This window comes from Panthera onca, chromosome B3 (assembly GCF_046562875.1).
Source record: "Panthera onca isolate mPanOnc1 chromosome B3, mPanOnc1 haplotype 2, whole genome shotgun sequence".
NCBI lineage: Eukaryota > Metazoa > Chordata > Mammalia > Carnivora > Felidae > Panthera > Panthera onca.
Genome location: NC_138344.1, coordinates 55572641 through 56726073, shown reverse-complemented (window position 1 = coordinate 56726073; position 1153433 = coordinate 55572641). Strand labels below are relative to the sequence as shown.

The following is a 1153433-nucleotide window of genomic DNA, read 5'->3' as shown; positions in this document are numbered from 1 at the left end:
ATGAAGCAACAGAAAGACAAATGAAGAAACTGATCCCATTCACAATTGCACCAAGAAGCATAAAATACCTAGGAATAAATTTAACCAAAGATGTAAAAGATCTGTATGCTGAAAACTATAGAAAGCTTATGCAGGTAATTGAAGAAGATATAAAGAAATGGAAAGACATTCCCTGCTCATGGATTGGAAGAATAAATATTGTCAAAATGTTAATACTACCCAAAGCTATCTACACATTCAATGCAATCCCAATCAAAATTGCACCAGCATTCTTCTCGAAACTAGAACAAGCAATCCTAAAATTCATATGGAACCACAAAAGGCCCCGAATAGCCAAAGTAATTTTGAAGAAGAAGACCAAAGCAGGAGGCATCACAATCCCAGACTTTAGCCTCTACTACAAAGCTGTCATCACCAAGACAGCATGGTATTGGCATAAAAACAGACACATAGACCAATGGAATAGAATAGAAACCCCAGAACTAGACCCACAAACGTATGGCCAACTCATCTTTGACAAAGCAGGAAAGAACATCCAATGGAAAAAAGACAGTCTCTTTAACAAATGGTGCTGGGAGAACTGGACAGCAACATGCAGAAGGTTGAAACTAGACCACTTTCTCACACCATTCACAAAAATAAACTCAAAATGGATAAAGGACCTGAATGTGAGACAGGAAACCATCAAAACCTTAGAGGAGAAAGCAGGAAAAGACCTCTCTGACCTCAGCCGTAGCAATCTCTTACTCGGCACATCCCCAAAGGCAAGGGAATTAAAAGCAAAAGTGAATTACTGGGACCTTATGAAGATAAAAAGCTTCTGCACTGCAAAGGAAACAGCCAACAAAACTAAAAGGCAACCAACAGAATGGGAAAAGATATTTGCAAATGACACATCGGACAAAGGGCTAGTATCCAAAATCTATAAAGAGCTCATCAAACTCCACACCCGAAAAACAAATAACCCAGTGAAGAAATGGGCAGAAAACATGAATAGACACTTCTCTAAAGAAGACATCCGGATGGCCAACAGGCACATGAAAAGATGTTCAACGTCGCTCCTTATCAGGGAAATACAAATCAAAACCACACTCAGATACCACCTCACGCCAGTCAGAGTGGCCAAAATGAAGAAATCAGGAGACTATAGATGCTGGAGAGGATGTGGAGAAACAGGAACCCTCTTGCACTGTTGGTGGGAATGCAAATTGGTGCAGCCGCTCTGGAAAACAGTGTGGAGGTTCCTCAGAAAATTAAAAATAGACTTACCCTATGACCCAGCAATAGCACTGCTAGGAATTTATCCAAGGGATACAGGAGTACTGATGCATAGGGGCACCTGTACCCCAATGTTTATAGCGGCACTCTCAACAATAGCCAAATTATGGAAAGAGCCTAAAGGTCCATCAACCGATGAATGGATAAAGAAATTGTGGTTTATATACACAATGGAATACTACGTGGCAATGAGAAAAAATGAAATATGGCCTTTTGTAGCAACATGGATGGAACTGGAGAGTGTGATGCTAAGTGAAATAAGCCATACAGAGAAAGACAGATACCATATGGTTTCACTCTTATGTGGATCCTGAGAAACATAACAGAAACCCATGGGGGAGGGGAAGGGAAAAAGAAAAAAAAAAAAAGAGGTTAGAGTGGGAGAGAGCCAAAGCATAAGAGACTGTTAAAAACTGAGAACAAACTGAGGGTTGATGGGGGGTGGGAGGGAGGGCAGGGTGGGTGATGGGTATTGAGGAGGGCACCTTTTGGGATGAGCACTGGGTGTTGTATGGAAACCAATTTGACAGTAAATTTCATATATTAAAAAATAAAAAAAATAAATAAAAAAAAAAAGAAAAAGAAAAAGAAAACCAAAGTTGGAGGCATCACAATTCCAGGCTTCAAGTTGTATTACAAAGCTATAATCATCAAGATAGTATGGCATTGACACAAAAACAGACACATAAATCAATGGAACAGAATAGAGAACTCAGAATGGGACCCCAAACCATAGGATCAATTAATCTTCAACAAAGCAGGAGAGAGTATCTAAAGGAAAAAAGTCTCTTCCACAAATGGTATGGGGAAAACTGGGCAGCAACAGGCAGAAGAATGAAATTGGACCACTCTCTTACACCATATACAATAATAAATTCAAAATGAATGAAAGACAGAAAGGTGAGAGAGGAAACCATAAAAATCCTAAAGGAGAACACAGGAAGCAACCTCTAACATCGGCCACATCAACTTCTTACTATATATGTCTCTGGAGGTAAAGGAAACAAAAGCAAAAATGAACTACTGTGAGATCATCAAGACAAAATGCTTCTGCACAGTGAAGGAAACAATCAAGAAAACTAAAATGAACCCTACAGAATGGCAGAAGGTAATTTCAAATGACATATCTCATAAGGGGTTAGTATTCAATATCTATAAAGAACTTAGCAAACTCAACAACCAAAAAACAAATAATCCAGTGAAGAAATGGGCAGAAGGCATGAATAGACACTTTTCCAAAGAAGACATCCAGATGGCTAACAGACACATGGAAAGATGCTCAACATCACTCATCATTAGGGAAATGCAAATAAAAGTACAATGGGGTATCACCTCACACAGTCAGAATGGCTAAAATTAACAACATAGGAAACAATGGGTGTTTGCAAGGATAAGGAGAAAGGAGGACCCTCTCACACTGTTGGAAAGAATGCAAACTGGTGCAGCCATTCTGGAAAACAGTATGGAGGTTCCTCAAGTTAAAAACAGTCCTAATCTATAATTCAATCATTGCACTACTAGGCATTTACCCAAAGGATTCAAAAAATATTGATTCAAAGAGACACATTCAGCCTGATGTTTATAGCAACATTATCAACAACAGCCAAATTATGAAAGAGCCCAAATGTCCATGGACTAATTAATGGATAAAGAAGTTATGGCCTATATACATCATGGAATATTACGTAGCCATCAAAAGAATGAAATCTTCACATTTGCAACAATGTGGATGGAGCTAGAGTGTATTGTGCTAAGCCAAATGAATAAGTCAGAGAAAGATAAATACCATATGATTTCAGTCATATGTGGTATTTAAGAAATTAAACAGATAAACATTGGATGAAAAAAAAGAGAGAGAGGCAAACCACTAAACAGACTCTTTACTACAGAGAACAAATTGAGGGTTGCTGGAGGGGAGGTGGGTGGAGGGATGGGTTAAATGGGTGATGGGTATTAATGAGGACACTTGTTATGATGAGCAGTGGGTGTTGTGTGTAAGTGGTAAATCATTAATTCTACTCCTGAAACTAATATGACACTATATGTTAACTAACTGGAATTTAAATCAAAACCTCAAATAAAAATAAATAAAAGCAACAGCAACAATTAGTAATAAATTACTTTCATATATTGAAAAAAAATCAAAAGAGAAAACAATCTCATTTGCAATAGCACCAACATTAATAAAATAAAAATAGACAACTAAAGATGTGAAAAATGTATACACCAAAAATTACAATGACTAAAGATATTAATGAAGACACAAAAGAATGGAAGGAAATACCATGTTCTGGATTGAAAGACTTAATATTAGTAAAATGTCCCCACCACCCTAATCAATCTACAGAGCCAATGCAAAATTCTTTAATTTTTTTTAATGTTTTTATTTATTTTTGAAGGAGAGAGAGAGAGAGACAGAACCTGAGTGGGGGAGGAGCAGAGATAGAGGGAGACACAGAATTTGAAGCAGCCTCCAGGCTCTAAGATGTCAGCACAGAGCCTGATGCAGGGCTCAAACACACAAACTGTGAGATCATGACCTGAGCCGAAGCCGGACGCTCAACCAACTGAGCCACCCAGGTGCCCCCGCAATGCAAAATTCTAATGGCCATTTCCACAAAAATGGAAGAGAAATAATTCTACAACTCCTATGGAGACATGAAGACTATTAATAGTCAACTCAATAGTGAAAACAACAGTTATATGCATTGCATGCCCTGATTTCAAAATATCACAAACCTACACTAATCAAAGCAGTATAGTCCTGGCACAGAGACAGACTTATAGACCAATGGAACAGAATGCAGAATCTAGAACTAAATCCACATATTTATCATCTACTGACTGTTGATAAGGGTGCCAAGAATGCACAATCAGAAAAGGACAGTCTCTTTAACATCTGATGTTTGAAAAACTAGATATCCATGTAAAAAAGAATGAAATTGGGCCTTTACCTTACTCCATACACAAAAACCAACTCAAACTGAACTAAAGATGTAGATATAAGACCCAAAACTGTAAAAGTCCTAGAATAAAACATAGGGGAAAATATATTTGATTGGTCGTGGCAACAATTTCATGATTATGTCACCAAAAGCAGAGCCAAGATGTAGAAAAACCGAAATATCCATGGACAGATAAGTGGATAAAAAAATACGGTATATACGTGCAATGGAATACTAGTCAGCCATAAAAAAAGAATGGAATTCTGAAATATATCACAACATGGATGAAATTTGAGGAAATAATGTTAAGTGAAATAAGTTAATCACAGAGGGACAAACACTGCATAATTCTACTTACATGAGGTATCTAAAATAATCAAATTAATAGAAGTAAAGAGGGCAATGGTGGCTTCCAAAGGCTGAGCAGAGGAAGAGTTACTAATCAACATGCATCAAGTTTCAGTTAAGTAAAATGAATAAGTTCTAGAGATCTGTTGTTCTACATGGTACTTAAACTTAATAATGTATATTATACTAAAAAGTTGTTTAGAGGGTATATTTCATGCTAACTGTTCTTACAACAATAAAATACAATAAAAAAAGAAAAGAGAAGAAAACCCTAATGGATAATGCTGTCAAACTCTGACCACCTGACATATATAGTTTTCTGGAGTAGCAGATGCTACAACCAAATGAAGCTGCCAATTCCATTTGAATAATGTTGAAGACAAGTTGAAGAATCTAAAGGTTTCCATTTGTCTTCTCCTATTGATATTTTGATCACATAACTATTGATTAGATTATAACTTTATTCAGGTAAATGCCATTCTACACAGGTATACATGAACCAGGCACGTCACAGGGTTACTTTGGAAAATTAAGTTTTTGAGTCTTACAATGAGAAAATGGCTTTTGCCTTACAAATCACCAGATATACTGATTTATTATTGCAGCTGTGTATAAAATACCAGTTGGAGACAGGAATTTGAGCTAAGTATCTAGCAATATTAATGTAGTATCCATAATAATATCAATGGGATTCATCAGTAGGGCTTGCTTAGGGACTTTATTTATCTCTCTTGGACCTCAGTAAAATACAGAGGAATTTTGTTGAGAGACTCTGGTACATTTCATTTTATTGGATTCCTCATGATATATAGCATAAATTCTTTAAAAACAGAAAAAGTTTACATCCCATTATTTTCCCCTCTCCTGATGTTCTAGATTTTATTTTTTCTTTTATTTCTTGAAAATCATCTTTGTTTTAATTAAGAATTCTGCAATTCCTTAAGATTTGCAGAAGGCAATTATAATAACTTCTAATTATACACAAAATAAGTTAAGAAATGTACTACACAAGTATTCTTAAGACTTTTAATTGCTAAGAGTTGGGGCTCAGGATTCTGGTAAATTAAAATCCCTAGAAACAGAAGTACTTGAAATACTGTTAACATGTTATTATTATGATACGTGAATGATTTTAAATCTTCCAGACACAATAATATAATAATTATTATATTATTATAATAATATTCATTAATGAATTTTTGCAGGAAGTTTTGCTTTATCATTTGAAGACTGGTCCTTAATTCTCCCATCACTCTACATGAGACATGAGGGAATTATATTTCAGGAAAAGGGGTTTTTGTTTTTAATTTAAAGGTGATTTACATCACTGTATGACAGGTAAACTTTTGGCCCTCAGAGATTATCAGAATTCCAAACATCAGTTCTGTCCCTTTCAATCTGTTGACCTAGAAAAAGTTATATTCTTTCTCTTAAACATCAGCAACTTCATTTTCAGAACAAGGTGGAATATAATACTTCTCAGAAGCATTTCCAGGTTTAGGTAAGTCAATGTATGTAGAAGCACCCACCACAGAGATGTACACATGAAGTAGAATAAGAGAAGGTAGTTAAATAAATTGTAGTTTCATACATTTATCCAACACTATTTGTTGAACATCCAAATAGGTTGAAATATTTAATAAATATAAACTGATTTCAGATTAAGGAATGTATTTGATAGCTCCTCACTGTTTTTTCAAGGACTAAGAATAATGTGTTTATAGAAGTGTCTTACTTCAGTATATTCTTCAGAGAAAATGAAGAGTTGAGCAGTCACATTCAGACTTCAAACCTATTCCAAATGCTAGGAGTCTGGATTTTCCATATTAGTTTTTGCAATTATAGAATGGTCATGCAAAGTGGTTAAGAGCGTGGGCCCTGAAATCACCCCTTATGGAATCAAGTCCCTGTCTTGTCCCTTTCTGACTCTTTCACCTTGGGCAATTTACCATACTTCAGATTTCTTGACTGTAGGGTAGAAGTAATCCCAGGGCTATCTCAGAGGGTTGCTATGAGGATTAAATACATCAATTCATGTCAAAACTGTCACATTGTAAGCATCTAATAATTGTTAATTGTTATTTTTTAATTGCATAAACTTACTTAGGTTCCTCTTCACTTAGTTATGCAGACACAGAGTAAGACACCAAGAAGCATGATTTTAACTTCTAAAAAGATACTTTAGCTTGACTCTTGAAATTTTTGCCTTTCAACTCCTTTGTGAAGGCTTTAAACACTATTCCTAGTGTAGGGACACTTTTTTTTTTTTCCTTTTTGAAAGTGATCATAATTCTCCATTTGTTGTTGTTATTACTGTTGTTGTTACTGGTAATTCATGAAGATTTCCAAAACTCTTGAGGAAATTCCTCCCATCTTTAATCAGAAACAAGGGGAAAAAAGAATAAATCTTGAACAGGTTGAGAGACAACTATGTAAAGAACAGATTCGCTGACAATGGGAACAAAACACCATAATAGACAACCAGAGTGTCTTCTTTCATTTTTTGACCTTTAATTGAAAGATTGAAGATAAGTAGTTCCTGCGAGATAGCAAAAGGCTGATTCACTTGCCCTGTAGCTTAAAGTAAAAAAGCTTCCTGGAAGCCTACTATATATTATGAATCACTCTCTTGTCACTCTAAGAAGTTCATAGCTAAGTAAAATGCTGGAAATGGATTGATGGTGCTATGACAGGCACCGGGGCTGAAGGAAGAGGTGAAAGGCCTCTAGGTAATACATCTGGGCCTCCCTCAAGGCATTTTCTTGTAAAGCTGGTGTTTCTGAACTAAGGCTTTCCTGCCTCACTGTATTAGAAAGAAATTGCTTTAAAAATCCCCACTATTTTAAAACATCCCAATCTATAGAGCAAGGTTATGAAAAGCAAAGTGCATTTTATTGTCCTTTAAATTTACATATTCCCTGCGTCTTCAGAATTATCTCAAGGGAGTATCCGAACATAAATCTTAAAGTACTTGTAGCCTCTATTAAGGAAGCCATTGAAAATCCCATAATAATAGGACCCTGAACAAGAAGCTACTGAAAAAAAGGAACAAGCTGGATTCAAGCCAATATATGACATGTCATTTTAACAACCATAAAATCACTTATATTTTTATCACTCTTGCTCTATGTCAATCAAACTCATTTTTTTCACATTTACCACTAAAATTTAGCCATATTTGTTATTAATTCTTTATAGATTTTAAAGCTTTCACCAAGTAGGTAGGCCCACCTATTTATGGAGTGATTGGCAGACACTTCCTTGTGCAAATTAGGGGATCATTTGTTTCTTCCCCCCAATTTTCATTTACTATATTGGACTCATACACTATGAAAAGCATTATGACAAACATTTTATCATACATAGTAATATGGAGATTAAAGAATGAATCTAGTTGATTAAACACAATCAAAGATTCATTCAAATTCTATAATAAAAAGGAGTTTAAAGTTAGTATATGGAAGCACAAAAGATTCAGTGGTGTCTATGTTAGGGACAGTTCAATTATGGTGAAAGGATCTAGAAAGCTTCTTGGATCTTGGATACTAGCAGCGAAAGGTAGGGGAGAGGGGGAGAGGGAGAAAGGGAGAGTGTTAGCTGTAGAAAACTCAAAATGACATTATATAGAGGGGAGAAAGTAGAATGTAGTTTCTGGAAGAGTAAGTGACCCTATATGGTTTGAAGGCAGAATATAAGAACTGAAGAAGTAGGCAATAAAGTTAGAAAAAAGAGTTGAATGGGGGTCAACAAACAAACTAGCTTTTTATTAAAAGAGAGGCCACATGTTATAATAAAAATTGCTTGGTTTTGTTATCATATAGAGTTACATAATGGATCTGATTCCCACTAATTGCATGATGCTAACGAAGTTACTTAATCTATTTGAACCTCACTTACTTCATTTGTAAAATGCAAATCATACCTAATTTTCAAAGTTGCCTAATTTACAGGTAATATATGTGAAATATCTGTCATTATGGTTGGAAATGCTTAGACATATAACCAAAATTATTAATAATAAGAAGGCACTGGAATTTACTATTTTATAAACTATATTACGTTATTTTTAAATTATTAGTTATAGTACTAGTATGTTGAATAGAATCTGGGCTTTCTGAGGGCAGAGACTTATCCATATTATTTACTTCTAGATTCCTAGTGATTAGAACATTGCTTGGATTATAACATTTTATCATCACTATTTGTTAAGTAAATGAATAATAATCATACTCAGTTTGTTATAAACATTCATCACTGTCAAAATAAAACTTAAAAAGATTAATCTGGAAGTTCTATGTATGAAGGATTAGAGTGAAGAGAAGTAAAAGCCTCCTTTGTGAGGATGCCATCACAATAACCTAGATGAGAAGTCAGGCATGACTATGATAGATGGAACAAAAGGGAAATGTTCAAAAGATATTATAATGGAGTAAAGAAATACCATAATTCAGCAATTGATAATATGGGCTAAAAAGAGGCTGTCTCAATACAAATTAATAAATTGATGATGATTAAGGTTTTGAGTCTTAGTACTTAGAATGATATTGATCTTAAGTCACCAAAATGAGGATATCAGGAGAAATAGCTGATTTGCAAAGATACTGAACAACTCTAGATATTATATGTGTGTGTGTGTGTATATGTATATATATATATATACACTATATATATACATATATGTGTATATGTATATATATATATATACACTATATACAGTATATATATACTGTGTGTATATGTATATATATATATATACACTATATATATACATATATGTGTATATGTATATATATATATATACACTATATACTGTTCTCTATGTCAGGAACTGTGAAAAGAGCTTCATATTCATGACCACATTAAATCTTTCTCACTAGTTATAGGAGACAGATGTAATAATTATTCCCTCTGTACACAAACAAGGAAACTGAGGCACACAATCATTGGATAACATGCCCAGGGTAAAACAGATAGAATGTGGCCAAAGAGAGACTATCTGGATTGTCTTGACTCCAGAGATTCTAACCATGAGGCTCCAATGCACAGTTCAAGTATGAGATATTATCAGAGCATATGAGAGGGGAAGGAATATAAGTTGTCTAATAATTCAAGTGAAATGTTTGCCATTTCACCATTATAATAGTATCATAATGCATTGTGAATATTTTATTTTTTAAAACATCCCTTTCATATTGTTTCCAGATGTGGTTGCACAATAGAATTCTTTGCCAGATAACCCCATATTTATTTTTCAATCACAAATATTTAATTCTAAGCAGAGGTACGCAAAAAATGATTCAGTTAACTTTTGGGGTGGTGTGATAAGGACCCCATTGGAGAAAGGGGCAGCTATGTGACATGGACCTTTCTTCTGGCTAAATCTAACAACACTCACCTGATGTTTTACCATCAGCTCTGTAGGTTATTTTCCACATGAATTTCCTCAGAAACTATTAGAAATACATTAAATTCTCAGGGGCCAATTTTCAATTTTAAAATATGAGTGGTGAAAGCAATCTTTAGGCCGTATATGTACTTAGTTGATCCATGGAATGAGATTTTAACAAATGTCCTTGAGAATTCTTCCAGTCTCCCATTTATCCAAAAAAAGAACACAGTCATTCCAGTGAAGTGTATAACTTAGGAACATTTCTAATTCATCAAGACCATTCTCTTTGCTTACATTTTAGCCACCATGTTATACCTCAACAAGTGCTTAACCGTAAATCAAAGTTGTTTCCAAGAAATGAAGTTTTAGGCACTTAATTTTATCATGCTATTGAGGCCAGTATATCATGTAACAAATTTAAGGAAAGTAGCCTGATGAACCAAGCAGTAGTTTACACTTGACTTCACTAGATGTGAAGTAGCTCTGAGTGTCATAATGTATAGTGATACCGAAGTGGTCTTCAGTTAACTCAAGGCCTTGTAGTCAGTCCTTTCACGAGTAGACAATGTTAAGTATAACACAGACTACCTGCAAATATAAAGTATTTGCCAAATATTTGCAAATATATAATAAGGAAGGAAGTGCTCATCATTAGATATTTATTAAAGTTTGGTTTTGAGACTAGCTGACAATAGAAAAGTTTGTTCGTAGTGACATGGACTTTTGTACTTCTCTATTGATTGCTCATAATCTGTTGAGTTAGTAGAAGGGAAATCAAAAGCTTGCCTTTTTCAACTTTGTATATTTCAGAATCCTCAGCACAGATCTCTGTTCTTGATGTGTCCTCAATTATTAAGTTGAATAGAAGTTGAGATCCCAAAATAATTTGAATTAGAGAGCAGAGAAGCTCAAAGGGTACAAAGTTTCAGTTGCAAGATGGATAAGTCCTAGAGATCTATGTACAGCATGGTGTCTCTAGTTAATAACACTTCATGGTATACTTAAAACTCTGCTAAATGCTCTTATCATAAAAATAATAATTAATAAAGAGAGTGGGAAGAGACCTTCAGAGGTGATGTTATGTTTGCAGCACAGATTGTGGCGATGGTTTCATGTATGTATGCTTATTTCCAAGCTGATCAAGTCACAAAATTCAATATGCTTTTTGTGTGTCACTAATGCCTCAATAAAGTGGGTTTAAGTCCTATATTCTGAACTCACATTAAGTATATCTTGCCACTTAAAAATTCTTGGCTCTGGTGCAAATCAGTTTGGAGGTAATTTAGAGGGCATACAGTACTCCTATATTCCCTAACTCAGGACAACCTGAAAGTTGCCAGCACAGAGACAGATATCAACATGGCACAGGGTTGTAGAGCCAGAAGCACACTTGTAGTGAGAAGCTCTGGTGAGGGTAAGGCAGGACTCATTTCTCAGAGGTTTTGGTTCCCATTTGTTTACCCACTACTCATCAGATCTTGCACCTCAGCCTCCTGTGGAAACTCTGAAATGTAGCAACAGAGACCGTGAACTAGATCTGCTAAACAGATTTTTGTCTAGGAACTTTCAATTACTTTATTAAGGACAGTAACACTTTCTCTGAGTAGAGTCAAGCAAAGCGGATGCATAGGAAGACCCTTTACAGCAACAGATTTCTTGATTCCAAGAAGTAACAGATAACCGTATTCATCTGAGGCTCTTTCTTGACTGCTACGCTGAAGAGGTTTCTCCTGACCCTTTGCCAAGCTTATTTCTTCTCTAGGTGTAGAAAGCATATCATACAGCTTGAAAATGGAATCAATACTCAATGGAGACATGTGGATGCTCAAGGACTAGATTGTTATCACTCTGGTAGCTTCAGTTATTGGAGAGGTACTCTTTTCCTTGGGATTAATTTGGTTTATATCACAAAGGATGCAGTGGATGAGTGAGACTCTTTCAAGCTTTTTCTAGCCTAGTAAAAGCTTGGGTTGTCCTGGAAAATGGAAATGAAAATAAAAACGCTTTCTAGGTCTCATCTTTGAAAAGCATTTTTTATTTTGCTATCAAAAAGCAGAACTGACATTCCAAATAGGTGGCGGCAAGAATAGCCCATGAAATAGAATAAGGTAAAAATCCCTATGTGGACTCTATTAGCTTGAAATTTATCATAATATCAAGCATACTTAACATAAGTCTACTTTTAAAAGGGGTTTACTACCAAAAACTGCAATAAAACAGGACAAATGTTATCATAGATGGCTCCTATCAATTTAGGTTCTTTCTCAACCAGCTGATACAAGAATATTTGCAAACAATTAGTAAAAACATGAAGTAAATAAAAAATAAGTGGCATTCATTTATTCACTAAAATGTCAGGATGTTCTCTGGTAAGAGATTGAGTTTTTCATTTTTGTTAACATCCATATAGGTATCAATTCTTTTAAAGACAGCATTACAGAGAAGGTATTTGTATCAGTGACTTGGAGAGAATGTGCTTGGTACCTAACTATATAAGAATGGCTGACGTTTACTGAGTGTTTAACATGTGCTAGCACTGTACCTGCATTATGAAATTTAATTATAATAACAAATGTAGCAGTTGGGTACTTCCTTATTATGTTTTATAGACTAAAATATTATAGCTTAAGCAGTTAAAAGCCACTTACCCAAGGCCAAATGGCTAATATATGGTCCAGACGAGGCTCAGAGACAGGTCTGTCTGACACTGAGTCAGGTGCTTTTAACTCTTCTGATGTATTGTTTTCTACTCCTGCTTACAACATGATTTTCATGTATAATCTCTAGCAGAACAGCATTAAGAAATTACAAATTCTATTATAGAAAGAAATCCTGTATGGCGTACTTACTCATATGTAGCCTGGAAATTACTGGTCAGCCTTTTATTTATTTATTTTTATTTATTTTTTTTTTTTATTTTATTTTTGAGACAGAGAGAGACAGAGCATGAACATGGGAGGGGCAGAGAGAGGGAGACACAGAATCTGAAACAGGCTCCAGGCTCTAAGCGGTCAGCACAGAGCCCGACGCAGGGCTCAAACTCACGGACCGTGAGATCATGACCTGACCAAGCCACCCAGGCGCCCCGTGGTCAGCCTTTTAAAAACCATGTTGTTTTGTTAATTATCAGGGATTTGTTCCTGTGTGTGGTAGAATGCAAAGTACTAAAGTCAGGAAGGACACTGGTATAATAAATGAAGGGTGACAATATAAAAGTAGGTAATATGGAGGGAAGGATCACTTACAGAGTTGTTAAAATAAGAAGCAAAAGTTCAATTACAAAACCATTACCCTCCTAAGAACCTATCACCACTTTGGGCCATTCCTTACTCAATGTACTGAAGATACTGATGACTTCATTACTACAGAAGTTACATCAAAATCCTAACAGCTGGCTATTATTTCAAAATCAAAGTAGAAAACCCTATTTTGGTGAAAACAGAAATTAAAAAAAGCATATTTCTTTTAAAAAGTATTAATTCAAATATCACTATATAATAAGACGATCATTCTCTCAATAATTGTGACCTACATAAACTTTTATCTTGCTCCTAAGTAAAGTCCAACTCTAAACTTCTTTGGCATAGCAAAGCACTGCTGAACCACACATTTAAAAAACTCACTTACACTTTTACTAAATAGACTCAGCCTCAAAGGACCCACTACTGGCTCTGCTGTCAATAATTCACGGATTGGAGTCTACCCATAGGCTTTGATTTGATATACTACAAGAAAAAATGATCTAAAAGGTGTGTACTAATGTATTAAAAGAAAATTCAAGTTTGGTGTAGGATCAATTTACACTATTTTAAAATTTAAGACCACATTCACAGTTAAGGAGAAACATGGCTCCTTCTTCTTCTTCACAATCTTTTCATACCCCTTTAACAAATAAATACAGACTAAAGTAGGGGAGGGGAGATTTATTATAAAGAATTGGCTCATGCAATTATGGAGGCTGAGAAGTCCCAAGGTCTGCAATCTGAAGGTCTGAGAACAAGAAAAGCTAATGGTCTAAATTCCAGTATGAGTCTCAATGTAGAAGACTGATGTTCCACCTCGAAAACCATCAAACAGAGATAGTGGATTCTCTCTTGCTTAGCATTTTGTTCTCAAGCTTTCAATCAACTGGATTAGGCCTGCCCACCCTGAGGAAGGCAATTTGCTTTACTCAGTCTACCAATTCAAAGGCTAATATAACCAGAAATACCCTCACAGACACAGAATAATATTTAACCAAATAGCTGGGCATTCAATAGCCTAGTCAATTTGACACATAAAATTAATTATCACAAGTACCTTAAAGTAAAATATACCCAAATTTAAATCATCTCCTTTTCTATCTCCACTATCCCATTCCTATCTCTGTCTGCCCCTCCCCGACTCATGCACTAGCGCTCTCTCTCTCTCTGTCTCTAAAATACACACAAAAATTATATTTCAACAAAATGCAATTTTTTAAAAAATTTTTTTAATGTTTACTTATTTTTGAGAGACAGACAGAAAGCAAGTGGGGGAGGGGCAGAACAAGAGGGAGACACAGAATCTGAAGCAGGCTTCAGGCTCTGAACAGTCAGCATGGAGCCGTACCCAAGGCTCTAACCCACGAACCATGAGATCATGACCTGAGCCAAAGTCAGATACATAACTGACTGAGCCACCCAGGTACCCCAATAAAAAACAATTCTGATCATAATACTGTCCACTTAAAATTAGTCTTTGATTCTAAATTATTTGCAAGTAAGTCCAAACTCCTTAGTATGACATTATTCAAATAGGGTTTTGACTACTTTTACAGTCATATATCTCACCAGTACCTCTGGTGCATCATCTTACCTTATAGTTGAATCAACTTATTCTGAATCTATGGATACATATGTTATGAGCTGAATGTGTCATACCAAAATTCATATGTTTAACATCCTAATCCCCAGTACCTCAGAATGTGACTGTATTTGAAAATAGGAAGTTTACAAGAACATTAAGTCAAAATGAGATAATTAAGATGGGCTCTATGTCAATATTAATGGTGTCCTTATTAGAAGAGGAAATTAGGATACAGGTTAATACCTGGTTAAGACCATGTGAAGACACAGTGAGAAGAATGGAGTATACAAGCCAGGAAGATCATCTTTGAAGGAAACTAACCCTGCCAACATTTGATCTCCAGAATTGTGAGAATATTAATTCTCTAAGTCACCCAGTCTGTGATACTTTAGCAGGGCAGCTTTAGCAAACTAATACAACATAATAACATTCATTTAAGTGCTCAACACAATATGTACTAAATGTTTTCTTCCCCCTAGCTTGAGATGCCTTTCCTTGCTTTGTCTCCCTGGTAAGATTCCACACTTCCTTCATGAGTCAGCTCAAATGCATCTGAGAAATGACCTCTTAGCACCTTCTAAGTACTTTATACACCTTGTTCTTTGGGAATGCTTCAATTATCTTGTTAGGATGACTTCAATTTAATTAGGAGACTATTCTGGACTCAACAGTTTACTATGGAAGTCTGGAGTCACAGGAATCCCAGGAGTAGGCAAGATACTTGCATGGACTTTTGTTTCTATTAACTAGAACCACCTGTAACACTCTTTGCTCCTTTGCCTCAGATTGCTTTTACCCTTTCTTATAGTTGATACTCAAGGTTAATGATTCTGGGTTGTCCTCTGTTGATCTATTAATGCTTGTTAAGAGTTAGAAATCAAATTACCAAGGTGTTTTTACAAAACTTACATGATGCAATGCTCCTGGCTGAAGTGCAACAAGGAGATGGAAGATAAACACCCAGGACAAGGAAAAGCATTTTATGCTGATTTTGATTAATTCAGTTTTTACTTATAATACATCCTCTACCCAACTTAACTCTATAACATAAAACAATGATGATTGATTTAGGGCAGGCATTGGCAAATATTTTCTATAGCACCAGATAGTATGTATTTTCAGTACTCCAACCACTCAAATCTGCCAATGTAGCAGAAAAGCCACAATGGGCAATATGTAAATAAGTGTTCCAATATAGCTTTATTTATAAAACAAGGTGATGGGCTGGATTTGGTCTGCAAGCCTAGTTTTGCTGACCTCTTATTTAGAAAATGGGGGAAAGGGTGAAAGAATATTCCCTTAACTTGGCAAAAGACTTTGAAGAGCAGCCCAAAGAATTTAGACAGCTGTGGCCAAGGTAACTACTTGCAATACATTAAACATTAACCTGTAAGTATTTGAAATGATCAACAGAAGAGTTTTATAGACAACTTCTATGAAGACCAGAAAGAGAAATCCTGAACTTAAATTTTGGAATATTTCTATGATGAAGGACCTGGAAGAATAAATGGAAGGAATAAAATAAAGGTCAAAAAGATAAGAGGAATATATTGATGAAGAAATCTTTTTTTAATGTTTATTTTTGAGAGAGTATGAATGGGAGAGGGGCAAAGGGAGAAGGAGACAGAGGATCCGAAGCTAACTCTGCATTAATAGCAGAGAGCCTAATACAGGGCCCAAACTGATGAACCATGACATCATCACCTGAGCTGAAGTCAGATGCTTAACCAAATGAGCCACTCAGGTGCTCCAAATAAATCTTCTTCTTAATCATAGATCCCTTTCCCAAGTAATTCTCTACATTTTAATTCCCATCACTCATGTCTCCAAATCATGATCTAACTCCTTATACAGTTTGCTCACCATTACTTTTTCACAGTACAGAAATGCCCTTTGGATTCCAGCAGTAGCTCAGCACTTCCTAAAATATGTATCCATGATATAAGAAACAAACAAACAAAACCAAAACAGGCTCATGGACACAGAAAACAGACTATTGGTCGCCAGATGGGGAGATGTGTGGGGAGACAGGCTAACTAGGTTGAAGGAGTTAAGAGGACAAACTTCCAGTTACTGTAATGGGCAGTCTAGGGAATATAGTCAATAATACTGTAATGACTTTGTGCAGTGACAGATGGCGACTAGACTTATCATGGGGATCATTTTGTAATGTATATAAATATCTAACCACTATGATGTACACCTGAAATAGGATATTCTATGACAATTACAGTCCAACAAAAATTATTTTTTTAAATTTTTTTATGTTTATTTCTGAGACAGAGAGACAGAGCATGAGAGGGGGAGGGGCAGAGAGAGAGGGAGACCCAGAATCGGAAGCAGGCTCTAGGCTCCGAGCTGTGAGCACAGAGCCCGACGCAGGGCTCGAACTCACAAACCATGAGATCATGACCTGAGCCGAAGTCAGTCACTCAACTGACTGAGCCACCCAGGCACCCCTAATCAATTATTTTTAATGTGTATCCATGGAAGTAAAAGACAATGATAAGTTATAACCCACTTCCCCTATTCCTTCCTAACAGAATCCCAAATTCATTCAGGGTAGTAATGGACCTAACTAAGAATTTCAAATTCTAAGTTGCCTTGCAACTAGGGTGGCCATATGAACTGGTCTAGGCAATGCCATTAAATCTGAAGAGGCTGAGTAGGCCTTCTGGAAAAACATTGTAAAGATGCCATTTTGCTATCTGCTCACTTATCTTTTTCTCTTCTTCCTATTTGAAATAAGGATGAGATATCTAGAGAAATAGCAGCCACCTTGCAACAATAAGAATGAAAAACCCCTGCTAAGAATGACAGAAGAGGAGGCTAAAATGAGTCTGAGTCTGGATGACATCCTCAAGCAGCAGTACCTGCCTTGGGCTGACTAACTGTAGATTTCTTATTACAAGCAAAAAAAAAAAAAAAAAAAAAAAAATCAACTTTAAGTCAATGATAATTGGACCCAATGTTTTTTTCTGTCCATACTTCAAACTCATAAAATGATAATGCATGGTTACAGTAAACATGAGAGGATAATTATATTAGTTTTCTTTGGCTTCCATGGTCACCAACTTAGAGGTTCAAAATAATGCAAACATTATTTTACAGTTCTTTAGGTCAGAAATATGACACAGGTCTCACTGAGTTAATATAAAGATATTGGCAGTGCTGTGTTCCATTCTGGAAACTCTAGAAGAGAATCACTTCCCTTACCAATTCCAGCTTCTAGAGGCCACACATATTCTTTGGTTCGTGCCCCCTTCCAAAATCTTCAAAACTTTTCTTTGATAATTACATGTCTGGCTTCAGTCTAGAAAGGTTCTCTGCTTTTAAGGACTCACATGATGAGATTGGGCCTGGATAATCCCAAATAATCTCCCTATATCCAAGTCCTTAACCTAATCACATATGCTGAGTCCCTTTTGCCGTGTAAAGTAAATATTCACAGGTTCTGGGGATTAAGATGTGGACATATTTGGGTAGCTACTATTCTGCCTACCACAACAACATAAAGAAAACCACATTAATTGTGAATTGTATGACCTTGTCTCCTGGAATAACTCAAGTTTCTTGTATAGAGTTATGCAAGTTAATAGAAGGATAATAAAAAAATAACTATCTTACCAGACATGGGAAATATCATACCATTTTTTAAATACCATACTAAAGTAATACTATCATATTAGCAATAATCTACCTTCCCAGGATGGATAATGAGCCCGAACTTTCCTAAAATTGGAAAAGCTTAAAATTGAATTAGGCAAAAATAATGAAAAATTTCTATTATTCACACATGGGTTGCTGCAATTTTTCAGCAGGACAGATTATAGAGGTAGAAAATTTTACAGAACAAATGACTTCTCAGGAAAAGAAGTAGTTTTAAAAATCATAAAGTGAAAATTTACACAAAAACTTATGTAACAAATATTTTTAAAATTTTTATAATTTATAATGTGAGTCTTCACATATATCATCCTACTTAATCCTAAATTTTTCCTAGTATTGAGGTATATTAAAAAGGCATTTTTGATTACTCTCTTCTACTTCATCTTCTATACCTGGTAAGCCACCAAATCATTTAATTCTTTTTCAGAGAATCCTTTTGGTTTCCAAATCTTTGCCATACCCACTATCAACAGTCATGTCCAGATTAAGACATAATTTAGTGGCTTTTTTAAAATGTTTATTTAACTTTGAGAGAGAGTGTGCATGCATGAGGCTGGTGAGGGGGGTGAGAGGTGGTGGTGGGAGTCCCAAAGAAAGAAAATCCCAAGCAGGCTCTGCCCTGTCAGCACATGTCCTTCCCACCAAGAACAACTAGAACAATCAGAAATATAACAGTTAGGCATATCTAGATAGGTAGATACATAGATAGACAGATAGATATAAAAACATAAATACCCTTCAAAACTAATAAGTTGAAGAGTATTTGTTTTACTGATACTGTATCTAACAGAAGATAGAAACCCAAAGAAGTAAACCAGCACATGGGGCAGCCTTTCAGCTGGTAGTAGTTGGCATGCTGAGAATCCAAGAAGCAATTCTGATAATATCTCAGGGCAGGGAAAAAAATAAAGGCCTTTGGAGTCCAAGGTTCTAACAACATGGAAGTGCTGGTATTTCTACTATTATGGATTAGGACCTTACAGGGCTACAAGCTAGGAAAACAGTGAACTCAGAATAGAAGTAGATTGTCTCACAGAAACTTAAAAAAACAAACAAACAAACAAACCCTTCAAATATCCTCAAATCCTGGGAATTGGTTAGAGCAATTTCAGATTGCTGGTGTCCTCAGATACTCAGAAACAGCTATAGATCCTCTATGCAGGATTATAACATCACTTTAATTCTCCAATTGTTTCTACAAATAAAGTTTCAAATTATAATGTCAGTTATACAATCAAAATGATCAAGGCTATAGGAGAGAAAACTACATGAATGAAAACTAAAAAAAGCAATGGACAAAATAAGCAGAATAACAGGGGCCCTATATATTGCAATTGTAACTCACATATTTTAATGAGAGAAGTAAATTGAAAATTTTGAAATTGAATTATTAACAAAATGAAGGGAGTTAGATTTGAAATAAAACAGAACTTCTTGAAATGAAAAAATACCAGATATAAGATTAAGAATCCAATGAATACATTTAAGAAGATAATCTCTCTCATAACCATAAAAAACAGTCCTTAATATTAGAATATCAAATCCAATACTATATAAAAGGATAACACATCATGACAAATTGCGCCTTATTCCAAAAGACAAGTTTAAGATTTGAAAATCAATGTAATTCACCACCTTAGAAAAATAAAGGACGGGGCACCTCTGTGGCTCAGTTGAGTGACTTCCACTCAGGTCATGATCTCGCACTCTGTGAGTGCGGGGCCCCACATCAGGCTCTGTGCTGACAGCTCAGAGCCTGGAGCCTGCTTTGAATTCTGGGTCTCCCTCTCTCTCTGCTCCTCCTCCACTCGTGCTCTGTGTCTCTCTCTCTCTCTCTGTCAAAAATAAAGAAACATTTAAAAAAATTTTAAAAAAAGAAAAATAAAGGAGAAAAGTCATATTGTTCTTTCAAGGAAGGCAAAACAAAACAAAACAAAAAAACCAACCAGCTAACCAACAGAAATCACTGAATAAATGTCAACACCTGTTCATTCTTAAAAAAAAAATAAAAAGGAATATATGTAGGAATATAAGGACATTTCCTTAATCAGACAAAAGAGTCTATAAAAAGAGAATACTGATAATGTACTTGACAATTTCTCTGGATCCAGGAACAAAATAAGAAAGTCGACTACCTTGGTTTGTTTTAGATAATGTAGTAAAGGTTTTTGCCAGTACAAAAGCCATAAAAGAGACTTCTGGTCTGGCTAAGATGAGTAGCCCCATGTCTCCTGGACTCTGTCTCTCACAATTAAAAACTCTGGACATAGCCTAACAAACAATCACAGGAAGACACAGAAAGTTGAAAAAGAGGCGGCAATCACCTTGGGGTCTGGGGACTTGAGCACTTGCAGTACAATAAGGTTCCTGGTTTCCTTATTGGTTCCCATATTCCCCAGCAGGGTGCTGCAGAAGTCCCCAACCCAAAACCTGCAAAAGGCACCAAAAAACCTCCATGGAACGCTTGCTCCATTTGGCCAAAGGACCAGAAATATAAGGCCTAACAAGAATCCTTTCTGGCAATACCCGCCCTACTCCAGTCAAACACCAAGAGAAACACTGCACCACCTCCTATAAGGTTTCCACAGGGTTGAACAGGGAGCTGATGTTCCATCCAACCCCAGACCTGCCTTGCAGAAGCAGGCAGCTGCTTTCCAATTCTCCTTCCCAGTGGTACGAGTAGGAGCTAATCTTCCATCCCGTACCTGGCCAAAGCTGTCAGCACTTCAATATCCTCATTAAGTGGTGTCAGAAAACTGAGTGGAGACCTAATCTTCTATCCCCCAGATGCCAGAAGCAGATGGTGATGCACTGATTCCCCAATGTCCCACCTAGTAGAAGGCAGTGCCGCAATTACTCCACCAGGCTAATGTTAAAGGGGTCCGGCTACAAGTTGAGCCTCACCGCTCCCCAGCAGCAGTAAAACTATACAAGGTGCTATGAGTCAGGACTACTCAATACTCTTAAGTTTCCTCTACTCTCAGTGTTACCAGGACTCCACTGGCAGCTGAACCCGCATACCAATCCAGCAGCAAGGAAACTCAGTGAGACAGTGCAAAGTGAAGCTAACTGACACTAAATATAGATCCCTATCTTACATGCCCATACAATATGCAAAAGTTTACTCAAGATGGATCATAGGCCTACATGTGATAGGTAAACAATAAAGCTTCTAGAAGAAAACAGGATGATATTATCATAACTTTGGTGTAGGCAAATATTTCTTACACAGTAGCCAAAATAATCATAAAAGAAAGTAAATAATCCTTTGCATGAAAATTAAAGTTTTTTTTTTATCAATAAAAAGACACCATGAACTAAGAGGACAGTTCACAGAATGGTAGATCCTGCAATTCGCATATCTAACAAAAGACTCATAATCAGAATATATAAAGCGTTGTGTAAATGGATTTAGAAAGAAAACATGAAAATGGGAAAAAGTCTTAAAAAGGGACCTCATCAGAGGATATCCAAATGGCCAATAAGAATAGGAAAATGTGCTTAACATCTTTACTCACAAAAGGAAAGTAGATTAAGACCATAATCTGATACCATTGCATAATTTCCCTGAAGACTCAGATTCCAAAGAGTGACAATACCAATGTCAGCAAGGATGTGGAGTAACTAGAACTCTCAAAACTCATGGTTGGAACTGCAAACATTTACCACCAATTTGGAAAATATCTTGGCAATATTTGCTAAAGGTATCCCATTCCTAATCATATATACAAGACAAATAAGTACGTAAGTTCCTCCAAGTATGTTTAAGAATATTTCTTAATGGTCCCAAACTTGAAACAATCTTAATTTCCATCAATAGTAGATTGGATTAATCATCTATGGAGTATTCATATAATGGGATACTACAAAGCAATAAAAAGAAGCTATACATACGAACAATAATATGGATGAATCTTGTGGTTATTATCTCGAGTAAAAGGACTTGGGCATTAAACATACAAATGACTCCATGGGGAACCTGACTGGCTCAGCAGTTGAGCATCTGACTTCAGCTTAGGTCATGATCTCAGAGCTCATGAGTTTGAGCCCCACATCTGGCTGCTGACTGCTCAGAGCCTGAAGCCTGCTTTAGATTCTGTGTCTCCCTCTCTCTCTGCCCCTCCCTTGCTATCTATCTCTCAAAAATAATAAACATTTAAAAAATTTTTAAAACATACAAATGACTCCATTTATATTAATTTCACACAAGCAATACTAACTGATGGTGATAAACGTCAAAATTAATAGTAATAGTGTACTTATTCTATGGAGGCATGGCTTCAGGCTTTTTTAGGGCTGTTCTTCAGATTTTCCCTTATTCTCAAAACATAATACTTACAACTTTGGTGGGATCCTTACTCTTAAGATGTGGCTTTTCTAGAGTCCCACCTGAATGTCCAGGGTGTTTATAGAACTCCAGTACCTTTGAAATCCTTCAATTCTAACCTCTGTCTCCTTAGCGTAAGTACTATAATATTTGCTCTACCGTTCAACCTCCCAGATGCCATATTTTATTGGATTTTATGTGACTTGCTGTGAATTACACAGCCTAAGCTACTGGCCAAAGACTCATGGGAGTATGTAGGCACATTCTAGAGCTCCTTCACTAGATGGTCCTGCTATAGGATTTAGCCTATAAAGTACCAGTAGACTGTGTTCTCAGCCAGTTTTTTCTACCAATCTCCACCTTCCAACAAAATAGTCTGAAAGAGTGGGAATAAACATAAAGCTCACTACTCCACTTCTCTTAAGTATCATAGACCCTGAATCCCTGCCTGCATTGGTTGCTCTCCATTGCCTTCCAATAGTTTTGTTTGTTTTCTAACCTATTTTTTTTCCATTTTTTTTCCATTTTTTGTACTCTCTACTACTATTCTATACCTACTACTATACCTCCTATTCCCTCAGTGGGAAAGTTAATTTGATACAAACTTTTCTGTTATAGCTAGGACCTGAAGTCCATTTGTCTTCTTCACATATGAAGTATAATAACTTTAGGGGTGAAGAAACCTATCACATACTTCTACAATTCTTAGGCTACCTAATTCATTTCTCATGTCACAGTTTCTGCTCAGAAGTTTCTTGATTGCTTCATTTGAACTTGAATAAAGGAAAGAAAACTGCAGACAGCAATTGTGGGCAAAACACTGTGTGATAGAGAACCTCAATTAAATCCAGGGTTTCCTTCAGGTAGATGGATCTGTGGGAATCATCTTTCAGGGAATCAAGATTTTCTGATGCCTGGGGGTGCCTGGGTTAAGCATCTCACTCTTGGTTTCAGCTCAGGTCATTATCTCACAGTTCATGAGTTCTAGCTCCACGTTGGGATACATGCTGACAACGTGGGGTCTGCTTGGGATTCTCTCTCCCTCCCTCTCTGCCCCTACCTACCCCTCTCAAAACAAATAAATAAATATTTTTTAAAAAAAGATTTTTTAATGCCTCTCTGTATACCTTTCATTAGGCAATATGGGGCAGGAATGACAATTCCATTCAACATTGCATTTGTGATTCATAAATAGAAATGTGATCTACTTTCCTGAGAGGGTTCCAGAAACTTTATTCATAACAGAAGAGGCAACTAGGAATCAGAAAAGATAGAAACGTGGAATATGCAGCTGTCATTGAGTCCACACTGAGAATCATTACCCAGGTTTCTTATACAAAGTGTATTTTTAATTCTCACAGTAATTTTCAGATAAATTAATTTTTTTATTTCAGTTTCTCAGGTAATAATAAAATTGTGCTGGAATTTGAATGTATCTTCTGGTTCATGCTCCAGTGCAGGTTCAGATATAATACTAATAATACATATTAACCATAGAACAAGGTACTCAAAAACTTCCTGTATATTAAATTTGAAAGTACTAGAAGCAAAATATACAAGAACCACAAAACTGCTGATTGAAAACAAATTTAAGAAGCTCTTTGTGATGCAAGATAACTGAATATCAATGTGTGCTTTGGAACAACTCTCTTCTAAAGGTGTAAGCATTTTCAAATGCATCACCTAAGTACTGCATGTAGAGCTTGAAGATTTGCTGGAAAGTGCTACCATAAAACTAGAAAATATAAATCTAATATCACATGCTACCCAATATTTTTCTCTGAGGTTTTATGCTATTTAAAGGTAAACTGCTCCCATTTGACCTACATCAGCACAGTGAACTGCAGCAGATACTTTAATTAAAACAGATATGAAAATGTATTTAAAAATTATAGGCAGTCTAAAAATACATTCACTGAAGTCAGATGGTCGAATGATTTATTGCATAATATCCTTTAGAATTTGGCCTTAAATAAAATCATAACCAACATGAAAATGGGAAAATTTTTTATAGTGCATAAAAATAGTTTTGCTAATCTCAAGTAATGAAATCAGTAGAGATTGTATCCTTTGATTATGAAATAGCATAAGAACTTCTGAATTTCCCACATGTGCTTCAACTGCACAATTAGATCCTGATTAGGTGTGCATGTGAGGGAACATGGGGAGAGCTAGAAAGAAGGATGGAAAAGTTTGTCACATTCTGGCCTTCAAGGCTGAGCCGCTCCTCCCTGTACTAAGTAAATACTGTCATGTTCTCCAGGAAACATGTTCTCCAGGAAAACTCCAACACAATCAAGTCTGTAATTTCTTCAGGTCAAGCAAGGAACCTTGATGTCTAGTAGAGAAGGCTTGCCCTCGCAACCATCATTTTCTTCTAAGGTTTTAACTTTTTCCTGCTAAGATATAGTGTTCCAAATCATAAAATCATTGACACTGAACTCCTTCCTGAAGCTGACTAAACTTGTGAAGGTCTAAGGTGATCACAGCTGTTCCAGATGAATGCCACGTAGGCCTCATTTAGCAAACAAAACCTAAGATTTATACAGGGCCTTATTTAGGGAGGTCCAAGTCAACTAACCTATTACCTCATTTATTGAAACACATAACCAAAAAAAGTATTCTAAGAAGGCAAACAAATACAAAAACATTCCATTCTTGCAAACACATTATTTATAGAAGTTCTAACGTACCACATTTTCCTTATTTCTCTGTTAAATATCAACAATCATCAGTGAAATATAAAGAAATAACTGGTAACATTATTCTAGCATCATCTTTACTATTTTCAGGTAACTGTTTTCTGGCTGTTCTATTTCTTATTTTACCCTAACATTTCTTTTAAGGAATTAATTTCATTTTAAAATTCTCATGAGTTCTAGACATATCATACATTTAGCTTCTCTTACTGGTACTTGTTTTGTTAAAGATTAACTCTGAAATTTCAACCTTTGTGTCTCTGGGACACACAAATTTTCCTCAAGACGATCCTCCAAATCCTTGACATTTGAAATGTTCATATGTCGGTGTGTTAATATATTTTCCTTTTTCCATATGGACCTCTCTTCACTCAAACACCATCTACCTACCCATTAAATCTATATCCTATTTCTTCTCTTTATTTTCTTTTTTATGACTCATCTTACCGAAAGTGTGGTTTGGGGCACCTGGGTGGCTCAGTCGGCTAAGCATCTGGCTTTGGCTCAGGTCGTGATCTCATGGTTCCTGAGTTTGAGCCGCATGTCATGCTCTGTACTGACAGCTCAGAGCCTGGAGCCTGCTTGGGATTCTGTGTCTCCCTCTCTCTCTGTCCTTCCCGCCCTTGTGTGCTCACTCGCTCACACTCTCTCAAAAATAAACATTACAAATTTTTAAAAATAAAAAACTGAAGTGTGGTTTATGTTTTTTCAATTATGTTTTTTTTTCAATCTGTCTCACTCCCAGGATAATATTGTTTATATTTAGTTTGTTTTATATTGAGATCAGCAATGGCCTCTTAACTGCAAAAAAACGTCCTGTTTTAGGCCTGTCCTATTGACCATCCTCTTATCAGGTAAAAGCTCTGTTTCCTTAGCTTTTACTACACTGTCTTCTCCTGGCTCTTCTCCTCATTTTTATAACTATTCTTTCTTCATCTTGTTAAAGGACTCTTTATCCTGCTACCTTTTAAGATTTATGTTCTAGTGGGCACTGCCTTTGAAACTCTCTTTACCACAAGTGCCTTTTTCAAACTCTTTTTTTGTAGGTAGATACCTTGCAAAAACCTATTTTCCAAACTAACTTCTCTCTTGAGCTCTAATTATCCACTGAATATCTCCACCAAGATAGTCTTCAGACACCTCCAACGTGCTGATTTCCCCAAAAGGCATCTGATTCCACAGTCTTTGTATGTGTCCTGTACTTTTCAAACATGTCCTATATTACACAAATCAGTACATTCCATTTGAATAATATACATTCGACTTCACCAGTGGAGGAAGTTTTGAGAACTGCACACTCTCCTAATTCCAGGGACTATCCATGCTGTATCTACCACCAGTGACGTGACATTCAGCTGCGTTGCTACACATTCAGCTTCAAATCCCACTTCAAAGTCTGCTTTTTCAAACTACCAACTATTACAGATCCAGTTTCCTAAGAACAGACTCTGAGATGAAATCTGTATAAAATAACTTAAATGAAAAAGCTCTCTGAGTCAGCACTTGTCAGAGAGAGTTAAGTAAGCAGAATTGGGCATAGAGAGAAGCTGAACTGTGATGCATTTCCTTTAGGGGCTCCAGCCCATTTTATATGATACTCTAGAGCTGGGAAGCACCTTCAAAATTTTCCTGACATTAAACAAATGGTATGAAGTCTATTACTCTTTCATTGACTGGTCATTAGATATGTGCTGCTCCCAAGAAAGTGGCGTGACCTTGAGCAAGTCCCAGGGAGGGATTCAGCTGAGGTCTGTCACATGGCAATATTCTGAGAAGCTAAGGAATGAGTGCTTCTGTCCCAGGCAGCATTCCCGTATCCCCTAACAGTTTCCTGTTTCTCTCAAACGACTTCCACCATATCCTTGTCTCAAGATCTGCTTCTGAGAGAGCTCTACCAAAGATAATTCTATTATAAAATAGGAAGCACCCTCAAAATATCTACCATTAATCTAACAAGCATTAAAAGAGTGCAGAGTAATGTAGTGGAAAGTGCAAGTGCCTAGAGTTAAAAGAGCTGGGTTAAAGCTGTCTCCATGGCTTACGTAAAGTGCTCGAACTTGAGTAGAGCTCCTAATCTATCTGAGTATCAATTTTCTTACCTATCCAACTAAGAATAATCATAATTCATTTCAATGTATCTCATAGAAGTACTAAGCTATCAAATGAGATAAAATTTTGCAGAGCTTTTTACATTACAGTTCTTACCCATAGAATCTAAACATAAAAAGCCATTATAGAAAATTCTACGAAACAAACTAAGTAGTTTTAAAAATAGTTTTGTTAGATTAGTACCTGCTAGAATTTCTATTGTCAGTCTGCAAAATATGAAGATATAAGGAGAGGCCTGACATCTTTGTAGAAAATTTAGAAATAGAAGGTTCTGTAGGAACTAAAATCAGAGAAATTATGTTTCACTCTTAGTCACCACTTTAAAATGTACTTTTAGATAAATCAATCTCTCAATATCTAAATTTCCTTACCAGTAAAATATTAAAAATAATATTAAATTGTTTATGTAAGATCTGTTTTCTCTGGCATGTAATATCAAATTATTAGCCATTACACTCAATCTTTATTGAGCACTTACTATGTGTTGATCATTGTTTTCAGCGTTAATAGCTATTTTTGTTCTTACAATCATTATTTTACTATGAATCCTTATTATTTTGCCATATGAATCCAGAAAAGGAAAAGGGAAATGTCATGTCTACTTATTTGCTTCCTGGTCTGCATTAAACTTTTGGGTCTTTACCAGGGTATTTTCTACAAGAAGTTCTTTAATTTTATACCACCTGAACCATAATATTCCATGAAATTGGGCAAGATTTCCTGATTGTACAATTAACACATAACCAGTTATTAAAAGTTGGAAATGCTGTTTATTGTCTATTTGTTTTTGGCTTGTCTGGTTTCCTTAAATACCTGGCAGTCAGAGGTGTAATGAGCAGGCGTGGAGCCTCGAGCATAGTGACTTATTTTTAAATTCTCTGCTGGGTGACCTTGAAAAAGTTATCTGATCTCTTGTGCTTCAGTTTATTTATCTACAAAATGAGAAAGAATACTAGTAACTACTTTTTAAAGCTGTTGTAGAAATGAATTAGTATGTTCAAGGTGCTTAGAATGGAGCATGGCCCATAATCAGCACTCAACAAATGTTTCCTGTTCTTATCATGATAGTAGAATGTAACAAAAGATGGTCTCTAGTATACAACACTTGCGAATATTCTTATTTTAAGTTTATTCAATGGGACAGTATTCCATGGAGCCCCTCAAAGATTACTGCAATCCCCAGATACTCCATCATGGATTTCTTCAGTTATCAATTAGATGAGAGTTCAGACTTCCTTTCCCACTGGCAATGCCAACAACATAAAATTATGTGTCTTCACATCTTAGAGATTGAAGGCTAAGCAGACAATAAGCAGCAAGAACATTTATTCAATATTCTTCACTGTTTTTCCTTTTAATCAGAACAAGATATTTTATAAGACATAGATTGCACAATGACATAATTTTGTTTGTAGATCTCTTTTCAGAGAGATATTTGCCATAATGATGATAAAAGTATATAAAAGGTAAACTAAAAACCATCTGATAAACCATCCCAGTTAAACATTATACATATTTCAACAGTATTAGATCTTATGATCTCTTAGTCTTGTTTTTATTCTTTTTCATTGCTAAAACTATTTCTACATTAATAGATTAATAAACTATTTTTATACTTGGTTATTTGTTCTTTTGCTCTGTCTTTACTTAACCATTCTGTATATGCTTTTATTGACCTCAGAACTAATTGCTGCTGTGCTCTCTCCAGTATACAGTACTGTAGTAAGTGTTGAAAGCTAAAATTTAATACAATATCTCAATCTCTCTTATTATTATTTGCATACTCCCTTATTCTCATTTATCAAAGAGTTGTCAAAGTTAATGATAGCTAAGTTTTATTGAATCCATATTATGTGCCAAGCATTGTACAATGCACCTTACATGTTATTTGTTATTCACAAAGTCTTTGAGGTCATTACTACCTCTCCCACTTGGCAGTTAATAAAACTGATGTTCAGAGGATTTAAAATAATTTCCCTCATGTACATACAGCTGGTATCAAAAATACTATTCAAATAAAATTATATTTTTCACCAAAGCTCAGCATTGTATGGTCTTCCTCTGAGATTTCAATATTTTATGGAAAATACCCCTTGGATTAAATCATCTCCTCCTGTTACTCTTTCGTAGTATTTCCCTATAACAATAAAAATGTATTGGGTGAAAGGATTTATTCAGTTTTCCTCATCCTTGTTTTCCAGCACTAGCACAGTGCCTGGCACATAAGAGACACTCAGTAAATATGTACTGAATGAATACATTTTTTATTTTTATTAAGTTATTTATTTTGAGAGACAGAGAGAGCAGAGGAGGGGCAGAGAGAGAGAGGGAGAGGGAGAATCCCAGGCAGGCTCCATGCTGTCAGAGTGGAGCCCTATGTGGGGCTTTAACTCAAACCATGAGATCACGACCTGAGCCAAAACCAAGAGTCAGACACTTAACCGACTGAGCCACCCAGGCACCCCTATTTTTTAAAGATATATTTTTGCCTGAAAATTGAGGTCTGAATAGGAAGACATGCTTTACTTCTGCCATTCTAAAGGAATGGTCATACCTTCTACTGTAAGCATATCTTAACAACACAGGAGTCAATTACAGCTGAGAATTAGTGTAACATTGACTTTAAAATAAGGCAAAATTTTCTATTCTGAAATAATTATAGACTCCGAGGAAATTGCAAAAATAGTACATAAAGTCCCATGAAATTATTTTTAATAACATATACTGTATTGTCATTGTAGAGGATTTAAGGGAAAGTGAAGTTACAAAACCAAAATAATGATTTTTCTCCACAATGACAACAAGCAGTATCCATTGTTATTTCAGTGCATTACCTTCCACAATTGTCTATGTGTAACCATTTCTACAAAATTGGAATCAAATTGCATATAATTAGTATCCTGGTATTTTCACTCCACTTATGACATGAGCTTTTTCTTATTATATAAGGTAGCTCTGAAAAATGCCACTATAATGCCTAACCAAATAAATCAATCACAAATAATTTAATCATTCTATTATTTGGGTTATTTGGTTTATTCTTAATTTTATTATTATAAATAATGCTAACAATTACAGTTTGAAAACTCATCTATGACAAGAGTTTCTATTTCCCTAGGAGAGATTCCTTGATAGTGAAATATTTGATAAACAACATGATTACAAAAATTCTTGATTCATACTAGCAAATTTATTTCCATTAAACTTTAGTCGATTTATTTTTATGTAAGAAGTTTATGAGAATGATTATGCTAAATGACTCATAAAAAGTAGCTATTATACCTTTAAAAATTTTTTTTGCTAATTTGATAAACAAAAACTAGGGTTTTAATCATGTTAACAAAACCACAGTATCAATGATGGACCTTGTCTTGTCCTAGAGCCAGCAGAATAGTTAGTGCATCGGGGGTGTAGAAGGAACCAGAAACTAGTACGATGTGGGGAGGCCAGAGACCCCAGGATTCCCTTCAGAGACTACTTCATCATATTTCTCTACCTATGCAGATCTTTGAAGGACAGCACTAAAGAACATCCCCCAAAAATCAGACACCAGAGAGTCATCTGACGGCATCACGTAGGGTCTGGTCACTGAGAAAAACAAAGATAGAAACTCTACCTTGTATAAATATAACCAGGTCTTTGTGAAGAGTAGCTCTTCACAATGATGGACACAGCTGCATTGTAGAAACAAAAAATCCAGGAAAAAGTACCCCAAGTCAACAGCTCTCCAAGAGAATCCATATACCTCTAGCTGCTCTAAGCTTTTGGGTTGGGGATCTTCCTTTCACAAGGAACCCACCTATAACCAACTCAGCCTGTTGACATACTGTGGAAATAAATGGTCTGTCATCCCTCCACAGACAGCATCCATAAATCAAGTAGCCCTAGCTCCTTAGGTTTTCATGTGGGGCTATTTTGGGGGTTATCTTTGGTTGGAACCTCCACTGCAGCCACTTTTAATCTCCTTTAATCTCATGTAGAGACACCTTCTGTCATTGTGCTAGGGCAAGATATCAGTCTCCTACCAAATGAACCTCTGGGGCTTTAACTAGGAATTACCTTAGAGTAGTTTCACATAAGACGAACAAAGTTTCTCTATCAAAATTGGCCTATCAGTTCAGAATTTGCATACTCAGACTTTTCTCCAATACAAAACTATGCCCATCACCAAAACTGGCCACTTTCCTTTAGCCCATCACCAACTCCCCAGTTACTCCCACCTACAGTGAAGTCTGCTGCCACAGTTTTGGACACTGATTAGTCCCCCTTAGAAACCACTCCATATAGTCTAGTCAGCATTTATTGAGTTCTGCCTAGACACATCCATGTTGTAAATTTAACTTTGTTTATGTACCTCAGATATATTTATTGACTTCAGTAATACATACTTCTTAATTCATGGATGCTTATGATTAATTCAGGCAAGGCCACTCCTTTACTTTTTAACTCATTAACCTCAAAACCTAACACTACTAGTCACCTACCAAATTACATTTTATAGAGATCTGTGACAACATACATATATAGGAGAACTACTATTTCTACTGTAAGGACTTAACTGCCTTGGACTTCACACCACAAACAACTATAAAAAGATGTAAATACCTACTAAATAGCTCTTTTGTTATACATTTGACTAATATAGAATGGGAATTGCTGAGATAAAGAAAACAAAGAGAGCCCTGCAATCACCCTTGTTTTTCTACACCATTCCAGCCTGTGAAAAAAAAAGACAGCGAACCAAAGCAGAAAATGTCAATCACAATGAGTTGAGAAGACAGAGATTAGAGATGGGGAGAAAAAATAAGGTATCTGGAATTTATCGGGGAAGGTACAAAACCGAAGGGAGATCAGCAGAGATAGATCCAGAAATTGGTAAAGTTATCACTTTGAGTCTGTCCCAAACAATAAATTGCAATGTATATAGTGAGATTCCAAGCAGCTAGGCAGAGGCAAGGAATTATCCTAGAGCTCACCCTGCACTAAGAGTCAAATTCTGAAAAAGGAGAGTGGAGAGACCTGTGGAATATACAGGAAATTCACTAGAAACCCCCACAAGAGTTATGCTTTAAGAGTAAGATTAGATTACTCTTAGCGTAATGGCTACTCTAGATTTAACATAACAGTTCTTAAACCCAAGTCTCAAATGATCAACTTATCCACAAGTTATACATCTGCAAACTGCAACAAAACTCAATTCTCTTTTAAAAAGACAACAAAATACAGACACTCAAAAATGTAATATTTGTAACAATAAAGATCCAATATTATTAGATACATGAAGAAGCAGCAGGAAAATCCATAACATGGAGAAAAATTGGTCAGTAGAAACGTTAAAAAATGACAGAATGGTTGGATTAGCTGAGAAGAATTTTTAAATAATTACTACAAGTATATTCAGGAATTTATTAACATAGTGAGTGAAGGAAAAAAAAAAGATAGGGTATAGAACCAGATGAAATTTTTGGAGCCAAAAAATAACATACTTGAAAAACTCACTGAAAACATTGTTTGGGCTAAAGAGAAGACAAGACAGTACAAAGGAAATTATCACTAAACCTGAAAACAAAAGTAAAAGCTATTCATAGTGAATCACACAAGTAAAGCACTAAAAAAAACCGAACAGAGTCACAGTGATTTCTGTGATAATACAAAGCAATTTGACAAAAAATATAATGAGAATGACAGAGGAGAAAAAGGGGAGAAAAGTATCTTAAAAATAGACAAAACATTTCAAAACTTGATGAAAATTGTAACTCTCCAGGTTAAAGAAGGTAAATGAAATCAAAGCAAGATAATCACAAAGAAAAACACACTAACGCACATCATGATCACAAATAGTGCAGGCTAGAAGACAAAGCAATGAGATCACTAAAATGCTGAAAGTAAAACAAAGAACCTGTCAACCTAAAATTCAATATATAGTAAAAATATATTTCAAATACAAGTGGCAGAAAAATAAGCACTAAGAGAATTGGTTGCCTTCATACATGCACTACAAAAAGATTTAAAGAAACTTCTTCAGAACAAGGAAAATTATATCAAAGGAAAGCTTATGCAAAGAAATGTAGACTACTGGAAATGATAACTATCTGGATAAATAAAAAAGACTTTTCTCATTTTTATTATTTCTTTAAAAGATCACTGATTAAAGTCAAAATAATATAATAATACATATAAAATGATGAATCTATAAAATATATAAGAAAACTATGTTGTGGGTTTAGGTTTCAAAATATATAGAGAAGCAAAATATATTATAATAAATGGAGATACATTGTAGTAAGGACACTGAATTGTATGTGAATTATTATGTTGTTATTATGAAATAGATTGATGTGCTAAATATGTATGTTGTATACTCTCAAGTAACCACTAAAAAAGCAAAACCAATAGGTTATAGCTAATAAGCTATAGCAGCTGGATCATTCTTATAATTAAAGTCATTAGCTCATCTTGTTTTGAACGTTAGATCTATCTTTGTTGAATTCTTGATTTTAGTAATTATGTTCTCTGTAAGATCTAAGCTGGTGTTCTTCAACTTTTCATAGCTTTACTGTTGGCTCTTTATTTCTGATGACTATTTATTTGGACTGTTCTTGTCTAACAATGACTCAAGTGTTTTCATACCAGTTTTGAACAGAGAGAGCTAAGCTTGTCAAAGACTTTAATTTCCCTTGAATTAACTCATAAAAGTTTTGGGGCAAACTTTTTTCTTTTATATAAAATAATCTTTCAACTGACTGAAAGTCTGAAAAAAAATTTGTAAAAGCCAAACAAATGCCAGGTCCTGCTGCACTTCACACTGCCTCCCACAGGAACCTAAGTCTGAGCCTGACTTGCAGCACCATGGTGTATGGCTTTCCAAGAATCAGATGGAAGCCAAGCTCTGCTGTGTTTCAGAGTCTCTCCTTAGTGCCACAGCTTACCACAAAGCCCCATCTAGCCACTCTGGTTCCATAAATCACAACAAATTAGAGAATACCTTAGATTTTTCCTGGAACCCAACCTGCATAGAACCATAACAGATCATTTATGGAGCTGGACAAGTTGAATACACCAGTAAAAAAATGTGCATATCTCCATTAATATTCATATTATTTTCCTCTTCTTTGTCTTAAAAATTTTTAATTAAAAGACATTTTTATTTAAAAATATAAACATAGGGGCACCTGGGTAGCTCAGTCCATTAAGTGTCTGATTCTTGATCTCAGCTGAGGTTATGACCTTACAGTTTGAGTGAGAGCCCCGCGTCAGGCTCCATGCTAACATCATGGAGACTGGTTGGGATTCTCTCTCTCTCTCTCTCTCTCTCTCTCTCTCTCTCTCTGCCCCTCCCCAACTCCACTCTCTCTCAAGATATATATACACTTTAAGATATACACAAATATATGTTTATAATATAATTATAAAATATATAATTTTATATGATACTATAAATATTATGAAATTAGAAACATTATAAAATATAAGCCTGAATTACAATATATTTCCTTCTTAGGACTGCCTTTGCTGCATCCCAAAGGTTTTGGACTCTCATGTTTTCATTTTCATTTGCTTCTAGGTATTTATTAATTTCTTCTTTAATTTCCTGGTTAACTCATTCAATCTTTAGTAGGTTGTTCTTTAACCTCCATGTATTTGAGAGCTTTACAAATTTTTTCTTATGGTTGATTTCAAGTTTCATAGCATTGTGATCTGAAAATACACATGGTATGATCTTGATCGTTTTATACTTGTTAAGGGCTGATTTGTGACTCAGTATGCAATCCATTTTGGAGAATGTTCCATGTGCACTAGAAAAAAATGTGTATTTGGAGCCTTAAGATGCAATATCCTGAATATACATGTTAAGATCATCCAGTCCAGTGTGTCATTCAAAGCCATTATTTCCTTGTTGATTTTCTGCTCAGATGAGTTGTCCATTGTTGTAAGTGGGGTGCTGAAGTCTCCTACTATTGTATTGTCATCAATGAGTTTATGTTTGTTATTAATGGATTTATATATATATATATACATATATATATGTGTGTGTGTATATATATATATATGTATATATATATATATATATATGGGTGCTTTCAAGTGAGGGCATAAACATTTAAAATTGTTAAATCTTGGTGGATAGATCCCTTCTTCATCTCGTTACAGCCTTTGTTTTAAATCTGGTTTGTGTGATATAAGTATGGCTATTCTAGCTTTCTTAAAATATATTATACTAAAATTTTTTATTAAAAAAAATTTAAACATAAGGAAGAATGGGGGTCATATATCTGACTCTTCTCTTTCTCATTACAGTATGTGGATACAGATAAATATATAGATATAAATATAAATATTTACGTTTCCTAAGCCATTTTAAAATAAATTACAGATACTTGACACGTCAATATATATCTATATCTTCCTGCATTATAAATACCCATATTATACATAAAAAAATATTTTCCTAATAGTATCTAACATTCAATCTATAGTCAAATTTTCACAATATAATCTCACTTTTTAAAATGAAATCTAACCAAGGATGGGCATTACATTTGGATGTTACATCTCTTAACTTTTTCTTTGTACAATTTTATTGATGCATACATACTTACATTCATACATATGTTTTGAGTCTCTTACTTTAAATAGAACCCTTCTCTTTATTTTTTATAATTTTTATTGCTGTTGAGATAAAACATATCTACAGCAAGATGCATATGTGACTATAAATGTTCCTCTAATAACTGATCTAACTGTATCCAACAAATTTAATATATTTCTTCTCATTATCATTATCATTGAAATACTTTAAATATTTTCTGGTCATGTATTTCTTTAAATCATGAGTTATTTATAAGTGTATTGTTTAATTTCATCTGCTTCATTTTACTTTTTAAATCTATCATAAATGTTTTAATTACATATGACATTTAAGGGTGCCTGGTAGCTCAGTCAGTTAAGCATCTGGCTCTTGATTTTGGCTCAGGTCATGATCTCATGGTCCTGAGATTGAGCTCTGTGTTGGACGCCATACTGGGCATGGAACCAGTTCAAGATTCTCTTTCCTTCTCTCTCTGCCCCTCCCCCACTCAATAGCACTCTCTCAAAGCAAACAAACAAAAACAAAAGTATATGTATTTAAATTGATTTAGACTAAACATGAGCTTTACCTTATGTTTTTATTATACAGTACTGTTCCATAGTCTTACTTTTAGACTGATTTATCAGTTGTAAGATTTACATTTAGCTTGTATCAGATTAAAGATTATTGCCTATATTATTGCTAAATGTTTTCATATCACAAATATTGTTGAACCTTATCAAATTATTTCCCTGAATCTATTAACATAATCGGATTTTTCCCCTAGTAGTCTAAAGAGTAATAGTCTAAAAGAGTGGTAAATCATATAGGAAAAAAAGTAATATCTCATTGTTGATTTATATTGGGTTTATAATCAACAATGAAACTGAAAGTTAAAGACAGAGAATAAGAACTCAGAGTGAGAAAAACTTGAACATTGTGAGGAGTCAATGAAACCAATGTTAAAGGTGTTTCTACTTCATTGATAAAGGATGAACAGTGAACTAAAAAGAGTGTTAATAAAGTGTCCAGTAAATTGTGCAACCCAAAAGGCAAATCTAGAAATATTAACTTTGCTGTGCTTTTGTGTAGTACTCTTAAAAAAAAAGTAGTCTAAAGATATAATAGGAGGTGTCAAAATAAGAACTAAGCTTAATTATCTTCAATTATATACCTCTAACCCATAGGTTTTTGGTGTTTTTTTTTTTTTCATAAGAGAGAAGAAAACCTACACCATGGCAATTGTACCTTTCTCATCCTAAGTGCCATCCATCCACTGTCACACACACACACCACACACAAACCAAGTTTTTTTTTTCCTTCAAGTCTCAAAAAAATAGTATGTACTAAAGAATTAACTGGTGCAAACATAACTGAGTATCATCCTAATGTGGCATTCTTACTTATCAGATATTGTCTTTGATTTCAAAAAGCTATTACCATAAATATAAAGCAGAAAATTCTGAAGAAAAAAAAGTTTATTTTTATATCTTAATATTATTTAATAAAGTAAAGCCGCATGTGACCTTCAGGCAGAGGAAAAAACTTGCATCTAGTAATTTGAAGCCATTTTTCCATTTCTCATAAATAGTCTGTTATTATATTACTTCCCTATAACAACCTAATTCTCGTTGATATTTTACTAAGCTCCCTCCAAAACTGAGATGTTAATCAAGACATGGATGGGAAAATGATGTAAATCCTTATGTTCAACACAATGAATATCTGGTTTATTCTTGCATAGTGACTTAAAAGATCTTATCCACAGGCTTTAGACCAGAATTAGTGTAACCACCCATTTTCAGGTCTAAAGGGTAGCAACCCAGCCTCCATTCAGCATTAATGTTAGTGGTACAAAACATTTAAAACCATTAATGGGATTTATAACTTAATGAACAAATTCTCTATTCATTTGCACTTCCATAGTTATGATAGAGTTCTTTTACATTTTTCTAAATCTAATAATTAATTTGAATTTTGAAATATTAGATGGTGATTCACAAGTAGTTTTCCAATGTATAATATTCTGTCTTTTTAAATTCCTGGCAGACTTCCATGCTTAACCAATTTTAAGATTGCTGCCTCATGTGTGTGAAACTTCAAACAAGTAAGAAAACACAAGACCAGAAATACTATACATAAAATACAACTATCAATTTCTTGAGAGAACCAAATGATAATTCTCACATCAAAAAAAAAAAAAAAAAAAAAGATTCAAACTGTCATGGCTTTCCTTATTTCTAATTTTTGTTTTGGGAAATGGAAAGAATTGATTTTTTTTTTCAATCACTATTTACAGTAGAATATAATTGTGCTTGTATAATATAATAGACCTAGAAATATGACATTTTGTATTTGACTACTTCCAAAGTTACATGCAAATAAAAAGTTCTTTCCTTGATATACATTTGTAGTGTCTTTATAAATTTTGGAGCTATTATGTAATAGATGAAGTTAGAAATTATGTTATGTGACCTATATTGCATTACTGAAATGACAAGTGCTTAAAATTATATAGTCACAAAAATGTCAATTTCTCACAGAAATTCCCTTTTAAACCAAAATTATATATAGTCAGTAAATCAGACTACACTGACATCATCCACCTATAAAAAAAATATACGGGAATTTCAAAGAAAATATGAAAAAATATTTATATCCCAGAGCTAAGCTTGAAACCAAGAAGAAAAATATCTAGGTACCTAAAGTGGTTTACCTATAATTTAGAAGAGAATTGTAGGACCTGGAATCACACCCTCCACGCTCTTTACATTAAGAATGTTTCAAATGTTCAAAGGTAATTTTAAAAATGAAATGGAAACCATAAGGCAAGAGCAGGACAGTATGAGATAATTTCCTTTGTACTGTAAGTTAAGAAACAAGGGCTTTAAGCAGAACACTCAAAAAGATTAACATGTGTCCCTAAAGTCTGGGATAAGTCTCTGAATCTAGTCTAGAAAATTATAAAGGAATAGGGATTAGTGGATGGACCTGCTAATCCAAAGGTGGAACTGAAGGGTGAAGTGCTATTCCACTTTTACAGGCATTATCAGCATCTTTCAAACACAAGAATGCATGAGTAATTCCCTTGGATTAGATGTGGGCCATATGGGAGACAAAACATCCCTGGAAGAATAAACATAATCATAATTGGAAAGCTGACATATTGCTAAATAGCTAGGCAATTAAGAGACAGCAACAACCTGTCATCAGGATACATTCTTTCTAATCTGAGAAATGCAGATGGAAGTTCCCCACAAATTAAGCAGAGGTGAAGGAAATTAAAGAAAAAATATCTGAAGCCCCATTAAAGCATCCATGAGAGAAAGATTTAGCCCTATAGAGCTGATCCTGCCCTATATTCTTGAAGGCTGATCCATGTGGAGTGCACCAAACCTCTTTCCAGAGGCTGGTTGGTTTCAGTGAGTAGAAATTACACACAGGATACTGGGGAAGAGGAGAATGAAAGAGAATTCGGTTTATTTATTCCCTTGGTTCCCTGCCAGCCCAGCTGTAAGCTGGCAGTGTTTGTATTTCTCCACCTAAGGCCAAAACTGTTGATGAGTGACCTATGATATTGTGGTATCTTTTCACTCTTATTAGGTATGGGGGGCTTTACCTTTTCTTTGAAAACACGTTCTTGACTAAACTCTTGGTAATCATTCCTTTTGGATGTGTCATCTATTTCCTGTCATGATGACTGATACAGACCTTTATCTGCTAAATCATATTTTTCTTCATCCCCTTATATCTCCTTCCCACCCAACCTCCTTTAACTCTGAAGGCCTTATAAACCAAGAGAAGCCCTATAGACATTCAAGGCAGAGAGAAAAGAAACAGGCTATATCTGTTCCATGTTAACCTCACATTTTTATTCATGCACCTGGCTCAAGTCAAGGTGGGGAAGAGTTTCAACATTAAATGAAGTTTAGAGATTTAACTATTACACAAGACTCTAATGATCTCATAGAACTTGAAAATTATATTACCAAATTGAGACAGTATTTGGTGTCTCTAATAATCATATAATTCTTTATTAGCCAAGGGCAGCCAGAAATGTCATCAACTACCAAGAATATTTGCCTGTTTCTTGGGAAGACTAAACACCCAGAGCATCAGCACAAAGAACAGGGGAGTCACAGAAGTTGCTTCATGATTAAGTCCCATATATTCATGTTTGTACAATTTACCAGTTATATAAAGAGGTAAAATGGAGGTTGGAAGGATATGCACCAAAATCCTGATGGCCCCGGGGCGGGGGGGGGGGGGGGGTCAGAGTTAGTTTACCATTCATTACACAATCACCTACTTTATATCTTTTATCAGAAGCTATTAAAGCAGCAATGTTAATCCTTGTTTAAAAACTGTGGATGTGTGGGCATATGAATGTTTATTACATTATTCCTGATATTTTTCCCTCTGTCTTTTAAAACTGGCCTCTTATTATTAAAGTAATATATTCTTAGTCTTCACTAATCCTACTTTGTTTAATCTACAAAGACATGTTAACTTATATTGCTAGCCTGAAAAATGGCCCTACTTTTGGTCCTATCTTAGTTTACAATCTGTTTTCCAATTTCAAGAGTCCTCACAAAGACAGGAATTCAAAAATCCACTGCAATGATATAAATGCTAATGGGGAGCTAAATGACATTGTTAGATATAGCTCATTTTGCAGTTTTAATTAGGGGCAGTCAGACATGGGGCTGTAACTCAAGAACTTATTAATGGGAATCCCTGAAGCAGAACCATTGAACTGACAAGTATGTCTGTAAGACTAGACCTAACACACCCCCAACAAGAATCTTTCACCGAAATGACTTCCTAAATTTAGAAATTGACACTTGTCTGTTTGGTAGCTCCTATTTAGAAAGAGATTTTTCCTTCACAAACCACTCCAAACCATTCAGTCAATATTAAATTGTTGTTTTCCAACTTTATTAAAAGCAAAATGGAAGCATTTTTGGTCTTTGACAAGATAGTCCCCATGCTCTGAGAATGATCAATGTGCATTGTACTTTGGTGCTACCTAAATTAAACTGAGCCATTAGTTGCCCAATTCCAGCTAGATGTCAAAACTTAAAAACAAAACAAAACAAAACAAAAAAAACAAAACCAACATGTTACCTGCACACCAAAAAATACATACATACATAGATACATTCACATAAAAAACTAGTAATATATTTCCTGAAGCCTATGGATGAGACACCAAAAGAGAAATTAAGCTGTATAACAAAGAGGAAAACTTTCTAAAAATTGTCTTTACACAATTCTCTTCTAAACCTCCTCATAATTTGGCACTACTCCCCAAACTCCCCTCTATCTCTGCCAAAGCTTCAACCCATCATTACATTCTATCTCTACCCCACTCCTCTTATTCTTATTCCAATCCTCACTTATCAGATCTACTTTCTTCTTCAGAAAGGATACTCCTATTTTTCTACTCAAAATAAATGTATCTTCTTTTACTAATTATTTAGTCTCTTCTTATCCAATACCCTGGTCAGAACAATAAAATCCCAATGGTTTTCCTAGGAGAACCTGGAAGAAGGGACATAGAGTTGCCAGGTTTTGCAAATAAAGAAACAGTTAAATATGGATTTCAAATTTAAAAAATTTTAGTATAAAAATATCCCAAAGAAACATTTTGGATATACTTATACTAAAAATATATTTGTTCTTTACCTGGAATTAAAATTTAACTGCTGTCCTGTATTTTATCTGCAACCCTTGAAGGGAAGATTTGTAAATATTTTCTGTTACTATTTTTTTCCTGTGACACCTGTAAAACACAAGATCTTAGTAACACCCATGGTTCTTCACCTCAGCCTACTGTTAAATACTTGTGACAGAACAACTTCAATTCATATAGCACGCTACCTTTCTAAGGGTTGGTTTCCTAAATTTTTCACTGGCATTTTTCACGTTTGATGCCTACAGTGAAGTCCTGCAAATCACTTAAGAAAATATTCTCACTTTTGAGTGCTTGTTATCAACTAAGGGACATTTATAGAAAACTGTAAGGACTGTCATTCAGGTCATCCCACTATTAAAAGCAAGGACTCTCGTTGTTGAAGTCAAAACCTACATTAAAAACACTAAGACCACTTTGCACTCTAAGATAAAATAAAGGAAGATGGAAGAACTCAATTTCTAAAATGCCTTTAAACTGAGCACAAGGTAATTGATGTGGTCTAGAACATTCAGATTCAATTCCTGTGCTGAATTAGATGAATGATCTAATTTTCCTCCTCAATCTTTCCTAGAAGAAGAAGGAGAGTGGGGGGAGAAGAGGGGGAGAAGAGGGGGAGAAGAGGGGGAGAAGAGGAGGAGAAGGAAGAGGAGGAGAAGGAAGAGGAGGAGGAGGAGGAGGAGGAGGAGGAGGTGTAGGAGGAGGAGGAGGAGTAGGAGGAGTAGGAAGAGTAGGAGGAGAAGAAGGAGGAGGAGGAGAAGGAGAAGGAGGAGAAGGAGGAGGAGGAGGAGGAGAAGGAGGAGGAGGAGGAGGAGGAGAAGGAGGAGGAGGAGGAGGAGGAGGAGGAGAAGGAGGAAAAGGAGGAGGAGGAGGAGGAGGAGGAGGAGGAGAAGGAGGAGGAGGAGGAGGAGGAGGAGGAGGAGGAGGAGGAGGAGGAGAAGGAGGAGGAGGAGGAGGAGAAGGAGGAGGAGGAGGAGGAGAAGGAGGAGGAGGAGGAGGAGGAGGAGGAGGAGGAGGAGGAGGAGGAGAAGGAGGAGGAGGAGGAGGAGAAGGAGGAGGAGGAGGAGGAGGAGGAGGAGGAGGAGGAGGAGGAGGAGGAGGAGGAGGAGGAGGAGGAGGAGGAGGAGGAGGAGGAGGAGGAGGAGGAGAAGGAGGAGGAGGAGGAGGAGGAGGAGGAGGAGGAGGAGGAGGAGAAGGAGGAGGAGGAGGAGGAGGAGGAGAAGGAGGAGGAGGAGGAGGAGGAGGAGGAGGAGGAGGAGGAGGAGAAGGAGGAGGAGGAGGAGAAGGAGGAGGAGGAGGAGGAGGAGGAGGAGGAGGAGAAGGAGGAGGAGGAGGAGGAGGAGGAGGAGGAGAAGAAGGAGGAGGAGGAGGAGGAGGAGGAGGAGGAGGAGGAGGAGAAGGAGGAGGAGGAGGAGAAGGAGGAGGAGGAGGAGAAGGAGGAGGAGGAGGAGGAGGAGGAGGAGGAGGAGGAGGAGGAGGAGGAGGGAAGGAGGAGGAGGAGGAGGAGGAGGAGGAGGAGGAGGAGGAGGAGAAGGAGGAGGAGGAGGAGGAGGAGGAGGAGGAGGAGGAGGAGAAGGGGGAGGAGGAGGAGAAGGGGGAGGAGGAGGAGAAGGAGGAGGAGGAGGAGAAGGAGGAGGAGGAGGAGGAGGAGGACGAGGAGGAGGAGGAGGAGGAGGAGGAGGAGGAGGAGGAGGAGGAGAGGAGGAGGAGGAGGAGGAGGAGGAGGAGGAGGAGGAGGAGGAAAAGGAGGAGGAGGAGGAGGAAAAGGAGGAGGAGGAGGAGGAAAAGGAGGAGGAGGAGGAGGAAAAGGAGGAGGAGGAGGAGGAAAAGGAGGAGGAGGAGGAGGAAAAGGAGGAGGAGGAGGAGGAAAAGGAGGAGGAGGAGGAAAAGGAGGAGGAGGAGGAAAAGGAGGAGGAGGAAAAGGAGGAGGAGGAGGAGGAAAAAGGAGGAGGGAGGAGGAAAAGGAGGAGGAGGAGGAAAAGGAGGAGGAGGAGGAAAAGGAGGAGGAGGAAAAGGAGGAGGAGGAGGAGGAAAAGGAGGAGGAGGAGGAGGAGAAGGAGGAAGGGAGGGAGGAAGGGAGGAAGGAAGGAAACAAGGAAAGAAAGAAGAAAGAAGGCAGGGAGGGAGGGAGGATGGAAAGGAAGGAGAGAGGGAGAGAGAAATTAAAAAAAAATGAATGAACTCCCTTAGATACTTAACAAGTAAGGACTTTTAAAGCAATTGACCTAAAGTTCTCTGCTTTTGTGGCTTTCCTGTTAATGTACTTGTGCCAAGTTACTTAAGTTATAAAGCAATAGATTTAGGACAAATTTGATATTGTTGGATTTTATTTCTGATTACACAGGCCATGCATACTATTAATTAAACTGGTTAAAAACACATTTTGGGGCAAGTGGCACATTTAATGCCAGAAGTTGCATATACAAAAATTAAGTGAAATTGGGTATGCCTTGACTTTATAGCTAATGCTCTATTAGCTGAAGAATGAATATTAAGAAAAAGGAAGATGAGGGTGTCTGAGTGGCTCAGTGGGTTAAGAGACTGACTCCAGCTTAGGTCAGGATCTTGCGGTTGGTGAGTTCGAGCCCCGTGTCAGGCTCTGTGCTGACAGCTCAGAGCCTGGAGCCTGCTTCAGATTCTGTGTCTCCCTCTCTCTCTGCCCCCTCCCCTGCTTGCACTCTGTCTATATCTTGCAAAAATAAATAAACATTTTAGAAAAATTATTAAAAGAAAAAAGGAAGATGCAATGTGTTCATGTTTACAGAATTCACTGTTCTCAAATTATATCCCATTGCCCCTTTAGTGAGAAGAAGGAAATGCACTGCTAAAAGTTAACCTATGGCAACAACATACAGACAACCCTATGGGTTTAGTGCGCTATTTTATAGGATACAGCATATCTTTTAAAACAGGAGTCAAAATATGGTTCTTTCTCCATATAAGCCTAAGTTTCAAAAAAAAAAAAAAAAGGTAGGACTGACTTTTCTCCCTATTACTCCAACTAAACTAGTTGAAGAATCTGATTCCCGTCACTCTGATGTTGAGATCAATGGATTTACAGATCCTAAAGATAAGGGAAAGAGTATTCTTATTACCAAACACCATCATAATTCAAGTGATTTGGATTCTGCTACTATTACTGGCCGTCTTAGATTCCATATAATATTAGACCAACATTCAGAGAAGGAGGTCATTTTACTGGTTAGGGTGATTTATCATGATTATCAGGGCAAACTGTATTGGTGCTATGAAATAGACACAAAGAATACTATTTGGATCCCAGGAAATTCGTAATATTACTTTGCCCAAAAGTTATAATAAATGGGAAACTGCAGCAACCCAATAATGACTATGGAGTCAGAGCCTAAAGGAATGAGGTGCTATGTCACCCAAAAGGTATAGGTAAGAATCACCATTAAGTGGATATGCTGGCAGATGGTATGGACAATGCGGAATGAGTATTGTAAGAGTATAGGTATGACTGCTGAGGAGGAGTAACCCATAATCAGCTACAGAAATGGTAGCAATGGTTTATATAGCAGCATCTATGATTTATATTAATTCATTACTTCATGTGCCTTCATTTTTCCCCATTATATAGCAGCTAACATTTTCAGTTTTAGATGAAAGTATGACTAAATTGACATCATTCCATGGTGATGTGATAATTAATGTGACTTTGCATCCCCCCACATTGGACATGTAAACTTCTACCAGAGTAAATCAAGGGTGAGTGGATACTAAAGAGAACAGGGGTGAGAGATGCACAACCTAATTTACATTTGTCCTCCATATCCAGTGTCCACTTTTCTTTTTTTATTTAAATTCAATATTGGTAATTGGTGTAATATTGGTTTTAGGAGTAGAACCCAGCGATTCGTCACTTTCATATAACACCCAGTGCTCATCCCAACCAGTGCCCTCTTATGCCCCACCCATCCCCTCTCCAGCAACCCTCAGTTTGTTCTCTGTATTTAAGTCTCCTGTAGTTTGCCTCCCTCTGTTTTTATCTTATTTTTCCTTCCCTTCCCCTATGTTCATATGTTTTCTTAAATTCCACATATGAGTGAAAACATAGGATATTTGTCTTTCTCTGACTGACTTATTTCACTTAGCATGATACACTCTAGTTCCATCCACAGTGTTGCAAATGGCAAGATTTCATTATTTCAGATTGCTGAGTAGTATTCCATTCTATATATATACCACATCTTCTTTATCCACTCATCAGTAGATGGATATTTGGGATCTTCCCATAACTTGGTTATTGTTGATAGCACTGCTATAAATCCATTTTCTACTTGTCTTCATCTTGCTAGGGCTATGTACTAGCTTGGAAATCTTGGAAAGGATACTCAACTTTTTAAATATTAAGTTCTATATGTTATTTTATAAAGAAGACATATAATGTTAACAAAAGTTTTAAGAAATATAAAAAGACACACTTAATATTAATATAGATTTTAAAGGATATTTTTAATGAGCATCTCTAAGAACTCTACCCAAATAAAGAACGAGAATATTACCAACAGTTTTAATGCTGTAATTTTCATTCCTTTACTTCTGGTTATTTAACTTTTATAAACATTTGTTTTCTTATATATAAAAGAGGTAATAACCTATACATCCTCAACTCTCATTTGTTCAATCTTCAAAATAAATCCAAAATCTAATCATACCTTCTTACCTCTACCACTGAAACCTTAGACTCCCTAGACCAAGTCACTATGATCTCTTGTTTGAACTAGTGTTATAACTTCCTAACTTGTCTCCTAGATTTGTCTTTTGTCTCTTTGACCTCTTTGCTTCCTATACAAGCCAAAATGATTCTTTTAAAATACAAGTCAAATCATGTGATTCCTTGGCTGAATCATATCCTACTTCACTTAAAATAAAACCCTAATATCTCATAATGGATTAACAAGTGCCACATGATCTTGTCACTGCCTCCATCTCTAACCCCACCTTTTCCCACTCTTACCTCATCCATTCCACTTCAGCCACCTTTGCCTTCTCTCCATTTCTCAAATGTCTCTTTTGACAGTCTAACTTTTGTACTTACTGTTCCCTCTGACTGGAATGTCCTTCACTCACATTTCCTCAAAGCCCATTCCCTCACTTAGTTTACTTCTTGGTCTTTTTAAAAGCCATCTTCACAGAGAATCTTTTAGATAATGCTACTTAAAATAGCACTTGCTTATTATACCATCATTTTTTATCTCTTTTTCCTATAGCTATTCTATAGACATATTATGTATTATTCACAGTAAATTATCCACCCATATAATGTAAACAAAACAAAGATAGGAACTTTGCCTGTTTTTCACTGCTATGTTGTCAGCATGAAGAATAATGCTCAGATACTGATCCTTGATACCACAGTTTCTGGATGGCTGAAGCCCCAGACTGTTTGCTGGAAGCAAACAGCATGTTTACTCCTGGTGTATTAACATAATAATTGCTTAAATGTACTGTCTTGTGATAATGCAAAATATTGGAAGGACTTGATTACAGAGAATAAAATAAATATGATATACAAATTCAACCTTTTACAAAAACTACTATGACAGTAATGCAAAACCCATAAAAACATGAAGATAAGTAAATACAAAACATAAAACACTGTGTCAGCAAATGTTTAATTCATAAATTAGTATCTCTGAAAAACGAATGCTGTTACAGGCATTCAATGTGATGATAACATACCATGGGATGATATCACAAAGTTTTTTGAATGAAAGAAAACAGACACACAAATATCAATAGCAAGATTAAAATAATCCATGATATAAAGAACCACTATGTGATCACAAAAATATCAGTGGAAGGGATTTGAAAATAATGGAAGAGGTTACTGAGTATCTTTTCTTCACGTGCTATTGACCACAAAATACTGGACCTTTAAAGAAGGCAATGAACACAAACTGGGCAGAAACATGCTACTTTGTTTTATTTGAAGGTATAGCTTTACAATCAGTGGAAACTCTTTGTAAAAGAAAGCTCAGCCAGATAAAACATGTCTAAAATAATTGAAGGTACTGTAAAGACACATTCCATATAAGAATTCTTTAGGACATCTCCATGTATAAAAAGTTCATCAGAGAATCAATTCTGTATAGTTATAGGTAATTAAAGGTGTGTGTCCTTTTCATAAAAATCTTCTGATAGTATTTAAGTGCTATAATAAAACAATCCTTTTATATCAATGTAACATATCTCCTATTTTTGAAGTCTCCACAGAGAAAAAGAAGAGTGGTAATGTCAGTTACCACCAACAGAATTTATTTTCAGTTCTGTTAAATATAATAGGAAAAACAAAATATAATAAGAATTAAAATTTAAAAAGCATGTGGATCCTGAGAAACTTAACAGAAACCCATGGGGGAGGGGAAGGGAAAAAAAAGAGGTTAGAGTGGAAGAGAGCCAAAGCATAAGAGACTCTTAAAAACTGAGGACAAACTGAGGGTTGATGGGGGGTGGGAGGGAGGGGAGGGTGGGTGATGGGTATTGAGGAGGGCACCTTTTGGGATGAGCACTGGGTGTTGTATGGAAACCAATTTGACAATAAACTTCATATATTGAAAAAAAATTAAAAAAGCATAATGAACACAGACAGAAGCAGGTTATGACTTCAGAAGCTCAGTAAAATGTATGTAAATTTCCCCAAGAGGAGAATTCTGAACAAGACAGAGCTCAGTCACTTAAAAAAATTATGACCAAGGAGCAACATATTTGCATATCAGGTGTACAACATCATCAATTTCTTAAACCATTCAAAAAGTTGCACAAATGCAATTATAACTTTTTTTTAGTGTAAAGACTGCACATTTTTCACTTCCCTCATAATATTTTTAATAATGTCCTATCAGATTTAGCATCTTTGCAGGAGCTTCTTCATGAATTTTCAGCATAAAATGGGGCATAGATGTTACACAGGAGTCATTAATCTATCAAGTAAATAGTAAACAGTGTTAATTTTGTCCACATACACTGCCACATCACAGTTCATTAAAAACAAGAAATCCTAGACATTGTGTCAAGTAAATTTGGACAAAATCTGTACCATGTCACAATGAAAAGAATATGTGTGTGTATACATGTATGTATATACACATACACACACACACACACACACACACATAGAAGTCTTTCCCAAGAGACTTTTGTTGATATATTTATGGTGAATATTATATAGTAAAAACAACTATAAAATTATTTGTATTCAAAATTCATGTGGCAGCCACTTAATAATAGATTTTTTTATTACATATTGTTTACACTTCAAAGAGATGGGAGAATTTGAGTTGAATTATTCATTTTGTTTAGGAATTGTGTTTTGCTTTCAAGATACATTTAATATTTAACACAATTTTTCTTCTTATAATTTCTAACATGTTAATAATTTTCATCAGAAAAATATAGCCAAAGTCATAAAGTTCAACACATTAAAACAAGGGAGAAGATGCTTACATTTTGAGGAGAAAATAAGCAGAATTAGGTATGCTCAGTTACCTCCTCCCTTTCTTTCTGATATTCAGAACATTTATTTCTATGTACTAATCTCTTTGCTGTAGAGGGTTGAGCATCATGATTATTTTACTTTTAGAATCTCAAGACTTAAGCATATAGAATCATTTCTTTGTATTTGGTTTCTTTCAATGTTTAAAGGCTTCATTCATGTTGTTGCATGTATTGATGTCTAGTCCTTTTTATTATGAAATGGTACTTTATCACATGGATAGGCCATGATTTGCTTGTACATTTTCCTGTTACTGGATATTTTACTGTTTATAGTTCTCGGCTATTATGAATAACACTTATATAAAATTCTTGCACAGCTATTTTTGTGGACAGATACTTTCATTTTCCTTGGGTATATAGCTGGGAGTGGATTTCCTAGAACTTAGGGATTTTTTAACATGGCAGAAGGGCCCTGCATCTTGATTGGGTGTTAAAGGAGTGTGTACATTTGTCAACATTCATTGAACTATACACTTAAGATCTACACATTTTACTGTATATAATTTTATCTTTAGAAAAATACTTGGGATGTATTTCTCATGGTTTTACTCATTCATCAATAGTTTATTTATAATGCCCAAATTCAAGCACAGCAAATTTTCAACCCCATTTATAGAGTAATTTATGTTACTTAAAGAGCTTTTATGTATATCATTATAATCTTGAATTTTTGTGGCAACTCTGTTTTCTTGCTGAAGAAAATACTATCACTTATTTGTACACAAGGAAAATAAGGCATCCAGATATTAAATGGCCTGACCAAGTCACATAACAACAGATATTAGGAGAGCTCAGAGTCCTTGGTCCAGGGGAACAAACAACAATCAATACCATGGAGGTCTTTTTATGTAAATCCTTCTGCACCATGTTTATAAAATTTCTCAAATGAGTAAGTTTCAAAAAAATAAAGCCTCCAATTATAACCCAATGCACTGCTATTTCAAACTAAGTGCAATGGTTAAGAGTCACTGACCTTTAGAGACTTTCTAAATGTACTTCAAGCCAAATACTCTCTCATTCTCTCTTACTTGTTCACTGGTGTAATGCTGAAACAGAAGAGGTTTTGCAATTGCACACCCACTGTTGGTTCCATTCCATGAAACTTTTAGAAGGCTGAGGTAGAACTGGTAGAGATTGTTGGATTTACTATACCAATGAGAATATGCTATATGCTAACAAATTGGACAACTTACAAGAAATGGATAATTTATGAGAAATGGATAAATTACCAAAACAGAAATAGGGAGAAATAGAAAATTTTAACAGACCAATAACCAGCAATGAGATTGAATGAGTAATCAAAATACTCCCAACAAACAAAATTCTAGGACCAGATGGCTTCAACAGGTGCATTCTACCAAACACTTAAAGAAAAGTTAGTCTTCTAACTTCTAACTTCTAACCTGGTCTTCTGAAATTATTCCAAAAAAAACAGAAAGAGAAGGAAAATTTCCAAATTCATTCTATGAGACCAACATTACCCTGATACCAAAACCAGATAAAGACACCACCAAAAAAGAGAACTCACCCAATATGTCTCTGATGAACACAGATGCAAAAATTCTCAACAAAATACTAGCAAATCTAATCCAACAATACATTAAAAAAATAATTCAGCATGATCAAGTAGAATTTATTCCTGGATTGCAATAGTGGTTCAATATTTGTAAATAAGTGAGATATATCACATTAATAAAAGAAAGGGTAAGAACCATAAGATCATTTCATAGATGCAAAAAAAATCAAAAACAAAAACAAAAAAGCATTTGACAAAGTACAACATCCATCCATGATAAAAACCCTCAACAAAGTACATTCAAAGGGAACATACCTCAACATAATAAACACCAGATATGAAAAACCCACAGCTGATAGTATCATAAATGGGTAAAAACTGAAACCTTTTCCTCTCCAGTCAGGAACAAGACAAGGATGTGCACTCTCACCAATTTTTGAACATAGTATTGGGAAGTCCTAGCCACAGAGGTAAGACAACAAAAAGATATAAAGAATATCCAAATCAGCAAAGAAGTAAAATTTCACTATTTGCAGGTAACATGACACTATACATAGAAAACACAGAAGACTCCACCAAAAAAATTGCTAGAACTGATAAACGATTTCAGTAAAGTCACAGGCTACAAAATCAATACACAGAAATATGTTGCATTTAAATACACAAATAAGCAGCAGAAATAGAAATTAAGGAATCAATCCCAGTAACAATTGCACCCAAAATAATAAGATACCTAGGAGTAAATGTAACCAAAAAGGTGAAGACCTGTACTCGGAAAACTATAAAACACTCATGAAAAAATTAAAAAACACAAATAAGTGGAAAGATATCCCATACTCATGGTTGGAAGAGCAAATATTGTTAAAATGTGTATACTTCCCGAAGCAACATACACATTTAATGCAATCACCATAAAAATGCCAACAGCATTTTTCACAGAGCTAGAACAAATGATCCTAAAATTTGTATAGAACCACAAAACGCCCAACTAGTCAAAGTAATCTTCAAAAGGAAATGCAAAGCTAGATGCATTACAATTCCGGACTTCAAGTTATATCACAAAGCTAAAGTAATCAAAACAATGTGGTACTGGTACAAAAATACACACATAGATCAATGGAACAGAATAGAAAACCCATAATTATATGGTCAATTAACCTTCAATAAAACAGGAAAGATTATCCAATGGAAAAAAGACCATCTCTTCAACAAACGGTGCTGGGAAACTCGACAGCAACATGAAAAAGAATGAAAGTGGACCACTAGCTCATACCACATTCAAAACAGATTAAAGACATAAATGTGAGACCTGAAGTCATAAAATTTCTAGAAGAAAACACTGTCAGTAAGTCCTGTGATTGGCCATTGCAACTTCTTTCTAGATATGTCTCCTGAGGCAAGGGAAACAACAGTAAAAATAAACTATTGGGACCACATCAAAATAAAAAGCTTTTGCACAAGGAAGGAAACAACAACAAAAAACTAAAATGCAACCTATAGAATGGGAGAAGATATGTGCAAATGGCATACCCAATAAAGTGTTAATATTCAAAATATGAACAGAACTTATACAACTAACTCAATAACAAAACAAAACAAAAAAAACCAATACAACTAAAAAGGGGCAGAAGACACGAATAAACATTCTTCCAAAGAAGACATCCAGTTGGCCAATAGACACATGAAAAGATGCTCAACATCACTCATCAAGAAGGAAATGCAAATCAAAACTACAATGAGAAATCCTCTCACACCTGTCAGAATGGGTAAAATTCAACAACACAAGAAACAATCAAGTGTTGGCAAGGTGGAAAAAACAAGTGTTGCACTGTTGGTGGAAATGCAAACTGGTACAGCCACTCAAAAACAGCGTGAAGTTTCCTCATAAGGATTAAAATAAAACTACCACTATGATCCAGCAATAACCACTACTGTGTATTTACCCAAAGAATACAAAAATACTAATTTGAAGGGATACATGCACCCCAATATTTTAGCACCATTATCTGCAGTAGCCAAATTATGCAAACAGCCCAAGTATCCACTGACAGATGACAGATAAAGAAGATATGGTATGTATGTATGTATGTATGTATGTATGTGTGTGTGTATGTATGTATATTCATATAATATAAATATATGTATAAATATAAATATATATAATATATATATCATACAATGTATATATATTCAATACAATATACATATTATAATATATATAATACATTATTCAGTCATATTGAAGAATGAAATCTTGCCATTTGCAAGGACATGGATGGAGCTACACAGTATTATGCTAAGTGAGTAAGTCAATCAGAGAAAGACAAGTACCATATAATTTCACTCACTCATATGTGGAATTTAAGCAACAAAACAAATGAGCAAAGGGGAAAAAAGAAGCAAACCAAGAAACTTTTAACCGTAGAGAACCAACTTATGGTTAACAGAGTGGGGGGTAGTTTGGGGATGGGTTAAATAGGTGATGGGGATTAAGGAGTGCACCTGTGATGAGCAGCAGGTGAAAAAAGGAACTGCTGTATCTCTATATCTTACACCTGAAATTAATATTACACCTTATGTTAACTAACTAGAATTCAATAAAGACTAAAAAAAAGAAATACAAATTCAATACCCCCAAAATGAATAATATAATCAAATGCAGAAAACATGAACATGTATTTCCCCAAAGAAGACATACAGATGTGGCCAAAGGACACAAGGAAAGATTCCCAACATCACTCATCATCAGGCAAAGGCAAATCAAAACTACAATGAGATACCACCTCACACCTGTCAGAATGGCTACAGTCAAAAACACAAGAAACAACAAGTGTTGGTAAGGATGTGGAGAAAAAGGAACCCTTGTGCATTGTTGGTGGGAATTCAGACTGGTAACAGTGTGGACGTTCCTCAAAAAATAAAAAATAGAACTAGCCTATGATCCAATAATCACATTACTTTTTACCCCCCAAATATGAAAACACTAATTTAAAGGGATACATGTACCCCTATGTTTATTGCAGCATTATTGATAATAGCTAAATTATGTAAACACCCCAAGTATCCACCAATAGATGAATGATAAAGAACATATGGTATACATCTACAATGGAAAGTTATTCAGCCATAAAAAGAATGATATCTTGCCCTTGGCTACAATGTGGATAGAGGTAGAGAATATAATGAAATAAGTCAGTCAGAGAAAGACAAATACCATATGATTTCACTTACATGTAGAATTTGCAAAACAAAAGAAATAAGCAAAGGAAAAAAAAAAAAGAAAAAGACAAACTAAGAAACATATTCAATTACAGAGAACAAATTGATGGTTACCAGAGGAGAGGTGGGTGGAGGGATGGGTGAAATAAGGTAATGGGGATTAAAGAGTACATTTACCATGATGAAAATAAAATAAAAATAAAAATAAAAATAAAAATAAAAATAAAATAATAATAAGGTGTAAAAAAAAAGCAGCACTAAGAATAACACAGATATTTAAAGAACTGCCACCTTACAGAGGCATTTCAAAAAGTTCTCCTATACTTGCTTCAGAATCTTCAGAATCAACAAAGATTTTTATTTATTTCTAAATTGTGACTTTGGATGCCATATTTATGTTCTAATTCTGGTTTTACCAGCTATAAGAACTTGGGAAGTTTTATACACTTTTTTGTTGAATCTGTTTGTACTTACATAAAAGGTAAGGGAAATGGAGTTGCATCTAGACCACGGGAAATGCCCAATAAACAGTTAGATGTATGCACATATATAAAAATAAGTCGTTTTATGTCAGATTACTTTCCAACCGAGGCCTCAATTTTCTCTTCCAACTTATTTTAAAAGGTAGGCCTTATATACCTACACTTTTCACTTAATTCATACTCCATTTAGCCTTTCTTTGCTACTACTCCACTGGAATAATTCTTGTCACATTCACAATGACTCCATCTTACCATATCAGTGGTCAACTTTTAGGCTTCAACCTATTTATTTTATCAAAATAATTTGACATACTATTCAATCCTCCCCCTTGAAATAATGTCTTTACTTGGCTTTAAGGACTCAGTATTTGGGGGTGCCTGGGTGGCTCAGTTGGTTAAGTGGCTGACTTTGGCTCAGGCGTTGATCTCATGGTTCATGACTTCGAGCCCGTCATCAGGCTCGACATTTTCAGTTCAGAGACTGCTTGGGATTCTCTTTGTATCTCTGCCCCTCCCCCACTTGCACCTGCTCCCTCTGTCTTGAAACAAAGGAATAAACGTAAAAGAAAAAAGTGGGGGGAGCTCAATACTCTAGTTTTCCCATACTTCATTGTCTGTTTTTTTTTATTCCTCTTGTCCCTGAACTCTGAATACTGAATATTGGCAATAAATAAATTTGGGTATGAATATAGACTGTCCAAGTTGTGTAACACAAGGAATTCTGTTAATTAATTCTGTAATATAATTTTATATAACCTCTTTAGAAAATTATTTGGAATTACCTTACAAATATGAAGATAAGCCTATTTTATTTAATAATTTCAAACCTATGTAAATTCCTTGGACAAATATAGTTTATGCTACAGTAGACACATTCATATTTGCACTATTCAGGATAGTTAAAATTGGACACAGTCCAATGCCTATCAAGAACAGAATAGGTACGTTATTGTGCATTCAAACAAAGAAATACAATGCAGCAATAAAAAAGAATGGTCTACAGATGCACATGTCATTATGGCTCAAATGGTATAACAAGGCATTAAAAATATAAGTTACAAAAGATTATGTTCTATATAATCATTTATACAAAGTAGAAAGAAAAACAGGCAAAATATCAAAAATGTTGTCTTAGAACATAACATATATGGTAAATCTATTTAAAAAAAGCAGTGAAGAAGATGGAAAGTGATCAATTCATGGAGAAAACACATTAAAAATTATGTACTAGTCACTTTCTTATCTTTCTCATGTCATGTGTGATAGTGTCAATTTTATTATAATTTTAAATTATTCATCTGCTTTATACTTAATGTCCACTTTTTATATCTTTGGTATGTCACTAAACAAAAACAAATATAAAAACATGACAACCTTAAAAGTATCTATGGAGACTCCCATTTGAAGATAATGATAATAATTAAACAACTTCTACTTCTCTTTTTGAAATTATCTAAAGGCAGTGAGAATTTTTTAAGATTACTCCATTAGTTATGTAACAAAGACACAGGTAAAAACCTCACAACCTCATAAAAGAGGAAATTGAAATATGCAGTGAAAACAGGCTGGCATGTTTTTGAGAGGATGAGAGCAAACAGTGAGGCTGCTAACGTCAGACAAACTAGCAACCTACAGTCTTCACAGGTAAAAGGCACATCCTAAGGGATAAACCCTAAAATCTTTTTTTGTAAGAGTAGAAATAGGGTACATATGCTGCGATCTGAAATTTTCCCAAATGGGTTTAGAGTCTAAGAAGCACAGGAAATAGGGCTAACTAAAAGTCAGACAGACTAGCCATGTTTTCTAAGTAGTCTGCCTCAGTGGCTTTAAGGGAAAAGGAAGCCACTGCATTGAGAAAAATCCCAGAACCATATACCTATCACATTAAATGGCAAAAAGTAAAGACTACATGATCTCACATACAAAACCCTTGGAAATAAAGAAGATTCCAGCAAGTCACTCTTCCTTGTAATAAGCATTTAGGAAAACCTTTCGACTAGAGTGGGGGATGGGCAGGGGAGAGAATACTAACTTTATGACTTAAATGATTAATCAAAAAGAGAAAAAGAGAACAGCAGAAAGTCTGCATTGTACTTCAAGAAAAGAAAATCTAGAAGATGGAAATTGTGGCCAAATTTTACCATGAGTTAAAAAAAAAAAAATTCAACCAAGCCAATGTTTCTCTGAAACAAAGCACAAGAACACAGCATGCAGAAGTCCAGGGAAGTGACTGCCAACAGCAAAAGAGCTTAACAGTGAGTAGACAGTGTTCAGGAATGGAAGTGCAAGACAAATACGAAACAAGACCATTACAGAAATTAAGGTAAATTTGAATGGAATGCAAGAAGAAACTGACAAAAACACGGAAATGATCATGAATTATAACAATAAAAAAATAAAGAAAAATAATATCAAAAAAAGAAATGTTTAAAAGATTTAAGGAGAAAATACTGCAGGGTAGAGAAAAGGATATCATACACTTATAAAACTGAGTACTCAAATTTTTTACAATTTGATACAATAATTTAATTGCCGTGTAACAAACTACCCTAAAATTTGGTGACTTGAAATAAGGACCATTTTACTTGCTTGGATTCTGAGGGTGAGGCAGAGCTGTGCTGGACAGCTCTTTTGCTCTCTGTCCCTTCAACTGCAGTCAGCTAGTGTCTAAGCTGGATTACAAATACCAAATATAGTTAGTTTCTATCTTTCTACATGGCTAACTGTGGCTTCATCCAAGGGTAGGCTGACTTACTTATGGTGGCTGGCTTCCAAAAGGGGTGAAAGCAGAAATTTCCAATTGTACAGTTTTATTCCTATCACATTCTCTTAGACAAAGACAGACACAGAGCCAGACCAGATTCAAAGGGTGGGAGAATATTCTCACCACTGAGTTTTGGTGGGAGGTGGCAAAGAATTTACAGCTATCTTTAATCTACTCAGTATGTACAAAATTAAAAAATAATAATACTGGAAACAAAAGAAAGTGTAAATAACATGCTGAAAGTACATGCTGTGTTCCAAGAACAACTGAACCTAAATAATTGTCATTAAAACACAGGCTTACCATTTTCACAGACTCCAAATTATATAGTTAACACTAAGGGTGTTACTTAGGAGCTATAATCTGACAACACAATGTTGTCAGATTGAGTAATAAAAATGTCTCATGCAGTGTTTGGGACATACTTATACTAAAAACAATTCATTGTTTACCTGAAGTTCAAAATTGAATTAGATGCCTTTTATTTTATCTGGCAACCCTTCTAAGCAGTAATTTAAGAAATATATTAGAAGTGGCTCTCCAGTCAACTAAAAGATAATTATAAAACTAGAATAAAACAGCTGGCAGTAAGCATTAAATTTACTTAATAGCAATATAATACAACATGGTGATTAGTTTATTAAAACAGTATATAGATATATGCCCTGACCACAAAGAAAACATAATAAACATTTGGAGAGAGAGAGAGAGAGAGACTGTGTGTGTGCGTGTGTGTGTGTGTGTGTGTGTGTGTGTGTGTGTGTGGTGGGCAGGGGTTGGGGGATGCAATGTAAGTGGTAGCATAAATGTGTAGAGTTCTTAATTTTTAATGCCATGGAACCAGAGTTTACAAGTTGGAGGTGGGTATTATTCAAGTAATAGAGTTTTAAGTATAGGTAATAGCACAATGATAGCTATTAAGAAAAATGATAATTAGATAAAATCCAGCAGTGGGAGAAATGGAGGGAGAGAAAAAAGAAGGAATTATGCTTATTTTAATCATTGCTTATAATAGACTCAGCAGTCAAGGGTCCAGTAGGAAAGAGATGACATACTAAAAATAGGAAAATTTGAGGTAGGTTTGTTTTCAAAGGAATAATGTATAATGTGTGAGTTTAGAGAAATAACAAGGAATAGAGGAAGAACCAGAATTACTACCAGTATCCCAGAAAGAACAAGGGAAGCAGTATAGAGGGTTATGTAGAATCAGTCACCATAAGAGGGTCAGTGATGGTAGGTCAGCAAAACAGACTTTCTCTCCTTTCTCCATACTATTTCTTACCAGAGCTCATCATTGGCTGAGCCGAACCAGAAGCCAGAGGTTATGGAATTTTATTGATATGGTCTGTAACAGTCACACTTCTGGACCAAAGAGAGAGAGTAAGAATATGGAAAGTACACTGAGGGGCACAAATCAGATATGTGGTGTGACAGATAATTAATAAATAATCCTGAAGAAACAGACCATGCAGTGGATAATATGACATTATAATTATAAAAATAACCACTATGGCAAAAATGTATTATGAGAAATATGTTAGTACACAAAACAAATAGCCAGATAAAACATCAAACATTTTTACAAACTATCAAAACACAAAAGAGATGATACAACAATTTGAGATAACTGTTAGACATATATATATATATATATATATATATATATACACACACACACACACACACCTGTATATATACCTGTATACATATACATATATGTATATATATATGTATATATATACACATGTATATATATACATATATATATAGGTGTATATATATGTACGTATATGTATATGTATATGTATAACATACCAATAAATGCAAATGGCTTATACTCTATAAAAAAATTCAGATTACCTTACAAATAAAAAAAGTTTTACATTATTTATAAGACACAATCTAAAACAAAGTGAGTTGGAAATTAAAAGGATTTGCAAAGAAATATTTGTATAATGCAAATTAAACAAACAAAAAAGAACAGTGGGCATAATCTTTATATAAGATAAAGATAAATTCACTTAAAAAACATTAAGCAAATTATAGAAGAGTACTTTCAACAATTAAGGGTAAATTTATGATGATGACACAACAGAAATGATTACCAAATAACACGGCATCAACAATCATAAAGCAAAGATTATTGGAGTTAAAAAGATGCTCACCAAAGAGAAATCATTTAGCACATTACTTTAATTCACTAATTTCAGTCTATAGCAGAGCAATGGATATTTTTTAAAAACCGAAAGATACAGATGACCTAATTGACACAATTAATAAGTTATATCTCTATATAAAACTAATACCATCCCTATTTCCTGAGTTGGTATATTATTAATATTTTTAGCTTTAAATATTTGATAGAATTTATAGGAAAAGCCATATGATCCTAGAGAAATATGTATATTTATCAAAACTTACTGTGAAAAAATAGAAAATCAGAAAAGATAACTACAAAACAGAAAAAGGTGTCAAAGATCTACTCCCCGAAAAGCACTAGGCTAAGACAGTTTTCAGAAGAGAACTACATTTCCCAAGACCAGACAAGTTAATGCTATTTAAATTTTTCCAAAGCACAGAAAGAGAAAGCTTCTAAATTCTTTATGTGAAGTGAGGATAACAATTTAAAAACAATAGCAATAGCAACAAATATTGCAAGAAAAAATGATGTGGGCAAATTTCATCATGATGACTGATGATAAATTCTATGTAAAATATTAACAAACAGAAAGCAGCAGCATATTAAAAAGATTAATACAACAATATCAAGTGGGATTTTTTTCAAGAAATGCAACAATGTTTAAAAACAAAAGGAAATATACAATTAAACATACAGTTCAAAAAGGAAAAATAGGTTAATTCCTATAGATCACTAACAGGAGTTGGTACTGTTATTAATGGTATTAATTTGTATTCCAAAAATATTAATAAAATAGGAAGATATAAATAACATGGTTATACAAATAACTCCAAAGCCAGCATGATGCATAATGAGGAAACACTACATATATCCCCTGAAAATTTACAAGCAAGGTAAGATGTCAATTGTCACTCTTATTATTTAGCAATGTTCTTAAGGTACTATCACTGCAGTTATAAAGCAGGGAAAGAAAAACAGGAGAATTATCTCTATTTTCTGAACACTAAAATTCTACATCCAAAAAAGATAAAACTGAAAATCAGTAAGAAATAGAATCCTGCAATGTGAGTAGATACTAATGTGATGCAAAGAAATCTAGTACAGTCATTTATTAAAACAACAGTTTAAAAGATAAACATCCGTTTTCAATAGAAAAAATGTTGAAGTATATTAGGAATAAAGATAATAAGTATGTCAGACCTCTACAGATCCAATTTGAAAGTTCTCCTAAGATACTCAAAGTAAGACTATTAGAAACATAAAACAGATTTCTTATGGGAAATATTTTTATTTTGAAAATAAAAACTTTACATAAAATAACCTTTAAATTTAACATGATTGCAATGAAAATACCAGAAGTACATGCAAGGTGATGTCAAAGATAAGTCAGACATAAGGGAAGAATATTGAGAAATAATCAGTTCAAGCATATATTAACACATATTATAAATATTAAGTAATTAAAACCATGACAATTTTGTTCAAAGATATATCAAAGACATGGAATGGAAATGTATAAACAGATCCAAGTATAGATTAGAATATAGTATATGATAAAATAGAGATCTAAATTAAAAGAGGAAAGTTGGAGGGGCACCTGGGTGGCTCAGTCAGTTAAGCATCTAACTTCTGCTCAGGTCATGATCTCAAGGTTCATGGGTTCGGTCTCTATGTAGGACTCTGTGCTGACAGCTCAGAGCCCGGAGCCTACTTTGGATTCTGTGTCTCCATCTCTCTCTGCCCCTCCCCTGCTCATGCTCTGTCTCTCCCTCTCTCTCAAAAATAAACATTAAAAAAAATATGTTTTAAAGGAGAAAGGATTATTTAATAAACTAAGTTGAAAATCTACATGGAAATAATAATTTTATCCAGATTAAGTTCCAATATAGCAAGCATTTATATGTAAATTAAGTAAGTAAATAAGTAAATAAAACCATAGTAGTATTTGAGGAAACCAGAAGAGGACTATAGAACAATGTATGTATGTATTTGATTGTGTATGCATAAAATATTTTTAGAAAAAGATTTAAGGGACAGAAAATATGATTTGTTATAGAGTAGAAAGAATTGTTTTACTGGGATCAGAGGTAGATTGAAAAGTGTTTGCTAAATAATTTCATATAATTTGAATTCTCTGCCATGTTCATGAATTACCTATCAAAAATCAAATATAAAATTCACAGTGAGTAGGAACAATTCTTAATCAAAAAATAAATCCAAAGCATTGACATAGATATTTATTGCATATTATAGGAGGACTTCCAATTCCTAAAATTAGTTGCTTGATGCTACCTGCTTCCTGTGACTACAGATAAGAGTCTCAGAAGAGTCCTGACTTACAATGCCCTATTCAGCCACTACATCCGAAGGAACCTGGAAATTCATCTTGTGATTTTATTGAAAGGTTTGCTTTTTAAGTTTCCAAGTGTTTTATTTTTTAAATTTTATTTGGATTACTGTAATTAAAAATGAAACGACACAGATAAAAATTAATGTATTTCATGGGTTATATTAAACTTTCCAAGAGCACAGAGATTTTGGTGTTGAGGGTTTTATTTCAGGAACCTGGGTCTCAATGGGTACCAAGTACCCACCAGCAGATGCATCTGCTGATCTCAGCTGAGGCCCTATTAGAATGATCTGAGACTCCTTTGTGGATATTTGCCTCTGATACAAAGCAGTCTTAAGTCAGGATAGATTTATGTGCATTGGCAGAGCCAAGTAACAAAGGGAACGTGTTCTCACAGTATGTCTGGCCTGAGCTTGTGTGATTAAATCCTCACTTTGATGAATCCCAGACCTTCAGGGAGGAGAAAATAAAGTCCAAAGACAGTTGGTTAATAAGAAATTACTGAATCAGCCTGGCTCTAAGATGTAGCAACAGGGCAACCTTTAGTAAGTACACAGAGAAACAGAGAGGAAAAAATAGAAAATAAAGGTTATGTTTCTCAAAAAATGATAGTCCATCCTTCCCTCAATTTTGCTTCACAACACTTTGGGTATTATAGATATGGAGGATATCTTATCATCCAAGCTAGGTCTTTTATTAAATTCAGAGGATTTAATTGTATTAGGAAAACATACAATCCTAGGACTGCTCTGGGAAATCCAACTTAATTGATTACTGAAAGTATGGCTCTTATTCCAAAACACTGCAAGATTTCTTTTAATGTTCACTTTTGAAAGAGACAGATAGACTGACCGACCAACCAACCCAGGGAGGGGCAGAGAGAGAGAACGGGAGACAGAGGCTCTGATGTGGTTCTGCACTGACAGCAGAGAGCCCAATGCAGGGCTCAAATCCACAAACTGTGAGATCATGACCTGAGCAAAAGTCAGATGCTTAACCAACTGAACCACCCAGGCACCCCAGAAGATTTTGTTTTATGTACCTGCCTCTTCACTATTCAGTGGATTCCTTAAAGAAAAAGACAATATGCGTTATTCTTCCTTATAACACCACTGGCCCATTTAATATTTAGTATATGGCCAAAATTTAATATTTTAGGGGGATAGGGGAAAATGAATGAATGGATTTCTAGATGGATAGATATATACTCGGGACACCCAATCTTTCTTATACTTTTAAATAATTATATTTTCAAATGATATGATAAAAAATGTTAGGTCAAACTAATTTTATTATACACATTATCAAGGCACATATGTATCAGAAAGATGATGCTGTAGTGATTCAAAGGGGTATAGCTGGTATTTTGAATGCTCAGATCTAAAAAACACATTCAACATGAAGTACTGCCCAGGATTTTTAAGTATTCTTAGTGGCCTGGCCATGGGTACTAGTGAGATTTATGCAGACAGCTACAATAATCATCATGGAGCCCCGTAAAATGTTAATTAAGTGAAATGCTTGAGATCAAATCAGCTGAAAAATATTTATGTCAATATCTAATAAAAATTATTCTAAAATTGAGCATCTCATTCTTCATAGTATCCTTAATAAGGGTACTTATAAAGATTTAGTTGTTATAGAACTAAAGGTCATTGTTTAAAACATCCATTTTAATGGCACAAACTGTAGACAGGCTATTAGGCTGTATGTGTATCAACACAAGGACAGTGGCTAAATTTAAAGTGTTATTTGGTACTATTTCCAATTAAAATTAGGAAGCCACGATACCAATATCAGATAAGGACAGCATAAGAACACTATCAAAAAATTCTAAATGAAATATTTCAAAGCTTAAATGCAACAATGCATAGAGTACACATCTGTATGTGCTCAGGTCATGATCTCATGGTTCATGAGTTCCAGCCTTGCATCTGGCTTCTTGCTGACAGCACAGAGCCTGCATGGGATTCTCTCTCTCTTCCTCTCTCTGCCCCTTCCATACTGTCTCCCTCTCCCTCTCTAAATAAAAAAATAAACTTTAAGTAAACAAATAAAAAATATAAGACTACTCATTAAAAAAAATCTATTAGGAGTGACATCAGTTAATATGGTGGAGCAAGGACCTCAAAAATTCTCTTCTCCACAAGCAGTGAGAACACTGGCAAAAATTATCAGGATAAAATTTTTGAGAATTCAAGGAATTAATGAAAGGTTTGTAGAAAACTAGGGAGAGACGACCCCCCACCTTGCCCACGACCCCGGCGTCCTCATAGCCAGCAGACTCTTAGAATACACAAACTGTTTTGCGTGCCCCACCACAACTATCTCCTCCCCAACCCCAGCGGGCCTTACCTGGTCAGAGGCCTCTGAGCACTGTCGACATCATGCAGGATTGGACCAACTTCAACCCAGGCATCTAAGGCCCAGCAGCAAGTGAGAATGATATTGATATAAAGATAACCTTGAGAGACAGGAGGAAGATGGTGCCGTAGGAGAACGGTGGGCTCACCTGTCCTGCTGATCACTGAGATTCCACCCACATCTGCCTAAAAAGACCCAGAAAACCACCAGAAGACTAGCAGAATGGACTCTCTGGAGCCAAGCATAGACAAGAGGCCCACGGAAGAGGGTAGGAAGGGCGGAGAGGTGGTGCGAGCTACACAGACTGGCAGGAAGGAGCCACGGTGGTAGAGGGGCAGCCCGCCCAGCAAGGCAGAGCCCCTGAGTCTGGCTTGCAGAAGCAGAGGGGCTGGACGGAGTGTGTTCTGACAGCCAGTGGGACTTAACATCTGGAATGTTATAAGTCAACAGCTCTGCTCCGAGAGTGGGAGGGCTAGAGAACAACGGGAGGGAGAGTTGTTGAGCCCCAAGGACAGAGCTCAGCTTGGTGGGGAACAAAGGTGCTCACCAGTACCATCTCCCTTGCCCATCCCCCAGCCAAAATCCCAAAGGGAACCAGTTCCCATCATGGAACTTGCTTGCACCCCACAAACACCCAAGGCTGTGCTTCTGCGGATCCATCCCTCCAACGGTCTGCCTCCCTCCCGGTGCCGCAGGGCACCTCCTGAAGCGGACCACCAAAGGCAAAGCAAGCTGAGCCTACCCCTCCCACCCCTGTGCACCTTGCGGATCCACTTCGGCTAATACGCCAGATCCCATAAAAGCAGCACAATCTTGGCAGTGTGCAAGTAGCCCAGACAGAGGCCACACCACTTCACAGTGAGTCCTGCCCCTAGGAGAGGGGAAGATAAGGTACACAACAGTCTGTGACCCCAGTGGTGGGCTGGGGGCAGACATCAGGTCTGATTGCGGCCCCGCCCACCACGCAAGTTACTCCAGACAGCACAGGGGAAGAGCCCTGCAGTTCCGCACCACTCCAAGGACTATCCAAAGTGATGAAACAGAAGAATTCTCCTCAAAAGAAACTCCAGGAAGTAGCAACAGCTAACGAACTGATCAAAAACGATTTAAGCCATATAGCAGAAAATGAATTTAAAATAATAGTCATAAAATTAATCGCTGGGCTTGAAAAAAGTATAGAGGACAGCAGAGAATCTATTGCTACAGAGATCAAGAAACAGGGGGAGCTAAAAACTGCTATAAATGAGGTGCAGAATAAAATGGAGGCGACCACAGCATGGATTGAAGAGGCAGAGGAGAGAATAGGTGAACTAGAAGATAAAATGATGGAAAAAGAGGAAGCTGAGAAAAAGAGAGATAAAAAATCCAGGAGTATGAGGGGAGAATTAGAGAACGAAGTGACAATTTTAAATACTATAACATACGCATAATTGGGATTCCAGAGGAGGAAGAGAGAAGAAAACGTGCTGAAGGTGTACTTGAAGAAATCATAACTGAGAACTTCCCTGATCTGGGGAAGGAAAAAGGCATTGAAATCCAAGAGGCACAGAGAACTCCCTTCAAACGTAACTTGAATCGATCTTCTGCACGACATATCATAGTGAAACTGGAAAAATACAAGGATAAAGAGAAAATTCTGAAAGCAGCTAGGGATAAACATGCTCTAACATATAAAGGGAGAGCGATAAGACTCGTGACAGATCTATCTACTGAAACTTGGCAGGCCAGAAAGGAATGTCAGGAAATCTTCAATGTGATGAACAGAAAAACAATGCAGCCAAGAACCCTTTATCCAGCAAGTCTGTCATTTAGAATAAAAGGAGAGATAAAGTCTTCCCAAACAAACAAAAACTGAAGGAATTCATCACCACTAAACCAGCCCTACAAGAGATCCTAAGGGGGAGCCTGTGACACAAGGTACCAGAGACATCACTACAAGCATGAAACCTACAGACATCACAATGACTCTAAACCCATATCTTTCTATAATAACACTGAATGTAAATGGACTAAATGCTCCAACCAAAGGACATAGGGTATCATAATGGATAAAAAAAAAAAAAAAAAAAAACAAGACCCATGTATTTGTGGTCTACAAGAGACTCATTTTAGACCTGAGGACACCTTCAGATTGAAAGTGAGGGGATGGAGAACTATCTATCATGCTACTGGAAGTCAAAAGAAAGCTGGAGTAGCCATACTTATATCACACACACTAGATTTTAAATTAAAGGCTATAAGAAGAGATGAAGAAGGGCATTATATAGTAATTACAGGGTCTATCCATCAAGAAGAGCTAACAATTATAAACGTCTATGCGCCAAACATGGGAACCCCCAAATATATAAAACAATCACAAACATAAGCAACCTTATTGATAAGAATGTGGTAATTGTAGGGTACTTTAATACTCCACTAACAACAATGGATAGATCATCTAGACACAGGATCAATAAAGAAACAAGGGCCCTGAATGATACATTGGATCAGATGGACTTGACAGATATATTTAGAACTCTGCATCCCAAAGAAACAGAATATACTTTCTTCTTGAGTGCACGTGGAACATTCTCCAAGATAGATCACATACTGGGTCATAAAACAGCCCTTCATAAGCATACAAGAATTGAGATCATATCATGCACACTTTCAGACCACAATGCCATGAAACTTGAAATCAACCACAGGAAAAAGTGTGGAAAACCTCCAAAAGCATGGAGGTTAAACACGCTACTAAAGAATGAGTGGGTCAACCAGGCAATTAGAGAAGAAATTTAAAAATATATGGAAACAAACGAAAATGAAAATACAACAATCCAATGCTTTGGATGCAGAGAAGGCAGTCCTGAGAGGAAAATACATTGCAATCCAGGCCTATCTCAAGAAACAAGAAAAATCCCAAATACAAAATCCAACAGCACACCTAAAGGAACTAGAAGCAGAAAAGCAAAGACACCCCAAACCCAGCAGAAGAAGAGAAATAATAAAGATCAGAGCATAAATAAACAAAATAGAATCTAAAAAAATTGTAGACCAGATCAATGAAACCAAGAGTTGGTTTTTTGAAAAAATAAACAAAATTGATAAACCTCCAGCCAGGCCTCTCCAAAAGAAAATGGAGATAACCCAAATAGAAAAAAATTATGAATGAAAATGTAATTATTACAATCCTTCAGAAATACAAGCAATTATCAGGGAATACTATGAAAAATTATATGCCAACAAACTGGACAACTTGGAAGAAATGGACAAATTCCTAAACACCCACACACTCCCAAAACTCAAACAGGAAGAAATAGAAAGCTTGAATAGACCCATAACCAGCGAAGAAATTGAATCAGTTATCAAAAATCTCCCAACAAATAAGAGTCCAGGACCAGATGGCTTCCCTGGGGAATTCTATCAGACATTTAAAGCAGAAATAATACCTATTCTTCTCAAGCTATTCCAAGAAATAGAAAGGGAAGGAAAACTTCCAGACTCATTCTATGAAGCCAGCATTACTTCGATTCCTAAACCAGACAGAGACCCAGTAAAAAAAGAGAACTACAGGGGCGCCTGGGTGGCTCAGTCGGTTAAGCGTCCGACTTCAGCTCAGGTCACGATCTCGCGGTCCGTGAGTTCGAGCCCCACGTCGGGTTCTGGGCTGACAGCTCAGAGCCTGGAGCCTATTTCAGATTCTGTGTCTCTCTCTCTCTCTCTCTGCCCCTCCCCCATTCATGCTCTGTCTCTCTCTGTCCCAAAAATAAATAAACGTTAAAAAAAAAAAAAAGAGAGAGAACTACAGGCCAATATCCCTGATGAATATGGATGCAAAAATTCTCAATAAGATACTAGCAAATCGAATTCAACAGCATATAAAAAGAATCATTCACCATGATCAAGTGGGATTCATTCCTGGGCAACAGGGCTGGTTCAACATTCACAAATCGATCAACGTGATACATCACATTAATAAAAGAAAAGATAAGAACCATATGATCCTGTCAATCAATGCAGAAAAAGCATTTGACAAAATTCAGCATCCTTTCTTAATAAAAACCCTCGAGAAAGTCGGGACAGAAGGAACATACTTAAACATCATAAAATCCATTTATGAAAAGCTCACAGCTAATATCATCCTCAATGGGGAAAAACTGAGAGCTTTCTCCCTGAGATCAGGAACACGACAGGGATGCCCACTCTCACTGCTATTGTTTAACATAGTGTTGGAAGTTCTAGCATCAGCAATCAGAAAACAAAAGGAAATCAAAGGCATCAAAATTGGCAAAGATGAAGTCAAGCTTTCACTTTTTGGAGATGACATGATACTATGCATGGAAAATCCGATAGACTCCATCAAAAGTCTGCTAGAACTGATACATGAATTCAGCAAAGTCACAGGATACAAAATCAATGTACAGAAATCAGTTGCATTCTTATACACTAATAATGAAGCAAAAGAAAGACAAATAAAGTAACTGATCCCATTCACAATTGCACCAAGAAGCATAAAATACCTAGGAATAAACCTAACCAAAGATGTAAAAGATCTGTATGCTGAAAACTATAGAAAGCTTATGAAGGAACTTGAAGAAGATATAAAGAAATGGAAAACCTTTCTGTGCTCATGGATTGGAAGAATAAACATTGTCAAAATCTCAATACTACCCAAAGCTATCTCCACATTAAATGCAATCCCAATCAAAATTGCACCAGCATTCTTCTCGAAGCTAGAACAAGCTATCCTAAAATTTGTATGGAATCACAAAAGACCCCAAATAGCCAAGGTAATATTGAAGAAGAAGACCAAAGCCGGAGACATCACAATCCCAGACTTTAGACTCTACTACAAAGCTGCAATCATCAAGACAGCGTGGTATTGGCACAAAAACAGACACATAGACCAATGGAATAGAATAGAAACCCCAGAACTAGACCCACAAAAGTATGGCCAACTCATCTTTGACAAAGCAGGAAAGAATATCCAATGGAAAAAAGACAGTCTCTTTAACAAATGGTGCTGGGAGAACTGGACAACAACATGCAGAAGGATGAAACTAGACCACTTTCTTACACCATTCACAGAAACAAACTCAAAATGGATAAAGGACCTGAATATGAGACAGGAAGCCATCAAAACCCTAGAGGAGAAAGCAGGAAAAAACCTCTCTGACCTCAGCCACAGCAATTTCTTACTTGACACATCCCCAAGGGCAAGGGAATTAAAAGCAAAAATGAACTATTGGGACCTTATGAAGATAAAAAGCTTCTGCACAGAAAAGGAAACAATCAAAAAACTAAAAGGAACCAATGGAATAGGAAAAGATATTTGCAAATGACATATAGGACAAAGGGCTAGTATCCAAAATCTCTAAAGAGCTCACCAAACTCCACACCCAAAAAACAAATAATTCAGTGAAGAAATGGGAAGAAAACATGAATAGACACTTCTCTAATGAAGACATCCACATGGCCAACAGGCACATGAAAAAATGCTCAATGTCGCTCCTCATCAGTGAAATACAAATCAAAACCACACTCAGATATCACCTCATGTCAGTCAGAGTGGCTAAAATGAACAAATCAGGAGATTATAGATGCTGGAGAGGATGTGGAGAAACGGGAAACTTCTTGCACTGTTGGTGGGAATGCAAACTGGTGCAGCCGCTCTGGAAAGCAGTGTGGAGTTTCCTCAAAAAATTAAAAATAGACCTACCCTATGACCCAGCAATAGCACTGCTAGGAATTTATCCAAGGGATACAGGAGTGCTGATGGACAGGGGCACTTGTACCCCAATGTTTATAGCAGCACTCTCAACAATAGCCAAATTATGGAAAGAGCCTAAATGTCCATCAACTGATAAATGGATAAAGAAATTATGGTTTATATACACAATGGAATACTACGTGGCAATGAGAAAGGATGAAATATGGCCCTTTGTAGCAAAGTGGATGGAACTGAAGATTGTTATGTTAAGTGAAGTAAGTCATACGTAAAAAGACAGATACTGTATGTTTTCACTCTTATGTGGATCCTGAGAAACTTAACAGAAGTCCATGGGGGAAGGGAAGGAAAAAAAAAAAAAGAGGTTAGAGAGGGAGAGAGCCAAAGCATAAGAGACTCTTAAAAACTGAGAACAAACTAAGGGTTGATGGGGGGTGGGAGGGAGGGGAGGGTGGGTGATGGGTATTGAGGAGGGCACCTTTTGGGATGAGCACTGGGTGTTGTATGGAAACCAATTTCACAATAAATTTCATATTAAAAAAAAAAGAAAACTAGGGAGAATGTATTCAAGATAAACAGCTGACTCTCTGTAAGTAACTGTGTTATTTTCACTTGTTCTAATCTCATTTTTCCTACCTCATGAGGCTTGCAGTAAGTATTCTTGAAAGCCTAAAAGCCTGCAATCACAGTGAAAATAAAGGACATACTGGTCACTAGAGGGGGCTAGTAAAGGGTTAGGGCTCTTTCGTAGCTCTAGTCACAGAAAAATTTTATTTGACTTACTGGTGTTTCCTTGGAAGATTACTCTTGCAAGGCTATCTTTATGTTCAGTGACTTAGAGAAACTGCATAGTGCTCACAGCCTTTTCCTCTGAGTAAAGGTAGGGGGAACATTTGTCAAAAACAGAGAGAAATGTTGAACATCATGATGGACGCTGAGATGTGGCTTAAGGGGATAGTTAACAATTAAAGTACACAATAAGCTCACCGAAAAGCTTCAAGAAAAAAATTAAGATGTTAATAGAAGATTTGGAAAAAACTCTGATTCACTTCTGGGAATCTAGAATACCATGCACACAGGGCTTTCTGAATTCCCAGTGCTGTGTACCACCTCAGGAAAGAGCTCAAAAGGCCCTACGCTCTCACTTATAGCTAATCATGACGCTTTGCACAAGCAGGAAAGTGAAGGCTAAAGCTGACTTTTAAACTCCCTGGTTGAATGGTAACAGGCATTCACTAACATGCATATAGAGCCCCTTCACAAGCAGCGGAATAATTACTGGTTTCAGATATCTACAAACTCTCTGTGCAGTCTCTAGCTGACCACTAAGCTACCTGAGCCGAAGCCTCTGTAGCCACAAATGACAAAGAATAAAAATTTTACAGAATCAGTTCAGAAAAAGTCACTAAACAAACACACTATAACAAACAGCAAAAACAAAAACCCCAATAAGGGGAAGAACATGAGTTCCCGAGTTTACAAAGCTTACTGTTTTTCAATTAAAAAAAAATATATATATATGTATATATACACATATATATGTGTATATATGTATATATATATATATGTGTGTATGTGTATATGTGTATATATGTGTATATATGTATATGTACATATATATACACATGTGTATACACATATATATGTATACACATATACACATACACATATATATACACATATATATGTATACACATATACACATATATATGTATATATATATACACACATATATATATATGGAGGCAGATGTGTATATATACACATATATATATATGGAGGCATATATATATATACTGGAGGCAGAGAGCAATGTGTATGTGTGTATGTATGTGTATATGTGTATATCTATCTATCTAGATATAGATATAGATATAGATATAGATCTATTTCGAGGCACCTGGGTGGCTTAGTAAGTTAAGTGTTAGATTTTGGCTCAGGTCATGATCTTGTGGTTGGTGAGTTCAAACCCTGCATCGGGCTCTCGGCTGACAGCTCAGAGGCTGGAGCCTGCTTCAGATTCTATGTCTCCCTCTCTCTCTGCCCCTTCCCAATCGTGCTCCTTCTCTGACTCTCAAAAATAAATTAAAAACATTAAAAAATGTTTATAAAGTGTTTATATATATATGTGTATATAATATAGAAAAATAAGAAAATCTGGTGCATGTGTATGTATGTGTGTATATGTATGTGTGTATGTATATATATGTATGTATGTGTATGTGTGTGTGTGTGTGTGTAGACAGATAGTAGAAAAATAAGAAAATATGTTCCATACCCAGAAGGGAAAAAAGGCAATCAGAATCTGTCCCTGAGGAAGCCCAGAAGTTGAACTTATCTGAAAAAGGCTTTACATCAGCTTTTCAAAATATGTTCAAAAAACTAAAAGAGACCATACGTAAAAATTTAGGGGCACATATTAACAAATACAGAGTATTAATAAAGACATGACGTGGAAATTGTAAAACAAAACCAGGATATACATAATGAAAGCCCCAGGAGAGAGAGAAATGGACAAAATGAATATTGAAGAAATAATAAAAACAAAAATATTCAAATTTGATGGAAACATTAACTAAATATTCAAAGGTCTCAATTAACTCAAAGTAGGTTAAACTCAGTGAAATCCAAACCTAGACATATCGTGACTAAACAGTTTAATAAACCAACAGATGAGAATCTTTGAAATAGCTACACAAAAGTGCTTCATCATATACAAGTGATCATAAATAAGATTATACTACCCTCGATCTTAGCCAGAAGGCCGAGAAGCGATGCATAAAATTATAAATTAACTTCTCATCAGAACCCATGGGGGTCAAAAGGCAGTGACAATGATATTCAATGTGCTGAAAGAAAAAGACCATCAACCAAGAATTCTGTATCAGACAAAATTATCCTTTACAAATTAAGGAGAAATTAAAACATTTCCAGGAAAAACAAAAACTGAGAGTTCATTGTTAGTATACCTGCCTATAAGAAATACAAAAAGGAGTCCTTCAGGCTGAAACAAAGGTCAGTAAAAAGAAATTAAAAGCACTGGTAAAGGTAACCATATAAGGTAAAGTTTTTTCAAGTATAAATGTATGTTTGTAACTCTTTCCTCCTACCTGGTTAAAAGACAACTGTAGGGGCGCCTGGGTGGCGCAGTCGGTTAAGCGTCCGACTTCAGCCAGGTCACGATCTCGCGGTCCGTGAGTTCGAGCCCCGCGTCAGGCTCTGGGCTGATGGCTCGGAGCCTGGAGCCTGTTTCCGATTCTGTGTCTCCCTCTCTCTCTGCCCCTCCCCCGTTCATGCTCTGTCTCTCTCTGTCTGTCCCAAAAATAAATAAAAAACGTTGAAAAAAAAAAAATTAAAAAAAAAAATAAAAAAAAAATAAAAAAAAGACAACTGTAAAAATAATCATTATACATCTGTGTTCGTAGGCATACAGCAGATAAGAATTTAATTTATATAATAATTACAGCACAAAGGAGTTGGAAGTGAACAGAGCTCATAAAGCAAAGGTGTAAAGAAAACCTACACTACTCATCCTATGTATCTCTTTTACTTGTACACTATCATACTCACAACACTCTGACACCAGATATGTGGGTTTTTTTCCCCCACATCAAACAATTCTACAACACCAGCTGGGGGTCCTACAATTTAACTCCATTCTGACACTATCTCCTATAAATAGCATCAAATCCCACAGATTAAAAGCTCAGACCCACTTAATGTCCCCCATCCACTTTATATGCCATCTGCAAATCCATGTTGTCACCCATGTTTCTGAACAATCAGGTATAAGGGGTTCCAATCACCTTCTTCTCAAGTTGAATTAATTTGCTAGAGTGACTCACAGAACTCAGGAAAACAGCTTACTATTTATCAGTTTATTATAAAGAGGTATAATAATGGACACAGATGAACATCCAGATGGCAGAGATGTGTAGAGCAATGCATGTGATAAAAGATGGAGAGCTTCCATGCATTCCCTGTACACACCACTTTCCCAGAACCTTCAGGTGTTCAGCAACTTGGAAGCTTTCTGAATCGCATATTTGGGGGATTTATATTGAGATTTCATCATAGGGGCATGATAGATTGACCATTAAGTCCATTTCTAGCCCCTTGCCCCTCTCTGGACCATGGGATGTAAAATTAAAATTTGCAAGCTTCTCATCATGATTTTGTCTTTCTAGTGACAGCTCCTATCCAGGAGTCAACCCAAAGTTACCTTATGAAGCAAAAGTCACTCCTGTCACCCAGGAAATTCCAAGGGATTTAGAAACTCAATGTCAGGAACCAGGATCAAAGACCAAATACTACAACAAAAAAATGATCCTAGTGTTCGTATTACTTAGGAAATGACAGGGCATTTAGGAGCTCTATACTAGGAACTGGAGGCAGAGAGCAATATATATGTCTTTTTTTCTATTGTTTCACACAAGATTTTGTATATTAATGAATTTGAATTTAAATTTATGTTAATCTGAATCAGATTATTATACATTAAAATATTATTTGTAAATTCCAGGAAAACCACTTAACTCAAAAAAACACCTTAAGAAATGACCAGGGAATAAAAACAGTACAGTAGAAAATGACTACTTAATACAAAAGAAAGCATTAATGGAGGAATAGAAGATAAATGGTGCAAGATATAAAAAAAAAAAAGCAAAATTGCAGATGTAAGTGCTACCTTATCAGTAATTACATGAAATATAAAGGGACTAGAGATTCCCAACAAATTGAGACAATGGCACAGATGGATTAAAAAAACTGCAAATTTAGTTGTTTAGTTTCACCAAGTAGCTTGAAAGTAAAAGGATGGAAAAAAATATATCATGCAAATAGTAACAAAGAGACAAGTGGCATGGCTAAACCATTAGATAAAATCAACTTTAGGACAAAAATGGTAACCGGAGACAAATAAGATTTTATAATCATAAAAGAGTAGTTCTGTTAAGAATATATAACAAATATGAGCAAATATGTATCTAACAACAGAGCCAGAAAATACATGAAGTAGGAATTTACAGAATTAAAGGGAGAAATAGACAAAACAACTAGGATGGGTAGAGAATCCCATGCTGCAGTCTCAGAAATGAATAGTATAAGAAAACCCAAAAGAAAACAACATATGATCAAGACTATAAATCAACTGAACCAAACAGACACGCATAAAATACTCCACCCAAAAAGAGCAGAAATCATATCCTTCTTAAGTGTATAAAAAAACATTATCCAGGATAGACCATAATAGCCCACAAGTCTTAATGAATTTAAACAAATGCAAAGCATACAAAGAATGGCCTCCAGTCACCACAAATGGTATTAGAAATCTACAATAGAAGAAAACTTGAGATTCACAAATATGTGGAAAACACACTTCTAAATAATCAATGGGATAAAAAAAGCACAAGGGAAATGAAAAAAATGTTGAGATAAATGAAGTAAAAACACAACATACCAGTCTTATAGGATGCAGTAAGCTAGCTACGGGAAATTTATAGCTGGTAATACCTATATTAAAAAAGAAAGAAGGAACAATCATCAATTTTTTTTTAATAATCATTAACCTTAAGAAATTAGAAGTGGAAGAGCAAATTATGCCCAGAGTAAGCAGAAGGAAATTGTAAAGGATAGAGCAGAAACATGCAAAATAAAGAACAGAAAAGCATTAGAGAAAATAAACAAGCCAAATGGTTCTCTGAAAAGGTCAACAAAAATGATGACGCTTTTGCTAGACTGACCAAGATTAAAAAGAAGAATCAAATTACTAAAATCTGAAATGAAAGAATAGGCATTACTACTGACATTTAGAAATAAAATGTATTATAAAGGAACTTCAAACTTTTGTAAGTAAAAGAGGGAATACTCTCCAACTTATCCTATAAAATCAGTAACACCCTAATAAAAAAATCCCGTCAAAGACATCTGAAAACCACAAAGCAACAAAAAACTGCAGATCAATATCCCTTATGAATATAGATATAAATATGAAAAGGATTATATACCATGACAAACTGGAATTTATCCCAGGAAAGCAAGACTGGTTCAATATACAAAACTCAATCAATATAATATACCACATTAATAAAGGACCAAAAATACATGGTCATCACAATATAGATAATGGATATACAGATAATACCTAATAGAAAAAAAATCACATCTCAGGAGATGTAGTAAAAGCAACTGAAAAAATCAAACACCCTTTATGATTGAAAGAAAAAAACATACAAAAAACTAAAAGCAGAAGGAACTTTCAACACGATAACAGAACTCTATAAAAAAAAAAAAAACAAAGAAAACACCACGTTTAGTGATAAAAGACCATGTACTTCCCCTTATGAGCAAGAGAAGATAAGGATATCCACTTTCACCACTTCTACTCAACGTTGTACTAAAGATCTTATGCAAGACAATTATACAAGAAACGTAATTAAAAAGCATCCAGATTAGAAGGAATGAATTAAAACTGTCTATATTTGCAGATAATGTAATCTTATATATGGAAAATCCTAAAAAATACACTAAGAAACATGTAGAGCTAATAAATGAGTTCAGCGGAATTATAGGATACAAGAAGAACATACAAAAATCAACTTGTATTTTTGTATGCTTACAGACCTGTCTAAAAATGAAGTTAGGAAAACAAAATTCATTTGCAATAGCACTTAAAAGAATAAAATACTGGAAATATATTTTTTAAGCCATAAGACACACACTGAAAACTACAAAACATCCTTGAAGGAATTAAAGACCTAAATAAATCAAAATACATCTTTTGTTGGATCAGAATGAATACTATTAAAATGCCAATACTCTCCAAACTGGTCTATGAATTCAATGCAATCCCTAGCAGAATCCCACCTCACTGCTTTATAGAAATTGACCTTTTCATTTCAACACACATAGGATTTCAAGGGACCCAGAATAGACAGAAAATCTTAAAAAAGAACAGCATGACGATTCACCGTTCTGATGTGAAAAGTTACTAAAGACAATGGTTCTGGCCTACTACTGACATAGAAGTGAGTGGAGTAGAATTGAGAGTTCAGAAATAGTCCCAAACATTATGGTCATGTGATTTTTAACTAGCGTGCCAACACCATTCAATGCAGAAAGAACAGTCTTTTGAATAAATACTGAAAGAGCAGGATAGCCCCATGGGAAAGAATTAAATTGGGCACCAACCTCTTATTACACACAAAAATTAAAATCAAAATGGATCATAGACCTAAATGTATGAGTACAACTCTAAAACTTTGAGAATAAAACATAGTAGTAAATATTTGTGGCTTTGAATGGTCACATTTGATGACCACAATATGATCATCAATTAATATGATGACCACCTTAGATATGATACCAAAGACCTTAGATATGATACCCCACTTCCAAAATGAATAAACAGGATTTCATCAAACTTTAAATCTGTTGTGCTGCCAGAGACACTATAAAGAAACAAAAAAAAGGTGGGAATTCAAACTGGTGCAGCCACTCTGGAGAAGAGTATGGAGGTTCCTCAAAAAACTCAACATAGAACTACCCTACATCCCAGCAATTGCACTACTAGGCATTTATCCACAGGATTCAGGTGTGCTGTTTCAAAGGGACACATGCACCCCCATGTTTATAGTAGCACTATCAACAATAGCCAAAATATGGAAAGATCCCAAATGCCCATCGATGGATGAATGGATAAAGAAGATGTGGTGTATATGTATATACAATGGAGTATTACTTGGCAATCAAAAAGAATGAAATCTTGCCATGTGCAACTACATGGATGGAACTAGAGGGTACTATGCTAAGTGAAATTAGTCAGAGAAAGATAGATATCATATGACTTCATTCATATGAGGACTTTAAGAGACAAAACAGATGAACATAAGGGAAGGGAAGCAAAAATAATAATAAAAACAGGAAGGGGTACAAAACAGAAGAGACTCATAAACATGGAGAACAAACAGAGGGTTACTGAGGGGTTGTGGGGTGGGGGGATGGGCTAAATGGGTAAGGGGCATTAAGGAATCTACTCCTGAAATCATTATTGCACTATATGCTATCATGAATGTAAATTTTAAAAGTAAATTAAATAAAAATCAAAAAAATTAAAATATTTTTAAAGAAAGAAACCAAAAAAGGTAACCACAGAATAAGAAAAAATATCCAGAACAAAGACACAAAGGACTCTTACATCTCAACAATAAACCAAAAATAACCCAATTAAAAAATGTCTCCAAAGGAGACAAAGAAATGGCCAATAAAAATATGAAAAGTTTCTCAACATTTGTCATCAGGAAAATGTAAATTGAAACCACACCATGATTACCACTTCACACCAACTGGAATGACTGAAATCAAAATATAAGCAAAAACAAGAGTTGATAAGACTGAAGATATTAGAACCCTCACACATTATTGCTGAGAATGTAATGTCATGCAGCCTCTTTGGAAAAGTTTGGCACTAACAAAAACTTAAAGACAGACTTATAGCGTGACCCAGCAATTTCATTCCTCAGTATACAACCAGGAGAAACAAAAATGCATATCCAAACAAAAACCTATACGTGATATATAAATACATTTGTCCAAACCCATAGAATATACAACACCAAGAATCCTATGGTAAACTTTAACTATGGATTTTGATGATTAAGATGTATCAATGTAGGTTTATCCTTGGTAAAAATGTACCATTCTGGCGGGTGATGATGATAATGGGAAGATATATATATATATATATATATATATATATATATATATATATATATATATATATATATATATATGTATGTATATATATATACACACACACACACATACACACACACACACACATGCAGGGGGTGTATGGAAAGTATCTGAAACTTCTACTCATTTTTATTGTAAACATAAAACTGCTCTAAAGAATTGCCTTAAAAAAGTTTAATTTCCATATAAATGTTTATAGCAACATTATTCAGAATAGCCAAAATGTGGAAATAACTCAAAAGTCCTTAAACTGATGAACAGATAAATATGGTAAACCCACAGAATGAACTATTATTCAATAATCTAAAAAAAATAAAGCACTGAAACATTCTAAGCATAGATGAATCTTGAAAAATTGTTAGATGTTAAATGAAATGTTAAATGAAAAAAATTGTTATATTGTTAAATGAAGGAAGCCATTCAAAAGGCCACAGTCATATGATTCCATTTACTAGAAATGTCCAAGATAAACCCATAGAGATGGAAAGGATGAGTGGTGGTGAAGGACTGAGGAGAAAGAATGTCATGGAGGGACTACTCATGAGTATATGTCTTTTTGAGGTGATGAAAATGTTTTTGACGTCAACAATGGTGATGATCACACATCTTTGTGAATATATGAAAAACCATTAAATTGTATACTTTAAAAGGCTAAATTTTACAGTGTTATCTATACTCAATAAAATACAAAAATTAATGTGACTCACAAGTTGATGAATAAATGATGAATATTTGGTAAATTTTAAAACATTTCATAACTTTATTAACTTTTTTAATAATTTTTTTAATGTTTATTTATTTTTGAGACAGAGAGGGACAGAGCATGAGCAGAGGAGGGTAGAGAGAGAGAGGGAGACAGAGAATCCCAAGCAGGCTCCAGGCTCTGAGCTGTCAGCACAGACCTGACACGGGGCTGGAACTCACGAGCTGTGAGATCATGACCTGAGCTAAAGTCAGACACCCAACCAACTGAGCCACCCAGGTGCCCCTCATAATTTTATTAACTTTTAATTTTAATTCCAGTATAGTTAACATAGTTATAACTGTATAATATAGTTATATTAATTTAATGTGTACAATACAGTGATTCAACCATTGTATACATTACTCAGTGCTCATCATGATAAGTAAACTCTTTAATAGCTATCACCTATTTCACCATCCCCCACCCCCCCACCTCCTCTCTGGTAACCATTAGTTTATTCACTACAGTTAAAAGACTTGTTTCTTGGTTCTTTTTTTTTCCCCTGTGCTCATTTGTTTTGTTTCTTAAATTCTACCTATGAGTGAAATCATATGGTATCTGTCTTTCTCTGACTGGCTTATTTCACTTAGCATTATACTGTCTAGCTCCATCCATGTTATTGGAAATGACAATATTTTTCATCATTTTTTATAGCTGAATATTATCCATTATACACATATATCACATATTCTTTATCCATTCATCTATCTATGGACACTTGGGCTGCTTCCATAATTTGGCTATCGTAAATAATGCTGCTGTAAATATAGGGGTGCATGTGTTCTTCTAAATTAGTGTTTTTGTATTCTTTGTGTAAATACTCAGTAGTAAAATTACTGGACCACGCGGAAGTTCCACTTTTAACTTTTTGCAGAATTTACGTACTGTTTTCCACAGTAGCTGCACCAGTTTGCATTCTCACCAACAGTGCAAGACAGTTCCTTTTACTCCACATCCTCATCAACACTTCTTTTGTCTTATGTTTTTGACTTTAGCCATTCTGACAGGTGTGAGGTACTATCCCATTGTAGTTTCAATTTGCATTTCCCTGATGATCAGTGATGTTGAATATCTTTACATATGTCTGTAGACCATCTAATATCTTCTTTGAAGAAATGTCTGTTCGTGTCTTCTGCCCGTTTATTAATTGGATTATTTGTTTTGGGGTGTTGACTTTTATAAATTCTTTATATATTTTGGATACTAACCCTTTGTCAGATATGTCATTTGCAAATCTCTTCTCCCATTCCATAGGTTGCCTTTTAGTTTTGTTAACTGTTTTGTCATGCAGAAGCTTTTTATTTTGATGTAGTCCCAATAGTTTGTTTCTGCTTTTGTTTGCCTTACCTCAGGAGACATATCTATAAAAATATTGCTAGGGGTTCCTGTGTGGCTCAGTCAGTTGAGCATCTGACTTCGGCTCAGGTCATGATCTCATGGTTGAGGAATTTGAGCCCCCTGTCCGGCTCTGTGCTGACAGCCTGGAGCCTGCTTTGGATTCTGTGTCTCCCTCTCTCTCTCTGCCCCTCCCCCACTCCTGCTCTGTCTCTGTCTCAAAAATAAAGAAAAGTTTTGAGAAAGAAAAATATCACTAGGTCTGATGCCAGAGAAATTACAGCTTTGTGCTCTTTTCTAAAATGTTTATACTTTCAAGTCTCACATTTAGGTCTATAATCCATTTTAAACTTATCTTTTTGTATAGTGTAAGCCAGTAGTCAAGTTTCATTATTTTGCATGTAGCTGTCTATTTCTCCTAACACTATTTGTTAAAGAGATGGACTTTTTCTCATTGGATATATTCTTTACTACTTTGTCAAAGATTAATTGGCCATATAAACGTGGGATTATTTCTGGGATTTCTATTCTATCCCATAGATCAATGTGTCTATTTTTGTGCCAGTACCATACTGTTTTGCTAACTGAAGCTTTTTAGTATAACTTGAAATGTGGAATTGTAATACCTCCAGCTTTGTTTTTCTTTGGCAAGATTGTTTTGGTTACTCGGGGGTCTTTTGTGGTTCTGCACAAATTTGAGGATTGTTTGTTCCAGTTCTGTGAAAAAATGTTGTTAGTATGTTGACAAGGATTGCTTTCAACGTGTAGATTGCTTTGGGCAGTATGGGCATTTTAACAATATTCATTTTTCCAATCCATTGAATGTTTTTCCACTCGTTTATGTCATCTTCAATATCTTTCATCAATGTTTTAGTTTTTATAGTACAGATCTTTCACCCTCTTGGCTATGTTTATTCCTAGATATGTTATTATCTTTCATGCAATTGTAAATGGAACTCATTTCTTAATTTCTTTGTTACTTCACTAGTAGTGTATAAAAATGCCACAGATTTCTGTACATAGATTTTATATCCTGCAACTTCACTGGATTCATTTACCAGTTCTAATAGTTTATTGGTGGAGTCTGTAGGCTTTTCTATACATAGTTTCATGTCATCTGCAAATAGTGAAAGTTTTACTTCTTCCTTACCAATTTGGATGACTTTCATTCCTTCCTCTTGCCTGAGTGCTATAGCTAGGATTCCCAGCACTGTGTTAAATAATAGTGGTAAGACAGTGGTAGACACCCCTGTCTTTCCTGACCTTAGGGGAAACATTCTTAGTATTTCCTCCATTGAATATAATGTTAGCTGTGAGTTTTTCATATATGGCCTCCAGTATGTTAAGGTATGTTTCTACAAAGGGCCGTACTTCGATCCTGAGAAACTGAACAGAAACCCATGGGGGAGGGGAAGGGAAAAAAAAAAAAAAAAGAGGTTAGAGTGGAAGAGAGCCAAAGCATAAGAGACTCTTAAAAACTGAGAACAAACTGAGGGTTGATGGGGGGTGGGAGGGAGGGGAGGGTGGGTGATGGGTATTGAGGAGGGCACCTTTTGGGATGAGCACTGGGTGTTGTATGGAAACCAATTTGACAATAAATTTCATATATTAAAAAAATAAAATCAAATTAAATTAAAAAAATAAAGGAAAAAAATAAAATAAAATAAAATAAAATAAAATAAACACGTTTGTTAAATGTTGAGGTATGTTTCCTCTAACCCCATTTTGATGAGGGTTTTTTATCATGAATGGTTTTTGTTAAATGCTTTTTCTACATAAATTGAAATCATATGGTTTCTATCCCTTATTTTACTGATGTGATGTATCACATTCATTGACTTCTGAAATACTGAACCCCCTTGCATCCCAGGGATAAATCCCACTTTATCATGGTGAACGATTCTGTTAATGTATCAATGGATTTAGTTTGCTAATATTTTATTAGGGATTTTTACATCTATGTTTCCAGAGGTACTGGCCTGTAGTTATCTTTTTCTGTACTATCTTTACCTGGTTTTGGTATCAGGGTAATTCTGGCTTCATAGAATGAATTAGGAAGTTTTCTTTCTTCTTCTAAATTTTTGAATAGTGTGAGAATAGGTATTAACTTCTCTTTAAATATTTGGTAGAATTCACCTGTGAAGCCATCTGGTCCTGGACAATTTGTTTGCTGTGAGTTTTTTGATTACTAATTCAAGTTCATTTTTGTTAATTAGTATGCTCAAATTTTCTCCATCATCCTGATTCAATTTGAGGAGGTTATGTATTTTTAAGAAATTATCCATTTCTTCTAGCTTGTCCAACTTTTTGGTATATAACTTTTCATAATACTCTCTTACATTCTTTTGTATTTCTGTAGTGATTTATCCCCCTTCATTTCTGATTTTGAGTTCATTTGTTCTTTCTCCCCCTCTCTCTCCCTCTCTCTCTCTCTCTCTCTCTCTCTCTCTCTCTCTTTCTCATCTGGTTAAAGGTTTACTGATTTTGTTGACCTTTTCCAAAAAACAAATCCTGGTCTCATTGATCTATTCTATTGTATTTTTAGATTCTAGTTTGTTGATCTTTGCTCTGAACTTTACTATTTTCTTCCTTCTCTTGGTTTTGGGTTTTGTTGTTCTTTTTCCAGCTGCTTTGTAGGTAATTTTAGGCCATATATTTGGGATTTTTCTTGTTTTTCTTAAGGTAGGCCTATATTGTTAAAACTTCCCTCTTATCATCTTTTCTTTTTATCCCAAACTTTTTAGACCATAGTGTCATTTTCATTTGTCTCCATGTATTTTGTTATTTTGTCTTTGATTTCTTGGTTGACCCACTCATTGTTTAATAGCATGCTATTTAATCTCTATGTATATGTGTGCTTTCCAGATTTGTTTTCTTGTTGTTAATTTCTAGTTTCATAGAAACTAGTTTCTAGTTGTGGTCAGAAAAGGTACACGGTATGACTTCAATCTTTTTGGATTGGTTGAGACTTGTTTTGAGGCCTAATATGTGCTCTATTCTGAAGAATGGTCTATGTGCACTTGAAAAGAAACTGTACTATGCTGTTTAAAATGTAATGTTTTGGATATATCTGTTAGATCCATCTGACCTAATGTGTCATTCAAAGCCATGGTTTCCTTGCTGATTTTTCTGTTTGGATGATCTGACTACTGATATTAACGGGGTATTAAAGTCCACTATTATTGCAGTATTACTATAAATTAGTTCCCTTATGCTTGTTATTAACTGCTTTCTGTATCTGGGTACTCCCATGTTGGATGCATAAATATTTACAATTGTAACTTGTTGTTGGATTCTACCATTTATGATTATATACTGTCCTTCTTTGTCCATTTTTTTACAGCCTTTGTTTTAAAGTCTTGTCCAATATCAGTATTGCTATTCTGGCTTTCTTTTTCCTTCCATTTTCATGATAATTTTTTTTCCATCCCTTCACTTTTGAAGACTGAAATTACTCTTCAATAGGCAGCATTTAGATGGGTCTTTCATTTTGTTCATTCCATCATCCTATGTCTTTTGATCAGGAATTTGTCCATTTACATTGAAAATAAGTATTGATATGTGTATATTTATTATCGTTTTGTAACTTGTTTTATGGTTGTTTTCTAGTTCCTCTCTGTTCTTTTCTATTCTCTTCTCTCATGATAAGTTGGCTTTCTTTAGTGAAATACTTGGATTCCTTACTCTATTTTTTTGCATATCTAGTGCTGTTTTTGGATTTCTGGTTATCATTTGGTTTATACATAACACCTTCTGTGTATAGCAGTATTGTTAACCTGATGAATTCATTCTTTAATTCTCTCCACTCCACGTTTCAGATATTTGGTATCATATCTTATATCCTTGCATTTTGTGCTTCTCATAACTGATTTTTACAGATATACTTATTTTTTTCACTTTTGTCTTCCTATTTTTTCCTACTATTACATACGGTTTTTGCTTTCCACTGAAAGAGTTCCTTTTAGTATTTCTTCTAGGGTTGGTTTAGAGGTCTTAATTCTTTTAACTCTTCTTTGTCTGGGAAACGCTGTATCTCTCTATTATAAATGACAGCCTTGCTAGCTAGAGTATTGGCTGCAGATTCTTCCCTTTCAGCACTTTTAAATATATCCTGCCACTCCCTTCTGGGCTACAAAGTTTCTGCTGAAAAATCAGCCAAGAGTCTTATGGGGTTTCCTTCATATGTAACTTTATTTTCTACTGTACCTTTAAAATTCTTTATGATTTTTTTTTTTTTTGCCATTTTTATTACTATATATCTTGGTGTGGAGCTTCTTGGGTGGAATTTGTTGGGGGATCTCTGTGCCTCGTGAATCTGAATCTCTGGTTCCTCTACCAGATTTGGGAAATTTTCAGCTATTATTTCTTCAAATATATGTTCTCCCCTCTTTTCTTTCTTCTCCTTCTGGGATCCCTGTTTGATTAATGTTATTATGCTTAATGGAGTCACTGAGTTCCCTAAGTCTATTCTCAGTATGAAGTATTTGTTTGTCTCCACCTCTTCAGCTTGATTGCTTTCCACTACTCTATCTTCCAGGTTAATTATATGTCCTTCTGCTTCTTGTAACCTATTTGTTTCATCTCTTGTATTTTTAATTCCATTAGTTTACTTCTTTATCTCTTTTTTTATCTCTTTGTCAAGGGTCTCAGTGATAGCCTCCACCCTTTTCTAAAATCCAATGAGTACCTTTATGATCATTACTTTAAACTATCAGACATACTATTTCTGTTTTGCTTAGATGTCCTGCTGTGATTCTGTCCTATTCTTTCATTTGAAACATATTTCTCTGCCCTCTCATTTTGTTTACCTCTCTGTGCCTGTTTCTTGTGTTAGGAAAGTCAGCTACGTCTTCTGCTCTTGCAAGTAGTGGCTTTAGGGGCACCTGGGTGGCTCAGTCAGTTGAGCAACTGACTTCAGCTCAGATCATGACCTTGCATTTGTAAGTTCAAGCCCCATCAGGATCTCTGCTGTCACTGCAGAGCCCACCTCGGATCCTTGGTCTCCCCATCTCTGCCCTCCCCTGCTCATGCTTTCCCTGTCAAACATAAATAAAAATTAAAAAACAACAATAATAAAGAAAGTAGTGGCTTTATAAAGAAGAGGTACTTTAGTGCCTTGCAGTGCAGCATCCCCTGTCCACCAGAACCTGGCATTTCAGGAGAGTCTCCTATATGTGTTGTTAGCAACATGATGTTCCATCTGAGTCATTTTTCTATAAGTACAGACATCTGCACTGACTCTTTGCCTAGAGAGATGGGTTGTGACCACAGAAGGGCTCAAGGACAGGGCAAGCAGTATTAGAAAAATATGCACTGTGCCCAGGGACTAGGACAGCAGGTTTGGAGTGTAGGAGTCCTAAGGAGAATGCATAGGTTGGATGCAGCGCTAGCAGGTTAGGTACCAAGTGTCTATGCACTGCCACTTCCTGCAAGTCACCCAATGTTTATGTGAGGGGAGTGGGAGGAAAATGGTGTCTGCCATGTCCTCTGTTCCTAGAGAATTCCCCCCAACATGCTCTGAAGTTGGTACAAAGAGTTCCTCCTATTTGCCCCAGCAACTGTGCAAGCTGCCAATTCTATGTTGCCTTACCCATCCTGAGGTTGCTTTAAGGGCAGGGACTCAGCTGTCATTGGTTCTCCTGGCTCACCAGAGCTGAGTCAACTAACTTTTAAAGCTCCAGGCTATAAGTCTCACTGATTATACACATTCATAGAATTCAGCCCTTCTGAATTTCAAAGCCAGACTTTATGGGGATTTGTCTTCTCCATTTGAGCTCCCTGGTGAGAGGGACAATTTCTAGCTTGCTCCTTCTTGTGGGAAGCTCCTGACCACTGTTTCTGCCCTTCTTAACCTCTCTGATGCAACTTCTTCTCTAGTTGTAGAGTTTGTTCTGACAGTTTTCAGATTTTTCTACATTTTATTTACACAGATGTGAGTGATATCTAGCTGTAAACATGGGACAGGGTGAATTTAGAATCCTCCTACTCCGCCATCCTCCCAAGCTGCATCACAATTCATAATCTTTAAATTAGTAGAAAAGTAATAATAGAATTAATCTCACTTAAATTGAATAGTATTCAAAAACATATAATAAATTACACCCAGGGCTTACTAAAATTTCTAAAAACAATGTCTAAAACATTGTATTACACACATAGCATTTGTTAGGGTGATATGATCAAATATCACTGGAGGAAAGGGAGGTTGGGACACCACAGAAATAAATTTCAAGTAACCAAAATAGCATTAGAGTTGTACACTTGAGCTTTAAAATGATCATAATTAATTGTTAAATGACATAAACTAAAAGATACGAAATCAGACCAGAGAACCCATATAAGTAAAAATATAAAATGCAAATTTCAGAACTTAAATTACTATAAGTAAAGATGAGAATATAGTATATAGGCTTTAAAAAAGAGAAATGTAGCAGATAAAAGGATTAATTGATAACTCAATAGAATATATACAGACTGAAGCAGAGAGAGAGAAGGGTATGACCAATAGAAAAATAGAAGGTAAGAAACTTGTGGGCCATAGTGAGAAGGTCTATAATATGTGTAAAAGGAGTTTCAAAGGAGAGAAAAGAATAAATGGGATAAAAACAATAGTTGAAATGATATTGGCCAAGAATTTTCCAAAACTGAAGAAAACAACCAGCCACTTATAGATTCAAATAGCTCAATGAATTGTAGAAGGAAAAATACAAAACAAAACAAAATGAACAAACTCATTACCAACAACAAAAGCCAAGGCAGTCAAAACTACTGAAAACTAAAGCTATAGAAGAAAATCTTAAAAGCAGCCACAGAAAAAAGCAGCACATTGCCTTTAAAGAGGAACAATAACCTTGTAGCTTACTTTGCATTTAAATTGATGAAAGCCAGAACAATAAGAAACAGTTAAAAGTGGCAAAAAAAAAACCAAGTGTGAAATTAGAATTCTATATGCAGTCAGAACGTTCTTGAAGAACACAGTCACATGAAGGTGCTATTCAGCAAAAAAAGAAAAAGTGAAAGAACTCATCACCTGCTGAATCTTACTAAAAGGTTTACTAAAGGCACAAAGTAAATTCATCTGGCAAGGAGATAAATGAAGTAATGGAAGTAAAAAAAAAAAAAAAATGCAGGTCGAATAAATGGTATATATGAGGTTAAATGTAAGTAAATATTGACTGTATTTGAAGGTAATACTAATTTTGTGGGGTTAAAAATCTTATGTAAAAATAGAATAAATGCCCTCCCAAGCATAAAATTTAGTAGAAAGATAAATGGACTTAAGCATTCCAGGAATATTGCTTTGTCAGCAAAGTTGTAAATTCCCCAATTTAAGTTTTAATAAGTCAAGTATAGCAATTCCTATCAAAATAACACCAGCATTCTTCACAGAGTTAGAACAATCCTAAAATTGATATAGAACCAGAAAAGACCCCTAATAGCCAAAGCAATCTTGAAAGCAGGAAGCATCACAATCCAGGACTTCAAGACATATTACAAAGCTGTAATCATCAAGACAGTATGGTACTGGCATGAAAACAGACACTCAGATCAATGGAACAGAATAGAGAACCCAGAAATGGACCCACAAACGTTATGGCCAACTCATCTTTGACAAAGCAGGAAAGAATATCCAATGGAATAAAGACAGTCTCTTTAGCAAATGGTGCTGGGAAAACTGGATGGTGACATGCAGAAAAATGAACCTGGACCACTTTCTTACATCATACACAAAAATAAACTCAAACCGGATGAAAGACCTAAATCTAAGACAGGAAGCCATCAAAATCCTCACGGAGAAAGCAGGCAAAAACCTCTTTGACCTTGGCCACAGCAACTTCTTCTTACTCAACACATCTCCAGAGGCAAGCAAAAATGAACTATTGGGACTTCACCAAAATAACAAGTTCTGCACAGCGAAGGAAACAATCAGCAAAACTAAAAGGCAACCTGTGGAATGGGAGAAGATATTTGCAAACGACATCAGATAAAGGGTTAGTATCCCAAATCTATAGAGAACTTATCAAACTCAACACCCAAAAAACAAATCATCCAATGGAGAAATCGGCAGAAGACATGAACAGACACATCTCCAAAGAAGATATCCAGATGGCCAACCGACACAGGAAAAAATGCTCAACATCATTCATCATCAGGGAAATGCAAATCAAAACCACAATGAGATACAACTTCACACCTCTCAGAATGGTTAAAATTAACTCAGGATACAATAGGTGTTGGCAAGGAGGAAGAGAAAGGGGAACACTCTTGTGCTGTTGGTGGGAATGCAAACTAGTACAGCTACTCTGAAAAACGGTATGGAGGTTCCTCAAGAAACTAAATATAGAACTTTCCTGTGAGCCAGCAATTGCACTATTAGGTGTTTACCCAAAGGATAGAAAAACAGATCTGAAGGAATAAATGTTCCCCAATTTTTATAGAAGCATTATCTACAATAGTCAAATTATGGAAACAGCTCTAGTGTTCGTCAACTGATGAATGGATGAGGAAGATGCCGTGTATACATACAGTGGAATATTGGCCATAAAAAAGAATGAAATCTTGCCATTTCCATCAACCTGGGTGGAAATGGAGTATTATACAAGTGAATAAGTCAGTCAAAGAAAGACAAACACCATATGATTTCACTCACATATGTTATTTAAGAAACAAAACAAATGCGCAAAGGGGGAGCGTATGCACACACATGCGTGCACGCACACACACACACGCACACACACACACACACACACACACACAAAAGAGGCAAAAAGAAAGAGGGGCAAACTAGAGAACTGATAGTTTCCAGAGAGTTGGTTGGAGAATGGGTTAAATAGGTGATGAGGATTAGAGCGTGCACTTGCTGAGATGAGCACCAGGTTTTATATGGAATTATTGAATCAATATATTGTGCACCTGAAACTAATATTATTATACTGTATGTCAACTAACTGGAATTTAAATTAAAAAAAAAAAAAACTTGACAAGAAACAAAAACGTAAGACTGATTTTTCTTGTTAACATATATATACAAATTCTACTCCAAATAATGGTAAATTGAATTTTAAGATTTAGACAAAATATGAATAATTTGAGTTCTCTCATGAGTACTAGTGTGGTTTAACATTTTAAAATAGTAATGATTAATGCAATTCATTAACAGAAAAAAAGTTATGAAATCATTTCAACATGCCATAAAAAAACCTTTTCATCAATTTCAGCATCTACTTAATGATAAAAACTTTCAAGTGACCAGTGGAGTCACTTCCACTCCATATTTGAATTATGAATACCATGAGTCTTTGAAGTAACTCTAAATATTGTGGGTGCAGTTTATCTCCCTGTCCTAGGATGTTTCATTTGACCATGTGGCTGCTTTGACAACTGTACTGTTAAAGAACTCAATCCAAACAGAGGTTTTACATATGCTTGTGTGGTTTAATTTAGCTCTTAGGCTTCTGCCACAAGTCATGAGAAGAATACGTCTTGGGTATCACTGGCCCAAAGAGAATAAGGACACATGTGGAGCAGTCTTGAATCCAAATGTCAGCCAGGAGCTAAGTTCAGCTAATCCCAACCTAGCCTAGCAAAACTACAGCCTGCTTGCACACCAATGAGAAAGAAATATATAGTATTATACCAGTATTATATCAGCTGGAAATTGACCAGTATAGCTTTCAAAAATATAATGGATCTGGAGCACCTGGGTGGCTCAGTTGGTTAAGCATCTGACTCTTGGGGTTCACCTCAGGTGATGATCTCACATTTTTGTGAGTTCGAGCCCTGTGTTAGGCTCCACACTGACAGAGCAGAGCCTGCTTGGGATTTTCTGTCTCCCATTCTCTCTGCCCCTTCCCCACTCACACTCTCTCTCTCTCTCTCAAAATAAATAAATAAACTTAAAAAAAAATTGATGGATCCATGGGACTTCGAGGACTTTGAGAAATTAGAGATCATAAAAGACTGAAAGTCAAATGACAGGTAAAGTAAAATAATATTATTTTAAAACATTATTTATTCTATGGTAGTAAATACTGCATGGCATTTTTCTTTATTTTCCACAATATTTTGATGCATTAACACATAGAAATGTATGTGTGATTATGTTGCATGATGGGGGAGGAGAGAAGAGGACACATTTTACCTCAGTAGAATAATCCAACACTGCCTTTCTCCCTACAGTGAATGTTAAAACATTAAGAGGGTTCTTATTTACTTCTCTGGACATTTCTGACACCATTGCTCTTGTACGAAGTATGGGTAGAGATTGTAAGCAAGTGCATAGAGAGCCTGAGACCAGACATAAATATTGGTTCTGTGCTTTTCTTTGGAAAAGTTTGGAACATCCCAATGTGCATTTTTGGCTTAGACACTTATTTGTGACTTTGTCATAGCCTCAGTCTAACTGCATGATTTTTCCCATTATGTTTCTTTCACATGTAGCACAAGATGCCATATGCCAGTTTCCTCCAGCTGGGAGATCCCCAGAATCATATCCACCAGAGTTGCTATGCAGATATATTTTTATCACCACCTCCTCCTCCCAGTGCTGCCAGTAGCAAATGACGTATTAAATCCATTCTAGGCTTTCACACTGAAATCTCTTAGCATTTTGCAAGGCGGAAACACAGATGGGCACTATTTTTAATTTAAAAGCACAGTCAGATGTTGAAAAGCCAAGACTATCTCTGTAACAGGATAAAATTAATAAACATATTCTTTAAAAAAACAACTCAGCATGTTTTCTTTGCCCCAACTTATAACAACTAGCCTTATTTTTAAATATCTTAATTGTCATTGTCTACAATCTTATTTTATACAAATTATTACATTTTAAAAAACTTATTTTATTATATAAATATGGGTATAACCACACACTTCAGCTATAGAAATTCTTAAGATGTCAACTGAAAGAAGACAAATATAGACTTTTATTACTAATATCTATTTTAGATGTCTAAAAAGTCTATAGAAATAAAAGACCCTTTTATAATGCTTAGTACCTAGAAGTGTATAAGTGTTTTTTTTTTTTCACATCTTTATCCATTGAAAATACGGCAAATCAAATTTCGTGTAACTTTGAATGATTGTAGTATTCACTCTCCAATCATAGCACTCAATCACAGTGTGTCCTTTGTATTATTCTGGCTCTACATTTTTCTCTATTCAGGAGTTAAATTAGTATAGTTTGAGGTTCTTTTCCTCTAATATTTACTTATTTATTTTTGAATGTGAGGGAGAGATAGAGAAAGGGAGAGAAAGGGAGAGAAAGGGAGAGAAAGGGAGAGAAAGAGAAAGAAAGAATGCACATGAGCAGGGGAGGGGCAGAGAGAGACAGAGGGAGACAGAGAATCTGAGAATCTGAAGCAGGCTCTGAGCTGTCAGGGCAGAGCCCTACATGGGGTTCAAATTCATGAATATTGAGATCATGACCCGAGCCGAAGTAAGACACTCAACTGACTGAGCCACCGAGGCACCCGAGAGAAATTTAATTACAAAATCCAATCAGACTTAACTAAGACATGCTCATTTTTTAAATTGAACTTGTTATTTACGATACTTGTAGATACACATGCAAATGTAAAAAGTAACAGAGACTCCATGTAAAATGGTAGTACATTACCACCATTAGAATACTGACATGGATAGAATCAAGACACAGGGCATTCCCATAACCACAATGATCTCACCTGTTGCATTTTATAACCATATTCATCTTACACCCACACTCACCCCCCCTTAACCCATGGCAAACATTGATATGTTTTCCATTTCTAAACTTATGTCATTTAAATAAAGATTATAGAAATGGAATAATGCAGTATATCGCTCTTTGGGACTGGCTTTTTTCATTCAACACATAGTCCTTAGGAGATACAAGCAGGATGTTGCAGGTATCATTAATTTGTACCTTTTTGTTTCACAGTAGTATTTTGTAGTATGGATGTGTCATATCATAGTTTAAGCTTTGCGCATTGAAAGACATCTGGGTTTTTCCACTTTTGGCTATTGTAAATAAAACTGTTAAAAGCATTCAAGTACAGGTTTGTTTGTAAACTTAAGTCTTTATTTCTCTGGGATAAATGCCTGGAAATGTAAGTGCTGGGTCATATGGCAATTGCAATTTTAGTTTTTAAAAAAATTGACAGGCTAGAAAGCCAGAGTGAAACCAATCTTTCATCTCTGGCATAAACCCAGAACAATTACAATGCACAACCTTTACTATTGTTGAATTCCATTTGTAGTATATTTATGAGGAACATTAGTTTTTCTTTGGGTACTGTCTTTGTATAGTTTTTATATCAAACTAATACTATAGTTTCTAAAAAAGAACTGAAAAGTCTCTCCTCTACTATTTTCTAGAAGACATTATGTAGAATTTGTTTCACTTATTCTTAAACGTTTGGTAGATTTCTCTAGTGAAACCATCTGGCTTGAAAGATTTCTTTTTGTTAGTTTTCAAATTACAAATTCAACTCCTTAACAGTTAGAATGCAATTAAAATGATCTATTCCATAATGATGAGCTGTGGTGTTTGCTTTAAAGGATTTGGCAATCTAGGTTGTCATTTATATATAGAGAGAGAGTTGTTTGTGGTATTTTCTTTTTATCCTTTTGATGTCTACAATCTACCTCCTTTTTCATTCCTGATGTTGGTAATTTGTGTCTTTGTTCTTTGTAAGTCTTTTTAGAGGCTTGTCAATTTTATTATTGTTCTCATAGAAACAGTTCTTTATCTCCTTGATTTTATCCATTGATTTTTACGTTTTTAATTATTAATTTCTGTTCCTTTGCTTATTAATTCCTTCTGCAACCTATGGCTTTCGTTTGTTCTTCAATATTTATGTTCTTGAGTTAGGATCTTAAATTACTGATTTAAGCTTTTTCCTCTTTTCTGATATATGCATTTAGTGCTTTAAAATTCCCTCTCAGCACAGGTTTAGCTTGGTCTTGTATATTTTGATATGTTGTATATCCATTTTCACTGAGTCCATAATTTATTTTTTTATTTCCCTTACAACTTCTTATTTGACCCACAGACTATTTAGAAGTATATTATTTTCCTTCCAAATGTTTGGGGGTTCATATTATCTTTCTGACACTGATTTCTAGTTTGATTCTTCTGTGGTCAGTGTATAATATCACTGTATGATATCAACTCTTTTAAATTTGTTGAAGTTTGTTTTATGATCCTATACATGATTGGTATTTGTTCTGTAAGTACTTGAAAAGAACGCATATTTTGCTGTTTGAGGGTGAAGTGTTCTACAAATATCATTACATCACGTTAGTTGGTGGTATTGTTGAATTGTTCTCCATACTTCTTAATTTGAGTCTAGTTCTTCTACCAAATTTTAGGGCTGTTGAAGTCTCCAATGATAATTGTGTAATTTGTCCATTTCTTCTTTCAATCATATCAGTTTTTGTCTCACATATTTTTGCAGCTCTGTTGTTTGCTGCATAAATATTCAGAATTATTAGGTCTTCTTTGTGCACTGACTCTTTTATCATTATATAATGATGAAATGTCACTGATAATTTTCTCTGAAGTTGCCTTATGCTAATATCGTCACTGCTGCTTTCCTCTACTTAATGTTTACATGATATTTTTTTCTTTTATTTTCAACCCACCTATATTATTGTATCTGAAGTAGGTTTCTTGATATATATGAAGGCATATATATCATTGGGTCACATTTTTAATCCACTGTGCCATTATCTGTCCTTCAATTTGTATATTTAGATCATTTGTGTTGAATCTAATTATTGATATGTCAACGCTGACAACTTGTTTGTTTTCTGTTTTCCCTGCTTTTATTTAACTTACTTTTTCCCACAATCCTGTGGGTAATTTGAACATATTTTTTAGAATTTAATGTTTCTTTATATAGTGGTTTTGAGTGTTGTTTATATTAATTTTTTAGTGATTGCTCTAGGTATTACATTATATACATAATTTACCACAGGCTACTGGTGTTTTCATTGACCAGTTTGAGTGAAGTATAGAAATCACTTTTTGTGTCCCTTTATCTCCCTCATTTATAAAATAATTGGCATAAATATTTTCCTTTACATACATTTAGAATAAGAGAATGTTGTTAATTTTTGCTTCAATCATCAAACATAATGTAAAAAAGAGAGAGAGAAGAAATGTCTATTATATTCACGTTTTTGCGGACCATGTTGTTTCTTCCTTCCTGATGTTCCAAAATACCTTCTTTTATCATTTCAAGTTTAGAGAACATCCTTTAGCCATTCTTTTAGGGTAGGTCTCTTGGCAACAAATTCTCTTAAGTTTTCCTTCATCTGAAAATGTCTAGATCTGTCCTCCATTCCTAAAAAATCTGTCATTGGGTTTATGACCTATGTTGACCTTTTTTTTTTTTCTTTCGATACCTTAAAAATATTATGTTACTTCTTTTGGGCTTCCATAATTTTTCATGAGAAATTTACTGTCATTAGGAATGCTTTCACCTATAGCTAATGTAGCAATTTTCTCTGAACTTATCAAGGTTTTTTTTTCTTTTTGACCTATAGTCTTCAAAACTGTGATTATGATGTGTTTTGCACTGATTTCTTTGGGTTAATCCAGTCGGGTTTGCTCAACTTCTTGAATCATTTTTTGTCTCTTGGCAAATTTGGAATTTCCTCAAACACTTTTTTAGCCCTGTACTCCTCTCTTTCCTAAACTCGAAGACACAAATGCTAGATCTTTTATTGTAGATCCACAACACTTCTTACATTTTTCATTTTTCATCCTTTTTTAATTGTGATTTTCTCTCTGTTGTTTAGATTGTCAATTTTCATTTTTCTTTCAATTCACTAATTGTTTTACTATTGAGATAATCCTTTGAACTCTTACTTCAGGTACTAGACTCTGGTTCTCAAGTTTCCATTTGCTTCTTCATAGTGTCGGTTTCTTTGTTGAGGCTTTCTATTTCTTTGCTGAGGCTTTCTATATTTTTATTTGTTTCAAGGGTGTTCTGTTGAAGGGTTTTTATCATAGCTGCATTAAAATCCTTGTCATTTCTACAATTTCTATCATCTCACTGTTAACAATGATTATCTTTTCTCATGCAGATTTATATCTCCCTGGTTTTTGTAATAACAAATGTGTTTTTTTAAATTAAAATCTGGGCATTTTCATATTATAAGACTCTGGGTCTTATTAAGATCTCCTGTTTTAAATAGCTGTTTCTGACACTGCACATTCAAAGGAATTGCGGAGACCATTTCTTTACTGCCAGTGGAAGTAGAAGTCCAAGTTCTCCACATGGCCTCTATTGACACCAGAGGTGAGGAGCTCCTTGTTGCGAATGGGCAGAAAGGTGGGTTCTGGCTACCCAGATGGTCTCCATTGATAACATGGTAACAGTGGCTTTGTTACCAGTGGACAACGGTGAAAGTCCCAATTCTCCACCAGGCCTCCTCCGACCCAGCAGGGATATTGAAGAGTGTCATGCTTCTTTTCTATTCACAATAAACATGCTACTGAATTATTGACAATTCTTCACACATCCTTAAAATCACAAATGCCAATAATACAAATATTGTGCATTTAGCTTGCATGTCACTGTTAAGCCTACTTAAACATTACCTGAGAGAGTGAAAATGCTGTATTAGTTATTAATGCCACTGGTATTATGCTTGCAGACAGTTTTCTTGAATGTTCCAAATATTAACATGATGTTTAACTTGTGCTAACTTATATTTTTTGTTATTTTGGGTACATCTTTCCAATTAATTTTATGAGTCTAGATGTTTTAGACACTTTAATTGAAAATGTGTGCATTACCAGCATAGCAACCATTTCACTTTTAACCTAATAAAAACCTTCAGCACTAAATATACACAAAAACACCAGAAAGTGGTTTTTAAATAAAAAGCATATGCTTCAGTGCAAAACAATACCCCTTCATCCCATATTTTATTCCCTATATAATGAATACACCAATTTTCCTAAGGCTTTTATTAAGATTATGAATTCACTGGAAAGAATAGGCTTTTAGTTGCATTCAAAATTACAAGGCAACCATTTTTCAAGGTGAAACCTTGGTATTTTTTCCACTTAAATGGTTTATAATGTGCATATAGGGAAATTAAATAGACATATTATTAACTTATTAAATGTTTTATAAAATATTTGATGATAACCAAACAAAAATATATCAACACTAAGATAAGGGGGGACATTCCCCATATGTGCATTATTATTATTTGAATGGTTCTTCAAATTTTAAGATGCTTCAGCAGAGGATGTGGCTGCATCACTGACGGGTTGTTCTTCGTTCAGTCATTCAGAGCAAAGTGCCATAATGGGTACTGGAAAACAACAATGGCTGAGATACTAAGCCATAGGCAATTGTACAGAGATTGGTGCATTCAATAGATGTATAGGCTAAACTGTAGGCCTGCTAGTTTGCCTGAGATATGGGGGTGGAGGAGAGAGAAAGCCAAAGGGGATGAGAGAAATCAACCTAGAATCAGAAAAAAATTTCAAAATTTCAAATTCTGCTCCCATAAAGAAGCTGAAATTTAAGTGGGTTAGTGTATAAAGTAATTTATACCCCAGAGTATTGTTGAAAACAATGAATTAACCAGCTGTCAATTATGGAACTTAGCAGCTTTGTGTGGTCAGGTGAAGTGGAAGTCAAAGAGAGCCCTACCAAAACCATTGTCATCTGAGGTACAGCGGGCATAACCAAAGCTACACCACTTGGGCAACAACATCAGAGGCTTCACATTAAAATCATCTGGCCAGTCATAAACGTAGCAGCAAATAACAGTAACAAGTTCTAGAGATGGGGAGAGAGGATAGCAGTTTCCAGAGTTGCTACAATTATTATCTAAAATGCACATTTCCAGCATAAAATTATGAGGCATACAAAGAAACAGGAAAGTATGACTCAGACATCAGGAAATCAAAATCAGAGACTGCCTATGAAAGAATCCAGATGTCCAATTTAACAAGGAAAGCCGTCAAAGTATCCATTACAAATATATTCATAGAAAATCATGATTTAAAAAGTAAAGTATGATGACAATGCCACATTAAATAGGGAGTATCAGCAAAAAGACAGAAACCATAAAAAGAACCACAGAACTATTCTGTAATTGAAATAAAAATATAATCAACGGATTTTTTTTTACCTAAGTGCCAATGCCATTCAATGGAAAAGAATCATCTCAACAAATCCTGCTAGAACAACAGGAAAGTCACATACCAAGGAATGAAACAGAACCTTTGCCTTTCACCGTATATAAAAATTTATACAAAATGGATCAAAGACCAAAATGTAATAGAGGCAAACATAAAAATCTTAGAAGAAAGCTTATGAGTAAATCTTTATAAACGTGGATTTAACAATGGATTCTTAGATACAATAATAAAAGCACAAGCAACCAAAGAAAATAGAAATAAACTGGACTTCATCAAAATTAAAAACTTTTCTCTTCAAAGGGCACTATCAAGAAACAACCCACAGAATTTAAGAAAATATTTGCAAATTATATATAATGAGACTTATACTGAGAAAATAAAAACGTTTCTTAACAAATTAAAAAATGGGCAAAGGATCTTAATAGACGTTTCTCCAGGAAATATATACACATAATCAATAAGTACTTGAAAAGATACTCAATATCATTAGTCATCTAGAAAATGCAAATCAAAAGAGCAATGAGACATACCCAAATACTCAAATACATACCCAAAATGGGAGCACCAAAATACATAAAACAGTTAATAACAAACATAAAGGAATAAAAAATAATACAATAATAATAGTGGACTTTAACACTCCACTTGCATTAATGGATAAATGATTCAAACAGAAAAGCAACAAGGAAACACTATCTTTGAATGACATACTGGACCAGATGGATTTAACAGGTATCTTGAGAACATCCCATCTTAAAACAGTATGTTACATATTCTTTTCGAGTGCACATAAAACATTCTCCAGAATATATCACATATTAAGCCACAAAATTAATCTCAACAAATTCAAAATGACTGAAGGCACACCATGCATCTTTTCTGACAATACTGCTATGAAACTAGAAATCAACCACAAGAAAACACCTAGAAAGAGCACAAATACATGTTAAATACATGTTAAATAACATGCTACTAAACAGTGAATGGTTCAACAAACAAATCAAAGAAAAATGAAAAATTACATGGAAACAAAACAAGAGAACAGAGGTCTATGAAACCAAGAGCTCATTCTTTAAAAAGGTCAACAAAATTGATAAGTCTCATCAAAAAGAAAAAAAGGGAGAAAGAATTCAAACAAAATCAGAAAAGAAATAACCAAAAGCACAGAAACACAAAGGATTATATGAGAATACTATGAAAAATTATATGCCAACCAACTGGACAACCTAGAAGAAATGAATGAATTCCTAAACACATGTAACCTACCAAAAATGAAACAGGAGGAAATAGAAAATTTGAATGGACCAATTACCAGCAATGAAACTGAATCAGTAATCAAAAACTTCCAATAAACAAAAGTACAGAATCAGATGCCTTCATAGGTGAATTCTCATAAACATTTAAAGAAGAGTTAATACTTATTCTTCTCAAACTATTCCAAAAAATAGAAGAGGAAGGAAAACTTTCAAATTCATTCTGAGACCAGCATTACCCTGATATCACAGCCAGATAAAGCCACCACACATAAAAAGACAACTATAGGCCATTATCTCTGATGAATATAGATGCAAAAATCCTGAACACATCCTGAACAAAATCCTGAACAAAAGCAAACCAAGTCTAACAATACATTAAAAAATCATGCACCATGATCAAGTGGGATTTATTCCTGGGATGCAAGCAAAACAATCAACATGTTATATCACATCAACAAGAGAAAGGACAAAAACCATGCGATCGTTTCAATAGATGCAGAAGAAGCATCTAAGGAAGGGCAACATCTATGCTTGATAAAAGCCCCCAAGAAAGTAGGTCTAGAGGGAACATACCTCAAAATAATGAAGGCTTTGTATGAAAATCCTACAGGCAATATCCGACTCAATAGGGAAAACCTGAGAACTTTACCCCAAAGATCAGGAACAAGACAAGGATGTTTACTCTCACCACTTTTATGTAACACAGTACTGGAAGTCCTAGGTACAGCAATCAGACAAGAAAAAACAAAAGACATCCAAATCGGTAAGAAATAAGTAAAACTTTCACTATTTGCAGATGACATGAGACTATATATAGAAAACCCTGAAGACTCCACCAAAAAACTACTAAAACTGATAAATAAACTCACAATTCTATGGTCAATTAATCTTGACCAAGGAAGAAAGAATAAACAATGGGAAAAAGACAGTCTGCTCAACAAATGATGCTGGGAAAACTGGACAGCTACATGCAAAAGAATGAAACTGGACCACTTTCTTACATCACACACAAAAATAAACTCAAATGGATTAAAGACGAAAGTGCAAGACTGAAGCCACAAAAATTTTAGAAGAGAGCATAGGCAGTAATCTCTCTTATATAGGCCATAGGAACATTTTTCGAGACATATCTCCTGAGGCAAGGGAAACAAAAGCAAACTATGGAACTATATCAAAATAAAAAGCTTCTGCACAGTGAAGGAAACAACCAATAAAACTAAAAGGCAAACTACTGAATGGCAGACATTATTTGCAAATGACATATCCAATAAAGGGTTAGTATCCAAATTATATAAAGAACTTGCAACTCAACGTCCAAAAAACAAATAATCCAATTAAATAATAGGTAGAAGACATGAACAGACACTTCTCCAAAGATATACAGATGGCCAACAGACACATGAAAAGATGCTCAACACCACTGATCATCAGGAAAATGCAAATCAAAACTACCATGACATATAACCTCACATCTGTCAGAATGGCTAGAATCAACAACACAAGAAACAACAGGAGTTGGTGAGGATTTGGAGAAAGAGGAAGCCTCTTTGTACTATCAGGTGAGAATGTAAACTGGTACAGCCACTGTGGAAAACAGTATGGACGTTCCTCAAAAGTTAAAAATGGAACTACCCTACAAACCAGTAATATCGCTACTGGGTATTTAACCAAAGAATAAAAAAACATAATTTGAAGGGATACATGCATCCTTATGTTTATTACTTACAATAGTCAAACTATGGAAGCAACTCAACTGTCCATTGATAGATCAATGGATAAAGAACACATGCTATATACACAATGGAATATTATTAAGCCATAAAAAATAATGAAATCTTTCCATTTGCAACAACATGGATGGAGCTATAGAGTATAATGCTAAGTTAAATAAGTCAGAGAAAAATAAATATCATATGATTCACTCATATATGGAATTTAAGAAAAAAAATAAAGGAAAAAAAGAAACAAACCAAGAAACGGACTCTTAACTATAGAGAACTGATGGTTATTGGAGGGGAGGTGGGTGGGTGAAACTGGTGAAGGGGAATAAAGAATATACTTATCTTGATGAGCACTAATTTTCTAGAATTGTTGAATCACTATATTATACACATGAAACTAACATAACACTGTGTGTTAACTACAATGGAATTAAAATTTAAAAACTCAATAAAAAACTATATTTCAATCACATATTTAAATACTATCAGAAAGGCTTTCCTTGATCACTCTTCCATCATTCTATATACTCCTCCTGGTTTCATTTATATTTTATTACTATTTGAAGTAAAGGGTAGGGAATTTGTTTACTTTGTCCACAGCTATATTCCCAATGCCTAGAATGGTGCTTAATATAGATGTTCAATAAATATTTGTAGAATAAATAATGAATGTGCAAATCATTTTACAGATATTTTCCATGTTAATACATAAAGATCTACCTTAATATTTCTAATGTTTCCATATTTTTCCTCTGTGCTGACATCTGGTACCATATAGGTAATCTGTCATATTGATAAGAGCCCCTGTGCCTCTACACAGGGTGTGTGTGTGTAAAACCACTGAATTCCAGTAAAAAAATGTTGGGTTGAACTCATGTTTAACCATAAAACAAGTACAACATGCTAAGAAAAACAAAAAAATGAATTTGAAGGGGTGTGTATATGTATATGTACATATTTGAGACCTAAGTAAATTTTTGTAAAAGAGGGTAGGGTTACCAGATTTAGTACATAAAATATAAATAAGATGCCTATAAATTGGGATGTCAGATAAACAACGAATAACTAGAAAGGAAAGAAAGAAGGAAGGAGGCAAGGGAAAGAGGAGAGAAATAAAGAGAGAAATAAAGAAACAATGAAATAAAGAAAGAGAAAGGGATAAAAACAGTAATTATAGATTAATAGAGGGCTCTTAGAAGTTCAAATCATTGCTCAGATGCAATTTAAACAAAAATTTTAAGACTTTTCTCAAGAAGCAGAGAGAACAAAATTCATAAAATAAGCAAAATATGTTTTAATGCAGAGGATTAAATTAAGAAGCCCATTATCTAACTGATAAGAATTCCAGAAAGCAAAGACTCAATACTCAAATAATGCTATTTTAATGTATTTGGGTCTAAAGATGGAATAGATATGTCAAGTGCTCAGCAAAATGAATAAAAACATACATACATGACATCACCGAAAAGTTTCTGAAAATTAGAGTTAAGAGATGCTCCAAAAACCCAAAAAGGAAGAGATGAGACACAAAGAGACAAAATAAGAAGGGTATGAGACTACTCAGCAGGAGTATTGCTACCTTTTTTTTGATGAATATTTCCTTAGAAACTATCCTCAACCTAGAATTCTATACTCAGTTCTTGGGCATAGAAGTTAAAAAGAAAGCATAGTAAATGTATTTCCAAGCACATAATAAGGGCACAGCAATTTTGCTTTGATATATCTTTCTAAAATAGTGACATGAAGAGGGCACCGGGGTGGCCCAGTTGGTTAAGCCTCAGACTTTGGCTCAGGTCATGGTCTCAAGGTTCATGAGTTTGAGCTCCACATCTGGTTGTCTGCTGTCAGTGCAGAGCCTGCTTCGCATCCTCTGCCCCCCTCTTTCTGCTCTTCCATCTCTCACTCTCAAAAATAAATAAACATTTTTTTTAAGTTACATGAAGGATGTAACAATAGAATAAAGATATAAACACAGAAAGTGAAAATCTTGGGCTTCAAGTAGCAATGAATCCATCCTTGCTAGAATGATACAATACAGTGAGTTTTAAAATAAGCAGCACCTACTGAACACAGTGGCAGACAGGTCTCACTGACCCTCAATACACAGGACTAAAAAATAATTGATGTTAGAACAATTGAAATATTTCAAGAAAACAAAAAGAAAAATATTGAAAGAGAAAGAGATAAATGGAAATTAAAGAGCAAATAGTCTACTGAAGTAAGGAACTATGATTAGAATACACAGGCCAGGGGGGCCTTGGTGGCTTGGTCAGTTGGGCGTTCATTCTACTTTAGCTCAGGTCATGATCTCACAGTTCAGTTCCTGAGTTCCAGCCCCGCATGGAGCACTCTGCTGTGAGCACAGAGCCTCTGTCCCCCTCTCAGCCCCTTTCCCACTCATATTCTCTCGCGCTAGTTCACTCTGGCTCTCAATAAAAAAGAAAAAGAAAAAGAAAAAAGAATGTACATGCCAGCTTGGCATCAAAGCATTTGAATAATTATATTAATATAAACCCTTTATATGGATTATAAATAGCGTTTTAACAATTTTGGAGGATGGGATAGAAGATATGAGGACAGTGTAAGAGAACTACATGTTCATCCACCATTTATAGCATATGTAAACAGATCATTTTTAAATTGAGTCTGGGCCTCATTTACTTGTGGATATTTTATTTTCCTTTTTTGTTAGTTACTGAAATTTGCTCTTCATTTTTAAAATTCTACATTAGCAGGGTATGCCAAGGTCTTTCTTCATTCATCATATTCATCCTTTGTTAGACTCTTTCAATTTGAATATTCTATTCACCCAAAACAAATATCCTTCTATTGTCTTTTAGATTTCTTTCCCTTACCTATCTCTGACTCCTTTTATTAGACATCCTATGATACAGATATGGGATACTGTAATCATTCTCCATGCCTCTTAACTTTTATCTCATGTTTTCTGACTTTTAATCCCTTTGCTCAGCATTCATGCAAATTTAGTGCATTTTTTGCAAATTTCCTTGACCTTATCTTACTTATATTACCAGACCTCTTTTGTTTTTTCAGTCACTCCAATAGTTACATAGAAGCATCTCATTGTGATTTTAGTTCGCATTTCCCTAAGAGTTATGGTACTGAGTCACTTTTCACGTTTATTTGTAATCTGTGTATCTTTTTTTGGTGAGGTATATGTTTACAATTCTTACCACTTTATATTAAGTTTTTATTATTCGACTTTTGGGAGTTTTAAAATATATTCTCAATACAAATTCTTAGTCAGAAATGTTTTAGGCAAATATTTTCTCCTGGTCTGTGTCATGCATTTTTATTTTCTTTACAGTGTCTTTCATTGAACAAAATTTTAATGTTGATAAATTTCAATATATCTTTTTTTTGAATCATGCTTTTGTGTTACATATAAAAGTCCGTGCCTAATTCAAGACTCGTTTACAAAATTATTTTGATTATTCCACTTTCCATACTAATTTTGGAATCAGTTTGTCAATATCTATTTTTTAAAGTGGATGAGGTATTTGGTTGGAATTGCATTGAACCTATAGAAGAAAATGGTGAGAAGTGACACCAGAACATGAAGACATCTTATCTTATAGAGACATTCTTTCACATGTCTTCAATATTGCTAAACACTTTTGATGGTATATTGGAAATTTGGAGGCAGCCACAGTTATTCAAATGTAATTCTGCTAAATAATGTGGGTTTTCAAGCTGCATAATTCGATAAAGTTATAACTAAAAAGTAAATAGTGACATCTGCAAGATGACAAGAAGGAAGCCCTCCACCCTCCTTCTGCCAACACACAGAGAATCAGCAACAATTCACAGATAAATTCCTTTGTGAAAACCTAGAAACTAATTGAAAGGTTCCTGCACCCAAAGTGAATACAAAACCAGATCAACTGAAGCCTGTATGGAGATCAGGACACTTTTTTACTGGAGTTCCTGCCTCTGGCACAACACCATACCATCAGAAGAAGACCACTTAGCATCCAGTTTCCTCCAGGGGAGGAAGGAAAGTTCATGGACCTAGTGTCCCAACTTTACTGAGAGGAGTCCCCAGAGAACTGGCTTCTATCTTGGCAATCTCAGAGCTCTGATAGGTCTGGAAAAGTCCAGCAAACCAGTAGTAAACGGAGACAGAGGCTTCTCTGAAGACGGAGGCATGGGCTCATAGACACCATTCTCAGAATGAATGGATGAAAAATCCCAATTCTTAGCTGCCCGTTAGGGAGGCAAAGTGTTGGTCTCTGTGTCCAATGCTCCAACTTTGTCAATGTTGAGCAAAGAGCCAGTATCTGACTTACCAATTTTGGACAAATTTAGCTCAAAACCAAATTTGAACAAATTTGGACAATTTGGGTCAAAACCACATTGAGATATCATCTCACACACCTTTTAGGATAACTATTATCCATAATCAAATAGCAAGTGTTAGTAATGATGTGAAGAAACTGACACACTTGAAGACCCTTGGTAGGAATGTAAATGGTGCAGCCACTTACGGAAAATAGTATGGAATTTCCTCAAAAAAAGATAAAAATAAAAATAGAACTATCATATGACCCAGCAATGCCAGCTCTGCGTATTTATTCAACAGAATTGAAACCAGCATCTCCAAGAGATATTAACAGTCTCATGTTCATCACGGCATCCCTCACATAAGCCAAGATGTGGAAACAATCTAAATATTCCTCCACAAGTAGATAAGCATATGAGGAAAATGTTGTAAAACATGCAATGGGACTTTACTGAGCCTTGAAAAGAAAGGAAATTCTGCAATATACCACAAGATGGATAAATCTTCAGGACATTAAGCTAAGTGAAATAAGCCAGTCACAGAAAGACAAATACGGCATGATTCCACTTACATGAGATGCCTGAAATAGTCAAATTCATATAATCAAAGACTGGAATAGTGGTTTCAAGGGAAGAGAGGGAGAGGGATAGGAGGAGATACAAATTAATGGGAATAAAGTTTCAGTTAAGTAAGATGAGTAAGTTCTATAGATCTGTGCAAACTGTCATATAGTCAATAATAATGCAACATGCGCTCTATTTGCTAGGAGGATAGCTCTCATATTGTGTTCTTAACACAATGAAAGAGATTCTTAAATAGTTATTAAACAGTCCTCACAAATCTTATGAGGTTTCCAAAATAATTTTTGCAATGGAAATATTATGATAAAAGCTTCCGGAGTTTAAAATACTAATTTGTATGCTTAAATATAGAATTATCTGCTCAGAGATTGCATTTTCGTATTTTCTGTTCACATGAACATTAACCTTTTTTACACTTTTCTATTAAACTGCAAATATATCGAGTGGAAATAAAATATTATTGTCATCTCTCCTGTGCCCCTGTCACAAGGATGTGCATTTGGTAGTCAACACTGTTGCTGAAGAAGTAAATTCGTAACAGAACTTGGAAAAGACTAAATGACTCCAAGTCAAAGTACTAAAATTTCCCTTTCATTTCTTAATCCTTCTAGATTATTCAGTCAATGTCAATGGGTTTGTTGGCCATAGTGACAGTACATAATTCCGGGGTATTTGTCCTTGAGTTTCATAGATACAAGAAGAATACATTATCTAATTTGCAAAAACCTCAAATCCATTTTGAAATTATGAAAGCCTACTATACTAAACAAGTATCCTAAAAGGAGGAAGGGTGGTGGTTTGTTCACACATCCCCATAACAGTAAGCAGGATGGATTATGGAAGATGAGAAGCTAAAAGGACAACAAAATTAGTAGCATGTCTTATACATTATTTGCTTGCTCTGCCTTCATGAAGTAATTAATAGAATAAATATAAGAAAATGTCTTAGTATAGTTTTGCAGAAATTCATTGTGAAAATTTGACATATTGGAAGGGTTTATTTTTGTGTGGTATTTACACATCCATACACTTTGTGTGTGTTTTACGTGTGTGCATTATTTCTCTTCTTTGTTCCTTATGGGAATGTCAGGAATAATATTAGTTGCTTTTTCTTTTTTTTTCCCCCAGGGGAGTGACATAAATGATTTTTTTTCTTCAGGGGAGTCTTTTTTTTTTCAGGGGAGTCATTTAAAGGATCCTTTTTAGTGTGATACATATATGATGAGTGCGTAAAAAAAACATTCACATCCTTATTAGAAATTTGACACATTGAATTCATAGAGATAAGAATTTTTTTTACTTCTTTCCATTTTGATGTAATAATATTAACTGATAAGAAGAGAGAAAGGAATAGTGTTTCTGATTTCTTCTTGCCAGGATATCTGCTAAAAAATGACCATCTACTTGGCTATTTAACAAAATGTGATTTTATTTGGATTCATGTATTTAATTAAATATAAATGTAACATGTATTATAACATGTAACATGTATTATAAATAAACATGTATTTAATTTAATTCATGTATTTAATTAAATTCATATATTTAATTAAGAGAGATAACTGTTAATAACTGGAAAGTATGTGGAGGCCGGGTAAGATAAATGAAGGGAATTGCATTTTACTGAATGTCCCTGACTGCCAGACACTGTGTTAATCACTTTTTCAGCATTTTATTATCTTCACTTTAGATGAAAGAAGTGAACCAACTAGCCTAATGTTCCACAACCAGTGAGTGAGACTCATCTACAGAACTCATGATTCTTCTCTAATTCCTGTACAAACTATTTGATGGCTTTGTGACTGACCAGACATATTTCCACCTATCATGGGATATGTTAGCAACCTTAAATCATGTCCTCAATCAGAATTATATCAAAATTCAAATTGGCAAGTTTTTAAAGATAAACTTATCTATAAAACAATATCTTAATGGATCACTCTTAGAAAAATGTGTAGTTGAAGAAAACTCCTTGGTTCTTCATATCCTTAAGCTTAACAACCAACCAAAAAACAAAGAACTCTCTCAATCTACTGGGCCCAGAGGCAAAAGAATGTAAGTCCCAGCCAGGAAAGAAGGAACCATGAGGACTGAGAAACAAGAGTAGTAGTCAGAAGAGCTCAGTTTGATCTTGTAAAAGGACAAAAGCAGGTGGGAGGCAGGGAGGTTCAGCTGACTGCCTCAGAGAACAAGCATTAATTTTATCTATCTGCTATCTTTGGGGTATAACAGAGGGAAGGGATGATAAACTTGTCACTGATGGAGAGCTACTGACAAGTCATTATTTATCAGAAAAGCTGCTTAAACTACAGTCAGTAATTCCCAGCTATACAGAGGGATGAGAGAACCTAGGACAGGCAATGCAGCATTTAAAAAAAATTTTTGTATGTTTTTATTTATTTTTGAGAGAGACACAGAGCACGAGTGGGGGAGGGGCAGAGAGAGAGAGAGGGGGAGACAGAATCTGAAGCAGGCTCCAGACTCTGAGCTGTCAGCATAGTGCCTGACACGGGGCTCGAACTCCTGAACAGCGAGTTCATAACCTGCGCTGAAGTCGGACGCTTAACTGACTAAGCCACCCAGTCTCCCCAATGTAGCATCTTCTAATACATCCAATGCAAGAGGTTCAGATAGGGACATCTTTATCGCACTACTCAAAGTTCAGGCCACTGAAGACCTGAACAGTGCCACGCTTCTCAAAAACCAGAAAGAGAAAGCTAAAACCTCAGAGGGTAAAAGGAGAGTAACTGCTAGGGAGGCTGCTATGGAAGTCCTCAAGAATCAGGGCAAGCTGCCCTCAAACTTCCACTCAAATCATCTTTATGGGCCCTTACATATTTGTCAAGTGGACTCTGAAGTATGGCATCTTACTAACACTGAACAAAGTTAGACAAATCTTTAAAAGTACCAAATTTCTAACCTCAAGCTACTGTAATGTAAGACGATAGAGACAAGAATAAATGCAATGAAATATGTGACATAAAATTACTAGTCTTCCTTTATATGTTCTTTTCCAGTCATATTCATTATGATGAAATGTATCACGTACTTTGAAATATTTCCTATACCTCACTAAAACATAAAAAAATAAATAAAATGTTTCTTATCTTTGCAACTACAAATTTTTTTCAGGCAGCTAAACAACGAACACACAAGAGAATTCTGAGTATAAATTCCTTTGTTCTGAATGACAGTTTGCATTTTTTTTGGTAACATATTCTTAAATAATACAGCATTATCTGTCCTGGGAGAATCTTCCTCATAGTTTGTTTTCTATTTTGTGTAAGAAAATTTGCAAGCTGAATGCTACATTAACATATTCATTTAATAAGGCCATGAGATGCCATGTAAAGCCCCTTTCCTTCCAAATATTTAAATTAAAAAAAAAAAAAACCTATTCAAATTGCAACCTTCAGGTTTCTGGCAAATGACACCATGCAGGAATTTAGGGATAGACATAATAAAGCAACAATTCTACTTTGCCACCTCACCTTTCTCTCAGCATAAGCAAGCCAGATTCTGTAGCTCAGAGTACAGAATGACGATGAGTCCATTTTTTTTTTTCAATAAAGAAAATAACAGTAGGATTGTGATTTAGAGCCACAAAGCAAATAATGACAATCTTGTAGAGTCCTGTTCTCTACCACTTGACTTTCAGAAACAACCATTTCATAAAAGTCCTATTTACTTTTGCTTTAATTTACAATTATTGAAATTTTAATAAGGATTTTGCAGCAACACCAGCCATCACATACTTCCAGTGAGGAATTATAACTTTATTGCAGCCCACACTGACAGCCAACTCATAAAAATGAATGACATTCTATATCATAACATCTAGGCCGTTCAGAATGTTAATAGCTTACTTCATCTTTCTTTGGCATAATGAGGCAGACAGTGTAACAATATTCAACGCGAAAATGAAGATTAAGAAAATTTGAATTGAGGCAGGAAAGTAACATTTAACAGGATTCAGACAACATTCAGATTAAAAGTTTCAATTAAAACACTGTTAGCAAGCTTTTTATCAAAGAAGCAAAGCTTTGTCACCCAAGACCAATCACTATTTTGAATAATGTTTATCTGTAGACAGTCTTAGATCTTCAGAAGCCTCTATTTCTACAATGTTCCAAAGTTTCTGACCCAGTTCAGCACCGCAAGGTTCACTGGATCAGATGAAACTATAACAGGTAATTGAGTTAAAATAATGTCTTTGAGTTAAAACATGTCTTTTAGATACAGAAGCTGAGATAATAATTATCTCTATGAAAACCATTCTTTAATCCAGTAGCTTTAAACTTTTATACTTTTTTTAAATTCTGTAGTTTATCTTTGGGTTGAGATTAATCAAAAGGCAGTTGAGAGCAGGAGAAATTTTAAAACTGTAAATATGATATGTGAATATAAAGTTTACATAAATATAAAAATATATTAAATAACATATTTTATGTGTTATATATTTTGCATTTCCATATGTATGGGAAAACGCAATAAGCATTAAGAATAAGTGAAAACAAAGTTAGATACTCATAGTAGCATATGAAATTTGAAGCTCAGTATCCACCTTTGTAAAATTGTATTTCAACACTAAAAATAAGGTATTTCTGGTTCTCTATATCTTTAGATAGAATTAAGAAATTCATTTTTCTCATCTATGTATTTGGGGTATCAATACAGAAAATTTTAGCTTGTTTGCCTGAACTGCCCAAATGAAGCAGACAGAGAAAGTGGCTGAAGCTAGCCACAGGTGGGGTAAATGTATTTTTGTATTCTATAGCTGAATACAGCGGTGCCTGGGTGGCTCAGTAGGTTAAGCGTCTGACTTCAGCTCAGGTCATGATCTCACAGTTCGTGGGTTCGGGCCCCACGTCAGGCTCTATGCTGACAGCTCAGAGCCTGGAGCCTACTTCAGATTCCGTGTCTCCCTCTCTCTCTCTCTGCCTCACCCCTGCTCATGTTCTCTGTTTCTCAACAATAAATAAATGTTAAAAAAAAATTAAAAAAAAAAATAAAGCTGAATACAAATTCAGGGAGGTGGAAGGGGTTAGGGACAAATCCTCTATGACTAATAAACTTTCACTACAAATGAGATAATAAGAGAATGATAATGTGTCATATGTAAGTGTTGTCACATTTCTATAGCTTATGATATTAGAGGAAGCAAAATACTAGAAAATACAACTGTTATTTTACATTTTTTTTAATTAAAAACAAATTTTTAATGTTTCTATTTATTTTCGAAGGAGAGAGAGAGACAGAGCATGAGTGGGGAGGAGCAGAGAGAGAGGGAGACACAGAATTCGAAGCAGACTCCAGGCTCTAAGCTGTCAGCACAGAGCCCAATGAGGGGCTCAAATCTACAAACTGTGAGATCATGACCTGAGCCGAAGTCGGACACTCAACCGACTGAGCCACCCAGGCACCATAACTATGATTATTGTAATCTAATTAAATTTGCTCCTCACTTTTAAAGATATTTAGAATCCCATCAGTACCCTTTTAATAAGTGTTATACCATCATTTGTAATGCGAGATTTTCCAAAATTGCTTATATAGTTACATTATTTAAATTTCTCTTCATTCTTCTTTATTTGAAAGGCATTTTTTTCCTATTCAGATGACTGCAGGATTTCCTGACTATATTAAACTTTTTTTTCCCTGATTTATGCTATTTATGCTAATTGCATTTTGTTTTCATGTATTATCCAATTGTCAGAGATCTTCACATTATAGCTAGTACTTTCATTTAGTACTTCAATTACTATGGACTCATAGGTCATTAAAATTTTTATGATGGTACAATTACATAGCTACTTTTAAATAGATTTAACGATTTGTTGAATTCTTTTAATTTATCACATTTTGTTAAATTTTTCTTGGAAAATCTCTCTATATCCACCCATTATATTTAATATTTGTTGCATTAATGCATTTTAAACTCTTTTATCTGTAACTTCAGATTTTTAATAAAAAGCAGTAATTGCTTCTATTTTCTTTCCCTTCGTGATTATCCTATGATCCATATTGTATTTTGGATCCTAATCTTGGGAAATCAAAATTTATCCTTTTTAGGGATGGTGACCTCTCAACTTTATCCTTTTCTACAGTTAAGTTTTTAAAGAAAGATCTGCTGTCATTTGTAACACATCTTTGAGATCATGCAGTTTAATGTTCACTCACAGGAACAAAGAGAACACATATTTTCCCAAGAATTAAAATGCAAAGGAGAGGTATCACCTCCTTTACTGGCCCTAGTCATCATTGCTGATAACTGTTTAAGTAATTTAATATTTCAGCACATTAACTTTCTCATACATAAAATAGGTACATTCTTTTTGTTTTACCTATTTTTTCCTCTTTTCTTTCTTGTCAAATTGGAGCAGCTTTAAAAATTGCTACATTTCAAAAGAGTAAATTTACCTTTGGGAGCAACGTAGATCAAATCAAGGAGGGAGATGCAAAGAGGCAGTGCGACCATTTCAGTTAAACAATCAAGAAACAATAAGTAGTTCTATTTGAAGTATATCTCACAAAAGCATACAATATGGTGGCTACAGCATGGTTTTTAGAGTCATAATAATATAGAGACACCTGGGTGCCTCAGTCAGTTGAGGGTCCAACTCTTGATTTTGGCTCAGGTCATGATCCCAGGGTGGGATGCAGCCCCACATGGGTTCCACACTCAGTATGGAGCCTGCTTGAGATTCTCTCTCTCCCCTTCTCTCCTGCTCATACTCTCTAATTTGTATACATACACATACACACGCACACATAGTCATAATAACATATATTTGAATCACATTTACAGTGTGGCTTTTGACACATTCCCTCTTACATCCTTCTGTATAGTTTTGCTTTTATAAATAAAATAAGGATAATAAAACCTTCCTATGAATGTGGGTACAAGAATTAATAAAACTGTGGAGGCAAATTGATCAACATCATAGTAGCAGATAAGAATTTTAAGTAATCAGCTATATGAATCTGTACGTATTAAGCCTTCATTCATTTGCATTTTAATGACAAGATTGTATGAAACAAAGAAAACCTACCCTGGCAGAACAACCAAAAAGTGACCTTTCTGTTTCATAATGTTTTAGTGGACTGCACTTATGTAAAATTCAAACAGCTCACCTAAGAAATAGCTCAAACTAACCCTTGTGAAAAATGTTCCTTTCTGGAAGAAACTACTTTGAAGATGATGAATGTAAAACTGTCTAGACGTGCAAATCTAGATGTGCAGTTTTCTGATGCAACTGTAGAATTAATCTGATAAAATAACATTATAAATCATTGCAAATGTACACTGGGTAGCTTCTAAAAATTAAATTGACATTCTTGCCTGAGTTGTGAAAATTATGTATTATGGTTTAGGTATGTCAAGTAGTAAACCCTTCTCGTGGAATAGGGGAAGGAAAGACATAAATCAAATCTTTCTGACTAATGATTTAAATAAAGGTATAATTTGATTTAATTTGAATCTCATTGATCCTAACTCTAGTAAATTTCTGATTAGCTGTGAGTAGAGTTGCATAAAGCAAACAATTTGAGTAGTTTAGGAACTGATGCAGCAAGTGATGTTATATTAGTCAAAGAGCCTCTAGCCTTCTGCTCATTGAAATCAAGAGACTAGTTATCCAATGGAAATCATGGGATAACTTCCAGAGTCATATCTTTATGTAGTAACAAATCAGACCTATCATTACTATGGAAAGAAGATAGCTTGGCTACTTTACAAAATAAAAATGAAAAGAAAAATAAAAGAACATAAGAACTTATAGATAATATAACCTAAACAAAACCGTATGGCAGTACCCTGGCTTATTGAACTCACTGACATTGGAATCAGTCCAAACTCGGTTTGAATCTTGACACAGTCACTTATTAGCTGTGCTATCTTTAGCAAATCACTTAACATCTCTGAGCCTTAGCTTGGTCATCAGTAAATAGGATTTATAACACTTTATTCACATTGTTGTAAAAAAGATTAGAGATAATATATGCAAAGTATATTGGCAAAGAGTGTTTCATAAATTGTAGCAATTATTATAAATGGATGATGATGATGATTACCTCTTGCCTATAAATTGCCCATTCTTGAGAGCCCTTATGATTCTTTTCTCCTCGGAAGCTTCCCTTTATGTTTGTTTTAACTAGATTTCACATATATAAATAAATGGACATAGAAAATAATGTAATACGAATTTTTAGAAACTTGTATTTCCACCCCTATCCTTCAGCCCCCACCCTGGTTGGTACTGCGAAAAGACTAGTAAGCTTGGCAGAAGCAGTTTCCTTTACTCTAATCAACGCTGCTCTCTAGTACATGTCTACTTTCAGTTATATCGCCATCCAAGAATGGGGAAACCAACTTTATTGGCTATCTCCTGCAAATTTACAGAACTAAAGGAAAATAGTTATATATGACAAGGTTCCACCAGCTTATAACACAAAACAAGATCTTGTTATCTGTTAGTCCTAAAATTATAATAACTCATCATCCCATCCCACTACTCTGCAGTAAGTACATTTTTAATTTTTTACTTTTAGTTTTGTTGATTTGTTCATTAGTCTCACTTCCCCAAATGCTTTCTTTATTCCCTAAAATTAGGCATATATATTCCACATATTATGATGACCTTGTAGTTCAGGCATCCAGTTGGTTGGCTATACTGCCCATCACCTTCACAGTTCCTGAAGCACTTACACAGGTGCTAATGTGGACTTACATTGTTCCATATGTGGGAACAAACACTTCCCTTAATCTTAACAGTGATAGCTGAGACAATGCTGCACTACTTAAACAAGATTTAGTAATTTCAAGTATAAAAGAATGTACATATAGCACACAGAGGGAAGTTCTGCACTTCACTACAAGCACACACACAGATTTAGACCTACAACTATTCTTAGAAGTTTCAAGTAGAATGTCACTTGCCTGATTCCCCAAATGCTCCCCTGAAGCAGAAGGTAAGTTACTTTGTTACCATGATGTATTCTTTCCATACTACACTGATTCCAAGGCCAATAGTCACAAACTTCAGAAAGGAAAAGAAAGCACCTCATGGCCACAGCCCACAATTCATCTTTCCAGTCCTCATGTTGTATTCAATCTTTTAAGAACCATGTATGGTTGGCATTTTCAAAGCTCTCAGAAGATACTCATCTCCACTTCCTGGAGTGAAACTGCTTGATGAGTGTCCATGGAATAATCCCAGCAGCATACAACTGCACAATATGAACATCTTCCCTAAGAATGGGTATGCAGTCACATTTGGGACACCACTCAGCTAGTCCAAGTTGAGTTTTGGTTGCTCAGTCCAGTCTCCTTTTCACTATATTCTCACTGCTGCAGGATAAAAATCAGGCTTGCATGTCTTTTTTTTTTCCCCTCCAATCTGTGTGGCACTTGTTGCCAATTTAGTAAAATAACTTGTTGGACAAAATAAAAAACAAACATTCTGACCAAGATTAAGTAATGATTTCCAGGGATGGTAAAATCTAAACCCTTACATTACGAAGAAACCACAAACTCACTGCAAAGCAGAATATCTGCCTAGACAGACCACCACTCACATGCACTAACAAGAATACTTGCTTTCCTGGTATTAAACTTTCTATTCACTGGTCCTAACAAGCTCACTTTCTCATTTTTGTCACTGATTTGTAGGAAGTAAATTTATTTTTCTTCTGAAATCCAGGGAAAATGTGTCAACATTTTAAAATAATCTAAAGTTTTGACACTTAGTGACACTGAGAAAAGTGTGTTTATTTTTTAAGTTTATTTATCTTGAGAGAAAGAGAAAGAGTGTGTGAGCAGGGTAGGGGCAAAGAGAGAGAGGGAGACAGAATCCCAGGCAGGATCCAGTTTGTCAGCACAGAGCCCAACACAGAGCTCGATCTCATGAAACTGTGAGATCATGACCTGGGCTGAAAACAAGAGTTGGACACTCAACCTACAGAACCACTCAGGCACCCCAAGAAAAATGTGTTTAAAAATAAAAGAATTCTTAAGTTAACTCAAGCTTTTCCCAGGAATAATTGATGGATACTTGTTTTATACTTGTATAATTAAATAATCATATATTTGCAATTTTTTTACTAAGAAGTAAAACCTCAAAAATAAATCCATGTCATAACCTCTTTAAAACTTAAAATTGTACAGATCAGGTCATGATCTCACAGTTCATGAGTTCAAGCCCTGTGTTTGGCTCTGGGCTGACAGTGCAGAGCTTGCTTGGGATTCTCTCTCTCTTCCTCTCTCTCTGCTCCTTCACCATTCACTCCATGTCTCTCTCTCAAAATAGATAAACAAACTTAAAAAATGCATAAAATTGAAAAAAGTTTTGCAATTACTGTTTTCCATTAAATTTTCAGGAATAAAAAAAAGGAAGAGTCACAATATGTAAATATGCTTTTATAATTCTTTTTGAAAATATGATATTCATTGTAAGAATTTGCTTTTGAAAGGGTAGTACCTTTGAAAGGGCATTTGGCTATCCCAAATGATTTTTTGTTTTGATATTTGTTTTGATAGAGAGAGACAGAGAATCTTGAGCAGGCTCCACGGGGGCTTAATCTCACTACCATGAGATCATGACCTGAGCTGAAACCAAAAGTTGGATGCTTAACCCACTGAGCCAGGCAGGTGCCCCTTTAAAATAAACTCTAATTTCCCCAAATCTAAAGATTACTCTTCTGGGCTCTTACTTGTAATGAAATATATTAATTGTGTCAATTTATAATTATTCTGTTAAGTAGTTTATCAATATTTTTAAAGTTTCTTCATTTATTTTGAGAGAGACAGAAACAGTGCCAGTGGGAGAGAGGCAGAGAGAGGGAGAGTGAGAATCCCAAGCAGGCTCCATGTTCCCAGGGCAGAGCCTGGCTTGGGGCTTGAATTCACAAAACAGTGAGCTCAGGATGTGAGCCAAAACCAAGAGTCAGACACTTACCTGACCAAGCCACCCAGGTGCCCCAGTAGTTTAGCAATATTCAATTAATCTTGTTTTGAATCAAAATAATTGTATTCTTCTAAGTCAAATTCTAAGTCTACTTACACATTAGCCTGGAGTTCCAAGCTAGAAGCAAGGATTGAAAGGAATAAGAGGAAGAACCTAATTTATCAGTTAATTGCCATAGACTCTTTACCATCATAAAAAAGAAATGTGCCCTCACAAGAGGAGAAGCAAAACTAAAATTAACCAAATGTCCATCAAAAGAAATTGTACTACAAATTGCAGCAAATTGTAGTATATCACAGAATGGAATAGTATTCAGCAATAAAAATGAGCAAACTATCAACACACAGAAATATAATGAATTCCAAAAACATCATCTGGACTGAAAGAAGTCAGACATAAAAAAACTACATATGCTATGGTTCCATTTATATCACATTCAAGAATTGGCAGAACCAGTTGGAGATCTTAGAAGTCAAATCACTGCTTGCCTTACGCTTGGGGATTATTTCCTGGAACAAAGCATGAATAAATTTTATGAGATGATAGAAACGTTGAATGTCCTGATTCAGGTGTGGGTTACCTGAGGCATATACATTTGAGATGTCTGTATTTCACTCTATAAATAGAATACCTCAGTAAATATAATAAAGTTGAAGACAGGTAAATAAGAGAAAAAAAAAATGTCATGCTAAAGAGGAGGTTTGCCTCCAAAAGAGAAGCCCTAGCAGAGGTGCTTTAGCTAGAACAAAATTAAGACTTCTGAAGAAAAAAAGCAGATATCTGGAAAAGAGTAGCTTCTCTGTAAATCAAAAAAGAAAAAGCAGAAATAGATAAAAATCATTGTGGTTCTTATGACTTTAGTGCATAGCAAAGTAATAGGACTATATTTACAGACTTCAGCATAATGTGCTTTTCCAATCTGGCACAAGGATTTTCAGTCCTGCATCTCTTTGGCCCTAACTACGGAATCTGCTGTAATTGTTAAGTGCAAGAAAAAGTGAAAAATATCGTAAGAAAAAAGAAGGAAGAAATCCGTCTTGGAATATTCACCAAAGCCTTAATTTGCAACCTGTAGTAGTGAGGGTACTGAGAAGAAATATAAGATACATTTAAATGGGTAATTTAAATGGAGTATAATAAAATGAGCTATTTCAAAGTCGCAGGTAGTACACAGATAAACCAAAAGGAATAATTCTATACGTACCTTGCAGCTGGTCCCATCTCTAGGCCTGAAGTGGCAGAGAAGAGCAGAAGTTATTCAAATCTGGATACAAAAGTGTCGTATGGCGATAGATACCTTTAAAAGCAGGGACTTTCGTTTCAGTAAGACCCATCCTGTGGCCACCCCAAAAGGAGAGAGATCATTTATCTCCTTCTTTGTTCACCACTGATAACATCCACCAGAAGCCAGAAGACAAGGAAGCACACTGATGTGCTCGATAGCAGCAGATTCCTAAGGTACTAAGTGTATGAACAAGGATGGAAAGAAAATGCCAGAGGGCCAATGGAAAGATAACCAACATTAGAACAACAGTGAGTTTTTCTTGGGCTGGGAGACCCAAGTAACCGCCTCAAAATCAAGCGTCCTCTATTTTCCACTTTACAGTATTCAATAACAGCAGAAAAACCACTATCCTTGTATTCTAGTATGTTCATACACTCCATTTGCTTCACTTTGACCTACTCATGAAATGATTTAGAAGTGGAAGCAGACTACAAAATACTAAGGTGGTCTACTCAGTATCACAATGCTGTCTTTCTTATATATAAGTCACACAAACATGTAGTTTCTTTATTACAATTTTAAAAACAGAATTAGAATACCTGAGGGTGAAGTTGGCTGAATTATATAACTATCTAGCTTTAGAAGTAACCACCAAAAAAGCAGAGTAAATTTTAAATTTTATACCTTATAATTTCTCCAGTGATATGTTAACACAAATGTCAAATGCTACTATCTTTCAACCATTGTTAGACTACTCATAATTCAAATCCTACATTAACATCTGTCAAAATAAAACGGAAGACCCCAAGATTATAATGGGAGAACACTAGTATAGAATGTGTCATTGCTATTTTTCCCATATGCTATTATACCTATGCATACACCTCATAGACAACCCCAAAGAGAATAAATACATCACATTATTTGATTTGAGGAGATGATATTCTAATACTCTATCTTTGTCTTAAAAATATAACATGCTGTTTTATATACCAAATGTTCTGCTTAAATATGTTTGCTTTTTATAGGTCTTTATCACTTTACTGTAGAAATATACATGTATGTAGGTATGCGAATACACGCATATACAAACATACATACATAGCCAGAGAAAGCACACATCAGAATGTAAGTCTGCTGGACAGCTCTATTCATTAGGACCATCCGTGGGTTAGCTCCATGGAACAAAGATGCAAACAAAACACGATTAGCTTAAATAAGATAACTTTTATCTCCTCCACATGAAGTCCACAGTGGTATGGCAACCTGCTTCAAAAAGCCATTAGAAATGGGACCACTCCAGAGTTCTGTCATTGCTGCAAAGACGCAACTTTTTATTACACGTTGCCCAAGAGTGTTGCAGCACCACATCCTCATTATAGTCAGAAAGAAAGATAAATTAAATGAGAAAGACACATGCATTCCCTTCAAAGGCATGAAATAGAATGACCCCCATCTCCTTTGCTCTTATCCTTTTATCCAGAACTTATCCACACCTTTTTGCAAGGGAGCATAAGAAATATAGTCTTTATTTTGAGTGACCACAAGCTCAACAATGGAAGAGGGAAACATGAATATTGAAAACAACTAGCCACCTCCAGGGGGAAAAAATTCATTTGGAGTGACTCAGAAAGTACTCATCATGAACAATTTGTTCCTCTGCATTAGAAAAGAATGTCACAAGGAATTCATGACTATGTTAATCTAGATAGTACTCTATGTGAATTGTTGACACAGCACTAGGTTTCTCAGGGCTCACATTACCCTCAAACCTGCAAATGAAGGTTAAACATCATATGGGTGCAAGATAAAGTAACATAGACCAAGAAAGAAAATTAGAAAGAAAAATCATTAGAAGGGACAAGACAAGCAAGGACAGAAAAAAATAAGGAAGACAGAAACAAAGAGAAGAGAAGGGCATAGTATAATTGATAATGAACCCAATGAGGCACTGGGGACATGGAAATAAGCATGATTTTATAAATGTGTTTTTTTTTCTCTCATTTAATAACTACAAATAAGAAGGAGAAATGAATGCTAATGGAATGTACATGAATAAGCTGGTTACTTCTATGTGCATTGAGGACTCAGTTACACTGGAGACACTGAAAGATGTAAAACATATCTCATAATTTTGACCTTATAAACTGTCTACCTGAGGAGTGAGTAAAACGTGTACTTACTGATTTTCCAATTTTATTTTCTTACTTACGGCTGTACCCTAGAGGAGTTAACTTTCTGGCATTTCTTGCATGCCAGGAAGAATGCCCAGAAAATGACCTCAGGCAGGAAAGTGTTAAGGTAGAAAGGTCTTTAGGATATATAGAGACTGACAACTAAAGGGGCATATGATTTCCAGGATGGCTTTAAGGGGCATGAGTGGAGAATGAATAGCATTTGTTACAGGAAGTGAACAAGATATGCAATATCTCTGCTCTTATGAATCTGACTGTGCATGGGAATTGAGGTACAATTACCAAATAAACAAACACATGGATGAGGCCATTTCTAAGAGCAAAAGACACATGCTATCCAAACAAAACATAATCATGTGATAAAGACTGGAGGATAGGATGAGGGGGGAAAGGAAAAGGGAAGAAACCAGGTTAGGTTCAGTTATCAAATAAAATCTCTCTGAAGAAGAACTTCAAATAAGTTCTGTAAAAATCTGGGAGTAGAACATTCCAAACAAAGCAAAATATAAGAACCAAGACCCTGAGGCAGGATCTTGGCATGCCCAGCACTCAGAAAAGCGAGAGCAGAGTAAGGAAGAGATAGAGAGTGATAAGAAATAAAATTGGAGGGGATCAGATTATAGGGATTCATAGATCATTTTAAGCATAAAAATGGTATGATCTCATATTGTTAAAAAATCATTTAGTTACTCTGTAGAACATGTATCTTTTAAGGGCTAGAAGGAAGTGAGTTATCATAGTAAGTAGTCCAGACAAGAGATGGTGTTTGCTTAAACTGAGTTGGTACCAATGAAGCTGGAAAGTGCCAAGTAGATCAAGATATATTCTGGATCTTTAATTCACTGAATATGTTCATAGACTGGAGCATAAAAGGTAAATGATATTCTACTCTCGATCACTGTAAGAGAAATATAGACATATGGGGGGGGCGGGGAATGGAGTATTGGTAGGTCAGGAGACTTAGTTCTTGATTTGACTTTAAATCTATCTAGATGCATGACCTTAGGTCAGCCAAAGAGCTGTTTTAAGGATTCTACTTCTTCATTCCTGAAGTGGTATCAATAATAACATTTCTATGGCAGAGCTGTTAAAGTTAGAAACTACAGAAGGAAAGGAGTCCTAACAATTTCAATGCAGCATATAAATTAAAAGTATTATTAGGGACGCCCTAAGTTGCTTTAAAAAAATTCTATGCTATTACTTCCTGCTCTTTTATAACCTTTTATTTATGGTAATTAATGTGATTAGTGTGCTAATTTTCTACAGTTGCGCCCTGGGGCAATCGTGCAACAGTTGTAATTTTAAAAATTGGGCAAATAAGTAAATGTCAACCTGTAATAAAATCCAAATGAGTCCTTGATGAATGTTGATGGTGACTGGTAATTTACTTGATAAAATATTGTAACTGCCCAGTTACCTTGGAATAGCTGATTTCTCAAAGTAATTACTGTGTTCTGCATATTGAAGTGTCATCAGAGGGAATTCAACACATAGTGGTGATTTTTAATGTGCTGATTTAAATATCATATTTATTAATGAAATAGTAGCATTTTAATTCAGATTGTTATGTCCAAAAAGAGTAAGGCATATTACATACATACTATAGAGTGCATTGTGTGCAATGATAAGGCCCTCCCTTGGTCTTTTCCGGATGACTAGCATTGATATGACTTACAGTGAAGTTAGAAGTAATTGTTGCAGAAGAGGCCTGTTCATTTCTTACCTCTTTTTAACTATTTTATATATATATATATAAAATTTTATATATATATATATATAAATTTTATATATATATATATTTATATATATATATGTGTGTGTGTGTGTGTGTATGTGTGTGTATATATATATATATATGTATATGTATGTATTATACATATATATGTATGTATATGGTAGTTTTTAACCATATATATATAACCATATATATATATAACCATATATATATATGACTTCTCCCTGATAAAGATAAAATCTTATTAGAGAAAGAGCTAAAAAGAAATTGGATACAGCCTCTTACTTGGAAGCTGACAAAATCTTAAGTCAAAAACATATTTAAGAAGTCAGTCTCTAATTTTCTGTTGTCTGAGTGTCATATGTTTGATTTCATTAGATCTACAAAGCATACTACAGAAGCCTACTGACAGTACGGTGTCCTAACATTTGCCATGGTAGTGCTCATGGCTCATCAAATTTTTGACTTTGGCTTTGTGTTTTGGTTTTCAAAGAATAATTCTCACAGATACCATCAGTTCAAGAATTCCATGGAAGGGGAAAACGCTTAAGATCCTGACTTGAAAACGAATTAAGGAAACACAAAGAAATTGCTTGGAATAAGTGTGTGGAAAGTAGGGACAAATGTAAAAGGACAGAAGTAGATTAGAAATAAATGTTAATACTTTTCAGTACATTTGGAATTACCTCCTGACAATGTTTTCCTTTGAACATAATCAAAAACATGTAGTGAAGAATTAATTTTGGTTTGTAAATCTAGTCCAGGAAAATGAAAAATTTTCTCTAATGGCTCAAAAGTGCTTGTTTCTTATTCTTTCTCAGACTTTTTGTAATCAGTAATCACAACTCTGCACAAGTTATTAGTAATACATAGATTATAAGATACTACAGATTCTACCCATTGGTTTGAATTAACCCTTTCAGTGTTTAACAAACTAAAGATGTAAAACATTGGCAGAATATGAAATACATTTAATATTTTTAATTTAAGAATTTAAAAGTGAGAAAAAATTTCAACACTTCACCAGGTAAGATATACAAATGGCCCATAAACATGAAAAGATTATTAGCAACATTATTCATTTAAAGAAATCAATAAAACCTCAATAAGGTGCCACTATACATAGTTGACTAAAACTTGAAAATTAAATAAGGCTGAAAACACCAGTGCTAATAAGGATTTAGAGCAATAGAACTCTCCTATCTTGCTAGCGGGAATGCAGTCACTTTGGAAAACCATTCGGCAGTTTCTTATAATTTGAAACATATATACATTTAACACATAACCTAGAAATGCCTCTCCTAATAATTTACCCTAAAAAGGGGGGTGGAAAGAAGCTCATGTAAATACCATTATGCAAATATTTATAGCATCATTATTCACAATACCCTAAAACAGGAAACAACCTAAAATGTACATCAGCAAACAACCTAAAATGTATATAAATTGTAACATATACAAAATTAATATTAGTAATTTTAAAAGGACAAATTTCAAATCTATGCACAAGTATAAATTAAGTTCCTAAAACACACAAAAAGGATAACTGTTTCATTTCATGATATGATATTCTGGAAAAGGCAGAACTATAGAGACAAATCAGATCAGTGGCTGCCAGGGTCTATATGTAGGGTTTGGGGATTTAGTACAAAGGAACATGAAGGAACTCACTGGGATGACCGACATCTTCTACATTTTTATTTTGATGGTGGCTACCTATAACATGTATTTGTCAATAATCACAGAAATGATATACCTAAAACCAGTGAGTTTTAATGCATGTAGACAATACATTAATAAATGTGATTTTTGGGGTGCCTGGGTGGTGCAGTTGGTTAAGCGTCTGACTCTGGATCTTGGCTCAGGTCATCATCTCACAGTTTGTGAGTTCGAGCCCCATGTTGGGCTCTGCGCTGATGGCACAGAGCCTGCTTGGGATTCTTTCTCTCCTCCTCTCTGCCCCTCCCTGGCTTGTGCTATCTCTCTCAAAATAAATAAATAACTTTAAAAAATGTTTTCTAATAAATAAATGTGATTTTAAAAAATTTATGAAGATGGTCTTATGAACTACTTTATGGCAATAATTTAAAAATTTATTATAAATTCTAAGAAAAAATATAATACTAAAATAAACACAAGAAAAACTGAAAATCTGAGTACTATGATATATATTAATAAAATTAAATATTTACTATATTCAATTTTGGAATACTCCTAGCCAGAATTCATCTGCAACTTTTTTTTAAAAGATTAATAAAGTAATAATTCTAGACTAACATTTACAGAGAACAGAAACTGCAAAAACCCTTTCCAACACATTTTATGAAGCCAATAGTATCTGGATAGAATATCTGATAGGATACTGTATGAAAGAAAAACACAATCCGGTGTTATAAAACTTGATGCAAAAATCCTACACAAATATTTGCAAAACAAATCCAGCAACATATAAAACATTTAATATAGCCTAAAAGATTTATCTTTTATTTTACAAATGTAAGGATGTTTTACTAAAACATCAATAAGTAAATTCTGGTTCTGATCACTGTGCTATGGGTATAGGCAGATGCCCTTTGCTTTCAGGAAATCAAGCTGATTAATTTAGGGATGAAGGCATAAACGTGGCAAATTAGTCTTAAATGATTCAGCAAGAGAGACAGGGAGAATCACAAACAAATGGGCAAATGTAAACATTTGGCAAACTTGAATTTTTTTTTAAGTTTTTATTTAAATTCCAGTTAGGCGGCGCCTGGGTGGCTCAGGCAGTCAAGCATCTGACTTTGGCTCAGGTCATGATCTCGTAGTTCTTGAATTCAAGCCTGGTGTCTGACTCTGTGCTGACAGCTCAGAGCCTGAATCCTGCTTAGGATTTGGTATCTTCTTCTCTCCTCTCTCTCTGCCCCTCCCCTGCTCATGCTCACTCTCGAAGGCTCACTCTCTCTCTCTCTCTCTCTCTCAAAAATAAACATTAAAAAATTATAAATAAATAAATTCCAGTTAGCTAACATACAATGTAATATCAATTTCAGGTGTACAATATAGTGATTCAATACTTCCATACAAAACCTTTTGCTCATCATAACTGCACTCCTTAATCCCCCTCACCTGTTTAACCCATTCGCCCATCCACTTCCCCTCTGGTATCTATCAGTTTCTTCTCCATAGTTAAGAGTCTGTTTCTTGGCTTGCATCTCTCTCTTTTTTCCCCTTTGCTCCTTTGCTTTGTTTCCTAAATTCAACAAATGTGTGAAATCACAGTCTTTCTCTCTTTGTCTTTCTCTGACTTACTTCACTTAGCATAATACTCTCTAGCTCCGTCCATATCATTGTAAATAAGATTTTGTTATTTTTATGGCTAAGTAATATTCCATTATATATATAAAATCTTCTTTATCAATTCATCAATGAATGGACACTTGGGATATTTCCATAACTTGGCTATTGTAGATGATGCTTCTGTAAAAATCGGGGTACATGTATCCCTCTGAATTAGCGTTTTTGAATTTTTCTTGTAACTTCTGTGTAATTTTGAAACGTTACCCTTGACCATCAAACATGCCAAAAATATACTTGAAAATCATTCAGAATAATCTAGTGAATGAAAAGACAAATCTGATGACATTCTAAAGTCTATGAAGAATGACATAGACTAGAAATCAAAACCAAGTTAGGTAAAGCCTTAGCAAACTTCAGAAGCAAAGTTTTTAATTTGATAAAATCATCTTCAAAAATATGAACATAATTTTCAGCAAAAATCCTTCTTAATGTGAAATGTTAAAATTTTTCCCTCCAAGGTAAAAGTGAAAGGGAAAAACATTTCCCTCCTAGATTACTTACTTTCATCATTTTCAATCCATTTCATCCTATTTTATTCAACTCCAATGCAGTAAAGCAATGAGTAAAAGAGTAATGGTAAGAAAGGGTAAAATGCAATTCTCATTTTCAGACCATATGTTTGGGTCCATGTAATGTCAAAGAGAATTTTCTTTCTACTAAATTATTATAAATAACACAGATTAAAAAAAAAAAGAAATAACACAGTTTAGTATGGTTTCTAATATAAAGCCAGTATTAAAATTTTGTATTTCTACAGCAAATAGATTAAAATATAAAAATGATACACTTAGATTATCAAAACATCAAAATACTGAAATAAATCTAATCAAATATATGTAAAATCTCTATAAAACTACATAGCATTGAGTAAAATTGAATCAAACCTAAATAAATGGAGAGATAAAATATGTTCATAGATTTAAAACTCAAATTGATAAATGCAGTAATTTTCCTAAGTTAATCTATTGATTACAATAATAATCATAGTTCTAGTAGGCTTATTTTCAAAAATTGACACAACACCTCTAAACTTTAGATGAAAATGCTAGAGACCAAGAATAGCTCACATCTTTAGAAAGAATAAACTACTTCTAGATATTATGTGTAATGAAAATATACAAAAATATAAATGTGAAGATTGTTGACTGACAGAGCAGGATAAAAAACAGTAACATAGGAAGTCTGCATTTGATAAAATACAACATGTAAGGAAGGCTAGAAGAAAATGTATTAATGGTGATCTCCAGGTGGAAGGAATATTTTACATATTTTATTCCTCTATATTTTCTAACTTTGTTACAATGCATTCATACATAGTGCTTTTGTAATAAAAAGTAATTTTTAAAAGGATCAAAGTTTCTGAACATAAAATTACTACACATGTACACATCAGAATAGGTAATAAATAGGACTCTTGTAACTAAATCTGTGCATCATCCAGCCAATATTGATGGCACATCTTACCTTACTTTTAAGATTTAATTATAAAATCCTGTGGCTATTAGTACAATGGATATGTTTGCCGAACTGGAAAAACTTCTATGGTACAACTGCTTACTTTTTTCTGAGTATTTTTAAATTATATATTAACTTTTGTATAATTTGGATATTTTGAATATTTGAACAATGTATACTGTTTATTCAGCAAAATAGAAAATAATTATAAACAAAATGTAGAAATTTAAAATTGCAGGCAACATTAGTACCCAGAAATAATTTCTATTTCAGTTATGGAGTTTGTGTTTTAAATCAATGTATCTATCTATCTATCCATCCACTCATCCATCTGAATAGTTATTAAACTGATACTGGCTTGAACAAATAAAATAAATAAAGAGATTTCTGTTTCATAATTTTGTGTGTTTACTTTAGGACTGTCTCTTTTGTTTTAAGAGCTTAAATAATAGTCTCTCTTTTTATTTCAGTTTAGTTTTTAACAATAACTCTTCAATATGCAAAGAGCCCAAATGTCCATCAAGTGATAAATGGATAATGAAGGTATGGTACATATACACAATAGAATAATACTCAGCAGTCAAAAAGAATGAAATGTTGCCATTTGCAACAATGTGGATGGAACTAGAGTGTATTATGCAAAGAGAAATAAGTCACTCAGAGAAAAACAAATACCATATTTCACTCATATGTGGAATTTATGAAATGCAGCACAACAGATGAACACGGGAGAAGGGAAGGAAAAATAAGATAAAATGAAAGAGGAAGGCAAACCATAAGAGGTTTAAATATAGAGAACAAATTGGGGGTTGCTAAAGGAGAAGTGGGTAGTGGGATGGGTAAATGGGGGCTGGGCATTAAGGAGGACACTTACTGGGATGAGCACGGAGTATTATAAGTAAGTGATGAATCACTGAATTCTATTGCTAAAACCGATACTACACTACATGTTAACTAACTTCAATTTAAATAAATAAAATAAAAAAATAAAAGATGTAAAAAAGTCATGTTTAAGAGAAAAAATAGAATATTGGATTGATTCAAATTATAGTTTTCTATATTCTAATTCACTCATTTCTATTTCTATTTTTTAATGTTTATTTACTTATTTTGAGGGAAGGAGGGAACATGAGTGGGAAAGGGCCGGAGAGAGAGGGAGACAGAGATTCTCAAGCAGGTTCCCTGCTGTCAGCATACAGCCCAGTGTGGGGCTCGATCTCATGAACTGTGAGATCACGACCTGAGCTGAAATCAAGAGCTAGACAATTAACTATCTATACCACACACACCCACACACCCACACACCCACCCACCCACCCACACACACACACACACCTATTTATATTTTTATTCCTCATTTATCCTTTCAAAGGATAAACTCATTGTTATATTTTTAATTCTTTACTTGAATGCTCAATTTATTAATCTTATATTTTTATTTTTTATGTCAGATTATGTATTTAAAGTAACCAGTATTTAAAGTAACCTGCTTATAATTATTATTAATAATTACTAGTTTTATTTCCTTGTCATCATAGACTAAGATCTATATTACTTTTCCTTTTTCAAATACTTTGAGGCCTTCCTTGAGGCTCAATACTTGGTCCACTTTAACCCATTCCATGAGCATTTAAATGAACATCCATGTATTACTTCTCCCCCATTAGTTACGTCTTCTTTAATCTCACTTCTGTTTTGCCCATTATATCTTTCATCAGCTGAGGAAAGAGCACTGAAAAATTTATTTTAAAAATATGTTTATAATTAATGAATTTCTTAATTTATAAATTTTATAAGCAGGATATTTAATTATTATTTATAAGTATTTATATTATATAGATATTATCCTCTATATTAATATATACTGTCTCTTGTCATATTTAAATATTTTTACCAACCACAAATGAAATTTACTTTTTATTAATATTGTAATCCTTGTTTTTTTCTTAGTTTTAATTTGCCTTCCATACCTTTGCCCAAAGCTTCACTTTCAAGCTTTTTGACTTAATTTTTATTATGTATGTTTCTCGTATATGATAAATCATTGGCATTGTTACTAGATAAAATCCTGAAAGGAATCCCAATTCTTCCCAGAGCATCAACTGCAGAGAACTTAATAAAGAACCTGTTTACAAAGACACAGCTAGGGTTAAAAATAGTAAGAGAAAGAGAGAGATGCTCAATAACAAGGAGACATAACCAACTACAGGAAGCCATGAAGGAACAAAAAGATGGAGAATGTCACCAGAGCCAAGTGAGTATGGGAGCTATGAGGAAAGGAGCCATATATGGAGAAATGCAACAAGAGGCACAGCACCAAAGGAGAAAACAGGAGGAAATACCCAGTTATCTCTCTCCCCACCTAGCTTGAACCCTGAAGGAACCTCACACTGAGTATATTCTGCGCCAACTCAGCCGACAAAGAAACTCAGATGATGTAGATTGCATTCATGACCCTGGAGCAAGTTAGAGAAGCAAAGAAAATAGACCCAGAAAGCAAAGAGAAATGTATCAAAAAACACTATACCAATGCAGCTTCCATTCTTCGATTTTGCTAAGATTAAGAAATTTGCCTCCCAAGCACAGAGGAAACCACAGTCCTATTATGACTTATATTGTGGTGGGGTATCAGTAATTCAGTCAACTCCCAACTAGAACATAAATTTTAATGTTACCTACCATCAGTACTTCCCACACCAGATAGCAAGGAGAGTGGGAGGAAAGAAATACTCAATTCATATAAGTTAATAACAAATGTTAATTAGTTGCCACTGATCATGAGGTCAAATTTGATCATCATTATCTCCTTTTTCTAGCATCCATTCCATGTCCAAACTACACTTTTCCAAACTTAGGCAGGATAGAAATTTTTGTCTCATGAAATGACACAGATCTTCATTTCATAGCACTGGAGTCCTTGCTGATTTGCCTTTATTTGGTGGCCACACTATTTTACTGACTCTTTTTATAGGACATAGCACAAGTGCTAAAAGGTTCCACAATGCATCTCCAGGATTCCAGACCTTCTAGCCAGATTTTCCCTTGTTAATCAGAATTAATCACCCCCCTGGGGTGCTTGGGTGGCTCAGTCTGTTAAGTCCCAGACTCTTGATTTTGGCTGAGGTCATGACCTCACGGTTCATGAGTTTGAACCCCACATGAGGCTCTGCGCTGACAGCATGGAGCCTGCTTGGGATTCTCTCTCTCTCCCTCTCTCTCTGCCCCTCTCCAGCTTGCACTCCCCTTGACCCCATCTCTCAAACTAAATAAGTAAACTTTAAAAAAAAAAATTCAATCACCCTAGCCAATAGAGTAAACTTCATTGTTGGCAGTTCGGTCAATGGTATTATTACAAGCAAAAAAATGGTAAGGGTGCATTTTTAAATGCATTTTCACAATTTAACAAAGACCCCTATATTTCTTGTCAGACCTATTTCTCCCTTGGAAAGCAAAACCTCCAAAGCCACTAAGGGAAGACAAACAAAATTAGTAAAGTACTTCAAATGAAAAGAATACTGTAAATAGGATTATTACATAAAATAACGAGAAAGATTTCTCTCAATTCTACATCTTAGTTCCTGAACCTGCATATTCTGGCTTTGGGGAATACAGCACCATAGATTGGCTTCTATCTACTAGAAATTAGTTGTAAGTTATTAGGCCAGCACCACCATTTCAAACAATATTATCTACCAGTTAACTGGCACTGTAACGGAGACTACAGGAGGCCATTTTATCATTCTATCAGGCCAGCTGTTTATTGGTGAAGGAAACATTAATTCCATTGCCAGGAATCTACTATGATAATACCTTTGCTGTAAAATGAGTTTCTTCATCAAAGACAATGTAGTATTGACATTATGGCAATGAATAAGGCTTTGTATAAGGCCATGCGTGATGATACTGGTAGAAGCCTTGAGGGCAGGGGAAGAGGAAGCCATTTCTAGAATGCCTATTTGTGTTTATGTGGACAAACCATCATTCATCCCATAATGTAAATAGTTCAGAGTAATCACCGTGCCACCAAGCTGGAGTCAATATGGAATGGTGTCATATTAGGAGCTCAGCAATGCCCCTGGTATTGGATGACTGGACACTTAGTCATAGTGGCCAGATCAGGCTTGCTAAAGAGCAGTCCATTTTGTTGATAATGCATATTCACCATTCACGCCACCATGATTATTTTTAACATGGTCCATTAAGTAAGCACCAGGGTCACTTGGAGAAGAGGTTTACAGACATCACTCCATGGGAGAAGTCATACACTTGACCCACCTGATTATTGAGCACCTTCTTGTCAGAGGATTTCTCCAGTGAATACAAATGTGGGTTGGAAGAGATTTGGCAAAAAAGAAGGGGTATGTCATAGGAGTCTGACTCTCCTGCTCATTCAATGTACTTGTGATTCCCATTCCTGTTCACACTCAGTCTCATATATATAATTTCCATTACATATAACTTATAATGCTAACGGGCATGTACAAATTTAAGATTTGTTAACTCAGCACCCAGTTGGTATGAAAGTTCAAATTGCATAGGTACCTGGTGTCGCATTCTCAAGTATTTTATTCCTGAGGTGCCTGGGTGGCTCAGTGAAGCATACAACTCTTGATTTCAGCTCAGGTCATGATCTCACAGTTCATAAGTTCAAGTCCCGCATTGGGCTCTGTGCTGACAGCGCAGATCCTGTTTGGGATTCTGCCTCCCTCTCTCTCTGCCCCCCTCCTGATTGCTCTCTATCTCTCACTCAAAATAAATAAAAATAAAGTTTAAAAAAAGTACTGTATTCCTTCCTGGGCCCAATGGCAAACCAGAAACTGCTTCTCAAATAAGAATATCAAGCAGAAGGGAGTGTGGCTTTGCTCCAAAATCCTAGGTGAGTAAACTGAAATTCTCTTCTAGGGGCAAGCCAGAAACTTCAAACCATCACTGTCAGCCACAGAGATTTCAAGTGCCACAAAATCTACTGAGTCCAAATGCACCTACAAGGCAGAAAAGCTCATAGGACTGACTGGACCGGCTGCAATGTGCTCTTTCTGCATGGTGGGCAGTACAAGGTACAGTTGCTTGGCATTCTCTTTACAGGGGATTTTTTTTTTAGTGTTTATTCATTTCTGAGAGAGACAGAGCATGAGTGGGGGAGGATCAGAGAGAGAGGGAGACACAGAATCTGAAGCAAGCTGTAGGCTCTGAGCTGTCAGCAAAGAGCCCCACACAGGGCTCAAACTCACAAGCCTGAGAAGTCAGACACCCAGCTTAGTGAGCCACCCAGGTACCCCTAAAGAGGGATTTTCTTATATACTTCATTTTGTCATAGCTACTATATGAGTCAGGATCCTTGCAAGAAACAGAATTTTGCTTCAATGATCCACCACAGAGACTTTAATGAAAGTATTATTTACTTCAAAGTAAGTAGGTTTGGGGGACTCAAAAAAGGATGCCCCAGTCTAAGAGACCAGTAACAGTGAAAAGCTGTTAACATCCCAAGATCTGAATAGACAAGGATATAAATAGCATTATTTAAGCCCAGAAAGAGCTGGTGGTATAGAAAGTTATTATCTGGTAGAATATACTCATACAAAAGCAGGAAGGGAATAGGGAAGAAATGCCATGATTCTATTCTCTCTGTGTGCCCAATGACCTCCTGCCAGTACCTTGAATTAATGCAATTTGACTAAAAGCCAGCTAGTGGGGGAACCAAGTGATAGAGTCTTAAGAGTTTGTGTCCTGGAACACAGAAAGCAGCAGCAAAGGTTAGAGAAGGAACCTGAGTAGAAGAAACAAAATAACCAACACATTTTTCCTTGTCTAACAGGAGTTTCTTCTTTAATTGTTAATTTTATTTCACTTATATATAACAGTGAAGATATGTCTAGTTTGAGTTATGTCTTCTGTAATGATCTCTGCTTTGAATGGTTTCATTTCCTTAACATGTTCCTATAATGTATTTCTCTTATATACACATATGTTTGTTTTCCATCATATTATGCATCTATGTATGAGTATGTGTCAGTTACGAGGATTATTACCAAAAAAATGACAATTTACTTTTAAATTTGTAAATATGAATAAAGTAGAAATGCACCAAATAAATGTTTGGTCAAATGCTGAAAGGATGAGTGTCACTCATAATTCACCTGAAGTTAACAGTACTATCATAGAATGAATCCGAACTTTTATCAAATTCAGTTGTGACTGGAATTTTGTTACTGAAATTTTAAACCATAATTTTAAAGCTTGATATTATAGTTCTGGACAATAATCTCTTAACACTGCCAGCTGCTAAATTGCTCCTATGATCACCATTGCATAGGGAGATACTAACTTACCTACCTACTCTATTATCATACTTACAGAGATGGTTCCACCAAATTATTAAATTTTCCCTTTCTATATTAAAGATCTAAGGTACACATTTGACAATTCTGGATCTTGAAAATGTGGTTGATGGTGATAACACAGCTTCACTGGGGCAATCCCACCAGCCAAAGTTTTGCACACTGACAATATTTTCAGAAGCAGAATTAGGATTGTTAACCTGATTTACATCTTTTTTTTCTATATTTGCCTGTCCTAGTTGCTCCATAAAATCACTTGAGAATATCTGTCTATATGTCTTAGCTTTTAAAATGTGGCAATGGAAGAATGAAATTGGCTTTCAAGATAACTGTCTCTAACTTTTCAGCTACATCTCAAATTTCATCATGCACACTAATTTCAGCAACTTCCCCAGTTTAGGATGACAAGAAGGTCTTCTCAGCAGGTAACCCATAAGCAATGTGTGCATTCTAAGGAAATATCTTATTATTTCCTCAGAAAATTCTAGGAAACAAACTAATTTCTTTGCAAACAATCATTGGATATCAGTAAGTCTTGTTATACAAAGTATTGCTATTAAGGTTTGTTCCAGACATTTTAACATGCAATTGTTGCTGACTTATCTTGTATAGGTTCATGTTAAAGCAGTTCCAAAATTGTAGGCACATCACATAGTATGTCTTTAGCTGAAGATTTTAAGATTTCACCTGGACAAATCAATTTTTGAAAGTAAATATTCATATATTTATTATAAATCTAAAGGACTGCAGGATCAATGATCTCATTCAAGTTCAAGGATGCCAGAAATGATAGTGTATTGGGTTTGTCTAATTTGATCTCCCAAGTCTGAGGCTAAATCTGAAGGTAAATGGAGATTTGGGTCAGTACAGTGAGATAAAGCCAAAAACTGTTGCATTCTTTGTGTATGTGCACATGTGTGTGCATATATATACATATATATATACGTATATATATGTATATATATGTATATATGTATATATATATTTATATATTTATATATTTATATATTTATATATATGGGTGCATGTCTGTACTTACATGAGAAAGGAAATTTCCAGGGTCCTGGAAAAGCAGTAGCAAACATAGCCTGCTCAGAAATATGTGACCCTACGTTAATATACTTGGAAATATTGGTTCATGAGCTAATTCTACATCTCAGAGAAAGAATACAGATTTCTAATAAACACCAAAGAATTAGATAAGATATTGTTGAAGGTTCACTGCTTATTATGAGTAAAATCTCAAAATTATGGCATTATGGATGGTCTCGTGCGTATGTTAATTTCTTCCACTGGGTAGGAAAGGGGGTGCCTTCCTCTTTTGTGAATTTGGATCTTTGTTCTAAATTTGGATTTGGCATATTTCTGGAACTTAAGAGGAACTGCAATCAACCAGAATCTAACCTTTCAATCCAGCCAAGAGTTTACTTCATCCACCCAATTAAAATGTAGCTCCTCTATAATGCCTATTCTCTATAATTCCTCCAGAGGTAATATAATATATATAATTCCTCTATATAATACCTAATCTCTTCTGGTCTGCATTTTCTCCATATTGCCCAACTCCCGCTCATCAGCTCCTGATTTACAGTGAAAGCCATTTTTAAGATTGTAGAATTAATTTTTGAATATGTATTTTCTAACTTTAGAGACTCATAAAATCCATCTTCACCTGTGTATTTCATTGCTTATTCATTTAGACCAGTGGTCAGAAAAAAAGATGGAGCATGTTTCACATATAACTTATTCACTGCCTCTTACTTCTTTTTGTACCCCAGTCAAGGCAACATAAGAAAACAACAGGACTGGGGCGCCTGGGTGGCGCAGTCGGTTAAGCGTCCGACTTCAGCCAGGTCACGATCTCGCGGTCCGTGAGTTCGAGCCCCGCGTCAGGCTCTGGGCTGATGGCTCGGAGCCTGGAGCCTGTTTCAGATTCTGTGTCTCCCTCTCTCTCTGCCCCTCCCCCGTTCATGCTCTGTCTCTCTCTGTCCCAAAAATAAATAAAAAAAACGTTGAAAAAAAAATTTTTAAAAAGAAAACAACAGGACTGAAGGAAGAGGACAGATAATTGGAAAATATTATCTATTATCCTCCTCTTGAAAAGGTAGTCTAATGTACTAAAGGACGACTCTGTTTCTCAGGCTTTCATCTGTAAATCATAACTACTCTTACTCTTTCAGTAACCAGAGGGAAAATCCCTTTATTTACGTTATGTTGTTTACCTTGGAAAGGAAAAGTATGAACTTTGTAATAATACCCAAGATAATAGTCTCATAGTAACCTATGTGATCACATAGGATGAATTTTATAGTTGTAGATTCCTTAAAAGACTGGGCTACAACAACTACAGAATATTTGATGTAAGGAGTAAGAACCAGGTAACATGAAGAGCAGATAAAGTAACTAGAGATGTTTAGCTTCAAAGAAAGAACTAAACATATTTGAAAGCTTGTCAGTAGATGATCACAAAGACAAGTTTTATACTGTCATAATGGGGAAAGAAAGAAATGATGGCTAGAAGTTTTAGGATTGCAAATTTGAACTATTATAAGGAATTAATGATAATATTTAGATATTGATTGCGTTAAGGGGCCAAGGATAGAAATAGAAGAGTCATGGCAGTTTTGTTGTTAGCGATGCTGTAGAGGACATTTGGACTGAATGGGGAGTTAGACTAATTAGGCTTTATTGACCCTTTCAGTTCTGATGTTCTGTAATTGTTCAAAATTATGCTGATATTTAAAGATCACAGCATTATTTTCATATCGGTTGGGCTAACAGGAGTGAAGACAATGCCTGATGAACATGGTAAAGTGACACCAGATTCAGAGTTGGAAACTTGGGGCTTGAAATCCACTTCTATCACAGACTCTAGTAACTTGGAATTTAAAAAAAAAAAACAAAAAACTAACTTATCTAAGTCTTAGCTCTCTTATCAAAAATAATGATTATCATACTATCTATCTATCAAGGTCATTATGTGAGTTAAATTAGATGGTACCTATTCAATACAGCAAGCCTTTAAGGTAACCTAATGTGTGCAACACAGGGACAAGCAGAGACTGAAACATGAGAAAGAGGAAACTGGAGCCTAAACTTTCACCAGGGTTTCTGGCAAATTAATAAATAGCTATAAATCAATATGGTAAATGCTATAATAGAGGTGAATTTAAAAGTATCCTATGAAAAAATAAAGTTGAAAAAGTCAGTTTGGCTTGGGAGATGAATTAGGAAAAAAATGCAGAATAGATGTGCCATAAATTCCATAAGATAAACAGAATGTAGGCAGTATGCAAAGGATATACCAGAAATACTCAACATGACCAAATGCACAGTAATCAACAAAAGTCTGCCTTAAGCTTCTTCTGCCCAAAAGATAATAAAGTGTAAGTCTTACTTGGAGAACAGCAAATAGCAAAGGCTGACTTGATTATATATTTGAAAATGTTTTGTATGGTGCACAGCAGGTAGCAGGTATATAATACATGCTCTTTTAAAATCAGAGTGTTTGATTCCAGGTTCTGGTCATAACAAAATAATAGACTTGAGGCTTATTCTCTTACAATAAACAACTATAAACCTAGAAAAAATATATCCAACAGTTTCTAAGCATTGTACCCAACAAGCATTATAGAGCTGTGATCCTTAAAGTGAGCCCAATATTTAAGGTTGGACTTCTATATACATCTACTTTTAAAAGTGCAGGGAAGGAAGGAGAAACCCAAACAGATAGTAGTAATTTTTCTGGACAGAGGAACAGATTGTAGGATGAAGCTAAGATGGCTAGACTTTATGAGGAAGGTCCCAAAGAGGAACAAGTTGCAGTGAGAAGGAGATCCAAAATCCTACATATGAATCTTCTTCAAATTTTGACTGAATTCTCAATTGTACATATACAATGTGAGATTTCACATGGCCGGATTGAAAACAGTTACTGAGCACCAATGAGCTGAATGGAGATTCCACTGATTGTATAATGTTGGAAGGCATTACAGTTTCAACTAACCAAAGTATAGAAGACCTCAATCAGCATGCCCAGATATTTTATTAAGAACTCAGAACAGTAATGCCTCTGAATTAGGGATAATCTAGCCTCATCAGAAGTAATGTTCTAAAAGCAACCATAAAAAGCTTAAAACCAAGCAACAATGAATCAAAATGACCTGACAGGAAATTAACTGCCTGCTCAGAACAAAATTCAACACAATTTTATAGAAGACAAAAATCTAACTTCTCAAGTTGGTATGGGACATAAAAAGCATAAAAATAAAATAATTATTTAAAATGCAACAAAAAAGCAGGAAACTGTGACACAGAACAAACAAGCATTAGAAAAAGACCTACAGATAACCAGGAGGTTGTTAAAAGCAGAAAAGCACATACTAGATATTAAAACACATCAAATATTTAAAGGAAAAGATGGAAGAGAAAGAGGATATAGGGAATATCAGCAGAGAAATAAAAATTTTCACATCTTAAATGTAGCTGGCATGGAAGACACAGAACATAAAAGGGAATGATGATAAAGAATGCCGTTAACCTTACATGAGAACAAATTTAAGCCAGATGACACCTGGAAAAATATTTTAAGTACTGAAAAGAAATAAAAAATCATTCAAGAATTATAAAACCAGTGAAAATAACCTTCAAAAGCAAAGGCAAAATAAACAATTTTGTACTAAAAGATGAGAGAATTTGTTACCAACAGAACAGCACTAGAAGAAATGTTTAAAGGAGGTCTTTGAGGCAGAAAGGTAGTGATACAAAATGTAAAGTCAAATCTACTGAAGACATAGAATGCCAGAAATGGGCAAAGTGTGGATAAATAAAAAAATATTTTGTTTCATAATTTAAAAAAACAAATCACAAATAAAAATAATAATATATTGTGGAGCATATAACATATATGTAATTAAAATACATGAGAGATGGTTCACAAGTGGCAGTAAGGGATAAGTGGAAACAACCACACTGGCACATAGGTTGGTGTATATCAACATTAACCTTGCCCTCTTGGGTGTGTTAGTACCCCTGAGTTTATATCTCTACATGTGGTCACATAAAAACATGAGAAAATCCTAGAAAAGTGTTTATCAGTTTCAAATACTTATCTATATAAATAAGATATAATGAGGATTGTTTTTCAGTATCTATACAGCAATGTCACCAAGTTTATAAACTGGAGAATCTAGAAATTATGAGAATGACAGTAGTTCTTTAAGTTATATAAATCACATTTCTTATGTTTTTATCTTTCTGAATAACTAACCACAAGTGTATATGTGCATATACCTACCAAAATAAAAGCAGGACCACAATTGGTAGCTAATGTTTCTAGGTAGGTAATCTAAAGTCAATAGGACTGCTTAAATAAATAAATTGAGCATTAATCTAAGAAAAAATGACTATGAAATGTTATCAAGCCCAGCAGTAATGAAGATAATAGTATCTCTGTTCCCAAAACCAAAAATTAAAAAGGAGTCAAATGCCCCAAAGTGAGATAATTTAAAAATAAAAATGATATAACCAAAAAACTGAGAAGTACTTATAAATACTAGAGCAATGGAAAGTAACGAGCTATTAATACAGACAAGAGAGAATCTGCAAAATACTCTGACAAACACACACAAAGTACATACCCTATGATAATAGTATCATATAAAGTTTAGAAAGGGCAAAATCAATCAACTGACTAATGGGCAAAGTGACAGAAATCAGAACAATGGTTGAGGGATGACGGGAATTGGTTAGAATGTGGCATGAGACATTTCTGAGGTAATGAAGATGTTCTTTATCTCGACTGGGGCATGGGTTACTCATATCTATGCTTTTGTCAAAAGTCATTGAACAATGGTTTTTGTATTTCCCTGTACCTAAAGTGTAGCACAATTAAAAAGAAGGGGGGAAAACAGTATCTAAAAACCTGGGAAAGTAAAACTCCACAGGTTAGTCTCAAAAAACAATGATTTCTTAAATTCTTCTTCCTCTCTTAATATGAGATTGAGCCCCATTTCAGGATCTGTCCGTGTCAGGCTCTGAGTTAGGCATGCCTGCTTAAGATTCTCTCTCTCCTTCTTCCTCAGCCCGCTGCCTCCTCTCCCTCTCCCTCTCCCTCTCCCCTCCCCTCCTCTTCTCTGTCTCTCTCACTCAAAAAAGAAAACAAAAGCCCACTTCCTAATTACGGGAAGCTGTGAATATGAAAAAAGCTGTAATCAAGGGTAGCTGTAATTAAGTTTATTAAGGTTAGCTGTAATTAAGGCTACAAAACTTAAGACAGGAATAGTACCCTCGATTACCCAGGTGGGCCCAATCTAATCACATAATTAGAAGCTGAGAACTTTCTCCAACTGGAACAAAAGAAATATGGCAGAAGGAGAAATTGGAGCTTCCAGGTGAGAAGGATTCAATGTGCCATAGCTGACTCTGAGAAGTAGGAGTTCACATGGGACAGGGGTGGGGCTTCTTGGAACTAAAAGCTGCCTCCAGCAGATGCCGGCAAGGAATCAGCAATCTACAACTGCACAAGAAAGTGAGAAAACCCCGTAAACAACCTGAATGAACTTAGAAGCAGGTTTTTCCCCAAAGCTTTCCAATAAAAACCCCTCTGGCTGACACCTTGATTTGGATTCTGTGAGACCTCTATCCTAGGGAATTGTGAAGTAATAATTTATGTTGCTCAAGCCATTAAGTTTGCCGTAATGTGTTATGGAGGCAATAGAAAACTAAGACAAGATTTCCGAATGAGATTAGAACATAAAGGGATAGTGATTTTCAGGAAGGTTAAAAAATACCTCACAATATTGTGAAAACATGGAATATCTGGGGGAAAAGATGATATTGATAACATCTCTGACCCTTATATTTAATTTATATGAAATTCTGCTATACTATGTCTATTAGCCATCCCTCTCCTTTTTGTTTTCCAAGAGCTTCTCACTGCTTGTATTAAAACCCTCTCCAGGTATAAATTTTATTCTCAGTAAAACCTTGAGAATGTGGGTACACTTGGCATTTTAACTTCATTTGTATGTAGGATTTTTTTTAACTCTAAATTCTTCTTTTGATTATGCTTGTAATTCAGGGGAGCTGGTAGGGGAGGGAATGATGGAAAATATAGATATATTATTTGGAAACCGAACCAAAATCTTCGAATATAGCCTCAGGTCCTGTTTGTTAACCTCAAATCAATTTGGGAGAATCTGTATCACAAACTGGCATCAGAGACTGATACCTCAGGTTCCATTCTTGTTATTCTTCTCACCCCTCCCAGAAAATCATTACATCTAATTAAAAATTGAGCTTTCCCATTTTTCATCCTTGTCACCATTTTCAGAGACACTTTTATTGGCCATTGTTATCTAAAGCCATACAATGTCTTTTCTTGCCTATGAAGGGTACTTTCTCTTGCTGGAGAGAAGTGAAAGATTAGAAATTGAACCATATGCAATCTTGTCTACTCTAGTCACCAAGGAGGTAACTTTCCGCCACTACTTGAGGCTAATGTTTTGTGGTTTTTGTTTTTTACAACCGAATCTGATCTCAAAATCTCTCAGTAAATGAAAAATACAAATCTAACTGAAAAAGGAACTGTTCCTTGAGTTATTATTCAAGGAACACTAACTTAAATAAGACATCTTCAAATTCTTTAATGTAGAAACACTTTGTTGCTGTTGTTAAAACATTAAATAGTGGCTTATTCACTCCATGATTACAAGCCCCAATGGACAGGTCTGCTATTTATCATTTTTTAAAAAGGGTAACAACTATAGAAGGATACCTGAATTTATTGGTTTTAATTATATGGTTTGTTCTAAACTGATGTAATTTAAACGCAATCAATTAAAAAGATAAATCACATAATACTGACTTGCCTATCCACGTAAGGATTTTTATATTCTATTGTAAATAAGTCTGATATAATATAGAGAAAAACATGAAGTCTCTAATGTTATCTGTTTTTTTTTCTTTTAAAGCAACGATTTTAACACATTTGCCCTTAAATCTTAATTCTTAATTCAGATATCATTAGTTGCTTTCTGTTAGTAATTATTTTTCAGATATGGTTGTTTTATTTTTTTTAATCAAACTTAATGATGACCAGTAAATTGTGTCACTTACAAGGTTGAGTTCCTTTTTCAGGTATCTGAGAATCTGTCAAATTTGATTATCTGATACTAATTATAGTAATCATCTGAAAAATGGTTTTTGTTCATTAAAATTTTATATTTTTTTAACTTGAGTTTATTTATTTATTTTGAAAGAGAGATCAAGGGAGGGGCAGAGAGAGAGAGGAAGAGAGAAAATCTGAAGAAGACTCCAACACAGGGCTCAATCTCACAAACCCTGAGACTGTGACTTGAGCCAAAATCAAGAGTCAGATGCTTAACCAACTGAGCCACCCAGGCAACCCTGTTCATTAACATTTTAAACAAATGCTTGTATGATTTCATAACAATTGAAAAACTGAGGCTTATATTTTATCCCACAAATATTAGGAAGTATTTGTTCAAGTTCATTTCAGATGAATTTACAGGCATTTTTGTTACTTATGTAAATAACTTTTACAGTTTATGGAGAACAGGTTTAGAAAGTAAAATTAAAATGTTTTCATCCCCTTGTTTCTCCTTTCCAACAAGTAAAAAACACATTGACATTCAGCAATATGAATTTCTGAAATTGTATGTACCATAATAACAATTTAACTGAATACTGAGTTTAGATCAGGAATCAGAGTTTAATAATCCTCTTGGTTACTACTTCCTCCTATGATAAGTAACCAAAGACCTCCTTCCTTTCACTATGTTTGAAGTATGAAACTGTTCTGAAACATAACTGGGTCAACTTCAAAAGAAGAAACTCTATCATTGATGTCTATGTAACACGTGACTATAGCAATTAAAAACACATAGAAGCACTGCAAAAAAAAATTGTTTTAGTTCTACATCACAGAACTGAATACTACACTCTATGTACCATGTAGCATATTAGCTCTTTGGTATCATGTCGAAGAAAGTTCAAGAGAAGAAAAAGAAAATAAAATTGGTATTTATTAAGTGCATGCTGTGGACTAGGCATGGGATTTTCTGTCTGTGGCATTTTTTCGCACAAGAACTTTATATATTGAAAATTACCCCCATTTTACAGGCAAGAAAGTTGAGACGCAGACAAGTAAAGTAATTCATCCAAGGTCACATAGGTGGAATTTCTACCCATTTTCGCCAATTATCTGGCTTCCTGGAAGAAGAAGAACAAGCTATAGAAGAAACAGTAAAACAAACAAAAAAACAATGAAGCAAGGAATCTCCAAACTCTGTAATGTAGTCAGTGGCATATAGCTATTTTTCTGGAACTAACAACAAAAGAATGGAGCCCTCTCCAAATATCTCTTACCAGCTCTTTGGAGTAAGTTGCAGAGAAACACAGAAACAAGGTCTCATCTGGCTATTAAATGCTAAGTGGATATAACTGTGAAATTTCTAGGTCTTGTGTGCAGGCCCTCATCTAGGGTGAAGCAGGCGAGAAGCTTGTCTCAGGTGCAAAACGTAAGAGGTGCCAAAAAAACCTCAGTAATCAAGTTAAATAGTATTATAATGCAGTATTTCGCTACGTCAAAATTAATGCAAAAAATCCATGATGAGCAACATGTCAACATTTTAAATAAAGTTAGAATCAGTATTACTGATTTTTCCTTTTGCTTCAGGATCCCATATGATTTGCCAAGGCATGGTTACTAATCCTGCCAGACAACTAAAACTACCTCCTAGAGATGAAAAATGCTGAGTCAAAGAATTTATGCATTACAAGTTCAGATAATTATCATCTTTAATGACTGTACCTTTTTACATTTTAACACATTTGAAACTATAACGTATCTTCTAGAGGATCCTATATCATCATCACTGAGGTGAGGCAGCAATATTATATGGTTGTCACTGCTTATGCACGTAAATTTGGTTGTAGTTCTTGGTGGCATGACTAGACAAACACAACCTGCTTAGTTTTCTGACAACGAGCTACTTGTTATTTGCTGTTTGTTATCTGCAAGCCTTCCACTAGCACAAGATCAAACAAGGACTAGAACCAAAACTTGCAGAATGGCATGAAAGAAAGTCCTGATGACAGGACTGGAGCACTGTTTATGAGAAATGATTAATTGCCATGATGGTAGTAGGGTGAGTAATGATGAGTGGACGAAGAGAAACAAAGATGACTCTGACTCAAAAAGTATTTAGAATTTTTAGATTGTTAATTCAAGGGAAACTTTTAAATATACCTTCTTTTTAATAGATGCATAATACATAATTTAAAAACCTATAATTAGGCAAATTTAAAGAATATAAAACAAAAACCCAATGTGATAAGAAAGTATTATATCATAGCTAATTGCTAGTATTGTAGTCTTTGTTCTTGGTACATAAAATAAAAGTTTGTCTTATAACTGACATCAATAAAAAAGAGTATTGCCAAAATGCACTACAAGTAAGATTTTCCTGTTAGTACTTTGCAGGTAGTTTCTACTAATCTATACCATGTCATTAACTTTGTTTATGATTGCTCTCGTAGTTCAAAGTAGTGTTTTCTTAATATATTCAAATATACTCTTCCTATAAGTACTTCTTTTTATTATTTACACAGTCTCCTGTTTCCTACATTACAATATTATCCTATATTTTCTTTTTATACATTAAAAATTGTTATATTAGCCTTTAACATATATCTAGAATTTATTTTGGTATATTCTTAGTGTAGGCTTCTAAATCACTGTCTTTGTCAGTATAATTAATAAGGTCATGAAGTTTTAAAATTTCTTCAGAATCTATAATCATAGTACCTTTTTCAATTTTAAAGATTTTCTTCTAATTTTTCCTTGAATTTGCTAAAAGGTTATATATTGGTCTTTTCAAGTATCATATTTTGAAAATTTTGATAAACTCTTCCTATTTCTACACATAATATACATATATGTATTTAATATACATATATATTTCATTGTAGATCTAAAGCTACAACAAGTTAGGGACAAGGGTGAGAGAATAATATGTGTTAAACATTATGCACTGTTTGCTTGACAAAGTAAAAATAATTTATCAAAAACAAGAAGAGTGGCCCCTGGGTGGTTCAGTCAGTTGAGTGTCTGACTCTTGATTTCAACTGAGTTATGATCCCAGGGTTGTGAGATTGAGCCCCATGTCAGGTTCCAGGCTAAGCATGGAGCCTGTTCAAGACTTTCTTTTTCTTTTCTTTATTTTCTTTCTTTTCTTACTCTCTTTTCTTTCTCTCTTTGTCTCTCCCTCTCCCTCCCTCCCTCCTTCCCTCCCTCCCTCTCTCTCTCTCTCTCTCTCTTCCTCTGCCCTCTCCCAGGCTTGCATGCTCTCTGTCCCTAATAGAAAAAATAAAAAATAAGTAAAAATAAGAAGAGAAGGAAAGGGAATAAGCTCATCTTTAAACTGTGTATCCAAGGTGCCTCTATTGACTCGCCTGAAAAATCCAATAAATATGCAAAGCTGATCATTATTCATTAGGGAATTTCAAATTCAACTGTAAGGAGATACCACTGTACATACCCCAGATTCTCCAACATTAAAAATACTAACAGTAACAATTATTGATGAAGATATACAACAACGAGAATTCTCATACCCTGCTAGAGAGAAAATGAGTGGGTAAAGCTATCCGTTTACAAATTTACACTGTAATACATATGCAAGAATGTTCACAGCAGCATTACTTGTAAAAAGAGAAAAAGGGGAATGAATATAAAAGTGGTATATTGAACATTACACAGCAGTGAAAATGAACAAATTAGAACTATATGTACCAACATCAATCTCACATGCATAATGTTAAACAAACAAACAAAAAGAACATCCATTAGTTTCCTGTGTCTATTCTAACAAATTACCACAAATTTAGTGACCTGAAACAACAGAAACGTATTCTCTCACAATTCAAGATGCCGGAGGTCCAATGTCAGTTTCCTTAGCCCAGTTTCAGAGCTGCACTACCTTTGGAGACTCCTGAAGATAATCTGTTCACTAACTTTCCCAGACTCAAACTGTATTCCTTGGCTCATGGACCCATATTCCATTTTCCAAACTGCAGCATCACACCTTCAGATCTCTTTGCTTCCACTGTCCCTTTGTCTTCTGCCTTCTCTTTGATGAAGACACGTGATGACATGTAGGGCCCCGCCACATAAACCCAGGATAATCTCATTTCAAAATCCTTAACTTAATCACATCTGCCAATACTTTTTTCAAATGAGATAACACTTACAGGGATTAAGATGTGGACATATCTTTGCGGACCATTATCAGCCTACCACTGAGTGGGTATGTAAATTTCAAAAGAAAAGTATATTACAAATAGTGCATGTCTCTGAAGACAAAGAAAGAGGTGGTGATCTATTTTGCAGAAAATATTTCTTCAACTAAGTGGCAGTTGCTGAAGTGTTTGTTTTGTGATAATTCCTTGAGCTATATAAATTTCATGCACCTTTATGTTTTGGCCTTACATATACTTATATACATATATGTGTGAATAACACATAGATACAAACATAATTAAAATCTGACAAGGAAATTATAAGGACTCAATCACCAACTGTTTTCCTATTTTTTTCTTAAAAGTGTGATCTTTTAGGAAATAAAGGAGTAAATAAATGTAGTACTTTTACTTACAATATCATAATCTCTTTTATTATAAAATTATTTTGTATTATCTACTCTGCACTCTCTCTATATCCACCTTCCATCTATATACATATATACCAATCTATTCAGACTTTCTGGATGTATGAAATTTGAAACACATGTAACTTTTTTATGGCTTTTACAATAAAAGTACATGCTTACTATTTTTAAATAATACCAAAAAGTACAAAGAATAAACAAAAAAATCACCCAAAATGTATTTTGCCAACTCAACACTAGTTCTTTCCGGCAATTTTGGGTAACTTGTTTCTCCTATGTACATTTTTGATATTGTTCAAAATTTTTTAAATAATAATCATGTAGTTAGTATTCAGAAGTAACTACAAAAATCACTTAGATGAAACATATGCATACATTATGATGAAAATAACAAAAAGAGGAATAGCTGTAGCAACTTATTTAGTACCTACCATATATTATGCATCACTGTGTATCCACATTTACTTTCTAATTATGACAATAATCTTACAAGAAAAGCATATAAAACAGAGTATCTCGCCTATTTTTAGATTGGTAAATAGTGCTTTGTGAGTTCAAGTAGCATAACCAACAAATATTGTTGGAACATACTCCCAAATATAAAAGAAGAAAAAATCTTACATGCTCCACTACCACCTAAAATGATTCAAATTCAGTTGTGATTGCATCAGATCAGTGTATTGGTATTTCATAGGTGCAGACTATTCAGTGAACTCATCATAAATTAGCTACATGTTTGTGTTCTTCCCAAATCTTGCTCTCCTTCTTCATCCTCCATTACCTAACTCCTCCCTCAAAATACATAATACGCACAAATAGTTCCTTGAGTGTTGAGGTCATAACTTACACATATTTTAATACCATACTCTGGCACAGTATCTTGTACTATAGAGTCATTCCCAAAATGCTTATTGTGAATGAACTAGTAATCAGATTTTAGTATAAAGCTATAACCATCAACTCTGCTGTCATCCACTCAGCAAGACTTAGGACCTCCACTGAAGCTGTGCCATTTTACTTGTGCAAAAGCACTGTGACCAAAATGAGAGCTTACGTTATTGAGCAGCAGTAATCCCTTCCCACTTCCCATACAACCCAATGCAACCCAATACAACCCAATCTATAGTTGTCACGTAGAAAGGTCACAAGATTGCAGTTATAAGAGCTCTCACAGCTATAGTCTTCCATAAGTGATGCCAACTGAAATTGAGAAATAGAGGCCAAATAATTATCAAAGAAAATCATGTAAGAGTCTGACCACATTATCTCCTTCAAGGCTTTAGATCTGAGAATATCATAGAGAAAAGCAATTCATAGGTAATCACATGCCTAATGCACAAATCAACACGCTAGTCTAATGCTTGACTTTACTAGATCAGTGTTTTATAAATGCAGGCAAAACAATCTAAAGCCAAAGTGGCCTCTTACCAGGGAAAGTGCATTATAAGCATGTATTTCCACAAAATTCCAAATAGTACCGATTATTTAAGTCAGTATGCATTTGAAGCAGCAACAGCCACAATGCTCAACCTGTGAGGGGAACGTCATAAATCCCATGAACTCAAAATTTAATATCCCTAGTTGTCCCAATGTAAGTAACCATCAGTGAAAGAGCATGCAACCCTTTCTCTACAGAATCTCTAAGACTAACTTTTACTGAATTTTTAAAACAGTACATAGAAAGAGTCCAAAACACACACACACACACACACACACACACACACACACACACACACACAAGAATTTCTAAAATGTAATTTGAAAGTCATTAAAATGATAGCACCAAACAATAGTTTTTCACAATTAGAATATTCTCTCAAGTTTATATCTTCTCACTACTGTATTTTTTTTTTAATTTCTAGACATATTTGTGGAATTCTTATTTGGAAATACTAATATCTAGAAAAACTTTGCTCAATGGACTTCCATACAATCAGAAATGTAATTCTAAGATGTAAATATTCTTCAGGACTCATAATTATATTTTTATTCTCTGTTGAACTACTAAAAATTGTACATTTTATTTTTATTTGAATGAAATTGAAGAAAATTAATTTTTTTTAACATTTATTTATTTTTTTGAGACAGAGAGAGACAGAGCATGAACGGGGGAGGGTCAGAGAGAGAGGGAGACACAGAATCTGAAACAGGCTCCAGGCTCTGAGCTGTCAGCCCAGAGCCCGACGCGGGGCTCGAACTCACGGATCGCGAGATCATGACCTGAGCCGAAGTCAGACGTTCAACCGACTGAGCCACCCAGGCGCCCCAGAAAATTAATTTTTAAGAAATGACACTTTTCAGCATTTTACTCCTACTATATAACTAGTTCATCTTTGCAAAGCAAACTGCCCAACATTCTCAAAGAACAACTGTTTCATTATGACAAATAGGCAAATGATAACAGATATGCTTTCTTTGCCTCCGGTATACAGCAAAGAGAGAGACCAACTTGATGGACATGGGAGAAAGATGATTTGTTCTAGAAGACAGACATGTAAGGTCAGGCATGAATTTTAGATAGGGGAACAGCTTCTCTTGTGAAAAGAGAAACAACTGGGTGATATGTAATGCACTTTCAATGTCAGAAAAAATAAAGCATTATGTCTCAACTTCAAAGTATCAAGTACTATACTATAGTTAAAACAATGGACGTGGATTTTCGGGGGAACCAAGGCCCAAGAACAAGACTTGGCTGCACTTCTTCTAGGTGTTTGCTCTGTGTGTTAACCAAATGAAGGCTCTATTCTATTTGGAGAATCGTTGAAAGTACTTTAATAATCTGCTTCATTTTTGCCTTTCATCAGTTTCTTTCTTTCCTAGGAACTGGATTGATTGATTTTGATTTTGATTTGTAAGAATTTCAAAAAAGATCTTTGGTACTAAATGAAGGTACCCAATTTTTCAGGTACTGGAAATATTTTGTGAAGATGCATCCTTTCCATTGAGTTACTAAAGAAGTTAATTGGCCTCTCAAGTAATAGGTTTGGTTTAGAGGACTGATGCCAGGTTACAAAGTGTTGGCTAACTCAGATCTATATCTTTCAAGCTTAATGAACAGTCTCTGTTCAGCTTCCAAACACTCCTTATGGTTAATACTTGATAGAGCACAATATTTTCACCCAGAAAGGGAAGTTCAATACATGTACTCATAACTCCTAATTGAATAGCCAATTTAGAGTTAAAATTTAGTTTATATGTCTCTAGTAATTTATATGTTTGGGGGAATTCTAGGTTCACTAGATTTTGTACTCTGGGCACTTGCATAAAATGTGCTGCCAGAACATGCATGATTGATTTGGTTTCGTTGCTGATACTTGCAAAATCTTGATTTCCCCTGACTTTCCATATGGCAAGCTAGTAGAGAAATATAATAGTGACAATATCATAGCACTTTTCTCTGAGGAGCTCAAAGTATTTTCCAACATTAATCCTCACAGCATTCCTATGAAGTTAGCCAGCAGAGAGACTACTTCTATTTTAGAGGAGGTATGAAAGTCTTCCATGGATACATTATTTATCCAGAGTTTTGTAGGTTATCAATGGAAAAGCAGGATGAGAATTAGATTTCTCATATCTTGGATAACCTTATAATTTATTGTTCAAACTATTGCACTATGAAAGTGAAAAGGGCATTATTAATAATTACGCCAAGACAATAGTCATAAGCTGAGACATACAGACACGCTACCGATAGCCCAGTGAATGGAATGATGACAAAGCCACAATGCCTACTAGAAAGTAATTGGGTTAAGACAGGAATATTGAACTTATTGATAAAAATAAAATGTGTGAGAACATAAAAATTCACAGGACTTGCTTCATTACTTCATTATAATAAAATTCTATGATGAGTAGTTGCTGCATTTACTTTCAATCTTGTACCATGCATTTTTTAGAAAATAGTTGAAATTATACTTTATATGTAATTTAGTATTCAGTTTTTAATTTGACAATCAAAATAATTTTCCAATTTACTAAAAATGCCTTATAAACTTCAAAAATTATCAAGTTCAAATATATGAATACACCATAATCAACATAACCATAATCTCATTATTGTTTTTAACTTTTTAGATTTACGAATAGTACTCCAATGAGAGTTTTACCATACCTTTTTTAATACATCTCTGATAATTTCATTAGGATATATTTCTTTGATTTTCTCTAATTATATTGTGAGTCTTTACTTATATATCTAATTCTTTATGCTTTTATTGGTACTTGTTTGGGTATTAGGTTGAAAGAAAAAAATCAGATGTTCTGTCACTGTTACGAAAAAAATTCTGTGGCACAAAAACAGACACCTAGATGAATGCAACAGAATAGAGGACCCGAAATGGACCCACAGATGTAGGGCCAACTAATCTTTGACAAAGCAGGAAAGAATATCCAATGGAATAAAGACAGTCTCTTCAGCAAGTGGTGCTGGGAAAACTGAACAGCGACATGCAGAAGAATGAACCTGGACCACGTTCTTACACCATACACAAAAATAAACCCAAATGGATGAAAGACCTAAATGCAAGACAGGAAGCCATCAAAATCCTCAAGGAGAAAGCAGCCAAAAACCTCTATAACCTCGACCACAGCAACTTCTTTTTCCACATGTCTCTGGAGGCAAAAATGGAACTACTGGGACCTCACCAAAATAAAAAGTTTCTGCACAATGAAGGGAACAATCAGCAAAACTAAAAGGCAACTGATGGAATGGGAAAAGACATTTGCAAATGACATATCAGATAAAGGGTTAGTATCCAAAATCTATAGAGAACTTATCAAACTCAACACCCAAAAAACAAATAATCCAGTGAATAAATGGGCAAAATACATGAATAGACACTTCTTCAAAGAAGTTGGACATCCAGATGGCCAACCAACACATGAAAAATGCTCAAATCACTCATTATCTGGGAAATACAAATCAAAACCACAATGAAATACCACCTCACACCTGTCAGAGTGGCTAACATTAACAACTCAGGCAACAACACATATTGGCGAGGATACAGAGAAAGAGGATCTCTTTTGCACTGCTGGTAAGAATCCAAACTGGTGCAGCCACTCTGGAAAACAGTATGGAGGTTCCTCAAAAAATTAAAAATAGAATTACCCTATGACCCAGCAATTACACTACTAGGTATTTATTCAAGGGATACAGGTATGCCGTTTCGAAGGGGCACATGCACCCCAATATTATAGCAGCACTATCAACGATAGCCAAAGCATGGAAAGAGCCTAAATGTCCATCGATGGATGAATGGATAAAGAAGATGTGGTGTATATATAAAATGGAGTATTACTTGGCAATCAAAAAGAATGAACTCTTGCCATTTGCATCTATGTGGAATGGAACTGGAGGGTACTATGCTAAGTGAAATTAGTCAGAGAAAGACAAATATCATTGACTTCACTCATATGAGGACTTTAAGAGAAAAAACAGATGAACATAAGTGAAGGGAAGCAAAAATAATATAAAAACAGGGAGGAGGACAAAACATAAGAGACTCTTAAATATACAGAACAGAGGGTTGCTGGAGGGGTTGTGGGAATGGAGATGGGCTAAATGAATAAGGGGCATTAAGGAATCTATTCCTGAAATCATTGTTGCACCATATGCTAACTAGCTTGGATGTAAATTAAAAAATAAATACATTATTAATAAGGAATGTGCTGTTCACATTACCCCCCCCAAAAAAAATCTGTGATTAGATTTATCAATATTTCATTTTTATTTTTTCAGTTTTATATCAATACATTTTTAATTAATAAAGTCATTTTTATTTTACTTTTCAAAGGGATTCTTTTACATTCTAATTTGAGGTTTTTGGTATGAATTATTTTCTTTGATATTGATTCTCTTCTTTATTCATTTCAAGCATTTAATACTATGTACAAAATTCTGAGCAGATCTATGATCTTATCCCCCAAATCCTGATGCAAAGTGTTAGAAATTTCCTAAATTACCTCTATTCTTTTTTGAACTTACCTTTTGAAGATCTCACCTGGTCAATGGTCTTACATAGTGCTCTCACTTTTTTGATTTTCTAGATTACCTATAATTTTTAAGTTCTTAACTCTGAATTTATTGATATTTGGCATGATTATATTAGTCCTTAATCTTGAGATGTTTTTAGTTTTTCTTACCTAAATTGTGGATACTTATTTCCAGTTTGGGAATATTTTGTTATAAATAAAGAATACCATATGGGGTGTCTGGGTGGCTCAGTCAGCTGAGCATCCGACTTCTGCTCAGGTCATGGGTTTGAGCCCCATGTTGGGCTCTGCCCCAAAAGCTCAGAGCCTGGAGCCTGCTTTAGATTCTGTGTGTCTCTCTCTCTCTGCCCCTCCCCTGCTGGCAATCTCTTTCTCTCAAAAATAAATAAACTTAAAAAAAAAGATGAATACTATACAGTTTGAATTTTTCTATGTAATTGTTATTTCAGGGATATTTACTGACATATGTATAAGAAAGATAATATGGGTAAATATGTGCATGTTCAGTTTGTAAAGATTTTAGTCTTGAATTCTACTCTGAAATTAATATAGCTCATCTGATTTGATTCTTCTTTCCATTAAATGGGTATGTCTTCGTCCATCTTTAGCTCCTTACCCCCTAGCTCCTTACCCCCTGACAAATACTTGTCTTATTTCACTGGATTTTAAGATTATTTTCGTAAGCATCATAGGGCAAGAGATTGCTTTTTACTAATTCATTCTGGTATTCTTTGCCTTCTGGTATAGTAATAAAACCATTTATAATTGTCATCTTCCCTAATATTTGCTTGGATTTTATCATGTTTTCTATGCTTTGGGATGTTTTATATTGTACCTGAATTTTACCTTGTGTTCTGTTCTTGCAATCGAGTGAGAAAGTCTTTACATATTTTTAATGGCCTCAATTCTATAAAAAACTCCCTGGGGCAAATATCAGAGAATGATCATTCAATCAGGTCACACTATAGGATTGGTGGGAGGAATTGAGCCAGCCAAGTCTGTGACAGTATCTTAATTCCACTGTTTACTAGCTAGAACAGTGGCTTCTTCAATGGGATGGATGGATGTACTCCAGGGATAGAAAAGATTATCTAATTGGGTGCTGAAAAAATATTGTAAAAATTTTATTTACATTTACTTTTAAATCTAAAAATTGGGAAGGAGAATAAGCTTTCCTAACATTACCATATATAATCACACCATTGTCCCCAATTAGTTGATACATCGAAAATTTGTGTTTTATCCACAGCAACTAACCACTCCTGAGGACGATGGGAGTTCTACCTTGCAAACGTGACGGCAATAGTTTCTTTTTTTTATTTGTTATCTTTCAGCACATCATGATCTATTGCAACTGATGTGTACTCATTTAAATAGTTGTAACTAACTAACCTTGATAACATAATCAAGTAAATTAAGATTTTTGAAAAGATATTTAACATAATTTTAGTTACGCAAAAAGAAGAAAAAAAGGGCAAAACTGGTGTTTTCCCTCCTTTTCAAAAAAGCCAAGTCTTTGTCAGCCTTATTTCTAGGGTCAACACTGACAATCTAAACCTATCTGACAAAAGTTAGCCAAAATTATTTTAATTATCAAGAAAATCTTTAAATGGATTTATTCCCATAAATTTCCTTAATGATAGATGAAATGATAGAAATGATAGAAAAGGAAATTAAATACACTTAAAATTATTATTGCTTCATTATCACTTAATTTTCATATTACATTTATATTTCCATGGAGCACATGTACACTTGTAAGTTATATATGCTCAGTTTGCATAAAATGCTTTTACTCAGAGGGATTCAATGAACAAGGTTGGAAACCTTTGACATTTGGTCTTCTCCAGAGCCAGGAATATGTTTACACGGCTTATCCCTATATTCCCAATGCCCAGATCTACATACCATGTTATTCAATTCAAGAACATATACTTTTTGCTGTGAACTAATCCCTAAAGATTTTTTCTATTCTCGGGGCACCTGGGTGGCTTAGTCGGTTAAGCATCTGACTTCGGCTTAGGTCATGATCTCATGGTTTGTGGGTAGATCCCTGCATCAGGCTCTGTGCTGACAGTTCAGAGCCTGAAGCCTGTTTCAGATTCTGAATCTCCCTATCTCTCTGATCCTCCCCTGCTTGTGCTCTCTCTCTCTCATAAATAAATAAACATTTAAAAAATATATTTTTTCTATTCTATTGTGAATTAAGAATTAGTAATGATTCAGTGATTAAAGATAATTTGTAATAATTTCCTGGTTCTGTGTCTACATTTTCATGAGTAATGCATGGTAATCAGTACATGTTACTACTTTATTCTGCACTCTTTCTGGAATTTCTGGTGCCCCTGGAATTTTCCAGGATTTCAGGACATCTTCTTTCTAGGATTCTAGGATATCTGGGCATTGGATTTGGCAGCAACATTTCCTCATGGAGTCAAAAATAAAGTCATGAGGGGTGCCTGGGTGGCTCAATTGGTTATGACTCTTGGTTTCAGCTCAGGTCATGATCTCACTGGTCATGAGTTCAAGCCCCACTTCAGGCTCTGCTCTGTCAGTGTGGAGCCTACTTGGCATTCTCTCTCTCTCTCATTCTCTGGCCCTCCTCCACTTGTTCTCTCTCTCAAAATAAACTTAATTTTTTTTAAATAAAGTAATGAACAAAAAATTCCTAAAATGTTTGCAAATGAGATATCCACTGGAGGAAAAAAAAGTACACTTGACCCATGAATGGTGGTGGGTCCAGGGGTGCCAGCCCCTGGAAAATTGAATACAAATTTTGCCTCCCCAAAAACTTAACTACTAATACCATACTCTTGATTGGAAGTCTTACCAATAGCATAAACAATTAACACATATTTTGTATGCTATTTGTATCATATATGTATTCTTATAACGTTATTAAGAAAATCCTATGGAAGCGAAAATACAGCATTGTACTATATTTACCTAAAAAAAAAATCACCCATATAAGCGGATCTGCACAGTTCAAATGCATGTTGTTCAAGGCCAACAGTAAAATAGAAAAAAAAAAATCACCTTACTTGATATGTATTATGTTTAAGCACTAATGATGAAATATGCGTAACCTATAGTACAGTCATTTGAAAAACAACATAAGAGCTTCAAAATTTGTGAGGCTACAAAAGCTGGTGCCACTTTATAACCCATGGAAAAAAATTGTTTTCTGTAATATTAGATTCGCCAACATGCTTTCCAGGATGATATTCACTGATTCGTAAATTCATGCTATTAAATTACGGCAACTGTTGCTTTTGTTTTGCCTTTAAGAATAGTACTTCTCCCAGATCAAATATGTCAAATGATTCTGAGACACTGACAGTTAGGTTTTACTTAAGATACATGCCATCTACACATAGAAACTGTATTTATAGCATGAATACATGTACACACACATAGGAACGCACACACACAGATCTCTTGTATGTAGGAATCAAAAGCACTATCCATATGCTAGGCACCATGGATGCAAAGGAGAGTGAACTATCAGTGTAACTAGGGAGACCAGCATATAATCCAATCATTCAAAAACTGTATATAAATAGAAGTAAAAATAACATATGACAAAATGACAAGAAAAAAAAAGTCCCAAGTTCAACATAGAGATGGTATGGTGAATAAGGGCACATCCAAAGATTCAGGGAGGAGTTAACTCTGGAAGGAATATGAGAAAAATACAAGGGGAAAATGGCCATCAGGCAAGAGAGTGATTGCAGTAGGAAGTTGTAATGCATGGTGAAGTGTGTAGATTTCATCCTATTGTCAGTTGTGAACTACTGAAAGGTTTTAGGAGACTGAAGTAAAGGTAAATAATATGATCAAATTTGCATTTCCATAGATAACTCTCATACTAAAGTGAAGGTATGGCTGAAAGTGTCTTGCTTATTTATTTTTTCCACATGTGCTTCATAAACAGGTTGTCTGAGTTCTAAATGAAAACCTGTGACAGAGTTTTTTGATTAATTTAGGGAGACTTTCTAAAAATTTCTATTATTGAATCTTCTTTATCATCTTTGCCCATCAAAAGAATTTTAGATTTTCTTCTTATACATACTTTTCACTTATGTTTTTCCTTAGTTTTTCCTAGTTATTATTAATAGAAAGAGAAAGTATTGATGTCCCTATGTTAATTTCATCACCAGTCACATTTTAAATTTGATTATGGATGTTTTAGTTAATTATGATAGGTTTTAAAATAAATTTAAAATATTTATAAATAATATAAATCTTGCCTCTTTCCAAATTGCCTATTTCTTATATCTTCCATGTTTTATTATTGTGCCCATTTTGCATAATACTAAATAATATGGAATGATATAACATGCAAAAAATAGTATGTTTAGAATTAACAACCTTAACTTTTTTTTCCTGAATTCAATGAAATTCTTCTCCTGTTTAAAAATGGTTCTGAATTTTGGGTTAAATTACTTGTTTTATTATTTTTATTTTCTATTTTATTATCTATTTATTATCTGTTGCCATTCTGCTAAGATCATTTAATTGGTTATGAGGGTTGAAGTTTCTGAAGATGACCATTGTTGCTTTCCTTTGACCTATTAATATGGTGAATTACACTAAAGTATTTCCTAATAGTCACCATTATCACTACTGATGACTTCCACTTGATAATGAAGTATGATATTAATGTGCTTTGGACGTTTCATTGAAAAATTGATCATTAGAATATTTGCATATTAATATTCATAAGTGAGATAATCCTGCAATTTATTCTGTGTGGGGAGTGGGAAGAGAACGTATATTCAACTATCAGTTTTGGTGTCAAAACAATAATCATTCATAAATAGTTTTGGAAGTATTTTCATTTTCTGTGCTTAGAAACATTGAAGGCTAGGGATCGATCGATCTCTCTCTCTCTCTCTCTCTCTCTCTCTCTCTCTCTCTTTCTCTGTCATTTAGTCCTGCTAACTGATACATTGTTTTTTTCATCAAAAGCCAGATACTGAAATAAAAAATTAGATACCTCCTTCCAAAGAAGTTGTAATTTTCTTTTGGCTTGGAGGCAGATGATCTTGGTCCAGAGACCAACATGAAATGTGCGAGGTTTGATTTCCATCCTTTTAGGGAATGATTCTCCTTTCTAGTTTGCTGGTTCTTTTCTAGGGATTAGCTTTCCAGAACTCTCAGTTCCTAGGATGATGCCTAGGCCCTCTTCCTTGGTGGCCCCTAAATTCTAAATTTTGCCTATCCTTTTGTTTACTTTTTTATTTTAGTCAGTTAAATGTCATTTTGTTTCTCTGTCTCTCACCCTCTGGAACTAGGGAATCATAAAAAGTTTTGAGGGAAGAAGCCATACAGAATGTCCTAGCAATTCCCCTTCTATTGGCCCATTACCCTCTGTCTACCTTGGTAGTCAAGCATTCCATTTTTGTCTATGTAGATCTATGAGATTTTTACAGCTTTTGAGCCACTTTCTTCCTGCCTATCTGCTCAGCAAATGTTATCAAATGAAAAGAGGAGAAGAATGCTGGGATCACATCAATGTGTTTCTTTCATCTCTGGGAATATGGACATTCATTTCTGACTGCTACAATCAGTATCTGAGACCTTTAAATAGTCACTTATTTTTAATTAATTTTATCCAACTTTCATAATTGTTCTTGCCAAGTATAATGGCTTGATACAATTTTTTTTTTTTGTCATAGCTGGACTTGTAAGTGAAAAAACTTTATTTTTTTCAAAGTTTATTTATTTATTTTGAGAGAAAGAGAGAGAGAGAGAAAGAGAGAGAGAAAGAGAGAGAGAGGGAGAGGGAGAGGGAGAGGGAGAGGGAGAGGGAGAGGGAGAGGGAGAGAGGGAGGGAGAGAGAGGGAGGGAGAGAGAGGGAGGGAGAGAGAGGGAGGGAGAGAGAGGGAGGGAGAGAGAGGGAGGGAGAGAGAGGGAGGGAGAGAGAGGGAGGGAGAGAGAGGGAGGGAGAGAGAGGGAGGGAGAGAGAGGGAGGGAGAGAGAGGGAGGGAGAGAGGGAGGGAGAGAGGGAGGGAGAGAGGGAGGGAGAGAGGGAGGGAGAGAGAGAGGGAGAGAGAGAGGGAGAGAGAGAGAGAGAGGGAACCCCAAGCAGGCTGCACACTGTTAGCACAGAGCTTGATGCAGGGCTCAAACTCAAGAACCGCAAGATCATGAGCTAAGCCAAAACCAAGAGTCAGATGCTTAACTGAATGAGCGACCCAGGCACCCCTGGAAGTAGAAAACTTTAAATGACATTGAGTTGTCAGTACCTTCATGTCTTAATATATTTCTACCTAAAAATATCTGTGTATGCTGCTTTGTTTGGCTTTTTGTTCATCTGTTGAGAGGAAAATATAAATACGTTTATAACTGTGTTAATAAGATATTGATTTTCTAACTCTTCTGGAAATGTTGGTCATTTATGTCTTACTAAGAAAAAACAATCTTATCATCCAGGGTTTCCAACAGACCCTTGAACAGTATGGGGGTTAAGGGGTACCAACCCCACACACAGTTGAAAACCTATGTATAACTTTTACCTACCCCAAAACTTAACCTAATCTTGCTTACAGCTGACTGGAATTCTAAACAGTAATATAACCATTCAATTGACACATCATTTATATATGTGTTATATATTCTTAAAATAATTGAAGCTAGACAAAAGAAAATGTTATTAAGAAAATAATCAAGAAAAAGTACATTTACAGTACTGCACTGTACTCATCTAAATAAATCCACATATAGGTGGAGCTGCACTGTTCAAACCCATGTTGTTTGAGGGTCAATCTGTATTTGCAAAAGTTAAGAAAGTGATTTTGTGTAATGAGTTAATTTGATCAATATGATTATTTTTCCATTTCTCTTCAATGTTTATTATGGATTTATTGCTTGTTTATCTAGAATGGAACGCTGAAGAATTATTTTACTGTTATAAATTGTTTTTTTTTTATTTTACTGAAAGAACCAATTCCTGGGTTTCTTTGTTACCTTATCATTATATTTTCAAATTATGAATTCCTGCTTCAGTTAAAAAAATGTTATCATTCCTTTGAGATTATTTTGTTAGCATTTTACATTTTTTCATTGGCTGTGTTATTCAATATGTAACTTATGAAAATATAGAAGGAGGAGGAGGAGGAGGAGGGGGAGGAGGAGGAGAAATTGGAAGAGGAGGGGAAGAAGAAGAAGAAAATATATAATAGGATTTATAAGGATACAAGAAATAAAGGGTATGGGCTTTGAGACTTACATTTGCAGACACAATGAAATAACTATTACCAATATCACTCTCTGGCCATAAAGAAAATTACAAAACTAAATAAAATATGTGCAACAATGTATGTTGGGCCAGTTTTGTCTGTCTTGAAATAACTCTAAATATTTTTCATACTTGTTATCTCTCTATTCTTTTCCATTTTGTTTGCTTGATTTTTTTCCTGCTTCTACTCCACTTAAGTAAATTTTGAAAATGTCTTCTCCATTTTGCTACTGTAATACATGCTTTGAAATTAAAGATATCTATTTCTTCATTTTTTCCTAAGCTCACTTTTAGTATATTTCATATATCATATATCTACCTTAAGCCCTACTATTATTTTGCTTTTGATTATTTATATCATAGGAGTCCTATTGTTTGGGAAGTTGCTTGTTTTGATTTTAAGGGACAGTGTATTTTTTCATTAGCTTGCTACCTAATGGTAATTAATGTGGTATGTATTCTTGTCTAACTTCTGTTATGTTGCCCTGCTGCTTTTCTGTATTTAACTTGAAGAAAATTTTGCACAGGCCCAATGGTAGTATCTTTTTGATTATTACCTATGAATGGGCCCATTTTTACCTATGTTATTTGTTAAAATGGTAAAGTAGATAAAGCAGAGTAAACCATGTCAACAGGCAGCATAAATTAAGCTTTATATTCCCTGAACATTTTCTATGTCATTTAAATACCTATAAAAGTTATGATTACACCAACTAGTAAGAATATAAAAAGGACTATGAAAAGAATTATATAATAAATTGATTTTTTAACCCAATCCAGTGCTTCAACAATCTGGACAGGGAGATGAGATATCAAAATCAGGCTGACTATAAGGTAATGTGAATGAGGTATAAGTAAGGTGAATCCAGTGACTATGAGTTGCATACCTATGTCATTTACAGTTCATGGATTGGAAGCCACCATTTTTTAGCATAACTCTATAAAAGTGCCAACTTTTCCATCATATTAATTTTAAAAAATCACCTTGAATACCTGCAGCTCTAGATCTCCTTTTCTAATCAAAAGGTGTGTCAAGTAAAAAACTTGGGAAAGTAGCTATAATTCACTCATACTGATAACCCCATTCCCTTAAGAGAGCACAGTCATTTTCATATCATTCTTCCTTTTTTCTTTTCTTTCTTTTCTTTTTTTTAACCTGGAAAACTTTTTTTTTTTTTAAATGGTACAGAGGTGATGTAAATCGAAACTATAATAATCATACTTTAGCGGTGTTAGCTCTTGGTCAGAGCCCATCCAAAGTGTTGCTACAAGCCTGGCATTGAGCAAGCAGCTCTTAACAGGGGTCAGCACCACTCCAAAGTGACTTCTGCCCCAGGAAGATAGCCACACAGAACAATGAGACTGCAGCCCTGCAGTGGGCTGATGGCAGAAACCTGGTCTGATTGTAGGCTCACCCACCAATGAAAGCTTCTCAGGCACAACACAGGAAAAGCACTCTACAATTTGGTGCAACTGTATCTCTGGCAAACAGGTCTGACTCAGCTCAAGCCCAAGGCAGCCCCAGACTAGCCCACTAACAACACAGGGAGCAAACACTGCCCCAAACAGGCAAAGAGCCACTGCTGACTGGACAGGAGGCAAACTGGCTGAGCCACAACAGCAGGGTACACACACCACACATAGGAAACACCCCTGAAGCACCAGGTTCTGGTGAACAGGGGGCACTGCACTATAGGGCACTAGAGAACTTCTTCATAAAGCCACATTTCAAGAATAGATGTGACTTTCCTAACACACAGAAACAGAGGGCTACACAAAATGAGGAGGCAGACAAATATGTCCCAAAGGAAAGAACAGGACAAAATTACAGTAAGAGACCTAAGAGAAACAGATAAAAGTAATATGCCAGAGAGAAAATTTAAAGTAATGGTCCTAAAGATACTCATGGGACTTGACAAAAAAGTGGAAAATCTCAGCTAAGACTCTCAATTAGTAGATAGAAAACATAAAAAAGAACCAAAGATGAAGAACTCAATAAATGAAATTAAAAATATACCAGAGTGAATAAACAATAGACTAGAAGAAGCAGAAGAACATATCAGTGACCTGGAAGACAAAGTAATGGAAAGTAATCAAACTAAACAGGGGAGAAGGGAAAAAAATAAGATGAAAATAGACTTACAGAACTCCGCTATTAACAGTGAGTGTAATAGCATTCTCATTACATGGATTTCAGAAGGAGAAGAAAGAAAAAAGGGGAAAGAAAATTTATTTTAAGAAATAATAGCTAAAGGCTTCCTGAATCTGGTGAAGGAAACAGAAATCCAGATCCAGGTGAAGGAAATTAACAGTACACTTATACTGATGAGCACTGAGTAATGTATAAGATTGTGGAATCACTATTTTCTATACCGGAAAGTAATACAACACTGTATGTTGACTATACTTGGTTTAAAATAAAATGAAAAATAAAAAATATATAAAATTCACAAAAGAACTTTAAGTGATTTTATTAGCTAAATTGAAAATGGAACCAAACATTTTAAAAAATTGCCCTTAAAAATTATTTTTAGGGGCACCTGGGTGGCTGAGTCTATTAAGCGATGACTTCAACTCAGGTTATCTCATGGTTCCTGAGTTCAAGCCCTGTGTCAGGCTCTGTACTGACAGCTCAGAGCCTGGTGCCTGCTTCAGATTCTGTACCTCGCTCTCTCTCTGCCCCTACCCCACTCACTCTCTTTCTTTGTCTCTCACAATTGAGTGTTAAAAAAAATTAGAAATTATTTTTAAATGTGCAACTTTCACAGACTAAGATTTCTTATTTCAACCCTGAATTTGAGTGCACTGTTTTTTATTTTAATATGTTGTACATTAATATGAAATATATCAATTACTTTAATTTTTTAAATGTTTATTAATTTTTGAGAGAGAGAGAGAAAGAGAGAGAGAGAGTGCAAACAGGGGAGGGACAGAGAGAGAGGGAAACACAGAATCTGAAGCAGGCTCCAGGCTCTGAGCTGTCAGCACTGAGCCCAACACAGGGCTCAAACTCACAGACCATGAGATCATGACCTGAGCCGAAGTTGGACGCTTAACCGACCAAGCCACCCAGGCGCACCATAAATTATTTTCAATAATCTTATTTATACTCAAAAGAAACACTAAAAAAACAAACAAAACAAAACAAAACAAAAAACCCTTAATGCCCACTGATAGTTACTATAAAATTCTTTGAGCCATAGGTCCTGTATAAATTTTACTCTCTATCACCTGAAGATCATTCATCAATTCTTTCTTCTCAGCATTGTTTTTAATTTTAAGATGTTATACACATACATAAGTTAAAGAATGAGATCCTTCCTCAAATCTTGTTATATAATATGGCAATATCCAATCCTTTCCATCATCTTTGTCTTGTCCCTCCTCTGAAGATATTACTTTCAATTAATATATCATTGCTTTTGAATTTTACTTCTCTCTAAAATAAGTCTAGTACTGAAACTTCATTATTATTCATCAGCAAGTATTTTCTACTGAGTTACCACTCTGACAGCTTAGGATGTAACACTCCTTCCCTACATAATTATATCTTAGTTATGTTTTGATCAACAGTTAGCATTCATATTATTGTGACTATTGATACTCACAACTGACCCATTTAGCATAAATGACTGGATTTCTTTCCTATAAATATTTTCCCTTCTTGAGTTGGTAATTTTTTTAGTTGTCTATATATGTATCAAAATATGAGCTCCAAACTCTACTCCAATTGTCTAATGAATCTATCAAACCATTCAGAAGCATTAGGTATTTTATCAGTTTTTACCATCTTGAAGAATTCCTTCTTCAGTTCTGATTTACAATGATTGGCATTTACACATGCTCACTTCCTTAAATACCTGTAGATTCCTATACCTTATGTCCTTCTCCTTCCCATTTACTATTCAATTTAGTGGAACATTCTTCAGTAACTTACTGAGATACTATGCATTGGTAGTATCATTTTGGATAATTGCATGTTAAATGCCTTTTATTAGTTTCTCATATGTAACTGATAGTTTCTCTAGGCAACTGTAGAAACTGATAGTTTTTACATTGGAAATAATTTCTTACTTTTTTAAGATTTAGATTTTTTATCTTCTTATAACCTATTTTTGTTTTTCCTCTCAGAAAGCTAGAATTATCCTGTTTTATCTCAGTGTACTGATTTTCTTCATTAGTTTTTTGGTGTTGGTATAGGTCTATTTTGATCCACTAGGTTGAACCATGACAAATACATTCAATTTCAAAACTCATGAACTTTAATTTTTACCCGTTTTAAAAATTATTTATGTATATCATATGCCATTGAATTGTTCTTTCATTACAGATTTCTTTCATTCTATATGTTAGCTGTTGGTACTGTTGGACTAATAATTTATTTCATTAAACTTTTCTTTCCTAATTTCAAACTACCTTATTTTTACTCACTTTCTTGGAAATGCAGTTGACTTTATCTTCAAATCAACTGTTAAGTTGCACATTTTGCAATAAAATTTTTAGTTGTCAAGAATTCTATTAAAATTTTTGATAATTTATATCTTATTGTGTAAGTGTATTACTTTTTATTTCAAGTGAAGTATAGTTCACATACAATATCATATTAGTTTCAGATGTAAAACACTAATTCAACAATTATATAATTATCAAATGCTCACCATTGTAAGTGTAGTTACCATCTGTCACCATACAAAGTCATTACAATATCATTAACTATATTCCCTATGTTGTACTATATATCTGCATGACTTTTTACTTTATAAACTTTAAAACTCTAATCTCCTTCACCAATCTTGTCCATCTCCCCCACCCATCTCCATACTGGCAGCCACTAATTTGTTCTCTGGATTTAAAATTTTGTTATATTCTGTTCATTTGTTTTGTTTCTGATTTATTTCACTTAGCTTCACTTTTATCTTCTAGGTCCACCTATGTTGTTGAACATGGCAAGATTTCTTTTTATGGCTCAATACTATCCTACTGTATGCATGTGTGCATGAGTGTGAGTGCATGTGCATGTGTGTGTAATGTCATCTTTATCCGTTCATCTATTGATGGATACTTACACTGCTTCCTCATACTGGTTATTGCAAATAATGCTGTAATAAAAATAAGTGTGCATAAAGCTTCTTGAATTAGTGTACTTATTCAGGTAAATACCCAGAAAAAAGTAGAATTGCTGAATTATATGGTATTTTTAATTTTCAGGAAACTCCCTGCTCTTTTCCATAGTGGTTGCACCAATTTATATTCCTACCAACAATGCACAATGGTTCCCATTTCTCCACGTCCTCACCAACATGTTATTTCTTCTCTTTTGATACTAGCCATTCTGACAGGTTTGAAGTGACATCTCACTGCGGTCTTCATTTGCATTTCCCTTATGGTTACTGATGCTGAGCATCTTATCATGTGCCTGTTGGCCATCTGTGTGTCTTTTGAAAAATGTCCATTCAGGCTCTCTGTTCATTTTTTACTCAAATCTTTGTTTTTTGGCGTTCAGTTGTAGGAGTTCTTCATATAATTTGCATGTTAATGCATGTCATTTGCAAATATCTTCTGTCATTCAGTAGGTGGCATTTTCATTTCGTTGATGGTTTTCTTCGCTGTGCAAAAGCTCTTAAAGGAGTCTCAGTTGTTTATGCTTTTGTTACTCTTCCATAAGGTGACAAATGAAAAATATCACTAAGACTGATATCTAAGCATTTATTGCCTATGTTTTCTTTTAGAAGTTTTATTATTTCAGTTCTCACATTTAGGTCTTTAACCCATTTTGAGTTTATTTTTGTGTAAGGTATAAAAAGCAGTCTAGTTCCATTCTTTTGCATGTAGCTACCCACTTCTCCCAACACCATTTATGGAGGAGACTGTCTTTTCCCCTTTGTATATCTTGCTGTTTTGTCATAGACTAATTGACCATAGAAGTGTGAAGTTAATTCTCAACTCTTTCTTCCGTTGCAATGATCTATGTGTCTATATTTGTGCCACTACTACCCTGATTTGACTACAGTAACTTTGTAGTAAAGTTTGAAATCTGGGAGTGTGATGCCTCCAGTTTTGTTCTTTCTCAAGATTGTTTTCACTATTCAGGGTCTTTTGTAGTTCCATACAAACTCTAGGATTATTTGTTCTAGTCCTGTGCAAAGGCTATAAGTACTTTGGGAATGAGGGCACTGTATCTGTAGATTGGTTTGGATAGTATGGAAATTTTAATATTAATTTTCCAATTCATTAACATGGTACATATTTCCATTGGTTGTGTTATCTTCAATCACTTTCCTCAGTGTCTTATAGTTTACAGAATATAGGTCTTTTACCTGCTTTAACCAAGGAGTAACCAAGTGTATTTCTAGGTATTTTATTCTTTTTGATACAATTATATATAGGATTATTTTCTTAATTTCTCTTTCTGCTTATTAGTGTACAGATTTCTGTATATTAATTTTATATTCTGCAATTTTACTGAATTTGTTTATTAGTGTTCAGAGTTTTTAGGTGGTATCTTTAGGGTTTTCTCTACATAGTATCGTGTCATCTGCAAATAGTGACCAATATCCTTACCAATCTGGATACCTGTTACTTATTTTTCTTGTCTGGTAGCTGAGGCTAAGACTTCCAGTACTAGGCCAAATGAAACTTGCATCTGTGTTCTGTTTTTCATCTTTGAGGAAAAGTTTTCAGCTTTTTACCACTGAGTATGATGTTAGCTCTAATTCTGTCTTATCTAGCCTTTACTGTGTTGAGGTATATTCCCTCTATGCCTACTTTGCTGAGAATTTCTATCATGAATGGATGTTGAATTTTGTCAAATGCCTTTTCTGTGTCTATTGAGATGACCCTATGATTTTTATCTTTTTTGTTAATGTGGCATATCATATTAATTGACTTGCAGATATTGAACCACACTTGCATCCCTAGAATAAATCTCACTTGATCATGGTGAATGAGCCTTTAAATATATTGATAAATTTGGCTTGCTGATATTTTGTAGAGGAATTTTGCATCCATTTCCAAAGGAGTATTGGCCTGCAGTTCTATTTGTTTGTAGTGTCTTTGTCTGATTTCAGTATCAGGTAATGCTGGCTTTGTAGAATGAACCTGGAAGCTTTCCATCCTCTTCAATTTTTTGGAATAGTTTGAAAAGGATAAGTACTAACACTTCTTCAAATGTCTTGTAGAATTCCCTGTGAAGCCATCTGGTCCTTGACTTTTGTTTTTTGGGACTTTATTACTGGTTCAATTTTGTTATTAGTAGTCAGTCTGTTCAGAGTTTCCCTTTCGTTCTAATTTAGTCTTAGCAGATTGTATATTTTTGGGAATTGATTCATTTCTTCTATGTTGTCCAATTTGTTGGTGTAAAATTTTTTGTAGTTCTCTCATAATCTTTTGTTTCTGTGGTATAGATTGTAACTTCTCTTTCATCATTGATTTTATTTAAGTCTTCTCTTTTTTTTTTTGATAAGTCTAGCTAAAGTTTATCAATTTTGTTTATCTTTTCAAAGAACCAGCTCTTGGTTTCACCAATCTTTCCTATTTCTTTAAACTTCTATTTCATTTATTTCCACTCTGATCCTATTTCCTTCCTTCTACTAACTTTGAATTTTCTTTGATCTTTTTCTACTTCCTATAGGTGTAAGGTTAGGTTGTTTATGTGTGATTGCTCTTATTTCTGAAGGTAGACCTATGTCACTACAAATTTTCCTCTTAGAACTGCTTTTGCTGCATCCCAAAGATTTGGAATCCACTTTTCATTTCTCTCAAGGTATTGTTTATTTCCTCTTTGACTTCTTTATTGACCCATTGATTGTTGAGTAGCATGTTGTTTAGCCACCATGTGTTTGTGGTTTTTTCATATAATCAATTTCTAGTTTCATACCATTATGGTTGTAAAAAATGTTTCCAAAGGTTTCAATCATCTTAATTTTATTGAGACTTGTTTTGTAACCTAACATATGATCTATCCTGGAGAATGTTCACGATGCACTTGAAAAGAAAGTTCATTCTGCTGTTTTGGAATAAAATGTTCTGTAAATATCTGTTTAGTCCATTCTGTATTTATTTTGTGTCTGGATGATGTGTTCATTGATTTAAGTGGGGTGTTAAAGTTCTTTAATACTATTATATTAATGTCAATATCTCATTGTACATCTGTTAGTATTTGCTTAATTTATTTAAGTGTTCCTGTACTGGGTGCATAGATATTTACAATTGTTATTTCTCATTTTATTGATTCCTTTATAATTATGTAATGCCCTTCTTTTTCTCTTATTACAGTTTTTGTTTTGAAGTTTGTTTATCTGCTATAAGTATTGTTATACTAGCTTTTTTTTAAATGTCCTTTTGTATGGAATATTTTTCTATCCCTTTACTTATAGTCTGTAGGTCTGATGAAAGTCTCCTTGAGGTAGCATATGAATGGGTCTTGTTTTATTTTATCCATTCAGTCACCCTAAGCCTTTTGATTGAAACATTTAGTCCATTTACATTTAAAGTAATTATTGACAGGAATGTATTTTTTGCCATTTTGTTGTCTTCTGGTTGTTTCAGTAGTGCTCTTCTGTTCCTTTCTTCTCTTCCTCTCTTCTCTTGTGATTTGATTACTTGTTTTAGTGTTATGCTTATATTCCTCTCTCTTTATTTTTGTGTATCTATAATAGGTCTTTGATTTGTGGTTACCTTGAGGTTCATATACACCCTATGTATACAGTAATCTATTCTAAGTTGATGGTCACTTAAGTTCAAACACATATTAAAAGCACTACTACATTTTAATATTCCTCTCAATGCTTTATTGTTTGATATCATATCTAACATCTTTTTGTGTATCGCTTAACTAATTATAAATATATGTGATATTACTACTTTTGTTTTTAATCTTCATACCAAATGTATAAGTGATTGATCTACTACCTTTAGTATATATTTGCTTTTATCAGTGAAATCTTTAACAAATTTCTTATTGCTAGTTATGACATTTTCTTTTCCACTTACACAAGTCCCTTAAACTTTTCTTATAAGGTTGGTATGGATATATTATTTTATCTCTGAGAACATTAATGATAATCTTCTTTCCTCCCTGTATAAATTCTATTTACTTCTAATGTTTTATTTTTGTCTCTGTATTTCATTTTACTGGTTATCCCAAGATATTCACAGTTCTTAGTTATCTGTTTATGTTCAAGAACAATGTAATAAATTTTGATAGTAGTCTCTAAGTTCATGAGTAATAATTTTCAACTGTGGCTTCACCATGGAGTAATCTACATGGATGATTTCCTTGGGAAAGTGCTTCATAACATACCCTATAGCCTATTCTTTGGGGCTAATCATGTTCTTCAAAGTAGATTCTGACAGTCTCCTAGAGAGCAGTAAAGAAGAGATCTTATGTTTCAGCAGTTCGTTTGTTTTAGCCCTTATTTTATATATAACCAACAAAGTTGATATCTCCCATCCTGAAATTCCCTTTTTGACCTCTTCAGAGGACAATACTTTTCTGCCAGGAGGTACAGGATGCACTCACAAGACTTGGTGGAATGGGCATGGCATTACAAACACACTACCAACCAACCTTCCTGAGTTTTATCTCTAGTTTTGCCTCTACTTTCACAGGGGTGATATGAATTTACAACCATTCCCATTTCTTCTGTATTGTTGGTTTCATTCCTCTAGATTAAATTTTATAAATTTTCTTAAAAGTTAATCTCTTTATACATTTTAACATTTGCCAAAATTTACACATTGCATTCTTTAAAAAATCTTAAATCATCCTATTTCTCATTATTCTTGATGTATAAATCTATATTTTCTTTTTTATTGTCTAATGTATTTGTCTTTTCAAATAAACCTACCTTTGATTTACATTAAACTTCTATTGATTGGTGTGAGGAAAGGTTAAATCCTTAAATAGGAATATATTGCTTTGCAATTATAAGTAATACATGTTAACTGGAAAATAGGAAAATAGTGCAAAATTTCTTAAAATAGTGAAATACTTCATACTGTCGTATTTCTCCAAAGGCTATAATTGGACCTTCAGACTAAACCATCCTCCCTTAAGTAGGACTATCAGGTCCAATGCAGGATGCAAAGCATCTCTAACCTCTACTTGGTAAATGCTAGTCATATCCTGTCATTGAATAAAACCAAATATGACCTACACTTCCCCAAGTACTCTTAAGAAGTGGTCCTGAGAAACAATCACTAACTCTCATTTGTCTTCTCAAACTGGAGCCTCATTAAATAACTAAACAAATATATGACCAGTATGTAAAAGGCTGTCCATTATACAATAGTTTATAAAACATAAAAAAAAATGGAAATGCCCTAAATTTTCACCAATTATGGTTTATTTAAATGCAGGTAAAAATTAACACTTTACAATAATTTAAAAATCATGGCAAGGGGCACCTGGGTGGCTTAGTCAGTTGAACATCCAACTCTTGATTTCAGCTCAGGTCATCATTCCGGGGTGATGGAAATGAGCCCTGCATTAGGCTCTGTGCTGAGCATGAAGCCTGCTTAAGATTCTCTCTCCCTCTGCCACTCTCCCCCACTTGTGCTTTCTCTCTCTAAAACAACAACAATAATAATGGTAACATGTTTAATATATCTTTAACAAAGTTTTGATGATTATAAATCACAATTGGTATAATCATTTTTAAGAGGTACATTTATGTCTATTCATAAATTGAAGTATTGGGGACATAATCTAAATTTTTATCAGTGTTTTCTAACAGAGGAAAAAGTTGGCAAGTGGGTTAGTGAAGACAGGGAGATTTCAACTTATATTATATCCACACCTGGACTGTTTGAGTTTTTATAAAGATCCTTTGTAAAATGTTATTTCAATTAAACAGAAAAGAAAAAAAGGAATACCAGGTAACTACTGTAGCTATTTCAGTTTTCATAAATGACTATTTCTTACCTTCATGATGTGGTAACGAGTGCCTACTAAGAAAGAGGCAGATTCAACACTGTCTTTAGTGAGAATATAAGAATACACAAAAGGATGATTTCTCATCTGGGTGCCCTGACTTCCCCTACTTCCTGAGCAAGCTGGGAAGTCACCAGGTCTGAGCTTCTATATATACCACTGAAATAGAGATATCTTAGGCCAAAGGGTATTTTCATGATGTTGAAAATATGATGTTAGGCAAGAAAAAAGTACATTAGGGGCGCCTGGGTGGCGCAGTCGGTTAAGCGTCCGACTTCAGCCAGGTCACGATCTCGCGGTCCGGGAGTTCGAGCCCCGCATCAGGCTCTGGGCTGATGGCTCGGAGCCTGGAGCCTGTTTCCGATTCTGTGTCTCCCTCTCTCTCTGCCCCTCCCCCGTTCATGGTCTGTCTCTCTCTGTCCCAAAAATAAATAAAAAAAAAAAAAAAAAAAAAAAAAAAAGTTGAAAAAAAAAGAAAAAAGTACATTAAATATACAAAGAAAAACTGTGACTCAGTGATGGAAATTTTCAGTCCTCTGAGATCATGTAGTTATAGCCATAATACAAGGTAAGCTTGACTTGCAATAATTTCTGGCAAAAATAAAGAATGCTGTTGACTGCCTGCTTGTCCCCTGCCCACTATTATTCAAAAACTAAAACAAAAAATAATATTAAAAATAAAATCACAAGAGTATACAATTAAGTCTTGCCTTTTAGGAGACAGGTTACAAGTACTGTGAAGAAACTCTGAAATGACAATCATCAAGGAGATAATAGGTAAGGAAAGAAGTTAATTAAGCCAGTCAGTGAAGGATGGCTAATAGTTATATGGCAGGATGGAGAAGAAAGAACATTTTGGCAAAAACACAAGAAAGAAGTGGTGGGTTTGACATAAGGAGAACAAATGGGAAGGACAGAAAAAAAAAAAAAAAAACCTGTCAGTGTGCTTGAGAGCAAAGTTGTAAATTTAAAATTTAAACAACAACCAAAAAAAAAAAAAAAACAACAAAACCCAACTTAGTTAAATACTGTAGGACCAGAGAATAGAGAAAGATTAAAGCAATGAAGAATTTAAATATAAAGAGAAGAAAAGTGTAGGTTTCTGATAAAAAGATGTAATGATTAAAGTCATATTATAAATTACTCTTTCCAGAATCAATGATGGATTGAAAGGGATACATGTCAGAGAAACTAACTAGAAGCTTCTCTCTTAAGTGAACATAATTCTATTTTAGAGCTTAAAGAATTTATAGATCTATATTAATCAAGCACTCATATATGATTTATACAAAAAGTATATATGTATAAATTTAGGAAACCTAATTGCATGTTTTCCAAATAAGTAAAATATGTGATTTTACTACTTCAAGTAATATTTATTATGGATTAGTCCATCTTCTCCACATAAATCTCTCGATTAGGACTCACATTTCACCACCATGTTTTCAGTCTGATTTCCTTCCAGGAAGATATGACCCGTTACTCTGTCTCTTCAAACCACATAGCAATAATTAATATCGCCCATAACCAGATTTAACTCCAACACAGCCGTTGTATCCTCGAACATCCATCTTCAAATGGTTCTCCTTTAACTAGCATCTTCACCTTACACTTAACTTACTTACATTTTTAGTCTCTACACTGGAAATGGCCTGAAAATTCTTCTTTAGTTTAAAAACCATGTGACTGTTTCATTCTCATAAGAACTAGACTGTTGAAGAAGGTAGAAACTATTATGGCAGAAAGGTCAATATGAGCTCTGCATTGTACAAAGTTGGATGGAACTGAATGTTCAATAGTTACTAAAATGAGGCTCAATAGAAGATAATTAAAATTCACCACAGAATAGAGGGAGAAAACCTTAAGCTATTAAAATCACAACATATGGGAGAGAGATTTTGCCCATGTTATTCTGCCGAAAGAAAGGATTTGTTTATCATCATGGAAATGGAAATGTTTTAGCTATTTCAATGAGTAGTCTGATAAAAGTTAAAAGGATTTTTTAAAAGCTTATTGCTATAAAATATGAAAATAAATACTGGGTTACCACGTTTATTTGATCCTGCAGTGCCTTATCCATTCTGTTGGCATATAAAATCATTAACAAATATAGATATTTTAAAATACTGCAAATGAAGAATACTAAGTGACTTAATGTTTTTTAATTTTTTATGTGTATTTATTTATTTTGAGGGAGAGTATGTGCACACGCTCACAAGTAGAGAAGGGGCAGAGAGGGAGACAGAGAATCCCAAGCACTGCACTGACAGGGCAGAGCCCGACATGGGGCTGGACCTCATGAATTGTGCGATCATGACCTGAGCTGAAATCAAAAGCCAGACACTTGAACGACTAAGCCATCCAGGTGCCCAAATAATACTAAATATCTTTAATGTAAAATGTTGTCATATAAAGAATGTATTAATTTTGGTAGATTCTCTTTATTTAAATAGAACTGCTAACATTTTTAAAAGCTTTTTCTAGTTATTCATTATCTAAAAATGTTCCGAAAATTTTTGCTTATTTTGGTAGAATTATTCAGGAATCAAGAAAATTGCTTAAATTTTACTTTAGAATTTATAGATTAGAGTTCTAAAACAAAGTGTAACTCACATTCATCCAGGACATTTTTATATTTCTGGATAAAACTTGCTCCCTGAGTTAACTCACTGACTATTGACTTTCAGTCTATTTTAAATTAAAAATAAACCAAACGCTGATAAAACAAATGATGAAAAAATATGTTCAAAGTGAAAATGGAAAGATGGACCTAGAGCTTATCTGAAATAAGATTTCTTCTGACAGAGTAGAGACGATATTCACACAAAAAGCAAAACTTACAGTCTCTCACCAGAGGGGAAATAAAGCCTATTAGTTAATAGTTGATCTTACATGTATCTTTATTCACATGAAAGTAAAAAAGAAACTTAGACTAAAAAGCCCTTTTAAATTCAAAGAGGTCCAAAAGTCTCAATGGTCTAATTCAGAGAATTAACGTCAGCTAAATTCCACCACAATACAATTCTCCATCAACCTTTCACCTAATGGTTTTAGCTTTCATTGTGAAACTTGGCTAACAATTATTTTACGAAATATTATATAAGGGTAGTAAACTGTCTCATTTGCTCTTTATTAGTGGGTATCATTCTAAAAAAAATTTCTCCCTAATATTTACTGGTTACCCCAAGTTTGAACAGAAAAAACATGATAAATGCTTGATTTCCTCCCTTTTCAAAATAATGAATTAGTGCTTCAACAACTTTCACTAGTAATCATAAAATTATTTCCCATAACAAAAAATTTTAATGTTTGTAAATCAATGACAAATAATAACTCCCCAACAAATATTTCATGGGTGTCTATTATCTATCAGGGTCTATTCTCCAACAATGAGTAGAGGAGGGCCAGGTTAAAGATTCCTGTCCAGACATCAGCAAGATGGAGGAACACAAAAACCCTCATGGAGACACTGACCACTGACTCAACACCAACACAGACTAATTCTCTTTGTGAAAAATCCAGAATTCAGTTAGCTCCTGCAACTGAGGCAAGTTCTAAACCAGCCGCATCAAAGCTGGTAAGAAAAATTACAGCAACCATTAGTCACACTCCTTCCCCCAGGCCAGCACAATACAGTTGGAAGGAGCTCCCAATTCCTAGGTTCTCTTTCAGGAGAAAAAGACAAATATGGATCATATGATCATATGGATCAATATCAACAATCTGACTTTTCTGGAGGGACCTTCCCAAGTGACTGCCTTCTGTCTTGCCTGCATCTAAATGCTGACAGGAAAAAGTGTAAGGTGGGGGACCACTGAAAACAAAGGTGATGGTTTGGAGCATTCCCTCACTGTAGTCCCTACCTCTGAATCAGTGTGGAGTAGAGGAAAACTCCTAAATCCTGGATTATCTCTGGGATGGAAAAGAGTTGTACGTGTGTCCAAAGTTCCACCTTTTTCAGGGACTACCTAAGAGACTAGTTTCTGTCTTTCCTGTCTCAGAGCACTGATGAGACCTGGCATATTCTAGATGCTTGGCAGCCAATGAAAACAAGAGAAGTAGGATGGCTTTCTACTGCTCCAAAGGGTCCACAGTATAACAAACAGAGGCTGATACAGCTCAGCAGCCTATCCCCTAAAGGACTAAAGAATAGAGCATTCATCCAACTTTCAGGCTTTTGTGGGAACTGCCTCCAGACTGTTTTCTGTTTCACCTGACTTGGAGCACTGGTGGGGCACAGCATACTCTACAAGCCCAGGGAGCCAATGAGAACAAAGAGAGGTGAGAAGAGCAGTTTCAGAGAATTTGCAATACTGCAAACAGACACCAGAGGGTGCAAGAGATTATAAACTCCTGACAAAAGGAACTGGCAAATCCCTTACTCTGAAATTAAAATGCATAAATCAGAAACTGCATCCACAGAAAAGGTTTGAGAGGTCCCCAGAATCTCTAGCCAAAATGGCGAAGAGCTTTCCCTGCACAAAGCCAGTCTGTACAGACCCGGGAGAAGTGGCAGTTTTTTTCAGATGCTTTGATCCCAACACAAAGTTATAAAGAATTTAAAGAAACAGAGAAACATCCCCAACCAAAAGATGAAATGAATCTCCAAAAATCAACCCTAAAGAAAATGAAGTATAAGAATTGCCTAAAAAAGAATTAAAAGTAACTGTCATAAAGGTGCTCAAGGAACTCAGGAAAGTGAGGAAGAAAATGCATATATCAAAAAAGAGGTACAAAATATAAAAAAGAAACATTTTGAAGCTGAAGAATACAACTGAATTGAAAAATTCATTAGAAGGGTTCAACATCAGATTTGATCAATCAGAAGAAAGAATCGGTGAACTCAAGTATAGATCATTTGAAATTATTCAGTCAGAGGAACAAAAAGACACAGAATGCAAAAGAATAAAGAAAGAGTAGGGATTAAAGGACCCTATCAGAGGAACAATAAATGCATTACGGTACTCCCAAAAGATGGAGAGAGAGAGAAAGGGGCTAAAGTTTATTTGAAGAAATAATGGCAGAAGACTTAAATCTGGGGAAGGAAATGGACATCAAGATTCAAGAAGCCCAACATGCTCCAATTAGAAAGAAACCAAAGAAGTCCAAATGAAGATACACATTATATTATAAATTGTCAAAAGTCAAAAACAAAGAATTTCCAAAGCAGCAGCAGAACAGTGACTTGCCACATACAAGTGATCATCTATATAGACAGCATATTTCTCAGCAGAAAACCTGATGCCCAGGACAAGTGGTATAATATATTCAAAGTGATAAGGGATAAAAATAATCACCAAAAATACTGTATCAGACAAAACCTTCCCTTCAAATATAAAGGAAAAATAAATACTTTATAAGAAAAACTAAAGTTGAAGGAATTTATCACCACTAGACCAATCTTACAAGAAATGTTAAAGGGAGAGAGGCACCTGGGTGGCTCAGTTGGTGAAGCATCAGACTTCGGCTCAGGTCATGATCTCGTGGTTCATGAGTTCTAGCCCTGCGTCGGGCTCTGTGCTGACAGCTCAGAGCCTGGAGCCTGCATCAGATTCTGTCTCCCTCTCTCTCTGCCCCTCCCCACTCATGCTCTGTCTCTCTCTCTCTCTCTCTGTCTCTCTCTCTGTCTCTCTCTCTGTCAAAAATAAATTAAAAAAAAACATTTAAAAAAATTTAAAAAAAAGAAATGTTAAAGAGAGAACTTCAAGCTGCTGAAACAATAGGACACTTGCCATCAACTTAAAGCATATGAAAGTGTAAAGGTCAAGGACAAGGTATATATACAGCTAAATACAGAATGCTCTAAGAAATCAACAGTGTGACATAAATCAGTTTTCATTCTGTTATTTAAAAGACAGAAATATAAAATATAGCTATCACTACAAAAATTTGTTAATGGATGCAAATATAAAGAAGAGGTAATTTGTAGCACCAATAACATAAAGTTTGTAAATAGGGGAGAGGCCAAAAATTAGAACTTTTGTTTCAATTAAAGTTATCAGCTTAAAACAGATTTTTATAACTCTAGGATGTTTTATGCAAATTGCATGTTAACCATTAAAGAAAAAGAAGAACCTATAAAGTACACAAAAGAAAACAAGAAATCAAAACATATCACTACAAAAAAAGAACCCTCAAGATAGATAAAAAACATTTAATGAAATAGCAAGAGTAAGGCATTTACCAGTAATTATTTTAAAAGTAAATGAAATAAACAGTCCAACCATAACACATGGAATGTTGAATGGTAAACACACAGATACAAACAAAACAAACAAACAAAAACAACAAGATCCAATTACATGCTGTCTATAAGGAATTCAGTATAGACTTAAGGACACATATAGGCTGAAAGGAAAAGGATGGAAAAAGATATTCTATTCAAATGCTAACCCAAAAGAGCAAAGATAGACATACTTCTATTAGACAAAAGAGACTTTAAGCCAAGAACTGTCACAAGAGACAAGGAAAAACATTATATAATAATAAAAGAGTCAATTAACCAGGAGAATAAAAACTATATAAATATAGATGCACCCAACATCAGAACACCCAAATATATGAATTAAACCTTGACGGACTGAAGGGAGATAGACAGAAACATAATAACAGTAGGAAATTTTAATACCCCACTTTCAAAATGTATAGAATATCTAAGCAAAAGAACAATATGAGAGGACTTGAACACTATAGACCAAATAGAGCTAAAAGATATATATGCAAATTCCACATAAGAGCTGCAGAATACACATTCTTTCTAGTGTAACAACCTTCAGGATACACCACATGGTAGGTTACAAAAGAAGTCTTAACAAATTTATGATTGAAATTACAACAAGTAACTTTTCTGACCACAATGGAAAGAAACTAGAAATCAGCAGCAGCAGGAAAACTAGAAAATTCACAAATATGTGGAAAAGAAACCATAAAAACTGGAATAACCAATGAGTTAAAGAAGAAATGAAAAGGGAAATTAGAAAATATATTCAGAAAAATAAAAATGAAAACATACCAAAACCTAAGGGATGCAGAAAAAACAGTACTAAGAGAGAAATTATTAGTGATAAATACCTACATTAAAAAGAAGAGGGGCACCTGGGGGGCTCAGTCAGTTGAATGTTTGACTCTTGATTTCGGCTCAGGTCATGATCCCATGGTTGTAGGACTGAGTCCCACACTGGGTTCCGTGCTGAGAGTGAACGCTGCTTATGATTCTCTCTCTCACACTCTGCCCCTCTCCTCTGCTCATGTTCTCTCTCTCTCTCTCTCTCTCTCTCTCTCTAAAGTAGATTAAAAAAAGAAGAAAGACCTCTCAAATAATGAATCTAAATTTATACCTCAACTAACTAGAAAACAAAGAACAAACTAAACCCACAGCAAAAGGAAGGAAATAAGATTAGAAAAGGAATAAATTACATAGAAAATAGAAAAAAAATGAAACAAAAAATAGACTTCTAAAAGATCAACAAAATTAACAAACTTCCAGCTAGATTAAGGAAAAAAAAAAAGACTCAACTATATGAAATCATAAATGAAAGATAAGATGTTATAAAATATGGAAGTCCTTATTACTGAAAGGGAGAAAAAAAGAGGCAAGAAAAAGGAAAGGCATTCAAATCAGAAAGGAAGAAGTAAAAGTATCTTTATTTGCAGATGACATGATCTCACATGTAGAAAACCCTAAGATTTCACACACACACACACACACACACACACACACACACACACACACACCACCTGCTAGAACTAATAAACACATTTGGCAAAGTCACAGGATACAAAATCAACAATACTAAAAGCAGTTGCACATCCATGTACTAACAATGAACAATCTGAAAAGGAAAATAAGAACACAATCCCATTTACAGTAGTACCCAAAAGAACAAAATACTTAGGAATAAACTCAATCAAGGTGTAGGACTTGCACAATGAAACATAAAATGCGCCTGAAAGAGGGGCAGCTGTGTGGCTCAGTTGGTTAAGCGTCCGACTTCAGCTTAGGTCATGAACTCACAGTTCATGAGTCCAAGCCCTGTGTTGGGCTCTGTGCTGACAGCTCAGAGCCTGGAGCCTGCTTCAGATTCTGTGTTTCCCTCTCTCTGTTCCTTCCTCCCTCCCCCCTGCCTCTCTCTCTCTCAAAAATAAATAAAACCTTAAAAATTAAAAAAAAAGATTGCTGAAGAAACAACAGAAGACACAAATAAATGGAATGACATGCCACATTCATAGATTGGAAGACTGAATACTGTTAAAATGTCTATACTATCCAAATGACCCACAGACTCAATACAACCCCTATCAAAATTTCAATGACATTTTTGCAGAAATGGAAACACTCGTCCTAAAATTCATATGGAACCACAAAGAACCCTAAAAAATCGAAAATATTCCTAAAAAGGCTCGTACTCCTCGACTTGAAAACATACCACAAACCTACAGTAATCAAAGAAGTGTGGCAGCTGCATAAAGAGAGTATACATACACACACACACTCTCACCAATGGAACAGAACAGAGTCCAGAAATAAACCCCCTCATATATGGTCAGCTGATCTTCAACCAGGCTGCCAAGACTACACAATAAAGGATAATTTTTTCAACAAATTGTGTTGGGAAAACTGTACATCCACATGCAGAAGAATGAAATTGGACCCTTATACCACACATGACAATCAACTCAAAATGGAATAAAGACTTAAAACAGAGGACCCAAAACTATAAAACCTCTAGAACAAAACAAGCAGAAATCTTCATAACATTGGTCATGGCAAAGATTTCTTGGATACAACATCAAAAGCACAGGCAACAAAACAAAAATAGACAAAGGGACTACATCAAAATAAAAAGCTACTGTGCAATAAAGGTAACAATCAACAGAGTAAAAAGGCAAACTATGGAATGTAAGAAAATAATTGCAACCTACATATATGATAAGGTGTAGTTCTTCAAAATATATAAAGAAACACAAACTCAATTTCTAAAATACATTTATATATATACATACAGACACACATAAACAAATTAAATATGGGCAAAGACATGAAAAGTCATTTCTCCAAAGACATACAAATAGCCACAGACACATGAAAAAATGCTCTTCACTAATCATCAGAGAAATGCAAATCAAAACCAGAATGAGATATCATATCACACCTGTTAGAATGGGCATTATCATAAAAACAAAAAACAAACAAACAAAAAAATCCCAGAAAATAACAGATGTTAGTAAGAATGCGGATAAAGAGGAACTCTTGTGCACTGTTGGTGGAAATGTCAAATGGCACAGCAGCTATAGAACAGCACAGAGGTTCCTACAAAAATTAAAAATAGAACTAATGTATGACCCGACAATCCCACTTGTGAGTATCTGAAAGTATTGAAAATTCCAAATAGTATTGCACTCCCAGGTTCACTGCAGCATTATTCACAATAGCCAAGAGATAGAAACCACCTACATGTCCATTAACAGATGAAAGGATAAAGAAAATGTGTTATATCCATACAATAGAGTATTATTCAGATTTAGAAAAAAATCATTTCATATGCTACACAACGCAACTTAAATGAGGTCTCTGAATTAGTCAAACACATAGACATAAAAAGTAAGATGTTGTCTGCCAGGGGCCAGCAGGAAAGAGAAATGCTGTTCAATGGGTATAGAGTTTCAGTTAAGAAGATAAGTTCTAGCAATAAGCTGTACAACACATGCAAATAGTTGACAATACTGTTATATACACTTTAATAATATTTAAGAGGGTAGATTTCATGCTGTGTTTCTTACAATAAAAAATAATTCTGTCCACATTGAACTTACATTTTAGTGGGAAAAGATGAACTAGTAAATAATAGCAATAAATGCTGCAAGGACGTTAGAAGTAAAAGAAGAAACTAAGGATGTGTGTGCAATTTTAGTGAGTCAATATTTCTGTACTAAACCGGCATATGAGTGAAGACCTTGAGGGAAGTAAGGAAGTAAGCCACGTGGAATGCCCAAGGCATTCAGCAAGGCATGCAGAGAAAATAGTAAGGATAAAGACCCTGAATTGGAATCATGCTTCACTTACTTTAAAACAACAGCAAGGACATTGGTGTGACTGACAGGAGTGAGCAATGGGGAGGTTGAAGATTTTGTCAGAGAGGCAGTTGAGGGACAGGATCGTGTACAGGCTTGTAAGCTTGGCAAGAACTTTGAATTTTTTTCTGGATGGGAAGCCATTGATAGCAGAAGAGTGTTTTTAAGCTTTATATTTTCACAAGATCACTCTATCTACTCTACTCAAGTAGAGACTGCAGTGCAAACTAGAAGCAGTGAGACCAGCAAGGTGCTTATTGCATACTCCTAGGTGAGAAATAGTGTAAGTGATAAGAGGTCATCAGCCTCCAACTGTCATTTCTTCTAGATATCAGAGCTCAAAGACTCCCTCACAGTTTCCACATTCAGTCTTTTGATGCAAACATAATCCCTTCACTTGTGTGGCATCTTAGATCTGGATCCTGGTTGGGGAGTTAGCAGTCCATACCGGTTTACTATATTTTATCAGTATATATTTTGCTGATTATCAGGTAATGTTTTACTATTACCTGATATACTAACACAGAGGTTAGAGGAATGGCAAAGAGGACAAGTCCTCTCTGTGTTAAGACCAGCACTAGAAGAACAGAGATACATCTACATAGTTTTCTTACTGACATAGGCTCTTACGTTTTGTCAGGAAACCATTACAAGGGAAATATAAAGGACTTCTCTACTTAATTTCAGAAGGTCTTTTCTTTGCAGAAGAAAAAGCATAAAAAGAAGCATGACGTTTTTGCTTCTAATTGTCGCTTTTCACAAAGCCACCACAAATTCCCTACATTATCGATGCTTTCCTTAAACTGTAGCACAATGCTGACCTACATTCTAAATTTTCAGTGGCCTGAGTTCTCACCTTTACAGCGCCCTCATGTTCATCTTGGTAAAAGGTTGGGACAGTCTGCAGCGGGGTCCCCTAATCGGATTTTGTTTTCATCTACCATAATTTCTGAATAAGGTAAAAACATCAACATTTTTCTCCTGACTTTGCAAAGAATTTCCACAGAGAGGAAAAGAAATAAAAGCAGCTGCAAAATGTTACAAACCAAGGGACCATATGAGGTGAAAGTTAAAATGAGAAAAATGTCCACATTACTTTGGGCAATGCAACTCCAGGGAAAAAGTAACTCAGCACCTGAGAGCTAAATAATTCTAGAGGAATAAATATATGTTCTGGTATTCTGGGGGAAAATGACATCATAGAGAGATTAGGTCTATTAAAACATACATTTGTAGACATGTTGGTGTGAAAATTGCTTTTAGAGATGGGAAGAGGAGAAAAGCTCATCTTATTTGTCTAACAATTCTATTGGGTGCTTTTCACTAAAAGAGAACCATCCATATGTTTATAACAGGGAGAGTGTGAATTGCAATATGTTTCAAATTACATGAGAAACTAAAGAAAATTTATCAGTTTCAGGCCATTGAGTAATGCTTCTTTGTTTGGAGTTTGTCCCTAAATTTCGTGATTTTATGAGTAATTCAGAGCAATGATTTTACCTTCTTTCTCTACCGTAGCATTTGGCAAGTTTCCACTTCATTTTTGTTACAAAGATACAGCTGAAGTTCTTACAATAGGAAATAATGTTTAGAATGTATTTTTCCATAATAAAAAATATTATGAACAGGGCAATGAAGATATAGCTTATGGAGCCCTGAAGTATGATACTTAAAACAGTTTGAGCCTCAAGGAAAGCTGGTGTCTTGGTAACTGTTGATGGTGTGAGAAAAAGAAGATACAGCATTGGGCCAGCCTGGGGAAAGGTAAATTACATTTAGTTACAGATCTTTTACCCAAATAAAAACAAATTCAAGTTTAAATGGAACTGATGTTAATACTGAAACATTTATCAGATTGGTGGAGATAGACAAGGATGGCCATGTGAACAATCATTTTATTTTAGAGCAGACTCCAGCCACTGGAATATGAGACCAAAAAGTACTAGGCACTTTATCAGCACATCAATCAAAAACATTTGGAATAATAATGTAGATCCAACAAAGGAATTGTTTTAATATGTAATCAAGACAAAGCAATAATCATAACTACTGAGAAAATCCACTAGACTTGGTTCATGAGAAATCTATGATTCATCATGTACCTTGATACTGAACTTAAAGCAACAATCCTAAATCTAAATCTGCCTCAAGTATACTTCCATCTTCTCAAATGCTTCTAGCCTTTGGTAGGGACTGGCTTACTACTGAAGGTAGTCAAGCATGCAGATGTCTGCCTGGAGCAGAAAGAAGCCGGGAGAGGAAGGATTCTACTCTTGGAGAAACCGACCTGGAGCTAATATCCTTCCTTCCCAATGGGAAGGGAAAACCAAAGTCTTCATCAGCAGCCATACTTACCACCACCACCCTCCCAGATGACCTCAAGGATCCAAGGAAATTAAAAGTAGTTTCTGCTGATAAAACCATTGGATTCTCTGATATTGTTGAAAAAAAAATTACTCTATGCCTTGCTTCAGCTATCTCCATCCCAGAATAACCTTTCTCTCTGTATGCAGCAATCAAAATTAATGCAATTTTCCAAGAAATCTTCCTACATGATTTCTCTCATCCCAGCCAGAAATTATATATATTTTTTAAAAAGTCAGCAACTAAGCCTTATATTAGATGTGTGAATCTTATCACAATATACATATTGAAAACAGTGCATGTCAAATGCAAATGGAACCCAATAAATGCTTTATCACAATTTCTCCAAAATATTAATCCTTCTCCTGGCATTACAACCAAATTAAAGAAATTTTATCTCTACTGGAAAAAAAAAGTTTGTTGCTTTCATGCAACTATTGTACAATTGAAAAGAATTCATGTTAAAGTTTTCCTCAGTGTTAAAATTAAGTGTTCCTCTATGTGATTCCGTGTTTGAATTATTTTCTATTTTGTTGATAGACTTTGCCTCTGCTGATGTAATCCATTTAGCATTCTAGGTTTTTTGCTCTTTTCAAATGTGTATTTTTGACAGGTATCTCAACTTTCAACCTTTGGACTATAGTAAACAGTTTTGAAAAAAAATAGTATTTGTATTGAATCACATATTTTAGCAAAAATTTCCTTGTAGAAATATAGCCTAAAGCCGAATAATTAATAGCCAGCTGACATTCAGAATGGCCTTAGGCGTAAGTGTTAGACATATGAAAATTCTCACACAATGAACTACACAAGTTCATTTGTATTTTCATTCTTTGCTTTCACTAATTTCTTCTTTTTTTAAGCTATATTCCAACATTAGCCTTTATTTTGCCAGCCATACCTTAAATTTAGTGTCACTATTTTTCTACCTCTTCTAATTGAGCTAGCTGCTACCACATTATTTAATTAGCAGTGCAACCATTATTCGCCCACCTTATTTTCATTCCATCTGGATTTCTGGGTCATTGTTCACTTTCACATCAATTCATATATGACTCATAAATCCACATAGACTTTTGGCTGATACTAAAATACCATTTGAACCTCCAGATCTACATTTTCCTTTACTTTTGGAAAAATATAACTATCACTGGGGCCTATTTTCTTATCCTTTCTCAAGAGTTGTTCACAATTCTTAATCAAATTCCACTCCCCGAAATGAGTAAAGATCTTCAATAAATGATTGGATTTAATGTACCATGTTTTCTCATCTGGTTTCAATAAGAAGTACTAACAACATCCCTTAACTAATCAATAAGTATAGAGAACACATGCAGTTAGGGTATGTTTCTTTTCATTCTGATCCAGAATGACAAATACAGTGGTGTGGAGAATGGAGAAAAGAAATTAAACGCAGTTCCATCTGCAAGTAACAATTGCAGCCACTTTGTCAAGGGTAAAACAATCATCAATGAGCAATACAGATTGTTTGTCACCAGAATAACTGAATCAAGAGGTTCCAATCCATTGATTTTTTTCATTCCCATATGCCTGAACATCTGGGACACAAAGAAACGGTGTGCATTTGTTAATAGGCAATTCAGTGGTAGTGACTTCTACCTACTAGAAGCAGTTATCCATTTTCTCTTTACAAATGTAATTTAACAACAAAACGAGTACATTTAGCTGATTTCTGAGGGAAACTAAGAAAGAATTATGGCATATATGAACATAATGGTAATAGACTATTGACAGAAAATTAGAGCTTAAAAATTTTATATGGACAGCATTTTGGGACAAACTATAAGCTTGATTTGAAAAGATAATATACATATATTGTTGAGTATAATACTCAACATTTTTGTATATAATTTCTAAAATTCAACAACTAGAGTTTAGTGGCAATAAAAATTGTAGAGAATGTTGGATTGCATTTCATGTTTATTGCTCGTCACAAGGCATCACATTTCCAATGGTTCATCAGGTGTTCAGTAAGTTAACATTTAAACTGTGAAAAGTACATGAATCATTATAGAAATACAGTAGGACATATACTTGAGGTTCCTCATATTCTCAAGTTTATAATTCAGTGTGGAGACTACACTATCTACCTGTATAAATACCATAATTATGCTCATAAATTTATTTTTTTGAAACATGCAAATTTATACGGTACCAACTGAATACATAAGTATGGGGACAAAGTATAAAGCAATGATCAATGCCAGTGGGATTAATCAAGGAAGATTTCTTGAGGGAAGTGAATTCTAAACTGAATTTGACATATTTGTTTATTTAGCACTCATTTTATGTATTCTAATTATAAAAATAATATAATCTCATAGTAATAAATTTGTAATTTCAAATTAGGAAGAGGAATAAAAGAAACTAAGGATCCACTGTCCAAAGATAATCACTACGTAAGGCTCTGTTGTTTTCACTCCATTTTGTTCTCTGATATTTTCTACACAGATACCATAAAATCACATATTCAGTATTACAATTCTCTTTGTGTTTCAGCAGTGTCTATATGCACAGACTTTGAACGATATAAATATTTCATAAAAATTAAGTTTAATGACAGTCCAAATATATGTACCATATGCATTTCCCTATAGCTAAATATTTAGGCTTTCCCAAATTTTTGTTAACATAAATACCTTCAAAAAACTTTTTTCTTAGTATTGTTTTCTTAAGGTAGATTTCAACCATTTTTTTTAAGCCTATTTATTTATTTTTGAGAGAGACACACAGAGAGTGAGTAGGGGAAGGGCATAGCGAGGGAAAGACAGAATCCCAGGCAGGCTCCGCACTGTCAGCAGCAGAGCCAGACTCAGGGCTTGGTCCCACAAGTGTGAGATCATGGCCTGAGATAAGATCAAGAGTCTGATGCTTAACCAAATGAGCCACGCAGGCACCCCTAGATTTCAAACATTCTTATAACTCATCAGAGGTCATGATCACTTTAAGTTTCCTTTTATCTGTAATATTTATAAATAATAAAAACTATCATTTCTTTATAATTATTCATTCCTGTTTTTAATGTAATTGCATTGATCAGAATTCCCAGCAATGTGTCAAAATGTTATTCTTAGATTCCTGTCCATTTAATAGTAATAAATTCAGCATATATGTTGTTTACAAATGTTATCGACATACTTGATATATTAGCTAAGTATACTGGTATTTATACTTCTATTAATTATTTTTTGTTGCTTTTTCTTTTCTTTCTAATCAGAAATCAGTCTTGACCTTTGTTCAATAACTTATAATATTCCAATTTTAATATTACTTTGTTTTAATATAATGTCCAGATTGAAACATAACCTTTATGTAACAGAGTAAGAGTAATTTCGCTGTAATATATTTTGGAATTTGACCAGGCTGCTTGGACTCTTAGATAAGCAGTGAAAGACCATTAGTGACGTTTGAGCAGAGAACTGATATGGTCACAGAATCTGATGACCAAAGTCATACACATTCTCAGCTTGGAGACCATGATTTTCAGATAACAGAAGTCTGTATTAAGATGTGGCAATGAAAATGATAATGAAAGGAGAAATATTAAATACATTGCAAAGGAACACAAACTGGCTAGACTTGACAAACAATTAGTTACTCAAGGCATGGAAGAATGACGAACCACAGATGAGTATGAGGGTTATGAACTAGAGTGAATGGGAATAATACAGTATCATTTTTGGCAGAAAGTCTCAACCTTCAGACTTGAGACACACTGATGAAAAATGTCACAAGGAATGTATTACTGATAAGAAAGTCTCTTAATTATGAATAATTTATTCTCTCATGAGTTAAAGAAGATTCAAGGTTTTCCCCAGAATGACACCACCCACTTTCTGTATGCTTTCTTCAGACAGAAAGAGAAGTTTGCAGACGTATTGCTAATGTTGGGACTTAATATCTCTCCCACCCTAGCTGTCATCTTAGCAAATGAGCATAACTTGAATGATAGCAACAATTATACATTTATTCTCCTGGACTTTATTTCTCAGATAAGAGGAACTTTGGAGGAAAAACTAATCTGCAGGACAAGAAAGGAAAAATGATGTTTATGTTATGTGAAACATCTAGAAAGAAGTCACTTTTTAAAGGAGGCTTATGCCAGTAGATCCACGAGTGAAAAGCAGATTCTTTTCCAAACACAACTTGCTTATACTATCCTACTCCACCTTCCATGGGTGCAGAATTACTGCTCTCTGACCTTTGCACTGGACTCTTAGAAGTTCCTTTTTCTGAAGTGCACATTTCCTGTTTTCATGTCTATAGCTCCAATACCCAGTACAAGCACAAAACCTGGCCCATTTACAAAACAGTTTTCAGGGCCAAAAGAAAGTCTTGTGGAATTTCACTGAGGAATTTATATTAATTCATATTCCTTTGAGAAGTAATAGTCTCAATGAGGATAGACTATTAATTCAGTACTGTTACTATATGTATTTTGTGAAAGATATACATGGCTGTTGGAAAAGAAAATAGTTTATGCCATAAACCAATATAAAACTATGTTTTCTTGAAATAAGACAATGTTTTCCCTGAAACATATTTATTTAGTAAATATATGTTTTCTTGACATTTTTTCTCATGATTCCATTTTATTTTGCTACATGTTGACTATATTGATGATGTTGGAGACTCTGAGGTTGTAAGAGACTTTCAAATACTGAAATTGTACATGTGAAGTATAGTAATACATTATCATGTGTCATAGAAGTAAAAATTCCTGAGTTCACTGTCATTTTTAAACTTAATTATCCTAAATATGATTGATGAATGAGGGATCTTATTAGCCACAAGTCAAATCTTCTCTAATTTTTTATTCAATCTACTTTTGAAAAATTAAATATTCACTGTTCAGCTAATCAGAATCTCAACATTGTTCATTTCATTACCCAATCTGTCCTGCCTGAAATAATTTCAAATTCAAGTGTATTATTACAATAATGCATTTTTACATCAGTTTATTTGATGTTATTTAAATCTCAACGAGTATTTCATTTATTTTTCTATCCTCTAATAAAAAATAAGAAATAATTACTTTGTCCTTACATGCAAAAATAATTAAGTTTTATTAAGTAATTTTTTAAATCCTAAGCAAAATAATCTAAGCAAAATATTTTTAAAATATAATATATTTTAATACTTTAAAATGAGTTTACTGTGATGAGGTTTTGTGAAGGCAGTATGACAGGTTTTTCAATGACTATCTTAGGAAAAAATAAAATAATTCAATACCACAGTTTCTAAGTTTGGGGCACATAGGATCACACATTTCCGATTAAAACACTGAGAATACTAGAAAAATTCCAAAGGTAATTATTCCTGTTAGTATTTAGTATGTATTTTTCTTTTTGATTTTGCTCACCTATATTTCTAAGTCATTTCTAATGAGTATGTATTATGGTGTAATGTTTAAAGGTCACTTTATTTACAACAAACTTTATATATGTTTTTATTATTTATTCTTTTTAAGCAAGGACTTGGAAATAGTGGAAACAAACTATATTTAAATGAGTCCTCACAAAACCCTGATTTGGGGCTAGTATGATGTGCCTCCTCAGTAAAGAAAACACAGGATTACAGCTATGAGAGTATGTTAAGCCTGGCACATATGAACCCATCTTTAGTTCTTAAAATGCAAATCGATAGAAAATATATGGTTCTAACATGCAGGACTTTTAGTCTAAGGGTTACATTTTAGACACGTCCTTTGCTTAAAAAAATATATCTATCTGTATTCAAAACAAATCATTCACTGTGAAGCAGAGTAAAATTGATCAGGCTCAAAATTTAAATCAAATTTTATTTTTTGAGGAGTTGTATTATCCGGGTTTGGAGTTTGCACCAGTATAACTCCATGGACATATCACCTTATAAAGATAGTTCTCAAAGTGTAATCTGGGACAACTGGGGGTACCCACACTCAAAACCATTTTCATAACAATGTTAGGACATTCTTTTCCTTTTGCACTATCCATTACAAATGTGCAGTGGGATTTCACAAGGGCTGTATACATGTGTTATGAGAACAGATTGAATGCAGACATAAATATGAGATTCCCACAGTCTTCAATTAAGCCAAACATTGAAGAGATTTCTAAAAACATAAATAAATGTTAATCTTTTCACAAATTTTTCTTTGTAAAATATAGTTATTTTTCATTAAAATGTTATTCATTTTAATGTGAGAATAAAATAAATGTATTATGTCTATTATTAAATGAATATACAAATATTTTTAAATTCTGTTTTTAATTTAGAATATGATAAATATACATAGTTAAAACCAACATAAATAAGAGCTTTTTAAACTGTAAAGGGGCCCAGACACCAAAAAAGTTTGAGATACTATCTGTACCCCCAGGTTTAAGTGTCTGTGGTCCAAGTAAATAACCACTAGGTTCATTACTTGTGTTTTTAATACTATAACTTTTTCTATACCAGAGATCACCAAACTCTGTTATAAAGGGCTATGTGGGCCTGCAAATATTTTAGGCTTTGCGGGCCATACAGTCTCTGTCACAACCAGTCAATTCTCCCATAATATTTACAAGCATCTGCAGATACAATGTAAGCAAATGAGTGTGGCTATATTCAAATAAAACTGTATTTACTAAGACAGACAGTAGGCCAGATTTAGCAGAAAGTTTATAAATTACAAAATTTTGATCTAATCCCAGATTTATGTTTTGGAGTATGTGCTTGGGGTAGGGGGGAGGAATTAGAAATAAAACTGATATTTATAGGTCATCTGTTGCATGTTTAACATTTATTAACAACTATATACTTTATAGATTACTTAATAGTTACATTTTTGTTGTTTGTTAAAAACAATTTTTACCCCATTTTACAGATGAGGAAACTATAATATAAAAGTATGGTACCCAGGGTGCCTGGGGGCTCACTTGGTTAAATGTTCAACTCTTAATTTTGGCTCTGGCCATAATCCCAGAGTCGTGGGTTGGAGCCCCACATTGGGCTCCATGCTGAGCATGGAGCTTGCTTAAGATTCTCTCTCCATCCCTCTGTCCCTCTCCCCTCCCTGCTTGCACGCTCTCAAAAAAAAAAAAAAAAAGAAAAAAAAAAGTATGATACACACTAAGTATAACAGCAACTTGGATTTGAACTCCAATCTGATTTTCAGTATGCCATAATCCTTACCATCACCACCAGCACCAGTAGCAGTAAAAGGAACACTTAATATTTCATAGTACTTTTTTAGTATACAAGATGCAATCACACAGATTATCTTATTTACTTTCCACATACACACAAACCTCTCCGCCAGGTAAACCAAGTATTATTACCCCCAGTTCACAGAGGAAGAAAATGAGGTTCAGAAAATATGATCTGCAGCTAGTCAGTAGTGGAGCCATGATTCTGACCCATATCTTTTTGTCCCCAATCCAAATGTTCTGTTTTTATAGATCCCATTGTGATTTATCTGAAGACTCCTGAGAATCAAATATTTCTCTCCTTTTTTGGATACTTAATATTTTAGCACAAAACATAAAAGTTATAATGTCCATTTCCCCAGTAGAGATATATGGGATGGAACAAAGAGTGGAAATGTGCATTTTATCTCCATCTCTATGAAACAGAATTCATGCTAAATCAGTGGAAAAGCATCAAAGGTCAAAGAGATGGAAAAGACCTCAGCTCAGAATTAGTAACATTTTCAATGATGTATTCTTCTTTGAAGCAGAAAGTAATGGGGATAACCAGGTCATCTGAGTGACCCAGAGTTAGAGTGGCTTTCATTCCTTTACTCCTACAATAGATGAGAGTAGAAACCACAGCATCCTACAGAACTGTGACTATAATCTGTGAATCTTTTATTGGCCATTTTAAATATCCCACAGTTAAAAGGTGATTCATCTCTTGGTGAATTTCAATATGTTTTGTACACGATACACTTAAAGATCCAATGTGGATAAATATCCACTTCAAGAAGGAACAATTTTCAAGTCTACAAACTGAATTAGAGTTTATATATTTTTCTGAACACTGGTAGTTAATGCAAGAAAGGAATTAACCAAATTCATAAGTTTAACAAAAAGTTCTTTGTGTTAACAATGCCAGGTAAAAAGGGAATATTTGAGGTTCCAAATATCCTCAGCATATTCCTCTAATAAGGCCAATTTTAGGTAACATTGTCTTTAGTGGCCCTCTCTCAGTAGTTTCTGTACTGAGTGATCCCATACTACACATCAGTCAAGCAGATGTCCCCTACTGTCTAGATTATTCCTCTTGGCATTTAATCTCATATGCTTTTCCCAACCCCCTCAAAGGGCTTTTTGGTATGATAGCAATGGGAAAGTAAGACCATTCACTTTTAACTTTTATCAAAAAATCTGACATCAGCGGCCAAGAGGCCACTATTTAATAAAAAGCTAGTGGACATCATGAGTCAACAGATGAAAATAGAAAGTAGAAAATAATTGAAAATATAATTGATCTCTGCCTTGTTTCTCACACATTGCTCCTAAATCTCTTGTAATATGCTAAATGGTAAGAGTACTAGGGACATCTTTAGTGCTAATATCTGATCTCTCTGACCTGGTTCTTGGCACAGAGCTCCTAAATCCCTTGGAATTTGCTGGGTGACAGTAGTGTCTTTTCTTCTAATGAGGCAACTCTTGCTGGGCTCAAGAATAACTTCAAGATGGGGGCTAGTCACCAGAGACCAAGCCATGATTGTAAGTTTGGAACTTTCAGGTCAACCCTTCATCCTCTGGAAAGCGATGAGGGGTTAGAGATTGAGTTAATGATCAATTATGCCTATGTGATGAAGCCTCCATAAAAATCCCAAAAGTACAGGGTTGGCAGAGCTTCTAGGTTGATAAATACATCCACATGCTCTGTGGGTGATATATTCCATGAAAACAGAAGCTCCTTCTGGACCCTTCCAGACTTCACCCTACATATCTCTTCATCTGGCTGTTTATCTGTATAATTTACTATATCCTTTATAATAAACCACCCATTCTAACAAATTATCAAACCCACAGAAGGGGTCATGGGAACCTCAACAGCTTGTCAGTCTGAAGTACAGTGACAACCTGGGCATCTGAAGCAGGTGCAGTCTTGTGGGACTTAGCCCTTACCCTATGAGAGATCTAATGCTATCTCCAGGTAGTTACTGTCAGAACTGAAGTGAATTACAGGACACCTATCTGGTGTCAGAGAATTGTTTAATTTGTGGAAAATCCACACATCTAGTATCCGAAGTGAAGTGTGTTGGTAGTATGAGAATAAAGGAGAAACACAGGAGTGTGTCTTTTCAACTTAGAAGAAATAGTTACATTACAACTCTAGTGAAACTTTGATCCTACAATTATTTGATTGCAGAAAACTCAGCCAAAAGAGCAGAAGAAGCCAGAAGTATAGCAGAAGCCAAATTGCTTAAAGCAATAAACTCAGCAAAACACTCAGTAAACCTACCACAGTGACCAACATCTCCCTGGCAGGGCTGAAACCTAGGTGGTCTAATAGGTGTTTTCCATCATAATTTTCATGCTTCTCTGATAATTACAACTTTGCTTTCCTGCTGTGTTATTCTCCCCATTCGGAGAAACTACTTAGAATTCTTGAGTGAAATCCTGTGGAAATCAAGCTGAAAGGATTCTGAGAAGAAATGGTGAATGCTTGGTTATTTGGCAAGTTGTGGTTATTTTATTTAAAGGCAAATACTACTGAGATTTTGACTGGCTGTCATTGTAGTACTATTAAAATTCTCCCCAAACAATTTCAAAATGAAGAAAGTATAAATTTATGAATGGGGAAAGTATGATGACGAAAATATGCAGTGGTTGATTTCATGGAGGCTGGTTTGACCTCCGTGAGTAAAATCATTAATGCAGGAGAGCTCAAGTTAACATTTGCAACAACATAGATGGACCTAGAGGTTATGATGCTGAGGGAAATATACCAGAGAAATATAAATACCATATGATTTCATTTATATGTAGAATTTAAGAAACAAAACAAATGAACAAAGAAAAAAGAAACAAAAAAATGGACTCTTAAATACAGAGAACTGGTGTTTGCTAGAGGGGAGTTCAGTGCAGGGATGGGTAAAAAAAGATAAAGAGGATCAAGGGTAACCTTATCTTGATAAGCACTAAGAAATGTACAGAATTGCTGCATCATTACATTGTACACCTGAAACTAACATAACACTGTATGTTAATTATACTCCAATTTTAAATAGCAAATAAAAAATAAAAGATCAACTGGCAACCACATAATGTATTTGCCTAAGATATAAGATGGTTTTAAAATGGGGTAGTTTAGGGGCACCTGGATGGCTCAGTTGGTTGAGCATGAGACTTTAGATTTAGGTTCAGGTCATGATCCCAGGGTTGTGGGATGGATCCCCACATTGGCTCTGCACTGAAAGTGGAGCCTGCTTAAGATTCACCCTGTCTCTCCCTTTGCTCTTCTCCCCCCAACCCTGCCAAATTAAGTAAGTAAGTAAGTAAGTAAGTAAATAAATAAATAAATAAATAAATATTAAAATGGGGTAGTTTGAAAATAAATTTTTTTTTTCAATGGGGTAGTTTGAAAAGATTCCATCACTTCAGAGGAGTTCCAACATCAGGCTTCCTTCTGATGATCTCTGCTTCAGAAAGCTTTGGTTCTCAAGTTTTAGTGTGCCTAAAACTTAAATGGCTTCAAAAATAGTATGCTGAGGGAAGGAAAACAGAAGCATAAGACTATCTACTATAGGTTCCATTTTTGATGAGACTTAAAAATAGTATATCTATAAAGTCATACCTGTGTTCAACACAGTTTGGATTTTGAGGAGAATTGACTGGAAAGGGGCAAGAGAAACTTTCTGGAATGATGAAAATGTTCTATGTCTTGGTCTTCATGGTCATCACAAATACTTTATATAGTTTTTTGTTGGTTTTTTTTTGTTTGTTTTATTTTTTAGAGAGAGAGAGAGAGAGAGAGAGAGAGAGAAGAGGGGATAGGAGGGCAGAGGGAGAAAGAATCTTAAGCAGGCTCCATATTCAGTGCTGAGCCCCCAGGGGCTAGATTCGAAGACCCTGGGATCGTGACCTGAGCAGAAATCAAGAGTCAGACACTAAACCAACTGAGCCTCCCAGGCATCCCCCATATATAGTTTTATTTCCGAGTTACTAAAAAAAAGAATCTGGCTATCTGTATAGAAATGGAAATTCTTGAAACTCAACCTCAGAGATTCTGATTCAGGAGATACATGGGGATGGAGTCTCAGAAACCACAATTTGATCTTCAATGAGGTAATCCTTGGACCACATTTTGAAATTTGTTGATAGAGTGAATACCAGTTTAATCTCAGACAGAGATAGTATAGGGCCTTCCAGGGCATACTGGAGATTTTTTTTCTCAGTTTCAGGAGGATATACTAGGTTCTTCCCCTTCCACCTCTCCATTAAAGTCAAGTGGATTGTTCTGTTCCTGCCTTTAGTCTCCTGAGGGTAATTAAAGTGGAATAAACATTCCTATCTCCTGTGTCTCTAATATGTTTCCTGGTCTATAGGTTCTCACATGAGCCACTCATGGAGTTGAATCCTAATTTTGATGACTGACACAAGAGATGCTGCATGTCCTGTTTCTAAGCTTCTACAGGGTAATTGGCTGAGTTGTCAGGGTCATGGAAAGAAGCAAAATTTTGGAATATTGATGAAAATATGTATACAAAGTTGTTATTTTATTTTCTCAAGAGAAATGTCAATTATCTGGAGGTTGACAAACTGTAATGCAAATGTTGGAAATATGAGCTCTAAAATGAGGTAACTTTCTTTTTTTAACTTTTATTTTTCAAAATATTTTATTGATTTATAAGACAGAAAAAATATTGTGTATACATTTAAATAAAATTTAAGAAACTATGGAGTAACTTATTAATTTTTAAAAGATAATTACCAAAATAATTACTACTAGATACTATGTTCACACAAAACAAGAAGCTTTATGTATAATTTAACACTGAAGAGCCATTTTAATACACAAGCCATCAAATGTAACCATATTATGAAAATATAGCTTTGAAAAGCATTAAAAATTAGCAACTTTTATCCAAATTTTGAGTATTTCTTCATAGTCATAAAATTTGGGAGGCAAGGAAGTTTTAGCTGTCTCAGGCTAGTTTAACTGGCTTTAAGAAATCTTTTTTTCCCCTCCCCCAATATATATATATATATAAACCTTATCCCAAATTAGGAATCATGGCTCTAAATACATTTCTGGAAGAAAAAGCATAGTTACAGCATTTAGGTAAAGAAATATTTGTTTACATGTGTTCACATTTATTAATATGCTTAACAATTAATACATTTATATGTTTGTTGCCCGGATTTCTCAGTGCTGAATAACCGCAAAGAACTATCATTTCCTGACTGCCAAGTGTTCTTTCCTCTCCTCTGATCAGGGCTGACTGCCTACGACATTCCTATGATGAAGCTCATCTCAGCATGATTATCACAATCATGGGTAATGTATCTATTGAAATGGACTGTAGAGGACTCTGGGAAGAAGACAGAGTAGGAAGCATCATAAACCTGTCTCCTCACCCAGACAATAACTGCACTGGCAAAATCTATCTGATGTAACTATTTTGAACTCTGGAGTCTGTTAAAAGCTTGCAACTTCAAGAGAAAACCTTGGATGATACAGGGCAGTCAATTTCAGCTCTAAGTGCAGTAACAGCTACCTATCCCTCACCCCTCACCCCATGGCAAGCAGTTGTGCACAAGTTCCCAGAACACCTTACACATGGCTTGCTGGAGCCAGGGTGGACAAAAAGGGTCCTGTCCCTCCAAATATCAGGGATCTATGCTTTGATCACTGACTACTGCTATCGATCACAGTGGTATACACAGAGAGGTGGCGGCCATTGTTGCAACCATTCCTCATTGTTGCATGCCTCTCCCCCTATGGCTGAAGTGACTTCCAGGGAAATTTAAAGAGCCAGTGTCTTTTTCCCCCTTCATTTTTCTCTTTTTCCCCTTTTGGAAGCCAGGCATTGAAGACTAGGACATTCAAAAGCAAGGAGATATAAAGGAAATTACAAAGTCACCATACATGCCCAGGGAAAGGTACAGGGTCAAAAAGACCTGAGGAACCTTAAGTTTACAACTCAGGCTCATCTTCAGTACAGAGATAGTCTACCATCAAAAACAACAGAAAACAGGGGTACCTGGGTGGTTCAGTTGGTTAAGCATCCGACTCTTGATTTTAGCTCAGGTCACAATCTCACAGTTTATGAATTCAAGCCCTGTGTTGGGGTCTGTGCTGACGGCATAGAGCCTGCTTGGCTTGGGATTCTCAATCTCCCTCTTTCTCTGTTCCTCCCCTCTGCTCTCTCTCTCAAAATAAATAAATAAACTTAAAAAAACAAAAACAAAAACAGAAAACCCTGGCAAAGGGGGAGAATTCAAGTTCTAGAATAACCACATTAGACTGAAATAACAAGTTTTCAACAATAACATCACAAGGCATGAAAAGAAACAGGAAAGTATAGATCATTCAGTGGGGAAAAAAATAATAAGATAAACTATTCCTGAAGACCTGATGGTGAATCTACTACATAAAACTCTAAAACAACTTTCTTGGGGCGCCTGGGTGGCTCAGATGGTTAAGCTTAAGCATCCGACTTCAGCTCAGGTCATGATCTCGTGGTTCACGGATTTGAGGCCTGCATTGGACTCTGTGTTGACAGCTCAGAGCCTGGAGCCATGCTTCAGATTCTGAGTCTCCCTCTCTCTCTGCTTCTCCCCCACTCATACTCTGCCTCCCTCTCTCAAAAATAAAACCATTAAAAAAAGTTAAAACAACTTTCTTAAAGATGCTCAAAGAACAAAAGGAATACATGGAGAAAACCAAGAAAACAATGAAGGCACAAAATGGAAATATCTATAAAGAAAGTCTAAAAAGAAACCAAAAAGAAATTTTAGAGATGAAAAGTACAACTAAAATAAAAAATTCACTAGAGAGTCAAAGACATATTTGAACAAGCGGAAGAAAGAATCAATTACTTGATGTGACAGGACAATGGAAATTACTGAATTTGAGAAACAGAAAAAAAAAAGTTTAAAGAAAAGTAAACAAAGCATAGGGACCTGTGGAACACCACCCAGTGGGCCAAGTTATGCATTAATTATAGGAATTCCACAAAGAGGAGACAGAATTTAAAGAAATAATGGCTGAAAACTTCCAAAATTTGATGAGACACATGAACATAAACATTCATGAAACTCAACAAATTCTAGGTAGGATAAACTCCAAGAGACCCACACGAAGACATATTATAATTAAACTGTTCAAAGACAAAGATACAATTTTGAAAACAGCAAGAGAGAAGCAATTTATCACATCAAGAGCTCCTCAACAGGAGTAGCAGATTTCTCATCAGAAACTTCGGAGTCCAGAAGGAAGTGGGCTGATATATTCAAAATGCTAAAGGAAAAAATAACCCTGTTAAAACAAGAATCCTAAATCTGGCAAAAATGTCCTTGAAAAGTGAGGGAGAAATTAAGGCATCCCCAGATAAACAAAAGCCGAGTGTTTCTTAGCAGTAGAGTTGCCCTACAAGAAATGCTAGAGGAATCCTTCAGGTTGAAATGAAAACACAGTGGCTCTAGTAATTTAAATACATATGAAGAAATAAAGACTTCAAGAAAGGTAAATACATGGGCAATTATAAAAGCTAGTATTATTGCAACAATGTTGTAAGTCTTATTTTCTACGTGATTTAAGAAATTTAACTCTCCTGAAGTTATTTTAAAAGTATTTAAAAATATTACATTTTAGAAATATTAAAAAATTAAATGCATTTAAAAACCAACTATTAGTTTAAAAGCTAATATTACTGTAACTTTGGTTTGGAACTCCACAATTTATTTTCTACCCAATATTCCAGGTTAATGCATTAAAAAATTATTCATGTTTGGGGGCAAATAGGTACAAAGATGTAGTTCTGTAATATAACAACTCAAAAGAGTAAGATGGAGTTGTTAAAGAGTGTATGTTATTAAAATTAAGCTAGTATAAATTCAAATTAGACTGCTATAACTTTAGGATGTTAAATGCAATCCCCATGGTAACCACAAAAATACGGCTAAATAATGTACACAAAATGAAATGATTTTGCTGTACCACAAGTAGGAGAATATATTGACATTGGAATGAGCAATATAAATGCCCAGGCACTAGGAAGCAGAGAAGTGACAGAACATTAAACAGAGATGGCATGAAGCAGAGATGAAAGATGCATTTCCTGGTATAGTTAGATTCTAAAGCTCCAACAGTCCCATTCACCGATATATAACAGGAAGATTAAAATTAAAAAAAAACTAATTATTTGAGAACTATATGAAAGTGTGAAGGAGATGGCAGTGTTTTAGACCTTCCAGTGATCCCTCCCCCAATTCTCTATAACCTTTTCAGGTTAGCATTCCCCAGGATTTAATTCTTGGTTCTCTTGTTTTCACTTTCCATATTCATTCCCTTGAGATCCTTAAATATCAACCATACACTCAAATACACAACTCAAGCCTAGACATTACTCCATAACTCCAGACCTACGTATCCAATCCAACTGTATAGCTAATATCTCTACCTGGATGTCTAATAGGCATCATATATTTGACTTCCACCTCATACCCTAAGTCCTGCTGCAAATCCAGTTTAAAAAAAAAAGGAAATGAAAAAGGGATTTAAACAGTTCATTATAAAAAATTAAGCACAAAAGATAATAGTGCAGGAAATGAGAGACAAATAATCTATAAAGCATATAGAAAAATATCAAATGACAAAAATTAGAACCTTCCTTATCAATAACTACTTTAAATAAAAATGAATTAAACTCTCTAATCAAATGCTGGAGATTGGGAGAATGTATATAAATACCTGATCCAATGGTATGTAGTCTACAGCAGATTCACTTTAGAGTTAAAGACACAAATAGACTGACAGCAAAAAAATAAAAATAAAAATAAAAAAAATAAAGATATTCCACGAAATAGTAACCAACAGCAAGAAGGTGTGGCTACACTAATATCAGACAAGATAAACTTTAAAATCAAAAGAGGTTGCAAGTGACAAAGGTCATTATATATTAATAAAGTATAAGATATAACAATGTTAGATATTTACATACCTAATAACATAGCATCAAAATATATGGAAGCAAAAACCTGACAGAATTGGGGAGAGAAATAAACAGTTCTAAAATGATAGCTGGAGGCTCCAATACCCCTCTTACAATAATGCATAGAACAACAAGACAGGGGAGCCTGGGTGGCTCAGTCAGTTAAATGTCCAACTTCAGCTCAGGTCATGGTCTCATGGTTCAATTTGTGAGTTTGAGCCCAGCATTGGGTTCTGTGCCTGCTTTGGATTCTGTCTCCCTCTCTCTCTGCCCCTCCCCTGCTCCTGCTCCCAGGAGAGGGATCTCTATCTCAAAAATAGACATTAAAAAAAAAAAAAAAAAAAAAACAACAACAACACAGAAGGAAATAGAGATTTGAACAACACAATAAACCAACCAGATATAACAGAATTCTCTACCAAATAACAATAGAATACACATTCTACTCAAGAGCAATATGGGGTATTTTACAGAACAGACAATATGTTAGGCTACAAATTAAATCTCACCAGATTTTATTTTTTGATGTTGTTAAAGTTTATTTATTTTGAGAGAGAGAGAGATCAAGCAGGGAGGGCCAGAGAGGGAGGGAGAGAGAGAATCCCAAGCAGGCTCTGGACTGACAGTGTGGAGCCCAACATGGGGCTCAAATTCATAAACCATTAGATCATGACCTGAGCCAAGAGTAAGGCACTCAACCAGCTGAGCCACCCAGGCCCCCCAAATCTCAACAGATTTTAAAAGATAAATGCCATACAAAGTATCTCTCCAACCACAATGGTATGAAGTTAGAAATCAGTAACAGGAAGAGGGGTGCCTGGGTAGCTCAGTCGGTTGAGTGTCCGACTTCGGCTCAGGTCATGATCTCACAGCTCGTGAGTTCGAGCCCCACATTGGGCTCTATGCTGACAGCTCAGAGCCTGGAGTCTGCTATGTATTCTGTGTCCCTTTATCCCTCTGCTCCTCCCTCGCTGATGCTGTGTCCCTCTCTCAAGAATAAATAAAACAGTGTAAAATATTTTTTTTTAAAGAAAAAAATCAGTAACAGGAAGAAAACTCAAAATTCACAAATTAGTGGAAATTAGACAAAACACTCTTAATCAATGGGTCATGAAAAGGGTCATTAAGCGACCAACAAAAACAAAAATACAACATATCAAAACTTATAGAACACAGTGAAAGAAGTGACAAAGGAGAAATTCATAGCTATAAATGCCTATAAGAAACCAGAAAGATCTCAAATCAATAATTACAACTTAATGAACTAGAAAAATAAGAATAAACCTAACCCAAAGCTACCAGAAGGAGGTAAATAATAAAGATTAGACCAGAGATAAAACAGAGAATAGGAGCACCTGGGTGGCTCAGTTGGTTGAGCTTCCAACTCTTGGTTTCAGCTCAGGTCCTATCTCAGAGCTCCTGGGATGGAGACTCACAAAGGGTTCTGCACTGATGGTGTGGAGCCTGCTTGGGATTCTGTCTCCCCACCCCCCCCCGCCCCCCCACTCTGCTCCTCCCTGCTCATGCTCTCTCTCCCCATCTCAAAACATATAAACATTTTTTTAAAAATCAGAATAAAAATGAAAGAAAACCAATGAAACTAAAAATTCGTTCTCAGATCAAAAAAAATTAACAAATCTTCAGCTAAATGAACTAAGAGGGGGAAAAAGAGGACTCAAATTGATCAGAAATAAAAGTGGAGCATTACTGTGATTTTAGCAAGAAATATATTTCATCTTCATCCACATTTCTAGCACAGAGCTCCTAAAACCCTTGGAATTTTCTAAGGGATGAGAGTCATAAAAGTATCTTTTATTAAGTTAATGAGGTGACTTTTACCTTGGAACATTAAAATGGTTCAAATGGGGGGGGGGGGGGTCTCCAATAAACCTCAACAGGTTCCTGTCTCTGAACCTATTCCCTTTTGTTTAGGCCCTCTGAGATACCCACTCTTTTCTCCCTCTTTCTTCCATCTCTATTCATTTCTTGGTCTGAGATTTCTTAGAAAAATATGCGGGAATTTCCTTCTCCCAAAAGGGGGGAAAACTCCAAAATTTAACAGTAGTGACCAAAATCGCCAACCAGGTGAATTAAATGACCCCTCCACATCTTTCATCTGTTCCATTTATTTTTTAATTTTTTTTAACGTTTACTCATTTTAGAGACAGAGAGAGACAGAGCATGAATGGGGGAAGGTTAGAGAGAGAGGAAGACACAGAATCTGAAACAGGCTCCAGGCTCTGAGCTGTGAGCACAGAGCCCGACGCAGGGCTCGAACTCACAGACCGCGAGATCATGACCTGAGCCGAAGTCGGTGGCCCAACCAACTGAGCCACCCAGGCGCCCCACATCTGTTCCATTTCTGATGGCACTACATACAGCTAAGTCTGGGAACACAGATGGTTTGTCCCCATTGGATCAGCTACCATCCTCTTTATAGGCAAAATCTTCAACTGATATTGGCAGAATCTACAGTGTACCTCCCATCAAGACTCAAATAGATTCCTCAAAACTTCACCCCCTTCTATAATTAACCAATACTCTATATATTAAAAAAAAATCAAGGCATCGAGTCCATAACAAATTATAAGGTTCAGGGCTTCATCGTCTCCTGCATTTGTCCCTGTAATATCCCTATTTTACCTGTAAGAAAATCCAATGGCCAAGGATAGAGGTTTTCCAGGACCTCCAAGTGATTAGTAACATTGTTAACCCCTGACACCATATTGTTCCTAACTCCCATATATTACTAACATCTATTCCTACTAAAAGCAAATTTTTCAATGTAATCCATCTCTGCAATACAATTTTTAGTATTCCATTTAACAATGACAGCCAATATCCTTTTGCTTTCACCTGGGAAGAATGACAACACACCTGAACAGTAATGCTTCAGAATTTTACAGAGTCCTTCTTGCTTTTCAAAAACCTTAAAGGCAGATTTTCTACAGGCTCTACTTTGTTACAATGCATAAATGATTTGCTCCTCTGCTCTGCTTCTCAGACCTCTTTGGAGGCAAACATTACCCATCTGTTTAAACTTGTGGCCTTAAAAGGACAAAAAGTGTCCAAAGAAAAATTGCAATCTTAGGTTCAATCAATACTTAGGTTACCTGATCTCAGAACAAGGACAACGTTTAGATCCAGGTGGGTTTCATGGCATCCTGAATTCCCCCAAACCTAAAATTATAAGCACCAATTATAAGGTTTTCTTAAACTAGCTGACCGGCGTCAAAAAAGGTTTGCAAACTTCTCTCTTATGGCTCAATCTCTATATGTTTTACTTAAAAATGAAAAAACATTTGGTCATGATTTCATGGTTTATGGGTTCCAGCTCCGCGTCAGGCCCTGTGCTGACAGCTCAGAGCCTGGAGCCCGCTTTAGATCCTGTGTCTCCCTCTCTCTATTCCTCCCCTGCTCATGCTCTGTCTCTCTCCCTCTCTCTCAAAAATAAATAAACATTAAAAAAATTTTTTTTAAATGACAAAACTGACACTAGTATTTGGAAAGACTGGGATGACATAACTTTTGGGACTTTAAAGAAAAGCCAACTAAAGTCCTAATTATCAACTTCCCTTTTTCCTCTTTGTATGGGAAAAAATAAGAAGGGAATGCCCTTGGAGTACTCACCCAAACACATGGGACCATCATCAGCCTACAGGATATTATAGCCAACAACTAGTCCCTGTGGCATAAGGATGTCCCTCTTGCCCCAGCCTTTCCTGCCACTGCCCTTTTAGTTCAGGCCACTGTAGAAATAATCATGGGATGCCCTGTAACCATCCTTGTACCTCATGCAGTAGAAACCCCCCTAGATTCTCATCATACTCAACACTTTTCAGTCACCTCACCTATTAGGAAATTCTCTTGTTAACTGCTTCTCATATAACTCTGTCGTGCTGCTATAATCTTACCCCTGCTATTCTTCTCCCTTCCATCACAGATGAAACCCTTCAAGACTGCTTAATACCGGCAGATCACCTTTTGACTCCCTGTGACGATTTACAGGAAATTCCTCTAAACAGTGCAGTTTTTTCCTGGATTATTGACGGCTCTTATTTAAAGGACAAAAATGGTAAAAATGTTGGGTATACTATTGCAACTCCTTTGAAGTCATTAAGGCAGCACTTCTATCTTTGGCTACTTCAACAGGCTGAGTTCAATGTCCTTATTCAGTCTTTTACCTTAGCCTCAGGTAGAACTGCCAATATTTATACCAATGATCAGTAAGCCTTTGAGGTAGTTTATAATTTGGGAATGTAAAGAAACAACAATGTTTCCTTACTTCCAATGAGGATACAATTTAAATGGCTCCCATGTCCAAAATTTATTAGATGCTATACTTTCGCTAACTATTCTGCCTATTATTTTTTTTAACGTTTATTTATTTTTGAGAGAGAGAGCACACAAGTGGAAGAGGGGTAGAGAGAGGAGGAGACACAGAATCCGAAGCAGGCTTCACGCTCTGAGCTGTCACCACAGAGCCCGACATGGGGCCGACATGACCTGAGCCAAAGTCGGACACTCAACGAACTGAGCCACCCAGGCACCCCTGTTTTGGCTATTATTAAGGTTACTACTTGGCATTCCAAACTCAACACCCTGGAGTTCAAAAGAAACCACCTCACTCATATTTCTGCCAAAAATGCCACTTTCAAGGAAACCAACAGCCAAACCTTTGCCATGGTCAAAAAGGATGTTCCTTGAAATCACCATCAACACTGCCATCACCATCATCATCAAATAAAAAATTGACCAGAGATGCCCAACAGTAGGCCACAGAAATAGGAAGACAATATTAGAAATCTAATAACCATTGGTTTGATAAAAAGAGAGAACTCTGATTTGGACCACATAACAATCCAGTCCTACCAGAAATTCAAAAATTCCCATAACTTACACTGTACAAGCATGAAACCATAGGCCTGACAAAATTATAGCATTCATGAAGCAATACTGGTGGAGAAATAATAAGGCTGGAAAAAGTGCCTACCTCATGTGTCCTACCTGTCCAAAGTGCAATTCAGGAAAACCTATTCAAACTGTTCCCACTTTGAATATCCCAACTGACCATCTGAGATTTGGCAAATGGATTTCATACAGCTTCCTCCATCTCATGGATATAAATATATTTTAGTCATGGATTGCATATTTTCTCACTGGACCAAAGCCTTCACTTATATACAGGTACTGCTTCTTCTAGGGCTAAAATTCTATTAGAAAAGATTATCCTTATAGGGCGAACCCCTCTTAAAATTTGGGGTACCCATTTTACTAATCAGGTGCTTCAACAAGTCTGTGCTGTTTGGCTGGTTTTACAATACTTTCATTGTGCATATCATCCTCAGGGTTAGTCAAAGGCACTAATGGCACTATTAAGACTGAATTGGCAAAACATATAGACTCTCAAATACTTCACTAAAAGAATTACCATTGGTCCTTTTAAATCTCAGGTCCACCCTACTTGGAACTCGTAGGCTCTCACTCATTAACATAGTCATAAGAGTGCCCAAGGTACTTGGTTCAGCTTCCTTTGACCTATAGTTGATAAAAAACAATATACTTCAATATTGTAAAGACATAATTGCTTCTATTAAAAATAGCTATATATCGGTAGAGCAAATTTTCACAGTGCACTCCCAGGAGATGAAGACCTTAAGCAACACCTTGAAAGCTGGAGATTTCGACTATTGGAAAGACACCTCCAGAAACATTCTCCTAAACTTCACCAGAAAGGCCCCTAGCAGGTTCTTCTTATCAACCCTTTGCCACCAAACTCCTGGGAGCAGACTATTGGATTCACGTGCTACCACTAAAGAACGCACCAAACCCTGACTGGACCGCACGCCATTCGGTGTTGAAAAGTAAAGATTTCCCAGAATTAAAGCAGACAACATTTAATAAGGCAGTTTTCCCAAGATGTCAGAACCAAGCCTAGTAAAAGGTTCAGGATTCACAGAAGTCTTTCTTTTCCATCTGGACTATTAACTGACTATGGATTTGTATCCAAATTTATGGTTTCCGAACTTAAAACCTTAGAGACTGTATTGCTGATTAACAGAAGACCATGGTGGACAGGAAGGCGGAAAAAAAAGTTACAGAGAGGGAAGGAGACAAAAACCATAAGAGACTCTTAAAAACTGAGAATAAACTGAGGGTTGATGGGGGGTGGGAGAGAGGGGAAAGTGGATGATGGGCATTGAGGAGGGCACCTGTTGGGATGAGCACTGGGTGTTGTATAGAAACCAGCTTAACAATAAATTTAATATTAAAAAAAATACATTTTGTTCCAAATAGTTGTTTTGAAATAACAATACTGTTTTAAAAACATTTTTCAAGTTTTGCCATTTTGCAGGAAGTTCATCAGCTATTGCTTCAGGTTTATACCTTCACAGTACCTACTCAAATGCACTTAATTTTTTCAGTGTGCTTTTGTAGTAGCAACTATTCTACTTTCGAGGCAAGTTTAAGAAGGGACTTTCAAGAGGCATATATGATTCCAGGTTTGTTTCCATTGGGAGAATATTTCTCCTCTAAATTGAAATAAATGCCAATAAATATTTTTAGTTGGCTACTTTCAGACATACAGTCCTGATTTAGAGCCAGCATACAATTTGGCATTGTCATGTTACTTCTGATTCTGTATTTGTCGCTTCTCAAACCTATATAAAAACAGTGTACCCAATAAGGAGATGATCTCCAATGTTTAAAATCCTGATAGACTTTAGAAGGAAAGTGACTGAGAGTTCTCCTTCCTACCCCTCCTTCTTACTTAAATGTGATTTTAGTAGGTTTAGAGTCTGCACAATTTTCCTACAAAATGAGACTTGACACCCAGAAAGATCTCTCAGGCACCAAGTGACAAAAGATCACTGAATTAAGAAAACTTCACTTGATCAGCAATGCTTGTGGAGAAAAATCTTGATCAAAAGGGAGAAATGTGAAAATTAATATAGGAAAGCCTCTCTATAATGGAGTCAGGTGGCCAGAAGGGGGAGCTCTCACACCCTACCACTCAAGGTCAATCACAGAAAGAATTATCAATTACAGACCCCAAGAGGAAAAGATGTACATTGCAACTCCAACAAGAAATCAACTACCCCAGCAATGTATCCAATTAGAAACCATCACCACCTGAACTCTTAAATAGGACTTTTGATTACAACCCCTCCCCACTTTCTCTTTCATTTACATAAAGTAGCATTCCTCTTCTTGGTTTGTTGATCTAGCCTATGGTTTTTGCTGTAGCTTGCTTTTTCAAATTGCAATTCTCCGCTATTCCTAAATAAACCTTTTTTTTTTTTTTTTTTTTTTTTTTGCTGGTAAAATAACTGACTCTTATTTTTTTTTATTTTATTTTTTGAGACAGAGAGAGACAGAGCATGAGTGGGGGAGGGTTAGAGAGAGAGGGAGACACAGAATCCGAAGCAGGCTCCAGGATCTGAGCTGTCAGCACAGAGCCCGATGCGGGGCTCGAACTCACAGATGGTGAGATCGTGACCTGGGCTGAAGTCGGAAGCGCAACCGACTGAGCCACCCAGGCACCCCTGACTCTTATTTTTAAGATCAATAAAGGCAACCTAGAGAATGGGAGAAAATATTTGCAAATCATGTATCTCATAAGGGATTAATAACTAGAATATATAGACAATTCCTAAAACACAAAAACAACCAATTCAAACATGGGCAAATAACCTTAGTACCCATTTCTCCAAAGAAGATATAAAAGTTGCCAATAAGAACATGAAAAGATGCTCATCATCACTAATCATTAGGGAAATGCAAATCAAAACCACAATGTGATACTACTCATACCCACCGCGGTGACTACTATCAAATAAATAAATGCCAAATGTTGGTACAGATGTGGAGAAATTAGAACCCTTGTTCACTGCAAATGAGAATGTAAAATGATACAGCCACTGTGGAAAAACAGTATGGTGGTTCTTCAAAAACTTAAAAATAGAATTAACATAGTATCCACCAGTTTCAACTGAACTTGAATTCAAAGCAGAATCTCAAATTGATATTTGTACATCCATGTTCACAGGAGCATTGTTCACAATATCTAAAATAGGGAAGCAACTTAAGTCTCCACCAAAGATGAATGAATAAGCAAGCAAATGCAGTATGCAGTATAAGAAGAAAGAAAAACAGAAGGAAATTCTGACATGCTACAACATGGAAAAATCCCGAGGGTATTATGGTAAGTGAAATGGGCCAGTCACAGATAAATACTGCAGAAGTCCACTTATATGGGGCACTTAGAATAGAATCACAGAGAAATAAGATGGAATGGTAGCTGCTAGAAGCTATGGGTAGGAGGAAATGGGGAGTTACTGTTTAATGGAGTTTCAGTTTTATAAGATGAAGAGTTCTGGAGAGGGACGGTGGTAAATTACACAACAATATACATGTAGCTGACACCACAGAACTGGACACTTAAAAATAATTATAATACATTTCATGTCATGTGTATTTTATCACAATAAAACAAAATCAAAAATGGAACTATAAGAATGTGAGAACCCTGAGGGTTGTGCTCTAAGAATATCCGGAATACCAAAATATCTCGAAACTTCCAGTTGGATACGTAAATAAACTGATATGTAAATTATAGTCTATTAACTTCACTTATTTTTCATTGTAAAGCATAGACTACTTTATTATACAATAAATAACATAACGAAAATCCCTTCTATGTACTATTCACATTTAAGCCATACTTACAGTTTTCTGTATTTGTTTCAGATTATTCTCTTCATGTAAATGAATAGAAATGTACAAACACAGCTAAACCCACTCCAGAGCTATTTCCCTTCTTTCCTTTTCTAAAGGAACTACCATCTTGAATATGGGAAATATGATTTTAATCCATGTTTTTGTAGTTCTATTAAATATGTAGTTATCTTGAAGTTACACATTTGTGGGAGGGGGTAATTTACATAAATGATATTTCTCTTTTTGAAACTTTTTGCACCCAACACTATGTTTTTGAGTTTTATCTGTACTGATTTTAAAAAGGGGAGAGATGGCTCCTCTGCGTGTGGCAGGGTCACCACCTGAACCAGCCTAAGGTCCGGCCTGAGAAACCCACGTGAGGAGCCCACCCGAGGAGCCAGACTGAGGAGGAGGCTACATCTGAAGGCTCAGACCCACGTGTCCACGGCAGGAGTGGTGTGGAGGCGCTCCAAGGGGAGGGAGGGGGTAGCAGACGGGGCAAAGGCGCAAGAGCAGACGCCAGCACCCTCCCACCCCACACCTGTGTGCCCAGCTCACCTGGCCCAGGACTGGGCTGCTGCGGACGTGCACGGTATTCGCGCCGGGCGGTACACAGACTCATGGACACATCGGGCGGGAAGACAACGTCGTCTTGACGGCAGGGCACGCGCTCGGCGTTCAAGGAGAAGAGACCCTTCGCCACGTCCTCTGAACGCCACAGACGCGAGTAGTGCCACGAGAAGGCATACAGGTGCAGAAAAAGCGTCAGGGCGGCTGGGTGGGCGTGCGTCGCTGAGCTCCGCCCCAAACAGGCTCTCCAACCAAGCCAAGTCCTGTGATGTGCCCTTCAATCAGACCCTGCCCCCAAGGCGTGCCCTCCGCCCCCTCGCCCCCCACCCCCACCCCAGTCAGGCCCCGCCTTGAGAAAAGGAGCTGGTGTAGCTGTTAAATCGCTGATTTTAATACATTTCGGTGATTAAATACACTTCATCTTACTGAAAAGTCATGCTGCTTGCAATTTTTCCTATTAAAACATTGCTAGTAAGAAGAAATGCTACTACGTGTACACATGTGCAATTTTTTTTCTACACTGGAAATTAAGCAAAAGGAAATTAATCGATGGTAGTGTAGAGCACACTCATCTTAAACTTTAGGAGGTACTGCCGAATTACTCTTCAAAAAGAGTATTTAAAAACATTTATTAAGTGCACCTGGGTGGCTCAGTCGTTGGGCATTGACCGCCTTAAGCTCAGGTCATGATCGCACAGCTCCTTAATTCAAGCCCCGCGTGAGGCTCTGTGCTGACAGCTGGGAGCCTGGAGTCGGCTTCTAATTCTGTAATTCCCTCTCTGACCCTTCCCTGCTCTCTCCCACCCTCTGTCTCTCTCTCTCTCAAAAATAAATAAACATTAAAAATAATTTTAAAACATTCTTGGCAAGGTTCTCACATAAGGTATTGTGAAGGAAGGTAACGATTTTCTTCAGGAAAGAAGTTCAAAAAACTCACATGGGTCAGACCTACTTAATTTGAAAGATCTCACCACTTTTTCTTCCAAGACAATTCTCATAGCCAAAAAGTGGTAGGAAAATTCTACACCTCAGTTAAAATGCTTTTCGACACTGGTAGGAAGGCTTATAAGGACACGAGAGAGGGAATAACTCTTGAGACCTGCAACACGAATGTCAGAGTATGTCTCCATTAGAGAAATACAATAGATGCTTGAGCAAATTATACACGTAATTAACAACAGGAAAAGTATATATTATGGTCTTTGATGAAAACTGTGTTAATTATTGACCCGATATATTCACAAATCTAGAGGTAGTCGTCCATAGTATATTTTGGAATGTGATAGTTTTTTGAGTTATTGGCTAACAGTAAGAAGTGAAATAGGGGTTGGGGCGCCTGGGTGACTCAATCGACTAAGCGTCTGGCTTACAGCTCAGGTCACGATCCCGCGGTCTGTGGATTTGAGCCCTGCCTCTGGCTCTGTGCTGACAGTTTAGAGCCTGGAGCCTGCTTTGGATTCTTTGTCTCCCTCTCTCTGCCCCTCCGCAACTCATGCTCCGTCTCTCTCTTTCTCAAAAATAAATAAACATTAATTTTTTTTTTTTAAAGAAGTGAAATAGGGGTGGTTCAGTCAGTTAAGCCTCCAACTTTGGCTCAGGTGATGACCTGGCGGTTCACAGGTTTGAGCCCCAGGTCTGGAGGGCTCTGTGCTGACAGCCAGTGCCTGGAGCCTGCTTCAGATTCTGTGTTCCCTTCTCTCTGCCTTTCCCCCACATATGCTCGCTTGCTCTCTCTCTCTCTCTCTCTCTCTCAAAAAATGAATACACATTTAAAAAAAAGAAGTAAAATAATCATTAAATAAATGCCACATTTGTTTACCTGACCTTGAAGTTTTAGACCTATATGATTAGGTGGTGAAAATGAAGGGCCAATGGTACCTTTAGTGAGTTTAGGAACTGGGAGGGCAAGGCATGCCTGTTAGAGGCAATGTTTCAGTTATCCTTTGTCCTCCAAAATTCTGTAACAAACAACTTACATATTCAAAGTCACGCTTTATTTACTGCTGGAATGATCTATGGACATTATTCTGTTTTTCTTTTCCTTCTTTCCTTCCTCATTTCTCTGTTTATATGCACTTATCTTAAATGCAATTTATTATTTTTAAATAATAACTTTTGCACTTCAGGGTAACTGACACTTTCACAAAACTTATTTTAAAAATGAGGATACAAGGGCACTGGGTGGCTCAGTTGGTTAGGCGTCTGACTCTTGGTTTCTGCTTGGATCATGATTTCATGGTTCGTGAGTTTAAGCCTTATGTCAGGCTCTGTGCTGACAATGCAGAGCCTGCTTGAGATTCTCTTTCTCTCCCTCACTCTCTGCCCCTCCCCCACTCACACTCTCTCTCAAAATAAACTTTAATATATATTATGATATATATTTATATATTAATATATATATTTATACATATATATCAAGTTAGACCTTATTCTGGGAAATAAAACAAGTTTCAACAAATTCTAAAAGATTCAAGTCATATAAAGTATGTTCTCTAGCCATAAAGATATGAAACTAATACTGTGAACAGGACAATACCCAGAAAATCCCTAAATATTTGGATATTTGAAAACACAACTCTATATAATCCATGAATAAAAGAGGAAGTCTCAAATGAAATTTAAAAATATCTTAAACTAAATAAATATAAAAATACAACATAGCAGTATCTGTGGGTTGCAGCTAAAGCAGTGTTTAAAGGGAAATGTATAGCACTAAATCCTTATATCCAAAGAGAAGAAGGATAGAAAATCACTAGCCCAAACTTATACCTTAAGTACTTGAGAAAGAAGACAAAACCAGAAGTAAAACAGAAAAATAATCAGAGCAGAAATTAAAGCAAGCAAACAAAACAAAGAAAAATAAAAAACAGAGATATTCAATGAAACCAAAATGTCATTCTTTGAAAAGATGAATGAAATTGATAGACCTCTATCCAGCTGATGAAAGAGGGATGACACAAATGACTAATAGCAACATTTAAAGAGGGGACATCCTGCTCCTACCATAGACATCAAAGGCAAAATAAGAAACACTTACTATGAACACTACCCCAATCAACTTGACAACTTATATAAAATGGACCAGTTCCTTGAAAAAGACAAACTAACAAAACTTCTATCAGAAGAAATAGATAACATAAATGGTTACATATCTAAAGAAATTGAATTTCTATTTAAAATCTACCAAAAGAGAAAACTGAATGCCCAGATAGTTTCACTGGAAAATCTACCATTTAGAGAAGAAACAGCTCCAAGTCTTTACAGTCTCCTCCAGAAAATAGAAGAAAAGGAAATACTTCAAAATTCATTTTATAAGGACAGCAATACTCCAATAAGAAGCCACACATAGCCATCATAAGGAAGAAAAATATTAATTATACCAATAAATAAAAATAATAATACATCAAGGATAAGGATAATACATCATGCTCAAGTGGAATTTATCCCAAGAATACTAGTCTTGTTCAACATTTAAAAATCACTACATGTAATTTGCCACATTAAACTAAGAAAAAAAAAAACCATGCTCATGTCAATAGATGCAAAAATATCGACAAAATATTGCAAAATTCAACATCTGTTTATAATAAAAACTCCCAGTAAACTATGAATAGAAATTGCTTTAACTAATAAAGGGCATCTTCAAAAAACCTACAGCTAATATCATTTCGCTATGATTTACACGGAGTTAAGGTTTCATTTAAAGTGTGAGATGTATGTTGAGGGTATGATTGTGGTGGTGGTTTCATGGGTATGTACATAGATCAATATTGATCAAATTGTACACATTAAATGCTTGCAGTTTATGGTATTGCAAGTATAACCCAATAAATTGTTTGATTTAGTGTTGTTAAATTTGGTTCTGGATATTTGACAATAAGCTGATAACCACCATGTCGCCTGCCCCACATTGTCACCCCCCCCCAAAAAAAAAATGGAGATTTCATGTGGACATCAATACATGGAATTCTAATAACCCTATCAGGACCCGTTCTTACTCTAAGGTCTATCTTTTCTAAATATATTCCAATAGCAAAGTAACCACATAATCACACATTTATAACTGAACGCTCATCTAAGTTAAAGGGATATTTTTCCCCTGGAAGTCATAAATTGTAATGATATATTGCATCAGGCAATTACAATTTTGAAGAATGGATAGTGTCCCATTCAGAGTGGTTACTTAGGACATTATAATGGCAGTGTCACATTCATCACAGCATATAAGAGACATGACACTTAAATACAATGGAAAGGTCATTAATGTAGAAAGGTTTTAAAACTGTCATCAGATCCATTAGAGTTGATACCAGTGTTTTACATAAAAATTGCCTGCTGTGAAGATAAGGTATCTGAGATCAGATCTTTGAAGAAAATCAAATCAGATACTTGATTGCAGATGGCATAGCTGTTAAAAGGACAGACACAAATATATATGAATAGAAGCATGATGCATTGAAGGCAGAAATGTCAAGAGAAAAATTTCTTTAAGAAATAGACTGATTCTTGAGTTGGGAGCTAAAAAAAAAATGGAGACCCATTTTTCAAAATAGATCTGAGGATTATCCTTTTTGTCTATCATGGAAAAATATTCATAAATGTGTTCATATACTCTGGGCTCAGCCAAGTAATTCAATCAAGTAAGTTATCAAAGTGACCTTTGTTCTCTTCTTTCTTAAATCTTGACATGGAAAATGTCACTAGAAAGTTATTTAAGCCCTTAGTCTCTCAGTGGTAGGCTTCAAAATCAATATTAGGTTTTTCTTTCTGAATTCTGACATTGACTAAGGTGTGTAGTCTGATAAAGACCCAATATAAACAGATTAGTGCACAGTGCACTTCAATTTTTAATAATAAGAATGCTATCAGGGCTTATGTTTAATACAAAACTATATATATCTGGTGTCTGGAAAAAAATGGGCTTTTTGGAGTTCTTGAATAAACCTTTCTTATCTTGGGAGTTATGTTCGGTATTAGCAGAATTATTAGGAGTTTCTCTAAGGCTACTATATTTCTTGTGCTTAAAAAGTAATAGACGTTTTATAAAGAGGCAACTGAAAAGGGAAGAAGAAAGTTTCACCTAACATGTTATCATGATAAGATCTTAGTAAGTTTATAATAGGGCTGTGATCCAAATTAGTTAATTCTTGAGTTTTCCTATGTGGAACTTCATTCAGACCTCTCCTATCATTAGCATTGCAAACCAGAATGAAGGCACATTCCTATGAAGAGCTCAAGGATCCTAACTTAAACACCTAGAATGTAAATGCCAAACATGGGAAGAAGGAATTAGGATAAAATTGCAAAGGTATGTGCTATTTAAAAAAAAAAAAAAAAAAAAGCATTTTTGCCTAGAAAAGCAATGTAGTTGGGTTTAAAAAGGCCCAGGAATGGTCTTGATCTTGTTCCTGCATCTTCCCCTTAAGAAAGCTGGCAGTAAATGGGGTGGCTCAGAGTGATCCTTTCAGTTTCCTGTAGTAGTGCCTACAGACCCTGCACCTTTCTTCAGTACTGTGGTCGTTGCATATGTGGATGTACACCTAATCACCTTAGAGTCTGTATTTGTGCAACACGGTAATAATACCAGGGGATTTCTCAGAGTCATCCAAGCCACACAGGGCATTAAAATGTTAATCACTGAGGAGAAAGATCCTATGTGGTTTTTTTCCTTCTTTCTTTCTTCTACTTTACTCCATACCCAGAATATTTCAACTAAACCTGTGTTTATTTTTCAAAAAGGAAAAGTTAAAGTAAACTTTAAAATAAGATGAATTCAAACTCACAGTAAAATTCCAGACATAAACCCGGCAGATAGCTAACTTAAAGGCAACTTTTAAAACAGACATTACACATCTTCCATAAGACAATTTGGGTACATAATGAAGCAAAAGAAGAAAAGGAATGACCCAGCATCTGACTAATTGCTACAATCTTCCAGTAAACATCTTTAGTTCAGGTCACTGTTTCCTAATTCATAATTTCATGTAAAACAAGGGCTTTTTACCTTACATTCCTTTAAAAGAAGAAAGAAATCTTTGTCTTAGTTGTTAACACTGTTGCAGACTATTCTGTTTTTGTGGTCATTCTTGGGAACAGCCCCATAAGCCTGCTGGTATTAAGTCCAAGATAGTGCACCCTAATGAGATGGCAGAATCCTCTTGATAGGTCCAATTTGTGATAACTTTCCTCTTAATTCTGTTTTGCAGTCTGTAAATCATTTTAAGCATATGCTACTTTGAGAATGTAGTCGGAAGCACATACTCCATTCAAACAGTTTTTGAATTGACATTTTCAGTTGGGAAATTGCTGTGGGCCATCTGTTAATAGCTTCTTATCTTGTTAGGATTACAAAATTCTTAGACTCATATGGCCACAAATGGTCCCAAATAAATTATGACCCATCATTACTTTGATTCTGATAGTGAAATAAGATATAGCTTTTATTATATATTAATTTTTAGTTCATAATATGAATAGCCCAATTTTGCATGCATATCTTTGTGTGTTTTTTTATGTTCTGGAATAATGGCTTACACACGGTTGTATCAGTTATTTCCTTTTAATTCTCTTATTAATATCCTTTAATGCCCATTTAAGCCATCACCTCTAACTGGTTAACGGGTAAAAGCCTCAAATCACGCACACACTAATTAGAATGCACATCTTTTCATTTGTTCCGTAAAAATACTTTCTGAAAATGTAACAAAAAAATACAAAGTTCCTGTCTCTCAAATTCAGCTAAAGTTTTCATTAGATCACAGACACTGGTAAATGTATTCTTCTGCTAAAGCTGAGAACACTTCTAATTTAAAAAATAAAAAAAGGAAAGAAACAAAGAAAAAAAGAAAGAAAGAAAAAAGAAAGAAAGAAAACACACCTGTTTTGGGTCCAATTATGAATTGCAGAGACCTATCATTCCTAATTACTAAATAGCTACAGAATTCCCATTTAAGTCAAATCAGCTACACTTGAAAATAAACCGACAATTTACATGTTATAATTATTTATAATGCATGCTACTTCTGCACACAAAAATACGGCTCAATTCAAAAGCAAGCCTAGGGTAGGAATGTGCCTTACAAATATCTCTAGGTGGTTTTTAGCCCAGATGACACCAAAGACTGAAAAATAATGGGAGGCAGTTTATTTCCCCTTATGTAAATTAATCTTAATTTTGATAGCTTCCTCACCCCTCTACTGCAAAAAAGATAACCTGTAATAATTCTAAACATATTTTTTAATGTTACCACTTAAATCTTCTAGAAAATCCCAATCTGAAAGCATATTCAAGAGATTTCTGAACATAAAATAACTACTAACTTTTAACTCGTAAGAATGGGCATAATTAGATCTCAAAGGCAGAAGCAGAGAGCATCTATTACTTGTACATTAGTAGAATCAATGACCCAAAGAAATCCAATGATAATTTCTCAGGCAAAATTACTGAGGGTATGACTTTTAGACCTCAAATGCTGTTAATGTTCTCTTGGGAAAGACTAAAGGCTCCCGGTATCAATCTTTAATATCTAGGCATATCCCTCTAGATACTACCAATCAGTTCTCCCAATGAAGGCAGCTTTCATGTTGATTTGGAGACAGAAAATATTTCAGTCATTACTTCTTGCCGTGTATCATGAAAATACACATATTATAATTGCATCTTTCTTCAAAAAGGCCTTTAATTATACCCAAAACAATATGGGCTGCAATAAAGAATTTTTTGAAACAAAAACCAAAAACCAAAAACCAAAAAACAAAAAACAATAGCCACTTCTTTTTTAACTCGATCTTGTTAACCAAGCCTTCTTCTGTATAGGTGTAGACATGTTTATTTACCGTTACTTAAAATAAGGTCACAAGTAACTTTGCTGATTATACGAAATTCTCTTCCTCTAAAAATCACCTGATACAGCACATATTGTAACAAAAGCACACATTGTGGGATTGATTTATAAGGGAATCTGACACCACTCGGGTTAGGTAGATGGCAAAGTTTAGCATTCCCTTAAGATTCTGTGTGTACCTGACGATTTACAATCAGTTGAGTGCATCTTAAATTAAAACCTGTAGTACATCAACACCAAAAACATAAATTTCTTTGTTGTAATTTTGTTCCGTTTTCTTTCTGCATTTTTCCATGTAAGTAGTAGTGCTCTTGAGTTCACAAAAAAAGGTATGGAATCCCCAGGCCTGTGGTGTATATCAGAATAATCCTAGAAACCCTCACTAACCACTGTTAGGCATTAAAAAAAAAAAAAATCATCTGTTTTCTTTCTGCTATGTAGATCTGGGAGGGAGTGGCTCAGTTTACACACCTCATTCTCCAGCTTTTCTCCAATAATAAAGAAATTATTTAAGCAAAGACTTTGGAATTGACAGAAATTATTTGAGTTCTGGTTTTGCCCCTTGCTACGTGTGTAACTTTGGGCAAGTCACTAAGTATCTTTAGATCACTGTGTTATCTACCACTAGAATCAGGATAAAAATTGAATCAAATTTCTATATCAATATAGAGTATTTATAAATCAAATTTCTATATACGTATAGAGTACATATAAGTTGATGAAACAATACATGTAAAGACATTAGCAGGTAACACATAACAATAAACGTTACTGTTGTTATTTCTGAAAGTCCTACATTTTTGTCATGTTTATTACAATAAAATTCACCAGTATTTACCTTGTATACAGTAACACAAGTAGACAACTGTACAATGTCTGCAATGTAGACAATAGTCATGAATACAACATTTCATCATCCTAAAAAGTTCCCACACTTAGTCACAGACTTTTAAGACATGAACAAAGTTTTGTAGTATCTAGTCTAATCTTCTTATATTATAGTTGATGATACAAAGTCCTGTAAAGAACAGGAAGTTATCCATGTTTACCTATCTCAGCAGTGTCGAAGTCTGTTAACTATCTTCCTTGGGACTGAATTATTTTCTGCTTTACTACACTGACTCCAGAAAACCACAAGATTCTGGGGCAGGCTAGATGCTTCAAAGAGCTATAGAAAGAAATGCAGCAATACATAGGACCAGGACCAATGAACACAGGACCAGGAAAAAACAAACAGTGCCCTCATTTGGAATGTAAGCACTGAAGAGGTTATTTGCTCTTTTAGTGTGGCAGCTCCTGTAAAACTTTATTTTTGGAGTTCAGAAATTTCACTAGTGTATGTCGAAGGGCCAAAATTTAAGGAAAAATAATATGCATTTTAAATAAATAACCTATGACTTTGGGAGTGGGATGGGTGTACAATAGAAAGACAACATTGTATTGGAAAAACAGGAAAGACTCTACCCACCATAGACACAAAACAAAAATCATATGAGTTTTTGATCAAACTCTGTTGTTCTTGGGAGGATCTAATGTTTCTTTGTTAGGAGAGACATTTGCTTATCTTATGCCAAGGTTTGGTGACCTTGTTTCCTGGCCCTGGTTGGGCTTTTTAAGCATTATAGAGTGTGTCAGTTAAGGTCACAGAAGTCACAGAATTCCAGAACTGCTGGTACCATTGAGATAAAAGGGTCTTGCACTTCCTATCATCATTCCTTCATCAAGAGCCTGGGTGAAAGAAATGAAATCTACATAAGGTAGAAAATATAGCAGCTTTCTAACATTTTATTTATATTCACTAAAATAATTTTGAAAAACTATGAATCGTCTGGCATATTTTAAGTTGACATCCAAAGTTTTCTATAATTTTAGCTTTAAATAGTTTTAAATCTGTGTAAGAGCTGATGGTTTTTTTAAAATATTAACGTTTAAAACAAAAATGTTAGATGACTACTTTGCATGTTTTTATAATTAATATAATTATCATGGTGATTTGATGCCCACGATCATCTGCTAAGAAAAAAATGAACATGTTAATCTTTAAAAATCTACCATCATTACTTTTTCATCTTGCTCTTGTACACACTTCCCCATAAAATTTTATCCTTATATAAAATTAGTTTAGTGTATAAAAATCTTTTCCAGATAATTCTATAGTACTTAACTGCAGCAAATATGCACAAACAAATGTATTTGCTTATAATATTCTATGGTCCCTTATGTTGACCAAAGCAAAACAAATGTATTACAAATCTTAATATATAATCATCAAGGACAATAGGTAAAATGTTAATAGAAATTCATTTCCTAGTGAAATAGATCATGGAGGCTCTTGTTTTGTTTCAATTAGTTTGTACTCTCTTCTAAAATAAAGCAGGTTTCAATATCAATTCTATTTTTTTTAGTTTTTATAGACATATTTATTGAGATAACTTGTTCTCATATAAATAGATGGGAATGAAAGGAGTTTCACTATGGGAAAGAAGCTCAATTCATTGAATTCCTTTCAAGTCTGAAGACAAAAATCACATATTGATCACTCATTAAAAATATATCTGTAGTGATCTAATTACTAGATTAGTTCTTTATTCAATTTTATTGAAAGCAAGAAATTAGAAGCCACCTGATTGGCAAAAGAAATTATTTTCTAGTCATTAGTATCATTCAAATTATCCTTTTGATTGGGCCCTCACCCAGAGCTAATGTACCATATAGATTCCCTTTGTGTGAAATCTATGACTTTCTTTTGTAAAGTGAGAGAAAAGCAATTATGAAAAAAGAAATCAGGAAAGGAGAATAGACAGGAAGCTTCTAGCATGATGCATTGACCACTGGCAAATTGTCAGGCACATCAATTCTAGGAAACTATACATATGGCAGTTGAAGATTTGGAAATGGATTTCCTTAAAATTATTCCTGCCTGAGTGCCTAGTGGAAAGTCTTAATGGACTCTCAGGGGAAAGCATATTCCAGCATAAGGACCACTGGAGTAACAAATATAAATCTAATTTTATCTATGAAAGATTTTTCTCTGTGTTTCTCTTCAGACCTCTACTAATTTACACCATCAGAAAGCTACATGCTACCCTAGAACCTTCCTCATTGAGATATATTCCTGATATTTTTAATGCTAAAACATGAAAAAAAATCATATACCATTAACTAGGAGTATAATTAACTCAAGACTGCACCTGAGGACCAATTGAAAAAAAAAAAGTACTTAAGGATAGATTTGGCATTTTCTGTAAAGTGGTCATTAAAAAAAATTCAATTATGGTCCTTTCATTAAAGTCTCTTGCAATAAACTCTAAATAGTCATTTGCACTAGGAAATGTTTGTCAATCCTGAGTAATTAATATATTTTATTCTATGATATAAAAAAGATCAAAGAACATTTTGTGTTTCTACTTTTGTCTTGACTGCTAGGCTGCTGAGAGCCAAATTTAATGTGAAATCACTGTCAATATTTCTTTTAACTATAAACTATGCTTCCCTTTTTTCTTATGATTGTGTATCTTCATATAGTTTTCAATAACTTTGCTGCATATATGTAATTCATTTAAGCCAAATATTTTTTTTTAACATTTAAAGAGTAAGAGGATGGAGGAATTAAAATAAAAGTAATGAAAATATCCACAATCTAGCCACGTAGATGAGGAGGCTAAATGTGTTCCTATGAAAATTACTACATATTAGGAAACTGGTAGTTTATCTTGTTCAAGGTCAAATAATTAGGTATGACTTTCAAATGCTTGTCAAAGAAGCAGGAGATTACTATAACGTATATTTCACTCACGACATTGATGCTATTCTGTAAACTAATGTGCATCTACACATAGTAGCAAGCAGCCACTGGTTTCTGACTGGAGCGGCTGCCAGCACTTCTGTCAAGACCCATGCCAACAAGAGTAATCACAGAAGGAAACAGCAGTGGTAAAGAAACCTCATTGCCTTCCTCCTACTTTCCACCAATTTTGAGAGAAAGTTTGCAAATCTTGTCAAATTCACATGAGTTCCAGGATGTGAAAAAGTTATCTTTGGCATTATCCTTAATTAAGGACATACCATAGTTTATTGTTTAAAAACTATGTGAAGGGGCGCCTGGGTGGCGCAGTCGGTTAAGCGTCCGATTTCAGCCAGGTCACGATCTCGCGGTCCGTGAGTTCGAGCCCCGCGTCAGGCTCTGGGCTGATGGCTCGGAGCCTGGAGCCTGTTTCCGATTCTGTGTCTCCCTCTCTCTCTGCCCCTCCCCCGTTCATGCTCTGTCTCTCTCTGTCCCAAAAATAAAAATAAAAAATGTTGAAAAAAAAAAAAAAAAAAAACAAAAAAAAACAAAAAACTATGTGAATTTCAGGGTGCCTAGCTGGCTCAGCTGGAAGAGCATGTGACTCTTGATCTCAGGGTCATGGGTTTGAGTCTCACATGGTGTGTAGCAATTAGTAAAAAAAATAAATAAATAAATAAATAAATAAATAAACTTAAAAAAAATTGTGTGAATTTGGAGACTCAAAAGCCCAGTAGAAAGCCTTGAGCCCATTATGGGAACCTTGTCTATAAGTTCTCAAATTATAGGATCTAGGTCGTCAAACGTTAAAAAAAAAAAAAGCTAGATGTATCAGATTAAAAGTCCATTCACAGCAAATGTTTTAGTTAACAGCCTTTTGGACCATTCTAAACTGAGTCATTCATTATATATATATTTTAGTGCATTAACAGATTTCTGAATGAATACTAACAATTGGAAAACAACAATTATCATATTTATTATGAGTCTACATTAAGCATCTAATGTGATACATAGTTGTTTATAGGTTGGGTAAGACCCGATTCTCTGAATGTAACTTTATGGGGACTAATACTTTGAATTTAGTTAATGTAAGGAAATTAAAGACATTGAACTCAGACATTCCTATAAAATACTTCAATATTTTCTTTTATCTATAGATACTACTAAATAAAAATCATTAGAGACCTAAGTTCAGAGGATTGCAATAAATACTATAAATATAAATATGATGTTTATTAATGAGTTCCTTTATAGCCTATTTATAGACTAATTTCCTGCTTCTTTTTCTTTTAAAGTTTATTTATTTATTTTGAGACAGAGAGAGAGAGAGAGAGAGAGAGAGAATACACGGGAGAGGCAGGGAGAGGGAGAGAGTGAGAATCCCAAGAAGGCTCCTCACCATTAGTGCTGAGCCTGATGTGGAGCTCAAACTCACAAATTGTGAGATCATGACCTGAGCCAGAATCAAGAGTCGGACACTCAACCGACTAAGCTATCCAGGCATCCCCCTGCTTATTTGTTAAGTTCTAGCAGGCATAATGTGCAAAACAATTCCTAAAAAAATATAATTACTTCTATAGAATATGTGATTTCAACCCTACTCAAAAAGAAAAAGCTCATGTGGGGCACCTGGGTGGCTCAGTTGGTTAAGTGTCCAACTCTTAATTTCAGCTCAGGTCATGATCTCACTATCACGAGATCAAGCCTGCATCAGGCTCTGTGTTGGGTGTGGAACCTACTTAAGATTCTCTCTCATTCAGCTCAGTTGCTTAAGCATCCAACTTCAGCCCAGGTCATGATCTCACAGCTGGTGAGTTTAAGCCCTGCATTGGGCTCTGTGCTGACAGCTCAGAGCCTGGAGCCTACTTTGGATTCTGTGTCTCCATCTCTCTCTGCCCCTCCCTAGCTCTCTCTCTCTCTCTGTCAGAAATAAATAAACTTTAAAACAAAAATTAAGAAAAAAAGATTTTCTCTCCCTCCCCCTTTGCTCCTCCTTTCCCCCCATCTCTCTCTCTGTCTCTCTCTCTCTCTCTCTCTCTCATTAACAAACAACAAAATAAAATGAAATGAAATCTTTAAAAAAATGAAAAAAAAAAAATGTTCATATGTATGTGTGAAAATACCAGAAAACAACATACATATAAAGTGGCAGCAGCTATCACAATACAACTGATTTTTAATTTTTCTCCGTACTTTTCTATATTTTACAAATGCACTATGTGTGCATAAATAAATTTTAATATCAATGAATAAAAATAGTTCAATATAAAAAAGTGATAGGATTCTGACTGACAATTTTTTTGTACAAGACAAAGACTTAGAATCACATATAGTCTAAGTTCCAACACTACCATTTATAGCTATACACCCTGTCAGGATATTGCTTTATCATAATGTCATATTGTGGTACTGGGAGGATTCATAACAGGTGTCGTGTGTCGCTTCAGGACCTTCAGTATGGAGTTTTGCTTCTGTGGTAGGCCGCATGGCTATTGAGTACATGTAAGAATAAGCATCCCATGCCTAACCTGTTCCCTGTCTCTCCAGTCTCCCTACTATTGATTTGGGTGTCCTTTTTCTAGGTCAGACAAAACATGCAATTATCCCAATGAGCAGGAAAGTAATTAACCGGGTGAGAAATACGCCCAGAGTCCATTTTATCCCAAGCGTTCAATTAGTTAAGAGTAACCAGGCAAAAGATAAGCAGCCTTCTGAACAGTCTAATAAGGTAAAAACAGCTGGGTCAACCCCCTTATAACATAATAGGAACAAATACAATTACAATAAAGCCATGCTGAGACACCCTCACTTAAATAATGGAAAGAGTAGCCTTACAAAGGCAAGCTCTGGGACCACCTTACAATTCTACTAAGCCTGAGAAATTAAGGGAAGTCCTGTCCCTGATTCCTATCCCTGGTGGCAGATATAGATACTGTTAAATAAATGCACTTCTCTCCAGAGAGAAAACATGGGGCAATATGAAGGAAAAAGTCAAGTGGTCAGACTTGTACAACAATGTGAATAACTAAGTTCCCAATACTGTGTTTAAGAGCATGAATTTTCTAATTGATTTTCTCAAATCTGCTATATATTCATTCATTTGTTCATTCATCCATTTACCAAACATGCATTGAGCACTCTTTAGGTATAAGGACCAGTTCTAAGGAGTTTCAAGCAAGTATCTTAAAAATGGGGGACGGGGCAGGGGAAACACAGGGAGGGGAAAATTTTGGCTTTGAATTTTGGTTCTGATGTAAACTCTTTGCATGGAATAGACCTAAGTTTTGGGATCTGAAGTTTATATAAGGTATAGAGTCTGCTATAAGAAAAAGAGTATAAAATTGGAACTACAGGCCCATGCAAGTGAGAAGCCTTGGAGCTTAAGCTTCATCAAATTCATAGCTGGATGTGACTTTGTGCTTCAGTGTCCTTAGTCCAAAATCCTAATCCCAGCCTCACAGGTAGTTGGGATCTGTGTAAGTTGTGGCATCTGGCACATGGAACCCATGCAACTCTTTGTGAAATCTGGAGCTAATTAAAAAAGAAAAAAAAAAAAACAAAAAACCTGTACCTGCATGTGTTTGGTCTGTACTTTGTCAATTTGCTCTCACGGGGATATCCTTGGCATTATCTGCCAAAGCAGTCAGCTGGGTTGGCCACATGTTTGAGGGGTTAGACCTGCTCCAACTAAGGTTACCAAAAATACAGGACACTCAAATGAATTTGAATTTAAGGTAAACAATGACTCATTTTTTGGTGTAAGCATGTCCCATACAATATTTGGGTGTCTTGAATTTCTTTGCTGTTGTATCTTGCAACTAACTAAGAAAGCTTATGTTTTAAGTCTTGGCTTAACTGGTGGTATTATGTGACCTTACAGCAAGCTCTTTGAGACTCTGCTTTTTTTTTTTTTTTTCCTTCTTTCTGTTCAATGGGGACAAAAATGTTCCTTCTAGTACTGTTGTGACAGTTAAATGAGACCATAAATGTATGCGAAGGGCTTTGCACAGTGCCTGGCATCAGGAGGGCTCGCGTAAAATGGCAGTTAACAATGCTGTCAGAGAGCAGGCTACGGTGTTAGACCTCCGCATAGTTTACACAACCCACCACAAGCCATCGCTGCTCCCTTTATTTTTTTTCTCCCAGAAAAGCACAGATAGTCTAGCTGATTTCTGAGAAGCCGAGACAAATGCTGGAATGCCCGAGTAAGTTTAAACAACATAGTGCCCTCTGGGAAGGAATAAAGGAGTGCATTTGGCCTTAGGTAGTCTTTTCTGCTCAGTTAATTGGATTCACTGAACTCTCTTTCACAAGGACAAAAAGCAAATGTTTGGAATAGAAACCTTTCCTGAGTCTAGTAGAACACCAACATTTCAAATAAACTTTTGGTCAAACATTTCATCACACAGTTCGTATTTGCCCACCAAGAAGATTCTGCACCTATGTGCACTGGTTTTCTCCTTCCCAAAATATTTGCTTGGCATTTTCTGGACATGGGTTCAGGACACCAAAAGTGTAGTCTTTCTCTTTTCTTTTCTATTTCTTTCTTTAGCAATCTATTGCGGGACTCACTCTCATTGTTTAATGATTTTTTTTTTCCCTTAGTGTTTTACTTGATTAAGGTTGATGGTACATGGTGAAGAATGCCTCACTCTGAGTGAATGAAATCTTTTACTAGGTTCTTTGGTTAATTTTCTTACTTCCTAGCTTGAAACTCTGGATCTTTCTCTTTCTTCCCATCTTTAGCCCCAGTTCTGCATCTATATTTTCCCTCTTCGATGGTTTCCTCATGTTGATTCTCCTACTTATTCAACAAAACTGTTTTCCAGATAATGTTTTAGACCCAGGAATACAAGGAGAAATAACTTTCAGTCTCTTTTCTTGAGGTGAACAGAGCCTGGAAGAAGAGACAAACAAAGGAGCTTGTCCACTGTATAATTAAAAATATGGTCACAGAAATATGCCCTACATATTAAGGAAGTACAAAAGAGAAAGTCCCTAAATGTGCCAGAGGATAGAATAAGATCAGAAGGGATGAGGACAGAGGAGGTAACAATAAAGACAAGTTTTAGACAGTAGGTGCAGGTTCATTAAAAGTGTACAAATAGCAATTGATTTACCAAGAGGGAAAAATCACATACATAAGAGAAAGTAGAAATAGCTTGATGAAACTGAAACATAAGGTATGTGTAAGGCTAGAAAAATAGGCTGCACATGGATTTTTAAGACTTTCATTTCATTCTGGGGAGTTTCGGTTTTACTCTGTAGGAAATTAGGAATTTAGGACAAGATTTGTGTTTTAGAAATATTAGCCTGTAGGTTCTGTGGAAGTTGAATTGGCAGAAAGAGCTGGGGCAGGGAGAACAACTATAAAGGTATTAAAATAGTAAAAACAGGAGATGAGGAGCATCTGAGCCAAAGTAGAGACACTGAGCATGCAGAGGAGAGGGTAAAATTAAATGTGATGTGGGAAGTAGAGTGAAAAAAATCAGAGACAGGGAAGTCATAGTTGATTCCTAGATTTCTACATCTCTTTGTGAGTCTTATAGAGAAATAGGATTCACATAAACATGCAAGCAAATACACAACACACCAAAGATATGCCTCTCAAAGTATGTTGTATGTATACATTGCACTAAAAATTCCTAAGCAAATTGCACCATTAAATGTGTTTAACCATTTATGAATGTTATTAATATTTAATTACTATGCTATTAATAGAACATGAGGCTAGAAAGCCACATGGCATTTTTCAGAAAATCTGAGATTAGTTACAGATTTTATACCCCTCCAAAAAGTTGCCAAGGTCTATTAATTTCTCGAGAAGAAGCTGTTCGTATGAGAAGTTGTAGTCTAGCCATTATGCTAAGTATGAGTTAAACCTAATATTTCCCATTTCTTTTTGTATGACGTTATTTTGATTTTTAATTGTTTTATTAATTATTAAATATATGCAAAATTGTATTTATAATATATTGAACCATAATGATAATAAAATGAAGATCCAAATATTCTTCTACACAGCTCTAAACATGGAATATGGCCAATACTTTGAACTTTTTGTGTGCCCTCAGTGATCACACTGACATCCCTCCACACTCCATCCTTAGGTAACTACAAATTTGATTGTTTGAAATTAATTGTTTCCTTAACTTTTTTCCAGTTTAACCAATATCTTCATATTCTTAATCAATAGTGATCACTTTACCTATAAATAAATACATAATTCTATGTATGTCCTCTTGGCGATTTTTATCTTTTGCCAAACAACATGTTCTTGTGATTCATCCATGTTGGTGTGCTTATTCTTTCACTCTAGAGTATTTGTTATGAACATATTTTGATTTATTTATCCATTCACCTGTTGATTGGCCTATTATGAACATTCCTGCTTTGAACACTCTTGAGTGTGTTTCCTTATGCATATGGTAAGCTGTGATTTGCTTAGAATTTCCTGTTACATCTTTTTCTATATTTTACTTTCAAAGATATGAGTCCTTATATTTTAGGGATATATCTTGTTAACTTGTTAATTATATAATGATTCCCAATTCATGTATTTCTAAACTTTAGTATTTGTAAATTTTCTATCAAATACAAGTTTACCTACAAGAAAAAAAAAATAAAAACTACCGCCAACTAGAATTAGAAAGCTGCCGTTGTAAGAAAGAGTAAAATGTCACCCTACACTTAGGAGAAAAAATGAAACTTGATTAACATGATACTATACTCAGCAGCAAGTAAGGGACACTAGGAAGGAACAGAGTATAAACATATGTAGTTCATCAGGAAATTGTAGCATGTGACAAAAAGCAGTGGTTACTGGAAGGAATTAGAGCCTTGTCTGGAGGAAGAAGGAAAAGAGGTGGTATAAAAAGAGCTTGTGCTTTTTGGGAGAAAGCTTGATAGTAAAGACTATTCTAGTTCTGGAAGATTGCCTGGGGAATGCATGCATCCAGAGGAACAGAATGTGACAATAGACATATGGTTGCATGCCAGGCTAAGGTTGAATGAAATTTACCATAACCATGAGTCAGCAGCACCTCAGAATGCCAGGAGGTCCTGAACTTGGGCTGACCTGGACTAGTTTGTGAGGTACAAGTGTTATGTCTTTGATAGCACCACCATTTTTCTTTATTTGGTGAGGGCCCATTCTTAGGGCCGTCACACTGCCTGCTGACTGCATAGAACCCTTGAATCCCTGCCAACTAGCTGCGCATCCTTCCATCAAACATCAAACAGACATTTTCATTTTCCCATTTCGTTTTCCCACGGCAAACTTGCGCAATGTGCCAGACCAGAAATTCTCAGTCACTGTACCCCCAGATTTTTATCCAAGTATAAAATTTATTCTTGTAACTAAACTGCTCTTGCTTTGGCTTATAAAAGAACAATTTGTTGAATAGTTTGTGAGAGGTATAGAAAGCAAGGGAGCAAGAGATAAGCACTGTACTATGAGGTCAAGCTAATATCACAGAAAGGCAGAATGTTTACCAGGTTGTATGAGAACTTAGCCTCTTTATTACACAATAGAGTTTAGTGTAGATAGTAAACGGTTTTCAGAAAACAGAAGCATGGTACTAAAGGGGTGACAAATGAAGTATGTGATAATTGTGAACACTTTTATACAGATGTAGTCTTACACTATGGTAAGACATATATGATTGTATATGAACATTTTAAGGTTTTTTAATCTACGCAAATTCCAGCATTTGTAAGTATGTTGCAAATACCAAATGTCTGAGGATCTCAGCAGTAGATTTAAGCTCTGTTAGGTAGTGACCATTTCCCACTTAGTGAACAAAGGTACATGGGTAGTGCTAATAAAATATCAGTTGAATGAATTAATGCTTTTCCCTGACTTATTTTCTACGAGGGCCAATTTGATAAATTTATTTGGGCTAAGTCATTACGGTTGATAAAAGGTGGGAATGTTTAGCTAGGAGTTAAACATTTAACAGAAATTCAAAAGTTTATCCTAAAGAATCCTATTCAGATGATGAGGAATTTCAGACAAAGGTGTCAAGCTATTGGGAAACTAGGAATAAGGATAATATATAAATTCAGCTTACTTCCTAAATCACGAAAATCAAAGACACGAGATTAGATAGGAGAACGTGTAGCAGGATTTATTTATTTTATCAATTCTTTAAATAAATATTAACACGTTCTAAAGACAGACACCATGCTTAGTGAGAAGACACTGACAAAAAATATAAAACATGAGAAAATCATGTAGTATGTTAGAATGTGTTAAGTGCCGTGGGAAAAAAAAAAATATTTAGAGCAACAGGGAGAGTTCAAGAAAGCAGCACAGAGGAAAATTAAAAATTCATTCATTCACTCACTTAGCCACTCAGCCAGCAGTTCTCAAGCATCTATTTTGTCCTCAGTAGTCAGAATATAAAAACAAATTAGACATGCCCCTGCTTAGTCTAGTTAACATACATGAACAACAGGAAGAGCCAAGCTGTTGTTTGTAAATTCTGGAATAAAAATGGGTGTAGAGTGCTATGGGGACTTTCGATAATAGCTAGCAATTCAGAGAAGCCTTCAGAGATAAACACCATTTGCATTAGATCTTAAGAACTGGGTAAGATTTAATCAGTTGAGAGGAGAGAAAGGACATTCCAGGAGGGAAAAAAAGGCAACAGCATGGCGATAACAAAAGAGGACTGCAATTCAAGGTAAAGTAAAAAGTTTGTTGTAGTGAAAGCATAATTAGGACAGAAAGCTAACAAGGGGGCGTGGTGGAATCCTGTAGGGTGAAGAAGTGGTTCCTTAGCAAATGAGCTTGGAAAGGAATCCATCTAGCTAATACACATTAAGAGTTTCCACATACACTGAAAGCATTTGTATGCTGCCTTGTATTTTGATCATAGGAAACAGCAGGCTTAAAAGTACCGTGGAACAAAGCAGTATACTTTTGTGTTTACCATGGGTGTGCTTGGCTTTAACTAGGCCCAGAATACAAAAATCCAAACTTACAAAACAGATAAAATGGGATGTGATTATTTTGTGAACAAAGGGATTCTTAACTTTATAAAAGGATTTACGTTCTTTGTTCTCAAGTACAAAAGTAGTGCCTGAGCTTGCGAACACCCTGAATGTCAGGAGTCTCCCATAATGGAATTATTCCTGACACGCTTCTGACTCTTCAGCAGAACTATTTTTTTCTCCTGCTTTGTTTTTAAAGTTAATATATATACAGAACCAATTCTATAGAAGACATGAATTTGTATTTTCAATGTTTTAGTAAACATTGTGTTTAGCTCCCAGCCCTCCTCTCTCTTATCTATAAACAAACTGAAAAGCAGAAAGGGAAAGGAATCACTCAATGTAGGCTTCATGGGGTCAGATCAGAACATCCTGGAGTTGGGGCTGGAGAAGTGACAAATGAAGCTGATGGAGATGAAGGCCCGTGAATTTGGAAGAGACACCGTGGGCCCAATGGCACTGTGTAATAGCTGCACCAAGATTTCTGGTCACGATGGGGATTTGGGGTACAGGCAACATGAGGATAGTAATGTGAGTTTCTTCATGAAATGAGATAAGCAAAACAAATGAGATAATCAACATCTCATAAGGAGCATCCGTATCTGGAAGATAAGCTTACAAAACTCCTTACTATAGTCATGTTTCACGGGAATATAGTGTTGCCAGGCAGTGTCTTTATCAGTTGGTATTCTTCAATATTTCAATTTTTAGAGAACTATTCTATGTGTTTATTTTTTAATTTAAAAACTGCACAGACATGTGGAGGAATGGACAAAATGGTTGAAAGGGAGAGGCAGATGTGGGGTTCCAGTTATGAAATGAATAACGTCATGGAAATAAAAAGCACAGCATGAAGAATATAGTCAATGATACTGTAATAGCAGTGCATGGTGACAGATGGTAGCTATGCTTGTGATGAGCACAGCATAATGCCTAGACGTATCTATTCACTGTGTGGCACATTTGAAACTAAAGCATCATTGCGTTTCAACCACACTCAAAAAATTAATAAGTTAATTAAAAATACATGAAAATAACACAAATAAAGGATTTGGGAATGACCTCCTTCAGGTATGCTTCCTGCCACACCTCTTCAAAATACTAGTTTTAATGTCTTAATTTGTTAAAAGCTCAAAGTTTAATGTTTGAGTTGATAGACAGTAATACTTTAAAAGAAATATTTAAATACACTAATAAGGCGGGGCGCCTGGGTGGCTCAGTCGTTAAGCGTCCGACTTCAGCTCAGGTCATGATCTCACAGTCTGTGAGTTTGAGCCCCGCATCGGGCTCTGTGCTGACAGCTCAGAGCCTGGATCCTGTTTCGGATTCTGTATCTTCCTCTCTCTCTCCCGCTCACACTCTGTCTCTCTCTCTCTCTCTCTCAAAAATAGCTAAACATTAAAAAAATTAAATTTCACCTTTTTTCTATAAAGATATCTATTTAGACATCTAATTGTCTTAACATCATATATTAAATAGACAGCTCAGAGCCTGAAGCTTGCTTCAGATTCTGTGTCTCCCTCTCTCTGCCCCTCCCCTGCTCATGCCCTGTCTCTCTCTGTCTCAAAATAAACAAAAAACATTTAAAAAATCAAAAAATAAATAAATATACTAATAAGGGTTCATATACACAAACCATTTACTGTACTGACCAAATATCTGTTTTTCCAAAACATTAAAATATGCGTGTGTGTGTGTTCAATATCTAACGGTAATATACTTAATGGTAAAAGACAGAATGCCTCTTAAGAGAACACCCTTGGTATCCTCACACTGTTCATTCCCAGATGGTTTCCTTACCCAGGACTGCCACTGCGGGCCCCTGGTGCCACCTTTCCAGTCAGCCCCAGTGTGTTGCTCTACCCACTTCTAGAGACACCTCGGTTGCTTGTCTTTAGCAGGTGTCAACAAAAACCAAAAAGTCGTTCTCAGTCTCTGGCTTTATGGAAAAATTTTGTGCCTTGATCCTGTGAAGTGCTCCATTTCTGCCACCTAAAACTTGGCCGGGGCTTACCTAGGAATCCCTGCCTTTCATTCAGAGGCGGTTTTGCTGTGAACTGTTCCTCTTTTTTCTCATCAGCTTCCAGTCTAGGTCTTTGCCATTACCAACGGTGTGGTCAGCTCTTTTCACAATTTTGGAAGGCCCTCTGACTTCTGCAACTTTAAAACTCTGTCCACGTGAATCCAGATAGTGGTGTTATACACATAAGATATATATCCTTCATATATCTTACGTTATTCCTTTTGATGGTGGGAAAAAGAGATGCTCCAGAACCTTGAGTTCTTAGGTTTGACTCTTAAATAATATCTAAAGAGCTATTCTTTACATAAGTGAGTGTTGACTCTGATCTGTTTCTGATACCTTTCTAGGAAGAAGTCATTTGCTCAGGTATAGCAAAGAGGAAGAAAATTTGCTTCCCTGCTCTTTATAAAATTTTGCAGAACCTCTGGACCATATTCAGTTTCTAGAAGACACCTGAAGACCTTGGGCCAGAAGATTAAGTAGTTTAACAATGAAATCTCAACAGGCCAATTGCAGGATACTTGCCAGGAAAGATAATGGGATTGCCAGAGTCATGGTGCTCTAACCTGTCAGACGGAAGTTTCTCCCAGTTGGCCCCTAAGGGCTACAGGCTTAGTTCGTATACTTCATTCATGTTGGACCAACAGTTAACAGAGGACAGAGTTTACGTGGGGGTGGCTATTGGTATGAGTGCCTACAAAGCTAATGCCAGGTGCTAAAGATACCTGCATTATTGTTAAAATTTTGAAAAGCAAAATGCTGAGTTTGTTTAGTCACACTCACAGTGGCCTAGACACTTAAGTGCCCGCAAGAGCCATCTGCTGAGCTTCAGCCCTTACACATGGTACATTAGCATCTCTACACATGAGTCTGTTAACCAAAGAGAATTTCCTTGCCTTTGAACAGCCCTGTTCACCTGGAAGCCAAGAAACTCATTCCATGCCACTCTCTCAAGTATTTCCTGTCTCCACTTTTCAAATGGCCATTTGTAAGAAAGTTGTTTGGAATTCAGAGCGTATTTTTCCTGCATTAGAGAGTATCATAAATGGTGGTTAGGGTTTAAGCCCAACCACACTAACTTGCGAAACTTAACGCATTGTTCTAATGGTAGAAATGAACTACCATTTATGACTGTGTTTTGTTCTACTTTTTAATATGCAAGAAAATGATTCGTGAATTCTAAATTGGGTTTCCAGGAACCCTGACATGATAGTGCTGGCCCCTGAGGCTTTGCCCATGGCCTCAATGTCCACCCAGCGAGAGGAAGAGCTCTCTAATTCTGTTCACTTGCAGGGATCTCAGGTGGAGATGTGGGAACGAAGGCAAACATGAACTGTAGCAAGAGTCTCTGTGGGGCAAAGACAGATGTCCTGCCTTACTCTTCTCCCTATCTTCCCCTCCCTGGGGCTGTAGAAATGGGTTTAGAGTGCTTGGTAATCTGGTCAGTGGGAGAAACAGGAGAGGAGTTTCTCCTGTGAGCCCAGTGGCGGTGGCCATTTAAATTTGGAAAATGCTCTATACATTAGAAACTGCCTGTGTTTAGAAGATCCATTAACTCTTAGCATCCTGCTCTCAACCTCTAAGCTGCACTGAGAAATCATTAGTCTGTATTTTTATTAAGCCTTAAAACTATTTTTATGTGCATTTGGTGTCGATTTTTTTCTAGAGGTGTATCAAAAATAAGAAGCCTGTATTCACATCACAATGAAGTTTTGATAGGGGACATTTTGTTGTTTTTACAAGGCATGATTGGATATAACCATTAAATTATACTTAGCAATCATGTAAAAAAAATAATTGAATAATGTTGGGGCGCCTGGGTGGCTCAGTTGGTTAAACATCCGACTTCAGCTCAGGTCATGATCTCACAGTTCATGGATTCCAGCCCTATATCAGGCTCTGTGCTGACAGCTCAGATTCTGTGTCTCCCTCTCTCTCTCTGCCCTCCTTTGTTCACACTATGTCTCTCTGTGTCTCAAGAATAAATAAACATTAAAAAAAAATTAAAAATTATGAATTTAACAATGTTTAATTAACATTAAAAGAATAAACAGAATGATAGATCATTTTAAAAAATGGAAGACTGAAAATGTTAAAAAATTAATTTTCCCCAGATTAATCAATGTATTCAATGAAATCTCAAGTTTTTAAAAATAATTTTAAAATGTTTTTATTTATTTTTGAGAGAGAGATAGAAAGAGTGAGTGGGGGAGGGGCAGAGAGAGAGGGGGGCAGAGGATCCAAAGCAGGCTCTGTGCTGACAGCAGAGAGCCCAATGTAGGACTTGAACTCATGAACCATGAGATCATGACCTGAGCCAAAGTTGGACGCTTGACCAACTGAGCCACCCAGGTGCCCCTGAAATCTCAAATTTTTAGCAATGTTTTTTATTGATGAACTGATTCTAAAATTTATATGAGAAGCAAAAGGATTTAGACTAGTCAAAATTTTGAAAAAGAACAAAACTGAAGGATGTACATTGTCTGATTTCAAGACTTAGAGCTACAGCAATCATGATAACACTGTATTGATATAATGATAAACCTACAAATCAATGGAACAGATTAGAGATTCCATAAATAGATCATACATATATTATCAAATAATTTTTGAAAACATGTCAATTCAATTCAATGAAGGAAAAAGGCTTTGCAACAGATGTGCTAAAACAACTGGGTATCCCTGTTGAAATTAATGAACCTCAACCCACTATCACATTATACACACAAAATTTAATTTGAAATGTACCTGACCTAAATGTAAAAGCTAAAACTCTAAACTTTCTAGAAGAAAACAGAAGAGGAAAATTTCATGATCCTGAAGTAGGCAAAGATTTATTAGATAACATAAAAAAAGATATAACAAACTTCACCAACATTGATAATACCTTCCTGTCTTCAAATGACATTATCAAGAGAATAAAAAGGCCATGCATGGACTGGGAGAAAATATCTGTAATGAATGTATGTGACAAAAAATGCTTGAATCCCAATCATATAAAGAATCACTATACCTCAAGAATAAAAAGTCAACCAACCCAATAAAAAATGGGCACTCATTTGAACACATACAAAAGAAAATATTCCCAACAAAAATCTTCATTTAGCTGTTACCCTCATAACCTGATCCCCAACTTTTTTATCATGATTGTTTTCGATGATAACTCGGTGATAATACCCAAGCAAAATCTAGTGACGTAGAGGCAGAGAAACCTTTCTGCCTATAAGGGTAATAAGGTTTTACGGCGCTTGGGTGGCTCAGTCAGTTAAGTCCGGCTCTTGATTTTGGCTCAGATGATGATCTCATGGTTCCTGAGTTTGAACCCCTCCTCAGAACCTGCTTGGGATTCTCTGTCTCCCTCTCACTGTCCCTCCCCCGCGCACACATGTGTGCCCGCATCCATGCATGCTCTCCCTCTTCCTCTCCCTCTCGCTACGGAGTTATCCAACCCACTGCGGAGTTATCATTTAGCTTTATAGCATCACAGTCATGTAAAGGTTAACTGCAGTGCTTCATTCATGCTCTTCCCCTTATCCTGGAATTTTCCCAGGGCTATCCATTGAAGAGCAGATTGATCTCATATCAACCTCAACAGAACTGGGATAGGAATTTTACATTGAATTAACCAAACTGACATAATGCAATCCCTTTGCTGGATAAACAAAAATGCACCTAGAAATATTATTGTATTAGTGTATTTGAACACTTGATCTAATCAGAGCACAATTATTTAATTACTGTTTTATTACACAGTTAAGAAATGTCTATTAAATCAAGCCTCTTAAATGTCATTCACGCTTACATGATTCTAAGAAATAGGTTCTTGTTAGTTTTCTTAATAGAGGAAAAGCTATAAATACGCACATCTCAAATTACAGAAGTATTGCCTTCAAATTTATAAACCATGTTATTACAATTGAATCAATTTTATTCCCATTAATCTTTTAAATTTGAACTTTTTTCTGATTATGAAGATAATGCATACTCATAAGAAAAAAATAAGAGTATGCAGACGTGTAAAGGAGAAAAAAATTTACTTAACCAAGTGATCCAGAAAAATTTTTTTTTTAATTATCAGTGCTACACTCAAAAAAAAAAAAAAGTTTATTTATTTATTTTGAGAGAAATAAAAGAGAGCATGAGCAGGGCAGAGAGAGAGGGAGGGAGACAGAGAGAATCCCAGACAGGCTCCACACCGTCAGTGCAGAGCCTGATGTGGGGCTCGAACTCACAAAGTGTGAGATCACGAACTGAGCCAAAAACAAGAGCTGGGTGCTTCACTGACTGAGCCACACAGGCGCCCCTATGAGTGCTACTTTTTATTGTTTTTTTATAAATATTTCGTTGTGTACTCAAGATCAGATAGTAGACACATTTTTATGCAGCCTTTTTTATTAACCAATACATAAATTATATATTTTAATTACCTATTTAGTTTAAAATAGGGGTAATTTTGAATATACTTTTGGGACAAACAGACAATTATATGGCCTAAAACAAAAACTTATAAATTCTCACAGCCAAGAGATGAGTTTTACTGTACATTGTTGTATTTCCATCCAATTCTTTTTCCGTGCTATTATTCCTACTTAGCATGTATATGAGGTTTTAGATCCTCAACTAGTTTAATAACTATATTGTACACATTTTATTATACCCCTTAATAGCACTAGACACTATAATTTTTAAAACCTATTGTTTAGTGATATATAGGTTTTGGTATATTAATTTCCATTTCTTTGTTTCTAATGAGGTAGGACATGTCATAGATTCTTTGGTATTTTTCCAATAGAGTATTACCACTTTGTTACTAGTCACACTTTCTTAGTCACACTTTTGTCTGGCGCATCAAACGTATAGTATTTTCCCACTTTGCCTTCTAATATGCTTCGTATTTTGCCATAAAGATGTTTTAAAATGATTGGTCAATCTACTAGATTGTGTAATTTTATATAATGCTTTCAAGCTTAGAAAGCCTCCATATATCCAGCCCTTTGTTGATATTTGCTTATGTTTCCTTCTTTTTAATAATTATATTTCCTAAATAGGTCCATTAAAAAATCCCTGCAAATTTCTATCTATTCACATATTTTTTTTTCCATTTACTGATCTATTACTTTCCTTTTTCTTGCCTTCCTTAGGGCTGCCTTCTTTAAAACTTTCTAACTTAATTTTTTTTTTAATTTTTACTTACTTTTGAGAGAGAGTGAGAGGGAGGAGAGAGAGAGAGAGAGAGAGAGCGAGTGGGGGAGGAACAGAGAGAGAGGGAGACACAGAATCAGAAGCAGGCTCCAGGCTCTGAGCTGTCAGCCCAGAGCCCAATGCGGGGCTCGAACTCACAAACTGCGACTTCATGACCTGAGCTGAAATCAGAAGCTTAATTGACTGAGCCACCCAGGTGCCCAAAACCTTTCTAACTTCTTAAATAAAATGCTTATTTCATTCATTTATCTTTCTTAAATGATAGTCTAGGGATGTAAGCTTACCTTTGAGTATTTATTTTGGACTATCCTAGAAATTTTGATATATTCTATTCTCATTTCAATTATTTTCTAAAAACATTTTAATTGCATTTTATTCCCTCTTTAACTAAATTGATACAATGGAATCTTAATTAATTTTTATTTTTGTTCATTCTTGGACAAAAGACGTAAACTGGCCCTTCCAGCTTCCATTTTTTTTAAGACTTGAGGGTTTTTGTATGGCTTTGGATATGATTAAATTTTGTAGACATTTCTCACACATTTGACAAAATTTATATTTTTTATTTGTGAGGATAAATTTATATTGTTCACAAGTATTTGTGCTTATTTGCTTTGATTTATGTTGATTTGTCACAGTACTAAGCTAAAGCATCTCACTATAATTGTTTTTGATGTCAAATTATTTATAATATTTTCTTTGTAATATTTTATGTGCATGGAGATTTGTTATTATCTCTTCATGATGGTTTTTATCAAAAGAATTACCCACTGTCCCATTCAATGCTTTTATTCTCCTTGAGTTCCATTTTGCTATTATTGTTGTGACTTCTGCTTCCATCTCCTTCTTTTTTGCATTTGCTGTTAAGAGGGGAGTTTAACTCACATATAAATGTCATAATAAATATATTTAATCTTAGTTATATTATCTTGTTGTATGCCTAACCTCTTCTTTTTTTTTCCTGACTAGGTACTTTGTATTTTTGTAGTTTTCTTTGTGGGCTTTATTTTATTTACTACCCCCACACATTTGCCAAGTAGAAATTCTATTTTTAGTTCTACTTGGAGTTGTCCATAGGTTTAACAAATATTTAAATGCATTTCTTACTTTTTGAAGTTAATTACTTGGGAATATGCATTTAAAATAGATGTATTTAAACTGAGACCCAAATGATGCTGTGCATAGTTGGAGTAGGGCACAGCATAATGGATGCCTGATATCTCTGTAAAAAACTGAAAAACGTAACTATTTATTATGAAAATAGGTCTATGGTTAATAAAAATATTCTTTGTAATTGTAATTATGCTAGAATTCTTAGAGCATGAGTAGGGGAGGTGCAGAGAGAGAGGGAGTCACAGAATCTGAGGCAGGCTCCAGGCTCTGAGCTGTCAGCACAGAGCCTGATGCCGGGCTCAAACTCAACGAATCATGATCATGACCTGAGCCCAACTCGGTCGCTTAACCCACTAAGCCACCCAGGTGCCCCTTAACTCATGCATTTAAAATGTATTTAATGATTTCCTATTATGTTTGAGGGACTCGTGAACAAATTAGATGTGCTTCCTACCATTATGAAACATACAGCCTAGTTGGGGAAACGGGTAATAAACAAGTAAAAAAGGAACACACACACGCGCACACACACACACACACACACACACACACACACCTTTTGTCTTTTGAGAAAATTTCAGATGTATTTTAATAAGGTGGGAAGAGACAACATATTAAGTAATATATGTGAATAAGCCCACATATTAACATGGAAGTTCTAACTTAAATTTTATCTTCAGTGATGCTTTATTTCCACTGCTTGCCTTTCAGCTAGTTATAATCCTTAATATATTCACTTGAAATTTCTCCTGTCAGAATTTCCAGTAGCACTTAATACTTTGGCTTTCACAGAGCATGATACAATTGAAAGGAACCTTAGAGATATTTTAGGCCCAGGATATGGTAAATAAAGGCACTGATGTCACACTGTCACCTCCCAAGCCCATGCGAGACGATGGCAATCAGTATTGATGCCCACTTATTTTAAGGCTGAATATAGCTCGGGAATCACTTTCACCACAGCATTCTAGTTTGTACTAACCACCTGAAGTTGTTTTTTTTTTTTTTTTTTTTTTTTTTCAACGTTTTTTATTTATTGTTGGGACAGAGAGAGACAGAGCATGAACGGGGGCGGGGCAGAGAGAGAGGGAGACACAGAATCGGAAACAGGCTCCAGGCTCCGAGCCATCAGCCCAGAGCCTGACGTGGGGCTCGAACTCACGGACCGCGAGATCGTGACCTGGCTGAAGTCGAACGCTTAACCGACTGCGCCACCCAGGCGCCCCTAACCACCTGAAGTTTTTGAAATGAGATGAGACCTATTGGAAAAATTCTTGTTTTGGAGTGAGCAAACTTATTGATAACTAAAAATTAAAATATAATTAGTAAATCCATATTTACAAGAATCTTCTTAACAGTTTTGTGAGTCAGAATTTTCAAACTGGGATTAATCTGAAAGTGTGGCAAATCAAAATGTATTTTACCATTCTGTTTATTCTTAGCCCTATGCCTCTTCCAGCTCAGTTTTTAGGACTATTATTTGGAGATCCTGAACTAGAACTGTGGCATTAGAGCATCTGTACTCTATATTAGTTCAGAACAACACCCTCCTTCTTTTGGTGCAGATCTTTTCTCCAGTTTTTGTTTTTTTTTTTTTTTTTTTTTTTCCATACAACTCGCCCTTCATTTCTTATGCCATTAAGCATTATACTCTGTTATAACCACATGGCAATGCAGAGGCTGAACATCAATGTAGTCACAAAAGGCTTATTTAAGAATACATTGCACAAGTGAGAGTTGTATTGTTTATTCAACAAGTATTTATTGAGCGTCTTCTATGTGCTAGGTGATGTGCTGGGCTCATAAGTCATTTAACAGAAATGAAAAGCTTTCAGGCCATTTTAGGGCTTTCTAGGTGGAGAAGGCAGAGATGGAACTAAATAATAAAATGGACAGTAAATTATGTTGTCTATTAGAAGGAGATTTTGGTCTAAACAAGACGAGATCAGAGGAAGGAGATTGGAATAGTGAGATTAGTGGTGGGGTACAAATTTGTTTATTTGTGTGTTTTTAAAGTATATTTATTTATTTTGAGACAGAGGATGAGTGGGGGAGGGTGAGAAAGAGAGGGAGAGAGAGAATCCCAAGCAGGCTCCACGCTGTCGGCATGGAGGCCAACATGGAACTTGATCCCATGTACCGTGAGATCGTGACTTGAGCAGGAACCAAGAGTTGGACACTTAACCGACTGAGCCACCAAGGCGCCCCAGCCTGCAAATTTACATAGGCCTTTTGGAGAAGGTGAAATTCAGGCAAATATTTGAAAGAGGTGAAAGAGTCATATACACAGATGAAGGAAAGATGTTCCAGGCATCGGAAACAAGTGGGTCTGGTGTGTGTGAGGAACAGCAAAGATGCCAACGTGGCTGGAGCAGAGGAAGCATGAAAGGGGGTAGGAGATGGCAGGGAGGGGAAGGGCAGATAACTTAGGGCATGTCACTTTGCACAGACAACCAAATTAGAACACAAGAAACAAGGATAGATATTAAATATGTTAATGTAATTAGCACACTTACTATAATTACATGTAGTTAGTAGGTTTTAGACAAAAGGACAATAGGAACCTGATTCCATACAGGAATCTCCTCTCACTTTCAAGCCCTTTTAAAATTTTCCCCATCACTCCTTTAATTAAACAAGAGTCCAAGAGTCCTATTTTTTTTTAATTTTTTTAAATGTTTATTTATTTTTGAGACAGAGAGAGACAGAGCATGAACGGGGAAGGGTCAGAGAGAAAGGGAGACACAGAATCCGAAACAGGCTCCAGGCTCTGAGCTGTCAACACAGACCCCGACGTGGGGCTTGAACTCAGGGACCGCAAGATCATGACCTGAGCCGAAGTCAGACCGACTGAGCCACCCAGGCGCCCCCAAGAGTCCTATTTTCTGAATGTTCTATTTCCCTAGTCTTTACAAACTGCCTTAATCTTTCCCACCACTTTTTTCTTTTACCCACCACTTTTCTAAATGCAACCTGTATAACAAATTTTCACATTCAGAGTTTTTTTCTACATCAAACATAATTACCTGTGAAGTATTTTGTGATATTCCTGCAAAATACATTATATTGCAGTTCATTTTGGGCTCCATGTACTACCTAAAACAATTGATTTGAATTCATTGCATCCCTGGCATGTGAACTGAAGGGGACATCATTAAAAATGCTAAAGGTGCCCCACATGTTCCCTTCAGACTTCTCTGGTAGTGTTGACACACGGTAATGATTTCATGCAAACACAATCAGCAACCTAAGTGTCTCTGTACATCTCCTGCATTTGGTGCAAGAATGAGTCTCAACCCTGGGGGAAGCACAGTGATGCCTGGAAATTCAACAGACATGAGTAAGACACAGCTCTCCTCCCACTTTCTGCATCCCTTCAGAAATAGCCATGCAGGAGCCGCACTCCAGGGAATACAGCATTCAGTCACACTGTGGGCAGCTAACGTGTGATGCAGTAACTCTCAGCCCAGTGCTGTAGAGGATACACTAAGATAAGGCAGCTCTCACATTTTTAGCATTTGTACCATGTTTTAAAATTTTCAAAACACACTCATGAATTTACCCTAAAAAGCTGTATAATGTGTTGCCTTTAGTTTTTCTAATTGGAAATAATTGGAGAGCCAAAGCTTCCATATGTAAAATAGACAATAATCAAGTTCCAAAATCTGCAGCCCTAGCCATTATTGCATTCTCATGATGTGGAGTCAGCATAACTAGTTTTAAATCCTGACTCTGCTAGTTACTAAATCCATGACACTGGATAAATTACTAAAACTCCCTCTGCTCAGTTTCCTCATCTGCAGGTTTGGTCTAATTGCGAATTAGCAAGCATTATGCAAGGAGAGGCCTAATAAGTACTTGCCATTAGGGCTTGTCCTCTCAGAACCCCCCACCACCGCCTTTTTGGAAGCCAACCATCATGCTATAAAGACACTTAGGCTAAAGAACAAAATAATGAAAGGCCAGATGGAGGGAGGCCCTAGAGAGGAAGAGGACATGGTGAATGTTTCAGCCACAACAAATCTTCCAGGTGAATGTTCCCACCTGAGTAACCTCAGCTATACTGTGTGCAACAGAACCACCCGGTTGATCCCAATAAACCCGCATAAGTGTGAGAAATAATGAAACATTGCCATTTTCAGCTATTAAGCTTTGGAGTGATTTGTTAGCAACAATAGATAACTGAAAGAGTCAACATTTCTTTTAATTTAATATTTAAACCACTTAAAAACTACCAATGCAATAGATTTTTATTTATTGTACTGATTTAGACAACAGCAAGTCAAGGAGAAAAGAGAGGGTCTATCACTGGGACTGGGAATGGATTTAGGAATTACGTATAATAAGATGAAGGAAAAAAGTTATTAATATCTGGCAGAATTTCTCTTAGGCTCAGAATTGCACTTGTTTAGAAAAAAAAGAAAATTCCTTGGTATGTATATCAAGTAGGATTAGGTTTGGCAGCGTGTAATAGAAAAAAACACACACAACACACAGTGGCTTAAATAAGATAGATGTTTATTCTTCTTGCATTCATAAACAAGACCAAAGGAAGGTAGTTCAGAGCTGACATGGTAGTTACTGGTTCTCTGGGACCCAGGCTTTTTCTATCCTGACACTCTGCCCTCTAATGGCTTTGCCTTATGGTCCACAATGGCTGGTCAGGCTCTGCAATCAGGTCTGTATTTCAATCAGCAGGGGGAAGAAAACAGAAGCGTGGAGGAACAAAAAAACTGCACAAAACTTCTGTTTACATCTCAAGGAAACTAAGTTAAAAGGGCACTCATAGCTCACAGAAATGTAGAGAAAGGTATTCTTTTATATAGCTATGCAACATGTGGTATAATCCCTGCATATGACTGATAGCACTTCATAATGACTACTACCTTATTCAAACTACTTTGTGTGAAAGGAATATGTGTGTGTGTGTGCGTGTGTGTGTGATCTGGTGAAATAGTCATATACTAGAAGATATGGATAGCAGATCACCAACATGAGAGAAAATCCCAGAAGCAAAGGTGGCCAACTCAATGTAAATCTCTCAGAGTTTTCTGAAGAAATTTTGGGGAGGCCTTTATACTTCAGAAGTTTGCAAAAGACACTCAAGCAATAATTTTTTCTTTACTTTTCATTATATAAATTTTAAGACATCCACAAGATTGGAAGTAATGATATAATGAAACCCACATATCCATCACCCAGTTTCAATAATCTTAACAGATGGCTGTTCTTGTTTCCTTTGTACACCCCTGACTTTTTATCCCTCCTAACCCCGGATTGTTCTGAAAAAAAAAATACAAGACGTAATATCACAACCTAATGTTTTCTAGATCACAAAGGATCCAAGACCCTAAAAGCATCTGGATTAAACATGGAAAATGCATAAAGTCAACAACTGCAGAGTCAAAGAACAGAGTTGGGCAACATTCACAGAAAATAGTGGATAGTATGAGCAGTTTAGAATTGAATAAAAATGAAATACATGAAGAACTTTAGGGTGTAACCCTAAAAGTAAGTAACCAATATAGGAACAGGAAACAGACTGTGGATAACATAAAAAAGAAAGCACTGGGTTTATGGAATAGTGAAAAAGGCACACAGAAAGAGAGGAGATATTCAGGTTACAGAACATTCGATGAGTTGCCAATTGGATAACAAAGGAGGACTTAAAAGATGAAGATGAAAAGGAAAAGTAGAGAGGTCAATGGCAAACACCGCTAGTTGTTTGCCTAATACCCATCCTCTTCTTCCACCTGAGTAACAGAACCCTAATTGTATTCAGGCAGCAGTGTGTCCTGATAAAAGTGGCATTTCCCAGCTTCTCCTTGCACATAGCCCAGGTGAAATTCATTGCAGAGAGCTTTGGAAAGGCTCTTTCAAGAAGGTTGACTCAGCAGTGGAGGCTCACTTTCTACCCTTCCCCCCTTTAACCTTTCCCCTCTATCTCCAGTCTAGAGACAAGAGATAACTGGAATCCGAATGGCCATCGTCAGCCAAGAAGCATTCAGGGAAGTTGGAGCTCCCTCATGACTGTAGGGTCACCATATTGGCTGTGGCCTGCTGAACTCCACTCTGACAAATGAAAACCACTTTTGTGGGGAAAGGGGGAGGTCTCTGTCAAATCTGAACAAAACTAATTTAGCTGATTATAGGCACAGTAAAAGAAGTAAAGTAAAAAGCCTCTGAAGGAAGATTGGGAATTTTTATCCAGCAAAGAAGAATGAATGAAACATTTTCCATTGATCAGTAGATGTTGCTGTTCTGTCGACAGTGTCCCTCCCAGTTGAATTTTTAGGTGAAAAAGGTTAGGCATCAAACATTTCTTGCAAAGCAGTTCTCAAAGCTGAACCAGAATCAAAGACTCAGTGGTGTCACCTATTATTACTTATTAATTATTACTATTAGTACCAACCTCTCAAAATTCTATAACATTTAGTCAATTTCACAGCACTTTCATATAAATTACCTTATATCCATTTGTCCATGATTTTAACTAATATGCTTTGAGCACTTAATATGTGCACATGATTGTAGGAGACATGTCTGGGGAAAAAAGTATTTTGGATTCATAGTATCAGGTAAGGCCAAAAAAAATAGCTACCATTTATTGATTGATTAAACTATATGAGGCCTTATGTGAAACATTTTACAGATATTTTTCACATTTAATTTCATAACAACTTTTTAAAGATGATTATTGTTTGTTATCCCTCTGTTTTTGCTTGAGAATCTTTAAAAGAGATTAAAAACTTGCCAATTTCACTCAACTAGAAAGCTAAAGTACTGGTATTCAAATACCATGTCTCCAAATAATTTTAGTTCAAAATGGAGAATGTGAGAGGTCTAAAAAAGATATAAATATAAGTGAAATATAAAGTAGAATGAGGATTTGTTTTCTATTCTTTCAGAAGAAGAAACTAAGTCTCAAATAACGTAGTGATTTATCTGACTTGCTTTATTTGTCCTGCTCATGTTTCTAACACAGGCCACACAAATTATCCTTTCTGCCCCTGCTCTTTTGTACCACCCACTATACATCTAACTGCCAGAAATCATAGGGGAAAGGATGTAAAAGGAACAAAGAATATTTACTTACTGCTGGCCAGAATTATTGTACTACATCCAAAGGTCTGTGAATGATGGGGAAGTAGTTCAAAAGGGAAAAACAAGTCTTCACCTTAATCCAATCTGCTATTTGTATGATAAATAGTAGCACATCTACCACTTTGTGTCACCTAATGGGAAATCCCCTAATGGTGGACTAGATTTACGCTCTATGATCAAATTTTAGAACACTCACATCATTCTCCCTCTTCTTCTTTGTGGAGCAAGGCTTCAGAACCTAGACCAGGAGTGAGGGGTTAAATTATGCTTTAGCCTTGCTAAGTGAACATAAATTAGTCCCAGTGAATAACTGAGGGGGAAAGGTGGAGGTTTTGGGGAAGGGAGAGAATGGGAAAATGCGTAAGCAACTGAAGAGTCAAAAATAGGATTGTTGGGGCACCTGGGTGGCTCAGTTGGTTAAACATCTGACTCTTGATTTTGGCTCAGGTCATGATCTCACCGCTGATGGGATCAAGCCCTACACCTGGCTCCACACTAATAGTGCAGAGCCTGCTTGGGATTCCTTCTCTCTCCCCCTCTCTCTGCCCCTCCTCTGCTTGCTCTCTCGCTTTCAAAATAAATAAACATTAAAAAAAATAAAGTCCCTCTCATGTATTAAAAAAAAAGTATTTACTAACATCTCTTAGGTATAAGGGATCACAGAAGGTAGAGAAAGAGAAGCCACTGAACAGACTCTCAGGAATCCAACCCTTGTTCTACTAATTACTGGCCATGTGACCCCACCTCTGTGCCTGTTTCCCATGTATAAAATAGTCTGGATAAAGTTGTTGACGATTAAATGAGCTAATATATGTGTAAAGTGCTCAGAGTAATGGCTGGCTGTTAGATGATGTCTCTAACTTAAGGTTAGCTGCTATTTATTTCAATGGAGGAGCCAAAGAAATAAATCCCTGTGTAAGATACAGGATAACTGAGTCAAAATACATGGGGAAAAATAGTAACTTTTTTTTTTTTAAGTGTAAGAGTTAAGACAATAAGTGCTTATAAAAGGTCTGAGTTTAGAGAAGTTTTCATTGTTGCTGTTGTTTTGTTTGTTTTTAGAACTCTGAATTAAGAGGCTCAAGAGTTACAAAAGAGGACAAAGGAAGGGAAAAATCCTACTTTGGAAAAAAGAGCTGTTTGGACAGGCTCTTCCATGGTAGATGACTCCATCATGTAGCATTGGGCAGTCAGGACAGGCTGGTAGTGTGATAAGAAAGCCAACCCCATTCAGCTTGTGCTAGTCTGGAGGAACGTGGAGCCCAGCTCTGAGTTTAGGAGTTTTGAACTTAATGACGTTCACCAAGTTAGAAAAGTGGGTAAAACCTACCAAGACTTGTTTTAAGGATTACATTAAAGAATGTATGAGAAATCACCTAGCCAAATGTAAAAAGGTATTAGTTTTCTCCATGACCTATTAGTTGAGATGCAGACAAGCAGCACTGGCATCATATTTAAAGGGCATTCATTCCCTGAACAGTTTTTTGAGCATATAGTGTACTGGGGATTACATTAGATGCTGCTGATAAGGTTAGAGTGTGACAAACTTCTGCCTGGAGAAACTTACCGACCAGTCGTGGAGGCAGTCACAGGAAGAGAGAATACCACATATGGTATGGGTAGAAAGAATGATCATTGCAATATGAACAGTGCTGTGGGGAGCCCTTAGAGAGAAGTCTTTAAATTTGTCTGCAGGAACAGAGAAAAGTGGATATCAGAATATTTCTGCAACAACAACAAAAAACAAAAAAGGACAGGGGGTTCTCAGTAGAAAGTGGCATTAACAAAAATGGACTGGGCAAAAGATGGTTTTTCAGAAATTTTGCTGAGCTGTTTGCATATGGAAAAATCTGGACTGATAGGCCAGCCCCAAATGTCAATGCATAGCTGTGAGATGTTTCCTAAGTGACACGAAGTAATAAATGTTATTAAGAGTGATACATGGCATATTAAAAATACACATCCTTATATATAATACACAATATTAAGCCATCTTATTAACAAAACCAAAATAACGGGTTCTGCCTACTTAAGTGGTTGGGGGGGGGGGGGGTGGGATGTGGTCGATGACCTAAAGGTCAGCCGGCTGGTATGCTACCCCAGGACCTTCACCGTGCGTGGAGACCTCGGGTTTTCAGAGCAGGGGTGGGGGGGGGGGGCGGTGCGGGGCTTAGGCAGGGGAAGTTTAGAGCCGAGGGAGCGGCAGAAGCACGTGGGCTGAGGGGGTGGGAGGACGCAGACAGAGGAGTAACCGGTGGAAGTGTCAAAGAGGAAGGAGTGGAGGGCCGCTGAGGTGACAGGGTGTGGTCTGTGGGGGAGCAGCCGAACCCGGAGACGAGGGCAGACAGACCCACCAGGACAGAGGCGGCAGTGGGGAGCTTGCCTGCGTCGCTCGGTGCCGTGACAGCGGGGAGCGCCGCGCGGGGCCGGGTGGCGAGGGGAGTTTCCGTCCTCGCTCAAGTGGAGCCCGGCTCGGAGCTGCGCCAGCGCCTTCCGCCTGGGCCCGCGGTGCCAGACACCTGCCGAGTCCGAAGCGGGAGTCTGGCTGAGCCTTCGGCCGCCAAGTAAGTCTTGCCTTTTCTCTCCATTTCTCCTCCACGCCTCGGCGTCTTTCTCTGCGGAGCGTAAAGCTCCCGTTGGGGGGCTGCGCGCAAAGCGCACCAGGAGGCTCCGGTGGCGTCCAGGGATGCTCCCAGCCTCCCGGCGCGCCCCGGCCGGCGCGGGGACCCGGCCCCGAGGCCCCCGCCGCCACGTTCGCCTACGCAGCGCAGACGGAGGCGGCGGCGGAGTTGGTGGCACTGCTACTACCCGTCTTTTGTGTCTTGCCCGATCCCAGAGCCGTGCCAGGGCGGGGGGGAGGGAGCGGAAGCCACTTTATGGTTCCTGGCCCCACCTCTTGCCCCCACCCCAAATCCTTCGGGATTTCAATGAGTCGCGGACTCGGGCGTAAGTGCGTGCCAGACCCCCCAACTGGGCTAGTTACATCCGGGTGGCGGCCGGCGGGACCGCCACGCCGCCCCCTCTTCTGATTTTCTTTTTAGACACGGCACCTTTAACCGGGGGGGTGCTGGCGGCAAGGCTGACTGAGTGATTACGGGAGTCGAGGTGTAGGGGAAGACCTACCTTCTCGTTTTTCTTGGGTTCTGGAGGGGAAAGGACGGGGGCAGCGGGATCCCCGAAGCCGGAGCGTCCCGCGCTAGCGGGCTTGCGCGCGGCCGGCGAGCAGGCGTTCGCTGGGTGGGTCCCTTCCCTGGCTTATTGTTCGCGGTGACTGTTCTTGGGGCCGGGCTGAGCGACACAGCCGCTGCTCACGGGGCCATAAATAAAAGTGATGAGTTGCAGGAGTGAGGTCAAGGCTGCTTGGAGAAAGGGTTTACCCAGTTTGCAGACGGACTTCTCTGGGCTGGGAGGGCAATAGTACTCGACAGCGAAAACCGCTCCTGAGTGTGAAACTTAGCTGTGACTCTGATTCTCAGAGACAACCCAGTGAATTAAACCCTCGGAAACAGGGCGCGTATTTCCCCGTAGAAATTGTTTTCAGAGTAAGGAAGATGGAGTTTTAAGTATTATTGGCAGCTGGCTGCTTTCTCTTGCTAGCACCTGTTTCTCTTAAAGGTTCCTGGGTGGGGTTTATTTTCTCGCCCCCTCCCCCTCTAGTTTTGAATGTGTATTTATTCTGGTTGCGCTTTCAGCTAGTTGAATTGCATGGTTCTGGGGCGGCGGAGGGGGGTGGGGAGTCCGTTTTTAAACACAAAGTGCAATTTCCACTCTACAAACGGCCAAGCACTAGTGTGCACATTCGTTTCTCTTCCACCCTAGCCGCGTGCTAACGTTCATGGAGGCAGACATGTGCACCTGGAGTCAAAGGGAGACGGCTGTCCGTAGTTGGAGATGCCAAAACACAGCTAGCGCTTGTTCGTTTTGTTGGAGAGTAGGACACTCTTGAGTTTTTCCATTTTTTCTAAATTACAGCGATATCACCTGTTCATGATGTCTATTCTTTAGCCCACTACAAAGGAGGGTGCATTTTCCTGAGGAGGATGTCTCTTCTTTCTCCAAGATCCATAGGTACTAATCAGTAAGCTCTCGACAAGATATATATATATACATACATACACACACACATGTGTATGTATTATATACATACGTATTTATATACATACGTATACGTATATATACATATATACACACATATATGTATGTGTGTGTGTGTGTGTGTATATATATATATATATATATATATATATATATATATATACATATATTTACTTATTTATATTTGTAGCTGGTTGTAAATCCCAGGAGCTACTAACACACCCAGCTGCCCAGGTTATATTTTACTCTGACTTGCCTGATGGACGTGCTAAGTGCATCAGTCTGCTGAAGCCTGGAGTTGCAGCCCCCAGGAGAAATAATATGAACACCTCTCTCTGACCACGGTCTGATTCCACAGACGAGACCATGCAGAGTGGGGATGTTGTTTAGGGTATGGAAAGCCGTTTATTCTAGGGAAGGAAGAGAGAGTTAGGTAGAAGATAAATAAAAATGGAAACCTGAATAGGCAGCCAACATACCCAGTTCCATAAATGCACATGTGAAAAGTGTATTGTGTTCTCTCTCTCCCTCGCTCCTCATCACTCTTAATATTCCTTAATCTTTTCCATTGCAGTACTTGAGCCTCTAGGTTTTTTGTTTGGCTTTGAAAAGAACTTTTATTTTCAGTCTGTTAATATTTTACAGTTCCAATATCAGTAGTGCTCATTGAGTGCATAGGATTATCTTTTAAGCTGTTCTATTGTTTGTCTACTTGCGAACCATGGCCAGTTTAGTATGAGACCACATGAACAATGAATCAGCCAGGTTCTAATGAAGATTAAGACATGGAAGGTATCCACAGCTATGTATAAACTGTATACTCATCTAATCACCTTCCCACATGACCAGTTTTATCTAGTTGCTTGTTCATCTTCTGAAATCTCCGGACTCCAAATTCTTACCCAGATTGATTGCTGCACTAAATCTTGATTGTACAAAAAGCAGAACTTAATTATTTTGGCCTCATTTATCAGTCAGCAATGTTTAGTGTTGCCAATTTAATTATATCATTGAAATATGCATGACTTTAAAGTATGTTGAAAAAGGTCCTTTTAAACGTGTTTCTTCGAAAAGAAAAAAAAAGTCCTTGTGAAGCCATAATTTCACTGCTGTGAGGCCCCCTAGCCATTTGTGTTTATTGAGTTTACTCTTCCACATGAAGAAAGAACCATTGTTTTGTTGTCTAGGAGCTGAGGGAAGATGGAAAGTGAGAAAAGAAAATCAAGCACTTTAAAATGCTATTATTTTCTCTACTTGGGAAAAAATGTATGTATTTTAAGTAAACAGTGATTATTTTCTTAAAGATATACTAAAACCTTACTAAAGGGTACTGAGGAAAAGACGTTTTCAAGGATAGAAATGCAAGCTGTTACTAAATACTCGTAGAAGGTTGTTGGTGCATACATATGTTTTTGAACCAATCTTATAACACATTTTCTTCTTTCTATAGAATTATGAAGTGTTATCAAATTATTGATATTAAAATATTGTAATCTTATCAAAATCTATATTTAAATATACTGTCTTTTTGCAAGTGCTTTAATTGTAATAGCCTGTTTGTTGAGATTAAAAAGAACATCATTGATGTCATGGTGTGCTTTGCATTTTAAAATAGTAGCTAATGAATTACAAACATTCATTACTCCACAACCACTTGCTGAAATTTCTCAGGACCCCCAAATAGAGAATTATTTGTACTATATACTATCATTCAGACTCTTGCTGAGTTTATGTTGATCCTCTTTTCTTCTTCACAATTAATTTCCTTTTAAAGTAATACTCTGTTGACTCTGAATATTATGTTATTTTTATTCTATGTCATAAATTTATGTGCAGATATCTTCAACATTGTCCGTAAGGGACTTCCTGTTGAAAACATGCAGGGATTAGCGGGGGGAAGAATGAAGAGAGAGAGAACAACTTTTATTAAACCTGGAAAGAGTCAGAACCTAACACAGGAAGTGAAGGGCATGTTTCAATGAATAATTTCGTTGGGGAATACTTCTTTGACTTTTAAAAGCCCAAGCTATGTGGCACATAATACGCATTTGAGTATTTCAGGCAGTATCTTCACATATCATAAGGCAAAGTAATAGAGCATCATAGTGCCTTTGCTTTGTTACATTTGAATGGTGACTTTAATTCCATTAATTTTTCTTCATATTAAGTAATGAAAACTACCCACTGTTTTCTTATGCTTTTTTTTTTTTTTTTTTTTTTGCCAGGTATAGGGTGTGGATGGGAGGCTGGAAAGGAGAGAGAAAACTGTTCTATGTATATAAAAATGATAATTGGCAATGTTTATTTTGGAGACATTTTATTTAAAAAACTCAGTTTCCTCCTACACGTTTAGAACTTATTAAATGTTTAATAGGGAAGATGAAGTTTGACACTCAATTTTCATAACTAAATGCAACCATAAACAAATTGGTTAAATGATTCAAATAAGTGCATTTCAATCTTAAATTTAGTTTTCCTTCCCATAAACTAATATGGAAAAAAAGTATTGAATTAGATTTAGTTTTTAGTAGCCGATACTTGTTTAGATTTTCTTTAAAATAAAGATTAACATGAGTAATAATGTAAACACTTATGAAATGAAGATCTAAAGCAATACAAATTAATGATTGTGTATGCTTTTTATACATAGCTTTTTATGATAAATTATTATTTTTAATCTCAGGAGTAATGTGAATTTCTTAACTGATCACATTTCCTCTTTTGCTTTGGCCACTAGAAGGCTCAGAGCCAATCCGAGTCTAATTTGTTAATCATCTAGCACTCTTTGGAAAGTGGGTGTATGTATGTTATATTTCTCAGTGACTTTATCTTACTCTACTTATGTATGTATTTTGTCAAAATGTCTATTTTTTATTGTCGGTGGGGGGAGACAGCCTCAAAATTAATATGAATATGTATTTAGAAATACAATCAAATCCACAAATAGTTATTAAGATCTAATATTGCAAATGTTGAGGGCATTAGGCAAACTTAGGGATGGCTTCTGATCTAAAGATATTTATATTTTAGCAGGATAGAGAAGCCATAAACACATAACGAATTAACTAATAGTGAGTCAACATATATTTGCACATCTGTTGCATTAAATTAAAAACCCAGACTTTATCTCTTTAATGAAGCTCAGCTTCCACTTTCTGGAAAAAAACACTATTAATAGTACCAACCAGTAAAAAAAAAAGCGAAGTAACCAAATCTTTTCATTAGAAAGAATTCCCCTCTGGGGATACTAAACTCCAAATAGTCTGAGGATGTGAGAATGAAAATAAGTGTTGGAAAAATCCTTGTGATTCTTTGGTAGTGGAGACTTTCAGACATTTCTCTTCTCCTTCTCTCTTCCCCTCTTCCTCTGCTTCTGATTGGCTTTTCTGCTTGCTACCCAATCAGCCATTGGCTGGACCTGATTGACAGGTATGGCAATTCTGATGGCAGTCTCACTCCACCAGGCTGTCAGCTTATGAAATTTCTGGCTATGTAAATATAATATTTTTTCTAAGTACTGTACTTAAATACAGTAGTTAAATGTATGCGCCCACTGGTTGTTTCCCTTTGTACTTGAATCAACAGCCATTTTAAGCTTTTAGAAGGGACCACCCACAAAACTTCTTTTTGACTGTTGGAAAACTCAGGGAGAGAAAAAAAAAGTAAAAACTTGAAGACAAATTAGGACTAAATTATTGACGCAAGGTGACATATTTATGGCTGAGGGCACAAACTCTGAATTAAACTTCCAAATCTAACTATAGATACCTCTGGGTATGAAATGATTTTCATCTTCTCTATCTCCCACATAGACACCATTTTTCCCCAGACATCTCAATTATGGTTAATGTTAAAAAATAATTTAAAGTCTAAAACACGGGTATTTTGTCCTGAACTGAAGCAAACTTTCAAACAGACAATGATAAATACTGATCATTTAAACTTGGCCTTTTAAGAAGCACGTTGGATATGATGAGAATCTGTGTATTGGTACAATTACTGTGCTTCCAATTATGATATAAATAGTGCATAAAGCTTTAAAATTTTCATCAAATTAATGTTTCAATGACATGCAAATTAGCTACTGACATCTAAGGTGCATGCCATGTGATGATTCCTAATTGGCAAGTGAACCTCAGAGGGTTATTTATAGATTACATTGCAACAAAGTACTGGTGTAAATTCTCATTGTGCAGCTCAATTCAAATTGATGTTTTAGCTTTGATTCTCTTCCCTTTTTTTCATATCCCTTTTGATCTCTAAAGCCTCTCAGAAATAAGCTACCTAAGTTGCTAAATATGTAATTAATAACATTTGGATAGAGAATTTGTCTTCAAATTATCCCTAAGAGATTTGGAGACCAGTTAAGTATTCCTCACCAACTTGTTCAGGTATGCATAACTCTTGGGACTATGAATTTGAACTCAGAAATTTGGTAACATCCATCCAAAGCACATAGGATAAATGTTCACATAGAAAAAAAGTGAGGAAGAAACTTGGAACATTTATCAAGTGAATTAATTTTTAAGAATAGCTTCCTCTAAAGACCTGAGCTGAAGTCCTATTTTATTCTCTAATGGCCATTGAAGTTTCTTCTCTAGAATGCAGTGAGAGAAGAATAAGATAACTGCAATTCTCATACTATAGTATTAGGTCAGAATTTGGCCTTTCCTTTCTCTAGTCCATGTCAATATCTTCCTAAAGGTAGAACAACCAAATACAAAATGAAAAGGCAAATACTTCCTTCATTCTGCACATTTTGGTTCAGTATGTATTTTATACATGGTGTCAGGAAGCAAAGATATATGTGCTATAAATTTCAAAGATATAGCTTATTACAGAAGTTTATTATGTATTAACCTTTTGATTTTTCTTCATGCTATACTCAACTTGAAATGTCCCACTTTGCATACCAAATTGGTAAAATGCCTATCTTTGCCTAAAGGTTTATTTAAAATACACTTTCTGTTTGAAGGAATCCCATAGTTGGATTTGAACTTGACTTTTTTTTTTTGTAAGGGTGCCTGTGTGTGTATGTGTGTGTTGTGTGTGTTTTACAGCAATATTGTGAGAATAAACATGTTTAGAAACATTTAAAGAATTCTATACAAATATAGTATTAATATAATAACTATTCTAGATCTACAAAGAGAGAAACTAAATGCCGGATTCAAGCTACACGTGGAAGTAAATACTTTTCTCATTTTGAACCCTTTTGACTGGTAGTTGAATACCAGTTCTGTTCTGGGGCCTGTTACTTTTTATTGAGAGAAGTACTAGTCATGTGTAGTATGGCATGGGTATGGTCAAGGCAACTGGATTTCTTGCTAATGAAGATTTATCAGGAAATTTGGCCTTTAATTAGGAAAATACACTCACCCAAATAAACATTCAATAAGGACTTCCTGTAGATGGGTACATATGCATTAATGTTAAATGTGTTCTTGAAGTTATCAGATACCCTTACTGCATTAGCTTACTTCATTCACTGTATGTCATACTTTCTCTTGTCTCCTTAAACACTCAGTACCTCTGCCTACACCTTCACTCTCAGATGAAGGCATTACTTCCTATTCACTGATGCAAGTGAAACAATCAAAAAAGATTTTTTGCAGACACCCACTGCCACGTTTATCCACCTGCTAGTACCTGCTCCCACAAAATCTAATCTGCCTTCTTGCAGGTTCTCTCACACAGCACTGGTGGTATTTCAACTGTTACATTTTAGTGCAATACAAGGTAGAAGCATGAAAATGCAGTTTGTCAGGGAATAAAACTATTCCATTAGACCTAAAACTTACAGTTTTAGTTGTTTAGCATTGGGAAATAATCAGGGTTGCAGTCAAAGATGAATGTAAAGTATGTTACTTGGAATAGTGAAAAATTAGAAGCAACACAACGGCCCAAAGATAGAATAAGAACGTACAGCTTGTATTTATAATAGAATGTTAAACATTATTTAAAACTATTTTTTTTCAAAAAATAATTGTTGACAAGGTAAAAGTAGATGATATAGTGTAAAAGAAAAAAAAATCCTAAACTTACATAGTACATCATAAAATTTTGTACGTGTTCATAGAAAAGACCAGAAAAATTAGTGAGCCATGTTAAAAGGTTGTTCCAATGGACACTGAGATGAAAAGTGTTCTGTATAGCAAATATTTTGAATGTATTAGCTTGAAAGAAAAAACTTCTTCATGGGAAGATCCTGGTAATATAGAAAATGCACATTGAGTAAACGATAGCAAAAGCCGTCTCTGCAACGTGATTCTACTGTTGTTGAAATATTGGTCCCCACTAGGCATTCCCCTTGCCTGCCATGTTCAGTCCTGCAAGACCCATAGAATTTACCACTAAAATATATCATAAATCCATTTAATCTTTACCATCTTTACTGCCATCCTTCTGGAGTAAGACCCCATAATTTCTAGCCTGGATCATTGCCTTACCTTCCAACAAGTTCTTCCCACTCTTGCTCTGGCAGAAATGATGACATGAGAGGCTATATTGCATACTGTTTGAAGCATGGACTCTATGGGTGGGTGGCCTGATTATGAATCCCATTACTGCTACTTACTAGCTGTGAGACTGGGGGCAAATTACTTCACTTCTCTTTACTTCCTTTTTCCTATTGATAAAATTACTAATACCTATCCTGTAAGGTTGGTATGAGGATTAAGTGAGTGTCTGGCAGAAAGTAAGTACTAGTATGTATTACCTATTGTCAAGACCTAAATTAGATTTTATCTTTTCTTCTTTAAAACCATCCAAGGACTTCTCATTGGGCTTTGAATTAAACGTTATGATCACATACATCAACTTTAACTCTTGCTACTTTCTGTTTCCTTGCTATTTCCATAAAAACATCAAGTCCATTCTGTCACAGGGCCTTTGCCCATGCTGTTCCCTCTGCCTGCAACACCCTCCTCTGATTGTCCCCATAGTAGCTTTTTGTCCTACAGGTCTCAGCTTCTGCTGCCTCCCCTGAGAGCCCTTCCCTGCCTTCTACTTATCTAAAGGACAGGACACTTCCTTCTAGTCTCTTTTCACTCTTTATACCTTATGTTTCCTTAATAGACCTTATCACAATTTGAGCTTTTTGTTTGTTTGTTAATCTTTTCCCCCTCTATTTGACCACAAGAATTTAAATTCTCTGAAACAAAGATAATGTCTTTGATGGTTACATTTGTTTCCCCTAATATCTAGCAGAGGGTCTGACATGTAGTACTAGGCAAATGAATAAATATTGGATGGATGGATGGATGGATGGATGGATGGATGGATGGATGGCTGAGACTCTGTTATAATCAAGGGATTGCATTTCTAGAAAGGCTAACTTTATATTTGCAAGTTCCATATGTCACTAAGGAGATACAAAAGGTTAAGTTATTAATACTTATCATTTTGGCTCTTAATATACAAGGCCTTAAATATACTTATCAGAACACAAGTACATTTTGAAAGAAATAGATTGCTTGGGAGTGGAGAGGAAAGTGATAGGTGGACTGGGGGACTCTAGACCTGAAGATGTTTCAGGCCAGGGATGGCCTAAGTGGAAACTGCAGTGCTGGGGTAGGGATATATGGTGGGCTTGAGGTGATGTTTCAGACCATTGATAGTTGAGGCATTCAAGAGGAAGTATCAGATTAACATTTCACAAAGAACCCGGTTAAAAATACTACATAAAGCAACTTCCATAGCATTTTACTTCTTAGCTTTAGGGAATGTTAGATTCTATATATACAATGCTAAAATAAGTGGATGAAAGATTTTTTAAGAATTAAAATTAGTTATTTGATGTCGTGAAAAAAACCAAAAAATTCCTTCTTTGGATTTAGCTGGTTTTTAAAATGGAAGTCAGTCATACCTGAGTATGTGTATATATGAGTGTGTGTCCGTCTTTGCAAACTTTTTTTTTTTAGGCAGGAAAACACTTCATATAAAAAAGATGTTTTCATGTATTGCTTTTGATCATAAAATTGTAAAGGCATGGCAAGTTTTCTATCAAGTGATGTTCCCTTTCTCTTACCAGGAGGTGTCACTACAGCTCACTCAAACTTACTAGTGCATTCTGTAGGGACAAAGTAGTGCTAGCATTTTATCAGAATGTCAGTACCTACCCACCAAGTTCTCTACTGAGTTAGAGGAAATTTGATGAAAAAAGAAGTTTTTCCAGGTGCCTGTTTCTCCTCCAAACAAATGTTGTAATCATGAATTAGCTGAAAACATAAACACTTGTTTAATATTCTGGAAACAAACAACATTCTTGCTTTCCTTTCAATGTTGAGTAGGGACAATGTGGAAGAAACAACAACAAGGAACAAGATACAGGAGGAGAGACAGTCATAGAGAAACATGAAAAGGAGAGTGAAATTGAAGTGTTTCCAGTGATAACATGCCCTTGAAGATCCCTAAACCCACTATTCTCTCACTGTCAGACTTAGTGTGCATTGTCCCTCTCTTCCCCCCTTCTCTACCTGGATGAGTCCACCTTGCTCTGCCAGAGATATTATAATCAAAACAAAAACAACTACCTGGTGTAGGGGCGCCTGTGTGGCTCAGTTCGTAAAGGTCCAACTTTGGCTCAGGTCACGATCTCACCTCTTGTGAGTTTAAGCCCGGCGTGGGTCTCTGTGCTGACAACTCAGAGCCTGGAGCCTGCTTCAGATTCTGTGTCTCCCTCTCTCTCTGCCCCTCCCCCACTGTCTGTCTGTCTCTCTCTCTAAAAATAAACATTAAACATTTAAAAAAAAAATAAAAAATAAATAAAAACAACTACCTGTGTTGAGCTAATATACTCTACTAGCTCTTTGACACATATAATTTCTATCTCCTCTGAAATACCATTTATAATACCATTATAAAATAAATGTTGTTATGAAAAAATTTCCAGGTCAAGAAAATAAAAGTTGGAAAAGTTGCTTGATTTGTATTTGTAGATATGATTTCACCACAGGCTCATCAGATTTCAAAAGAACACCCTTGTTCCTTCTATGATGCCTGTGAAGAGCCCTTCCCACTGGATACTTTCCTAACATCTCTGACTGATTTAGGTAATCCTTCCACTGTTCCCACAACATCACTTATCATGACTTATCATGACTTATCATGACTTATCATCACTTATCATCACTTATCATGACTGGGCCATGACTGACTATTTTCTTTTCTCCCTCTTCACCCAGAGGAGCACTTTGAGAATGGGTATGATGTGTTGTCTCTAGAACAGAACATGAGACACCTAATGTTTATGTTGATGGATGGGTGAACAAGAGAAAAGGTGCATTCAAAGATGGGGCTCCAGGATCCTTGAGGATGTGGCTGAAGAAAGCATGGAAAGCAAGAACTGTTGGACTGCTGGCCTTCACCCACTGCTGTTGGCATTGCTTGTTCCACAAGCAACTGAACAATGCAGAGGAAAGTCCCAACGTTTTTGAGAGGAGGAAGAACAAGGTTAAGAGTTCAAGAAGGAGAGAATATTAACCATAGCCCACAAGCCTTACAATAGCTTTTCTCTAGAACTGGAGGGAAAAGACTGCCATCAGAGGAGTCGTGTTTTCTACTGACCTCCAGGTGGCAGCATGGCCCAGCTGTCAGAGAACAACTCAGTTCTTGGACACCCTTAATGCCGTAGGACTCAGGACTGTTCTCAGGGCATTTTTAGTGCCCTGGGAATGATTAATGGTGCTGCTCGCTCACTGCACCCCAAGGGTAATTGAGCTTGCAATATTTTGGAGGCTGCAGAGAGACTTCCCAAGCATCTGATAGAAGGGGCTGCAACATTTTGGACATTATATCCCTTCAGAGACCTCCTCGAGGTCTTTTTTTGTGCCCAGAATGCAATATTTGGCAAAACGTTTTAAAGGGGGAAAAAAGACCACATCACCACCTCTAAAATATGGGAAATTGAACAGTCTTTATGCTTTTTCAGATGTCTGGTTTGCTCTGCATTTCATATTCTTTTTTCTTTCCTTAGTTCTGAAATAATATTCCTTTCCACCTGACTTAAAGCAAATCCTCTGGAAGGTAGCTTATGTTAATTGACTGAGTATTTTGAAAGAGTGCAGGCAGAGCTATGTATAATGTCTTCATTTAAATAAGCTCTGCGTCCTTTTATATTGTAAGCTGAGGTATTTAAAAGTAAGATGACTGGAAATTTCTAAAGTTGCACACAATTCAAGAGAATGTGAAACATGTTAGAATGAGTGACTGACACAAAGCTACAGCGTCCATTTATTCTAAATATACATGTAATATCAATTATAGAAGACAACCAACAAAAGATCTTAAGCTTGTCAGGTTGGGTTTGTGTGACTGCTTCTTTTCATTAGAATTTTTAGTAACTGGGAAAAATGCCAGATTCTAACCGTTGGAAAATGGTGTCTTGAATAGGATAGGATATACTAGTAGATCTTAGCACTGTTCAGGAAAAAAAAACAAAAAAAAACCACTTAAGGATTCAGGAAATGTTTGTTCATCTATGCATTCAGATGGGGAATCTGAACCTCCTCCACCTTTGTGTAGTTTGGATTTACATACCTCTGATGGTTGGATGTAGGCAGTGATTCATAGCTTCTTCAGTGAATTCTTTAATATCACTTTGGTATTTCTGAGAACAATTGTTCTTGGCCTAAACCTGTGAGATTTTACTCTCCATCACAGAAGATTCCGTCATGGTGGATCATGATGATTTAAAGTTGTGTTCTGTGTGGGAAGTTACATTCTAGATGTTTAGAGAGCCAAACTTAACTGGTTCTTCGTGTGCTGACCCTTTTAAGTTTTAGCAGGCAGTAAATTTGGTCTCTTTAATTTTTTGGAATAGAGTAGGAAATCAGGACTTTTAGGATGGCCCCTCAGATTTTATTTTTAGATTAGATTGCAGGTGTTATACAGACTGCCATTCTGTCTTCCTTTGCTTTGTTATATTTGCCTTAGAGGTTAAGCTTGCAATAGTGTCTTTTTGTGATGAAGACTTAGGCTAGGGATTGAAAGTAAGGGGTGGAATTGGGGAATTAATTGAGATGGGTCTCAATGGTTTATTCATGGCTTCTGATTTAATTCCAACAATAATAACAAAATCAGTAGGAAAAAGATCCCAGCATAGCCTAAAATCCTGTTTGATGATCCGTGACTCACTGAAGGGCCCTTCCCACACTACCAGTTTCTATTTCTTTGAATGTTTTGGGCAGTTTATAAAAAATGTACTGATTTTATCCTTTGATATAAATATCTGAATTTCCATGCTGCCTTTAATTAATATACTGCTTAATGTATGTTACAGTGTTCTAAGTATTATTATTTATATTTCCTATTTTTTTCTAATTTTTCAAAATAGATTATGATTTTTCATTATCAATATTTAATTCACACTTGTAAGGAACAGTTCTTGGATATATTTAAATCATTGCCTAATGGAGTCAAGAAGCCATTGCCTTGCAAAAGGACAGAGCTGGTACTACATTAAACAGAGAACTCACTGATCAGCTTTACATTTCAAAGCTTACCTTCTTGACTTCTTTGCTTTAGAACAATAATGTTCTTGAAAATCAGGTATTGTTGAGGATTTTCTAAACCCATTAGCTCTTGGGAAATCAAACACATTAACTCCCAACAAATCAAGAAACAAGAATGGTAGAATAGATCAGAGAGTTTTAGTGTGTTCCAAGGGGTAGAACAAACTCAAGATGAGATCAGAGAATATGGAAAACCTGCTCCTTTGGCCCTCAGGAATTTTGGCAGGAAAAACAGTTGTGGAGTTAGGGAATGAGGTGGTGGGTTTTTAAGATCCTGACCCTTGACTGGGAGAAATGGTTGTGCCTATGGACACCAATTGGGGGTACCTGCAGTTTCTTCCAAAAGACTAGGTGGGACACTGGGGCGCCTGGGTGGCTCGGTCAGTTGGGTGTCCGACTTCGGTCCAGGTCATGATCTCACAGTTTGTGGGTTCGAGCCCCGCGTCGGGCTCTGTGCTGACAGCTTAGAGACTGGAGCCTGCTTTGGATGCTGTGTCTCCCTCTCTCTCTCTGCCCCTTCCCTACTCACGCTCTGTCTCTCAAAAATAAATAAGCATTGAAAAAAAAATTAAAAAAAAAAAGACTAGGTGGGACATTCAAATTTCAGTAGTCACTCATAGGGCTTATATTTAGCAGGTCTACAATGGCATGGCTATATCATGTGTCAGTAACCATAGTCAGTGTCTCTTCTGATAGTTTTTATCGGACATGTATCTGTTTTGATTGGTTCATGCTATGACATACATACTCATTGTTAAATATTTTGAATTTGCTTCGGAGTATCCACATAGGGAGCAGACGAGTCCTTCCACCCTGTTTCAGCAAGCTGAAAGCATCTGAAGTTAACTGGCATGGATTGAAGCTCCTTCTATTCATTGTCATAAAACCATAGTCAATCTAGGAATTATCTCAGGGAAGAAAGGGAGATGTTGAAGAACTATGAAAGACCGAGTAAATATTTATGATGAAAAGACTATATCCTCCAGAAAATGACTATATAAATTGCCCTCCTGAGTTAACTTTGAATAGGCCCAATATTTAAATTTAAGGAGACTACTCAAGCTAGAAAAAAATTAAAATGTTGTGAATTAGCAAGTCCGAGTGGGCAATTTAAAGAATTGTATGAGAGAAATAAAGAAACTACATGTTCTTTTCACATCTCAGAATAAGATGAGTAAATCTCTTCCTACTTCCTACATCCTCCTGCTGAGTCCTCTACAGCAGCAGTTACTTTGGAACTATGGCCCAAGCCAACTCCTGATTCCTTTGTTTGTTCCTCTTGCTACTCATATGTGTACAGAAATGTATAGGGAATCATATGTTGCTCTGGATGGCCTCCTTCCTTAAGGGTCTTGATTACACTAGTCTTTTCCAAGTCTAATCCAGAGGTAGTGCCTTCAGCCCCTTTCCTTTTCTATTTTCCCTTCCTCCAAATACATAAATCCAAGTGGATCTATTTCCAGACCCAGTAATGAACCCATTTGTTTGGATTTGTCTCTTAACCTCTATTATATTCTTCTCCTTTTTTTTTTTTTTTTTTTTTTTTTTTTAAATTATGGATCCCATTGTGGCTAAGATCATGTTGTTCCCTCTAGATAGTGAATTAAGATGGTGAAACAAGTGGGAATACCAGCACCTTGAGTCTTATCTCTTTCATCTCTGAAACCCCCTCTGCTTAGAAGAGCTCCTGTGTTGGTTAATAGTAGGGTTAACTTTTAACTCTGCAGGTGTACAAAGCAGGGACCTGGATTCTCACTCACAGTTTGATGAGGTAATTTTGTTTTTCTTGCGTTTAGGGGAGGGTGAAAAGAGTTAATAAGTTAATAAGCAAGAGGGCCAATATTGAACCTTTCATTTTTCTGAATCTAGAGCCCCAGACTTTAATTCCAATTCATTGGCTCTAATATTTTTATAAAATTTTAGTAGCAAACGATAAGAAATACATATGTGACAGGAGAGAAGGGCAGCTATATGTCAGTATGTTTTGTGCCTCTCTGAAACCTCTAAGTGACAAAATTTTACTTAGTATGAAGTCCCTTCCTTGGAAGGGGCTGTCTCTAAAAGCATCCCTCTGAAGACTTTAGGCAAAAGGGAGAGGTGGAAGAGAGGAACCCTAGCCTCTTATATGTTTTCCCCTTACTGCTTGTGCCTATGTACCTAAGCATCTGCGGTAGGTAATTGGCCTTTAAGGCCATTGAAAGTTTCCATCAGCAAGCCCAATTGTTTGTTTGTTTCTGTGTCTTTATTTCTAAACTTTCCACAAAAATATTTGAGGTAGCAAAGCTGTTAGGATAGTTCAGTGGGCCTATTGACTAATGAAGAGGTTTATATTAAGGTAGTGAAGAAATTTATGAAAACAGATTGTTTCAGCTGCTTTCATTACCAACGATGAATTACACCACCTGAAAAACTCCACTATTCCTGTGAATTAATACCTTTTCAGCAAGCTGTTTGCTGAACAATCTTGGTGGGCAGATTGGGTTTCAAGGTAAACAAGGCAAAGCTTGACCCACTGACAATCTGTACCTGAGGAAGAGTGCATGTATCTGTGCCTCACCTAAAATGACAGAGCATACCAGAATTCTTGTTTTACTTGCAATATGAACGAGCATTTAAATATCTAAATGTGTGTGTGTGTGTGTGTGTGTGTGTGTAGTGTGACATTTTAGCAATGACTTCAAGAAAATGATGTCACTTCAGTGTACAAACCTAATTGCAAAAGAGCTAAAGATGTATTTTCCCCAACTTGATCCATGCTGAACTTTTTCGTTTATTTGTTTATTTAGAGAGAGCACAAGCATGACCAGGGGAGGGTGAGGGGAGGAGCTTAGAGAGAATCCCAAGCAGGCTCTGTGCTGTTAAGAAGAGCCTGTTGTGGGTCTCTGTCTCAGGAATTGTGAGATCATGACCTGAACCAAAATCAAGAATTGGATGCTTAACAGACTGAACCACCCAGGTGTCCCCATAAAAACTTTTTAAACTGAAGTAGATCTCTTTTCTTTCATGCCTCCACGGAAAGAAAGTATAGATTTTATTCCAGAGTATTTGTGTGTGTGTAAGTTGAGATATCTAATAAAAATAGTTGAAAAAAATTCATGCCATGTGCCTTTTACTCTGTTAGGTTAGGTAGTTACATACATTACCTCATTTTGTGCTTATGAAATTCCATATTAGTGCTGTTCGATAGATGAGAAAACTGAGTCATTGAGAGTTTCAAATAGTAAGTCCCACTTTCAGCTGTTTGGGATGGAATGGAGGCCAATTTCAGAGACCACACTATTCATCACCATGCCTCCTAAAGCAGATCAAGTCTTCAGGAAACTTGGAAGCAAGATTCCTCAAGGAAGGAGCAACAAAAGATTACCTATGTACTTACATTGCCGTAGAATAAGGGAAAGACCAATGGAGTGGATCAGAGGACCCAATGTTTAATCCAGCTCCTCTGCTTCCTCACTGTGTGAATATGTGATGTACTTAATTTATTGGATTGTTGGGAAGACTGACTACATCTCTGAAAATGTAGTTTTAAGACTAATAAAGGGCTGGGAAACAAAGTATAACCAACTAACCAAATTTAAGTGATACTTGTGTATAGGAGAATTGGCAATCCTTCTCTGGTTGGGATATTATATTTTATAAAATTCAGGTATCTATTAGAAGCAAAATGCTTACTAAAAAGCGTAAAATATGCCTGGATTAAATTCAAAGTGCCACTTGTAACCTAATTCTTAGCATCTCAGTCAATGTTAACTATTGTTCACTACTTGATTCTAGCGAGTGGTTAAAATAAAGATAAATAGTTGTATACTGTTCCCACCAGCTCAGAATTTCTGGGATTGAGTCATTAAATGTTTAAACCTGGCATTAGAATACAATTGCCCATATTCCGCCATTTTACTTGTGCTGACATTTTCAGACTGAGTTTAAAAATCATGGCAGTTTTTTTTTAAGTGCCCTATAAACATCATGAGAATATATCCTACACATTTATAAGTATAAAAAGATCTTTCCTAAAGTTAATTTAGAATGTTGCCTTAAAGTTTCTTGGTTTCTATGCTCAACAAAATAATTCTTGGAGCACCTGGGTGGCTCAGTTGGATGAATGTCAGACTCTTGATTTCAGCTTGGGTCATGATCCCAAGGTCGTGGGATTGAGTCCAGCACTTAACTTTCTTTCTCTTAAGATTCTCTCTGTCCCTCTGCCTCTCTCCCCTGCTCATGTGCTCTCTCTGTGTCTAAAATCATCATCATTATCATCATCATCCTCATCTTGATTGTTTTGAAAAAAAAAATTGCCAGAACACTATGATGCCTTAATGGTTTCTTCTTTTACTAGAGCTGCATGGTTTTCTGAGTGTGCTTAAGGGCAGAGGGGGAAGGGGTCGAGGATATGAGGAGGCAATATGTAAGCTGTACTCAAGGTAGTCTTTGTAGAAACAAGAGAAATCATCTTTCGCCTTGTCTTATCTGTTTAGTGGAAAACTTGTGTGATTTGCATTTTAGAATGTTCAATCCTTTTAATTTACTTCTAAATAATTTGTTTCTCCATTATGCTGCTTTGTTTGTAGAGAACAATACTTACACAAGTGTTTCATGAAGTAAAATGAACTAACACTGCACTCTACAAAGAGAATTTTGAAATAAAAACCATTAAGGATGAATGGCATGCATTGCAGAAATCTCTACCATATGTCTGAATAGGTCTGTTGTACAGGCTTATTTATGAAATTCATAGGCACTAATTTATCTAAGAAAGAGTAATAATGCTTTCAAGTCAAAGGGGGAGAGATGGAGTAAATGGAGAAGACACATTAATCTTTCCTGTGTCCCTGATTTGGGTCTTTTCTTTTTTTTTTCTTCTTTTTTTTTTAACGTTTATTTATTTTTGAGACAGAGAGAGACAGAGCATGAACGGGGGAGGGGCAGAGAGAGAGGGAGACACAGAATTGGAAGCAGGCTCCAGGCTCTGAGCCATCAGCCCAGAGCCCGATGTGGGGCTCGAACTCATGGACCGCGAGATCGTGACCTGAGCCAAAGTTAGATGCTTAACCGACTGAGCCACCCAGGTGCCCCTTGGGTCTTTTCTTTTAGATTATCCATTATGAATCATATCAGAAGGGTTGGTTTAATGACATAGAAATTATTTAGGCCCACCAGAAATTTGGCAATATCAGCTACTGGAGGGGGTAGTTTGGCGGATGGAAGAACTTGGCCAAATTATATAATTTCTTGAATGACTGGGGTATAAAGCAGATTCTGTAACAATTACATAAAATAATATGTGTATCATTTACTATATTGCATGCCATATTTTAAGCACTCAGTTAATGATGCTAGTTGTTTTGGGGGAGGGTTAATAATGGAGAATAGTTAAATTTGTTGGATTATGGGCCTTGGTGGAATTTTTTAGGTGAAAGAATTTGAACCAAAAGAATATATTTACGGCCTTGGGGATGAAGGAGAAAGAGTCATAAAAATCACAATTTATTAAGCAATTATTTGGACAGTGTAGCAAGCACAGAGAAAAAGAAAGCCATGAAAGTGGGAGAAGGAGATCATCAAAATGAAGATTTAGCTGATTACATTTCTTACCAATTCATTTATAAAACTTTCTGCCTCTGAAAATAATCTGGGCCATACCTTTAAAAGCAGTTTTCTAATTCATGGCATGGATTAAAAATTAGTTCTGATAATGAGAGAGGTCTAGTATATTTTTCTGAAAGTATGCTATTATGCAAAAATAATGACCTACTTTTTGTCTTCACATCTGTATCCATATGCCTCCTGGAACATGCTGTATTTAAGGAAATGACCACAGATGTGCTTAATGGATTTCTCTCTTTGAGAAACTGTACTATCAAAGGAAGGTATAACTTCAGATAGCCAGTGTCTCATATGTTATCATTCATAGTTGTACACAGTAAAATGTTTTTGAATGAATGAATGAGTGAATCAGTTAGAATGAATTAATGAACAGATGTATCTCCAGTTTAAGTCCACAGAGTTTTTATGAGAAGGGTCAAAACATTTACTGAGGACTCTGTCATATACTTCATAGTTACATGTTGTATGTAACTACATACAACATGATACATAGTTACATAGATACATAGTTATATACATCTGCCGGTTTCAAAACGCATAAAATATTACATCATAAAAATGCTCATCATCAAAGATGATGAAGTCCTGGTAAAAATGAAGCGTGAATTCCTTGCTGGTGGCATTATCACTTGATAATCACTTTGGTAACATGACCATTTGTAGCAAAAGCCACAGACATATTCATATCCATTGCCTGAGGTATTCTTCTTTTATGGAAGCATTTGAACAGAACCCAAACAAGCTAAACAGAAAAAAAAAAAAATATTGCAATTGATATTAATAGCAAGAAGTTAGGGACAAAATAGAAGTTGAGCAAAATAATGATTTAATAGATTATGGTACATCAACACAGTTTAGTATTATGAAGCCATTCAAATGATAATTATGTAGAAACATCAAGTTAAGTTTATGAGACAATTTTGTGAAAATAGTGAAATATAAAATGCTATGTATACTATTACTGCGACTATAAATATCTATATGTGTAGAGATAATATGAATAAATAAAAGTAGTAGTTGTGTCAGGATAATAAGATAAAATGATTTTACGTTTTGAAAACATTTATCTTCTATTACCTTTCAATACACTTCTAAAAATTATCCCATTTTCTTTTGTCATAAATAGATGCTGCATTGCATTTTCATCTGGTAAGTCAGTGTCTTTATAGGGCCTGCGATTCATCATCAGTTGTTCTCAACATCACTATACGGAAATTTTGTAATAGAAGACTGGGTTAAATGTGTGTAATACTGATCTCTGGTTATATGTTTTGAGGGATGTTTTAAAACATAAATGCCTAAAGAATACATTATTTTTTCATATAGTTTGTTTTCCCTGAAAGTCAACTTAAAGCAAAAAGTCAAAGGTAAAAAGCCTTTGACTTTTTACCTTACAGATACAAATGTGTATGTATCTTTGTTAATCTGGAAGCAATATATTATAATGTAAAAGGAACTGTTGGCCAACACTTGGATCTGTTGATTCTACAGGTGGGGGAACTCTGGCAGGGAGATGAAGTAATTTGGACAGGGCTACAATGCCAGTTAATGGCAGAGCCGCGATGAAAATGTGCATGTTCTGAGTGAGTTGAGAACTTTTCCACCTACTTCTCATCCAGAAAGCTTTCCCTATCACCCTCAAATGAGCTGTCAGCTTCCTTCCAGCGGCAGAGCCCATGAAGACTTTTCTCTGCCTGCAACATCACATCTGCATTGCACTCTCATGTCTGTGGAAAACAGGTGTTTCCACCTCAGCCAGTAATTGCTACTTTGTACACAGTTGTACAGAGGTAAATGTGTAACTCTCAGGTAGTCTTGGCTACATGTTATCATTGGTTGCATCTTCTCGAAATCAGAAGTTATGTTTCTTAGCTCTATAGCATTATTGTGTTCACCTCACAGTAGCATTCTTTTCTGTCTCAGCAGCCTTCCTGCGGCCCCCTTCCCCACCATCCGCAGGCAGAAATCCTGGTCACGGCAAGCTGCTCCCACTGGGGTAGCTTCCAAAAATCCACAAAGAACAAATTAGTGTTCCTGATTTGCTTCAGAAACAAACAGCAAAGAAGCCTCTCTAAAATGCTTGAAAAACAAAAAACAAAAAACAAATAAGAGTGGAAAAATAGCTTCAAGGGAAAACCCACCGCTATTCTTAAAGGGATCTCTAGGAAAAGACTTCAAAAAGATAAATAGTTGCTGAGGAATGTTTGCCCATTAGCCTGTGGTGGGCCAATTAGGCAGCAGTGGAGGGGAAGATGAGTGGGTAGATTCATTTGAGGGTCCTGTGGAGCCAGCCTTGAAAGAATTAAAAACAGCTACAATCACTTGAGTTAATGAATGCGGTAAAATGAATATAGATCTCTATATTGATGTGTAGTTTGTCCGACCGGGCATGATTTAAACATGGTTTCCTCTTCTGCTCCCATTTGTTCTTGCTCTTATTCCTTCCTTTGTGTCAAGATCGTGAATAAACCCTCTTACCATCTCCCATTTACAACGTTGTGGGAAAATTCATGATTCTTTTGTCATTAGAGCAATAGGTGATCAGTGGTCAGAAAACCCTTCTTAGTGTTTTTTTTGGAAAATCGTTATTTGATTGCCTTTTTTTCAAGAAGATTCACCGAGGAATCTAGACAGTAAGTACTAACTGAGCATCTACTATGAATCAAGCCCTAGTCTCGCCCATGGAAGGTCCAGATCTGAGTAATGCTATGTTCTTGTCTTTAAGGAGTTCATAGTGTGAGAAAAGGGTATAAAGACTTCTGGGATAAGTTGTGATTTAGCCAGTATGTCTGGCTATGCTTTGTGTCCTTTCTTTCATGGCTTCTGTGATCCAGTATCTTTGATATATAAGGCTAAGAGAGAAGGGCTCTAAATCAGTGGCTGCCAAACATGGGTCCTGGGACCTTTACCTCCAGATTAACCTGTTGTTCTTTTTGAAATTGCTTGATGTAGTATGGACCAGAGTATCTTGAAGAGAGAACTATGATGTCTATTTTAAAGATGCTCTCTAGGTGATTCTGATACTTCATCAGGTTTAGAAATCAACAATAGAGGAGTCAATGATTGGCAAGAGGGAATGGTTGTGAAAATGGATAAAGTAAATAAATAACCACCAGCAGACATGTATGAGCAATGTACATAATGGTTAAAGACTATCACCCATGGAGCCAGGCCACTTGGGTTTAAATCCCATCTCTGCTACTTAAAGCTATGAGATTTCGGGCAAGTTTAAAAATCTAGCTGGTTTTTAGTTTCCACATTTTGTATAATGAGAAAAATAATTCTTACCTACCATAAGGAATTATTATAGGGATTAAATGAGTAAACTTATTTAAAGCAGTTAGAACAGTACTGGAGATATAGAAAACACCCAATAAGTGTTACTGCTGCTGCTAATACTACTGCTCCTCCTCTCCCTCCTCATCCTTAGCCTTAGCCTTAGCCTTAGCCTTAGCCTTAGCCCTATCCCTATCCCTATCCCTATCCCTATCCCTATCCCTATCCCTATCCCTTTCCTTGTCCCTGTCCCTGTCCTTATCCTTATCCCTATCCCTATCCCTATCCCTATCCCTATCCCTATCCCTATCCCTATCCTTATCATAAGGAAGCTTATGCTTAGAGTCTTAGAGAAATACAGATGAGGGGCAGGAGTTGGGCACTCTTTAACCTCCAGAATAAATAAAACAAAAACTGCTGATACATGAGACTCTATTAAACCCATTATACAATACACTGGGTGATTTCTAACTCATGGTTCCATAGAGCCTTGTAGGTTGTTTTGTGTTTTCTGTGCTCATTAGATGGGTGATATCTAGCAGCTGAACTCACCACTACACTATACTGCTGTGTATTATTTTCCTCTCTGTATCTTCACTTCAAAGATCTTAGGATCCATAGAAATTATACAGCATAGAAGAAACATTGAAAAATATTTAAGTGTCTTCAGTTGTCCATTTCTCCACATGGCCTTATGTGGGCCCCCAAATAATATTTATGTTCAATCATATTTGAGCCAATTAATCATCTTTCTGTTCATCATTGGGCAGAAGTTGATGTGGGCTGCTAGGAAGGACTCTGGCATCAGAATCAGAAGGCTGGTTCTCACTCCAGGGCTGCTCCTGACCACCAGGGTGGTCTTGGGTATTTTATGCAGTATATAAAGGCTTATTATTTTCATTTGCAAATGAGATTGGGTGGATCTCTGGGGAGACTAAAGAACATCCCTCTTACCCCAGTGGTTTGTCTCCCTCTGCCTCCTGTCCAAATTTGAGTCACAATAAGGCAAGAATATCCACTCATGTGCGGTCCAATTTGAGGATGCTGATTGGGTCATAGATTTAGCATGTGGATCTTTCCTTTTTATCCCTTTTCTCTTTGAGATACTCACTGTCTTCTGTGGTTTCTGGGCCCAGAACCATTCCACTGTTCCAAACAGATAGGACTATCTAGTGTTTCCCAAAGTATACTCTATATAGGACATTTATTCAATGACATTTGAGTAAGTACACAAAGAAAATATTTCCATGATTAAAAAGATTGAGAAATAATAAGTAAAACAAATTTAAACTGGTTCATTCTTTTGACTACTCGGAGTCTGCAATATGTAAATATACACTGTGAATTACCAATAGGAAAATGTAGTACAAAATGCTTCCAAAATGTTTTGATCACGAAATCCTAACTTTGGAGAAATGTCCCACAGGTAAGTATTTGATGGATATATAGTTGACACTTGAACAGTGTAGAGGTTAGGGTCACTAAGCTCCCCCAGTAAAAATCTGTGTGTAACTTTTGACTCCCCTGAAACTTTACTACTAGTCTCCTGTTGACTGGAAGCTTTACTGATAACATCAGCAGTTTGATTAACACGTATTTTGTATATGTATTATGCACTGTAATCTTAAAGTAAGCTAGAGAAAAGAAAATGTTATCAAGAAAATCATAGGGAAGAGAAATACACTTACAGTACTATATTTATTGAAAAAAATCGAGTGTAAGTGGATCCACACAGTTCAGACCCATGTTGTTCAAAGGTCATCTGTACTTTTGCAAATGTAAGAAGAGTATTTGCCAGTTTTGGCTTCTAAGCGAGTGGTAACCATATAAGAAGCTAGTTTTCTCTCTATGATTCTATGAGGAACAGTAACTTACCCAAAGACACATTCATTGAAAATGGCAAGTTTGAAAACTTTGTGTATTTATCTACCAGTAACACTATAACACATTCTCTTCTTTCAGTTGAAAAGTCTCAGGAAGAGTGTAAATTTTCTGAATATTTTGTTTAAGAATATATACAGATGTTGAATGTGAGGACAAAATCTTAAGCCCAAATTATTTTTTGGTCCCTATTGCCTGTTGAGGTCTGTAGTGCTCACCATCACCAATGTTCATATGCCAAACAAAACACAAAAGAGCTTACCTTTCTGACACCCAGTTTCTAAAAGCCTGCCAACCCTGACTTACTCTTTTTGTAAAAAAGGGAAAGATTGAAATTGTTACTCGTACTTGATTCATTGGGCCAAAGGAGTAATTGCCAAGAGCCCATGAGGCACGTTTTGTTCCAGTGTGAATATTAGGTTTTTGTCCTGGATGAAAGAAAATGTACTACACTCCCTTTCTTTAAAAAAGGGGTTAGCGTAAGGAAAATGAGATAACAAGTCTGCTTGTGATAGATGTCCTATTTCTGAAAAGGTGCTATATCTCTTCCCTCATGACTTACCCTCTATATTTCAAACTTTAATATTCTTTGAATATAGTTAGCTTCTTAAATTCTCTAACATTTTCTTAAAATAAAGGGAGATATTGATAACTTTTACTGTATCTAGACTTTAGTGGAACCTTGAATGGGTTCAAAATCATATTTCATCCAATCCAGAATTCCTTTTTTTTTTTAAAATGTTTATTTTGAGACAGAGTGAGCAAGCACACGCATGCACACAAGCATGGGAGGGGCAGAGAGAGAGGGAGAGACAATTCCAAGCAGGCTCTGCGACGTTAGGGCAGAGCTAGACGCGGGGCTCCATCCCGCAAACCATGAGATCCAGACTTGGGCCGAAATCAAGAGCCAGGTGTTTAACTGACTGAACCACCCAGGCTCTCCAAGCCAGAAATTCTTCTTTGTGCATATTTTTGTTTCGATCTGCAGGAAGGGGAACACACAAAAGGAGGTGGAGATTTGGAAAGTCATCATAAATAAATGGAGGATATTATGTGACCTCCTTTTATTTGAAGATATAAGCTGAGATTTTTGGTGGGGGAGAGTGGGCACTCATGACCAGCTGGTATTTCATTGACCAAATTGTGATGTATCCACACAAATATAGCTCTATTATTTTAGAAGATAACCCTTAAAAATCTAACCATTTGGTAAGGTGAATTTTGCATATAAATGATTGGTTAAACTTTCATCAATAATACAAAATATCATTTATGAAGTGTATTTACACTTTTTTTGGGGGGGAGGGAGAGAGAGTAGGGAAAACAAGAGGATTACAGTGTCAAGGCCCATATAATTCCTGGCGATATTTTCAAAAAGTAATACATGTACATGATTAGAAAGTTTAAATTACATGTTAAGTACAGAATAACATGCAAATTTCACCCCACCCTCCATAGAGGTAACTACTATTAAGAACTTTTTTTATATGTGATGCCTAATGATAATAATAATAATCTACCCACATTCATCCATCACTCTCTCTATGTCTTGTCTATCAATTTGACAATCATTCAGATTTTCGGGTTGCTTAAAAAAATGGTAACGTGCATACACTTGTATACCTGACTGTGTTCACAGTTCATAACTGTACAACTTGAATCTCTTTTGATACTAATAATTACAGAGTTTCTTAATTCTCTATAATGACGACACAATATTCTACCACAAAATCTGTCACAAAGTAATTTAATCGATGGGGACAGTTTCTAAAGTTGTTTTATTTAAAATTTTTTTTTTAATGTTTTATTTTTGAGAGAGAGAGAGACAGACAGAGTGTGAGTGGGGAGGTGCAGAGAGAGAGGGAGACACAGAATCTGAAGCAGGCTCCGAACTGGCGGCATAGAGCCCGACGTGGGGCTCGAACCCATGAACCATGGGATCATGACCTGAGCCAAAGTCAGACACTTAACCGACTGAGCCACACAGGTGTCCCTAAAGTTGTTTTATACACAAAATAGGAATATATTTTCCTCACTTTGTTTTAGTCCATTGATAAAAGGCAAAGTAGTATATTTCCAAGAGTATATTTTCTTATTAAGATACATTTATATGCCTTTGATGTGTGATCCTAATTTGACCATCTTTTGAAATATATATAGCCTAAGTATCCTTTAGCATTAAGAGTAATTATAGCTATGAGATTTGAAAGTCAGAATTGGTAGTTATTCTCCCTATACCGTATTTATAGAAGATTTGGAATAGGAATTTTATTCTTCTCTGGTGACCTTGAGTCAGAGGAAAACAGTTTAGCCAAACTTACTCATAATCACAATTTACATTACAATCTGACCTAGTCAAGGAAGTAAGATTAGGAGAGGGAGATAAGGAACTAATTGTTCAGTGAGTTTTATGTGCCAAGGATTGGGTTTGGTGTTAACACATATATTACCTTTAATCAAGGGACTATTGTCATTGATTATTTAATAATTAGCTTTCCTGAAGTTATTTCCAGCCACTATGAGATGGGTATTACAGATAGTCAAGAGTCTTTATTATTTCCTTAAATGTACTCTCATCCTCTCATCCATAACAGTTCTGCCCCTATGACTGGTGATAAAAACAGCTAGAAAGGAGATAATATTAAGAAGGCCAAGATGGACTGAGATCCTTTCTAATATCAACAATAACCTGACAGGGCTGTTAAAGATGCATAAAAATTAAGCCATTCACCCAAACCTACCGACCTAGCAAATTTTAATGTCAGCTTTGAAAATGATTGTGAACACCACATACAAAGCTTAGGGAAAAAATTAGGACATGTGCAAGGATAATTAAAAAACAGGCAAATTAAAATTTAAATGAGGACTTTCAACAATGGCAGTGCATTTCTTCACTGACTGATATTGGACATTATCTTCTCTTTCATCATTTTGTTGTGTGTACCTGGGCGAAGGCTTTGGGAAATTTCACTTAAAAAGATAAGAAAGAGGTTAATCAGTCAGACCTTTCTGCTTTCCAGACTGCTATTTTATCTCTGACAGTGACATCCTCACCTGCGCTTCAGAGGGTGGCTGATTATGAGCATGAAGTATTGAGCACAGTAAGGATTCAACAAATGATAGCTATTGTTATGATGATCACCGTTACTACAATTTTAGTTTTGGCAATTCACTCATTTCTAGCTTCCGTTAATAATGAAACTATCAATCATTCATTTTCCATAATTCTGTTTCCTTTTAAGCCTATACCATCTCTCCCAGTAACACACTTTGCACGTTTGCTGCTGGATATATAAAACAGCATTTCCTCTTTTTTTATAGGTCTTAATGACATGGGACCTCATTGTTTAATGTACTTTATTCTGATAAATCTGTACTGACCATGTGAACACCATCCATGATTATACTGTGTCAAGAATTAGTGGAAATGAGATGGCAGGACGTGTCACATAGACGTGGATTCAAATGTGTTCTGAGCTTCTGCTGTTAGTTCAATAGCAATTTTGGGGCTGTGAGCATTAAATGAAGTGACATATGGAAAGCACATGACAAAGTGCTTGGCAGATAGCAGGTGGTGAAAAAATATTATTTTTCTGCCCCAGCATCACTCCTATTTCTTACATTCTTCCCTTCCCTCTTTTTGGCATCCCTGCATAAAGGATCCTGTGGTTCTAGAGCAGCACTGTACAGTACAACTTTCTGCAGTGATGGAAATGTTCTATATGTGTGGTAGCCACTGGCCACATATAGCTATTTACATTTAAATTTAAATTTAACTTAATTAAAGTTAAGTTAAAATTTCAGTTCCTCATTTGTACTTACAACTATATTTCAAATGTTCGATAACCAGTGCTAGTGGCTGCACATATTGGACAGCACAAATACACAACAGTTTTCTTTTTTTATTTATTAAAATTGTTTTAAAATATTCGTTTCTTTTTGAGAGAGAGAGAGAGAGAGAGAGCGCAAACGGGGGAGAGGCAGAGAGAGAGGGAGACATAGAATCCTAAGCAGATTCCAGGCTCTGAGATGTCAGCACAGAGCCTGATGCGGGGTTTGAACTCATGAACCGCGAGATCATGAGCTGAGTCGAAGTCAGATGCTTAACCAACTGAGCCACCCAGGTGCCCCACAGTTTTCTTAAAAAAAAAAAAAAAAAAAGATTTATTTTGAGAAGGAGAGGGCACAAGCAAGGGAGGGGCAGAGAGAGAGGGAAAGAGAATCCCAAGCCCAACATGGGGCTCATCCCAAAAATGAACCCTGAGATCATGACCTGAGCCGAGATTAATAGTCAGACACCTAACCGACTGAGCCACCCAGGCACCCCACATTTTGCTTTTCTTACAGTTCAGTTGGACAGCATATCAAACTACAGGCTATAAATGGGATTAGTGTAACTACAGAACTGAATTTTAAATTTCGTTATATTTTATTTTCATTATATTTAAATAGTCACAGCTGGCTACTGGCTACCTCATCGAACAGCATAATTCTAGAATATCACAAGCACTAGTTGACAACTTTGCAGATTGGCATTTTGAGATTTTATCTGATTCCAGTGGTTTGAGGAGTGGGTAAATTCATCTGTCATCTCGAAATGTTTGTAATGTGTTTTGGTTCTCTTTCTTCTGCTGTGACTAGGTTTTAAGTCTCCCCATATCTGATATTCTCACATGCTTATCTGTCCCTAATTTTTTAATTCAAAAACTCTTATATATCTGATTGGACTTTACCGACCTCGCTTATTTTTAAACCTAGTTACAAAATCAATAAAGGACTTCTTGTGGTGTGCCTAACATTGTTCATTAAATGACAAGGTTTGGAGAAAGTATATGAGAAAATGACAGTTTATAGCAGGAGGTCTTAACCACAGAAACACAATGCAGTGATGAGCTGTGATCATTTGTGTGGTATGTGGTAAGTAATTTGTTGCTATTAATAAGCTGTCCACATTTGCAAATTATTCCCCTTTTTGTTTTAATAAATTAAAACAGCCCTGATCAGTGGTATAATGATGTTGGTCTTACTCATTTACATTCTATCCTGCTCTCTTGATGAGAGAGAAAGGTGGGGTGGAGTTGCATCTGACTCACTGGGGTTGCTTCCATACCTGGGTTCACTTAAGAGATTGGGTCATTGATCAGAATGTCACCCATGTGTATCACCATGGAGAAAACTGTTAAAAGCACCATAAGCAATATGATGTCAAGCAATACATTATACTGATGCCTGGTCTTGGGGACTAATCACCTCTCTCTCGCTGCCTGAATCTTCTTATTTAAAAAAAATGAAAAAAAGGAAGTTATTTAGTAATTAGACTATTTTAAGTGTAAAAAAATGCCTAACTTAAATGAGTGTGTTTTTAAGGTGAAATAGGGTCAAGGATTCATCTTGTTGGCAGAGAGAAGGGAAAGTGATGCAGTAGAAGAGGTATTAGGGGGATTAGGACAAAGTTGAAAAGCACCCAGTCTGGAAGGCTTCACAAGCAGAGAGATTTAAACATTTAATGGAAAAGGAGGAAAAGGTCACACGAAGACATGTCTGAAGGTCAGGAAGTAATATAATATTGGCAGCAGCATGCAGAATGATTATTTAACTGAGTTCTTGAGTGTGTTCAGGTTTTTGTTTGTAGATTTTGAAGGCACTTGTGTTTAGCATGTACATAATGAGGGAATTTGGCATCTGTTCTTGCCTGGTTCCTTTATGTTACTTATGGGCAGAACAAAATTGGTATAGAAAAGATAACACGTTAGATATTCTCATTGGACTCCGTAATCTTCCAGTCTAGATACAAATAAATGACCATCTACAATGAAGTTTCATCCTGAGGAAAACTGTGATTACTTCTGACTCCTTTTGTTAATAATGTAAACTGCATCAGAAGATTTATGTTTCCCCATTTTCTCAGGATAGAGTGTGGGTTCATTCCAGAAAATGCACATGGGCACAAAGACCATATCAGACCGTTGACTGCTGGCATAAGAGGGAAATTTGCTAATGTAGTATCATATGCCCACTTAGTTTGTTCTTTCCTTGATGACAGTTACATGGATTTAAAAGTCCATTAGGGAAGAAGCGTGTTCTGTCTGTAAGCAGTGGAAGCACATGATCTGATGACTGTTCTATAAACAGACCTAAGCTTCATTTTAGACAGGAATAGGTTTTCACTTATTTGGAGGCTAATTATAAATTGGAACGATATTCCTTTTGATGGACAATTCAATTGCATTTAAATTCAAATTAACATCTGCTGTTTATACTTTATATTGTGCAATCTACCTGAACCTAGACAGAAGCTATTAAAGATCTGTGGCTAGAGAATCTTTGTTCTCTGAGGACTTTAAAGGAAAAATGAGCATTTTCTAAACCCTGGTTATTGGAACCAGATTGTAGTTGCCCTTGAAAATCAAGGATGCTTTCCTTTGTCCACAAATGTATTAAAGGGGTTGTGCAACTAAGCACAAACACATTTTTCTACAAGGGGAGCTGTTAAAAATGTTTGGCACTTTTCAAATAATATTTTTTGAATGAATAATGCATACATTATGCTCTTTAATTTTTTTTTTATGTTTATTTCTGAGAGAGAGAGGGCATTAGTGGGGGAGGGGCAAAGAGAGAAGGAGACACAGAATCAGAAGCAGGCTCCAGGCTCTGAGCTGTCGGCACAGAGTCCAACACAGGGCTCGAACTCACAAACCGTGAGATCATGACCTGAGCCGAAGTCAGTTGCTCAACCGACTGAGCCACCCAGGCGCCCCTATTATGCTCTTTATATGTTTTTTTTGTTCAGATACTATCTTACTTAAGAATTTAGTTCATATACATTCATAAGTACATTTCAATCCACAGATATATTAATTCTATGCATACATTAATTCATTTATAGCTGTACTTCATATATATGAACCATGTACTCATAAATGGTAATACTTGTCAATGGGTAGATGGGTATAGATATGTATGCATGTATGCACATAATAAATCAGTATCAAAATTTTTTTTTTTTACTTTTAATATGAAATTTATTGTCAGATTGGTTTCTATACAACACCCAGTGCTCATCCCAACAGGTGCCCTCCTCAATACCCATCCCCCACCCTCTCCTCCCTCCCACCTCCATCAACCGTCAGTTTATTCTCGGTTTTTAAGAGTCTCTTACAGTTTGGCTCTCTCCCTCTCTAACTTTTTTTTTTCCTTCCCCTCCCCCATGGTCTTCCCTATGACCCAGCAATAGCACTGCTAGGAATTTGCCCAAGGGATACAGGAGTGGTGGTGCATAGGGGCACTTGTACCCCAATTATAGCAGCACTTTCAACAATAACCAAATTATGGAAAGAGCTTAAATGTCCATAAACTGATGAATGGATAAAGAAATTATGGCTTATATGCATAATGGAGTACTACGTGGCAATGAGAAAGAATGAAATACGGCCTTTTGTAGCAACGTGGATGGAACTGGAGAGTGTTATGCTAAGTGAAATAAGTCATACTGAGAAAGACAGATACCATATGTTTTCACTCTTATGTGGATCAAAATTTTAAAACTGGAAATAATTAGCTATTGCTCAGAGTTCTGGGTATTATGCTTTTCTTTCAATAATTCTGATTCCTTACATGCCACATGATAATATTATAGATCACATAGTAGCTGAGTATTCACATGTTGCCAAATGCTTGAAGAATGTGCTTTTCACCTAAGAAGCATGTAAAGCACAATGACTGAGGAGTAGAGAATCAATTCTCCAATAGAGTTGTGGGGAAAGATATATAATGTCTTATTATATATAATAATCCACTTGTAAATGTTATTTTTTAAATTATAGAATCCTAGAATTGGCATTTCCCCCCAAATATAATCAGACGATTTGTAAAATGACAGGCAATTCTTGTGTCATGACACTCAGGACTAAAATTAGTCCTGATATCTAATTTACAACTCTGCAGAGGTAACTGATCCTGTTGAATGGTCATTTTTATCTTTTAAAAACTGTACTAGGGTGATTTACTTTATTATTTGAAAATGTTTTTAATGTGAAATGAGAATAAAATTATTAAAAATACAACAGATTGAAAAATACAGGAGATTTTGTATGAACCTGGATAAGACTTCAAGGTTTCAAATTATGTATTTATTTACTAATTATTTGTTTGACAGACTATGGTTTTGAAGCTATAAAATATGTAACCGATGTTAATCATTAATAATCTTGAACTGAGATGAGTAAATGTGAACCTTTACAAGGCTCTTGGGAGGAGCACAGAGTTCAGAGGTCCAGTGCTCCAAATCCCTTGAATCCTCCCTGTGCAACATCTAATCTTCTCTTTAAATGTTAAAAGCTACCTCATGCTCCTGAACAATCCATCTCCCCAGAATTCTTCCTGGTTAAGAAAGATCAACAATAACCCAAGCCCTACCTTTACATTTTTCTTCTACTGATGCCCAGAATGTTCCATAAAATTTGGAATGAAGAGGTGAAGGCAAGGTTGGAGAATTGCCAGAGAAAACTGACTGGCTGGCATATGGAACCTATGGCGTCACCTTGCTGAGTAGCATGAATGTGGAATTAACAATGACCCCATGAACTGCTCTTAGTCTTTTAGGATCAGAAAATGATTTCTTACCTGAAATGAATATAACACTGTATGTTAACTCTACTGGAATTAAATAAAAATAGAAAAGGAAAGAAAATGATTTCTTAGCTTACCAAAATTGGATCTGTCTCTAAGGAAAGCCTCAAAAATAGCAGATTCAAAACAAACATATACACACAAACACACATAATTCTGAGCAGTATATTTAAATCTAGATTGCCAATGTATTACTTGATTAGAGGAAATATACCTCATACACATGCCAGAATATTCCTAATAGCACAACCAGAACATATTCTCTTGCAAGACAATTTAAGAGAAAATCAAATCATAATCAGAGATTTTGTTAAGATGAAATTGAAGTCAAAGAGGTGGCTGGTTGGTAAAAAGAAAAAGATATGGAAGATGCATGAGAAACAAAGTGTCAGTTCATTAATTTTCAAAGAGCTTGTACAAATCAATAAGAAAAAATTAATGTCAGGTAAAAAGATGGGAAAAAAGATAGAGATTCCTAACAAGTGAACACAATTTGCAGAAATAAAGTACAGATAATCAGTAAACATATAAAATATGATAAACATCACGCATAATTAAATGAAAGTCAAAATAAGATACAGATTTTATTTTACGAGTTTGGCAGAAATGTAATCCAGTAATATTTAGTGTTGGTGAGTATGTGAAGAAAGAAGCTATCCCAGATAACATGTGTGGAACTAGGAACTGGTGCAACATTTTTGAAAGGAAATTTGTCATTGTTAATTGAAAATTTTAGTTCATAAGACCTTTGACCCAGCAACTTCACAGCTCAGGAATTACCCTAATAATATGCTTGCACAAGTATGCTAAGATATCTGAACGGGATGTACCGTCAGTAGCAAACAATGGGAAAACACAAAATTTTTCATCAGTGGCGACTTCCAATAAATTAGGTTGCTGGGGTTTTTTAATCAATATGTTTTTTTTTATTTAAATCCAAGTTAGTTAACATATGGTGTAATAATGATTTCATAAATAGAATTTGGTGATTCATCACTTACATATAACACCCAGTGCTCATCCCAACAAGTACCCTCCTTAATGCCCATCACCTATTTAGCCATCCCCCACCCAACGCCCCACAGCAACATTCAGTTTGTTCTCTGTATTTAAGTCTCTTATGGGTTGTCTCCCTTGTTTTTGTCTTTTTTTTTTGCTTCCCCTCTCCTATGTTCATCTGTTTTGTTTCTTAAGTTACACATGAGTGAAATCATATGGTATTTGTCTTTCTCTGATTTAGTTTTGCACAGAGTATTCTGCATCTGTGAAAAGAATGAGTTTCATTATTGATTATGATGTAGAGAAAGGGTTAAGATGTATCATTAAGTAATATACACAGTATGCAGTATATATTCTCCTTTGTGTCAGTATCTACAGTAGTCATATGTATTTTACTGGAAGAATACAGATAAAACTTTTAAGTGGTGGGAGATATTTGGCTTTCATTTTATACCTTCCTGTACTATTCGAAAAATTTTATATAATTTGCCTAGATTTCATTTAATCACATATATCTAAAAATACACATTATATAAATGTGCGTATGTATAGGCACACACTTCTGTAGTGTATTCTTTAGCCAATAACTGGAAAGGATCTTCTACTTACGAAGATGGCACCACCTGAAATCTATTAGCTGAAGTTTTGTTTTCTGATCATTTCTCGATTAGTCACTGACCTAACTACATTCAAAATGGTCTTCTCTCATTACCTTCTTGTTATGTGACTTTGGACAAATTATCATTTAATATCTCGGAGCTTGTGGTTGTTATTGCTATTTATTTATGTTTATTGGGGAAATGCCTATGTCAAGGAGATGCTATAAGGATTAAATAATAAAAGTGCTATGCACATGGCTCAATGCCTGGAACCTAATGGATGAACCATAAATGTTAGTTATTTTTCACTCATCCAATGTTTTGGGATTTTTTTTCCTCCACATTTCCCTTCTCCCCTTCGTCATGACATCTTTCTCTTCTATCACATGAGGCTCTGCTCCTGGGACTCAGACTTAAAGTACTTTAGTCAACCATATTAGGGGTCAAGTTTACTCTTTTGAGGTGGCTTGAGAATCTAACCACCATCTATAAAATTGTTTCCAGAAAATGAGTCACAAATTTAGTTCTGGATTGCAATCCTTTGAAAATTGGAGTGTTCCTGGACTGTGACTAACAGCATGAAATAAAGATGCATTCTTTCTCCATTTTACTTATTATCTACAACTCAGCCATGCTTTTCATTGCCTCCAAAGAGTGTGATTGAGCTCTTGATAAAAATTCTTTCAATTTAAACACTATGATATCCAAAGCAAAGTACTCCAAGTATGCTTTGCCTTCAACATAGGGAACTGACAATGTAAATGTATTGAGCACTTACTATATGTCAGACACTGTGTCTGATATTTGATGTGTGCCATCTCATTTAATCTTCAGAGTAACCCTCTGAGGCAAACATTGCTTTCTTTTAAAATGTTTATTTATTTATTTGTGAGGGAGAAAGAGTACAAGCAGGGGAGGAGCAGAGAAAGAGAGGGAGACACATAATCCGAAGCAGGCTCCAGGCTCTGAGCTGTCAGTGCAGAGCCTGATGTGGGGCTTGAACTCATGAACTGAGAGATTATGACCTGAGCTGAAGTTGGGTACTTAACCTACTGAGCCACCCAGATGCCCCCCAAACATTGCTTTTACCATCTTCCAAAACATAAAAGAGACTCAGAGAGGTAAGCAATATGGACAAGGCCATCTAGCTTGTAAGAGGCAAAACTGAAGTTTAAATCCAGGTCTATCTGGTGCCAAAGCCCATGCTGTTTCCAGTGGTTGCTGATTGAAGTTTGCTACTCCAAATATACATCTTATACAAATACACATCTTATTTCCAAATCTGTTCTTTATATTTTTTTCTGTCAGCATTAGCACTACAACATTTAACCCATACATAGGCCTCCTGTACAGATTTAAACTTGCTGCTTAAATAAGTAAAGCTTTTCTGACCTTGGTAGAGGAATTTCTCAATGACTATCTTATAGAATACCTTTTTTGTTGGCAAGAGTTATTTTTGTTTGTCTGGTTGCCCATGTACTTGCCAAAAAGCATTTGGAGTGGATTTTCTATAAGGGTACTGTGTCAAGATGCTCACCACTCCTCTCCACAGTTGGCAGAGGTGGACCGTGACCCTAAAACTCTGCCCATACACAAAAACACATTCATTAAGATTCCATGAGGAGGTTAGAGGCCACCAGGTCGTAAGCACTGTGGTTCTAGCATGACAAAATTCAAGGTTTTAGAAAACATTGATATAGAATACTTAAGAATGTGTTTTTTATCGCTCCCTTTTCTTTATGGACCGTGATTATGTCACTCCTTACGTATTGTACCTGGGTCTGTAACTGTTTCCCTCTCACATCAGCCCTATGTACAGATGTGAAGTGTTGAGAGTTGAATTTTTGTTCTACTTCCATTTTGTATTTTCTGTCAGAATCTCCTATTCATTTTTCAAGGACAAGAAACCTGACATTTTAATGCTACCCACATTCTTTCAATAATTGTTTTTAAAAATTGTGTACTACACTGAGCCCAGATAGAGTTATATTCTGTGCTTTGCTATATCAATTAGCTGTTGGTGCATAACAAACCATCCCCAAAAGTAGTGGCTGAAAATAAGCATTTATATCATGGATGTTTGAGTGGGTCAGCAATATAATCTGGAGTCTACTGGGTACTGCTTCTAGTCTTGGCTAGACTTCTTTATTAATTTGTGGTCAGCTCAGGTCAGCTGTAGGCCAGCTTTACCGATTTTGGCTTGGCTCTCACACATCTGAGGCCTTGGCGAGGACAAATGGGCTGACTTGATTCTGATCCACATGGTCTCTCATCCTCCAGCAGCTAGCTCAGGCTTGTTCACATGGCAGCTGGGCAGTGTTCCAAGAGAGTGAACAGATGCAGACAAGGTCTCTTAACGCCTGGGCTCAGAACTGGCATACTGTTTTCCCTGCAATATTTTATTGTCCAAAGCAAATTGCAAGGGCACCAAGATACAGGAAGTGGGAAACAGACTCCGCCCCCTTAAAGGGAGGCACTACAAAGCCCCATTGCAAATTGTGTGGATGCAGGAAGGGGTGCAGAATTGGGGGCCTTTTTGCAAGCCATCAGCCAAGACTTCTTTAGTGTTCTTCTCTACCTCTCAACAAAGTAATTTTTAGCATTTGGCTAATCCATGCCAAGGTCCTGTCCTGGTGAGTCAGGTAACTTCAGTGGCAGGCACACAGTGGTTTATTCATGGTGTTTAAAAGCTGCGATTAGAGTGGTTGCCATGAGCTCATGTCCTCATTGGAAAGGCTGTAGAACACTCTTATTCGCCCAGGACACAAGCTGACCACTTGAGATATGTGAACTTCTTGCCAAATGAGTCTGGAGTTCCTGAGCTAGGTATGAGAAGATGGGCTTTCCATACTGCTAAGATGGCATGGACACTTTCTCAACAATCTCTGATGAAAAAGAAAAAAAATAAAATAAAGAGGACAATTTATTAAGGCCACATAGACATTTTCCTTCCACAGTGCTCATTCTTGACTCTCATTGCTGCCAAATAATTCTAGCTACTCCAGGATTCAGGTCTTTTTGACCTCTCACGGATATTTGCTAACTAATATGCTACCCTGGCTAGATAGCTAAATAACTTGATGCTGTAAAATACATGTCTCCAGAAAATCCTAGAGTGACATCTGCAAACTTTTGTCCTACAGAATCTTAATCCTCCATGATGCACATTGGAAAATGGATCAAAGATAGCTTTGATAAACACTTCTTATTGAAATAATAATTAATACATGTATTGAGTCACAACAATGCATGCTAGTATTGAAGTATCTAGAAAAATCTACCCTAAAAAAATATCGCTAATGTGCTAGTTTTTCTCATGTTCCTTCCTATGCCAAGCCATTTTTCATCCTTCTTTGCCCTGCTATGGGTCCCCTGGAGGCTAACCCCAGTGAAAAGGCTCATCTAGGCTTTGTGCCAGCTGACCTTTTCTGTGGTTTGGCCAATAGAAGATCTGCAGAAGATAGAAAGGGCAGGAAGGACACGGATTTTTCTTCCTAGCTTTTTTTGCTGCTTTTGTGTCGGTTCTTTGGCCATGGCTGACTTCTTCTATGACCATAGTTACTATGGGGCAGGTCCTTCCCGTGACTCTAGCCCTCCCTCAGTCCTAGAAACACTAGTTCTCTTCCCTCCACTCAACCACAGGCTTCTCTGTTGTGATTCCCTGGGTGTTTCTGCATCCCTTTGATTGTTTTATTCACCCTGTTTGCACTTCCTTAAGACTTTGCATCATTAAAGTCTATCTTTAGGGGTTTTCTTATCCTGGGGTCCAAGGACTTCAATGACATTATAGATAGAAAACAGGAGATCAGTGAACTTGAATGGGGGGAAAAAACTGTGCTATGAACTTGCTTAGTAAAAAAAAAAAGTACCTCTTTATTTTCACTAACACCTGAAAGAAATTTAGCATTTCCTTCAGTTATGAATGTAGGTAAAAGACACTAGCAGTACCTCTGACTTTGTCATCAGCAGATCTCACAGATATTTTCCTATCACATTGCATGTTTTATTGATATCTGGAAATATTGTTCATTATTATCAGTGGTTTGAAACTACATTAGTTTTGAGGCCTGCTGCCAGATCATACTATTTAAACAGGTTAGTAAAGAAGCGTATTTATTCCTATATTAAAATTTGGTTTTAAAATATTTGTTGACTGAATTTTAATTGGTATCCTTTTGTAATCTTTATGTATTTTGTTTCACTTATTTTCTGAAATGGGTCTTGTAGGCCTTAACCAGACTCCCACAGAGTTTCATCACACAGATGTATACATGTGTATGTGCCACCCCTGCACACACACATGAAATTAAGAACTCCTGAGTCATCTGAGTGAATTATATATCCTGCAGAACCATGACTTATATAACATGAGCTTCCCAATTTATTTAACCAGGAAATCCATTTTTCATGTTCGTGGATTAGTGTTTCATGGAACTAGTCTTTCACAAAACACACTTAAGAAAAAAGATATCCTACAAGAATAACCCATTATATGAGATTTCCAGAGAAGAAGCAATCAGTCATGGAGATGTCTGCTCAGAAAGGGACTATTGCCCCTTCAGTCTCATTGGGTACAGGACTCAGGCTTCTCAGACTTTCTCTGCCACTTGAATTTTCCCCAACTTGTTTCCTTCCCAGACACCACTTATTTTCTTCTTTGGTTCCATGCTCTTGCCATTTACCCCCTTTTCATGTTAGAGTCTCCACTTGAACCCCTCTCCCATATCCTGAGCACTATCCACATATCCATTTTCCATCCCATGGTGAGAGCACACTCATGGATTACAATTTTGGCTGCAGCCAAACACACCAAAACAAAACTCACCCAATAGCACCAAAAAGCCTCAATATTCATTTTTATCCCAGAACAAATTTGTTAGCTATTCTGCCTTTGTCACTGAAAACATAATTTAGCCCTGTCAGGATAGTCCAACAGTCTCACACATTTTTTTCTTAGCTCTGGTTCCCTACAGATTAACCACAAGGAGCTAGAGATGACCACTAGTGTGATACTACAAATGCACAATCTTCTCCATTAACTGTGCTCTCTGAGAGCAGTGTTTCCCTTCATTTATTTTAGTACTCTCAGGTCCTAATACCAGGAGTTCAATTATGGTTATTGGATAAATAAATGAGATGCAAATTTAAGCCCGGGCAAGGAGGGTTTGCTTTGTCAACAGATTTAGTGACTGAAAAACAATACTGAAGGAACTTTAAGGAGAGCGTTCATAGTTTATTGATCATTAGACCCACTAAGGACCATGTACAGAATGTGGGATATTTCCTGACTGGTGGTGACTGTGGGTTCCATCCTTATTTCCCAGAGGCAGAGCCAGATTTTATACATTAACCCTTTACAAAGATAAACTACAATGCTGACCATTTTCCCCAAATATTTTGTTTCTTTGTAGATAATGAGAAAATCTTCACAAAGGTTGTCACTATCTTTGATTTTTTTTGGTCCCATCTAAATCAATGCTGAAACGTATCTATTTGAAGAGTAAGCTCCCAAATAAGAATTCTTGGTTATCTTCTTTAAGGAATAGAGAAAAAAAATGCATTATTTTAATTGCATACATGTAATATGTCAATATATATCTATAGATATACACACCCAGTAATATATTACATATAAATATTCCACAGTTTTCCCTCTTTGCTAACCATCCTCTATCATTTTCCCTATGCCTCTTTTTGACGAAAATTATTTTGACCTATGAAAAATTCTGTTTTAAAACTCTTATTAAATTTCTAGAAATCATATATAGTGTCATAATTTGTAAGTTATTTTTATCTTTTAAAGTTAATTTCCTACCACACTTACCCTTTGAAGAATATTTTCTTCTTTTCATCTCGTCTTTCTGTTTTATGTCTCTAATTTTTATTCCCAAATATATTTACAGTCTCTTTTCCCCCAGAGTTGTTTGAGGGTCTTCCTGAAGTTTGAGTTCTCTCTGGATTTTCTCCCTTTGATTTCCATATTTGTTTGTCACATGTGGCAGCGCTCTTTAAGGATTTTTGAACTGTGTTTCACATGGCTGGTTTTCCGACGTCAAACTTGTGTGTTGTCATCTTCTGTCAGATGGGCTCTGAGTTACCCTTCAGCTTTGAAGGGGGAGGCTTAAAGATTGCCTTCCTGTGTGTGCACTCTAACTGTTGATAAGTGAAGTGATCATGTGCCTTTATCTTGCTCTTTTTGGTGGTCACTAGCTTGTTGTGAAACCTAAATTCTGCCTGGTGTGTAAAACTGTAGATAGCTTGGCAGAGGATATTGTCCTGCATAATGTAATTCTTGGATTTACAAACGGCACATATATATTTTTGAATTATTCTTTTTATGTCTCCAGTTATATTCCCCTGCTGTATTCTCTCTTCTTTACCTTCTGAGGCAACATGTATAATTTATGAATCTTACCAATAACAGCGAATTCTTTTTTTTTTAAATTTTCTATAAGGTTGTGATTAAAACACCACAGCATTTTAATTCTAGACAAATTTGGTGCCTATGGTAGAAAAGATGGAATGCTATGTTATTAAACTTCCATTGCTTTAACTTTCATCCTAATCCAGACTTCAAGGGCTAGGTTGAATATCATCTCCTTGGTGAATCCATTGTTACACTTTTCCCATCAGAATTAATTCTTCCCTTCCCTGTGCTACAGATATAATCATAATAGTGTTAATTATTGATGTATCATAATAGCCATAATTATATTCATTTGAACTTAATGTTTTCCAGGCAATGTACTAAGTACTTTCCATATAGTAGCTAACTTAATTCTAACAATAAAATTGTGAGTTAAATATTAATTATTGTCTCCATTTTATGCATAAGGAAACAAGTACAGACAGACTGAAGATGGGATTTGATCTCAGGTCTCTAACCTCAAAAGCTTAGCAGCCACTCATGACTGATACTTTAAAAGAAAGATTGTGGGGCACCTGGTGGCTCAGTCATTACACATCTGACTTCAGCTTAGGTCATCATCTCATGGTTTGTGAGTTTGAGACTCAACATCTGGTGAGCTCAAGCCCTGCTTCTGGTGAACACAAGCCCCACAAGCCACAATAAGGGTGGCCCTTATTCATTCTCTCTCTCTCTCTTTCTCTCTCTCTCTCTCTCTCTGCCCCTTACTCACTTGCACCCTCTCTCTAAATAAATAAATACATAGAAAGAAAGAAAGAAAGAAAGAAAGAAAGAAAGAAAGAAAGAAAGATTGTAGTCTATTCACCATTTCATTCCCAGTCACCCAAATTCTTGTCACATGGTAGGTGCTCAATAAGTATTTGTTGAATAAATGACTAGGAAAGGAAATTTTTCAGATCAATTATTCATTTAAACTTACAAATACTTCTAGGACCTACTAATAAATACAGCTCGTCAAAAAATAGCTCTTTTATCCTTATTTAGTCTCATCTTGACCTCCTACTTCTTGTCACTCCATACCAATACTTCTGCCTTCCCTAACTTCTTCTTAGGTGCTCTGTCCCCCTCTTATTGCTCACTGAAGGTGTTGGTGTGTCAGAGGGGACCCCTCTTGGTTATGTACTGGCAGAAGGTCCATATTCTGATTTGTCAGGGCCTGAGCACACTCTACCTCTTCCCATAACACCTGCCTAGAAAGCTCCTGTCATCTTCTAGTCTTGAGTGGAGCAGAGCATGAAGCCACTGAGTCATGTGGTCTGCAAAGATTTGATGGGTCTGCCTTCTGTAACTGGGAACTCCGTCATTTCTAGAGATGTGAATAAGAAAAGGCTCCCCGCCTGTTTCCGATTCTGTGTCTCCCTCTCTCTCTGCCCCTCCCCCGTTCATGCTCTGTCTCTCTCTGTCCCAAAAATAAATAAAAAAACGTTGAAAAAAAATTAAAAAAAAAAAAAGAAAAGGCTCCCCTCACCAAGGTCACATTTATATAGGAACCTAAGTAGAGCTCCTTTGCCTTTATAGAATACACACACACACAGAAATATTATTGTTATGGGTTCAATTGTGTCTTTTCCTACTCCCAAAAGGTGATGTTGAGGTCCTTACCCACATACCTCTAAATGCAGCCATATTTGGAAATGGGATCTTTGCATATGATCAAGGTCATTTAGGTAGACCCTAATATAATATGACTATGTCCTTACAAAAAGGGGACATTTGGACACAGAGAGACATACATGGAGAATGTCATGTCAAGATGAAGGCAGAGATCTAGGTGATGCATCTCCAAGTTGAGGAACACCAAAGACTGCCAGCAAACCACCAGAAGCTTGGGACAGATTTGTACTCACTGCCCCCAGAAGGCACCAACCCTGCCAACATCCGGACCTCAGACTTCTATGTGAGAAAATAAATTTCTGTTGTTTAATCCATCCAGTTTGTGGCACTTCGTTATGGAAGTCTTGGGAAATGAATGTAATTATCTATCTATGTTTGGCCATCTTCCTGTTTAAAACATAGATGAAATCCAGAAATAAACCATGAACTTATCTAAGTAGCTACAATAGATGTCATGGACAGACGCAGACATGAGTACTATGTTAGCCCTCATAGAAAGCCTGCTCATTCATTTTTAATACAGTGCTATTAACTTTTTGTTTTTCAAATCCATACTGTCACAGATGATTCAAAGGGCAAAGGGAAGTTTTCACATAGACACTGACTGGAAGATAGCAATATTCACTGATAAGATAGCAAGGGAGGAGTCAGAGAACCCATGAATAACCCTGTCAGAGACAATCAGGGAACATTGCTACTTATAAAGAAGATGAGCAACACCTGGCTTGTCATCCATAGACTTTGCGTTGGAGCCTCCCTTTCTCTAACTCTCTAGAGCCAATTCCTTCATCCCATTTCTTATCTTTACTCTGATTTGCACCAGGTATTGTGGCAGGCTTATATTCTGGCTTTACTTTTCTAATTGTCCTTTTTGGCTCAATCATGTTGTTCTTTCTGAAATTTTAACCTGGTGAGTCCAATGATTCAGTATGTATCCCACACCCAAACAAGTTTTTCTTCCAAGCCATTCCAGACAGCCAAGGGAAATAGGACTCATTTGTTAAAATCCCCACGACCACAAAAAGCAAAGTGATCAGGAGCTCATCAGGGTAGAGACATACATCCTTGAACACATGATTATCCTCAAGGGCATCACTGTATTTTTACAAAGTACTATATGATTACCACAGTGACCCTGGGTCATTAAAATATTAAAAAGACAGCTACATATATAATAATTCAGCTTAGAAAAGCTTCTACTTTTGCTGTATAAATCATTAAAAGCTCAGTTGCCTTAAAGTCTTAGTGGTCCAAATTAACTCATGGGTATTGGAGAGCTGTTTCTGACTCTCTGTGTCTTGTGTTCTCTCCCTCTCCATTTATTTTCCTTTTTTTCTCTCCTCCCCTCACTCCCACTTCCTCTGCCACCTCTCTCTCTCTCTCTCTCTCTCTCTCTCTCTCTCTCTCTCTCTCACACACACACACACACACACACACACACACACACACTCCCCTCTCCTTTAAATAGCTCTACATCTGTATAGGACTGGAATGAGTTTCACTTGCCCCAAAGAATCTCCACAGTCACCTGATTGCTATTTAGTACTTTCCAATCTTTGTTTCGGCTATAGTACGAATGCATATGGCATTGTGTGAGCAAATATTCCTGTGGCAGGAATTATATGTAACTCCTCACCTTGGGCTATAAATCTCCTACTTTGAACAAGAGCAAAAAAGCAGGTTGGAAGGAAGTCATTGAAGTTGACATTATTATAAATAAATTGATCTGTTTTTTTAAAGACTGTTTGTTACTTCAACTGTTACTAGTTGATATGCCACATGGCTATTTGAAACATACTGGCTACCTGGAGCCATGGCTGTGGATTACCCAATTTACTGGAAAGAGCATTGGTTTGGTATTAAGACAAATCTAGGTTACTTCTGGCCCTGGCACTTTTGACCTGGGGCAAGTTTACTGCATATTCATTCCTTGCCTCAACTTTATCTATAAGATAATAAACTGTTGTCACAAGACGGTTATGCAGATCCTATAAATTGATATGTGATAGCACTTAGCTCTGTCCTAGCACTAACAAGTCCTGATAAATGGTTATTTTCCTTCTGTTTGCTTTGTTTAATTTCAATCAATTTGTGATTGAAGTCATTAATATATAGAAAGGAAAAAAGATATAAGGCCACTTTTACCTTCAAATTGCCTGAATGTTGTCCCCTCCTTTCTTTGTTTAGGGTTTTGACACTTTTGAGTTCATCAGATGAATTAATTCTCACTCTGGAAAGTTGAGACCAGGAACCCCTAGTGAATGAAATGCAGACAGTGGAGTTTCCTTGAGGAAACTTAAGGGAAGGAGTAAAATAAACATAAAGGAGAGACGGCAGAACCAATCCTGGCAAATTGAGTTCAGTAGTCCAGAGGCCACACCCTCTATGGTGTGCCCAAGTAGGTCTCCCAGCGTAAAGATGGAGTAACTCCAAACTATTTGCTTTAGAGTTTTGCCTAGTGATGAATAAATAATTATGAATAAATAACTCTCTTTGTATCCATCACAGCTCCTAGCAAATTGCCTTACATATGGCAGGCTCTCAGTAAGTGTTTAATGAATGGATGATTTATTCAATTAATCACTGAATGTTAAATTGGAAGGGCCCTGAAAGATCATATAATTTCAAACTGTCACATTACATCTGGGAAACTGAAGCCCAGAGACTCACTTGTGAACATACTCAAGAGACTAGGACCCAGATCTACTGACTCAAGACCAAGGTCTGACACCATAACACAGACCTTCATTTCAAACTAGAATCAGAAAATGCATTGGGACCAAACATTCTCTTATTTTCTAATTAAAAACACCCCAACCATCAAGTTCTATTTCTTTGTCTTAAAGGCTCAGACTGTCTGGATATCCTGTGGTGTGCTTTGCATTCAAATCTCTCCATGTGGTCCTAGTGAAGTTGAAACAAACTGGGGATACAGTTGATGGTCATGGATATGTATTGAAATATTGATGAGGGTCAGTAATTGGACTACAAGAGGTCTTATGCTATACAGCTGGTGAGGGATTTGGCTCAATCTGTCACAAGTGATCTCCTTCCTTTCCCATTTGCCTGCTGTCCTTGGTCCAGATGCTACACTTCACATTCATGTTGTTTACCTCTTTTCCATAGCTTTATTACCAGATTTGGCTAATCAAATTCTACTTACCTTCAGCACCAGGTGAAGTCATATTTGCTGAAGGAGTTCCCCTTTCTTGGCTCTTCCAGTCACATTGGTCTCCTCTCTATTGCACTTAGAGCCTTTGCCATTTGGCCACCCTTTTATGCTTTGTTGTGTCATGTGGCACAGGATATGCTCTATGTTTCTATCTTCTTTATAAGTCTGATGACATATTAAATGTTCATTGAATGAATGTTGGTCAGAGTCCCCTTGGATTAGAGTTTCCAGATAAGTACAGAACACCCAGTTAAATGTGAATTACAGATAACCAATGAGAAAGTTTTTAGTATAAGTTTGTTTCAAATAACAGACAAAACTGACATTAAAAAAAAAAAAAAAAAAACCTCATTGTGTATCTGAAATTCACATTTGACTGGGTAACCTGTATTTTTGTTTGCTAATTATGGCAACTCTAACTTGGATCTGTTTTCACTTTGACCTCTCCTAGAGAAATTCTCCTTTTGCATAAAGACTAGTTGGGAAGAGGGGCACCTGGGTGGCTCAGTCGGTTAAGCGTCCGACTTCAGCTCCGGTCACGATCTCGCGGTCCGTGAGTTCGAGCCCCATGTCGGGCTCTGTGCTGACTGCTCAGAGCCTGGAGCCTGGAGCCTGTTTCAGATTATGTGTATGTGTGTGTCTCTCTCTCTCTCTCTGACCCTCCCCTGTTCATGCTCTGTCTCTCTCTGTCTCAAAAATAAATAAACGTTAAAAAAAAATTAAAAAAAAAAAGACTAGTTGGGAATTAAGCAACCAACTCAACTTTTATCTTTTAACCCTTGGAGTGTAGGTCTACCAGGATTTCTTGATTTAGTGCTCCACCTTTTGCTGTTTGATCCTCATACCTTCATTAATAGAATTTATTGTAACATATTTTCTTCTTAAATAGAATCTGATATATGTGAAGTTGTATATCTTGGACTGAAATTCACAATACATTTTACTAATCCTGGACTTCCATGGTTACATATGAGAACAATTAGCATGTAAAATTTAAACAAAAATAGCCCCACTACCAACAACTGAGATATAAACGCCTAAACATCAGTATTCTGTCAGCATTATGAGGGTAACTGTTTGCCTGTGCTGCCCTCTGTCTCTCACCTCCAGTACCTAGCACATGTAGCAGGTGCTCTATAAATAACTGGCTTGTGGTCTGCCTTACCTACTTTCACCTATCATTCTACAGACATTAGAGTCATAGGCTATCAGGATTTCCTCCTTTGCTCTCTGCTTATCTAAGTGATTCTCAAAATGTGGTCCCTGGATCGGCAACCATCAGCCACACCAGGGAGCTTGTTAGAAATGCACAGTCTTGGGTTCCATCCCAGTCCTACGCCTGAGAAGCTCTAGGAGTGGGGCCAACAATCTGGGTTTTATCAAGCCCTCTGGGCAATTCTGGGGCATTCTTAAAGAACCCGTAGGACAATGAATGGTTTCCTATGCCCTTATGTGTAAAATGCAGATAATGGATATGTGGGTAATTTTTGCACAGCTTATATGTAGTTGATGCAAATAAATCAAAGTCACTAGTCTGATTTTACTAGACTTTTCCTCTGTTTCCCTTTTATCGCCTCCTGTATTGTCTTCTTCCTCACAAAGTAAACCTTGTTTCTTCACTTTCACCAAGTAGGTACATTGACAAGAAAAGTTCTGATCATCTTTCCTCTCCTCCTCCCCCTTCTTCTTCTCTTCCTCTCTCCCTTTCTTTTCCTCTCCCTTCTTTTCCCCTTGTCCTTCCCTCTCTATTTTATTTGATTGACATTTCCAGTTTAACCATCAAAATCCTTCAAGTAATTCTCCTATCCTCTCTCTCACATAATGACCCTGGGCTAGCATCTTCTCTGCTAATGCTAAAAACTCCTTCTCAACTCCTCCAACCTGACTGCCCTTAACCAGCCTATCTTGTCCCCCTTTCTGGTTCTGTGTCTTCTATACACTTCTCTCTTTATCATGCGACTCTGCCTTAATCTTTCAGGTCTCTGCTAATGCCTGCTGTTCTGCAAGTCTCCACCCAGCAAACAATCCCCACTTGAAATATGCATTACCATCACTAAAACCCACTTTTCATCACCATTACTCCCACTTTTTCCAGGCAGGGATGCTTTTAAATTCACACACATAATTGAGGAAATGAAATTTGTCGGTTATACTTTCCAGAATTGGCCATTCACTGAGCTTCTATATATCTAATTCATAATTACTTTTGTTTCCTATGTAGGACAATTCTTCTATTTCTTATTACATGAAACTGTGCCCCAGCAGTTTATCCCTTCAGGAGATGTCAGTTAGAGCAAGAAATATTTCCTAATTCTTATCCTGTATTTGTTGTTTAAAAAAAAAAAAAACTGTCTGAGCATAACCCGTAGGCTAAACAGAAATTAGAGTCTTTCTTTCGCAATTGATTCTTTATTTTTTGTTTTTTGCTTTACACAAAATTCACCATTTAAAAATATAAATTTCAGTGGTTTATAGTATATTCACAATATTATGTAAACATTACTACTATCTAGTTCCAGAACATTTCCATCACTTCAGTTAGTCCCAATATCCTCCTTCCTCTAGACTCTGGAAACCACTGATCTACTTAGTGACTCTGTAGACTTGCCTTTTCTGGACATTTCATTTAAATGGAACATACAATATGTGAAATTTTCTGTCTGGCTCCTCTCATTTAGTATAGTTCATCCATACTTTATCATGTATCAGTGCCTTATTCTTCTTTATGGCTGTATAATATTTCACTGTAAGAATATAAGGATATGCCATTTATCAATTGATATAATGAGTAGAACCGCTATTAAGTTTTTGTGGTGAAGTTTTTGTGTGGATACTTCTCCAGAGTATATACATAGGGATGGCATTTCTGGGTTATATGGTAACTCTATGTTGAAATTTTTGAGAACCTGTCAAATTGTTTTCCACCATTCCTATCAGTAATGAATGAGGGAATTTTTCTACATTCTAACATTTGTTATTTTATGTTTTGTTTTGTTTTTTAGTATTATACCCAATCTAGTGGTTGTGAAATGGTATCTCATTATGGCTTTGATTAGCATTTCTCTGATAAATAATTGGTGTTGAGCATGTGTTTCTCATCTGTGTATCTTGTTTGATGAAACTACTATTCACAACCTTTGCCAACTTTTTTTTTTAATGTTTATTATTTTTGAGAGAGAGATGGAGCAGGAGAAGAGGAGGGGCAGAGAGAGAGGGAGAGTTAGAATCCGAAGCAGGCTCCAGGCTGTGAGCTATCAGCACAGAGCCCTACGTGGGGCTTGAACCCACTAACCATGAGATCATGACCTGAGGTGAAGTCAGACGCTTAACTGACTGAGTCACCCAGGCACTGCAACCTTTGCCAATTTTTAAATCAGATTGTGTTTTTATCAATAAGTAAGAGTTCTTTATATATTGTGGATACTTCTCAGGTATCTATCTATCTATACATACACATTTATTTTATATATCAGATGTGCAAATGTTTTCTCCCATTCTGTGGGTTGTCTTTTCACTTTCTTCATGGTGTTCTTTGACACACAAAAATTTTATTATGATAATGTCTAATTTATTATTATTTTGTTATTGTTGCATGTACTTCTGGTGTCATATTTAAGAAACCACTGCCTGATCCAAATTCATTAGGATTTACTCCTGTGTTTCCTTGTAATAGTTTTATCCTTTTAACTCTTAAATTTAGGTCTTGAATTCATTTTGAGTTAATTTTTATATATGGTGTGAGATAGTGGTCCAAATTTATACTTTTGCATGTGGATATTCAGTTGCCCCAGCATCATTTGTTGAAAGGACACTTTTTTGCAATAAAATGGGCTTGACATCCTTTATTGAAAATAAGTTGAATGTAGACATACAGTCTTTTTTCTGGACTCTCAATTTTATTCCATTTATCTCTTTATCTTTATGCTGGTACCACACTATTTTGATTACTGTACTTTTGTAATAAGTTTTGAAATCATGAAGTGTGATTCTTCCAACTTTGTTTTCCATTTTCAAGATTATTTTGGCTATTTGCAGTCTTTTGAATTGCCATATGAATTTTAAGATCAGCTCGCCCATTTCTGCAAAAAAGACCGTTGAAATTTATATAGCGATGGCACTGTATCTGTAGATGAATGCCATCTTAATGGTATTGAATCTTCTAGTCTGTGGACATGAGATATTTTTCCATTTGTTTAAGTCTTTTTAAATTTATTTCCACAGTGTTTTGTAGTTTTTAATGTATAGGTCTTGTACTTCCTTGGTTAAATTTATCCCTAAGTATCTAATAATTTTAAATGATATTGTAAACGGAAATTATCTTTATTTCCTTTTCAGATTGTCCATTGCAAGTGTAAAGAAAATCAATGGAGTATGGAATTGTTGAATCACTATATTATACACCTGAAACTGATACAGCACTGTATGCTAACTATACTGGAATTAAATTTAAAAAAATTAATGGGTTTTTGCTTATTGATCCTATGTCCTGCAACGTTGGTGAATTCTTATGGAGTGTGTGTGTGTGTGTTTTCTTTAGGATTTGGATATAAAATACCATGTTATCTGCAAATAGAATTAGTTTTATTCCTTCATTTCCAATTAGGATGCCTTTTATTTATTTTCCTTACTTAACTGCCCTGACCAGAACTTCCAGTACAATTTTTTTTAAAGTTTTTAATTTTAATTCCAGTATAGTTAACAGTGTTGAATAGAAGTGAATAGAGCAGATATCCTTGACTTATTCATAATCTTAGGGGTAAAGTTCAGTCTTTCATAGTTAACCAGGATGCTAGCTCTGTGTTTTTGTGGATACCCTTTATCAGTAGGGAATTTCTCTTCTGTTTTTAGTTTATGGAGAGGTTTTTTCTTTATCATGAAAGGGTGTTGTATGTTGCCAAATGCTTTTGCTACACCTATTGAAATGATCATTTTAAAAATTCTATTAATAAGATGTCTTACATTAATTGATCTTCATATATTGAGCCAATCTTTCATTCCTGGAATAAATCCTGATTATTCATGATGTGGGTAATCCCTTTATGCTGCTGGATTCACTTTGCTAACATGTTTGCATCTATATTCATAAGCAATATTTATATGTAGGCTTTTATTTCTTGTGGTGTCTATGTCTGACATTGGTGTCAGGGTAACACTGGCCTCGACAGAACAAGTTTGGCAGTATTCCTTTCTTTTCTATTTTATGAAAGAGGTATAAGAAAGATTGGTATTAATTCTTTAAAAATATTTGGTAGAAGCCACCAATGAAGCCATCTGAAAAGAAAACCCTGGGATACTTTTTGAATTTTTTTGATTACTAACTCCATCTTTTTGCTTGATTTTCTATTTCTTCTTGAGTCAGTTTGATAGTTTGTGTATTTTTAAAACATCATTCATTTCATTTGGGTTATCTTGTTTTTTGGCATACAATTGCTCATAGTATATACTCTTACATATATATGTTTTATTTCTGTATAATAACACATATTTTCATTTCAGTAGTAATATCATTCCTGATGTTATCCACTTTCATTCCTGATTTTAATAATTTGAATGTTCTCTCATTTTTGCTATGTCTGTAAAGTTAAATGTTTGCCAATTTTGTTGATCTGTTCAGAGAACCAAATTTTGGTTTAATTTATTTTCTCTATTATTCTTCTGTTCTCTTTCTGTGCTCTAATTTTTATTATTTCCTTCCTGCTACTTGCTTTGGGTTTGGTTTGCTCTTGTTATTCTAGTTTCTTAAGATGCAATGTTCAGTTATTAATTTGAGATCTTTATTATATTTCAGAGTAGGCATTTACAGCTATAAATTTCCCTCCAAGCACTATGTCCCATAACTTTTTGTATGTTGTATTTTAATTGTTATTTATCTCAGTATTTTCTTTTTTTTTAATTTTTTTAAATATTTACTTATTTTTGAGAGAGAGACAGAGTGTGAGCAGGGGAGGAGCAGAGAGAGAGGGAGACACAGAATCTGAAGCAGGCTCCAGGCCCTGAGCTGTCAGCACAGAGCCCGACACGGGGCTTGAACCCACTAACCATGAGATCATGACCGAGCTGAAGTCGGACGCTCAACAGACTGAGCCACCCAGGCGCCCCTATCTCAGAGTATTTTCTAATTTCTCTTGTGACCTCTTCTCTGACCCATTAATTATTTACAAGTGTTTATTTTCTATAAATTTGTGAATTTTCCATATTTCATTCTCTTATTGACTTCTAATTTTATTCCATTGGGGTCAGAGAATATAATTTATATGATTTTATTCTTTTTGAGTTTAGTGAGTATTCTTTTTGAGTTATTTTGTGTCTAACATATGCTCTATCCTGGTGGATGTTCCATGTGTGCTTGAGAAGAATGTACATTGTTCTGTTGCTGGGGGGGGAATGTTCAATAGATATCTGTTAAGTCCAGTTACAGTGTTGTCAGATCTTTTGTTTCCTATCTGATCTTCTGTATAGTTGTTTTTTTCTGTAACCGAAAGTGTGGTATGAAAGTCTCTCACTATAATTGTTGAACTGTTTTTTCCATCTCTCATTCCTGTCAGTTTTCATTTCTGTATTTGGGGGCTCATGATAGGTGCATACATGTTCATAATTTTTCATGAAGGATTGACTCTTGTATCATTAGAAACTGACCCTATTTATCTGGCACAACAATTTTTGTCTTCAAGGCTATTTTGTGTAACTACCTCAGCTCTCTTTTGGTGACTGTTTGCATGGATTATCTTTCCCAACCTTTTACATTCAATTTATTTATGTCTCCGAATCTAAAGTGAGTCTCCACTCAGTAGCGTTTAGTTGGATGTTGATGAATGACCAATTCTGGGACAGAGCAAGTACACGATGATCCTGGAACATCTTGTACCAGAAAGCAAGAAAGTGCTCCTAATTCATAGAGCACATTTCTTAAAACTGATAAACTAATAGTGATCCATTTATTATTAACTAAAGTCCATAATAGTTTGCATTATAATTCACTCATTGTGTTCTATAGTTCTTTTTGTTTTGACCAGTGCATGAGGCCAGTGAAACTATTGTGCATGGTACTGCCAAATTGTCTTCCAAAGCAGCTGCACCATTTTGCATTTCTACCAGCAGTGAATGAGTTTCCATTTTTCCACATCCACACCAGTATTTGGTTTGTCAGGTTTTTGGATTTTATCCATTCCAATAGGTGCATAGTGGTATCTCATTGTTCTCTTAATTTGTGGTTCCCTATTGGCATATGATGCTGAGCCTCCTTTCATCTGATTATTTGCCATCTAGTCTATAAATCTTCTTTGAAGGATGTTTGTTTAGATATTGCCCATCTTTAAATTGGGTTGTTTATTTTCTTATATTGGGTTGAATTTCAAGGGGTCTTTGTATATTTCAGATACAAGTCTTTTATCAGATATGTGTTCTGCAAATACTCGCACTCTGTGGCTTGAGTTTCATTTTGTCAACAGTGTCTTTCAGAGTAGAGGGTTTTTATGTTAATGAAATATAATGTCAGTTTTTTTTCTTTCATAAATCATAATTTTAGTTTTATATTTAAAAGTTATTGCCAAATTCAAGATCACCTATATATTGTTCTGTATTATCTTATAAGTTTTATATTTTTGTGTCTTACAATTAGGTTTATGATTAATTTTGACTTAATTTTTATGAAAGGTTTAAGATTAATGTCTAGATCCATTCTCTCATATGTATATCAAAGTGTTCTAAGCACCATTTGTTGAAAAGACTGTCCTTTCTCCGTTGAATTGTCTTTGCTCCTTTGTCAAGGATCAGTTGACTATATTTGTGTGGGTCTATTTCTGGGCTATTTTGTTCCATTGATTTTTTTTTGTCTGTTCTTTCGCTAATACCACACTCCCTTGAACACTATAACTTTATAATAGGTCTTGAAGTCAAGTAGTGTCAGTCTTTGGACTTTGTTCTTTTACAGTATTGTGTGCTATTCTGAGTTGCCTTTCCATGTAAATTCTAGAATCTGTTTGTCAATATTCACAAAATAACTTGCTAGATTTCGATTGTGACTGCCTCACATCTGTAGATCAAGTTGGGAAGAACTGGCATCTTGACAATACTTAATTTTCCTATGCAAAAATATGAAATATCTCCATTTATTTGGATCTTGATTCCTGACATTAGCATTTTCTTGTTTTCCTCACGTAGATCTTATACATATTTTCTTAGATTTATACCTAAGTATTCCTTTTTTCTTTTAGCACTAATATATATAGTATTTACTAACCCAAACCCTTGGTAGGAAAGGCTGGGGAATGAGATACTTTGGGGAATAAGGGCTTTGAAAAATTCTGACATATTTCTGGGGTTCTTGAAGGTAATGTTCCGGCCCAGGGCTATCTACAAATTCAGAAATAGTTGAGCAGGCCTGAAGCTCCCACCTCTGGTTGACCTCCAGCCTCTGTGTACCCAAGAAGTAAAGGCTAGAGGCTAGGCTGTAAGTGTTTTTGACAAAACCCCCAGGGATAACAGCTTTAGCACTAGGAAAGTTCCCATTCAGGTGAGATAAAGATAAGCCTTTTGAGCAGGTATTCTGGGGAGTCATGAGACACACCAAAGAAGAATTCTTTGCTAATGTATTCCATTATGTTCCTCAAGTATGGGTATCTTGAATGTGGAGTGTTATTTTCAAGGCCGCTGTTGAGCTGGTATTGAGGGATAGGAGTGGCATAAATTAAGACATAAGTCTGCCCTTCTTACTGAGAGTTAGCCAGTTTGTTTGTTTGTTTGTTTGTTTTGTTTTGTTTTACCAAATGTTATTTGGATTGCTACAAAGTTTTAGTTAGATTCTAGAGTTCTGAAAAGGTTGGTTCCAATAGCTTTTGACATAATTTTCATTGCTTTTATAGAGGGGCAAACTTTTGGAGGTCCTTAATTTTTCATTTTCTTTGACATTTGAGAATTGATTCTTAATGGAAGATGAGATCCTCCCTTTCCTGAATAGCTTAAGAAATGGATCACACATATTGGGTATGTTTAGTCCTGCCAGAAGAGGGAAGATTCACAAGGGATTCTCTCTATCCCTGTATCTCTGTATTTATCCAGTATTGAATAGAATAGTATTTTAAGTATTTAATATTATGATTCACAACACTCAATGTGACCAATATCAGTAATAATACAATTAATAACCAAATCACAAATTTACAGTCTTTTAAAACTCCAACAACAGCCATCTATATTATCAGTTTGGTTTTTTATCTCTACCATATTGTATAAAGGAATTATGTTTTTTTCAACCTTCTAACATAAAGAATAAAAATATATTTATGCGACAATAATCCGGACTGCCTTTAGATAAATTCTGCTATTGCTGAAGGTTATCAAGAAGAGTAATTGCTCAAGAACATGTTATATGGAGAAAATCCTGCTGTAGGTGTGATTATTCCTCTTTGTAAAAGGGAATAAGAAAATGCTTGGGAATTCTTTGCCTATCAGTTAATAACTCCTATAGAAAAGAGAAAAACATAGATTATGAAGCTAGTTGGGCCAATAATACTGGACTGGGAATCAGGATATAGTTTAAATCATGACTGTGTCACTAATTTATTGTATAGCCCCTAATACTTTATAAAGTTCAATTTATCATATAGTTACTGAAGGGATTTGTTAGATCGAAGCCACAAACAGGTGACAGTGACATTGGATCCATTCTGCTGGATAACACTTGCCTTTTAATGAATCAAACGAATACATATAGAACAAAATATTGCCATCCTGGAAAAAGTTTTATGCCCTTGCACAGAGTTTTATCAGAGTGTCCAATGACAAGAGCTAGGTTATATTATTCAACACCACTCTTAAGAATAAGGTTGAACTAGAGATGGGCCTAACCATACCATCTAGAATCCTAGTCAGGTTCTCAGTGTAGCCCAACTTCCTTTTGGCTGCCAGGTGTCAAGGTTACTAGTATTTTTGTATGTTCTATTCCAAGCGTAAGAACACAGGGTAGACATCTTGAAGCTGTTTGCTGTACTTATTGGTACGACATGCAGTAGTTTTCCCAGGAATATCTGACAAACCTCACAGGAGTTCTAACTTGCCAACATTGGAAAAACAGACTGTCATGATAATGTTCCTAATAATTGTCCCTCTTGTCTTTCCTTCAAATTGAAATACAAAAGGAGGCAAAGAGTTTATAAAAAGATCACTGGACTAGGACTAGGAATGTTAGTCCAACTCTGCTGCTAGATAATTCTGTGGCCTTAGCTACTTCAATCACTGGTCCTGCATATATAAAGTGGGCCAGATAAGTGGCTGTGAAGTGCAGAACTCAGAGGGTTCTGTAGAGTTGCTTCAGGCTGTGTAAGGATGTGAGGATGTTCTGAATAGGTAGGATTCCATCACTACCCCCCTTTCATCCAGAACAGTTCTATTGTTTGTTTTATAGATTTGAGCTTCTGGGTATGACGCTCTTTGAGGGAAGATTCTGAGGCTCTGAAAGTCTATTACAAATCTCCTTGGCTGAGTGTTGCTGAACTCCCTGTTTCTAGCTTCAGCATGACAAAACTGTACAACTTTAAAATTAATGGGAGTTCTACAAGTAGCAACCAAAGAACCAGCGGCACCCTTTAAGAAAGGTCAGTAGAAGGAATTGTAGGACTATGTAATGTGTGGAGCGTGCTTGTCAAGTGTTCAATTTATTGATAATGATGATGACACAAGTATTCTGACAGTAGCTAGATATTTTGGGTATATGCGTGTTCTTTTTTGCTGTAGTGCATTTTTATTTTTGTCATATTTTGCCAAACAATAAATAAAGACAGCATTAATATTCATGAGAGGTTGCAGGAAGAAAATGTTGAGTTTATTTTGCTCTCAGGGACACAAACCACTGAAGAAAAGATGCTGTAAACTCATAGTTGGAGAATAAAATAGCAACAACAGTAATAATGATCTACCCAATTCTCCAGGGTATGTTAAAAGCACACAGGCTTGTCTAAATTCATTTATGAGAGTGAAGCACATGGTAAGGCACCATATCTCACCTTTATGTGCCTTGATTTCACCCCCAGAGTGTACCTGAATCTGTTCAAATTTTCCCACATATAGCAGAAACTTGAACTCGGGTACAGAGCCAGAAGGGCTTCTTAGTACTCTAATATGAATTATGCTTAGCTGCCAATATTTATATTTCCCCCACTGTATTGTGTTTTTCGTAAGGACAAGGAATCTGAGTTGTCCAAAGTGCCTACCATAGTATTTCATAGCATGTTGTCCACAGTTGGAGCTCAATACCTGTTTGTCAAAGTGAAAAGTTAAGGGCGATATAGGTCAAAATTTCATCTTCAGATTTAAAAGCATTTCTGCAGCACCTATTCAGGTTTTCTGACCCTAATTTGCTGGTAGCCATGCTTAGGCTGGGGCCACTGGCAATGGGCCAGGCCCTGCCTCAGTACCTACCCACAAGTTGCCTGATGAATCTGTTGAGAACTAAGGAGAGCTTTCATTCCAAGCAACAGGGCAAGTGCTCATCAACTCTTTTTCCTTCCTTAGGAAAGGTAGGCAACTCAGCTGAAAGCTCCCTTCAGTTTGCATGCATGATAAAATGAGCATATCCCTTCAGTAGAAATCCTGCCTCCCATGAAATGCTGCCCATATTATTTTAATGAGCAGCCAGAGTTGAGAAACATGAAGACATAGAAAAAATAGTGGCTTTGGAGTTTAGGTCCGAAATTCAAATCCTCCATGGCCACTTACTGTCTGTATGACATTGACTATGGAGCAGTGGTTAAGAGCCTGGCTGTTGGAGCCAGACTGCCTGGGTTTGGGGAAGTTACTTAGCCTCTCTGTATAGGAGTTTCCCATGTGGCATATAGGTATGATACTAGTGTTGGCCTCATAGACTAATTATGAAGATAAGGTGTTATATATGTAATATATAAGAATATGTAAGAGAGGAGTTAATGCCTGGCCCATTGTATATTATATACAAATATTTTCTGTTATTATTATTGTTGTTATCCACCTAAGCTTCAGTTACTTCATCTGTAAAATGAGGTTGTAATATTTACCTTTAAAGGTTACATGAGGCTTTGAAATAACACATTTGAAATCCCTGACATGCCATAGGAGTTCAATAAATTGAAGCTGTTATTTTTAATACAAGATTATTGTAAGTTCTGATCTCATTTATATGATATGTAGTTGGAATAAGCCTGATGTTCTCCTACATATAGAGTGATGTCATTCCCAAAGAGGGGCACACAGGTAGTCGTATCATTTCCCAGTTGTCTCTGTACAGGCTTTCAATCATGATCTCCCAGAGGGGAAAACTTGTTGGTCAGCTTGTGGGTATTTTGCTCCCGAAAGACTTACAGGTTTTTGGGGTTTGGTCTGGGGTTTGATAATAGCCATACCTCCTGAATTTGGGTAAGTTATCTCACCTTGCTGGCATTCACATTATTCTTAGGTAAAATGGGGGCTGTGATGGAGCAGAGGACTGAATACATGGTACAATAAAGCACTTAGCATAATACCTCTGGCTGCTCAGAACTTTTTGCTTCCCTTTTTTCCTCATCTGTAAAGTCAAGTCTTTGCACTAGCTTTTGGTTGTTCTTGTTTTTGTTTTTTTGTTTTTGTATTTGGTTTTTTTTTAAGATCATCTCCTACTTCAGCATTCAGTTCCAATATGATATTATAGATTTGGTGTATTTTAATGCTTTGGCATCAACATGGAACTTTTGCATCTTGATTTCTCATCTCATCAGGGGAATTTTAGTCCAACAAAATGTATTTTAATGCTGTTGAATATTAACACTTATGTTCTAACAGTTGAAACAGATTTCCCTGACGATGGAGAAAAGGGCAGATATTTGAAACATGTACATATTAATTGCTATTTGCCAAAAATTCAAATTCATTGATTAGTCACAGCCAAACATTTTAGGATCATCCAAGGATTTAGGGAAATTAATCCAATTATATGGGTCTATTTCCTTTGTGAATCCTATTGATGACTGTTTGGGGGAAAATAGAATATGAAAACATAAATATGGTTCAGACAGAAATCTTTTAAGCCAAAACATTATGAAGGGCTTTGCTGTAATCCATTCAGAAATTCTAGAAGTTAGATTGGATGTATCGTCCTTGCTTAACCACTGAGGAAATTAAAACACCAAAAGAATGAGAGATTCATCTATCTCCTAGCACGGCAGAGACAGAGCCAGGATTGGAATGCAAATGGCACTCTTATCCAGACTTATATTAAACAATGTACAGGGCGCCTGGGTGACTCAGTTGGTTGAGAGTCCGACTGGATTTCAGCTCAGGTCATTTGATCAAGCCCTATGTCCAGCTTTGTGCTGAGCGTAAAGTCTGCTTAAGATTCTGTCTCTCCCTCTGCCCCTCTCCCCTGCTTGTGCTCTCTCTAAAAATAAATAAATAAAATAGGAAAATTAAAAATTAAACTAAAAAACTAAAAAATAAAACAATGTGCAGCCCAAAATATATATTTAAAAGACATTCCTTGTGTTAAATGGTTCTGTTGGAGTGTATTTTTCTTCTAACTATTCAGTAATCCATCCTCTTTACTTCTTGTAGGCACTATAAGACCCACAGAATTTTGAGCATGTAGAGAGCCTTGTAAATCAGAGTCTGTCTACTGGATTTCACAAAGGAAATGACTGAGAGCAAGAGAAGGAGAAAGAGAGCTGCCCACGTGGCAAAGCTAGACTATGTGCTAAGTGGTCACTACCTACAGAGTAAAAGTGCCCCTATATGTTTTTTTTTAATCCTGAAAGCTTTATTTTGTTTGCTAAGAACTGCAATAGGATTCTTATGCCCTATCTCTCTCCTTGCTGTTTTCAGTTCCAAATATATTCTAAGGCCAAGCACATGGAGAGGAACTACTGCAGACATGACCCGGAGTTGGGCTTGATTTTCATTGTGGAACCAGCAGGATTGGGGATGGGGGGCAAGGGAGGGAGGAGAGAAGAAAATGCTGAAAAAAGAACCTCTAAAATCAACCTGTGACTCAGAGTGCTACTTACCAAATGCGTGGCTGGCTCATGGGGACCTTCTAGTTCTGCTTGAATCTACTTGGGCTACGTTTTCTACGCTAGAACACTTTTCCACAAAAGTCCTTATGAAATTAAGAAACAGTGGACAAAGAGGCTAATTGGTGTAGAGGAGGAAAAGTTTTCCTTGACCTTCTCAGGGGCCCTGGCTGTATCTGAAAATTAAACTGACAGACTAACAGAAGAAAAGCATCTGAATTTTACTGAATTTTTACATTGACATGGGAGCCTTCACAAGAGAATGAAGACCTGAAGAAGTGACCAGAGCAAGAAACTTTTATACCTTTTAGACAAAGAAACAATAGAATTGTAAAGGTTTGACAATACAAAGGGATTTGGGCTAGGAATAGTAAGTGGGGAAGAAGTAACTTGGAAGGTAAGGGTTAGTTCAACAAGGTTAGTTTGTACAGATTTCTAAGGCCCCATTCCCTCTCTCTAGTGATAAGGATGTCTCTTTTCTTCCTGGTATAGAAGGATACATTTCACAGGGGAGATTTATCTCCAGCCTTCCAGGGAGAAGTGCAAGGTGGGGAGGTCAGAGTACCTTCCTGTTTCTCCCATTATCTCAAACACTTTCAGCTTAAGATACTTAGCATGCCAAGGTACCATTTTTGTGCATGTCCTGAACTCCATCACTGGATAGAAAATTCTGTAACACATTAGCTTCCTTCCTTGCATTCCTGACCCTGGTGCTCTGAGTTTCCTGGCGGGACAAGATTCCCCAGGGACAGCAGGGTGTAAAGAAAAGAACTGAGGTCAGGAGTCAGGGAGATGGGTTTGTGAATTCCAGTGTTGCTGTTTACTACCTGTGTGACTTTAGGCAAGTCACTTAATCACTCTGGAATTGTAAACCTGCCTTAAAGTTGGCATAACAATAGTATCTACTTCCCAATGTTGCCAAGATATTGCGACAACAACCTGACACAGGAGTTAGCACTGATTGAGTACTTAAGGTAATAATTATTATATATAATAATTTTCTGGCTTTCATTTCTGTAGTTGCTTTATAAAGTTTTTAAGGTTCTCAAAGCTGAGCTACTTAATCAGAATTTTTCTTCTATTTGTTCCTTCTTGTTCTGCATACTGCTTTATGGACTTTGGTCAAGCTTAATCAAGTAAGGTTTCATGCTAATGACTTTGGTTGGTGTGTGATGAAGAAGGAGCCATAGGGCATATGCATATATATGCAAACTTGGGGGTCAGGATTGAAGTTTTTGTAACTGCAAAACACAGATACTGAGTTAAATTACAAACTAATGGTAATTTGCTCAGGGGTCTGAAGGAGAAAAAGAAATTCAGAGAAAAAGTTATTGGTATCCTTATGGTCAACTATGTGCTGGATTAGAAATACACTTTTTTAAATAATATTGTTTTTGATTATAAAACCAATCCCTGATCATTATAGAAAATTTGGAAAATTGAGACAAGTAGAAGTAACCGTTGTTAATAAAAAAGTGTATTATTTTAGTGCATTATCTCAGCAAACATTTTCTGCATAGTGTATGGGTATATCCATTATATAAACTTTTTTTTTTTAGAAAACTGAAGTTAAACTATTATTTACAGCTGTGGTCTATAACTAAACCTTTTGAGCATAGCTAAAACAGAGAAGTGGGAATCTCCAAGCCTGAGTGGAGTTTGGGATTTAGGAAGCCATCTGGGAAGAAATGCTATTTCATTATTTTATTTTATTATTTTATTTTATTTTGTAATTTTTATTGATATGTAGTTGACTCACAATATTACATTAGTTTCAAGTGTACAGTATAGTAAATTGACAAGTTTGTCCATTATGCTGTGCTCACCACAAGTATAGTTACCCTCTGTCACCATACAATATTATTATAATGCCATTGACTATATTCCCTATGCTGTATATTATATCCTCATGACTTACTCATTCTATAACTGGAAGCCTGTATCTTCCACTCCCCTTTACCTTTTTTTCCCATCCCTCTACCCTCCTTCCTCTGGTATCGATTTGTCCTTTGTATTTATGTGTCTGTTTCTATTTTTTGTTATTTGTTTACTGTTGGGTTTTTTTTTCAGATTTCATAAGCAAGTGAAATCATATGGTATTTATCTTTCTCTGTCTGACTTATTTCATTTGGCATAATACCATCTAGGTCTATCCGGGTGTATATCGGTGTATACACAGATACACACACACACACACACTAGAATATTATTCAACCATAAAAAAGAATGAAATCTTGCCATTTGCAACAACATGGATAGATCTAGAGTGTATAATGCTAAGTGAAATAAGTCAGTCAGAGAATGACAAATACCAAATGATTTCACTCATATGTGGAATTTAAGAAACAAAACAAACAAAACAGGGAAAAAAAGACAAACCAAAAGATAGACTCTGAACTATGGAGAGCAAACTGATAGTTACCAGAAGAGAGGTAGGTGGGGAGATGGGTGAAATAGGTGAAGGGGATTAAGAGTACTTATCTTGATGAGCACTGAATAATATATAGAATTGTTGAATCACTACATTGTACACCTGAAACTAATATAACACTGTATGTTAACTATACATGAATAAAAGTTTTAAAAAAGATTCCCTTGCTTCTCATAGCCTCCACTCATGAACTGGTTATTTGTGTATGTTTTGTGTCCTAACTTCTTACACCAGCACTAATTTGTGTTAAAATTTTAAGAACTTGGAAGGCAAAACAGGGACAATTTAATTTTCTTTTTTATAGTACCATGCAGAAATAAAAAACAAATGGTTTGTAATGATCTTATGGGGACCCAACTCTTTAGAAAGAATTGATTTGGACTTGAATAGCTATGTGATAGGAAGAAATGGAAATTTTCATTAGGCAAATTCAAGTCAGAATAGTTATGTTCAAAATAAAACAGGTGATGATAATGAGAGTTTGAAACATAGCAGGAAATGAAACGAGTTAGTTTTAAAACAAAATGGGGAAGCTAGTAAAGATCCAGAAATGCCATAGTTAGCAGGTTAGAGTTGAGATATCCCAGCAAATGTCAAACACAGTAAGTATTTAAGTAGTAATGACAGAAAGGGTGGGGTGCCTGGGTGGCTCAGTCTTTGTGTCTGACTTTAGCTCAGGTCATGATCTCAGGGGTCTGGGTTCACGCCCCGCGTCGGGCTCCGTGCTGACAGCTCAGAGCCTGGATCTTGCTTCAGATTCTGTGTCTTCCTCTCTCTCTCTCTCTCTGCCCCTCCCCTGCTTGTGGTCTCTCTCTCTCTCAAAAATAAATAAATAAGCATTAAAAAATATAAAATGACAGAAAGTGTTTTCACTGCTCTGTGTACAGAAAATGATGTTAAATGGCAGAGACCAGCAAAGGGGAGATCTCTGATATGTGGGTATTATGCTCTGGTAAATGATTGTGACTATGAGTCTAGAAAGGAAATCAATAACTATGTGGAGTACTCTTGTTGAGTGTAGTCAGTATATACTATTTGTTGAGAGACAGAGTTCCATTCATCCATTCATTCACTCACATGCCATCAAAAATATTTTTGAATGCCAGTCATGTTCTAGAATACATTTTACATGCTATGTATACATGGGTAAGCAATAGACAAAACTGATCAAAGTCCTTACTTGTATGGAGTGTACAGTCTCAATGAAGAAGATGGAAAATAAGCAATAAATATATAACATAATGGCAGGTAGTGATAAGTGGTATGAATAAAATAAGGCAAAAGAAGCATTAGAGAGCGTGTGGCTATGCTAGTTTAAATAGGATATTCGAAGTAGAGGGGAGAGAAAACCCTACAGTAAAGTAACCTGAGGAAAATGAACCTCAGGGTATTGACAGAACATTGGGATGGGCCATGGGAGGAGCCGACAACCTCACTGTTTAGAATAAAGAGGTCACAGCATGGGAGAGTGTGAATGACAAGCAGGGGTTTTAGGCTCAGGGAGATCTAGGTTTGAATCTTTTTCTACTGACAGGAACTTTGTGACTTTAGCCAACTTACGTAAACTCTGTGAGCCTCAGTTTTGTCGTCCGTAAAGAAAATACCTTTTCTGCAGGGTTTTTAAAGAATAATTATGTATGAAAATACATGACTTAATTTTCCTTTTACTATCCTTAACCCATTTACTGATTGTAGGCATGGTAAAGCCCTTCCTAGATATTGTCTCATTTAATCCTCTCGACAACCTTGTGGTGGATACTACTATTACCCTCATCATACAGATGTGAAAACTTAGGCACAGACAAGTTAAGTAACTTGTCCAAGTGTGCACAGTTAAGTGATGGAGCCATGTTTCGAACTCCCAGCAAGCCTGACTCCATGATCCAAACTCTTTCAGGGTTTTCCTTGCCCTCTTTATGGACTGAAGGTGCCAGAGTAGATATTCCCTCAGCACCACCCATTCTTGTGTTTCATGGCATATGAACACAGAGAAGAAGTAAATCTTACCTGAGTAGGAAGGCCCGGACAGCTGGACAGGGCCAGAATATGGTTATTTGAGAATGTCAGCTTCTGGCCACAGCTCAGAAAGATCTAGAATGCCTGGATATCTGAACTGATAAGGGAGGTGCTGTGCTGTTATTTTCCCTTCTTATTACTCACAGTGTTTCTTTCATGAATGTGCCAATTTTGCACATGCTGAATATGGAATGTAGTTGGGCATAGACAAATTAGTGATCTTTGTGATTCTTATTCTGAGAATTTGATCTTCTTGTTTTCAGAGATGTGTTTGTGTTCTGAACATTGAATACCAAAAGGTGAAAGAGGATTTTAAGCACAAGAAATTGCAAACACAGAGAGTAAATACCCATCGAGAAAAAAAATATTTCTGTATATAAGGCTGTAGTAGAGGGGTGAAAGTTGGGGTTGTGAGGATATAGGGACATTACGATATAAGGCAAAAATCGGGGACATGCCTCATGGGAATGGAAAAGTCAAGAAATTCAAGTTTCTTTCAGGGGTCAGATGGTTTCTCACGACCCTTACCCTTGTCTTTCTACTATGTGTTCCTCTCTCAAGTACACATGACCTTTTAACAACCTTTCATAATGCTTTAAGGAAACAAGGCTGCCCCCAGCAGGGAACAGATTCATTCTGGACTGTTCAAATAAAAATAGTGTAATGGGGAACCACTAACAGAGGTGTGGGAAGAGTTAAGTGAACAAACACACAGTAGAGACCCCTCTAGAAACTAGCAAACAGTGGGAAACCATTACTATCTCTAAAGGTGAAGTGGTAAAGCAAGAAAATAGTAATGCCAGAGCCCAGTGGGAGCTGGATACATTGAAGAAGATCCAGCCAGTGGCATTGAGAGTCAGGAGGGGCATAGGTACAGCCAAAAGTACAGGGCTGAAATAGGGAGGGAGCAGGGAAGAAATCCACTCACTGCTCTTTTCTCTTTGTAGCCATACAAAGTCCTACCAGTGCCTCCCACTGACTGAATCCAACAGAGATCCAGCTAGAAGTAGAAACATAGTTATATTTCTTTCCTATTACTGCTGCTGTAACAAATTACCACAAACATGCTGGCTTAACCTTACAAGTTTAATATCTTATAGTTTTTGTAGGTCACAAATTCAACATGGCTCTCACTGGCCTAAAATCAAGATGTCCCCAGACTGAGGCCCTTTCTGAAGATTCCAGACAAGAATCAATTTCCTTATCTTTTCTCTCTTCTAGATACCATCTGCATTCCTTGGTACATGGCACTTCCTCTATCTCCAAAACTAGTGATTCAACAGGGTTGTGTCCTCATGTCACATCTCTCTGCCCCTGCATCTGTTACCACATTTCTTTTTCTGACTGCAGCTGGGAGAGGTTCTCTACTTTTAAGATTGTGTGTGACTGCATTAAGCCCACCAGAATAATATCCTCATCTCAATATATTTAACCTTAATCACATCTGCAAAATCCCTTTTGCCATAAAGTAATATATTCACAGGTTCTGGGGGTTAGGCTATGGGCATCTTGCGGTGGGGAGCTGCTGGGCATTGTTTTGCCTACCACAGTAGTCCACAGGGTTCTTCCTCATAAGGCACATAGCAGAGAGGTGGAAAATAGATCTGGGTGTGTGGAGAGGGACAAATGAAGAATAGCACAACAGCAATTTGACATCTGTTTCTCATCTATAAAGTGTACAAATACATCGAACTTGGCTATTTCAATGTTACCAATTTATTGACTTACATTTATTCATTTGTTACTTGATCACCTATTATGTAACTAGACCTTTGCTGGCTGTGCTAACTTCAAATAGAAAAACTATACTAGAAATGTAAGATACAGTCTTTGATCTGAGAAATTTACCATCTAACTGGGTCAAGAGATATATAGACCTGAAACTCTTAATGAGGGATCAAGGCAGGAAGTATTGGAGGAATGAAGAGAAAAGGGAGAAAAGAGTCTTGTGAAAATAATGGAAATTGTTTTATGAAAGTTTTAAGTTGAGCTAAACCCTGAAGGCTGATTAAGGTTTTTAAAAGGGAGAAAGCGTTGTAAGAATGTAGAAAAGGAAAGGAAAAATATGTCATTTTGCATATGTTGTTCCTCCTGGGTAGCAAGAGTAAAAATTAAAAAAAATAATAATAACAATGCCATCCATTGAAAGTCAACCATGCCATAAAAATGTGTAATGTCATACAAAGTATACCAAGGTTTCTTATTTCACACGAGTTACTTAGGAATTCTATTTAGTATACACTTTGACTGATGAAGGAAATGTAGGAGTCACTACAAACATACTTCCATTTTCATTTATGTCTCTATCTACCTATGGAACCATCTGATATTTGCTCACTTCTTGGTCTCATTTGACATTGCTTAATTTCTTCTAGTTCCTAAACTTCTATGTGTACCATGTGTAGCCAGATTAATAGTTGACATTTGATTTTAAAATATGAGAAGAAATAGTCTGAATCTAAGAATTCCATCACCATTTCATCATTTGTGATATTATCAGACCCTGTGGGGTCAATTCATTTTTAATAGACCAGAACATTTGCAGACTGTAGCATGCTGGGAACTCTGTCAGGTTTTGGGGTCAAGAGTCAAGGGATGAAGTTTTAATTCCCTATATTGACTGTGGGGATGTGAATCTTTTAAGCCTCAAAGTTCTCATCTATGAAATATATGAAATGATTCTCACAGGACTGATCTGAGAAACAGATTGTTCAAATCTATGACATTGTTCTACAAAATACAAATACAGATTCAAATAAATACTTACAAGTCAGCTCTCTGCAACCTCATGGCCTCAACATGGCCATGATCCCAAAGGACCCCAAACTGAATGTCCATTTTAGCAAAAATAGGTGACAAAATATAAGCCAATGAAAATCAGAGACTCTTTGTTCTTATTTATTCCTAAATCAAAAAAAAAATCTTGGCTTCCCACATTCTAAGTTTGAGCAACTTAGAAGCAAAAACAAAATTAATAATTATAAAGGAAAGACAACAGCTATCATGCAACGAAGCATCACATCCTATTACCAAGCAAGGAGTGAGAAAAATGTTTAGCAAAAAACAATCAAAAGTAATGAAAGACATATTTTGTAGGTTTGGGAAAATCCAGCAGTCAGGGTCATTTCCTGCCATGCAAAGAGCACGATTTACTCCAAAGTGCCAGAAGGCACCACTGTTTATATGGTTTGGCATAATGAATGTTTGCAATGATTACATTAAATTATCAAGGAAAGGTTAAATTATGTTTGCTATGATTTGCTCAAGACAGCAGGGATATACATAATGTATTCTAGAAAGATACTCATTCAAAATGGTTAAAATTTTAATGATATTGGGAGACTTAAAGAGTGATTTGGAAAACAGCTCTCAGTAGCTGAAGTTTTATTACACTATTCTACTGATTTGCAGTACAGAATGTCAGACATGACAAACAGCATTTGTCTGGTTCCCTAAGATGTGTATATTTACAGGGTTGATTATGAGGTAATAGAAGTCTCTATGCTCCACGTGTCCTGTCACCTTGTTTGAAGAAGTTTGGTTAGCCTTGTCTGTAAGACTTTGGTCTCTCTGTGACATAGACAAAGAACTGAGTAGGTTGATGATGTGTTCTTAGTAACAATTACCAAATTTCACAACTTCAGTAAACAGTGGGCTGGCTGTGTTCTGGGGTCTTATAGTTGGCATGCCTAAAGAGAGTTCACCTGTGTTGCCTGCAGTTCGGTTGTATACTTATTAAATATTCATGAGTGCCTACTGTATGCCAGGCCTGTTGTTAGCACTGGGTTAGGCACTGGAGATGCAAAAGTGGATGAGGGGATAACCTGAAAAAAATTGGTTTTATTTTTCTGTGAGATCATTATAAACTTCCCACCCTGCCACACACACACACACACACACACACACACACACACACACACACACACACTTCAAGAAGGTGAGAAGGTGTCATCCTAGGTTCTAGGCCACCCTGTGTTTTAGGAAAGAGCCCCAAATCTTATAATCCCAGGAGCAAAAGATCTAGGCTCTGGGCCAGGAGTCCATGGTGGCTGAGTCCATGTCAGCAGAAGTGGGAGGATCAGAGAAGGGGCATGGGAAGAGATGACACAGAAAAGCTGGTGATCTTGAGAAACACATTAAAGGTCTTTGGCCAAATGAGGTACAGGGAATGTGTTGCTGTGAGAAAAGGAACTCTTACCTTTAACAGGACCTCTGGAATTTGGTTAATAACCTTCTCAACAACTAGTTCCAAGAACTAAAAACAGGGACCATGCCCCATATTTCTGTACAGTCTAAACATCCATATCAAACAGTACTGGGCAGTAGCGAGCAGGGCAGATGCCTAGTTAGGATGTGGAATAATATTTAATTTTTATCTTAAACATAAAATAAGGTCATATACATGCACCAAGGAGTTGTGAAGCAACTTTATATCCATTAGAAATGAGTAGGTCACAGAGGAGCTAGTAGTCTAGAAGGATAATTCCTAGAAAATAAAACGAATCACTCTGTCAGACTTTTTACTGGCAGGTTTTCAAATGTTCACAGTAAACCTGAAAGGTGGGAATTGTCTGTTCCTTTAGTTATAAAGGAACATACAGGATGATTTATATGTTAATGAAAGTGTGTATGAGTCATGACATACAGTGGATAACCATGGAATGCCTAACTTCCTGGGATGTTGTCTATAAATAGAATTAAAACACACACACACACACAAATGCTGAAAGAAAACACTTTCACATGCTGCCGTGGAGGAATGTTTCCAGTATGTTCATTTGTTTAAAAACTTTCTTCACATAACTTTTTCAAATACTTTGGAATGTGTGTAAAATGAATGACAGTACCTTTAAATAGCAATTGCTGTCACTGGCCTTCAGTTTGACTGAATGTTATCTTGGAGAATAAAAGGAGTAAACAGTTTCCAATATGCTCCAAAGGTCTGCCATAGAAAGTGAGATGCACTGCCCCAGAGTGAGATCTGAAGACCAGAAGGAATGAAGGTCACCGAGTGTGGCTCTCTTCTGTCACATGCCAAGTGCTATTTGACATACTTGCGGGAACTCTAGCATGAACAAATGCATGTTTTTGCCTTAGAAATTTTCTAGTTACATTTTCAAAAAGGTGGAGGGATGATGTGGAGAGAACCATTTCTCTCATTTATATGATGAAATATATGATGTGAAATAATTAATGCATTGAAACGTTTGGGGACCTTGATTCACATTGACATACAGTAGTCCCTTGAGCACAGGGTATATGTTCTGGGTCCCTGAGTGGATGCCTAAAACCATGATAGTGCCCTGAGTGGATGCCTAAAACCAGCCCTATGTATACTATGTTTTTCCCCCCTCCTATACATGTGTACCTATGGTAAAGTTTAATTTATAACTTAGACACAGTGTAAGAGATTAACAACAATAATAAAATGGGACAATTGTAACAGTATACTGTAGTAAAAAAGTGAATGTGGTCTCTCTCTCTCTAAATAGCTTATTGTGCTTTATTCACCTTTTTATGATGATGTAAGATGATAAAATGCCTGTGTGATGAGACGAAGTAAGGTGGAAGACATGGGCATTATGATGTAGCTCTAGGCTATGGTTGACCCTCTGATGGTATGTCCCAAGGATCATCTGCTTTTGGACCACTAACAAACCATGAAAAGCGAAACCATAAATAAGGAGGGACTCTTGTATTGATTTACATCTTGAAGCATCAAATCAAAGCTGCCCAAGACCTGTCTTCCGGAGAGCACCTACGAGAGAGGGTACAAAGGGATAGGTCAGAAAGTCCCAGATACTCCATATCTAAGATTAATAGCAATTAATGTTTATTTATTTTTGAAAGAGAAAGAGACAGATTGTAAGTGGGGGATAGTCAGAGAGAGAGGGAGACGCAGAATCCAAAGCAGGCTCCAGGCTCTGAGACGTCAGTACAGAGCCCGACGTGGGGCTCAAACTCACAAACAGTGAGATCAGACCTGAGCCAAAGTCAGCTGCTTAACCAGCTGAGCCACCCAGGTGCCCCAAGATTAATAGCAATTAAAAATAGCCAGACACCTTTCTTTTCTTAAAGGTAGAATTCTAGTTAAATGGATCTTGGCAATCTACAATTCTAGTCTCCCTCTGAACTGCAGGCATCCTTTCTACAACTTTTCTGACATTAAGTTCATCCTGCTTCTGTTTGAACTCATTCTGTACCTTGTGAGGCAAATTGATTATCAGGAAATCTGTTGCCATGGATGTTCTACTCATAGCTCTTGTTTCTAGAACATAATACGTAATATCTACTTTCCCTTCTATATGACAGCCTTCAACTAAAGTCCACTATTGTTCTTCCCCTCAAGTTACTTTAGTTCAGATTTCTTCAAACATGTCATTCTGTTTGTTCTTTTCTGGATGTGCAGTCATTTCCAGTTTCCTTTCTAGATTGTGTATAAAAGACTCAAATATAATCTATGTTAGTAGAGTAGTAGTATTGCTTATTTTATACTTTATTTTTATTTCAAAATTAATGACTTTATGATCTTTTAAACAATACATTACAAAAGTTTGAGCAATGCAAATAAATGCAAAGAAAAAAACCATAATTTGACCAAATTTCTTCCACCCCAAAAGAACTAGTTTTTACATTTGGTGATCATTTTACACATCTCTCCATGCATATATACACTTGACTTGTAAGTTATGTGTTAAATATTTCTACTTCTTTTTTCTCTATTTTTTATTATAACTACTATGAAAAGCGTGTAGTTATACCTCATTTGGTTTAAATTTGCATTTCCCAGATGGATAAGAATAATAAACCTCTTTTCATGTGTTTGCCGTTTGTACACCCCCTTCAATGTATATCATCTTTAGACATATCTGTTAGTATACTTTATCCATTTTCTAATTGGATTAAAAAATTTACTATTTAGTTTTGGGATTTCTTATATATTCTAGATATTAGCCCTTTTTTGTTTACATGGTTTGTAAATATTTTCTCCTGTCTGTAGCTTATCTTTCCATCCTGTGTACAAGATCTTCCACAGAGCTGAAGTTTTAAAATTTGTAAAGTTTTTTTTTTAATTTATTTTTCCAGTATTTCTTTTAAGAATCATCCTGTAGTTGTCAAATCTAAGAACTCTTTGCCTACCCCCAAATTTAGAATATTTTCTCTTATGGTTTTTTCTTTTCTTTCTTTTTTTTTTTAACGTTTATTTATTTATTTTGAGAGAGAGAGCAGGGGAGGGGCAGAGAGAAAGGGAGAGAGAGAATCCCAAGCAGGCTCTGTGCTGCCAGCCCAGAGCCCAGTGATGGGCTTGAACCCATGAATTGTGAGATCATGACTTGAGCAAAATCAAGAATTAGACACTTACCTGACTGAGCCACCCAGGTGCCCCTCTCCTATGGTTATTTCTCAAAGTTTTATAATTTTGTGTTTTACATGTAAGTGTGATCCATTTTCTGTTAATTTTTATATAATGTGTGAGATTTAGATTGGTTCATTTTTATTGCCTCTGGATTTCTAATTGTGCTAGCAGCCATTTCTTGGAATGGAATTGCTCCACAGAATTGTTTTATCACATTTTCCAAAAATCAGTTGAACATTTTTGTGTAGGTCTGTTTCTGAGTTTTATATTCTGTTCCATTGATCAATGTATCTGTTCGTCAACTAATTCCCCATAGCCTGATTAATGTTGCTATATAATAAGCCTTAATATTAGGTAGCGTAATTCTTCTCACTCTATTTTTCTTTATTAAGATTGTTTTACCTATTTTAGGCATATGTATTACCACAAAAATTTTAAAATAACCTTGTCTCTTTCAAAAAAAATCTTGCTGAGATTTTGATAAGAATTGCATTAAATCTATAGATCAACTTGGGGAGAATGGATATCCTTAGTATGGTGTGTCTTCTATTCCATGAATATAGTATGTCTTTCCATTTATTTAGGTTACCTTTGATTTCTTTCATCACCATTTTACAATTTTCACTATGCATATCCTGTAACAGTTTTGTTAATTATATAGTTAAGTATTGCATTTTTGGGAACAATTATAATTAAAAAAATATGTTTCTACATGTACACTGTTAGTATACAGAGATGTAATTGATAATTGTGTATTGAATTTGTATTCTGTGACATTGCTGGAAGTACTTCATAAATCCAGATTCTTTTATAGATTCCTTTATGTTTTCTATGTATACAATCAGGTCATCGGCAAATCAGCACAGCTTTATTTCTTTCCAATCTATATGGATTTTGTTGATTGATTGATTTTGCTGTAGTGTGCTGGCTAAGACTTCTAGTGTTATGTTGAATAATAATGACAAGAACAGAAATTCCTACTTTGTTCCTAGTTCTAGGGGAAAGTATTCTGTTTTTCCTCATTAAGTATGTTAGCTGTAGGTTACTTTTAGATATTTTTTTAATCAACTAGAGGTAATTCCCTCTATTGCCAACTTTTATCATAAATGGTTGTTGGATTTTTGTCAAATATTCTTTTCATTGTTAATTGATTTGATCATTTGATTTTTGTTCCTTAGCCTGTTGATAGAGTGGATTATAATTGATTTTCTGTTGAACTAGCCTTGCATATCTGGAATAAATTCCACTTGTAATGGCATATGATTCTTTCTAAACATCGTTGGATTTGGTTTGCCATTATTTTGTTGAGGATTTTGTGTCTAGGTTCTTGAGAGATATTAGATTGTAGTTTTCTTCCTGTGTGCGGTCTTTGTTTAATTTTAACATCAGGGTAATATTAGCCTCATAAAATGAGTTGGAAAGTATTTCCTCTTCTATTTTATGGGAGAGATTTGTAGAATTAGATTTAATTCTCCATTAAATGTTTTCTCAAAGTGTTTTCTAAAAGTTTGAAACTATCTGAGCATGGAGATTTTAACTATGAGTTCTCATTTTTAAAATGGTTATAGTACTTTTTGGATTATATGTTTCATATTTGTTGAGTTTTGGTAGTTTATGATTTTTGAGAAAATTGTCCAATTCTTCTAAATTGTCAAATTGGGTGGCCTAAAACAATAGAAATTTATTCTCTCACAGTTGCGGAAGACAGAAGTCTGAAATCAAGGTGTTGATAGTGCCATGGTCCCTCTAGAGTCTCTAGGGAAGAATCCCTTCCATGCCTCTTTCCTAGATTCTGGTGGCTGCAGAAATCCTGGCATTCCTTGTTGCCTCCATAGTCACATTGTCTTCTCCTCTCTGTTCTTCTCTCTTTGTGTCTGTGCCAGATCTCTGTGTGCCTCTTCTGGCTATCTGGGATAATCACCTTTTACCATGTAAATTGTATCATTCACAAGTTCCAGAGATTGACATGGATATTAATTGGTGATGATGGGGGAGTGATTTTTCCACCTACCACAAAAATTTTCAATTTTCTTGATCATTCAGAGAACGAGGTTTTGGTTTCATTGATTTTTCTGTATTGATTTTCTAATCTCTATTTGATTAATTTCTGATCAAATCTTTATTATTTCCTTTTTTCTGTTCGCTTTAGGTTCAGTTTTCTGCTTTTCCCCAGTCTCTGAAAGTAGAAGGTTATGTTATTAACTTGAGATCTTTCCGCTTTTTTAATGTACTTATTTTCAGATCTCTATAAGCCCTGCTTTGGCTGCATCCCATAAATTTTGGTATGTTATATATTTGTTTTCATTAAAAGCAAAGGTATGTCTATCCCTTTAAATGTATTGAGTTTTGTTTTATGGGCTAGCATATGCTCTATCCTGGAGAATGTTTCATATACACTTGAGAAACATTTTCTGCTGTTCTTGAGTGAGTGTTCTATTGATCTCTGTTAGGTCTAGTTGGTTTACTGTGTTATTGAAGTCTTCTATTTGTTGATTGATCTTTTACCTAATTGTTGTTTTTGAGTGGGGTGTTGAATCTTCAATTATTATACTGAATTGTCTATTTCTCCTTTCATTTCTGTCAGTTTTGCTTCATATAGTTTGACGCTTTGCTATTAGGTGCATAAATGTTTATAATTGTTATACCTTCCTGATTTATTGACCCTTTTATCATTATAAAATGTCCTTCTTAATTAACTTAGCATTTTTTTTGTTTTAAAGTGTGCTGTTTCTAATATTATTATAGCCATTCCCTCTTTCTTGTGGTTGCTGTTTGCATTATAATATCTTTTTCCATCCTTCTATTTTTAATCTGTAAGTTTGAATCTAATGTGTCTCTTCCATAGACAGCATGTAGTTGGGTCTTCTTGTTTGTTTTTTTTAAATCCTATCTGACAGTTGATGACTTTTGATCAGATTATTTAATCCATTCACATTTAATGTTATTACTGATGTAAGTTGGGTTTATATCTGTCAGTTTTCTTTTGTGTTCTATGTATTTGTGCTTCTATTCCTCCTTATTGCTTCCCTTTGCATTAAGTGCACATCATCACAAAATCATTTAGTGTTTTTTTTTCAAGAAAAATTCATGCATATTCTCTGAGTTTTTCCATGATCAAGAATGTCTACCTGTTGCATTTGTACTTGAGTAAGATTAACCACTTAAAATACTCATGGTGTGTCCTTTGTTTTCCTTAAAACTTTGTAGACCTTCTTCCATTGTCTTTTGATATTGAAGAATGTTATGGAATAGTCTGGTCTCTGTTATTTTCTTTTTGTACTTTGAAGTAACTTCATTTTTTTCCTGCAAACTTTTTTTCTTTTTTCCTAAAGTTAAGTAACTTATTGAGGATGTATTTTAACTTATTGAGGATGTATTTTAACTTTAACAATATACATCCAGATGTATATTGTGTCCTTTCAAGCTACAGATTCATTTTTCCTGTTCATTTAAAAGAACATTTTCTATATGTCTCCGAATATCTTTTGATCCACTTATTGGATTTTTAAATTAGGAAATATCAATTATCTGTATTGAATTATCTATATTCCTTCTATCCATCATTTTCTCAATAATTGTTTTAATTTTTGACTTTTTTTTTGTGTGGTTCACTCTGGTTATTTCACATCCCTAATTTATTTTTTTATTTTTTGTAAGTTCTTCAATAATTGGATAGCAATTTGGTTCTCCATCTTTTCTCCTTAGCTTGGCATTCTCCCTTTCTATTTTTTTAAAAAATCTTTTGTCCTGTCATCTTAACTTTGAGCTGATATTTTATTCCTTTCAAATTCTTATTAAGTTCTAGAGCATATATCAACTTTCTAGATTTTGCTACTTTTTCCTTAATTGTATTTTTTTTCCAACTGGAATTTAACTGCCTTTGATTTTATGTTCCTTATCTTTCTTTGTTTGTTTGTCTCCTTTTTTCTTTTTAAAAAAATATATTGGGGCGCCTGGGTGGCTCAGTCAGTTAAGTGTCTGACTCCAGCTCAGGTCATGATCTCACACTCTATGAGTTCAAGCCCCACATCGGGCTCTGTGCTGACAGCTCAGAGCCTGGAGCCTGCTTCAGATTCTGTGTCTCCCCCTCTCTCTGCCCCTCCCCTGCTCATGCTCTGTCTCTCTCTGTCTCAAAAGTAAAAATAAAAACATTAAAAATTTTTTTTTAAATAAAAAAATATATATTTGTGTAATTTCCATGCTTTTCTCCTTTAATTTTTCTTAACTTTATATTATCAGTTCTGTTTAGATTCTTGCTACCCACAATGTGGTCTTCACACCAGAAACATTGGTATCATCTAGAGGCTTATTAGAAATGTAGAATCAAAGACCCCACCCAGGATCTCCTGAAACAGAAACTGCATTTTAACAAGATCCCCAGATGATCATTATGCACATTAATGTTTGAGAGGCACTGCTCAAACTTCACTGCACACTGAAGTAAACTGGGAGCTTTTAAAGAATACTAATGCTTGACATTCTGATTTAATCAGTATGGGATATGGCCTAGGCATCATGAGAGTTATTTTCTAAATGCAGCAAAGTATGAGAATCACTGACCTAAGCCTTCCATTTATTTATGATATTGTGTGGGTCATTTTTTTCATCATTTTTCTCAATTTATTTAGTTTACCACTTATTCCTTCCATTCTACCCTCCTCTGTACATATCCAACAACCTAAGTATTGCTTCTATTTATTCTGTGATCTAAGAGGGAGTATTAAGAGGATAGAGTTGGAAGAGGAGGAGGGGTAGTTCAGTTATGTATGGTGTAACTGGACTCAACTCCTTCTTTTGATATTCCATTAAATGTCTAACTTCACCAGCCAGGGATGCATCCCAATTCTTGTGGATGTCATCTTTGAAAATGGCAAGAATTTAGCTCCATTCAGTTGGGAGGCTGGGAGCTTTCACTTTTAAGGGTCATTCCTTTACTCATCTCAGGACAACCTATGTACCTTCTAGACAGACTTGCTTCTTCCTATGTTGTAGAAAATTAGTGAACAATTCTTAGGTTTTGTTTGTTTGTTTACCTTCTTGTCTTAGTACTACTGTGGCTTTATGGTCAGGTTAGGAGTTCTGTTAAACCATTTAATAACAAAATTTTCAGTTTCACTTAAAAATGTTAATAACTCAGGGTTGTCTAGCACTCTATCCTTTTACTGGTGGTGAATGTTTACTCCTTTTTCCCTTCATTTCATTACAGAATTAATTAGATAGCCACTGCTTAATTTTACCATTAGTCTACATGCTATATGGCTATTCACATAAGCCAAGTTTGTGTTTGTATTTTAAGCAAAAATATTTGGCATTTTTGACATACGTTAGGCTGTAACTAGAGACTCCAGTAAGAATTTCTTTAAATATCAGCCATTTCATATTTGATTTTAAAAGTTTTCTATATTATGCTCTTAGTATTTATGCTTTAGTTTAAAAAATCATTATTCAAGCAACATAGGTCTATTTCTCAATCTTATAATTATAAATATTGTGTGTCTGTATATACGCACTATAGCAGATATATAAAAATAATCTGTCTTTCAAATAGGAGTACCTGCATATTCAGGAGTGTTCCTATTAATACTATTGTCAGTGCACCAGATGAGATCTATCCAAGCGTAAATAAAGTTGATTTACAACTCAAATAACAATGTGGCTCATTATTGGGAAAAAAAATTAACAGTTAAAAATAGAGCTCAATTAAAGGTAAAAGAGCTAAAACACCCTTACTGATTCTTAAAAAAATGAGTCTTATTACAGATTAAATTCTTTTATTAATATATAATAAATTATTTAAACTCACTATACATTAGTGAAGATTTTATTTTTACTTTAGTTTTGATCCCACTTCCTATATTTTTTAATTATATAAATGTCTTTTAATTGATTTGTTTCCAGCTTTTAGTAAGGTTTTTCTGGGGTTAAAAAAGTTCTACCAGCTGAATATCTAATAAGTAAAGGTTCAATAATATGTCTAAGGTCAGTGACTAGATATATGGACACAGAAGACACTGAAATATGAGTTACCCACTAATTTAATGCTCCTTCAAATAAAACACCTTGTTTTAATGATACTTTGCAACATCAGCAAATTAAATGAATCCTTTTTATTTTATTTATTTATTCTTTAAAAAAAATTTTTTTTAATGTTTATTTATTTTTGAGACAGAGAGAGACAGAGCATGAACAGGGGAGGGTCACAGAGAGAGGGAGACACAGAATCTGAAACAGGCTCCGGGCTCTGAGCTGTCAGCACAGAGCCCGATGCGGGGCTTGAACCCACGGACCGTGAGATCATGACCTGGGCCGAAGTCGGACGCTCAACCGACTGAGCCACCCAGGCGCCCCTAAATGAATCCTTTTTAAATAAAAACCAGCTCTGTTGTCTTTAAAAGTCTCTAAAGATTTTCAAAATTTGAATAGCTGACATGTTTTAGTTTATTATTTTACCTTTACTGTCATAAGCCTGAGGTTACTGGAAATTTAGTAGAATATATGAATCAATTTGAGGAGAAGTGACATAAAAATTGAGTCTTCTAATTCAAAAACACATTATAGATTCATTTATTTAGATCTTTATTTTTCTTAGAAATGTTTCATAGTTTACAAAGTAGAGACCTTGAGTATCTTTCACTATATTTAATTCCTAGGCATTTGATTTTGTTGTTATTGTTGTAAATGCCATTTAAAAATTTTTACTTTTGAGTATTTGTGCTAATATAAAAATGTGTAATTAGCGTTCACATATTGACCTTCTGTCCTATGACTTAAGTTTATTAACCAGTGCTAGTAATTGCTTTGTAGATTCTCTAGGATTTTCTACCTAGGTGATCCTACTGTCTGAAAGTTGAAAGTTTTATCTTCTTTATTCCAATTTTTATGCATTTATTCCTTTTCTTTCCTTATTGCACTAAGACCTATAGTACAAATTTGAACAAAAATAGAGAGGTTATCCTTGCTTTCTTCCCAGTCTTAGAAGAAAAGAATTCAGTATTTCACTATAAAGTTTGATGTGTATGCTAATAAACTCACCACCTAGATTCAGTAATTAACCTTTTACTGTATTTGCTTAATCACAAACTATTTAGCAATCCATCTATCGATGGATCAATCTATTTCCTTTTTTGAGTATAATCCAAAGTAAGTTGCAGATATTCATTTGCTTCACCCTAAACAACTAAGTGCACATAGCATTAATTATGGTTAATTGCTTATTTACATTCCTCCTTTTATCCCTTGAATCAAAATTTATATGTAATGAACTGTTCAAACCTGAATTGTGTCATTTCATGATTTTTTTCACAAATGCATGCATGCACTTGTGTATGTGTAACCTAGCCCTATTGTGGAAGACAAAATGCACTAGATAATTAAGGAGATTATTTTATTCAGGCTATTGTAATAGGGGAAATATTCATGAATGAGGAGTATCTCAAACAAAAAGATGTGGGCCTAGCATTTTACAGAGGTAGGTAAACAGGGGAATCATCCAGAAGTCTTATGGGAGTCATGAGGAAGGATAGTCTACATGAGAATATGAAAGGTATTAGTGGTAGTTGGTAGTTAGCTGTTTTCAGGTAAACAAAAGGTGATGGAATTTAACTGTCTTTGATTTTGGGGAATCACAGGGCTCAGGTAAAATTCGACATTGTCAGTTTCCACTTTTGTTTAAGAAGAATGTTTTTTTGTTTGTTTTGTGGCTGTACTAGATAGTAAGCATCCTTAATGGAGCAAAGAAGAGTTTAAGAAATAGCTTCTCAAGGACACTTGTTGACATCATTTCTGTATAATTAGCTAGACTTATCTTTTGAGAGTTGGTGGCAAAACTCAGTTGTTTTAGAGTCTTAGAGATCAGGTATTTTAAAAGAGAGATGTCTGGGGGCACCTGGGTGGCTCAGTAGGTTAAGCATCCAACTTTGGCTCAGGTTATGATCTCATGGTTTGTGGGTTCAAGCCCCATGTCGAGCTCAAGCTCTGTGCTGACAGCTCAGAGCCTGGATCCTGTTTTGGAATCTGTGTCTGCCTCTCTCTCTGCTCCTCTCCCACTTGTGCTCTCTTTCTCTCTCAAAAATAAATAAACATTAAAAATTTTTTTTAAAAAAAGTTGTACTAAGAAACAGAGTGGATCCTTGAAGGTAAGATGTGAGTAGAGGAAAATGTTTTGGTTATGAAGTAACATTCATTGAGTTTCTTGAAGCTCTCAAGTTGGGATATTGATGATTTTGGTGGCATTAGCTACATTGTTATATGGGGGCATGTATGACCCAAGTATTTTGCTTGACTTTCTTTTCAAGGAGAATTTTGGCTCATGCATGATCTTTTGTGGTCTTGAGTTTTTTAGGCCTTATGCCAAATAGCCTGGCTTCCATTTGCAGGACTTCTTTAGATCTTGAGTAACAGGGCCGACTGCAAGGCAGCCAAAGGATGTTACTGGTTAGAATTTAGGTCTTGGTGATGGCAAGTTAGGAAGGAGGGAGGAAAACTAAAGGTGGTTTGTAGGATTATAGCCAGGTATTGATGAAAACTGAAAGAATTGAAAAATTGGTAAAGATTGTTAATTTGTACAAGGAACAAAATCCAATTTACACCTAAGTACCGAGAATGATTTTTTTCTATCGTTGGAGAAGTTAATTATGTTTCTACCAGACAAAACAGAATTTGCCTATCAGTTACCTAGAATTTAGAGTTGCAAAATAGCTCAAAGATATTGAACAGAGGCTAGTCTCTGGTAAACTCAGAAAAGTTTGCTGGAGACGATAAATAGTTTTCCATTGAATACAACAATTCTCTCTGTAGTCACCCTTCTTTTGATCAAAAATAATCTCAAGGAAAAATTATTTTTAATCACATTAAATTTGATTTCATTATTTACATAGGTGCAGCAAGGATGGTAATATACTATACAGACCTTAAATTTGCTTTGCAGGAAATCTTCATAAGGAATCTCAGATTGGATTCTTTTAAAATTGTATTTTAATTCCAGTATAGTTAACAAACTACATTAGTTACCAAACTAACAATATAGTGATTAAGCAATTCTGTATATCACCCAATAGCCATTATAACAAGTACACTCCTTAATCTCCATCACCTGTTTCACCCATCCCCCCCCTTACCTACCTCCCTTCTGGTTACATAAGTTCTCAAAAGTTAAGAGTCAATTTCTTGGCTTGTCTCTCTCTGTCTTTTTTTCCTTTGCTTGTTTGTTTTATTTGTTAAATTCCACATATGAGTGAAATCATATGGTATTTGTCTTTCTCTGACTGACTTATTTCACTTAGTATTATACTCTCTAGCTCTATCCATGTCACTGCAAATGGCAAGATTTCATTCTTTTTAATGGCTGAATAATATTTCAGTGTGTGTGTGTGTGTGTGTGTGTGTGTGTGTGTGTGTGTATCACATCTTCTTTATCCATTCACCTATCTATGGATATTTGGGCTGCTTTTATAATTTGGCTACTGTGAATAATAGTGCTATAAAACAGTATGGTACTGGCACAAAAATAGATACATAGATCAATGGAACAGAATAGAAAACCCAGAAGTAAACCCACAATTATATGGTCAATTAATCTTTGACAAAGCAGGAAAGAATATCCAATGGGAAAAAGACAGTCTTTTCAACAAATGGTGTTGGGAAAATTGGACAGGCACATGCAAAAGAATGAAACTGGACCACTTTCTTACACCATACACAAAAATTATTTCAAAATTGATTAAAGACCTGAATGTCAGATTGGACTTTTAAAAGCCTCTTAAAAATAGCAGCCAAGCCAAGAACTTGCCACTTGACTTCACCTATCTTGCTATAAATTTGAGTGAATTCCTCTTTTCTCAAGGTCCTCGCAATATCCAAGCCTGCCAGGACGTGACCTTCCTTATTCCCCCTGTGAGGTTGAGGACCTTTTAAGTTTATTCTTATTTATAACATTGTTTATTCATTAGTTTGTGGAAGCACCATTGCTATGAGTCTTCTAGGGAATTCTATGGGAAAATGTGCCCTTAGTTTCACCCTTCATTTCCAATTTTAATTCCTCAAGAGTGAGCTAACCCTTCTGAAGGGGGACCCTCTTTTGTCCTGCCTTAAGAAAATAGGCCCACAGAAATCTCTAGTACTTACAGTGCCCAAGTCTGTTACCCAGACAACATCTGCACTCTTCCCCTATAACATTAATTTTAATAGAGATTTCCTGGGTTTGGATACTTATAATTTATGTGAAGAGGACCTGAGAAAGGATGGATATCAACAGTCTCTGCTGCCTATGTTGAATAAAAGCTGTTGAAAGTACTAATAATTATACAGAGAGCAAAAATCCTTACCTTAATGAATAGTTGGCCTTTAGAATAACACTAAATCAAGATTGGTAATTTCTATTTGTTCATTCTCTGTAGACGTTAGCCAGAATTCTGTCCTTAGACAGAAAATATATTACTCCCCACATCAAAAAATAATCCTGTTATACTTCCAAAGCACTTAGCAACCTTTTATATGCCATTCAGGTGTAAATTAGTGAATGTTATTTTTTCTAATCACAGTAGCTATCATGATGTATTAACAGGAAAAGCTAATTGAATAGCAAAAATCTTTGCATGAAATAGCTCTTTCAGTCAGCCCTACTTTACCATATCATGGCAGCATTGCATTAAATCCTCATAAAGTACAACTGATTATTTAAAATGTAATAATTGACTGTCCTTGGAAAAGAAGTGATATGTGTAGTTGTGGGGAGGGGAACCTCTGTTATAGGCTATTCTACCTGCTGTTTTTCTCACAGTCAGAGCATCTCTTTGGTATGGGAGGGAGGGAAGCTGAAATGTACTGACCCCTTTGTAGAGCTGGGGATAAGGACCTAAAGGCTTCAGAGAAACATAGCACATGCTGAGCAGCCCACAAAGCCCCCATTATTACTGTGTGGGCAACTCCGTTTGCATCTCATTGAAAATGTTGTCTTGCACATCAACATAAGCAATTAAAAAATAAAAGAGGAAAAACATCCGCCTGCTTGTTTAAGATGCTCAGCAAAAGAAGGGAAGCTTGAGATTTGAGAGAAAAGGGAAGGTTTGTAGTATCAAAATTCCATGCTCACCCCCCCCTACTGAAACTCGCCCATAAAGCTACTTTTTGAAAAGCCTTTAAAACAAGGAGGGGGAAGTACTGAAAGCAGCTTTCATGTCTGCCAAAATGTAGGTTCATTAACCAGTATATAAAGAAATGAAATTTTGGTTCACTTGCTGTGATATTAATTTCAAAATAAATTGAATACAGTGTATTTAATTTTTCAGGATGTTCCTCTGGGGCATGAGCACTGTTTATGGGCTCAGTAAATATATAATACCAAATCTGGATTGATAGAAAAATAGAAACATAAAGCTAAGAAAAATTGAAAAGGAATTCAAGAATCAGGGAGACAGAGCAGGGTATGTGAAAAGACATGGGATAAGAAGTTAGATAATGGGACTGTTAAGAAGATACAGGAGTTGTAAAGAATGCACAGGAATGAAGGGAAAGTAAAGAAGTGACCTTCATTTACTGTCTCATCTCTTCCATCTCTGCCTCCCCAGCTCTGCATAGCTGAGTTCCATAATGTTCCATCACCTCACCCTGGGTCATCCATGTCAGTCAGGAAGTTTGAAGATGTTCCAGTCTCCCAGCAGGTGGATTTGTCTATGAAGAGGGGAATCATTCATTAGCTGACTCTACCTAATTTCTAATAGAAGGGCAGGTTCTCCAAACTGACCTGTGGATGCACTTCATCCACCAACACTGAAGTTGCAGTTTAGATCAATGGTGGAGGCTAATGAGATTTGCAGACTGGAATGAATCAGACCTGAATATGCTAAGTAGAGTTGATGAACTATAAGCAAAATAGTCAAAGGAAACATTAATTAACATCCAGCCTCAAAATTCAAGGTAGTGGTTGTCCACGATGCTAACAATTTGTGTGTGACAGAGATAGGATTTGGTTTAAAGGTTGCATGCCATTTTCTGTAAGAAGAGATGGAATGGCCTTGAAAAATGCACTTATAATATGTCACAAAATAGAAGATACACACACACACACGCACACACACACACACACACATACTGAGCAAGTGAGAAGAATGAAATTAGTGTTTTTTTCTTAGTAGTCACTGTTAGTGCATATGATTTCTTTAAATTTTCACAACATTATGGTGTAGGTATTTTTATCTGCACTTTACAAGCAAGGGAATTTAAGCACATAGAGGTTTACGCCATTACCGAACGAGTGGGCAGCTGATTCATGGTTCAATTCAGCTCTAACACCAGACCCTATCCTTTCTCCATTATAATACCATATTGCCTGCCATGGAAGAGTTACATCTATCCTTGTTACTACAAATTGCATGATAATTGCTTAGTGCCCTGCTTTTTAAACATGAAGAATGCATGCGTGCATATGCATGTCTATATTCTCCCTAAAAGCAGGGCATAGGCTAATTTTATGATAACAATTATGGTTAGGAACATTGTCAAGTCTCCAGAAACCTCCTTGTCACGACTCACCCTATCACCAAGAATACTCAAGGAAATTTTATGGAAAGGAAAAGTGCTAACATGTTTTGAGAATCTATTATGTGACACTTTGCCAGTTGCTTTCCTGGCAACTTTCAAGGTGGATGAGGTATGGATTTTTGTCTTTACCTTTCCTATCCCATTTTTTCCTCAAATCAGCTCTAAGATTACAACCATCTCTTTTTCATTTTTGGTGGGCTGTATCAGTGCTGTTAGGCAGCAAACTACACTTTTATGTGATCTCTCTCCTAAGCCCTCTCTTTAAACTAGTTCTCTGGCCACTCTGCTCCCTCTTCCTTGCTTTCCTCAGCCTTCTTCAAATCCTTACTGTCCTATCTGTCTGTTTATTCACCATGATTCCCTGATGTTGAGCATAACAGGATCTGAAATTTCTAGTCTCCAGAGTGACTTTTAGTCCTGGTCTCTCAGATGCAAAAACTGCTAGAAAATCCTCCATAATGGTTTCCTTTCCTTCATTTGAGGAACAGCAGTGCCCCATATTCTACCCTATCCCTATCTTTTTTTGTCCTATATCCTTAAGCCCTCTGAACCCCAACATGGCAGGACCTAGAGTGTGGTTGTTTGCCACACACACTGAACAAAATTGATGGGAGGAAAAGTGTGCATATGTGTGTGTGTTTTTTTACTCAAGCATGTGCCCCATTCTCAGTCACTAAATTTAAATACCCATGGGGGCGGTGGCACCACACGGGTCAGCTATAGGACATTGTGGACTATAGACAAAGAGTGGTTAATTGGTTGAATTCTTCTTTGACTTTCATTTGGAGACTGGTGTTTACGTATAGCTAACATCTATCTTCTCTCACTCAAGCTCTGCTACTATTCTTCCCATACTCTCATTTTCTTCACCTACAAGTCCCTTACTTCAATGACTTTCACATTCTATTGGAAGTGGTCAGAGGTGCTCTTGGGGTCTACTTGACCCTAAGAAGAAAGCCATGCCTCATTAGTAGTGGGTGGGCTGAGGCTCTGTTTGTTGCTTATGTTTTCCACTACATTAGAAGTGTCCAGCTGGAGAAAATTTGGGGCTAGACCAGAAATCCAGCAAGCACACCAACTTAACACTTCCCATATGTGTGATCCTGTCTCAATCCTGTACTTAATCATAATCAGCCCACCCACTCGCCCTAATACAGCTGGCACATACAGACCATTCATAGACAGCATCTGCTCCAGGCTGTTACCCCAGACAGGGTCCTGAATACATCTGCTGCTACTCATGCACTTGTCTCCCTAAGACAGGAAGTCCTGAGTCCATAGCCCTGGTTTCTGTTTGACCTCCTATTTTTAACTCGCTTTCTTGGCTGAGTGGGCCTTGGCTTCTTTTTCTATTATCATCTCTACCCATCGCTCTAATTTTGGCTCTTCTATAGAGCCTTGGCCCTAGGAATTGCACAAACCTACCTATTATTCTCCAGACCACTACAGCACATTCAAATTCAGGGGTGTTGGACAGTAGTTCTCCTTTTTTCATGTAAAAAGAAGAACTGTCTATGAAGCAGGGTATTTGGCATTTTAGATGTAAAAAGGGGTTTGAGAATGTCTATGGAGTAGAAATTTAAACACTTGCTATTAACATCATACTATTTTTAAGATAATTTTTAAAAGTTATGGAGTATGGTAGAAAGAATACTGGGTAATATTGAGTCTATAGTTCTGGTCTTATGTCTGCCACTGAGTCTCAGTTTGTTAACAACTTGTAAGAGTTTATTATAGTGGGTGATTCCTTTGGTCCTTTCTAGGTGTATGAGTCAGCAATGCTATTATTCAATCAGCAGACAAAAATGATAATGCTTCATGATCTAGGTTCTTCTGTAAGTTCTGGATTCTCCGATAAATTTTATGACTTCTTTTTTTAGTCACCCTACAATTAGAGAAGAACAATTCCAAAATAATTAGAAAGACTATATCCTAGTGAATGTGTTCCAGAGTTATGAAAATTTCTTACTCTGAGGCACCGGCTGTCATGACATTCCATTGTTGGTTTTTGCATTATTTTTCATATCTTCCTTTTAACCCAATTTCTTGTATTTCCTAGCAGACATAGGACATGGTTTCTTAAAGTATAACAACAATGATTTCCTTTATCATTCCGTGCTTTAGAACTTTGCTTCAGGTACTTTTAAATGAGCAGTCTCGAAATCTTGGAATTAAACTGCCAGTTATTAGAGATGATATTTCATGCCTCACATGGGGCGCACCTCCTTTTCATATTGCATTTGTGATAGACAGTTCTTTGCATGAATAATAGAATGGCCCTGAATGAATTCACGTCAGCTCTGCTTCAGGGAGAAATGCAAGGTGAGCTCGATGACTCCTAGTGTGATCCCTTGCCTGTTGACATTACTTTTAAACTTTTCTTCTTTAGGCTGCAGCCATGTGTATTAAATCAATGATAAACACCATTTCTCTCACAAGGCCGGCTCACCATTTGAGTGACAAAGAATGCTTTGCAGGTAGTTGAGAGGTTAATATCACTGAATTATTTATTTATTCTGTATAAACATCCCTGTTTTCTGCCTCCCTTTCTTTTTTTTTTTCTTTTTTTTTCTTAACTTTTCTAGTGACTGATTCAGAGTAGAAAAAATATATAGTCTCCAGCAGGGACAGGTTACAAAGATGGCCTCTGTCTTGGGTGGAAGAAAAAGTACGGGTAACAAATCTTGCTTCTTCTTGTATTGGAGAGGAGTTCACATTTTTAAAAAACTATGCAAGAAAACATGTGGGAGGATATAGATGTTCAAAAAAGAAAAAAGGGAAGGAGAAGGTACCAGGACATCCTACTACAAGGGCAGACCCCGAAACTGTACAGAACTCTTGAAATCTGTGTTGTACGTTATCTTCATCCCCTCCCCCATATAACTTTTTATATTATTATTATTCAGATGAAAAGTGGATAGACTTAACAAGGGCATTCTTGAAGGGTAAATAAGAGAAGAAGAATTACACAAAGCATCACTCATCCTGAGGAATGAAATTGCCAGGCAGCCACTCCTGCACACCTTATCACTCTTTCAGAAGTCCTTCAAGCATCTCCAAATTTGCAAGTGGGAAAATCATTGCACAGGCTCCTGCCTTTCTTTCCTGTCTCATTTCTATCCTATCTTTACACTTCAAGTTATCCTTTTCCTATTAGTTATCTCTTTAAATTTTTTACTAAGACTTTGTAGCACATTGGATGACCATTTTCACAAAGAAGCAAAGTTTTTGTGATCATTTTTATGAGTGATCAAAGAGCAACCACATGGAGCTTATTCACAACTACATTATTCCCACATATCAGCTTTGTTCCTCACTCAGAATGCATGCCCCTAAAAGGACTCGTCCGAACTTTGAAAGTCTAAATTGGACTAGCCTAACCTTCATGGTTTCTGATCTCAGTTCCAGAATCTACCTGTCTGACCGGCAGAGAATATGAGAACATAGGTTCTGAGTGGGTGCTTCCAGTCTACAGACATTTTGGAGCCCTATCCCCTGAGGGAGATTTCCCAGTGCACAGAAGTTCCAAAGGGCTGTATAAGACCACCATGAATTTGTCTAAAAAGCAGTTGTCAATTTTTTTGCTCGGAGGAAAGGAAATCTTAAAAATTGTTTAAAAGCCTGATGCTAACTCTTTGGATGCCAGAGTTCTAGCTCATGTAAGCAGCTAGGTCTTTTAACTCCAACTGAATAGACCTGTTTCTTCACCTGCCCCTGCTGCCTCCGTTGCTCTGGCTAGCTGGGTCTGAGAGCAGAGTGGAAACAAGGCAAAGAGAAGTCAAGGTGATTCCCTTCATTGTTCTACCCCAGGGTCAGCTCTGCCTCCAGTACTTAAACCTAAATTGCTTGACAAACTAATTTTTCTTTCTTGGTTGCTAGTTTCTCAGTGACACCACCATTCTCTGAGATTATCCAGTTTCAAAACACTGGAGGATTCCTTGACAGTTTCTACTGATTTATCATTCACTCTATTCTATTAATTAAAAAAAGGTCTCAGGGCACCTGGGTGCCCCAGTCAGTTAAGCGTTTGACTTTGCCTCAGGTCATGATCTCAAGGGTCACGAGTTCCAGCCCCAGTGTTGGGCTCAGTACTGACAGCTCAGAGCCTGGAGGCTGCTTCAGATTCTGACTCCCTCTCTCTCTGCCCCTCCCCCACTCATGCTCTGTCTCTCTCCTTCAAAAAGAAATAAACATTAAAAAAAGGTCTCCTATCTATCCAGTCCTCTTAATTACTACTGCTAAAGTTCCCTTCTTGTCTTGGCTTTATGCTTGAAATAACAGCCACACACTAGCTAACACACCTCTGATTTTTCTCTCACATTCTAATGGCATGTGGTACAAGGGAAAGTGAATGAATGGAAGGTCTAACCTGGCCAAATCACTGTAGTGGTTGTTTTGCATGTTCTATCTTACTTAATCCTTACAATATCTATTTGAGGTAGGTTTTGATGACTTGATTTTACCAATGTTGAAATGAAGACCTAGAAAATTGGAGAAAATTAGTTCCGTGTCAGGTGGAAAGTGGTAGAGTTAGGAACGAAACCAATGTCAGGTTCACCCCAGAGTCGTTAGAATTTCTGTAATAGCCTGCTGTCTCTCAATAAATACATAACTGAATGGATAAGGAGTGAGTGGGTGAATGTATGAATTCATGCATGAATACAGGAATGAGAGGACTAGTGGGCAAAAGACTTGTAATATAATTTTACGCCTTTTTGAAAATAGGGACTATGGCCTGTTAAGTGCTATTATATCATAAGTAGCTGCTGTCACCACTGCTGTGTGTCTTCAAGCCTGTGACAGTTCTTCCACCTGTACACTCCACAGTCCACATTCTTACGTAGGACAGCAAAGCGCAACTTAATCAGCTAGTATTGAAAGAATTCTGATTGGGAGCATACTAATGCTTCCTTCAATTAGTTTCCTCCAGAGTTAATCCCATTTACTTTTCCTGTTTGGGCAACCAGCTGTTTGAGGTTGCTGGGCAACCAAGAGTTGAAGGGAGGGAGGTTGGAGAGCAATGGAGACCCAGAAGCTTCAACCAAGGTGAATATTAAATGAGAATCAAATGTCAGAGAGGATTTATTTTAGGGCGCAAACAGATCATTCCAAAGTGAACATTAAAAAAGTGAGTTAAATCCAGTTTAGAACATTTGTTTTTCAGTATTTATATTCTTAGCATAATCTATTTTTCTTTTTTCTGAAACAGTGTGGCAACAAAGAGCCAAGGGGATTAAATGTTGAGTGAAAGGAAAAAAGTGTGGCTTCAGGGAAAGCCAGAGCGGTTGTGAAATGGCAGCTCTCCTTTGGGATGATTATGTTGTTTCTGTAGAAGTAGATGAAACACCTGGGTGTGTTCAACCCTACAGAAACCTCAGAAGCACAAAGCAGGGGGCCGGATCCTACAGGAGATACTAGTAGTATAGAGATACAAGTAAATAAATAAATGGATAAATAGATAAACAAATACATACATACATACATACATACCTACATAAATAAATAAATAAATAAATAAATAAATAAATAAATAAAACAAACCTTCGAGGGGCAGGTGATCAAAGCATTACGTACAGGTACCAAAGATTAAGAGGAGAAATGGAATGTGGGCATTCATGCCCTAGCTGCATACACTCTAGATACCCATCCCTCTCTATAGTCAATCCCGGGAGTATTGATGGTGGTGGCTGATCCTTAGAAGGTGGGCCACTATAGCTTCCTCCTGGGAGGAATGAAATAATTGCCTGGAAAAGACAGACTTCTTTCAGATACATTAGCTGAGTGTAAAAGAGAAGGACAGTACAATAACCCAGAAGTAAAGAAAAATCTCTCTGTGATCTTGGGTAAGAAATGTCTTTCTCTTTAGAGCCTCTGCAATATGTCTGCAACATGCTACCTATTTGACAGGGTTATTTTTCATCTAAGAAATACAAGAGTACATTCATGTCTCAAGTTAAGGGCTATACATAACAGAAATTGCAGGAATGGTTGCAAAAATTTCAACTAAAGCTAAAATTTCAAAGCTCACTGGGGGTCATTATGTCACATTTAGCATGTCAAACACTAATCCTGATTTGAAAACAATGCAGTATTCTTTTTCCTGTAAACAAAATGGAACGTTTCACTTAACTTCCATGGTAATTTAACTGAAATTAAAGAGAGATAGAGAAATTGGGAGATTGAGAATTGTTCCGTTCTATGTAAGTAGAAGAATAACATGCTTGAAATGTAAACAATTATGTTATTTTTTAAGTTCACTTATTTATTTTCAGAGAGAGAGAGGGTAAGAGTGAGTATGAGTGGGGCAGAGACAGAGAGAGAGGGAGAGAGAGAATCCCAAGCAGACTCTGCACTCTCAGCCCGGGATGTGGGGCTCAAACTCACAAGCCAACCAGAAGATCGTGACCTGAGCCAAAATCAAGAGTCAGACACTTAACTGACTGAGCCACCCAGGTGCCCCAACTATATATCTTTTCAGTAATAAAAATTAAAACATTTTAAAACCTAAAATTAAATATGTACAAATTATATATATATATATATATGTGTGTGTGTGTGTGTATGTGTGTGTGTGTGTCACTGGAAGTGATTTATATTTAGTAAATATAAATCTATTGTATATCATATGTATTTAAATATGTATTTGTATGCTTACATTTACATATAAATACATATTTATATATGTATTCAAATTTTATATATATATTCAAATTTAAGTCAAATACCCTTTTTACCATGCTGCTGTCAATTCACTTATTTGAACAAGTGACTGAGACAATATAAATGACCATAGCTTCATGAATTAACAGTTTCCATTAATCTTCTTTTCTCCAGTACATGCAGCCAATATGTGGGAGAGTAAAACAAAACATGCACATTCACATATGTACACAGAGTAAGTAAAACATCTGTTCTGTTTGTTTCACATCTTTACTCAGAGCGTTGGGAGAAAGAACCACAGCATTATATTCTTTGTTTTAAAAGCTAGGTCTAACCACCCGATCGTTCAGCATAAAAACATTTCTTTGATGCCACATTAAAGAGGTGCATCTTAAAACTTTAGATCAAAATAAAGGTCATTGAATCATCCAGTGCTGGAGCATTGATTCATTATCTCCATATGTGTTTGTAAACATTATGCAGTGTTTAGATGTCTTGATATTATGAGTGATTTTTAACATATGGTTTAGGACTTCCAAGCACAAATTTGGTCAATTGCCTTTGGTTAGTTGCAAGCTTCAGCAGTTGTCCCATGTACTTACACTAAGTTTGGAAGAGAAATTTGGAAGGAAATGATTCCTGGAACTAAGACACCTACTGTGCCCAATCCTTGTTCCATTTTCACAAGACAGAATAAAGCCACCAGAGGAATTGATTATAGAGAAGGGTGGGCACTCTGAGTGGTGATCTGCAGCATTTTCTGAAGCCAGAGATCCTTGAATTTACTTAATGACAATTTTGTCTTGATTCAAAAGAAACAGAAGTGCAGTGTGGTTCCCAGTGACTAGGATTGGTCTTCCATTGGTCTTTTTTGGTACTCAGATCCAAACTTTGTGAACTGGGATGGCTATAGAAGTAAAATCACCATTCTTTGGCCATTGGAACCATGGTTCCATTGAGACCCAGGAGGCCAGAGGAGCTTCATGGTCTTTTTATATCTTATAGAAGTATCTTTTAGTAGATATATTACTGTTTGCAATTATTTACTCTCCAGTTTCCTGTAAGAGGATTATACATTCCTACCTTTATTGACTTTGAAGTTTGACAAATTATTTGCTTTAGCCAATGGAATGTGAGTGGTTGTGATCCACACCACTTCTGTGCAGAAGCTTTTAGAGGCATCGTTTCTGCCACCATATTTACTTTTTGCCTCTGCCTGTTTCAGATTTGGGCTGCTTATTCAGTTCTTGAATGAGAAGACAGGTAGAGCTATAGCCAAACTGTGTCCAGCTGTAACATGAATGAGCAGTCAATGTGTATTTTGTATGGGGATTATTTGTTAGCAAGGCAAAGCTGACTAATACAGTTGCCTACCTTAGAGTAGTCTCCCTTTAATTCTTTCCTGAAATAGCTAGAAAGCACATACACCTCTGATATTATCTATATTAAGGTATTATTTGCTTATCCCCTTCATCCCCTTGTGTCAGCCACTCTCAAATATTTCTTGTGATCCCAGAGACTTCTGGTCACAATAATGTAAATAAATTAGTGAACTGAATAAATGATTTAACTCATTAAACGTTTTATTTAAGTCAAGCTCTATAAGATATGAAATGGACAAGATAAGGTGACTGTCCTCACGGAGAGGAGGGCCAGTGAAAATACTAATGCAGTGTGATCATTCTTAAGGTAGAGACACATCCAGGATATTGTGACAGTCCACCCATTCACTCAACAATGTACTCCTATACCTTACTAATCCTTCTTTATTTTCTCTCTACAGTTTTAAGCACCACAAATAAAAATACAGATTTATGCCAAAGGTGACCTAGAGACTGGTTAAGCTTTTGACTACCCTCTTCCTTAACCCCTCTTTCCCTCACATACCACATCATGTATTGTAGCCAGGAAAGAAGCCTGGGCTGAGGCCCAAGGTCTTACATTTGTTATCTGAAGCCTCATTGTCTTCTCCTTCCTCCTCACTCACATGATTCCAAAACCCATCCCCGAGGATGGAGGCTAAGAATTCTAGCAAAAGACTCTCGCTCGCAGATGACATCTAACATAGGATGGAATACCTATTTGGGGATGTTATTAAGCCCATATTGTTGTCTACCTTTCCCTCTTCTCTCCTAACCAACTGCCTTTATTTGAAGCATTTGTTCTAGTTTTCTTCTGATGTGAGTTTTAGGGAATAAGGATCCCTCTTTTTAAACTGGTATCACCTTTACTTTTAAAGACTTAACTCTGCCTTTTGACTATTCTATTGTCCCACTAATATCTATAGCTTTTTAAATCCTTTTCTTTCTATACCTCCCACCACTCACACATTCGACATTATTTTAGAAGTTTATTTTTACTGTTAACATTTATTAACATCCTAACATGGTGATAGGTTTCTTGCTGTGTTTGATTATGTCTATCGAAGATAGATCTGTGTTTAGCTATACTCTCTCTGTCTCTTTCTATCCCAAGTGAAAACAAAGTACACAATGCTAAGCAAACTTTTGTCCTCTATTCTCCTGTGAAATCAAGTTATTATGCTTCACCTGTTGATACCTTTGCAAAAGAAATCTTGTACGTATGCCATACATCATTCAGAATTTCTACTCTTTGTTTCTGAAGAAATCTCTTCTATAGTGTAGGAAGAACACATTCAAATGGATAAATAATTCATGTTATTTTTAGTAAAATAAATGAATGTGTGATTTGAAGATGCAGTGTTTCACTCCTGGAAACATTGATTGAACTTTGAACATTGATTGAAAGGCCACTGTGTTCAGGGAAGTGTGACAGAAAATAAAGGATTATATAAAAGATGTGGTACCTTCCTTTTGAAAGGTTTACAGTGGGATGTAGGAAAAAAACACCTGTAAAAGTGAATAGCAGTGTATTTGGTTGATACCTACTGGCTATATAAAATTGCTTTTGGACATGTTTCGTGATTCCTCATAAAGCAAAGGCTTAATAAGTTTACTTGGCAGCTGATGGGCAAAGTTAAAAAAAAATCAAATGAGCTTTTTGTTTTCCTTTAAGCAGTTCCTGGCAATGTTTTCTTTTTTATTTTAAGCAGATGAGTTTTTAAAACAATGATTGCATTTAGGACCTTTATGAAAGCTTGTAAAGCATGGATTTGATGAGCTGGGCCCTGAGATCTGAACTGGGAGCTAGCTTGCTGCAGGCACTGTAGGGCCTAGAAGGTCTGGCATTTCCATGCATACAGACAGACAAACAAACACGATGAGGGCAAACATCAGCCTTGTACTATTTGAGTAGGAACCGTAACATATTTTGTTGCTCCGTGAAGACTGGCAGCTTAAGCCAGGGTCTGGGTCCTGTCTACAGGGTGAGCAATGAAGGGTGACTGGACTTAGATGGAAAAAATATCTATCATTAGTTTTGATAGCTTTTTCATTAAAACCCCATTTCCTGAGTGGATGGATATACCAATTTAAATATTTGCTATTCATTTCATGTTGCTCAGCAGTCTTTGTTTCCTTCGTATCGGGACCCGTTCGCTTGGCCATGCAGTCTGTCTCCCAAGAGTGCTCTTGATGAGATATTTTTTCTTTATCAGGAAATTGATTTTCTTGCATCTCTTTCTGAGATTACTGAATCCAATCTTGGAATGGAATAACTCAATTCTTGGAAAAATGTCTAATTTGGGAGCCTGGTGGTTGATTTTTTTTTCTTCCGGTCACAGCATCAAGGCTCAATGTGAGCATGCCAGTAAGAGAGGCAGAGTAGATGCTGCTTGCCTGCCTGGTCCTTCCCCTTCACGGACTCACCAGCTTCCTCCAGCAGTGCTCTTCCTCACACTGGGCTCTGAGCACCCTCTTTCTTCCCTAGGAAGCACCCTGCTCTGATGTAGCTTTTGACTCTCTTTCTTGTTCTAAATTTTAACTACACTGTCTCAGTCTTACCCTGAGCTGTCTGCCCTTACAGCTGTGTGTTTTGCCTTTTCGATTAGAATGGCCTAAACTCACCACTTTTCCTTGGTGATGAGAGTTGGATTGCTGGTCTAAGCTTTGGATTAATAAAAGCTGGACTCCTAGGGCCAAGACAGGCACAACGGTTGCACTCTGTGTCTTTCTAAAAGAGATGCACATAATTTTATTATGGGTAAGGGCCTTTGCCATGATACCTTTGAGAGGGGGGGATATGTATATTTATATCTCATCTTGATGTTTTATTAATGACCAATAGTTGTTTAGTCTACGGTGGCAATAGGGAGTTGGAAATCAGTCTGTGTGTCTGGATCTAGTTTGCTTAAGTCCTAAAATCAGAACTGGTTTAATGCAGCACAATGGGTATGGTTATTATAAACAATTATGGCAAGAATGCCCAGTTTTCTGTAATTAAAATGCCCAATGTATTCAATTCATTGGATTTTGTCCTGTGACCATTGTGCTGTTTCTCTCTGTGTGTAAAGAAGCGTATGCAATTAAGTCTTGCATAACATGCACTTTGTCAGTCCAAAAAATTTTTTTTTCAAGTTGCTCTTGGTGTTGCTGGTATTTATTCTGCAGCATCAGCAATGCTTGAGGGCCAAATGCAGAGTGAAGACTGAAGTTGAAGCAACATTTTTGTTGTTGTTCACATTCCAACATTCTTAAGAACTGCCTGAAAAGAAATCTTGGAACTGTGTTCTGAAAGTACTTTTGAGAGCCCTGTACTATGGAGAAGTTAAGAACCTTATAGTTCTGAGGGCGGGGTGGGGGAGGGAAAGACTGTAGGAATCCTTCTCCCTCACCCTGCTTTGTGATAATGCTAGTTGTTTTAAATCTCTATCTCAAAACTAAAAAATAAAATTAAAAATGTTGCAGAATGAGTTTCGGTGCTGTTTCTCACTTTCTGGCTTCTTCTTATGGTAGGAAGCAGACATCTTTTGTTGTAAATAATGAGATGATTCTGCCTTGCACAAAATAAAATAAAATAAAATAAAATAAAATAAAATAAAATAAAATAAAAAAATAAAATAAAATAAAATAAAATAAAATAAAATAAAATAAAAACGAAACTCAATGCACTCTATTGGAAAAATGCTTCTGGGTCTCTCCTGTAGGGCTTTGCCTCTGTAGTTACCAGAGACCTTCATTTCCTTCCTGTTTGTAGCTGAAAGGCCAGGGATAAGGTGGAATGTATATATTGCTTAAATTTTTGTTCTCTTCTTCTTAGCTATTGCCAACAATTGACAAAGACAGAGGTGGGAAGCAGCCATCTCAATATTTGAGAATGCTCATGTCTCTTATCCTGTGCCCAGAGTGGAACAAAATTTGAAACATTTAATTCTCTTGTGCAATATTTCCTTTGTCTTTGCTGCCTCCAATTTGAAAGGAATCGTTAAGACACCTCTCAGCCTTAGCCTGACCCTAGGCTGTTAATAGAGTAGCAGGAGCCAAGAGTAGCAGAAAGACAGCAGGGCTAGAAAGAGGGGACATAAGGCTTGGAGTCACAGTCACTCACACGCTGGTTGAAAGGCCTGTATTCTCTATAGCAGTTTTGCCCACTTTACATAAATGTAATTATATGTCTTTTACGGAGGTTTGAAAAAATGCTTTGTTACATTTTTACATGTGTGAGTGTCAAGTGAGATCATGAATGAGAAATTATTTTTGAAAATTATAGATTAGGTAAATGTAAATTATTGACCTTTTCCCATCTTCAGTGGGAGCCAGGATCCCACAGTTTGAAGAATGGAGATATTCTCCTTCTCCCACTCTGCTTCCCTCCATCCCTAAATAGACACATGGCTTGGCATAGTTTGGTCCTTTCAAAGCCTAATATCACTATTAACTTATAGCCCTAAACTCTGGGAAGAATTATTGATAGATCTTTGGGAGAGTAAGCAAGACTTGTCCGTGGAAATAAACACTGTTGGAAGAATGAGGAGAGCTCCTATGGCAGAGAGATGGAGATCTTTAAACAGTGATTTAGAAATTATATTCAAAAACAGGTATGGGATGCTTGTAATGGGCCGTACAATTATCCTGTGAAAAGTAAAATGTTAGAACTCAGCTCAGTGTTAAAAATGGGGCACAAATCTAGACACAGTTACATTAACAATTTGGTTTGATTTATACTCGGTCCCACCGTTACAAGTCATTTAGTGGGGGCCATACCAAATTGCAGAAAATACTGTTTTTCCTGAGTTTGGCTAAGGGTTTTTTTCTCAGCCTTTCAGATACCTGTCACAAATCTGTTCTCTTTCTAGCTCCACCCTTGGAAGATTCTCCCATTATATATATATAGGGGCCCAATATTGCCTCCATGACTAGTCTGTTGCCCTTCTGCCGGTCCTTCCAGTTGGAATTTGGTTGTGTTTTTCTCAGGTGGGTGCGCTCAACTACTCTTGACCCCAAATGGTGAAGGTGTCAGTTTCCTGATTTAAGTATGTACTTATGCTAACATTAGAGGTGGACGTCCATGTATTAAGTTTCTAGTTTTATTAAGGACTTGCATCTCAAGTCCAACCCCCTTTCTGTGGCTCCCCAGCTCACCTTGATTTTTTTTCTAGTTTTTGTACAGAAAGACTTACTGTCTAGTGTAGGAGGTCACACAACTACAGACCTGAACAATATATTGATGTTTTTTGAAGAGATGGATGGATAAGTGTATTTGTGTATATATAACAGTTAGGCTGAGTTCTCCAAGCTTTAGAAATAGCAGTTGCTACCATATCACCTCCTTTTCAATAGATACTTGCTTGATACCATTAGGACAACCAGACACAACTTTAGTACGCTTCAAATTAATCACTTGAGAAAACCCATGGCTGTGTATGCAGTTGAGCCTGTCCAGATAATCAGCTGACATTTATACATTCATAGAAATTTGTGTAGGTGAAACAGAAAATAAAGCAAGAGGGAATGTTAACTAAAAGACAGTTTATGTGCCTGAGCATGTTTTATAGCAATGTAAAAGTAAAGATATATACTAGATATAGAGTCCAACAGAGGATTCCTTTAGAAAGGCAAAATATAATATGGTGAGTGTTTCAAGATATGAGACTTGTAATGGAAAAATATTCTTTCCTTTAATGGATGAGCAAACTCTGCCATAAATATTCACACAATTGGTCACCAAGTATAATTTAAGACCATGTTTAAGGAACATTTTCCATATGAATGTGCTTTAACACCTGCATCCCTTTAAAGCTCAATGTTTCAGTAAAGGAAACTGGTAGGCACGTGGCTGGGTGGAAAGGGAGAGAAGCAAATGGAGTTCTGAAAATCATCTTTACATTTTTGTCTGTAAAAAGGAAATTGAGTGACTGCAATTATAACACAATCCTCTCTTCCCCCAAAACAGTTCTCAACCCATTTTGAGAATTTCTTCCCACTTTTCAAAGTCAGTCATCAGAAAGGAGGTATTTTCCCTTGTTCAAGGGCACACAAACCTCAGCCAGAATCCCCCTTGCAAGCCTGTTTGGAGATTAGGTTATCATTCGTGACACACAGTGTAATGCAGAAATCAGGTTCTTTTAAAAGGAATAAATAACATTTAAAAATATATGTTTGTATTGGAAATATTTAGGCCCTAAAGGTATAAGACATTTTTATGATATCTCAATTGCTTTATAAAGCTGACATTTTACCTACATATATTTATTAGTTTTCAGTTCTGTTTCTTGTACAAGATTCCAGAAACTCTTTTTTAAACAGCTGTTTCCAGGTGATGTAGCTCTAATCAATGATTCTATGGCCTCTTTAGAGAACCCAATATTTTTTTCCCTCCTCTTCCATTCTGTGTGATCTTATAGCTATGCCCCCAAAATGTTTATAAAGAGATTGTGAGCATAATTATGAAACATCCTATTGTTTTGTATAAAATGGGTAAGTCTTGATGGAAACATTCATTTATTAAATGCTTAATCTATATATACTCTGTTGCTAGCATTGGCCAGGGTGCTGTGGATATAGCAGTGGTTTAGACGTTCCTTCTCACAAAGAACCACCGTTTTACTGAGCAAGTAAACGAATATACAAAATGAGTGCCCACTGTGATAAAAACTCTAAAGGTAGTAAAAACACAAATGAGTTAGAGAGTTACCAGTGGTATTAGCTAAGGGTTCCTTTATACTGGATGATCAGGGAAGCCCATCTGAGGTGACATTTGAGATGAGTACAACTAGGCAGGATGGGACAATGGAGAAAATATTCACACAAGGAGAGATAAATGCTTACAAATGAGGTAGGAAAGAGGTTGGTATATTGGAATGACAGAAAATAGGCCAGTGGAGGCATGGAATGAGAGATCTATGGGTCCTAGATGAGTTGAAGATGTAAAGAAGGGCCAGAGCATGCTGGTCCCCTACAGCCTGTAGGTTGTGACTGGATTTTATTCTAAAGTGTAATGGTTTCATGTAGGTGAAGCAACATGATCTCATTTATGCTTTAATAGGATTGCTTTCAAAGGGGGCAGTTAATGATTAAGGCAGTATCAGTAAGCAATGGGAATAGGTGATAAGGGCTCATAGGAGACTAGTTCAGGACGCACAGGGATGAGGAGGAGCAAAGCTTGTACTGGGAAGAAGATTGTGCATTGATTACCTTTACATGGCTTCATGGAGCACTTTGGTGAGGTTGTTGGTGATCAGCTTGGACATTTCAGAGCTTAGTCTAATATAGTCAAAATGTTTCTGTTGCTCACTGGGTACACATACCTTTATTCCAAACGTTAATAAAGAGGGAGTAAATAAAAAGTACCAAAGTCATTTAAGATAGCTTGCAGCATGAGCTACCTATAGGAAACAACTATTTGCTATGGAATAAGGTGTAATGTAGAGTTCCAAGCAGTGTGACTTAATGACTTGATTATATCCACTAGATAGAACATTCACCCCAGCCTTTCATAGAAGTCGCTGTGTTCTTATTTGCCCAGTGGTAAAATGGCCCATTATGTTAGAGTAATATGCTATCTGCTCTCTCAGCTCTCTTTTTACATCTGTCCTCCAGCAGGCTGAAGGGCTGGTGAGAGTTTGGGTTATGGTCATGTTTCAGGCCTCAGTCTTATATCCCTTTTCCCTCTGCCAGGGTTCCCTTAGCTCTGCTCTCAATAACAAAACCCGGCTCTGTGCCCAGCTTTTCCATCACCTTGATATTACCCCATTGGTGAGGAGGATAACGATGATGATGATATTAATTTACATTAATAAAGTACTTACTGTGTTTCAGACATTGTGCTGCTTTACCTATTTCATTCATTCCTGAGGGCATCCCTGAAGCTGTCCTTAAATTTATAACATTAAAGCTTAGTATCAGAGGGACTGTGACTTGCCCATGGCCATGGTGGACAGGTGGAATAGATGAGGAAGAAAAAAGTTCATACAGGAAAACCGGTGTGCAGGAAAGGTGCAGAGGAAAGGTTGGGGTGGGAGATGTTGAGGTGATTTCTTGGTGTGCGGAAACCAGGTGGACATGTGGGTTGATCTAGCCACAATGACACTTAGCACATAAATGAATCATGTGATTCTTAGAGATTAAACTAACCAGACACACCATTGCTTTCAAGATAATCAATTTATTTCCTGGTGTGTGTCCACACAAAAAAACCAGTTTAGGTTGAAATCCAGTCTGCTTGGAATGACTTCAATTATTTAGGAACCTCAAACCTACTTAATAAGCCAAGTCTCCTTCATAGCACATAACCTTTGAAGACTGTTTTTACCCAAATGAAAGCAGAAATGATGCCCATATAAATTTTCATTCACTGTAATTTTGGATTCCTTTGGGGTATTTACCTTTGGCAGGGAAACTAAAACTGATCCGCATGGCCAGTAAATAACAGTTGTTTCAGTAGGAACTACAGGAAGGCTTTGAGTTAAATGAAGATGAAAATAAGTAAATTTTCCTTAATGGACATACTCCAAAATATGGGCTGGTAAGGAAATAATTAGTGAATTCTAGATAAATCAAAATATATATATTGTTATTCTGGATGACAACTGCCATCCTTGGAATCTATTAAATACACTTGAGTAACTTACATCTTTTAAAAAAGCTGTTTCTCCCTTATAGCTATTGTCTATCTGAAGCCATCTTGTAAAATAATAAGATTCTATAGATACTTGATGAAAAATTGTGGGCACATATGTGCAACCGCTAAAAACAATCTAGAGTTAATGTGGAGAATTATTAAAGACATTTCCATTAGTTCTCTATTTAAGAAACCCTTAGCATTGTATAGAGGAGCCAGTATCCTCAGCTAATGACTGTGGGGTGTACACATTAACAGATTAGCATAAATTTATCCTTGATGTAGCTATTAGTGGGGTGTTAGGGAGCCTCAGAAGATTTGGAGATTCTGATTAATCTGGGCGAACATAGAGAATAATGGCATCACCGAATCTCTGGGATTGGATGTGTTCTGCCTGATCTGTGCCCTCCGTGGCTTGGTTACAGTGTTTGCCTGTCCCTCATGCTGAGGACTTTTTCCAGCAAGTGTTTTTAATGTCTGCTTTTGTAGTCTTTAGGGCATCTTATTCTTGGCTGATTGCTCTTGGATTGTCTGTAGTGCCAAGTGAACCTGGGCCACTTGAAAAATCAAGAGAAAGAGAAATTGAGAGTTTTGCCTATTTTAGGCAAGTGTAAAAGAATGCTGTCAAGTTAAAAACATTTACTGAGTGCCTGTTATGTGTACTGAACAGTGTTGAGTCCTGGGAGTGTTTGCAGAGACCTGGTGATGAGCAGAAGGAAGAGAAAAAAACCTGACTCAAACATAGTTCGTGCCATTGGACAACACACTTGCTTATATCTTAGAACTTTCTTTCTCTAGTTACACGGTTAGATGTTACTTTAATAGAACAGACAGCTTTGACACTTGAGATGAATTTTTTGAGCCTCTTATTCTGGTACCTGTAGATTTCACTTTATTAATCAGTGGTAGGTGCATGTTTGGAACGTGGATCTACTTTTCAGAGAGGATTGAGGAACATGTTTACTTACCTTCCCTCTGATCACTCATCAACTTTTCCTTCCACCACCCATCTGCCTTCAGTACGTTCTCAAAGGCTAGTTAGGCCAATATAGTTGTTGTATGTAATGTAGCCACCAAGCCCATCCATGGCACTGCATCTTCAATGAAATATTATTCCTGATGATCCTTACCATTCCTCTAAACCACCAGCAGAGAGTTACTGCATTTTACCTCCTCCAGTCTTTTTATCTGCGAGAAAAGAATGTTTAATAGTAAACTCTGAAAATAACATGGTTAATCGCCTGCTCTCTCCATGTAGTGAGTTCATCTTAAGGTACAGAGGACAAGCAGCATAGACTCAAAGTATGAGTGAGGGAGGTGTCATGGAAAGAGAAGTGATTTGGGAGGCAGGTCAGCAGGATTCTAAGTTTTGTCTTTGGGCCAGCCACTCTCCTTTTCTAGGCCTCCATTTCCTTATCTCTCATATTAGGTGGTTGGATTCAGTGATCTGTAAGGAACAGATTGAGCTTTCAGTGGTTCTATGATTCATGTCAGCAAAGGTGAGAGAGAGAAACCAGTGTAAACAGTGACAGCTAGACCTCCATCAACCCCAGTGCTAACATGTGTCTAGATATCGGTCTTCACCCAGTGGGTGCAGAGGCTTCAGGGTCCACGCCATCCAAACTGTATAATATGTCATATACTAGCCGTACTAGATATCTGGAGTTGAGGCATCTGGAGTTTCGCACCAACATAAGAGATGAACTCGACACTCATCCGAAATAGAGCAGAAGTGACAACAGGTAGCTGCTGTTCTTCCCTCTACCCAGGGTTTTCTGAAGAGGCAGGTGGCCCTGAAGGTCACCAGGCAGGTGTCCAGCTGCCCTAGGGGCAGTCTGATCTTGAATGTGCTTCTCAACTGATCTGAGCTTACTGGCTGCCTTCACCAGGAGGTGGGAGCATGGTTTCTTGGCTGTGCCTTTCTCTGTACAGACAGCTGCTGCCACTCTCTGCCAGGTGACTGTTCCTCTCAGAAGCAGCTGTGAGAGGCAAGAAAAGAGAAGGGGCAGTGACCGCAGGGCAGTTCTCTTAAAAATAGCTTCAGGGTTCATGTCATAGCATATTGATTTGGTGTTTGGGTAGATTTAATTTGCATAGTGAGTTCAAGAGTCCCCCAGACTCTAAAGGAGATAAAAAGCAGAAATATTTATTTAGGTCAAATGCAATATCTAGGACTAGTTTACATTGAAAAATAGTTTAAAACCTAAGTTTTTATTCAGAGACTAGATTAGAGGACCTAGGAAGCAAGCAAAAAGAAAAAAAAAATGCTGTTGATGATGCTAAGGACAAAAACAGTAACAGCAAAGTAAGTGACCAGTGCAGGCCATTGGCACATCAGTCCACATGGCATACAGGTGGTCCTGTCCTTCTCATAACAGCCCAACAGTTTGCTTTAAGGAAACTGAGCTTCATAGTGCTGCACTTTACACATTATTAGAATATCCAAACAGGCAATGGTTACCTTAACTCCTTCATTCTTTCTTTTTAAGATCCTATAATCATATGCTGCCCTTCTAGGGACTATCATCCCAGAAAATTGTTTCTGCTTATATGTAAGAGGACTTTCTGTCTATTGCCAGTTTTTCAGCGACCGATGCAAACTTCTCTTATAAAAATTTGATCAGATCCAGAAAAGTGGGAAAAAAAGAAACAATAAAAAATATTAAAAAAAAAAGAGCAAAGCATACTATGGTAGGTAGAGTAATGGCCCCCAGATATATTCACATAGTAATCCTCAGAACCTATAAATATGTTGTCTTACACGGCAAAAGAAACTTTGCAGGTGTAATTAAGTTAGGACTTGGAGGATGTCCAGGATTACTGGATGGATTCAGTGTAATCACAAGGATGCTTAAAAGTAGGAGAGGGAGACAGAAGGATGTCCCAGAATCTGAGAAGGAGCAAGGTGAATGATGGGCTGTGAGGACTCAACTCAACTTCACTGGCTGTGAGGAGGGAGGAGAAGAAAAAAACAAGGAATTTGGACAGACTCTAGAATAGGGAAAAGGCATGGGAACGGATCCTCCCCAAAGTCTATAGAAAGTAATATGGCCCTGCCAACACCTTTATTTTTACCTGGAGAGTCCCATGTCAGGCTTCTGACCTACAGAACTGTAAGATAAAATTTACTGTTCTAAGCCACTAAGTAAGTGGTAATTTGTTACAGCAGCTATAGAAAATGAATTCACTATAGAAAATAGGATAAATTTACCAGAAGTATCTGTGGCAAGGACTCATGGCTCCCACCATGAGCTGGTCCTGTGCTTATGCTGGTTGTTTTGGGGCAGATTAAAAATTATGATTTAAACCATCTTGCTTCTCCAGATTCACATGAGAACTTGTCCTTTCTAGGAGAAAAAGGAAAGATAGGAACAAAAATATGCCTGACAAGATTCCCAGAGATATACAGACACCAGACTTTACCACAGCCTTGCTCTCTAGAAGTCTAAGACAACTTAGAAAGCTGTGGAATTACTGAATGCACACTTCTCAGCAATACAATCTGAGAGTACATGTAGATTTGAATTTCCACGGTAGGTATTGATGCCTGTGTTGTGAAGCCACACCACGGATTTAGATGCTGACATTTTCAGGGTCTGTCATGATCTCCATGTCTCTTTGCACTTGCTGTTTCAGTTTCCTGGAATGCTCTTCCTGATGACTTCTACATGGCTTACTTCCTCACTTCTTCAAGTCTTTGCCCAATTGCCACTTTCTTAGCAAGACTGTCTCTAACCAATCTATTAAAAAATATTCTCCCATCCCTCTACCTTGGACTCCCCGCCCCTTTCTTTTTCTGTCTTTCTCCATGATCCTCATCACCATTGTATGCAGCATATATCTGACATTTATTTTCTTGACTTTTTCTCTCCTCTCATAAATTATATGCTTCATAAGAGCAGGATTTTTGTCTGTTTGTTTACTCATACATTTCCAGCATTGTCTAGCATTTGGTAGATACTCATTCAATATTTATTCAGTGAATAAGAATTGTTAGACTTGGGGGGAGTGTTGGTGAAGTATAAGCCTTCCGCTTTGAATTATGTCATTCATTATGCAAGTTCAAGCCCACTGTTGGTGATGAACTTGTTTTCTCAGTTCCAGGAAGACCAATCAATGAAGGGACTCAGAACTACTTACACCTGAGAGCTCAGGCTAATTTTTGCCACCTCCCTTGATGTCAAAATAACTTTCCCACCTACCCCTATATGCACCATCCCCCTGTATTACTCTCTGACTGATCAGATCACATGGAACACCATATAGGATGCAAGGTTGAGTGAGTGTGCAGGATATTACATTTAAATACACTGCGTGAGAGACCAGACTAGCAGTAGTGTTTTAGCACAGGTTTTCCATCATTATGTGTAAATCACATTCTTTCTCCAGAAAAGGTTGTCATGTTATCTTAGTCATGTTGTAAGTAGCACCTTTGGGGATTCTGTGTCTAAAAGCTTCTGTTAGAGTCCATAGGGTGGCCTAGTATTTATTCTCATCTCGATTTGGACCAAGCATGCCATATCTAGACTTTTCTGCTCAATATAGAGGCACACATTCTTCTGAGGAAAGGGGCCAATAAACCAGAAATAAACCAACAAAAACATTGTCAACAATACATTGATTTTGAAAGAACCACTACTTGTCTATATTAGGTATTTTCTTCAAACAAGTCCAAAATGCTCCAAGTTTTATCTTAAACTTTGGCTACACAGCTTACTATTTTTTTATTTTCTCATTATTTATAAATCTCAGATTTCTAGACATTCTATTGTTCTGACGATGGATGCATATTCTTATTTCCTCAGTTGCATTTGAGTTGAAAGTCCAAATCAGATTCTTATCTGAACTATCACCTCACACCTCATCACCCTCAAGTAAATGTATTTTACTGTGGTGCTGATGACTAAGGCTGTTCTGGTGTTGTGAAATACAGGAGGAAATTTGCCTACAAGACCTGCCAAGTTTGCAATCACTCAAATATATTCAACAACAATATTCAGTTCTGCTGAATTATTAATGAAGCAAAGCTGAAAGACTCACCCTGACCGTCTCTATTCATACTTAGATGAGAATTTATGAGGCAAACAAGAATATATGCTGAGTGTTGTTACACTAGCACCTGTTTTTCATTTATGTCTATCATAAAGGCTAGAAAGAATCATCTGGGTTGCTTATTAAAAAATGTAAATTCGTGGGGCTCTCCCCAGACCAATTGAATCGAATTCTCCATGAATAGGGCTTAAGAATCTACATTTTAAATAAATTTTATAGGTGGTTATTCTGTGTCTTAAAGTTTGATATGCTGGGTTAGAATACAGTGCATTCCTTCACCTATAAGCACTCTCATTGAGGTGGTGACTAGCAAGTAGGTGATTTGGTGTGGCATTGCCACGTGGCTTGCCATGTGTGTGGGCCATAGGATGATGGAGAATATCTGTAGGGAAATGTGGCACTGATGGCTTAGCTACACTTGCTTGGGCCATACCAAAGCTACATTGTGAAAGAAGCCAAGTCACTCCACTGGTCATTATCTCAGAAGTCACATCATCTGGTAGAAGAGAAATAAGAATGCCCCCTTTTCCTTGGTTACCAGATTATGTTAACTAATGATAGAACTATTTTGTATTGTAAAATGCTGTAATTCAGCCCTGATTGTTTGTTCCATTTGCATTTTAGGAATTCACTATAGTGAATTAAGTAGAATTAGTTTAAGGTAGTATGTTTTTTTCTTATGGAAAACATTTTATTGAAGAATATTCCTCACTTGGCCGTTTTGTTGTCACCATCGTAACAATCTTGCTTTGATGAAGCATTGCATGCTTTGAACTTATCTGACCACACCGAAGTTCTGGGTAAGATCTCTCTTGGAGATTGAGTTGCCATCAAGGCAGCCAAGATAAGCTGCTTGCCCAAAAGGGGTCTTTACTGTTCCTTCCTGTCTGAGCCGTCACACATTTGTCTGTGTCCTTGATACTACCACTTGCTCTTGGCTTTCCTCTCTTCTCTGTCACAGTGCCATAATGAATAATAAATTGAACTGAGAATTCTGGTGGATAATGCTCAGATAGCATTTGTATACTTTCGGTAGACTCTAAAGTGCTATGCAAAAGAAAAGGTTTTATTGAAAATAGGTAGGTGGGGCTTCCAATGGGAAGAGAGCCAAGGTTTAGTGGTAACATCTTCTGGCTGGCTCTGGTATTAGAGGGTTCTCCTAGGAATTCTAGGAAATTTTTTATTTCCCCCTGCCCACTGCTTTAATTATGCAAGCCATGTATATTCATTGTAAAAAGAAATCGAGAATACAGTTAAAAAATAAATAAGCGTGTATATACAAATAAAAATAGAGATCAATCATAATCCCACCTAGTAGGGACAATCACTAACATTTTACTTCCTAACAACTTTTATACCTACCCTTATATAATATCAATTGTAGAATATGTGTCACTTTTCAACTCAATATAGATAGGAATGTTTGCAATTTCAAAAACAGGTGGGTATTTTTTGAAAAGACAACTTATCTATGAACCTATTCCATTTTGCTGGTAGAAGTGTATTGTGGTATTTAAGAACACGAGCACTTGAGCCAGACTTTTTACAGTTGAATCCTTGTTCCATCTCTAAATAGAGATGCAATCCAAATAGTAACTTAAATTCCATGTGCTTCCATTTCCTCAACTGTATAATGGGGATAATAATAGCATTTCTCTCATTTGGCTGTTGTGAGGATTCATGATATAATTAATTATATGTTAAGCACTTAAAAAGTGCCCTGCAAATAGGGGATAGTCATTAGATGTTAGCTGTTACTATTAATTACTTCTCTGTTACTACACATTTAGGCTAAGGGAGTTTGTTAACTGCAAATGTATGACATCATTTGGGCAAATCAAACCTCTTAGAATTAGTCTCTTATGTTGTCATTTTGGTAGCTGTTGTTAGGAACTAGACCATTCTAACCTAGGTTGGGAAACCTAGGGAAGGAAAAAAAAAAGATTGGATACACATTTGATACACATCTGAGAGATGGGTGGTGATGAAACTGTAGGAATTCCCAGAAATTTTCTTTACATTCTTTCCTGCCAACCACTGCTTAATCCTAGGCCTATGGAAAAGTACTATGAATTTTCTCAGCTCGATGATGAGAAGATTTTTCCCTGAGTTTTTCAGGAAATTCACAAATGTACAAAACTGAGAAAGATAAGTGGCCAAACTTCAATATGTAAAGCAGGAAAGACAGTGACTGTCAATATGAACAGAATGTTCATTCAAGCCAGCTGCTTGATATAAGCTGAATAGTTAGGTAAAGGAGGTACAGTAAGGAAAAGAAAGAAGTTCTAGTGGCTTTTGTTAATATCTCCTCTTCTTGTCCAAAATATCTTTCATATCCTTCCAAGTAAAGGAAAATGACTGACTGTTACTTGCAAAATGACAATTATCCTGATTAGGATTCATTATTTGAAACCATCTTCTCAAAGATGATTTACAGGAATCACATAAAAGGGTTCTACATGTGATGACAAACTGGTTTGATCGAAGGGTACTTTTTGTAGCAGTTTATTCAGGAATCTTATGATGAGAAGTTTTGATGAGTTTTTGCATGTTTGCTGCCTGCAAAAATATGTCAGAATTTCACCTGGCTATTTTTTCGTTTTCAAAATGGTTGAGAGGTAAGCAACTTGACATTAAGCTTATATATTTCAAAGCATATTTTATAAAACGTTAAGAAAACAAAGAAAAATCTAATATTTAAGTACTGACCTACCTAGTCTTTTCTCCCTGGTGTATGTTTTCTACATCACTGCAAAGACCCTTTGTTCAAATCCCAGCTCTGCCACATAGTTGTTATAAGCTGGTTGGAGAAATTACCATTTTTCCCCCAGACCTCAGTTTCCTATTGTGCTAATGAGAATGTGCCATCTTGGGGTTCAATGAGAGTAATATTAACTGCGTAATTTCTGGCATGTTGTAGACATTCAATAAATATTAAGGCTTTACTCTTCCTTATCTGTTGAGTCTTAAAACATTGTCTTCTACCTATCATGTCTAAAATAAATGAAGATTTGAGTAGGTCTGTATTCTTAATTAAGCAAGCCAAGAAAATTCCCTTGAAATCTTTAGGACCAACCTCCTAAGACACAATGGCTCATTGGCAGAACAGTTCCATAACCACAGTAACCTTTGGACAAATGACTCAGATGCTTTTACATAACTGTTGGCAATGGCATCAGGGTATTGGGTTGGGCTCTTCAGGCATCTCTGTGAGCAGGCCATATGATCATTGACAGAAAATTGAGGTCAGATTTTTCCTTTTGTTCCTATAATTGTAGAAAGGGAGTTAATGGGGGGAAATGATAAAAGGGTAACTCTTCTCCATTAGATTAGAACTATTTTAGACAGGAACTATAATCAAAAAACTAAGTCAGCGTTGGCCCCAGTTATTTAAAATTTTTTAACTAACCCATTTGAAAATTTTTATTTTCTTTTTTGTCATTTATTGGTTTGGCATCATATGGATATAGCCAATGTTAAAACACACATCTGCCAAATCTAACATCTTTCAAGCACAACCCCTTCAGCATTACTACAGGATTGACATTTACTTTCAGATATGCATTTATAAAATTATGAAGTATATCGTACCTGAGGTTAATACAGGATCATGCTTCTCCGAAGGACCCCTGATTGCTGTACACAAAATGGGACATGGTTCATCTTTACGCTCATTTTCAGTTTCCTCACTTAAAAAATTCTGTATTTCTGGTATGTGTGTGGTACAAAGGATATTCTTGTGAACACATCCTTTCAGATCTGTGGCAAGTAGAAGGCTAGATGAAGTGTGCCTTTTTCACGTGACAAGTTGTCTGCTGGGTCCTGACAAAACCTCGTACCTAACCCTGACTCAGAGACAGAAGGGCTGCAGACTCAGCTTACATTTAGAAACCATGCCCCCTGTCATAACTGTGACCTGGAAGAGGAGCTAAAAGTTGCAGAGGCTGGTGAAGAGAAGGATGTTAGATTCCTGGTCCAGGTTGTGTTTCCACCAGTGTCTACATTTGGTGAAGTAGGCATATCTCTATTTTAAAATGTGATATGTTACTTATTTGAAATGAGCCAACTGCTCTTTTCACATTTGTTCCCATGGTTTGCCCAACTGGTAGACTGCTTTGAAGGGGTTTGTAAAATCCTGAAGGAATTGCCTGGGGGCAAAAATATTGCTTTCTAAATGCATACAGATACAGTTCATAATGTTTTTTAACCAAATATTGTATACTCTTTGAATAGTAATAGTTGTTATTATTGTTATGGTGAATCTACTATATATTAGACACTTTCATTTCCCTTACTCTTCATACCAGTCCTGTAAGGAGAGATAGTATTTTAGATATTTATATATTGTATATATTATCAATCAGAAACTGAGACCTAAGATCACACAGCTTCTTTGCAAATGTTACACTACATCAGTGTATGAGAGACTGAGGTAGCATCCAAAGGGAAGAAATATCTGAGCATGATTTGCAGAAGTTGAAGACAGACATATAAATTCTAGTTCCTCCATTGTTCCTTTCTTTAAAAAATCATGGAACTATCCTTGCCTTGGATTTATGGCCATAGTTGAATACAGATTTTCTTGCTCTGGGATTGATTATATCACCAACTGCCTAATTCCTTGGCTGAAGCTCTGAATTTTGCCTCCCAAGTATGCGCTGTATTTTTATAATGCATATTTGAGAGGCAAAATTCCAAAGCGGGATAGCACCTTGATTTGGAATTGCAACCAAGGGCCATTCATTAAAGATCTCATCGTCCTATTGCTGCCTGTTCAAGATTTCCTATCACCACAACATGAAAAGAATTGGCCCAAAGAGTTTGATTGTTGTTGTATCATCTACACATTTTTCCCTTTATGCAGTGACTTGATCGGTTGGTTTAGGTAGTGGAAGCATGTGCAAACATGTTATCTTCTATTCAGAGAGTTTATGTAGGTAAAGTAGGGTCCATTTGTCCATGTACTCAATTTGACATCATTTGTGAAAGCTAACTTTTTTTTAAAGGATTCAGGAGAAGTTATTAATGTAATTGCTATCTCTGAGACACAGCATTCATTTTAATACCCTTATTCGTCAAGTGTTTTCACCTCTTGATTCTTGAATATAATCTGCTTTGGAGCCAACGGGGGATCATGGGAGGACATTGAATGTGATGCCTGCAGGAAGAATTGTGTGGATTTTTTTTTAGCATATATTTTGATGTATTCAGTTCCAAAGTCAGGTCGTTTTGCAGATCAGCTCAGTGATATTTACCCTGAAGTAAAAGATGTATTTCCATTTCTTTTACAAATTAAAAGTTATCTTTTGGATTTGAAAATTTGAGTCATTTTCCTTAAACTTTGGGTCTCATTAAAATTACAGAAACAGGAATGAAAAAAAAATCCATATATAGCTTTTTTTCCCCCCCCACACAGCAGTTAACAGCAAAAGTCAAGAAGTACCCTAGGCTGTTCACATTTCTTCCTTGCCTATGGTAAATCTCTTTTGGTGGGTTTTATCCTGTGTCTACATGAGGCAAACCAAATGTCTGCAGCAGCTAAAAGCCGCGGGAGACAGTCCTGGCAGTGGATGTTAATTATGGAGCTATCGTCAGCGACTTTGCCGTTTCCTGAAGCTCTTGTGAGAAGACTTTGCAGCTTACCATCTTCAGCAGTTTTGATCCAATAAAGCACCTCATAGGTATGTGCTAGGGCAGGAGAAGTGGTGTGGCCTGATGTCTCTGATGTCTCAGCTCCGAGTGTGATGTCCTGACCACTCCAAATGATGGGCTCAGGTTTAGATTGCAACTTCAGTTGATGGCATTCATTTTTGCCTAAGCACCTATTTTTTTTTAGGTTTTCCTTTTCCTCTTCCCATTGCCTTCACCTACTCTAAAAATATATCATTTTACTGCTAGACAACAACCACGGCTCCCTCTGCCTTCTTGTCTTTAGTTTCTCTCTGTCTCCATTTCATCGTGTGTACCAATGACTTAACTGTTCTTCCTAAAACACTCTTCTCATCCTGATGGCACCTTTGCCAGCTGCTCTCTGCTTTACACTGCGGACATGCTTAGCCATATCCATTCATTATTCTCCATAATCGAATTCCCTTCTTTTTATGTGTCCGTCTTTATGCATGTCTATTCCATCCAGGCTGTTTTCTTCATCATGACCTGTCAAAATGATAATTGACCATGTCTTCAGTACTTCTGATTTTTCTGTTTCTTTTCCCAGTCTCTCAACAGCTTCTACCTCCAAACATGTGCCCAGACTAGCCTTGTTTCCTTCCTAACATCCTTAAATCCTACCACAATATTAAGGCTAGAGCCTTTAGACCAACACTGTCCAACAGAAATATAATGCAAGAAATATAATGCAACATATGTAATTATGTATGTAATTTTAACTTCCTAATAACTATATTTAAAAAGGTAATATAAACAGGTGAAAACAATTTTAATAATATTTTATTTAATCCAGTATTTCAAAATATTACTAGCTAAAGTATAATTAATATATAAGTTATTAATGAGATTTTACTTTTTGAAATGAAATCGTTAGAATCGGGTGTGTTTTCACACAGCACATCTCGTTTAGACCAGACACATTTTGGGGGCTCAGTTGCCACATGGGATTAGAGGCTTCAGTGTAGGGCAGCACAGCTTTAGACCATTTTAGATTGTGTTTTGGTGTTCATTTGTTGGTTTTGTTTGTTTGTTTGTTTTTCTTTTCTTCGGCTTTTCTGTTGTCTCCATTTCTCTGACTGCTCACTGAGTGTATCTGCAGGGATCTTCTCAAGTTCTCATATCCACAGAGACTTCATGAGCTCCCTGTCTGTTTTCTTATCCCCACACCATCCACTTAGCAGCCTGGCCAGAAACCTTCTAGTCGTTGTTGAAATCCTCTTTTCTTCCCCTAAGGGGTCTGCTGTTAATAGTACACAATAGTGTTCTGACTTGTCTTCTTTTCTCTGTTCTATTCCATATTTTACCTTTGCAGCAGCCGAAAATTATATCCCTCAATTTCACCTAATATGCAGTGATTCTTCATTGTCTATCTCATAAAGCCTTAGCTCCCCAGTGTGTCATAAAGGTCCTCCTTGCCCTGGCCCTAGTCTGCTTTTCCAGCTGTAACTTTTACCCCCTTCTCCCATGGTACCATAGGCTGCAGTTACCCACAAATTTAATGACTCACAAATTTAATGACTTTTTATGCTTTCCTGACTTAATACCTGCTGTTCTTTATGCTTAGGATGCTCTTTCTCCCAACCTGTGTTCTTTCTTTAAAAATTCCCTTTTATCCATTAAGTTTTAGTTCAAACATCGTCTCTTCTCTAGAGTCTTCCTTCTTCCATCCAGAAAGAGTTTAAGTGCCTCCTCTTTTTGTATTGCCTTTTTTTCCCCCTAATGTTTCCCTTAGGCTTGTGAATTCCTTGAGAGTAGAGAAAGTGTGTGTTTGTCTTCATCTCTCTAATACCAATCAGGGCCTGTTACATAGAAAGCAGTGATTCAACATATGGATATTTGCTCTAATGCTGAATGGCATATTGACCTCACCACATGGTTTGATACTTACATATTCTATGATTAATTTAAAATATTAATTTTGTCCTGTATGCTGAATTATAAACTAACTGATAACGAGATTATATTTCTTATTACTCACACAGCATTAGCCAGGTAAAATTTAATTTGTATATTAATATACTATTATATATTAATATGTATGTATGTATCTATCTTTCTATCTATCAAGTTTCATTAACTTAGTCCAATCACTGGAAGCCCTTCTGATAAGGAGCACCTGGTACAGTCTTAGGGATTTAGTCCCATCTTTATGGTTTCTGTCTCTTGGTAGGTCAAATAAGACATAACTGAGTATCATCTAAGTTGCAGACCTTAGAGTTGCTCTAGAAGAGGGGGATGCAGAGAATAATAGCCATAGGGTTTTGGATAGATACTTTAGGGATAGATAATGGAATACATTTATTTCATCAGCCATCATGCAACAGCATTTATTGAGTGAAGGAATGTGGTCATTAACCACAGTCTCAGAGTCTAAGAGGTCTATGGTCTATACCTGTTTCATTTTTTCCCTCTACAAAGAACCTATTAAAATAAATTATGTGTTACTATCTTCATTCTTATTAGAAAACTATGTGTGTTCCTCATAAGAAATGACCACAGAGTATAATGGGCATAAATTTAAAGAAGTGTTAATTCTTTTTTTTTTTAATTTTTTTTCATGTTTATTTATTTTTGAGAGAGAGAGAGAGAGAGAGACAGAGCATGAGCAGGGGAGGGGCAGAGAGAGAGGGAGACAAAGAATCTGAAGCAGGCTCCAGGCTCTGAGCTGGCAGCACAGGGCCTGACATGGGGCTCGAACCCACAAACCGTGAGATCATGACCTGAGCCGAAGTCAGATGCTCAACCAACTAAGCCACACAGGTGCCCCAAGAAGTGTTAGTTCTTTATGAGAAAAATAACTTTTACCTTTTCAGTATGAGGAGATGAAACACATAGTTGTTTTATGTTCCTTATTCACCAGTCAACACCAATTTATGTGACTAGCACTTATTTAGGTACCCCTCATTTATATTGTGATTGTTACAGAGGTTGACGTGATAAACCTTCTCAACCCTATTAGATGGGGTTATTTTTTAAATGCTTAATAAAACAATCTCCCCCCTCCTCTAATGATCTGCAGAGAGCAGAAAAGCCCTGTCCTGATTAGAGGGCACCATTAAAACAGTGGGAGACACCATCATATCAGTTTAACACTATGGATTGTAAAAAGCCTCTTTTAGCTGTGTTGTTAAGACTCAGGCAAGGTATATCTACGTTGACATAAAATAGAAAACTATGTGAAGACTTCAAAGTTTCTTTGACATCTATGGAACAAGAATCAAATTCAGAAGGAAGGCATGGCAATTCCCTCCTGTTTAAAAAACTTTTCATTTCCAAGTAATTTATTACTTAACTGAGAAGTTGCAAAAATCACACACAGAGTTCACCAATTATACCCTTACCCAGCTTCCCCTAAAACTGGGAAATTAACACTGGTAAAATACTACTAGCCAAACTTCAGATCTTATTGGAATTCACCAGCTTTTTAAAAATTATCATTAATGTTATTTTTCTTGTCTAGGATCTAATCCAGAATCTCACATTGTCTTTAGTTGTTGCACCTCCTTAATTTATTCTAATATGTGACAGTTTCTTACTCTTTTCTTGTCTTTCATGACCTTGACACTTTTAATGAGGTCTGGCCAGTTATTTTGTACAGTGTGTCTTATCTTAGATTTATCAGATGTTTCTTCATGAATCAACTGAGCTTATGCACTTTTGAGAAGAATACTACAGACATAAGGTTGCACCCTTTTTAGTGCATTATCCCGTGAGTACATTATGTCTGTATGTATTATTACTGGTGATTTTAACCTTTATCATTTGGTTAAGATAGTATCTGCTAGATTTCTCCACTGTAGAATGACTAATTTTCTCTTTCTTGTTGATAAATATCTTGAAGGAGATACTTTGAATGAATGCTAACATCCTGTTTCTGCTTAATCATCTATACATTGATTTTAGCATCCACTTAGTGGATGTTGCCTGCAACTGTGGTATTTGCCTAATGATGATTTTGTGTGTCCCTCAAATGACAATTACTTTTCTATCTATCTGTCCCTGTGAGAGCACATTAACTACATTTACCTAGACTCCAGTGAGTACCATTGGGAGCTAAGAAGAACTCATTTAATGTTCTTGGCATTTTGCTTGGGATATCCTGGTTTTGTTAAAGTACTAGACAAGAAGACCAAAAAGAACAAATTTAAACACCAAAGTCAACCAAAGGCAGTCAAAATATAATATATAATACAAGTTCACACAAATTTTCACAATCCAGAGATAACCATATTAACAATTTGTTGCACCTAGATACTTACCCAAATATTTTTCTTTCATAAATATGTATTTATAAATGTATAAAAATAAACTTTAGTTTGTTGTCATCTTTTTATGCTTTACACACAAAAAAATGACTTGACCTGTGTTTACCTAATTTAGAGGTATATATGTGGTGGGAGAAGCCATGGTGGAAAAGCATATTGATTTCTAATATATAAAACAGAAAAAAAGCTTTAGATCTTCAAAACTGTAGACTTCAAAAATTCATAATCAATTGCTATCCATGTGGAAAATATTACTGCAAAGTCTAAGATGGGTAATAGCAGAGATTTATTTATTTAACAATGGTTAATGATTCTCTTAAGCAAACCCAGAGAAGCAAGTTAGTATATGATATATACATATATATGTATATATAAATTATATGATATATAAATGTATGCTATTTATGTTATATACTATCTAAATATCAAATGCTTATTATATATATGCATAAGTGTGTGTATATATAGTAAGTGTAGTATATATGTGTATATGTGCCTAGATATAGTAAGCATTGGATATAGTGTATTATAATCTGCTGTTTTCTCTTAGAAATACATGGTGACAATTATTTTTTGATGGGCATTGAGGAGGTCACTTGTTAGGATGAGCACTGAGTATTGTGTGTAAGTGATAAATCATGGGAATCTACTCCCAAAGCCAAGAGCACACTGTATACACTGTATGTTAGCTAACTTGACAATAAATTATATATGAAAAAAAGAAAAAAAGAAATAAAACATGTGTGTACTTTAAATACTATAATTAATAGGAAAAAAAAGAAATGCATTGTGAGCTTCCTTCCATGCCAGTGAATATAGTTCAACGTAATTTTTGAAGGCTGTTATTATTCCATTGTAATGTGGTTCCTTAATTTATTTGAAACCCTCTATTCAATGGAATTTGATTTTTGGTTCTAGTGGTTGCTCTCACAGACACTCTTTAGCTGGACACATCTTTGTGGAGCTATTGAGTCAAAGGATAAGTCTATTTTTATCCAAATTTCTGAAATCACGCTCTAGAAAGGTGGTACTAATTTTTCCTCCTGCCAATAGCACATGCACGTTCCAGATGTGCCACACTTTCTCCAGATACTGGTATCTTTGTTCTTGTTAATCTTTTTGCTGGGAAAAAAATATTACCTCATTCTTTTATTTTCTCTGTCTTCCAGATAGTTTGAATATTTTTCTTCGTGTTTCTAGGCCATTTTTTTGTATATTTCTTTGAATTGCTTTGCTCAACATAATTCTGCAGAAATAAAATATTCTCTAATTTGATCTCTATCATAATCCCCTTCACTCATAGCAGAAACTTTAAACTCAACCCTGTAACACTTCTCCAATTGACTCAATTCATTGTTTTTATCTAGAATGGGCAACACTCAGTTATCCATTGTCCTTAACCATTACAAGATCTTTGGTTAGAAGAACAACAGGGTGGGGTTTTCAGATCCATTATCTGTCAGTATTATTTCCTTTCACATGTCCTAATGAACTGTGACAGAATGCTTTCCCTTTACAATGCATTACCTACCAAGGCTTCTTCTTCAAAAATGAAAACAACCTTAAACCCTTTATGCCCTTTAAATAGCCCTTATCAGAATATGCTGATTCCCTGGCCATGCCTTCATTCTGTGGTTGGGTCCAAATGTTTGGTTTTGCCATTCCCAATGCTGTTTCCCTCCTGCACCTCCTGTGTGCCTGAAATTGCCAAATCATTAATGAAAGGACTGATTTACATGCTAGTATTTGATTTGCAATTGTTGTTTTATCTTTACAGCTTCTTCCATAGTCAAAAAATAAAATTTAAAATTTGCTTATAAGAGATGAATTTGTTGCCTGAAGCAGTTTCCCAGGTACCAGAAAACAACAACAGCAGCAACAACACAAAGAAAAACCTCATGTAACTAGTTATTAGAACCTGTACAGGTAATTGGATTTGGGTTTGTAGGAAATCAGAAGGTTTTCTAGAAAAGTAGCTGCTATTAAATTACTTTGAACATTAAGAGTCCCAACCAAAGCTGCCATCTACTCTTCCTTGTGAAAACCTCCCTAAGCTATATCACCTTGGAGAGGACCCATATGAGAAACCATTATGGAAACGGATTCCCTAATGCAATTTTCATTAATTTCTTTACTGCTGGGCATGAAAATAATGAACTAAATTCTCTCACAATCACGCTTAAAATTTCAAATCAGAGCAATTGTAAAAGAGTTAAAGAAATATTGTAATAAATGTTATTTCATTTTAGTTATGACAATAATGGCTCCACTATTAGCAATCACAGTACTCCTCTCAATCGGAAAGAAAAAGAGATCATTTCATCCCATCTGTCCTGGACTGTTAAAAGCATTTGCTATGCACATTCTTGTTCAAAAGGTGTTGCTTTTCTAATGTATTCACATGATGTGCAAAGATCAGAATTGCAAACAGGTCAAATGGGAAGTATTTCTTTCTCTTCTCCATTCTCAGATATGTTTACCATCTTCCATTAGGTTACAGCCTAGTTTACATTTACATTTTGTTAGTAAGAGCTGAGTTGTTTACAAGCAGTGTTGCCATGTGTACCTTGAAAATAGGAAATTTTGGAAGCGCCAAGCTCAAGTTCAGAATGTAGGAATCAAGTTTGTAACATGTTGGTTGTGAGGCACTGATTATTGAAGGAAAATCAGTGACTTAGAAGTGTGTGTGTGTGTGTGTGTGTGTGTGTGTATTTTGGCAACTGAGATTTGTTATCTTTTGTGGGAGAGAGATTTTCCCCATTTCAGATTAATTTACTTTGTCCACTCCACCTGCCCCCACAAAGGCATACAAGGCTGGTTATTCACATGGTTATAGTAGGTAGGTCATGAACACCTCTCTGGAAAATTCTGGGCCTATGCTGTGGACATCTGGATGTGCAATTTCTAAGGGATAGGCTCCAACAGCCATCCAGAGTTCTATGCCAGTTTATCTCATGACAGTAAGAGTTAGCTGAGTCAAGTTCTTGCTGTCCTATGGTGAGACCAGGCCCCTTGGGTGTTTAGGTGTTGGTTATATCAGTCATGTTCAAGCATTTGGGAAACAAATACTGCAAAGATACTATATATGTGCTTTGGGCCCGTCAGTCTGGGGCTAGTGCTCTGGCTCCCCAGTTACTGGCTAGATGTTCCTGGGTAAGTTATTTAGCCTCTTTGCTGAAATTTGTCACCTGCGAAATACTGATAACCCCATCTAAGTCATATGTTATGATAAGAATCCAATCAGATGGTTAATGTAAACCACTCAGCATAGGCCAGTCACATGATAAGTATGATACACGTACTAGTTATTCTCATTGCATTAATAGACTTTCCCCCATATTTTCTAACTCTTTTGTTAAAATTCACAAATGAAAGGCCACTCTACTCCATTAACCTCATTTATTTATGAATAGACACCTATGTGTTTGAACTGAAGGTATTGTTTGTGTTTCTATTTATTTTAAAGGTTTTTTTTGAAGGTATGTTTGTAGAGAGGTGCCTGGGTGGCTCAGTTGTTTAAGTGCCTGACTTCAGCTCAGGTCATGATCCAGCTCAGAGCCTGGAGCCTGCTTTGTATTGGTGTATCCCTCTCTCTCTCTCTGCCCCTCTCCTGCTCTGTCTCTCTCTCTAAGAAGTAAATAAACATTAAAAAATTAAAGGTATGTTCATAGAACACCTATGTTTGTACTTATAAACCTATTCAGATAGTGCTTTTTATCCCTAACTTGTGACTTAGGAGTAGAAAGTATGAATACAAGGTAAATATTGGATGAGATGCAAATAGTAAAAAAACATTTTTTAGTTCATGGAGAAATCCTTTTCTCATTAAGGAAAAGAAAAGGGTGATATGCTGGACTGGGAAACATTGGTGGTAGTGGGACAGTGCTTCTGCCTGTCGGAGGAGGATTGCAGAATTCTCAATGTTAATATGCTCACAAGTGCCTTGCAGGCAAACAAGACATTTTCTGAGAAACTGGATAGGAGAGGGAAGTAATATTTATTGAACACTTACTCAGTGCCAAGATACCTTTATCCTTTCCTCATTTAATTTTCACAGAATTACACCTATTATGTTTGTTATTATTATCTCCATTTTACAAATGTGGAAAGTGAGGCTGGCTGATTTGTTCACTCATGGATATATTGTAAATAAAGAGCAGACCCAGAATTTGAATCCAGGTATGCTAGCTTTCAAGTGTATGCTCCTTTAAAGCTTAGGTCTTCGTTCACAAATATGAAGAAAGCTGCAGAACAAATTTTTAAAGTCTGATAATTCGGTATACCTTGGATGGAACAAAGAAGGCAGGAAACCTGATTTTTCTCAGGATGACTGTATAGCTAACAAGATCATGTCAGCTCTTCTCTGATGCCAAGCTGATATGAATTCTAAACTCCTAACCAAGAGAGTATATCAGAACACTTGGGGAAACTTTTCCAAAACACTAAAAACCAGGCTTTCTCCCTGAAAATTCTGCTTTTCCCGCCCAGCAGATGTAATTATGCTGTTTGGCAATAAACCAGAGATTCCCAAGAGGATGAAACTTCTTCAATGCTAATCAAGGTCCTAATTGAGCTTTGGAGGCATAAAGGGTCAATTTTAAGACAGAAACAATGGAGAATACTTAAACTGCTGTAAGTTAAAGCATTTGGTTTAGATCATCCTCAGAGCATCTCCCAGTACTCCTCAGGAAGGTAAACAAGGCTTGGCATGTAGCTCCTCTCGTCAGACCTCCAGCTCAGGTCCTACCTGTGGAGAGATGCTCCTTGATGTGGCTGGTTGGCCTGTCTCCCTCCAACCATAAGCTCTGGTGCACGCCTCACCTCTCACTAATGTGAAGCTGAGTAGGAAGGAAACACATGGCCCACCAAAGAGGTAACAGTGGATTTGCCAGGGGAAAGAGTACCATGCTTGTTTTATCATTTCAATCTTTACTATCCTGTCATTTAATTATTTCTCCCTTTAGTCAACTTATTTACGTAGGTTTTCATCAATCAAGATAGAATTCATTCATTCTTTCATTAATCCAAGCTTCTTAGTTAATGATTGTCTTCTCAGCCAAATTATCTTGAGGGTAGGTTTTCATCACTCAAGATAAAGCTTGTTAATTTTTTAAAAATTTTTAAAATTTTCATTTTAGAGAGAAAAAGAGGAAGGGGGGAAGGGGCAGAGGGCAAGAGGGAGAGAATCTCAGGCAGGCTCCACACTCAGCACAGAGCATGATGCAGGACTCAATCCCAAGATCCTGGAACCATAACCTGAGCCAAAATCAAGAGTCAGATGCTCAGCTGACTGAGCCATCCAGGTGCTCAAAGCTTTTTAATTCTTCTGAAAAAACTTAAGAACCTAAAATGTGCCAGGCATTGTTCTTGATGCTGGCTGGAGACTGTTGAACAAGACAGATAAGAATCTGTCTTCATGGAGCTTTCTAGTTGGTGATCAAGACAGAGTGGGGGCAAATAATTTCAAGTATTACAAACACTAATTAGAGAAACTACAGGGTGATTTCATGTGGTAGAATGAGTTGAGGGATCATGGAAAGAAGTGTTTAAAATGAATGTAAAAAGCATCCTGTTACTGTTTTCTTAACTTCTTCACTGATAAGCCATGTAGCATGAACCTATAACAAAGGTGTCAGCGTTATCATGGTGGCACTGAATGTACTGACTATAAAATGTATACATGAGAAAATAAGTAGGCTTTTAAAGTTTTGGCCTCATTATCTCAAGCCAATGAAGTAAAATTGATGGCCGGCTAATTTAGCTGAAGAAGAATAAGTCATTGCAATTTACTGTAATGATTGTGATATATCAAAGTGTGCATTGTTTGGGTTACATTAGGAAGTTTAGCTCACTGCCTCTTCCTTTCTTCTGTATTTCTTTGTATTCTCTTTATAGCAGCGTTTCCTTTAAGAATGGCCCTCAGACCTAACTGAGAATACACTTGAGTGGTTGCTAAAAATGTCATTTCTTGGCCTCTACCACAGACTTACAGAGTCAAAATTACTTAGGGTAGGAACTATCTGCATTTTTAACAAGATCCCAAGACATTTCTCCTGCACACTAAAGTTTGAAAACACTGCTTTAGAGTCATATCTTTCTGCTGTTGTCTCATTAAGTTGCCATCATTGCCTCAATCAACTGATGAAGATGCTAGTTAAGAACTGCACACTGCCTTTGTGACCTGCCTGGTGCTTCCACATTGCCCACTTGGTAAGGTGACAGATTAAAAGAAAACAGAACTAAGCTGTGTATACTATGCTGCCTTTATTTAGAATTAGCAACTGGTGGCCCTTTGCTGACCACAGGTTTAACCCCTCTCTCTCCCATCCAGGGACCCATCTCTCATACACAAAATATTCACAATTTCTTGTTATGCTTTTTATTTTATATTCTGCTTTCCCCATTTAATTCTTTTTCTTTTTCTTCCTTTTGGTCTTGTTTGGGACTGTACATGTGTAAGTTTGCATGCAACTATATAAGTGAGTGACGTTTCTGTGTATCTTTGTGTGTCCACATGTGAGCATATGTGTGTGTTTGTGTGTGCATAAAGTAGGTAATCCTTAGTCCATTGGTAATCAAGAACTCCATGTTTCTCTGTGTTGGATAAGACATTCAGGGAAAGGTACTGTCTCATGGAAAGGATCATCATGTAAGTCAGAGACCTTAAATAGTCGGGTTAGGGGCACCTGGGTGGCTCAGTTGGCTAAGGGTCCAACTTCAGCTCAGGTCATGATCTCACAGTTGGTGAGTTTGAACCCCGCGTTGGGCTCTGTGCTGACAGCTCAGAGCCTGGAGCCTGCTTCAGGTTCTGTGTCTCCCTCTCTCTCTGCCCTTCCCCACTCATGCTCTGTCTCTCTGTCTTAAAAATAAATAAAACATTAAAAAAATTAAAAAAAAATAGTCAGGTTATAGTGGTGATAGTGATCAGAAGCATTGATGGATAAAGGAGGCTAGCATAACTGAGAGGACAGGCACTATGATGGAAGTCTCTGCTTTCATATTTTCCATGTTCTAAAACTGGCCGAGGAGCCTTTGGGGTTTTGAATGGGTATGTAGGCCATGGTTCGTGGTATTAATATCAGTCCAGATCACTACCCCTTAATTCAGCCAACAGTTATTAAATCCCTAGTATATACCAGAATCCATGGACCTACCAAGACAAGTAAGATACAGTCTCTGTTGTCATGGAGTAATGTTTGACGGTAATATGCACACACAGCCAAATAATGCTTTCTGAATATAAAATGTTATGGGATCTCGGAGGTAGCCACATGTTTTTAGAAAGGGTAGGGAGGCCTTCTCAGAGGAAATGAGGCTTCAGTTGTGTGCATTGTAAAATGCAAGATAGAGACAGGAGAGAGAAAGGGTTTCTGAATAGGGGATCCAGGATGTGGACACAGGCGTGGGCGGTATGCATCAACCAAGCATACTTAGTTAAAGATAGAATTACATGCCATCCTTAGAAGTGAGGCTTCTCCTCCATGTTGCACAGCCCTGTTTATGTTGCCCAGTTTCAGCCTTTAGCTGTGACGAGAGCATCGGATCTGAATAGTCTAGGTCATGAGTTTAATTTCTGATCCCGCTCCAATCTCACTGGCAAATTTTACTTGCCCTTAATTTCATAATGCACTCCACCTACATCCCAGGCCAGAGTGATAAAGGGTCACCATAGGAAAATCTGGATATCTTTTCCTATCCTGGATAGTCCAACCCTCGACCACATCATTCTGTTTTTTAATTTTCTTGAGCTAGCACTCATGAGCATGGACCTGACCGATGATTAAACATTTTCTGTTTTAAAAGTAGACTATAAGGAAATAATCTCATATGTGTGCCAAGATAAATACAGAGGGATATACAATGCGGAATTACTTGTAATAGTGAAAAATTAGAAACTAGTTAAAGTCCAAACAATTTACTTAAGCAAACATTGTGCATTCATATGTTAAAATATGATGCAATCATTAAATCTTATTTTCATCTCAATTATATGGGGAAATGTTCACTATATACCTTGTAAAAAAACAGGACACAAAACTAAATATATGTCATTATACCCAGTTTTTGGAAAAAATAACTCATGGACATATGTATAAATATGTGAGTGTGGAGATAGGATTATATAAGTAAAGGCAACAAAGCAAAATAACAATATTTTTGGGTGGTGTAATTATAGATGATTTTTATTATCCTCTCTGTATTTTTCTACACTCTCAACATTTTCTTTACTGAAAATACTTTTTAAAAATTAAAAAAAAACAACAACTGAGGGATAAATAAGAACCAAAGCCAAAAATAGATCTGTGGTGAGTGTTTCTGTCCATAGCCTTATAAGAAGAGACAACATAGAAAAACATACTAACAGCAATAACCTATGTTTCCAGTCACTTAATACATTTCTTGTTCTCATATTGCACCAGTAGCAGCCTGATGTGGTGATAACTGAGTCAGTTAGAGTCTTGGAAGAAGGAGCTTAGTAACAGAGGCCCGCCATTGCCCTAAAACTGTGCTCAACTTTGGCAGGAAACTCACCTCTCCTCTATATTACCATTCTTCCAATGTGTTAGGGTTTTGAATGAGAAGGGCTCAGGCTAAAGTCTGTTTCTAATTAGCTTACTTATCTGAAGAATGAGTGTAAATGGCATTAATACACCTAACAAGACATCTTTGGTGATTCTACTTTTCCTTAACTAATAGCACTACAGTGTGTATAGTGCCAACAGACACTGTGTCCTTGTTAACACAGTAACTGAGCTTTAATTGGTTTGTGCATATTTATGTGACCTTGAATGGAGATCAAAAACTGCTTGCAAAATTGCACAAACATGCTCAGGTTCCCACTCCAGCCTTGGACATTTCAGCCGGGGAAGTTCCACGAGAAAGGCAGGCTGCTCAAACACTGAGTCTGAGCAGTGAGTCCAGCCAGGAAGGCATGGGCCCTGGTCCTGACAGCTTATTTTTCAGTTCCAAGCTTTCACCTTAATTTTCTGTTGTGGACGTTGCTGCGGTTAAACAACCAGAAGGAACTTGGGAATGTGCCCCTGGGTGGCACACAAAGGGCGATATGGCAGCTTTTCTTTAACTGTTCAAACTGTGTTTTCCCCGCTTTGGGATGTAGCTCAAGATGATTTTCTAAGCCCACTTAAGCTTTAAATCAAGAACAGAGCCCTCCCTCTGGAATCTAGGTGCGGTGTGGGGTCATTTATTCTTAAGGAGTTATATGGGTGAGAAAGACAGCCCTTTCCATAATCTTGAAATCCTCCATCTGCCAGGTTAGGTCCTATGATGCCCACACAATAATCGTGTTTTTTGGGATAAGGGATTGTAGCAGTAGATCATGGCCGTACATGGCATGGGTTCTAAATCACAGAACAAATCTGCATACATATACAAACAGTACCCTAAACATAGGTGCCATTCAGCCGTATGCACGAGTATCCAGTCACTTACACACTTGCCACTCCAATGACTGCCCATCTAATTTATCTGTATTACTGGAAGGAGCCAGTGGAAGTCAACAAATTCAAATGATTATTATAATCAAATCTAAGATTATTAGATAAGATAGTAGAATAAAAACATACGTGAATGCTGTCACTTCTGTGGTTATTGTGTATTATTACTTTTTGGAAGAAATTCCTAAGTGAGGTAGGAGACTGGGTTTGGCAACCTTGGATTGTTCTTTATGACTCTAAAAATTCATGAGTTTAAAATATGCTCTATTCAAGTCTACAGGGCTTACTCCAGTTTAATTAAGCTACTGTTAATAAGATAGGATTTAATGAGTAAATATTCATTTATAATAGTCCATAGTGTTGTGATATATATGTCATAATGTAAAATAGAATAATTGATCAAAAACTCAAGAAAGGGGTGCCTGGGTGGCGCAGTCGGTTAAGCGTCCGACTTCAGCCAGGTCACGATCTCGCGGTCTGTGAGTTCGAGCCCCGCGTCAGGCTCTGGGCTGATGGCTCGGAGCCTGGAGCCTGTTTCTGATTCTGTGTCTCCCTCTCTCTCTGCCCCTCCCCTGTTCATGCTCTGTCTCTCTCTGTCCCAAAAATAAATAAAAAACGTTGAAAAAAAATTTAAAAAAAAAAAAAAAAAAAAAAACTCAAGAAAAATTGGTGAAAAACTTTAAGAAAAAATTCATAAACCATAAATGAGAGCTAGGGCATGCTAATGTATTTCCATTTTATTGACACGAAGTTCAGGTCCAGCAGTTCAGATCCAAAGGCTGTAGCTAAGACCTCACCATCCACTTTGTAACAGCTTATCCAAATATCTGGATGACAATAGTCTGATTAGTACTGGACCTGGAAGTGCCACCTAAATTTGATGGCAAGTGTCATAACAAATAATGGAAAAGTAGGTAGTTAATTTGGTGCCACACATCATTTATTCATTCAGTCATCCAGCAAAGATTTATTGATTACTTCCTTTTTCCAGATATCACTCTAAGTCCTGGTGAGCATCAGGAAACAAAACAGACAAAGCCCTTGCTGTCATGGAAGTTACATTCTAATAGGGGGAAGGCAATAAATAAGTAAACAGATAAATGTATAATAGTCCAGACATTGCAAAGTGCCATAGAGAAAATGAAGCAAGACAAGGGGAATAGTGTTGGGAGTAGGGAGGTCACTATTTATTACAAGGTGGTCTTTAATAAGGTGACATTTGAGCAAAAACCTAAATAAAGTGAAGAAGCCATGTGGCTATCTGGGGGAAAGAGGGGACATTAGGTTCAAAGGCACTGAGGTGCCAAAAGCTTGGCAGTTTCAAACAAGAGCAAGGATATATGGATGGAGTAGAGTGGGCAGAAGAAATAATGGTAGAAGATAAGGTTACAGAGCTGGGGGAGTGGAGTCAGTTGATGGGTAATAAGCTACGGTTAGAGAAGGAATTGCCTGGAAATTAAGGAGAGGGGAGAGTGTTAGAGATGGCAGTGAGCCAAGTTAATTTTTCTTCAGAACCAGCTTTGCCTGGAAACCAGGCAAAACAAACTATCCAAGTGCTAATTAAAAAAAGAAAAAGTCAAAGAAAAATTTGCTTGAGAGAATGCACAGTTGGAATGATAATTCTGCTGCAACCTTTCTAGGGAGAACAGAGGACCCTCTACTCTTCTCCTTAGTCATGTTTGTCATCTACTTGCTGTTTCCCCTTTCAGGAAAGTGGCCCAAGTCCTGCTGTCAGGAGAAAATGATATGTATCTATAACTTTACATTTCCAGTCAAAATCATTGTTTCTGCACCACGTTTACTTTTTTTCAGGGGTCAGATCTGGAAACCGTCAGCTGAATCTCCAGAACTGGTTTCAGTTGGTTGATAGAAACATTATGCAGATTTAGGGCTATGGAGTTAAATCAAGCTGTTAGGGCCACAGCACATCAGGCTTCAAATAAACTATCCTGAGAAAAGAGAAGTGGGCAGTAGAAAAGCACTGATTCAAACAGAAATTGAAACACCAGTCTGTCTCCCTTAGATTTCTGTGTTTACTGATATAATATATAAAGTCCCACTGCACCGTTGGAAAGGGAGGTACTATTGGGAGATTTATAACTCCAGTTTGAGTGATCATTCCAAAATTATCTGGAGTAAGTAGAACTTTTTAAAATCCATTTTGGGTCTTAAAGACTTGGACCATTCAGTCATTAAAAATGTCTCTATATCATTATTGGAAATCCTTATTGGAGACTTAGAGACCTCTCAAGCCTGCCAGTGTATTCAGATTGTTTTTAACCCTGCCAGAGGACCAAAAATGGAATTTCCTAATTCCTATGTTGTATAGAAGTGATGAATCCCAAAATTCTGCTACTGAAACTAATATTACATTATATGTTAACTACCTTGAATTTAAATAAAAACTTAAAAAAGAGAATAAAAAGGCATGAGACCCAAACATATGTTTGCATGTTGTAAATAATACTAGCTTGGAGAGAAAGGCCTGTGATCCTTTGTAAGTTTTGCCAATTTAGCAACTGTATGATTTTGGACAGGCCAAACCTTCTCATCTATACTGCAGGGATAATTATAACTCTTTCTCTCATTAGATTTTCCTGAGTATTAAAATTCAAATAAAATGTGATCAAGTAGAGGCACTTGGCTGGCTCAGTCTGTGGAGTGTGCAACTCTTGATCTTGGGGTTGTTGTTTGAGCTCCATGTTGGGTGCAGAGATTACTTAAAAATAAAATCTTTTGAAAATGAGATCAAATACTTTCTTAACTATAAAATTATGAACAAATATGTGCTTCTATTATTAAACAGCTTTGTAGAATTTAAAGAATTACTCTGTAGTGTTTCTTGTGCACCATTTGAATTGAAGTACTTGTTATTCTAGAAATGGTTACACAAAGCCAAATATTTGTTATGGGACTTCATAGGCCGCTGCTTTTAGATCCTTGATATCTATTGTGACATCTGGGAAATGAAGTGTCCCTAATGGTAAGCCCATGTTTTGTTTCCTTCCCACCCTCCGTCTACCTTCAGTGCCCGAACCCTTTTGGGCTGCTCCAACTCTGAGTGTTTAAATTCAGAGAAATTGTTCCTTGTGTGTCCCAGAGTACCAGATTACTAATGGTCAGTCATCTGAAACGTAATGAACAATAACACCTTGTTCTTCTGTACTTTTTGAAACACTGTAAAGATGTTTTCATTGAATAAGTTATGCAAACCTCAAATTTTATCTCTGAAAGCAAGAATTTTAACAAAAATTTATTGAATTACTTCTAAAATGTATTATGATTACTTAATTTATCATAGTATTCTGAACCCAGTTTACCTTTTTTTTTTTGATCTAAAATTATCATCACAAGCAACACTAATTCTTTAGTACAGTGATAACTAAAATAACTTTTGAGTGCAGCCCTCTTGCCTGTACACTAAATAGACCCAAATTCCTTTCAAGGCATCTAGGTGTTTTGCTTCTTTGCTTAGAACCACCTGTATTTTCCCAGTTGATCCTCTTCCAACGTAAGACCTTACCCACTGCTGCTTTTAATTTACCCCCTATTATGGTGCTTCATAAACTTGATGATTTTAGTACTACCACCTTTTGCCACATAAGTTTTATCTGTATTAAAATTATACATGTAGTACTTTAAACAATAGACTAGTGTTTTTTACTTAAAATTGTTTTAAAAGAAAATTGCATCACTATTCTACTACCAGTATAACTGCCACTTTTAGTATACATTAAAATAAATATATAAGGACTTCCAGCCAAGATGAAATCCAGCCAAGGAATGGATTTATACTCCCACCTAAAACAACCACAAAAAAGTGCAACATATATGCGATCATGATTTTCAAGACCTAATGTGTAATAGGTAAGAAGGATAGCTTCCTGAGAGATGGAAAGAAAGTCAAATAGGGCCTATAACTGCCCCAACTACTTTTTGGGGAGTTACTAGACCACAGTGCAAAGAGGGGACAGGAAGGAGGGCCATGATACACTTCCTGAGTTGAAGACACGAAGCTGAATGTGTGAGGGGACCAAGGTGGTGGGAGTTCCCAGGACAAAGATCCTGAGAAGAAAAAATTGCATGGAGAACTCTGGAGATCTGCAAAGTGTCCACCTTGAGGATTCAGTTAAGTTCTGATCAGTGCAATATTGCACTCGAAATTTTAGGCAGCAAAGTGTGGCAAAAAAAAAAAGAAAAGAAAAAAAGAAAGAAAGAAAAGAAAAAGAAAAAGTCATCTAAGTAGGACAAAAGAAATAAAACTTATTTGTAGAAAATATGAATATGTAGAAAATCTAGTGTAATATATTAAAAAAACTACATAAACTAAGAAATGAATTTAGCAAGGTTATAGGATATATGGAAAAATCGATTGTATATGTATATGTATATATTAGCAATCAGTATTTAAAATTGAAATAAAAAGTCAAAGCCATTTAGAGTAGCATCAAAAATATGAAGTACTCAGGGATAAATCTGAATACAATTAAAATTATACAACATCAGTAAAGGAGATTAAAGATGACCTAAATAAATGGATTGATATACTAGATTTGTGGGTTAAAAGACATGATATTGTTAAGATGTCAGTTCTCCCTATATTTATCTGTAGATACAATTCCAAATCAAATTGCAGAAATCTTTTTGTAGAAATTGACAAACTGATTCTAAAATTCATATGAAAATGCAAATTATCTGTAATGCCAAAAGGACTTAGAAAAAGATAAATTTAGAGGACTAACACCATTAGATTGTAAGACTTATAATAAGACTGCAATAATCAATGCAGTACAGTAATGGAGTAATAATAGACAAATAGATCAGTGGGACAGAAGAGAGTATAGGGGCACCTGGGTGGCTCAGTTGGTTAAGCATCTGACTTCAGCTCAGGTCATGATCTTATGGTCCGCGAGTTTGAGCCCTGCATCAGGCTCTGTGCTGACAGCTCAGAGCCTGGAGCCTGCTTCTGATTCTGTGTCTCCCTCTCTCTCTGACCCTCCCCTGTTCATGCACTGTCACTCTCTGTCTCAAAAATAAATAAACATTAAAAAAAATTAAAAAAAAAAAAGAGAGTACAGAAACAGATCCATTCATATATGGACACTTGCTTTCTAACACAGAACCGAGTGCAGTTCCATGGGAGGGTATAATCTTTTCAACAAATGCTGCTAGAACAAATAGCCATATGTAAAGAATAAAAAGAGCTTTGATCCATACTTCATAGTATATGCAACAAATTAATACCATATTATGTACAAAAAATTACTTGATTTTAGACCATAGGTAAATGTAAAGCCTAAAAATATAAAACATCAAGAAGATGACAACATAAGAGGAAACTTTTGTTTCCTTGGCCTAGGCAAAGTTTTCTCTGTTTTTAAATGTTTTTTTTCTTTATTTCAGTTTTTTAATGTTCATTTATTTTTGAGAAATAGAGACACAGCATAAGCCGGGAAGGGACAGAAAGAGAGAGAGGGAAACACAGAATTTGAAGGAGGTTCCAGTCTCTGAGCTGTCAGCACAGAGTCCTCTGCGGCGCTTGAACTCACGAACCATGAGATCATGACCTGAGCCAAAGTTGGATGCTCAACTGACTGAGCCACCCAGGTGCCCCTTTATTTATTTATTTCTGAGAGAGAGAGAGAGAGAGAGAGAGAGAGAGAGCACTAGCATGTACATGCATGAGCCTACAAGTGGGGGAGGGACATAAAGAGGGAAGGAGAGAGAGAATCCCAAGCAAGCTCCATGCTGACAGCATGGGGCCCAACATGAGGCTTAATCTCACAAAGGAACTGGAAGATCAAGACCTGAGCTGAAATCAAGAGTCGGACACTTAACTGACTGAGTCACCCAGGTGCCCCTAGGCAAAGATTTCTTAAATATGAAACCAAAAGCATGGTCCATAAAAAAAAAATAAGTGAAAGTGAGTTTTATTAAAATTAAAATTTCTATTCTTCAACAGACACTGCTAAAGGAATGAAAATACAAGACACAGATTAAGCATATATCTGATGATGACCATATATTTGGAACTTATAAGAACTTGCAAGCTTAATAATAAAAAAAAACTAATAGCCTGATTAAAATTTGGGCCAAAGAAACAAAAACAAACTATTTGAGACTACACCAAAATAAAAAGCTTCTACACAGTAAAGGAAATAATCAACAAAATTAAAAGGCAACCGACAGAATGGGAGAAGATATTTGCAAATGACATATCAAATAAAGGGGTAGTATTCAAAATATATAAAGAACTTACACAGCTCAATACCCCCAAACCAAATAATCCAATTGAAAAATGGGCAGAAGATGTGGACAGAGCCAACAGACACATGAAAAGATGTTCATTCATCATCAGGGAAATGCGAATCAAAACCACAATGAGGTATCACCTCACACCTGTTAGAATGTCTAAAAAAAAACACACAAGAAACAAGTGTTGGCGAGGATGTGGAGAAATAGGAACCCTTATCTGCTGTTAGTAGGAATGCAAACTGGTACAGTCACTGTGGAAAACACTGTGGAGGTTCCTCAAAAAGTTAAAAATAGAACTACTCTAAGATCCAGTAATTGCACTACTGGATATTTAGTCCCCCCCCCCCACCCCACCAAAAAATACAAAAAATGCTAATTCAAAGGGATACATGCACTCCTGTGTTTATAGTAGCATTATTTACAACAGCCAAATTATGGAAGCAGCCCAAGTGTCCAGCGACTGATGAATGGATAAAGAGGAAGTGATAGATAGATAGATAATGGAATATTACTCAGACATATAAAAAATAATGAGATCTTCCCATTTGCAGTGGATGGAGCTAGAAAGTATAATGCTGAGTGAGATAAGTCAGAGAAAGATAAATACCATATGCTTTAACTCCCATGTGGAATTTAAGAAATGAATGAACAAAGGAAAGAAAAAGAGACAAACCAAGAAACAGACTTTTAACTATAGAGAACAAATTGATGGTTGCCTGAAGGGAGGTGGATGCAGTTGGGGGGGAAAGGTGAAGGGGATTAAGAGTACACTTATCTTGATTAGCACTGAGTAATGCATAGAACTGTTGAATTACTATATTGTACATTTAAATGTAATATAACACTATATGTTAACTATACTGGAATTAGAAAAAAATTACATGGTCAACGAAAGGCTGAAGAAGTGTTACAAAATGAAGGGAACTGCAGAGACATGGAAGCTGTTAAACAAGGCCATTTAAGTGAAGTGGCTGTATTGCCATGGTGGCCTATATAAGCAGATTAAAATCTAAGCCTGTAAATGCCTCAAGGTTATGAAATTGTAACCTAAGGACAACCAGTCACAGCCAATGGGTGCCAATAGGCTTTCAGCTATAGTCAATCAAAAATGTCCTTACTTTGCTTTTCCCTTTTCTCTGTAAAAGTCTATCCTTGAGGTCTTGCTGATGCAACGATCCTAACCACTTTCTAATTGCTGCCCAATTTGAGTAGATTTTTCTTCAAATAAGCTGTTAAAATTTTTTAAAAATGGGCAAAAGATTTGAATAGGCATTTCATAGGAGAAGACATACCTGTTGACAAATAAGCACATAACAAGTTCTCATCATCATTAGTCATTCGGGAGATACAAATTAAAATCACAATGAGGGGCATCTCATCTGTGTGGCTCAGTTGGTTAAGCATCTGACTCTTGATTTCAGATCAGGTCATGATCTCATGGTTTTTGAATTCGAGCCTCTGTGTAGGGCTCAGGGTATAGAGCCTGCTTGGGATTCTCTCTCCATCCCTCCCCCACATGTTTGTGTGTATGCACTCTCTCTTAAAATAAATAAATAAAATCACAATAAGATATCACTACACATCTTTTAAGTATGGCTAAAGTTAAAAGACTGACCATATCAAGTGTTGATAAGGATTTGGAGAACTGAACTTGTAGGAATGTAAAATGGTACAACCACTTGAGAAAACAACTTGACATTTTTTTTTAAAGAAGTGCACAACCATTATATACGTAGATATTTACCTAAGAGAAATGACAGCATATGACCATATAGTTGTACATGAATGTTCATACCAACTTTATTTGTAATAGCCCAAAACTAGAAAAAAAGGTCCATCAAGAAGTGAATGGATCAACAGGCATGGTGTATCCAAACAATGGAGTGCTACTTTGCAATTTAAAAAATGCACTATTGATACATGCAACAACATCAATGAATCTCAATATAACAGAGTTGAGTTAAAGAAGACATACCCCCCAAAATCTGCATTGTATGATTATGCTTAACAAAAACTCTGGGAAATGCAAACTAATCTATTGTGACAGAAAGTGAATCAGTGGTTACCCAGGGATAGGGAGGTCGAAGGAGGGTAAGAGCAACACAAGGAAACTTTTGGGAGTGATGGATATATACGTTCATGTCTTGAGTATGGTAAAAATTTAACAGGTGTGTGTGTGTGTGTGTGTGTGTGTGTGTGTATGAATTTATAAACTGTATGTTTTATGTATGAGCATTTTATTATGTTGATTATACCTCATACAACTATTAATATATTAAATATATGACCATTACAAAATGTATATTGCCCAAAGTTATCTTGTATATACCACTATCAGGACACCCTTTCACTACCTATGTCAGAGCTTATAGTTTTCAAAGGTTAGATAAGACAAAGACTTAGTTTAGTAATTCTGATTTTGCTAACCATATTACATCAATAAATTCTGGTTTCAGGTATGCCCATTCCTCCTCATAAGTAAGTAGAAGGACTCTAGGAGACAAGGTTTCCATGTTGCTCAGGATTTTCCTTTCAAAGGCAAAATGGATTTTTGGAAGGCTATGGAATAGCATCAGGAGACCAAGGTTTTTGGCCTAGCATCACCTGGATCTTTGCCTCCTTTTGTTCCATATGTCTAGGAAAGTCATTTAACATCTCTGCGTCACACATGGAAAACAAGGAGCTTAAGTTTAATCCCCCAAAACTTCTTCCACAACTGTCATTTTGCCTCTAGGTTGTAGCTATGTTCAAGAGGGCTGAGGTGACTGGAAGTTCAACCAGATGATAGCACAAGGTAATGAGAGAAGAGTTATATGGCTTTAAATAAAAATTAAATAAAGGCAATTCAAATTTAGAAACAGAATAATTATAGTGATATTCTATGGTGACATAGTAAGAGTTGAATAAAAGATTTGCTAATCTCTCTATTTTTACAAAAAGAGTTTTAAAAGTACAATCTTCTCATCTAGGAACAGTGCCAGGTTTCTGTCTTAAGTGAATTTTTGTATTTTTTAACAACATTAAGAAGAAGTTAATACTGTCAGAGTCCTACCTAACTCTAGCAGAAGTGGTGTTTGTGTAATAGATGACAACCTGCAATCCTACCATAGCTTTTGTGATTCTATTGAAACCTATTTCTTAACATAAAACCATTTACCTTGGAATGTCAGGGACAGCTTTAGAGTAACTGGTAAAAATTAAAACCTAAATGAAACCCAAACCCAACATAGTTGATATTTCTTCCAACAAATGGAGACCTATTCACAGCCAATGTTGAAAGTTAAATGGAGCAGGCTTTTCTGACAGAAAGTAGCTATTTCCCTCCAAATAACAATTGAGAATATCGATCAGCATTTCAGCTCATTTCAGATGATGGTACTTTTTTCAATGACTTGCTGGGCATCTATAATCACAATGCAGGTACCAGGTAGCGGAAACTCACTGGAGACACTTAAAAATCCATAGGTAATAATAAGAGTGTGCAAGGTAGCAATGCTTTGCTCTGTATGCTTTCTTCTACAAACCCTGTGAGAATCTGCCCCTTCTTCCAGAATGGTGAATGCACACTGAACCATAGAAGCTGGGGAGGAGTCATGGAGCCCCTTCTGAGTCTTTTCCCTTCCTCATCATCTCTTTTCCCTTCTCCAGATCTGTCCTTGAAAAACCAGAGGTCACACATTCCCTGTATTTCTCTAAAGAAATTGGATCAACTGCTCCTAATAAATCACTAATATCTTAGTGTCAGTGAACATGGTGCATTACTTCCAGAAATTCAGCTATGTCTCTGTGGTAGAAATTCAAAGTCTTTGGCCATGTGGGGAAAATCCTATGGGGCCAGAGAGTTTCTGCGGTTCTTCCATCTCGCTGCATAAATATCTAGATACTCTGTTTTTTGGCAGTGCCTGTTGTTTGCCCTTCTTTTCTTCCATTAAAATCTGGCTCTTTTGGTATAGTTCTTTTGATGTAATCTTTCTAATGTAATATTTTCAAATTTTGTGTCCTACATAATGTAGCCAGCACATATTTAGGTATAGAGCTGAAAAACAACATATAGATCGCTATTTGTTTATTTGCTCTTTACTTCATTTAACACTTAACTTCAAGCCATGAGCTCTAGAGCCAGACTGCCTGGGTTTAAATGGAACCTGTGTTGCTTACTAGACTGTGACTTTGGAAAACTTATCTAACATTTCTGTTTCTTTGTTTCCTCATCTGTACCTGGAGACATTGCTGCTTTATCATAGAGTCGTGAGGATTAACAACTTAATATGTAAAAACTCTTATAATAGTACCATACACCTAAGAGCTATATATATACATAAGCTGTCACTATTTCTACTGCTGTCTCTTTCTAGAAGGGCACTAATCCCATTCCTGAAGGCTCCTTATGACCTAATCCCCACCTCAAATTTTGTCACATCAACGATTAAGATTTCAACATATGAAATTTTGGAGGACACAAACACTGAGTCCATATGTAATCTCATTTTATCTCAAAATAATCTGGTGCTCAAGATCATCCGATTAGTAACTGCCTAAGCCAGTATTTCAAAGCCAAGCCTCCTTGACTCAAGAGTGCATGTGTATGCATGCATGTGCGTGCACACACACAGACACGTGCGCGCGTGCACAAACACACACACACACACACACACACACACACACATTGTTTTTTCCTACTGTACCACCAGTAACTAAATCTATGGAAAGACTCATGGAAGATCTTTCAAAGGAGGTGATGTTTAGGCAGTGTGTTGAGGAATAATGACAGCTATCAGGGAGAGAATGGAAAAGGTATTTGTGATGTAGAAATAACAGGATCACAGAAGTTAGAAACTTTGGGTAGCTGGCTTTCTTCTTAGCTGCGCCTGTTCTATAGATCTGATCTTCAGGGATGTGGGATAGGAGGGCAAGGGAAAGAGATCAGGGCATCTAATGGCAGAATCTGCTTAGCTCCATTCTCCCCAACAATCCCAAAACAGATTCAGGGTGAAGGATCTCCACTTCTCTTCATTATTCTTTCCATGGTATAAACACAGAATGGTTCATCCCATAGTCATTTATCTCGGCCTGCTTTCCCCACACAGAAGGGAATTATATTCCTTAGGAGCGATCCTTCTAAGCATATTGGTAACACTTTTCTTCTAAAAAGCAGAAGGCACTTTTTGTGGATTTGATTTGATTTCCTTATCAGAGCATGTTATTTGAGATTTTGCAGGTGCAGGCTAACAAATCTATGAGGAAGAGGCATTTTTGTTTATTTGTTCACTCTTAGTGACTCTACAGGGCATGTTGGTGCATCTGGTTAAACCCAGGGAAGAAGCATTTGCAGGATCAAACCCCACCATCATATCAGCGTGCCAAGATGTTTTGAATATAAAGACAGGGAAATACTATCCACTGGTTCTACTGCTCGAAGGGCCTTTGTCTGATTGTTTTAAAATGTGAATACTTTTTCATAGAAAATACTGTATGTGGTTGTAGTATAAATAAGGTTTTACAATGAATTTTAACTGCATTTAAGCAGGCATTGCAGTACCAAAAGATGCAGGAGAGAAAGTGGAATGGAGATCATTATAAAAAATATGGATCTAGAGATAAGGCCTAATATAAAAACAGATTTTGGTAACTGCCTGGAGTAAATTGAAATTTTGTCTCAATGCTAATGTTGTTGAATACAATCTAGAATAAAATACTGTCCTGATCTTCTTTATCACTCCATGGAGATAAACTCCCCATCCATGGAATATGAAATAACCCTTGAAGGTTGCCGTGTCATGCACAAAACAACAACAACACAGAAACAATAAAAACAAATTACGTAAATGGGGTCTATTGGAGAATGATTTTGTGTAAACTTCAGGGAAGTTTACTCATTTCAGAAGTTAGTGTAATAAAAGAGCGTTTTATTTTCCAATATGCCTAAGGATATGTGTATATCTGTGTGTATTTTGTATGTAAAGGTCGCGTAAGTATGTTTTCACGATAACTCAGTCATATCCCCTTATCACAAATCAAGTTTCTAATTTAACTGATCTTGATTAAAAAGTCATAGAATATCATAAGACAGATATCAAAAACAACAATGGGGATTAGTAAGCTTTTAATAAAATAGTCCTTTATCAGAATACCTGATCTAGATTCCTACACCAAATCAGTCACTAGGGCAGAAACTAAACCACTTACAGGGACTCGAATCCACGAGCCTTATACTTTACATATCTACTAAATAGAAGTTGAAAAATTGAATTTCAAAGAGTAAACTTAAACACAGGATCAAACATTTGGATGTCTTTGGAATTTGATACTCAAGGTATTCTGTTAGCAAAGACTCATTTTTACATGGCTTCTGTGTTTCAGTTGACAGCAATAAACCACAGACCCTTCTGAGTCATTTATCTGTCTTCCACCAGCTGTCTCCATAGACCTGTCTCTTCCACTCAAACACAACTTTTGGTGTTTGCTTTTCTACATCACTTTCATAAAAAGGGTGTGGGGGAGGGGAAAAAGATGAAACCCTGTATGTACCCAGTTCAGAAGCTTTGGTTTACCTTTATTATTAATCATGGCAAAGCTTTATTTGCATTTTTATTAAGATACCTGAATTATTGGGCAAATGATATTTTTAAAAAGAACCGTAGCTGTTTCAATTAGTGCTATTGAGCTTAGGACAGATGTTTCAAATCCAAACAATTTGAACTTTAGTGTAAATACAAATTTTAAAGAAGATGTGATCATGAGTGGCTTTCTCTTAACTCATCAGGCCATTTTGTTTATAAGATTTTCTGTCCTAAGTAGCAGGTGGGACCACATCACATCTTTATTATTTTGGTTATATGTAATAACATTGATCATCAAAACTCCTGAAAGCCTCTGTATTTCCTACAGAGTCAAGGTTAGATTCCTATTTTGCATGGAGGCTAGCAGTACACTTTGACTCTTCTTTTTCCATACCATTGCCCAGCTCCCAAGCTGAGCAGTCTCTTATTCCCCTTGGAAACTTGGTGCTTTTATGGTTCTCTCAGTGCATCTTCTCCCTTCTAAAGAAAATCTTCTTCCCACCCACTTCCATGTGTTTATATCATATCTACCCTTAAATATTCAACTCAGGGGGACCTGGGGGCTCAGTCGATTAAGCATCCGACTTTGGCTCAGGTCATGATCTCATGGTTTGTGAGTTCGAGCCCTGCATTGGGCTCTGTGCTGACAGCTTCAGATTCTGTCTCTCTCTCTCTCTGCCCCTTGCCCGTTTCACTCTGTCTCTCACTCTCTCTCTCAAAAACAAATAAACATCAAAAAAAAAAAAAAGATTCAACTCAAATGTCAAAACTTTTTGAATAATTTCCTGATTCTGAAGTTGGACGTTTCTATTTTTGTCTCATTTATAAATCTGTCACATATTAAATCTCGTTTCATGATGCTTTCTTTTCCACCGTACCAATAACAACAATAATAATGATAAATATTAAAGGCTGTTCTGTGCTATGTAAAGCTCCTTATGTACATTATCTCATGTAATCCACAAAACAACCCCATAATGTAGATGCTATTATTATTCCTAATTCATCTGAGAAAAAAAATCTTTAGAGAGGGCATAGCAGTTATACAATTATATAAATTTAATTTTTTAATGCTTATTTATTTTTGACAGAGAGAGAGAGAGAGACAGAGACAGAGAGACAGAGCATGAGTGGGGGAGGGGCAGAGAAAGAGGGAGACAGAATTTGAAGCAGCCTCCAGACTTTGAGCTGTCAGCGCAGGGCCCGACACGGGGCTTGAACTCACGAGCCGTGAAATCATGACCTGAGCCAAAGTCAGACGCTCAACCGACTGAGCCACCCAGGCACCTCGAATTATATAGATTTATATCTGAACTTCTAATTCGTAGGCCTTTTCCTTAACCAACAACAAGACTGTGCCTCATAGCCATACCTCCTTTTGCTTGTCACTTATCACTTTCTGCTTTGTTGTGTAATTACCCATGACCTGAGTTACTGTAGCTGTTGTTCTTTGAGGGCTAAATTTACGTTTGATATAACTGGTATTTAACATGATCTGACTCAGTGTCTGATACAAAAGTAAGGGTGGTCCAAAACAATTTGGTGAACAGCTGAAAAATTTAGAACCTTTCATACATTCTTTTATAGCTCTGACATGGAAGATTTCTGAGAGAGGAAAGTACTATGTTTAACTGTCATCAAAATAAAATGGAAAATACAGCTTGACCAAAAGAAATGACATGTTCCCAAAGAACAAAATTAAAACAGGATTTTAAAATCCATTATCCAGTCAATCTGAAAATAAATGAGAGTCCCATGACCAAAGGAGTAAAGTCTTTGAAACTTTCACCGTCACTGTATAACATACATACGTGTGGAAGCTGGAAGTCTATTTTCCACCGAAACAAAAGATTATATTTGATTAAAATAAAAATTAATATTAGTTAAACAATAGCTAATATTAATATTTTAATAATTAGTAGAAAAGTACATAATGACATTTTATGTATTTATATTTCTATCATTCAGATGAATAATTGGCTGATTTTCATCAACATGCTGTCATTGAATTGACAGAGCCTTAATATTAAAGTAAGAGAAGGTGTTGAAGATAAGATGTCTTATCTGAAGACTAATAACCTTTTAATCTTTACCAAGCTATCTTATCTTCACTACTCTGCCTTAGAAACTCAAGAACAGTGGCAGCCTTGAATAAGCACTGCTATTTTCATCATCATGTCCTGAGACTGATTCACAGAGAAAATGTCCAATCAGAAGGATGGCATGTATTTCAGGCTTATGAGGTAGCAGGTAGACCTGTGAGGAGCTCACCTTCTAAGGTGAAGAACCTTTGGTTCTGGATCATTTATCTCAGTCATTCTAACTCCATCCACAATTGTACACTGAGTGCTAAAGAGAGTTAGACTTTCTTCAGCCATCTCCTGATCATGAGATATAAAGAAAGATAAGGATGAAGGATTAGTTGATTGACAGTTTTTTTATTGCATTTTCAAGGATGTAATTGAATTGTGTGTCCTGCAAAGCTTCCCGAACATTAAGTATATTCCCAATATTGGATATATTGTCCTATAAAGATCCAGTCACCCAGGAGAATTTATTCTGATTACTTTTTGCCTATATATTGTTAGCATCATGTAGATAGAACCAGGCAGATAGAATTTTCATGAAATAGTTTTTGGATGAATATTGTTTGGATACTGGGACATCAATATCTCTAATAAGTAATCTTCTATACAAAGGTTTATTTAGCTCAACACAGATGTCATGAAGACGACTCTTAGGGTCCTGATTTGCTGCTTTTATTTTCTACTGACAGTTTATTCATTAAATTATATATATATATATATATATATATATATATATATATATATATATATATATCTATCTATCTCCTGCCTTTAGTCAAATTCTGTTCATAAAGGAAAATTAACCTTTTCAAGATATCCCAAGGGCTTCACGAAAGATATTGAGTTTCAGGATGGCAAATTACATTGATACTTCCTAAGGAGTTACGTGTTTTGTCTTTTTAATGGAGGCCTTAGATTTCTTTAGACCTTTATCCCATTTAGGATTCTCTGACGATACTGAACAAGTTCAAGGGTTTCTTAGAGTCAACCAAATAAAAATCAAATTCCTTTTTCTGGCATAAGTAGTAGATAATGATATTTCTTCCTCTTTTTTCTATACCTTATGCATCTAACAAGGAGGCACACCTCCAGTGCTTTCTACCTTGGTACCATTCCACCTTGGTACCCTTCCACATGCTGTTCCCATCAGGAATGTATCACACTCAAGTGATACGTTACCTTCTCCATGAAGAGTTTTTAGTTTTGTCTAGCAGAATTGGTCTCTTCACTCTCTAAACTTATACCTCTCTTAGAGCCCTTATCATTTTATTTCAATTGTATTATACATATGATCTTCTCAGTGTGAGAATAAATCACTTGAAGCTGGGGAATATATTAATCTCTTTTTTAAACTCACCTTGGCTCCTAGAGCAGTGCCTAAAAAAGGTAGAGAGTAAACATTTGTCAGGAAAGAATGAGTGAGTTGTCCTTTTTTTCTAAAGACAACAGTGAAGCCAATTTTGTACCATTTGTGTAAAATATTGGGTAAGTTTGTCAAGACTTTTCATGCAGAATCATTTCCTTTTTTATTGAGGCCATTAACATAGAGACAAGGGATATGGAGACAATTATGAAGTATATATCTGAAGATAAGTTGTGGAAAATAGTTACAAGATTTTGAAAAATATATTTCACAAAGAACCAGATTCAAAATATTATTTAGTTATTTTCCTGTGGGATTCTTAAGTCATCTCCATTAATAAGCTCTCTCTCTCTCTCTGACTTTTTCAGTTTCTCACTTAGGGACTCAAAGTCTTGGCATCATTCTGTGGTCTTTGGTGTGCTGGTACTTTCTCAGTAAGCCCTTTTGGGGCTATACCTTTTGGTGATTTAAGAATAGAAGGGGAGTGCAGTGCTTGGGTGGCTCAGTTGGTTAAGAATCCGGCTCTCGGTTTCAGATCATGTCATGATCTCACAGTTTGTGGGCTCGAGCCCCGCATCAGGCTCTGCACTGAGAGCATGGAGCCTGCTTGGAATTTTCTCTCTACCCCCCTCTCTCTCTCCTTCTCTCTCTGCCCATGCCCTGCTCTCTCTCTTGCTCTTTCTTTCAAAAATAAATAAGCTTTAAAAAAAAAGTAATGGAAGGAGAGGTAAAGAAGTGCACCTTCCCCTCTGAATGTCATAATGGCTTTCAACAGAGGTGGGTTGCTCATGATTTTTGCTTTTCCAATTCTTACTTTTCCCAGAGTAGAAAGTATATAGAGCCACAGACACTTATCTTTTAAATTTAACCATACCTTCTTATCATAATCTTTTAATGGGATGCTTTCTGAATGATTTGATGCACATGTGTGTGTTGAGGGGTGAGAACAAAGAATGTGATGAACTTGTGACGTCAGGGAAGGACACAGAGCAATAATTGAGACTTTGCAGTGGCTGCAGGGCATTTGCCCATATCCAATCTTGTGGGTCCTCAGTCTTAGGAAAAAAATACTATTGTGCTTTACTGAACCCTTATCTCAATTCCTGCTATACCCGACTATAGCCTGATTCTTTTTCATGGTTCTCTATTTTTACTTTGAACAACACACAGCAGAATGCATCATCAATAAAATGAGTAAGCTCTGATCCTCGTTGGGTATAACATATTTTCCCCCTCTGTATTACTTGTAGCTTCTCCTTGAACTAGTTTAGCTGTACTATTTACAGGAAACAGAGGTTAAATCCTCAAGCACCTCTGGTTACAGGAGGAGTATTCACTGCAATTATAAGGGTAATGTTTTCAGGCATTCTCTATTGTGAGGATAAAATTTGAGAAATGTACATCCAAATAGTATGCCCAAATTGTGTCCACGTGTTACCTAAGCACTTCATCAATTTATAGATAACTAGTAGAAAAATGTGTAAGTAAATAGTAGGATGTGATGGGAGCTAGAAGGACTGTAGACAATAGCACATCTATGTATCTCATTTTGAAGATGAGAAAAGTGAAGTCCAAATGGGTTAATTGATTTTTCTCAATATCATTTAGCCATTAAGTGACAAAGCAAGGACCCCTGACTCCTGGTCCAGTGCTCTTTCCATCATACCATTAGATTCATATAAGGAAGAACTACCTTCAGCATTTGAATCTCTGATGCTCATTCAGTCTTTTCTTGAACAAATTAAGAGGCTTCAAACTCTATCCTCCCTTCCACTAAGATGTCCCATCCCATCTTTGGGTAGGTGTGATTCTTGTGAAGTGCTATCTAATATTCTTAACATTCTCAAAACCCAGTTTCCTGTACCTTCCACCCATTGGACCTGGTTCTTCTTCTTAGGGCCACAAATGCCAAACTTGCCCCTTCTTTCCAATTGTAGTACTACAACCCTTCAAAGACAATTGAGGTTTCCTTTTCCCCAGACCCCATATCCCATACCTCCTTATAATTTTCTTTTTCAGGATAAGTAGTCTCAGTTCCTTTATTCCTTGATATGATGGAAATAGAAAAAAAAAAAAGATTTTTGGCTACCAGTTAATTGACTGGTTGGCATTTTCCCCTTGTTTTTAATTTTATATTTTGTGTTTAATTTTTACAAATCACAACTAACCATTTTCATGGCTCAGTTCTTCCCCCTGCCTCCCGCCAGTCTCTCCCTGATCTATTTTGAGGTTGAAACTTAAGATTAAGAGCCCACTGTTATTTGGCAGAGGAAAGGCAACTTGAGAGTTACCAGTGAACCAGAATATGTCCTTTTCCCTACAAGTTTAGTTTGTGTGTCTCCCCTCCGGTGAAGGGGATAAGGGTGAATCAGCAGTATGGTGCCAGCAATGATACAGGGGCATAACAGTTATGGTTAAAAGTGGCTGCTTGCCATTCTGCATAGAGGAGATGTGTGGTCAGCAAAAGGCCTTGCAGTCCACTTTGTGTCTCTATTACTGGCAGCATAAGTGTAAGAAGAAAAAAAAAGTGACAAAGTGGGTTTATTTAACAGCTTTAGGCAGCCTAAAATGTGTGTGTCCAGCCCTAAGGGACAGAATCATTCAAGAATTTGTGAAATTGTTCCAGTGAATTCATGAGGTTTTTTTTTTTTTTGCATATTATTTGAAACCAATTAAAAGATTTAAGAGTCCAGGAAGGAATATTTGAATTCCTGTGATTAAAGGGACACCTGGGTGGCTCACTTGGTTAAGCATCTGACTCTTGATTTCGGCTCAGGTCATGATCTCACGGTTCATGAGTTTAAGCCCCAAGCACAGAGTCTGCTTGGGATTCTCTCTCTCTCCCTCCCTCTCTGTCCCCCCTCACTTGTGTGCACAAAGGTTCAAGATTTTCCCTCTGGCGCATTGAACTGTAACCTTACATACCAAACTTCCATGTTTTCTGACTTTATTTTCTTCAGAGGTCTTACTTGGTGTTCAGGTTAGGTGAGGAAGAGTTAAGAGAGGGACAGGGGCTTCGAGAGGGAAGTGGGGGTGTAAAGGAAGCTGTAGATTTCAAGTAATGAACCAGGGATTCGAATAACTGAATTGCCAGTCGCTTAAATACAGATAAGAGTACTAAGATTCTAAGATGTTGAAATAAAAATTAAATTAAAAATAAAATAGTAGATGCTGATGCTAACTTCACTTCCTCAAAAATTTCCTGTGGAAGCTGTTTTCCTTTTGTTTCTACATAAAAATGAAAAGCTTCATGTTTTGTTTGCAACTGACATTGCCTAAGAGAGATATTCAGGATTCAAAAATCAGAGGTGGAAAATTTTTCAGATTAGATGCTGTCAGAAGAAAGGGTGTGTATGTATATGTGTGTGTGAAAGGGGGAGTTTCAAAAGTGCACTTACCATTGGAGTCTTTTTAGAGCAGACATCGTCACTAGTTCCCTAGTTCTTTTTTTTTAAATATTTATTTACTGTTGAGAGAGAGACAGAGACAGAGACAGGGACAGGGCGAGAGACAGGGAGACACAGAATCTGAAGCAGGCTCCAGGCTCTGAGCTGACAGTACAGAACCCAACACAGGGCTCAAACTCAGGAGCCTTGAGATTATGACCTGAGCCAAAGTCAGACACTTAGCTGACTGAGCCACCCAGGCACCCCTTTAGCTCTTTAGTTCTGCTATATCCTGCAACCCTCCTTTCTATTTTTTGTCTTCTCAGGACTATGCTTACCTGCTTAAATAGCTTTTATACCAGCTCTGAGAGGGGAAAAAAAGAAAAAACTCAATGCACTTGACTGTGGGGTTAGAGAACTGCTCTCTTAAATCTATCAAAGGTCCCTCATGATTTACATTGCAGATCAGCATGTACCAGGCCTTCACACTAGGAGGGCATGTAAATTAGAAGGCCATGTTTTCCCAATGCAAAGATTATAATTACAAAAACAATTTCAGGGGCAATATTTTGCTGTTTTGAATTGCTCTTCCAAGTAAGTCTCTGTTTACAGTATTTCTAGTTAAGCACGACATTCTACTCTTTATACCATTGTAGAGGGAGAAAACATCAGAATTTCAGAGCTCCAAATGGGGACAGTCTAACCCAGAGGGAGATTTTGATAAACAGTGCGAGTTGGAAGCCTCTTCAATCTTTGGTCATTTGGGTATTCCTATTGTACTGCGAGTTCACCTCTTGGTCTTTCTCTCTCAATGGTCCTTTTCTTTTCTCCTTTCCCCACCCTTTTAATGTTCATGTGAGAGAGAGAGAAGGGAAAAAGGTGGGAACAAAAAGTAAAACTAAAACCTTTAGGGAAGATCATCCTTAAAATAGAAGGAAAATTGATCCCCACAAAATGTCAGTAAGTACCTACCATGTTTCTACTTAGTTCCACATAAATTAGACTAGGTCTCGTCTCCCCCCAAAGAAGAACAGAGGAACTCTATAGCCAAGAAGACTAGCCAATGAACATTTCAAAATACAAGAATAAGATCAAGCCTCAATTGTTTAAAGTTGTGTAGGGGGATAGAGATGTTGATTGCATCAAATGGGCAGATAATCTTCAAATCCTTTCTATTTGCAAACAAACAGACTTTAATGCTTACATAAAATGGTAGCTATGCATGGCATTTTGGTAAAACATTCCAAGAAAACCATACCCAAACCTCCAAAACGCCAAGAAAGTCACCCATTGAGAAGACCAGAGGAACCTGAGAAATGCTTAAATTATGTACAGAGCCATCTGCTCTATTTACCCTGTGATATCAGAGAACTGGCAGCTTTTCAGCCTCCAAAGCTATTAGCAACATCATCAGCTGATCCAACACAGAAGGTGATTTGGGTGGATATTTTCTCCTCAATTATCCTTAATAGGAAAGCATATCATAACAAAGTTTACTAATATATTGCAAACTAAATATATTTAAACTCAGTTTAGAAAAAGCTGCACATTTCTATAGACTTTGGGAATTTTTAGAAACTATTTTTCAGAGTACCACAATTTATTCTAGGCCAAAGCTCTGAGTTTTCCTTGTAGGTGGATGATGTTATTCTCTAAACTCTTCACTTGCTTGTCCAAAGATTATGTGGATGCTATATGTGAAAGGAAGGCTCATGTCTCTGAATAAGAGAATGTTTGACCTTAGATGATTAGTAGTTACTTTGCTATGAAGAATGATCACCATGACCTTGTCATCCTAATCACCATTTATTTGTTGGCCTTTTTTTGTTCATAATCTGTCCTTTTATGCCCTCCCCTAGTTTATTTATAGAAAAATAGTTTTTAAAGTTTATTTATTTTGAGACAGAGAGGGTGAGTGCATGCAAGCAGGGGAGGGACAGAGAGAGGGGGAGAGATTGAGAATCCCAAGCAGGCTCTGCACTAAAAGCATGGAGCCTGATGTGGGGCTTGAACTCATGAACCATGAGATCATAACCTGAGCCAAAGTCAGATGCTTAACCCACTGACCCACCCAGGTGTCCCTAGCAAAATATTTTTTTAGAAAAATATTTTTAAAGTAATAATAAAAATGATAGAGTTTAGCTTTCTAATCTAATTGCTTTCTAGTGATGATTCCCATATAAACATGGGGGTTTATCATGGTCTGTTGGAGAGGAGGGAAAGGAATGGACTAGGATGATAGGAAATATGATTCTTATTTTTTATCCTCCAAAGCTTTCTGAATCATCTGGTGAAAGGCTCATCTTTATATGTTTCACTTCCCTGGTTTCTGAAATGGGTAGGAGACCACCTGGCTGTAATTTATCTCCTAGGGCAGAAGCAGTCATGTGCAAATGAAGGGCTTTCAGCACATGGAACATGTGCGCGCGCACACACACACACACACACACACACACACACAGATCTGGATGTCATCAGTCTCAGAGGAAAGCACTGTGTGTTATCCAGGAGTCAGGGCCCTGATTAGGCATGATGGCTACAGCTATTTTATACATCAGAACAGTAGAGTATTCTATGAGATTATTTTCATGGTTGAAACATAAATTTAAACATAAATTCATCTCTGCAGCATAGAGCCTCAATTCTGACCTGTGGGGTTATCAGAGACAAAAGACAGAAGAGAAGCTTTTCACTCCTGGTGAAAAGTTTTAGTTGTGACCGTATTTGGTCTGCCATATTACTTTTCATGAAATTTATCATGTCATCTCTGAATCTTAGATAGCCAGATGCATATTTTCTGCCCTTCCTGGACTAGACATTTCTTGAGGATAAGAACTATATCTCTTATGGCACCTAGCACAGTGCTGGGTATGTGTATATCTGGCACCAAATTGATAATTTATTGAATAATCAAGTTCCTTAGCCTCTCTGTACCTCACTTTCATCATCTTTGGTAGTGATTTCATGAGGAGTGCCATGAGGATTAAATGAGCTAGTCCTTTTATAATTCTTAGATCAGTGCCTAGCACATAATGGACAATAGATATTTACCTGGAATATGGAAAGTGTAGGGGACAGGGGTGGGACTCCTCTTTTCTCTGCTCCATGGGAGTGAAGCAGAATGAACATGAAGACTTAAGGTTCTGAGAGGAAGATGCTATGCAGTTAGAAGACATATTTTTTATATATTTCAGTCACTTAGAGCTATTATGAAAATTCAAATATGTAGTTTATACCAACTAAAAGATCTTAAAGGGATTAGTATCTCCTGGATAGAATGAACATATAAAAGAGAAAAAGAAAAAAAAATGATAATTATGGTTCTAGTTAGGTTATAATAGCTTTTCACTCAGAGATGCTTTTTCAAAGTTTGCCTCAATCTTATGACAAATTTTCTAGGAATACTCTGAAATTTAGCATAGTTTTGAGAGGATCAAACAGAGCTCAGGGAGAAAAAAAAAAAAAAAAAAAAAAAAAGCTCTTGAGCAGATTGTAATGTGGTTGGGTAAAAGATACAGAGCGATGATGCTGGATTGCATTCATGTCCACAGGCAAAGCTGATTTGGGCCCAGTGGAGATTTTGGAAGTGCTCTGTGTCTGACATAGTCCTTCAAGCTGAAAGTTTGTTTTGTTTTGTTTTGTTTTTTCCTAGCCTTCTAAACAAGGACGTAAATTTTCTAGAATGTTCATTTCCCCATAAAATAATGTTCACACAGCTAGTCATATCAGACAAGTGCATCCTGCTCATCAGGGAAGGGATTCTAAAACTTAATGAATCCTTAAGTCCACTAATGATGTCTGGATGTTACTAAAGCTATTATCCCAGATTGCTTCTGACATTTGCTCCTTTATATCAGAGTGCCAGCATTCTTCAGCTTCCCCCAGTACATGCTGAACTTGCTTAGCAGGTAAGCATAGTATGCAACTTATATTTACAGAACCTTTTAGCTCTGTGTTGTTCAATATATTAGCCATTAGCTATGAGGTGACTATTTTAAATTAAAATTAAGCAACATTTAAAGTTCAGTTCTTCTATCATCCTAGCCACATTTCAAGTGCTCAATTGTCACATATATCTAGTGGCTACTATATTAGACATCACAAATTTGAAACATACCTATTATTGTAGAAAATTATCTTCTATGATGCTACACTAGATTATAGGTGCAAGGCAAGAAAATTTACCAGTTGTCAATAGAAAACAAGTGTGTCTTGTTTTCAGAAAACCCAACCTGTGAAAATGCAGGCTTACAAAGACAATAATTTAGGAAGCATTCATTGTCCTCATATGGCAATTCAGAATATGTTCTATTCATCTACCTCCATGGATTTTTAAGTATTTAGAAATTCTTAATTGTATTTAGAGAGCAGTCAAAAATAAAATAAAAAATAAAATAAAATAATAAAATAAAATAAAATAAAATAAAATAAAATAAAATAAAATAAAATGTAAGGCTATAATGAAGCACTAAGTCATGGGAAACCATGCAGCAGGGAATTTTTATGAGGGAGGTGGAGTGGCTGTTTGAAGTATACATCTATATATTAGGATTTGGATCCTAACTTTGCCTCTTGAAAATGGCAGCCCTCATGGGCAGAAATGGGCAAAACTCACCCCACCAGATTGTCCTGAGGATTTATTGTAAGAAGCACATATGCAATAAAGGTGATTGTTAACTACTAGCTTTTTTCCTAGTTCCTCTCTTCTTCCTCATCTCCTTTTCAGGGCCTTCTTTTTAAAATTAATATATTTAAATTCAAGTTAGTTAACATACAGTGCAGTATTGGTTTCCAGAGTAGACCCCAGTGATTCATCACTTACATACAATACCCAGTGCTCATCCCAACAAGTGCCCTCCTTAATGCTCATCACCCATTTAGCCCATCCCCCTACTCACCTTCCCTCCAGCAACCTGAAGTTTGTTCTCTGCATTTAAGAGTCTCTTATGGTTTGCCTCCCTCTCTGTTTTTAACTTATTTTTCCTTCCCTTCCCCTATGTTCATCTGTTTTGTTTCTTAAATTCCACATATGAGTGAAATCATATACCTGTTTTTCTCTGAGTTATTTCACTTAGCATAATACACTGTAGTTCCATCCATGCTGTTGTAAATGGCAAGATTTCATTCTTGTTGATTGCCAAGTAATTTTCCTGTGTGTGTGTGTGTGTGTGTGTGTGTGTGCGTGTGTGTGTGTGTGTGTATGCCACATCTGCTTTATCCATTCATCAGTCAATGGACATTTGGGCTTTTGCCATAATTTGGCTGTTGTTGATAGCACTGCTGTAAACATTGGGGTGCATGTGCCCCTTCGAAACAGCACACCTGTATCCTTTGGATAAATACCTAGTAGTGCAATTGCTAGGTCATAGGTAGTTCTATTTTTAATTTTTTGAGGAACTTCCATACTGTTCTCCAGAGTGGCTGCACCAGTTTGCATTCCTACCAATGGTGCAGAAGGGTTCCCCTTTCTGCACATCCTTGCCAACATCTCCTGTTTCTTGTGTTGTTGATTTTAGCCATTCTGACAGGTATAAAACCATCTCACTGTGGTTTTAATTTGTATTTCTCTGATGATGAGTGAGGTTGAGCATCTTTTCATGTGTCTGTTAGCCATCTGGATGTCTTCTTCTGTATTTATTTATTATTATTTTTTAATATTTATATTTGTTTTTGAGAGAGAGAGAGGGAGAGCATGAGCAGGAGAGGTAGAGAGAGAGAGAGGGAGGGAGAATCACAAGCAGGCTCTGCACTGACAGCAGAGAGCCCCATGCCAGGCTCGAACTCATGAACTGTGAGATCCTAACCTGAGCCGAAGTCGGAGGCTTAACCTGAGCCATCCGGGTCTCCCTGGATGTCTTCTTTGAAGAAATGTCTATTCATGTCTTCTGCCCATTTCTTCACTGGATTATTTGGTTTTGTTGGGTGTTGAGTTTGATAAGTTCTTTATAGATTTTGGATACTAGCCCTTTATTAGATATGTCATCTGCAAATATCTTCTCCCATTCTGTCGGTTGCCTTTTAGTTTTGCTGATTGTTTCCTTTGCTGTGCAGAAGCTTTTTATCTTGATGAGGTCCCAATAGTTCAGGGCCTTCTTTTGCCTTTTTCCTCTCTTGCATCTGAGAGCCTAGAGCCTGGCATTTTCATGCTGGCCACTCTGTGTTTCAGGATTTAGCTGTGCTAGTGACATAAACTCCTCTTTTTCTGTGACATTCCCCTAACCACCCCTTCAGATAATACCCTATTTTCATTCAGTCAAAGTGTGCAAATCCCCTAGGGAAGGACAACCAGCTACAGGAAGACAATGCCCCATGGGAGGCCACTGATAGAGAAATTTTAGGCCGCTTTTTATTATTCCTTGGGTCACAACAAGAGAGGGTAAAATAAAATTAAAGTAGAAACCAGGAGAGCTGCTTGTAAGTCTCAGTGCTGACAATGATTTCTGCAAATCCTTTACCTCACGGAATAAGCCTTCATTTGTAAAATGGAAAGGTGCAGCTAGAAAGTCTCTTACTGCCCGTTTCCGTTCAAACTTTTGTAAGAACGACTTACAGACTCTCAGCTACACTGACAATTCTGTGAGGGTAGGGACTTGAGCTGTGTGCTCCCCACTATATCTCTCAAGGTGTAGCATAGCACTGGTCACCCCATAGCTGCCCAGGGCATATTTGTGGACTGAATGAATGGATGGTTATGTGCTTTCCTGCTGGACCCAGTGGCCCTATCACCTGCTACCTTCACTCCACTAAGCTCTTGCATGACACTACTTCTAGTATTACCACTGCTTTATCTTCTCCTTTTAGAAAGTGCCAGAATCTCTGATGCATTGTACCACAATTTCTGGTTTCTCCATAAAGCTGGGGCTGGAAAACAAACTGCTCTGTGTAATCATCCTTGCAACGTTCTTCTCAAAGACTTCCAATTTAGTAGAATTACCAAGACTTAAAAAGATTAAAACAAAAATGAGCTTGTTAGAGTAAATTAGGCTTCATAAATGTGTTCCCTTTTTATTTCAAAACATTGATTTCTGTGGTCACCTTCTCTAAATTATTGAAGGCTGAGTGGACTGCCTTAATTGGCAAGGAGAAATGTCATCAAGCAACTACCATGGAAGCCAGGGAGGGGGTGAACAGGAATGAAGAAATTAAAAAAGAAGAATGGGGGCAGAGATGGCTAGATAGGTGAGTGGAAATCATCATGGGGAAAGAGTCTCCTGCCTTGGTGAAGCTCTCCTAGAATAATAACACTCATTTGGGCAAGGAGTGGATAAATAGTATGCTGAGGGATGCAATATAGATGTGGAGCTCTATGATTCCGTAGGAAGAATAGGAATTCTTGTTTCCTCAGGAGAAAAATCTTTGTTCATGACCCTGGAACTTGGCCTAACACAGACTGACCAGCAGAACTTTCTGGGTTCCTAGGCCTGCCTCTTACCCAGGGCTCTCGGTATCCCTGTCTCACACAGTAAACGATGCCTGCTGACCCTACTCCTCACCGGGCTCTGGTGCGACTTTGCCAGCCCCAAACAATCTGCTTCAGGCCCTGAGCTTCTTGAAGATCATAGTAATCAGTGTGGAGAAAGCAAAGTAGCCCTCTCTGGAGCCTCCTAACCACCAGTTTGGAGAGGAGAGCGGTGGCTGTGGCCAACCATAATGAAGCTCCCACAGGGACTAGTCACAGGAAGGGTGGGGGCAGAGGCAGCTGCAAGCCTCTGAGTTGTTGCTGCCAATACACAATCATTTTCTCTGCTTGGGGATGAGCCCTACTTGATACTGGAGGTGTGGCTAGGAGAGAGAGAGGCTGTGTTTCTTGAATTAGGGCCAGTGGGAAATTCTAGAGGTGATGACTTCATGCTGCTCATTTGCTGTAGGGGGAAAATGTAGGTGCTCCCAGGCCAATGACCAAATCCTTGAGAGCTTGCTGAAACAGTCTGACTTCTTTAGGCAACTTTCTGAACACTGCTGCCCTTCCATACCTGGATTAAATTCAGTTAGAAAGAAAAAGATCTCCAAATAACAGCAACAAAACCAATAATAGTAGTGGCTGATACATAGCATTTAATGACTGCATGCCAGAAGCTGTTGTATGAACTTTATGTGTTAATTCAGTTTATCCCCACAAAAACTTTGTGAGATAGATTCTATTAGTGTTTTGTCTATAGAGGAAGAATGTAAGACACAAAAAGATAACCTGTCTGAGATCACAAAGCTAGTAAGGGGTAGAGTCTGAAATTTGAACCTAAGTGTTTGGCTTCAGACTCTGGACTGTTAGTCACTATGTTAAGAACATTCCCCTAATTGAACATTCATTCAATACTCAGTATGGGCCTGGTACAGAGTAGGTATGATGGGGGTATATGAATCTATGTTCATTTCTGACGTGGATAGGGTGGGGGAATATGTGCCCCATTCGGGACTAGGTAAATAACTTGTGGGGTTCCTTTTCTAAAAATTATGAAGACATTGATGGTGTCTTTAAGCCACATTGCCTTAAGCCAAACACAGTGACCTTCTGAAGATCAGCACAGCTCACATGCCCATGAAGCTGGCTCTGTCCCCATAACCCAGAAAAACAAAACAAAACAAGACCTACAGTACAAAGCAAGGAGCAGAATATTTGTAAAAAGGAATGAAAGTCCTGCACAGGGAATGATTTAGTCATTGTGAAGGCATCAAGGGATAGGTTAAATCAGTCAAAAAAGTGGAGGACATGCCTATGTGGGAAGGAAGGTTACAAATTAAGACACTTCCAGTTGGGAGCCAGGTGTAGCCATGTTGAGCAAGACGGCACATGCACGTCGTGTTGACCTGAGGGTCACTCAGCTACACTTGTTCTGAGACAAAAATTTCTTCAGAAGTTCTGGCAGGATAGGCGTGGAAATATTTTCATACCTTTTCAGCTGCAGATCAAAATCAGTGGTGACGAATTCTGTGGGCAGCAGGAGTCCAGCTGTATTGTATTATCATGGCTTAAAATGACCATGCTCTACACAACGGTTTGTCTCATAATCAGTCACTCGAAAGATGCGAGAGACCAAAGAAGAAAAGGTCTAGAGGGGATTTTTAGTTCAAATAAGCTAGCTCCAGGGTTCTGCTCGGGGTCAACATGCAAGATGCTGGGGAAGGAGCAGCATAATTACCGTTATTTATAGCCCTGCACTGCAAATGTGGAATTTTATACAGTAGCTGTAATTTGTTTTCTATGGATCCAACATAGAATGTTTTCCAGCCCCCCTGAAATGTGTGATTTAACACTGAGTAGAGCAGCGGGCCATCTCTCCACTCCAGGGCCTTCCTCCATTGCCCCTCTTCCAGTGCCTTCCCTCCTTGAGCCTCCCACCTACTTCCTGTCCCTCTCCATCCCTCACTACCCTCCCTCCTCTTGTTACTGGGCCCGGGATACAAATGAGTTCAGCCATCTTAGAACTGTCTTGCTGTGGTCTGTATGCTCTGGGCTGCATCTCAATAGGATCCGGGCACATCTGGCTGCACAGTAGGAGTGCCACACTCCAAAGTGCAAAAATAAAACCACAAAAGATCAAAAGAAAAGCATCGTAGGCAAGAAATTACCCTTATCTTTATCTCCACAGAATCCATCAAGTACAAGCATTTGAGAGATGGCAAGCAGTAAGATAACAAAAGGGAAGCCGGGAGGAAATTAAAAGCAGCCTCCAATCATTAGCCCTTCAGCTGGCCTGGTTAGGGCCTAAAAGGCTCTGAGAGGGTATCCCACAGACAGAACCTTCATTAGGAATGGATTGGAGCAAAATAGACAGCCTGCTGATCCTTAGACCTTAAGTTGACAGCCTGGCTAAGCAAAGTTAAAACAGGAAGGCCAATTTTATTTATACATTGCACAGTGTTTCAATTGTTTTCTCCCTTGTTTAGCATATGCACTCTTGCCTCTTCTTGGGGTTTGATGTTTTGCTTGGTGAAGTGTGGATAATCTTCATCTCCTTATACCTACAACTGTGCCCAGGGACCCCTGCAGGTGGACAACCCCGCTGAGGCCCAAAGAACTCCATCATAGCCATATAACAGCTGTGAATATCTCTTCCTCTTGTAGCAATTTGTTTCTAACATTCTCATCTAATCTCTTAAGTGGACCAAGTTTCTATATATTTATGATGAAGCCACACTGCCCATGCTTGAGCAAATTTAGGTGTAGTATCAGAAACAGAATCCATCAATTTTTTTCCAGAGCATGTTTTGTTTAGATGTTTAGACAATGTCTGGGTCAGTTATGAGTTGACTACACTCTTCAGAGTATCAATGTTTTATTCAAACTAGGATATAACTGATCAGAAATGACAAAGAAGGTTTGGACTGAAGTTCAATATTCTGTCATTCTGATTTTAGTTATTTATACACATGCCATGTGCTACAGCTCTTAGTCCATTTGTGCCATGTGCACTCACAGATTTTAATATCTTATTGTTAATACCAGGCTGTTGTGTTCAGCTGTGCAGGGAATGTCCTGTGTGACTTCAGAGGAGCCATTCACACTTGTAACTTTTGCAGATGGTGCCCTCTGGAGTTGTGCAGTTTAAAATCTGCATGGTCATATATGGTTGCTGTGATGATGTCTGTTCCTCTATAGGGATGAAGCAGTAATCTAGTAACAGAGTAAGAATATAGAGACGATGGTGAAGTTCCTGCCCATCAAAAGAACTATGACAAAGGCAAATATGTAAAGACAGAAAAACTGCACCAAATGCCCTAAGACTATATTTGTGGTAGGGACAGAGTGCTGTTGGGAAATAGTGAAGAGAGTTATTAACTCTGCTTGAGGGAATCAGAGAAACTTCACAGAGGAGATGACATTAGACTCTGGTCTTGAGGGATGAGTAGATATTACATAGAGTGAATAAAGAATTTCAGGCAGAGAAATCCTTGTATAAAAGACTTAAGATAACAAAGAGCACAGCTTGTAGAGGCAAGAAATTCCTTCGTGCTGGAAAACAATGGAGACAGTGAGTACAGGCAAGAAGGGGTGTAATGAAAGAGTTAGAATGGTGGAGTAGAGCCAGATCACAAAGGACCATTGTTCAGCTGTTTGGACATCTAAGATAACATTTTATCAAGAAATAGATTCAGTTCTAACTGCTTGGCCAGTTAAGCTCCAGTGAGAAAAAATGACAGCCAGGAAGACTCTGTCTTGCCTGTAGAGGTAGCAAAGTAGTAAGAGCACATGCTCTGGAATGGGAATGCATGGGTCGTCCCTCATGGCTACTTAACCTCTCTCTATACTTTGGATTCATCAGCCAAAAGGGATTTCAAATAGTACCTGCTGCACAGAATTGAGCCAATCCACGATGCAATTCATTTGCCAGGGTGTCTGGTATTTAATAATTGTGCAGCAACTATTGGTGGATCTTCATACACTGATGCTGTTGTTGGTGATGTCCTGCCCTTGCCCTCCCCATCCTCTTCTTCTAATTTTTACTGTTTTTATTGAAAACTTCACAGAGCTCACGGAACAGATTTTCTTCCTGATCCTGCTCTGATTAGATTATAAATAACGAGTTTAGTTTGAGTGGATGGCAAACTAGAGGTCATCTGCATATCTACTTCCATTTAGGAAGAAAATCAGATGTATCCCAACTTTTTTGCCTTCTTATATCAAATAACTGTTTTTAAAAACCCAGTTTTTTAAGCTCTACTGCCTTCTGGCATACTCAGCTATGGGGTATCTAAACTGTTTATCATCCAGTGCTTTACCAGACTTATCTTTTATTCCTAAACTATTATAAAAGTCAGTTCAAGCTATTTTATTTTTTTAAATGTTTATTTATTTTTGACAGAGAGACTGTGCAGGAGGGGCAGAGAGAGAGAGAGAGAGAGAATGTTGTGCGGGCTTTGCACTACCAGCTCAGAGCCTGACGTGGGGCTCGATTTCACGAACTGTGAGATCCTGACCTGAGCTGAAACCAAGAGTCAGACTGACTGAGCTACCCAGGCACCCCATCAATAGTTCAAGCTATTTGAAAAGGAATTGCTGGGAGGAGAACTGTTAATCTGGGATTTTGCAGTGGTGACTACTCTCCCCTTATACACACACACACACACACACACACACACACACACACACACAGAGACACACAGATGGAAAGAGAAACAGAGAAAGAGAGAGAGAGAGAGAGAGGGAGGGAGGGAGATTGATACAATTGACTTCTTCCTTAAGAAATACTACAATCCATGCATTTAAGCTGACGACACAGGCATCTCTAACATTTTAATTAAACATTTCTGCTTTTCTGATGACAAGCCTTGGCTCACACTCAAAAACTCCCAAGTTTAGCTTTGACAAGATGAGGACACTTCTGAGAGACCAATGGCCCCCTGAAGCTTAATGCTCCCTTTTTCTTTTCATAAGAACATTTGGTGTGTGACTAGAACATAATGTTTGGGCCCAACATAAAATAGTAAGAGGACAAGCTTGTCAGAGGCTTTCAGATCTCTTTCCAATGGTATGCACAGCATTTCATCTTCCTATTTAGATACCAGTGTCCATAACCCTAACACCATTGCAGGAGTTACCTCTAAGATATGACAAACCAGCAACGTTGTGCCAGGCTCCCCAGCTTTGGTGGGCCCAGCCATGCAAATGATTCAGGGAGGCAGCCAGTGGAGGAGAGGAGGCAGGTCCATCAGCTGGTGACTGAAAGCCTTGAGTCTCATAACCGTGAAGTCATTCCAGAATTCTTATTCCCCAGCACCTTCATTAGGGCAAAAAATGGGTTTGCCTGACTTCTTCTCTACTTTCCTCACATACTTCACATATCTGGACTACCCTTCTACATATCTTTTCCTCTGGAACAAAGGAAAGGGAAACCAGCCTTTACTGAACCATATGAAGGGTCCCTAGTATGAATTCCATAAAAGCTGCCCTGATCCTTGCATTAATTGCCAGATCTTTCCATTTCCATTTTCCCATTCTTGTGTATATGTGTGTGTGTGTGTGTGTGTGTGTGTGTGTGTGTGTGTGTGTGTATATATATATATATATATATATATATATATATATATATATATAAAGCTTGAAGTTCATACCAGAATAACAGAGCAAGAATTGGAGCCCAGATTTATCTGATCAAAAGTCTTTGACTTTTTGCTACCTTTCAGCACTTAACATTTCTTAATATTGCCCCTGGAGAGAGATGCAGTCTCCCGTAGAGATGTTTCTTGGTCACTTAAGACTCTCAGAGATCACAATGAACATTCTAAACGGTCTGTGGGTTCTTGGCAGGAAAGCTACATCATTGCTTTATAAGTAACTTGGGGGCTATGCAATATGGGTTAATGTCATAAACCATGTAGAACAAAAGAAGCCAGATAACTACTCTGTGGTTCCATTTATAAAAGTCCAAAAGGAGGTGAAACTAATTGATAGTATCAGAAATAAAGGTGGTAGTTATTTTCAGATGGTATGAGATGAAAGGGGCCCACGGGCTTCTGGGTTCTGGTCATGTTCTGTTTCATGATCTAGAACTGGTGACATGGGAGTATTTAGTTTGTAAAAATTAATCAAATTATACATCTATAATTCATGCACTTTTCTATATGTATGTTCTAATTCAGTAAAAACATTTTTAAAAGTTGCATCAGGCTTAAAGCTCAGAGGGTTTTGAAGCAACTTCTTTGAATTATCTGACACCTTTACAATGTATTGAAGTTTTCAGAGAAAAAAAAGACAATAATAGTTTATAAAAGAAAAAAACATCTTAGAAAATTGCCCTCCATATCTTTCCATTATTGCTGATGTTTCATCTACTATGTTGGGCTTAGTGTGAAAATTTGAATCCCAATCTGTTATCATGGTTTTAAATCCTCCCATTGAAATTCAAAAGTAACAATTCTCCTTTTTTCCTTCTACTATGAGACACCGATTATGATGAAATGTGGTTCATTTTTGAAACTTACTGATCATTATAGTAATCACTGATGTATTTTACCATATACATAAAAGGTGAGTACATTAGAATTGTGTTGGATTACCAGCCCCTGCTAAAATATATGTTATTGCCACAGAATAAAGGAAGTTCCTACCCAAAAAGGAAAATTTTCCAATAGTGAGACACTATGATTCTGACTAGAAGATCTGTATACAGTGCAGTTAAGCATTCATATCCTTTCTGGAGGCACATGCTACAAAGTAAGTATGAACATAGCCTGCATTAACTGAATGCTTATTATGTACCAGACACTGTTTTAAGCATATTGCATTGGGTTACCTTATTCGTATGCCTTATGAGAGAGGTCTCTTGTTATTTCAGTTTTATGGATGAGGAAACTAAGGCACACTTATGTTATGTAACTTACCTGAGGTTATATAGCCAGAAGGAGATAGAGCTGAGTTATAAACCTATTCACCTTGACTTCTGTCTTCTGGTAAAGGGAAAGTGGGTCATTCTCAAGGTGTCACTCCCTTACTCTCCAATACTTAGTAAACATCTGTTGATATTTCAGAAATATTTTAAATGAGAAAATTGTGAGGGCTTGGCAGCCTTGAGGTAGGAAAAATGGAGGGACAATCTCATAAATTAAAGGGTAGTGATGATTACTTGAAGAGAAGACTGAGTTCATTTGATGGAGAGGGAAGAATGGGGGATAATGCAGGAGGAAGCAAAGGGAATGATGTAACCTATGGTAACTTGGTAAAGGGCTCTGATGCAGATGGTGGGCTTTTGGATGCAACTTGCTGCCTAGTTAGTGCTCAGCTACTCGGCAGAATCTGTTCACCTGGTCCAGTGCCAAATAAAACAATGGATGGCCAAATATTACAGTTGGCCCAAATATTACAGTCCCTAATCAATGGACTCTTGGTTACTTTTCCTTCAGGGCCATTGTTTATGAAAAGCCAGTGTCCATGTGTTTTGGTAAACCAAGTTCTTAGCCTAGGATGACAATATGGACGACCTTTTTCTCTCCACCATAATGTTCATTCATTGCAAAAGTGCCCTGAAAATCCAGCTTCCTGCCAGGTGATGATGGTAGATATTTAACTCCCATCTCCATAGTTTCTACAGGAGCAGAAAGGTCTGTTAAGAAAATAAATGAACTATTATGTGATAGATTAATCAACCAAATGCATTAAGCCAATCAAACAAATGAATCAAGCCAGTGCTTGAGAAACCTCACACGTGCTTGCTACTCAGTTCCCTCAGTTAGGATCCCAGCCCGAATCAAGGAAATCATATACCTTCTTAAGAAAACCCTTCTAAAAGTGGTGTGAATGCCAGAAACTTCAGAAAGAGTAGAAGAAAGACACCCTTCATGTACAGGATCCTTAGGTACCCCTCGGTATTACTGTGGAGGCACTGTTCTCCTCCCTGGACCTGTGGTGCGGAGCAACCTGTTGACTTTTGTGTGCCATTACTTTCAGGGTGAACTCCTCACCGTGTAACTGGTGAGTCATTAAAAAACATATTCAGACATCCTAAGCATGTGGACGATAATGCTCGAGGCCCTCCTGTTTCAAGCTTAACTTTGCTGCTTATTGCTCTAGTTTGTGTTTGATGGTGGTCATCGTATATAATATTTATTGAATACTTAATTGATTGTCAGGCATTGTGTGGAGTGCTTTGCAAACGTTTTCTCAAAAAGGAGAACGGTCCTACAAGGTAGGCAGTAATACTTTCCCCCATTTATAGATGAGGAAATGGAAGCTTAATGAGATCCAGTACTGTGCTCAGGGCCACACAAGTGTTAAGTGTTAGAGTCAGTATTTAAGGCCAAATGGTCCCAATCCCTAATCTGGCACCCACTGTGATATACTCTTACTGCCCTTAGCAACCCCACATCTTTGGGTTTCATCTCAGTTTTTCACACATTGATTAGACTTGATTAAAGCTTTGTATTCGGTGATTTTGACTTCAGAATTCTTTTTTTGTTGGCACCCAGTCTCTGGCTTTGTGACTGTACTATCTGATCAAACTCAGGTGCTAACCAGGCTTTTCCTGATCTTCAGGGAAGTTTTGACATACCTGGATCTTCAAGGAGGAGATCAGACATACCTGGTCTGGGATATAACCTTTAATAGGAAATTCTAAAATTTCTTATGCTTGAACTGTTGGATGGAATAACATGGAAATTGCATCTTTCTTTTTTTATTTGCAAAGATGAAGCTGGACTTGAAGAGATAGATGCAAAGCAAAAACAAACTCCATATTTAGTTAGCCTCAAAATACACATGACCTGAGAGCTCCCTATTTAGCTCACCTCCCTGCTTCTGCTGCAAATGTTTGCTGATGCTACAGCTTACAAAGCACAAATCTGCAGGGGTGTCTGAGCCCCTTTGGTACACTCTTTGCCATGATTAGGTAAATGTCAGTGGAAAATCACCATGTATTTAGTGTTTTAATAAAACCACAATATTGTTTATTTTGTGGCCTCAGGTTTCAAAAGGGAAAGAAACAGCTACATTAAACTTTGCCCCTAAAACTCCAGCAACTCCCTCCAGGATACTTATAAATGTTATCCTCCTGCCACTGAGCTATGGTTTCACTAGAAATCCTCCACTGCTAATTCTAGTCGATAATCATAGGACTGGCCAGGGTCATTTTCAGGCTTGAGGAAAGAAATAGAATCCAGATTGTGTGTCACCAGAAACATAACTTTAATTCCTAAGTTCCACCTCCTTGATGACAAGGTCACCAAATGCCAAACTTAGATCATGGAACAGTAATTCTACCAAGAACACACAGGCAGGAAACCTATCTCAGCTTCTATTTGCCTGTGTAGCACTCAAAGGGCTTCATCATCACCTCCAACCCCACTGTTAAGCATTGGTTTTGTGCATCACACTGTCAGGGACACTGACAAGAATCAAGGGGTGAATAAGCCAGCTATACATGACTTCACAGGGCCCACTAGATCCAGGTAGCACTGAGATGTCATCTCAGGTGCTACTGATGCCATTATCCACTTGTGTTTGAGCAAATTGTCACATGGACAGTGGGATTTCCATGAGCCGGGAAGGCTTCTCTCCCACTCCTCCTCCGTCTGTTTTTCAATGCTTCTATATTTTTAAAAGAAACATGGACATAAATTACAGGTATTTTAAAATGTAAATATACCCTATATTTGAAACAACACCATGATATACATTAACTTTCCTACAGGACCATGATCGGCATCTTTTCAGAAAATTCATTTTTTTAAGGGGGAAAAGAGAACCCAATGGCTTTGGATACTGGAGTCCTGGTGTGGGAAGAAAGAAAGGTCTCTCACAGAGGATGAGAAAGGGATAAGATAGTGTCATTCTATCTCACTCCTCTGACAAACCTGTCCACATACAAACTGAATTGTATTTGGTACAGGTGTTAGAACATTACAAGGTTTCTGTGTATATGATATATAAATTGGATATTTCCCAACCTTGTGACTGAATATTACTATTTATCACCTAGTTACTGAACTGTTATTATTCATGATGCTTCCTGTTAAGTTCCAGGCTCCATTTCATACAGTTGTGTTTTCTTTTTCAATTTTTATAAAAATCTGTGTTTTATTTACTGTAAAACTTGCCCTGGCTTTTGAACAAAAGGGCTAAATGGAAGGGCTAACCTTTTCATTGGATAAATGTAAATAATTGGTTTCTTTCATTTCATTGGGGTTCTTAGGCAAGGCCATGAGCGGGGGTCATGGCACAAACCCACGCAGTGGTAAATAACTCATCCATGGATGGCTAAGGACTGAACCACAACAGATGTGAAGGTTAACTGGCAGAAATCAACCTTATTTTGGACACGTGCTAGGACAGAGAATAGTGAAAACTAGCAAATAAACAGGAAAACATTTATTTTAGTTCTAAACATTCACTGTCTTCTAGAGTTAAGAACATATAACCGCTTCTCTGCATTATCCAGAATAAATGAGAAGGACATTAATGTAAGCAACTGGAACATTAATTTGGAAGGAGAGAAATGGGATCAGAATTAGGAAATTGGCTCTTGGAAGAAATCCCATAGAAGGAGTGAGGGTGTAAAAAGGAGATGGTAAAAAGAAGTCCTTTAACCTCTGTTTACCCTTTCATATAGCTGTGAGAGAAGAGAGAACCATGCATAAAATGGTGGCAGAGCTCATTTTTGGGTGAAGGGTGAATCTTCTCCCTTCTTTTGAAGGGACCTTTCTTAGTCAGCAATAGTGGCAATGCTCCTGTTTTCTGTGTTCAAGCCAAATGTAAACTGGTGGGATAAGTGCTTCCTTAACCCTATTGGACTCACACCCTCTCTTCTTCTCTCATTTGCTGTCCAAGCAGAGCTCTCCTTTTCTTCTCTGTCTAGGAGGCCCCTACAAGGGCCAGTTGTCATGGATGTTAAAGCTTGATTTGGCTACTTCTGCTGCATATGAGGCACACTTTATTCAGTATAAGCGTTTCCTATGTAATTGGTAAGACCTTTAAGCACCTGTCCTAGACCCAGGGTTGCAGAGGCAAAATGAGGGGGAGGGGCATCAAGGACAAATTACCAATGTCCCATCTTTGAGGCTGGACGCCCTACTGATCCTGCCATCCCAGGACTCCAGGAGCCTAGGTGTGTGAACACTGAGCAGGTCTGGTGCATGAAGCTCTGTGGGAAGGGTAGGAAAATGACCACTGCTATATCTTTTCTCCTCCTGATCAGACTCCAACTCTGTCATGGACCTGTCACAGAGGCTCACGTGGGTGGTTAGCAGCAACTACTTCCTGCTCCCTTTCCTGGTCCCCATAGGGGTACTTCATAACTTCTCACCTCTGAACTCATATATCCTTTGTAGTCTGTGTCATTCTACTTATTTCTTAGTTATCTTTTGTCTGTATTGCTCGAGAGATGTCTGAAAAAGCTGACTAACCATCCTAGGAGTCTAACGTTTGGGAGACTAGAAGTCTCCAGGTGGTATAGATGCTGTAAAAGCAGAAACTACCTGGCCCATAAAAATGGGTCAGGAGGAGGCTAGGAGCAGCATGAGTATAAATCAGACTCTAGAAACCACAGGAGTGGTGTCGGTGTAGAAGAAGTCTAAAATCTTGAGTGGTACATTTTCCAGCTGCCCATTTGTCAACCATGGAGCCTAATGCTGACTTTTCCCTTTCCCTCTTTCTGCTTCTCTTTCCCTTCTTTCCTCCTCCACCCTCTTCTTTCTATTTTCTCAAAGTCTCCATCTCCCTGTCTCAAATATACCTCCTCTATTCTTTCTTTCTTTCTAAAATTTTCTTAGTGTTTATTTATTTTTGAGAGAGAGAGAGAGAGAGAGAGAGAGAAAGAGAGGGAGCACAGGGGAGGGGCAGAGAGAGAGGCTCCAGGTTCGGAGCTGTCAGCACAGAGCCCAATGTGGGGCTCGAACTCACAAGCTGTGAGATCATGACCTGAGTTGAAGTCGGCTGCTTAACCAACTGAGCCACCCAGGCGCCCCTCTTATTTTTTCAAAAGAAATTATTTTAAATGATCTTAATTATCTTAATATTTTGTCCACATGCCTGCTAAATTCTAATATTGGTGCATATCCTAGTTACTGTGACCTGCTGGTGAGCAGAGAGCATGACTTCTCACCAGGCCAGAGAAGATAAAAAAGTCAAATTCAGTTTCCCAGCATTTCAGCAGAATTGGTCTATTGACCCTGTTACAATTCTAATTCTTTTAAGACAAAGAGACAGATGTGGATTTACTTACAGAAGTCTGTTAAAAATTAAATGGCCAAGGGTGCATAGCAAATAGAATTTTATTTCACTGATAAACTGTGTGGATTAGGACTTATAATGTACTGAAAATAATTTAAAGGACCAGACATTACATAAACATTTATACTCCATTGTCTTAATTGGAAAAAAAATTAATAAGAGTCAAATGCTCAAGTTTTTTATATAGAAAAAAGAAAAACTTTGTGCCTTTCTAGGCTGAGTTTAGATCCACTCATCTTACCTGTTCCCAGCCTGCAACTGTGTGTTGCTTATATTAATAACTGCAGGACGTAACCCATGTAAAGAAGAATTGCTTAAAATGGAGCTGTACTGTGTCTTCGAACAGTGCACACTATTAAAATGGACTTAAAAGTTTTATAAATGCCTTTTAAGAGCAAACATTCCTCGAGCACCTGATCAGCTATTTTTAGGGACAAGAATTTGCAGGAGACAGTGGAAGGGAAGAGTGTTGCTGCCCTGGCTGGTTTGCATCCTCTTTGCTACAGTTCTCTTATTTGGATCGCCATCTGTCCTTCCTTTGACAAAGCTGTCTTTTGGGGGTGCTCCTTTTAATTTCTTTTCTTTATCACAACCTGCATTTGAATATAACTAATTCAGCCTGCTGCTTGATGCTGAGCACAGCAAGAAATCCACATCAGCACCCCCGGCACAGACCGCCTTCTACTTTTACAAAACCAAATGCCAAACTGGTTTCACAATGGAGATGTTGAACATAAAAGTTGGCTTCATCCTAATGTCCACCCGGTGGTTATGTGAATGGTTGTTTATAACTTGTGTTCAGCTTCCTAGCCAAGCACTAGTGTCGCCTAAAATTGCTACTGTGAGAAAACCAAAATGCTATTTTGTAAGCCCAGACTGTTCATCTAAGTTTTGGAAAACTGCTCTTCTTTCTGTAGAGCTTGCTAAAGAAAGATAAACAACTCTACCCAGACAATGGGTAGCTAGGGAGCAGTGGTTCTTTATTAGGTTACATATTACTGTGGAATGGGCAGATATATGTGCTTTAAAGGCGGTTGCCTTCTTGTGGGGTAAAATATGTTAAATATCAGCAGTCTCCACAGATCCCTGAGTTGACCTTTTGTGGATTTGTTGCTGAGAAGTTGACCAGCCCCTTTATTTTTCCCACGATCACATCAGAAGCATAATTTGGATATTTTCTTCTATTGTTCCTAGATTGTAATGATAATTTAAACAACTAATTTGGCTTAAAATAATCAATAATTGGTGCCTAACAGCTGATCAGTGACCCTATTTTCCCCCATAATTATTTGCCAGACATCATCTTGACTTCTGAAGAAGCTGAATATGATGAGTAATTGAATGCCTGGAGATATGTTGGATTTGTGTCTGAGGGCAGAATACAATTTTAAATAATTTATTTGACCTCCCTAGAATTATTAAATTCCAAATGAACAAATTAATAATAAAATCTGTGCAGGATGATAGTAATAATCTAATTTTTTTCAGTTAGCCTGAATTTTGAATCAAATATATAATTTATTCAGTAATAATTAATTTGTGTCTTAATAGCATGAAATGGCTTCAGGGATTGACTGTCATCTTTGGAACCATCAGGAAATAGGTACAAGTGGCCTCATGGGGAAATTCAGTAATTCCTAGCAATGCAATCAGATGGAAATAGTAACTTACGTCCATCACTGTTGCTGAGTGCCTCCTGGGTGACAGAGATGAGAAATAGAATTATTTATTTTTTTTTAGGGAAAAAATAAAAGTTGTTTCATGGAGACCTAAGGATCAGAGCCTATGAGTCCTTGCAGGGAAATAGCAGTGGGTATGTGGAAAATAAGGTCTCATAAAGTGAAAAGGCACTCCTGTCAATAAGTGGGAGGATCAGAAGTTGTCAGAAGGTGTCCTACCATCCTGCCTCATATGGAGTGAATCCCAAAGTAAAGCATGGGGAGGGAGTGGCTGCGTGTAAAGTGGGATGGTGCCTGGGAATAGAATTAGCAACGTTACCTGAAGTCTAGAAGTAAGTGCAAACTTAAAGGTGACCTCTAATTTGTTCCCTAAGAGTCTGAGGAGAATATTAAGGTGTTTATGCCTGGTGAGAGGAGTGGAGGCAAGTCACAAGGTTCATGGTTCTTAATTTCGCTTTGGCAAGATGGTGTTGTCCTTCCAGACTGATATTTGGGAAAGCTACCTGTTTTCTGAAGCTTCCACATGTTTATATTAAAGTGTTTAAAGGAAGCTTTATATCGCCTGGCCACTTTCAATTGAATATATTAACTGGAAATGTCCTTAATGGGAGAAATGCTTAAAAACATAAACTTGAGCCTTGAAAATCATTTTTTTTTATAAATTTTTTTTAACGTTTATTTATTTTTGAGACAGAGAGAGACAGAGCATGAACGGGGGAGGGGCAGAGAGAGAGGGAGACACAGAATCTGAAGCAGGTTCCAGGCTCTGAGCCATCAGCCCAGAGCCCAACGCAGGGCTCGAACTCATGGACCACGAGATGGTGACCTGAGCTGAAGTTGGACGCTTAACCGACTGAGCCACCCAGGTGCCCCTTTGAAAATCATTTTAAAGCAGTAGACTAGGGTAATAATAAAAGCACAAGTCTCTCCTTTCTAGAAGCGGAATATCCCCAGCAAGGATGACTAACAAAAGAAATTTGTTTAAAATAAATGCTGTTTTTCCTCTGTCTCCCTTTTTAAAATCAGACCAATGTCTGAATGTTAAAGATTGAAGGATCTTCCTGAGCACATGTTTGGCCAATTGTTTGGCGTATTATCATTAGGAAGTGTGCTTTGCACATCTTCTAAAACAGGTGAGTCTAGTCTCTCCTCCCAATGTAATGAATTTTCATGATAATTTAAAAATTATCTGAATAGTTTTTTTGTTGTTTTTTTTTTGTGTGTGTGCCTCACACTTGGTACCCACTTCTAAGATTTCTTACTACCTTGCTTACTTCAGCCAGGATAATGTAATGCATAAAACTGGCCTAAATACATTATTTTCCACCAGATGCTGCCATTCACTCTGTAATGTATTATGACCTGGAAAGATAAGATTCTACTAAATGAATCTACTGACTTAATCAATTCTGTGATCTGTAAAATGGGATTACAGAAATGGCAGAGAACTCTATTAGCATGATACTCGGTTCTGACATCACAAAATTTAATGAGCTCCTTACTGGGCCTTACTTCCAGACATAAACTGGACCTTGTGGAAGCCACATGGCTTCGAGGTAAGCAATTTGTAGTCATTTAGCAAGGGGTCTATCAGAAGACATACAAAGCATAGTCTCATGTAATTCCCTCTTTCTCAAACCAGAGACTTTGTTTAAAACAGAGACAGAAAGGGTGGAATTATGTTGGAAAATTTTTTCTGGCTCTACAACTGCTGTAGCCAGGATATAATTTGCAACCTGGCTACAAACCTTTGAACTCTAAAGCCTTTGTTGACACCATTAACTGTGATTAAGACCTTTCCTATTATCTGACTACTAAATTAATTCAAATCTTTTACATTCCCCTGCCTAAATTTCCAAAGCTTTCAGGGTAGAAATAATGTGCTTGGGGGAACTTCTTATGCCTTTCTTAAAACTGGCATTTTCGGGGCCCCTGGATGGCTCAGTCAGTTAAGTGTCCAGGTTCAGTTCCTTGGACATGAGATCAGGATTCTGAGACATTTGCTAATCAGTATGTATCTAGTCTCTGTGGCTCTCAGGTTTCCCCCAAAACTGTTTACAATCATCCCATCTATACATACCTTAAGAAAAATCTTCCCCCAACCTCAATGCAATTTCCCTTTTGACAACAATTCTCTTTATTTTCATATTCATATTTAATTAGTTGATTTAATTATAATCCAATTATATAAATGCCATAATAAGAACAACCATATTACTGGGTTTAGGAACATATATAAGTGACCACTGGAAAGCAGCCACATCATTTTATGGGAGTAAAAGTGTATGGGTTTACTAATGAGACCCTGCTGAATAAGAGAATTCAGTGTGGAGAGGGTCTGGTCTCACTTCATATATTTTGGAGATGAATGATATCAGTCAGTTAAGTAAAGATCAGTCAGTAGAGAGATACTCTACTGCAATAGCTATGGTAACAAAATTATGAAGGCAAACTCAAAGATGAGCCTAGATTTAGAAGTCAATTAAAAGGGACTCTAGAACTGGCAGTCAAAATAGCTGGAGGTCATCATACATCACCCACCACTCTCCTCCCTAGTGATGATAAATAAAATGCTAAAAAGAGAAAGTTAAAACAGCTGCAGCCGGAAAAACAAGTTAAACATCTTTGTGGCCCAGAAACATAATAGAAATGCAAAACTGTGAATTAAGCCAGGCTGAAGCTACCAGTCTGCTGGGCTCAGGGCCAAACATTCTTTTAGTGGATTTTACACTTTGAACATCTGGTTCAACATTACTAGAGCTGAGGACTTAGACTGTGTCTATATGGTGAAAATTACAATGGCTTATGGTAGATTTATAATCTCAAAAACATACCACTTCCGAACAAATCTACAGGTTGCACCCAAAACTTCACTACTAAAATTAGTGGCAGCATATTTGTGGCTTTTGCTCATTGTTGGACAGAGCCAATAGGTGTAATTTCTATTTTTTTTAAATTTTTTTTAACGTTTATTTATTTTTGAGACAGAGAGAGACAGAGCATGAACGGGGGAGGGTCAGAGAGAGGGAGACACAGAATCTGAAACAGGCTCCAGACTCTGAGCTGTCAGCACAGAGCCTGACGTGGGGCTTGAACTCATGGACCGCGAGATCATGACCTGAGCCGAAGTCGGCCGCTTAACTGACTGAGCCACCCAGGTGCCCCAGTGTAATTTCTATTTTTGAGCAAAGCCCATCCACAGATAGCCCTTGCACACTGACCAAAAAGCCTAATTCTGTGGGGTCTTGCTTACTCAAATTAGTCTCTGGAGTGACAACTGCAGGATAAATTCCTGAGATCAGTCTAATCTGTGCCCCAAACCCAGGGGCACACTAGCACACCTGTGGCCTTGAGGAAGCTGCCGGAAGAGTCAGTGGGAAGGTGACCTTCTCTAATAGGAATGACTTGAGGGCTTTCTTGAAGATTTCAAAGTGTTGTATCAAGCGAGGTATCATGGGATGTTTAATAAATGGAAATTATTTTTAGCAGAGGAAAGAAATGTAACAGTTGTGACCACACTTAAAAAGAAGAATCATAGAAGTGTATGCAGATGCCAAAAATGTGATATCAATACAAAATTGTGGGAAAAATGAGTTGTAAATCTCAACATTTTACAATGAACTTGTAGCCACTGTGAACAGATCTTCTGAGGAGTGACTAATGAGGCAGTGGAAAACATATGGGCTAACTCTTCTGCATGATTATAAATGATCTTTGTCCTATTTGCCCCTCTCTGTTCATTCATTCAGTGAAGATGGGTTGAATGTTTACCCTGAGCCAGAGATGGTATTTGGGTTTAGAGGAGACAAAGGTGAATAAGACCTTGTAAATGCCCTGAGAATGTTTTGCATTGCTTTTCTCTTTGGTAAGGAAATATTTGAGCAAATAAGGAGAGGAGATGCCAAATCATTGCTGCTTGCTTTCAGTAGAACATTACTAGATTAACATCTCAAAAGAGACACAGGAATAGTATATAAACTTAAACAATTTTTACATGATAAATCAAGCCTCTTAAGAGGGGATCACTGAGGCATTTTTATGCCAAAGGAGATTTATTTTATTTTTTTAATGTTTATTTATTTTTGAGAGAGAGAGAGAGCACGAGCAGGGGAGGGGCAGAGAGAGAGGGAGACACAGAATCCAAAGCAGGCTCCAGGCTCTGCGCTGTCAGCACAGAGCCCGATGTAGGGTTCGAACCCACGAACCGTGAGATCATGACCTGAGACAAAATCGGACACTTAACAGACTAAGCCACCCAGGTGCCCCAAGGAGATTTCTTTAAAAGTACAAACCAAGTCAACAAACACTTCTAAGAGCTGTTAGGAGACCATTCAAATACTGCTCAAGTGCCCAAGTAGAATAGACACATGGCTGAGACATGGTTTCATGTTCACAGAGCCCATGGCTGCTAGGTGGGACAAGAGAAAAGCATGATTTCAGAAGAATGGACCTCTGTACTTAACTCTTGCTTGTTAATCTTGTAGTACCACGTGGTGAAAACAGGTGACATTTACATGGTTCTGATTTTTCTCTCTCAAAATGATCCAGAGTGGCTTCCCTCTGTGCCTCCTGAGGAGGACAGAGAATTTTCTCTCGGCACCCTGGTATTCCACAACTTTGATGCAACTAAATGGACTTAGGCTGATCCCCTATTTCCAAGGATACGAGAATCATGGTTCCCTAGCATTTCAAAGAGGAAGGAAATTAGTCTCTTCACTTATGCTGTAGCTCATCTGGGAAGAGTTATGAGCAAAGGCTTCTAACAGAGTTTCTGATTCATCTTGGTGATTCAGTAGCTCTGATGGACACATGCAAGGTATGGGAGGATGCCACATTATAGTTCCTCCCATGTAGTGGGGAATGGGCATCAGCACTGTAATTGGTCCTTAACTCGTATCTCCTGGCTACCTACTGGTTGATTTTTAAAGCTTCCAGCACAGATGTTTCTGAAGAGGGCATACTATTCTTCTTTGAGATTAGACTTCCATTATTTTCACATCTGGCACTGGCAGAGGCTTAGTACTCACAATACTATAATAATAATCTATTGAGTGCTTCCCTTGTCTCAGATAATGAAGTCAATGCTTTATTTGCCTTATGTCACAGGAACCCTTCAAGTTAAATATAATCACCTGCACCCTATAAGATCATGAAAATTCAAGCTCAGAGAGGTTAACTAAATGTCCAGGTTTACAGATCCAGAGGTAAGACTGTATTCAAAGTTTGCCTTGTCTGATTCCATGACACAGAACTCTTAACCACCAGACTACACTGAAAGGTCTCCAGCATGCTAAGACATTTTAGCACACATTCAATTTCTCATAACCTTTTACCTTTGTTGTCAGAAGCATCTCTATGAGTCTCCTGGTCCAAGTTTAAGCTCCTGCCTCCACAAAGCACACAGGCATACATTCACACTTATACACCCTCATGCACACAAATTCTGTTTTCACTGTCTCATTTACAATAGGTTCAGGTATTGCTTACACCCATCCCATTTGAGGCTGGGCCTTTAAATGCTTTTTAAATATTTAGAATTTCAGGGGCCTTCACAAAATGGCTTAAGACCAACATGGTAGGGTTTGTTTTCTTAAACATCAGAATAGGCAACTGCCAGCTTCCACATCCCGTCTTCACCCCACCCACCCCCACCACTCAGTGACAGCAGTTGTATCAAAAGAACAGAAAAGCCAAAATATTAGATGCATGTAAAAGGTGTTTTAAACAGACCTGGAAAAAAAGAGCAAATTCAAAATATTTGCTGCCTTTCTAGTGCCTATTCATTAAGTGTTCTCTTGTTCAGAGCTGGGAAGCTTCGTTTTTTTTTTTCCCCCACTTCACCTTTCCCTTTCCCCTGAAACATCTTTATCAGCTTCCCACTCTTCCATCTGTCGGAAGTTCCTATTTTCCTTTGAAATGATTTCTCAGCAAGCTGACCTCTGCAGATTCCGTCAGCCCCACTTGCTTGCACACGCTGTGACTCATTTTCACTAATTTGTGCAATGAGAAGCAAGCAGAGGCCAACAGAGACACTGCTGCCTGCAAAGGACTAATCACTACCAACTGTGGCATATGAGGGTGTCTGTGTGGGGAGCTCCTAATGCCTCTGTGCCTCCTGCCCAGAAGCTCCTCCCTCTGGATCTCTCACCCTTAGGTTTTGATTTTGAGTAAGTGGTGTGAAAGCAAACATCTCTAGCTCTGAGTCAGGCTTACAGTGCCAAAAATATAGAGTGTGTAGTTATTTTCCCATTTATCTATTTCAAAATTAACATTTGATCACTATAGTTTTTTTTTTTGTTTTTAAGTAAAGAAAAAGAAATATGTTTCCTCTAGTCCTGGCAGATCATTTGTTGTTTTTCTCACCCCTCCTGTTTCTCTCAAGTGTATTTGTGAAATGAACGAAGGCTGATTTCTAGCAGAGAATATTTCATGGCTTAGTTTCTCATCAAGATGATAAATCAGACTGGGTGCCTGAATAATTACATTCATGGAGCCGGACTGTAATTTTTTTTACCGTAGAATTCACCAGGCAGTGTTCCGACTCATTATATACAACAGTTTTCATAACTCATGCAAATACTGTATCCAACTTTTGGATAGATAGAGGTGTATTTTTAGGAATTTTCATCAATACTTAATAATGCAATTTGCACTACAAACAGAACATTGCAATAAAGTATTCAAGAGTGAATAAGTGCCATTAAGTCAAGTAAGGGACTTCATAGACCTGGTTTCCACTTACAAAATACCTTGTCTCAAAACACATGAATATACATTTAAACATAGTCACCATAGACATTATGCTGTTCCTTTCTGCTATGAAGGCAACATGGTCTTTGCTCTGGGAATTGGGAGGACTGAGTTCCATTCTAAGTTCCAGAACCATATTGCTGTGTGAATTTGTAAATATTAATTTCTTTTTGTTTTAACAGAGAAAAGCACAACCTGGCTTCTACTTCCTCTGAGATCATTTTTATAGTTTGTTTTGGTTTTGTCAGAGAAATATATTTCCATGTTTCCATGCATCTGAACCCCAAAGTCCAGAAATTCTTGCTTGCTTTTTATACCTGCCCACACCCTCAAAAGAAAAGACTAATGTACATTAGAACTATGGCAATAAAGGGGACCCTGACTGGCCTAGTTAGTTCAGCATCTGACTCTTGATTTAGGCTCAGATCATCATCTCACGGCTTGTGAGATCAACGTCTGTAGCATAGGGCCTGCTTGGGATTACCCTTCTCCCTGCCTCTCTGCTCCCCCACCCCCACCTCAAAATAAATAAGTAAATTTTTTTTTTCAAAAAGAACTATAGCAATAAAACAACAAAAAAATACATACCATTAAGATTAAGGCTACAGAACAAAAACTGAATCCCAATGCAAAGGACGTCTGCTCCAAGGGGGCATGAAATTTAGCCCTCTGCTTCCTAAGACTTAAGATAAGAAACAGGCTGAGCTATCTAGCACTTATTATATATCAGCAAAGCTTTTGATAGGGATTAAATTATAATTTGAGCACAGGATTTAGTCTAAAAGCCCACATTCAAAATCAGGTCTGCTCCTAACTGTGTAGTTTTGGGCAAGTCATTTCATTTCTCTGGGCTTCAATTTTCTTCTCTGTAAAACAGAATTGATAAGGTATACCTAGCAGAGTGTTGATGAGGATTAATTAGATATGGAACATATGTATAACTCATGCACAATGCCTAGCATGGAGTGCTACATGTATCAATAAGTTGTGATGCCATTACATTCAAGGGGCTCAACATCTGGTAGAGGAGATAAAATATTTACATAGACAACCATAATTTATGGTAAAATTGCTTAGGTATCCTGAAAGAAGTAAAGGTAAGAGGTAATAGGAGAAGCTTCCAGCTGGAGCTTGGGACTTGGGGGAATCAATTATTGCTCCATGGGAAAGGTCTGAAGAGTAGAATTAAGAGAAAGCTAAGCAGTGGGAAACATTATAAAATGTGTTAGTCTTGAGTCCTTTGAGCAGCATTAGCCAATGTGGGATTAAATGTATGAGGATTTTATGAGAGGAAATGCCTGTGAATGACAATAAGGAGACAGAGGCAGAGTCTGGGTGAAATGTCTGACCTTGACCCAAGACTGGCTCCAATGAAGGAGAAAGGGAGGGGGAAGATCCTAGCCTGGCATGCATGCTCCCGAAAGCCATCGGGGAGACCTGCAGCCAAAGATGGCTGTTAGACAAGTCTGTCTCCCAGGCTCTGTCCTGTTTTAGGGTCCCTGCCTTCTCAGTCATTGACTGGCAGTAGCCTATGGGAAGGATGGCCTCTGGGCAGGACTGGTGTCAGATTTTAGGGGACAGCCATTGGGGGCCTTGGTTAGTTACATTCCCAGTAGTTGGGGGGGGGTCTGTCCGACATGTTCTTATGGCTACCACATAAGTATTGTATGGAGGCTAGAAATTATGGGTTGTTTCATCGAGAATTAAACTATCCTGTAGGCTAGCTGGGCTTGGTTACAAAGGTAGGAACATTTATCTCTGTTCTTTGCTTACTTACAAATGCAGAAGGGATGAAAGAGTGGCGAATAAGGAAGCAGGGTCAACAGCACTGCCCGCGCAGACATGGTCATTATGAGGGCATGTGCACTTTCAGACCCTGCTCTTTGGGTGGCTCCATTATATTCCAGTAGTTTCTTTTTATCAAGCTAATTTAGGGAGCACCTTGGAGATGTGACTGTATCCCCAGGGGTAAGCAGTCTTCTAAGACACAAAAAATCCTTCATTAATAGCAACCCTGGGAAGTACTTTTACCCATCTAATTGTTAAATGTGGTCATCATGAGCACACTGTCTAGGAAATTTAAGGCAAGCCTTGTTTTTCCATTTTACTGATGAGAAGGTTGAGGTGCATTAAAGTTGTAATTTACCAAAGTCAGCCTTGTACTCTACTAGTGGAAAAAACAAAGCAAACATGAATTTGGAGGCATTTAGATTCAGTCCTAATTTTGACTTTGGATTGGTAACAAACCTTTTAAGTCCCAATATGTTCAAATTTAAATATGAACTTGACATTGTTATAAGAATTAAATGAATGATGTTTCAAGTGCCTAATCTCACACCTACTGTGTGGGAAGGATTCAATAAATGCTCATTTCTTTCCTCTAATTGGTTGACAGATTGATTCAGATAAATGTTACAGCAGGGCGGACAATGTTAAAAAGAAAAATCAGTAATAATTTTAAAGAAACTTGGGAGCTCATTGTCAGAATATATGTAAATATTGTGTAATTAATAACAAAGTTTGGACTGCTGAACAAACATCAGTTTAATTCCCAGGTCTGCTGTTTGGGAGCTCTGTGACTTTGGGCAAGTTTCTTAACCCCTTGAAACCTGTTTCCCCCTCTGTAACATGTATATGTGACAGAAAGGCTCTCATGGGAATGGTGTAAGGATTAAATAAGATAATTTGTTATAAAATGCTTAGTGATGACCTAAGTTCTGCTACTTAGAAGAGTAGTAAGCACTCAATAAATGTCGTCATCACCACCACCACCATCATCATCATCATCATCATTATTTAAGAATTTATATTACAGGGTGCCTGGGTGGCCCAGTCGGTTGAGCATCTGACTGTAGCTCAGATCATGATCTCACAGTTTGTGGGTTTGAGCTCCACGTTGGGCTCTGTGCTGACAGTTCAGAGTCTGGAGACTGCTTCAGATTCTATGTCTCCCTCTCTCTCTGTCGCTCCTCTGCTCACACTGTATCTCTCAAGAATAAATAAACATTAAAAAAAAGAATTTATATTACTATTTTAAGGATTGTTATTATAATTCTTTTGTTGCAGTAGGACTTTCTTGGTTGGAAAAGGAGACTTTCAGTTACCATTTCTTGATCAAGTCTATCAAATATACCACTTAAAAAAATTGGAAGTGCCAGAGAACATTGTTAAAAGGAAGAAAGCAAGCAAACAAATATATATCAATGAATTTCTACAGAATTCATAGACATGTTTTTATATTGATATTCTTTTTTTTTAAGACTTGCCTGAGTCTATGTATTTATTTATATCTCTCTTTGTTTCAGAAAGGATTTCAGGAAGCTTACAAGATATATAAAATCCACCACAGTGTAAATTAAAATTAGAAGTAAATGATGAGACAAGATAGGGTGGAGGCATAAGAGCAACCAGAAATGAGGATAAACATGTATACAGAGTGAGGTATGTGCTCAAGTGGGCTAGATACTTGGCTACAGATCTTCTAGGTAGAAACTAATCAGTTACAATGTTCCTCCAATAAAAGTCTACTATTTGCTTAGGAAAAATAAATAATTGTTTGGTATAAAAGTCATCAGATAAAAATCTACCATTTCCTTAGAATAAGCACAAGGATTATTTGAAACAAAAGTGAGAAGCAATTTCTTTACAAGTGCAAATAAGTTACCTGTGGTGAACTAAGGGATGTTTTAGCATCATCCTTAGCACAGACATGGTGAATTCTACACAACTATTTCTTACCTTCTTAGAGACAAGTTATTTTGCATGTCAGTCTCAGATTCCTTAAAATAGGAATACTATTAGTATCTACTTCATAGAATTAGATCAGTTTATATATATAAATAAAGAGCCTAAAACAGTGTCTGGCACATATGGAACATTTTATAAAAGTTTGCTGTTGGTATTATTAGGAACCTCAAGGAAGCTGTGCCATCTCACTAAAGCAAAATGTATTGTTCTTTGTGAATGTGCTTCTTCCACATTCTTCACTTCCTACCTGTGGGAAGGAATGGACTCTCTGGAGGAAAAAAGAAAAGACATTACTGAAATGCATTGACCCAGTTATCCAATTTCTAGGAATCTACACCCTCCCCCCCCCCAATTTAAAACAGACGAAAATTAAATGTACTTAGACGTTAAGTGTTGAGATTTTGTTAAAAGAATAGAATAGGAAACAAAGGAATGTCCAACATAAAGTAATGGTTAAGTAATTTATGCTGTGCTGACTGTATAGCTGTTTAAATTATTATTGTGAGAAAAATAGCAAAGTAGAAAACTCAAAGCATTCTATTCTTTTAAAATTTTTTAACATTTATTGAGAGAGAGAGAGAGCGAGAGAGAGAGAGAGAGAGAGGGAGAGAGAGAGCGTGCGCGCGAGCACATGAGTGAGTGTGAATGCACAAGCCAGGGAGGGGCAGAGAGAGAAGCAGCCTCCAGGCTCTGAGCTGTCAGCACAAAGCAAGATGTGGGGCTCAAACTCACAGACTGTGAGATCATGACCCGGGCCGAAGTCGGACACTTAACCAACTGAGCCACCCAGGTGTCCCCAAAGGGTTCTATTCTGTACCCAGTTTTCCAGGCTGGAAACCTGGGAGTCACTCTTTAGTTCTTCACTTTCCTTTCTCTCTGTATATAACTCATGAGCAAGTATTATTGTTCTGTCTCCAAGATTTATGTCAAATACCTTTCTTCCCTTTTGCTCCATTGCTACCATTCTCTCCAAATGGATTATTCCTACTGCCTCTTCCTTGCTGGCCTCTCACAGCAGAGTGAGCTTCAATAACCATAATGCATATCATCTCACTCCCTACTTAAAACTTGTCAACTATTTTCCCACAAGCTCTGTTAGATGATCCTTCTATGGTCCATCAGCTATTCCCATAATAATGCTGTATAATAAGCAACTCCAAAAGTTCGTGGCTTCACACAACAATTATTCAGTCTTACTCGAGCATCTTCAGATCAGCTGGAGGTTGGCTGATCTAGGAAGGACTCAGCTGGACTTGGCTCCAAGCTGCAGTTTGGACATGCTGCTCATGTCTCTCATCATCTTGTCACCAGTGGGCTACCCAGGGCGTGTTCTTTCCCCACAGTGACAGCAGTGCCATAGAGCGAGCCTAACTGTGCAAGCACATTTTAAACACATTCTTGTGTCATATTTGCTAATGTCCCTTTTGATAAAGAAGTGACATGGCTGAGGCCAAAGTTTAAGGGTGAGCAAAGTTCACTCAGCCATTGGGAAGTCAAAGCAAGTTATATGGCCAAGTCCAACAACAGTGAAGTGGGCAAGTGTATTCATCCGTGGAAGTGGGTAGAAGGGAGGAAGTGAATATTTGCTTAAGAGTAATCTACCACATACACCTTCGTGACTTCACCTCAACTATTCACCTTGAATTAACCTCATTGTTGTTTCTCCCCCCAGTTCTTCACACAGGACAAGTTCTTTCCTGCCTCGGGAAATATTTGAAAATATAATTCCCTCAAGATCCAATGCTCCATAGGGTTCTTTCTAATTTTAGCTTAAATGTAAATTCCTCAGAGAAGTCTTTCCTAGAGACATTAGTAGGAGGTAGCCTCCTGCGATTCTCTCGGTAGCCTTCTTCCTTCATAGCATTTATATTAGTTTGTTATCATTGTTTTCTCTTTACCAGTTTGGAGATCTGTCTTCCCTACTGGACTGATATTTTTCCCCCTCCATTCTGTATTGTCTGAAATGTTAGCTTCCCTTTGTAATTAATAATCAAGAGGTGGGGGTGGGGATGTGAATCAGAAGCAGAGTCTGAGGCTTTGCAACAGTGCATGTGTGGCTTAAATTCTGTGGTAGCACAATTCCTATTCTCTTCATGCTCAAGAAGACCCATGGCTCTGCTTTGAGCTTTCCTTCCTGAATTTGGCACTTGTTTCCTCAGTGTACCACAGTCTGACAAGTTAACCCATTTTTCTCTGCTTTCTCTTTTGAAAGTGTTTCCTCTTAGGTTCTGAGATATTCCATCTTCTACTGGACAGCAGCTCCTGTTTCTCCTTGTAAAAGCTTACCCTATTGAAGCCATCAGTAACTGCACTCAACCAACTGGCCCCTCTGCTCTCTGAACTGCTGTCGGGGCACATGCACACTGGATACTGTCAGAGCCATGACTGCAGCCAGGCCTCTTGTCTACCACTATAGAACTCTTTCTTATACTAGAAAACATTCTAATGCCAAATTAAGTAGCCTAAAATTTATATCAGAGGCTTCACTCAGCTCTAAGTGAGTACTGACAGTCAATGAATCTTGCAGCCTTCTTGCTGAACATTATGTGATTATTGTAAGGATCAATCCATCCGACAATGGCTCCTATTACTAGTTAAAAGACAATGTCAAGCGTACTAGGGAGAGGTGACTCTGCATAACTGGAGTGCTTTGGCTTCCAGTTGGCTGGAAATTAATACTGAATTGTATATAAACTCACACTGACTGGAATGACCTATCAACACTAAATTGAACTGCACATTTCACAAAGAGGCCCAAGATGAAATTTGGGGACAGAAACAACTATTGATTTTTTTTTTTTTTTGCAAGAGGAGTGAAACTAGCTATTGTATGGTTTTTACACACATGCATTTTTTTGCCGAATATTTCTTGTGGGAGTATCCAGTGAAGTATGCAAGGGTCATTAGAATAAAGGCTAGACTTTTAAAAAAGAAAGAAAGACAACTTTGATAGCTGGTACATTTTTAGGAAAGATGGAATTTAGGGGCACCAGCTATTCATATTTACATTCTCTCCCACTCCTGTTACCCCATCTCTCTCTCTTAATAGATATATTTATATCCAACAATGCATCTTAAAATCACTACCATATGCTTTCTGGGCTCACACTTAATTTTCATGGTGTACATACTTTGCCTAGTTCTCTATCCAATTTTATAAAGAATCTGTAAAACTACTGTCACTAACAGTGTCTCATTTCCTGTTCATTTAAGGCACTGTTCTCACCAAGCACTCTTTCACTACTGAAATTGCTCATCCAATTCACAGGACACCAAAAATTATTTGAGTGACAGTTTTCTCAACTCTTCTGGGGATGACACATAACTAGCACCATTCTAGTTGCACAAGAGAGAAGTTAATTTATTATAAACAAAGGATGCCCAAGTAATGGCCCCCCACACAAACATATTCACTTCTTAATCTCTAGAACCTGTGAGTCTGCTACTATACATGGAAAAAAGGACTTTGTAGAGGTGGTTAAGGATCCTGAGGGGCATCTGAGTGGCTCAGTAGGTTAAGTGGCTGACTCTTGGTTTCTGCTCAGGTCATGATCTGGTGGTTCCTGAGTATGAGACCCATTTGGGGCTCTGTGCTGACAGTACAGAGCCTGCTTGGGATTTTTCTCTCTTCCTCTCTCTCTGCCGCTCCCTTGCTCATGCTCTCTCTCATTCGTTCTCACAAAATAAATAGATAAACTTCAAAAAATGTTAAGGTTTGAGATGGGAAGATTATCCTAGGTTGCTTAGGTGACTAGTTTGTAACCGTAAGGGCCCCTATAAGTCAAAGAAAGGTCAGAGTCAGAGATGGATGTAAAGATTCTTATGCTCCTGGGAAGATGGAGGAAGGAACCATGAACCAGGGAATGCAGACAGCTTATAGAAGTTGGAAAATATGAGAAAATAGAGCTCCCTCGCACCCCCCAGAGCCTCCAGAAGGAACACAGCCCTGCTGACCCCTTGATTTTAGCCCAGTGAGACCCATTTCAGACCTCTGATTTTCAGAGTTATAAGATAATAAATTTGTGTTGTTTCAAGCCACTAATGTTGTGGCATTTTGTTACAGCAACAACAAAACAAACTAATATACATGATTTAGGGCATTGGGGCTTACTTCTATCTGGGAACCCCAGGTTGCCACCAGGGTAAGCAAAGTCATCTAATGAACATGAGGGATGTCTCTGGTTGCCGTTGCCATTCGGAGGGCCACTGAGTAGGTCTCTGGAGACAAACTCCTCTCTGGCAGGTTTGTGTTTTACTTCCATTTGGTCACCTTCATGTGACACACTTAGGAGATTTCATTGGTGAACTGATTCTAATCAAGAAGTCTCTGGCCTCTACAAATGACTTCACCAGTCCCTAAGAATCATCAATAGCAGAAATGTGTCCCTCAAGAAAATGGGAAAATATCTATAAGCAGGGGGAAATTCTAGCATTCCATAAGTATTCATAGTTGATCCAGAACCTGTATTATCCTTTTCTTTTATTTTTATTTTATTTATTTTTTAATGTTTATTTATTTTTGAGAGAGAGAGAGAGAATGAGCAGGGGAGGGGCAGAGAAAGGGAGACACAGAATCCGAAGCAGGCTCCAGGCTCTGAGCTGTTAGCACAGAGCCCAATGCGGGGCTCAAACCCACGAACCGTGAGATCATGACCTGAGCTGAAGTCAGACGCTTAACCAACTCAGCCACCCAGGTGCCCCAGAACCTTTATTATCCTAACATCATCCTCTTAGTGTTCAAGCATATGCCTTGGTGGACAAACAAATAAACTGAAATATTCTGCAATCTCTACAGAGTGATTCCTTGGGCTTAGTTAAGCATTCAGACCCACAAGATTACCATAGAAGAGACTGGACAGCATATTCACTTAGAAGGACCAGGATGAGAAACCTAGCATATCAGCAGGACATCCTGAGCCATTTCTCTTCTGTGGGAATCTTCAGAGTTTTGTGTCACACAGGCCAGCTGCAAGGAGAAAGGGTCTACATTGGGTAGGTGTTTCAACACCTCATGCTCCAAGAGTCAATGTCTCTTATATTAACAATAATATAGGCATAATTTCCAGGGTCCCCACAAGGACATGTCAGTGACAAATTCAGCACACTCAGGAAAGTCCCACCAGGTATTTATAGTTCATGTATGTGCCTCCCAATCCAGATGCAATTTTTGAATCATGGGCCACATTTCATCATTAACAACATTCATTAGCAATACAGCCAACGTATTACTCTTAATAGATTAACCCAGCTTGAAAATTAAATGAAGGTCAAGTTCTCATGCAGAATGGAAAAGGTTTTGTTTACTCTTCACCCATAAGTATTTTGGAAATTGCCCATTTTCCATGTATAACTCTGCATTATCATCATTGTTATTGTTATTCATAGCTATTTTTTTGAAGTTGAACATTTATGTAAAACTTTGTGCTTTATATGCATTGGCTTCTCAAGTCATCATATGAATCTTATGAAGAATGTATAATTAATGCTTTCTTTTCATAAGAACAATGAGATTCAGAGAGGCAGGGGAAACTTCTTAAAGATTTTTTAGCAAATGAGGGGCAGGATGGGCCTTTGACCCAGTTCTCTCTGGTTCTTAAGCCAACTGTCTTTATCATTTGCTGTACTTAACATCCTCCTTGTTGCCCAATCTGGGTTGTGGCCATTGTCACAGATACCTGTGTCTGCATCCAGGAGGAGGTGTGCCTTTCTTGGTCTATCAGACCCTACATGGCCAGTTTTGTTAGCTAAGGAGGGATTGACTCTGCCCATAAAACAAAGAATGATTTGTACATGCTTATTTTCTCAAACTGAAATGGAGTATCTTTAATGGTTAAAAAGGAAAAAAAAAGGAAAGAAAGGAGCTGAGGACACATGAACACTTCAATGGTTTACAATGGTCTTTTCTCCGTTACATTCAGCACTTGGTACAACTATGCAGCTAGAATGCAGGCAGAATCTGAAGAGTGCTGGATTTGTATCAAAAGAGAGTGGTGAATTAGTTGGGGAGAACAGTCCTGAACTTCATATGTAAAGGAAGGCTTGAATGTGGAGGTAGTGAGGGTCAACTGTATTCACTAATCACTTCCCTTACAAAAGAGGCTGCCTTCAGTTCTTGCTGACATCAATAGGAATACTAAATCCTACCACAGCATTTCAGCTGATTCCTTTCACAGCGGGATCACCACTGTTTCACCTCACTTTTGAAATCCTGCAGTCTTTGCTAGCTGTTTGGTGGAGTTATAAATGATTGTCTGTCTAAATCAACAAGTGGTAAATCTCCCTTAGTTATAATTTGATTTAAATTAGCTTACCTTGGGAAGCAGATCTCCACACGTGCAAATTACCATAAACAGCAGCCTTCTTTGATGATTTACATAATTAAATGAGAGAATATTAAGACATTACTGTGAAGTGGCAACCTATGATGCCAATTTTTTTAAGTGAAGAAAAAGGTAATTTTTCACTTCTACTCTGTTGTCATTTTCTACCAAAGCAAACCTCATTAAGGTTGTTGTGGTCAGGGCACCTTGATGGCTCAGTCAGTTAAGCATCTAACTCCTGATTTAGGCTCAGGTCAAGATCTCACGGTTCCTGAGTTCAAGCCCTGTGTCCAGTTTTGCATTGACAGTGTGGAGCCTGCTTAGGGTTCTACTCTCCCTGTCTCTCTGCCTGCCCCCCGCTTCTCTCAAAAATAAATAAATAAACATTAAAAAATATTGCTGTGGTTTTAGAGATACATTTTTCTGAGATGATGTGACCCAAAATGTGTAGCTTTCCTTGACCTTTTTTTAAAAACTGAGAAATGATGAAATTCCCAAATACATAAAGGTAGAGAGTATTGCAGTATACCTGATTTATAAAATTACATACATAATAGGTATTTTAAAACGTAGGAAAATAAGAAAGACAAAGTGCTTCAATTAGTTGTACTTTGGAAAATATACGACATTGTTCTACTAAGCACTGTGAGGGGGAAGAGATTTTCTTCAAAAAGTACTCTTGGGATTTCAAAACCATTTCTGCTTTTGGGGAGTGAGAGTTTTAAAATGTCATTGGAAAGTTGTGAAATTTAAGATGTAAATCTTCATTGGCTTTGTCAATGGAGAAGTCATATGAAATCATCAAATCCTGTGGAGCAGACCCTGGTTTTCAAACCAGAAAGCTGTGATAAGAGGTTCACTGTGCATCTTTTTATTTTTTAGACTTTCTATGGATTGTCAGAAAGATATTTCATTAACTGTTACCTGGCATAAAAAGAACATATCCTTTTGAAAGAAAAAGAAACCACTTGAATATTATCGATTTTTCCTCTGGAGAATGCACACAGGCTAGAGAAGGCCTATGCAGGAGCCGAGTGCTATCATGTGGAGAAAGGCTGTGATGCCACAGTAGCCTCCAAGTCCATTGCCAGGCAAGCTATCCTAGAGGTCATGGAACAGAAGGACCAAATGCTAATGCTCAGATCAATTTAAAACTCCCAGCAAGAAGCAAGGGGAAAGGAGAGAGGGGCAGGTTAGCACACCTAAGATGGAGTGCAAATATGGAGAAAGACCACACTGTCTGAATCTAAATTATGTGATATTCATACACAGGATCAGCTACTCAATTTACAAGCCCCAGTGCAAAATGAAAATGTGGGGACCCCTGTTCAAGAAACAGGAAAAATGTGCCACCAAAGATACTAAAATATCAAGGTTTTCCTTCCAGCGGGTTGTCTTCTCTCCTTATATACATGCTCCATTGCCTCATTGAACGTCTCATCCAAAACACAGGTTGAAAGATAACATTATTAAGAATCTCAGGACAGTGACAGCAGAACGTTACACCAAGTATGGGGCCTTTCTAGCTCTGTTCCTCTTATATCCTGTCTATTTCTCTGCCACAGTCCTTTTTTTTTTTTTTTTTTTTTTGCTGATGGCCTTGAACAATTAATAGAGGTTGGTGAAGGACTGAGGCAGGAATGGGAGAAATGGCCAAAGGGCCAGCTCTGATTTGGACACATTTGTTTGGAGAGCCCTCTTAGACATCTGTGTAGACAACCAACAGGCCTAGTTAGGCCTAGCAGGGTACGTAGATCTTGCTCATAGTATAGGTCAGATAGAGATATCATTCAGATATTAGCCTGCATAGAGATCTTATTCAAAGCTATCACCCAAATGAAATCACAAAGATAGAAAAAAGAAAGTACAGATGAGAAAAAATGTTTGTTTTTCTGACAAGATTTCAAGCTTCTTGAGGGCAGATCATATATTTCTAATTTGTTTTTGCAATTCTAGTGATGTCCTAAAATGTCTTACACAGGATACGTGTTAGATAAATGTTCAGAGAATGAATGGATATGTAAACAGCAATTTATTCAGAAGTATTATTATTTTTCTCACAGAATTTTTCTTAACTCTCTCTAATTTGGAAAGGGTTTGCTTTTCCAGCAGAAATTATACATTGATATATTATATGCATGCTTGTTAGAGGTGATTTTATTGTTTTATTTCTGTAAGTAATTAACCTGTTTTCCATGCCTTCTGTGATACCAATTAAGAATATTTAGTATGGAATAACTCACTCAGATGTAACTTCAGCATTTTCTTACTCTTTGCCACTTGTCATTGAAGATGTTGTAACATTGCTGTGATATCATATATCCATTATCTCTAGGAGCTTCATAAGCAATTTCCAGTGGCTATTTGCTTCACTGTTTGTTGAGATTTTGTTCCTCTGGAAAAATTTCCATTGCTGGTTTTCATTTCCTTTGGAAAGAGAAAAAAGGCAAAAATAGAACAACAGTATCTTTCAAAATGTGCTTTATGAACAAATATGCTTATAAAACCTAGTTTCTCAAATCGTTACACAAATTGAAAGGGCTTCAGCACTCACACCATCCCCCAACCCCCACTTTCCCTAGCAAAAATTCATCACAGTTTCTGCCTTATGAAAGATCTTTTAATCCCAGCCATGGCATTTGTGACTTGGCTAATTATGAAGTACAATTAAAAGATGATTAAGAATTGTTCCCTTCTTAACCAGAACTCAGGAAGTGTTCTCTTTGTTCTCACCTATTTAATCACCTCTGCAGTCTTTTTCAATCTAGCTTGACTCCTTTTGACATATCCCAAAATAGCCTTTTTAATTCTGGCCGGAGATGTTCTTTCTTCTTATCTGATCTGGCACTGTCTCCTTCTTTATTGGCTGCTATCAAATAAGATACCCTTACAAACCATCTAAAGTCACAGATGCCTCACTTTTCAGGCTATAAATTCCTGAACTTCTTCTTGTCTTACATGAGTCTTCTGAGTAGGTCTAAGGGTCCCAGAGTCTGCGCCTGTGCCAATAAAATGAACAAGGGGTTTGTTGTTGTTTTGTTTTGTTCCTTTAGTAATCCTGAAAGCCTGATGAAAACCATTCTAATCCCTACTCCCCATGGCCCCAAGGCTTCATCTGAGAATTTTAAAAAAATGGAGAGATATGGCTTGGCACGCAAGAGGGAAGACATCATGATATTAGACACAGGGAAGGGTATGTATGAAGACTCAGAAGTGAGATCAAGGAAGTGGTACGGGGTGGTGCTATGGCAATTGCTGTGGGAGTCCTGAAGTCAGCTGATGGCTCCGAGTAGCTGTCCTCAGTCTCTCAGGAACCAACCAGATGCCTTTGCCTTTGTAACTCAGGTAAGCAACAGTGACTGCAGGGCCCCCATCTAGAGAGGAAGCAAGCTGCAGTATTTAGGGCCCCTGGCTCAGGAGCCAGACTGCCTGGATAAAATTACCACCAGCAAAACCTTGGCCACGATACTTACTCTCTTTGGGCCTTAAAAATAGTCATTAGAATGTACCAATGAAAGATTGGTGTGAATATGTTTTAGTTGACATTTGCGAGCCACCAGTGTTGCCAGATGCTTTCACATAAATTCTTTACGTGAGAGTATTTTGTAAATTTATAGGCACTTGTAAAATTATAAAGCAGTATATATTTTCTCAGTTAAAGACAAAAATCTTTTTGCTGTTTTTATTATTTTTCTATTATCTGCATTTTAGTAATGAAAAAACAACAGAGAATAGAAGAGGTTAAGTGATTTGCTCAAGGTCACATAGCTGGTAATTCTAGGCCACAAACCCAGAGTGAGCTTTCTAGTCCAGTGAGATTCCCATGACAACTCAGCCCACAGCAATCTGCTCTTAATCAAGTGCCAAAGCAACATTCAACTTACTGATTCTTCTACCAGCCACCATCCTGCTGAATCTCTCCAAGAATTTCACTCAACCCAGGGCTTGGGAACTATCGATCAGCCACCTAAACCTCTTTTCTTCTCAAATCCGGGCCTCCTAGACTTCAACTCCTCTGACTTACTGGCTGATGCCCTAGATCTCCTTTCTGATCCTACCACATTTGTAAGACCAAAAATAGGGAATTTGTGGTTTGAGGATCCGTGCTTCCATAGTTATTATTTGTGACTATTAGCAGGGAAGAACATGCTCCCTTGGCCAGTCCTGAGACCCAGGCCAGTACCCTATGCTGGGGAAAGCCTGGTCATGCTGGCCAAGACTGCTTGGGGAGAGGCAGTGTTCTAACGGTGTGGAACAAATTTGAAGGATAATTATGTTATCTCACTCATTAAAGTGGAATTACGTGAGGATGGATGTCAAACTAAAGAGCAGAATATCAGAAGAAAAGACATTTGGAAGAACTTCTTTGAGAGATGAGGCCTTTTGTGAGGTCAGTCAATAAAAACATCAATGTGTTAGGCTCATCTGGGCCCAGATTTTGGTAAAAACAGGGATGTGTTTTTGAAATTGAATCAGAGAAGGTCTTAAATAAGGAGAGTTGGAGTTTAGGTCATACACTGGAATGTGTTCGTTTTGAAGAATTTCATATCTATGATACCCTCCTCTCCATCCATATGCTTAACTGAGTTCCAGTGAGTTCTAAGAAAGGTTTTTCAAGACTCCGCAGGCCTTGTATTGGACCATGATGCCTTAATTAAAAGAACAAAAATTATAGCAGCAAAAGATACTTCTCAGTGAACATCTATGTACTACGCACAGTGAAAAATCCTTTCTCTCTATTCTCTTAATATTTCTTACAAACCACTGAGGCACACATTAGCCCCATTTTCATAAGAAGAAGCTGACTTTTATGAGAGGTTGTTACAGGCAGCTATTGTTGAGGAATCTCTGGGATTGCTGTCATGTCTTGATTATCTGAGGAGGCTTTGAACCTACCTTTTTAATGATACACAACTTATCAAGCATTTGTCCATTTCTATCCAAATGACCTTCTATGGAATAGTTCTACAGCACACATACTGGCTTACTGGCTTTCATGGTGTGAGAAAGTTGTTTTTGAAGATCTGTACTTACATAAAATTATTTTGAAGCCATGCTGTGGTGGAAAATAATCCAATATAAAATCAGGCAGACTTTTGTCAAAGAATTTCTAACAGAGGCAGAACAGCCTGGAGGCCAAGGATATAGATTCAAGAGCTGGATGTCTGGGTTTGAATCCCATTCTGTCATTTATTAGCAGTGAGACAAATTTTTTAACTTGTTTATGCCTTCATTTCCTCATCTGTAAAAGGGAGATAGTAATGGTAGCCTACCTCGTAGTAGGATTGTTGAGAGGATTAAATGATTAACTTATTTAAAGCACTTGGAATCATGCCTGATGTGTAGTAAATACTCTGTAAATATTAGCTATTATTTGGCTATTATTATTGACATAGGTAATTGTCTTGTGTCTTATTTCTCTATACAATATAATCATTTTATTCTTCTGCTCAAATCCTTTCGCGGCTACACATTCCTTTTATAAACTATAGTAACTTTCTTTTTTGATTATTTCACATATGGCACGCATTGTGACAAGCACATAGTCTCATTTAATCTACACAAAAATCAGAAAAGTTTGGCAGGGTTATTAATACCATTTTACAGATGAGAAAAATGGGATTCAGAGAGATTTAAAAACTTGCCAAGAGAATAAAACTAACAGTGGCGAATTTTGAGTAGAAACCTAGTTCTGGATGTCAGTGCTATTAATCGCTGAGTGATAATTCCTAACACCCCTTCCTCCCACCGCCTGCTCACCTCATACCCTTTAGCTCACTGTGCCATCCACTTTGCCAGCCTGTTCTCACCCAACCTCTTCCTGGAAATTTACACTCCATTCCAGAAATACTAAATACCTTCTGCATGTACTGTTCTCACCACGTCCAGTGCCCCTTCCCCTAGTAAATTAGGAAAATGACTACTCACTCTTCAAGAATCATGTCGTGTTACCTCTTCTTTGAGGTCTTCTCTTACTTTTTAAGGCAAGATTAGGCTGTTTTGTCTCCATGCACTCATAATATCCATTACTCAGTGCCCCACTTTTTTCCTTTTTAAAAATAATTGTTGGGGCTCCTGGGTGGCTCAGTTGGTTAAGACGCTGACTGTTGATTTTGGCTCAGGTCATGATCTCACGGTTTGTGAGTTCAAGCCCCACAGCAGGCTCTGCTCTGACAGTGCAGTGCCTACTTGGGATTCTCTGTCTCCCTCTCTTTCTGCCCCTAGCCCACTTGTGCTCTCTCCACCTCTCTCTCTCTCTCTTTCTCTCTCTCTCTCTCTCTCATAAATAAATAAAAATTTTAAAAAAAATTATTAACCCACCAGACTGTGAGCCCTTCAAAAATAGCTAACTTTTACTTTTAATCTCTGCCTCCTCCAGAACCCAGGATTGAGTCTTTTTTTTTTTTTTTTTTTAGGAGGGGAGAGAGAGAGAGAGAGAGAGAGAGAGAGAGATGAGTCAGAGAGAGAGAGGCTGAAAGAGAGCGAATCCTAAGCAGGCTCCAGCTCAGTGCAGAGCTTGACACAGGGCTCAATCCCATGACCCTGAGATCGTGACCTGAGCCAAAATCAAATTCAAGAGTCTGATGCTCAACTGACGGAGCCACCCAGATGCCCAAGAATTGGGTCTTTTACAAAGCAAGCAAGTCATAAAATTATAAAATAAATGAATCAATGAATAAAGATTTCAGATTATTTTCTAGAGCAGCACTGTCTAATAGAACTTTTTTATGATAATGAAAATGTTCAATATTTGTCCAATTGACATCATGAAATGTGGCTGATGCAACTATAGGACCGTAATTTATTTAGTTGTAAGTAATCTAAATTTAAATAACTACTTGTGGCTCATGGCTAATGCTCTGGACAGCACAGTTGTTGAGTTAGAGCTGGAGCGGGGTTTTATTGAGCGAGGTTCTTTTTGAGTATGTCTTATCTTTATTTCCTTCTCAGTTATATATAATATCTTAGATGTGGTCAAAGTCAGGGTGCTACATATGTTGGAGAATCGAGATGTTAAGATGCTGCAATGGGGCAGCAACACTATTCTATTAGCACACTATAGCTCCCCCACTGATGGGCTTCTCAGAGGGGAAATTTGGGCTCTTGGAGCCACCCAGATAGTTATAGCAATAATTTTTGTGATAGAGTTTGCCATTTTCTCCACAGTCTTTGGGTTCATGGGGGACATTTGGGGCCTGAGTAAGATGCCTGTGTTGTGTGCTTTCAGGTTTCCTGCAGAGCTAACACGTGGGAAAAGATATCAGCCTCTTTATCTGTTTGCAGTGGGCCCCTCTGACATTATGCACATAAATCTATTTTCCATTTGTCTTATTATATTGTCATTATTTGTTTATGTTCTGTTTTCTCTCCATCCTGGGTGACTTCATTGGGAGCCAAACTTTTTTTCTCATTCATCCTTATTTCCCTAGGACTCACCATAGCACTTGATATAAGGAAAGAGGGTCAATAAATGTTTCATGAATGAATGAACGAACATTGAATTGAGGAAGAAGCCAACAACTCCTGGGACTCCAGGAGGCCTAACACATTCATCACAGAAGAAGGAATATACCAGAGGGATCCAGCCTGCAGCAGTGTTACCCAATAGAAAGAGAGACATGTGGGCACAGAAACCTGTTCACAGGACAATCACAAAGAGAAGCAGTTATGCATTCTAGGCCAGTCCAGGCAGTTACATTGGGTGGAGTTTCAGTCAAGTTGGCAATGTACCATCTTGCAGTCCACCTGAGGGATTTGGGGTTTAATGAATAGGAAGCAGTAAGATATTTTAACAAAAGCTGTTTTTCACAATCCTTGTGTTGGCTAGAGAGCTTGCCCAGCTTCCCTGGGGTCTGAAATGAACTTGACCAGTATATGTGCAAGTCTTCTTTCTTGCACAGTCTTTGTCTGAAAAAGCCATAGGGAAAAATGTGCATGATAAAAAAGCCCCAGAAATGCACACACGTACACACACACACACACACCCAGCCTAGGAGGTGCCAGTCCCAAATTAAATGGAATGTGAACAGGGATTCATTTCAGTTCAATCTGATTCAATTCAGTAAAAATTTAGTGAGTATGTACCTTATGGGAAAATAAGTGAATAATTAAGACACAGTTTTTTCCTTTAAAGAATTCACAATCTAGTACACCAGAAAGACTGGTAAACTAATAACTTGTACCAGAATACGATGAATACAATAACAGAGATGATCTGGGTCCAGTGGTGGTACAAAGGACAAACTCGTTCTACTTGAGTTTGTCTTGAACCATGTATAGAAATTCTTTGGCTAGATGGGTTGGGGTGGGGTAGAAACTAGAAGGGAAGGGAAGGACTGCCAGTTAGAAGCAAGAGCATAGGAAAAGGCACAAGAGTGTGAAAGAGCATGGAGGGGATATTGGGGGAGAGGTGGCTAGTTCTCCCAGTGGGGACTACTAAGATTTCATCAGAAGATTGGTCCGCCTTTATGGAGTTTGAAAGATGATCCCCACTATTATATATACGATAGATTGACAAGAGGAAAACCCCTAACTAGGAAGGTCAGCTAGGAAGCTGTTATAACAATTTTAGGGTGAGAGGTTTAGGGTCCCAGTTGGAATTATGACTGTGAAAATAAAGAGCAAGACTTTCTGAGGTATATTCTAGAGAAGTGATTCTCAGCTTCCTCTCTATCTGATAACTTCTGAGAAATAAAATATATATTCCTCTGTAACAGTCATAGTATACTACACAAGTGTTTCTAGAAAGGAACGTGGGGGGACATGGAAAATCACCCTAGATGATTCCGGTATATAAACCATGTTGTAACCACTCCACCGAGGATAATCCCTATTCTAGAAAAAACAAAAACAAAACAAAAAACAAAAACAAAAAAACAGAACTTTGTGAGGGTTCAGAAGTGGAGGGTTTGTGGCCGAGGATGTAAAAAATAAATGTTACAGTTTACTGAGAACTTAAACAGGAGATGTTCTTAACAGCTATAATTTAATTTGATCTTGGTAGTAGCCTTAGAGGATAAGTATTCATCCTTATTTTACCAAAAAGGGACCTGAAGTTCAGCTAGATTCTGAACCTTGCTCTGGTTCCAGTTACTACTGGAAGCCACACCTGGATTTGAGCCAAGGACCATCTGATTGAAAAACCCAAGCTCTTTGCAGCATACAACACTGCCTCTCTCCTGGGAGCTTTAATCCTGTGTCCTGAGAAAGCCCTAGAATTATAGCAGTGGGGTGTCCTTTATAGTAAAGAAGAAGTTGGCAAAAGGGATAGGTTTCAGGACAAAGATGCCAAGCCAGTACTCTGATCTGTTGCCTTCTAGAGATAGCTTTTCTCTCCAACATCACCACCACTATAATACATTAAAAAATGATGAAGAATCACATGCTAACTTGCTAAAAGCACATGGGAGGGTAATGAGGGGGTCATTCATTCATTTTTTTCAATCAACATATTTATTAAGCTAATATATCTTCAATATTTTGCTCTCTACGGAGGATAAAAAAGATGTATTTATAGGAATTGCTCTTGCACTCCGGAAATTCAGTTTTGTTCAGGCTAAAACATATATAAATATAATTCCAGTGGAGAGTGCTAGGTGGTCATGTAGAGATGTTTGCAGTGTCATGAGAATATAGCAGAGGGAATGACTAGTTCCTTCCTAGAGTTTGAGCAAGTTCTCACCTAGCTACTTATGTGGCAACAGTTTCTTAAAAGAATGAGTAGGAAATTTGTCCAGAGGAGAAGTGAGAAAGGGAGAGGGGACATCAGAACAAAAGCACAGTAAACTGAAAGTGTTTTAGGAGATGTAAGAAGCTCCATGTGTCCGGAATTGAAAAGACCAGGCAGGATTATAAAGGACTTCTATTATCCTCTAGGAGCAGGAATCTCCTTCCTGACTGAGGTGTTATTGGTGGGGAGGAGGTGTGAAGAAGTTGAGAGAGAGGGCATGAACTTGATGTCTCAGAAAAAAATCTTGAGAGCCAGCAAGGAAGGATTTGATTGGAGGATGGTGCCAGAACAGGATTGGAGCCTAAAGTCCCACCTCAGGCAGAACTTCAGTGCATCCTAACTACCCACCAACCCCCCCCCCCACCCCCCCAGTCCACCTTCACACACTTCCTCAGAGGGTTAGGGAATTTTAGAGGCCAGGTGTGAATAGAGGAGGAGTTTTGCCCAGCACTTACTAGTAGGGAGAGTCCAAGGTTGAGGGCTGCATACCTGACTATAAAATGAATCAGTGCCTCAGGGCCTTTCCCTTGGTAACAAAATTAGTCCTTGACACCTAGACATTCTTACTTCTTTTGTTTTTGCTTCTCATGTTGCCGGAAGGCTCTTCTTTTGACTTGCATAATTCCCTCATCTAGCCAGAATGCCTCATAGAAACTCTGCGGCTGCTAATATTTCATTGTCATTTTCAGCTCTATTACATCTTTCTCTCAATCGTTCTTTAGAGCAGAAGATGTCATCTAGAGGGGTTCTGCGGCTTGCATAAATGAGTTATGAATCCTCATGATTTCAAGTGGGTTACCAAACCCCTTCCAGCAGAACCAGGCATCTGGTAACTCCAAAGTGTGAAAAGGACATTATGCATATGTATGCAGAGACACATGCCCTACAGCACTTCCCAAGTACACGCCACATTTTCATTCACACAGGCGCCATATGCAAGGGGACCTGAGAACTGCTCTTAGAAAGGAAAAATCTTCAACGTATCCTTTCTTGACTCTGGTCTTTCCAGTTTTTCAGTTTTCTCTTTCTGAATGCAGGAAAGGGGTAAGGAAAAGGTTTGTTTGAGCATGCACATTATGTGTTATATACAGCTTTGTGCATATATAGGTAGGTAACCATCAGTAGTTATAGGACAAAGTGAGAAAAGCAACAAAGCTCAGTCTACACAAAGACAACAAGGGAAACAAAATCAAGTAACTACATCACTTGACATCATTTTGCTTGAACTATATGATTATGGAGAGTGGCACTAACACATTTTGACCATAAGTGTCAATAACTTGAACCTTTCTGTGTTTCAGAGTATGATACCAAGGCTGCAGTATGTCACAAAAGGCAAGGCATGGCAGGCTACAGAGTCCAGATGCTCAGACAATGAGGACATCTCTGGAAATCAGATTACTTTATTTAGAATTGAGGTCAGATTTTGGTCGAGACTGTGGGCTTTGATTTAAACCTGGATTTGAATCCTAGCTCTGGTATTAACTTGTTTTATGACCTTAGGCAAGTCATTTTACCCACTTTAATCCTTGGATTATTCATTTGTATAAAGATAATAATGCCTACATCATGGAGTCGTTATGCAGACTAAGTAAGCAAATTTACATAACCTCTGCAATGGTGTGCCACCCATACATAGCAAGCCCTCAATAAATTCAACTTGTATTGTTTTTACATGGTGACACATTATCTGGGACACTTCATTTAGCTTCAATTTCCTGATTTAAAAAATTGGACTATAAATGTAAATCCATAAATTTTGGACTGACAACTGTCCAACTGATAGGGAATGTTGCTGTTTCTCAGAGGAACGGCTGCATTTACCCATCAAGCCCAATGCCTGTCCACCTTTTGGAGTGAAAAACTGCCAAATAGCTCATATGTGTATAAGGTGGATAATATTTGGAAATAAGAATCAGGGGATCCTGTGTTCCCTTTGAGAGTGGTAGATAGAAGGTGGAAACTTGCAGTTTTATACATTTTACAACTGCAGGGCTGTTACCATTCCTGAAGCTTAAAGTTTTAACGTGATTACCGATGCCCATTTGATTGATAAGCAGCCAGAAGCTCAGATACTTGCAAATTCAGCCAGTCTTCCTGGCTTTCTTTCTGACAAAAATGGCATTCTCATGCCTTTCTTCATCTTCTCGGCCGTTCATAGTGGAGAGAGAATTGCTCTTAGAAGTATGCAATCAATCAGGCATTGGACCAAGTTGTTGAGGGCCTGTGGTTTGTTGCTGGGGCTGCCCAAATCCCCTTTCTCCATGAATTTCCAGGCTTCCATGTCTCATCCCTGTGCCACCCCATGTTGAAGTAGAGGGGACTGTTGGAAAGGGACTGCCTTGGGCACAGTCCGGTATCCTCAAGCAGAGCTAGGTTTGAAACCCCCCTCTGCCAACTACCACTGGCAGTTGTTTGGTCTGGTTTAAGTTATTCACTCTGATACTTGCTTACTGCATCTGTAAATGGTGATGATATACATCCTGAGCAGGATCTTACTGAGAACTAGTTGAAATAATGTATTTAAAATATCTTCCAAAGAACATAGTGCACAGCAAATGCTTTTTTGCTCTCCTGTTCTTTTCCTTTGATTTGTAATCATTCATTAACAGTTACTCTGCAACTTTGTCTTTCTACACCACTGTTTCCTATGCGTAAAATGAAGTTAAACTCTATGACTTATAATTCCCGTATATTAGTGAAGCTCTAGAATTCCTACACTTCAAGTTCTGTGTGAGAGGAATAAGTGAGATTGCTCTGGATGTTCTTAGGTAGGTGCGATAAAGCCATGCTGGGAAATTGAACAAGGAGAATTTGATAAGCAAATGGGTTTTGAGAGAATGAGGAAAGACATACAGAGTCTAATGCTTTATTAGGCTCAACAAAAGCTATTTGGGTAAACTGATGCACACTAAGATAATAGAGATTCTCCTGAACTTTGTTTGAAAATTTGAAAAAGGGCAACTTAAAGGAAGCATCGGCGGTGCCTTTCTTGGGAAGGCGGTGCCTCTCCCTGGCCCTTAGTTCACACTGACAGGAATGCAGCAGACTTTCCAGGATGCACAGTTTCTTGCTGGACAGTAATCTGAATGAGAGCAAGGACTCAGTCTGCTGTCGCTGGGTGTATTTGCTGATTGTTGAACTTCGGATGAGTAAATGAATATCACTGATGTGCCTAAAATATTAATGTCTGAGTGCGGAGTAGGATCCAGAAGAAGAGAACCTAGCAATGATTTTATAATAGTAATTCTCCTGGAACACTTCCTGAAGATACCCCAGAGCACTTTTGCAAATGCTGATTATTTTTTTTTAAGCTTGTAGACAGCTTTTTCTTGTCTGTTGTACAGCTGTGAGTGTGGGAGCACAATTCTCTGGGGACCCGAACATATGTTCCCTCCCTGTGAAAATCTGGGAGAGAACCCCAAAGGACACATTGTACCCCCTCCCAGCCAAGAAAGTAAAATCCTGTTTGAAATATTCCCTTGGTCAATGAGTAAAGCCATGAGCTGGGAATACAGCTTTATAAACTTTTTGTATGTTAGAATAAAGAGTGAATTGATGGATGAGTCTGAAATTCTGGGTTCAGTCCTTGATCTCTCAGCATAAGATATTGTTTGAAAAGCTCTCTGGGCTTTATTTTCTTCCCCATAAATAAGGAGATTAGGCCAATGGACATGGCAATATCCCTTCTATCTCAGTCCTCCCAGTTTTACTGGCTTTTCCTAGAATGGAGGAGCCAGAAGGATACTTAGATTTTTCTAGTTTAGCTTTCTCATTTCACAGATGAGAAAACTGAGGTGTCTAGAGGTGAAGTCATTTGCTGAAGTCGAGTTAGAAGCAGAGCTAGGATTAGAACCAACATCCTTAGACTGCCAATCCAAAAGTTCTGAACCTTATGAGTCAGTGTCCATCTTAAAAATCCCACAGCTGCTGTAGACCTTCTGGGAGTGGGGGATGGATGGAGGCCAAATGCCTCACAGGAACACATAACATTTGCACATTGTTTAAGGGGGAAGGGGGGGGAGGGTGATTCTAGGATTTCAGACGAAGAGCTTTTATGCTACACTTTTTTACTCAAAGTAGATGCTGGAATCAGATGTTAAAAAGCGACATAGTTACATGCGATAGAAAGCATGCCTTCGGCTTTTTTTGGTTTAGTAACTTTATTTGTGCAGAAAAGCATCTCAACACAACTGGAACAAGTTTGGGTTTGTATCTCTCCAAATAAGTCTTACCTGTTTTGTCGTTGGCAGTGTCTGATTTTTAAAAAAGCCAGTTCCCCTTTTAAATATCACAGCTGTTGTTCCTCTTACATATACTTCTGCTAAATTCAGTGCTTGACTTATCTCAACTGTAGCCAGAAAACACGAGAAGTAGCTGGCTAAAAAAGTTTCTCTCATTAACTGGGTCTGAAAGTGGTCTCCACTAATTGGTTCTAGAGTTCAATCTTTATACCCACATTTGAAAAGTGTGCCCTCAATATGTGCCCAATATGTGTCCAAATATTTTCAGTCTTTAATAATACTAACACAAGGATCATTCTATCCTAAATAACTCTTGGTCTTTAAAATGTTAGGTTAATGCAGAATTTAGAAAGCATATTTGAGAAACATGAGTGTATTATGCTAAAGTTTGTAATCTTGTATTTTTCCAACAGAAAAACTTTTTCTGCTCAATTGAAATATAAGGACAAGAGGGGCTGTGGTATGGTTAATGCCATGATGGGCACTGTGCAGGGTGTAGAGACTTCTCTTTGGCCCTCATCTGAAGGGAGATTCCTCAATATATACACTTATTTTTATCTCCACAATCGCATATACCCTTGCCATTGAAGAATTATTCCCATAGTTCTGCTTTTTTTTTAATATAAAAGTATCAACTGTATAATTCCAAAACTTACTTTAGCAAATAGTGAATATAAAATTTATGTCTCCTCTTAGCATCAAACAAATAACACACACACACTCATACACTGGTAGAATAAAAACCCATATAAGAATTACCATGTCTGGGGCACCAGGGGGGCTCAGTTGGTTAAGAGCCCAACTCTCAATTTCAGCTCACGTCATGATCTCGCAGTTCGCACCCTGAATCCATCACTGTCCATGCAGAGCCTGCTTGAGATTCTCTCTCTCTCCCTCTCTCTTTGCCCCTCCCCACTCACACTTGAACTTGCTCTCTCTCTCTCTCTCATAATAAATAAATAAACTAAAAAAGAAAAATAATTAACATGTCTGACATTTTCTAACTTGAAAACACCTTAGATCTGAATGCGAAAGAAAAAAAATCTGTGGTCAACAAGTGAATGGATATCTGTTACTTTGGACCAAACTACTGAGTTACTCTGATGCGTTTGAAGTACATATCTTGGGTACCCTCCCACCAGTGAAATCCCTACAAGCCCAGAGTGTGTCTGAAAGATCTGTAGTCAGTTGAGTGTTGTAGGCTGTGGGTTAAGTCTAATAGACTGCCCATTCCTGACCTAAGACTTCTCTGGTTTTCTAAGCAGCTTTAGAGAACTCCTGGAGATATTTATTCATCTACTTTTCACCCTCCTATATTTAGGTTTTGGATTCTTGAGTTTCCCAGTGGGTTCACATCCCTTGTATTTCTATATAGCCACTTTGGATTCAAATCCCCCTGTTCCAGTAGTGTCATCATCAGATCTGTCCATTCTTGCCTTCAAAGCTTCTATTCTAAGAGCAATAGAGAGAACTTGGAAGTAGTAATCTAGGGTGTCCTTAGGGTCCTATATTCACTCTGATGTGGCACTCAGTCAAAGCCCAGATGCCCTAGACTATCCAACGCTTGGCCCACAGAATGCCCGCAGACTTTTCAGTTTCAGTCATGTAAGCACATACTTCATTAAGATTGGATTGGTTCCTTTTTTTTTTTTTCCCCACAGAAACTATTGCAGTTTATTAAAACTACCCATGCAGTGTGCCATTATTCCTCCTGCTTGTATTCATGAATGGTTCCTATTCTCAATAGGAACATTCAGGTGGAGATCAATAATCAGTCAGTTAGGGAAGGAAAAAAAAAAAAAAGAAAATCCATTGGTTGCACTGCATTCAGCTGTGTTTAAGAGGTCTTATCATTAAAACAGCAGCAGGCATTCATAAACCAAGCTTGCCGGCAGTGCTGGACATGCAGGATTAAAATAATCGTCCATCAGACTCTGTCTCATAAACGTTTTCCTTTGACTTTTGGCAGGATCGCCAACCTGAGCATATGCCAGTTGACATGGGAACACTGAGGACAGCAATTTAAGGATTTTCACATTTGCCTGTGGTGGTAAGATTTAAAGATACAACAATGCAGGACATTAAATATTACTGGGTTCTGGCTTTTTTCACTATATATGAAAATGAAGTATTTTATGTATAATAGTTTTTGACCCATACAGGTCTCTAATTATCTTGTATAAAATCACAGTAAACGCAAGAGAAATCCATACTCCATAACTATTGAATTTACTATTGTTTGGGCTGGTGGAATAGGGAAACTAAGTAATATTAATTTTTTTTTTTTATTTCTCTATAGTTGGACCAATTGGGGGAAATGGTTTCCATTTTGAACTGTGTCTATTCAGAAGAGATATGATTATCAGAGCACATAGGGACACAAAGCTTAAGATCAATGGGGAAAAAGAAAGAGGAAGTGATTCTGTCTTCAGTACCTTAAAAGACAGTCATGACCTCAATATGGATCCAGAGATTGAGTTTCTAAAAGAATAAAATCCGTGATCAATTAACATTGCATAAAAATGAAGAATGCCTAATGCTGGTGGTGTGGTGATATACTGCATATTTGTTGATATCAGAGGTACAACCATGTGATGTTTCTTAAAAAGAGAGAGTCATGATGATGAATATATTGGTAGATGGATGGCAAATTGTGTTATTAGAAGATTGTTTTCAAAAGAGAAGTCTTCCACTGTGTGTGTGTGTGTGTGTGTGTGTGTGTGTGTATGTGTGTGTTTACATATGTGTGTTCACACACACAGTCTTAGACCTGAGGCTGAAATGTAATATTGAATAAAGTATTATTTCAGCATTCCATATTTTACAGAATAGAACATTGTCTGGATACATTTCAAATATAAAGTAGAAAATGCACCATGATGTGGTTAACTGGAGCCAAACAAGATCATTTAGGCCATAGGTAATTTGTTTGGACCCTGAACTTTTGAACTTAAAAGGTTAAATTTAGCAATAATTCCCATTCCATTACCAACTTCAAGTTGAACCAGATCTTCATAGGGTGAGACTATATTTGCATTTTCAGTTTTCTGATGGCTACCATTTTGGTATATTTTCCACATATGTTTGAGTCTCCATTTTCATATGGCCTTGTAGCAATTCTGTGATACATTGAACAAAATGTGATTTAACCAACTCACTTGTCCATTTTTGTATACCGCACATGGCCTTATACCTGTGAATTTTCAAATGATATATTTTGGCAGTTCAGTATTCATATTTAGTCTTCTGAGTACATTCCTCTCAAATCGCCCTGCTGTTTTATTCACTTATATTATTGCAGTAACTTTTAGTTTAACAGCTTGTATTCACATAATCTATTTATGGAACAATGGAAGAATGATTATTAAATAGCCTGGAAAATACATTACTTAAACTGATACCTGAAAATGACGGTACAACTTCATACTTTCGTACATATAAAAGTAAATGAATGTACTATTATGGTTTCTTTTATCTGAATACCACATTCCTTTTAAAAATTAAATTACTTTGCATTTGAGTTTAATGTTATATTTCATGATTTAGATGTGCTTTCTAGGAACTACCACCAAGTTCTAATTCCCATACATAAGTCATGGTTTCTCATATATACATGGAATTCAAGATAACATCCTAATGAAAGTCATTAAATCTCAAATATCAGAAGGGCTGGATTTAAACTGAACACGGCTTTTTAAAATCCCCAAGGCTGGGCAATTTGAGGAGAAAAATAAAAGTAGAAGAGGCATGGCCTTGATGAAACAATAAACCTCCATGGAAGTGGTCTAGTAACTCACTTCTGGACCACAGAAGTCACAGTTTCATCTGAGCTCTGAATATCGAATTATGTGTTTCGTTATCAAGAGTGAAAGCCTATGAGAGAAACCTAATAGATCATGCTACACTGATCTATATCCTTTGGGATATGGGAAGGTTTTCTTGAAACTAGCCGTGGATCTCCTAATCGCTGTAGAGAATCAGGGGTACTGAATCCTGTGCCACTTGTGCAGTATGAGAACACTTTGTCAGCCAGACAGACTTGTTTCAGAAAGAATACATTGATGTTGAGTGGTATAATAGAAAGAGCAATGATTTAAGAATCAGTGGACCTAAATTATAAACCTGACATTATAGCTGACTTAGCTAGAGAAGTTTTTGTTTTTTTGTTTTTTTCCTTGTTTTGCTTCCAAAATCTTAAATATTCAGTTAACTCTTGGACCTTAGTTTTTAATCTATAAAATAAGGTTAATACTCATTGTATTCCTCTGTAGGTTTATACAAAGATAACATAATAAAAGGAAAAGACTTTGAAGAACTTAAAATCATGACACAGAACTTAGTATTGCTAGAAAGTTGATTCCTTATTAATAGCACTTGTCTGATTGGAAAATAATGTCAAAAAGGCTCTTAATAGGTGTTCATAGATGCCTTTACGTTGAACAAAGGCTTAGAGTTGCTCTGAGCTCTAATATATTTGTTTTTTCTCTAAATTGTGATAACTGCCTCTGACCTGTGTCTGAACCTGTCTCTAGTGTTTATGCTGCACTGACCCCAAATTTCAGTGTCCTAGAATTACTCCGAAAGGAGAACATGGGTGAGAGTGAAGAAATATTTACAATACATCCCTGTCAGCAAGGTGGGGAGAAAAAAGGTCTCTTGGGTTGATGATCTTTGAGGTGAATCAGTCTTTCTCAGGCCTCTCTCCCTCTATTTTTTCAGATACATACTTTTTACTAAACTGGAATCTCTGCTATCTTCCCGCCCCTTATCTTCCTCTCCACCCCCTCCCAGTCTCCTTTCCCTTCTCCTTCACACCTCAGAAAGCCCTTTACTTGTTTACAAATCCAGGTTTTGGGTTTTTTTTTTTTTTTTTTTTTTGATATTGACCCACAGCCTTCTGCTTCCATAAATTCCGCTTTAAGTGTTTGATCTCTAAGACAAATATACCCCCATAGCCCTGAGTTTACTTTCTGACTCCATTTCATTACAAGCATAGATAGTCAATATGAATTGGGGGGTGGAAGTGCCTTGGGTCAAAAAACACAATTTGCTTGAACACACGATAGTCTTTGCCCCTGCAAAGAACTGTTCATCACATGTCCTTTAAAAACAAAGCCATAATTATTGGAAAACATCACCTAGATAATAAACAGGAAATTCCAACGTTACACACGTTACAGAAAATCTTCCAGAGTTCCCAGTTTATGTACTAATGTTAGAAGCAATCAGGGCTATTAATAATGGGTGTAGTTAAACGTAGTAGTCCACATTTTTGTCCAAAGTGCCGGAGGATATTAACATAATGGCTTTGGGTCAGATAAATTGGCTGACATACGAAACACCAACCAAGGGTATCATCCATTTAGTTTTTTTAGGGATAAAATTTGAACACCATCCAAAGTTCACTCTTGTGGAGATATTTACCTGCATGTACTATCGTCTTCTTCCCCAGTCCCAAGACCTCCAACTACATGGTAGTATCATTTTTACATTCTCTGTTAAACCCACCCTCATTCCTACCAAATTTTGTCTATGAAGATCCTTCAAGCTTTGTATGCCCCATTCTGTCATTATGTTAGAACCTAGTTTAAATTTTCTTTGGGTCACAAAATTCTGCAACTAATCTGGAAGAGTAACCAAAGAGAATTAAGAAAGGAATAAAGTTAAATATGGAAAAGGCAATCTCAGGGTACTCCATGCAGATTTCCATGTGTTTATGACTGACCCAATTAGCCTGAAAATTGTAGTTTTTAATCATCACAGCAGACCATACTGCTGACAACTCAGTGAAACAATTTTTTTGGGATCTGGCCGATATGGATACTATTATTTTCAGTATTCCCAACTCAAAAGGTAATTTCTCTTTTCAATCATTGACCTCTGCTTCTCCCCAAAGATAAAATGGGGATGACATATAATCAACAAAAATGAATCCTTAAGACCCTTCCCAGTAATGGCATCATGAAATGATGGAAATTGATAGAAATTCAAGTAAGGTCTCAAAAATCTCAGTTACTTCCATTAGCATTTTACTGAAGCTCCAGAAAACTGTGAGTATTTTCTATTCTAGTCACCCACTATTACTTTGCAGCTGATCAAAATAACCCATGGCTAACAATAGGAACCAGAAAACCACCATATCTGCAATGGTCCCATCTATCACTCAGACATTTTTGGTGTAATAAAGTCAAGAGTGAATTTTCTCCTTTTATTTTTAAGTTTTGCATCTGACAAAATGTCATTAGAGTGCAATGACTTATGGAAAATTGGGATAGATTTAGAGCCTCTGATAAAAGACAATCTTTATATATCACTGGAGGATTCTACAGAATTAAGGGAGAAGGGGAGGAATAGTTTTAATAATGTGTTCTCTGGCATTTTATCAACCATCTGCAAAAAATTCTAATTAACTATCTAAAGACACATTATAAAAATATATTGTAAGGGCACAAATATGATCCTGGAAAACATTTTAAAAGCTTAAAAATATACATTTTGTCCGTTTTGGAGTGTGGAGGTCAAGGAGAGCTGGGAAACATAAATTATGTAAGCATACTGCAATTACATTCTAGTATTAGGCAAGAAGACATGTTCTGACATCCCACCCCTGGATCATGTATGTCAGCTTTTAGACTTTATCTGATTATATTGTGTATGTGTGTGTGTGTGTGTGTGTGTGTGTGTGTGTGTGTGAGAGAGAGAGAGAGAGAGAGAGAGAGAGAGAGAGAGAATGTCTGTGAAAGTAGGAAGTAGACATCAACAGAAGTGAAACTTTTGCAGGTTAAACCAAAAGAGCAAGATCTATGAAAACTCTTTTCTCAAGGAGTGACAGTTATTGCTAAGATTAAACATGGTAATTTTAGAATTGTTCAAGGATTTACTTTAATCTTGGTGTTTTTGTGTTGCTCAGTGAGCTATATTGTTATATTGTCACTGCATCACTGTGACAACTGTTGTATCCTAGGATTCTCCGAAAATCCCGACTTCATACACAGGAGATTTCATAGTAAATTAGACATCTCTAAATATTAATTTTCCATGTGAAAAACATTTATAACTTTCTGTTTTCTCTTTTCCTAGTCATTCATACACCCATTTATTTGTTGATTCTTTCATTGAACAAATATTTATTGATCACCAGCTAGGCCTTGCTAGGCATTATTTTGTGTACTGGGGATACTGAAGTAAACCCAACAGATAAAAACTCTTGCTTCCATGGATTACTTTCTAGTAGAAAAGATGAGCAGTAAGGAAGATACAAATCTAAAAGATATAGTGTATATATATTTTATACACCCATATGTATTTTATACATAGATGGGTGCTAGAGAGAAAAAATAGAGAAGGAGGCGTGGAGGGCAGGGTGGGGCAGGTGTTGAATTACAGATAGAGTGGCCTAGTAAAGCTTTTCTAGGTAGATCTTTTGAGACCTTTTGAAACAAGACTTGAAGGAAATGAGGAAGCAAGGCATACTTCTCTCTAGAATTTCCTAGGCAGTGAGAACAAAGGCAGTGAGTGCAAAGGCTCTGCAACAAAAGGGTGCCTGGCATATTTGTAAATCAGCAAGGAAGCCATTGAGGTTGGATCAGAGTGAAAGAGGGAGAGGTAGTAGGCAAGATATAGAGGCAGTGTGGAATCAGATCATGCAGGGCACTAGTGCCGTGGAAGAGTTGGCTCTTACTCAGTGAGACAGGAAGTCTTTGGAGGTTTTGAGTAGAGGAGTGGCATGATGGATCTAACTTACACTTTTATGGGGATCATTCTGGCTGCCATGTTGAACGTGGACAATAGGAAGGAACATATGGAGTGGGCAGGCAGGATGTAAGTGGGGAGATCACTTAGGAGCATGCTGCAGTAATTCTAGTAAGAGGAGAGGACAAGGTGACTTAGTGGAGAGGCTAAACTTGACTAACAGCATGGATAACTTATCCACAGTAACTGGAGACTTGAGGGTAGGTACAGATGTGGCAATGTGAGTGTGTGGAAGTTCTCATTTGATTATCTACCAAACATCATACCAGACTGCATGAATGTAGGCACTGAGTGGTTGCCTGATTGACTTTAATATGGGCTCTGATTTCACCAGGGAAGTTCACCAAAGCAAAAAAAGGAGTTATGATATGGTTATAATGATGATCTAGTCATCTTAAGCTGGCAAGGAGACAAGAGAGGATATCATGAAGAAGGTAACCCAGGGACACTAAGAGAGTGCCTTTTAGGTCCTGGTGGGCTTGCAGAATTGTAGGGTTTGAGATGTTAAAGGGAGTGAGCAGGAGAGATAAAAGGTGATTAGAGAAAGGTTGTGATAGGGAAAGATTTTTCAGAAGATGTAGGTACTGGTAACAACAATGTTAAAGGTAAGACTGTATACGTGAGTGGGTCAGGAAGGATAGCTGATAAATTTTTGGAAGAGAGGAAGTCCAGGAACTGAGAGGACAGGATGTTGAGGGGGTCATCCCATTGTATATGGAAATGTCCAAAAATTAAATAAGAGTAGTATTAGAGACAGTAATCATGAGCCAGGCACTAAAACTTTTAGTTAATGGAGGAGGAATGAACTGGAGAATAGTAAAGAAGTACCTGCATGAGTAGACGATGGTGTAGCCTGATGACATGGAAGTGAGAGCTGGAATTTTATAGATCAAGAAGAGAGAAAGTTCTAGGTGCAGTAATGAAGACCATGGACAACACCTAACATACTTTCAGGCTCCTTGGTAAGAGGGATCTTTGAGAAGAAAAGCTACTCTTGGAAGGGATTAAGTGGAATCATCGTTATCAAGGAGAGCCAGGTTTCAACTAGTGCAAAAAGTGAAAGGGAAATTGCCAAAGGAAGTTGAGAATAAGTGGACTTACCGGTGATTGATCTGAAGCCCCAGAGAGGTCAGGGAAAAGGTGTCAAAACATGTGGGGCCAGGGTCAGAAAAAGTAGTGAACAAAATCCTGTGGGTATTAGAGAAAAAAGGACAAGAGATGACAGTGACTGACAGGCAGAGGCCTGATGATAGCTGTCCCCACTGCCCTCACAAATAGTGGTGAGGCTGTAAGTGTTCAGGGCAAGGAGAGTGTTGAATGCAAGATTCAAGGATGGTGAAGCAGACCTTTCCAAGAATATGAAGGGTTCTGAGGTTCCCACTTTGTTGCTAAGGAGACAGTTGTCCTTCAAAGGAGTGGAATGACTCAGAACACACAGATACTCTCTTGACTTGAGCCAAACAGTGGTTTTCAGTCAAGTTGTCTCACACTGAGTGGGCTGGCTCCCTCTGAGTTCATCATTATAGAAAATAGTAGTTCACATTTAATCATAAGACCCCCATAACTTTTTTTTTTTTTATCATTAGAACATTGCACTATTTGGATACATCAGGTATAGACTCAAGTGAGAAACTCATTGTACTTTAATCATCTCATTTTGTGATTTTTCCCCCACTAACCTACTTATAAACCCTTCCTCTCTTCCCCATTTTTCTCCTCTGGCCTATTCTGTTCCATGATACAGTGAGTGAATGAATAACTGTCAACACCACTGTGTTCTCCACTTTTCTTTAGAAGTACTGCATTCTCTCATCCTGTGCATTCTCTAAAATACTGGTTACCTTACAGTTTTGCTCATCTTCAATGTCATGTGCTCTGAACTGAGTGAAGGTATGTGCTTTGCATGTTCTAGTGACCCTTTCTTTTGTCCTGACTTTCTTTCTTTACAGAACTGACTTGAGAACTTTAGCAGAGCCATAAATGCCTCTTAACTTTTCCTCTTACCCTCTAAGACGCTTTTAAAATCAACATTTTTTTGAGAGAGATGGTAATACTCATACAATTTTTGGAGGCACTTGTAGCTGGCCAGTCTATGGGACTAAAATAAAATGCAAGTTGTAATTAAAGCCTCAGGTCCAGTATCTCTGAAAAATAAAGCTGTTTTCTGTTTGTAGCTTTAGGAGCAAGTATTCAGCAAGTATTTTATTTTTTCAAACTCTGAAAAAATAAAATATATACATACGAAATAGATTATGAATAGAATGGGATCACAGCGACACAGACCATCAGTATCTGTGGGGTTATTGTAAATTATAAAATTGCTATTTCTCTTCTTTTCCTAAATGTAGAAATATTGCAAAAATTTTTAAGTGTATTATTTTTGTACTTTTTATGGGAAGCAAATGCTATGAGTCAGTGAAGAACACATGATTTAGATGAATGAACTTTTCTTACCAGTTAAAATTATTCATTATTCATTCTCACCTATACCACTGGTTATTCCTCTCTCCCAACACCAAGATAAGATTCAATCTTCTTGTTATACTCTTCAGTCTCCTTTAATATGGTTCCCAGCAGCTGCAATATCTGAGGCAGTGTGATAGAGGTAAGAGCATGGAATGTGACATCAAAGGGCTGGTATTTGAATTCTGGCTTTGCTACTTACTAGCTGTACAATGTTGAGGAAGTTATGTAAGTGTTGTTATTCTCTGTTTTCTTATCACAGGGTTGCTGGGTTAACTGTTCTCATGTATTTGAAAGTGTTCAGCTCACTGTTATGAATAGTATGTGCTCAACAAATATGCCCTCATCATGTGCTCCTTGGTTTCAGCCTCAGGTAGTTGGTTAGTTTTCCTGTTTTCTGTTTCTCTGGTCACCTCAAATGTTTACTCCCTTTTTATACTTAAGCATTTTCTGCCTTTGCTCTCCACTTGACCAGTGCATGTGTGCCATATTAGCTGAGCTTTCTGATTGGGAAGGAGAGACGTTAGGAGTCTCTTTTAGATAAGGAGGATCTGAAGGAAAGGTGCTTATGATATGTAGGAGAAAACTAAATATTTATGTGGAACAAGGGAAAGTTAATGGGAATCTGAGTATCAGCCGATGGTATAAAGTTTTCATAAACCAAACTTGAGGCAGTGTCCACCATATGTAGAACCACCAAGGAGAAAAACCTGCCAAATAACATCGCCTGTCTTTTCTAAAATCTGTCAATCAGTTTAGTAAAATAAAATGCTATTGTTTTCGTATAACTATGGATACCTAATTATGATATATAATACAATTTTATTTCTTAACATGTCTCCCTCACATAGGCATAGCATAGAACTAAGACTAAGAATGTTTAAGAACTAGGAGTCAGAAACTGATCAGTGAGCAACGAGAGCTCAGTACCACAGTATTAAAGGCAGTCGGTATTTTTTTTTTTTTTTTTTTTTTTATTATTATTTATTTTTGGGACAGAGAGAGACAGAGCATGAACGGGGGAGGGGCAGTGAGAGAGGGAGACACAGAATCGGAAACAGGCTCCAGGCTCCGAGCCATCAGCCCAGAGCCTGACGCGGGGCTCGAACTCACAGACCGTGAGATCGTGACCTGGCTGAAGTCGGATGCTTAACCGACTGCGCCACCCAGGCGCCCCTAGGCAGTCGGTATTTTGATGATGATGATTGTAGAGAATGAAAACTAAACAGCAGGTGATTTGAAATTAACCCTTTCTTGTTTGGACATTTTTTTCTGCATATTGTTAAGAGTCTTCAGTCCTGCATCATTGAATTAAAACCAAACCTGCTGATCACCATCCTTAAGTGACGAAATCTGTATAATGAAACTCTAAACAAAAGAGACGGTTGAAACAGATAAGTTTCCAAGCTCAGTTTCTTGATTGATATTGTCTTTTCAAAACAATTGGGTATTCCATGTCATTAAAATAGCAGGGGGAAAAGAGAATGTATTCTGCCTGACTGTGTCTCTTTGGTCATCTTTTCACACTCCATTAGAGGCTTTATCCAACTTTTGTATTCAGACTATTGTATTTTTCCGGTGCTAGAATAAACTTCAATGAGGACATGATGAATGTCCACATTAAATTGGATCCCCCCTCCTCTTTTTAATTAAGTTCATTTAAATTTAATTTTGTAATTTTACTTCAGTAAACCATCTGACTCCAGATGTTGGATGCACTTTTTCTTATTTCTGTTCCCACATAATTGTACCTGTAAAAGATTTATAGCTGCAGGAGACATTTTGGAACCTTAAAGAGCATTTTCGGCATATGTTTCATGGATGACTGGTAACATGAGCAATTAACATCCTAAAATGTTGTTCTGCTCCCCAGAATATTTTTAGTGGGATAAGTTACTTTTATTAGCTTGAACTTTAAACAAATAATCATCTTAAAGGAAACATTATCATCAAAATAACTCAGTTGAAACGGAAGGCCAACACTCAAAGGAAATTGGTAAGAGAAAGAAGAAAAGACCCTTGGGCTAAAGAGCCTTTAACAAAGACATATAAATGAAAGGTGAGGTTTGGCCTTTTGCTAAAATAAGTGCTCTAAGCGGAGTTTCTGTTCCTTCTGATTGACTCTGAGTCACTGTAAAGTGTGTGTTGTACTGCACATTATAGATTTATGGGTCACACTTCTTGTGCTTGGGGAACATCTAACTCTGGATTTCAGTGATAGAACTCTCAGATAAAAGCGAACCACCCACTTTGCAGGAGACCAAAGGTGGAGGTTCTCCTAAGTGTGCTTGTGCATTTAAGAAACATATAGCTGCCTTGAGGCCTAGAACTCAAACTTATTGCACTGATAAATAATCTTTACCATCGCCTTCTCTCAGGCATTCTTAAAACAACAAGAAGAAAGATTACTCACAATTAGTCTTTCTTGTTCTAAGAATTATCTGAATGCTTACATTCACTCTAAATCTGCTTCCTTGCTTTCTTAGTGAGAGTATACCTAATAACATACTTGCTAGCTCACCTGGGACCTTGTCTAATGAAACTTCTAGTCTTCATCAAAGAAACATATACTACAATTAAACCCTTAGATGACATACCAAAGAAAAACAGCAAGTACAAATCCACAGAATAAAGGAATCATTTCTTTTCCTTATGTGAGAAATTATACTCCATGTTTTTGATATTCTGTAATGTGTCTTGGTATATATGACATATTCACCACTGCAGTAAATAAATTAGAATATGGATTTTTCCCCTCAGGCTTAAAGGATCCAGCACCAAGCTCTAATTCTGTTCTTTCACAGTCTTACTTTGCCTGGAATAAGTATTTGTGTATGCATTGGGGATGGGAGTTGTCTAAAAATGACTGGTGCTTGACGTTACTGTTTGCAAATGTTTTTATTGCTTTGAGTACTAAGTAATCCTAAAATCATTTAAAAATAACACCAACCATTGGGACCAGGCAGCAGTTGTTTGTCTTTAATTGATAGACAAGAAACTCACAGTCTCCACTTGTTTCTAATATATCAAAACTAGCTTGTAGAATGATTTTGCTATTCCAAGAATTTTGCAACTTTAGGAAAGTTTAAGTAGAAAATCAGTGAAAGCCTAGAGAGGGAAACACGTGAAGCGGCAAACAGAACACAGCGTATAGAGTAGTATGGAATTGTGATCTTGCTCAGCGTTATTTGTTTACAGAGTAACTATACCATCTAGGAAAGTGCACTTACAACATTCCAGGTCTAGAGACAAGAGTCCTATTTACCAAAACCTATAATTCCTACAGGAAATTAAAATAGATGTGTGCCATGGAAATATAAAAGGAAGAAATTGGAACATACATGGAGCTTTAAAATGTTGCATATATTCTAAGTAATAGAAAAAAAGGAAATTTGTTTTGAAAATAAAAAATGCACTGTACTTTCAATTGTTTCTATCGATCATTTATGATGAAATAAAACAAATTTTAATGGAATAATATTTTTATCTACCATAAGTCTTGGTTAAATTAGAGCCTGTCAGTTTTATGATTACTTGGAAAGTATGTCCAGAGTAAATGTCTGAGACACTATCTCTGTCTTCAGCTTATTTTTTAAAATTTATGTATTAATTCACTGACCATGTACTGAATACTTCTTGGGGCAAAGCAAGTAGTAGAGCTTAAGAAACCTGAAATGAAAATCAGAAATGAATCTGACAAAGAGTTCTCATTTGAATGGGGGAGAGGAGACTATAAACCATGGTATAAGGAATGAATAAATGTTAGAAGAGGTCAAGATGAAGTGTTGGTCCCTCTTTATTTTTACTTGGACAAATTTTGTAAGTAAAAATATTACTGTAAGCTGACTTATTATAGATTGGCACCAGTTTCTAAAAACATTTTGATATATGAGAGACGACCCACAATATTGGTCAATGTTAAACCTCCTCATGTCTTGGAAAATTGGTACTGATGCTATATGAAGTAGATAGAGTAAATCTGAATACGATGTATGAATTCTATCTATAACCTCCATGTTGGCCCACAAGGCTAATGGGCTAATGGAGGCTAATTAATGCTAATTCCTTATTCTGTGGTTTAGCTCTTTTACCCTTTGGGATAGTACTGGTGTGTTGTGTTTTGATATCCCTTACTTTCTCCTTGAATGCAACAGGGATTTGTTTTGCTGGACTTGAATAGTAAAAGGACCTTTTCTTCCACAGAATCCAAGTTTTCACAGAATCCAAGGACACTTTTATGACTTCTCTTCAATGAATAATCTAAATTCTCCCTTCTAATTTCCCAGCCCAATAAACACCTGTTCTAATTACTTTCAATCATTCTCTGCTGGAGATTTTTGTGTGTTATTGACGATTGGCAGGTGTTCCATAATAATTGAGGGAAAGAACCTATAAGAAACTTTGCATTTGTACTATTATGTACTGATAAATGTTGCTTTGTCTACCTGTCTTATCCCTTGAAAACCTTTCTGCATTGTTTTCGCTATGTTCCCGAATTCCCGAAATATATACATACCGAGTTAGCACCTGAGATAGCTTAGTGCAAGAATTTTAGGTTTTTTTTCTGTTTTATTTGGTATTGCTGTCTAATGGTTGGCCATTTTATCACAAGAAACTGCAGAGATTCTGATGCAGAGGAAGACACACAATAGATTCAATTTTGATAATCAGTACCCTGCATGGAAGTATTTGGATTAATTGAACCAACTCCATCCTGATTCTATCATGTGGGCCACATGAGGATGTAGTCTTTAGAGAGAAAAAGATAGGGCCTCAGGACCATTGCTGGTAAAATCTTTCTTCCCAAGGGTTTCTGGTTAAAAGGCATAGGAATACAGAAGGAAATATTTAAAGATAGATTTTGGCCTTTTATTAACATTTTTTAAAATATAAAAGCACATCCCTGATGTGTACTTCCTATAGGGGATAGAAAATCAAAATCAGCCTTTCACACACACACACACACACACACACACACACACACACACACAATACCAAATATTTTTTTCCCCCAAGTGAAGCCCAACACTAGCAAGGACTAGCTTCAGATTTGTTTTGTAAGAGCCTAAGGACTGCTATGTCTCTTATTCTTGTTACTACTGTGGAAATGAATTGTATAAATTGCATAGTTTTTCTCTGCCAGATATAAGTCATAAATCTGAAGAGAATATTTTAGGTTCACAAGACATAAAGATCATTTTACTGATAGGATTTAAATGGTAGAAGGCACGTTCTTTTTTATACAGGTTAACCTGTTGTAAAAAGAAATTAATAAGTCAGGTACCAAATGCAATTTCAAATGCCAGTAGGGTGTAATAAGATATATTTGCATTTTATTTTGTGATCTTATTGAAGTAAGATCTATATTCAGTGGTAGCATCATTTCCTTTAATTTAAAGACATGGTATTGAAAAACTTTAAGAGGGAGCAAAGAGGCATTGGTAGAGATCAGTATTGCCCAAAATAAGTGTCCTGGGACACAAGTCTCAGGAGGTGTTGGTCACTATTGATCCATTGTTCATGTAAGTTTGAGAAACACTGAACACAGACCTGCTATGTACTACATGCTCCACAGTCTAATGACTCTGGGAAATGCTGCACACTCATGTAGAATCACAGCAGGGTAACAAATGTATCGGATCCCTTTCTTTCACATTTTACAATATCCCATGGAATTATGATTCTGTGCAAAACACTTTGGAAAACATTGGGCTCAATGATCTTGTCCTTTACATATCATAAATTATTTTTAAAAAAGGAGAATATACACATGGGAAAGGATGCTGAATGTGACATCAGGAACCTATGTTAGATTACTGCCTGCTCTTTGCTGAATATATGGCCTAGGGAATATCATTTAAGCCTGCTGGGAAATGGGAATAGTGTTATCATCTCTAACCCCAAGGGGGCTATTGGATACAAATTCCAAAAGAGGTAGTGCTCTTATTTATGGCTTTATTATTATTTATTATATAATATATAATATAATTAGTAACAATAATCATAATAATGCTAAGAGCTGCGTCTCAGAAGTAGTGAAAAACTCTTACTTATCATATTGGAGCCCTTTCTGATTTACTAAACTTTCTTCCCAACCCTCTCTGAGGAGACTAAGAGAAACAGTATATTCTTCCTAGGGAAAAAGAAAAATGGAATGGGATATATGAAATAGGATAATTGAATAAATTGCTTTCAGACAGATTACTTTGAAATTGTTGGGTCCCCAGAGGAGGTCCAGGATTCAGATGTTTTATTGGATTATGTAAGAGACATAGCCTAAAAAAAATACAGAAAAAGAGAGAAGCTGAGCATTATTAATAATCACAATAAATAGGTGGATTTAGGTGTAAAATGGCCCATCTACCTGCCATATTACAATAGAATCACAGAGACCACTGATAAATCAATGACTGAGAACTTATATAGTATATCCAGGACTGTGGGAGATAAAAATAATAATATGATGTGTGCATGTTAACAACAGCAAAAAAAATCGACCTCTCTGTGGAGCTAATATGAACACATGGTGTAAATAGAGACCAACTGATACAGGCTTTGCAGGATACCAAAGTATTTCCAGTTACAACTGTATCCTTTAAGAGCAAAAGGAGTGTTAAGAATAGGGAGGTAGGAAAGTCTTCAAGTGTGGATTTGGGCTTGAACAGATCCTTAAAAATGGGTGAGATGGGTGTCATGATTTTTGTTTCCCCATTACTTGGTATTTATTTACATTGCATATTGTAGGTATTCCATACATAGTTGGCATTTAGTTAGATGAATAGACAAGCAAGTGAGAGGAAGGAATGGAGAGAGGGAGGGAGGGAGGAACAAAAGGAAGGAGGAGAAAGGGAAGGAGGGAAGGGACAAATGGAGACCACTCCGAGCAACATAGAGCATTCCCACCTTGAAAGATACAGAGCAAGTGCTAGTGTATGTGAGGGCATGTGTGAGTCCAGGCCTGCCCACGTCCCAGAAACAGGAAAGCTGGAGGCAGCAGTGGTAATGACACAGTGCTCAGAGTACCAAAGTTATCATTAGAAGTTGTGAGCTGTTCATTTCCTGGCTCTACCATTCACTACCTGTGTGGTCTCTGGGAAGCCTCTTAAATTTTCTGAGTCCTCTTACACCGTAATGTACTTTTTGTTAGGGTTCTTACGAGGATTAAATAAAGATATGTGAAGTGTATTAGTAAAACATTAGACAGCTGTGAGATAATGTTGTTATTTATGGAAGTGACATGAAATTCCAAGAGGTCATGAAATACAAAATCTAGCCAGTCCTTCAAAACTCTGGTGTGAATTTCTGAGGGATTTTATTTGACAAAGATTTGCAGTATCTGTGAATATACTGTACTGTTACACTACTCCATATTTCTTGGTAAGGCAATAGAGCACTAACAAAGTTGTACATTGACCATAAACAGTTGGCTCTGTGGGAAAAAACTGCCTGAAAAGGAATACAATAGGGCAGATGGTACCCTTCTGAATAAACTTTTGTTGTATTGTATGGTGTAGGACAGTATGCTCTGTCCTAAGTCCATCAGTAACTAAAATGGTTCAAGGGTGTCTTTAAGAGGATTTTTCTTAAAAAAAAAAAAAAAAAAAAAAAAAAAGTGTCTGTTTTTGTCCCTGGGAGTTTTAAAGCTTTCAGAATTTTGTGACCAAACCAGTTGAACTTCCCAGTGATTAGAAAGGTATGGTCTTACCTAGTGGTAACTGAGCAGGCATCCATGGAGAGTTTTCTTACTTTTTTGCACCTTTACATGATATAACACAGCCAAAGTATCTTTTATGTTGGTTTGGAGCCAATCATTATAAGGGGCCCATACGGTTTTATCAGTAAGTGAGACGCCCCTGTGGTGAGCTTTCTCACCTGATTTAGCAACCATTCCCATGAGTGCCCTGAGGTGTTGGACTTTGATAGAATGAGGGAAAGTCATAAAAGTGCAGTGTGCCAGCTACTTTTTGGCTTTAGCATTAAATCCTTATTCTTCCTTTCCTACTTTACTCCATTCTCCAAAAAGTCTCCTTGATAGACCAAACCATTTGCTCTGCTATAGAGAGGGAAAACAAAGAGAATTCCTTTTTTCTAGCATAAGACCCTACAGCAGAAGAGGAGGGGAGCATTCATACTTTGCCCAGGGAGCCATTTTTACTTGCACAGTTACTGCAAACTATCACTTCCTTGGTATGTGTTTGTTTGCTTATTGTCTATGATCATTCAGGAAGTATTTTTCTTTCTTTAGCATCTCATCAGGCTCAGGCTGGTTTGGGAGAAGCAAGTTAATTGTGCCTCCTCCAATATAAAATATGTATGGTTTTTAATGAGGCAGCTGGAAGGGCAGAAACAATGGGACACAGACAGGCTCGTGTGAGCTGTGTCTCCCATGTAGCAGGTCGAACTCACGTGTCTCTGCCTGGAGGTGCTAAGGCAGAGCAGAGAGACAGGAAGAAAACATGTAAAATGCTGGAAAATAAAGAACATATGTTTCCTCTCTGGGTAATAATGTGTTCCCCCTGCCTCTGTTCCCACCCCAGTCCCCCACAGGCCCAAGGTAATGTTTCAGGTCCAGATGAACATTGATAAGATGTGAAACAGCTACATACTTTCTGAAACTTATGTACATATTCTATTTGCTGTCTATTTAAATCCAAAATCTGAGAGATAGAAAGAAAAGCATGAGACTACTAAAACCATATCAAATGCTACCACTGCTCCTCACTGTTCACCATCCCTCCACCATTTTAGCAATGTAGCCTCTTGGATGGGTTTGGGGTCAGGTGTTGAATTGCAGGAACACACACTCTTGCCTGGGAAGCCTGTGTCTGGCCAGAGAAAGCTCTGCTGGTCAGGATCCCTAGTCACTAAGTCCCCTTGTGAAGCAAATCATTCAGGCCAATCCTCTGGATCACAGATGGTGTTCATTTCTACAACTATTAAAAAACCAATAACCTCTGTTTGGGTTAGACTCTGTTTGGATCTCAAGATAGGATTTTTCTTCATCTTGGTTGAACCACATATTTACTTTTTTTTTTCTTGAAGAACATAATGAAACTTGTCACTTTTCTAGTCTTAAAAGATACCTGTGGCTATGAGGTTTGGGTTCACTTTTCCCTCTACCTCATGCTAGGCTTCTTTTTTGAGGATGGATGGCTGTATATATGTAAGGCAATTTGAAATGGGAGTCTTAAGTCTTCTCTATAAAACTTTGATTTCTGAGGCTTTTGCCATATGGTTGGCTATTCCTATTTAATTTAATAAGAAATAATAAAGTAAAATTTTATTTTTTTAGAATCAGATTAACATTTCAAAGCACAATTTGAGCATAACACCAGTTGAAACCTGATCCCTCTCCCCTTCTAACATTGCATAGAACCTAAATCATTCCAAATCTAAATCTCTACCCCTTGCTCTGTGTCCTTGTTATGAACACACTTCTCTGTCTGCTCCTCTTCCCATTGTTCAGCAAACCTACATCTTCCTACAGTGATCCCAGATTGTCCACTAACCACATCTTCCTAGTTGGATGGATGGAGCTGTGGGCTGGACGTAGGGTTGACTGGCAGCCTAGCAAATGCAGACAGCAGGGACCGTTTTGTCATTGACCCTTAAGGTCCAGCATGTGGATGTGGGTGAATCATGCTGACCTCAATTCCAAAGGTACCCACAAAAATATTTCTGTGTGATGTTTCCAATATCCCTTGTTGATTCACATGCCCAAAGGAAATGAACAGTTTAGATTTTAGGTACAGTACAGTTGAAAATGCCTCTGACATCAAGTCGTCTTATGTGTCTAAAAGGTATCTTAAGTGTTTCTGTTGAAACAAGGATAAGAATTATAAACAAGCCTCTTCATTTTATAAATATTCTGTGTATGTATAAGACATTTCCATTCATTGTGGCTTTTTTTTCATTCTTTTAAATATCCTTTTCAACCACCAACAATGATACCTGGCTCGATGGGTGATGTTCCAGTGCATTGAGCAATGGGTGAGACTACTGAGTCCTAAAAGATGTTTTCTTCTTTACAAGGAGAGCTGTGTGTTTGTGAAAGTCATTAACTGAATCCAAAAGAGCCAAGAGCAATTTCTGACCTGTTAATGCACTCATTGAAAAAAACTGGCAGGAGGTGCCAGGGTGGCTCAGTCAGTTAAGTGTCCGACTTCTGCTCAGGTCATGATCTCACAGTTCGTGGGTTTGAGCCCTGCATCAGGCTCTGTGCTGACAGCTCAGAGCCTGGAGCTGTGTTAGATGCTGGGTCTCCCTCTCTCTCTGCCCCTCCCCTGCTCATGCTCTGTGTCTCTCTGTTTCTCAAAAATGAATAAACATTAAAAAAATTAAAAAATAAACTGGCAGAATAGCCAGTGTCCACTTTATAAAACTATATATATTTGACTCTTACATCCTTTATTTTTACAATATAGATATAAGAAGAGAGGGTTACCCTGACTAAATATGTCTTATAAAAATGGATCAATAGAAACAAATAAAGAGTAATTTATGTTTAGGCTGATGAACTTTAGAGAATTTTTCTTATTAAAAGTTGACAGTTTTCTTATTCATTCTCTCCTTCCACCTTTTCTGTATATATACGTATATATAATAAAAATAAAATACTTATGTATGTATACATATACATTGGCTTTGTCTGAGAGGAAGCATAATAGGCAAATGTGCTAAAAAGATCATGTGACCACACTTGAGCTGAAAAAGCAGCTCTAAAACCAACCATTCCAAATTATGAGCTGGTCTGGGCATCTCTTGGGAGAACTGCTGTGTTTTCCAAATTAAAACAGTTCAGCTTAGAAAAACTAAAAATCTGAATGATCAAATGTAAGTGTTCTTTGCTTTGGTGAGAAGTGTGAATTTTTAAGATATGAAAAATTATTTTTAAAACCATAAAATTAACTAGGCCATTAGTGATTGTCAAAAACTTAAGCTAGTTTTAAAGGGGGGGGTAAAGTGAATGGATCTTTCCAATGTTTGTAAGGTACATTACTAAGGTGTTTGTAAGGAATTGATTCATTCCACAAAAATTTTCTGAACATTTGTATCAGCCACTAGGCTAAGTGCTGAGATTACAGTGATAAACTATTATTTATAAGCTATTATTAAACTATAACCTGTAATCACCAATTGCAATAAATACTATCAGTTCTTCAGTATTTTAGATATCACTTCTTGCATAATTATACTTTTAGTTTCTTTTGCTGAGCTCTTCTTGTGAACAGTGCAAATGTAAGTTTGCATCAAGCCCTGGAGTTAGTTGCATTACTAGAATACTAAAAAAAGGTTTTATATTTCTCGATACTTAGGAATATATCCAAATATGTTACCATTTATAAAATGTGTCTTCTAAACAACAGCTTGTCATGCAGAATAACAGAAATAAAAGCAACAATGGAGACTTCACTGGCTTTTCATTAACCAGTCAACTTCTCTAGCTAAATAAATAATAGCTTTGCCTCAAAACACTGGGGTTTAGATTTTAATAAAAAGTGGACCATTTTAGAATTTTGTGTGATGGCTGCATTTGATGTATCTTATATTTTATTTTGCCAGAGTCTTTTTCTGTCAAACATTGCAATTCGGTGTTTCCTGAAACACACATTCTGGGACGGAGTTTTAGCTGAGGTTAATAATTAATTAGACAAAGAACTCACTGGAGGTGTGGAGAATGGGGAATGCCTGATTTACATAGATAGAGGTGCACCGTTACCACTGGGGAATCCCTGGATAACTGTTAGTCTCTTTTCGAAGAGTAATGGTGTCAACATAAAATATGCTTAGATGTTAAAATCAGTTCAATGATAAGATGTGGAAAAGATTAAGAGAAAGAGATCCTTAGTCCTGTGAGAGATGCATTCTGTCCACAGATCCCTTATGATTTTGAAAATGCAAGCTATGAGATGGACATTCAGTAATTACATCAAAAATCTGAATGGTAAGATTTTTAGCAAGGACATAAGTTTTCATTATCTCAGTACACTCCAATGTCCCAACAAAGTGAGCTAAAATCATAAATGATGGCGTAGAGTTGGCACAATAAAAGTGAGAAAGCCAAGTATGAACCAACGATGACAGTCTAGGTACAAAAGATGAGGCCTCAGTTAGGATGGTGACATTGATAACAGAAGGTGAGAATTGATGTTTTGTAATATTGGGCAGAGTAACTATGTTTGGGAGCTGAAAGAGAAGGGGAAAAACATCATAACTATAGTTTCAAATCTGGTGATAAATGTTGAGAAGACTGACAAAAATAAGAAAGTTTAAAGAAAGCAGTTTGGAAATAAGGGTTTAATCCTGTTGAAATGGGTGCATTCTAGATCATTCCCATTGTAATACTCAATAGGCTGACAGTGAAGTGAAATGGAAGCAGAGGGAACAGGGTTCTGGCTCTAAAGGAGTAAACTAACTGAGTCAAGGCAGATATATTTTCCTTCTTCCATCTTCTATCCCTCTGTCTCTTTTCTTGCTACATGCCATCCTGATACTTTTCTATTTTTCCTTATTTTGATTGCCTGCATGAGCAGTGATGTATAAATATGAATTCGTTTTCCTCAGTCTTCAGGAAGATTAACTAAATGCAGGTGATAAGCTATTGGACTAAAGCTACTTCATGAGTTAAGTCTGTGTTTGGTCCACTTTATATCCTACACAGCATATAAATAGTGTCTGGAATATAGAATTCATTCTACAAATAGATAATGTGTGGTCCCACATGGCATAGCTCCCTCTGAATCATATGTGAGGGCCCATTGACTAACCCAGAATCAATCCAAGGGCAAGACCTAGTGCACAAGAGGAATATGTGTGTTTATATCAGTGTGTTCTTTGTAAGAAATATGCCAGATGGGAAGAAAAATGGCGCTTCTTTTGACCTATAAGAGGGACTAAACACAGCTGGTTATCAGAAATAACACACACACACACACATATACTGACACACTCACAGAGACAAAGAGACAGAGACAGAGACAGACACCACCGTTCTTTAACAGCTTGATCCCTAGGAAGATAATAAATGTTCAAAATAAGTCGCTGGACTGTAAATTAGTAGAGAATGGCCAGATTAAACTAAGCCATATTGGAAACATCACATTCAAGTTTCAGTCCCTTTTTATACTTTGCCTTATTCTTCATAGATTTTGTGGTTTGCATTAGGTGGTGGGAAAGCTGGGATTTTCTTGGAAGGTCATACGTGAAAAAACCATTTTCCCAAATGAAGAAAGAAATATTCTAAATCACAGTCTGAAATTTCTGTGAGGTTGCTGTGGTAGAAGCAGCCTGGTTTGTGAACCATCAGTCCTTGTCTCTAAGCCACAATCCTTCAAACTATTAGCAACATAGAGTATGGTCTCCCTCCACTCTATCTCCATTTTCCATGATGAAATTTGACTTCATGGAATGGTTGAAATTCTGTTTTTCAGATATAACTTGTATCTTGTAATATACATGCTCCAAGGCCCTGATAAGAAACAGTGAACTGCTTATGGCAAGTATAAGGCTGTGTGACTCCCTATACGACTGGACCCCATTCATTTCTTTCTGAGCACTTTAGCTAAAGGAGGTCCTGAACCTACTGCCTGCTAGATGCTCAGAATGCTCTAGCTCAGTTTGCTTATTTTGGTCTGGCTCTTGAGAGAGGTAGGATTCCTATGGGGCTTTTTCTGGGTAGAAGCACTACTAACTAGAACAACTTGATCCTTTTGTCTGACTTTTATTAAGAATTTAGAAAGGTTTTTTTTTTTTTTTTAATGGTTTTCAATGGCTTCTGTGTACATTTAATTAATTAATTAACTAGTTAATTAAATTGGTTTCTGTATTCATCTTAAAGTAGAAACATACTTCAAGTGGCTAAGACCATACCTCCAAGCCATGTTATTATGTTTTCATTTCCTTAAAAGTAAATACAAACATAGTATAAAAAAGAAAACTACTCACCAAATACTCCTTATATTCCCAGGTATGATTAGCTTTGGCCTAAGGGCTGTTAAGGGACGTTGCATGAGACACTTTCAGGCTGAGGGAGTAAGAAACCAGAAACCAATGCTCACTGAAGCAGTATCTCATCCCCTGAGGAGGCTACGTGTTCCACACTTTGATCTCCAAGTGACTCTAAAGAGGAGAGCCCCGATCGTATTAGAGACACAATGTAAATAAAAACTTGATTTCTCTTTTAAGGTGCTGAGATCTGAGGGTTGTTATCACATCATTATTAGCCTGACCTAATAAAACTGGCATCGGTGATGCTTTGATAGGCTTTAAATGATTAATATATATTTTCAATATTTATCTAAGTAGAAATTTATGAATCTTATGATGTAGAAAAATACTGTGGGAAAATGATTGCTTGGAATCTTATGATGTAGAAAAATACCGTGGAACAATGAATGAATCTTATGAATCTTATGATGTAGAAAAATACTGTGGAAAAATGATTGCTTGGAACTAACATTAAAAATGATGGTTCAATTGTCTGTCCCTCACTGACACTTAAAAGAGGATTTCTTTCCCCACCCTATAAGAGGAATTTCTAGTGTTTCATGAAGCTAAACACCTCATTAGCCAATTGTTGTCTTGTGACTTTTCCAAATAGTGTTATGTGCCCATTCAGATTATTGTAAGAAATAGCCTTAATATAGGTTTGGAAAGCCCACAGTTCTCTTGAGGGCAAGGATCATGTCTTACTATGTTTTTTACTCACACCACTAATACAATCTATGATGTTACTGAGCAATATTAAATGTTTATTGTTGAATGAATCAGTGTGTCAAAATTATTAGTTATCTACAAGCATGTCAGAAATATTTTTGAATGATCAGTCACAGTCTAACTGAAAATAAATTGTATAAATTTCCCTCTGCACATTTGCCTACATAATATTAATGCAGTTCTTTCATCCCAAATCATTACCCACCCACAACAGTCTGAAGTTAGCAAAGGAACTAAGCAGTGTCTAGTTTGAGAGGAAAAAGAAATGATCTCCCACCTTGGATACCAACCTCACTGGCTGGCTCTTGTCACTTTCATTTCTTCCGACTAAATGAGAACCTCTTTCAAGAGACCTGTACAGCATTGATTTGTCTGAGTCATACCACAGTGAAGATGATTCAGATAATTTACTATAATTATGAATTTTATTCTTCCTAGAGGTGAGACAAAATAAAAAGCTCGGTCTTGATTTTTCTTCTCAACAACATACTGTATTCCCACTCTCCCTACTGTTTGCTTTGAAAGCACCAAAAACAATACCCTAAAAATCTCTTTGATTCATGAGCCTACTGTAGATGTTTTCCTTCTCACTCTGTGCCCTTGCTGTGACTTAAGCATCTAACAAAATCTGGGATAAGTTAGGAGGTGGCTTATAAAACCTGTCTTATTCTTGGGACTTCTAATTTATAACTGCTGCCAAATTTGGATACTGTGAATGAATTGTTTGACTTTATATGTCTTAAAGTGAATTTCTGATCTTTCCCCCAAAATTTATTCAACTTGCAGTCTTCCTCATCTCACTTGCTCAGACCAAAGCACCTTGGAGTTATTCTGGACCCCTTTCTTCTCTCAAATCTCACGTACAATCTTTCAGAAGAGTCCTGTTGACGCCATTCAAAATACATCCTTAATCTTACCACTTCTCACCACCTTCATTGCAACCACTCTGTTATAAGCTGCCATCATCTCTTGGTGGCAAAAGCCTCCAAATTGTCTCTCAGCTTCCCCTCTTGATTCCCTAGAAGCTATCTCAACATAGCAGCCAGAATGATCTTTTAAAATATAGATAAGACCCTGTCACTCCTCTACTCAAAATCCCATAATGGATTTTCATCTCACACACTGTAAAAGCCAAAATCCTTTTAACAGCTCATCATGTCCTATGAGGTTTGACTCTTTCATATGTCTCCCCTCTGCTCTTATGATGCCTCCCACCCCCCTCTGCTCCAGCCACACTGCTCTGCTTGCCATCCCTGAGACCTCTTGACATGCTCCTGCCCCAAGACCTTTGCACTTGCTGTTCTTCTCCAAGGGATGCTCTTTCCACAGATGGCTGACTCCTCCACCTCTTTCAGGTCTGCTCAGATACTCCCTTAATGAAAGCTACCGTGATCATTTGTCCTTGCCCTCACCCTGAGTATCCCTAACTCCACTTACCCACATAATTTTCTCCTCCATTTCATTTATTGTTTGTTTTCTCTCTGGAATGTAAGCTCCATGTGGGAGAGAATTTTTTGTTGACGTAGCCCACTATTATATCCCAAATGCCTAGAACAGTATCTGTAACACATATGTGCATGATATTTAGTGGATGCATTTGATGTAGTTCTATCTCCCAGCAATACCTTGCAGTGGATAAGCAGCTGGAGTGGTGGGTTGACATTTTAGGAAAGAGTGGAAGAGGAAAGAATAAAAACATCTGAGTCTACCAATTTATCTATTTATTTATTTCTTTATTTACTTACTTATTTAAGTTTGTTTATTTATTTATTTATTTATTTATTTATTTATTGAGAGAGAGCACACAAGCTGGGGAGGGGCAGAGAGAGAGGGAGAGAGAGAAAATCCCAAGTAGGCTCCACACTGCCAGCCCAGAGCCTAATATGGGGCTTGAACCCATGAACTGTGAGATCATGACCTGAGCTGAAGTCAAGAGCCAGACACCTAACTGACTGAGCCACCCAGGTGTCCTGAGTCTACAAATTTAAAGAGAAAAACTAAAAAGTCATTTGAGAACTGGAACTTTTTTGAATTTTTAATTTGTGATTTCTATGCAGTGAAAGAAGGGAATCACCTTGTATTCTTTGCATGTTGTAATTAGACCACTGTGCCAATTAATTTGAGCATATAATCTGGAAATGATTTCATTAGCTATGTTTTATTTTGTAATCAAATAATAGCTATGTACCCAGAAGTGAGTAGTTTGTGTACATTTTTAATAATGTTTGTGAGTCATCTCACTTCTATTTAAAAACCTATATAAACTGAATACTTACAATCTCTGTATTTATACAGATCAGTTCTCCAGAAGTCTTTAATTATGTGCTGCTCAAGATTCTGTACTTCTGTTTATATGGTTACTAGAAACAACCAATACAGTTTGGCCTGAGCTGTTCCAACACTGTAATTTTGGATGTATTTTCTTCTCTAAATGTGTGAACTCTACTTTACAGAGAAAATTTATCATGTGACCTAAGTGATGATATGATCTGTACAATATCCTCTTGGCCATGGTGTATCTTTTCATTACAGCCTTTTCCGTGCGGGATTTCCCAATCGCTTTGCAAAGGCAGAGCTAGAAATAGACAGTGCATTATTGACTAAGTGCCGATGCTGTTCTCATGACTGAACACTTTTATACCTAATTTCTGCCCTGTGGGTTTAGAGGCCAAATTAAGCAGACAATAAAAGCAGATAAAAAGTAACAGTGAGGCCTCAAAAAAAAAAAAAAAAAAAAAAAAGACTCACTTAAATCTTTAAAAATCCTACACCAAGATACTACTAAATTTTTTTTTCCAAAAGATCACAGTTACCAAGAAGAATTTGGATACAAGGAGGAATTGTAGTTTCATTTCAGAAAGCACTACATGCACTAAGGGAAAAAAGGAAAAAAATATACAGTGCATCTAAGATATAGTCTTAAGTGACAGGAAATGTCAGTCTCCAACATTTATTGAGCACACACTTTATGATGACTCTGGAGAGTTACAGAAAAGCAAATTGCTCACCTATCAGTTGAACTTGGGAGAACAAAAGGAAGAATGGACACCAGGGGGTGGTGGTGAATACCCTTGAGCGGTAATGAATGTGTTAGAGATTAGATGAAGGCAGTGGTTTCAGAAATAGAGGAAGAAACATGTCTAAGACCCACAAGGGACAGAGAAATAGAGGGACTTGGCAGAATGAAGTAATGAAAGAGAGAACCTGAAGATATCCTCCCATGGGTAAGGACACAAGGATGCGAGAGATTATCCTCATCATCTATAAGTCAAACAAAATGACATGAATGTGGGCATTTGCCATGATCTGGGAATAGGGACTTTATAACAATCTTGGCTCTGGTTATATTCCACTTATTATTGGCAAGAAATTTGTGTGATGACAAGCGATAGTCAGGAAGAAATATTGGAGCGAGGACTGCATTGGGAGAGTTACGTGCAAACATGTATTGGGTGGCATGTGAGAATTATTGGCTGGAAAAGAATAGAGCGTTGAAGAAAGAGCACAAGACCCCCGACTAAAATTTGGAAGAGAACTGCCATGTATGCATGAGGGAGATGGGAGGACCATTTTTTAAGAATGGCTTTAGCAGGCATCAATTTAGAAAGGAAAGGAAAGGTACAGTGTTTCTGAAGATAAAGTCAAAAAGATGATGGTGAATGAAGCGTAGTACAGGAGAGGCTGGGCTCAAGAGAAGAAAACAGACAGATAAGGTCCTTGGTGACCTCTGAGGACTTCTTGATCAAAATGAAATGCAACCAGGTTGTCCTCCTGGTAAGGACACGGAGACAATTTAGAGTATGTGCATTCAGATAGTTTAGCAGATGAAAAGAAAAAAGCAAAAGGAATGAGAATTGTGACAGATTTGTGGAACCTGCAGGAGAACCTATTGCTGAGACTCACACTTACTCTTTTTGTGACCTTTAGGAGACCAAACACTTCAATTGTTTGTCATCCCCTTGTATGTAACTTGCTCTTTCTTCCTTTTATCATTTTTTAAAAAAATTTTTAAACGTTTATTTATTTTTGAGACTGAGAGAGACAGAGCATGAACGGGGGAAGGTCAGAGAGAGAGGGAGAAACAGAATCTGAAACAGGCTCCAGGCTCTGAGCTGTCAGCACAGAGCCCCATGTGGGGCTTGAACTCACGGAGCACAGGATCATGACCTGAGCTGAAGTTGGATGCTTAACCCACTGAGCCACACAGACATCCCCTTCCTTTTATCTTTGAAATGCCACCATCTCTCTGATAGTCTGTTTGACCCTTTCCTTTACATGGCAGCCCTGTGGGGTTACTCATAGTGTCCTGTCCTGTTAGCTTTTAGACACTCACTTTACATAATGCAATTTTGTATCTTTTTATGAGTCTCATTTGGTGGTTCTTAGGTATATATGAACTATGTCACCTATGTAGATCACATGCCCTCCAAGACAAATATCTCTCTTACCTGGGCAATCATTCCTAATCCCACCTTGTAATAGGCATTTAATGGAAAAATAATCATCTATAAAGTGCAAGACAAGTTAAACAGAGAAGGGAAATACAGGGCAAACAACGTTGGAAAGAAACTAAAGTGGACAAAGTCAGAAGTTAAAAAAAATTGTAATGCAAATGGAGGGGGATGGGAACAAGATGCAGTGAGAAATAACGAATGCAGAGACAAAATGGAAGGTTCCTGTTACAAAAAGCAGGATAAATGATATCTTTATTACTGTAAAAGAACGTAGACACAATGTCATTTATATAATAGCTTGATATACTATTTGTTTTTTAAATGTTTATGGGCAGAAGTTTCAAAGTGCACAGCTGTCTTTCAACTATAGACATTGCGTGATTTTTGGCAACGGCAGATCTCAATTGACTGAAAAAGAAAACTGGCTTTAGAGGACTCTGTAAATTGAAATGTTTTATGGAATCATAGCAAACAGATTTAATTTTTTAATAAGGTTGATTTGAATATGTTCCAAACCATAATATTTTATGAATATCTGTTAATATGATATCTTTCAATTCAAGGAGTAAAGCAGAGAAAGCGTGTGTAGTCTATCTAAGGCTGATTTCCCTCCTAGCTCTTTTGGTTGGGAGGGATGGCATATAGGAGAGGACTGCCACGTCTCTACACTGAGATCACCTATAACCCCAAATTCTTTAGTTTACTATTGATATTGGAATAACTAAATAAGATAATTAGCCAAGTTTTAAACATATGAATTATGAGGCTTTTCCTCCCACTTTACCACATCTCCCTCATTGTGTATAATTTCTGGCATTATAAAGGCAGCTAAAATTCATCCTCATTTCATTCAGTGTATTATAATGGGCATAAATAGCTCCGGAAGAGATTCTGAATGACTAGAAAACCTTGTATTCACAGTATGTCAGCAATATTTCCACAGAAGCTTGGTTAAAATCTGTTAACAATATTAATTGCATAGTACACAACAAATGCTGATGTTTCCTAGGTTTGTTACCTCCTTGACAGTCTTTGAGACACTTAGAATCCTGAGACTTCCCCTTCACCTCCTTCTCCTATGAGAGGAGTGGGCTATAACTACACTTCTAAAGGATACCCTTTATGATGCATGGAAAAGGGAGACTCAGCTACTTCCTCCATGTCTCTGCAGCCACAGAAGAATTTACACCTGTTCTACCCCACAAAGCTGAGCAGGAAGAGCCCTGTTCTGCAGTTGGGGGTCCTAAGTTCTTATCCCCCTCTGCCACCAGCTAGCCATATGACCTGTGCCATGTGATCTCCATATCTCTCCTTTTCCTCATCATTCAAAGGAGAGTAACACCTGCCCTACATAGCTGTATTATAAAGAAACAACATCTGTGGAAGTGCTACCAAACCAAAACTTTAAAGTTCTAAATATTGCAAGTTGGCATTGTTTAGGTTAATAGCCATCTTCTAGGGTGGAAAGTGCTATAGAGGTCTACATTACTGTTCTTAGCTAAGTCAGAAATGCTAAGACTAGAAGTGTATTTTCCATAGTCCTCCACTGCAACACAAGAGTCATCTTTTTTGGGTGTTGATTCTTTGTATAGAGAAAGATTTGCTATGAAATAGGGAAAACCTGCTGTGACACAGCAAGATCCTAAAAACCTATAACGCTAGGAATTCCAAATGGACCAGGGTTATCACTTATTGTCCCTTTAGGGGTGTTATACTGAGTGGCATTCTCCAGAACCAAAACAGGCAGGCTAATCCCACTCTAAGCAGGAGTAGTTTCAGATTGTTACAGAAGAGTGCACTGACTAGATAGTTATCCTTTTTTTTTTTTTTTTTTTTTGCCAGTGATAGTAGAAACTGCATTCCAGTTTCGCAAATTGAAATGATTACTAATCACATGGAATGCAATGATGCATATATAACCTTGTGATAGATGGCATTTCCAAAGATGGTCACAACACTATCTCCCATCCCTGCATCCCTCCCATTGAGAGGTGGGGTCTATATTGTGTTTCCTCCCCCTTGGGATGTGGCAAGTTGTTGTGTTGGCCAATAGAGAACAGTTCAGAATGACTCTTGAGACTTGGTTGTAAAAGGCAGTGCAATTTTCACTTTGGCCAGTGGAATTAACTCTTCTGAAGAGTTACCATTCAAACAGTCTGCTTAAAGTCACCATAGTCTGAGGAAGACCAAATTCACCCTTCTGGAGTGACCACATGGAGAGGTCTTGAGACTACATGAATAGAGAGATGCCTAACCAGCTCCAGTTTCTGTAGCACCTGCTGCCCCAGGTCTAGTCACCATCTGACTCCAGCCTCACAAGGGACCCAGTCAGAACCGCCTAGCTAAGCCCTTTCCAAATCCAGGGGACTTAATAAAATTACTATTGTTTTGACCCTCTTATTTTTAGGATGGTTTTTATATAGTAATAAGTAACTGGAAACACTGGGAAAATATTAACATAAGCTCTTAAATAAAACACTTAACAAGGTTTTTCTTTAAGTTTATTTATTTGGGGGGAGGGGAGAGGAAGAGAGACAGAGAGAGAGGGACAGAGAGAATCCTAAGCAGACTCCACACTGTCAGCACAGAGACTGATATGGGGCTTGAACTCATGAACTGTGAGATCATGGCCTGAACCAAAACCATGAGTCAGATGCTTGACCAGCTGAGCCACCCAGGAGCCCCAAGAGGGTTTTCCATCAAGATAATCACTAAATGTTACCAACTGTGGAAGTCCCTCAGTTTTTTTAAGGTAAAGGAGTGTACCCACAAATCACGTAGTTTTAGGAAATTAATTAGTAATGGCTACTTACCTTGGGAATTTGTCTTTCAAACATTACTTTTTACTAATAGCCTATCATTTGTAGACCAAAGTGGGTGCAAAGAGAGTACATAAGGATGACAAATGGATGACCTAGAAGACAGTCACAGTATCTTTGGAATGTGGTCAGAATCCTAATAGAGGCTCACTTAACTTTTTAGAGTCAGCCACATCCTTATTCTGGAAATGATGTGACTGAGTATACTGTTGTCTTGCTCGTCAACAAGTGTATCTTGGATCTTTTCTCCTATGCCTGTTTGCTACATGCAGGACACTCACTAGGTGTAATTCAGAGAAAAATAACAAAGTGTCATGGAATTTATAACCAACACACACACATATACACACACCCTCATACCTACACACACAGAGTTAATAACAGTACAAAGTAGATTATGACCCTCAAATAAGTAGTATGGACAGGCTGTTGGTATTCAAAAAGGAGAAATTTCAGGGGTGCCTGGGTGGCTCAGTCGGTTAAGCATCCGACTTCAGCTCAGGTCATGATCTCACAGTTCGTGAATTCGAGCCTCACATCAGGCTCTGTGCTGACAGTTCAGAGCCTGCAGGCTGTTTCCCATTCTGTCTGTCTGTCTCTCTCTCTCTCTCTCTCTCTCTCTCTGCCCCTCCCTGACTCACACACTGTCTCTCTCAAAAATAAATAAACATTGAAAAAAAATTTTTTTTAAAAGGAGAAAGTTCATTTTGCCTGGAATGAGTAAGGATGGCTTGTCAATGGAGATGGGATATATAAGCTTTCAATAAAGTGTCAGTCAGTGAAGAATAGTTGAGAGTGTTGGGTTAGCTGATTTCCTTTAACTCCTCTGATTGCCAAGATAAGCTTTCAAGGATGAAAGGCTGCTTCTCCATCCTCATTTCTTTGAGTATCACAAGTACATATCGTCACACAGATACGGCAAATGCTTAGTAGTCTCCAGAATGAGCTGAACTAGTTTATTTTATTGGGAAAAGCACAAACTTATGACATATCACACAAAGTCCTGATTGTATCACCGATTTTTAAAATATTAAAAATTTTTATGCTGTTTTCATGATACGATCATTATGTTATGATACTATCACTGAAGAAAACTTCTGGAAAATAGGAAAAAGAGAAAGTAAGTAAAACTCACTCATCTCCCTACTGTGGTAATACGCCAACACTTTTCATCTTAATATGTCTGTCCCTGCTCAGGGCTTATCCATTCCTGCATCTGTTTCACATTTTGGCATTATGGTGTATACCAGTTTGTGTTATACACTTGATTTACCATAGTACTTGGTTACTAGCATTAATTTACTTAGTACTAACTTAGCTGCATGTTATTCCATCTTTCTGTGTGTTACCTATTATTGAGACATTTCCCTTTTGTATGCTGTTTAGATTGTTTTCAGCACTTTTTAATTTTTACTACTTTGGCTCAAATTTTTAACTTAAAAAAAGACAGATGCCATTTCAGAAATCAAGGCATGTCCTCCCCCTAAGCATATCTTGTCCCCTTTTCAAGCTCCATATATGTGACAAATATCACCAGTTTCAAAAGGTTATGTTTGAAGGGTGAGATGGCTCACTTGTGATACAAGTTACATCATGATACAAGTTAGGGGGTGGATGATAAGCATAAAAGTACTTTGGACTCATAAAGAATGACCACCTTCCACTTCCCTTTCACTAAAGGGAAATAAATACACAATCCTTGTGCAAGAGAAAATAAATAACTTTGCACAACTGTTTTCTTTACTGCATGAAAATTTCCACTTGCTCCTGGGTGATCAACCTTGCTGGTGCACTTCTCACTGGCAGGCTGTCCCCTCAACCCTTGCTTGATGGAATGGGGAGACACTGACTGCTTCCAGGAGAAGGGGTGATTCCTCCTTGGCCACTGTGATGGGGGATGCTGGCCTGTACCACTGGGGGTGTGCATGGGATACTCTATTCTGTGCAGGTCCCAGGGATGAACATGAGTATATTTATGTTAGTGTATGTATTATGATCTTTAATTGCACTGCTAATTTGTACGTATACACAATATAAATTATGCATACATTTTAATCATTTAATTAGCCAAATGGGTGTTTAGAACCTTTTTCTTTTTATTTCTTTTCAGTGTTTATTTTATTTTATTTAAGTTTTTCTCATATTTGGTTAGTTAACATAACAGTGTTATATTAGTATTAGGTATACAACATAGTAGTTCATTTCCATACATCACCTATTGCTCATCACAAGTGCACTCCTTAAACCCCATCACCTATTTAACCCATCCCCAGCCTCTCTCCTGTCTGATAACTATAAGTTTGTTCTCTACAATTAAGAGTCTGTTTCTCAATTTGTCTTTCTCTCTTTTTTCCTTTTGCTCATTTGTTTTCTTTCTTAAATTTCATATATAAGTGAATTTCTTAGCAAATTTCTTATAAGAAACCATATAAGTCTTTGACTGACTTATTTCCCTTAGCAGTATACTCTGTAGCTCCCTCCATGTTGTTGCAAATGGCAAGATTTCTTTCTTTTTATGGCTGAATAATATTTCATTGTATATATATACACCACTTTTTCTTTATTCATTTATTAATCAATGGACACTTGGGATGCTTCCATGTTTTGGCTATTGTAAATAATGCTGCTGTAAACATAGGGATGCATGCATCTCTCTGAATTGGTGTTTTTTTATTCTTGGGTAAATACCCAGGAGTGTGATTGCTGGATCATAGAGTAGTTCTATTTTTAACTTTCTGAGGAAACTTTCTACTGTTTTCCACAGTGGCTGCACCAGTTTGCGTTCCCATCAACAGTGCAAGAGGATTCCTTTTCCTCCACGTCTTTGCCAACACTTGTTGTTTCTTTTTGTTTGTTTGTTTGTTTTATTTTAACCATTATTAAAGGTTTGAGGTGATATCATAGTTTTGATTGGCATTTTCCTGATGGTAAGTGATGATGAGAATCTTTACATGTCTCTGTTGGCCATCTGTATGTCTTCATTAGAGAAATGTCTGTTCATGTCTTCTGCCCATTTTTAATTGGATTATTTGTTCTGGGGATGCTGGGTCTTGTAAGTTCTGTATTTATTTTGGATACTAACCCTTTATCTGGTAATGTCATTTGGAAATACTTTCTTCCATTCCTTAGGTTACCTTTTAGTTTTGTTGATTGTTGTGTTTGCGATGCAGAAGCTTTTTATTTTGATGAAGTCCTAATAGTTTATTTTTGCTTTTTGTCTCCCTTGCCTCAGGGGACCTATCCAGAAAAAAGTTGCTACAGGCAATGTCAAAGAGGTTACTACCTGTGTCCTGTTTAGAATTTTTATGGTACCAAGTCTCACATTTAGATCTTTAATCCATTTTGAATTTATTTTTGTGTATGGTGCAATAAAGTGGTCTAATTTCATTCCTTTCCATGTTGCTGTCCAGTTTTCCTACCACCATTGCTTGAAGAGACTGTCTTTTTTCCCACTGGATATTCTTTCCTGCTTTGTGGAAGATAAATCGATCATGTGCCAGTATCATGCTGTTTTGATCACTATAGCTTTGTAACATAACTTGAAGTATGGAATTGGGATACCTCCAGCTTTGTTTTTCTTTTTCAAGATTGCTTTGTCTATTCAGGGTGTTTTGTGGTTCCATAGAAAGTTTAGGATAGTTTGTTTTAGTTCTGTGAAGAATGCTATTGGTCTTTTGATAAGGATTGTATTAAATTTATAAATTGCTCTGAGTAGTATAGACATTTTAACAAGCATATTAATCATATTTATTCTTCTGAACCATGAGCATGGAATGTTTTTCCATTTGTTTATGTTGTTTTCAATTTCTTTCATCAGTGCTTTATAATTTTCAGAGTACAGGTCTTTCACCTTTTTGGTTAGGTTTATTCCTATGTATCTTATTATTTTTGGCATAATTGTAAAATGGGATTGTTTTCTTAATTTCTCTTTCTTCTGCTTCATTATTAGTATATAGAAATGCAACAGATTTCTGTACATTGATTTTTGTATCCTGTGAATTTACTGAAGTCACTTATCAGTTCTAGCAGCTTTTTGGTAGACTCTTTCAGGTTTTCTACATATAGTATCATATCATCTGCAAATAGTGAAAGCTTGACTTCTTCCTTACTGATTTGGATGCTGTTTATTTCCTTTCAGTGGCTGGCAATTGTGGCTAGGACTTCTAGTACTATACTGAATAAAAGTGGTGAGAATATCCTTGTATTGTTACAGACCTTAGGGGAAAGGCTCTCAGTTTTTTCCAATTGAGGATGATTTTAACTGTGGGTTTTTCACAAATGTCCTTTATTGTGTTGAATTATGTTCCTTCTAAATCTACTTTCTTAAGGGGTTTTATGATGAAGGGATATTGTACTTTGTCAAATCCTTTTTCTAAGTCTATTGAAATGATCATATGGTTCTTAATCTCTTATTGATATGATGTATCAATGTTGATTGATTTGCAAATATTGAACCACCCTTGCAATTCAGGGATAAATCCCACTGGATCATGGTGAATGACTTTTTAATGTATTTTTGGATTTAGTTTGCTATTAGTTTGTTGAGAATTTTTGCATATATGTTCACCAGAGATATTGGCCTGTATTTCTCTTTTTTTGTTTTGTTTTGTTTTGTTTTGTTTTGGTATCAGGGTAATGCTGGCCTCATAGAATGAATTTGTAAGTTTTCCTTCCTTTTCTATTTCTTGGAATAGTTTGAGAAAAATAGGTATTAACTCTTGTTTAAATGTTTGGCAGAATTCACCTGTGGAGCCATTTGGTCTTGAATGTTGGTTTGTTGAAAGTTTTTTGATAACTGATTCAGTTTCTTGGCTGATAATCAGTCTTTTAAAAATTTTCTATTTCTTCCTGTTTCATTTTTGGTAATTTGTATGTTTATAGGAATTTATCCATTTCTTCTAGGTTGTCAATTTTTTTGGCATACAGTTTTTCACAATATTCTCTTATAATTGTTTGTATCTCTGTGATGTTGATTGTTATTTCTGTTATTTCTCCTGGTCATTTGTTATTTTATTTGAGTCATTTCTCTTTTTTTCTTGGCAAGTCTGGTGAGACTATCAATTTTGTTGATTTTTTTTCAAAGAACCAACTCATGGTTTCATTGATCTGTTCTATTGCTTTTTTTAGTTTCTATACCATTTATTTCTGCTCTAATCTTTATTATTTCCTTCATTCTGATGGTTTTAGGTTTTGTTTGTTGTTATTTTTCTAGCTCCTTTAGGTGTAATGTTAGGTTGTTTATTTGAGATTTTTCTGGCTTTTTCAGGTAGACCTCTATTGCTATAAGCTTCTGTCTTAGAACCGCTTTTGCTGCATCCCAAAGGTTTTGAGTTGTTGTGTTTTTATTTTTATTTGTTTTCATGTACTTTTTATTTTATTTTTTTGTTATTTTCTGGTTGACCCATTCATTGTTCAGTAACATTTTATTTAACCTCCATGTATTTGTGGTCTTTCCAGATTTTTTTCTTCTGGTTGACTTCTAGTTTCATGGTGTTGTGGTCAGAAAAGATGTATCATATGACTTCTATCTTTTTGAATTTGCTGAGACTTGTTTTGTGTCCTAACATTTGATCTATTCTGGATAATGTTCCATGTGCACTTGAAAAAAAGTGTGTATTTTGCTGTTTTAAGATGGAATGTTCTGATTATATCTGTTAAGTCCATACGTCCCAGTGTGTCATTCGAAGCCATTGTTTCCTTGTTCATTTTCTGTTTAGATGATCTGTCCATTGATGTGATTGGCGTGTTAAAGTCCCCTACTATTATTGTATTATTATTAATTAGTTCCTTTATGTTTTCTATTAACTATTTTATGTATGTGGGTATCTACAAGTTGGGTACATAAATATTTACAATCGTTACATCTTCTCGTTGGATTATCCCCTTTATTATTATATAGTGTCCTTATTGTTTCCTGTTACAGTCTTTGTTTTAAACATATTTTGTCTGATATAACTATTGCTACTCTGGCCTTCTTTTGACATCCATTTTCAAGATGGGTGTTTCTCCATCCCCTCACTTTCAATCTGCATGTGTCTTTACACCTGAAGTAAGTCTCTTGTAGGCAGCATATAGATGGGTCTTGTTTTCTTAATTCATTTTGTCCCCCTATGTCTTTTGATTGGAGCACTTAGTCCATTTACATTCAAAGTAATTATTGATATAAGTATACTTATTGTAATTTTATTACTTGTTTTGTGGTTGTTTCTGAAGATCTTCTCTGAAGGTCTTGTCTTTCTCTTTTCATGGTTTGCTGGTTTTCTTTAATGATATATTTAGATATCTTTCTCTTTATTCTTTGCATATTTATTAGTGGTTTTGGATTTGCGGTTACCAGTAGGTTTGCAAAGAATGTCTTGTGCATATAGCAGTCTATATTAAGTTGATGGTTATTTAAGTTTGAGCCCATTCGTTACTCCTCTCCATGTTCTAGGCATATGGTGTCATATCTCACATCCTTTTATTTTGTGAGTTCCTTGGCTGATATTTTACAAATATGTTTATTTTTAAATCTGTTTGTTTCCTACCTTCATACTGTCACTTTTGGTTTTTCTTTTCCACTCAGAGTCCCCTTTAATATTTTTGGTAAGTCTGGTTTAGTGGTCATGAACTCCTTTAGTTGTGTTTATCTGGGAAATGCTTTTTCTCTATTTCTATTCTGAATGATAGCCTTGCTGGATAGAGTATTTTTGGCTGCAGATTATTCCAGTTCAGCACTTTGAATATATGATGCCACTCCTTTCTGGCTTGGAAAGTTTCTGCTGAAAAATCCCCTGAGAGTCTCATGTAGGCTTCCTTCATATACAACTATCTAATTTTGTGTTGCTGCTTTTAAATTTTTTTATCACTATATTTCATCATTTTAATTATAATATGTCTTGATATGGGTCTACTTTTGTTGATTTTGTAGGGAGCTCTCTGTGCCTCTTGGATATGGATATCTCTTTTCTTCCCCAGATTAGGGAAGTTTTCAGTTATTATTTATCCAAATAAATTTTCTGCCCCCCTTTCTCTCTGTTCTTCTCCTGGGACTCCTATAATGTGAATGTTATTGCATTTGATGAAGTCACTGAGTTTGCTAAGTCTCTTCTTGTTTTGCATTGTTCTTTTTTCTCTCTTTTGTTCAGCTTGATTAGTTTTCAGTACTCTGATTTCTGTGTCATTAGTTTGTTCATCTGCTTCATCCAGCCTGCTGTTCATTCCATCAAGCATGTTTCTCATTTCATTTATTGATCCCTCTGTCTCTGCTGTGTTGTTCCTTATTTCTGTGTTAAGAGTCTCACTCATGTCTTCCACTCTTTTTTCAAGTCCAGTGAGTATCTTTATGATCATTACTTTAAATTCTCTACCAAGTATGTTAATATATCTGTTCCACTTATATCTCTGGCCATGGCCTTGTCTTATTATTTCATTTGGGACAAATTCCTCTTTCTTTTCATTTTTTCTAAATCGCTGTGCCTGCTTCTGTGTCACCAAAGTCAGCTACTTCTATTCTTCAGGATAATGGCCTTATGAAGAAGAAACTCTCAGGTCACAAGATACAGTGTGAGCAGCGGTTTGGGCTGGTCTTCTGGGGGAATGGACCCACTGTACTAGGACTTAGGCAAGCCTGACTATGAAGGACAGTTCCACCAGAGAGCTGGGGGTAGGTTCTTGGTGTAAGCAAGTTAGGTAATGAGTATAGGCACTGAGCTCATTCCCAGGTGACTTTGTGTTTATGCTGAGGGACAGGGGAAGGAAATGGCCTCTGCCCGTTTCCTTGTTCCCAGAGAGGTCTCCTCATGAATGCTGCCTCTCTGGGACACACTGGGACATGAGCAAATACCTCCCCACTGTGTGACCCTGGCCCTTTTCAGATCATTGTCCTTGCTATTTGTCCATAGACTGTTTCCCTGCCTTCTCTCCAAGAGAAGCAAAATGCCCTCACAGCTCTCCCTGCACCAACCCTGCTGACCTTTAAACCTCCAGGCATTAAGCCCCACTGGTTGTAAGAACTCACAAAATTTGGCCCTTCTTCCTTTCCAAGCCAATTATTATGGGAATTTGTCTTCCCATTGTGGCTCCCTCATATGTTAGTCTGTATTTCTCCTTTCATGACCATGACTTCCTCCCCAGCACAGTGGCCAAGGTCCATTTTTCTCCCAAACTGTATCTTTGGACTACCTACCTTCTTTGATGTGGCCTGTTCTTTACCTTTAGTTGTGATTTGTTCTGCCAGTCATCAGGAGGATTTCTAGGGTATTTAGGATGATCTGATAGTTATCTAGTTACATTTGTGGGGCAAGGTGAGCCTATGGTCCTCCTACTGTTTAGCTATCTCCCTGGACTCCCTATACTTTTTAAGATAAGAGCTACCATGTATGCAAATATGTGTTTGTAACAGTGGTGGTCACTCATTGTCATCACACACTGGTAGGCCCAAATCTGTTGTAGAGCAGTATTTAGTTACTCATAGTAATTTATTAGTAAACTTCACAAACGGTTTGTTTTCTTTTCAATATTATCCTTATGATAAATTATCCTTCCCTTTGCTTGAAATCCAACAAGCTTTCTTCAGAGATAGAAAGCAATGGAGTTATAGCTAGTGTGCCAGAAATTAAACATAGCATCACCTACCCTACTTATAATAACGTTTCATGGAACCAAGCTGCAAGTGGAAATATGTCATGTGTATTATAGTGATTTTCAGAATATTGTTTTGAAACACTCATCAAAGTGATAAGGAATTCAACAGACCCGATCTATTCTAAAATACATTTCCCTTCTTAAAAATCTTCAATAATTCCCAGTTGCATAGAGGATAAATTTTAGAAATCTCATCATGTCATAAAAGTCTTCCATGATCTTTTCCTTACCTACATGCGCGGTCTCTTTCTCGAGCCATATCCCCACAGACACCCCATGCTGTGACCATACGGAACTGCATACAGTTCTCCATTTATGTCATGCCATTTTTCAGGTCATTTCCTCCAGTGGAATGTCTTACCCCAGTTAACATGCTGGCACTGCCATTCATCCTTCAGGAACCTCTCATCTCTGTCAGCCTTTCCTTTTTGAAGCATTCTCATCTGCATAATTGGTCTCCTTTTTATATTTGCCTCTACTGAACATGACATACATCTGCTATTATACTTCTTTCTCTGTTACTATGAACTTAACTTCGACTGCCCCCATGCTTCTTGAGGCAGAGCCTGTGCCTTATTTACTTCAGGCCTCTGATACTGTTCATGGTCCAGAGAATCTCTTAGTGAATGTTTGATGAATAAATAACCTGGCAATTTATCGGGATCTTAAAGCCAATGTCCACTTTAAGGTAGACCCCACACCTATTCTTTCCAAACTATATGGAACATTTCCTTCTCCAAAAGAATGTGCCCAGTGTTGTCCTATCAGTGTGGGTGTAAAACTATAAGGCACTCTCAGACAAACAAGAAATCTACCCAATTATACTGCACTTCTGAGGGCAACGTAAGGTCCTCTTGTCATAGATGTACTAACATTAGCTTCATGAAGGCTGCCTTGCTAATCTTATTTTGTACTGCTCAGCATTCACCTTGCTACCCTCCGGTCATTCTGCACTCCTTTCTATAGTCTTCCACTCAGATATTAATTCCAGTGTATCATGAATCTTAGGCCACAGACTTTGTTTATGCCTGTGTGGCAAATGAATGGAGAAGAGCTGGCTCTTTTCCAGTAAAAATAATCTCAGTATGATCTGACTCAGCTAATTGGCCAGGCTTCAGGTGGAGGTTATTCTGGGAGGCTGAGTAGTCTGTGGCATGGCTTTAGTAATGCTTGGGACGTCCAGTTATCGACATCTGAACCATTAGCGATGGGGCACACTCTTTAAACAAGTAGCTGTTGGAGAAATAGTGCCTAATCAAAATCATTTGTTTCTCAGCCTGGTATACTGTTGGAGCTCAATAAACATTGTCAAATAAAAAGGAGATGAATCTCTTTATCACAATATTTTTTTGGTAGCATAGCCTCATTGTTGTGAGGGGAAAGAAATGAGGGCTCTGGGGACTTAATATGGAGACCAGAGAAAAGGAAAGTTTGCAGGAAAAAAAAAAAAAAACAAGCATAGCTAGCTGAAGGAAGAGCCTTGTTTTAGTGGATGCTCGCTATTTAGGGACTGCCCTGCCTGTAGAAGATACCTTTTTTCAGGGAGAAGACTGGAGCCTTCACCTTTGTTCTGAAACAGCTTCTGCTGGTGCCTCAAACTGAGGGGTGTGGAAAATTCTCTTTCCCTTACTCTCTGGCCTAATCTCTCAGGGGGTCATGTTGCTTTCTCCATCAAAATCTCATTCTGACAAACAAGCAGATGAAAACTCATCCTCTGCCCCACTCATTGCTTCTCTTGTGGTCAAAAGGAATTTCTGACATGTGCTGGTATGGTTGCAGTCTTTGACTCTCTTCTCTGCATGTTTTGAACAGACTATCATGAAGCAAGAAATGTCTAGATAAGATATACTTCCTGTGAGGATGCTTCCCAATTTGGGCTGACTTCTCCAAGGACCTGAATATTTACTGAGGGATGGAGACAAAAAAACTCAGCATTTGTACACTGATGTTTTATTAAAATAAAGCATAGGGGCGCCTGGGTGACTTATTGGTTTAGTGTCTAACCCTTGATTTCTGCTCAGGTCATGATCGCAAGGTTCATGAGTTTGAGCTCCATGTTGGGCTCTGCGCTGACAGTGCAGGGCCTGCTTGGGATTCTCTCTCTCTCTCTCTCTCTCTCTCTCTCTTTCTCTCTTTCTCTCTTTCTCTCTGTCTCTCCCTCCCCTGCTTTTCTCTCTGCATCTCTCTCAAAATAAATAAATAAACTTAAACAAATAAAGCATAGATTAACTTTACTGATATTCAGTATACATAGTATGATCTGATGAATATACATTTACTGGAGATATATTTGTAAAAATATTTTACTAATGGAGTACATAATAAAAAATGCTGATGTCCACTGCACTAGACAATAGTAAGGTATATGTGCCCAGAGCCAAAAGGATCTGACTGGTGAGGGGTTGCAGGATCTTACATAGGAACTTGAATTTAGCCATCTGCATAAAAAGGCAGGTTCTATCTCCCACCTATAATTGTGGGCAGGCTTCTGCTCATAGATTGCCTTGAATCTGGCTGACCCAGTTCATGTGGGTTGTGTTTGCCCATTTATGGGCCGACATGTGAGCAACAGTATTGCATTATTTATAAGGAAAACAAAATATCCTGAGCTCCTCACCGCATACCTTGTCTTTATGAAGAATGGGCTTTGCATCACATGTGGAATTTGAGATTCTCCATGCTTCCCTGATGGTGTCTTGTTACCATCTCTTATCATACATCCTGGTCTATCAGGGAAATAGCATGAATTTTTTAAGAGACTGAACACATATAATGCAATAGAGCACAATCTTTCCAAAGGAGTTATTATAAAGCTCTTTATTCCTTGTAAGAAAATCCCTAAATACATATTTATAATATGTATTAGAAGTCTCTGAATACATATTTAGATGACAAGTTATGTGTTTAGTTGTCCCAGAGTACTTATTTTAAAATGTTACAAAGAATTAGGGAAACTCCCAGAGACATATCACAGTTTCTACAACTATCAAGCCAGAGAAAGTTGTTTTGAGGAGTGACTGACCTCTTATTCTTAGGGGACTGTTTGGCACTGTTTTAATTGCCTTTTAAAAATAGAATTAGACATGAAACAAATAGAGCAAATTCAGTGCTCATTGCACAGGCAAAGAACTTCTCAAGACAGGGTTATCTTAAATGCACATTTAATAAATCAGGTAACCCCGTTTAAAATAAACCAAAATGTCTGACTCATCCATTCCCTGTTCTTCTTTATGTGCACAGATTATGTAACATAATTTCCCTCTTTTCATGCATTCATTCAAGACCTATTTATTTGTTGGTTACCTATGATGTGCTAGATGATATTGGGGAATGATATTCCTTGGTAGCTCCCACCCACCCACCCTATTATGCTCGTCATAGGCAATATTGTGCTTCTCAATGTCACTTTGTTAGTGTATTTATAGACAGTTGGTCCCTAAAGCAGAGCACTGTTCTGCTGTGAGTCTCCTTGGAAGGAGTCCTCTGTGAAATAATGACTCAAAGGAGGTGAGTTCTCCTCTCAGAAACTGGCTCCTCCTGGCCATGTATATTCCAGATCTCTTCTCAGTTTTATGGGCTTTTCCAATGTCTGGATGTTTGCCTCTGTGTGTTGGATATTTCATAAGATGGCCTCAAGTGGCCACCATCGTTTATTATAATTCTAAAAGAGAAAGGGTAGTTTGACTTAAGGGAAGGCAGTGTGCAATCCTAGAATATGGAGCTCAAAGGCATTATCCAATCCAGCCCTTTCTCATTTGAAATTTGAGCTTACTGGGGATAACCAGCAAGGTTTGTGACCTTTGCAATGTCAGGCCCATAGCTACCGGGGGAAAACAAGACTCAGCGGAACCATGGAATGCCTTGTGTTCTCTCCACCCTTTGGTGCATCTTTTCTCAGCAAGCTGCACATCCCTCCCTAACCCCACAAGTCTTTCTTCAGAACCTTATTTCCTTGTGCAAAGTAGTGGCATGTCTCCACCTCCAACGCAAGGGAAGATAAGGTGTTATAAAAGCTCTAAAACATGCTTTGCAGAGAAAATGCTAATGTAGCACTTACAAGTGGTGATGCAGAGGCTTTCCTGATTCTTTTTGCACAGGGTGAGATATTTGCTCCTGGTCTGCTCAGAGCAGGAAGGTGCAGAAAAATGCATGGTTATGGGAATATTTTACACACTGAACACCGAAGACAGTCCTTACAGTCCAGAAATGGGTTTTGGGGGTCCAGGAACCACCTGAAATTGAATGCAAAACTATGTGTTGAGGTGCAAGTTACTAGGGGAAACATCAAAAGTTTCCTCAGAGAGGTCTGTGATCCCCAGAAGTTTAAGAACTACACGAGTAGAATCGTGGCTAGGATTCATGGACATAGGATAGTGGTTGGAGCTACCAGTGTGATCCAGCTTGCAGCTCCTCAGTACAGCAGGACTCTGTATGTGTCATTTTCATTCTATAAATATATGCGTGGATGGGCCTCAGTTGTGATAAGATGAATGATGAGAAACAAGGAAAAGACTACTAGAAAGGAAGAGTTACCTGGGCAAGTGGGTGGCTGTCCCTGCCCCCACAATTCCAACTAGCTTCTCCTTCCCTGCCTGGAAATTTTATTTAGACTTACAACCTGGAATTTTAATAGTTGGGAAATTCATCTGACTTAAGTCCTCTCTGTGTTCTATTGCCCTTACCCTTTCCACTTTCCATATTTTAAAAATCCTGTCAAATGTATGAGGCCAAGGGTGGGAGGAGAGACTGCCTGCAGAAAAGCTGGAGGGAAACTTGGGGGGGGGCAATGGAAATGCTCTTGGATTTGACTGTGGTGGTCAATGAATAGTACACAGAAAACGGATACATTTTATTATATGTAAATTATACCTCAAAGATAGTTGGCTTATCACCAAAGCCAAAAATTGACCTATTTGTTGTTCATTCCAGCTCCCAGCTCATCACTTCTTTTCGTGGAGGTAACTGGTACTTAGAATTAGTGTCCTTGTTTCATGCACACATAAACCTTCTGTCACTACTTCGTTTCCTGGCTGGCTCCCTCTCAAATCCTCTCTTCTAACCTCTCAGATCCTTAAGGCCTAGCCCACAGCCTACTCCTCTCACTTCTCTGAGTTCTCCATAGCAGCAAGCACTGCTCTAAAGGAATACCTGTTGATGATAGCGAGGCAGAGGCAACGAAAGAAAGGAGCTTATCAATGTCACTTAATCATATAGAAGACAGTTGTCATTGCTTTTGAAGTGACTGAGGAAAGGTGTGTTTCATAATCAAAAAGTGGATTCAAACTCAGATGATTTGTATTCAAGCCCCAGCTTTGACACTTAGCATCTATATGATTTGGGATGGTTTCTTCACTTTTTTGAGCTCCACTTTCTGTCTTTAAATAGAGATATAAGGAATCCTTTTTTTAATTGCCTCTTCAGGAGATATATATGACGATATCTCCACAAATCATAAAGCTATATTTGTGTTTTTATAGTGTACTCGATGATAAATATTTTTTTCTTTCCTTTAAGAAAATACTGACATTTTAAGGAAAATGAATCTTCCGTTTTGAAATTTACAGGGAATTTTTTTTTAATTTTTAAAATACTTCTTAAAACTCCTGGAATACTTTCATTACCTGATTATGTGACCAAACATGAAAAAGTGTTTTAAGTTATAAATAGCAAATTGTTTCATCTATTTCTTCATTTTGGTATATTTTGAAAATGGTTACTTATTGTTATTACCATTGTCATTTTTATTTGACCTACTGAAAAATAGATATTCCAGTTTCTGTTCAGAAATTTATTATGTTTATCAACATCAAATAAAAATATTAAATTACAATAGGAACACTTTTATATATTTTTTTCCAGAAAGATTATCTTTTATTTATTTGTTTTTATTTTATTTTTTAAATTTACATCCAAGTTAGCGTATAGTGCAACAATGATTTCAGGAGTAGATTCCTTAATGCCCCTTATCCATTTAGCCCATCCCGCCTCCCACAACCCCTCCAGTAACCGTCTGTTTGTTCTCCATATTTAAGAGTCTCTTATGTTTTGTCCATGTCCCTGTTTTTATATTAGTTTTGCTTCCCTTCCCTTGTGTTCATCTGTTCTGTGTCTTAAAGTCCTCATATGAGTGAAGTCATATGATATTTGTCTTTCTCTGACTGACTAATTTCGCTTAGCATAATACCCTTTAGTTCCATTCACGTAGTTGCAAATGGCAAGATTTCATTCTTTTTGATTGCTGAGTAATACTCCATATTGTGTGTGTGTGTGTGTGTGTGTGTGTGTGTGTGTGTGTATACCACATCTTCTTTATCCATTCATCTGTCCATGGACATTTGGGCTCTTTCCATACTTTGGCTTTTGTCTATAGTGCCACTATAAACATCGGGGTGCATGTGTCCCTTCAAAACAGCATACCTGTATCCCTTGGGTAAATACCTAGTAGTGAAATTGCTGGAACACTTTTATATTTTTTAAGTGAGTATATTTACATTTGAAATTATTCTTATGGGTGTTTTTTGTTTGTTTTAGTTAATTTTTTATGATCTCATTATTTTTTACATTCACCATTACCTTCTTCTTTGCAATTTATTTAAAAAGGAAAGTGGGACGCCTGGGTGGCTCAGTTGGTTAATCATCCAACTCTTTGTTTTGGCTCAGGTCATGATCTCATGTTTCATGAGACTGAGCCCTGCATTGGTCTCTGTGCTGACAGCACAGAACCCATTTGTGATTCTCTCTCTCCCTCTCTCTGCTCCTCTCTGCACACAGACACACTCTTTCTCTCAAAACAAATAAATCAACATCTAAATAAATAGATAATAAAAAAGTAAATCTTATACTATAATAGATAAATTTCCAAATTTGTTATCATTTCTTGTTTTAAACCTCAAGTGATTTTGAAAAGAAATCTGTGCTTTTTCAACTTTGTTCAGAATCTAAAACAATGTCCATGTTTGCCAAGTTGGAAAGTAAAATATTAGGAGAAAATTTAATTTCCAAGTTCCCAAAAGGTCACGTAGAGGCAAATGAGGAAGATAAATTTAATTAATTTATTTTAAATAAAAATGACTTTAATGCCCTTTAGAAGAAAAGCACCATTTCAACAAACATGTTTTAAACAGAAGTGACAATTTCTATCGCTTTGGGAACAGATATGAATAAAAAGTAAATCAACAATGCTAAACCCACATAATAATCCACAGTGAGTCAGTAGAGGTTATGACAACAGCGGCCTGAAGGGTACAAATCAGCTATTAAAATATCTGAGTTGATTATGTGCACAAAAGCTTTGTATCCTACTGAGAGCAAAGAGCTGGGAATGGTACTTAGGACCTATCTTTATTTCCTGTTCAGAGAAGAGTCCGATTTTAAGTAGTAACAGCATGTCTGCAAGTATTCAGTTTTATTCCTAAACTAAAACAAATAGCCCCACTCCACAAAGAGGGAGAATCAAATGTCACGGTTTGATCTATTTCAAAACATCTTGTTTTATCACAGGAGCCACTTCTAACAACTCTTTTCAAAAAGATAGAATAGGAGGGGGATCAAGAGCCCATGCAAGTCCCATCCTGTGGCCAGAATTTCTGGCAAGCTTTACACAAGCTTGAAAGCTATTGTAGATAAAGCTGTAAGGTAGTGTGATAACTAAACAAACATCTGTTGGAAATAGGAGCTCTCCTCAGATGAAGCTCAGAGAGCCATGCTCTTTACAAAGCTCATTCCCTATTGATGATGTCTTTGGTCACGAGTATCTGACATACCAGTGATTTGTGGCAACCATTGCTTCATAGGACTAAAGAACAAATGAGCAAAGGCATGCTGCTACCCAGCTAATGTTCTAAGTAATGCAAGATCTGTGGTGCAGTCAGCAGAGAACATGCAGTTTGAAACAGTGTAGTTTTTTCATGTACTCAATGAGCATTTATAGAAAGCCTGGTTGTTACATACTCGGATCCGTACTAGTAACATTCGAATGTGAATCAATGGCTATGAATGTCTGCTTTCTTAAAGTTTTGTAATACATTTCAAGAACTTGTATTTCAGTTTTGGTAATTGAGTTCTTGATCATTAGTCATCCTTATAGTGATGCAGCCTTTTGTTTCCCTGAAAGTAGCTTAATTACTAAGGTTATTTTTGATGTTCCCTTGTCATTTTGATGTTCTCTGGTTTCATTCCTGTGGCCAGAATACAGTCTTCATTCCTTAAACACTTTTTGCTAAACAAATTTCTGGAGCAATATACAGATCTTTATTGAGGAGGACTGCCTGTCATGGTATGAAGACTAGCCAGCAAGAAAGCAATGAGATATCTTGAGATGAGGCTTTAAGGATGCTTTCATAGGAAGAGCTCAGTGCCCTGGTATGCAGGTGTATATGTGCACACATGCACACACACAGCTTTTGATACTAATATTTATACATAGGACATGCTGGTCTGGGTTTTTTTTTTAATTTTTTTTTGTTTTTTTGTTTTTGTTTTTGTTTTTTTTTTTTAATATATGAAATTTATTGTCAAATTGGTTTCCATACAACATGGTGTGGGTTTTTTAGGATTTTTATTTACCTCAATCTCCTAATGTACCACCCTTTGATTTATATCTCTGTGACTGTTGAAGGCTTTTCATTATAGAATGATGTTTTTTTTTAAATGCAGGGGCTTTCTAAATGAACCTTCAAATTTATTCTACTACAGTAAGGTGGTACGGTGGCTAAGTAGTTTTGAGCCTAAGTTCTGGAGTCAGAATGCTCAAATTTGAATCCTGGGTCTGCTGCTCATTACTGTGTGACCCTGAACACTTTGCCTGGATCCTGGGAACATCAATTTCCCAATCTGTGAATTGGAGGTGATGATAATACCTATATTTAGGGATTGTGAAAGGATTGATTGAGATGATACAGTTACATCTCAGCACCTGGAACATAGTAAACATTCAATACATTTTAGTAGTTACTGTAATTAACATTATTAATTAGGCACAAACAGCTGTGTTGGAGCTAGAGATTAATAGGAATAACAGACTAAAAGGGGAAGGTTAGGAGGGTATAATTAGAGGACGAATGACAGAAGTTGGCAGGGCAGTTGGAAAGTCACTAAAGAACAATGAAACAGGTTATTTTCCCTGTTCACTCCATTGTACCTCTCTTTTCTACATCCTAGCATGAGAACATACTTTATTTAGTAGCTAAAATATAAAAATTTGTAGCAATATCTGGAGTTGTTATTATCTTTTATTCTTTATTATTCTTTTATTTTATTATATATATATATTTTTTTTTATAAAGTAAAAAGTTATCTGTTTACTTTATTTTCATTTTCAAAGGATTCCTAGAAAATAAAACTACATTTATTCTTGGTTTTGATACATTTATATGGAACATCCACTATGTGCCATTACATTGCTAGGTGATGGTAATAGAATAAGGAGTAACATAAACAGGGCCTTCTGCTCTCTGTTTTCTGTCCCCGGTCCAGTCTAATACACCTGCTACTGGGAACATGGAAAATAATCCCTCCAGGAGTCATACATATACTCAGCGAAGGGCTCTGAGGACTGAGGCTAGGCCTGTTAGTGGTTCTCTCCTGTCTCTACCACCCCTCCAGATTTCCCCACATGATTGCTTCCAACTTAATGAGGACAGAGATCACTCTACCATCATGGTTAACTGATGAGATTTATGAAGATGAAGAAGAGGAGAATGTCAGAAGGGTCCATGGACCTCCATGGTGTTCATAGATAAGGCAGAGACCCATGAACATCGATAAGAAAAAAGGCATCTTAAATTTCGTAACCTCTAACTGAAATTTAGCATTCCTTTAATTATGAATACAGTATCTAAATCTGAGTAGTATTAGCAGTTCTTGTGATTTTTGTCACCAATAGAAATTGAAAATATTTTCATAACACATATAGTTGCTGCAGATATCTGGAAATTTTATTTATGCTCAGCACTGCTTCAGATTTTGGTAATTATTAGACTTGCTGCTAGAATTTTTAAATGTTTTAATAAATAAGAAGCACATGTATTACAGTAACATAATTATTTATAAAAATATTTTGATAAATGTATTTCAAGATAATTGGTTTATTTTGCTATCCTATGCTTTCATTATATGAATTTAATATCAACATTCTGAGAAGTGTGCATAGATTTCACCAGGCTGCCGATAGAGCCATGGCACAAAATGAAAAGATTAAGGATCCTTGCACATTTCCCCTTCTAGTAATGGTGAGGGGCCAAAACTACATTATGCACCCACCTTAAACAATGAAAAAAATAGATGGCGACAGTTTTAAGGTATTAAACAAGAGACAGTATAATGCAATGATACCTGTGGAAAGTAAAAAAAAAATAAAAAAGAAGAAAATAAGAAAGAAAAGAAAAAAGAAAAAAAATAATAAGAAGAGGCATGTCATATGATGGTCTCAGGTTAGTGCCCCAAGAATTTCGAGGAAGGGACTAGAACCAGATCCCAGTAGTCTCCTGGAACTGAGAGGATGGGATTGAGAATTCAGGGAGGCTAAAGAGGCAAGAATTTGCAGGGCAGAGCACTAGACAGAGGCTAAAGAGGCAAGAATTTGCAGGGCAGAGCACTAGAGAGGCGAGAACTGCAGAGAGAGAGGACTTGTTAAATCTCCAAAGTATTCTCCTTTTCTACTGTGTTCTGTTCAGCACAAAGATGTGATGAAATCACTACATCTGGAGAAATAATCCATAAAGGATTGGGTAAAATAGTCACAAGAGATTATATAGGGCTTGTAATAAGTTATGTTCCTACCAGTCAGAGTGGAGGAACCTTGTAATACATAGGGCACTGGGTAGAGTACTCAGAATTGTATTGTCTTAGTAGCAGTGAAAAATTAGCCCTAAAGTAAAAACTATTCTGATTTTTTATATCAAAATTTATAGGTTATCCTTGAAAAGCTTATCAAATAACTTGTTTGAGTCTCAGAATAAAGTTCAAACATACTACAAAGAATGTTAAAAATATCCAGCATCCAAAAATATAAAATTCACATGTCAAGCATCCAATAAAAATATTCTCATAAATGCAAAGATGCAGGAAAATACTCCCTATATAAAAGATTAATCGATATAAGAAGACTCAGAAATGACCCAGAGATAAAAAAAAAAAAACCTGTTAAACTTCAAAGTAAATAGGATGGTATTATCAGAATATTGGACACTATGGAAGAAAAGGTTAGTGACTTTGAAGACATGACAATGGACAATAACCACAATGAAACACAAAAAGGAAGAAAAGACTGAAAAGCGAAAAAATAAACAGTGCATCAGTGAGATGTAGGAAATTTTCAGTCAGACTAATATATTTGTTATTGGAGTCCTCAAAAAGGAGAAAGGCAAAGAAAAATATTCGAAGAAATAAAGGTAAAAAAAAATTGATGAAAAATATAAGCCCAGAGATCCAAGAAACTCAATAAATCCCAGGCATAAAAACATGAAGAAAACTACACCAAGGCATATCATAATCAAATTGGCAAAACCAGTAAGTAATAAAAAGAAAATCCTAAAAGTAGCCAAAGCAAAAATGGTGTAGCCCACACAGAGGGAAAAAAGTTAAGAATGATTGTAGATTTCTCATTGGAAACAATGAAGGCCAGAAGACAGAAGAACAACATCCTTAAAGTACTAAAAGGACAAAATTGTCAACCTAGAGTCTATACAACAGGAATATCTCTCAAACACCAAAGCAAAAAGACTTTTTTTCAGACAAAAGCTGAAATCTAAATCTCATTTAATTCTAAATCTCAGACAAAAGCTGAAATCTTCATTTCATTTGAAGAGCACTGGAAAGAAATGAAATGAAGAGCACTGGAAAATGTAAACATGAAGACATATATTAAAATACTTTTATATATATATATATATATCTTTAGCAGAGCTTGGGTGGCTCAGTAGGTTAAGCGTCCGAGTTCGGCTCAGGTCATGATCTCATGTGGGTTTCAGCCCCATGTCAGGTTGGGCTCTGTGCTGGCAACTTAGAGCCTGGAGCCTGCTTCAAATTCTGTGTCTCCCTCTCTCTGCCCCACCCCACTCACGCAAGTGCATGCACACACACACACTCTTTCTCTCTCAAAAATAAACATTAAAAAATATTTTTAATATCTTTAAAATATAATTGATTATTTAAAGCAGAAATAATCACAACATATTGAGGAGGTTTATATATGACAAGAAAAGTGAAAGAATGGGAAAGGAGAAATGGATGTATACTGTTGTAATTGCCTCACACTCTCCATGAAGTGGCATAATATTATTTGAAGGTCTATATTTTAAAGATGTATGTATGATAAACTCTTTAAGTAGCCACTATAAAAAAAGAAGTATGTCTACTAAGCCAACAAAAGATATGAAGGATAGTAATTTTAAAGTATATTCAATTAATCTAAAATAAAGCAGAGAAAAGGGGTGTTTTAGTCTGCTCAGGATGCCATAACAAAATACCATAGACTGAGGCCTTAAACAACAGAAATTTATTTCTCACAATTCTGAAAGCTGGTAAGTCCAAGATTAAGATGCTAGCCGAGGCACTGTTTCTGGTGAGATCTCTCTTCCTGACTTGAAGATAACTACCTTCCTTCTATGTCTTCACATGTCCTTTCCTTTGTGGGGGTATGTAGATATCTCTATCTTCCTTTTTTTATAAGGCCACCAGTCTCATCATGAGACCATGAGGGTCCCATCTTCGTGACTTAATCTAACTCTGTCTCCCAAAGGCCCCATCCCCAAACATCATCACATTGGAGGTTAGGGTTTTAACATGAATTTTGTGGAGGGGACACACTCAGTCCATAACAAAGGGAGAAGGGAAACAAAGAAGAGATGGAATACATATAAAACAAAGAACATCATAATAGATTTAAATATAATGATACTAATAATGATATTTAATGTAAATGGTTTAAACACCCAGTTCAAAATGAGAAAATACTAGATTGAATAAAAAAGCAAGATCCAAGATATGCTACCTATAAGAAAATAGGAAACTTAAAATTTAAAAACATAAATTGGTTAAAAGTAAATCATACAAAAAGTTATACTGTGCTAACTCTAATTCAAATAAAGCTGAGTGGCTGTATTGATATTGGAAAAGGGTATGACCAGGGATAAAGAGTACCATTTCATAATGACACAGAGGTCGGTTCATCAAGAGAACATAACAATCTTAAATATTTTTGCACTTAAAAACAGAGCTTCCAAATACATGAAACAGAAACTGATAGAAGTAAGATGATTATACAAATATACATCATTGGAGATTTTAATGACCCTCTTTAGATAAATAATGGAAAATGTACATTAAATTAGGATATAGAAGACTTAACAGTATCAACCAATTTGACCTAACTTATATTCATGGAAGTCTCAACCAATCAGCCCTAACTTAGATTTATGGAAGTCTCTACCCAATAACAGAAGGATTGTTTTCAAGTGCTTATGGAATATTTATGAAGATAGACAATATTCTGACCACAAAACAGGCCTCTTTAATTCAAAAAGGTTTCAATATATATAAAATATATTTTCTGATCATAATGAACTTAAGTTAGAAATAAATAACAGAAAGCTCTGGAAAATCCTGAAGTATTTGGAAACAAGCTAGCACACTTCTAATTAAGTTATGTGTAAAAAATGAGATCAAAAAGGAAGTCAGGATTATTTTTAATTGAATGAAAATAAAAACAAAACAAATTAAAACGTATAGGATGCTGCTATCACAGTGATTGGAGGGCAATTTATAGCACTAAACACCTTTATTAGGAAAGAAGAATTGTCTGAAATCAATGGCCTAAGGCTTCCACCTAAAGAAACTGGGGGGGCAGGGAAGAGCAATTTAAATGAAAATAAACAAATAAATAATACGAATACAAGCCTCAAACAACAAAATAAAAAGCTATGATAAAGAATATAAATTAAAATGTGGCAGACAGACTCTAACATAAGTCCCAGTGATTCCTACCTCCTTGTGTTCATGTCTTTGTGTAATCCCCTCCCCTTGAGTGTGAGTGGGGTTTGCGATTTGTTTCTAGCCATATAAATATGGTAAAGGTGACGGGATGTCATTCCTGTAATTAGGTTATATTATATGGAAAAGATGATAGGATGTAACCCCCATCATAATGTTAAAACTCTGTCTTAGCAGACTTGAACCAGGAATTCTCCTTATAGGCTCAATGGAGTGGATGGCTGTGTTGGAGAACCCCATGTGGAAAGGGCGTACAGTGTCCACTACAATCTGAGAGCAGCCTTCAGACAGTAGTCAGAAATAGCCACCTCAGTCAAAAAGCTGCACAGAAATGAATTCTGCTTAAGCTGATTCTGAATAAGCATGGAATCAGGTTCTCTCCAGTTGAGCCTCCAGAGGAGAACACAGCCCAGCAACTCCTTGATTGCAGCTTTGTGACATATTTTGTAGGATGAGTCAATAGGACTTGCAGATGGATTGGATGTGGATGGAGCTGAAGGAAGCTCTGAGAGGGAGGAATCAAGTATGATCTAGTTTGATTTGACACTGGGTACATTGTGATTTACTAAGCTAGGACTGACCATGGAGTAACGGATGGATGGTGAGCCCAGGTATCAAGACTTTTGTACTAAACAGATAAACATAAGGGAAGGGAAACAAACATAATATCAACATGGAGGGGGAAAAACATAAGAGACTTAAATATGGAGAACAAACTGAGGGTTACTGGAGGGGTTGTGGGAGGGGGAATGGGCTAAATGCGTACGGGGCATTAAGGAATCTACTCCTGAAATCATTGTTGCACTATATGCTAACTAACTTGGATATAAATTAAAAAAATAAATTAAAATTAAAAAAAACCAAAAGACTTCTGTACTGCCTGTGATAACTGCAAGGGGAGATATTTAAATTTAAACCTTGTAAAATAACCACAAAACAAATGATAGATTTTCTCCCTTTTTCCCCTGAAGCCTTCCACTTAAACCAATATTAAATTCTATTAACAATTTCTGTGAGACTCTATTAAGTTCTGTTTAAAATGATTTCATTTCTGTGGCAATATCAGAGGTAACTATCTGGGGGAAAATGTGGAGTAGTGCAGAATATACTATATTTGGTCCTTCTACTTCAATTTTCTAAATAACACATGAATTTATGAAATAAAATCCATTCCTTAAAAATCAATTCTACTAACTCGTCCATTGACCTTTTAAGCTCTGTAGATCCCTATATTCAAATCCCCGTGTCAGAGAGTTTTAAAATCTTACGCAAAGACTAAGGAAAATGTCTGTTTTCTAGGTTTTGTTAAGACATAGTGAGGTGAGGTTAAAGTCTTCTAATTAGCCATCCCACAGCTGTGTCTTCTCATTTGCAACCAAATGACACTCAACCAAGAGGAGGAATTCTCCTCCTGTGAATTCTCCAAAATTATTTAGAATTACTTAGAATCTAATTTTTATACCCGGGGAGATTCATAAGAAGGAGTCAGGCTCATTACTGCTTATCAGAAATTACTTTTCGTCTCAAGTCCTTTTTTACCCTGAAAGGCCAATTTTGATAAGAAGTGGAGATCTGAGTCAACGAGAGGGGAAAATCATTGCAAGCAGTGATCAATGGAGTCCAGTTTGCCAGGCTTATTTAAGAGTTGCCAAGAAATCTTCTTGCCAATGACCAAATCTTACAAAATAATAAGTACCCTACTCTAAATGTGCTTTGAAAGCACTGAAGGAAAATCATGTATCTGCTGTGATTAAAGCTACATCACGATGCTGTATGCTTGAGGACAGAGTATAAGAAGGAGCAAAGACAACTGAAAATAGGTGATTTGTTAGTGTTATGTTATCATAGATTTTTTTTTCTTTGTTTTCCACACTTCTGTGTAAATAATATTGTGAGAGAGGGTGGGAGCAATGCAATACTTTGCAGAAATCTTATACTTTCTTACTCAAGCATAAATCAGCTTATAAAATTGTATGAACAGATCTCTGTTTTGGTAAATGTTATATTTCTAGTAAAATGTTTGTCACCAAAAAGTATCATATCATACAAGAGCAGATATAATGCTAGAAATTAATTCAACTAAATTTGCTTTGATCTTATGAAATCACTGTTAGTATTTGCCCTAAGCAGGCATATTGAGTCATTTCCATGGCCCACAAGGCCCCACATGGTCTAACTCCTGCCTTCCTCTTCCTGCTTTTTCCAACCAGTACCCCTCTCATTCTGCTCTAGCCATCCTGGCCTTTTCCTCCTGGAACAAGCTCATTTCTATCCCAGGACCTTTGTACTCACTCTTCTGTCTGGCTGGACCATTCTCCCCTTAGTCTTCACGTCGCTGTCTCTATTCAATTCTTAGTTGAAATATGACCTTCTCAGAGAGGCCTTTGGTGACCACATCATCTAAAATAATTATATGTCCACTCAATGACCACCCTCTGCAATCATTCTGCATCTCATCACACCATCATCTACAAAGCAGACACCTCACAATCTAAATGACTTTTATTAATTGAATTACTGTTTATTGTCTCTCTCCCCCCAACACACTTGTGTGCAGTCACACACACAAACACACACGGATGCAAACTGCATGAACACATAGATGTTGTAGCTTTCCTCTTCACCATTATATCTGCAGTGCCTGAAATATCACATACTATAGAGCAGACATTCTGTAATATTTATTGGACAAGTGGTTGAAACCTGCAGAACAAGAAATCTGAGGTTTGTCTGTCAGATTTGATAATCATATGACAGGATTACAGAGCACATGGAACCAGAGTCTTTCCATCATTAAAATTAGTAGGTAGTAGTAATAATCATAGCCGTCATCATAATTCTAAGTGAATTCTTATTGATAAAGTGAGGTGTACCAGATGTTAGGAGGAGGCTTCTTCTTGGAAATTTAATTGCTTTATGTCTTTGGATCAGTCATGTTCTTTGGAATGGAAAACCTGGTCCTTGCATGTTAATTTAAGAAAGATGAACTGAGGTCAATACAAACACACAAATAGTCCCAAAGGGATAAAATCCATAAGATTAGAGCCTCCACCTGCAGGACACAGGTATTTTATTTTATTTGTACAAATTTTATTTGTAAAATAAGTGAGGAATAGATGTTTCTGTTTGCATACTCAATTTATATGGTGATGGATGAAAAAGGCTTGTCGATGTTTACTGGTTCAAGTCAATGCATATTAGATTTGATCCTCCAACATGAGCAAGACAATCCTTATACATTACCAGTGTATACTGAATATACATAAAGGCACCATTTGGTGATTCTAGATATTGATTTTTTTAAAATACTCATCTAGCATGATTCATTTCAAATCTTGGTGCTGCCATGGCGTTTTTCCAGACCACTTCAGTGTGGTGTGTTCTCTCCATTTCTCTGACATCCTGTAGTAATTATTGATAATTAAATATGTCCTGTCTTGTGCTATTTTTGCTTTCTTGAACTCTTACTTGGGGTTCTTTTTGTTTTGATTGTTTGGGGCTATTGTTTAAAATTTAAGACATTTTGTCTCATCTCTCGAACAGGATTTTTAAGACAGAGATCATGCTTTAAACCTGTTTTTATACGCCACAGTTTATGGCACTGTGCCTTGCACAGCAGGAAAGCAATACAGATGTTGCCTGGCCAGCGATTCCAGAGGGTGGTTGTCACACCCCAAATGCCCCCTCTCAGCCTCTCTGTTCTGAGGTGGGAAATACACAGTAGGTGTTTTTGCAAAAAAAAAAAAAAAGAACCTCTTTCCCACAGTCTCTGTGAGTATTGATCTGGAGTGACATCGTTACAACCTCGAACATAAACATATTTCTTGCTACTGTGCCATCGGAGATTAAATCTTTGGATGTAATGAACTAGAGTCAGACTACCAAGTTCTTCAGGTCCTCAGATAAAATGAAAAACACATTAGTTGTGGTGGTTTGTTGTTATTGTTTTTTCCTGTTTCTGTGAGCCATAGCAAATTGTGATTACTCTGTTTGCAATGAATAGATAAAAGGCCTTCTCTTTTTCATTATTATGTTAGGCAAGAGTGCAGGTAATTTTATCTCTTGTAAAGATTACTTAATTCACCTTCCTGGAGAAGGAAGGGCTGAAGTAAAGCTAAAACCTGTTTTTCAAGAATGGGGTCTTTGTGGCCCTATATGTTGCTGGCCTGGCTTGTAATTCATTAAATCCTTTAGCAAAACAGATGGCATTGAAGGAGACACATGGACAGAAAGAAAATGCCTGGCCACAAAGAGATGTAGCTACAAAACCAATTCAGTAATGAATTTGGATATGGGAAGGATTTTTTTTAAGAAAAGGATCTTCAGAAAGTAAATAAGAATACCTCAGATTCCAGAAGGGATAGTAACAATCCACTCTAGCAATAACAGAAACAATCAGGATCTAAATCTAATTAGTTTCTCATTTTAGTACAAGATTTTCAATTGCAAGCTGGGTTACACAGTGTACTGTGTATGGAGCTTGTAATTTTCCCCTTGAAATATTGCTTAAGCCATTCTTCAGAGACTCCACAATGTAATACCTGGTCTTTCACAATTATCCAATTACGTGCATCCTTTTCCTCACAATTCAAAGCCTTCTTCTCCATAAACTCTTCCCTGATCATCTCTGCCTATAACAAGTTCTCTTGACTCAGTTCCTATAGCCCTTACTGCATATACTTCTCATTGAAATCTTAATATATCCAGTTTTAATGCATTTCCAAATGGAAGGTGGTGTCGACTAAAGCAGATGGTAAGTATCTTGCAAGACCAAGAGCTAAACAGCTGCAGCAAGTACTGATGGTATAGAGGAGGCATCCCAGCAAGGCTCAAAAAGACAGATTTTAAAGCCAGACAAACTTAGATCTGAAACATGTCTCCTCCTTTTACTAGATCATTATGTGGCTGTATTAGTTTCCTATGGTGGTGATAAGAAACTATCAGAGTGGGTAGCTTGGAACAGATATGTGTGCCGTCACAATTCCGGAGGCCAGAACTGAGATCAAGGTGTTGGAAGAGCTGCCCCTTGCCTCTTCGAGCTTCTGGTGACTCCAGGCTTGTGGCTGCACTGCTCCAGTCTTTACCTTGATGATTGTATCGCTTCCTCTTCTTCTGTGTGTCCTCTCCTCTGTGTGTCTGTTTCAAAATTCCCTCTGCTTCTTTCTTTTTAAAAAAAAAATAATGTTTATTCTTTTTGAGAGACAGAGAGAGACAGAGCGCAAGTGGAGGAAGGGCAGAGAAAGAGAGGGAGACGCGGAATCCGAAGCGGACTCCAGGCTTTGAACTGTCAGCACAGAGCCCAGTGTGGGGCTCGATCTCACAAACTGAGATCATGACCTGAGCCAAAGTCGGATGCTCAACGAACTGAGCCACTCAGGTGCCTCTCTGCTTCTCTCTTATGAGGATATATGCGATTGCATTTAAGACTCATTTGGATAATCCTGAATAAGCTCTTTCTCTCACTATTCTTATTCTTAATCATATCTTTTGCCATACAAGGTAATACAGGTCCTATGGGTTAGGGCGTGCATGTATCTTTTTAGGGCCCACTGTACAACCTGTATGGTAACCTTAATGAAATTTCTTTTTTTTTTTTTTTTGAGCTACAGTTTCTTATCAGTAAGAGAAGGACAATGTCCTTCCATTATCGTGGCTGTTAGATATATTTTTTGTGGAAAACATATTTTGTAAGGTCACATAAATGGTATTTCTCTGATGGACCACCCACAGCTATTGTAATAAATTCAGCCCCTGCAGCACCTTGTCCCTAGTAGTGTGTTGCATGTGTGTTCGTTAAGAAATGTGTTCAGTTATCAGATGCCATTAGTCATCTCACCACCACCAACCACTACCGCCAGACCCTGCTTCAAGTACCTTGGAGGAGCCATTGCTGCCAGCACACAGGTCCATGCCAAGGGCCCTGCTTCCCGACATCCCCACCTCTGCCAGCGAAGTATTCCACAGCCAGGTCTACTTTTCACTCTTCTGAGATTATTATTTTGAGGAGCTGTGGGTGTGTTGCCATGGTGGACTACATGCTGCCACCAGCGTCGTGTAGCTGGTTTACTCAATCTCTCAAGGTGTCAAAGTTGTACTATATTCTTTGTAGTCTTCCATGTGCACACACTACTCTGCATCCCTACCAAAATGGAGACTTTGTTCTCTGTCTCCGACTTAATATAATTACCTCTGTAATAGACGAGTCCCGTGTATATGAGTCCATGTACGGTTAGGACAGAACACAAATCACAGTGGCAGTCCCGTGGATTGTCCTACCTCATTGATAAATGAGGTACTGTCATGGCTCAAGCCAGTTTGTCTGAATTAGTACTCTCTTAAAGGGTTCTTACCTCCCTTGTGCCAATAGACAGATAATGCTATGAGTTTGCCAGATGAATCCCAGTGATGAGTATAGCTGAGACTCAAGCTAGAATACTCCATTCCTCTTTCTCTTACACCTTCTATCTCCCTGTCCTTCCACCTTCCCCCGCTCACAAATATAAGTAAATGCACCTTGCATGGCATTGAGAATATGATAGGTGCTCAATAAATACAAACCATTTTCTATCCTATATCCACAGGGCTCTGCATGCATTAAATAGTCCATAAATATGGTTTTACCAGTGAATATTTAAATCTCTGTTGTATAAGAAAAATAGAAATATCCCTCATAAAATTGCATTTACTTCAACTGGGCCTCTGACTTTAAGGTCTACTACTGTTAATTTTCTGGTTATTAATAATAAGCCCCAATATAGACCTTTGTACATTCATATGTGTGTAAGTAATTGCACACGTGCCATTTAAAATTCTTACTTCCTAAACATTTGCTTTGCAACATTGCTAGCTGTACTAAACTCTTTTACCTATAAGAGGGAAAGGTCTCTGACTTTTATGTTGTAAACCCAGCAAAGGGTTTTGCCAATTTTATAATAATATTTATCTAGTGCTTTTCTCCAAGGAAAAACATGCGTTTTTTGACGCTTTTCAGGTGCCAAAATGTCCATATTTGCAATTATTCATGGACAAAAAGTAAAGATAAGGATTTTGACCCTTGTTTTATAAACGAGAACCTGAAGACCTAGAAAATTGTGACTTACTCACATCAATGTAAAAGTGTTGTGCCCTCCCTGATGCAAACTTGGGATCATTTCAGCATCAGTGTGCCAAGTTTCTAAGCATTTACTGTAATTTTTGTTTCATGGACCAGTAATGATCTCTTACCCCTGAAATCACTGTGGAATGACACACTCCAGGTCTAGTTGGGGCCAAGGGAATTAAAGTAATTATGATGTAAACATGTTGGTATTTATGCTAATGCTTGCTAGAAAATGCAACCTAGAGAAGGTGGATTGACATAAGGCCTTATACCCAGTGTGTTCTCATTAAACATGTGAAGGCTGAAAATGCAAGAAGCCTGGCAAATTTGTGGGAAAAAAATAAATTGAAAATGTTACTTAAACGGCTGACTTAAAAGTAGAGGAAGGGATGGAAGAATTTAAAAAGGCTGTTTAATTAGGGAAAAACGTTTAAGACTTGATCTAGATACATGGGAAATGGGAGTGGGATTCTTTCTCTACCTTCATCACATCCCTTTTACACATCATGGCATTTTGCTTCAGATTAGGACACTGTCTCTTTTCTTTCCCTGATGGGATGTTAAGAGAAATTTGATAGAATTTTTATCATCGTGGGTTTTTGTAGGACCTAATCCAACAGCATTGGTGCCATTTAGTAGATGTGCCTGCTAACGCAGGAGGCAGAAAGAAGATAGGTTTGAACCCCTTCCCCTACTAGCTATGTGATCTGGAAAAAGTTTCTTTGTTTTTATGGGCCTTCTTGTTTTCTCTCATCTGTAGTATGGGAAATAATATCAACAGGGCTGTTATGAGATTCAGATGAGACAGTTTATATAACAGTGCTGGTAAAGCATTGGCCAGTACATATGTTATATAATAATGAGCTTGTGTCACTGTCTGTCATTTACTGCACTAGACCTTTTTTCTTATTGGAAAAAAGAATATAATCAAGCAAATCAACTTCAGCCTCCTTTCTAATTTAAATCGTATGTGTTCATATGTATGTATATACATGTACCTATATATGTGTGTATGTATGTGTATATGTATGATATTCATATCTACGTTTCTTCATTGTTGAAAAATTGGGTACATACAGTTGACAGTGATTTCCATCCTTGGGGTTTTCTCATGATAGAATATCTGGCTTGAGTTAACAGCATTAGATAGAAGTGGAGACTGCGTCAACCATTGTAATTGAATAGGAAGTAAGATGTTATGGAGACAGTGGTTTAAACCCTGAGTACTAACTCAACCAGGAGGCAGGCATTAAGAAGCAAGAATTATCAGATCCATGGCCTCAGTTTAAGTGAGTGAGTACTGAGATCAGAGAAGGGAGACAATTTAGCAAGACAATTCAGAGCCAGCCGAAATGATAGCCCCCAAAGAGTTAACACTAGATATGAAGTGAGCTGGGTTATAGGGAGCAAGTTCAGAACAAGAGGGACATATCAAAAGCAGCTACTTCAAGACTTTCCATAGGAACGCTTACTGATAAAAACCCCTTAATTGGTATTCTTTGCTGTTGATAGGCTGTGCAGATATTAAGGCAGCACTTCCTTGGTTATCGTCTATAGCAATGATATCAAGGAAAGCACAGAACAGTCACCAATATCCAATATCCAAGGTTTGGATGGCACAGATAAAATTGTTCCACAACTGGTAGACACTCAGGCCAGAGGAAGTGGTCCTGCCCCTGGGCTTTATCCGTTTACCTTCACCAACACACTGGAAAGCCATGTATTTTTTTCTTTTACTTTTGTTAATGCTTTTATTTTTGAGAGAGAGAGAAAGAGAGAGAGAGAGAGAGAGCACAATTGGGGGAGAGGCAGAGATAGAGGGAGACACAGAATCCATAGCAGCTCCAGGCTCCAAGCTGTCAGCACAGAGCCTGACAGGGGGCTCGAACTCACAAACTATGACATCATGACCTGAGCGGAAGGCGGATGCTTAACCGACTGAGCTACCCAGGTGCCCCTAAATGTTTATTTATTTTGAGAGAGAGAGAGAGCGCGTGTGCACATGCACACAAGCAGGGGGAGGGGCAGAAAAAGAGGAGACACAGAATCCCAATCCATGCTGATAGTGTGGAGCCTGACCTGAGGCTCTATCTCATAAACCAATGCTCAGTTCAACCAACTGAGCCACCCGGGCACCTCTGGAAATCCATTTAGGGTGATTCCCAACATAAACCTCTCTACACTACCCTATCTAAGATGCCTTGCAATTTTCTCTGTAAGAAAGCTTTCCTATATTTCCCTTTACGTCAACCCTTGAATTCTTGAGGGCTCTGGTTACAGAAAGTCTGTCACTTCCAAATTTTTCATCACCATAACTTCTTAGTTTAGGTAAAGAGCCCATCTTTTCTGATCTCTGTGTTGTATCAGATGGGAGGCAGTAGAGCAACCTGCCTGGTGGGGAGTATTTTATTCCTGACATGATTGAGAATTGTCAGTGCATGGCAGTGATAAAAAGCAGGTCAACTTTTAGTTGGATGTATTATTGTTTCTTTAAAATTCTCTACAGTAGTGCACCCTCTTATTTTCTGAACCTCAGATAGATCCCCCTCTACTCCTGCTTTGGAACACCATTGTCAAAACACAGACTTTTGGAACTATTGCTAAAAGTTCTTTTTGTTTTGGTGGGGGGTGGTAGCAACAAAGCATGGTCTTTATGTTTTGTATTTTTATTTTTGAGAATTTTTTAAGACACTTAAGCCTGCTCAACACCCAAGTGTTTGTAGAGTATCTGTGGAGTCCTGTTAGATCAAGGACCTGTACTAGATACTAGAATTACAGTGAATCAGCCCTGCTCCATGCCCACTGGCAGCTCAGACATCTAAACATCTTCCAGATTGTCCAGAAGCTTTTTTTTCCCTCTGTTTCTTTATTTTTGAAAATATTCAACCTTGCCCACAGCAACTTCTTACTCAACATGTCTCCAGAGGTGAGGGAAACAAAAGCAAAAATGAACTATTGGGACCTCATCAAGATAAAAAGCTTCTGCACAGCAAAGGAAACAATCAGCAAAAATAAAAGGAAGCCAACAGAATGGAAGAAGATAATCAGATAACAGATTAGTATCCAAAATCTATAAAGAACTTATCAAACTCAACACCCAAAAAACAAATAATACAGTGAAGAAATGGGCAAAAGGCATGAATAGACACTTTTCCAAAGAAAACATCCAGATGGCCAACAGACACATGAAAAAATGCTCAACATCACTCATCCTCAGGGAAGTGCAAATCAAAACCACAATGAGATACCACCTCACATCAGTCAGAATGTCTAAAATTAACAACTCAGGCATTGGCAGATGTTGGCAAGGATGCAGAGAAAGAGGATCCCTTTTGCACTGCTCGTGGTAATGCAAACTGGTACAGCTACTCTGAAGAACAGTATAGAGGTTCCTCAAAAAATTAAAAATAGAACTACCCTACGACCCAGCAATTAAACTACTAAGTATTTATCCAAGGGATACAGGTGTGCTGTTTTGAAGGGGCACATGCACCCCAATGTTTATAGTGGCACTATAGACAAAAGCCAAAATATGGAAAGAGCCCAAATGTCCATGGACAGATGAATGGATAAATAAGATGTGGTGTGTATATATATATATATATATATATATATATATATATACACACATATATATATACACACACACACACACACACACGCACACACACACATACATACAAGGGAGTATTACTCGGCAATCAAAAAGAATGAAATCTTGCTATTTGCAACAACATGTATGGAACTAGAGTGTATTATGCTAAGTGAAATTGGTCAGAGGAAGACAAATATATGACTTTACTCATATGTGGAATTTAAGATACAAAACAGATGAACATAAGGGAAAGGAAGAAAAAATAATATAAAAAGAGGGAGGAGGACAAAACGTAAGAGAATCTTAAATAAAGAGAACAAACTGAGGGTTGCTGATGGGTTGTGGGTAGGTGGATGTGCTAAATGGGCAAGGGAGCATTAAGGAAGACACTTGTTGGGATGAACACTGGGTGTTATACATAGAGGATGAATCACTGGATTCTACTCCTGAAATCATTATTGCACTGTATGCTAACCAACTTGGATGTAAATTTTAAAAAATAAATAAATATATTTTAAAAAAGAAAATATTTATCTAGTACCTTCTAAGTGCCATGTACTGCACCAGATATTGGAGATCGGGTTAATATAGAAATACTTGACTATCATGATGTAGCTTCCAATCTCCCATAGATGCTTACCTTTCTCATTTATATAAATAAAATGATACTACTTATTACCTTCATTGGCATATCAAAAGTATTATGTACTTTAGATTTTATTTAAATTAACACACTCTTAAATTTAGAATCATTTTAAAAGAAAACACTTTGTCTCTAAATATGTAAATCAATATTTCTATGGCTTGCGATAAATATAATACACGTAAAGATAAAAAATATGATAGAAACAAACCCAATTAATAATTTCTAGCTGTATCTTGTGATCTGCCAAGACCTAGGTTAGTTAAAAGAGAGATTAGCAAAGATTAGAGATAAAAGTTAACCAATGTAAAACATTTTCCTTGAACTCATCACAAGTATTGACAAGGAAATAATGTTGTCATATGTGCCTTGGCATTATTTTATTGCTTCTCCTGTTCCACCTAACATGGTCTTTTTCCTTCAGTAGCCACACTGCATGCTTTCTAACACCCTGTATGAAGTTACTGGTTTACATACTGTTTTTGTGTTGAGAAATATTTTTTTAAATTTTTTTTAATGTTTATTTATTTTTGAGACAGAGGGAGACAGAGTGCGAGTGGGGGAGGGGCAGAGAGAGAGAGGGAGACACAGAATCTGAAACAGGCTCCAGGCTCTGAGCTGTCAGCACAGAGCCTGACATGGGACTTGAACCCATGAACCATGAGATCATGATCTGAGCTGAAGTCGGATGCTCAACCAAGGCGCCCAGGCGCCCCGAGGCGCCCCGAGAAATATTTTTTTGTTGTTGAAGGCCTAGAATTCCTTAAATAGGGGTTATGAACCTAATTCTAATTTACCTTCTATTTCTCTAGTAACTTGTAAGCAATGCACTTGCACTGCATTTGTAGCTATCCCACTATCTCTTCATTCATTTTCTTTTCTATTTACTGTAGAATGCAGAGTCCTGGATCTCTTGGCCACAGTTTGACAGCCTGGAATCCTAAGGAAGACCAAGACTTCTAACAGTAAGGCATGAGTCTTTTGCAGTTGTGCTTCCTCCACATGGGATGATACTACGATTTGATTTAAGCTTGAATTTGGAAGGTTCATTCTTCTCAGGGAAATATATGTCATCTCTGGACTTTTGCCTCATACTGGCAGTAGGCATACTTAACTAAGTAGTCAGGCTGGGTTAGCTTTCAAGATTGGTTTCTTGATTTAGTATAGATCAAAATTCAAGTTTTATTATGATGTTTAAACTCTCTTTGCCAGTTTAGAACAAAACACGATAGAAGGAGAATAAAGATGAATAACAGAAACACTGCTTCAAGCATACCATTTGAATAACAATCTAGGTCGTTTTGCTGCATGCTGTACACTGAAAATATATGGCACTTCTTCACGTGTTTCAAATTTTTAATCAATATGAAGTTATGCTTTCAGGAACTAAATAAATACACCGTAATGACCATGTCTAGCAGGCAATTGCTGGAGCAAGACAGGTTGTGTGGTGTCCATAGAGGAAAATACTACTGGTTTTGACCAAGTGATAAGAAACAATCAAGTACCAAAGAAAGACTGTTAATTGACTGGGACATGTGACTATTTTGCCTCATGAATATTTGAGGGAACAGAGTCAGGACAGTAAGCATTTCTATTCAAATAGCGACAGTGGTATCGGGTAACTGAATGAATATCGTACTATCTGTGAACTTCTGCACAGACCCTGTGAGACAGCAGTAGACTGTCCTAGTGATTTTGTTGCAATCATTACTAACTGTTTGTTGCAGTTTTAAGTTTGTTGGTTCCTATAAACATATCTTTAAGATCCTATTTTTAAAGTTGCTGCTTCCCTGAAAAAAACATGGGACTTTCAGGATTCCCCTTTTCCTACATCATGTTTTCCTTTTTCTTGAATCAAGTGCTGATATACTCCTTGCTAAAACTATAACTCATTCAGTAGTTCTTTAGTTATTTTCAACTCATGTCCTAAGTAATCTGTTATGAAGACTGTTGTTCTGGAGGGTAGGACCCTTCATAATTTGTCTACTTTGTCTAGGAGAGTCTGCACCAACTGAGAAGTTAATTCTCAGAAAAAGGCTGGCTTACCATGAGATGGCAGTAGAGAGCAGCTTGGCATACAGACCCATTTGACTAGGTTTTTGAGCCAGACTGGGGGCTGGGCCCTGTGGGAGGAGCTAGACAACCAAGGTAAACTACTTCCATTGTGCTCTTTGTATTTATGTGGGAGTGCCTTTTGGACGAAGGGGCATAGCTGTTAAGAAAAGTCCCTTATAGACACATCTGAGATGGATAAATCAAAAGAAAGAGAGATAATTCCTGAAATACACCAACTTCAGTTGATCAGAGTTCTGCTTCTCTCTCTCTTACACACACACACACACACACACACACACACACACACGCACCACTGCACAGTGCACACACAGAAAGGAGAGACAGAGAAGGAGGAGGAAGGGCAGAAAGAGAGAGAAGAGAAGAGACATATGTGTTTGATCATTGAAAAGCAAGGCTAACTGAGATCAGCAAGAAGCCAGAAGGCAGTTGTGACTGATCAGGAGCCACATACAACAGCTAAGTTTCGAGGCCACATACCTTAGCAATGCGTTTTCCATCCTTAAAGGTGTCAAAGCATCAATGGAGTAGACAGTAGGGTGTAGGTTTTATCATCCTTTACATTTTGGTATCTTCTATTGTGCAGAGAAATCAGGAAAGTTAATGATAGATGGCATTTTCAAAAGCTGTAGCCCAGGAGGTGACGTGTATTACCCATGCTCTTTTAGTTTAACTAGTTAAACTAGTTAATTCGGACTAGAGAGTCACTTGTCCTAATTATCAATAGCCTATCCTTTCCAAATCATAAGAGCAGAGGAAATTTGATATTCTCTCCCAAATGTAAAATGTATTAAAAGAGTTTGAAATACATTCATTCTCATTTTCCTTAATTAATATTTTGGTCTATGAGACAAAATTTGGGCCACAAGGGAGTATAGGGTATCATGTCTGATTGTCTAGTAAGTTAGCATGATAATCAATTAATGTGTCACAGGATCCCTCAGAAATTTTATCCTTCAAGGATATCTCATCAGTCATATATCACTGTCCCAACTCTTATTTTTTTCCTAAATAAGAAGTCTGAAATAGGAGAACAAATGATATAGCATTCTGTGTTCCAACTTTTCTTACCTTCAAGGAAAATCTTTTATGAAAACCCAATGTGTAAAACAGGTAAGGTAAACATGGAAGACATAACGAGGAAGAGAGAATAGAATCTTAACAGATGAAGTAAACATGGAAGAGATAGTGATGATGGTAGAAAAGAGTCTTACTTGTTTCCCAACCATGCCATCCCCCTTCATACAAAATGGCCCCAGGACTGTATTAGAGGAATGTGAATGGTAGAGGCAAAGGAGCTTTGTGGACAAAGACAACTGGAGTCAAATCTAGCGTCCATCTTTTATAATCTGTGTGACACTGATATTGTTACTTGATTTATCCTGAGTTTCAGCTTCCTCATCTAAAAAATATGAATGACACTGATATAATAAGGCTACATGGAAGATTAAATGAGACATGTATATAAAGGATTGATAGGTGAAAACTGGATCTTAAAATTGTTGAAGCTTGAAAATGTTGATTTGGTGACTGGAACTGGATTCTGCAGTTTAAGTTAACAAAGTCAATTCATTTGTAAGGTTGAATGTACTTTTGTTTTGTCAAGAACTACTTGCCTGGTTGCTTATAGTTATGTAGACATAGAGTAAGTAGAGATCCTTTTTTTTTTTAATGAAGAGAGACCTCAAGAGTATACCTTTGCCTTGTCTAGGACCTAGCCTTAGAAACTGTAAGTAAATGAAGTTAGACAGTACTCTGTTCCTGTAAGAGTCATGGAAGCTTTCCTAGGAAAAAGAGATTCAGACAGTGCCTCTTCTCCAGGGTGAGCCTGAGGAAAAAGAAAATACATTGCTAATACTGTTGGTGGCTTCAGAGTGGAGACAAGAGCAAGAGGAGGAGACAGACATTCAGTTCTCCATGGAAAGGTATGGTGGTCTCACATTGGCCACACAGCTCTTCAGTTCCTGTTACTCACTGGGCCTTTCCCCTTGGCCACCACAGAGGCAGCTTTGATTCCAGTCCAGAACTGGTCCTGGAGAAGAGTTGGAATTTACAGAGCCTAGTGGACCCTGGATAACACCAGACCAAATCAGAGATTCAGCACCACTTTAGAGAGCTCTGTTGCTGGGCCAGGGAGGTTCCTGGGCCAAGACACCAAAGCCAGCCTTGGAAAAGATCTACATCACACGTCAAATCAAACAGTCATGCTTGAGTCCCCTGATGCACGTTAACATGATCTGAAGGAGTGTCTCTAGCTGCTTTCCCACCAGGTCCCCAGGAAGTCTGCATGTGAAACAGAGATGTGGTAGCAATGTTTATACCTCTTCATAAAATATCAACTTAAATTTTATTAAGAGAATTTGGATTAAGAGAATCCCATTAGAGAATTGGGATTAATGCTCAAAAAGAAAGGTTCTCATAAAATAAAACTGATGAAAATAGGGCACTGAACAGATTTCAGAGGCACATCTTCCAGCCTGCCTGGGGTCCCTTGGAAGGAAAAGGTTTTCTGATTATCAGCAGACTATGGAAAACCATGACTACGCTGCTAGAAACTCACCACTTTCTTTATTTTTCTATGACCCAGAAACGCTTTCTTTCCCCTTGGTCTCTTAAAGCCTCTATTAGTGACCATTTTGTGACAGTGGCTTTGTAATCTCCCAATTCTGGCTCTCAAGTGGGAAAAAAAGGGGCTATTGGCGAGCTCTCAGGGTCTGGAAAGGCCGTTCCTTTCCCAGCTGGCCAGGAGTGCCGGAAGCCTGAGAAGGCTGTCCACGGGCTGTCTGGCGAGGGTAAAGGAAGAGGGGAGGAGGAGGCTTAATTCCTGGCTGGCTGGACCTCGGAAGGTGGCCTCCTTTCCCTTGGCTCATGAAACAGAATAGAAGGCCAAGAATCCTGGCTTAGTTCCTGTCAGATTGTCGCCTTGTTTGTGGGCTTGTGGAGTGAACTGAGTTCCGGAAGAAGCTTGAGGACTGCCTGAGACAGGCTTACAACTGAGCCTTGAGGAAGAAAGACCCTCCCTGTCGCCACTGGGGTCAGAATCTCTTAGCCAGAAGCCTCTCTCCTTTCAGTTTAGAGGAGAAGTGGATTGAGGAGTAAATGGCCTAATTAGTAGTGGAATGTTTGCTCAGTACGTTAGGATCTTTTCTATGTTCCCATGAAATTACCATAAACATAAACACTTTTATTTCTAAGCATCTCAAACCTCATTGCATATATCAAAGGGTAAATGGCATTAACACTTAAAATTATGAATATATTTTTTGCAGCAAACGTTACATGACTCCAAAAAGTCATCTTAAAATATAATTCTTCTCAAAGAGACTGGTGTGACCTCAATGAAATGCTCATTTATGCAACATCACTTTAGTAGGTACTGGCTTTATTAAAACCATTCAGTATCTATCCAACCTGCTCTATGCAAGAAGGCACTAAGTCTTAATCATTTCTCTTTTTTTCCAGTGCTTAATAGAGTATTTATTTACAACTTTATCGAAATATAATTGGTAGACAAAAAAAATCACACATTTTTAATGTATACAATTTGATGAGTTTAGACATGTCCATATACCCATATCATCATCACAATCAAGGTTATAAACATATCCACCACCTCCAGAAGATTCCTTATTTCCTTTCCTTTTTGTTTTTGTTTTATTTCTGTTTTATGATCAGAGCATTTAACATGAGACCTACCCTCTTAATAAATTTTTAAGTGCACGATTTGTAGTGTTAACAATAGCCACTATGTTGTACAACACATTTCTAGAACTTACTCATCTTGTATAAGTGTAATTTTATACCCATTGAGCAATTCCCTGTTTCCCCCTCCCCCTATTGCCGTTATGTTTTCTTCTGTAAGTTTGACTATTTTAGGTACCTCATATAAGTAAAATCATACATTATTTGTCCTTCTTGGACTGGCTTATCTCACTTAGCATAATATCTTCCCAGTCCACCCATATCACATATGGTAGGATTTCCTTCTTTCTTAGAGCTGAATAATATTCTGTTGTATTTAGATACCACATTTTCCTTATCCATCCTACCATTGATGGACATTTAGTTTATTTCCTTATTTTAGCTATTGTAAATAATTCTGTGGTGAACATGGGAACGAAGATATCTTTCTGAGATCCTGATTTTAATGTTTTTGTATATATACTCCCAGACATGGGATTTCTTGATCATGTGATAGTTCTATTTTTAATTTTTGAGGAACCTCCACACTGTTATCCATAGCAGCTGCAGCATTTTACATTCCCACCAACAACATATAAGAGTTCCAGTTTCTCCAAAATCTTGCCAATACTTACTATCTTCTTGTTTGTTTGTTGTAGCCATTCTAACTGGTGTAAGATGATATCTCATTGTAGTTTTGATTTGCATTTCCTTGATGATGAGTGATGTTGAGCACCTTTCCTTGTACCCCTTAGCCATTCGTATGTCTTCTTTGAAGAAATGTCTATTCAAATCTTTTGTTCATTTTCTAATTGGGCTTTTTTTTTCTATTGAGTTGTGGAGGTTCCTTATGTATTTTGAAAATTAACCCTTTGTGAGATATTTTGCAGTTATTTCTCCCATTCCATAGGTTGCCTTTTTACTCTGTTGGTTGTTTCCTTTATAGTGTAGAATTTTTATAGCTTTGTGATGGAGTCCCACTCGTCTATTTTTGCTTTTGTTGCTTGTACTTTTGTTGTCATATCCAAAAAAATAATTGCCAAGACCAATGTCATGATTTTTCTCCTGTGTTTTTTTTTTCTGAGAGTTTAATAGTTTCAAGTCATTTAAGCCTTCAATCCCTTTTAAGTTGATTTTTATGCATGATATAAGATAGTGGCTTGATTTCTTTCTTTTGTATGGATATCTGATTTTTTTGATACAATTTGTTGAAGAGTCTATCCTTTCCCCTTTGTGTACTCCTGACACTCTTATCCAAACTTGGTTAAGTTTTAATGTATGTATGGGTTTACTTCTGGATCTGTTTTGTTCTATTGGTCTTTATGTCTGTCTTTATGCCAGTACCATACTATTTTAATTACTATAGTTTTGTAATATATTTTGAAATTAGGAAGTGTGATATCTCCGGCTTTGTTCTTTTTTTTTCTTTCTCAAGATTACTTTGGCTACTCTGAATCTTTTGTGATTCTATAAGAATTTTAGGATTGTTTCTTCTGTTTCTATAAAAAATGTCATTTGGGTCTTTGACAAGAGTAGCACTTAATCTGTAGATTGCTTCAGGAAGTATGGACATTTTAACAATTTTTAATAGAAATATTAAGGCAAAGATAGCACCACTCAGCGGATATTCCCTTTGTTCCCCTGTATTCTTTGACCCTTTTGCAATTAGAGCACTGTGGCCAATTCTAGCCAATGACATGTAAGTGGAAGTGATAAATTTGTCATTTCTGGACTGAGAGAGTAAAAACCCATACGCAGTTTTTTATGATTTTATGGCATTATTTCATGGCATGATTTTATAACCATCAAACAAGCCCACGTTCTGGATGGCATAACTACAGGATGGTGGCATTTCCATCAACTTGGATCTCTGAGTAGCTATGTGGAGCAGAGTCCCTACTAACCCTGCATGGGACATAAATTATGAGCGAGAAATAAGATTCTGTCTTATTAAGTTAAGTTACAGAAATTTGGAGCTCAGTTTGTGACTTGCATAATGGAGCTTCTCCTAACTAATACAACTGCCAACCAAGTCGTGAGTACTTCCCTCAAGTGGTTCAAAATGGTGCTCCTAAATGGTGGGGCAATGGTGGGAGTTTGTACAAAGTGTGGTTAGAAAAAAAGAAAATCTGGGGGGAAGACCTGTGCCACACGGGAGGTAATATTGATCCTAGATATTGATGGAGATATGGACATATTTTAGACAAAGAAAGTAGGAGGGCATTCTAAGCAAAGGCAAAGAGGTGGGAAAGGGTTTTCTGTATTTGTTATGTTAAGGCTTCATCCATTTATTCATTTATTCATTCATTTAACTTTACTGTTGACACTGGTCATTAGCTGAAGCATAATTTCATGGGTGAAATGGTAGAATGGACTGAAAAAGTGGTTTACGATCAGGTTGGGAAGGGCTTTGTTTCTCTTGCTGATTTGGAGGTTTAATTTAAGGGGAATTTTAAATGACCCTTACAACTTTAATATATAAGTTTTTATTTGGTGAAAGGAGATGGACTCAACTATTGTATTCATGTTATATATGTTAGAAATTTGGGAATTTGATATACACTATTTTCAGGTTCAATTAAACACAAATCAATGGTGGAGCTTATAACCAACTTAGAATTATGTACTGTTTCTTCCATCTACTTGTCACCCTATCTACAATCTCCCCCATGTTCCTGTCTCCTCAAAAAACACCCTACAAAAAGTGAGTGAAAAAAACCCTGAAGTCATTTTAGGAACAAACACTGGGAATGGGGGTAGGGAAGTATGGATATAGATGAGCTAACACACTCCAAGCATGCTGTTTGATTTAATTCAGTCAGTTGTTTTTTGTTTTTTTTTTTTTTTGTCCATGGACTCATCCCATTCATCCCAGCCTAAGACAACTCCTCTTCATACCTTAGAATTTTTTCTTGGCTCTGATCCTTTTACTTTCTTAGCACCACCTCACTTCCTTCCTTTACAGAAAGGTCTTGGGCAGATGATATCTTTTAAATACAAATCTATCTTTCCTCCAAAAATATGTTGGCATTTGAAGAAAGAGGAGATAGTAATACTTAGTAGTCAGGTAAAAAGATCATATTGTATGATGAGGGAACAATGTGGGTGAATCAGAAAACTGACATTTTATAATACAGAATGTATTTTCTTTTCCCTAGAATATTATTTCATTTAACCAGAATTTATTGACTAGAATCACAAACTAGATATTTTCAAAATATTAGGAAAATATATTTTCCTTGGAATTATTTACAGTATTTGGGTTTTTATTATTCCAAAAAGATGAGTAATTATTACTCCACATGAACTCCACAGTAAGTGGCATGTAAATTATGTTATCAGTCCTGTCCTAATAACCTGGGCAGAGTGTGCAATGAGGAACACCTGGGTACTAATGACACCTCCTTCTTGAGTTTACCTGGATGGGGTAACACATTTAAATTGCCTTTCTGTAGCTTCAGAGAGCCCACAGGTTCAACTCTGGCCAGCTTCCTCTGAAGTGTTTCCATTAGTCTACAGCAGGGAAAGATCATGAATGATCTGGCATAACCCATTTTCACTGCAAGAAAAGAATTCAAATCATAAATTCCAGTAATTAGGGATTAACATCATGATTCTATATTTGGAGAAAAGCATATTGCTATCATTACAAATAAATTTAATCTATTCAATATTTTAAAAAGCAAGAGAACTATGCAGAAAGTATTAAATAGCCACAGAATTAAACATTTTTACAATGACTTTGTTGTTGTTGTTGAAGTGATGCAGTGAAGAGCATCTAACTAACCATTCTCGGTACCTTTCATTCTCCAAGCTGCCCCAAGAAAATATTTTTCAGTTGGCTTCGTCGTTAAAGCTGACCCAAAGACAATCTGGGATAAACTGTTTTTATACTAGATATTGTAAGGTAATCTAGTAAACTATAGCAGAGAGAATATTGGCTTAGTCTCCTCATAGTTCAGCTCTTTCTATGTAAATGCCCAATCAGGTGCTCATAAAAACTGAAATTATGACCTTCATTTTCTGTGGCTTGAATTTAGAGCAAAAGTGTTCCATCAATAAAATCTTCAATGGTTTTTCGATCCTCATAATATCACCCAGCAATTCTCTCCCTGAGTTGAGATAATAGCAGCAATTAAGCAGCTTTTATTTCTCAACCCCTTTTAACTTTGCTGTCTTATAAATGAACACACTGCATATATATGTATCCACTATAGAAAGAATGCTGGCCAGTGTCAGAAGCAGGGAAAAACAATTAGTCCATTCATGAATTATCCTTTATTTTTCACTTTAGCCCCAAAGGTTAAATGTGAATGTGCTTAGTTGCCTCACTTTCTATTTTGACCACATGTGAAAGCTTTGATGGAGTTCTACAGAGAATAAGAAAAGTAAGATTTGTGAAAAACAAACACACTTGCATTTATTAATGGTCACTAATGGCATGTAATTAAAGTAATTACAGGAAGGCAAACAGACAATTAACTTGTTGGAAGTGTCAAGGAAGGGCAATAACAGAGTTTAAAGTTCTTGTCTGTCTGGTTCATCTTTAAGTCCCACAAATATCATAAAGAAAGAGTGATGCTAACCAGAAGGGTCAGGCTAATATTAGACCTTTATGAAGCAACTATGGAGTCTGAAGGGAAAAGCAAATGGCCAAGGGCAAAAAGCTGGGGTAGTATGGGTTTGAAGGAAGGGAGCTACAACCAAAACCAGGCTTCATGAATGACGATGGCTTTATCAGAGCTTTGACAAGGATTAACTACAGCAGATGGCAAACAAAAAATGATGAACATGTCTTTCTTTTCCATCAGTGTGTGTACTTCAAGTGTGAATCACATTATTCAGCCCTGACTGGTCTTCGTCTGAAAGTCATTTCATGTGTATATTAATTTTATATAACCGAGTGAGTTACAAGCTCTCAGGGAACAAAACTTTCATTTTAGGAATCTTCCATGTGTTCTACCGTGCTCAGTACATTGGGTGTCATTTGATGAGCTGGAGTTCCTGAATTACCCATCCTGCATCCCTCTCTCCAAAATCTTTCTGTGTTCGGTGAGGAACAGGCATGATGTGCTAATAACTAAGTACCCCATCTCACTTATTGAAATTCACCTTTTATGGAACACATACACAGCCACTGACACCCAATAACTCACTAATGCTAATAAATATGTACATATCAATTCACTTCTGAGCACTACCCACTTTCTTGTTATCTCATCAGAACAACTCTAGGAGATTGTTTTACAAGGGGTGGGAGAAATCTGATTTTTATTATGTCTATGTAAAATCAGTTGAAATTTTAGAGTAGCAACTTGGAAACCAACCTTTGTGATGAGTAAATTGGGAGCTCTTTTGTTAACCAAATGATTGCAATAGACTAGGCCTAGGGGCCATTTGTAGTAATAAGAATGCAGGTGGATGGGGTGACTGGGTGGCTCAGTCAGTTAAGCATCCGACTTTGGCTCAGGTCATGATCTCACAGGTTTGTGAGTTCAAGCCCTGGGTTGGGCTCTCTGCTGTCAGCGCAGAGCCCATTTTGGATCCTCTGTCTCCCTCTCTCTCTGCCCCTCCCCTGCATGCTCTTTCTCTTTCTCTCTCCCTCACACTCAAACAAACAAACAAAAAAAAATGTAGGGGTAAGAAGAGGGCCCCTCCTCCCTAAATGAAAATACTTATCTCAAGACAAATGCAAGTGGTTTGCAATTCTGTGAAATCATATATTTCTTAAATATGATTTCTTAAATTATCTATTTCTTAAATTTCTTATGTTCTCACCATTGTTATTTCACTACCTGTGTTTGTTATTTCTCAACTAGAGAAAAGCGGTGCTTTCAAAGCAGCTTCCTTAATTCCATCTCCCCATCTCCGATGTATTTGATGGTGCTTCTTTCTGACGGGTATTTCCTATGTAATGTGTAACTCTGATCATATTACTGTCCCACTCAGACATCTTCAGTGGCTCTCCATGGTCTACATGACACAGTCCACTCATCTTATCTTCACAGTCACAATTACCCACAAGCCGGGCCCAACTTGCCTTCTGTACCTGATCTTCCACTCCTCTCCTTCAGACATCCTGCATTTCAATTTGAATAGCACTTTTCATATGCCCTGTACATTCTTTGAGCTGTCTCATCTCCATTCCCTGGCTTATGCTATCTCAACGATTTTTCCACACTGAAATTCTGCCTTTATTTCAAGATCTCTCTCACATATCACACTAATGCCACATCCTTACCTAATTTCTCTCCCTGCCCTCCACTTCTACCAGAACTCCCAAGGTTCTTATCTGTACCATTTTCACTTGCATGTATGTATGTGTGTACATATGTATGTATTTATAGATCCGACTCATTTCTAGAATAGCACTGTAACATTCTGTGGAGATGAACTTTATCCCAATTCTCATTGTATCTTCATAATGAAAGTATGATAACTTAAATAAACTCACTCCCCCCAATTTAACTATGAAGACCCAGTTTGAATATCACCTCCTGCAGAAAGTCTTCTTAAAACTTCAAGCCTGGGTTAAATGCACTTTTGTGTTTTCTCATTGTCCTTTGTTCATACTTTCCTCTTGGATCTATATCCTCATAATGAAATTTTATAATTATAGGGCTGTCTTCACTATTAGATTCAAAATCCCCCCAAGGAATTATATAGTATTAAATTTCCTAAGCCTCTAAGAATCATAGTTACCATATTATAGGTGCTCAGTACATTCTGAAAGACTTTTTTTAAGGGCTCAGATCCATGACTCTTTCCTGATGAGACTGGAGATAGTGGGTGAGGGCAGTTGAGATAAGATTAGAGAACCCTTTTTGAGATGAGCAACCATAAAACACTTCCAGTTTTCAAGGTCTAAAATTATGTTCAGCCTGGGCTTTGTCATCTTGAACTTCACAGCTACCCCCATTTAAAGCTACAAAGTATTTCTGGGCTGGAGTACACGAAGAGGATAAGTACTTTTGGCAGATTTGAAGGAGTTTGGATGGATTCTAGAGAGTGGTGAATGTTTTAAACTCTTAAGCTTTTTTTAGACACCTGAGCTCCATTTATTTGCACTGGGACATATCCTGTGGTTCTTCTTCTCAAACCATACTTGACGAGTGTTTCCAAGAATTTGAAATTGATGGATGCAAGCCTGTTTAAATTCATGACCACTGCAGTTTCCAAACACCTGGCCCTGAAGTCAGGTCCCTGCCAACCCCAGTCACCTCTAACTTGCAAATCCATTGAGCTCCGTTACTGAGTATGTCTGCAGTGCTCTGAACAGGGGGAGAAAGTGGTATGGCGTAGTCTGTAATCAGTGTAGACTATTTCCTTCTACATGCTAAACCCTAGGGAAGAATGTAGGTACATGCTATGCATAGTTAAGCCCTGCCTATTAAAGATAGAGCTCTATGTTTGTGTACAAAATTATGTTTGAAACAAAATAAAATAAGGGTAACACAGGAGTCCTGAGGAAGGGTAGAGTGGAAGTGTTATTTGTCAGATCTTATTAATTAGAGAAATCTTCCTAGAAGAAGTCATTTTTCTGAGCAATTAGAAGGAGTATTTGGAAAGGGAGGGCAATCATTTCGGGTGCACCATGGAGCATGGCTTCATGAGATTTGGATAGTGTTAAGCAAGGCATGCAAGAAAACAGACAGATCCTTTGATTAGGACAAGGATTCTGGGTAAATAAATCATAAGTGATTAAAACTCTGAGAATGGGGCAGGGGTGTTTAGTAAATGATAAGTCTAGAATTTAGACTAAAGATATGAATTGACATAATGATAAAGAAATCCATTAGAAGTTATTGAATGAGGGGCACCTGGGTGGCTCAGTTGGTTAAGCAACCAACTTCGGCTCAGGTCATGATCTTGTGGTCCATGAGTTTGAGCCTCGTGTCAAGCTCTGTGCTGACAGCTCGGAGCCTGGAGCCTGCTTCGGAATCTGTGTCTCCGTAGTTCTCTGCCCCTGCCCCACTCATGCTCTGTCTCTCTCTCTCTCTCTGTCAAAAATAAATAAACATTTAAAAAAATGACTTTAAAAACTAAATACAAATGAAAATTATTGAATGAGGAGAAATATAAAATATTTTTGAGGAAGATTGTTTTAAAACTTTTATATTAAATATATTAAGGAGGAAAGATCTAAAACTTGGGTACTAGGAAAGGGTTTGATCCATTAAATGTGTGAGCTGATGAGGGCTTAGGCCAGTAATGACATGCCATAGTTACCTGTTTTCTGATGGGTATCCCTATTCAAAAGCGAATGCTTTCAGAATGGTACCAGAATCCTTCTCACCACAGCCCTCTGGCAAACCTCTATCAAACAATTTGAGTTGGCAAGCTAGATGATACCTACATGCTGTTCCTGTTTTAGACTATGGTGTAATGTGTGGAAATGAATATAATGGACACCATTATGTAGAAGTCATATGTAGGCTATGTTAACAGGACAACGTGAATACAGAGGATGAGGGAACTTGAAGAATAGAAAGTCACTGAAAATGCAGAAGTATAAGGGGCTACAAAGTGTTGTTCCAAGAAGAGAAGTAAGGGAGGAATTCTTGTTTTGATAAGAAAATGAGTTATTTATTAATCTCTGAGGCCTAGCTCCATATGATTATAATTGACTAGATAGAAATGCCTTAGAGAAAGGATGAAGTATAATAATAATATTGGGTTGATAAGTTTCTTCACTCAACACTTTAAATAAATATATTTTGAGCAATTAATTCTGCACCAGATACTTTTTTGGGGTGTCTGGGATACATCAGTGAACAAGACTGGGGCATAAATTGCAACAATGAAGGGAGGCAGACAACTAACAATAGATACAATAAATAATCACCTAGTCTATTTGAAAACTAAAAATTCATAACAGCATAAGAATGATCAGGAATTCAGGGGATGTGGAGGGAATTAGAAGTCATTCAATTATAGGTCTTCATCACTTGATCTACTGTCAGATTATTTGCTAAATTAACTCCATACAATTTAAGAAATACTAACAATTAATTTTCTTACCTCTGATAATGGAAACTCTCTAGCCATAAACCCTGCAGACTACAGAGATATGTGTTGGGATTTTTTAGGAGACCAGAGATTGATCACTGTGTCTCTTATACTGATCTTGTTGCCTTCCAGCAAGAGAAAGAAAAATTTAGATAATCTCCAATGATTGAATAATATGGAACATTTGGCCTATTGGGTTCTTCATGTTGATAAATTGATAACTTTATGCTACAAAGGATGATGAGGGCAGATTGGCTGATTTTGCCCCTTCAGGACACCGCAGCCTTAAATGCAATAGTTAAATATAGTCTATTCAAATTTCTATCAATTACAACACCTAGAGGAGATTTTTAGTGAAGGACATTTTGACGATCATGGAGGGATTTGTTGAGGAATCAAAGCTAGTCTTGGGAATGGGAACTATATGGATTTTACCATTCAATTACCATCAGACCACCTTTGCTGTAGAATGAACATAAATATCACTCACTTGTGTTCAGATTTCCATCTTCACCCCCTTCTCAGCAAAGATTTGTTAAAATCTCTCTCAACTCCTGTGGCAAAGAAATGGTATCTGTGCTGGCTCACTCTAAACTCTTTTCTTCTTTTGTTGTTCCTGTTTCTTGGAGCCTCTTTGGTTTTCTGCAAATGTCCTGCCTTATTTCTTTCATACTGGGGCATGGGTTCCTGATTTCAGCATTCCTATTTATAGTTCTTGGGCTTCCTATCTGCAAGAGCTTAATGGTCACTTCACATTGAACTTTTACAGAGATTTTTGTTCAGCTCACCAAAATTTTGGCTGCCTGCTTTACATGCTTTGGTCTATTTGCTTGGCCCTACAACTCTTCTCATGCAGGAGGGCTCCCTCCTCTCTCCATTCTTTTTGGCACAGTCAGCATTTTCTTTGCATTTTGCAGCATTCTAAGCATACTCTGGCAGCAGGAAGGTATTTTCAGTCTCTTTTTGGCAGTAAGAGTTATCTTATGCCTGGCACCAAGCTGAAAACATTCCCCATTGTGTAGTGCTTTGACATTGTCTCAGCAGTAGCAGAGTAGAGGTACTTCCTGTGTAACATCATTAAATATCCCTGCTCCATCAACAACCCTTTAGAGACATTTCCTGTGTAGCACTATTGAAATTCCTGCCCCATAAATAGCAATGCAGGGATACTCCTGTGGCACTTCAGGGACACATCCTATGTGACATTATTACAGTCCTTACACCAAGAGGAGTAGTTTCAAGGATACTTTTGGTTTTGATTAAATATTCTGTTGCAATGGCCACATAGCAACTCAGGATCCTTATTTTTTATTTCATTTCCAATATTGTTGGCATTCTTTACAAGCATATAAACTACTATTACTATTTAGTTGATTAATCTAATATTTTATTCCCTTGTCAGAGTCACTGAAGCCATAGGTACCCAGGCATGGAAATTATGGGATCCAATCAGATTTAAGGTCCCAAGAAACCTCTAAATTCAGAGTAGCATTCAAGAAGAAAGCAAAACCTGTACTATTTATATCTTGAGCATTTTTTATTATGTTCCTTATTCCTTAACAATAAACAATAAATAAAAATACAGCCTAAACCCTATCATTGTCAAGAGAATAGTCAATTCAAAGAGCACTTTCAAATTGTACAGTTATGGGGATAGGAGAAGAGAATGCTATGCAATATCCTGTGGGATAAATCCTGACTCTGATTTGAAAAGTTATTTATTAAGCCTTTTCTGTGCATTCTTCAAAGGCTACAGGGATGGTGATAGCATATCACACTGGACAAACATATCTTAGATTAATGTGAACATAATAGGAATAATAGGAATATTCAATCTCAAGAACACTTCAAATTGGTGTTTGTTTAGATGTGGCTTTTATGATATAGAAGATATAGGTTTATGGTGTTCTCAGATGACATATCTGTTTCACCATGACTAAACTGAATATGATTAATTATGTGGTCAAAATCAGAGTCACTCTGACCTGCAAAGCAGGCAAAGCAACATTTCCAGGTCCACATTAAGGTAACAAGTCACACTGCATGAAACCAACCAACATTTCTTTGGGTCACATCCATGTTTCTCAGGTATCTAGCATGGTCTACTTTTGGGGAAGTGGTTAATATCTTGGAATAATGAATAAATATAAAATGACCACAATTAATTAGAGACATAATCCCGATCCTTCAGAAAAAAATGAAAATCACCCGGAACAGGTACATAATAAAATATTTTGCAAAAAGAGTGACATACTACGCTTTAATTATAACTAAATCCATACCAAAGAAAGTTACACTTTATTTAACCCAAATAGAGTTTTGTCAGGCTCAATTATGTTGTATGTCCGGTTTTCTAGAATGATGCCATTAAGTTGGGTTAGCTTGACTACTGTCCAGAACTTGTGACGCAAGGAGAGAAACAAAGCAGAAAACCCAAGTAAGCTAGTTTGTAAGTCTTTCATGGTAGTGGCAGATAGGTATAGCACTGAGCTACAGGGACATCGCAGTCTGGTCCATGCGTATTCGTATAGCCAACAGATGTGACACTGCTCTCTACAGTGCACCCAACCTTGTGAGCTTTTTCATCAGTCACAGTTAACATGATAGGAGAAGACAATATTGTTTTCCAAAAGGAGCCAGAAAGATTCAGTCCACAAGGCCATTGACACTGTTTCTTGCAAGTTCGCATTATTGAACTGTGTCTGTAGAAACCAAATAGCTGGTTTCTAGTGAAGTGAATTATGGCAGCAGGGACAGGTAGGAGAGAGGTAGTTAGGAGAAATACCGAAGTATCTTATAAAAACCACAGTCTGCTAAAATCCGTAGTTACAGCTACTAAGAAAGTGGGATTGCTGTTAGTGACCAGGCATAAGAACTCATCATTAGTTAAAGCATAAAAAAAAGGTATACAAGGCAGAATTGCAAACAGTATCAGACTATGAAAAGGACAGCTGCAGTCAATGTTCCCACTAATATTTTCCATCCATGTACGAAATGAATTTGTAATGTGCAAGTTATGTCAAGGAAAACAAACAGATGTGCACCATAAGCAGGAACAACAATGAAAAAACTTACATAGATTTTATGAAGACTGGACTTTTGATGTTGATTCTGTTAGTAAGAGGGTATTGTAGCAAAAGATCTCCCATTTGTAAATTTGTCTACTATTAAGGAAGATGAAGTTGTTGATATTCCCCAACAACCCAAAGTGTTTTGAACTCTTCCTGGTGGATCTGTGCCAACTTGGAAACACCCTGTCACCCATTCCCATTGTGTAGGTTGCCAGACAGCTGGATGTGCATTGCAATGAAGAAAATAGGCCTACCAAAGAATCACATCTGTTATCTTGGCCTCATATGCACCCTGATGAAACCAGTTTTTCCACCTGGCAAAAGACATGGGCGGGTACAATTATATTTTAATGAATCCTTGATGTTAGAAAACTCTCTAAGTTTGTGCATTTTTATAGGCAGAAGAATTTAGACTAGACATATAATTGATGCCACTAATGCTAATTCTATACTATCATTGACTGTGAATATATTGCAAGGCTTAAAAAGTTCTTCATAATTTGTCCTTTATATACTTATCACCTTTATTAGCCTTGCCATTCCCTAAACATCCTACAGTAAAGCCATATACCCAATTTGATATTACCATAATATACCATTTTTCAAAATAAGTATTCATTGAGTAATTACTGTATAGGAGGCATGGACCCTATTTTTACAGTGGTCTCTGCCCTCAAGCCTAATGGGTAAAATATAAAAATAGATATTTTAAATATCTTAAACAAATATATTAAATATATTAAACAAATATAAAAATAGATAAATCAGCATGACATTTTTATACAAGTAACTCATTAATACCTTCTCTTTGTAAAGACAATCAGACTATATAAATACATACAGTCAAAATGATAGTGCCTAGATTAGTGAATATTTTCAGTTCCAAGTGAAAGAGGTCAAATCAAATTAAGAAAAGTGAATTTATGGTTCATATAACTGGTAGATTCAGAGATGGGCTGGCTTTAAGGCATGACCACTCAATAGATAGCTAGATGCAAAGACTCAAATGATTGGTCTCTTTCCCTCCTCCCCTCTTCTCTCACTTCCTCCTAGTCCAGGAAGGCAGGGATTGGGAGCATGGCTTCAGACAGCTGGAAATTAATTATACTCAGGTTGGCAGTGGCCATAGAGAAAAGAGAATGCTTTCATCTCCCAGTGTCCATATATAAAATCTTAGGGAAGGACCCTGATTGGGCCTTCTTAAGTCATATGACCATCCTTAGTAATTCGTGTGCAAGAGAATATATACTGTGTTTGGCATCCCCACAAGAATCTTAAAGAAGAGGGGAATAGTAGCCTCCTAAAGGAAAGTTGAGGAAATTATGACTAATCAGGTAATATCTATAGATGTCCCTCCTTCTAACCCCACTATCTCTAAAGGGGTGACCACTGTAAAAGTTAGTTTCTGTTTTTCCAAGCCTATGTACGCACATTTCTAATGCACATACATATATACATTTATACATATATCTGTGCATATACAGATTTACGTATGTGTGTATGCATATCTACATGTGCACTCACATATACATACATTTATGCATATGTGTAAGTGTATAGCTTCTTTTTAAAGATATAAATTCAGTTTTATTATATGTATTATAATTTTCTTTACTTGAATTATATACTGAAGACTTTTCTATGTCACTAAATGTTTTGACAGAATGCCTATGCCACTTCATTGTTTTGAATGCTAAAAAAAATGCACCATAATAAAGACGTATTACATTTTACCTAATCTTACCCCTATTTTTGGCTATTTAGGTTATTTCTAATTTTGGGTTACAATGCTTCAATGAACACCTTTATACATTCTTCTGTATCCTCACATGCAAGCATTTTTCAGGTGTAGTTATCTAACAATATTTATCTAGTCTGTGTTGCTTATGAAAATTATTTCAGTCCCAATAATATAAAATATATTCTCTTGTGTATTCTAATATTTCTCATAATTTTGCTACTTATATTTAGCTCTTTCTTTCATTGGACTTTCAGTGAATGGTTAGAAGCAAGAATCTATTATGTGCTTTTCCTTAGCCCTCATGACTTACCAGTCACTTGCCTCATTAACTGACTTATTTGTGGCTGATTTGAGAGGCTACTTCTACCAAATACTAAATCTCCAATATGTGTGCACCCGTTTCTAGACTCTCTGTTCTTTTCTACTGGTCTATTTGTACATCCCTGAATAAATCATAAATTTTTTTACTTATTTTTGTTTCTGTCATACTATTTCTGTTATGCATGTAATATGTAACTTTTTCTTTGCACATGGTTGAAAGAGTACAGAAACATTCAGACGGAATATGAAAGACTCTTTCTTCTCTTCATTACTCCCCTTGCATTCCTCCCAACTGTCGATAGTTGGGAAATAATATTCTGGTTTCTCTCATGTGTTTCCATATACACATAAAGCTATGTAGATGTATCTATTATGTTCTTTTTATTGCTATAAGTAGGGTCATACTATACATATGACTTCAACTTGCTTTTGTCACTTCACAATCTTGGAGATATTTTCTTATCAGTGCATAGTCAGACCTTTTTTTTTAAACAACTTTATAGGATTCCGTAGTATTATATACTATGAGATATTTATCTACTTTTTTTCCTAAAGACATTGTTTTAACTAATGCAGATTTCTATTATTTAAATATGGAAGGCTATAGCAGGGTAATTGTTATTTGAGTATCAGAGAAGAAAGCCTGACATTCAAAGAGGAGACCAAAGTAGTTAGAGAAAGAGAGGAAGGAAGAGCAGCCACAGCAGAAGGACCAATGTGCAAACAGCCTGAACACAGAAAAGCATGGCCTGAAAGAGATTCTAGAAGACTGCTGTGACCAGAGCATAGTAAGTTTAGCAAGGGAGGGAGTGAGATGAAGACTGAGTGAGAGACAGTGGTCAGATCCTTAGGGTTCTGTTGGCTATATAAAAGAATCAATGTTTTATTCTAAAACAGTAGAATCATTGAAAGGTTTTAGACATAGAAGTGACATTCTGTAATGGGTTGAATTGTGACCCAGGAAAAGATATGTCCAAGTCCAAACTGCACGTACCTGTAAATGTGACCTTATTTGGGAAAAAGCTCTTTGCAGTTGTAACTAAGTTAAGGATCTCAGGATGGGATCATCTTGGGATTACTTGAGTGGATCCTAAGTCCAGTGATAAGTGTCCTTCAAAGAAGAGGAAAACACAGTGGAGGAGGCCAGAGGAAGAAGAAAGCAGAGACTGGAGTTACGCTTAGACAAGCCAAGGAACACCTGGAGCCACCAGAAGCTGGAAGAGATAAGGAAGGATTCTCCCCTGGAGTCTTTGGAGGGAGAGTGGCCTGACCCACATCTTGATTTCGACCTCTGGTTTCCAGAAGTGAGAGAATAAACTTCTGTTATTTTAAGCCACCAAGTTTGTGGCACTTTGTTGTGGCAGCCTTAAGAAACTGATATGCATTGCTTCCTTTATCCTTTTATTCATTTGCTCGGATATTCAACAAACGCCTATTGAAAGTGTTCACTATATATCAAAGCTGTTCAAAGTCCTGAGGATACAGCAATGGATAAAGAAACACACAAAAATTCCCTGCATTTGTAAGCTTATATTTCTTTACAACACATCAATGTGGTCCACAATGTGGTCCACAATGTGGTCCTATCAATGTGGGACCCAGGAGGTTGCAGTCTTTAATGCTTCTCTTTTTTTCACTCTTACCAGTTGCCATGTTGGGTTGATTTTTACCTGCAGTTTCCCACTGTGGGTTTTTATGTCACTGGGCCTTGGCATATACTGATAAAATTTCTTTCTTCCAGTTGTTCAGTAGTAGCTTAAATATTTCATCAGTTTCTATGACGCTTCCCTGATTGTCTTTAGTAAGTTTTTTCTGCCTCTAACAGCAGGTGTCATGCTATTTTGTAATCAATCATTTACCCATTCTACTTTCTCAGTAGACTTTTGAGCTTCTTGAGTGAAAGGACTACTTTTGTTTTCATTTTTATATTCCCAGGGCTTGTTATAACCCATGCATATAATGAGTGCTCAGTATTTATTTAAATTATGAAATCAATGCATAAAAGAAATGATTGATAAATTGGAGTTTATTAAATTAAAAACTGTTCTCTAAAAGACACTTTAAAAATTGGAAATACAAGCCATAAACTAGTAAAGTGGTATTTGTAAAACACACAACTGGCAAGGGATTAGTATTCAGAGTTTATAAAATACTCCACAACGCAAATAAGGAAAACACAAATGATACAATCAAAAAGTGGATTTAAGGGGCATCTGGGTGGCTCAGTCGGTTAAGTGTCTCACTTCGGCTCAGGTCACATGACTCAAGGCTCATGAGTTTGAGCCCCACATCAGGCTCTGTGCTGACAGCTCAGAACCTGGAGCCTGCTTCAGATTCTGTGTCTCCCTCTCTCTGCCCCTCCCCTGCTCACACTCTGTCTCTGTCTTGCTCAAAAATAAATAAACATCAAAAAAAGTGGACTTAAGAAACTTCATTAGGCATTTTAGAGAAGAATAAATACATTTGGTTCATATACATACGAAGATCTAACTAATCTTGATCTAACTAATAATCAGAAATGTAAACTTGCAATACCATTTACATCCTCTCAGCTGGAAAAAAAATCTGAGAAATCTGATCAAATCAAGTGCTGGAGATGATAAGGTTCTGCGAGGTCTCTTTATTTATTTATTTTTTTTTTTAATTTTTTTTTTTCAACGTTTTTTATTTATTTTTGGGACAGAGAGAGACAGAGCATGAACGGGGGAGGGGCAGAGAGAGGGAGACACAGAATCAGAAACAGGCTCCAGGCTCCGAGCCATCAGCCCAGAGCCTGACGCGGGGCTCGAACTCACGGACCGCGAGATCGTGACCTGGCTGAAGTCGGACGCTTAACCGACTGCACCACCCAGGCGCCCCCTGCGAGGTCTCTTTAAAATTGTTAGTGTAATTCAGTGCAATTCCAATCAAAATTGCACCAGCATTCTTCTCGAAACTAGAACAAGCGATCCTAAAATTCATATGGAACCACAAAAGGCCCCGAATAGCCAAAGTAATTTTGAAGAAGACCAAAGCAGGAGGCATCACAATCCCAGACTTTAGCCTCTACTACAAAGCTGTAATCATCAAGACAGCATGGTATTGGCACAAAAACGACACATAGACCAATGGGATAGAAGACAAACCCCTGAATTAGACTCACAAACGTATGGCCAACTAATCTTTGACAAAGCAGGAAAGAACACCCAATGGAAAAAAGACAGTCTCTTTAACAAATGGTGCTGGGAGAACTGGACAGCAACATGCAGAAGATTGAAACTAGACCACTTTCTCACACCATTCACAAAAATAAACTCAAAATGTATAAAGGACCTGAATGTGAGACAGGAAACCATCAAAACCCTAGAGGAGAAAGCAGGAAAAGATCTCTCTGACCTCAGCCATAGCAATTTCTTACTTGACACATCTCCAAAGGCAAGGGAATTAAAAGCAAAAATGAACTACTGGGACCTTATGAAGACAAAATCTTCTGCACAGCAAAGGAAACAACCAACAGAACTAAAAGGCAACCAATGGAATGGGAAAAGATATTTGCAAATGACACATCGGACAAAGGGCTAGTATCCAAAATCTATAAAGAGCTCACCAAACTCCACACCCGAAAAACAAATAACCCAGTGAAGAAATGGGCAGAAAACATGAATAGACACTTCTCTAAAGAAGACATCCATATGGCCAACAGGCACATGAAAAGATGCTCAACGTCGCTCCTCATCATGGAAATACAAATCAAAACCACACTCAGATATCACCTCACGCCAGTCAGAGAGGCCAAAATGAACAAATCAGGAGACTATAGATGCTGGAGAGGATGTGGAGAAACAGGAACCCTCTTGCACTGTTGGTGGGAATGCAAAGTGGTGCAGCCACTCTGGAAAACAGTGTGGAGGTTCTTCAAAAAATTAAAAACAGACCTACCCTATGACCCAGCAGTAGCACTGCTAGGAATTTACCCAAGGGATACAGGAGTACTGATGCATAGGGGCACTTGTACCCCAATGTTTATAGCAGCACTCTCAACAATAGCCAAATTATGGAAAGAGCCTAAATGTCCATCAACTGATGAATGGATAAAGAAATTGTGGTTTATATATACAATGGAGTACTACATGGCAATGAGAAAGAACGAAATATGGCCCTTTGTTGCAACGTGGATGGAACTGGAGAGTGTGATGCTAAGTGAAATAAGCCATACAGAGAAAGACAGATACCATATGGTTTCACTCTTATGTGGATCCTGAGAAACTTAACAGAAACCCATGGGGGAGGGGAAGAAAAAAAAAGAGGTTAGAGTGGAAGAGAGCCAAAGCATGAGACTCTTAAAAACTGAGAACAAACTGAGGGTTGATGGGGGGTGGGAGGGAGGGGAGGGTAGGTGATGGATATTGAGGAGGGCAACTTTTGGGATGAGCACTGGGTGTTGTATGGAAACCAATTTGACAGTAAATTTCATATATTGAAAAAAAATTAAAAAAATTAAAAAATAAACATTTTATAGATATTTAAAAAAAATAAAATTGCTAGTGTAAATGTATACTGAAACAACTGCTTTGGAAATGATTTAGCATTATCTCATAAAGTTGAGATAAGGAGGTCACAGACCCAATGATCTAGCAGTTGTATATACACATGTACATGCACGCATACATACGAGGAGAAACACTGGCACGTGTGTACTGTTAGCAAGTATATGCAGTAATTTTTCAGCAGTAAAATAACAAAATGCCCTTCACACTCACACCTCCTTCTTCTCAAATAACCCTGCAACTAGGAATAATCAGGATGTCTTTGATAAAATACTCTGACAAAAACCTGGATAGATAACTCATGATATATTTTCACAATGGAACATTATGTAGGAATGACCAAAAAACAAGCTAGAGTTACGGACAACACAGATGACTCTTAGTAACATGATGTGGAGTAAAAAAAAGCAAGTCCCAGAAGACTAAATGATGCCCCTGTCGTAAAACTAAAAAAATAGGCAGAATTAAACAATACACTATTTATAAATATATGCATAGATATATGTGATTTCAAAACTGTATTCTTTAAAAAGTAAAGAAATTGTAAGCACAAAATCCAAGAAATTGTTTATTTCCTAGGGGAGGCAAAGAATGATGAGGTATTTATTAATAGATGTAAGTGAATGGTAATGTTGTTAGTCATTGAAGTGGCAGTGAATTTATTATACTTTAAATTGAAATAGGGGGCACCTGGATGGCTAATTGGTTGAGCATCTGACTCTTGATTTCGGTTCAAATCTTGATCCCAGGGCCATGGGATCAAGTGGAACTTGCTTAAGATTCTCTCTCCCTCCCTCTCTCTGTCTCTCTCTCTCTCTCTCTCTGTCCCCCTCCCTGACTCATACTCTGTCTCTCTCTAAAAATAAAAAATAAAAATAAAATAATTAAATTGAAATAAGGTGAATGAGCCATGTATAGAGCAACAATAACTTATAAATGAAGACTAGGGTTCATCTAATTAAGTCTGTCCATTCAGTGTTTCATATATATGTATATGTGTGTATATATATATGTGTACATATAGATTCATGTGTGGTACATATATAAATACATAAATATGTGTGATTTCACTTCAAAATAAGCTTTGTTGCTAATTTATGCCAAAGAAATCTCGTTCTGTATAAATCATTTTTCCTTTGGTCAGTGCTCTAATTTTTCCTTGTTTATATAGTTCCTCACTTACATAGTTTGTCTCTCCCTGGAGCAAAAAGCACTTTAAAAAATAAACCTGCTAGTTGAATTAATTCATAAACCCATGCATTTGGGCTCTACTTCTTTCTGTTATAGCTAGCTATTACCTTTGTGAAGTGATGGGCCTTGATCATAAGTGCTGGATATTAAGCTTCAGAGTTTCAGAATCTGTCATGAAATGCAAGATGTGGAAATTCAAGAAAACAATTATTTTCTAACTAGTATTTATGATTACAATAAAGTCAGGTTATATTTTTTTAAGTTTATTTATTTAGAGAGAGGGAGAGGGAGAGCACTCATGCAAGTTGGGGAGTGGCAAAGGGAGAGGCAAAGAGAGAGAATCCTGAGCAGGCTCTGCATTGTCAGCACAGAGACAGACATGAGGCTCAATCCCAAGAACCGCGAGATCACGCCCTAAGCTGTTATCAAGAGTCAGACACTCAACCAGCTGAGCCACCCAGGCACCCTGTCAGGTCACCTTAAAGTAAGAAAACACATGAATAGCTTTGGACACAGAAGCATAGGAATATCCAAATTAGAAATGTCCAATTTAAATACTGTTACATGAAGTTACCCAGAATGAAAGAAAAACATCCAGATTAGACTGAAAACTAGATAAATCTAAACTTGGTATAAATTAGGATAGAGGCAAAAAACCGGAGATGTCTTCCGTAAGATCCCACTGAGCCACAGTATTGAAATATAGAATAGCCTCTCCAATTCCTGGCAAAGGGAGCAAAAATAAAACTGCGATTAATACTTAAAAAGCTCTCTCCCACATGCAGTCCACAAGGGAGGGAAGTACACATTTCTGAGGCAAATGCACAAAGTGCTTGTCCCAGCTCTCTGAACATTTGATCTTTAGCCAGGACCTTAAATTTTGTGTATTTTTTTACCCAGCCCTTTCTGTATTTTTATACCTTTCCAAGCAGTATATAAAGATGTTTTGAAAAACTACTTGAGAAACTGAATGTGGCTTTGTTTCTTTTAACCATTTTAAAACTCTGGAAATACTGACTTCAAGTGAATTTTAAAAATATACTCAGATAATGAGATTTGGAATAGTGTATTCTATATTCACATATAGATTTGTAGGTAGCTTTCAATGCCTGGGTACTGGGGGTTTTATGGTGAAAACATTGACATAACTTTAATTGGTATCCTTTGAATGGAAGAGCAGAATGTGGCAGAGAGTTCATAGTGAACATTTAAAAAGAAAGAATCAATGTTTTACATATAATTTTGATGATCGCCTTGCTCCCAACTTTGGTTTAGATATTTGCCAAGTAAGATTCTTTTCATCCATAGGGTATTAAATTCCTCCATATCCATTACCAAGGTCCTCCCAGCAGGGGGAATAAGGAAAGAAACTAAGCTTCCTTCTGCATCCAGCCTGAAAAGAGCTTGAAAAGAAAGGCACTTGAATTTCCAAAAATCCCAAAAAAAACAAACAAAAAAAAAAAGACTGGCTGCAGAATAGGAATGGAGTAGAAGAATCAGCTGCCACAATCAAGACTCTTCACAGATCCATGGAGGCCCAGCTCCTCCTAAGAGGCTCCCATCCCTTGGGCTTGGCATTCTGTAACAGTGGGATGGTGGACACATCAGCAGGAGGCACAGGTGAAGGATGGCCCATTCTCAGAGTTTGGCACTTTCATGGGAAGGGTTATGCCTCCTGAAAACATACCTCTGCCATAGAAATGCACGATGTAAGATTTTGTCAGCAACTTTCACCCCTAGATCATTTCATCTTGTGGTCTTTCTCTGATGGCAAGTAAAAACATAATCAGGGTCAGACATGGAGGTTTCTATTTAGAATTGAAAATTATATCAGCACAATATCTTAGCTAGAAAATCACATTATAATGTATTTCAAGCAAATACCAATGGTGGGCATCAGAAGCAGATTAGTTATACCCTACCATTTACAGAGACACTAAGTAGAGAAATCAGTCAATAAGCTGAACGATAGTTTACAGAAAAGACTTACATATGTATGTGAGTTCATAATTACACCTGCTAACAGTTCTGAGCATGTTCCATTTGCCAGAAACTCTTATTACCTTCTTCATGTGAGTTATTTAATTTATTCCTCATTGTATCCTGGGAGGTAGAAAACAATGATCCCACTTTAAAGGTGAGGAAACTGAAGTTCAGAGAAACCCAACTAATTTATCTAAGACCAATTAAGATTTGATCCTAGGTCAGCCTCATCCAAAGTTCATACTCATCATTAATCTACTATTCTGCCTATCCTAGAATTTTTTTGAAAGTACACTGGAGTCTTATGTAAAATTTATGCTAGGGCTATTGGAAATGGAAGATAGGTTGCAAAACTGCAACTTGAATAAAATATGCGATGGAAAATTTAAATCTCAAATGTACGCAACATGGCTTCAGTAAGACAAAGAAAGTCAGAATGGTGTTTCATATATCTCTGTAACATATTCTTCAAAGTCAGTTCCATTCCACAAAGCAAAGACTTCAAAGTGTATTGAGGACCCAAGTGCTTGTGGGTTCAGGCTTATCTACAGCTGACAACATGCGCTACCAGTTATTACAGTGGCCTGACGATCATCTTGGCACCATCTTCTCTACATTTCGCAAATGTCCGTCAAACAGTAAAGACTAGGAATTACTATCAACAGCAAGAGTGCAGTTTCGATGGCGATGGCTTTCTATATTCTAGAAATGTAATCTTACACTCTACCTTAAAATTGGATATAGCACATGAGCTCCCTCAACCATGCAGAAAGTGAAAATGTATATTATAGACATCCCTGCTGTCTGTAAAACAGCTGATGAAGAGTCACAAAAGGAGTTTTAAATGCCCTGAAGAAATGCCTAAGCAGCGTTAAAGTCACAAATAGGGTACATGTCAAAAGTCCTTGTCAGCCTTCACAAGTTTTCATGTTAAGTCTTATGCATCTTGGGCATAGTTTATTGACATATAATTTGAGGAATTTTCGATATACATGACTACTGAATACTTTAACTTATTTTACGTGATAAATGGCTGTTGAAGGATTTGGCAATGTTATTATAATTTTAAATAATTGCATTATTTTTTCTTATTTGAATTCTTATCCCCAAAATGCAATGAAAAATCTGGAGATTGTGCACACACACACACACACACACACACTAATTGATGAATCATTCTACAAATGATAACAGGTCTTTGGGTTTTGTAATAATACTTGATGATTCCCAGGCTTTGATTACCTGTTCCCATACTTTATCATACCAGTCAGTATCCCAGGGGAAGAAAACACAATGGACAGCCAATAAAAATACTGAATTTTTTTGAGGGCAACTACATAAGGGACTAAGTTTCTGATGCCTTACCATTTTTATTTTGAAAATCTGCTTTAAATGGGAAATAGAAAATCTGGAAGCCATTCATTTGACCATGCATGATTAAAGGTATTGTATAAATAATCATTCTTGCAACCATCCATTCAGAGAAATAGCAGTGTTTCTTACTATACATTATTCTTTTTAAAGGAAAGGAAAGTCAAAGAAAGAAAAATGGTTTTCTATTTACTGATGAGTTCTATTCTCCCTTAAAGGCTACGTTATGCCCTGATTGTAAATTGAGACTTAGGGAGTTGAGTCGACTTTGTACTGATGCCTAAGAACTTATTTTCCAAACTGAGGATATAGAGATGGAGGGGTTAGCTGCTGTATTTCAAGGATTGATTTTAGTCCTTTTCCCTACGAGCTCTTTTGCTATTTATGTTAGAACTCTTGTTACTAGGTGGTGTTCATGATTCTGTAAGATCATAAATGGGATGACATAAAATTTGGAAAAGGTAAAAAAAGAAAAGAAGGAAGTTCTTTAGGACTCTTCTTGACTTTTCTGTTTTCTGTTGACCTCTCTTTTAGCCAAGTGTAGTTTATCATTCTCTTCATGAATATTTTTTTTAATATTCATTTTTGAGAGAGAGAGACAAGAGTGTGAATAGGGGTGGGGCAGAGAAAGGAAGGCACAGAATCTGAAGTAGGCTCCAGGCTCTGAGCTGTCAGCACAGAGCCCGACATGGGGTTTGAAGCCAGGAACCCTGAGATCATGACCCAAGCTGAAGTCAGACGCTTAACCAACTAAGCCACCCAGGTGCCCCTCTTCATGGGTATTTTTAAAAATAAGGCAAAGATCAAGTTATTTTTAATTCTGAATAACCGTACAAATAAATAAGATACAGAAGAGTGACACATATTTTAATATTCTACATTTTAACTTTAGTCTTACAAGTATCCAATTCTCATAAATTTCGAGGTGTTTAAAAAGTGCCCTTCATTGCACTTAAAAGTATTATTCGGCTTTGAATAGTTTAAAGATCTACCTAATGCTCTTAAAAGGTTAATCAAATTTAATGAGATTGTTAAACTAATCAATATTTCTTTTATAGACACATTTTTCACTTGGTCTCCTAAAGGAAATTCTCCAAAGAAGATAGAAACAATGTTCACTAGAAAATGGAGTATAATGAAAACAGTAGGGACTCACCTCCATTTTTTTCATTAAACTTCTTTTTTACATCTCTGATTACTAATGCTAATGTATCCTAATGGAACACAGGAGCTAATTTATTATACTTTCAGATTCAATATTTTCTCTAGCTGGTCAGAGACTAAGCAGCACAGTGATTTTTCATGATATCCATGATTAGACCTAAACCATATTTTGTTGTCTCTAAAAGTGCTGATCCTGTCTAATCAGGGGCCATCCAACCATTGATTCACTCAATGGAGGTACACATATTTTTTGAAATGTTTGTTCTTTGTGTGTTTATAATATCTTCATTATTTCATTGAAAATTCACCAACACTTTGTAATGTTCTCGGTGACTTCAGAACCTTCCTCTTGGTTACCGTCCTTCTGGGAGCTAAGCTTCTCCCTAAATTTAATATCTACCCCTCTATGTTTCAGCTCCAGAAACATATTTCATTCTATCTCAGACACCAATGACTTAGTATCTTAGATCTCATCATATTTGAAATGCTCCTAATTCACCTCTGATGTTAAGTTTCTACTCTTCACCTAAATCTGATGTTTACCCTCTATATCCTTTCTGGTATTTGAGTCTCATTTTTCTGGTTTCCCTTTTTCCATTGTTTTCCTAGTTTCTGCTTAGCCTCAACTTCCTTTCAGAAAATTTAGCATTGGAGTCAGGATGATTCAAGGATATCTCACCTACTTGACCTTCTACTCTCCCACCTTGTTGGTCTCCAGTACAAAAGATCTTTGGATTCTTTGACTTCTGGGTAACTGAACAGCCAAGGAAGCCTTTTTGCTTCCTTGCTTCCTAGCTTCCTTTGCTCAAGGGTAGCCTTGAGCTATCATGGCTGCATTGCCATCCCCTTATTCACCACAAGTTGTCCTCAGCCAAACTCCCAGCAATGATTTTAAGCATTCTTATTGTCTCACAATCTCACTCAGTTATTTCTCCATAGTTTTAATAAGTAAACTCATGTATAACACAGTTCCCTTGATTTTCTCTCTTATGCTTCATGAGTGATTACTCATTTGCCATCTCTTCCTTTCTCTGTCTGTGAGACAGAAGGGTTCCTATTTATTGTCAGAATTCATCCTTCCTTCCCTTGTGTTGGATTCCACTTTTGCTGCTTCTGTTAACCTCTTGCTCCATAAGCCATTTTTTTACTCTGGAATTTTCTACATAATTTTTATGCTCTCTTCCTCACGCTAAAAAAATTAAAATGGAAAAAGAATTAAAAAGCTTTGTTCAGGCATATCACTTACCCAAGCTAATGCCTTATTTCTTTTCTCCTTGCCTTCAGTGTCAAACAAAATCTATACCCTTGGCTCTCTTTCAGCCATCTTTTTTTCAGTGATCATTTGCTTTGACCTTACAACCTTGACACTGCTATTTAGTTCCTTTCTGAAATTTCTACTTTCCTGTCATTGTTGTTTTCTGGCTCTCTTTTTTGACTGCCTTTTCCTCCTGTAAATATACACTGTCTCCCTCAGTAAATTAATTCATTTCTTGGTGGTAAATGTCTCCCTAATAGATGATTCTTTAAGTATATTTGTGGAGCCCTAGTCTCCTTACACAGCTTCAGATCTCCATGCCCAATGCATCTTGACCAATTCTGTGACAGCTTTTGGCACCTCAACCAATATATGTAAAATCAAGCACACTTTCCACTATAATTAGTGTCTTTTAATTCTGTTTACTGCAGCACCTTCCTCCCAGCCAACCACTGCTGAAGTCTTGGAAGCATCCTAATCTTCCTTCTCTCTTTCTCATGCTTCCCTTGTTGGTCCCCTTTGGGCTCTAGTCAGTTTCCAGTAGGTTCTGCTTCTACAAAAGTTATCTCTGTCTTTCTAAATCAAATACTATATGGGACCTCAAGGCTTCCCATTGGAACTACTGTACAATAAATATCCTCCCTGATTTTCTATCTCTTTGTACACGCTGCTGTCAGATTGTTTTCTTAAACCATGACTCCAATACCACTAAAACCCTTATAGATTCCCCACTGTCCATATTCCAAAATGTGGTAATCATTGTCTTCATACTTTAGGGCATTCTAGTTTAACAACCTCACTTCCTACTACACCACTTTAAGACCATGTATTTCCATAACAATAAAATGAATGATCTGATTATAACCTAGATTTCTATCTTTTTACACTTCAATATTCCCAAAATTTAGCAATGGAGAGGCATACGTATATACCCTGTGCTTCCCAAAGAAAGAAATAACCTCCTCTCTCTCTCTCTCTTGCTCTCTTAAGAAAACCTTCTTTATGTATGTATGTATATATGTATGTATGTATGTATGTATGTATGTATGTATTTCTTTTAGAGAGGGATGAGAGAAAGAGAGAAAGAGAGAGAGAGAGAGAGAGAGAGAGAGAGAGAGAATCCCAAGAAGCCTCCACATGGAGCTGGACATGGGGCTGAATCCCACAACTCTGGGATGATAACCTGAGCTGAAATCAAGAGCTGGACACTCAACCAAATGAGCCATCCAGGTGCCCCAGAAATAGCTTCCTTTCTATCATGGGGTTGAGAGTTATGTACCAGCCTGAAACAAAACTAAAAAAAAACAGGTAAACTTGATTTTGGTACATCTCAACTCCTTTTCTTCTTTTCTCACCACTGTTGATAAGTACATCAAACTATCAAATCTATATCTCAAGGCTATGAGGTTGAAAACCTTGGAGTGGGAAAGGGAGGGCCTTTTTGTGACCTCATTTTAGAATGAGGAATCCCAGGAACCTAAATCCCTCTGGCTTATAGATACCTGGCATTATTCAGGAGATAATAATACTGTCAACTACTGCTAATAAAAGTATATTTCTTCTTCCATGTTACCACAAATAATGAAAATTGATAGACATATATTCACCAAACTTGAAGATGTTGTTATAAAGGACTGACTCAAAATATTTGTTACAATGCGTGTGAAAGATTTACTTTGAGGGGATCTGGGAAATACACCATGAATATCCTAAATAGGTACGTGATGTACAAGAGGATCCCATGACTACAGAGCAGGAGAGTTGTGATGTGGGTACAGACTATGGCCTGAAATGTGAGCTAGTAATTAAAAGTTGCATGGTAAGTATTGCAGGTCGATTTGTAGTTGCACTGCTCCTTATGTTGTCACCTATTTGTACCTTACACTGTAGTTTGTAATAGCAAACTTTATTTATTGAATGATAGTTAATGATTCTGTTAAGACATTCAGTGGAGACCAGTTATGAATAATTACATAAATTATTGTTGCCATTTTTTGTGTACTTACTGTGCACTTTGCTCATCTCTTTCTATGAGTCATTTTAATTTATCCCCTAAAACAATTGTATGAGATTATTGTCTATTACTACTTTGAGATGAGGAGGCTGAAGATCATTGTCTTAGTCCATTTAGGCTGCTATAACAAAAAACCCACAGATTGGGTGGCTTATAAACAACAGAAACTTATTCTGACAGTTCTAGAGACTGGGAAGGCCAAGATCAAGGTGCCAGCATGGTCAGGGTCTGATGGAGTCCCTCTTTCAGGTTCACAGCCAGTGACTTCTCACTGCATCTTTGCATGGTGAAAGGAGTGAGGGATCTCCCTGGAGCCTCTTTTTTTTTTTAATTAATTTTTCTTAATTTTTATTTATTTTTGAGACTGAGAGAGAAACAGAGTGCTAGCAGGAGAGGGCAGAGAGAGACACATACACAGAATCCAAAGCAGGCTCCAGGCTCTGAGCTGTCAGCACAGAGCCTGATGTGAGGCTCAAACTCAAGAGCCATGAGATCATGACCTGAGAAGTGGTTGATGGAGCTACCCAGGCACCCCTCTCTGGAGCCTCTTTTATAAGAACAGTAATCTCGTTCGTGAATGCTCCACCTTCACGATTTAAACACCTCCCTAAGGCCCCACCTACTAATACCATCTCATTGGGCATTAGGATTTCAGCATTTGAATTTGGGGGGAGGGAAGGGACATAAACATTCAGATTATAGCAGTCATAAAGATTGAAAAATTTTCTAGTAAATGGTGGGACAGGACTAAGACCAAGATCTAAGAGCAAAGATCTCGTCTTCCTCTAAGCATCTCGTCTGTCCCCAGAAATGGTCTTTCTCTCCCAGTTTCTACACCCTTCTCAGGCTCATTCACTCAAGATTTCCCCTTGCTCCCGCTCACAGACTCTGCAAATTTTCCACTGCTTACCTGCAAACCAGATAAGACCAGCCGTAGATAATACATTTATGTCATTTGTAACAAAAATTAATTAGCGACTTATTAATTTGTAACATCATCAAATTATAACTCATAACAAACATTTGAATGGGATTATTAATGTCATTGTGATATTTTGCATTTAAACATTTTGCTTCATAAAATACAATGAATAAATCATGCTTTCAGGGCTAATTTGAGATTATTTTAATGCTTTCAGTTACATGATTTTAAGTCATATATTTCTCAAGATTATATCCCTTATGAACCTTGGGGTTCAGCTATATCTATAAATTGCTTATAGTTTCTTGGATGGAAACAAAACACTGTTTACATAAAAGATAGAGCTGTGTCTGTAAGGTTTGATATTGCATTTCTAAAGCTTTTGCAGGTAAATCATGTGTTTATAGCCTGTTATTTTTCCCCTGTACAGCAGCAGGCTCACAGATGGTGATATGAGTGATTATTCTGGTGGTTCTAGCTTTTTTAATTTTTTTTTCCTCTAGTGAATAAAGGCAGTACCAATATTCCTACCCACAGAATTTCTTAACATCACCATGGCTACTTGGCAGATAGTTGCTCCCAAACTGGCTCTTAACCTATCAATGTTGAACCCAAATCTTCCTCCTCAGCCAGGATTCCTTTTGCTACATACAATACTACCAGCCCTTCAGGTTCCTTGAGAAGTCATTTTCATAGCCAGTCAGATGGGACATCAGTAGAGTGACCCCTCTGGTGAAAAGAGGAGGTTTTGACTGGTTAGAAGCCATGCTGCCCTTGAGAAGTCTCCCTTTGCATAATAGGTACTTGGTGGGTCATACAGGACCTGTACTGCACTTTCATTCTGTCTGCAGTTATTCAACAAAGTAATTACACGGCTAAATTATAAATGAAAAAAGTGTAAAGATACTAATATCTGCTGAGAATTCCTGAGTTACATGTTTCTATTCCCAATAATTGTGATTATGTCATATATTTATATTAATTTAAGATAACTGAGACCACAATATAATATATATTAATTTATTCATGCTTATATCAAATATTCAAACTGAAACAATTTTGTAATAATTTAATAAAAAGGATATCACTCTAATTGCCTTCTTCGCTGCTTTCCAATACCTCACTAGCCAAGATTGCATTTTAGTAGGTTAGTATTTATTAGAATTGCTTGGATATGCATTTATGGGACAATTTTGGGGTTCTCAGTTCTGTTCCATTGATCTCTGTGTCTGTTTTTTTTGTGTCAGTACCATACTGTCTTGATGATTATAGCTTTGTAATACAGCTTGAAGTCCAGAATTGTGATGCCTCCAGCTTTGGTTTTCTTTTTCAACATGACTTGAGCTATTCGGGGTCTTTTCTGGTTTCATACAAATTTTAAGATGGTTTGTTCTAGCTCTTTGAAGAATACTCATTTTTTTAAATTTTTTTTAACGTTTTATTTATTTTTGAGACAGAGAGAGACAGAGCATGAACGGGGGAGGGGCAGAGAGAGAGGGAGACACAGAATTGGAAGCAGGCTCCAGGCTCTGAGCCATCAGCCTAGAGCCCGACGCAGGGCTCGAATTCACGGACCGCGAGATGGTGACCTGAGCTGAAGTCGGAGGCTTAACTGACTGAGCCACCCAGGCGCCCCAATACTCATTTTTTTAAATAGGGATTGCATTGAATATGTAGATTGTTTTAGGTAGTATCAACATTTTAACAATATTTGTTCATCCAGTTCATGAGCATGGAATGTTTTTTCATTTCTTTGTGTCTTCTTCAATTTCTTTTATAAGCCTTCTATAGTTTTCAGCATACAGATCTTTTACATCTTTGGTTAGGTTTATTTCTAGGTATCTTATGGTTTTTGGTGCAATTGTAAATGGGACATATTCCTTGATTTCTCTTTCTTTTGCTTCATTATTGGTATATAGAAATTCAACCAGTTTTTGTACATTGATTTTACATTCTGCAACTTTGCTGAACTCACATGTCAATTCTAGCAGTTTTTTGGTGGAGTCTTTCAGGTTTTCCATAGGGAGTAAATACCATGTCATCTGTGAAGAGTGAAAATTTGGCTTCTTCTTTGCCAATTTGTATGCCTTTTATTTCTTTCTGTTGTCTGCTGAGGCTGGGACTTCCAGTACAATGTTGAAAAACAGTGGTGAGAGTGGACATCCCTGTCATTTTCCTGATCTTAGGGGGAAAGCTCTCAGTTTTTCCCCACTGAGGATGGTATTAGCTGTGGACCTTTCATATATGGCCTTTATGATGCTGAGGGATGTTCCTTCAAATGCATGGCCAACTAACCTTCGACAAAACAGGAAAGAGTATCCAGGGGAAAAATTCTCTTCAGCAAATGGTGCTGGGAGAACTGGACAGCGACATGGAGAAGAATGAACCTGGACCACTTTCTTACACCATAGACAAAAATAAACTCAAAATGGATGAAAGACCTAAATTTGAGACAGGAAACCATCAAAATCCTGGAGGAGAAAACAGGCAGTAACCTCTTCGACCTCAGCTGCAGCAACTTCTTACTAGACATATCTTCAGAGTCAAGGGAAATAAAAACAAAAATGAACCATGGGGACCTCATCAAGATAAAAAGCTTCTGCACAGCAAAGGAAACGATCAACAAACCTGAAAGACAATTGACAAATGGGAGAAGACATATCGGGTGACATATCAGATAAAAGATTAGTATCCAAAATCTATAAAGGACTTATCAAACTCAACACCCAAAAAAACAAATAATGCAGTGAAGAAATTGTCAGAAGATATGAATAGACACTTTTCCAAAGAAGACATCCAGATGGCTAACAGACACATGAAAAGATGCTCAACATCATTCATCATCAGAGAAATACAAATCAGAACCACAATGAGATACCACCTCATGCCTGTCAGAATGATTAAAATTAACAACTCAAGAAACAACAGATATGTCAAGGATGCAGAGAAAGGGGAACCCTTTTGCACTGTTGGTGGGAATGCAAACTGGTGCAGCCACTCTGGAAAACAGTATGGAGGTTCCTCAAAAAATTAAAAATAGAACTACCCTATGACCTAGCAGTTGCACTACTAGGTATTTATCCAAAGGATACAAAAATAGTGATTTGAAGGGGCACATGCACCTCAGTGTTTATAGCAGTGTTATCAACGATAGCCAAATTATGGAAGGAGCCCAAATGTCCATCGACAGTTAAATGGATAAATAAGATGTGGTATACATAGATAATGGAATATTACTTGGTGATAAAAAAGAATGAAATTTTGCCATTTGGAACAATGTGGATGGAACTAGAGTGTATTATGCTAAACAAGATAAGTCAGAGAAAGACAAATATATGATTTCACTCATGTAGAATTTAAGAAACACAACAGATGAACATAGGGGAAGGGAAGGAAAAATAAGATAAAAATAGAGAGGAAGGCAAACCATAAGAGACTCTTAAATATAGAGAACAAACTGAGGTTGCTGGAGGGGGATGGGCTAAATGGGTGATGGGCATTAAGGAGGCCACTGGTTGGAATGAGCACTGGGTGTTGTATGTAAGTGATGAATCACTGGGTTCTACTTCTGAAACCAGTATTACACTGTATGTTAATCAATCTGAATTTAAATAAATTAATTAATTTAAAATTTTAAAAATTAAAAAGAATAATTGCTTGGAAATTTTAGTAAATACTACTGTCCCAGTTCCACTGACAGAGGTTCTGATATAATCAGTATAATGTTAGACCCACACTTGAGTATATACATATATACATACCTTGATAATTTGTCCCTTCTCTTTTCTTAAATCTATTTCAAAGATTTATTTTTTCCACGTCTCATATCTTCACTTAACAGAGTCAGTTGGTTAAGATTTACATTCAGAAACATAGATTTGCCTACACTTACCTAGCACTGTTCCACAGAGGTGAGAGTTTTGAATAATTTCTAATCTTTTCCTTTGAATTTACTATGCAAAAGTCAACTTAACACTTATGCCTCAGTTTCTACACCTGTGAAACAGGTATGCTATTTTGTATAAATAATTCTGGTTGACTCATGTTGTAGAATTGCTTTTAAGCAGTAGAGGGAAGTATTGGTCTGGATATTTCTAGAAAAGTCAATGCAGAGAAGTGAAGTAACTTTTGGCACCTGGGCAAATGGGGAATCCCAAAACAATTTTTTTTTCTTTTGATCAGTTCAGCCAAGTTCTTCAGTTCTTTAATTTTCATTATAAATACAGCTTTCAGGGCTCCAGACTTAAAATTAATCAGAGAACTATGTAAATACTAGGAGATGTATCACTGACTAGAGTTATTTTCAGAGGTGGAATTTTCCCTTCTTGTCAAGTTTCTTGTAAGTTTCTCACTTCCCTTTCTTGTCTCGTGTGTTATTTCATTCTCTACTTTTTCGTCAAAGAATATAAAATAAATTACACACAAGAGAATACTTGAGGACTGAAGGGGGATTTGTCTGTAACACAGCAAAAACTTGCAGTGGTCTCAGGGGAAAGGATTCTACATGGGACCAAAGAGAGTTTCTCCTATATTTTGAGAATGGGGCATCACTCTGTCTTCTTACTTTACAAGTTCAGATTAAGTTTGAGACATAGGGTCTAGTTCAGAATCTACATCTATATCTGCACTTGATTAACACCTAGGATCAAACTTTTCCCTTCCTTTTGGATTTAGGTGGATGGAGAAGTCAGCAGAGTTTGCCTGGAACTTGTTAGCAACATTAACAAATGAGCTGGTTATCCAGGGCCAAAGAGCTGGATATGATTTCTTTCTTTTTTTCAAAATTTTTTTTAAAGTTTATTTATTTTTGAGACAGAGAGAGACAGAGTATGAACGGGGGAGGGTCAGAGAGAGAGGGAGACACAGAATCTGAAACAGGCTCCGGGCTCTGAGCTGTCATCACAGAGCCCGACGCGGGGCTTGAACTCACAGACCGCGAGATCATGACCTGAGCCGAAGTCGGCCGCCTAACCTACTGAGCCACCCAGGCGCCCCTGGATATGATTTCTTTAATAAACCACTATGTGATACAGCAGAAGAAATTAAATTACATTAGTTAAATTAACTGACAAGGCAATTAGCAAGCTGTTCATCAAGCCCAAAGTAGCCAAACACTATAAATTGTGGCACCACCTGCTGGCTGGAGGAGTTTTTGTTTTTGTTTCCCACTATAGGCTTCCTTCACATTATTATTTCTCCACCAACATCCGGTCTGTAGACCTTCCTGTCTTTGCAGTGCCTTTTTGGTCATCAGTTATTGTGATTCAGAGATCAGAAGGTAATTTTGGCTTTCACTAGTTAAACTCAGAGTGGAATAAAGAAAACATGTCCCCATGTTTCCTCAGTATTTAGTATCCACGCTAACAACAATTTCAATATTTACCCAGAGACAGATGAAATAATGAGCCTAGCAAATCTGTGCCATACACATATTTCAGCAGTGACCGTAAAAAGACATCACACTTATCATATTCAGCTCGGTTCCCAAAATACATTTTTTGACAGAAGACAAATTAGATCGTCGCACTGCATGGTGATGGGACCCATCTCTCTACAAGGGTTTGATTAAATGCCTTTGACCCGTGTCATTGACCACAGAAAGGAGAGAGAGAACATAAATAAATTCTGTGATTTAAAAGTACACTACAGAAAGTGGGCTTCTCTGGGAATCCAGCACATTTAGCTGCATGGTCTGTGCTTTGTTTTGTCCTGGCCCCAGATGAAAGGGCTTCCCGGGATAAGGCCACATGGAAGGAAAGATACTATCCTCCCATCACTGGCCTGAGGTGTGAATGGAAGAAAATTGATATGGGATGAAAACTTTAAAGGCTATGCAGTAATTGGTAAAATCTGTGACCCAAACCATGTGAATATGACAAGGGCATGTCACATCATCTTTGAAAGATGGTTCCCTTCTACCCAGATGAATGGAATATCTTTTGTAACAAATTTTCAAATTCATTCAGACTAAGAATGTTCACTGGTTCATGAAATGTCTTCTAGAAGTTACCTCCACATATTAATGTTGTTCCTGCCTTCTGCTATTCCGGGTCCTGTGACCCAAACTGTTAGGTCAAGACATTACATGTGCCCATTGATTTTGAGGAATATTTCATCAAACTGTTTTCTCACTGTAACTTCCCCATAAAAACTGAGCCAAATAAGAACACAAAAGATGGGTAGACCGTAGTCATCTCCTGCCCCTCATCCAATCTCATTTTTGTTTAAAGCCTGGCCTCATTTTCTACTTTTTTGTCTTGACACTTGACACAAAATATTAGTAAAATCAGTAATTATATTTAGTTGTGTTGATATACTTTAGAACCAATACAGTTTCTTTATTTTTTAAGTTTATCCATTTTGAGGGAGAGAGAGAGAGAGAATGACAGAGAAAGAGAGAGAGAGAGAGAGAGAGAGAGAATGACAGAGAGAGAAAGAGAGAGAGAGAGAGAGAGAGAACCAAGCAGGCCCCACACTGTCAGTGCGTAGCCTGACATGACCTGAGCCAAAATCAAGAGTTGGATGCTTAGCGGACTGTGCCGTCCATGTGCCTGACTAATACAGTTTCTTTTCTGCCTTTAATGGTGTCTATTTTATGAGTTATACACTATCTTATATTTACTTTATTCAAGTAGTAGCATAATACAAAAATCTGTATCAACCAGACTTCTGGAACTCAAGTTATATGCTGGATATCTTATGGAAAGTTATTCATTAGTAATATCCTGTGATGAATTCTGAGATAAACTTGAATACCCTCTGCTAGTACATCTACTTCGGGAAAAAAATGGTTTTCTCTATGTTGATTTTTCTTGAAGTGACATATACCTAAGTCCCCATTCATCATATTGAGACTTCATTTCAAATGCAAACTTTTCTTTTACAAAGAAAGACAAAGAAAGTGAGTGAGACCACACCAGACCTCTGTGAATCTGTTGCTTATAGAAAATGTGAGATTGTCAGTGTGCTGAAGTCAAAGAGGACAGACTGATCTGTCACTCACTGGCTAGAAGGCTTTGGGAAAATTCAGGTTCCTGTATCTTTAAAATTAGGATAATAGATAATATTTGCAGTATTTCATGTTTGCTTGATGCCTGCCACTTGTTAAATGCTTCATTCATGTAGTAAATGTTTAATAAATGAATGTTAGGGTATAAGATGTGCTTAATGAAGAGTTAGATTCCCATATTTGGGGTACCTTGGCTAGGCCAGGATACCAAGAACAATCCTGAGTGTAAATCTTCTAGCCTGAGTTATGGACTCAGGCTAAGTTCTGATACCTACTGGGAGCCCATGACATTGGGCCAGATGTAGGAAGTTTGGGCCTCTCCTGGTCCTAGTTTTTATTTCAGAGACATGTCTGGGCTTTTTGCCAGTGTTGACAGAATAGGATAAGAAGGATAGCACCCCTTCCAGAGTAGAAGTCCCAACTGAGGAGCCTCTGGAGCTGACACCTGACCACGGGACTTTGATATTGTTGATTTGATGTGTTTATACTGAGCCTTATCTCTGAAAGGACACTAGCATCTCTACTGCTCTTTGTAGCACTTTATGAGTTTGGTGGAACAGGCATTCAGAGATGGGCAGAAACAGACTCAGAGAGGTCAGGTGACTTGCTCACAGTCCTGGGTGTAGTACAGAGAGGAGCCACGACTAGAACCCAGGTCTCCTGACCCTCAGTATCTTGCATTCTCTAACACAGGGCCCTGCAGTTCTCCAGACTGTGGCTGTTGCTGCTGTTATGCAGCAAAGCTTGCCCAGTGGACAGGCATCTTCCTGAAAGATAAGAGTTACCGTCCAGCCGACGTGTAGGTGTTCTGGTCACCAAGGAGAAAGAAGCTTACACATTTGAGCATCGATTCAGTGGTATTATTAAAATGTGTGTCATTTCACCTTGATAGCAAGCTGAGGGATATACATCAATAGTTGTACTTTACAGATGAGGAAAATAAGAGCTAAAGCGTTTAAGTACTTGGCCAGGTTCAGGAGGAGGAACCAAAGGTTTCAAACACATTTTCCTTCATGTTTTGTCCCTCATCTGCATTCAAAGCCTGCGTACTTTAAGGAGCACCTCACATTCCCATGATGAAGATAGCCGTGGTTTGGGGAGATCCTGAGAAAAAAGCCACATGATCCAGGCACACCCCAGAGAAGTCTGTTGGCCAGTGGCGGGGGAGAATCAGGCAGTGCGAGAGAGGGCCCACCAGTGTCCTCTTATTCCTCTCCATATTGAGGGTAGTGGTGGCCCTGATTCTGCTCTTGAAGGTGCTGTGACAAAATAACTATATCTCTAGCTGCTTGTATCAGGTCAAAGGAGTGCAGGTGTCACCCTAGGACTCTGGGAGAGGAAAGTGCATGGTGCTGTACTTTGCTGTCTTTCACACGCTCACATAGAAATCAGATCTCTCTCCTCCTAGCCAGAAAGTCTGTGCTTGGAGCATAGATTCATTTCATTTCCTTGCATCCCCTGCTAACTTCTGTGAAAGAGAGAAACCCTAAAATAAAGAATAAAATGGGAGCATCACAGGGGAAAAAGAATAAAATGGCAGTAGCACAAGAAATTCAGGGTGGTCAGCATTTAGCTGTAGCTGAGCATTTTCATTATATCCATACACATGCGCCTGCGCATACACACACGAACACATGTTCAGTCTCTGTATGATTTATGAACCCTGTGTATGGTTTTTGCTCCTTCTAAAGACAAATGGAAATCCCCCTTCTCTTAATGATATCAACCTTGGGAGAAGTTCCACAACTAATGTAATGCCACTGGGCAGCAAACCTCATTTATTTAGTCACAGACTAGACATTTGAGTTAGCAATCCCTTCAGTTGCCACAATGCAAGATTTCGGCCCATTCTTTCTAACGCAGAATATTTGATTGGCAGGGGGAGAACATAATGTGGAGTTTAGTGATGTCTGTCAAAGGTTCATGTATCAGATTGATTTGTTCTCCAATATACTTTAAAGATTTTTATATGTCCAGAAAGGCAATTTTCTGACTCTGGATTGATGCAAGCACTATGTAAAATTGGGAGTTTTTGTTGGAAAATTTCCCAAGTAATTAGAGACTCAAAGCCTCCTTTGAAGACTTCCTAAGACAACTCCTATCCCCGGGACCACAACCTACACACACATCTCCACAAAGCAATGGCAGATATTTTCTAATTTGAGATTCTAACCCAACCCCATGTTAATTACGAGATGAGGAGCCGAGGCCCACTAAGGCTTTCTCCAATATAGCAACCTATTGACAAGGTACTACTGTCAGCTCCAGCCCACATTTGATTGAGTTCTGAATATTGCCAGGAATGACAACCTCAAACAATAGCACAAGGTAGTCCTTATTGTTATTTCATAAATGAGGACAATGAGACTTAAGGAAATCGAGTAACTTACCAAAGTCACCAAATTAATAAACGACAGAACTGTGTCTAGAACTGCCTGTCATTAACCTGCACACCCTACTGTTTGGTACTCACAGAAAAGAACAGAACATGTCTACCCTTTTACTAGATACTTCCTTTGTGCCATGCACTGTGTAAGCCCCGTGATCACAGGGTCTCAAAACTTTCACTTGAGAAACCAAACCCTATCATCAAACCTTCCCAGCACACGCCAAGGAGGCAATGAATGATTCTAGTCAGGACTCGGGGAGCACACCAGGGGCCTGGGGTCATTTTGTTCATACTCTCTGGGAAGAAGACATCCTCACCTCTGCTTTGAATGACATCATTGTCTTTCGTTTCTTCTCACACTCAGAGACAAGCCAGACATCGCTCAGGATCATTTAAAGCCTTAGTGATGTAAGCAAAAGGTTGAGAGACCCCAATCCTTATATTTACTGCCACTTAAGCTTAATCCCACCCCCAAACCCCCGACTAACAACAGGCCATTTTTCTTTGTATCTAAGGGGAAGTCTTTGTTAGAAAGAACAGCTCAGTCACCTCCTGGTAAAGAAGCCCAAGTGTCTCCAGAGAACCTGGTAAGAACCCAAGGCTCAGTTTGCATAGCAAATGCATTAGCCTTTGGCAGCCAGACATAAAGCCCCCTGCTCCTCCACTGCCGTCCAGCAACCACCCTCCCAGTCTCCAAAGATGATGTGCTATACTGCTGTTCAGCCAGACCTGCCCTTTCCCCACAGAGTTTAAAATGGGGAGTCAGCCTGTCCATTTTCAACTTCTTTGCACCTGCTTAAAAGAATCATGAGCCTCTCCTCCCACCTTCTGAATTCTGTGGAGTCTCCTGGCAGATCAGCTGGCTGGGGCTCAACTCAAGCTGGCTAGCTGCCTCTGTCCTCACCACCCCCACCCTGCCTGAGCAGCCCTGAGTTCTCCCCATTGTCCCACAGCCTAGGCAACCCATCGTACCCTTCAAGAGGGAAGAGTTCAGTGCAGACACAGCATCCATTCCACCCCATGGTGAGGGCAGGGGGAAACTTGTGTTGCTCTATTATGGTTAATACTCTGATCAGAAAGTTGGGGATTCAGAGAGCCAACAAATAAGACCATTTAGCCCTCCTGAGATAGAAAACAACAGGGAATTGCAGGCACCAGACAGATAAATATCAAAATAGCAGCTTTATTTTTGATGAAGCTAATTTGAGAACATGACATGGCTTTGATATGCCACCACACAGGCCTCTTACTCTGCTCTCTACGCTGACCATGACCTGCCTAACTGCACCCACCATGCATGCAGTCACACACAGAGTCTAACGAGAGCATGTAAGTGTGTCCACTCAGACAGGCAGCTTGGGGCAAAAGAGGAATGGGCTAGCCAGGCATGCTCAGATCTGAGTCACTTCACAGAGGAGGGAGTCCAGTAGAGTCTCACCACAGTTTTTCTCTTTGTGGAGGGGAGTGGAAATTCCCTGTCCTTGATGGGAAAAAGGAGAAGTGGGGAGTATGGGCTTGTCACCATCAGGAGAATTTGTCTGGTTCCTGTCATAATTACAGTGGCTCAACATGGCTGTTTGCATGAGAAGCGGATATAGATTAGGAGTAAGGAAGGAAATCAGGCCTCATGTGAGCTGGAGTTACAGCACTGGGGGGATCTGAAATGAAGGCAGGAAAAAGGACCATAAACGTGCTCTTCTGCCCTGGTTCCTCTGGCTGGTCCTGGGCTGGGTGTCTGCCCTCCATCAAGTCATCTGGCATCTTCATTCTTTACCTTAAGTGAAAATAAGAACATAAGACTTAACAGTGTCCAGTGATGTTTGAGACCACTGAGGAGGTAGCAAAAGCGATAATACTTAGTGACATTTACAGCAGTAAGCCCATTCTGCAAAACCACTGGCCTAGACCTTCCATAAACATCAGTATGGCACATAAAAGTCTTGTAACAGACACGTGGGACAATTGGGGAAATGTGAACATGGGCTGTATATTAGCTAGTCGTAGAGTATCAGTGTTAAATTTCCTAAGTGCGATGGTCATAACTGTGATTATCTAGCTAATGTCCTTATTCTTAGGGGATGAATTGAAAATACCGAGGAGTGAAGGAGTTGGGATGCCCAACTAACTCTCAAATGGTTCAGCAACACAACCCAAAATACCGCATACATCGTACATGCACACCCCCCCCACACACACACACACATACAAGGAAAGAGATAAAGGAAAAATAAAGTATAAGCGGCAAGGTGACGCACAGTGAAGGTGATACACCTGTTCATCGTTCATCATCATCATATTCATGCAGCTCCTCTGTAGATGTGAAATATTTAAAAAATAAAAAGCAGTGGAGAGTGGAGAGGAAGCACCAACCAGGAGGAAAGGCTGATACGGGGGTTACTGCTGCAAGACAACTGAAGTCTCAACATGCCGAGAAGTTGGGGAGTCAAGGGGCAGGTGGATGACAGTGCACAGGGGAACTTTGATCTGTTGGGCTGGGGGGTGGTCAGAGGAAAGGAGGCAGAACAGCAACATCCTAATGGGGAGCTGGGAGGCATGAGAAATGAATCTTGCCCTCTTCTCATTGCTCCCCTGGGCTAGGCCTCTCTGAGAGTGTAACCCCTGGGCTGCCACACTGTGTACTCTGAGCCCCAAGGGAGGGCCTTTCCTGTATCAAAACTTACATATTTACACAATAGCCAATTTTATCCCTTTGCCTCAAAATTTCTTGGCACCAGGAGCCATCAGATCTCAGAGAGGCACCTTCAGGTTTGTTTTGTCTTTTCCTAAATCCATCAAGTAACATGCCTTCATGTTAGATTTTAGAATCGTTTTGTGACTGTGGTGGCACCAGAGAAACCTTTGCTAAATTTAGCCTTGTTGCTAATTAGGAACAGAGGACATGTTAAGCTTCAGGCTTAAATACAGAACTTGGCGGGAGGCCAAAATATGGAATCAAGTCGTCATTTCACACTGGGGGAAGATCCAAGGCTGGATTACCTTGGTGGCTAACCCCGCATATTGTCATTTTTGTCTTCCAAACCTCCCAAACTGTGCAGGCACACACGCACACACACATCATTGTTAAGTATCATGCTCATCCTCCAGAATCCCCCATGCTTCCTTTTCTAAATGAAGAGGCAGTGGAGCCTAGGGATAGAAACAGGGTTAGAGAAAGAGTGTCTATGTTGACTTTATACTGGAAGCTATTATTGTATGGAGTGCTGTGCATAATGACATGCCATACCCATTGACAAGAGGCACTGACCACATTCTTAGTTACGTTACTGCAAGAGTTATATTATTCCTGTTGCCATATTTACATCACTTTAGACCCAGACAGCGACTGCAACCACAATAGCTATACTCATCCTCTAATCCAAGCATAAAGTAGGTCTTTCAAGTCAGGCTTTAGGCATCTACACAGCTGTATCTAATGCTACAGTGCTGCTAGTATTTAAAGAATGAAGGGAGCAGTGCCCGAGATATTTGTCACTCTAGGGTCTCTATCATTTAACCAAAATAACTTGAAAAGGGTGTTGTTCTCATCTCTTGGAGTCATGTGCATTTCCCTGGGGTATTAGGGGGGCTCCTGGAGCTGTCAGCTTCTAGCCTTTCTTCCTCCCTTCCTTTCCTCCAATGCTACCATATTTGACATGACAATTGGAAAGCAAAATAAATAGAATGGAGATGAAAAGGGAAGATAGGCAAATAGAATAAAGAGTAGAAAGAAGATCTGAGGCTGTTGCCATTGCCTCGGATTCTGCTCAGCCTCTTCCACCCGGGCAACCAGCTCTGCTCTCAAGTGGGACCCTCCTTATATTCTTTGGCTGAGACCACATGCTGCCTGGGCTGGAGACTGGCTTCTGGCCTCCACTGCAGAATTGCCATTCCAACTGGAAGACCGGGTTTCCAACTTAGAAACCGGGTTTCTAAGTGCGGGAGCCAGAGCAAGAGAAAGGCAGTGCATTGAAACGAGGCCTGTCCCTCCAATGTTGTTCTCAAGCATGTCTACGGAGGAGTATTTATCATCAAGGAAGAAAACAGTAATAGCCCAGAACTGTCTGTTTGTTCAACTCCAACTTGAATGATACCAAAGATTAAATCTTGGTTTCCAATTGTTTCATGCCAAGGCTGTTATATTTAAGGTCCAAATATGTGCACCATATGTCATACTGTAGCTTGACAATTACCTCAACAGGCAGTGTCAGACAGATGGTAAACATTACTACCAGGCATACGTACATTTAGAATTAGACATTTAAATAAATTCAGGCCTGTCTTAAGCTTATTAAAAGGATTTGGGTCTGTAAAGCCATTTCGGGCATCTGCATATGCTAAAGTGTCTTTTGCATCCTGAACAGATTTGGTTTGATTCAAGCACCTTCCGGCTACAGATGGCAAGTGACATGCGTTCTCTTTGAGCCCCGTACCTGCAATTAGGCCAATAATGGCAATTAAGCAGAACGAAAAGAGATTTCAACTTGAGTTCTTTGTATCACAACCATGTATTCCTGCCCACGAAATGACAGAAAATCCTCCGCAGGGAACATCACCAACCTCTCTTAAAAGCCCTGAACTTCAGAGAGAGAGAGATTAGAAAGCTACAAAGGTACCTGCCTCAGGACCAAGTCAGAATCTCTCTGGTTTAAACCTCAGGCTATAGCAAGCTTCTGACATGAATCTCACAAACTGCAAATAAAGGTTAGCATTCCATGGGAGAATTGAAAGAAGGCTTCAGATGCATGTGTTTTAAGGTATTTTTTTCCCATAACTATATAAAAGCCCTCTTTGCACTCTCTTCTTCCAGGGGGTTTTGAATCCTATTTGGCATTGCAAAAAGTTTCAGTACAGTTTGTGATAGGAAACTCAATGAGACTGGGGACAAGGTCCTGGAATTTTATTAAGTTTCAAGTGTAGCCAAAGCTGCACTGTGAGAGGGTGGCCCCATGGAGTGGTTTGATCTTTTCGAAGACCCTGTATACTGGCCACATATGGGGTTCACTGCTAAAATTATTTCTTTGCTGAGAACAGCTGCTTCGTTCAACTTTTAAAAAGCAGCTTCAATTTATGTGCATAGTGCCTGGCAAACATAGATGTTCAATAATTCGGGAAGGCAGTGGGAAGAGAGAAAAGGAGGGAAGAGGAATGAGGGACAAATCGAGACTATTTTTCAAATGCACGTGTAGCCTCAGGATCTTGCACAACTCAGAGTGCAAACCTAGCATGGTGGTTAAACACACAGATGCTGATTTGGGGCCTTTCTGATTTCAAATCCTGGCTCCACCTCTCACTAGCTGTGTGACCTTGTCATATTTCTCTACTTCTCTGTGTCTTAGTTTTCTCATCTGTAAAATGAAGGTAGCGATCATCTCTTATGAGGATTAAATAGCACGATGTATTTATTGTGTTTAGAATAGCGTCTAGCACTATGTGTTGGCTTTCATTTTTATTTGGGGAGACAGAGTTCAAACCCAACTTTTTCATTCAAACAGAACCTGATGGGAAAGTTCAATACCCTTTTCCTCCTCTTTAGCTCTACTTGGTGCATCGTGTTTCCATTCTGGACAGCTCATGATTTGACTTAGAGAAGTATCCTACCCTGTGCATTTGGCAGCGCTTCCACACCTATGCATTTAGCACTGGGGCTAAATCCTAACTTCACAGCTACAGACTCGTGTGGGTGTGTGAAGAGGCATATTCTAAATTCTGGCGTACCTGTGTGTTTCTGTGTGTATGAGTGATAATAAAAGCAGAATCCCAAAACCCTGGGCAATGATCAAATTGAGACCTTTGTCCTGCTTACTCAGATGAACTCCAGAAACATATGGAGCGGCTTTCGGATGAACACATGTCTCAGTTCTATTTTGGTTTCCCTTAATAAAGACAGATTGGTTTAGTGGCTTAATTATCAAGCCCTGTTGTCCATTCTTCATTGTTGCCTGTTGTCAGCCTTTCCTTGGAATCTGTGTACAACAGTCCCGTATTCTCTATCACCCAATAAGGAACCCAGGTTCCATAGCATCACATTGAAGGTGCCCAAAATAATGCCCCTGGATTCTGGGAGTCTCATCTCTGCATACAGCTATTTGCCATCCCTAAACATTGTGGGTGCTTCCATATCTCTACCTCTCTTACTCATAGTGCTTACTTGGCAGTGTCCCCTCCAGTCCTTTCAAAAAGATAAAAATAACTGCTGAGATGCTTTTCATTATTTTAGTCCTATTTGCCTTTTAGCCCAGTGGTTCTCAAAGTATTGCCCCTGAGCTAGGGTTAGTTCATCACCTAGGGACTAGTGAGAAATGCAAATGTTGAGGCCATTTCCAAAACTGAATAAGAAATTCTGGAAGTGGAGCTTAGTCAGGTGTGCCCTTCGGGTGATTCCAATGCATGCTGCAGTTTGAGAACCATCTTTTGCAATGAATTGCTCTCTCCTTTTTGATTGCAAAATGGTTTGTTCTTTTTTTTTTCACTACCTTTGTGTCTCAGTGATTATGTGCACACGTTTTTCTCTTTTAAGTCCCTTGGTAAATACTTAAGACAGAGATCCTCTAATCTGTTAGTGTGTCTCCCAACCTGGCCCACAGACTCTTCAAAAGTCTATGAAATTAATTCTATTCAAAACATGTTTGTTGAGCATTAAATATGTGCCCTCCTCCAATGCCTGGCCCTTGAAAAGATAAAAGAGCAATGCATCACAGGATCTTGGTCTGAAGGAGCTTACAATCTAATCAGAATGTCAAGACTTACATATATGTGATTAGAGAAAAACATACAATGGTCAGGATGCAGGGGTTCATTATCAGGTGCAGGCAGTAAGTGCCTCTGGACATCAGGAAGAGGGGTACTGCAGGCTGGCTTGGTGGAGGCTGCTCTGGGAAAAATGGAGCTTGAGCTAAATCTAATAGGCAGAAGACATCAGTGGACTTGAAAAATATGGGTGTCTTTCCTTGAACAGAAGTGTGGAAACTCATCTGTGAACCTCATCCTCTGACACCACCTTCCATATGGCACTTGGTTCTTAGCGAGCTGAATAAGATCTATAAACACTTTATTTTTATGACTCAGATTAATGTGATATTAATACCTTGCTAGAATTAACCACGCACATTATAATCTAATTTATGACAGGCAAATCTAGGCATATAATAAGTATTCGCAATACCACCTTCTGAATGAATGCCAAGGTGTATGGTTTCCAGGTTCCTTATGTTTTAAATGGTGCCTATGAAATCACCTTTTCAATTACACATGGCTGTTGCTTGAGCGCCTACTTTGCAATTAAGCATTCATCTTCCTTCAGAGCTGCCTAGGAGGGAATAGTGGAGGAGGTGGAGTTGGTTTGGGACATTCCTCCACCCTGGTTGGGGATTCCTATGCCATCAGTTTAGTCTGTGTCCTTGGGCTGTCTGAAGATCACCACTGAGGGACTCCACGACAAAACAAGCTTCAACTGCCAATTTATAATCTGTGATTTAGTGGTGGAAAATACCTTAGATGTCTTCTAACTCAACTCCCTCATCTTTACAGTTGAAAGGGCAGATGCCCAGAGATTAGCATGGCTTGGCCATGGTTGCACTGTGGTTAGTAGTGTAACCTCCACTGGATCCCACATCTCCTGCCTCTCAGATCAATTTCCACTTCCTTAAATATATTAGGTTGCCCCTATGTCTTGAGATTATTGTTTCCTTTCCTTGCCCATTACATCTGGCCTGTAGCATATCCCTTCAGAACCATATACATGAACCATTGAGTTAACATTGCTTTGTGTTAAGATGAATACTAATGGACTTCTAAGATAAATTTGGGGGGCTAGGGGGATGGAGGAGCAAGTGAGGGAGCTAAGTGGGGCTCCAATTCAGTTAGTCCTAAAACCTGACTTTAATGTTGAGGAGCTATGTCCTGTGGCAGGTGGGAGGAGGAAATGATTGAAAGCAACAATGCCTTTGGCACACCTCAGGCCACACATATGCTCCGAGGACCAGTACAGTCTGAAACATGTACTGTATCATTTCAGAATGAAGCCACCTGTCCTGGGCAAACAGCCTGCCTCAATCATGACAATTTTAATTCTTACTGTCTGTTAAATTATTTAACTTTACTAAGTGTTCAGGATTAGGCATACTGCCTCACTTGTTTTTCTTTGGAATCTGACTCTGTTATTAGGCTATAATTAAAGTTTATCTGGCTTTGAGTCAGCATTCCCAAACTTAAATGCTGATGATATGTTAAACACTGATGCATAAGCTGATAACCACTTAACTTTCTATAAGCACAGTCTCTAAGTTATATCCCCAGGATATCAAGCTGTGGTTAGCATCAGGGTTGCTGCATAGCACAACTCCAGGGGGTGCCATTTACATTGCGATATGCTGTACCTTTCAGACATTGTATATGTTGTCCTCTGCAATTGAGCAGTATGTAACCTGCACAGCAGTAAGCAGTGCTCAGGTTAATATTCCTTATTTCACTTGTTCATAGTGAAGCTCATAATAGAGCAAGTATCTTTCATGCCTCACTCCTGGCCTGCACATAGTTAAACCAGTAACAACAGATGGATCCAGAAAGCAGTGAGTGTAGAGGATCAGATATGAAACACCATGCAGTGCTGATAGGTGGGAAGAGCACAGAAATGTGGGATCATGAAGCAGGCAGACATGCAAACAGGCAGCATCAGGCAGTTCCAGTGTTCAGGGCTAGGATTCCCATCACCCCAGCCCTGGGGAAAAAAGGCAGGAGATATTCCTAGAAGGCTGGGAGTAGTACTGGGAAGGTTACCAAGCTGGGGACCTCAACACAAAGGAGCAAGACAAAGATTATGCTGCCAGAACTAGGGTACAAGGTAGGGAGCTGATCTCAGGAATAAGACAGAAACTCATTTATAGAACTGGGTCATGCTGTCTAATGAACTGGCAGCTACAGTGATTTGATTCTGAGTCAGTGTTGAAGGAGAACTGTTTAAATCCTTGTGATTAAAGATAGGATTGGCCCTAGAGCCTGGGGCAGGGCTTTGTCTATAGGTGGGAGGAATGTGTGCCATGCAGTTGGGAGAGGTAGGCTAGGGGAACAGAAACCAAAGCAGGCCTTGACAGATTTCTTCTCCATTGTCACTTTCCAGTGATACATAAAATGTTATGTCATTACCCCCCAGAGATGGCACATTCTAAAATGTCAATAGTTTCAGGAAAGATATAGATAAATTCATGGATGAGAGACCCAGAGTGAATTACTAATAGAAACCAGGCACTCTTAACCATTGGAGGGATATCAGAGAATGACAATATTCTCTAAAAATGGTACCATAGTCTGAGATGGAACATAAGACAAAATAGACCAAAGGTCCATAAGTTACATAATAGCATCTATGCTACTCATAGTCCACATCTATGTGTACATCAAATTAAATAGTCACTCATTTGTTAAGCAATCATGTAATACTAATCTCTATTATACCATAATTTACTTGAGAGTTCCTAATTATCTCCAGTACTGAGTAAACAGAGGGCCTACAGCTTTGCCCACCCCAGATCTTGGGAACTACAGCTGGCCTTAGGCATGGGTAGAACTGAGCCAAATATGCATTCCAGGAAAATAGATGAGCCTAAAGTTCAATTAGCAAGGTAGCAGGTAGATAAAAGAAAGGTCATAAAGGGATAAATCTGCAACAGAAGCTTAGCCAGAGAGAATGAGTAGGTTTGAGTAGGCTCCAAGATAGATTCCCAGGGGCAGGTGTGTGTGTGTGTGTGTGTGTGTGTGTGTGTGTGTGTGTGTGTATGTGTGTGTAGTTTGTTCTTAAAGCATCTCAGCCAAGCTCAGCTGTTAATATTATTAAAGTGGTTAGGTAGGTAAGATCTATAGGTAATGTTCTCTGTAGCTTCTGTATTGTTTAGGCCGGACACTGTGTGTTAACACTCTGTGTCGTTGAATGAATAAGTAAATGTTTGTGCTACTACCTTTCAATGGGTGATTTTTCACTTGTTTCAACAAACTCCGAAGAGACTCCCAAGTTGTTGACCATTCAGATAATAATTCATGCTGATAGATGTAGCTTCATCATAGAAACTGAAACTGTAGAGGGTGGGAAAGTACACTTTTTCTCCCTCTCTACATGTGTCCATAAGCCATTATTAAAGACACAATGGGGGCGCCTGGGTGGCTCAGTCGGTTAAGCGTCCAACTTCGGCTCAGGTCACGATCTCGCAGTATGTGGGTTCGTCGCGTCGGGCTCTGTGCTGACTGCTCAGAGCCTGGAGCCTGTTTCAGATTCTGTGTCTCCCTCTCTCTCTGACCCTCCCCCATTCATGCTCTGTCTCTCTCTGTCTCAAAAATAAATAAACGTTAAAAAAAATATATTAAAAAAAAAAAAGACACAATGGCCTTGTTACCCATATGACTGGGAGGTGTATGGGAAATGTGGAAGGACACTTCAAACGCAGTTCACAAGCGTGGCTTCCAGTGAAACTGGAGAGAGAATCCACTTTCCAGCCTTCCTCTGTGTTGTCTCCTAGGGACAGGAGACTCCCTGATGGAAGTCCAAGAGATGAGTGCCCAAGGCTATTACTTTTCTATCTACACACTCATCCAGTTTTATGGCTTTAAATACATTCTGTCAACTACTCCCACATTCATGTCCAGTCCAGCCCTCTCTTTCAAATTCCAGACTTTGCCTTTTTAACATCATCACATGTATCATGTCCAAACTGAACTCCTAACCTACATTCTAGAACATATTCCACTTGCAGCAGTCCCCATTTCAAGTTGATGGCCACTCTATTTCCCAGTTGCTCAGGTCAAACACTTTAGCATCATTTTGTCTCCTGCCTCTCTTACACATGACTTCTAATCCATCAGGAAATTGTTATAGCTCTACTCTCAACATATATCCAGAGTCTAATTACTTCCACTGATAGCTCCTTAATACAAGTCATCACTATCCCTTGCCTGTATTACTACAATAGTCTCCTAACTGGTCTCCCTTCTTCTCTGCTTTTCCCCCATTGCAGTCTGTCCTCAACAGTCACAGAATTTTTCAGTGTATTCCCTACATTATTCAGAGTGAAAGTCATTTACAGTGGTTGGAAGTTCTGCTACTCGAAGTATGGGCAATTGAGCGGCAGCACCAGAGGCAAACTGGGAACTTGTTAGAGATGGAAAATCTCAGGCCCTGCCCCTCACCAAGTGGATATGACTCTTCGTTTTCACAAGATCCCAGATGATCTACATCCATTTCAAAGTTTGAGAATCACTGATCTACAAGACTCCACATGACCTGGACTCCTATTATTCTTTGACCTCATCTCCTATAGCACCCCACTGCCCCACTAACACCCCCACAGTCACACTAGAAGAGTCCACATTGGCCTCTTAGACTTTCTCAAAACATGGTATTCATGATTTTGACTTAGGGCTTTCTCACTAGATGTTCCCTCTGCATGAAATGATCTTCCATACATTGGTATCACCAACTTTTTCATCTCCTTCAAGCCTTTGCTCAAGTATACCTTTCAAAGGAACTAGCCAGAATACCATATTCTAAAATTGCTAAATCCCCTCTTCCTGGAATTCCCAATCCCCTTATTGAGATCTGTTTTATTTTTCTTAGCCCTTATCACCTACTAATATATTCATACTTATTATGTCTATTGTTATTCTCTGTCTTCCCACTACCCTTGCCAGGAATGCCAACTCCACAAGGACCTTCACTGATATAAAGTGCCTGAAATCATCCCTGAGATATAACAGGCTCTCAATAAGTACTACAGAATGAATTAATGAATGTAGCGGGTATTCTGCTAGTTGATAGTTTGGGGCTGGATATAAATTTCTACATAGACCCTTACATAACAATAGGGACTCTTTAGCCCCAGAAAGAGCACAGAGGCCTGAAACTGAAAGGAAGGACCCCGTCCTGGAGGCAGCCCCAGCAGAGGGGCATTGTGAAGTTTTCCTTTCCTCTGAGAATTTCTGAGGAGTTGGAGCAAAGTTAGCCTCTTCCTAGAACATGATCTGCAACAGGCTATTGGGAGCATATGTCTTCAGTTAGTGAAAGACATGAGCCATGCATAGGACAACTTTTCAGTGAGGCTGTCTTGTGTCATTTCGATATGTTTTGACTCTGCGGGCTAGACTTGAAGCAGAACAAGTAAATGGTGCAATTATTTTTTTTTTTAAATACCTTTTTCACTATGCAGTCATTTTTCCAACCCTTCTTCACAGCCAAAGCTATAATTTGGGTGGATCTGAAAAGGAAGACAGAGATAGAAAGTTACTTTTAGAAACCAGAAAACCACACCTCAAATTGTGGGCAACAGGTTGGCTGCAGAATGAAGCCTTTGACTTCTGAGTGACTGGGCTCTACATTCACGGTTACCCCTGTTGAGCCTTGTGGAATGGATGGTTTTTGTTGAGAGCAACACCTTTTTTATAGTGACTTTATAGACCCAGATATCAGGAGTGTCAGATTCATACATACACCATTTCGTAATGGTGTAAGTTGCATTGGCACCCAGTTACCTTGATGTAAGCTTAGCTCATTATCATGCTGAACCCCCCAGTACTTAAGTTGACTTCCCCAATATGAGTAGTCTGGCCTGAAAACTAACTTAAATGAAATTACAAAAGGATCCTGTGGAATTAAATGGTATGCATTATCCATTTGCTCTCAGATGGTCATAGCAGTCACAGGCACATCAAAGTGACAGAGTCAACTTACTTTTCAGTGCTATTGATGTTCTGGTTTGAATTTAACCATTACTGTCAAACTGAGTTGATTTAACAAAAGTCTAATTTACTATCTCATCAATTTGGTGTACCTTCCCAGGGAATAAGAAGAAGCCTAGAATACTAACTGTTCAGAACTCCTCCCCAGTGTTCTCTATGGATAGACAGCTAAGGGACAGAAAAGTCCCATCTATCTGGTAGGGACACTGTGAATTAGTATGTGTCATAGAAGTGTGCCCTTGGCTACAGCTCTACCAAGCTAATAAGTGAGGTGCCTCAATTAAAAGAAATTATTTAGAAAAAAGACATCATTAAAGTGCTAAGTAACTGATGCATTAGTCATAAGACTTGCTCATGCAAAATAATTATGAAGTGGCCAAAATATTCTCCTGGAAGCTGAACCAGAGCCTTGTATCATCAGTGTGGCAAGGAGTCCACACTCAAAAGGAGCTGTGTTGAGTAATGCATTTTCTTTAATTTTTCTGTGTGTAAAAAGAAGAAACAAAACAAAACAAAACAAACAAACAAAAAAAAAAACGTTAAGTGCCCAAGAATAAGGCTTGTTGAGGGATGTGCTGGACTGAAGCACTTTCCTTGGGTGTAGAGCAGTGCTTTCTAGAAAAACACCATTTTCAAGAGCCAGTGATGCTCTCTAATTTTGCAACTTCCAGCTACACTTCTAGGAAAAGTAATACCATGGTCAGGAGAGTTTTCAGGTCTTTAGCTTTATAATGAATAAGGAATGAACCTCCATCTATGATCCTTAGATATTCAGAGGAAAGACACTGTTGTAGGCAGTTGCATGGCTGCCCCTGATTCCCAGGCTGCCTGAGTTTTCCATTGTGGTCACATTGTCAGGTATTGCTTACTAGGAGTTTTCCAGGTGGGTTTGTTGGAAATTAGATCATAGACTCTCAGATTGGAAGGCGGATGTCTTTGAGGTCGAATAGGCCCACTCTGAAATACACCTACTTGAAGGACTCTAGGATGACAGCTGATTGTGTGCTTTTTTTTTATAGGAAAAACCTATTTGCTCCCTTCCGTGCATTCATTACACACCTATATTGTGGTACAAGGAATGCAGTGAATTCTATTTTGAGCTTTCCTTTTTCTTTTTTGGAGTTACCTCAGGAAACTGAGACTGGGAGCAAAATATAGCCTTAAAATCATCAGATGGAAAGGTTTTTTGTTTTTGTTGCCTTTTTTGTTGCTTATTTGTTTCCTACTCCTTCCTCTCTTCCTCTTCCCTACCAGGAAATTTGTATCTGAGAGGAGACTCTTCTCCTGACCTTGGAATGACCCTTAACTGTTGTATATCCTTCACATCAGTTTTGTTTTCCTAAGAAGAGTGACCTGTACCCAGTGCCTCTGGATCCTTACCATGCAGTCTCCTTAACCCTTTATAGACTGACCTCCACCCTCAATAAGTAATAAAACTGCTTTTCCAGCATTAGCGAGTTGGGGGAGTTGTCCTTTACCAAAGCCATTTCCTCCATATGCTTTCCTCCCCCAATTAGCCCACCCTGACCCACTGTTTGTTGTCCAGGCTGGGCCATACCAGTTTATTTCAAGAGGTGGATTGCCCTGGAGGCAGAGACTGGGCTTGCTTCAGCAATTTGTGGCCAGTATCGTGTCCTCAACTTCATAGGAACCCATTAAATGTTGATAATGGTACAGAGATGGGGATAATCACAACTGCCAGGGATATGGCCATTTATTTCCTTTTTAAACTGGAATTGCATGAGCATTTGTGGAGGTGAATAGAGCATGGAATAGGAATTTAATTTTTAATAACAAGGAGGAAAACAAGGAGGACTTGGAAAGACTGCAGAGAGTGAGCCAACAAGGTAGAGAAGGAGATATTTAGACTAGAGAAGCCCAGAGAAGACTTTGTCTTCTTTATTTTTTAAAGGACAGTGACTAAGCATGAAAAGATCTTTGGCTCATTCTTTTTGGACAACAAGAACCCAGGAACAAGAACTCAGATGGTAATCGGGGAATGATAAGTAGTTGTTAATACTGATGGCAATCAGAGAGTTAAGGGGAAATCCAGTAAATGCTGGTTGGTGGATACCAGGTTTTATGCAGTGAAAAATACCGGACAGCAAAGATGACTTCAAAATACAAGACCAGACAGGCTTTAATCAGTGATAAATAGTTGTCCAAAGTGCCATTTATAAAAATTGGGTGCACCGACTTGTCTGGAGGTCTCCTAGAGGATATTGCTTCAGGCTTGAGAGTGGGCCAAGCCCCCCCACTTGCCTTTCACTGTTTGGTTACAAGGGGCAACGAACAATTTATAAGGCTCTAGTTCAATGTGATGGCTTACTCTGCTGCTGCCATTTATATCATATTAGTGCCTGCCCTCTTCCTTCCTCATGGGGAAGTGGCAAGGATGATTGATATGACTGTGAAATTCCTTGAGTTTCTTTGGAGAAATAAAAGATTTTTCCATTATTATTATCATCGCAGAATACTTGAAAACATTTTAACACTGTGTTTCATGTTAGGACAGACCCTATTTTCAACATTGGATTCTCAGCCAATGTTTATCCTTCCTCATGCTGCAGACCTTCCAAGTCCCTCCCTAAAGGAGCTCAGAAAAGAAGGAGAATCATTTACTCAGTGAGCCATTTAGGACAATGATGGATGGAATCCCCACATCTTCTTGGGCCTGTTCATGTACAATTCCGTGTCTCCATGAAATCTGGGCCATTCTTACCAGCCAGAGTAATGGGGAAAACAGTGGATGATACAAAATCAGTTTTCCTTTGGTTTTAAAATATAGTTAAAATTTACTTTAGGGAATAATTTTCTGGGAATTTATTTTACACATAACAAGGTCAAATAGTAAAAGACTACTATGAGGAAATTGAGACCCAGAGAAGCTGAGGCCCCAGGCCTTCAGCAATGGCAGTGTTGAGGAGTAGGAACTAGGTCTCTGAGGACACAAACTTGTGCTCCTTTCTTTCTCATCATATCACGCGTTCCCAGTGTGAGAAGACATAAGATGGACATAGATGCTTTAACATTTTTTTATTCACGTCTTGGACAAGACCTATAGAATGTATTTTGAGCTACCAGAAGGCTGACTCTAAAAAATTTACCTCCAATTCCACCTGTCAGAATGCGGTGCAGAAAATGGCCAGGAGAAGAGATATTGCATTGTGTGCATTGATCTTCAGAAAATTCTGCAAGCTAGTTATTTCTGATAAGTATCCCATAATCTCAACCACAAATGGCAGGGCCTTGAGGGGATGCTGTGAAACTGAGGAGCTGAGGCTGAAGGGATCAAAGGTCAAATAATGGGAAATTACAGTGAAGAATCTAACAGATACCATGCATTTTCCCCCCTTGGGGAATTAAAGCAAAAGAGAGTGGAAGGTGTTAGAAGAAAGCTAGCATCTAGCAAAGCTGAATGTGCCTGCTTATGGTGTGTCTGCACTGGCTGTTTTTGAGGCAGAAGAGAGTCTTCAAAGACTGAAGAGAAAACTTAGGTTTTGTGTTTCTTCAGCTTTAATTAACCTGCTTTTGGCAGGGTGAGTAGAGTTAGAATTGGGGTTGGGATATTAGAAAAGTTGCCTTGTTGTATTACTATACCAGAGTCGAACCACCTTCTCTAGTGGGTTTTGGCTCAGAGGTGCCCTGTTGATAAGAACAATTATTTACAGGGTCACCTTGAATGTATATGGCCCAATATTGGCTCATTCAGTTTTTCATTAATGCACATAACCATGCTGGACATAGGCTGCAGTGCTCTTTGAGGGCACTTGGAAGGGGAAGATACGGCATAACAAAGTGCTGGAGGGACAGTTGTAGAGGGAGTACCCTGGGTTCTACAGAAGCTTGGATTCTTTCAATAATCTTTCAGTAAACATTAATTGAGCATCTCCTCTGTCCCAGGCATGTGGGAGCTGCTGGGAATAGGAGAGTGAATGAATAAAGTCCCGTGCCTACCTCCAGGGGGCTTGCAGTGTAGTGGACAGAAGTGTGCTTGAAGAGGACATAGGTGATGAGGTTGCTGAGCAAGCACATGGAGAGATCTTCCCTAAATTCCGGGCTTGTTCAGTGAGGACTTCCCCATGGAGACCACATTTATACTGTGACTTGAAGGCTGGGGAGGAGACAGGGTGGGTTGAAGGAAGAAAGGAGGAGTGGTTGGGAAGGAGTGCAGGGTTCCATGTGGAGGAAATGACAGGTGCAAAGTCGGGAGGTAAAAGAGAGCATGATCCTTTTGTGGAACTCTTGACAGTGCACCCAAACTTAAACAGGATGACTGGGTGGTTCTCAGCATTGGTTGTTTACTCCACAAACCTGTCCCCCCACCATATGCTTTTAGAAAGTAAATAAAGAACACTTGATGGGTTCACCAGGCATGTAAAAAAGCCTGATTTTTGTGAGCATTCCCTTTTGTGGATCCACCAGAACACTCCCAGACACCCCTTCAGTGATGATTGTCATCTCTTCTAAGTGTAAAAGGAGCCAGAATTTCTGCCTATTATTTTCAGATTGCTTCCTCTGCAGGAAATTGTGTCAATTCATTTGGACGTTTGTGGTTTCACTGTACTCCCAGAGCCATTACATCATGATGTGGTAACTCAGAACTCCAGTGGCACATTATCAGAGCTGACTATTTCTGGAAGCCAGGAGATAACAAACAAAGCGGCTTCATTTGGCCTATAAGCATGTCAAACACCCTCGGCAGAGGACAGTGGAATACAAATATGCCTTCCTCCTGACTTTTATCAAGGAGAGGCGAGAGACGTGGGATAGATATAAATTATGTGCCCTGGTTCAGCGTAGGATCTATCATAAAATCTATTGCCACCGATGCAAACTGGCTTCAGTGTATAATTTAGTGACAGTTTTGTGCATTATGTTTCCTCACTGACAAGATTGCTGCATGGTGAAATGTTGCCATATCTAGGTATGGATGGAACTGCCTAAAGATTTAAGCCATTTTATTCCATCCTGAATTAACATGCTCAGCCTAATCCTCATCTCCCCGGGAGACTGCGGTTGGTGAGGGAAGATGAGCAGAGACTTTGCATGCAGGTGGCTGGGGCCCGTGTTTCCACTTGCCTGCATACCATTCCCCCTTGTGAGGCCGCTCATTGAAACTTACTCGGAGATTACCTTGGTAATAATTTGAGCCTTATCAGGAAAAAAAACACACACACACACACAACAAATTAATGAGGTTTCTGCCGATAAAAGAAATATAAAGGGCTTACTTTCCTAAAGATGCCTGATACCATGGATAAATCATAGACAAATAGAAAGCTTGCTGTAGTTGATGCCTAATTATAAATGACTTAATACCAAGTCAGACCCAAAAGATTCAGAGGTGTGATCATTCTGAAACCTAATTAGTTAGAGAGAGACAGTACTACACTATCAAGATTTTCATTAATGCAGGGAAGTCTCTTCTTTACTCATATTTACCATTATCCTGGTAGCAAAAAAGGAAATTTATCTTCCTGAGTAGATGAATTGGGCACAGGCTACTAAAATATATTGGTTAATAATTGTTTTATTAGACTAGGCCAATGTAGCAAATATTAGGGCCTTTCCTGAGACCAGTGATCACAAAAGGTGACTTAGTTTGGGTTTCTCTCACAGAATACCAATATGTTGGGTGGCTGAAACAACTGAAGTTTATTTCTCACACTTCTGGAGGCTGGAAGTCTGAGATCAGGATGGCAGCCTAGTCAGGCTGTTAGGGAGGGCTCTCTTCCTGGTTTGCACATGGCTGTCTTCCCATTGTGTCCCCACAGGGCACAGAGAGGAGAGAGATCTAGTCTCTTTCTCTTCTCCTAATGGACACTAATCCCACCTTGAGGTCTCCACCCTCATGACCTCAACTAATCCTGATTATCTCCCAAAGGTCCCACCTCCAACCACCATCCCACCTGAGCTGGAGTTTCTACATACGACTTTTGGTAACAAAACATGCAGCCCGTAAAGAAGATATTTCTGTCTTGCTACCCAGGAATCAGGGGAACATGAGCATGGTAATGAGATGACAGAGTATCTGCTCATGGTAATGTTGATGGACCAAGTTTAGTCACATTCATAGAGACCTGAGTGTCTCTCCAGGTTGCTCTCCTCCTACAAAGGGGTTGACTGGGTAGGAAACAGGCTGCCTTTCTGCTTTTATTTCTGTCTTTTCACGGCCACAGAGTGTCTCTGCCTCTGCCATTTCAGTGTCTTCACCTGTTACCCTTCGTGTGGCTAGGGCCCCCAGCCGGCCCCCAGGCAGCCTCTCCCTCTCTGCCTTTACCCCCTTCTATCGTGGTTGAACTAGATAAATGAGAATAGAGGATTTAAAAAGAGAGAAAAGATGACAAATGATTGCCTCTAAGGTAGCAGAAATAGGAGATTTATAATTATCTGAGGATGGTTTCAAGTCACCAGGGATTTTTTAAAGGTAAACATAGCTATGGTCCTCATCTCTTCGCAAACAACTGCTTCATAAAGAAGATACTCCTGGGTCAAGCTGGGTGGGAACTCAGCTGCATAGTTGGTTTCCAGGACACAGTCTTTAGGGCTTCCTCTTGAACTCTTCAGATTCTTCTATCACCTGGGTGAGTAGCCCTCCTGTTTCTGCTCTCTGTCTCTTCGAGCTCCTTTTCTCAAATCCTGCTTTTCAGTGTGGATTTTGAAAACTCATCCACAAAGAAGAGTTGGAAGTTGAAAATAAGTATTTTCATTTGAACAGGGAACCTCACTTCCAAAATAATTGTTCTCCACTACTCATCTGCCACAGAAGGTTAAGAAAGGGTCGTTAAATTGGCTGGAGCCTGATTTAAAATGCTCTCAGAGGTCTAGCCCCACTGTAAAATCCTGGAATTCTGTTTATACCATTTCAGCTTCCATCAAGGTTATTCGCAGAAGCAAGAGAACCTCACAGAGGTCTCTGAAATCAGAGGCAGCTTCTCCTGTATTGATGTGTATGGTCATTTAAAATAGTCTTTAAAAGACACACAAACAGAAAGCCAGTCCCGTGATATGGAAAAAGGGAAGGGACAGACTACCTTTTCTAGAAGGTCTCTGCATCTCTTAGGGAAGAAACCTCCTCAGATAAAACACCCACCTTCTCTTTGGTAAGTTTCAGGATTTCAGTAAGCAAGGTAGGTTACTGAAAAGAAATTTCATGCTTTCGAACTAGTGTTTGGGCTCTTCGCTGAGTCAGTCTTTGGCATCTTCTTACCTCTAATACCTGTACCTTAATTCCTTATTTCCATCCTTTTTGTTGTTGTTATTTTTCAACTTTTGAAGTTTATTATTATTATTATTATTATTATTATTATTATCATCATCATTATTTTGTTTTTGTTGTTCAAATTTACCTCTTACAGTAAAACTATTGAGGTGACCGCCATACCCTGCCACCTCTCTTTCTTTCCATTCTTGTTTCCCTCCTTGATACCAGCTGGTACCCCATTCCTATAGGACTTAGCTCTCACCCATCTGTCACATATCCCCTCATTCTGAACTACTAAAAGCCTGTAGCCATCCTTCTTAGAATGTTTTGCCTCTTATTAGGGAACTTGTTGAGGGCCCCAAAACTTTCTCTCAATCATGTACCATATTTCAAAAAAAATAGTTAGAAAGGGGAGATTTTTTGAGGGCTGAGACTCCAGAGCAGCATGTCTAAAAATGTTCCATGTAAGCAAATATCTATGCATAAAAGGCTAACTTTGAGGTAGGCTGTGACTTGAGAAGCACTACTAGGGACCTGGATGTTATTAATAATCTTTCCGAAGGACCAGACCTCAGGTCAAAATGTCTAACTAATCCTTTAGAGACATAGCCAATATTCAGCAATGCTGTTAAAATGTGATGAATACTTTAATTTCAAATCTGTCATTAGTAGATAGTATCAACGTTATGACACTGGGCAACCAGTTGTCCTGGCCTGCCAGAATTGTTCTTTGCTTGTTTTGGACTTGGGTTTTGGTGTTGTTGTTTGGCACCAAAAGGGAACTACTGATTCTTAACTGAACTGTCCTTCATTTACCCAGTCTCTCAGGATTTTGCTCAACAACTAACTCCTGACAGGAATTACCCCCAAGAGAGGAATTTTTGCCAAATACTTTATGTCCTGTCAGGTTGAACGGATGCAGACTGAGCCTAAACTGTGAGGAATATATTTTCTAACAAAAAGGCAGAAACAGACAAAATAAGACAAAATAGTCTGCTCCAAAAAAATGGGGCTCTAAATTTCAAACTGGCAGTGACAGCATGAAGCATGTAAATTTGCTTGGAGGAAATATTGAAAAGAAACAAAGTAAATGTTTTGTTTATGTTATATAAGTGTTGTTAAAATCTATGAATATCTCAGATACATGTTTTGGCAAAAGACTGTTCTGACCCACAATTGTATGGAAATGCCAAAAAGAAAAAAAAAATCTTATGATACCATATGTAGATTGTTCTGGAGTTTGTTATAAATGTAGTTCTAAGGGAGAACAAGAAAACCAACCTCTCAGAGATTTCTGTGAGAGTAATTGATGAAAGGTATTCTTGTCTGTGTGTTTTTGGGTTTGGGTTTCTTCTCCTAGAGAAAATAAAGTGTTTGATTGAGTTCCCAGCACAAAATGAGGAAGGCAATTTTGTATGCCAATCTTATAAAACTCATAGCCTTACTTTACTTCCCTACCACATTTGTTCCCTTTAGGGCACTCTGAACAGTGGGAGGAAAAAAAAAAAAAAGGAAACTAAATTTGTATTCCTCCTTAGATGCTTCCTGAAGAAAGAAGGGAGAAAAGGAATACTGGAAAATGCATATGAATTTTTTTTCATGAGAATTTCCGTAAAATAATCTGTTGAAACTGCTAACAGCTGTATTTTCACACTCTATAACCCCCAGCAGGTAGGAAAATCCCCCGCAGATTTCAAGATACTGCATGTCAGTATGTATGGTAAAGCACAAGTCTTTATTATTATTTTTTTAAGACCAGGTTTCCAGTATTACTTCAACAAGATAAGTTCCTGTGCTGTGTGAGTAACTGCTTCACAGATGACAAAAGGTAGTATCATTTTATTGCCAGCCAGACTCTGGGTGGGAGGATCAGTACTTCAGCTCCTCATGCTTGACGGCACCCAGAACAAAGCTGAGGAAAAAGTAAGGCACCTGGTTGATGTAATCCCAAGTCTCTATTTTAAACTTTAATGTGGACTGCATTCATTTTCAACTCCGTGAGGGCGATGCTTCATCTCTCCCTATACTCATTCACTATGTAAATAATCAGAAACATAATCAATTCTTATGTATTTTTAGTTTACTTTTTTTTTCCCCTGAGGCAATAACTAAGGACAGAATTTCCAAGAGCAAAGTCTCCCATACCTAGATCTTTCTCATCACTCCATGTCTTGTAAGGTTAGATGTCCACTCCCTCTCTTAAGGCAACTTAGGGCATAGCCCATAAACTTTAGTGAAAGATGTCAACTTGAAGTTGTTCAATTTGTGTCTTACCTTTACCATTTTATTCCTCTTCTTGCTCTCAGTTGGCCAACATTTAAGAGACTTAGGATTGTAAGCCTCTTCTGTAACTTTGGAATGAAGGCATATTTCTCTCTCTATGGCCCAAGGAGTTTCACTGCCATGTAGCTGGATGGAGGAAGGGAAAGGCCCCTTCTTTAAGGCTGTACTACAGAAATTTGAAGTATCATTTCCTCTCTTGTCCCATTGACCAGAACCAGGCAACATCTAGTTGCAAAGGGAGCTGGGAAATGTAGTCTTTACCCTCAGTGTTCAGGTGCCCAGCTGATCATTCTATTACTATGGAAGAAGAGAAAGTAGATATTGGGTAACAAGACTTCAGCTGTTTGTTAGGGGAGACTGGGCTGGGGAAGGTAGGAGAAGGGAAGCTTCAACACAGGCTATCATCTGTTTCCTAGAGCTAACCTGCTCAGAAAAGAGGTTCCTATTCTTCTGGCTTTCTCCCTATTTTAGTCCTAAGTAGCTGTCTCACTAAAAGAGTCAGCCTTACTTTGAGGCTTTTTTTTTTTTTTTACTTAATTTATTTTCTCAGTCTTTAATTAATGATGTCTTCAGGAGCTCTATTTGAAAGGAATTTTTGTTCTACATCTGAGAATCATTGCTATAAGCCTCTTGGAGATGGTTGGGTTTGGGGAAGAATATCATTTACTTTTGAAAACCTACATTTCTCTTAATCTTTAGGTTATTTCATGTGAAGGAGTGATTGTTCCATCAATTTTCTGTGAGTTTGGAAGCGTGTGTTTCAGGAAGATATTTAAAGTCTCACATATTTTGTCTTCATTCTTTGCATGATAGTCTCAGTCTGAGCAGCTCCCATGACAAGTCATGATTGAATCTCAAGCTTGCTGAGCTCTGCAGGGAGGAGAAGATGGTCTCCACAGCCCTGCTCAGCTGTTGGGACCAAACCCAAAGAATCACATACCTTGATTTCCTTCCATGCTTCTGGACCAAGAAGGTCCTTGTTTGGTGATCCTCTCAGGCCCTGCATCACATGGCAGAACAGGAGAAGCTGTTTGCTATGACTCATACCCACCAAGGAGTAGAGGAAGGGTAATTCCAGTTCAATAGAATCTCCTTTAGAAATGCTGTACTTTATATTTTAAAAATCTTCCCTGCATTTCTCCCTGTCGTGACAAACTTCTTTAGACAGAATATCTAACTTCTGAGCAACCCAAAGGGACTCGAACAAATGCGTTGACATAATTCATTCTAAATACCAAATGTCCCGGTTTAAAATAACAGAATTAGGCACTTCATAATTAACTAATGGCCCCCTAAATTGGACCATTTGTGCGAAAGCCTGTTGTCCTATAAAATGTACACCTAAACTCAAACTCTCCTGCTCCTTAAAAAATATCCTCCATGATTATTTCTTTGACATAGTTATTATTTTATATACTTAAGATCATAAGACATTTAAAGAGACCTCAGATGGATTTTGAATACATTGTGTATTAAAGGACATATCCAAAGGTTACAAGTCACAAGTGATGTTTTTAAGATCCAGTTTCCCAGAATGTAAAATTTAGTTTAAATCATGTGCCTTTATAGATGAGAGAGAGAGAGAGAGAGAGTAAATAATGTGGCTTAATAGTTATTGTGGTAAAGTTTGAAAACAGCCAAGCTTGAGTTGAGTCCTCCCACTGCTACTCATTAGCTGGTATGATTTTGGAGGAAGTTATAAAACCTCTTCTAGCCTCTGTTTCCTGATCTAAGATGGTGCTAATAATGATGCCTGTTCCATATCAGTTGTTGACAGAGTTAAATGAAATAATTCAAGTTAGGAACTTAGCACACTGTCGGGCCAAGATAAGCCTTCAATAATTGTATACTACTATTGGTATAATTATTTTACTTTATTTACATATGAAAATAAATTTACACCAAAAATAAAAAACAAGCACAAATGAATCATGACACTCTATCCAATTTGCCTTTAAACAATCAAAACAAAATCTAAGTGAGAATAAAAATAGGTCAAAGATGTATACTGTTTACATATGCATGCAAAGTTTCCTACCAAATGAGACTCCAGTGAAGAAATCTATATATTGTCAAGTTGCTATAAATACACATATAGTGAATAGACACTTTAAAATTATATGTGCAAAATATCAGCCTAAAGTTAAGATTGTGATTTGAAGTGCAAAGGAAAGTAGAATTAAAGCAGGAAATCTTCATCACAACCTCATTTCTGCTCCTTGTCTCCATACGCATAGAAAAATTATATTTGGACTTTCATCACATGACCACACACACTGGACTCTGTAACACAGTTATGACCAGAATTATTGGGTATGAGAAAGGAGCTGCACATTTGGCAGATGCTATTATACTAACACTTTATATCATTGCATATATTTTCAGGCAAAAGGACCATGCACATATGCATGTGCATTTGTGATTATCTCCATTTTTCCAAACTATCCAACAGTTTAGCCAGCACTCCCTCTCTGTGGTTGATCATTAGAATCAGGATTGGAGAGAGAAGGGAAAATCCCTAGTCTCTATGCTAACTCATCCTCTCTAGGGGGTCAGTGTCAGGACAAAAATGGAGTGTTAGTAAACAGTGGGAGAGAAAGCCCTGGCTGGTTGCAACCTGCCTTCCCTTCTTCCTGCCCATCCCCACCCCACCATCATTATTTATTCACTTTCCAAATGAGCTACCTTTTGGAGATCATGTTGCTTTGCATTGTCCTGTGGTGTGTGTGTGTGTGTGTGTGTGTGTGTGTGTGTGTGTGTAGAGAGAGTGTGTGTGTGAATGTGCCAGGAGAGCGCAGGTGACTCTGGTTCTAAGACACCCAGTGGACGAATAGAATGTTCCTCATGGTTGAATGGTTGAATGGCACCCATAACCTTCTTTCCACTCTATATATCTCAGCCCCACTCCTAGCTCATAATCCCTTCTACCTCTCTCTTTTTGGCATCCAAAGATCTTGGCCACTGCAGACTCCTGGAGGACTTTCTCAAGCATCGATTTGAAATCAAATCATAATCTGGGAAGTTTTCTTATAATGGACATTAATATATTTTAATCCTCTAAAAATGAGCTTGTCTTAGTTGACTAGTGTCTTTGTCAAGGATAGCTGAGCTTTAACCACCCCTCTTCCCCCCTCGGAAATCAGCTCAGTGAATAAAAGCATTAATTAAAAGACTTTGGTTAAATCTCATAAAATCTAATTTCATGTAGTCTGACTTTCTTAGAACTTCTGTCTCTCTTCCTCTTCCTCTGAGTTTACACTGTTAGTTACCTAGGCTGTACATTGGTTCCAATCTCACTGCGTGAGGCTCTTATTTCCAACTCCCCATCACTTTGGCTTTCATGAGAAGCTCCGAGTTGTTATGGCACTGCTCCTGGCCCCAACCTTTATCAAATGTCAGAGTTGAATCCTACGTTGTTATTCTGATTCTCTCAGTTCAGACTCTTAAGAGAGAATATCTAATTGGTGGCTGGTCAATGAGTGGATTTTATCCTCCTGGTCTCTTGTCCACTTCTGGCCTAATCAGCAGTGGCTGGTAGAGATCCTGTGGAGATATACCCTTCCAGGCTATTATCTATGGCAGATTAAGTAAGAAGAAGAAGTCGCATATGCCTGACAAATTGACTAAATATCTCAATTTCACTGAAAGTTTTTATTAAGCTGAACATTTCAAATCTCAATACTGCTGGATAACAGAAAATTCACTATATATACACTTCAGTGTTCTCATTGCCCATTTTAGTTGGCATGGGTATAAAGTGAAGCGTATATCATTCAGCAGCACAATGGCATTCCAATTTGATCATTTAATAAAAATTGCTCAATGATATTGATAATATTGATGATATGATGAGATTGCTAAGTAAGGAAGAATGAGACCATCTTGTATGTCACATTCACAAGTAAAATAGGAAAAAGTCCTCAGATGTTATTAATATTTTATATGCTACTACTGATAACCCATAGGATGGCTATAATAAAACCGAGAAACCCTTGGTATCTAAAAATTTTATTCCTGACATAATGTTTTATTTTATTTTCTTATATGCCTAATAGATCTAGTAGATGATAAACCATAATGATCACTTGGTTGAAAATTGGCAAAAAGAAAACTTTAATCTATTTCAGGAAGTATAGGTGTAAACCAGTCAGCCCAACAAAAATGTATTACAAGGCAACAGAGAAGCAGTCCTTACTCTCTGCTAGAAATTATTAACATGATTTTTAAAATATGTAAAAGAAAACTTCCAGCATAGGCATAGTGATAATAAATTGAATACAGTGTTTATCTGTAAAACATATCATGGATATTGTTAACTTCTGCTTATGGTTATTTTATCTTTTGAAATTTAGAGAGTACAATAGTCAAAGTTTTCACTTGGTCATATTCTCTAAAGTTCAAAATAAAGTCTGTAGGCTTGTTTTCTGTGTAGTGTGTGGGAAGTCCAGGAAGCAAAGACACAGAGAAGTGACAGTTCACTGAGCTGAGATGGGATATACATGGATGGATGGCCGCTTGAGGGTGTGAGGGCTGTTACCACTTGCCAAAACTGTACCCTTTGACTTTGCTCACACCAAACCATTATATTCTACTTGTGGAAGGACAGGGGTCAGTTGGGAAAAAAAAATAATGTGCAAAGAGAAGCTTTTTGGCTTCTTAAATGGGAGGGGGGTGGGTGGAACTTATTTACGGAGTTTAACATTGAAGCCAAAACTGGGATGTCACTCACATAGGTCTGTCATACTCGGACTGAATGTGCTATGACTGGTCTAACTGAATAAAAGACTCAAAATTCAAAATGGCAGAATTGTGTCAGATTTGTGAGTAATACAAGTGTTTTTAAAACTTTTACTGGAAAATGTACTGACATGTTAATTTTAACTGAGATGCATGTGCATTTGTCATTTTTTCATCACATATGAAATAAACCCAAAGTCGTGTAGTTCTTTGTGACACAGATTGTCAGGGTGCTTATTACCTAAAGAGGGAGCCAGGGCAGAGAGCAGAATGTAGATATGTACTAAGTCTGTGTCCACCTATACGATGTCAACAGCGAAAATGAATCCAAACCAACAAGTATTTATTCCTTAAAATTGAATGCTAAAGCAGCATAACAATATAATTTCCACTAAAAAGAAATAGAATAGTTACTAACATTAATAAGATTATATTAAATATTTGTTAATGTGTTGACTGTCATAACCAAATGCTCATGTAAACAAGTTGTTTGGGCTTACAGCATCTTACTGTTGAGGAAACCATGTAATGCTTTGAATATTTCTGATACTTGAAGAAGTTTCCTATGTGGAAAGTTAGTTTTTCACCTAGTCTGAGTTTTTACTCTATCTCACTCCCCCTACCTGGATACACATACACAAATTCCTTTTATAATACTATTTCCACCACAGTATTGTCTCCTTATCTCTCTCTGACATACTGATAAAAAACTCATTCATCTGCATATTACAGATCTACCAATTTGTTCGATACATGGACCTTAGCCTATGCATAATAAATGTAAATGAAGCTATTTGTAATATTAAACTCAGGAAAACTAGAAATAAACTTAATAAGGAATATAACAGCTCCAGGGGTGAGGGGGGGGTGGAATCTTTCAACAGCAGATAATTCAGGATCAGGCAAATGAGAGGGATGAAAGGAAAAAATGTGACAGGAAACCAGTGAGATGAAAGGGAATGACCTTTCAGAAAATTAGTAATAGAATCTGAGAAAACTGCTCTGAGGGGTTGAGCTAATGCTTATGTGATACCTACTATGTACCAGGTACTATTGTAAGTTTTTAAAATATATGTTACTCATTAAATTGCAAACCCTATGCAGTAGATATGAACGTTACCCCATTCCACAGGTAAGAACATGTAGGCAGACAGGGTCAAGTAACTTGCTCAAGTTCACTAGCTAGGAAGAAGCAGAGATGGGATACAGACTGAGTCACTTTGCTTCAAAGTCCATGATATTTACCACTTTATTATACAGACCCTAATCCGTGTCCCTAAAATAAGGCAGAGGATCTCAGTATTTCTTGATTCTGGGAAACCATTCTATTAGCAATTCAACAAATACATTTTTAAGCACTTGCTATGCATAAATAATAGGTACCTTGGAGAAGTAAACGATAAATCAAATAGGCCACTACCCTAAAGAAAGTTAAGACAGCTATAAAAACTACTTAATACTAGATAGAATGTGATATAAGTATAAAAAATGCAGACACTGATGAACAGCATGGGAGTTTTCAAAAGAGAGCAATTAATCTCCAGTTCATAGGGATTAAGGTATGTGGGCAAAGAGGGAGAGTGTTTGAAGAAAAAAACCTTATAAAAGGGACATTCAGGTGGTCACTGGATTTAGATATATAAAGCTTGAATGAATATTCAGCTAAGGGAAAACAATGTTAGAAAAATTGGGGTGGTTACAGGGAACAGCGGGTAGTTTTGTCTGTGTTGCCTTCAACACAGACAAAAGAGTAGTGGTCAGTGAGGCAGGAAAAAGTGGATCAGATTCAGGTCATGAGGAGTCTTGAATTGCATATCTGGATTTTACTTGGTTGGGAACTATGAAAAAATTTTCAGCTATGCTTTGGGAAGATTAATTCATTATTTAGAATGGCATGGTTACTTGAAATGCTAATGTCTGGGGTGTATAAAGCTGTTCTTTGTGTTCAATTCAATGGAACAATTATGTAAGACCTCCTATGAACATAGTTCTATGGTGGATTTGGGGAATACAGAAATAAATAAGATATCCCTGATTTCAAGGAGCTCTTTCCAGGTATTTTGTTATGAAGATGTGCAAACTTCTGTGAAGGCTCAGAGGAAAGGGATATTAATTTTGACTGAGGTACAAGAAGGCTTGTGGTGGATTACACTCCGAGAATTCTGTTTCCTCTCTCTTAGCCAATGCAAGCTCGGTCACAGTTGTCGGATTGTACAGTTGGCTTCCAGACTCAGACCAAATGACTTTCTATCACTGAGGGACAATTTGGAAGAACCTATTAAGTGTGCACAAATCAGTAACGAGGTCCATTGTCTTCATGTGGAGAGTGTATCTCATTATTGGTCCCAAGATGTCTTTTCCAGGATCAATATTGATTATGAATAGTGAGAAAACAAAATGTAGTCAAGAACAAAACACAATCAGCTATTCCACATCTATTATAATGAAGCCAATCAGAATGTATTTAGGTTACTAGCAATAAAATCCACAGTTTCCAAAGACAATATTCTTCTACAAAGCAGTAATCACTGAGAAGGCTGGGAACATGAAAAAAAAAAAAAAAAAAAAGAAGATGAAGAAAGGGACCCAACTCAGATGAGCCATCTTTGAATATTTAGGGAATAATTGTTCCATGTGCAAGTAATGCATACTTTAAAAAAAATTTCTGTTCCTTTATTTTATAAAATATTTACTTTTTTGAAAATTATGTTATCAATTTTGTATTCATTCCTCAGGTCTAGTAGGGAATTACTTGGAACTATTTTGATTTCACTATCAAATATCTTAATTTTTATAAAGAATAAAAATAATTCAAACTGTTACAACTTGCCTAAGTTAAAGACTCTTCATGATATATTTAAATAGCAGTGCATGAAGCATTTAATTAAGAAAGTATCAGTGTGATGCATCTGTAAGCATTTAGATATAGAAGTCAGAAAGGACCAAGTGGTATAAAAAGCATCTTAGAAGAGTATAGCCTGTGACTTTCAATAGTGAATGTCGGTTACTACAACTTCTTAGAGGTAGTACATAATTTAGAAAATCACAATAAATATGAATTAATTTTATGTTTGGAAAGGAAGAAAAACAAACATTCTTATATTCACAATATTAATAATGGAGAGTAAAGCTTGACAAATACAGTAGGCATGGGTTTACACAGATTATAAAACAGCAAAGTAGATCTATATTTAAAAAAAATCTGTATTGGTTAGGGTAGGGAAGAATGTTTCTTGGTCAGGAAACATGGCAAATTAAAGTACAAGGTAGAAGGTAGAGGTTAGCCCAGCTTGAGATAGAGGCAGTGAGGAAGAGTTTAGATTAGATATTGTAACGTATTGTGGAACCCTTGTAAATTCTTAAAATGGAGAAAGATGTTTAAAATTTATTTATGGAATGTTACACAGATGTTTCTAGAATAAACTGGAGGGAAGAAATCCCTGGAGCCTAGGAGAACAGATAAAAGGCTCTGTTATGGGTCAGGCATTAAGCTACATGGGTCTGGACCGGGATGTTGGCAACTGGAATAAGAAATGGGGCAAACTTGAGAGTTATCTCACAGGATAAATTGTGAGATTTGGTGGTAGACTGGCTACGGAGGTGCAAGGAAGGGAAGCAGTCAAGGAAGACCAAAGCATGCTTCAAGGGTTTCTGCCTTTGTATCTGAAACAATACATGGCTATTATGCTAGGCTAGAGATTCTGTAGAGAGGGGAGAGGTATAGTTTGTTTGGTTTGAGATATGTGGAGTTGGGGTTGACAACAGATTATCCAAATTTAAAATATGTGTTGTGCAGGAAAGCAGTCAGGGTTGGAGGAGTAGGTTTGAAAGTCAATGATATGGCTGTGGTCATGAGATGTGAGATTATGTGCTCTTCAAGGGGGTGATTCAGATCCCCCAGGATGGGGGGCCCCTGGGTGGCTCAGTTGGTTAAGCATCCGACTTTGGCTCAGGTCATGATCTCATGGCTTGTGAGTTTGAGCCCCGTGTCAGGCTCTGTGCTGACAGAGCCTGGAGCCTGGAGCCTGCTTCAGATTCTGTGTCTTCATCTCTCTCTGCCCCTCCCCTGCTCATGCTGTCTCTCTCTGTCTCTCAAAAATAAATAAATATTTAAAAAATTAATAAAATAAATAAAATGAACATTAAAAAATTTTTTTAAGAAAGAAGCCAGGATGGAAGACCAAAGCTTGAGAGCAAATATAGAATTGGAGTCCACGTAGGGAGACTGAGGAGATGTGATCAGAGATCAGAGAGGTAGAAGGGCAAGCATGATGAGATATTTTCTCAAAAATTATAGTAATTTGATATAACAACATATTTTCTGATTTCTCAAGACCAGGAACATTCTGAATATAGTCAACAGTTCAGATTTCTATTCTCTCATTTCTCTTTCTATCAAGATCCCTCCTGATTCTGATGTTGCTACACATCCATCTCTGTTCTCATTCCTTCTCTTTTATAAATCTTAGCTGGTTCCTATCACCATCATCTCAACAAATCCCATATGGTCTATACGTCTAGATCTTGAAGTCTATTGTGAAAAGTTCTGTCAACTGTACGTTTTTTATATCTCTCATCCCTGTCTTTCCTTTCTTCCTCACCCTTTCTTTTCTCTCTGTCCTTCTATGTCTTTCTATACATTACATATTATTTTCCACTTGTCCTGAGCTCTCAGCTCTTTATACCAGTCCTCTCAACCCTTCTTGAGTTTCTACAATAGATAACTCAAATTTGTTATCAGCTACTTCTATTTAGATAAAATCTGTTTATATACTTTCATCAAATCATATTTCTCTCTTTGGAAACACCTGCCATAGATGTAATTTTCTTTTTTAGTATGATTATCTGAATAATATGGTTGTTCCATTTGTATCTGAGTCACTGGGGCATATAAAATGTGTCTGTGTTGGCTCATACTGTCTCTCCCACATCTAACACATGACTCTTCATTCATATTTACCATAAAAAATTTGAAGAACTTGATGGGGCGCCTGGGTGACTCAATCGGTTAAGCGTCCGACTTGGCTTGTGTCATGATCTCACAGCTTGAAGGGACACGAGTTTGGGCCCCGCATCGGGTTCTGTGCTGGCAGCTCACAGTGCGGAGTCTGCTTCAGATTCTGTGTCCGTCTTGTGCTTTGCCCCTCTCCTGCTCATGCTCATGCTCATGCTCTGTCTCTCTCTCTCAAGAATAAATAAACACTAAAATTTTTTTTAAAAAAATTTGAAGAACTTGAGAGTTGTCCTACAATGGTTAGAGGCTTTTGCAATATGTCTCACTTTCCATTCTAATTTCCATAGTACCCGGGAGCATATCAGGCAAGTTCAGAGGTAGAGTAGTCACAGATATTCTATAGCTCTTTGGCTTCAAATTCAAACCAAATCCAAGGAGTGAACTTGAATTATGCCAACTTCAGAAAAGAAAGCCAACAGCTTAGCCAAAGTCTCTTTTAGAGTCAAACTAATTATCTGCACCAGAATTCACTGGTTTGTTGATTGGTGTGTGAGGTAAGCACAATAGCTATGGATATTTATCATAATATATGAGAGAGTATGGTTGTTTAAAACAACAATGAATAGGCTCAGGTCAGGCAAACTTAATACTCTAATAGAGAAGTTCTTTTTTATTGAGCTTAATAACAAACACTTTTTCAGGATGTTCCAATTGTCATAAAATCTACTAAAATTATTATTTTGTGGGGCACCTGGGTGGCTCAGTCAGTTAAACGTTGGACTTCGGTTCAGGTCAAGACCTCATGGTTCATGGGTTTGAGGACTTGTCAAGCTCTGTGCTAACAGCTCGGAGCCTGGATCCTGGATCCTGCTTTGGATTCTGTTTCTCTCTCTCTCTCTCTCTCTCTCTCTCTCTCTCTGTCCCTCCCCCACTCACACTCTGCCTCTCTCAAAAATAAATAAACATTAAAATAAATAAAATTATTATTTTGTGCCAGCACACTGATATATGGCAAAATACTAGCAAACAATACGGTTTTAGAAAACTCAATTATTTAAAGAGAAAGACAGCGTAGACACACCTTCAACAGCCATACATAAAATGTAAACCCAGAGGAAGAAAAGAAATAATTTCCCTGGTATCAAGAAGATCTACTTAAACCTTAGGGGATAAAATTAAGAAAAGGAACAATAAGCTAAGAATCCTGAAAAATCCTCTTTTTAGTGAAAATGTTCAAGCTATGACTTAAGCTTCAGAGAAATTGGTAACCATGCCTTTCCTGGACAAGGTGTTAGAAAGCATATTGCAAGAAATACCCTACTTTGCTGAATTTCATGAGCTAGCCAGATTATTTAGAACATAAAAATTTTATTTCAGTAGTTTCTATATTGTGATATGCTTGTCATCACCTGGTACTGCCATGAAAATTTCTACTGACATCTGCTTACAACTATATCACTAGCTACCACACACCCTGGTGACAATTAAAACATTGTGAATTTATTCTCAAATGAAGTGAGCTCATGTAATCAAAAGATTAATAATATTATAATAATGTAATTTTAAATGCCTCTGAGACAAAGCCCATTCACCATAAAACCCTGGGCTCAGTTTTATACCAAGGGAGTAAACATGGAAACAGGAACAGAGAAGGGAAGCACAATTCTTGACTGTGTGCTTAGCATGGTTGAAAACACAGGTGCAACTACAGAGAAATGTAGCAAAAAGATACCAGACAGAAGACATGAGTCTCGGTCTGATCCAGGAGACAGTAGATCTGGGACCTTTTTGTCATTATTGAGTTGCATTTCCCTAGGTGAACTACTTATCCTGTTTATTGGTTCCTGTTTACTCATCTGTAAAAGGGAATGATACCAGCTTACCTAGCCTCATAAAATGCATGAGAATGCACTTTGAAGAGCTGGAAGGACTCTACTCCTGTAAGAGATGAGTAGGAGCATGGTCCAAAAAGTTTTTACATTTAGCTCTATAATGTGCTTTTTAAATTTTATTTTGAACTTACATTTGAATATGGATGTGTCTGGTGCTCTGGGGATTCACAACACTTCAAACCATGTAATGAAGCCACACCGTGAACACTTAATTAATTTAGAGTAGGTGCTAATTCTTAATAAGAACTTTAAAACATGGTTTATTGTGAATAAACCATAATTCAGAGAATCCACCCACATATAAATGAGATTTGCCTGTAGCTTAGAAAGATCCACCCTAAACAGGGTCTGAATAAAATGTCCAGAAACTTTATTTCCAGGTTTCCTTATGGTTAGTGACCTCTGAATGTGAGAGAATATTTCAAAATTAGAAAAGCATCCTTTGCCACCAACAGACAAGTTAGTAAGTTATTCCATGAACTCACATTGAAAAAGAAACATTCGTTCATCCATTCATTTATTCTTTAATCCATGAAATCTCTCAATGTGTTCAATAAATGGTGAATGAGTGTATGGTAGCTGCTGCTGCTGGCAACGCAGGCAGGCTACATTCAGCCAGCATAGGCTACTCACAGATGAACTGGATGTGTAACTGGTGTCCTAACTGGTCAATGCCTGTATATCACTTCCGAATACAAGAATGAGAAGACAAGGCTCTGGACCCAGGGAGCGTTCTATCTCATTGAGCAGCAATATGATCAATCCTATAATGAAATAATTCACATTATGCTCAGGAAGAGCTAAGAAGAGGACATGTAAGGCTGCCCTGGGGATGTTGAAGAAGGCTTCCAAAGGCAAGTCATAATGAATGGGAAGAACAAATGGAGCCTCCCAGACAGAAATAGAGAGCATATTCCAAACATCAAAAGCAACAAGTGTGAGCAAATGTAAAGGTGTTGCAAGAATGACTAATTCATTTATTGATGGAGAAGAAAACTGATGGAATAGAATGCAGGAGATAAGACCGAACAGGAAGTAAAAATCAAGTGTAAGTTCAAGATTTATGGCAAAGATAAAAGGGAACCATGGAGGAATTTTAATGACTTGATCAACTTTTGATGAACATTTTGCAAGGACGCTGTGTTTAATAAGAGATGTAGACCCCTCCCTCAGGGAGCTTTCTGACTTTGGAACATGACAGAAAATTTATGTGCAACAAAGAAAATTGCAAATAAGGAATATTCAAGCATTTCGTTCTGAAAGTGATATTAGGCAGACTCCTGGAGGTGGGCAGAAAGTTTTCCAGAAAGATATTTTAGCTCCATTACACTAAAAAAGTCAAGTCAACTGGATAATTTGATTCCTATAACTTCTAAAAGTGTTCCTATGAAGACCATATGAATATAAACAGTTATCCAAAGAATTTGAGATGAAAGAATCCTGATGGTAAATAAAGACATTTCATGCCCAGAATCATCCAGATTCTCTGTTATTCTGAGGCTCCAAAAAATTGCTTGATCTCTATTTGGTTTTGTGTGGACTTGGCCAAAACTGATGTGTCTAACAGCAATTTCCATGGAGCTAAGTAAAATGGTTCCAGAGACATAGGAGAGAAAAGGTATAGAGGGGAAAAAAGAACTATGAATGAATCCTCTTTGCAATTTTGGCTTTTCTTCAGAGATGGCCATGGTCTTCCCCTTTGCAAAATAGCATTCAAAAAATGAATCTTATAACTGCAGATGATCTAGGGGAGTAGCCCAGCTGTGCTTTTCATATATGCACCTAACTTATTTCAAGGGTGTTTTTGTTTTATTTTTACAGCTGCAAAGTGTTAGCAATCCGAAAAGAGCTGCCAAGAGTACAATCAGACGAATTAGCTTAGGGCTGGTTTTCATGGTATATTCAGAGCTGTTCTAAATAAGTTCCCTGTGCAGTTGCTGAATACCCTGAGTGATCAGAGCTGTTTCCCAAACAGAGTTGGAATGGTTATTTCCCCATTTGCAGCTGCTTATTTGATTTTTAAAAAGACCCTTCGAAACATTTTCACATTCCCTTAAAAAACTGTTATATATGCATATATACAGACTGAAGTTGCTGTTATAACAAGAAAAATGAAGACATTGACTGCCAATGAAATCCTCATGAAGACCAATCACAGAACTTAACTGCAGGTGCACGTCAGTTTATGGCTGTAATAATCAGCCAATCATAAGTTCCTATAATATTATACATTTCTTTTCTTCTGACTTTCACTTATAATATTCAAGAAACATTTCTTTCCAAAGCAAAATAACCCAATGATATGACAAGAATATTTTTGTTGATGAACTGATTAGACAAAAGCCAATCCTGTGGTATCTGGAATATATAAATTCTGGAGAGTTTATACGGTTTCTTGAACTACCAACAAGTCACCACCCATAGAATCTCCTTTCTTCTATAGCTCTACTCCCTTTCAGCTGACGGTGGAAATGCATCTTATTCTTGATTCTGCACTTGCAGTTTGTAGACCCTAGCCCTTGTGAATCCTGGTGATTTACAAGGATTGGTTGATCCTGTGTGCAGCTCACTAGTAATGACACCATTGAACATGTGAGCTATTTTGGCTTAACATCTTACCAAGCTAGACGTTTTGGCATTCCTACTTTTCTTTCTTATCCATCGAAAAAATTAGAATACTGTTTGCTTAAAGAAGTGTTATTCTCTTTTTTTCTAAGGTGTTTGGGGGTTTTGCTGTTTTTAGCCAATTTTTTCTGCTGGGTATAGTCGATATTACATAAAGCAGATCACTGGACTGTCACAAAAGCGCAAATGTGACTCTGGGGAAACATGACGAATAAGTCAGATGTTCTTTTCAGAAATGATTCCATGTAGTGATGGAACTTTGAAGAGGAACCATAGCTCAGGTGCCTGCCCCGGCTTCAGGTTGACTTAGGTGCCCTGCTACACGTTTCCACAAGGCCTATAAGTTTACACTGCTGGCAGTTACCTGTTTAGACATCTATTGTAGTCATTAGAATGTGAGTGCCCTGAGGGCAGGGACAGGGCAGTAAGTATTGTCACTCTAGCACTGTCTTGTATCTCTGCATCATCAGTGCTTTAGCAGTATCTGTCACATTATAGATGTGTAATAAAAGGGGTCTCAAATGGGTTAATGATTCCATGACTAACGATGAAACTTCATGGTATAGAAGAATCCTGGAATAAGAATTACAGGGCCTACATTTTAGTCTAAACTTGCAACAACTTATTAAATCAAATCTGGTTTTTTTTTGTTTTTTTTTTTAAACTAAAGGTCTTGGACTAAATGATCTCTAGTGTTTTTTTCCAGTTCTGGAATTATATTACTGTTGGGGGATTATTTCAGTCCTATGACTGTATGATAGGATGCTAACCTACTAAAATTGATTCTGGATACTTTCATAATGCTAAATTGGGTGGGGACAGCTTTCTTTCAAAGAGTAAAAATAAAACTAAAATGTTTTATATGAGAGATAAGACAATGAGGAATTGGCCAGACCAGAGAAAGAAGTGAGTTACCTAAATAAAGAAACTGTAGTTCATTAATAGGCTTGTCTTGCAGTATTCAGAAGACTATCGTTGATCAGAAGCATCCAAGTAAATAAAGAAATTACTTTCATAATCCTGAGCACTAGAATCATCCAAACAAAACAACTTAGGCTCAAAGTTATATATTTTAAACTCAGTTAGAACATTTTAATGCCTGCTAAATGGATGTTACTAGGTATCTTAAAAAATCTATTTTTATGAAATTAGTTTTATTAACCTTACCTGTGGTAGATCAGGTACCCAATAACATTCAGCATTTAGCATACCTTCTGGAGTATCTTAATCCCAAAATAATCCTTTGAAGTGTTTGGTAACACTCAAACCCCTCTGAGTTTTGGTAACACCATCATTATAAACCTCTTTGGGTTAAAATTTTGAAAAACCTTGTTAGAATATAAGTAAGTATCCTTATTCTTTGATTCAACAATAGCTATTGAATACTTATTATGGGCTCAAAATTGAGTACTATTTGTCATTCACCGTGCTGGGAAGTTTGGACTCAAAAGGAAATTAAAATATCTTGGTCTTTCTCTTATGGAGCTTGTTATTTTATAATATTGAAGCATTAGTATATCAAGCCACCATAGCCCATTACCCGTGAGATCAAATAATTGAGATTAGTACTTGTCATCCAAGAACTCCTGGGAAAATGGAACTCAGGGTGGTTAAACTTTGATGGAAAAAGGAGCCAGGTGTTTTTCTAGAATATGGAGGATTTTGGAAATACAGAATAGGGTGGGTGATCACATACATGGCTCTAGTGACATGGGCATCAGCTTCAGGAGAGCCAGTAGAATCAGACAGAAAGAGAGAGGCATATGGGCAAGGAGATTTGTGGTTTTGTTTGTTTGTTTGTTTGTTGACTGTCTTTAATACAGCTAGAGCCTAAAGCAAGTATTTTTGTCTTAAGGATTTAGATCACCAATCCTGTAAGTGATCTGAATGGTTGTGTCAATCAACAAATAGACAGACACTTTTTAAAGACAACTATAGGGGAAAATCTAAACCTGGAAAAAAAGGGCAAGTTGTCATTAAAATTATAGATTTATCTACAGCTGCCATATTGGGAAATGATTATACATGATTGGTTTCTTTGCAAGATGGAACGGGGTAGGGAAAGAGGATGTGGACTTTTACTTATACAAGTGGGTCAGTAAGTGAACAAATCTATAGCTTGGCACTTTCCAGGAAAATGTAAACATATACCAAAGAGTTGAGATTTTATTCCTAAAATAAATAATCCTTTTGGACTCTGAATTGACCCAGGGTGACACTTCAATCTTCTTTGAAAATTGATTAACACTTTGGGGGAAAATATGTAACCAATTGAATTGCAAATTAAGTTAAATTAAAATAGGTTGCTAAGTTATTCATCACTGGTTGAATACAGTGGACACTTAACGATTTGTACTCTATCTACCAATTCCTATTCTGGATTGGATGATCAATAACAAAGGTTGTTGGTGGTCTGTCATGAAAGAAATATTCCTCAGCATATAATACCTAATCGGATTAGAATTTGCCTCATGCAACATCAGTCTTACCACAGGGTAGTAACAAGACATCACACTTTCTTGATATTAATAGTTATTAGCTCAGAATATCAACATATATTCCCAGTTTGTCAGTTTCTGAATTGAATTATATAGTCTTCTTTTACTTTGCATGTCCACAAATAGGTTACTCAAAATCTAGCTTCTAAGATTTAAGTAAGCGTGATCAATTTTTGATGTATACTCATAGTATCCCTTTTTTTATATTTTATGAAAGAACTAGGAGACTATATATATAGAGAGAGAGAGCGCCCTGGAGTCGACACTTGAGGACATCCTATCTTGTTCTATTTCAGATGTTGTTTTCTGTCCTTAGCCCATGACACCACCTTTTCCTAACACTTTTCCCTCATTTTTTTCTTCCCCTCCCAATATGGGAACAGTGCTGGGCCACATGAGAGGGAGCAAGCAGAAAGCTGTACCCAACTCAAGGTGGAAAAGTGTAGAGGCATGGAGATAAGCGCTGCCTGGAGCTGTCATCTCCAACACATACACACATGTGCACATAACTACATGTGTGTAGTGCTGGGAGTGGAGGAGGTTAGAGCTCACCCTGCTAGGAGGAGAGAGGAGTTTTCAGAGTTGTTATGAACTCGCATAGGAAGTTTTCATTTAAAGAAACTTAAAACTCCAAAACCCTGTAAATGGAAAGAGCTGGAAAACACTGTGAGGAATGACAAAGAGAAATTTGGAGTATCACTAAACCCAAATGGGGAAAAGATAGATATCAAACAAATTCCATTTTATGGTTTGGCAAACTGAGCCTCTGTAAATTATTTAACTTTCCCAAGGCTATAGAAAGTAGTATGGAGTTGGGATTCTAATTTACATTTGTCTGACTACAAAGCTGAGCTTTTTTTAACTTCACTGTCTTGCCTTCCTAACTAATGAAATCTGGCCAATAAAACCATATTGGATAGATATAGCTATATATCTTTAAGTATATTACAGTTGTAAGTATTTTGAAATGGATTCCCTCTTAGTACATAGCATGTTCCAATGTGGATGACCTAGAAAATAATGCCACAGAACCCATCCCCCACCAACCCTTTACATTTAGGACACAGCCCTTGTAGCCATGGAGGAGAAACCTGTTGTGGTGGAGCATATGCATTTTGTGTGATCTCAGTGGATACGACTGATCATACTGGACCATTCACACTTGGATTTCTTTTGAGATCAACCATACACAGCCCCCAATCAGATGACCAAGGGGCATCTGTACCCCTAGGACACAGTTGTATCATCTGTACAAAGCTAATTGCTATCCAGCCTGTGACCTTGACCCCATCACTCCATGTTACAACCCAGTTCTGTCTAGTACTTTGTGCCTCAAGAGCCAGACATTCTAGCTGACAGAAATAGCCTCTTCCCAGCTTAGCCTGCTCTGGGGAGGGTCAATGGCGTGGCTGGGTGGGGGTGGGGGGGGGGGGTGAGGATCATTGCTTATAAAAATACACACACAGAAATATCTCTTACTTTATGTGCACTTGTGAAATGATACTATTTTTACATGTAAATCAAATTATACATATATAAATACTACTTGTAAGGATTATTATTATTTCTGGGGAATCCTGTTTATATTAGGACAAGATAGCCTTGAATATAGGCAGAAAGTGATGAAAATACTCTACCCATCTCAAAATTCACCAGTTTATAAACTTTCATACCATAGAAACCCCTTATATCCTTCCAGAAACATTAACAATAACACCACTACCACTAATCACAGGAAAATTGTGGGGCTAAATTAATATTCACTGCTTAGTTTTATATAGCCCAAAGCTTAAGAAAGACCTTCCTACAGAGAAAAATGCCTTGTTTTCCAACTTTACTACTAATTTCTTTGAAACAGTATTTTTGCTTTTGTTTTTATTTTACACATCAAATATTCCAGCACTGCTCCTGTTTCTGTGCTATATTGGTTTTTGACTATTTTTTTTAACTTTCAACATTTGGTAAGTCCCAATAAAATGGAAGAAAATGTGTTCATCCATCTTTGTTCTTCTCTAATAGAGATTTGTTTCAATCATGTTGTTATCTGCACTTGAAAATAGCTGGCTCATAGAATCTTAGTTTGAAGCTCAAAAACGTGCAAAGAGCATAAAGGAAATCTTTTTGAAAAAAACCCAGCCACGTTGGCCTAAGGCCTTTAAAACCCTTATAAAAATGTATGTCTGAAGCATTATTAACATCCGTCTCCTACCTGCACGAAAGCAATCAAAATGAAGTCAGTTTCAGCTCACTGTGGCTCTTACCCACATTAACCATATAAAGAAGAAAAGAAGACTCCATTTTTTTTTTACCTACATTTGTGCTGAGTTTAGTCCTGAAACAGAAAATTCTGGAACTTCCCACCTCTGAGGTGAAACCTTCTTTTCCCCCAAAATACATAACTGCTGATACATTCTTTCCTTTGATTCAGTTTTAATCTGTGTCCTTTTATTTGCCACAAGCTCTTTGAGGAAAATTATGTGCTTACGATAAAACAATGTGCTCTGCCTAGCATAGTGGATGGGAACCGGTTGAAATGAAGAGCTTTTCAAACTTTCCTAATTTAGTAGCTGGGAATCCCCAGTGATGGGCTAAGCAGTAAGAAGATCAAATGGTGGGAAACACAGAAGTGGGTCCGCTTAGTGTCTGAAGCCAAGAACACTTCCAAAGCAGGCTTTAGCGGGTAGCGTAGAGAGGCAGCTGCTGCTCAGCTGAGGGGACTGCTGGTTGCTACATGTTTTTATTATCTTCAAATCCTCACACCTGCCAGAAACACCTCCCTCTGGAACAAGTTCAGCTCTTTCTTGGCCCTCTCCCTTCTGGAAGCAAACACAGAAATGGGGAAGTATACAAAGTGTAGGCAAGGGAATTTGCACATGTTCAAAAATATGGAGAGAGCCATTCCCCTCTCAGGGAAGCCTTCACGGAACTCTCCAGAGTCATGCCAGTTGCCATTTGGACATTCTTCAAAGCAGCATGAATGCTCTCAGGACAGCACATTGTGCCCCCAAAACATGGTTGACAGAATAAGAGAATCCCCTTCAGTGTGGATATATACGTATATATCTCACATACCCATATGTATACGTACATATTTATGTAATGATTATACACATACACATAAGTGTATGATTTTTTCTGAACCTAAAAGTACACGTGTGTATTGTAAACATTTAGAAAAATATAGGAAAGTACAATCCAATTAAATTATAATGGACTTTCTTGGGAGAACTTTTGTCTCTTACTATTATTATTATTATTATTATTTATAATGTCATCATTATCATCAACATTATTAACAGCACCAGCCGTGGAGCATGAAGCATAGCATTCATGCTTTCCAAGTCACCTTATGAATTATAAGTACATGCTGCCGAAGATCATTACACTTTGATGTGAATCAACCCATCCGACCCTTGGGGCTGAAAATATATGTATTCACTTAGCTAAGTGGATCACGGGGTATTTCCCAGCCCCTAAGAAGCCGACCATATACTTTTTCCCATAGCAGCTAGCAAAGAAAACACGTGACCAGAAGACCTGAGATCACCTCTGGGAGCAGGGATGGAAGGCCTGGCTTCCCTGTTAATGGAAACCTAGGAAACTTTGTGCCAGCAGTGCACAGGAAAAGAAGATTCCCAACCTTCTGGCAACAAGGTGTTGGTACCCTCGAAGGTCTTTTTCTTTCCCCAGAAGTCTGCTTACTTCCTATGAAACTCCTATCAGGGCATGAAGCCACACTGTAATGAGTCTATGGAGATGTCCAGTTCTCTGTGACTACAGTGCTATTCCATGTCATAGAGCTATTATGGGGGGGGGGGGGGAGAATCAATTAGTCCCTTTTTATAGGAAATGGAAGAAATGTTTTAAATACAATTTTTTAAAATCTAGAATGTCAACAGATTTTTGACTGTGTGTTTTTTTAATGTATTTTGTTTTTTCTATTTGAGAAAGAGGGAGAGAGAGGGAGGGGGGCAGAGGAAGAGAGAGAGAGAATCTTTTTTTTTTTTAAGTTTATTTCTTTATTTTGGGAGAGACAGAGACAGCCTGAGGGGGGAGGGGCAGAGACAGAGGGAGAGAGAATTCCAAGCAGGCTCTGCACTGCCAGCACAGAGCCCAATGTAGGGCTCAAACTCATGAAACTGAGATCATGACCTGAGCCAAAACTAAAAGTCAGACACTTAGCTGACTGAGCCACCCAGGATCTCCAGAAAGAGAGAACCTTAAGCACGCTCCATGCTCAGTGTAAAGCCTGACACAGGGCTGGATCCTACATGACCTGAGCCATGACCTGAGCCAAAACCAAGAGTCAGACATTCAACTCATTGAGCCACCTTGGCACCCCTCACTGTGGGTTTTATGCACAAGGAAATAAATTCACTCCTATGCAACCAAATAGCACAGCTGTATCCAACTATGGGTCAGTTTTAGAAAACTGTATCCGTTTTAGAGTTATTGAAACAAAAATTATGATTATGAACACTTACAGTACTAATTTATATAACCCTTCCTCTCTCCCACCCCAGATCTTTTAACTTTAAGAAAATTAAAGAGGTTCCAGAAGTATGAAATGTGGATCTTTCCTCACTATCGACCTGGGCAAATGACATTCACTTGTGAGAGTCTACTCCTTTTATTAAAGTCCCAATACTTGCCTAAAGTTGCACAGGCGATATGACAAAGGTCATTGAAGTCTGGATCTCCCACTTAGTGTTCCCTTCTTTCATCCTCAAAGTGCTCAATGGGCAATCTAAGTTCTCATTAAGGAGAGAGAAGAGAGGTGTTGCTGCCCAAGTGCTGGCCTGTTTGAGAGAATATAGAACATGATGTTATGGTACTTTATAACTCTTCAAGAGATTTTACTTTTATATCATAGGAAACTAAAAATGAAAGTAAGCATAAGCGATTGAAAAAAATAACTTTTTGAGCTAGGGTTTCTTTCCTTCCAAGTTTTAAAGTTTTGATCTGGCAGAAGAATGGCCAGTCATCTTTTCTGGGTCCATTCTTTGATATTGGTTGTGTGGAGTAAAACAAAACTCCAGTACTCTATCACTGCAGGCCAAGCAGGAGAGGTAAAAGAGAGTCATACTCAGATATCATGTTCTTCCTCACTTCTTTCCATTAAGTGAAAAACAGCTCAATTCTATTTGCTCCTACTTGCAGTTAATTTTGTATATAGATCTTTATAGAGACAGCACCTTTTTAATAGGACATATAATGTATTCCTAATGTGAGAACCAAACTTTAGCAAAAGAATCTGGGAGTGTGCTCTTGAGTACCTCCGTGATTGAATTCATCTGCACTGATGAGCTGGTCCAGTGGCTAAGCCCACCCACCCGTCTGTGTGGGTCCAATTCTAAGCTGCAGTGGACAAGAGAGCATCATATTGAACAAAGGGGTATAGAGCAGTTCTTTTTTCAAGCTCAGGTTACCCTTGAAGGTCATTTGCAAGAATTATTCCAGAGGTACATGGTGCCTGTTATCTCGGTCTCTTGTGGCTGGGAACCTGATGCCCTATGAACTCCGAAAAGCTGACACTTGTGATTGCTGTCCCAAGCAGAAATTTCCCCCAATTGGGGAAGAATTCTATGTGCAAGAAAATGTAAAGGTAAATATGGCATTATCGTTTTCAAAGGTGCACATTTTCTCTAATAGCATGCATTATCCATAATATTATAATAAAAAGTAGACTCGAAGCATCATATATGAAAGGTGAACGCTATAACGTTTTATGAGAGCGAGAACAATTCAAGGTATCAGTAAGCTTTGCTCCTTACACCTCTAGTTATATGGAAGTTTTCACCTTTTGACTGCATTGATTCAAACTTATTTCTATCTCCTGTGGCCCCTGAGTGACCCATGTGAAATGAGGTACTGGCTCTGTTCCAGTCTCTCATGATTAGATGACTATCACTCATGATCTGTATGGGTGGGAGCTTAGCAAGCTCATCCATTGCTTGGCCACCCAGGAGCACGTTTATCCCCTGTGCTGTTCTGTAGTCCAGGGGCCTGCTCCGTGCTTAGCTCCACGGACAGCCCTTTGTGCACATGACTGGGAGCAGTTTGTGGTTGCGGGGAGGGATGGACTGAATATATACATATTCTCATGGTGACATTCAGAGGTAGTTAGAATCTGGACCAAGAGCAATACACAAAGGCTGGTGTCCTGCCATGAATGAAAGAGAACACAGTCTTGACAGGAGCTAGAGTTTAGGACAGTTAAGTGGTGCAGAGAAGAGGTGAGAAGAAAATGAGAAAGCCTGGAGACCAAACACCACATACTACATTTCATTTTCCTTTGCATCTTTGTACTTCCAATATTATATGAGGGCAAATATCTGACTCCTATCTCACTGCTGGTCTGAAATCTGGGGCTGTGTATGTGTGTGTTCCTGTGTGTACTTGCATTTGAATACTGTGCTAGTAACACCCATGAAAGCTGCAGGAGCAAAAGGCCTTCCACCAAGGCCAAAGATTAGGAGACACAGTAAATGACTTATAATTATCTATAATATCACTTGCTATGAATATAAATAAACATGTTGCTATGAAATTGAAATACACAGAGGTATAGATGAACTTATATATTGCTAGAGTTCATGTAAATTGATAAAGTACTTTGAAAAGCAATTTGACCTTAGGCGTCAAGATCTTCCAAAGTAAAAAGTGCATACATTTTAACCTTTTATCCCACTAGTGGGACTCTAGCCCAAAGAAATAGAATAAAAGAAAGAGAAAGCCATAGCATAAAAATGTTCATCGCAGCACTATGCACAATAGTGAAATACTAGAAACCATTGAAGTGCCCCACAATAGAAGAATCGTAAAATGAATTATGATGTAGTCATTCAAAAGAATATTTGGCAGCTTGTTAAAATGATGGTCATGGAGACTAACAACACTAAAAATGCACAATATAAAGTATTGAGGAAAAACACAATATTGTCTATACCCTATAGTTGCAATTGTGTAAAAATGTAAATGTACATAAGCAGAGACAAAAACGGTAATGAGCAATCATAAAATAGCTATGTAGAAGATATGATAGTAGGTAATTTCTTTTTTTTTTTAATGGCTCACGGCTTCCAGTGTACCTTTTAACAAGAATAAGAGGAGAAAGTGTAAGCTTCTGCTTACCATCAAAAAAAGTGGCAAAAAAAAAAAAGATAAGGCAGGGGACTAAGAACTGTGTATGTATACAACAAAAGTGTGTATGCATGTGCACGTGCACACCTTATTTTGGGTTTCTTTTGGAAAGATGACATTTTTACTTATTTACTTTTAAGTTTATTTATGAAGAGAGAGTGCGCACAAGTAGGGGAGGGGAATAGTGAGAGGGAGAGAGAGAATCCCAAGCAGACTCTACATTGTTGGCGAACTGTGAGATCCTGACCTGAGCAGAAATTTAGAGTTGGATGCTCAACCCACTGAGCCACTCAGGTGCCCCAGAAAGATGGCATTTTTAAATCTTAAATTTCAAATTGTGGTTGTTTAGAAAATATATATTTTAAGCATGAGAACTATGACTGTGAGACTTTCGTGAGCACTAAATTCAAGGAAAATTACAAGGGGGAGATAGGTTTGATTTTATTTCACAGTGGCAACCTGTTTCAATTTTATGCCCTTAGTCACAGAACTAATCTTTCAAAAGTTGCAGGTGAAATTACTTAAAAATTTGTCACACTTCAAATGACAGTTTTGGAGCTCTAAAGAACATAAATATTTTTACTTTATCACATAATTGCCTCTAACTACCAGTTAATTTAACTATATGACTGTAAAATTGTTTTCTAAAGTGATGATGTCCCAGTGGGGTTGCATAGAACACCTTTTGCCCACACCCACGCCTATCACCCTTTTCCTTTTAGCTGACGTGTTATAGCCCTGCTAATAGCTTGTATTCCCTGCCCCAAAAAAAGATATTTTAAAGCTACTAATGTATTGCACCAGTGAATATTGGACTTGAAAGAGAGAACATCATAGGGGTAAGAAGACCATGATTAGAAATGAAGCCGAAGCTATGTTTGGGGTGCAAACCAGGCTTCAATCAACTGTGTGTGAGGCTAAAGCATATTATTCTATATTCTTCCCATCATCCAAAGAAGCGTATTTCAGTGTCGTTTGATAAGAAGGCAAAAGAATGGCAAAATGTTTGTAAATGAATAGATTGCATCTGAGGGGCTTTCCCAAACTGCATTACAAAAAAATGGGTTAAATATAAAGATCTATATGTTCTAAGAAAACTATAAGGCCCAGGAGAAAACCATCCCAGGGGGCATGTCCCTGTGCACTGTGCTCTTAGCAACCCATTTTAGGAGGAAAGGTGACAAATGAGGGTGACCTAAGGAGGAAGAGAGGGGTGTGACAAAATATAGAATAGCATGGGGAAGGAAACAAACTTCCGTATAAACACATACTGTGTGCAGGGTATCTCTAAGTATTAGCTCATTTAACCCTCTCTGACCACCCCATGAGGTAGCTGTAATGTCACATTTTGATGAGAACTTTGACAAACAGGAGGGTTGAATTACTTGCCCGAGGCCACACAGCTGCTGGGTGGTGGAGATGGAATTTGAACACAGGCACTCTAGCTCAAAAGCCCATATTCATAATCATTATGCTGCCCAGCTTCTCTACTTAGTCATGAGAAAAGAGTAGAAGACTGCACATAGTTAGCCAGGAAAAGAGCAGGAACAAGGTGTGAATGTCAGCTACATGAAGACGCGTCATTTGGTCAGTCGGTGTAGTGCGAGAAAATGAATGGTTGGCACTCTGGAAAAGGAGATACAATCTGGGGACAAGAAGGTATGGCAATGGCAGAAAACCAACTTTGCCAAAGGGTAAATCCACCTAAGTCTGGTCCTGGCCCTACCTAGACAGCAAATATGTGTTAACTTCAGGATTCACTGTTCTTTTAATGCCCAAGGGAGCAGCTTTATGTTTTCACTCTTCTATCATCCTACTGCTCATTTTTAGCAAGGCAAGTGGCTGTGCAGCCAAATGCAAAGTGACACACAGATACTGAATGGTGGCATTACGTGAAGGGTGCACACACCCTGAGGTCCTCTGTTGTATGTCGCCTGCTGTAGGTAACATCTTTGATCGTCTCAGGTAAAGGTTTTGTTTTGGTCATGTAGCTTCTGTGTATTTTCTCTAATAAGCCCTCAGTGGGGAAGAGCTAAAGCAAGAAGGTCTATGTTCTCAGGGGGATTATGGTTATCCTAGGATGGAACCATGCTCAGCAGGGCTCAAGCCAGGATAAATGATTCATAATTATACGTGAAAACAAGATTGGAGCTGCACATTATTTTTGCTCTGATTGAAAACGGCTTTGCATCTTATACGAAGGTAATGTTTCTGGACAAGAATTGAAGCTTCCACGCAGGCCTGTTTTAAATACTAAATCCCTAATATATGTTCAGAGAATGGATACACCCACCTTTTACAATAACAGGAGGTAGAAGGGAACCATTCCCCAAGGAGGACATTGAACTGATTTGAATGCATGGGATGCTGGTCTGAGTAGTCTAAAAGGTTGGTAAGCTTTGTATGCGGGACCTGGATTTGTTTCTCCCTTTCAAGAATGTCCTGATTTGTATTTCCCTGATGATGAGCGATGTTGAGCATCTTTTCCTCTTCACACCAGTCAGAGTGGCTAAAATGAACGCCTCAGGAAACTACAGATGATGGCGAGGATGTGGAGAAACGGGAACCCTCTCGCACTGTTGGTGGGAATGCAAACTGGTGCAGCTGCTCTGGAAAGTGTGGAGTTTATCAAAAAGTTAAAAATAGGACTACCCTATGACCCAGCAACCACACTACTAGGTATTTATCCAAAGGATTCAGGAGTGCTGATTCACAGGGGCACATGCACCCCAATGTTTATAGCAGCACTGTCGACAATAGCCAAAGTGTGGAAAGAGCCCAAATGTCCATCAACTGATGAACAGATAAAGAAGATCTGGTGTGTATGGAATACTACTAGTCAATGAAAAAGAATGAAATCTTGCCATTTGCAGCAACATGGATGGAACTGGAGAGTGTTATGCTAAGTGAAATAAGTCAGTCAGAGAAAGACAGATATCCTATGGTTTCACTCATATGAGGAATTTGAGAAACTTAACAGAAGATCATGGGGGAAGGGGAGGGAAAAAAGTAGCTACAAACTGAGAAGGAGTCAAACCATAAAAGAGTCCTAAATACAGGGAACAAACTGAGGGCTCATTGGGGGGCAGGGGAAGGGGAAAATGGGTGATGGGCATTGAGGAGGGCGTTTGTTGGGATGAACACTCAACATTGTATGTAAGTCATGAATTACGGGAATCTGCTCCCAAAGCCAAGAGCACACTGTGTACTCTATGTGAGCTAACTTGACAATAAATTATATTTAAAAAAAGAACGTGCTAAAACTGTGCACCCCAAACTACCTCTGTCATAACTTCTCCTACCCCACAGTCATTTCATCTTCTCATAACTGCTCTCCAGTTAAACTCCCAAACCCTAAGAATCTGGTTTTTTTCCCAAGGCAAACTAATAAATTAATTCAATCTAACATATTAATGGCATACAGCATTTTAAAACACCACCCTTTTTATGCAACACATTTGTGTTTAAATAACTTTTCTTTTTTAACCTGAAATAGTAAATGAGTTATGTGAACTAAGTGATCAGCCCTGAAAAAGGTAAAATATTAGACCCTTTGGCAAATGCAGGGAAGAGACAAAGTAGGATATGTTTAGTGCAGGGGTTCTCAAAATGCACTAATCATCAGAATCACCTGGAAGGCTTGTGGGCCCACTTCCCAGAGTTTCTGATTCAGAAAGACTTAGGGGTGGGAGTATTTGCATTTCTAACAAGCCCCCAAAGTTGCTACTCTGGGGCAATACTTTGAAAGCCTAGTGCTTAGACCTTGCACTGCTGTTGTGCATTATCAAATAACATGATGTCATAGTGACAACAGCATTTGGGGTCAAATTCTGTTAAGGAACTCTTGAGTATAGATGCTTTCATGGTAGTCAGTGTAGATTATTTAGAAGCTAGCTACAGGACCATGTCTATCAAGCTCTCAGGCCCAGAGACAACAGAATGGCTTCCAGTGCAGCAACTGGTAGGATGCCCTGGGTCCCTTGGCATCCACGTGTTTAGCCAGCCCTCATCAGCACTTCCTTCCATTAACACAGTTAGTTGGGGGTTGATTGTATTTTGTGACAAGGATAAAGATCTCATTAGAAGCCAGAATTCCAGCAGAAATAGAAATGCCACGTTTATGCTTCCTGATGGTGTTGGCACACACCTTACATATTTTAATTGATATTCACAGTTATACTTTTAAAAATTATGTATTGCATAAACAACACCATCATGGCTTTAGTAGGAATCAACACAGAAGAAGAAAATAATCCCACAGTTCTGCCACACCAACAAAGTGTTGCTTCCATTTTGTACTCCCTTCCAGTTATTTTCAACATTCACTCATAATTTTTTTCTTCTGGTAATCATAGCATGGGTAAGATTTTATTCTATGCTTTTTCCACTTAACATTATAACCATGCATAATGAATAGACAAAGATCATATGAAATAGACCAAGAAGTGATTTTTTGTGGTAATACTTTCTTATCAAAAATGTCATATTTGTGTATATTGCTCACCTGTTATGTGTGGGACACCCTGGCATTGTGTATATCGTACAGTAATAAAAGATTTCTTGGCTTTCCTGAAATTTTTGTTGTTATTGTCTATAGGTCACACTATAGAAGTATACCATGGATGGCTCCCCAAAGATATTTTTGGCATGCATACAAGACTGAGAAAAATTATACAAAGCCCCTTTTCCTTGTTATTTTCTATTATGGAGCCCCTTTTCCCAAATGAAAGTCCTCTAGGGCAAGGGCTGCAAGCTTCTTTTCCCCAAGGTTAGGACAAAGAAGATGGAGACTGGTAACTGGAAATGATGTCTTTTGGGTGCACAAAGTCAAAATCAAGGATGAAAATATGAAATTATGTTGGCGTGCAGACTGTTGGGTGTTCAAACCTGTCTTTACTCCTTACTGGCTATGTGATCTTGAACAAGTCAGTTAATTTCTCTAAGTCTTGGGCACTTCATCTCTAAAATGCATGTAACAATGCTTACAATGAAAAGATTTGCTGTGATTAAATGAGACAGTGTGAGGTATCTAGTAGAGGGCCTGGCATAATAATACATTCTCTATCAGTGAAAACAGTTATCTCTAGTTATAGTATTCTCGTGTGCTATAGGAAGAATCAGCATGGTGCAGAGGGGCAGAATGGGTAGGGAATTAGGAAAAATTCTACAATAGATTATTATAAGATGTAAGCATGGGTTGTTTTAAAAGCACAGGAGGAAAGTGTCTAACTATGGGGGTGCCTGTCATACTCTGTCAGTGACCTTTCCCAAAGTACCCTCGCCTTACTAAATTGAAAGCATAGATTTGACCGCTACCAACTTGATTTGAAGAGCCTACAATTGTGATTTTACTATATCTCTAATTTGAGGTTAACATGCTCTTAAACATGAGCAACCTGGCAAACACAACGTTCTGCTGCTCCGCCTGAACCAGTTAGGTATATAAGCTTTTCGCTTGAAGTTGATGTCTTGCGTGCTGCCTTCATTAAGTACAGCTAGAATATGGCCCGCATTAGCTCATTAATGCTCGGCCACCTGCCAAGTGCAGTGAAATCAGCCTGAATTCCAATCTTTATAATAGATGAACTGAGGACTTACTTTTGCCCTCATCAAGCAGAACTGATATTGTCATTAAAGTTTAGTAGCTGTACACTTCACAGAGAGTGGGGTCTATTTGTTCTCTGTTTTGGTTAGGGAAATCACATCAGGTTTACATTTTCTTGTTAGTTTTGAATTTACTTCCTTGTTAAGGGCCAGTCAATACATTGGGGTCTATTAACATCTTTTCATCAAAGGCAAAGCCTTGGTTGCTAGACCTGGTAACTCTGCTGTTAGAATGGGCCCATTAATTTGTTACCCTGCAGTGAATACAAGGCCAGTCCTACTTTTGGTGGTGAAAGGATTTGAATATAAATCCATTGACATAAAGAGAAGCACGAAGTGACACTTGGAATTCTGATGAAGCCAAGAGTTGCTCGTAATGTGCACAAAGCCACAGTTTCATTCTGCATCCCTGAGGGAAGACAGGGTAAAAACATGTGAAACAACCTCATCAGCCATCCAGAGACCTCAGTTACTAATTTGCTGAATCAAGTCATTTTACTTAACTAGACTCCAGTGATTCCATCTGAAAAGGAACTATTTTAGGGGCGCCTGGGTGGCTCAGTCGGTTGAGCGTCTGACTTCGGCTCAGGTCATGATCTCGCGGTTCGTGAGTTCAAGCCCCGCGTCGGGCTCTGTGCTGACCGCTCAGAGCCTGGAGCCTGTTTCGGATTCTGTGTCTCCCTCTCTCTGACCCTCCCCCATTCATGCTCTGTCTCTCTCTGTCTCAAAAAAATGAATAAACGTTAAAAAAAAATTGAAAAGGAACTATTTTAGATCATCCGTAAGTTCTTTTCCTGTGCTGACCTCCTATGACTTCACAAGACACACTTTCTATATTCAACCACTATATTCTGTAAACTGAGTACAATTTATAAAGCCAAGATTGAGCCTCCCTCATTATTTATTTATTTACTGTACAAGTACCAAGTTAATTTTATACCAGGACATTCTACCAGTAAAGTTACAGAGATAAATCCTTGCCTGAAGTGGATGTTCATAGCTAAGAGAAAAGGGCATGTACATAAAGCTGTGATGCAGAAAGAGTGACAAACACCACGGGCAAAGTACAGGATATATTGCCAATTCAGAAAAAAAGGAATCAGGAAAGACTTCATGAAGGAGGTATTTTATCTAGACTTTGAAAAGTTGGGTGACTTAGGCATGCAGAGACTCGCATCGTGTGAAGGAGTATAAAACAGCTTTTTATGATTTCAGCATTTCTAAAAGTATACGACATGATCACCAATTAGGCAACCATTCACTTGATCATATTCAGTTCAACCTACCAACTCTAAATTGTGCACTAGTTATATATAGGATTGCAGTAAAATCTATGGGACATGCAAAATAATAGCTTTGCTTCTACCTTCAATAAATGTGATCTCCCTGGGGAGATAAGAAAGAATAGTGCATAAAAGAATACTTAGGAGAAGAATATAAGATAGGATCTGTGTAATTTCCAAAAATAATGGCAAAAATAAGAACCAATGACTTCAAAGAAAAGGGAAGTTGGAGGAGGTTGAAGTAATTAGAAATGACTTTATAAAGGAGGATAATCTTGAGCAGAGTCTGAGAACAGCAATTGGTATGAAAAGGGAAGATAATACATTTCAGAGAGTGCTAATTGATGGAAAAAAACTCATGGGTGTTTGAAAAGCTTGTTATTTTCTAAGATAAAGTAAGAGATTAGAAATGAAGGTTCTGTCCATTTTGTTTGGTTCAGCTATCTTCAGCATTGGTGAGTCTACCTCCCAAGCTGCTAGGACCAAAAACATTTGAGAAAATATCATTGTAAGGACACAGCAAAGAGTCACTGCACAGTGCTGAAGAAATCAAAGACAAGATGATTAAAAAAAACTCCTGAAATTAGAGATTCTCTCCAATCATGAAAGTATGGGTAACTCTCTCCCCTAAAGAAACTATAATACTTGACAAAAAAATCAGATACCACCATCAAGTGCTCTGAAAATAAGCCAAAGGCATACAATATATTAAGAAGTATTTATTCTTGAAAAATACTGAATTTAAGTTAGTATTAATATATGTCTTTAGTGTTCTTGTCAGTGGCTTCTTCCATGTCTTAGTCCTGTTAGCTCATGATAAACCATCAGCCTTGCTACTCATGCAGTAGAATGCTCACCTATGTTGGAGCATTGACAGTTAAAATGGTCAACTTAATAGCAAGCCAATAGGGACTCCACTATGGATTCCCAGAGGCTCCACTAGCCTGAGGTTGCAGTCCTGCCTGGGCCAAGCTATGCACTAGACTGTCATAAAAGGGCAATGTGCAGGAAAGACTGGTACAGACGGAAGCCATTCAGACATTCCTGATTGGTGTAACACACACACATAGAAGAGAGCCTGGAAGGAAGAAAAAGGGAGGATGAATTTGAGAATGGCCTGAAATTTAAATGTACTCCCCAGCCTATACCCACATCCATTAGCAGAGAGTGGAAGCCTTATTGGCTCAAGGTGTTTGAGCATAACTTCTGACCTGTCTTTACCTGAACACTAAATGATGCAGACAAAGGGATGATACCTAGGAAGCTGGCCTAAAAATAAATACAAAACAAATGAAAACATTGAGTAGGGACAGCAACAGCTATAACTTGCAGGGGAGACAGGGTTCACAAATTTAGATTACTACAGTAGATTATGTAAACTGTATTCATCAAAAATTCCAAAACATGTAAAGAAACAAGGAAGTTTGACCAATATTCAGGGGGGGAAAGGCAGTCAATAAGAACTTCCCTGATTATCCCCAGATGTTAGAGTTAGCTGACAAAGTCTTCAAAAAAGCTTTTATTAATAAGCTCAACAAATTAAAGGAATCTATGTCTAAACAACAAAAGAAATGCATGATGACAACAGCTCAACAAATAGAGAATTTCAACAAAAAGATAGAAATTATAAAAGGGGACCAAAAGGGAACTCTAGAGTCAAAAATTACAATATATGAATTAAAAAATTTCACTAGAGACCTCAAGAGCAGATTTGAGATGAAAGAAGGAAAAAAAAATGTGAACTTGAAGATAAATCAATAGAGATTACCCAGTCTGAAAAAGAGAGAAAAATACTGAAGAAAAATGAACAGAGCCTCAGAGACTTATAGAATAGCATCAAGCATACCATCATACATGTAACTACTATATCAGAGGACAGGAGAGAGCAAAAGGGGAGTGTTATGGATTGAATTGTGTCTTCCAAAAAGTCCTAACTCCCACCACCTGTGATGTGATGTTATGTGAAACGAAGGAGTTTGAATGAAGATACAGTTAAGATGAAGTCATTAGGGTGGGCCTTAATGCATTATGACGGGCACTCTTCTAAAAAGGGGAAATTTGGACACAGAGAAAGACTTGCACAGAAGGAAGACAATGTGGTGACACAAAAGCCCGTTTCTACCACAAGATAGGAGAGAGTCATGGAACAATTTCTCTCTCACGTCTCTAAGAAGGAACCAACTCTGCTAACACTTTGATTTCAGACTTCTAGCCTCCAGAATTGAGAGACAATACATTTCTGTTGTTTAAACCACCCAGTTTGTGGCATGTCATTAAAGTAGCCCAGGAAACTAATACAGAACATAAAAAAATATTTGAAGAAATGATTTGGCAGTTTCCCCGAATTTAATAAAAATATTAATCTATAGGTCTAAAAAGATCCATGAATCTCATTTAGAAAAATCAAAATGATCCACATCTAGACACATTTTAGATTGTTTATAATCAAAGGAAAAGAGAAAAATTTTAAAGCAGTAAGAGAGAAAGGACTCATCACATATCGGGGAATGATTAACAGCTGATTTATCATCAGAAACAGTTGAATCCAGGAAGTTAGTGGACTGATACCTAAAACTGAAAGAAAAAAATTCTTGCCAATCATATTTTCTTTCTCCAGGAAAAGCATTCTGCAAAAATGAAGGTGAAATAAAGATATTTCTAGATAAACAAAGACTAAAAGAATTAGTTACTAAAAGATATGCCTCACAATAAATACTAAAGAAAGTCAAACAGGCTGAAAGGAATGATAGCAGACAGTAACAAAAATCTGAAGAACTGACAAGTACACAAAATGTTAAATGTGGGCAAATATGAAAGATTCTATAAATGTATTTTTCACTTTTTTCTAATTTCTTTTACATAGGTAATATTGTAAAATCAATAATTAAAACATTATGTTGTTGGGTCTATAACATATACAGATGTGAAATATAAGACAAAATAGCACAAAATAACACAAAAGAGGACTATATCGGAATGAAGTTTCTATAGTTTACCAGAACTAAGTTGGTATTTTTCTGGAGTATATTGTGATGAGTTAAGAGGCATGTTATAATCCCTGGAGCAACCACTAAGAAAAAGTATATATAACAACAAAGTAATTAAAATAGTACACCAAAAATATATTTAGTTAAAAGAAGAAAGCAAGGGAAAAATAGAGGAACAAAGGGACACGCAACAAATAGAAAACAAATAGCAAACTGGCAAGTGTAAATGCAATCATATTAATAATTACAGTAATTCTGAGTAGACTAAACACCTCACTCAAAAGGCAGAGATAATCAGACTGATAAAAAAGGAAGTATATGCTGTATACAAGAGGCATACTTTCAGTTTGAAGAGAAATAGTTGAAAGTAAAGGATAGAAAAAATACACCATGCAAATGGTAACAGTAACAAAGCTTGAGTGGCTATATTAATAGCAGATAAAACAGACTCTAAGACAAGAAATATTACTAGAGACAAAGAGGAGCATACATAGATGCAAAGGTCCTTATCAAAAGTACTTGAATTCCACAAAACATAAAATAAAAAAAGATTTACAATCATGTCTGAGTTATCCCAGGAAAGTATGTTTAGTTAACATTCAAAAATAGATTAACATGCTACCTCATATTAGTAGACTGAAGGATAAAAACTACATGATGATTTCACTAGATGCAGAAAAGTCATTGACATAATCCAACGCTTACTGATAATAAAAACTCTAAATAAACTAGGAATAGAAGAAAATGTCCTCAGTATGATCAATGACATTTATGAAAATCTCTAGCTAACCTTATACCTCACGCTGAAAGACTAAATGTTTTCCTCCCTAAAATCAGGACCAAGTCAAAGATAGTCATTCATGATACTTCCATTCAACATTGTACTACATGCTGTATCTAGCCAAGAATAAAACATTCTAGAATGAATAAATGAGCTTGACAAGATCACAGGATACAAAGCCAATATATAAAAATCAATTTTATGTATATACCAGTAAAGATAAAACTGAATAATTTCATTTGCAAAAGCATAACAATAATAAAATCAACTATGAATAAATGTAACAAAAGAAGTATTAGGTTTATACAGTAAAAACTACATGGAGTTGCTGAGAAATTTAAAGAAGATATAAATATAAATGGACAAATATTTTATGTCTATGGATTTGAAGACAATATTTTTATGATACCAAATCTTCCAAAATTGATCTATAGATTTAATGAAATCCCTTTCAAAATCCCAGAAGGCCTCATTTGTTTTCTTGTAATAAGTCCCGAATGCTTTTTTAAAAAATATATAATTTATTGTCAAGTTAGTTAACATACAGTGTATACAGTGAGCTCTTGGCTTGGGGGGTAGATTGCCATAACTCATTGCTTACATACAACACCCAGTGCTCATCCCAGCAAGGGCACTCCTCAATGCCCAACACCCATTTTCCCCTTTCCCCTGTCCCCCATCAACCTTCAGTTTGTTCTCTGTATTTAAGAGTCTCCTATGGTTTGCCTCCCTCCCTGTTTGAAACTATTTTTTCCCCTTCCCTTCCTCCATGGTTTTCTGTTAAGTTTCTCAAGTTCCACATATGAGTGGAAACATATGATACCTGTCTTTCTCTGAGTGACTTATTTCATAATACCCTCCCATTCCTTCCACGGTGTTGTGAAATACTTTTTTAATAGAAATTGATAAATGAATTCTAAAATTCAAAGGATCTAAGTTCTAAAATTCAAAAAGAATGGCCAAATAATATTAAAAAAAGAACAAAGTTAGAGCACTGATACTGCCTTATTTGAAAGTATTTTATAAAGCTACAATAATCAATATAGTGTAATATTGGCATAAAAGTAGACAACTCAGTGGGACAAAGTAGAGAGTCCACACACATGAACAACTGTTTTTCAACAATATCAAGGTAATTCAAAAGAGAAGACATCGTCTTTTTAACAATCAATACTTGGACAATTTGGTATCCATTTGCAAAATAATAATAATAATAATAAAAATAAAGTAAATTTGGATCCTTACATCACACCATTCTAAACTTTTTTTAATGTTTATTTATTTTTGAGACAGAGACAGAACATGAATGGGGGAGGGGCAGATAGAGAGGGAGACACAGAATCGGAAGCAGGCTCTGAGCCATCAGCCCAGAGCCCGACGCAGGGCTTGAACTCACGGACCGTGAGATCATGACCTGAGCTGAAGTCGGATGCTTAACCGACTGAGCCACCCAGGCACCCCACATCACACCATTCTAAAAACCTAACTCAAAATGCATCATAGACCTAAGTGGAAGAACTCAAACCATAAAACTTCTAGAAGGAAACATAGAAACTTTCCACTATCTTAGATTAATCAATATCTTCTTAGATTCAACACTAAAAGCAAGATCCATAAAAAAAGATAAATTGTATTCATTAAAATTAATGATTTTTGTGTTTCAAAGGACACCTTTAAGAAAATGAAAAGCCAAGGCAAGGACTAGGGGGAATATTGCAAATTATACATTTGATAAGAGTTGTATAGACCTATCAAAATTGACACACGTATGGCCTGTAAGCACATGAGACAGTGCTCAATATCATTAATCATTCAGATAATACAAATTTAAATCACAATGAATTACACACTAGAATGACTATAATAAAAATGATAGACAATGCCAAGTGTTGGAAAGGAAGTGGAAAAACATAAACCCTCATGGTTACTAGCAGGAATGAGAAATGATACAACCATTTTGGAAACAATTTGGCAGTTTCCTAAAAGCTTAAATGTAAAGTTTCCATAAAATCAAGAAATCTTAGTAGATTTAGTAATCTAAGAGAAATTAAAACATATATCCAAACAGAAACTTGAGAATATTTATAGCATTACTCCTAATAGCCAACAATTGGAAGCTATACAAGTGTCCATCAGCTGGTGAATATGTAATCACGGTGTGGCATATCCATGTAATGAAATATGATTCAAAAGCCACAGAATGAACTACTTATATTTGTTACAGCATGAGTGAACCTCAAAAACTTTAAGAGACAGATGCCAGATGCAAAAGACTACATAATGTACGATTTCGTTTAGTTCATCTTTTCAGAAAGGGAAAATTTCTAAATAGCAGATCAGTGATTGCCTCAGCTAAGGGTAGGAGCAAGAACTGACTATAAATGAGCTCAAAAAATATTGCTAGGTGATATAAGTGTTCTAAAACTGAGTGGTGATGATGGTTGCTCCACTTTATAAATTTACTAAAAATAATTGAATCACAAAGTCTTGAAGACCATTAAATAATGAAGAAAAAAAATTTGAAGAATTAGGGAAATAAATAAGGATTACATAATGGGAATTAGAGAAGAGAGATTAAAAATGAAGATTACATAAATATGGATTACAAATATAGGCATATAGATAGTTTTCTAATAAGGAATCCCAGAAGATAAAACACCCAGTAGCGTTGATTAATTATGTCCCTTCCATCTGAAATGCCTTCCTCCATACATCCAATCCTCTCCAATACTACCCCTTCTCTAGTCATCTCCAAAGCTCTTCCTGAACTTTTTGGTCAGATGACCATATTTTTAGCTCCAACAGCACTTTATTTATTGATTTCTTCTGACTGTATTCATTCTCTACTTTGTATTAAAATTATGTCTTTGTGTGCCTTATCTCTTCATCCGTCTCTTCCTCTTGAGGACATTATGAAAACATTAAATAAGTTTACTTATTTTGGTATTCCCCGTAGGTTCTAGCACCATAATGGTATTTGGAATGCTTAACCAACATTCAAAGAATTAATAACAGTATCATATTTGCATGTAATTTACCATCATAAAGATCCACACAGTGTGCACCCTTCCCAACCAATGATGACTCTTTGACCGATGTCCTTGTGGCAGTAGGTAGGGAATTTCCTTCTTTCTTCACCCTCCTTGGCAAAGAAAATAATTGACAGGTAGAAGCTTCTCAATTTTGTAAATATAAATCCATGAACAACATCTCCTTTGTCATACCTCCTTTGAGAAGTTCTGACCACCATCCTAATTATGAATTCAGAGAAGCCAGACCCTACCTCTCTGCATCTCCAAACCATCTCTTTTGTGCTCATTTGTAAGCTTTTGGCATTCATTTGTTCATAGGCCTTTAGTTTGTTTACCTTGTACATAATGCTGTTCAAGCCCTCCTGGACTATAGTAAAAATACAAAACACAAGTATCAGCCTGCCTGTGTTTGTATAAGCTTTCCCTCCATCTCTTTGAGAGAAGAAACTCCCTCCCTTGGATGCAGGAATGAGAAGAGAGGGTGGTGTTGAGGGCTTTGGTGTCCAGTCCCACTTCTGGCATGGAACTGTGGGAACTTAGGCAATTACTTAAACTCTAAGCCTCTATTTCTTCATTTGTGATATGAAAATAGTACAGGATATTAATGTAGATCCCCAACCCCTTATCTGCAATTTCAAATTCCAGAAATCTCTCAAAACAGAGCTTTTTAAATAATTCATTTGATGTCAAAACCTGACCTGATCTGAACTTGGTTGGCTGAAAAACCTTACTTGAACCAATGAGAGGCTATTTATAGTCTTCGTTTAATCCCACTTAATGAGAATATTCATATTTTGGCTGAATAAATACAAATGTATTTGATTACAGGATGTTATCCCAGATGCTATTGGAAATGTTTTGTAATTTATGATACGTGGATTGCCTTTCTGAAATCTGAACAATTCTGAATCTGGGTGACATCTATAAGGATTTTAGATAAAAGATGTGGGACCTGTTCTACTTCATACATTTTGGAGGGAGAAATTAAATGAGACAACAAGTAGTGTATTATGTATTGCTCTCTTCTTTTTCTTTTTTCCTGCCTCCATCATTGTAAAATTCCATAAAAGTAGCAATGGAAATACAAAATAGATTTTATCCAGTGCAAACCAGGAAGTGAGCAAAATTTGTCTTCATCCCTCCACTTCCCTTTGAGACACTCTCCCCCACCCTTTGTTGACCATCAACCCTGTCACTACTCATATTTTTTCTCAGTTTTCAATTTATAAAGTTTAAATATTTTTAAAAATATCTCAAAGCCCACAGTGAAATACTCTAATGTAATAAAAGAATAAAAGAAAATAAAAGAAGTAGCTTATTAAACCATGGCTTCAATCCTTTATAGTCACTTCCTCAGCACATGACTTTGGCTTGGTCATGTAATATCACAGAGTCCCAGTTACCTCATCATCAAAATTGAGATAATGTCTGACACCTGACAAAGGCAGATGGCTGGATGAAGTGATCTTTTGAGGTCACTTCCAGCTCTAAAATCTGTGAGTTTCTGGGTTCACAGGAGACATAGGACATTCCCAAATCTTTAGTTGTGAGTGTTTGGGTTTCCACCTGCTCTGCTAACCTCATGATGCACCCAACTCAGGCCACACTGAGTAAGAGAGAGATCTGAAGACTTGGGGAACATCTTCTACCTCTTGTGAACCCAGAAGTTTACAGATTTGGGAGCCAGAAGTGACTTCAAAAGAGTTCCCTTCTTGACAGCAGTCATGAATGGAAAGGGTATGAAGTAGTTGATGGGGAAGAGGAAGAGAAAATGAGGGGGTAAAGCTAGAGTGCGTTCAAGTGAACAGAGTGTGCCTTAGGCCAGTCTACATGTTAATGAATTGCAAAATGTGCTTGCATCAAGGACTCAGAGCCCAAGTCAAGCTCCCACATGTGCAGGGACAAGGAAAGAGCATGTGCCTGGGGCTTTCCAAATTGAAGGAAAGCACAGAGGCCTTCTCAAGAGCTTTTATGGCAGGTCATTTTGCTTTCATACTAAATGGGTGCCTGTTTGAGATCAGACACCTGGCTCGAATCTGGACTGCACCATTTACAACTGTATGACTTTGAGCAAGTCATTTAACCTTCCTGAATCTGAGTTTCCACATCTGAAAAGTGATGGTGATAAATACCTCCCCCAGGGCTAATGTATGGAAAGTGCTTCATACAGTGCCTGTGACATGCTAGTGTGCATAAAGCCTAGTGCTCTAGTACTGACAAAAACCTGAGCTCTGCTAGAGAATGGAGGATGTTTTTGTTTGAGAAAAGAACAAAATCAGGGAAAAGAAAAACAACAGGCCTCCCCTTTTCCTTTTAGGGACAAGGTGTGAAAATATCAGCTTCCATCTACCCTGTAGGATGAGATCATTGTTGGAAGCTGAAACTTGCTGTTTGGAATTATTCTGCCACCAATATTTATAGTGGCTATGGTATGGCATGGAAGAAATCACTAAGAAAAACATAACCAACTAAGAAATCTACAAAAATTTTAAATAGGTGGCGTGTAGAAGTGGAAATCCACATGGCTAATAATCATATGAAAAATGTTCAATTTCACTAATAGAGAGAAATCCTAATTAAACAAATAATGTGATATTATTTAACCTCCATTCAATTTTTAAAATTTAAAAAACAGGCCAGTTCCAATTTTGATGAGAACATAGGTATATCCAAATTTTCATACTGCTGGTAGGAATGTAACTTAGAGACCAAAGTGGCAATATCTCGTAAAACTTATGCTCATGCCCTGTGAACTAACATTGTATCCTCTAGAGAAAGTATTTCAGTTATGGCCATGTTGGCCTCTTTAGCAATGTTTATAACAGTGTACAGTTAGAAACCACTCGAATGCCCATCATTTGGAGAAAGCATAACTAAATTATAGTGGAATCAAATTATATGATATTATTAAATAGCAGTAAAATGATCTAATGTCAAATGGCAATGCAAGTTTGCCAGGGAGAAGGATCTTTATAAATTAAAACTTACAAAGCAATTCTTTGTATCACTTATAAATAGAACAAGAATCTGACCTATATGACATTAATTGTACTGGTTCTTCTGCGGATAAAATATTTGAGGCTAAGGAGGAAAACACATGGGAGCTCTTTGTCTGTAATTTTATATTTCCTAAACAATGACATCTCAAGTAGCTATGAAAAAAGTTAATACTTCCTCATTTCAGGTTACAAGAATATAAGTTGTTTATTATGTGTCCTCAGTACTTTTTTTGTGTTTTTGTTTTATCAAATTAAAAGATACCACCACCAACAACAAAAAGGCACTGAATTTACGGATTCTGTGCCCAGAGCAAGTTGCTTCATCATAAGAATTAGGGATATACTTCATCTACTTGCAGACATTAAGTGATATAACATACGTAAAAGTGCTTTTTAAACTGCAGAGCAATATGTCCTCTTCATTAGTAATGCTGTCATCACCATTACCAGTTCTTCACTAATGCTCACTAAGTGCAATCTCAGTTTTCAAACTGTGCTCCACGGAACTCCAGAGAACGTCATGGAATCCAAAGGCATCTGTGTCGCCTCTTAGGCACTATTTATAGGGTAAACAGGAATGCAGAGTTTCAGGCCTCCTCATGACCTGTTTCAATTTGAAAAAGCTTCAATTTTTACCTCTTTTCATGTTGGGCTTCCAAATAAGTCTTCCCTTAAATAAAAATTACATAGTTTTTCATAAGTATACATCGTTAATCATCATGTGGAGGTGTAAGAAATGTATATTATTTTTTAAAATTAAATTAAATTAAATCTGATTTGATTCTGTAACTCCATTCCACCTGGCAGATAAGAAATTCAGTGTCTGTTAGTGGCTCTCCCTTCTACCTTGCCCTTTATCCCACAGGATCATGGAAGGTTCTATGGGTCTTATGCAAAGCAGGACATTTTGAGGGACCCTCTGGCCTACAGTACATGTGGTCATTTCTGATATGCTTTTCATACAAACTGATATGAACCCTGAAGTGGCTCAGTGGATCCTGAACGACCTGGAGAACAGGACATCTACAGTGACTGCAGACCATGTGTTTGAGTCTAGCCACCTGAGGGGACCATGCAGCAATTTGCCTCAGAGGACCAAACACCACTGCAAGACACCTTGTAGGTTCCAAGAGGTCCCTGATACTTGAGGACTCCCCTAAACACATTTTCCTTGTAGCAGGATCAATTACCTCCACTTTTACAAAAGCACAGAAGCTGGCCACCTTCTTGGAATAGAGGAGAGGGGTGCAACAAGGGAAATATACACACACATTAATACTTTAGTAAATTAATGAATCAATACTTTAATAAAAATTACCTCATGGTAGATGTTTTTACCAAGATTTGAAAATTGCTGACCCGGAGCAGTATTTCTCTGTGGTTTTATTCTTCTTTTTTTTTTCTTTTTGGTGCAAATCCTCTTTTTTTAATATCAAGAAATTTCAGAGCCCTTTGCTGCCTACCCTATCTCCCCTCCAATGACCCAGCAGTCACTTACGGTGTCTTTTTTTTTCAATATATGAAATTTATTGTCAAATTGGTTTCCATACAACACCCAGTGCTCATCCCAAAAGGTGATGAGCACCTCCTCAATACCTATCACCCACCCTCCCCTCCCTCCCACCCCCCATCAACCCTCAGTTTGTTCTCAGTTTTTAACAGTCTCTTATGCTTTGGCTCTCTCCCACTCTAACCTCTTTTTTTTCCTTCCCCTCCCTCATGGGTTTCTGTTAAGTTTCTCAGGATCCACATAAGAGTGAAACCATATGGTATCTGTCTTTCTCTGTATGGCTTATTTCACTTAGTATCACACTCTCCAGTTCCATCCACGTTGCTACAAAGGGACATATTTCATTCTTTCTCATTGCCATGTAGTACTCCATTGTGTATATAAACCACAATTTCTTTATCCATTCATCAGTTGATGGACATTTAGGCTCTTTCCATAATTTGGCTATTGTTGAGAGTGCTGCTATAAACATTGGGGTACAACTGCCCCTATGCATCAGTACTCCTGTATCCCTAGGGTAAATTCCCAGCAGTGCTATTGCTGGGTCATAGGGTAGGTCTATTTGACTGTGTATCCATAAAGCCTTATGGCTGGCTCCAAGCTGCATGCCCTGCTATCTCCCGTAGGGCCCTTATGCCCCTGGATCAGGCTTTAGATATCATCTTCAAGTGAGATAATATGTAAGTCGGGGGGTGGTGTACTGACTGAGTTAAAATAAGGAGTTCAGACTTGAACTTAAATTGTGACCATTACCAGTCAAACTGCTTGTAGTGAATTCTATAATGATACATTTGTTGTAAATCCTATAATTACCTTGTGAACAGTACCATCACATGGATTGTTTTGTGTGTTTAGTGTTTTGTTGTCATTGTTCTGTTTAGATGTAAACATCTAAATATTCAATGATTGGTGAAATTTCATCTTGGCTTTTCTCCATTTTTTAACATATGTTAGGCTGAAAAAAAAGAAAATAAGTTACCACTTGACTCCTGAGAGTTCCCTAAGGCTCTGCACATCCTAAGGATTAGACCTCTAATTTAATCATTTCCTCTTTTTTCAGGGATCCACTGGTCAGCCCCAGTGCCTCACAACCCTGTGGTTACAGCCCTGGCCTCATCTGGTCATCTTCCCCCCCACCAGTAAAGGCATACTCAGTTTACTTCTGAGTCCAGGAGGCTGTCCCTTGATGGAAGATAAATTGGGGTGCTCTATAGTTCTTCTCATACTGCACAGTCCCCATGATTAAGCAGTGGCTGAAAGACCCAGCAAGGACCAACATTAGTTTTAGTTGGTGGAAGAGGTCTGGGGAGCAGTGGTGATGTAGTGGTCTGATGCCATGGTAAAGGCTCAATGTTAGACTACTTTGAAAGAAGTCGTCGAGGTGCAGACGCTTCTGTGCTCTACCAAATATACATCTAGGTCTGGGGAGTTTTTGACTCCATGAACAGATCCAAAAGCTGACATAAATACTGGACCATGTACAATCCAAAATGGTACAAAACAACAAACTTCATCTGAACTCCTTCCCATGCCCCCTCCCCTCTTGCCTGTGTGGAAGCTATGCCTCACACCTTTATCTTGCACATTAACCATGACTTTTTTCTTTTAATTGACAGAGTCATAAGTTCATTTCTCATGGACAATCACTCTTTAGCCCACTTATTAAAATATATTTGAGCCCAATATTAAGAGCGTAGCTATACTCACTCTGTAACTGGAATAGAAAAAAAAAAAAAAATTCTGAGCCCAATTTGGAGGAAAGCACTTGAAAATAAAACAAAGGATATTTTCAGAGGTTAATGTCCCTAGAATTTATACAAGTGGTGGCCACGGCCACTGACCTTGAGAATGCCAATTACAGATGCTCTGCTGTCTGCTTAGAGAATTCTCAAGTTCAGAGCAGTACATTAAGTCAAAGTGTAGGTCTTTGAATTTTGATTAATGAATCTGATTAACCATTTACAATTACAGAGTGGTTTAAAAGCGTCCCAGAACCATCACTGATCTTTAATCTGGGTTTAAGAAAGCCAAATATCTAATGCTGAGAACTATTTTGTGGCCGGGATGGTTTCCTGAAAAAGCATTGCAGAAAATATTCTGTTAAATAGTTTCACTTAACAGCTGTGGTTAGGCGTATTTCGAGTTCCATAGACCTCAATGGATAATGTTCACGGGACCAGAAATATTAAAGTTTTGTAAGATCATTTTTTGGTAAGGAATAGGAAATTGCCCAAATGTTGGTTAAATTATGAAAATTGGGCCTCTGAGATGGCACAAGTGTGTGTGTGTGTGTGTGTGTGTATGTGTGTGTGCATGCACGTGCACATGCATGCATGTGCATGCGTGTGTGTGTGTATACATATACATCCTTTAGTTTATCCTTACCAGGAACTTACAAAAAATATGATTTGTTCTTCTAGCAAAAAGTCCTTGAAAAACAAAACCTATTATTTTCTGGTTGGAGCTAAATTTCCTATCCAATATTTAGTTCAAGGTATTATAGAAACAGAAGCCAAATTACACATTGTCATTGGTTTAGAACAGCATCACTTTGACACTAGATGAGGTTGAAAATTTCAGTTTAAGAAACCCCTCCTTGATCACGTGGCAGTATGTGTTTCTGAAAGTAAAGACCATGGGGTTATTGTACTAACAGTAATCTCAGGATTAGATGTCATCTCCAGGGAATGACTAAACACAAAATGTTCTCTTTTTTCCCCCCTCTTTTAAAGTTTATTTACTTATTTTGAAAGGGGGAGAGAAAAACTGGGGGGGGGGGGGCAGGGAGGGCCAAAGAGAAGGAGAGAGAGAATCCCAAGCAGGCTCTACGCTGTCAGTGTGGGTTCCGAAGCAGGGTTCGAACTCACGAATTGCGAGATTATGACCAAAGCCAAAATCCAGAGTCGGAGGCTTAATTTACTGAGACACCCAGGCTCAGAGCCAAAATTTTATTAAAACATATCTGTGATAGTGGCTAGTTTCCTCTGACCTGATGTATATTAAATGAGATTTATAGGTCATTTTTAATTTTTAAAAGACATTTTAAGCCTTGATTACTTTAGAAATAAATTATTTGTGTACTATTATTTTTGGTACATTTAGAACTTAGTATTGTGACAAAGCATACAAAAAAGCATGTGGAAAATATTTTGTACATTTATAATTATTTTACTTAGATTGTTAGTGTTTTGAAAAAAAGATTTGATTTTAGATGGCAGTTTAATATTGATCACAGAGGCTGTGATAGAGCCTAGCTCTTCCTTTATGAGTCCACCTCTGCCACCATCTATCTGGAGGATACCTACCACCTTCTCTTCTGCTTTCCTAGATAACTGCAGTCAGAAATAGGCAGTTCTCTTGTAACACATTAAGCATCAAATCACATGCATTCACATATATAGACATGCAAACACATAGGCACACACAACTGTTTCTTTCAATACAAGAGAACCATAAACACAGAATACGTACTGTTGCTTTTTCAGGAAGTGTTAATGTATTTAAATCCCTGGACTCATTATTTTTAATAAGAATAATAGTACGTATCCAGTCAGGCTTCTGTGAATTGGTGAGGCGATACACATGAAGCCTAGCACACATTAGAGCTCTGTGCTTGCTAATTATCTTAATCATTAAGCAAGAACTGGATGGATTTTGCAGGCTGATGTACAATGAAACAATTATTGAGTAAGACCTAAGTTCTTCTGGATAGAGACCAATTTTGTCTTCAGGGCTCTGGTGTCCCCCAGTTTTTCCACCAGAGTAGGAATGGTCAATATGGAAAGAGTAGTTTTTGTTTGGTATTAGTTGGATCTGAAAACACTGACCTACCCTGGAAAGGATTGATCAATTTGTTTTGGCTGAACCTTGGTTAAGATTGTAAAATCCCCAAAAAGTCTTAGCATCTTGACAAGCAAGCATAACATTAAAAATATGATCCAGAATGTTTATTGAATGAGAAGACTTTCAAATGTAGTTTGCTAGTTATACCTATGAAGTGAAAGCAGATCTGGTGATCAAGTCACTGAGCCGATGGAAACAAGGGCACTGTGGACACAACTGTCATTTCATTCATTGAAACAAATTAACCATATCAATTATGTAGTAATCTATTCCACTCTATCTCTTGATTCTTTTGATGGTACTGAAAGAGGATCAGAGTATGCACAGCATTCTCCCAACACGTAGTTTTTCTGAAATATTGTAAAGCTGCTGGACGGTGTGGAAGTGGAAGTAACATCAGTAAGAGAGTCAAGACTATCTTAGCAGAAGTGTCTGCAAAGCCTGGATGTGGGGTGGGCTAAAGGGATCCAGGCTAGAAGGCACAGGGAGGTGCAGGTGACTGGAGGCTGGCTAGTACACGATGTGGGTGCTCTAGCAGTAAGAGCCCTGAGGTAGCATCCAGGAGATCTCATAAAGAAATCAGTAAACATTGTGGAGCCTCACCTTTGTAAGTATAGAAGCAGAATGAGGAACATGCAGGTTTAAAAATTAACAGAAAGGAACATGTTGTAGGTACTCTGTATTATTTAAGTAAATATATACCATCTTTTCTGTCTTTCAGTTTTTCCAGCCTTGCTTGATAAGGAGACATGATAGAGACAATTCTGGATTTAGCCAAATGAAATATTTTCATCACAAAATTTTTATGTGACCAAATGATTCACAATAGTCCTTTAAGCTATAAGTTTCTAAAAGCATTACTAATTGACCATGATTTATTAAAAAAACATTCTGACATCGGGGCTCCTGGGTAGCTCAGTCAGTTACACGTCTGACTTCAGCTCAGGTCATGATATCATGGTTCGTGGGTTCGAGCCCCGCATCGGGCACTGTGCTGACAATTCAGAACCTGGAGCCTGCTTCAGATTCTGTGTCTCCCTCTCTCTCCCTGCTCCTCCCCCACTAGTGCTCTGTCTCTCTCTGTCTTTCAAAAAAAAATAAATGTTAAAAAAAATTTAAAAATTCAGGCATCAATTTATTATCTTTATTTATTTTAATTTTAGCAGAAACCCACCTTTCGTAATGTTTAGCATCTAGTGTGGAACTTATGCTAGATGCAGAGCATCTTTAGAATGCAGAGTAGTGGAGATACAGAACTGAAATAAAGAAAAACTAAAATGGTTTGTTAAGACTCTGGTCGAAATGCAGCTGAACTCAGCATATCTTGTCATCACAGGTAAAGGAGGCCAAGGGGCAAATCCATGCAGATGGGGGCTAATGCAGGACCAGGTGCCAAGACAAGCCCTTAGGTGTTGATTAAAATGAAGATGTTGATCAGTGCAGGGGGAAGGAGGGCAGGGTGGTCTGATCTGCTCAGAGGCCACTTGACAACAGAGAACACCCTGCCTCCTGGGCCAGAGGTCACCGGGGCTCTGGTTCTGCTGGCAAACCTAGGATCAAGTTAGAAGACCCTTTGTGATTCTGAGGTTTCTTTTATTTAAATGTTTGCTCCTTGGGCTTGGCCTAGAAGTAGCAGAATACTTTTGGGCAGGGATTTCTCAGACGTGGTGAAAAGGACTAACCCTTTTTCATTCTCTCCGTGTCCAGACTATGCCATCCAAGCCTTTTCTGCACTGCTTATAAATCCAGAACAACATGAGCCCTGTGTGGTTCTCAGATCTGAGCAGGTAGATGCTCCCTTTTGTTTCTGAGCTCTCATTGCCTGTGATCATATTTTATGTTCATGTATGTTTGTGCACTTACAGAAATACATCTCTGTATTTATGCACACGTGGAATGCTTGCTCTTACTCACAGAAGAAACCTGCTGTCAGCAAAAGTATTAATTATGTTTCTGTTTATGCTTCTAATCCCCAAGCTAGGATTTTTGTTTAATAAGAAGTTGTGCCTTAATTATAAATGTTAGTAAGTGAGAAATGTTTGCATACATATATATATGTATATTTCACAATCTTTATAGCAGAAAGGCCCATGAAATATAATATTTACTTGCATAATTTTCTCCCCTTTTCCCTTGATATTTTCACTTCAGCAATAAGGGTGAACAAAGTTATACAAGCATATATGTTCACCCTAACAATCATCATTAATCTTTGCTTTCCTCATTCTTGTTTACTATAAGACTGAGTTAAAGTGTATCTGGACTTGCTCAAATTTTTCCACAGCAACGCTTCACATTTTTGAACAAGTAATTTTCAGCAAAAGATGGCAGGAAAGGCACATGGTTATGAGCGTGTTTCTGAGAAAAAGACAGACATCATTTACAAGTGATAGAAAGCTGATATTTACGGTGTTTAGGATGTTTTCTTAAGCTGGAGCATAAGCATTTCCAACTCACTGGAAGAGGCAGTGGGAGGCCATAGGATTATATCCCTCCCCAGTCCTGGGACCGAAGGTGCCCTGGAGAAACAGTCTTATGCCTCACAGTCCAGAAAGGATGGGGGCAGGCAGGGAGGAGTGTAAGAGGAACTGGACAGTGATTGAGGAATGATGGCTAAAATTAGTTCTTGTTTCCCCTCCCTTACCATTAGCAGACAGTCTGCTTCTCCAGCTGGCTTCTCTTGAAGTCAAAAAGTTAACCTTTTCCCTGCCTTGCAAGGACAAAGCATGTTATCCTCTTGCCTGTCAGTGTGGTTGGAGTTTTTTAAATGTGAGAAGGAAGATGTGTGTAAAATTGTCTTAGTGATTTTTCTTTTCAGATTAGGTCCAATAAGGTAAATACAAGTGTCAAATATCTGAATGCAGTATTTTCATGTTTTATACAACAATAGCAGCTACATTTTTGAGACTTTTATAGATGGTGGCAGTGTTTTAAGCACTTGGCATGCATTATGTTCTTTTTCTTCAAAGGAACCCTCTAAGGCAGACATGATTTTCCCTAATTTACAATGAAGAAAGTGAACCACAGAGGTAACTTGCACCTTGTCTTTGTCTATGCAGGCTGCTGTAACCAAATACCACAGACTGGGTGTCTTATGAACAAGAGAAATTTATTTTGCACAGTCCTAAAGGCCAGATGTCTGACATCAGCATGGCAACATGGTCAGGTGAGGGACCTCTACCTAGGCACAGACTTTTAGCTGTATGGGCACATGGTAGAAGGAGCTCTTTGGGGTCTCTTTAAGAGAGGCACTAACCCCATTCATGGTGGCTCCAGCCCCATGACCTCATCACCTCCCAAAGGCCCCACCTACTTATACCATCACCTTTGGGGGTAGGATTTCAACATAAGAATTTGGGGGGCACACAGACATTCAGACCACAACACCCATGGTTTCCTAACTAATAAAGGGTGGGACTGGAGTCCCCTGACTCCAGATCCTGTGCCCTTAACCACTCTGCTGACCAATTAAGGAAATAAGAATTATTGAATAAATGGGTATAGAAAGTAAAATTATGTCACATAGAGTAAGTGTCCAGGAAATAAAATGTTGAATGAAGTTTGCCCTTGTTGAGACCAGGAGGTAAATCACTATTTAGCCTCTGGCCCTTCCTTGTACTTCTGTCCTTCAGATTTTGTGTATGTTTGTGTCTGCGTGTGTTCACTAAAATCTAAGAGATCTAAGCTAAATTGAATGTAGATGGTCTATGCATAATATAAACTCACAGGAAATACTCAACATACAAGACTTCTGTATCCTCACAAGTGAGATTAAAGATACATGTCAAAGTACAGTAACAAAAACTAGCCACTTAGTGAAAAAACAGAAAAATGTGTGCCATCTGGGACCCCATTTTTCCCACCTGTTATGGGTAGAGGTGACCCTGCTGCCCAGAGTATTTTGCGAATGGCAGGAAGATGCTCTCCCATAGCAGAGAGCACATAAAACACCTCGGGGACTTGCTAGGACACAGACTCTATGGCCTCGCCTCCTAGGACTCTTTATGTCTGGGTTGGGGCTTCAGACATTTGTATTCGTAATGAGCACCAATCTTTGAGAAATGTTGATCTAGTTCATTGAGGAAGAGCCCTAAGTTTAGAAGGGCTGCTTCTATTTGCTCTCCCAAGACAGGAAGTCAGGTCCCTGTACTTTGCTTCATAAAACCACATGCATCATTTTGCTTGTATTAAATAAAATTTTGACTGCATTCATTTTGCTTGATAAGTGGCATGTGACTACAGTACATAGTAATTACATGTTCCTGAAGACTACTTGGTAATTTGCACTTAATAAGACCAAAAATAATTACCCTGTACTCCAATCTAGAAAACATAAATAATCGTAAATATATGGTACTCACCATGTAATTACTTTGCCACTCCACTCAACTCTCCATAAGATTGAGCAGTTACTGAGGAAGTAAAGAATCATAACAAAATATTCTCTATTTTGCCTGATAAACTAAAGCAAGTCAATCACAACATTTGCATTTTCAGGCACATTTTCTTAGGTTCAGAATTTAAATCAGAGAGAATTTGGAAGAAAGAACATTCCTTAGCTCTTTTGGGACTTTCTGATTTGACCTTTTACTTAGTAGTGCTAGATAATTTCTGTGAAATTCAAACAGTTTTCAAACCCTTTAGGAATATGACATAACCCACCTGTCCGGGATGACCTTTCAAAGCCACTTCTAATTCTGTCCTCTGACTTAGTCGAAGAGTGATTAGATTTTAGGTCTCAGACATACTTGTATGGAGAGGAGAGACAGAAGCTAGAATTTCCCAGAAAATTTAACCTACTTACAGTTAGACTTGAGGCTTCCTTCACTCCTGATGAAATGAATTGCAGGAGGCTTTCCACATAACACAGGGCTCTGTGTGGTGGTATTTCTGCCTTCCTTCATCCATAGTTCTGCATAGACTCTTCAGGACAATCCATAACTAGAAATATGTATTTGCAATGCACACGAGGAATGTTAGAGATCTTCCATGACTACAAAAGTTGAAGGACCTGGGTGGCTATCATAATAATTTGCAGTAGTTTGGGTTTTGTTTTTGTTTTCATTTTTGCATTTGTCTTCAAGGAACATTTGCCCCAACACAGCAATTTTGAAATTCCCGTCATCCTATTATTACCCTCACCAAGAGCAACCCCCACACTGATGAGAATAACTGTAACCCTTGAAAGAGTACTCTGGTCGGTGGGGAAAGAAAAAAGTCAAAAGAAGAGCTATTCATTCATTCATTCATTCATTCATTCACTTGCTGAATGCAGCAAATACCAGCTGAAAACCTACTATGTGCCAGGTGTTTAAGATACAGGAGTATAGCAATGAATGAAACAGGAAAGTTCTCTGATCATGTGGAGTTTAAATTCTAGTGAGCGGAGCAAGCAAATGCCATCAGATCTCCTATTAATGCTCAATTAGAAAATGTGAATTTATTCCAACGCTAATGACATATAAGGGAACAGTTTCAGCACAATGTGAATTTCGTGTTTGCCTATGCATGATTTCATCTATGGGAAATATTGAAACACAGAACACCGCAGCAAGCTCAACTGAGTCACATAGGATAGGAATATGCCAAATGGGTGTGTGCACCCACCTCAGACATCTGCCAGCCACCTCGGTTTTCTGAGTGTGTTATGAGCCACTTCTGGCATTTCAGCTGTCCATCTGGCTTCACATCACCCCCTTCCAGCACTTCACAAGAACTCACAAGCTGCAGCTCTCCCCATGCCTCCTTCCACAGGCAAACCTCAAGTCTTTTTCAAGGTAACGTGACATATTTACTGCAGTGTATGTGTATATCTTGAACATTTAACATAAATAACACCACATTACTATTTTTATTGTTTCCATCTTTTTTTAATGTGTCACTGATGCAGTTTTTGAGTATTGGGCCCACAACCCCATTTTTGCCATAATGCCCTGTGGTTCACATTGTACAATGCAGGTAGCAGTGATTTTTAGGAACACATAAGTGACGTTATGGCAGAACTATTTGCAAACAAGCACACTACCAAATAAACAAGGTAATTCCAGGTAATGGTAAGTGCTTTGCAAAAAAAAAAAAATTAAATCAGGAAATGAGATTGAGTGGCCATGGAAAGCTCTCTGGAAAGGTCACATATGAACTGACATCTGAATAACAACAAGGGGCCAGTCATGCAAAAATCTGGGGCAGCAGAATTTCATGTGGAGAGGTGGGACCTGGAGGGGAATTTGAGGGAGGGGATGTGTGCAGAGGTGTGTGTCCCAAAGCAGGACGCACACCTCTGTGTGTGCTTGGAGTGCTGGAGGAACAAAGAAGGCAGGTGCACAAAACAGAGAGGTGGAAACAGTAGCTGGGCCTCAAATCCTATAGATATTGTAAGTCATCGGAATTTTAAGTGTGATGAAGAGCCATTAGGAGATTTTTTTTCACTACTGAGAGTGGAGCCCACTCCGTTTACAGATGAATATGAAGTCTGGAGAGTTTACACTTCTTATACAAGGTTACATCCCAAGCCAGAACCTAGGTCTTCTATCTTTCTGATGGGCATAGAATACATATGCAGCAATCTACAGATGAATCCTTCATTTGAACACTGAGGAAGAAGATATCGATTGGAAATTTTTCTCAGGTTGTCCAAAAACAGATTCCGAATCCATCAATTGCTTCCTTAAGCATGATGATAGTGGGAAGAAGTCCAGTTTAACCGGGCTCTGCCCGGTATCCTGTTTCTTTCCACTGGTAAAAGGAAAATAGACCAGACAAAATGTCAACTAAGCCATCATAGATGTTAGCAAGATTTGTAAGGCAGCCAGTTCTGCTCAGAGCAGCTGCCGGAGCCCAGATCTGCCTGGCCGGAGTAGCGCTCTTATGAAGTCTAATGATGCAGTCAGTGGGTATGTGGATTGTTCTCTCTGTTCTGCTAAGTGACATCAGACAGGAGGCATGAGAATTCCCTGACAGTAGATTACAAGGCCTAGCAATGAGTCATTGAAAGAAGTTACAGGATTTGTCTTCTTAGATGGAGTGACACTTGTTTTTTTTATCAAAGTCAGAAGATAAAAGAATAAATTTAACCAGACAATAGGCTAAATGCCACAGGGTAAATGCTTTGGCCAAAAGCAGCCTGTTTGGGGTTTCATTCTACAGGAAGCAAAACAGGCAACTGCCTCTAGGGTGTGGTGTTAAGAGTGTGCTCAATATCCGCTGTGGGTAAGGGGAGGTGTCACCTGTGTGCACCACCCTACAGCCTTGAGCTCCCCGCACTGCTTTTTCTTCCTTGTTCTGCCTTCTTTCGGCCAGTCACTGCTCCTCATTCAGGACTTTCTTTTCTGTAGAAGCCTAGTGAGGCAAAGGTGAATGGTGAGATGCTAAGCAGAGCTGTGAGTCTCAGGCTAAGCTTCAAAGAGTTTCTTTCCAATCCTGCCCCTCACCCTCAGCCTGTCAACTCCTTGAGGCTATGGCAAGATCCACATGTGATTACTTACTTTCAACTCCTAAACCTCATTCTCCAAGTTCTCTATTGCCTCATTTCACATCTACATAATCCGGAGTCCTTTACGCAGTCACTGCTATACCTTTATAGCTTTTCCAAAGCTATTATTCACTAAAAAAATATTACCAAGCCCTTTACTCACACAGGGTACCAGGAGAGAGGACAGGTCTCCATTCATTACATAAATCAATACATGTTTATTGAATGTATAATCTGAGCTGTATACCCTTCAAGTGCTAGGAGTTCATCTATGAATAAGACAGACACCTGTACTTCTAGACCTTCTCCTAGAATGTATGTCCTTTTGGCAGTATAGCTCTAGGGTGGCCCTAAGACCATTCCTCAGAGGCTGTTGTGTTGCTTACTAAAAATTCAAATTCCAGGACTCACTCCAGAACTTCTGAAGAAACAGTTGCTAAGGATGGAGCCTTGGAATCTGCACTTTTGTAAGCTTCTATAAAAACTAAGGTTTAAGAACTGCTCTGAGGAATGAAAGGCTGTAGCTAAAGAGGTTCTTTCTCCACCATAACAGTCTAGCTCAGGAGCTAGCAGATCTGCTGCTGGTAAACCCTTCAAGGATGTCTTCTCTAGGGACTCCTTGCCTTCTAGATACACAGGGCTGGAAGTTGTTTGGATCCTGGGTTTGAGGACACCCAGAAAGCTCTCATGTCAACAAGGAGCCATGTATTTTGTGAAGATTACTTACTTTGGTCCTCTTTTAAAATCAGATAGTCCTAGGCGTGGCTTGGCAACACAGTGGCTAATTATTTTTATCTTGGTGGAGATAAGGGCTCTGTATCCATACTGTTGTCGATAGCTAACAGAGAGCAGAGTCCTACAGAAATGGGCATTTGTATCCCAGAATATGTCACTAAGATGATGTGCCAGTCTTCTGGGAAGCTAGGCAGCTGTGACAGCATTAGGGCTTAGGGTGTCCAGATGGGAAGGGAAGGAGGGGGGAGAGGATGGAGAGAGTGCCAGGAGGACAAAGAAATGTCTGGGAAGTCTGAGTTCTCCTACACAGCTTTGCCAGCAGCCTGATCTGCTTCAGCTAGGGTCTCCTTAGGACACACGAGGAGTAGACGCAGCCTCCTCTGACGTCCTTTGACCACACTTCTCTGCAACTTGCCCACATCACTGATCCCTTCTGCCCGGTATGGGAGAGTTTAGATTTTTGTCTTATCCAGACATATATTGCTATCACCTGCCCTTGTTCAAGGTCCCTTACGCCAGTCTGTAAACTTCTTGAGGGCAGGGCAGTATCCATCTGTGATTCATTTTTGCCACCCCCACACTGCCTAACAGCACTTACATGTAGAATGTGTTGAATAAATATTTGTCAAAAGAATGAATGAACAAAAACTGAACGGATAGAAATTTATAGAGGTCAGAGCCTGGCTCTGCCTGATTTATTCAGCCCCTGGCATAGCATCCCATGCAAATAGCCATTTAATACTCGTTTTTGTTGATCATGAAAGTGATGATAAAACCCTGCAAGGGATGACTGAGGATAAGACTCTTTATTGCTGGTATCTTTTGTTGTAAGCTGCCTCAAATCTTTTTTAGAAGCAGGCAGGGTATAAATAATAAGTAAGTGGATAGGGCTTTAAACACTTGGGTCTGCTCCAGACTCTTCAGCCCCTCTTTCAACCCCAGGGCTAAGCATCCTTCTGGGGTTGGGAGGTGAAGAGAATTTTTTTTTTTCATTCATTCAACAAATAAAGTTTGAAAGCCAGGCCCTGCTTCTCTTAAGCAATCACCTTGCTCCAGGGTTTCTTGATGAAGTAACTTCTTGCAGTCTCCTTCAAGGCTATGATTCTTGATTCTTCTAGGAAATGTTGGGGATATTGATGAAGTAATATTGATAAAGTCGCAGAAGTGTCAGAGATTCAGCTGGCAGTGTCTCAATATTCTCTCTGTCTATCTAAATACACCAGCACCTGGTGAAATTGCTTTAACGCTTTGTTTGGCAGCTGTTTATGTCAAGTCCAATCTTCTCCTAACGCCCCAATGAAACCTGATGTGACCTCGCATCATGTAGTAGACGTGTCACCTTGTACCAAACCCAAAACAAAGGTCTTACTTCTTTTTCAAATGCATCAAAATGGGAATTATTTATGATCAGATTTACCTTTCCTGAACATTCTGCTTCTGGTGGAAGCTAAATTATACCAGCTGATTAAAACAGGCAATCAATGTCTGTCTGTCAGAGGTGTCTTAACTTGCTATATATACTTTTGGTAAATATCACAACATTATTTTAATCTGTAAATCGGATTTGTCAGGTCTGATTCATTTAAATGGCTCACATGCCCCAAATTCTCTCTGACAGCCCCGATGTGGGAGTGTGTCCTCATCTTGAAAAGGTAATATTGCCTGGGGCTTGTTGTGAGCTTAACAGAGGCAAGAACACTATCTGGCAAGAAATAAGAGAAAGACAGACCACCTTTCCTATAACAGGTTTCGGCAAGCATCCAACGCATCAGCCATGAAGCATCTTTTCACAGAAATGGGAAAGTACTGACTGAGGTAGGAGAGAGGCCAAACCTAGATTATTTCTATCAACAGTACTATTGATAACAATAACGAAAATTTATCCACCAATTACTGTGTGTCACGTACTGTGCTAAGTAATTTATAAAAATTAATTATCCCATTCAATCCCTACAGCAACTTTGTAAAGTAAATACTAATTTATATGTTCTCAGGTTGAGAAAAGTTCAGAAGCTTACTCAGGATCTATCCTTGTCCAGACTAGAGCCCTAATTCTAGGCACACAACCTCTCTATATGGTGTTATTATAATTAATTGACTTTTTGGCAAAATGATGGGACCAAGGGAAACCATTTATTCAGGATTATATCCCTACCCAAGCTTCCTGTGGTTCCCCAAAACCTGGCAGTACTCACTTCAGTAAACCTTGTTTGTTTATTGTTTCTCAGCATTTTTAGATGAGCAACTCTTTCTATAATTTAAAAAAAAAAGATACTTACCTTTAATATCTGTTGTATGTAAAAATGACAAAAGGTGCCTTTTAAATGCGTTAATTATATGCTATTTATTGTGGCTTCTTTAGATGTGTCTGTGGTGTATCCTTTATTTATTGTATAGACAGTGCATAGTGGGCATAAGAATTCAGGGGCCTCTTGCAAGAAGTGACAGGGGCCCATGATGAGATAAGAACCAGCATCTAATTTAGAAAACACAGCAAGAATGCTAGAGAAAATTCCAAGAACTCAGCAATCAAAGCCTCAGTTAGTGTGCTCTTCTTATCATAAGGCAGTGAACCTCACTGAGTCTTCATTCACTTACGTTGCCACAGGAATAGCATGTTACCTACCTCCCAGATTGGCTTGCAAGACGAAATAGGGTCATCTCTGTGAAAGTGCTTTATATGTTGTGAAATATTACACAAATGCAAATAAATACAAAGCGGTCGTATTATCCACATGTTCTGATGGCCAGTCATTGTATAAACAAGATTTTACTTCAGGAAGGTTAAACTACTTTTAAATCAACACTATTTTAAATTGGAGTTCTACGAGCAAAGCCTCCCGCATGCGCCAGCAGCTGGCTTATAGTAACAGTGCTTCACTGAATTCAACTGAATTTTCTTCAACAAAATTCCTACAGAACAGATGCATTCACAAGCCCCCCCCCCCCGCCCCTTAGCCATCAATTTGCAAAGAAAACTCTGTTTTGCTACTTGTTTTGTGCTAGAACTGTTATTTAAATGCAGGGTGAGATTTTCAAAATGAAATCTGACAGGTTTTTTACAAGACCTGCCTGTGTTTATGTTCATTCTCTTCTCCCCAGGGTACTTCCAGTGGGCTGGGAAAGCTGCCAGAGGGGTAAGCTGGAGGTGGTAATCTCCAGGGTATCTGAGTTTGAGGGCGAGGAAGGGAAGAACAGAGGACGATCACAAAATAGGAGCAACAGACAGGAAGACAGGGCTTTGGCATTCCTGGATAGGTGACCAGGGAAGAAGCCCAGTCCCCCAGCTGGGGGAGCCTTGGGCCCATGAAAGGAGCAAACCTGGAAAAAAAACCAGGATGGCTGGGAATGGAGAAGAGTCCTGGGAGACAAAGGTCCCTCCATCCTGCCTTGACCCCAGGCCATGTGACTCTTCCTGGGTTTACAAAGAACCATCACCTTGTGTTCAGTCCTCCCATCCAGACACTCCTTGTCTCATCTTTCTTCATTCCACTTTACATCCCTGCAGACCTGCAGGTCCACACTACACCGTGCTGCCGCGTTCCAGACCTTTCTGGAAAGCACTAATTTTTTTTTTTTAAAGTGAGGAAATCTAAATAGGTCTTCTACAAAAACTATTAGTCTTATATTGAAAACTTCACATTCTGTTTAAGTACAGCTAAAGCACAGAGAAGAAAAGCAGGCAACTGGATGGAATATTAAAAACAAATGGGCCTTCAATACCCTGGAGCTGCGTTGACAAGCTTTTTATGTAAAGGGCAAGATAGTTAATACGTCAGACTTTCCAGAATCTAGAATAATCTATTCTGCCATTGTAAGCAGCCAAAGATGATGTGAGTGTGGCTGTGTTCCCATAAAATTTTATTTACAAAAATAGATGGTGGGCTTAGAGTTTGCTGACCGCTCCTGTGAAGCAATAACAGTTTTTTTAAGAGGTACCACTTTGACATCTTGGTAAATTGTAAAATGCCTGGATCACTTTCCCCTTCTCCGTGTGCATGGCAGTGAGCTTGCTGTTGTAGTTAATGAGAGTTGAGCTGACAACATTGATTCACCTGGACAGATGTGTTACTTCTGGAAAGAGCCACTGGAAGGTTACACGTGTGCATTGACTTTCATAGGAAAACTCTAAAGAAAGATAACTGAATGCCTAACTAATGAGGAAATTCCCCCGCTGCCTATGGAAACACCGAGTTGAAGGGCCCTCTTCTCCTTACACCTGCCCCTCCCCCAACACACACTCCCAATCCCGCTAGTGGGAGTTGGCCTGCCAGAAGGATCCCCCTACAGACTCTGGCCATGACCCCAGTGAAGTTTCTTTTCTCACTCTCCAGGAGTTCCTTCCACCTTACCCTTCATCTCCAGGAGTGTGGGTGAGGCTCGTCTTTCCTGGCATTTAGCTCAAATGAAATTTCAGCAAGGCCTGCTGTCTAGGGGCAGAATTTTAGCCCTTTTGCTTCTCTACCCCAACCCTTCAGAGAATACTTTATGCCCACCACTGACTTCACTTCTCAGGAGTCGAATCTCTGGTACCAGCCTTTCAACCTACCACTCCTACCTTTCCTCTTTTGTAAGCCATGCTCCTTGGGCTCCATCAGGTCTTTACTCAGGGAGAAGTTTTGAGCTAGCACAAGAACTGCACGTATTTGAAACCACAAATCACATGTTTAAGAGTGCCGAGAGCTTCCCTCGCAGGCATTTGCAAGTGCTGTGTGAAGACCAACATCTGGATGTTGTCTGCAAGTCTATGCCTCTATCGTGGCTCTGTCTGTGAAGGAAAGTCAAGTCCCTGGAAGAATTTAGAGAGTGGGAGCAGGAGCTGAGAAGGCAGTTACAATTCGACCTGACCAGTATTTCCTAAAGGATGGACTTTTATGGTGTCCTAGGAATAAGCAGAGAGCCAGAGAGGGGGTTTGTCAGTCGTGAACTGATTCTCAAAGGAGGCGATTTGGCAATGTCTACAGACATTTTTGGTTGTCACAACCCAGGGAGGGGGTGGTGGAGGCATACTGAATGGCATCTTGTGGGTAGAAGATAAGAATGTTCCTTGCCCTACATCCTACAATGCACAAGACAGATCCCACAACAAAGAATTGTCTGGACCCAAATGTCAATAGTGCCCAAGTTGGGAAACACAGAATTAAAAGTGTCTCTCATTCTGAAACAGTTCTGCACTATCAGGAGTGAAATGATATCATGAGTGAATAGGCTGACTTAATCACATGAGGGTCTCCTCAGGTCAAGTTTCCTTCAGGGTGTGAGGGTGGCTGGACAGCAGAGGGCACCACACCTGCCTGGATTGTGGCTGCAGGAAAGGGTAAGTGGATGAGAGGAAGCACTTTATTGGCTCCTGCCCCTGTGTTAAGCTGTTGGCCCCCTCTCGAATTTGTTTTCTCCCTGTCTGTGGAGTTCTGCCTTTATTGCAGACACTGCCTCTTGCCCCTCTGATTCCAACCCCCAAGGTAGGACACCCCCAAGGAAAGCTCCCACTTTATTTTTGAAACTACTGTACATGAAGGAGGAGCATGTCTGTTCTTCATGGGGTGAGTGACAAAGAGGAGAGGCTTCTGATCCTGCCTCCTGGCAAAGCCTTCTGATCTTGCCGACTCAGAGCCTGGTTTCTTCCCTGGGCTCCGAGGAGGCTGCAAGTGTCACCATTTCAGTGGCCTTCTGCTTGGCCTATTGAGCTATGGGTTCCTTGGCTGTATTTTTGCATCTTCTTTCCAATTCTGTCTGCTTTCAGTCTAGGAAATGCTTCAAATTTCTGTCTGCTGATGTCACCTTTCTTTGTTTTTCAGGGATTTGATGAATTTATTCTTATATCCCAATTGCTTTGGTCATTTTGATGGACTACAGGGAGGAAGGGAAGTAGATGTATAGGCCATGTCATCTTTCTGAAATGGTACCTCTGTCCCTTGAGTTAAAACCAAGGAGGTCACTGTGACCTTGTCAGTAGAATGTGTTGGCAGAAGTCAGATTGCAGTAAATTGAAATGATTTCTGTAAAGAAAGGCATTTTGGTTATCCATTGCTATGGGACACACCACCCTAAAACTTAATGGTTTAAACCACAATTTATTGTTATCTCTCATGGTTTTGTGGGTTGGCTGGGTTCAGCTGGAGAGATCTAGATTGAGGTCTGTTATGTGCTGAATTGTGTCCCTCAAAAACATACGTTGAAGTCCTAATCCTAAGTACCTCAAAATGTGACCTTACTTAGAAATAAGGTCTTTATAGATATAGTTAAGATGAGGTCATCCTGGAGTAGAGTGGGTTTTAATCCAATATGATTGACATTCTTATAAGAGGAAAGAAACACACAGGGGCAATGCCGTGTGATGACAGAGGCAGAGAATGAATCGATGCAGCTGTAATCCAAGGAATGCCAAAGATTGATGGCCACCATCAGAAGCTAGGAAAAGGCAAGGAAGGATTCTTTGCAGAGTCTCAGAGGGAGTATGGCCCTGCTTACACTTAATTTCAGACTTCTAGCCTTCAGAACTGTGAGAGAATAAATTTCTGCTATTCTAAGTTATGCAATCTATGGTACTTTGTTACAGTATTCCTAGGAAACTAATACAAACTAATACAGGATCTCTCTCCTACAATTGCAGACAGATCTTGACTGGAACTGCAGTCATCTGAAGGTTCTATTGGGCTAAATGTCTAAGAGGACTTCCTTCACTCACAGGGGATGCCTCACCTGGGATGATAGGAACTGCTGGGGGCTGGATGGACATCGTTCTTTTTCTCCACTCCACCTCTCCACATAGCCAGTTTGGGTTTTGAAATAGTACAGTAATCTCGTGTTGATTAGACTCTTTATATGGCATCTAGCTTCCCTAAGAGCAAGTGTTACAGGAGATCCAGGTGAGAAGTGCAAAACTTCTTTTGACCTACCCTCAGAAGTCACATGATGTAACTTTTTTGCATTCTTCTAGCCAAAAAGTAAGTTCTAAGTCCTTCTCAGCTTCACAGAGAAGAAACTACACAGTGACATGAATACCAGGAGAAATCGTTTGTTGTAGGGTCCTTTTTATGGACTGGCTAACACAGAATGAGGATTGGAGGCAATTCTTTAAAAAAGTGTGACTTACAAGGACTAAAAAGGTTGATAGAAAGTTTTCATTTGTTTTTTGATTGGAGATATTGACGGGAAAGATGTACTAAAAGTTGAAAGCTTTAGATGGTAGGAGAAATACCTCTTTCATTGTATCAGGAGAGAAGCAGGGGAGGATGGGTAGAGACACATAAATGTGTGTATAAAGACTGCGATGTGGATGTATGGAAGTTTCAGGATGTTGAGAGCTCCCATGTATTGACTTCTACTGTCTCTGGGTTTGAAGAAGCAAGATTATCTACTGACACTGATAAGAAATGTAGAAGAGAGAGAACCTGGGGACAGTGACTTTTTGAGAGAGCCACAGTAGAAAACAGAACAGGAAAGAGACTTAACTGTAGTAAAAATAGGACAAAAGACCCCAACACTAGTCAGTATAAAATAATAAACTGTGCAGGGGTAGGAGTGAAATCCATGAGGGAGCAATTATTGCCCACTGTCTGGCATTCTTGCTGATATTTTCTGAGTCTTCTAGCTATAATGTGAATCCCAAACGTGAACTAGATGTTATTTCTGAAATCAAGGTAATGGGAGCTGGGAAAATATGATCATTGTTTCATAAGTACATTTCATTAAAAATCAATACCTTTATATTTGGTAGGCCATAAGAGAAGGGTTAGTGAGTAAGAAAAATGTGAAAAAGAGTTTGCACATCTTATCTAAACACATTTAGAGAATGCCCTGCCCTGTTGTGGACCAATACCCCTTCATTGCATTCAACTGTACTTGGAGTGGGAAAACAAGACTGAAGTATGCATTTTTTTTTCTGACTCAGACAGCACAGATTAATTGTATCTCATACAAACTTGGAAGTCATGGTTGAGCCATTTTGCTGTGAATGACTTCCTGGGTGTGGGTGAAAGACAGATCTATTTTACTCAGTGTTAATTTCAGCTGTAAGTGTGACCATTTTTGTCAATGATCATGGACTGAGTTTCTGTGATTAGTCATTTAACTGAATGGTACTTGCAAGCTAAATAGAGTGTTTACAACAAACCCCTTACTTAGGAGATGGAGACTACATCAAATTGCATCCTATGAAAATTACATAAATAAAAATTTGCATCTAGAAGGGCCCTTCATGAAAATTATGAAAAGATTGTAGCATTTTTTATGTGCATTGTATAGTAGCTTTGTAATTGACAAATTGTAAATGTAGTCCATAATACTTTACGTCCCACAATTATGCATCAAAACTGCATATATATATATATATATATATATATATATATATATATATATATTGCTTGGTTCATTAAGAAAAGTGACAATGTTGACAATCACATTAATTGTTTTTCTTATCAGATTAGTGACAAAGTACCATAATGAACATAACCTTCCAGAAAGCATTCAGTGATGGAATAAACAAGAAGCTAGGTCTTGGCACAGGACAGATCATGAAAAGATTGACTTGCCTATATGCCTCTTCCTGAGACCCACAGGACTACTTCTCATCTCTGATAAGTGTCCTTGATTCTAACTCAGTCTGGAATTTCAGAAGTATTCATTCCTCTTTGTCCCATGGTTATTCAAGAGAAGATCTATATTCTCAATCCAAATAGGAGTTACATGAGAAATTTGGAAAATGAGCATTTTAATTTAAGCTCTTGGATTTGGACAATTGCCTGAAAAGACTTTCATTTTTTAAATAATCAGAAGAAAAGCTTCAAATATTAGGACATTCTCCTTTCTTTCAAAAAATTGAAAGAAATGATTTCAAGGTGAAGTGACATCACAGTCAATTATGCCTGAGGAAATTTAAATTCATCAGTGCATAGACAACATAACTCACCATCTCCTGCTCAGCAAGAGGGACAGGTGCCGTTAAGTCGTACAAACTTGGAAGGATAATATTTGTTTCTCTGTAAAGCTGAAATCGTTATAGGACTCATTTTGCCCAATTTTCCCAGGTACAAACATATTCCTTGCCTTGAGTGTAGAAATTTCACTTCTTTTGCCCTGATCCCAGGGGGGATTCTCATTCCCCTCCTTCTCCATCTTTTGCTTTTTAAAGGCCAGTACTTTGAAAATACTTCCCCATTTCTGAAGTTACCAAACCCAACATGTTACTAAAAAGTGAGATACTTACATGTTTCTCAGGGACATCCACAGGTATACTGTAAATAGGTGTTAATTACAATCATTAAATCAGTGAGAGAATTTACAGAAAACATTCATTCATTTGTGCTTTGAATCTGCCGTTATTTGGAACCCATTGGACCCTGACACTGTCCTAAGCTCTACACTTTAGGATATGAACTTCCCAACACAAAGTGGACATTTAATGTTTATTGAATAGGTAACAGTGCCTGCTTCCAAGAAGCTTCCCATCTAATGTGGGAGGCAGATGTGTACACAGAAAATTATAATACAATTTGATAAGTATTCTAGAATAGGAATACCTACAATGAGAGCACAGGGAAGCAAGGAGCCAAGCTTGGGGAAGTTGCAAGAGACCCAACAAGAGTGGTGTGTAGGTTAGATTTTGAGGAATGCCTGGGTGTTTTTCAAATGAAAAATAAGGTTGGAAAAAGTGTGTCTGAGGGTGTGTGTGTGTGTGTGTGTGTGTGTGTGTGTATGTAGGAGTTCTAACACAGGCATTCTAAGCAAGGGGAATAGTGTGCACAAAGGTGTGGAGGACAAAACAATGTGGTCTGTTCTGGAAATGGTGTTTACCATAACTGAAATCCAGAAAGTGTCCAGATGAGGGATTGCAGAGTTTAAGCTTTGCCACTGGGGAATCAGATGATGGTCTAGTGAGAGACAAAGGTCACATAAAAAAAATTAGTAATTCTTCTAGTTAGGTGGGGGTAGACTAGGTTGAAGAGAATCAGTAGGTGGGACAGAGGTAATTAGGAGGCTACTGCAGCAGTCTGGGTACAGCTGATGGGGCCTGAAACAGACCCATGACTGGAGAACTCAGAGGAGGAGCCTGCTTTGGAAAAATGCTTCCTGAGGAAGAAAGCACAGGCATCATGGTAACAAGTCATTTGGGTTAATGTGTACAATGGAATCATCTTAGGGTACAGTGATGAAGCATTGAGAGAGAAGGAGCCTGGGTTCCTGGAAGACCCCTTGGTACAGAGTCCTCATTCTATCAGGCCTATTTCTGAACCAGTGGTTCTAGAAGTTTTGTATCAGAATCACCCAGAGGGCTTGACAAGCCTCTAAGTAGTTAAGGCAAGCATCTCAAAAATTTGCATTTCAGGGCGCCTGGGTGGCTCAGTCGGTTGAGCGTCCAACTTCCAATTTTGGCTCTGGTCATGATCTCACAGTTCATGAGTTTGAGCCCCATGTTGGGTTCTGCACTGACAGCACAGAGCCTGCTTAGGATTCTCTCTCCTTCCCTCTCTGCCCCTCCCCTGCTCTCAAAATAAATACATAAACTTTTTTTATAAAGGAAAAACATGGCATTTCTAACAAGTTCCCAGGTGATGCTGGTGTCCTTCCCTGGGGCCGCATTTTGAGAACCACTGCACAGAACAATGTAATTGTATATACCAGAGAAAAACAGAAGTTCTGTTGTTTAAGCCAATGTTATTTTGGTCTCCTTACACGCAGCTGAACTTCCCAAAATTATCGGGAAGAAAGAAGACCTGGAAGACATGGCTTGCCCTGATAGGGGTGGGAGAGCACCATCCCACTTATGAAGACCTACCTTCCTCCAGGACTTGATTCTGGACTGGCCTTGTGGTGCCACCTGCAGTGTTGGCTCACCCCCAGTTCACTTCACCAGTATTTCTTGAGTGTAGGTCAAAGATTCCTCCGACATTACCATTAGGGAATGGCAGAATGGTGGGCCTGTTAGCTATAACTGGCATGTCAGGATGTGGAGCTGATTGAGGGAAAATCATAGAATGCTTGTCTGCAGAACACTAGTTTTACAGAATGAAACACAGGTACTGTGTTTCCTGGGGTAAATAATTTTTTAAATGATAGATGAAATTAAGTTAACATTTTGCCTTATTTCAAGAGAACTCTAAATCTGTAATATTTTTCACTAAGAATTTATGGAAGGGGGTTATACTGTGAGGCACCCATAACCGCCACCACACCCTTTTGTTCTAAAACCAGGAAATCCTTTATTTAGAAGCATCTCAGGGGATGAGCATTGTATCAAATAAACCCAGGGGAATGCTATCCTTAAGTTCTTTGTAGAAGAATTTCAGAGCAGTGGCTCCCAAAAGGTAGTTCATAGACCACCACTGGTTTGTGACCAAGTTATTATGAATCTATAGCACTATGGGAAACTTAAGGATAATACAATATTTTACTAAGTTTTTCTTTCAAGTTAAAAGTGGTCTTTATTTTGAAATTAGGTGCTTCCTATGCTTTTAATGTTAAAGTTTTCCTTTTCAGTGAAATGATGGCTGTAGGAGAGATAATCAGTTTTCAACATTTTTATATATGTTTTAAATTTAAAGTTGGCATCTTTATACTAGTCCTTTTGTTTTAGCTTAATTATATCATTCTGTTAGATTCCTATATATCATCTAGTCTGAATCTAACATTTATTGATAAAGGAAGTGACGTCCTGAGGCTGATAGAAAGTGTTAATAATACGTTTATTATCATTTATGTAAACTATGTGTATCAGGAACTTCATGGCACGTCTATAGGCACATGAGTGCCTTTCATAACATTAATTATGCTAGGAAGCTGAAGGGTTTGTGCTGTCACAAGGAAAGCATGAAGTGTTTCATGAATTGATGGAAAATTAGAACCAGTAGGATGCCATGTGTCCATTTCACTATTTTGGTTCGAAGCAAATGCAAGACAGTACATGATTGATTATGATTAATTGTATTTACTTACATAGGTCTTTTTGTGGATATTTCTATCTGAACTGAGAAGGGGTAAAAATTAAGCAGACACCTGGGAATTATTTAAGATCACAGTTAAAATTTTCCATTAATCTTTCACATCACCCCTTTTGTAAAATAATCCTGAAGTTAGTTAATCTTCCTGCATAAAAGCTGCTTCACCTGAAAAAATGAAATGATTGGGCTAATTTTTTTTCTGAAGTCCTTCCAACTGTAAACTTCAAGGACTCAATGACTTTACCTGGAATTAAACAATGAATAAGGACCACATTAATTAGTGTCTATATTCCATAAACTTTCTCCTTTTTCAGTGATTTATAGATTACCAAAGCATAATAATGTTTAGGGCAGGTCAGATATCTGGAAATCATAAAGGAGAAGGAAAAACATCTGCAAATAATGTACAAGTTGTACTTATATACTAAATACTATTTTTTTCAAACTTAAAATTCATTGCATGTGTATTTTAAGATGGAATATCATTTTTTTCATATTAGAGAATTGTTTTACTCAAATATAATATTCACACATAAAACCATATTATAAATATTCAGCTTAATGAATTTTCGCAAACTGAAGACACTCCTATAGCCAACAACTTAGAAATTCCCACACCTGTGCTACCTTCTAGCCATCCCCTCCCATCACCCAAATAACCACTATTTTGACCCTAACACCATATATCATTTTTTGTTTTTGTACTTTAAATAAATATTTCAGATATAATATCTTAGTTAATGTCAGTCATTTTTTATTAAAGCATAATTGACATACAATGTTATATTACTTTCAGGTATATAACATTGATTCAATAATTCTACACATTACTCAGTGTTCACCATAATAAATGTAGTCACTATTACCATACAATGTTATTACAATATTATTGGCTATATTCCCTATGCTCTATTTTTCAACTCTATAACTTATTTAGTTTATAGCTAGAAGTCTGTACCTTTTAATCCCCCTTATCTGTTTCATCTGTCACCCACCCCCTTCTCCTCTGTCAACCACCAATTTGTTCTCTGTATTTAAGTCTGTTTGTTTTTTGTGTGTGTTTGTTTGTTTTATATTTTAGATTCTGCGTATAAGTGAAATCATTTGATATTCCTACATCTGAATTATTTCATTTAGTGTAATATCCTCTAGGTCCATCCATGTTGTCACAAATAGCAAGATCTGATGGGCATTGAGGAGGGCACCTGTTGGGATGAGCACTGGGTGTTGCATGGAAACCAATTTGACAATAAATTTAATATTAATAAAAAACCAAAACAAATAGCAAGATCTCATTTCTTTTTATGGTTAATATTCCGTTGTCTGTGTGTGTGTGTATATACACATACATGCCATATATATATATGAGAATATATATATATATATATATTTATATAAGAATTTTAATACACTTTCAGAACTTGCTTTTTCTATTTCCTTCCCTTTTTGAACTTTCCTGTATTCTTGAATGTTGATTTTCTTTTTCTTTTTAAAATCCAGTCCACTGTTTTGTACAAAGCACTCTTTCTGCCCTAAGGCTAAGAATGTTCTAGGTGAGCTAATCAATCAATTTTTGCCCATTAAGAAGGAGCACTGAAATAAAAAGAATGCTAACCTTTAGATTGATTTGGTAGTGGTTTGTTAAATAGTTTTCTTTTTCTTTTTCTTTTTTTTTTAATGGCAAAACATCAAGAGGAAAAAGAGTCATACCTTAAAGGAAGGAAAAGCTCCTGGTCCCGGGGAATTGTGTGACATTTGGGGAAATTTCTTCAAATCTTGAAGTATTGATCAACCCTATATAGCATCACTTGGTGGTGGTAGTGTTATTTTAAATTAAGTGTTTCTAGTCCAAGTTAGAAGGTATGCATATTTAAAATGTAAAATAAATGCTTTCGGCCCAGGAAACTAGGAACATGACATGATGTTCAGCTTAACTGAACACCTAACTCAGCAACAGCTTTTGCACGATGCTGTTCAAGATACCTTCCTTCAATTTTCAGACACTTAGGCTTATAGAATTGATAGAGTAACTGATTTATTTTGTAGGATGTGAAGCTTCCAACTTGTTATTTCCAAGTGTGGGGTGTTATATGACTGATCCTAATGTGTGCTCTTCCAGCCCAACTGTTAAATTAGAGCAGTTCATGAAGAAAAATGAGATACGATGTTGCATTTCATGACACAGGGTGTTTCAGCATGAAGAAAAAATTTTCTCATCTGTGTAGGGAGATAAAATAAGAGTGGACCAGAGATCTTCAAGTTGTTGAAAGTTAAAGAAAATAATAATGTTTGACAGCTACAGTGTCTGCTCTGCCACAGTTTTTTATTCAAGAGGATGCTTTTCCTTGGCCGAACATATTCCTAACCTAATAGAGGAACTAAATAGAGCAATTGGATTCAGGTCGGAATCCAGCTTGCCTTACACCATTCTATTACTTCAGGCAAGAGAAAATGACACGTGATTTTGCTAAATTAATAGACATACCACAGCTGTATTTAATACGGTATCATGGTGGCAAAAATCAGAATAATAGAAAATTAATCCATCTTTCTTTTCTTTTTTCAGATTTTTGACCACACAAGCCAACCTTCTCCAAGGTAAGCAACATTATACTCTTCTCTAATTGTTGGAAAAATCCAATTTCATTTGATTGGCTTTGGATACATTTTTACTGGTGTTTCAAAATCATGAGTGTCACATACAAATGTGCCTAAAATTAGGTTTTTATTGGTGGTGTTAGTGATGAGAGCACCCTAGCACCTTGATGGCTAGACTACGCAGTGGACCGGAGGGCGGGAGGGAGACAGAGAGGAGAGAGAAAGGGAGAGGGAGAGGGAGAGAGACAGAGGGAGAGAGACTGTCTTTTTCTTGCTTGATTAGCCCTTTTATGAGACAGCAGACTCTTCGTCTCTGATGTTCAGAGACAGAAGGTTTCTTTGTGAGCAGCCGCTGTGGCAAGGCTTCCACCTCTACTCGAGCCTCCTTTGGAAGGATTAAAAGCAGGGTGCCCCTCAGCATGGCCCACAGCTCCTCAGCTCAGCTGAGGCCTTCCTGTCCAGGGCCAGCAGGACAGTGTTTGGCAAGTTGTTTAACTTTCCAGGAGTATCTGTCAAAAGTTGCAATTGAGGATGCGTTAATCTTATTAAAGAACACAATAGGAATCCTTTTTTTTTTTTTTTTTTTCATTAGGAAGTCAGGATGCATTTGATGTGCACCATCTGGTTTGTGAATACAGGAATAAGTTTTTCAAAAGGGCACATTTCCAAGTTCTATGTTTCATATGCTTCAGAAGGAAGAACCCGTAAGCAGCTCTATTTTTAATGAGAGCAATGCAAAAGTTAATAAGATTGGGGTGGATTTCCAGTATGTGCCATTTCTCCTAAACTACATGTGTTTGCAGTACATTTGGCAGACTTGTCCTGTTTAGAGGCTGGGCTTCCAATTGAAAATTTTTAAAGTTCTCCATGTGTTAATTGGAAAATAGAGAGAGGCATTATTGGAGTAAGGCAGCTGGCTCCTTAGGTATTAATTATAGCTCCATCTATCATAAAGACTAGGATTTTAAAATTACCTCCTGTTATTTATTGTGTTACTTTTAGAAACTGTAAATTTTCCAATCATAAAAAAAAATAAAGTTAAACTTTACTGTGTATTGTATTTTTTTTACAAAAATCTCTTTTAAGATGCCATCACTATTTATAAACAGTAAATAGTAACAAAACAGTGCGAAAATACAGTTTACTATTGGCCCTCTCTGTCAAGTCCTTAAAAATAGTTTTTTTATTCAAATAAAAAAAAACAGCTCTGGAATGTAGCCATCTCACTCTATACTTTATAGCATATACAGGAACATCTTTGGATCAGAAAAGCTGCTTTACAGGACAATTCCTTCAGCTCCCTACATAATTTTTAAAATCCTATACAGTAACAAACATGATTTGTGAGGCAATATGATGCTCTGCTTAACCTCTCAGTAATTGGAGGCATCTTCTGTTGTATTCCACAAGTCCAGCGCAGGCTGATGAAGGAAGCATAATTACATTACAGGCAATCTCATCTAAGGTAATTACAATTGTCGCCATCAATCCAATTAAAGAGGATAACCAGCTCTACTGAGTCAGAGCCATAAAGCTTTCCAACTAAGTCTAGGCTTTGGGATAAGGGTGTGATTGAGGATTCTGAGAATTTTCATTTGCCAGAATACTGTTGCTTATTAAAATAGATAACAATGTTGAGAGCGAGGGGTATGGAAAGAGATTTCATGTTGGTAGAGGTGTTTTTTTTTTTTTTTTCATTTGCTAATAACTCTCTTATTTGTAACTACAGAAATCACTGTAGATTCTCAACACCAAAGCTTCAGGCCACACACAATATTTATGAAAAGATTAACAGAGCATCACAACACCATAACAGTCCACCATACCCATCTGGCATCTTATCGTCAATTGGCTCTCCATCCCATTGAGCCCTTCTGTCTTGTCCTACTAAGAGATACATTACACCATCTCCTGAGCTCCATCCCTGTCTTTGTGCTCTATGGAGGAAGCTGGCTCGAGTAGCACCTCCCTGGAAGCTCTTGCACTGGTTTAGGTGGGGTCCTTGTGGGTGGCAATATGGAATACCGCTAAGAATTGTAGAGGTGTAGCGGCGAGTAGATATGATGTCCTTCTTAACGACTTCATTCTCCTCTGTCTGTGTGGTCCAGACCAAATATAAGCTTTAGATATAGGACCCAGAAAACAAGAAATGAGAATGATGTCACTCACTGTGACTAAGATTTAGAAAGGGTCCAAGAGGGATTGTATATGCCTGCATTGGATGATGGACCACATGAAGACGCTGTTGTTTTCTTTATGTTTGTTCATGTTTGAAGAGATGTAAGAGGTAAACTTCTTAGTCAAGGGGGCAGGAGGGGGAAGTTTGCTGTCTACTATCAATGGTTCCCTTAGTCACCACTTGGCATTCTTTCAGTGTTTCATACCCTGTCTTTTCTATTTTATATCCAGAACCTTCCACCTACTTGACCATTTCCTTCTCATATATTTTCATGCTCTCCCATGGGCATTGGGACTCCTTGCCACTGTTGGATGTATCTTTTCTTTTCCACATAGAGATTTCCAACCTGCTTTAGAACTTAACTCCAGGGAACCAATTCACCATGGTGAATGGTGGAGGAAGGACCAAAGAAAGGACTAGGTAGAAAGACATCTGGGCTCAATTTTCTATTCCTCTCCTACCAGCTCTGTGACACTGAACAAGCCACTAAAGCCAGCTGAGTCACAGTTTCCTTATCCGTAAAATGAAGCTGCTAAAATCTAACCTGCCAACCTCATTTTAAAGAATATCTCAAATGAAATTATAAATGTGGGGAAAGTCCTTCATAACATATAAAATTCCATACAAATGTGAGGGATTATATATACATGTGTTTATTATTATTAAGCCCACTCTACAGTGGTCATTTCCTCCTGTGGATTCCTTCAGCCCTTGCAGTTTAAATGGTACGTCTTAAAATGCTCCATTTGTGTTTCTTGGTTTATTGTTTTTGCACTTCCTGTTTGCCATTGAGTGTTTAAGAAACCTGAAGGCTGGCACCATGTTGCTTACTTCTTTTCTGTTTTTCCCATCATTTAACTTGTTCTGTAACTGCCTGCCATAGGATGATTTGTTGAGGCATTGTATAGTGTTTGTTCTCTCTGTGGTTTTCCTCCCACCACTGCAAGCACATGGCCCAGCTTGGGCCTGAAGAAAACATGCTGCACTATCAGACAATAAGCACATAAAGGGCCAGGGTAGGAACAGAAGGCCAGAGGCCCTCTTCGTTGCTTTGGCAATGACTAAGACCATGGCCAGATGCTGAAAGATGGAGAGGAAGAGGCTTCAATAATAACTGAGCTTAGATTTCTCATCTGTCTAGTAACATAGAAATTGGGGACCAAATTAACTTGATTTTTTTAAATGAAGAAATGAGACATTTTGTGCACATCTAACTGTTTGGATTAAATAAAGCTTCACATAAAGAAATGATCAACATGTAACTGTTATTACAGAATGTAACTCCTAAAATGATTCTAGAACCCATCTGATCAGATGAAAATAAAGCCTCAAGAAAAAAATAGAGCCTAAAATTCTTGAAGCTACTTAATTTCTTAGGAGTAGAAGGTACGATATATCATCACTTCTGCTATATTCTGTTGGTCACATGGACCAACTATAATACAGTGTGGCAGGGAACCACACAAGGGCATGAATCCCAAGAAGCAGGGATCACTGTGGGCTATACTGGAGGCTGAGTTCATATCTACTGTGATTTTGCTTTCTTTATATACAGATATTTTAAGGAAATCTGGTGTCCCCATGACTGTGGTTTCAGTATTATCAAGAGTGTGATTTTTTGGTAGGTGATGATCTGACATCCATTTATTTTACTAACCTCTTACTGGCATTTGAACATGTGAGCTACTGAAACAAAAGCCTGCTGATGATCCTCACTGGAATTCTCAAAGCCTAACAATGAGCCATGTGTCCAAATCAGACTTCTAAAGGTAGATTCTGGCAATGGAAAGATCACTAGGCACAAACTGTGGGACCTGGGCTCTGGTACTATTCTTGCTACTGAGTGGTACTATGACCTCAGTTATCCCATCTCAAAAATCTGAGAGTCAGAGGAAATGATCTATGTTGTGCCAGCTGGTACTAAAATGTATAAAATTCTAAGTCTCAAAAGTGTTTAAATCAAGTGATAAGGATCACATCAGATGTTTTTGGTCAATATGAGATCAAGGGCCTTGGAATGTGGTTAGTTGACTCGGGGAGAGTAAGACCTTATATTTCTTTTTTAAAAGTGTATGAAAAACATATATGCCTCCTTCCATCTGTACCAAATCCTCTAAGTGACTCTCAAAATGGTATTTCCAGCATGCCGTTTGGAATTGACTGGTGTGGATAGATCACAGATCATCAAACTAACAAACAACCTTATAAATTTCCTGCTCAATCAATTCATAGTTCTAGAAACTGAGGCACAGGAAGTTTAAGATACTGTCCTAAGGTGACAAAGTATGTTAGTGGCAGCAGCAGATTGCAATAGGAAATGCCTTGAATCCTTGTCCCTTTCTACACATACCAAGCAGTTGGTGTATTTTTCCTCCATTTATCATAAGGAAATATATGCTTATCTTTTATTTAAACAAACACACATGTCAAGAAGTAGAGAATTATAGGGGGCCTAGGTGGCTCAGTTGGTTGAGTGTCCAACTTCAGCTTCAAGTCATGATCTCGCAGCTTGTGAGTTCAAGCCCCGTGTCAGGCTCTGTGCTGACAGCTCAGAGCCTGGAGCCTGCTTTGGATTCTGTGTCTCCCTCCCTCTCTGCCCCTCCCCCGCTCACGAGCTCTGTGTGTGTGTGTGTGTGTGTGTGTGTGTGTGTGTGTGTGTGTGTCTCTCTGTGTCTCAGAAATAAACATTAATTTTTTTTAAATGTTTATAGGTTTTAATGTGTTTAAGAAGATATTTTCATTAAAAAAAAAGAAAATGTTTTCATTGAGTAGTACAGGCTTCATTACAATATAGTTCCCTGTTTTGTGAATCTTGTAAATGAGAAATTTTGTTCTTATGAGAAGAAACTTCTTTGGAGAACCACGCAATATGGGCTTGTTTGGGCCTATTTATTTTGATACGTTTGGTACTGATGAGGCATTGGAAGGGGGTCACTGGCATTTTTTTCAGGCAAGGGAAGCTGGTGGTGGATGAGGGCTGCAGACAAGCAGAAGGCCTCAGGGGAAGATGTCACGCTTACGCTGGGCTTCTGCCAAACATTTTTCTGGCGACTTTGTTTTCCTGTCTCTTCTCTTTGTCCCTTTCTTATCTCTTTTTGGAGCTCTTTGTACTGTCTTTGATTATAACTGAGGTCATAATTTGGCCTCAGAGAGTGTACTATATTCTCCATTCTCAGGATTTTTATTTAAAAGTTTTCCAGCTTACATGTAAACAAAGATTCTGTTCCTTTCACAGTCAAGATAATATTATTATGGAATGGCTCATTTGTGTGCCAAATGGGAGTAGACTTGGATTCTCTTCCATTTCCTTAAAGGGGCATCATTGTAATTTACTTACTTCAATGATTTAAAATATGTAGAAGTCTTTCATCCATAGATTATTGATCATAAACTTATCTTCCTTATCACTAGCAATTATCTTTCCTAGACTGACCTAAATGACCTGGTAATGACCAAGGACTAGACTAATTATATATACTAGGATTAGTTTTACTTGTAGAGGAATTTTCACCTGTAGATTTCAACAATAAACTTTGAACTCCCTCCATCCTTACTTCTCCTGGAAAGAGACAACAGTTCTACAATACCTGATATCCTAGAAAAGTTACCAGCTATATTTTGGGTTTTTTCTCCATTATTCCGGAAGGAAAAAGACTATATTTTTGGTTTTTCTCCATTATTCTCTTCATAATTACCATAATTCTCATTTTTTCATAAGTTAAGTAGTAGCATGTCAAAAACTTATAAGCATCAAACAACCCCCTATGTGTAAGTATGAATATATATACATATAATATTTAATTATTACCTATAAATATATATTATTTACAAAGCATAGGTGCATTTAACTCTTATATAAGATTTTCTCTGGGTCCAAATTCAACCAAACATCTCAATCTCCTCCCTCTCTCAAAAAAAGCAACATTGTACTTATCTGATATATATGTATTTTAACCATACTGTCAGCACTTTCTGTGTTTCTGGTACAACTACATGAACATATGTATGTTGAATCCTTTTCCTTTTGAGTTCCATTGTAATCCCTAGTAATTTCCTAAAGGAAAAACTATCAATTCTATTAAAATCATCATAAACACATTTACTCCTAGAATTATTACAAAGCACCCTGCTTTTGTTTAGTCTGTACTCATATATTTTATTCTGGTTCACACTTTTCAAAGAAAAACTAGGCAAAGAGTTAAGGATTTGATGTGTTCCTCCTGTAGTCACAAAACTTCCATAAACACTAAATGCAGTAGTTTAAAATTGTATTGTGAATTTTCATTGATGTCAGACTTGAAATGTTCAAGTGGCCACACTAGTTCTACTGACTCAGATTGTGTAACAAAAAGAAGAATGGAATAGCAATAAGATTAGTGACTGTACTTTATGCATCGCTATTATCCACACCATCCATCACGTAGAGCTTAATAAGTAAAACTTTAAATAAATGAAATAAGAAGGTATAGAGGGAGGGATGGTGAGCGTACCAGACTCCAGCAGGAGAAACCATGTTGAGATAGGCATGTTGGGCATAATTCACTGGTTTATCATTACCATCATGTTCCTATGTATACAGAGCTTGATATAAAGTACAAATCTGGATCCATCCATTTAGAAACAGAAAACAGAAGCCCTTTTCAGAGGCCATTTTATCAGTCTTTCTATTTGAGTATGCATTACTTCAAGCTGCCCCTCTATTGAGGAATAAACTCCCTTAAATATTTGAAGGTACATATGCAGGTCTTAATTGACCCCAAGGGAGATCTTTGAAATTCACTGCTTCTAAAACTTATTTAAATTTGAAGTGTTTCTGCACTAAAATGGTATATGTATGTGATATGTAAATCATAGGATTTAACTAAATTTTACCACCTGTAACCCAATTAACCTGGCTCCATTCCCTAGCTGCTCATGCACAAACTCCAGTACTCAGTACATTTCCCCCTCCCCACATCCTCCTGGGAGTTTCCAGGTGATGCCTCCCATATGCGCAGAAGCAACTTTCATAACATAAGTATTTACTTGAGGCTCCACCAGGGACAACACCACCCACCCTATTCCCCCTCCCAACCCTCCCCCCTGCTATTGACCATGCTGCTTCCACAGCTCCGCTGCCTTTTGCCACACCTACCAGGCACTGTGCATATGCTCGCTTCTGCATAATGGGCCTGTCGTTCTTGCTGGCCTATCTGGCCTGGTCATTGTCTCCTGGTGATTCCTTTAAAAATATCCAGACTGTTCCATAGCCTACAATAGAGTAAAGAGAATGGATTTGTTTTATGGTTAAAGAAGGGTACTAAAGAAGTGTGACTGGAATCCCAATGAGCTAGACAGTTTAGGTTCTTTCAGATTTTCCTTCTATTCCCCTCTGTCCCCAGGACCTGACCATGTTTCCAGGACTCTAGGTCAGAGACTAATTTGAGTCATAAGTACCATGCCATAGGCAGGCTTCCTGTTCCTCACCAACACCTAAGACTTTTTTTACATGGGCAGGAGCAACTCAACTGAATCTCTCTTTCTTTCATTGGGATGGGTTCTTCCTGGTAAAATATTTAGTGCCATGCTCACCCCCCCAACCTACCCGTACTAGACTTCTAATGGACCACAATATAAGTTCAACACACAATGCAACAGTGGATTCACCTTTAACCACATCTCCCACCCTTATGAAAAACTTTGAGCTCCATATGAGTAAACTTTATTTATATATTTACTATCAGTGTGATAAAGATTTGCAGACATGTCTGAACCTTAGAAGCAGAGAGTAACAGGCTGAGGCCCAAGCTACATCCCCACTACAATGTACATTTATAGTTTTCCTTCTTTTAAATAAATACGTTCCATAATCTGCTTCCTTCCTAGATACATTATCTTACTCATTCATAGCATAGTAATTTATTCTTGGTACCATTTTTCTTCCAAACTCTTAATAGCAACACTTTGTGCTGAAATATTAAAGAGGAAATTTTCTCAGCCTTTACTTATTTTTCTACTGCTGAAGAATATAGTTAATAAACTATAGAAATGCCTGATATGATTGTTTCCAATGTAGAGTGCAGAATGAAAGAAAACAGGACAGGCAAAGGAAACAGATACTCATATAGCTCACTTCAAAGTGGATTAAGTTATTTAAGGAATGGCTTTATGTTATATGGCTGTTAAAAAGATTTTAAAACAGCTAGATGTTTCAGAACATATGTCTTTATATGGCAAATGGCACACAGATGACTGAGGTTCTAGCAGCATTCCTAATGTAAACAGCACCTGAATGGGAGCACACAAAACCCCATCTTGCTGGAAACAACAGCAGAGGCACCTGTGCCAAGGTTGCACTTATTAGATTAGCCTATCACCCTAGCCTTCACACACACACACACACACACACACACACACACACACACACAGGAGTCTAGAACTTTGCTTCAGACTCTCAAAGATGTCACAGTCTTTGCCCTTCTCCACATTTCAGCTGCAAAATATCTTGACTCTTTTACATCCTAAATATGTAACAGTAAAGACATGATTCAACAATGACAATGATATATTTTTGTGACCAAAACCCTGTATGTGTTAAAATGTTTTCTTAGTAAATTTTTAATGATGTGGAAAAATACTCAGGCTAAAACATTAAGTGAAAAACCAAACTATAGAACTTTACATACCATGTGTGTGCATGTTTATGTGTATGAAGTACACAACATGCTTGTCATTTGGCTGATGTAATTACAAGGAATTTTTTTTAGTATATTTTTTTCTGTGGGGTCCATATTTTCATAACAAGCCTATTTTAATTAAATAAAGGGAAAAGGGGACATTATAGGAAAGTAAATCTTATAATAGAACAATTGTTTACAGATACTTAAGACGCATAGGATTATTGCAAACATTATAGTCCTAGAGTGCTAGAAAAAGCATTAATGTCTGAAGGAGGAAAGTTCATCCCTTAGGAGCCGGTAAGGTAAAAGTTGAGAATGAAATGGAGTAGAGTGGAGAGGAAGGGGAAGGAATGGAATGGAATGGAATGGAATGGAATGGAATGGAATGGAATGGAATGGAATGTTCTTGAGAGAATAGTATGCTGACTACAGTTTTACAGTAAAACACTCCCCTTTCTGCCGATCCTGTGGCTGTACCATTTTTTCTTGCATGTTTGGATTTGTAATAGCTTCCTTTAAAGAACTGAAAGTGAATTAAATTATGGTGACCTAACCTCAGGGCTCATGGTGACTAAGACAGAAATTTCTACTAAGAAAATAAGCATTTTTTAGAATAAAATACACTTACAATACAACCATCAGCCCTTGCCTACCTAAATGGAAGAAATTCAGTGTATTTATTACTTTGGGGCAAACTTAACACAATACATTTCTGCGTAGGAGAGTAATGCCCTTAAAAACTGGTGTGCTGTAAAAAGCTCTTGTCCAAAATGATTTCAGGAGAACTAACCTTGTAGACATCCTGTGTTCCTTTTCACTTATTTTCTTTAACTTCTTTTCTCTAACTTTCTGGCTCTTTGGTATTGTTTCTCACTGTCTCCAGCAGCCTCCAAGCCCTTCTCATTTGCCCCTTGCATTGTGCCTGGGTTTAGAATCTGTTGGTTAGCATTGTTTCTGAGCACAAAGTCCCAAGGGGCTTTCATGTGGGTGGAGGGCATGGGCTTTAGCCATCAGACTTTTAAAAAGACTGTTTTGACAAAGCAAAGGACTTTTTTTTACTTATTTATTACCTTTTTTTTTGTTTTATTCTAGATAATTGAGATTGACAACTAGTGGCTTCTTTTTTTTTAATTTTTTTTTTAATGTTTTATTTTATTTTTGAGAGACAGAGAGAGAAGGCATGAGTGGGGGAGGAGCAGAGAGAGAGGGAGACACAGAATCCGAAGCAGGCTCCAGGCTCTGAGCTGTCTGCACAGAGCCCGATTCAGGGCTCGAACCCACAAACTGTGAGATCATGACCTGAGCTGAAGTCGGACGCCTAACTGACTGAGCCACCCAGGCGCCCCAGTAGTGGCTTCTTTTAAGGGAAGAGATATCAAGCCATTGTGCTCTTGCCAACTGCTACAAATCTGGAACTTTTATAACTTTTTTCTGGATCTCAGTGTTATAAAAAGCTCACCAATACTACATTTAGAGCCCACGTAAATGTGTTTATGAGAAACATAGATAACGTTTCATGGCACTGAATTTTGAGCTATATGGAGCCTAAAACTACAGATTATTTCATTTTCCATTATATTTGGAAGAAAGAATGTTGCCAATTAGTCTAAAATCTAAGGAACTTTAAAAATGTACATTTACATAACAGAGCTAAATAGCTACAAGCACAGTACTGAGAAACACCCTCCCTCCCCCCCCCACACACACACTCGTGCAAAATAAGCAGATTTCATCTGAACTCATGGCGTCCTACCTCTTTAAGTTGCTGGGGAAGGGAGGGTGTTGGGACCTCATTTATTCATTCATTAGGAAATGTTTTAGGCTCCTACCATATTTCTAGCACTGTGTTAATTGATAGGCTATTAATCCATCACCAAATGTTTACTGAGCTCTTGTACCCCTCCACCCTTCCAGGTGTGGGAGATAGAGTGGCGACCAACACACACAGGGTCTAAACTTCCATTGAGGAAAGACAACAGGAACAAGAACACATTCATGATACAAAAATATTAGGTAGTGTCAGTCTAGGGTGAGATTCTGAGATGGGTAACAATTGGCCTTTGCCATCATGGGTCTTACAGGATAAATTGCAAGTAAGAAAGGTGTTTGTTTATAAATGTAATCTATCTGGACTGTTCAAAGTTCTTCAGACTTTTGTTTTCTTTTAAATATTATTTTTCGGGGGGAATATTTGAACGTAGTACAATTAGTATTTGGGGGCAGTTACCTTTCATTCCCAGTTTCAGTTCCTTTAAAAATGTCAGCTAGTTCACGGGTAAAGGACGGAAAGACCCCTTTAAGAAACTTAAACAAGCAAAGATTGAATCAGGGAGAAGCACGCACGTACACAAAGCCCTGCCTTTTTCTTTAAATTTTTTTTCTTTATTCTTGAGAGAGAGACAGGGTGTGAGCAGGGGAGGAGCATAGAGAGAGGGAGACACAGAATCCGAAGCAGGCTCCAGGCTCTGAGCTGTCAGCACAGAGCCCGATGTGGGGCTTGACTCATGAACTGCGAGATCATGACCTGAGCCGAAGTCCGACGCTCAACCGACTGAGCCACCCAGGTGCCCCATAAAGCCCTGCTTTGTAACATGGTTACGAAGTATGTCCCCAAGCCTCTCCCCTGGCACCTCTTTGGGTGATCAAAAAGCAGTGTCTTTGTTTGCAAGCCCCTCCTTGCAGCAGAGCTCTGGTCTTTCCCCTCCATCTGGTCATGGCAGGCAATCTAACAATTTCAAATGGGTCAGCTTTGCTAGTTTGTTGTATCAAGGGCCAAACTCGTTCTTTAAGTTGACAACCCTGATTTAATTCTTTGCAGCTCAAATCTGTCTTTCTCTTCAGGTCTAAGGCACTTTAGATCCTGCACCAGCCAGAAGACTAAGCAGTTCACTGATAAGCCCCTCCTCCTTGCTCCACTGTCTTCTACAAGTGTCTTCGTAACTCCCCCTTCTTGCTGAGTATCTTTGTGCACCTTTGAACTCTCTCTCCAGTACCATGCCAGCTCCTTGAGAGTTCCCACCCTATAGGTTATGTGGGTCCAGGATCTAGCACAGTGCAGGACATATAGTCATTGTAAGGCAAGGCTTACCAGTCAGAGCACTCTGCATTGGAACTTAGACTCTGCCATTTAGGATGTGTGACCTTAAGAATTTACTTAATCCTTGGAGCCTCACTCTTCTCATATGTAAAATGGGATTGATGACAGTAACCAACTCATGGGTTTGATCTAAAGATAAAATAATATTACTATCGTTTGCCAGTATTTGGCCATTGTTTTTATTAATATTTGCTCAATAGATACATTCAATAGATACTTTTTTAAGTGCCCTGGTATGTGTCAGCCACAACCTATTAAAGAATAAACCTGAAATGCTTTGCAACTCAGGGTGACTCCCAGGAGCATTCTAGAAAGTTTCCTTCAACCCCATACATACCAACTTTCATGACTTTACCATGACGCCTTCCTCATAGTCATAATTATAAAAATTAAGATTTCATTTATATATACACAAACTTGAATGTTTAAAGAAAAAGTGCTGTGTATGTGTTTATTTTTCAAAAATGAAGAAGTTTTAGCTTTTTTCCCCACCTATCCCAAAAAATAGCCTTATCAAAGAAAGCAGATAAGGAAGACCCAAGGGGCATGAATTCTAATATATTTGAATACTTGGTTTCAGGATCTTTTATTACTACATCAATCCAAATGATGATAATAAAAGGAAGAGGAAGTGTGCCATACATAAGAAGGAAATTCTGTTTTATTTAACACTCAGCAAGGCCTGGGCAGAAATTTTCTCTTTGTGAAAGCATTTGCATTAATAAAGCAAAAAGATGAAAACCATTTCAGATGGATTGTTAAAAGTCTGAAATGGATGTGAGCTTTGCCTTTTAAATGAAAATAATATACAATGACATGCAGTAGCCAATTACTAAAGACTGTATTTTTCTTGTGCATGCCGGGTAAACTCCTAACACACGTTAAGGCTCAATTCAGATACTCATGTATCACCTCCACCTTGAAGCCTTCCTATAGATTAGCTATATCCATTTTGGAGAACCTTCAGTCTTCTGTGCATATTCGAGTATGATTATGTCATATTTGAATCAATCATTTGCTAACCTCTCACCCTCTTTCAACTGTGACCTTCTCAATTAGCTGAACCTTGGCTTAAAAAAAATCTCTATTTCCAGTGCTCGACTTGGCTACGGCACAATGTGGATTCTTAAAAATAAGAGTGGGTGGATTGTTGACTACTTGCCATTATTCTCCAAAGGGCTGAACCTGAAGACAAAGTTACAGATGAGGCTGGACAGGGTGTCATTTAATTGTGTAGATATTTATGTGGGTAAATGATGCATGCACTAGAGGTCTGGGTAAGACAGGATTTGGATGTGTGCTTTCTATGTGCTGGAACTCTTGGTGTCCAAGATGAAAAAGTCGATGTTGAAAATACAAGACTGGACACCCAGTGTCTATTGTACACTTTTCTTCCTACCTCCCCTACCCTTCCCCCTTCATGGGATTCAAGCCCCAGCCTTCTCATCTTCTCTCGACAGTTCTGTGACTTTTAGACAGCACAGCACATATGTTGAGAAGTATTATTTTAGATTTCCTCAGCTGCTTCAACTCAACTGCTAAGAAACAGCTGATTTTGGCATACGTGCTTTTTTACACCTGAATTTCTAGTCACATATTAGCCCAGGGCCAAGACTTGCAGCAGCAAACTTAGCTCCCAGGCGTGAACATTAGCAGGCGTGAGCTGTTGCCTTCTCTGAGCTCAACAGTGAGTTGCCTGCCAAAGTCCTCACTCTACCTTGATCTCATTGTTAGTTGAGTTCAGGATTCCTCTCAGAAGCTGGAGCTTATTATTGCTTCTCCAAAGTCTCCTCCAAGGTTACCTATAGTCTGCGGGAGAGGATTAGAAGGATTCATCACCTTTCAGACTTCAGTCTGTTGCTTGGATGCTTGTAGAAAACTGGCTGAGGAAGTCAGAAAAGTTGATTATGGGATGATGAAAAGTAAAGGGTTTAAGGGGACCATGGAAAGTAGCTGCTAATGGGACAAAGTTTTGCAGTGTATTGTGTGGTGAAATTCACCCTCTTCCTTGCCTCTTTAAGGGAGGGGTCAGTTAAAATTTGTATTATTTTTCAGAGCTGCTATAGACAAATTTTTACTTGCTTTGAATGTGACATGGTAACAGAAACGGGCTTTAAGGAAAGAAGGAAATGGCCAGGTTTATACATTTAGTTTGGTTTCTTTGCCCACCCCCCCACCCACCCGCTACCTTAAAATATAAGGGAATACTGAAGAACATTCTTTCTTTGAGAAGTATTTAGCACAGTGCTTAAATACACCTTGCAGAGTTAAGTTACTTAGTAACTAGATCCCAGTTCTGTTGACCAAGGGTAAATCACCTTGGGAAAACTCAGTCTGCCATCTGTAAAGTGGGGGTGATACCTAACTCTAAGGACTGAACTAAAGATTAAATGACTTAGAACAGTGCCTGGCGCAAAGTAAGGGCTAGATGCTGTGTAACTATTAGGTACTCTTAACATCTTCATCTCATTTGAGTTCATTTCCTCCAGTTGAGATTTCACTAGGCATCCATTTGGTATGGTCCTGATAAGATGTCTGTTCTAATTCCTGTCTGTTCTTCCCTAATTGAGTTGTTTCTCAAGGTTAGTCTCAATGCATCTTCATTGATTAATCCCTGTGAAGGCAGAAGATGGTTCAGAGAACATTCAAACTGGGAGAAACAATTTTGGCTCCAATCTACCTTGCTGGGTGACCTAACCCTCTCTAGCCTTTCATGCCCCATCTGATATACAATGAGGATAATACTGTGGGCCCTCTTTCAGTGTTTGGGTTGCTAATAAAAAAGGAACATAGCAATTTGTAAATGTAAAGTCAACAGGTACTTAGTAATTGAAATAAGACTATCCTGGAAGATGAGCCCATTTGTTTGAAAAACCATCCAGTCCAAGGAGAGGTGCTCAGATCCTAACCTAGGTAAGCAGACCTCTGACTGAGTCTCTAAAAAGACTGCCCGGGGAAACAGAGGAGGCTGGCCAAGCAAACCAATTGGTTGGTGCCATGGTAACACTTTCTGAGGAGATTTCCTGTGCTATGTCTACACAAGCCTCTGAAAAATAAAACATTCAATCAATGAGTTGTATTGTTCGCTTGACTCTTCAACCGATCAATGTAGCTGATCTCATCACTGAATTAATTGGGTGGCTTTTCTGTAACGTAACTATAGGGATTTGGGGTGTTTCTTCTTACAGAGATAGTAGAGTTAATCTCCACTCTGCATTTAGCTTCACGTTTGACCTTTGCCACCTCTCTGTGTTGGAAAGAGTAGAAAGAAGAACACAGCTGAATGAGAATAATCTTACAAAGAAGTTTACGGTGCAGCCAGAGTGGACTGACTGCTGTGGTACAGAATCACCTACTGGGTAACATTGAACACATTTACTGAGCATAAATATCAGTTTCTTCATCTAAAAAAATGGAGCTAATAATAGCTTTTTCTTAGGGTTGGTATGAAGATTCAAAGAGATGATGCGTTTGAGCATGCCTTATAAAAATACGGTCTGATGGAACAAAAATAACTCTGTCCATCCAGGTTACTTCCTGAATGGAGGTAAAGATGGCCTTCCTGGAGGTAGACCCAAGGGCCAGCAGAGCTGTGAGCTGAGGCCCTTTTGAGTAAAGGAGTGTCGAAAACTCAGTTGATAACTGACTGCAGGTAGCTCTGTGTGTCAAGTAGTTTCCAAGGCAGTAAAATTCTGGCAGAAACAGTCAAACCACTAAAAGGAAGACCTGTCTTCGTCACCACTTAGGCCAGACAAACACAACTTCCCTGTCTCTGGTGCCTTCCCTCGTGGGTATCCCCACCTGTCCCCTTTGGAGGAAATGATGCTACTAATTCAGTGAGTATGTTGGGGAGGTGGTGGAGGACAGCCTTACATCCATCTTTAAGCCTTTAGTTAGAGCCATAGAGCAGGGGGTGGGATTCTTCAGACCCACGGATGACATGTGCTTTGATATGTAGTGGAAAGGATGTGGCATCAGGTGAACAGTTATACTCGGTCAGTGGGTCTGTAGACAAAAGCCCATGTATGAGGAAATATTCTTTGGCCCCGGACAAAATAAGTATAAGCACAAATAAGATCTAAGCAAGCTGATTTTATTTTCTTTACAGCAGTGTTCCCTGACATGTGGCCCACAGACCAGCAATATCAGCATGACCTGGGAACTTTTTATAAATGTAGAATTCAAGCCCCCAACCTTATGAATCTGCATCTCTGGGGGTAAGGCCCAAGGGTCTATTTTTAACAAGCTGTCCTGATGATTTGGACACTCGCTGACATCTGAGAAACTCTGGTTTACAAGACTGCTCTTTAATCTGAATTGGGGGCGTTAAAATACCTTTTTAAAATGAATTGATGTTGAACGCAAGGGGAGTTTTTGTTTGTGTTTGTTATAATATCCTTACTTACAAAAACATAAAATTAGCAACCCTGTGTCAGTTTTGATGGCCTGGGAAATCCAAAGGTCCAGCACACAGAATTCCTTTGAAGACCTTCCAAATTCCAGATTTTATTATTTTATTTCGTTTCTCCACTCATGTTACATCTACTGGTCAATACAGGATATGAGTGAGGGAACATGTTTTAGAAAAGAGTGATGGTGTCATTGAAACTATAGTATGGCACCTAGATCTGAGCTCAACATTTGAGGTGTTAGCAGGTCACAGTTCAGTGACACTCTTGCCCTTTGCACAGACTCTAAGCATCTACTAATGCAATCTAAGACTGCACTAACTCCCTAAAGAGCAATGCGCAAGGTCCATGCCTAGTGTGCACCTGCCCTGGGTATGTGAATTGGTGTTTTGAACTCTGTAACAGAGTGTGTCCTTTTGCAAGCGCTCTACCCCCTTGTGTGGGTGTGCCTCAGAGGGAGGGCTCCTGAAGGGAGGGGGTGAGAACATCCACTCTAGTACATCAACACTCAGCCCCACTTTTTCTCAGTGTCAAGGCACTGGTGACTTCTTGTAATTTCAGGGCACAGGGGAAAGAATAACTAATATTTAAAGTTTGAAAATTAAGATGAACATGAAGCCTCTGGTTACTTATTGATCGAGTCCTGGGCTATTTTTAAAAAGCAAATCAGCCAGCTGTGCTGACACTCAGTGTATCCATCTTCCCTACTTCATCATGCTGTCAGCGCAACATGATCTAGTGGATACTAAAGGCAACAAATTAGGGGGTGGTTGTTGCAGCTGAGTGGTTGTGCTTGCTTTTTTTTTAATTATCTTCTATTTGTGCAAATACTATTTCATTGGTGTGGTTTTTTTTTTTTTTACTGTGCGTTCAGGGGGATATACTGCATTTACCTGCCTCTCCCATGTGGCAAGAGGAAGCTGGGGCAGACCAAACTCTAGCGTGACTCAGGCTAGATGACTAGTGACCAGTCCTGGAAAGAGATACTCAGTCTGAGTGCCCTGCTGTATGCCATCCTGTGTCCCAGCGCTTGACAGCATGGAATCCTGAATGTATGGGGGTAGGAAGGACCGAACGGAAGGGGAGGACGGACAGTGGGCAATACCCAGGGTTGTGTGAAAGGACACCTGTGTGGTGCACACAGTGAGCATATTAACTCACACAGATGGGATCTAATAGTCTCGTTAGTTCACAGTCAGTGGTAAGAAAATATCCTAGAACTAACTTAGCCTGTTGCAGTCTAAATGGTAGCATTTTCTCAGGTCTCCCCCGGGTGAACCCATGGCACCTAGTTACAACAGGTGAGAACCCCAGCAGCTAAAACATGCAATACTCATTTGTGTCACAGATACTTGTCTCTAAGGTTTTACTAAATAGAACAAAAGGATCACCACATGTCATAAACCACAGTCGCAACCAGAAACAGAAATGTGGGAATTATAAGCTCTAACATGTCCAGACTCTTCTCCCGGGACACAGAATCTTTATTTTAGCTGAATTAGCTAAATACATAAGCCCAGTGAATCAACAGTGACAACCCACTTTAGGTCAACCTTGGCAAGGAAGTCTAAATCTGTGCAAAGAAATCGCTTGTGTCGGAGAAAGCCATTCTGGGGCTGCAATTTCTGGAGGCCCCGGACTGTCTGAGTTCACAGGCAGTTTATCTCACTTCCACGTGCTCCTGTGTTTTAGAGAACGGAGAAGTAGCTACCATCCCATCCCACACTCCCTGGCCAAACCCCCCTGCACAGAACACACAATCAAGACTCCCTGATTCCATTCAACTCCCAGCTCTCCGTCTTCCCTTTCTGTGGCTCTAGGGACCTCACTTGACCTTTTCTTTGCTTCACTTTTCTTACCTGTCAGATGGACACAACTCAGTCGATTCTACCTTCTTCACAATATTGTTATAAAGAGCTACCAAGGTAGCACATATAAAAGTACTTTGTAGCATTAAAAGTTTATGAAAATTAAATTATGAGTCTTAAAGTACAACACTTAAACTTCAGCTCTGACTTCCAGAGACTATGAAAGCTAGGAGCTACTGCCTCCTTGATAGGTGGGGTGGTAACACAGAGGGTTCTGATAATGAGTTAGAAATTCCTGGTGGCACCACCAAAAGGGCTGACTCAATAGAACAAAAAGTTACCCGGGAATCATCAGGGTAAATTGCTGGTGGTTGAGGTTATAAATGACTTCCTGACCAAAGCCTTTTGTGGCAGCTTTAAACCAGTGAGCCTCTGGAATCTATACAGGCAAACCCAGCCATTGAAAATATGGGAGGGATTCATCTGATTCAGCTACCCTCATTCACAGGGAATCTCAACACTTGAGAATAAGAGGAACCAAAGTGCAATTTCCTTGTCTCCAAATGAGGCTGAAATTCTGCTTGTTTTCCATAAGCTTTCCTCTAACACTGCTTCTGTCCTGAACATGAAAGAGGAGTGTACCAGAGCCAGGCAATTCAGCCAAGCCTGAAAAACCAGCACAAAAGCTCCTAGAGAACCAGCCCACATCTGGAGGAAGCTAAGTTCATTCTTAGTGCCCCTCAATGCCTCTTTCCAACGTTCCATCTCTTTGCTCCTAGCACCTGTCTCAGGATTCCTATAAGAAGCAAATCCCAAAACAAGCATGTGAGTATGAGTGACTGACTTAGGAAGGGTTCTGGGGGAAACCAGCAAGGGAGGAGGCAAGCAGGACAGAGAAGTTCAGCAGGTGTATGAATTCAGGCAAAGTCCTAACCCTGCTCTGATCCCATGGGGAGCTCTGGAGCATAAATAATACCTTAGGGTTTGTTCTAGTGAAGCCTGGGAATCTGGGCTTTCATAGGCCTCACTGGTAAGTCATTGGTAAGGCCACCTGGGAGTTGTAAGGCCACTCTGACACTTATCTGTAGCTAAGACAATTATAATAATCACAACTCAATACTTAGCATTTACTGAGTAGGTTGTGCACTTTACTTATATTAACTGATTTAATGCTCACAATAACCCCACTGTATAGGTAAAATTATCACTCTCAGTTTACAGATAAGGCCACCGAAGAAAATAATGGTTTTTTGATAGCCAACACATCCTAACTGATATGCAAGCCAACAGAACAGTCATTCTTAGAATGGAGAGCATCATGAAGTGAATGATTAGCAGTGGCTTAGAAAATGAAAGCCTCTTTCATACAACAGTGTACAAGATATAAACGGTGTTTTGTGAAGAGCATATATGTCCAGATGAGTTTAATGTTTTCCTATAACAGAGTGGTAGCCATGATCAACAAGAGAGAAGGTACAGATGTGATATATCCATAACATATTTTCAAGGGCTGATGCCCTTGAAGGAAACAAGAAGCTCCCATATTTAGGAGTACTTGGAGCCCAGAAGGACAGATATGACATACATACAGATAGCTGTAATATCCCTTTGCTTGAAATTTGGCCCTCTCTATAATCTGTTCTTCACTCTGAAGGGAGAATAATTTTTAATTTCCCTACAAAACAATCTGAAGGCATCAGCGTCCTGCTTTAAAAGTGCTTTGGTGTCTTCCCATTGACCTCCAAGTCCATCCTTACTCTGGCTGACAAGGTGCCCCAGGAACCAGACGTGCCAATCTCTGCAGCCTCATCTCTCACCAGCACACCTAGTCCTCTCTGCCATACAGAATGGCTGTCAGTACCCAGAAGAAATGTGGTCTGGCACTCTCACCTTCAGACCTTTGCACCTACTTTATGGCATATTCTTCTTGCCCACCCCCCCCTTGCTTTTTTAACCTGTCTCTGCATAGATGTCACAGGGTTTTAGAAAACCCTTGATCTCCCAAAACTGTGTTAGGAACCATACCTGCATGTCCCCACAGCTATGGGTATTTACCCATATTATTGCACTTATTATCCCACTGCCTTGCATGTTTCTTTTAGCCTAAGGGAAGAAGACAAAATGAGTTATTAATGGCATTGACCTGGGAAGCTCTATCAAACACTTTTTGGTAGGAGATATGTAATTTTTTATCATCTTTATGAAACACTTACAAATGTATTCATCAAATTTGTACATAATACTAAGTTAGATGGGGTTACCAGAATTCTAGATATGGGGAAAAAATAGAAAGTGTTGTTGAAAGATTAGGAAATTAATTCATCAACAAAGCTGAATTGTAATATAGCAAATGCCAGGTCATCCTCCAAAGAACACAAATCCAGTAACAAAAACACAGGATGGCTAAATGCAAATATAGTAGAAAAACACAGGACACAGAACTAACCCTGAGATATATGTGAGTAAGCAATAAAGTGCCATTATAGAAGGAAAATGCAGGACAAATTCATATTTCCCAGATGCATTAAATGAGGTTTGACATATTGGTCTGGGAAGAAATTTTTACCTCCATGTGGCTCCAGCAGACTGGGCATCCACTTTTGGCCACCAAGCTGTAGACTAATGAAATATATTTTGAGGAGATATTAAGAAAATGATATTATTGAGCATATACTGGAAGAGGGAGTTACTGTTTCTGAGAATCCAAATGCTGCTACATTATTAAATGGTTCCAATTAACAACATGCTACATTAATGAAATTATGTCATCTAGTTTTTACAACAGCCTTGTAGGTTAAAAATATTTAACCTAAATATTTAATGATTGTCATCATTTCACAGTTTTGATTTTTGTTTTTCTTTTTGTTTTGTTTTGTTTTGTTTTAATGAGAAGGATGAATTGTTCTTTTGTGTTCAGGAGAAATCAAATGGGCCTAAGATTCTAGTTGACAAATCATTCTTCTCCCAAAGACTCTTTGGGGAAATATCTTGCTCATGGGGAGGAAGAATAATTCCAAACCAAAGCCATTTACCTAGGTTATCATCTAATTGTTATATGCTATAATAATTTTTAAGAGATTAAAGTGAATGAATACATAAATGTAGACAGCGATAAAATATTTAGAGTAGTCACTACTGATGTTTACAAAATGTCTCTCCCTGAAAATATAGGCAATCATCTGCCAAGCATGGTTTAGATGCATGGGCTCCATATTTTTGATTAGTAAAATATTCATTGAGCATAAATACAAAAACATAATTTTATTTACTTATAAATCATATGCATGATTGTGTACTACTAAATTGTGTATTTACAAAAATGGAATTCAAAAGGATGCCAAAAAGTATAGGCAAATATAACTGCATGTATTTTCCTTTTATACTCCAATAGCAATAACAATAATAATAATAATAATACTTTTAATACCTCTGAGGCAACCACACCTCACTTTGGAGACCACTAGTTAAGACATCCACCAGCTGAATATTTCTCTAGGCTTGAAGAGGCAAGAGATTCTGAAAAGCCAGGAAAGGGGGTCAAGGAGGATGAGAGAAAGAAAAGGAGGGAAGAGAGAGAAAAGAGGGATCCTGAGAATTAGCAGACGTTTTAAATATTTAAGTTGTGCTTAGATCATCATGGCATACAGAACTGCTTTCATGACCCATGAGAAAAGCTCCTTCCAGCCAGAGTTCTTTGGCCAGAAGACTTCTCTAGTCAGCCTGGTAAGACACAGGCCCTGGGAATACAAATGCATCACTTACTCAGGGGTTCTCAGGGCATGGTAGGAAGGGCTGTCCCAGGCTTGCTGGCTCTACATGCAGTCAGGACTCTGTCTACTTCCCTAACGAAAGCTGGGAACAGAATAGCAGTCATGGGGTTCCCTGGATGTACTGATGCTATGATCAGTGACATAAAGGAATGTGAGTTCTCTGAGCCTGTGGCTACCTTCCAATGGGCATGTCACTGATAGTCCAACTCAGAGGTCCTCTTTTTAGTAAAACTGGCCGGCAACACTAGGACTGTGGACTTTCTGAATGATCAGCAGCAGCAGCTTTCCAAATACTTGGAAAAACAGAGGCCATTCAATAAAACCTTTCACTTGTCATCCTAAAAAAAAATATATATATAGTTTTAAAAAATAAGTTTTCAATAAATATTTTCATTTGACCAAGAAACCAAGAAAGATGAATTAAGAAGAGACCTGAGACAGTAGGTTTGTTGTTGTGGTGGCTGCTACCGTTAGTATTATATTTTCCTGAATTGCCCTTCTACACACAGCATGCCTATTTTACACCGTTTTAATTTTGGAAGTGCATAACAAGTCCTCTTGTTCAAGAGGGTCGGGTGTTATCCAAGTAACTGGGAGTCAACCTTAAATTATCTACCAAAAAAAAAAAAAAGTCAGTGCATTGACTGTGGAAACATTCCACAATACGTGCCATTTTAAGGGATGTTCAGAATTCAGTTTCCCAATGTTTAAAATCATTTGACAGAACGGGAGGAACAACGGAATGCTAACAGTGGGGACATTGTATGAAACAAGAAAGAGAGTTACTTACCAAAAAAGTTTAGTTCTGTAAAAACAAGGTGGTAGAAGAAAGAGAGCTCGCTTTATCACCACAGCCAAGTTTTCCTTGTTTGGAGTGATGAGAGTGATTAGTGAGACAGCTGTCACAGGTGGTGGCACTGACTTACTTAGCAATTACTACCACCCTCCTCCTGCTCTGGTGATGTGGGTTGAAGACGGCGGGGGCGGGGGGGGAATGTGTAAAGAAACAAAAATAAATTCATCTTTGTCTTGGACGTGATTATTCTCAGATCCGTTTATAGCAAGTGCTGCTTTGAGATCAGTCTCTTAAAGGAACACCACTGAGAATATGTAATGTTCCACATCATGGTGATGTGGAAATAGGTAAATGAAACAATTGATCACATTGATCTGTGTTCTAACTTTTTAAGTTGGACCACAGTTAAAATTCTAGCTATGCCTCTATCAATTATGGTTCCTATCAATTTAATCTTATCTCTAAGCCACTGCAGTTTCCCATCTGTTAAATGGGACAATGATCCATAACTCACAGGGATACTGTGAGGATATATGCTCTGTTAAAAGCATTCAGCTAAGTGTCTGCCACATAAGTGCTCAGTAAGTACTAACCCTCCTCTCACCATTTGATTTTTTTAATTCAATGTTTCATTTTGAGCTAATTGTAGACTCATATGCAGTTGTAAGAAATAATACACATGCAGTTGTAAGAAATAGTAATATCTTACAAAACAATGGTAACAATATACACAAGATATCAACATTAGTCAAGATAGAGTACAGTTCCATCACCACAGGGATCCCTCCACTTTCCCTTTTGTAGCTACCCCCAACCCTCTCCCCATCCCTTGGTTCCTAACTCCCAGCAACCACTTAACCTGTGCTCCATTTCTATAATTTTATCATTTCAAGAATGTTGTATATAAATAGAATTATACAGTGTGTAACCTATTGGGATTAGCTTTTTTCACCCAGAATGATTACCTGAAGATTCATGTACAATGTTGCATGTATCAATAATTTGCTCCCCCCTCTTTTTTGCTGAATAGTATTGCATGTTATCCGATCCTGTTGACCTACACATCCACTAATATCACACATTTTGATTAAATGCTATGGATGTACCACAGTTTAACCATTCACCCATTGAGAGATATTGGGGTTGCTTTTAGTTTGGGGCTACTATGAATATAACTATTATAAAACTATTATTGTAAAATAAAACTAGCATGAACATTTGCGTACAGGTTTTTGTGTGAACATAAGTTTTCATTTCTCAAAGAAAAATGCCCAAGATTGTAATTGCCAGGTTAAATGGTAGTTGCATGTTTCCTTTTTCTAAGAAACTGCCAGACTATTTTCCAGAGTAGCTGTACCATTTTACATTCCCCTCAACAATGTGTGTGATTCAGTTTCTCTGCATTCTCATCAACATTCAGTGTTGTCACTGTTTTTTATTTTAGTCATTTCGATTGATGTGTAGTAATAGTATTATCTCATTGTGGTTTTAATTTGCATTTCCCAAATGACTAGTGATGTTGAACATTTCATCATGTGCTTATTAGCCGTCTATGTGTCTGTCCTCTTCAGTGAATTCTCCCCATTTTCTAATTGGATTATTTGATTTTTACTATTTAGTTTTGATGGCTTGTAAAATATTCTAGATCTTAGTTCTTGTGGTTTGCAAATCTCTTCCCTCAGTCCATAACCTGTCTTTTTACCCTCTTATGTGGTCTTTTGCAGAGCAAAAGTTTTTAATTTTGAAGAGGTCTGATGTATTTTTTTTTATGGATTTTACTTTCAGTGTCAAGTCTATGAATTTTTTGCTTAGCCCTCAATCTTGAAGACTTGTTTTTTTCTTAAAAAGTTTATAGTTTTACATTTCACATTTAAGTCTGTGATGTATTTAGAGCCAGTTGTGAGATTTAAATCAAGATAAATAAAAATTGTGAGATTTAGATCAAGATTCTATCTATCTATCCATCCATCCATCCATCTATCCATGTATCTATCTATCATCTATCTATTTCTCTATTTAATGTTTGCTTATTGCTTCAGCACCATTTGTGGAAAAAACAATCCTTCCTCTAATGAGTTGCTTTCTATACCTTTGTCAAAAATCAATTGCACAATTTGTTTGGGTCTATTTCTAGGTTCTGTATTTTGTGTCATTGATCTGTGTGTATATCCCTCCACTACACTCTTGATTATTGTAGCTATATAATAAATCATGAAATTGGGTAGCCTGATTTCTCCCACTATATACTGGGCTCTAATTTTAGAGTGAGTGGTTCCTCCCACTTTATTATTCTTTTTGAGATTGTTTTAGCTAGTATAAAGCCTGTGCTTGTCCATATAAATTTTTATAATAAGCTTGTCTGTGAATACAAAAAAAAAAAAAAATCCTAGGAGCCATAGAGAAATTGCATTAAACCAGCAGATGAATTTGGAGGAGACAATTGATATTTTTACTACCTTGAGTCTTCCATTCACGGATATGGTGTATCTCCTGATTTTTTTTATGTTTACTTTAATTTCTTTCATCAGTATTTTTAATTTTCATCACACAGATCATATACATATTTTGTTATTTTATCTAAGTATTTTATTTTTTAGGGGTGAGTTTCATGATACTACCTTTTTTTTTAAGTTTATTTATTTATTTTGAGAGAGACAGAGACAATGTGAGTAGGGGAGGGGTAGAAAGAGAGGGAGACAGAAGCTCAAGCAGGCTCCATGCTGCCAGCCCAGAACTGGATACAGGGCTCAGACCCATGAAACCATGACATCATGAGCTGAGTCAAAACCAAGAGTCGGATGCTTAACCAACTGAGCCACCCAAATGCCCATGTCTTTTTAATTTTCAGTTTTACATGTTCATTGTTAGTTATGTAGAAATGAGATATTGATCTTATATCCTGTGACCTTATGAGCTCACTAGTAGTAGGGGTTTTCAATGTAGATTCTTTGAGATTTTCTATTTTGACAGTCATGTTATCAGCAAAAGGAACAGTTTTATTTCTTCCTTTCCAGTTGCTATGCCTTTTATTTCTTTTCCTTGCTGCTGCAGTGACTAGGAATGCCAGTACTATGTTGAATAAGAGTAGTAAAAGTGGGAAAAAAAAAAGACTAGTAAGAATAGGTGTCCCTGTTTGGTTCCCAGAGTTAGGACATTATTCAGTCTTTCACTATGTGTGATATCATTTGTTGGCTTTTTGCATATTTTTAAAATAAAGTTTCCCTCTATTAATTCTTCTATTGCTAAGGTTTTTTATTATTTTTATTTTTTTAAGTTTATTTATTTTGAGAGAGAGAGAGACAGCATGGAAGCCAGAGGGGAAGAGCAGAGAAAGAAAGAGGGAGAGAGAGAATCCCAAGTAGGCTCCTCGCTGTGGGTGCAGAACCCAACATGGGGTTCAGTTTCATGACTGTGAGGTCATGACCTGAGCCAAAATCAAGAGTTGGACACTTAACTGATTGAGCCACCAGGAACCCTTTCTACTGCTAAGTTTTTAAAATTATAGATAGAGTTTAGACTTTGGCAAATGCTTCTTCTGTATTAATTGATATGATCATGTGATTTTTTTTTTTTGTCTTTTACTCTGTTGGTACAGTGTATTACATTGATTGATTTTTGAATCTTTGACCTGGCTTTCATATATAGATATGAAATCTCACCTGGTGATGGTATATAATTCTTTTTATACATTTTTGGATTTTCTAAAAATTTTTGAAGATTTTGCACCTAAGTTCATGACACATATTGGTTTGTAATTTTTTTGTACTATCTTTGTCTTATTTTGTTATAAATCATAAGTAAGTTATGATATGTTTCATCTTTATTATCTAGAAGAGATTATATAAGATTGGTGTTAATTCTTTAAATGTTTAGTATAATTCTTCAGTGATGACTTCTGGGCCTGGAAATTTCCATTTAAGCCACTTTATAATTAATCATCTGATTTCTTCAGTGATTATAAGACTATTCAGGTTTTCTGCTTCATTTTGGTTGAGTTTGGGCTGTTTACGATTTTTGAAATCCATTTATTCTAAATTGTATAATTTAGGAGCATGAAGTTATTTGTTGTATTCTATAGTAGGTTAAGTAATTGCCTTCAAAGGTATTCAGATTCTAATTCCTGGAATCTGTAAAATATTAGCCTATATATATTTGTTATACATATATATGCTATATATATATATATATATATATATATATAGCATATATATGTAGGTATATATGTGTATATATATATATATATATATATATATATATATATATATATATGTTATACAAGAGGCTTTGCTGATGTAATTTAAATACCTTGAAATGAGGAGATTGTCCTGGATTATACAGGTGGGCAGTAAATGCAATCACCTGTGTCCTTATAAGATGGAGGCTATAGGGAGGGATCTATTTCCTTGCCTTTTCCAGCTTCTAGCTCTTTCTTTCTTATACTCTATTGGTTCATGGTATCTTCTTCCATCTTAAAAGCCAGCACCTTAGTTTCTTGGTTCAGTCATCACATTGCCTTCTCCTTTTTTAGGCCAAACTTCCTCAGCCTTCTGATCTCCAGAACCATGAGAGAATAAATGTGTGTTGTTTTAAACCACCACGTTTGTGTTAATTTGTTACAGCAGCCATAGGAACTAATACATACTTCATTATTCTGGTGGTAGGATCTGAAGTGATATCCCCTGTCTCATTCCTAATATAGATGATTTGTGTCTTCTTTCTTTTTATCTTCATCAGTCTTGCTAAAGATTTGTCAATTTTATTGATTTTCTTTTTAATAGGTGTAATTTTGCCTCATTGATTTTTTTTCCTATCATTTTCCACTTTTCAGTTTCATTGATGTATGCTCTTATCTTCATGGTTTTCTTTCTCTTGCTTGCTTTGGATGTATTTTGCCTTTCTTTTTAGTTTCTTGAGATAGGAACTTAGGTTAGTGATTTTAAACATGTTCTTATTTCTAATGTAAGCATTTGGTACTATAACATTTCCTCTCACCCCTGGCTTTGGCTGCATCCCACATATTTTGATGTGCTGTATTTCTATTTTTATTTAGCTCTCTCTGTATATTTTTTAATTTCCTTTGAGACTTCCTATTTCACCATGGCTTATTTAGAAGTGTGTTGTTTAATTCTCAAGTATTTCAAGATTTTCCTATTTTATTTCTGTTTTTTTTTTTTTTTTTTTCTAGTTTGATTCCACTATAGCAGAGAACACAATAAGATTTAGGTTCTGTTAAATTTGTTGAGGTTTGTTTTATGGTCTGTCTTGGATGGCATACCGTGGGAACTTACTAAATGTGTATCCTATTTTGGAGTAGAATGTGTTATGTGTGTTAATTAGATCTTATTGATTGGTTGTGTTGTTCAGGTCTGGTATAGCCTGGCTGATTTTCTGTCTAGTATTCCTATTAGTTGCTGCAAAGTGGGTGGTGAGGCCTCCAGCTATAATTGTGTGCTTGTCTATTTTGCTTTTCAACCCTACTGGCTTTTGGTTCATGTGAGGTTCTTTTATTTGATGTGTACATATTTAGGATCATTTTATCTTCCCGGTGAATTGATCCCTCTGTGTCTCTAGTAATTTTTCTTTACTGTGAATTCTATTTTATCTGATATTAAAATAGCGACTTCCAACTTTTTTTTTGGCTACTGTTTGCATGGTATATCTTTTCCATCCTTTTACTTCCAACATTTTTATGTCATTGAATTTGAAGTGAGTTTCTTGTAGGCAGCATATAGTTAAGCCATGTTTTTTTTTTCCTTATCAGTTCTGCCAATCTTTATTTATCTGCAGGTGTATGTAAATTTTTCACTTTGTTTTAATTTGTTTTAATTTTTATTTTATAGAAGTGCGGAGGGGTGGAGAGAGAGAATCCTAAGCAGGCTCCATGCTCAGTGCAGAGCCCCATGCAGGGCTCTATCTCACAGCTGTGAAATCTTGACCTGAAATCAAGAGTCAGACAATTAATTGACTGAGCCACCTGGGCACCCCTATTGGCAGGTGTATTTATATTATTTACATTTAAGATAATGATTGGGGCACCTGGGTGGCTCAGTCAGTTGAGCATCCGACTTCAGCTCAGGTCATGATCTCACAGCTCGTGAGTTCAAGCCCCGAGTCTAGTTCTGGGCTGACACCTAAGAGCCTGGAGCCTGCCTCAGACTCTGTGTCTCCCTCTCTCTCTGCCCCTCCCCCACTCATGCGCGCGCGCGCGCGCGCGCGCGCGCTCTCTCTCTCTCTCAAAAATAAATAAATATTGGAAAGATTTTTTTAAAAAGATAATGATTGGCATCTTCAGCCTTAAATTTGTCACTTTATTATTTGCTTTCTGCTTCCACTCTGTCTTATTACTCTTTCTTTTTTCAGATCTTACTGTGGGTTATTTGACTATTTTTAGGATTCTAACATGATTTATTTATAGTGTGTGTGAGTATATTACTACCTACAGTTTTCTCTGTGTTTGCTTTAATTATTGTAATATACATACATAACTTATCACAGTCTACTGGTATCATTATTTTACCTCTTCAAGTGGAGTGTAGAAACCCTACTTTCATTTAGATTCCTTTACCCTCCCCACTTTTAAAGCATAATTGTCTTAGGGATAGCCTCTACATATATTTAGCACCACATTAGATGGTGTTATTATAATTTTTGTTTCAGCCACCAAATATGTTTTAAAAAATTAATGAGAAGATATTCAATTATATTTACTCCTAATGTTCTTATGTTCTTTCCTTTATGAATGTCCAAAATTTTTCTGTTCTTATTTACTTTCTTTAGCCATATTTCCTCCTTAGCCATTCTTCACAGGTGATTTTTCTGATAACAGATTCTCCTCATTTCTTTTGTCTGAGAATGTCTTTATTTCCCTTTTATTGTTAAAGGATAGTATCACTGGATATAGAAATCATAGTTGATAGTTCCTTCCTTCAGTAGTTCAAAATGATGGGGCACTTCTTCTGGCTTTTATGCTTTCAGATAAGATATCTGCTGTCTTTCTAATTGGTGTTCCCTCTAAGTTATGTCATTTCTCTATGGCTACTTTCACAATATTTTTGTCTTTAGTTTTCAGAAATTGAATTATAATGTGTCTTGATATGAATTTCATTAGGCTTCCCCTATTCAGGATTCACTCAACTTCTTAAATTGGTAGATTTATGTCACTTGTCAAATCAATGGAATTTTCAATTATTATTTAATTTTCAGTAAAATACTCTCTATCTTTTCCTTCTGAGATCTGAAGATACAAATGCTACTTTGTTATTGTCCCACAGGTCCCTTAAGACTCAGTTAATTTTTCACTCTATTTTCTCTCTGTTCAGAGTAGGTAAATTCTATTGATCTCTCCTCAGGTTCATTGATTCTACTCTCTGTCATTTCCACTCTACTATTGAACCCATTTAGTGAGTTTTTATTACATTTTTTAGTTCTGTAATTTTCATTTGGTTCTTTTTTTGCAATTTGTTTCTTTGCTTATATTGCCTTTTTCTGCATTTATTTCAAGGTAACTTATAATTATTTGTTGAAAACTTTTTTATGATGGCTGCTTTAAAGACCTTGTCAGATAACTCCAACATCTGATTCATCTTCATTTTGATGTCTTTAGGTTATCTTTTCTCATTCATGTTGTGATTTTCCTGTTTCTTGGTATGATTAGTGATTTTTCTATGGTATCTGGAATATTTGATATGTTATATTCTGAGACTTTGGGTCCTATTTTATTCTTTCTTTCTGGCAGGCAATCTCCCCATTGGTGCATATAGTGAAGTTCAGGTGGGTGTGTATGAATAGCTTCCTGCTAGACCACACCAACACAACACCAGCAAAAGTGGGGCACTTTCTCATAGTGCTTTGTTCTAGATGGGTAGAATAGGCATTCACCTCTCCCCTGGGTGCTACTAATACCTTCCCGGCAAAAGTGGAGCACCAATTTGCACTCCCTCTTTGTCTTAAGTTGGGTAGAAGATCACCACCCATTGGTCCACCGGAGAAGGGTAGAAGGAGGATCGACTCACCATTTTGTTGCTACAGGGTAAAACAGAAGTTCCCCTCTGCACTGGGGCCTACTGCCACCATAGGAGGAGAGGAGAGGATGCAAAGTGCCACTAATCCTTCCTCAAACCCTTATTGATTCTAGGGGTGTGTGGGAGTAGAGGATCAGTTACCTACTGTATCCCATGATACACCACATGTGGGGACAGCAGGGAGAACAGGAGTATCAATTAACCTTGTTCGGTCTCATTGTTGCTGGATAGGGACAGGGGCCCAGCTCACTGCCAGACCCTGCTGGCACTACCCTACCTCTGGGGGAAATTGGAACACTGTGTGTGTCTGCTGGCTAAGAAATAACAGATCAGCTTCCTGCCCATCAACACCACCAGGCAAAGGGATTAGAACACTGCCCACTTCTCCAGATGTGGGGTATGGGGTGGAAGATCAATTCTCCATTGCCCTATTGAAATCTCATGGGGAAGTGATAGTGTCGGTGTCCATTGGTGTTTGACAGGAGTATGGCAGATATTGCCAAAAAGGTTTTCTGGTTTTTGTTTGCTTGCTTGTTTGTTTGGGGTAACAGGCCTTTTTTGGCACTTTTTAAGTCAGCACTTGTTGGCTTCTGAAGTCCCCTGTGAAGGATATATGGTACATAATACAGAAATCCAGGGAGCTCAACACCTTGTCATTCCTCAAGTCCTGATGTTCCTATATAGTTTTCCCTTTTTCATCTTTCAGAGCCTACCTGTGCTTGTCGTTGTATGATGTCCTGGGTTTTTATTTGTAAAAGGGAAGATCTGGGAGTAACGGGGCTACTCCATCCTGGGTGAACCAGAAGTTCCCTTTCTGTCTGTGATTTCGTTAACACAAAAGTCCCTAACAGTAATTGCCAAATTTATATTGTAATTCCCACCAGAAGATGGCACTTTGAAGACATCATACATATGGTAAGTAAAACATATTTTAAGTGAAATCCGTTCAATTGGAAGATTCCATTAGAGGGATGTGTCATCACATGTGATTTTCATTTAGGATCCTCATTTTAGAGATACTCTTATCAGTAAAGATGACATATTCTAGTTATTAGAATCACAGAGATAAATAACAAATGAATGGAATAAACCACTGACCCTTTAACTGGGACAGTGAACACCAGAACTCTGTTAATAGCTTGGAGCTACCTTGAACTGTCCTACCTCATCATCTCAATGCTATGGCCTTTGAGTGCTAGACTCTGTTCCTCCATGATAAATCTATGTGGATGGTCTTCTCTACTCCCTAACAGAGGCTAGATGTATAAACCTTTAACTTTCCTTTAGGAAATAATTATACCATTTCATGGAAAATTTAGAAGGCACAGACTTGAGATACAAACACCCTTCATTTATGAAACAGTCCTGCAAATTACTATTAAAATCAGGGTAGGTTATTCCATGGATCTATTTTAGCACACTTTTATTCCCAGACCTTGGGTTGACTGTTCATATGAAATGTGTCAAGCCTACTGTACAAATGTATACCAAGTACACACTTTGTATGCCAGAGTGGTGTGTATTGGAACATGGGATGTATTTATTTTGGCCCTCACTGATTTTTGCATAAATCCCTTAAGGTATTTGCCAACCTCAAATTCTTTGTAGAGTAAGTAAAGAATAAGGAATCTTTGTTAAACATATAAATGTATACCTGTATTTTTTCAATAGAATGGTTATTTTTCCTTCTAGAATAAGGAAGGAAAGGAAAGAAAGGTTATTTTTCCTTCTAGCATAATAAGACATAAAAGTTGTCTATGAAATTTGAGGATAAGTCATATACTGGGACTGTAATGCCTATTCCACATTCTCTACCTATAACAGACTCATGTTTCAAAGCCCAGCCCACAGGCCTCCACCTCTTTAAAACCTTCTCTACTGCCTTTAGTCAAAAGTAATTATTTATTTATTATGTCTTCATAGAATGGTAATATAGCTTCTTACCACATTTCTTTGTTTTGTAATATATGCACCCATTTATCTGATCTTAACTCTAGATTAGAAACCCCTGGAGATATTGGAATAAGTTTTATTTCCCTTCATAATTGCCATAAAGTTCAGTATCGCCCCTGCTAAGCATAGAGAAGGTGATCAACAGATATTTCACAGTGATTATCAAATTCAGCCATACTTAAGACTCACCTAGAGCACTTTTAAAATTACCCAGACCCAGACCCTACTAAAATCAACTAGATCAGAATCTAGAGGTATTAGCCTATGAACTGAGACTTTTTAAAGTGGTCCCAGGTATTATATCATAGAAAGACATATATTTGTGCCCAGTTCCTGGCATAGAGCTCCTAAAACTCTTGGAATTCCCTGAATGATCAAGGTTATAAGAGTATATTTTGTTCTAATGAGGTGACTCTTGGTAGACACTATGTAGCTTCAGAAAGAGACTGGTCATGAGAAAGATCAAGCCTTGATTAGAAGTGTGGAATTTTCAGCCTCACCCCCAAACTCCAGAGAGACAACAGGGGCTAGAGACTGAGTCAGTCACCAGTGGCAAGTGATTTAATTAACCATGTCTGCATAACAAGGCATCCATAAAAAGAAAAAAAAAAACCCTTAAATGATGGGGTTCTGAGAACTTCCAGGTTAGTGAGCACATCCATGTGCTGGGAAGTGTGCCTCAGCTCCCCAGAACAAAAGGTCCTGCACTTGGGAACCTCTAGGATCTCACCCTGGATACCTCTTCATCTGGTTATTGATCTGTATCCTATATAATGCCCTTTATAACGAAGTAGTAAAAGTAAGTAAACCGTGTTCCTGAGTTCCTTGAGCTGTTTTAACAAATTATCAAAACTGAGGAAGGGGTCATGGGAATCCTTGATATATAGCCAGTCAGTCAAAACTACAGGAGTTCCAGGACTTACGACTGGCATCTGAAGTGGGGGATAGTCTTGTGGGACTGAACTCTTAAGCTTTGAGGTCTCCTAATTCTGGGTAGTTGGCATCATAATTGAACTGTTGAACGTGCAGTTGGTGTCCAGGGAAATCAGAGAATTGGTTGCTGGTGTTGGAAAATACCCTACACCAGGGCATGAAAATGCAGAGCCAAAACTGAGGATCTGATTTTTGGCAGGAAGGCAGCCACATCAGCAGGTATACATGATAGATGTTATGCACATTTTAACTAAATATAGGTGAGTCAGAAATTCTCTCCTGGTTGTCAGTATCAACAAAGACTGCCCTTGACCAAAAAAATAAAAATTTGTAAAACTTAAATGCTAAAAAAAAATCTTATTACTAATGAAGAACATTCTGTTTAGGGACCCCAGCACACAGTTGTTTTCACAGATGCAATCTTGAATAGTCAGCCTGTCTATATTGCTTAAGCTCTCAAAACTGTTGCACATAAGGAGTAGGATTGACTACAGACAGGCACAAGAAACTTTCAGAGATGATGGAGATGTTCTAAAACTGGATTATAGTGATGGTTGCACAACTTTATGTATTTACTAAAAATTATTAAATTATAAAAAATTAAAATAGTAATAAAATAAAAAGCACCAAAGATAAAATTTCCTATTTTCTGAATCAATAGCAGTTTTTAAAACTTGAATTCTATTGGGACGCCTAGGTGACTCAGTTGTTTAAGAGTCTGACTCTTGATATTGGCTCGGGTCACGATCTGAGGAACCATGAGACCACGGTGCTGGCGGCATGAAGCCTGCTTGGTATTCTCTCTCTCTGTCTCTCTGCCCCTCCCTCATTTGTATTCTCTCTCTCTCTCTCTCTCAAAATAAATAAACTTTAAACAAAAAACTTTAATTACATTCTTGAAGATTAATGCTGATCGTAGATGAACTAGCATTATACCCAAAGAAGACATGAATGTACTTTTTGGTCCCTGGAAAAGCTCTTGTTAAAGCCAAGCATGAGGAGAATTATGAAAGAAATACAAACTGTTTGCAAGGTGCTTTCTTTCGCTGACTTTCTCTCTCTCTCCCTCTCTCTCTCTCTCTTTCTTTCTGTCTCTCCTTTACAACATAGATTATAGCCATCCCCTGAATTTGCCTACCCCAGATTTCTCATCAAGCTGAACCTACCCTCCTTGGCTACAGTACATTCTCAGGGCTCCCTGCCTCTGCAATTACCCAAACCCCAGGTGATGCCTTCTGGCCAGTCCTCTTCTTCTGTATATGATTCCATGCCTCTAACATCAAGAACATCTTGTGACCAAGGCAAGAAGCTGTTCTTGACCCCAGTGCAGTTTTACTGGTTCCCGCAGGCAGCACTTTACCAGGGTCAGAGAAGAGAAGCCACATGCTGGCTTTTGTCCTACCTCAGCACTGCCACAGCACTAGGACCTGCCATGCAAAAGGGCCCGGGAGCCCGACCTGATGCGTATACAAATCTCATATCCATGTTGCTAGCTGATCTCCCCTTGTTGGAGGTTTCCCTAATTATTTCCTGTCAAGCCCATATCTGCTCATGGCTATTGTAGGCTGGGCTGGGATATGTGGACACACTTAGCAGGTTAATAAATTGATATCCAGTTAACTCAGTGTTCTTGAAATAGTGGTTGAGACTGAAGTGGAAGTGAGTTCAATGCCGTTGAGAGAAGAGCAGAAAAAGGAGCCCAAGCAGTAATAAACTCAGATCCCAGTTATGGTTCTCAGCAACTCAGCTCTGGACACAACTTTTGCACATCTTCTCAATGAGACAAAAGGTCCACTTTGATCTTAGAACATCCTCTACAAAGCCAGTGTAGCTGCCACCTACTGTTACCAGCACATGCTACAGAAGGCCCCAACTTATTTACTCCAGCACCTAATAAAGTACTCCTTTCTACTCCAACCAGCATTTTTCCTGAGAGGTTCTGATTTAGGTGATATTTTAAATCTTGTCTTATTTCTACCCATGCTCCATCACCCTTTGTGGACTGAGAATCATGGGCAGCTGCTCGGCTGGCCCATCCACTACTCAGTCTATGCTTTTAGAGCAAGGTTAGTGCTCCCAGGTAAACCACTTGTCTGATACAGGACACACTTTTTTCCTTGTGTATCAGTGGCAGAGAACTCATGGGCCTTCCTCTGTGTTGAGGAAATGGGAACATTCACACTCACCTTCTGTCACAAGTATCTTACCATTTTTCCAACGGGAATGGCTTTCACGTTGAGAATCACAGTTCAGATTGTAAACAGGTATGATGCTGTGATAAGCTTTTGGGGGAAGATATTTTCAGAAGGGCTTTTAGGGCCTTTCAGTCATGCAAATAAGGTAGTTGCCCACTGGCCAAATATAAACTGTCCTTTCTTCTAAGTATCCCTAATTCCATTACCAGTTCTTTATGGAGGGAACATCTGATGCTTCCAGACCACACTTGGCAGTCTTCGTCAATGACCCACACTCCAACACAGTTAATGAGCTACTTGCCTAATGTACATCCTAGAAAAAAACACATCACAAGACTTTATTACAGTGCCTAAGCTGTATTCAGCAAACCATAGCCAGAATAATATCCAAGTAGAAATGTTATGCTGCTGGCACAAACAGACTATCTGTAGAATATATATTGTATAAGCCGATTTGACCAAGAATACCTGAGGAAAAAAACAAAATTGTATTTGTCTAGTGACTGGCTGTTTATGCTGCCCATTTCTTAATTTCATTTTGCTTATATAAGACATTATATTTCTGATTTCTCCAGACTCTAGGATAGCAGGTTCATAACAGTTTCTCTCTGGGATCTTTTTGAGAAATGATGATATGGTATGTGATGATGCCATTATATCTGTTCAGTAATATTCCCTGATAACCTGAACCTCCTTGCTGTAGGCTTTACACTGAAGAAGCTAGAAGGGTGGATGAGACAAATCAGGATGTGAAATTCTTTGAGATTCTCCAGTGACAAGCACAGCGAAAGATTATTGTTACATATTGTGTATGGCTCAATAGTCTTCATTAAACTTGAAATTTTGGAATGATAGTAGAATACTCCAGTCACTGCATTAATGAAACAGACACTAGCACCCCTTAACAACATAACAAATGTGTACGAATCATTTATACAATTTTTTTCTGTCCGATGATGTTTGACAATAATCAGATGATAATGAAATGTATAATTAATAATAAAAATGCCAACATCTGTTAGCTTGTTATTACAGACTGATTTTGCAGTGCGCTATTTCAAATGTGTCACCATTAACCTAATTTATATTAAAATCTGCTAAATACAATCTGCTTTCATTAGTTGTTAATTTCGGTTGGCACAGGACACCAAGGAGATGCTTCTCTCTGCTCTCCCTATTTCTCACTCCTGTCTAAACCGAAGATTTCCCCCAAATGCCTTTAAAAACTGGCTGCTTTAAATGTTCTGTGAGCAGATGGATCAGGTTGGCTATGTGGTTGCTCTCAGCTGCGAATGATCAGTCCTCTGAGCCTGAGAAAGGAGGACTTGGCCTCAGGAAGAGAAGTAGCCCTGGACTGCAGTCTCCTGCTGCTGCTTTTCTGTCCAGTCACCTGCATGTCTGTGGCATCCTCCCTCACATTCATGCACAGTGACACCTGGAGCCTAGTCCACTTTCTCATTTAAGAGGATGCAACTCTGCTTCCATAAGGTACCAGTCAGTGTGGGGTTTTAAACTACATCCCCTCTCAGGCTCATTCAAAGGCTGAGGGCAAATCTCTTTAAAGGGACAACTGCTGGTGAGCAGATGTTTTCCACCAATGAAAGGCACGTGTACGAGATGAGTCTGGAGCATCTTGTAGTGCCAGAAAATAGGGACATGCTTAAGACAAGTAAAGCTGTTTAAAAGCCAACATATTGATAGGGGAATCTGAAAGGGGCACAGACGCCAACTGAAAGAGCTCCCAGTGGCCAAAGTTGAAACAATCTGAATAACAGAATATATAAAGTGGTATTGAGTCATAACCCAAAATATAAAGTAAATATCCGTGAACCCATACTTGTTATAAATAAATGATTGACTACATTAACGAACAGTGAGTAAGAGTCAAATCTCTCAGGCAGAAAAATTCCAAGTAATATATGGAGGTACACCATAAGGAGGACAGGGAACATAACCCCACTCCTTAGGTATCGGCCGCACATAGTGACTTCCTTCCAAAGAAGACCGAATGGAAAGGGGGATGTGGAGGGCGAGTACCTTTACAGCAAAGAAACCTGACAAGTACTACCTCAGCCAGGTGATCAATGCCAACATCAACTGTTACAAATCATGTTGATAGTTTGTACCCTTGATATGATGTGATGAAAATGGCACTCTATTTGTGTGGTCTTCCTCCCATGAACCCATAGCTCCAATATTATCATGAAAGAAGCATCATATAAATCCCAGTAGTGGGGCATTCTTCAAAATACCCAATGAGCACTCCTCAAAACTGTCAAGGTCATCAAAAACAGTCTGAGAAACTGCCACAGACAGGAGGAGCCTAAAGAGACATGACAACTAAATGTGATGTGGTATCCTGGACAGGACCTTGAGACAGAAAAGGGACATTAGGTAAAAACTAAGGACATCTAAATAAATTATGGACCTTAGGGAATAACAATGTGTCAAAATTGATTTATTAATATAACAAATATGTTAACGTAAGCTGTTAATAATAGAGAAACCTGGGTACAGGGATGTATGGAAGTCTCTGTAACCATCTTTTACATTTTTCTGCATAGACAAAACTGTTCTAAAAAATAAAGTCTGTTTTTTAAAAATCATGTGTAATTTTTTTTTCTTTTAAGAAATATTGGACACCAAGGATAATTCACAGTGTAAGGAACAAACAGGCTGGGACTGAGGCGAGATTCCCATGTACAAATCATGTCACCATCTGTGGGGAAATCCCTGCAGATGGAATGAACCAAGGTGTCTCAGGAAGAGGATATATAAGGAATTAGGCAGTCGTTAAGATACAAACATGTCTGTTATCTTCAAATACTTGCTCTGTTTTTAGAGCAACCCCTGAGATCCTGCCCAACCTCACCTTAAGGTGAACTTATAAAATTATCTGAGCCTGGAGGGATCTCAGAGAAATGCCTCGTATTCTAGTGAAATTGGTGATTCTCTCACGAATAGATCAGTACCCCCTGAAAAAGCTTTCAGTGTGCCTAAGGGATCACTATAAAGGAAGTTGTTTATTAATTTAGAAAATTCTTATATATTGATAATGTCTTTTCAAATACTCTGCCTTATCAGCCTGAGCTGATGTACTGCAGATATTTCTTTCTCTCTTTTATCAACTAGAGGTCATCAGGGTTGGCTACCTCTGATTCCTTGCTGCTGAGTAATGGAGCAAAGATGATGTTATGTAATATGCTTCCCAAGTCAAGAGTTAACTAGTCATAAAAAACATCCTAATTATGTGCACCCAAAAGAATATGATGTTAATGTTAAATATGGCCATAGGCCAGTCTGGGAGAAAAGCTGAAAATTACATACTTTTTTTTTTTAAAGATCGCTTCTTGAACAGAAAGTGGTAATAATAATGTTACACACCTACACAGTCCTTTATGTACAAGAAATCTCAAAGTACTTCACCAATTATTCTTCATATCCACAGGGCTCACATTTCTTGGAAAAGGAAGTCACTAGTGATAAAAACCTGGTACCCAATGGTCTGCCTTTTCAAAGCCAAGTTAAATGGAGCAGAGTGGGAGGGGGGAGGAGCTTCACCAGGTCCCCACAGATTCTTCTGGCCCCAAGGGCACAGCTGCAGCGTCCATCCCTTCTTTATCCCCTTCCCACATGTTTACGCAGCTTGGGGATCAGGGTGAAATAATGAGGGGCCATGGTGAGCAGCAAGGACAGCAGGAAACAAGAACCACTTATAGAAATATCATGGCTTTAAGCAGATTTTAAAAACACATGGAAACTTTTCAAAGTTGGAGGCTAAAAAGGAGTGAAAATTGGGTTTGTTGGCAGAGGATCTCTCTGTGAATCCTGGGTCTGTTATTTGCTGTTTGTGTAGCCTTCGGAATGTCTCTGTCTTCTCCTTGTCTCTATTTCTGTCTTTCTGTGTTTATGTTTTTATCTCCACCTTTTCCAAAATTTCTAATTCCTAATTTCTGCCTCATGCTTATGAGAGTTAACTGGGGTAGTGCCTGGGGCTTGGTGAAGGTTAACAGAATCCTTATCTTGGCAAGGCTTAGATCCAGGCTGGCTGGATTTAAGAGTCCTTGGCTGGGACTTTGGGGGGATATGCAGCCCATTTTGTGAGGAAGAGGGAATTCCCCTGGCTTGTCCCACCCACACTCACATTCCTTAGCCAGGAATCCAGGTTGACAGGACTATTACGCCCTCCTCCTCTTTTTTTTTTTTTTAATTTTTAAATATTTTTGTTTATTTTTGAGAGGGAGAGAGAGACAGAGTATGAGAGGGGTAGGGGCAGAGAGAGAGGGAAACACAGAATCCAAAGCAGGCTCCAGGCGCTGAACTGTCAGCAAAGAGCCTGATGTGGGGCTCGAATTCATGAACCACAAGATCATGACCTGAGCTGAAGTAGGATGCTTAACTGACTGAGCCACCCAGGCACCCCTCCCTCTTACTCTTGAGTATCTGCCTCTTGACCTTCAACTTCCTTGAACTGTTTTTATTTCCCCCAGTCTCATGACTGTACCTATTACTCCCACCGCCATGAGATACTGTGCTCCCCACCACTGCCTACTGGTATTACTCACTCTATAGAAAACTCACCAGAACCAGTAACTCTTGGTTAATCCCCAGAACTCCCACTGTCTGATGGTGCTCTGTGTGTACCTCTGAGGTAGAACAGTGCATGCCGTGCTGTAATTCTTGGCTTCTTTGTTTGCTACCCCTCTCTGCCCTTGAGGACTGTATCACCAGGGCTCAACACAGTGCCTGGCACATGTAGCTCTATAAATGTTTGCTGAATTAATCATGATCTGTTTCCCCAGCCTTCTTAATGGAGACAGCCTACCTAACTTGGTGATGATGATAGGATCAGATTATTTTTTTTCTATTTTAGAGACAAATTGGTGGACATGATTATTCTGTCCACAGATATGTCATATGTCTATTACAGTGGGTTTTAAATTTTTTTAACGTTTATTTTTGAGACAGAGAGAGAGAGACAGAGCATGAACGGGGGAGGGTCAGAGAGAGAGAGGGAGACACAGAATCTGAAACAGGCTCCAGGCTCTGAGCTGTCAGCACAGAGCCCGACGCAGGGCTCGAACTCACGGACCGCGAGATCATGACCTGAGCTGAAGTCGGACGCTTAACTGACTGAGCCACCCAGGCGCCCCTAAAGTGGGTTTTAAAGCAGCCATTGCCAGGAGAGGCTTTATCTGGGAATACCAACAGAAATAGAGCAAGTCAGAGCTGAAAAAAAATGTAGAGATGACTAACGCAATGCCCTCTTTTTACAGGTGTGTAAACGAAGTGCAGGGTTTAAATATCATGATGAAGGTCATTAGAGAGCACAGTGGATTTTTGACTCAGAGCTCAGTGCCTTTTCTACTCTTCTCCACCCTGTGATAGAAACAAAGGAGATACACACACACCAAACCCACAGCTGCTGAGTACTCACTGTCAGTACAGTAGGGTGCACAGCTTTTTGAGCACCCAAAAGCCACAGGCCTTACCCTCAAAGGCTTCTCTAACTGGAGAGGCAAGGCATGCACAAATCTAGATAAAGCAGCACAGCAATCCGAGAGGAGGAACAATGTGTCAGAAGGCCAGGAGTGGTTCAGCCGGGAGTCTGTGAGAGAAAGAGAGAGCAAATGGGGACGGTGTAGTAGAGCAGAAAAATAATGGGCCACACCCTCTGGGGGCATGGAGAAGGCCCTTCCAGGAGAGCAAGTGCAAGACAGTAGTAGGGCAGGAGGGATTGAGGTGATGTATGATTTTAGCCTGTGCTTTTACTCTGAACTGCTTCAGATAGTGCTTGGAAAATGGCTGAGAAGCTAGATATATTGAGAGGTAGAGATGGAGATGGAAATAGGGAGAAAGAGAGACAGACAGACAGAAATAGGGACAGGCATGGGCATTGTTGCACAGATGCACTACCAGGAAGGATTCCCCAAGCGCACAAGACAAAGGAGACTGGAATCGTGTGAGTCTCTACTGAGTCATAGGACGTCTTTTTCTGTGATCATCACACTTGTATTGACAAGAAGATAGTGCGTGATGAATACACGGCACATAGTCTGTGCAGAGGCTTAAATATATTTCTTTGCACATGTGACCTCTGCTTCTCTAATGAAAAGCATATTTTGGGCTAATTACCATGAATGAACTTGGCTCTCTCTGCCACTTAAATTATCTAGGAAGATCTGACAAAGGGAGGAACATGTGTCTGGTCTATAGAAGGCAGCCTCTCAGTGCCTCCAGCAAAGCCTCTGAGGCAGGTTTGAAGGAGGACGGTGGCGAGGCTTCAAATGTAGAATCCAGCTGTAGCGTGTGACATGGTAGAGCAGGTCTTCTCAAACTTCTGTGTACTTGCCAGTCACCTGGAGACCTCATTAAGATGCAGATTCTGATTCAACTGATCTATCGTGAGGCCTGGGATTCTGCATTCAGAACAGACTTCCAGCAGATGATGACACTGGTCTTCAACGAGGTCAGAAAGCATGTCTTCAAAGCCAGTCAGTTAGCTCCCTCTGCTATAGACTACCCTCACCCCTGAGTAACCCCGGGGGGCTTTTAAAAGCCCAGCCTTTCTGTTTTATCTGCTGTGAAGTCATAAAAACATTCAAAGATCAAAATATTTGTACCATGCTTTATCCTCCTACTTAATATTTATTCCTGCAAAGATCATAAACGTAAGCAATTGATCAGTTTCTGGCATCTTGTGAATCCTTAGTCAATGCATGGTTGATAACTGCGTGAAAATGACACACAGATGTAAAATGCATACATAATATCCTGTCGACCTTAAAAATCATTGTGTTATGGATCATGTCATATCATTTATGTAAAAGTGTTTAATTGTGATAAAAGTGGATTGTGTCAACTGTACATTTTGATAGAATTAATTCTAGCTTTCTACTCACTTACAGTAAGGAGGGCCCTTCCACATCAAATAGTTTATACTGGTAGGTCGTGGAAAAAATTCAGGTGGCTCATTGAGTCTGTCCTGTTCCCGTCACCTGTAGGTGTTTTCCTTTTGGAGGCGTGAGTCAGTTTTGAAGGACCAAACGAAGCTCACTAACATTAAAAGAGGGACTAAAATTAGCATATTGGAGACTTTTCAGGGACACAACGTGCTGATCTGTGTGTCTCTAAAAGGGCAAACACATCTGTTTCCAAGACAACAAAAGAACATCCACTCTGGTGATGTTGAGATCAGCCTGTCTACAGTGAAGTGCGCATGTGGGTGCTGGGACTCTGTCAGAGACCTGGTTGGGTTCCAAATCTGTTCCTTTGCTTGCAGCTCTGGAAATCCAAAGAAGAAGGAAAAAGGAAGCTTGGCTGAATTATGTGCTTCTTTAGCTCCTTATTCGAAACATCTTTAAGAAAACAGTCAAGTTGTGAATAATGACTATCTTCCTTTCTTCTTCTTCCCCTTCACATCTTTTGTGTTATTGCTGTTGTCATTGCTGCAAAACAGTTTCTAACTTAAGGGACCACTCCCCCTTCTCCGAAGCCACCAGAGCAAGCATATGCTGCTGTGTGTAATTCACAAAACATCTAGAAAACAGTGGCATCTTCCAGAGTTGCTCTTTGCCTTACTCACTCCCTGGCCTTCTGTCCCATCGTTTCTTTACATAGACTAACTGACCTGAAGATTGACTCCAAGGTAGTGGCAGAGTGGGTGAGAAATACATGCCATGAAGTCTCAAGAAGGATGTTGGAGGTTATAATGCCCACCTCGACATGAGAACTGACTGAAACATTTGGAAATATTTCCATGTGTAAATAAGAAAAAGACACCTCTGAGAAAGGAAACATTAGTAGAATCATTTGGGGGAAGGAGAAAATCGGATGGTATTTTCAAGATTTGTAGACTGGAAAGAAGAAAATCAAATTGCCGTAGCTAAGCTAGAAATGTTCTGTGAATGGTATAATTCTGAATTGCAGTATTTCTCTCGAAGCCCAAAGGGCTGAGGATATACTGATCCATATTCATACTTAGAAACATGCATTCACTTTCTCGGATATGATGACAAAAGCATCCAGGGAGTTCAACTTCAGGATAAGAATGAAAGGAAATGACTGTTTCTGTAAGTATGACTGGATTTACTTATTCACTAGGCAAACGTGTCCCCTTTGGCAAAATCTGTCACTAGCTGAAAAATGTATCACTATCCACCATCTTCTCTGAGAGAAAGCTGTGGTAAACAAATTTCATGGACGAACAGGATTTTCAGAGACTAAAAAAGGTCGGCATTTATGTTTCATCCAGACTGCAGCTGTGACCAAAAATAATCAAGCAGAACCGTGGTTAATTGTGCAGCAGCCTACACCCTCCATATTCCACTAAATCCCCAGGTGATAATTTTTTTTTTTCTCGTCACTGCTGATTCAATGACAGGTACAATTTTAGCTTAGTATAGGTTTCCAAAGATAAGACAAAGCAACATAGTTTGGCTATGAAGTCTAAACTTTGTAATTACAATTTTCCTATGAGAGCAATATTTTGCATATAAAGTGTACTTTACAATGTAGTAGGTTTTAACTACCAAGATATACACTTCCTAAGTAGGCCCTATTAAAACAATTTAATAGTACGTCAACATGTACCGATGTGTACATAAAAACAGAATTGTGTGGTTTGTTTTCATGCAGTGATCTAGTTCTGCTGGGGCCTGTCAAGGGCTATTGAAACTCACTTTGAACTAGCAGGATTACCTGATTGTAGTTGTGTTCGTTGAGGATCTTTATTTTTCAGGCTGACAGATGAAATGCCTGATAAGTTATGGAGCATACACTTAAGAGGTATTGAGTATTTTTTGCATGTGCAAATGTAATGCAAAAATATTTAATATTCAAATTAACATGGGCATATTGATGTTCAGGGACAAACCACATGAATAAAATAGAAAGAGGAGAAAATTGAAACCTATTACTTCTTCTTTTTAATTTTATTTTTGAGAGAGAGAGCAAACAGGAGAGGGGCAAAGAGAGAGGGAGACACAGAGTCTGAAGCAGGCTCCAGGCTCTGAGCTGTCAGCATAGACCCTGACGCGGGTCACAAGATCATGACCTGAGCCAAAGTCGGACAGTTAACCGACTGAGCCACCCAGGTGCCCTGAAACACATTAATTCTTAAATCAGCATGGTCAATTGCAGATGAAACTAAATTCACACATTTTTAATAGTTAAAATTCTACTGAATGGTTGTTTCCTAGATCAGAATTCACACCAAGCACACCCAATTGTGGACAAAGGAAATCAGCACTGACAGCCTTCATGGAGGCAAATTATGCAGTGGATCCAAATAGCTTCAATTATTCTCCAGATTGTAAGATGGCCATGGCTTCTTATATAGCACAGCTCAGAAGCAGCAGAACACTCCCTGAAGTGTAACAGAACTACAAAAGTAGATTTAACATTTCATCCCAAAGCAGGGACAGAGGGTTGGTGGCTGAAATATTCCTTTCTGCACATGCACATGTTCATATTCTGGACAATTTTAGGAATATAAAACCTAACAGAAGACGAATGTAAAACTGATGATCAAACATATCTATTTATATTTGTGTGTGTGTATATATATATATATATATATTTATACATAAAAATTTTATTTCTGTATAAATATAAATTATGAATTTATAATTACATTTATAAATAATAAATGTATATATATATGTTTTATGTGCCTTTGGCGATATTGATGATGCAGTATATAGAGAACACATCCATATGGTATTTGAAAATGAATACATATCTATTTCTGTATGTAAATGTGCCCGTATGCATGCAAGCGTGTGTCTCTGTATACTTTCAGTGGGCCTGTTTTTTTGTAATGTTTATTTATTTTTGAGAGAGAGAGAGCGAGTGAGCAGGGGCAGGGGAGGGACAGAGAGAGACAGACAGACAGACAGACAGACAGAACTCGGAGCAGACTCCAGGCTTTCTGCTGTCAGCACAGAGCCCAACACGGGGCTTGAACTCACCAACTGTGAGATCATGACCTAAGCCGAAGTCAGACGCTTAACCGACTGAGCCACCCAGACACACCAATATATAAATATATTATAATTATATTTATAATATTGAAGTCCTGACCATGAGGAACCCATTTAATAATGTGAATAAATGGTCATTCCTGTAGCTCTGTGTGGCTGTCTCAATGGCATAAGGAAGAGAAGGGTTATAGAAAAGCTTAGGTATAAAGAATTGGATACAAAGCTTTATGTGTCACTTAAACAGAAGCATTGAGCCAGATAGACAGATGGAGGGACACATCTCAGAGATGGATCTGTGGGGCAAAATGTACTAAAAATAAATGCTTGACACAGATGACACTGAGTCATTCAAAGCTGAACTGCACGAGCCATTGGAACATTATCAGCTGACAGGAGAGCAGAGCAGCTATCCAACACCAAAGTGGCCTGCACAGGAAGGGGCTTCCCTCGGAGACCTACACAAAAATAGAAAAAAAAAAAAAAAAAAAAAAAAAAGAGGGCACCAGCCACACGTCATCAAAAGAAAGGGCTACAACTCTTTCTTGTGCAAATGCCCGCAGGACCAACAGATGGCAGTTCACTTTCATAGAAGCCAAATGCCTACAACTTTTCAAAAGTGTTGGTACAAAATAGTTCCTGTAGGCAGTTTCCATAATGAATCAGTGAGGGCTAGTAGTGTGTTCTTACAACTTCTTTCCCCATCAGCCCAGTGTCTTGGCTGAAAAAAATTTACATGAAAAAGTATAGGCTGCACTGAAAGGATTTCTTGTGAACATAGCTGTTTACTATCTCCAGGTAATAAAATCAAGGTTGGAAATCCTATTATTGGCCCCTGGTGTCCTTTCTCAACCACCATCACCAACATAGGCATTTACTGAGCACCTGTGATGGCATCAGTAATGTGCTAAGCACTTACAGGCATGGTCACATTTTATCTTCCCAGAAATCTTGCAAAGAAGATTCTAGCACTGAATTAATTGACTTGTGCAAGGTTACATTGCTAGTAAGTGCAGGATTCAGGAGTAGGCCACAGTTTCCCGATTGAAATGGTATTCATTAAAGGTTCTTTATTTTTCAGCTTCATTATTTAGGTTTGCCTTACTCTAGACATCTTGCCCATGAGTGCCAGGCTACATGACCTCATCCACCATGTCCATATATCAATGCAAAGATGAAGCTATCAGAATCACCTTGGGAGGGGCTTTGATGCAAAAAGCATGCCCCCCCCCCCAATCCAAGAAATGACTCTGGCTATATGGGAACTCATAGCTGAGTGATATTTGCTGAATTCAATTCTGGAAATATACTGCCTCACACATAAGAGATGTTCAATATAAAGGTCAATATATATTATATATATAATAAGTATATATATATGCACACATATATTATTATTACACATACACACATAGCTGACTCCCAACTCAGTAATTAATTGCTGATTTCCCTCTCAATTGATTCAGGTACCATGCATTTACATAGTGGTTTGTACCATAGGAGATCTTCATTTCCAAACTCACATTTATTAACTCCTTTTGTCTTTACAGTATCATTGGAAAATAGCAAGACAGTCATTTTTGTCTTCACTGTACATATTAGGAAAATAAGGAATTAATTAACTCACCAAACCACAAGGCTAGCAACAGACCAACCTGAAGCATAAATTCAGGGTGATATTTCTCTTACTCTGCTACATCTCAAGTCTGCTCAGATCATACTTCCCTCTGGAAAATATGAAAATAACGTTCAGATTTGCTGACATGTTATAAGAAGGAACTTTAAAAGTATTTGTAAGTTAATATTAATTGTACTGTGTTTGCATCTGTTCTTTGTTTATTACTTGCTAGTGAATGTGTTTGTAATTGTCCATGTGCTCTTGTCTTGTTTACAATCTTATTAAGAAATTTTAGACAGAGCTTTACGTTAATAACATGAGGAGAGAAAGGTTCATTTTCCTCTTCCTTTACTGTAATCTACGAACCATCAAAAAATTAATAAGCTTCAAGTGATGGGACACAAATACAAACATGAAATAAACAAAGATCCTTTCCTCAAAGAGCTTCTACCAGTGGAAATTATTCTGTCTTATTCCTAATCCACTCGTGACTGATCTGATTGAGGCCTTTTAACCAAGGTTAAACTGCCTTTGCATTATGAATCATGACACCTAGGAGTGTTCTAGAGTAAGGCAATTACTCAGGATCTTTCCAGGTCCTGCCCCTATTTTCAATGCTAGCTTATCCTTGGTGGATCTACTTCTAGGTCAGACCTCCTGATTCTACTATATGATATTCTAGCCATGTTCTTTACTAGATATGGCACCCTTTCTGTTGTTCCTCTTACCAGTTTTCCACTTTCTGCATCCTAAACATTTTCTGATTTACTATTGAAAGTAGAATTTCCAATTGTTTCAGTGTAGGACTTCTTGCCTTGCTATCCAGTCCCAAGGAAACCCACCCCTCCACCCTGTGAAGGCCAAGGGTTTCAGAGTGCTAGTTTACTTCTGTGGGACAGTACATATTTCATAGAAGACACTCATTAACATTTGTTAAATGAATCAATGACTATAATCCAAGATACGTTACACCACACTCTTTGTGCAACAAAAACAGCTAATCTTCACCCTTCGTACTTCTGGGAAATAAAACTGTGAGATAATGACAGATGAATGAGTAGTGTTCAAACATTAGTTCCTTTTAGATATGGAAAAATCATAACATGTCAACATGTTACCAATCCATCTGTTTACCAGTATTGTTACTCTGTATGCTCCTCCCTTCCATGATGAACATGTTTTGCCAAGTTATTACCTAAAGAAGTTATATTTCACATACATTATAGAGTATTATCTAATAAATCTATTTGTATTTTCCCAGTGATGGTCTAACTGATATGGGGAATACAATGAAAATAAACAAAGTAATGTCTTATGTTTAGGCAATTGTAGACATGGAGATAAAAGACTAAGATTCAAAAAAAATTAGAGAACATATTAGTTACGAATAAACTGAATTATGTGTATGTTAGACAGTGTATTCCAAAAATTCAGAAAAGTGAAATGTTCAATAAAAGCTTAATGGCAATCAGGAGTTAGGTTGAGTCTAGATTGTTCTCTTGCCCCATATGCCATGTCTGCATATCAGTTACCAAGACATGGGGATCCTTGCTTTGCAACCTTTTCTATCCATCTCTGCTTCTTTTTCCCGGAGCTACCACCTCAGTTCATAGACTTGAGCTCCTAATGGCACAGTAGGGACTGTGATAAATTGGAAGAATTCCCTGGTGTACAGCCTCACACAGAGCAGTGTTTGAGCTCCGGTTTTGCCAAGAAAGGCGTGAAATTTTCTGAGGCCCAGTTTCCCCCACTTATTACACTGAGTAAAATGTGGAAGCACTTCATAAAAGGCAAAGTTCTGTACATATGTGTAGGATTATCATTCTTATCCCCGCAAACGGCACTGTGTATCCTATCTTGTCCTGTCTCTAAACAATACCACATGCCAACAAGGCAATCATTTTCCTAAAGCATCCTCTCTATCATATGCTTCTTAGTCTGAAGGACTTCATCACTCTACATAGTTAGGCCCCATCCTCACTATTCAGCTTTATCAACCACTGCCATGCCATTTCAACCTTCCTTCAGCACAACCATAAGACTTACTTCCTTGCACTTTACGACCACTGCATCTTTCTCCTGCCTGAACACACCTTGGCCAATGAGAAGTCTGTGTTCAGCATTCTTCAGCAAGAATGGCCTGCTTGGGGTGCCTTGGGGGCTCAGTTGATTGAGTATCTGACTCTTGATTTCAGTTCAGGTCCTGACCCCAGGGTCGTGGGATTGAGCCCCATGTCGGGCTGTGGATTGAATGTGGACTCTGCTTAAGATTCTCTCTCTCTCTCCCTCTGACCCTCTCCCCCACTGACTCTCTCTCTCTCTCTCTCTCTCTCTCTCTCTCTCTCTCTCAAATAAATAAACAAATAATAAAAGAATAGCCTGCTTAAATATTAGAACACTTCTCTAATTTCCCACATTGGTGGTGATCTCATCCTACTTCTAATATTCATAACCTTATTTTCTGAATCATATATTTTTTTGGCTACACATATACTGCTCTATCTTCACTGGGAAATTATAACTCCTTGTAGTTCAGTAAGTAATTCTTAAATTTGGGATTCCCCACTCTCTTGAAACAGTGTTTTGCATATAGAAGGTTCACTCAGTTCATATTGAGTGAATGAATGGTTCCAAGATCTAGAAAGAGGAGAAAGAAAACGAGAAAACAAAATCCATTCTTTTCACAAGATATGCCACCTGGCCTTTGTGTGGTTTTCTGAGTTTGCAGGGTATTAGTACATTAAGGGTTAAGAAGAGTTTTACTAACAAGTGCAGCTGTTTGTGGAGGAGTTCAAGGACATTATAAGATTAGCAGGAATCAGACTTTGAAGTCTGTGCAAGTCTCTGCAATTCCCCAGTCTCCTCCCCAGACCCCACCTACCTTATCCTCTTCTTTAAAATTCCAACCCTCTCCACTTTCCAGGGAGTACTCAAGATGCAACTATGGAATTATGTAGGTAGATAGTGCTTAGTACTTTTGAGTCATATATACACAGAGGTCCTTGCTGGGCCTTCTTGGATCCACCTCAAATATAGACTGTGCTCCTGTGACACTCACTATTACCTAAAGTAATGATAACGATAATACTCAAAGACTTCGCATTTAGCTTGTGTCCCATACATCTCAAAAAAAAAAAAAAAAAAAAAAAAAAAAGCAAAGGCCAAATAAAATTTCAAGGACTTGCTTTGTGTACAGTTGCCTCATTGGTGTCTCACTTATTTAAGGAATTGATCATTTTGGTCTCTGCTTTCCCTCAGAGTGAGATATACGTCCATAATGCTGTTCCCCATCAGTAAGTAGAAGTATTTTTGAGGAGCCCTCAGTCCAACTACGATAAAGCTGGCTTCAAGTCAAATCACCACTCAGTGGCAGCAACCAAAATTATTTAAATAGTGAAACATACAAGAGCTTAGTACTCCTTGTACACAGAGTTTGTGGTGCTGAGCCCTCAGGAACACAGAAACCTGCTCTTCAAGCATACTTATTCCTCCCGGTTCTCCTTGGGGAGGAAAGGGTATAGTAAAAATAATTCTGTCTTCTTAGCAGATAAACATACGCATACACCTGGCAAGGTATAATTGAGGGAAGATCAGTTTACAAGGAAAATGCAAGATAATGAGAAATTTTCTTAAATCAAGACTAAATCGCTCTCTACCCAGAAAAACTTCAAATAGAACTGTAACCTGAAGCTATCCGCATGTAAGCATGCTTAATGTGCGATGGAATCTGCACATAAAAAGAAACTTGACTCCGCAGGAAATAATAGAGACTCTTCAAATATAGGATGAAAATACAAATCACAAAAAGCAGGGAAAATTGACTGTTGGTGCTCATTCACTAGAACCCACGCACTCTTCCCAGCCCCGGTGAAAATGCTAACTCCTTCATAGCAAGGCCTGTAGAGAATAGAGCTGATGCCACTAGAGTCTCCTTTGTGTGTTGAACATCCCTTTGACTGACTTGCTCTTTTCTGTGCAGAACCTGCAGGTTCTCCAGGAGACCCAATGCCTCTGTAAAGCTTTGCCTAAACACTCCAGTAACAAGTATTGTCAGAGCAATACTTATTACCTTGTGATACAGTGTGATGGTGTTAAAATAATTATTTAATATGGATTACTAAGATTTTATATACCTTGCCCATGCAACAATATTATAAGTTTCTTGGTGGTTTCTTTTATATGTGTGTATATCTATATATGTGTATGTATGTATGTGTGTGTGTGTGTGTGTGTGTGTGTGTGTGTGTATATATATATATATATATATATGGCACAGTAAACAAACACACAGAAGGCATGCAAGCACATAGAAGAGATGCTCTCCATGAATAAATGAATGAAGAATTAATCAAGGATTAAAGGTCCCTGCCTCATTTATTCTCAGATCAGTGCAATGCGTTATTAATATATTTAATACATATTTAATGAGACTTAACATTTTTCCAGGCACTGTGCTGGCCTCTGGAAATTCGGTGGCAAGCAAGATAGGTATAGTCCTTGCCCTGGGACATTTACAGTGATATGGAATCTTCTCTTCTGTGTTGATGTGGTTGTAAATCTTCTACCAAAGACCCATGCTTAGGTCTTAATTTAAAATGAGGAAAAAAGAAGGGATGATGATAATCTTTCAATTCCAAATTAGAAGGTTCTTCTTTCAGTTTAATTCAGTGGTGGTAGATTATCATTTACACCACTATTCAGGCAGTTTTGTAGTTCCATGATGGATCTTTACTCTTTTTTCCATACCTTTCAGGGCCCCTCATTGAGGAAAATGGAGTAAACAGGCTCGGATGGTTTCTAAGTCCCCTGCAGTTCAATGGATTCAACCTTGCTTCACATTCAAATAACCTGGAATGTTTTTAAATACATTATAGATGCCTGGGTCTCACCCACAGAGATTCTGAATAATTGGCCCAGGTTGGGATTTGGGAATTCATATCTCCTTATTTAACATCCCAAGTGATTCTGATGTGAAGCCCAGGTTAAGAACTATAATCATAATTCCTGCCTTTCCATAATTATATTCTTAAACTCTTCCAAACTGAAAGTCAGGAACTTAAGAGGGAATAATATGTGAATATGTATTATTGGTGTAAATACCAAGGTACAAGAATCCCAAGAAAATGACATCAATCACTATTTTCTTATGTTTAAGTGAGCATACACCCTGTTTTAAATATTGCAAATATATTCAGGTTTCCTCAAAGAAAATGAGTTAGAAGGTAACATTGTTCATATATGAAAAACAGTCATGGGAGGAATGAAAGTCTTAGACTTAAACAAAGTGCCACATATTATTAACATGTTCTTGAAGGTTCTTTATTATGAAGCCTCTCTATATCTCAGCTTTCTCATCTGTAAGTTGGGGATACCAAGATTTATCTTTGAGAGTTTTTTTAAATATTAAATGAAAATCCAAATACAAATGATTCTCATTATTCATGGATTCAGTGATTGTGAATTAGCCTAATGGCCAAAATTTATTTGTAACTCCAAAATCCAATGCTCATGGCACTTTCCTGGCCATTTACGGACGTGCACAAAGTGGTGAAAACTTAGAGTTGCCCAACACACATTCCCAGCTGAAGTTGAACAAAGCTATATTCTGCCTTCTTGTTTCAGCGCTCATACTGTAAACAGTTGTCCCTCCATGGTCTATTTAGTGGCATGGTTTTTGGGTTTCTTTGTTTGGTTGGTTGATTGGTTGGTTTTGCTTTTTATTGGCAATTTCACTGCTTCATATTTGGCTTCCAAGTGTAGTGTTGAAGTGCTGGTCTGATGTTTCTATGTACAAGGCTATGATGTGTCTTTTGGAAAAAAATGCACGTATTAGATAAGTTTTATTCAGGCCTGAGGTATAGTCTTGTTGGCCATGAGTTCAATGTCAATAAATCAGTGAACAATGAACAATATATATTGAATAAGGTGACTTTAGATAAAAACACCCAAATGACAAGGCTATATATTTATTAGTTGACATAAATGTTGTGACAGAGGCTCGCAGGAACCTAACCCTGTATTTTCCATAGAGGCAATGGTTCCATAGCCTCTAATTCAGTGGTTGTGGTGACTTTATAGAACATACATACCATGAATAATTAGAATGGGCTGTACAAAGTGTCTAGCATGATGGCCTAGAAGGTAACCCTTGTTATGAAATGTTAGCCTCCATGCCTTTCTTTTTTTAATGTTTATTTATTTATGTTGAAAGAGAGAGCTGTCAGCACAGAGCCCCCCACAAGTCTCAGTCTCAGGAACCACAAGATCATGACCTGAGCCAAAATCAAGGGTCAGACGCTTAACCAACTGAGCCACCCAGGTGCCCTGTCCATGCCCTTTTTATGTATTCTTAGAATTTTTCATCTTAGAATAATTCTTAATTAAGTCCAGATATCAATGAACATATTGATTCTATTTATAATAAAGCTTGCATTTTTTTTCTTATCTGTAGAGACAGTTCCATGTAAGCTTTTACTGCCCAGAATTGAGCTTTCTAGAATAGCCAGACTTCCAGAAAGCCTTCAAACTCATAAATACGTGGAAAAATGCATGAAACTGTTTAGCAGCAAAGAAGCAGCCCAGCACCAAGAATGCACAAAGAATGCCCTATGTAATGCCTATAATCCTAGAGGATGTCAGACTGCCATGTTGAAAACATGTCATCCAACAAAGAGTTTTCTCTAGGTCACCCATTGTATCAAATGTTAGAGTTACCCTAAATATGCTACTCTGAAGAATAGAATGTGTGCAATCTCTGCAGTGGATCAAGAGTAGGGGAAATTGTAGTCTGATTTGTTGTCCTGTAGTGAAAAGCAAAAGACAGAAGCAAAAGTGTTAATACTAACATTAATAGACAAAAATGGGTGAGCACAGACAAACGACAATGAGTCAGCTGAATAGTAAACTTTTAAGCTCTAATATCAGAATCAAGAACAGGAAGCTGTTAAATATGTGTAGGTTCTAAGTGCCTTAAAACCATATATGTGACATACCTGGGATTTCTATATAAAGAAGCAGTATTATTCTTCATGTTTTTAAGTTGCTCTTCTGTCTTTAGCAGTTTTAGGGTCTTCTTCAATTTGTTCCTACTCATTGAAGTTTTCCGTAGGTTTTTATAAGTATTACTGTCGCCATGAATAATATTTTCCCCCCTTTGAACTAGAGGGTGACAAGAGTATAAGGAATGTATTGGTTTTTGCATTTTTTAAATTTTATTAAATTTACTTTAAAATTTAATACAGAAAAAGGAAGAATGTGTCTTGAAAAAAATGCATATTCTCCTCCTTTGCAAATTTGTACCTCTTTTGATCCAACAAAACTTAAGCTAGACTTGATAAAAACATTTATTCCATGCAATGACAGAAGGAACTCATTTTTTCATTCTGACTTTAATATAACATTTGTATGTAGTGTCTTATTATAAGAATGATGGTGGTAATTGGTTTAAGATATTTTTATGATGATAGTAAAGTATCATTCTTTATCTAATATGTTATTAACTTATTTAAGAAATCAGATATTAGATCTTATCCAAATCTTTCAACATCTCTCAGTGAGTTCATACATTTATTTTATCCTTTGAACAACAGATGTAATTAATCATATTAACAAATATAATAAGCCATCCTTGCTTTCTTGGAGTGGGAGGGTGGGGAACCTACATGACTATAATGTATTATAGTATTTTTCTTAAGTCTTAGATGTCATCAATTATTACAGTAAAGAAACTTTCAACAGGAAAAAGGAACATTACATTACTATGTTAGATTTACATATAGATTATAAGGTACTTTTAAACTTCAAAGACATTAAAATGTAAAAACTATTTATAGCTTAGGAATAAAGAAATAAGCAACTCCTGAACTTAAATTTCAAGAATTTATTTTTTTAGTTTTTTTTAATGTTTTTATTTATTTTTGAGAGGCAGAGAAAGACAGCATGAGTGGGGAAGGGGCAGTGAGAGAGGGAGACACAGAATCTGAAGCAGGCTCCAGGTTCTGAGCTTTCAGCACAGAGCCCGAAGTGGGGCTCAAACTCATGAACCGCGAGATCATGACCTGAGCTGAAGACAGATGCTTAACTGACTGAGCCACCCAGGCACCCTAAGGATTTATTTTTAATTTTAGCAATGACATTCATAAATGACACTGGACAAAGCTATCTTTGTCCAATTTTGGACAATCATTACCCCTCACACTTGTACAGCTTTGATTCATCATCTTCTAGCATTTATTATGATATCTTACATAGTTATAGTTTATCATGTTAGTCACAGAAGTCTACATACTTTTAGCAATTTGTGTTAGAAGAAAAATTAATTTTATTGGGCATATTCTGTTTAAGAAGGCATAGGGACTATTTTTCAACTTCCCCAGATTTATACACACAACAGTTTAAAATATATAATGGAAGAAAAGATTTTAAATAACAATGAAAAAAATATTTGGGAATAAGCTGAACAAGAAATCAGCATGATTTTTATAAAGAAAACTATTGAGGAACAAAAAGGGCATACCTTATCCTTGAACAGAAGGTCTCAATATTGTTAAGATGCCAGTTTTCAAATTAATGAATTTGACAGAATCCAAAATAAAATATCAATGGAATATTTTAAATTAGAAAAACAGATACTAAGGTCTTTGTGGAAAAATGAACACATGAGTATACCCAGAAAAGTTCAGAAAAATAAATAATAAGTGAAGTATAACTCAATTGCCTTATAAACATATTTCTACATTAAGCAATTTGGTGTTAGCATATTTTATACAAATAGAACAGTAAGATAAGACAGACAGTCCAGTTCCAAATATATAGAGAAAATTTAGTATATAATAAATGTAATGCTAAAATCGATGGAGAAACAGGAATTGCTCAATAAAATGGTATTGGGAAAGTGTCCAGCCATCTGCAAAAGAATAAAGCTACATCTGTTACCAAATACTAATGGATCCACCAATCAAACGTTAAAAAGAAAATGAAAGTATGAGAAGAATAAGTTGGATTTTAATTTTTGTAATTTTTTAAATGTTTATTTATTTTGAGAAAGAGAGAGAAAAAGAGAGCATGAGCGGTGGAGGAACAGAAGAGAGAGAGAATCCCAACAGGCTGTGCACTGTCAGTGCAGAGCTTGACATGGGCTCAATCTCATGAACCATGAAATCATGACCTGAGCCAAAATCAAGAGTCAGACACCCAACCAGCTGAGCCACACAGGTGCCCCTGTTTTTTTTTTTTGTCTGTTTGTTTTGTTTAAAAATTTGGAGTGCAAAAGGTTTTTGTAAACAAGTGATATTTATGAATTTGATTACAGAATTAAGTTTTCGCACATCAAAAACATTTCTGATGTCAAATTTATATTTGTGCCCTAAGACAAAAGGATGATTTCCTCTATGTATACAAAGTTCTTGAAATTCAATGAAGGAAAGAGTGAAGACCACAAATACGTAGGCCACAGAAAAAGAAATACAAATGACTTATAAATATAAGAAAGATGCTTAACTTCACTTACAATTAAAAATACATAAATTAAAAAAAATTTTAACCTAAAAAGTAGAAAAGTTTGATTATACATGTTGGCAGGGGTGGATGGAAACAGATACTGCCATCTTATTTATTTATTTATTTTTGGTCAGGAATGCCCTGTGTCAGGCAGTTTATTTTTTTTTAATATGAAATTTGTTGTCAAATTGGTTTCCATACAACACCCACTGCTCATCCCAACAGGTGCCCTCCTCAATACCCATCACCCACCCTTCTCTCCCTCCCACCCCCGATCAACCCTCAGATTGTTCTCAGTTTTCAAGAGTCTTTTATGGTTTGGCTCCCTCCCTATCTAACTTTTTTTTTTTCTTTCCCCTCCCCCAGGGTATGGAGGTTCCTCAAAAAATTAAAAATAGACCTACCCTATGACCAGCAATAGCACTGCTAGGAATTTACCCAAGGGATACAGGAGTGCTGATGCATAGGGGCACTTGTATCCCAATGTTTATAGCAGCACTTTCAACAATAGCCAAATTATGCAAAGAGCCTAAATGTCCATCAACTGATGAATGGATAAAGAAATTGTGGTTTATATACACAATGGAGTACTACGTGGCAATGAGAAAGAATGAAATATGGCCCTTTGTAGTAACGTGGATGGAACTGGAGAGTGTGATGCTAAGTGAAATAAGTCACACAGAAAAAGACAGATACCATGTGTTTTCACTCGTATGTGGATACTGTCATTTTAATTTGATGTGTTTCTTTAAAGGGTAACTTGATGATATATATTAAAGCTTGAAATGCACATGCTCTGGGACCCAGAATTTGCTTTTGTATGAATTTATGTAAAATATGTAATTATATATATACTCAAATATAATATTAGTAATAATAGCTATTACTTATTGAACATTCATCTTACACCAAATTAGTCTAAGTGCTTTACATGTAGTATCCATTTATTTAATCCACACAACCACCTATAACTATGTATCAGTTAGGAGTGCTATTAGCTGCAAGTAACCAAATACCCACTGAAATGTGGGCTAACCAATTTAGAAATTAATTACACAAGAAGTTTGGAGGTAAATGATCTCAGGTGCAAATCTGTGGTATAGCAGTCTGGGTTCTGGTTGATGCCTGGACAGTTCTCTGGGCCTTCTCACAGTGACAAGATGGCTGCAGAAGCTCTGATCATCATAGTCTTACACAACATCACATGATAGCATCAGAAGCAAGAAGCAGACCAATGTCTTCTTAGTCTGCCTCTTTGATGAGGAACATATATCTTTTTAGAAGGCACTTCACTGGACAGGTAATATTAATAGTAGTATTTATCAAGTACTTAATAATTACCAGACACTGCTCTAAGTTCTTTATGTCCATTCACTCATTTAATCTTCACAATATCCTTTATACAGGAGGTCCTTTAGTATCCTGAGGATCAACATGTTCAAGTAACTTGCCCAAGTTTACACAACTAATGAATGCTGGACCCAGGGTTCTTATTCAGGCAACTGACTTCAGAGGCATACTCTTATCTTTATTTTAATTATATTACATTTTATTTTGTTTTATTTTGTTTTTTGCGTGGCTTTGGATTTCAATTTCTATTTATTTCTTTTCTGCAATAAAATTAACATAGAGTTATATTAGTTTCTGGTATACAATGTAATGATTCAACAATTCAATACATTACTTGGGGCTCATCACAATAAGTGTACTCTTAATCCTCTTTATCTACTTCATCCAACACTCACGACCCCGCTGGTAACCACCGTTTTTTTCTCTGTATTTAAATCTGGGGATGGAGGGGTGTCTCTTTTTGTTTGTTTATTGTTTTTTGTTTTGGTTTTTTGTTTCTTAAATTCCACATATGAGTGGAATCATATGGCATTTGTCTTTTTATGACTGACTTAATTCACTCAGCATTATACCCTTCTAGGTCTATCCATGTTGTTGCAAATGATAAGATCTCATTCTTTTTTATGGCTGGGTAATATTTCAGTGTGTACAGGTGTGTGTGTGTGTGTGTGTGTGTGTGTGTGTGTGTGTGTATACCACATCTTCCTTATCTATTTACCTATTGATGTACACTTGGGTTACTTCCGTACCGTGACTATTAGAAATAATGCTATAATAAACATATGGGTGCATATATCTTTTCAGATTAATGTTTTCATTTCCTTTGGGTAAATACCCAGTAGTGGAATTAATGGATCATATGATAATTATATTTTTAATTTTTTGAGGTAATTCTATACTGTTTTCCACAGTGGCTGAACCAATTTGCATTTCCAACAGTATACAAGGGTTAGTTTTTCTCTATATCCTCGGCATCACTTGTTATTTCTTGTCTCTTTTATTTTAACCATTCTGACAGGTGTCAGGTGATACCTCATTGTGGTTTTGATTTGAATTTCCCTGATGAATAGTGATGCTGAGCACCTTTTCATGTGTCTGTTGGCCATTTGTATGTCCCCTTTGGAAAAATGTCTTTTCAGGTACCCTGCCCATTTTTAATTGGATTATTTGTGGGGTTTTTGGTGCGGAGTTGTATATGTTCTTTATATACTTTGGATATTAACCCATTATATTAATCCCTTATGTTAATGGATATATCATTTGCAAATATCTTCTCACATTCAGTAGGTTGCCTTGTCATTTTGTTAATGATATCCTTTGCTGTGCAAAAACTTTTTATTCTAGTGTAGTCCAAAGTTTAATTTTGCTTTTGTATCCCTGGCCTGAGGAGACATATCTAGACAAATGTTTCTATCACCAATATCAAAGAAATTATTGCCTATGTTTTCTTCTAGGAGTTTCATGGTTTCAAGTCTCACATGTAGATCTTTAATCCATTTAGAGTTTATTTTAATGCATGATGTAAGAAAGTGGTCCAGTTTTCTCAGCACCATTTGTTGAAGAGAGAGTTTTTTCCTCTATTGAATATTCTTGCCTCCTTTGTCATAGATTAATTGACGATATATACATGGATTTATTTCCAGGCCCTCTATTCTGTTCTATTAATCTATGTGTCTGTTTTTGTGCCAGTACTATACCATGTTGATTGCTACAGCTTTATAGTATATCTTGAAATCTAGGATTGTGATACCTTCAGCTTTGTTCATCTTTCTCATGATTACCTTGGCTATTTGTGGTCTTTTATGGTTCTATACAAATTTTAGTATTATTTGTTCTAGTTCTGTGAAAAATGTGGCAGGCATTTTCATAGAGATTGAATTAAATCTGTAGATTGCTCTGGGAAGTATGGATATTTTAACACTATTGGTTCTTCCAATCCATGAACATAGAATATTTTTTCCATTTGTGTCGTCTTCAGTTTCTTTCATCAATGTTTGATAGACTTTAAACTGCAAGTCTTTCACCTCCTTGGTTAAACTTATTCTTAGGCATTTTATTGTTTTTGATAAAAATTATCGTTTTCTTCATTTCTCTTTCTGCTTCATTAGTGTGAAGAAATGCAATAGATTTGTGTTTAATTTTGTATCCTGTGACTTTACTCAATTCATTTATCAGTTCTAGTCGTTTTTGGTGGAGTCTTTAGGGTTTTCTATATAATATCGTGTCATCTACAATAGTGAAAGTTTTACTTCTTCATTGCTGATTTGGATGCCTTGTATTTCTTTTTCTTGTCTGATCGCTGTGGCTATGACTTCCATTACTAGTGGTGAAAGTGGACATCCTTGTCTTATTCCTGATCTTAGAGAAAAAGCTCTCAGTTTTTCACCATTGAGTATGATGTTAGCTGTGGGTTTTTCATTTATGGCCTTTATTATGTTAAGGTATCTTCCATTAAACCTACTTCACTGAGAGTTTTAATAGGTTTAGAGGGAATATACCCCAACATAATAAACTCCAGTGTTACACTTATAAATAATTAATTATATCACCAGATATTGTGCCTAGGTTTAAACTGATCCCTAACAAAGGGGAATGTAATTGCCAATCTTGCTAAAACAAATATATTTTTTTTTATCCTCTAGGACTAGGGGAGGGACTCAACTTACCTGAGCATGTTGTGTAGCCACAAAGACGGAGTCAGGATTCTAAAACTTAAAAAAGGAGGAGGAGAAGTACCTGGGTGGCTCAGTCAGTTAAGTGTCAGACTTTGGTTCAGGTCATGATTTCATGGTTCCTGAGCTCGAGCCCCACATCGGGCTCTGCACTGACAGAGCAGAGCTTGCCTGGGATTCTCTCCCTGTCTCTCTTTATCTCTCTCTCTCTGCCCCTCCCCCACTTGCACTCTTTTTCTCTCTCTCTCTTTCTCAAAATAAATAAATAAACAAATAAAAAAGGAAGAAATAGTTGCTGGATAGGCAATCAAAAGTATTTGCCATAGATAAGTACTACTGTTGTCCCCAATTAACAAATAAAGAAATGGAGATATAGATTAAATAATTTTGCCTGAGGTCATGCTTCTTGTAAGGGGCATAAAAAACTTCATGAAAAGTTGATATAAACCTGTGGAAATAATCTAAATATGTATTAACAGGAGGCCAAATTAAATAAATTATGGAGATTGACACAATGTGATAATTTGTATTTTTATAAGTATATATAGAGACCTATGGTATGTTCTAAGATTGAAAGATAAGAGTAGAAAAGTAGAGAAAAGCGTATGTCATATGTAGGCAAAAATAAGACACATGGAGACCCACAGGTGCTTGCACAAATAGGTTCTATTTATCTACTTTTGTATGGATAAACAAGTAATTAATAACAGGAGTTTCTCGAAGGACGTGGTCTCAATTACCAGGGTATGGAGAAAACTTACTGTTTGGTGGACAGTTTTTGGTCATATTTAAAATTTTGCCATCTACAGGTATTGCTTTTTCAATTAAAATATGTAGTTTATTGGGGCACCTGGGTGGCTCAGTCGGTTGAGCGTCCAGCTTCAGTTCAAGGCATGATCTCACAGTTCATGGGTTCGAGCCCTGTGTCGGGCTCTGTGCTGACAGCTTGCTCAGAGCCTGGCGCTTGTTTCGGATTCTGTGTCTCCTTCTCTCTCTGCCCCTCCCCCATTTGCGCTCTGTCTCTCTCTGTCTCTCAAAAATAAATAAACGTAAAAATATGTGATTTATTTAAGAACTAGTTTTGATGTCACAAGTGATATTTTTCTGCATGGTGAATGACTCACAAACTTCTTGAAGATCTTGAAGAGTTGGCTTTTCACTATGTTTCTTTACACTTGTTTGGACAGACAGTTCAGAAGAACCCATGTTTTCATACACAAATTTAAGTCATTTGACAAGCAAGCAGAGTCCGCTGCTTTCATCTGTTAATAAAGTTAGGTTTTGGATAAAGAAACACAGTCACATTTGCCAAATGTCTTTGTAGAGCAAAAGAGAGTCAGTCAGTTTTGAACTCTTAGTCACAGATAGCAGTTCTTTCTCATATTCACTTAATTTTCTTAGGAAGCCAAGTAAAAGAAAAGGAAGTTTTCTTTCTTAATCAGCTTTAGGCACCACTTTTATCATTGCACATTTCTTCAGGGAACATTTACCTGCTGATCCCCTTGCCCACCCCCTCCTCCAGGAATTTCCAGTAGGCACTTCCCTGGGAAACCGTGTCATATGAGATGTATACAAAGATTGAACTTGACTCTGTTTGTTGCCGAGAGGGCCTAATTTAAATGTTGTTTTCTTCCAAACTTATAAATCTTTTAATTTCTCCTGTAATAAAAACGAACTAAAACCTGGTGATGATGAAAATATTGATGATGTAATCTCTGCCTGCCAGGCTGAATTAACATTTTAAAAATCCATTTTGGTTTTGACACCTTGGAACTGCCCTGCTAAATCGACAGTCCTTAAGATTTTCTGGGTGAGGGGTGAAGCTATGGAAACTGCATGAAGAGCTGGCTTCTCACATTCTCTCCTGAAGGGAGAAACTCAGGGAGAAAAACAGTATTAGTGAAAAGCTCATTCTAGGAAGTGAACAGAGGAACTGAAGCACTGGCTGTGGGAAAATGGAGACTTTGAAGGTAATAATGTTTGTGTGTCCAAGAAGAATAATGACCAGCTTGTGTCCCGAGAAGGTGATGCTGGGGTCCTTTTATTCAAAGCAAAACCGCGTTGCCTAGTTACAGAGAGATTTTGCTCTAAATGTCAAAAGTGCCAGCAGGAGTAGAATTAGAACCCACGTCCCTAAAATAAAGCAAAAAAAAAAAAAAAAAAAAATTAAATGATGCTAATACAGAACTTTGTTATTGAGACACACTTCTTGTCCCAGACCATCAGCCCAGATGTCTTCCACAGATCACTTAGTTAGAAGTGCTCAGTTGCATCTTCATTTCTTTTCTGGGATTCCTAACACCCGCAGAGAATTGACTGGAGGCCCATTCCAAGCCCTAGCAAATGCAAGGTATGTATCCCATGCGCCTCCCCTTGGAAGCACAAATAGAGCTGGTAAGGTTGGATGTTCAAGTTTATCAGTGTGTGTCTGTTGTGTTTGGGAACGTGACAGGTTGCAATGTTTCCAAAGCTGTGCATCCAGAAGAGAGGCAATGTTGGAGAAGAAGTATGGCCACCATCACCCTGCACGCACACACTCTCTGGCAGAGTCCTGTGTGTGTGTTTGTGTTGTGTCCTCCCAGTCTTAGTACCATCCCCAAAAGCAGCAGGACAGCAGTGGTAAATCCATTTCTGTGTTTCTGCCACCATCTTCTTTTTTTTTTTAATTTTTTTTTTACATTTTATTTATTTTTGAGAGAGAGAGAGAGAGCGCACAAGTGGGGGAGGGACAGAGAGAGGGAGACACAGAATCTGAAGCAGGCTCCAGGCTCCCAGCTGTCAGGACAGAGCCCGATGCAGGGCTCGAACCCACGAACCATGAGATCATGACCTGAGCCGAAGTCAGTTGCTTAACCGACTGAGCCACCCAGGCACTCCCCCTGCCTGGTGCATCTTCTAATGCACCACTGAAACCTAAAATTAGCCGAGTCTTTATGAAATGACATTCATCTCAGTTTTATCTGCTAATGACAGTGTTGTAAAATCAGGAAGGCCAGAAAATTCTGTTATTAGCTCATCACTCTTTATGCATCCTTTATAGAATTTATCTTCCTCTGTCTCTCTTTGATCCCTAAATATGTCCAAAAACATTTCAGCAATAACTTGCCTCATTAGGCATTTTATATGTATACATATTTACATCATTTCTTAGAGTTAATTTTTTGTAAACTTCTATTTTAAACACAAAATACGTGAACTCAACTCAGTATATATATTTTGAGTACTACTGTATACCAACTTTGAGTTGAGTAGAGTACGAAAGACTTTTTTTTTTAAGTAGATGGCATTTAACCTAGATTGAGGGGGTAGGTTTTAGGAGAGAGGAAGGATCTTAAAGTAAGTAGCTATTGTCCACACACACATACACACACACACACACACACACATCGACTCATATGGGATGATAAAAGCTATAGATAAGGCAAATCACGTGATTTGAGAATAGCATATAGTTCTGTTAGTATGAAACAACCTTATGCTACATGTTGGTGGAAGTAGGCTCAAAAGCTAAGTTGAGACCGTACTACAGAAGCCATTGAAAATCAGAGTAAAATAACTCATATTTTAAAGCAATTTTGATGACAAAATGAAACAACATACATAAGGCATTTAATAGTGTCTGGTATAATGTTGGTGCCCAGTAAACATCAGTTCCTTTAATTTTGCGGGCAATGGGAGCCCTTAAAGATGACGCAGACATTAACAATTTCCAGAAAGAATGCTCCAAAAACATTGCTTACAGTGAAAAAGGCCAGTCATGTATAGCAATGGAAGATTACCTTGTTCCAACCAGAAAGATACTTGAAATCTTTCACTCCTTTTGGCCAGTAAGCTGTTTATTCTGACTCAAGTCAGTATCACTAGAACTGAATCATGTTATTTCCTGATCCTGAATTAATCTTGGATTGATCTTTGAGGTAACAGATTCAGATGCTTTGTTTTGTTTCCACAGTAGCAATGGAGTTGGGAACCTTGAAAAAAAGACATTTGTATGTAAACTGGTGTTAGATCTTCTGGTGTCCAGAAATAAAAACCTGTGAAGCTTAGTGTCATAGGAAGGAAATACCTAGAATACAGTGATGAGAGTTCTTCACTAAAATTCTGGAATTCTAGTCATTTGTCTCTTAACCTCTGGATCTCCTTATATTTTACTGTGTTGGACTTTTTCATCATGACCGAGTAGATATATTTCTTATGAATAAAAAATCCAGAAGTCAGTCTTAGACCAAATCTGAAGACAAGTAACAGCAGATACATTAATAGAGACTCAAAAGAACAGTTTTCAATCCACGGTGTTGTATCTACTGTAGATATTATTTATTTACAGTTATTTCTTCTCAACTAACATATATTTACACCTACATATACACACACATAAAATGGTGACATTTGTTTTACATTTGTAAGGTGCCACGCTTATGCTTTATAACAGGCACAACTACAGATGAATTTGCTCTGATTGGTTTATTTTTGAAGATTCCTCACCTTATAACAACTAAGTTCTGTTTCTAGAATATTTAGTGAGCTCCTACTACATGTGCCAGGCAAAGTCCAGGTAGTAGTGATTCCACTTAAGACTTCTTAACTTAAAAAAAACAATAAAGTAATTATGTAGTCAAATTGTCCTGTGATGGGAACTGAAGCATTTATCATGTATTACAGCTATAAAATATTCAAAAATACGTAGCATACAACTGTAGGTACAGCTATAATTTGTACCACATAACAGCCCCTGGGAGGGATCATTTAGCACCTAGGATGTGACCCTGGGAGGGATCATTTAGCACCTCTGTGAAGGCGCTCCCTTAGAAGGAATGAGATCTCTTCTTTGGTCTTGCTTTCGGCTTCCCTCTTTCTTTGTGCCCACTGCGTACCTGAGCTGCTCTCTTCACTTGAACCCTGCCAATCTGTGGTGGGTAGCCACTTTCTACTATCAACAGTGAACGTCTAATTGCAAGGTTTTCATGCATTCTCTTTGTATTTGTTCAAAAGTCATCTTTAGAGTTGAGTTCTATCAACCAATTCTTTATACTGTTCACAGCATTTGCATTATTTGGAAAGATGAATGCAAATGCTGGGCAGGCTCAGTGGATTACCTCAGTAACCATGGCCTCTACAGAACTCCTCTAATTGCACTTGTCTCCCCAGCTTTAATGGGGGTGTGGAGGAAATAGGGCAGAATTCCCAAGTGTCACCTAGAAGATCCTCTCTCATCTCTCTCTCAAAAGCCCTTTATGGTTCATAATGTAATGCCTTTCTCTGTCAAATATCCCCTCTGGCCATAGCAAATATGTGCTGACTCTGTGGGATTGTTATTTAACTGTTTAATGTAAAACACGATTATGAGTGATTCTTGGTATTCTCAGCCCTGGAATAAGAAGGGAGGCCAAAGGAAAACCATTCTTCAGTCTTCTGTTTGAAGCTATAGGTGATCTCCTCTACCCCTAAGTGTTTTAAGCTATTGCTTTCTGTCTTTCTCTTTCCTTCCTGCTTTTTCTCCCCTTACCTATCTTTATTCACGTTGCTGTCTTTTATTGTCTGCGTGTCCCTTCCAGCCTTTCTCCCATCCTCTAACCCTTTCAGGAAGACAGAACCTCAGGTGGACAAAGAGCAAGATCATGGTTAGAGAGAGGGTGTGGGCAGACTTCACCTAAGGTAAATACATTTGGGGCCCTTCGAAATAATTGTTTACCCTTAGAGCCTAGCCAGGAAGAACGAGTCAGTGTTAGATCAGTTTTGGCACTCACATTTTTACAGATGAAGAAGCAACCTTAGGGAATTAAGTTTGGCAACACTACAGCCAAGAGTATCCAGAATAAACCCAGAGTTCCTGGGTTCTTCCTATTGTTAGACCATATGTCCCGACTCCTAGTCTGTAAAATGTCGCTGTCCTAAAACTAGTGCTTGCCAATAATACATAGATGGTCCCAGCTGCATGGGAATTTGGATTTCCGAAACATCCATAGTAAAATTTTCAGCCAGTAGTTAGGGAAATGTTGTGTGACGTGTTTTTCTGAACTTACAAAAATGCTTGTTTACAAATTCCTACTCCAATATCCTGCTCTAACGGTGTTTGTGTCTTCACAATGTCATAACAATGCTCTGCGGGAAAACAAGAAATCGAACTATCTTCCTGCTACAGGAAGTTGGGCCCAGACACGTCTCTATACGTAATGGCAAGACCAGTGCCCTGAGAAAAATCCCGGTTTTACCCCATTGAGTAATTGTGCTAGGAATTATATTTAGCACCAACCTGGCTGGGGAAAAATTGTGACATTTAAAGATAACCCCATGCTTAATCACCAATTCCTTTATTTTCACTTGCGAGAAGAAATGGGGAACATTTACGAGAAGAACTGGGGAGGCTATGGCCAAGAGAATGCTTTTAAGCAAGACGACTCCTATGGGATTGTGGCATCTTTGGGAACCAGAACTGTGCAAGACAGAGACAAGGACCATAAGTATATACACTCTTAGTGTGCAGAGTACAGTGCTGAATGTTTCTGCTCTCCTAGAATTATTTTTCTTAGAGTTCTCAAAATACAGATAAATTGCTTCCACTCTGACCCACTTAGGAGAATTTCCTGCTCCTTTGGCTCTTGCTCCCAAATCTCTACATTTAGGGAATGTGTTCATCACATGAACAGCAAATGAAGCTTCTCAATGTGAATGCGCTTTACATATTTGAAAGAAAAGTGCTTTCTAAACTATTATCATCATGATCATGGCCCTTTCATGGCTTTTACATGGCCCTAAATAAGCTTCCATGTAGGATGTTCAGCTACCCTGAGGCTGCTATGCTGGAAAGAGCCCAAGTGACATGGAGAGGCCATTCATAGGCACTCCAATCAACAGTCCTAACTGGGCTCAGCCTTAGAGTCTTCATGGCCTGACCATCCAACACAGGAGTGAGGAAGCTTCCAGACGATCCCAGCACGTAGCTGCCCAAGCCTTTCCAGCTGAAGCACCAAAAATCATGGAGCACAGCCCAGCCATCCCCACTGTGCCCTGTCCAAACTCCTGACCCCCAGAATCTGTGAGCATGATCAAGTGGTCATTTTACACTACTACATTTTGGAGTGGTTTGTTACACAGTGAGAATAACTGGAACAACCACCACCATCATTAATGCACTTGTCATTCTGAAGTTTTGATTTGCCGAAACACTAAATGGCTGTACAGAACTCGGAAAGTATTTTAAAAACACTATTGAAGTGCAACATAGCCTAATTCTAATTCTCTGTGAAGCTATAAGCATTCTCTAGCACATCAGGCCTCACGCTTCATAGAGAGCCACATGAAGACGCCTAATTCCTCAGACTGGGTGGTCCCCAGGAGAGACCAGACAGCTCTAAAAACCGTGACACTGAGGGAGGAGTCCGAGGTCCTGTGGGCCCATTTGGGCAGGCTCCGTGATGAGGAAAGTTTTTCCTTCTCCATTTATTCCCATATGCTTATTCTGTGTCTCTATACTTACATGTTAAAAGTTTTAATTCTTTGCTTTAAAATCATCTTTTTTTAAATTTTTTTTTAATGTTTCTTTATTTTTGAGAGAGACAGAGACAGAATGCGAGTGGGTTAGGGGCAGAGAGAGAGGGAGACACAGAAGCAGAAGCAGGCTCCAGGCTCTGAGCTGTCAGCACAGAGCCCGACACAGGGCTTGAACTCACGAGCCTTGAGATGACCTGAGCCGAAGTCAGACGCTCAACCGACGAAGCACTCAGGCGCCCCTAAGATCATCTTAAAGAAATGCAATTAATTACAACTTCCATGAAATTTGTTTTGAAAAAGTTAATGCCTTACAAGTGCAATGGTGGAGTATTTCTTTATCTCCAAGATGACTCAGAAGTATCACTGGTACAGAATTCCACTGACTTTATTTCCCCTTTGATGTACCTTGCAGTTTGGAATATACTCTGTTAACACAATAATCTAGAACAAAGCCCAGTATTAATGGCTCTGAAATAACTTGAGTCAGTTTGTTCCATGCCATACTATAAATGTCTAGTTGATCTAACACTGGAAAGTGTTAATACCAAAATGAAGTCTGACCTATTTCAGTTCTTGGCCAACTAATTTCCACTCCACTGTTTATAACATATATACTATTCCAACCTCTTATGGATAAAGAGCTGGGTAATATAGGGCTCTGTTCTGCTTCTGAGCTGCTTGCCCTGGTTTCATACATCTCAGAAATTACAAAATCAATGAGATAAATGCCATCTTGCCTTCCATCCACCTCTCTCTGCATGCTCCACTTCAAGAAACAAAAAGCTTATTTGAACCTATAGAGTGAGACCCTCTGCAGATTGGGAAGGAACAGTCTCTTCCAAATGCCTCAATATCACTGTTCTTTGACTTAATGAATAGCTCCTTTTCCTGACCACGACTGGCCTCTCTCTGCCGCTGCTCTCCCCACTTCACCCGCTTGGAGGAAGGTTCTAACCTTTCCAAGAATGAGTGCTGCTGCTTGCCGTCCCCACCAGGGCTGAGTTTACCCTCCATGCTATCATAGCTCCTTCTGACTGGGTACCCTCCCATCTTTCAAATTACACTTCAGTTCTCATTGTAAGATGCCTCCTTTTATTCTCCGCCACCTTGAAAAAAAATTTTTTTAAATCCAAACTTACAGAAAAGTTGGGAAATATTATAAGGGACACCTGTACCGATTCACCAGCTGCTATCATTTTGCTACTTTTGGCTTTATCCACATCTTCTTTTTTTTAATCCACATATTTCTGTCCCTCTTTTCTCTTGCTGAATAGTTTAGAAGCAAATTGGGCAAGGCCATCAGGCCATTTCATCTGTGACTATTTTGGCATGGAACTCCTCAGAACAAGGGTATTTTTAAAGCGCCACCTTCTGAAGTCCTCCCTGGAACCCACTCCCTCCACACAAATGGAATCTTCAGTCCTTCCTTTCTGCATCCCCCTCTCGTTTTTCACATATATACCTTGATCTTAGCATCCGTAACTAGTCCTTGCATGGAATTGCGTATAAAGCTGTATCTTCTTGATCAGCTGTAAGCTCCTAAGGGCAGGGCTCCGTTTCTGATTTTTCTCTGCATTGTGAGTTCCTGGCCCAGTGCCTGATGTACGGTGCATGTTTGTTAACTGCTACCCAAATGAATGAATGGCTAAATGAGGATAGTCCTCTTTTGGTTTCCCATCCCGGAACTCCAAAGCCCCTCATCCCCTTGGCCACCTGCCATGCCTTCCCTGACAATCCAAAGACTTCCTTTCCCCTTCTCCATGGCTACTATTCAGAACTCTCATCCCTCTCTCACCCCATTTGTATCCCTTTTACTATCAAAAGATGATCCGGCCTATCTGTTCACACATATCTGTCGACTGCTCCATCCCCTTCCTTCTCCTCCACACCTTTATCTGTCCTTTCCTTCTCAGTTATTTCAGAAAAAGAAACGTCCTTCTTCGTTTACTGAGCAACACTTGCATCTGTGCCTCAACACATCCCAATCTATGTGGTGTAGAACAAACTGCCGTGAAGTCTGACCTGGACTTGAATCCTCACTCTAACATTTTGCAGCCATTACCAGCCTCTCTTCTTCCAGAATATGGGGTTTGTATTGTTATCCTAGGTAATTGTAATTTTATGAGACAACTACCTGGCATATGCTAGCCAGTAAGTTGGCATTGGTCCCCCATGCTTGTCTGGTTCTCCAAGCACATTGAATTCTTTCACTCATTATGCACCTTTGGGCATGTTGCCTTACCTGAGATATCCCTAGCACTCTTCTGGTTGGAGAAATTCCAGCTATGGTTCAAGATCTTTTTCAAATGCCCCACTCACTGTGAAGCATTCCTGGAGTATAACCCCCTCCTCTTAAACACCCAAGAACAAACAAAAGAAATAGTCAATCCCTTCTCTATGCTCCCTTAACCTTCATTACCACTGTTAGAAAATATTCATTATTTTGCTTTGTGAACACTTGCCATGTTCGCTACTCTGTGAGCTGTAGTGTCTTCATTTGTTTCATACACACATCTGCTAACCCCACCACCAGGAATGTGGTGCATTTTCTGAGAGAGAGTTACATACAGAGTATGTGGGGGTAAAAAGGGTATAGTTTCCTTGTGTCTGTCCTTGCTTGGTTATTGGCATGACTGACCAAAAAAACCAAGGTGAAGACTCCTGGGGCTAACTCACAGCAGAAGCCAATGAGAAATGGGGAAGCACTGCTTTAATGATGTCTTTCCACCACTGTGTACTCCCTTGAAATGGCGCTAAGTAGATTTTCTGTTTCCATGATGTGCACAAGAAAAATCATCTAAGGGATTAATACAGTTAAGGAATTGAAGTTTGAAGAACAAAAGAAAGTTCCAGTGCCACCCTCCTGTATGTAAAAGCACACTTCAACACTTACAAGCCTACTTGCCTTCCTCTTTTCTCACTCATTTTTAAAGGGCTGTACTAAATTCCCAAGTCCACTGACTTTCTTGTGGGTATCAGCTTTTACCTCCTGCTGTGTTAGTTACTAAGCATTAGCCAATCCTATTTTTTTGTAGCGAGAAATTCTACACAGTAATGTTTTGGAAGGATTTTCGTTTCCATTTAATTACTTTCAATAAGTACATTTTGTAAACCGAGTTTGCATTCTTGAGAAAACAATGGTATTGTCTAGATGATAGCTTTGGATTTAGATTTTATTTTGATAATAGAATATAGAAGAAATATCTTTGTGTTTTTATTCCATTTTCAAAGAAATTGGTGGTGGGTTTTTCCCTTCTAATTTAAACATTTCCCTGCAGTGTTGATAACTCAAAGCAAATCTCATTATACACAGTGCATAAGAACCAGAAAATGATGCTGAATTGAGTTGAAAAATGAAACTGAGTAGTTTAGGCTAGATTGTTGTTCGAAGAAATAGTTGTTCTAAGAATTTTTGAAATACCCACCATTTTCCTTGTCACTATCCTAGGCAATGGAGGGTATACAAGACAATTTTCAGAAGTGGCTAATGCTCTCCAGGGTATATACAAAATGTGGACACAGGTCAGATTATAAAATAATGCAGTACAATATTTGTTCCTTTGGCAAATATATAAAAGGTATAGATGAGACCTACAGGAATTGGCATAATGAGAAATACTTGAGGGATAGAAAGAGAAACTTAATCACAAAAGCAGGTGGTAGGGTTTGACTTGGAGGGGGGACTTCAGACAAAAGAAAAGCGATCATGCTTATAGCTTTTTGGGAGCATGAGGAATAAATCAGGCTCGCTGGAGCACTGGGTAATGAAAGGAAATAACATATTTGGGGCCCAGAGATGGAAAGCTTAGGTTGACAAAATAAGGAATCTGGACAGTGGGGATCCAAGTGGTAAGTGAGCAGGAAAAACATGTCTTTTACTACCACGAAGGATAGATTGGAATGGGAGAAATTACAGGCAGGAATAGCAGTTCAGAATCTATTACAATATTTTAAGTTTGAAAACCTGGTGGTGGTAGCAATAAAATGGAACTGAAGAATAGAAGCTTAGAGGCTTGGTAACTGGGTCGATAAAAGAGTAAGTGAGAGAGAAAGATTTTGAGTGGCAGAGAGGAATATGATACCAATGCTTACAGTAAACTAGAAAGTCGCGATGTTCTGCTTCGAGGACAAGCGTGTGTGGCTGTTTGTAAGAATAACAACTCCTACTATTTATCGAGCATTTACTGCATATGAGGTAGTCTGCTAATAATAATAGCAAATACTACCTATATGAATTCATAGACCTTTAAAATCCCTATGTGATATTATTGTCACTTATAATTCTTATAATATCCCTGTGTGATACAGTCATCTCTCTTTTACACAGGAAGGGACTGAAGTATAGAGAGGTTAAGTGACTTGCCGGAGGTTACACACAAAACCAGGATTCAAAACCAGGTAGCCTGGCTCCAGAGTTTGAGCTCAACTGCTGTGCTATGCTGCAAAGCATTTTAGAGACTTTCATCACTCCAGGCAGAGTCCAACAATAGTGAGAAATAACTTTCCTGATCATTCCCACTTTACATATTAACAATTGACTCTTGGGGTTCCCCGGTGGTTTAGTAGGCTAAGTAAGCATCCAATTCTTGGTTTCGGCTCAGGTCATGATCTCACTGTTCGGGAGTTCGAGCCCCAAATCGGGCTCTGCGCTGACAGCGCAGAGCCTACTTGGGATTCTGTCTCCCTATTTCTCTGCCTCTTCTCTGCTCGCTCAATCTCTCTCTCTCTCTCTCTCTCTCTCTCTCTCTCACTCACTCTCTCTCTCACTCAAAAATAAATAAGCATTTAAAAAAACTGACTCTTAAAAAGTGAAGTATTGTGGGAAATGCCCGCTGCCCTCTGGGCGATAGACCACAAAAGGTATGAAAAAGAAAAGAAAACAAAACCAAAACAAAGTTCAGTGTAGAAGTCAACTACATGCAAACTGGAACCCTGGAAGTAGTGCAAATAGTGAAGAACACAGGGTTAAATCCTGAATTTTAAGAGAAATTTATGCCACTAATATTTTAATTAACTTGAAATCATTATTTTAGTGATGTAATTTATCCTATCACCAAGTTGTATTAAAATGTTTATTGGCAGTCCTGAGCACATGTATTAATGATATCAATAAAAACGTTGGGACTAAGTTTTATTTTCCTAATTGCATCAGCTTCTCTTTCTGGTTAAATAATGATAATTATATAACATCAATATGAAAATTTCACTCAACCTGAATTGCTTCTTTTTATTTTTCCACTCTAGGCAATGTCTTAATAATTATCAGAATAATTCAGTGCAACATAATAAATATGACCTAATAATATTTAATCACATTAATAATGTAAATGGCAAAAATTAAATGACATTCAGAAATGTTCCTACAATTTTAACAAATAGGCTGGGTTATCAGAAAGACAAGGAACTTTCTCAAATGGGATTTTCATTGCAAGCCAGACTCCTTTAGCTTCTGATGCCAGAGGCAGAAAGATCCGTCATCTCCCTGGTTGCTGTCGAAAACACGGGAGGACCACTTCTGTGTGTTTCATCGGGTCCTGAACAACATATGCCCATAGCCTGGCAATCTTCCCTCAGACCCAGAAAATCCCCCAATGGCTAGCTATCCACTTGAGCCACGTCCCTACAATTACTCTTTGCAAAGGGAAAAAAGAACTAAATTATTTGCAAGAGTAAAATCTGTACCCAATCATAAGAAGCCTGAGGCTAAAAATCTGTTGTATACTTTTCTTCCTTCTGAAATAATATTAAGCTCAGGCATATATAATTATACAGGAACCACCAGGCTGTGAAGGTTGAGAAAATATAACACAATTATCTCTTCACAAACCTCAACTGAAATCTGACAGAAATCAACACGAGCTGAGAACCCTCCTCCCCTCCCCTTTTCCCTCTCCAACTTAACCCCTGCTTTCAAATGGCTGTCTACCAGAATCCGTGTCTGGGAATGCTGCCTACACGCCTGTCACACAAGGACTGGGCTGGTCCACAAAGCATTTAGTGGGATATGTCACGTTCAATTCAGGGATAAGGTTTGCAGGGAATGCTTGTTGTTTTGATGCGGTGGCAACACTGTAAGCTTCATAATCTGCTGAAAACCAGCCCAGTCTATGGGGCAAAGCCAGTTCTGCTCAGGAACTTGCAGTGGGGTAGGAAAAGGAAAGAGGGAGCTGCCATGCGGTGGTGGTTGCGGGGAGGGGCTGTGGATTAGCACCAGGATAACTGGGAGAAGAAAGATAATGAAAAGAAACCAAGGAGTTAATTTCCCAACCAGCCTGATGCCTGCAGGCAGAAATGCCCTTCTGCCTACATAGGAAAACTTGCATACAAGCAGTATAAAGGTTTCTGTGGGAGAGGTAATGCTATCTTTGGTTCCTTAGGATTTGTCTTAAGGCTTTTCCCCCAGGAACAGTGCTTCTCAGGCTGGCTTTTCTGTGTCTTGGTACCTCCCCTTTTTATCTCATTGCTTCCCATCTGGTTCTTTGCATCCTGTCCTTCAGGCAGTTTCACCGAAGGCTGTCCCGGGACACTCCCTATAGATCTCCCATATTACTTTGGTGGTCTATGGACCACCCCATTCTGCACAAAACAAGAGCTGGCTCCCAGGACCCATTTGTGGGGAAAGTGCTCCAGGGGCCCATTGGTATGAACCCATAGAAAGTGAAATAGGGAAAATATGCTGTTGATAGCAAAAGCATTTCCAAATACTTCAAAAATCAGTTTTAGGGTAGTTTTAAGACCTTTGAAGGACCCTTGGGCCTGACTTTTTCTCCTGGTAGAAGGGAGAGCGGCAAAGAAGAGTTGGAAGGGAAGAAGTGGATTATGGAAAGAGCATCCGATCCTTCACCCGCCATCACCATTGCCATCGAAGTCACTGGGGCCATGTTAAACCTGTAAATCATCTTGAATAAAGCACAGCTTTGAGAAAGCTTGGTTCAGATTGAAAACCTCATCCATTAACTGTTCTTTGATTAAGAGGATAACTTGAAATTCCCACCTACTGTGTCACTTTGCCCCCTTCACTGACATTCTGACTGCCTCTTCTTTCTCGTACCCAGTTTGTAGCCATCGTGGTTGGAAGGGTCAGGATTCTGTTTATCACCACTCAGGATCACTTATTAGATTTTGCCCTTTAAACCAAAACACTTAATTACATCTCCAGAAGCAGCGTGGTCCAGCCAAAAGCAAGCTTAGAGGCGAGGAATGGCAGCTGGACGAGACTGGGCTTTTGTAGTCTCAGAAGGCATTGTGTACATGAGGATTAAGGTGGAGCTAATTATAGGAGCAAACTATGGAAGCCACACCATTTTGCAGCTGCCCCTTTATTAAGGATTCAGGAGCATCTGCATCCCTTTCCCAGCAGAAGTGGGAATTCCTGTTCCTTGAGGGGTTACTGAATAATTAGCACCTGCCAAATCCTAGGTCTCTTGGAAGATCTCCTCCCTCAGTGATCTAAGTGATAACTAATGGTGGGCCCCCACATGAGCAACTAAAGCAGGCTGAGTTACATAATGGCGTATCCGCAATGCAAAACACAGAGCAAGGTCAAGGAGTGACCACAGTATCATAATGCCCCGTAACAGTGTTTCTTACATTATTTGCTTCTTGGTCTGATCCACACTATTATTTGTCCTACTCAGCATATACAGTTTTGATCGACTTAATTCTCAAATTTCTGATTTTTCTCTTAATCCTTGTTATGGGCTGAATTGTGTCCCCTCCAAAAATTCATGTGTTGAAGCCCTAACCCCCCGCACCTCAGAACGTGACTAATAAAAAGTCATTTGAAGAGGTAACTAAGTTAAAATGAGGCCATTAGGGTGTGTCCTACTCCAATCTGACTGGTGTCTTAAAATGTGGACACACAGAGAGACACTAGGGGTGTGTGCAGACAGAAGGAAGGGTATGTGAGGATGAGGTGGCAAGGTGGCTATCTGCAAGCCAGGGAGAGAAGCCTCGGAAAACAACAAACATGCTGACACCTTGATCTTGAACTTTCAGCCTCTAGAACTGTGGGAAAATAAATTTCCATTGTTTAAGCGACCCAGTCTATGGTATTTTGCTAGAGTAGCCTTAGTAAATATACTCCCCTCCCTAAGAGACATTAATATCAGTACTATGTTTTGCTGTATGTAAGAGAAAATCCAAAGTAATAACATCTTGTAGACGAGTGGCATTTTTCTCATATGGCAATTCCGTGATCATCAGGGCTTAGTCTCCTTCTAGCTTTCTCTTTCACCATTCCTGCACTGGCTTCTGTGGTGCTCCTGGGCTAATTTGGCCACGGGGTCATTTTTAACTTTTCCCTGATCTGCCTTGTACTGGCGGGAAGCTGGCCCCTGCAGCTAGGATTTCCCTGGATCCTAAGATTATTAACCCTAGTTGCATCTAGCCAATGGGAAGTATTGGCCAGAGTTCAGGAGACAAGAGGAAGGATGAAGCTTTTCTGCCTTGGGCTGTTCCTTTGGAGCGGCTGTGCCTCTCTGGGGTTCTAGTCCCAGCAGGATAGGTCCTCAGTGTTACAGTTTGTATTGGGGGACTCTGCCACTCTAGGCTCCAACAACACTGTCTCGTTCCTTTGTCTTCCAACATGGCACTGGTAGTGGCTACCTATTATTGTTAATTTCTAAATCTTCTCACCATTCTGTTTGGCTTTTCAGCTCTTCCAATACCTATGCAACCAATTCCCTGTTTTTAATTCAATCAGTGTTAAATACAAAGCGTGGCTTTGTTATTCTGGTTAGACCCTGCCAGACGCAACTTCTATCCTCAGTGTCACATCATTGTCCAAGCTAGATGCTGGCACTCCACCCACCATGTCTAGTTCTGGGACAGAAGAAGGAAACCGAAGAAGAATGAAAAGATCTTACCTCCCGGCTACATCAACTCTTTTAAGCAATGTTTCAGAAAATCACATATAACAATTCTGCCTATACTTCACTGGACAAAAGTTTGTCACGTGACTACTCCTAACAGCAAAAGTAGCTGAGAAATGCAGTGTACTAAGTGGGGTCACTGAAACAACGAATAAATTAGGATTCTGTTACCAAAGAAGATGGGGAAAGTAGATATTAAGTGGCAAATAGCTGTTTCTGCCAACATGTCTTTAAAAAGTACTTCCATATCTCCATGATTGACTCCTTTCATATTAAACTTGATGAGGTATGATACTTTTAGAGACAGCTAGTCTAATATTGGCCATCTGAGAAACCAAGGCTAGTTTTCCATACAAGCAAAACGTGGGAAGTTACAATTTGTGAAGCTTCAAGAATTCTGACATGAGTTATTCCTCTAGTCAAACTCAAATTGCCTCTCACTTTCAATTCCGTGCAACATTTGAGACCAGGGTACTAATAACATTAACCTGTTAATCCCAGATAGTTTGAGAAATAGTATAGAACCAAAAGGAAGCAGTGTGGAATTTAAGAGCCAATGAAATGTAGGAGTACTCTTAGATACATTGCTGTATAGTATAACACCCCAAAACTTAGATCTTAAAACAAATATTCATTATCTTATGGTTCTATGGGTAGTCTGGACTCAAATGAGGAATTCTATTTTGGGGTGTCTCATGGGGTCACAGATTGTGGCTGGGTTTTTTGTCTTTTGATGGTTCTACTGAGCTGAATGTCTAAGAAAATTCACACTTTTGGCTAGCAGTAGCTTCTGGTTTGGGGCTGGGAGCTTGGCTGGGGCTGTTGACTATATTGCCTATGCATGGCCTCTCCATGTGGCTTGGGCTTCTCACAACATGGGGGCTGGGTTCTAAGGGAGACCATCCCAAGAGGCCCAGGCATAAGCTACTGAGGTCCCTCGTGCCTTAGTCTTGCTATTTTCTGATGTCGCTTTTGCCACATTGTATTGGTTAAGAAGATTCAAGGGGAAAGGAATTAGCCTCCCTATCTTAATGGAAGAGTAGCCAAAAATCACACTACATATGGGAAAGGGAAATAATGTTACTACTATCTTTAGAAAATGCCATTTGTCATAGTTACTAAGAACCAGGGAATTGGAGTCCATTCCTGTGTGACCTTGGTTTAGATGCCTTCTCTCTCTGAGCCCCAGGATCTTCAATTCTTAAATGAGCTAATTGAACAAGATGCTTTTTACAGTTCATTCACACTAAAAATATTCAGCGTTTTGTTCATTATGAACAACGACATCTGTATCTATCTAGCTATAGGTCCTGAAAACCAAGAAATCATATAAAAGGAAAAGTTTAAATTGCCAGCAATTCTCATGATGTAGCTTTTAGACAGAGAATGTAAGAAATTAGATGATTAAAGACTTTTCACAAAAGCACACAATGTTTGAAAGCTGTAGAACAGCAAAGAAGCATTATAATTCCACTAAATTAAAAGCCTCAATAGAAAAAGGGAGTGTGAAAACGGGGAGTATCCTTTCTCAACGAGAGCCACCCTGTGAACATTAATTTTCTCCTGCAAATCTCAAAGTATTTGACACATTCACTAGCCTAAGGTTTTACTATTTTCTTTTTATTGAAGAGACACCACTGGCACAGGAACATAATTTTATCATAGAAAATTAGAGCTGAAGGGGACCTCAAGGTCATCTTATCCAATGCAATGATACAGGGCAGAAGAGTACAAATTATATACACCCACTGAGATCGCAATCTAAGAGATTAAATGATTTCCCAGCATCAAACAATAAGTCAGTGGCTGAGCTGTGGCAAGAAGGTAAAGCAACTTTCCAGCCACAGACTAACAGAGTCCCTTTCTTAGCCCCAACAGTCAAAAATGCTTTAGGATTGTCTACTATTTTCATATCCATTCTTCTTCCTTCCTTCATTCCTCCCTTCCTCCCTTCTTCTCATCCTTCTTGGCTTTCTTACACCTTTCTTCTGGGCATGTTATATATCAGAAAGTGCTATCTAAATTATTTCTTCGGATGTTTACATCAATCCTGTGATATCCCTAACTGCTACTGCCCCATTCCCGTAACTGAGGGAAAAGGAGCCCTTGTAAATTAAGAGACTTGTCAAAGAAGACCTAGCTGGTAAGTAGCAAAGTGTTGCTGTTGGACTGGTGCAGTGCTGATTCTCATTCTAGCACACTTTCTCTGTCCTTTAGTCACAACTATAGTTACAATGGCTGTTTATTGAGTCTTTTCTATGTGGTTTGATCTGTATTAGACTTACTTTTAATACCTTATTTAATCCTCACAATAATATTATTGTGGGATAGTTGCTATTATTAGGCACATTTACATATGAGTAAACTGAGGCAGTGAAATTCAGGTCCCAAAGTCATGAGGCTACTGAGTATTAGAAACAGGAATAAAGGACATGATGTCTATTACCAGATTTCAACTATTCGTAAGGTAGATTCTAAAATCCTAGTGAACTCTGCTCATCTGAGAAGGTGAATCTGTACTTGTACTTCTAGACTCTTGAAAAATAAGAATTTGATATTAAAAGTTGGTCCAATGTAATACACTGTGTATATATGCACACAGAATTAACTTCTGTTTGCTGCTGCAAATGTAAGTGCTTTGCCTACCTTTTGCTATAGATACGTTTTTAATATAAATTCAATTTTTGCGAAGTGTAAAACATTGAATTCAAAATCAGAAGACCCTAGGCTCTACCACATAGAGCTGTGTGACTCTGAGGGAGTTCATCGCCCTCCTCCAACAAGTGGACAGTCATCTTATACATAAAATAAAGGGATAGGTTAAGTAGTCAGGAAGATGATTCTGAGATTCAGAATCATCCATATATTCTGGCTGAGAAAGACAGAGAATACTTTGGCCTTAGTTCTGGCATTCTTCCAAATGAGTCTCTCACATTTTCATGGAGAAAACAAGAAAGATCCTGTTTTCCCAGGAGCTCTGCTGTGGCTCTTCAGCCACCTTCCGTCTGTTCTGATGCACACCCTTGCCAGAGAGGCAACACCGCATCATTCTCTTCTGAGAAGAGAATGCAGCTTCCCTATTTTCTCTTCAAGTGGTTCACTGGGCACATTTTTTTTTTAATTGGTGAAAGTTAAAATCAATTTGTCCATGACAAATTTTGTAAGTGCTGAGACACCTGAAGGAAAAATAATTATAATAATCACTAATAGGGGCGCCTGGGTGGCTCAGTCAGTTAAGCATCCAACTTCCACTCAGGTCATGATCCGTGGTTCATAGGTTCGAGCCCTGGAACCTGCTTCAGATTCTGTCTCCCTCTCTCTCTGCCTTTCCCCCACTCAAGCTCTGTCTCTCTGTCTCTCTGTCTCTCTCAAATATAAATAAATATTAAAATAATGATAATAGGGTCACCTGGGTGGCTCAGTTGGCTGAGCATCCAACTTTGTCTCAGGTCATGATCTCATGGTTTGTGAGTTAGAGTCCTGCATTGGGCTCTGTGCTCACAGCTCAGAGCCTACAGCCTACTTTGTATTCTGTGTCTCCTTCTCTCTGCCCTTCCCCTGCTCTCTCTCTGTCTCTCTCTCTCTCCCAAAACTAAAGATTATTTTTTTAAATAAATAAAAATAAAATATAATAATATAATAATATCTATAATATCTATAACATTCTATATATGGTAAATCATTTCCCCACTGCTTGGCTCATTTGGTCTTCATGCCAATCCTGGTTTTTACAGACAAGCAAACTGGGGATCCAGAAGGGTTAAGTTCATGTGGTTTTCTAGATTGTTTCATGTCTCCAAGCTATTAAACGGCAGAATTGGTCCTTAAAACATCACTGAATCCAGTTAAGTCCATGCCAAGGATCAAAGGTCTAAAAATCACCAGATAATCCTCATCATGGAATTGTGGTCCTTAAAACATCACTGAATCCAGTTAAGTCCATGCCAAGGATCAAAGGTCTAAAAATCACCAGATAATCCTCATCATGGAATTGTCCCCACTGACCTGCATAAGACCCTAAAGACGATGTACCAGAGTGTAAGCCCCTTCTATGTTGTCCAGGTAAGCTTATAGAGACTATCTTCCTCTCTCCATGACAAGACTGCAAACTTTTGCCTCTGTTGCCCTTTTCATCACTCGCCCATGGTAGCAACTAGCCTATGTTCAGAATCTTCATATGATTCTTCATATTATTTCTTATGATTCAGAAGTTATCCCTGAAATGCATCCCCATATCCCAAAACCTGTTCTCCTAAGTGTATCTCATATCCTTCAACTGAATTGACCCTTCTCACCCACTAGAGTTCTTATATTTGGTTGTCACATCATTTATGAATTCTGCTCTGAACCAAAGAACATGATAGAAACCTAATCAATAATTCATTTTTATATGAAATTGTGAGTACTAATTGGTTAATAAATCGCCCCTTCCAGATGACATGCATGCATTGAAAGCCCTTCTGTCCTTACCCTTAAAACAATGAGGCCAATCATATAAATGTAGCTATTTGGGCACATCAAAAAGTCAGATATTTATTGGCAAGGTTTCACCTTCTCAGTAACTCAATGTAGACAGTTACTAGATGGTATAGTAGAAAGAGAAGATATAGGCAAACCATACATCTGATAAATGGTTAATATCTAAATATATAAGGAACTCCTATGACCCAATAGCAAAACACATACACACACACACACACACACACACACACACACACACACACACACAAATAACCTGATTTAAAAATGGACAAAGACCTTGAATAGACATTTCTCCAAAGAAGACATACAGATGGCAAACTGATATATGAAAACATGGTCAACATCACTAATTATCAGGAAAATGCAAATCAAAATCACAATTACATATTACTTCACATCTTTCAGCATGACCATTATTTAAAAAAGAAACAAAATAACAAGTGTTGCCGAGGATGTGGAGAAACTGGAACCCTGTCCACTGTTGGTAGGAATGTCAAATGGTGGATGTCTATGGAAAACAGTATGGAAGTTCCTGGAAAAAATTAGAAATAGAATAATCATATGATCCAGCAATCCCACTTCTGGGTATTTATCCAGAAGAACTGACATCAGTTTCTCAGAGAGGTATTTGCATTCCCACGCAAATTATTGCAGCATTATTCACAATAGCCAGGAGGTGAAAACAACCTAAATCCCATTGACAGATGAATCAGAAAAGATAATATGGTATATACATATAATGGAATATTAATCTGCCTTAAAAAGGAAGGAAAATCTGACACAGGCTTCAATATGATAAACCTTGAGGACATTAAGCTCAAGGAAATAAGCCAGTCACAGAAGGTCAAAGAATGCATTGTTCAACTTCTATGAAGTATCTAAAGCAACCACACTCATAGAAACAAAGTAGAATAGTGGTTGTCAGGGGTTGGTGGGAGAGGGAAATGGGTAGTTGCTGATCAATGGGTACAGAGTTTCAGTCATGCAAGATGAAAGGGTTCTAAAGACCTGCTATACAACATTGTGCTTAACAGTACTAAAAGATTTTTCATGAGAGTAGATCTCATGTTATGTGTTATTTATCACAGTAAAAAAAGAAAAAAAAATGAAGGGGTGGATGAGTGAATGCCTACTTCAGACCAATCTGTGTCACTCATTCACTGTATATTGGATATGATATTTAACCTCCCCAATCCTTAGATAGTAACATCTTCTATACAATATTGATGTAAGGTTACAATGAAATGATTATTAATTGAAAAGCATTATGAAATGAAAGCTGAGTTTATTATTGCTATCATAAACTGCGTTAGTATTTCTTCACCTAAAGGAGAGATCATCATGGGGATGTAGTTGATGTTGACAAAATTTCCCAAGTGTGATCAGTGCAAAAAATATTTATCCTAAAAATTACTCTCTAAGAAAAAGCTTTTAGATCTAATGGCCTAGTTGTTTAAGATAATATTCAATTTTTATAGAAGTCAAGTTTCAGCTCCGTAACATTAATCTTACTAAGTGTGACTGAGTAAGGTGTGATTTAGGAAATATACATAAACTCCTAAAGAGTAAAGTTAGCTGTTAGGTTTCTTCTCAACTAGTTAATATTTCAGCATACAATCCGTGCCACTTTTGTATCAGTTGTGACTGCAATACACATGTCATTCTAAATCATATCTTCAAATCACAAACTAAAATGTGTCAAGAATTGATGACTTCAGTGACATTCTTTGGTCCCCCATTTCCAGGGTTTGGTTCACTTGCTCTCCTCACTCTAAATACCAAGTCTGGGATGGTTCTTTGCCAGAATGGCTTAACCGTATCATTCTGTACAAGTAAAAGACCCATTAAACTATCGCAAGCCAATCTATATTGTACTCTAAGAATAACACAACTCTGCCAAATAATAATATCCTAGTTCAGCTGAAAATTAAATCATTTTTTGATCTGAGTCATTTGGCCTGAGCAGTACATAAAACTCTTCTCACAAATGTCCACTGAGAGAAATGAAGATAGAAACCGGGACACCACACAAAAACCATTTGAGGGAAGGGGGCCTATTTCCCCAGGAGAAGAACATGCTCACCACTAATGCTGAGCATATAAATGCTGTTGATTGATTTCCTAAACAGAGTGAATTCACTCGTGTTTAATTCCCGTGGCTGCATCAAAACTCCGAACAGCAGACCATGAAGAGAAATTATTAGTCTGTGTGCGTATTTTTATGTCAAGATCTCCACCTCAAAGCAGTGATGTCCACGTTCTGAAAATAGAAAAGCTAGTAGTCTATGAAAATCTCAAAATCCTTAAATTTGTGTTGTACTATAAACTTTGCAAACTGGAAAGCATAGTACTTTTTGTGTTAACTACCTCCTGCTTATCTGAATGTGACATAAGTTTTAGTTTATCTTAGGCTGCATTATTTTCAGAAAAAAAAAATCATCTTTGAACATTTTATTGGGTTTGTACTGATATTTGCCCCGTTTTTAATCAACAGAAGTCACATATATGAGCACACTCAAAATAATTACTTAAGTATTACTACTGTTAGAATTACTTTTCCTACGTATTAGTGTGGTTGTACTAAAACATGAATGATTCATTCCTCTCTGGGAGTCCAGTCATTAAAGGCCATGACTGAATGAAATATTGACTACACAAAGAAAATTAATTGTGTCTTCATTCAGTTCAGTTCTGGTAATGTGTAACTAATGTTAACATTTTTTAGCAACATGCACTGAGCAACACTCCTAAAGTTTAATACCCAGTGATCGCAAAATCCAAGAGGACTGAAGATAGATGACAAAAGAGGCAGGATTCTTTAAAGGAATGGGTATGTTTTGTATTGATTGACATGGAGTCATCTTCAGAAAAGCAGGCTCATGGTCTTCACCCCTAAGCAGTTTTAGCCAAAAGAAAAGTATTAGAGACTTCATTCCCCTCTCCCTAAAAGATGTCGATGCTTTCCAAAGCTCATATCAAATATTGCCTGCACCAAATGGGTGGTCATGCTTACATTATCTTCATGTGGGCTGTGCAGTTTTAAGACACATTCCCCAGGCTAATAATAAAAAAAAAAAAATCAACAATAACAACTACTGGCATTTACTGAGTGTCGACTATATGTTGGGTAGTACCTTAAAAACTATGGATGTGTGTGTGTGTGTATAATCATTTTCTTCTTTTTTAACTTTACTTATTTATTTTGAGAGAGAGAGGGGGAGAGAGAGAGAAGAAGAGAGAGAGAGAGAGAGAGCGCATAAATAGGGGAAGGTCAGAGGAAGAGGGGGAGAGAGAGAATCCCAAGCAGACTCTGCACTGTCAGCATGGAACCTGACACGAGGCTTGGACTCACAAACCGTGAGATCATGACCCAAGCTGAAATCAAGAGTTGGTTGCCTATATGACTGAGCCACCCAGGTAGCCCCATTTTTTTTTTCTTTTTCAAGCAGGTTGACATAGGGAGTATACCCATTTTACAGCTCGTATTAAAGCACAGAGACATGACACAGAACATAAGCTCCATGAACACAGGAGCAGTTGACTGTTTAGTACATTGCTTTGTTGCCCAGAGTCTGTAATAATGCCCGGCACATACCATGGTCTCCATAATTATTTGTTGAATATACGAATGAATGTAGCTCGTCAGTGATTACTATGCCAGCAATTATGCAATAATAATTGAAAGTTAAATATTTAACAAATTATAAGACCTTTTAATATGAGAATTCCATTTTTTTTAAAAAAATTGGAAGATTTATTACAACTATAACCAGTTTTAGTTATTCAATCTAATCATTGTGGTAGGGAAAGAAAGTTATTCCATCCCCTTATTTATTCATTCATTCATTCACTTACAGATCAACTTTTAAAATATTTATTAGTTGGATTCTATATGCCAGGCTCAATGCCAAATATGAGAGACATGAGGAAACTTATTTTTAAAAATCTAGCAATAAACCAACTGAAATAATTATTGTGTCACAAAAAAAGGAAGAGGAGGAAGGAAGGGTGGACTAAAATTCAAGATTAAATAATATGTTGAAAATCTCACACTTTATTCCAGTCTTTCTTAAATGTTTTTACTGAAGAATTTCTAACATAGATGAGAACAAACCTGTCTTCCAAGAGGTCTGGTTGAATATCATGAGGGTCCTTTTTAAGCATTAACTATCTTTGGAGATTAATGTTTTATCATAAAATTCATGAAAATTTTTTCCAATACCATCCAATAAGTTTTTGCACAATTCCTAGAAAACAGCCTGAGGCAAATGCTTTCATGCTAACACTTCATTGGTTAGTGAAATTCCAGGGAGGCAGGTGGAAAGGAGAAAAAGGATGAGGCAGAGAAGGTGAGAGAGCGAACATGGAGGGACATCACCAAGTTAGCCTTCACTTGTATCAGTAATTGTGTGGTCTGGCCAGAAGTGTTTTTAAAGGCCATATGGGGACAGTCCATTGGAGGGGGTGGAGGAAGGAAGGAATGGGAGGAATTTATCTGCTGATTCCCTACCATATTTATTAAAATTTGACCCACATGTAGTTAACCCCCCTAATGCTGAATTAGACCACACAGCCCTTTCAATAAGCCATGGAGCAAGTCACATCTCCCATAAGGGAGGTAGTGCTTTGTCTGAGTCCAGAAGTGGTGGGAAGGTCTTGAGACCCCTAGCAGGAATCTCAAACCAAAATAGCTCTGGGAAAACATGTGACCAAGGATCCTAGAGACAGGTGACGCCCAGAGGATCTGGGGCTGACCACATGAACAGTGTAGTAAAACCCATGAGTAAAACTGACCCCAGGAAGATGTGCCACATTCTTGGTTTTGCTTTGTACCTCCTTGAGACTTCACTCAACACCTCCAGGAGAACTTGTAATGGGGGGAAAATTCAGCCTAACTAAAAGAAGCATATCTGAGAAATGGGCCAGGGGAGGAGTGTATGATTACTGACATAAAGTCCACTGGAGAGGCTCTTGGGTAGTTCAGTTGATTAAGCGTCTGGCTCTTGATTTCAGCTCAGGTCATGATCCCGTGATTCGTGGGTTGGGGCCCCATGATGGGCTCCATGCTGACAGCATGGAGCCTGCTTGGGATTCTTTCTCTCTCTCCCTCTCTACCCCTCCCCCACTTGTGTTTTCTCTTTCTCTCTCTCAAAAATAAACAAATATACATTTAAAAAATAAATCCCACTGGAGAGCAAGTGGGTCTGGATTTGCAAAGAGGAATAAAAATGAAAATATGGGATATTATTTATTTATTTAAATAAAAATGTGGATATTCAATCTCAGCCACTATCTGGATGGAAGAAGAGGTTGATACATTCCTGCACATGGCAAAATATATATCAAATCATTCATAAGCTACCTTGTTCCCAAGAGAATAAGTCATATTCTAAAATCATTTGCAATGATTCACAAGTAAAATTAAAAGTAAATCATAAACCAGGGTAAAAGGAAAAATCTTTCAGCATTTAGATGTTTTAGAAGGGTCATTTAACTAAGTTCCAACCTTCTGAAACTTTCTTAAAGTGCATCAGTGAAAGTTTCATCCCTAGACATGAAGAGTTAGGCATCTAACCATAGTTAGACCAAATGCACTGTGTAGAGGACATGATATGGTTCAGGGGTGCGGGGTTCTGCAAGAAAAGCTACCTCAAAGAGGATTGGCTGGGAATTAGCCAAGTAAAGCAGAGCTATAGAGTGTTCCAGAAGGGAACAGTATGTGGCTTAGTTTATTCAAAGAATTGGAAAATATAGCAAAAGCCAGATCATGAAAGTCCTCTTAAGTCATGTTAAGTGACTAGATTTTATTAGAAAAGAATGGGAATCCATTGAACAGCTTTAAGCAGGAAAGCAACATGATCACATATGAATCTTTGAAGTATCGACCTGGAATCATATGGAAACTAGGCGTGTGTAGGGGATATCCAGGCAAGACAGCCTAATAGCCAGTAACAGGAAGAATGGAGACAAGTCAGAAGAGATATATGATGTTGAAGCAGCTAGATGTGCTGAATTATTGGATATGAGGCATAAGGGGAATGTTTTTGGCTTAAGAATCTGCTTATATGATTGTGCCATTCTGTGAAATGAAATTATTGGGGAACTGTAGTTTAGGGAGAGAAAATAATGACTCAAACTTGAGTCCTATGGAATTTGACATTCCTGTGGGTTATATAAGCACAGATGACAATGGTACAATTGGACATAAGAATTTGGAACTCAAGAATGAGATCTAAGCTCACTGAATGTGGTACATGTTTGATAGTCAACATATATGTTATAAGGAAAGCCATGGGAGTAAATGAGTCCAGAAAATTAGCGATAGAATATATAGGGAGTACATTTTTAATATATACGACATTCAAAGAGTCAACAATGTGATATGGCTTTACAAAAAGGTAAAGTAATGATAGCATACATTAATATCGTATTTGGCACTAAAGTAAGATAATGGAGAGTCCTGTTCTCCTTGGAGCATCATATTCCCTGTTGGGCACTATACTAGAGGCAGATTCAGAATTGAAGGTCTAGGTAATGAAGTGACTGAAAACCAAGATGAAAACTGAGAATTACTGAAGCGAGCACGCGTGCTCAGTCTAAATAAAAGATGATTCCTCTTCAAATATTAAAAAGGCAATTGCATAGGAGCTGTATTAAAATTATTATGTATTCATTTATTTCACAATTATTTATTAAAGGCATGGAGGTAGTACATTCCTTGTTACAGAAGGTATGTAAGCACAGTCAGGTGAAGACCTAGTAAGGATCTTGTGGAGACAATGACAAGCTCAGATGAATGGGTGGGTTAATACGACTTTAATGTACTTTCCAACATGGCATTCTACGATTCACACTGGAGATGAGAGAGGGGCTTACATGAAGCAACAAAATTTTAGTGAACAACCTGGAAGAAGACTTGTTTTCTAGTTTTGAGTCAACCATTTAATAATGCAACCTGGCAACCTCACCAGACTGTGCTTCAGTTTCCTCAGTGAAAGATGAGGAGGGGCGCCTGGGTGGCTCAGTCAGTTGAGTGTCAGACTCTTGGTTTCTGCTCAGGTGATGATCTCAAGGTTTTGTGAGTTTGAACCCCGTGTTGGGCTCTCTGCTGGTAGTGCCGAGCCTGCTTTGGATTCTCTCTCTTTCCCTCTCTCTCACTGGCCCTCCTCTGCTTGCACCGTCTCTGTCTCTCTCAAAATAAATACATAAACTTAAAAAATAAAAAAAGATGAGGAATTCAAAGTGTTTGCTAAAGTCTTTAAAATCTGTGAAGAGCCATACTCTTTAGCTGATACTCCTGACTAGGCTGTCTACCCACATGTAACCAATACACTTCAATTATGCAAATGTATCACATACATGGTTCGGTTGGATGAAAGAACTTAAAGAAAAAAAAAAGACTTCTGGGGAGGCAAAGGAAATGAAGCTTGGCTCATTGTGCAAGTTGACAAAAACAGTGTAAACCAATACTGAGTCATAGATAAGCCATTTGAATCATGACAAGTTTAATGGATTTACTATTGCTCAAAGACCCACCCAGGAAAAGGAGGATGGGGAGGCAGTGGCAGATATTAACTTAGACTTTACACTGCAAAATGTATCAGTGATATCTATTCACACTCACTATACTCAACAATTATACTTATATTCAGATGCTTTTAAATTTATGCTTCTGATTTTAGTCACTCCTTTGAATTTCATTTTCATATGGATAGTTGGAACATCTCTAGGTGCTGATGACCTGTTCAAAAAAGGATGAAGTTCTAAAAGTTGCTATGGGAAGGCAGTCTCAACATGTAACAAGTTGGTTTGGTTCCTTCATGAACGAGTGCATATAAAATCCTACCAGTCAGATGGCAGTTCCCAGAGAATTTTGTTCATGCTTAGCCAATTGATTATATCTTGGAAGGAGGGATCCTGACTTCTAGTTCAATGAGGTAATAGGAAAAAAAAAATAGAAAATAAGCAGACCCTGGTTTGCTTTCTGTATTATCTTGCCCAATAGGGAGCAAGAGCAATCCCTTCCACTGAACAATGAGGAAAATTAAGAAGGGCTTCTCCTCCCTTCAGAGCTTTCATAAAGAGCCCCAGTCAACCTAAAAGTTCTAGCAGAGGGAGTGATTTGGCCTTTAACAAGCCTAATTTTCTCTGGCCACTACCTGCAGCTGCATTTCCTTATTTGGGAAATGAGCTGGACTATATGTTTTACAGCAAGGTCCCAACTGCCTTCATGCACCTTCTCCTTAACTTGCCTCTCCTCAAATCATCAGTTTCCACAATAGTCTGATGAAATGAGCTTGCTGGGGCCCACAGCTTTTCTGTATGCATGAATTTGCTCATCATCACCTCTTTCCTATTCACAGCTCTGCATGGGGTTCCAGGGCCTCAGGAGATTTGCTATGGGGAGGAGAAAGCAAGGATTTAGAGTGAAGTATTTCCCTGAAACATACTGCCTGGGAAGCCTGGTTCTGCTGTTGCAAAGCTCTTTCATGGCCATACGCCTCCTTTCCTCTATTAAGTGGAGTGTTACTGTCATATAGATAGAGGCACCGGCTCCCTCCATCTATTACACCCAGTGCCGCCCATCTGTAGGCATGGCATTGTGCCCATTGTGAAGCTATAGGCCAGCTACAGTAGGAAGCAACTTGCATCTACTGCAAAGCACAGAGGCTTCAAAACTTAAGTGATTTGAGAAGTCATTGTTCCCATAGTGGCTTATCGTGAACCTTTTCTTGGTGTGTTTCAGGAGTGGTATGTATGGTAAAGATAGGGAAGGGGTAGCACTTGAATTAGTCTATCATGACAGATGGAGAAGAGAGGAACCACCAATCTTAAGAGATTTAGTTGTTACATTGGCAGTCAGTGTCCATTTCTTGATTTTAGACTTTATCTACATTCTCCACAAGGAATTCCTCACTTTCCCAAGAATGGGGGGGTGGGGGGGCAGAATCAAAGACTGTTTTCATTCATATGTGCAGAGATATACTGTTGACTCCACAGGTTTTTTTTTTGATTCCTCCTCTAGGAGACACAACAATAACAAAGCATTGTACCTTCAGAATCCACTAAGCAACCTTTGGCACTATCCAGTGGTTCCCAGTGGCACCAAACATAGAGATCCCAACTTATAAGAAAACATTGTCCTAAACTCCCTTTGGTAGGTTGTGTTTTAGTTTACTTTCTTGAAATTGGAACATCTTTATTATTTTTTGAGAAACTAGGCTGTTTCTTTAGCACTTCATTTTGCCATCATTTTAAACTTAATTTAAAGTTATAAAAATATAAGGTAGCAACTCAGTTGTCCGTCCATAGATGAACGGATGAAGAAGATGCTCGCATAGACACAATAGAGTATTATCGAGAGATAAAAATGAAATCTTGCCATTTGTAACGACATGGATGGATCTAGAGGGTATAATGCTAGAGGGTATAAGTGAAAAAGGTCAGTCAGAGAAAGACAAATACGTGATTTCACTCATACGTGCAATTTAAGAAACACAACAGATGAACTAACAAAAGGGGAGAAAAAGAAAGACAAACCAGACTCCTAAATACAAAGAACAAAGTGGTGTTTCCAGAGGAGAAATTGGGGAGAAGGGAAATGGGTGAAATGATAAAGGAGACTAAGAGTACACTTACCTTGATGAGCACTGAGAAGTGTATGGAATTGTTGAATCATATTGTACACCTGAAACTAATATAACACTGTGTTAATTATACTTCAATAAAAAAAGTTACAATATACACACAGTTCTATCATACCCTCCACCTAACTTTCCCCTCACCACCACTACCACAGAACAATAATCCAAACCAGGAAAATGACAGGGATACAATAGCGTTAACTGATCTGTAGACTTTATATTTCGGTGATCATTCCAGTAACATCCTCCTTCTGGTTCAGGAGTCAACCCAGAATCCACTCTGCATTTAATTGCCATGTCTCCTTGGTCTCCCCTAGTCTGGGACTGTTCCTCAGTATCATATGAAGCATTTGATGAGTTCTGGCGAGTCATTTGTTAGAAATATGACTCGGTTTGGAGTTGTCTAGGTTGACTCAGGATTAAAATGAGGTTATGCATTTTTTCCAAAAATACCAAAGAAGTAATATTAAGCCTATCTCAGAGAATCACATCAGAAGGTACTTGATGTCAGTATATCTTATTACTAATGACGTCAATTTTGATTACTTGCTTGAAGTGGTGACTCCCAGGTTTCTCTATTGTAAAAGTTACTATTTTTCCCTTTGAAACTATTATTTTAAAAGCTAGAGTTGCAGGGGCACCCGGGTGGCTCAGTCGGTTAAGCATCCAACTTTGGCTCAGGTCATGATCTCACGGCTTGTGGGTTCAAGCCCCGCGTCGGACCCTCTGCTGACAGCTCAGAACCTGGAGCCTGCTTTGGATTCTGTGTCTCCCTCTCTCTCTGCTCCTCGCCTGCTCACACTCTGACCCTCTTTCTCTCAGAAATAAACATTTTTTTTTTTCATTTTAAATGAACAAATAAATGAATAAAAGTTAGAGTTCCAGGATGATACCCCAAAACCAATGTAGCCACGTCATAGTAGTCACTGTGCACTTCAGAGTGCTTGTAACCAAGCTGAAACATGGTCTTTCTCATTCGTATCTATGTTTACTGAGGGTGGTAGGCAGTGTGAACACGTCTTTCATCTTTGCCACTGCCACCGGCTGCTTTTGCCTATATAGTTGCAGGAGAACATAGTGACTTAAGGGACAATTATTAGTACTCTCATGATAAAATGAGAATGACATGAGTCACATTATCCTTGCTTTAAATCAGAGGTCTGTGATCCTGGACAGGTATTAGCCTTCTCTTCTTCAAAATACTGATAATAGTATCTATCTTGCAGGATTAATTTGAATATTAAAGATTATACACTTGATCTTAGCCAAAAGGCCGAAAAGCGATGAATATTAAAGATTATAAATAAAATCTTCCCATGGAGGGTCAGGCCCATTGTAGGAGCTTAATAAAAAGAATTCACCATGTGTGATAGGACACAGGGTAGATGTTTCTGTTCCTGTGTAACATTGGTCAGCTGTACTTGTTCATGAAACCTTTATTTTAGCCTGACTCGTTCATTCATTCATTCAAAAAATCTGTATTGAGTGTGTACCAGAAGCTAGGTGCTGGTTGTAAAGTCTCTGCCTTCACGGAACTTACACGGTAATGAAAGAAAAGCCAGTAAATAGAAAGCATATACAATGTAATTCTCTTATAAAAGAAAAATGGGAGAGGGAATACATATAGACATAATGGTAAAAGGAAACTTCACTCGGGGCACCTGGGTGGCTCAGTCAGTTGAGTGACTGACTTCAGCTCAGGTCATGATCTCATTGTTTGTGGGTTCGAGCCCCGCGTCAGGCTCTGTGCTGACTGCTCAGAGCCTGGAGCCTGCTTCTGATTCTGTGTCTCCCTCTCTCTCTGCCCCTCCCCTGTTCATGCTCTGTCTCTCTCTGTCTCAGAAATAAATAAACATTAAAAAAAATTAAAAACAGAAAAACAAGAAAACTTCACTCAAGAGGTGATATTTATAATGCAACCCAAAAGGTGGCAAGGATTGCTTTGTCCAAAGAGCCAGAAGAAAAGCATTTCTAGGAGAAGCAACAACAAAGGCAAAGACTGTTAAGATGGGAAGGAGCTTATGATGCTTGAGAAAATGAGAGATGGCCAGAATGCCTGGAACACAGTGAAGAGAAGAGTTTAAGAGCTACCTGTACTTAATAGCCAAAACTCTTCAGAAAGCGTATTCACATGTTTGGGTTTTGTGGGATTTTTTTGTTAGTTTGTTTGTTGGTTTTCCCCTCTTAGTTACTGACCATCTAGCATTCTGCTCAGATTTGGGCATTTTTCTAAGTCATTGGTGGTATTAGAAATGTATTTCTTCCCCTACCCCAGCCATTACCTTAATTGTGCTCATTGTTGAGAGTGTTCTTTATTCCACAAGGCTTTTTTTCCTCCACTGTGAACATATCAGAATACTTAAGGTGCACCCACTTACCATCTTTGCTTTCCCACATCTTCTGTGCCAATTACTGTTTTGCCGCCCTGGTAATGATCTTGCTATAAGGTCCACTTGCTGATTACACAATTTTCTCTGCTTAAAAAAAATCCCTAAGCATGCTGCAGACTTAGCATCCCTTCAGCACAGAGAGTTAAGCTGTGAAAACAAGGTTGTCTAGCACCTTAAATATTGTCACGTTACATTAAAAACACATTATACCCGATTCTCCAGTGCTCAGAATAAAGCAGAGTCATGTAAACCTGTCAGAAAATTCTTGGCTGGCTGAACTGGAAAGAGTGTTCAAGTTTTCTTGGGATTGGTTGTAGATATGACCCATGGTGTCAGCTGGGTGGGCCATCTATTGCATACCAATGACCGTCTATTTTCTAGTTGTTTAGCAATGACCCTGGGACCTCCTTCTGGTATCTCAATGCTCTGCTTCAAAAGCATAGCATGAAGTTTGGAATCTGCAATTACAAGCTGAGAAGAAAATATTTACAAAAGATTGATTTTCTTTTTTTTCATGTTTATATTTATTTTTGGGAGAGAGAGAGAGAGAGAGAGAGAGAGAGAGAGAGAGAGAATGAGCAAAGCAGGGGCAGAAAGAGAGGGAGATACAGAATCTGAAGCAAGCTCCAGGCTCTGAGCTGTCAGCACAGAGCCTGACATGGGGCTCAAACTCAAACTCATGAACCAGGAGATCATGATGAGCCAAAGTTGGGCGCTTAACCAACTGAGCCAATCCAGGCACCCTAAGATTGATTTTCTACAATTATAGAGGGCTTTGGTTTAAATGGGAAATCTTCAGAAAGGATCAGAGAGTATTCCTCTTCCACCCCCAGGTACTTGGAATTTTAGAAACAACAGTATTAGAGTTAGAGACTGAATTGCACTTCCCCCAAAATTCATGTGTTGAAGTCCTGACTCCCACTACCTCAGAATGTAACCCATATGGACATAGGATCTTTGCTGGGCTAATCAAATTAAAATTAGGTCATTAGGGTGAGTTCTAATCCAGTTGGACTGGCATCCTTATAAAAATTTGGACATGTGCACAGAGGGAAAACAATTTGAATAGACACAGGGAAAAGACCACCACCTACAAGGCAAGAAGAGAGACATAGAATAGAACCTTCCCTCACAACCCTCAGAAGGAACTAACCCTGCAGACACCTTGACTTTGGATTTCTGGTCTGCAGAACTGTGGAACAATAAATTACCATTATATAAGCCACCCAGTCTGTGACACTTTGTACAGCAGCCCAGGCAAACTCAGGCAACTGTTTATTGCCTGAGATGGAAGAAAAAAACAGATGGCTAAATCATTGAAAGTGAGAGGGGTCTTCTATTTCAATACATCCCCTCCCCCACTATCACACCAACTTTGTTCCTCTCAGGGAGGGATTCTAAGCCCGGCCTCACGTTATTAGAACTACTTCGAGAATTTTGAAACAAAACAAAACAAAACAAAACAAAACAAAACAATGCCTGGGCTCCCCAGATCAATCAAATGAGAATTTGGGGGAGCAAAGACTAGGGCTTGGTATTTTTTTAAAAACTACCCCCAAGCGATTCTAGGTTTGGAAACCTTGCATTTGTTTAGTTCATTGCTCCTCAAAGTGTGGCCCCAGACCAGTTGCATCAGAGTCATGTGGAAAATTATGGAAAATGCAGATTCTCAGGCCCCACAGCAGACCCACTGAATCAGAAACTCTTGGGGTTCAAGGATCAGTGTTTCAACAATCTCTCCAGATGATGCTGGTGCATGCTCACATTTGAAAAACCCTGATCTAGTACATCGATAGTTCACATGTTGGGAGCTCATGAGAATCTGAAAAGTTGTGGATGCTTTCCACACACACGCAAAAATGTACATGTGCCCCAAATTTTGTATTAAATATCAGAGAGTTTGCAGTATACCTGCCATATATATGGATATCATAGGGCCAAAAGATCCCAGTTTAAGAACTTGAGACCCCTCCTCTCCACCTCCCACCCACCAAACTATAAATTTAGAAGAGAGCATTTTGCCCTTCTTGATTGCAAAATCAGCACCCTTCCCAGGACAAGGTTTCTTCTGTCCTGCCACATGCCCCCTCCAGCTGAGTTGGGGGCTGCTTGGGAGAAACCTAAGCCTCCTGCTTGTGGCCATCAATCTCCATGGCCTGTGTCTGAGCCGTGCATTCACTCACCTGATACAAATGGCAATATTTTTCCTAGGCTCACATGAATACAAACAACCCAGCTGTGAAAAGATCAACGCATGTGTCTGTTGTAGCCAGTCAACTGCAAGTTATTTTTTGCAGCAGGGCACAGGAAGAATACAGCATCTTTTCTCAAATCAGAATCATTTTTATATGAAAGTGACAAAGATGAAAAGTCATGGCAGAGAAGGTTGGTAATTAAAATACCTCTGTGTCCAATTAGAGTGCATGTTACAATGATTGAGATAGTAGTGATGTATGGCGGTAGCAGGGAGAGGATCCAGAGCCCCAAACATGATAGGCTTGAGCAAGACATTGCCTTAGGCAAAAATTAAGGTAATATTGATGGAGGTTATTTATTCATTGAATGGTAACATTGTGCCTGACATATGCCCCTAGGGCTTAAAACCTAAGTTACACAGACAAGCAGATTGTCTAGTCACTAGGTGGTCAATGCTTGTTGGGTGGGCACACTGAATGAAATGCCTCATTTGTTTCCAAATGTAAATCAAACTTCTGTGGACCCAAACTGATTTGTAATACCAATGCCAAATCTAAATTCTATTTTTTCAAGTGAAGAAAAGAAGCAAAAGGTAGCGTGTTCCTGTTCTTGTTTGCCTGTAAGAATCTTGGCAGCATAGTCCTGTAAATTCTGTTCCCTTCAATGAGGCTGTATTTCAGGCCCTAATAGGTTATGGGGATAGATAATGTAGGGACAAAGTTAGGGTATAATCATTCTCCTACAAGGTACCAAGAATGGTCTCTGCTAAAATCAGCTGAAAGAGATTTGCTAATTTGAATTATGGAAGCCCTGATAACTTCTCATTAGGAAAGAGAGGTGTTGTGTGTACATGTGCACACACACACACACACACACACACATTTATAGGTTTCGTTAAATGAAGATGTTGGTTTTTATCATCATCTGACGACTTCCCTTCCACTGTCAAGTTTTCCAAATGAAATCTAAACATAAGTTTTATTATTTTTCTAACAAAATATAAAATGTATTTTAATCCCCAAAGCTAGTAGAGTATAGGAAGGAAAAATGAAGAGTCATATGACTAAAGGTCCATATTGCTGTAGGATTTGACTGGTTGGATGTGACAGCAAGTTGATTCATATTGGATTGTGTATATTCTGGAGCATGTAATGAGTTATTGATCTATGATAAACTAAGCTGACATTTTTGTAACCAGTAAGCGATCAGTATATCCAGTAAGCATGGGTTTCAGTAATGCATTGATGCAATCAGGTCCTTGGTAGTTTTAGTACACATTTGAAAACATTTGTTGCCGGAAAAAAACACATACATATTTATAAATGTGCATGTATATCTCTACTGTTTAATTCTCACCTCTACCTACTAGGAAATATATTTTACCTCACCACAAGAGAAGTCTTCTCTTCATTCACCTCTGGTGTGCTTCCATGATGTGAGTTGATGATGCATTAAGAGGGTGAGCTGAACTCCACTTTGTCCAGGTTTTTATTAGAGACCTACAAACTTATTTTCAACCCAAAGTCTCTTTAGATGACTCAGCCTTCAATTTACCAAGTCACATTACAAATTTACAATATCCGAGTGTTGGTCGGATGTTCTGCATTCTCCATCCTTCCCCAGAGGTACAAGTTGTGTGACACTGAAATTCTGAAAGTCTCCTGAGGAACAAGGTCTCTTGCTAAGTTCAAAGGGGAAGAGAGACTTCCAGGGGTTTCTATCAGCCTGAACAAAGTATTTTAGACATTGCGTTCAGGATTACGACTCTTAGCAGCTATTTTTAGAAGCAGGGGTGAGAGGGGGAAGCAAGAGGGGTTCTCTGTGGTGAGAAGATTTGGCAAAAGCTTCTAGTGACTTCTTTTGCTGCCAAAGGTGAAGAGAAAGGGTGGAGGCAGTAGAAAGGATCTGACATATGTTCTGCGGCTTCTTGGAGGCCAAGTACTGTGAAAGGCGCTTCGGCAACAACCCTGCTATGTGGGGATTAATATTCCCATTTTGCACATAAGAAGCTGAGACTCTAAGAGTTCAGTTACTTTCTCTAGTCACACAGGTAATGATAGACCTGGCATTTGAACCACTGCTTGCCCATTTCATAGATATACCTACATTACTGGTGATAAAAATGCTTACCTCATAGATTTAGTATACAGATTAATATTTGTAAAGTATCTAATTAAGTCCTTGACACAGTAGGGGCTCAATACACAGAAACTCCTATTATCCTTATTATCATTGTAATCATCATCGTGTAAGTCCCACCCAGGCCCCTATTACTATGTGATGGTGTGCTCGTCACTTCCTAAGCATCCAATAAACTGCTGTGAAATTATCAAATTATCAAACAGAGAAAAGCATGTCTTTATTGTTCCTCTCACTCTCACACCAGGCCTGGGTTTTAAAGAATGTACCAGGATGTGTCAGCTGCACCCCCCCCCCCCCCCCCCCCGCCACACACACACACCTTGTCCAGGAAAGGCAAGAGCAATGCATATCTGTGAACTTGCTAGAAACAAGGGAACAGGGTGTGGGGTTGTGAATCTCTCCTCACTGCCAGAGCAGAGAAGCAGAGGAAGGCATGTCTGCTCACAGCGTAGTCTGATCTGCATTCTGAGGATTAGCAGTCATCCTACTCTCCTGAAAAGAGCCAGTCCTACCTCACTTCTGTCTCTGAACTCCCCTAAAAACCTCTCAGGATAACCAGTGTGCCCACAATGATCATTTGTGGCCATCTTGTCCTCCTGCCTCTTCTCTCCCACTAGCAAATGTTATGGCAGTTATTTTCCTAATTTATTGACTGAGAGGCATTGGATTCCAAAGTTGATTCTATTTTTACTTCTAACTTTGAATTATTTTCAAATAATACTCCAATAAACTACATGTGTTATGGTTCAGACTCCAAAACCCCTTTAGTTCATTGCTTTTCAACTGTCCGTCCATTAGTCTCTTTCCAAATCTCTCTTCCTATAAGAAACTCTGCTGATCGGACATTAATCCTAATTAATCCAATTCTATGTCTGTTGCTATTTAAACCTTCCTCATTTTTCCACCTGAACCTACCTAGTCCTTCTGTTATATAAGCCCTCTAGCATCCTGAATACACATCCTTATCGTCTTACTTCTGACACAGCTCTTTTCGGGGGCAGTGACATTTGGTAGAAAATGCTATGATTGAGTGTCAAGAGACTTGGGTTCCATTTCAACATGATGCTTACCTAACTCACTAAGACCAAAGGATCACTAACTTCCCTGAGCCACAGTTTTCCCACCAGTAAAATAGAAGACTTGACCATAGATCATCTTTAGAATCTGTTCAATTTTGAGTTTATTCTATCAGAAATCCCTTGATCTTTAACATATGCTTGTAGAAACTATGCATACTTTTTTTATTTGCCCTCGAAATAGATATTTCCCATTATTAAAATATGGGTTTGGTGAGATCCCTCCGGGATTATATATATTTTGCATAATCCATGAAATTTAATATTTGAACAGGGCTCATGGCGAAGTGGAGGATTGGTCAATAAACATTTAAATGCAAGCTATTTTAGATGTTCCGCCTCTATCTTTATGTAACCAATGTAAGAGATGAGAAAATGAGAAAAAGAGGGCCGGTGTAAGCTTAGATATTATTGAACAGACCAAATGATCAAACTCTCCAATGGCAAGAACAAAATTTTATAAATGCTTTTTGCTTCTATGGCAAAACCTCTAGCAATAAAAATAAAACTCTCTTAAGACTTCTTCAGGGTATGGCTACTAAAATCTTCCTACCAAGGAAAACTCCTCAAGAGGGAAATGAAAAATTTTTGATGTAGATGGGACCTAAAAATGTGAATCCACTAAACGAGAAACATTTATAAAATTGATTATTCCCTTCCTGTCTGGAAATCACCTGTTCCTTTTTTCCCTTCCTCCATTTTTCCTCCGGTGTAGCTGACTCACATATATGAAATGGACATACGTAGTACATAGGTATCTAGTGCATGTTGTTGTACCCATGGCAGGCATAAGTAATCAATCAGGGTTCTTCCCCACCTGTCCTCCTGAGGCCACAGCATCTTCCTTCGTCAGTACAGCATCCCATGCAGTCACTATCTAGCAGAGTTGGCACAATATATTACACTTACTTGCCTCCTATGAGCCAGAGACTAACTAGGTCCCTAATGGTATGGTTTTCCAGGCTCTGTTTTCGCCTACCCACTGCCAAAGTAGTAGCTATAACATTCTCCACTGTATGATAATCTTAACATCTAAAATGGCTGTGAGAGCAAGAGCAGGCAAAAAGGAAGTGACTATGATTATAAAAGAGGGAGAACATGAAAAAAGAGTAACACTTAAATTGCTTTTTTATCCTAATTATCTGTATAATTTTTTGAACATCTACTCCATGCCCAGCCCCATGAAGATGTGAAGGGTAAGCCTATGCCAGCTTTCAAAGACCTTTATTTCACTTCCCTGTTATTCAACACTGTTCATTTAGCACCTGTGTTTCATCTCTGAAACTAACCTCCATATAATCATAGGATTTAAGTAAAATAACACAAGACCTAATATGTATTGCAAACCTACTGTGTGCTGAGCATTATGCTAAGTGCTTTGCCAATGCTATCTCATTTGGGTGTTTAACAGTCCTATGAGGATTGATATTATTCCTATCTTACACATGAGGAAATTAAAATGTATTAAATTAAAGTAACTTTTCCAACAGCTATTAAGGAATGGAATTGGGATATAAACCTGGCTTTATTTGTCTCCATGCAGTGCTCTTTCCTCTACACCAAATTACCTCTAAAAAATACCTTAGACATTTGGCACTCTTTTTATTAACAGATCAACAAACTGAATCTTGGAAACATAAGTTACCAGCAACAGAGAATAGTGGCTGCCCCTCCAAGTCATGCCTAAACAAGCAGCCTAAATTGCCTTCTTGCATTTAGTATCAATTTGGTAGGAAAAGAAGGAAAATATTTGGCGGGAGAAAAGAAAACAGAGGAAAAGCAAGAAAACCCAATTCAAGATATTTTTGCTTTCCAATCACCTTCTTATAGGAGAATGTTTGTCAGTGGTTCCAAAAATGATTATTTTTAAAAAAATTTTTAATATTTATTTTTGAGAGAGAGAGAGTGAGCGGAGGAGGAGCAGAGAGAGAGGGAGACACAGAATCTGAAGCAGGCTCAGGCTCTGAGCTGTCAGCACAGTGCCAGACACAGGGCTCAAAACCATGAGCCCTGTCATGAGATCATGACCTGAGCCAAAGTCAGACGCTCAACTGACTGAGCCACCCAGGCGTCCCCAGAAATGATTATGATACAATTTGTGTGTGTGTTTAAAAAAAAGGATATATGGAAAGGTTTTGAATACAGCCTATGAATTTATTATTAATAAAAGCATTCTTATTTCATATTTCCATGTACAACTTCTTCAAAAAAGACAGTCTATTTAAACATTTCTCCAAAAGAATTTCTAAAGTCCAAAGCAGATGTACATATTGTTAATCAAGTGTTTAATGTTTGCTCAAGCTAACCCATTAGCTTTAGCTAACTGTAGTTTATGGCATGGTGGAATTGTATTTTTATAAGCTTTATAGGCTATACATTCATTTCATAGTTCTTTGGGACCTTTTGTATAATCAATAAAAATATTTTCACATTTTTTGTATAGGACATGAAATATAATTTTCTTTTTTAAAGCAAATGTAAAGGGGCACATTTGCATATTTGAATTTTTGACATTGGCTAAAGCTGTTATTTATGTCATAATATCAATTACATGACACATTTTGATCAGCTCTGTGAACTTTTACACATACCACTGTTCCTATGGAAAAAGAGAACAGAATCCATCATGAAGCAGCTCACTTTGTGACCATTTCCAGAAACCTCATGTGGGGGAAAATGAAGCCTGTGAAAGATGGCTCCTACTCTTTGAACTTACATTTTCGAAAGGGAAAGTAGGGAATTAATACAATTACCCAGATAATTCTGGGAGGAAAAAAACTCTAGTGAAATATCCAAATCTATAATGGAGATAGAAATAACATTTGGGTTCAATACTAAGTAATGCATCAATTTTCTCTCTCTTTTTTGGAGAGGAAGGAAGATGGGGTTGGTTTATGTGCGTATATGCATCATATGTGGCAATATATTGAAAGTTTTACAAGGTTTGACTTTGTTAAAAACAATTAAGTTTTTTCTACTAATAAAATTAATTCCCTCTCCATAAAAAGAAAAAAAAATTCTGATAATACATGGACATGTGTAGAAGAAAGAAAATTACCTGTCTTAAAACCATAGGGATTTTTAACGTTTTTATTTATACACACACACACACACACACACACACACACACACACACACTCCTCATTTCGGTTTTGCTTTCAAAATATGAAAGCATATGAAATAAACTGTTCTCTAGTCTATCTCTTCATATGCAGTGGATATATTTCTATACACAAAATATTAATATGCCCCGTCAGTTTCAATAGCTATCTAGCATTCCACTGACCGAATACACCATGATTTCAATATTTCCCCTAATGGTAAATATTAAGGTTATTTGAAATGTATTTGTTATTTGAAATGTATTGCCTTTATAAATAGTCATAAGTATGTAAGTGGCCTAATTCTTTTTTTAAAAGTTAATTCATGGAGATGGACCTTCTGGGTGAAAGAAAAGTACATCTTACGTTCAGATACATGGTGCCATTGCTCCCACCTATAAATGCAAGATAGTGTACGTCCCCATACTTCCTCAACGTTGGGTTTTACCCATCTTTCTAATTAATGGTAAACTTATTGAATAGAAATGATAACTCATTGTTTTAATTTGCATTTTGATTACTTTTTGAAGCCATTATCTTTTCAGAGGTCAGTTGGTTGAAATTATCTGCTCAATATCATTTGTCCATGTTATTATTGACATTTTTGCATTTTTTTCTCTTTGAAGTGCACTTAAGATGTTAAGAATAATATTTTTACATGCACAATAATGAACTTGGACTCGTACCTCACACCATATAAAATTAACTCAAAATAGATAATAGATCTATATGTAAAAGCTAAAACTGTTATACTCTTAGAAGACATAGGAGTAAAGCCTCATGACCTTGGATTAGGCAATGGTTTCTTAGATATGACACCAAATGCACAAACAACAAAATACGAAATAGATAAATTAGGCTTCATCAAAATGTTTAACTTTTGTGCTTCAAGGGACACAATCAAGGAAGTGAAAAGACAACCCATGGAATGAGAGAAGACATTTGCAGATCATATATCTGGTGAGGGACTTAGCCTATAATATACAAAGACTTCTTATGATTCATTAATAAGAAGACAATCCAGTTTTTAAATGGGTGAAGTATTTAAATAGACATTTCTCTAAAATATATACAAATGGCCAACGAGCTCATGGAAAGATGTTCAGCACCATTAGTTATTAGAAAAATGCAAAACAATACCACAGTCAGATGTTACTTTACACACACTAAGATGGCTGTAATCAAAAGGACAGACAGTAATAAGTGTTGATGATGATATAAAGAAATTAGGACCCTAATACACTGCTAGTAGTAATATAAAATCATTCAGCCAATATATAAAACAGTTTGGTAGTCCTTCAATAAATTGAAGACAGGTTTATCATAGCAAGTCCACTCCTAGGTATATGCCCAAAAGAAAGGAAAACATATATCCATGCAAAATCTTGTATATAAATTTTCGGATCAGTATTATTTATAAGGGCCCAGAAGAAAAACAACCCAAATGTCCAACTGATGAGTGATAAACAAATGTGGTGTATCCATACAAAACAATATTGTTCAGCCCTAAAAAGAATAAAATATCAATGCATGATACAACATGGATGAATCTTGAAAGCTTTATCTAAGTGAAAGGAGCCGGACACAAAAGGCCACATATTATGATTCCACATGTATGAAATGTCCAGAATAGGGAAATCTATAGAGACAAAAAGTAGATTAGTGGTCCGGCAAAGGAAGGGATGAGGAGTGACTGCTGACGGGTACAGGGTTTCTTTTGGGGCTGATGAGAATATGCTGGAATTAGATTGTGGTGATAGATGCACAGCTCTGTCAATATATTAAAAGCCAGGGTAGCTCAGTCAGTTAAGCGTCCTGCTCTGAATTTCAGCTCAGACCATGATCTCATGGTTTGTGGGTTCCAGCCCTGCATCGGGCTGTGCACTGACAGCATGGAGCGTGCTTGGATTCTCTCTCTCCCTCTCTGCCCCTCCCTGCTTGTGCATGGGTGCTCACTCTGTCTCTTTCTCTCTCAAAATAGGTAAATAAACATTTTTTTAAAATATACTCTAAAACTTATCATTGAATTGTATGCTGTAAAAGAGTGAATTTTTAGTATGTGAATTATATGTTAGTACAGCAGTTATTTAGAAAAGAATATTAATCCTTTTGTTTTTATATTGCAAAGAGTTTCTAGTTGGTGTTTTAAGTTTTAGTGTGTTTTTTACTGTATATAAATTTTCATGTTTATATAGGAAAAATATCAATCTTTTACTCTATGATTTTTGGCTTTTTGTCATATTTATAAACTCTCTACCTTAGGTTTGTGGAAATAATCACTGACACTTTTTATAATCTCTTTTTAAAATTTAGATATTTGATCCATTAGAAATGTATTTGTCAGCGGACAATGAGGTATGAAATAGGATTCCAGCTGTTTTTTTTCCCCCACAACAGATAGCCAGTTGTTTCTGCGTGTTTATTTAATAATTGATCCTTTCCCTGTTACTTGAAATGCTACCATATTTATATTTTAATTTGCATATTAATGAATTTAATTTTATATAAAGATTCATGTCATTCCCTGTACCCTACTCCGTTCTGTTAACTTGGATGCTGCTTCCTGAATCACCATGGCATTGTTTTAGTTGTCATAACTCTACCATCCATGTTAGTGCTCGATTAGGAAAGAGTCACCATCTTTGTCTACAACCACCTAGATTAGTCACATATCACAATTCTAAATGGGTTTTAAAGCAGTATTCAATTCCCCCACAAAATAAAGAATTGGGAATTTAATTACAGGAATACTGTATTTCAGGTTTGATTTAGAGATCATAGATATATTTATTGAGATTTACCATGTAAGAATAAAATCTGGCACCTCATTTACTCATCTTTTATGTTCCTCTGAAGAGCATTATTGTTTTCTTAATATACAACCAGCACATTTCTTTCCAAGTTTATCCTCAGGTAATCCATGTTTCATTTGTCTTTGTGAATGTGATATTTTCCCATTACATGTTGCAATATTTGGGTGGTATTTGGTATATAGGAAGACTAGTGATTTTTGTATTATTTTATAAATTACTAACCTTATAAGCTCTCTTACAATGTTTGTATTATTTTATAAATTACTAACCTTATAAGCTCTCTTACAGAGCTTATAAGCTCTTTTACAATGTTTGCCTCCTTCTTTCTGGTATTTATGACTGTATTTTACTTTCTTGACTTACTGCTTTGGCTAGCACATTCAAAATTATGGTATTTTGAATATAAAAGAACTTGATAGCTAATATACATGGCTTTTCATTTTTAAGAGGAATTCTCATATTTTACCACTAGGAACTTGTTGGATTTTGATATGAGTGGCTTACATTTTGATCATGTTGAAGAATTATCCTATTCTCGTTTTTTTTTTTTCCAGAGCCGTAGTTAAAGTGTATTTAAAGTTTTTAAAAGATGTACTCTAGTAGTAGAAATGCATTCAGTTTTCTGGCAATAATCTCTGTGTTGTCATTTAAACTCTCCATTCGATAAATATGTATTTAGCCAGAGACTGTTCTAAGTGCTAGAGGTACAAATATGGCTTTCTAGCACTCACTTCTGAAAGCAGCTACTTTTACCCTTTTCATTACTCTGAAAAAACTTATGGGACACAGTGTAACAGTGGATCACTAAAGTAATAATACTGAATGAGAGAGAAGAGAAGGACATTACATGGACAGATCATAATGGTGAAGGAAGGGAAGAGTTTGTGACACATCTGGCTTAACAAAGCATCTCAAGTGATTATTATATGGCCACCAGGTCAGCCCTTGAACTTTGGTAATATCTAACCTTAATATAAAGTTTTACAGTTTTAATCTGTGAAACCTACATAATGTTTTCACATGTTGATTACTTCAGTCCTAACAATAACCTCATGTTAAATATTTCAACACTACAGAAGAGGAAACTAGAACTTGGAATTGTTAGGATACCAAAGCTAAGCAAAATCCCAAACCTGTGCACTCACCCTCATAAAACAATTGAATAATGAAATATATGACTTATTTTCATGATCTTTGACAGAGGGTTCTAGAATTCATTTTTCCCTGCTTTTTTTCACCCAAAAGCTCACCATTTCCCACTTCAACCAGAGAATCACCTGCTAATCACACGAGGCCATCCCAACCAGTGCTTTCCTCAATCCCTCTGATTTGCAGGAGTACCTAAGACCAGCCCTCTGTGAAAGCCCTGTGTTCTTGTCCCACATTGATTTGTGCCAATAAGAGGCAAAGAAGGGTCCAGATGACTCGAATTGGGTCCAAATTCTAGGCTGCAGTATGAAAAATGTTGGCTTTTCAACAAGCCCTCAACACTAAGGCCATTTCCAGGGAGTCACAAACCTTTTCTGGCAGCCATACTCCTGTGCCTCAAACCAAGAACAAGTTACTTCTCCAGAGTGAGGACTGACTCAGTCCCAGGGTCCTTTCCCTAATCTACTTCATTTGCACAGTACACATAGGACACTGTTTGAGCAACAGGGTGTTGTATTTTTCTACTTCTCTGCAACTAAGGAATATCAGGGGAAGAAAAGTGGAGAGGGGGCTCAGGAGGCCAGATCAGCAGTTCAGTCTCTGCTGAAAACTGCTCCAGATCTCACTGCTCAAGTGGAATCTTGAGAGCTCCTTGGCATGTTAAATATTCATCAAAAGCCAAACACTACTTTTTCAACATTTGACTGAGTAATACAAGTGTACATTTGCCCCATCTCTACTCTCAGGTCACTCAGATATACCTAGTGATAAATTAAGGTCCTAATGCAGTCCGCTTAAAAGATGAGGAAAGAATCCTTTGTAGTTTATGCCTGCCTCTCATTTCCTCTTAATTTAACCATAAACTAAACGGATTCATAAAATGTTTATAGAGGGTAATAAAGTGATGTTTTTTAATACAAAGGTTGCTTATGTAATTAAACATACATTCTATGACATTCCGTGCAATTTGAAATGGGTTGCACAAAATTATATCTGTTTTATTTCTCCTTCCATTAATGGCAAATAATAAACCAAAAAGGGGAAAAACGTAAGTTCCTGCCAAGGTAAGTACCTACAGTTCAGAGACTGAGCCTGCAGATGTTGCTAAAGACTTTATCTTTCTCTTGGAAATGTGCCATTAATTTTAATTAGATTTCTCATTTGCCTTCCTTTTCTTTCATTTTGTCGCTCTACTTTTTTTCTGCTCCCACCTCCTTTTTCCCTCCTGTCTCTCTCCCTTAAGCGTTGGGGGAGAACACTCTATATTTTTAACCTACATAACATAAATGAAGAAACTTACCTGATCCCGTAACTGTTACATTATAAATTGTCTTGAAAGAAGTTACTCTGAAGCTCTCACTCTACCATTCAATACTATCATGATGTTCATGGCCCCACACTCACTTTTCATACACTCTTTTTCAAAACAAATAGAAAAACTAATCTTGAAGAATTTAAGGTCATATTGTATTATTTCCAATTTTTTCGTAAAGAGGAATTGGCTGTGATCTAATCTTTACTGTTTTAGCATTTTATCATCTGGCTGTCAAGATGTGATTTCTTGCTCTGAAATGATCCACTCTCTATTATATTTCACGTTAACATTTAAAATCAAGTAAAATGGCGATATTCACATTGTTCAGAATAATTGAGAGAAGAAACCACTGAACTGTTATTTCTCTGAGTTCATTTAGACATCAGTAGCAAATATTAATAATCAGACCCTAAGGATACCTAATTTTACTTGGAGTTATCATGGCTTAAATCCATTAATTTTTGGACATTTTTCTCATCTACACCACGTTAAGAAACATCAGAGTTTCCCTAGAATTCTAAAAGAATGATTTTGAATAGTTTCACAAAAAAAAAAAGTTTTAAAGGTATACATCAGCATTTTTCTAGAACAGTGGCAGGTGGAAAAGATATCACTGAACAGTTGGCCCAAAAGGTATTAGATAAAATATGATGAATTGCCAGGTCTACTTTTCCTGTTTGTGTCACGTGGGTGAGAAATGGGAATAACTCTGTAATTCTCCAGTGTGTATTTTCCATATTGTAAGAAACAGTCCATGGGAAAGATTAAAGTTTCTTGCCTGAGCATCTCTGACCATGTGAGACTTAGGAGGGCATAAAGGCTAATATAGCATAAATTTCCTTTTACTTTATTCTATGTATTTTGCTCATTTAGGTTTTGCTGTTTCTCTGGAAAAGAGGAAGTTTCCCCCGTCCACGAACTATAATTCTAAGAATAATTTCCAATTTGCTGTTGCCCCTCAGGGATACCATGCCAGCATTTTAAGCTCTACTTCTCCAAAGCCAAACTCAATTATCCTCTCCGTAAACCTGCTCTGCTTCCTGTGTCTCCATCTCTGACAATAACTCAACTTTTCTTAAATGTGGCCAGACCCAGAAAACTTAGAAAAATCTCTCACATCGCACACCGATAGTCAAATATCAGCTCATTCTGCTGTGTCTCTGGCATCTACTGATTCCAGCACCACCAAAGTCATCTTCTGTCCTGACTCCTGTTCTAGCATCGTTACTCTGAAATCTCCTGCTTCTCCAAGCTCTTCCACCCCTTGGCTTGAGCACTGTCTCTCAAAAGTGCAGCCTGGGTTATGATCATCTTTTCTTCAAAAATCTATGACTTCTAAACACCCCAAGAAAGGCCTTCAAATCCCAGCAAGTACCAATTCAGAAAGTCCATGCTATGATCCTATCTTGTCCTTCCAGCCACATCTTTGACTACTTGTCTCCAGAAATATCAATCGTGCCCACCTCCACCATGCCCTCCCACCCTCTCCTGCCTCTGCTCTCCCCTTGGCCCACAATAACTTGGTTATAGTTCTCTGCCTTTGACACTTGTCTTTCAGTGTGCTTGGCTCAGCTCATATGACCCCACATCATGAAGTCTTTTACAACCCAAGCTGTTACCTATTCCCCCTTTTTCTGTTCATTCAGAGCACTTTCTTTCTACCTCTGGATTTGGCATTGGCAACATTCTGCTATGTATGATGTTAGTTAGCTTCGTGCATCTGTCTCTCCAGTTAGGTTGAATGCTCTCTCCATTCTATCTATCAGATGTTTCCAGGATTCCTATCCCAGCTGCTGTTCTATATACTAATGATACAAAGACCTAGTCCTGTGTCTCAAGAAGCTAAGTCTAGTAAGTGATAAAACATGTTAAGGGTGTCTGGGTGACTCAGTTGGTGAAGTGTCTGATTCTTGATTTTGGCTCAGGTCATTAGCTCACGGTTCATGAGTTCAAGCCCCACGTCCAGCTCTGCACTGACCATGCAGAGCCCGATTGGGATTCTCTCTCCTGTTCCTCAGTCCCTCCCTCTCTCTCTCTCAAAATAAATAAACTTAAGAAAAACATGTCAATAACTCAATATGAGAAGCATGACAAGGAAGTCCAAAGAGAGGAGAATAGAGAGATAGGTTGATAAGCACCCAGACTTAGATTCAGAAGACTCCAGTTCAAGGGCCGGCTCTGTTATGTAACTAAGTTACGATGGGCAACTCTTCTACTTTGAGTTTTCTCATTTGCAAAATTAGAGTTTCTACCACCTACTATTCCATAGGAATCAAAATAAAATTAAATAATGGGTTTCCATTTATTCTACCAGGTCCACCCTCTGTCCTTTTTCTCTCCTCTGTGCCTCTAGAAATTGACCTCTGAGCAAGGGTCTCCTCCACACTGCCTCTGTGTCTCTAGGTTCTGCTAATTGCTCCCTCCTCTGGCTCCTTAGGCCCTAGGGGTAGTCAGGCCCCTGGGTACCTCTCCTTGTGGTTTCCCTGCACTCTACCCACACCTTTACAAATAATCACTTTATTAAAGGCTCCTCAAATTACAGGAGTCAAATGTGCCATCTGTTCCCTGCCAGGGCTCTGACTGATAAAGCTGCTTTTCAAACTCTAAGTTGCTGTCTAAATGCAAGGTATATCTCATTTATCTCTGCACAGTGCTTTACACAAAGCAGATTGCTGCTATTAATAACAAATGGTAAAATGAACATATGTAAGGATGAATGAGTGAATGATCCTGCCCTCTTCCACATTACATTCTTATCTGGAGGATCTCTTCTTGTAACCTTGATTGGATTTTGTAATGCCCTGCTTTGATTTAGATGGTTCTCTGTTCCTTTGGAACTCACTGTCTCTTAGTGGAAACATTTCTACAGGTAGTCTCTCTCAGCTCTCGTATGTTTCCAGTGGTTTAACTTGAAAAGATTAACTTTGTTTGAAATTTCCAGGAAATACACTCCCTTTATAGGCTGTACACTTACCTGATATCAAAATGGATTACTAATTTGTTCTTTTTTTTTTTTTTTTTTTTTTTTTTTTTTTGGTTATCAACATCAAAGTTGATAAATCAGAAGCAAGCAAACTGATTGTTCCTTATTACCTGGGAACCAAGAGCATATTTAAGGGAATCCATAGCCTGGGGTAGTTTTTTCAAAAGCACAATAAATAAACATGGGGCAAATGATCACCTCCACTACTCCTTTCCTAGGCAAAAGCCTAGCCAGTGAATGGGCAATTGGGTAGCTTTGCCAAATGATCTAAAAGAGGTAAATCACAGAATTCAGTATTCTTTTTGAGGAGCTGAAATCATGAGTGATTAGACTTTAATATTAATTTATTCCCAGCAACCATCCTTGTCTTCTAAATCCTTACGTATCTCAATAAAATAAGAGATAAACATTTTCCTGTTATTTTAAATATAAGGTTAATGACTTAAAAATGAGGAACTGACCATAGAAAGTATCTTTAGCAAACATACTTTTGAGTAAACATATTTAATAGTATGCTTTGGTACTGAGTAGGTATTATTTATTAGCAAGTAATTGCATAACTAGAATTCTTAATTAAAATTTGTGATGAGAAATGAAGCTGTTTATTCTGTAATTATGACCCAGAAATTCAGAACACATTGGGGTTGTTTATGAGCACAGTTCCAAAGATTTTAATATAGCAAAAGAACTCACTAACACTTTAAACAAGAATTCTTAGAATTCAAACACAGTGTGTGTGTGTGTGTGTGTGTGTGTGTGTGTGTGTGTGTGTGTGTATCCAGATGCAATAAGCTTTAAAAGCCAACCACTGAATACAACTATAACATGGAAAGATTCTATTTAATGGGTGTGTGATACTGTTAAAAGCCTCTAAACAGTCCTTCTGGACCTCTTCTGGGTTTTACAGAAAGGCTTCAAGCCAGTTTCTTCTCTTAGCTTTGTAATTGAAATACAAGTTAAGATAGTGGCAAACTCTGAGGCTCCTTTTTAAAGGTTCCTAAGAATAAGATTGAAGTGATTTTTTTTTTCAGCACACATCAAACTTTTAGAGGACAGCCGTTGAGGAGCTCATCCTTGGCTACATGAAAGTAAATCGGATAATGTTTAAATATAACTTGGTTGCTAGGACCATCCCAGTAAGAAAAGTCTGTTGTAAAATTGATGATCCTTAACTGTTTTTACTTGCTGACTGTCAACTGATGATGGGTTCCGGTTTCGAAGGCCAGAGAGATCTGGGGAGACCACTTTGTGGAACCAACAAAAGGTTAGACAAACAGCAGGTCTATTCTGAGCATTCTCCTAAGACATAAATGAAACCCCAGTAGCTGGGGTTGGTGGAGAGAGCATTACCTCCTGTCACCTCGTTTGTGTCACTGCTGACTCAGTGACACGATATCCCAGACCCAGATTTGAACACTTGCTGGCCAAATGTATCTCCCCCTGTGCTGCTATGTCTTGCCACCTCATCACAGTTTAATAAGGCATTTGGGATTTTAGACAGCTTCTATAATTACACCAGAATGCTAACAGTGTTTGCTATTGATTTTTATTCCAAATGTCAACTTTTTCCTGTGCTCCATACACATATTACCCTTCACTCCCTTGCACATTACCAGTGTCATTTTTTAAATCTCTCATAGAGTCAATATTAATCAAATGTCCATAATGGAAAACATCCTGAGAAGGCAAAAGGAAAGGAAAAAAGGTATCCTTGCGTGCCTTGTTTGGAAGGATGGAAATTACCCAGAATCCTATTCTTTTTTTTTTTTTTTTTTTTTTTTTTAGGCCAACAGGTGGCACTGGTGATTTCTAGCAATGAATTGGCTCTATAGCTCTAATGTATGGAAGTTCTCACATGTAGTAGCATTTAGAGGTTAGGATTTTTTTTTTTTTTTTTTGGCAAAAGGTGCCATCATATGGCCCTAACCATTCATTGAAACACTTGTAGCCTACCCAGTGTTTTGGTTTTTTTTTCATGTTTATTCATTTATTTTGAGAGAAAGAGAAAGAGAGCAAGTGCAAGCTGGAGGGGCAGAGAGAGAGAGGGAAAGAGAGAATCCCAAGCAGGCTCCAAACTGTCAGCACCTAGCTGGATGTGGGGCTCGAAGTTACGAACTGTGAGATCATGACTTGAGTGAGCTAAGATCAAGAGTTAAGCACTTAACTGACTGAGCAACCCAGTGCCTCCCTCAGTGGAGTTTATTTTAATATAAATTTGCATGCTGTTAGTTTTTTTTTTATTATTTATAAGCGATCCAGAGGAGTTATGTGGGCAATATATGTAAATGCATATAATGTAAAGAAGTTTGAAGTATGCTATAAACCCTGTTGCACAGTTCCTGATGCTAGTTTGTATGTGACAAACGACAACTATCAAAGAACTGGAAACTGAAGCACACATTTTTAACTTAGCACTGAGAGTGTAGTTGTAGGTTTTAAATATTTGTATTTCCTGTCTTATCTGAGACACATTGCTTTGCAAACCTGTTCTCTTTTCATTTTTTTATAGCACAGTGTCCTAGAAAGTAAATTAGACTTGAGAGCCAAGCAGACCTACCGTAGATTCTAGACTCCATCATCTATGAGGTTGCACACCCTGACAAGATGGTTAGCTCAAACAAGCCTGGGTTTCTTCATCCCTAAATGATGTCTATCTCCAAGAGATGTGGCAAAAATTAAGTGATAGTATTGTAGCTAGTCAGTATCTAGGATGTAATATGTACCCAGTTAGTTTCTTTTCCCTTTGTTGATTTGAATTTTAACATTAGCTGAGGCAAAAAAAAAAAAAAAAAAAAAAGTAAGAAGAAGAAGGAGAGGGGGACGGGGAGGAGAAGGAGATGATTAGGCACGGAGGTGTATTGTTAAAAAATAAAATAGGGGCGCCTGGGTGGCGCAGTCGGTTGAGCGTCCGACTTCAGCCAGGTCACGATCTCGCGGTCCGTGAGTTCGAGCCCCGCGTCAGGCTCTGGGCTGATGGCTCGGAGCCTGGAGCCTGTTTCCGATTCTGTGTCTCCCTCTCTCTCTGCCCCTCCCCTGTTCATGCTCTGTCTCTCTCTGTCCCAAAAATAAATAAAAAACGTTGAAAAAAAAAAATTTAAAAAAAAAAAAATAATAAAATAAAAAGTATATATTTAAAAAAACATTAAATGTTCTAATTCTCTACCACTTTGGATTATTTGTATTACCTTTCATTTTTGTGAAGAGATTCTAGCATTTAATAGATATGATTTAGCCTCAATTCCTCAAGGTCAGGGGCTTGGTTACTGTAAATTTGTGGAGAGAAGGCTCTGGGGAATTTACACAGAGTCTCAGCTTCCGTCTCTCTGCAGGCATCAGCTAGCATCCTGGCATTTAAGCGCGCTTTCCCAAAGTATATATAAGTACAATTAAGCAACTCGGACTGAGTTATCACACTTTTGTTTGACCCTGCCTCTAAAAAGTTTATCTGCTTCTGCTTTTTCAAAAGATCTTTAATAAAATGGTGATAATATTCCTGATCTCTTGCCTATTAAAAAAAAAACACTAGTATTATTAGGAACATCTAAACTGCTCATCTTTCTGATGAGAAAAAAAGACCAATTTTTTTTTACATTTATTTATTTTTGAAAGACAGAGTGAGACAGAGAGTGAGTGGAGGAGGGGCAGAGAGAGGAAGAGACACAGAATCTGAAGCAGGCTCCAGGCTCTGAGCAAGCATTCAGCACAGAGCCTGATGTGGGGCTCAAACCCACGAACCATGAGATCATGACCTCAGTTGAAGTCGGATGCTTACCGACTGAGCCATCCAGAGACCCCAAAGACTGATTCTTTTTATTTGACTTGATCACTCAGTGTCCTTCCACATAGTGGCACTTGTGGGGTCATTAGCAAAATTAAAGAAGTAACTGATTATTTCCATAAATGCACGGTGCATTCCTTTTACTCTGAGTATACAGCAAAAACTGTTCATGCTAAGGAATAGTAATCAAAATGACTAAAAAGGCACATTTTTATCATCCAAACATAAGCATAGCTGTGGTGGTATCTTATCAGAGTACATAATAATAGAAATGAATTATGTCGGTAAAATCTTGAGGTTTAAGATTTACCATGATAAATATTTTTCATTAAAGTGAAATATCTTGGCAGAGTCACTTTCATATGCAGACTGTTGACACAAGGAGGCCAGCTGTGCCCATGCAGATGCCGAGATTTGGGTCTATATTATTAATGATTTATCATGTCATGGAGAGCTTAGTTTTGAAAGCAATCCCTTGCCACAAAAGCACTTTCTATAACGTGTGAATGCAAGGAATACTATATGTGCATTCCAAACTAAAGTAATCATAGAAGCTGTAGCTACCTTTGAAATGTCAATACCTCTCTTTTTATTCTGGAACATGAAATTCTAGATCCTAAACTGTATTGTTCATTAAAATTTATACAAAAATGTTATTGCATATCAACTGGATAGTGAGCAGTGTGTGTATCTGAATTAACACATCTATAGACATAGATGATGGAATGAAGGAGATAGAATGGAACAAAAATGTATTGCAAACCTATTGTATACCATGTGCTTTTGCCCTAAATCTCACATTTAATGTGAGGTTGGATTAAGTTTCCCAATCCATTCTGCAGGATTCCAAGATTGCACTGCCTTCAGGGCATGTGTAATAACATTGGCTAATATTTATTCAGTGCTTGCTGTGTTCCAGGTAAGATGCTAAACACTTTACATGCATTATCAAATTCAGTCTTCATAAGATCCATCTGAAATATTGTTATCACCCCTGGTTCACAGATAAGAAGACAGAAGCAGAGTGCAGTGAAATAAATTATCCCAAGAGAGAAGGAGCCTGGACTTGAATCCAGGTTGTCTGATGTTTTAAAGCCTTCACTATTAACTATTGCTGTTAACGGTGACCTCACCATTAACCACTACTACAACTAAGCAAGAAGTAGGATTCTGATCCTACTTAGTTACAACCTGTGTGGCCTTAGGCAAGTCACTTGAAGTGTGTAAGCCTCAATTTCTTCTTCTATAAAATGAAGATAATAATACTATTCACCTCACAGAATTGTTGTGAGTTAATACTTGTAAAATGCTAAGAACAGACTTTGGCACATATTAAGCACTGATGCTTTGTACGGTAATATTTAATGAGTTGTACTCTTTGATAATTGATATACTTTCATTGACTATTACACACAGATTCTCTATAATTTTCAGATAGCTTTTATTCTGAAAACTAGATTGGAAATGAAACATAGAAATTAAATTCTCGGGGTGCTTAGGTGGCTCAGTTGGTTAAGCGTCTGACTCTTGACTTCGGCTTAGGTCATGATCTCATGGTTCATGAGCTGAAGCCCCCGATGGGGCTCCAAGCTGACAGTATGGAGCCTACTGAGGATTCTCTCTCTCTCCCTCTCCCTCTGCCCCTCCCCTGCACTCTCTCTCTCTCTCTCTCTCTCTCTCTCTCTCTCTCTCTCTGTCTCAAAATAAATACACTTAAAAAAATGTTTAAGAAATTAAATTCTGAAGTTTACTCCTAAAGAAAACAAACAAACAAAAGATTATGAATTAAGTTACTACTTATCACTGATCGGAGATGTATGCATATAACAATAAAGCATAATTGCTAGCCATCTATAGCACTAGTCCTTTAAGTATTCTTTCTGGGTGTGGAAAGAGCCAGATATCTTCCTCCTTTTCTTTCTTTCTTTCTTTCTTTCTTTCTTTCTTTCTTTCTTTCTCCCTCCCTCCCTCCCTCCCTCCCTCCCTCCTTCCTTCCTTCCTTCCTCCCTTCCTTCCTTCTTCCTTCCTTCCTTTCTTTCCTTCTTCCCTCATTATTCACTCATTAAACCAACATCCTTACAAGGGTACTATGCTTGCCCTGGGGATACAGGTGAGTAAGTCCTTACTCTGGAGGAGCACACAGTCTAGAAATGACTATACTCTTTGGTTTAGCACATAAAAGAGTGTGAGAAGGTTGTAGGTTCCGTCATCTGATCCATTTCACAAGTATTTAGGGTGCCCACTAAATGCCAGGCACTGTGCTAGGCACTGGGGCTGTTCAGGTAAAAAGACAAGATTCCTGCAGTTAAGAAGCAGCCAGTAGGGAAGACATGCTGAACAGATATTTTCCTTACAATTTGGCAAATTACATAAATGAACTTGCTGGGACAGCACAGAAAAGAGTTGCTGAAACCCATCCCGGGGCTAGTAGAATGAAGGAAATTTTGATACTTAAACAAAATTTTTGGTAAAAGTCAAGTAAAACAGAAATTAAAGTACCTGAAATGATGGGAAAAGAGCACCCCCAGAAAGCAGAGATACCACAGGTGAAGACATGGTGACCTGAAACAACATGACACAGTGGGGGACTGCAAGGGGCCACACAATGCTAAAGCACAAAGCACAAAGTGGGACAGCATGCGGGGCTAGAGGAGTAAAGGGGCCAAAAGGTTAAAAGTGTATAAAAGCAATGGAAAGGACCAAATGCCAACAAACTACATAGAGTGAGCACTTTCCTTAGATTTCTTTCCACTAAAAGCCAAATTAAAAGAGTGTCATTTTCCTGACCGTCAAGATTCCGGGAACCAAGGAAATGATGAATCCTTAAGAATAATGTTTGGATCCTGACCGAAAGATAAAGGGTACTAATCTTCCGATGTCAGCGGATTGTCCACTTCCCTGCTTCTCTCCCCCAGTGAACCAAACATCGAGATTGGCTCAGAGGCCTAGACTGATAGCCAGACTGGGAACGTGTCTAATCCTTGGCTCCAAATGACCTATTAGCACACAGCCTTCTGCAACCTAAGTTTTTTTTATTCCTGGCTTTAAGAACTCAGTCCAGGGTAAATTGCATTCACAGGGAGTGGTGCTCCCCTAAAGTTGGCCATCGTGGAATTTCTGCAAAGAATTCAGGCATCTAAAGAATTGAACTTTTTTTTTCTTTGCTACCATGGCAGACACAGAACAACTCCTAAGGGTTCTGCCTCCAGGTGGGAGGCAGTTTGACTCTCATCAAGCCCCTGGTCACCCCCTAGCATCTTCATTCAGTGCACAGAGCCCTCTGCCTGCAGCGGGGGGGGCTTCCTTTCTTGATGGAGAAAATACGAAATGACTGGATGCCAGTAAAACAGGCACAGCTTTCTGGGTCAGAAGTTGGCTGGGGAAGGGCCCTGACTGCCAAGTAACTTGCAATGATGTCAGAGCCGAGCACAACCAGAAAACACCAGCCAGCCAGCCAACAAAAGCCTTAACAACAACAGAAAAATCACAGAGCTGCCTTGCCAAAGCTGTTCTTTCCGCCCCCTACCCCTTTCTTCGAATAGGAAGAACAGCAGGAAGAGAGTTTATATTTTAAAAGACTCTCCGTCCTCCTCCCTCCTTCTTCCTTTTGGTAACAAAGTGTTAACTAGTGAGGAAACAGTGCTCAGGATGGGTCCCCCAGCAGTTCCTTGGGGTGTCTTTTTTGAGTTCCTTTTCAAGGCTGTCAGTGGAAGTTTCAGAAACAACTCAGAACAAGGGTACTTTTTCTAAATGTGAGCATGTAACTTTGTGCAGGGGAGAAAGCAGGAACCATTGAAGAGAGGAAAATCCTTTCTCTTGCCCCCTTCACTCTTTCACGGTAACTAACCATACTCAAATGAAAAGGAAAAGTTTGGTGGAAAAGCTCTTCTTTCTTTTTCTTTAAATAGGGGTATCTTGGTTCATTCCAGCCATTTAGAGTCCTCAGTGATTCATAACTCAACTGGAAATTAATAAAACACAGCCCCCGTTCTTGGAAAAGAAGTTTGGATTAAAATCTTCTTGTTTTGGAATATATGGCCTTTTTTTCTTTTTTTTTTTTTCATTTGTGACAGTCAATTTTAAATGATGTCACTTCAAGGACATTTTCATTTCTCCCACAACATATTACACGAAACACTTGCCTGTAAAACCGGCTCATTAGCCTGCAAAATTATACTGTACTGAATGGCTTTCATTCAAAGTAGAAATGGGATTTTTAGTAGGCAATTTCTGTATTTTATAAAGATAAAGCAATGTTTGATTGCTTCTTCCCAGCTGTTTTGCTTAGTGGTTATAAAGAGAAATTGGAGGAGGTTGGCGGGGGGGGGGGGCGAGAAAGGTAATATGGGGGCGGGGTGCGTAAGGGTGTGTTTAAAAAATAAATCTTAGATTAGGAAACCGAGGCAGAACTTCACAGAACAACTGGGCCTGCTGCTCCTCGAGGCTGCAAGGATTTGTCCTCTGGATTGTCTGGAGGAAAGCGCTGAAAAAAAGTGAGGGAAGGAGAAAAAGAGGGAAAGAGGGAGGGACGCGACAGGGCTGCTTGTCTGGCGGCGGCAGCCACAGCGAGCTGGATGACTGAGGCTCCGGGAGTTGCTGAAGGAGCAGCCCTTCAGAGGCGGGGAGAGGGAGGGTGCGCGGCAGAGCGCCGGGGAGGAGGGACGCGGAGGCCACCGCGGGGTCAGCGGGGCCGCGGCGCCGGGCTGGGGGCCTCCAGGCGGCGCTGGCCGCGGCGCTCGGGCGAGGGTGAGCGCGCCGGGCCGCTCGCGCCTCCTGCCGTCCGAGCCCGGGGGTGGGCCCCGCGCCGCGAGCCGCCTAGTGCGGGGAGGGAACCAGCTCCAGCTCGCCTGATGGATTGACTTGGAGATGGATCGAATTACACCATTTGCCTTGCCTCGATTTGTTTTGCTCCCGCTCCGTCCCGCTGCTGCTGCTGCTGCTGCTGCTGTCGCTGCTGCAAGGACTGGTGGTGGCGAGTTGCAGGATCATATCGAGGAAGCCAAGACCTAAAGAGAGAGAGGGCTATATATTTTTTCTTTTATTTTCTTTTTTCCCTGCGCGTGACAAGCTGCTTTTTTTTTCCCTTTTTTTCTTTTTTCCTTTTTTTTTTTTAATTGTTACCAGCTGACCCCCCATGAGGTAAGACCATCTTGTAATCTGCTAATGCTCTGGGCTCCTGGTGGGGATCGGACCCAGATCCTCAGAGCCCGAATCGCAGCCCGTGTGTGTGTGTGTGCGTGTGTGTGTGCGTGTGCGCGCGCGCGCGCGTGTGTGTGTTGTCACTGGAGAGTTGATTTCTATTGCCAGCAGCTCTGTCCGCCTGCGGACGCGCAGCGGGCTGGAGAGGTTTGGCGGACCCGTCAAAACTGGCAATGGGGGAGGCCTAAGGGGAGGGGCACATGGACTTGGAGACCCCCCTCCACTGTGCACCCCCCACCCGGGAACAAAAAAAGGGCGGAAGGAGGGGGGCAAGTAAAAGTTTCTTGCCAGGCAGCGCCGGCTCAGCGCTCCCCCGCACGCTATCAGTGGGAACCCGGGCTGCTCGGGTGCTCGGGCACGGCGTCTCCAGCCGGGGCGGGAGCCGCGCCGAGGCCGAAGAGCCGGCTGCGGACTCGGCCGCCCCCTTCCGCCCGCCGGCCCCGAAGCCGACGCCGGGACCATCGGGGTCGCGCAGCGCCCGCAAGGCTAGGAGGGGACCCGCGAGCATTCGCCTGCGCCCGTAGAGGGGGCGCAGCGCTGGCACCGAGACCCTAGCGGCTCACCGCGGAAGCCCGCTACCTGTCGGTGCGCCCCGGGCTCGGACGGCCCCCGGCAGCGCCTGGGGGCGGGGGCTCGGGTCCTCGGCCCCTCCAGCCCCCCAGCCCCCCAGCCCCCCAGCCCCCCAGCCCCCCAGCCCCCCGGGCTGCAGTCCGGAGGGCAGCCACTTCCCACCCGCCCTCTCCCCCTGCTGGCCGAGCGCGCCGCGGGCGGGCGCTGGGGCCCGGAGCTGCCCACAGCCCACCCCCCACCGCCCACCCGGCGCCCCGGTTTCTTCTGCTGGCCACTCTCCCCCGCAACTTTCCGTGCTTTGTTCTACGGCTGGAAATGATTTACGGAAGCGTCTTGGATGGGGTCTCCGCCAGGCGGCAAGAGCCCAGCGCTGAGATGTGTGACGTTCTCATCTACCCATCAATTATGGATGGAAACAAATAAGGAAGAGTCAATTTTGCATGAGCCCCTTCTCCGGCAGCGAGAGGCGTCCTGCAGCCGGGAGGGAGCCGCCGCTCGCGTCGGCAGGGGGATGGTGAGGAGGAAGGTAGGGAAACTTTTATTTCCCGTCTTGACAGCGATGATGTTTGTTCCTAGTCTGCAGAAACTGATATAGCAGCCGCCTTGGGTAATTTCGAAGGGCTTAAAGCTTGCTCTGTCGTGTGTAAGTGTTGGATTGAAATAAAAGGTCATAAAAGACTTGGTGTGGATGAGAACTGGGTTTTAAGAATTTCTTCTACTAAATCGACTCTCAGGACCACCTCTGTCAGGTGATTGTTTAAATACCGAACTTGTAAAGAGCTGAATGTCATGGAACTAGAGGAAAATGAAGTAGCAGTATTAATTAAGGCATTAAAGGAGCTGAGGGTAGTACTCTCTGTTTCTGAGGTGACCAGTCAGCAACCCCAGTTGCCCTCACCAGTCTCAGGCGGGTGACTTTCACAGAAGGGACAGTAGATCGTTATTATAGATATATAGACTTTGTAAACAGTAATTGGACCTCATGCCCACCACTATGGACGGCTGCTTTCTCTTTAAAATAACGGTAGTGTCTCCAGTTATTTGGGAAAAGAAAGGTCTGGGGTAATTTTCCTAAGAACTTCTGGGTACTAAGAATCTTAAGTCTGCAGTAAAAAGTCTAGGTGCTTTTTTAAGGACTGTCCTTCCCTCTGCTTGTCCTTTGGAGTAGTAAAGTGGATTATTGTGTTTATTTCAAGGCTAAAGTCCTAGGGAAAGGTTTAACACTTTTTTTTCTAAACTGTTTTCGTCTCTGCTCCTCGGAATAGGAGAAATACTTGTTTGGAGAAATTTTTCCAGGTTTCTTCCTTATAGAACTGAGAAAAACCTCAGACAGTTCAAGGTGAGGATTTCACTGTCCTTTTGGTAGTTTAAACAATAGGTTTCGATGGTGGTCTGTTCAAGTTGTTAAAAAATCCTATTGCTCTCTTAGGTGTCTAACTCGGGAAATTAAGTTGTATGTAGTTCTGTTTAACATAGTGAGTGACAGGCATATTCTGTCAGGCTGACAAATATTACACAAACATTTACCCGGCTTAGATAAATAGAAGTTGCCAAGTAAACTCTGAGATTTGGCCCCAGATTATCATGCATTTAAAACATCTTAAGGTAAATAAACTATTTACCTTAAGCCATCGCTGGGTTTTGTTTTTTATAGTTAATGTCTGTGCTTTGATTTAGGTCCCTGGCTTGTGCTGTCAGAAAGACAGTTAAGTAAATCACCCTAGGATCTCCAAAATGTGTTGTTTAGCAAACCATTTTCTTCCATTAGCACGTTTAGTCATATTAACAGCCAGTTACTGTTTCTTACTGGATTCTGCAGAATATTGCCACCGGTCATCGCTTCTACCAGAGATGCTACATAGATTACCTTTTTTGAGGAACATTTCTGTGATGCAGGACAGTATGCCAGGAATATTGTGACTTCTCCATCACCAAACATCTGGTTAACTCCAGTTTGATTTCGATTTGTGGGCATTCTGCCCTCTTCCTTTTTTTTTCTTTCTGTCTTCTCTCTTTCTTTCGTTTTTTTTTTCTTTGTTTTTGTTTGTTTTTTGGTTTTTTGGTGGGTTTTTTTGGTGCCCACTAATAGCACCATCTGGTCATGTCTCCCCTGGTTTGATGGATTTGAAAGATGCCTGTGATGTAAACCTATTAGTCCTTAGAGTGAGGGCAACTTAGAAATCCGGTGGACTTCAGTTCACTGGCCGCTTGCAGCGCAGGAAGGATCTGTCCAGTAACTGTGCTCTGGGTAACTGGGCCCCTGCATCCTTGTGTGGTGGTTTCTATTGCTTGAAAGGCATACAGGCAAGTAAGCAGGAACCAGAGCTTTGGTTCACAAAGATGCCCATCATTGTTAAGGACTTCTTGAAACTGGAGAAGTTCTTCACTTCTTGCTGCTCCATCATAATGAACGCTGGTAATTAGCTTAGTCATTGTTCTTGCATGTGAGTTTCACTAAGATACAAAGAGTGAAAAATGCATCTGAAATGGGGTCATTTTTTACCCTTCTGATGCATTTAACACAGACTTAGGAGCCTGGCTGAGTGCCTAACCATTATTGGTGTCACCGTAGGAGGTGAACTCCCTCCCTTGCATATTGCAGGATAAAATATTACCTTTTATTCCAATTAATAGACTTTAAGGCTGAATATTCTAGGTTCATTTCTAGAGGAAGCAAGAGGTACTCGGGGTATGCCAGCCAGTCGGTGTTTATTGAGTACCTGTCATTTGCAAGGAGCTGTGCTAGCCAATGTTTCAACACCAGGTGAGGCAGACATGTTTCTGTATGTTCAACTTAAGTAAGAATGCAAAGAAATAGAGAATGGCAAAATGGATCCCTTGGCAAGAAATGTAAATATGCATCATTTTTTGAACCATGTTGTTTAATCCTAAAGATTCACACTAAGAATTCAACATCCTATTAGTGTAGTTCATGAGTTGAAACTGTCATTAGAGCAGGAGAACTCATGTGAATGGAGACTGAGCATTGAAATCTACCAAAGCCAGTGTCTTAGGTTGCTGCTTATTTCATGAACGGCTGCCTACTTCTCGTTCGGAGGGAAAAAAGTGCTCTTTGATTTGTTCCCATGACACATAGAGAGAATAAAATTCATAGGACTGTGTTAAGCATATCAGAACCCTCTTCAGTTGAGGTGGCTGTTGTTGGGCGGACTTTTTTGTCCTCAGACCTGACAACAGCTAATACGTGCAGCTGATACAAGTGGGGCCGCTTCTACTTCCCCTCGTCCAACAGGAAAACTAGGAAATGTCCTTGCTTTGAAAAGCGACCATTTATGTAACCAAGGGCGATCAAATCAGTGGTACACACAGATACCACATGAGGTGGACTTATTTCTCAAACTTTTCGTTTCTATTAAGCTTTTGTTAGCTCACCCAGATTAGCATTTTAACAACCCTGAAGTGAACTTCTGCCATTCTCTCTACTTGGACACAGTGTGTAGATCATCCATCATCCTGTCCTTGGCTACAACAGGCTGCTGGCTCCATCACCATTTGGAGCTACACAGAATCCATCCGACTGTGAACAGCACAGCTGGCTACAGCAATTTTTTCTTCCACACCACTGGCAGCATTGTCTGGCTGTGGTAACTAAAGTTAACACCCAGAACGGGAAGTTTCCATTGTTTGGCAACCTGTGCTGGGCCCCTCGTCCAGTTCTGGGCACACACCTGCAGTAAGACTCTGCTGACTTGCAACGGTGCGCTCCACGTGAGCGAGGACGTGCCACAGCCTGGTATAGCCCAGAGCAAAGCCTCTTTGGGCTCGATACAATTACAGCACCAGAATTACAGAATTAGAAGGCTTTCAGACACCATTCTTCATTCACCGTCAGAATGCAGTCTTTTGGAAAAAGGGAAGAACAGAATGAAAGTAGCCTTTAGCCCGTGACTCCAAATGACATAAAACAGAAAAGGACTTTGTCAAAGTTCTTTGGAGAACTGAACATGTCATTGCTTCCTCCCTTTTCCCAAAGAGCATGTGATGTAACTAAATCTGGGGCCCATGTCTAATAGAACCCAGTGCTTTCTATCACCTTTTTTTTTTTTTTTTTTTTGGCTTTCTTCTTTTTTCTAAGAAGATAACCTGTTACAGCAGTAATTGTTTGATAAAACAAGAGTGACATGAGGTGGATACGTTTGTTAAGTTATGTTGCAAAACTTTAAAAACCAACTTTTATAATTGGAAGTACTGCTTTTAGAGTTTGATGTGAGAGGGGGAGACTGCCTGGTATTTTGGTCAGGATAGTCTTCTCGCTTCTCTCCCTGATATTTGCTACTGAAATCAGCCACAGATCAGCTGGGATGATATGACAGTGATGAAGGTGATAGAGAAAGGGGAAGGGGGAAAACAGCAACAACCATAATACCTACCACTTACTGTTAGTCTTGATCTTAATTACATTGTGTAACCTTCAATCAACTGCACTATGTGGGCTCTGTTATTATTATCACTGCTTTATCTAAAAAGAAAACTCAGGGACCTGAGAAGCCAGGTCATTTTCCTGAGGCTGTACAGCAGGGAGGTAGGAGGTAGAGTCAGGATATGAACTTAGGTCTGCCTCACATGTCAGCCCACACCCTTTAGTCATGACCCTGAATTGTTTCTGGGAACATGGACCACGCTACTATTTTGTGACTCCCTGATATTTCTGACTTTTGTTTTCAATAAAAGAGTCCTACTTTGAGGGAGAATTTTACACTGAATGAAATTATATGTACAGTGTGGCTGTCCTCTTAAATTTTAACCTTGCTCTAAACTAAATCATATTGTTGCACTCTTCTTTCACTTTTATTCCTGGTGGCCAAATAATTATGACACTCTTCTTTTCAAGTGTCCTAGAACAGCATCTTCTTCTCCCGCCATTTTTCTCCATGGTAGGCTTTCCTGTCCAAGATTACAGTGGCATAGGACAAATGGCAATATTCATCACTCTCCACCAAAAAAGTGAATCTGCATCAGGGTGCAATTGACATTCATTCCCCTGATCTTGGCAGGTGAAGATCCATTATGTATCCCTGTCCCATTTCCCAGGAGTATTTATGGGCCCCATCAGCAAAGACAGTGAGAGGTGCAGCTGTTCACGCATTAGTGGCACCAGGATGGAAAGTGTATTATTGAAGCTTGACTATGTATTATATTGTAATACGCATTTTTCTTACTTATGGCTGCAGGAGAGTCCTTTTACCTATACGAGTAATCACACACATTGTTGAGAAATTGTCACTGGTGCCTCAGCATTTCTCTGGTTGCCCTTTTTTTTTTTTTTTTTTTTTTTCTTATTCAGGATTCCTATGGGAGGGAGAACAACAAATACACATTACCACTACACAGAATGCTGAAATTTAAGGTGTTCAACATATATTTACGGGAAAGAAATACGGGTTTTAAGAAGTTCAGTATGTTGGTACATGTATAATAAGGCCTCGGGAAGATCTGCAATTACTTAGCCTATTACTGGAGTCTGTATTTAAAAATAAAGTCAGGAATTTCTACTCAGACGAAGAACTGGCACATATGAACCAGAGCAGATGAAGCTCTTTGAGAAAATAACACTTCCATTCCCAGGAGCCGGCTGTCAGCAGACCAGAGACTGACTCCCCACTGCGTCTGCGTTGGCCTAGGCACCACTTGTCATTATAGGGGTCTCTGGAAGCTTTTTTGGTCTGCAGAGTTGTCTACACCTATCAGTAAGTCCCCAAACCTCCTCCCCTGGGTAATTGGTAGATCAAGTAAATAGGTGTTTAAAAGCTACAGAAGGAGGAGAGGGAGGAGGAGAAGGAGGGGCAGAAGAAGGAATAAAGAATGTTGCAGTTGTTTCTGTTTTTGTCATTGCTGGGGTAACCATTTGTTCACTCAGTCATCTTTTACCACGTGTCTGCTCTGACAAAGTAGGTGCCAGGGTGGGGAAATGGTTCAAAGAGGAACTGACACAGAGTTCCAGAGCTCAAGGGTCTTATTGAGTGGTATAGAAAAGACGAGGTGAACACATAGCCAAAATAAAATAGCGAGCATTGTAAGTGCCAGAAAACATGCACACAGACCTATGGAAATTGAGAGGAGTGAGAAGTTATTTCTGGCTAGGGTAGTCAGGGAAAGCTTTATGGAGCCACTGATATTTGAGCTGGTCCTTGAACTAGGTGGGATTTGGACAGGTGGACTGTGAGGGGCAGTGGGGGAGGTGGTGAGAGGGAGGGCATTCCAAGCATAGAGAACAGCTTAGGCAAAGGCCCTGGGGTGAGGGTGGGGGCAGGGATCTAGATCAGTTGTCCACATTTGAGTTATAACCTAGCACAGACTTGTCTTTCAGGTGTGAAGAGGCAGTTTGCCAGGCAATCCACAAATATTTATTGAGTATCTCTGGTCTACTCCTCTTAGCCATTCAGCAGATGGCCCCGAGGCTTAAGCCATCAGAATGAATGGGATCAATCTTGTGGCGATTCAGTAGACTGCTCTGTGATCAGTGCTAACAACTCCATATCAACTGCCAACTGGTTCAGTGTTGCATGAGAACATTGCAAGGGAAAATACGATTTTTGCCTCAAGATGGTTCCCCCCACGGGGTTGTGTAGCAGAGCCAAACTAGGAGGCTCCTGCCTCATTGGTTTCATCTTTTTTAACCTGAAATAACTCTAGACATAGACTCTATAAGGAATAGATTGCGTACATCTATGAGGAGGATTGGAGATGGGAAAGGGGGATATGGAGAGAGGAAGCTGAAGAGAGTAGAAATAGCATGAGCTGGACTCTAGGTGCTCAGTCCACCCTGCAGGTCCCATGAGGCTGGATTGCCTGTTCATCCCTGAAAGGTAGCACAGCGAGTGATGTGCAACAAATATCTTAGTAAATGTGTCTATCGAGTTTAACATTTTATTACACTGCAGATGTAGCCTATCATGCCTGGTAAACTCTGCAAAAAATGAGGTTGGAGCTGACAGTTTTTTCCCAATAAAATGAAAACGTAGCAGTGAACAACTTGGAAAGTTACTAATGCTTCCTTTTGGAAAATCTCATCCTCCAGAGACCCTGGGGTTTCAGCTCCACTTTCTGGGTCTGAGCTTTCAAGATAAACTCAGCCCCATCGGTGGCTGCCCACAACCCCACCTTTCCAGCTCCCTCCCCACCTCCCTTCTCCCTCCTATGCCCAGCCCTACTCCAAGATAGGCTGTTGGGTATGAGGGTTTCCAAGCCATCGTTAACCCCTCAAGTTAACATAAATTGTAATCAAACCACTTAACCACAGTTAAGTTTAATGGTGGAGGTACTAAGCTTCATGGAAAGAAAGATGGGTCATTCAGTATAGTATAAGCATGCTTATTAGAACGCATAATAAAGGAAAAATAAAATGAAAACAATTACATTAGGGAATGATTAAGCCAATTACTTTGCCAAGAATTGTTCCAGCGGTTCAATTTTCCTTGGTATATTTAAGTCTTTTACAAGCTAATAGTTACGTGACAGACAGCCTGAGAGAAGACTTAGGTCTAAAGAATCACTGCCAATGAAAGATCAATCAGAAATTATAAAATAGGTCAATGGGGAAAAAGGATTAAGCATATACAAGTTCAATATCAGGAACTTTTCAGGAATATTCCAGTGACATAAAGCAAAGAACCTGTTCAGTCAAATAATTAGTCTGGCTCCCACCCAGTTATTTTTTGAAGCCAAGGACACGCTGCCTCCCCCTGCATAAAAAGCACAGTTGCCTTCCAGACAGGACCTAAAATAAACTGGCCTGGCTCAACTGCGCTAATAATAGGAGCTAGCGCTTACTGTGTGCCATGGCGCTGTGCCCAGCACTCTAAATATGTTATCTAATTTAATCCTCAGGCTACCCCTGAGAGTATAGGACTGATAGGTAACCTCGAGCTAGCATCTACTGAGTGCTCACTGTGTGCCTGATACACTTTTAAGTGCATATACTAAATGATTTGATCAGCGTGCGTTGAGGGAGGTATGATTATTAATAATATCCTAGTTTTATACAGGAAACTGAAGTCGGGGAGGTTAAGTAATTTTCCTAGGGTCAAACCCCAGGGGACTTAGATCCATGAGAAAGAGCATAGCAGGGTGTTTAACACCTTGAACTCTGGAGCCAGCCTGTAGGGTGTGAGTCCTGGCTGTGAGTCCTGGCTGTGTGACTGATCAGCTGTGATCTTGAGCAAATTATTTGACCTCTCTGAGCCTCAGTGTCACCACATAAAAGGTGGCTGATGTTGGTAGTCCCCACCTGGAAGGGTTGTTGTGGGACCTAAATGAATTAATAGTTGAACAGCAGTTAGAATAGCGCTTGGCAGGTAGTGAGTGCTATGTATACGTCAGTGTCTGTTAAACAAAAGTAAATGCAGTCTGGCTCCAGAGCCCATGCTTTTAGCCCTTATCCTGTGCTGTCTCTTCACAGGTGACTTTATCATATCTCTTAACTGATACAGAGACCTTGAGGCCAGTTTCACAACCAGCTACCCTCTACCCTCATGCACCATATTTGCTACAAATTCAGCCAGACTGGAAAGGAGAGTTTGGCTGGGGAGGTGCAGCAGCCTGGAGATTTAACCCAGACCTTGATGCCTGGTTGCATATCCCTGACCCTGATGTCAGTCATTTCAGATTCATGATGGCAGAAATCTGGCTTCTACTGTTGATTGTTTTGAAGGGTGATACAGATGATTCGTATGTGTTCTGTGCTGGTTGCCCCCTGGGCTGATGAAAAGCTGAATAACACCCCGAAAATCTAGGCACAGTCCCAGACTATTCCTGTCATTACCCACATCTTCGATCTCTACCAGTGGTCCTCTCATCAGAATCACACATGGTTAAAATGCAGATTCCCAGGGCCCCAGCACTAGGAGCTCTGTTCTGCTGGGTCTGGAGTCTGTGTTTGCAACCAACATCTCAGGTGACTCACACCCTGCAGGCCCTTGACCATGCTTTGGGAAATGATGCTGTGGTGTGCCCAGAGCACGTATCCCCACCCCGACAAAGTGCTAGACTTCAAGTCTAGTGTTGGCAGGCCACTAGGTAGCAGATCTGAAACCTCTCCCCTACAGCACGGGAAGAATGGTGATGAGCCAGAGGCATCCCAGCTAGCTCATGAAAGAGTGAAGAAAGTTATAAAATCTGCTCAAAGCTAAAGAGGCTTTTTTCCCCCTAGTTGCCAAAAAAAAAAAAAAAAAAAAAAAAAAAAAACAACAAAAAAAAAAACAACTTCACAGTGAGCAGAAATTAAGAAAGAAAAAGGGCACTCACTTATTTCTGCTGACTGGCCTATATCATTTCATAAATGGAGTCCTAGGCCAGTATTCATAGCAACAGTTTTTGATTTAATGATAAACTGAGATAAGGGTAATCAAACTTCATGCTTCAGGGCATAAGGTGATTGCCTGCTGCGGTCAGGATGGAATTTTTTCCCCTGTGCTTTGCACAATTGACTAGATGCATTAGACAGAGTACTCAGGCTGCACTGGAGAGCTGGGGCTGGAGGCCCTAGTGGAAACTGAGCTGGGCGAGATCATATGGGAAATGGGCTGGTATGTGATGAATAACCCCACCATCCTTTGCCTTCATCATTTTTGTTTCATGTGAGGATTCTGCATACCATGACTGTGTATTTCTGTAAACCACATGATGAGATTGGGAGTGTACTATGTTTGGAATCAGATGACCTGTGGCCAACAGAGTGCTCTCTGAGTGAATGAAGAAAGCACTGTCCCCTCGGACCCTCAGTCTCCTCCTCTGTGGACTCACAATTATAATAAGCATCACATAAGACATCAGAGGTGAATGTGCTCCATAAAAGCCAGCTAAATGCTACTCTTATGTAAGGTATTATTATGATAAAATGAATTACATTTTGTGGAATCACCATTTATTATAATCAGCAATATGTAAATCCCTAATCTACATGATGATATCAAATGCATAATCACAGTGTACATTCTTTGAGTTTTTAATCTGCCAAGCACTGAAGTGTTTTATTTATATTCTCTTAATGTAATCATCACATCAGCCCTTTGGGGCACATTATTTTTTATTCCCATTTTATAGATCAGGAAACAGATGCTCGAGGAGCATCAGTTAGACTCCTATTGCTGTTATAACAAATGATCACAAATTTAGATGCTTACAACAACACAACTGTATTACCTCACAGTTCTGGAGGTGAGAAGGCCCAGATGGGTTTCACTGGGCTAAAGCAGGACTGTGTTTCTTCGGCAGGCTCTAGGGGAGAAGCCATTTCCTTGTCTTTTCCACCTTCTAGAGGCTGCCTTCATTTCTTCACTTGTGGTCCCTTCCTCCAGCTTCAAAGCCAGCCATCCCTGACTCTGACTTCTCCTTCTATGGTCACATCTCTTTCTTGGATGTATGCCTCCCCCTTCCATCTTTTAAGGACCCTTCTGATTACATTGGGCCCGCCCAGATAATCCAGGAAAATCTCCCTCTTTTAAGATCCTTTGCTTAATCACATATACAAAATCCCTCTTGCCGGGTAAAGCAGCTTCTTCACAGGTTCCAGGGATCAGGGTGTGGACGTCTTTGGGGAGGGGTTGGGACAATATTCGGTCTGCCACCGTTCAGTACCTCACTAGGAGATGTCAGAGGCAGTCAGAATTCATGCCCAAGCCTGTCTGACTTCAAAGCCCACCATCTCAGCCACTAACTATAAAACCTTCTTGAGTCAATCAATGGAAGATACAGTAAAGTCATAGAACATAAGTGCTCAGGAGGGCCCTGTTACTTTTAGAATAATCAATTGGGGGCTTTTAAAAATAATCATTATAGTAGTAACAAAACAAAAGTTAACCATACTGATCTTCATGTCCTACTTTGTATTAAGCGTACTATACATAGTCTTTCATTTGTTTTGTGTGAGTTTCAGTATTACTTACCTGATTAACTGCATTTACAGAGTCCCTGAATCAAGGTGTCTTTCATGGGATGATTGAATAAAGAAGAAGAATTTAGGGGACTAGAGGACAATTTTGGAGGATTGTAAGGAAGGTGTTTTAATGGGTTTACCAGACATCTATGGGCAAGGCACTGGCCTTGCTGCCCTTAGTTCTCTCATTAGAACAAAGTGAAGTAGAAATGGGCAGCACAGAGTCTAGAGAATCTCCAAGATTCTAGTAGCAGGACCTCTTAATGCTATATTAACTTTCATATTTTAATTACCTTGGTAGTAGGATCAAATCTATTGGTGATTTTTAAAAATTTGAATTCACTTCGTAAAGAGACACATTCTAAAAATGTGTCCGCAAAAAGAGACAGACACACAGATAGTCCAACTTTCAAATTTATTATCGCCATTTATATTTTACAACACTTTGCTCTTTTCTTTTGGGATCACTTAAACTTCATCGCCGCTAATATAGTTTTTAGACTCAATTTTCAGGAATACATAGATAGTATTTTCAGTTAGCAGTAATTTCACTCATTCAGCTCTCAGGGGTTGATAAACTACCATTGCACAATTTCCCTGTAATTTCAGTTACATCCCTGAAGAGCCATCCCCCATTGAACATGTAGGACAGATAGGGCAAATGAGTTTCAAAGTAGAGAGCCAAACCTGACGGATTGGTAGTGGCTATTGCAGCTTGCATTGTAGAAATTTGTGAGACTGCATCCAAGGTCAGAGAGAAAAGGAAAGCCTTGACTGATTAGTAAAATCTTCTGTGAAAAGGGTATGGTGAATGGTAGCCCCTTTACAGCAAATTTGCCGTCTTTGATTCAGTATTTTCTTTAGGGACACATATCTCCCTTGCAACACTCATAGTCACTAATGGTATCCATATAGGTTGATAAGTATTTAGTGCAGATGTCATCTGGCGTGATGTTGATGTCTCAGCTAGCCCCGAGAACAGAGCTTGAATTATCTGACCCATGAGAAGGAAAATAAGTAACTCCCAATGGAAAAGAAAACCTGGTAATGATTACTTTTCCCAGTTCTTGCCATTTGCTTTCTTTTGTTGCATATTCCCTCAGTAATGCCTGTGTGTAACGTTTTATGTTAAACATGTTTATGTTCAGCGTTTTAACATTTCAGACTCCAAAACGTGATAAATGATTGTGCCGCTACAGATAACACCCTCACCATAGGTATATAAACATGGATGTGTATAAAAATGGAACATCACCACACATGTACACAAACACATACAGAGATTTTAAATGATAACTTTCAAAGACACGCAGACTAGGGTTGGAATCCTGCCCTATCTGCTAACTAGATGTGAGTAATTGGGTATATCATTAGTTTCTCTAATTCCTAGTTTCCTTTTGTGTTAAGTGGAGAAAATATCACTTAGCTTAGAGATGTGAAATCAATTAGAGATATTGCATGGAAATTGGCCAGAATAGTCCTTAGAACATAATAGGTGTTAGTCATGTTGGGTTTGGCAACCAGTAACAGAAAATCCAACTCAAAGTTGCCTCAACAATGAGGACATGTGTATATTAAGTCGCATTATAAGAAGTCATGAGACGGAGTGGCTCCAGGACTGGTAACTTCTTTGGTTCAATAATGTCATCAAAGACTCAGGTGCTTTCTGTGTTCTCTGCCATTCTCAGCCTGTCATCTTGTCCTTGGTGAGCTCTTTTCATATTCCCAATAAAACTGGCACATTCTATGTGAGTATCCAACAGATCAAGAGACCAAGTCTAACTAAGAAACCTTTCCTAGTAACACATTTCTCCTTGGTCTCTGTGGATAGAATCATTGACACCTTTTCATGGCTGAAGCCCAAAGTAGTCTTGGGCAGGGGGATGGGTCCACCGCAATGGACTTAGATGGGGAAGACTTTCTTATCAACAGACACGTGAACAAAATCAGCATTTTGTTACAAACTGTGTTTGTATGTATACATTGTTATATATGCATAATGTGTACACACAGTGTCGGTTACATAAACATGTTCATGAGTGTGCTCAATCTATAAAATTTTGGTGTTTGGCCAAAAATATTTTTCTGCCATTATTTGAAAATTTTGCATATCTAAAGCAGATTTTTTTATTTAACCAGTCTGGCAATTAAAAATTATAAAAGATATGACACCAGAGGACAATGCTACAAAATGTGGACAGAACATATATACAATGAATTTAAGGGGCATCTGAGAGGTTTAGTCAGTTTAGTGTCTGCCTTCAGCTCAATTCATGATCTCACGGCTCTTGAGCTCAAGCCCATGTCAGGCTTTGTGCTGACAGCTCAGAGCCTGGAGCCTGCTGTGTCTCCCTCTCTGTCTGCCCCTCTCCCATTCATAGTTAACACCCTCTGTCTGTCTGTCTGTCTCTCTCTCTCTCTGTCTCAAAAATAAACATTAAAAATTTTTAATAAAAAAATGAATTTGCTTTTGCTATGCTTCTACATTTTTCCTTTATTTTCCCCCGTAGGTTGTTTTAAATAAGAAGTAAGATACCCTTGCCACTTTGAAATGTCATAATACAAGCCATAATTATGAAGGCACCCTTATCACTTGAGAGGTAGATACAGAAACACTAACTATATTTTCTTCAATTCTGAGACATTTCATGATTTTAAACTCACATTTTCTTATGGTTCCTACTTCAAAAAACCATTAGCCCCTAAATCTCTGTGAAGTTTCACGTGTTTCTGTTACACATTGTAAATCTGTATCTACTGAGGAAAGTTACCCACTTTTTTTTTTTTTTTAATCTTTCTTGTCCCTTAATGAAACAAATATACTACAAACTACCTGAGTGGAAATCTTAGCTTGGCTCTGAGCCTCCTTTCACTCTGTACTGTTAACCTCTTTTCCCGGTATAGTAATGCAATAAATCAGTCCTAAGGCCCCATAAAATGTGGGCAAGGAGGCTCCTCCTTTACCTGCCTTTGTACAACTGATCTGCCTTTGTAGTAAGCTGAAAATTAACCGCCTAGATTTTCATTTCTGTTCACCAAAGTGAAACTTCACTCAGGCCTTATCAAATAAAAGTCTCATTCTTTCAAGTCAAGCAATAGCTCCTGTTCTGCTCTTCTCGGTGTATCCAACCTGCACTATTTTCCTTTCAAAGAACAGTGAGTCTTCAGGAATCCAAATAGTCTAAGGTCAAATTCTGATTCCACCACTCAGCCTCTCAGAGCCTTGTTTTCCTCACTGGAAGATCAGGGTAATATATCTACCTCATAGAGATGTTATAGGGTCTTCTTCAGGAGGAAATATATTCAAAGCACTTGACATGATATCTGACATAATAAAAACTCAATATACTGTAGTAGTTTTATTGTTATTACTATTGTTTTTAAATCAAAGATGCCTGGCAACGTATGAAATATTCATATCTGAAGGGCTTGCAGATTTTGCACATGGGTAGGTTCCATAAAATATATCTGGACGGCTACTTCTAAAAGCAGAAAGAGAAAAAAAGCCAAAACCATCCTGGTAGGAAGTTGGCGTTTCTCGAGCACATAATAGCACGGTAGTGCCACCACATGGGTGCATTGCCATTCACGTCCTGGACATAGATCTGGCAAGTTATCTGTATTGGGACTGGGAAAGTTTATTATGTTATGCGGTATTTTCAGATTATGAATTGTGACACTTAAATAATGGACCAAGCACTCGCAGTGACTTGCTGTATTAACTCAGCCTGACGCTGAGTCTTAGCCGTAGTCTCCAAGATGCATTCCTTCCCTCATTTCCTTATTCACTCATTCACTTACCCACGTGACAGATAATTTTGGAGCATTTCCAGCATTCGAAGAGCCTTTCTTCCCTTTTGCCTTCCATGAGTCCAAGTCCAGTAAACAATTAAATAATCGTACCCAGGGTCAGTTTCCTGGGTGTGTTACCTGTGCAGTCACACTTGGCCCCATGCCAAGAACACTCTGCTGTAGCCATCTTAAAATTCATAATAATTTTTTAATAAGGACCTCCATGTTTTCATTTTGCACCGGACTGGCCCCTGCAGATCATGTAGCCTGTCCTGATGGCTGCTTTTCAACAATGGCATTTGTTTTGTATTGATCTGAGTAGACGGACATGAGTTGTAAAGAGTCCGGGGCTCTGGCTCTGAGTTCCCGCTGCATCATCTACTCAAACAAACCATGTAATTTCCCTGGGCTTTGGTCCTTTCAGTTGTAAACTAAGGCAGAATAGACATGGCCTCCAGGGTCACTGCCGGCAATCCTCACACTTCAGTAGACTAAAATACTAGTATAAAATTATGTCAGGCCTGCATTTGGATTGTAATTGTGATGATTACACTCTCAAGACTTCATATTAAGACATGGGGATTATGGAAGCAAAAGAAACACAAAGTGGAAATCACAACTCCTTTTGAGAATTTGAGCTGTATAGCTGAAACCTTTGACCTCTAGACTAGGCCTACAAGCTTTTGGGTGGTTTTACAACATAAAATCAAATTCATTGAGATGGGCATTATTCTGCTCATTTCATTTGGATCTGTCCTTTCCTCTCTCTAGATTTTTATGCTGATATTCCAGAGGAGACTTAACTAACTCCAGTACTTTGGCTGCACTTAAAAAGAAATCTATATCTAAGGCCTTAAAATTCTAATGTATAAATGCCGGCATCCTTGAGAATTTTCTAATTTACTATCCAAGAAGTTTGGTATATTGCAGGGTGATAGCCAAAATATTTAGCCAGCCCTCTGGCATGGGTACTGGCCAATGAAAACAGACTCCACAACGCGATACCAAGTGAACACCAGCTCAGGGTATATACCATGTAGTCTGACACTCAGTGTTAACTGTTAGAAAGGTACCACCATACTCAGGGTGGCCTGGATGTCTGCACAGACTCGGCCTCCCCAAGGTGTAAAAAATAAGGTACCACTATGCAATCTACATTTCCTTAGTGTGAGAACCAAGATATCTTCTGGTTCAGTCATCCTGACATCTCTGAGAGCACAGTTACAAATCCTGTATTAAAGCTTACAGCTATTTAATGGCAAGCACAGACTTAAGATGCACTCGTGTTTGTGTGTTTGTTTTTCATCAAGTTGAGGTCACCAGCAAATTGCAATGAGTAAAGACATTTCAAAGAAAAACAGCCTTTAAATTAACTGAGATTCAGCGTCCTTGTTTTGAGATACACCTTCAGCTCTACCGGAAGCCACCTTCTACTTTAGTAAATTTTAAATCACAAGACAAGTTGATGCTCCAAGTGTGTCTAATCACCCACCTAAACGTTTGCATCATCAAGTGGGCTTCTCCACTTTATAGGCACGCTGTTGGCCTGTTTGAGCGAAGAGATGGGGTCCGTCTGCAGGGTTAAAAGCCTGCAAACAACTCTGGTGTAAGACTAGCAGGAGCCAATTAAGATCAAAGCCATGATGCTTAGTGCCATGGATTTCATCACTTAAATTTTAAGGAATTTTTCCTTTGGCCTTGATCAAGAAGTGTTAATGTAGATTCTTTTAAACAACTGAAATAGTTTAGGGCGTTTGTGTGTGTACGTGAGAGAGAGAGAGGTAATTTTTCTACGTTCAAGAGCTACAACTATCATGTCTTTAGGCCTCCTAAAATGTATCCATTTTAGGGGGTTGTGTATTTATTTACTTACTCTAATTTAACTTAACCTTATTTAATTTTATTTTCTCCTGATGGAAAACATCTTGACTTCTGCCTATTTTACTGTGTGCAATAGAGTGCTTCACTTAGAAGCCTTGGAACCAAATGGGAGCTCACATTTTAGCTCCCAAGAGATTTCTTCAGTCCTAATGGTTGGTGGAATGATGTGTTTACATTTGCATTAGCATTGAGTGGGCTGATTTGAAAAGGGCTGTAGAGAGAGCTGAAGTCTGACTTCTTGTTGCTCTAACAGCTAGTGACAGAGGTACAGAATTATCCTTATCTGCTATGGTATTTATTTTATGACTAAGAAAAATGGCTCAGTGTGACGAAATTCTGAAATAGATTCAGTGTTCCAGCAGCCACTTATCTCTAAGGTAAAATATATAAACAGTTCTGCTTGGAAATTAGTTTATAAAAACATGTACTTAATGTTTTGCTACACATTCAAATGAAAGTTAATCTAACGCTTAGATTGTCACTTGGTTGGATCACGGTGAAGGAAGGTGATGACTACACAGTGAGCAAGAAAGCTGGCAGAGAAAGTGTCCTTACTTCCTGCCACTCCACTCACAGGGCTTTAAGTGGAAATTTGGGATTTGAATGAGCCAGGTCTTCCTTCTCCACTTCCCTGTGCATGATTTTAGAGTCGAGAAAGGAGACCGTAATGCCAGTGTTTGAACCGTTGGGGTAAAAATGGTTTTGGCTTTAAATATCCAAGTACTCAATGGCAATCAGTTTTCCACTTGCTTTTGCTGGTGTACATTTGACCACTAAGAAGTCGAAGCCAAGTTTTCTTTCTCCTGTGTGACTGTAATTCTTAATTTTTAATGCAAAAGACAATCACTGTATTACTAGCACCAAGAGAAGAGCAGTGATTTTGAATTGGCATGGATCTTTGTGAAAATTGGATTAAAGTTCACTCTAAAAATAGAAACTGTTGTTGCTGGTTTTATTTTGGCAGTTTATATTTTGAAAGTCTAGGAAGGGAAAAGTAGAAGGTTGGGAGGGGAGAGGAACAAAGCCAAAATTATAATGTGCTAATTTAACTTCAATTTCTGAATTACCTCCATTTTCTCTGACTGAACACCCAGAGTATAAATATGATACAAAATGATAGAGGACTTATTCTCTAGGAAGTTACTGCCTAAAATAAGCTGTTTTTCATGGGATCCAACTATCAGTTCTTGGTTTTATTCAACAGAAGGGCAATAACCATCTTGACCACAATGGTCAATTAACTGCTTAATTGAGTTGGAGGGTAATTTTAATTTGTTTAATGGCTCGTCTCTCCATCCCACCTTCTTTAAATATTAAAAAAAATACAAAGTTTTGTTTTTAAAAGGCAAAAATACTGATACAAGCTATTATATAAAATACCTTCTTTATCTTTTCCATTTTAATATTTGCTTTATATGTATCTCTGTCTTTATAAAGTTGTAGCCAGTAGATTTACAGTTTTATATTCTGATTCTTTCCCCACTTAGTATTATTACATCATAAGCCAAGGATTGCTGGTCTTCCTTACTGTCATCTTAATGGTTGCATAATATTCCACAAGGCTGATGTAATATACTTTTGATATAATTTCTTCTCCATGTTTAGAAATTTAACCTGCTTCCAGTTTTTTCACCGTGATGAATAAGACTACAGTGAACATCTTCCTCGATTAAGTTTCTTTATTTTTCCTTCTTTAGATTATTTACTTAGGATAAATCATTAGAGGTAAAATTACTGAGTCAAAGGTTAGTTTTTTCTAAATAGTTGTGCTAAGTTACCCTGCTATGTGCAATATATTGATTGAGATATATTGCAATCCCAGCTTCACTAGCATTAAATAGTATCCTTTTTTTCAAAAAAAAAAAGCTAATTTAAGATAGTACCTCATTGATATAATTTGCTTTTCTATGATTAATAACAAGAAGACATTATCTTAAGAGACTGGGACAAAACATCTTAGGGACAAGTTTTATACTGCTTGACACGTAGAAAAACAATCTGAAAATTGCTGCTGAGGAATTGTCATGGCATCTGCATTCTGACCAAAGGCTCCCTCTGTTTCTGCAATACCGCCAGCAGAATCTTCTGCAATATATCTGACAGCTAGCTAATTTGAGTCTTTTGCTGGTCTAAGAGGAGAAAGCAAAGAAAGCAATATTTCAAGATAGAATACCTAGAAAAGATCCAGGAAGGGATTCTCACCTAAACATGGAGTCTACAAATTATCTAGCTGCATTAGAAACCATCTCAAAACCAGGTGTTTAAAACAAAAACAATCAAGGAGCACCTGGCTGGCTCGGTCGGTGGAGCATTCTCCTCTTGATCTCGGGGTCATGAGTCCCAGCCCCACGTTGGGCACAGCATTGACTAAAAAAAAAAAAAAATCATTTATTTGACTCATGGATCTGCTTTTTGGAAGACACTACTCTGCTCCACGTAGGATCGTCTGGGATGGCTCAACCAGGGACTATAGGATCCAGTTCTGAGACAGCCCATTCACATGGGGCCCAGTGGTGTTGCTCTTCAGCAGAGAGTTCAGCAAGGACTGGCCTGAGTTCCTCATTATAGGGGCCTTCTCCACGAGCAGCTTGAGCCTCCTCATACAATGGTGACTGGTCAACATCAAGTATCTGAAGAAATCGGAAGTGGAAGGTGCCCATTTATTACGTCCTGGGCCCAGAAACTGGCACATCACTTCCAGCATATTCCATTATTCAAGTAGTCATATGCCAGATTCAAGGGGAGGATATGGATATATATATATATATATATATATATATATATATATATATATATCCCACTTCTAAATGGGAACAGTGTAAAAATATTTGGTTGCCATGTTTTTAAAGTGCTATACAGAATTTCTAACCCTTTGAGAGGTTGAAAATCTAGATACTTGGAACATCACGGCCTGGGATGTATTGTAGCAGTAATTCCCACTCCCTACTTTTCAGAATTCCTCAGGAGTGAGATCTCCATTGACCCCATTTACCTTTCCCACAAGGAATTCATCCCAGCATCTCTTGGACTAACATTTCTGCTACTGGGAATCTAGCAGTATTCCTTCTATTACGCAGCCTTCTTCAGGAAGCCAGGTCTCAGTGCTATTAATCATCGGTTGTCAGGGCTCTTTTCTATTAAGATAGATATTAGAGATGGGCTTGAGTGTGTGATGTGTCTCCAGAAGAATAATGACATTAAATATATTTGGTGCATTTATACTGGCAAAATGCTTAACTTCTAATGTGCCGACAGCCATCTTTATGAGGATCTTGCCTGATTGCTGAGTGGTTGACTTAGGTGTTTCCATTGCTACTACCACGAAAAGGGAAATTATTTGAAGTCAGTTTCTTTGTCCAGTCTTCCAAAGAATATTACAAGGGAGAATTTGGAACTGAAATCTCTAGAGTTTATATGCAGAAAAGATTAGATTATCACAGGGCAGGGAACAGAGCAGAGAGAAAACAGAGTGATGCTAATAATAATACCAACAGCAATAACCATGCTAATAGCTAGTACTCACTGCGCTTATTCACCAGGCAGTTCTAAAGGTTCGCTGTATATTAAGCCTACAACCCTCAGAACAATCCTTTAGGATAAGTGGAATCATTTTCTGTTTTTCAGAGATGCAAGGTTAAGTAATTTTTCCAAGGTCACACATCTAGTGGGTGGTGGAACCAGAATATTTTTCAAATGTGTTTCCTCGATAAGAGGATTTCTTCTCAGGAGTGGTGAAAAGATGGACCATCATCCCGTTGCTCTTTCCTTGGGTTCCATGCAGCGACAGCGCATTTCCAGCCATTTTACGGGGCCGAAGTGGGAGGTGGGTGAGAACTTCCCCTTTGATGTCCTCTTATTGGTCCTTGAAGACAGAAACTTGAAAAGCGGACAAGCTCTCTAGAGGCAGAGACTACCTTGCCGCGCGCCTCCCCCTCACATCTGCTCTGCCTGGCCTGCCAGACATTTAAAGGAACAGGTTCCCAAGCCAGGCTTTCTTGAGCTTTGAAGGACCCGGGAGCAAAGAGGCCTTCCACCTTCCATCAGGCCTTCCACCCTAGTCTATGCGTACACAAGAGCACCCAAACAGGGAGATTCCCTGGCCCCGGAGGCGGGTCCCTGCTGCATCCCTGCTGTGGCATCCTTGGAAACAACTGAAAGACTGCTGATTATGTCAAGGATGGTAGGGAAGTGGCCTCTCACTGCTTCAACGGTGGAGACAGGGGGAAAAGGTGGAAGCCAGCCCCCAAGACTTAGGGAGGCAGGATCTTGGCTCTTGTCCTGCATGAAAGACCTCTTACTATTTTATGTTTTTCACAGAACCTTTATTTGCTACCATTACCTGCTATGTCATCAGGCTGAAAGAAGGGATGCAAGGGAACTAATGCAGTCCATATCTTAAAACAACAATGATAAAATCAAGCTAAAGATAGGTATTTTTCTTTTCTTAGCAAATTACAAATGCCTCTTCTCTCCTCTCCTGTCCATTTCTTCTGCCGTACCTTTTCCGGGTGTAGTGATTAAGACCACAGGCATTAGAGTCAAACTGACTTAAGCCCCGCTATTTAGTTTTGGGACTGAAGGCCGACTGCCTCTTTATTTCCTCATCTGCAAATTTGGAGAAATAGCACCAGCAACCTAGGGGGCGCTGAGCACAATGTCTCTTGCCTCCTTAGCATTCATCCATGGCTTGTCATGGATCGTTACAGCCTCCACTTCTCCAGCCTCCAGCTTGTGCAGATTACACAGGACCCCAGACGCATCGCCTGTAAACCGAAGGAGTATGTTATCGATGGCCATCTTTGCTCTCTTAGTGGGGCGGGCCTGGGCAATATCTCACGTACTGGCATACGAGCTTATTTCCACTAAGAAGTCCTACATCCTGCTTCCAGGAACTCACAGTCTAATCAGAAAGGGAGCAAGAAGGTGGCCAGTGCTACCCACCATGGCAAATCCATAGTTGAAATGGATAGGGTGTTGTGAAAGGAGACTAGAGAGAGATGGAAAGCGGCCCGAACCGGTGATGGGCCCTAAGGGATGATTAGGAACTTGCCAGTCAGAGCATCCTCACTCGGAAGGCATTCTAGGTCCAGAGAACAGCAGGAGCAAAGGGCAGGAGGCCCCGAAGGCCGGCCACTCGAGGAGCAGCTGCATCTGTGGAATGAGGAATGTTCATATTGATTTGAGCCAAAGCGTAAGCGATGTCAGTATACTGTGCTGATGCAGACTCCAACTAAATAAAGCACCGATAATAATACTACTTCTTCACACTTGTATAGCACCTTTACAGTCTACAAAGTATTTTTACTTCCATTTTCTCACTTGTCCCTTTAAAAAACTGTGGCGAGGCACTCAGCAGCAATGTTCCCTAATCTCATCTCAGAAGAGGTGACAGATCTGGCCTGGGAGCGTGGGAGGGCACAGAAGCCCACGCTGCTGGGGCCCCTTCTGTCCAGCCCTCAGGTGCTCCACAGCGCCCTTGTTTCCTCCTCTGCCTTGGAAGGTTGGGGGCTCAGAAAGACACAGGAAGCAGAGAAGGTGGTACAGGCTCTTTTGAGATACAGTTTAGGGCCTGGGAACCTTTGATCAGAATGCCTCTGAAAAGCGGTCTCCCCACCCACATTGGAGTGAGGATTGTGCCTGTGTTAATGGCCTCCTCTTCTTGGGTCCCCACTACCCCAAAAGCTCTCTGGGACCTTCAGCATGTGCAACAGGAAAGAGGCAGCGTTCCCTCTCTCCCCAGCTTGGAAGAGACACAACTTGGGAAGAAACCTACAGGTCCCTCCTGTTTGCTTTCCCTCAGTCCTGGTAGAGTTCTTTGCCTATGCTTTTTATAATCCCTCTTTGTCCCTGTATCCTTTACATAAAAGACCCCCAAACCTTCCACCTTCCTGGTTTTATAATTATTTTTACCAAGGAGCTGCAAGTCTGTAATAAGGGTAAGTGGTGAAAAGGAAAGTCAGCCACACTTTTCTCTCCAAAAGTAATTAGACTAATTTCTGTCAATCTTTCTTCTGTAATGTTCAGCCTGTTTGCATGTGGTAAGCAACACTGTGTGTGTGTGTGTGTGCGTGTGCGTGTGCGTGTGTGTGTGTGTGTACCTTCCCAGGGTGCTTCCACTTCCTATATGGCTGGGATGGAATTTGGAGCCGCAGGTCCAAGGCTCAGGTCATTGTAGAAAATGGGCCAGATAATATTACTGGAGCATTGTAACTCCTGTGTATTTATCTCCGCAATTGCAGCAATCACAACATCAGCAGGAGCCTGTGTCTTACTGTGGTCACATTCAGCAGCTATGAGCATGAGTGCCTCCCACACACACGGCCGCATAATTTCATGCCGGTGTGTATTCATTACTGGTGCATATGGGTGACCATTGCTACCGGCTCATCATTAGTGGGAAAAGTGCTCTTTGGAGATTTTTAAACTTTTTTTTTTTTTTTTATAAGGTACAGGGTTGCACACAACAATTCATTCAACAAACAATTATTAAAAACCTGTATCCCAACCACTTTTTAGGAATTTATTTATGGATATAAGAGACAGTCCCTGAACTCAAGGATCTTACGGCGTGGGGCTGGGGAAAAGAAAGGAAGCTGAGGAAATGAGGAAGCCTAACATTGTGTGGTATGTGTTCTAACAAAGGCGAGCTCAGATTTTGGTGGCAGAAGGCAGGAAAGGGAAAATCTTGGTGGAAAGTGACTTCTGATTAGGAGCTGGTGAGGAAAAGATAGGAAAGACATTCCAAGTGGCAGGCACAGCACATGCAAAGACAGCGAGGCAGGGGAAGCAGGCTCATTTTGGAATTGGGTGACTCCATACACCCAGAATGTGCATGGCTAAGAGAGGCATCATCCAAATGCTGCCCGCTGCTCCCTCTTAGGCCTCGAATTTGTAAGGTCACTGCTGAATGTCCTTGTGGAACCTAGTTTTTATGTTTGTCTATGCAATTCCATTTTGAGCCTCTCTGAGATTAGCCACTGAGGTGATAGAAAGAGCAACAGACCCGGAGACAGATGATCCAGCAGCCTCTTTTTAACAGCCTAACCTCAAGCAGTTCTTTAACTTCTCATCTGTGTGGTGGAAATTCATGCACTAACTCGGTAAACATTCTGTGAGTAGGTATCTGGTACCAGATACCATGGTGGTTATAAAGATAAAAGCCAAGAACAGAACAGACGTGTCCTCATGAAGCTGACATGAAATTCAGTGGAGGTAATCATTTCTGTCCTAAGCCTTTAAGGACCAAAATAGACAAGGCATTTTTGTTTTAAAAGCATAAAACACAATAAAAGTGAAAGCTTCATTGGCCCAGTCCCTGGAGTAGGATGAATATCCCTGAGACCTGGGGGCTGTTCTCACACACAGAAGTTAATGAAATACCTTTGTCAGCTATGAAGTACATGTGGGGACAGAGAGAGTTGAAGAGACCTAGGGCTTCTGGGTGTATGTGAGCTAAGCTTCCCACAAGTATATCATGAAATTTAAAGACATTGGAAGTGATCTGTTGACCTGTGGGAGGGCTTGCACCACCTGATCCCCAGTTCCAAAGAAGCTAGAGACAGCACTTAAAGCTAGTATTTCTCAAAGCCACGTGACAGTGAGGGAAAAAATTTACCCTCTGCCGTTGCATCTGGTACACCATCAGAATGCCACATCCCCATTCATACATGCCAGTGGAGACTCATTCCATGTTCAGCCCATCAGTTTGTACTGCGAAGCCTGTCTGTGGTTTGGCGTTACACGTCAGAGGCAGTGATCACAGCGCTCCCCAGTCCCCGGGATTCAGAGGGAGTACTTGCACTTTGTATCCTAGGCAACATCAGTGCTATAGGAAAAATTCAGAAGTGTGAATTGGGAATCATTTTGCTTTTGGTAAAGAGCCTTTCTCAAACCAGGCACATAAGATCAGAATCATAAAAGCTAATGACTTGGAGGAGTCCGTAGAGACTTTGGACATTCTAGCCCAACCCTCTCATCATCATATAGGTGAGGAAACTGAAGCCAGAGAATGTACATTAGCTTTCTTGTGGCCTCTCAGCTAGCTCAAGCTGAATCAAAGGTAGAATCCAGGGATGCCTGGGTGGCTCAATCAGTTAAGCATCCGACTTCAGCTCAGGTCATGACCTCCTGGTGAGTTCAAGCCCCGTGTTGAGCTCTGTGCTAACAGCTCAGAGCCTGGAGTCTGCTTCAGATTCTGTGTCTCCCTTTCTCTCTGCCCCTCCCCTGCTCATGCTCTGTCTCTCTCTGTGTCTCAATAATAAATAAACATTAAAAAAATTTTTTAAAGGTAGAATCCAGATTTCCTAACTCCCTATTATCTCCAGGTGTATTTGATGTCTGGGGTAAGATTAGTACCCACCCCCCGCCACCGAGGTGATTCATAAGGTGAGGCCAGAATAGATGTAGATAGGGGTAATATAACGTTTGAAGCATAATTACCTCCAGCACTAGCACTGGAAGCACACAACCCTTTCTCAAGGCTGTGCCTTCAGCCTTGCACCATCTTCCTGGTACTCGCCCAATCACATAACATGTGCTGGGAATTCTGTATGCTGCTTTAATAACTCATTCCATCCTCAGACCAACTCTGTGAGAAAGCTGCTAACATTATTCCTGGTTTACAGGGAAGTGAGGTACAGAGTAGTTAACCACTTGCTCAAGAGCAAACAGCTAATTAAGTGGCAAAGCTGGGACTCCTACCTAGACATTGTGGCTCCAGAGTCCCTGTTCCCAACCCCCATACTTTAGTCAGGCCCCACCCTTCATAGAAGGAAGGGCCCAGCTTTTCTCATACCCTCTGGGTGTTGAGTTGAGTTAGTTAAAAATCAGGAATCAGCATCAATTTACCTAAACTCCCATTTTGTCTCTGTGGCCCCCAATGTTTCAAAAATCCACAGGTAAACTAACCCAGGCCTAGGCTGGGCCCTCACAGAGGTTGTGCCACTCATAAAATACACTTGGGCCATTATTCTCACTCTTGATTACAACCTCTCTTTCAGGCTAGGACTTTTGGGCTAACATAAGTCACCAGGGATCTCGTTTCTATCAGTAGGGACAAAACACTTTTTTAGCAAATGTTTATTTTTGAGAGAGAAAGAGAGAGGGAGTGAGGGTGATGGGCAGAGAGAAGGGGACAGAGGATCAGAAGCAGGCTCTGCGTTGACAGCAGAGAGCCCGATGTGGGGCTCGAACCCATCAACTGCAAGATCGTGACCTGAGCCGAAGTTAGACGCTCAACCAGCTGAGCCACCCAGGCTCCCTGGGACAAAATAGTTTTCTTTTAAAAAATTATTTTGAGGGGCAACAGCGTTGGTCAGTCAGTTAAGCATCTGATTTCGGCTCAGGTCATGATCTCACAGTTTGTGAGTTTGAGCCCCGCGTCGGGCTCTGTGCTGACAGCTCAGAGCCTGGAGCCTGCTTCAGATTCTGTGTCTCCCTCTCTCTCTGCCCCTCCCCTGCTCATACTCACTCTCACTCTCTCTCTCTCTCTATCAAAAATAAATAAACAGTTAAAAAAATCTTTAAAAAATTATTTTGAGGGGCACCTGGATGACTCAGTCCATTTAGCATCCAGCTTCAGCTGAGGTCATGATCTTGCGGTTTGTGAGTTTGAGAGCACTGTGTCAGGTTCTGTGTTGACAGCTCAGAGCCTGAAGTCTGCTTTGGATTCTGTGTCTTCCTCCATGCCCCTCCCCTGCTTGTGCTCTCTCTCCTCTCTCTCTCTTTCTCAAAAATAAACCATTTAAAAATTTTAATAAATAAATAAATAAATATTTCAAAATAATTATAACCTCACAGGGAGTTGCAACAATAGTACAAAGGCCACATACTCTTAACGCAGGAAGGGCATTTTTAAAAACAAAGTGGAACTGAATTTTCTAATGGAATGTGGATAACAGTAATGCTTTAGGTCCTTTGAAACCATTAATAATCGTTCTCCACATTTGCCACGGACAAGCAACCATTACTGTTGGCTTACTCAAATGCAGAAGGCAGATAAAAGCCATGTTTTTGGCAGCTGAAAATCACAGGATTTGAACCAGGAATTTTTGACTTTTAAAATTTTAAGAAAGGCTGCTTCTCTTACTCTGGATTGTTAGAGTTTAACCCTTCTCTAAACCCTCGGACACTGTTTTAAATCATGACATCTTCTGGAAATCTCTGGTGAGGTGGTTTGCAGAATATAAAACGTGAAGACACGAGCTCTTTAATGCAGAACAATTGCTATTGTTGTTGGCAGTGGCTGTAAGCATAGATCACTGGACTCTTGTGACATCTAGGTTCTGCACTGGCTTCACCACTCTTGGAGTAGAAGTTCCTTCATTTATCTGCTTCTTCTCTCCCAGGAATAGTAGCAGCAGCTCATCCTAGTCTTTCCTTGCCTCAGTGTTGTTCATGTTCTTTGAAAAGCTGAAAAAGACACCATGGAGGATATTGAAAGCAGCATCGGAAAGTCAGTAGTGGTGGCGGCATCAGAAAGTCAGTAGAATCAGAACAAACGTGCTCTACTTCTGTCATCCTAGCCCAGAGGGCAGAAGCAGGCATGGACCCAGGCCCTTTTATCCTGAACAGAATGTCACGCGCAGGCCATATGGCAGCCCCAGCAGGTCATCTGGTAGAATAAGCCAATGTTCCAAAGACAGGCTGAGTCCTTTGGCATCTCAGTCATCCCTTGGAACCCTGAGCTCTTCCTTTGTCTAGAATGGTTCCTCTCCTGGAGGCCCTGGGGGAGCAGCCGGGATTGGCCAGAGCTCCCTGTGTGGAGGAGATAACAAAAGAAAAGGCTTTTAATTTCTCTTGTCACCAAGTTAGCCTCGAAAGCCCCACAGTCCTCCCTGAAAAGAGAGCACACTGTTGTGTGAGTATCTGCCACAGCAATCTTCTGCTATCTAATTTGGTTTTCTTTGTCAATCATAGAAGGTTCCTATGTTTTGTATTTTCACAAAGCTAGTCCTCATCTTGATCTCTTAAGAAGCTGATGTGTTTGTCATCTGCCTGGATGGCGGGTTCTCTCTGCTTAGATGTGGGGCTCGTCCTCTCATTAGTTTCTTGTGTTACTTTCTCATTAAATGAAGATCGTTTCTAGGACAATTTTGCTTTCAAATGTTACCCAATCTGAGTTAGGGCCGACCGGCAGAACTTCTAGACAAGTTGTCACTAGAATTACATTCCCCGGAGCCATGGCTCTAATCAGAGGTCCAATTCTGAGATCCCTGTTTCTGATTTGCTCAGAATTTGGCAAAGACAGGTTAGATCCTGTTTTATGTACCTTCCTGCTCAGTTCCTTTTAAGTTCAATTCCTTTTTGAATTATTAATATTTGACCAGAAGCATTACTGATGGAGATATTGGTATGCTTTGCTTAAAAAAAAAAAATTCAGACTTAAACTGAAAACCTTACATAAAAAGCTGCTTTAATTTTCAGAAAACTTTTTAAAATAGCCAGCTTTCCTCATGCATGTAAAATGAAATTAAAATAAACAAAATTGACCCAACTTTGAGGAAAGCATCAATTATAAGAGCAAGGCATTAATAAAGAACACAACAGGCTTCCGCACCCTACAGCATGCCCCTTGCCTCCCTTCCATGGCATCCATTCCCACCTTTCCTTTTTCTCCTATTAGAATCTAGCCCAAAGAAAAGATCTTAGGAAGGTACTCGTCCTGATTTCTGGCTTATGCAGTGTGCTTTAGCGCTACTTACTTTATAACTGGACAAAAGGCCATCTGCCAAAGAAAAGAATTTCCCATTGCAGGATCTCAGACATCAGCCAGCCATTAGGCAGGCTAACTTTTATTTTATTTTTGTTTGTTGGGTAGTGGGGAGCCAAGCAGGCTTCTTTCTCTGCCAGTCCCATATACCCTGTTCTTTAATCTCAGGAACAGCTCTGCTTTCCTTTTCTTTGTTCTGGGGAAGCTTCAAAATGAACAGGAATTCCAGTGGAGGGGCGACGTGTGTGTGGCAGAAATCGCTTAACTCCTTTGGCCCTTGTTACCCATGGCTCCTGGATCAAAGAGCAATTTGTTAATGATGGCTAAGTGTGAAAAGAGACATCTGTTGCCGTTTGTAAAGGACCTGTTGGTTTTGCAGCACCTGGAAACTCATGGAGTGGGGGCTGATGAGGATTGTGTGCTAGGAGAGCAATTGTAGGCTCAAGACTCTAGGTATTTGAGGCAATGGTAGAGAGATGTTCATGTGGCACCTGTGCCATAGCAGAGTCCTGTCACATGTACAACCTCTTTTGTAGATTTACCTCTTCCTGTATTCATTAAATACTGACTGAAGACCTCCTAGATGCCAGTTCCTGTCCTGATGCTGGGATAGAGGATGAATAAGATCTGCTCTCTCCCAGAAGCATCCCAGCAGAGAAGCTGTGAAAACAAGTAATTACTATGAAATGATAAGATCTGTAATACAAGTATTTATGTGGTACTACAGTATGATTAGCCATCATTAGGAGAGCAGTGTGGCCAGAGAAGAGGGATTAGGGGTTGGGGGGAAGAATGGCCAGAAGTAAAGGCCAGGGACAGTTTGTGGTGATAAGTAGACAATTTCCAAGACGGGCATTTGAGGGACAGAAGCTGGCAAGAATCAGCTTGTGAAGAACCTTGTAAATCTTGGAAATGAACTTGGATTTTATCATAGAGGACTTTAGAAACCATTAAACTGTTTTTAGAAAAAAAGTAACATGATACTATTTGTGCTTTGGAAAGATCATTCTAGTGGCTTTTTGGAGAATGAACTTAAGTCTAGGAGAGCAAAAACCGGTTAAGAGTGCATTCTAGAACGAGGAAGAGAAAAATCAATAGGGTGTGCTAACAGATTAGAGAGGATGAAGGGGAGAAATCTAGGATGACTCTCAAATTTAAGGCTTAAGTGATGGAGTAGGATATTTAAAATATCAATAAGAACAATACTAGTAGTTGTAATTATTGAATCCTTATCATGTACAAAAGGTTTAGTTATATGTGTTGCATAGATTATTTCATTGAGGCACTGTAATGATGTAAGTGCTACAATTATCCTCATTTTTGGTGAGAAAACTTGGGACTTTAAGAGATGAAATAATATATCCAAGGTCACATGTTTGGAAGTTATAGTACATGAATTTGAACCCTGGCACTTTGAGCTGAGACCATGTGCTCTATAAGGTATTTAGCAGGAGGACAAGTCAGGGCAACATATATGAAGTTCAGGCTTGCCCCTTCTGAATTTAAATTGCTTATATCTTACTGAGGTCAAAATATCTGGCAAAGAATTGAACAGCTGGCTCTATAACTGAGGAATGTGGTTTGTGCTGGACATGTGGATTTGGGATTCATCAGATAATTGGTGGTAGTGAAAAAGGTGGGTGTAAGGTGAGTGAATCTCCAAAGAGCCAAGTGGAACCGTGAAGAATCCCATCTAAGAGTGAGTGTGTTGGGATGAGTTGGGAAAGTTTGCTGAATAGGAGTAGCTAGATAGATAAGGAAAAAACTATGAAGGCCAGAGGTAGACATTCAAGAACTGAGGAGAGGTCAACATGATTACCTTGCGGAGATGAAAGAAGGTTTAGAATGAGGGTTGAGTTGGGTTTGCCAATTAGGTGGTTGATGGGCAAGAGTTGAAGTTAAACTGAAGTGGGTTAAAAATTTAATAAAAAGTGGAGACAAATGGGCTCAGACATCTCTTCAAAGAAACTTGGTGGAGGAGGTGAAAAACAGGGAGATAACAGAAACTGCCTCAGGATTGGGGAAAATTCTGTTTGTCTGTGATGGGAGTCACTTGGGATGCTCACACATTGAGGAGAAAGAACCTGTGGGGCAGTGGGGATTACCCCAGGACATTTATCTGAGTAGGCAGGGGAAGCAATAATCTCTCCTCCAGCCTTCAGGAGATCATGACTCTTAAGAGAAAGAAGTGTTCCTACATTTCCAACTCCCCGCCCCCTTTCTTTTTATTATATGAAGAAACCTAAGCCAGAGATGTGAAATGACTTGGCGATCACGCAGCAAGTCTGTGATCCCAAATCTCCTGGTTTCCGGTGCTTTTCCTCTCCTTCCAGTGTCAGTGGGAGAAGAATCCCCGACAGGTTCTTTGTTCCAAGTCCCCAGTTCCCCACGGGGACTCTTCCCTGCTCCTTGAAGATGCATGTCCTTCCAGATTCTAATCTGTCAGCAGGAACTCAGCTGTGTGGAGGGTGAGTCAGAGAGCTGATTTGTCATTTCCTCAACATGCCATGGGGCAGTGTTTTAAATGGTTGATTATAAAGTGACATTAACATCACAGCTCTCGAAGCCTTTTCCTCTCACCTGGGCACCCAAGTTCCCAGAAGACGGAAAGGTCTCAGACTCAAGGGCCTTTCAGCCACCTCTTCCTGGCCCAGAGTAAGAGAGGGTATATTTGTTCATATATGGCACCTGGTCCCCAAGCTTGTGTGCAAGAGAGGATTGGGTGGAGGTCAGTGGGGTAGCAGTAGAGATTCCTTAAACAAGAGACTCCAAGAGACCCCATCAGTCCAGAGTCACTTGGTGAGCGTGGATTCAGGGAGCTCCTTAGAAGGTCCCAGAATACCTACCTCAACTCTGCTTAAGCGTCTTCTGGACTAATAGTGGTTCATCATCTCTTCCTCTCACTTTCTTATATTTAACAGGCTATGCTGTCAGCCTGGTTGTCATATAATTCTGACTAAACATTTACTAAAACCTACAGCCCTAACCAGGACATACTGCATAGAATCCAGACAAGTGAATGCTGTATAAACATAAGCCTTTTGTAATTGACCTTCAGTTACAACCCTGTCCTGGTTGGCTCCAAAGAATGGCAACTAATTTGCTTCTCTTTGCTCTTTTTCAGTCAACCGAAACCCGTTGCTACCTTTCTGTCCTGGGGGTGGGGGGTTGTTAGGCAGTAGACCTATAACTCCTGTAACTCCAGGAGCTGGCTATCATTCTCAGTGTGAACAGTGCCCCCTGGAATTTCATGTGCTATAGAATGAATGCTGTCCCTGGTGCTGCAGCTCTGGTTCTACCCCCATTCTTTCATTTAGCTCACAGAATATTCAACTAAAAGAAATAGTGCTATTTGGGAGTCGAACCTAGGGTTCCCTGGGTCTGCTGTTCTTTGTTATACCTGTTTGTTTTTTTCAACAGTATTAAATACATTTAGATTAGATGGGAGTCCAAAATTTTGATCTTGCCCTGAGAGATTCAGCAGGGCTCATGGTGATTCAGGACACCTGATTAGTTCTTTTGTTTCTTCCTTCATTCACCTTTCATTCATAATTGTCTCAAGTATAGACAACTGTGACACATGCTTATCCCCTGACACTGAGAAGAATACCCTCTAGACTCTAAAAACTTAGTAAGACTTAACTAAGCCAAAGATGAGAGACAAGAAGGGCCATCCAGAGTGAAAGTAGGAACAAAGTACTTGATGGAAGTAGGTGGAATGATACATTGCAGGGCCAGACACAGGGCCAGAGTGGTAGAACACAAGTAAAGAAGGATATAGGCTCAAATTAGACTGGAGAAGGAGACAGGACTCAGAACACGGAAAGTCTTACAGCCCCATTACACAGATCAGGGCCTTCTAAGAGTAAGAGAAAGTTACTGGAGGACTGTGAAATAATAGTATGGGATTTATATTCTGAAAAGATAATGCTTGTTTCATCTAGAAATACATGAGAGACAAACGAAGGGCAGACCGAATAGGCAAGAGGTCAGAAGAATGTGATATAAGGGAAGTTGGTGTTTTAAAAAGCTGTGAACAGTCAACTGTGTCTAAAGCTACTGAACAATCCTAGGAGACAGAACTGGAAGCATCCATTGCATTTAGCTACCTGGAGGTCATCCTGTCTTTACTGAAAGGCGTTATTGAGAGAGGAGCTAGAACAGAGAAAGTAGAAGAATGAGTGGAAGGTGAGGAAATGACAACAGTGAGAATACAAAACTTTTTTAAGTGCCCGTGAATGGAAAGAAAAAGGAAGGTGGGGGCTAGAGAAGAATCTGGGGTCACAGGAGCTTTTTTACCATTTTTTTTTTGAGATGAGAGAAGCTTAGACAGATTAAGTGCTGACAGATAGTATTTAATCAATGAAAAGTTAGAGAATATACCAGAGAGAGGAAAATATAATCCATGTTTTTGTCATTTTTTTTTCTATTCCAGGAAAGACAGAAAAGGTTGGGTTTAAAGCACATGGAGAGGACTTGGGAAGTGAAAGTCTCTCTTAAAACAGGACAGGAGGAAGAAACACTAGATAAGGATGCAGACAGTGAATCTGTTTGGTAATGGGAAGGGGACAGGAGAGGTAAAGAAGTTCCTATCCCATGGCTTTTACTTTCTGAGTGAGGTAGCTGTGGGGCATCTAGAAAGAGTGTAGTAAAGTGAGAAGGAACAGATGAGGGTTTTTCAGACAATAGGAAAAGCTTAAACGTATTCATTTGGGGAGCAGGCATATCTCATAGGGAAATATAGCATCCCCACAAGATGATCGTGCTAGATGTAGTGGGGGGCCAAGAATTCTGTGGTGTTACTACCAAATTGCCCCGGTGTGTGGTTGTCTTGACTGGTTCTCAGCTGTTCTGGGGCAGTGCAGAAGGTGAATGATTGACTCCATCCAAGGAAAGAACTTTTCAACAAAGTCTGACAAGGATACAAAGGATGAAGGAGTCTAGAATATAAGCTAAAGTATTATTGAAATGATTGACTATTGCCGGTTACATCTAAGAAGGATAAGGTGATATGTCCAGATTGCAAAAGGCTAGTGAATTAGAAGAAATTAGATCGGTTGGTAGACTGATGACCCTGTTGAGAAGGAGGAGCAGTCACAGTGAAAGTGGTCAGACAAGCAAGCGTTAAGGACAAGAGATTGACAGCAGAGCATGCAGTGCTTGACTTAATGAGTTTTGGGGTGAAGAAGCTAAAGCTTTTGACACATGCCAAAGTGGAAGCATAGACTGAGGCTACTAAAATCTTTGAAAAGTCTGTTAGAGAAAGTGACTAGGAAGTTACCAGTTAAAAAGGAGGAGAAGAGGTAGAACCTCAAATAGAAAGTTGTTGGGTTTTTTTTGTTTTCGTGTTTGTTTGTTTGTTTGTTTGTTTGTTTGCAAGAGCATGAAGGTCCAAGATCTGGAGAAGTGATTGGGAAAGTGGGAGGAACCAACTCCACTTTCAGATCCTGAGGTGTATGCAGCATGATAGCCTGAACACCTCTTCAAGAAGTGGCATCTCCAGAAGATAGCTAGGGTAGAGCTTTAAAATCAGCATGTCTCTGGTGTGTCCCTGGGGTCTTTGGGCTGGGGATAAAGTATGGCTACTTCATTCCTGAATTCTCACTTCTTTGCACAAATATAAGTTTCAAAGAGACAAGAACTCTAAACCAATTTATTTATCTGGGATTCATGAATTTCAAATTTGGCCACTATGCTATAATCATAAAAAGAACTTGTGTTAACCAACCCTATATGTTATCCTGCTTAAAGAACTCCCTTTCAGTATTCCTTTTAGTTTGGATCTGCTAACAACAAATCTCTTGACTTTTATGTGTCTAAGATGTCTTGATTTTGCCTTCATTTTTGAGGAATATTTTCACTGGTAATAGAACTCTAGCCCCCAAATTTATTTGCTTTCAGCACTTTAAAAATGTCATTCTGTGGCCTATTGGATTGTATCATTTCTATTGATAAGTCAGCTGTCAGTACTATTCTTGTTTCTTCGAAGGTAAAATGTCTTTCAGCTTATAACATTGTTTTGGTCTTTGTTTTCAGCATCTTGACTATGATGTGTTTAACTGTGTTTTTCTTTGTATTTAGAAATTCTAGTTTCTTGAATGTGAGACTTACATGTTTTTTTTTTTTTGTCAGTTTTGAAAAAGAATGCGGCCATTATCTGTCAAATATTGCTTTTGTCCACTTCTCTCTCTCTTTTCACTCTCAGGCACTCTAATGTTAGATGTTTTCATAAGATCCTATGTGTGTCTTACTCCCTAATCTGTATTTCCCGACCTTTTTGCTCTCCATGTTTCTATCTGATATTTTCTATTAACCCATCTTCTAGTTCACTAATCTTTTCTTCAGCTACAAGAAATGTGTTGCTAAACACATCTATTAAGATGCTTGATGACTGTGCTTTTGTGTTGTAGAATTTCCATTTAGTTCTTTTTTAATAAAGTCCAGTTCTCTGGTGAAATTATCTTGTCATCTTTTTTCTTGAACAAAATAAACAATTATTTTTTTTAACTTAATGTTTAATAACTATAATATCTGGTACCTATGAGCCTATTTCTGTTGTTTTCTCTCTTAGTCTTAGTTATTGGAATGTTTAGTAATTGCTGTTAAGCATTTTGTATAAAAAAATGTACACTCCAGATAACATTATTTTCCTCTAGAGAGGACTCACCTCATCTTTTATGCAAGGAGCTAGAGTGGTGGGAGATTACATCTGTTCAATCCAGGATTTATTTTATTGGACCCCAAGTTGGAGTTTTTGTAGTTTGGTCTACCTCATGTTTGCTTCCTTTCCTTAGGAAGGATCTTCCTAAGATGTAGATCTTCAGAGATCCAAAAGAGAGCCTGTTGGTATTTATGGGGGCTCCTTCTTGGTCCTCAACTTGATACTGCCCAAAATCTGGCTTTTCTGGATAGCTACACTCTCCTTTTTAGATAGCTTAAGAATGAACAAATTCCATAATATAAAATCAAGTGCCAAGTGTGGATCCAATTTCCTGCCACCCTTCCTTCTCTCAAGGATTCTGCCACTCAAGCCCTTGCTATCTTGACAGCTCTGAACTGCTTTTAAGAGCTTCTCTCATTACATTTAGGCTTTAACCTCAGAAATATGTGGGAGATGCCTATGTATAATACCAAAAATATACTTACTCAGTTTCCCCTGTTCTCTGGCTAAAGGGAAAAATCTCTTATCAGCATGTTCTTTACTGTAACCTTACTCACGAGGAAGGTGGCTTGCTCCTCTTCCTTGGAAGCATCTATGTCCATGAAGCAGTACCTTAATCCTCTAGGAGCACCCCTTCCATTGTTACGATGGTATACATAAATGGTTTGTGAACAGTTGTACAAGATAAAAGAGAAAGCATTTCTTTCTCCTTCTAGGGCCATTTTTGCCCAATAATATATAACAATAATAGTCATAATGATACCTGTGAAAATCTACTAGAGGTTTACTATGGGCCAGGTTCTATGTTAGGTGTTTTATATAGATTGTCTCATTTCATCCTCAGAAGAGCCTATGAGGTAGTAATGGCAATTTTCCTAATTTGCACTTAAGGAAACTGAGGCTTAAAGAGGTGAAGTCAACCTAAACAAGGTCCCAGAGCCAGGAAGTAAATGGCACAAGCAAGTGTGAACTCTGACTTTTCAAACCCCGAGGTCTATATTCTTTTCCAGCATTTTGCCCTGCCTCTTAACTTGTCCTCCTTCAGCAAAACTAGTCTTATGATTTTCCTGGGCCCTGCAATTCTGAGATACTTCCTTAAATAAGGTAAAAGCCAGATATTCTGAGGGGTTTGCATTCAAGAAGTTCTCTTTGGTTAATTTCTCTCAGGTATTTGGTTATTTCTAGATCCGTGCCTCCCCCATTTAGTCTTGCTTTGATGTATATTTTACATTAAATACTTCCATTTATAATTTCTATGGCAAATCTGAAAGTATTTTTTTTTTTAAATAAAGCTTTATGCAGGGACAGGAAGCAATTAGTGGTGGGGCTTTATTTTTAGAGGATGAGATGGGTGGGGGTGGGGTATGGGGAGAAATTGCTTTCTGCAGTGTCAGATGAATGAGTTATAGGAAATGATAGCTCAGCCGGCAACTTAGTGCTTGCCAGTGAGTCAGCAGTGATTTCATCCTCAGCCTCAATGCCGGAATCACAGATGTGAGAGACACCCTTCCTGGTGAGGGCCCCTCCCTGTCCTGAGGTCTGGGACATCAAGGCTCTGCCCACATGATGTGAACTTACCTGTCATGGTGGAAAAAGATTCACAGAACTATCTGCCTCTTGTTTTCACACAAATATTTCTAAGTGTCCTTAGGATGGATGGGTGTTCCTGATCTTTACCCCTGTTACCCAGCAGAAACACCCAGTGACCTTCCATCCAGAGGATGAAGTTTGGGATGCGTATCATAGCAGAATTTTCTTCTTATGGCGACATTTCATATTTTTTACTACTTCAGCTTTCCAGGGCCTGTATAAATGGCAAAACATGGAAGCATGGTGGAAAAGTGAGACAGGAAGACGCTACTTCAGAAAAACTGGTACATTAAAAGAGGTCACCTTGTCATGATTGGAAATATGTGCATGTGGCAAGAAGGTAGAACCAAATCATTTCGTTTGTTGCATTAGGATGGTAGGATTGACAGTGATTGTTTTTTACCTTCTTTTCTAGGTTCGATAAATAGGCTCAAGTTGTACAAAATTATTCTAAACATAATATTTTTGTATTTTAAAGAAATCCTTTGAGAAAAAAAATGGCCAAATAGCTTTAATATTTTAGGACATCTTTTTCCCAGACTCTGCCCGGATTCTTAAGGTCAAGGTCATGTGATGATGTCCCCTAGGCAATGGGTGAGGAGGACTGACTGTGCTCAGAATTTGAATGAAGGAGACAGTTAGTTCCTTTTCACCAAGTGGATGAGGTGGTATTATCCACATGTTGCAAATAAAGACACGAATGCTCAAAGAGACTGAAGAAGCTTCCCCCGGCCAAACAGCTCGTAATGGTGGATGTCCATCCAAGCCCAAGTCCGAGTTTGCCAACGTTCACACTCTTTCGCCTTGAGTACAAAACGATGCTGCCACGGATCCCACTCCACCATGCTTTTTGCAGGGCATTTTCAGTGTGTTGACTTACTGCTGGATTCATCCTCCACTAGGAAAAAATGTATTGCAATATTGTTCTCTCTTTTTGCAAAACTAGAATTCTAAAACTCCCATATTACTTGCCTTCTACTTTAGTTAAAAAGACCAACACTGAGAGTATTGCATAGCTTACACGCCTGTACATCTGTGTGTTTGACATTAAGATGATAGAAGAGGCATAGTAAGTACCCAGCTGAGTGGTTGGACTCACCCACAATTTGAAGTGATCTCCTAAAGTTAGGAAATGAGGGAAATGAGACTGTGACAAAGCTAAATGTTATACCATTCAGTACAGTAGCTGTGACAAGTATGGCTAAGGAAGGGGTAGTATTGTTGTAGAATAGAGCATTTATGGTCTCAAAAAAAAAACAAAAAAAACAAAAAAAAAAAAACCTATCCCATTGCCCCAACAGAGCTCTAATTTACTTTTTAAATAAATTAGTACCAGCTAAAGATTTTTTTTTAATTTTTGACAGTTAATATTATACAGTTAATGCTATGAACTTTGTTGAGATACTGACATACAATATACTGCACATATGTAAATGTGCAGTTGAAATGTAACATATGCAGGGCACATGGGTGGCTCAGTTGGTTAAGCGTCAGACTAGCTCAGGTCATGATCTCGCGGTTCGTGGATTCGAGCCCTGCGTCAGACTCTGTGCTGACAGCTCAGAGCCTGGAGCCTGCTTCAGATTCTGTGTCTCCCTCTCTTTCTGTCCCTCCCCCACTCACACCCTGTCTCTCTCTCTCTCTCTCTGTCTCTGTCTCTCTCTCTCAAAAATAAACATTAAAAAAAATTAATAAAATAAAATGTAACTTATGCATACACATGTGAAACATCACTTTAACAAAGATAATGAATGTATTCATTACCCCCAAAATATTTTTTGTAATGCTGTTTTTTGAAGAGAAAAAAAAAAGTCAGTTAATTTCATCATGTAATTTGATGAAAAGAGCCCGGATGGGGACACAGGTGATGTAAGTCTATACCCTGATCATGTTCTAAATAGCTCCCTGAAATTCAGTGAGTCCCTTAATTTTTCCAGCCCTTGGCTTTCTCATCTGAAAAATGAGTGGGTTGGACTAGATGGTCCCTAAGGCCCCCTACGGTTCTAAAGTTCAATAAAGCTAAGAGGATAGGCATACTTAGGGTATTGGTTTGTGTCCAAATGGTTTTATGTAAAGAGGTAGACATCCCCAGTGGTCTGGTGTCAGCTGTGACTCCTCAGTGCTGTCCTGCTTAATTGATAGATCGTGAAATCATTTCATTTCTTTTAATTCTCTTTCACCCAGATTCAATGTCATTCATGTCATTGCCTCCATATTGGTCTTAGTAAGCTAAGGGAACTGTTCAACTTTAGGATTTAGGACGAAGGCTTGAGTAATGCTGGGAATCTGGCAATGCCTTTAACAAAGGTCTGATGAGAGGCGACAGGACCGTCAGCTCCCTGGAAATTTGTGAGGCAGCTTGGGCATTTTATGGTGGGGGGTGGGGTGGGGTCAAGAGACAAGCTGTACTGGTTGTATTTCAGGCTGGGGGAAGGGAAGCAGATTGGAGTTTAATTAAAATTCTAATCCCAACTTAGCCCATCTTCTTGCCAAGTCAGCAGCCAGCGTTTCTGTTTGTGGTTCTGGTGATCTTGCTGCGATGACATACGTAGTTACCTCAAAAAACTCTTGCAAATGTGCCTAAACCTTCAATATGCTCACCAGATGCTTTAATCAGACCTGGCATGGTGCCATCTTTTGCCTGTATTTTCAGAGATACCTCACCCAGCCCTGCCAGGATTCCTGGCTGGAGGAGGGCCCTGGCGAGAGCTGGTGGTGCAAATGGAGCTGATTACAAATGAGAAAGTTTCATTACACCATAGAGATCTTTCCAACTTGTTTCTGGTTTCCAGGTAGCTAAGTGGGATTTCTGAGGAGGGGCTGCTCTGACTTCACCTTGGCCCACCATGAGGTGCTTCTTGCTCTGTGCCTACATGCTGCTCCTGATGATTTCCCAGCTGAGGGCAGTCAGCTTTCCCGAAGATGATGAACCCCTTAATACAGTCGACTATCACTGTAAGTAACCTTAAGAACGTTCCCCTTTTCTGAGAAGGGAGTTTTGGTTTTGATTTTCTAGGTGTATTTGTTTTTAGAAAGAGAGGGTTTTTTTTGTTTTGTTTTGTTTTTTATGTCTAATCAATGTTTTGCATATTAATTTATCCATAATCATTTCTTAGTGTTTAGAGAAAGTGGGACAGCTTTGTTGGCTGCTTTTCTAAAGCAACCCATGTATAGGTTATATATTTCCAGTTAAAAGAAAAAGACCATTTGCTCACACTCCCTGTCTTTTATTCATTTATATTCAAGACCTTAAGAGAGGAATTTAGTTAAAACCCTTCTACAACTAGTATATACAGCTAATCAATGCTGTATATTGATTCTTCAGCTCCATAATCCTGACTGATGGTTTAGCCCATTTTTACTTGCAGATTCAAGGCAATATCCGGTTTTTAGAGGACGCCCTTCGGGCAATGAATCCCAGCACAGGCTGGACTTTCAGCTGATGTTGAAAATTCGAGACACACTTTATATTGCTGGCAGGTAATTTTCCTCTGGTTGGTTTATTAGATTAAAATTCTTTTCTCTTGTGGTGCTTGCATTAATGTGTCTAGTTCATGAAAAACTAATATGTGATTGTGATCAAAAATTGCAAGTAGCCAAAAATATTCACTGAGAAGAGGCAGTGTTGTGTACCAGGAACAAAATACAGAGCTAAAGCCTTCAGCAGTGCTATTTTATTACTGCCATCAAGAAATCATACACCATTCTTTATTCCTAAAACAGCAGGAAAAAAAATCTTCTTTATTCTTTTTTAACTTGGAATTATTCAAGCAAATATTAGAAGTATGTCTATGCTAATACCAAGTAGCAGCTTGACCCATGCCTGAAGAGAAGAGCGTTCTTTGCTCTCTAACCACAGCAATATATAAAAGCATCTCACTAATGAAAAAGTACTCTTTGTTGACTTTGTGGGAGACATAGAAAATCCAAATGATCTCCCAAATACAATAAAGGCAGATCTGTAAAAATAAAATAAGAAGAAGCAGCTTAACATTTTTATGCATTCACATGATTTGACGTACTGCCTTGTTTCCAACAGGGATCAAGTTTATACGGTAAACTTAAATGAAATCCCCAAAACAGAAGTCATACCAAACAAGGTGAGCGAGTGAAATTTATTTGCATTCCCTCAGAACTTGAATAATGTCCAAGATTTTTCAGTTAAAATATTGAACTTTGGTTTTGCTTGATTACTACAGAAACTGACGTGGCGGTCAAGACAACAGGACCGAGAAAACTGTGCCATGAAAGGCAAACATAAAGTAAGTAAAACAGACGAGTGTCTGCCAGAGTTAGTCTTTATGTGGGCCTCATCCCACAGTGTCCACCTATGGAATGTCTAATATTAATTGAATTATTACTTTCCTTAGGATGAATGCCACAACTTTATTAAAGTATTTGTCCCAAGAAACGACGAGATGGTTTTTGTATGTGGTACCAATGCATTCAATCCCATGTGTAGATACTATAGGGTAAGTATATTTATTTCATACGGTGTGCTTTTTGTACCAACTTTTTTTTTTTCCCCTCACTGCCATGCTTTTAGAGTTGAATCCTTTCTGCTATAACCCATTTATCTCTAATGCTATGGAATAATAAAGACAAAATTCTTCAAATAGAATTTCAGTACAAATAAAGGAGCATTGCCTTCAAACAGGTACATTGAACAGATGTGACACTGGCTATTTATTTTTCTTTTATAGTTGAATACCTTAGAGTATGACGGGGAGGAAATTAGTGGCCTGGCAAGATGCCCATTTGATGCCAGACAAACCAATGTTGCCCTTTTTGCTGGTAAGATCCTTTAGTGTAATGAATATAAATGATTAATGACATTGAAGGTAAAAAGGAATTTAAAGGAAGAAAAAAAGCTCATAACTGGGGTAGCTACCTTGATATAGGTGTTTCGACGTCTAGGAGCTATGAAAAAAAATTTCCCAAAAACAGGGATTAAAAGTGAACATATAAGGCACCCAGGGGCGCCTAGATGGCTCAGTCAGTTAAGCGTTCACCTTAAGCTCAGGTCATGATCTCACATTTCCTGGGTTCCAGCCCTCATCAGACTCTAAGCTGATAGCACAGAGCCTGCTTGGATTTCTCTCCCCCTCTCTCTCTGCCGCTCCCCACTTGTGCTGTCTCTGTCTCTCTCAAAATAAGTAAAAAACTTAAAAAAATTATTTTAAACAGTGAACATATTATAAATAGTCTCACACATGGCTCTGTTGTTAACTAGGTCAGTGACCCTGAATAAGTTGCTTAACTTATTGATACTTAGATCCCTCACCTGTAAAATTAGGTAATACCATGGGCCGACTTGTAGCAGGTTGATTATGAGCATCAGATCTAGGTTTATTTGTATACATAGGGATAACAGGTGAAAACACTCCGAAGGAAAGCACTACATAGGATAACACACTACAGGATTAGTATGGTCATCTTACCCAAATTACAACTCTGGTTTCAGATGGGAAGCTATATTCTGCCACGGTGGCTGACTTCTTGGCCAGTGATGCTGTTATTTATCGAAGCATGGGGGATGGATCTGCCCTTCGCACAATAAAATATGATTCCAAATGGATAAAAGGTACCTTTGGAAAGCAGGGTGTGCGAATGCCAAGGGTGGTGGGATGACCAAGTGGGAACAGGAGCCGTGGCATCAGGAGGTTCAGTGCATGACTTTATATTGTTTACAGAGGGCAAGTCCAAGTTGCTTCAGTTGTGAACAGGAGCATTGACAAGGAAAGAGGAGACTAGTAGCCATGTTGGGAAAGTAGATTCATCTACGATTTTATACTAGTGACTTCAAAAAAGAGAGATCTCATTTCTGTGTGCCAAAGTGCCTACCTCTAAGTGCACATATGCTCCTGGTCCACACCCACCTACCTATCCTGCAGAGTTAGTAGTGAGAATCAATTAGTTCATATCTGCAGATCCGTCTTGTTCTTTGGAGTCCAGATATCAAGATTTTTTTATTGTCAGTGTAAGGAGTTTTCTTCCCCAGTTAAATAGGTTAATGAATAAATCTGTTAAAACAAAGACCTTTGCTGTAGTTCAGTTCCTGTAGGCTTTTTACAGTCCATTAGCTGACATTAAAGACTCTGGGTTCCTTGAAGCTTCCACACCCCCATACTGGCACTCCTGGAGCTCACTGGTGTATTGAAATTCACATTGGCTTGTATATAGCCATGCAGTATCTGTCAGTCATGCCTAGCAGTTGGGGTCTTATGCGAATTGGAGTATCCTTTAGAAACCAGTTTGTTTTCAATTTTTCTTTCAGAGCCACATTTTCTTCATGCCATAGAATATGGAAACTATGTGTATTTCTTCTTTCGAGAAATTGCTGTGGAACATAATAATTTAGGCAAGGCAAGTATATGCACTTGACTCATCTTATGGACTTGCCCTGCGTGGAATCGAGCCCGCTTCGGTAGAGTTATGCTCTCTGTGTATTTTCCAGCACTCAGTGCATTTAGGGTCAAGTGCAAAGAAGTGAGTTGCTTATCATGATAATAATTGCTGAAAAACACCCGAACAACGACCAGAGTGAGAACAGCAGCCTTGGGCCTTGAGAAGGTTTCATTTTTTCTGTCACTACAGAGAGTGTTCTTCAGGCACCCTTGAGCTATGGATGCTTCTTTAACACTTTAGAAATCTGTTGGTAGTTTATTCTTTGTCAGAGTCAAAAGACAGAATGGAAAGTAGAGGCCACTTTTCAATTTTGAGTGCTTCAGCAGAAGCCCATGTAATTTGAAAGTATCACAACGTCGTTATGCCAAGTTTAAGGATGGTACATTTCATTAACAATACAAGAAACAAGGTGGGAGGCAAAGTGTGGGAATGGTTTGCATTCACTCAGGCATTTCCAGAGCTCGCTTCTTGGGGAGGTTGTTTGGCAGAACAGGGAAATGGCCTTTTTTTTCCTTACAGGTAAAACTAGTTTTACATTCTAACTGTACAAATCCCTAGAGAGAAGATTGCTAGATTCTTTGCAGCCAGACATATCTTTAGCATTTTTGTGTCCCTCCCTTAAATTGCAGCTTTTTGTTTCCATTCCCCCTCCAAGCTCATAACCCTGTTGCTTTGCTTTTGTCCCTTGGGCAGGCTGTCTATTCCCGTGTGGCCCGCATATGTAAAAATGACATGGGTGGCTCCCAGCGGGTCCTGGAGAAACACTGGACTTCATTTCTGAAGGCTCGGCTTAACTGTTCTGTCCCCGGAGATTCGTTTTTCTACTTTGATGTCCTGCAGTCTATCACAGACATAATACAAATCAATGGCATCCCCACTGTGGTCGGGGTGTTTACCACACAGCTCAACAGGTGAGGACAGATCCCTGGCACTTCAAAAGCTGTTCTGTGCTTGCCTGAGGGACCCAAGAGTGGGCCTACGATTGCCTGATGGTTTTCCTGATGGTTTCCCCCTTTTCAGCATTCCTGGTTCTGCAGTGTGTGCATTTAGCATGGATGACATTGAAAAAGTATTCAAAGGACGGTTTAAAGAACAGAAAACCCCAGATTCTGTTTGGACAGCAGTCCCTGAAGACAAAGTACCAAAGCCAAGGTAAAGAAAAAAGACAGAAAGTGTTTTTGTCTTTAACAAAACCCTCTGGTCACTGGAAGCAGCCATCCTCAGAGAGCAGAGGGGGCCAACCTCCCATGCCAGGATGGGGTCCCTGGGCAGCACTGCAGACAAAGTCAGTAAACATAGCCCTGCAGGGGTGAGTGCAGAGAACCCACTGAGTGCAGGGAGATAGCGATGCTCCTTGGTTTCGCTCATTCTCCTTTCTTCCTTGGCCTCTTCTTTCAGAATGGACACTTATTCCTTAGATAGTTCGTGAGGGGAAAAAACACACTGTTTTCCTTTCAGGCCTGGCTGTTGTGCAAAGCATGGCCTTGCTGAAGCCTATAAAACCTCCATTGATTTCCCTGATGAAACCCTGTCGTTCATCAAATCCCACCCGCTAATGGACTCTGCCGTCCCACCCATCGCCGATGAGCCCTGGTTCACAAAGACTCGGATCAGGTAAGACTGCAGGAAACAGCAGCCCACCACCCTCAAAGCCCCTCTCTTCCTGTCGGCCTCCCCTCTGACTTGGCACACCTCCTCTGGCAGGTACAGACTGACGGCCATCGCTGTTGACCATTCTGCTGGGCCCCACCGGAACTATACAGTCATCTTTGTTGGCTCTGAAGCTGGCGTGGTGCTTAAAGTTTTGGCAAAGACCAGTCCTTTCTCTTTGAATGACAGCGTATTACTGGAAGAGATTGAAGCGTACAACCACGCAAAGTAGGTGTATTTTACGAGAATGCTTTTCAGCACTGCTCAAAGCTTTCCGGTGTGTGTTTCATCCAGCAATTTCCTTTTAGTCCTTGAAATTAGCAGTGGTTTGGCATATTGAGTGTTTTGGGGTTTTTTTCCTCCTCCCTGAAATAAATCCTGAGTTTGTTGTGCTTCCTGAGTCCACTGGGGCTAAAATGGTGGACAGTTGACGAGTTTAAAATAACTCACCCCATGTTGTTCACCTGTGGGCAATGAGAACATGTTAGCACCACCCCTGACACCTTCAGGTATGTTTCAGGACGTCACCTGCTGCAGACAGTAGGTAGTAAGTATGCACACGCACACACACACACACGCAATACCACTCTTCCAACCTCGGATATAAAAAAATAATGGCCACTAAAACAAAGAAGAAATAAGTGATGGAAATGGAGCAAAGGAGACTAAAGAGAGACCCAGAAACATCTAGCACAGCGAAATTTAAGTGCATTGAAACACTGTCCTTTTTCTTCCCTGTAGTCCAACGTGGTCTTCACAAACATAGTTCCCTTCGGTCACCAGAATAAGAAAGCGATCTTAAAAAAACTCTTTGTCCAACCTGAAATTGAACCAACCGTGCAGAGCATCAGAAGTTGAACCACAGATTTATTACTTCCCAAACTCTGTACCTACCTGGTTTGCTACCGGGAATATTCCTTAAGATACCTCAGCTCTTAGTAATTGCACAACCAAACCCCACTTGTCTTGTACATTTCATGTAGCTTTTGATTTACTAAACATATGGCTTCAAAATGCATCCCAAAATATAGGTGTAATGCTGAGAATGAGGAGGACAGAAAGGTCATCTCATTACAGTTGGATAAAGATCATCACGCTGTGTATGTGGCGTTCTCTAGCTGCGTTATTCGCCTCCCCCTCAGTCGCTGTGAGCGTTACGGATCCTGTAAAAAGTAAGCTGAGGGTCTTTACTTACCATGAGTCTTGCAGCATCTTGACCTTCAATGATGAGAAAATCCAAGTTATGTTCTGTTTGTTTTTATATAGGTCTTGTATTGCATCTCGGGACCCATACTGTGGCTGGTTAAGCCAGGGGGCTTGTGGCAGAGTGACCCCAGGGATGCTGTAAGTGTGTTTTGTTACATTAGCTGAGAGCTTCTGAGAGCTGCCTCTGTCTTCTCTAGGGTCTCTAAAGCTAGAAATGTTAGAAAAATTCCAATAATACTACTTTTGTTTTTTTTCTTCCTTTCTTTTCTTCATTTTCTTTTCTTTCTTTCTTTCTTTCTTTCTTTCTTTCTTTCTTTCTTTTTTATGGGAGAAATAAACAAGAAAATCGGGAGTTGTAAGAAGGAAGGGAGATTGTAGACAGTAGCCTAAGGGAAATGGATGGAGAGAAAAAACAATTCTCTCCCCTGTCTTAAACATTTTAGTGGCCAGATGTTGAACAGGAATCCTCGTTTTAGCAAGCTGTGTTGAAATGTCCATTTTTTCTTACTAATCAGTCTGTGTTCTTGATTCTGCTCTGGTTGTCACTTGTGTCCCTATGAAGGCTGTTAACCGAAGACTTCTTTGCTTTCCATAACCACAGTGCTGGAGGATATGAACAAGACACAGAATACGGCAACACGGCCCACCTAGGGGACTGCCACGGTAAGACCGGATCTTCCTTTCCCTCCTGGCAATTCTTTTTAACCACATTTGCACGTGAACATTATTTTACAATCAGCCTTTTAATGACTCAGGACACATAACCACATAGCATTTAACTTAAACTTCGCAAAAGCTGAGCTGTTTGGTCATGGGGATACATTAGAGAAGAGTCTTACCTTTTTTTTTTTTTTCCTTCACCATTTACAATTTGGTAGAAAATCTAGAGAAAGGTAGTCTAACCAGTAGGTTAATCTTTTTATTTATAGTCTTTTCTTTTGACTTTTTTAGTTAATTGGAATTCATAAATTTTTGCTTTCTTTTGGTTACTTTTTACTGATTACTTGTTCCTTTAATTCTTTTAGAAATTTTGCCTACTTCAACTACACCAGATTACAAAATATTTGGCGGTCCAACATCTGGTTAGTTTTTTTTAATTTTTTTGAATTAACAACCTTTTCTTTCCTTCAGTTCAGCATTTTCAGCCCCTTCTCCCCTCCTTTTGCGCAGTTTGGCAGCCCTTCATGTTTCTGCTTTGACTCATAATCCCACTGATGGTACTGAAAGACTTTTTCTTACTCAGCACTCCACCTCTGTGTAGCATGTTAACAGTTCATCATTGACCAAGGCACATCCCCTACGAAAAATCAAATGGATTCACATAGACTGCATTCCAGCTGCACGCCTGCCCACCCGAGCTTCCTTCTCTCTCACCCTTGTGCATTGTGGATGTTCCCTCTGGCCATCTATATCCAATGGATGGCAGAATTTCATTATTTTCCCCTTCTTTCCTTACCTTTCCTAAGACCTAGTAAACAAATACACATTTCCCCAAAATGTGTATTTATACATTTTAGACATCTTTTTTGAATGGTTTGTGGGGATCCCGGGAATCTTTGAATGTTGTGGTCTCAGTGTTGTGAAAAAGGCTCCTGTTGAAGGAAGCCGGTATCTGATGTATTAAGGTGTTCAACGACCCGCAGTCTGTATCTGTTCTGGAGCCTTCGTCTGTGACCATCGTGCCACTCTGAACGGGGGTCTCCAGAGTTTTAATCTAAAACCGTATGCTTACATTCTGAGGGCAAAGCTACTTTGTGGAAATCAGTAACACACGTGCTAAGAGGTTAAGTTCCTTCTGGTCTGATTGCTGCTTCCAAAACTCACAGCAGTTTCATTCTTCAGAAGGGAGAAAAGGATGGCAGGTCTTATGTATCAGAACGTCCTTATCTGGCTTATGAATGCCATTTCTTTTGCATGAGTTGCTGCTAATTCTTTGGAATAAATTCCCCGAGCATTTTGAAGGGTACAGGCAAGGTTCATCCGTGCTTCGGTGCTTTACCATGGATGGTGTGAGGCCTCAGTGCACAGATGGATGGGGAGTCCGTGGTAAAGCAGAGCAACCTGCTTTATCAGGTCAAAACCCAAGTGTTGACACGGACATAACCAGGTGTTTTCTGATGGAGTTACACTGTAGGTTCCCCAGTGAAGGATACATCTCTAACAGTCCATGGAAATGCTTTTAAACATATACACAAAAAGAAAGGAAATGATGCTGTCTCACAAAATGACGAGAAAAAAGCAATTAATCTCTGGGATTTGTGTTACTCATTCCATGAGGGTCATTAATCACCTGAGGGGCTTCGGTAGGAGTGTTTTGAATGTCTTTAATTTTGAAATCTGCTTAATACGTCTCTTTTGTTCATTTTTAGTTTTTCCTTTTCCCTTGCAAGAAAGCAATTTGGTGTAGTCTCTTTGGATGTGTTTTTATGAAATAATAGAATAGGATTTCTCATAAAATTGACTTAAACTTTACTTAAAAATGCAACAGACCAGTCAGAAAAAAAAATCTACCCACGTTAATAAAAATCTGTTTGCCACCACAGACATGGAGGTATCTTCATCATCTGTTACCACAATGGCAAGTATCCCAGAAATTACACCTAAAGTGATTGATACCTGGAGACCTAAACTGACGAGCTCCCGGAAATTTGTAGTTCAAGATGACCCAAACACTTCTGATTTTACTGATCCTTTATCAGGTATCCCAAAGGGTAAGGCCTCACCAGGGAACTCATCTCTCGCTGAGTGGAAACCTGATTCCTGATATCTCTGAGGAGCTAGTGGACTTAGGGTTTCCCAGAGGTGAACCAAAACAGAGCCCTGCTGTTGTTCACGCCACCTCCGCTGGCTGCCTCACTCTGCTTTCTGTGCTTGTATCGGAGTGCATTCCTTCACAGATGAAAGAGGTGGGAAGCTGTGAAAGAAAGAGGTGATGACGTAGCCACTCAGACAATCTCATCTGTGTTGGTTTCTGCCCGAAGACACTGAGAGTCTGCTCAATGGCAGAGAATTTCCAGGGCCACCCCAACAACATCAAAACACAAAACTCATTAATTGCAAATATCCTGATATCAGATGTTTTGTCTAAAAGCCTTTCCCAGCCTTCTGTTTAACTTCAATTCCGAATGCACTATGAAAAGGATACATGAGGTGCTAGTAAGTTGCTTGAATGTCACAAGCAATAAAACATAACAGAGCACTTGTCCCTAACTATCATTTTCTGCCCTTAATAGAAGCAGTTATACAACAGTTGCCTGGATGAGGTAGCTTATTAGACATCTTACTCTGGGGGAAAAAAAAATCTATTCTTTGGTGCTTAGTAAACTATGGTATCAGGTTTCCAATCAGTTTTTATGCCAGTGCATTGTCATTTATGATTTACATCTGTTGATTTGGGTTTTATATGTTTTCATTGTAAGCAATTTTATAATCATTCTTTCTGTTTTGTTTTCCTTAGTAATATCATTTCTTTCTGCTTTTCCTTCTTTGTCTTTTCCAATGACACTGAATGCCATAATCCCGAACAGTGATTAAAAACAACTAATGACCAAAGGCCTTAGTACTAACCTAAAACAACAGAATCTTCAGAATTCTTCTGACTTACCTTATACTGGGATAACTGTGCTTATAGCATGTAACAGACTTGGATACCTCTTAAACTAACATTTCTTTGATTGACTGTTAGATGTCTGTGGTTGCATTGAAAATCCCAATAATTATAAACTAATTCACTCTTCGTCTGGTCTAACTTAAATATTTCTTAAATAGCTCAAGACAATTGGATAATATTACTTAACTGATACATATTAAACTTCTTTAGATTGTCTGGATTTCTTTCATAGCAGGCAATTCAAGAGTACTTCACCTGAAGGTGGAATGAAAAAAATTAGCAAAGTAAATATGAAAGTCCATATTTGTAGCTAACAGTGACCAAGCAGGTGCTTTTAGTTTGTGAACCAATTGTGTGTCTTTATTCTAGTTAAGATTGCATAAGTTTATCTGCTTAATTATTTTAGCATAATGGACATTCATGCCAATCCATACGTTTTCCTAATTCCAGCAGTTGCCCTTTAATCCTGATTTATGAATTAGGAGAAAATCATGAGACAAAACATTTCTTGATTTTAAAGTTGGCCATTTAGAAAATACCTACTTTCTAACTCTTAATTTTTAGGCAAAAAAACAAAAACAAAAAACCTTGGAGTTTTGGATGTTAGATAACAACTACTTACAAGAGATTTCGGGGGGAAAGACAGGCACATAGGAATCAGTGGGAGATCAGAGTTATCCTGGCATTTGCAGCAATCCTATATGTCTCTGGGGATCTGATCGCGATTAAAGAAAAATGTGTAGGTGGACTTTTAGAGTCTCCCTGACCCTCCAAGCTAAGCATATGGACCATGTGAAGGTAGTGCTGGCTCACAGGAAGCCATTTGCTGGCTGATACTGTCTGAAAGAAGCACCTCACTCAGACTTTTTTCCTGTGTATCTGTTGCAGGTGTACGATGGGAAGTCCAGTCTGGAGAGTCCAACCAGATGGTCCACATGAATGTCCTCATCACCTGTGTCTTTGCCGCTTTTGTTTTGGGTGCGTTCATTGCAGGGGTGGCAGTATACTGCTATCGCGACATGTTCGTTCGGAAAAACAGAAAGATTCATAAAGATGCAGAATCTGCCCAGTCGTGCACAGACTCCAGTGGAAGCTTTGCCAAACTGAATGGTCTCTTTGACAGCCCAGTCAAGGAATATCAACAGAATATTGATTCTCCCAAATTGTATAGTAACCTGTTGACCAGTCGGAAAGAGCTGCCACCCAGTGGAGATACCAAATCCATGGTAATGGACCATCGGGGCCAACCTCCCGAACTGGCTGCTCTCCCCACGCCTGAGTCTACACCTGTGCTTCACCAGAAGACCCTGCAGGCCATGAAGAGCCACTCAGACAAGGCCCACGGCCATGGGGCTTCAAGGAAAGAAACCCCCCAGTTTTTTCCTTCTAGTCCACCACCCCATTCCCCATTAAGTCATGGGCATATCCCCAGTGCCATTGTTCTTCCTAATGCCACTCATGACTACAACACGTCTTTCTCAAACTCCAATGCTCACAAAGCTGAAAAGAAGCTTCAGAACATTGACCACCCGCTTACAAAGTCATCCAGCAAAAGAGATCACCGGCGTTCTGTGGATTCCAGAAATACCCTCAATGATCTCCTGAAGCATCTAAATGACCCAAATAGCAACCCCAAAGCCATCATGGGAGACATCCAGATGGCCCACCAGACCCTAATGCTGGATCCTGTGGGACCTATGTCTGAGGTCCCACCCAAGGTCCCTAACCGGGAAGCATCGCTGTACTCTCCTCCTTCAACTCTCCCCAGAAACAGCCCAACCAAGCGAGTGGACGTCCCCACCACTCCTGGAGTCCCAATGACTTCTCTGGAAAGACAAAGGGGTTATCACAAAAATTCCTCCCAGAGGCACTCTATATCTGCTATGCCTAAAAACTTAAACTCACCAAATGGTGTTTTGTTATCTAGACAGCCGAGTATGAACCGTGGAGGGTACCTGCCCACCTCCACAGGGGCAAAGGTGGACTATATTCAGGGAACACCAGTGAGTGTTCATCTGCAGCCTTCCCTCTCCAGACAGAGCAGCTATACCAGTAATGGCACCCTTCCTAGGACGGGACTAAAGAGGACACCGTCCTTAAAACCTGATGTGCCACCAAAGCCTTCCTTTGTTCCTCAAACCACATCTGTCAGACCACTGAACAAATACACTTACTAGGCCTCAAGTGTGTGCTATTCTCCGTGTGGCTTTATCCTGTCCATGTTGTTGAGAGGATGATGTTGTAAGGGTACCTTAAGACAAGAGACTCCCTTGTATTTTAAGAGAACCAAGTGGCCAAAGAAACTCTTTCTAACTTTGGCAACATCAGAACTTGCCACATGTAGCTACTACAGCAAAGCTTCTGTGTACTTGCCTGAAAACAAAGGAAGGTGCTGGTCATTCCATGTCTTTTGTTTGAAGCTAAAGAGATGTGTAGCACCCAGGGGGCTACCTTACCAGTATAGAGAGCTGATACAGTACTCAGAAGAGTCTGTGAGCAAATACTTGAAAATGGGTTCAACTTAGACTACCATGATGTGTGGTCTTCCCATTAAATGTGAACATTTTAATTGTATGCATTCACCTTGCCTCTTGCACAAATGTCAAAAAACAATGGTAATGTCTCAAAGAAATGAACTTGTAGATTACCAAACAATTTGCTAAAACTCCAGTCTTTGACCCAAACTGTAGCATTTTTTTCAAAGGGTGGCATTTTTTTTCATGCCACCAATGGACTGTGTTGCCTGTGTGCGTGTGTGTGTGTGTGCGTGCGTGCGTGCGTGTGTGTGCGTGTGTGTGTTCTGTACCCATGAGGATTTGTTCTGGTGCCCATTGCATCTTTTTGTGCTATGGACTTGTTTACATTGCGCATGACTGAACAAGAGACAATAACTTCTTCCCACAGCAGTCCATTGGGTTCAGCTTTGAGAAAGAAATAAAATCAAGGCTGATCTGACCATCAAAATGATTAACTTGACTTACATGGTCCCCAATGCCAGAATGTAAGAGTTCTAAGTAATTTTGTGCTGCTATTCATTAAAACTTCTATTACAGTCTTGCCAGCTTAAGGAGATAGAGATGTTAAGAGGGATCCTTGATTTATCCACCAGTATTCAGTAGTAAAATTTACCTGTCCACTGTGAATCCAAGCCTGACTCACTGTATTTAACCTTGGACACACTAATAAGGTTTTATTTTGATGTTGTTTGGTTTCTCCCATGTAGTACAATTTCTCTTCCTTTAACTCCTCCTATCCCCAAGATAAATGAACAAAACAGAAGACAGAGGAAGGAAGTATGAAAGCGATTATAATTGGCCTAACAGAGAGTGTCTATGAAAACCGAACAGTGGTGCAATCATGTTGTCTATGTTGTGTTAATATGAGAGTTTTCTTTGAAGTCATGCAGGTAATGACAATATACTGTAAATATTACATGTGAGTTTACCTGAATCTGTGCATTTTGTGCCTTATTCATGAGAATGATAGAAGTACTAAAATATGTCAAGTGTTTTCAGTAGAGCACATCATTTGCCGAGTGCCAGTTGTAAATGTTTTTCAACCAGCACCTGAAAAGACTTTTAAAAAATCGTTAAAACAACCTAGAACAATTAATTGTGAAACAATCCACTCAAATAGCAGCATTACATCCTTTGCCATGATAAACATTCCACTCCTGCTTTCCTAAGGATGAAACAGTGATAATGTGAAGTCAAATGAGGTTTCTCGGGTAATGTGACACCTGTGGAAACCATAGAGTCATTTATTGGTAGTTTTGCAGAAGCCACTTACAGCTGATGATGTGTAACCCTGATGCAGTTAATATGCTGCACACCACACCATGGTTTATTGAACCTAATCTAGAAAGTATCCAGGCAGAGGAATGCTCCTGACTTAAGTCAGACAAATAAGTTCAACCGATTTCTTGGGATAACACTGATGATACATATGACTTGGGGGAGGATGGGTTGCAGAAGACCAGAGCATTTTTATACAGATTGTAGAATACTGATAGAGTTATTCTTTTCCTTTGAGAATATTGCTTTCTAAAGAATGTGATTCCCTGAGATCTGTGGAAGCTCAAAATCTAGAACTTCTGTTCTCGAAACACTTCAGCTTTGCAACTAAAATGTTACAGATTAATCGTAAATTAAACCAACCAACGGTAAACACTACTCAGTCCACCGCCAACAAATGCGTTTGAGTTCACCTTACCGATATTAATCCCGGCGTGCAGAAAACGGAACAGTAACTCTATGTGAACCCAGATAACATTTTGTAACATTGTGCTGCCTTGTAGTTTGTAATGTGAGTTCGATCAGTATTTATGTTGAAATTTCTAACATAAAATCTAGTCTCTATCCTGTTAATTTAATTTTTAAATGCTTTATCCATTTGTGCAAAGGTAAACACAGATTGTATCTTTTTTAATGGTACGGCATAAAAAGTAACCCTAAAGTGAAGTGGCTCTATACTGTTTTATAGAGTACTTTAACATGTATAGATATCTTGTAAACTTGTATTGTGGATGTGTAAATAATATGTACTTTGGGTTTTTAACACCGCATGTAAAGTCAAAATAAAATATACAAATCATTACACCCTGCCTCTTGGTATTGAAGAGATTTATGACTTAACCATGTTTTAAAAATATTTTATAGTCCATCAGCACCAGTGAGAGTTTCTTTTAAAATGTACCAGAATATTCCTATCTGCAATGTTTGCTATTTGGTAATGGTTATACCACCATTCTCTTTGTGGAAAGCTGATACTGAAAAACTGAGACACGAGTCAGAAAACCAGATGAATTATGCTGATCAGCAATCAAATGCATGAGGCAGGCGTACCAGTGACTCACCTTGTCCACGTATCTAGTTCAGCAGACATTTTTTAAATCCGTGATTTGTATTCCCCCATGAAAATTTTAATGTCATTTTAGTCCAGAATCATAGCTGACAAACCAGGTTCCTGTGAACATTTCTTGCTGTTTGGTATCTGGCATTTCTCGAGTCCATTGTTTTCATTGAATAGAACATATTAAGAGGTACATTCCCCCCGTACTGAAATGGAAGATAAAATTACGATTCCATTTGCTCCTTCGCTTGGCATGGAATGAGTTGGCAGCCGCTGTCATGGCCTCTTGTGGGTGTTGAATGTGTCGCGAAATTTCTGGGAGAGACGATGAACGTGTTTGTAGCAGCCTCTGTGCTCTGGCTTCCAGCTGCTGCTCCTGACCGAAGTCCATGTCTGCCTCCTCCCAGGCCAGGTTTTCTCCAAGAGCCCCAGCAGTATTTCTACACATTCCTGCTGGGGACTTGCTCTCTTTCATGATGTCCTCTAATTTGGGGGCTGTATTTCAACATTAGTTCAGTGTATCAGGGGTCGTTTTTCACTCCCATCATGGCACACTGTCATCTAAAGATGTGAGGAAGGGTATGCAAGGATCCTATCATGACAGGTAAAGTACGTGGGATGGCGATTTGCCCCTTTTTACAGCTGGTAGGCAACAAGGCAGTGCCACCGGTCATGGAGCCCGACTTGGCACCCTGAACCCTGCCCTACTGTTGCAGGCAGTCTGGGTCAACCTGGACCCTCAGGGTGTGGTGCTGGAGAAGGTGGAAGGTGTTTTCCTATCCCACTTACTTGCAGAAGTGGATTGGTAGCTCAGCTCTTGGACAAATGAAGGAAGGTAGAGACAAGGGAACTGTGTCTTCAACCTTGTTTCTTCCTGGGATTCTTAAGTGTTGGACTCCCTTTTCATTCACATTGCCTGTTTCTATTAAATTGATGTTTATTAGACCTTTTGGTCATCATGCTGTTTTCCTGGGTTCAGTGATTTTTTTTTTCCTTCTAGAAAGTGCATCTTTCTCCTCTCCCTTTATAGCAGGTCTTTTTGGACCTTTTGCAATCATGGATATCTTTGATAATTTAATGAATACTATAGACTGGGAGCTGAATTTCACTTGCCTTTTCGGGGGATTTACGGGCCCCTAAAACCACATCTATTAAACCTCAAGGTAAATGCTTAGATGCCATTTTAGAGAAGTGGGATTAGAGAACTTGGAGCTTTTCATAAGTAAGACCTAGTAAAGGCACGCTCAAAAATTTAACTAACCAGGACAGACCACCTGTACTCTGGTTCCAGAAATCCCATTGATTGGCATTTAGGTTACTCTGGGAAATGGCGGTTTTGAAGGCAAGTGGCGTACTTGAGAATGCCTGTATGGGCTAAGAAGAAAGAGTGTCTCCCAGCCACGTGTCTCCCATAGTGGGCTTTGTGTGGCCTAGGTGCTGGCCAGGTGCCAGGAGGACTCGCCTTCCTGCCATCTGAGAGTGGCCATCTTTCTGCGTTTCCCTCCCAGCTCATCGTCTTCATCCCCTTGGTCAGAGCAGGGCGACAAAGGAGGTGCCCAAAATAACTCTGGCTCCACATGTGGGAGCTGGGTTCTAATTCTGACTCCGTCACTCAGCAAGTAACTTTGTGGCACTGCACTGCTCTCGATTTCAGTTTTCTCATTTTTGAAAGGAGATGGCTCAGAATCCATTTTGTTGACAGTTCCGTGATATCTGTCAACGCTACAATTCCATTACGTACTTTATGAATGCCATGCTTAAATATTACTCTTTCAATAGCTTGGTTTGTAGGCTTTTTATGGGTGTGTGAGGCCTGTTCCCTGTTAGATGTGAGATATATGTGAGATTAGCAATAAAATAAGGCATGATAAACAATGCACTTTAAGCCATTTAGCTCCGGTCTATATTTGATGTTTACCCTTTTTGCATATATAACATGCAAAACACTTAAATCTCTGCCAGTGTTGCATTCTTTATCAAATAGATGTGATACCATAAACAAGAAGGAAATGGGCCTATAATAAAATCAATCTTTAATTCACAGAGGAATGGGGGAGGTGAGAGGAATGGGGGGGGGCAGTCAAATCCTGGATATTCAGACCATGAATCAATTGGGATTCACACATAAAAGAAAATAGAATATTTCTAGTCCCTGGCCTGTGATATAATTCTTTTTTAAAATTAAATATTGATTAATGGTTGATAAATCTCTTTGTAACATGCCCTTTGGTTTATCTTACCCTCTTACACTGAATGAAGGAAATTATGAAAACATGGCATTCGTTGCCTATGCACTGTTGCTTAGGAGTTTTCTTCATTTGTATGAGATGGAACCACGTGATGCTACTGTAAATATGGACTTGAGGCTAGTTAGCGTAGTGGTGAGAGGACAGATTTGTCAGTGTCAAGAAGCACTGTCCAGTGGAACCTTCTGTACCGGTAGAGATGTTCCGTATATGTGCTGTCCACTATTGTAGCCACTGGCATGCAGTGTATGGCTTCTGAGCATGTGGAATATAGCCAGTGCCATTGAGATGCTATATTGGACAGCACTGGTCCAGAAAGCCACTGCTTCTGCTGCCACAACTGTCAGAGGTCAGACTGCTGCTCTGAATACAGCAATTCCAAGGGGTATTGGACTCTGATTAAAAGGTAAGATACACCTTGTGCCTTTTGTATATTGACCCTTGTCCTTCCCAGTGATCTGGGCTCACAGTTAATCACCCAATCACAGATCTAGTTTGAGGATGTGGTGTTTGTTTTTCTTTTTTCTTATTTAGAAACTGCGGCGAGCCCATCCATTGGTACCTGCGAGATTCAGCAGGTTTTTTTTCTCTTGGTTTTTCTGAGTGCTCTTGAGCCCTATGCAGTTGAAACAGGACAAGATTTGTCATTCCCATTTTCAAGGCATAGAAGTTGAGGTCAACGGGGCTGACAACTATGGAAACATAGATGACAGCCGATTCACAAATCAGGGCTAATTCACATGTTCTCAGACTCATGCCCTGTGCATAAACCAAAACACCCTTCACGAAAGGGCTGACAGGGAATATCAGTGTTCAATCAGGAAGGATGGCCTCTCTCCAACACTTCATGCATAGTGAGGCGAAACAAAAAAGGTAGGATAATTACAGTATCCAGGAGTACGTGCCAAGCATCCAGTGAAAAATGAAACATTCAGTGAATCAGTCACATGCTGGGCCATCTTAATGAACACGCCAAGTCAATTATTTGGAAAAAAATCCATGGATTGAGTTGACACAGTGTAGGCTGAAAGCAACCAAAGAGGATGAGTGCAGAGCTGTTGAAAGAAACCAACCTGATGTGTCCAAGTTGTACCCATCTAAGTCTCTGGGCATCCTGCCAGATCGACATCTGTGCACTGTCGGTGTCTCAGGGGAGCATTCATTTTATTTCTTATTTTGGAATTTCTTCATATTGAGCTGGGGTTACATGTTGGGAGTTAAATACGGTTGTAATTTTTTGACTGCTTCTTCTAGTTGGGGAGCTAGAGCAGTGAGATGAAGGAGAAGGTTTCCTGATGACCTGAGCTGCCTGGCCTCCATGAGGCACAGAGTAAGCACACAGAAAATGTCTGTTGAAGGACCAAATTTAATGATGACTCCAGAGTTTATCCTGTCAGGTAGCACAGCCTCGCCGGACATTTGCAACTGTTAATGCTAATAAGCACAGTAGAAGCATATTACCCACCCCCCCTTAGAATTTGTAAAATCGGGTTCCCAAATAAAAGGATTATAGAATTCTTTAAACATTCTGGGAAAGGAGCATTCCATGGGTTTGGGGAAGTGGAACCCACGGAGTACTTTCACAGATGTGAAAGCCTCCAGTGCTAGTGAACATTTGGAATTTCAGTCAGGCTCCAAAGCTCAATAACATCTCAGGGTGAAAAATAGGACCATTTGCTGGCCCAGGCAACTGGATGTTTGTTGGTCTTTATGTACCTGCAGCAACTCATAAAATTAAAGTCAAAACTTTAGATTCAACATGACTTGATGATGGTCTCTTCAGTTAAGGCTGCCCCTTCATTAACTCCATCTGATTGCCAGGATTTACTCAGAGATTATTTCCAATTACCTTTGCAACCCACCTCCAGAGAGGTATAAACAGTTGAACTCTTGATGTTTGCTTAATTTACATAAATATTTATTAGAAATCTATTCAATGAAAATAGCAAAATGCCAAACTGAAGAATGCAATAGCATTCAAATCATTTTACATATAGAAAGGAGTCTAGAAAGGAACATACATGGGGCACCTGTATGGCTGGTGGCTCACATGTGGCTCAGTCGGTTAAGCATCCGACTTAGGCTCAAGGTCATGATCTTGCATTTCGTGGGTTCAAGCCCCGTGTCAAGCTCTGTACTGACAGCTAGGAGCCTGGAGCCTGTTTCTAATTCTGTGTCTCCCTTTCTCTCTACCCCTGCCCCACTCACGTGTTCTCTCTCTCACTCTCTCTCCAAACTAAATAAACATTTAAAAAAAAGAAAAGAAAAAGAAACAGAGGTGCCTGGGTGGCTCAGTCGGTTAAACATCCGATTTCAGCTTAGGTCATGATATCACAGTTCATGAGTTTGAGCCTGTCATCCAGCTCTGTCCTGGTGGCTCAGAGCATGGAGCCCGTTTAGAGCCAATTCTGTGTCTCCCTCTCTCTCTGCCCCTGCCCTCTTGCTCATGTTCTCTCTCTCTCTCTCAAAAATAAACATTTAAATAAATAAACAAACAAATAAGAAACATACAAAAATATTGAAAACTGGTTATAATCAGTAAAATTGACATATCTTTTTTTGAAATGTAGCTTCACTCAAACATATATTTTGCAAAAGTTTCTTTAAGTTTGATTCTAAGCAAGAAAAAACCTTGGAAACAGACTCTGGCTTTGCTTGTTTATCTGGTCTCAAGAAAGGATGAAGTCTATTGGTGGCCAAAACCAAACTCCTAGAAGGTATAATTTAGCTACAAGGGAGAGGTCTGTGATCTCCTTTGGTTTCTAAAGTGTCTACACAGTATTTCTTTTTTAGTTGGAGATGCTAAGACTGAACTGATGAAATATGGAAACTTTGAAAATACTGAAAGGCGGAAGGAAAAGAGGCTTCCAAGGGACAGAACCATGACTGCGACAGATTAGCTGGGGCAGCAGTGGCTGAGCAGGCTGAGAGGAACCCAGAGTGGAGAAGCTGAGTCAGCTTCAAAGAGCAAGGACACAAAACCCTGTAAAGCCCCATTTTCTCCTTTGTCTTCTTGTCCCTGGCCTCCAGGATAACAAAAACAAGGAAGCTGATGAATGGAGAGCAGGTAGCTCTGAGGACATTGAGACTGTTATAATACTGATAACTTGTGAAAATACGAAATGATTAGTAGAGCAAAATCCTCTCCTCTGTGGCTATCAGGAAAGCCACACCCCCTTCCAAAAGTCCCTGAGTTTCCTCCCCTCCACCTACTTCTTAAAAAATGAATTTTAGGGGCGCCTGGGTGTCTCAGTCAGTGAAGCACTCGACTTCAGCTCAGGTCATCATCTCACGGTTCTTGGGTTCAAGCCCCGAGTCAGGCTCTGTGCTCACAGCCCAGAACCCGGAGCCCGCCTGGATTCTGTGTCTCCCTCTCTCTCTGCCCCTCCCCCACTTACACCCTGTCTCTCTCTTTCTCAAAAATAAATAAACATTTAAAAATAAATAAATTTTAGAGCACCTGACCGGCTCTGTTGGAGGAGTGTGAAACTCGTGACCTCAGGTGTCATGGGTTAAAGTCTCACACTGGGTATAGAGATTCCTTAAATAAATAAAACTTTGAAAAAGGACTCAATTTTCTCAATTTAACAGGCTCTCCCTTTGAAGAAGGGCTTTGCTCTTCCTATCTATTGAAGCAGTGGACCACAGAGATTAAAGGTGTTTGGATCATCTTAACCAGGATAGCCAGCCAAAGTGGAATTCAGGAGCCTAGCTGTATGTAGTCATATTTTTTCTTTTTTTTTCATTGAAGAATAATTAACATACAGTGTTACATTAGTTTCAAGCGTATTATATAATGATTCAATAATTTTATAGGTTACTCAGTGCTCCTCATGATAAATGTACACAATCCCCTTCACCTATTTCACCCATCCCCCCATTTACCTTCGCTTTGGAGGCCACTAGTTTGTTCTCTGTATTCAAGAGTCTGGTTTGTTTGTCTCTTTTATCATTCGTTTATTTGTGTGTTTTTTTTTCTTAAATTCCACATATGAGTGAAATCATATAGTATTTGTCTTTTTCTGACTTATTTCACTTAGCATAATACTCTCTAGCCCCATCCATATTGCCCCAAATGGCAAGATTTCATTCTTTTTGAAGGCTGAGCAATATTCATATATATATATATATATATATATATATATATATATGCCACTATTTCTTTATCCATTCATCTATCCATAGACACTTTGGTTGCTTCCATATCTTGGCTATTGTAAATAATGCTACAATAAACATAAGGGTGAATATGTCTTTTCAAAGTAGTGTTTTCAATTTTTTCTTTTTTTTTGGTGGGGGTAAATACCTAGCAGTTGAATTACTGAATCATATGATAATTCTATTTTTAATTTTTTAAGGAGCCTCCATATTGCTTTCTTCAGTGGTTGCACCAGCTTGCATTCCTACCAACAGTGCACAGCCTTACCAGCACTTGTGTTTTCTTGTCTTTTTGATTCTAGCCATTCTGGCAGGTGTAAGGTGATATCTCATTGTGCTTTTGATTTGCATTTCCCTGTTGCTAAGTGATTTGTATTATATTTTTTCATTGGTATTTCCTCTGTTCTAACTTGCATCAAGATTGTCAATTACCAAGACAATTCAATTTCTTTTTCTCTGAAAATAAGCTTGGGATATAAAAGGAAGAATGCAGCCACTGTAAAGAAAATTACCCTCTGTATGAAAAACATTTTAATTAGTCACATAACTGGACTTGTCTCTTGGTTTTAGACTGGTCACCTACTACCAGGGAATTAAGAGATCTCTCTCAAGAGAGTACTTTTCCCATATTTACATATGAAATCACCCCAACAGAATAATTTTAATTTCTCAATCCCCAATACCGAAAAATAGTTGGCCTGGGTACACTAAAGACACATCAGTTACAATTTTTCTAGACCCCTGCTGCTCTTGGATCATTCATGTTTGATTAAAATCTGGTCAGATTCTAATACGACAAAGCCCTGTGCCTGAACTGAAGGTGGCCAGGAATCCCAATTTTGTTGGAATCTTTTTTGAATGTGTTATGTCTTTTCCACTGATCGGGTCTTTTGCTTCTTTTCTTCTCTTCTCAGACACTGTATATTGAGGGAGTGGTTTGGAAGAAACATATCATTCAGGCTGTGTTTGACAGAAATCTATAACATAACTCCTATATAAATGTTTCTAACAACTGTTTGGTTTTGTTCACATCTAACTAAAAAATAACTGAAAACCCATAGCTCCTAAAAACAAATAACAGTAAAACAAAACAAAAACCCTTGGCAGAACAGTTGAATTTTAGAGCTTTGTGAAGAAACTCTCCTTTGGAATAAACATGGGAAAAGAAGGAAAAGGGTCTGAAAGAACAAATTCCTTTCCAGCCTGCAATAGGAAACTTCAACCATTTGGGCAGCAAAAGTCATGGGAAAATGTGGCATGTTTAGAAATGCAAAAATTCATCCCAAGTTCTTATATTCCCCTAGGAGAGAATGTAGCTTCTAGAAGCTTAGGATGGACAAAATTGATGGCAGGAGACCCAGAAAACTTCTCTGCATGTGAGCAGTTAGTCAGATGAAGTTAGTTAATGAGAGCCAGTTGAAGCTAGAGGAATACATCGAGGACCCTTGGCTTCATAATACTGTTGCCCTGACATCCCAAACAACAAAGTAGGAGTTAGGCTAGAGAGCTCCATACTCAGTCTTAATTGGGCTCTTTGATAAAAGCTGAAGGAAGTGGAGAGTTGAATCAGAGGAAACAGGGAAAAGTTGAGAACTAATGGGTAACATTTAAAGATTAGAAAGCAAGATACCTAAGTGTATATACTTGACTTGAAAAAATTGCCATAAGGTGCTACATGATCCTATTGTGTTAAATAAATGACACCCCCCCACCTCCATCACATAACTATATGCATTTTTTTATGCTTTATATAAGCCCTGAGAAAAGCACTGAAGGATAGGTGTGAACATTTGTTACTGGGGTTATGTGCAGTGAGTCAAAACTATAATAATAATAGCACAATGTGAGAGGGAGAATGACTACAGTGAAGAACATCTATGATATAATCCCATTCATGTGTGTGTATCTATATATGCAAACATAAATAAATGTTTTTATGTGAGCATAAGGAGATGTGTGAAAGAATTGACATGGTTGTTAATCTACCCAGTAACTATCCACCCACCTTCTCCTGCTTCTAACTTGCTGGGAAAGCCCACTCACCTCCCACTATAGAAGCTAAAAATGTCAAATACTTCTTTTCTATTCTCTCTTGCAGTGAGGACATGAATATAACCCAATTCTGGCCAGTAGAACCTAAATGAAACCATGGGAAAGTTTTGGAGGAAGGTGTTCCTTCCCTAATAGAGAATACATGAGGAGAAACTTCATCTCTTTGGATGATGCCATAACATACATTCCATGGATCAGTAGCCACCATATTGGTACTATAAAGGCAAACTAGGAGAAAGACCATATGCTGAAAATGGCAGACCAAAGAGATGGAAAGCCCTTAAGTCCTTGGTGGCTGTGTAGAGCTCCTGAACTAGTCAACATTAAAGCCCCTCATATCTGGATTTGCTATTAAGGGATAGATTAATGTTCTTGTCCCATTGCCAAAAGTGCTCTAACTGATAGAGGCATTGTGATACTGTGGTTTCTCATAAGAAATATGTATGTGGTCATCCAACTCCTGGCACAAAGCTCCTAAAACCCTAGGAACTTCCAGTGATGAGAAAGATGAAGATGTCTTTTTTTATGTTAATGAGGCAGCCTTGGGAAAGCCCTAGAACCTAAGGATGGGAATCAGTTGCCAGTGGAGTCAACCATGATTAGAGGGTTAGATCTTTCCATCTTGCGCCACGGCAGGGTTTCCAAGTAGGGTAGAGGGATTAGAGGTTTCACTGGTGGCCAACAGTTGATTATCTGGTCAGTTTTGCTAATGTAATGAAGCTTCTATAAAAACCTGACAGGGTAGGGTTCAGAGAGCTTCCAGGTTGGTTAACACATGGAGGTACAGGGAGAGGGGCACGCCTGGAGAGGGCGGAAGTCCCACATCCTTTCCCCAGACTTTGCCCTGTGCATCTCTTTTATCTTGCTGTTCCCGAGTTAAACCCTTTTATAATAAACACATAACCTACTAAGCAAAATGTTTCTCTGAGTTCTATAAGCCACTCTAGTGAATTCATTGAACCCAAGAAGAGGGGTTGTTCGAACCTCCAATCTATAGCCAGTCAGAATCACAGGCAACAACCTGAACTTGTAACTGGCAACTGAAGAAGAGGGATGAAGAGCAGTTTTGTAGGACCAAATAACTTAACCTGTGGAATCTGGTACTACCTTCAAGTAGGTAGTGTCAGAACTGAGGTGAATTGTAGGACACCCTGCCAGTGTCTGAGAATTGCTGGGTATGGGGAAGAAACCCTCGTATTAGAATTCATAGTAGAATGTTAGTCACCAGCATGTTCTTAAGATGGTTATGTCAGTGTGGAGGGTGATGGGAGCTGATGGGGTGACAATCTTCCTCTCCCATCTATCTGTCCATATATATTTTGTTCTATATTAGTGGTTTTCAAGTCTAGCTGGATGTTAGAATCACCTGGGGAGCTTTTCAAAAATACCAATGCCTGGGCCACATCCCAGAACAATTAAATCAATTAAATCAGCATCTCTGGGGTGGGCCCAGGCATTAATATTTTTGGAGTGCTTTCCACAAGATTTCAATGTGCAGCCAGAATGGAAATCCCCTACTTTGTGTTGTGTGTTTCCATGTGTTGTAAAAAAAAAAAAAAAAAATGTTAGTGTGTGTGTTTGTCATCCAGGACTATAAAATAAACTGTATAAATTTTCTACTGTTGAATAACAAATTAGCATAGATATAGAGACTTATTAGCACACCATTATGTAGGTCAGAGATAATGTGGGCAGGTTTGACTGGGTTCTCTGCTCAGGGTCTCACAAGGCTGAAATCAAGGTCTTGGCTAAACCAGGCTCTTATGTGGATGTTCTGGACAAGAATCTGCTTTTAACTCTTTTTAGGCTCTGTAGGATTCCATTTCTTGTGGTTGTCTGACTGAGATCCCACTTCTCTTGTTAGGCAGCAGCTGACTCTGCTCAGAGCTTCTAGAGGCTCCTATATTTCTTATCACGTGGCCCCTTCTATCTGTGAACCAGCAAAGGTACAACAACTCCTTCTCATTCTTTGAATCTTTTTGATGTACCCTTCTGTAACAAGTCAGAAAAAAACTCGCTGCTTTTGAAGTGTTCATCTCAGCGTTTTAAATGATCATGTCAAGGCCATATCACCAGGTCAGCTGACTTGGGGCTTTAATTATATTGAAAACTCTGTTCACAGCAGTCCCTACTTTAGTATTTGATTGAATAACAAGAGAAGGAGAATCTTGGCAGGAGGGCATCTTTAGAATTCTGTCTGCCACAATACTCCAAAATTTCCTGGCTGACAACAATAACCATTTATTTCTCACAATTCTATAGGTTGGCAGTCGGGCTCAGCGAGGACAGCTCACCTCTGCTCCACATGGGGTGAGCGGGGCTCACTCATGTATTTGCAGTCAGTTGGTAGAGCTGACTGTGATACTGGCTGGTCCTTGATTACTTCACATACCTTGGGCCTCAGCTGGTATGTCTGGGATGGCCTCGCCTCAATTATCACATGGTCTTTGTTTTGCTCTCACCCCACAGGTTCTTTATCTTCAAAGAGGCTAGCCTGGGCTTGCCTCAAGATGTAGAGGTCCAAGAGAGTGAGAGTGGAAGCTCTAAGATCTCTTTTGAAAATCGCACAAAATCACGTCTGCCACTTCCTTTTGGTCAAAGCAAGTCATGAGGCCACTTGAGACTCGGGAAGTAGGGGAGACAGACTCCACTACTTGACAGAAGGAGCAGTAAAACATTTATAGCCGTGTATAACATATCATAGTGAGTAATCGGTATTTATGATGATATGTTAACAAAAGAGTGTTGGGTGTGGTTTTAGAGGCACAGAGAGCACAAGTAGATGGATCTGAGCTTTTCTCAGCTAGAGCCCAAAATATTTCAGGTCGCTCTGAGAAAATCCTAAGTGACTGACCAAAACTATGTGAAGGTATGACCATCAGGTGCAAGCTACTCAGATGGCAGAAACAATCAGCTGCTCCAAGTCTAAGCTTTCAAATCTTAGTGACGACATTGTGCAACTTGCTGTACAGCTCTTGAAAGAGCCACAAGAATGAAAGAATTCTCTTTCCCAGATGAATGTCAAATAGTGAGAAGAGGAGCATTTCTCTCCATTAGTTTGAGGAGACCCTTGTTGCCATTAAGGATTTAGGAGTCCCTCCTAACCTTATAACTTTGCTGAAATGATAAATAATTGAACATATTTAGTTAACATTTGTTTCATGAGGACATGTTGTCTTCCACAACTATACAACACTCTTCGACCATGAAAGGCGAATAAAGTATATTTATTTCCATTACTTGAAAGGTGGGTAAAGTGCTTTTATTTCCATTAATAGACAATAGAGTCAAGGCAGCCACATCTGTTAAACTAAAAAGTCCTTTGTTCACTGAAATTTCCATTGTCACATTTGGAAATCAACAGTAGCTTGGATGTTGCTCCACAGCAATTGATCTTTTACATCACCATCAGAATGATTTTTCTAAATGGCCTTGGTCACTAAATTACTCCCTTATTGCTTAAAAAAGCTTCCATCATTGCCTGTAGCAAAAAAAAATAAAAAATAAATCCCAACTTCCTTAGTCTTGTATACAAGGCCTTTGCCAAAATGGCCTCAATGATGGGACCTTATCATCTCCCGTTATTTCTCTAAATCATGCTTGGAAGCCAGGATTGTTCATTCATTAATTTAGTTATTCATTCATTCACACAAGTATGCTTTGAGGGCCTATTGTGAGCCATAGATAGTCATCTAGTTCCTAGAGATTCAAAGATGAACAAAGTATTGTTTCTTTTCCCAATCCGGATAAGGCTTACTGGAGAAAATAACAAAGATAATAAATGACAATTAAAGTGGACACAGTGTGGTAATTATGATGGTTCTTCAACCTAGATACCCTTTTGCAAACATTCCTTTATTCAATGTACATTTGGTGAGTGCCTACTGCTGAGCATTGTGAAAGTACCTAGAGAAACTAGTGGGAAGACATTGAGCTTTAATTGGACCTCCATGGTGAATGAAGAAACAAACCAGAAGGAGGAGGAGGAGGAGGAGGAAGAGAAGGAGAAGTAGGAGGAAGGGTAGTAGGAGGGGGAGGGGTAGGAGGATGGTGGGAAGAAAGTGTATAAAGGTAGATTCAGGAGAGCTTATCTGTCTTTCCTTGGGCAGCACTGTCCTGTGACAGGAAGAACCTCTAGTCTGGGTGATTGTAGAGCATGTTAGAAAATGCTGCTGCCCTGTGACCCATGAGAAAGCATGTGACTCAAGTACTGACCTGGTTGTCCACATTGGTGGGGTTGTGACATGAAAATGTTTTCCCTGAAAGTGTCAGTGGCAGACTTGGGACAAAGGACAGGCTAACATTCTCTCTCAAATCTGTTTCCCTTCTGTTCTCCCAAGTTTTCTGATTGTGGTTCTTGGAAAATGGGGAGAGAAACAGAGGAATTGGGTTAAAGAGATAAAGTAAATTGCCTTCATTCTGGGGTTGTTTTGTATCTTGTCCCGATTATTTCCCATCCTGTCAAGTGATGGGAAGTCTGGACTAGGACTGAGCTGGAGCCTGGGAAATCCAGGCATAGCCTGCCATCTGATACTGCATGGAGCCCCCCTTCACTCCCATCTGCCCTTCCACCCAAAGCTTTCTCATAAGGAAAATGAGAACGTCAATGTAAGACAGAACGAGTAGGTGTAGGCTGAAAGAGGAAAGGAGAAGGGCAAGAGGGTGAAGATTCGACAGATTCACAGAAATGATAAATCTAAATCCCCTTTTAATGCCTGGGGCTCCTATCAAACCAAACTTCCTATTGCCTGCATAGGTAGGGTTTTGCCATTGTCTTCACTGCTACATGTGTGAATCCTATCCCTGCTTTAAGGTCCAGGGCAAGCACAGCCACCTCTTCTCTGACATTTCCTCTGATGTGCTGACTGGAAGCAGTCTAGCCCCTGATCTCCTTGGTCTCCCTATGAACTCCTTTGATGGCTTTATTATTGTCTACATCACAATCAGATCTCAGGTGCATGCCATTTCCCATTCTTGAGTGTGATCTTAAATCGGTGGCAGACTCCAATAGCTAGCACACCTTTGTAATTCTCCCCAACAATTCCTAACCTAATCCTGCATGTAATTAGACACTTATACGTCTCAGGGCCATGAAACTGAAGTTTTAGCTCATTCTGGCTGCCTGCTCCACACAGCCCTCTCTGCCTCTGAGTGACTAACCATGCTCTGTTGCCTCCTGTGGGTCTAGAGTTGATGATCATGTTTGCTCTTACTAGACCCCAGACACTGGACTTCTCTTCTCGTTTCCCCACACCTTACTCACAGTTTGTAAATTCTGCCTCTGTGAGACTCTACTCAGATTATCCTAATATGAGTGTGTTGTCCGTTTCTTCCTCAGACCCTAACTGACATAGTATTTTGTCAACGACAGTAATAACAGCTACTATTTGTGGGACCACTTTATATATATATTTTCCCTCTCCTTTGTTCTTATAATAAACTAAAAGTTGGATACTTTTAACCTAATTTTACCCTCCAGGGATTCAGTAAAGTAATTTATCTGAAGTTATCTAAAGTTGTAAGGTCTCAGTTCATGTTGCCTTCTTACAGGAGTTCTTAGTACTTGAAATATCCCCTTCCTCCTGAGCTCTACCTTGACTTTTTTATCCCTTTTATAACACCATCAGATATTCTCTAACTTGTTGGTGTATTATTGACTTGTCTCATCCAATCAGAATGTGTGCTCTGCAGAAGCAGGACTTCATTTCATTCAGGGCTTTACCCTCTGGAACATACTTGATACTCAGTAACTATATGTTGAATGAATGAGAGACACTGTTCAATCCTGTAAACCTTCCTTTACACTAGGAGTAGCCTGGGATTGTGTCCTTTCCATTTGCATCAAGATCTTCAAACCCAGAGTTTAAATTATGAAATTATATCCACATCCACTCTTTGGGCCCAAAATAGGGAATCTCAAGTTGATTTTGATACTGTAACAGAAAAATTAAAAAGCCAATCAAGAAAAAGCAGAGTTGAGAGACAGGTGGGGGTGGGAAATAAGAGGTAGGGTGGTGCAAAGACTTCAAAGGTTGTTGACATTGCACCTTAAAGCAACAGCAAAGTAAAAATAGTCACAATTTAATAAATAAATAAATAAATAAAATTGAATAAACAATTTAATAAATAAGTAACCCCTGTAGAATTTCAAAACCAAACAATCCACTCTTTTGAAAAAAAATCAATTGAGAATAGAGTATGTAGTATATATTCTGTAAATACTCTGCAATCTATTCCCTGTGGAAAAAAATTTCCACATGCTCTACTAAATTTATTGCTAGTGACTATTGTATACACCTACACAATGTCACATTTAAAATATTTTAAAATTTCAAATGAAAATATTTCAAATCCATATGATCCTTCCATACATATAAGTAGTCATCTCCCCCCACCCAAACCAATTTTGGTCTTAAAAAATTCTTGACAATCCTTTCATTTTGTCCCATAACCAGTCTCTCTGCATAGAGCTGGCCCTGTCTGATGGATGTATACATGAACCTTTATTCTGGGCTTTTTTTTTTTTTTTGTCTAGGAAGGACAGGAATAAGTTAAACTCTCATTTCTCCATCATGTTGTTAGAGGCAGTTAGGTTCTAACCGGATGCCTGGAGGCCAGCAGGGAGGAAGTCATGGCCAGCTATCGGGAAAGTCAGAGGCCTGTCCTGGCAGCATTCCAAAATAAAGCCACAAGAAGCCAGATCAAACCACGCAGGCCCAAGATGGCTGACCAAGGCAGCCGGAAACCCCTGACCAAATAAGGAAGAAAAAGCAGGAAACCTTGCTTCCAAGAAATCTCTGCCCCAAGTAATGATTATTCCAGTCCCTTGTTAACAACTCTCAATAAAAGACAGAAACCAAACCCCAGCATGCAGCTCTCTCTGGAGCTTGCCTGCCCTCACATCGTGAGAGTGTACTTTTGCTATAGTAAACTTTCCTGCTTGTACTGCTTATCCTCTGTGTTTTGTCTGTCCTTGAATTCCTTCTCATGATGAGAACAGGAGCTTTGGACAGGCTAATTCAAGGTCTCCTTGGGACCTCCTCAATCCACCGGTCAACACTGTGTTCCCTGCTCCCCACTGCAAATTCCCCACAGACATCACTGCAAGGACATCCCTGGAAGCTTCCCCAAAACTATAGTCTGTAGTTCTCCAGGCTGTAAATCCTTGAGCCTGGGAACCTAGTACTGTGCTTGGCACATAAATGGAACGATTCGGTTGGCTACCTGGAGGAACTTAGGGCTTCCTCAAAAGAATAAATAACTTACGGCTATCATGTTTTTTCCTTTCCATATAAGTTATTGCTCTATTAGAAGTCTCTGTTTTGATACTATATTAACTGGTTAGATATAAAGGCCTTTGCTCCTTAAAAACTGTTCCTGAGTGAATTCAAAAGGAGCCTTAAAATCCCTGGCATTGGCACGGAGCAGCATGAACGTCTGCAGAAAAGCACTGCAGTTTAGGATAAGAATAGTGTACAGATGACACCATGGGACAGGGACAAGCCTGAGTGACTCCCTTGCTGGCTAGTCTTAACTGGACCCAAAGGCTCCGGTCCCTGCTGACATCAAACAAAGGCTGCAAATAAAGACCACATCCATGCAAGTCATAAGCAAACCTAGATAACTTGTGTGAAGTATTTACTGGTTTTTTTTTTCCTTGTCAGATAGTTTTCTGTATCTAAAATCCTTGTAAACTCCATAGACACACCGTGAAGAAATCCTTGCCATCACTGTCCTGTTACCTGACCGCACACCATCACTTCTGGAGAAGAAAATCCATGCATCCTATGTCTCAAAGGTGAACCATGGCTTCTGCCCATCTCCATGATTGTGAGGACACAATCTGTGGACAGCACATGCAGCTGCGACCAACTTGACTTTCAGCGAGTCCCTTGGCTTAGCACATCTGTGTTAGCACCTCTGGGGCTTAGCGGGTTCTCCAAAGGTGGTTTTGCATATACATGCAGCAGCAGTACAAAATCTGCATAAAAATTGTGAATTGTCAGTGACCCACAGTTCCTTGAATCAATCTGACTTTTGGCCAATAAAATTTATATTTCTTTCAGAAAATACACATAGTGGTACGTTTTGGGCTGTCCTCATATACATTTTTTCAAGCAAATTGTCATTGTCTTGAGATGAATGATCTTTAACGGCTGCTGTTCCAAACAAAAGTTACAAAAAGGCAGAGGGAGAGGGCAGGGAGTGTTATACAGAACATCTAGCTCAAAGAGTTTTAGGGGCACTTGGGTGGTTCAGTCAGTTAAGCCTCAGGTCGTGATCTCACTGCTCAGTGGATTTGGGCCCCACATAGGGCTCTGTGCTGACAGCTGGAGCCTGCTTCAGACTCTGGGTCTCCCTCTGTCTCTGACCCCTCCTCCTCCCCCTGCTAGCGTTCTCTTTCTCTCTCTCTCTGTCTCAAAAATTAAAAAAAAGGCATCAAAGAGTTTTGCTGTTTTTGTTTTTCAGCTATTTTTGCTGTGCCATCTATGCTGTGCAAGTTCAAATCCTCAATTTCCTAAGTAACAAGATTATATCAACCAAGATCTAACATGTTTCAAGTCTAACTTTATACTGCAGAAGCCGGTTGACCTGGGGTTGCCCCATGATCTCGGCGATTTACGAGCCTATATGCCGTGCAAATTTGCCCTTCTCCAAAAAATAAACTAACCAGTTTCTTCATCTGTTAAATGGGTATGATAATAGCATACATCCTTCTTAGAAAGTTTATGGAGATTAAATGAGTTTCTATGTATAAAGTGTTCAGGCAGCATTGGCACCAGGAAATACACTCTATATATTAGCTATTAGCTAAATATTTTAATTTTTATTATTGTTCTGTCTTCATTGAGGAAAGCTAATCCAAAGTTTCTCATTGCCAGGGGTAATGCAGGCCCAGTGATTGTGTGACTGTTCTTGTAGGCATGCATTTGAGTAGCAAAGATTTGTGGAGGGGCTTCAGTTTTATGATATATGGATGAAAGAGATGTGAATGTCCTTGAAACTCTGCAAAAATAGTCACAAATGTGAACCTTTTCCCAGTGACGTTACTTCTTTCTGGATAAACAAGTCAAGACCCCTTCCAGTGAAATCATTCTAAGTGAAGACTATCTTTTTTGTGTGTGTGTGATAGGAGTCTGAAATAAGCATTTCAATTAGATTCATTAAGACAGTTATTACTTGGTAATTGAATAGCAACAGATTGCAAAGGAATACTTATTGAGGTCTAATAAGTATGTAGGAGAGAAATCTTCTCCTGCTGTAATTCCATCAGCTATAAACCAGTGTAATTAGATTCTTACTAACACATTTAAATTGAAGGGAATGTTGAGGCATATAATTGGCACTTAGGAAGATACCTGTATTACGTTAAGGTGCTTTCCATTTACATACTTATTAAGTGTCAGTTTAAGTTGTTGAATAATTGAGACTAGTGGACAATGGTAGGTCAAGTGGTTAAGCAAGAATTAAGTTATTACACGTATTAATAAATTGGGGTCAGATAATTTTAAAATATAAAATGCAAGTTTGTTGTGTTCATAAATTTGCATCAATACCAATAAAATTTCAGTGCAACTCATGGACAAATTCAGAACTCAAATTCATGAATTATTTTCTCAAGTATAATAGATTTATTCATTCACTTACACTCATCTTTTGAGAAACTACTACTTAAAAAAAAGCATGTTACTTACAATCAGTTTGATAATGGAGATAAGTTCGTTGTATAAAAAATCCATAATTTGAGACACGAGTATGCTGGGAGAGCAAAACAGAAGAAAAAAAACGAATTATTTTCATGGCACACAATCCTATTTAGGATTTCAATTTTCTACCAGCAATACAACTAGATATTTCTTTTCCCAAATCAATGTACAAATTTCAGAGGCAGACCTCTACTCTTTATTTTTGATACAAAATGATTAACAGATGCTATGTGTATAGCAAGTTAAGTTAAGTACTTATGAAACCACAGATAACTTTTCATAATAAAAATGTATTTAATTGTTGGGGAAGTTACATTTAATGCAATTATATTAAGAAGCAACCAAAATTTGGATAATGTAATTTGTCTTTTGTTGAAACCATTCGTAAGAAAATATAATTTCTTTTTAAATCCAGGACACTAGTCTCCCAGAAAATCCACAGGGAAATGCAGGAAAACAAACACTGAAGTGACTGCACATGTGTGGTTGTTGTGACTGGTTCAGACTGCATTTACAAGGCAGAAGGCTCATTTGATTGACAACTGGTGCAAAAAAGTACCGTTTTTGTTACCAAAGTGCCTGGGAAGCAAAGAAAAGCCAACAACCATCTCCAACCCCGTTCCCCAGACACCAAAAACTAGAACTTGATAATATCTATTTTTGAAATTTTCTAATGAGTAAACCTTGCCAGAATGTGTACAGATGGCTAAAAGTTCGCATTGTGTGAAACATTTCCCCCTCGCCTCTCTTTTTAACTGCTTACTTTTCTACGAGAGGACAGAGAGAAGAGAATATGTCTTCTTTACTATTCTGGCACCATTTTGATTTTACTATCAAAGCTCTGGTGATACCACTACCTTATGTTTATAAATCCGGTGCCTTATCGGACAGACCGACCTCTCCTCTCTCCCTGTTTGTCAGAGATGCCATTGTCTCCCTCATCTTTCATGCTCACTATCACAGGCCTGCATCTGACACTGCCCTTTTCTCCCCGTCACTAAGAAATAAATGTCACTAAGCCTTGTCACTTTTCCTTTGTAACATCTCTAAAGTTCTGTCCTAGCTCTCCAAGTCTGTTAAACCCTTACCCATGTTTTATCCTGTGCGAAGACATAAAACGGGCTTATGTGACAACTGGAGGGATTTACCTTGAATGTAAGGGAGAATTTCTTGACCATGAAACATTGGAAAAGGCTTCTAAGAGAGTCTTGTAATGTTTAAGAATGACAGACTCACCTTGGACAGGAACCAGTTTAAATTTTCTGAAACCCAACTTTACTCATCTGCTTATTTGTGGTCATTCTTCTCTCTTCTAGGCAGCCCTCACATCACTCCTTCTTCTAGCTCGTATTTCTGCCTTCATTATTTCCCCCTCAACCACATAAATGGATTTCTCTATTATTGATACCTTAACATTTCCTTACAAAATCCTGTGAATAACTCCCTCAAGAGTCAATTAAATGACCTTTGCAATAGAGGCTCATATTTATTAAGCACTGACTATGAGCCAGACAGTGTCATAAGCACGTTGCATATGTTATTTCATTTAATGCGATAACAGCCATTTAAGGCCAGTTAATATCTCATTTTCCAAGTTGGGGAAATGAGATTCAAGTTAAACAACTTGTCCAAATTCTCATAGTTAACGCACGTGAATGGGTTTTCACCCAGGAAGTTCCCCTCTTAACTATCACGGCATAAAATAAGTCACGTCATCACACTTCAGCTTTGTTTCCAATAGAGCAGGCGTTTGCTGGTCATTTATCCAGGGTCCATCCCCCTCTCATTTCTTAATAGTACCCAGGATTTCATGAAAAACCAAAAGGTCACTCATCCCCAAATTGTCCCAGTACTTGTGAGAAACTGACCCCGCTTACAGCTCCAACAATGGACCCTTGTTGACTGAAACTAATCAAGGTATTCCATGTCCATTCCATTCATTTATATAATGGTAGACATGTGACATAAGTGTCCAAACCTCGGGGCACCTGGGTGGCTCCGTCGGTTAAGCGTCCGACTTCAGCTCAGGTCATTATCTTGCAGTACTTGAGTTCGAGCCCCCCGTCGGGCTCTGTGCTGACAGAATCCTGCTTCGAATTCTGTGTCTCCCTCTCTTTCTCTGCCCCTCCCCCACTTGCACTCTGTCTCTGCTCTCTCAACAACAAACATTTTTTAAAAATTAAAAATAAATAAATAAACGTCTAAACCTCAAACTTCTTGCTTGGAAGGCCAGAGCAGAAGCATTCTCCCTGTTCTTAATGTGAAAGCAGCAGCATGACATTCCAATTGCTACAGACACTCATCCTAGGAGCACAAGAAACACCAGTCCTAGGATAAAGTGCCATCCAGAAGGCAGAGTGGAGGTATTGGAAGAAACTGATTGAGCTGTTTTGAAACCTGCTCAGCCTCAGGAGTTCTTGTTATCTGGACTAGTGAAATCCCCTTTATGGCTTAAGTCAACTTGAATTGGGGTATTGTAAGGGTGAAACTGTGTCCCATTTGTCTAGGACAGTCCAGGTTGATACCTGTTATCCTGGAATAATTATTAGCAATGCCTGCTTTCATTCTTAAAGTATCCTACTTTGGGTAATAAATCATATGGCCACCCTACTTTTTCTATAACTTGAAAGAACAAGTCCTAACCGATTCAGTTCTTTTTCAGTCAGACTTTATTTCTTCTTATGCTTTTCACAAATACTGTGCAACTGGCTGTGAGAAGATCAGAAGATAATTAAAGATCCCTGATAAACGGAGCATGATAACTTTGGCATGTCAAATTCCTGACTCCTTCTTTCAGCTAAGAAAAGGAAGCTTCTTGTCAGCTAAGAAAAGGTCTCTCCGTGCACAAATCTAATGAAAAGGCCATTTGGGGATCTAAGATCCAGTGAGCTCCTGCCTGCTATAAGCCACACCCGACCTCAGCTGATCACTGGTCATGAGCATCACTGCTGTGAATCTAGAAGCATCTCACCCACATTCATTTTGTCAGCAGGTGAAGATTTAGTCTGTTTCTTGTTGTTCTATAAACAGTCAAACGTAGCCCTTAGAATAGAAAGAACTATGCATCACTGAACATCATATTGATGCCCCAGCATAGCACATCAATGCCAACACCCTGGGAACCAGATTGAAAAGGTGTTCTGGCATCTGAGTCAGAGCTAGAGCGATGTACTGAGTTAACTATGGATCCCAGCTAGGAACGCTAATTTTAGCAGGGGAAGAGAAAGAGAAATTGGGAAGAAAATAGCTCTAATGGAGAATATTAATTGAGAACTTTTAGATCTCTTATCTTGAAATGCAGCACAGGCTTTAGGAATCAGAATGTGGGGAAGAGAAAACATAATGATTACAAAGGAAAAATAAGGAAGGAGTAAAGTACCATAATTATTCATGTACTTTCCATCCTTGAGTATTTCCTTCCACTCAAATTCTAAGAAAATTTTTGAAAATATTTACGTTTTCTCCTGATTAATCTTCATCTCCTAAACTTCCCCCCATCCAACTTTAAGAAAAAGCTTTAAAATAGCAATTATTACAACTAGTAAAATAAACATAACGGGATATCCTGGCTGGGCAGAGAATGGGGCTCCAATATTTTGAGTGTGTCTCTTTCCATATAGTAATTGTACCTACAATTACTAGTAGAACATACGTTGCAACTTATCTAATGAGCCTGGTTGGTGCCATGTGGACTATACTTCTAGGGGCCCCAAAATGTCTGCACCCAGGGGAAAGGAATCTGTTGAGGAAGGTCAGATAAGACACAGGCCTAGGTCCTGAAAGGGATTGGGGGTTCTGAGCACAGCTTGAAGGTGCCTGTAGAAGTGGTCCTTATCCAGGACTCCAGGAACCTATGGCTGGATAACAGAGTATTCCCCAGTTTAGTAAATTAAAGCAACAACCATTGTATAAAGGACTGAGTTTGGCCAATTCCTCTGCATCAGGTGGCATTACTGAGGTCACCCTGTGTTATTCAGCCGGTGACCGGGTTCACATGCTTGGGGCCTTGGCAGGATGGCTGGAAGGCTGGACTCAGCAGAGCCCACTTCCTCTCCACATAGTTTCTCCAGCAGGGTTGTTGGACTTAGAGGACGGTGCAGTGTTCCAAGAGGTCAGGGCAGAGGTGTGAAGATCAGGCCAAGATCCACTATAGATTCACCTCCCTGTACTTTCAGCCAAACACAGGCCAGCTAGATTCATGGGCAAAAGTGCATCAGAGAGTTTGCCCACATCTACAGTCTGCCACATCCAGCTGTGTGTGTGTGTGTGTGTGTGTGTGTGTGTGTGTGTGTGTGGACAATAAAAGAACAGATCTTCAAACACTTGAGGGCCGTTCATATGATCATATGCTGGATATTTCGTCTTTTTCAAAGTTAAAAGTGAAGTCATTTTCTACCCTTTGTTTCAAGCACATCTGGCACACCACCTTAGACCTCGGCGAGGTGACGGCAGTACTCACCGCTGTGGTGATACAAGCAGATTTCCACCTCACATCTGTATCTCTGAGGAACTGCTGACCTGTGGACTGCTCATCTGGTAGGGGGGACTATGCCTCACCTAGGGAGGAAGAAAGAGCTGGATCACTGATTGTGGTGATATTTTGAAGCTCAATCTGACTTTCTGCAGGAAATCCTGCCTTCCACTCTCAACATGACCGGCCCCTTCCTCCCCTTCTGATAAGGCTGTCTGGGTAGCGCTCCAGTTTCCCTGACATGGAAAACAGTTAATTTTCAATTTCTGCGGGATTCAAGCAACAGTAACTGAGACAGGAATTGCATTCTTTCTAGAATCAGAATGGTCTCTCCCTAGAAACATCAGGGCAGGGCTACAGAGTCTTGGTGAGATAGAGACCAGGTTTAGAAAGTGGTAGAGATGAACCAAAAAAGACCAGTTACCCTGGAGATGGAGTGGGGTGGGGTATGCAGTTAAATATGTAAGGGACTTGGAGCCTTTGAGATCTGGGTGTTCAAACAACTTTGGCTGATTGGCTGGTGGAGCCTGAGTTGAGCACCTTACATAGATGGGATCTTTTCTTTTCCCTTTTCTTTTCTTTTCTTCTCTTTTCTTTCCTTTTCTTTTTTTTCTCTTCTTTTCTTTTTCTTTACTCTTTCTTTCTTTCTTTCTTTCTTCCAACTTACTTTAGTGAACAGAATTAAAATAAAACATCAGCTAGCTACTGACACCTGACGTAGCAAAAGGAAAAGTGAAAACAATAGAAGAGTGATGTAAAATCATGTCCTTTCTTCCGCTCCATTGCCTTCCTTCTCCACATGGACAGTTTGTGTTTCAGACCTCATCAGAGAGGCGGGAGGTCCTCCTAAGCTCCAGTTACAGGCTTTTGCAGAGGTCCCTTGGGCATCCACAAAGTGATCCTGCTTCAGGCTGGAAACAGGCTGAACATCCCTACATCTTTTTTCCCCTTGGATTATAAGTGCGTAAATTGTAAACCTGAAACTTGAAAAACAAAAAGGAAATTCTTAATGGAAGCATCATTTGTAACCATGTCCTGCTAAGTCCCTCTTCTCGTTTATTTTTCATAAATATGAATATCACATTTCACTATATATAGTCATTTCATGAAGGGGAGAAGTTAATAAAGAGAAGGTATTGGCAATCTAATCGTCCATCTCCTTCTTCTTCTTCTCTTTTTTCCCTCCAACTTCTTATGTTGAAATTTTAAGCATACAACCAACTTGGAAGAATGCTGCTGTGAACAACTGTATATCCAATAAGATTATACCATTAACATTGTGAATATACTTGCTTTATCACATATATATCATCAGTTGAGATGATCTTAGTTTTATTTTTTTATTTTTTTAAATTTTTTTTAACATTTTATTTATTTTTGAGACAGAGAGAGACAGAGCATGAATGGAGGAGGGGCAGAGAGAGAGGGAGACACAGAATCGGAAGCAGGCTCCAGGCTCTGAGCCATCAGCCCAGAGCCCGATGTGGGGCTCGAACTCACGGACCGCAAGATCGTGACCTGAGCTGAAGTCGGACGCTTAACCGACTGAGCCATCCAGGTGCCCCGAGATGATCTTAGTTTTAAACTTCAATTTGAATTGCAGTGTAACTCAGTTTCTATTAATGAGGTGACAATTTCATAATAGTTGTTGTTGTGATTTCCAATGGACTTGAGGCAATGCTGTGTTTAATATTCTCTTTTCTCTCCTTCCTTTTTAAGACAACTTTCTCAAAAAGGTAAAGAATAAGCCTACTAACATTTAGATGTATTATTTAGGAATAACAAGTATAGAAATGAGAAGAGAATAAATTGTTTAGATCAAAAATGATCTTTTGATTCAACATTCATATGTTAGAGAGGACATATGGAGAAACCACAGACATGTGTGTATCTGTATACATATGTACATGTAGAGAAGGAGAGAGAAAAAATAACCACTCCTTGTGTGAGAGAGAGAATTTATCTCTCAGATAGCATGATGAAAAATTCAGTTCATCTTTTGAAAAGAAAACAAAAACTAGAGGAAAGAAAAGACCATGAGTCATTGTGTAGGCTGAACATACAAATACCTCTGAATCATTAAGTAACTTGCCCCAGCTTTATTGAGACATAATTAACATATAACTATTGTGTATGTTTAAAGTATACAACATGATGATTTGATACAACTATATATCATGAAACAGCTACCACAATAAGGTTAAGTGAATACATCCATCACCTCACATAATTACCATTTTTGTGTATGAGAACATTTAAGATCTACTCTCTAAGCATCTTTCAAGTATATAATACACTGTTGCTAATTATAGTCACGTGTTGCCCATTATATCCCCAGAACTTACTATTTTACAATTAGAAGTTTGTGCCCTTTAACAAACATCTTCTCATTTTCCCCAACTTCCAGCCCCTCACAACAATTCTACTCTCTGTTTCTATGAGTTTGGCTTTTTTAGATTCCACATGTAAGTAATATACAGTTTTTGTCTTTCTTTGTCTCACTTATTTCACTTATCATAATGCCCCCATGGTCTACCCATGTTGTCACAAATGTCAGGAGTTTCTTTTTTTATGGCCAAATAATATACCATTGTGTATATAAACACCACATCTTCTTTATCCATTCATCTGTCAATGCACACAAGTTGTTTTCATGTCTTGGCTATTATGGATACTGTTGCAGCGAACACAGGAGTACAGATATCTCTTCAAGACAGTGATTTAATTTCCCTTGGATACAGACGCAGAAGTGGAATTGCTGGATCATATGGTAGTTTTATTTTTAATTTTTAAAAGGAAATTCTATACTGCTTTCCACAGTGGCTGTACCAATTTGCATCCCCACCAACATTGCACAAGGGTTCTCTTCTCTCTGTGTTCTTACTAACACTGGTTATCCCTTATCTTTTTTACAAAAGCCATTCTTACAGATGTGAACTGATACCTCGCCACTTTGATTTGCATTTCCTTGATGATTAATGACGTTGAGGATCTTTTCATGTACCTGTTGGTCTTTTGCATGTCCTTTGGGAAAATATCTATTCAAGTACTCTGCCTATCTTTAAATCAGATTACTTGTTTGTTTGGTTGCCTATTTTGTGATTAAGTCATACGAGTCTGTCACGAAGGTAAAATGATAGGTGAAATAATGGATAACTACCAGGTATGTCTCCTGTAGCTTTTGGATGTAATACTGAAGCGGGAGTGGCAAATTCAGTGGGAAGTGATTCCTTTGGATGGCAAGAAATGTGGGAAGACAGCATAAACCTGAATACAGGTCTTCAAGTACAGAATACAGACAAGGTCTGAAAAGTAAGAGCAGAGGGCAATTCATCCCCATTGCACCACCAGGTACCCCAGCTGGCTGGGGTTATGGTTGATGGTTCAAGTATGAGTCCATTTATATAGATTTTTCTGACCTGCGCCGCTCATTTTGTCAATGGTCTTTGTTTATGACTATTATAAAACTAAATGAATTAACATGGAAATGGAGAGAGACTTCATCATATCTGCTGCCCCCATTCTCTTTGATTTATGGAAGGTATTTGCTCTCCTGAACTTCTATGCTAGTGGTGATACATACAAAGGAACAGTGGGGGAAAACATTAACAGGATGATTCAGAAAGCGATAGGCTTAGACATTGGAATGTTATTAGGATGAGGAGAGAACTGGCTTTATAGAGTGTGGTCAGGGAAAGACCTCTCTGAGGATAAGGCCTTTAAGTTTAGCTCTGAGTAGAGGAAGACAGACATGCAATTTTCTGGGAAAGGAGAGGTCTGGAGAAAAGGGGCGGTAAGGAGGCCCACAGATGAGATGAGTTCCTCTGGCTGCAGTAGAGGAAGTGAGGAAGAAATGGAGTCAGAAGTGGAGACAGAGATCAAAGTTCACAATGCCCTGTTTGGATTTTCTCTCAAAGCCATCTGAGTGCTTTGCAATGGGAGATGAACTGTGGTGATAATCTGAGAAAAGTTTATGAAAAGATCAGCCTGCTTCCCTGTGACATGCAAAGCTGGTAGACCAGTCAAAGGACAGTTATAGCCTAGAGATAATGGATTAAGGCTGTGGTGGACAAGCTCCCAGGGGATCCCGATGCTGCTGGTCTGAGGACCACATTTCAAGAAGCACCAATTCTTTCAGTGGTTCCTAAACTTGGCCACGCACCAGAATGACTTAGGGAATTTAAGAATCCCAATGCCCCATCTGTCCTCCATATGGATTATATCAGAATTTTTGTGGGGTAGGATCAAGGCATTGGCGTTTTCTAAAACTCTCCCGGTGATTCAAATGCACAAACAAGTTTAAGAACTTGTGGTTGCAGGTACTGACAGGACGAGTCAATCGGTGACTGAGCTGGGGAATGGGCAGGCAGGAGCATTTGTGGAATGCCAACAGCCTGTTGCTTTTCAAGTTATGGTATAGGGACAGGGAGAGGAACTGTTTCATGGGGGTGGGGGTGTTTTTGGGTGAAGAGACCCACTCAAAATTTAGAAGTGGAAAGTTCAGTAAGAAGTCTTCACTTGGTTACGTTTTCTGTTTCCTATTCCATTTCAGAGAAGGCCAGCAGTCCGCTTACTCTGTCCAGCCTGAGTCCCTTCCTTAACTCCTCTCCCACCTTCAGAGCTGGAGCCTGTGATCTAGAAGAAACTGAATACAAACCAAGCCTAACGGTAGCTTGTAGCTCATAAACTAAAAGTAAGCAAATTTGATTATGTGAATGCCATGCAGTGCAGTGTGACATTACCCCAGACTTTGTGGCATATTTAAATCATAAAAGTATGTTATGCTTCTTTTCCCTTAGTCCCCCAAGCCTTCATTGCTACATGGCCTCCCTGCTTTTTCACATGTGTATTAGAGGCTTATGGGTTCTTCATTTTTAATAAATGAGATATTGATTTGTTTTGCAAAATGCTCCAACAGGTAAACCTTAATTGACTGTTCCTAAAGACTCAGGTTATAAAAAATCCATCAGACCCCACAATTACACTCTTGAGTTTTTTCTCCAAACTTCAGGAGACATGAAAAAGCATTCCCACTTCCATGACATCCTACAGAATGGCTCAGCTCCCTTATAAACAGAAGTTTCACTCGCTCCCAGAGATGTCCCACGGAACTCTGACCTCTCACATTCCATCATTTCCAGAGTGAATTTTCAACTCAGATGCTTCGGTTTGGCTTGAGGGGGAGGGGGGTCTCAGCTCTGAGCAAGTGCACACATTGGGGAGGGGAAAAAGCAGCAATTTTCTCAAGAATCTAGAGGTCAAGTGCCTCATGTTGATCAAGGAAAAGGGTGAAGTTTCAGAGTGTAAAGGGATTACTGGTGCCCTGTGGCCTGCCTACTTGAGCAGGCATTTCTCTGAGATAACTGTAAAATCACATCCACACTCTGCAACCTACTGAAATGCTTGCCCATTGACAGTGCAAAAGGGAGGCAGGAAGACGGCAGGGTTGTAGGATAGATAGGATCATCTGAGCATTATGTTCCAGAGCATGCAACCAGATCTTCCAGTCAGATAATTAGGCATTAAACTATGACACAAAAATGTAAACACGTGGTTATTAAACTAATGCACGAGGCCATTGGGCTAAATAGAGAATCCAATTTGTAGTTGCATTCTTGGTCCCGAGACTATACCTTTGGGTTTTGAGGCATGGACTGAAATGTTCGTTTTTCAAAATATGGCAAAAATCAGGACTCCACATCACCAACAAGGCTTAAACAGCTCATGAATAAGAACCTTCAGGAGATCTCACGTTCACGCTGCAGAAATGCTCTAAGTGGCCCTCAAGCCATTCCCAACCAAATGCTGTCTAGATATCCTGAACAGATTAGTGCCAGCATTTGGTGGTGGGGTAAACCTAATTGTCTAGTTACTGCTTCCTTAATTTGATTACAGTTTTCCCCCAGTTTGGCCTACCTGCTGTAATAGTGGTTATCCTGTCAAAAGGAATTACTTCATACTGTGCAAAGATTCAGTTGGGACAGCATATGGTACTATGCAAATCACCAAGAATGATGCAAATCAGGTCAGATGGAATCTGAATGAGATGACATAGGCTGATATCATCAAACCAGGGAACCCCAATTCAACAGATCGTGGAACGATTACTGTGCCCTGGTAGATGAAGCTAATATAATTGTCTTTGTCTTCTCTAAACACATATATACACACACACTTTTACTTACTTTTTTTTGAAAAAGTGATTGCTGCCAGTTGCGGGGCCAGCGGAAATCAAGCAATACAGAGTACAAAGAGCAAAGCAAAAACAAACAAACAAACAAACCACATGAAGGCTCCCCGTATAAATAGCCCCAGAGAGGTATCAGGGAACTTAAGGGAACATCATTCCAGAGATCTATATACATATAGAAGAACGAAGGATGGAAAACAAATTTCACAAAAATGAAGTTGCTATACAAGTTATTTTTATCAAAATGTATCAAGTTTAATTTACCTAATTTATCAAGTTTAATTTTACCTTTTAACAGGATAAAAGCCAATAAAACATACACCGGTCTTCAGGTAAAATGTTTTTTAATTTCTAAGACGCCTAAAATTTGAAAGTGAAGATTATGGGTAGCATTTATAGACTGAGAATTATTTTTCAAAAAATTCCTGTTTTGACTTTCCTGTTTATTGATTCCCTCCTAGAAATTATAAGGAAATCAGCATCCCACTCTTTCTCCCCACCTCTTGATTATTATTATTTAAGCTAGTCAATCCAGCCCAAACATTTGTGAGGTCTGTGGCAACAATAAAATAAAAACTTACTTAACCTGTGCCTAAACATTTAAGTGTTATAAATGCTAGCTGTCAAATGAAATTCTCTTTAACCTCCTACTTCAACAAACATACCTTCATAATGACAAAATTTAAAAACGTGTGAAACTATAGTTTCTGCATATGGCTGACAGTTGGCGAATATCATAGACAAGTGTTTATAATTATTTTTGCTTCTACTGATGTTTTCTAATGTTTAAATAAGTGATCAAATACATACATAATTTATGAAGTATTAGGTATTTATTTTTTGTATTTTAGCCAAATCACCTATTACGTTTTTATAACTGAGATTTTCACAGAACATGTATTCTACTCACAGTAGTGAGATAAAGAATTAACACAAAATGTAATTTTCATATACTATGTGAATATGTTTGGGTCAGAAGTGTAAATTAAGGTAAACATAAACATAAAACAATCAAAATTATTTTTCATATGGATTTCTCACAAGTGGTCAATTGTAGTTTATTATTACATGTTGTCATGGATTAGTGTGAGGTCACTCATATTTTTTCTTATACTTATTAATAGCTTGGATTGCTATAAGATTCTTTTTTTAAAAATCCTTTATCATGAATTATTTTGATGTAGATCACTTTATTAGGTTTTTTCGTGACACAGTAAGTTATTTTGTATAGCCTGACACCCAATGAATGCCATATGATATTTTACTATTACTCTTAATGTTTCAATAAAAGTTTCTTTTATTATATCTCTGAATATTTTAAGGCTCCATTTGTCTTGTATCACGTGAGGAGCTGTATAGGACAGCAGTTTAGAACATGGACCCCGGAACCAGATTGCAGGTTTCAAACATCAGCTCTGCTGCTTACCTTCTAAGTGAACTTGGCTATGTTACTGAACCTCTTTGTGCCTTGTTTTTTATCACCTATTGTGTAAGTCTGTATCGACCACTGTAACAAAATACTGTAGACTGTGTGGCTTAAATAACAGGCATTAATTTCTCTGGAGACTGGAAGTCTGAGATCAGTACGCCATCATGGCTGGGTTCTGGGGAGCATCGTCCTGCTCACATGGTCCAGAGTGAGAGAGCAAGAGCGAGAACAAGAACAGACAAACAGAGACAGAATGTGAGCTCTCTGGGGTCTCCTCTTGTAAGGACACATCCTATTGGGTCAAGGCCCTATGCTTATTGTAACCTTAATTACTCCCTTAGAGGGCCATCTCCAAAGACAGCCACACTAGGCTCAAAATATGAATTTGGGGAGGGGAGGCACAAACATTCAGTCCAGTATACTTATGAAATTGACATCTACTTTCAAGTATATACAGTTGCCTTTGTATGCCTTCTGCTTTCATATTTTTCACTGTATTATTATCACTTTACTTTTAAAAAACATTTCCTATGATTCTTAAGTGATAATTCCCTCAGGCTTGTTATTCATGTTTCTGATGTTTCCAACCAGTTTCTTCTTACCTTTTGTATTTTCTTTACATGGATTTCTTCTTTCCGATGGTTGGATTCTTCTCTTCCATTTCTTTTCTCTGCCAGCTCACTTTTCAACTTTTTAGCTGTCTCACTATGAGCTATGTAACATTTCTGTTATTATACAAGGGGCAGGCGATTGAGTCCAAATTTGGACAAAAGGGCCATGCCTACCCTGCAGAAGACTGAGGTGCATTTAATGTAAAATCTCCACCAGTCAGCAGTATGTACAAGCACGTTCCTAACAGACCCTGAGAATATCCAGATTTGGGGTTGCTTTCATCGTGTTTCTCCAGAAGAGAAACTGGAGGCTGATGTGAGCAGGCACTCCCTCTTTCTCCCTTCAAATCAAATAAGGTGAACTATTCAGAAGCCACACTCTCATTCCTGGAGGCCATTGGCTGAACACATGTTGTCTTCACCTTCAGAACTAGGGCCTGGGAACCCCCCACCAATCTCCAGGCCAAACAGAGCTCCTTTTGACCCCATCCCTGGCCTGCACATGCTGTTCTCAGGCAGGGCCTGGCTCGGGCACAAATTTCGAAGACTCCCCTCTCAACACCTTTCCCTTTTTCTTGCCACCCTGCTCAGTCCCTAGTGTGTGTCCTCTGTTTTCTTGCCTCCAAATCTTGTGTTCAGCTAGCTGTCATTTACTTGTTGACAAATTGCTGGAAGTATTACCTGATGCATTTTACTTATCTCACTCAGAAGCATTACATTTTTTTGTTTTAAATTTTAGAGCATGAGGGAGGGAGAGGGTCAAAGGAAGAGACAGAGAGAATCTTAAGCAGTTTTCACACCCAGGATAGAGTCCCACATGGGGCTCAATCCCACGACCCTGGGATCATGACCTGAGCCAAAATCAAGGGCCAGATGCTCTCAACCAACTGAACCACCCAGGAACATTACATTTTAATAGTGCTGATTTAACACAAAGACATCATCAGGGTGCCTGGGTGGCTCAGTAGGTTAAAGGTCCAGCTCTTGATTCCAGTTCAGGTCATGATCCCAGGGTCATGGGATACAGCCCCATGTCAGACTCTTTACTGACAGTGCAGAGACTGCTTAAGATTCTCTCTCTCCCTCTGCCCCTTTCCCTTACTCTTTCCCTCTCTCTGTGTCTCTCTCTCTCCCAAAAACAGACATAATCAATACCCAAAGAAATAAATCTTGAACAGTGAATTCTAAGCACTGTGGGTAAAAATGGTGCTGTATAGGGTCAGAGGGAGATTTTGTACTGAGGAGGCCCTGATCTTTGCTCTTCAAATCACTGCTCATAGGTCAAGTCTGCTTTGACAGTTCAATCTTATTCATTACCTTCTCTCCTCCCTCCCCTTCCATGCTCTATTTCCAAACCCATGGCTCATATACCATTTCTCCTCTGGAATCCATTCCAGCTCTCCGGTGCAGCTACTCATATCCACCTGCCCCTTCTCCTAAAAACTGGCCTCCATTCCCATCTCCCTGCCTTAATTTAGGCTGTCCATTTTGTAGGGGTGCCTTTTTTATCCTTCTTCTTTTTACCTTTCCTGAATTTCAAAATCGGATTCAGCCCTGTGAGCGCCAACATAAATACCCCTTCCTCTGCAAAGACTTCGCCCAAATTCCTCAGTCAGAGATCATTATATCTGCCTCCCAGGACCCTCCCAGTCCAGAGGATTTCAGGTGGAGCACATGCTGTAAAGTGTTTCATTCCTGTTCATGGTACATGGTGCCTCCATAGAGAGTGGCCACTGGGTCCTAGCCAACTTGGAATGTTTGGCTTCCAGTAGAAGTTTGGGCACTCTGGCATCCAGTAGTTTGTGTGTTTGTCTGCTTTTAAAGAATGCTATTTATAGTTTCTTTCACTAACTAGCTCTGCACTCTTAGCTAAATCATTGCCATTTCTCTGGCCTCAGTTTCCTCCATTTTACAATGAGGAAGTTGGACAAGAATTGTCCTAAAGCCTCTCCCAACAATAAAATGCTGTGACACAGCATAATGGCCAATCTCTCCAAAGTGAAGAATTAGTATTTTCTTCATAATATGATAAGAATGGTTTTTTAAGAGAACTGTTGACATATATCTGTGCAAATAAATTCACGTTGCCCTCTCCATCTACTCATTTGGCCTGGACCCACAAGTTCTCATACTGAAGAGAACTGAGAAGGGATGCAAGAGACATACTTTCTATCTTATCAGGATAGGAGAGTACCATATCCCATGTTTATTCTATGAGTGCTTGCCATGGTTGTCCACCCACTGTGCAGATGGGAAAGTTCTGGATGGCTTCTCCAGGGCAACATGAGGGTTAAGGATGGCTGCCAACGCATTGAGATATCATCACACCTGTCCTTCTCCTTGTTTTCTTTGCTCAGAATATTACAATGGAAATGCAGAAGAAAGCCTGAAGGAAATGTGAAGTTGAGAGGGACATTGCTTTCTGGCCATGACCATGTTCCTCTGATGATTTCATTTGGCTGACCGTTTTGCCCAGCCTTGATGGGTGTGAACCAATACCCATTTCCAAGGAAATGACATTAAACCTGACTTTTTCTGTCTGCCCACTATTAAACCATTTCCCTCTCCTGTACCCACACTCTGCTCCTATGGCAGATGCTGTGGGGGCCTGGCCCAGTGCTCCTACCCCACCCGCTGTGAGAGGTGGCTGTTAATGACTCACAGCTACCCCCTTCTCCAGAGAACCACCCTCAGAGGACAGAATCTGTCTTGCCTGGGAAGATAAATTCCCTCCCTAGAGGCCCATATGATGTCGACAGGCATAGAGAGAGATGACCTCCCTGCCTAAAAGGGGACGGGTGTTCTATGTAGCACACACTCCAGAATATTTCTCCCATGAATAGACCAAAGCCAGGCTTTACTCAAGACCACATCCTTGCTAGGCTTCTCCCCCTACCCTGCCCTGTGTCAGGCTTTGCTTCTAAGGGACCCAGCCTGACTCAGCTCATCTCTCCTCAGACATTCCATATAATCCCCTTCTAGAAAAGCCACTTTAACTGGTAGACAGAATGCTTTGCTGCATGGCTGCCCTTTGGAGGCTTTATGTAATCCTAACAAATTTCCTCTGTGGTTCATCTACACTTAAGGGGCTAGTGGGTCTCTGGTAGTAATGGTTTCAGATCACTGGGGAGAAGAAAACGATGCTACATCCTGTAGTGTAGGAGAGCTGGCTTAGAATGAGAAGGGGCTGGGTCCAGTTCCATTACAAACACTCATTTCATTAAGAGATAAGTTGGTGTAGCTCTTGGGTCTCAGTTTTCCCCTCTGTCAAGTGGAGAGAAGGAGAAGATGAGCCTGAAAGTCCCTTCCTATTCTTCCATTCTAGGACTTGATGATTCACACTCTTTCTGTTTCTGCCCAGAAGGAACGTGTGCAGGAACAGATATGTACAGCGGTGAACCCTAAACTCTGTTATTCATTTTCTTTCTGCTTTAAAGCAGAGCAGCCAAATGCATACTTTAGTGGCATTTATTCAGCACTTAGTGCCTTCAAAGAACTGGTTTTGGATAACATGGTCCAAGCACTTACTTCTTGGTGGAAGCTGATGAAGGGGCTTCCTCTCTTCCTGCTGGTAACCAGTCTCTCCATGTCCCAGGCATTCACAGAACTGTGTGAGAGCCTGTTGAAAAAGCCAAAACCTGCTCAGATCAGCACAAGATTCATCCTCAACACAGGGTGGGGAGGGGTGCTTATTGAGTCAGTCGTAGGCCACAACATTCATTTGAAAAGTAGACCGTTCGCTTGTTTCTTCTTTCCCTTTAATTTTTCAAAATGCCTTCACATCCATTCCTCCATCTGGGCTTCCTGGCAAACTTGTACCACGCTACCTTGCCACTACTTGTTACCTTGTAATATATTTCTATCTGGAAAACAAAGAAACGGGGGAAAGGTGGGTTTGTGTGACTTCATTGTCGAGTCACGGAGCTTTAACGTCCAAAGTAGTGCGAGAGCACAACTGTCAGGCTCTTAGCTGTCTGAATTTCTACCAAGTCACAAGTCCTTTCTCAATAGTCGAGAGCCTGCCTAAGTGTTCTCTAAGGATTTCAAGTTCCTTGGAAGGTGGATAATTGTGATACAGAAGGGGAGTGGTCGATGATGAAATAAGTTTGGCACATGATTGCTATGTTAAGCAGGCTGCTTTACAATCAGACATTTTGGAGCCTTCATGCTACTTACGTGTTCCAAGACAAAGCAATGCATGTAGCGATCCAAATGCACACGACCATATAGACCTTTACTTCCAGATCATCTTGCATCTTGGAAAGCACTCCAAGAAAGGATATTCACTGGTGTATATGATACCCAATGTTTGGATATTTGGCTGATTTCTGGTACCGAGGAAGCATGACCTACTATTCAAATTATTTCAGTGACCAGTAACTTAATGCCTTGGTTTTCTGTTTTTTGAGTACGGGCATGCCTATATGCTGGCGAGCCCTACTTGGTTGCAATATCATGAGTGTCATCTCTAGCCCTTTGTCTTTGAAAGCTTTGCCACAGAGGACAGAGAGACGACTCTTGCAGAATTGATTCAAATCTCACAGTCACAAAGGTTGCAGTGGGCTAAAGGGGCCTCCTGATTTCCAATAGTCTGGGCAATCAGGGTACACCACTCCTGAAGCAGCTTGTAGTATCTGAATATTAAACTTTATCCAAGCGGCTTTCCCCCAAGAAGCTCCACAGCCCTCCCAAATAGGTTGACGACCATCTCTAATTACAAGCATGTAATTATCCACGTATAATAAAATTCCAAGGACTCTCATCATTGTCTCTATATAGACATATACTTCTTTCAATTAAATAGCCAAGTACCTGTGTTCGACTCAGTTTATGTTCCTCTCCAGATTACTCTGCCCCTCACATCCCTAGGTCTTGCATTTTGCTCAGTGGAGAGTCCTGGCTATTGCCACCCTGCTTTCTATCACCACCAGCAGTAGCTCAGGCGCCCTAGACAGACTTTAGTGGATCCACCAAGGGTCAGTCCCTCTTCATTTTGAGACATGGATTAAACACCACGACATGAGGCAGGGGTTTGGCCCTCTCTCAGAAGGGCTAACACAACCTGGTAGTGCTTGTGTGTGTTCGTGTCGGGGGGAGGAGGGCTCTGAGGTTGGTGGGATTAACACCCAATAAGGCAACACATGACCAGGAAGAGGCAGGAGGCAGGAAGAAGCCAACAGGAAAACTCTGCTTCTGTCCCCACCTCAAGAGATTGTTCTAAAATGCAGTGGTTGCTTTTGACATCTTGAGAGCCCTTTGTAGCAACCAGCTGCGTTTTCTTGTGGAGCTGTGGTCTGCTCAGAAAGCATCACCCTTGACTTGCTCTGCCTGCTTCCCTTGCCTTACTTCCTATGCCCTGCAGTTGTACCCCCCTGATAAAATGTCAGCATTTAAACCCTGCCTTAAGCTCTGTTCTAGGGGACCCAGGCCAGCAGTTCCACATATATCCAAGGGTTTTCCCTATTTTTAAGACAATCATCCTTATAATTGTGGCTCAGGCATACTGAACCTTACTCTACAGAATTTTACACGTAATACTCCTTACTTGCCCATTTAAAAAGAATAAAATTGGGATAGGCCACTACTTATAACCCTTTGTTTACTCTTAAGGGTGCTAAAGTGGATCTCTCCCAAAGCTTCTCCTGCAGAGCACAGATAGATGTAGAAGTTCATTAAGAAAATAATTATGCTCTAGAAAATGCTGCCAGGTTTTATTACTGTTGAATCATGATTGGCCATGATCTTCCACCTCAATTCTGTGCAAGGGATAAAGTGCATTCAGATAAAAAGTGGAAATAGCATACACACACATGGTGGAGAGGCTGTAGGTTGAACATAGGCCTAGAAAAGAAGACAGATTCACTTAATAGTAAACTTTAACAAAGCCACAGGAAAAAAAACTAGTTAATTTTCTATCTTTCCACAGTAACATCACATAAAGCTGAAATTTTTTATAGAACCTTGGTTCTTTCTTGTGGCCCACATAACATATACTTTCTGGACTGGAAGTGAGAAGGGTTTTTTCCAACAGTCATCTACAAAGATGTTTCTATGAACCGGAAACATGATTGTTTCCTTTGGCAGCCAGAAGCCTCCCTCTTCCCAGAGCTTAGGAGAGTCAGGTAGAACAGAGCAGGCCATGCTGCCATAACAAGCAGGGCAATTCTCTTACTCTCCCTGTACGTCCATCACGGGTTGGCAGGGGCTCGGTTCCAAGTCATTCTCACTTTGAAACCAGCCATCACCAGACCATTGCCAGTCACCGTGGCAGGTAAGAGAAGAGGTTCAGTAACTTTAAAGCTTCAACAGAAAGTGGCAAAATTATTGCCACTCAAATTTTAGTGAGGAAGGCAAATCAGATGGCCACAGCTCATTTCAAAGGGGCCGGCGGAAAATAGTTCTGCCAAATTTCCTAAAGGAGTACTGGAATATTTGCTTTCAGCCCTAATGACTAGCTCTGTGCACTGTCACCAAAGAAAGCAATCACATCCTGGGAAAGGAAAGTCAGTAAACATTTTGTTCTAAGTATAGCTGGCTCTCTTTGAGGTCAGAGTAGATATCCAGGTGTTCTCACGTATTGAAAGGTGCTACCACACAAGCATAACATTACCGCTATGACAACATACACACGCTCTTCCTCAGATTGGCTCGTGTGTGTGTGTTTACTTGACCCTCCATATAAGAGGGAGGAGAATTGGACACCCCCACTCTGTGTTGAAAAGCTAAGAAGGGGGAAAAATAGAAGCTTCCCGGTCCCCTTTTGGGGCAGAATGGTGTTCAGAAATCATGCCCTGCTTGTCTTCCGCTGTGGCGAGGGCTTCCTCCTCTTCTTACAGACTTAGCCTTGGCGGTAGAACAAAGTCCCCAATGATCTGACACCCAGAGTCCATTGCATCCAGATGCCTCAGTCTCCTCTGGAAACCTTTGTAAATGCAATCCCCAAGATCTTTATAGACAGCTTCCAGTCAACCTGGGAGTTGGCTTGTTTTCTGTGGTGCTTTCTTAGCAAAAAGCAATTTTCCAGTGGGTTCCTGTGAATGGTTCCTATAAACTGGAGTTAAAAGACACCATGGCCAGAGGTCTTTTAAAGAAATTTCTGTTCTTTCTTCTCCAAGCTTTTAGAAGATCTCATCTTCAGAAGCCATTTTCTCTATCTATCTATGGCTAAGTAGAGAATTCTATAGGACTGAGACAGAAGGAGAATTTTCTTTATGAAAAAGAAAGGAAGAAAGAAAGAAGAAAGAAAAGAAATCATAAAGCATTTTTAGGTACAGGAACCTGGAAGCTTTGATACTGGGGATATTTTTATCACTCTATAAAAAAAAATCTTTGTTTCTTCTTCAACTCCATTAAATGGGACAAAGGAGAAAAGTACATTTCTCATTTTCTCCTCTGAGGTTATCCCCCCATAACGCTGCCCATGTGCCCAGAGGTTAGTGCATTAGCATCACTGAGACCCACAAAGGTCTTGCCTCCCCCTGCTCATCACCTTTCAGATCCTCTCTGGCTGCTTGGAAAGCAGACAGCAGTTTAATGAGACAAATCCCCCTTGGAGACTCCTCTTCCCTCTAGGAATTCAGTAAGTGCTTTATATAAAACAGTAATAGGATGGCTCAGCCAGACTCTCTGGCTCACATACACTAACTGGTGTTCCCTTTGGGAAGAAGGAGCAGGTAGCCGAGTGATAAGGCCATTAGGACTGACTGCACCCTGTGTGCCGCTAGTCCCTGAAGCCACTTTTCTTGCCTGTTGTAAGTATGAAAAGAAGTCGGTGAACGGCTGATCAGAACAGACTTCCTGGTGGGATATAAAGATGTCCATGGGCAAACTCTGGATAATAATGGGCAGAGAGTGATTTAGTACTGTGATTATTGCTCAGCGCAGGCCGGAAGCGCTGGGCCCCGGAAGCTCAGAGGAACTGCAGAAGAGTGATGAGTGAGAAAGCAGATGCGCTGGCCCCACACAGGTGAGAGTGTCTGCTCCCATCATTAGAAGAGGGTATCCTTTGGGAGGCCTTAGCCACGCCTCCCAGAACTCCAGGAGACAGCAGGTAAAAGAGGATCACAACTGTGAGAATTTCTCTCCTCCTACATATCACTTCACCTTTTTCCTCTGGATGCATAGGCTTTATGACTCTAGACTTTAGGGGTACCTGGGCCTCTGCCTGTGTCGAGTTCTTTTTCCTAAGGAGCTGAGAGGTCTCAATGTTGTAAGATCTCAGCAACCGTAAGATCGACAACTGGAGTTAAGGAGAAAGCTAGTTAAAGCCAGTAGCAGTGTCAGAGTGGGGTGAGGGCTGGGGATGGAGCTTGAAAGTTAGTGGAGGAGAATAAAGAGTAACATGAATTGGGACACCTGGGAGGCTCGGTTGGTTAAATGACCAAGTCTGGATTTCGGCTCAGTTCGTCATCTCACGAGTTCAAGGGTCTGAGCCCTGTGTCAGCCTCTGTCCTGCTTGGGATTCTCTCTCTCTCTCTCTCTCCCTTGCTCTCTCTCTGGCCCACCCCTGCTCATGCCCTCTCTCTCTCTCAAAACAAACAAACAAACAAACAAACAAACAAACAAACAAAAAAGAGTAACGGGAATAGAGCTGTGCTTTTCTTTTTCTTTCTTTTCTTCTTCTTTTTAAAATGTCTGTTGTTTATTGATATCTCCATATCAACTGCACAGATTAGAAATTCTGCTCAACCAGTGAGATGATTTTAAGATATGTCCACAAATTCATTGACACCTCTCCCTTTCAGAGACGGAGACTAATTCCCTTCCGCTTGAGTGTGGACTGGACTTAGTGCTTGTTTCTAACAAATAGAATAAAGCACACGTGTGACTTCAGAGACTAGATCATAGAAGGCCTTGTGGCTTTATGCTTATTCTTTTTCACTCTCTCACTTGGAGCATTTATTCTGCAGGAAGCCAGTTGCCAGGCCAGGAAAACTCTCAGGCAACCTATGGAGAGGTCCCCACTGCAAGGAACTGAACCTTCTGCCAACAGCAATGGGAAGTGCCATCTTGGAAGCAGATCTTCCAGCTCCATTCAAACCTTCATTGCCTGTAGCCCCAGCCAACATCCTGACTGCAACCTCACAACAGATCCTGAGCTAGACCACCCAGACCGTTCTCAAACTTCTGACCAGCAGAAATTTGAGACAGTATGTTTGCAGGTGTAAGCCACGAAGTGTTAGGATGATGTATTATTCAGCAATTGATATCTCCAGCAACTGGGACAATAGTCACTGTGACACCGACTGTGTCCAAAGTAACAGATGACCATTATAGGGTGTACCAATATTTCTCTACTTAATGCCATAGTTCATTAACACCTCAAAAATCTGATGAGGATGAAAATGAGCCAAAACTTTTCCATTCAGTACTTGTTCTGGCAACGTGAACTTGTGACTTAAAACATCTTAAGATTTGTTTCAGTGTAGTTTTCCTTGGGCCAGGTGAAAAAGTCCTCACACCCAAAGCTGTGGTTATTTATTCATGTGATCGTCCTTCAAATAGTTTGGAAGATGTATTTTCCTATTCTGGGTTTAGAGAGTCTTAAATTGGCAAAATTGGAGCAGAAAGGAAGAAGGGAAGGAGGAAAAGAGGAGAGAGAAATGCGTAAAAGTAAGATCTATAGTTTATATTAGCTTGTCTGTGAAGCACCAAAAAAAAAAAAAAAAAGGAAGGAAATTTCATATTCCAGCAGCTAGGGAAAAGGTGTCCTCCCGCAGTTCAAGCTTTTATGAATTTTGTCCCTAAGCTTTTCATACCTACCTTGATTTATTAGCCTTTCTCAGCATTATATCTTGAAGACCTGCCAGAAGAACACAGTGGAATGAAACATCTGGCAAATTTTCCCATATCCTATTATGAAATATCTTCAATTTTCAATTCAGTGAAAAGTAAACAAGTCATTGTCTTTCCCAGAAGTGATTCACTCTGCTGTCAGAACCCATGGGCCGTAGGCGATGGAGGTTTCTGAGTCCCTCTTCGGGCTGATGGGCACGTGGGGCCCTGTCTCTTACAGTCTGGGTTAGCTGCAAGGGTTAGGTAACTCTTGGATGCTTCACCTAAACAAATACATCTGCTTGCTCAGTGAAGTGGTTATTTTTTTATATTTCCAAGTGATTTGCTTTGATGCTATTAAAAGGTCACTTATGAATTGACATTATATCAGAAAATAGTAATTGCTTAATTTCTGCAAAAATGTCTAGTTTCATATCCATTCCAACTTTTCAACCACACACACACACACACACACACACACACACACACACACACACATATGGCTGCTAGGCTTAAAGAAGGCAACGAAGATAACATGGCCATCTACAGTGGCTTGTGATAGTATCACATAGCCAGATTCTTTCTCAAAGGGAAGAATTCCAGCCGACCTTTTCAATGTCGGTCTGTCCTGAAGGCAAATTTAAATGCACAATATTTCTGAAATATTTATATTCATTAAACGGAAAACAATGCCAGATTACTGGAAAGGAAACGATTATGCTGTATTTCCAGGGATTTTTTTTTCCAATAAGGCATCTTTATAGATATAACACATGCAGATACGAGGCAGATACACCTGACAGGGAGGGCTGAACGATAATGGCTTGAAACGAGCACACCCTAGCTTTCAAGTGTGCCGAGCCCCTGCCAAGACACTGAATGAGTTAAAACTAGATGGTTCTGTAACTACGCATAGGGAAAAACTGAGGTCGAATATGGGAAAGCAATTCGGTCAGTGTTTCATGTGAGTAATGTCACTATGGTGCAAAGAGTTCAGATATAGGATGTTGGGGGAAAAGGCAGAGATACACACCTCCCAAATTAGAGTGGATGAATGAGCTGGACCTTAAAATCACCACAGCAACCCCACCGCAGAGACGCAGGAATGACTCACACCAGGACACTAGTTAAAATGTTGCTAGCACCTGATCTGTGTGGATCACTGAAGGCTGTCTCAGCAATCCCAGAAGTAGAAGGCCTTCTTTCACAAAGATGAGCTCTAGTTCATTCTCAGAGAGAGTCAATTATAAAGACGCTAAGAGGGGAAGATTTTTAATAGTTCTCTCATCGAGCACAGTGCTGGGCACATGCTTGGCATTCAATAAATGTTGAGATGAAAATATAGAATAGTTCCCTTCATTTTGGATCACATCCTCTCCGTTAGCTATGGCCTTCTTCACTCCTTCTTCTTCTTGATGCTAAATGAAGGCAGAAAGAGGCTCTAACACTCCCCAAAGTGCTTTTCTTGAAGCAAACAAGCCAGCAGAAACCCTCAAACTCTAGGTCTCTAGGAATATTGTTCATGCTGTTTCTCTGTCTTTCTTTCATTTTGATTTCACCTTAATAAGCACTAAGCCTATTAATGCTTCCACCCAGGGTAGCAAGCAAGGGAAAGAAGAAGGAACACAACCAGCATTTTGTTTTTCCTTGTCTCAGAGTCAAATTATGTAATTTTTGTAAAAGCACCTCTCCTCTTTTCCTATCATGAGCTAAGGTCACCTGGTCATCTGGAAGAATGGCTTGACGTGGGGCTGCTTATCTTGGTAGGGGATCTGGAGGTGGGCCTTTCAAGTTGCCCCAAGCTGAGCTGGATGTCTGCAACTCCTATTGCTACTTATTTTAAATTAAAAAAAAAAAGAAAGAAAGAAAAAAATGAAGAGTCGTGGCTGTCTCCTCTGATGCACTGGTGTAGAAAATGCTAGTGAACATTTTCATTTTCAGCTCCGGTTTCTTATTCTTTATAATGGAAGAAAATACAGGTGAGTCAGCTCAAAGCGTCACAGGTCCCATGTTCACGCTGCACTTTTTTGTATTTAAATATTGTTAGAAGCACCTGGAAAGGAGGCTAAAGGCATGGGAGAATGTCTAAAGGCAGTCTAAGAGGGCTCCAACTAGTAGTATTTTCTTCTGTCCCGAATACTTATCCTTTTTACAGAGGTTGTTTGAAAATGCTAATCCAGGTTTGTTTATAGATGGCCTCAGCCTGTAGCAAGGCAGCCCCAAGTAACCCTGTTTTCTGTTCCAGCCTCATCTATGGGTCAGAACTCTTGTAGAAAAAGAGTTTGCCACAGTATAAAACCAAGAGCAGTTGACGCTGGTGCTAACAGCAAATGGCCTTGGTGTTTTCTTATTTTCCATGAAAAAAAAAGGGCAAAGCTTATTCCCAAACTGCTTCAGGAGACCAGCCTTTGGAAAACAGTGGTCAGGAAAAATCAGATCAGGCTCTATTCAGTAGTAAAAAGAATCTTGGTTCCCTCACCAGGTGCCTCACACAAGGACCAGAGAAGAGAGCCTGCGTGAAAGCCACCGACCAGCTGCCAAGCATTTAATACAGATGCGTGGGCTCATTGTATGCTTCCAAGCGGGGGCAGCTTGGCTGCCCATGGCAGCCGCCCCTTCCTTCAGTTCATGTGCCTGGTGCTCCTTGGCCTGGAGGAAAGGCCCCAAGTGACAGAGGCAGACACTGGCTCATCTAATCCCAGTGCTCAGAAAATTGAGAAATTAAGTGCCTCCACAGCCAGGCAAGAGGATAGACGCAGGCAGTGCTCAGAGAAGCTGCCTTCTCCTCCCGGTCATCTAACCCTGTGTTACGCTGTGTTCCATAGGATGCTGAGCTTCTTATGCAAACCAAATGGTAATCACAAATCAAAAACCAGTAACAGATATGCAAAAAATAAAGAGGAAGAAATCCAAGTATATCACTAAAGAAAGCCAATTAACCATGAGAGAGGAGAGCGAGTGAAGAAAGGAACAGAGAAGAACTGCGAACACAACCATGAAATGAGCAGCAAAATGGCGCTAGGTATACACCTATCAATACAAGGCTGAGCATCCACCAACATCTAGCCCAAATGGCACCAGCGTTAGGAAAACTAATTAAAAGCTGAAGACAAAAGAGCTAAAGGGAAGGAAAAAATACTATTTTGTGAAGCTGAAGACAGTTTTTCAGCCTAACAGGTAGAGGGTTTCTATGCATGCAGAAATCATGAGTGAGGTCAGACAGGCACTACTCTTTTATTTAAGGGGTTTTTGTTAGGGAGACAAGGGCAAAGGACGGGCTTGTCAAGACAAAGAACCTAAACTATTATGCACAGTAAGGCAATCGTGAGATTGAGAGCTTGCTTTCATGTGAAATGAGGTTTTCATTTCCTCTGTCCCAGCCTCAGGAGCAGAGCGGGGCAGGGATGGAGGGGTTCAATAAGGCTAATAAGAGGAGGAAGCCGGGCCTGAGGAAACAGCTGCTATGAAAGGTCTCCCCGTGATAGGGAACCCAACACTGAGAGAGAGCTCAGCAACGCAGATGTTCCACAGCCAGTAGCAGTCTATCTCCAGAATGTGCCACAATCCCTTTCCGTGTTCCCACTCACTAGTTCTAGAGAGCTGGAGGAGCCATTAGGTTTAGGTCCGCCTGATGAAAACACTGCTGCAGTGCACTGTGCTCACGGGTCCCAAGACCCCAGAGGCCGACAGGGATTGAGACAGTGAGCCAGGTTTGGAGAGAGTGCTCAGGGGGACCACCGAGGAATTCTCTGATATGCCCAGGGGGACACTAAAGGTGTGGCAGTCAAGATGGGGGATGGGCTGGAGCCATCTTCCTTTAATGGTAAAACCAAAGCTAACCTGGAAGTCTAAGACTGGAGGGTATCATGTCCCTTGACCCTGTGTGCTCCTCCTGGGGATGGAAGACACAGAAAACACTTCGTTCCATGAGCACAGTGGTGGCCTCAGCCCCAAGCACAGCAGGGCGGACTAACCACATCTGGTTTCAGACATGCTGATTTAGCTACCTCTGCCATCATGTAATTCCTAGGCAGACTTCCTCAACTCCCTGACTCCTCTCCTCTAGGCTCTTTCTCAGGTCCCCGTAGCTGTACAGCAATTAGCAGGCCTGGTGGGTGCAGGGCCTGCCAAGCCCAGCGGCTACACCATCAGTCAGCAACTTACCACTGGCCAAGACGTGTGGGAGGCTGCGATGATTTATTAGATTTATTATTTCCACCAATATGAGTAAACAGGCCAAACAATTTTTTTTTAAGGCCAGGAGTGAAACTACTACTCCTGAGGTACCATTAAGCTGAAATAAAATGATTGGTGGAGAGTTTCTTGTAATATCACGCCAAATGTGTAATGGTATGAGGTTAAATTGCTGTCTGCTCTCTGCTCTTTTTGTCTTACAGTCTGATACTCTGTGTGATATCATCTCCTGATACATATTTTCCATCACTAAAAGCAGAGAATATGTGACTTCAGTGTCCTGAGACTTGATGAACGTCAAGTGGTGTTTTTTAAGTTGCTATATTGGGGGCATATTTCTTTCTGTTCTTCATCTTATTGAGTTGAATTTACATACAGATGGTGAGTTCTGACAAATGTATATACCTGTGTAACCATTTCCTTAATCAAGGTATAGAAAACCTCCATCATCCCAGGGAGCTGTCTTTTGTCCCTCTCTAATTACTCCCAACCACCTCTATCCCCTGCATGGGAAACACTGTTCTTATTCCAAAGGTTTGTATTGTCTGTTCTTGAACTTCATATCAATAGAAACATACTGAACATGGCTTTTGGCGTCTAATTCCCTTACTCAAAAAGTTTTGAATATTCATCCATGTCGTTATATGGCGTGTACACATATATGTACATGTATACATAATTTGTTCATTTTTACCTCTGAGTTGTATTCTATTATATAAATGTACTACAATTTGTATATTCCTTCCCCTGTGGATGGAGTGTTGGGTAGTTTCCAGGTTGGGGTTATTGTGAATAGAGCTACTCTAGACATTCTTACGCAAATCATGTGGGTACATTTTCACTTCTCTTGGGTAGAATAGCAAGATCAAAGGCCAGGTATATGTGTAACATTATAAGGAACTGACATGTAGTTTTCCAAAGTGGTATAACATGTTTCATTTCCACCAGCAGTAGTTTGAGGGCTCCAGTTGTGCCACACCCTGGACACATTATTTTGACTTGGACCATTCTAGTCAATGTGGAATGGCATTTCATTGCGGTTTAATTTTCATTTCCCTAATGATAACAAGGTTGAGGGTTTTTTTTCATGTGATTACTGGCCATTTACATATTTCTTTGGAGAAGTGTCTATTCAAATTTTCCCCATTTCACTATTAAATTGTCTTTTTATTATCTTATTTATAGAAGTTTTTTATATATTCTAGAAACAAGCTCTTTGCCATATTATGAATATGTTCTCTAGTCCTGTGGCTTACCTTTTCATTTTCTTAGCAGTATTTTAAAATGAGTTTTAAGTTTTTATAAAGTCCAGTTTATCAACTCATTTGTGTTGAGCAATTTTGTTTCCTTTAGAAAATTTTTGTTTCCCTGTTGGGGTGGGTTTTTTTTTTTTTCTGAAACTGTTTAAAGTACATTTTCTAAGTATTCTCAATAATAAAAATTTCTGATTATCTGTGTTCACAAAATATGTCTTTATTTTCATTCTTTTCTTTTTAATTTTTTTGATTTTGTTTTTAATGTATATTTGAGAAAGAGAGAGAGAGAGAAAAAAAAAGCATGAGCAGGGGAGGGGTGGAGAGTGAAGGAGACACAGAATCTGAAGCAGGCTCCAGGCTCTGAGCCGTCAGCACAGAGCCTGACGTGGGGCTTGAACTCATGAATGGTGAGATCATGACCTGAGCCGAAGTAGGATGCTCAACCGACTGAGCCACCCAGGCGTCCCAATTCTCATTATTTTCACTTTAATTACCCAAATGCCATTGTGTCTAGTAACCTGGCTTTTGGGGTTGGGGAGAAGCCCTGATTTGTGTAGCATTTGCCAATTTCCATGGTGGAAACACTCCCACTATGATTTTATTTCACACTACCAATGGTTTAACAAGTGGCTTACAAAATTCCTGAATATTTAGCAGTCAGTTCTCACTGGCTATTATGATTCCCTCCAGCACATCACTGCAAATGCCACAGGAAAACAAGTGATGAGAGATAAACCCTGAGGCGGAGGGCTGTTCCCTGGGACAGTGGAAAGATGCCATGTTTTGAGGGACACCTGGCCACAAAAATAGGAGAGTCAGTGGCCATGACTAACAACCTGACATGACTTTCAACTGTGGCTGATATAAATAAAAGTGCAGATATGAGTGTGTATGAGTTAAGAAATAAACGTTTCAAATGAGGAACCCCCTGTCCGGGAAAATTGGTGTAAAAGCAGAGGCTCTGCTGATACTCTCATTTTGGGGGACCTCAAGAGACACCTTAGTCCTGAAAATGAGTGGATGAGAATGGACATTTAGGCTGTAGACAAAGGGAGCAGAATAGACACCAACAGGGAGTAACTGAAGGAGTGACCCCTGGATACATCTTGTATAGCCTGTTCACTTGGAGTAGGAATTAAACAGTAAATAGCACAAGCCCAGTGAGATGGTAAATGAACACATTTCATCCACAGCTGCTGTGGCCAGGTGGTATGCTTGATGTTGTGACACAGGGCATAGCCAAGGAATCAGGACCTCTGAGTCATAAGAAAGAGTCCCACAGGTGACTTTCTTTTTCCCCAAGAACGCAAGAAAATTTACAGTAGCCTCCTACCACGGCAGTAAGCAGAAGGAAGCTTTTTGTTGCAATTGTTCTACACAGAATTTTCATATGAGGGTAGAAAAACCTGGATATTTGCAGCTGTGCATGGTTTTCTGTAGGAGCTATAATGGAAATAGAGTAAGGGAAACACATTTTAAAATCTTTATTCTCAAAATTAAGCTTTGGCCAATTTTACATATTAGATATTAAATATATGTATTATATGTATGTTTTATTTATTTTACTAAGTATATCATATACGCAGACACACATTTAACTTAGTTCAAATTATAATAATAAAATGACTGCACTTATGCTCACCATCAAGCTTATATACTAAAACATCACTGCCAAACATCAATGCCAATACTTGATAGCCATCCCTTGATCCATTTTCCTCACTCCTTCCATCATAAAGGGAACTCTTCTCCATTTCAAGTCTCAGTGGTTTTCCTAACTTTACTGCCTACACAGCCGTCCTTCAGAGAGAATTTAATGCAGGGAATTGGTAACCCAAGTGATGGAGCAGCTGAGTACCAATCAGGAGATAATGAGATAACCCAGAGACTAGCAACAGCAGGGAGCCAGTATCATACCCAGGCAAGAGAGACAAAGGGAGGAGGGGGGGTGGTACTGGAGCCTAGGGGTGGGGTCATGTCCAGGGGATCCTATCCGGTGAGAGCTGAAGACAAGGAGGAGGCATAGCTACTGCCAGAGAAATTATCCAAAGCAGAGTGGAATGAGGGGAAGTAGCCTGGTATCTTCTTTCCACATGTCCTACAACCTTCTGTTAGTGTCTTCCACTAGGTGAATTCAGCCCACAGCCAAATGACCCTCAGGCCTGCCATGAGGAGCAGAGCAGAGGGGGATGGACATAAACCTGAGCACAGACCTGGTGTAGTGTGGCAGCAAGGAATGCCTTCCATCTTCAGCAGAGTTAAATAACCATGTGTATCCTGTGTGCAAAGTCTAAATGCTCGACAATAGATAAACGTTTAATTAATTATGAAATATTATGTGGGCTTTGAAAAACACTATTTAAAAGAAATCCATAATTATATGAGAAAAAAATTTAAGTAAAAATATAGAAAAATATTGCACATAAGTTCAAATTATAATTTGAAATAAATGCACACTAATGTAATAATATGAAATATTGTGCATTATTTCAACTACTTAAACTATACACAGAAAAAAACTGGAAAGATTAATATCAAAAGGTAAGCAATGTTCTGCTTTGAAATAATAGGTATTTGTATTTTCTTATTCATGTATTTTTGTATTGGGCAAATGATCAACACCTATTGCTTTCATAATCAGATCTAAAGATTTTCCTCCTCAGCACCTGGGATATGGAAGCTCCCAGGGAAATTATCTGCCATTTGGGGACATTACTATTAGAGTGGTTATGATGCTTTCATGCTTCTTATCATATTTACATTTTGTAAAGCACTTTTAGTATTTTTTTTTTGTAATAACCACATGACCTAGGTTTTCCTTCCATGCAGATAAAGAAATAGAACAATGCAAGGTAAGACTGGTGGTAAAAGGGAAACCAAAGTCAGAGCATGGGCCTTGATGTCCCTTGTCAAAAGGACACTATGGGAGTCATTAGTGTTCTTCTCCAAATATTTCATACTTCTTTCAAGACATGTGGTAGAGATTCTCCATCTCCTGGAAAGTATGATCATGTGATTTTCTTTGGCCAGTGACATGTGAGCAGAAAGGATATGTTTCACATCCCGGTAGAAACATTAAAAGCCAGTATACAATTAACCATAGTCTCTAACCATAATCTCTTCCTACAACTATGGAAATCACGAGAACACATTTTTTAATGTTTATTTATTTTTGGGAGAGAGAAAGAGACAGCACACAAGTGGAGGAGGGGCAGAGAGAGAGGGATACAAAGGAGGATACGAAGTGAGCTCTGTGCTGACAGCAGAGAGCCTGACGTCGGGCTCGAACTCCCCAACCCTGAGATCATGTTCTGAACTGAAGCCGGATGCTCAGCTGACTGAGCTACCCAGGTGCCCAACGGGAGTACATTTGGAAATAAAGCCTCTAACAGTCTAGGTCTCCGAGATCTCCATATTTCCACCTGCTTTGGGCATGCTGCATGAACAAGAACTAAGCTTTTGTTGTGTTAAGCTACTGAGATTTTGGGGATACATGTTTGTACAGCCTAACAACCCATTCTGACCAAGAGAAAATTATTCTCTTCACAGCACTAAACGGGGTGTCTTATTTTCCCATCTATTTTCAAAGACAATTGACTAGTAACTATTTGTAAAAAGAGCAACACACATCGACAAAATAAAAATATTGGAGCAAAATAGTCAAAGATACATTTTTAAATTATTTAAGATTGTTTCACAAATAGTAAAGAAGTAATTGTCTAAGTTCAAAGAGACATGGAAATAACACACGTGGTTTGGATAAAAGCTCTTAGCACTGTGCTTTTGCTTTTTCTCTTCCCTTCTTAAAAAATATTTCTTGGTTTATTTATTTCCTTTATCAAAAAGACACTAAGGCATTCACAAGTATGTAGGTTATCTGAAGGTGGCAGGCCCAAGAAGGAGCTGGGCTCACAACAAGCAGCATAGCAGCCCGGTGAGGTCAGGAGATTGGTTATATACAGAGTGATGGAAATCCTGGAGCCAAATTTCTCACTGTCGCGAAAGGAAGTACAAGTATAGAAAGGAGGAAAGTTAGAATAAACCCTGTGGTGTTGTACTAGAATCAGAAGAATCAGTGAGTACCCATGGTTTTCAATAGAGTTAGAAAGAGAATAAATATAGAATATGTACATATGCATGTATGTACACACATATGCATATATATACACACATGTATATATGCATACATACATATATATACACATATAAACATACACTCGATCTTAGCCAAAAGGCCAAGAAGCGATGTATACACATATAAACATAAATGACTGATTCCCCAGGGTTGGGTCAGGCAAAGAACAAAGTGAGTCTGGAATATCTTTTTAATGACAGAAAGTAAGGAAATTATGGAGGGATGATGAAGACATGCCAAAAGTTCACATATATAAGGACTTCCAATGGCCAAACTTGGACATTTTGAGCATGAACAAATAGATAATAATATGGGAGTGCATTACAACATGTTGAATAAAATAGGAAGCCATGAGCCCACACTGATATAAATAAATGAATGAATAAATTAATGAGTTGAGAGACAAAGTCTTTTTTGGGGGGGGGATAGGAAATCAAATAATGCATGTAGACGGAATGATAGTATTGGATAAATGCAATTTCCATCACAGTAGTAATCAATTCAGGCAAAAAACATACCCAAAGGATGCCAAAACTTGTGGGAAAAAATTGGATGAGAAACAGCTTTTTACATAATCTCTTACATCTATGATATTCCCTCCACAAAATATATCATTGTGGCCTAATCTTGAGGAAGCACTGGAAAACTAAATTGATGAGAAGTCCATAAAATGACTAGACTACAGTTTTAAGAATGTGAAGGTCATGGAGATTAGGGAAGGCTAAGGAACATTCCAGGTTAAAAGACTGGGACACTGATAACTGGCTCAGTAGATACTCCTTTTATGGACCTTCTGCTAATAAGGGATGTTGATGAGACATTTGGCAAAACTTGAATGGGGCTCTGAGTCAAGAGGCTATGGGAAGTTCTTCTACTATTTATGTAACTTTTCTGTAAGTTGAAACTGTCAAAATAAAATATTACCCAAATCTCTTTGCATAGTAGGTTCCCTGTAGCCAATAAAGAGATGATGAGAAGCAGGGAGAAGAGAGGGGACACTGTACCCGGGAGAGGCCATGAGGCATTTCCAGTATTGCTCACAGTATTGTCCAGCTAAATCAATCTCTTGTGAGCAACCACTGTTTCACTGCAATGAGCGGTGATGGGGACTGGGGTTGGGGGAGGGTGGGTACAGAGACTTTCTAATTTCTGGCAATCGTGTTTTGCACAATCAGGTAAGAGAAATTTAGTGAGCATAGGCAAGAGAAGGAGGAGGGTAAGGGCACAGCGGTAAATGAACGGAGTCTGAGAAAAGCTGTGACCCAAGCAGCTCAGCAGCACACAGACCCCTGGTGAGCAAGGGCAGGATCAGTAAGCAGCAGAACAAGAGCCTGGGGGTGGAGGGGCCTCTACAAAAGAGTTGAAGGGGAAGGTGAGGGTCTGAAGAGCCAAAATTAGGTAGCCATTGTACTGAACTGGGTGAAAAGAAGCCACACCAGAGAACTGAGGCAAAAATATGTAAAAACCGAAGACAAAAAATAAAAATGTATCAAGTTGATAAGAAGCAATAGGTCAGCAAGTCCTCAAAGTGATAGGTGGACTATTTATTGATGTTAGAAGCTGAGATTCCAGAAAATTGAAAGAAATTCTCTGCCCAAGCATTCATGGGAAAGGCTGGCAGATAGGAGACAGAAATACATTTTAGGAGGGGAGAAGGCACAGTCAAAAAAAGTAAGGGATATGATAAGACCTAAGATTTGGAATGACCACAGCCTAGTGTTCAAAAGTGGCAGAAAGAAAAAAAAAACAAAAAACAAAACCAAAAAACACAGATATTTCCCTTTGAAATTGCATCCCAATAGAAAGGAAACCTGTTCATATCTCGCTCAGTAACTAGATGAACACCAAGTACTCAAAACATCATTCTGGGGTTGCCTGGGTGGCTCAGTCAGTTAGGCGTCTGACTCTTGATTTCAGGTCAGGTCATGATCTCATGGTTTGTGAGTTCCAGCCCCACATCCAGCTCTTGCTGACAGAGTGGAGCCTGCTTGGGATTGTCTCTCTGCCCCTCTCCCACTCACATGCACACACACTCTCTCTCTCTCAAAATAAATAAATAAACATTTTTTTTGAAAGTTACATTAAAGCTACCTTTTAGCTTTCATTTTAAAACATTTTGAAACAAATGCCTGTGAAGATTTTAGCCAGTAATTTATCTCTCTAAATTGCAGGTCTGGTAACCATTTCTAGCCTGTCTTAAGAGAGTGCTATATAAAATTTCAAATAGACCCTGACTATGGAAAAGAAAATAAATGATTTTGGAGAGAAAGATATATATATATATTTTTTTTTTCAAAGGCAAAAGTGGAAAGCTGTCCTTTTCTGATAGGAAAGACTAAGTTGCAAGGAAATCAGGAAAGATAGAATCTTGAAAGTCATAAAGAATAGTAGACCATCCTGAAAGGTAAAAAGGCAGACAGGGCTATCAATTTGATTACTTCTGTTGACCTCTGTTGATGGGGAAATGCTGGAGGTCGAAGATAAATGGCCAGAAGGGACCAGATATCAAGTTGTCCTAAAGTCACAAAGCCACAGTCACATCATGATAAGGGACTGTAATAGTCAGTATTCTCCAGAGAAACAGAATCAAATGTATGTATATAAAGAAATTTGTTACCAGGAATTGGCTCACATAGTTGTGGAGGCTGGGAGATTCCACAACTTGCCATCTGCAATCTGGGGACATAGCAAAGCTGGTGGTTGTAAATTCCAATCTGAGCCCAGAGACCTGAGACTCTGGTGTAAGTCTCAGTCTAAGGGCAAAAGGCCAGTGTTTCAGCTCCAGCGGTCAGGCAGAGAGAGAGAGTGAATTCTGCCTTCGACCACTTTTTTGTTCTGTTCAGGAACTCAACAGATTGGATAATGCCTACCAGCACTGAGGAGGACAACTGGCTTTACTCAGTCTACAGATCCCAATGCTAATCTCATCTGGAAGCACTCTCACAGACACCCAGAAATCATCTTCAGCCAAATATCTGGGCACCCTGTGAACCAGTCAGTTGACACATAAAATTAGCCATCACAGGGACGGATTCAAAGAAAGTGAGTCAGAGAGAATCTGAAAGATACATTGCGCTATAAACTGAAGTTAAACATACCAACCTTTAACTAACAATAAAGGGTGCACAATTATAGATTAAATAATGCTTCCTTTAAAAAATATTCCCTAAGTGAAAGAAAAAAAAACAGCTTCTTATTTCTCATTGATTTGGCTGGGGAATCAAACCAAAACAAAAAACTATGAGGGCATATACTGATTATAAAAGACCTTTAATACTGAATTCTACAAAACCAGAACTCAAATCAATGGTGACAGGAAAAGTCATGGTGAGAACAAGTTTCATTAAAAACCTAAAATATTAATTGAATTCCATTCTGCAGAGTGGAGAGCTCTCAAGATGAATGAATCAATATAGAACTCAATCTTCTCTTTCTCTTCCGAGCAGAGTTCACTCCTTGCCACCCCCTCACTGGATTAGCTTTGTCTTCCGAAAATCCAACTCTGGCCCATAGGCTGGATGGAAGATCCAAGCAGATAGGAATTTAGTGTGTTCTAAACAGCTGAGGTGGACTGACTCCCTTGGTAGCCATACTTCAGGAAGGAAGTCAAGGAAGACACCAGGGAGCCAGAATTCCCTGCAGGATCCTATAGCAATTCTCATGGAAAACCTTTGATTAGATACGACTTCGAGACACTGAGGTGGAAGGAATCTCCTGCCTCCATAGTAGTTATGGAGCACCTACTATGTGCAAAACACTCTTCTTGACACTAGGGCTCTGTTTCTAACTTGGAATGCCAAGTGGATGTCATTGTCACTGATGAAGTATATAACTGAATCGTAGGGAGAAGACAGCAGACAGTGAAGGCTAAGGTGAAAATGGGAAAATAGCTGTTCTCTCTCTGCTAAGAACTAGGAAAATTAAAACTGGAGTGTTAGGGTGCATAGATGTGTGCAACATGCATTGATTAGGTGAGAGACTTCTCTGCATTTTGAGACCAGTTTTTTTATTGGCTTTCTATTAGAGTAACTTGCATACCACTACAAGACAGAATGATGGGGTGAAATTTTGAGGTCATTCCAGATTAAAAATTCTGTGTGCTTATATTTTCTATCTTGCTTTATTTGTAGACTGTTTCTATGCTTAAATATGCATAATACTTATGAGGGACAAGTCACTGAGCTAAGCAACTTGAGGCCCAAAGAATGAATGAGGCATGGCCTCTGACTTTAGGGTCTTAAAGGAAGACAAAAGCAAGTGCCCAAATAATATTCTGTTTTTAAATTGCTATCAAAGCAATAAAAATAAATCAAAGACCACTTCAGACCAGGCGATCAGAAAAGTTGTGGTTGAGTGATTAAAAAAAAAAATTTCCAATTTTTCATTCTTTCTCTCCACGCCCATGACAATGTGATTTTGCAGTCCCTTCCAAAAGGGGTAGAGTCTAGTTCCCCACCCCTTCGAATTGAATTGACCTTGTGACTTGCTTTGGCCAACAGAAAGTGGCAGAAGTGACTGTGTGCCAGTTTTGAGCCTATACCTCAGGGTACCTTGTACATTTCCTCTGTCTCTCAGACGCTGTCACAATCATGAGACCAAGCGCAAGTAAGTTTCTGGACGATGAGAGGTCATATGGAGGAAAGCACAATTGTCCCAGAAAGGCTATCCTAAGCCACCTCGCAGACAGCTAACCACCTCATTCATATGTGAGAGAGCCCAGCCAAGATGACCAGACCTTTCTGTCATCATATAACTTCTTGCAGATACCTGGGTGAACCTAACTGAGACCATAAGAACCATGCCGTTGACCTCTACTTATAAGGAATGATGTTCACTGTAGTTTGCTATTCCTATATGATTATTTGTTTGTTTCTCAGCTTTATCATGGCAATGGATACCAAAGTCTTCATGAGGTGCAGTCTTTCAACAAAGCCATAAAGAATGAGGAGGATTGTGACAGGCAGTGTAAATAGGGAGGATTTCAGGCCAAAGGAATAGCATCAATAAAACCAATGAAAGAGAAAGCCCAAGATATGGTCCCAAGATATGGCAACAACCCAGGTTAATGAAAAGGGCTCAGAATTTCAAAATGACCACTATCATAATATCAACTACAAGAACTGATCCGGAAGCGGTAGCTAGCCTATGGAGAAGTCATTCTGTCAAAAGAGGGTTCATTCTGACACAAGCCCCCTTCAATGCTGGGGGCTGTGGGATATACTTTGCACTCCTTGTTGAGCTGGGCCAAGGAGGCGCAAGAAATGGAAAGCTTCAAATCTTGTAGGTGCACCTGTTTTGACACATGCATCTGAGCAGGGCAGGAAAGCAAACACTTTCTTGAAATGAAGATAACATGACTGGATGGTGGAACAGAGAACTGGAACAAGTGAATACAGATGTTTTCCCTGAGACAAATTTTTTATTTCCCTGGAACTTAAAAGCACACAAATCATATTCTTGTATTGGCTCGTTGTTATTTTGCCACGAAATTAAATTTAGGAGCATGCAGGTGTTACTGAGATGCTCTCACATTGGACTGCCTCAAAAATCTGTGGGGAAGTAGGCGGCAGGTGAATAATCAATACATAACTAATCCCTTTCTAGAGAAACTGGAAGAAAACACAAAAACACAGTGTTGACTTTCTCATAGTGATTGTTTGTTTTTACTTTATGTTTCCTCCCTCCCATTTCCTGTACTTGCCAGGATGCTAGGTGACCTTTCTGTGTTTAATTACCCAAAAGAAACATGCAAGAAATGAATGCCAGAGGAAGAGGGAGGTCCTTATTCCTGAGTGTTTTGTCAGAATAACCACCCTTAATCTTTTTCTGTGGGACATGTGATGCTTATTTGAAATGAAGAGAAAATGAAATGGATAAAACATAGGGCTGGGAGCCTAGAGAAGGTGGAATAGGGTGGGGGGCAGCTAAGCAAAAACATGTCTCCGCAAGTAAGAGTCTCAGTGTCATTCTTTGGAATACAGTGGCTCCTAAATAGAACATTCCTGGGAATTCTTAAAACAGAATTCTCAACTCAGACACTTCTATCAGAGAGCTCTCAGTAATTAGATCCAGTTATCTTGCCCAACCACATGACCCTTTGAACCTGGTTATTGCATACACAGAGACTCTTGCATAAACAGTGCTGAAGAGAATAAGGAAGATGTTTCAAAGATATTGCTTCTCAGTCAAGTGTCACACACCACTGTTTCCAACGAGCACATAGACAATAATATTAATTTCCTCTGTCATTATTTTATTTGCATCTGATGCCTTAGGTGCCTAATAAAAGCTACTTTACTGCCCTGGATTATTCCTTGACTTAGTGACTATTTTATTTCAGTATTACGGGGCTTGATAAGGAGTGCAGGGAGTGACACAGGAGAACTTCAATTTGAATTGTAAGATTTCTCATCTGCAGTTTGGGCACTGAGACAGAACAGCTCGGCTCCATTTCACAGCCCTCCAGCCAGAGTCCACACGGGCAGGGAGAGTTCAGTCTCCTTGAGCGTGTAGCTTCCAGGGGGCAGTAAGTCTGTAGGAAACAACTCAAGAATCAAGAATGTTTAGTGGGAGTTAAAAGAACAAAGGAGCTTGGGGAGCAGGTGAAGGGACAAAGGAAAGAATTATGTCTGTTAAGGAATCCAATACTTGTTTGAGCAGGCTGGAGACTTTGTCTCGTATCCACTCGAAGAGTGCCAGAGCTAAACGGGTCTTAGGGATTATAACCTCCAAACTCCTCATTCCACCATAGAAGAACTGAGGCCAATAGAGGAAAAGATGTATGCCAAACGTCGATCTCCCATCTCCTATTTCAGGACACCTCTACACAGTGAGCTTTGTCTGGAGTCATTTATGTTCCAGCCTAAGGATGTGCCTTTCACCATCTACCTCCACATACACACACACACACACACACACACACACACACACACACACACACACCCCAGGTCCCACTGGCCTTAGATTTCTGAGCACTGACACATTCATCCCCATCATGCCATTCCCAAAGCCAAAGGGAATGGGCACACCTCAAAAGGGCACACCTCAGTTTATGTGTTTGATTTGCCACCTCAGTGACTAATCCAGATTGATGGGCTCCACCAAATGGATGCCCATCACAGCCAGGCTCCTTGGATCACATGCTCTTAAACTCAGTCCCAGAACACTGCTTGACCTACTTCACATTGCTTTCCCTTATCTCAGCAGATTGCCTGTTGATTGAAAGGAAATAAATATCCTCATCCTTTCTGTATTGGACACTTTCTTCAGGCTCCTGTCCACTGGCGGGATGATGGCCATAGGGTTTCCTCATGAAACTCGTAATCCCAGCTGTCTGATCAAAAGGCCTGGAAGTTCAGTCTTCAGGTTCTAGCTTGAAGAAGGAACAAGTTCCAAGACTGCTCATGAAATAAGGCTTCTTCTTTTGCTCACAAAAGGGGCCTCATAAAGCTAGTTGACAATATGGTTTTCGGGTTAGTGATTCTTCACCTGTACAAGGGAGCAACTACTTTTTCCCCCAATCTTCTTTTGCCAATAATCATTTGACTTCACCTATGGAGGACAGATTCATCAGCATACTAGCAACCTTCTTTGGACACGTTAGAAGCAGTATTGGGAATAGGCTTCATAGTATCTACCTTCTCGTCATATCCTCTTTGACAAATGCCTCCTTGTCTCCAATTTCCATGTGTAAGAATATCCATTTTCATGTCTCAGCTTGATTTAAATCCCTGATTTATTTTTACTCCCATCCCCAGTGCCAGTGTGAGAGAGTTCAGACGTGTTTTCAAATGCACTGAGATGTCAAAGAAATTAAAGAAGAGGCAGATTTTTCATATCAGTCAAAGACTAATTACAACTGTGCTTTCCAGCAAACCAGTGATTGTAGGCTAATTTTCAGTTATGAAACAGAAACGGAGGTTAATGAGGCTAATTGTGTTTACCAGAAATTTTGAACAAAAGAAAAGAAGCCAACTCAATTTTGAAGAGAGTTCTTTGTCAGGAACAAATTGGGGGAAATTGCTACAGTTGTATCAGCATTTCCTAAAACTGCTTAGCGCCTTGCTTGAGAAACGAACATCCTTGAACACAAGCTAGCAGTCCAGAAAGTCAAGTCCTTCGTCAGTGAGTCTTCCGCGATCCAAAGAGCATTGCTGCATGACAGTGATAACTGAAATCTTGAAAACAATGTCATGAAGATTCAAGTGGCCAGCCCTCTGTTCTGTTCCATTGTGCAAGGAGGGGAGAGGCATAGGAATCTCCATTTGCTGATGTCTGATAAACCAAGATCTGCTTTTGCTGACTTCTAAAGGTTGAGGGAGGTGACCCAGGCCAGGAGTCACCTGGAAGAATACTGCATCCAATTCGAGACTAACGTGGCCCCGACATCAGTGTGAGGTGATGACAGTACTGACTGCCTAATGTCTGGGGTTGTCCATGAATGAAAGGTTCATCCATCCTTTCCAACAATTCTATCGAGCAAGAAGACTGGCTATAACAACTCCTAGGAAATATCGTTAGCCAAGAAGCCTGAGCTCCCCCAAGTGCATGAACAGTTGTGCCATGTAACAGAACAAGCATCGGCTGAATGCCAGGTTCATGGAAGAAGGAAAAATGCTTCTGTGATAAAATTTGGCTGCAGTCTGGAATTGGAGGCAGTGGGACTGCCCCTATTTCCCACATGGACTTTGCCCACTTGCTCTGAAGGCTCCTCCCCTTTGATCATAACGGACCACTGGGCAGAGTTAGCTGTGCTCTGGACAAGGCTGATATGCTACCACCAACATCAGGTTACTTTGGTTCTAAATTTAGGTCCTAAGATCTCAGTATCTCTAAAGAGGCCTCATAGAGGGTTCCTGGGGAGAATCAGGCAGGCTCTAGTGGTGCAACAGCTTTAAAGAGGACAGTAGTATTTTGAAACACTCAACTGGCCTATTATGATTCGAATTTTTTTAAACGTTGATTTATTTTTGGGAGAGGAAGAGAGAGCATGAGTGGGGGAGGGGCAGAGAGAGGGGGACACAGAATCTGAAGCAGGCTGCAGGCTGCTTCAGCACAGAACCCGATGTGGAGCTCGAACTCAGAAACTGTGAGATCATGACCTGAGCCCAAGTCAGATGCTTAACAGAGTGAGCCACCCAGGCGCCCCTGGCCTTTTGTGATTCTAAACAACATACCCTGTTTTAAAGGAGGTCTTGGGTTCTTAACTCAGATTGTTTGAAGTAACCCAATCTATTGATACTCATCATGAGGATGATGCTGTGTCTATGACCAGGCCAGGGCTAATTGAGCACATGCTGTGTCCCTGAGGAATAAAAGTGAAAACAATGACAGGGCTTGCACCAAGGGGGTTTACTCCCTGCCTGGGAGAGAGCCATCCATGGGTGACAATATTGGGCATGAAACAGATCCTATATTTTAAAAGACTGTCACATTATGTTTAATGAAATACATTGTATTAATTAAATTCTCCGGTGGAAGTTACCGCAGGTAGTGAAAATGATCAGAAATCAAAGATTTTCACATTCAGCAAGGCTGAGTTCAAACGCAACCTGTGTGGTGTTCCTCATCTCCAGTCTCAGCCTCATTTTCCCTAGGGTCCCCAAAGTACAGGGTTGCAACTTTGTTTTGGCATTTACTTCACCACACCTTATTGGTGTGCTTGTCTACCTCACTGATTTCTTCTTTAAATTGAAGCTCTTTAGGACAGGGACCCTAGCCTACCTTTATGTTCTTCACAGCACACAATACTGACATAGAGTAGGCACTCGATAAATGTTTACTAAAATGAAAATGACAGAAGGGGAGTTATTCGTGTTTTCTGGAGATTGTGGGGGAAAAGAGTTCCGGATAATATGAAAAACAAGGCAGAGCCACAAGAGTTAGAGGGAGAAGGATTTAGGGAAGAGAAGGAGAAGCTGACTTTTTAAGCAAGGGGGACTAGATTGAGCAAACAAAGTAACAAAGTGTGGATGAATGGAGGGGGTGGGGGAGGGGGCAATAATAGGAGATCTGATGATAGACACAGATGGACAAAAGCTGAGACTGGTTTTGGAGACTTTGGAGAAATTAGTTTAAGTATAAGAAGCTTAAGTTTGCCAAAATTCAATTCATTGATCTCTTACATCCCTTTCTGAAGTGCATGAAGGTGATACTGGGGTGGGCTTATGTGAGCTCAGAAAAATGTTTGTAGCTGTGAGCTTACAAGTCTGTATGCCTGCAACCCTGGTCCTTTAAAGGTTGGAGGAGTAGGGTGCTGAGATCAGCAACAAAGACTTAGAATTAACCCTAGGTACAATGAAGTGCTTTATCAAAAGTCAGGCCAAGATAGTATTTATTGTTGGAACCCAGGCTGTGTCTGTATGCACAAAATAACTTGGCCACTCTGATTAGTTTAGTCTGACTGCATACTAATGTGGTTTGGCTCTTAAGATCCGAGTAGCAGCTCAGCAGTCAACAAAATTAATCAGTCATTTTCCATCGTGGTGGCTTTTCAGATACAACCTGTATAGAGCACAGATTTCACATTCGATTTTTCTACTTTCCCATGGGATTTACAGCCTCGGTTCGGGAGAAAACACGCCTATGATTAGGCTAGATTGCAAAGACTACATAATCATCTAGGGACAGTGGATCAGCTCCTTTTTCTGTGGCCACAGGCCGGAGTGTGAACATCCCCATTCATGCTAAGGGCCATTTGGTCACAATGGGGCTTTGAGGTCACTTGAATTCTGACATTCTACTCAGCAATCTCTAGAGCTCTCCATGGCAGAGCTGGCCCATGGGTGGCTCCCAGTGGGCACAGAAACTCAGCTCATTAACATTTCATGTCTATGAGATAACAGCATTTTGTTTTTGAATAGAAAACCAGTACAGAGTGGTACCCGAATTTCTGTATGTCTAGGCATTCTATGCACTATTGTTTGCAAAATTATTACAAAAAGATGCATTCTTACTATTTTATAGAGACAGGAGGAGGAAGAAGCCACCCCTGCTGCCACCGCCACCAAAATGTAGCCATGCTTGTTTCTCATATTTTCCAGTCTAGAATTCTGGAAGGCTGTCTAATCTCCATCTTTAGACCTAGATTTAAAAGCATTCCAAAGGTCAAGAGAAAAGGATGCAAGTTCCCAGGGCAGGTCCAGCCCTGAGGCTCTTCACAACCTGCCCACTCTTGGCTCTGTGGCCTTGACTCCCAACTAGCCAGTCAGTGCACACCACCTGTTGCTCCCCACACATGCCCTGTGCTTTCCTGCTTTGTTCACTCTGGCCGGGCTGCAGCCCCCACCCCCTCTGCCAAGTGCCATAAGTGCACAGCATTCTTGAAAGCCTGGCCCAAATACCATCTCTTCTGGGAGGTGGGTAGAGTTCGTCCCTCCCTCTCCCGAACGCCCATGGCATGGTATCTTGAACACTTGTCCATTACCTAATTTGTCATGTGGCAGTCAAGTCAGTGTTTCGATAAACGTATCCCCTTGCTCACTTGTGAGTTCAATAAGTATGGAATGGGTTTACTCTCCTCTACAGTGGCTGGCATGAAGCATGTGTTCAGAAATAATGTTTGCTAAATGAGCGAATGAATAGGTAAGTTAATTAAACAGTAAGGTTTAAAGAGAAAAGAGCTCTCCATTTTCACCTGAGTAAAACCCTTTCTAAATGAGACAAGGATACCATTTAGCACTCTGTGGATTCTTCTAAGGCCTAAACTACTCTTTGACCATAGAACTAATGTCTTTGAACTGGCTTCAGAGGAATCTGATAACTGATAGGACGGAAAGAACCCAAGAAGAGAAAACAAGTTCCAGAGGCACTCTGTTGCCTCACCTGGGAATGTAGACAGCACATCTGTTAGAAGAGTGGATTCTGCTATTGCTGTGTGTGTGTGTGTGTGTGTGTGTGTGTGTGTGTGTGTGCATGTGTGTGCACATGAGGCCATGAGGCATGTGTGAGGGAAATGTGTGTATATGGGGTAGGAGGCAGGCATGAATGAGGGGTGTAGAGCACACAGAGGACAGATTTGAGTAGACAGAGTTAGTAAGAGAAGATCCATAAGTATAGAAAGCACTTACACATCAAAAATAATCATAACACAAATATCAAAATTAAAACTTGCCAATTTTTAGAAACAGCCTTAACCTTAGTAATTTAAAAAAATAAATAAAAATGAATGCTTGTTATTACAAAATACATTATCTCACTCTTCTCTATCAGCTTTATTTCTTTATATGCTTATATGTGTTTATTTATGTATTTTAATTCTAGTTAGTTAACATACAGTGTTATATTAGTTTCATGTGTACAATATAGTGATTCAACACTTCCATACATCACCCTCTGCTCATCTCAACAAGTACACTCCTGCATCCCTATTTAACCAACCCCCCCACCCCCCACCCCTGCAGCAACCTCCCCTCTGGTAACTAACCATCTATATATGCTTTTATTTTTTAAAAATGTTAATCTTTGTCTCCCAGACTAAAATCAGGGAGAATTGCCAGCTGTCTGGCTGAACTGAGTTCTGTTTTGCCAGCATTATGGAGGTGAGTGTTCAGCACCAAGCAGGCCCAGACTTCATGAAAGTTTATTCCTGGCAATAAACAGGAAGCAAAATGTATTGATTTAGTATTTATGGAGAAGTGATTATCATAAGTCAGCATTTTCCAGGTCCACTGAGTTCCACAGTATAGAAAATCTATTTGCAATTTGTAATTTCATACATAAATGTATAGTTATAATTTCATTTAAAAAAATGAGCTACCATTACTAACATATATCATTCAGTCAAAAAAGATCATAGATGAGTCCTACATGCTATAGAGGGTGAAAATTTATTTAGCCTAATTTATACTAACAAATAGTTATACCATTAAGCCTTACTTCTAGTCAAGAAATAAGGGATTAAAGAGATTATTTCTTCTTCACTGCCCCTCAAAAATATTGTCATCACTTTTTCTCTAAAATTATTTGAATGGTTGCCTAAATTCCTTAATTCTCTCTGTATGTGTAGCTATAGAGGAAAACTTGTTTCTCTGAAAATAAAATGCTTCCTAAAGCATTTTTTAATTCTTTCTAAATAAAGGCCAAAAAAGAAAAAATACTATGCTTTGTTGGAAGAATGTCTCAAGTTTAATTCAATTACAGAATCACATGATTCAAAGGAACTTGAGAGATCATCTGATAGAAGCCTTCATTCAATTATTGAATCCTAGAGCAAGGAGACATTAGCCTGCACTTGGCTCTTCTAATGACAAGATGTACAAGGCAGGGCATCTCATGTGTTTCCAGAAAGTTCTTATTGTTTCAAGTTTTGAGTACAATCTGCCTCCTTGAAATTCAGTTCTAGTACCGCATACTGGAACCACACAAAAACTTCCTCTTTTACATGTCAGCTTCACATACCACCTTCAGCCTTGAGTGGAATTAACGTGGTCAGGAGTGTGCCACTCAAGAAGTCAGGTTCTGCCTGAGTGATAATACCCCTTTGTGAGAAAACTAGGGCAAGTTACTGGCCAGCACCTATAAGCTTTTGAGAATCTATACGGCTGTTCCATCTAGTAGGGTAATCATTGGCTATATGTAATTATTGAGTACTTGAAATATGGCTGGTCTGAATTGAGATGTCCCGTGTGTGTAAAGTACACAGCTGGGGTTTTAAGACTTGTGTAAAGGGGCGCCTAGGTGGCTCAGTCAGTTAAGCGGCCGACTTCGGCTCAGGTCATGATCTCACGGTCCGTGAGTTCGAGCCCCGCGTTGGGCTCTGTGCTGACAACTCACAGCCTGGAGCCTGTTTCAGATTCTGTGTCTCCCTCTCTCTGACCCTCCCCCATTCATGCTCTGTCTCTCTCTCAAAAATAAATAAATGTTAAAGAAAAATTTAAAAAAATGACTTGTGTAAAATAAGGAAAATATTAATTTTTCATCCATACTGATTACATGTTGGAAAGTAGTATTTTGGATATGCATAAAGAAAAAATAAACATATTTTTATTAAAATTAATTTCACCAGTTTTTCCACATTTTTACATAGTTATTAGAGAATTTAAAATCACAGATCCTCCAGTCATAAAACTTTCACCATAGAATTTACCACAACTTATACCAGACGTTATTGTACATGCAGGTATGCATGTGTGCGTGTGTGTGTATGTTTATGTATTTGCTTAATATCTGTCTCCCTTGTCAAGTATGAGCTTCATGAAGGAGGATACTCCACCTCATTCACTTTTCTATTCCCAATAATCAGCACAGTACCTAGCATATCATACCTACAAAAAAAATTTATTGTATGTTTGAGCAAACGGAGCTTAGCAGATCTAAGGCCAGTTTGTGCATCATTAGAGTCCTCATACAGGTGGTTCTGAGTTCTGAGTATTCAGCTGAGAAGCCATATAAAAATTTGACACTTTGTTTGACAATAGTGAGGATAAAGACAAGACATGCTACCAAATGCACAGAACAAGGGACATGGGCTGGTAGAATTGGGGAAAGACAGAAGCAGGCAAAGACAAAGCAGAAACTAGGCTAGTCTTGCATTTGCCACCCCCTTATAGCTTTGTTTCCTATAAAAATACAATGTTAGGGACCCCTGGGTTGCTCAGTCAGTTGAGCATCGGACTCTTGATTTCAGCTCAGGTCATGGTATCAAGGTTTGTAAGATTGAGCTCCACATCGGGGTCTATGCTGACAGCACAGAGCCTGCTTGGAATCCTCTTTCTCCTTCTCTCTGCCCCTCCCCTGCTCATTCTCTCTCTCTCTCTCTCTCTCTCTCTCTCTCTCTGAAAATAAATTAATAAATACACATTAAAAAATACAATGTTAGCCACATATGTGAGCTTATAGAGGAACTCATAGAGAGGACTTTTAAGAAGTGCCATTAAAGGGAAGATCTGGAAGTAGGAAGGAGTCATTCAGGTAAAAACAAAGAAGGAATTTTTCAGCAGTGTGAAAGCCTTACAGTGAGAAAGAGTGGTCACATTTAACTAATTGCAAGAAGGTCAGCATAACTGGAGTGTGGGAATCAGGAGGAGAATGGGCCACATTCTGGAGCCTGAAGAAGGAATCAAGGGCCATATCAAAAACCCTTATAAAATACATTAAGAAACTTGGACCTTAAGCTCAACAGTGACATGGTGAAATCTATGGGTTTGGGTTTTTTAAAGATCATTCTAACAGCCATGTGCAGAATGAACTGCAAAGGTACAAGAAAGGGATCGGGGAGACCAATGAGATCATCATTGTCCAGGAAAGAGATGTGGGTGGGCATTCAGACCTGAGGGAATGGGAGTGTAGACAGTGAATGAACTCAAAATAAGGTCTATAGCATTTGGAACAGACTGGATAGCGTGTGTGATAAAAATATAAAGATGAAGGATTGCTCACTGGTTTCTGACTTCTGCACTTGGAAAGATGAAGATACATTCACTGAGTGGAAGAGGCAGATGAAGGGGCAGTGGACAGAAAGGTCAAGAGTTACGTTTACAAAGTCCAAGAACTCTGTTATTAGCAAGTTGCACACACTACGGTGAAGAGGTGTTGGGGACAGGGTGGAAGTCAAGGGTATGTGAAAAATGGTCAGTAATAGTCACCACCCTCCTCACAGGTGAGAATGAACAATCCTCTGGACCAATACTGCAGTTCTGAGAAGATTGCCTAATTTTATGACCAAGGGAACATCTGCTCATCTGATTGTAACAGGATTGGTGGCACTGAGACCATCCAGCAAGCTTTGTATTTGCTTTCAGATCTTTTTCTCAAATGTTTATAAAAATGATTTAAAAATTCTGTGAGGCACCTAGGTGGCTCAGTCGGTTGAGCATCTGACTCGTGATTTTGGCTCAAGTCGTGATCCCAGGGTCATGGGATTGAGGCCCACGTTGGGCTCCTTGCTGAGGGTGGAGCCTGCTTAAGATTCTCTCTCTCCCTCTGCCTGCTTCTCTCCCCTGCTCATGCTCTCTCTCTCTCTAAAATAAAAAAAAATTTCAATTATTTTCTGAATGTAAGGGCACCTGGGTGGCACAGTTGGTTAAGCAACCAACTCTTGGTTTCAGCGCAGGTCATGATCTCACAGTTCCTGAGTTGCAGCCCGATATGGTCTGACAGTGTGGAGTCTGCTTGGGATTCTCTCCCTCTTTCTCTCTCTCTCTCTCTCCCTCTTTCTCTGTCTCCCTACTTGTGCTCTCTCTTTCTCTAAATAAGTTAAATAAATTAAAAAAAAAAAAGAATTCTTAATGTAACATTGAAGACACAGTATTAGGTAAAAGTAAAAATACTAGAAGCATGAGCCTCCCAGGAAGCTTATAAAAACCAGATCATCGTGTGTTTTCTGGTTGGTAACAGGAGTAAATGTCTGCCTAACATACCTAGAGGGCTTCCTAATCACCACACTGCTGTACATACAGGAGATCCAGTGAAAACAGAGCAAGTCCACTAACCTCCCAGGAAATCAAATATAGTTAAGCCTGTTGTGTCTTTCTTAGAGCCACAAAGAATGCTCCATGGAAAGAAAGAAGCAGCACAAAAACTCAATCAGATGGAAGGTGATGGAAGACTTTTAATGATGAAAAAGGCAGGTACCACCCTGTATGCATAAGGAGAGCCTCTCTGTGGGTCCATTGCCTGCCAAATCCTAAGTTCCTATTGGAAAGATGCCCCATCACTTAGGTTCCTCTCTGTTTTTGTTCTTTCTCAAATTCTTCAGTGAGATACTCACCAGATTCTCATGTCTTTTGGAGAGAGAATGCTGCCCCACCCCCATACTTTCAGCCACCAGTTCCCCTCCCCACACGCCCTGCCACCCACCTCATATTCTAGCCATATTATTCTAGAATCTCCGAATATGAATGCTGTTGTTTCTTACGCTGTGTTAACTCTTTGAGTTAACTATGCTATCCATGTTCTACACATTCACATCTATTAAGTAAACATTTTTTTAAATAAGCAAAGATTATTTAAAATTGTCTATGAACAATTAAGAAAGATGTCAAGCACACAATAAGGGCTTGTCAAGATTGAAATAGTACCAAGGAAAAGTGTTTCAAGGCAGACAAACTGACCTAAATTCACAGTCGATTGTTCTGTATTGTTAGGATTTCACTAATGATTGTATTTGTTCCATCTTGTCAAGGTTGATCCGCCATTTATGCAATGCATTGATCTACAGACAAGAATTAATTATGGAATTCAACAACTTCTGTCAAAGTAAGGTTCTTTGTTTGAAAATATAGTTTTCTTTGGCAGATCTTTATTGGTGGCTTCTAAAATTGAAATTCAGGAGGTAACAACATGAAAGAAGAAAGAAAGAAAGAAAGAAAGAAAGAAAGAAAGAAAGAAAGAAAGAAAGAAAGAAAAGGAGAGAGGGAGAGGGGGAGGAAGGAAGAAAGAAAGAAAATCACTCTATGCAAATCTATATTTGCCAAAAGGAATTTGAAAACTTATTTGTCCTATATTTCACAATGAGCTCACATATATTACATACCTAAAATGTCTCTTTAACATCTTTATGGGAATAATTTTCAGTAAAATTAAAATAAACCATTGCTCTTTAGTTGTGTACCTGACAAAAATAACAAAGGGGACATGCCATAAGCTATTTTTTAAATAATCCTGGTTTTGAATCTGTTTTTAATATGTTTTTCTTCTGATGAAACAAAGGAAATAAATGAATGTCATTTTGGTAATTTTTCCATCAAAGATGCTTATTTATTTAGTTTTAATTTAATGTTTATCCAAGTTACATATACACATAATAACAACTCAAGAGATAATGATAGAAAGCAGGACTCCTTATCTTACGTCCCTTTACTCCAGTCCCACTCCCCAAAAGCAATCCCAAATCTAGTTGGTTTTCAGTTGTTCTGAGGTCATCATCATACCTCTAGAGAGAGGCTTGTCACACCATGTCTCAATTTGTTAAATTTAGAAACTTTTCTATTGACTTCCAAATATGAAAGATGAGGATCTGAGTCACTTACCCTGTCCCCTTCTCTTCTTCTGTTCCCAAAATCTGATAGTTAAATTTGTTTCAAAAAATGTTTAGTGTTGCGGTGCCTGGGTGGCTCAGTCAGTTAAGCGTCTGACTCTTGATCTTGACTCAGGTCATGATCTCAGCAGTTCATGGGATCAAGCCCTGTGTCAGGCTCCGTGCCTACAGCATGAAACCTGCTTGGGATTCTCTCTCTTCTTGTCTCTCTGCCCCTCCCTTGCTTGTGCATATGCTCTCCCTTTCTCTCTCTCTCTCTCAAAATAAATAAATAAACATCTTTAAAAATTTTTCTAGTGTCTCTCTTTGTAGCTTTAAATGTTCTCCTATTTCTTGTCCCACTGACTTCCAGTATATTACTTATAAGGTTGAGGATATTTGTGTCCCACCTTTTCCCCCACCCTTTCTCCTACTCTCTACACCTCTCTTTCATTCACCCACACTTTGGCATTTACATTTGCATTCTGTGGTACAATCACAAGCAAGTGTACTTTATTTGTAAACTGATGGTAAACATCAAATGCAACAACAAGGAACAAGCAAGATTTTGTTCCTCCCTGTGTCACATAGTACTGGAGGATTATGTTTTTTCTTTGCTGATCTCACCTCCTGATCCCTGAGTCATTGGTAGGAAAATTTCTAACATCGTAGTTTAAAAGCACTTTATTCCATTATACGCAATCAATTACATAACATCAAATATTCTACTTTGCTTTATAGTGCGACCTTTATGTTCCTTTGCTTTTGTTTGTTATCTTGAAGTTTTCAATTTTATTTTTTATTTTAGTTTGCATTTTGGCCTTTAAGATATCACCAAATTATCTTGGGAATTTTTTAAACTCAGAATATAACCTCTCTTTTTATGTATGGGGAATTTTCTACTGGTTGAGGCTTTGGGGAGTCAAAGCCCAAGTTCCTCTAATGGACCTCAAAATGCCTACAACCCACTTTTCTAATCTTCTCGGCATGGACAAGTTACCTATGATTTACCTTCAGATTTCCCTACTCAGCACTTTGAATTGAAAGCTAGTGACTCAAAGAAACAGAGACCCTGGAGAATTTGCTCTGGATGGGATGGTGGTATTGGTGGCAGTGGCCAGTGTACTGGATTCCAGTACTCTACAGTATTCTGTGGATTCCAAGGTAGAGAGTGAGGGTCCAGGGTCCAGCACCAGCAGCAGCAGTAAGACAAGCCATGTGGTCAGTGTCCCATGGTGTCCTACCTAACTTAGTTGTCATCTAATTCGGGCAACTCTCTGGTTGCTGTGGAGTGCCTCCTTCCCCTCTAATTTTCTCAGGATGATGCTTCAAACTTGCCAATCACAAGATATACATTTTCTGAGTCTTTGATACCTGAAAAGGTTTCTGTTTAGACTTCCCACTTGAGTGGGCATAAAATTCTAGGTTGAACATTATTTTCCTCAAAACTTTGAAGTTGCTTGCTCCATTGTCTTCTTCCATCCAAAGTTGCTTTTGAGAAGAGTGATGTCAATCAGATTCTTTTGTTTTGTTTTGTTTCTTTTTGTAGGTTTAACAAAAATTCTGAAATGTGTAAGGGTCTTCTTTTTATCCTTGGTGTTCTGGATTCACAAGGCTATTTGTAGATAAGGATTTCTTTCCATTATTTGGTCAGATCTTTGTGTGCTTCCAACTTAATTGGAAGATCCCAGTATTTTGACTCTGGGAAAATCTCTTTTCTTATTATGTACTTCCCTTTGTTTTCTCAATTCTTCCTTTCTAGGAAGCTTATTGATCCAACGAACTCTCTGGATGTTTCCTTTCCCTATGTCTCTTACCTTTCCTTGCATTTTTCTCCCTCTGTCTTTTTCCTCTATTTTCTGAGAAATTTCTTAGGTTTAATCCTTTTATTGATTTTTCCTTTACTTTAGGCAATGTGTTTTAATTAGTAGGAACCTTTTCCTTTTTCTTATTCTCTGAGTGTTTCTTTTTCATAGAATTCAAATCTTTTTAAAGTATATTTTCAAATCTCCCTGAGTTTATTAGCTAGGACATTTTTAAGCTATTCTCTTTCATTTCATGACTTATTTCTTTTCTCTGTAGATTTTCGATGGTTCGGTTTCTGGTTGTTCTCTGTTGCTTTGTGCTTTTTAGCTGTCTAGTTACTAATTACACAAAAGATTGGGTAACAGCAATGGTGTTCTTCTGATATAGTGAAAGTAAAACCATGACTTGCCAAGATACAACACAATTTAAATTTGCAAGACTATCTCATTTGCTCCCATGAGAAATCTGTGAAATTATAATTTACATATGATGAAAGTGAGGTGCTTCTCTGGACAAATCTTTTTCATAAGAAACACAACACAGGATGGAAGGGTGAAGTCTTTATGAAACCGAAACACAGACACAAAAAACAAAATACATTCTCTCTGAGCCAGGTTCATGTTATAATGTTCATACTTGCAAGTGGTCTGAGAATCACCCCTTACTGCTGACAGATCTTCCCCTACTCTCTCTCTCTCTCTCTCTCTCTCTCTCTCTCTCTCATTACAATTGACCTCTAATCTCTATCAGTCACCTATCAGCTACCAAATTTAAGAAAACTTTGTCTAGATCAGTGGGTTTTAATATGTTCTGGGACACTGACTGCTTTGTGAATCTGATAAGAACATCAGTTCTTTTTCCTAGAAAAATATACGTATCCAAAATTTCTCACATATAATTATAAGGATTTCAGCCCATTCACTGAAAGTTAAAAGTTGTTTTCTATGTTCTGTAAAGTCCAAGTTAGAACACTAATACACAGGCATCACAAATATTAAACTATATCAGAAAGGCACTACCATCATTACTCTGCGAAAAATGAGCAAAGAAGTCTGATATAGCACTTTATCAAAAGATCTTCTGATAAGGAGAGCTAAAAAATAAACTAAATGTCTGGAGCACAAGGGTTAGAAATTCCAGGCCTTCCCTGTCAAGGAAATTTAGACTATGTGAAATGTGCTTTAGAATTAGTTCCCAGTCTGATTTTGTGCCTCTGGCCTGAGAATAAACCAGCTATCTGGTCCAGTGACACAGGGACATCTTTCTGGAATTGGTGTGAACACAGGGCTGAATTTGGTTCACAGAAGAAGCTACGCAGGGTGGGAAGCCAATTCCACAGAATTGCTGTGGGTCTGACCCAGATCACTGTTCTCTATGAACTCTTGTCCCTTGGCTTGTCCTTCTGAAAAGAACGTTCCACCCAGTCTGCCTTCTACTCTGGGTGCTGGGAGATAGTCTTGTAGTCCAGAAGATAGAGTTTCACGATAGAAAATTGCATCTAGGTCAAGAGTCACTATTATCCTTACAGGTAATGTTAGGGGATATAATTTCTCTTCTTGAAGTTTGTGTGAAGGCAGCAAGATAAACAGGTACTTGATACTGAATATCCTTGCCCACTTCCCCTTCTACCTGGAGGAATGAGTTCTCTACAAGCCACCTAATATTGCTCTAACTAATACACCTTAACTTCTGTTAAGTACTTGGAGAAGTACATGACCTTTGAAATTGATTCATTTAGAAGTAACCACTAACTAGCTATGAAAACACATTTTGAATTGCTAATAAAAATGCCCACGCAACATATTAAGATATAAGTGATAATTTCCTGGCACACACCTTGCACGTTAGAGCTTCTTAACCACTATGTTACAAAGGTGTCTGATAGCCTTGGGTCACTGCTGAATGGCGAAAGCAAAGGACCTCTATGGGGTTATTTTGGCTATAATTTACCACCTTGCTCAGGACTTGCTTGTGCCAGAATCAGGAGATGTTGACCTTTTATAATTGAGGCAATCTCCTCAAAGGTCAGTCCTGACAGAAAATGCTGTAATTGCTGTGGTTGGAATTGCTGAATCCCAGGGCTATGTCTACTTACAGGGTGTTTGCTGTTTCCTTTTACTGCTCCACAGACAGCAAATCTACTTAGGCCACCTGGGGTTTTTATATCACCAACTAGGGGGAAAAATGGGTCAAACACAATAGCCACCACTCCTTGAGGGCAGGGATTGTGTCCTTTTCCATCATGGTGTCTATAGTATTTAGTCCAGTGCCCAAGGTTTATTAAATATTTGTTCTCTCCCTGACTGAATAAACAAATGAGCACATGTTCTTATAATACCTAGCTATGAAATGTCGGTACTTCCCTGGAATTTTCCTGGAGGGATTTCACCATTTCCTGAAACACCAATGACTCTAAGTTACCTGTGCCTAAAAGCAAAACAGGGAGATAAATTTTCTCACGGTCTCATCCTGTGCTCCCTTTCATGAGGAAGAGCCTGCTTTGTACCTTCATAACCACCCCCTCAATATATGTCATGGTTCTCATTTTACAGATGAGGAAAGAGAGGCTCAGGAAGATGAAAGAACTTCCGAAGAACAAACGGATAAGTACGTGCAGATATGGGATTTCAAATTCCATTCTATCAGAATCTGACATCTCAAGATTTCTTGAACAAAACACAATACTGAGGTAACCTTCTGAGTGGTTCTACTTGTCCCCAAATGCCTTTAACTTCATCCTAAATTCCTATCACTGACAAAGATGGAAACGATGTCTCCACTAGGCTACGGGTCAGATACAGCATAACGTTTATCTAATGGTGGGCCTGTAGCCTTTTACCACTGGCTCTTTATTAAGTCAAATTTCAGTTAGGATGAACTCAAGTATGCCATGCTCCAGATTAGAACGAAGACTGAGGGTACAGAGCATGAAATAAATGCCTGCACTCACAGACAGCTTCTTAGATGGACAACACCATAGACAATCTTCCATTGCTAGGGCAATCATAGAGCCCAATCCAGTGCGTCTTCAGCAACCTGATCCTAAATGCATCCAATATCCTTCAGAGGAAGAGGTCCTGTGTAATAGGGAGTGTTCTTGACTCTACCAACAGAAGTCCATGAACTGCCATGAGAACATCAGAAACCAAGATCAACAAAATGCCTAGGAAGAGGCACCATGCGCAGAAGCTCATCCAGGAGGCTGCACAGCTCCAGGGACAGTGGGGCACCCAGGTCAGCTGTGGGTCCTGAAGGCTGCTGAGTGGCCCAGAAACTCAGTGAACTCTTTCCCAAGGTATGGGTGCAGGTATTTCACTCCGAGGGACCTCTTACCTCCCCTGGCATTCAGCAACGTGTAACAGGAAGTCAGGTGCTCCTGAGAATGACTCATTAGCTCTGTTGCTACCAGACCGGGATGATTTTGTCTGGTTCCAGTTCAACCCAAATACACTTCAGTAAACAGTGTTTTTTACTGAAGATTGCCTATTCCTGTCTTTTACCTCTCTTGCATGTGGCAAGGAGAAATAAGATAATATATGTGCAATGCTTTGAGCTCCTTGGGAAAGGAGCTCTCTCTAAGTGCACGATATTAATAATAGCAATATTTCTGTTACCACGAAGACAGGCTGAGTCCATCTTTCATGTGTCCTTTCAAGTCATTTTCCCTGCGGCTGCCTCTTCTGGTAAAATGGTTCTGAATGAGCCATACAAATCTCTAGTTTTAAAATACTCATTGGGGAAAACACTAGTTAGGCTCTGTATTACCTGGAAGGGGAATATTTAGATATTTGTTTCTTGAAATGATAGGGCTTTAGTAGGTCAGGAATGTGAGCACAGTCAACCCCTAGGTAACAGAGCTGTGAAAGAGGCAAGTGGTGGTGAGGGAAATAGAAATCCATGGAAGCCCTTTCCACCGTGGTCAGAATCCCAGGCCCACTCTCTGCAGAACAATGTGGTCGAGGGACAAGAAAGTCTTTTCTTGGGAGTCATGAAACACAAGTGTTCTTGCCTTAAGAAAATACGCCCAGGTTCCTACTGAAAGAGGACTTCAGTTACCTCCATTTTGACCTAGGTCAGTACTTTCCAACTGATTAAGATATTCTTTCCAGCTTATCTCTTTAACTCAGGCAAAGGACCCTGCGGGCAAAGCATTCTGCGGTGGGTGCAGGAACTACCTCCTCAAAGCAATAGGGACTGGTGTCACCAGATTGACCCCAAGGCAATGATCCACCTGACCTTTCTTGCTCACCTGCACGTACCCATGGACCTTTGTCCCACATTGTCTTTATGTAAACCTACAAGTATTTTCAGCATTTTGGAGATAGTCTTTGAGATGTTGGTCCACTGTCTTCCCAGTATTGGACTCACTGAAATAAATCTCTTTCTTGTTTCAATACCACCTTCAGATTGTGTTGGTGGTGAGACACTGACCCTTGTCTGTTTGGGACCCTTGGGAGCCAGGTGCTCTTGCGCCTTTGGGCTCATTACACCACAACTGGTTAGCCAAGAGCCTCATTCTATTACAAACCTGCCTGAAATTACCATTCCCAACATTGGGAAAATACCATGATGGTGACAATAATGATAGCCACCATTTATCAAAAGCCTGCCCCATCCAGAGACTGAGCTAACCTTTTTATACTCATTGTCTCATTTTATTTAATTATCTCAAGAAAATTGTGTGATCATATGGTTATTTTTAAAAGTCATAGACATTTAGTACCTTGCTCAATGCCACACAGCAACAACTTACAATCTGAGGTTCAAGCTAAAAGAACTAAGCTACGGTAATTCTTCTAAAAAAGAAAAAAAGTGGGACCTACTCCTTTGCAGTGATCCCCACCCCTCCCCATCACTGCCTTCCATCCATGCAAATGCATTTGATGCTTTTTGCACATATGTTAGGTAGTGTTAGTTTCAGGGAATACAGTGATGAATCCATAGATGTCTGCATCCTGGAGGAGCAGGAAGCAACCCCAAATGATAATGTGAGGGCTTAAAGTGAGGTCTGTGAGCTTGAACACAGAAGCGAAGTCTGTGTTTCTTGGTTCGCTTCTGGGAAAACCCCCTGAAGGGCAGTCTGTAAGCCTGTGGCTTCTAAGCATTCAGCTTCTGTGCCTGGACTCTGCTCTTCTAATGCCTTCCTTCCTTAGGAGGCTGCAAACATATCACACACACACACACACACACACACACACACACACACACACACCAGGCTTCAGTGTAAATTAAAGTTGAATTTGAACTCTGGGTCTGCCACCTACTTGCTGTGTATCTGTGAGCAAGTCACAACCTGAGTCTCATCTGCTCATATTTTAAATGGTGATAATACTACACATTGCAAAGGATTATTGAAAGCATTAAATGAGCTATTGCTTACAAAGGGCTTGGCAGCCACAGGCTCCTCAATTATGATAAATGTTCTTTCTGTTGTAAAATCCAAGAAGACAACGTTCAAAAACAACCGGGCTTTAAGAGCAAAAACCTACTGGCAACTGGCAAAGTGCCAGCGTGATCATTCTGAGGCCCTGTGAAGTTTGTAACATAACCTCCTTCCAGCATCCACACTTGTCCGAAACTCCTCTGCACAGGGAGATTGCTAATAAAATGGGAACAAAAGAAATCATGAGGAAACCATCCATTCAGGCACTAAATAAAGCCAATGTAAAACCACCCACTGTCCCCTACCACAACAGACTGGTGGGCCACAAGGCAGGGGGCCAGGGGTGGCTGGAGAGCCCCTTATTAAACAGAGCCCTGAAGAGAGGGCATCCATTCACTGGCTGCATCCCCTGGGGTCTCAGGATTTTTCCCCCTTTCCTAACAAACATCACGTCATCCATAGAGGATTGACACAGCACTGGGAATAATTAACCATCTTCTAATTCACCCCAGTCCTGGGCCCTGTTCTTAGGAAGCTGAGAACAACTTTGATATTTTGCCTTTCATGGAGGAAAACAAGCTCAAGTGTGAAAAAAACCCTCCGACTTTCTTGTGTCACTTGCAAGTGTATCTGGTCTTACTCTTTCACACTGACCACAAACTCTATTTTTCTTTCCTTGCCGAAGGATGTCATTGTGAGGCAGACCAAGTATGACAATTTAAATGTGTACCCCGGGGCTTAAGTAGCACAATGTCAAAAATTCTCGTGATCCTGGTTGATACAGACAGTCTGACCCCCAGCTGCAGCCCTTGGAAAAGGAAACTCTGCTGCCCAGAACACAGAACAAATAAGACCTTTTTTATAAAGGGTTCTGTCAAGTGTCTTTTTTATTTATTTTGCCTTTTGTCACACTCAATCAGAAGTCTGAGTATTAAAATTCTTTCCTGCTGTTCTTGGTCTATTTTCCTTTTCTCATTAAAAATATTCAGGCGCCTGGGTGGCTCAGTCGGTTAAGCGTCCCAGCTTCGTCTCGGGTCATGATCTCGCGGTTCACGAGTTTGAGCCCCGAGTCGGGCTCTGTGATGACAGCTCAGAGCCTGGAGCTTGCTTTGGATTCTGTGTCTCCCTCTCTCTCTGAACCTCCCCCACTCATATTCTCTCTCTCTCTCTCTCTCTCTCTCTCTCTTAAAAATAAATAAAACATTAAAAATAAATAAAATACAATAAAAATTTTCCATGCTTCCTTGGGAAAAAAAGATACACAAACAAATAAAGTTAATTATTTTAAGGGAGAGCTTTAAAATGATGACTGATTAAAAGGAAATGGATCATACTGACCTACGTACTGGCAAAAATAGTAGCAATCTTAGGAAGTTCCACAAATACACCAAAGATGCTGAAGCGGATCTCTAGGTATTAATGGCCTTTCCTCCCCGCTGACAGGGACGTAATTTGGTTTTGGCATCTACTCTTTCCTCTCATGAGTCATGGACACATCCTGAATTGCATAAACCAGTGATGGAGATACCATTTTCCTTCATTTAGAGGTGGGCAAGGACGCCAGTCCTGGTCAATGAAATGTGCAGAGAGGCCTGCTGGGTGTCTTCATGGGAAGGTTTTAAAAAAGAATTAGCAAGCCTAAGAACCATCTTACTTTCATTTTCTTATGTAAGATAATAATTTTTTCCCATTCTTTAAGATTGTAGAGTTGGAGCTCTCTTATCTGTCACTGAAAACATTCAAACTAATAAACTATAACTACTCAACTCATATGTGATCTCCACCATGGAAAACGCTGTCAGAATCAATGTAACACCATCACAAGGAAATTTGTGTAACAGTTACCTGTTGTCACTGTTCAGCATCCGTTCCCCTTTCTTAGCTATCAGTGCTTCCCAAAATCGAATGTGCAGATGAGTCATCTGGGGGTCTTGTGAAAACAGATTCTGATTCAGTAGGTCTGGGTGGGACCTAAGACTCTGCTTTTCTTCCTGGTGAGGCCCACACACCACCAATGTTTTGTTCAGCTAGAGTCTGTATTTCCTTCTCCACAGACGCATGAGCTCTGACATGTTTGCCTAACTCACATTTTCCAGGTCCAGCGGTCTGCAGATATACCTGGTTAATAGAAGCTCAACACAAAATTTTTTCTGGCTCCACCTCACCACATTTATTCCGCGGGAAATTTGTCCCTCTTCAAATCCTCAAAGGGTTCTTATAGATATAACCTCTGTGGGCTCTGGATATTAGCCTTGTGGTTACACTTCCAAAAGTTCTTGCCTCTTCTTCTCTAGATTTCTGTGGTAATAACAAAGATGACAGCTAGGCCATGTCAAGGGACCATCATGGAAGCACATGGTTCTACCACTGTCTTCTAAGTTCAGGTACTGAGTCTGAGGTCAATGGCACTGATATTACAGCCATCAGCACTATATCATGTGCATTAGTGACTACTGACGACACACTGAAGCTTTGCTGCTGCCTCACTTTTGCTCCTGGGTGCTTATTCTAGTCTACTGCCATCTCCACTTGGATAAAATGGCTTGGCTTTTTCAAGGTAATTTCCTCCTTGACAATCTTATCACAGCTTCCTTGACCTACAATTTAGGCATGAGATTTTTTCAGGTGGGCCTAATGGTAGGCCAAATAATGATCCCCCAAAGATAGACAGGCCCCAATCCCTGGCCTCTGTGAGTTTTGCCTTGAATGGCAAAAGAGACTTTGTGGCTATGATTAAGTTCAGGATTTTGAGATGGAGGAAGTATTCTGAGTTATGTTGCCAGGTCCTAAATGTAATTACACATGTCCTTAAAAGAGGGGACAGGGGGCGCCTGGGTGGCTCAGTTGGTTAAGTGTCCCACTCTTGGTTTCAGCTCAGGTCATGATCTCACGGTTTTGTGAGTTCAAGCCCTGAGTTGGGCTCTTTACTGACAACACAGAGCCTGCTTGGGATTCTCTCTCTCTCTCTCTCTCTCTCTCTCTCTCTCTCTCCCTCTCTTTCTGCCTGTCCCTCACTCGTGCTATCCCTGTCTCTCTCAAAATAAATACATAAAATAAAATAAAAACCGGTATTAAAAAAAAATAGGGGGCAAAGGGAGATTTGTTTAAAGAAGAAGAGAAAGTGATGTGACAAAGCAGAGATTAGAGTGATGTGGCCACAGACCAAGGAATGCCTGCAGCCACCAAATGCTGGAAGAGACAAAAATGGGATTTTCCCTGAAAGCCTCTAGAAGGAACCACCCTTAACTTGCTCTTGACTTTAGCCCCACAAATTTCAATTAGAACTTTGGACCTCCAAATTCTCAGAAATATACAGTACGTTGTTGTTTTAAGCCCCTAAATTGTGGTAATTTCCTACAGCGGCAACAAGAAACAATACAGGCCTAGAGATGGTCATCCTTGTATTCAGAACTTTCCATTCCTTCCAACATCCTTGGATCAGCTGTTTCCTTAGGTCGCTTTTATTAGGATACCCCTGGCAGGCCCACCCTACCCTTCCTCTGAACATAACCACATATACCTAAATCCAAGCTTATGCTAATGCAAGGAAATCTTGATACTTATTTCTTTATAAGTTACTCCTATTACTTTTATAAATGACCCTAGGATGGTAGCATTTTGAAATATCCTATCATTATTTTTCTCCTCAGTTCACTCAAACTCAAGTTAAATCATATTAGTGAGAATAAGGAGAGAGATTGTCCACCCACATTCTAAAGTTCTTTGTAGGTCAATGTTGCTATGGTTCTTTCATGAAGAGAATGCAAAACAATAAATGTCATACTCCTCAAGGGGGGCCATCTATACCATGCAATGCAGAGTGGTCTTCTAGGAAGAGGCACCCTGGTGTTACAGAGAAGGACCCCTAGTCAATTTGGCAGAATGTATCAAAAGACTTTAATAAATATGTGTAGATTTCACCCAAAAAGGTACTGCTAGGAATATATTATAATCAGATTAACCCAGATGTGCATGAAGAATTGTCTGCAAGGATGTTTATCACAATTTAGTTTGACATTACAAAAGGGAAGAATGAAAAAAAAATAGGCAAACATCTTACAACAGGAGATCCATTAAATAGATCATGCTACCACTTTATATGCAGCCATTAAGATGATGTTATAAAAAATTAATGACATGGGAAATCTTCACATGAAATTATAAAGAGAAAAAAAACAGGCTGTAAAACAATGTTTATATTAGGTTACCATGTACACACACACACACACACACACACACACACACACACAAAGACTGGGACGACATACATTAAAATATAAAAAGTGTTTATTCCTTGGTCATGGGATTAAAGGTAATTTTCATTTTCTTGTACATGTCTGCATTTTTTAGGTTTTCTACAATGACGATGTTATTTATGTGATCTAAATGAAAAACGTGAATTAAAAAATAAAAATATCCCTAATCTGAGTCAGAATCCTAAATTCCATTCCTATCTCCATCAAAAACCAGTTGGGTGACCTTCGATAAGTCATTTAATTTCTCTGGAATTTAATGCCTCATCAAAAAGAGCCCCAGGGTTGCACTCAGGTGTCTGAGGGGAGGTTGAGTATACAGACACTGTGGAACCCCCATCCCTGCTTCATCAGACCAGTTGTCCTTTTACCTGCTCTCCGCTTGGGTCTTGGATCTTATATTTTCTTTCCTTTCTTTTTTTCTTTTTCTTTCTTTCTTTCTTTCTTTCTTTCTTTCTTTCTTTCTTTTTTTTGGATCTCATGTTTTCTTTGAGAAAAACAGGTTAAGATAATTTTTTTAATGTTAAGAATTACTGATTGAGATAGCTTCCAAGATTCCTCTCAGCGAGAATACACTTTGATGTAGTGACATACTTGTAAGAATTTCCCAAAGTATGCAATAATGATCGGGAATTCAGACCATGTCCTCCTTGACTTGGAGGCAGCTACCAAGTGGACCTGAGATAAGGTAAAAGTCCCAGAAAGAAGAGTAAGAAAGTTCATCCGCAGAGTTCTGGCATGGGGATGCAGCATGTCAAGACCATTTTGAGTGTGGATTTGATCATCCATCCTATAAGCCCACCTCTGCTTGGTACCCTCCATGAGTGAGGTCTGTAGCTCACTTTTGGCTCACTCTGCCAACAGTCTATGTGTTCTGTGGATGGATGATCATCTTGGGTCTTTTTCGTCCTTCTTAATGACAACCAACATCAACAGCCGGACATGTGAGTGAAGATGCTTCCAGATGATTTCAGCCTCCAGCTGTCAAGTCACTGTCAACCTTTGATTCCCCCAGCTGAGGCCCCACACACCACGTCTCTGCTGCTGTCTGTCCACATTCCTGACCCATAGAATATGTAAGCAAAATACAGTGGTCGTGTTATGCCACTAACTTTTAAGGTGATGTGTTGTTCAGCAACACTAACTAGTGTGTCCGTAGGCCTCATCAGCTATGGATTCCAATGAAATTGTATTACCTTTAATAAACCAGCTCCTCTGCTTTTACACTCACCTGTTTAACACAGGCCCTCCAACCCCTGTCAAATCCCCTTGGAGTTTCCAGAGGAGTGTCAGGTGTCTTTTACCGGCCTCTTCCCAGGGCTCGGATGATGATCAATCCTGTCCTCTGGGCATTCACAGTGTCTGACGAGTATCCACCATCTCCTCCAGGTGCCCTGCCACCTCTGCTCCCCGTGCAGGTGAGTGCTGTCCTGTTCTGTGCGCCCTCTTATCTTCTGGACAGGAACTGAAGGTGCACCTGGGTGGCCCAGTCAGTTAAATGTCCGACTTCGTTTGAGGCTGCGATCTCATGGTTCTTGGGTTTGAGCCCCGCATTGGGCTCTGTGCTGTCAGCCCGGAGCCTGCTTGGGATTCTGGCTCCATGCTGAGCCCCCAGAAGCTAAAATTGTAACTACAGTGCCTACTACCTGTGTTTTAGCTCAGGAGAAATCAGTGGCTGGTAGTTGACAATGTGTCCCAGTCTGGCTCACCAGAAGAGGGGTGGGGGAAACGTTGACCCTCAGTTTTTGTTTATGATTGAAACTGTCCTCTGGCACCTCTGCTTACAAGTTCCTCAGACTCTGCCTAACAAATACAAAGCCACCATCTGCTAACTCAGAGAGAGCCCAAAGACAGGAAGTTGGCATTTGGGTTTGGCCTCAGGTTTGCCGTGTGATTTTGAGAAGGCTCTTTCTTCTCATCTGTACTTGGGACTGATACCACCTACCTTAGGCTTGTTGGGAGAAGCAATGTACTATGAATCTCTGCAATGTCTGAAAATGTAACACCATTATGTATTACCAGAAAGAAAACTTTCATTCAACAGCCACACATACACAGGGAATCGAGAGGATGATACGAAATGTGTTTTGTTATCTCTCACCCAGTTGACTTCTGGCCCAAACAAACCCAAACCTGGATAACATCTGGGAGCCTTTTCTCTCCATGGTCTCCCCCTCTTCCCTTTTCTTCCTGTCTGCCCTCACCCAGAAATTCCTGGCCCCAGCAGGGGTATCTGCTGTTTGCTGAGAGCCACACAATCAAATCATGGTGACCATTTTCCTAACTCCACCCTGGTAGGATGTGTGAATGCAAGTTCCCTCTGTCTCAGGATGACCGTAACATGCCAGCAAGTGCTATAAGCAACCTCGGATCATTCTGTCACTCTCTGTGGCCCCCTGAAGTGTTCCCTCCTGGCATCTCTGACTCTTTTTCTTTGCAGGGATTGCTCCTCTCCTTGTTTAGCTGTCCGGCGCACGACCCCACTTCACCCCAACACGCTGGCATGTGAGTCAGAGTGGTCAAAGAGAACCTATCTTAAGGGATTGTTAAAATGCTTAAGAGAAAGAGAGAGAGAGGAGCTCTCCTCATGTAGGGAGACCATGTACAACTGGAGCTCCTGGGGCTCGATTTGATGCCACACGGAAAGAATCAGTCTGAAGACGAAACCAAGACGGAGAAACATGGAGAAGCATGATGGGAAGTATCTGAGATTGGACTGGCTAGAAGAAGAGCCTGAGAAGAGGATCCTTGTCCAAGTTCTTTATTAAGGAACTGCTCTCAAAAAAAGGAGGGTAGGTGGTGAGGAAAGGAGACCAGGACAAGGAAATAAAGGTAAGCAAAGATATTATCTCAGCTGAGACCTGGTTCTACAAACAACTCTGGAGCAGGAATTGCATGTGACGGGTGGTTATAACTTGCGACAAGGGGGGCTTTCGTACTCCCAAGCTGGCCAATTAGTGCTATGAGCTACTCCTGGAATTGAAGAGGTAGGGAGGGGGTTATTACCTCCTGGGGGTTGAGAAGGCCATGAACTGTTAAGTCAATACTGACAGTACTTAGTGGGTGGTGCACTGCCTGCTAAATGGGTATCTGCTGTAGACAGGGAGAGAGAAAGCAAATGTTGGTGAAAAGGGCAGGGATGAAGGGCGTGAGCTTTAGGGCCCATATGCCTGGATTTGCATCACACCTCCTATACTTGCTCTCTGTATCACCTTGGGAAATTACTTAACTTTTTGTGCCGTGGTTTCTTTACTTGCCAGATGGGAATACTAGTGACACCTATATAATGAGAAAATGTGAATCAAACACAAAGGCCTGTGCTTGCCACTCAGAACAGATGTGTATCCCTGCACTAGGGCAAGGCAGCCCCTAAGACAGCCAGTTCCCAGAACATCTGATGAACTCCTAATGGGCCCCTGAGCCTCCCCCTTTCTTCCTATCCATGGAAAGGGAGGAAAGAAGTAAACAACAAAAATATCCAGGAGTCTCCTGCATTACTGGGGTTTGATAATACCAGGAACAAGTGTCTCTAGAGAGGCGCTTTTCGGAGACACTTAGCGGAGGGAGAGGGAGGGGGGAAAGAAAGAAGAATTGTTCATTGGGCATTCCCTTGAGTGATTTCTGAGGGTTCATTTCTAAAGGCAAATACAATAAACTGTCCCCCTAAGGAGTGACCCAGTGTACCAGAGGCTCAGAAAATATGCAGATGGAATTTCTGGGATTCGCAATGTTGCAATCGTTGTTTTCCCTTTTTTCAAGAGGCAGCCCCAGGGGAGCTGGGAGCAAGCTCTTCTCAATACCAGAGATAAGCAAAAAGCAGCTGAAAGAGACTCTCTTGCCAGTCCCCAAGGTACAGACAGGCTAGTGACGCAGCAGAGCACACAAAGGGACACAATTGGCATTGATGCTAACGATGCCACGCAGCTCTCTAATCCTGTGCCCTTTGACCCTGCACTATATTCCAATAGGTCAGAACATCCTTGCTCGGCTTCCCTAATGCATATTATCCTCTCTGGTCAATAAAATTCCCCTCTGTCTCTGCGCTGACAATAGATGTGAAGGTCAGCTTGCCCCTCCAGCTGCAACAGTGTCTGAGCTGTCAGTGGGAATTTACATTAAGGATATAGGTAATCATTTCCTTGCTTTTAGGCAAAAATGGAAGAGTCTGTTGCTTTGGTTGCAATCAGATTCTCGAGAGAGAACTGAAAAGATCTCTAGGCTCCCAAGGGAAAATATTTTAAAGTGCCTGAGGGGGTCTTAAGCACACAGTGGCCTTAAGTGGTAAATTTCCTACGAGAGAGACTAGCTGTTTCAAACTGAAAGCTGCGACCAGAAAAGGAAGGCAAGTGGAAAGGAAGACATGGCTGGAGAAGTGGGAAGGGGTGGGACAGGATGCAGATCTGGGGGCCTAGGCTCCAGGCCCCCTGCAACTGACCATTTGTGGGACCTTGAGCAGATCTATTAACCTCCCCGGAATTCTGTCCTTACCAGCAAAATGATTCGACTGAGGTTAAAAGTTCTCAAGGATCCTTTAGGGTCCCAGTATTTCTTAAGCTTAAAACTCATTTCAGCTTAGAGTTGTGTAGTGTGCACTCGTCTTTTTTAGAAAGACAGGATGAGAGATGTGGTTTGCCCTCCAAATCCTCAAATCCCATAAAACTGAGCTGGAACGGAGCTCCACAGATTATCCTGTCCAGCCTGCTCATTTAGAAGATGGAGAAACCAAAGTGACTTTTCTACTTAGCTTTTTAAACCAAAAATTTCCCCTTGATCTCCCTTTTCTCTCTTCCCTGTCTCCCTAGCTCTCTTTTCTTGACCTCTACTGATGGAAGATCTTCAAACTCAGTTCAGATTTTCTCAAGAAGTCAGTGAGAACTAGAGTAAAACGACAGAGAGAGAAGGAAGTCAGTTCCCGCTTTTTTAAAAAGAATCAGAAGAAGATTTCTATTGCACACTTTATATAGAGAATTTCCAGGATGACTAAACATTTAATTGCAAAAATCAAACAGCAAAATACTAGATTAAAACACAGAACAAAAAAATATTAACCTTGCAATATGGGTAAGGATTTTTGAACATGATGCTAAAGGCAGAAACCAAATATATTCATATAGTGTAGTCATATAAAAATTAAAAAGAATTGCACATCAAAACACCTACACACAATTAAACGTGAAAAGAAAGTCATTGGGGAAAAGGTGCAATTTGGCTGATCATGACAGTCTTCTCAATACATAAAGATTTCTTACAACTTAACAAGAAAAACACGAGCACAGAGTAAAAGGAACAAAAGGTATAAATTGTAAGTTACAGAAGAAATGTAGATGACCATGAAAATATAAAGATGCCCCACCCTAATAATTTCCAAATAGATAAAAACTTTAACAGCTGTCAGGTGTGCTTTGCTGATGAAGTTAACAAGGTTTATTTTGCTTTCATCTTTTATGGTAATAATAGCCAACATTGGTAAATGTGGTAAAATGAGTACTTTAAAAAACCCTTAGAAGTGTAAATGGGCATAGTTGGTATACTGTGCAACACATATAAACAGTCTTTAAACCTGAATATACCCCTTAACCCAAAAATTCTACATGAAGGAGTAGGACTCTGTACTTCTCGGGGACTCTGTACTTCTACATCAAGGAATTAATTCCAAGGGAATGATCAGAGGTGCATTATGAAAGCCCCTTTCCACACCTACTGCAGGAGGACATCACATCTCAGCCTAAGGATAAATGAGCTCTGACCTATGCAAACCCACAGGGGCTCCCAGAATAGACAAAGTTTTCTCTCCATCCCCTTATCATAACCTCCTCAACAAGGCCATGGAAGAGAGACCAGTCTACTCACCTGCTTAAAGAAGCTGGAAGTCCAAGACTGAGGTGCTAGGGTTGGTTTCTGGTGAGAGCACTCTTCTGGTGGTATAGATGGTAACCTTCTCACTATGCCTTCCTTCAAAAGGCCTTTCCTCTGTGTGTGCATGTGAAAAGAGAAGGAGATCACTGGGGTCTTTCCTCTTTCTTATAAAGACACCAGTCCTATCAGATTAGGGGCCCAACTTTATGACCTTGTTTCACTTTAATTATGTCCTTCAAGGCCCTGTCTCCAAAGGCAATAACATTGGAGTTAAGGCGTTAACATGAATTTTGAAAGGACAAGATTCAGTCTGTAACGCCCCAAGGGAGCCTCATTATTAGGTCATTCAGTTGTTCGTTTTGCCATTATTTACCAACCAGCAATAATTTCCTAGCAGGGTGCTACATCTGGGGTGTGCAGTTAATACACTTGTCTTTCTTCCTTGGTCTGTGAGGTGTGGGAATTCCGGCGGAGTTTACCTAACCCCAATTTTCAAAGTTCCATGCTAAAAAATAGTGTTGACACAAAAACCTGCACATGGATGCTTACAGCAGCTTTTTTCATAGTTGACAAAACTTGGAAGTAACCAAGATGCCCTTCACTAGGTGAATGGATAAATGAACTGTGGCACATCCAGACAATGGAATATTAGTGGGCAATAGAAAGAAATGAGCTATCAAGCCATGAAAATACATACAGGAGCCAACTGGATATTACAAAGTGAAAGAAGCCAATCTGAAAAGGCTGCATTCTGTATGATTCCAATTATATCACGTGCTGGAAAAGGAAAAACTATGGAGACAGTAAAGAGATCAATGGTTGCCAGAGAAGGGAGGGACACACAGGCAGGGCACAGAAGATTTTGAGGGAAATGAAACTATTTTGTATGATATTGCAGTGGAGGATCCATGTCATTATACATTTGCCCAAACCCACAGAATATACAAGAACAAGAGCGAACCCTCCTTAAACCATGGGCTTGAATTCATACTTGGGTATGGCTCATTTGTGTGGCCAAAAATACCACACTAATGCAAGATGGTCATAGTAAGGAAAACTGTGGGGGAAGGTGAGAGAGTACATGGGAGTTCTCTATACTTCCCACGTATTTTTCTGGAAACCTAAAACCCCCTAAAAATGAGTCTATTAATTTATTTTTAAAAGGGAGGAAAACAGACTGTCAGAAAGAATTCCTCTCAGTACCCTTTCTCGAACTCTCCATGTGCACTTATATATGTTCATTCAGTGTTCAATGTTAAGTGAGAAGGCTTAAAAGCTGAGTATCTTCACACTTGGGACCCTGTCCCAGCCTGCCTGTCCGGGTTGCTCTTCCTTCAGTCTGGCACTGTGTACACTCATTTGTCTACGTGCTAGAGAGAAATTCAGCCACAGCTACTTTGTTCGCTATTCTCCAAGTTCAGTCTGGGGATGCCAAAACAACTCCATGACACCCCTGGCATGGTAGATCAGCCCAGGAAACATGTCCGAAAAGGATGACCCCTCCTCCCTACTGCTGCCTTTTGGTTCTCAAAATCGCTTACAGGCAGGAGAGCTCTGTCAAGGCACAATGGAGTTAAGCTCGGAGGTCAGTGGTCAGGAGGAAAAAAACTGAAAAGGAGATTGCTAAGGATTTGGGGTTAGCCGATCTTGGGATTTTCTTTTTCAACTCATGCAATAGAAGCCCGTTGTCTTTTAAGAATAGTGAAATCTGCATCTGAAGCTTAATGGTTTATGAATGGGTTCAGAAATCTGTTACATAACACAAAAATTAGCATGTCAAAGAGTTTTCTATCCAACTCCAATGCCCACTGCTCTGCCTGGTCATCAGACCTTCACATGGATATCTCAAGGCATGGCTCATTTCCTCATGTCCTGTTGGCAGCAGTGGGCGCTGACCACTGGCTGGCTCTCTACCCCATCCCCCATGTTCCATGGTTGGTCCTGTGGACAGTGGGTGAGAAAATACTTAGTCTTATCTGAAAGAACACAGGACAAGGAGCATGGTCCCACTTCCGAATCTCTCTTCCTCAGACAGATAAGGGCATTTGATTGCCAATGCAATTCTGGCCTTAAAGGAAAGAAATATACCCAATGACAAGCAAAAGGAGCAAGTGATGCTTTCAGATACTGTGTCCAAAGTGGTTTTGGATTACTAGATATTTACTGTCAGTATTTGGGACTTAAAAAAAATACTATAATTATAAAAGCCCAAATTTATGTCTTAGTTAAGTGCAAGCTGCCTCCCCTGCCCCACAGTTGACAATAATATATGGAGCTACTCTCCCTGGAATTGGCATGACTAGAGATGGTTAGGAGGATGTCAGAGGCCAAGTTTAACTGACATTTCTCCACCTCCCACAGAAAGGGCCATTCTGCTCCCTTGCAAGGTAAGAGTGCATTACTGTGGCAATAATGCATTAAATCGTATTCTGCATGGCCTTAAATAGTTAATAGGCCTCTTTAAGCACCTAACTTGTTCCTGGGGAGGGATTCAGACAGAGGGGATGATGGCGCTTATAGCTTATTATCTGTACCGCACAGGCTTCAGATGACCAATGAGAGCTCACGTTCTAGCCCCTTAGTAATATCACTGCAAATTGGAATGCATTGAGCATCTCTGTCTGTAAACTACTCAAAATTGAAGCTGTGTCTAATCAGCTGGAACGAAAAGACCATAGAGCAATAGAACCCGTCACTTTGGATCACTGTGGCCTGTCTACTCAATCCAGATGGATGTGTCTCATGTGCCCCGACCACTCAGAGAGTGATGCCCTGTTAAGATGGTGCCGTGGCTGGCTCGGTGATGCTTCCGGATGGTTGTTTCACTGCCCAGAGGCATGACCTTGAATCAAGCCATTCATTCTAACTGTCTGGCAAATAGTGTTCAAAGATATAAGTATTTAAAATTTTAAACTGATGGCTCTTCTCCCCTCCAAATGATATGCCAGAAAAAAATAATTATGTCTGAAAACTAACATTCATCTATCCTAAGGGCTGCTAAGTTAATGTCTTTATGTGAGGGTTTGCTTAGGGAAAAGGGGAAGAGCTTTCTGTCCCTTCCACAGACCCATCCAGGCCTGCTGGATAAATTGGCCCTAACTGGCCCCCACCAGAGCCATGGCCTTTTTCTTTTTTCAGTCTCCAGCATCCACTGTCCATTTGTCCAGTTGTGCTAGTGGGTGACAGACTGGAAGGAGAATGAGGTTCTGCCAAATGTCCTGGTTTTACGGGTCTGGCTTCTTGTGCCAGTCGATTTTATTGACATAATTGTTTGTCCCAGTTTCAGTATATAATTGGCTAATTTTTTATCTGTGACTGTGAGTCACTCATTTCTCTTTGATGTTAATTGTATGGAAAGCAGTTGAAAGGAGAGTTCTGTGTTTCTCCTCTATCTAATAGGAAGCAGGGCTGAAAGTCAGAAGAGAGGAAAATGAGAGGATCTGATTAGTCAAATGTGCCTTTGGAAGATAAATGGCGGTCATTGATTGTGTTAGAAGATTCGATTTCTGAATGATCCCCAGTGCTCAGAAGTGCAGCACAGGGCTAACGCCATTTGACGTCACATTGCAGGTCAGCGATTGATCAGCTTTCAGACAAAAACCAACTCCAGATTCTAGTCTGCTGAATTTCAGCAGGAATGTCTGCTGAAAATGTGACTCAAAGTGCATTCTGCTTTAACCAAAGGCCATCTCTTACTTCAGTGTTCACAGAGGGTCTATTCTGATTTGAGAACTATCCAAATGAGGAGTACCAAGTGTACAGAACATAAGACATTTTCCACTTTCCATTCAGATACATAAGTGTCATTGAAAACTGATATTTCAGAGACCATACAGAAAAGCCTGGAGAAACGGGCAAACTGCTTAAAAGACATTTGTCTTTGATTATTACTATGTTTGCCTAAAAAAATATTTCCAACCCTCAGAATTCAGGTCTTTGACTTTTAAATATGTTCTATGATCTCTGGCTTGTCAGTTATGTCAGTCTTTTCCTGAAGTCTGTCTGACAATACCCTCAGAAGAATCCTGTAAAGATAATTCCGCCATTCCCTGGCAACCATTTCAGGAAATTTTCAACTGAGAAAATGGTGATTGGAAATTGAAATCAGTAAATCTGTGGATTTAAAAAAAAAATCTAAGCCCAAGTCATAATATTCTTTATGTTTCAGATGCAAAGATTTAACCTGAGTTCAAGTATATATTAATGCTTTTACAGGGAATCTTTAATTGTTTTTTAACGTTTATTTATTTTTGAGAGAGAGAGAGAGAGACAGAGCATGAGGAGGGGAGGGGCAGAGGGAGAGGGAGACACAGAATCTGAAGCAGGCTCCAGGTTCTGAGCTGTCAGCACAGAGCCCCACATGGGACTTGAATCCACGAACCTTGAGATCATGACCTGAGCTGATGTTGGACACTTAATAGACTCAGCCACACAGGTGTCTCTACAGGGAATCTTAAAGTAATGGAATAACTGTTACAGTATATGAGGACCAAGATGACTATACATAACCACAAAATTGATATAAGCCTCATGTTCATTGTCATGTAACGATCACACTTTTGCCTAATTATCATATCTAGTCTATTTTTGTTTGAGCTCACACGGTATATTGAGTACTTGATTGACTAATGATTTACACTATACAATTGCTAAGGATCATGATAGTAGCAATTTAGAAGCATATCAGTGCAATTTGTTTGTTGTACTGCATCAATCAAAATATTGTTCCCAGTTTCTTTTTAATGGTTTTACTGAAGTAATTTAAAATATTCTAGTTATCCATCTTTGACACTTTAATTTTTGAAGTTACCAAAGAATTTCAGATTTAGGGTGTGGGTAGAGATCTATGGAGCTCCATACACAGAAATCTGTTCTTATTTTCATTTAAAGCATTTCTATTAACTTTGTTCTATAGACAATTTCCTTACAGTATTGCTTTGAAATAGGAAGTGACTTGATGAAGTATAACAGGGCGTTTGGCTGGGCTGGACTTAGGGGTCAGATATTTCTGATCACTAACTTGGTAAGTAACACTTTTTACTCCCTAATATATATATATATATATATATATATATATATATATATATATATATATTTATCCCCTGCCTTATGTAGGGAATAGAGATAGTCCTGGCAGTGGGCGGGCGGCGGCGGGGAGGAGGCAATGAGCAAAAACATAGTGTGGGAAAGACACGTTTAATCAGGGTCACAAAATGAATTTATAATTATAGACTATGATTAGTGCCCTTACATTGAGAACACACTAAAAGAGGTCAAGAAAAACTTTCTGGAGAAGTGATGTTTCAGTTCACATCTAAAAAAGAAATAGAAACAGTTAGGTGAAGAGGGGCAGTTTGGAAATAGAGGTATGTGGACAGAAAAAACTATGTGAGCAAAGGCCATGTTTTAGGAAGGAGTAGGCGGCATCTAGAAACATGGAGAAGTCTGGTATGGTTGGCTCACAGAGAGTGCCGGGAGGGCATTGATGAGTGAGGCTAAGGAAGTAGGTAGAGGCTGGATTATATACTGCCTTTTCAGGGATTCTGGTCTTAAAGACAAGAAAAAGCCACTAAAAGCATCCTTTAAGTACTGTCACATTTGCATTAGATTATTCTGGCTCTATGTAGGAGTAAAGTGGAGGAAGCCAGTTAACATAGTAAGTTGTTTAGGTGAAAGACAATGTAGCTGGAACCAGTATAGGAGGTAGATGGAGACAAGTTGACAGTTTCAAGGCATTTAGGGGACAGAATATCAGGCCTAGTGATAAAACCATATGGTAGGGAGGTAGGTGAAGCAGGTGGTTTCTAGTTTGTCACTTGCATAACTGGATGGTTGTGATATTTGCTAACTAGATAACCCTCAAAGAGGACCAATTAGGGAGGTGGTGTGAATTTGTTTTTGGATAAATTAAACTTGAGATGCCCTTGAGACATCCAAGACATCCAAATCAAGATGTCATATAGACAGTGGACTACATAGTCTAGGGCCCAAAGAAAATATATGGGCGATAAATATATTTTCTATCACTGGCATATAAATACTAATTAAAGGACAGGAGTATGTTTCTTAGGAGGAATGTATAGAATGAGAAGAAAAGAAGAGCAGTGTTCAGCCTTGAAGAACTCAAGTATTAATCACCAGGTGAAGGGAGATATCAAGGAGAGTCTTTGGACAAAGAGAAGCCAGATAGCCACCAGGAATATATGAAAAATATGGTACCACAGTGGCCAAAGGATAAAATACCTTCACGAAAAAGGGATCGTGGTCAATTGTAAAAGAATTGCCAATCAATTGGATATAAAGGACACTGAAAAATATTCCATGGTGACATGAAAGCCATTATCAGAACTGCCCCTAGCACCTAGCAGGATGGAATCAGAGACCAGGCTGGAGCAAGTTAAGAAAAGTGAGGAAATAGAGACCTCAGGTAGAGAAATCCTTGTCAACTTACGAGTCCCTGTGTGGATTCCTAGGAGTGTATAAGGAGGAGAACTATAAAAATATGTCACCCTACTAGAAACTCAGACCAATAAGTTCTAGGTGTTAGTGTCTACATTAGTTTATCTGTACGGACTTCAGGCTGAAGCTTTATTAGTATTCCACAAAGCTACTAATCCTTAAACAATTAACCAAAATATGATCAGATCACATTTTGCCACCTTAAAAGCTAAATTACATCATTGAGCACAGCAAACCAGTTGATTACCAGTTGACCTCTAAAAGATCTATCTAGGCAAACATAGTCTTTGGTTCTGAATTGCATCTACCATAAGCACAGTTACACATCTATGCATGGGGGCATTTGGTCCTAACCAATGTGGAAGAAGGTAAACAAATGGTATCTCCATGAGAAAGGTGTCCACGGAGGACACACAGGTAATACAAATGATAGAAAAACAATTGTGGGAAACTGGAGGGAAAAACTAAAGGGTCAGCTGCCATTCTTTTCAAGGTGCTTATAGCCATGGGAAATTGCCAGACGTCCAGGGTTTTACGTGAAATCTGCCAATAGACGACTGTGTCAAAAATTTAGGTATTTCTGGCCTGTGGCTGCCCAGTTTGTAACTTCTGTTGCAGGACTACAAATATGAATTTCGTGGCTGTTTCATGAGTACCTGCTATTTGCAAACCCTCGTGCAAGAGATGGCATGGCCCCTGTCCTCCCAGAGACCATTATCTAGTGAGAGGATGGCATGAAACAGCTATCATATGAGGCAGAGGGACAGAAATGCTACAAGTAGGTACAAATTACAAGTTTCCAGAATGCGGAGAATTGAGCTGTTAATTTTGGATGGAGAGAGGGCTGTCAGAAGACTCCATGAAGGTGACATTTGTGCTTGGCTTTGAAAGATGCAGTGGGGAGGAAGGGCATGGGAGGAATAAATAAAACTTCTCAGCAGTACCCCAAACCTCCTTTATAATATGAAATGTAACCTTCAGAATCAAAACAAGTGCCAGCACAATGTATAACTTTAATAGTTGCAAAAAGCTATGCTTTGACATGGTAATAGTGCCAAAGCAGGTAGAATCCTTCCATCAAGAGATGATTAATTAGCAAGTGACATCACCTAGTAATTTGCTGATTGCTGTTAATGATAAGAGTAGCAACTAACACAGGTACTGCTTTATAATTTATCTACAGCTTTCACCTCCTTTTACTCATTCAGATACAATTTAGCCAAGACCATCCCAAGCCATGATGGCTACCTCAGCACCCAACTTGTCTTAATTGTTCCTGGCCAGCACACCCTGCCCTCTGGTTATGTTAATGAACAGTGTGATTTGCAATGCCTTGCAAGAGCTCAACTCCTGGTAAACAGTTCCCAGGGCTTGTCCAGTTTGGTTCCTTGTACTCTTTCTAGGTCCTTTTCCATGGGAGGGGACAGGTATTTTTTCATGTGCCGAACAAATTCTTTATCCAAGTAAAATTCAGTGTGTGCCTGGATGGTGCAGGAGGGCTGACCTACGTGCAGGTTCTTAGGAACAGCATATTCTCATTGGCCATAAATCTCTGAACTTCCATCTCACTCCTGGGGAAGTTTAGCCTATGAAGTCTCGGAGTTGAGCCTGAGACAGAATGTATAGAGTGGGGTCGGTCTGGGATGGTATAGTCCTGCCCTGCTACCCTTCCTTCATCTCCCTGGTGGGCCCTAGCCCCAGGGTAAATTCCTGTCAGGTGTGGTGGTGCACAAGTTATTTTTAATAGTTCTCTGGAGCCCTGTCCAGAAGAGAGAGGCATATTTCCTTCAAGGTAGTGGCTCAAGACCCCACCAGCAAGGAAACGTCAGGAGCTTCTTGGGCCCAGAATATCTGCTTCACGTGTTTCATCATAAGAGCAAGACCAGTTTGGTTTAAAAAAAAAAGTTTGGATTTTAAGACTGGCCTGGTCAAAATGTCCCTAGTGGTTCCCAATCCAGTGAATGATTCAGATGGTCCCAAGCATAGAAGGTAAGTAATAAAAATATGGCCATTATAACATAGTATTTCCACAGAGAACATGGGTGACAACCCTGAACCCCAACTCATAGCTCGGTGGTTCTCAAACATTGCTGTGCCCCCAAATTCACATAAGCCTTGTAATAAAAGCAAACTCTGGAGTCTCACCCAAGGAATGTTGACTCAGAGGTCTTAAGTGGAACTTAAGAATCTGAATTTCTAATGGGAATTCTAGATTTATTCTGAAGCAAGTGACCGTTCAGGGACTTACCTTTGAGAACCACTGGTAAGAATCACCCATTTCCTCCAGTCACTCCCACTCTCAGACCTTACTCATCATCATGAACAGGTAGAAATGAAACCAGGTGATAGACTATCAGGAATGTGCAAGCAACAGAGGTCCTTGTGGCCGGGGTCTCCCATTCCATGGTTGCCTGAAATTTAGATTTCTGACATTATCTCCAAATGAAGTTATTTGTATATGTAATTACAGAGATGAACTAACAGGATTGAAAAAGATGACATTCATCGAATAATTTTAAACTTTTGTTCCATTACCAGATTATACTACTTATAGGCGACAATAATTTAAGTTTTAAAATAAATCCTCTAATTATGTTTGAAATAGTACATTTATATTAAGCTCTATTTTCTGTGTTCAAAGTGCTAATATCTCAAATGCAAATATTTAAATTGTATCAGCTTTTGTAATTTTTATTTTGGCATTTTTTAAATTTTATAATTCACCAAGAGCTCCCCACCCCCAACCTCTGCCCAAAATGTGGTAGTGACCTGGATATCTCTCAATGTCTGTATAGAAGCCATCTTAGGAGAGCAGAAAATAAATGATAAACTTTCAAAAATGCTGCTTGGTAGGATTTTAAACATGCACCACTAAACTCTTGTCATTTATTTCATCTCAGAGTTTCAGCCTTAGTGTGGCCAAATTCCTTCCCAACACTACCATGGTACAATAGGAATGTATCTACACTAAGATGAAGAAAACAACTTATAATTTTCAAAAACAGAACCAAAAGAAACCTTTCCATAGTGATTACTAAGCTGACCTATCCTTTGACACCTTGTAGTAAAATATTCATTCACAATTAGAAGATCCAGAATGTTTGCCTACTCTTACTGAGTGTTTACCATCTGTGTATGGTCTTGTGCTCTCTTGCCCACTCTCTCTCTGTCTCTGTCTCTCTTTCTCAATCACACATACACATAGCCCACACCCAAACATGAAAACAAGTCCTTCAGTTGGTAGAACTGGTGCGTCAATGGTATATAAGCCATTTCCCCCTTCTTATTTTATGACTTCCAGAATTCTGGTGGGGAGTTCATTCCACTCTCAGTTTCCTTAGCACATTCCGGAGAGGTGCCCATGGTGGATATTTAGCAGAGCTGTACAGTTAATGAGCTGCTGGGCAATTTTGTCAAACTGGTTGTTTTCTGGTGACTTATCTGTAATACTGAGGGAGCTACACAATGTTATCTGTTTGTAAATAATTGGAAATCCTTCCTGAGCTTGCAGAGGGAAATGCTTTATGGCTAAATGGAGTTGATTCCCCTGGTAGTTTAGTTTTCTTACATAAATCTCCTTGCTGACCTCAAACCAATACTTACCTTTTCTCATCTTTTTTTCACCCTGGAGGAGGAAAATAAAAAAAAAAAAAAAAAAAAAAAAAAAAAGCCAGACTTGTTAGAATACAATACTTTGTTAACAGTGAGCTAGATCACTAGGCGATTAGTGTTGTTTTAATTAAATAGGATACAAAGATGGAGCCCATGGGAGGTTATTTACCTTTTGAGGAAATAAATTTGGAATGAGAGATTATTATTGAGCTTCTACTGGGGAAGAATTTTTGTTTTGCAGTTTGGTGGTCACTGGTTTTTTAGGATTACACTGGATCTGGAGACCAAGAACGTTTAGATAATTTTTAAACATTTAATTCCTGGAGGTCATTTAAAATAACAATGTTTTACATTTGTGCCATGTTTTACAATTAATAGTATGCCTTTAAATAGATACGTTTTTCTTTCTCAATACCCTATCTTGAAGCATCAAACTGGGTGGCCTTTATCCCATCCAGAGCAATTACATCAAATAATAGTCCCTAGTTGAAATCTTAAAGTTCTTTTAAATGAGTTTCAATGGAGAGTAGTAATCTTCAAAAAATATTTTTAATTTTTAATTAAAATGCTCTCTTTAGGTTGGTGTATATTTTCCATTTTGTGACTTAAAAGTAATCTACCACCTGAGGGGCACCTGGGTGGCTCAGTCAGTTAAGCTAAGCGTCCAACTTCGGCTAAGGTCATGATCTCACGACTTGTTGGTTCAAGCCTTGCATAGGGCTCTGTGCTGACAGCTCAGAGCCTGGAGCCTGCTTCAGATTCTGTGTCTCCCTTTCTCTCTGCCCCTCTCCAGCTCACACTGTCTCTCTCCCCTAAAATTAAATAAACATTTTTTAAAAACTTAAAATAATAATCCACCACCTGAAAACTGTATCTGTCTATGTTCTGGGCACAACCCAGTGGAGACAGAAATAAAGACACCCTTCTCAGAAGCCCTCTGCTTCTTCATGACTCTGAAGAGCAGGCAGCCAGAAATTGTGGAGACACTGGTAATTTTCAGTCAGGAAGAAGGGGGTTGGTATGAAAATATGCATCCAGATAATCATCAAATGAATTCAGCCCACAGTGTTAAATAACAGCTGGAAAGAGGAGCCTCCTTCAATGGGTCCAGACCGCAAAAGGACTGTCATGTGTGTGTGTGTGCGTGAGATACAGCTGCCATTGAACAGAGGCCATCGAGGAGGGGAGTGAAGCAGAATCTAGCAGCCCACTTGATTCTCCTGCCTTGAAGAAAGGCTGGGAGCCCAATCAGGAGTTTCTTTTGCATGAAGAACATTTTAGAGAAAAGTAAGAATTAATGAAGGCTTTTTAAAATTGTAAAATAGAGGCACCTGGATGGCACTGTCAGTTGAGCATCTGACTCAATTTCTGTTTGGGTCATGATCCCAGAGTTGTGGGATTGAGCCCTGCATCAGGCTGCACACCGAGTGTGGAGTCTGTTTAGAATTCTCTCTCTCTCCCCCCTGCCCTTCTCCCCCACTCTTGTGCTCTCTCTCTCTTTCAAATTAAATAAATAAATAAATAAATAAATAATCAATAAAATTGTAAAGTACCCAAGAAGATGTAAATAAGCTAGAAAGGGGGTCATGGAAGGGGAACCCAGACCTAGAAATACATGTATTTAGTTGAGGACACCCAGAAAGTAAATAATCCTCCTTCAGAGAAAATTAGCTTTAAAATCACAATATCAAGAACTCATCAACATCCGTCTCCCAGCACCCTCCTCTTATGTATCTCTCTGCCTCTTTCTTGCACCAGAGGTTGGCAGTCAACCCAAGGCCAGCAGTCATGGTGGCAGACACATTCCAGATGGAAAGATCATTTCATTTCTAGACACTATAACAAAGAACTTGGCAGTTGGTGAGTAACCCTCCTGCTGGGAGCAGGTGTCTTCCCTTTGACAAGATTGCATTTTATACAGAAGAGCTTAAAATGGACTGTAACTAGGAGCAGGTCAAACAAGTTGGGATTTTTGAAGAGGCTTGGCTAGCCAGCTTGAGGTAAAAAGCAATGACATGGGAAATGAATTACCTGCTTACTAACTAATGTCACAATAATTCACCCATTCATTTTGACTGGAGCATGCAGTGTTAAGGCTCCTTACTGTCGTGCTCAGGTTCCAACCACTGAAGGACTCAACAGAAACTGTTGGTCAGGAGGACAGTATATCCAAACACACATGCACGCACATACACACACACAGAAAAATATAACCTAGATTTTGGAAAATAATTCCTTAATTCTAAAGCTCCCACACTTTTCAAAGGTGAATTTATTACCTTTGAGTTAATGTTTTCTGCAACCAATTCAACACAACCAAAAATCATTAGGGTAACTATCCAAACACCCAACAAGAACAGAACATTAAATACATGTGATATATTTGCACCATGGATGAATTACAAATAAAGGCAATGCTGTGGGTGATCCCCACAAGCACAAGTTTTAGCAAAAGAATTCAGACCTTCTAAATACATACTGCATCATTCCACTTATATGTACATAACAGGAAATATTAGCGTAAATAGTTACAAGAAAGGAGGGTGGGTACTCTGGGGACAAGGGTGGGGTTGTTAGGGACTGAAAGGGGGGCTGCAGGGGATGCTTATATTGGGTTGCTTCTTCACCTGGGTGTTGCTGAAATAAGTGTGCTCAGTTTGTGATGATTCATCAAACCAAAACCTTATATGCACTTTCTTATATGTATATTGTACCTTAATTCAAACTTAGAACATGACATTTTCCTATTACATAAGATGTTCTGATTAATAAAATATAATTTGTATATTTTTTTAAAAAATTGGATAACAACCTATTGAACTGCTTGGCAAAATAAGTCAGCCATCAGATTTCATTCTTGATGTGTGATGGCTGTGTCTATGGCTCAGAGAGTCCTGGATCATGAATGGACTTGAGTCACGGGGCATCTGAAACAAGCAATGAGTATATTGTAGTTAACTTCAAACATGTGTTTTCAATTCCCTTACCAACAAAGTTCTAACCATGACCTATCTTGAGTTAACCTTAAATTGGTAATGCACTCTACTTCTGTCTCATGTTGAATGTAAAATCGTGCCCAACATATAAAGGTGAATTATTTGAAAAAAGTATATATATGAACTTGGAGAACAAAGTCGAATTGAGCCTTTTTTCCCCCTGGATTCTTCTACTCCCTATTACATGAATATCCATCTACAAATCTTTTTCCCATTCCATGGATTGGAGGTTGCTACTGTAACTTGAGTTTTATTAAATGGTGAATTGCATCACAGAGATGGGATCATAATGAACTCAGACAGGTCCCGAGAATTGATGTTCAATCCCAGCTTTTCCACATTCTCACACTGGAATCTTAGTAAACCACTTCCTCTCTCAGAGTCCTCAGTTTCTTCATCTGTAGAATGAGCTAGTTGAACTGAAAAACCTCTTTCTTTTTTTAAAAATTTTTTAATGTTTATTTATTTTTTGAGAGAGAGAGAGACAGAGCAAGTGGGGAGGGGAAGAGAGAGAGGGAGACACTGAATCCGAAGCAGGCTCCAGATTCTGAGCTGTCAGCACAGAGCCTGATGTGAGATCAAACCCATGAACTGCGACATTATGACCTGAGCCAAAGTCGGATGCTTAACCAATTGAGCAACGCAGGTGTCCCAAACTGAACAACCTCTTGAAGATTCACGAATCAACACAAATAAATAGACAAAGGTCTGATTAAGGTAGGTATAATGCACTAAAACTATCCCACTGAAAGGATTTCTCAGATTCTTTTACTGGATGATTTTTAGGGGGTGAGGGGAAGAAAGACCCTAAGATTGATTGGATTATGACAGAGTTTTCTTGCCTATCCTAGAATAGAAATTATTTTAAATTGTCTTGGGGTGGCAGTGGAAGATTCAGAAGTGATGACTAGATTTTTTCTTGTGCCTCAGTTCTGTCTTTATCCCTGTCCATTATTCATTATTGTCCTTGCTGAAAACACTGCGGTTCTAATAAAGAGAGAAGAAAATAGCCCCCAAGAATGGAATATGTCAAGCCAGAATGACCTTTGTCCTTCAAAGTCAAGGAAGTAAGTCTTAACCTGAAGCTCGGGTACCCCATAATTATAGTAAATCCACCCCATCAGCTTACAACCAGGATCATAGTATTGGGTTGGGCCATACTCTCATCCCCTAGAGGAGAAGTGGTTTATGATGGACTGGCATGTTTGAGGTTAAGGGAATGCTCTTGGCTCAAATAGATATCGAACTGAGCAATACCATTGTCACAAAGGGGCCATTTTCAACACTGTAAATTTTCCTTATTTCTTCTAAGACTTAGAGTTGGTATAAGGTACAAGGCTATCAGAGGAGAGGACCTAAGTCCTTCTGGGCATATAATTCAGGCATAACATGAAAAATGTCAAGTCTTGGATGTGAGAAGAGCTGCCATGTCAAATTGGTTCAAACCTATTTCCATCTGGCAACATTGACAATTGGCTGCCGCTTATCATTTATTCACGGAAAACCAGAAACAAACAAAAAGCAGAATTTCTTGGGGCCATTTTAATCAGAAAAGCTACCTCTCATCTCCCTGCAGTTTGATACTTGGAAGCAATTTCAAGGTATCCCATTCGGCTCGTTTATTACAGTTTAAAAAAAGTGAGGGTGACTGGCTCTGATTTTTCTCAAGGTGGTAGCATATCCATGAGATTAGCCTCCTTACTTCTTGGAGTTTTCTTCTTAGAATTAGAAATATCTCCAGAAGAATTGCCTGTGTGACTCTTGGAATTAACCCAGAATCCTGTCTGCTGCAGGACCTCATAGAATGTCCATAATGCATCTTTTCTGATAGGTGAAGGGAACACAACTGAAAACAGGCCCCTGAGTAGTCATGGTTGTTTTTTCAAAACTCTTGTCAGGTTAGGATTTTGAACTCCCTACTGATGATACTTACAAGGCCTAAAAAGTAGGCGTTTTACTTTGTCCAAGTTACAATGGCTTATTCGGTTTGGGGGAGAAGAAGGGCTGTTACTGGTTTATATCGGGGTGAAATTAAGTCAATTCTCCCACTTGTATAATATGGATCTTGTACACAAAAGATGATGACAACATTGGGCTTGAAATCCCAATTTGTGTTCAGTTTTGTTTTAGTTGTTCCTAAAGCAGTTAGCTTCCCCCTTAGGGTGAATTATTTGCATTCAGTAACATATTTAAGTCAGTGCACGTGTTTAAAATGTTGGGTGGTAATTTCAGCTTTACATCTGTATATGCCCTATTCATTCTTTCATTCTGATCTCACTAAATGAACTCTTTTTGTAAACAACTTCTACATTTGATTCCCACATTATTTCACTTAGGCTCTACTTAGAGTATAGCTGGACTCTACTGGATTGTTAAACAGACCTTATACTTTTTAAATACAAAATGAGATGCTGTCTGGCTCCCAGCACACATTCTTCCTTTTTTATAATAATCCTTGAAAATGAGCTATACGTGTAAACTTCATTGTCTGAACTAATCTCATCTGATCTAATTTCATCTGAACCAACATCTGAACTAATTTCAGATATAGGCTCCAAAGATACCCCATGTAGGTATTGTTTGCTTCTAAAGTAAACATGACAATTAGTACAAATGGTACATTACTGAAATGGTGTTGTATGTATTGGATAAGAGGTGTTATAACTGGCGCCTTTATTTGTGGTTAGAGGAAACAGGACTTTCAATTAAGGAAAAGTAAACAGAATTTGAGTCCTGTGAGGTATGCATACATATTCAAAGGGTTGTAACGTGTCACTGGGGACTACCCATTATTAAAATATTGAAATACTTCCTCCTTACCAATTGAAACACAGTCACTCCCCCCCAGCGCCAAGGAGGCTGCCCCAGCTCTTTCCTAAGATTCCAGAACTTGCCTGTGATCTAGCAATTAAAGGGGTTTAACTGGCACAGCAAGAGGCCTACAGGGCTCAGTGGAGCATTATCACCTTATCTGACTGAATTAGGGATTGCTGATAAGCCAGAGCCAGCAAGAATGTATGAATGCGCTATCAATTAATAGCATGGGCCTTGAGCCAGCATTCTGGCTCCTCAAATTATTAGCTGAGTGACCTTGGGCAGGTAACTTAACCTTTCTGTTCCTCAGTTTCCTTACCTATAAAATGAGGATAATAGTAGTGTCTACCTCATGGAATTGTGGATACAATTAAACTGAGTTTATGCAGGTAAAATGCTTATAACAGGGTCTACAATAAGTGTTGGGATGATTATGCTGGTAAAGTTAATGAAAATGGTGACTGGTCTGGACACAAACAAAGCCACCTGACCATGAGGCAATCTCTGATTTAGTAATGTGTTTGACACTGAACGGTGAAAGCTAACTCAATCATATCTTCTCTCTTGGGAGTTATGATTACTCATTTGCACTGAGCCTAAGCATTCTTTGTTTGAGCAATATTCCAAACAGTAGAGAGCTACCATTCTTATTCTCAATGAGACTGAGTGGATATACCACAGGGATTGCACGAAACCCCCATTATCAAAGGTATTCTGGAATTGTACCCATGTTGTCTTAAAAGAACAAACATGGTACAAGTAGATGAAGGATAGTTCTGATTGATAAATAACATACCTATGCAAAATGCTTATTACTGGAATCTTTCAAGATAACAGAAATTCCTAGAGTAGTGGTCTCACTCTTTAGAATGTCTGCTGGTTTTCTAGAGTCCTCCATACTACCTATAGAGAAGTATAGGGTGATAGCTTTGGTCTGGTTGAAATTCATGGACAGTCTAAGTTTTAAAAAAGAAGAAGAAAGGAGAAGGGAAGAAAAGAAAAGAAAAGAAAAGAAAAGAAAAGAAAAGAAAAGAAAAGAAAGAGATTGTGTAACTTGTGTGTTTATAGCAATTTGCTCCCAATAGATGGAGAGTGCTCTGGATAGATTCGCAGTGATGTCCCGATTATTACTGGTTTGTGCACCATAAGGTCCTTTGAGACTAAGGCAAGGAATACTGTCCAGAGGTTAGGAGTAAGTGTGGATGAAAGAAAGTACATCTGATGGGCCAGCCTAAGCCCATTTTATATTTAATTCCCATTCACTGTTCCCCTCCCCTGCATCCCCTTTTCCTTTTCAGTGCTCCACCAGTAGACACAAGCCAAAAATAAAGTAACAGAGCATGACCCCAATAAGCATGACTGGAGTGGATCAAGGGGCACTGTCTTTGGGATTGAGCCTATTGAAGAAATCACCTGACCCATGACTGTTTTTATGCCCTCGGTCCATTTCCTCTACAGTACTAAGCGTGTTCACAAAAGAATACAGGAACTTTGTCTCAAAGAAGTCCATGTAGTCCAAAAACTGGAGAAGGACTCTTCTTGAAAAATCAAAGTGTATTTTATGGCTCAGTGCCATCCCAGAGAGCTAGATAGGGAAAACGCCCACGGGGAATAAAGAACAACAAACGTGTGTCATTCAGATGTTCTACCTACACTGTATTGCCTGCTCTAGTCATATTCCTCATATGCAGTGAGATTACATCTGAAAGATGAAAAACAGTGGTGCAAATGCACTCAGAATATTAATAGCATTTTCCCCTTTGCTCTGTACCTCTGTTTGCAAGAGAGTTCTTTGCCAAATTGTCAGGGAGCATGTGACTCTGCCATTGATCTTGCTTATATTTTTAAAGACTTAACCCACAAAGAGAAAATAAGTTTACTTTTGGTGTGAACAAGAATTCTATTTACTAAATAGTCTAACAGTACAAGTTCAAATGGGAGAAAAATGCAGGTGCCCTGGAAGATTCTGATCAAGAGACTCTCTTGTTGCCGCACACAGCTTTTCTCATTTATCAGAGCAGAGTAAGAACGTAGTTTTCTTATTTTCCCGATTCCCAAAATATGTCAAGGGTAGGGAGCCCACAGAGCAATATGAATGGCAAAGGAAATACAGTTAGCAGATCTTCTCTAATTCAATACATAGTCTTGAGAGCCCTGAACAGATTATGGAACGTTGGTCGCCAAGCTCAGAACGCTGAAAAGCAGCAGAACTGATCCTTAGGCAAGGTAAAGATCCTTATCCCTAAATGTTTTGTCCATGTTGGAGTCTTTGTTTCATCAAGGGGCTAAGGAATGAGGCAAAGCTGTCAAGAGGACATAAAGATTACCCCCAATTGCTGACAACAGATGGTGGCTAATGGCAAGTGTTTTTAACGGAGCTTTATTGTTCCAGGTTGAGGCGTTTACGTGTCTCCGTGGGGTTTTTCTGGCTTTATTTATTTATTTTCTATTTTAAAAAGTCACTTTGTAAAATGACAGTGTGACATGCATTGTAATTTCTGCCTGCACCGGGCTCCCGTGTCAAATTTGTCTTCTCATTTTCCTGATGTGGGGGTGGTATTTGGGATCCAACCAAAAGCAAATTTGTGTTATTTTGGGCATTGACAATTAGTAAGGAAAGCATCAGTTCTTCCAAATCAGAGCGAGGAACTGTTTCCGGTTTTCAGAGCAATTGCAAGAGTTTTGAAATCAAAGTAAATATAGCTTGTTTCCACACGTGAAGTGGGCTTTATATCACTCAATGCAGCCCCAAACCTGTTAGTACCAACTACAACTGTTTAGTAGCCTTAGAAGAAAAAGCTTCTTAACACCTTTATTTCCTTAACAAAGCAACTTTATTCACTGCAGATTTAAATCTGATTTCTGGGTGGTTATCTTTTTGTTTGATTTTTAAATCCCAACTCTTTGGTTGGACTCCAGCAAGTTGTAACTAAAGCAAAGGGCAGTTGATTAACATAGACACAAAAGAAAGCTGAAAATGGAGAGTGTCTGAGACTCTTAGACCCTTTTTCACACTTTCCTCCCCTACAGGAGCCCATCCCAATTACCAACAGAAGAAAATCATAACAAGTGAGAGAGAGCCTCCCTTCCACCCTCCCTGCTCCAGTCCAGAGACCCTGCAAGTCTCCGACTCAGCAGCCCAACTGCAGATGTAGAACACTAGTGGCAAGTTAGGGACCGCAGTGATACTAAGGGAACATTTTCTGAATCTCTCATAAATAATTCCTGGGCACAATCTGATGCATGTTGCTCAGTTCTAGAATATTTCTTCCCTTCTCCCCCTACCTCCTACTCCTGACCCTTCCCCTCACCCCCCCTCCTCTACCAAAAACTTAAGACATGTCTTCATGTCTGAAAAACTAGACGCAGCAGAGTTGTGATAACAAGTACTCTGGGATCCTACCTACAACCAGGTGTCTCTGGTTGTTACAACTGATTGGAGGGAGTAACAGGAAGGAAGGATGGCTATCTGTCACTCCTGGGGTATTTTTCTGTTTGGGCATGAACATTTAGAGCATGGCCTTCCTAGGAAGGAAATTCTGGCATGAATCCTTCATTCTTGGGTAGATATCTTCCCTGCTGCACGGGAATTTGGGCAGCCCCAAGGACCTGCCTCAGTCTGTCCAGGAAGGCTCCACAGTTGGAAGCCTGAGATCTCCCTGGCTGTCAACCGATTCCAATTTTAAGAGGAAATACCAAGCAAACAAAACAAAACAAAAGATAAGGTTCTTATTTGGCAGTCATCAGCTGCTTAGAACTGTCATATTCACTCAGGAGAAGTTGGAGAAAGTCGCCCGCTCTTTTCAAACTGCAAAACAAGTGTCTCACCCTCTTAGACTTCAATATGGCCCCAGTGTGAGGGTGCCAGATAAACAGATTTTCCGCATCCCTCTTTCCTCCCCGCAGTGTCAGGCATCTTGGACAGTGTTTGTACCACAGGAGAAAAGAAAGAAATGGAGAATTTTGTACTTTTGATGCAGGCAAGAGCCCCATTACTAATTAAACCACAGCAGCCTGAACATGGAATGATCAGCTAGTGGGTACCTCCAGCAGAGTTAGAAGGTTCTGTTGAAATGGGTAATGGAGTTTTTGCACCTCAGATAGAATTCTAGAAATAGCCTTGATGTTACACCCTACAGCCTCATCATTTCACATCTATCATCCCTCCCCACACTAGGCTGTCTGGGAAGGAAAAAGATCTCTCAATGCCTTTCTGCCCCTGTCCTCCAAATCTTACAAGGGCCAGTTGATTGGTGATTAAGCCAAGACCTTTCAAGATTGCTATTGTCTCAATTAGGATGACTTGGGCTATAAATATCAGAAAATCCTACCTCATCTGGCTTAAACAGTAAGGACAACTACAACCTTATATAACAAGAAATCCTAGCATAAGTTGGCTCTATGGTGGCTCAATAAAGCTGCTCAAGGACATCAAGACCCTGGTTCATTCTTCTTTCTACTATTTCAACCTCAGTTTGCCTTTGACAAACTCCTCCTCAAACTTGCAAGACGACTTCCAAAACTACAAACATTATCGGCAAACAATAATGTCTGGTCAAAGGAGAGTGTTGTTTAGTATCATTTGTCCTTTTTAAAGAAAGATTCCTTTGCTAGAAAATGCCCACCAGATTTCCTCTTAATTCTCACTGGCTGAGTCACATTCCCTAACTACCCCTACCCATTTACTGGCTGGGATAATGGGACTGGAGTGATTAACTAAGATGAAGCAGGATTTTTACCAGAGCCACATGGGGAAAAGGTAGGAACCTGAATGAGATTAGAGATTTTGTGAACAAAGAAGAGTAAATGGCTGTTGGTTGTGTAACCAGCATACTTCAAGAGCCAAATAACCTCCTGAATGCCATTTAACCACTATTCCAGTAAGTCTTTTAGGAGGAAGGCCCTCTCTGCCAAGAGTAGGGATAAAAGAAAGAAATGCTTACCTATTCACGTTGTGTGGCTCCAGTGCTCAAAATTTCAAGATGTAAGAATATGTAGAATGATTAAGACTAGAACAGAAACAAATACGGTACATATTATTTATTTCTCTAGGTTTATCTTTTTTCACATTGAAACCTTTGTGGTTTCAGAGACATGCTTTTGATGATATTATCTTATTTTCAAGATTTTTTTTCCTTTCTTCAAGTTTCTAGAGAAGCAAGTTGTTCTTTCTGTCTACTGAATAAATGCAGTTAGTGTATAGATGGGAGCCTCTATTCTTTTCAGCGAGGATGTGTGGATCTTGCCTGGTAGAACTTTTCTATACCATTAAGGTCCACACACTTCACATCCATCTTTTCTTCTAGGTGGTCACCCATTCCTGAATTAACAATTCAGAATGGGGCACAATTTTGACTCAGCCACAGGGCATTGTCATAGTGATGGGAGACAAAATACACATGGAGCTGCGAACTGATCAATATTAGTATTTTTAATAAATCCCATAGCTTATAAGTCCCATGCCAAACGGGATGATTTTTCTTGACTACCAAGGCCATAAAGAAGAATTTCTTGTGTCTGTTTTACTAAACAATAATTATGTTTTCTACTGCATGGCATAGTTTTAAAAATAATGTATAGAAATGGTGAATCATGCTGTGATGGTTAATTTTATATGTCAACTTGTCCGAGCTAAGGGATGCCCAGATAGCAGGTAGAATATTATTTCTGGGTTTGTCTGTGAGGGTGTTTCCAGACGAGATTAGCATGTGAATTGGCATACTGAGTTAAAAAGATTGCCCTTATCAATGCAAGTAGGCGTCATCCAATCTGTTAAGGCCCTGAATAGAACGGAAGGCAGAGGAAGGGGGAATTCGCTCTCCTTGGTTGAGCTGGAAATCCATTTTACTCTGTTCTGGGACAGTTTCTTGGGCCTTTACATTCTGACCTGGACTTACACCACTTGTGCTCTGTTCTCAGGCCTTTGGACTTAGACTGAATTACACCACTGGTTTTCTTGGTTCTCCAGCTTACAGAGAGCAGATGTGGGACTTCTTGGCCTCCATAATTGTGTGAGTCAATTCCTATAAAATATCCCTTAAAAAATTGTTTTAATGTCTATTTATTTTTGAGAGAGAGACAGAGACAGAGAAAGAGAAGGGGAGGGGCAGAGACAGAGGAAGATACAGAATCTGAAGCAAGCTCCAGGCTCTGAGCTGTCAGCACAGAGCCCGATGTAGGGCTCAAACTCACAAGCTGTGAGATCATGACCTGAGCCAAAGCTGGATGCCCAACCGACTGAACCACCCAGGCATCCCTAAATATCCCTGTATGTATGTATGTGGATATTTGCTCTGGGAGGAGCAATGGGAGGAGTTCTGGTCTTGGCAAGATGGTAGATGAAGATAATATGACCATCCCCCAGCTGTAAAGAAAGAAAATGCTGCAAAAATATAACAACACAAAATGTTTAAATGCACAGTGAACTCACGCGTAAGAACACCCAAGTTGCCTAAAATAAAGAAGAAGCTAAAATAACATTTGGAAGCACACAGGCTAAAGGACCAGGAGTATCCTCCTGTGCAGGGACAGGAGACAGAGCCTTGGAACCAGGTGAGAAGGGAGTAGGAACCAAGACTCTAGAAAAGAGGTGGGAGCTCCCAAGGGTGGCAGCTTCATTGGAAGAGTGGACTTGAAGATGATATCCTTGTTAGCGGCTTAACATAGAAGCTTATCTGTCTCTGCCTGAGGTTTTGGTGGGAAAACAGTTCTTCTCTGGGACAGAAAAATTGAAAGCACCCCTTTACTTAGGATAATCAGTTATCTCAGATTGCCTGGGGCTGTCCAGGCTTTGCATTTGAAAGCCCTGCATCCTTGAAACCTCCTCAGTTCTAGGCCAACCCTCGCCCTACCTGTACCTTGTGCTGTCCAGGCATCCAAATTCACACTAGCCCATTTCCAAGATCTCCTGCACCAAGTAATTAACGTAGCATAGTCTGAAACCTGGTACTTAGCAGAAGCAAATGCACCTCTCAGGTCTCACAGCCTGAGCATTGGGGGTTGCTGGGGAGGGGACAGTGTCCATTTAAGATGAGTCTACAATGAAAATCATTATAAATACGCAAGGAGTCAATCTACCATGTGCAAGAGTCATCAGATAAAACAGGACTAAAGCCCCAGAAACTAGAATAACAGGACAAGAACGTGGAAGAGAATATAGGTAAGAATGTTCAAAAACCACTAAAGATAATGTGTATGTGTATATGTGTGTGCACGCATACCCTAAGAAAATCACTAGGTGCTAAGTAACAGCACAGGTAGATTTGAAAAGGAAACAATATGGTTGTCTACGTGTTATTTTCACTTTGTAACTTTGTCAGTTTTCTTTTGTATATTTTGACAACATGTTGGGATTACAAATCAGTAACACATATTATATATATATATATATATATTACTCCTGGTAAATAATTCCTTTTATCATAAAATTATGGCTTTCTTTAGGAATTCTTTGTGCCTTGCCATCTTTTGCTAACATCAACATAGTATAACAGGTCTGTTTTTTTGTCATTTGATAATGTTTCATGTTTGATAATGTAGGGAGGTGTAGCCTACAAGCCCAGGCCCTGCATACCTCCAAGATGCTATTAAACATGCAAGAAATTTATTTTTGTCAGAGAAAATGTTGAGAGAACTGGGAGAAGCTGAAAGCCTACAATACAACCCTGACCCTGAGTGGAGGAAGAGGAAGGAAGGAAGGGAGTGGAAGCATCTTAGATTGCGGTCCAGCCTAAAAAAGTTTTGACAAGGCCATTAGAGGGTCCTCCAGCAAGTCACCTGTCAGAGGACACCCATGTCTCCAGGGAACTGGCCTGTTGATGTATACCTGCCACATGGAGCCAGTGGCTGGGAGTAGCCTTTGGGATGCTCGGATCCGGAGCACAGCTGCCCCTGCCCTTGATCAACTACTCCCCCTACAGTGAGAGATCTGACAGGTGCACTCTCATGTCTGCCAAAGTTAGTATTGCACCAGTATTTTTGTATTTATCATCCCTTTATTTTCACTTTTTCACAGCATTTGGAATGTGTCAGTTGTAAATAGTTTATAGCTGGACTTTTAAATTTCCAGCCTGAAAGTCTCTATTTTACAACTAGTGAGTTTAGTTCATTTACAATAATTATAATTTCTGATATAATTGACTTTGTTTCTTCTATGACATTTGTTCTTCTAATTTACTGTATTTTTTTCTTTGCCTCTGTTTCCTTCCTAACTGCATTCAAATGATGACTTTCAGGGTCTGTAAAATAAAGGTACTAATAAAATAGTAAAATAGAGGCGCCTGGGTGGCTCAGTTGGTTAAGCATCTGACTTCGGCTCAGGTCATGATCTTACAGTTCATATAGGGCTCTCTGTTGTCGGCACAGAGCCTGCTGTGGATCCTCTGTGCTCTTCTCTCTCTCTGACCCTCCCCCACTTGCATGCTCTTTCTGTCTCTATCAAAATAAATAAATATTTTTTTAATTAAAAAAAATAAAACAGTAAACATAACATGTAAAAAAAACAGTGTATGATTGTGAAGATGTCAATTTACAAGACTGTGCTTTTTTTCTTTCCTTTTCTCTTTGGACTGGTTTAGAAGTTACATGTTCCATTTCTAGTTTTTAATGGTTACTCTTGGAATTTTAGATTGTATTCTTATCTCAACAAAGTCTACAGTTAATCAATTTTCTCCAAATTAATCTTAATTCAATGCAATTATGAGAAAAACACCAGCAGGCTTTTTCTGGAACTTAACAAGTGTGCATTAGCAATTGTGATATGATTCTAAAATATATATGGAAAAATTAAAAGACTGTGAATAGCCTAGATAACTTTAAAGATAAAGAAGAGGAAGCAGGGAGAGAGGAAGGATTCACCTTCTCAGATAAGAATCTCTATAGAACTAAAATAAAGTGGTATTACCACAGTGATACACAAACAGAGCAGAATAGAGAGCCCAGAAATAGTCTCTCCCTTACTCCCCTCTCCCTCCCTTCCCCCACCACAGGTACACACACATGCAAACACACACACACACACACACACACACACGTGCTTGCACACAACACACACACATACACAGGCACACATATACACACAATATTGGGTTTTGACAAAAATGGCATTTGAAGACAATGAGGAAAAAATAGTCTATTTAATATATGATGTTAAGACAATTAGATGTCTAAATAGATATCTTTATAGAAAAAAGGTGAAATTTAATTTTTTTAATGTTTAGCTATTTTTGAGAGAGAGAGAGAGACAGAGTGTGAGCAGGAGAGAGAGAGGAAGACACAGAATCTGAAACAGGATCAGGCTCTGAGCTGTCAGCACAGAGACTGATGCAGGGCTCCAACCCATGAACTGTGAGATCATGACCTAAGCCAAAGTTGGATGCTTAACCCACTGAGCCACCCAGGCACCCCAGTGAAATTGAATTTTTAACTCATCCCATGACAACACACACACACACACACACACACACACACACACACACAATTCCAAATGAATTAGACTTAAATGTGAAAAAAAGCAAAACTTAGCACTTAAGAAAAAAGTACAGGAGACTAATGTAAGATTGTGAAAGGAAACAATTTTCAAACTAAGATACAAAATATATAAGTTATGAGGGAAAACTGATAAATTTGATATGAAAAACTAAAACCAATGTGTCATGAAAAGCATTTTAAAAGTTGGGAAGCATTTGTGGCAACATAGATGGCCCTTGAGGGCATTACACTAAGTGAAATATGTCTAACAGTGAAAGACAAATACATATGATCTCACTTATATGTGAAGCCTAAAAAAGTTGAACTCAGAGAGTAGAATGATGGTTGTCAGGAGCTGTGGGCTGAGGGAAAAAGGGAGATGTCAGTCAAAGGTACAAACTCTCAGTTGTAAGATAAACAGGTTTTGGGGACCTAATGCAGAGCATGATGACTATAATTAATAATATTGTATTATGTACTTGAAAGGTGCCAAGAGAGTAGATCTTAAATGTTCTCACCACAAAAGCAAAGTGGAAATGATGAGAAGGGATGAATGTATGCACTAACTCCATTGTGGTGATTATTTTGCACTATATAAATGGATCAAATTATCACATTCTATACCTTCAGTTTATACAATGTTTTGTCAATTACATTTCAATTAAGCTGGAACAATTTTAAATAAAAAAAAAAATAAGTTTATTTTTGAGACAGAGAGAGAGAGACAGAGCGTGAGCAGGGGAGGGGCAGAGAGAGAGGGAGACGCAGAATCTGAAGCAGGCTCCAGGCTCTGAGCTGTCAGCACAGAGCCCGATGCGGGGCTTGAACCCATGAACCACAAGATCATGACCTGAGCCAGATGCTCAACCGACTGAGCCACCTAGGTGTCTCAAGCTGGAAAAAATTTAATTTTTTTTTTAAGTTGGGAAAACACTTTAGACCAGAAGATATCTGCAATCTTGTTTAACAGATATAAAATTAGTATCTGAAAGGGCTCTTACAAATTAATAAGAGAGAAACTATAACCCAATCAAGAACAGACAAAAACAATAAAAAGGCAATTCACCACACAGCAAATGGTAAGAACCAGTAAACACAAGAATATGCTCAAATTCACTAATACAGAAAAATGCACATTGGAGCAAACCAATGAAATACCAATTCACCCTTATCACACTGGCAAAAAATAGTTGCCAGATAACACTGCATTTTGGGAAAATGTGGAGAAATAAGAATGTTTATCTCACTGGTAAATGTAAATATGTTTGCCTCAATGTTGATGAGAAATCTCACAGTACCTAGAAAGATTCCAGATGTGTTCACCCTCCACCTACAGGGGTCTTCTCTTGAGAGTCCCTGTGTTTTCACAAAGAAGCACATATAAGGACATCACTGCAGCACTGCGAGCCAAAGACAAGGAGAACAAATCACCAAACTGTCCATTAGTAGGAAAAGAGGGAAATAAAATGAGGCCTATTAATGCAATGTAGCACCATAAGGCAGTTCCATCAACTGGATCTACATGTATCAAAACCTAGTGCTGTGTCCTAGGAATATACCCAAGAGAAATGAGGACAGCTGTCCACAAAACAGTATGTACCTGAATGTTGATAGCAGCATTGCTTATAATAGCCAAAAGATGGAAACAACCCATATGCCCATCAACTCATGAATGGATCATTGTGGTATGTCCATATAAGGAGATTTTACAACATGGAAAACCATGAAAATGTTATGCTAAGTAGAAGTGGCCCATCACAAAAACTAGAAACTAGCTTAATGGCTGCTTACAACTGGGGACAGGGGAAAGATTGACAAAAGAACAGGGGTGATAGCTAAAGGGTACAGGATTTCTTTTTGAAGTGATTAAAATATTATAAAATTGACTGTGGTGACAGTTGCAAATATCTGTAAAGATGCTAAAAGCCATTAAAATGTACACTTTAAATGAATGAATTATGTGTTATGTGAATTGTATCTCAATTTTTTTTTTTAAAAAATACAACATTTAGGGAAGAAAACAAAAGTAGATGTTATAAAACTTCACAACACATATTGCAGTGATGTACATCAAATTCAACATAGAAGGTGCCATTTGTGGAGGGCAGGAGGGGACAGATGGGAGAATGCTTGAAACTATCTATAACATAGCATTTCTTTTAAAAAGGTATATCAAAAAAAGGGTGCCTGGTGGCTCAGTCAGTTCAGCTTATTAACCAATAGTCACTACTGGTTTTGACTCATAACATGATCTCAGGATTCATGGGATTGAGCCCTGGGTTAGGCTCTGAGCTGAAAGCATAGAGCCTGCTTGGGATTCTGTCTCCCTCTCTCTCAGCCCCTCTGCACCCTCTCTCTTAAAATAAATAAATAAACTTAAAAAAGTATATACCAGAAAAAATGTAGAAAAATGTAATACAAGTTTACTCTTGACTATTCATACGTAGATGCTATTAGATTATTCTCTGGGTTTGAAATCTTTCATAATTAATTTCGTAAAATTTAAAACAAAAACCAATTTCTTATAGCCTACTGAACTCATTGAAATGAAACTTGAACCTTTAAGAATGAAACAAAGTATTTTATCTCCTTGCTCTAATCTTGTAGACAATAAATCCATCCTCTTTCTCCCTTTGACTATGTTTTACATTTTTATCATTTTTTAAAAAGTTTTTAAGTTTATTTATTTATTCTGAGAGAGAGAAAGAGCATGTGCAAGCAGGGGACAGGGATATATACAGAGAAAGAGAGAACCCCAAGCAGGCTCCGTGCTGTCAGCACAAAGCTTGACACAGGGTTCCATCCCACAAATCGTGAGGTCATGACCTGAACTGAAACCAAGAGTTGGACACTTAACCAACTGAACCACCCAGGTGCCCCTACGTTTTATAATTTTAGAGGGTGGTCTCAGATGATAGACATTTCAGCCCATAGAGTGATTTTTATATGTATCACAGACCTTTGGGGTGAATGTGGTGTAATTCCAGCAATAGAAAACTACAGAATGATGCTTTTTGTCCGTTTGGAACATATTTTTGTTATCCCTTCAGGAACAATGTTAATTCAATCATTCTTTCCCATGATAATATGATAGCACAATTTAGCCTCAGCTTAGAAAGGAATCACATTGGATTGTTTTTCCAAAATGTAGATTATTAAAAGGTGATGATAAGAAAAAAATCAGGCATGTGGACGTTTTTGTAAATGGAAGAAGAGTCGGGAGTCTCTTTGCATTCAATCTGTCAAAACGGGAACTTGTTGGTTGTGAAAAATGTAAATATTTTGTAGTCCAACTGAATCCAAGTTTGAAATGTGAAAGGCACATAAAAATCAGTATCGTGCTCTCTTCTCAGAAAGGACTTCTTTTATTGCAAACTGTAAAACAGATTCAGCTACTCTAGTCCTTCTGAAATGGCATCTTAAACTGATATCTGTGCTGTTCTGCGGATTTCATGAATACAGGAAAGAAAATGATATAAATATGTGCTGTGTAATAAAAGAAAACTAATTGTAAAATGTACACCATTCAGAATTATTTTTGTCAGAAGAGTCACTGGGTAGATCTTGTTGGGGGAAGTATTTATGGCCAGTCCCTAGAGCCTCTGGATTCACTGTGTAAGATGCTGGCAAAATCCACTGTGCTTACTGGCTTAGCTGACCATCACACCCAAGAGGAAAGATTTTTATGGAGAGAAGTCTTTTAAATATGTGGCTGACTGCTAATAGACGGAACCAATTACCCAAGAAATTAAAATGAATAGATGGTTAGTCATCACTGCTTGGATTACTATAATAGTCTGTTTGTGACTAAGACTTCTTTCTGCATAGACAATGATATCCCCTCTTAGGACAAATACCAAAGTCCTAAAGATCATTGATAGCTCATAATTTGCTTCTGGAAATTACTCTTGGTAGACTCTTTTGCACCTCTGTAATCCACCAACATGTTGGTTTATAATGAACTTCAGCATACTCTGTATATACCCCTTGAACCAACCAGCATAAAGTCTATTCTTTTTTACTGGACCATTTTCAAAAGAAGTTTTTGAGCAATTGGCTCAGCCTTATAATCAATATGATGTGTTCTTAAGGCAGCCTAAAACACTGGATCAAGTATGCTTGGAGCTAATGTTTAAAGCACATAAACATTCCCCTGATCAACGAATTAATAGAGCAGTCCCAAGAGTGTGAATAATTCGCTTCAGATGCAGTACATGAAGGTATTGGATTCATTCATGCTTTCATGATTGACATCAAATTCATATTATATCAGTGAAAAAGCAGAGAGGAATGCAATTTCTTAATGCATGTGGGAAGTTTCTGAAAATGTTCTCTAGGCTGGCAACTTGAGAATAGAAGACAATAATATCCTTTCAAAATAACTATGAGTTAATTATCCAGTTAATAATTCAGAAATTATTTGGATCATCTTTTCTCAAAACATGCTCAATATCATGCAACCCCCAGGAAATTCTACTAAAGTGGGGGGAGGGTCAAAGGAGAGGGGCTCTGTGATCAAAGTTTTTCAGAAATCAGCATATTCTGGCCTCTTTGTGGAGAGTTCCGGTATATATCAGGAGATAAAGGACTCTGAGAAGTCTTGTAACAAAAACGGTAACCCTATCTCAGCATTATCCATATTTATTTGATCAATGAATCCTATTTTCCCCTAACACTTATTCCACACAGTACACAATGGAAAATATCAATACAGGCCAATCTATCTCTTAGGGATAAAGGCCTAGAAAAGTTCAACTTACTTACCCAAGACCATGAGCACTTTGTTGAGTCAGGAGTCCTGGCTCTCAATCAGGACTACTTCCTTGGATGAGCCAGGTAAGGTAAGGTTATCTAAAAGATACTCCTAAATTATATGAACATTTTGAACAACAAATCAGAGTGGTTTAGGAGTTATTAAGAAATCAAAGAATATTTTGGTATTGTCCTCTCTGGTTTAGGATTAGCTTGGTAATAGGTAAGACAAATGGAGTAGAAATCCTACATTATAGAGCAGATAATACCATCTCACTCTGAAGCATATCTCCTTCCCTGCTTTCCTCTACTTTTTCATCATCCATATGAATACTGCAGATCCAAGCACAGTTCTCAACTGAAATTTTTTTTTTTTTTTTAAATTAAAGAGCGGCCTCTGATCGCAGAAACAGTGATGGTACTGAGACCTTGATAACCCAGAGGCTGAGCATGGCTCTGGTTCTCTTTCTTACATCATGCTTCCATTTATACATCAGTATTGTAGGAGACCCTCAGGAAAGTCCCCTTCTGTGCCTGAGACCCTCTGACTTCACCATGTAACCATTTTTCCTTCCCGTCAGAAGCAGATGGAATTAATGGACTGTGACAATTGTCTATTGTTCTAAGCAAGTTACGCCACGATCTGTATGCCTCTTTCCCAGAAGATGGACAGCGGAATGTAACAAGGAATGAGAATGTGTCACGTCTGCAACTTTCTTGTTAAATGTCCCTCTTTGTTTGGAGATTATACTACTTTGGCTTTCTGTGTTCTATCAGATAACACAAGAATCGCGATCCTCAGTGTCCCAGATGAAATTAGACTCATGATTGGGTGTCACCAAAGTCTCATGTTTTTCGGCCTTGAGGAAGAATAAAACGGGTCAGAACATCTCCTCCCTGGAAAGGAGGTCTGCAGACCACCCTCATCCCACCACAGAGCCAGGTACCCCATCTGTCATTCTGTCTGCCCCCTACAGAGAGAGCCAAGTCAGCTGGGGCTCAGAATCACTCAGATAATTGAAGAACCCACCTTCAGGCAGAGGGCTAGAAGCTGTGTAGGTAACATCTGCATGTTCTCACCTTCGTCTTTGATAGCTTAATCTTTGGTGAGGAATAAAGATTGGTGAGGCCCTTTGCCTTTGGGTTTCTTTGAAATCTTGATCTCATTTTAGACGGCCTGGATTCAAAAGGATGTCACCCCCGATTCATGCGTTTCTAAGTCTGCATGATTACATTTTTTCCACAGTGATTAGTTTGTATAGTTCATGCTTCTGTTTTAATAAATAGTGCATATTTTAATGGGAGAAGTCTGGCTTGGGAATATCTGCTCATATCAATTATTAATGCCTGTTTACCCCTTGCACTTACAAAAATTGCCTGCCTAGAGCTCCATAAGAAACCTAGGAAGGTGGAATAAAATAAACTAGTATTTATTTAGCATCTACTGATGTCAGACACATGTGCTAGGTCTTCCACATAACACCATTAATGTTAATTTTCAATCCAACATTGGAAAAGGAAACTTCATTGCCACATTGCCATCACTACTATAAATGATACAACTAAGAATCAGAAAGAGTCATTCATTCAATCAGCATTTGTTACCCACTAATTTGGAGGAGGAGGAGAAATAAGAGGGGAATTTAAAGAAGCAGAGAGGCTATGGGGAGCCTGGGTGGCTCCGTCGGTTAAGCATCTGACTTCGGCTCAGGTCACGATCTCACCGTTCATGAGTTCGAGCTCCGCATTGGGTTCTGTGCTGACAGCTCAGAGCCTGGAGCCTGCTTCGATTCTGTGCCTCCCTCTCTCTCTGCCCCTCCCCACTCATGCTCTGTCTCTCCCTGTCTCAGAAATAAACATTAAAAAAAAAAAAAAAAAAAGCAGAGAGGCTTAAGTAATCTACATTCTTGCTCCCCAGAATGTAGCACACATCAACGTCACCTAGACACTTAGAAATGCGGACTCTGGGGCACCTGAGTGGCTCGTAAGCATCTGACTCTTGATTTCGGCTCAGGTCATGATCTCATGGTTCGTGAGTTCAAGCTCCACATTGGGCTCTGTGCTGACAGTGGGGAGCCTGCTTGGGATTCTCTCTCTCCCTCTTTCTCTGCCTCTCCCTCACCTTGCATGCATGTGCACATGCTCACTCGTGCACTTTCTCTCTCTCTCTCTCTCTCAAAATAAATAAACTTAAAAAAAGAAATGCAGATTCAGGGTGCCTGGGTGGCTCAATCGGTTAGGCATCCAACTCTTGATCTCAGCTCAAGTCTTGATCTCAGAGTCATTAGTTCAAGCACCACATTGGGCTCTGTGCCAGGCATGAAGCCTACTTTAAAAAAAAAAAGAAAAGAAAAGAAATGCAGATTCTTGGGCCACTCTTCATCTACTGTGTCAGAGTGTATTTTAACAAGATCCCAGGTGATTCATATGCCTTTAAAGTCTGAGAAGCGGTGTCTACCCAACTAAAACTGATCCAGAGGGAAGGGTGGAGAGAAGAAAAAGAAAGTCTCCATGGGCAAGACTGGGAGAGGCACAGAGTTGTGAGAAATGTGAGATCAAAGATCTTGAAGGCTGTTGTGTTATGTCTAGGAGACTGAGAAGGTGGTTGGGAAAGTACCATTCTAATATTTTTTTTTTCTGTGCTGTTTAAATTAGATTCCCTTTTAATGTTTTTCAGAAGAAAATAATACAATTTTGAATTTTATTTTCAATTATTCTTCATTTCTGGTCTGACCCTGGCCTTTCACTGCACCAGGAAGCTGACTGACTTTCAAATATGTTGTCACTTAACCAAGCTTGTTGAGCTGACTGGAATTGAAAGACCAGATGAGGGGCACCTGGCTGGCTCTCTTCAAAGAGAGTGCAACTCTTGATCTCAAGGTCATGAGTTTGAGCCCTATGTTGGGTGTAGAAATTAAATAAAACTTGAAAGGAAGGAAGGAAGGAAGGAAGGAAGGAAGGAAGGAAGGAAGGAAGGAAGGAAAAGGAAAGAAGGGAGGAAGAAAAGAAGGCCCAATGAGATTTGCTGATTCTGCAAGAAGAGAACGAAGCTTATAATGCTCATGTCCTCCTTATGTTCCCTCAGTTTATTAGATGTGGGACGTTTGGCCCTATAAGCTTGATTTTACCTAGAAAACCACAGAGGAGTCCAATTTGGGGCAGCAAATTGACATCCATGAACTGCTCAGAGTCTAGGGAGCCATGTCACTTAGCATGTCCTCTGGCTGCCCCAGGACCCCACAGAGCCTTGTTATTTGATTTATGAGTCAATGGACAAGCAGCACTGGCATCACCAAGGACTCTGTTAGGAACGCAGCATCTAAGCCTCTTCTTAAACCTACTGAATCAGAATACCCATTTTACCAATATACACTCAGGTAATCCATGTGCATGTCAGCCTGACAACCCTGCCCTAGCAGTAATTGTATTATTTTTCTTAACCTCTTCCCTTAAATTAACCCCCTTCCCATCTTAGTTCAGGCTGCTATAACAAAACACTCAGACTGCTAAACAACAGAAATTTACTTCTCCCAGTTCTGGAGGCTGGAAGTCTAGGGTCAGGGTGCAGCAGGATGGGTGAACGTTGTCTTCTGTCTCAGACATCTCCTTGTGTCCTCACCTGGTGGAGCCCTCTGGAGCATCTTTTACCAGAACACCAATCCCGCTCAGGAGGGCTCTGCCTTAGAGACCTAATCACCTCTTACGGCCTTCACCTCCTGGTACCATCTCCTTGCTGTGGGTTTCAGTATGTGAATTGGGTGGGGAGGTACATTTAGACCACACCACCTCCCAAAGCTCTCTCTCTCCCAAACCTGTCCTAGGCACATACATGGGAACGTGGTTAATTTTTTTTTTCCTACAACTATTTCTACAAATTTTCTATAATTATCTCCCAGGCCAGATCTCTCAAAGTGCCTCAGGAGAGAGTGTGATTCTGAACACATGCCAAATGCAATTTTTGGCAGAGGTAGAGCAAAAATCCTGGATTATCTACTCTGTGCCGGAGGGCAAAGGGATGTTACTGTTCCTGGGTTTTGTTTACTTAATTATAAAGCCATTTATGCTGTGGCTATTCCAGCAAATCTGACTCCAAGTTCTGAATCTAAATATAAAAGATTTTGCCACTATCTAATTTGGAGGCTTGGGGATTTTCATATTCAATGTCTGCTTTGGTTTGAGTGATGTTGATAACAGGGACTTCTTTTTGTAGTGATGCAGACAAATGACTGGCTTTACCATATGACCCAGAAAGTCCATTTCTAAGTATATGCCCAAGAAAAACAAAAACATAGGACCTCACAAAACTTTGCGCGTGAATGTTCTTAGCGGCGTTATTCATAATAGCCCCCAAATGGAAACAACTCAAATGTCCATCAACTGATGAGTGGATAAATTAAATGCAGTATATACATTCAATGGAAGGTTATTTAGCCATAAAAAGGAATGAAGTACTAATGCATGATACGAAATGGATGAGCCTTAAATACATTATGCTAAGTAAAATAAGCCGGACATTAAAGGACAAATATTGTATGATCCCATTTATTTTAAATATCTAGAATAGACACATCCATAGAGACAGAAAGTAGATTAGTGGTTGTCAGGGGTGATATGGGGGGGCACTGGAGAATGACTGCTAATGGGTATGGGATTTTTTTCAGGGGCGCTGAAAAATTGACCATAGTGATGACTGTGCAACTCTATGACTATATTAAAGAGGCACCGATTTGTACACTTTGAATTTTATAGTATGTGAATTATAGTACAATAAAGTTGTTTTAAGAAATTACTAGCAATGAAACAAGAGCAGCTCCACCTCGGAGGGGAAGTCGGCTGGAGGAGGGTGTACAGGCCCCACCCACAACAAGGGACGTGGAGAGGAGCAGCTCCATGGCCATCAGCTTGTATCCTACAGGCCCCAGCACCGGCCACTGAACATGGGAGAAGCTTCTTAGCACCCAAGATCCCAAGATCCCAGAGATGGGGGCGTTCTCAGTATAACCTCCTCCTCCCTGATTGAGGCAGGTGTTTCTGACACTGATTCCTTTTCTTTCCACAAAATTGAACCTCACTTAGTTTTTCACTAAGTCGCTTTGCCAGGATGTAGATGTCTGATGCGGTAATAGTAAAGAAGATAATCTTTACTGGAAATGTGCTATTAATTCTCCTCTATTCTAAGTGTAGCTTAAGCCCCATTGTGGAGAATTATTAGACCCTGCAGAGAAATTGCTCCCCAAATGAATCAACTCTGCATCGTGAGGTAGGTCGAATCACAGACTGAAGACAGGCACAGCATAATTTGTGGGTCCTCGTGAAAAATGAAAATGCAGGATCCCTTGTGCATAAATTAATAATTTCAAAACAGTGACAGCAGAGCCAGCAGAGAGACCTTCAAGTATATGATTATACAAATCTACCACGAAGCTGGCCCTGGATATTTATACAGATGAGAGAGAGAGAGAGGAAGTTCCTGTTCTTATGTACTTGAGAATAATTCCATGTCCTTTATTGGGCATGCTATTTCTTGTTAATAAAAGCAGCTTCAAAATGGTATATTTCTAGGGAGTGCCTGGGGGTAATAGTATGAAATATAATCTGCTTTTTAAGGAACTCTTCCGATATTTTATTAAAATAGTCTTTTCGAGGGTTTTAATTTGCAAATTATTTTATTTTACCTCCCAACAGTACTGTGATGTTGAAAGAGACAAAATTTCAGCATCCATTTTACATATAGAGAAATTGTGATGGAAAGCATTTTAGGGGGATATCCAAAGGCAAGGGAACACAGAGGAAGGGGAAGCATTTAACATTTCCCCCCTATCTTTTTATGATAAGCTACTCTGTCCGTGAGAGTAGTATAGAGATATTTCATATTAATTCATAATACTGATGTGTGAGGTATTAATAATTAATTAATAACATGTTATCTAATGTTCATCATGCACTGTGTTAATCCCTTTATATATTTTATAGTGTTCGTTTTTCAATTTGAAACTCTTGCCCAAGTCGATCATTTGCGAACTGAGACGTTAAGTACTTGTCTGTGTCAATTTGTATGTGGGTTTGCATGTGTGTTGTTGTGTGTCGGCAAAGTGCAAGCCTAAATGAGCTTTAGTTAGGAGTAATTCTAACAGAAATATTTTATGGAAATGGTTCCAAAAATATCCTAAAAGTCGACCACTGATAATATTGTGAACCTAAAGTGGCCTCCTGAGTCAGAGGGGCAGCATAGCATGATGGTGAAGAATGTGGACTCAGGGGTCAGAATATCTGGGCTTCAAACTCAGCCATTTGCTCACGAGCTGCGTGACCTTGAGCACGCCAATCACCCTCTCTGTGAAGGGGTTTGCCTCCTTATACGAATTACAATAGTACTCAGCATAGGGTTGTTATGAGGACCAAATGAGTATATATCTAAGGTAGAGTATATCTGCGTTAACTGTTGTCGCTGCTGCTATAATTTTTGTTACATAGAAAATCAGATATTAACATCACAAGTTATCAGTTGATATTGTCTACCAGCATTGTTCTTATGTACAAAGTATGTCTTGATAATTGATTAAATTGTATTTAAGTGCAATGTATGAGGATTCTCCAAGAAGCAAGATAACCAACTGCCAGGGCAAAATGAGTGCTGGGAGAATAATGGGGCTGAGTGCTGGACTAGGAAGAACACGTAAAGAACAGTACCAAGCCTTTTTAAACACTGTTTAAACCAGCACCCATCTTGGTCACGGTTTAAGGGACAGTTGGTTACCAACTGGGGCTCCCAATCAGCAAGGGACAGTGGCCCAAAATCCAGACAGCAGAGCATTAGTGAGACAGAGGACCATCTTGCAAAGCTTCTCTGGGAAATAAAATCCCAGCAACTGGGCAGGGGTCAGGGGTAAAACTTCCCATCTCACAGAGGAGGAGTGATTGTCAAGAGTGAGGCGCAGCCATGAGCCCTGAGTCCAGGGACCTGAAAATAGCAGGACTCTGGACCTAGAAGAGCAGGGAACTGAGCAGGAAGTAGGTTGTAACTTGAAGGCTGTGATTTCAGGCATCGCTCCACACCAAGTGGTCTGTAACTGGTTCGTGGATAAAGTATAATGTTAGGATCCTACAGGTGTGTCTGGGTCAGGTCTGTAATGGTGACATAAATCTAGGTGGACAACTCCTGTGGGAGAAAGAGAGCATGGCTATAGACATACTTTCAGTCTCCATAAGGAGTGGCAAAGAACGGGATGAAGATGGAAACTACAAAAGAGGAAATCAGTGGTCTAGTTATGACCAAATGGGGAGACAGAGGCAGAGGAAACAAGATAGAAGCAGCAGTACCAGCCTGCCCTTTCTTGTCACCTGTGCCCACCTGACCTCTGGTCTCCACTCAGATCCTTGTGACTCTGTGAGCCGTGTGTGTTGTGGTCTCCCTGGATAAGAGCAACCTCTCTATTCTTCTCCTCTAAGGAGAAGAGCACTTGCTTTCAAGGCCAAACTGAGACTCCACACACGTATGTGTTGACCTTCCCTGCTTTCCCTTTTCTTTGGGGAAGCTCTGCTGAGTACCTGCTAGTGACTTCGACAGGATGCAGGTGAGGAATGATGTGGGGGCCGTACAGTGGATGCCAAACTCCGGAGTTCTATCGGTCATCATAGAACCTCCTTTCCTCTGTTCCCCATAAAACCCAAAGCACACGTGGGTAATGTGAGTCAGTCCTTCATCTTTACATTTGCTTTGCAGTCTGCAAGCTGTCTTTATGCTACTCTTTTTTATGTCCCACATTGAAATTAAGATGAGCCTAATATTGCCTAAATAAAAATATTGGAGAGAGGAGGGTACAATTGGAAGAAAACAATGTAATTTGCTTTGGACCTGAGTCTCTGAAATGGCCTGAGCTAGATCTTTGTACCGCAGGCACATAGTAGGAACTCCAAAATGCTTCTTAATAAGTACATGGATAAATAATTCTTATTAATATTCTGAGTTCATAGTAGGCTGTCTAATGTCTAAGGGCTCTGTTGAACAAGAGAAGAATCAGTGTATTAGGGTAATGCATTTACATAATGAGGTTTAAAAAATGCTTAGAACATCTTCGAACAGAAATCACCTTTTCCTTAGATGCTGTGTCATCGTGCCCACGCTTCAGCTTAAGTCTAATGGGAAAGGCAGTGCGGGGGGGGGGGGGGGGGGGATTCAAGGCCCCGACCTAGGATGGAATCAGGAGAATGGGAGCCCTTGGGTAAAGCACATGTGATGTATATAAATGTGTATTTTTAATTCCCCAAATTGCTTAGACAGTGTGCCCACATGTCTCATGCCAGCTTATGTAAAGCTCACGCCCCACACCACAAAGGGCAGATGATCCTGAGCACATCCACTAACTTCACAGTGACAGAAATGAAAAGTGACAGCAGCTTCCTGAGAGCTTTGTGAACTGACACATTAAAACCTGCCTATTGGCAACAACTGAAGTGGGGGGTGGCAGTAAGCAATCTGAGTGTGATGTTTTGTGAGCAACAGTTTTAGCAGGCTGCTTCTCAAAAGCAGAATGTGCTAAAAATGCCCGTGCCTGAGGTTTACCTCAAACAGCCGAACCTGAGGTCATGAAGACTAACTTTCAGAGAAGTTGGGGAACTTCTGCAATATCAGCAATTTAACCTTATAGCCTAGGAACTCGCAATGAACATTTGGGGTTCAATAAAATGATGACATAAAGAAAAACACACATACTGTTTTTAATGAACTATGGTCAGCCTGGGATGTGTTTCTGTCAGTCAATAGGTCAGAAATGATATTGGCTCCTGCTCTCCAAGGGAAAGACTTGAGACTTTTATGAGATGCAGAGACTCTATCTGGTGTGTAATGAATTCAGATGGGAATTACACCAGGCTATGAGTTGAAATCAGCTGTGTAAATTCAGCTGGACTCTCTTTTGCTGATTCCCATAATTATGGTCCTAATGGTTTCTGTTTTCCTTTCACCTCCTAAAGCAGAGAAGCATTGGCACATTCTATTACATTCAGAGGGGAAAGCTTTTGAACTCGCCGATGTCATCACCCTCCATGTGTGCTGCTGAGATTTTAGGAGTTACACAGAAATGAACTATTTATGATTTCTCCTGAAGTCTCTAACTTAGTATGGTTTTCCAGGAGCAGCAGTTTAGAATCATTTCTGTGTTCCAGAAGGGTATGATGTACCCTAATAAATGACTCCAATGTGTCCCATGAAATTACTAAATCATTGACAGTGGAGATATTTGTGCCTAAGAATATATAATGTGTTAATTAATCTAGTCAATAAATATCTAGCCATTAAGAGAGGCATAATGAAATCCCCATGCTTTAAATCCCTAGACACATCTGTGCAAAACCAGAATATATAAACATCATCTTAAATGCTCATCAGCAAAACCAAACACCCACATATGTGAAAGCAAGGTGAACAGAGTTCTATCTGTGAGCAAAAACATCAACAACAAAAAGTCTATAGACAGTTTGTAGAAGTAGAGTCAATATGCTAAGAAATAGCCCAGTTTCCCTGATCCAGGCAATTCCAGGTGGATTCAGTTTGCTTGACCTTCACTGGAAAAATTCCAGCTAATTCCAGCAGTTATATTTTCATCATCTCTTTTTGCAGCAGCCATTGGTCATACTTGTTAGTCAATGACATCAGGGTTGGCCAGAGCTACTGGCATGGAAATCCCTCTCTTATATAATACACAGCAAGCACTCACAAGCCTTGTAACATAATCTGAAGAAGACCACTGGTCTCCCATTCTCTAGTTACCCATCAACATTACAGCTCCTTGCTTCTCTCTCCAAAGCATTCACAATGAATCAGGACATCCCTAAATGCAAATATACACTAAGGCCTAGAGTATCACAATCCCCTGGTAGTTTTATAGAAAAGAAAGAGACCCAAGTAAATTTCCAGGCTGACAGAGTCCTTGTCCTTCGGAGACAGTCCACATTTGGATCACTTGTAGCTGGACCTGGACAGCCAGCTGTCGATAGAGGAAGCTTAGAAATTCACTCCAACTCTTCTTTCTTGAGGGAATAGATTGTCATCTAATATCTTAGCCTAGGCTCCCTTATTGCACAAAACAGAACTCCACGTAAAATAGGTTAGGCCAAGCAGTCAATTTCATTGATAGCAGCCTCTCCTAAGACAAAACAGTGAGGGTCAAGAACTGAGGCTGCTTGTCTGCCTGTCTCTAAATGAACCCCATGGATTTTGACTTGTTTTCTACTCTTCTTTTTGCAGATTGAGAAGCTTCTCTGTTTCCCCAAAGTTTCAGCTTGCATAAGATTTTGCTTGGCCCCAAACTGACATGACTTCAGTCCACATTTCCTCCGTGACATAATTCTGGCCCCCTCAAATTGTGTCCACAGACCATCTGTGAAAGATTTTTACCATTCCGTATAAGAAAAGAAAAAGCACAGAAATTGAGAATAAATGTTAAGAAACTCTTATAGCAATTTGATCTTGGCCCCCCCCCCATCCAATCTGGGGCATGAGTGGATCTGCCTTTTTGGATAAGATAGAGACTAGTGTGGGTGTTAACAAACTGAAGTTGGGAGTTGTCTGAGACACACATCATCTGCAGCAGAACCATGTTACAACATGTGACAGTATAAGGTGATTTTGTCAACTGTAACCCCAAAATGTACAAAATCCCAAATTCCTTTAACTCATACAAGATTATATTTAATTGTAACTTAGTAGGTTTCAGGTTTGGGAAATGGGCTACTGAATCAAACTGAAGGTAACACTTAAAACTACACTACCATCTCCTTCATTTGGGATAAAATTAATATCTTGAGCTTGTGAAAATCACTTTGAAACATCTTCCATTTCCATCCACCTACTTTTGTAAGGCTTATTTCTCTACTATAAACACTATTAAAATAAAACACGGAAGCAACTGAGACATATTATCTTTTGTAAATAGTGTCGTCATCAACGCAACCCAGGTTACATTAGTTAACAAGCAAGAAGTAGGCTCATTTTTTACATTAAAAACTTTAAGTGTTGATATGCATGGTGTTTATTAAAACAGGTATGCACTATGGAGCATTACTATTAAAATCATAACCTTTAGTTTAGCTAAGATTCTGAAACACCCAGAAGCTACAAGTATAACAATGACTGTCTGTATTAATTGCATATATGTGTATTTCTAATGAATCATGAGCACAATTTTTATAATTATTTTTCCCTATATGTTATGTTTGTTCTATTTATATTTGTTGAAAAGTAATTTTATGTCTGCTGAATCTAATAATAAAAATTGGGGTCTTGGGGCGCCTGGGTGGCTGTCGGTTAAGCGTCAGACTTTGGTTCAGGTCATGATCTCACCATCCCAGAGTTCAAGTCCCGCGTCAGGCTCTGTGCTGACAACTCAGAGCTTGGAGCCTGCTTTGGATTCTGTGTCTCTCTCTCTGTCTCTGTCCCTCTCCCACTCATGCTTTGTCTCTCTCTCTCTCTCTCTCTGTCTCTCTCTCAAAAATAAATAAACATTAATAATTTTTTTTAAAAAATTGGGGGCTTATGGTCTGCATATCATTCAATTGATTTTTTTTTTTTTGGTAATTCATGTTTACCATATTTTACAATAATATTGGTCCACAGTGCTTCAGAAATTAAGGAAATCTCTGAGGATGTCCACGGAACTTAAGAAAGTATATATGTATTATCCCCCCTGTCATACATAGTGTGAGGGTAGGTCTCCATAACAAGGGACAGGGCTCAAAAAGCAACTTAATAATTTAGGAAACATGTGCATATTAATTAGCTGCTATGGACCATTCTCTATGCTATGTTCTTTTTTAAAAAACAAAAAGGAAAATAATAATGGCTTTTTTTTTCCCTTCAAGGAGCTCAAGATCCACTTAGAAAACAACACGATATGTAAGTGCCTAAGGTACACATGGTGATGTGATACCTTGATTCCCCTTTGAGGAAAGTCTTATGGCCCAGTTGCAGATTATGTGCTCCCAGATGGCTTCCAGCTGTCAGCTTCTACAGGGTCAACCTCAGCTGCAAAGAGCTGCCTTGCCCAAAGTCACACCCTTCCTGGGGCACCCACATCCAGTGATTGACTCAGACAAGGTTATAAAATCCTGGCCATTTTGGCCCCCAAATAGACATTCTGATGGGCAATGCCCTTTCCAGAGTTCCCACTGGATTGGCCAAGGCTTTATCAGATCTGAGTCATAGCTTAATGTCTTTCTTTACCCCATTTGCTTCCTCTGTTTTCCATTCACAAATGTTGACCTTGAATAAATATGTTGTACCCCAAACTCTGTATCAGTGTCTGCTCCCAAAGAATTGACCTGCACAATGTCACTTCAGCCTGACATATGAGGGGCATGTAAGTCCAGAGAAAGAAATATGAACCAGAGCAGCTCAGAAAAGACTCTCTAGGAAGGAATAACATTTCAGCTGAATCTGGAAAAATAAGTACAACATTGAGGCAGGGAGCAGCATGAGGTAACCACATTCCTCTGGGTATACAGGTAATGGTAATGGTACAAGGAGGCATGGTTTGGGCCAGTGGGCTTTTGTCACTTGGGTCTCAGCTGAACAATCACCTCCTCTAGAAGTCTTTCTTCTCTGACCTTCTAATTTAGGGTAGCTATTCCTGTCCCTGACTAAATCACTCTCACATCCCATGGAGATGTTAAGAAGCATATCTGGAATTATACATGAGGAGTAGACCAGAAAGGGCTGAGAAGTCAGGACTCAGTTCTGAGGGCCACAGGAAGACCTTGGAGGATTGGAAGTGCCCTTCCTGTACCGTCTGAGTTTTGCCTTAGAAATGCACACGGTAGCCGAATGAAGACAGAAATAAGTGGAGTAAGAGTGGTGACAGGAGATCAATTAGTTCAAAGGCTTTTTCTGTGACACAGATTTACAAGATAGAGTCCAAAGGAAGGTGTAACAGACCACAAAAGCAATAGTCCCCAAATGTTAAAGTATATTTGAGTCACCTGGGAATCATGTTAAAATGCACATTCTGATGCAGGAGGTCCAGTTTCAAGATTCTGCATTTCCAACAAGCCTCCCAGTGATGATACCACCGCTGGTCTACAAGGACATCAAAGATCTCTTTGGGAACCAATAGGTTATGTGGACTGAACTCACATGGAGAGAACTACAGATGTTCATAATTCTGTAAGGCCTGACCACCCTCTCTGATACCAAATGACCAGGATAGATATGCACAGGTCTTTGATGCATAGATGGTTGGAGACATACCAGTCAAAGAGATATCTATCTCATCTCAAATGACATAACTCCCCAAGGGTGATATTCTGCTATGTTGTTCATTTAACTATGGCTTCATGTTGCCCGCTATTGACCAGGGATTAGATCATTTAACTATAAATGGATTGAGTCAGCTTTTGGCTTCTGGTAGAGCCCTAGATTCCTTACAGTTTCAGCTGTTGTTAGTTCATCAAAAATGGTTTTCACAGAAAAAGAGAAAACAAAAAAACAAAAAAACACTGCTAGCTGAATTGTTGTCTCAGTTACTATAACGCAACATTAGTTTTTTTAATTTTTTTAATGTTTATTTATTTTTGAGAGGGAGAGAGAGACAGAGTGTGAGTGGGGAAGGGGGAGAGAGAGACACACACAGAATCCGAAGCAGGCTCCAGGCCATGAGCTGTCAGCACAGAGCCAGATGCGGGGCTCGAACTCACGAACCACAAGATCATGACCTGAGCCAAAGTTGGACGCTTAACTGACTGAGCCACCCAGGCACCCCTAAAAATTCTTAATTCTAGGGGCGCCTGGGTAGCTCAGTCGATTAAGTGTCCAACTATTGATTTCAGCTCAGGTCCTGATCTCACGGGTCGTGAGTTTGAGCCCCACATTGGGCTCCGGGCTGACAGCACGGAGTCTGCTTGGGATTTCTCTCTCCCTCTCTCTCTGCCCCTCCCCTGCTTGCTCTCTATCTCTTTCTCAAAATAAATAAAATAAACTTTAAAAAAATAAATAAAAATCCTTAATTCTATACACACGTGTGTGTTCGTATGCACATATATTGCTGTAATAGAATTTGGATTCACACACATCAAAATATTTTAACTTTAAAAATAAGACTTTTTAAACAGTGACTTTGAGGTAAGGATCAATATATTTACATGCAATTATGCAGGTATTGTTTGGATTTTATTTTTTCATCGTCTCTTTGGGGAAAAATGAAAAGCACATCTTGCTATTTTCAGTTCACATATAGCAACATAAATCTGTAAAGAATAAACACTTGCAAGTACTGTGAAGTACCACTAGGACTGACAATTTCACACAGGGAGGAAGGACAGGAAATATTAATTATAAGGTTCTGATTCAATTCGGAAGACTCTAAGGATATTGTCTAAATTTAGAATGAATGTGCCATAGAGTGTTAGTAATCTGCCCCTCGCTGCTAGTCATTTCCGCTTGTATCCTGAACTTGGTTTAATTAAGATTGAACCTTGTGAACTGAACAACATATAACATTGTTAAAAGAGCAAACTGGAAGGATCACGGGGTTTTAGGATGAAATTAGAAATTCTATATAGAGCTAATAGCTACTTCTGAGGCAAAAATAATAGTACAAGCAAATGAATGTATATGAAAACTGCTTTGAAAGGTACACAGTCCTATAAATGTAGAGGATTATCACCATTATTACTTAAAGGAAGGCTGTGAGAAGGAAACAAGCCTCTTGGTGGGAGAATCACAAATCTTCAGGCTGGGAAAATAAAATAAGTGCATACCTCTGGCACAAGAAACAATACTAAATGTGAAAAGCAAACAGCAGCCAAGTGATACCCGTTCACATACCCATGGCTGGAGTGTTTTCACGAGCACCAGTTGAATGTTGTAGGCCACTGGAGTTCGGCCCTGCTGTGGCTATCACTAAGGGATTTTTTATTCCCACAGAATATTTCCAGAGGACCCAGGAACAAAGACACAGAGTGCTGCAAAGACACAATTGAGCAATCAGCTGGGATTTTCATACTGTGATTAGCGGTGGATTGAGCCCGGGGTTAATAAAGTTGATGCTTCAAGGCTCTTCATTGGCATGGGCCCCCCAGGATGCTGGGAGTTGTAGAGTGTTCTAGGTGGCAAGGGGAAGGCAGACAGACGGCATTAGGTACTATTTCTGTGTAAGCATTCCTAGTAAACTCTCTGAAGAGATCACAGGAAAAAGGGTCCCTCATTGCCAGAGCTCCAGGCATTTGCTGTGATTTCATTTCTCATTCTAAGTAAATATTTACAGCCATACCTGTTTTTGTATTTGAAATATAAATGAGGCATCTGACTTGATTTCTTTCCTTTGATTCATATATTTCCACATTACCTGAAGTTTAGTAAAAGTGGACCTGTCTCAGCTCTTCAATAAAAACTCTAAAATGCCCACATGTCTAATTTATCAGTCAGTCACCAAGTCTTTATAGAACAAATACAATTGTCAACAGACCATTTAGAATGGTCTAGATGTTTTGCTCAGGGCACCTAGTACGAGGCACACACCACGCTGACCCTGCTGTAAGTCTTGCCTCTTTTCTCATCGCACAACAAACATCTACCCTTTTGCCAAGCCTTGCTCTCAGTGTTTTATAGATATTATTTGATGACAACCCAAAAGATAGGTATTTACATCACCCCCCATTTTAGAAAACCCAAGGGAAGCCACACAGCTGGTAAGTGGTTTGGTCTTGACTTAAGACAAGGGGTCTACCTCGAGAGGACAACGTAACCACTAGTTGCACTGGCTCAGTGACTTGAAACCTTCCTGACCTCCTGTTGGCTTTCTTTCTCCAGGACATCTTGGTTCTAATCTAACCATTAAACCCATGTTTCTCAACTAGAGACCATTATTTTTCTCCAGTGGACACTTGGCAAGGTTGGAGACACTTTTTTTTAAGTAAGCTGTGTCCCCAACGTGGGGCTCGATCTCATGACCCTGAGATCAAGAGTCATGCACTCTACCGAGTGAACAAACCAGGCGTCCCTATCAGAGACATTTTCATAGTCCTAACTGGGGAGGTGCTACACATCTAGCAGGAGAGGCCAGGGAGACTGCTATACATCCTACAGTGCACAGGGAAACCCCACAAGAAAGAATTGTCCAGCCCAAACATCAATAGTACCACAGTTGAGAAACCCTGAGTTAAATCAATACCAAATAATCCATCTCAAACACATCATCTCTTTTTTGTGACTCCTCATTCCTTTCCAAATCAAACTGATAAGTTTTGCACATAAATCCTCTGCCTTCCGTAAGATATTTTTTCTATTTTTCCATTTTTATGTTTTCAATTCTGCCGCCACCATCTGTAACCCAAGGTAGCCTGTATCATTACACCGAACCGAGAGACTGAAAACTGGGCTTTGCTCCTGGCTCTACCACCAGTGGGCTCTGTAACCACTAGAATATCACACAACCTCTGTAAGCCTCAGTTTCCTCATCTGTGAAATGATGGAATTGGGCTATGTGCTCCCGTGGACCTCTTCCATAAGAGCCCTTTGTCCTGGTTTTCCTCGGCAGGAAGACGCACTCCCAGCAGGAAGGCTGATCTCTTTGACTAGCACCTGACTGATGACCAGATGTGTTTCTAGAGCAAGGAGGAACAGAAGTACACCAAAGGAGGAGACTAAGGCTGCAGGTGGGAGGGGAGGCAAAAGATCAAGAGCCATGGGGAGGAAGAGAATGTGAACTAGAGTTGTTGCAGTGTAGGTCATGTGAAAAGAAAGAATGAGCAAAATAGGAATTATGGAGGCTCATTCCCTTCAGGTGTCAGACACCTGCATGGCAGGACATGTGTCAAGATTGTGAGTGGACTCGGTGTGCTTTGCACTGTACCCAGAACAGCCCAGGGTGCCAGGGATGAGGGAGCCTGCTCCCCGACCCCCCATGGATTGGGACATGATGACCAACAATGACAGGACATTGGTTTAGCCATCAAAACCATCACAGACAACTCCACCAATCTGACCCAGTGGGCTTCACTAGCTGGAACCAAGGCCCCACCCACTTCCCAGTTCTGTATTGTCTCATCATTCCAGAGACCCCCTAACAAATGGGAGCTCTATGCTAGCTGTGGCTAACAGAGCTAGGCTAAAACAGCTGTGTGTGTGTGTGTGTGTGTGTGTGTGTGTGTGTGTGTGTGTGTGTGAGAGAGAGAGAGAGAGAGAGAGAGAGAGAGAGAGAGAAACAATCTCACATGTACAAAAAAATTGCAAGAACAGTACAAGAACATTTTTTCTGAACCACTGAAGAGTAACTTGTTAACATGATGCCCCATCACTCCTGAATGCTTTCGTGTACTGTTCCTACAAACAAGGACTAATTCTCCCACATAACTCACTACAACCATCAAAACAGGGAAAGTAACATTGATGCACATTTAATTCTGAGGCCCATTCAAGTCTCACCTGCTGTGACAATAATGTCCTTTATAGCAAAATAAACCAGTCTCTAAAATCACAAGTTGCATTTAGTTATCCTGTCTCGTTAGTGTTCTTTAACATGAAAGAGCCTTTCAGTCTTTCATAACCTGGACATTTTTTAATTACAGACCAGTTATTTTATAGATTGTCCCTCAATGTGGAGTTGTCAGATGATTCCTCATGATTATATTTATATTATGCATCTTTGGCAGGAATGCCACTGAGGTGCTGCTGTGTTCTTTTTACTGTGTCCTATTAGATGGCACATGATTTCAATTTGTCCCATCACTGATGATGCTGACTTTGATCAGTTGATTAAGGTGGCATCTGCCGACTTCTCCACTGTAAAGTTTCTTTGTATTACTGAGTGTTTTGTAGAGAGGTACTTTGCAACTTGATAAAATTTTCCATTTCTCATCAAACTTTCAACCTATTTATTTGCTTATTGATATCAGCATGGAGTAATGGATGTTGATTCTATTCAGCGGTTTAGAATCCATTACAATCGTTATTTGTTTTTGATGCTCAAATTGTCCCAGATTTGGTCAATGGGATTTCCTCAAGCTAGTTTCTTTGACATGCCCTCATCATTCAAAGACCACATCACTACTTTCTGGCACTATGCAATGTTCCAGGATTACCTGTGTTTTCTTTGCCCCATCTCTGGGGATTCTTCAGGGATCTTTTTGAGTGGAGAATGGCATTTAGTTACTAAGATCCGGTGTTTGATGTGTTTATTGCTATTGGAGTGTCACTGCTCCCAGACTGTCTCCAGGGATACAGTTAGAGAATATATGCTTGCCATACAGACATTTACATCCATATCTATCAATTGATTGATCTATGTATCAAAAACTGTGACTTCACATCATTATCTCCAATTCCAACTTATTACCATAGGGTTCATTCTAGTTTTCTTCCTTTTCAGATTTTAACTCCCTGACAGTGAGAAATCTTGCTTCCATCACCTTTAAAATATTTACTTCTTTGCTTCACATCTCTATGTCCAACATTCTGTCACTGCTGGATTTATTCTCCCCTTATTCACAGATGCCCTCTTTATCCCATTCAGGCTCTGAAACTGTATAGGTGGCTGCCCACCCCTCTCCCCTCACACATACATTCACGTACACTCTCACAGATGTCCTTCTCATCTTTTCATGCTCCAGTCACCCCACATCAGGCCACTGCCAATTCTGCTGACCTCCATGGATGCTCTTCTCACTCTGGGCTCCAATACCTTGCCCTGGCTCCTCCCACCCTAGCCGTGCACACACAGAGACAATATCTTCACCGTTCTCGGGGTGTGTGCCTTCCTCACCTCATTGAAGCTCTGATGGCATCTCTATGCTTGGACACACTCCTCATTCTGCTTGGCTTTGATGGCCCACACCCAACCACCAATGCCACCATCCTCCTCACCCCACATGAGCTCTAATGCCACTCCAGGATACCTCCTATCCCATGGATGTTTATCTTGCTCTGTCCACATAATGACTTCTGGATTGATACTCTTTTATCAGTAGGTATCTATTTGAGGTAATTGGATGCTTACATGTTCACTGGAAAAAAGAAGCAAGTCCAGACTGAGCCTTTGGAAATGATTTCTGAACAAAATGCAGGCCTGGGGCTGCTGTTGGAACCATACTGGCTGGAGCTCAGAGCTGCAGCCCCTTCCACAGCAGCTTCTAGACACCTTGACACCTAGAGAGGACACCTAAAAATGTTACCCACGTGTCAGATAGTCAAAGCAAGAGAGCCGCTGCTAGCCCCAAGATTCTTGACACCCTGGAAGCTGGAAAGTAAATTCCAGAAGTTGCTGCAGAAAAACTACTGTCTTCCTAACCAGTGGCAACAAACTGAAGCCAGTTTGGTGGTTCTAAGTCACACAATGGCATCTCATCAGAGCAAATGCATTATCTAGGGCTCCGGTTCAAAAGATCCCAGTAGATGTTTTGGGTTCTGGTAGATGCATTTTGTTTTGCTCCATAGACTTCGTTATTTTAGATTTCCAATCTATTCAAACAGAAGGAGGGTGAAGTGGAGTTTGAGTGGCCGATCTCAAGAACTCCCCTCTCCCTTGCTTTCCCTCCCCGCTATCGTATCCAGTTATTTACTATGTTAGGGGATCTATCTCTTACAGTAAATCTAACAAAATATCAGCATTTGAATACTCAAAATATTCAAATATTTTCATAGATGTTCCAAATATACACATTATTTGGTATCTTAAGTCAATGTCTATATTTTTCTTTCAAAGTCGGACAGTATCACCTACAGAGATCTCCAAACCCTGGCACGGCCCCCGTGGCATGGCCTATGCCCAAATTCCTATGCAGCTGCTCTACCTGAAATTCTCTACCACCCAGCATCCGGATCCATCCCTCAGTCAATCCCCTTCAGATCCTGCTTCTTTTTTTGCAGCCAGCTTTCCCCTCCTTTCAGTTTTCCCTCCACCTCCCTTAGAGTCTTCTTTCACTTTTTTTTTTACATTTTCAAGTTACCCCCACCCCCAACACATACACAGATAAGAACAAGATTTTCCCTCATTGCTTCTTGTCCACCTTTTAGGAGTCACTATTCCATGAAAACATATGTCCATTTGCATTGAACAGGCAGTGACGGACTTTGCCTAAGGTGGTCATGGGAGTTGTTATCGGTAACATTTAGTCCCAGGATGCCCGGAGTGGGGATGCTGCCGGTGCTCCCCCCACACCCTCAAGTCCTTCTAACATTCTGCACACAACTGCTTTCAGTGTGTTTCCACTTCCAGTAGCCAGAACCTGCATCTCTTTGTCAGAAGGCTGCCCTCCAGCTGCTGGAACCCACTTTGCCTGCACGTACGGAGGGTGGAAAGTAAGCAGTGCCTGGAAGAGTCCATGTGCTCTTTATGAGCACCTTAAACAACAACTAACGATGGGGAGGAATAAATAAATGCTCCAGCTCCCTAGGTCCCTGACTGGGTCACGCTGAGTATGACTCCAGGGCAATCCTGAAAGCCCCTGCCATGGTTACCTTCCATTTGACCTAGCTTGATATCTCACACTAGCTTTTCTTCTTTCCTGTCCCAAGCCCACTTCCCTGCTGCCCCCCTGCATTTTCTTGGAAACATTTCCTAATAAATCACTTTCACATTAATCCTCTGGGGTTGATTCTGGAGAACTGACTTAAGACACATGGAGAGACTGAACCCACTCCTCAGTTCCATCCCAAGCAGGGCATTTCTTAAGCATAAATACTCTTGCTAATGCTTCTACTTCTATCAGCATAGGTTTACTTAAGAGTTACTGTTTCTAGGGGCGCCTGGGTGGCGCAGTCGGTTAAGCGTCCGACTTCAGCCAGGTCACGATCTCGCGGTCCGTGAGTTCGAGCCCCGCGTCAGGCTCTGGGCTGATGGACGGCTCGGAGCCTGGAGCCTGTTTCCGATTCTGTGTCTCCCTCTCTCTCTGCCCCTCCCCCGTTCATGCTCTGTCTCTCTCTGTCCCAAAAATAAATAAAAAACGTTGAAAAAAAAACTAAAAAAAAAAAAAAAAGAGTTACTGTTTCTATTTGAAAGACCTTTCCATTATCCATTGAAACCATTATCAACACTTGCAGAACATTAAGAGAGGCTAACAAGATTCTCAATATGCACATGATTTTCTAAGAAAAAAAATCTTGTTTGCTATTTTGAAGGTAAAGATGAAAAAACCTTCAATTTCTCTAGAAATAAAGTAATACAAGTAAAGTCAAAAAGAAATGCTATTTCTTAGTGATCCAATTAACAAAGATTTTGAAAATTAGCTTATTCATTCCTGGTGAGGTGAGATACATTCAGACACCACTGATGGGAGTGTAAATTGGTACCACCCTCTGGAAAAGCAATTTGTCAAAATATGTCAAGAGTCTTACAAATGTTCCAGCCCTTTGGCTCAGTTTACACACCTTAAGGAATCTATCCTGAGGAAAATAATTTGAAATTTTATGTGAAGATTTATGCACAAAGATGCTTATCATTCTGCTTTGGAAATAAGTGTTCCGAAGAGTATAGTGATTGAGTAAATGAAGGCACAGTTGTTTGATGGAAGAATTTTATGCAGCTGTTATAGATATGAGAATGTTTAATAATAGAATAGGTTTTTAAAAATGGATTAATGAGGCACACCTGGGTGGCTCAGTTGGTTAAGCGCCCAACTTGGCTCAGGTCATGATCTCACAGTTTGTGAGTTTGAACCCCACATTGGGCTCTGTGCTGACAGCTTCAGATTCTGTGTCTCCCTCTCTCTCTGCCCCTCACCTACTCACAGTCTGTCTCTCTCTCTCTCTCTCAAAAATAAATAAACATTAAAAAAAATTTTAATGGATTAATGAGCTGCATAAACCATCTAGAAACAGTTGTTTAACTACACAAAAATTTAGCCTCAGAAAAAAAGATAGGAAGAAAATATAGCAAAATCCAAAATGAAAATAGGCATATTTTTTGTCTACTTTTAGAGGAAATATAGATTCTGGACGATTATTTTTCTTTCTTACTCTCAATATTTTCTGTAATAGGCATGTATTAGTTGTCTATTTAAAAATATATACTTCAGGGGCGCCTGGGTGGCTCAGTCGGTTAAGTGTCCGACTTCGGCTCAGGTCATGATCTCGCAGTTTGTGGGTTCGAGCCCCATGTCAGGCTTTGTGCTGACAGCTTGGAGCTGGAGCTTGCTTCGGATTCTGTGTCTCCCTCTTTCTCTGCCCCTCCCCTACTCGCACTCTGTCTCTATCTCTCAAAAATGAATAAACATTAAAAAAAATTTTTTAAAATATATGTTTTAAATCATCACAAGTTTTTCATCCTCTGAATGTCTCCAGGACGCACACTCTTGAACCATGCTTGTTTTCCTATTTTTTCTTCATCTCCATAATACCACTTTTAAGGTTTACTTCAAGAGGAAGCTTTCTTGTAAACAGTTCATCGAAAGGCAGGTGACAATCTATTTTAAGCACTAAGGAAACATCTTAGATACAACTCTGGGCACACAGCTCTCTTTGTATAAGAGACTCACTTTCACTCTTCCTTCATTATACATTTATATGGAAAAAAAGTTTGTGGAATTTTAAGAGTATTCCTCCATTTTAGTGCCTATCCTGTCACAAAAACCATAGGAGGTATTACAGAAGTCATGCAATCCGCTGATAATGGCTTCTCAACCTTTATATCTGCCAAGAAGGAAATGACAGAGACAAGACAAGGAGCCAGGAAACACAAAGCTTAGTTTAAAAAAAAAAAAAGTAATAAAACAACAAATATGGAAAAAATAATACATGCAAAATAAAATCGGAACATTATTCCATTGTGTGGTTTATCAAATTTTCTTATGGAGTCTGAGCATTGTAAGGAAATCTATGGTTTTCTCCTATTTAACACTTACTAATCATAAATTAAATTATATCTGAATATAATGAAAAACAGACTCTTCTGTATTACAATTCCCATGCCCTGCTAAACTACCTCAGAAAAGGATCAAATAGTACAAGGCAAACTTTTAAAAACAACAACAAAAGATTATAATGAAAATCACCATCTTTTCCAATTCTATACTCATTGGAAATATACTCTGATTCTCTCAGTTGACAAAAAGAACTGACTTTAAAGTCTTTAGACAAGACAATAGATGTGATGTGTCATCAGTGGTTGAAGCCAGGGGACAAAAAGCAAGGAAATGGCAATCGGATATACTTGTGTAGTGAGTCCCTAAAGGGGGAGAGATCCTTAAAAGAAAGCGGATCAAGGAAAAGGATGAGATAAACCTAGGAAAATGAGCTGTGGTGGGTGGCCAGGAAGTCAGCAGCTGGCGTTTAAAAGTGGCCAAGAGAGAGAAGAGGAGAGAGAGTACTGAAGAGGGACTTGAGAGATTGAGGGGGCCCAGGGAGAGAAGTGTGTTCAAAAGGTCCTGGGAAGTAATCCAAGGAACGATGCACCAGTTTAACAAGGCCCCAGCGGTTGCTAAGAGTGGATTTGGCCCAGACTTGCGGGTTGGGCTTGGAACCCTATAGAAAAGAACAAATAATCCCAGTAAAGGCCACTGCTAAGATTCAATTGTCTGACCCAGAGGGGAGAGACAAGAGAGGGAGAGAGGGCGGGAGAGAGACAGAGAGAAGAGAGAAGGACAGAGACAGAGAGGCTCCTTGTGAGACTAATCTCAATCAGTCTAAGTGAGCAGGCTGGGTCCGTGTGCTTTGCTTTTTCTCTAGGAGCCTTTGGCGGCCAATATTTCTTTGGCCTCCTTTGGTCTGGGGGTATCTTGAAACAATAGATGATGCACAATGAGAAGGAGAAGTGATTACAAAGTTTTCTGGAACTCTGAAGCCCGGCATCACAGAGAGTGATGAGTTCCTTGTGCAACACCCTGGGAAGGTGCCCAGAAGTGGTATAAATGATCGCCAGCAGCCTGCGGTGTGTGAGCAGGCAGAAGGGGCCTTGAGTGAACTGGGGGTGATGCTCAGCACCTCGTGCGCTGCCTCTCCCGGCCGCTCCAAGGGCCTTATCTATAACCCGGAAGCCGTTCTTTCCTGATGGAAACACTGACGCCCAGAATTTTTATTCTTCTGGTTATAATGAGAAAGGAAAATTCTCTATGCCTTGAGTAATTCCTGTTTTGAGAGTGCCTTACCGACTCTCCTTTCAGAATCCTCCACCCTAGGAGGAAGGCAGCAAAAGTTAGAGCTGTGAGCAGAGATGCACCCACCTTGAACTTGGACCTGGCTTTGTTGTCTGTCTATTTAAAGGAGAATTACTGCTAGTGTTCCATCTCCTCTACCAGGTCCCTCCATAATCTCCCTGCATCTGTCAGAGGGAATTAAGAACATCTGCCCTAGGGACAGTGCTTGGGCAGAGTTCATTCAAGCTTTTGCAACTAAGGTGCGACTCCTTGGAGCGTGAGGCTGACAGCTCACCCGGGTGGCTGGCGTGTCAATGCCAGACAGAGGTGTGGACCTGCACGGAGATGAAAAGATACAGGCCCTACCTAGGAGATCTGTGAATGCAGTGAGAAAACACAGAAGTTGAGATTCCTCTATTTTTATCTGGCAGTCAGGGGGCTCATCCTGAGGCAAGCTCCCTGGCAGGGAGAGTCCCAGCATCTCCCTGGGAGTGTTTGTAGCTTCCTGGTATCATTATCTATTAGAGGGGCAAATGTTGGAGGCGTCTTGCTGAGAAGACACGCTATGCATGGGGACTTTGCATGCGAGTCAAGAAAGGGGGAAGGTTGTATTGATACTTTCTCTCAGAATCTGGGCTTGGCTTCTTCTATGAATTTCAAGACCCAAGTGTGAAGTAAGCCAAGTTCACTATCAGTATTTTCCCATTCTCCTTCTTGTCTCCCTATTCTGTTACTGTCCATGTCACTCAGGACTTCCAGGCTGGCTTGGCTGCCCAGGATCTCTTCATGCATTGTCCTCTCCTTCGTCATTCAGACATGTACGAAACACCTAATACAACCAAAGCATTTTAGATATATTGCTAGATATATGGAGATGAATAAGAAGCAACCCATGCCATTGGGAGCCCAGAGTCTTGTATTGAGATAAACATAGAGATAAACAAGGGTGCCACTCTTTACTCTTTGGGGAGTAAAGAGTGCAGGTGGGTCTAGCTTTTCAAAAGAGATGACATTTCAGTCAGGGAAGAAACGGACCCAGAGAACAGCATGAGCAAAGGTCTGGGGTTAGTGTACAAGGCACTCCAGGAAGGCAGAGGGCAGAGGAAACCAGGGAGGTTAAAGCATGGCATAACCGAGGCTGGGAGGAGGGGCAGAGTGGCCAGGAGGAAGCCTAACTGGAAGGTTTGAGTGTTTTGAAAGCCATATTAAAAAGTTTGGACTTTCTAGATAGTGGTGCATCCCTGAATGCTTAAAGCAGAATAATGTATTTTTTTAGAAAGAGCACTGTGATAGCAGGATGGAAAATGAATAGTAGGAGGAGAAATATGGTTAGGTGGTTAATTCAATGGATAGGAATGATGAGAATCTAAAATAGGGAAGAGGCAGTGAAGAAGAGGGGAGAGGGCTGTTAGGAAAGACAGTTAAGAAAATATTAACAGCACTGGTCGATCATGAAATGTGAGTGTTGAGAAGTATTGAAATACAAGATAATGTTGGTTTCTGGCACTGGTGGTGGCTAGAGTGGTTTGTCCAAAGACTGAGACTGGGGTTTGGAGGAAATGCACACAGGAACTGATGAGCTCAGATGGAGAATGTGCAGTTGCAGGTATCTACAAGATGGCCAGATGTATTGAGATCCAAAGCTGAGGGAAGGGCCAAGGCTGTACACATCACTTAGAGAATCACTGAGCACATTGTTGAGAGGTGCATGGAGAAAACAGAAAACATCAACCAGGGAAGGCCTTTAAGTCGTATTTTGAACAATGCTTTCTATTTCAAAATGACTTCTCTCTATCTGTCCTATGAATTAAAACTTTCAGTCCTTCCATGATACAATCTCCACACACACTTACGAGGAAACTGGATGTCTATGTTATTTCTAACTAAAGCGTAAATGATGATTGCTAGTTTGTTGAGGAGAATTTGCCTTTGAGGTCAAACCTAAAATCCAGTGGATAAGAGTGAATAAAGGTTTAGAAAGAAGAATACAATGTACATATTACCTGAACTAACATCACCATCAACTTTATAATACCCTCAGGAGGCAGCTGGAACTAATACTATTAGTTGTAGTCCATAGATGAGTAATCTGAGATTCAATATTTCAATGACAGTCTAAGTTTTAGAGTAACTTCATGACTAGTCTGAGGTTAAACATGACAGAAATGGGATTTGAATTCTGTTTTCCTAAATCCTAGTCCTGTATTTTTCTCACTTACACCAGTCTGCTCTTCAAAAACAATAGGTAGCTGTTGGGAATTAGGAAACAACTTTCTTTCTTATTGTGAAGGAGGAAGGTGAGGTCAGTGGAAAGTTTATGATGTCAAAAAATGCCCAAGAAGTCACATTTTGGAAGTATTTCTCCAGCTTTACTTTCTTACAGAATTTCAAAGGTGTGTTGTAACACAAATGGGGCTCCTAGGTCACAACATCCAAATGCCCACTCTGTAGCTTTCTCTCCAAAATCTGCCCTGTCATTCAGTTCTCAAAAGAACTGCAATATATCTATGCATATTTTCAACCCAAATCAGTCAAATATCAATGCTAAAACAAAAACTAGTACTTTTAGAGTTATGTGTGTCGGAAATATTCCACGGTTTTCAATCCCATAGTAAAGAGATTAATCTTAAAACTTTTTCATTCTAATACACTATTGTTCACCCAACTTGATTTGAAAAAGAGAAAGAGAAAGACCTTGACCTTTTGCAGTTTTTAAAAAGTGTATTTTATAGTCTGCATAATAAGGTGGTGGTTGTTTCGGCTATATTTTGTCCTGTAATCAATGTTAGAGATGGCTTCACCAGAGACTCGCAATGGGATTTTTATTTGATTTACATTTTTACATTTACAATGCAATTTTCTCTGGCATGTGATTTCTCTTGTAAGTTGCACTAAAACATGATGTAAAATAAGTAGATTACATTGCTAAAGAACAGAAAGAAAAAACATTAAAAATGAACTATAAACAGAATAATTAGACATGTTTAAGAAGCATCAATATACACATTTGATTATGCTTAGAAGCCAGCAAAGTTAAAAAGATGTAAAACACTAATAATTCTGAAATGGCCTTATAAACTAGCAAGACATAATAGTACAAAATATACATCAGTTTTACCATGACTTCATTGGCATTTTACATTCAACAGATATTTATTAAACACTTAGTAAGTTACAATCACTGAGCAGAGTGCTCAGGATAAAAGCAGTCAATCACACAGAAGTAGTTTTATCCCTCATGAAACTTTTATAACCTAGTAGGGTAGAGTATACATGTGTGTATGTGTATTCAGATATACATGTATATACATGCTTATACTTACACACATATGTACATGTTACTTAATTACACTTATATTCTTCCAATATACTAATTTAATGAGGAGATAGCATTATTGTAATTTTAGCTGACATTTGATTTCTAGTAAGCTTTAATATTCTTTCATGATTTTTTCCAGTTATGTTTCCTCTTAAAAAATTGGCTATTCATATGTGTTACTTACTCCTGGCTTAGTGCTTTTCTTATCTAATTTGAATGATATATTTATATAATCATGTCGTATTTACTGAAAATGTTTCCCAGTTTCATATACATATACATGAAACTGCTATCTAGATGAACATAGAGAAGTTTATATATAATCAGCCCTATCAATCTTTTCCTTTCTTATTTGTGTTCTTATTTCCAAACTTAGTTCTCACCCAGCACCCCTACTTACACTGCTTCTACCAACCTGAATCCCAGAAAGAAGAATCTTAAAATATATCACATTTTAAGACCCTACCTCTATGTAAACTGATTTATATGTATACACTACTTAATATGTATAATTTCATAGACAGTAAAAATGGGATAATAACATACTTACTATCTTTTAACCTGGGACTTTTTTTTACCTTTCTTAAAATAATAAATACTTTCCTATGCGAATAACTACATATCTAGGGGCGCCTGGGTGGCTCGGTAGGTTAAGTGTCTGACTTCAGCTCAGGTCATGATCTCACAGTTCATGAGTTCAAGCCCCTCATCGGGTTCTGTGCTGACAGCTCAGAGCCTGGAGCCTGCTTCGGATACTGTGTCTCCATCCTCTCTGACTCTCACCCACTCACACTCTGTCTCCCTCTCAAAAATAAACGTTAATAACTATATATCTAATCATGTTTGTTGACTATATGTAATACCCTTCAATTAATAAATATATGTGTATTTGTTTCTAATTAAAATTTGAGATGGACAGATTTGCATATGTTTTTTTTTCTCTTTTTCTCAGATTCTTTAATTCTTTTCTTAAAACATACTTTCATAAAGAGAATTTAGGGGTCAATTTATTTTAGATTTCTTTACATGTGCTGCCAAAATGCTCTCCAAAAAGGTTATGCACCTGGTAAGAGATAAAGATTTAAAGACAGAGAGAACTGTGAGAATAAGAGGTCATGGACTCTAAGACAGAGCAAGTTGGCAAGTGGTGACTGAAGCTGAGTCAGGTGACAGCCATGGAGTTGAAGAGACCTAGGCAAAGCATCGAATGGGCCACTTAGATGTATACTGAGCCCATCCAGGAGGATTCAATCATTTACTCACTTAGATATTTGTTAAACAAATATACCAGGGCTTACATGAAGTGTAAGTGTTATATAAGTTCATATAAGCTTATATGAAGTAGGACTGTTTTAAAGAAAGAATACAGACAAAATTACTGTCTCCATGGAGCTTATATTTTTGTTCTAATGAGAGAAACAGACAATAAGCAAATAAATAAAAGATTTACTATGTCACATAGAAGAAGAGTTTTGAAAAAAACCAAAGAATAGATAAGAGATAGAGAATGTTAAATTGGGAAGCTTATAGTTTAAAAATGAATGTCAGAGAAGGCCTCACTGACAAGATGGAAATTAACTGAAAGCCATGTAGAAATCTAGGTGGATGGTGATTCAGGAAAAGGGAACCGCATTAGCAAAGGCCCTTGAGGCAGTTTGCCTGTGAATTGGAAAAGTAGCAAGAAGACAAGTTAAAGAGAGTTTGGTACCAATGAAGGAGGGTGAGACACCTGGAGGATGATAGAGAGCAAAAATGAGAGTGGTAAGGTAAGAGTGATCTTCAATGGAGGATATTGTACAAAGTATGGGGAAAGCAGTGGTCTGAAAGCAGCAATGACAAACTAAAAGAACGATACTATTCCCTCTCCATCCTGAAGTACACACAGGGTGTGCAAAATAGCTACAAATAAAATGACATCTTTAGAGGGAAATCAGATTTCAGTTGGGGCGGAAAAAATGTCTTCTGTTACAACACTGAGAATGAAGAGGAGTTTCTGAAAAAAAGAAAAAGAAAGGTCATTACACATGTCAGAGTGCCTTTGCCAGCTTGTGTGCTGATGGTGGGGGAAACGGGGTGCAGGAGGGCTAAGAACGATGAGGGAATGGCACCTTGAAAGTTTCCATGGGCTGGTGGGAGAAAGAAAATGAAGAATGAAAATGAACTGGCCAGTGACCTAGCCAATTAAGTAGGATAAAAACCTACCTCAGTGGTTTATGAGAAAAAAAAAAGCCAAGAGGAAAATTTTTTTTAAAAAGCACTTTATGGAATGCTACTTTAGGGGAGTGCCGGAAGATGGCGGCGTAGGAGGACGCGGGGCTCACAGCGCGTCCTGCCGATCACTTAGATTCCACCTACACCTGCCTAAAGAACCCAGAAAACCGCCAGAGGATTAGCAGAAGGGAGTCTCCGGAGTCAAGCGCAGACGAGAGGCCCACGGAAGAGGGTAGGAAGGGCGGCGAGGCGGTGCGCGCTCCACGGACTGGCGGGAGGGAGCCGGGGCGGAGGGGCGGCTCGCCGGCCAAGCAGAGCCCCCGAGTCTGGCTGGCAAAAGCGGAGGGGCCGGACGGACTGTGTTCCGACAGCAAGCGCGACTTAGCGTCTGGGAGGTCATAAGTGAACAGCTCTGCTCGGAAAGCGGGAAGGCTGGAGGACAAAGGGAGGGAGAGCTGCTGAGCCCCCGGACGGCAGAGCTCAGCTAGGCGGGGAACAAAGGCGCCAGCGCCATCTCCCCCGCCCATCCCCCAGCCAAAATCCCAAAGGGAACCAGTTCCTGCCAGGGAACTTGCTCTCGCAGCTCAAACACCCAACTCTGTGCTTCTGCGGAGCCAAACCTCCGGCAGCGGATCTGACTCCCTCCTGCTGCCACAGGGCTCCTCCTGAAGTGGATCACCTAAGGAGAAGCGAGCTAAGCCTGCCCCTCCAGCCCCCGTGCACCTTGCCTACCCACCCCAGCTAATACGCCAGATCCCCAGCAACACAAGCCTGGCAGTGTGCAAGTAGCCCAGACGGGACACGCCACCCCACAGTGAATGCCGCCCCTAGGAGAGGGGAAGAGAAGGCACACACCAGTCTGACTGTGGCCCCAGCAGTGGGCTGGGGGCAGACATCGGGTCGGACTGCGGCCCCGCCCACTAACTCCAGTTATACACCACAGCACAGGGGAAGTGCCCTGCAGGTCCTCACCACGCCAGGGACTCTCCAAAATGACCAAACGGAAGAATTCCCCTCAGAAGAATCTCCAGGAAATAACAACAGCTAATGAACTGATCAAAAAGGATTTAAATAATATAACAGAAAGTGAATTTAGAATAATAGTCATAAAATTAATCGCTGGGCTTGAAAACAGTATACAGGACAGCAGAGAATCTCTTGCCACAAAGATCGAGGGACTAAGGAACAGTCACGAGGAGTTGAAAAACGCTTTAAACGAATTGCAAAACAAAATGGAATCCACGATGGCTCGGCTTGAAGAGGCAGAGGAGAGAATAGGTGAACTAGAAGATAAAGTTATGGAGAAAGAGGAAGCTGAAAGAAAGAGGGATAAAAAAATCCAGGAGTATGAGGGGAAAATTAGAGAACTAAGTGATACACTAAAAAAAAATAATATACGCATAATTGGTATCCCAGAGGAGGAAGAGAGAGGGAAGGGTGCTGAAGGGGTACTTGAACAAATTATAGCTGAGAACTTCCCTGAACTGGGGAAGGAAAAAGGCATTGAAATCCAAGAGGCACAGAGAACTCCCTTCAGACGTAACTTGAATCGATCTTCTGCACGACATATCATAGTGAAACTGGCAAAATACAAGGATAAAGAGAAAATTCTGAAAGCAGCAAGGGATAAACGTGCCCTCACATATAAAGGGAGACCTATAAGACTCGTGACTGATCTCTCCTTTGAAACTTGGCAGGCCAGAAAGGCTTGGCACGATATCTACAGTGTGCTAAACAGAAAAAATATGCAGCCGAGAATCCTTTATCCAGCAAGTCTGTCATTTAGAATAGAAGGAGAGATAAAGGTCTTCCCAAACAAACAAAAACTGAAGGAATTTGTCACCACGAAACCAGCCCTACAAGAGATCCTAAGGGGGATCCTGTGAGACAAAGTACCAGAGACATCACTACAAGCATAAAACATACAGACATCACAATGACTCTAAACCCATATCTTTCTATAATAACACTGAATGTAAATGGACTAAATGCGCCAACTAAAAGACATAGGGTATCAGAATGGATAAAAAAACAAGACCCATCTATTTGCTGTCTACAAGAGACTCATTTTAGATCTGAGGACACCTTTAGATTGAGAGTGAGGGGATGGAGAAGTATTTATCATGCTCCTGGAAGCCAAAAGAAAGCTGGAGTAGCCATACTTATATCAGACAAACTAGACTTTAAATTAAAGGCTGTAACAAGAGATGAAGAAGGGCATTATATAATAATCACAGGGTCTATCCACCAGGAAGAGCTAACTATTATAAATGTCTATGCGCCAAATACCCGAGCCCCCAGATATATAAAACAATTACTCATAAACATAAGCAACCTCATTGATAAGAATGTGGTCATTGCAGGGGACTTTAACACCCCACTTACAGAAATGGATAGATCATCTAGACACACAGTCAATAAAGAAACAAGGGCTCTGAATGATACATTGGATCAGATGGACTTGACAGATATATTTAGAACTCTGCATCCCAAAGCAACAGAATATACTTTCTTCTCGAGTGCACATGGAACATTCTCCAAGATAGATCATATACTGGGTCACAAAACAGCCCTTCATAAGTTTACAAGAATTGAAATTATACCATGCATACTTTCAGACCACAATGCTATGAAGCTTGAAATCAACCACAGGAAAAAGTCTGGAAAACCTCCAAAAGCATGGAGGTTAAAGAACACCCTACTAACGAATGAGTGGGTCAACCAGGCAATTAGAGAAGAAATTAAAACATATATGGAAACAAACGAAAATGAAAATACAACAATCCAAACGCTCTGGGATGCAGCGAAGGCAGTCCTGAGAGGAAAATACATTGCAATCCAGGCCTATCTCAAGAAACAAGAAAAATCCCAAATACAAAATCTAACAGCACACCTAAAGGAAATAGAAGCAGAACAGCAAAGGCAGCCTAAACCCAGCAAAGAAGAGAAATAATAAAGATCAGAGCAGAAATAAACAATATAGAATCTAAAAAAACTGTAGAGCAGATCAACGAAACCAAGAGTTGGTTTTTTGAAAAAATAAACAAAATTGACAAACCTCTAGCCAGGCTTCTCAAAAAGAAAAGGGAGATGACCCAAATAGATAAAATCATGAATGAAAATGGAATGATTACAACCAATCTCTCAGAGATACAAACAATTATCAGGGAATACTATGAAAAATTATATGCCAGCAAATTGGACAACCTGGAAGAAATGGACAAATTTCTAAACACCCACACTCTTCCAAAACTCAATCAGGAGGAAATAGAAAGCTTGAACAGACCCATAACCAGCGAAGAAATTGAATCGGTTATCAAAAATCTCCCAACAAATAAGAGTCCAGGACCAGATGGCTTCCCAGGGGAGTTCTGCCAGACATTTAAAGCAGAGATAATACCTATCCTTCTCAAGCTATTCCAAGAAATAGAAAGGGAAGGAAAACTTCCAGACTCATTCTATGAAGCCAGTATTACTTTGATTCCTAAACCAGACAGAGACCCAGTAAAAAAAGAGAACTACAGGCCAATATCCCTGATGAATATGGATGCAAAAATTCTTAATAAGATACTAGCAAATCGAATTCAACAGCATATAAAAAGAATTATTCACCATGATCAAGTGGGATTCATTCCTGGGATGCAGGGCTGGTTCAACATTCGCAAATCGATCAACGTGATACATCACATTAACAACAAAAAAGAGAAGAACCATATGATCCTGTCAATCGATGCAGAAAAGGCCTTTGACAAAATCCAGCACCCTTTCTTAATAAAAACCCTTGAGAAAGTCGGGATAGAAGGAACATACTTAAAGATCATAAAGGCCATTTATGAAAAGCCCACAGCTAACATCATCCTCAACGGGGAAAAACTGAGAGCTTTTTCCCTGAGATCAGGAACACGACAGGGATGCCCACTGTCACCGCTGCTGTTTAATATAGTGCTGGAAGTTCTAGCATCAGCAATCAGACAACAAAAGGAAATCAAAGGCATCAAAATTGGCAAAGATGAAGTCAAGCTTTCGCTTTTTGCAGATGACATGATATTATACATGGAAAATCCGATAGACTCCACCAAAAGTCTGCTAGAACTGATACATGAATTCAGCAAAGTTGCAGGATACAAAATCAATGTGCAGAAATCAGTTGCATTCTTATACACTAACAATGAAGCAACAGAAAGACAAATGAAGAAACTGATCCCATTCACAATTGCACCAAGAAGCATAAAATACCTAGGAATAAATCTAACCAAAGATGTAAAAGATCTGTATGCTGAAAACTATAGAAAGCTTATGCAGGTAATTGAAGAAGATATAAAGAAATGGAAAGACATTCCCTGCTCATGGATTGGAAGAATAAATATTGTCAAAATGTCAATACTACCCAAAGCTATCTACACATTCAATGCAATCCCTATCAAAATTGCACCAGCATTCTTCTCGAAACTAGAACAAGCAATCCTAAAATTCATATGGAACCACAAAAGGCCCCGAATAGCCAAAGTAATTTTGAAGAAGAAGACCAAAGCAGGAGGCATCACAATCCCAGACTTTAGCCTCTACTACAAAGCTGTCATCATCAAGACAGCATGGTATTGGCATAAAAACAGACACATAGACCAATGGAATAGAATAGAAACCCCAGAACTAGACCCACAAACGTATGGCCAACTCATCTTTGACAAAGCAGGAAAGAACATCCAATGGAAAAAAGACAGTCTCTTTAACAAATGGTGCTGGGAGAACTGGACAGCAACATGCAGAAGGTTGAAACTAGACCACTTTCTCACACCATTCACAAAAATAAACTCAAAATGGATAAAGGACCTGAATGTGAGACAGGAAACCATCAAAACCTTAGAGGAGAAAGCAGGAAAAGACCTCTCTGACCTCAGCCGTAGCAATCTCTTACTCGGCACATCCCCAAAGGCAAGGGAATTAAAAGCAAAAGTGAATTACTGGGACCTTATGAAGATAAAAAGCTTCTGCACAGCAAAGGAAACAACCAACAAAACTAAAAGGCAACCAACGGAATGGGAAAAGATATTTGCAAATGACACATCGGACAAAGGGCTAGTATCCAAAATCTATAAAGAGCTCACCAAACTCCACACCCGAAAAACAAATAACCCAGTGAAGAAATGGGCAGAAAACATGAATAGACACTTCTCTAAAGAAGACATCCGGATGGCCAACAGGCACATGAAAAGATGTTCAACGTCGCTCCTTATCAGGGAAATACAAATCAAAACCACACTCAGATACCACCTCACGCCAGTCAGAGTGGCCAAAATGAAGAAATCAGGAGACTATAGATGCTGGAGAGGATGTGGAGAAACAGGAACCCTCTTGCACTGTTGGTGGGAATGCAAATTGGTGCAGCCGCTCTGGAAAGCAGTGTGGAGGTTCCTCAGAAAATTAAAAATAGACCTACCCTATGACCCAGCAATAGCACTGCTAGGAATTTATCCAAGGGATACAGGAGTACTGATGCATAGGGGCACCTGTACCCCAATGTTTATAGCGGCACTCTCAACAATAGCCAAATTATGGAAAGAGCCTAAATGTCCATCAACTGATGAATGGATAAAGAAATTGTGGTTTATATACACAATGGAATACTACGTGGCAATGAGAAAAAATGAAATATGGCCTTTTGTAGCAACATGGATGGAACTGGAGAGTGTGATGCTAAGTGAAATAAGCCATACAGAGAAAGACAGATACCATATGGTTTCACTCTTATGTGGATCCTGAGAAACATAACAGAAACCCATGGGGGAGGGGAAGGAAAAAAAAAAAAAAAAAAAAAAAAAGAGGTTAGAGTGGGAGAGAGCCAAAGCATTAGAGACTGTTAAAAACTGAGAACAAACTGAGGGTTGATGGGGGGTGGGAGGGAGGGCAGGGTGGGAGGGAGGGCAGGGTGGGTGATGGGTATTGAGGAGGGCACCTTTTGGGATGAGCACTGGGTGTTGTATGGAAACCAATTTGACAGAAAATTTCATATATTAAAAAATAAAATAAAAAAAAAAATAATGCTACTTTAAAAAAAAAAAAAAAAAGCACTTTATGAAAAATAGAGTGATCAGCTGTGGCAAATGAGATTGAGAGGATGAGTAATTCAAGTGTTGAGAATTGTCCATCGGACTTGGCAGGATGTAAGTTGTTAGAGGTCTTGATAGAATTTTAGTGGTATGTTGGGATTGAACGTCTGAAGAGGTAAGAGGAAGAAAGGACAAGTTGACAATGAATTAGAGCAAGTTCCTTGGGATGTTTGACTTTAATGGAGGACATTTCTAATAATCAGGCGGAGATGGAGAAAGACAAGTTCTAGGGAATATCGGGAAGGGGAATATCCCCCTTCATATCTGCCCAAATTCTGAATCTGTGAGAGATAGGAAACAGGCAAACATCAAAATATTACTTCTTTACTGACAAAACTATTGCAATAGGTGGACTTAAATCAATTAGCCAAATATTATTGATAATATTTTACAGAGAATTAAGCAGACTTACCTGCCCAGGTCCTGGCGGCACTGAGCAACTGGTAGACCTTCCCTACTGGGGAAGTTGTAATTTTATAGGAAGGAATTAAATGTGGGCTTTCTTTAGGCAGGTGGAGCTTAAAGAGGAAAGGAGAAGAAGGGACTCAGCTGAGCTCCTCTATTCACCAATCAGATCCTTTGTCTTCCTTTCCTGGAGGATGAATGAGGCATTCTCCCTAACCAGAGATCTCCCACCATCACCATATCTGTTTATTGATAGAAATGACCCAGTAGAAAGGATAAAACTGATGATTCCGGAGAGGAGAGGAAGACCAGACTTCTTGAGTAGGTTAAAGGAGATGAGACCTAGTACATAAGCATTTGATAGGAACAAGTAAGATTATCCCACTTACCAGGAGAGAAGGCAGAAGATACATGGGTGTTGGAAGATACATTTTTCTCTTCTGATTGTTCCTACTCCTCAGTGAAACAAAGAGTGAGATCATCAGTTATGAGTGAGAAGGGAAGAACGGGACTGAAGAGACAGAAGGTGAGAAATAAGCCTCTCAAAGAGTGGGAAAGGAAATTGACTAGAGACAGGAAGAAGATTGGCTGAGCAGAGCGGAGGATCCACTTCAGCTTTATAAATTCAGGTTGTAAATTTCAGGTTGTAAATTTAGAGTGACTCCATGCAAGATGGTGATAGATTTTTTCCCCCCTGGCCACTCTGCTCAGATGCAGGAAAAGAGGACACAGAAATTTTCATTTAACCAGGGTTGTGATTTTGCCAGGTGATTCTTATAGAAAGAGTAAAAGGATGATTGGGGTGTATGCAAGGGAGTGATGGAGCATGGAAGTTGGTCTAGTCAAAGAGGATAGGAATATGAAAAAGTACAATATAAAGGAAAGAGAGGTGTGGGCAATGAACTGAAGTTCCCAATGGAGTCAAATAAATGTGATTAGAGCACCGGAAGTAAACATGTTGGAAAGCTAGGAGTGATTGTTAAAAGAAAATGCTTAAAATTAAGATTTGGAGATGTTGAAGGTAATGAGGCCTAGAGTTTAATTATGAAAGTAGGTAGCCAAAGTGGGTTGGTGGAAGATATCATTTCAAGTAAAGATGTCCAGTTGTTGAATGGATCATCTACATAATTGTTGAAATCACCAAGAACGATAACAGCAATAGTGACAGAGAGAGATTGTAAGCCAAGTCCTAAAAGCTTCAATGAGCTGTATGACTGAAAGATCATGAAACAATTGCAAGAAGAAGAGAAGGTAGTTCTGTCCAAAGGTATATGCTCAAAATATTTGGGGTTTTGAGAGAAGATCTAAAATAAAAGATCTGGGAAAACAATGATGAATAAGGAGGGCACCAACTGAGATGTCTTGGGTCCACAGCATGGGCACGGTTTAAGTAAAAGTAGGTACAACGTCAGAGGGCTTTAGGGAAAATAGTTGGAATCTACTGTCCTTGACTTTTTTAAAGATCATGATATAAAGGGCAGAATCAGGTTTTAGATAAGTTATAAGACAATGGGATGAGTGTTCAGAAGACAGACTAAGGATGTCAAAGATTATTCCAGAGACAGAACATAACTGAGTGGAAAGATTTAGATCATAAGGAGACGCAAATCCTTATATATGAAGGTATTCCTTTGTGTTTTTTGATGACATGGGTTCTTGGACTTCTGGAAGAGATTAAGGTAAATGAAGCACACTGGCATTATTTCCAATGGTCTCTTAGGGGAATGTGGGTCATTGATTCGATTTACATCTTTTTTCTTGGGTTATCATAGGATAGAACCCTATGTCATCTGATGATGAGAGTGGTGTTCTTACCATGGGTCCATGAAAATAGGGAAAGTTCCTTAAGTCCTGCTGAGGGGAGTATTACAGCACATTGCGCTACCTACTTTGCTCATTTCTTTCCAGAATTTTCTTTGATATTGTGGTATGTTTATTGTATTGCATTTAATGTAATATTATATTGCAAATTCTCCCAAAACTCCATCTTGGTTTTTGATATTGATTAATTCTTAAGATCGATTTGGAGCTTAGTAGAAAAATATTATGTCCTCATCTTCCTTCCACCAAAATAACTTCTCTCCCTCCTCTAAATTTCTCAAAACTCTTTACTTGAATCTCCCTTGTAGCATTTTATCATAATTGTTTTATTGATGTCTCATATTTATGATTTATACAATGTTCTATTATACTACAGTGCCCAACACAGTACCTTACATATAGTGGGTCTTAAATAAACATATGTGGAAGCATGAATAAAAAAGTAATGAACAAGCTGGGAATCAGAAAGCCTGCATTAGAGAATCGTTCTGCCTCTCACTCTGTATGTAACCTCGAGCAAGTTATTTAACTTCTCATATTTGCCTCTGTAGGGGGGGAATAAAAATGGTCCTGTCTACCTACAGGCTGCTGAAGATGTAAGAAGTGTGAGAACTAGATGCAGCATTTGAAAATGCTTTGAGAACTGCTTCTAAACAAGTGATTTAAAAACTGACATTTAAAACAATATTATCATTCATTACAGGACACTATGATAATTTACAGGAAGCACTCCATTACATGTCTGGCTATTTTTTTGGCTCAGGCACATCTGGAAATAAAATGCCTTGATAGGGCTCAGATAATAAGTAGGCTGTCTCACTCTGCTCCTGGCCCCTTCTGTTAGCATACAAGTACTGCTGAAGGAAACAGCCATGAACAACTATAGCTTTCAATTCCAAATTCAACAAAAATTTTCTGTGGCTTTGCATCATACCTGAAATCTCAACGCTTACTAATTTATTCCCTGGAGTTAAACATTGTCTTTATTCTTTGAATTCTACTTCAAAGAAAACAGAGTAGTAACAGTACATGTGGCTTGGATTTGAATCCCAGTTTTGTGGTTTAGTGGCTCTATGACTTTTACAGAATTTCCTAATTTGTAATATATATATATATATATATATATATATATATATATATATATACACACACACACACACACACACATATGTATATATGTGTATAAATATATATATATATATATATATATATATATATATATATATATGATAATATCTTCCTCCTAAAGTCATCATAAGGACAAAATGAAATTATATATGAGATATGTATGTAAGCATTTTGATATGGTACCTGGTCAATGACAATTTGTCAATACATTTTAGGTATATTTTAAGTTATAAAATCTCTAATAACATAATGACGATGATAGATGAAATAAAAAACAAAGATGTAATACAGAGAGTCAACATATCCAAAGACTTTTCTTGGAAAAAGATTAATAAAATAACCAAACCTAGGGGGAAATTGATCAAAAAAACTAGAGGAAGAACACACAATAAATGCTAGAAATTAAAGAGGGATATAACTGTGGATACAGAATAGATTAAAATTTAATAAGAGAATACTGTTAATAATTAATTCCAATAAATCTGAAAACTGAGACAAAATAGATATATTTCTAGAAAAATACTAAATTACCAAACTTGAGAAGAAGTTGGAAGTTAGAATATTCCTATAACTATTAAAGAGATTGAATCAGTAGTTTCAAATCTCATAACAGGTCCAGATAATTTTATAAATGAGTTATACCGAAGTTTCAGGGAACTAATAACACCTGTCTTATTCAACCTAGAGAATAGAGAAAGAGGTAATACTCCCCAACTCATTTTATAAGATGACTATAACTTTGATATCAGAACCAGCAAGAAGATGAAAAAATAAAACTGCAGAATAATCTCATTAATAAACATAGATTCAATAATCTTACCTGAACCAAACAGTAAAAACCAAGCCCATCAAAACAGAAAAATATGTATAAAATATGTTTATCCAAGAGATAAAGGATTAGAAAAATTTTAAATCTATTACTATAATTTAACAAATTAATATATTTTAAGAAAAATCATATGGTCATCTTAATAGATGCAGATAAAGTGGTTGATAAAATCTGACAACCTTAGCAAAACAAGAATTGAAGGAATCTTCCTTAACTTAATACAGTGTGCCTGATAGAAACATATAGAAAGCATGGTGGTAACGGTAAAAAGTTAAAAGTGTTTCTTTTAAGTTCAGGAATAAAGTGAAGGTACCTATCATTACTAGTTTCAGTCAACAATGTCCTAGAGATCTAGCTGAACACTATGGCAAGAGAAAAGATGTGATTATATGGAAAGGAAGTTTATTAGTCTGCTCAGGCTGCTATAACAACATATCATAAACTGGGTGGCTTCAACAACAGACCAATGTACTGGCCTATTCGGTTCCTGGTGACGTCTCACTTCCTGACTTGCAAACAGCCATCATCCTGCTGCCTCTTCACATGGCAGAGAGAAAGCAAGCCCTCTGGTCAGTCCTTACACGGGTACTAATCCCATTGTGAGGACCCCACCCTCATGACCTCATCTAAACCCAATTATCTCCCAAAGACCCCACCCCCAAATATTATCACACTGGGGGTTAGGGTTTCAACATATGAATTGGGGATGGGGGACAACAATTTAGTCCATAATAAAAAAAAATACAAAAATGTCTGCAAATGATAGATCCATTTTTGATGGATCTATAGTCAAATACTGCCAATAACTGTGATTGGCAAAATGACTAAAATAGGATTAATATACAAAAATTGTTCACATTTTCTTCTACCAGACACAAACCAACTATAAATATTTTGAAATATAGAACTTACAGTAGCAATAAAAAAAAACATAGGTTATCTAAGAATAAATCTTAGAAAGTATGGGTAAAAATTCATAGAGCAAATTGGAAAACTTTTAAAAAATAACATTAAAGAAGACTTAAATAAAGGGAGAGAAGACAAATGACCAGCCACGCAGAATAGAGTGCCCAGGACACAGGAGAACTTACATATATGACAAAGTGGCACCATAAATCAGTGTGGAAAGAATGTATTATTTAGTAGATAGTGCTAGAAAAACTGACTTACTATAGGAAAACAATGAATGTGGATCCTGTATAATAGTTATAAAGGTGAACTATAGATGGATTAAAAATCTAACTAAAAACTTCACTATAAAATTCTTAAATGGAAACACAGGAAAATAGCTTTATGATTTAGTACATTGGTTTTATATTGCTGTTATAACAAATTACCACAAACTGAGTGGCTGAAACAATTCAAATTTATTGTCAAAAGTTTTAAAAACTAAGGTTCCAGCAGGACTGGCTTCCTTCTGAAGGCTCTAGAAAAGAACCCTGTTTCTTGTCTCTTCCAGCTTCTAGAGGCAACATGAATTCCTTGGCTTGTGGCCCCTTCTTTCATCATCAAAGCCAACAGCATAGTGCCTTCAAATCTCTCTCCCTGACCTCTGCTTCTGCCATTACATTTCCTTCTTTAACTCTTAATCTCCTGCTTCCCTCTCCCTTTATAAGAACCCTGTGATTACAGTGGGCCCTCCCACATAATCAAACATCTTCTTCCCATGGCAAGATTTTTAACTTAATCACATCTGCAAAGTCTCTTTTTCCATGTAAAGTAATCTATTCATACATTCTGGGGATTAAGATAGAGATATCTTTGGGATCATTATTCTGTCCACCACACTGAGGAATAGGAAAGGACTTCCTGGCAATATTTCAAAAAGTCAAACCACAAGGAAAAATAGGATTGATTTGATTATATCACAGCAAAGAACTCCTGAAAGAAATTGAAGAAGACATGAATCACTGGAAACTTATTGAATGCTCATGGACTGGAAGAACTAATATTGTTGAAAAGTCCATTCCACCCATAGTGATCTAAAGATTCAAAGCAATCCCTATGAAAATTCCAATAGCATTTTTCATAAAAATAGAATGAACAATCGTAAAATTTGTATGGAACCACAAAAGACCCCAAATGTTGACTATATGCATACTCTGTGACACAGCACCCCTGCCTCTGAGTGAGTAACACCCGCAAAGAAATTCACCTACACCCACCTGCATGAAGTTGCTCATGGTACTATTATTTGTGTGTAAGGAGGGCAGAATGAGTTGAAGTTAATCTGTATACTGATAACTTGGGGAGTGAACAGGCAAAATAAGGTAGTTTCATGTGTTGGATTCTATGCAGCAGTTAGCAAGAACTGCCTTCTAACAAGAAATGCCTAGACATTTAACATATAATCACTTAAGTGTATCTGAAAAACAGGACTAAGAAGGAAAACATTATAAATAATATTATACAATAACATTTACAGAAACTAGAATACATGCAAAAGCATATGCTATAAAAACATATACATACCAAAAAATCCACAAGAAACAAATTAAAATGTTTGCCTATGATGGGGAAAATGGGGAAGGGAAGGAGGGAGAAAGAAAAGGTGGGAGGGAGAGAGGGAGGAAGGAAGGGAAGAAGGAAAGGAGGAAAGGAAAGGAGAGAGGAAGGAGGGGCAGAGGAATGAAGGAAGCATTTTCTAGGATTCAAACACTCAATATTGTAATACTTAGACTCTCTCCAAATTGAGTTACAGATTGGATAAAAAAATTTTTTTAATTTTTTTTTAACGTTTATTTATTTTTGAGACAGAGAGAGACAGAGCATGAACGGGGGAGGGTCAGAGAGAGGGAGACACAGAATCGGAAACAGGCTCCAGGCTCCGAGCTGTCAGCACAGAGCCCGACGCGGGGCTCGAACTCACAGACCGCGAGATCGTGATCTGAGCCCAAGTCGGCCGCTTAACCGAATGAGCCACCCAGGCGCCCCATTGATTGGATAAAATTCTAATAGAAATTCTTACAGGGTTTCTAGTGAAACATGACAAGTTGATTCTAAAATTTACATTGAAGAACAAAAGGTTGAGAATAGTCACTATATTCCTAGGGAAGAATAATAAGGTAAGGAGATGACAAAAATCAAGACTTACTGCAAATCTTTAATAGTTAAGAATGTGATCTTGGCACAGGTAGTAAACAGACCCATGGAATATAATATAGAACCCTGAGTGGAGTATAGTATAGATCCCCATGTATATGGAAATCTGAGCTATAACAGAAGTGGGATGGAGGGTATATGCACCACTCGGTAAATAGTAATGCGGTAAGGCACTTGGTTATCCATTTTTTAAAAAATGGATTCCTTCCTATGCCACACATAAAAACTAGTTACAAATGTAGTAAAAGCTTAAGTGTGAAAACAAAACTTGAAAAATTTTAGAAGACAAAATAGAGTATATTTATGATCTTGATGTAGGGCATGATTCCTCAAACAAGATGAACAAGGTAACTATAACTTAAAAAACTGGTAATTCTGACTGTGTTAAAATTAAAAACATCTGTTTATCAAAGGGGTTTATACAGAAAGTTAAAAAAAATTATCAATAACTAAAGAACAAAAAAATCCTACAACAAAATAGCCAAAAGACATAATTTTTAAAAAGAGAGTATGAATGGCCAATAAACATACGGAAAGGTGTTCAGGCTTATCAGTATTCAGAGAAGCACAAATTAAAATCCTAACAATGTACTATTTCATACACATCAAATTGGCACGCATTCTAAAGTCTGGCAGCACCAAATGTCGGTAAGGATGTAGAACAGCCTGAACTTTCATGTATTGCTGGTGGGAACGTACATTTTGCACAACCCCTTTGGAAAGCAATTTGGCATTAGGCGGTAAAAAAGATGGTGGCCTACCCCATGACACTACTCTCTCACACATATTGTGTTGCCTAGAGAAACATACACATGTGTACACGAGGAGTCAGGGAAGAGAATGTTCACAGAAGCACAGCCTCTGTGAGCCAAGAAATCAGAGTACGATGTTCACAAATGATAGAACGGGTAATACAGTGGGATGCAGTCATAACATAAAATGGTGGGAATGAATGAACTACATTCATTCATTCATTCATTCCTACACCTTCAACATATGCTATATAGATTGGCATGAATGAATCTCACAGTATTATTGAGTGGAAAAAGCAAGGTGCAGGCAACCACATTAAGTATCTATTTATGTAAATTCTTAAAACACATGCACGTAACAATGCTTGTTCAGGGATACTTGTATATGTAACCAAGTACAAGGAAATGAAAGAGAACTGTAAACATTGGAAAGAATGAATAAGAATTCAACTGGGATACATCAAAGGTATAGAGAAACTTCTATTTTTTTCTTTTATTTCTTAAGCAGCATATTTTGAAAAAAAATTTTTTTTGTAACGTTTATTTATTTTTGAGACAGAGAGAGACAGCGCATGAACGGGAGAGGGGCAGAGAGAGAGGGAGACACAGAATCAGAAGCAGGCTCCAGGCTCTGAGCCATCAGCCCAGAGCCCGATGCGGGGCTCGAACTCACGGACCGTGAGATCGTGACCTGAGCTGAAGTCGGACGCTTAACCGACTGAGCCACCCAGGCGCCCCATTAAGCAGCATATTTTGATGTGATGTACATGGGTGTTGATTTTTTGCTATGTATTATATACATATATAGACATAGAATTACGTAAATATGTTATGTTCATTCACATATTTATATTCATTATATTCACTGTGTAGTATGTTTGTACTATTTCATAGTAAAACTACAAAGAAAGAAAGAAAAAAGTGAAGGTTCCTGCTAGCATATAAAAGGTTTCCAATATATAAGTCATGACAATTGATGTTCAGGCTCTATTTCTTCTCTGAGACTAGAAGTCACCTTACCCTGTGGCTTTATGCTGAAATAATTCAAAAAAGCCTGTGGCTGGGAATATACACACTTATATGGGTCCAGAAACACACACACACACACACACACACTCACACACACACACACACTCACACAGTGCAGCTACAATGGTCACAACTGTCTTTCCCCCGTCTAGGTCCACGGCCGAGACTAGCAAATTAGCAGTCCTCCATCATGAACAGAAGAACAAAGCCGACCGAAATGCTGGCCATGTAGATTTCCTTCTAGACTTGAAGGAGGAGAAGGCTTGGGTACTAGGAAGGGAAACTTGGCAGAGCCTAAGGGGTTTTCATGCAGGAGGGAGCTGTTTGAAGAGGCCTAGGGAATGTTGGCCTGTGGGGAAGGCATGTGTGGAGTTGACCTTCTGACCAGTATCAGGCGTATCAAATGCACTCACCATTCTGAGATTCTTTTTTCCCCTTGACTGTTGCTAAAAATGGAATCAGCTGCAAACAGTATGTGACTGTGTATGGTAATTTACGTAAAGCTTGTCAAGTGTAACATTTTGCTGGAAACATGGTAGGGTCTGGGATCAAAATATTATTTTTAAGATGAAATGGAGTAGCATTCTGGCAAAGCCAGTGCAACCTCAGAAGAGTATCTGACCCTTTCAAAACTTTGCTTTCTCCCAAGATACCTCTCCAAACCCTGGCAGTGGCTGGGCATGCCTTTCCAGTAGCTGGCTGTGCTGGAGGTAAAAACACGTCACTCACTTTGTGTACAGTCCCAGGTGACCACCTCTTACTAACACGTCAGTCCCAAAGCAGAGTGCAGTGAAATTCAGGAGAACTGGGTAGATTTTTAAAGCGGTTACAGCTTGTGAAGTCACCATGTTCTTTCTATAACTTTTTTTCTTGTGAATTGAGACCACATGGCAGAACAAGTTACATTTAGACCTTTGACTAAAACATAATCTTTGACATGATGTGTCTGCCTTTGGTTCACAGTAAGTCTATCTCTGCTCACAAATACACTTAACTTTAGATGTTTTAAATTATAGGAACTGGAAAACCTAGGAGTACTGCCCATCAGACGTAATAAATTTGTATGAACTCTAAGAACTGAGAAGCTTTTAAAGAAATAAGAGTTCCTTGGGTTTTCTCCTAATCAGTCAAGTATGTCACCGGATGTAATAAAATTATACCACATTGTGTTTTATTTTGTCACAATGAAGACTGACCTTGAGGGACATGCCGTGATGTGCCTAAGTAATGGGATTAGCTTGAGTGGAATCTGTATTTAATGTCAACCTGGTGAATGGGTAGCATGGCTTGGATCTCCAGGTGCCTTGATGGCCCAATCTGTTTGGGCTGCTGTAACAAAATACCACAGACTGGGTAGCTTATAAGCAACATACATTTGTTTCTCACAGTTCTGAAGTCTGAAAGTCCAAGATCGGGATGCCGGCATGGTTGAGTGAAGGCTCTCCTCTGGATTCATTTGCTAAATCCTCACATGTTGGAAGAGAGGAAAGCTAGCTTTCCAGGGGCTCTTTGTGAGAACATTCATCCCACTCATAAGGGCTCCACTCTGACCAAGTCACCTCCCCAAATTCCCCACCTTCTAACACCCTCACCTGGGGCATTAGGTTTTCAACATACGAACTTCAGGGAGACACAAACATTTAGCCCATAGCCCTTGGGTTACTTCTCCAACCTCTGATTGGTTCCCCTGGATGCAGTAGTACAAAATAGGGAATATTTGAAAAGTAAGAAAAAGAAGAAAGAAAAGGTGGAAAGAAAAAACTACACGTTCTTATGCTATATGTATGCATTACTGATGTCTGACCATAAAAGGGGAGGAAGGAGAGAGAAGAGAAAGAAGAAAGATGGAGAGAAAGAGAAGACCAAGATCAAGGGAGAGAAGGAGAGTATGAAGCAGGAAAAAAAGCAGCTGAAAGAAACAGGACAGGAGAAATCAGAGGTGAAGCACCTATTTAACACCTCAAACTGAGCAAGTTCCCCGCAAGGCTCAGGAGGCTCCCCGTGACACCGCCTCCTCCCCTTGGTAGAAGCATCAAATCAAAGGTTTTACTGCAAAGTATTTTTACTTGTTTTGTCCCTAAGAGAAAGTGCTCTATTAGATTAACAAGTAATTTGAGCTTGGAGCCTGCCTGGACTAGTCTAATTAAGATCTAGTTCCCAGCAAGTAAGGCCAAGGTGCACTGTATTCTGAGCCCACATGCTCCTGCTTGACCGTCTGACCTGTTCAGCAATGCTCAGAGTGACACAAAATAGACAGCTCACAATCAAGGTTTGCAAAAACAGAATTTAATCTGGAAGATACGGGTTTTTTTCCCACTGAGTTTTGTTTATTTAACTTAAACACATGCATGTGTGTACACACACACACACACACACACACACACACAAAGGGCTTGAAACTAAGGCTTTTCAAGTAATTAAGCAGAGGCGTATTATACATCATTGTGTCTTTCCATAGCACAATAACATACCAGTGTTTTCAGGCCAATTGTGATGTCCCCTCAATGATTTCTGTAAACAAGACCATCCCTCCACATAATCACTGTCTAGTTGACTTTGGTGCCCCATCTTCTCTTGTGTCAGCAGCCCTGAATGACAATGTCACTCTTTCTTATGGTTCTAAGGACACTCAGATAGGGAGTCTGTTATTTACTTGCTCAACAAAAAGAAAAGCTCATTTCAAAAGCACACAGTGAAGGGGAGCTGGGCTGTACTAGCTAAATCCTACTTTTGTATTTTGTGAGTCTTATTGAGGATTTGCATACTCAAAAAGGAAAATTGAGAGACACTCACTCTGCTTCATGTTATTTCCTATCCTATCACCGCCCAGTTTGAACTTCTGGAATGTTCCTCTTAATTTTTAAAGTTTTGCCATGCCCACAGGGGTACAACCTTAGCAATGTCACCAAAATGAAATGGTGGGGGATAGATAATGTCTTTTACAAGTGATATTGGAAAGGAGAAAAAGATTCATAGTTCCATAGCTAAAAATCTAACATTTGTTTAATAGTAAATTATTTACTATTAGATTTTTAGAACATTAGGTTGTTATTGAAAGGGATACATGCAGGGGCACCTGGGTGGCTCAGTTGGTTGAGTGTCCGACTTCAGCTCAGGTCATCAGTTCAGGGTTTGTGAGTTCAAGCCCCATGTTGAGCTCATTACTGTCAGTGTGGAGCCTGCTTTGGATCCTCTGTCACCCTCTCTCTTTCTGCCCCTTCCCTGCTTGTGCTCTCTCTCTCTCAGAAAAAAGGTGGGGGGGGTTGCATGCAGAGTATAGCTTTATTTCTCTCACTCTTATATGGTGCCAATCACTGTGTACACAGCTTTACACATTATCTCTTATAGTCTTCATTACAAACCTGAGAGGCAAGGATCATTATCCCCATTTTACAGATGAATAACCTGAAGCTTAAAAAGTGAAGTGATTTGCCAAAGTCATTGGCCAGTCAGTGGAAGAACAGGGGTTCAAACTCTGGCTGATGGACTCTAAAACAAGGACCTCTCCTCTGCCTGACCCATGTCTTGGATTAGACTGTCTGCATTCAAATCCTGGCTCAGCTATGCTGTATGCATGCATTACTGATGTATGACCATGAGCTGGTCACTAACCTCTTTGTCATGATATGCAAATAATAATAGGAGCTACCAGCATAGAGTTGCAAGAGTCACATGAAATGATACAAGTTAAGTGCTTAGAACAGTGCACTTAACCATGTGCATGATAAGCTCCCATAATGTAGCTATTGTTAAAAATGCTTATAATTAATAGATATAATCACCCTTCATTGTATGGCATTTGTTCCTTTATCCTGGTTCTAACAGTTCTATTGTACATGTGCCTTTTATTGAAAACTTACTCAAATCTGTTTTGGAAGCAAAATGGGTATAAGTAACAAATGCATGAATTAATCTCAAATTTTGTTTCACTGAAGGGACAGTTGTAGACATCTTTCCCCTGTCCCCTTTCAGGGGACCTGAGTAGGAACTGTCCATCCACATGAGGACACCATCTGGTGGTACTGAAACAGTGCCCTTACTACATCCCATCACCAGAAAGATGGACAAGAGATGATTAGTGAAAATAAAATTTTAGTTGGAAACTATTCGGGAAGGGTTCTATTTTCACATATGGACGCAGCCTGACTGGAGCTGGGGAGATCTTCTCTTTTTGGTTCCTTTTCAAGGTCTTGAGAGGAGCTCTGAAAAATATCTCAGGCCATCTGGCCTGTTTTATCATAATTGTGACTCCTAAAAGTAAATGTGGTCAGATAAGATATTTGGAATAAAAGAAACTGATGAAACTCTTACAACTTCATGGGGCTGGTCTGAGTCCCAATCACTTATTCACTTACTTTTTCTCTTTATTCTCCTAATCAGCAATTCTGAAGCATCTATTATGTACAAAGAAGTGTGAGGATGTAGGAAATTCAAAGATGAACCTGTTGCTAGTGACCATGTATTGAATCTCTGTTTATTTAGCACACTGTGAGGAACAGAAAACCCTACTCAAACTAGCTTAGGCAAAATAAGAAATTTATGGGGCGGGGGGGCACGGTGCCTGGATGGCTCAGTCTGTTAAGCATCCAACCCTTGATTACAGCTCAGGTCATGATTTCATGGTTTGTGAGTTCAAGCCCCAGGTCAGGCTCCGTGCTGGCAGTGCAGAGCCTGCTTGGGACTCTCTCTTCCTGTCTCTTTCTCTGCCCCTTTTCTGCTCTCTCTACCTCTCAAAATGAATAAATAAACTTTAAAAAAATTATTAATTTTTTTTAAAAAAATTATGAGAACATGTAAATAAAACATTTGGGGCAGATCTTAGCCTTAAGTGGGGCTTGATCTGGGTCCTCGAGTGATGTCATCAGGATACTTCCTCTCTGCCTCTCAGCTCTGCTTCTCTCCTTCCCTCCACAATGGCTCTGGAGTCTACAGCCTCCAATTTACCCCCTCATGGCTTCAAGGCTGCAGTGGCAGAGAGGACATACCTCTTTGTCACTTGCTCCAGCAAAGTTTCAGGATTCACTCTGAATAGCGCTGCACCACATAGGGCCTGACACCACATCCCACACCCATTTCTGGCTCGTAGGTCCTGGTGCATTTGTCCTCCCCTGGAGTCTGGAATAAGATTCACCTGAAGCTCATAGATCATGATGGACAAGGATGGCGCCCAGGGGAAGAACAAGATATTATAATGAGAAAAAGAGAAATGCAGGGGAAAAAACAATAGATGTCCATTATGATTCGATGGCAGAGAAAGCTCTGCCAAACACATTCTCCTCTAATTTTTAGTTGGGCTCAAGGCCACATAGACTAAAAGAAACAAGCTTGAAGTTCCCTTGAAGATAGGTTGGCTACAGGGCTAAGTTATGGGGTGTTAGCGGAAGGGTAGGTGGAAGTTTCCAGGCCACCTTCCTTAAAAGACAGGACAGCTTTGCCTTGCCTTTACACCTTTCATCCTCATCCCCCCTCCTTTAGTGTCTGGCTGCATTCTGGATAAGAGGCAGATGGCCATACCCTAGGGCCAGCTCGAAGAAGCCAAAACTGCCAAGGCCAGAATTCAAGCAGTGATTGAGTCCAATGCTCTTTCCACAGAGCCATCTTATCAAGATCTGTACACAAAAGCTTCTTTAGTAAAAGACCTAAGACAAGTGGACAAAGAGCCATCAGAGTAAAATCTGAGCAGGAACACAGCTCAATATTGACTTTGTGAACTTTGGAGTGAGAAGCTTCCCTACTTACTAAGTGTAATTATGGGCAAGTAAATCAACCTTTCTAAGCCCCCATTTCACATCTATAAAGTGAATAATGGTATTTCAAAGATTGAATGAAATAAGAAATGTAAAGTGCCTGGAACAGTCCTTGACACAAATATTGTGGCCACCCTCTGCCTTCATCACCTCCTCCTCCTCCAAGTTAGAATATGATAAGTACCAGAACAAAAAGCACTCAGTGTTTTAGTGAGACAAGATAGTTTGAGTGAAATATTAAGAATAATGACATTTCTGTTTTTTAGATAATCAGGTCCTACCCCTATTTCTAGGGAATTAGTCCTAAAAATCTGCACTGAAAACAGAACCTTTGTCGGGGCGCTTGTGTGGCTCAGTCGGTTAAGCAACCAACCTCAGCTCAGGTCATGTCTTGCAGTTTGTGAGTTTGAGCCCTGTGTCAGACTCTGTGCTGACAGCTCAGAGCCTGGAGTCTGCTTCAGATTCTGTGTCTCCCTCTCTCTCTGCACTGTCTCCCACCATTTGCTCTCTCTCTCCCTCTCAAAAATATATAAACATTAAAAAAAACCTGAATCATTGTTGATTCTTCTTCAGGTGAACCATGGACCATATTTTGAGAAACACTTAATTAGGAGATAACATTGGAGTAATGGGTGGAAGGAAGGACAGAAAACAAGAGAGAAAATACAGACCAAAGGTGAGTACTGGAAAGCTCTACATGCTGAGCTACAAAATTGAACTCAATAGTTCATGGAGCCATTTCATGTTTTTAAATAGAGCTTGTAATCCAATCTTTGATTTTGGAAATATAATCTGGTAATTGTGTGTTGGAAGGTTCGAAGGAAGGTAACTGAATTAGGCACCTCATGTATGATTGTCGCAAGGCTAGGTAACAGAAGAAACTAACTAAAATTGGTAAGTTTTTAAAAATGTTGTTTGGAAAGTGAATGATGATAAACTTGGGCTCAAATGTGGTCTGCTTAAGATGCCATCAGGACACATAAGCCAGTGAAAAGGCATATCTATAGTTGTTAAAGGAGAAGTCAATAAGATCTATTCATCCCCAAGTTTGGGAATTTTTCCTTTTTAAAATGATGATTATGATGATGATGATGATGATGATGATGATGATGATGGAAGCAACAACAAATATAATAATTGGGGCAAAAAGTGACTATGGTTAACTCTACTTAGCACATTCAACTACTTTGGGGTCACACGGTCGGTTTGAACTTGAACTGTCATCACTCAGCACGTACGTGAGCTGCCTTCAAGCTGTTGAAGAGCAGAGCAAAGTGGAATGTGTGTAACCCAATCCCACCAGTGGAGCCAACCCACAGAGAGCATACAGTTGCCTATAGCTGAGACCACATGCCTGAGCTTGTAACTCAATAATATTGTCAAAGTAATTGGCCACAGGTGGTCCACAGTTGGGTGAACAGCTGAGCCTGTTCACTATTTTTGAGGTCGTCTTAATAAGTTGCTCAAAGTTGGGTGTGTATGATCTCTCTACTACAGTGGTTCTCACCTAGGAGCAACTTTGCCCCTCAGGGAACATTTGGCAATAGCTGAAGACCTATTTTATCGCCATGACTAGAGGAGATGTTGCTACTGGCATCTATAGGGCAGAGGCCAGAGATGTTGCTGAACAGCTTACAATGCTTAGGATAGTCCCCACATAACAAATAATTGCTCATCCCAAAATGTCAATAGAGCCAAAGTGGAGAAACCATGCTCTCTTAAAGCACAGACATGGGCTCTGTGTCTTCCTGTGATTTATCTTGTTTAACAGAACACAATGGCTGTGTGATGATCAGCAACCAAAATGAAGAAGACCTATCCCAGCCATGAACTTGGAAAATGTATTAATGGTCCTGAACTTGGCAACAGAAAAATGTATTTAACCTCATTCATGTGTGTGTGTGTGTGTGTGTGTGTGTGTGTGTGTGTGAGGGGGAGAGAGAGAGAGAGAGAGAGAGAGAGAGAGAAGAGAAGAGAAGAGAAGAGAAGAGAAGAGAAGAGAAGAGAAGAGAAGAGAAGAGGAGTCTTTGTGAAAAAAGAATTTGCAAGCAGAGACCGCAATCTAAATCTGAACGAAGAAAATCATTTAATGTTAAGCCCCAGCAGCACATGCACAGCAATGTCAGCATAGTGAATGATTGGGATGAATCTAATCCAATAACCTCCCATAAAATGCATATGAACTGTGTGCAAAAGGCAGAATCCCCCCTCCTCCTCAACACTAATGAATAAGAAACAACTATGCAAATTCAGTCCTTCACAAAAATTCATCCTGTAATTTTCTACAGATTAGCAGTGATCACAGGAATAAGGTAACAAGAATATTGAAAGAGCAGAGAAGAAATTACTCTTACCAGAAGCAATCAGTGCTGACAGCACTTGGTCTCTAAGGTAGGCATTGGGAGCTTCCTGATGGGTCACATAGTATCTGCCCAGTGGGTGGTGCTGGAGTAGCCAAGCAGGTAGGGCTCAACAGGACACAAAATAATAGGAATGGTAGGCTGTAGGATAATCCTGTTGTAGTCTGACCCCAGGAAGTCTGTAGATAGAAAGGCTCTGGAACTATGGTTTGGAAAGAGCAGACAGATAAACAAGTCTGGAGGCAATGTGATGGGATTATGAAGAAAAAACATTGTTCTTCCCACTTTACATTGGTCCCCTTCCCACCAATCTTACCCCTTAATGCTGCGTCAAGAAAATGACCCTACCTTCCTTGAAAGCTGGCTAGAATAGTCCTGAAAAGACTATAGAAGCTATCACCTCTAGAATCTGTCACTTTGGGATTGGTAACGATGGGTGAGGAAGATTTTCTTAAGAAATTCAGACTGAGGGGACGCCTGGGTGGCTCAGTTGGTTAAGTGTTCAACTTCAGCTCAAGTCATGATCTCGCGGTTCATGAGTTCAAGCTCCTTGTCAGGCTCTGTGCTGACAACTCAGAGCCTGGACCCTGCTTCAAATTCTGTGTCTCCCTCTCTCTCTGCCCCTTCATCACTTGCTTTCTCTCTCTCTCTCAAAAATGAATAAACATTAAAAAAAGTTTTTTTAAAAAAGTTCAGACTGAGGTTGCCAGTGAATTTTCCTTTACAAAAGAAACATTGGCTTCTCCTAGGACATCTTCTGCTCCTCTCATTGCTGTGATTTCAGGGTGCTTTCCTGTCCACTGCCTTGACATCTGTATTAGCTTCCTATGGCTGCTGCCATAACAAATTACTACAAACTTAGTGGCTTAAAATAACACAAATTTATTATCTTGCAGTTCTGGAGGTGAGAAGTCCAACATGGGTCTCTCTGGGCTAAAATCAAGGTGTCAACAGAACTGCATTCCCTCTGGAGGATCTATAGGAGAATCTGTTTCCTTGCTTTTCCCAAGTTCCAGAGGTCACCTGCATTCTTACTCATGCCCCTTTCCATCTTTAAAGCTAGCAGTGGCCAGTTGAGTTTTTCTCACATGGCATCTCTTTGACAGTGACTCCTTTGCCTCCTTTCATTTTTTTTTTTTTAACGTTTATTTATTTTTGAGACAGAGAGAGACAGAGCATGAACGGGGGAGGGGCAGAGAGAGAGGGAGACACAGAATCGGAAGCAGGCTCCAGGCTCTGGGCCATCAGCCCAGAGCCCGACGCGGAGCTTGAACTCACGGACCGCGAGATCGTGACCTGAGCTGAAGTCGGACGCTTAACCGACTGAGCCACCCAGGCGCCCCTAATTTTTTAAGAACACTTGTGATTACATTGAGTCCAAACAAATAATCCAAGATAACATTCTAACATTCCTATTTTAAGGTCACCTGATCACCAACACAAATTCCATCTGCAGACCTTAATTCTGCCCCCACCATGTGTGTGTATATATATATATATATATATATATATATATATATGTAATATATGTAAATATGTCATATTTATATGTATATACATAAATAATATATATGGGTATGTATATATTTATACATTCATTTATTTTTGTATGTTAAAATGTAGACATTTTTGGAGGGTCCATTATTCTATTAACCACAGGTTCCCTGTTTGACCTCTCCTTTGCAATTTTGGGTTGGCAGCTGACTGAGGGCATGTGCAGTGCCAATAGCTGTCTATAAATAAATATGTGCTAAATGAATAAATTAAGCATTGGGTGGGGAAATGAAGTGTGAATATTCATCTTCCTGACTCAGCTTTATAAATCCTGAAAATAAATGTAATTACTAGAGGCTCTAAATTCTCACCCATACCACTGACAAAAACCCTTCAGAGACCCTGTGTCCCATCCTGTGGACAGCTTAGCCATGTTTCCAGCTTCACTTCTGAACTTTGTGACTCTGCCTCTTGGCCTTTTCCAGATCTAGTAGTTTGTAGCCCAAATGGGCAAGATGGCTTTCCCAGCTTCCCCACATAATCAAGACTCAATTATGCAAACCTTGTCCTCCCACAGCTCTACCCTTTATCCATTTGTATGGTTTTAATCACCTTGATTCAGGGTGTTTCTTAAAAAAAAAATCCCATGAATTTATTCTAACTAATTAACCTCTTTTCCATTCATTCCAATGTTTGGGCTTAGGAGTAGTGACTTGAATGAGGTTGGCAGGTCACTGTAGACTTTTTATTTACTAGACTCCTTTGGAAAGTATTGAGCCATTCTGGACTCAGATTTATTTTCCTATTAAGTTGTAGGAAATTCTGACAGCTGCAAAAATAATTATGATGCTAAAATAGAACATAAATACATGTGTAGAGAAAAACATTTTATCCTTCCTCAATTAAAAGAAATGATTTGCCCTTTCATACTAGAGGCTCTTAAAGACATCTTTAACTCTCTGTGTTCTGCAGGGGACAATTTGATCAATGGAGATTTTGCTGGAAGCATGCACTCCCAAGCTTGTTTTATTCACTAGTCATTTATGTCCAAAACTACCTCATTTAGGTAACTGGTTTATGGATGTTAATTTTTAATATTAGTGTAAGTAAAATACATACCACAAATACTGTACTTATTTGCCTAATTCTATGATTCACCCCCTTTCTCTGAAATGTTTGCTTTAAAACAGAGGGAATATGTAAACATCTATGGCTACAAGCTGTGACAGTCATTAATCTTAATACGTTTCACACCCCCATTCATTAAAGAATTGCAGTTGGCCCAAAGTTACCAAAAATCAGTGACGATGTTAATTGGAAGTTACATATTCCCACACCTTCCTTTCTCAGTTCCCAACCCGCGTATCAGCATCCACCTCCCAGCAGTGACATTGATTGTGGGTAGTAACAGCGCCACTGATTTGGCTTGAGCCTTTTCTGGAGATCAAGCCTTCTATGATACCTTGAGTATATTTTCACTGAATTCCCTACATTCATAGGAGGAATGTATTATTGTCCCATTTTATAGATAAGGAAACTAGAGCTTAGAGACAATAGGTAATTTGCTGTCATACCACTGAAAAGTGGCAGACTAGAAACTTAATATTTTTTTTTGAGAGAGAGAGGAGAGGAGAGGAGTAGAGAGAGAAAGACAGAGAGAATCTTAAGCAGTCTCCACACACCTAGTGGAGCCCAATGCAGGGCTTGATCTCATGACTGTGAGATCATGACCTGAGCCGAAATCAAGAGTCAGAAGCATCACTGACTGAGCCACCCAAGCACCCCTAGAAATTTAACATTGTAGAAATGAGTGACCACAAAACCCAGATTCTTAACCTCTTTTCTAATTCTTAAAGATATGTTTACCCGTCTTAAATTAAAATAAGAAATGAATAAAGATTATAATAGGAATTATTTTTCATAATGGAATGGAAAATATTTTTGTGGGATAAAATTTTTAAACATTATTTTAAAATGTCCTTTACGTTATTCCCTGCTTTGTAGTATTATCTATAGCCTTTTTGCTATTAGAATGGCTAGTTAGGACATGCCCCATGTGATTTGCCTTCATCTTGGACTTTCCAACTCAATGCCCTCACTTCACAGTGCTGTTCTGTGCTGATTAAACCTGTACTTACATTATTGGGGGATGGGAGCTCCCTATACATTTTTTAGTGGTTCCCATCTATCACTGGTGGCAGTATTCAGTTCTAGCTCTTTGCTCTCTGGCCTGCTCGCAGCACACTTCCTGCTTCTTACAAACCTGTACCCCATTTCCAGGCTTCTTTGCCATCCCATTTTCTCCTACATTTTCTTTTCATTTGTCTACTTGCATCCCATCTTTTATGGTCAAGTCCCAGTTAGCTGTTACTCTCTGTTCTCTCTTGTCTTAATTCAGCAGACATCCGTTCAGGGCCTGTTGTATTTGCAACTCTATGTTCCACGTGCTATGCTCCAATCTTTCTTCTTTCTTTTCTTCTATTTTTCTTACTTTTCTGTGGTTGCACTATTCTTTTTTAGTCAGGCCCCAATAAGTAGCAAGTAGGGGTAAGGGACCAGCTCATGTGTGTATATATGTATGGGGAGCAGGAATTGTGGTCCATGACTGCTTAGGCATTCACACGGCTTGTGGGTCACCCAAGGGCCCTCTCCATACCTCTGTCTTCTTCCTTCAAGTTCATAGTATACCTTTCAGAATGGGGTCCAGGATTATTGCCAACAAGACTCATTCCAACCCAGAATACTAAACCACTGTAATGTTCTCACAGACAACATCATCACTTAAAATCAAAGATGTTAATATTGGCAGGAAATCTAATGTGGGGAGTACCTTTTTTCCTCTCAACAAGAAAATCCACGGTATCTCATAAGGTAGAACAAATTTTATATAACTCTGTGCAGACCTTTCTTTCACAAACTTCCATAATAACTGACCATACCTTGTTCTGGGATTCTGTTATTTCATAAAAGAATTGCATTAAAAAATAATACTCTTTTTAAAAAATTTGTATTCATTTATTTTTAATTCCAGTATAATTAAAATTCAGTATATCAGTTTCAGATGTACAATACAGTGATTCAACAATTGTACCTATTACTCAGTGCTCATCAAGATAAGTGTACTCTTAATCCCTTTTATCTATTTCATCCATCCCCCCCCCACCCACCTTTCCTCTGGCAGCCACCAGTTTGTTCTCTATAAAAAATATTGCTCTTTCATAAAAATGTAATGGCTCTAAAATGAGATGTTCTATTCATTCATTTATCCAACAGATATTTATTATGCCCCTTTTATGCACAAGACAAGGTGTTAGGCTTTATTGATAATACAGAAATATACGCCACCTACTTCACTATTTTCCTCGGAAGCATCCCTACTTATAAAACCCACTGAGAGGTAGATGGTCTAAGTGTTTGCCCAATATTACTGTAGATATTCCATTTGCTACTGGCTGGTCCTTTCTTCTTCACGTTTACCCTTTGGTTCAGAGTAATCTAAGTGGCCAGCTATTACTTGAAAGTGACTCTACTCCCATAAAGTGATTTCTTCCACAGAGCAAATTATGGTTTAGGAGACAGAGGATAGTAATACCTGTTCCTTTCTTAGGGGCCCAAATTATGGCTCTGCTATTCTTGTAGGAGTGGCAACTAATACAAAGCTTCCCTGGAACCTCCCAAAGCTGGCCCATAGAAGAAATGAAGGATGGATGAGCCCTTCAGGGTGTTCTCCAAGATTAGGAAAGGCATCATTTCAGAAAAATCAAAAAGGCCCTAACAATGCAGGAAGAAGAGACCTTTGTGAGACTAAATGGAAGTGGAATAGTTTGGAAAAAGCTACTGCACAAATAATTTTTTTTAATGTTTATTTCTGAGACAGAGAGAGACAGAGCATTAGCGGGGGAGGGCAGAGAGAGAGGGAGACAAAGAATCCGAAGCAGGCTCCAGGCTCTGAGCTGTCAGTACAGAGCCTAATGCGGGGCTCGAACTCACAAACCGTGAGATCATGACCTGAGCTGAAGTCAGTCACTCAACTGACTGAGCCACCCAGGCACCCTTGCACAAATAATTTGAAAAGCCTTCTTTCTCTCTGGTGAGTGGCCCACTCAGAGGACACTTGAGCCTGTTACAAACCCCAGGAAGGACCTATTGACTGCAGGTTGTAAGCACAGCTCCCCTGTGACCCAAGGGCCAAGACCTCTGGGAAAGATAAGAAGTCCCTCTCCCCAAATCTTCATCTTCATTGGCAACTACCATGCTCAGTAATTCTGAAAGCCAAAACAACTCTTCTTCCTCAGCTCAAGCACAGGGGTCCCCGTCTGCCCCCTTCATCTGAGCTGACCTTTCATTTTCCTGAACTCCTTCAGACCTCCTAATTTACCACTCACCAATACACAATTAAAAATAGCCTTATTCTTCATCTCAAATACTTTTTGGGAATAAGTCAAAGTATTGTTTAATGTGTCATGTTGTCTGTTGTTTCATATGTGCTAATCTTCTTTCTCCAGATTAGTAACTCTTCGAAGGCAGAACAAATACTTTGCAAATCTCAAAAGCTGGTGTGAATCTTATTTCCTAAATTAAAATTTAGCTCATTATGGGTTTACAAATACCAGTTCATGTATGAGAAAAATTGGACAGAATATTCTTTTTTTTTTTTCAGACAGAATATTCTACATTTGAAATGTCTCTGAATATCCGTGTGTTCACTATGCTCATGTTTCCTGGTGTCATATTCTTACATTGGAGCCAGCATATTGCTGGGGACTACAATGGTCTATTGGGGATGCAAACCATCTTAAAAAAATATCGTTCAGGGAATTTCTATTTTCCGGTTCCACAGTAAGGAGCTTAGAAGTCCCACTCCATCCTAACAATAAATAACAACTTTTCTTAGATCCATAAGAGAAGGGAGGACACAGGACAAAGCACTGCCCAAGATTGGAGAGACAGGTGAATACAGGAGTCATAGTTTACCAGAGCAGACTCATGAGTGGAGACTGCTTGGGAAACCTGTACCAGGTTAGAAAAATCTGAAATGTAATTGATGAATTGCTGAGGGTAGAGTATAGACAAGCCTGAAAGTTAAACATTTTAAAGAAACCAAGTCTTTTGTGAGTTTTACTTCTAGAAGCCTAATCAGGTTCTCACAGTAATTACAGAGAAAATTCCCCTCTTGCTTCTGGTAGGGCCAGGAGAAAAGGAACTATTTTAAAATATGCCAAAACAGTCTGTTCTTAACAAGGACAGCCCTCAGCAGAAACTAACTAGAACCTAATCTGCTGGGATATTATCAGAGCTTAACTCATCTGGGGGAAGGAAAATACCCAGCTCTGGCTCACTCTAGCCTTTCCTATGGGAGAAGGGAAATAATCAACTATGGTCTGCTCTGGCCATCTTGTCCTACCTAAAGAGAGAGGGAAAAAATAAAAACTAAGAAACAGTTGTGAAATTCACAGTCCAAGGGATCACTGAAAAAATTAGACTTAATCATAGGACTACAGACCGCTTCCTCTCTCCCCACACTTGACAACCACATTACTAAATGTCTATTTACAAAACCTCCTTTTACCTGATATTTCATACTTGACTATCAAGGAAAAGTTACAAGGCATACTAAAAGAAAAAAAATCCCACAATTTGAAGAGACAGAGCAAACACTGGAACCAGTACATGGCAAGAAAGTTGTGATTATCTTACTGGGAATTTAAAACAATTGGGAATTGAAAAGCATGCAAGAACAGATAGGCAATGTAAGTAGAGACATAAGAATTCTAGGAAAGAACCAAAAATAAATGCTAGAGATCAAAAATATTGTAACAGAAATGAAGAATATCTTTGATGAACTTATTAGTAAAATAGACATGGCTGAGGGAAGAATCTCTGAGCTCAAGGATATATCAATAAAACCTCCAGAACTGAAAAGCAAAGAGAACAAAGACTGACAAAACAACAACAAAAAAAAGAAAACAAAACAAAACAGAACAGTTCTGGAGAGTGGGAAGTCCAAAATAAAGGCATCAACATGGTCACATTCTGATGAGAATGCTGTTCCCTATTTCATAGCCAATGCCTTCTCACTGTGTCCACACATGATGGAAAGGGCAAGGTATCTCTGTGGTATCTTCTTCTTATAAGAACACTAATCCCATTCATGAAACTTCCACCCTCATGACCTAAGCACCATCCAAAGATCCCACCTACAAAACCATCATCTTTGGGGATTTCAATATATGAATTTGTAGGGGACACAAACATTCAGACCATAGAAGAGATTAACTAGGAACAAAGGAGAGAGGACACTAATGACTAATATCAAAATGAAAGAGACACCACTACAGATTTTGTGGACATTAAAAGGATAATAAAGGAATATTACAAACAAATCTATGTCCACAGAATTTGATGGCAAATTTGACAACCTAGATGAAATAGACCAATTCTTTGAAAGACAATCTACCAAAATTCACACAAGAAGAAAGAGACCTTCTGAGTAGAATTACATTTATTAAGGAACTAAATATATAATTAATAACCTTTCAAAATAAAGAGCACCACCCAAATGGGTTCACAGGTGAATTTGACAAAACATTTAAAAAATAAATTATACTAATTTTCTTCAATCTGTTTCAGAGACTAGAAACAAAGGGAATACCTCCTAACTTACTCTATGAGGCCAGCCTTACCCTAATACCAAAACGAGACAAAGACATTCCATTAAAAAAAAAAACAAAAAAACTACAGGCTACTACTATATCTCATGAACATAGATATAAAAATGCTCAACTAAATATTAGCAAATTGAATACACAATATATAAAAAGAATCATACTACACAACCAAGTGGGATTTATCCCAGGTATGCAAGATTGATTCAACATTCAAAAATCAGTTAATGTTATTCATCATATCAACAAGCTATAAAAGAAAAATCACATGACGGGACCTTGGGTGACTCAGTTGGTTAAGCATCCAACTCTTGATTTCAGCTCTGATCATGATCTTGCGGTTCACAGGTTTGAGCCCTGCATTGGGCTGTCAGTGCAGAGCTTACTTGGGATTCTGTCTCCCTCTCTCTCTGTTCCTCCTCCACTTGCGCTTGCTCTCTCTCTCTCAAAAATAAATAAACATAAAAATAGGAAAAATCACGTGGCCATCTAAATAGATTGAAAAAAAAGCATTTGACAAAATCCAATCCACCAATTCATGATAAAAACTCTCAGTAAACTAGGAATTCTTCCACAATGTGACAACAATTATCTATCATTTACATCTACAGTTTACATAATATTTAATGGTAAGAAACTGAACGCTTTCCTGCTAAGATCAGCAACGAGACCAGGAGGTCTTCTCCCATCACTTCTTTTCCACTTCATACTGAAAATTCTTGCTAATGCAATAAGATAAGAAGAGGAAATAAAAGTATACAGATTGCAAAGAAAGAAATAAAATTATCTTTGTTCACAGATGACATGGTTGTCTATGTGAAAAATTCAAATATTTGACAAAAAAACTTCTGAAACTAAACAGTGATTATGGCAAGGGCATACGGTTAATACACAAAAGTCATTTACTTTCTTAAATACCAGCAATGAACAAGTAAAATTTGAAATTCAAAACACAATGTCATTTATATTAACACCTCAAAAATTAAGTACTTAGGTCTAAATCTAACGAAATATGTACAAGATCTGTATGAGGGAAGCTACAAAATTCTGAGGAACAAAATTAAAGAATTGAAGAAATGGAGAGGTATTTCATGTTCATGATTAGGAAGACTCCATATTGTCAAGTTATCAGTTCTTCCCAACCTGATCCACAGATTCAGTGAAATCCCAATCAAAATCTCAGCAAGTGGGACTCCTAGGTGGCTCATTCAGTTAAGCATCCAACTCTTGGTTTTGTGTCAGGTCATGATCTCACGATTTTGTGGGTTTGAGCCCTGCTTCAGGCTCTGTAGTGGCAGCGCAGAGCCTCCTTGGAATTTTCTCTCTCTCCCTCTCTCTCTGCCCCTTCCCTGCTCACACAGTCTCTATCTCTTTCAAAATAAATAAATAAACTTTTAAAAAAAATCTCAGCAAGCTATTTTTGTGGATATTGACAAACTGGTGCTAAAGTTTCTGTGGAGAAGCAAAGATCCAGAATAGCCAACACAATGCTGAAGAACAAAGTTGGAGGACTGACACTACTCAACTTGAAGTCTTACTATAAAGCAACAGTAATCAAGAACGTGTGATATTGGCAAAAGAGTAGAGAAGTATATCAATAGAGCAACAGAAAGTTAAGAAATAGACTTACATAAATATAGTCAATTGATTTTTGACAAAGGAACAAAGGCAACACAGTAGAGAGAAGACAGTCTTTTCAACAAACGGGAAGGGAACAACTGTTCATCCACATGCCAAAAAAAAGTAATCTAGACACAGACAGAATTAGCTCTTCACAAAAATTAACACAAGTGATCAGAGACTTCAATGCAAAACGCAGAACTACAAAACTCCTAAAAGATAATAACACAGGAGAAAACCTAAATGACCTTGGGTATGGCGATGACTTTTTAGATACGACACCAACAGCACAGTGGTTGTCCAAAACTACAGAAAAACTTTGAAAACTCAACAATAAGAAAGAAAGCAACCCAATTTAAAAATGGGCCAAACACCTTAACAGATAGCTCAGCAAAGAAGAACATGTGGAACACAATGTTCCACATCACATATTTTCAGGAAAACACAAAGCAAAACAATGAGATACTACTACACACCTATTAGAATGGCCAAAATTTGGACCACTGGAAACACCAAGTGCTAGTGAACCCTGGTGAGAATGCAAAATGGTTACAGCCACTTGGGAGGACAGTTTAGCGGTGTCTTACTTAAACTAGATATACTTTTATTACCCCATCCAGCAATCACACTTTTTGGTATTTACCTAAAGAAGTTGAAAACTTGTGTCCACAAAAACCTGCAAACAAATGTTTATAGCAACTTCATTCATAATTGCCAAACCCGGAAACAACCAAGACATCCTCCCAGAAGTGAATGAGTTAAACTGGTACATGCAGACAATGGAATACTATTCAACACTAAAAAGAAATGAGCTATCCAGCCATGAAAAGACATGGAGCAATGGAGCAAATTTAAATGCATATTATTAAGTGAAAGAAGTCAATCTGAAAAGGTTACATTCTATATAATTCCACATTCTGGAAAAGGCAAAACTATGGAGACGGTTAAAAATCAGTGGTTGGTGGGGCAGGGAGGGATGAATAGGTAGAACGGAAATGATATTTAGGGCAGTAAAACTATTCTGTATGATACCATAATGATAAATACCTATCACTAATACATTTGTCCAAACCCATAGAATCTACAACGCCAAGAGTGAACCCTAAGGTAAACTATGAATTTCAGGTGTAAATGGTGTGTCCATGCAAATTTGTCAGTTATAACAAATGTACCACCTTGGTGGGGGACATTGACAACAGGAAGGCTATGCATGTGTAGAGACAGGTTATACAGAAAATCTCCTTGTCTCTTTACTTTCCTCTTAATTTAGCTGTGAATCTGAAGCTGTGTTTTTTTTTTTTTTTTTAAAGAAGACTTTTAGGGGCACCTGGATGGCTTAGTCGGTTAAGTGTTTGACTTCAACTCAGGTCATGATCTCGCAGCTCTTGAGTTCCAGCCCTGCTTTGAACTCTGTGCTGATAACTCAGAGCCTGGAGCCTGCTTTGAATTCCGTGTCTCCCTCCATCTCTGGCCCTCTCTTGTTTGTGCTCACTCTCGCTTCCTCTCTCTCTCTCTCTCACAAAAAATGAATAAACGTTAAAAAAATTTTTTAAATAAAAAAGACTTTTAAATATACAAGCAGAAAAAAAAAACCATCCAGCAGCATTGCTTTTATTCTACGGTAAATAATCTAAACACTCTTAATATTATTTTTAAAAGTAGCATATTCATACTATTTCCTAAGGTAAAACTTGATTTGGTTGAAATTTTATATTTGCTGAAGGCCTCTCAGCTTATACCAACACCCCTGCCCCATGCCTGCACCAAGCTCTCCACAGACTCCACATTCTTCTGCTCTTGGTAATACTTATATTCATATTTGCGAAGCTCTGCTCTTCCACTCCTATGACAAGAGGGTACAGAATAGAGGCTTGATAAGTATTTATTGAAAATTGATTCATTTGTTTTTCAAAATTCAGAGAAGCTACAGGAAGTTGAAGTCAAATCTTTTAGGTGAAGGTGGAAAGAGTAATAATGGCCTTTCTGGCACTGGAGAAGCATCCTACTAGAAAAATGTTCTGCTTGGCTACCATGTGATGGTTTCCCCACCAGTGACATGGTTTTAAGATTGTGGACACGGTTCAAGGGAAGAAGGAATCTCGGAGAGTTGGAACAGGAGGAAAGATGAGGCACCTATAACAAAAAGGAGCACAGCTCAGAGAGGCTAGCCTCAGAAGAAGCAAACACCCTCAAGCAAAGGAACAAGCAAGTCTTGTTTTCCCTCCAAACTCAAATCTTCAAGAAACAAACAATCGGCTTTTGTTGTCTTTGGGCTTTGTTTTTGTTTTGCTTTTGTGCCTCAGAAAGAACCGGAAAAACACACTGGCTCAGGTGAAAACTTTGTGTCAGCAGGAAAGACAAAAACCAAATTAACCAACTTGGCAGCCCTTCCCTCAGCAACTCCCAACCATAGAGCAAGCACCCTCTAGTGTTTCAAGAAATCCCAGCCAAACACAAAATTGCTTAGCCAAATTTGCCAAGTGGAACTTGAGTTAACACGATTGTTTTAAACCTCATAATTCAGCAATTTGCAAGTTACCACAACTTCCCACATAAAAATGAGCCCGTGACCTTGTTTCAGGTGTGATATGAAGAAACTTATTGGTGGCACCTATTTGTGCAACACCGCCCTGAGCTCCCTACACTGTCTCTAAGTAGAATTACAGTGTCTGGGGAAAGGGGCGTGGCCCATGTGGGGTCTCTATATTAGCAGCCAAGGATGCCAGTGGACCTGTGTTCTCAAAGCTGCCATCGGGAGTGTGTTAGTATCCCTGACTGCTATGGATTTCACCCAGTTTGTCAACTTGCCTGGCAGAAATTGGTCCTTTAAGGAATAGTACTAGGAACAGTCCTGCCAGGCCTGGCTTCCAGAAACAGGTGACAGAGTGCTGTGAAGGGAGAATGCAGTGGCCTAAGAAGCACAAGGGTGGGATGGGGGCTGCGAGTGAGACAGTAGCCACCCCAGTCTGTGCTCTGCTTGCACACGGGGGCATTTTACAGTTATGTCCTGGGAGGATTTTAGGGATCATCTAATCCCTAGCTCTCATTAGGAGTTAAAGCCGAATCCCAAAGAGGTCGAATGATATACTAAAGGTTAGACAACAAGCTATTTGTGGGGAATAAGAATAGAATTAACTTTGCTTTTGCTTTTGGAGGGAAGTACTCTCAATATGCCAGACACTTTTCTAGATGATTTGCATAATTTGCCTTTTTAAACTTCACAAACATGTATGCTAGGTAATCTCATCATTGTTATGATCCTGTTTTAGAGAGAAGGATACAGGTTCTGAAAGGCAAGTTAAATTTGAATCTGCATCTGTCTACAAAGCCCATGCTTTTTCCTCTATGCACCAGATGTTCATCTCCAGCTTAGCAGAATCTAGTGACATCTTCCCCAAAAGCGAATGCAAGGGCAGAGAACTGGGCTCCTGCTGGCATGTGGAAGGCAGTGAAGGGGCAGGATGCTATCCCTAGGGTTGCAAGTTATATCTAAGAATATGTTAGTGGGTAGAAATAATATAAGTTGATGTGTAAGTTTCCACTGTGGTGACTAGGACCATCATGCATTAAATAAATAACCTTATCAACCTTCTTTGAGTGTAAAGACATACTCTGAGTTCCTGATAACTGATTTCCTTTTGTGTGCCTATTAGATATGTTATTAAAAGGTAGATTCAGGCTCAGTAGATCTGCACGGAGTTCAGAAATTCTATATTTGTACAAGCTCCCAGCTGTTGCTGATGCTGCCAGTCCATGGACCACAATGAGTAGCAAAACTTTGCACCACATCCAATACATGAATAGAGTACTCACTCTACATTGCAAGAGCTAATTAGGCTGAAGCGCTTTTTTTGTTTTGTTTTTCAATGGGGCTAACCCTAAAACAGGTTCTAGTCTTCTATTTGGAAAAATTGTCCAGCTTCCAATTCAATAAGCCACTTCCCACACCTAATATTCCACCTTCAAGACACATGTAAACTCTGCAAAAAAATTTACCTTCCAAAGCTTAACAAGGAAATTCCATTTCTGTGCTTCTGGGCACAGGTGTGCCAGCTGGTGACAGTCCTTCTTCTCTTTACAACCATCAAGCCAAAGTTTCACAAGTTCCATTTTTAAAGTCTCTGAATGAGCAGTGCATCCCCTTCTAGAAGCTTCCCCCTTCTCCTCCTTCAGGACGAGGGCCTTTCAGCCCCATCTTCTCAATGAACCCCTCATTCGAACATGCTGCAGCAAGCATGTTCCCTTTTTAACTTGTATCTGCTTTACACCTTTGACCTATAACGTCCTTTTACTGAATCATCTTTCCTTATTCGTTCATCTTGTCTTCCCAACCAAATCCCAAGCTCTTTGAGGACAGAGGCTCTAATGTCATTTTGTATCTTGCTTCAATGCCTAGGCCAGTGTTTTACTCAAATAATGGGCTGAGTAATTATCTCTTAATTCCCTGAAAGTTTTTTTTTCCAATTGTGTGAGAATGTAAGTTCCCAATGGGTCTATAAAGAGTGTCTATGAGGACCACAGGGTGGAATCTTCAATTATTACTGGGTCAACAAATTAATATCTTACCTCTAATAAGGATGGGATTCTATAAACTCACACCAGAATTCACCTCAGTAGTGTGCAAGGACCACATGAGATAATGCATGTGAAAGCACTGGATAAAGTATAAAGCCCTCTTCAAATGTAAGGTATAATCCTGTTGTGGTTATGATTTAGGGCATATGTTTCTACCAGAAATGAACAACCATGGGATCACCAAGAAATGATAGACAGGCTTTAACTATACCCCAAACCCACTCCATCTGAAAAGGGCTTTTCTTTTTTCATTCATTCATCCATGAATTATACGTCAATAAACTGAGACTCTCTCCTGGGCCAGGAAATAGAGGAAAGAGGAAAATGTGGGGATGGATGTGTAAACTGAATGCTAGTATCACATGGCAACTCCCATTTCCTGAAGTTCAGGGGTAGTCAGGTACAATTTAATATGGTCAGGGGAGCTATTTCATGGACTGAGAGAGGCAGTGAGAATGGATGTCTTCCCAGCAGGACAGCATAATAGCATCCATGTGTTTGTCTGAATATACACAGACATTCCATATGTCCAACTCTTTCACCTTCTTGAATAAGTCAGGCTACCTCTTGCTTTCCGCCTGCTTGGCATTCTTCCCCTGCCCCTACTTTCCCTCTCACTACAGTTTCTTTATTATCAATGACTTGGAGTCATCTGGGGCTATGTCTCCTATGCACCCTGCTGATATTCTGGAATATCAGTGGCTTCTACCTGCTTTCCTGCCTTTGAAGATCCATATCCCAGATACACTTCCTGTTTGGTTCCATCAGGCTGTTACGACCATCACTCCCTCTCAGATTTATCAAAGTTACCTTAAACTTGGTGTGCCCTAAACAGACACCATGTTTCCTGCCAGACCCTCTCCATTCCTAACTATCCCTTGCTCAGAGAATGGCACCACCAGCCACTCAGAAAACTGAGAGTGACTAGGACAGGATGACATTGGCAGCCCCTCAAAGCAGCATTTGTTCAATGACTATCTGACATTTGGGAGGAGTCCTTCAGAGCTTTCTGTGGGAAGAGAGTCGGAGGACCACTTGTGGCTGTGACATTGATTCCTCAATGTCCTGAGCGGTTCAGTTCTGACCTCACACCTTCAAGCCACAGTTAAGCACACCCACTCCCTTAGGGTGACAAACTCATCCCAGTTTACTCTGGACTTCCCTGATTTTATCATTGGAAATCTTATGTCCTGAGAAACCCTGCAGTCTCAGGCAAATCTGGACAGTTGGTCACTCTGAGTTCCCTTAGAAGGCAGTTTGGAGACCATCTGTGCTTATGTGGTATGTTAGCTTCCTAAGGCTGAATGACAAATACCATCAACTGAGTGGCTGAAAACAATACAAAATTATTCTCATAGTACTGGCGACTATAAGTTCAAAATCAAGATGTCAGCAGGGTTGATACCTTCTGGGATCAGTAAGGAAGACTATTTCAGGCCTCTCTCCTAGCTTTCAGTGGTTTGCTGCCAGTCTTTGGCATTATTTGCCTTGTAGAGACAATACCCTGATCTCTGCCTTCATCTTCACATGGCATTGTCCCTGTGCATGTGACTGGGTCCAAATTTCCCCTTTATGAAAAAATACCAGTCAAATTGTGTTAAGGGACCACCACCTCCTATATGACCTCATCTTAGCTTAACTAATTACATCAGCAGTGATCCTATTTCCAAATAAGTTCATATTCTTATTTGAGAGGGGATTAATATTTCTACATATGAAAGGGGGGCATAATTCAACCCATAACATTCGATGTCCGTTACTTGGGCCTCGAAGCCTCCCAACCCCATTTCATCCATGTCAAATAGTACCTGGAGGCTATGCACCATGAACTACAGTCAGGAATATCTCTAAATGAAACTGGGCAATATAATTTTCACCATTTCATCTCATTTTCTGTGGTTTTTTTTTCATCAACCTTTCTATTTTGGCTTCCAGGCAACTGACAAACCAGGCCCCAGACTTTGCCTGGGAGTCTCCTAGACTCTCCCACTCACTACTACTATTTTTGGTTTTATCTCTTAAATATCTCTCAAATTAATCTCTACCACCAGGAGCACCTGGGTGGCTCAGTTGGTTAAACACCCAACTCTTGATTTCAACTCAGGTCATGATCTTATGGTTCATAGGATCCAGCCCCATGACAGGCTCTGTGCTGACAGTGAGGCACCTGCGTGGTATTCTCTCTCCCTCTCTCTCTGCCCTTCCCCTGTCTCAAAATAAATAAATAAACATTTAAAAAATATTCTCTAGTACCAGTGTCTTAACTCAGACTCTCATCACATCTAGCATTGATCACAATAACCTAACTCACTTTTTTTCTATTTCCGGTCCAGTGGTCCCCCTGCTAGCCTCCCTGCACCCTGCTGCTGGGATCATCCTGCTAGGATGCACAAACAAGACACCGCCACACATAAAGCGCATAGTGGCTCCCCAAAGGGCAGGTAAAGTTCAAATGTCTTTGCTTAACAACGGGGCCCTGCGAGACCTCACTCCTGTCTGCCTTCTCAGACTCACTCATCCTTGCCCTGCCCACAAGCACAGCAAACACCAGAAACACTCAGTCTGGGGTTTACCAGGTCACATTGTTGTCTCCTATTCCTGCCTTTTGCATGCACTCTTTCCTCTGCCCTCAATGCCTTCTCCCCATGGCGTCCCATGTATGTTCCTACTTATCCTTTAAACTCAGCTGAGGTATACCTTCTTCTGGGAAACCTCTCCTGATCCTGTAGAGTGATTTATGCTAGTCCCATAGAACTTCCCACTGCACTACCACAAATCAATATATTTCTCATCTATCTCTTCCTCTTGGCCAGAGGACAAGAAGTTCATGAACCATCAAAAACTGTACCAAAATTGCACTTTGTACCCTCTCTCCCCTCATTATTAGAGTGTACCTTGGAACATGTTATTTAACTCCTTTAAGCCAAGGGGGTTTCTACTGAAATGTGTAGATAGCGAAAGTACCCACTCATGATGTTGTTAGTAAATGAAATAATTAACACGGAGCTTAGTACAAGACATCGATTCTCAAAAACCGTTGTTGTTACCATATTGTTTTCGTTGTTGATTTCAGAAACACCATTATCCTGGATGAAAAATGTGGGCTTCAGGTTTGTACTGCCTGGGAGTAAACTGTGGGTCCCACCACTTAATTAGCCATGTGTCCTCATGCATGGTTCTTTATTTCTTCATCTGTATATGCAGGTAATAACAATTACCTCATAGATATTTGAGGACAAAATACACTACTTGTGAAACACTTGGAAAAGAACTTGGCACATATTAAGTGCTTAGTAAATACGGGTCCATAATATAAGCGATTTTCATCAGATTCCTAAAGGGTTCCATGGCTGCAGACAAGATTGGAAATCCATGCTCTAGTCTGTGAACTCCTTGAGGGAGGGATCTTGTATTACTCTTTGTATTCTAATTATACAGTACAGCACTGAGCACGCAGTAGATGCTTGATAATTTTTTTTAATGAATGGATGAATTGTGAATTGAGCAAAAAACACCAAGTTAAATAATGTTACTTTTCAAGAGGTCACAGCTGAGCAACTTCATCCCTTGAGAACATGGCTAGGAATCAGGAAATGGGGAAAGTACATGTTCCAAAACGGCACATAAAAGCTCACACACTTTATTCAGAGGAATCATAAAATGTTAGAGCTGGACTGGACCTCAGCAACGATCTGTTACAACTCTCTTACACTGTAGGTGAGGAAAAGGAGCCGACTCTCAGAACTTATCTCCTTTCCCTTTATGTATAATTCTAAGAAGCTTCGTTATCTGGCTTCCTGGCCAAAGCACATAAAGGAGAGCAAATTTGGACAGGAAAAGAGAGAGCTAGTACTATGTATTCCCATGATAAGTATTGAGAAGCAAAAGCTACACTAAGGACAGGAAAACTATGTAAAAAGCAGACACAAAAACTGAAAAATCACCAAAGCCTGTAACACTGCAGTGGCTGGGGTAGGGTGAAAGTGCTTCCTCCTCAACAGACCTTCTGGACCTGACCTGGAGCCAGTCCCAACTGTGTAGTAAATTGTATGATGCTTCACAAAAGCAAAATTTGCAAGAAAGTGAACTTATTTTAGTTCATAATCATTTCTATCCAGGGCCCCTATCCTACTGACCAGATTGGGAATGCAAACCACAAGCTTTCATGGCACCCCTCCATCTCATTCTGAGGTTATGTCAGAGACCCCAAGAGATGTCAATAATATCAAAACATTGATGAAGTAGTCCCTGAGTCACCTGCACACACAGGTGAGGTCTCTGTTCCTGTCAGCATGCCTGTTCCCGACCCTAGCCTTGGTCCACTGCTTCTTTTGATCCAGTCTTGGAGAACAAAGGTCTTTCTGGCGCTTCTCTCTGGATGTACCACTCAAGCATTCCTTTCTAGGCCCAGATGTTTGTGCTCTGTCTCCACTCCTCTCTTCTCTTCCCAAGCCTTCCCCCTTCTCTCCTTCCCTCTGCCTCTTCTCTGCTCTTCCCCCTTTTACTCCCTCTGCTTGGGGGTACATTTATTCTTAGTCTGGGGGATTATCTTTATCTTCTCATGTTTCTATGTCCTGAAGACTGTTTCTTTCACCCCCTCTGCAAATCCTTTAAGTTTTTCTAAGAGCCTGACCCTTTGGAACACAAAAGTCAGATGGCTGTACAGGCTAATTCTGCCTTCCACCCTGCTATATTCCCTCTCTGAGGCAGTGAGCCAAAGAAGGCTGACCCTGTTTGGATCTGGGAAAGGGAAAAGGATAAGTGTGGAGAAGAAAAAAATATAGTGAACATCTCAGAATGGTATCCCATCATGTATGTGATATATTCCAGAAAAATTGTTGGCCAAATTGTATGCAAAAGAGAGTTAATTTTTAGTCATCCAGAAAATTCATAGCTGCACAATAACTCATTCTCTTACATGTTAAGTAAATAAGTACCATGCTACTGTATGCTCATACTAGCATTAAGCAGCATTTCTCAAAACCTTTTGCATGGAGTGCTTAAACTTTAATTTTGGGCCACGTAGAAAAGTCTTGTATAGTCATAGGAATTTTTTAAATGCCACTCTTCTCGGAGATTTAGAAAACATCTTAGCATATTAAAGACTCTTTGAAACTGAAACTGATCCTGCATTATCTGACCATGGAAACCTGATTTGATTGATCTCCTGTGGAGTGAGTATTGTGTGGAACACACTTCGGAAACATCTGGCTGATATTCACGCTGATGACCAATTCAAGGTGAAGAAAGGCAGAAGTTTTCATGGCATGTATGCTCAGGACAGAAATGGGATTGGGTAAATCACCACTTCCAAGGAAGGATTAGACAAGCAATAACCCCTGGAGCACTGAACCCTTATTTCCCCCTCAGCCTGAAGGGTTCCATAGCCCCAGACTGTACCTGCCAAAACTGTCAGGTCCACTGTTCAATGAATCACATGGGGGCTACTGAGGTGTAGAGCATGGATCTTGGTTTCATGCTGCCCTTTCCCAACCCAGGATGATAGCTATTTGGATCTTCAAAGCCATTACAGCACACACTCTTTTGGATGCTCAAGAAATCAAAAAAGAAAGAATTATTTCAGATGTTTCTATCTCTGGCCTTATTTCCAAACAGAACAAGCAGTTACTTGGATTACCTCATCTTTCCTTTGTACAGGGAGGACAAAACTCAAACTAGACAAGAAATGATAGAATTGTTCTCTGAAAAGATGGAAGGCACTGAAACTATGTAATAATAGGTCAAGAAAGGTGCTAAAATACTCTGGCTGCTGAAACAGTGAGCTCATCAGAAAGCCGTAGGCGCAAGTTCGGGAACTTATGACTCACATTCAATATACTTGCAAAGTAGTTTCAATTTGAAGAAGATTATTTGGACAACTCATAAATGTTACCACTCTGCTAGGCACTATGGGAATCATAAAATGTAAAACTCAATTTGCTGTTGTTATTACTATCACAATTATCAGAGAAGCTTTGTGGATATTAGAACATGTTTAGACTAGCCATTATGGGAAGTGCCCAGGAAAATCAATAGGAAATTGATATTGTACAGCACATGAACTTCAGTGGGCATAGTCAGTGTGGCCCTGTGTCTTTTTTCAGGAAGCAGAGAATAGAGAGGCAGGGAGCAGAGAAAGTGGGAATTTACCCCAGGGGTTGGGGGCAAAGCAGTGTGACAAAACACAAAATTAAGATGACAAAACTCCGGAATAGTTATGGAAACAACACTAAAGTTGCCAAATACAGAGTTCTAGCCAGGCAAGGAGTCAAGAGAAGCTAGGCATGGGCTCATGGGCCAATTACAGGCCAAGAGAGTAACCCTTATCCATTTATTAAGGCTATAGTTATTAGTTTCCAAGTCATTCTCTACTGGAAGTGTCTATTAGATTTGGCAGTGAGAACCAGGAGTTATTTGGCCTAGAGTAAGTATAAGATATTCTTCTAAGTAAAGGAATGGATCTAGAAATAGGATATAATTGTTCCAGACTTCCTTCTCATCCATGTTCTGTTCTTTCCTTCTCAACACTATCCCAGATACCCAAAGACCCAAAGCAAGTGAAGACCGTTGAGGGGAGTGGAAGATATAGAAATGCTAAAGAATAAGTTCAGTCCCTGATGGAGTGGAAAGAGGGCCAAAGGAAGGCTCTGTTGGGAAGGAGGAGACATCAAGGTGAAGATCTTCACTGTCACCTGAGGTCCATTTGACTCTTTTTTAATGCCAATTTCTTACCAAAAAAAGTAGCATTTATTTATCATTTTTTTTTTCATTTCTTTGGTTGGCAGTAAAATTGAATGTTTAATTTATATGTGAATTGTCTGCATTTTTTTTACCAATTTTCCAATGGAGATCTTATAGTTTTTATATTGATTTGGAAAAGCTCTTTATACATTTATGATATCAGTCCCGTGCCATATTTATCACAAGTTCCCCCAATTTGACATTTACTATTTAATAGTGTTTATAGTCAATTCCAACAAACTGAATTCTTGAATTATTATGTAGTCAAACCTACTTTTTTCCTTCATATTTTTCCCATTGCTTTAGAGAGGCTTTTCTGGCATGGAATAAGTAAATATTTATCTATATTCTTCTTATATTTTGAGGATCTCATGTTTTTTGTTTTGTTTTGTTTTTATATTTAAGTATTATGTTAGACTAGAATTTTTTTTTATTTTGGTTTATGGAGCTGCTAAGGGAGAATTACATTATTTTCCAAATATGAAAATAATTCTGAATAATCTTTTTTTTCTCCTGTCTATAAGATACTGTTTTTTTTAACTAAAGACAGTAAGAGTTAAGATACCTTGATACTCAAAAAACCTTAACATGCAATTTCTGGTTATTTGGTTAGTGGTGGGTTATATTTCAGTTTTTGAAGGAGATAAGAGGAGATAAGTAGGGAAGATCACTCAACATCTCTCAGATCATCCCAAGCAAGCTCTAAATAAGCTTCCTTGGGTTGGACACTCTATCATTATTCTTGCATTTAAAATCAAACATCATAAAGGAGAGTAGGACAGGAGAATTGTGATATTTTAAAGTACAACCTCTACACAGAATAAGGTCCAGAGTATGTTGGTCTAGTTCAGGAAAGCATACGTGGGTCCTCAATAAATAATCAATAATCAATTTTGTGCCCACAGGAGTGTAAGCTCCCCAAAGACGGAGACTCTTTGTTCTATTTCTACCCTCTAGTTCCTCTTACATAATTCCCTACACGCCAAACCTGCCCTCTTGACCAGTAAGTGTTCAGGAACTGGTGACCAAATCTGAACACTACTCCCGGGCCCCAGACACATATTGCCTCAATCTCTTTTCTCAACCCCTTACACTTTCTTTCTTCCCTTGGTTCCAGTCCCTGATGCCCTGCCTCCACCTAGAAGAAGGAGGCTCATTTGTTATCATTTGTTTTTCTAGGAAGAGCCTCTGAGGCTCAGATGAAGGAATAGGCAGGGGAAAGAAGAGCTAAGCCTATGGGTCAAGGAGCCAGGGTGTGGCTCCAAGATGAAAGCCCAATTATCTTTTCTATGTTTATTTAATTTTTTTTATTTTTTTTTAACATTCATTTATTTTTGAGACAGAGAGAGACAGAGCATGAATGGGGGAGGGTCAGAGAGAGAGAGGGAGACACAGAATCCGAAATAGGCTCCAGTCTCTGAGCTGTCAGCACAGAGCCCGATGCGGGGCTTGAACTCATGGACCGCGAGATCATGACCTGAGCTGAAGTCAGACACTTAACTGACTGAGCCACCCAGGCGCCCCAATGTTTATTATTTTTGAGACAGAGAGAGAGCAAGCGGTGGGGGGGGGGGGGGGGGGCAGAGAGAGGGAGACACAGAATCTGAAGCAGGCTCCAGGCTCTGAGCTGTCAGCACAGAGCCTGACTCAGGGCTCGAACCCATGAACTGCGAAATCAGGACCTGAACCAAAGACGGACTCTCAACCAACTGAGCCACTCGGGTGTCCCGTGAAAGTCCAATTCTGACCTCATCAACAGGGCAAGATGACCACTGCAGTCTTATAGCTGCCAGCAGAGAACAAAACAGAGGAGAAGTCTGGCTTCTCCCCAGTCATTTTCCCGGGTGGCAGCTGTGATTTCTCAGAGCTGAACACATCAGACATCAATGATCAGAAGTAACAATTTAAATCCCTGCCTTTCTTAGTGATATAATTTAGTGACCTAGAAGGGTTGGAACTTGGAGGGAAGGGAAGAAGAATGTCCTGAAGCCGGGGAGGAGCCAAGATGGCAGAACAGCATGGAAGTTTTTTGTGTGTCTCGCATCCATGAAATACAGCCAGACCAACGCTAAACCATCCTGCACACTTAGAAAACTGATTGAACGATTAACACAGCAATCTGCACAACCTGAACCACAGAAGTTAGCAGGTACACGGCGCAGAGGGGTGAACTTAGGGAGCGAGAAGGCGCGGGAAGGGAAGTGCTTTTATGGGTGGAGAGAGGATGGAGACTGGGGCGGGTGGGGGAAGAAAATGGGAAAAGCACCCCTCCCCAAAAGCAGCTGGAGAGAAAGTGAAAAATTCGAAACAGCTGCAAGGTCTAAACTAATAAGGGAGAAAGAAGAAAGGAGAAAGGAGAGGGTTTAAATTCCATTAAGACTGTAAATAAGGGGAGCACAAAGTCTGCAGCTCCTCAGCTCGATAACTGGCAGCGCTCTGGTGGGACGGGTGAATCTCCAGGAGCAGAGTGGGGTCTGGGAGGTTCTCGGGCCACACGGGGAAAAGCAGTTCCACTGCTGGGAGAACATTTGGCAGACTGTTGAAGCCACCTAGTCCCAGAAGACCCCAGAAAACGGCTACATTCGCTGGTGCTGGAACAAGGACGTTAAGGGTGAAGCCTGGTGCCAGATGTGTGTTGTGATTTTCCATAATCCTTGAAAAGCTGCTGCCACACTATCTCACAAACTTTTTCTGGGGCGGGCTGGCACAGACTTGCATATGCACGGTATGCATTGCTGCAGTCGGGGCACCGGCAGCAGCAGGGTCCAGTAAGCATTCCTGGGTGCAGCCGACATTTGGCTATTGCTCAGTGAGACCCTCCCACAGAGGGGTGGAATGGGTCAAAGCCACAGTCCTTCAGAAGTAAGGGACCAGGGAAAACAGCCGCATCTAAGACAAAACTCGGGAGAGAGGTACTGCCTGGGGCCTGGTGACCGATAGTGAAAACGTGGGGAGTGAACAAAAGCTGAAGACAGAGGATGGGGGCACGATTGCTGATCCGGGAGAACAGACTGGGTGGCTGGGTGGCGCCATTTTCACTGCTTCCACTCATGCGCATACGCACCTACGAGCACCACAACAATCCACCCCAGTAAGCTAGCAGCGCCATCTAGTGGAGAACGGAGCCATTACACTGAGCCCTGCCCAACTGGGCCAACCTCACTCTTCAGAACACAAGTCTCACCACCTACTTAGTTTATGGACTATAAAGCACTACTTAGTCTGACTTCTAGGGGAAAATGAAGTAATTTCAGTCCTATTTCAATCTGCTAGTAGGTCCATCTATTCAATTTTCTTTCTTTTTTTCCTTCTCTTTTACACTTTTTCTTGAATACAGAAAGAGAAAAAATTCATTTTTATTTTCAATTTTTATTAAAAATATTTTTCTTTAATTTTTTACTATTTTTTTTACTTTTGTGTAAATTTTTTCAAATTCTATTTTACTTTCATCATTTTATTTTAGTCTACTTCAGTGTATTCACCTTTCAAATTTTCAAATGATTTCTTTTTTTTTCTTTTTCTTTTTTCTCTTTTTTGTTTCTTTCCTTTTTCTTGAATGCAGAAAGAGAAAAACTTCATTTTTACTTGCAATTTCTATTAAAAACATTTTTTTATTTTTTTACTATATTTTTTGCTTTTATGTAAATGTTTTCAAATTCTATTTTATTTCCATCATTTTATTTTAGTCTACTACAGTGTATTCACTTTTTCAAATTTTCAAAAAATTTCCTTTTTTTCTCTTTTTTCTTTTTCATTTCTTTTCTTTTCTTTGAATACAGAAAGAGAAAAAAATTCATTTTTAATTTTTATTAAAATATTTTTCTTTAATTTTTTCTACTATATTCTTTACTTTTGTGTAATTTTTTTCAAACTCTATTTTACTCCCATCATCTCATTTTAGTCTACTTCAGTGTATTCATTTTTTCAAATTCTCAAACGATTTCCTTTTTCTCCCCTTTTTTTCTTCAATCTGTCAAACCACTTTCAACACCCAGACCAAAACACACCTAGGATCTAGCATCATTTATTTGATTTGTGTGTGTGTGTGTATGTGTGTTTAATTTTTTAATTTTAATATTTTTTAATTTTAATTTTTTTAATTTTAATGTTTCTAACTCATTAATTCCTTTTCTCCCTCCAAAATGACAAAAAGAAGGGATTCACCACAAAAGAAAGAGCACGAAGAAACAACAGCCAGGGATTTAACCAACACAGATACAAGCAAGATGTCTGAACCAGAATTTAGAATCATGATAATAAGAATACTAGCTGGAGTTGAAAATAGATTAGAATCCTTTTCTGCAGAGATAAAAGAAGTAAAAAATAGTCAGAATGAAATTAAAAATGCTATAACTGAGCTGCGATCGTGAATGCATGCAGCAGCAGCAAGGATGGATGAGGCAGAACAGAGAATCAGTGATATAGAGGACAAACTTATAGAGAATAATGAAACAGAAAAAAAGAGGGAGATTAAGGCAAAAGAGCACGATTTAAGAATTAGAGAAATCAGTGACTCATTAAAAAGGAACAACATCAGAATCATAGGGGTCCCAGAAGAGGAAGAAAGAGAAATAGGGGTAGAAGGGTTATGTGAGCAAATCATAGAGGAAAACTTTCCTAACCTGGGAAAGACACAGACATCAAAATCCAGGAAACACAGAGGACACCCATAAGATTCAACAAAAACTGACCATCAACAAGGCATATCATAATCAAATTCACAAAATACTCAGGTAAGGAGAGAATCATGAAAGTAGCAAGGGAAAAAAGTCCCTAACCTACAAGAGAAGACAGATCAGGTTTGCAGCAGACCTATCCACAGAAATTTGGCAGGCCATAAACAAGTGGCAGGATATATTCAATGTGCTAAATCAAGAAAATATGCAACCAATAATTCTTTATCCAGCAAGGCTGTCATTCAAAAAGAAAGAGACATAAAAATTTCCCAGACAAATAAAGATTAAAAGAGTTTGTGACCACTAAACCATCCCTGCAAGAAATTTTAAGGAGGACTCTCTGAGGGGAGAAAAGATGAAATATATATATATATATATATATATATATATATATATATATATACACACACCAGAGAACACCACCAGAAAGTCCAACTCCATCATAATGGCAATAAATTCATATTTTTCAGTACTCACTCTAAATGTCAATAGACTCAATGCTCCAATGCTCCAATCAAAAGACATAGGGTAACAGAATAGATAAGAAAACAAGATCCATATATATGCTGTTTACAAGAGAACCATGTTAGACCTAAAGACACCTCCAGATTGAAAATAAGGGGATGGAGAACCATCTGTCATGTTAATGGTCAACAAAAGAAAGCCAGAGTAGCCGTACTTATATCAGACATCCAGACTTTAAAATAAAGATTGTATCAAGAGACAAAGAAGGGCATCATATCATAATCAAGTGGTCTATCCACCAAGAAGACCTAACAATTGTAAATATTTATGGGCCAAATGTGGAGGCACCCAAATATACAAATCAATTAATCACAAACATAAAGAAATTCATCAAGAGTAATACCATAATAGTAGGAGACTTCAACACCCCACTCACAGCAATGGACAGATCATCTAATCAAAAATCAACAAGGAAACAATGGCTTTGAATGACACATGTGACTAGATGTACTTAACAGATATATTCAGAACATTTCATCCTAAAGTAGCAGAATATACATTCTTCTCCAGTGTACATGGAATGTTCTCCAGAATAGACCATATACTGGGACACAAATCAGCCCTAGGTAAGTACAAGAAGATCGAGATCATACCGTGCATATTTTCAGACCACAATGCTATGAAACTTGAAATCAACCACAAGAAAAAATTTGGAAAGGTAACAAATACTTGGAGACTGAAGAACATCCTACTAAAGAACAAATGGGCTAACCAAGAAGTTAAAGAGGAAATTAAAAAGTATATGGAAGTCAATGAAAATGATAACACTACAACCCAAAACCTCTGGGACGCAGCAAAGGCAGTCATAAGAGGAAAGTATATAGCAATCCAGGCCTTCCTAAAGAAGGAAGAAAGATCTAAAATACACAACCTAACCTTACACCTTAAGGAGCTGGAAAAAGAACAGCAAATAAAACCCAAAACCAGCAGAAGACAGGAAATAATAAAGATTAGAGCAGAAATTAATGCTATCGAAATAAAAAACAAACAAACAGTAGAACAGATCAATGAAACCAGAAGCTGGTTCTTTGAAAGAATTAACAAAATTGATAAACCACTAGCCAGTTTGATCAAAAAGAAAAAGGACCAAAATAAATAAAATCAAGAATGAAAGACGGGAGATCACAGCCAACACAGCAGAAATAAAAACAATAATAAGAGAATATTATGAGCAATTATATGCCAACAAAATGGGCAATCTGGAAGAAATGGACAAATTCCTAGAAACATACACACTACTAAAACTGAAACAGGAAGAAATAGAAAATTTGAACAGACCCATAACCAGTAAGGAAATTGAATTAGTAATCAAAAATCTGCCAAAAAAACAAGAGTTCAGGGCCAGATGGTTTTCCAGGGGAATTCTACCAAACATTTAAGGAAGAGTTAACACCTATTCTCTTGAAGCTGTTCCAAAAAATAGAAGTGGAAGGAAAACTGCCAAACTCTTTCTATGAAGCCGGCATTACCTTGATTCCAAAACCAGACAGACACCCCACTAAAAAGGAGAACTATAGACCAATTTCCCTGATGAACATGGATGCAAAAATCCACAACAAGGTATTAGCCAACCGGATCCAACAATACATTAAAAAAATTATTCACCACGACCAAGTGGGATTTATACCTGGGATGCAGGGCTGGTTCAATATCCACAAGACAATCAATGTGATTCATCACATCAATAAAAGAAAGGACAAGAACCACATGATCCTCTCTATAGATGCAGAGAAAGCATTTGACAAAATACAGCATCGTTTCTTGATAAAAACCCTCAAGAAAGTAGGGATAGAAGGATCATACCTCAAGATCATAAAAGCCATATAGGAAAGACCCAACACTAATAACATCTTTAATGGGGAAAAACTGAGAGCTTTTCCCCTAGGGTCAGCAACAAGACAGGGATGTCCACTCTCACCACTGTTATTCAACATAGGATTGGAAGTCTTAGCCTCAGCAATCAGACAACACAAAGAAATAAAAGGCATCCAAATCAGCCAGGAGGAGGTCAAACTTTCACTCTTCACAGATGACATGGTACTCTATATGGAAAATCCAAAAGATTCCACTAAGAAACTGCTAGAACTGATCCATGAGTTCTGCAAAGTTGCAGGATATAAAATCAATGCACAGAAATTGGTTGAATTCCTATACACCAACAATGAAGCAACAGAAAGAGAAATCAAGGAATAGATCCCATTTACAATTGCACCAAAAACCATAAAATACCTAGGAATAAATCTAACCAAAGAGGTGAAAAATCTATACACTGAAAGCTTATGAAAAAAACTTGAAGAAGGCCCCCCCTAATTTGAAAAAATATTCCATGCTCCTAGATAGTAAGAACAAATATTGTTAAAATGTCGATACTACCCAAAGCAATCTACATATTCAATGCAATCCCTATCAAAATAACACCAGCATTCTTCACAGAGCTAAAGCAAATAATCCTAAAATTTGTATGGAACCAGAAAAGACCCCGAATAGCCAAAGCAATCTTGAAAAAGAAAACCAAAGCAGGAGGCATCACAATCCCAGACTTCAAGCTATCCTACAAAGCTGTAATCATCAAGACAGTATGTACTGGCACAAGAACAGACACTCAGATCAATGGAACAGGATAGAGAACCCAGACATGGACCCACAAACATATGGGCAACTAATCTTTGACAAAGCAGGAAAGAATAGCCAATGGAATAAAGACAGTCTCTTCAGCAAGTGGTGCTGGGAAAACTGGACAGCGACATGCAGAAGAATCAACCTGGACCACTTTCTTACACCATACACAAAAATAAACTCAAAACGGATGAAAGAACTCAGTGTAAGACAGGAAGCCATCAAAATCCTCGAGGAGAAAGCAGGCAAAAACCTCTTTCATCTTGGCCACAGCAACTTCTTACTGAATACATCTCTGGAGGCAAGGGAAACAAAAGCAAAAATGAACTATTGGGACCTCATCAAAATAAAAAGCTTCTGCACAGTGAAGGAAACAATCAGCAAAACTAAAAGGCAACCGGCAGAATGGGAGAAGATATTTGCAAATGACATATCAGATAAAGGGTTAGTATCCAAAATCTGTAAAGAACTTATCGAACTCAACACCCAAAAAACAAATAATCCAGTGAAGAAATGGGCAAAAGACTGAATAGACATTTCTCCAAAGAAGACATCCAGATGGCCAACTGACACATGAAAAAAATGTTCAACATCACTCATCATCAGGGAAATACAAATCAAAACCACAATGAGATAACACCTCACACCTGTCAGAATGGCTAACATTAACTCAGGCAACAACAGATGTTGGCAAGGATGTGGAGAAAGAGGATCTCTTTTGCGTTGTTGGTGGGAATGCAAGCTGATGAAGCCACTCTGGAAAATGGTATGGAGATTCCTCAAAAAACTAAAAATAGAACTACCCTAAGACCGAGCAATTGCACTACTAGGCATGTACCCAAGGGATACAGGTGTGCTGTTTCAAAGGGAGATAGCATCCCCATGTTTATAGCAGCACTATCAACAATAGCCAAAGTATAGAAAGACCCCAAATGTCCCATCGATGGATGAATGGATAAATAAGATGTGGTACATATATACAATGGAGTATTACTCGGCAATCAAAAAGAACGAAATCTTGCCATTTGCAACTACATGGCTGGAACTGGAAGGTATTATGCTAAATGATATAAGTCAGTCAGAGAAAGAGAAAAATCATATGACTTCACTCATATGAGGACTTTAAGAGACAAAACAGATGAACATAAGGGAAGGGAAACAAAATAATATAAAAACAGGGAGGGAGGACAAAACAGAAGAGACTCATAAATATGGAGAACAAACTGAGGGTTACTGGAGGGGTTGTAGGAGGGGGGATGGGCTAAATGGGTAAGAAGCACTAAGGAATCAACTCCCGAAATCATTGTTGGACTATATGCTAACTAATTTGGATGTAAATTTTTAAAAATAAAAAATAAAATTAAAAAAAAAGAATGGCCTGAAGCCAGCACTGGACCCCTGAAGCTAAGATCTTTACTTGATGCCTAGAAGGGAGCCCGTGTGTATAGGGGCTCAGCTGCCCCTCTGAGCTAGGGGCCTGCCTTGCCCTACCTCTCCCACGTGGAGTAGGAACATAGAACCAGGCCTGGTTGACTAGAGTTTCCATCCAGCCAAGAATCCTGGATCCCCAAAGAAGAGTGAAAAGAGCCAGATATCATGTTTTATCACAATAGAGAGGGTTCTGAGGATGGAACCAGGGTCTGTGTGAAGAATGTATCATACACATAACTCCATGCGTGAAGGGCACCTCTTCCAGCACCCACTCACAGGTTTTCGCCTGTGCCTTCAGCTACACATGGTTTCCCAGCTGCGGTGCATATACCTTTTTGGAGAGATGCCACACTCCCACCTGGGAGGGGAATACGAGTGGATGAGGACAAGTAGGCCGAGGACATGGTTCCCTGGCAACAGGGCCAGCCCAACAGGAGGGGCAGGCTCCAGGGACAGGTCAGCTTTGGGGTATGTTTAAGAGGGAATGAGAAATGTTTCTATTGATCCTATCCAAGTTTCTAAAGTTATGTTTCTCTTCAGCTAAACTGGTGGATGCCCAAGTTAACATTTTAATGGCATGGTTTTCTATATTCACCAAGATCATCCAGAAACTCTGTAGAATTAGTTCATCAAGTCAAAGCAACTTTTTACATTTACACTGTTTGGGACTCTGTATAATATGCAAGAACATATAAAATCCAAACTTTAACTTCAAGGAAACTTTGTAACAGGAGAACCAACATATCAAGTCTTAAAGAGCTGAATATACATTTTAAATGACAATGGAAGGCAGCAATAGAAAAGCGATATCACAGCAGCAAACGATTGTCAATGGATAGTAGAGACAATCATTTACTGAGGGACTCATATAGGGGAAGTATAAGTCTTGGAAGGCTTTACAAAGGAGGCAGGATCTGAGGTGGGCTTAGGATGGGTAAGACCTGCCTGGCTACAAAGAATGCAAGAGAAGGAGCAGTCCGGAAGAAAGCTAAAGCATAGAGCAGAAAGCAGAAGGCCTGCTCAGGGAATAGTGAGTTGACCTCTCTGGCTTAAGTCAGATGTTCAGGTGGGGCTATGTGAGCTTATTACAATGGCTCCAGTCTCAGGGTAAAGGCAAAGAATGACACATATTTGATAGCCAGAAGGAGGGTGAGCATGGGAACGAGAGTGGGGGTGATCAGGACCATCAGGGAGAAGCAGGCACTGGGTCCTCAAGGGATGGGACACCAACCGCGTCAGTGAGCCCATAAATTTACCCAGTTTTGTAGCTATGCTGCAGACCAGTGCTAGGGATGAGAAACCAGTAACACATTCATTCCAGAACCAGCTTATTGGCATGTAGGAAGACATTACTTCTGACTGCCCTGGGAGCTTAACTGGTGCTTAGTGAAGGCTAAATGTTGCCTTTAATAATATTACAAACACGGAAACCATCCTGATTGATAATAAGATCATATGTGCACGTAAGTATTGCATGTATGTCTATGCTATCTTAACTTTCCATATGTATGTGCGTGTATAATATTGAACTCCAGCAGCAGCTTAACACCATTGTTTCTTGGCTAAGCACCCTCATACCTTTTTGTCAGAAGCCATTTCAAGCATCTTTAAATGCATGAATCCACAGAATCTTACAAAAGACAAACCATTCCCACCCACTCACCCACCCCCACCCCGTTAAGAATGTGGCATGCCCGCTTCGCTTCCTTACCAACAGTGGAAAGAATCTCAAGCTGAATCATGTCCCATCTTCCATTTTCTGGCCCACAGGGATTTATTTGGATATTCAAGGATATCTAGTTTTTCCTGATCTCTGCCTCTGATGTGTATGATTTATACTATAGGGATCGTGCCATCTGCGGTATCAGCATCTCTTAGAGGTTGTTGGAAATGCAGAATCTCAGGCTTCACCTCAGACTAACTGAATCATAATCTGCCACTTGATGTGTGTGCCTGCTAATATTTGAGAAGCATTTTCTCTGGAAGACAAGAACTTTATTTTGTATTTCACTTATATTTGCATTTCCTTGTAATTAAATGGAACCATGGTGGCCATGAAGTAGATTTAACATATTCTTATTGAACTTAGTTGATGTGGTCCTCAATGGCCAACCATTCTTCCAAAGGAGAATGTGCCCTAACCATTTTATATAATTCAAACAACCACCTAGAGAGACATGCAAAACACTTTTTCATTCTCATTTTACAAATAAAGAAATGGAGACTCAGAGGGCTTCATAAATTTTTAAGTTCAAACAACTGAAATGTAGAAAATACTTAGAAAAAATTATTTTTAATTTGGAAAAAGGACTTTCAAAGGAAATTGAGTTAAGTTATAATTAAAGACAGATGGTGACTAGCAAAAAATGAAGAAAGGAAAATTTGGAAATGAATCGAAAACATATTAACATTTAAGAAAATTTTTACTCTGGTTTATCTTTTAATCTTAATTTCAAACTTTTGATCTCCTTTACATGCTGCACACACTCGAAAAAAAAAATGCTGAAGAAACAGTGTAGAATTTCCAAATAGTATCTTTGAGTAAATATACTCCTGGGCCCTGGACTACACATGCAGACATTGATTGAACCCATGGCAGTACTAAATTATCTTTGGTCAAGTATTGACTAAAAAGATTTATAACTTGTGTTGGTATTTCTAACTGCCTCATCCCAAAATAACCTTACCTAAAATGTGAAGCATCCTTTACTCAAGATATCTTTGAGGAAGGAAAAGGAGGAGCTAAAATTTTTCTTATTTGGGTTTTCTCCAGGATGAATGCAAACTATTTTCAAACCAAAAATATCTAGTTGAGTTTTTTTAACCCACTTTTTAAAAACATAGCACTAGAAATGCTAGTGGTATGAACTGGAGAAAAGTAGAATAAATTTTCCTGGAAGGATGATAATAACTTCTTAGGAAAAAAAACAAAAAACAAATATAACACTCAATTGCATTCTTTTAGACCCATGACAAATAGCTAGAGACACAATAAAAAAGATTCTATTACAACTGAAATCATTAAATGCATATTTATATAATTCAAGACATAAATGATTTAATTATTCAAATAAAATTAAAAATTCCTAATGGGAGAAATAAAAGATGAGAAGAATAATTGGAGAGATATATATTGCTTCTTATTGGAAAAACCAAATACAGTAGCAATGACAATAATTCCTAAGCAAATATTTATAGATTTTATGCAAAACCAAGATCCCAAATGAATACATTATAGACTCTGACAAACTCACAGTGTAATTCATTTAGAAGAATAAACTATCAAGAATATCGAAGTGTTCTTTTAACCAACATAATTATAATGGCTTGCTATACCAGATTTTAAAACATGATTTATAGCTACTATTATCAAAATAATGAGTTATTGGGTTAAAAATAAGAAAAGTTGGCCAGTGGTTTGGAATAGTGACTCTAAACTAAGTACTTGATAAACTTAAAAGAACTAAAGCAATAGCCATATTACACTAATGACTTGTATTGAACTTATTATCAACTAAGAGCTCAAATCTTTTTTGCATATTGTATCCTACCCAAGTTATTCTCATTCTTTCTTTTATTAAAGATAACTCTCAAAATAAGTAAATTGCAATTCTTGCATAAAAATAAAGTGGACATGTGTTAAATACTTATTTAAATCACTAATGAGGGAAACAAGCTCAAAGGAGAATCCAAAGAACACATTGATAAATTGGGAATATTGAAATGAATTTGCAAATGGACACAAGACTTGTCAATCCACAGAGTCCATTGAAACTCCACCAGACAAACTCATTTGCAAATGTATAGAAAAGAATTATTGTGCACTGCTATAGCTTATCTGCAATGTACATAATTGTAAAATATCTCAAAAGCAAGGAAAGCTACAAAATCTCCATAGAACCAGATACTCCAGAAGATAATCCAGAAGACTGTGTTGTAAACAATGCATAGTTAGCCACTGAAGCACATATTTTTCCTTGAATTGTGGACAGTTTTATTTTTTGTACTCAACTGAAGAGTTTAACATTTGTGTTTACTAGATCCCATATTGATAGATTTAGCCTATCACAACCTCCTTCCCTCCCAGCTTTATGCATATGTGTCCTCTTTCAGGATGTTATCAGTGCCATCATCCAGAGCACTGATATTTTGGGGTTTTTTTTTTAAGTTTAAATTTTTTAATGTATATTTATATTTGAGAGAGAGAGAGAGAGAGAGAGAGAGAAGCAGAGGAATCAGAGACAGAAACCAAAGCAGGCTCAAGGCTCTGAGCTGTCAGAACAGAGCCGGACGCAGGTATCAAACCCATAAGTTGTGAGATCATGACCTGAGCTGAAGTTGGGTACTCAACCAACTGAGCCACCCAGGTGCCCCAGCACTGATGTTTTGAAAGCAAGTTGAACAGCACAGAAAATCAAAGCATACCTCTGAGATGAGAAATCTTTTTTTTCTTCTTTTCTTCTTTTAAATTTTACTTAAATCCAAGTTAGCTAACATATAGTTAACATATAGTATAATGATGGTTTCAGAAGTAGAATTTAGTGATTCATTACTTACATATAACACTCATCCCAACACGTGCTCTCCTTAATGCCCATCATTCATTTAGCCCATCCCCCCCCCACCCCCCCGCCTATCTCCCCTCCAGCAATCTTCAGATTGTTCTCTGTAATTAAGACTTTCTTATAGTTTGCCTCCCTCTCTGTTTTTATCTTATTTTTCCTTCCCTTCCCTTATGTTCATCTGTTGTGTTTGTTAAATTCCATACAAGTGAAATCATACGATATTTATCTTCCTCTGACTGACTTATTTCGCTTAGTATAATACATTCTAGTTCCATTCACATTGTTGGATTTCATTCTGACTGAGCCACCCAGGTGCCCCAAAACATGATTTATAGTAAGTATTATCAAAACAATTAGTTATTGGGTTAAAAATGCAAAAAGTTGACCAGGGGTTTGGAATGGTGATTCTAAACTAAGTACTTAATATCCAAAGAACCAAAGCAACAGCCACGTTATATTGAACTTACTGTCAACTAAGACCTCAAATCTTTCTCACATATTATATTTTTCTGAGAACCACTGAGTGCCAGGCACTGTGCTAGGTGCTGAGGGCACTGTGACAAATGGAAGACAAAGCCTTGCAGTCAGAGAGAGTTATAGTCTGGGGTGAAATGGGACTAACAGACATTAAACAATCTCTCCATTAGAATACTCTATAGTAAGTGATGTGCCTAATGTGGTGAGGGATATAAGGAAGAATTTCAGGCTGCTAAGCAAGGGTAGAGAGGGTAGATATGAACATATTAATCATCCTCATTTGTTTCAACCTTGTAGCTAGTAGGTCTCTATCCTTTATTTTCTCTGTCTTTGGGGGAATGTAAGGATGTTGGAAGTACAGACAAAAAGAAAGAGTTGTGAGATGAGAGAGACTGCTACTTAATTTCATAATGACAATGCCCAGTGGCTTGCCTGGTTTTCTCCTCTTTCAGAACAACCAAATCGTACTGGTCAAGTGCTTCGTTTAGGTAGGAGGTACCTGATGAAGACAAAGCCTTAGCTGTTCAGATTCTAATGTAGTGAATCATATAAAACACTACCAGCCCTACACTAGGATAGAAAATAGTTTTGTTATATTGCAACAGAAATTTACTTTTCCCATGACGATAGAGCTATCTATGTATACATATGTGATGAACATTGAAAATAATAGCATAATTTTATGAAGAAATTAAAATTTGACTCACATTTGCCACACTAATGGCAAAGGATTAATATATAAGCTATTTAAATAATCTATAAAATTAATAATCAATCCCATAAAAAACTAAACAGTTCATGGAAGAAGAAGTACTTATGGCCAATAACCATATGAAAATATGTTTGACCTCATCAAAAGAGAGAATTTATATTAAAACCACAACTATTTTGCTTCCACCAGATGGCAAAAATGCAGAAGTCTGGCAACAGCAAGGGTTGAAGACACTGTGGAGCAATGAGAATTCCTATATGCTGCTGGCACAGTGTTAGGAAAACCATTTGTCACTACCTAATCAAATGGAAGATGTGCATTTCCTACTACATAACTATTCTGATCTTGGGAGGCACTTGCACATGTGTTCCAGTAAACATGGACAAGAATGTTCATATCAGCTTTTTTGGAATTGTAATATCCAGAAAGAGCCTAAGTGTCCTTTAACAAGAGTCTGGACAAATAAACTGTGGTATTCTTAAAATGAAATACAACACAGCAATAAAAGACAGAATTCTCAAAGCACAAAAATGAGAGGGGAAAGTTTCCAGGAGAATATACATACGGTATTATCTTCCACTTGTATAAAGTTTAAAACTAAACTATTAGGGATTTGGATGTGATAAAAATTCAAAATAGTGGTTAGCTCTAGAAGGCAGGTAGAGGGATCAGAGGAGGATGAACATACAGGGGCATCAGATGTTGTATTTTTTAAGCTTACCGATTAATCCATTAGTGTTCATTTCATTATTAGCCTTTAAACTTTACATATAAATTATATATATTATTTTTATATATATTATGTTTAATAAAAATAAATGTGGATGTATGTATGTGTATATATATGTATACATATATGCATGTATATATATGTATGTATGTATATATATTGTTTGTCAATGCAGTTACTAATGCTTAGAGGTCAGCCTTCAAACAACGTGGGGTTTACTTGTTTGTGGTTGTTTTTAATGTATTTCTCTTGGTCTAGGCATTTTGGTTACTCGTTTCCTATTTCATACATATGCAAAGCTGAAATTCTCCAGGTCTATTTTACTCCAATACAAAAATGTTTCTGCAAAATAATTGCTATAAAATGCCTTCTCCTCTGCATTGCTGTGGTGGGAAGGTGTTATGAATTATCTTAAATTTTGGATGAAAAGAAAATAATTTCTAACATGAGTGCTACCTGGAAAGCTCTTCCTGCACACTCTGAAGTTCTTTATGGTGATTTCTCGTGTCATACATTCAAACATACCACCTGGCTGCAGCAGCTGTGGATAAAACCTATCCACTTGCATTCTCATGGGGCTTGTGTTCTTTAATATTTTAATTCCTACTCCAAATGGGTCTTACCAGGAGAAGTTGTGTCTACGGGTCCAGGGTCTCTCCCTGAGTTATTGTTGAGATCTCCTCTCCCGTTGTCTCCCTCCAACCTGAACGCTCCTCTTCCAGCCTGACCAAGTCCTGCCGGCCACCTCATGGTATTCACTGCCCCATCATAGTCTCCATCTGGAAATTTGAAGACAAATTAATCCCCTGACATCTCAAATAAGCAGTGTCTCTGCTTGTGTGCTAAATAACAAAGCGATTGGCTCTTTCTTTAAAGCTTTTTTTTTTTTTCACTTTTACATCGCTTATTTCCATGTTTAATTGCACTGACCAACCTCAGTGAGGCAGTTCTGTCAGTCATTGTCACTGATTCTCGAGTTGGATTACCAAGCCTCACACATGTTATGACACCTTTTCAACACCCTTCCCATGGGGCTGGACAGCCCTTTCCTAAGGAATCACCTCCTGTTTACCCCAGTTTTACCCGGTTTCATCCCCATTATTACAGCAAACACAAAGATACGTCACTGGAGATTATTAAGGATACATGTTCCTAGGAGTCATAAGAGATTTTCCAGCACATTGTCAGGTATACATGTCTTTGGCCCCATGGTCTGCTCTGTGACATAATGGAAGAATTGACCACTCTTGCAATTGATATCAAATGCATGCAGGGCCAAGTTTCTCACATTAAAACATAGGACATGTTCAAAAAGTTCATTTTTAGGTCAGTCACTGAAATGTGAAACTCGTTTTCTTCTAAAAACAGTTTTTGTAGTGTTGGAGCTGACCACATATTTGGCTGCAATACCCTCTCTAACCCACAAAGTATCAGAAATAGCACACTATTGTAATGAAAATAAGTAGAATGCAAGATTGTTTCAAAACCGATAACAAAACATAATAGTCACAAACAAATCATGTTTACTTACTTAATTCTGGTGCTTGAGGAAAGGTCAGTTCATCTAGGAGAGATAAAGAGGTAGATGAAAACGTCTGTGAATATTCTGGAAGGGAATTCAGACAACTTTCCAGGATTTGGAGACCCTGAAGATGCTGGTTTTGTGGTGGTAGGAGGAGAACCGTCACTCAAGCTCTTCACTTCAACATTGTTGTCTTGTCCTTGATACAAACCCATTACTTGTAGAACTCAAGTTATTTTTGTTGGTTCACAAGGAAATAATAGAGGGGGGAAAGGCTGAAGTTGGGAAAGGAGGGGCTTCCCAGAAGAAACGACAGAAGCATCTTTTCTATTTTTTTTATTTTAGAGAGAGAGTGTGAGAGAAGGAGCATATAAGCAGGGAGGAAGAGGGAGAGAGACAGAGAGAGAGAGAGAGAGAGAGAGAGAGAGAGAGAGAGAATCCTAAGCAGGCTCCATGCTCCGTGCAGAGCCAGATGTGAGGCTCAATCCCACAACCCTGGGATCACAACTTGAGCTGAAATCAAGAGTCAGATGCTCAACTGACTGAGCCACCCAGTGCTTGAAAGAAATATCCGATTCATTGATTAAAAACCCACACATTTTTACTCAGCATCTACTATCTGCCCAGCTTTAGGCCAGGTCTTAGGGATATGAAGACGAATGAGACAGTCACTACTATCACATCAATGACCTATTGTGGAGGAGGGTGCAGGGGGGAAAGGAACAAAATGAGGTCAGGGGCTGGGAGAAAGACACATCAACATATGCATTACCTATAACGTGCTCTATGAAAGGAAGACCATGGTGCTGGCCTGGGGGTTCTGGAAATGATTCCCCCAAATGACAGTTAATCCTCAAAAATGAACAGGAATTTTTCAGAAGGAACAAAATGTACAAAACCACAGGCATGAAATCATTTTGGAAATGATGGGAGGTTCAGAGTGAGTGCAGAGAAGGAGGGTAGAAAATAGAAGGAGATGAGGCTGAAGAAATAAGGTGGAAACTAACATCCTTGAATGCCAAATGAGAGGTTAAGGTCAACTCTGGGTAACCTGGGGAGGACAGCTTCAGTTTGTAACAGTATGGTAGTATGTAACAGTATGTTAGTAGTTAGTAATAGTAACATACTAGGAAATTAACTGAGATGGAATTAATTGAGCTTTGCATGACCTGAAAGACAGAAATCAGTACTGGGGAATCATGATTCCCTTTGTGGAGGCAGAAAGGAGGGAATGTTCAAAAGGCATCAGATCAGAATGTTTCTCTGGCATGGAAGCAGCGGGGACAGTTCAGTGACTTTCAAGGGAAGTTGGGAAAGGGACCGACCTTGGGGTCTTTGAGAGGCAGAGCACACAAGTATGCAGGGCTAGGTGTTTGCAAGCACACACCTCAGACTCTTACAATGTGACTTCATTTTCATTTTGAACACACAGGGAATGTTACATTTCATGTCAGTGACTGCTGACGAAATGGAAATCACATACCAACAGGTCATCTGCAAGTCCCAGGGTCATATGGAAATGGGGAATTCATGTTTAATCATTGACTGTAGCTAATGAACAATCACTCACTTGTTTGAACCTCCCTTCGGCATCTCTGCAATGTGGCTTCTAGAATCATACTTTCCTTTTTTCTCCCTCCCCGCCCCCTACTTGCACCAATAAAAGGGTGCTTTGGTGGACAGAAACCTCTCCCATAAAGAATGCTCTCTTACAATAAATAAATTTGTGGCATTTCAGTAGTTCCACGTCTCTATGTCTCTGGTTCCGGGCTTTTCACAGAGCTTAAGTTGTAATACCTTGTGCAAAGAATAAGAATGGAACTAGTTAAACAAAAAAATCAGAAAATAATAACATTAAAATTAAAAAATTAAAAAAAAAAAAAAAACCCTCACGTAGGATCAAGAACAATACAGTTCTCAGCATATTAAATCCTGTTATCTGATTCCGCTGTCCCTGGAGGAGCTGTCCTGGGCCAGGTAGGTGGCCTAATCTCTCCCGCTGTAGGTGGTGCAGCCTTCCCAGAGCCTCGAGAAATGAAACTGGTCGAGCCTCTAGCTGCACATACAGAAGGAAGGCACTGCCACCTACAGGCTGTAAGATCAAGGACGTAAGAAATTAGTAGTTTAAAGAAAAATATTATTTTATTAATGTAACATTTTCATAGCCTTAAGCCCCTCAAAGGTAGCTGGTTTGTCCTGACTGGGGGAAGATCTGTTCCTAAATATGCAAGAACTTTTGCTGAGATTAGAGGCGCTCAGCTCTCCAACAATTAAAATCTCAGACTGGGGAGGGGAGGGTGGGTGATGGGTAGTGAGGAGGGCACCTTTTGGGATGAGCACTGGGTGTTGTATGGAAACCAATTTGACAATAAATTTCATATATTGAAAAAAAATAAAAAAACAAAAAAAAAATACAATAAAATAAAATCTCAGACTGGACTCAGCACAGAGTGAGCGGGGAGGGCCTTCTAATACACTTTTTAAACTCAGAATTCTCTGGGCCTCGGGTTCCTCATTTGTAAACAGAGATAATGGATTCAATGGGTCGTTCTCAAAGTGTGGCCCCTGGACCAATATCATCAGCATCACCTAGGACTTCTTAAATATGCAAGGCTCTCTGGTTCTGTCTCAAGCCCCAGACCTACTGAATTGGACACCCTATGGGTAGGATCCAGCAATCTGTGTAACAAGACCTCCAAATAATCGTGATGTACACCCAAGTGGGAGAATCACTGGATTAGACGATGTAGAAATACCCGTTGTGCAATTTCCCACCACTGGACTGATGTCACTTGCAGTTCAACCACCAGCCTATGGCGGCGCTGTCTCCCTGGGAAGACTGCCCTTAGTGGAAGAGAAGGTAAAAGTTGGAGCTACAGAAGCAAGTTGACAACTCCATGGAATGACCATGTGGCCACTGATGGATCATCTTGATGGTCAACTGAGTGTTTAAAAACTATTGTTCCAACAAAAAGTTTTTCAACCTAGCTTATCAATACATAATTGTACCTGGCCATCACTCTGATTTGTCTGCCTTTGTGTCAATTAATGTCTCCTCTCAGCTGAACTGCAACTCCCAACTCCCAACTGAGCCCTGAAGTCCACAGCAGAAAATGTAGTACTTAATGACATATCATCATGGACTATTCTCACATTATTTCCCATGTTTATCTCATCTTGCTCCCCAGATCTCCCTAAGGATTTTTCCTTATATAGCTCATATACTACCCCTAGACTTCTGACAAGTCCCCACCATATATCTGGCACAAATTGGTGTTTAACAAATTGTCGATGATTGGTTTTAGATGGTTCTGTGGAAAACACAAATTTGAGTCTTGTTTTTTAATGTTTATTTATTTTTGAGAGGAGAGAGAGAGGAGGGGAGGGGCAGAGAGAGAGACACACACACAGAATCTGAAGCAGGCTCCAGGCTCCCAGCTGTCAGCACAGTGCCTGATGCGGGGTTCGAACCCACAAACCATGAGGTCATTAACTGAGCCAAAGTCGGATGCTTAACCAACTGAGTCACCCAGGCACCCCCAAATTTGAGTCTTTGAACAGACTTTAAGCCATCACAGTGTTCTTCCTCCTTCTCCCACTGTGCTCCTGAGGGATTCTGTGAAGGGATTCTGTGAACTTTAAAAGTAGCCAACACCCACAAAAGCAGCAGGAATTAAAGAGCTAAGGGGGTGGGTGTTCTAAGCACTATATTAGACCCACATACACAGATCCCTGGAATAGTCACAATGCAAACTTCCTTTGTTATGGGACATTTATTTGGGCAGTTAAAGAAATAAAATCTAAACAACACAATAAAAATCTGAATCATCCCTTTGAAGAAAACTTAATAAAAATTATGCTTGGCTGTAGTTAGCACTAGAAAAGAAACCCAAATGCCAGCAGTCATTTCTGGTATCATAACTATAAGGTTTTTATGTAAGAATTATTGAAAAGCTCCCCAAACTTGCTCTGGATTTCCTCTGAATAGTAAGAGGGAAACTGAGGGCGGGCTCAAGTAGCCTTTGGCTGTCAGGGCTATTCTAGTTGGCTGTTTGGCCTGGAGAGGCCCATCTGTTGTGAACAAGAGTCAGGGGTCTGAAATTACCCCCAAGCCCTTTCCTTTTACATCAGGAAGGTGAACATCTGAATGTGCGTGACTTTAAGGTCAGAAACTGTCCTCTTCATGTTAGCCTCTCAGCTCCCAGCCAGTTCTGGCACATGGCAAACTTTTGTGGAAACGCATTAGGCAAAACACACTGATATCCATAATTCTTTGGAGACAGGACCAAGTAAAGCTAATTATACCACTCTCACATTTTATTTATACAACTCTCATTGTAAGAGGCCCAATTGTTTATAATGGAGACCACTTTGAATAGGGCAAAAATGAACAGGGTTAAAGTTTGGATCTTCATTCCAGAACAAACCAACATCATATTATTGAATTCAGTCTGGGCTCTCTTAGAATTGTTTGGGAGGTTGCTTTAAGTGTGTGTGTGTGTGTGTGTGTGTGTGTGTGTTACGAAGCTCTAGGCTTTCCTATAACCTGCAGGCCTTGGTGCTGTCCCAGGCCCTCATCAGAGTATGACATTCTAAATGACCTACAATTGAGAGATGTTTTCTGTACAGTTCAGAACAGCTGTGTGGCAGCTGCCCAGCGGAGGTGGTGGCATTTCAACAGCACTGGTCAATGAAAGACCCTTTATTATCTAGTGGCAGAGGACCAGGCTATAAAGTGTATTGTGTGCTCAGGAATCCTTTGAGATAAAAGGTGCAGAAGAAGGAGAATGGACTCTATTCAGCTTCATGGAGGACAGAACAGAGACTGTCTTCATAGGGTTGGATTCTGTGCTTTGGGTGGAAGAGGGCACTGGCAGAGCCTCGTGGGCAAAGAGGGGTGAGGGACCCTCTTGGGGCTCCTCTGGGTGGCCCTGAGTCCAGGCATACAAAAGCATTGCTGAAGAATCACTGCCCTGTTGCAAGAAGCTTCTGTGATCCCCTGAAAGGCATTTTCTATCCTCCCACGGGAGAGGAAAGGCAGAGGTCTCCCTGAGGGGCAGAGCAGTGGGGACCACACAGCGCAAGGAATCATGCAGAATGCCCAGCACTTCACTTTGCATAGCACTGCCCAGGCTATGGTTCCTTTCCGAGGCAGACCTCAGTAAGTCCTGCAACACCTCTGGGAAACATGCAGGCAGGTGTTTATCCTTCCATTTAATAGGTGTGGAAAGAGGGGCCCAAGAGCTTAAGTAATTTGCCCAAACTCACAGAGCACATGAATCAGGATAACTGGGACCAGAACACAAATCTTCCCATCCTAGTTAAACATTCTTCCTGCACCACCAGGTAGCTTCTCAGAGACTGCTTTTCAGGCATAGCCCGGAGCCAGAAGCTACATGGTCCCATTGTCTGTGGAGGGGTACCTTCTGATGGGTCCTATCTTCCTGCCCACTCACCTCCTTTCTCCCCGTGCTTTCCACTCCTGGTCCAATATGCATTGATCACAGTACACCCTTGGGTATGCTGGGAAGTAGACAGGACATGCAACTACCGTGGCAGTAGCAAACCCACACTAATGTCCCCAAAGGGCAAGCAGTCTTGCCTTTTAAAGTAGAGCTTCCAGCCCCTAACCCCAACATCTGGGCCTTGTGGAAGCTTTCAAATTTTAAGCAAAGGCAAACAGCAAATCAGCCTCAGGTTGTTGACCCCTTCTATGGAAGGGACTGGAAAGGCACTAGCTCTAGTGAGCATAACAAAAAGGAACTTTGCAAATAAAGCAAAAGTAGTCCAAGATTCTCCACATCTCCAGTCACTCCAAGAGGCCTCCAAAAAGATTTACAGAACTTCAGAATGCATGAGAGAAAATAGCCTTATCAATGGAGACATGTCCATTCCTGAATGAGACCTTACAGAATTTGTGCATTGGATGTTTCCTGAAAATTCAAAACCAAAATCACTCTGACTCCTGGGGATCAAACAGCTGTGTGGTTGGGGACAGTTTCCTTACCCATTAAAATGGAGAATATGATTGGACACCTGCTCTGTTGGTTTCACAAAGGTGGTGTGTGTGTGTGTGTGTGTGTGTGTGTGTGTGTGTGTTAGAGAAAGAGAGAGAGAGAGAGAGAGAGAGAGAGAGAGAGGACAGGTAACACTACTTGCAAAAGTTCTCTTTAAAATATCAAGAACTTGGGGCTCCTGGGTGGCTCAGTCGGTTAAGCATTCGACTTCAGCTCAGGACATGGTCTCGTGGTTCGTGAGTTCGGGTCCCATGTCAGGCTCTGTGCTGACAGTCCAGATCCTGGAGCCTGCTTCAGATTCTGTGTCTCCCTCTCTCTCTGCCCCTTCCCCACTCCTTCTCTCCCTCCCTCCTCCCCCCAAAATAAATTAACATTTAAAAAAATAAAAGTAAAAAGTAGGTCATTTGTTTGCAAACTTCAGCTGGCATCAGAAACTCCCAGGAATTTGTTTCTGATTGCTACCCCAACCCCAGAGTTTCTGATTCAGTAGATCTGGGGTGGGACCCAAGAATTTTACATTTCTGATGTTCCTAGGTGATGCGGAGGTTACTGGTCTGAGGGTCATGCTTTCAAAACCTCTAAAATAGGGAATTACAAAACAAACTGAAGAAGAAGCTGTATTTAGAAAGTTATTCTAGGAGGGCCCAAAAGTCCGGCCAGAGTGGCCCAGGGATGTTAGAATCCACTTTTACTCTGGGTGACTTTGGAGAGGGGAACAAGGCAGTCGCCACCTTCTCAATGACACTGCCTACGGCGCTGCAATCTGTTTCCAATTTAAAGGAAGAGGGCAAGTGTTCTGCACGCGCTGAGCTCAATAAACCTGTCGTCGACAGCAGCCCTGCACCTGGAGTGGAGCTGACGTGACGCTTCCGGCTTTCAGAGAACTTTGTGAAGACTGTTACTGCTGCCTTCTACCTTGCAAGAGATTTTGTTATGAGTCACTGGTCTAAACACCTCTCAGAAGCCCAGAAGCTCCAGACACAATTATGAGTGAGACCTGCATTCTGCTTCCACCTTCCCAGTGCCTCATCCTTCTGTCTTCCATAAAACTGATCTCTCTATACCCACTCCTCCCTCCTGCCTTCAGGCAGCACTTTTCAAAAGCAGTGATCCCCCAGATTACCTGGGGATCTTGTTGAAATGCAGATTCTGATTTAGCTGGTCTGATTCGGTGGGGCCCAAAGCCCTGCAGGTCTACCAGGCTCCCAAGGGATGCCAATGCTTCTGGTTTCTGGAATACACTTTCAGCAGCAAGGCATCATATAAATGGGAGCTTCTTAAGATCATCCGTAAATCCTATCTTTCATTCCCCAGTTACCCTTCTGTCAGGTGAGACTGGATGGTAATGGAAAATCACATCTACTTCTGTTAGATATAAGCCTGGCAACCATTACCTCTCCTGGCGATAAGAGGCTAGAATGTGCGGGCTTTCGGGGGCCCCCATGAGGAATGACACTGTACAGGGACTGACCTTTCAGTGAGGTCAGTCTCAAGTTTGGGACCAGTTCTTATTCCCCTTGTCTAGGTCTGACCTCCATTTGCCAAGAAAGGAACTAATTCTTAAGGGGATGAGTTGACCTGATTATTTATTTATTTGCAATTTATATCCTGTCTCCTTCTCACATGGATTTAAAGCAAAGAGTTCTGATTAAGGATCAGTTTATCTGACTGGTAAAGTCAGGCAAAAACCCTTCCTCTATGTTCTCAAGCATCCTCTTTTGATGGAGAAGGTGGAAAAGGGGGAGGAGGAGGGGATGGTGCCCTTTTCCTCGCTTGCCTATGGGTTTGTGCTCAGACATTCTTTCACTTCTCGGGTAATACATTCTATCAGATCAAATTCTCAATTGTTCTCTTCCTGTTATTTTATCTGAAAAATGCCAGCCCAAATCAAAACAACCCGATGCCAAGAACCAAATGAGAGAGATGATTTATCAATAATTTATGGAGTCTTCTCTGACCCTTTATTCTCCCCTGCGCCCTTGCCCCCATCTGTCACAATGCCCCGTCTGTGCTGCCTTTCACATCCCCCCACGTTCGCCCTCCCTGCCTCACTTCCATGCCTACCAAACAGGCCAGCCCAACGACCTCACGTCAGAATATCATTATTAATACACAGCATTTATTGGCAATCTGGCTGGGGCAGCCACTCTGCCAGTTCTTTGTGCACAAGTCCTTCTGGTTCTCACTGCACGTTGTAGATGCTGTCAGTATCCCCTTTTTACAGTTGGCAAGTCTGAGGCTTACAGGCGAATTAACTCACCCCAGTTTCCATAGCTAGCAAGGCATCCAGTAGTGGACTGGAGTCTTCACCTCGGGCTCTGGAGCTGAAGCACACCTCCACGACTAGACGGTACCGCCTCCTGCGCGCCGGATGAATCTGCCTGTCCGTGTATCTGTCTGTGTGCTTATTGGTCTGTCTGTCTCAGCTTATGCCCCTCAAGATTGAGACTGCTTAGAGAGAATCTATATGAAGGGTGCCTGGATGGTTCAGTCAGTTAAGCATCTGACTTCGGCCCAGGTCATGATCTCATGGTTCATGAGTTTGAGCCCCACATGGGGCTCTGTGCTGACGGCTTGGAGCCTGCAGCCTGCTTCAGATTCTGTGTCTCCCTCTCTTTCTGCCCCTCCCCTGCTCATGGTCTGTCTGTCTCTGTCTCTCTCTTTCTCAAAAATAAATAAACATTAAAAAAATTAAAGAATACTTTAAAAAAGAAAGAAATTATCTATATGAGACTAGAGTTCTCCTCCCTTGGTGAGACACCATGACAAGGTAATCAGATCATTCCTATACCACTCCTTATGTAGTCCCTCCCTTTCAATCTCTCTCATACAATCTGTCCTAAAAACTCCGCCAGGCCTATTTCCCCAAAACGCTGTGTTTAGTCAGCTCCAGCTGCTATAACAAGATACCATGGACCAGGGGGACTTAACCAGAAGACAATTCTTTCTCACGGTTGTGGAGGCTGGAAGTCCAAGGTCAAGGTGCTGGCAGATTCCATTCTTGGTAAGGGCCCTCTTCCTTCTGTGCAGCTGACCATCTTCTGGTTTTATCTTCACATGGAAAGCAGAGAGAGGAACATGTTCTCTTGTGTGTTTTCTTATAAGGGCTGTAATCCCATCATGAGGACTCTACCCTTAAGGTCTAACTGCTCACAAAAGTCCCATCTCCAAATACCATCATAATAGAGGGTAGGGCTTTTATACATGAATTTGGGGAGAACACAAACATGTAGTACACTAACACATGGTTTTCCTCACATTGCTCTCCTGTTTTAGAATGGACAAGGCCCCAGGGGATAATCCTTGTCATTTGTCTTACTGCCTAGTACTTGAATGCAATTTCCATGTTTGGGGAACCCTCTACCTTAAAAAGCAGAGATCACTGCTGCAAGGTGCATTGCTAACTTTCCTTGCAACTAAGGCCTGGACATGTAACCTAGGACCCACCATCAGACAGCAAGCACCCCCTCTGTTTTAAATTGGGAAAAGCCTGGGCCTTGGAGAGCTCATTCTGGCAAAGGCTGGTGGTGGCTATGCCTGCTTTCCAAAAGCAAGTGTGGCTGCTGTTTAAGCAGCAGAGTCTAGGACTGTGGTGCAGGGAAATAAGCTGAGCCCCGATACCCAATGGCAGTTAGAGAGGTGTCTTCAGGGGCGCCTGGGTGGCTCAGTCGGTTGAGTATCTGACCTTGGCTCAGGTCATGATCTCACAGTTCGTGGGTTCAAACCCTGCGTTGGGCTCTGTGTTGACAGCTCAGAGCCTAGAGCCTGCTTCAGATTCAGCATCTCCGTCTCTCACTACCCTCCCCCTCAAAAATAAATAAAACATTAAAAAAAAATCTAGAGAGATGCCTGGGTGGCTCATTTGATTAAGTGTCTGACTTCACCTCAGTTCATGATCTGGCAGTCCGTGAGTTTGAGCCCCACCTCAGACTCTGTGCTGACAGCTCAGAGCCTGGAGCCTGCTTTGGATTGTGTGTGTCTCTCTCTCTTTGCCCCTCCCCCACTCACACTCTATCTCTCAAAAATGAATAAATATTAAAAACAAAATTTAAAGAGGTGTCTTCAATGACCAAGTGGGTTATACCTGGTAATACAGCTTCCAAACCCTCCTGGAGAATCTCAGAGCTCCCCGCTATTGTCTGATCATAACTCTCCTGAATGAAATAAGCTGTATTTGGGTTTTGACCTTGCTACTAAGGATGCTGTCTGCTACAGACTCCTTACCTCATCAGTGAGAGGGCAGCCCCTCCTATCTACCACATGAGGCTCTCACACACAGAAGTGGAGACACAAAGGGAGCCCCACAAGAGACAAATCTTGACTTCTCTTTTGTTTTAGCATTTTCAGTGAAAGACTCACTTACATTGATCTGTCATGCCCTGACCTAGTATAGGGGGATTGCTGTGGACTCTGGCACAGGCAGATGCTATGACCACAGCAGGACAGGCAGAAAGAATGCCAGGGCCTTCTGTGCCCATCACCCCAGGAACTGGAGCCTCAGACCCCCAATCTACCTACCACCTAGCAGAAAGGCTAGGGAAACTAGTAGGCATGAGAGCATGGCAAAATGTGCCACTCACAGTGCCTGCCCTGCCCCAGCTCCTGCTGAAAGACACCCCTGTGCTAACCACATGGGCCTGACGCCTTCTGGTCTCCCACAGGGACCACAGCTGTGATTAGCTGCACATACTCCATGGGAGCCAATCAACTGACTCACCAGTGACCCATACTTTGTTTTTGTTTTTTTTATTTTATTCTCTTTTTTAATGTTTATTTATTTATTTATTTATGTATTTTACCCTGTTGTTCCAATAGACTTATTTTTTTTCCTTTTTTTTCAATATATGAAGTTTATTGTCAAATTGGTTTCCATACAACACCCAGTGCTCATCCCAAAAGGTGCCCTCCTCAATACCCATCCCCCACCCTCCCCTCCCTCCCACCCCCAATCAACCCTCAGTTTGTTCTCAGTTTTTAAGAGTCTTATGCTTTGGCTCTCTCCCACTCTAACCTCTTTTTTTTTTTCTTCCGCTTCCCCATGGACTTCTGTTAAGTTTCTCAGGATCCACAGAAGAGTGAAACCATATGGTATCTGTCTTTCTCTGTATGGCTCATTTCACTTAGCATCACTCTCTCCAGTTCCATCGATGTTGCAACAAAGGACCATATTTTGTTCTTTCTCATTGCCATGTAGTACTCCATTGTGTATATAAACCACAACTTCTTTATCCATTAATCGGTTGATGGACATTTAGGCTATCTCCATAATTTGGCTATTGTTGAGAGTGCTGCTATAAACATTGGGGTACAAGTGCCCCTATGCATCAGTACTCCTGTATCCCTTGGGTAAATTCCTAGCAGTGCTATTGCTGCAGTGACCCATACTTTGATTGTGGTGATGGTTTCATGGGTGTTTGTTTATGTCCAAACTCATCAAATATACACATTACATATTTTCAGTTCTCTGTATCTTAATTATATCTCAATAAAGCTGTTCTTTAAAGAGGAAGAAGAAGAAGAAGAAGAAGAGGAGGAGGAGGAGGAGGAGAAGGAGGAAGAAGAAGAAGAAGAAGAAGAAGAAGAAGAAGAAGAAGAAGAAGCAGCAAAATGGCTTGGCACAAAATAAAACGAGCTGGTCCTTTCAGATTTTCTCTGTGGGAAGCTGAAATTGGGAAAGAATAAATAAACGAAATAGATATGAGCAGGCAATTTGCAATAAGAAACAAGCTGAAAGGCCATGTTGTAAGACAAGAGCAGGGGCCATCGTGGGCTATGAAGAAGCCAAGTAATGAGGAGGCAGACACCCTGAGTGAACAGAGCAGTAAGGCCAAGGAAGAGGGGAGCAAGCATTGGGAATGTAGTGGAGTCCCATTAATGGAGAGATCAGGGTAAAGTGCCCCGAACCGTAGCAAGGCTAATGGCCACCTTGGCTCTGGAAGACTGCCCCATCCTGCTTGTCTGTCAGTCTGCTTGCTTTCCTTAAGTGTCCATCGTAGGCGTCCTGACCACACAATGCCCAGGGCTCAAGGTCACTTGAGGTCAGCTACGTTCTTCTGTTTTTTTTTTTTCTTTTAAAACTCTGTTTATTTGTGATTTGACATTAATTACCATTACATCTAAGAGCAATATCAGATAGCATTTATACGTTTTCCACAGGACACAGAGTTTTATTGGTTCATTTTTTATGTCAATGCAGGTAAACAGAGGCATTAACAAAAGATACAAACAGTTCACTGTTGTGTTTAAAAAATATTTATGCGTGCTGCATTTATTTAAGATGTGTGTGTGTGTGTGTGTGTGTGTGTGTGTGTGTTTTAAGGTTATGGAAAAGCATAATTCATAGGTTACTGTTTCTACATACCTTGTAGTAGAACATAAATGAATATGGGGACACACATCTCTGCCAAAACAAGGCTCTGCTTCCTAAGCATCCTGACTTCAAGGTTGACTTCTTCCTCCCAAGGCACAGAAAGAACACAGAGGCTGGCCATTCCAAATGTCAGTGGGGCACACAGAAGCAGAAACACGGGCAGTGTGAAATTAAGGGATGCTTCCTCCTAGGAAAACAACGCTGATGAGAAACTAAATTAGCATGGTTAAAAACAAATACCATAGCATCACATTCTCCTCACATCTAGAGTTTCACTTGGTTTCCTTAATTACTTCTGTTTTATTTCCTTTCCATTTCCTGGTACAGTGGTCTGGCGACTTTGCCCTCAGCTTCCACGTGCAGAATGACTGTTGGGACACTAACACACAGCAATGGCCTGCAACTGCATAGAGGCTTGGTGTCTGCCTCTGGACCAGTTGCTAGGCCCTGGCTTCCTGAGCTAGGGCTGAGCTCTTGGACTGCTTCTGAAAGCCCTTCCTAGCCGGACCGCCCTCCTTATCCAACTTTATTTCCCTTGCCAATAATAACCCATTAACTCAGGCCCAAACTTCCATCTTTATAAAAAGGCTCGTGTAGATTTGCTACAAGCAGATAATTTGTCATAACTTCTAAGCCCATTATGCCCTTGGGACAGGGCTGGAAAAATAACGTCTGGGCCCTTGAAGATATTTCTTTGCCTTGCTGTTGTCACAGCTAAACGGAGTGATTCATTAGCCCTTGTGAGAAACGCCTGACTGTCATTCTTAGAAGATATTACTGTTACCATGCCGTAGCAAGTCAATATTCAAAGAAAACTGAAATCTTCCCCTTCTCTGAACTCCCATGGTACTTTGGGTTTACAATTCCCACAGCTCTTATCAACAGAGCCTTGTGCTTTGGCTCTGTCCGCACTGGGCTCGGCCACCACCCAACTTCCCTCTACAACAACCAGGTCAGGACAGCACCTTGTCCCTAAGTGCACCTGGCACTGCCAAGGTAATCACAATTGTTCTTTTTTACTGAAATGAACCATTCCTGAAACCTAGCTTTTCTTCCTCCTTTTTAAAGAAACTACATTTATTAACCACCGTCCCTGCTCCAGACAAGAGGCTAAATGATTTATACATCCAGTTGAATTATCTCCCCAAATCCCTAGAACATGCTTAAGAGGTAGACATGAGTTTTGTGTCAGAGACCATGACTATAGTGAGCATTCCTTCACTGGTAAACCTATCTCTTAGTCCTTCTTCTGTTTTTCCAGTGGCTAAGAAAGTAAATGAGGTCTTCAAAGTAAGAGAAAAACACAACTTCAACAGCAAGCAATGCAAATTAACATCTTCAACCTGCCTGCAAGTGTTTCTCCAAGTGTGGACCTCAGGAAATGACAGATTCACAGATTGAACCAGAATTTCTGTGAGCAGTTTAACATACAATTCAAATGCAGATTCCTGGGCCCCTGCCTCAGATATATGCGATCAGAAGCTTTGGGGTGATCTTTAAAGCACTGAAGGTGGTTTTCATGAAGACATAAGTTTGAGAAATGGTCTGAAACTGAGTCTGTGTATTGGTCAGAATAGGCTTGTTATGCTGCAGTAACAAACAATACCAAAATCTCAGTGGCTTAAGGCAAGAAAAGTTAATATGTCACTCACACAGGTCTGCTATGGGTGTGGGTAACTCTCCAGGGAGTTGTCCTCTATGAGGTAACTCAGTGATCTTGTGACCCTTCCAATCATTCACTGTGTCAAAAGAAAGGAACTTGCCTATAGAGGGAGTGTGAAACAATATTCCACATTCACAATCTTCAGAAAAAAAAAGAACTGAAAATACTAGTGATTACCAGTAAAATGTACCTTAGATAAGACTGTGTTTAAGTTCCCATGAGCACATCCCACCCTTCCAGGAAGCCCTAATTTGTTCTCTAGCTTATGAAATCCTAGAGTGACGGGTGAGAAAGGTATAAGTTAGTATTTGCATCTTCCAGGTCCATTCCAGGAGCATTTGGGACCTCCAGAGAGGAGGGCCAAGGCAAAAGACAATGATCATTTGTCTCACCATCTTCCTTTCTTTGTGTTTCCATGTCAAGAAAATGAACTAGAGGTGGAATTTGCCTCATGTAATGTTCACAAGGAGGACAAGATGCTACTATTGCTAAGGAACTGCAAAGGAAGCTTCCAGATGCTGCATACTTGCCTGGACCTCTTCTAGACCCTGAAGTTGACTCAAGGACAGTTCCCTTGCTGGACTTGTGGTTGGACTACCCACTCCCTGCCTTTGCTCCTTTCCCTCCCTCACCTCAGAGTTTTCCTCCTCCTTGGTTTATTATGGAGCAGACAAATCTACAGTTTCTCCTTCTCTCCCACCTCCCTGAAGAAAGCACACAAGCCCTCTGGTTTGCAGGTTACAAAAGAGAAATTGCCACAGGTCAACATAATAAGGAAGACAGAAAGTATAAGAAAATGCCTGTCTTGGGGAAAAGCCTGGTAAAATGGAGGTCATATAAAGGCATATGTTAATCTGCCTGAATTGTCCTCTCTCTCCTCCAGGAGGAAGGGACCACATGCCCTTCGGCTGAGCAGAAGCTGGATGGAGGAAAGGATCAGTGAACAGAAGACAGAGGCCGACTGTGTTTCCAATTACATCTCGGGAGGATGCCAGAGACTCTAGAACAGTGTTCTCCACAAGAACCTTGAAAGGACTTTTGCAAGCTCTGTAAGTTTGTTATTTTTTTGGTCTCCTCAGATAAGAAATGGCATCCCATGCTTCAACCAGATTTGTATGTACTATGTGTGTACAAATGCATGTGTGTACATACTAGAAGGTTCTATGAGAAAGGATGGAGGGTGCTAGAACCAGTTTGGCCTGAAAAGGGGGCCCGGGTATAACCCTGGGAAGGGCTCAGTGGCAGCTCCAACAGGAAGTTACAAAGTAATATAAATTTTTTTTTATTTCAAAAGTTTTGTTCAATAACCCACCCAAAGGTGAAACTGAAATTGACGTACCTCTGATTTTGCTTTTAGGAGATGGTATTGCTTACACCCTCTACATTTGTTAGATATGAGGACTGAAGGGGACTTTAGAGACTGAGTCCAGAAGCCTCATTTTATGGACGAGGAAACTGAGGCACAGAACTGTTTGTGGTAGATGAGCCAGTCCTTCAGCCCAGGGTTCTTTCCCAACAACCCACTGCCACTTGATCCCAAAGAGACAGTGAAACAATGTGACACTTGAACAGTCCCTGCCCTCTATTCTCAGGATGGGTTTCTGTAAGTGTTCTTCTCTTCACATAGTGTATCTTATTCTTTTCTCTGTAATGGAGTTAAAAATAAAGCTTAATGATGGGCAACTAAACTGATCACATTTCAGCCTCAGGCCCCAGACTCAGGGAGTCTTTTGGTTTCTGGCAGGGAAGTGATCTGCACTGAGTCACTGACAAGGAAATACAATGAGAGGCCAGGCATAGGGTCCACATTTACCTTCTCACTTCCTCCCTAAAAATATTTTTCTGATACTTCTAATGCTGCACAGCCAGCTTAAGGCTGAATACAAGGGGAAAGTTAGGCCAAAACGATCTCATCTCCTTGTGGTTCCTCCTTTGAACAAGAAATAATAGTTCTAAATCCCATCCTTTTGGGAAGAAGCCTAAGACAGATAATCACTCACCACTCTGTTTCCAGGTTGCCAAGATGAAGCTGGCTTACCATGCCTGCAGAGTCCATTAAAACTCTTATTTCACCAAAGAGGGGAGTCCCAGGTACCGTCAGCTTCATGCATCCATCCCACCATGGCCCTCATAACCAGGGCAGACCCACATGTCAACCACTCTGGAGACGCAGAGAGACTTCTCTGAAAACAGAGACTTTGTTCTTGTGTGTGGACTTCCTAAGTTTTCTGTTCAGCTGCTAGAGACCCTTGCTTCTTACCCAAAATAGTTTAATAAGTTGAAGCCAATGCTGGTAGAGGAAATTATGCAAGAACGAAACAAATAGAATATTCATGGGATATTTTTAGCACTAGAATATTTCATCAACTCTTCACCCCAAGCCTGATACCAGATCACACCTAAGATTTTATCCCACCTTTACAGACATGTGGCTATGACTGCCATCAGACGCATTCCATATTCCTTCATGAAGAAGTAAAGCTGTTGACTGGATGTGCTAACCCTGCCTTCTGCCTTATCTACAGCTCCCTTCAAGGAAGTTCACCACCTACCAGTGATGCAGACCTCTAAGACTTCATTTCCTCATCTATAAACTGAAAATAGTCATAGAACAACCTCATGAATTGATTAAGTGAATGTGAAAGTGAATTAAATGAATACTGATTAATGTGATGATAAAATAAAATAATACATATAAAATGCTCAGAACAGTACTCAGTAAACCTTAGCTACTCTTATTATATGATATCATTATGCAACTAGGCTCCTCCCCCCAGGCATAGCCAGTTGGACCATTCCTGGGCACCTGAACCTAGGACAGCAACTGAACTCATCTATTGCACAACAACTTATGCTATGGCCCGTCAGTGGGCATCTTGTCCACACAGCTTACCCTGGAAATCTGAAATCAGAAACCTGGTGAGAGAAGGATGTGGGTAGAAATGGAAGCAGACATGCAAAGTAAAGATAGAGAAAAGCAGAAGCTGAGCACCAGGGCCAAGACCCCTGAGTCTGCTTGTTGTGGAATTGTAGGGTTTTTATTTTCTTAAGTTTATGTATTTATTTTGAAAGAGTGTGTGTGTGCACATGTAGGGAAGGGAGAGAGAGACAGTGAGGACAGCAGAGAGAGGGAATTCCAAGCAGGTTCCCTACCACCAGCCTGATGTGGGGCTTGAACTCACGAACCCAACCATGAGATCATGACCTGAGCCGAAGTCAGATGCTTAACTGACTGAGCCACCCAGGCACCCCTGGAATTGTAGTTTCTTGAGGCCTGCTCTTCCTGGGGCAAGGCCTTTCCTAAGATTCCTGAGCCCATGTATTGTTACAATAAGCCATCTGTTATTTGAAATACCTCCAGTAGATCTCCTTTTCTTGCACCCAAGTTAAAACAAACAAAAAACCCCCAAAAAACTGAGGTGCCTGGGTGGCTCAGGTGGTTAAGCATCCGACTTCAGCTAACTCATGATCTCACTCATGGTCTGCGAGTTTGAGCGCCTTGACGAGCTCTGCACTGATAGCTCAGGTCATGATCTCATGGTTTGTGGGTTCGAACACCTTGTTGAGCCCTGTGCTCAGGTCAGTCAGAGCCTGCTTTGGATTCCCTGTCTCCTTCTCTCTCTCCTCCTTCCCCACTTTCGTGTGGCCTCTCTCTCTCTCTGTCTCTCTCTCTAAAATAAATAAACATTAAAAACAAACACAACAACAACAAAAACAAAAATGCATAATCTGACTCCAGCCTACTTTTCCGCTCCTCCATCACCTTCAGAGCCTTTGTTCATGCGATGACTCAGCCTGGAATGCCCTTTCCATCCACCTCACATCATCCTCATGTACCTCGGGTGAGATGGACACTGCTAGTACTTCACCCAGATTCCTGTTATTGTTTTTGCACACCTGGCCCCAATTTTCTGTATGCTTTTGTTTATAATGGTCAACACCTGCGATAACCTTCAGAGACCTACCCTCTGGCAACTAGAACAAATCTGCCCTTAAGCTCTTCCCAAACCTGTCCATCATGGCTTTTGGCCAATGACCAACTAACATGAGACGATGAAAGCCCAGTTCCTTTGCCTGGAAGCCAGGGGCAAACTGAGGTATAAATTATTCCCTAGAGTTCCCTCACAGCATCAGGCTAACCTACTCTCCATGAGAGTGAGCCAGAAATCTCATCTTTGCTTGGGTCTTCTCCTGACCCTCTCATCCTCTCTCTCTATACTCCCTTGTTAGGTCTTCCCAGGAACACTTCCTTAAGAAATCACTTGCCCACTCACCCTCTTCTGGGAACCCAAGCCAAGACACGGTGAACATGATCTCCCTTCAAAGCTTCCCCTGGCAGTTCCCTTTTGCCCCCATAATTGCACCACAACATTAGTAACAACAATAGTATACTTACTGCTTTCCATGTCTGTCTAGATGGTTGAGTTTCTCAGAGGGGAGGGGTTTGTCTTGCTGATTCTTATTTCCCCAGTGCTTAGCACAATCCTTGAAAACCATTTTTTTTAAATGTATGTGTTGTACAACTATCTACAATAGCCCTAGAGCTATAGAAGAGAAAAATTACATAAAGTTACTGACTTCCAAGAGCCTCTGGGCTTCAAATTTCTCATATTTGAGGAAGTGATTATCTCTAAGGCTCCCCCAATCTATGATCTTATATTTAAGCAGGATGATGACAATTTCTCATAATCAGCCCTGCCATTTAGTGTCCCATATGCAAGGAAGGCTTGAAACCCGGAATAGTTGTCTTTTACCTCTGAATCGAGAGATCTGATTATCCAGCAACAACTTATAAATTTTCAATTTTATAAATGTCTAATCTATGACTTGGAGGGGTACAAAAATACTTTGAAGATTCAGGCTCACAAATTCATTTATTGGTTTATTATCTAACAAATATTTATTGAATGACTACTGTGCCCAAGGCACTGTAAACAACAAAGTGATAAAACAGGCTTGGATATACAACAGTTTAAATATGCCTCACAATTTACTGTTATGCTTTCATACACATTAACTTCATGCATAATAAAACTGTGAGGTCATGAATATGATCTGCATTTTTTCTAGGTCCCCTAGCCAGGGCTCACACAAGATCACACGGTCAATCAACGAAGAGCTTGAGCTTTCTAGGTCTCTGGCTTCAATCCCCTGCCATTTCCACTTCACCACGTTGCTTTCTTTTGCAAAACATCCACGAGTATCAGCCTTTACCATATTTTCTCATTTGTTTCAGCTCTAGAGCTAAAGGTCACCTTGAAATTTCTCAGAACATCATCCTTTAGCATGGGCCTTTTTAAATGATAAATGCTAAAACACTACTTAATAAGGTAAAAACTGCTCATGTTCATTTAAGCTCAAAATAATGTGATTTTATTCCTAAGGAAAAGTGACACATTCTTTCTGGGGCACATGTACCAATTGAATAGAAATGTAGAAGCTTATAATAGATCACACGTGTAAATAAAGTTATATCTTTATAGATGAATTCAGTTATAATAATAAGTCATACATAAGGATACATTTAGTTACAGAAATCTAAACATATGTTTATATGAGATGCCAACATATTTCTAGATAATGGTATCTGGCAAGAGCACAAAAAGCTTTAAAGCACTTGTTATTTATTCCCAGGAAACCATGATCAGGTTCAGAGCATTCAAAGAGTAAGGTGGGGAAAAATGACATAAAACATAAGTAACACAAAAACACCAACACAATAATAACCAATGAAACATCTAAATTAGGGTCAAACAACATACAATGGGAATCAGGTCTATCAGCCCCCACTAAGTGTATCCAAGTTTTAATCTCTGTCAGAATAAAAACAAACAAACAAACCTAACATTTCGGAGACTGGGTGGGGAGTGGAGGTATGGAGATACAGAGGGGGAAGAGGGCCAGCTTTGTAAAGGAGAGGGCCAAAATGTTTAGGGAAATAAGAACTAAGGCTTTTGCAATGAGAAGGTCAAGAAATTCAAATATGAAGTTAGCAAACGTGCCTCAGTAGCAACGAAGTTGCTTCTTTGGTGACAAAGAAAGGTCCAGTTTCAGCAATATCATCATTTAGGGCTCTGCAGAATGAGGTGCTTAACCACTGATTGGATGGTCTGTATGGCACAGATAGAGTTTGCCCACCATGGGCAACCCTACAGGATGAGGTGGATCTGATCATCTATCAGAGGATTCCCCAAATGTCCAAATCTTTAGGTCCTTTCTCTGAGGTCAGTTTCCTTTGAGAGGAATTTTCCAGTCTCCTACCTGGGGTATTGGGTAGAAGCCTAGCTTCCAGAAGGCTGGGAGGCAATCAGGAGAAGAGGGTTTGTGAAATCCTGCCATGCACTATGCAAACTTTAATTTAAACCTCTGCTTCCACCAGTGTCTCTTCCCAGGCTTTGGCTATAGCTGGCATGTCTGACTCCAGAGTTTTTCTGGCTTACATTCTACAGAATATACTTTACTCAGGCAGTCTGCTTAGGTCAGAGAGAAGGGGTCGTGCGGCTGGGAGCAGGGAGGTGGCCTCACTTCTTTTTCCTGTACTCAGTAGCACTCAGCACTTTCATCTTTATTCTTTCTGAGATTCTGCAGTGGGACCTGTCCTGCATCTTATTGACTTCCCACTGACATCCCTATATCCCACCCTGTTCCCACTGCACCCGTCCCCACCCCTAGACATTTGGGTTTTAGATTTCTCTGCGATGCCGGGTCATTTATTGTTCATCCATCCAGTTTTCATCTTCCACATTTTGTTTGAGATCCTCACTAGCCTTTTCTTTCTCCCTGTAGGTTTATCCTTCTTTATTCCTCTGCTTTGGTTTCTAGAGAGAAGTAAACATTTGTGTGCAATTCACCATGTTAAATTAGAAGCACAATAATTTAAGAAGGCTCAGTTGCAGATATGTAAAGAGAGATTTGCAAAGGCATAATCAAGTCAATCTGGAAAGATCATAAGCAGCAGCCACAAAAGCAGCTTTGGGTTCAAGGATAGTTTTCATCATGATTATGCCAAATTACAGGAGCTCTCTGAGACAGAGACTTGGGGTAAAAGGTTTTCACATTTTGCTGGTGGCAGGACATGCAGGGGGCATAGCAGGTGTGAGTGGATTCAGACCCAGGCCCAGGCTTCTTACTGACTGTGTGATATTGGGCAAGTTGCTGACTCCTTCAGTTGCTTCTTTGGAAAATAGAATTAATTGCATCTCCTTCACTGGGTTGTGAAAATTAAATGAGATCATGCCTGTGAAAGTGCCCAGCACAGTGTCAGGCACATAGGCACCCAGGGCTCAACAATCGAAGCTGATTCTTTCATGGCCCTTGGAACCAAATATGGGCCTAGCGGGCATCCATTTGTCTCTGCTTACTGCTCTTTGCCCCAGTAGAAACGGGGTTATAGGGAAAGAAAAATAGAGCAATAAATCACACATGCTGTAACCTTCAAAGTCTGAAGAACACTGCCCCAGGCAACTCCTGCACCGTCCAGTGACGTGTGCTGGGTTCCTCTCTCATCCACATCACACACCAGAAGGCTGCCTGGCTCTGCTCACTGTAAGTGGAGAGTGAGACTTACTGGGACTTAGATGTTTTCTAAACCCTTCAAGCATGATCTTACCCCTGAGGATATGGGTCAAATGACCTCTGAGGAGAGGAGAAAGGGAAGGGAAATGCATTCCATATTCATGTGACTCTTGACCCACTTAAAGGTCACTCCCCAAGCTACATCACCCCTTTCTGGGAACACTTAGCACCTGACTCTTGATGGGGTGGTTGGCCTCTTCCTTGTGATTTAATTAGTTACCCACAGGGTGGTTGGCTGAAAGCCCACATTCCATACAATCTCATAACTGGGAGGAACCTTCAGGATCACCCATTCAGGGCTTAAGTCTCCTCTACAACATCATCAAGTGGTTGTCTGCCTTGTCTGGAGCCCTAGTAAATGATAGGACATTTAATAGAGGGAGAAGTATGCTGTCTGTGGACAGCTCTGAGAGCTGTAAAGTTCTTATTTAGATGAGTTTATCCTTTCATTGATTTTTTTAAAACACTTCAAAAGGTTATGACCAGCAAAGAACACTGGAGTCACCGCTGCTATCAGGGAGCTGATGAGGGAGGAGATGGACATTAAACGAGCATGGGAAACTCTAAAAGTGGGAAAGATGTAATGAATGCTACAGAAGTAAAAACTGGGTGCTCTGGAAACACTAGTCTAGAGCGCTGGTTCTCAACTGCATTAGGGAAAAGGAGAACAATTTAACTCTCAAGGGACCATCAGCAATATCTAGAGACATTTGTTATTGTCACAACTGAAGGAATGCTACCAGCATCTAGTGGGCAGAGGCCAGGGCTACTACCAAGCATCCTACAATGCACACCCCCCTACAACAAAGAATTATCCTGCCCAAAATAGTATCACTTAAAGAAACCTGATCTGAAGGATTTAAGGAAGCGCCCCCACTCCAGGGAAGTGAAGTATAAGCCTTTACCCAAAGGAGGAGTCAAGGTTATCCAGGGAGAGTGTTCCAGCAAAGGGAACACAGAGGCCATTCAGCATAGCCAGAAATTGGAGACCGAAGGTAATTTGGGAATTGGATTTATGACTCAGCCAAGTTCCACCCATCAGGAGCCCACAGGGCAAGTTCAGTCCTCCTTCCTCAGGAGGAAGTATCTGAGTATCCGAGGACAGCCATGATGGTCTTGTTGATTTTTTCTTCTCAAAACCCTTTGATGTTTCTCTAATAGAGAGCTTTGCGACTCTCCCAATCTGGGTTACATTTCTGACTGTGTCTCCTGATTCAGGGCCATGCTGATAGTCAAGGCATCCCACCAGGTGTGAGATGATGGACATAGAAACATGTGAGCTCATCATCACTTCCAGAGGTGCCAACAAAATCATGCGGCTATTTCCCTACAGATGTTTTTCTGGGTAGAAGGAATCAACCCTGTAGGCACACCATGTTTGTCACACCTGTATGGAAAACGAACCCTGGCTATGGTTGACCTTGAGTGTTCCTGGCCCTGGCCCAAAAAACTTGGCTAGAAATCTGTGCATGCAGAGTGAGCCAGCCAGGTTCAGTTCTTCAAACCTAACTTTAGGGTCAGGAAGGAAGAGGAAGAGACAATGGAAAGAAGGAAGGGCTTTCTCCTTACACCAGGCCTGACCTTCAGCCTTTCCAACCAAGAGTGCACACCCATGTGAAGCCACCACCTCCAGGCTGCACACTTCTGTCAAATGCTTTGTCAGTCCCTTTCCTGACCAAGGGCCAGCCTCCACAGACTCAAAGTAAGGCAGCTTAAGGTAGGACATAGGAGTCAGTTTACAGAGGTAGGGAGTTGGGGCAAAGAGTAGACTATCAGAAATATGTTTCTCCTCCCGAGGTGGAAGAGGCTAGGCTAAGGTCAGCCCTGGGGTATAGGGGAAGTAGCATGTAGGTCTGCTTGTGAAAAGTACCCAAGACTTAGAGTCACAACCCAGTTACCCCTGGCTGTGTGGGACAACCTCTGTTCACACAGATAGGTCTAACATGTAATTACATCTGTGATTTAAATTAACTTACCAATGGCCAATGTAATATTTCATCATTGAAACCAGCAATTATTCTTTCTTCAAGTATTTTGAGTTAAATGCATTTTGCTTTTTATTATTATTTTTTTAAGCTGTCAAGGGATAGAAATTATTGGTAAGGGATATGACTTCAGTAAGTCAATTTAACTCAACAAACAAATACTGATCATCTCCAATGTGTCAAGCTCTGTTTTAGTTCCTGGGAGGGACAAAGATGAACAGGAAATGTATCCCCAAGGCAGAATATATCCTTATGTAGGATGGCTAAGTAAGACCATAGAAGTACAAAGTGTTAAAGATCATAGAGGAAAGAGAGAATCTGAGAAAGGAAAGCAAAGATGTCATGGAAGAAGTAGCATGTGAGCTGGGTCTTGGAGGATGAGTAGGATTTTGATGAAGGAAGGGAATTTTATATGTGGAAGGGAGAAAACAAGGATATGTGTGGAAGGGGAGAAAAGCCGAAGAGAAAGATCCAGTGTGGATAAAGGGAGTAGGCTTTCTTTTTCCATCCTCTCTCCCTATAGACTCTGAGACCTTCCTGGTGGTGACACCTGTTCACCCATAAATTTCCAGTCTGATTAAGATCATATGTCAGGTTTCATTTCACCTTCCCTGTGCAATCCTAGTTAAGATAAAAGTCTAGTTCTGTGGGCTCCACCCTAACTGGCCCACTGGCTATATGGTTCACCTCAAAAACTTTTAAAATGTATTTGCTGGGGCATATCCCAGACTTATTAAAATGGTAGGCTATGGCCCAGGTAACTGAACTTTTTAACAAGCTTTCCAGATTTTTCTGATGCCTATCAAGGATTCACTGGGGTCCAGTGAAGATGCCTGTTCACTCATGACAGTTCTACCCATGTCCATGGGGCCCAATCACATTTAGCATTTTAAAGATGGTGTTGAGGCACCTGTGTGACTCAGTCGGTTAAGCATACGACTTCAGCTCAGGTCATGATCTCTTAGTTCGTGAGTTGGAGCCCCACATCAGGCTCTGTTCTGACAGCTCAGAGGCTGGAACCTGCTTCAGATTCTGTGTCTCCCTAGCTCTCTGCCCATTCCCTGCTCATGCTCTGTCTCTGTCTCAAAAATAAATAAACATTAAAAAAAAATTTTTAAGAGTGTTGAATGAACACATGTGGGCCTAATTCAACATGAGGAGCAGACAAGGGGACAGGTCCCCTATATTCGAGTCCTGCTTCTCATTTTCCTATGTGAGCTTGGGCAAATCCCTAAATTCTTTCTCCCTTACTTTCCTCATCTGACAAATGGAGACTACAGTCATTTGCCATACATGGTATGAAAATGCAATGGGATAGTGTTTGAAATAAGTGCATTGAAAAGCAAAGGCATTCTATACATATTTTGTTATAAGGCATTATTATGTACTCACCTGCTTCTAGCTCCTTGTGGGCAAGGAGTACTATCTCATTCCTCTAGAAGGAGCCATCAGGCAGGGCTCTACACACAGTAGTCCATGGTGGGCACTTCAACAAATGAAAATCCACTGAGCTAAGGCTGTCCTCTGCCAAGACACTAAAATGTCCCCTTTGTCTGAGGGTAATAACTGCAGTTACTATTTAATTAAGAAAGACTTCCAACGAAGAATAATCAATTTGCAAAATACATTGGGTAAAAAGCTGACGAGGAATTGCTCTACCATCATGGTAGTCGATGCATACTAAGTGAGGGAGGGGAGAGTTCCAGCACACAGACCTGCCTGCCCACTCTCTGCCTTTGCAGATTTACAGTCTCCGAAGTTCATCCAAGTTGTCAGCTTAGGGAATTTTGATGCATTGGTATATTTCTTAGGTCAGGGGCCAAACCCACTGGGTAGAACACTGTCCCTTTATCAGTGGGAGAAATGATCAATCTGGAAAAGAATATATAATTCATGGCCAAATAGAGCAAAGCATTAAATCAGGAAGCCGACACTAGCCCAATTTATGGCATTGCTTTACTAAGTGTATTCCCCACTGTATCATCCAACAGCCCATCTTGATCTAAAAACACCTGCTTTGGAGAATGGGTCTCTCTTCAGTGCTGGGGAGAAAGCAAATCGCCTCCATCAGCAGCCATTTCTGTTGATGGAAAACCTTGTGGCCCTATGCCAACAACATATAAAAGTAAATAAAAATTGAAGTGCAGGTCTGAAAGAAACAGCGACACAGTATGGCTACATTAAAATATTTATGCCCTCAGACTTTTAGACATCCATTATCTACAGTATGTTAATAAGAGTGCTAAACTGACCTTGGCTGGGACACAAAACTTCCAGTGCCCTGCAAAACAACTCTGTCCTCCCACATGCCTTCGTTTACGGAGAAATACACAAGGGAGCAGGTGAACAGAAAGACTCCCAGCCTGGACGCCTGGGGGCAACTCGTGACTGGGGAGCAGAGTTTGAGTCCCGATAATGAGTGAGGTGACACTGGCAGGTGGCTTTGCCTCTCTAGGCTTCTGTCTCTGCTCTTGTGCATTAGGAAAGTGTTCCAGAAGATCAGAGAGTCCTCAACCTGGCTATTTGTTTTCAGATTTGAAATGAGATATTTGAACACACAGATGGCCAGACTCCCCACCCCTGACTTAATCAGCACCCGAAGTGGGTGGGTGGCCCCGGTTCTCACCCACATTCCACATTCCAGATGGTCCAAGAGTGAAGGGAATCCTGGCCTTGAACTCTGAACTGCCCTTCCCTCTGAGGCAGGCTCCTATTCCGTGACATTTCTAGCTCACAAACCCACCTGGGAAAAACTTCAAATGCTTCTGGTTGCTTACAAATCAGCGGCTCTGGATCTGGTTCAGACTCGCAGGTGACATTCACCGCCCTTTGCGCTGGAGGCTGCCATTGACTCTCCTGGCTCATTCCTTCACCACCAACTGTGCTCTTGCAACTTATTCCCGACACAAGTCATTTTATTTCAGACCTCCACACACTTACATAAGCAATCCTCACTTCCCCAAATGCTCCCCCCCCACCCCCCGGCCCTCAAAATCGGGAGCCCTTTCTTCAAGACCCAGTTTTAGCATCTGTTTCCATAATTGCTTATCTTCTCCTTGGCATTGTTGTCATGTTGATCTGGCTGTCCCTCCCACCAGACTTTGAGTTCTCTTCTTGTCTTTCTTGGGATATTTCTGTGTGGGGGTGCACAGGCATATGCAAAGGGACTCAGGATAAGCAGGATATATTTAACTGGGGCAACTGTTTTCTTTTTACAGTGGGTGCCATTTTTAATATTTAAACATTAAATACATCAGAGAGCTACGTGCAAAGCATACATGACATTTTAAACTGAGACAGAGGACCTCAAACAAATATCAAGAGGGATTATGGGAAGTTATTCTGCCACAACTAGAGCCAAGACTTGTGCCTGCATTATCCCTGGGTCTCTGGGACCGTGGGAGTACTCCAGGGAGGACTTTGAGAAACACTGCCAGGGCTGCTGACAGTCATCCCTCACATCTCCCCCTTTCCTCATCTTCAACACTATTCCTGGCACGTGGGAAATGGCTCAGTAGATTTGTATTTGTTCACTAATTGAATGAAAAAGTGGACAGATGTATTAGGAACAGTGAAGTCCATGCAAAAAAAAAAAAAAATAGTTTTCTCACACCAAATGTCAAAGTTTTCATCTAATACCAACCTCTCTTTAATACAATAAAAGTAATATGCACTGTCACTGTAGGCCACTTGGCCCTAAATAACAATTTGAAACTTGCATGGGCTGGGATGCAGTAGGATTCTGTTAGGACTCCGTTGGATGAGAAAAAATGAAAGCTGCCTGGAACAGGCTCCCACCCTCCCTGATTCCTGAAGGCACCTTCTGGGTCACAGAGACCATTCAGCCTGGAACAAGCCCAGCAGATTGCCTGAGGGGAGAATGGCTACTGAGCTGAAAAACAAAAACTGGAAAGGCTTTTAGCAACCTCAGGCTAACTAAACTTGCTCAGTCATTGGTGAAAGTTAGTGAGGAGAAATGGGGCATCTGGGGGAAGACTGCCTTGAAAGCCACATTCCAGAAGAGAGGCAGAAACTCTGGGCTGAAGGACCAAGTATCAAGGTCCCCTTTCCTGTGTCCGCATTTGTAGACATGGCCATGTGCCTGCAGACCGGAAAAGTAAACTGAAAACTGAACTGAATAACCCCTCACAGTTAAACTCTAAGGCAAAATTGATTAAAGCTGAAACCAAATCGGACAAATCGGGCTTAGAGTGGCATTTATAAGCAGAAGGAATAAAAATTGAACAAGAGCCTTCCTATCACTTTTTCCCTGCTGCCTGCATTCTGCCTCCTCCAGCTCTGATCTTGCTTCCATTTTTGGCCTCCCTGGCCCACCTGGGCATCCCTCTGTCTCCTTCTCTCTTTCCCTCCCCTTGTTTTTGTTTTTGGGTTTTTTTTTTAAGTTTATTTATTTATTTTGAGAGCAAGAGAGAGAGAGAAAGAGAGAGAGAGAACAAGGATGAGGCAGAGAGAGAGAGGGAGAGAGAGAGAATCCCAAGTAGACTCCACACTGTCAGCACACAGCCTGATGTGGGGCTTGAACCCACGAACCATGAGACCATGACCTGAGCCGAGGTCGGACGCTTAACCGACTGAGCCACCCAGGCACCCCACTCTCTCCCTCCCCTTTTAATCAAACCTTCTCCAAGGCCTTGCCTGCTGGATGTCTCTCAGTCTTCCCACCTCCTGCCCTCCTTGGCTAGTACCCTGCTCCACGGCTGCTTCTCTCTCTCCTAGACTGAGACAATAGCGTACCTGGGGTCCCTGCACCTGTCAGGTACCCCCCTCAATCCTTCTCCAACGTGCAGGGAGAGCCCCTGTGCTTAAAGCCCTTTTTGTCTTCTCATTGTCCATAGACTTCAGGTCCCAAACCCTGACCCTAATCGCCTCTCCCTCACCAATCGCACCTCACCTTCACTTCTCCTCACCTTCAGTCCTTCAGACATCACCTTCTTTCAGACCACCAGAGTGACAGACCTAGGTGTGCCGTGTGCCTTCTGCCTTGAAAGCTCCCCCAGGCCCCATTTTCCTTGTTTTCCTCCTCTCCTCTTTCAGCTCTTCCCTGACCTCTCCCTCTAGACCGAATCCCCTCCCTTCCAGCACTTGTCACAGGCGTGACATGCCCACTGCAGAGAGAACTTTCATCCATGTGTTTCTTTCACAATAAATTGGTTTCTTTCATAATAAATTTCCTCCAGGAAAGGAAAGATTATGTGGTTTTGTTCACCATTTTGCCACGAATATTTTGAACTATTCCATAGTAGACACTTAATAAATATTTGTGGAATGAGTGAGTGAATGAATGAGCAAGCTGGAAGAATCCATGCGCCCATGGCAGCATCAGCTGTTACTATGGCCTCATCAGAAGGTGAGTCTGACCTTTCCTTATCAGGTGACACAGAGACCACGTGTTGAAGGAGAAAAGGTGGTCCCAGCCAGTCAGCAGCTACTGTGGTTGGAGATTATGACTCGGTAGACCCTCCCACAAGAGTGATTCCCTGATGCCAAAGCTGTCCTGCTTTCCACCAATCTACCCTTCTGCCAGACGTACCCAATAAATTCTATTGTTTGTTCTGGAGATTCCAACTACAGATCTCAGTCCTCGGCAGGCCCAAGCTTTAGGCAGCCAGAAATGCTTCTGGTTGAGTCAGATGATGGAAGCAGTGGGACTCTTTCTTTAAAGAGCTCAAAGACACAGTCCCCTTCCAGGAGAGATATAAATGTATATATAGATACAGATACAGATAACAGGTAACAGAGAGGCAGTACAGTAGAAGAAGGGATTAACTCGATTGTTAACGCCTGATGAGTTCTATAATTTTGTACCTTGCATAACACTTAGGTCACTGCTTACCTTAGTATCAGTTAAACTGGATTGACTCAAAAGACCTAAAGAGAAGCTATAATGACACTCAGTCTGCTAAAACAACCAAGCAACTATTGTATGTCAAGCCCTGGGCACAGTGTCACCTGTTCCCTAGCTGTTCTCCCTCTCTCTGTGATGTGAATGAATAAGACAATGTCTAAGTTTCATGAGGCCCTTAGATTAATTGCAATTGTTAGTGCTCGAATATTATCATAACAAGACTTTAGGATTCGAAGGATTTTAGAAAGGCATCATCCAGCTGAGTGAAAATTTCTCCCTCAGGGAACCTTCTCCTCCTCATCATCATCATCATCATCATCATATAATGGCACCATTGGAAAGCTTGACATGAAGTTCTGAGATTTTGCACTATCCTCTGAAATTAGAAGAGCAAGGATCATAGGAAATCTATTAACCAAACCCCCAAAATCAAAATGTACTTTCCAACGACAAAGCAGCTCTAAAGATAAAGGTTCTTGATGATAATCTTTCACTTACATACCACCCCACAATCATATCCATTAGTCACTTGAAATCCCAACCATCCTTATAATCCCCCACTTCACAAAGCAAGAAATTAAGACTTATAAAGGCTAACTGTCTTGCCCAAGGTCATCTAGCTAATTAGCAGGATATCTAGGAGGCAAGCCCAAATCTTTTGATTTCACAACCAGGCCACTTTCCACAACACTCTGCTTCCCAACAGGACAGAATCATGCTCATTTCATTAATATTTTTAAATTAAGTCCTCATATATGTATTTGTAACCAATGCCCTAAAATTTTAGTATTAAGAAAAATAATAGCAGGGCACCTGGGTGGATCAGTTGGTTGAGCATCTGACTTCAGCTCAGGTCATGATCTCACAGTTCATGAGTTTGAGCCCCGCATAGGGCTCTGTGCTGACAGCTCAGAGCCTGGAGCCTGCTTCAGATTCTGTGTCTCCCTCTCTCTCTGACCCTCCCCACTTGCATTCTGTCTCTCAAAAATAAACATTAAAAAATTTAAAATAATTTTAAAAAATAAAATGAAAAAGAATAGTGATATGTCCTAAAAATATTGCCTCTTCTCCTGCAAAGCAAAAATGTCAGTCGTGTCCCACCAGTTGAAAAATGCTTTCCAGTTGGCACTGGCCAAAAAAGGAGAAAACATGTTAGCAATGCATCATAAGTATTGAAAGATGTCAGCATTCCTCAGGTGAATGAAAACTCCTGGTCCTGTAAGGACAGATTTTTCCAGATAGCAAGACATCATACTAAATGCCAACTCCATTTCACTTAACATGCTGAACCAGGAGTTCCCCTAAACTGTCAGTCAAATCAAGTCTGCGGCTGCCTTGTGTACTTGAACTGACCAACCACTCTGGGTCCTAGAGAAGAAGCAGAGGGCAGGGAAAAATATCCTTGACTGGCTAACATAAGCTGCATTTCAAAACAGATTTAAAAGGAATTTAAGCCAAGCCATAGAAAAGCTCACACTTTAACGAGAACAAGTGTTTTATTTCAGGTTCAAGGGACTTTCAAACTGCAGTATTTAGGCTCCAAAGATGATACTCATGCTATTGTAGTCATGAAGAAAATTCACTACCAGGTGCAATGAAGGAACAGTGCCACTGAAATCTTTATGAGTAATCTGAAATGAAATGTTTTAAAGCAACTCACTTCTCATCTGAGGCTCTGTGGATGCTACACAGAGGACATCTTTCTCATCATAAAGATGATGGAAAGTGCACAAAAGCGGTCTTCAAAACCAAAGATTACCAGAGATCGCCTTCGTTTAGAAGTAGCAGCACAGACCTGGGCTCCATCCTGGGAAATGACATTTCTTGTCTCTTCACAACCACTTGGTCTAAAACGTCATGAGGATTTTCAAGGTTATGACTATTGAATCAACAATCGGGACTCAGTGAGGTTCAGACACATATAACCTAGGTGCAGACCTTGTGCAGAAAGAACTTGTAGGCCTCCCCAGAAGGACAGAGTGTGGACAACAGGCTCACATCTTTATATTCAAATACATCCACACGTGACAGTTGTCACACATTTTGTCCTCACCCCATCCTGTGCATTGCTAAGATAGGTATTTCCCACACTTTCCACCTTTTTCAGAGAACACAGTCAGGGAACCGGCAGGTTAACCTATTTGTCCCAGGTCATACAGACAGTGTTCGAGTCAGGACTTGAACTCAGCTCCTCCGACTTGAGATACCATTTGTTTTCAATACAACGAGATGCCTCTGTGACTGACATAGCACTTGTCTGTAGCACTTTATAATCCACAAGCCCTTATACTGCACTCTCTCATTTGTCTTCCCTGAAACCAGAGTACAAGCATGCATTTTCCTCCCAATGAACTCTATCCTCTAAGTAGGATGACTAAGAGTGACAAATTTTCCAGGAAGAAAGAATTGGTGGGATGGGAAACCAGGGTTCCTTCCTGAGCTGTTATCAGAGTATTTATATCTGTGCCTCACACAGACCATGGGCTAGGTTGGGAAGCATTATAAGAACTTATAAAGCAGGAAGATTTGCATTTTTTTAAACTAAGACTGCCACTATTTACTACCACACCACAAGAGAATATTCAAGCATCTTTCACTAAGCTAGCCCGTTGACATAGTCCAAATTACTATGAAGTTGGAAACAATAATAATGCACTCTTTGAAGGCACACTGTAATATCTGACCAGCCTCTGGCTTGGTTCATGTAAATAATGAAAGTCAGGTGGTATGCACTCATATGTTACATTAAATGGTGCTTATAGTTTACAAATACTTTCACATGCATGATCTTATTTGATTCCTATGACAATATAATTGTTAGTTATTATTATTAGTGTCAGCGAGCCCTCTTGCTCAACCAAAGACCTCAATAGTTAAAACCAGAAATAGAGAAGACCACTTAACTCATGCTCTAACTAAAACCCACGGTGCTTATTTCTTACTGTGCTTTCTTGAGGCATCGATGAAGGTGTTTTGCAATGACCAGGAACATTCCAAGACACCAGACCCTGAAAGCCCTGACAGCCTAGAAGACCACACCCCACATGTCCACTTCTCTTGATAATGGACTAAACACCTAGCAACCCCCATCCATGATCACATGCTCTCTGCCTGCCATCTTGCACCTGAACCCCTCCTGTAAACTCTAGGTGTCCATCTTTCTGGTGGAGAGGGTGGTTGTTAAGCTTGAGCATGCCACCTCCCTGGGCTGCAGACACCCAAAATAAATTTCTCCCCTTCTCTTTTCCAACACTTTCCCCACCATCTCTTGATTGAGTTTGTCTGAGTTTGTTCAGCAACAGTGTTGGCAAACCCAGCCAGGAGGCATGCTTTTAACTTGTCTAGCCCCCTTGAAGTTCCCTGGATAGAGCAGGTGATTGGGACAGTGCCAGGGCTCACCCATTCATTTCCTGAGTTAGTGATCTATGATACTGATCTGTGATAGATGGGTAACATCAGTGAATGTTTATACTTGAGATGATTGACGTTCAAGGATACGCATGATTTGCCTGTGTTCTTACCACTAGGAAATACCAGAGCCCAGGCGCCTTCGGGTTACCCCCTGAGCAGTATCACTGAAGGTGCCCATGGGTTGAACTTAGCCTTCCATCTGTCATTGACCAAATCTAGAAGATGCCTGACTTGACCTACCTCTCTGGCATGGCTCTGTTCCATTTTTCACTTATGCACATTACTTTTCTTTCATTTTTTAAATCCCTTTCTTTAGTCCTCAATCCAAGCTATTTCCACCTTACATGCCCTCCACACAACCTTCCTCACCTCTGCAAAAAAACTTATTCAAACCCTAACCCTCCTCCTCGACGGTCTCCCTGACTCAGAAGCAGCCAGAAGTTTGCCTGAACATGAGCACCCATAAATATGAGAAACCAGTGAAAACAAAAATAGTGAGCAAAACACACAAATGTTATCTATCCTTTCCAGCCATGGACAAGATTTTAAGGGTTGTGTCTGAGGTGTTTCCTGTGATCTTGTCAGCTGGAGACATTGCCCCTAGGCCTTGTAAATGTGATTTTCCTTTTGCACGTTCTCCCTCACTACTGCTTTCTCGTCCTTGTCCTCAAGGTCCAAGGACTCAGAGAGAGGTGAGCCAGCCTGTAGGAGCGAGGCAGGAGCCCTCACTGCTGGGAGAGCACCTCTTGCTGCCAACAGCTACGTGACTTTTCAGAGGACACACTTTGCCCTAAGAAATGAACCCTCACAGTGGGGGCAAGAGTAGAGACTGGAAGGCGGTATTGGAAAATCTCTCCTACCTCAGCCTGGTGTGTTTGCACATGCTCCGGCCATGTGCTGAAACACAGACCTTTTCTGTTGGAAAACCATACACACAATATTTCTTTTTCCAATGCTCAGGAAACACAGAAAGATTAGGGTGCATCTAACACCATGCAAGGGAACGGTTACCAGCTGCTAAATAGGATTTAAAAGTGTGAAGACAATTGGCCACAGATATTTCCAGTTTAGGAGTTTGTGGATAGCCTTTATCCAGTCTTTTATTACTTCTAATAGTCATTTGATGGGAAGCAAAGTGACTATAAATTAGTGCCAACTAATTCATTGTAATAGAACAGAGGTCAATTTGTCTTTTGAAAAAAAAAATGCACAGGCTTGGAGAACTAATGAATCAATTCCCAGGGTCCCTGGTGACTTTCTGGGGTTTGGGATGAGTAAGGGAGCTGCTCTGAGTCTTGATTTGAGGTACAAAATGTCACAAAATCCTACGACAAAGAGAAAGTACACCTGAAATTAATGTAATCTTGTTATCCTCCAAACTTTGATTAAAATTGTTTAAAACATTAAAACAAAAATCATAGAGCCTCTGTCAAAAATAAAAATAGAATGAAGATTGTAAAAGTTTAAGAGAGAGAGAAATGAAGCCATGCATTCACCCAGGTAAATTCATCTAATCACCAGGGCCAGCAGCTGCTTGGCCTAACTAAGCACGGAGAAGAGTGGTAACACTTTAGATACTGAAAACAACAGAAACAATGACAAATTTCATGTCTGTCCTTATTCATGGGCCTAGGGGACCCAAGTGAGTGATGACCCTATGGAGAATACAAAGAAGTTGCATCCTCAGGCTCTTTGAGAACAATGAGAGACCAGGCCCTACATTGCACTCCTCCTTCAGTGTCTGCTTGGCCTGCCCAGTGCTCCTTCAAGACAGCCTGTGAAGACTTTTCCCTAATGTCCTACAGAGAGAGGCTCAGGTCCTGCCTCTGACTGTGCAGCAGGCTCACTGAATAGTAAAATAGCTCCACGAAGCTATGGGTCAAGCTTTGCAACACGCCCACCTCCTTCCCACTGCCTGGCATCCCAGCCCACACACCTGAGTCAAGAGCAACAACTCTGCCTTTGACCTTGAGCACCAGACCAAGGTTATGGCTCCCATGTGGGGATCTGAGTCTAGCAGGGCTGCCCCCAGCCTCTCTCTTTCCAGTCTAATTGAGTCCAGTCCCTTCCATATCTCCTAAAGGGCTTTCAACTGATCTCATTGTTAGTCACCATAGAGGCGCCTACATAGTCCTATTTCTGTGCCTTTACTCATTTCATCTCTCTACCCCAAGTATCATCTCCTTCGTATCTGTGTATTTTGAATATACCTACCTATTTTTTACAAGTCTGTTTTCATGCATCTGGCACCATTCCCCAGGTGGCTCTCACACTCCAAAACTATAAAGAAGAGGGCAGAGTCATTTGGGATTTAGTGCCAGGACGAGCTGTGGAGTTCACAATAATTCCTGTTTATTGAGCACTTACCACACGCCAGCAGCTTTGCCTGAGGTTTTATGCATATGATTTTAGTTGATCCTCACCGCGGCTCTAGCAGATAGTAATCCTGCTCTATAGGTGAGGAGGCTGAAACTCCAAGCTGTTAAAAGCTTACCTGGGATGCAGAGGTGGTAGGTCACAGAGCCTGAGCTCTTAAGAACCACAGCACATTGCCGTCTCACTTTCTTGTTTTCATAAAATGCCCACTTAAAACACACTTGAGTTTCAATAACCAAACTTAGAATGCACAAGGCTCTGAATAAACATTTCTCCAAAGAAAATATGTAAATGGCCACTAAGCACATGAAAAGATGCCCAACATCATTAGTCATTCAGGAAATGCAAATCCAAACCATGGTGAAATACAACTTCACACCTACTGGAGTAACTATAAGCAAAAAAGGCACACAATAACAAGTGTTGAAGAGGAGGGGAGCAATTGGGGCCCTCCAACATTTCTGGTAGGGACGTAAAAGGGGCCAGCTGCTTTCTAAAATAGTCTGCAAGTTCCTCAAAATGTTAAACAGTGAGTTTCCATATGACCCAGCAACTCCACATCTAGGTATTTTCACACACACACAAAAAGGGAAAACCTATGTCCACAGAAAAACATGCACACAATTGTTCATAGCAATATTATTCATTACAGCCAAAATTGGAAGCAAACTTAATGTCTATCAACAGAAAAATGGATAAATCAATGTGGGATATAACCATGCAATGGAATATTATTCAGCCATAAAAAGTGCTGACACATTCTTCAACATGAATGAACCTTGAAAACACTATGCTATTTAGAAGAACCCAGACACAAAGGGCCACATTTGATAGGATTTCAGTATATGGAATGTCTAGAACAGCCAAATTCGTAGAGACAGAAGATAGATTAGGGATTTCCTTGGACCAGGAGGGGTACAAGGGTGGAGGAATGTATAGTGACAGCTATTGGGTACAGGATTTTTTCTTGGGATAATAAAAATGTTCTAAAATCAGATTTAGGTGATGACTGCACAATTCTGTGAATATACGGAAAAGCACTGAGTGCATTCTTGTTAAGTTTTATTTTGAGGTGCACTATTATATTGTTCTATCAAACTCACATATAAAATTTGATCATCAGTAAAAATTATCATGATGTTGACTCAAATGAAAATATCTTCGTTCTCGAGGTCAAAAGAATACTGTCAAAAAAAAGAAACACTATACATGTTTCATCTTTTTATAGTAAAAGATTATTTTTCATGTTAAATTAATGTTAATTTGAATGTGATGGCTTTTGTGAATTTGTTTGTATGATATTTGTGAATTTGTTTTGGTTTCATAGCTAGAAAGTTGGTATGGAAGCATATAAATTTATCCTTAATTTTATATTGAAACACAATAATTTATGTTCATAATACTAGGAACAATGAAAATGATTTTTCCTTTTAAAAGGGTCAAAACTTTATACAAGGCTGAGAAATATTACATTACAATAGTTCCTATTTTCCTTTCACATCCATAAAACGTACAAAAGTGTCCCTATATATACCCCTAGATTCTCAAGAGCCAGAGTAACTCTCTGCTCAATCCTAGGTTTTCCATGGATCTGATTTAAAATCAGCTGAAAAGAAAAATTATTCCCCAATAGCCAAGAACTCTGGGAACTATAAGACTTTCCTTCACTGCTTCGAAAATGGTGGACAAGAACTGGATGCAGAAGGCCACAGGACAGACCACGTGTGCTGCTTACACAGATACTTTATCCACACTGGGCACCCTTAGGCTCTGAGGCCCCTGAACACTTATTCAGATCCACCCACATGTCACCTCCACACTCATGTTCCACCCACTGTCACCTCCAGAAATAGGAAGACCTTCCCCCAGCCTCACCCATAGCTGAAGGCCTTCCTTTTACACATTTCAGGAAAACATCTGAGCTTCTCAGAAGCAACAGGAGCATGTTACAGATCCCATCAGGCCTGATGTCCCAGCATGTTCAGTCAGCTTATCCACTACAGGAAGGTGTTTATGGAGTTTCAAATAAACTGATGTTGCAGTAACTTCTTTCCAGTATTTCCCACAGCTACCCTCAATAGAAACTATTTTGAAGGGTAGTAATTTGCCAGTAAGTGGAACTGTCACATTGGAATTAGGATAATTCAAATAGAATCTGAAACTCACTTAAAAGAAAGTAAATGAAGTTTGTTATGGACGAAATTGTTGAAGTCCTAACCCCCAGTACCTCAGAATGTGACTGTATCTGGAGATCGGATCATTGAAGAGGTAATTAAGGGTAAAAGAGGCCATTGGGGTGGGCCTTAATCCTGTATCATTGATATCCTTACAAGAAGAGCAGATGGGGACACAGGCCACGTCCAGAGGAAAGACCACTGGATGAAGACAGCCACCTACAAGCCAAGGAGAGAGGCCACAGAGGCCACCCCTGTTGACACCATGGTCTTGGACTTCCAGCCTGCAGGCAGAAATAAATTTCTGTTACGACACCCAGTCTGTGGTACTTTGTTATGATAGGCTTAGAAAATGAATACAAGGCTATCCCAAATAAATCCTTTAATTTACAAACTGCTTCTTCATTACAAAAACCTTCCACTTACTTTACCTTGTTTAATCTTAACAATTACCCTCATTTCCAACCCCCCCCCCACTTTTTTTTTTATAGTGAGAAAATGGAGACTCCGATTTGCACAAATTCATACAGCGAAATTAGTGCCAGAGCTAGAAATCAAAGCCGCGCCTCTTTATCCCTACTTCTGGCTCTTACTACCAGGCCTTTAGGACTTTGGGCTATGAATTTGAAATAACGAACAAGACTGCAATAATGCCTTACATACGAAAGAGATCACACTATTTTAAGTACATCCACGTAAATGAGAGATTTGATCAGTATACCCCTTAGGCTGGGGCAAAAAGGTCTTGAGTCCTGGATGAATTAGAGAAAACACCAGCAGTAAATATGTTAAAGAACACATGGACACCCTGGTCACTCAAGATCTGGCACTTAGCACTGACACAGCCTGACCCGAAAATTTAAACATCTGCTCTGGTAAACTAACACCGTTTGGGTCTCATCAAATGCTACTTTGCATCTCTAGCCCTAAGTCCTCATTTTGCAATATAAACAGATATCGAATCATTATGTTGTACACCTGAAACTTATATGGGATATGTCAATTATATGTCAGTGAAAAACAAACAAGAAACAAAAGGCAAGTGTAGCTGAATGCCATGAAGGTTTGTGGATTTTGCCACTTGTCAGACACTTGGAAGCAGACACAGCTTCAGGGTGTGGGGAAGAATTGTGCTTAGCTAAGAGAAAAGACTAATTAAGTTGTCAAATCCTTTCTCTAAGCGTGAACAGTGGAATTCTTCATAATGAAGTACTATTTCCCAGTAGCACTGAGAGTGCTTTTTCCTGCTTCCGTTCACATTTCAGTGTGTAGTTCCACATGGACTCGTGAATTACAAAGGTTTTCACAACAGTTGCATGTGGCAATTGAGGAATGTTTTGTAATGGTTAATGCATATTGCTTTTAAATATATATGTATCATATATATAAATATATATGCGTTTAAGTATATATATTCATATATATAAATATATATGCTTTTAAGTATATATATACTTAATATATATATTTTTATATATACTTTATATATATTTTATATATATATTTTATATATATACTTTATATATATATTTTATATATATACTTTATATATATACTTTTATATATATAATGTGTGTGTATGTGTGTATATATATATATATATATATATATATATATATATATATAAAATGCTTCAAGAATGATACTGAGGTTTTATACTAATGCCTAGATGGACATTGAATGCTAGAAATACAAATTTCTTTTAGGAAACATCTAATAAGATTTAGCGCACTATTCAAAAATCAAAATTGAAAATGTTAGTTTTATTTCTGATTGCATTAAAACATTTTGAAAATATACATAAAAATAATTCAAATTTTATGTTTTGACTTTGATGTTCATTTATCTTTTCATGAAAATATATTAAAATACATTTAAAATATATCTTGAATACAACTATGTTTTTAATCCTTTAGATGATTTCTATGAATAGAACTTAAATTATGTGAAAATCACATAATTAGGGATTTTTGCTCAAGTTAAGTGAAGAGAATAAATTTAATGGAATAAATACATGGTAATTTATGAATTATGTATGTCTTCATTTTATTCTCATGCAAATATCACCAACTCATCAAGAGAGTTCTCAGACATGTGCATTAATAATTAAATTCAGTCATCTTTGGTATTTTGCCTATTTTCAGTCATTAAAAACAGAACTTGATGCATATTTGGTATTGCCATGATGAGGATATGTTTATCAAGGTAGGAAGAGAGCACTTCTTTTACAGAACAGTTTGTTAGCTTGATTTATAATTGTTAAATATTTAGACATATGGTATACGGGCCTTCACTTACACTGTTGCTCTGGGACTCACAAATGTGAGGGTAGGCGTGCATCTTACAGCTTTCCAAAGGCATGCGCTGAGCTAGGTTCTAAGAGGCAGAAAGGCCTTCACAGAGACAGAGAATGCATATGAAGGAAGGAGACATACGGCACCACAGCTCTGACAGGGGCTCAAGCAGCATGTGGCTGGGAGCAAAAGTGGGAACAGCAGGAATCATGGCTGCAGCAGCCTTGTAGACCATGCCGAGGCAACTCAAACATATTCCCTATGGTTGATGGGGACCTCTGAAGTTTTGTCAGCAAGAGAATACAATTAATATATTTGAATTGAGAAAAGAACACACTTGAGGTGCTGTGGAAAACTGACTATAGAGAGAAGGGGTTGGAAGGAGGAAGAACAATTAGGTTTGGGCAGTTATCCGGGGAAGAAAGGAAGGGCCCAGAAAGAGGATGGCAGTAGGGATGGACCCAAAAGAACAGACTTGAGAGGTGCTTTACCTTTTCAAGTTCTATTTGTTAGCCAAATGTGATTTCTTAAATCCATACATATTGGTGGAAGTGTGTGTACGCACATGTGTGTGTGTGGTCAAGCTGTTCGCTCAACTCAGAAATCTTCCCTAGAAGATCCCAGATGGCTGACATACAGGTGTAGCAGGAAGGCTTGCAGTAAAAGATGATAGAACTATTTCTAGGGGTCACCCATCCTGCCATTAGACCACCCTGGCTTCTAGAAAATGATCTTCTGCATTAGTAGAAACCTACCACTATAAAACTTTACTTATTGCCCAATTCTATCCTTTGTAGTAACAGAATTCTAGGTGCTAGAAATTAGAACCGATAGCTTTTCATGTAATTCGGGAGCTGTGGTATTTCCCCTTAGTTGCCTATTTCCAGGCTAACCACTGCTGGTCCTTTATTCCTCACAAACTGTGTTCAGGGGCCTTATCGCCCTCACTAAGCACACCCACCTGCCACCGCCAGTGGCCCAGTCACACGGGCCTCAGCTGCATTCTGGCTTGTCAGTGTCTTTCCCAGCATGCAGCACCTAGAAGTAATTCATAATTCATATTTTTTCCCAAATCGCACTGTCCTTTCTCATAATTAATATAGACAGCTGAGACTTGAATGCAATTTTTCATCTCCAGGGTACATTTTTATGAGATTTACCACAAAGGTTTCGTTTCTCCACTCAGAATATAGGAAAATTTTTAATTTACTCCACCAACAGGAGACAGAGAGGATGTCTCCTTGGTCAAAGATCTGGGATTACAATTTAAACAGAGCTCCCCAAAGGAGGTAACTTGCCAACAAGGAAGTAGCTGTTGACAATCTTGAGAGACTGTGGGTCTTGCTAATTGGTTTCACTTTTGTTGCACTAAAGTTTCTTAAATTGTTTAGAAATATCCCAGGGTGGACTTGCTCTCCTTCATTTTCTTTCTTTTTCTAGGGCTCCAAGGGGTAGGCTCTGCCTGGGTTCTTAACCTGGCTCCCTCCCTCACCAGCGAGGTGAAATTGAGTCAGTCTTTGTACTGGCTTTGAGTCTCAGCTTCCTCATCTAGAAGCAAAGGGCAGTTGTTGTTACCTGACAGCAGTTCTGTGCAGCTTAAATGAGATGATATGTGGAAAATGCTTAGCCTTTGGCTGGGAACATAGTTGGAATGGCCGCATAAAATCCAAGACACTCAGTTAAACTTGAATTGTGGATAAATGGTGAATAACTTTTAGTGTAAATGTGTCCCGGATATGGCATCACTGTCTCTTTCCTCTTCTCATCCTCGCTTTTGTTGTCCTTTCCTCTCCTTTCTCTCCTTCTCCTCCTGTTCCTTTTCTTTCTTTCATCCTCTCTTCCTCCCTAGCACCTAGTTCTAATCTTACAAACATACCAATAGTAACATAACAACATTCTAAGTTTTATTTTTCTCAGAGCAACTGTACCCATTACCAGTGGTAGGGCCGAGCAGCCTTGGAGGCAGTCAAGGAGACACAAGATGGCGGCAAGATATCAGTGGCATGTGGGCTGGAGGGTGGCTGGAGGGTTGTTTTACCCCGCTTCCTTTTTTAGAGTCTTGCTTAGTGACTAAAAATTCAAGTTTTCTCACATGAACAGCTCATTTCCACCTGCTCAAGCCTTAACCAGAAATGGAAACTTTTGTTTCAAACATCAGCACACTTCAAAAAAATCAATGTATTATGGAATACTTTTCGTTTTTGCTGCCTTCCTTCATCTTTTCTTAGTTTGCTTCTTCATGAAATCTCCAAACAAAGGCTATGAGGAATATTCAAAACCACTAAAATCATGCACCACACTCAATATTCTCCTGCTCTAGCCAAGAATCGTGAAGCCCAAACCACTCCAAACTCATAGAGTTGGCAGATTCACAGGATCCCCCAACGATGATGATACATTGTTCTATGGATCTTGCTTCCAGACTTTAAATACACCTACATACATACAATATACCATGGGCTCCCTGATATATAACCAAGATTGCTTGCCCACAATTTAATGAAACACACACGCAAACACACACGCAAACACACACACACACACACACACACACACACACACACACACACACTTTTTCTTGTCCTTTTTCAAAGGGAAGGAAAGGGTCTCCCAGATTTTCACTTTTATGAAAACAATAAGACTTTATTCCATTCCCAGAAATCCCATTTTTTTATCTGAGCATCCTATGACCCAGAAGGGATCTTCTCCCTGCATGTATATGGCAAACCACGAAATGTCAGCCAACAGGAGGACCATACATTCCAATATTAAATTCTCCTTCCATTAGTCAAGAGATCTATAGCACTCTCCTTGAAGGAAGAAAAAAATATTAAAATGCCTCATTTCTTTCCCAGGATATATAAATTAGTATAGTTATTCTCTCAGAATAAAAACATGTTTAGATGGATTCAGGACACTCCATTTAAAATATCCGTTACCCTCAAATCAAATTTTCGCTGCCGTTGAGTGGCAAGGGGCGATGCCCTGGGATCAGCGAGCTGCTAAGATTCCTTCTGCTGGAGTGTTTAATTTCATTTTACTTTCCACAAATAAGCATGCTTGGAGATGCTGCCTTTCCTTCCTCTAGAGTAATCGAAAAATTTAATTCACATTAAGCCAGAGAGGATGGTGTTTTTCCCTAAGGTCACCCAAGGCAAACATTTTAAACCTCTAACAGCCCATCAGTCAGAGATGCATGTCTCATCCTTTCCTGATGAGGTGCCTCCTGGAGCCAGACAAAGCCTTCTGCCCAGCCCCACACCATCTTCCACACTCCGCCCACTCAGCAGCTGGCTGAAGGTCACCCAGACAAGCCAGTGGGTGCATCTCTAGATTCAGTCCCCACTCTGATTCCTAAGATGCCTACAGTATATGTCCCAGGCATCACCCCCACTTGAAGATATATGAGTTTCTAGGCTTCATTTCTTCTTAAAAGATTAATGTGAGTGGGGACCAAAAGCCTCTTTGCTACTGCAATTTGAACTGCAAGCAGCTTACCCAAGAATGAGTATTTTACCGGGGCTAGGTTATGCTTCCAATCTTATCCCTTCCCTAAAAACTAATAACATTTTGCACCTATAAGATGCCTTTCATCAGCCCCAGGTAATATGCCCCACACCACCTTAAGTCAGAGATGAGTAAGTCATTAATTGTTCATAATGCCTCACATAAGCACTTTCAGATCATCATGCATAAAGACTCAATCAAGCACAATGGCATCTAAGCATATTTCTCTTTTATTCAGGTATAAAATGTGTGCAGTGATTTAGAAACTACAAATTCCTCATGGACACGGCCAAAAACATATCACCAAGATGATCAGGAACCACAAAGGCGGAAGATACCTGGATCACAGGACTTTTTATCAGAAAGACTCGAGAAGCTTCTAAGGAAGAAGAAAGGAGTAGGAAATATCTAAGTATTCTTATTTAGAAAAACACCTAAGAAGCTAGATTCTCCTTCTGTCAGCAGAGCATAGCATTTCTCAGCCACTTCTTCAAAGATAATACATTTATTTTTTCTTTTTTTAAGAAAGAAAAGGTAATGTAGTAAAACAGTGACATCTTGTAACAACTCCATCTGATTCCGCTCCTGGATTTCTCTTTACTTCCATTATGGAGTTAGAATTTATGTGGCAGAGGTTAGAACCAGGTGGCCACAGGGGTTGAATCGGAGAATCAGGGATGAATCCCCCTGGAAGGAAGGTGGAGAGACATTTAGAAAGGATGGGGGTGTGCCTGATTCAGTGTGGGCAGTTATTCCTCCTGGTTTCACATCCCTCGCCTGGGCAGAGAACCTGCAAGTGGAATGACAACGCTTTGTGTTCCCAAACCATTTTCGCCAAATTCGAGTCAGGTAGGATGGCTTTGCTAGCTCTTCTCCATTTGAGCCAGATTCACTCTCTACCCTTCTCTACTTGTGTAAGGTTCATTGCTTCAGGCTGCATCAACCCTGCGGGTGCTGTAGCATCTCAGCCATGGTAACCACAGGCCCTCCCACAGATCACAGAAACCCCAAATCCCTCCAAACCCCTTCTCCACACTTTGCCATGGGGCATGGGCTTCCCCACTCCTGGTGTCCACCATGTCCCCCACGGCTCCAGCTGTGGGCTCCCTGGTAGCTCCTCTGCTCTGGGTCTCCTGCCCATCACCATCCCCTTCTCTATTCTACTCCATATAGAGAGGTAGCAGCGTGTGCATTTTCTTCTCCTTGCCCATAGGGAATTCTATTACTGGACTGTAAACACCCCTGCCCTAAGTCCTCAGTTTTCAGGACTTGACGGAGACTTGGGATGCATTTGTTTCCTTTGGCTTCTTGTTTATTACAGCCATCCTCATCACTACATCCCCTCCCCTACAGATTTGGGGCCATCATCTAACCTGGGACTGGGCCTTAGACACTGCAGAATTAAGGTCCTTTTGTCCGCCAATGACAGAAATCCACAACATTAATTTAAACAAAAATGGAAATGTGCCATATTTAATTTTTAATATATGATCTCACTGAGCCCCAGGGCAAAACACTGAGGGGCCTCCGGAACAGATCAGGACTAGAATGCCTTTCTGTCTGCTTCTCTGAGTTTTTCCTCTCCATGTTTTCAAAAACATACATGCTTTCAAATACTCTTTTTTGCTGCCAGTCATCTTCCCAGGCCCCCCACAGTTCCCTCTGAGGTTGGAACCTCTAAGTCCCAATTCCAGATTACCAGGGGAGGAACCATGACTGACCCAGTGTGGCTTGGGGGCTCAGTCTGGACTAACCAGCTGTGGCAGGGAGGTCAAGATGACGTCATATAATACGGTTGTCATGGGAGTCAGCAGAGCAGAGAGACAGTTTTCAGAAAAAGCAGAAACCGAGCAAACGGCTCCTGAAGTATGTAAAACAGGTCCACCAGTGTTGGTGTACGACTGAGCTTATGTGTTTCAGCTCTCCCTCCCTGCAGGCAGAGCTCCTTCTTCACATTATAAATACCATGGCATAGAGGTCATTGCTGCCGGCTCTATCCAGGAGAGAAAGACTTCAGCCCCAGACCCCAGTCAGTGTGGCTCCCATAAAGCATCTTCGCACCCTTCCCCAATTCTGTCAGTTCTCCTCCAACCCCTAGATGGCAGTTATTCCATGATGGGCTCCACAGACTGCTGCACCACACTCCTTGTAGATACACTGGGCCACATGGTCCTCTGGGATCAGGCCAGTTTGCTTCTGATGTTGGTTCCATTACTCACCAGCTGGGGGCCTTTAGGCCAGCTATGTATCCTTTCTGTACCTCAGTTTCATCATCTACAAATGGACACAACAATACCCATTTCAAAGGGTTGAAATGAGCTAACCTATGCCAGCCAGTGAAAACAGTGCCCGGTGAGAGGTGCCTGGGTGGTTCAGTCAGTTGAGCACAGGACTCTTGGTTTCAGTGCAGGTCATGATGTCACAGCTCAGGTCATGATCTCATGGTTGGTGAGATCTAGCTCTGTATAGGGGTCCATGCTGACAGTACAGAACCTGCTTGGGATTCTTTCTCTCTGCCCTTCCCCTGTGGGCACTCTCTCTTTCTCTCTTAAAAATAGATAAATAGGGGGCACCTGGATGGCTCAATCTGTTAAGCACCCAACTTCAGTTCAGGGCATGATCTCATGGCTCATGAGTTCAAGCCCCGCGTAGGGCTCTGTGCTAACAGCTGGGAGCCCGGAGCCTGCTTCAGATTCTGTCTCCCTGTCTCTGCCCCTCCCCTGCTTGTGCACTTTCTCTCTCTCTCTCTCTCTCTCTCTCTCTCTCTCTCTCTCTCAAATATAAATATAAATCAAATATAAATAAACATTTAAATAAATAAATAAACTAAAAAAAAACAAAAACAAAAAAACACACAAAAAAAACAGTGCCTGGTGAATTTCAGGTGCTTAACAGAAGGTTCCTTTTGTTATTGTAATTATTATTATTGTCGTTAATATTAACCTTTATAATGAAAACTACAAATGCCATTTTAAAATAGGCATATGCCTGAAACTAACGTAACACCGTACATTAACTACACAGGAATTATAACAAAAAGTAAAACAATAAAATTGGCAAACATTCTTCAGGTTGATTTCGTAACTACAGAGCCTACATCATGTTCTGAAAACACTGGATAGCACATTCTAATAAAGCAAATGGCTACAAAACAGAACGAAAACAGATGATAAATGTTAAGGCCTTTTTGTCTTGTTTTTTGTTTGTGTTTTCTGACACCTGCAGAGAATGTCATCTCCTAATCGGAACTGTAAGAACAAAATAAGAAAAAATACATAAAGGGCTAAGCACTGTGCCTAGACATCAGACATATTCAACATTCGGTGGCTGTTGCTTTATTACTATAACTAGTATGATTATTATTATTATTATTATTAGTCCCTAGGGGAAAGGTGCTTCAATATTCATTGGCAAACTCTTTAAGGTGATCAATTCATTGACTACTGTGCAAAGCCATGAAGCTTCCCTACCTAGTTAAGTTTGAAATTAATGTATATATGTGGGATTGGATATAAATAAATATATAAAAAAGTGATTTAAAAAATATTTTTTTAGATGCAAAGGGAATCATCGATTAACACAGCACAGAGAAGAATAGTTGCTCTGGGAAGCCGGCAGTTTTTTGGTGGTTATTGCTAGATGTAGCTCCTGCTAAGTTCCATACTGCCTTTTTGCTCAGGCAGCTTCCTGGCTTCTGTTAGAAATAAGTGCCTTAAAACCCCAAGGCAAAATATACAACTTTCCACCACACCTTGAACAACTTATCTCCGGTGTCTGTGACCTAGATTCACCATAATGCGAAAGGGAGGCATGAATGTTGGCCTTTAAAACGCAGGATGCCTCCCTCCACTCTGGGCTTCCACCGGGACCTGCAGGCTGATCTGGAGTGAGTTCTAAGGTGATCACTGGGCAGAAATTCTGTAAAGGGAGGTGCCCAGCATGGACCATACTGTAAAAATAATTTCTCCTCTACAAAGAAAATCTACTGGCTGGTGGCAGCCATTATGTTTCTTGGCCAGGGCCTGCAAGAGATATCTTCTTCAGGCAGGCACAAGGGAAACGCTGCCTCTCTGGTGTTGCTAGATTTGTTCTCTGTGTTCGGTATTGATTTTTCCTTCAGTGGAAAAACAAAGGCATGAGAGCATGAAGGAAAGAGGGGTGGGTTCCCTTCCCTTACCACAGGCTCAGAGTGATGACTCAAAGCAAAATGATGACACTGACCCACTCCTTATCTTCCACATGCTAAGAGAACTTGAGCTGGGAGTCTCCTCCAGTTAGAGATAGCTATGAGAACAGGAGTGCACAATGAGGCTCTCTGAGAAACATGCTTACCCCCCGCCTCTTATCATGCTGTCTCTAGTCACATACAGTCTGTTTAGGGTGTTGATAACCATATGACAATCATCCACATGCAATTTCACTGTGGATGAAAGCATGCTCCATTTAGAGTTGATTTTCCTTCCAATGCAGAAAATTGTTGTCTTCTTTATTTCCTATAGTTTCTCAAGAATTCTGCAAATTGTGAAGCATATTTATTAAAATATTTTTTTCATATCAGAGAGACTGATCCATACAAAGCAAAGGTTTATGCTAGGCAGATCCATGATTCTGCCTCTTTGATAAGGAGAAATTGCTTCTGTGCAAGAACTAATACCCACATGGTTTCAAACCTCAGCCTCTGGCAAATATGTCATAGTAAGAGACATTTCCTGTTTCATTGACAGATTGGCCCAGGGCTGAAATTTAATCTAATATGTCAAAAGTGGTAGGTGGGAGGGGGGAGAAAGGCAGAGAAACACTAAACCTCCCCAGATTTTTACAGTAGTTTGAGACAAGTGTGGGTATTGGTTGGTGTTGATAAGCAGTAAAAGTAAACACTGCAAGATGAACAATAAAGAACCTAAATAAACCACTGCATTTGTATTTCTTAAATGATAAAAGATTTACACCAAAAGTAAGAAGATGTGGATTTTACATGCAACAAAAAAAAAAAAAAAAAAAAAAGGATCTAGGAACAGACTTTACATCCTTCACAAAAATTAACTCAAAATAGATCACAGAGCTAAATGTAAAATGCAAAACTATGAAAGTCCTAGAAGATAGAGGAGAAAATCTAGATGACCTTGGGTATGACAACGACTTTTTAGATACAATACCAGAAGCACAATCCATGAAAGAAATAATTGATGAACTGGACTTCATTAAAATTTTAAACTTCTGCCCTGGAAAAGACACTGTTAAGGGAATGAGAAGGACAGCCACAGACTGGGAGAAAATATTTGCAAAGGACACATCTGATAAAGGACTAGTGTCCAATTTCTACAAAGAACACTTAAACCTCAACAAAAAGAAAACAAACAACCCAATTTAAAAGTAGGGAAAAGTACTGAACAGACACCTCACCTAAGAAGGTATACAGATGGCAAACAGCATATGGAAAGATGCTGCACATCGTATGTCATCAGGGAAATGCAAATGGAGTAACAGTAAGCTACCACTACCCTCCCAAATGCGGAACATCCGCCATGACGCAAATCCACTGCCCCACCCTTGTCTTTTTTGACAAATCCACATGAGATGGCCACATGTTCCCATCTCATCATTGTTCCTTTTTCTTCCCTGGTCTTGCCTTCCGCTCCTGCTGGTTCCCTTTTTGTTTCATCTTCAGATTTGTACTTGTTCCCTGCTGACGGGACACATCTGCATTCCAAATCCCCACAACCTTTCTCGCATTGGCTGCCCTTCAGAGTGTGATTTCTGGACTCTGCACCCCTCTTCCCATACTATAATTAGGAAGTTTAGTCATTTCGCTGACTCGGAAGCAGGCACCCCATGACTTGGATGGGGTGGAATGACACTGGAGCCAGCATCTTACTACACCTACACACAAATCATCAGAGAGCAATCGGGGTGGGGGGCGGGGATAGCAATTTTCTAAAAGAATATCTATGTTGCACTTATTTTTAAATATGACTAACATAAATAGATTGACTTCCCTAATTAATTCCATAAATCTCATGGAGGCACTGAGGACATAAGGTTGCTGACTTTGGGGAGAAGAAGATTGTCTTTTAAGATAGACTTATATGCAAATAATTATTGTCTGTTGTGCCCAGTTCCGCATTGGAGGATTATTCAGAGAAAGATGATTATGGAGAACATCATCAACATTGCACAGAAGCGATAAAGAAAAGACAGACTTCCCAAAGGAAGGGGCATTTAAGAGGAAGCTGGAAGGAAACACAAGCATTTCCCAGGCCATCTGGGCAGGGAAAAGACAATACAGCTGAGGATACAGCCAAGGTTCCAAAGAAAGAAAGCATGTGCAGTGCTAGAAAATGTACCAGTATTTCTGAAGCAGGGAGGCAGGGGAGGAGGAGGCAGGGGATGAGGCTGGGTAGGGAGGGGTCAGATAAGCAAAGGCCTTTAGGTCATGCTAAGGGAGTTGGCCATCACTCTGGGAGAAGCCTTTGAAGGATTTAAGCAGGAACTAGAGGAAGGGACACTAGGAGGCCACCTCAGAAAGCCAAACAAGAGACAAGATGGCAACAGTGCTGATGGAGAGAAGAATGAGATAAGAAATCTGAAGAAAGGGAGAATGAGTAAGATGTGTTCTTTGGGAAAGGGAAGTGTGGGAAAGAGAGAAGCTAAGGATGCACCAAGTTATGTGGCTCAGGAGGCTCATTACATGGCTGGGTTGTTCACTAAGGTATGGACCAGAGGGGTGGAGGGAATGCAGCCTTTCTAAGGAGATGGGAGATGCCAGTTCCTGGCATCAGGAGGTACTCATTAGATGAATGAGTGAGTGTTGAATGGATGAAATGTCAAAGAGCAACAGTTTGGTTAAATGCACTGCTCATCCTTAGTGTTGTGTCCATATGGCATGAACATAGGAACAACCTAATTTGTAGAATCAATAGACTGACAGCCAACCACCAATGTTATATCTCAAGCCCAGGCCTCATTATCTCAGAGCTCAACTTCTTCCCACCCCTGCCCCCCAACCCTGCCACAGTCAAAAGCCCCAGCCCCACCTCCAGCTTGAGCAGGAGGCCATAACCTCTGCAGTTCACATAACTCCATATCCCGCCTGGGAACCATGTGCAAGATGTACCTTCTCTGTCTCAGGTCCTCATTGTTATTAAAGAAACAATAATGCCCACCCCACCCACGACACACCCTCCCTTTGTGGGCATTTTGAAAAGATAAATTATCTAATACAACTGGTTACATTGTGCATTGCAAAAGTAACTGCGTTAATGTCAGTCCACTTAAGAGACACATTCCAGAAGAACTTAGCTTTATATTCCAAATCAGGTTGCTTTTAGTGAAGTTCATTCCTTAATGTCTTATTCTTGCTAAAAGAGCACGATCTCAGCTTTTATCTCCAAAGTACTAGCACTGTGGCCAGTACTTCAGGCTGCTGTTGTTATAAATTGGTAACCATCACTGAGCACTTGTTACTAGGTAAGCAGTAGGCTACATTCCACCCTTACAACAACATCACAGCAATGTTAGATATCTCCATCTTTCAGTTGAGGTCACTGAACCTCCAAACTGTTCATTAGAATGCTGAAGATCCCACGCTAAGTAAATGGAGAAGTGAGGGTTCGCATCAGTTGTCTAAACCTCCCAGTCATAAAGCTGCACTTGAGTAAAATGGGGAATCACTACTTCAGAACTGCCCAAGGAGAAGAATGTCACTTCTCTGGCTAAAGCCTAAAAGTGTGTGGTAGATTTTCCTATTCCCTGAAGCTGCCTGAAGTCTCCCTGCTTAGAAATGCATAGAATATCGAAGCGAAAGGCAAAATGTTTCAAAGAGCCGTCAGATGTGCTTTGTACCTTGTAGACAGTGCAATTTTTACTTTTAAGAAAATAACAAGGACACCTTCATCTAAAACTTCCTCCAGTGCTCACATTTCAGAGTGTGTGTTGTGTGTGTGCACTCGCACACGTGCACATGTGTGTGTACGTGAGCATGGATGCACACACACATGATGCAATACTACTCCCAACTTTTTACCTGCAAAGAGCTGCCATTAAATGCAAGCTGACAGGAGAGGAAAGGAGGCATAATCACCAGCTATCTACACAATTTTTTAACCACTCAAACAGGGCCATCATCTGAGCTGAGACTAATCCTGGCACCCAAAAGCTACAAAGGAAAGTTTCTTTCCTCAGGAGACACCTTCATCAAGACCCTGACCAATGTCAGATAGAAATCTCCCCTAGAATATTAGAAAACCATTGCCGTGTGAAGCCTCAAGTTGGTCAAATGCACTGCCCCTCTATTCCCAGCCCCCATTTTGAAACTGGCATTTGTCTTCTGATTTTCTTTTTCCTTTCAATTTGTTTTCCTGTCAAAGGGATCGCTCCCCCCTCCCCTACTCCACAGCACCACCTGATTGAATTCCATTCAGGGCTCCTGGTGGTCCTGTTCTCCAAGCCGACTTGATGGAGCCCTTTTGCCTGTTTCATACCATCCATCTCTCTGGGCAACTGAAATTGAGCTACAAAATGTAGAGCTCCTTCGTGGGACCTCATTAACACCAGCTCCAAGGGAATGGACTTCAGCAGAGGAGGCATTAAGCATCTAAACAGCACACTGAGACAGCAAAGACTTCAGGAGCATGGCAGACAAGTGATAGAAATCGAGTCACTGATATAAAAAGCTGGGCGGTACACAAAGGGCCAAGGGAAGCTTTTCAATTTATATGTCATGTTGATACTACATTTGTTCCCACGTAGCAAGGATAGGTCCTGAAAATAGAGGGATGGCAGAGAGGTGGTGTGCCTCGTGCATCCCTAGGTTGGCCTGAACTAAATCCAGAAATAATATCATAAAACTAATTTAGCCATCACACCAATAGGGCTCCTCAGCCATGAGACAGACTGGATAATTATATGTTTCCTGCAATTTCTGACACTTGGCTAGTTTCAGCAAATGGCACTTCTAAATATATACTGCTTTGTCACAGCTACCTGTCTACCTCAGTTTTTCTTCAAGCAAAAGAAACTGAACAGAAAGTTAATTATGAAGACGGAAAACCCAAGTCATTTCATCAGAACAGTCTAAATTAATTAACAGGCCCTAAAGTCCAATGTCTTTGGTGATGGAGGACAGAAGGTAATCAAGCTACAGGTTCTTAAAGTGCATGCAGGTGGTACCATCTCACAACAATTGCTCTGCCCCTGAGACTGCATCTGGAAGACAGGAGATTGGACTAAAGACCCTCTGCAGTTCTGTCCCGTATGATCACCGATGCTCTGTCAGCCACTACCTTGTCCTACCTGATTGTGTTTCTCTATTATCTGTCTTAAGGCAGAACGATTTCCCCAACATTTTATGCTGCCTGTCCGCTGGTTCCCCCAAATCCTTATGGAAAGATACCCCATTTTCTCAAGTGTCTTTCAAAATAAATTTTGATTTACAGAGCTAGTCACACACACTGCAATGAACAAAAGTCAAGAGCTCTCATTTGGCAGAACAGGTGATGTCGTGAAGATAAGGGCAAAGCTGAACCCTGGATGCCAAAGTTTCTGGCCAGTCTCTGGTCCTTCCTACTCAAAGATGCACGCCCAGCAGAATTTGCCCCATCTTCCACATTAAGCAAAAGCAGGTTACACAGAACCACGGAGAAAAACAGCCAACGGGAGAAATTAACATTTTTCCTATCCAACGACCAAGGGAAAAAAAATGTGTCATGAAATATGTTTCTAAATTACAGCTGACCCATAAAAATGATATTTGCTGAGAGCTAATATGCCAACTGCTGTTCTAAGGATTTAATTCCTTAATTCACTAAAACATGATAGCAACTCTGTGAAGAAGGAACTGTTACTACCCCCATTTTATTGATGGGAAAACTAGGATACAAAGAAGTTAAACAAACTGCCTGAGGTCAAACAGCTGGTAAATGGAAGAGGTGAGATTTGAACCAAGACATTCAGATTTAAAAACCTGTACATTACTGCTGCACTATATTAACTGTTATGAAGACTTACTATTATGTGCCTAGGAAACAATGATAAAATCCAGAATATGATGTGGAGAGCTTCTCCTGGAGTGCATAAAGCATGCCTATACATGGAGTGCATGTACTGATATTCAGATTCCTGTATATTGATGGCCAGAAGTTAATTAGGGACTGAATAGTAACGAGCACGCGTACAGCAAGCAGAGGCAGAATGACTCTGGTCCCAGGCTGAAAGAGGACTATGATGGAGAAGAGTTACTTGAGGAGTAAGGCCTGAGAGAATAAGTATCTCTGGGAGAATAAGGATCTGGGACAGTAAAACAGCCTACAATAGTATAAAGTCATACACTAGTCACAGAGCCTACAGAGGCACAAAGATGGAAGCTTGAATCCCAGATCATCCATAGACTAGCTTAGTTTTTTTGTTTTATTGCTATGTCACACTCCATCCTAAAACTTAGTATTTAGTACAATGATGTTTACTTTGCTTATGAATCTACAATCAGGTCAAGACTTAGCAGGATTAGCTTGTCTCTGCTACACCCAGCTCCAGCTGGGGTGGCTTGAGGTTGCGGGCTGGAATCATTAGAAATCTCAGCACTTGGTTGTTGGCTGTGACCTTAGCCAGGGCTATTGGACAGCACGTCCACATATGACCTCTCCATGTAGCCTGGGCTTCCTCAAAACATGGTGGCTGGGTTCCCATGGTAAGTATTCCTAAAGGAAGAGAAAGAGCTAGACAGAACAATGTCACCTTTTACTAAACCAAACTGAGAAGTCATGCAGCATCACTTCTACAACATCCTACGTGTTGAGGCAATCACAAAACCTGCCAAGTTTACAGGGGAGAGAACATGAACTTCCCCTCTGAGTGGGTGAGTGGCAAGACTCTGGATGAGCCATGCCACAGAAAATATTACTAAGACCATATTTTGGAACCATAACCTGCCATACTTGGATTAAGTCAAATAATTCTTTTGAATTCTTCAGTTTCTTTATCTGAAGACTTGGGATAATAACATTTCATAGAGTTCTTATAAAGATTAGAGATAATGTAGGTTATATGCTTACACACACTATATGTTCAACACCAATTTCAGGGAAGATTGGGGGCTGGATGTGGGACAGCAGAAATGATCTCTTGCTTGCCTCTGATAACTGTTGATACACCTGTACCTGGACAAGGAACAGAACTTATTAGAACTAGAATAAGACTAAAGGCCAAACCATACATCCTTCAGGCTCTTCCTAATTATCCCAGGAACATCTCACAAGAATCTTATCTTCAGGAGGCATCAGCTCAGTTCTGGAATTAAGACAGTTCATTTCTCCCATTACCACACCTATGTTAGGGCTTTTAGGCTGAATGTAAACAAGTAACTAAATATGAATAAATGATAGGATTTAGAAGGAATCTTGATCTCATTTTTGGATTTTTGCTAATGTAAGGAGGAAAACTCTTTACAAATGCTCTGACAGGATAAGCTTCTGGTATTAATCCCAGAATCAAAAATTCTCCCTAAATAAGTTTTGAGCCTGGGATATTCATAGTGGTTCATGGCAGACCAGTTTAAGATATTTAAAATACAAAAATCTGATGTGATGAACTTGATTCAGATTCCAATTTTCAGATGAGAAAACCCATTGATTTTTTTTTAATGTTTTTATTTATTTTTGAGACAGAGAGAGACAGAGCATTAGTGGGGAGGGGCAGAGAAAGAGAGAGGGAGACACAGAATCCGAAGCAGGCTCCGGGCTCCGAGCTGTCAGCACAGAGCCTGACGTGGGTCTCAAACTCACGGACTGTGAGATCATGACCTGAGCTGAAGTCAGATGCTTAACCGACTGAGGCACCCAGTCTCACCAAAACCCATTAATTTTTAAAGACAAGTCCACAGCCTTCTGGGGTAACTCCATGAGTTTCCAGTAAGGTACAGAAGCAATCTGAGATGCAGCCCCCAGAATAATTCAGCAGATGTGACAAACTTATGCTTCAGGGAAATTACCTCGTTTTTAGCCCAAGTTAGCAGTGCAGTTTCATGGAAGGCTCCCTCTGCTAAGCAGGAGTTTTCTCACTGATTCCGACTTTCCACTCCTTCTATAAGGGCTGAGGAAGAAAAGCAAAACAAATGGGTTAAAACACATTCTGTCTCAAGACACCATTTGTGAGGAGACCCCACAAAGAAGTTGTTCAAAAGAGAGAGATGAAAGGGGGTCCAGCTTTCTGCTGGCATTTGGGCTGGCATTTGCAGCATTACCTTATGACTTTGAGCAGGCCTGAGAAGCTCTTTGATTGCCAAAGAACAGTCGCACCTCTGTCAGAGCAGCCCTCATGACTCATGTGGCTTAGCAGCAAAGGAGGGATAAGAGCAGATGTGAGGGGGAAGATCACAGCAGAAGGGAAATAACTTGAATACAAACCAAAAGGCGGTCAGGGCAGGCAGGGGGGTGGAGGGAGAACACAAAAGAGGAGGAACATGAGGAAACAAGGAAAAGAAATGTTTGTTGTACTCTGGCAGAGCACCTGTTGTCTTTAGAGACAACAGCACACCCAGGAGGGAGTGAATTGTTCTTTCTTGATTGTGAAATTGAACAACAATGCCCAGAAAATGTCTCAGGGGTAGCACACACCAACTTCGTCTGCTGGTTTTATGCAGCAGAAGCTTGATCTATGTAGGAGAGTGTGGGGAACATATTTATGTATTTTTCTTAAAAAAATCAATACTTTAATAGCACTTACTGTGTGCCAGGCGTTTTGTTAAACTCTTTTTAATCTTCTCAACAATCTAAGAGGCAGATAAGGCAACTGACACCCTTGTCTCTTCCAGGTTATCACCATCTTCATCCATCACCACCACATAAGCAATGATCATTTTTTAGCTTTTACTGTGTATCAGGTGTGTCTTACATCATCTTACAGACCTTATCATTTCAGGTCTTCCAGCGACCTTATGATATGGCCTCTATTTTTATTTACATTTTTCAATGGAATGTAAATATTATCACTTTATAAGGGCTTAGAAAGGTTCTCATACATAAAGTGATAAAACTAATGAGTGGCAGTCCAAGGAAAGGACCCAGTTCAGCCTGTCCTCAAAGCCAGGGCCCAAACCAACATGCCTCTCAGCCACAAACCCACAAGGCAATAAACACTCCTTGCTATTTCTCATGCATTAAGCATTTGAGAGACTCTGCTCCTGAGGAATTCAGTCAGAGCCATAAAGTTCCCTACTATTTCCACTCTCTGGTGGGTAAGTTACCAGAAAACAGGCACTGAGTCATAGAACACTGGAGCCTCCCCTTTCCACTCCACCCCCATTATACCCACATAGAAACTGAGGTCCATGGTATCAAATAAAGTCAAAATCAGGATTCAAATCTCAGGACTTCAGTCTATCACCCTCTTTCAGGAAATCACTGGCTCAGAAAAATGGATCTATATTGATCAAGTCAAATTTCACTGGATGTTTCTATCTTAGCCACACGACAAAGCAGAGGACCCAGGACTGGAACATGAATTTCACATCCACTTTCATTGCTATCATGTTTAGAGACCTTCTTCCATCCTGTTTTCTGAGTGGTGTGGAAAGGGAGTCTTATTTTATCTTCTGCAGACAAAACTCACTTGCTGGAATAACTTCTGAAAATTCCAGAAATGGACTTAATTTCATTAAAATTAATTCAGAATTGTCAGGAAAGTTTACTTCAAAATGTTTGTTAATTATTTTGTTTCCAGATAACAGATAACCACAAAGCAAATCCAAGATGTACGCTGACATTTTTTAGTAGCAGTCCCAAGTTTGGTCATGATCAATTGACAGTTCTCCTGAAACTTTATTCATTTGTTTATTAAAAACAAAACCAACCTTTTGCTTTGTACATTTGTACCCTGTGTAGTGACAGGCAGGAAGAGACACACAAGGACAAGACAGGTCCTGGCCCCTACAGAGTTCCCTATATCACTGAGGGGACCGACAAGTCTACAGAGGAAATCCAACAGAAGAGCATCCTTATAGCAAGTTAATCAAAGACCTTTATACAGAGAAGCCTTAAGAATAGGGACATGAACAAGGATGGAGTTCAAAGATCTCTTTCTAATTCCATCAGCTGTGTAATAATCAAATGACCATTTACCAAAATGATTTGAAATTACAGAATCCCCTGATCTGTCTTCAGAATTAATGCTCAGATAATGAATGCCCAGTTCCTTCAGATATTTAATTACTGAAGAGCCTTACTCTCAAAAGAGAGGCTATACAAACTCAGGAAGTGACATGGAATCTTAATTAGATGTGATCTTGAGAGGTCATATAATTAAGGCTCCATCTTTAGGCAAGACTCTTGTTTTTAAAAACCTCAGGGAGAGAAACTTGAGAACCTTCCTTGTTGACAGTTTTGACAACCCTCAGATGGGTCTGTAATGGTAGTTTTTAGAGTATGTCCCTCCATCATGGCCTCTAGGGTACTTTGTAGAGACTTGACAAGAGAAAGGCCTGTATATATCTTGCGTCTGGAACTGAGGTCCTTGGTCCCTTCAGTTATGTAGGGTGATCTGACTCAGCAACTGGAGGGGCTGGAGATTGGGGGGCCAAAGCCAAAGCAGAAGGGCCGTCGTGTGTTTCATGGAGAAAGGGAGATGGACCTGGGCCCTGGAGCCCATGACAGTAGCTGAATCTTCACATTCAGTAATAACTCACATCTGGATAAAAGTTTATACTTTTACAAAGTTCTTTGACATACACCATCATTTGGCTTCCAAAGCAAGATTGGGAAAACAGCTTTGTCATATAGATTACTATCCGATTTTATTGAATGGAAAATGAAACATAGATGATTTAATTTAGGTAGATATGAGTCTACCATTACTCCTGGACTACTATTCCTGATAATAGTAACAAGAATGATAATATGTGCGCGTTCCAGCCACTTTGCATGGAATGTTTCATCTAATCTTTAGAATGGCCTGGCAAGGTGGATAATTTCTAAAATCCCCACTTTCCACAAGGTGAAACTAGGATTTGAAAGTATTAGATAATTTGTCTGTGGTCTCACACCTAACAAGTGAAATGGAATTCAAATCCAGGTAATTTGACATCTAACTCCATGCTCCTGCTATATTCATTAGCATTTTATTTATTATCTTTTCATTAACATTTTAGAAAATAACCATTTCTATCAAGAGGGATTCAAAACCCTAATAAATCCCTGCTCATGTTTTCCTGACATGCATTCTAATCAACTGCAACAGTGGAAAACCTCATGCCTCCCAGTGTCCTGAACACTGCCATCTCTACCTGCCTAGTGCATCCTTGCACCCCAACCCAAAATTCCATTACCCTTACTTCTTTATGCATTAAAAATGAGCTGGGTTGATGCTATCCCTCCCCACAAGCAGGACACAAAGATTTGAACTGAAAGAGTGGGCTGCAATTCTCTTGCCTTGAGGAACAGGCAGGACCCTCAAAGAATAATACAGACCATTGGTAACGTTCTTTCCAAAACACTTTCCCATCTAGGATTCCTTTAAATGTTGAGTTTTATAGGGGAGATGCTCGATGATACATGGAAAAGATAAATACTTTCCCAAAGTCACAAAGAAGTTAGAGGCAGAGCAGGGACTTAACTCTGGGTCTCCAGACCCATTGACTCTATAATACAATGGCCAACAAATCGATTCAACAAGCATTCACCGTAGGGCTGCTATGATCCAGGTGTTGCATTCAGTTCCCCAAGGCTCACAAAGAGATCCATTCATTTATTCAAGTAACCCTTATTGAGTACCTATAAGTGACCAGGGACAGCTGGACACTTGAGGTAAAACAGAAGACAAAGCAGTGCTGTTGCTTTCCTGAAGCTAACATGCTGGTGGGGGAAGAGAGACAACAAACACATAAACAAGAAAATAAACATATGTCAGATGCTAGTAAATGCAAGGAGGAAAACAAAGCAAGGTGATGGGGACAGGGAGTATGAAAGTGGGAGTTACTGCTAATGCAGGGTGATGAACTGAATATAGGCAGAGACCTGAGTTGTGCAGACACAGGGAGGCATCCCAGGCAGAGGGAAGAGTGAATGCAAAGGCCTGGAGACAGATGTGTGCTGCCATCTCCAAGCAACAGCAGAAAGGCTACTCTGATGGGAGTAAAATGGAAAGGGAAATATTTGTAGAACATGAAGTTAGACAGGGAGGCCAGACCAGGTGGGGCCTTGCTGGCTCTTGCATGGACTTTGGCTTTACTTTGAGTAATCGGAGTAGCTAAAGGAGGGTGAAACAGAGAAATCACATGACCTAATTGATATCCTAAGTACTGGCTCTACAAAGTTAACAGGTGGCTGATGGCCTGCCATTCCACTGCCTCCTTCTCCCCTCTCATTTCCTGCAGTATAGACTAGCCAGGATACCCTAATCAAGACCAGTCTCCAAGACATGATGGAGAAAGAAAAAACTCATTTCTATTCCTAGCCTGAGTAAGTCTGACTCTAAATGATAAGGGCCAAAACTGGATATGATATTCTAATCATGGCTTTACCATGCTTTAGAATTTCTAGATATATCCAATACTGTGCTTGCCTTCTTGGCAAAAACACTGGGTTACATTCTCATGCCTTGTTTGTTCATTATTTATCTTTAGCTCTTTTTTATGTAGTCACAATGGAGTGACCCATCTTGTATTTACAGCCTGTCTCTATTAAATTTTATTGTTCATTTATGGCCACTTGTACAACTAGCCAAGGTCTTGGTCTAAGGTGACTGATTTCTAGAACCATATCTGAAACCCCTACACTGGAGTCATCTGGGAAGTCTATGGGTATGTGCACCTAATAAATCAGCATAATTTTTAAAAATGTATGGTGGATTAAATATGACCACAAATTCTTTCCTGCTTCTTTCAATAAGAGATAAATTTATTTCTCCTTTCCTTTGAATCTGGGTTGTCTCTGTGTCTTGCTTTGCCTGGAATACTGCAGAAGTAATTTTCTGGGACTTCTGAACCCAAGCCTTAAACAAAATGTCAGCATCAGATTTTTCTTTCTTGGGAGTTGGATGCAAAGGTGGCTAGGAAGATTGGGCTAGATTACAAATGATGAGAGAGCACATGGAGAGGTGCTCATAGAAAGACCATCCTGGACATTTCAGCCTCACTGGAGTACCCACCTGAATGCAGCCACCTGAGTCACCATATGGAACAGAAGAACCACCCAGCTGATCCCAGTCAACTCACAGAATTGTGAAAAACAATATATTGTTATTATTGTTTGCTGCTATAAGGCACTAAGTTTGGGAGCAGTTTATTAGGCAGCAATAGAAAACTGGAAAACTATCCTTGACCCGGGTGCTCCCAGAAGGAGGGAAAGGAGAGAGGAAGAGCCAGCTGGCCTGGCATTTACACTGCAGTTTGGTTCCTAGCTTTTTCTTCATGCATCACGAAGCTCTTACCAATGGTTTCCTAACATTGGTCTTCAGATCAGAGCTGACTGCATAGAATTTTCTGAAAAAGTTGATGAAAATTATAATTTCTGAAACTCCCCTTCTTGGCAATTTGATTCAGAAGGTCTGAGATGGGGCCTAGAAATCTGTATTCTCACAAGTGATTCTGATGAGCATCATAATTGGCTATCTTGTCTCTAACTGAACTACTTGAGGCTGGAAGTAGGTTTGTCTATATACCTAGTTGGCCTGGTAGAGTGTCTGAGATGTATAGGAACTACATTCATGTTTGAGGATGGGCGAGTAAGTGAAAGAATGAACAAATGAATAGATGAATCTGAATAAACAGGAATATCTGTGGGTATCTTGTTCAGATCATCCCTCCCCTGTCTTTGCCCCCTCAGTGTCCGTGATCATATACTGCTTGTATCTCCTTCTTCCCTCCCTTTGTTACATGGCTCCCCAGTTAGGAATCTTGTGGGAGTGAGAAGGGTGTGCAGAGTTTGAGAGAGGGGGTAGGTGTGAGGGTAAAGCATCAGGGCAATGCATGTATGCAAAAATAAACAAAACAAAACAACACACACACACACACACACACACACACACACACACACACACACAGCTTGGCACAGTCCTTGAGCTATTTGTCTCACTAAAAGTAGCCCCTGAGAACTGGAAAATAAACTCATTTTCTCTCCTTACTTCCCTAAGCGATTCTGCTTTCTTTGGGAAGAAGTCCAAATTCAAGGACAGTGGCAGTTTAGGGAGCTGGGAGGGGGAGAGGTAGAGAAAGGGCAGAGGGGTGTTTGACAGAGGAGAAGAGCAGAGAAAAGCCAAGGACATGTGGGGAGATGGGAGGGACCACAGGGATAATATCTTCGCCAAGCCGATTTGCTTGCTTTTTGCACCAAATTCTGTTCCTGTCATGCCTAGGAAGCTCAGTCTAAGGCCTTGGAGACCTGCATTTTAAAAACCTGAGAACCTGAAAGCCTTCCTCTCCCACTTGGGCTTTCAATCTTCCCTGAATACAAAAGACTGAAAAAAAGCAAAGATCTTAAAAAACAGTCCCAAATCATTTCCTGCAGCCTGATTCATTCTGATCCACACCTACTCAAATTACATTGGTGGCTTTGTTCTGGCTGCTTTACTTACCAGATGAAAAGGCAAGTTTTCTAGGTGCAGGGAGGAAACAGATACAGAGAGAGGACCCAGTGCAAAAAAATGATCCAAGTTGAAATTTTAAAAACTGACCCAAATTGAAACCAAAATATGAAACCAGTTGAAACACACTGTACAGAAATTTTAAATACCCAGCTAGGAATGTGGCTGCTGTCTATTTCCAAAATGGCTTCAGATTTAAGAACATCTACTCAAAACTTTGGCATCAAACAACAAAGTGTATATTTTATTACACAAGACATATACATTTATGGTAAAAAATAAGAATATAAAGATTAGCAAAAAAGGGAAAAGCTGTCCATAATCCCACCATCTAAAGATAAGTATTGCTAAAATTCTAGATATAACCATCCAGATAATTATATGTATGGCTATATTTACAAAATGTGACACTATACCTTTTTTCATGCAGTGAAAAAACTAAACAATTTCCTTGGTTAATTTAGATGCATTTATGTCACTAACGACAGTATAGTACAGTGTAAATATATTCTGTTTTTAAAAATTCGCTCTTATTATCATTACAGCATCAGAATGATGTATATATTATTAATTAATATACTATTAACATATATTAACATATATATTTACATATTTTCTCAAGCTAAATTGCTGTCAGTAGCATTGTTGGATCAAAGCTTTTGGTAAATATTGCAAAGTAGCTCTGGAAAATTTGTATTGCTCAGTATTCGCACTAGCTATATGGCAATGACAATTTCCCCATGTTTTTGTCACTTAGGACAGCAGCTTTTCTTACTCTTGGCTTAAGAGTCAGAGGAAAAATGCTTTCTCTTTATTGGAATGCTTCATTTTTCCTTCACTGGTGAGACTGTAAAGTTGAAGGTCTTCTCACTTATCTATCGGTCATTATTTTTCTTCTTTACATTGGCTCTTGAACGTTCTAATCGAGTGTCTATATACTCATTATCAGTTTGTAACAGACCTTTTTCAAGTAGGGATAGGGACCTTTGCCATTAGTGACACTTTTCCTAGGTTGTCACTGTCTTCCACATTTATTTAAAGAATAGTGGGTTTGAACAAGCTGGATTCAAATCTTTGCTTTTTCATGTCCTGGTTATGTGAACATAGGTAAATGGGTCTTTAGTCCTCAGTTTCCTCATCTATAAAATAGGAAACACAATAGTACCTTGATCATAGGATTAGATGGCAAATCATATCAAGTCCTGATAACAGTATCTGGTACATAATAAGCTTTTAGTCAATTCTAGTTTTATCAAGTATAGTAAGTTTGTTGCCATTGTAAGCTGTTAATCATAGTTGGAGTTAATATTTCTTCTTTTATAAATTCTGACTTTAAGATCATGCTTAGGAGGTCCTCTACTCCCTTTATAACATTACATTTTTTACTAGTACTATTAAGTTTTATTTTCTATACTGAGATGGATTTTAATCCATCTAAAATGAACTTTAAGGTATAAGATTGGTAATCTAACTTCATTTTTATTTCAATACCATTTATTGAATAATCATTCATGCCCTACTATACTGAGGGACCACATGTATTATGTACATGCAATGGTCTGGTTCTGGTCTTACGTTTCTGTTTCACTGATCAGTCTCTCAATGTCTATGCCAATAATTTACTCTTTTAATGATTGTAGATAGCTTCACAGTATAACTTATGGGCAAGATTTCTCCCATATTTTAGATGAACTTTACTGATAGAACTTTTGTCCAATTTCCTTCATGGGGTGAATGTTGTGATCCTCCTTCAGGAATAGAAGATTATTCTCTCAGCTGCTGGGAGTGCTGCCAAAGATGACCCTCAGATAAAGAAAATCACCACACCTATGATTAAGCCTCCTTCCAGAAGCAGCCTGCATTTGATGAATGATCAATTGGGGGTTAGGGGAGTCCCAACTTGGTATAACTAAAGACTCAAGCTAGTGCCAGAGCTCACAATGGGGACAGAGGAAGCCTGACACTGTTTTGCAGACCAATTCCTCCTTCTGTCCCCTGCTTCTCCCCACTATCTTTCTTTGGTCCATAAGCACTCCAAAATAAATGCCTTGCATGCTGAACTAAGGCTCAGTCAGCATCCTGGAAAGCCCTATCTGCAAAATATTCCCGTCTAAAGGATAAATTTTTGGGGTCTGAATAAGAAGTACATTATATCTAAAGATTAATTTGACAACAATCAGCATTTTTATGGTATTGTCTTCTCATTGTGTATTTCCTCATTTGCTTCCATTTTTTCTTATATTTTCAAAAAGATTGTGAAATTTTCTGCACATAAATCCTGGAATTTCTTTTTAAGTTTATTTCTAAGCATTTTGCATTTGCCATTGACACTATTAGTGAGTTCTAGTATTTTTCCCTTGTAGAAAATAAATTTATAATCCCAGACTGCCTTGTTGAAGAAATTACATTCATTTTGTGTGACTTAAAAGGCTAGAACTCATACAATGGAAACAAATCACAGACCCAATCCAGTTCATTATTTACACATTTCCAAGAACTAGGGCGGTCTCCTTATTCCATCTCCAAGGAAGAAACAAGAAGGACTGTCTTTAGAGATTGAGAATCCCATAACCTTGGCAGCACACAAGAAGGTACCAAATAATTCCTTCATGGATGTAGTACACTGGAATTACATGTATACTTGGACTAGATTCAGCAACCAGGCTGCAGAGTGAAGACAGATTGTGTGTGTTCAACATCTCTCTCCCTGTTCTCTTGGACAGAGACTTGTATATCACTCCTTCTATTCTTTTGCCTCTGAATAATTCATCTATATTAGGATCTGCTAAGCAAAAAAAAAAAAACAAAAAAAAACCTGAAGTGTTTTTTATTAGAGAAATAGATCTTAAGTAAGGGAATAGGACACGTGACTGCTTGAAATGTGAATTAAGCTTCATCACGAGCTATGAAGATATGATGACCTGAAATGAACTTGTAAATCAAGAACCAGAGAAATACAGCCGACAGGGACAAGAACTAAAAAATCTGCCAACACTTAGAAGCAGGAATTGGCAAACAGAAGCCCACAGGTCAAATCTAATTTTCCACTTGTTTTTCAAATAAAGCTTTATTGGAACAGAAGCACACTTTTTTATTTATATATTATCAGTGGCTGTTTTGGGGCTCCAGGGAAAATGGAATAGTTTCAAGAGAAATCACATGACCTGCAGAGCCTAAAATATTTATCTGGTCCTTTAGAAAAAATAAGTTTGTTAACTCCTGGATTACACACAAAGTAACCAGAGTAACCTAGTAGTTAAAACATGAATTTTGGAGTCAGGCTAAGCCTTAAATTCTGATTCCATAATTTAGTAGCTATATCATTTTCCAACGGCAGTTACCTCTTCTACTAACTGGTGAAAAGTGATAACAGTGGTGTTTTTGTCTGCCTAAATATAATTGCATTTGGGGTAGTATTTGACACATAATATAATGTAATACATATAATATATTTAAAATGAGTTTCTGGTGATAGCACATGTTTGTTGGTGTTACTATTATTGTTTTTAAATCTGACAGTATTTGTCTCCATTTGGTGTGCTTAAACCATGAGAACACTAATCAAGAAAAAAAAAAAGCTAAGGGGAAAAAGGAAACTGGAATCATTTTTAATATCAAAGTAGACTTCAGAACAAGAAAAATTAACAAGCATAAAGAGAGATGTTACAAATTAATAAAAGTTCAATTCATCAAGAAGACATAATAGTTCTGAGTTAGGGTTGCCGGATAAAATACAAATGTTGCATAGGATGTACTTATATGAACAAATTATTCATTGTGTATCTAAAATTTATCCTAGTCTTTTTTTTGTTTTGTCCTCATTTTTGCTAAATCTGACAACTGTATTCTTAACATATATTGCATCTAACAACAGAGCTTTAAACTACATGAAGCAAGGGGCATCTGGGTGGTTCAGTTGGTTGAGCATTTGACTTCGGCTCAGGTCATGATCTCACAGCTCACAAGTTCAAGCCCCGCATGGTGCTCTGTGCTGACAGCTCAGAGCCTGGAGCCTGCTTTGGATTCTGTGTCTCCCTCTCTCTCTGCCCCTCCCCAACTTGTGCATGCTCACTCGCTCTCTCTCTCTCAAAAATAAATAAAACATTAAAAATACATAAGTGAAATAAACTATATGAAGCAAAAAGAAGTAGAAGTGAAAGGAGAAATGGACAAATCCACAGAAAGAGTTGGAAACTTCACACTGTTCTCTCAGTAAGCAATAGAACAAGTGGACAAAGAATCAACAAGAATATAGAACTGAGCAACACTCTCAACCAAATTGACCTGACATTTCTAGAACAGTCCACCTAACAAGAGCAGGATACAAATTGTTTTCAAGTGCACGTGACACATTCACCAAGGTAGATCATATCCTAGGTCATAAAACAAACTTCAACAAATTTAAAAGAATAATAAAAACCATACAGAGTGTTTCTCTGACTCTAGTAGAATTAAAATAAAAATCAATAACAGAATAATAATTAGAAAGCCTCCAAATAGTTGGGTATTAGACAACATACTTCTAATTAATCTGTGAGTCAAAAAAAGGAAGTCTCAGAGAAAATTAGAAAATATTCGAACTGAACACAAATTAAAATATACATAACAAAGTGTGTGGGATGTAGCTTATGCAGTGCTTACAGGGATATTTATAACATTAAATGTCTATATTAGAAAAGAAAAAGGTTTTAAATCAAAGGTCTAAGATTACATCTTAAGAAAGTAAAAAGAGAGGGGCACCTGGGTGGCTCAGTCAGTTAAGTGTCCAACTCTTGTTTTCGGCTCAGGTCATGATCTTGCGGTTTCAGGAGTTCAAGCCCCACATTAGGCTCCAAGTTGAGAGTGGTGAGCCTGTTTAGGATTCTCTGTCTCCCTATCTCTCTGCCCCTCCCCTACTAGTGCTGTCTCTGTCTCTCTCAAAATAAATAAATAAACCTAAAAAAAAAAAAAAGTAAGAAGAGAAGAGCAAAAGAAAATCAAGGCAAGCATAAAGAAAAAAATAATGAAATTTAGAAGAGAAAATCAATGAAACTAAAATCTGCTTCCTTGAAAAAAATAAGTAAAATTGATAAATCTCTAGCCAGACAAAGAAAAAAGAATGAAGATATTAATTACCAATATTAAGAATAAAAGAAAGAACATTTCATCATACCCCTATGCTATACAAATATCTGTGCACACAATAATTCAGCAACTTAGATTAAATGTATCAATTCCTTACAAGACACTAACTATGAATATTCATCTAAGATGAAATAGACAAAGAATTCTATAACTATTCTATAAGAATTCTATTCTATAAGAATAACTATTCTATAAGAATTCTATAACTATTAAGGAAATTTATTAATTTTTAAAACCTTCAGAAAAGGAAATCTCCAGGCCCAGATGGTTTCATTGGAGAATTCTATCAAACATTTAAAGAAGCTATAAAGCGAATTCTACACAATCTTTAGTAGAAAATAGATAAGAAGGGAATATTTCCCAATTCATTTTGAGACCAGACAAAATCAAAACCAAGGACACTAAACACCAAGATAGTACCAAACAACAACAAAAACAACAAAAAACAAACAAAAAACTGTAGATCAGTTTCCTTCATCAATATATGTGTTGGAAGTCCTAGCCAATGCAATAAGTTGAGAAAAATAAAAGGCAGACAGATGGGAAAGGAAAAAAAATAAAGTGTGACTTTATTTTTTTTTTTAACGTTTATTTATTTTTGAGACAGAGAGAGACAGAGCGTGAACAGGGGAGGGGCAGAGAGAGAGGGAGACAGAGAATCCGAAACAGGCTCCAGGCTCTGAGCTGTCAGCACAGAGCCCAATGCGGGGCTCGAACTCACAGATCGCGAGATCATGACCTGAGCCGAAGTCAGACACTTAACCGACCGAGCCACCCAGGCGCCCCAAGTGTGACTTTAAATAGATTACATGATTGTCTACATAGAAAATCTCAAGGTATGTATTTTAAAAAGTAACTCTTAGAACTAATAAATGAAATAAGTAAAATCTCAGTATACACAACCACACACAGAAGTCAGGCAATGAACCATATGCAGGCAATGAACAATAACTGGGAATGGAAAATTTTGTAAATACCATTTTCAATAAGTACTCCTAAAAATGAAATAGTTCTGTAAAAATATAATAAAACATGTGCAGCACATGTAAGCTGTAAACTACAAAATGCTGATGTAAGAAATTTTTAAAGACCTAAATAAATGGAGAGACATACTGTTTTAATGTATTCACAGATTCAAATTATTCTATGGATTTAATGCAATTACAATAAAATCCAAGAAAGATTTTTGTTAGATATATACAAACTGATTCTAAAATTTATATGAAAAGGCAAAGGAGCTAGAGAATAGTCAATTTTGAAGAAAAAAGGAAGCACAAATGTCGATAAATTGCACTGTGTAATTATAAGACTTACTACAAATCTACAGTTATCAGAACAGCGTGGTATTGCTAGATAGCTAGACATCTCAATAAATTGAATAGAGTAGAGAATCCAGAAATATGACCAATTTACCTTTGAGAAAGGTGCAAAGGTAGTTCATTCAATAGGGAAAGCTCAATCTGTCCAACAATCAGCATTGAAACAATTGGGCATCCACATGTGAAAAACTGGATTTTGACATATCCTTCACAACTTATACAAAAATAACTCAAAAAGGATCACAGATATAAATGTAAAAGTATAAAGTTTAGAAGAAAATAGTAGAAAATCTTTAGGCAAAAGTTCAAGGATATGACTCCAAAAGCACTATCCAGTAAAGAAAAAAAAAGATAAATTGGACCTCACCAAAATAACACTGTTAAGATAATTAAAGGACAAACTATTAATTGGAAAAAATATTTGTAATATATAACTAACAAAGGACTTGTCAGAACATAAAAACAACCCTCAAAACTCAACAGTAGGAATACAAACAACACAATTTTTATAATGGGCCAAAGAACTGAACAAACACTTCAACAGAGAGAACAAACATACAGATGACAAATAAGCACATGGAAATTTGTTCAACATCATTAACCATTAGAGAAATGCAAATTAAACCATATGATACCAATACACATCTATTAAAATGGTTCCCCCTCAGGCACCTTGGCAGCTCAGTCAGTTGAGCATATAACTTCGTCTCAGATCATGGTCTCAGGGTTCATGAATTCAAGCTCCACATTGGGCTCAAGCTGTCAGAGAATCCCAAGCAGGCTCCATAGTTGGTCACATGGAGCCCAATGTGGGACTCAATCTCACAACATGAGATCATGACCTGAGCTGAAATCAAGAGTTGGATCCTCATCCTACTGAGCCACCTAAGCAACTCTCATTTCCCCTCTTTTTTTTTTTTTTGAAGTTTTTTCTTTAATGTCTTATTTATTTTTTGAGAGAGAGAGATGCAGAATGTGAGCAGGGGAGGGGCAGAAAGCGAGGGAGACACAGAATCCAAAGCAGGCTCCAGGCTCTGAGCTGTCAGCACAGAGCCTAATGCGGGGTTCAAATGTACAAGCTGTGAGATCATGAATAGAGCTGAAGTCGGAGGCTTAACCAACTGAGCCATCTGGATGCCCCTCCCCTCGTTTTGAATTGGAATGTCTATAGCCATTATCATATGCCAGTCCCCTCATTGTGTGCTGGGTGTGGGAAGACAACTTGTTCCTTTAAGTTTCATAAGTGAAAAGGAACTGTACTTGAGGAGTTGCATTTAAGGAACTATACCTGAAAAACCTCTTCCTCTCCTGGACCTGATTTAGATGACAAAATCCTGGATTTCAAGCTGGAACTTTAATGAGATACATTGGGGGAACTTGTGCAAGAATGAATGTGTACTGCTTGTGGGAATGATGTGAATCATTAGGGACCCAGAGGGTAGAATATGCTAATCAACCCCCAAGATGATTCCCAAGGAAACCATATTCTGTTACTCATACCCTTGTGTAGTCTATACACACATTGTACCAATGTTGATCTGTATGCCCAACACCATACAGAAAGGATAATATGCCACTTCTATTATTAGGTTATAAAAGCCCTGGCTTCCGTCTTGAGCACTCTTACTCAGTCACATGGCTCACCCTGTCTGGAGGAACCAGCCAGTTGCCATTCTCTGTAGGTAGCCCTGCAAAGAAGCCAACTCAGCAAGGAAATAAACCCCAAGCAAACAGACATGTTCATAATCTTGGAAGTGGATTCTCCAACCCAATCAAGTCTCAGAAGACTGCAGCCCTGGCTGACCCTTCGATTGCTGCATTGTGAGAAATCTTGAACCATAATAACCCAACCAACCCACTCCCAGCCTCCTGGCCCACCAAAACTATGAGATTAAATGTTTATTGTTTCAAGCCGCCAAGTTTTACGGTAGTTTGTTACACAGATATAGATAACTAAAACACTTGCTCACCCTCTGTTAAATCCTAAGTCAGTCCTTTGCAAGCATCTCTCAAATTTAGAGATAAACAGCTGAGTGCAAGGAAAGGGAGGAACCTGAGTCAATAACAAATCAGTTGGGAACACATATGGAGCCTAGTAAGGATATACTTAAAGCAAGAGCCCCAGAAAATTGTGGATAAGGATGATCTTCTTGAAAAATCATAACACATCCCTTGTATAAATCAGGAGCCAGAGATTCCAAACTCTGTTTTCCAGAGCAGAACAGTCAAGCAGAAAGTATCAGGTATTTAAATGTAAATAAACAGATACCTGTCCAATTCTTAAGCTCCAGGTTAATTTAATGCAGCAATAAATTTTGGAGAATGGGATTTTCATCACTGTCAGAGCAAGAATAGAATTCAATTCAATCCAACAAATATGTAGTGGTCACCATTTCTGTGGCAGAGGAAATGACTGATGCTCTAAAACAGAAACTGGATCATCAATGGCATTTCTACAGAGCATTTAATCACTCCACCAGGCTCCCCTCACCCGGTAATAAAAGTAGTGCCTGGGCATATTTGCTAGATTGCTACAGTCGGGATTTAAAAGCTTGAAGTAAGACAAAAAGACAAAGGACAATGGAAGAGGCTAGAATTCAGGGGAGGACCTCAGAAAAAAAGAAGAGAGAGAGAAAGATTCCCTCTCTGAAGATGGAGTGTCGGGAAATACGTTAAGAGTCTAAAAATAGTGTTTAGGATTGACTCTGAATAGGTATTTCCAAGAGAGCAAAGAATAGTAATCATCATCATCACCATCATCATCATCAACATGGCAAATGTTAAGGACTCATCTATATGTCAGGCATTGTTTTAAACGTATTTCATGGACTAATTTATTTAATCTTCAATGACCCTATTTGATAGCTGCTATTTCCTTCCTCCTTTAATGAGCACTGAAGTATAGAAGCTACATAAATTTTCCAGAGTCACAAAGCTGCTGAGAGGCAGAGCTGCTCTTCAAATCCAGACGTCCTAACCCCACAATCAATGCTATGCTGCCTCTCAGTGAGTCAGTGTGGACTACTGGCCTGCGTCACTGACCACTTGTTCCTTAGAGCATGAACTTACACTTTCACCAGAGAAAGCCAAACATGAAAAAGTAAAATGGGAATCACAGCCCCAGATCTGGTTTTGGTTTTGTTTTTCTGTTCAGCTCACCTAAGTCAGATATGGAAGAGGTTTTATTTAAAAATGTCTCTGAGGGGGCCTGGGTGGCTCAGTCGGTTAAGCATGTGACTTCAGCTCAGGTCATGATCTAAAGGTTCATGGGTTTGATCCCCGTGTCAGGCTCAAGCCTGGAGCCTGCTTCAGATTTTGTGTGTGTCTCTCTCTATGCCTCTCCCCAACTCGTTCTCTCTCTCTCTCTCAAAAAATAAATAAACGTTAAAAAAAAAGTTTAAAAATGACTTTGAGGTCAGCCATATACACCTGCCACCATTGGTATTGCTGGGACCCAGGTTTGCCCTTTCCCACCCTAGGAAGACCAATCCAGTGAAAAGGAATGTTGAGGGGCTCCCAAGTGCCTCAGTCGGTTAAGCATCCAACTTTGGCTCAGGTTATAATCTCATGGTTCGTGGCTTTGAGCCCCATGTCAGTCTCTGTGCTGATAGCTCAGAGCCTGGAATCAGCTTTGGATTCTGTGTCTATCTCTGTCCCTCCTCTGCTCACACTCTCTATCTCTCAAAATAAATAAATAGACATTTAAATTATTTAAAAAAAAAAAAAAAAAAGGAATGGCTCAGAGGGCACCCGTTTCTCAGGCCTTGCTGGGAGGCTTGCCATTTGAACAAATGCAGGGACCTGGCCTTGCCAAGCTGCACCAGATCACAGCTTTCAGACTACTTAAAAATTAAAGAATCTTTTATTTTTTTTTAACTCTATCCTATGCAGGATATCCTGAAAAAATAATGTTTTAATAATACACATAAGACAATTGGTAATAAAGCAAAATTAATACCTGTGTGTATATACTGTTTTTAAGAGAAAGCTGAAATGTCATTACTACTAATAATAAAATAAGTAAAAACAAAAACAAAAACAAAAGAGCTAAACTGGAAATATAGTAACATGGTTTTTGTTGTTGTTGTTATTGTTCCCTTGGTTCCCTGCTTATGTGGTAGCAAAAAAAAAAGGATGTAAAAATTCTCTTTGGTTAATTATACATTTGTTCTAGTAACCTTAAGGAAACTGAATATTGTGCTTCTTTTATAATCCCCTGTTCAATGCTCCAGGAATACCCTTGGGTACATCCTTACCTCCATATTCTCCCCAAAGTCATGTGCTGATGTCTGTGCATCTCCTCTGTTCCCTTTCCTAGAACAGGGGTGGGTAAACAGTTCAGTCTTTGTGGCTCATACAACCTCTATAGTAAGTACTCAACTCTGCCATTGTAGCGGGAAAGCAGCCACACACAATACATGAATGAATGAGCAAGGCCGTGTTCCAATAACACCTTATTCATACACACTGAAATTTGAACTCATGCAATTTTCACATATCAGGAAATATTAGTCTCTTGATCCCCCCCCCCCACAACCATTTAAAAATATAAAAGCCATTGTTAGCTCATAGACCATACAAAAGCAGAAAGTTCATTGGATTTGTCCCAAGGGCTGTACATTTCTGACCTGTGCTTTAGATTCTATGCTGTTTAGAGACAAGGAAAAGAACTCATTCATAGTTATCTCCCATTGCCTAATGCAGAGCCTTCATCAGGGCAGGAGCTCAATATCCATATCTTTAATGGCAGAAGTAGGCAGAAGTAATAATTCCTCCCAGTGAAGATCTGGGTATATATCATGATGTTCTTTGCCAATCTGATTTGATTTCTGATGCAAATTCCCATGTTTCTAATTACTGCACCTTAACTTCAATCTCATTTCCGGGTGTGGGGCTCATACCCAAATTTGTTTCTTGCCTTCATAATGGACTCTTGGTTCATCTTCCTACCTGCTCATTTCCGCAGAATACTGGCTTTTCTACCTTGAACTTTGTGTCGTTCAGTTTGGGCCCAGTGGCTATATTCCTAAGGCCAGCTGCTCCAGATTTTCTCAGGCCATCTTGTTTTCAAAGATGCATGTGTGTGTGTAACAAGATGTCTTGGTTTGGCAGGTCCAGGTCTCAGAGGCCCACGGTGAGTGGAAGGTGCATGCACTAACATCCTTAGATTTATATGGGACTAGGAGATGAGTACAGCTTGTGAGGTGGATGCAGAATTGCAAAAGAACCTCTGGTTTGAGAAGAACTGAAAGAATTGACTGGATAAACACTGTAATTCTTAGGGCTCAAGCAACCTGAGCTCAGTGTGCTGGAGAAGGAACACATTCAGTCATGACAGGCCAACATCTCAGAGCACAGGGCTCCATCCCAGGGGCACCAACATCGCATCCAGTTCTCCAGCTCCAACAGCACTGAGGCTATATACCTGGAGGCAGCCATGGAAATGGAAACAAAATTTTGACTCAGAGTAGCTACTCTGTACATTGAGGCCAAGTCTACAGAACTCTAGCTTAACCAACAGAGCAACAAGTTATGCCCAAGAGTGATCAGCAGACCCATGGGAGACACCTGGGTACTCCCAGGAATTCTTAGGGTCAGACTCAGTAATACCTCATTTCCCAAGTATATGTGATCACAAATGTATATGATCATGAACTGACAGAATATAAACCATAGGCACATGCCTGGTGTGTAGCAGCTCTCAATAAGCCTCTGTTGACAGAACAATTGATTACTATCTCTGGTCAGTATTTTGTCTGTTTAGTCTGCATCATATCCAGCACCTAAAACCATGCCTGGCAAATACTCAATAAGTATTTGTTGAATGAATAAAAGTTGAATTTGTACTTTTTCTGTTCATTTTACTGTTTCCTATAAATGTGATTTATTAATGAGAATATCTTTTAAAGATGTAAATAAATTAATGAACTGGGGGAAAGTCCTTTGTCCTATGTCCTGATTTATGTTTTAAAACATGTGGTCACTCTTCCTAATGTCATTCCTGTGATCCACTTTCCTTTGAACGCGCAGCTACCATTATCCCCTTGTACAGGAGCTTATAAATTAGACCAGTCCTCCGTGGGTAACAGTGCTGACGATGTTTGAATATCCATTTAACAGCAACTAGTGCTGGCGTTTTCTTAATGTGGTTTCTCCTGTAATTCTGACAGCTTTATGAATGCTCCAGTAACTTTCAGCTAAATCATCACGGAGTTTCAATTTCCATCTTTAAGCCCCGCAGATAGATCTGTAACCATATTATGCTAATAAATAACCGCATCGCAGGTGGATGGTGGAAAATGGTCTAAACTAACGTGCAAGGTAATAATGCCAGTCCTTAAGCTTGTGCCAGCCCTCATTCACTTATTTCCCCTTCAGTGATCAAAGGCATATAAGCCAATTAAAAGTAAAATTGGTAAATGGTGCTGACATGATTTCATTCTTGCTGTTTACTCTTGAAAGGACAACATTTCCGGTGAGTCAGTGCTCTCTGGGCAATTTCCTACCAACATCACAAAGTACTGGGGGAGAGGAGCAGGAATATGTGGGTGGCTGTGTTTCTCAGCTAGTGGAAGAGAAAAGAGATTCTGCACTTATTGTTTAAGGAGCTGACTGCATTTGTGGACCCAGCTTCTCTATGTCTTAATATTCCCATTTGAAAAATAAGAAACTCTGACCCTGAAAGGATGCCATTAAACATCCCCCCCAAAATCTTAGATGCGTATTATTTGCTGGGTTATCTTCTATTTATTTTAGAGTGACTTGCTTTAAAATGTACTTTTTCATTCCATAACACTTCAGAGTTTCAAAAGTCCAACTAGATTAATTCAAAGCTTTCTATTTGTAACAGAAGGTGGGGGGGGGGGGGTGGACAAGAAACAACAAAGTGTGCTATGAACAACAAAATGTACCATGTAGATGACTTTCTTTGGGGATCTCTAATTCCCAGGCATGGAGTCTATCAGGAGAGTTGTTTATACATTTCCAGAATATACTGTGTAATCTCTGTCCAGTAAACTACATTATTCCTCTCGTCCCAAGTGCAACTTACTCAGACTTGCTACACTCTCCACTCTCCTTGCACTGAATTCAATCCTCTGCTGTTCTAAGGATGAGCTGCTCATCAGCAAAAACTAGTTGAACATCCAGGAGCACATTCTGCACCACCAAAGAATACATATTCAGGGTCATAGGTTCAATGGTGGCCCCAAAAGATACGTCTATACCCTAATCCCTAGAACCTGTGAATGTGACCTTATTTGGGAAAAGAGATTTTGTAAGTGGAATTAAGCTAAAAATCTTGGAGATTATCCTTGATTAGTATGCGTCCTAAATCCAATGATGGTGTCCTCACAACAAAAGACAGGTGGAGGTTTCAGATACAGAGACACACACAGAAGGTCATGTGAAGATAGAGGCAGAGTAGAGTTATGTAGAATCAAGCTAAGAACACCTGGAGCCTCCAGAAGCTGGAACAGACAAGGAAGTGTTCTCCCTGCGACACCTCAGGAGGAATGTGACTCTGAAAACACCTTGGTTTTGAACTTTGGTCTCCAAAACTCTGAGAAAATAAATTTCTCCTGTTTTTAAGCCACGTAGTGTGTGGTCATTTGGTACATCAGGAAAAGCTAGGAAAGCAACGTAGAGTCAGACACCAACTTCAACGCTTCATGCTTGAAGACATGTTTAGGATTTGAATCTCATGGATTTACTAGAATCCTTTCTGTTTTGACAAGCAATTTCCCAACTCTAACCACCATTCCCCTACCATGCCCTGCCCCAAAGAAAAACAATCCTTTCTTGTATTTACTTTAAGCATGCTAGCACATAATGTTACCAAAAGAACATAGCTAAGAATTACTGACAACCTATTGCTGATAATTAAGTTGGTTAATTGTTTCTTTTACCCTTGGGTGGTCCTTCTTGTCCTCTTATTTAGCATGTAAAAGATACTGTTGTCATAATATTTCTAGTTGCTCTTTGATGAATCAACAGCTCTAAGAGAGAAGGAAAGTCCAGACTGATGAAGTAAGAACATGCAAAAGACTAATTTCAGCCAATTCCTGGCCTTGAGCATTTGGGTTTCCATGAATATTATTATAGAATTTGGTGATTTCCATATGTTGCCATATATGTCCTGTCACATACGCATTTCAATGTCCATCAAGAGACTAGTAAGGAAAGCAAGCATGATTCCCACCCCTTTGGGTAGTGAGTAATGAAAGTCTTCTTCCCAAGGATACGTTATTGCCAAAAGTCAAAGCCCAGCAAACACACTTCTGGGCTGGAATGGAGAAATTGCCTGATCAAAGACCTCTTGACAGTTGCTAACAATAAGGATGTCTTCTAGGCCCAAGAAGAAACCCAGAACAGTAAAACTGGAAACGACTAAACCACAACTTCTGAACCACTTAATTGGATTTCCAACTGTTACTATTAACTTCATTAACAAAGTAAAGCAGAGCAAAACAAAACTCCCAGCTAAACATGGCTACATTCTTCCTATACATCTTTCAAACAAGACAATGTAGCATTTCTCCAAATATGTCCCACATTCCCTGTCTCCTTGCCTTTGCGCTCCCTCTTTTTTTCACCAGAACACCACTGTTACTTCTCGTATGTCTACCTATTGAAATCCTACCCCATTCAACATCTGGCTTAAACGCCACCTCTCCCAGAAGGACACCCCTCAGCTCCTGTGTGCCAGTGGCATACAAGACCTGCCTTTCAATCCCAGACCACTTGCTTGTGTCCTCTTCTTTACCTCAGCCCTGCCATTCTTTTCATGCTCCTCTGACTATCCTCAAAAGCTGGGAGATCCTGGGGAAAGGGAAGGAGTCAATCTCTTACTCACCTTTGTGACTCAATACATATCCCATGTTAGAATCAAAAGAAATAGCTACTATGGGGCACCTGGGTGGCTCAGTCAGTTAAGCGTCCCACTTCAACTCAGGTCATGATCTTGCAGTTTGTGGGTTCGAGCCATGCATCAGGCTCTATGCTGACAGCTCAGAGCTTGGAGCCTGCTTCTGGTTCTGTGTCTCCCTCTCTCTCTGTCCCTTCCCTGCTCGTGCTCTGTCTCTTTCTGTCTCAAACATAAAATAAACATTTTTTAAAAATTTAAAAAATTTTTTTAAAAAAGAAAGAAATAGCTACCAAATGAAACAAAGCCAAAGGAATCATTACACTACCCAAAGGTGTTCACAGAGAATCAATAATCCTGGGTCCTTTCCCCCTCATTCATACTTCATGGAAGATATTAAATACAACATTCAATCATCTCTGATTTCCCTTCTAAGGGAATAGAAGGGATGGCTTGGGTTCTCCTCTAAGTCTCTTTTCCAGTTGGGAAAAAGACTATGTCTGATCACCTTTGTTGTTCCTGTATTGCTTGTCTCACACAAGACAAGAGAGTAAGCACTTATAAATGTTTGTGAATATTGAACTGAGAAGCTTTCCAGCCAATAGGAATCCGTATATAGAAACACACAATCGTTTCCTGATACCTCACTACATTTGGTCCCCACAGCATTGCCAAATCCTGCTCAGTCTCCTTCAGGACCATTCTCTACAGCTCATCTTTCCATTTCTGTTCACACTGCCACGGTTCTTTCCCTTGTACACTTCTATGTTGACGATCTTCCCATCCTGGAAGGAAGACTCAGCTTCTTACAGCAAAATTTGCCATGTTCATTCATCTGTCTACTGGAAAATAGCTTCCGGTGGTTACATATCTGACCAAATCAAGTCAAACTTCTCATCTTGTGTCAGAGATGTTACAGCAACTTGCCTTGGCCAACTCTTCCAGGATTTTCACTATTTCCCTTAAGAAACCTGAGGCTTTAGCCAAACTAAGCATTATTCACTTCCCAAATATTCCAGAACTTTCCATCTCCCCATATGTACTCAGGTGGACATCCACCAACAGTGCCCACCACACCTGTATGGTTACAAGTGTCCACTGTGCTTTAAGGCCAGCCCATGTGTTGCCTCTACCTTTACACCTCCCTCAGGCACTGCAGCCAAGAAAGAGTTTCTGACCCTTTTGTATTGTGTTTATAGCACCTAGGTGGCCCTTAATTTCCTTGTATTAGAGTTGCCTGCTTCCATTTATGAGCCATTCTTTGAAGCCGACTCAACCCCATGCATTGTGCTGTAGGCGTGTCTCATCTACGCTCTCACCCCTAGAATTCTCCCCAGCACCTTTACCCCAAGGGCCCAGGCAGAGTAATGTTCCCAGTATTTGCTGAATGAAAGAATAAATTAAAGTAGAAGCCATGTATCTCTTATCTCAAAAAGTCAGCTTTGATTATTGGAGAAGGAATAGACTCTATACAAAAAGGAGTTAATAAATAGTCCTGGGGTATAGCACCGTTGCTTGTGCCTTCTCACTGTCCTCTCCTTGCCGTTGGAGAAATGACCACATGGGAAGACAGAGGACCTTCCTCAGGCATGGCCCCAAGCCTTGGGAGCTTCCCTGCACCATGACTAGGTGCTACAGTCACCTAGAGTCATCATACACCTAAAGTCACAGTGCATCCTTTCCCTCCCCCTCCTACCTCCTCTGGCCTTGCTGCCACCACCACCCCCACCCCCCACTCCCTCTGTGGCAAAGGAAGAAGCAGAAGGGAGATGGGATCTGCTAACAAAGCAGGTCAAACATCAAACCTAAAGAGCATGTGGTGAGCCCCAGGGTGTGGCAAAGGCAGCAACGGAAACACCAGGAATGTCTGCCCCCTGGCTGCCACTTGGCCGGTTCCCAAGTCTCCAGGGAGGTCTGTCCCTTGGGGCTGGACTATGGCCCCAAGCCTCCTCTCTGACCTCCTCATCACCGCAGGCTCACAGAACTCACAGATTCCTCCTGGCTGGCAGCAGGGCCACTGTGGCTGGAGTGGAGGGATGTCCTTTCCCTGGGTCAGAGCCAGCAGTTCACCCTGGGGCAGACCAGACCAAGGTGGTGGTTACACTGGATTGTCTCCAGCCCTGAGCAGAGGCAGTGGGGAGGCGACCCACATCCTGTGTGGGCAATGATGGTGGAGAGAAAAGAGGGGCCATAGAGCAGTTCTGGGGACCTGGGCCAGACAGCAGGAAAAGGGCTTAAACGGGCTGTGGAGAGGCCGAGGGTTTGGCATGTGATGTGAGACCAGTACCAGCAAGTGTGAGAAAAAGTGCAGGGTCAGACTCCTGAGAGACTAGATCATCTCCTTATTCATGCCCTGCCATCCCTGGTCTAGGAGACACCAGCTGGTGACAAACGGGTCATGGCACCTTAGCATCTCATGATTGGAATCCAGTCCCTCTTAAAGAGAACCGCAGGGGAGCCAGTAGACAGAAGACAACCATCTAGCTCTGCTGCATGAGAAATTCTGCCGGATGAGGAAAGGAGGCAGAGAAGCCCTCAAAGAAGGAAAAATGCCCAGCACTGGTATACAGACAACTGGGGACTGCTCAGCAATGGGAGGGAAAGAAAGAGCTTTCCAGGCCGTGGCAGTAGCAGAGTGCAGAGGGAGCTCCACATGTACTTGGAGGAGAAAGCCTTCCTCAAGCAAAGATAAGAAGACAGAATGCTGCATGGTCCAGAAGAAGATGTGTCCCGGGGACCGGGTAGACGAGGAGAGGCAAAGTGAGCCTAAGTGATGGAAGTTCCATCCTAGATTGGGTCTGGGGTCCGGATGAGGAATTTTCTCGGTGTTTTCCAGACTTGCCTGAGACATTTATTAAAATACAGGTTCCTAGGTTTCTCCCAGAGAGATTCTGATTCTGTAAATCTGGGTTTGGGTCCTGGAACTATAAACCACTGGGAGCTATTGAAACATAAGCATCCGGATGAGTGAAACCTGGGTGGGAGGCTATAACAGCAAATACAGCAATAGTGACAATCATAGTAATAACTATATGCCAAGCATGGTTGTAAACTCTGTTACTTGTTTGATCTGCATATCAGCCTTACTGGTTCCATTTTACAAAAAAAAAGGAAACTGGGGCACCAAGAAGTTAAGGCCCTTGAGTAAGATACAATGGCAGCATCAGATGTGACCCAGGAAATTCTGTCTTGAAAGCCTGTGCTCTGAGCCACTCTGTCATTGAGGCTGGACACAGTCCTCTGTGTTATACCCTCCTCTTATAATGTCTCCTGGGTGCACAGTGCCCCCTTCACATCGGATCACTGCCTCCTCACTCCCACAGTCTAGCGGTTTGTCCAGTTAGGTGGAATGTGATGGAACTATCCAGCACCTCCTTTTGGCTCTACCTTCCCTGCCTGTTAGCTGAGAAAAACTGACACTTCCTCCAGAGCATGTGCCATTTTTTTCTTTCTGATGTTAATCTAAACAGGTCCCTTATCTCCTTAGGCCAATTGATTGTGAAGCTCTGACAGCAAATAGTCTGGGAATTAAGCAACCAGAATCTAAAGATTAAACCAAACCCTACTTATCTGGGTCAGACATTTCCCCAGGTTCTTAGGCTGCAATTTGGGTGGTTTCCCCCTCTGGGGCATCTTTAGGATTCCTTTCCATCCAAATGTATTCTGCTGAAATCCTTGGCTTTCCTCAGGTTTCTTCTCTGTCTTTAATCTGAAAGTTCTCTTTAAACCATAAGCAATTCAAAAGTGGAGTTACCTCTATTGGGAATTTATGATTCTTGGTTTATCATTAAAGTGGCTCAGGAGTGAGGAGAGCAACACCAGACTTGGGAACAAGTGCGTGTAAAGTGGAAAAGTCACTTATAGATGCTTTGGGGTCAAAATGGGAATGCCCTTGGGAAGCTTCAATGAAGCTGTGAGGAGATTCATTCTTTATAAGTAGCAAAGCACCAGCATTTCCTATAGTCTAATAGATCCTCTCTAAGGCCAGGCCAGTTTGTAAAAAAAAAAAAACAAAAAACAACCCTGGTGCTGGCCCAGGTTTGTGCATAATCTCACCATCTTGCACCTGCTTGGGGAAGGACGCCAGGGTCTAGATTTCAAGACCTCACCTGTGCACAACTGTGAGTCAGAGGCCAGATGAAACAGTAGAGCAGTCCAGGAAACCCTCAAGCACCTTTTCTTCAGAGTTAACCTGTCCTTGAACAGTTAGGGGAGGCTGGGAGGAGTGTCATTCTGACTATAAATATAATAAAGTGGACGACAGGTATATTGCTAGGAGGATCCTGGAGACCCTGTCCCCTCCAAGGCAGAGGCAGGACAAATTGGGTCATTTCATTGCAGTGGCATGTGGGATGCAAAGCCAGAGCACAAATTATGGTGGTGCTCGTAGTTCTAGCCCACTAAACATCAGCACAGGTGGCAACTTCAAAACACCTGTGCCTGGTGTGGATGATATTTTGAATGTTTATTAGGCTGATCTGGGGCTGTTGACTGTTTCCAAAGAGCAAAATTGTCTCATGAAGTTCTCCACAATTGCATACATGAGTTTGGAATATGAATACTAATAAAATAAAGTGATACACCTTCCACTAAAACTTTATTTGTAGATTTTATTTTCTGCTTACAGGAACATTGATGTGAGTGCTTAGGTCTTTGCTGCATTTAAAGTGCCTCTTTAAAAATCTCATCTGGAGCAAATATTCCATTAATGTTTTGTAGTATTTGGCTCTGTTCCTTTGTGTCTTGTTTGTTTGCCTCCCTGCTTCAAGGGAGGGATGGGAAAAGGGGAAAAGGAAGGCAGAGTTCTGGCTATCAAAAAGGCAATGTATACATCACCAGGCAACAGAACAGGATGAAACAGGGTCCAGCAAGATAAATTCTTGTAACAGCAAAGGCAAATCTTGAGGGAAAATTTCACTCTTCCCATAGTCCCCAAACACCAATCACCAATTCTTTATTTTGATTATTTTTTTTTATTTATAACCATGTTCCAGAATGGATTTTCAGTGGCTTCAAGGAGTTGTTGTGATTAATTTATTTTGGTAGTTGATGAAACCATCTCTTGGAGTTCCCAAATATTTGGCCAAATGAATCATGCTCCCTGGGATCTGGGTAGAATGGAGCCATCTTTCCAACCCAGTTCTGATAAACCAGGTGAGACCTATTCAAGGGCTCCTAAAAATAAAACTGATAATTGGGATGGAGTCATCCCAGAGTTTGGGTGAAATACTCCATCACACAGAAGCCCTGAAGGAAACTCATCACTGATTTGTCTCCTTTCATCAGTGCTATTTGGAAGTTTTCATAGTGTCTCACCACATATATACCTATAGCCCAGGAAGGCAAGGAGCATTGGCGGGGTTCATACCTTCCCCAAAAGCTCTTTGCAGGAAGCCCAAGCAAAGGGGACCAGAGCTCGCTGCTTCATGAGGCAAAGCATTATCACAGAACTCACAGGGCAGATTAAAACCCTGCTTTACTCTGACCCTAGAAGAAGGTCTTGAGAGACCCAAGACCACAGCTGAGGTCTGGTGCCTCTTAGCTACTATACTACATGGCTCCTTAGAGAGAAGAAAATATTCACACCAGGGCACTCTTGGAGGGCAAGGTAGCAGAATGTTGACCCTAAGTCTTAACCCAAATAGTCCCAGAGAGTATCAGAATCAAGCCATTTGTGCTATGCAACTTCCACTAGGAAAAGGGCCAAGGTGCAAAGGTGGTGCAGTAACAGGCTGGGGGGCAGTCATGGCGTGGAGCACTTCCTCCTACTCTATGTGGCCATTTACACTAGCAACCTTGGTTAGTCAGGATGTAAAAAATCCTAAAAACCATATAAACACAAAATTAATAAGCCTAAAACTGTGAGGTCTTGATGCCACCTCTGTTACTTACCCAGACTTAACAGGCATGCTATTGTTTCCTTTCCTACTGCAAAGCCTGCCCAGAGATGGGGTGGGGAGGTGGAGGCCGGTCATGGCAGAGCCCACACCACTGGGGCACTTCTCCCAGCCATCAATATTCAAGTTCTATGAGAAAAAGGACTTGTCTGTGTGGTTTAGGGCTGGATCTACAGTAATAGCAAAGTGCCTGGCACCTCATAAGTGATCAATAATATCAGCTGAATAAATGAATGAATGGAGTCTGCCCTCAAAAGAAACCTAAAAAACTACTTCAGCGTACCTTCTATTGTTGTATTTATGGTTTGAAAAAGAAAATTCCAAGGACTGGATCATAGAAGTCAAATGATGTCTGGGCTTCTAGGAGCAGAAATGAATATACTGAGACAGTTCAGCCAGGCCACCAGAGAAGGATGGCAGTGAGCAAGGCAAGGATAAATCACGTCGTATCACCAGGAGAACCCTGATGCATCCACATTCCTAGAATCTTGGCTCTTGAAAGGATGGTCGATGTCATCTCCTCCATCTTCCTTGTCAATGAAAGGACTCCTTTTCTGTAGGTTCCCTCCAAACAGAATAGGATGCAACAAAACCCCCCAGGGAAGTTTTTAGGTTGCAAATAGATAGTAAATGAGCATCCCTCACCCCACAAAATCAGAATATCAGAGGGATATCAGTATAATCAGAAAGAATAATATCAAAACGGTATTATCTGTAGAATATTTGATTCACTTGTTCAACAAATATTCATGGTGTCCAGGTCTCCTGAGGATAAAACAGTGGTTGAGACCTAAACTCTGGCCCCTGGAGTAAGGTACCACTTGTATATGTAAAGCTTATGCTGTTTACAAGCAATTTGATTTGATTTGATCATATGGCGACATCAGAAGTTGCCAATAAAACTGTTTTGGAGTATAGTCTGTTGAATAAACGTCTTCATGGTGAGGGTACAGAGAAAGTGGCTTCCTCCTGAGGTCCTAAAACCTAACCACCCATCATGCCTGAAAGTTTTCAGTCAAAGGGTAGCAAATATTCATCATTCTGTAACCTGGAGTCCCCTCTCTTTGCCTTAATCCTTCAGATCAATAATATAATCATGCTCTAGTCTGCAGGTTTTACATTTTCTATTATTCTTGTTGATTTCCGGTCAATTTTTAAAGTTTATTTTTAACTTAATGGTTTTTGTGGATTTTCTGGTTCATTAAAGATTTTTGGTTTTATGGTAGATTTAAAGGAACAGAAGAATATAATTTTATCTGATTTTCTTTCCTGGCCTACAAATCTTAATTTGACAATATTTGTCAAGGGTGACTTTTTGTAAGTGAGTGTGCTCCAGGGACCATTATTTCCACGAAGGTATTAGAGTTGGGTACAAAGAATATAATTCTCTTTTGTGAAATAGCAATTTGGGAGTCTGAAGAAATTAGGGTGATTCAAGGTGTGAAAATGGAGATGGGCTCAATTTGGGGGAAATCAAGTAGAGAAGGATCTGTCTGGTTTGACTGCCATCTCTATGACATTGGGCAGGCCAGCTACCCTTCCTGAACTCTGAATTTCCCATCTGCCAAATAAAAATAAGTGATGCCAAGATTCTGGATAGTATGTACAAGCACCGCAAGTCCAGCTAGCAGCAGCTATCACAGTGGGAAGTGTGTGCCATGAACCCACACTCAGGAGCTGCAGGACTGGTGCTTCAGGCTTGTTATCTAGACACTGACTTTCCATGCAGGGTGATGGGTACCTCTGCTGCAGCAATGCTAATGTAGACAGTCCTCTGGCAGTTCTGAAGACTGAGCTGAGGCTACTCAGCAATGGAGCATGAGGTTTGTCTCAGTCTCAGAGAGCTAAAAAGAACCATCTAGACCAAGGTGCCCATTTGGGGGGCACCCGGGTGGCTCAGTCAGTTAAGCATCCAACTCTTGACTTTGGCTCGGGTCATGATCTCACAGTTCATGAGTTCGAGCCCCACGTCAGGATCCACAATGACAATGAGAAGCCTGCTTGGGGTTCTTGCTCTCTCCCTCCCTTGCTGCCCCTCCCCTGCTCGCTCTCTCTCTCTCTCTCTCTCTCTCTCTCAAAATAAACAAATAAACTTAAAAAAAAAAAAAAGGCCAACAGGCCCATATTTGGTAAGCAAGGTCAGCTGCCTGAGGAAGAGCCAACACCCATCTTCTAACTCACCTAACCCGGTGCTATTCTCACTCCACGACAAAATTCCTCATGTCTGCTCCCCTTGTTATCCTCAGCCTCCAAACCAGGTGGTAAAGCCCGATTGCTACCCAGCTTTTTGTTCTTTGAGATTTTAACAGTGCCCCCCTCCATTGTGTGCCCTCAGCTCACACTGCTCACGCACACACCTCTTTAGCATGTTTTGGGAGAGTCCAGGGTGTGACCTCTGGAGTGACGGCCATAATACAGGTTCCACCAACTCCTACACTGGGCTCAGCCCAGCACAGCACGAATGTCAGTTTGTACTGGGACCTTACTTGTGCTGTCTGCTTCTACTGTCCCACCTAAGAAACCAGACCTACGGTCGAGCACTCCTTCTGGTCCCAACCCCAGTTCACAAACACCCTCTTCACACACTTTCACTCTCAGGTACCCCTTCACTCCCCGGATTCTCCAGAGGAGTCTCTCCTGCTGTCCCCAGATCCTACAGGTCTGAATGTATTTTGGGGAGCCGCTCTCTTTAGACATCCAGGAACCTGGCTTTGCCCCCTTGTAAAGATGCCCCAAGAGAGCCTCTGGTTAACCCAGCTCTACAGTCCCTGTCTTCAGCTTATTCACATGTCCTGACCCAGCCTTTCAGATCATAATCCATGTCATCTTCCAAGACTGACCAGGTCTAGGGTCTTCCAAATAGGTCTGCCTCATTTTAATATCACCCTGGTTCTTCTGTTTTCCTGGTCACTTCTCTTCAGCATCTCTCCATCTCAGAACCTCAAAACACAACGTGAGTCCACTCAGTCAGGCTCGGTTAGGCACAAAACAATCCACTTTACTACAAGAGTGTAGACTCTCTAAGGAACAAAATCTATTCAATTATATAAAAGTAGACAAATCACAGCCACACATTACCTAAAAGCAGAGGCTTGGAGTCTGTTTCATCCCATGTTCTTCTCTCATCCTCACCCTCTCCCAGACCGTGCCCACCCCCCAACACGCAGCCCTCCTCAAAACCCCAGTGAAACGTAGCATCTGTCATAATGGTGTAGGTCAGTATGAATGCACCCTCCTCCCTGTCTGGTTTCTCTGCAACTTATCAGTTGAGGCTAGGCTGCACTCCAAATCACCCTGACATCTGGAGAAGGGTTCCTCTCTCTGCCTCCCACAGACTTCTCCCCAGATTTCTCTCCCCATTGACTCTCAGTCTCCTCCTCCATCTCCTAAACTACTCCAGATTGTCTCCTTTAGACTTGCCTTTGGTCACTCTTTTTTTTAAATTTTTTTTTTTTAACGTTTATTTATTTTTGAGACAGAGAGAGACAGAGCATGAACGGGGGAGGGGCAGAGAAAGAGGGAGACACAGAATCGGAAACAGGCTCCAGGCTCTGAGCCATCAGCCCAGAGCCTGACGCGGGGCTCGAACTCACAGACCGCGAGATCGTGACCTGAGCCGAAGTCGGACGCTGAACCGACTGAGCCACCCAGGCGCCCCATGGTCACTCTTGACCAAGGCACATCCTTGGGCTTTCAGGGCCCAGGCTCTCAAAATTGCCTCCCCTTCTCTTCATCTCTGCCCCACATTAGGAAGTGCCTTTGTCCAGGCTCATTATCAGGGTCTCAGCAAGTTTCCCCTTTGGGGAGACAGAATCTTGGCAAGGGGAGCAAAGGCTAGATTTCAACCCTGACTTGCCCCCAGAGTGGGTTTCTTAAGCTCCATAACTGTAAACAGACTCTCTGCCCAAGACATATACTTTGACTATTAAACAAGGAAGAGACCATAGGAAAGGGAGTCCCCAGGAGATTGAGTTACTCTCCCAAAGTCATACATCAATTAGGATCCAACTCACAACTATACCCTATGTCTCCTGAGTCCTAGGCATGGGCTCCTTGCACTATTCCACAAATGCTGGCGATCACTGGTCTTCCCTGACATCATTACCACACTATACTCACATGTAAATCCAGAGAGGTTTATGCCTCAATCAGATTCAAGTCACAGAGCAGCACAAGATGAGGGGTGGCATTTCCAAGATTGCCATTTATGGATTATATCCAGGGTAGTGCTGGTTCCAGCTTACCTGAGCATGCTGTTATTTTGACATGTGAAATTCTTAAGAAGAAGGAGGTTTATTGTATTGGAGGAAGAGAAGAAAAAAGAAAGAAAGAAAAGAGGGAAAATAGAGTAGAGAGGTTTCAATTTTCATTGATCTTCCTTTTTGGGTTAATTTTGATGTAAATATAAAACGTCTTTTGATTTATTTTAAACCAATTAAGTATCTATTTGCTGTTAGGAAAACAAATCTCTAAACGGCTCTTAATGCTTTTGTCCTAAGTCAAAACATCTGTCTTTGTTTTGGGGCCTGGGATTTTTTTTTCTTGTTTTTCCTTCTTTCTCTCTTTTTGATAGTCCTCAAGACAGCCACCCCAATGCCACAGTGTCATTAACTCAGTTACAGCTTGGATTCTGCTGCCTCTTTCCCGTGGTTCCCGCAGCTGTCGCCAGCCCATTGTTTTACCCTGAGAGGGGTCAACAGAAGCTGCAGCTCATGGGCTGTGGCATATGAAGAGATACCAGGGAGCCATCATCCAGGCTTTCAGAATGGGCAAGAGATCTCACTGCTGAGAGCTTTGATGTGGCAAGGAATCAGAAAAGAGCAAGGCTTCTGCCACCTCTGTCGCTCTGTTCGAGGCATGGTCTCACCAATGGCCCGAGAGAATGAAAAAGCCTCAGTCTTGACAGCTGAAATCAGCCTTAGCTTCTCCTAAGATGCTACAGGACCACCTACCAGGTGTCCAGTCCTGTGCTGGTCACTCTTTTATATCATCTTTCATTTTCTTTCCATTTTTTTTCAGATGAGGATACTCAAGCTAAAAGAAAGTGATGTCATATCATCAAGAGATAAGTTCACAGAAGGCAAAATTGTTACAGATAAATTAAGACTGAAATGGGCCCAGGAAGCAGGACGGGGCCATTAGAAAATGAAAGAGGAGAGGCGCCTGGGTGGCCTCAGTCAGTTAAGTGTCTGACTCTTGATTTGGGCTCAGGTCATCATCTCATGGTTTCGTGAGTTTGTCTCCCACATCAGGCTCTATGCTGACAGCGTGGAGTGTGCTTAGGATTCTCTCTCCCTCTCTCTGCCCCTCCCCTGTTCACTCTGTCTCTGTCTCTCTCAAAATTAAATAAATTTTAAAAAAGAAAGAAAGAAAGAAAGAAAGAAAGAAAGAAAGAAAGAAAGAAAATGAAAGAAGGGAGGAAAAGAATAAAAATGACTCTATTCACCATTAGGCCAGAATTTAGGTGCCAGGGCATCTGGTAACTTGAACCTGAACTCATATTGTGAGCTGGTGCTCAGATGATATTTAAACGTCCCATGGGTCTGCTCTTAACCTAGGCCTGGGTGAAGCATCAAGCAGCTACCTTCCTAACCCCCTATAATCTGGTTTGCTCACTTGTGTGCACATGGCTTGCTCCTTAGAACCAAGAACGTTTACATCTACTTTGTCCAATGGTACACAATGTCTCAACTCTTTCTCCAGACTCCTCAGGGAAGAGATAAAACTTCCCATTTGGGGGCCATTGGCTTCTACCCTGAAGCCTTTATCCCAAATGGATTTGCATCTGGCTAACCACCTAGGACAGACAGGTGATATCCATATTTTCAGTTCACCCAGACCATCTGCTCACTTTGCAATAACATTGTCCTCTAGTCTGTGCTAAGGGACCATTTAAGAAAATGCTGCTTTAGTAACTAAGCCCTTTGGTGAGAATTTAAGGTGGATCCTTATTACAATTAACTTGATCTGATAGCCCATAAAACTATGGTGGGTTTCCAATAAAGTCCTAATTCTCTCCATGAAATAGAGACAAAAAAGGAATTAGTAAAGGAAGATCTTTTTGCCTCCTAGACACCAACTGAGTCACTGCTTAAGTCCAGCATCAGAACAGCATTGTTGCCCAGTTTATTGATTTCCACAAGCACATATTGACTATCATACACAAAGGTTCCTGATAAACACACCAAGGGAAACAGCCTTGATAAGATGAACTAAAACCCTCAAGGAAGTTTGAAAAACAACAACAACAACAAAAAAAACATGTGACCCTCATCAGGCTAACATGGCAGGTTTTATTTTGCTGACTAGTTGTTTTTAATCTGACTAGAGACTGGTTGTAGAAGGGGGAGGAGACAAAGTGGACAAATATGCTGCCTGATATAGACATTTGATTGTCATGCTGTGTGACTTATGATGGATTCTCACTTCCAATAAATACCTCACAAAACTTTTGACAAAATCTACATTTTTGTCAATGTTTAGAGTTTGAGTTCTTTCCATGAATAGATGCTTTGGAATGCTATATTGGCAGAGACTTCTAAGGAGGACCCAGCTACGTGGGTATTATGCAAAAGGAGATGAATGTGATTCCTGCCCTCAAGGAATCCATGATCTGGTAGGACTCATAAAACAATTAAAGAATACCATGGATATGGGGAGGCTTTGGTCAGTACCCAAGCTAGGTGCAAAGTCAAAGTAGTTCAGAGCAGAGTATGCTGTTATTTTGACATTGCTTATATCATAAGCATGACCTCAGTACTGATTTTTATCATCCCATCTGGTGAAGTCAAGGATGAAGTGAATAAGGAAGGGTGAAGATGTCTGTTTTTCATCTTACTTGATATAACCTGAAAATGTGTGGTTGTAAAAGTAATATGAGACAACTCACATAAATAGTTCTATCCATTGGGATGGAGGGACTTCTAAGCACTATGCCAAAACCATAAAATGAAGGAAAAGATGGTGATTTGACAATGATATCTCACATAAGCATATATATATGTGTGTATATATATATGTATATATATGTATATATACGTATATACATATATATGTATATATACGTATATACACATATATATATACACAAACACCCAAACTTATATATATATACACATATATATATACAAACACCCAAACTTAAATCTAGTTTTAAATAAAACTGAATAAATATTTGCAATGTATATCACACACTGTCATTTTATTTTCAATTTGTTTTAAGTTTACCTTGATTTTATACTTGGATTCTTACCAAGCTCTGCCCTGAATCAATATAACAATGGTTTCTTCAAATCATTAATAGAAATATATGCAACTGAGAAACTTTCATTGACCAGAGAAGACAACGGGGAAGTTAACACTAAATACAATGTGGAATCCTGGACTGGATCCTGGAACAGAAGAAGCGTATGTACCCCAATAAGAAAATGAACAAAGGATAGGTACAGATAATTCAAAAGAAGAAATAAATAAAAGTGAATATAGTGAATGAAATACAAAAAATGTTTCACCTCACTAATAATCAAAGGAAAATTATTTAAGTTATACATATAATCCATATTATATGTGTAATACATATGTCATATATATATTACACACACATTGGATTGGCAAAGACTGATCAGTGACATCCACTATGATTCTGGTATTGGTCAAATTATAAAATCATCCACTTTTCTGTATTTCTGCCTTGATCACATTATTGTCTGTAATTCACACTAGTTTAAGCTAGTGTCATCTGTCACTTGAATGACTACAATAGCCTCCTAACTTGTCAACCATGTTCATTCATGTGTGTTGATCAGTTCTCTACTCAACCAAACTTATCTTTTTAAAATACAAATATGACCCCTAAACCCTGTTTATATCTCCCCTTGCTGCTGGAACAACAATAAGTCCTTAGCAAAACCTACAAATGCATCTGTGCCCTGCTCCCTATCCATATCTCCAGCCTCACCTCACACTGGGCTGCCCTTCCCTTTCCACACCAGCTATGCAAACTTTCTGCAAATGCCCTGCAGCCACATTTGCACAGGCTGTGGTTGAAGAACTCTTATGGCTCCCACTAGTCTACTTAACTACCATTTAAGCTTTAGGCCTTATCTGAAATGTCTCTTCCTCCAGAAAGCCATCCTTGAACTTCCCAAATCTGCCAAATCCTCTCTACCGCCGTCTCTAACAGGACTATGTGTCTTTCCTTAGTAACACTTACACCAAACTCCACGAGTCTAGGCAGGGATCACATCTGTCATTACTCACCATTGTATCCTAAATATCTAGCACGTGGCACTTGGCACACACTCGCACCTCAATAACTATTGTTGAATGAAATATAAATTTTTCTGAAGATCAGTTTGGCAACATACGCCAAAATTTTAAGTATGTATATCTTTGACCCAGGAATCTGCTTCAGAAATTTATCTTTCCTTTATTCTCTCTCTCTCTCTCTCTCTCTCTCTCTCACAGACACACACACACACACACACACACACACACACACGGAGTAAGTTGTGAGATTTTCCACTTTTTTAAGTATGTGCATATTACTTACATAATCAAAAACAATGAAAATGTTTTCATTCTTGGAGAAAATGTAAGTTAATAGTGTCTTCTGTAGGTTGTATCAAAGTGTCCCCAGGTTAAAATAGCTGCATCAAAAAGAGGACATCAAAATATCATTGCCACTCCAGAAATAACCTCAGAATGCTGTGGCAAAAGTCATAGCAGGTAGAGATTTTCAAGTAGGGGTGGGGGATTGTCGAGGGCTCAAGGATGTCATCAGAAAAGGTAGCATGCAAGTCAGGTTATAAAGGAGAGTTAGGACTCACATAGATGAAGAGGGGAGTGGTGGGGAAGAGTGCAAGAGGATCAGCACCAAGAGAGGTGTGGAGATAGGACCTGCAGGGCAGCAATGTAGTCATTTGGTTGAGTATAACAAATGTAGAAAGAAGCAAGATGCAAGACAGAAAAGGCAGGCTGAGGCCAGATCACAAAACCTTCAACACCCAAAGAGAAAACAATCAGTGGGGAAGGAGGGGGGGGGGGGGGGGAGGGTTGTGTAGAGGGTAAACATGGCAGGTCCCATGCTTCACTGTTTTTTCATTTCTTTTTTTGAGATGGTAAAATACGCTGTTGCACTCAGTGCTACAGTGAATATCCTTAGACATTTCTTCAGGCACAAGCTTAAACATAATTGTAGGAGACATTTTTAAACATGGAATTGATGTATGGAAGGGTATGCACATTTCAAATGTTGATAAATATTCTGAAATTGCTCTCTTTAGAGTTGTATCAATTTACATACCTTAAAAACGTACAGATGTCTGTTTTTCTATACTGTTATCAAAAACAAGTTGTAAAAATGCATTTTAAGAAACTTTGGATATTAGGTGAAAATTGTAGTTTTAGTGTACATTTGTTTATTGTGTAGGAACATAGGCATCTTTTCAAGTATCTTAGTACCATTTGTATTTCTTTTTGTGAGTTATTTGTTCATGTTCTTTACCAATTTTTCTAGTAGAGCGTTGATCTTTTTTCTTATTCATTTGTAGAAGTCCTTTATGTTTTAACAAATTTAGCCCTTTGTCTGACATGGTTGTTATAAATATTTTCCCCTGATTTTGACTGGTCTTTTGACTTTATTTATAGTGTTTTCTATCATGCAGAAATCTTTGATTTTTAGAGCCAAATTTATCAGTCTCTTCTTTATGTCTCCTGAATTTTATCATGCTTCAAAAGTTCTTTTCCACTCCCAGATTACAAAAATGTTTTCCATTTTTTTCCTAGAACCTTGATCGTTTAATTTTCATGTTGATAGTCCATCTGGCACTTATTTTTAGCTTAAAGGAGTTAGGAGAATACAACTTTATTAATTTCCAGATGGCTACCCAATTGTCTCAACACCATTTATTGAATTGTAAATTTCTCCCTACTAATTTAGATATGCGGCCTTTATCAAATACTAAGTTTTCATAAAAGTTTTGGGATCAGTTTCTGATTCTATTCTGTCTTTGTTCTCATTTATTATGTACAGTTAAGCTATATTAATTATGGTCACTTTTTAATAATTTTAATATCTTTTAGAATTCATTCCCTCCTTTTATTTCTTCTTTTCATAATTTTCCTACAATATTTTATCATACTTATTTTTCCATAAAAACTCTCAGATCAGCTTATCTGGTTACAGAAAAATATTTTAAAAAACCCTCCTATTGGTATTTTTATTGAAGCCTCATCAAATTTATAGATTAATTTGGGGAGAATTGGAAGCTTTGTAATAATTTATGCTCTTGGCCTTTCCATCTATGAAAACTTTTTCTGTGTGTGTCCCTCATTAGCATTTAAAAGTTTTCCTCACATAGATCTTAGGAGTGCCACTCTCTATGAAGATTATTTGTCAGGTACTAGATAGGAGAGGAATGAAGCTGGAGGTGAGGTGGTCAGTGAAGAGAGAACTCCCCAGGCAAGACGTAATGTATAACAGAGCTCTATGAAGTCAGTCAAACTCAAAACAGCATTTTTTTTTTTACTTATTGGGAACTAGAAGCAAGGGAGAAAAAAAGGAATCAAAATCTTCCCTAAGGTTTTGTGCTTAAGGAACAAGGGGTTTGGGAGGTAGTGTTATCAGAAAAAGAAAACAAGGAGGACGAGATTGTAAGCAAAAAGATGATATATTTGGCTCAGGAAATACTGGCACTCAGGTTCCAGCAAGATGTCTGGGTGAAATGTCCATTAAGCAAGTCGAAATAAATGTCTGAAGATACAGACACAGACTTAGAAAGTAAACCCATAGGGTGAAAATCAAATCTCTTCGGGGGGAGGGGGTTAGCTAGAGGCAGGAGGACAAGGGCAGGACCTGGGAGACAAGGAGAGACCATGTGTGAGGAGAAGGAAAAAGAGCCAACAAAAAGAGCCAACTCTGCTCTGAGCAGCCAGAGTAGTGGAAGAAATAGTCCAGGAGAAGAGAAGAAACAAAGGTGAATGAAAACACGGCTGTATTTGTCAGACACAAAACATTCTCATAAACTTGCATTAGGGACTGGTCAAATCTTGACCCCATTACCTATGAGTTCTATGACTTGAGGCAAGTTAATTAAGCTTTCCAAGCCTTGATTCCCTCTTCTGTAAAATGGAGATAATAATAGTATCTGTTTAATTGAGCCATTGTAATGATTAAAAGAAATATTTCTGGGGTGCCTGGGTGGCTCAGTCAGTTAAGTGTTGGACTCTTGGATTCAGCTCAGGTCATGATCTCACCACTTGTGAGTTCAAGCCCCATGTCGGGCTCTGTGCTAACAGCTTGGAGCCTGGAGCCCGCTTCAGATTCCGTGTCTCCCTCTCTCTCTGTCCCTCCCCCACTCGCATTCTGTCTCTCTCTGTCTCTCAAAACTAAATAAAAGCATTTTAAAAAATTAAAAAATAAATAAAATAAAATAAAATAAAATAAAATAAAATAAAATAAAATAAAATAAAATAAAATAAAACAAGTAAAGAGATACTTCTGCAAAGATTGCAGGCACTCAGAAATACTAGTTCCCTCCTTCTTCCTTGTCTCTATCTGAGGTTCATAAAGGTTAAGCAGAAGCATTCCCAAGCACGCACAGCTAGTGAACAGCAGAATTTGTGACTGTACTATATTAGAAATACTTCATTCTGAAGGGGTATATGGTCAACAGGAAGCAAAGACATCGAGGAGGTTGAGAGTTTAGCAATTAATTAGGACATTATAGGTAAGCCAGTGTGAAAATTTTCCTTCACAACAGTGGGTACAAAAGCCAGATTCCAAGAGATTAAGAAATGAGTGTCAACTGGGTACGTACCCGGAGGAAATAAAAATTGTATCTCAAACAGATATACACACTCCCACGTTTCCTGAAGCATTATTCACAATAGCCAAGATACGGAAACAACCTAAATGCCGATCAGTGGATGAATGCATAAAAAGATGTGGTATGTGTATATATACATATATATAACGGAATATTATTCAACCACAAGAAAGCAGGATATTTTGCCATTTGCAACAACATGGATGGACCTTGAGCACTTTATGCTAAATAAGTCAGAGAAAAACAAATAATGCACACTACCACTTATGTGTGGAATATGAAAAAGTCGAACTCATAAAAAAATAGAGTAAAATGGTAGTTACCAAGGGATCATGGACTGGAGGATAAATTGATGTGATTTGAGGTTACAAACTTGCAAAGCATAGTAAATAAGCCATAGTGATAGAATGCACAGTAAAATGAATACAGATAATATTGTACAATAATTATGTAATGTGATATATACTAATACAATGACAATCATATCACAATATATAACTGTATCAAAGTAACACATGATACACCACAAATTTATACAGTGCTATATGTCAAATATATGCAATTGAGAAAAAAAGAAGTGAGTGGCTTATTCCCTCCCGTGATCTCTCTTCTTGCTCTCCCCTCAGCTTGTTTTCTCGTGTATCCTGCCTTTTGTGTATACACATATTACATGAATTAAAATGGAGTACACCACATACTGTGTTCTGACTTTTACTAACAAATGTATTGGAGCCTTTTCCATCTCTGTGTATAGAGAGCATCGTCTCTCTTTTATACAGTTGCATCCCAGTGTGTGGATATATTATGATTTAGTCTGGTCTCCATTAATGAACAGTTGGGTTGTTTCCAATCTCCTGCTTTCATAAATAATGCTGAAATGGTTAACTGTGTGCACATGTTGCTTCACACAGCAGTTCTATCTCTGAATAAATTCCCCAAAGTAAAGTTGCTACAGGACAAAATCTTCACCAGACCTACAAAGAGAATCAACATATAAATACAGAAACCATAATTCTTCTGTAGGGTGTCCAGTTTAACACAGGAACAGATAACTAAAAATCCCTACAGGAAAAGTATGTCTTACTTCCTCTCTTTACAAAAACAGAAAACAAACCCAAACACCCGTGATGAATGTGCATTTTACTCCCCATTTAATGTGCTTAGCTCCAGATGTTATAGAAATCATTGGGTTTGATGTACTCTGCTATAATTTTTATTCACAATGCTGTTCGAAATCTTTTGAATAGCATTAGGGAGGTGGCTGAGCTTTGCAGGAATTAATATACAGAAACCTGAGCTGGAGTTTGTTAGAGTGACAACTATAGAGCCCTTTTATGATGACATAACTTCAGCAATCATGTATCCCTACATTGAGTTATTGGGTTAGTGGTTGGCAAGCATGCAAGTTTAAATTCATATTGTTCTCCCACTCTTTTCCTGGTGGTTTCCAGCACAATGACCCCAGAAACAACTGTATAACCCTCAATTTATAACAAGAAGCCTGTTCTTCCATGAGGCTTCGAGCACTAAGCCAGCTATCATGTCCATGGCTGCTGAGAGTGGAGACTTGGCACTTTCAGTGTGTGGGACTGAAGAGCCAGAAGGGACTCAAGAGCCAAGGGGTGGCCTGCTTTACTTATTCCTGACATCAATCATTTCCTTCTAGATGATTCTGACAATAAAAGCTGAATTTTTCCAGAGGAGCTCCATCCCCGGTCATGTCCTCATAAATCAGAACGAACTCCCCTCCCACAGTTCTACTCCAAGGACAAGCTCTGCAGGCTAAGCAGAAGGCCAACTCAGACACCCCAAAAAGAATGCAAGGGGTCCTTACCCAAGAGGGATTTGAAAAACAGAAGAAAAACAGCTAAGCTGGCAAAAGTATAAAAGTATTCAAGGGTTGTGCTTTGTAGCATTTTCTTATCAAATTAAAAAAAAAAATTATAACCACAAAGAAGTTAGAAAACAGCCCTCAAGGAAGAAGGAACAGAGAGATTGTCACACAGAGCTGGATGTAACCAGTAGCGTAATTCTGTAGATGGTGCCACCTGGTGAGAACTCAGAGCGAGTGTAGGGTTAAAGAAAGCAGCTCAAGAAACTCCAGCGTGCTGGGAAAGCAGGGAAGAAAGGCACCAAAAATCAAAGTGCAGCTGCTCCTTTTGCTGTTTAAATCATTATATATTAGCTGAAATTTTAGTTTGTTGGCCAACACTCAAAAGTGACATATGGCCAATAAAAGGTTTGCTGGAGTGTTCCATCTGCCGTTCAACTTTACCATGGCGTCCACGTGTACAGTTCAGTGTCAGGGCGGGCTGTGCTTCGCAGTCCTTGCATGAGCTGCATGTAGGCTGTTAAATGGGCACGATCCTACGCCAACATATGCCACCCACCCAGCAGAACATTTGACAAGTTGACGTGCGTGTTCCCTGGGATTTGGTCTCCACTCAGATCCAACCAGCATCCGGGAGCCACGGAACAAAAAGCGTGTGAGTGGACCAGCCCTCTGGAGTGGTGCAGGTGCGGATGCCACAAGTTCTACAAGCAGAGTTCTCCTGAGGCGTCATCTGGACACTCTGCAAAAAGCTCAGGAGAGACAACTACATGCTGGGTGCTCATTAAACTCCACTCCAAAATGCAGAGGAATTGGCAAGTGCCAGTGGCTCAATTTTGGAAACCATATTTATTGGGATTAAAATGCAAAGAGAAGAGGTTTATTTTCCTGGCTTGGGCTTGTTTATCTCACCCACCTCAGAAGCAGAATTGCCTGCAATTGAGCAAATTGGCCCTCTGCCACCAGTATTCAGGGACCCCTCCGTGGTCCTCCTGCACTCTCATTTTTATAGCCACCTGCAGTGGTGGACACATTTTGACTCCAAATCCTGGAATGGGAAATATCTAAGATACTCAAAATCATTCTAATCCTTTTCTCACTGTTGTGCTCTTAAAAGCAGAATTGGAGGGTTACTGATATCCGCAGCAACTTCTTTGTTTAAGTAAAAGAACAAAAGTTGTCCCCAAAGGTGACTTCACTGTAACCCAAAGGAACACTAGCAAGAGAAATGGTGATGCACACTACTATATCTGCTTGCATTTTGCATGATGCTGTCATTCCTCTTGTCTGCTCTGCACCTGTCAGAAATACACTGCCAGAGGCAGAGTGAGATTCGGGGCTAGACAAAGAAAGCCCTGTCGAGGACTCCTGTTTGGAATCTGTTGGCAGAGACGATGGAAGGGCAGGAGGGAGACAGAGGAGGAAAAAAAAGACCTGTTGAAATACTCCATAGGAATTGATGTAAAAAAATGAAAAGTCCCTGAGTCTGTGAGGAGGTGGCACAAATTACAACAATGAATCATTTGCACAGAAATGGGCTCTCAGTTCTGACAGACAGCGAGGATTTAGGAAGACGGATTCCTCCCGGGTTCAGCAAGAAGCGAAGGCAAGGAAGCCAGTGGCGCTTGGGGTTTGGCAGACAGTCACAGACTCTTTCTCCAACGTGCTGACTTGGCAAAAACTCAGTCCTCAAGGAGCCAGGCTCTCCAGAGACTATAATTTTTTTAACCCATGTGTATTTGAGGGAAAATTTAATCTCTCTGCCTCTGACTCATTTACACTTAACTCATCAAAAAGTTGTTTGCTTTGTGCTATTTGATGGCCGGTAAGTTAGAGTCTAATTTAGAAACAGCCTCTGGTCCTGGAAAAAAACCCAAACCCGGATGAGAGACTCAGATAGAGCATCTGCTTTCATTACAAAGGCTGGGAGGTTACTTGTTTGGGTACCAACACCGCAGGGAAAGGGGTCATCGTGTTTTAACTCCCAGCTCCCATGCTCCCAACACCCAGTACTCACACATACACACAATCAGCTAAGGCACCAGGCCTGGTAGGAAGTCTTTGGAACAGGGGCCTGAAAGGCACTGTCCCCTAATCAAATCAGGTCATATTAAAGCTGCAAAGAGCAATCATTAAGATACATCATCCTTCACCATTAACTTATAGGCACAGAATCTGGATGCAGACTGCCTTGGGTTCAAGTTGTGCCTCTGCCCTTATTATAGTACTTTAGACAGATTACTTCATCCTTATGTGCATTAGTTTCTTCACTTGTGAAATATGGACAATGGTGATAGTGTCTGGGTCACAACGGTGAGGCTTAAATGCATTGATTCACACGTAGTGCTCAGCAGAGATGCTGCACAGGGTAAATACTTACTTGGTGGCAGTTTAAAATCAATGAACTGTAACCCTTCTTGCCAGGTGCAGCAGACATCACCCAACACCTATATGTGTCACCTCAACCTCTCCTGACTTCTGCCCCAGCTGCCACTGCTCCTGGAGCAGTGCACAGGTGTCATATGGCAGGACTCACCACATGCCCACGTCATGCAACTCTCACCTACGGGCTTGGGTTAAGTTCTCCTAAAAGCAGATCCGGAGAGAAGAGTTTAGGGTGGATGCTAGGAACACTGATAACAGATGGAAAGAAAGCCAGGGCTAATGGGAGGTGTTAGAGTAGGTACTTAGGCCTCCAGGCCACTGGAAGCCTCTGGAAGAATGCATAGCACATGCCTTATAGTTGACTCACCCGAGGGATGAAGGCACCAGAGTATTTAGCACCAACTCTTAGCTCCCAGGAAAGTTAACTCCCTAGTATGTGGGCCAGACATGCTTCTGCAACCAGAGAGAGACTCAAGCAGACAGCTGCAAAATAGGGGGTGCTGACGAATACCAGAGAGCAAAGTGTCCACATCTGTGACTGAACCCTGGGGTTTCTCAGGATTCCACTCAGGGCCTAAACATGCAACCAGGAAGCACAGGGGAACTACAAACCTGTGGATAAACCTTTCAGGGGATGGTGGGAAGATAAGAGCTGGTGGATAAATTCTTCCTCTTTTCTTGCCTCAGGGTTCACTGTCCTGGCAAAGGACCCGGTTTATACATCTTCTTGGAAAATGGTGTCACGAGATGGAACGACCATCTCACTTACAGGAGGTGAGCTCCACAGCCCATCTTCACCCCACTCACACCCCTCCTCCTCCTCCCACCCTCAGTTCCCTCAGCCCTCCCTCTTACTCCCTGGAATCCATTGTTCCAGTAAGCCTCTAGGGAATCCTGGCTAGACAATGGGGTTACTTATTAATTCCAACCTCCACCACTGCACCAACCTCAAAAAAACTAGATCTTAGTTAAGGTGAACAGAGGTACAATGTGAGATATTAAGTCACATGTGACCTATGAAGAAGGCTTAAGACCTTCTAAGTAATCCAGGAGAAAAATTTAGATCCCAGTACCTGTGTGCCCCTAAGAAGGGAGATACAGTTCCTGTAGAGAATGGTCCACCAAATGCAGGTCCCTCGATTTAGGAAAAGTAAAATTAATGCAGCAACCGAGGGGTCACATTTAGTGACTTCTTGGAATGGCTGCATTCTAGCCATTCAGTTCTGTCCACAACAACTGAAAGGCACCTCTGAAGCTAACCAGCAAACAGCAAAGATTGCCTGATGGAAAATGGTCCTTAACAAACGTATAATAAAGCAGATACTGCAGTTAACTTCATCTTCACATGTTTCAAGACTAGTTTCAGTTTTTGTTATGTTGCAGGTATTTTGAAAGAGAAATGATGTCCCTTCTCTACCCTGGTGAAGGAAACAACTGTCTGGACACATAACTGTTCCATGTCTGTGGCACCGAAGCACCAACCCCTGCAGTCCTCCTGCTCAGTACTCCTGGCACCAAGATGATGGTCCCATCCCAGGGTCTCCCTGCTGCCTGCCACCCATAAAATATCCTCTTCAATATGACCAGCACATCGCTTTGGTCTGCGAGGATGCTTGTCAGTTTCTCACTCACCAAAGTGCAAATGGCTATTCAACGAGAATTGTGGCCTCCGTGGCCCATCTTGAAGGGGCAGGAGAAGCAGTGACCCATGTGATGTGATTTCCGGATGCTCCTCCTGCCCAGAATTCAACATGGGAAGACACCCAGAACCTGCAGGAAAGGAAATTGCCATTTATCGAGAGCCTCTGTGCCAAGTCCTGCAGTGGAGCCCTCCCCCACAGGTTAGCCCAGGGATGGGCAAAATCTTCCTGTAAAGCCCAGACAGCAAGTGTTGTAGGCTTGGTGGCCCATACCATCTGGGCAGTAACTACTCTATCCTGCCCCCGGCTCAGCGTCCAAGCAGCCATAGACAGTCAATACACGGAAGGGTGCAGCTGTGTTCCCATTTAGTTACTAAATCAGGATTTGGCCTGCAGGCTGTAGTGTGCTGACCCCCGAGCTAGCAGAAGTCACCTTCAGAAGCACTCAACAGTGGTAAGCACTGTGTTCCCAATGGAGTTTCTTGTCCAGTGCAATCACTCTCGAGAGACATCACTCAGCAAATCTCAAATGTCTTGGCATGATTCAATTCACTATCCACGCTTCCAGAGATGAGGAATGAAGGAGGAAGGAGACACAACTTTTCAGGATAAATGCGAGTATCAGGAGATGAAAAGTCAAAGGGACATGAAAGGACAAGGTAATAAAGTCTGAGCTTGGTGAGGGAGGCGGAGGGGATGAATCTGGGCGGGAAGGAGAAGGGGGGCTTTAAGGACACATTGTTGCTGGGTTGGATCATCCCAACTTTTCCCAGGAGGGCTGTAGGCACTATCCCACCATGGTTCAAACATGGTCTTGAGTGGCTCAGTCAGTTAAGCATCAGACACTTGATTTTGGTTCAGGACATGATGTCACAGTTTGGAAGTTTGAGCCCCACATCAGGCTCTGCACTGGCCATTCAGATCCTGCTTGGGATCCTCTCTCTCTCTCTCTCTCTCTCTCTCTCTCTCTCTCTCTCTTAAAATAAATAAATAAACTTTAAAAAAAACATTTCTGGAAGTCACTTGATATAATGGGCTCTGCTTCTGACAGGTGGTGGGAATTTAGATAAATTGTTAGTCTCAGGCACCAGGCTTCTCATCTGTCAAGTGGGGATTCCTAAGATTGAAGTGAGGATCCAGTTAGATAATTCATGGAAAGGGCTTGGCCATGTGCTTGGTGTGATGTGAGCACTCCATAAAAGCTGGCTGTTATTGCCATTTTTACTAGAATGAGCCTACGGAAGTAAAGGCTATCCGAATGAAAATACCAACCCTAGGTCTGCAGATGCTCTTTGTGGATGTTCTATAGCTCCTCTCTCCTCATAAGTAAGAAACCTATCAGTGAGTCCGCTGGCCTGTCTGGGCTCATAATAATCATAAATAGAGACACACACTCAGACAGAAGTTCCTCCATAAGGCAGCATACATCAAACTTTGCCCCAAGAAGTTTCCCTTCCCTGACTATACACTTAAACGTATTACATCTTAGCAGTTGATCACTGATGCCACAGGGAGTGCTTCTGTGGATCCAACCTAAATGCTGGGGCTTGTGTATTTAGTCATTTATTTCAAGCATGCTTTCTGGAGGGCTTACTGGGGCTTGAGTAGAAATTCAAGAAAGTATACAAATTAGATAAAATCTAGTGTTTAGAGTACAAAAACTAATTGCTTTTTAATTCTCTTTGCATGAATTCAGATGAAACCCTGTTCATGGTTCTTGAACCGAAGGGGTCAACATGAGACAAGAACATTTAGGACCAAGTTTCTATGAGAAAATGTAGCTACCACCAGAAAAATAGGAAAATGAGAATTGGAAATGGAATGTTTTCCTGGGCTCAAAACACTCATTTATTGTGGAACCCCACTGGCCTCATCAATCCCTCCCAGCCTTTGAGGACTCACGTGTATTCTGCCTTCTCCAGGAAACCTGAATTCACAGCTCAAGTCCAGACTGGTTCCTGACTTCTCTCACTGCCTACAAGACATATAGCAGTTGCTCTCAATCCTAGGTGTGTATTAAAATAATCTAGGGAGCTTTTAAAAATGCTAATGCCTGAGGCACCTGGGTGGCTCAGTAGGTTAAGCATCCAACTCTTGATTTTGGCTCAGATCATGATCTCACAGTTTGTGAGTTTGAACTCCATGTCAGGCTCTGTGCTGACAGCATGGAGCCTGCTTGGTATTCTCTCTCTCCCCCTCTCTCTCTGCCTCTCCCCTGCTTGCGCTCTCTGTCTCTTTCTCAATAAATAAATAAATTTTAAAAAATTGTTTTAAATACTAATGCCCAAGAAACCTGATTTAGTTAGTCTAGATAGGAGTAGACATCAGAATAGCTTTTAACTTCTTATTGAAATAAAATATTATTTACAGAAAGTGCATACACCTGTTCAGTTTGATAAATTTTCATAATGAAACATGCCCCTGTAACTAGTATACAGATCAAGACTCAGAACATTACCAATATCCCCACAGTGCCCTCCTGTACCCCTGCAGACCCCACTCCTTCCTGGGAAAACACTTTCCTGACTTCAAACAGCATAAGACAAATTTTGTCTTTTTATTTGACATAAATGGAATCATACAGTATGATGTTTTTATATTTAAATAAAACATTTAAATTTTAGAACAATTTATTCTTACAGAAAAGGTGTAGATAGTACAGAGAGTTCCTGTATACCCTGTACACAGGTTCCCCTCTTGTTAACATCTTACATTACAATGGCACATTGAAATATGATATTTTTTTTACCTGGTTTCTTTCACTCAACATTATACTGAAGAGATTTATCCACATCGGTGTGTGTAGTTGTCAATCTTTCATTCTCTTTGCTGAATGACACTCCATTATGTGAATAATCCATAATTATTTATCCAAACTACTGTTGATGTGCATTTGGAGAGTTTCCAGTTTGGAGCTCTTACAAGTTGTGCTACTATGAACATTCCCAGAGGCATCTGCATTTTTTAAAGATCTCTTCAGGGAATACATCCAGAATATATCCGGAACTGGAAACCACTGATACAATCTAGGCCAAACAATTCATCCCTCCTTGGATTGTCGTTCTGTTATTTCTCATCCCTATCTCTTCTCTTCCACGTTAGGGGGGAGGAACATGGTGTTCTCATACTCCTCACGGTGCACAGGATAGTGATGGAGACAAAATGGGTCTTCAACAAATGCCTGCTTCCTGATTAGTCAATCGATCATGCTTTCATATTTCACATCATCATTTGTTCTGGGTTTGAGGAAAGCATCTCTGTGAAGCAGCACCTGTCCGGCTGATGGGGCAAGCTATGCAGTGCCCACCTTGACTTCATCTGGCCTGCTATTGGCCTGCATCTTCAGGATACACTTGAAAGACCAAATTTTGAGCACAAGTTTAAGGGGAGGCATGATGCACAATGAGCCCAGGTCATCCTAGTGGTGATTTATCAGATTCTTCTTTTATATATTGATTGTTTCTCAATTTTCCTCACTTTTCCAAAAGGCATTTATCTTTTCTTTACTGATTTTTTGGTAGCTGCTTTTCATATCAAAGGAAATTAACCCATTTTCCTATCAGAGAAGTTCCACTGATTTTCAGTGTGTTTGCCTTTGGCTTTCATATTAGTATCCCCTGGAAACGTTGTATCTAAGCCTTTCTTTTCCTTCCATGGTCCTCCCCAAAGCTCTGCCAATGTGCCTGGCACCGTAAACATTCCAAACTACTCCCAGAATGGGACATCAGACCCTAATTCCTCCTGGGAAATGTGGCTCGGACGCCGCTGAGTTTAGGTATATATTAGTTCCCTAGGGTTACTATAACAAACTACCATAAACCAGGTGGCTTAAAAAAACATAAATGTGTTCTCACAGTTCAGGAGGATAGAAGTCCAAAATCAAGATAGTGGCAAGATTGATTCCTTCTCGAATCTGTGGGATAGTCCTAATCTTTGAGGTTTCCAGCAGTCTTGGTGTTTCTTGGCTTGTAGACAGATCACTCCAATCTCCGCTTCCATCTTTACATTAGTTTCATCCCTGTGTGCCTGATTGTCTGTGATAGTTAATTTTATGTGTCATTTTAGATGGGCCATGTTGCCCAGATATTTGGGCAAACATTATTCTGGATGTTTCTGTGAGGGTATTTTGAGATAAGGATAACATTTAAATTGACAGGTTTTGAGTAAAGCAGATTACCCTCTATCAAGGAGATTGAGACTCACTCGGTCAATTGAAGGCCTAGGTACAACAAAAGATTGACCTCCCCATGAACCCAGTTGGACCTCCAATCATCCCTAACCACTCACCAAGAGAGAGTTCCACCAGCAGGTGATCTCAAACTGCAATATCAGCTCTTCCTTGGGCCATCAGGCTGATGGCCTACTCTGAAGATTCTGGATTTGCCTGCCTCCATAATCCATAAGCCAGTTCCTTAAAATAAATCTTTCCCCTCTCTCTTCTGCAGTATATTCTCTTAGTATTTCTTCTCATCACTCTGTATTACCCACCCATATTCATCATAAAAGAAGCACTCAAACGTGTTGCCATTGTCCACCATCTTCACATGCCTTTCTGAGTGGGGCTGAATCATACCCACATGGCTCTGGACACATGAGTTAGCTATGCCACAAGGCTCCAGTACTGGAAACTTCATCTTGGCCCTTGTCATTGCTATTGTACCTACATTATTGAACAGGAGTATTTCCATCCTTTTGGGGATATAGAAAATCTACCTATAAAGTGATGATGTCGACCTGCCCAATAATAGAAATTAACTAAGTTCATAACTAAGGGGGAAAAAAAGACATAAACAACTGAGACACGATGGAAGATCCCAAAATGTCTGAATTCCACCCCCCAAACAGATGGCAATGCAAGCAGGTAGTGTCCAAAGTGTAAGCCAGATGGCTAGATAAATTTCTTAGAAAGCCCAAAATATAGGATGAGAACTGGCATTAAAATTCCTTATGCCTCTGATGAGAGGTGCTGCAGGATTTTAAGTATATTCCTGGATTCTCGGTGCAGTGACATTTAGGACTGCTAGCCACTAAGCAAGGAAGAAACAAGCAACTCTGACTTCTCTCTACAAGCCCTCTCTACATTGCCACCAAAGATGTTGTTCTCTACTCTGATCACACCCCTGTACTGATTCAAATGGCCGAGCGCCCCTCCCTATTTCATACAGGTCTAAGCATAATCCAGGCCCAGACTTCCTCTAGAGCAATAGTCACTCCATGCTCCTTACCCACACCTAACCATGCCACTGTATTCTCCATTACACAAACACACAGGGCTGTCACTCCTCCATGCCTTGGTTCATGCTATTCCCCTGTGTGTATTTCCATCTTCTTTTATTCTGCTGGAATATATATATATTTCCACTATACTACATTGTAATGAATCAATCAGAACTAGAAACCACGGTAAACTTTTTTTAGGGGGGGAAGATGGTGTAAAAACAAGTACTACAAAGATACTCATAGCCTATGGGCATGCAAGAGCTTCAGTGAATTTTGGAAGCATGTTCGACAACAGCCTCCTACCTTCCCCCTGTTCACACTGCTTAAAGTGGGGTTGACGCTCAATCCCACTGGTGATAAAGGCTGGAACACATCATAATGCTTTCAGTGCTTTCTCACCGTTAGGGCTTAGTCACGAACTCCTGTTATATTACCTTAGACAACCAAATGTCCTAATCAGATTCCAAGCTCCACTGAGGGCTGTCACTAAAGCTCTGCTTCACATAAAACATGACATTATGAAGCAGCCAATTTGAGTTTTAAAAATTGGATTTAAAAAATTCGTCTGAACAACACACAGTCCTGATTCTTACCTCACCTCTCATCCTACCCAGCCTTGGCTGCCCACCATCCCTGTGCCTCCATGAGCTTGAATAAGCCTTTACTCCCACCTTCTCCCTTATCTCATCCTTAATGGGGTGAGTATCAGAGTTGTAACAGAAGGACTGGTTATAAGGGAAGAGGTGAGGCGTGCAATGATGTATTGTGCACGAGTGTTATTTGATAACTTCTTTAAAGGTGAAAGTTTAATTGGTTATTTTATAGTCAAGTCAAAATACTCTCAGTTTATCTGAACCAAGATGTCATGTGACACAAGGCAAAAAAAACAGTAATTGCTGTGGCTAGGGAATGGGGTTGGAGGGACCTTCACTTTTCAATATATATTATTAACACCTTTTGCATTTTGTATTATATGCAAGCATTACTTTTTACCAAAATATAAGTGAATTTTCTTTATGATTGTGTATGCCCTTAAGAGACCCCCTGTGCTGGGATCCTAGCGAATAGTGCCTTATGTCTCCAGGAGGGGACAAGGTCAGTTAAAATTCCTGTTAATTCCATTGTATTTGTACCATTGCTTTGGTGGAGATGTAAATTTGAAAGTTCTCTTAGAAATATTCTCTCAGGGCACCTGGGTGGCTCAGTCGGTTGAGCGTCTGAGTTCGGCTCAGGTCATGATCTCACAGTGGTTTCGAGCCCCACATCAGGCTCTGTGCTGACCGTTTGCTCAGAGCCTGGAGCCTGTTTCAGATTCTGTGTCTCCTTCTCTCTCTGCCCCTCCCCTGCTCACGCTTTGTCTCACTCTGTTTCTCAAAGATAAATAAATGTAAAAGAAAAATTTTTTAAAAAAGAAATGTTCTCTCTTTGTAATATTGGAATTGGAGTCTAGAATTGGCTGTCAACTTGTAAACAGCAACTGAACCTAGGATATAGGTTCAATATCACTCCTCCTAGAGGAAGCTGAAGAATTATACAAATATGTGTCTGAGAAGAAAAGGCATATTGAGGGATGCAAACTCATGTTTCCTGATTGGTGAATAAGTAATACAATCCTGTAACTCAACACACAGCCAGTAACCTCCAGTGGTGGAGTTTATTGGCTTATTTATTTTTCAGAAACTAAACCAGCAAAAACAACACGCTGCAAATACGTTTCATTTGCTCTCTTCAGTCAACCCCAAGTGAGTTATTAAGAATGTTACTCTTTTATAGGCTATCGATACTTTTTCCATCAAAAAGCTATTTTAATTCATTATTGATGCTTTTTAAAAATGCCACTGGCTAGCCACCACCCTATTGATGGCAGAGGATAAAAGAGAAAACGTCTGAGGAAATGCATGAGTACAACCATTGCTTTTGTTTTAATACGGTTTGTTAAATGATCTCTCCTGATGCATGTAAACTCAGTGACGTCTCCATTACCAACCGCAATGCTGGGAGCACTAACAGAAATCCCCTATACACACCCTGCTCTGCTCTCCTAAAACCAGACAGTCAGCATGGCATTAAGAATTACACGTTGGAGCTCTAGAGCCACACTTCATTGCTTCACTAGATACTAGCTAATAACCTTGGCTAATTGTCTTAACTTTTCTGCTAAGTTTCCCCATCTATAAAATAGGGATAACAGCTATATCTCCTGCATGGGGTAGTTATGTGCAGTAAATAAGATAATGCGTGTCAAGAGCTAGGCAGCAAGTGAGTGCTCCATAAATATTAGTTATTATGATTATATTATAATAGGACATCCAAACTCAGTACTATTATATCTGGAAATTTTTCTATTCAAGTAGTTCTCCATTTCACCACTGCCTCACTGATGATCCAAAACGTGTGGAGAGCACACTTGTATTAGTCACCATGTTCCCCACGTTTCATTGCCTCATTCTGCCTCAGGCCTTCCCTGTATTTGGTATTCAGCAATTTATAGATAGCAACCTGGAGACACTGATTCTCTTCTACCCCTTCCTCTTCTCTGCTCTGATGCTGTTCTTAAGCACAGGCAGGATGGTGAGGGTCAGTGGCATATCATTCCAAGGCATAAGGGAGCTCTAAACCTCCCTTTGTCTCCAGTCATACCTGATCTCTGGAGAATGCCTGAACTCACACCACTGGCTCCATTAATTCTTTGGTTAAAAAGAATGAAAAGGAAGAAGGAAATGGAATGAAAACTCTCCTAAAGAGAAATGGAACAGTCTTACCTTATTCCTGTCTACCTTAAACTCAGGCTTAAGATGTGATGGACAAATATGGTGATTTGGGTTGCCTATGAGTTATCTTAAGAACAAAATCCATAGGCTTTAGTCATAAAACTTCATGAATAATAGAAACATAAGCTACCTTTTGCCTTCGCCCACCCAAATCCTCTGCATCATTCAGGACTATTCTACATAATCTGTCCAGGAATAAACCCTGCCTTTTTTTGAATGCCCATCATGCCTTATAACTTAACTACAGCCCTTATTATTTATTCCCTGTCTTATTTTAAGGTTCTGTGTTATGGGTATTGGTGACGTGTTCTAAGTCTTCCACACTGAGCTCTCAGAAAGCTGAGGTCAGGGCTCCCATCCTTATTTCTCATCCACAGCTTGTAATCCATGTTCATTTTCATAGTGTGTCATCCTAATCATCCAGCCCTGCGCTGATAGCCTCATTTGATGCATAAGCAGTAACTACTAGAGATCCAAACTTATAGTGACTTTATATTCACACAGCCTTGGAAACCATGACATAAACCAAGGAATAATCAATGGCATCGTTTTAAATAGTGCAGCTAAAAATGGATTACCTGCTCCTACACAAAGAGGAACAATTATAGCTCATGCTGCTACAGAGAGGAGGGATGGTACTTAATAATGTGATAGAGGAGATCTCATAAAGCTATAGAAATGGGTTATCTATGCTCAGCTCCAACCTGGAAGGCACTTTTCCCACACAAAGGGGTTGCGGACCCCATTAATAACCACAGCCCTTAAAAATTCAGATTCTGGCACCCAAGCCAATAATCCTCACGAAGAGAACAAGGTAGTCCAAACAATCTCATTTTCAATCTATAAAACTCAGAAATTTGTACGACCCTTGTCAGCATCTTGGAGGAATATTGAAAGGAAACAAGGTCTTCTCAAAAAAATGAATCTGATGGACTCAGAGCCAGTGACGTCAGAGCCAAAAACAGCATTTTCTTTTCACCAACATAAATCCACCTCAAAGCTCATGCCATCCAGGGCTGGAGATACATGGCCTCTCAGACTTTCATTCCAGTCTCTTTCCCCTTCACTACTTGGAAGATTTACAAGGAGCCCTGGAAGAGGGGCAAGTCCTCATTTCTCCCCACAGCTCCCTCTGACATCTTAGAAGTCTATGTCCACATGGTCCCCTGAAGGGTGACTGCTCCAAAGCAGAGAGTTTCTGCTGGTCTTGCTGGTGCTGCAGTGGCCTTTACCTTTGTAAGCCTTGTCTCCCCCAGAGCACTGCTGGGGAGCAGGCTGTGGGTCCCAACCAAGCCCCAGGCTGGCTGGCCTCCAGACCCTTCTTAATACCTGGGCCTCCACTACCCTCAACTTGTCCTCAGAGATGCTCCCTCTGCACCACTTTTCTCCAGAATACCCAATGCTGTCTACAACAAGTTCAAGATTTTATAACATGCCAGAGGGGCTGTTGCCCTCAAGCAGCTTCTCCTCACTGCCCTGCAAACGTTTCCAGGACAAAGAAATGCAACAACCTTGATTCCCATGGTAACCAAGAAGAGGGGCGGGGGGAGGGGGGGCAGGAGAAAAACAAAACAGAGAAAACCTGCACCAATTAATATCTCAATCCTTTATTCTGCCATAAACAAAGACTCTGTAAATAAAGGTGTAAGCAGGATGCAGACACCCCAGGGTAGACAGGACCTTTTCAGATAAAAGCAACAGGAGACATGCAGAAAAGAAACTAGTTCGTACCAGAACTAATCCAGTGAAAGGTTATCTCCAACTTCTGCAGTGAGGAGGGAAAAGAGAAATGAGCAGAATCTGCTGCATATCTTCCTTTGCAGCTTGAGTTTGATACATAAGAACAGTGAATGGCGTTTCACTTCATTTTCCACAACGTGTTTACGATCTTCATAAAACCCAAGATACAGAATCCTTTCTAAAAGTTTCAGAAATAGACACTAGATTCTGGCGAGGCACACTTGAACACTAGAGTCACAGCAGTGGGTGAAAGCAAATAAGCAGCTCCCCCAAGGAAGACCAGCCTAAACCCAGATTATTTCCATCTGTGTGTGCAGAATATGAAAATCACACAGTTTCTGAAAAGGAATCCAGGTGTCCGGGTGAGACTTTTGCACAGCACAGATGACTTGAAAAATAGCAGATGCTTTTATCCAATTTATTACATTGCTCAGTTACTAAGGAAATGGAAATTCTGGAAATTTGCCAGCAATGCTTAATCTAAAGATATGTGCTTTCCAAAAAGGAGCAGAGATAAGCCTGGCTTGTCTTTCAAATCACAGACATGGCCTGCACACGGCAGAAGTTTTCCAACCATAATATATGATCCACAAACTTTTTTTTTCTGTTTTCCTGAGTTGTTGGCCAAATAGTCCCAAATAGAATGACAGAAGAATCTTAAAAAGGTGTGGTGAACAGTCAACCAGCCAGTGTGCATACATGTGGAGAAATAATGTATAACCTTATATTGCACAAGTCATGGAGTAATACATGTTGTTTTTTTTTTTTTAAAAAAAAAAAGCCAAAACCCTAGAAATTATATAGATAAGCCAATAGTAAGAGTCAAGAATTACTTATTATCCTACCACCCAGCAATAACACTATTAACATCTTGGTAGAGGGGCACCTGGTGGCTCAGTCGGTTGAGCTTCTGACTTCAGCTCAGGTCATGATCTCACGGTTCGTGGGTTCAAGCCCTGCATTGGGCTCTGTGCTGACAGCTCAGAGCCTGGAGCCTGCTTCTGATTCTGTGTCTCACTCTCTCTCTCTGCCCCTCCCCTGCTCACACTGTCTCTCTCTGTCTCTCAAAAATAAATAAATGTAAAAAAAAAAATCTTGGTAGATATCTTTCTGGACTTTGTTCATACAGACTATACATCACATTTTTACAAGATTAGAGTCATTGTACATATTATTTAGTAAACTAATTTTTCATTTAGGAATAAGTTTCCATAAAAACAAATAAACTTCTGTTTATTCCTTTTAACATCTATAAAGCTCCCCATTATACCATTATTATTTTAGGAGAAAATGTAGATGATCTCCAGTTTTTTGACATTATAAAAAACACTCCAATGAATGAATACTCTAGATGCATTTCTGACCATTCCCTTAGGACGAATTCTTTAAAAAAGAATTTGAGGTCAGTGCTGTGCAGATGTCATAGGTTGTTTTGATGTACATTACCAAATTGCCCTTCAGAAGGGCTGCTCCAATTTATACTCCCACCTAAGTGGTGTGGCTAAGTGTCCAAAGCATTAGTACCCATGCTGTGCAGTAAACTCACTGTCAGAACCAACTTCTTATGGCTGTAAGAATCTGCAGCCCTATGCAGATGACACATTGTTCATCATTTGCACACAAGCACACCTAAGGAAAAAAACGTGTATGCTGATAAATAATACATACGTGTGCAAACAAAACAAAAATCTCCAGGAATTTCTCATTTGGCAATAACTGAAATCATCTTCTGTTTTCAAATATCTAGTTTAAATTTTTTTTTAACATTTATTTATTTTTTGAGACAGAGAGAGAGCATGAACAGGGGAGGGTCAGAGAGAGAGGGAGACACAGAATCTGAAACAGGCCCCAGGCTCTGAGCTGTCAGCACAGAGCCCGACACGGGGCTCAAACCCACGGACCGTGAGATCATGACCTGAGCCGAAGTCGGATGCTTAACCGACTGAGCCACCCAGGTGCCCCTAAATATCTAGTTTAATCAAGGCACCATCTGGGTGACAGGTTCATTATCCACTAAATGTTCCCCACACCTATGGTTCCGTGTCCAAAGGGGGAGAGAAAAAGCCTGAGACCCTGTGCCTGGCCCAGCCCCTCTCCAGTCAGCCCTCCCCCAGAACCCCAGTTGCCTGTAGGGGTATCTCATGCCCCAGTGCTGTGTCCTGAACCAACCAGACCACTTCTGAGTTCTGTCTTTAGATATGCTATCCCCTCTGTTTCAGAAGACTGAGTTTCATTCTTTCCTTCTCTGGCAAATTCTACATCTCCACCAAGGTCCATCCTCAACAGCCCCTCCTGTGGAGCTGCTCTGAACCACCCAACAAGTCACTTTTTGTGTTTCTGACATCACCCCTGTGTGTGCCTCTTTTATACGACTTGTAATACTGAATGTGATGGTCTTGTTTACATCTGTCTGTCCCATGAAGCTGCATGTGTTCTACCTTCTGGGATAAGGACTGTGTTGTGCATATTGAAGGTGCCTGATAAGTACTTGAAAAAAGTGCAAATGAGCAAATGAACACAGTTACAATTCTCCCAAGCCCTTCTGTGACCTCTCCAGAAACTTCAGAGATTTATTCAAAATTTACTCAACAAGAAGACTGTTATTTTGCATTTTTAGAGGCCAGGCTTTCCTTGGGGGCTTATCCCAGATCCAGGCTCCCACCAATAGTATGCTCTCCCTTCCTTCTTATGAACAAGCACCACCACTGTTCTCATTCCTAGACTAGGAAAGAAGGGGATGAAACCCAGTCCATACATGCAATGCCATGGCACCAGCCAGGGACTACCCATCTTCTGTATCGAGGGTATCAGGAAAAGAAGAGGAGGTGACAAGAATTCTAGTTCAACAAAGGTGGGCTGTTAAGTGTAAATGGGACAGTCTTTGCACTGCCTTCCAGCAGCAACTATAGCATGACAGGGACAATAAGTGAGAGGAGATTAAAGGGGGTAAATGTGTTTCCATTCTATCAACTTGATCCTGTAGGACTGGACTAAGGATGCGACACGAATTACCCTCAAGCAATGTGAACATTCTGCAGATATATCATCAAGCAATGCTTTAGAAGTGCTGACACTACACCACACAGTCCCTGGAAGACACTCCCTCTCTCACCGTTTTCACACAGCCAAACAGATCCCAGCTTCTTTTCAAATCTGTTTTCATCAAAGACGTGTTTACCTTTTTGCCATGAAATTGCAGCCTGGGCACAGTGCCGTGGCTCCAGCAGGCCTGCCACTGGGCATCAGCGAACAGCAAGCCCTGACTTTGGAAGACGGAATTCCTGGGCTTGAATTCCAGCTCTGCCATTTTCTATCTGTATGACCCTTCCCAAGTCACTTAGCCTTTTTTGAGTTTGTGTTTATGAAATGACTCACTTTCTCACTGTATGCAGTCACCTCCTCAAATGTCATCTCTTTGGAGAGGCCCTCCCAGACCGCTTTTTGAAATTATAGTCCCTATCCCCCTCTACACTTCTCTTGGCATGTATTACTACTGGTATTCTGTTAGATTCTGTGTCCATTATTCTCCATCAGTAAGGAAACACCAAGAAAGTAAGATCTTTGTCTCACTCACTAAAAAAGTTGCTGGCACGTATTAGGAACTCAATAAATATTTGCCACTTGCATGAGTGGGAATAGTGATGATCCCTCTCATTGGATTATGATGAGGATCAAATGAATAAGCCACAAAAAATGTTTAGCATTTGCTTAGCACATCAGAAGCACACAATGTACGATAGCTACTAGTTCTAATGGTACTAATAATGAACATTCCATTTCCAGAGTCATTTATTTTAAATCAATACTGAAAATATGACCTTATATAGTCTGGTTTTATTTTTTTTTAATTTTTTTTAACGTTTATTTATTATTGAAAGACAGAGAGACAGAACATGAGCATGGAAGGGGCAGAGAGAGGGAGACACAGAATTTGAAGCAGGCTCCAGGCTCCGAGCTGTCAGCACACAGCCCGACGTGGGGCTCGAACCCACAAAGCGCGAGATCATGACCTGAGCCGAAGTCAGACGTTTAACCAACTGAGCCACCCAGGCGCCCCTGCATTCTTTAACGAATAGCCCAGCTTCTCCCAAGAAAGGATTTGAGGTAGCTTACAAAAAGATGTAAAACGTGCTTTGCCAACATATCTTACACCGCTCTGGAATATTTTTACAGTTGTTGATAAAATATTAATGCATTTTCTTTTCCTGTGCATATATTTCATGGCCAACACAATCAACAGTCTCATTCTTCTCATAGGCAACACTTAATTGAGACCAGTGATCAGACTTTGTAGAAAGAAGCTTATAGGCGTCCCCAACTAGATCACCCACAGTGGCCTGGTCACGGCCCCAGTGGTGTGGGCCCCTTTGCTGAGCTGTCCTTGTGTATCACTCTCCGTCCTGTGGGTTCCACATTTCCATCTGCAGAAAACAACTCTTGTAAAATATAGTAGGTGTCTCAGCTAGCATTCTGGAATAAACCTTCACATAATGACAGTATTTATGTACTCCCTCAATGTATTTAATGACTCTCCAATACTGTGTGTTGCAAAGCTCACAGCTGTCACACGTTTCCTCTGTTTTTCCTTTTCATTTTCTTTACAGTGTGTAGATTTTTGTGCCCCGTACTCCTCTGTGATTAGTCCTGTAGAGTCTCCCATGTCCTCTTACTTCTGTTCATCCTTCTTATTCTGCAGTGGCCTCTGTCCAAATTTGTCATCTTGATCTCTGCCTTATTATTGCATTTGCATTTCTAATAAGGCTCCCAAAGTCCTCAGTCATGACTTAGTTCTTTTTATTCTTCTTCAATTATTTGATTAAACAAGCATATGCCCCCCCAAATTTATAAGATTCTGTAATTAAATGAATAAAGGCTCAGATAGGACCTTTTGATTTAATTGATACATGCTCAAAACTGTGTTTACCTTTTGTAAGCAATTTTGTGCTTGATATTAACTCCAAAATAGGTGACATGTTTAACATTCTATGTTGTATGAATTACAAGCTGAACTCAAAAAGATTAGCTCAATAAATTCTGAGACATATGTATTGTTTACAAATGGTTATAATCTAAATATTCACTACTACAGTTTATGAAATAACGAGCTTGCTTTTCACATGATCACCAGAAACATGCATCAGTTGAAGTGGTCAGAATAAAATTCCATCCGGATGAACCTTGGGAAAACACCTTAGCATTAAATATTCAAGAAATATTCTAGAAGAGAAATGAAACATGAGAAGAAATCACTCAGTTGAGGAAATCAGGAAAAGATAACAAGATAAAGCAAAGGGTAAAATTATTCCTAAGAAATAGATACCATATTTTTCTGCATAATTGCTGAAGGTGAGCCTGAGCCACAAATCTGGCTGTAATGGGCAAAGCAGAGAGGAATACATATTTGCTTATGAGGCTTACAAAGTGTCTGTTCACTTAAGAGAGCCACAGGTATTCCTAGCAATGAAATCTTAGAAAAGTTTCCCTTGTGGGTCCTGATTAAGGGAATTCTGTGCAAAGGAGTGAATTACTTCCTCAGCAAGCCCTGTCTTAAATACCAAGGAGAATTAAACAGGAGTGCTTCCATAGCAGCAGTAAATGCCATTACCCACAAGGCAGCTCGCAGAAAGTGGTCCATAAGGAGTCAAGACAATGGTCCTAGGGTGAGCTCTCAATTCAGGAATAACTTCTAGAATTTTTAAAAGAATGGACTTATTTGCTCATTTGGTAAACATTTATTGAGTATTTTATGGGTCAGGTGCTGAGCTGAGCGTTAGGGAGTAAACAGTGACAAGACAAATGTAGTTCCTTCCTTCAGAGAATAACATACTTGTTGGAAAGACCAAAAACCACAAAACATTGAGAGGTGTGCAAAATAAGGCAGCTAAATGCTGAATTTTCAGCTCCTTAACATTCTCCTCTCCAGTTGCTTTACCCTCCACAGTATTGCAACTGAGCTCGTCTTATCATCACACACTACCTTGTTCTTATTACAACCATGCCACCTTTAAATCTGTTTCATTAAAGTCAGTCTCTAACCCACACCTTCTCCCCTAGCTCCAGCTCACCTACATAATTCTTTAACCTCACTGATATCTCCACACCATCAACCACATTCCCATTAGCCACCAAACAGTCCTCTCTTTTTATTTTCCTTCTGAATCCTTTAGATCACCTGATCTATAATTATTTTCACCTCCTTGAAAATTATTATCACCTCCTTTACATCTCTCTCTTGTCCCATCTGCATGTAATAAAACCAAGCCTGGTGGAGTCCAGTTCATCCACACCTATATTTAGAAAATAGAATATTCCTGGAGGAAACACACACATGAAATATAGCTGACTGGTTTCACTCTAAATTCATTACCAGAAGCCTGAACAAAACACTCAACACTCTTCTTATGTTTCCTCAGTAAATTAGCTTTTCCAGACTCATCATGATTAGTTTATACCTTCTATAGTCTCTCTCCTCAAACCTTCTTCAAATGTGAGTTAAACATGATTTTTAAAATATTCTTTATGATTAAAAGATAGAAACCATCAGATAATAATTTGTAATCTTCCACCCTACCAAGTCCATAAGTTTGCCTCGTTTATGCCCGTCTTCTCCATTTGTCTTGCTCTAGAGGAGGAAGCAGAGCTCCCCCAACAAAGGCCTAGACACCCTCGGGAGCTCTGGAGCCCTGATCCCTGGCACCTTCTCAAGGTTTCCCTTGTCTTCGCTGCACTTTCACTCTCTTGCTTGTCATTGGATCATCCTCATCAATGCATAAACATGCAATAGAATCCCTGTGGTAAAAACAAGTAAACAAATAAAAACCCAAATCCCTTACCCAATATTTTCCTCCAGCTGCTATTCAATTTCTTTCTCACATAAAACAAACAAACAAAACAAACTGCTTCTTTCCTTCTCAGGGTTTATTCTCATTTTACTTATCCACAGGACTCTAATGAAACTTCTTGGTTAAGGTCACCCGTGATCTCTGTGCTGCCAAATATAATGCACTGTTTAGTGTTTCACCTTAACTCTAACCAACTCCCTGCTTGAAAACCACCCATTTTCCACTCTGCAATACCACAGTCCTCTGGTTCTCCTCCTACCTCAGTGACTGGCATGCTGAAATTCATTAGCTAGATCCTCCTCTTCTTTTAGGCTGCACCTCTGAGCTGTATGCTCCTATATCAATTGCCTACTTGACACACAAGGATAGTGGGCTTTAGGGTGGCAAGAGAGATGACACCCTCGTCAGGAGGCTATTCTAGAACTCTGGGCAACAAATGGTGGTAACAATGGACATGGAGAGAAGTATGTTGACCCAAGAGGTGTTTAGGAGAAAGAAATGTCTGGACTTGGAGATTGAGAGATATGGCAGGGGCTGGGAAAATTAGGAAGAGTCAAGGATGCCAGTCAGGGTGATGACATTCACTAAGATTGGGAACTTGGAAGGAAAATGGGCTGCATATAATACAACCTTCAAAAATTTTCCAGAAACCTAGTTTCTCCCAGCTAAGCATTTAAGAAAAATTAGGCAGTAAGCAGAGGGTTTGAAATGTATTCCCCAGCAAAAAAAACTTGGTATGCAAGTACTGGCCCTGAGGAACCATATGTCTTGACCATCTTTAACTTCCAAAAGTTCAGGGAGCGGGTCTGCTTTGTTCAGCACTCTATCCTCCAGTGCTGGCATTGCAGCTGGCATACAGCAGGTGCTTAGTGAATAGTTATTGAGTAAATGAAAAGAAAACATAGCTATCAATAAAATAAAGATATAACCCACCCACTCCAAAAAAAAAAAAAAGAAAACGAAGAAAGAAAAAAGGAAAACATAGTTAGCAACTCTTTATGAACACTTAGAAACTGAACCAGGATGGATGCCTGCTTCTTTTGCCTCTCTTTCCTCATGTACAAAATGGTAATATTGGTAGCAACTTTATTTTAGAGTTACTGTAAGAATTAAGTACAGTAATAACTGTAAAGTCTTTGAACAGTGCGTGGATCATAGCAGATGCTCAATAAAAACATTTTTATTATTGACTTTTTTTAACAAAACCTCTACTCTGCCATGTAGAAGTACCAAATGACTTCCGTGATTTTTTTTAAAGAAAACTTTAATTCTTAAAGAAAGAGAGGAAGAATCCTGGCTAGAACTGGTAAGCACTGCTTCAGTCTCCCTGTCACATAAAGACCTGGACTCCATAAAAAATCAGCTGAGAGACTCTACCTGCATGGTAGCCCTTTTCCTATGTGTTTGGTGACCTCTCCTCAAAGGAAGCCAAGGCTCGTAAGGGGATGCTGAGTGAACGCTCACTGTTGCAGCTACATTCCTTGTAAAGGGAATCCAAGTTGCTGGTCTTTTAGGGTTCTCCCACGTCATACCTCCCTGTGACACGAGTCCATATGCAGGACAAATTGATGGCTGCACAAGTCACACAAGCCACGGAAAGAGAGGTGACCCTTTAAAAACAAACTCCATTTGTATCTAGGAGAAAAGTCTGAAAACCTCCAGATTAGAAGGATCCACCAGAGCCACAAAATAAGCTCATGAGCAAAAGGAGAGCAGAAAGCAATAGACAGGGGCTGAAATTAACATATTGTAACTAGATTAAGCCATTTCTGCCATCATGGCCGCTGCTCCCCTCCTCCCTAAACAGCCTCCCAAAGCATCTGGGAACAAAGTTGGCTGCGGAAGAGATCTAAATGAGGCCAGCTCCACTGTTCAGTGGACCACAACATGGTGGAAGGGACAGCACTCATCCATCAAAAGAGCAACAATTATCAGGGTTTGCCTAGCACTCCACAGTTTACAAAGCTCTATAATATAGATACAATGGGTATCATGTTTTTGAAATCTTTCAAACTCTTTTTTCTTCCATTTCCTCTTGCCCTGTGACTAACCACTCATCCATGGAATCAATGGCATGCATGGCTTCAAGGAAAGGATAGACACAGCCTGGACAAAGAAGTGATTCCTCAACTTTGAGTTTCAAATTCAACTCATTTTTTTTTCTGCCCTTCGGGGTAGACACAGCCTAGAACAAAGAAGTGATTCCTCAGCTTTGAGTTTCAAATTCAACTTGTTTTTTTCTACCCTTAGACAACAACATTTTTGAAAGCCAAGATGAGTTGAAGGAAAAAAAAGCAATTTCTAAAATCTAAAATCCACCGTTATATATATACCAAGAGTAGATTTCTCCCAAGCTACAAGGCGGGTAAGAGTCTGCATAGATAGGTAGGTGTCTCTGAAGCTGTCACCGAGATGCAGTTGGGGTGGAAGATGTTTACTGGGAGTTAGCATCTGTGAGAGGAAAAGGAGGAAGTAGGATTTGGGGGTGGAAGAAGTTAAACTTCAAAGCAGGTGAATATAGCCACAACCAAACCAGTGAGAAACTCTGAAATGAGCACTAATCGTCAGAGTTGTCTATGCCAGGCTAAAATGTTTAGGCTTCTACATCCCAGCCTTATTTGGATGTGGGCTGTCCTGGGAGTAATGTGATCTCAGGTGAGGCGGCTCTCTGCTGCTCAGGCAGCTCCTCAAGGGGCTAAGAGGTGGAGGCCATCGGCTGGAGGCCACCCACAGCGCTGGGGAAACACTCCTCCCTTGAAGGGGATCTGGGAAACACATGGGAGACCTTCCAGCTTGGAGAAGAACTGGAAAAAGAGGCAGAGAAGGAAAAACAATGTGATATGTGTGTCCTTAGGTTCTAGAAAACGGTAATATTTTTCGAGTTCCTTGGGAATATCTAGTCAAAGACAGAGCAGAACAAGTAGCCCAGTGGTATGGAAAGCAAGGGGCCTTTTCACAGAGACTTGTGCAGACCATGCCTTCTAGAGACTGATTGACAAAGACTGACCACAGCCACAGTCCCAGCAGCAGCCCTGGACGGCATGGGCATGGCTCACTAAGCTACTCTTATTACAGTGGTTGATCTTTTGGGTCCACTTCCCTGCTTCTCCTCTAGCTCCAAACTCCCACGACCACACACGATAGAGCTAGGACAACCTCTTTCTCTGTGTGCTAAGGAAGGACTTCAAAGCTCACGGTATGATATGCACGGCCTATCCCAGCATGGAGAGAAATACAAAGCACTGACTGGCTTTCTCTCTTCAGGGCCAGATTCTTTTATGTTCAGTTCTCATGAGCTCTAGACCTCACCCTAGTGCTCTTGAGTTCCCAGCCTAGGGGAGAAGCTCTAAGGCCAGCAAATTTTGAAGAATCCCTGATAAATGCCTTCGTCCCGATTATTTATAGTAAAGGAGGCATCAATCTCCTCACGACGTGTTGGCAGCCTTCAGAGAGCAGACTAAGGAAAAATGATGGTGCTAAGTCAGACCCTGAGGGGGTTTATTATATTAAAGTGAAGAAAATAAATCTCCACACTCCAGCATATTTTAGTCAGGGCCCCTCTACTTCTTGTCTCACTTGCCATCCCTTCTGAACACCTCAGTGAAATAGAGCTGGAGGAGGAAATGCAAAGTCAGGCCAAGGCAGGCCTTTTTCCAGATCATTCATTCAACCACCAAGTACTGAGACACTCAGGAAAGACTTTTCTTTGGAGTCTGAGGACAAAGACAAAGAAAGGCTACCTCAATTAAGTATGAAGAAGCAGACTAAAAGCAAAATTGAAATCTGTATAAATACAGCTAATGAAAATCCCTCACCATTTTGTTCCCCAGCTGATAGCCTACCTGATACATTCGATTGCACTGAGAGCTAAGCACTCTGCCAAGTTCTGCTAACATAGAATGTGCTCCTATGGAGTTGCAGTGCAGAGGGGAAGGGGACAAATATTTATATTTTAGGTCTGTCATCACATAGCCTAAAACACATGTGGTATTATCCCCACTTAGTACACTTCAGAAAGAATGAAGAAGGGGAGAGTTAACTGAGGTTTAGTTAATTCTAAAATTATTTTCACTCCTAAGTAGTTTTTTAAATAATAGGTGATCTGAAAACCTTGAACTCCTCCTTAGTACTCACAGAATTGGAATATGCCCTCCAGTGAAAGGGGGGGAAATACAAATTTTGAGAAGACGGTGAAGACCTTCTAGGAATTGAAAATGTTTCGACTAATTCTCACTGAGGATTCCCAGGCTACTCCCATAAGCAAGCAGCCTGAGGGAGGATCACATATAGATGCCAGCAACTGAGACACTGAAGCCTCCCTCTGCCAATGCACTCACATTTCAACACTCACTCTGTCCCAAACTTTCCAGATTGTTCTGAACATGGTGACAGTCAATCCCTCACCTTGTTAAGGGTTACCTGTGGGACTTGATTCTGCATGTTTAAACCGCAAAAGGCAATGCCAAAATATATGCATTTTTCAAAATATATGCATGCATAAATTATATGTGTGTATATATTACATATGCGTGAAAAGTTAAAAAATAAAAAAGTTCTATCAACAAGCTGGAGTCAGAGTATGGGGGCAGCCTTAGCCATCTGCTTTGTTCTCTTCCTCTGTCCTCACAGTAATAGGGGAAGCCTATGAAAGCTTTCACTTAAAGGTGCAGATACTAAAAGCCAGGGGGTGGCAGACATCACTAGCTTTCATTCTATGGAAGAGAATCAAAATATCTTTTCAAATGACAGATTTCACAGGTCTTCTAATAGATTTTTCCATATTTCCTCCAATAGGAAGTTGGAGAGCCCAACTGTGTTTGAAGAATCAGCAGGTGGAGCTGGAGAGCTAATTGAGCTGCTCGGCTTGGGGACGCTTCAGACAAATGCTTCGACAACAGACCAAATGGCCTTTGGATGAGATAAAAGACCCTGTGTATTCTTATGAGGTCCCATGGATGCTGTCAAGGAAAAGTCACTGTGAAATTCCTTATGGGGGCGCTTGGGTGGCTCAGTCAGTTAAGTGTCCAATGTCCAACTTCAGCTCAGGTCATGATCTCATGGTTCGTGAGTTTGAGCATGCTGTCAGCACAGAGTTCCCTTCGGTCTCTCTCTCTCTCCCAGGCTCTCTCTCTCTCTTTCCCTCTCTCTCTCACAGCTCAATAAGCACCTCTGTACTGATTTTAATGGGTTACTTAAAATGTGAAGTCCAAATTAGGTTGGTCTCATTCACTGCTGTGTGGGTCCAACTCAGTGAGAACTATTCAAAACATTTTCAAGACAGCTTATTTTGGAGGTTCTCTATTTGTTTATTTATTTTAATTTCCATTCTGAGTACAAACCACCACTGAGAGTCTAATAATGTTGAATACTAGCAAGTGCTAATAAGAAGAATTAAGAACATATCCAGTCCAGGCCTTCCATATTACAAATGAGCACAAGAAGCCCAAAGATTGTCCCAAGATCAAACATCCAATAGGTTCACAGTTTTGTTTTGCTTGCACAGTGTGAACCTCAGTAACAGTTTAGCTGTGTGCAACTTTACATAATAGATGAGTTTCCTACTGGTTGTATGTAAATAGAATCTTTGTCAAGTAAACCATATGTTCAGTGTGCTAAAAAAATTCTGGTTAAAAAAATACAACCATGGATTCCTTTGGTTAAAAAAAAAAAAAAAAGGTGTTTCAAGAGACAGGAGTGGCACACTTTCTCAATCTTTCCAAATCTCCACTTAGAAACAAACAAAGCAACTAGATAACAAAGACCCATTAACAACATTAAAAATAAAATTGTGTTGGGGCACCTGGGTGGCTCAAACATCTGACTTCGGCTTAGGTCATGATCTCACAGTTTGTGAGTTCAAGTCCCACATCGGGCTCTGAGCTGACAGTGTGGAGCCTGCTTGGGATTCTCTCTCTTCCTCTCTCTCTGCTCCTCCCTCACTCTTGCTCTCTCAAAAAAATAAAATAAAATAAAAGTGTCAAGCTATCATCACCACCAGCCCCAAATACAAATGAGTGGGGACAAAGAACCCTCGTGACACCAAATAGGCCACCAAATATGCACAGTATCAGCTTCTATGTAGGAAAAGGACAGGGAAGGCATAGGGAATCTGACTGACCTAACAGTAAGACACCCCAAAATAACAATAAAAGTTTGATAAAGTACAACAGGACTCTTTGTGAAGGGAGTTAAAACCAAAAATGGTTTGACTCAGTCTGACAGTAGTTGAGTCCAAGGGGTCACAATAAAGTTCGATACATATGAACTCTCAAAACTGATCAAGCAGGACTCCCTTCTAGGATAGGGCTGACACACAGAGATTTGAACCACATGTTTAAACTTCTGGTCATGGAATAAAAGCTAACCAGATAGAGACAGTAGGAGAAAAGGGAAAGAAAATGCCCCAATAAAAGTAGGAGTGGAGAACAGAACCAGTTAATTTGAGAGAGCAAGCCATGATATGTTTGAACACTACAAGAAAACAATAGAAGAGCGATCTCTGCAGACTGAAAGAAGCTACACTTAACAACACCTTCTTCTTAACGTTTAGGAAAAATTAGAGGCACCTGAGTGGCTCAGTTGGTTAAGCATAGGACTCTTGGTTTTGGCTCAGGTCATGACCTCACAGTTCAGGAGTTCGAGTCCCTGCTTCTATGCAAAACATTCTGCTTCTGTCTCCCTCTCTCTCCGTCCATCCCCTGCTCACTCTTTCTCTCTCTCTCAAAAATAAATAAATAAACATTAAAAACAGTTTAGGAAAAATTAGTTTCACATAAAAATGAGAAAAAGAATGATGTGGAGGTCAAATCCCACACAAAGTGACTAAAAGAATTAAAGAGAATAGGGGCAGAAATAGCACTGCTTCAGACATGGGTAGCATGCCAGGAAGACATGACCACACAAGAGATCAAATTATAATGAAATCTAAAAGACATGAAGAAAATCATACAAGATAAGAACAGCATAAATCAGAATGAGAAAGAAAAAAATTCAGCAATGAGATTGTAGTGATCTGGAAATACTAGATATAAAAGAAAAATTTTTGAAAAATTGAGTGTGAAACTAGAGGGAACACAGGGGCAAAAAACACAACACATAGTATCTTAAAAGAAATAGAAAGGAAAGAATGAAAAATTTTTAAATCAAAAAGAAATGAAGAAAAAGATAAAAAAGATTTATGACCAAGTGACAATATTGAAGATATCCAAAGAATATCCAACACAGAAATAATGGAAGTCCCTGAAAGGAAAAGCTCCAAAGAAAGAGAACAGAACCAATACAGAAAACTATAATTCAATAAAACTTTCCTGAAATAGATTTGAAACTACATATTGAAAGAGCACATTCCATACCTGAGATTATTGACTTAAAATGACCAACGCTATGATATATTCTAGTAAAATTACTGAACTTTAAGGAAAAAGAAAAAAAAGTCAGGGTATCTAGGAAAAAAAGAACACATGACTTCTAAGGAGAAGAAACTTTTATAATTATCAGCTTGTCAACAACGTTTTCTGCCATAAGAAAACAGAGTAACGTGTTTAAGATACTCAAGGGGGAAAAATGTGAGCCGGTGATTTTATATCCAGCATAGCTGACTTTCAAGTATAAAGACCATTGACAAATCATTGTGACGTGAAAGAACTTAAGGAACACTGTTCCCATGAGTTCTTCCAAGGGATTCAGTAGAAAGCATCAGATGTCTAGAGAAACATCAAGCTTAGACTGTATGCTCAGGCAATGCAGATAGGTTTTAGCTCTCAGAAGAGGAGTAGGGTATAAGCAAAAATTTCTAACTTTTTTCAGTAATTATATTAGTGGTGGTAGAATCAATTTCATTATTTTGAGACTCATATATGTAATTTTGGACCAGTAAATAAGTAATTACAAAACACTAGATATTCTAATTCTACCATCCCCTATGTCCTCGGAAATAGGACCTTTGTATGGAAAGTATGAATATGAACTCATGAGTCATTTTATTAAGAGATATGGTGGGGATGGGGCAGGGAGGATTGCAAACAATGAATGATCTAGTAACAATGAGCATTCCTAGCAACCCAGATTCTTAGATCATAATCCACTTACTTACACATACTTTCCACTTAAAGAAAATGAGGCATTTTGGATAAATGACTGGTTTTATGTATAAGAGCCTGGAACATCTCTTTTATGTCAGGTAATAAAAAAAAGCTATCAAAAACTAAAGGTCATGTCAAAGGCTCTCAGAAGCCAGCCTAAAGATAAAGCTCCCACCAGCTAACGATGAGAGAATTTGAAATTCAAAAAAGATAATAGTTGCAAATGGAATCCATCAAATATATTTAAATACATTGATTCATAATAACTTTTTAAAATCTAGTTGGTTATTTTTGGAAGAAAATTGAGAGCCAATTAACTTGAGAAGTGTTCAGTAGAGGAAAAGGATCAGTCGCATATCTTATCTTTTCTATATAAACTGGGTACCCCAAGAGTAGATGATAGAAATCGTCTCACTGTAAAATATTCCAAGTAACAAGTGAAGAAGAAACTATAGAATGAGAACGTGGCTGTTTTGCAATCTCTAAGGAGGGACTAGCTGCTAACATCACAAAAGGAAAGACAAGCAGACTTCATGAGCTTTCTGAGGAAAGATCATACCACTTACCCCGTTTGGTCTTGCCAGTTGGACAGAACCCAGTCTGGTCAAGCCTCTGCACCCAGCTGCCAATTAACAAAAGCAAAGATAACAGAAGGACATATTGAGCTATACTGTAGGACACACTCAACAAAATCAGGACAGATCCAGTGCTCTGGGGTTTTCCAACAGATAAATTATAAAGAAAAGAAAAAGGAGGAGGAGAAAAATCTATAAACGAAAAGAAACTTAAAAGTCTTTTTTTTCCCTAAGGCTAAACTATAGTGTCCCCCACTTAGGAGTGGGTGATAAACGATTAAAAATGCACACACACAGAAAGTGATCACTATGGAAGTCGGTAGCTGTTTACTTTTAGAGAAAAGGAAGAGAGGGGATTGAGGCATATGAAGGAGCTTCTGGGATGGTTGGCAAAGTTCTATTTCTTGATCAGGGGTGTTTACAAAAGAGTCCTCTCTTATAAAATAACGAGAATAATATAACCATAAACTCTACATTTATTTCCTGTGGCTTTATCTGTGTTTCATTTTACAATACAAAGCTTTTTTTAAGATCCTTTTGAAAAATGAAGAATAAATGTATAAAGCAAATCTAATTAGCCTTCTAAATTCTTTTTCCTTGGTACATTCATATTTTATTTTATAGTTTGTTCAGAGCAATTTCTGGGAATGTGTTTTTAAGAATCATTACAACGTAATTGAACAGCAAATGTTTATCAAGGACCTACTATGAGGGGAGCAGCCAACATGGCGGAACAGCATGGAAGTTTTTTGTGTGTCTCGCATCCATGAAATACAGCCAGACCAACACTAAACCATCCTGCACACCTAGAAAACTGACTGGAGCATTAACACAACAATCTGCACAACATGAACCACAGAATTCAGCAGGTATGTGGCGCGGAGATGTGAACTTGGGGAGAGAGAAGCCCTGAGGGCAGGGAGGTGCTTTTGTGGGCGGAGAGAGGACGGAGATGGGGGTGGGGGGAATATGGGAAAACGCACCCCTCCTCTAAAGCAGCTGGAGAGAAAGTGGAAAATTGGAAACAGCCGCAGGAACTGAACTAAAAAGGGAGAAAGGAGAAAGAAGAGGGTTTAAATTCCATTAAGACTATAAACAGGGAGAGTACAGAGTCTGAAACGCCGTAGCTCCATACCTGGCGGTGCTCTGGTGGGAAGGGCGAATCCCCAGGAGCAGAGTGGAGTCTGGGGTTCTTCAGGCCACACGGGGAGAGGCGGTTCCCCTGCTGGAAGGACACCTGGTAGCGGCTGTGTGGGTCCCCCAAAGGCAAGGCCCCAGTGTACCCGGGAGAACAACCACATTTGCTGGTGCCGGAACAAGGTCGTTAAGGGTGAAGCCTGGTGCCAGATGTGTGTTGTGATTTTACATAATCCCTGAGGCGCTGCTGCTACACTATCTCGAGAACTTTTTCTGGGGCGGGCTGGCACCTGGCCGCAGTCTCTGGACTTCGGCAGCGGCATGGTCCCACAAATGTTCCTGGGTGCAGCCGGCACCCGTCCATTCCTCGGTGAGACCATCCTCAGAGTGGCAGAACGGGTCAAAGAGGCAGTCCCTCAGAAGTAAGGGGCAGAGAAAAACAGCCACATCTGAGACAAACCTCAGGAGGAAGGTGCTGCCTGGGGCTTGGTCACGGACTGCGTAAAAGCGGGGAGTGGACAGAAGCCGAAGACAAAGGACGGGTGAGCGACTGCTGAGTGGGGAAAACGGAATTCCAACACTAGAGGCTCGATATCTGGGTGACGCCATTTTTACCATTCCCGGGCATGCGCATACACGCCTACAAGCACCACAACAACCTACCCCAGTAAGCTAGGCAGCGCCATCTAGTGGAGAACGGAACCATTACACTAAGCCCCGCCCAACTGGGCCAACCTTGCTCTTCAGGAACACAAGTCTCTCCGCCTGCTTAGTTTATGGACTATAAAGCACTTCATGGTTTGACTTCTAGAGGAAAACCAAGTAATTTAAGACATACTGCAGTCTGTTCACCAGTCCATCTATTCAATTTTCTTTCTTTCTTTTCTCTTTTTCATTTCTTTTCTTTTTCTTGAATCAGAAAGAGATAAAACTCATCTTTATTTTCAATTTTTATTAAAAATATTTTCCTTTTTCTCTACTATACTTTTTACTTTTGTGCAAATTTTTTCAAATTCTATTTTACTTCCATGATTTCATTTTAGTCTACTTCAGTGTATTCATTTTTTCAAATTTTCAAACGATTTCCTTTTTTTTTTCTTTCCCTTTTTCTCGAATCTGTCAAGCCCCTTTCAACACCCAGACCAAACCACACTTAGGATCTAGCATCATTTATCGATTTTGTGTGTGTGTGTGTGCTTGTTTTTAATTTTTTTTAATTTTTTTTTACATCATTAATTCTTTTGCTCCCTTCAAAATGACGAAAGGAAGGAATTGACCCCAAAAGAAAGAGCAGGAAGAAACGACAGCCAGGGACTTAATCCACACAGATACAAGCAAGATGTCTGAACCAGAATTTAGAATCACAATAATAAGAATACCAGCTGGAGTCAAAAATAGATTAGTATCCCTTTCTGTGGACATAAAAAAGTAAAAGCTAGTCAGGATGAAATAAAAAATGCTATAACTGAGATGCAAACACGGATGGATGCCACGGTGGCTTGGATGAACAAGGCAGAACAGAGAATCAGTGATATACAGGAGAAACTTATAGAGAATAATGAAGCAGAAAAAAAGAGGGAGATTAAGCAAAAGATCATGATTTAAGAATTAGAGAAATCAGTGA

The 1153433-nt window shown here is 38.7% G+C and overlaps 1 protein-coding gene, 1 long non-coding RNA gene and 1 pseudogene across 12 annotated transcripts; 1 reads left to right on the top strand and 2 right to left on the bottom strand.

Moving 5' to 3' along the window:
* Positions 1-246105: 246105 nt before the first annotated feature.
* Positions 246106-817702, top strand: SEMA6D (semaphorin 6D). Of its 11 annotated transcripts, XM_078448584.2 has the most exons (22): positions 246106-246397; positions 444819-444899; positions 509897-509968; positions 643533-643564; positions 803025-803187; positions 803601-803712; positions 804272-804332; positions 804432-804494; positions 804603-804704; positions 804936-805026; positions 805697-805816; positions 806510-806598; positions 807334-807551; positions 807661-807792; positions 808099-808254; positions 808345-808518; positions 809322-809462; positions 809557-809634; positions 810059-810159; positions 810522-810578; positions 812040-812207; positions 813995-817702. In XM_078448584.2, the coding sequence occupies exons 5-22, from the start codon at positions 803079-803081 to the stop codon at positions 815281-815283; spliced, it is 3261 nt and encodes a 1086-aa protein (XP_078304710.1). In that variant the 5' UTR covers positions 246106-246397; positions 444819-444899; positions 509897-509968; positions 643533-643564; positions 803025-803078; the 3' UTR covers positions 815284-817702. The 11 variants fall into 11 exon arrangements, with proteins under 11 accessions (XP_078304710.1, XP_060474624.1, XP_060474622.1 ...); XM_060618641.3 differs by lacking the exons at positions 246106-246397; positions 444819-444899; positions 509897-509968; positions 643533-643564 and adding an exon at positions 763819-764230 and having other exon boundaries at positions 810098-810159; XM_060618639.3 differs by lacking the exons at positions 246106-246397; positions 444819-444899; positions 509897-509968; positions 643533-643564 and adding an exon at positions 763819-764230 and having other exon boundaries at positions 812040-812195.
* LOC132669157 (uncharacterized) lies at positions 553890-564967 on the bottom strand. Its single transcript, XR_009606031.2, has 2 exons — positions 564899-564967; positions 553890-554500 (listed from the first exon to the last, which is right to left on the bottom strand). It is a non-coding gene; the product is annotated as an uncharacterized LOC132669157 (long non-coding RNA).
* A 50461-nt stretch (positions 817703-868163) lies between the features above and the next one.
* On the bottom strand, positions 868164-868292 carry LOC132670681 (U2 spliceosomal RNA; annotated as a pseudogene).
* Between the last annotated feature and the right edge of the window lie 285141 nt (positions 868293-1153433).

Bases quoted from the DNA above. Each gene is read 5' to 3' on its own strand.
- SEMA6D (XM_078448584.2), top strand. From the start codon at position 803,079: ATGAGGTGCTTCTTGCTCTGTGCCTACATGCTGCTCCTGATGATTTCC. The intron at 803,713-804,271 runs GTAATTTTCCTC...TGTTTCCAACAG, and splicing joins ACACTTTATATTGCTGGCAG to GGATCAAGTTTATACGGTAA. The intron at 812,208-813,994 runs GTAAGGCCTCAC...TATCTGTTGCAG, and splicing joins TTTATCAGGTATCCCAAAGG to GTGTACGATGGGAAGTCCAG.